The sequence below is a fragment of the Leptopilina heterotoma genome, unplaced genomic scaffold, assembly GCF_015476425.1.
Source record: "Leptopilina heterotoma isolate Lh14 unplaced genomic scaffold, ASM1547642v1 Lhet_362, whole genome shotgun sequence".
Taxonomy (NCBI): domain Eukaryota; kingdom Metazoa; phylum Arthropoda; class Insecta; order Hymenoptera; family Figitidae; genus Leptopilina; species Leptopilina heterotoma.
Window position 1 is genome coordinate 1,418,632 of NW_025111043.1, and position 1,042,864 is coordinate 2,461,495.

At 30.0% G+C, this 1,042,864-nt stretch overlaps 13 protein-coding genes across 14 annotated transcripts in view; 3 read left to right on the forward strand and 10 right to left on the reverse strand.

The window, feature by feature from the left end:
* The window catches only part of LOC122505678 (netrin-1-like), a 746,647-nt gene extending 599,316 nt beyond the window's left edge, over window positions 1-147,331 (reverse strand). For both annotated transcript variants that reach the window (XM_043617458.1, XM_043617459.1), the window contains exon 1: window positions 145,303-147,331. In XM_043617458.1, coding sequence (XP_043473393.1) covers window positions 145,303-146,611 — 1,309 coding nt within the window. In that variant the 5' untranslated portion in view covers window positions 146,612-147,331. The remainder of the gene's footprint in view (window positions 1-145,302) is intronic.
* On the forward strand, window positions 31,296-33,166 carry LOC122505679 (transcription initiation factor TFIID subunit 1-like). Its single transcript, XM_043617460.1, has 3 exons — window positions 31,296-31,626; window positions 31,837-32,265; window positions 33,045-33,166. The coding sequence occupies exons 1-2, from the start codon at window positions 31,326-31,328 to the stop codon at window positions 32,250-32,252; spliced, it is 717 nt and encodes a 238-aa protein (XP_043473395.1). The 5' UTR covers window positions 31,296-31,325; the 3' UTR covers window positions 32,253-32,265; window positions 33,045-33,166.
* LOC122505680 lies at window positions 32,775-39,192 on the forward strand. The gene is made up of 2 exons (XM_043617461.1): window positions 32,775-33,318; window positions 38,773-39,192. The coding sequence occupies exons 1-2, from the start codon at window positions 32,946-32,948 to the stop codon at window positions 38,790-38,792; spliced, it is 393 nt and encodes a 130-aa protein (XP_043473396.1). The 5' UTR covers window positions 32,775-32,945; the 3' UTR covers window positions 38,793-39,192.
* Window positions 147,332-196,705: 49,374 nt separating the features above from the next.
* LOC122505694 (U1 small nuclear ribonucleoprotein 70 kDa-like) lies at window positions 196,706-198,052 on the reverse strand. The gene has a single exon (XM_043617477.1). The coding sequence runs from the start codon at window positions 198,050-198,052 to the stop codon at window positions 196,706-196,708; it is 1,347 nt and encodes a 448-aa protein (XP_043473412.1).
* Window positions 198,053-219,834: 21,782 nt separating this feature from the next.
* On the reverse strand, window positions 219,835-221,052 carry LOC122505695 (piggyBac transposable element-derived protein 4-like). Its single transcript, XM_043617478.1, has one exon. The coding sequence runs from the start codon at window positions 221,050-221,052 to the stop codon at window positions 219,835-219,837; it is 1,218 nt and encodes a 405-aa protein (XP_043473413.1).
* A 9,669-nt stretch (window positions 221,053-230,721) lies between these two features.
* Window positions 230,722-232,430, reverse strand: LOC122505684. The gene is made up of 4 exons (XM_043617465.1): window positions 231,976-232,430; window positions 231,675-231,837; window positions 231,486-231,610; window positions 230,722-231,411 (listed from the first exon to the last, which is right to left on the reverse strand). Exons 1-4 carry the CDS (start codon window positions 231,976-231,978, stop codon window positions 231,175-231,177), a joined length of 528 nt encoding a protein of 175 aa, XP_043473400.1. The 5' UTR covers window positions 231,979-232,430; the 3' UTR covers window positions 230,722-231,174.
* Window positions 232,431-255,399: 22,969 nt separating this feature from the next.
* LOC122505696 (putative nuclease HARBI1) lies at window positions 255,400-256,089 on the forward strand. The gene has a single exon (XM_043617479.1). The coding sequence runs from the start codon at window positions 255,400-255,402 to the stop codon at window positions 256,087-256,089; it is 690 nt and encodes a 229-aa protein (XP_043473414.1).
* Window positions 256,090-319,175: 63,086 nt separating this feature from the next.
* Window positions 319,176-973,639, reverse strand: LOC122505686. The gene is made up of 12 exons (XM_043617467.1): window positions 973,337-973,639; window positions 931,818-934,110; window positions 921,595-921,728; window positions 920,533-920,668; window positions 342,518-342,667; window positions 334,112-334,250; window positions 333,516-333,724; window positions 332,632-332,954; window positions 326,726-328,216; window positions 324,848-325,007; window positions 323,083-323,251; window positions 319,176-322,544 (listed from the first exon to the last, which is right to left on the reverse strand). Exons 2-12 carry the CDS (start codon window positions 933,973-933,975, stop codon window positions 322,358-322,360), a joined length of 5,256 nt encoding a protein of 1,751 aa, XP_043473402.1. The 5' UTR covers window positions 933,976-934,110; window positions 973,337-973,639; the 3' UTR covers window positions 319,176-322,357.
* LOC122505689 lies at window positions 397,583-398,512 on the reverse strand. The gene is made up of 2 exons (XM_043617471.1): window positions 398,026-398,512; window positions 397,583-397,873 (listed from the first exon to the last, which is right to left on the reverse strand). Exons 1-2 carry the CDS (start codon window positions 398,320-398,322, stop codon window positions 397,799-397,801), a joined length of 372 nt encoding a protein of 123 aa, XP_043473406.1. The 5' UTR covers window positions 398,323-398,512; the 3' UTR covers window positions 397,583-397,798.
* LOC122505690 lies at window positions 450,069-626,969 on the reverse strand. Its single transcript, XM_043617472.1, has 3 exons — window positions 625,898-626,969; window positions 553,541-554,145; window positions 450,069-450,140 (listed from the first exon to the last, which is right to left on the reverse strand). The coding sequence occupies exons 2-3, from the start codon at window positions 553,794-553,796 to the stop codon at window positions 450,085-450,087; spliced, it is 312 nt and encodes a 103-aa protein (XP_043473407.1). The 5' UTR covers window positions 553,797-554,145; window positions 625,898-626,969; the 3' UTR covers window positions 450,069-450,084.
* On the reverse strand, window positions 713,585-714,808 carry LOC122505688. The gene is made up of 2 exons (XM_043617470.1): window positions 714,396-714,808; window positions 713,585-714,277 (listed from the first exon to the last, which is right to left on the reverse strand). The coding sequence occupies exons 1-2, from the start codon at window positions 714,787-714,789 to the stop codon at window positions 713,727-713,729; spliced, it is 945 nt and encodes a 314-aa protein (XP_043473405.1). The 5' UTR covers window positions 714,790-714,808; the 3' UTR covers window positions 713,585-713,726.
* LOC122505687 lies at window positions 953,161-957,272 on the reverse strand. The gene is made up of 9 exons (XM_043617468.1): window positions 956,873-957,272; window positions 956,242-956,524; window positions 955,597-955,914; window positions 955,210-955,299; window positions 954,817-954,957; window positions 954,595-954,672; window positions 954,030-954,262; window positions 953,411-953,579; window positions 953,161-953,325 (listed from the first exon to the last, which is right to left on the reverse strand). The coding sequence occupies exons 2-9, from the start codon at window positions 956,504-956,506 to the stop codon at window positions 953,195-953,197; spliced, it is 1,425 nt and encodes a 474-aa protein (XP_043473403.1). The 5' UTR covers window positions 956,507-956,524; window positions 956,873-957,272; the 3' UTR covers window positions 953,161-953,194.
* Window positions 959,204-962,447, reverse strand: LOC122505698. The gene is made up of 3 exons (XM_043617480.1): window positions 962,366-962,447; window positions 962,028-962,231; window positions 959,204-961,014 (listed from the first exon to the last, which is right to left on the reverse strand). The coding sequence occupies exons 1-3, from the start codon at window positions 962,445-962,447 to the stop codon at window positions 959,204-959,206; spliced, it is 2,097 nt and encodes a 698-aa protein (XP_043473415.1).
* Window positions 973,640-1,042,864: the final 69,225 nt, after the last annotated feature.

A 1,042,864-nucleotide genomic window follows, 5' to 3' on the forward strand; every position in this document is an offset into this window, starting at 1 on the left:
TTGATGTGTGATTATTCGAGATTTAATTTTGTTAAAAAAAAGTTAGAGTTATTTAAATTGACCTAAATTAAATTTTACAATTTTAATAATATACACTCGCTAAGTGATTATAAAAAAAAGAAAAGAAAAAATAAATTATTATATTATTAATAGATTTTTATTTCATTTATTCAAACAATATTTAAATATTAAAAATAAAAATAAAATCTTAAATAAATTTTATTAAGGATATAGGAATATTTTATTATATTAAATTATATTTTTAAAAATCTGTATAGATTGAATTATTACAATTTCCAAAAGGTGAGTTTTAAAGTAACTTACAAAGAATCTTAATCACTTTGTAAGTAACTTGTAACTGTGACGAGTTACTTTTTCTCAATAAGTAACTTAACTGAAACTTAATAATGTTACTTTTTTAATAATTAATAATTAATTTAAATAATGAGACTTAAATTGCAGACACATGAAGTGGTCCCTCTCAAAAAAATCACCCATATTTTAAAAACTAAAAATATCTACATACTTTAGAATCTCACTCATAAGAGGAACCTGAGTTTATCCATTCGCTGAACTCACCTGTAACAAAAAAAAGTTATTTCTATTAAAATTTTTGATGGTCAGCGCTATTTGCGATTATTTTTATTGTTGACATTTTTTGCTACTTTATATTATTTTTATTTAAACCTTTTTTGTAATTTTATCAACCTTTTTAGGGAAAGCAAATGAATGAGCTTTGTTTCGCGTTTTTTTACGTTGTAAAATGTGTCCTCGACAAAAGCATTGATTTGATGCGGTAACAGTATCGATGGAACTTTATGTGTTCGTTAGTTCTAGAAAAAAATACAAGATGGAAAAAAAACTCTATTGAAAAAGTGCTATCGTATCGGGGTTTAGTGATTGCGGACAATGGAGACAATTAATCCCTCTTCATTAAACCTCCTTAATTATTCGAGTAAGTCCAGTCTTTCATTATTTGATTTAAATGAATATGATTAACAATGAAACAATTAAAAATAAGAATTAAGTATTATTAGTCAATAAACTATAAATATATTAATTATTAAAACAATGAAAATTAATAATTTAAGTTTGCGTCTTTTGCATATTATATGAAAATTTAATAGTTGTAATTTTTTAATTCAATTGCTCGAGCACCACTATTTTTACCACTAGTGCACAGTGTTTCGGTTTAATTTGATTTATATGTATTAAGCTCATGAATTTTCATACTCTATATAATTACTCCTTAATTATTTAAAAGTTCGCAGACAAAATTTTATTATTCTTAAATTTCTATAAAATAAATATAAAATGTATTATGTAAAATGTATTATGTTCAACTATTATAAAGCTTAAATTACACAAGCCTGCAAAAAAATAAAAATTTCCATTGTCTGAGATCAAGAATAAGTCATTTCCCGCAGTTTTTGGTGCGCTGAATCCGAATCTGGAAACGGAAACCTCCCATCACGTCAGGATTTTGAGAAAAGTGGGGGTGAATTCCCAAAAATAATGTTTTTCGCTGTTTTTGAAAATTTCTACCGGGTAAGTCCGACGTTCTAGAGATCTGTGATAGGAGTCAAATTAAAGCTTTAACCCTCTACTTTACGAAGATACAGCGATATTGCTAACAACAAACTAAATTAGCCGTCAAAAATGATTTTTTTCTAATACACGCACGGAAAGTACATCATTTCTTACCTGTGTAGAGGGTGGAAAGTATGTCTTTTCCGACGAGAGGGAGGGAATGTTACTTTACTTTACTTTACTTTACTTTACTTTACTTTACTTTACTTTACTTTACTTTACTTTACTTTACTTTACTTTACTTTACTTTACTTTACTTTACTTTATTAAAAATTGTTAAATAATTAATCATTTTAAAAAATTATACTATTATTATAATAAACTTTCGGTTGAAAACACTATTGTTGTTAAAATTTTTTATGAAGTGGTTGTACTTTCCGTTTACGTGTGTTAGAAAAAATAGTATGTGCACCACGGGAGGAAAATGAAATTTTCTCCCTAGATGCACAATATACTATTTTCACAGTTGGCAAGCATAAAAATTGACTGCTGTCCATAAATAGAATTATGTTGAAAAATGATTGAATTCACTTAAAATTTGTTACTCAGGGGTTTTCGGGGTCGCTGATTACGAATACCCAGGTAGAAATTTCAACTCTGTTATGACCAGTCACTGTGAAGTTTTCCTAGATTCTGGCCAGTTATTGACCAGAAAATCTAGCAAGTGATTGATTAGAAATGCAACGCGCTGCTTTAGCAGTTACTGGTTAGATTAGCTGGCCAGTGACTGGCAAGTAACTGACCAGTAACTGGAAAGTTTTCTGCTCAAAATATAGAATAAAATATCATTTTTCCTGGCTCTTTTTATTTTGTTTACAATTACATATTTATTTATATTTTTGTGTTTATTCAAATATTTTAGACTAATGAACAATTACTCTACCTAGACCCTGGAGTCACAACACATGTCCGTTACCACGCAGCCACGGTGACTAGATTGTAACTTATCATAACTACAAGTTTAAGAACTGAAGTTCTATTCCGATTGTGACCAGAATTTCTGGCCAGTGACTTGTCAGAAGTAATGATCAGAAATCATGACCAGATAAACTGTTTAGTCACTTGTCAGAGACTTGACGGCTTATCTTGTCAAAATTTAGAAAAATGTAAAACTTTGCTAATGTGACAGTGAAACAATTATAACTTTTAAATAAAGTTAGTTTAGACATTTCTGTTTTTGACTGTATGGAACATAAAAATTATTTTTAATATCTAATTATAAATTATTGACTAAGAGTGTATTTTTATAGGACTGGTGCATTGTTTTTTTCCTTAGTAACTGGTCAGTTTCTGTGTCAGCAGTTTTTTTTATAGTGTCAAGATTTTCTGGTTAGAGATTCGGAAAAATCTAAAATAATTCTTTTAATAGGATTCGGCAAGTTTTTCTGATCAGTGGTAGACCAGTTTTTCTAGGTGGAATCTTAAATAATTCTTCAAATCTGTGACTGGCCAGTGTCTGGAAAGAAATTCTTATCACTGTTATGATCAGAATTTCTGGTCAGTGACTTGACAAAAGTACTGTTCACAAAGGGGAATTGTTTTTATCTAGTGAAACTATGCTTGCCAACTGTTAAAAAATCATTTTTGACGGCTAATTTAGTTTGTTGTTAGCAATATCGCTTTATCTTCTTAAAGTACAGGGTTCAGGCTTTAATTTGGCTTCTATATCACAAGTATCTAGCATGTCGGATTTACCCGGTAGAATTTTTCAAAAACAGCGAAAAACATTATTTTTGGAAATTTACCCCCACTTTTTAGACAGCAGAAACTTATATTTTTTTGCAGGCTTGTGTTATTATTATAGATCGTAATTAAATACCAAAGATTGGTTTAAAATGTCTATAATTAGTGTTAAAGAAAACAAAATATGTCATAACCTAATTCGAGAAATAAATTAATGTATTCAAATGAGTGTTTTATTCGTTTCTATTAAGAAAATGTCTTTACTAACTAATTAAATTTACTTTACTGAATAACTAAGCATTGAAATTAAATTTTCTTTATTGAAATACAAAAATTTGCAACTGTTACAACTCACTTGGTACTAGGTGAGTTGTAACACTGGAAACTTTTAGATTTTGCAATTTATTCATAAACCATTATAACTTTTTACTTTGTTTATTTTTGATTCACACACTATAAAGAACTATATATATTTAAAATTATAAAGCTCATAAAAATAGGACAATTTTTGGCTAAATTATACTGAATAATGTAAAAATCGTTTGAGTCATAGGGTAATGTCACCTTGAGTGGACCGCCTAAGCTTTTTTTCGAAAAAATTCTTTATGAAAGCAAATTAATCGGAGGTTTCTATTCCATGCTTTAGTTTAGATCCCTAGGTAAGTGTTTACACCATAATAGCTTTGTTTTATTTTTATTTGGAAAAAACAATTGACTTTAAAAAAATAGCTCATTTTTAAGGAATGAAAAAAGTGTAACCTTGAGTGGACCACTCCTAAAAAATTGTAAAAGTTATTGTATTTTCTTTAATTTATTTAATATTTCTGATATATTAAAACAAAATTTATGCTTATGCAGCTTCAGACCATGATTGTGTCGCAATGTTTACAAGTGAAACCACTTTTAATAATTTTGGCACATATCACATCAATATCACAAAAAAATTAATAAAGAACATAAAACATAGTTTCAAACCAATTTATTGTCAATTTATTTCCTTAAAAATGGTAAACTGACATTAAAAATATAAAAAACAGGCAGTCCTCTCATGGTTATAAATAGTGGTCCTCTCATAGTGAAATACAACTTTTTATGGCAGCCACCACAATTTTTTTTAGTCAAAATTATCACTTAATTAAACTAAGACAATTAATTTCAACGTCCAAAGTAGTAGGAAAAAAATAAGTTACCTTTTAAAACTTAAATTTTACACTACTTTTACACTTCTGAATCACTTTACTCATTGTAAGAGCGACTTCTTTTTTGGTTTGTATTCTTAAAAATGCGTTACATCAAACAATAACGTACATGTTTATCGCGGAACTTAATTTCTTACGGTTTCTAGGTGCGGTGCTGCTATTCGTTTTATTTATTTCACTAGCAGAGCTACGCGCGCTAAAGCGCGCGCGATATTTCTGTTTCTGTCTTTTGATACTCAAGACCTTATTTTATTGTGTGTATATAAAAATGTAAGACCTTATGATCCGTTTTTTTCTTTTTCTAAAATATTGGAAAAAGATTACAATTTTTCTTTGAAGAATTAAAAAACATAAAACACGAAAACCAAAAATTAAATTTAACACACTGAGCTATATTGTAAAATGTTTATAAAACGTTAAGGTAATTACATATTTTTTCAAGATAATAGAAAGGTTTTTTCGCAAATAGAATTAAGATTACCAATTTGTTGAAATTTGTACCACTGTTAGATAAAAGTTTTTAAAAAATGTAGTTAAATTTTTTAGACCTGTGGGGACTTGTGAAAAAAGTTATAAGCGTCTTTGTTTCTAACTTTTAACATTGAGTTTTGTGGGAATTGAGTACATTTTCAAACATATTTACTCACCACAAAGTACTTAAAATTAAGAAATTAATAAAACATTTTTTAATACGAGACAGATATATAATGGTTAAATATCTGTTTAAAAAGTGTCATTAGGTACCTGTGAGAGTTGCAATAAATTAATTTGTAAAAAAATTTTATGTTTTATACAGTATATTGGACAGCTGTTTGAACATCTGGAAACATTGCACACAATTTTCTACTCAAAACTAAATGTAAACAAGTCATACCAAGCATTTGCAACACGACTAAAGAAATGCTGTGTTGTCAGACGTTTCAAAGTACCAAGCAAGTCAAATTACAAAATAATGGTTTTTGTTTTGATTAGTTCAGTCAAGCGATAAAGAAACTTTATATATATATTAATTATACATCAGAAGAATTATTTTATTGAAGTATTCTTCCTTCTTTGTCAAAACATTGACACCGAGATTTATTAATAGTCATGATATAAGTCGAGGTATAAGCCGTCCATAAACCACGAGGACAATTTTTTATTAATTTTTGACCCTCCCCCCATCCAATATGGAACACAAATTTTTTCTTTATGCAATGGACCTTAATTTTGTCACTCGGTGGTTTTTAGGGACGCTGATTACGAATTTGATGTAAGTTTTCATAAATTTAAAATGGTGTTTTCAATATGCCAGAATTTTCTTTTAGATTTATGCAATTCACCTTAACTTTGTTACTCGAGAGTTCTAATACCAGTCAGTTAGCTGTAAATGTCATAGGAGCGCTCACTGACAATTATTTTAGCACTTGCGTCGATTCACGACCAGCGAGCGTGTATAGAAAATTTTTTTTAATTTCTCTTTCCCATATTATATTAGTCATTTGAAATTTTGAAAACAAACATCGCATTCGTAATCAGCGACCCTAAAAACCACCGAGTGACAAAATTAAGATTAATTGCATAAAGTAAACATTCTGTTCCATATTAGATCCGCCATTTTGATTTATGGGAAACTAAAATTGAATTCGTAATCAGCAACCACAAAAATTCCCGAGTGACTAAATTAAGGTTTATTGCATAAATTTTAAAAAATTTTGTTCTATATATATTAAATCCGCTATCTTGAATTTCTTAAAAATAACATTAAATTAGTAATCAGCGACCCCAAAAGCCTTCGAGTAGGAAAACTTAGGCAAATTTAATTACATTTTAGTATTTTGAAAAATAGTCACCACCCCTTTCAAAGTTCCCTTCATATTTTAGGCCATATTTGGTCCGCCATCTTTAAATTTTACATTCTAATTTACTTTTTTTAAAAGTATACAATTTTTGTGCCTCTATGGATGAGAATTGAATATTATTCACGCACGTTTAACTCCTTAGCAGAGTAGTCAAAATAAAGTTTTCGTGTCACAACTTTGCTAAATTTTTTTATTTCTTTTAATGCCAGATATCATTATATTTTATGTTTTTGAGGTTACTGAATCCAAATATTTGGATGGGTAAATAGGTAAAAAAAACCAAACTTGAAAAAATGAAATTTCTTTTCTGTTTTTAAAGATAAAACCGCTATATTTAATTTTTGTTTTAAACGAAATTCTTTTTTTTCACCCCGGAATCGAAAAGAGCACACTCAATACCTATAAGAAACATACTTGCGGTATAAAATATAATCTGTTTTATTTATAAAAGTATAGGTTGAATTTGCGCAAAGAATTTTCTTATTTTAGGCGTTAATGGGTTAATCATTAAAATAATATTATAATATTTGGGGAGAGTGGGACCAACCGTCCAGATGTCAATATCTCCGAAATGGCGAGATTGTCAAAACTGTTGTTTAGAATTTCAAAACAACCATGTGTAGTATACCTTATTTTTAAACTAACATTTATACTCAAAATGAGCGTATGGGGCAAACAGTAATAATTTCAATGAGTTAAAATTTGACTGGTTCCCTTCTTAAATTATTCTCTTCATGTAAATAGTAATTTTTCTATAATTATTAAAATACCAGATTTTCTGTCTTGGCAGTTAAGACTTGCAATGCAGATATCAAGTTTTCTTGCACTTTCTTTCTTCTTTTCTGGACGTTTCGAGGAACCATGGCTACTTTTTACGTAATTCGATGACGTTGTCGCAAAAGGTTCTATTGATGCACTAGTATCTTTATATAAAAAAAAAAGTTTGCAATCTTATAATCGAGTCAGTCAAAATATAAAATAAATGAACTAAAAAGAGTTGTAAAAATGAAAAGGTTTTTTTATTTTAAGTAAATTAAAATTTTTTTACTTATATTAAATTCTTATTTCCCTAAAAATTCATGTCGGGAAACATGTTTTTTATAATTTTCTCATTACCAGGAATTTGCGGTTTTCATTAATTTATCGATAATTAAACTGATAGGTTTCATTGGTTCTTTAAAAAAATGAAAAGGGCCTATTTTGTCGGTCATTTGCAAAAAAAATCCTTATTTTAAAAATGGAGGTGTAACTGTGTAATTGTCGAAATGAAAATTTGGATATTGCATCAATTTTTTCACAATAAAGACTGTCAAAAAATTTTAAATAAGATAAATATCTATTCTTTTTCTTTAAATGACACAATAAAATTGTATACCTAATCATTAATCTTGTAAAAATATTATATTAAGCAACAAGGGTATAAAGGCAGCCATTTGTTTACGGTGATTTTTGTGACACGAGACGAGGTCGAGGGCGCCCCGAGACCTCCACTCGTGTCACAAAAATCATCGTGAACAAATTGGCTGCCTTTATTCCCGTATTACATACGATATTTTTTATTTCTAATGCACAAAAGTGTCGATTTCAGATAGCAGACGACAGGTAGTAAAAGTCATTCACTTGTTCGACTTGTATGAAAATAGCGGCCTTTTTTACCTTGGGCAAAAAAAGCATGGGACCAACTGTTTTTTTTGCCCTTGGAAAAAAATCGCTATTTTCATATGGTCGAACAAATAAATGACTGTTCAAAACAGGCAAAAAGAAGGCTTTTTTAGTATATATTAATAAAATAACTGACATTTATTTAAAAAATTTCTTTTACATGTAAAAAATAATTTATTTAAGAATTTGTAAGAAAAAATTTTTCATTTTTATTTAAAAATGGCGGCGATGTACGCCATTTTCGAAAATGCCCATTCTCGGTGGTAAGATCGATTCCAAACTTTCTATAACAGATAAAACCAAAAACGAAGTAGCATTCTCTTTGTTAGATATTTCTTTAGGTGTGGAACCTCAAAAAAGTGGAATTTTCTTCCCCCCCCCTTTTTTTAGAGTACTTTTTCTCTAAAATATGCAAAAAAAGGTGTTTTTATTCAGAATTTCCCTTATAAAATAAAGAGACTTGGAAATTTTCCAGTTTTTGAGGTTCCACTTATAGGCATGATGACGCTGAATCAAAAGCCGTTTGATTTTTTAAAATCGCTTAAGAAGAACTCGAGATATCACTCTTTCCAGATCAAAAAAAGACATTTTGAGAAAAACGCATTTTAAGTTTTTGTTCATAAGTTTTGAAATTTAAAAAAAAAATCATCGGATTTGCTTGAAAATCGTTACTCGGGGGTTTTCGAGGTCGCTTATTACGAATATTGAATCAGATTTTTAAAATTCAAAATAGCGAATCCAATATGGCGGACATTCTTTTTTTAAAATCATTGGATTTGCTTGAAAATCGTTACGGGGGGTTTTGGGGTCGCTGATTACGAATATGACATAATTTTTTTAAAATTAAAAATGGCGGATACAATATGGTGGACGAAAGAAAAAATTAATCGAAAAAAAAATTAAAATAAAAAAATTTTCTTTTCCGCCATGTTGGATCCCCCATTTTCAATTTTGAAAATTTGATATCTAATTTTTGATCAGCAACACCAAATACATTTTTGTTTGTTTTTTTTAAAAAATGCAAATGAGAAAACATTTAAATCATACGATTGCTTATCCGCATACAAAAACATCTTTGAAATGGCGAAGAATAAGGATGTATAATTTTTGTTTTACTTCGAATTTTGCAATATTATTTTAGGAGAGTATTCTTGACACTATAAAAAATCCGCCATTTTGAATTTAATTTAAATTAAAATTTTCGAAATTATGTGTCAAATGCCTAATAAATAAACCATTAACTAACAAATTGAAACCAATTCAACGCATGTAACGCGGCAGTGCAACCGCCCGTGAAACTGCACGCTCCATGTCTTTTTTACAGCGCGTAACAGGCTTAAAAAACCATCGGTACACTTCAGAAAGCCTTACCCATTGTTCGAAGATAATTGAATCTTAAATAAATTATACGAATTAGTTTTTTAAAATATTTGCGATTGTTCACAACTGGAGGCGGGGTGGGAGTCAAAAATTGATGAAAAATTGTCCATTTGGTTTATGGAACAACGATAAAATTTATACCTCTCACTCATACCTCGTTCTCGATCTGCCTTTCTTTTACTCCTTAATCTATCTGTGAGTGAAAAAAGAAAAATAATTAGCCAATAAGGAAATAAGACGCCCATTTCGTATTTTGGCTTGAGAGTAAAATTCCCCACTTTTCCTTCCCCTATCAAATTCTGTTCCTCTCTTTCTACCTGAAACGGAAAATGGAGAAAACATGGTACCCCCTTCTAAACCCAAAAAGTGGGAATTACTTTCTTAACTATTCGCCTCTCTTTCGCTCCTACTCTAAACTAAAAGGACAGGCGATACTTACCTCTCTTTCTCTCTATCAACCTTTCTCTCTCACTGCGGACAGAATGTACACGCTCTGGACAGACTGAATGAAAGAATACGAAGATTATTATAGTTAATGTTTCCGCTGTCAGATAACTTAAAAGCTCAGGTGGTCCACTCAAAGTGGCGGTCCACTCAATGTGACATTACCCTATAACATTCGGACCGGTATAACTTTTTCGAGTTTTGGCGTTTTGATACCAAGTGTCACTGAAAAACACGTGTCTATAGTAAAAAAATTGAAATACGGTAAAAGTCAAATCAAATCATTTACAGAGATTGAATACCGTGGTTGCACCGGTTTCCGTCCACTTTTTTATAATTTCGATTATATTAAAGGGAATAAATTTGTTTACTACATTTGATCATTTTTACTAGAATCTATAATATCTAATGCTCTCTTTGCACAATTATAATTATGATTTGAACATTAAAATTCTACAAAAATAAAATAAAAAAGTCTTCCAGTGCTGTCGAGTGTCTTCTCGTGAGAGAAAATAATGACTATACACAAGCGAACAGCTGATAAGTATTTCGGCACATTTCGATCATTTAATTTAAAGTTGATTTAAAAGTATATTATTTATCGATAAATTAGGTATTAAATTATATATATCATTAATTACAGGCAATGAAAACATTAATGTTACAGTGTAACTCGACATTGTCCTAGTTTCCGTCCGCTTTCTCTATACAAATTTCTTACCTTTCTATAACACATAGGTAAATCAGTAAAAAATAAAAACAAATGATTAAACAGTGAATTAAGTTATCGAATTATTTGATAATAATTGTAATATAAATATATTGTAGTTTAGTTTGCGTAAATTAAGTATTATAGGTTAGAATTTACTAATATAATAACATAACCTCAATTTTTTTATCCTGTCAGGGAAATTTATACAAATTATTTAAAAAAATTTTATTGCTTAACCTATTTTTTACTGTTTTACAAATTTCTGAAAAACAGCGAAATATACCAGAACCAAAACTAGGTGGAGTTGTTACGCTGTGCAGTTGTTACAAATGGAATATCTTAGAAACAGTTATTTATAGAGATGGGGTTCCAAAGAAAAAAATGTTTAGTTTTTATGTACGAACTTACTACAATATGTTTAAAAATTATATGCAAGCTTTACAAGTAAAAAATAGGCACATTGGTTTTTAGAGGACAAAAGTAAATATTTCTCTGCCTGATATTTTTTAAATAATTAATAGACCTTTATACTTAACAAAGTAAATTTTTTTAATATCAATTCTATGAGGATTAAACTTTAAAAAACTGCCTTGGTTGTCCACATTTAGTGTATACTTTTTTAGTAAAGTCTTTTATTGTAAAAAATGTACTTGTTCTGCAGTTGTTACAAGTGATATAATAAGAACGGATATTTTTTTCCAAAATTCAGCAGATTTCTTTGAAATGTAAAATGTTATTTTAAAAAATGTAATCACACTCATTTTTTATGAAAAATCTCATGGTTTTTTTAAATTCGTCATCAAAATTAATGAAAAAAAAACTTTTTTAAGTTTATTTTATTTCTCAACAATATTAATTCTGCCATCTCTATGAAACTGTCACGTACTATTACGTTGAGCCAAAAATTATAAATAATTAATAAAAATGGTTATAAAAAATTATTTGTCTTCAATTTAGAAATTTTATAGATGATTTTTGGTATTGTAACAACCGACATTCACTTTGTGCAGTTGTTACAATTTACACTTTGTCACTCAAATGATTCTAGTTAATTAAATAATAGATATAAAGCTAAATCAATTATGGCATTTTAAAACTAGATAATATACTTTTGATTTAATCGTTTGACCAAACAAATTCGAGTTAAACTCTAATCACAGTAACTGTTTTTTTCAAAATTGTAACAACTGCACCTAGTCTCCCCTACCTATAGTATTTTCATGTTACATTTTTTATCTTTATTTTTTATTTATACTTTTGAATACTTTAAACAGATTTTTTGTTTATAAAATTATATATATTGTTAAAATATTTTAAAAGATGTTTTAATTCAAATTTTGAGCTTCTTTACTTATTAACAATACCTATGTATATCCCTGGACGGAAACTGGGGCAATCAGTGGACGAATACTAGGGCAAACGAATTTTAGTGGACGGAAATTGGTGCATGAAAAGTGTAATTTATATTATTATATAAGAACTAATTTTTCATACATTTAAAGTGACAAATTATTTTAAATAAAAAAGACAGTATAAATTATACTTTCTATAAAAAATATTGCACATTTTAGAAGAAAACCCATTGTTTTCAAGGTATTATGTATGAGTTTAAGCCTTAGATGGACGGAAACCGGTACAACCACGGTAATCCAAATTCCAAATCAAATATCCAAATATCAAGATAATAAATCGGAATACCCAGATGTTTGTCCTATATTTGAGTCCTATATTCTTATATATATTCATCTATATCATCACCTAATTTATATAAATATAAGATCTGAATATGCATTTTCTTCTATGTGCAAATAATATTCGTGAGTGTGTTATTAACCCCTGCAAAAATCTCCTATTTTAAAAAAAGTCAACCAAGAATTATCATCTGCGGTGGAAAAAATAAACGAGTTTACATTTCAGAAACAACGTTGATATACATTTTGTAGAGAAGAAAATCGATCGCGTACCTGACAGTTTAGCTGTACGAGAGAGTGAATCTCTCTCCTTCAATCGCAGAAGCGTGATTAAGCACTCAATCCAGTCGAAACAATAGCGATGTCCCACCTGACCAATTTATCGAACACCCACGAGTGCTCTGCTGGACGTGTATGCAGTCTCTCTCTCTCTCTCTCTGTACATAATTCACAGGTCGAAGGTTCAAGACATTCTTCTCCGTGTGGTTCCCCATCGATGCAATACAAGTGACACAGAATAATTTCGTGAAATTAACCTCTTGATGTATGAGCAAAACATAAAGTTGCGCTGAAGGTGGTCCAACAGGACAACAAATATTTTCAATCCTATAAACGATTGCGCCTTTTTTCAAAAAATAAAAACCCCTTGTGCTATTAAGCTTCTATTATGCAAAGAACCATGATGAACTCATATTTTAAAACGAACCGAGCGATGCAAACTGAAAAAGAACAAGTAGTCACTTAATTGACGTCATGTAAACATGTCAGGTGATTCAAAGGGCCCCTTCTTATATTTTGTTCTTAGTGAAGCCTTTTATCAAAAACAATTTTTCTTTTTGCTACAGGAAGATAATGTCTGAACCTAGCATAAGTGTTCAAAAAGATAACTACGAAATATTAATCCATATAAAATTTAACACAATCGGTTAGTATAATTAAAGAGAAATTCCATTAATTATTAAAACAATCATTAAGCCATTTATAAATGGGTTTTAGTCTAATGAATCAAAATTTCTTTTCGGCTGATATAATGAAATAGCTCTAAAACCGATAATTCAAAGGAACCCCTTTTAGGATGATCACCCTTCTGGAATGAACAATTAATTCCGTATCATGTACTTGAAATTATTTGAAACTTCTGCCGCCTTTAAGATCATAAGGTATTTGAGCAATTTCCACACGCAACATTACTTAGAGGACTATTGTTTTGGTAGGCAATGCGCGCGAGAGACATGTCGCTTGAAGTAGATAAGGTTCGTGACACATTTGTATCTAAAAGGGCGGTAATGAAAATCGATAACTTGTTCGTGCGGAAATGCGATCGCATCGCGCGAAACTTTACCAATCGTAAGCAATCCTCTCTTATGTCTATGTATATATATACTTACAGTCGACGGAATAGTACCCGTCTGAAAAATTTTATACCACTTGGCTTTTCTCCCCTTTATATTGCTGAAATTGTAAAAACCTTCGTAAGAAAAAAAACGTGTTTATCAAACAGCGTATAACAAAAATTTCAGCTTCTATTAAATTTCGCAGAACTATAATGTTAAAGAAGAATTTAGAAATTTAATTTTAAAAGATTAATTTTTAAAACTTTAACTCACGTGTCCTTCGGACAAAAGAAATTGTAAAGGTAGTGGATTCCCCCTCTACTTAGTTATTGATTCAACTAAGAGGTTGAGAACCCTACTCTTGAGTAAAATGAGAAGATAGGAAAATTATTAGGATGTTTAAATTAAAATGCAATATTAAGATGAAATCAATTAATTGTATATTTTGCCCAAAAGTCCCTAATACAAATAATCTAATTTTTATGTGTGTAAAAGAGAGTATTTTGTATATGTGTGAATGAAATTGTAGTGTGTGTTATGTGGTGTAAGATTTTTATACTCACTACTCAGTAATTCGATCTCCTTGAAATAATAATCCAAATGACACTTTCTAAATTTGTATATTTTAAGTTGCTTTTCCGAAAAACTAAAGAAATACCCAATCAAGTTTCTCTAGATTGATATTTCGTTTTGAACTTTAATATCCCTTTTATTGCACAAATTCAAGACTTAAACCCCGTAAATAAAGGCTGTCTTTAAAAAAATATATTTAAATTGATATTCTTTTAATAAAATTACTTTTATTTCATTCTTGCTGATACTAGGCTTTTTAATATTCTCTTTTAATTCCTTCATGTAAGATATTGTATATAGGTGTGTGTGTATGTTGTGTACCTGTGTGTGTTTAGACTTATGAGTAAGTGGGGACTGCGATAAAAGGGACGAATGATTAGACGAGCAGTTCCTAATTAGACACGAAATATAATACTCGTAATTGATTGATATAATTATTGTTCCAAGTATTTCTGTTTAAAATATAATTACGTTGCTTTGTGAATCATATTGTTTTATTTGTTGGCCCTAAAAGTACCTTACAGAATTCAGAAGTGGGATCTGATCATAATAATGACAAAAAATTTATAATTTTGACTGACCGCGTGGCTAATGGCGTCCCTTTTCGAAGCGTCGCGTCGGTGATCGCGAATATGAGTTCCTTGTGCTAAAGTGCTGTGGTGAAAATCAAGGGGAATACGTTTCTATTGTGCTACTTGAAAAGGTGTAAATTTTTTTTTGCAAGTGAGGCAAATTTAAAGAAATTGGAGTTTAGTGCAGTGTCTTGAGGAGTTATAGCAAGTTGCTGACAAGATGGCTGATACGTCTAGCACGGAAATGTTGAAGAAATCACCACATGATTTTTTGGTCACTGAGTTGAAGGAGAAACTTAAGGCTGCAAATCTTAGCACAGCTGGAAACAAAAGTGAACTCATATTGCGACTTCAGGAGAATTTTCCGGATGGATCATGGCTACTGGAAGAAGGCCGGTTGGAATCAAATTACGAGGAGAATAATGAGTTTGAGGAGGAAGATGAACTCGAATTGGCAGCGAAAGAAAATGAGACCCTGTTGATGGATCTAGCAGAAGCTAAAAGGCAGATTGATGAACTTCGTTTGATATCTGAAAAAAAGAAGCAAGATGAGGATTATCAGCAAAAATTAAGAGAAGTTGCAGAACAAAAGGCAGCCATATCTCGACAATTGGAGCAAGCGAGAAATGAGTTGGAAGCTTTGCGACTTTCTGTTGCTGGAAATATACAAGGAGAAGGAGAAAACCATCGGAGAGGAGGTGGGAGTCACAGAGGATCATTGCGGGAAAGCCTGGACACAATCGGGGGAAATAATGGGAGAGGGCTCCAATCACCAAGAGTCTTTTCAGGAAATTTTGTACCTCAAGCGAATTTGGCTGGAGCTTCAAAAATAAGTATTTCTGCTATTGGAGACCTTCTGAGCACATTCGATGGATCAGCTGAGAATATGGATGGGTGGGAGAAACAAGTAAAATTATTACGATCCGCATATCACCTGGAAGACGATGTCACCCGAGTGCTGATATGTTCTCATCTGAAGGGGAAGGCTCTAGATTGGTTCCACTCAAAACCGGAGCACATCGAAATGAGCGCAGATGCATTGCTTGCGGAGGTTCGGAAGATGTTTTTTCGACTACCCAGTAAGGCTTCTTTGAGAAAAAAATTTGAAGAGAGAGTCTGGAAGGTTGGAGAAACATTTAGTGAATTCATACATGAAAAAATTATCCTTGCTAATAGAGTGCCTATTCCTGAAGAAGAAAGAATCGATTATGTCATAGAGGGGATTCCGGATGTACAATTGCGCGATCAAGCAAGAATCCATCGTTTTCAGTCAATTCAGGATTTGTTGTCGGCTTTTGAAAGAGTGTCTCTGTCTAATAGAGACAAGCAGAGTAGCGCTGATTCAGAACTGCCAAAAACGAGTCGAGCCGAGCAAACACCGCAATCAACCGAACGAGATATCAAGTGTTATAACTGTGGAAAGTGGGGACACTTGGCATCTATTTGTACGAAGGAGAAGCGGCCGAAGGGATCGTGTTATGAGTGTGGGCAAATGAATCATGTAATCAGAGACTGCCCCCAACGAAAGCAGAGAGTGGAGAAGGAGGTAGCCATGGTGGAAAAAGAAGACGACTATCATCGCGTGGTAGAATTCGAAATAGAAGAGGACAGAGAGATTTTTTGTGTAAGGTATCGTACTCTCTTAGACAGCGGCAGCGCGGTAAGCTTGATTAAAAGAAAACTTATAAAGCCTGAATGGATTAAACAGTTAGATTATGATAGTTATGAATATGTAGGAGTAAATCGATCAAAATTAAATATTTTTGGGGTTCTAGAAGCAAATGTTAAAATGAGTGGTAAAATTAGGAAACTTAATCTTTTAGTAGTCGAGGATAGTACAATGTCATCGCCTGTTTTATTTGGACGTGATGCTTTGAGTGCATTTAATTTTAGAATAGTAGAAAATAAAAGTTTTTATGACGAAGCGATAAACGAAATTTTAAATATCGAAGTAGATGGATTAAGCGAGGAGGATAAAATGAAAATTAATTTAGACATTAATCCCAGTTGTCACAAAAAATTAAGAAAATTTTTTCAATCTGATTATTTACAAATGAAAAGACCAGAAAATTCGAAACAAAATTTTAAACTTAAAACTAATTTAAAAGAGCATCAACCTTTTCATTACAGTCCTCGTCGGTTATCCTATAAAAAAAAAAAAATTATTGATGTAAAAGAGCATATTGATTATAATGTTAATCATTTAGATGTAGATTTCAAAAAATTATGTTCTAATAATTGTGAAAAATCGAGAAAGTCGCTGAATATAATAAAAAAAAAAAGACATGAGTGTGTTTACGAACCGTCAAATATGAAACCTTGATATGTAGTAAATTAAAAAAAAAAAAAAAAAAAAAAAAAAAAATTTTTTTGATCCTATTTTCTTATTGAATCTCGTCCGGGGACGGACGTTAGGTCAGGACGGCCGAAACTGTAAGATATTGTATATAGGTGTGTGTGTATGTTGTGTACCTGTGTGTGTTTAGACTTATGAGTAAGTGGGGACTGCGATAAAAGGGACGAATGATTAGACGAGCAGTTCCTAATTAGACACGAAATATAATACTCGTAATTGATTGATATAATTATTGTTCCAAGTATTTCTGTTTAAAATATAATTACGTTGCTTTGTGAATCATATTGTTTTATTTGTTGGCCCTCAAAGTACCTTACATTCACTTTATATTTTTTTCACAAATTCTTATATTTCTTTTTACTCACTTTGTTATTTTTTTCAATATTTTCTTTTATTTCTTTTATTATTTTTCACTTATCACTTTTATTAATTATTTATATTCAATATAACTTTTAAATTCAACCTTTCTTTACTTTTTTAAATTATTTTATATTATTCTCAATTATAATTCACTTTACTGAATAAACTTTTATCAAACCCTTACAACTTTCTGAGAAAATCCCTTGCTCAGGGATTCCAAATTTAACTTTGATCTTCACGATCAACACGGCCAATTGCCGGACTTAGAATTGCCTGGCCAAAACTGCCGGCTACAACTACAGGTGACTACGACCTGTACTAAACTGCCCAAATTTCCCAGTGTCAATCAATTTTATTGAAAGACGATTTAGTGGGGAAATCGTATGTTAAGTTCATTGCACTTGACTGTTGCCAAGCCAATTCTGCAAGCTTGCAGATTTAGGCAGTGGCGTGATCCAAGTTCAGTGACTTGGATGTACCACTCCTTATATTGGGCAATTTATTCTTTTATATTTTCTAGATATTTCTCCAAAGGTCAACAAACTGTTTGTCCAAGAAAGGAATTCATTAAGAAATACCCTGTTATATTCTTAGGTTTTTCACCTCGAAATTGTGAAATTCAAAGGAATGTTAAATTTCATTAAATCTATTAATTAAATAGAACTAGATTTTTATCCGATTAACATATCTTAGATTAAAAATTCAAAAAGAAGAATGTCCCTTTTGTGAAATTACAAAGGGTTGTTTTTGTGTAAATATTTAAGGTGTGTTAACAAAATCTTGTGTTGTTTGAATTAGTGATGTACGTAATTTTAGTTTGAGTATAATTAAAAAATATATTAACAATATAAAAAGTTACGGAGTTCGGCCGTAACTTATAAAATTATCACAATAATGTTATGTCGATTATTTAGAAATTAGGATTTGTCAATTGAAATATTCAATAGGGGCATCAGGGACCGTTTCGAAAGTTTAGTTTCGTTTTAGTTTCTAAGTTGACACGAAACTAAATAAACAAAGCGACTTTAGTTTCGAGTCGACACGAAACTAAACAAACAAAGTGATTTTAGTTTCATGTCGACTCGAAACTATATTAACGTCTAAATATTAGTTTTTTAACTGAATTAACTGATTGAATGAAGTTTCGTGTCAACTCGAAACAAAAAATTAAAAAACATAATTATTTAGTGTCAAAGTGTCAAACACACAAAAATTGTTCCCCTTGACTTACGTTACTCGAGCAACTTAAGTAATTAATTTAATTTACGTAATTAGAGTTAATTACGTAACCAGAGTAACTTACGTAATTAATAGAACTTACGTATGTTACATAAACAAAGTAAATAACGTAAGTAAAGTAACTTACATAAAAATAGAACTTACGTAAGTTACGTAACTACAATGTCTTATGTAATTAATGGAACTTACGTATGTTACGTAACTTATGTAATTAACCAAACTTAAATAATTAATAAAACTCACGTAACATACCTAACTAGATTAACTTACGTAATTTGTAGTAGTTACGTAACTTACGTAAGTTGATCAAGTTACGTAAGCTTTTCTAGTTACTAACTTACGTACGTTTAATTAATTACGTGAGTTCCATTTACTCTGTTTACGTAACATACGTGCGCGTAGTTACTTTAGTTACTCTAATTACGTAAGTTCCATTAATTACGAAAGACATTCTAGTTATGTAACTTACGTAAGTTCTATTTTTACGTTAGTTACTTTAGTTACGTTATTTACTTTGTTTACGTAACATACGTAAGTTCCACTAATTACGTAAGTTACTCTAGTTACGTAATTTACTCTGGTTACGTAACTTACATTAATTACTTAAGTTGCTCGAGTTACGTAAGTCAAGGGAAACAATTTTTCTGCGATTGATACTAAATAATGATGTTTTTCAATATTTTGTTTCGAATCGACACGAAACTTCATTCAATCAGTTAATATAGTTTCAAGTTGACACTAAACTAATATTTAGATGTTAATTTAGTTTCAAGTTGACACGAAACTAAATAGTTTTAAACACTTTTGTTTTTGGATTATTCAAGGACTAAAACGAAAGTAATTTTCTATTTAGTTTCGTTTCAGCATCGGTCCCTGAGAGGCATAAATATACTCAAGTTAGATTTTCCTATATATTTGGAAAAAGAAGGCATTCTAGTCAGTGCCCTTTTATCACATATCTAGACATGACTAGTATGGTTGCCCTTTTTCAAATAAGGCGAAGTCGGGCAATTTTCACACGGGTATCAAATTTAATCTTCGGCAAATGAGAATGGATTTGTTTTAAATTTTGTATGTATACTCATTTAGATCTGGAGATGCTAACAAAATAAAAAAAGTTAAAAATAATTTATTGTTTAACTATTAGTTAATAAAAATTGATATACACCACTAATAACTTTTTCTTTGATTCGACGACAGAAAGTCTCCAGGAAACCTCAAAATCCAAAGAACTTCCAGTGAGACATTTGCTTATCTCTGTTTGAGGAAGTATCCTGGAAATTTTCAATTCGATTCACAAAATACTTTTTTGTCCTACCTTGACGGAAAGTATGTCATTTCGGGTACTTAGAGCGGGCGCAAAGTTACTCATTACCACCCAGGGGTAGGAGAAGCGGGCGCAAAATATATTGCGCCCGCACGTTAATTATTCGATTTTCTTCATTAAAATGTGATATTTTCGAGTTTCTTTTTATGTTGACTATAAAAATGCAAACATTTTCAACTTGTTTTATTTTGTCTAGAAAAATGTGCAATTTTTTTTTTATTTTCTCTAAAAAAAAATTATGACACATTTGGTGTTGTTCACATTTCGGTTATAAAAATTGGCAATTACTATATTTCCAGAATACATTGTTTTCTTATTTCTATATTAAAACTTGTATCATTATAGACTTCAAAGAGTTAACATTTATATAGAGTTTAATTTTTAACTAATATGAGCGTTTAATCGTTCGTGCCCTCAATGACATACTTTCCATGCAGTTAGGACAAAAAATTATGTTAGCATCATTGGCGCAAAGGAGATTACGACTCTGGCGAAATCACCTATTTTGCGCCCTTGATACGAAAATAACTATTAAAAATATTAAAGTTTTTGGCTTTGTACAATAAAAATAATAATTTATGTTTATGATAGTCTAAATTTTGAATCTTCTGTTGAGATTATCGAATGAGCGACTGATTCCTTCATCTTAAACAGTTTCTCTCGCCGTCGTTATCATTTCTGACACTCGTCAACCCTCATAAAACCCAAACTACAATTATTGCAAATACAATTAACTGATACAGTTGTAACTATTTGAATTTATAGATATTGTCATAATTATTCATGACCAACAATGTGCGCTGTTGCAATACTAAAAGCAGTTTGAATAAATATCTTTTTGAAATTAATTATGCAGTTACAAACAAGTGTATCTATTTTAAATCAATAGTATCCACGCACACAATCTAAAGTTTGTTTAAGCAACAGCGATGCTTCCACCTGAAAAGGTTTATACGACTTCCAAAAGACCATTTGCTCTAAGTAATACTCTTCCACTCTTTCTCTCTTCTGCTCTCCAAGGGCACGTCTATATCTCGCGCTGTAACGATGAAAAACCTCGGGGAAAAGTTTGGTGTGTTTGGTGTTGCTCGCTTCTCGAATGACCAAGAAGTTCCTCCAACAAGTCTATTAAACGGTCAAGTTTAAGTTAACCCTTTAAAAACTCTGCCGAAAGCATTAAGGATGATATGCTTGTTTCTTTTCTTTCAACTTGTTTCGCGCAAGCTTTTCCTCCTAATGACAGCAACTATTCTAGTCTCGTTCTCTCCAATTTCATGTCTTTTTATTTTTACTTTTAAGAAACTAGTTTTGTTGTCCTTCGTTAAGTAATTCAAACACAAGAATTTTCTTCACCTAATGCATTTTATCAGATTGCTACAACAACTATACTGATATACCAACTTCCAACTAATTACTCAAATAAGAGTGAAACTTTTCTCTTGAAATTGTATTTCTTGAAATTTTAGTACGTCTTTATAGGTTTCTTTTCTCTAAGAGAGAGAGAAAAGTAGTAAACGCTTGTAATGTTGTACTAAACTAACAAGAACGTGATAAACATATAAGGTTACAAATAAAGAAAGTAATGATGTCAAGTATGTACTTTTACACTAATGGATTTCAAAAAAAAGAAAAAAAAAACAAGAGAGGTAAAACATGACTAGAGAAATACAGATTCGATTAATCAATATTATTATCGTAAATGAAAAACCATACACGGTTTTGCAATAACATTTTTATAATCCGATTTTTATAATCATTTCTGTAGTGTAGTTTCTTCAACTCAAATATTTAATTCCAAAATAGAAAAAAATCTTTTCTCTTATGGAATATTGCAGAAAGGTTACTTGGAAATGTTGCCTCAATATCACTGTAATTTTGCCTCAAGACTATCGCAAGGTTGTACAATAAGAAAATAATTTAATATTATAACAGAATTATAGTAAAAATGCTTAGAAATAATTAAATTCTAATCAATTTTGGATTGAAATTTTTTAATAATTATATGTAATTAAAAATTCTCAACTCAATTTTTCAAAAATAATTTAATTTAAAATTTATATTAAATGCACTTTTTTCTGTATAATTGAATTTCAAAAAAATGTTCTCAAAAATATAAAAAGTAATTGATTTTAAATACCTAGTATATTACGATACTAAGCCAGGGCATCTAAATTTCTGGCCGTGTGTGCTATTTTACAGTTTACGTGTATCGAGAATCTTGTAACCAATGAGAGCGCGCGTTGGCTCAGTCGAGCCGGCCACAAAAGTCGCTATTCCCGGAATCAAATTAAACCGGGAAGACCGTACTTTCGGCTATAGGGGATACAGAAAAAGAATTTGAGTTAAAAATTTAAGAAATTTAAAAAATAATTTAATATTAAAAGAGATTTAATAGAATAGTAGAAATAATTAAATTACATAAGCTTTCAAATTTAAATTTTTGAAGATTTGAGTTTACTAAATATATATTATTATATTATTATATAATAATACTTATTATATAATTACATAATTAATATAATTTATTAATAAATTTATAACAAATAAGTTGTTATATTATATTGAATTTAATATTTAGAAGCTTTATAATTTTTTTTTATGCAAGAATTGTTTTAGGGGCGTTCCATGCACAGGGCAAACTTTGAATCCTAAACTTCCTTTATAATTTGCCATTTTGTTATCTTAGGGGACATAAATAAATTGTGAAAATAGTTCTGCAAAATTTCGATTATTTTGCAAGATATTGTTATTTAAACTTTTAAGTCACTTTTTTTCAATAATTTCTATTTAGAAATCTATGATAGTTACAAAAAAATGTTAGCTGTGAAAAATGTAGGAAATCTATTGAATTTTAATAGTAGGGGAGAGTCTCCAGTTGTGAGACAGCTCCAGTTGTGAGACAGTCAATTTTTTTTAACATGCAATATTAAAAAGACGATTGGTTTATATAAAAACATTTCTTTTTATATGATCCAACTTTTTCGTATACGCCGAAGCGGATATATAAACTGTTTTTGTTAAATACCAACACTGTGTGTGATAATCGACTAAAAAGCGTTTTTTCAATAAATGCAAAGTACTTTTTTTCCAAGTTAATTAATTGGAAAAGGTAAGTGTCATGCATTTTCTTTTAGTGTTTTCCTTATATTTTGTGATGCAATATTGCATTGTTCCAATCTACGGTTGAAAATAATTTAATTTTCCTTTTTCAAAATAGCGCCAATTTCTGGGTGTGAGACACAGCATATCACCAGTTGTGAGACGGTGTCAACACCCATCTGGGCAGCATAAAAAATACGACTTTGCAGGCATACTATTTAAATGTTGTTTTGATTTTTTTTCTAGTATTTTTGGGCATTTCAAGTGGAAAAAAGTCAATTGATTCAGAAGAAATCAATTTTAATGCTCTTGTTGAAGCTATTAAACTGTGCTTATTTGATAGTCATATTTTGGCGAATAAATATTATTATTTAGTATATAATAATATATATTATTAATATATTTAATTATTTCTACTAAACATAACGTTTTATGTCAAACTGATTCAATTTTAGCAATTTTTAATGAGTGTCTCACAACTGGAGACATTTTTTTTTTTTGAAAAAAGCGATGTGCTCGGAAAATGTATCGTAAAATTTTTTGAGTTCATCGAAACACTACACTTTCTTTTAATAAAAGTTGCGTATTTCTGTTACCTTTCGAACGGTGTATTTTATTTACAATTTCGTTTACCCGTTTGTAAACGGGTTTAGTTAATTAGTTTGCACTAATTGTAATTTACGGGTCAAAAATGAAACCCGTCTCACAACTGGAGACTCTCCCCTATTTGATTGGAAAATAAATAATTAATTTTTTAAATTAATTTATTTAAACAATAAATTTAAAATAATTTTTTTTACCCAAGTCCGTAAAATTTTTTCTTTAAAAGATATTAAAATAAAAGCTTAAAATGTCCTTAAAAATCCCTGAAAATTTCAGAGGTGTTTTTTGATATTCGTGAGAAATTAATTTTTTAATTTTGCGTTGCACGGCTGGGCCCTCGCGGCGTACGTGGCAGCGTCTGCCAGTTGTTTAGCATAGCTCTGAAAGAAACTTGAAACATGCAAGAAGACAAGTTTACGTGTATATCTTTGTATTTTCATTCTTGTTTTTTTATAAATTACAATTTATTATAAACATTGTTACTTAATTCCGCGCCACCCAGGTGGTAGAGTGTTTTTGGCGCGTTTTAAAAAAATAATGAAAAAAAGTGGTATCCCTTACAAGCCAAGTCTACATATGTGACGCTCCACGAGAAAAGGGACCTTATTTACTCTTGTCATAAGGTCCCTTTTCTCGTGGAGCGTCACATATGTTGTTGTTCCATTTACAGTTTCTTGAAATTTAATAAAAATTGCAAAAATAAATTAAATTGAATAAAATGTAACCAAATATAAATTACCTGTGATTAACTTTTAGTCTTTCTTAGCACTTTTTTCCTTTTTAGGGTTCCGTACACCATCACTCGTGATTTCTACCCTAACTTCTAAATATCTCAAGCCCTATTGGGCTAAAATTCGGTACACATTTTCATTTTCAATTGTAGATTTGGCGAAAATTTTAGCGAACTTGATTGGGGGTCATATTTACGAACTAGAAAGGAATGAAATTTAATTTTTTCCAAAAAAATACCAAAGATGACCCTGTCCTCATACGTAACTTCTACATATCGAGATCTAGTGAGCTGAAATTTTGTACACATACTCATTTTTAAGTATAGATTAGGGGAAAAATATAGCGAACCTGATTGGATGTCATATTTGCGAAGTAGAAAGGAATGAAATCAATTTTTTTCTAAAAAAATTTTTTAAATGAATATTTCCTACCCTTAACTTCTACATTTTGGGACATGGTGAGTTAAAATTTAGTACACATTTGTATTTTTACCTGTGGAGTACAGAAGAAATATAGCGGATCTGATTGGAGGTCATCCTGTCGAACGAGAAATGAAAGAAATTTATTTTAAAAAGAAAATTCCTAAAAATCACCCTGTCCCCCTTAACTTCTACATGTCGGGACCATGGACGTAAGAAATATAGGGACATGGCATATAGATGCGGGGGGATACTTTGCAGTCCGTAAGGGGAGGCGTTGGCGAATTGCTAATTGGTTAAGAAAATGTACGTGTTATATGGCAATTGGCGCCTGCGCATTAAGTCTACCAATAGGGAATCAACCAACGTAACGTTTTCCCTTCCGATCTGCCAACGTACCCCCCTCGCCCACATTTTGACTTTGAGGCCTGTGCCTATATTTCTTATATCCATGGTCGGGACCTATTGGGCTGAATTTCGGTACACACATATATTGTTTTACATTTAGATTACAGAATATTCATGTAACTTACGTTATAGAATAAGACTATATTTTTCTTGTAATCTTATTGTGAGAATATGTATATGAACTTCATCTCATTAGGTTTATATATGGGGTATTTTCAGTAAAAGTTTCACTCAAAAATTTTTTTGTATTAAAACAATTTTTTTCGAATTCTATATGAAAAATAAGTAAATACGTGTTTGTTGGAATATTGTATATTCGCGCCTAATATCTCGCTTGACTCTAACAGTAGTTGATTCTACGTTACTGCCGTGTGCGCACGCACTCCTTCTTCTTCTCGATATCGCTTCGACCGTGAACGTCTCGATCGTCTACGAGCTCTTAATAAACGACCGATTTCATTCGTATTTGTGTATTATTATTGACTACATCCTGCTCTAAATAATCTGCATGCCAACAGTGTTTTTTTATTTTTTTATTTGATCAAAATTATAAAAGTTATGATTTTTTAAAATTTAATATCTTCGGAAGCAAAAGATTTTTGAAACACTTTTAACTCCGTTATACCAAAAGATAAAAAATAATGTAATATACGAAAATGACTTGTATTTTCTTGAATATTTCAAATATGTAATAAAAAATAACTTTAATAAAGCGAAAACATTAAATAAATTGAAATTTCGTCTAACATGTGACTTTTCTCAAAAGCGAAGTAATTGATTTTCGATTTTTTTCTTTCATTACAACCACTGATAAATAAAGAAATTTTTCCCACTTATGCCAAAGTGGTGTTCTTTAGGGTTCAAATTATATTTAAAATTATATCAGTCGTTGCACAGATTTTACAGAAGGAAATTGAGAAATTAACCACAAAACATTCGTTTTCTTTTGTTTTGAAGGTTAAATTTTTAAAAAGTGTAAAAATCGAATAAAACTCTGTGCAACTACTGACATAATTTTAATTATAATTTGATCCCTAAAGAACACCACTTTGGCATAAGTGGGAAAAATTTCTATATTTATCAGTGGTTGAAATGGAAGAAAAAAATTCAATTACTTCACTTTTGAGAAAAGTCACATTTTGGACGAAATTTCAATTTATTTAATGTTTTCGCTTTATTAAAATTATTTTTTATTACATACATATTTGAAATATTCAAGAAAAAACAAGTCATTTTCATATATTACATTATTTTTTATCTTTTGGTATAACGGAGTTAAAAGTGTTTCAAAAATCCTTTGCTTCCGAAGATGTTAAATTTAAAAAAATCATAACTTTGATAATTTTGATCAAATAAAAAAATAAAAAAAACACGTATTTATTTATTTTTCATATAGAATTCGAAAAAAATTGTTTTAATACAAAAAATTTTTTGAGTGAAACTTTTACTGAAAATGAAAATATAAAAAAAAATAAAAAATAAAAAAAATATATATAAAATGAAAAAAAAATATATATATTATATGAAAATATAATGGATATTGTTATTTAATCGATTTCTTTCTTTCCCAATTTGTATTTATTTCTTTTAATAAATCATATTTTTCCCATATATTTTTTTATAAAAAAGGAGTTTAATTTTGGTGTACGGAACCCTCGATTTTAGTGCCAGTGTAATTCGCACTTGTCCGATTTTTTTCTTTATCAGTATATGAAATAACAAGCAATTAAAATTAGCACTCATGAGTAGAAAGTATTGTAGTTGGAGTGTGGTTTTAAAGAGAAACCATAAAAAATCTCCTTTTATGTCCTATTTATTTAAGTCGGTACAGACTTCGAAACGTTGAAAATAAAAATGGAAAGAGGAAAATAATTATTTTTTTCATTTTTTCTAAATCTTTTTTCTTTTTTATGAAATAAAAAAGAATCATTTAAGTCCACAAAAAAGGTTAATAAAAAAATTTATATTATTAAAGTAATGAAGAAAATCTGAGATTCAAAGTTATAATTTGAAGAAGAAGTAAATTAATTTCGTTGAGTTGAATATTCAGAACTTTAGGAACATCAGGAAAATGCAAAACAAATTTTTGTGTTCCAATTCATAATAAAATAAACAACTTTATCAATCTTCTTCGTATTTTTAATCGACTAAAACGACTATATTTGCGTCTTAAATTCGATCTGAGGCCTGATATATGTCATAAAAATAGGAATTGTTCTTGTATTTCTTATTTAATGTGGTAAATGTTGCTCTATTGCTTCTTGTCCATTGGCAGAGACACAGTGTCTGCATAGACATCGAAGGAATCCACCGGTTTGAATTGCTGTTTCTGCAGTCAAGAGAAAAGGAATAAAATTCACACTCTAGCATTTCGCTTTGCTCATACTATACGCACGTGTGCCAAATGCAAACACAAATCTATCATTGCCAAAAGTATTTGCGTGAAGAGAGTTTGATACATCTTGTATGTTGAACTTTAGTTTTCTCCATAACCACCCTTTCTTTTTCTTTTGTGTAAACAATCTCAAGCACTTATAAATATAAGAGGTGTATTTGTCTCTCGAGTGTAGTGTTGAAATTGATAACAAAAAAAATCCAAGGGTTTTCTTGTCCCCACAATATATCGTCTTAGTCTCTTTATATTTTCCGCAGCTGTGCACCAAGAGTGATAAAATGTTGCTAATATTAGTCTATTTCTGCTTCAGACTTTTATATCCCTATATTCTCTTTCTGAACCATAAAATACAAGTTTATATCGTATGAGGTATTTTATTTTCTTCCATTTTGTAATGTGTTGCTCATAACTTCTTCTTACGTAATTGCGTACAAGTTTTGTATATTACAGTTCTATAATCCGTATTTAGAAATCGCTGATTGGTTATCTTTCTTCTAATTCATCTTATTAATTTAGTGTTTTTTCAGTTATGAGTACATGTGTAAATGGTAATTACCATTACCATATTATTCCTGGTATTCAGAATGCAGAGTTACACTAGAAATTGTGTCTATATTATACTTTTCAAATAGTATTTAAAAATTCTGTACATATACCCGAGTCGAACTTTTAGACCTGCTTACATCCTTAAAACTGAGGGATTTTAAGGATGTAAAAGGATGAAATCAGAATTTATTTGCATTGCAAGTTAACTCTGATTACCTCCTGCAAACCCCTGGTTAGCGACAAATTTAGATGGTAAAAGGGGGAAAGCAGGTGTTCCTAGAACCTTATTAAATACTGCTTGACCCTTACCTACAGAATTCTACCCTCTCCAGAAACCCTGAAAAAACTGCTCATAGCATATTTTAGATTATTATTAACTAATTTTTATAATAAGTTTAATTATTAATAAATGACATTATTATTTAATGATTTTTACTTTTTTACATTTAATCATGACCAATAGCAAATTCATAATTAATGTTAGTATATATGTGGGGATTAATACATATCCCTTTATATATAAATATAAAAAAAATTAAATTAAATATTTGTTAATTAAATTATTTAACGTTGTATATAATCATTAAATTGTCTACTAATACCTATACAATACAGAAGAATCGGAATAAACGCAAACCTACGAAATAAATATAATCTAATGCACGCGAGACTTGAACCTATACGACCTACGAACTACGGACTACGAAACTAACGCCCTAACCACTATGCTACGGAACCTAACTGAACACAGACGCTTTATTTTCAGTGACTTGTTGAGTTATTGATTTTGGTGATTCAATAAAGCATTTATTGACACTAATACACTACATCAAATAAATAAATTGTTGAATAATAATATTAACAATATTAATAATATAATAATAACCCATTATTCATAAATTAATATTTTTATAATTAAAAAAAAATGTCAAAACATTTAAGTTAAAAATAATATTTATAAATAAATAATAAAAATGATAGTTGTTGTTTGCTTTTTTGTTTCTAAACTTTTTTATAATTTTTCTTTTCAAATAATTTTAATTTTAAATTTAATGTGTATTGACAATCTTCGAATAGTTGCAAAGAATTTTATAAAAAAGTTTGATAATAATAGAATTCCTTCAAAGAATTTCTTTGTTTAAAAAGAAAACTAAATTCTCGCAAAGAATTTCATTAATATTTTTAAAATCCTATTTAAATTCTTTTGAAGAATTTCTTTGAATTTTTTTTAAATTAATGGAGTTTCTTTAATAATTTTAATTGAAAATTTCGAAAGCAATTGAATTTTATGAAGAAGAATTTTATTAAAATTGTATTGAAAATAATTGACCATATGCGATGAATTTTACTATTTATAAAAATAATTAAAATGTTTCAAAGAATTTATTAAAATTTTAAGAAATAATTAAATTGTTATGAAGAATCTTATAGAAATATTTAAAAATCATGACATTTTTTCGTGAAATTCAATTAAAGTTGTTTCGTGTTAAATTTGAATGTTCGCGGTATGCTTTACTCGATTGACTCTAGCGGTTATGAGTCCGAGTTACACCAGTATGCGCTCGCACTCCCTCAACTCCTTTACTTCCGTTTTATACTTTTCGACCGTCAAGACGTGGATCGTATCGATTAAATAAACGACTGTTTTTCGTACATATCAAAAGTGTTTGATTGACTTAAACCTATCCCAAATAAAGCGCATGCCGACAGGTAATGGGCCCAGCACGCTTCCACTGCGCTGGGATAAGTCAAAGAACAGTATTACATAGTTTAAAAAATCATCGCGACCGGCGTGCTCGCGGCGTGGTTTGCCTATCGCGCGGAGGCCATTTTTGAGTGTGTGCCCAGATCATTAACGAGTGGTATACGACGATCAAAGAAGAAAAAGAAGTGCTTTTTGGTACCAAACGACCGTTCACAATGTCGACTGCAACGAAAAGAATTATAAATAAATGTCTACGACTTCTCGAGATGGATAAGAGTGCCGTAGATGTCGAAGTACAAATGGACATCAACAGCTCTTCCCTCACAGTCACTTTCCCTGAAGGTGAAAAAATCAGCTTAAGTAAGTAATTTAACTTACTTCACGACAGCCAAATTCTTTTAACGATTGTTTGAATAATTTTCTAAATGACTGTTTTAATTTCTGATCTTTAAATAAAACTTTTTTTGTCTGAAGTTAACGACTGTTACTAATAAAATATTAACGATTTATTTTTCAAAGATAAAGGAATGGCTATTTATACATATTAAACGATTTTGTGAATAATATCGATAATCTAAAATTAATTTAACAAAACGATGTGTGAACCTGTTGAGACAGGAAAATTTCACGGTTAATGAATTTCCTACCTTATCATGATAACTTATTATAGATACAAAAACTGCATGGTAATCAATAGCCTTCCTACTTTATCTGACGACAAGGTAATTAAATTGTCCGCTAGGTGACAATTGTACAGTTAATCCTCATAAAAGAAATTAAAATTTACGAAGTTCGAACTAGATAAATAAATAAAATCACAACTGTATAATAATTAACAAATATGAAATTTCTAGAAATTGTATTTTAACTTAAATTGAACGAACGTTTCATTTAATGATTATAATCAGAATTTTTTACGCATTTCTTTCAAAATTAATGAAAGATCTTTTTGATTCAAAATTTGAATCAGAGTATATACTCAAATCAATTTTTAATAATTGACGTCGTTAAAATAAAAATGCCTTTAAACGAAGGACCGTTTGTTAAACGAATGTTTGTATTTTTCTTTTAATGAGAAATTTACTCATTTGAATGAGATATCACGATTAAGGAAGACATATAATTTTTATAATGACAAATATCTTTTTTAAATGTCAGTTTAAGTCTTTTTGGACGACTGACTTCATTATTAACGAATAGTAAATATATTTATAAATTATTTCTCCCTATTGTATTTTAGACACACGAATCCGTTTTTCTGGGTTGTTTTTCATTCTGATAGAATTGTGTTCGTTCATGAAGACTGAAAACAACTAGATTTGTTTTGTATTGTGTTTAATAGTAATAAATACAATGGAACAAATCAATTCTGATGCATCCTAACATGTGTTCTGTTTTGATGTTTCAAGAGCAGATGACTAATTTTCCCTTCGATTACTATATGTGTATATACGTATGTATATATACATATGTATGTATGCTAAATATTTTGAAACTTATTTTAAATTCACTTTTAAAGGTAAACAATCCCTTAAAAACGACTGGAACGATTTGTTATTCGAACTGAAGAAAGCAGAAAAATTGTCAAATCCAGTAAGCGGCGGCGTCGAGAGCATTTCGGGAGAAACTCCAAGTGATTCCTTGGCCGCGGAATCAACTCGCGAAAAACCCGATGGACCAGAGGAACAAATTTTGTCAGAGACTGACGTAATGTCAGATATTAATAATTATATCAATGGAGTGACCAAAACTTCAGGTGATCAATATGAAACGATTGGTTTATGACCATTTACAATTGTTTATTTATTTTTAACGAATTGATTAACGAAAAATAACGACAGTATGACTTTTATGACAGTATATATAAATAACGATTTGTTTGACGATATGTAACGACAGTACGACCGTGTTGTCGACAACATAATAAAATGACAGTTTTAACTAATTCTAAATCTTTATCTGATAGGTGTGTCATCAAACGCTCAACGAAACGGTCCTGAATCCAACAAAGAAGCAGTCTCAGCCAGTTCTGAAGCAAAGAAACAGAACATTTCTCTTGGTCCAGTAAACTCTGACAAACCCTCTAACGACATTTCTTCTCACGAAGTTAAACACGACGCGAATAACGACAAGCATACAGACGAGACAAAAAACGACAGTACTAATGAACGACCGCTTATAAATAACGACAGTAACTTTGATAAAATTAACAAAATTTCTGGTAACAAGGAAAATAACGACAGTTTTGAAAATAATAACGACAGTTCGATACTTTCTCACGAAGAAGGTGCAGTAACTAACACCTCTGGCACAAAACGACAGTTAAATAATGACAGTACTTTAGACACAAACAAGCATGAAAATGTGGCTCGATCGATGTGAATCAAGCAACCAGGTAAAAAGACCAAGAATTTCTAGCGATATAACCATGTCCCCTAATTATAAACTAACGACTGTTCCCATTGAAACAAATTTGCATGTTTTAAATAAACAACCGTTAAATAATTCACAGCCGGTTAAAAATAACTTAACGACAGTAAACAATGAAAGTTTTAACGATTCTAACTTACTCGCGAATCAAGTTAAAGAAGCCATTAAAATCGAATTGATCGGTAAAGAAGGCGTTAAACATGATTACAAATTAACTTCGCAGACTAAATTCGAACATTTTTACGAATTTTTAGCATCCGAATTATGAACGAAAGATTTACTCTATGTTATTGATACGACAGTTTCTCCTCCAGAAAGTTTAAACGACAAGCTAAAAGAAAAACATAAATTTCGAGCTCGAGACATTTTAATTAATCGGATTGATAAAATTTATCACACACGCGTTTTACATATTAAAGACCCTGTAGAGATTGTTAAAAAATTACGAGAATTCAAACGATGCGAAGTCAATTTAACGAGTGTTACAATTCGAAAACAACTTTACTCAATTCAATACGACGCGAAACGAGAATCGGCAGCAAAATTTTTAGACCGCTTTGAGGAAAATATTTTAGATTATGAAAATGCCCCGGTTCGACTTTATTATCCGACGAAGAAAAACGAGATGCCCTATTTAATGCAATCATGAACCAACTGCCTGAAATTCAGTCTGTTGAGTTCATGACAAAAAATCAAACCGGTAAGGGACTAAATTTTGATGCTTTAAAATTATTTATTATTCAGGCCGAAGCAAATCGCGCACAGGCAACGACGAAGAATCACCCGAGTTCGAAACCCTCAGCCCAAGCGTCAGTTCAGTTTACCAACTCGAACCAACGCAAATGGATTAATGAGAGGTGCTACGAATGCGACGAGTATATTCACCTCAAAAACGAATGTCCTTTAAAAGGACAAGGTCTACGTAAATGTTACGAATGCCAAAAATTCACGACGCACAAGGCTTTCGAGTGCGAGAAACGACTGGCCAAAACCAAAACCAGAGGCAGAGGTATGACTGGTAAGTTTTCAAATAATTTTAACGACCGTCTTAATTTTCCTCCTCCTCCCAATTTCAAACGACAGTTTAAATCTCAATCAAATCCAGGTCAAAAGTTTTTCAAAGCTATTAAGCACGTTAATAGCAACAACAAAAATCCTTATAAAAGGAATAACGACTATCAACCCCAAAGACGACTATTTGACAAAAAGAACAATCCACAACTTGGACAAAGACAGTCACGAACAGGTACGAATGAAACACCGAAAATTAGTTTCATAGGAGTTCAGCAAAATAAATCAGGTATATCTAATAAAAATATTTCTAATAATGAATCTTTGTCAATGTCAAAAGCCTTTTCCATCTCACAAACAAAAGAAATATCGCCAGTATATCTTTACAGTCTCTCGATGCCAAACAAATTTGAAAATAAAAATCACAATTATGTCTCTTTTATTATTGATACTGGTGCGACAGAGCATATAACGAATTCGAAAAATATTTTTGACAGGCTAAATAAAAGCAAATTTAATGTTATTAAATGCGCTAATAAAGACAGTCAAGCCGATTTGATTGCTCAAGGTACCGGAAATGTCAATTTAATTTCAAACAACAATAAATCTTTTCAATTATCAAACGCGATTTATGCAGAATCCGTCTCTGAAAATCTGCTCTCACTTAGACGATTGGCCGAGGCAGGATTTTCCACCCATTTAGACGACAAGGGCGTTAATATTTTTAACTCAGAATCGAAAGATTTACTCGCGACTGGTATTTATGAGAAACCATATTGGTTTCTTGAATTTCAAATTGATAGGAAGAATTCAAACGAGAAGTCAAATCCTTCTGAAGCAACTATTTTTGACACGACTGTAGTAAATGAAATTCCAAAAGAAAATAATGAAACGATTGTTAAAAATATCAAAACTAACGACAGTACGAATGACTCAATTAAAACGACAGAAAACGACTTGACAATTTCAAACGTAATTCCAAACAAAACTTCTAAAGAAGAATCTCAAAAAATAACTCAAGAAAATTGTGAAATTGATGATTATAAATTTATTTCCGACTTTGACAGTTCAATGATAAAACGAAAAATAACTAACGTTGACGAATTACCCGAAGTAGATGTTTTAGACGAATTCACTCCATTTAACAATAACCGTTATAACGAATTTATTAAAAAGAACAAAGCAATGCTCTGGCATGTACGAATGGGCCATGCATCGGTTGGCTATTTAAGAAAATTGCAAACTTTGTGGAAAGAAAATAAAGACCTTCAGTCTGTAGTTTTTGACGACAGTATTCTCGATTGTGAGATTTGCGCTAAGCTTAATAAACTACCCTTTCAAAACCAACGAAGTAGAGCTTCACGACCGTTACAAATAATTCACTCTGATGTGATGGGTAAAATTTCTCCACCTACACACCCTCATAATTATCAATACATTGTTGTTTTCGTTGACGACTATTCACGACTGGCATTAGCTTATCCAATGAAAACGAAAGACGAAACGGGTTTATGTTTAGAAAAATTTATTAAAAGTGCTCGAAACTTGCTTGGTTCTAACGAAAAAATTTGCTATTTGCGTTCAGATCAGGCAACCGAATTTATGGTAGGTTATACAAATGAACTGTTATTGCACGAAGGTACAGAACGACAGTGTGCAAACCTAGACACTCCTCAACACAACGGAGTCGCTGAAAGATTTAATCAAACGATTCAAAAGAAAATTCGATCGATCATGTTTGACTCAAAACTTCCACCAAACATGTGGGATTTAGCATTAGGAACGGCGGTTTATGTATATAATAGAACTCCACACAAGTCGATTGATTTTGAAACCCCATTAAGTAGTTTTGCGCCTAATTTTCATTTCGATTTAAATCAAATTAAACGATTTGGTTGCTTGGCTTATTGGTCAATAACGAGAAAACCCGATTCAAAGTTTTCGGCAAGAGCAGTACGAGGTGCACTTGTAGGTTACACGACTTCCGGTTACATCTTTCTTAATCCCGAGTCCGGAAAATTCTTTGAATCACGAAATGTTCGTTTTAACGAGAAAATTGTTTTCGGTGACAAATACAACAAAGACTCGATACAAAATTGGCCTCTTCCTGAAACGAATTTACAGTCGGGCCTCCGAACTGTACGCTTTCAAACTGTACGCTGTCGCCAAAGTGTACGCTGGCTTTAGTTTTTAAGTGCTCCACAGTGTACGGTGGCGCTACTAAATTCAGTGCCGTATATTTGAAAATGTTGCCTTTTAAGGAAGAATCTGACGTACAGTCAAATCAAAAGTTATTCCAATGTCATAATTTCGTAATTTAAAAAAACAAATTAAATTTTAAATTCGTCTTGTTGGAAAGGCGAAGAATTTAATTTTGAATATTTAAAACAATTAAAAGTTTCATTTGAATAAAAATTACAATTATCTGTCAATAAGAAACATTTGTTAAATTTTAGGTTATGTTACTTAAATCATTCATTATTGACAAAAAATTATCATTTTTATTCAAATATATATGTAAAATGTTCAAAATTTAGAAAATTAAATTCTTTACGCTTTTACCAAAAGGAATTTAAAATTTAATTTGACTTTTTTTTAAAATACGAAATTATGACATTAGACTAACTTTTGTTCCGATTGTTTATCAAATTCTTCCTTAAAATTAAAAATTTTACTGATTTAATCAAATTATTTTCTTTTCCATAATTTGGATAAATCAGTGGACTTCTTTTAATTTCATGAGGCAATACATTTTGGTTAAAAAAATGTTAATTTTTCTAACATTTATAATTTTAAGAATAATATATATTTTTATGATTTTAATTAATTTTAAATCTAAAATTATGTATATTATAGTCCCAGACGATAAATGAGGAGCAACAAGTTTTCAAAACTTGATAAATTCCTATTTTCTTATTATTTCGAGAAATCGAAATAAATGACTTTCCTGACATAACCACTCAGTTAATTTCAAAATAAAAAATTTGTAATATTTAATATTTGTAACAATGTTTTTATATTTAATACGTTCTGTTTTTAATCAAACTTTCACATAATAAAGTAACTTTAAGGTTTTGGTAATTTGTTCTAATAACAAACATAAAAATTAAAACTCAACTTGGTTATGTCAAAAAGTTTTTAAATTGAAAATTCGCTGTTAATAATTTTTTTTTTAAATTTAACAGGGACATGACGATTTGTGAGATATTTAAATTATTAAATTTATGTTTATCTCGATTTAAAAAAAATTATATTTATCAACTTTTGAAAACTTGCTCCTTAAATATATAAGTGTACAGTCCTGAAAATTAAATAGTGGGGATGAGTTCGTCAGCGTACAGTTTGAAATCAAGTGGAGGGGTTATTTCTGGGGTACCGTACAGTTCTGCGGCCCGACTGTATCTCTAAACGACTGGTTTATTAAATTCGAAGACAGTGACGAAAAATATGAGACAAAAAATCAAAGTGCATTGTCAGAAACGGAGGGAGCTCATATCAAAAAACGCGGTAGACCTCGAAAAAGACTATTAGAAACGGAGGGAGAAGTTTCTAACGAAATTTTGGTAAAAGCGAAAAAGATTAAACTCACTAGAGAACCTTACGAGACGCGCAGTCGGAAAATAGCAGATATTAGTTTTGCGGAAATTTCGAAAGTACCGAATGTTTCAAATAGCTATACTTTTCCGAGTATAGAAGACGAGTTCATAAGAACAGAAAATAAAACAGATGACGAAATCCTTTTCTGTTTTCATGCCGAAATCAATAATGATCCGTTAAACTTTAAACAAGCAATAGAATCTAAAGACAAAGACGAGTGGTTAAAAGCAATCGACGACGAATTAGAATCATTAAACAAAAACCAAGTTTGGACAATTGTAGAACGACCGGAAATTGGTAAAAATGGTAGAAAGCCTAACATTATCGATTCGAGATGGGTTTTTAAACGCAAATACGACAGTCCCGGTAAAATCAAGTTTAAAGCTAGATTAGTAATCCGAGGTTTTAAAGACACAAACTCTTACGACTTGAAAGAAACTTATGCGCCAGTTTCTAGACTTGCCTTAGTACGAACAGTTCTCACGATAATTAATCATTACGACTTGGAAGCGTGCCAATTACATGTTAAATCTGCCTTCTTGAACGGTATTCTAGAAGACGAAATTTATATGGAAGTTCCAGACGGTGTGAAAATTCCTCAAAAATTACGACAGGCCAAAGTATGCAAACTTCACAAAGCGATTTACGGTTTACGAGTTAGTCCGAAACAATGGAATAAAAAATTCTCAGAAGTTGCTCATTCTTTAGGACTGATTAATGACGATTACGAACCTTGCTTATACATTTGGCGATCAAGCGATTCAATAGTTATACTATTGATCTATGTTGACGATATTTTATTAGCCAGTAACGACAGTAAAAAGATGATAGAAATTAAAGACAAACTGATGACTTCTTTTGAAATGACATACTTAGGTGAACCTAAACACTATTTAGGTATGGACATTCGAAGACAGAGAAATCTGAAAATCATGATAGTTACTCAAGAAAAATACATAGAGAAAATTTTAACGAAATTTGGTTTTGATAATGAATTTACAAAAAATACACCAATGACGACACGACAAGTAACTAATTGCGAACGTAGAGAAAGAGAAGAAAATGACAGTCACGAAATTTGCGAAAAACCTCTTGACATTCCGTACCGTGAAACGATTGGTAGCCTTTTATATTTATCTGGTGCTACACGCCCAGACATAGCCTATGCGGTTAACATTTTGAGCAGATATCAAATTGATCTGACCGAAAACGAGTGGAATATGGTTAAAAGAGTCTTTCAGTATTTGAAGGGAACAAAAGATTTAGGTCTTAAATTTCTAGGCAGACGAGACGATTTATAGCTTATTCCGACGCTAGCTTTGCGGATTGCAAATCCTCAATTTCGACTTGCGGTTTTCTTATACGACTGTTTGGAGACACGATCGCTTGGCGCGCGAATAAACAATCCTATGTTGCTCTGTCAACTTGCGAAGCTGAATATGTTGCGATGAGTCAGGCTTGCCAGGAAATCATTGCGATAAATAAATCCCTGATGAGAATTTTCGAAACAAGTTTGCTTCCGGCAATTCTCAAATGCGATAATAAAGCTGCTACGATTTGTGCTAAAACGAACGGTGGAAATAAGTTGAGACATATGACAGATGTTCACCAAGATTATGTTAAAAAATGTGTGAAATACGACCGTGTTACAATTGAATGGGTTTCCACCGAGAAACAATTAGCAGACATTATGACGAAACCTCTTAGTTTTGATGTTCATACTCAATTAAGAGATAAAATTCTAAATAACGACAGTTTTTGATTGAACAAATTATTTCTTCACACGACAGTGTTCTAGAAGATTGATAATTAAAGATAATGTAATATACGACTGATTTTTAATAATAAAAATGTTCTTAATTAGTTGAAGGTTTCGACAATTAATGAATAGAGGAACAGACATTGATTGACAGCTGGGAATAATCGAGACTGACAACTGTGCCAATTATTGATCCGAGCCAAAAAAACGATCTGATAAAGATACGCCAGTATTTTGAGAAAAGCTGTGATCCTACTGAATTTAAGGATTTTTTGTTTTTGTACTTTTATAGCATTTGACTAAATATTTTTGTACTGTTTGATTAATTAGTTTTAAGAATTTCTCTATTAAATAATTATAAGAGTCAATCTCGGGGGGAGTGTTAAATTTGAATGTTCGCGGTATGCTTTACTCGATTGACTCTAGCGGTTATGAGTCCGAGTTACACCAGTATGCGCACGCACTCCCTCATCTCCTTTACTTCCGTTTTATACTTTTCGACCGTCAAGACGTGGATCGTATCGATTAAATAAACGACTGTTTTTCATACATATCAAAAGTGTTTGATTGACTTAAACCTATCCCAAATAAAGCGCATGCCGACATTTCGAAAATAATTGAATTTCTTAAAAGAATTTTATTATTCTTGTTGAAATTGAATTTTTCGGAAATTTTTGAAAATAATTAAATTCTTTTGTTTAATTTTATTTAAATTGGATTAAAAATTATTTAATTTCTGCAAAGAATTTTATTATTTATCAAAATAGTTGAATTGTTTCGAAGAATTTATTAAAGTTTTAGGAAATAATTGCAATTTATGAAAATATTTAAAAATATTTGAATTCATTCAAGGAATTCAATTAAAATAATTGAATTCCTGCAAAGAATTTTACTATTTATAAAATAAATTGAAATTTTCAAAATAAAAAATTTTGTAATTTGCAGAACAATAATAAGTTGAATATCTTGTTCCGCGCGTAACATTTGCTATTGTAAGAATGTAATTGAATCAATACAGGGATTAAGGTTCAATTAGGACTTAAAAAGGAGTTGTTAGAGTTAAATAGAACTTACGCAGGAGGAAAAGAACACCAACCCAAGTAACCTGTATGTTTGCAGCAAGCTTGCAGCAAACTTACACCACAAGATTTGCAATCTTACACGTAAGCTTACTGCAAGTTTGCTGCAAGTACTAAAATGTCCTACTTGCTGCAAGATTGCACAGCAAGCTTAGGACAAGCCAACACTGCAAGTTTCTTAAAAATTCCCAAATATTTAATTATATAATATCCAGCAAATTATTTAATATTTAGTTTTTATTTAATTTTAATATATTTAATATTTATTTAAAATAATATAATGGCAACAACGTTATAATAAAAATGTCATTAATTTCTCCAATCCACAGAATTGTAGTTGTGTACTATTATCCGTGATCAGTGGATAAATAGTAAAAAATTGTAAATGTCGTGGCAGACATTAATTATTGATATTATGATCTAAGATACTATTGTGAAGCACCTGTTTAGGGGACTGATACTTATACTCTCCGCGAGACAAGTCGTGCGCGAGAGAGGTATTTCTCGCCATCTATCAGGGAATTGGAAAAGTAATAGAAGTTTCTCTTATAATTCTCTAACTCCGTGATAGATGGCGAGAAATACCTCTCTCGCGCACGACTTGTCTCGCGGAGAGTATAAGTATCAGTCCCCTAAACAGGTGCTTCACAATAGTATATATCTTAGATCATAATATCAATAATTAATGTCTGCCACGACATTTACAATTTTTTACTATTATCCACTGATCACGGATAATAGTATACAACTACAATTCTGTGGATTGGAGAAATCAATAACATTTTTATTATAACGTTGTTAACATTATATTATTTTAAATAAATATTAAATATATTAAAATTAAATAAAAATTAAATATTAAATAATTTGCTTAATATTATATAATTAAATATTTGGGAATTTTTAAGAAACTTGCAGTGTTGGCTTGTCCTAAGCTTGCTGTGCAATCCTGCAGCAAGTAGGACCTTTTTGTACTTGCAGCAAGCTTACGTGTAAGATTGCAAATCTTGTGGTGTAAGTTTGCTACAAGCTTGCTGCAAACTTACAGGTTACTTGGGAAGGGTTTCTTAGGTGCAGGTTAGGGTTAAATTATACTTACAAGGAGGTAAGCAGGTCTAAAAGTTCGACTCGGGTACTTTTACAAAATTATTTTCCTTATTCATTCATGTAATTTTCACTCCTTTAATCAGTAATATTTTATCCGTTGTGTTATTTTCACTCCCATTTTTCATGATTTCAATTAAGATTCAGGTTTACACTAACTCAAGTGCCAATTATTTTTAATCCCTTCTCTTCTTATTGCAATCGGCTTGTTATTTTAATCAGCATTATTCTTTACTATTATTTACTTTATTTTTTTTTTAGTCTGCACTTTGTTACACGAGTATCACGAGTAAAATTGTTCGATATTCTAAAATCCAAATGGAAATTTAGGGAATCACTAATATATTTTTAGATGGAGTGAAATTAAATTCAGTTATGAAAAGTTAATGGAACCGATGACGTCACGACCATTTTTAAACATGAAAATTCTTGTTATCTGTCCAAGAATTTGATACTATATTGAAAGTTGAGAATTGTCGAGTTCATCGTTGCGGTTGAACCCAATACGTGTGGACAGAGATGAATTGTTTCAACTGGCACAAGATGTCTAACTATGTATATACAATCATAGGTCTTAATGTAGGTGATATCGTGCACGCACCTACATTAGCGAAGGGAATCGTATAAATAAATTCACCGACCCGGCTGCCACGCTGTCTGCCGTAAAGATCACGACGTCTCGGCATTTGAGAGTATGAACACGAAGAGACTCGACTTCCAAGTTTCATTCTCTGCCGCATGCACGCAAATACACATTCTTTTGTAATCTCGGACTTGTTTCGTACTTGTTTCCTCGCCACACACTAGTATATGGCATGGTGTGTGGAGTGTGTGCAACACTGCATGGTCATTCTATTTTATATCCCGGCCACAGGTGCTTCCGTGATCAGTTGCTATATTCGAACCTTCCTCCTTGTGCGCGCACAAACTCGTTCGCTTGGTCAGGAAAAATTCCAAGACAAGATTTTCTCAGATAACCGACCCTCTTTAACGCGCGGCTCGCATTCGATTATCGATCATTATACGCTTCGCAGTTGCAAAATAAGAACTTTCTTCTCACTAACAGACTGTTACAAACGAGTCTCTTGTTCATTCAACGATATTCTATTTGGCACTTGGTGATTATTTTTTATAGGGTTCGCGAACTGAGTATTGAAGCTGTTATTTAGAATAGTTTTTACTCCTCTTTTTCACTTGTTAGTCGATTGAAAACTAGGCTAGCAGAAAGGTTTCAATAAGAGTCTTTAACTGTCGTTTTGGAGAAATTTTGATGAAAAACTGAAAATTTGCATTTTCTGAAAAATTGGTCAAGTACGATTTATACTAATCTTCTAACTGTTTAACCCGAGTTTGGGGTAACGTTTCTATTCTTATTTTAATAACCGAATTAACTTCCCCATAGATATTCGAAATAAAGCTGGGTATATTTCTTTTTTAGTGATCTATCATTGAGATGTTCGTAATTAATTTTTACGAAATTACGCTATATTAAAAATTATTAATAATATACATGTATATTACGGATGATATGCTTGTTTCTTTTCTTTTAACTTAATTATGTTTCGCGCAAGCTTTTCAATAAGTATGTCGAACGTATTTTTAAAGACGTATTAATTCATCATTTTGCACTCTAAAATCTAAAAAGCAAAAAATTGTAAGTTATGTTTGTAATTTTTGGAATGAAACTACACAAAGAAGATCAACTTTCAATATAAATCGCACTGATGATTGAGTCTTCTTTACATCTAAAATAATTAATAAAAACTTATTTTAGTTTCACATAAAAATACAAACATTACGCACGAATGAGATCAAAAATCTAAATATCATTTTTTTATTCTAAAGTAAATCAATAACTATCAATATTGTTTATAATTGCGTCAATTTTTTCATATTAGGGGCTGTCAAAAATTTTTAAATAAGTTTAATATCTATTCTTTTTCTTCAAATGACACAATAAAATTGTACCTAATCATTAATCTTGTAAAAAAATGGTTTTTTAATAGAAAAACTGTCCTATTTAGAAAAGGGCCCATATTGTCGATTTTTCGTATTTTCAAAATTAAGAGGAGGGGATTTAAATTTTTAAAACCTCTTGGTTTTTTATCTCCAAGGTCCCCTGAACTGGAAACAATTCTTATCTGAATAACTTCCAAAAAGAACCAGAAATACAACAATTAGTTGGTATCGCAATCTTTAATTCCGTTTTTCTCGAAATGAGGTTTTTGGCGTTCTAAACTTTGAAATTCCGTAACTCAGCGAATTTTTAACCAAAAAAGTTCTAAGATCACTCAAAATTTTCCAAATTTTGCCAGGAATACGCTTATATAGATAACTACATAAAATACTGATAAATTATTATTCGCTTCTAAAAATTTCATGATCCCACTCTGATTTTAACATGGCTCATAGGAAAAGAGATGAACTTTCGATTGGGATAGGTTAGAAAAAATTTTAAAATACCGATTTTTAGGGTTTCGTGGCCAAGGGCCAAAACCCTTATAGCGAGACTTCGGTGTCCGTCCGTAGTTTTTACGTCTTAAGTCTTATGTAATAAGTCTTAAGTCTTATAGCGAGACTTCGGTATAAGAAGGTCTTAAGTCCTAAGACTTAACTTCGGTATAGGGTAGGTATAGTATAGGGTAGGGGGCTTCGCACATGATCACGTGATATGAATTAACTCTAAATTTTCAATGAAAGCTTAATTTAAGATTTGGCCGATTTTTCATATAGAATTACACGCATAGAAAGGGTTTGCTGTGGCAGCGAACATTTTGCTGACACAGCAAACCTTGTTCGTTGAAATAGGGACAGTGAAAAAGTTCGCTGTGAGATCAAACAAGTTCGCTATGACAGCAAACTCGCATAAATTTTTACTAATGTTTGCTGTCACAGCTAACATGTTCGCTGCCACTGCAAACTTCTTAGCTGTGGTAGCTAATTTTCAGAGATGTTACAGCAAACATATGTTTACTGCTGCAGCTAATTTCTTTTTTTCCGTGTAGAAGTCACGTGACAATGGGAGGGGGTTGGGGGTCATAGAATGTATCACGGTTGATCACTTGGGGGGTGGGGGTAAGAAATTGCCCGAAAACCAGTCATGTGATTTATGGACGTCCCCATTAAGTCTTAAGTCTTCAGTCTTAAGACAGCATAACAACCGTTGCCATGGTAATCGTTGCTATGTTAATGGTTGACATAACAACCGTTGCCGTTGCAACCGATGATATAGTAATGGTTGCCATTACAACTGTTGCCATGGCAACCGTTACTATGATAATAAAAAATTTTTCAATCTTAAGTACAACAAAATTTTTAAATAAATTATTATTTATTTATTTTTTTGTCATTTTAGGCCACGAAACCCTATGATGTAGGCGCATTGCGCCTGCTTCTCTGACTGATTTTTAGATATATTGAAATTAAGAATATGACCTTGAATCTCAAGGTCAAATTGAAAGAAAACAACTTTTTTTTATCACCAGCTTATAGCTCGTGAAAAACTCTTTTAAATTCACTATTCATACTTTTAATTTGATTAATTTTATTTATCGATATATTTAATCGAAAAAAAAATATTTTCAAAACAGCCAACATTTTGAAACTCCATAACTCAAAAAATATTTTATCAAATTCAAAAAAAAATTTATATTCACACTTCTACTAATAATAGTAACATTTTAGCAAAGTTTCGAGAAAATTTTTTTTTGACCTGGGCAGTTGAGGAATTTTGCCTCATATATTAGGAAGGTTCTTTTTTTGAAAAAGTTGGAATTTCTTACGTCGCCGGCCGGAATTTAAATTAAAATGTGAAAAAATGAGCTATGCACAAGAACAGTTCACTTAATATTATTATATTATTTATTATACTATATGTGACTGTTTAGTTAAAAACTAGTCCGGTTCCAAATTTTAGTGAAATACACTAAATACAATAATACTGTTGGAATCATTATATTACCAAGTATCATGTTTATTTCAGCAAAATATTTAAAACTTTAGCGAAAGTCTTGAAATGTAACAAAATTGTATCAAAATTAAAGAAAGCGTAAAAACGCTTCATGTAACTTTATGATTCTACAACTTTATAATGATTTAATTCCTCTAGTTAGAAATTTTCACAATGCTGGGAATGTTGTGAATTTTATCAGCTTCGCATTTTCACTTTCCAAATAACCAAGAACGAATAATCGAACGGTTTGAAAAAAGAGAGAAAAAAGTTCAGAGCACATCTCGTCGAGAAAATAGATTTGTAAATCGGATCTCAAGACCAGAAGGAATGTAGACATTCGCAGCATCAGCATATATATATATATATATATATATATATATATATATATATATATATATATATATATATATATATATATACTATAAGAAGGTGTTGGGAATAGTTTTCGATTCAACAGGATGAGGACGAAACTTTGACCGCGTCACGTATCATCACATGAAACAGCCTCACGTACCGACTTTGGAGCAGCTAACACATCTGAGTCGATACTCCAAGGGATAAAACATGACAGTAATGTCGTTGGCCGAACAGTCTCCATCAGTTACTTTTGAGTCTTTCATCAAACTATGGGAATCCTCCTGTTTTTCTTTCCTTTCTTTTTTTCCTTCATTCGAAAAAACGTGGGATGAACTTTCCGCATCGAATATTGAAAAAGTGATTATATAGAACGAAACAAGATCGTGATGAACATTCGGGAGAGAATAATACGTCAATTCAATATTTAATTTTCATAAATTGATAATAAAATTCAATTGTGAATATTAAAGTTAATATAAAAATGAGTAAAATATTCTTTAAATAAAAAAAGTATTTTTTCGTTTTTTGATCTCTCGTATCGGTTGAGGTGAAAATAACAGCGGAAGCTGGGAGATAATCTTTTTTGCGATCAGTGTATATAAGTAGGAGTGGAGTAGAACTAAATCCTAAGATCCATTCCAGGCGGTACAATAAGTTAGAAGGCGGTAGTCCCTTCGAGAATATAAGTTAAAGGCCTTCGAAGAGAGCAGCCATCGACTTCTTTCACTTCTCGTTTATCATCTTAACGCGACGCGATCTTAAACTATTAGCTTTTGAAAGCCAGATTAGCCACAAAAACCTCAATACCAATTTTAAACTTTCGCACTCTTATTTATATATCATATTTAAAAAATATTTTTCTCTCTTATCTTTCAGAAGATAAAGAAGGCGAAAAAAATTAATTTCCCCGTTAACTTAATTTGCATTTAATAAAGAATTTCCAATTAAAATGTTTCTTTTCTCTAAAGTAAAAATTGGTAGAGTATAATTAGGCTACTTTTGTTTTCCAGGATGAAAATTAAAAGTTCCTGGTTTACGAAGAAATAAAGTTGGTAAAGAGGTAACTTTTTGATATGTATACTCTTAGTTTGAATCAGTCAAAATTTGATTGATTCAATCAGTCACGCACATTTTCACTGACAAATCATTGATTTTCATTGGCACAATAACACAGTGCAACATTTTTGTGGTCATCGAATGTGCACTAAGTTTTTATTTCAGTTTTTGAGGTGGAAACACTGGGTATTAAAAGTTTACTAAAAAAATTAGTTTACAATGGTCAAATTTTAAACAGCAATAATTCCTCTTTAATATCAGACAAAGAAAAAAAAATTGGTAGAAAATTATTCGTGTTATTTATTTATTTCTCTACATTTATATACCCACGGTCCTGCTAAACTGCAGTTTTTGATTTTTTTCTTACTTTTTTCGAATCATATGTTTTGAAACAAATTTTTTTTCTTGGTCAGTAAATGAATAGGAATTATTGCTCTTTACACGGAACAAAATTAATCTCTAAATTAGAGATTAAATCTGAGATTTAGGCATAAACTATCACTGGAATCGGACTTAAGATGTAAGCAGATCACTAAAACTGAAATTTGGTATTATATCTAATCCGAATATTAGTATTGTGAAGAACACGTATTTCTTATGCCTAAAAATGATATTAGGAATCTCAAATTTTATGACATATGGAACATATGTTCTAAACTATCAACTTACTTGAATAAATTCAAATCTAATATATTATTTGAATAAACAATATTAAAAATTTTAGTCGTATATTTATATAATTCTTATTTTTGTAATAACTCGATGTAATAAGAATTTATAATTTATCACAATTTAGAGTGAGAATTATTCACAAAATATTTATATTGTTTTCCCTGTATGAACTATACATTGACAAGTATAAAAAAGTATGTAGTTGGATATTTTTAAAACACAATACGAATTTTATATTTTTATTTCATTTTTTTGTTTTAACGGCGTTGGAAGGTCTGTAAAATTTGTAGGTTACAATTATCGCCCGACAAAATACGACACTGACTGATTTAAATGACGTGAAATAGGTAAATAAACATTTTTCAACCACTTTTTCTCTAAACACAGACACTTTTTACAAAATAGGCCAACATACAACGAGTAGGAATCTTCTTAATTACCTAAATTCAAAAGATGGTTTAAATTCATGCAGAAACGCGGTTGTAAAATGTAAAATTGGAAAGTGATGTAATGCTAAGAATATAACAGCTGGACCATTGTGCTCTCTGTATGCTTCTGCCCTCTTCTGGCGACTGGCAGTAATCCGCTTCTTGTTGTGTGTCATTACATTACTTTCCAATCATTTCCAATTTTACATTTTACAACCGCTTGACAACCGCGTTTCTGCATGAATTTAAACAATCTTTTGAATTCAGGTTATTAAGAAGATTCTTACCCATTGTATGTTGGCCTATTTTGTAAAAGTGTCTGTGTTTAGAGAAAAAGTGGTTGAAAAATGTTTATTTACCTATTTCACGTCATTTAAATCAGTCAGTGCCGTATTTTGTCGGGCGACAATTGTAACCTTAAAATTTCACAGACCTTCCTTCACAGACCTTTGCTTTTATTTGGATATTTGAAAATAAAATTAATACTTAATTAATTAAAATGGTTTAAATCTTTTTTGTCACTGATTAACTTAAAACACAATGTACCTAATTCATATAAAAAAAGTTGTGAAATTAACAAATCTCTAAATCAGATATGTGAATTTATGGCGTTTTCTGGTATAAAGTTTGACAGAATCAAACACAACTTATCACAGTAATTGTGACTATAATGTTTAATTTAGATACACTTATATTTCATTGGACTTCAAATTAATATTATTTCAAGTTTAGAGATTAATTTTTTCCGTGTAAATTGTGCCCATTACGAATTCTTTTTATAAATTTATAATAGTCAGTGTTCCCACTTCCGTAATCAGAAAACCGAAAATTCAAAAAAAGTAAAAAAAAATTCATAACTCGAATAATTTTTGACCAAATTTTTTTTCTTAGTCAGAAATTAAAGACGGATTATTGCTCTTCAAATTGTGATCATACGAAATTTTTTTATAAATTTTTAATAGCCTGCGTACCAACCAGCCTGATCAAAAAATCGAAAATTCAAAAAAAGTAAAAAAATTCATAACTCGAACAATTTTTATCCAAATTTTTTTTCTTTATCAGAAATTAATGAGGGATTGTTGCATTTTTAATTATAACTATTGCGAATTTTTTGTAATAATCTTTAAATAGCCAGCGTTCCAACCCGCTAGTATCCAAAAAACCGAAAAATTTGAAAAAGTACCAAAAAAAATTCATAACTCGAATAATTTTCGACCAAATTTTTTTTTCAATTTCAGAATTTAAGGAGAAATTGTATGCTCTTCAAATAGTGATCATTGCAAAATTTTTTGATAAACTTTTAATATCCAGCATTCTCACCCGCCCTTTTCAGAAAACCGAAAAATGTAAAAAAGTCACAAAAAAATTCGTAACTGAAACAATTTTCGACCAAATTTTTTTTTCTTTGTCTGATATTAAAGAGGGATTATTGCTGTTCAAAATTTGACCATTGTGAATTTTTTTATTAAACTTTTAATAGCCAGTGTTCCCATCCGATTTATCAAAAAACCAAAAAATGTGAAAAAGTTAAAAAAAATTCATCATTAATTACTTCAATCACAATAATTATTTTAAACAATAAAAATTTATATATATTTAATATATTTTATTTTATAAATATTGTTACAATAATAATTTTTGTTACCTATGCTTTATTATTATTAAGAATAAATTTTAAGTGCAGTGGAAACCATTGATCGATTAATTAATCCAATTTACAAATTAGTAAAACTTCATAATTTTATTAATAAAATATATGGGCAATTCAACGTGAGATTTAAGTCGACCTCTTGAAATCAGCCAAAAATATTTTTTTTCTATTCTGAATCGAAAAAAACAGATACGTATTTTTTTATTTATGTTTAATTGTCCAAATTTTCGAGTTATGAATTATCGAAAATTTAGACTTTTAATTGTAGACCTATATTCAGTAGCATATAAGTCCGAAAATATTGAGTTTAGAAAAAAGTTGTCAAAGAATGAAAGTTTTAGTTTTCTTTCGACTTTTAAAAAATGTAAACAAAAAATTTTTTTTAATTTTTTATTGAAAAAATTTTTTTTTTTTATAAACAAATTAATTTTTTTTAACTTTGGGCCGGATGTTTTTTTATTTATTTATTTTTTTTGTACCTTATAATATAGATATATATATTTTCCAAAAAGTCCCGAAATGGGCCTGATGTGTGTTAAATGAGTTTTAAAAAAATATTTTCAAAAATCAATTGCAAGCATCACAGTGGGATTTTTTTACAATTAACTTTCTAAAATTGTCTACAGCGTATAATTTTTGATATATTTGAGTGTTCGTTGTTTTAAATAAAAAGGTCTACTCTGTAAACAGTTTTAAAGAGTTAAATGTAAAAAAACCCCACTGTGATGCTTGCAAGTGATTTTTGAAAATATTTTAAAATTCATTTAACACATCAGGCCCATTTCGGGACTTTTTGGAAAATCTTCTCTATATTATAAGGTACAAAAAAATAAAAAAAAATCCGGCCTAAAGTTAAAAAAATTAATTTGTTTATAAAAAAAAATTTTTTTTAATAAAAAATTTAAAAAAAAATTTTTTTGTTTACATTTCTTAAAATTCGAAAGAAAACTAAAACCTTCATTTTGTGACAACTTTTTCCTAAACTCAATATTTTCGGACTTATAAGCTACTGAATATAGATCTACAATTAAAAGTCCAAATTTTCGAAAATTCATAACTCGAAAATTTGGACAATTAAACATAAATAAAAAAATACGTATCTGTTTTTTTTTTGATACAGAATAGAAAAAAAATATTTTTGGCCGATTTTAACAGGTCGACTTAAATCTCACGTGGAATTGCCCATATATTCTTAAGTTTGGTAAAAAAAACGGATTTTGAAAATGAAAATTATTATACTTTCATGAAAATAAATTATTGTTAAGTATAATAAAAAAAATTGATTTAAACAATAAAGTTTACTATTTTATCAATATAAAAATCATTATTTTCTTTAGTCACAATAAATAATTTTAAGCAGTGAAAATAATTTATATTTTGATGAAAATGAATTATTTAAATAATGATAATAACTTATTAAAGTAATCAAATCTACAATTTCTATCATTCATAACAACTGATGCTTTTTTATTAGCCTTGACTGATGCTATCAGTCAAAATAAACCATACAAACAATAGATTTTATTAATTTTATCAATAAAAATCATTATTAGCGACAGTAAAAAATTACTGATTTAAATGACAAAAATTATTAAAATTTCAATAAAAGTTAATGATTTAAATAATACAAACAATTGAATGAAATAATAGATTCAACAATTTCTATCATTCAAAACAACCCAAATGCGAAATTAAAAACGGCCCAATAATGGTCAAGTATTGGCAAAGTTGGTGCCGAATTTTGGCAGACAGTACTGGACCGATTCTTGCACGGAAAAAATAAGTTTTGTGAATATTACAGAATTAGTTCAATAGTCTTGGATATATCGTTTTACGGAATTGAGTTTCCTACTCTTTACCAAATTTTCTGCATTTAATGCGTAATAGTTCAAAAATATTTACAAAATATTTTGTATCTTTTAAAAAATACGTTTGTAGAAAAAATTTCAGCAATTCTTACAGAACTAATAAGAAAAAAGTTTAGAATTCTTCTGTAGAAATTACAAAAAAGTATTAGTAACTTCACAGAATCCAAATTACAAATAAAGTCTTATAGTTATTCAAACTGTTACTTTGTACGATATGCTAACAGAGTTTTGTAAAATGATCGATTGCGCTGTACGTTGTGCGCATATGATTTTTACCCAGGTTCACGCGGCTTGCACAGCACTTCTATGAAATGGGTGGTATTACCATATTACAGTGGGTAATAGGTAAAAATTACAAAGGGTCACCAAAACAAATTCAATGTTCTAATTGTATAAAAAAACAATTTTATATTTCAACTTAAACTTGTCGATTAAATGTCACATTATAAACTATTTCATGGTGATGAATTTGTAAACAAAATTATTCAACAAATTTTTTTTCCTTTATTTAAAAATTTACAATTGAGGCCTTGGATCGAATAACTCGCCCGACGCTCGGAGGAACGCGCAACTGCCAGTCAGTGAGCAGTGAGCGCCTCTGGGCCACTCACTGCTACCCGACTGGTATTAGCGCGTGTCTTCGAGCGTCGGGCGAGTTATTCGATTCAAGGCCTCAATTATAATCTATAAATCATAATAAATAATTATGACAAATAAATTTAATCTTTTTAATCCTAATTTATATACAATTACAATTAAGAAGCAAATATTTTTTACATTATTGTTTTCAATTTTTCAAAATTCAACATTACTTAAATTTTGTTCCTTTATTGAAGAAAATAGAGTAAATATGTCACTGAAAGTGAAACATTTAGCAAATTCTTTTTTATTTGAAAAAACCTTGGTATTTTATCAAAATTTGTGTCATATAAACAAATATTCAACTAATTTATTTAAAAGAATTGTAATGGCGTAATTATTTGAGAAAAATTTTCCTTAAATTAAATTAAATTTTTATATCAATATGATTAAAAATGATGTATTAACCAAAACTTTTGCCTCATTAAAGAAACATTTTTGAGGAAAAAATTTAATTTAAAGTTTTTGAGGTTTTTTTCTATCTTTAAAAAATGGATATTTTTTAGAAATAATTATGATTAAGAAACAAATATATAGGAATTGTTTATGAAAAAAATACTGTAAATAATTGTCATTGAAAATTAAACATTAACTGCAACTTTATTCTTAAAAAAACAATAAAAATTTCCTAACAGTTTTTTTTATAAATTATTTATACTATTTAAATTATGGTCTTTTATTTAAAAAAATTAAATTTCAAATAATTCAAATTCCACTCAAAACTTTTTTTCACGTAATAAATACAATTAAAATTCTAGATAATATTAAAATTGATAAGTGCTTTTATTTCAGGGTCACAATTAAATTTTGATGACATTAGTAGCAATCCAATTATTGCTAGTATTAATAAAATGAGTGATGGATATAATTATATTTTCAAATCGTTGATGTAAAATAGGCCGAAAACGTGTACATAAATTTCCATTTATTTAATACTATTTTCAAAAAATTATTATTTATAAATTTATAAATTATTTGACCGATCCTGTTTCTCGCAAGCGGCAAACGAAAATGCTAGTTAGTATATAAAGGCGCGTATCCACTAGACGAGCGCAACACGAGCGCAACACGAATGACCGATATTTTTCTATTGTGTGTTCGATTCGGCCCATGCTCCAAGTCGATCCACCAAATTTTCCCTGCAAAGTCACACTAGGGTTTCAACGTTCGTATAGCCTTGCAAGAAAATGTGTCCTACATGTGTAGTTATTTTGAAGCATTCGTCAATATTTTTATGTACATGTAGAAAAAAGGGTAGAAAAAAATTTGGGTCCGTTCGGTTCGCGCTCGAAGCCGATCCATCGGCTGTCGGTTTATGACAATACCTCAAAGCAACAATAAAAATGTGTCCCCATTTTTCTATTTGCGAGTCCACTAGTAAACCTAAATTTCCCATAAACAAAAAAATTTATTTATTATTCAAAAAATAATTATCAGAAAAATTTTTGCTAATATTTTTCTTTGCAACTATTAAAAAATAACTCATTAAAAAAAGGAAACCAAAATACTAATTATTACAAAAAATTACTTATTTTAAATAAAGAAATCTTTGTAAATTTGTCGAATTTAACTAATTATATTAATAAACATTTAGTCGCTTTTAACTGATTCAAATTAAGGTAACGTATTATTATTAAAAATTAATTTTTACTTTAAAAAGTAATTAAGAGTATTAATTATATATATATGATTATAATTAAATTAATCACCTGAAATTTTATTTATCTTTTACTATATAATAGTTAAAAAATAATACTTTCTGAACTCTACTGATTTCTTACTAAAAATATACATATTTTCTAGATTAGGAAATAATTTTAAAAAATGTAAACTTTTTTTTTACAATTTTTTTTAGAAATTAATTAAAAAGTTCAAATTTTTCAATTTAGATTTTTAAATTTCAGAACAAAATCTTTATTAATTATCGGCGTCATTATTTTTGCATAGCCAATAAAAATTGTGAACATAAAATTTTTTAATTTATGACAGTAATAAAGAAGTGTCGAAAAACTTTCAAAAAAAAAATCATGAGTTGAGCCCCTTTTTAAGTTTTCCCTTTTTTTGCTTGTACATTTACACATAAAAGAATTTTAAATTCTAACTTTTCTAAATCTTTATTCTTTAAATGTTCGCTCAACGTTTTGGTACGTCCCAACTGGGTAACGTTCGGTTCGTGTTGCGCTCGTGTTGCGCTCGTCTAGTGGATACGCGCCTTAAGGGTTTCTCGTTGCAAGGGGACGCATTTTATGAGTTTCTTGCAGGACCCGTTTTTTTCTTATAAATTTATTTAGCTAGAATGTTTGAGAAATTATAAATTAAATAAAAAAAAACTTCTTTTTACAAAGTTGAATAAAAATCTATTAAAATTTGTTCAAGTTATTCAAGTTTTTACATTACTAATTTTGTAATGGTTGATTGTTTATTTTATATGATAACATGATACATTATCAGTCAACTGGTTGATTTACTATACATCTACGAAGAATTTTTTTTCAGTTTTTCCATCCCTTAAAACAGTAGTATACTTGAAATAACTAGTTTCTTAAACCTCGCTTAACTACAGTGGTGTTTACATTTACCCCGAATTTTAGGAAAATTTCAAAATCTCGGGGTAAATGTAAACAGTCAGTTTTAGGCGATTCAGGTGCATCAATATTTTTTTGTACCTCATAAAATTTTTCTAGGGAACTCTAGTAACAAGTTCATGCAAAAGAAATTCGTCCGTTTTACCTTTCAACCAAAAAAACTAATGTTTTTGGTGAAAAATAGATATTCCGTTTACATTTACCCCAATTGACCCTAAATAGTTATTATTTTCATGAAATATTCCTCTTCTTAATGAAATTGTATTAAAGATGGAGACTAACAATGGATATTGTAAATGAATTTTTTCCTGTTTTCTGAGAAAAAATTTTCATCTATTCATTCACTTTGTAACCACAAACTAATTAAAAAATTTAATTTATCACTTAATAAGAAAAACTCTGTTCATAATGTTAACTCAAAAAAACAAAATTGGTTAATCAATTTAACTAATACTGTCATTCCTCAAGAAGTTTGTGATTTCATTTCTTTGGGCCAAACTTACAGTTGTACTAAACAGAATACTAAACATGTTTCAAAACAGGAATCTATAAATATTATAAAAAATTTACAATGTAGGGGAGGATGGGGCAAGGATAGTTAGGTAAGACCTTTTCGGATCTAGCGGCCAAACTTGATTATGTATCTGCAAATGAAAAGTATTTTTGGAAAGCCTGGTTATTTGGCTATAATTTTGCTGTACATTATTTTACTGTAGACTCAAATCCCTACGAGATATTAATTGGAAAAGTAAACAAAAATTTTTAACTATCCTTGCCCCAGTACCGGGGCAAGGATAGTTAAAAGAATTCGAATGCCAAAAATGTTATAGAAAATCAGTAAATTTTTGTTTTTTTTATTTTACTGGTTTTAGACTATTCAATATTGATATCCCAAGTATTAAAAATATGTATGGAACATTTTCTGAATTGCAATTATTATATTAAAATTCATCTGAACTAGAATCAGAAGTTTAAACAATTTTTTTCAGACGACCACCAATTTCTTGGTCATAAGCTTCGTTTTCCGTATATAATTACGCACCATTATGTATATCAACCTAAAAAGAACAATTAAACACTTTTTTAAAATTTTTAATGGTATTAACACGCTTTTACCGTGCCGTATTATCTCTAACTATCCTTGCCCCATGAGTCCATATTTCAGTTTTTTCTAAATTTTAAGGAACGACGTGAATTAATTTGAAAATAAATACGATATTCGTGTTCAGCAGGAAATTCCACTCCGGAAAACATTTTACGTAAAAAATATTCTGAAATTCTAATGTAGAAAACAATATGATAAACATTACGTTGACATTTTAGCAAAACAGACTTTTTTCAAAAATAATCTCCCAACTTCGCAAATGGCGACAGATTGACTTGCAATTTTTACAATCATCTTTTGGTGTTAAAACGCGAATATACTATGAATTACGCGATTTTTGAGCAAGCCGTCTAAGCATAACAGCAACTAACTATCCTTGCCCCTTAACTATCCTTGCCCCATCCTCCCCTACTATTTCGAGTTTAGATATTACTATCGGTGTAAAATGTAAAGTCAGTTGGCTTTGACCGCTTATATCTTGAGTAATAAAAATCGCATAATATTGAAACAACTTGGAATCAGTAGCTACAACATTTCTACGTTACTGTAGAAAATGAAGGAAATACAAAAAAATTATTTCGAGAGTTATTAATTTTTGAAGGGAAAAAGAACATGTTTTTTGGCATCATTTTCACAGGGTCTACTTTGGTAACATGTAACTTGTTTAATAAGAGTCCTATGATGTTCCTGATTTTTTTTCTATGTTCCTTAAACCTTTCAGACTAATGTTATTTAAACAAATAACCGTTATTATAATAACTTTTTGAGATATTTAAACGAAATAGTAGTCATGTTATCTTTGTTGGGAATTAAGGTACGAAGATGAGACAAAGTACACGTTACGGAGAATACGACACTTATTACGATTCATCAACAAAAGTTTGGAAAAAAATTATATCAAGAAGTTATTTGCAAAACTATATTCAGTTTTTTACTTTATTGCACCATTAGCGGTAAGGTGCACACCATCATAAACCATTTCCCATAAGCGTCAACATTTTAAATGCGATAAACTGTATTATTGTAGACATGAGCAGGTAAGTGAGAACTTCAGGTCACTTCTACCCAAACCTACATACAATTTTGAATTTCTTAAGACAGGAAAAATATTTTGGGTGTTTACACCTCTGTACATCCTTAGAAACCAGATCTTTAAAGTTATAAATCAGTTTCAACCACAGAAAAAAATGACCAAAAAAAAGGTAGTAGTGCTAAACTTGGAGTCTCGGACAAAAAGACTTACAGTAGTATGCACCTGACTGCTAATGGTGCAATAAAGCAAAAAACTGAAAATACTTTTGCAAATAATTACTTAAAATAATTTTTTTTTCCAAACTTTTGTTGATGAATTGTAATAAGTGTCGTATTCTCCGTAACGTGTACTTTGTCTCATCTTCGTACCTTAATTTCCAACAAAGATAACACAACTACGGTTTCGTTTAATAATCTCAAAAAGTTATTATAATAACGGTTATTTGTTTAAATAACATTATTCAGAAAGATTTAAGGAACATAGAAAAAAATCAGGAATATCATAGGACTCTCATTAAACGAGTTACATGTTACCAAAGTAGGCCTTATTGAAAATAGTGTCAAAAAACATGTTCTTTTTCCCTTCAAAAATTAATAACTTTAAGAAAAAAATTTTTATTTGTTTTTAATTTTTTACATTAATGTAGAAATAAATTACTTACTGATTCCATACAGTTTCAATATTGTGCGATTTTTTTTATTCAAGTTACAAGCCTTCAAAGTCAACTGACTATACTTTTTGAACCGATAGTACATAGTTATGTACGTGTTAGGAAATAAAACTTAAGTGTATGCGATCTTCGAACTTCGACAATCCCCGTGCGTTTTCTCCCCTCTTCGACTAAAGAAAAAAGATGCAACTACTACTACCTGCCACTACCCAGAGAAAGAGAAGTGTAATGTTCATTGGGCAACCAATCAGAAATTTTTTTTCTTTGTGTGCGTGATTTCATTTTACAAAACTCGGTTTCTAATTTTTGTAATTTCTAAAATGATGGTATTTGAGTCTTTAATAAACTCCTGCACATATCCAAGAATCCAGAAATAGTTTAGTAAAAAGGAGTAAACTTTTATTTTCCGTGTGGGAGGTTAACCGCGGCTGGTCGTCAGCCGAGGTTGGCAGCCAGATCTCGGCAGACATTAATGGCCCAATACTGGCTTCCATTACTCCCATAGTATTGGTAAAAATCAAAAAAATAATTATATTTTTTAATTAATTAACTAATTAATTTATAATATTTATACGGCTTATTTTCTCAAATTAAACGCAAACTTTCAAACATTTGAAAAATTCTTACCGCTCGTGGGGATCGACACCTGAACCTGTCTTACCAAAGCCTACACTGTTAGAAATTTCTGTAATTTTACAGCAACTTTACAGTACAAACGTACTGTGAATTTACAATTTTTGCTGTAATAACACATAAATGTAGTAAATTCACAAAAATGTTGTAATTTTTACAGTAAAACCTTACAAATACAGCAAAATTTCATTGTATTTGAATAATTCACAGCAAAAAAAATTGAACTTTTTATTTACAGTAAATTGTTTGCGAAATCACAGTATAAAACTCAAAGAATTTTACAGATATTCATTTTGTGATTTTAGCTGAGGTTTTTTACATTATAACATTGACTGAATTTTAACCTTGAGAATATGATTTTAAGTCCTAAAAGTATAGCTGAATCATTTTTTAAGCTTAAAAATAGTTTCAATAAAAACTATTTTTTAATTATATTGCATTTTAGTAGTGAATAATTTTAGACTGAAAAGAAGAATAGAGTATGATACACATGTTTCTTATATTTGATACTGTAACAGATTTAGTTTATTTTTATTTTTTATGTCATATGCAAAATTTTAATTTAACTTTACTTTAATTCGGAGATGTAAGATTTAAATAAATATAACATTAATTTTTATAATTTGACAAAAAGATAATATTTTATTCCTTATTAATTTGCGATTATCACATTAAATTAATTCATTTTTAACTGTCGATCGAAGAAAAGTCATTCAACATTCATATAATAAATAATTTGATTATTATAATGACTATTTCGCGTCGGGACAATATACATAATACTTTGCAAGAGACTTTCCTAGCCTCCCTTGGTCGAGCGCGTCTAGGCGCAGCTCCCAAGGTTGATGGCTCCATACTAAGGGTTTAAATCGTGGCGTCGCATTTCCGTAATAATGATAATAAAATGCTAATAAAACTTTTTTTTTAGTTAATTTACTTTTACTACAACATATCAGAAAACAATATAAACAGTTTTGATTTTTTATGTAAATATTCAAATGGTAGAATTTCCGAATTAATAGTAGGGAATATTTCTGAAATATATGGTATACTGTAAATTTAGAGCACTTTAGTAAAGTAAAATTACATTATTATTTTGATGGATAATTGTTTCTTGTACTTTTGCTGTAAAATCACAACAGAATTTTCTAACAGTGTAACACTCTCACCACTCTGCTACTCTAACGTGAAGTCGAGGAAGCAAAAGGGTTCTTATAAGCTACACTATTACAAATTTTATCCATTAATGTGTCGTTATTGGGCCGAGCTACGTCGCATTACTGTCAATTACAATTTGCCATGAAAGATACAAAATTTTTGCCATTAAAGTGCCAATAATGAGCCATTACTGGGCCAATGGTCGGCACATCACTGGCAATTGTATTTTGCCATTAAAGATTGACCAGCTTTGCTGATAACGCGCCATTATTGGGCCGAGAGTCGGCCCAGTCTTGGAAAATTAGAATATCTGACAATCGGCGCCATCATTGGCCCAGCAATAGGACATTTTGAACACCAGAAATGGCCCAGTAACTATTGCCAATTCTCGGCAGACATTACTGGACCAATGATGGGCTGTTTTTGCAGTCTTGGCATTTCGCACTTGGGATTAACAGTTTTCGTATAGTGCGTGAGGCGGATTGCACGGAGGAATAGAAAGCGAAGGTGTGGATTTGTGAGGAAAAGAATAAAGAAAGATGAAGATTTGAATAGGTATACATATAATACTGTCGGGAAGAAAATAGAAGCAACAAGACACGAGCCGAACGGCATATATAAAAGGCGATGCGAACAAGAGGCCATGTAAGGGAATCGGAGCAACGTAGTGCGACTACGGCAAAAGTAGCAACTCGCAACGAACCTCCAGGCGCAAACTGGTTTCAAATGTTGTGGCTCATCGGTGCTCTCCCATTTTCAAGAGTTTCGTACTCAAAAACAAATCCAGGAATATTTAATTATTCAATAACAAATAATGCAAACTTCTACTTTATTTACTGAAACCAATTTCTATGCCGGAAACAACTAGTACTAGCAGTACTAGTAGTATATATATATATATATATATATATATATATATATATATATATATATATATATATATATATATATATATATATATATATATATATATATGTCGTAGGCAGATAGCATAATCCAGTAGTATGTAAACTGCCTAGGTAGTTTGTAAACCGCGGGCAGTTAGTAAAATGCCTAAATTTGAATGTATAAAAACAGGTAATAAGCAAAATACCTAGGCAGTTTACATACTCCCAAAGACGTTTCAGGTAATTAGAAAAATGTATTGAAAGTCACAAAATTTTTTCTGTGGCATAACTTTTATACAACTATAGGGGAGGATGGGGCAAGGATAGTTAGGTAAGACCTTTTCGGATCTAGCGGCCAAACTTGATTATGTATCTGCAAATGAAAAGTATTTTTGGAAAGCCTGGTTATTTGGCTATAATTTTGCTGTACATTATTTTACTGTAGACTCAAATCCCTACGAGATATGAATGAAAAAGTAAACAAAAATTTTTAACTATCCTTGCCCCAGTACCGGGGCAAGGATAGTTAAAAGAATTCGAATGCCAAAAATGTTATAGGAAATCAGTAAATTTTTGTTTTTTTTATTTTACTGGTTTTAGACTATTCAATATTGATATCCCAAGTATTAAAAATATGTATGGAACATTTTCTGAATTGCAATTATTATATTAAAATTCATCTGAACTAGAATCAGAAGTTTAAACAATTTTTTTCAGACGACCACCAATTTCTTGGTCATAACCCAGGTGCGAATTTAGGTTGGCCGCCAGAGTTTGAAGGTTGGCCCAAGGTTGGCCTAACTTTGGCAAGCAAAGTTTTGGTTGCCAGAGTTTGCCCAACTTTGGCAAGTACTTGTGCCCACAGTTGGCCCGACTTTGCAAGCCAACCATTAAATGCAGAGTTTAACCAACCGTCGGGCCAACATTGGCGACAAAGGTTGGCACAACTTATCCAAACGTAGTTTAAAAGACTTTCAGTTTCGGTTGGCCGAACTCTGGGCCACGGTTGGCCTAACGGTTGGTAAAACTATGTGAAACACAGTTTAATTGACTTACATTATTTTGGTTGGCCGAACTCTGGGCCACGGTTGGCCCAACGGTTGGCAAAACTCTAGAAACGCAGTTTAAATGACTTAAACTTTCTTGGTTGGCCGAACTCTGGGCCACGGTTGGCCCAACGGTTGGCAAAACTATGTGAAACGCAGTTTAGTTGACTTGATTTTTTTGGTTGGCCGAACTCTGGGCCACGGTTGGGCCAACGGTTGGCGAAACTATGTGAAACGCAGTTAAATTGACTTAAACTTTCTTGGTTGGCCGAACTCTGGGCCACGGTTGGCCCAACGGTTGGCAAAACTCTGTGAAACGCAGTTTAATTGACTTGATTTTTCTTGGTTGGCCGAACTCTGGGCAACGGTTGGCCCAACGGTTGGCAAAACTCTAGAAACGTAGTTTAAATGACTTAAACTTTCTTGTTTGGCCGAACTCTGGGCCACGGTTGGCCCAACGGTTGGCAAAACTATGTGAAACACAGGTTAATTGACTTAAACTTTCTTGGTTGGCCGAACTTTGGGCCACGGTTGGCCCGACGGTGGGCAAAACTTTGTGAAACACAGTTTAATTGACTTAAACTTTCTTGGTTGTCCGAACTCTGGGCCACGGTTGGTCCAAAGGTTGGCAAAACTCTAGAAACGCAGTTTCATTGACTTAAACTTTCTTGGTCGGCCGAACTTTGGGCCACGGTTGGCCCGACGGTGGGCAAAACTTTGTGAAACGCAGTTTAATTGACTTGATTTTTCTTGGTTGGCCGAACTCTGGGCCACGGTTGGCCCAACGGTTGGCAAAACTTTGTCAAATGCGGTTTAAATGACTTAAACTTTCTTGGTTGGCCGAACTCTGGGCCACGGTTGGCCCGACTGTTGCAGCTTAAATATACATTTTGCGTTATGCACTCCCATGTGAGCGTAGCGTAGTGGTCAGTGTATAAGTCTTCGGTGCGTTAGGTTAGGGGTTCGATCCCAGCGAGCGATAGATATTTTCGAAAATGTATGTATGAGATTGTGTTTAATAATAATAGGTAAAGGTTATATCTGATGTTCCCGCTAATAATAACGTGTTAATTGTTTAAATAATGTAGTTTTTTAATAATTTTTTACCTTTGGCTGTTGAAGTTGGCCAAACTTTGAAAATTGTGGTTGGCCCAACTTACGCATCTAAAGTTGTGCCAACTTTGGCGTCAGTCTTTGGACCAACCATTGAAATGTATAGTTGGCACAACATATGCATTGTAAGTTGGGCCAACTTCCTTATGAGTTGTCGGGCCAACCATCGTCGCCATTAGACGGTCGCCGTTATCATCTTTATGGTTGGCCCAACCTCTGGCACGAGAAGTTGGACCGACTTTGTAAAAGTTGGCCCAACTATGGGCCGACCAAAAAATCGCTCCTGGGTATATCCAATTCGTTGGACTTTGGACCGCGATCCAATAAGTTTTGTCAACACATCCAACTATTGGATAATGTATTCGAGCAAAAAGGTACCCCACCTATCGCAAAGATAATATAATGCAGCTAAAAAGTTAGATGTATTAACCTAAAAACAGTTGCCCCATCTAATTAATTATATCGCGCTCCAGAATCCAACGAGTTGGTTACGATAGCTGATAGCAAATTTATATTAATATATAGTACCTCAAAATAAAAGAAATATTACAAATATTCAGAAAAAATTTAATTACTTACTATTATCCACATTTTCTTGATTACAAACCCAGAAATATTATTTAATTGTACAATAATTTGTTACTTTTTTATGTCTATGTTTTGTTCATTTGTCCTGTAAAAACTAAAAATAAATAATAAATAATTTTTATCCGAACATCTTCGTTAATTAGCAACTATGTTCCTAAAGAGATTTTCATTTTGTATGTTTTATAAAAATTACAACTAAACAAAATCTATATAGAGCATTATTATAAGAGCCTCATTGTGTCCAGTCTGTACAAAGAAGATCGATGTTGTGGTGTATATAGATTTTACTAAAGTAAATGTTTAATTCAAGGTATATAGCATCAGTACAAAGACAAATCCCTATGAATTAGAAATTAAAAGAATTTTCTACAATTCTCGCAAAAAATCCTACAAGTCTTAAATTCTAAAGGAGTTTTTCTCGCAAGGGAATCCGATGAAATAAGAAAGCTGCGATAATTTAGGCTACAATCTCGAACACCATGCGGGCATAAGTCAAATCTCATCTTTTACTCTGATTTATAAGAAAGCTTTCAGAAAAAAGCACACTATGATAGAAAGAAGAAAGAAAGATGATAGAAAAGAACAGGTTTCTTTCCAAACGAAAACGTTCCTCTCCAAAAAAAGGGAGTCCCAATTTTACTTTGGAAAATTATTTAAATTTCTATCTATAATAGTTATTAATTGTGCTATTATTTTGTCTGTTTCTTAGGTTACATAAATATATATATATATATATGTCGTAGGCAGATAGCATAATCCGGTAGTATGCAAACTGCCTACTTAGGCAGTTTGTAAACCGCGGGCAGTTAGTAAAATGCCTAAATTTGAATGTATAAAAACAGGTAATAAGCAAAGTACCTAGGCAGTTTACATACTGCCAAAGACGTTTCAGGCAATTAGGAAAATGTATTGAAAGTAGCAATGGGGTGAAAATTTCTCAACAGGCCACCTGAAATGGACTTTTCAAATTTCGAATATTTTTTTCATAATCTTTTGTAGTATGCCTAACTAAAAACATTTCTGATGTGCGTTTTCAAAAAAATTAATTCTTTAATTATTTATTAAAAATTGAAGTTTTTATTGCCTGTCTAGAGGTTACAAATATTATTCGTTTTTAATAAACTTTTTTTAAAATGAAAGTTTATTAAATTGAGGCCTTGGATCGAATAACTCGCCCGACGCTCGGAGGAACGCGCAACTGCCAGTCAGTGAGCAGTGAGCGCCTCTGGGCCACTCACTGCTACCCGACTGGTATTAGCGCGTGTCTTCGAGCGTCGGGCGAGTTATTCGATCCAAGGCCTCAATTGTTCAGCGATCTGTGGAGGTAGAATTTTGAAAACTGTTTACAAATATTTTTATTTAATCATATATTTCAACAAAAGAGAAAAAAAAATTTTATGGGAGTATATTTTTTATTAAAATGTATTTCTATTAATCTATGCTACTTTAATTGAAACAAAAGTTCCAGATAAACAATATTTATAAGTGTAGAATAAATAAAAATTTTATTTGTTTAAAAGTATTCATTCAAATTTTTTTAAGCTTTGATTCAAAAATATAATTTGTTTAAATAATTATGTTTAATTCAAACATATTCTAAGTTTTGATTTCAACAAAAATTATGCTTAAAAATTTTATGTTTGATTTAAACTTAAAAGTTGATTATAAATAATTCTTAAATTAACCCAAAAATTTGTTTCAATTAAACTCAAATATGTTTCAGATTTTAAAAAAAAATTTACAAGATAGTAGGGGAGGATGGGGCAAGGATAGTTAAGGGGCAAGGATAGTTAGTTGCTGTTATGCTTAGACGGCTTGCTCAAAAATCGCGTAATTCATAGTATATTCGCGTTTTAACACCAAAAGATGATTGTAAAAATTGCAAGTCAATCTGTCGCCATTTGCGAAGTTGGGAGATTATTTTTGAAAAAAGTCTGTTTTGCTAAAATGTCAACGTAATGTTTATCATATTGTTTTCTACATTAGAATTTCAGAATATTTTTTACGTAAAATGTTTTCCGGAGTGGAATTTCCTGCTGAACACGAATATCGTATTTATTTTCAAATTAATTCACGTCGTTCCTTAAAATTTAGAAAAAACTGAAATATGGACTCATGGGGCAAGGATAGTTAGAGATAATACGGCACGGTAAAAGCGTGTTAATACCATTGAAAATTTTAAAAAAGTGTTTAATTGTTCTTTTTAGGTTGATATACATAATGGTGCGTAATTATATATACGGAAAACGAAGCTTCCCAGGTGCGATTTTTTGGTCGGCCCATAGTTGGGCCAACTTTTACAAAGTCGGTCCAACTTCTCGTGCCAGAGGTTGGGCCAACCATACAGATGATAACGGCGACCGTCTAATGGCGACGATGGTTGGCCCGACAACTCATAAGGAAGTTGGCCCACCTTACAATGCATATGTTGTGCCAACTATACATTTCAATGGTTGGTCCAAAGACTGACGCCAAAGTTGGCACAACTTTAGATGCGTAAGTTGGCCAACCACAATTTTCAAAGTTTGGCCAACTTCAACAGCCAAAGGTAAAAAATTATTAAAAAACTACATTATTTAAACAATTAACACGTTATTATTAGCGGGAACATCAGATATAACCTTTACCTATTATTATTAAACACAATCTCATACATACATTTTCGAAAATATCTATCGCTCGCTGGGATCGAACCCCTAACCTAACGCACCGAAGACTTATACACTGACCACTACGCTACGCTCACATGGGAGTGCATAACGCAAAATGTATATTTAAGCTGCAACAGTCGGGCCAACCGTGGCCCAGAGTTCGGCAAACCAAGAAAGTTTAAGTCAATGAAACTGCGTTTCTAGAGTTTTGCCAACCGTTGGGCCAACCGTGGCCCAGAGTTCGGCCAACCAAGAAAGTTTAAGTCAATTAAACTGTGTTTCACAAAGTTTTGCCAACCGTTGGGCCAACCGTTGCCCAGAGTTCGGCCAACCAAGAAAAATCAAGTCATTTAAACTGCGTTTCTAGAGATTTGCCAACCGTTGGGCCAACCGTGGCCCAGAGTTCGGCCAACCAAGAAAGTTTAAGTCAATTAAACTGTGTTTCACAAAGTTTTGCCAACCGTTGGGCCAACCGTTGCCCAGAGTTCGGCCAACCAAGAAAAATCAAGTCAATTAAACTGCGTTTCACAGAATTTTGCCAACCGTTGGGCCAACCGCGGCCCAGAGTTCGGCCAACCAAAAAAATGTTAGTCAATTAAACTGCGTTTCACAAAGTTTTGCCAACCGTTGGGCCAACCGTGGCCCAGAGTTCGGCCAACCAAAAAAAATCAAGTCAATTAAACTGCGTTTCACAAAGTTTTGCCCACCGTCGGGCCAACCGTGGCCCAGAGTTCGGCCAACCAAGAAAGTTTAAGTCAATTAAACTGCGTTTCACATAGTTTTGCCAACCGTTGGGCCAACCGTGGCCCAGAGTTCGGCCAACCAAGAAAGTTTAAGTCATTTAAACCGCATTTGAAAAAGTTTTGCCAACCGTTGGGCCAACCGTGGCCCAGAGTTCGGCCAACCAAGAAAAATCAAGTCAATTAAACTGTGTTTCACATAGTTTTGCCAACCGTTGGGCCAACCGTGGCCCAGAGTTCGGCCAACCGAAACTGAAAGTCTTTTAAACAACGTTTGGATAAGTTGTGCCAACCTTTGTCGCCAAAGTTGGCCCGACGGTTGGTTAAACTTTGCATTTTATGGTTGGCTTGCAAAGTCGGGCCAACTGTGGGCACAAGTACTTGCCAAAGTTGGGCAAACTCTGGCAACCAAAACTTTGCTTGCCAAAGTTAGGCCAACCTTGGGCCAACCTTCAAACTCTGGCGGCCAACCTAAATTCGCACCTGGGGTTGCTTAAAACTCTCTCACAACTAACATGAAACTTGAAAAGTATATAAGGAGGCAGCATTCTCACGAATATTTGTGGAATTTTATTCTGCCCGTCCTCTCCTATTTTTGCACTGATGGATGTGAGATAATAATTTTTAGACTCTGAACGAAAGGGTTATTCACATTTCGATGTGATAGAAAATAATAACCATTTCTATAAAATAATTAATTAAAAAGATAAATATTTTTAATAATATATGTATAAGGGATCATCCATAAACCACGTAGCTCCGATTTTTGAACTTTTCGACCCCTCCCCTCCCCCACGTAGCTTAACGTAGCATATTACCGAACCCCCTCCCCCCCCCCTACTTAATGGAACGTAGCTTTTTTCTTTTTTTGAATATTAAAATCTCTTTTCTAAAATAATCAATAAAATCGTATTGAAACATAGTAAACAATATTAAATGTTTTTAAATCACAGTTTATTTTTTTCTTTTGACAAGTAAGAGTTTGATACAAGACTAATTCTTAATTTTAATCAATATATATATATATTTAATATTTAATTATATATTATATATTATATATTTAATATATATTTATTTATATATTTATATATATATTATTAAATATGTATATTTTTTCATCACTATATATATATATATATATATATATATATATATATATATATATATATATATAGTATATTTATTCCACATGAAAAGGGCCTATATTGTCGGTTCTAGTTTTCGAGATAATCGCAATTTAGTAATTTTGGAGCAAAATCTTAATTTTAAAAAATTTTTTATTATCAATCTACATGTTTTAACAAGTCGAATTATGCGGTTTTCATTAATTTATCGATAATTTAACTGTTTGATTTCATTGGTTCTTTAGAAAAATGAAAAGGGCCCATTTTGGCGGTCATTTGCAAAAGTAATCCGTATTTTAAAAAATGGTGGTGTGGAAAAAATTTAAAATCTCTTGATTTTTCATCTTTAAGGTGTCCTGGACTGTAAACAATTCTTATCTGAATAACTTTCCAGAAGAACCAGTGATATTGATGTTAGAGTCTTTTTTTCGTAATTGTCGAAATGAAAATTTGGATATTACGTTAATTTTTTCATAATAGAAACTGTCAAAAATTTTTAAATAAGTTATCTAATATCTATTCTTTTTCTTCAAATGACCCAATAAAATTGTACCTAATCATTAATCTTGTAAAAAAATGGTTCTTTAATAGAAAAACTGTCCTTTTTAGAAAAAAAAAAGTTTTTCGTATTTTCAAAATTAAGAGGGGGGGATGGTTTTAAAAATTTAAAACCTGTTGGTTTTTTATCTTCAAGGTAACCGCTTTTCTCGAAATGAGGTTTTTGGCGTTCTAAACTTTTAAATTCCGTAACTCAGCGAATTTTTAACCAAAAAAGTTCTAAGACCACTCAAAATTTTCCAAATTTTGCCAGGAATACGCCCATATAGATAACTCCAATAGTGCCAAAATGGGCCCTTTTCATGTGGACGTCCACATATATCTCTGGAATTGACTTTCGAGCTGCCCGCGTAATTTCAAAAAAATGTATGTCAAATAAAAATACAAAGCTACGTTGCTCAGACTCAAAACCCTCCCTCCCCCCATGTGGTCTAACGTAGCACATTACCGAACCCCCTCCCCCCCCCAAAGCAGGCTACGTGGTTTATGGATGGTCCCTAAATAATAATAATAAATAAAATAATTATTAAATAAATAAATTTATTATTTAATAAAATTTAATAAATTTTTTTTTTTATTATGGGCTTTTTAATGGCAGCCAATAATGTGCCAATAATGGTTGCCAATTATTATATCGGCGTGGACATCCAACGATTTTACCATTAGTGGTCCATTATTGGGTGCCAATAATAAACCTAGAGAAAAGAAATGGATCCCAATATTGGGCCATTAATGCACCAATGGTAGACTAATGGCTATTTCCCATTGGGTAGTAAAATAGACGGTTTTCAATATTTGATTAGAACCTTTAATATTATGTTATATTTATAAAAATTGTATTACAGGCTTCGAATACTATAGGAATTTTTGTCCGAATTTCTTCATTATTATATCAGCTGTCTAAGATACTTCTCGGACATTTATAGACAGACTGAAAAATTTAAGAATTTTTATTAACTTTCGTCGACGTAAACAAATTTTAAATTAAAGTTAAAATAAATATAATATTATAAGTTAAAAAAATTTTTGCAAAATTATTCAAAATCTCAAATACTAGATGATTTAAAATTGTAAAAACTATCACCTGTCCACCAGTTACTTTTCGTACAGAATTGTTCTCCTTGAATTATTTATAGAAATAAACAAAATTTGTATTATAAGAATCACATAATACAAAGTTTCATTGTCTTATTTGTTTGCAAACATCCGCGCAAGAAAAACAAACTTAAAATATTTCTTTATCCCTTTTACAATAGAAGATTAACAAAACGGTTTTTTCTTTTTGTGTTTTGGATTCACCGAGGAAATTGAAAACCGTAAAGTTTTTTTTAAGCCTATATACTCTTTATCAGCTCTCGTACATCACCATAGCGACCGCTTAATTGGAGAAGGAATTCCCCCGTAATAAAATCGTCAAGTATTCCCATTCCCCCGTTAAAGAGCGGAACAAAATACGGAAGTTCCATGACGAAACAAATCCTTGGGCTTGCCTATATTGGGTATACGTTTAAAGGAATCCACATGTACGTATATATATATTTTTGCAAAAGGTGAGGAGAGAAAGGGAGAGAGATGCTGTTTCATGCATCGGTATGCCGAAGAGAAAAGGTCTCTTTTTCTCGCTTGTGTGGTAGGGTGAGAAATCCGCTCTGCTCTTGATAAACCGTCTTTAGAATTTCCTTTTCATAGCACAGATTCACACAAAAAGGAGGGAAGAATATTTTAGGGGAAGTCCTGGTAATTTGTTTGAGCCAAGTCTAAATCTTGTTTATTTGAGAAAACAATCTGCTGTATGGTGAATTTTGCCTTTCCCAAAATGCGAAAATTATTTTAAGATCAAGGGGATTGAGAAATAAACTGTACATAGCACATTTTCGAAACAAGATTTAAAAAACCGTAAATTTCATTTATTTCTCCTTTGAAATTCACCGGTGAATATTATTTTTCATTTAAAAATTTTCTTTAAAAAAAATTATTAAATATTTGTTTCTCAGAGCGTATAATCTATATTTTGTAATATAACTCTACAGGGGAAAGATTATATGAGCATATATATATATATATATTGAGGTTGGAATAGTTGCAAGTTGCGAAAAAGGTGCAAGCAGTAAAGAGGAATACGAAATTACATTTTAATGTCGGGGACGTTTCGTCGCGGTGTCGCGTCGCGGAGCGTCCAACGATGCGCCAAATACTCGACGCAATTTACATTTTAAATGAAATGTACTTCTTGCGAGTTACGCAAGCGAATGAAAACCAACTTCAATTTGTCGCAGATGTGTGTTATCTTTTTAGTTTTCATATACAGACGTTTAAATTAAAAGAAGGATCTATTTCTTTCCTCTTGAAAAGAATATATATACAAAATAAATTTCAGCCCGATTTGAAGAATTTTTGGTCGATTTATTTATAACGCAAAATAAACGCAAACCTATGAATTAATTATAAAATTGTAGCGGAGGGGATCAAGCCTATGACCTATACGCTCTTATAAACTAACGCATTAACCGTTACGATACGAACAATTACATAAAGCTTACTTTTATATTCTCAGTATTATTGTGAATTAAAATTAATTAATTGTAGGAGCGTTTCACAACACAATTTAGGTAATTAAATATATAATTTAATTGAGTTTCAAGTAACATTTTGACATAACCTTATGAGAATGTGAAACCATTTTTAATACAGAATCAATTGAGGGGCTGGATGCTATAATGTGTTACGCGTGAACACACGGCCAGTCAGTTGGGTCATGGAGAGAAAATTTTGAAGTTGTTCAAAATAAATTTAAAATTATTGTTTCTTGTTCAGAATGTCAAGGCGAAACTTTTTTTTCTAATAAAATTTTTTTATATAATTTTTTGTTTTTAAGTAAATTGAGAAAAGCGTGATTTTTTAACCTAAAAAATTTTAATGAATTTTTGACTTCAACTCGTGATTACTTCGTTAAATATTAATATTTTTCCACGAAATTTACACACAATATTCTTCAAACTAGTTCAAAAGTGAAACAATATTTAATAATTTTTCAAAAAATTCTATGTCTAAGTAAATAATTATTTAAATAATTTTGCCGGAAAAATGATTATCCTATTTTCAATTGGAAAAGTTGAGTGACGAATTTTCGTTTTCGGAAAACTTCCAGTGACTAAAATGTTCATCAATATGTTAGGAAGATTTTTGGAAAATTTTTCGTCATTTGATAATAAATTAAAGAAAATAGAGCAATTTTAACAGTGTCGCGCTCTGCTGTAAAATTACGGCGTGGCCGCGCACGTGTGGAATGGCCGCCATTACAAGACCAATGTATACAGTGAGTCAATGTTTACGTTTACAGCAGAGCACGACGCTGTTAAAATTGCTCTATTTTCTTTAATTTACTATCAAATGACGAAAAATTTTCAAAAAAACTTCCTAACATATTGATGAATATTTTTGTCACTGGAAGTTTTCCGAAAACGAAAATTCGTCACTCAACTTTTTCAATTGAAAATAGCTGCATCATTTTTCCGGCACATTTATTTAAATAATTATTTACTTAGACATAGAATTTTTTGAAAAATTACTAAATATTGTTTCACTTTTGAACTAGTTTGAAGAATATTGTGTGTGAATTTCGTGGAAAAATATTAATATTTAACGAAGTAATCACGAGTTGAAGTCAAAAATTCATTAAAATTTCTTAGGTTAGAAAATCACGCTTTTCTCAATTTACTTAAAAACAAACAATTATATAAAAAAATTTTATTAGAAAAAAAGTTTCGCCTTGAAATTCTAAACAAGAAACAATAATTTTAAATTCATTTTGAACAACTTCAAAATTTTCTCTCCATAACCCAACTGACTGGCCGTGTGTTCACGCGTAACACATTATAGCATCCAGCCCCTCAATTACTTTTTTATGAAAAAAAATGTTTTTTTTTTTTTAAAAATGCTTTAAGATGAGGACATGTAAAATGAATCTATTTGGAGAATCACCCAAATATTTACTAGTAAAAATGATGTCTTTGTGTAGTAATTGCATTGGAGTAGGGTAAGTCCGGGGGAGATGGCCATAGTTTTTTTAAAGTACAGTAATAATTATAAAAAAGCGATTTATGTCTAAACTTTTATTGAGCATTTATCATAGGATTCAGTGCAGTTTTCATGTAGCTAACAATTTCAAATACTGCACTGAATCCAATCTTCAATCAATGTCGTTTGATTGTAACTTTCGACTCAAACTACAAATATATCTCCATCTCTGGTGTCAATTAGATTAATTATTTTGTTCTCAGACATTTTTAATTTGTTTTTCTTTAAAATAAAAAAAAAATTTTAAATAAAAGTCAGTAATGGCCATCTCACCCAATAATACATGATAAAAGTAAACATCAAAATATTAAATAAATAAAATAATTTTTCCATTCATTTTTTTGTTTATATTGAAGCGTGGGTTATTAACTACTCAATAAAACTTCAAATTAAAAAATCCGTTAAAAAATATGTAACAATATAGCAATAAGAAATCTAAAATTCTCAAATTATTTTGGACGCATGTAAAAAAAATGTAGAAGGATTACGCTTACATTTTCATTATTTTTCAACAATTTTTTGTTTACATTTATTAGTATTCACAAAAGTTTGAAGAATAACCCATAATAAGTGATAGTTATTAACAAATTCTGTAAAATATTTGAACTGCCCATCTCTCCTATATGGCCAACTCCCTCAGACTTATCCTATTTGGTCACATTTTTCACACGGATAAAACAATTTAAATGCAATTTCTAATTAATCTAAACTTTTTATCATCCTATCGTACACAGTTTCTTGTTACTGAAGAGAAAAAAAATTTGACTCAAACGAATGTAAAGAAGAAGAAAAAAGAAAAAGCTTTATAGAATCACGACTTAAAATCATGATCATTGACGATTTAAAGCTTGATATATACGATGTTGAGATTAAGAGAAGCAGAAACGATGCTCGGGGTCAAACATTACCAGGATCACCATTTGCTTCTCTTATTTTCCCTCTGAATTTCATCTCCATGAATCTTCAACTCTCTTCACACCTAAGCTGTATAGTCATATACATATATATATATACTATTACTCCATCAAAACACTCCTCGCGTAGTTATTTTGTTTTACAACCTTTTCTGTTTAATATCAGATCAGTGGAGATTGTGTTGAATATAGTGAAACTTTCCCATCAGTCTTTTTTGCATCACCGTGTCATGTACGTTATTGGCGGTTCATGCATGATTTCCTATACAAAATGTTACGGACACATGGCTTTGATAAAGTTTCAAATTTATGGGAAAGACGGACATTAACCGCTTAACCCTCTCATTCATCTTGTATTACGAGCTATTGAAATCTACAGTAGAAAAAACTACAACGCACTGACAATATCGTGTTTCACGTGAGGTTTTAATATTCTCGTTTTCAGAATTTTTTTTGTGTTTATAGTTGACAACATTCCTCAGCAAAGTAAAAAAAAGTGTTTCTATTGACTTTAAATACCATTTTTCTAATCATCGCAAAACATTCTTATATAAGACGCACACTTTCTAGCTCTTTGTAATTTTTATTGAATAATATAAATTTATAATTTCAAAATTTTAAATATATGATAAGATTGTCCTTATGGGCGTTTCCGGCAAATGCCCGGATTATGCTCCAGATTTCTTTAAACTGCACTCAAGTATAATTTTAAATATCTAAATACTCTTATTTAATATCGTAATTGATTCATTATCGAAACATAAATCTTACATTCGAAATAGTTTTGATTTTGTTAAAGAGATTAATAATTTCACAATTGCTAAAAATAAAAATTTTCGAAATTGGTTACAAAATTAATAGCTTACTGAATGAAATTACAACATATTACATATAAGGGTGATTCTCCAAGAAATCTCATATTGCATGTAATCAAGATTTTCCAAATAATTATAATCATTTGGGAAAATACCAACTCATATTTCACTATTTTATGACTTTTTCTAAATGTTCCCAGGTGCGATTTTTTGGTCGGCCCATAGTTGGGCCAACTTTTACAAAGTCGGTCCAACTTCTCGTGCCAGAGGTTGGGCCAACCATACAGATGATAACGGTTCGCCATCTAATGGCGACGATGGTTGGCCCGACATCTCATAAGGAAGTTGGCCCAACTTACAATGCATATGTTGTGCCAACTATACATTTCAATGGTTGGTCCAAAGACTGACGCCAAAGTTTGCACAACTTTAGATGCGTAAGTTGGGCCAACCACAATTTTCAAAGTATGGCCAACTTCAACAGCCAAAGGTGAAAAATTATTAAAAAACTAAATTATTTAAACAATTTACAGGTTATTATTAGCGGGAACATTAGATATAACCTTTACCTATTATTATTAAACACAATCTCATACATACATTTTCGAAAATATCTAACGCTCGCTGGGATCGAACCCCTAACCTAACGCACCGAAGACTTATACACTGACCACTACGCTACGCTCACATGGGAGTGCATAACGCAAAATGTATATTAAAGCTGCAACAGTCGGGCCAACCGTGGCCCAGAGTTCGGCCAACCAAGAAAGTTTAAGTCATTCAAACTGCATTTGACAAAGTTTTGCCAACTGTTGGGCCAACCGTGGCCCAGAGTTCGGCCGACCAAGAAAGTTTAAGTCATTTAAACTGCATTTGACAAAGTTTTGCCAACCGTTGGGCCAACCGTGGCCCAGAGTTCGGCCGACAAAAATGATGTAAGTCAATTTAACTGCGTTTCACAAAGTTTTTGCCATCCGTCGGGCTAACCGTGGCCCAGAGTTTGGCCGACCAAGAAAGTTTAAGACAATGAAACTGCGTTTCTAGAGTTTTGCCAACCGTCGGGCCAACCGTGGCCCAGAGTTCGGCCAACCAAGAAAGTTTCAGTCATTTAAACTGCATTTGACATAGTTTTGCCAACCGTGGCCCAGAGTTCGGCCGACCAAGAAAGTTTAGGTCATTTAAACTGCATTTGACAAAGTTTTGCCAACCGTTGGGCCAACCGTGGCCCAGAGTTCGGCCGACCAAAATAATGTTTGTCAATTAAACTGCGTTTCACAAAGTTTTGCCAACCGTCGGGCTAACCGTGGCCCAGAGTTTGGCCGACCAAGAAAGTTTAAGACAATGAAACTGCGTTTCTAGAGTTTTGCCAACCGTCGGGCCAACCGTGGCCCAAAGTTCGGCCAACCAAGAAAGTTTCAGTCATTTAAACTGCATTTGACAAAGTTTTGCCAACCGTTGGGCCAACCGTGCCCCAGAGTTCGGCCGACCAAAATAATGTAAGTCAATTAAACTGCGTTTCACAAAGTTTTGCCAACCGTCGGGCCAACCGTGGCTCAGAGTTTGGCCGACCAAAATAGTTTAAGTCAATGAAACTGCGTTTCTAGAGTTTTGCCAACCGTTGGGCCAACCTTCAAACTCTGGCGGCCAACCTAAATTCGCACCTGGGTTCTACTAGAAAAAGTTATCAAATTTTATTGTTTATTGTATTTTTTTATTATTTTACCTCCTCAAAATTGATCTTTTAACCTGTCATCTAAGTGATTATCGGTTGTTTACAAACTGTCAGTGAAAAGTCAACCTAAAATATATGAAAAATAATTTTTACAATTGTTACTTATAAGAAATTTTTTTTAACGGTAAGTATTTCAAAATCTAAAAAATTTGTAGATAATATTAATAAATTATAATTATTAAATAATTTTTAGTTTAAAAAGGTTAACTTTGTAAATGGAAAAGAAAATTATTTTCTTTCATTCAAGTTCAGATGACGTGAAGTTGACCTTTATTATAAAAACACCGGCGCCAAATTTTAACATCTTAATTTTTTTTGTGAATTTTAATTTCAAATATATACTTTAAAACCTAAAAGTGAACATGATAATGATATAGAGATGGTAGATCTCTTAAAGCTGTAATTATAATTGACTGCAATTATCCACAAATAATAATTTTTTTCTTTTCTATATATAATAATGATGCTATCACTCGGTCGATAAAATATTAAGATGATGAAAAAAATCGATCACTTATTAATCCTGACTCGGAGTGATCGATTTTTTTCATCATCTTAATATTTTTTTCTTTTCTGTTTGTAACTCACAAAAAGGAGTATTTCGGGAGAATCACCCATAAATAGTGATAAAAATAAAACCCATTTTTAAAATTAATTTGAGTACCACTGAAGTAACCTGGAACATAATTCAAACATTTTCAGAAAATAGTCTATAAAGATTTTTTAAAATTACAATAATAAGACTTGTAGAAAGTTTTGAATAGTGTTAAATTTCAAGTGCGATATAATGTGCATCATTTTATGAAAACAACATTCATCGAATAGGAATTAATCACTTAATTATTAGACTGACTCAAGATATTAAGAATGTTGAAAGCGATGTTTCCTTTTCTTTTTTTAAACGCTAATTTAGTCTACAAATCATCTGTCTGGTTAGACCCGCTCATCACCTTGCCACCTCGCTAACTATGTCTCATTAACAGGTCATTTTGCCAACTTAAACGCACACTCTCACAGATGATACAATTAAGATGAAGGCCAATTTACTTTCCCTCAATTACACATGCAAATTAAACCATTATCTTATTCCCTGTCTTCACAGCATTAAACTTGTCGAAAACGGCACAAAAATAAAATTCTTTAAATTACTGTAGGGGAGACTGGGGTAAACCCGCTCACTAGCGATTTGACGCTATGAACTTAACTTAATATGAGATATTGATACTGTGAATAGTACTTATATTCAACTTATATTAATGAACATTCGTTTAGTTTCATGAATTCAACATAGAATGAGAGGTGACCAAATGTTATTAGAGATGTCAGAAAAAAAACGTTTTTTGGATTTTTAAGTTTTTCGATAATTATTTTTGAGTCTTAATTTATCTAGCAAATTGTTTTTGTTGCTATTGGATGTCCTTCTTCAAAGTATATATATATATATATGGGTGATTCTCCTGAAAGTGGGCAATTTCATGTCTTTGAATTATATCTTCTAAACAACTTAACATTTAAATATTAACAATGGACAAACATATTATTTAAACATCACTTATTATACCCTTTATAAAAAACGATAATTTTTTAACACAAATTTAGTGGAAAACAACATTTAACAGCTGGAAAACAGCAATTCAATAAGTCTTTACACGGAAAGAAAAAGTCCGTCAATCATTAATAGACTAGTATATTACTTTGAGACGGGACACAAAATCATTCAATGGATAACATACTTTGAGTCACAATCAGTGACGAGTTGCTTGCTAAAATTTAGAAAACTGTCATCAATATATAAAACTCGTTCACTAAAATTTAGAAAACTGTCTATTAAATTTTCTATGACTATCAAAAGCATTCAAAAAATTCAAGTTCTTTCAGAATTATCCCTAATTTTAGACACTATTTGGTACAGAATGAACACATTTTTTTCGTTGCACAGTTCCGATATTTTATTTACACTCTTAGACGCTTAAGACCAACTCATTTTCCAACACATTTTCGCACTTATAATAACTACACGTAGAAACGCACACTTATAACACTTTAAGTTTAGAAGCAAACTGTTCTTATATACCAAATAACAAAATTTTTCACAACTTGTGAGAAATGATTTTGCACTAATAACTACTTTTTAATTAGCGAGAAATATAAAAGAAAATATATTTTCATCGAGGTCAATTTCTAGACGCAATTCAACTGCAAATTGTTAGTTAAGTTAAATATTCACATTACACATAATAGTATATAGGGATATGTATAGCAGACAGCAAAAACACATGGACTATAGAGAAACCGGAAGAAATGCGCATCGGTACACTGCGCAACAATGCGCTAGTGAAGAGCGCCGATTTAGAATACGAGTCAACTAACGTTTCACAAACTTTCACTAATAATTCGTAAACATTCAAACAGCCATTGATAACAATTCAGCATTAAATCTAAAACAATTGGTCACATACTGGCATTCTAATCAATCCATGACTCGTTTTCAATCGTTAAGTAAAGTTAAGTAACCATCAACGGAAAAAGAGTCCCGTCTCAAAGTAATATACTAATCCATTAATGGTTGACGGACTTTTTCTTTCCGTGTACCTCTGAGTACCAAACTTTAAAGTACTATTACTTATAAAAAAAGAACTATCTTTAATTATTCAATAAATATTATGAAAGATTAACTCAAAAGCTTCAATTTTTATCGATGAAATTTTTTAATACATCAATATAGTTATTGATAATTATTAAAATATAAGTGTCTTTAAAAATCTCCATGCTGGCACGACAAAGGATAAACGTGTATAAATAAACTATAAGACGTGCACTTTTTATATAAAAATCAATTGGAAATTAAAGAAAAAACATGTCACTTTTCAAATCTCCAAGAGAAATTGGAAAATAAATTATATTTTTCATATTTTTAAGAAATAAACACTAGAAAAACACTGCGTATTTTTATTCATTCCTTTGTCGTGCGCTGTCATAACTTTAATATTTCAATATAAATATCAATAAAAAACGGATGAAAACTTACAGTTTGGTAGGACAAAAGTGTATACCTAGCCATTTTTTTATTTACTTTTGTTTAAAATATGTATTAATGGATTTCGTACAAATTTCCATTGTCGTGGAGTCCTTTGTCGTGTCAAAACATTTGCACGTGGTAGGTGCGAAACAAGTAAAAAGTGTGCCCGTGCCTAAAACTTTTTTTAAAATAGGTAATAAAGTTGAAATTTATCTAATCTTTTCATATATTTTTAAATATAATTTTAAAAATGATAAAAATAAATCATTTAATTCAATTAATAATACCTATATAGAAGAAATATGAATTTCAGTGCCCCTCGATGATACGCCTCTGATGAGGTTAGTTTTCCTGTTTAAGGCGCTCGCACAGCTCTACTGCCAGCATGAGAGTAAGAGAGAAAAAACATGAAATTTGAATTTTCTGACTTACTTACTCTCATGTGTTACCATGACAACTATGCATGCATTGGCATGCATGCAGAGCTGTGAGAGCGTCTTTACTTTTCACATCTCATTTCAATTACGCGAAAAGTGCTAATTACACGAAAACTAATGTTTATTAATAAATGTAATTTAAAATAAATATAGTTGATATGGATTGTCTAACATAAAAGAATAATTAAACAAACAGAAAAAAGCAAATGTCGAAAAAGAGCGACGTGAAAAATTCAAAATGATCCTGGTGAAATTTAAATAATTTTAATATTATTTTTAAACTTTAAATAGTTTTGTAGCGTACCTACTTCAAATATAGTTTATTTAAATACCAATGAACAGTAATTAATAAAAGAAAGTTCAATTTTTAAACATTAAAAAAAAATTTTATCAACTTAAAAGTGACCGGTTTTTGGAGAATCACCCATATATATATAGTTTTGTCTTATTTCAAAAAGATTTAATTAAATTTATTCTAAAATGTGAGGAATGCGCTCGATGTAAAGTCGCTCACGTGAAGTTGGGGTAAAGCCGCTCACTTAGTTTTAAATTTAAAATTTATAATAAAATAATTTTCATCCCACATGCACAAAAATGGCGCTTTTAGATAGCTGACGACAGGGTGTAAAGTTTGTTCGACATTATTAAATAGCGAGCGTTTTCTTCTATGTACAAAAATAACAGCTGATCCCATGCGTTATTTTTGCCCATGGGAGAAAACGGCCCGCCATTTTCATACAAGTTAAACAAGTGAATGACTTTTACTCCCTGTCGTCTGCTATCTGAAATCGCCACTTTTGTACATTAGGAATAAAAAATATCGTAAGTAACACGGGAATAAAGGCAGTCCCATTTATTTACGATGGCTGCCTTTATACCCTTGTTGCTTAATATACTATTACGTATTATATTTTACAAATAACAAAATTTATGACTTGTTAAAACCAAAATTGTAACTACATTTCACTTTCTCTTAATAAAATATAACATTATTTAAATTTATAGTTGTAATTCATGAAACCTATATTCATTATTTATTAAACCAATTTGTTGTTTATAGAATTGTTTATAGAACTCATACACTACCGGCGGAAATTGTGCGACCGCTAACACCTCGAGCTATTAAAAAATACACCCGCACAGAAAGAGTGATAACTACGTCGAAAATGAAGCTACACTGAAAGAATTTTGGTCAGGCTGCAGGCTTTACATGAGTGCCGGTAGAGCTCGCTGCCTCAAGCTCGCAGTTAACCTCAAAAAGGCGAGAATCTACTTCCGAAAGGTAAGCAGCAACTCCTCAGGGGCAGCTGCTCACCTTTCGGGAGTAGATGCTCGCTTTTTTGAGGTGTGCTGCGAGCCCTGAGCAAGGAGCACTAATTTCGGACATGAAAAGCCAGCAGCCTGCCTAAAATTCTTTCAGTGTAGATGCTTTTTTTAAATTGGATTGGAAAGCTTATTAAATTTCCAATGAAATGTCACTATTTTAAGTTGTATTGCATAAATAGGAAACGAGATATCATGTTATAAACAAAAAAGAATAATTCTATTTTTTTCGCAATTTCTTACCCTGACTTTGACTCCTGGCAAAATTTAGAAAAGTTAATGAAAAAAATTGTTACTTTCACAGACTATTCCTTGTAATCTAAGCTTTAAATAGAGACCAAAAACAGCAAAAAATATTAACGGGTTCCCGAGATATTACAAAAAGAGTCGGACCGTGCGAAGCAAAATTTTCAATCATCGATTTCTCTAATTCGCCGTTGAACCAATTGCGTGACTGCGAAAAAAGTGTCGAAAATTAATTTTACCAAGTACATTCTTACTGGGATCTATTTTTTAATTTAATTTATTATATAATGATATTTAAAAAGTGGATCCCAGTAAGTATGTACTTGGTAAAATTCATTTTTGACACTTTTTTCACACCCCAGTCTACCCTACACATTACTTTTTGAAAATATTTTCACAAATAAAACAATAGTCACTATAATTTAAAAGTATTCAATTATTCAGAAAGTATAAAGAAATTTATAATCGAAAAATAATCCAATCTCATATCTTCCCTTTAGGCATTGTAAAGAATTTTCCTCATTATTTTTGTTAAACCTTAAAGTATGAAGTTGTAACGAAACGGCTCTCTCTCATTACATTTACAATACATAAAATTTAGAAATAAGGAAGAAATCAAAATTAAATTGAATTATTCTATTAAACACAATAAAATTTTAAAGAACAATATTAAGATGTAAGAAATATAGGACACAATTCACCAAATAATAAAATCAAAAGTCGAAATAAACTATTCATAAAATTATTTAAGATTATTTTTTAATACTTTCAAAAATTATTTGATTTATAATTAATTAGTATCAATGATCGACTTCAATAATTAACATATATCTTATAGTTTAAATATAATACACACAAAACAAAAGGATGAGCTCATCACCGAAAATACACACACTTATTTTCATTCAATTTTACTCTCGAGAATTAGAAATTAAACGATGATTATAAATTGCAAAATACGATGGCGACAAGAAAACGATAAATATATATTCATATAAAAAAATTAAAATCAGAGATAGTTTCTCATTATAAAAGACATTTTAGACTTTTTACTTTAAATTGCAATGATATGATTTGAGACAACAAAATATCAATAAAGAAAATTAAACTTTTCGATATTCAATGAATAAAAAGATCACAAACAAATGTACTCACTAGTAGACGATGATTTTTTGACACTTTAAAGGCTGATACCTTTTACATACATCATATGCGGAGGGGATTATCTGAATAGCGAGTATATCCAACAATGATGATGATGCTCACATTCATAGAGTACGCATGGTGATGTATAGAAGGATGAGTCCTCTTATTTTCGCAAGGTTCCAAATCGTCTAGTGTACATAAGTTGCGTCTCATCAGGTAGCACAAATCATCAGCAATAATGTTTCTCTTTTTATAACATATTTAACGACCCGCTACACATATCAAAAGAAACAAAAAAAAAACATTTATAACAAACGCAATGGACACACGCGTAAAAAACAATATATCCATAAATTAATTATTAGAAATGCAAATTGAAATAATGTTACAATAAAGTGACGCTCACCTCTTACAACGGGTCGAGAATTTTCGTGAACACAAATATATGTTAATCGTCTGTCTTTACATGAGAAACTGCTCCCTACTCAGAGAGTCCAGCAATTATATTAATTACCCATCGCTTCCCCACTCTTCATCACATACTCATTCTCCAATTTTATTTTTCAATTCACACCATAAGATATATATACGTTACACGTTACAAAGTTTTCTGCGCACATGTAGTTAAATCTTTCTTGTCGAGATTAAATCAGCGCCTTTGAAGAATATGAAGCTATCGAGAATCACAAAAGTATCAGTTTCCAACGTTCGATTTCATCAACGACCCTTGTCTTCATAATCATCGAGAGTCAAACGATGAAGGTTTATATTGAAATTTATAAAGAGAAGAGACAAACGATAAAGTTACTAAAAGAGAGTATTTTACAAGAAAAAGGAAAATATCAGTAGGGGAGACTAGGTGCGGTTGTTACAGTGTGCAGTTGTTACAAATGGAATATCTCAGAAACAGTTAGTTATAGAGATGGGGTTTCAAAGAGAAAAATGTTTAGTTACCCGTGCAGAAAATGCCCCACTTTGCCCTATTTAAAACAGGGTTCTGATCATGGCCTCGACAGTTTTCCCTATTAAATTTTTTTTTTTTAATAAAGTTTTTAGAATTCCTTTTTGTTGTAGAAGCTATTAACAATGAAAGGCAATCATTATTTTAGTTATTTAATAATTTTTTTATTTTAGGGGTTTGACTAGAATTCTTAGCCAGAACCCCAGGTAGGGTGTTCATTAGATTTTAGATAGGGTACTGATCAAAGCCTCGACAGTTTTCCTTGTTTAAATAAAGTGTAAAAAAATTAAATCTCTAAAATTACTTTTAATAAAAAATAATGAACAATTGAAGAATACAATTAAAGAGAGTAATTATACTATCGTTTTAATAATTTTTTTATTTTGTGGGTTTGACCAGAATTTCTTGCCAAAACCCTAAGTGAGGTGTTCACTAGATATTAAATAGGGCTCTGATCAGGGCCTCGACAGTTTTCCTCGTTTGAATAAAGTGTAAATGAATTAAGTTTTTTAAATTAGTTCCCATAATAAAATTATAAACAATTGAAGAAATTAATTAAACGGAGTAATTATACTACATTTTTAAGAATTTTTTTATCTTATGGGTTTGACCAGAAATTCTGGCCAAAACCCTAAGTGGGGTGTTCACTAGATATGAAATAGGGCTCTGATCAGGGCCTCGACAGTTTTCCTCGTTTTAAAAGCATGTAAATAAATTTAATTTTTTAAAATTAACTTTTTTAAAATAGTTATTTAAGTTAAAAAAAGCGTGTTTTTTAAAACACTTTATAAAATAATTATAGTAATATATTTAAAAAACGAAAATACATATAAGGGTGATTCTCACGAAATACTCCTTTTTGTGAGTTACAAACAGAAAAGAAAAAAAATTATTATTTATGGATTAATACAGTCAATTATATTGAGCTTTCAAAAATCTACCACCTCTATAGCATGATCATGCTAACTTTTAGCTTCTAAAGTATATATTTTAAATTAAAATTTACAAAAAAATTAAGAGGTTAAAATTTGGCGCCGGCGTTTTTTATTATATATATTTTTCTATTTACAAAAAATTATTTAAAAATTATAATTTATTAATATTATCTATAAATTTTATAGATTTTGAAATACTTACAGTTATCAAAAATCTCTTTAAACAATTGTCAAAAATTATTTTTCATACATTTTAGGTTCACTTTTCACTGGCAGTTTGTAAACAACCGACAATCATATCAATTTTTAATTTTTATTCAAAAAAGTGAGAGAAATGACGGGTGAGAGGAATGACGATTTCAACATTTTTTAATTTTATTTAATTGACAAATAATTTTCCTCCAGCTTAGAATGCCCTATCATGTTTATAAAGGATAACTTTATGTGAAAAAAATTTGCGATCAATTTATATATATTAATATTGTTTTTATTAGGGGTGAGAGGAATGACGCTTTAGGTTGTGAATCTCTGCTTATGTCTTAATTTTGATTTTTTTAACGCAAAATAATGACATTTTTTAAAAAGTAACTTAAGAAATTAATATTAGAGATGTTAATTTAAATATTGATCACAATAATTAAGCAATATCTCTACCCACAGCAAAAATATTGGATAATATTCAACGAGTGAGAGGAATGACGCGGTACTACATGACAAATTTCATTTTCTATATTTAAAAAAACTACCCTACATATTTTATTTATATTTTTGAAAATTATTCTTAAATATCATAACTTTTAGAAAAAATTAATAAAGTACCAATTTTCATGTTTTAAATAATTGTTTTACCTATTGAAAAAATGAAAAGCACTTAGATGACAGGTTAGAAAATCGATTTTGAGGTGGTAAAATATTTTAAAAATGTATTAAACAATAAAATTTTACAACTTTTTCTTGCAGAACATATTGGAAAAGTGATAAAATAGGAAAATATGACTTGGTATTTTCCCAAATGATTATAATTATTTAGAAAATCTTGATTACATGCAAAATGAGGTTTTTTGGAGAATCACCCATAATTTTTTTTTCTTTAAGTACAATATTATAATAAAGTTTATTTATTAATAATAACAACTAAATTATAAATAACGAATAATAATAGTTATTAAATAATTAATTATTATACATTTATTTAAAAATAAAAATTATTAATTTAAAAAATAATAATTAATAAACAATTATTAATAAATTATACTTAATGAATTTTAATAATTATTAATTTATAGGATGAATTTATCTTTTGGTTTGTATATATATTACCTATATTAATTATAATAATTATTTTATATTATATTAGCTTAAAGTGAGAAAATGATTCTAGGCCAGTCGGTGAGTGCAAAAACTGCCCAAAAATGCAAACAGCAAAGTCTCAACGGTTTCTGGTAGTTTGGGGGCTCCTTATAAGAGCCCCACAGTTTGCTCTCGATTTCCGGGTGCGAAAAACAGTGTAAACAATCGCTAAAGTTTGTAAAACATGGTTTTTCGATGCTCGTTGCTTCCGGTTAAGTTTTAGGGGAAAAAGTTGTTATTGAAAGTTATAGAGCTAGGAAATACTTTTCAAATGATGGGTCATATGTTAAAAAAGGTTAATTAGTTTAGTTGCAAATGAATTTAAACCATTTAAAATAGTACTTCTTTAATTGTTTAATAACTTTGTTAATAATTATCGAATTTGTTCATAACTTACCAGGAATGTTCTCCTTGCGTAGCTGAATAAATCCCAAAAAAAATTAACTAGATCGGAGAAATAGTTTATGCATAATTCCATTTGTTAACTAAAAACATGTAATTTTTCAACGGAATTTCCCCACTTTTGGTACATCGAATTTCAATTTTTTTTTGAAAAGTACACTTAAGAAGTCAAACTTTCATCCTATTTAAATGGCCAATTGATTTTTTTTATCTAAGTGCATAATAAAAAGGGTTAAAAAAAGAGTGTGTTTTTTTGTCATAAACAAATGGAATTACTCAGCCAATTTTCACTTTATCAATTAGCTATAAACGGCATATAATTCCATTTGTTTCCACAAAACTTTTCAAAAAAAAAAATCCGACTTAACTTGAAGGGGGGGGGGGGGGGGGGGGGGGAGTTAACTTTTTTTAAAAAAAAAATTCCTGAGAAGTTAATTATTAATATTTTTTATTGAAACTCGCACGACTTTTAGTTCAAAACATGTATTTTATGAAAAAAAATTGAACTTAACGTTTTGTGCTTTTATTTTTCATTTATATCAAGTGAAAGTACTTGAATATTTTTTTCAACCCTTGGACGTCGGAGTGGGGGAACTCGGTACGCGGGAATTTCGCCCGCCACAAACAGAATTCAGCCGTCAAATTCACAAAAATGGTCATAACTTCGTTAATTATTGACCGATTTTAATCTTTTTTTTTAATTCTATGTATTTTTTATGCTGAATCCAAATATGAATTTATATATTTTTTAAATAAAATATTTTTTGTAGAAATAAAAAAAAATTTTTTTTAACAACAAATTTTTATTATTATTTATTATATTTAACAAAAATTTTTCTTCGTACATCTTATTTCATTTAATTTAAAATAATGTTATTTAAAAAAAACTGAAATTATTTACCAATAAGCGTGTAGCATCGAGTTTAAGCGTTGTAGTGGCAAAATAATTATTTTTTATGGGTTAAAGTAATTTTATTAACTTTTTTTTAAATAAGAACAAAGGTGTGTTATTAAATAACAAAGTTATTAAACAATTAAAGAAGTACTGTTTTTAATGGTTTAAATTCATTTGCAACTAAACTAATTAACCTTTTTTAACATATGACCCATCATTTGAAAGGTATTTCCAAGCTCTATAACTTTCAATAACAACTTTTCCCCTAAAACTTAACCGGAAGCAACGAGCATCGAAAACCATGTTTTACAAACTTTGGCGATTGTTTACACTGTTTTTCGCACCCGGAAATCGAGAGCAAACTGTGAGGCTCTTATAAGGAGCCCCAAACTACCAGAAACCGTTAAGACTTTGCTGTTTGCATTTTTGGGCAGTTTTTGCACTCACCGACTGGCCTATTCGGAGAGATTGTTAAATTTAACACCTTCAATATTTAATAACTATTTTTTAAACATAATTAATAAATTTGAATAAAATATTTATTAAATAAATATTAATTATTACTTATACATTTAAAAACAAAAATTATAACCTTTATTAATATTATAAAATTTAGGAGGCAGAAAGGAGCGACAACCTCCAAAAGAAAAATGAATTAATCATAAAACCAAAAATTATATTTTTAAAAATTTTTTAAGTTTTTCTATTCTTGAAATAATAGGTATTATTTTTATCATTTTCACTTTTAAATTAGTCAAAATGTCTATAATACCTCATTATGTTATGTATAAATATGTTGTATATATAATGAATATGTTCATTATGTTTCTAATATAATAATATTTTTAATTACAGTAATTTTATTGTAATTTCTTTTGAATAAAATTAACCTCACAAAATAGGGCAATTTTAAGAAAAACTGACGAGGCCCTGGCCAGTTTTTTCCTAAGTAGGGCATTGATCGGGAACAGCGTCAAACACTAGTCGGGCACTGGTCAGTTTCTCTACCCAGAGCCACACCAGAGATCGGGAAAACTGTCCAGTACCCTATCAGGCCCACATTTTAATTTCTGCACGGATTTTTATGTACGAACTTACTGAAATATGTTTAAAAATTATATGCAAGCTTTACAAGTAAAAAAATAAGCACATTGGTTTTTAGAGGCCAAAAGTAAATATTTCTCTGCCTGATATTTTTTAAATAATTAATAGATCTTTATACTTAACAAAGTAAATTTTTTTAATATCAATTCTATGAGGATTAAGCTTTAAACAACTGCCTTGGTTGTCCACATTTAGTGTATACTTTTTTAATAAAGTGTTTTATTGAAAAAATGTACCTGTTGTGCAGTTGTTACAAGTGATAATGAGATTCGTTTGAAATGTAAAATATTTGTCAAAAATGTAATCACACTCATTTTTTATAAAAAAATCTCATGGTTTTTATAAATTCGTCTTCAAAATTAATGAAAAAAAAAACTTTTTTAAGATTCTTTCATTTCGAAAGAATATTAATGCTGCCATCTCTATGGAACTGTCACGTACTATTACGTTGAGCCAAAAATTATAAATAATTAATAAAAATGGTAATAAAAAATTATTTGTCTTTAATTTAGAAATATTATAGATGATTTTTGAAATTGTAACAACCGACATTCACTTTGTGCAGTTGTTACAATTTACACGCTGTCACTTAAATGATTCTAGTTAATTAAATAATAGATATAGAGCTAAATCAATTATGGCCTTTTAAAACTAGATAATATACCTTTGATTTAATCGTTTCACCAAACAAATTGGAGTTAAACTTTAATCACAGTAACTGTTTTTATCAAAATTGTAACAACTGTACCTAGTCTCCCCTAAATTTAGAAAATTTAATATCAGAATTGCAACTACAAAAAAATGAGTAGTTAAAATATAAATTAGACGGAATACTATAGTAGAATTTTAAATTAATGAAGATATAATCTAACAGAATTCACCGACAGATTGGCTCGGTCGAATAAATGCCTGGCTCGGTGGGCGGACCAAGGGTACTTGGTTCGCGCCCATTAGCCTAGGATTTTTCCGGCACGTGAGATAATCTGAGCGGGAGGTTTGACGTCGAAGTATAATGATGTGCACCGTCGATTATTGTCCAATACACACCATTAGAATTCGACTGTCGATAAACCGCACTGAGAAAAATAGAGTTTGAAAAACTGGGAGTCAATATTGAAAAAACTGGACTCAGTCCACTAAAAGTACATTAATTCATTTCCATCAAGCATCTTAGGGTGTTGCGTATAGTGGATAGAGGGTCTTAGTTCCAAATGTCACTGTAAAGAGCATTGAAACACAGGCGAAGATTATAAGGCGCGCTGCAGTGTGCATAGTAGAGAAACTGGACTCAGTCCCCTACTTCGAAATTTTCACAATGAGGGAACGCAGGCGCGGAACCTGTCAAAATAAATGTCCGACGCGACGCGAAACGAGTGTTTCCTTTTATTCACTTCGTCAATTTTATATAAAAAAAACAATAACCAATCATTAAAAAAAAAGAAAAATATGTTAAATGCACTCTTTATATATTCATATTCATTAATTCACAAGTTTTATTCTTCCCACATCTTCATATTTACAATTAACAACTAAATGCATCGAAAAATCTTACAATCATACGGGATTGAACACCTACCTAACCATACAACTAAATATACGCATATAATTATAAATCGCACGCTTTTACATTAAGCCTCTCGGCTACGCAATCGATGGGGTAAATTTCCTATTTAAGAAACATCCCTTATCAATGAAATAAATTAGATCATGCGTGGATTTTACTTTGTAATTAATGTAAGTATGGATGTCAACAATATTCATAATATTGAATAAATAATATTGTCAACTAGTTTAAATTTGATACGGTTATTAGAATTTAATAATAAATAAATAGAAAACATTAATTTTTTCTTAATAACCTTGAAACCTTTTTTAAGTTTGACAGTCCTCATTGTAAATTTGATTATTCTTTTTTTTTCGTGTACAAAATAGTGAATTGACCTTGAATGAAATGTATAATTAATTATTCTCACAGCAATATTTAATAATTTAATGAACTTAACTGCACTGCATAATAGTTGAGAGTAGTAAGAGTAAGTGAAACGGTAAGATAAGTGAACGACCATTAGTGTGAGAGAGAGAGAATAACTTGTGGTTTTGGAGTAGGTATCTACTTTATGTGCACGGCGTTCATTTTTCGAAAGAACTGGACTGAGTACTATTTGTTCAATATTCGCTTCTATTATTGACTTGTGTTTTGTACACTGCCGCGTTCTTTTAACAATTACATGAGAAAGTAATTTCTCATTCCAATTTTTTATACTCTTATTCCCTCTTAGACTATATAAACAGTCTTGTTTAAGCTGATGAATGGGATAACTTGTGTTGAGTCCCAAACTGTTCAGCTATGAAACTTCTAATACTATAGTGTGTACCTGTCACATATTATTCTATAAAGGAGTACTACACTGACTGCATAAATCATTTTTCCATTTTTCTCCGTGCGGTTGTACTCGGAGAGGTTTTCTACAGTTTTCCTCTCCACTGGCGAGAAAACCCATTAGACGGGTGGTCCAGGCAAATGCGAGTACTCCTAATTTTCAAGTCGCTCTGTAGGCGCAAAAATTTAGTATTAAGAAATGTTTTGTAAGGAATGTTCTACGGTTGTAAAAACACTTGTATAGCCAAGATTGTAGGCTTAAGACGGGTGTATAAACAAATAAATAAAAATAAAATAAAAAAAAAAATCTAACAGAATTCATTGACATAATAACAGAATGTTTATTTGGATAAATGAAAATTCTGTCAAATGATATTTTCGTATTTTATAAGTGCTATCGAATGACAATTTGAGCAATTAAAAATTCAATTATATTCTATTTCTTTTCAATAAAACGATTGTTAATTCAAATTTTTCAATTGAAAATTCAGTTAAATAAAAAATTGGTGACCTTATATTCTGTTCAGTTAAGTTTTAGATTTATTTATTTAAGAAATTTTAACAATTAGAGGTCTTGTGATCTGAAAATAATTTAATAATAAAATATGTAACTTGGTTTGTTAAAAGCAGGATATAAATACTGTGAAGCCTCGACAGAAAATATTGTTTTTACAAAATAAATTTAATGAAATTTTAGTATTGATTAATATTTTTAATAATAGTTTATAAAGACTTTAAAAATATTAATAGGTATTAAATTACTTTATAATCTAAATCATATTTAGATTTTTAATCTTATTTGTAATGTTCGTAGATTGATATACTTGTTCAACTTGTATGAAAATGGTGTTTATTTTTACCCTAGGGCTAAAATAACGAATGGGAACATATGTTTATACGGTCGAACAAATGAATGACTTAACGCTCTGTCATCAGCTATCTAAAAGCGCCATTTTTGTGCATGTAAGATAAAATAATTTTTCTGCACAAGTCATTCTGCAATAATTAAATTATAATTCACCATATAGTTTGGAACATTGTTTTGTTCTAAATACTGTAAATTCAATTTTTTAAATTATTTGACTCTATTTTGTTGTTTATATAAGGTAAGTACGCTAAAATTTATTTAATTATCTTAGTTTAATAAGTTTTCAGAGATTTTCAAAGGTAGATTGTAAAAATATGAAAATAAGTAATCACCGAAAAAAAATAATTTCAATTTTAGACTATTCCTCTTCTTTTGCAGCATTTTTTCCTCTTATATAAGGGCACTAAAGTTTTCATTTCTAATTGAGAGGATTTTCCTCTTTTATATTTTCCATTAAATGTCACTTTTTAAACAGTTTGAAGCTGTGATCAGAAAAACAAAAAACAACTTAAAAATCTTCTTTCTAGTATAAATTTGTTTCAATTTAAGAGGAATAATTTCAATCAGTATAAAGTTAAAATAAAAAAAGTTTCTTGAATAAAATATGCAACTAATATTCCTATAAATGAAGAATATATAATTTTTTTCTGTCTGAAGAAAAAATAAGAAAAATCAAAATAAGAGGAAGGAACAACAAAAGGTGTGTATTAAAAGGGACTATATATCCTCTTTAAGCATCGGCATTCTTTATTAGTGTGCAATACTGGACGTTTGTCCAGTCGTTAAACTGCCCGCTTGTACACGCGTATACGCGTCACATGGTCGCACTTTTAGCCAGTTTCCCTTTCATCTTCGTCTGTCCTCATATCTCAGACCTCGAAGAGAATTCTTTTCCGTTCACTCTCCTCATGCACCAATGCCTAATTCTTCAAACCACCGATCCTTCTATTTATCCTGTCTACCTACCTCCACATAATAATATATTCCTTTTGACGAGATCACAATATAATGTTGCTTTCATGCTACATATATTTTTTCTTTTTGGAATCAGCTTTTCCATTAGGCATGACGAATTAATTTTTGATCTATTGACATGAATAACTTTTATTTATATGGATATTGTGGTATAAAATGTTTTTTGTGAAATTTCAAAATTTTATTCTTTTAAAAAATTTTTAGTTTTCTGTTTCATTATATCGGTCGAATTATGCATCTCATTTTCAGAGGATAATAAATTCATCTTTCTGATGGGTTATATAGCTGCGTTATTTTAAAAAAAATAAAATATTAAAAAACTTTTAAATGTAATTTCGTACAGTGGAAGATTTTTATTACACTACCATCGGAAATTATAGACCCAAAAACAATATCAATATTTAAGTCACGATTTTTTTGAAAATAAATAAATTTTTTGTTAACGTTTTTGGCAGAAAATTAACAAATATAACATTCAAAAGCCTACAAAATTCTAGGTTAAATGATATATAATTGATAATGTTAATAAATTACAAAGATTTTAGTATTTTTCATGGTTCAGACAAATTTATGATATTTTTTGGTTTTTTACGATTTTCTCGAAAAGTATTTAGTATTGGAAAAAAATGTATAAAAGAGAAAATATGTGTTTTACTAAGACCTACAACTTTTGTTTGAACAAGTTTTTGAAATTTTGCAAAAAATTTTTATTATTTCTTATGACTCCCGGAAGAGAAATTGACTTGGGTTTTTGACTTTTGTCAATTCAGTTAATAATGACAAGCTGTCCGAATTTACCCAAGAATTCGAAAACTTGGGGTAAATCCGGACAGAGCTTCTTTACATTTTAAAAAGTAGAGAGTATAAGAGAGAGTGAAAGAGCGGTGGAGAGAGTAAGAGGGAGAGAGTGAGTGACTTTAAATTCGTAATCAGCGATCTCAAAAACCCCCGAGTAACAATTTTCAAGCAAATCCGATCAAATTTTTTTAATGTCCGCCGTATTGGATCCGCCATTTTGAATTTTCAAAATCTGACTTCGGATTCTTATTCAGCGACCTCAAAAACATTTCTTTATCAAGTTTAATTAAAATCCATTAAAATTTCATAAAGCTATTTAAGTTTTACATTACTACTTTTCGAATGGTTGATTTCTTAACTTTTATAATACTATAACACTTAACTGATTGAACTTTTGTACATCTACTATGAATCTTTTTCATGTTGTTCCATCCCTTAATACAGTAGTATACTTAAGGTAACTTTTTTTAAAAACCTTTCTTAGAAACTAAGCTGTCCGGATTTACCCCAAATTTTAGAAAATTTTCTAAATCGTGGGGTAAATCCGGACAGTTAGTTTTATGCGATTAAAGCTTATCTAAATTGTTTTATGCTCTATAAAATTAATCTAGGGAACACGGGCAAGAAATTAATGCATAATATAAAACCGGAAGTATTGCCTTTTACAATAAAAAACTTACGTCATTTGTGAAGAATAGGTATATTTTGTCCGGATTTACCCCAACTGACCCTATATGTATTAATATAATTATTATTATAAATTATAACCCCTTAGTTTATGTAGACAAAATTTCAATACTGTGCTAAAAAAATAAAAAAAATGTTTCTTAAGCTAAAGGTTTTATAGAGATATGTTCTTAAGAGCTGTTTTCGTTTATTATAGTAATGAAATTGTTTTCGATTTTTTTCGGTCATTTTTACTTTTTAATCTAATATTGTACTTTTATTAGCCTTAATCTTTCTCTCATTTTCCTTTTTCCTTATTTAGAAAAAAATCTCATTTTAAGAGGAATTTTTTTTTAACTTTTAAAATTAGACTTTTAAAATTATAATAAAGAAACAATAAGATAAAAAATAATGTTCTTTTACTTTAAAGGAAAGTAAAACTAAAATAATAGTTGATAATATTCTACGACCATTGATAGTTTTCGCTTGTTATTGGTAAAATTTCCCGGCAACAAATTTTCTCGTATAGGTGAGGGCGCAACCGTCTATGCTAATTGTCATTGATTAAAATTACACACAAAGACAATCGTATCACCTTTCTTCCTGATCTCTTATAGAAAATAAGTACCTATATACTTAAAATGGACACAAAAAGTTTTAAAAAAAAGAATGAAAATACAAAACATTTTCTCAAACGTCTATTATTTTAAAAATTAATTTCTATATTATCTTTACAATTAAAGTAATCAAAGTTTAGATTCTCTATATAAATACATTTTCAAAACAAGGTGAAACAAAATTATTTATTCTTAATTTAAAAATACTTTTTCCCATAAATCAACATAAAAAATGAAAATAAATAAAAAACAAAATATCTACAAATTCATTTTCATCAAGTTCGAAACATTTCCTACAATAATTTTCAATTGGAAATTAAATTTGGCCCTTCCCTGGGGAATTTAAATGGAAGGGAAAAAGTACAAAAATGACAGAGATCTATTTTGGTTGGCCAAAACAAAAATTGTTTTTTTTCTTCAACTGCAATCAGTGGAGCGTTTCAGGTCCATTGGGAATTGACCGATTTTAATACTATTTGTGTATAGACTAAAAGTGTTGGACCGCTAATCAATCGGTCGCTAATTATATCGAAACGAGATCGTGTTTGTCAAAAAGAGTACCGCGTGCTGTATCAACAGATCGCATTGAAAAAACCCACTTTTCTTTATTTTTACCCGATCATTTGCAGCCTGGTTTGTATTTTATCGATCATCTCTGGCGAGATCAAATAGCGCATATACAGAGTCCCTTGCGTGAATTTAGACAGTGTGTGTGTATGTGTGTGTGTCTTTTTTTAGACAGTGCAATGACCGTTTGTATAAAAGCCTTCTCTGCTCGTATACACTTACTCAAGACAAAATACAAAATCAGATCATATATGAGTCAAGGTTGTTGAGTCACTCTATTATAGAAAACGGCAAGGGACAAATAAATATGTAGATCTGGAGGAGTCTGAAAATTTTCGGAATACATTATTTTGCTAAAAATAGTGGGAGACAAGAAATCTATTTTACCTCTCGATAAAGAATTTGAGATTTCGTGTTAGGCTGGGGCTGGACCAGGGCACGTGGCCAGAAACTTGTGCGTCTGGACTCGTTTTATTATGACGAGATGCATTAACTAAAGAGGCGCACATGTCGGTTTTAGTGAATTACTTTGAATTTTACGCATGAAGAAAATACGTTGCAAAATATTGATTGATAACTTGTCAATCAAATTCAGAATTAATCAAAATTGTTGAAAAGTATATTTCTACTAAACAATTACATTTAAAAATAACTGGTTCGTATTTAGTTACTCTAGAAATAACAATTTGTAATATAGGGTTGCCATAAGTCAGAGAAAATGAAATGGGCCACTGTCATGTCAGGGATTTTTATCAAAATTACTGGGAAAATATCTACATGAGTATTTTAAAAATTTTGGTTTTTGGTGTCCAAAAACATTTTTGTCAAACTTAAAAACAATTAATTCTCATTGAATTTTTTCTTTCACCTTAACCATAAACAGTATACAACTAGAGTACAGAAGTGAGAAATTTCCAACTGGGTACGTCATTTTTCGCAAATTTTGTGTTTTTGTAACTTCTTTGCCATTTTTTTATCCATCGACCTCGCTCCACTCGTGTCAGAAAAATCACCGTAAAGATATGGCTGCCTTTGTCTCCTTGTTGCTTAATATAATATTGCCCGTGTAGAAATTTAACCATGGCCCTAATAAGGGCCAGATCTTTTGATCATTGTGTAGGCCATAACATGGCATAAAACACTTTCCCAGATCGGGCCCAAGTCTGGCCAGACTTGGGCCGGATCTGGGAAGGTGTTTCATGCCATGTTATGGCCTAAATATGTCAATTTCTGTGATTCCCGGTCCTGTATCTATTGTAGATATTTTTCAATTATCCTAATCATGGGACTGAAAGGGTTAAACATGAACATCCCCAGGTAGAAATTTTAATTCTATAATGACCAGTCACTGGTTAGATTATCTGGCCAGTGACTGGCAAGTAACTGGCCATTAACTGGACAGTTTTCTGCTCGAAATGTAGAATAAAATATAATAAATAAATATAAATAAGAAAAATATAAATATAAATAAATAAAAATAAATTTAAAAAAGTAATAATAATAATAATAATAATAATAATTAAAATATAAATATAAATAAATAAAAATAAATTAATAAATATAAATATAATATAATAAAATATAATACAAAATATAATATATAATATATATGGCTCTTTTTATTTTGTTTATAATTACATATTTATTTATATTTTTGTGATTATTCAAATATTTAAGACTAATGAACAATTACTCTACCAATAACACTTAAATCCAAGAATGAAAAATTCGCACGCATGGGGGATCAAACCCTAGACCCTGTAGACACAACGCATGTGCGTTACCACGCAGCCACGGTGACTAAATGGTAACTTATAACTACAAGTTTAAGAACTGCAGCTCTATTCCGATTGTGACCAGAATTTCTGGCCAGTGACTTGTCAGAAGTAATGATCAGAAATCATGACCAGATAAACTGTTTAGTCACTTGTCAGAGACTTGACGGCTTATCTTGTCAAAATTTAAAAAAATGTAAACTTTGGTAATAATGTGACAGTGAAACGATCATAATTTTTATATAAAGTTACTTTAGACTTTTCTGTTTTTGACCGTATGGAACATAAAAATTACTTTTAATATTTAATTATAAATGATTGACTAAGAGTGTATTTTTATGGGATTGGTGCTTTGTTTTTTTCCTTAGTAACTGGTCAGTTTCTGTGTCCGCGGTTTCTTTTTTTGATAGTGTTAAGATTTTCTGGATAGAGATTTGGAAAAACCTGGAATAATTCTTTTAATAGGATTCGGCAAGTTTTTCTGATCAGTGGTGGACCAGTTTTTCTAGGTGAATCTAAAATAATTCTTTAAATCAGTGACTGGCCAGTGTCTGGAAAGAAATTCTTATCACTATTATGATCAGATTTTCTGGTCAGTGACTTGACAAAAGTACTGTTCACAAAGGAGAATTGTTTTTATCCAGTGAAACTGGCCAGTCGCTTATTCAGGACTGGCCAGATTGTCTTGGCAAGTAAAACTCGCTCTCGACTCTACAGCTACTGGAAGGAAACAAGTAATACTTGACGAATTTCTACCTGGGAATCTATTCAATACTACACTCATTCCTTTTTTTTCTCACTCTCCGTTCTTCACCATTTACCCTATCATTTAGCTAAAACTTCAACCACACTTTCTGTATCTTCTCTCACACAATACTTCACACCATCCCCCCAAATACATTATTTACCTATTCTCACCTCCCTCCCATTCACTCTTTCAGTTCACACTCTTTCCTTCAATAGCCATATCATCCTCCTTTCTCTCCACGTTCTATTCTCATCAGACTTCCTTTCAATCTCCCTTTTAGCTTCATCACATCCATTTTCTCTTCCTCGTTTCCCAAATCCACCAACCATAACTTTGGTGTACCTTTCTCACCCATTCCTATCGCTTGCACCGTTTTCACACTTACACTGATCCTCACCCGCGCAAACACTTTTTCCACCTCTCTTTTACCCTCCAACAAACCTATATTCATACCTCCAATTACAACATTTTTTTCTCCTTTTCCACTACATCCACTCGCCTTGTCAAATCTCCCATTTTCAACTTTATCCTCTCATATTCACTTCCCTCAACTTTTTGTTCCCCCTCATTCACTTCCTTTAAACATTTTTCTAAACCATTCATTCTTCTCCACATGCTTTCCTTTTCCTTTTTCCACTTAATATCCCACATTTCCTGCAATTTCTCCAATCCCTCTTCAATTTCATCAATCTCTTTGTCCCTTTCATCCGCAACACATACTTACCAAATTTCCCTTCACTTTCGCTGATCTCTCCTCCATTGCATGTTGCAACATTAATTCTAATTCTAATAAATCCATGCAATCCTCACACGTCATATTTTTTACATTCTTTTCTATTCCCCTTTTAAATATGCTCGCGCCTTACTCTTACCTCCCGCGTACACTACTTGAGTCAGAATCTGCCATTCTGGAAATCTACCTTATCACTCTATATTTGTTTCTGGTCCCTCTCTCTCACTTTAAGCAACCTAACCTCACAAAACACACTTCTCTTTTTACTTTTTTTACGATTCACACTTTCACCGCTCTATACAAACATACTCTCTGCACTACCACCATTTCCACTTCACAATCTACACTACCCACCCTTCTTTTAATCCTTAAAATTTGTTCCAAAAACTCTTAACTCTTTCTAAACGCGTGCGTACCGAACCGGAAACGGAAGCCCAATGAATTATTATAAGGGATAATAAGAACCAAAAGGTAATAAAAAATGTGAGATCGGAAACCACGAAACGAAGAATTATGACGAGCCTTGTGATTCCTATACTGCCGTCCTGATTTAAAAACATCATATCTACATTTTGGGTTGTTTCGAGATATTTGACAAAATACGTTTTTATTTATACTTTCTATAACCTTATTGTTTTTTCAAAAGGTAATGATGCTTCTTGAGTAATTCAGGTACGCTGAATTTTATTAGGTAAACAAAAATTTCAATTTTTCATTGCAAATATGCAAAACTGTAAATGTGCTAATTAATTAAGTGAAAAATCGCGGCAAATCCTTACTAAAAAGCATATCTATGCAGATATGCTTTTTAACTTGGAGAAACATAACTCAAGTCCATCAGGAAAGTAGCCTCTACATAGCTCGAGTTCCTGATCTCAAATAGCCTATCTACGTAGTTAGGCTATGTTCATCAGGAAATCACTGGTCAAACGACCTGAAATCCTCATAAACCTGCAGATAGGCTATTTAGGATCAGGATTTGACGGAAATCGATGTAGATAGTGTTTTTTAGTAAAATTAACTCGAAAATTAATTAAGATTAATAATTCTAATTAGCATAGAAAAATTCGTCTTTTTTACGAATCCAACAGTATAAAAAACTCATTTTTGATAAAAAGTGTAGATATGGTGTTTCTAAATCTGGACGGCAGTATACCCCCTATTCATCTTTTATTTCATGACATCTGTAGGTCGTAATATTTAAGACAAATTACCTAGATCTGGCAAGGGTTCTGGTGGCATGTGGACTAACTGAAAAATCCCATTAATGAGAAAAGGACTAAGATACATCTATCCTTTTCTTACTAATGAAACTTTCTCGTTAGTCCACATGCCACCAGGACCCTTGCTGTTCTTTTGACCATGAGAGAAAATTTTCGCCATTTTTTTCATGAATTTGAATAAAAGACTGACTTCACGTCCTGTCGCCAGCTATCCAAAAGCGCCATTTTTGTGCATGTTGGATAAAAAAAATTTGTTAAGAATAATTTTTCGAGAAATGAATTGTCTATTAATATTTAAAAAATAAATGTTAATATATCCTAATTTCTTAGAACTTATATTTTTCGATCTGTACGTATTTTTTCACAGTAAATAATTGAGGAGAAGAAAAAAAATCGACAAGCGCTAGACAATTTTCGCTACCTTCGCTCTCTCTCTGTCTCTATATAATAAAATACAAAAAGACGGCATCGTCAGTGGGTTTTTCATTAGAGTGAACTCGATTGATGTACTCAAAACTGTAGTAGACACAACGTTAAGTACATGGATCGTTACCAACATAGCAACTTGCTCGTGCATTGTGCAGCAAACATGAGTCGTAAACCAACGGCAGTAACCTCAGCAGCCGCAGTAGCGCAGCATTTCTGAGTGGCTCGACGATTCGAGTCTGTCATGCATATGGCAGAAAAAGAAGAGGAGGAAAAAAAATCTTACTCACACTCCTATACATGGTACATACATATATAAAGAATATATAAGTAGCAGGTTGAGTATATATATAGTATCGACATGCTTCTATCAATGCAGAAGTGTGTAGAGTGCATGTACACAAAAACACGTACACATATACGGATGGCGAAAGTCTCGTGCAACATTCGTATAATGACGAGTCGCAAAAGGTGCCCCCGAGAACATAACTCATTGCTGTAAACGAGCGCCACTTGGCCGCGTCAAATTAACGGGGGAGGCTGTAGGGCGGCTCGACCGGATCGAGACTCGATGTGAACTTAAACCCCCTTAAAACACTTTATATATGCTTTTCCTCTCACAATTTTCTCTTCTCTCTTACGTCGCTTTTCCCATATTCTTCTCTTTGTTTTCAGCTCTTTGTTTTGTCTCTTTTTTCATATTTTTTAAAATTTCATTTTCTTTTTTATCTTCTTTTTCCTATCGGCTGATTTCCTTTGACATGAATAATGTAATCTCATTTTAAAAGAAGATAGTATTGCTGCAACATTGATTATATCTACTAAACTCAATACCTTAGAGCAATATTGTTGCAAAATTATCTATGTCCGCCTTAAAGGAATGCAACCTGGCCGTCAAAATTTTTCAAGCTTAAAAAGTCCCACCAATAGGAAGCTTGCCGTGTAAGTTTGTCGCAATACTGCACGATAACCTTGCATAATTATGCTATGTAATGTTGCTATTTAACATTACACAAAATGTTTCTGAAATATTACTGCAACGTTAAATTAATATTACCATGAAATATTACATTGTAATATTTATAATATCGTATGTAATATTACTTACAGTAGCTACAATTTTGCCATGTATTATTTTTCTGTAACTCGATTCTGTTAATTGTTTGTTGTTCTGTTAATTTGTTAATTGGAACAGTTTTTCTCTTCCAATTTCTTACCATTCTAACCTAAAAACAAGCACACACAAAAAATACACTGTTTCGAAGTTTTCGCTGTCATCCGTGGGTGAATAGTTTCGCCCCAACCGCACATTTTTTGAAAAAACACTTGTAAAATTTTTTAACAATAGAATATTAAAAATCCATTATGATATTCGTGTTCAGCACTAAATTTGGCTTTAGAAAACACTTACCCGATAATTTTTCCGACCGTTTATCACTATTTACAATGGCAGACTAAATGAGTCAAAACAAGTAAGCGAGTATATCAAAATCACATTTGACTATTAAAAATATTTTTAATTTTAATATAGGGTGATGTGGGGTGATGTGAAACATGGGGGGATGTGCAACACCGCCGATTTCTGATCTACAGTTCGATATTGAACAGAGCCAAGTATTGCCATTTGTTTGTGTCCTCAGTAGCTTGTTTTTGATATAAAACTCACGAGACAGCTCGCAGCTAGGTTTGCTGTATGCTTGTTTTTGATATAAAACTCACGAGACAGCTCGCAGCTAGGTTTGCTGTACGTAAGTTGACTTAAATTTCTCGAGAAGGAAATATTTCTCCCGCTTTACATTTCTAGTCGTTTCGTGAAGGGTTTTAATTTATTTTATAGATAAGAATGTGCTTATTGTTTCTTTTTTAAGTGTTTTTAAATATGTTTTTATATTTTGTCTATCTATTACATTGTATTGCATACAAATCATTTTTCGCAAAATATCATATTTGGGGTGATGTGCAACACTTTTTTTTGGGGTGGACGTAACTACTTTTTACGTGCCATAACTGCGATTCACATGATGAATAAAAAATGATTAGTTATTTTCCTTTAATTATATTCCTTATTCAGTTATGAATAAATAAAAAATTAAAAAAAAAAAAATTTTTTTTCTTTGGTGAAATCTCCACTTTTTAGAGGTCCTTTTTATATCTTAGTGAATTTTTTTGGCCATGGACGTAAAAAGGAAATGGACGTAGCACTAAGCTGCGGGGTCTAGACCGTCGTAGGTAAGGGGGAAACAGTTCATTGCGCATGGATTGGTGGAGACTCGGTAATTGGTCAATCTTTTGTCACATGTATAGCAGACGATAACGTACATATTTGTTTGTTGTCATCGTTGGTGACTCTAAACTATCAACAGAAATTAATAGTTAATGTTTCTATTAATTATATAATAATGAATTAAATATGATTAACGGTGTTGGAAGATCTCTGATATTTCGAGGTTATGTGAGACCTTTGATTATCGCCCAACAGAATAAGGCAGTGACTGGTTTAAATGACGTGAAATAGGTAAACAAACATTTTCCAACTAATTTTTAAATATAATTACAGACACTTTTTACAAAATATGTCAACTACAATAGGTAAGCATCTTCTAAATTGCAATAATCGAGAATATTGTTCAGATTCATGCAGTAATGCGGTTATAAAATGAAAAATTGAAAGGTAATGTATTTAAAGCAAACGATATCATAATAGCTGTGCCATTGTGCTCGCTCTGCATGCTTCTGCCCTCTACTCTAATGCAGAAATATTCTATTAAAATGCCTCTAAGTCATTCAATTTTGAAATATTTAAAAATTTAAATATTTGACATGTTTTTCGTCCAACGAAAAAAAACGTTGCACATCACCCCACAACACCTTACACTCATTACTGAAATTTAGTACTCATGACTATTAAATGGAATTTCAGTGTGATTATTTGGTCGTGAGGTCCAAGACACGAATTTGATTACGGTTAGAATCCCGGTTGACACATATGTTTTCTAAACTTTTTTTTCTAATAAAGATGAATTTTCTAAAAAATTTTCTCTAATGAAGGTTATTTTCTAAAATTTATTTTTCTAACAATATTCAATTTCAACTAATAAAAGTAATTTCTATAAATTTCATTGAATTAATTCAAATTATTATAGAATTTGAATTATAGAAATAGTTCTTTGTTATTCGCATGCAACTAACCAGTTGTATGTCAAAATTATGATAAAGTCAAACATTTTTTTTAATTTCAAGTCTATAAATTCCCATTGAAAAATGCTTGTTGCAACATAAATATTTATTAAAAAATTGATTTAAAAATATTTATGCAAAAGTAATTATTTTATTTTTTTTAATATATACACGGGCATGCCCTTTATTACAAAATCAAAAGAAATGCTTAAACTAAAAAATAAAATTATAGAAATAATTATATGTAAAGTAATAAAAATATATAAAAACATTATACTTTTAGAAAAATTTTAGAAATCAAAACTTATTAGAAATTATAAAATAAACTTTGAGAATCAAAGAAAATTCTTTTTTTAGAAAAAAAAAGGATTAGAATCTTTTTCGAAAAAGTCACCACCTACCCTACAAATAATAAAACATCTATTAAGTTAACGTAAGGAAAAGTGTTTGATACTTTCCATTTAATATATTCACCAGGCTACTTGAAATTCATAACCAACATGTCAAATTTCGATAAGAAGAAGAAGAAGAAGAAGAAGAAGGATCGATCCTTATTCGCATAGATTTTTTTTTAACACGAGATTGAAGGAAGCAGGATGTTTTTTGATCTTCTTCCCCTCTGCACCCCCTGAGGGAATCTAGAGTAAACGTAGGGAGTTTTGAAGAAAGCAGAAAGGAGAAAGGAAATGAGAAAAAGGGAGAAAGAAAAGAAGGAAATGACAAAAGAGACAAAGAAAAGTAAACTTTGAAAAAGAAACACAGTAAATTTGAAAAACCAGAGAAAAATATATATATAATCTTGGTCTTCTTCTATCCTTAATTTTCAAAGAACTTTTTCGGATTTGTATATGTAAACTACTTTGAATTTCCCAAAAACTATAGTCGTTGTTAATTTCTCCGAATATTATGTTTTTCATCTTGATTAGAATAAAGAAAATGTTTTTTTTCATTTCAATCTTCACTTACCGATTTATAAGTAAAGACATTCAAATTTATTCACCATTGGCGGAAAATACTTTACTATAGGCGCAGTACAATTTGCACACGAATAAACTGTATACAGGAAAACTGCATATGGGAAAAGTGCACACGATTGGAATTCGTAAAATTTTGATTTTGAAACGACTTACAAAAAATTGAACAAGTGCGAGTTTTACTCGCATTGAAATCACGGGTTCCGCACACCAACGTTACAATTATTTGGTAAAAAAAACAATTTTTTATTTAATATTTTTTCAAAAATTTAGGGAAAAAACATTTTTTTAAATAGTACTTTATGCAACAAAGGCGTATTATGGTTACTCTATGCTACCTGTACCAGTGCATGCTAAGTTCTCCCATATAACCCAGCTAGTCAATAAAGTAACCATTGTTGCCCTAGGGAGATAAAGGGTACTTTATTGACCTATGAACGGTCAATAATGTACCCTTCATCTCCCTAGGGCTATAATGGTTACTTTATTGACTGCTGGGTTATAAGGGGGAACTTACAATTAGTACGCGCCTGTACAGGTAGATAAAGTGACCATAATACGCCTGAGTTGTATACATTTTTTTAGTATTTCCTTGACAACGCTATGACTCTAATCACATTCGCTATATTTTTCCTGTAATCTACGTGTGAAAATACATATTTTTTCACACTGGATCCGAATTATGTCAGAATGCTCACAATTTTGAGATCTTTTTGTTAAATGACTTGAGGCGCAGCCAACTGTCAGAACAAACACTAAAGTGAAGAAGAGGATTATAAGATATTTGTAAAAATCGAGTCTAAACGGATCCAATCTAAAGCAATCATGCAAAATATGAGGCAACATCCTTTCCAAGGCCTAGGTGATTTAATTGTCCCCTGGAGAGATATCTGTGATTTTCCCGATCCACCTCGGTAAATAGCCAAAGATGGGAAGACCATGATAAACGGCTGTGCATGTTAGCCCCACGGCAGGCGCGGCGTCGGCCCTTTCGTTGCCCTAGATGTCACATGGAAGGTACCCACATGAAGGCAAATTGGAGACCCTTGATGGAAGGGTAACTGGAGAAAATTCGTTCGATTAGTGTTTTGGGAGAGTGATACTTTTGTGAGTGTACGATGACTCCTAGGATCGCGTACAGCTTCGCGCTATTGGTTGTTATAAAGGGTTAGACCGGGGTTCCACACGCGAAGTCTCGGTTCACATCCGCAAAAGCAGAAGCAGTGTAATTGGTATTCGGATTAAATGTGGCATCGGTGTAAATAATACGGTAATAGGGAAAATTGAGGGCAATATGAGAGCGAAATTGTTGTTCGGGATTAAGGGCAACCTGAAAAAGCAAACCAGCCTGAATGTGACAGATAATAATTGGTGTAGACAAGGAATGCCAATTCCAATCGAAATTGGCAGAAATTTTAGTTTTTTAGTTCTGAAAAATGGTTCGGTGATGGCTATAATACGACGGAATGATTTGAGTAGAGTCAGATTTCCTGTTCTAAAGGAGAAGGAACCACTCGACTACCTCTCGTCGAATTGGAGAGGTCAACACATCTGATTGATAGGGAGATCTGATCCGTCTTCAACAGAAGAAAAATGTGGAGGTTGACTTCATCGCCCCAAAACCGTTCTTAAGGCTGTTGATTGAAACTCTAACCAGGATTTTTAAATTGGATATAGCTGCTTTTGCAAAGAGAGGCGCACCCCAGTCCACGATGGCTCTGATTAAGTTACGATATGCCAGTAAAGCGATACTAGGGGAGGTACCCCAGGTACCATACGGATGTGAGTCTCTTAGGTGAGGCGTCTATTCAGGAGTATGCTAAGATGTTTCAGGGATCTGCCGCAGACGATATCCATATTGGAAATATTAATGTGGAGGTGATCAAAGCATGTGTTCGATCTGGTGAAGTTGCAGGCAGTGGTCTTTGAAGGAGACACATCTAGCCCCAAAGTACTCAGCCAGTCGACGAGATTTTGTAGAATGAAGTTAACCCTGTCCGAGATGCCCTCATCCTTTTTAAATATAATATATAACAGAAGGACATCTGCGTATATGGTGAACTTCATGTTCGGCGGTAATATGTTCAAAATACCACGAAGGTTGAAAATGATCAGAGAAAGAAGACCTCCTTCACAGTAAAACGTTTTACTGAAAATACAATTGAACTGATTTTTATTTCAGCCTTAAATTAAAGCAGTGCCTAAAAATAATTTACATGACTGCAGAAAGTATAAGTATCCTATATCTTAAAGCAGTTTAAAGTACGGGATATGTAACATGTACATACAATTGAGTATCAAAAGAGGAAAAATCTCGAGAGCGCAGCAAAGCATGGTTTCGGAAAACTAATCAATAATGAATAAAGGTATGAAATAATTGTTAAGAATTAAAATTATGGTCTGCTGATGGCCTAGGACATTTGAGTCAGCTCATCGACAAATAGTCGATTATTTAAAATTGGTTGACGATGATTTAACAGTAAATAGATTTAAATTATGCTGAGGAGAATTACAATACAACACATAAACGAGAGGGTAGGAAAAGTTTTAAAATATATAGTTAGAGGCGACATCTTCCTCCATTTTTTCAACACTGTGTTTACTTGTAGGTGCGCTCTCACTGGAAACGTCATTATCAGGGTTAGAAGGTGAATTGGTAAGTTGAGATTCTGATAAAGAATTGTTGTTAGAGCGAGAAGGGGAGTGGTTTTACCACCATTGTGGGGTCATAATTTATTACCATGCGATTCACATCGTCCTCCCAAACAATCTCATAACCGGATCTAGGAATACCTTAATTCAACGAGACATTTTCTGTTTCTTGATAGCCGATATTGCGTTCAAGTGTAAGGTTCAGTTATTCAAGTCAACCTTATTTTTCACTTACTTTGGATTCACAATAGCTGGTAACTGCTCCACTCTATTTTTCGTACGGGTCACTGACCTGACGAGTAGGAGTTTCAGTTTGGGACTACGCTTTAACTGTTGCGGATGTTCTTATTTTTGAATAAGTATTAAGTGTTCTTTTCTCTCCATTATTTAATTGTTTGTATTTTTATGTTTAATTGTTATATTTCGTTTTGTTTGCTGCACTGTTGCGAGTTTCTGCCCTTCAGTGTTAGTTATTCTTTTATTTATTTAACATTTAATATGCCACATTGTTGTGAGATTCTGCCCCTCAATGTTGGTTATACTTTTATTTAATTAACATATAATGTGCCGCACTGTCGAGAGATTCTGCCTTTCAGTGTTGGTTATTCTATTATTTATTTTACATCTAATGTGCCACACTGTCGTGAGATTCTGCCCTTCAGTGTTGGTTATTCATTTATTTATTACAGTTTACTTATAACACTGTCGTGAGATTCTGCCCTTCAGTGTTACATATTAATCTGTTACTAATTTAGTTAAACGTGTTTAATCAGTCTTGAATATTTATTTAGCATTTATTTCTGTTTTGACACGCTGTCGTGGGATTCTGCCCTACAGTGTAGAACGGGAATAATCAATTTAAATCTGCTCCCTTCACAAGTCTGCGTTTCATAACTAAAAATTCGAATTTAAGTAAGGAATACTCGTGAGCAGGGGCGGCATGTTTGCCATAGTAGTTAGAAAAATGAGAGATGTAATTGCGCTTGGGACAATCTTTCTGTTCATGGAGAGTGCCCGAGAAAAAAAATTCGATCAGTCCTGATATTTTCCTCCGGTCCAGAGTCCTCCTGCAAATCAAAATGATTTTATTCAGTGTTTCGGGTTAGAGTTTAGAACTTATGGTTTGTGGAAAGAGGTCTAGGTCAACGTCGTGAGCCAAAGTCTTTCTGCTGAGATTGAATTTCGGAATAAACATTTTATATCCTTTAAAGCGAAATGTGGTGAAAATTTAAAACGTCATTAGCTAAGTTCCAAGATGTAGAGGATAAACGCATCTGATTAAGCCCGTTAGAGACAATTGTACGGGATGGATCGCTCACTAATATAATGTCTGCAGATAATCCGCAAAGGATATACGTTCGTATTTTTCTATTCCTGGTTATTGATTCTATTAAGATGGTGAACGAGAGGGAGGGTCAAGAAATTGAAAATCTTGGTTCATCATGGAAATTTTTGTTCAGCCAAAGTAGGTTGTACGATATTGGAGCTGAAGTTTGTGAAAGGTAGATGTTTTGAGCCAGATGGAACATGAGGGGATACATTTGGATCAGTTACAGTAGGTTCAGTCAAAGTGTCAAAATCATAGACGTGGTATTGGTATTTGTCAGAGCTGTTGATGGTGAAGATGTAGTAAGAGAAGAATCGATAAATTTAGCCTCCACCAGGGCAGCAAGTGTACTTTTGATCGTGTTAATAAATCCTGGTTTTTTATTCGTCAAATCCAACGTTTTTTTTGTGCCTCTTGACATTTTTAGCTCTTTCTCGTGGTGGCGAACCTCGGTGAGAGTGTCGGCTGTGGATTGCCGATTTTGCGAAGGAAAGGAGCCATGATGAAATTCTGGAAGTAAAAAGAAAAAGAGACAAAACCGTACCCGAAAGTGGACTTAGATGTCGATGCATCAAGTTGAGATTTTAAGTAATTTTACGTAACTTAAGAATTATAAATTAAAATGTGAGTGTGGAGTAAACAAAATACAAAATAAAATCTTCTGCCTTGGGTAAGATATTAAAATATAATAACCGACAAATTAGCTCAGTCGGATAGATGCCTCGCTTGGCGGTCGTTTAAGGACCAAGGGTAAGTACCCTTGGTTCGCGCCCATTTGGCTTGGTATTTTTCCGGCACGTGAGACAATCTGAGCGGGAGGTTTGTCGTCGAGGTATAATGATGTGCACCGTCGATTATTGTCCGGTACACACAATTAGAACTCGACTGTCGATTAACCGGTTGTACTCAGGAGAAGTTTTCTACAGTTTCCCTCTCCACTGGCGAGAAAACCCATTAGACGGGTGGTCCAGGCAAATGCGAGTGCTCCTAATTTTCAAGTCGCTCTGTAGGCGCAAAATTTAGTATAAGAAATAATTAAAGAAATATTGTAAGAGCGAAATTTGTAAAGATACACTTGTATAGCCAAGTATGTAAGTCTGAAGACAGGTGTATAAACAAATAAATAAATATTAAAATATTGATCGTGTAGGTAGTGTGATCGTGTAGGTTAAGTTTACGAAGATAAATTATAAAATGGCTGAATTATATTGAAATAAATAATTAAGCTACATTAAAAATATAAATTAAATTAAGCAGCTGGAAGTTTAAATTTGTAACAAAAATGTAAATCAAGTATTTTATTCTATATCTATAGAATAAAATACTTTATATATTTAACACTTATAAGTGTTAAATAAATTGAATTTATTGTTGATATTTATGAATTACATCCCAAGGAGAAGTAATGAGAATTATTGTTAGGGTGAGTATTTACCTTCGTTCAGGTATAAGTGATTTTATAAAAAATTTTAAGTTTGACAAACGTGCGATCCAAACTTTTGCTTAAATTTCTACTTCTTTTCTTCTTTAAGAATATGTTAAGATGAGGTTATATCCAATCCTATTCAGTTCAATTGCATGCATTCCAGTGTTATGTTTGAATAGTGAAATGTGGATGATATGACGTTCAGTAAAAATAAATTATCAGCACTATAATCAATTGGTTGTTGCAGATAATTTTGGTTGAGTTTCCTCAGCAGTAAGAAAATGTACGCTTTTTATTTGTCGACTTCTAAAATTGAATATGACACAGATTTAACTTTCAAGATTAATATATGATTTTGAGAACAAATTGATGAACGACTTCAAATTTGAACTTAACGGAAAAACACATAGGAATACAGAGTAGTATAATAGCAAGAAAATTTGTTCTCTTTTCACATAGTAAAACATAGTAAAACAATTTTCTTTTTTTTATTTTAATTCGTTTTTTGAGTCCTACTTTAATAAATGTTTAGCGTGAATCTTTCCTGAAAATTTAATTTAAATGTTCAGGAATGTTTCATGCTAAATATTTATTGAAGTAGGGCATTTAAATCTTTACCAAATTGTCACTAAACTTTAGAACTATAAATACTCGGAAGTTTGCAGGTAAATCTTTAATAAATTTTTATGAAAGTTTAGATGCTGTGTGGGAGCATTTGCAATTATAAGTAATGATATGTATTAGTCTATTGTGTCTGAATTTGGAACGATTAATAGTTAACAAGCCACGATTTTGTCACATGTATATCAACGAGGGGAGTGTTTATCGATCTGAAACGATTTCAAAGGGCGGTTTTACCCTTGCCGTTTTTTGATTTCGAAGAGCAGCTTGGATACCTCGAGCTAACGTTTCACCGCATCGAATTAAGAGAAAGGGGGGGGGGCAATATACAGAGAAAGGGATTGAAAATTCCATCGAAACACTAAAACCAGACTTCTTTTTTCTTCGTGAATGACTTTTCAAAAAAAAAAAAAATTTGTTTCTCATTATTTTTTATTGTTAAATGGCCAAGGTAATTTAGAGGTCATATATTTACTTCCGTCTGCTTTTCATCAACAGATGTTTTCTTTACTTCTGCTAATTTTCAAATAATGTCATTTCATTTCCACTAATAGTATATAAAGTTTTTTTTCAATTACAGATATACTGTAGAGTTGAAGTTTTCATGCTAGTAACACAATAATTCACAAAAATGGAAAAATTAGTAGGTTTTTTTAAAAAAATACTTCTTTGAAATAAATTATAATTAAAATGTTTTTTACCGAAAGTATGTTTGCAGATTTATTAAAAAATAAGAAATCCCAAGTGCAAAATGCCAAGATTGTAAAAACGGCCCATCATTGGTCCAGTAATGTCTTCCGAGATCTGGCTGCCGACGTCTAACCGCAATTAACACCACAGGAGTCGACCCAATATTGTCTGCCAAGATTTGGTGCCAACTTTGCCAATGATGGGTCATTATTGGGCCATGTTGGTTTTCGCACTTGGGATAATTTTATAAATTAAACGAATGTATTAATTATTTTTCATAGGGAATATATTCTTTGATACTTGGAAAAATGATAAAAATATTTTGGTATATGAAAATTATATTTTTCGAGTGGTACATATAAAGAAAACATTTCCATTATATACATATTTTCCCGCGGGCTACAGGGAATGAAATATATATATATATATATATATATATATATATATATATATATATATATAAAAGAAATTGAATTTTATCATTTTTCCGCGGGTTGAGTAATATTTAATTTGCATTCTGCAAAAAATAATCGTAAATTGTTTTTTATTTATTATTTTTTTTTAACTTTTAGAAATCTTTAACATTAACGGAATTGTGCCTCGAGAAATATCTCCGGTTTCATTACTTTCAATTCTATTATGATTGAAGTTCAACCACGCAGTGTTAATTAAAATTCATGAATGTTTTCAGCTTGGAAATAGCATTAATTGACGGGCGCGTATGCCAGGAAAGGAGAAAAAAGAAGGAAATTTTTCTGTTTGACGTTGAAATCAACGTGGCTAATATTGCCAATTCTCGTCGATAATTAATGACACATTGAAGGTAAATGAGCAATTTACAACATCCTCTGTTAGCCATATATATATTTAACATTAATATACAAAGTAGCAATATTTTTTATTTCATTTATAAATCTTTTCATTTGTGCGAATATATCTTATTATACGCGTCAAAAACATACATTTCTCTTATAATTTACCGAAAATTTTATATTAAATCATTTTAATTGATGCTGTTATCGTACTGTAATAACTGTAGTGCAATTCCATTTCGTGTAAAAATTTTTAACTTGACTCTGGTTAGGGTTAAATTTAATTCTGAATTCTATTGTTAATTAATTTTTATTGTTGAAGTAGAAATTACAATTAATTATAAAAATTGTGGAGTATGAAATATGTTTATTTCACAATTTTTCATCTAATTGTAAATTAAATGATAATTTAAGAAGGGAATTTTTAATTTCAAAAGTTTGGTTCAATTTTAATAAGGGCCTAAAAACTTCGAATTTTTATTAATTTTAATATTGAAGTGGTTTCCAATGTATTTTTGTAAGTTCAATTCTATGCCGGGCACAGAAATCGACTAGCACGTCAGGATTTTGAAAAGAGTGGGGGTCCCAAAAAATTGTGTTTTTGAGGCGTTTTTCAATATAGGTACTTCTTCTCTTTAAATGACATGGAAGTCTCTAGACTTCCATGAGATCTCAAAATAGAGCTTGCGAATTGTACATTTTAATGACCATATGTATGCGTAAGATCACAGTTGTTAAAAATTTCGGGAATTTTTCCAAACTTTTGCATGGGAATTTTCCTAAAACGTGTTTAGAAAAAATGTTTTCCCAAAAAAATGGTAATTTTCCTGAGTGTTTGAAAATTTTTAGATACGAATTGAAATTTTTCTAAATTTTGTTGGGAAGGGGATTTTGTTAATCGTTTCAGGGAATATTTACAAATTTTTAGGAATTTTTCCAATTTGTTGGGAATTTTTCTACTTTATTACATGCACTGTAATGTAAACAATGCAATTAATTAATTAATATAGTTAGTTATTTTTTACTGATTAAAATTTAAAAACTGCTAAATTAAATAGAAAAATATTTTTCCATAAAAAATTTTCTGTGTATAAAGCATTTTTTTAAATATTTCTCAAACATCTTATTACATGTCATAAATTTAGGGGAGCGTGGGGGAATTGGAGCCCCTTAAGGAAAATTATTAAAAAAACCAACTTATCTTTATAATAATACATTGTTTTCATGATTTTCTACTCATTTCGTTATTTATCTTTAATTATGTTTAATTAGAAACTTAAAAAGAGAAAGTAAATTGGAAAAAAAAAAATTTTCAAAAAAAAATACATTTTTTGCCATCACCCAATTTCTGGGGTATTGGGAGCTTTCACTTGAAATTTAAAAAACTTTTATTTTTTAGGAATATTTTTTGTTTTCTAATAGAAAAAAGTGTTAATACTTACAATAAAGCCAAAACTTTAGACTTAGAATAATTTTTTTCCTAAATTATAAATAAATAAAAAATTTTTGAAAAAAAATTAAATTTTTCATTTTTTCTACCAAAAATTATTTTTTAATTAAAAATTTGTTCATAAGGTGATATCTTTTACAATTTTCAAAGAAATAACGAAAGCCGTAACATAGTAACGTAAATTCTTTGGGCTGACACTAATTCTCCCATTACCCCACAGAATTCTTACAGGACAAAATTTGAATAAAAAAATAAAAACATTAACAAATTTTATTATTATCTCGATTTTTATACAAGTATACATATCCACACATATTCACCTATAATATAATGAAAAAACAGAACTAAATAATACGATTTTAACTACTTATGGTGATGTTTAGAAATATTTTGCATTTTACAACGAAAACTCAAAAAATACATTTTCCCTTGTCTTTACTAAAAATTTGTCAAGAATGTGATCATTTGTTTTGGAATGATATAAACAAAGGTTGTAGAAGATTTTCTAGACATTGCAGCGAATTTGAAGGCTTTTAAGTACGTGAAATTTAAAAGCTCCCATTACCCCACGCTCCCCTAACAGAAACATGAAGAGAAAAAAATTAAAGAATAAATCGGTTAGTGAAGAATTTTGAAGATATTGGATCTTTAGAAATTTAGAAGAAGTCATAAAACAGGGTATGGTTCACATGTTTCTTACAACTGATTCTTTGCAAGAGATTTTCATAGCCTGCCTTGGTCAAGCACGTCTAGGCGCAGCTCCCAATGGTTTGATGGCATTATTTTAGAAAATAATGATTAATTAATAAATGAATTTAATTAAAATATTAAGTAATTATTTATTGAGACTTTTTTCAAAATTAAACATTTAAAAAAATTTGTTGTGCACTTATACTTTATAATTATTATAAATAAATTTATACTTATTAATATAAATTTATTATTATTGAGATATTATTAATTAATTTTATTGAGAATTAATAATAAATTATTAATATTAATAAATACCTATTAATAAATATTAATATTCATGTTAATAATTTATTATTAATTCTCAATAATATTAATGTTAATTAATAATATCTCAATAATAATAAATTTATTATTATTGTGATATTAATTAAAATTATTAATATTATTATGTTCAATATTATTATATTGAGATACAATTATTTAATATATTATATAATAATAAAAATATAGCTGTAGCATTGACGCGTAGTTATTCGACAAGTTTTATTTCAGCTTGTGACACTTGAGAGTATTTAAGATTTGAGAGTCGCATGCGAGCGTAGCATAGTGGTTAGCTTGCGAGATTTCGGTGCGTAAATATTCGGTTAGGCGTAGGTTCGTACCTCCAAGCGTTAGGATTTTTCAAATGTGTATGTAATAAAAAATTGCGTTTAAGTGTATAAAAAAATAAAAAAAATGTGTAAAGTGAACTGTCAATGAATTGTCATCAGTATTTATCTTTTGCAATTAATTATTATTTTTTTTATTGATATTTGTTGAAATTATCATTTCGATCCGATCCGGTTGTCAGTTGGTAGAATGCCAGCGCTCGGCTGGCTATTAAATGAAAAATCCACGGTCGGTAGAGTGCCAGGTCCCAGCCGGTTGAATTATACACGGAACGGCTTCTTCCGGCCGGTCAGCGGGCGGTAGAATGACAGTTCCGAGCCGGTTGACAGCGCGTTACTGGGCTAGTCACTATTCGGTAGAATGCCCGTTCACATTCGGTTGGCAGGCGGTTCCCAGCCAGTACAGTTACATCGGCGTCAGTACGGGCTAGGATCCGCGCCGGTTGGAAATTTCCGCCTGGGACCGTCCACGAGTATCAGGACGATTACCCGCGACTCTATGAAAAAACATGCCATCACTTTCTCAATCATATCTCGCAAATAAAAGGAGATAAAAAAAACTTAAACACGGTTAGAAAGCTGATTAAATTTTGCGTAAAATAAGACGTCTTTAAGTCATTTCGTGAACTATTTTTTGAGTTTTAGAGTGAGAAAGAAATAAAAAAAATTAACAAATTTTCTCATTTTTGTCTTTCGAGTTTCTTTATATTACTCGTGAAACATCATTATTTATTATTCCCCAGCATAAATCCGTCCCTGCTTTCTCTCCCATTCGCAGCAACGCGAAGACAGAATCGAGTTGTCAGAGTTTAATTTCAATGCATCAATCGTCGAAACTCGGCTTCACATTTTTAATGATATATCGAAGACGGATTAACCTTTTTTAATTTTCGAAGGCTTATTTTAAATCTGAAATTCTAACGAAGATTTCTGTGTTTTTAGAAAAATGTTATTATCTAAATTTTTCTAGATTTTTGAAAAAGTTGAAGTCAAGAGACAAAAATGAGAAAATTTGATAATTTTTTTTATTTCTTTCTCACTCTAAAACTCAAAAAATAGTTCACGAAATGACTCAAAGACGTCTTATTTTACGCAAAATTTAATCAGCTTTCTAACCGTGTTTAAGTTTTTTTTATCTCCTTTTATTTGCGAGATATGATTGAGAAAGTGATGGCATGTTTTTTCATAGAGTCGCGGGTAATCGTCCTGATACTCGTGGACGGTAGGGTACTTTCATTAAAACATATCAGAAAACAATATAAACAGTTTTGATTTTTTATGTAAATATTCAAATAATATTCAAAATTTTCCAAATTCTCAGAAATTTTCCCAAACTTTTGGGATTTTTTCTAAATTCACAGGAAGTTTTCTATAATTTTTTAGAAAAATTCTCTTATTTATGTTAGGGAATTTTTCTAAATAATTAGTGGAATTTGCTTCCTAAATTTTTTTGGGAAAATTTCTAAAATTTTTCTTACAGTACAGTGAAGTAGAGGATTTTCAAAAAAGTGGGAGTAAAGACCCAAAAACAAATTTTTTTGTTACTTTATATAGCGATGTCGTTACCAATTTATTTTTGTTCATTGAACACGACTCTGGGTCCTGTAATTATGTTTAGCCCTTCAGAATTTTGAGAAAAGTGGGGCTAAACACCAAGAAACCTGTTATGGGGTCTGTACTGTCCACCTTTTTTAAAATGTTCTATTTTTTGGTCATTCTTTTTTTTTATCCATATGATGCTTTACAATTTGTAAATAATAAGTATCGTTAAAAATAAAAAATTAAAAATAAAAAACATTTTCAGTAACGTCTCGTGTAGAAATTTGTCTTATCATAAATGTTATTTTACTTTTTTACCGATAAGTTACTACCTTGACTATATTTTTTCTTAAAATGTTTAAAACTTTTTAAATTTTAGACCAAACAATTTAGAATGTTCAGAAAAATTATTGCTATTTTGTGGATTGTTAAGTATGAATTCGATTATTTTTATTAATATTAGGGGAGAGTCTCCAGTTGTGAGACACCTCCAGTTGTGAGACAGTCAATTTTTTTTAACATGTAATATTAAAAAGCCGATTGGTTTATATAAAAACATTTCTTTTTATATGAGCCAACTTTTTCGTGTACGCCGAAGCGGATATATAAACTGTTTTTGTTAAATACCAACACTGTGTGTGATAATCGACTAAAAAGCGTTTTTTCAATAAATGCAAAGTACTTTTTTTCCAAGTTAATTAATTGGAAAAGGTAAATGTAATGCATTTTCTGTTAGTGTTTTCCTTATATTTTGTGATGCAATATTGCATTGTTCCAATCTACGGTTGAAAATAATTTAATTTTCCTTTTTCAAAATAGCGCCAATTTCTGGGTGTGAGACACAGCATATCACCAGTTGTGAGACGGTGTCAACACTCATCTGGGCAGCATGAAAAATACGAATTTGCAGGCATACTATTTAAATGTTGTTTTGATTTTTTTTTCTAGTATTTTTGGGCATGTCAAGTGGAAAAAAGTCAATTGATTCAGAAGAAATCAATTTTAATGCTCTTGTTGAAGCTATTAAATTGTGTTTATTTGATAGTCATATTTTGGCGAATAAATATTATTATTTAGTATACAATAATATATATTATTAATATATTTAATTATTTATACTAAACATAACGTTTTAGGTCAAACTTATTAAATTTTAGCAATTTTTAATGAGTGTCTCACAACTGGAGACATTTTTTTTTTTGAAAAAAGCGATGTGCTCGGAAAATGTATCGTAAAATTTTTTGAGTTCATCGAAACACTATACTTTCTTTTAATAAAAGTTGCGTATTTCTGTTACCTTTCGAACGGTGTATTTTATTTACAATTTCGTTTACCCGTTTACAATTTACGGGTCAAAAATGAAACCCGTCTCACAACTGGAGACTCTCCCCTATTAAAGAAAATCTATATATTAAGCAAATTCAGACTTAACTGTATCGAAAGTAACTTTCGATAAGTTAAACTAAAAGACTTAATATTTATTCACCCCAAGAAAAACGTTAAATTCTTCGAATAAAAATTATTATTTTTTGAAAAAGTAGAGGATCCCCTTTTTAAGTGCACTATTAATTCAATACCTCCGATTAGACGGTATTTTATATTGAAAAGACATAAAAAGGAGAAGGTTGTATTTAGTTGTAGACAGTAATGAGACACCTCAGTTATATGAGTAGTACAAATATAAGTAAATTTATTATTTAATTCATAAAACTTAAAAATTAATAGAAAAATCGTACAATAAAGGAATATAAACTACCTTCAAATTATTTATGTGTATAAATCGTAGTGAATATTATTATAAAAAATGCCCATTTAATAGAATATAATTAATATATAAGATTTCTCAATATTCATATAGGAATATAATATCAATAAACCAACAAACAATTTTTATTTATATAATAATTATTATGTTTTAGCGTAAACTTGTAATGTGTGTGTGTAAAAATGCATAAAACTAGAATAATTAATATTTCACTCACCAACTTACAATATCTTTTATTTTAATCAAGACACAAAAAAGTCTCTGATTACTTTCTACAGGTGAATCATTTACACCTGTGTCAGAGTCTGTGTAAAATTGTAGTTTTCTTGTTTACTATATTTTCTGATTCTTTTTTCAATGTAAATAATATATATAAAAAAATAAAAATAGTTTCGAATTCGATCGTAACATGGATCTTTCTAACAACATAATTCGATTGCCTAAATTTATGTTTTAAAAAAGTTATAAACAAAGTTCAGAAGCTGGTACAACCCTGACAATTTTCTCTAACTTTTATTATATATATTATTGACTAATTTTATCTTCATCTAATATAAGAATAATAATTATAAAAATAATTTTTTAAAAGTCTTTCAAACAAAAGATGATTTTCCAAAAAAACTATTGGTTCATAAAACAATTAAAATTCTGCAACAATAAAAGAAATACTGTTTAATTTTGCTTTCAGTATGAAAAATAAAATGGAGTTTAAAATTGAGTGGATTTTTGTTATTTCTTCTTTTGCAGAGGAAAAAAAATTGCACTAGGAATGCCCTTTGTTTGTAGAAAGATTATTTTTGCGATAGGTGAACGCGCGGGAGGGTAAAAGGTAACAATCGCGATGCTTTGAAATGGACAGTTTACGAGAATAAACTACCCTCTATCTATCTCTCTCTCTCTTTCTCTCTTCTTCTCTCAATGGGTTTCCTATTAAAGCATTTGTTTCCACTCGAGGACCTAAATAGCAAAACTGCAGCGTGCTGTCGATTAACCCTTCGGCATCGTGCAATCTCTGTGTGTGCACAGGTGTACAACTGACCACTGCGCGGAGCGCTCTCTCGCTTCATTCGCCGCCGGCACCTTATATTATTCGCAATTGCAGACTGTCTAAAATTTTTTACTTCTTTTTATTTATTTCATTTTCTTTTTTTTCATTACAAAAAAAGAAAAAAAAATCTCTCAACTTTCTCTTTTCAATGTATGTATATCCCATTCTGTATGTGCGCTCTTTTCAAACCCACAAAATCCTTCTTCACCATCGTCGTTTTCCCCTTCTCGTCAGATCTCGTTATCTCATGCGCGAACGAAATAATTGTGTATATATATATATATATATATTCGTGAAATAAATGCATAGAAATTTTATATATAAAAAGAGAGAGAAAAGGGGATTCGAGATTAATTCTTAACTTGTCTGTGAACATTTTTCTGAATTTTTAGGTGTATATATAAACTGCAGAAGAAAAATATTTGATATATACCGCAAGCATGGGTAAAAATGCGCATGGCACACGCGGGGTTTTTTTATAAGCCACACAGAGAAATTCATTAAAAATGAAAAAAAATTTACTTTATATATGTATATGTTAAATTAAATACAGTTGAGTGCATTGCCTGAGGCACTCTTTCGTTTTTAAGGGTGTATAAAATAATTACAGATGCGGGGAGATTTCATTTGGATGTTTTTTTCTCTTCTTTTTCTTTAATTCAGAGAGAAAATGAGGAAAACGTCAAGACAACGCTCGCGAAAGAATAAATGAGAGGTAAAAACTTAAAAGTAGGTTGTACGGGAAAATTTGTTATAAAACTTTATTTTCTTTATAAAAGTTTTGCTCTCAGCTATTTTCTTTACAATTATTAATATACGAAATAAAGTTTTTCTCAATTTTGAACCAAAAAAACAGAGAGAAAGAAATGTTTCGCAAATTCTTTTTTAAATGTTTTCCAAGTTTTCTCAAAACTACTTTGTTTTAGAATGCCTTACAAGTTTTTTCTTTTCTTTTTTTACACTTTTAATATACATCTGTGGAAAATTAATTTAATTAAATGATCAAAGTGAAATGAAATACAAATTTAATAAATAAAAAGGAAAAATTAAAAATTATTTAAGAAAATTAAATTTTTTAATAATTGTCTCTTAATTAACAACTGTTAAGTAACAATTTCTGAAAAAATATAGATGAATTTAAGTTGAGAAAAAAATGTCTTTTCTGATTTTCGTTTCTACAAACGTAGCGTACTTCATCCTCATAAAAGTACAACCAGAATTTTTTACTCGTACCTACCAGATCAGAGTTTTTTATTTCTATACCTATTTATTCTTTATCAAATAAAAGATAAAATTTGTAGAAACAAAATGTTTTCGACGCAAATAAAATGAAGCAAATAACATTTATTTGAACCAAGCAATTTTTTTAAAAGAAATAACATTTATTTGAAACAAAAAATTTATCTGAAACAAATATTTATTTAACTCGGACAGTAATATTATCTCCCTATATTACAAAAAGATATCGCCGCCGCTGTTTCAAGATTTTTTGACCTACAGATCAAGAGTTGACCTGTAGCTTATCTTCCCTCAAAATTTAGGTCAATTTTAAGGGCAGTTTTGAACCATACGTAAATACTTGACGATAAACTCCATCTGATCTGCTCTACTCTAAAAATATAGGTAAATTTTAAGAGCAGTTTTGACCTATACGGGTAAAAAAGAGGCTCACAGGCGTCTGTCACATATTACGTCGAAATCTATATGTAATTTGACATTTTCTTTTACTTACAGGTCATAAACGGCCAAATAATAGCCCTTACATTACGTCAAAATTTATGTCAGATTTGGCCTATTTTTAAAGCTGCAGGTAAAAAGGGACCCAATAATGCCTTTAATGATACGTCAAAATCTATGTCAAATTTGACCAATTCTTATACACTCGAATCTCGCTATAACGAGAAGTTCGGGAGTCAAGTCTCCCTCTATTACGAGCGCAAGAGGAGAAATTAAAAATCCCCACTTTTAAGATTCTTTATTCATTTTTTTTGTGTTTACAATTTACGTAATGTCAAAATTACAAACGTAACCTAGTTTAATTTGAACTTCAACATACAGAAAATTTATATAAGCTAAAATTTTGAAGATGTTCGACTCATTGATATAATGTAAAAAAAAGAAGTGACTTTTTATGATTATGATATAAATAAAATTGATTTTAACCAAATTCAAATCAACAGAATGTGCATTTGTTTATAAATAGTGGGGGTAATAGGAAGGAAATGTTTCTCGCTATACCGAGAGACAGAGCCCCCGTTATAGAGAGCGCTCGTTATAGAGAAGGTCGTTATAGCGAGATTTGAGTGTACCTTAAGGTATAAAGAAGGACCTATAAGGGCACCATAAGACCATAATCATGCCCGTAAAGTAGAATTCTCTTTTAGTGCTCTCTTTTAACATCTTCTGTTATAATTTAATCTTAATTAAATTTAATTACTATGTATTCATATTAAGAGAACATGATTTGAAAATAAAAATTAAAATAAATATAAAAAAAATAGTTAGGGGGTTGGTGAGCGAAGTGCGCAGGGGGGTGAAGCTCCCCTAATGCCCGTGTGGAAAAATTTTAGGGCGCTGACCAAGCGCTTAATAGACTGTCTAACGTCTTTCTAGACCCAGGGCAGACGGTCTTGTCGAGCGGCTGTTCAGAATTGAAACGAAACTTCCACGCTATCGTCTAGAATAGACCAGCGTTTCTGGTCTGATCAGCAGTGCTAGTAAATTCTAATCTACGTCTATTCAAAATTTCTCATTATATGTTATGACAACTATTCTTAGAATAATAAAACTTAATTATATTTGAAATAATTTTAATGACTTTTTTTTATATAAAAAGTATTAAAAAATATTTTAACTTTCTGTATTTTTCACTTCAACTTTCTTTAAGCGTAAGGCTTTGTGTCCCTCCCAATCTTTGGCATTGGAGATAGTAGTCTTTTTGTAAAATAAAATTTACTGCAAATCAAAACAGCCGGATGAAACTATCAGTCGTACTCAGCACCAATCTTTAGGCGTCAACCACTAATTAATGAAATTAATAAATAAAAACTTACTAAATTTGCTATTTAGTGGATATTGATTCTCAAATAACAATACTCGATGGTTTTTTAAATCATTAAGTATTACAAAATTTGAAGGAGAGGCATATTGGTAGATGACGCCTAAACATTGATGCTGAGTACGACTGCTAGCTTCAGCCGACTAATCAAAACACATAGATACACATCAAAATCTATTTTTTTCAGTGCACATTTAAAATTAAATTATACAGAAAACAACAACAACATAGCACATTATTATTCACGTAAAACAGAAACCACAACAAATACTATAATTCACAAACAAAATGCATCACACACTGACTGATCTAACGACGCCAAACGACGCGACGCCATTAGGCGCCATGTTACTTAGCAGCTGGGCATTCATCGACGCATGCGCATATAACATCCTAGACCAAATCTAGACGGTCTTAATAACACCGTACTAGACGGACATATTTGACTTAGATTTTTTCTAATAAGCCAATCTGTTAAGTCACTGATTCGGGACTTGATGGACCGTCTAGAATTAGACGGACTTGATGATTGCTAATCGGGAAATCATTGGACTCTAGACTGCCACAATATTTTTCCACACGGGTGTATGTATAGTTGAACCTGGATAAGCGAAAACCCTCTATAAGCGAGAGTTATTACCTGGTCCCGTCATTTTTACATGTAAAAACCTGTATAAGCGATATTCTGTAAGCGAGAGTCGTTTTTCTCGTCCAGACCTCTATAAGTGAAAATTATATTTCCACCTGAACCTCTATAAGAGAGAAAATCTGCTCTCGGACCTCTATAAGCGAGAGAAAAATGCCGGTCCCTTGAACTCTCGCTTATCCAGGTTCGACTATACACTACCGTCCATGAGTATCAGGACGATTACCCGCGACTCTATGAAAAAACATGCCATCACTTTCTCAATCATATCTCGTAAATAAAAGGAGATACAAAAAAACCTAAACACGGTTAGAAAGCTGATTAAATTTTGCGTAAAATAAGACGTCTTTGAAGTCATTTCGTGAACTATTTTTTGAGTTTTAGAGTGAGAAAGAAATAAAAAAAATTATCAAATTTTCTTATTTTTGTCTCTTGACTTCAACTTTTTCAAAAATCTAGAAAAATTTAGATAACATTTTTCTAAAAACACAGAAATCTTCGTTAGAATTTCAGCTTTAAAATAAGCCTTCGAAAATTAAAAAAGGTTAATCCGTCTTCGATATATCATTAAAAATGTGAAGCCGTGTTTCGACCGATTGATGCATTGAAATTAAACTCTGACAACTCGATTCTGTCTTCGCGCGGTTGCAAATGAGAGAGAAAGCAGGGACGACTGCATGCGGGAGAGCGATGAACTTTCGAGTTTCTTTATATTACTCGTGAAACATCATTATTTATTATTCCCCAGTATAAATCCGTCCCTGTTTTCTCTCCCATTCGCAGCAACGCGAAGATAGAATCGAGTTGTCAGAGTTTAATTTCAATGCATCAATCGTCGAAACTCGGCTTCACATTTTTAATGATATATCGAAGACGGATTAACCTTTTTTAATTTTCGAAGGCTTATTTTAAATCTGAAATTCTAACGAAGATTTCTGTGTTTTTAGAAAAATGTTATTATCTAAATTTTTCTAGATTTTTGAAAAAGTTGGAGTCAAGAGACAAAAATGAGAAAATTTGTTAATTTTTTTATTTCTTTCTCACTCTACAACTCAAAAAATAGTTCACGAAATGACTCAAAGACGTCTTATTTTACGCAAAATTTAATCAGCTTTCTAACCGTGTTTAAGTTTGTTTTTTATTTCCTTTTATTTACGAGATATGATTGAGAAAGTGATAGCATGTTTTTTCATAGAGTAGCGGGTAATCGTCCTGATACTCGCTTTTGCATCTCAAATTTTTTTTAACATCTTTTTTCTTTTAGTACTCTTTGAAATGAGTTACCTCGATTTTTTTCAAATGTTTTCATAAAGCGGTTCAGGAGATGCAGATTTTTGAAAAATTACGTTATTTACGTAATTTTTTTTAAATGCTTATAACTCGGTCAAAAATTAATCAAATTGGACGTTTTTATAATGGAAAGTTTTGTTTTCACGCGTAGTTTTTAATAAAAATATTTTTTTAATTTTTAAATAATTTACGATAAGATTTTAAAATTTTTAAAATAAAATTTTATTTTTAACAATGTATGTATCTATTAATTTTTTCAAAATGTTTTGTAAGAAACTAGCACTAAATTAACAATTTTTAAGCCTTGTCCGATTGATGAGATCTATTTATTTTAAAATTTTTATGTACACAGTGAAAACGGTAGGCCTAACTTGCCATTTGACCAAATCACAATTTTACACAGAAAGAAGGTTAAGTTTGGAGAGACTCAGTCTGAAAACACATTTGCTGTGAAAAATTTGTGTGATTTTGTCAAATGGCAAGTTAGGCATTTGGCCACCACTGGGTATAAAAAAATTAAAAATTTCAAAATAAATAGATCTTATCGTTTGCCCACGATCGGACAAGGCTTAAAAATTGTTAATTTAGTGCTAGTTTCTTAAAAAAAATTTTGAAAAAAATTGATCGATACATACATTGTTAAAAATGAAATTTTATTTAAAAAATTTTAAAATCTTATCGTTAATTATTTAAAAATTAAAAAAAATATTTTTATTAAAAACTACGCGTGAAAACAAAACTTTTCATTATAAAAACGTCCAATTTGATCAATTTTTGACCGAGTTATAAGCATTTAAAAAAAATTTACGTAAAAAACGTCATTTTTTAAAAATCTGTATCTCCTGAACCGCTTTATGAAAAAATTTGAAAACAATCAAGGTAGCTCATTTCAAAGAGTACTAAAAGAAAAAAATGTTTAAAAAAAATTTGAGATGCAAAAGCAAAATGATTTCCAACTTGGCGTGGAGTGCCCAATATATATATTGTTAATCATAATTATTGTTATTTATTTATATACATATATAATTATATAATAAAGGAATTTGAAAATTTGAAAAATATTCTTTCTGCAAAATTTGTTGCATATATTCCTTTTAAAGAGAATTTTGTATTTTTGAAAAAAATTGTGATATAGATCCTGGATGTCAATAAAAAAGGTCTTTTACCTTCGTCCATCGATTTAATGAATGTAATTTGTCAAAAAACGTTACAGGTGTTCAATCAAATCAATGTCTCATTTTCACCCCAAGGTCCATATGAAGAATTTGATTAGAATTTCCCCTATTTGAGTTTCCATTGAGTGCGCGTCTCTCCTTTTGGTATAGACATGAGAGACAGAGAGCATATGATTTTTTTATTATCAAAAAGGGTCTTTCAAGATGAATCGATATCATATTTTCATCAAAGTACAATCAAATACGTACTTTCGATACCTGTTTTTTCGGAAATTAACTTTCGATATTTTGGTTATGATTTTATGTTATTTTTTGAAAATTTCACAAAATTTATCCAAACACATTCTTTTGAATGATGATATATTTTATAATAAGTTCTATTGATTATCTTCAAAAATACATATACAAATTACCAATACAATTTTTTATGAACCTTAATAACAAACAAATTGTAATTAAATCTTAAATTTATTTTAAATTTATTTTTTGAAAGATTGCTTTATATTTTCATAGAAATTAACGAATTTTATTTTATATGAAACTCTCTACTGTTATAGGTAACTGTTGCAGTACTGTTATGTAACTTTTCTGTTACTCTGTTGCGCAATTGTTATAGGTATACTATTACGTAACTATTAAACCCTTAATTTTTACAAATTTCGATATTACTTTATATAACTTTTATATTACTGTTACAGAGCGGAAATTATACTACGTAACATTGTTACATAAAATATGTGACACAATAACACTTAGGAATCTAAATCATGTTATTTATTATTTCATTATACGAAATAATAATAATATTAATAATATAATACTTAATAATACTAAAGACACAGAAAATGTTTGTTGGAATAAATTAAAACTTAATTATTTATTATTATTTATACTATTATTTTAATTAAAATTAAATTTAAAAAGAATATTTTTTTGTATTTTTTTCTCGATTATTTGAAAAAATTGTTTTACTACTATTTTTTCTATAACTGTATATAGCATTCGCAGACTTTTTGATTAGAACAGTATATATATATATATATATATATATATATATATATATATATATATATATATATATATATATATATATATATATATATATATATATATATATATATATATGTATATATAGTGGAAGACTTTAATACCTCACATAATTTGTGTTGAGAGTAGTGCATTATTTGTCTTCGTGATTACAAAAGTCATTAATGTCCTCTGGTGAATAAGGGTAGTGTCCCTCTTCCGGCAAATGAAACTAGCGAAAAATGTAGTCTTCTTCATTACAAAGTTTATTTAACGACTCTAAAGGGTTTTTTTCAAATTAATTTGATTTCTATGTGAAATATTATCAATATAAAATTACTGTAATCGGCAAACAATAATATAATTTATCAGTAATAAAGTGCATGAAAATATATTAAACATACGAGCAATTCCATGTGAAGTGATCGACGATTTTTGGACATTGTAAGCAATTTTCTTGAAAATTTGTTTCCTTGTAGCTATAAGATATGATAAAGTGAAAGCGATTTTGAAAATTTTGAAAAAATTTTGAAAATAATTGCAGTTGTGGTGTGAAAAAAATAATCTTTTTTTGAATATATCGAAATGTAAATTAATTTCATTTTCATCATCTTCCAAATTAATTATTTCTATTTATAAAGTTAATGGTATTATATTGTCCAGAGTGTCCATGATAAGTGACCTAGGAATTTTACTTAATGAAACTTTTTCGTACATTGACCACATTATAAATATAGTTAACAAAGCTACTAGAGCCCTGGGTTTTGTCATGAGGAATGCAAAACAGTTTCATAGTGAGAGGTAGGTAAACGTACAAGTACCACTTTCACAAAGAAATTTTTCTTCTATACCAGAATTAAGAACTAATTTAGTGCTAAATTAGTACCATATTTAAAAATGTAGAGCTGCTAAACTTTTTAAAAAAACGTATGGTACTGCCACCTTGACGTATAGCTACAAGTACCATACCCTAAAAAATAAGAATTTTTAAAAAACTTTTCCAGAGGAATTTAGAACTAATTTAGTGCTCTAACATAGCATTAAAAAGAATTTTCCAAAAACTACCATTAATCTCAAAAACTACCTAACGAAAAAAAAAAAATTTTTTCAAAATTTTTTTCATAGAAATTTAGAATTAATTTAGTGCTCTTACATAGAATTAAAAGGAGTATTTTACAAAAACTACCCTTAACCTCAAAAACTACCTAATAAAAATTAAGGAACAAATTTTAAAAAAAAAAATTTTTCGATAGAATTTTAAAGCTAATAAAGTTCTCAAACTTAGTACTGAAAGATATTTTCCAAAAACTAATTTTAACCTAAGCTAATTGAGTTCTTAAACAATGCACAAGAAAAATTATCACAAAACTACCTTTTACCTCAAAAACTACAAGAAAATAAAGACATAATTATTTCTTAAAAATTTTTTCAGAGCAATTTAGAGATAATTTTGTGCTCAAGAATAGAAATTAAAAGTAATTCACAAAAACTACCTTTACCTCAAAAACTATCTACAGAAATTAAAAAGGCACATATTTCCAAAATTCTTTTCATATGATTTTAGAACTAATTTAGTGCTCTAACATAGCATTAAAAAGAATTTTCCAAAAACTACCCTTAATCTCAAAAACTACCTAACGAAAAAAAAATATTTTTTCAAAATTTTTTTCATAGAAATTTAGAACTAATTTAGTGCTCTCACATAGAATTAAAAGGAGTATTTTACAAAAACTACCCTTAACCTCAAAAACTACCTAGCAAACATAAAAATGTATATTTTTTCAAAACTTTTTTCAAAGGAATTCAGAGCTAATTTAGTGCTCCAACAGAGCATTAAAAAGAATTTTCTAAAAAATACCCCTAACCTGAAAAAGTAGACAAAGGAAATAAAAAGGCATTTTTTAAATTCTTTCTTCACAACAATTTAGAACTAATTAAGTGCTAATTTAGTACCATATATAAAAAATTAGAGCTGTTAAACTTCTTAAGGAAACATATGGTACTACATATGCTTGACGAATATAGCTACAAGTACGATACCCTAAAAAATAACAATTTTTAAAAACTTTTCCACAGGAATTTAGAACTAATTTAGTGCTAATTTAGTACCATATATAAAAAATTAGAGCTGTTAAATTTTTTAAGAAAACGTATGGTACTATACAGGCTTGTCGAATAGCTACAAGTACCATACCCTAAAAAATATGAATTTTTAAAAAACGCTTTCACAGGAATTTAGAACTAATTTAGTGCTAATTTACTACCATATATAAAAAATTAGAGCTGTTAAATTTTTTAAGAAAACGTATGGTACTATACAGGCTTGACGAATAGCTACAAGTACCATACCCTCAAAAATATGAATTTTTAAAAAACTTTTTCACAGGATTTTAGAACTAATTTAGTGCTAATTTAGTAGCATATATAAAAAATTAGAACTGTTAAATTTTTTAAGAAAACGTATGGTACTACAGGCTTGACGAATATAGCTACAAGTACGATACCCTCAAAAATATGAATTTTTAAAAAACTTTTTCAACGGAATTGAGAATTAATTTAGAGCTCTAACATAGCATTAAGAAGAATTTTCCAAAAACTATCCTCAACCTCAAAAACTACCTAGGGTAAGTGCGTCAATTGCTGCGGATGCTTCAATTGCTGCGCGTTTGTAAAATGTGTAATTATTTATAATTTAACAAAATAATTATGTTTAAAAATGTTTGGAAAAATTATTTTGATCAATACGTGATACAATGATCTATAAAGATACACATTAAAAATATAATTAGTTTAATTATTTAACTTTCAATTCTGCTTACCGCAGAAATTGAAACATGTTTGTAAAATGCATGTACTTCAATTGCTGTGGACAAAATGACATCTAAATGCATGTTATTAAGGCCGCAGAAACTGACGCGCAGCAATTGACACAGCCCGCAGAATTAGAAGCTTTTGATATACTTTTTAATTATTTAATTATAATCAAACGCTCTAATTTTATAGGCTATTAATTTTTGTAAAAATTTCTTAAGATTACAAACAAATAATTTAAAAAAATTGTAATTTAATTCCTTTGCTATAAATATTTTTTTTCTACGCAAATGATATCTTAGCTGAAATGCCGCAGGAATTAGTGCACTTACCCTACAGAAAATAAAAAGGCGAAATTTGTAAAAAAAATTTCATAGGAATTTATAGCTAATTTAGTGCTCTAGAATGGTATTAAATAGATTTTTCCAAAAAGCTGCATTTAATCTCAAACCCATAAAAATTGTACTACATTTTAGTCTAAAAGTACTCATGTATTAGTGAGAGTCTACTAACTTTATTGTAAAATACCTACTAATTAAATGTAACTCTTTGCATACGTATAATTGGTTCTTTTCTATAAAATTACTAAGTTTCTAGTGTTAATTGAGTAGGTTTATACTAGAAATTAGCAAATTGTTCTATTGAATTAGTAAACGTTTCCATATTTTCTACTTAGTATAGAAATTTCTAATTCTTATTTAGATTGTGTAATATTATGTTCTGTATTAAGGTAGGTACTACTACACTTTAAAAGGCTCTTAAAAGACCAAATTAAAAAAAAAAATTTCTCAGGTCTTTGATTATAAATATTTAAAAAACTTTTTTGCCTATATTAGTACATATTTGGAGAACAAAAATAATGGTTTGTTTTTAATTTTTATTTAATATCATAATCTGCAGACAGCATTCAGATCGAAACTCCAAAAAGTTAGTTGTCCAATTGCGGACAGTTTATCTCAAGATTGACAAATCGGAAACAAAAAATCCAAATTGCTTCTTAAAAAGGAAGGTGTCTTGCATACACGGAAAAAAAGAAATTAGCTGCAGCAGTAAACATATGTTTGCTGTAAAATCTCTGAAAATTAGCTACCACAGCTAAGAAGTTTGCAGTGGCAGCGAACATGTTAGCTGTGACAGCAAACATTAGGGTCAAAATTCGTGAAGTGGGCAACTAATTTTCAGTTGGTCAATAAGTTTTCATAAAATGTATGTTTTTCTGTTTGAAATAATAAATAAAAAATACAAGTTGAACAGTTTTGCAAAATTCGTTTTTTTGTTGTAAATATTGTTAAACAAACTTTTTTGCATGAATTTAGAAAAGTTTTTTTTTTAAATAAAGTAATAGGTAAAATTTAATGATTTTTGGTATGGTTATATAAAAATAACACGATTTTTGATTAACATTTTTCATTTTAAAATTTAACGTAATTTGATAAAATTATAAACAATTTATTTAAACAAATGAAAATAAATGCAACTTCTCGATCTGTTATTTTATTTTTCAAAATTGAATATTGTTCCTTATTTAATGCCCAAGTATTACCAAAAAGAAAAAATTGGTATTTTACATTTGTTCAAAAGAAATAAATAATTATGTTAATAATAATAAGCATTAAAAAATCATAAAATCTTAAAAATATTTTTTTTAGCTTCATTAATTAACAAAATTAATTAAAAAAACCTATTAAAATAATGTTTGAGTGTTTCTGATGTATGAAAAAAGTATAACAATTTATTAAATTGTTTAAACAATTAATTGTTGTAATTTTTTTAAATCTGCACTTAGGGCTGGAAATTTCTAGTTTTTTCTCAATAATTGTGCAATTTGTCAAGAGTAAAACATCTGGTAATGATAAAAAATAAAGAATAAATTAATTAAACATTGTTTAAACAATTAATTGTTATTTTTCTCATAAAGTGTACTTAGAGCTAGAAATATCTAGTTTTTTCTAAATTCAATCAACTAAAAAAATTAAATTTAAAAAAATAATAAAATAAATGTTAATAAATTGTTTAAACAATGGTTAAATAATAAATTTTTAGTTTTTCTATTACACTTAAGTGTTTAAGTTATATAAAAAATGTCACAATTAAGAAAAAACTAGGAATTTATAGTTTTAAGTACAGTAAATTGAAAAATTAATAGAATAAATTGTTTAAACAATGTTTAAATATTGAATTTTTTGCTTTTCTTTGATACTTAAATGTGGTAGTTACAAGAAAATGCACAATACAGAAAAAACTAGAAATTTCTAATCCCAAGTACACTTTATGAGAAAAATAACAATTAATTGTTTAAACAATGTTTAATTAATTTATTCTTTATTTTTTATCATTACCAGATGTTTTACTCTTGACAAATTGCACAATTATTGAGAAAAAACTAGAAATTTCCAGCCCTAAGTGCAGATTTAAAAAAATTACAACAATTAATTGTTTAAACAATTTAATAAATTGTTATACTTTTTTCATACATCAGAAACACTCAAACATTATTTTAATAGGTTTTTTTAATTAATTTTGTTAATTAATGAAGCTAAAAAAAATATTATTAAGATTTTATGATTTTTTAATGCTTATTATTATTAACATAATTATTTATTTCTTTTGAACAAATGTAAAATACCAATTTTTTCTTTTTGGTAATACTTGGGCATTAAATAAGGAACAATATTCAATTTTGAAAAATAAAATAACAGATCGAGAAGTTGCATTTATTTTCATTTGTTTAAATAAATTGTTTATAATTTTATCAAATTACGTTAAATTTTAAAATGAAAAATGTTAATCAAAAATCGTGTTATTTTTATATAACCATACCAAAAATCATTAAATTTTACCTATTACTTTATTTAAAAAAAAAACTTTTCTAAATTCATGCAAAAAAGTTTGTTTAACAATATTTACAACAAAAAAACGAATTTTGCAAAACTGTTCAACTTGTATTTTTTATTTATTATTTCAAACAGAAAAACATAAATTTTATGAAAAATATTGACCAACTGAAAATTAGTTGCCCACTTCACGAATTTTGACCCATTAGTAAAAATTTATGCGAGTTTGCTGTCATAGCGAACTTGTTTGATCTCACAGCGAACATTTTCGCTGTCCCTATTTCAACGAACAAGGTTTGCTGTGGCAGCAAAATGTTCGCTGCCATAGCAAACCCTTTCTATGCGTGTAGAAATCTACCACCAATAATAATGAAAATGGACTAAAATAAAAAATAGCAGATGTTTCAATAATTTGTTTAAAAATACACTATGTTTTTCAGTATTTTTCTAGTATGCAAAAATTTTTTTTTTAAATTTTTTGACCAATTTCTGGTAAATTGTCACACAGGACATGCTAACAAACAAAACGAGTTATCATTTATTAAAATCGGTTCAGTAGATTCAGAGATAAACTGTCCGCAATTTGAGAAAACGTTATTTTGAGAAAAACGCGTTTAAACTTATATGTATCGTTAGAGGCCATCCATGAATTACCTAAAATTCTTTTGCAAATTGAAACCCCACCATTTTTTTTATTTCAGACACTGTTACATACATTAGCACCAATGTTTCTACTGGTCGTAACAAAAAGCTGGACTCCACCATCCCCTTAAAGACTTACTTAATTTGTCAATGACTTTTTACATTAATTGAATATTTTTTGAAAAATTTACTTTTATTTTTTACAATTGGTTATAAATACTTTAGGAGGTGTTTTCTGAAGTCATAAGGATTTAAAAAATACAATAAAAAAAAAATTTTTTTTAAATTCTAAAGTGTAGTAGTACCTTAAAAAATAATTTTTGCTTTTCTACATATTTAACTAACGTTTATAACTTTTACTACACTTCAGAATTTTTAAAAATATTTATATTGAAATAACCCAGGCGGAAAAGTCGGACGAACGTCGGAGTTTACAACCGGCTGGGATCCGCGCCCGTACAGACCGCAAGTACCGACGGTCTGTACCGATTCGGATCTGAAAAAGCAACCGGCGCGGTACAGATTATGCTCCGACTGTCGGAACCGTCTTCCCACTATTGTCAGTACTGGCTCGGTACTGGATTTCTTCCGCCGGCGGATCTTATTCTTCTGCGGCGTCAGAAGAATGACGGATATGTTGAGTCTGTACTGGCTCGGTACTGGGGAGGATCCGACTGCAGATGTCGTCATTTATTGTCACATTATAAATTAAATAATTATTACAAGTAATTGCATTATTTTAGAAAATAATTATTATTAAATAAATCTAATCAATATATTAAGTAATTATTTATTGAGACTTTTTTAAAAATTAAATAATTAAAAAAATTCGTTATTAATTAATATTATATATTATTAATTAACATTAATATTATTGAGAATTAATAATAAATTATTAATATTAATAATAATATTAATTAATAATATCTCAATAATAATTGAATAATTGTTTCTCAATATAATAATATTGAAGGTAATGATATTAATAATTTTAATTAATATCTTAATAATAATAAATTTATTGTTATTGATATATTATTAATTAATATTAATATTGATAATTTATTATTAATTCTCAACAATATTAATGTTAATTAATAATATCTTAATAATACTAAATTTATTATTATTGACATGTTAATTAAAATTATTAATATTATTACGTTCAATATTATTATATTGAAAAACAATTATTCAATATAATATGTATTATATAATAATAAAAATATAACAAGTTTCTTTTTTAACGAAATATTAAAATAGTCCTAAATATACATTCAATAAAGTATTGAAAATATAGCGGTATCATTGACGCGTAGTAATTCTGCAAGTTTTATTTGAGCTAGTGACACTTGAGAGTATTTAAGATTTGAGAGTCCCATGCGAGCGTAGCATAGTGGTTAGCGTGCGAGATTTCGGTGCGTAGATATTCGGTTAGGCGTAGGTTCCGTACCCCCAAGCGTTAGGATTTTTCAAATGTCTATGTAATAAAAAATTGCGTTTAAGTGTATAAAAAAATTAAAAAAATGTGTAAAGTGAATTGTCAATGAATTGTCATTAGTATTTATCTTTTGCAATTGATTATTATTTTTTGTATTGATATTTGTTGAAATTATCATTTGGATCCGATCCGGTTGTCAGTCGGTAGAATGCCAGCGCTCGGCTGGCTATTAAATGAAAAATCCACGGTCGGTAGAGTGCCAGGTCCCAGCCGGTTGAATTATACACGGAACGGCTTCTCCCGGCCGGTCAGCGGGCGGTAGAATGCCAGTTTCGAGCCGGTTGCCAGCGCGCTCCTGGCCTAGTCACTATTCGGTAGAATGCCCGTTCACATTCGGTTGGCAGGCGGTTCCGAGCCAGTACAGTTACACCGGCGTCAGTACGGGCTAGGATCCGCGCCGGTTGGAAATTTCCGCCTGGGAATATTTCGTTTATATGATTATTGAGAATTTTCGAAACAGTAATTTACTGGGGGAACTGTGAATTAAGTTTTCTTGAAGCTAAAATAAAAAAATGTGATTGTAAATTGTTGTTTCAAAGCTTTATGTCATTGTTTCACATCAAACAGTCACTAGAATGCGTAAAGTAATCATTTTACGCACTGAAAATCACTCTACACACTGTTTTCAGTGTTTAAAATTCAATTTTACAGGTTTGTGTTGCAAAAAATATGTTTCCTATGGTAAAAGTTTTTGAAAAATATACCTTTTTATTTGTGTTAGGTAGTTTTTGAGGTTAAGGATAGTTTTTTGCACAGAAAAAAATGCGAATGGTAAAAACAACCACATTTGTGTAGTTAGAAAAAAAGTAGTTAAAACTACCATATTCAGCAGCATTTTAACTTACACTTCCTCAGTTAGTGGAACCAAAATGAAGTAGTTGGTTTTATGTAGTTAAAATAACTACTTTACGTAGTTGACATAACTAACAGATGCTTGTAAATGGCTCAACTATAGTGTAGTAGTAAAAACTATTGTTAAAAATAGTTAATTTTACTATTGTGGTAGCAAAAATAACTATTTTGTATTAGTTGCAAACAAAATGAGACTTACTGTTTTTATACAGTATATAAATACAACCTCTGAAAGTTGTTACTTTTATGATTTATGTAGTTAAAATAACTATTTCTTACTAGTTGCAGAGAAAGAAAGAAATTTACTGTTTTCATATAGTAAAATCAATTGTTGAAAATAGTTATTTTTACTATTTATGCAGTTGAAAAGATCATTTTTTTCTACAAAGAAAAAACGTGAGTGGTAAAAACATCCACATATATGTGCAGTTAAAAAAATATAGTTAAAACTACCATATTCAGCAGCATTTTAACTAAACTTCCATAGTTAGTGGAACTAAAATTGAATAGTAGGTTTTATGTAGTTAAAATTACTACTACACGTTATGATTGTAAATAACTCAACAATAGTTATTTTGTATTTTTTGTATTTTTTTTTGTAGGTTTACCTACCTTATACGGTTAAACAAATGTTTATTTGATTCAACTAAATTTTTTTATTGAATGTTTTTAATGAAATAAATCAAACACTTTATTGCACTCAAGTAAATTTTTTGGTTTCATTAACCAAATATTTTGTTTTATACAAAAAAAATTTATTTAAATAAAATAAAATACTTTATTAAAATTATTTATTCGGTTTAAATATATATTATATTTTTAGGGTCCGATGCACCTGGGAAAAAAGCTATGATATGAGCCATGATATGTTTGAATCACAAATAAGCTATTCTATATTATATTTTTGTTTGCTTAAAAATCTTCTAGTGTATAAAATATTCTTTTCACTGGTACAAATTAAATAGTAATAGTTACAATGAACATAATGCATTCATATTCTATTCATTTAATTGACACTCATAATTTTGTATTTTCGATTTACCTAATGAATTTGACGCGAGCGCGGACTATAGACAAGCGAGACTGACATTTTTAGATTCATACATAGACTGTTTGAGACAAGCAAATATTTATATTGTTAAATTATTTCAGTTATACTAAAAAAAACTCAGTTTATTGCTGGCAAGGTGACAAATTGAGCCGCCGGATAGTAAAACCACGCATAAAATTTCCTCAGGCGTTTGAGTTGGCCTCTGATGGTTGAAAAATCGATGGTCATAAAAAAAATTTTTGAAATCACTTCCTTATTGGAAATTCGATTCCGCATATTTTTTCTTCTATAAAAAAAATTTATAACTCTTACCATTTTCGAGAAAAATGCAAAAAACTGGATTTTCTGAAAACACATTTTTAATTAAATTTTTGATTTTAACTCGCTCTAAAACATAAAGTTATGAATATTTTCTTTTTATATTTACAGGAAGTATAGTTTAAACTATCCTTAAGACAACAAACTTTGGCAATAAGGAAAATATTTTGTTTAAAAAAGTTATTAATTTTTTCCATACACAGTGTCAAAATTATTATTTACAATGTTTGAGGGCTTCGTTTATCTGAAAAATTTTTAGTAATCGAAAACTTCCAGTGAAGAAAATGTTCATTAAAGTATAATAAATATTTTTGCCAAGCAGTTTTACCCTACGATTAACCGTTTAATAAATATTATTAAAAAACTATTTTCTGACAAATGCGCACGGCTAAAACAAACAATTGAGACTTAGCATTGTCAACTCAACCCAGTGAGAAATTGCCAATAGACTTTAATCGGTCCAATATCGGTCCAATATTGGTTGCCGTGCTGGGCGCCGATTGACTCCCAATATTGGACCAATATGGGCTGATGCTTGGGATGTAACGGCATCGCCAATCATCGGTTGTCAATATTGGTCCAATATTGGCCGAATATTGGCAACCAAGAGAAAAAAATTTTTTTAAATAAATTTTTTTTAATTAAATAATAATAATAAAAAATTAATGTTTATAATTTTTGTTTAATATATTTATTTGTTTAATTATTTATTTTTAATAATTCATGTAAATAATAAATAATTTATTATTTATTTTTTTTTTTATTTTATTTGTTTATACACCCGTCTTAAGCCTACAATCTTGGCTATACAAGTGTTTGTTTACATCTCGTAAATTTCTCTTACAATATTTCTTTATAGACATTTCCTTAATACTAAATTTTGCGCCTACAGAGCGACTTGAAAATTAGGAGTACTCGCATTTGCCTGGACCACCCGTCTAATGGGTTTTCTCGCCAGTGGAGAGGGAAACTGTAGAAAACCTCTCCTGAGTACAACCGGTTTATCGACAGTCGAGTTCTAATGGTGTGTACCGGACAATAATCGACGGTGCACATCATTATACCTCGACGTCAAACCTCCCGCTCAGATTGTCTCACGTGCCGGAAAAATACCAAGCCAAGTGGGCGCGAACCAAGGATACTTATACCCTTGGTCCTTAAACGACCGCCAATGCGAGGCATCTATCCGACTGAGCTAATCTGTCGGTTAATTTATTATTTATAAATTATAATCATTTAAAAATGCAGCAACTATTAGGAAATAATCGAAATAGCATTCTGCAAAAAAAATTCTATCATTGAAAAATCAATGATAGGCGAGAGAAATCCGCGTCTTTAAATAGATTCGCAGATGATAGACAAGAGATATCCGCGTCATTAAACGGATTCGCAGATATACTCTGGTCTCGCGACGAATCTCTCGATACTTATATACACTGGAGTCGCCGTGTCAGTTGCGAGAACGGTTACAGCGTCCCTCTTTCGGTGGAGATAAGAATTGTCACGTAAACTGCGGGTATAATAAGGCGGTCGGTAAAGCGATTTAGCAGTTTACGTGACAATTCTTATCTCCGCCGAAAGAGGGACGCTGTAACCGTTCTCGCAACTGACACGGCGACTCCAGTGTATATAAGTATCGAGAGATTCGTCGCGAGACCAGAGTATATCTGCGAATCCGTTTAATGACGCGGATATCTCTTGTCTATCATCTGCGAATCTATTTAAAGACGCGGATTTCTCTCGCCTATCATTGATTTTTCAATGATAGAATTTTTTTGCAGAATGCTATTTCCTATAATAGCTGCTGCATTTTTAAATAATTATAATTTATAAATAATAAATTATTTATTATTTACATGAATTATTAAAAATAAATAATTAAACAAATAAATATATTAAACAAAAATTATAAACATTAATTTTTTATTATTATTATTTAATTAAAAAAAATTTATTTAAAAAAATTTTTTTCTCTTGGTTGCCAATATTCGGCCAATATTGGACCAATATTGACAACCGATGATTGGCGATGCCGTTACATCCCAAGCATCAGCCCATATTGGTCCAATATTGGGAGCCTTTATTGGACTGATGATCGGTCTCTTGGCTCCCAATATTGGACCGATATTGGACCGGTGAGAAATTTCTCACTGGGAACACATACGCTAGACTCCTGACTCGCGCGCTTTTTTCAGAAAATAGTTTTTTAATAATATTTACTAAACGATTAATCCTAGAGTAAAACTGCTTGGCAAAAATATTTATTATACCTTAATGAACATTTTCTTCACTGGAAGTTTTCGATTACTAAAAATTTTTCAGATAAACGAAGCCCTCAAACATTGTAAATAATAATTTTGACACTGTGTATGGAAAAAATTAATAACTTTTTTTAAACAAAATATTTTCCTTATTGCCAAAGTTTGTTGTCTTAAGGATAGTTTAAACTATACTCCCTGTAAATATAAAAAGAAAATATTCATAACTTTATGTTTTAGAGCGAGTTAAAGTCAAAAATTCAATTAAAAATGTGTTTTCAGAAAATCCAGTTTTTTGCATTTTTCTCGAAAATGGTAAGAGTTATCAATTTTTTTTATAGAAGAAAAAATATGCGGAATCGAATTTCCAATAAGGAAGTGATTTCAAAAATTTTTTTTATGACCATCGATTTTTCAACCATCAGAGGCCAACTCAAACGCCTGAGGAAATTGCTCAATTGAGAAATTCGAAGGGTGACTGCTTTTTTCGAAATTATTCAATTTTCAAGAAAAACTATTATTCTCTAAGTCTCAATTGGTTTTTCCCGTATTTTAATTTAGATGAACTCCATAAATACACTAGAAAACATATTTTTTAATTGACATGGTAAAAAAATAAAATATTTAAATATCTTTTTCCAAATTTTCCAATATTTGAGAAAATTACGATGTAATAAATCTCAGTCAATTTTTCTGTATTTTAATCAAACATAGCTCACGAATATACACTAAGAAACATATTTTTATATAAATAATATCAAAAATTGACAAATTTACAGTTTATTTTTTCATGAATTTTTTTATTTTTTGGAGAAAAATTACATTTTAATTTAGCAAATTCAATATTAATTGGGTTTTCTGTATTTTTACGAGTGAACTTTTCTAAAAATATAATAATCAAAAAAACGATTTTAACTATAATTTTGGTTTGGTGCAATTAACTACAATTAGCAATCGTTAAAATAATATATGCTTTGTATACAGAAAAAATAGTTTACTTGAATCAAATATTCAAATACTTATTAACTATAAAATAATTTTTATATAAATAAAGTAAATTATATTTGAATCAATAATTATAGCATTTGAAGTAAATAGCATTGTATTTTATTATTTAATAATTAAATAAAAATTATTTGATAGAAATAAATATTTATTTGATAATATAAGTAATCGTTTATATTAATCAAGTTACTTATAGTTCAGGAAAATAAGGGAATTCAGGAAAGAGTCAGGAGAAGTAAAATTGGTTAGAAAAATTAGGAAAAAGCAAAGAAACTTCATCAGAAGTAAATATTAAATACCAAGAATTTATACAAAAAAAATCTGAATTTTCGTGATCAACAACCTTTGTTTATTTACCTTATTTAAAATCACAACGAATTTTAATACAAAATCTTAAGTATTTTTCCATTTTATACAATAACTGGACTTTGCTGAACTTTTATTCTTATGTCAATAAAAATTAAATAATTTAATTCTCAAGAACTTTCAGGAAAATTTTTCAAATAATTAAAATTTAATTGAGAACTTTTCGTTTTTTTTGGAATAATTGAATTTTCTAAGATCTTTCCAAAAAATCAATTTTTTACGAAAATGATTGGATTTGATATCTGAGAATGCAGACCTAGTGGACTGCAGTTTTACTTTCGTTTATATTTATATATTTAGACAGCAAAAAAAATTTAATGAAAATGATTAGAGTTCAGAATGTGTACGGAACCCTCGGTATTTATACAAAATTATGCAGTTTTTTTTCCTTCTAGAAAAAATTAGAAAACTATTAAAAATTTAAGATTAGGAAATAGAAATTTTTTCCGTTTTTTATTCTCAATCAAAATTTTTCCACAAAGTTATAAGTTTCTTTTCGAAAAATAAGATACAAATTTGCAAAATTCCTATTTCTAATCACAATTTCTTAACAAAATTGTGTTTAATTTTGAAAAAAAAATTTGCATTTCTATTTCTGAATTGCAATTTTGAAAAAATTCCAAGTTTTATTTATAAATAAAAGAAAAGATTGTTTATAAATCTCACTTTTTTTTAGAAAATTTTAAGTTTCTTTTGGAAAAAGTTTTTATAATTTCTGTTTCTTTTAACATTTAAAATACATTTCCACTAGTTTTCTAAAAGTTTTTGTACAAATAGTGAATAAGAATATAGAGTAGATTGGGTAAAAAAACACATTTTTGCTTTTTACGCATTAAATCAAAATTTTAATTTTTTTCTTAAATTTCCAATTGGTATTGAAAGTTAAGTTATTAAGCTTGAAAATCCTTGATGGAAATATTTTTAACAAATGCACTGAACGAATTTTGGGCAAGCTACAAACTTTTTATGACTGAAATTAGAGCTCCTGTTTCAGTGCTCCCAGTTTGCCTAAAAAATGCGAGAGTATACTTCTCAGGAGCTGCTGCTCATGAAGCTGAAACTGGCACTCAGTTATGAGCAACCAATTAATTTTTAAAAATTTTTTGTTGGAAATAAAACAAAAGAAATCGAACGTCAGACGCTTGACTGGCTCTAACAGAAAGCAAACAATTCCTATGCTTCTGGGAGTAAAATAAAGAATAGAAAAAGCATATTTGACTGTTTCGCATAGACGCATAGACTGTTTCGAGAAAAATCAATTTTTAGTGAAAAAAGTAGTTAAATTTATTTTGTAATTTTTCCTTTTTTTCCTTGACTAAAAATAAATTCTAATTTCTTTTTTAAACAAAATTATGGTTTATTTAATATTTATTTGATTAATTTAAACTCTTCATTCTTTGTTTGTTTCAGAATCTGGATATTCTTTAGGCTGCAGTTGTACAGAATTTTAACTATTATGAATTTTATATCACACTTACACCTCTGGTGTCTGCCTGCTTGCAGGTTATCATCACTGCATAAAGAAGTATCTTAATTTAAGATGTTTTGGTAAACACTTTTTAGTGAATTGAAATATCTTAATTTAAGGTACTACTACTACACTTTAGAAGGCTCTTAAAAGACAAGATCGGAAACAAAAAATCCAAAATGCTTTTTAAAAAGAAAGGTGTCTTGCATAGAAATCCACCACCATTAATGAAAAATGGACTAAAATAAAAAAATAGCAGATGTTTCAATAATTTTTGTCAAAATACACTATGTTTTTCAGTATTTTTCTAGTCTGCAAAAATGTTTTTTTTAATTTTTTGACCATTTTCCGGTGAATTCTCACACAGGACATGCTAACAAACAAAACAAGTTATTATTTATTAAAATCGGTTCAGTAGATTCAGAGATACACTGTCTAGTCCGCAATTTGAGAAAACGTTATTTTGAGAAAAACGCGTTTTAACCTTATATATGTATCGTTAGAGGCCATCCATAAATTACCTAAAATTCTTTTGCAAATTGAAACCCCACCATTTTTTTGTCAGACACTGTTACATACATTAGCACTAATGTTGCTACTGGTCGTAACAAAAAGCTGGACCCCACTATCCCCTTAAAGACTTACTTAATTTGTCAATGACTTTTTACATTAATTGGATATTTTTTGAAAAATTTACTTTTATTTTTTACAATTGGTTATAAATACTTTAGGAGGTGTTTTCTGAAGTCATAAGGAGTTAAAAAATACAATAAAAAAAATATAATTTTTTTAAATTCTAAAGTGTAGTCAAAAGTATTATCTTCGTACACATTTTCAGGATATTTTTTGGGAAAAAAGTTGTATGGTTAATTATGGGCTAATATGTAAAACACTTAATGCATCTTAGTTTTTAGTAGCTTACATTTTTGTCGCATTTTACAATTCACATGACGTTATACTTATCGCTAAATATATTATTGCTCCAGAAACATCTTAATTTAAGATACTTTAAAAAACTTGCCAAAAGTAACTTATACTTTTCTATGATGGAAGAAATAACTGGATCGCTATTAAATCGTATAAAGCATCTTAAATATCAGTTAGATACTTCAGAAAACATCTTATTTTAAGATGTCAAAAAATACACCTATTTTTGCAGTGATAACCACTAAACAACAAATTTAGTAAGTTTTTATTTATTAATTTCATTAAATAGATTACTAAGTTTGATGGCGTCTTTGCTGAGTGCGACTGGTAGCTTCAACCGGCTGAAATATTCGTATAATGTTTTCATGAAATATTTTAAATTTACATATACTATTATACAATTACAATATTCTAATAGAATATCTCTACATTATTCCAAAGAAACATTCCAAAGTTTGGACATTTTAATATTTCTAAAATGTGGGTAAAATATTCTAGAGGATAAGTTTACCAATGTTTATATAGAAAATTTTAGAAATGTGAATAAATAATATTCCCTGCTATTGTCAGTATTAATAATTTTTTAATTTATTTTGAAATGAAAAGTATAGGGGAGACCGAGGTGAGTTGAAACGATTTTCACGTTATCCAGTATAACTCAGCCAAAAATTGTCCTATTTTTATGAACTTTGTATTTTTGGATAGGTAGTTTTGTGTAGTATGTGAATCAAAAATGAAAAATTTAAAAAGTTGTAAGGATTTACAAAAAAATTGCAAAATTCAAAACAGTTGTTTTGTTACAAAACTCACCTAGTAACAAGGTGAATTGTAACACATGTCGACGTTATACACGCATAGAAAGGGTTTGCTGTGGCAGCGAACATTTTGCTGCCACAGCAAACCTTGTTCGTTGAAATAGGGACAGCGAACAAGTTCGCTGTGAGATCAAACAAGTTCGCTATGACAGCAAACTCGCATAAATTTTTACTAATGTTCGCTGCCACTGCAAACTTCTTAGCTGTGGTAGCTAATTTTCAGAGATTTTACAGCAAACATCTGTTTACTGCTGCAGCTAATTTCTTTTTTTCCGTGTATTTATGGCAGTATCATATGTAAATATATTTTTTTTTAGTGTACATTTCAAGATTATGTTCTCCCCTCTCGACTGGTATCTTTGACCTTAATTTTGAAGTTATTGTAGACTTCTCTGTAAGTTTTGACCTAAAATTTAATGTTTTTCTTGTATGCTAACTTCTATAAATATTATTTATTTGGTACCTACTTTGATTTTTTTTAATTTAATTAATGTTCACATATGCTGCAAGTATTAATAATTTATATTCGATAAACACATTCAGAAATAAATAAACTGACAAGAATTATAAAATTTTTAACATATAGAAATATTTATGTATATATTGTGTTTGATGAATAAAAGAAAATATTTCGGTGTAATAAATTAATAATTTTGCAAGAGTTTGAGAAAGACGTTAAAGCTCAACTTCTGACGCGACGAACGACAGGTTAATTAAGGAGAATGTTGATTTATAGTACCGGATCATAATTCAAATCACTTAATACCAGACTCCCTGAAAAAAATGTTTGAGATGGACCCTCTTGTGTGTGTATATAGTATAACTTATTCAATCTAACAGCCACTCTTGCTTAAAACCTGTTAAAATTTGATATACACATCGATTTTGATCATCTTTGTCTATTTGGAGCATTTTTATTTCCATGTCAAGTAAACGAAAAAAACATGTTTTTGTTTTTAAGTTTTAGCAAAAGAAGAGAAAGAAAAGGAAAGTTTTCAATAATGGGGAAACTTAAAACAGAATCTCTGTGCGTCTTTTTTTCTCACATTTTTGTATATCTAGCAAGAGATGAGTGTTAAGTAATAAAAAAATTTGCACATATATTAGTTTTCAATAAGTTTTAAATTCTTATTTGAAAAAAATAAAAATTTTGAAAAAAGAAATTCATTCCAATGGAAAGCGAACCTAGAGTGTTATCGACTAAAGTTGATAATAAACCTTCGAGGAACTTTTTACGACTTCAATGTAACGTTGTTATGACTGACTTTTAGGATCGTAAAATGATCAATAAGGGTCTCGTTTGCGATCTATATGGAAGGTATTACAGCTCCTTAAAGGTCACCGGTAATATTTTTTTCATTTTTTTTGAAAAATTGTTTCATCAGAGAATGCCAATGTTTTAATACCTTAATTTATTTTTAGAATTAGGTTATCACATATTTCGTTTTCTTTAACACTAATTATAGATATTTTAAACCAATCTTTGGTATTTAATTACGATATTTAATTACAATTTGAGCTTTATAATAGCTAGAAATAATATTATATAATATATTTTATAGAAATTTAAGAATAATAAAATTTCGTCTGCGAATTTTTAAGAAGAGTAAGAAAATTAGTGAGATCAATATAAATCAAATTAAACCAAAAACTAAATTAAAAATGAGCAGTAAGCTCAATAACAACAAAAAACCTATAAGTTGAAATTATTTTTGACTTTTGTATATGAAAGAGCAACTCAAAAAATGTTTTTATTAATATTTTTTTTCCTTTAGAAAATATGAAAGTGATTTTAACGAAAATTTGTAAAATTCTAAATACTTTTAAAGCCATAATATAAAACAATATACTTTTGCAAAAATCAAAACAGTCTCTATTCGATCAAGCAAAACTTTGCGTAAACCTAAGTGAGTTGAAACAGCCTGTTACAACTCGCCTAGGTGCGAAAAACTGGGCATCGGTTCGAATAATTATTTTTTATTTTAAATTTCGAGACTGACACAAAAAAACAAAACCATTTCATGAAACTAGGATATGCAACTGTTATTAAGGTTAATATTAGAATAATAAAAATGTAATATGTGTCAAATAATAAAGTACCTACTCACCTCGGTCTCCTCTATATATATATATATATTAAATTTTGTAAAAGTATTTGGTTAATTGGGGAAAATGTGCAACAAAGCAAACTTTTGATATAAAAAATACTTTTGCAGAATTTTTGAAAAAAGTGTGCTCCATATTGGATCCCCCATATTAAATTTTTGAAAAACGAACACCGGATCTGTAATCGTTTTTAGACTGGGACATTTAATTATAAAAACTGGACAACATTTTTTCATAAAAAATAACACTTTTGTTAAAGTTTGCAATAAAAAAATTATTTTAGACAAATAGAAATTTTAAAATCGGTCTCGAGAAATCTCTTCCAAATTTTATAATCTTTCATTTAAAAAAAAATTTATTAAAATTGGTTAAGAAATTAGGGCTTTAGAGAATTATGAACATTAAATTCCAGTTTGGTCTCACTGTGCGCTATACTGACTGCAGAAAATTAAAAAAAACTTTGTGTGGAAATTAATTTTGTTGGATTATTTTATACTTGAATTAAACGCAATTCTTATTGAATCAAACTTATTTGTGTTGAATCAAAATTATTATGTTTAATTCAAAAATAATGTTTGGTTTACTGTATAACAAAGATAATTATGTTTGAATCAAACATATTGTTTTCTCAGTTATAGTTTTCATAGTGTTTACAATAATAAAATTAATAATAATATAACATAATAATTATTGGTATTAAACATAAATAATAATAAAAATAGTAAATAAATAAATGCGGTACTGGCTTTACAGTCAGTACCGCACCAGAATTGGCATAAGCCAATACTGATTATCATTACTGTCCCGGTATTACGTCGGTGTTGCGCTATTACTGGTTTACAGTACTGCGCCGACACTGGCCAGTACTGACTGTTGTCAATTTTTTATTGGGTAAGAGTGACTTCAAAAAATAAGTTGCAAAGTGAAATTTATTGATTAATAAGGAATAAAATAATGAAAGGAAATAATCAATACTGTAATTACTTTATGTAAATATGATTTTTTATTAAAGTTTAATAAACAAATAACATAATATTTGTATCTTAACCAACAAATAATAAATGTTTTTAGTTATTTATGTCTGAATAGACTTATAAAATTTGGGGTGCTTATGAATGCTTTAATTCTTTTACGCAGATATTTAATTTTATTCGAAAGCTTATAAAATTCTACGATAAATGATACATAACTGAAAATTTTAATAATTCATACAAAGATTTAAGCAATCGTCAAATTTGACAAAAAAATTAAATTTTTTTGGAATTTTTTTTAAACTTTTGCATATTTTTTAAAAATTGCAGAAAAAATTGAAACTTACACAGGTTCAGTACAGATAATAATTTCCAACGGTAACATATGAATCCATTATCACGAATCCGATGAACCTTTATAAAATTTCTCGACATTTTCAACTTTTAAAAACTGACGTTGCATTCGTAATCATCGACCCCAAAAACCTCCGAGTAACAAAATTCAAATATATTAGATAAACTTAAAAAAATGTCAGCCATATTGGATTCGCCATTTTGAATTTTAAGAAACTAACTTTGAATTCGTAAACAGCGTCACCGCAGATACCCTTGAGTTCCAAGTTTCAGGTAATTTTGAATTTAATTTGAATTTGATAGGAAAAAGGTTGTGTTTTTAAGAAAATTGACTGAAAGTTCAAATGTGTGTAACTACGTTAAAAATAGTATTCTTGAAAAATAAGAAAATACGTGTCACTTTATTTTTCATATAGAAATAATCTGCTAAGAAAAAGAAGGCGAAAAAAACGTATAGATTACTATAGTAACAGTGGGTTTTTGGACTGACCTTTGCACTCGTTGGCGTCCCTGGCAGTGGCTCGAGCCCAAGGCCTGTCGAAATAGAATGATTTACACTTTTCGCAATCTCTACCGGCAGTATTGTGACGACAATCGCAAGCAATTTGCCCATCCTTGCCGGTGATGCATTTCGCCGCGTGGCCATTGCACTTGCACCTGCCGCCGACCGCGAAGTCTGACACCGCATAATGATGAGCCAAAGTGGTACCGGCAGTAGTCGACAGTATGGTCGTAACTGGAGCCGAGGTCGTTCCCCCAATGCCCACGAAACTCATCTCCTGAGGATCGAGTGCATCATTAGATTGCATCTCTTGCGGCGCGAACACCTGATGGACCGACGGCAGTGCCGTCACCAATGGGTCATTATGTCTCAGATAAAAACTCTTCTTCATCTTCTCCTCACGCTCCCTCTCCTTCTTGTTAATCTCCTCGAGTCCCATATTATTGTCCTCGGGTCCCATGTTCGCGAACTGCTCCTGAACCTGTGGCATGTAGAGCCGGTTGAAGACCACTCGAATGTCAGTCGCCGTCACCCAGTCCTGGAGGACCGGCGAGTTGTCGAAGTCGGCGGCCGACGGCCGGCCCTCGAGGGTGCTGAAGGCGATCCTGCCCACCGGCCCCAGCCCGTCGCCGCCGCTGTAGCGGTGGCTGTCCGTGCACCTCGCCTCCTGCTCGTTCGACTTGGTGATCGTGGCCCGGTTCGGGCGCCCGTAGACGCGGCGGCACTGGGACGAGTAGAACTGGAATGGCTGCCACGTCTTCCCGTAGTCCATCGACTTGAAGATCGCTATCGAGTCGGGCTTCGCGGCCTTGGGGCAGAATTGCAGACTCACGTAAGTGAGTTCGTACTTCTTCCCGAGGGAGAGTGTCAGCGTGACGTTGTCGGGCGGTGCGGCGAAGCTCTGCGACGACACCATTGGCTCGCTCCGCCAGCATGTGACGTTCGTGGGATTATTCAAATCTGTCAGGTAGCTCGGCGGGAAGCGACGTCTCGGAGTGCTGTCGTCGCACACGTGGCACTGCCCGATGCCGGTGCTGCCTCCCGGTTGCTCGAAGACATCGCAGTACCTGGTGGGGCCGCCACTGCCGCAGGTCGACGACGCCTCCACCGTCGCTCCGTAGGCCGCGTTCACGAACACCGGAATGCACCTGAGCGGTCGGTCCTCGTCGTAGCACGGGTCGGACGGACTCTGCTGGCTGGAGAACATCTTCGCGTAGATCTCGCTGCCGCCGTGGACCCCATTCGGTTTTACGACACATACGACAGTTAAGCAGATAATCAAAATTATCCTCGACATCTTGATTCGCTTTTCTCGAAAGTTTCTTATTTTTTTTTTAGAAAACAACTTTAATTTTAACTCCTTCTGGACGAAATATATCTTCTTCGCAGAATACTTATACCAGACACATCATTTTCAATTATTTTGCACTTTTCTTTTAAACGAATTTTCCGAAACTAGTCGTCGTTCTTAATCGTATACACTTTTCCTCACGATAAAACTGTCTTGACGCGTTCACCAAAGTTCTTCCTCTTCGTCGCGAATTTAATGCACCAGCATCCTCGGAAGCTGCGCGCAAAATCCTTGAATCGCCCCCCTTCACCCTTGCTCAAAAAACTCTTTCGGCTCACATAATTCTGAATTCTCCCCAACCATTTGAAGATCCTTTCAATTTCTTAGTAATTTTTATAGAAGAAAAAAATTCACCAAAAAAACTTTTCTACAAAATTAATTATTAACAATATTATTTTTAAGTATCCATAATAATTTAATGTAAAGAATTTATATTAATATTATATTTGCTATTTATTATTAATATTTTAATAATTTTAATTGTATTTTTAATACAATTTTCAATTTAATTTTTTTTTTAATTTTGTCACATTAACAATTTATCACATTCGGATTTTTTTAAGTGTAAAATATTATTGTCATTTAATTGTTTTTTTATACGCGTTGACACGAGTCGCCGGTAAAAAGATGAATCGAACTTTGAAAAAAACACACTTATTCGTTGTGGCGGCTTCCCGCTAACTGAGTCTCGCTCTCGCGGTTGTAGATTCAAGCGAACGTTTTGAGTCCCTCCCTGTTAGTTTACCCTCCCCACCCCCTTCCTCTCAACGCCCCTACCACCCTCCATCGCCAATAGCTTCTCTCGTCTTTCCCCTGTTCCCACCTCAACCCCCCTCCCCTCATTTAACACACGTAGCCGATGGAGCAAAAGGGATGCTGCATTTAGTTCAAGGAACAGAGTTTGTTAAGAAACGTCACTTCTTGTTAAGAAAAATGTTTAAAAAATCATTAAAAAAAACCCGACGAAAGGGTTAAAAAATTTTGGCATAATCTTTTAATTATTTCCCAAGATTTCTCTTTAAATTAATCTCATTAATAATTAATTTTATTGTGGAAGCAAAACATAGGGAAAGGATTAAAATTCTTTCATACTATATAAATTTGAATCATAAATATATATAATCCGCTTAAAAGCAAAAAATCAGTCGACTTTTTTATCTTGAATATAAAAATTAGTGTCACCTTAGTAAATTTTTATTAACTGATTCAATTAGTTAAATTTGACTGATCTTACAATTATTTTTACTTCTAGTCAGACATGCTTTATACTATAATAATCATTAGCGACAATCATTTATTCTTCTCTGCTTAAATTCAAACAAGTATAAAGACTAATAAATTACCAAATTATTCTAATTATTTGCCTCGTTAATTGTAATTATTAGTTACTTAAATATTCTTATTGTTTTGTTAATTATATAGATAATTCATTAATAAAGTCCTTTTAGTTGTTTACCCAAGTACGAAATGCCGAGACTGCAAAAACAGCACATCATCGGTCTAGTATAATGTCTGCCGAGAATTGTCCATAGTTACTCGGTCATTTCTTGTGTTTAAAACGTCGCATTGCTGGGTCAATGATGGCGCCGATTGTCACACTGTTAACTTAAAAGTATCAAATTGCAACGAAATGATTCCAAAAATGCTAATCAAATTAAAAGTTAATCCAAATTTTTGGCATCAATTTGATCCACTTTAGTATCAATTTGATACTTTCAAGAAAACTGTGCAGATATTCTAATTTCCCAAGACAGGACCGACTCTCGGCCCAATTATGGAACGCTCACGGCAAAGTTAATGAATCTTTAATGGCAAAATATACAATTGCCAATGATGTGACGAACATCGGCCCAGTAATGGCTCATTATTGGCAAAAACTTCGTATCTTTAATGACAAATTGTAATTGCCAGTGATGGGATGTAGCGCGGTCCAATAACGGCACATTAAAGGTAATAATTTTGTATATATGATAGCAAATTATAATTGCCATTAACGGGACGTAGCTTGGCCCAGTAATGACACATTATAATGGATAAAATTTTGTATCTATACGGTAAATTATAATTTTCAATATAGGACGTAGCTCGTCCCAATAATAGCACAGTATCGGCCAGTAGTGTAGTTTATAAAAACCCCTTTGCTTACTCGACTTCACGTCAGACTAGCAGAGTGGTCAGAGTGTTAGGTTTTGGTGGTATCGCTCAAGGCATTTATTTAGATAAAAATGGCTTCATTCTAAATTCAGAAATGGTGCCTTTTCTGTACCACGTCTTAAGGCACTCATGGGACAGAAAAATCACATACAATGAAAAGGACGTGCTGGAAGATCCTAGCATTTTGAAATACTCTATAAATAATTTTGATAAGTGTGATAAAATAAGAATGATGGATTTTTTTTGGCATTGCCGAATTTGGTGGTGTAAGCCATACCCTTTTTTTGAGGTACTACTACACTTTAGAATTTAAAAAAATTTTATTTTTTTATTGTATTTTTTACCTCCTTATAACTTCAGAAAACATCTCCTAAAGTATTTATAACCAATTGTAAAAAATAAAAGTAAATTTTTCGAAAAATATTCAATTAATGTAAAAAGTCATTGACAAATTAAGTCAGTCTTTAAGGGGTTGGTGGGGTCCAGCTTTTTGTTACGACCAGTAGAAACATTAGTGCTATAATGTATGTAACAGTGTCTGACATAAAAAAGTGGAGGGGTTTTAATTTGCAAAAGAATTTTAGGTAATTTATGGATGGCCTCTAACGATACATATAAGGTTTAAACGCGTTTTTCTCAAAATAACGTTTTTTCAAATTGCAGACACTTTATCTCTGAATCTACTGAACCGATTTTAATAAATAATAAGTTGTTTTGTTTATAGCATGTCCTGTGTGTGAATTGACCAGAAAATAGTCAAAAAATTAAAGAAAACTTTTTTGCAGACTAGAAAAATACTGAAAAACGTAGTGTATTTTTAATCAAATTATTGAAACATCTGTTATTTTTTTATTTTAGTCGATTTTTCATTATTGGTGGTGGATTTCTATGCAAGACACCTTTCTTTTTAAAAAGCAGTTTGGATTTTTTGTTTCTGATTTGTCAATCTTGAGATAACCCAGGTAGAAATTTCAACTCTATAATGACCAGTCACTGGGAAGTTTTTCTAGATTCTGGGCAGTAATTGACCAGAAAATCTGGCAAGTGATTAATTGGAAATGTAACGCGCTACTTGAGCAGTTACTGGTTAGATTATCTGGCCAGTGACTGGCAAGTAACTGTCCAGTAACTGAACAGTTTTCTCCTCAAAATCTAGAAGAAAATATAATTTTTCCCGGCTCTTTTTATTTTGTTTATAATTACATATTTATTTATATTTTTGTGATTATTCAAATATTTAAGACTAATGAACAATTACTCTAAAAATAAGTTTAAGAACTGAAGTTCTATTCCGATTGTGACCAGAATTTCTGGCCAGTGACTTGTCAGAAGTAATGAATGATCAGAAATGATGACCAGATAAACTGTTTAGTCACTTGTCAGAGACTTGACGGCTTATCTTGTCAAAATTTAGAAAAATGTAAACTTTGGTAATAATGTGACAGTGAAACGATCATAATTTTTATATAAAGTTACTTTAGACTTTTCTGTTTTTGACCGTATGGAACATAAAAATTATTTTTAATATCTAATTATAAATGATTGAGTAAGAGTGTATTTTTATGGGACTAGTGCTTTGTTTTTTTCCTTAGTAACTGGCAGTTTCTGAGTCCGCAGTTTCTTTTTTTAATAGTGTCAAGATTTTTTGGCTAGAGATTTGGAAAATCTAGAATAATTCCTTTAATAGGATTCGGCAAGTTTTTCTGATCAGTGGTGGACCAGTTTTTCTGGATAGAATCTTAAATAATTATTCAAATCAGTGACTGGCCAGTGTCTGGAAAGAAATTCTTATCACTGTAATGATCAGAACTGTTTGCAAAGAGGAATTGTTTTTATCCAGTGAAACTGGCCAGTCAGTCATTCAGGACTGGCCAGATTGCCTTGGCAAGTAAAACTTGCTCTCGACTCTACAGCTACTGGAAGAAAACAAGTAATACTTGACAAATTTCTACCTGGGAAACTGTCCGCAATTGGACAATTAACTTTTTGGAGTATCGATCTGAATGCTGTCTGCAGATCATGATATACCTATTAAATAAAAATTAAAAACAAACTATTATTTTTATTCTCCAAACATTATACACTTTTACCATTTAAAATCAATGCAAAAAGTGCCCCTTAATTTAAGATCCGGAGCCTCATATGCCAGACGTTTTTTTTTGTTTGTACGTAAATTGTATTTATAAATTGTTCTATAAAAATAAATGAAAAAAAACAAAAAAAATTAGGCTTTGGTGCGTCAGGTTGAGGTATTGATCCCCAAGTAGAAATGTCCGGAGTTAGGACGGAGTTAAACACCAGCATGGTACTGACTCAGTACTGACCGTCGGTACTGACTTTCGGAACCCGATCAGTACTGGGAGTATACTGACTCCAAAACCGAATCAGTAATACGTCGGAGTTAAAAAAGTATTAAAATCAGTACTGGCAGAAAACTGGCATAACACCAAATCAGTACTGCGAAGGAGTTAAAAAACAAACAAAATTTGTTATAATGGCATTAAATCGGACACTATTAATAACAACAACATCGTTTGATTTATTAACTATTAAAATATTTTCCAAGATTTTTAAAAACATTATTCATCAACAATAACATCAGACACTTAATTAATATATTATTAATTATTAATTAATAGGTATATCATAATAATAATAAATTATTATTTATTAATTTTTTTTACTATTATGTATTATTAATACACGGAGAAAACTGGAGTATTGGACTAAACATCTGGAGGGACAAATCGTTTATATTTTAGAGTTAGGTATTGGATAACAATCTAAATGTTCAAATTCCCCATTGACAGATATTCGTGCCATTTCTCTAACAGAGGGACAAATTAACCATCTTGAGAAATCCCTTCCTTATCCGGCGCGAAATGAATAAATATGTCAACCTAACCCCTAAATTAAATACATAAAATGTCAGAAAAATAATTTCGCACGCATCAGATCGTACACATTTTCTGCGCAACTTTTAACTCTCAGATATAATGGGAGAGAATATACAAGTAGATTTCCATTATCAATTCAAAATTTATTTTAGAAAGACTATTTAACTCTCTTCATAAGCAAAGGAAACATACACTTTTTGAACCTCTGAATTTGACTCTCCAGTTTTCTCAGTGTAATAAAATTTAAAAAAAATTTTAAAAATGTATAAATATATATTTTTTATTATTATTTTAATAAATAATTAAATTATAAATAATAAATATTTAATTAATTTAAAAATAATAAATAAATAATAATTAATAAATAATTAAATTAATAATTTTTTGTCATATTTTTATGCTATACATATTAATTAATATATAACGTCTTGTTAAAATGTATATATAAATATATAAAACATATATTTATAATAACTTTTCTTTAAATTAACTATAATAATCTTCGTATTCTTTCATTCAGTCTGTCCAGAGCGTGTACATTCTGTCCGCAGTGAGAGAGAAAGAGAGGTAAGTATCGCCTGTCCTTTTAGTTTAGAGTAGGAGCGAGAGAGAGGCGAATATTATTATTATATCTATATATATATATATTAAGTTAGTCTTTCCTTATATACTCTGTTCACAGTGAGAGAGAAAGAGAGGGAGGGAGGTATTGTCTCTCCTTTTAGTTTAGAGTAGGAGAGAAAGAGAGACGAATAGTTAAGATAGTAATTCCCACTTTTTGGGTTTAGAAGGGGGTACCATGTTTTCTCCATTTTCCGTGTCAGGTAGAAAAAGAGGAACAGAATTTGATAGGGGAAGAAAAAGTGGGGAATTTTACTTTCAAGCCAAAATACGAAATGGGCGTCTTATTTCCTTACTGGCTAATTATTTTTCTTTTTTCACTCACAGATAGATTAAGGAGTAAAAGAAAGGCAGATCGAGAACGAAGTATGAGTGAGAGGTATAAATTTTATCGTTGTTCCATAAACCAAATGGACAATTTTTCATTAATTTTTGACTCCCACCCCGCCTCCAGTTGTGAACAATCGCAAATATTTTAAAAAACTAATTCGTATAATTATTTAAGATTCAATTATCTTCGAACAATGGGTAAGGCTTTCTGAAGTGTACCGATGGTTTTTTAAGCCTGTTACGCGCTGTAAAAAAGACATGGAGCGTGCAGTTTCACGGGCGGTTGCACTGCCGCATTACATGCGTTGAATTGGTTTCAATTTGTTAGTTAATGCTTTATTTATTAAGCATTTGACACATAATTTCGAAAATTTTAATTAAAATTAAATTCAAAATGGCGGATCCAATATGGCGAATAATATGGCGCTTAACAAAAATATAGCTTTATTTTGTAAATAAAATGCGGGCCCAGAAATTTTTTTTTGTTTTTATTTTCGGATTTTTTATAGTGTCAAGAATACTCTCCTAAAATAATATTGCAAAATTCAAAATAAAACAAAAATTATACATCCTTATTCTTCGCCATGTCAAAGATGTTTTTGTATGCGGATAAGCAATCGTATGATTTAAATGTTTTCTCATTTGCATTTTTTAAAAAAGACAAACAAAAATGTATTTGGTGTTGCTGATCAAAAATTAGATATCAAATTTTCAAAATTGAAAATGGGGGATTCAACATGGCGGAAAAGAAAATTTTTTTATTTTAATTTTTTTTTTCGTTTAATTTTTTTTCGTCCACCATATTGTATCCGCCATTTTTAATTTTTAAAAAATTATGTCATATTCGTAATCAGCGACCCCAAAACCCCCCGTAACGATTTTCAAGCAAATCCAATGATTTTAAAAAAAGAATGTCCGCCATATTGGATTCGCCATTTTAAATTTTAAAAATCTGATTCAATATTCGTAATTAGCGACCTCGAAAACCCCCGAGTAACGATTTTCAAGCAAATCCGATGATTTTTTAAAAAAAATTTCAAAACTTATGAACAAAGACTTAAAATGCGTTTTTCTCAAAATGTCTTTTTTTGATCTGGAAAGAGTGATATCTCGAGTTCTTCTAAAGCGATTTTAAAAAATCAAACGGCTTTTGATTCAGCGTCATCATGCCTATAAGTGGAACCTCAAAAACTGGAAAATTTCAAACTCTCTTTATTTTATAAGGGAAATTCTGAATAGAAACACCTTTTTTTTGCATATTTTAGAGAAAAAGTACTCTATAAAAAGGGGGGGGAAGAAAATTCCACTTTTTTGAGGTTCCACACCTAAAGAAATATCTAACGAAGAGAATGCCACTTCGTTTTTGGTTTTATCTGTTATAGAAAGTTTCGAATCGATCTTACCACCGAGAATGGGCATTTTCGAAAATGGCGTATATCGCCGCCATTTTGAAATAAAAATGAAAAATTTTTTTTTACAAATTCTTAAATAAATTATTTTTTACATGTAAAAGAAATTTTTTAAATAAATGTCATAGTTATTTTAATAATATATACTAAAAAAGCCTTCTTTTTGCCTGTTTTGAACAGTCATTTATTTGTTCGACCGTATGAAAATAGCGATTTTTTTCCAAGGGCAAAAAAACAGTTGGTCCCATGCTTTTTTTGCCCAAGGTAAAAAGGCCGCCATTTTCATACAAGTCGAACAAGTGAATGACTTTTACTCGCTGTCGTCTGCTATCTGAAATCGACACTTTTGTGCATTAGAAATAAAAAATATCGTATGTAATACGGGAATAAAGGCAGCCAATTTGTTTACGATGATTTTTGTGACACGAGTGGAGGTCTCGGGGCGCCCTCGACCTCGAATCGTGTCACAAAAATCATTGTAAACAAATGGCTGCCTTTATACCCTTGTTGCTTAATATAATATTTTTAAAAGATTAATGATTAGGTACAATAATTTTATTGTGTCATTTGAAGAAAAAGAATAGATATTAATCTTATTTAAAATTTTTTTACAGTCTTTATTGTGAAAAAATTGATGCATTATCCAAATTTCCATTTCGACAATTACACAATTACACCTTCAATTTTTAAAATAAGGATTTTTTTGCAAATGACCGACAAAATGGGCCCTTTTCATTTTTTTAAAGAACCAATGAAATCTATCAGTTTAATTATCGATAAATTAATGAAAACCGCAAATTCCTGGTAATGAGAAAATTATGAAAAACATGTTTCCCGACATGAATTTTTAGGGAAATAAGAATTTAATATAAGTGAAAAAAATTTTAATTTACTTAAAATAAAAAAACCTTTTCATTTTTACAACTCTTTTTAGTTCATTTATTTTATATTTTGACTGACTCGATTATAAGATTGCAAACTTTTTTTTATATAAAGATACTAGTGCACCAATAGAACCTTTTGCGACGTCATCGAATTACGAAAAAAGTAGCCATGGTTCCTCGAAACGTCCAGAAAAGAAGAAAGAAAGTGCAAGAAAACTTGATATCTGCATTGCAAGTCTTAACTACCAAGACAGAAAATCTGGTATTTCAATAATTATAGAAAAAATTACTATTTACATGAAGAGAATAATTTAAGAAGCGAACCAGTCAAATTTTAACTTATTGAAATTATTACTGTTTGCCCCATACGCTCATTTTGAGTATAAATGTTAGTTTAAAAATAAGGTATACTACACATGGTTGTTTTGAAATTCTAAACAACAGTTTTGACAATCTCGCCATTTCGGAGATATTGACATCTGGACGGTTGGTCCCACTCTCCCCAAATATTATAATATTATTTTAATGATTAACCCATTAAGGGGAGGTTCCCATTGCGGGAGTCAAAAAAATTGATTTCTTTTTTATTGTATTTTTTTAAAGCTATATATATGTAGAATATGTGTGTATAGCGATTTTTTGATCCGAAGAATATTTTCGTTTTTATGAAGTCTTGAACTCACCGCCGTCCCGAGCACTGAGTAACAAATGTCAGGCAAATCGAATCAATTTTTAAAAATTTTGCAAATCTGACCTCAGAATCGTAAAGAGCGACCCTAAATACCTATAGATATTTATCATATACGCAAATTGAACAAAGAATTGCAAAGAATACAATTATTGCACAAAAATGTTTCTCAAACCTTAAACGCGTTTTTCTCGAAACAAGATTTTAAAACTGGTGGGCATCGTAGCGTCTAAACTATTTAATCAATCAACTTCGGGTTTGCGGATAATTAAAGGTAACTAAATTCTACTGGGGTTATACCTATAATATGATAAAATTGTTAACAATAGAGATTTTTACAAGAGATCAAATATGTAAAAATAATGCGAAAACGCAGTTTTTTTAAAAATGTGTCCGCCATTTTGTCATTTTATTAACTTTTTAACTATTTTATAGGTATAACCTATTCTTTAGGATGTCACCTTTATAAAAAATTTTGAGTTTTTGTTTTAGACTAAAAATTGCGCAGTGTAGAATGCCCACCGTTTTCCCTATTTAAAAAAACATTATTTTCTAGATGCGCCATATTGGCCGCCATTTTGCATTTTTTTGAAAATGAAATATATATTTTAAAAGTTCAAGAATGTATCTTTATTTAGAAAAAAAAATTACATCGTTAAGTCATAGCCGTTCCTCGCAAAAAATTGTCAAAGTTTGTGTTTATTTTGGCCCCCGCAATGAGAACCTCCCCTTAACGCCTAAAATAAGAAAATTCTTTGCGCAAATTCAACCTATACTTTTATGAATAAAACAGATTATATTTTATACCGCAAGTATGTTTCTTATAGGTATTGAGTGTGCTCTTTTCGATTCCGGGGTGAAAAAAAAGAATTTCGTTTAAAACAAAAATTAAATATAGCGGTTTTATCTTTAAAAACAGAAAAGAAATTTCATTTTTTTAAGTTTGGTTATTTTTTTACCTATTTACCCATACAAATATTTGGATTCAGTAACCTCAAAAACATAAAATATAATGATATTTGGCATTAAAAGAAATAAAAAAATTTAGCAAAGTTGTGACACGAAAACTTTATTTTGACTACTCTGCTGAGGAGTTAAACGTGCGTGAATAATATTCAATTCTCATCCATAGAGGCACAAAAATTGTATACTTTTAAAAAAAGTAAATTAGAATGTGAAATTTAAAGATGGCGGACCAAATATGGCCTAAAATATGAAGGGAACTTTGAAAGGGGTGGTGACTATTTTTCAAAATACTAAAATGTAATTAAATTTGCCTAAGTTTTCCTACTCGAAGGCTTTTGGGGTCGCTGATTACTAATTTAATGTTATTTTTAAGAAATTCAAGATAGCGGATTTAATATATATAGAACAAAATTTTTTAAAATTTATGCAATAAACCTTAATTTAGTCACTCGGGAATTTTTGTGGTTGCTGATTACGAATTCAATTTTAGTTTCCCATAAATCAAAATGGCAGATCTAATATGGAACAGAATGTTTACTTTATGCAATTAATCTTAATTTTGTCACTCGGTGGTTTTTAGGGTCGCTGATTACGAATGCGATGTTTGTTTTCAAAATTTCAAATGACTAATATAATATGGGAAAGAGAAATTAAAAAAAATTTTCTATACACGCTCGCTGGTCGTGAATCGACGCAAGTGCTAAAATAATTGTCAGTGAGCGCTCCTATGGCATTTACAGCTAACTGACTGGTATTAGAACTCTCGAGTAACAAAATTAGGGTCAATTGCATAAATCTAAAAGAAAATTCTGCCATATTGAATACACCATTTTAAATTTATGAAAAATTACATCAAATTCGTAATCAGCGTCCCTAAAAACCACCGAGTGACAAAATTAAGGTCCACTGCATAAAGTAAAAATTTGTGTTCCATATTGGATGGGGGGAGGGTCAAAAATTAATAAAAAATTGTCCTCGTGGTTTATGGACGGCTTATACCTCGACTTATATCATGACTATTAATAAATCTCGGTGTCAATGTTTTGACAAAGAAGGAAGAATACTTCAAGAAAATAATTCTTCTGATGTATAATTAATATATATAAAGTTTTTCTATCACTTGACTGAACTAATCAAAACAAAAACCATTATTTTGTAATTTGACTTGCTTGGTACTTTGAAACGTCTGGCAACACAGCATTTCTTTAGTCGTGTTGCAAATGCTTGGTATGACTTGTTTACATTTAGTTTTGAGTAGAAAATTGTGTGCAATGTTTCCAGATGTTCAAACAGCTGTCCAATATACTGTATAAAACATGAAATTTTTTTACAAATTAATTTATTGCAAACTCTCACAGGTACCTAATGACACTTTTTAAACAGATATTTAACCATTATATATCTGTCTCGTATTAAAAAATGTTTTATTAATTTCTTAATTTTAAGTACTTTGTGGTGAGTAAATATGTTTGAAAATGTACTCAATTCCCACAAAACTCAATGTTAAAAGTTAAAAACAAAGACGCTTATAACTTTTTTCACAAGTCCCCACAGGTCTTAAAAATTTAACTACATTTTTTAAAAACTTTTATCTAACAGTGGTACAAATTTCAACAAATTGGTAATCTTAATTCTATTTGCGAAAAAACCTTTCTATTATCTTGAAAAAATCTGTAATTACCTTAACGTTTTATAAACATTTTACAATATAGCTCAGTGTGTTAAATTTAATTTTTGGTTTTCGTGTTTTATGTTTTTTAATTCTTCAAAAAAAAATTGTAATCTTTTTCCAATATTTTAGAAAAAGAAAAAAACGGATCATAAGGTCTTACATTTTTATATACACACACAATAAAATAAGGTCTTGAGTATCAAAAGACAGAAACAGAAATATCGCGCGCGCTTTAGCGCGCGTAGTTCTGCTAGTGAATATAATATAGAGTGAATTCATTATTATAGCACTGTATATATTCTTCCCATAATTCAAAAGGAAGTTTAAGTAAAATTACTTTTTACTCGGGGGTTTTCGGGGTCGCTGATTACGAATCTGAAGTCCAATTTGCAAAATTAAAAATGTCGGATCCAATATGGCGAACAAATGTTGTGAAAATTTGTCATTCTTGAAAAATTTTGTAAAAGATTGATGAATTTTCATAAAAAAAATTTCTCGTGGGTTTTCGATGTTGTTGAATACGAATATTTTGTCAGATTTTTAAAATTTAAAATTGCGGTCTTATTATGGCAGACGTCTTTTTGAAAATCATATGCAATTCATTTGAAAATTGTTATTTCAGGTGTCCAAAACCCCCGAGTTAGTACATTGCGTAACAAGTGTGAACTAGCGGCTTTTTTGGAACGAACGCTAAGTTTTCGTAACGAGTTTTATTATTATTATTATTAATAATAATTAATAAATAAATACAAATACTAAGAGTTTCTAACCTTCTTTTCGTGATCGCTCGTGTGAAAGTTTCGTTTTTATACATTAATGATATTATTTTTATTAATACGTCGAAGTGCATGACTCGTTACGCAGAAGTAGCGCGAGTTCCAAAATGCCGCCACACGTGTTGCCCACAATACTTTTCACAACAAAATCATAAAAAGGCGTTGACACTAAAAAACTTATTTAATTGAAAAGAATGTTGAGAAACGGGTACATAAGATTCGGAACACAGATCCACTGTCAAGCGTACGTTACTAGTTCATCGCGCGGGGGGTTCGGGGGGGGGGTCTCCCCCAGATGGGGTCCAGGGGCGGAGAACCGGTCAGGGGGTTGGAGGGGGACAAAGTCCCCCGACTACAAAAAACCAACTCAAAAGAATAATAATAATTTTCGACATTTCGAAGAATCGCATTTTATAATACCCCAAGCCACCGGACACGTTGGGGGCTAAGCCCCCCAAAACCTAGTCATGTACTTCGACGTATTAATAAAAATAATATCATTAATGAATAAAAATGGAATTTTCACACGAGCAATCGCGAAAAGGAGGTTAGAAACTCTTAGTATTTGACAGATGCTGTGTTGCAGCTTTAAGACACGGTAAAAGTAGGTAACTGAACAAAAACATAATCACGCCTCTACTGGAAAGAATTGCAACTACTCGAGCGTTACAAAAATACTCGAACAAGCACAAACAAAGTTCTTTTTTTGAAAAAAAAATTGCAAGCAAATTCAATAAATTTTTTAAAATTCGTTCGCCATATTAGATCCGCCATTTTGAATTTTTAAAATCTGACTTCAGATTCGTAATCAGCAACCCCGAAAACCTCCGAGTAAAAGTTTTAAGCAAATTCAATAAGTTTGTTCAAATTCGTCCGCCATATTGGATCCGCTATTTTGAATTTTGAAAATCTGACTTCAGATTCGTAACCAGCGACCCCGAAAACCCCTGACTAAAAAGTTTTAAGCAAATTTAATAAATATTTTAAAATTCGTTCGCCATATTGGATCCGCCATTTTTAATTTTTAAAATCTGACTTCAGATTCGTAATCAGCAACCCCGAAAACCCCCGAGTAAAAAGTTTTAAGCAAATTCAATAAGTTTGTTCAAATTCGTCCGCCAAATTGGAACTGCCATTTTGAATTTTTAAAATCTGACTTCAGGTTCGTAATCAGCGACCCCAAAAACATTAAAATATATTTTGACATAATATTTATGCATCGTTTTTTAAAAGTAATTAATAAATATATTTACTTATTTTCGAGTTTAGCCTCTTCTAATTGACGTAACAAAGACGCCATTTTCAATTTTTAATTATGCCACTTTGTAATTGAAAGGGGATGTCATGACGAGTATTTTCATGTGCATAACTTGTATTTTGATTACATACAATTTTGGGCACAACTTTGGGCCGTTTGACGTGAAACGTCCCATAAATATATACCTATTGTTTATTATTATTATAATTAAATAATTTAAAAATAATAAATAAATACCTAATAATTAGTATATAATTAAATTAATAATTTTTATCATATTTTTATGCTATACCTATTAATTAATATATAACGTCTTGTTAAAATGTATACAAATGTATAAAACATATATTTATAATAATTTTTCTTTAAATAAGTATAATATACAGTGAATTCATTATTATAGCACTGTATATATCCTTCCCATAATTCAAAAGGAAGTTTAGGTAAAATCATTTCCAAGATTGCGTGGCTGTGCGGTTAGTGTATTCGACTTGCGTCCTCGAGGTCTAGGGTTCGATCCCCCGTGCATGCGATATTTTTCCGTCTTAGTTCTAAGTGTTTAGTGTATAATTTTCAACAGTGTTATATAAAATATAAATTTAAATTATTATAAACAATAATAATAATAATAATTAAGTAATTAATTAAAATAAATAAAATTGTGTAAATTAATGGAAAAAAAAGAAAATTTTTTTTTAAAAACTTATTTCAATTAAAGCACAATTTTGCTAATTATTTACATTTTTATAAAGAAACGTTCTTTTTTTTTAAAGAACGCGTTACAGCATTTTCCAAATTTGTTAAATTTTACCTGCGAATCAGTAATTAGGCGGTGTTCTGCCAGTGATATTTTAATACTGACTTAGTACTGACTGCCGGTAAAAAATCAGTACTGGACAACGTTACCAGCCAGGGATTTCCCAGTACTGATTTAGTACTGGAGTCAGTACTGCTATACTGGCAGTCAGTACTGGGTCAGTACTATGCCAGTATTACATTTCTACTTGGGTCCCCGAGAGCGTTAAGAATTCTTCAAATGTTTGTAATTTTGCGGTTAATTAAAGGAAACAAGCTATATAAATATAATATATTAATTAGTTAAAAAATATAATTATTTTTATTACTTTAAAAATTTTTCCAATACTGGCGGAGTAATGGCAGACAAAATTGGGCCATTAACCCTCCTGCGCATAAAGCCGACTATATGTCGTCCAAACCATGTTGTTTCGGTATGCACAAGGACTATACTATAGTAATTTTTTTTCATATCCAATTTTAGTTGTCATATCGATTTTTCCAAATCATCTAAGGTATAAAAAACGTATTCCTGATAGTTTTAGTTTAAAACTTCTTCTTCTTCTTCTTCTTCTTCTTCTTCTTACAACTTTTCTATTTTAGTTAAGGCAGTAGTCTCCTTTATAGGCTTAAAAAAATCGACTTTTTTTTGCCTTAAATCTATTCCAAAACTATCTAAAAATATGTCTTTAAAATTTTAGAGGCCAATCTGACATCTTTTCGAAGATAGATCAGATTTTGTGACCAATCGTCGAGCACGTGTGTCTGCTCGGGCAGACCCCAACGCGCGCGCACCGCCCATTCATGCGTTATATTGTTTACCTAACCTTGTATCACCTTGTATACACCTGAAAAGGTGCACGGAGAGAAGGGCGTAGTAGATTCTACTGACATGGCAGTTAAATATACTAAACAGAATCGTTAGGTTTGGACTGACGGTACAGACAGTGCCATCTACTGCACTGTTTAGTAAGATAGTAAGATGCACTGAGCAAACAGTATATTCTACTAAACAGAGAGGTGTCGTAGTGTATTATACTAAACATACAGTTGGCGCCACTAACCGGTGCACTAAATGATTTACTAAACGCGTTCTGTCACATTTACTGCAACTCTTCTCTCCGTGTGTATACACACACTCAAAATTCTAACGAAGCGTTCAATTCGCTTGTTTGGCGCCTAAACCCAAAACACGTCAATTCCGGCTCTAAAATCGTCGAAATTACGGCAAATTTGGTTGCAGGCATTTTTAACAAGGCCTATGCATGTGTGCTGACCACTATGCAGCTGCTCGATATTGTTATCGGGCAGCAATGCAAAAATTTTGCCGATAATATCGATGCGGAGCGCATAACGAGGGAAAACCGGCGCTCGTCATTTTCGAGCAAGGAGGCTCGGACAGCTCGACGAGAAGAAAATCTTTGACAAAATGAGTTCTTCGAGGAAGAGGAAGGACTACTATATGGGCCAGGAATAGCTGATTAAAATTTAATTAGTGTAAGTATCCTAAAAATTGTATTTTTTGGACCTAAAACTTTAAATCGCTTTTTCTCGAATTTTCATATTCACACGTCATAGAAAACGATGCCGGTGATAGCAAAAAGCATTTTTGTCCGATTGAAAAAAATCAAAAAGTTCTCGCTTCAGTATTAAATTATCTTCTATTTGAACTAAAATAGTTGGACAAAAGTATTATTTAAAATATTTTTTTTACACCAATACCCATTAAGGACCAGACGGACGAAAAATTTCAATTGACTTTGAGGACCTCGTTTTTTAATAAAATGCATATATGAGGCATTATTCCTGAACTGCCCCAAAAATAAAAAAAAGTTCTTGGATTTCCTTTATACTTTAGAAATATGTTACCCTAGTAGGTACAAGTTACTACACCAATTTACAGGTCCAACCCCCCACCCCAATCAAAAGGGTGGGGAGTTGAAATTTCAGCCTAAACTCGAACATGCATTCTTTAAACATTTGTAGTTTCTACTTAAATTATTCAATTAAAAAAAGTAAGTAGTGTTTTAGAAAGGTTTTTTTGTGTACTTTTAAAATATTTTATTTATATAATAAAAAAAAAATTTTTTTGCAAAAATTTTTTAAAATAAATAGTTTTTTGCAATTTTGTGCAAGTTCGGTAGTTTTTATTTTCTTTTTAATAATCTCAAATGAAAGCTTGGGAATTCCCCTAAAAGAAGATATAAGTCTGAAAATGGGCCGAAACAATTTGCCAAAGATATAGTGTAATAAGTAAAATTTGTCCGTCCGCTCGCGCACTCCAGCGCGATGAACAGTGGGATTTTTTTTCAACTTACTATTGAAAATTGTCTAGAAACTACAAATTTTATCGGATGTTGATGTTCTTGATTTAAAATTACTAAGAGATCCATCAAAGTCGATTTTTGAATTTTTAATTGTTTATTTTTTTCTTGTTACTCAAAAATTTGACAAATTACAATATTTTTAGAAAAAATCATGTTAATTTTTTTATTTTTCCATTACACATGATCGAAATCAATTTAAATTAGTCTAGTATGACCACCGGACAATTAATAAAGCATAATACAATTTATTTAAATTGTTGCAAACAATGTTAATTAACAAATAGATTACTTCGGACCTTCTTCATAAAAAAAATTGGTTTTTTTGCAGACAAGTTTAAATTTATTTCTAATTTAGTAAAAAACTATTTTACAGTTAAAATTAATTAATTTAAATGCATATAAATAAATATATTTTTTCTGTGAAAAAAGAACAAAGTTAAATATTTGTTAACTTATTATGTTTATTAAAATTAAATGAATAATTTATAGTATTCCCATTTCATTAAGGAGTTCTTTTTTATGATAGTAAATATAAAAAAGGAAGAAATTTTGTTTGATGAAAAAAGCTAATTATTTGTTTAAAAATGAAAAATTTGTTTATAACAAATGTAATTGTTTAAGCAAATAAATTTTTTAAGTTTTTGAAAGAATGTACATATGATATAAATATTTAAAGTTTAAAAAATGACGAAAATGTTTACAAATACAAAAGGAAGTTGATTATTGTTTATATAATTGTTAATATTAATGATAATTTTTAACTGTAAAATAGTTTTTTACTAAATTAGACATAAATTTAAACTTGTCTGCAAAAAAACCAATTTTTTTTATGAAGAAGGTCCGAAGTAATCTATTTGTTAATTAACATTGTTTGCAACAATTTAAATAAATTGTATTATGCTTTATTAATTGTCCGGTGGTCATACTAGACTAATTTAAATTGATTTCGATCATGTGTAATGGAAAAATAAAAAAATTAACATGATTTTTTCTAAAAATATTGTAATTTGTCAAATTTTTGAGTAACAAGAAAAAAATAAACAATTAAAAATTCAAAAATCGACTTTGATGGATCTCTTAGTAATTTTAAATCAAGAACATCAACATCCGATAAAATTTGTAGTTTCTAGACAATTTTCAATAGTAAGTTGAAAAAAAATCCCACTGTTCATCGCGCTGGAGTGCGCGAGCGGACGGACAAATTTTACTTATTACACTATATCTTTGGCAAATTGTTTCGGCCCATTTTCAGACTTATATCTTCTTTTAGGGGAATTCCCAAGCTTTCATTTGAGATTATTAAAAAGAAAATAAAAACTACCGAACTTGCACAAAATTGCAAAAAACTATTTATTTTAAAAAATTCTTGCAAAAAAATTTTTTTTTTTATTATATAAATAAAATATTTTAAAAGTACACAAAAAAACCTTTCTGAAACACTACTTACTTTTTTTAATTGAATAATTTAAGTAGAAACTACAAAGGTTTAAATAATGCATGTTCGAGTTTAGGCTGAAATTTCAACCCCCCACCCTTTTGATTGGGGTGGGGGGTTGGACCTGTAAATTGGTGTAGTAACTTGTACCTACTAGGGTAACATATTTCCAAAGTATAAAGGAAATCCAAGAACTTTTTTTTATTTTTGGGGCAGTTCAGGAATAATGCCTCTTATGTAGATTCATATTAGGGAGCGTTCATAAACTACGTAGCATGCTAGGGGGGGGGGTTCGGCAAAAGTCTACGCTAGTCTACGTGGGGGGAGGGGGGAGATCGACTCTTACTACGTAGTTAATACATATAAGCTAAAATTAATTTTGCAAACTTACTACCCGTCGCCATTGTTAAATGTGGCTATATGCCAAGAATAAAATATTTTATTCAGAATATTTGACATTGTTTTTAATTTAATTTTTAATTGTTTTTAATGCGAATATAGTTAAATATGCAGTTTGAAAAAAAACTACGTGACACACGGGGGAGGGGGGGGGGTTCAGCAAAAGTCTACGTTAGTCTACGCAGGGGGAGGTAGGGGTCAAAAAATGACAAAAATAGGTCTACGTAGTTTATGAACGCTCCCTTACTGTATAAGAGAATTTTATTCTTTCTATTAAGACGAATGAACTTTATTTTGTAAATGTTAAATTGTATTAAAAATGATTTAAAAATGAAATATACTTATTGTTAATGCTTCCTCCACAAGGAAGCAAATTTTTTCGCTGATCGTAAAGAGGAAGCAAAATGTTCATGTAATGAACATCTGGATTTACAACTTGTTATTTTGTCGTTCGCCATATTGTATCAGCCATTTTAAATTTTTAAAAACTGATTTCAGTTTCGTAATCAGCAACCCTGAAAATCCCCGAGTGACCGTTTTCAAGAACATTTAAGAAGTTTTTAATCACCTTTTTTAAGTTGCGCATATATGACGGGTTCCACGTCAAGTGACCCAGGTCAAAATTTACATGGAATATTTGAAAAATTTGTAGTTTCTGTAAAACAAAACGAAAATACGTTTTCTATTTTGGGTTTTGCTGCTGTTTTTCAACACTTTCTAATAGTGTGAACATATGTAGAGAAAAAAAATTGTTTGACCTTGAAAAATTAAATTAAAAAATAAAATTTCATTTTTTTATCAAATGGGCAGTTTTTATTTTTTTTAAAAAAATTTTATCATAAAGGTGAGGTTTTTTTCTAAAAAAAATGTATAGGTCAAAACGTGAGACAAGAACTTTTAACTGGTCAAATTAAGCATTTACTTCTGCCGTGCACCGTCCCACAGTGGAATTTTTTTTACAATTTACTATTAAAAAATGTCTATAGCTTACAATTTTTAACCGATTTGAGTGTTCTTTGTCTGAAATTAAAGGGGAATAAATTCTTAAGACATCCTTCGTGGCCGATTTTGGAGATTTTAATTATTTATAATTTTTTTTAAATCAAAGTTAACAAATTAATACACTTTTTTAAAAAAGGACGTTTATTTTCTTATTCCGTTGATGCACATGATCTAAATCAATTTAAATTCATCCAATATGACCACCAGATAATTAATAAAGCATAAAATAATTTATTTCAATTGTTATAAACAATATATAGCCCAACAACGAGCAGGGGCGGTGTTAAACCAAAAATTTAAACTTTGACCCCCTCCAGTTTTTATATTTGTTTAAATAAATTAATAATATTTGGTATTTTTAATTGTATCTAATAGGACTACTGTTTCTGCAAAATTTTTACCCGATCCCAAACATTTAAAATTTTGACCTGGGTCACTTAACGTGGAACCCGTCATATGCGTCATGAACACTTTTGGCCAGTCTTAGTTTTGCGCATATATGCGTCAGCGACAGTCAACGGGTTAAGATCTTACAAAAGTAAGTTACTACGTAAAGTTTTTTATAGTATCTAAAGTTAAAATGTTTCTTGTAAAATAAGAGGTTTAGCGATAAGATACACTGAGAAAACTGGAGTATTGGACTAAACATCTGGAGGGACAAATCGTTGATATTTGAGAGTTAGCTATTGGATAACAATCTAAATGTTCAAATTCACCATTGACAGATATTCGTGCCATTTCTCTAACAGAGGGACAAATTAACCATCTTGAGAAATCCCTTCCTTATCCGGCGCGAAATGAATAAATATGGCAACCTAACCCCTAAATTAAATACATAAAATGTCAGAAAAATAATATCGCGCGCATCAGATCGTACACATTTTCTGCGCAACTTTTAACCCTCAGATATAATGGGAGAGAATATACAAGTAGATTTCCACTATCAATTCAAAATTTATTTTAGAAGGACTATTTAACTCTCTTCATAAGCAAAAGAAACATACACTTTTTGAACCTCTGAATTTGACTCTCCAGTTTTCTCAGTGTAGGGGAAACCGGGGCGTAATTGCTAAGGGCCGTAATGAATAAATGTTATTTATTTGAAAACATTAAATTGAAATAATTTCGCACCACAGACAAATGCTTGCACTTGGTGTACTATGAGTTCATAACAAGTATCATTATTATCCATTCACTATTGTAGGAAATATAATAAGCAATTCCACGTGAGATTTTAGTCGACCTCTTAAAATCGGCCAAAACTATTTTTTTTCTATTCTGTATCGAAAAAAACAGATACGTATTTTTTGAGGATTCATAATCAGCGACCCCGAAAACCCCAGAGTATCAATTTGTGGACAAATCTGTGTGTTTTTGTAGCCAAAAATCTGCTTGCGTCTATACACGTCATCGACAGTTTGAGCCCACCTGCACCATGACGTGTATACACGTCATCGACTGCCAAGGGGTTAAAATGATTGTGTAATTTCTTGATAAATTAATTATAATAATTACAAAATATTAATTTAAATAAAATAAGTTTTTTTATTATTGACAATATTTTTTAAGCATTAATATATTTAATTTATCAAGATATTACATAATCATTTTCACCCGTTTTTGCTCTCAAGTCACTTATTCTACTTTTGCTTCCATTATTATTATTATAAACCATTTTTACTATCAGCCCCTCTATTGTTCGTCATTTTTCGTTCGGTATTTTCAAAATTAAAAAATATAATATAATTATAAATAAAATAAAATATAAAATAATACCTAATAAAAATATAACAGAAATAAAGGATTGTGTTAGAAAATAATGTAAATGGTGACGCTTTAAACAGGAAAGTGGACCGACAAAGCAATTTTAAACGTACTATCTACCACATAGTGCACTTTTTATGTATTCTCCATAATTTTTGGATAAAAAATGTGCACAATCTACAGTTTTATTAATAAATAGTTAAAATTAATAATTTTTTTTGCACCAATGAAAAGAGCGTGTCCGAATTAGTCAAGAACATAAGTTTGTTTACAAAATTTTTAATTTTATTAAAAGATCCAGATGCAAACGCGTTTCCTTCAATATCTCCGATTGAGCTAAAATGTAGATAGTGTCTTTTTTAAAAAGGTCGGCAGTATTGATATCGGATAATTCCGTACTTATTTTAGAAGAATTATTCACCGGTTATAAATTCGGATTGTTGCGGACTAATTACAGACTGAATTCGTAGACATTCAGGTTTTCGTTCGTATTGATATCAGACTAGCGCGGATCATTTTCGGACCTTTTTCGTACAATTTTCGGACTAATCCGTAGGGGAGTGGTACGCTCGTTGAGACGGTCCGCACGTTGAGACACTAAGATATTATAACCTGTGTTACTGATAATATTAAAAAGTTTATTGGCATTTTGTTGTATCATTAATACCAAACTTTTTATTCAATAGAAGTGCGATAACTCCTGTTCTTTTCGGTAGAACTAGAGCGAACCAATTTTTTAGTTAAAAAAGTGTTTTTCAGGATTTCTGTTTAGTGTATTTAGTGTATTCTTTAGTGGCAGAAAAAAGTGCGGATAACATTTACATATCAATTTTGGTTCTACTTTAATGTTCCGACAAAAATTTAGACATACATTAACATCTACAAATAATTTTAAAGCTTTAAAAAAATAACGGCGAGGTCTGCACGTTGAGACACACTATGGTACGTAGGTTAAAACTCTCACGATGTGAAAATAGTACTGCCATTAAAATTGGTTTTGAATCCACAATTTTTAAGCGTTTTACATGTTCTTCACCTGTAAAAATTGCGAATTATCTTCTTTAAGTTAATTTTTAATGTTTTAATTTTTTTCTTTACACTAAGACCATCGAAACAAGTAAATAAACAACAAACAATTAAGAATCTGACGTAATTATTCATTTTGTTTCAATTTAAAATAAATTATTATGGGTGTCTCAACGTGCGTACCACTTTTTTTTGGGTCAAAAATAACATGTTTAAAAAATCATCTATAAATTTTTCATTTTTGTCCAAAAAAAATAACTTTCTTAGGCAATGTTGTAGCCCTGGACAATACTTTTAAGAAAGCATTTTGAATTTTTCGCTAAATTTTGTTTGTTAAAAATTATAACTGAAAAACAGTCCCCGTCTCAACGTACGTACCTCTCCCCTACTAATCTGTCCGTATTTAATCCGGAATTAGTTCGAAATTTTTACCAGGGAAGCATACTCTTACAGAAAGAAATTAATACTCGAAAAGCGCAGTAGCGCCACGCGAGAAACGAAACGGAAAATTTTTATAAAATTCTGCTTGGAAATTCGTATGGAAATTCCGCTGGAAATTTTTGACGGAATTTTTAGTTGACATTTTGTGCGGAATTCCTTATGAGTTTCTGAGCAGAATTTTATAAAAAATTTTCAAAATAAATCCGTTCGTAATTCTATCGAATTTCATACGAATCTCGTATGGAAATTCCGACTAAAATTTTTGAATAAACTTTTAGCTGACATTTCGTGCGGAATTCCATACGAATTTCCAAGCAGAATTTTATAAAAATTTTCCAAAATAAATCCGTTCGTAATTCGATTGAATTTTGTACGAAATTCGTAAGGAAATTTGACAGAAATTTGATTAAGAAATTGTCAAAAGAATTTCCGTGTTAATTTCCATACGAATTTCCGAACGAAACATTTTTTTGAAAATCCATTTTAAAAACTCTGGGTACTATTCGCACGAATATTCGTGCGAAAAAACGATTCAAAACGCCACACAAATTTCACTAGTATTTTCATACGAATTCGATAGGAATTCTGTACGAATCTTGTCGGATTTCTGAACGAAATTCGCACAAAAACCGTACGAATCTTTTTTACCTGGGAATCAGTGGCGGATCCAGGGGGGCCAAGGGTACTCCCCCGCAAGAGTCAAGTATTCCTATGAGATAGAAAGAAATAACATTATATTGATTTTTTTTAATAGATGGCCCTCCCAAAAAACCTTATGTGGATCCGCCACTGACATAAATAAATGCAAAAAGCCATGATTTTTATAGTTTTTACCATGAAAATGAGCTAATCGTCACTTTTAACTGTGTTTTTCCGACTCAGAGCATCAAATTGGTAAAAAATAAAGGTTCAGGACTTCCGAAATTTCGGCAAAATTTAAAGATTTGAATATTAAAAATCGCTCTTCTCTTACAGTTTTTAATATTTTTTAACGAAAATTTTTTTCTATGCATATTTTACCATTCTAAACAACTTCTCACATGGATTTGCAATAATATGCAATAGGTCAAAAGAAAAAATTCTAACCTCTTCAAAAATTAAAATTAAAAATTTTTGACCATCTTTATATGTTTCAGGTTAAAAATGATCTAAGAAAAAAATATTACCTCGCCAGGTAGAAATTTGTCAAGTATTATTTGTTTTCTTCCAGTAGCTGTAGAGTCGAGAGCGAGTTTTACTTGCCAAGACAATCTAGCCAGTCCTGAATAAGTGACTGGCCAGTTTCACTGGATAAAAACAATTCGCCTTTGTGAACAGTACTTTTGTCAAGTCACTGACCAGAAAATCTGATCATAATCGTGACAAGAATTTTTTTCCAGACACTGGCCAGTCACTGATTTAAAGAATTATTTTAGATTCACCTAGAAAAACTGGTCCACCACTGATCAGAAAAACTTGCAGAATCCTATTAAAAGAATTATTCTAAATTTTTCCGAATCTCTAGCCAGAAAATCTTGACACTATCAAAAAAAGAAACTGCTGACACATAAACTGACCAGTTACTAAGAAAAAAAACAAACAAACAATGATCGTTTCACTGTCACATTACCAAAGTTTACATTCTTCTAAATTTTGGCAAGATAAGCCGTCAAGTATCTGACAAGTGACTAAACAGTTTATCTGGTCATGATTTCTGATCATTACTTCTGACATAAGTCACTGACCAGAAATTCTGGTCACAATCGGAATAGAACTTCAGTTCTTAAGCTTGTAGTTATGATAAGTTACTATCTAGTCACCGTGGCTGCGTGGTAACGCACATGCGTTGTATCTCTAGGGTCTAGGGTTCGATCCCCCATGCGTGCGAATTTTTCATTCCTAGATTTAAGTGTTATTGGTAGAGTAATTGTTCATTAGTCTTAAATATTTGAATAAACACAAAAATATAAATAAATATGTAATTATAAACTAAATAAAAAGAGCCAGGAAAAATTATATTTTATTCTAGATTTTGAGCAGAAAACTGTCCAGTTACTGGTCAGTTACTTGCCAGTCACTGGCCAGATAATCTAACCAGTGACTGCTAAAGCAGCGCGTTACATTTCTAATCAATCACTTGCCAGATTTTCTGGCCAATAACTGGACAGAATCTAGGAAAACGTCACAGTGACTGGTCATTACAGAGTTGAAATTTCTACCTGGGTCGTTTAATAATTTTATTTTAAAGGGGGTCATGAAGCGTCAAGATTTACCAGAATTAGACAATTTATGGTCCTGCGCCAGCTCTGTCAGTAGGTACATTATTATTAATTCTTTTAACTACTTTTTGATGGTTAATACAAGTTCTTTAATTTGATTGGGAACTTATTGAACTAAGCAGTGTAACGTGAATATTTTTACACGTTACATCCGAGTAAAATTAATTGAATTTAAAAATTTAGAGAAATTATAGCTTTCTCCTTTTGGACACTTTTCTGCGAAAATCTCTGCTCTGCGACTCGACCTTGATAAAATGCGATTTATTTTATTTTTTGTTTACTGCTTTGCTTTATTTTTTTATATTTGTCACGAGCGATTCTCTTTTGGATTTGTACTCTGAGACCCGAAGGAGGAACGATATTGGATATTTGGAGGTTAACTGTCCAACCATTCTTGGCTGTTTGAGGCCACACATTTACAGTTTTGACAATTTGGCTGTTTGACGCCGACCTTTTGCCTGCTTGACGCCGCACTTAGAGCCGTTTCTGCTCTTTTAAATTTGGCTGTTCGAGGCTGCACTTTAGCTGTTCGAAGCTGCACTTTTGGCTGTTTGACGCCTGAATTTTAACCACTGGTTGTACCAGATATTATTTTATTGCTGGCTGCTTGGATGTTGCCCTTGCGTTTGGTTTTGGACCAAACCCATTCTGTTTTGTTATTTTGACACGCACACACGCATTCACGTGAAAGGATGTTTCCTCTGGTCGCTGCCACCAATTGTCGTTGGAAGTTCCGACAAATTTGTCAACTTAGGCCGAGTTGACTATTTTCTCTAAAGATCGAAAGCCTTGATCAAAATTGGTTTTTGTCCTTTGGAAGGTAACCTCTCCTACCAATTTATCGTTCCGCAGCAGAAGAAGAGCTCCTGATAATCGTATTTGTAAATCGCTCGCGTAAAACTAATTTTGCTTTGCTATGCTTGTTTTGCTATTTTGAAATTAACATCGTGTTAATTTAACTTTTGCTTACTATTTTGCTTGCTTTTGATAATTTTGCAAATTTATTGGTTTTAGTGTTGATTATTTTGTCTGTTAATTAATTAATTTGTTAATTAACTTAATTATTAGATCAATTTTTCTAATTAATTATTAATTTGATTTTACTTTGAATTTAATTTTGCTTATTCTGAATATTGTTTTGAAGTTAGATTATCGCTAGTATTGTTACGTTATTTCATTGAATATAAGATTTTTTATGTTATTATGAAATTTGGTTTGATGTGTGAGTATTTTATTCAACGAAAATTATTAATTTACTATTTTGTTAAGAATAGTTATTTTCAAATTTGAATGAATTTGCCGCCGCGGCGCTGCCTCGAAACAATGGCGCGCGCGACCGCCGTAGGTCAGGTTAGATAGGAAACACGACGCTACCGGCGAATTAATGAGAAAACGTTCACGTCTAGTCTCGAAATTGGTGAGTCGACAGTATTGTTTAAAAGAATGCATATTCTCAATTTTTCGTTTGTTTTCTTTGATTAAATTTAGACTATTTCGCGTAGAGAATATGAATTCTTGCTTCTTTTCGAAATGACGCCACTTTTCGACCTCGTGGTCTTTTCTTTGCGACAATTTTCGCTTTTGTCATTTGATTTCTAATTTCAAGCTTAAATTAAAAGGTTTCATTGCGAATCGTTGTTTCAATTTTGTGATTTTATTATGTATTTTAAGAGTTTGTTAAAATTTCGTAATGCCTCGCGGTTTCCCTCCTAACTTTTTTTGCTGTGTGTAAATTCAAAATGTCGCTTATTAATTAGTTAGAAATAATTAGAGAATTGATTGCGTGCAATGAGTGAGTTTAGGACCAAGTCATTTTGCGTTAAATTTTCGTTTATTTCGCGTATTAAATTTTGTTGAGTAGCAGAGATTTTATTTTTGTCTTATAATGAAATTTCACGATTTTGTTTGATTATTTGCGTATTTTTTGTAATTAATTGAGACGAATATTACATTCGAGAATTATGTCGGAAATTATTAGTTTGAAATTTATTTTGTTATTTGGTTTGAATTGAGCGAATATTTTGTTCTTTTTTTTTGTAAAACGAACATGATTACTTATTGAATATAATTTTTTTATTGTTAATTTTAATTATATTTCTTTATTTTTGTCTTTGAAAATACTCTCACCAAAGCCCTAGCCCAATGCTACTTCTTTTTTTGAGTTATCCCGAGCAACATTTTGCTGTGAAAATCCGGTAAATCATACTTAAGTACTATTTTGTAGATTTTGACTAAATATTATTTTTGATGCTTTGATTTGATATTCGCTTCTGATCGATGATTCGCGAATTTTGATTGATTTTCTGATTAAATTTTTGAAGTAAAATTTGTTGAAGAGGAGTTAACCTGGTGGTCTTGTTTCCTCCAAAACAATAATTTTGCTAATATTGTTGCTGTTGACGTTGGCTCATCGGTGAGCCTGGCGCCCAACAACTTTGTAATTTTGTAGTTTTGCCCCTTTTCGCTTAAAAGTATGATTCCGAAGGTGAGTGCGCTATATCTCTGAACGGCACTGAGATAGCAATTATTAAGAATTTTGCAAATTTTGAATTATTTTAATTTATTTTTGATTTTGTAAATTATTTAAGCCATTGTAAAATTCTTAATCTCACAGCAGAGTAGTCAAAAACTAGTCAAATCTACTATGAAATTTTTTCAGTATAGAAAGCTTGTAGCAATCTTACATTGCAAGCTATAGTAAAAACCTTGCGTAGTACACTTGCAGCAATCATTCCTTGGAATCTTGTAGAAATATTTCATGTTAAGTTTGCAAGTTGACAATACATTTTTACGGGAAGCTTTCTATACAGTGGACATCTCGCTGTCTTCGACAAGCTTGCAACAATCTTGTGCTGCAAGCTTTCGTTTTATCTGGGCGCTTATGGAAAAAATTTGTTCAGGGAAAGTTCCTGAACTGATCTGAACGGTGGATATGAGAAGTGTAATGCAGGAGTAGACCTCAACTTTTTCTGATATCCACCGTTCAGGTGCAGTTCGGGAACTTTCCCTGATCAAATTTTTTCCGTGCTGCGTTCGCGGTGAAGCTTTTTCTTTTTTTTACTTTCGTAGTTTCAAGTTCGATTTATGACAACAAATTCAAACTTATTTTAAATTTTAATTTCATTTCATTTACAAATGAAAATTCTGTTGATGAGTGAAGTAATTGTTGAACGTGAAATTATCCTCAGTATGCGGAAATGATTAATCTAGCAGCGTTTGAACAGAGTTTGCCAGCATAGAATTCATTTATAACGCATATATTTCACCCCAGTGCGGAGACATTAAAATATCGTATATACTATTAGTGTCATGTGCTTGTTTAATAATTACACACTGCTTTTCTTTTATCGTACGTTTTAAATACACTTGGAGATTAAAAATATTACAAAGTTTTTTAATAATATAACAATTTTAAATGTTGAATTATTACATTAAATCTTTATTTTTACTTACGTAGTACCTATAATTTTGCAATTTATCTTTTGCTTGGTTTTACTGCAATCTTGCGACAAGCTTGCAGCAAATTTTAACATCATATAAAGCCCTACACGGCTGCAGTTTGTAATTAATAACTTTTTTTCTAATTGAGGCTCATTTTTTTTCGAAACGGTTTTTCACTCGGAGACATTTAAGGAATAGAATAGGGGAGAGTCTCCAGTTGTGAGACGGGTTTCATTTTTGACCCGTAAATTGTAAACGGGTAAACGAAATTGATAATAAAATACACCGTTCGAAAGGTAACAGAAATACGCAACTTTTATTAAAAGAAAGTATAGTGTTTCGATGAACTTAAAAAATTTTACGATACATTTTCCGAGCACATCGCTTTTTTCAAAAAAAAAAAAATGTCTCCAGTTGTGAGACACTCATTAAAAATTGCTAAAATTTAATAAGTTTGACATAAAAAGTTATGTTTAGTATAAATAATTAAATATATTAATCCTTATTAATAAAATCAGATGTCTGTCTGTACATTGCTTAAAACTTCAAAATGTTAACATGATTAGTTATTATGGACATCAAAGATTCCAAAAATGTTCTTAAAAAATTTAATGTATGTATGTATGTATGTATGTATGTATGTATGTATGTATGTATGTATGTTTGTCTGTCACAAAAACTTTGTACCCCAATCACACAAAAACATGTGAATCGATTTAAGTCCAACTTGTTTGTTTATTAGGTATTGACCCAAGGAAGGTTTATAAATTTACAGATTTAAAAAATATTAATTAGAACGGGAGATATTCAATTTTTTCAAAAAATTCAAAAAATCGAAAATTTCAAAATTTTTTATTTTTCATGAATTGCTTTTGAAGTTTATATACTTGAGTATTATATGTTATTTAGTCACATTATAGCATAACTTTGCAAAAAATAAAGTCCTATAACTAATATGTAAGTATAAAAATGTTTTCAAAAAATCGAAAATTTCAAAATTTTACATTTTTTTATGGATTGCTTTTAAACTTTCTATATTTGAGTATTACATGTTATTTAGTCACATTTTAGCATAATTTTTCAAAAAATACTATTCTACAACTAAGATGTAAATATAAAAATATTTTCAAAAACTTGAAAAATGGAAAATTTCCAAATTTCACAATTTTTAATGGATAGCTTTTAAACTTTCTAAAAATGAATATTATATGTTATTTAGTCAGATTTTATCATAATTTTGCAAAAAATACTATCCTACAAGAAATATAAAAAAATTTTCAATATATCAAAAAATCGATACTAATTACTATATGAAGTATAATTCAGTAGTATTTTTGGAGTCTCTGATTAATATTTTGATGTCAAAATAGTGCAATTCAAAATTATTTATCAAATCAATCTAATATTTTCAAGAAGTTCAGAAATATTGAAAATGAAAATTTTTTATGATTAAAATGATTTCGCAGGATGTCAAGAATTGTAAGTCACCTGTGATACAATACAAGCATATTATGCCACTAGGCAAAAACTTACATGTTAAAACGTTTTTTCATTTTAACTCTAGATTTAACTTTAAGAGATGTTTTGAGCAATGTAAAGACAAAAGTTAACACGGTGTCTATTTTTGTTTAACAAAATTCCCTGCTTTGTCCAAACTTTTCACGGTTTATCTCTTTTTTGTCAAATTTAAATTTACTTGATTTTATCCATAAATAAATCTACAAATGGCTATAAAAATTTACTTATTTTATGAAAATACTGTTTCTTAAGTTCATATAAATATAGATTGTATTACTTGCTGTCGTACAGTTTTCTGTTTATACTAATACATTTAACTGGGTATCTACCAAACGGGAAAAACTGTAAAAAGCTGGGAATATGCCGAACCGGGAATTTTCCTATCAAATTAAGAAAAAGTTTCATTATATTAATTCGCTTTTAAAAAATTGCTTTTTACTTCAATTTTTATTGATGTATAATATTTATGAAAACAGACCCGAGTCAAAATTTAAGCCCTACTTTCAGCCTAAAATTTAGGTCTTATGTTAGGTTTTAGCAGTCGTAACGTAGGGTCTACTTGCGATACAATTAGTTCCAATTAGACTCTACTATAACTCCAAAAACTGTATGGAAAATTTAATTTTTTTAATACATTAATTAAAGTACTACAAATTGATAAATATTGTTCTCTGCATTTGAATTGGTTAAAATAACTAATTTGATAACAAAAAGTCAATCACTGATTCAAATAGTAATATTTTCCTACTAAAATAGCTATAATGGTAACTAATTATTATTTTTTTCCGGTCAAATTAAATTCCCTAGCTATTTCCTGATTTTCCAGATTGGTAGAAACTTAAATGTATTGGTAGAAACTAAAACCCGTCGAAGACGGGTACGACAGCTAGTAATATATATTATTATATACTAAATAATAATATTTATTCGCCAAACTATGACTATCAAATAAACACAATTTAATAGCTTCAACAAGAGCATTAAAATTGATTTCTTCTGAATCAATTGACTTTTTTCCACTTGACATGCCCAAAAATACTAGAAAAAAGAATCAAAACAGCATTTAAATAGTATGCCTGCAAAGTCGTATTTTTTATGCTGCCCAGATGGGTGTTGACACCGTCTCACAACTGGTGATATGCTGTGTCTCACACCCAGAAATTGGCGCTATTTTGAAAAAGGAAAATTAAATTATTTTAAACCGTAGATTGGAACAATGCAATATTGCATCACAAAATATAAGGAAAACACTAAAAGAAAATGCATTACATTTACCTTTTCGAATTAATTAACTTGGAAAAAAAGTACTTTGTATTTATTGAAAAAACGCTTTTTAGTCGATTATCACACACAGTGTTGGTATTTAACAAAAACAGTTTATATATCCGCTTCGGCGTACACGAAAAAGTTGGCTCATATAAAAAGAAATGTTTTTATATAAACCAATCGGCTTTTTAATATTGCATGTTAAAAAAAATTGACTGTCTCACAACTGGAGGTGTCTCACAACTGGAGACTCTCCCCTACAATTTTAATTATTTTGTTAGGACGTGAAGAACATATTTGTTTATTAACATTTTATAAACAAATTATATAAAAAATTATAAAAAATAAAAAAATTTAAAAACAAAAAAATATATTTAAATAGTGCAATTCAAGACGAAAAAAATCCATATTTTAATTTTAAAATCCGTCAACTAGAACTCGAGAAAAAAATTTGTGAATTTAGCAGTACTAAAAAATTCAATTGTTAATAACTTTTACAAAAAATTTTTTTTTGGCTTAATATTTTCAGGGATTCTTCTTAACCATATTAAGAGTCAAAAAAAAGCTATTTTGGTTCAAAAAGAAAATTTTTTAGTTTTAGGTGATCCGTTTGAGAAATTCTGACCCTTAGATTTGTCTCAAACTTATTTCTCGGGGGTTTTTAAGATCGCTGATTACGAATCTGCAGTCAGTTTTTAAACATTCAAAATGGCGGATCCAATATGGCGGACAAATTAAAAAAATTTGTTGGATTTTCACTTTACTTGGTATATAGGGGTTTTCGGGGTTGCTGATTACAAATTTGCAGTTAGATTTTAAAAATTCAATATGGCGGATCCAATATGGCGGTCATTTTTTCGAAAATTGATTTATTTTTCTTTAAACTGGGTACTCAGTGGTTTTTCGGATCGCTGATCACAAATTTTAAATCAGACTTTAAAAATTTCTAACAACTGGTCCAATATGACTTGATATGCAAGCATTTTGGGAGTCGGTGAATTTAAAAGTTTCGAAAAGTTTCTTGGTAAACATTTATGCAGCAAAAAATGCAGATTTTTGGTAACCTGAATGCCTAAATTAAAATATATTTATCGAGACAACATCTAGGAACATTTCTAGAGAATTAGGCATAATTTCTGGATGAAGTTTAATTCAACAATTGCAGAATACTTTTCTCTTAGACGCAGGCCTGCTAGGACATAATACAGTATTGTATTTCCGTTGTGCTTTGGCACAATATTAATTCTGCTGCTTCGATAGATGTAATAGGCGATGACAACTGCCCCGAAAGAGGATGTGTAGAATGATTTGCTTCCTGTCTATCGAAGTAACGAAGCAAGCGAAGACGCGCTGCCTTGCAGGGGGATGTTAGGGTGTGAGGATGATGATACCGTAGTGTGTCCGACGACGAGTTGACAATGTCCTCGTCAAAGTCGGAAAGCTCTCATACTTAGGCCTAGGGAGGTATGAGAGTTATCACCCCTAGGACGGTGGACTCGCCTGCGATCGGACCAGGATCCCCAGCGTGCGGGCATTTTCCTAAATATCATGGCTTTCAAAAATCAAAACAATAAAAAAACTTCAAACGCTTCAAAAGTTCTTTTTGGAGTGTCAACCTCACAACATACATGTGACAGCAATGCAGATGTATTTTGTTACGTATGCGGAGAATTTGATATCCCGAAAAATCGCAAATTAATTAATGAAAACATTAAACAAATTTACAAAGATTGTTTTGATTTTGAGATAGTCAATCAGAATGAAAAACAGGTTCCACATATAATCTGCAGTTCCTGCTACACAATGTTAACTCGTTGGAATGATACGAAAGAGGATAAACACCTGAAGTTTAACCCTTTAACGCCCAAATGGACAAAATTTTAGCATGAAGTTTGAGGACTTATTTCGGTACTTAAAAATCAATAGAAAAATTCACAAATCATCATTTCTTATGTTTTTATATGCGCTCTATTGAATGGCGTTAAAAAAAATCAAAAATTTATAAACAAAAAAGTTATTAATGAGCAATTCCATGTGAAGTGATCGACGATTTTTGGACATTGTTAGCAATTTTCTTGAAAATTTTTTTCCTTGTAGCTATAAGGATAAGATATGATAAAGTGAAAACGATTTTAAAAATTTTGAAAAAATTTTGAAAATATTCAAATTTGAAAATTTATGTACTAATTTTTTAAAATTAAGATAACTCCGGTTTTTTCAATATTTTTTCAAAATTTTTTTTTCAATTTCTCAGTATAACTAGTATTTTTTAGATAAATTTTTTAGAAAAAAAATGTTTAGAAATTATTAAAAAATTTTCAAAAAAAATTTTTTTTTTTAATTTTTTGAAAAACACCCCCCCTCCGATTTTATTTATTTTTTTTATAGTGATAGCCAAAAGTAATAAGAAAATTTTCATAAAAGTTTTATAAAGGGATCGTGATAACTTTTCGAGAAATCAACGAAAAAGTCTATGGCGCCCCGTTGAGACTGACGCGCTCATTTGGAAAAATAAAATTTGTTCCGAATTGTGCTCGTGGGCACAATAATACAGTCTAAAAACAATGTTTCAAAAAGTTAAAGAATTATTTGGGAATAATCATAGAGGAAATTGGGGAATTGTGGGTCACCTCCATTATTTAACAATTTTAAAAAATTTTTGATCATACAATTTTTTTATTTTCTTTTGTTCGTCAAAAGTAAATTTTTCATTAACATTTCATGACTTTATAGTATTTCACAATTGCCCAGATAACCAGCGTACTAGTACGATGCATGTACAATACGACTATGGCGTATTAGTCGTACTGGTACTGTACTCGCCATCTACCTTCACACGGTAACAGGTACTGTACTAGTATGTCGTACCAGTATGCTTATGCTCGTATAATACGAGTACGATAATAGTATGGTGTACTGAAGGTTTTTGTAATTTAGTTTATCGTACGGTTACTGTATTAGTACTATACTAGTACCGCGTGTAAAGCCTTTTACATCCCTCCCCCTCTTGTGCTTTAGTCTGTATTAAGTATTAACTATTTTAATTTAATATTTAATGATAAATTTTCTGAAAGAATCATTACTAAGATCAATTTAATTTTGAAGTAATTTATTTTTATTAAAAGAGTTATTTTTTTTGTACCTAAAGATATTATGTAAATCATGTAACTTGTAACCACATTTACTTTTATTAGAATAATCAGTGTTTTGAAGTATTTTAATTAAATAATTCTGTAGTGGTTTTGCTTTGCTAATTTTTAAACATTCTTTAAAATAACTGTGAATAATGACCATTTATAATCTAAAGTACTTTATTGTAAGGAAAATGATTTGGACGTTCTAACCTATAAATGATAACACATGTATATGTGATCTATAAGAAAAATTATTAAAAAATATTGCGATTTCTATATATTTTATTGTAACTCTTGAATTAAAATTTTTTTCTCAAGTGTAAAGCACAAAACAGTTTAAAAATCAGAAGTTGTTCATTGTTGTAGTAATTAGAATACGCTAATGATAAAAATAAGCATCATGACAAAGCAAAACCACTTGAGATTAATAGTACACACATATTACATACACGGAAAAAATAAATTCTGTAAGAATTCCTGAATTTGTTCCATAATTGAGGATTTGTGCAAAGTTCCAGAAATTTTTAGAAATTCAATGTAAGTATATCTGAATCGTTCCGAACTAATTACGAAACGGTTTTTGTGAGACTTTCAAAATCAGCAATGTAAATAAATTCCTGGAGAAATACAGGACTGGTCTATAATATTATCGAAATTTTGTCGTAGAAATTATATTTCTTCTAAAATAGTATTTACAAGCGTCTAATCAAGGAGAACTCCAGTTTAAATTTCATAATAATTCCCGAACTTCATCGAAAGAAAAGATGTGACGACCCCGTTTCTCACAAGCGCTGAATAAAAGTAAAGTCTAGTATATAAGAGACTTCCCAGGTCCCTACAACCAGCGTGCGATTCAATGCGTCGTGTATTTGCGTTTATTCGTGTATAAATTATGTGTGCGTTAGAATATATGTAAGTAGCTATAAGTGTATTAAGTATGTATGTATGTGTGTGTATCCTCCTCAACCAATCACAGTTCGCCTTGCTTGACGAATGTCGATCAAGTATATACGCGTATACACAACTTCTTTTTTTTATTTTCTTTGCTACGGAATTGTTCCGGAACTATTCTGTAGCCCTTATAAGAGCTTCTTCATATATGAAGCGACCCTCTGAATTTCTCCCGAACTCATCGGAAGTTCTACCGTCCAGACTATCTGAAATACTCAGCCGCTACATTTCGTAAAAACTATCACATAAATACCGAGTTCTTTCCATACAATTCCTGAATATCTATTTTGAAAGTTCGACATTTCTTCCAAATAACAGCTCTATAATAATTACCGACTTTTGCTCATATCCTCAATTTCGGAACGAATTCAGGAACTATTTCCGAATTATTTTTTTCCGTGTATAGATGAATAGAAACTAAACCACTGATTTCTAATTTAAATATAATGACACATGTTACAAATATTATAACTTTTGTATTGCATCCTAAAAGTCAGCTTTTCAACAAAAAATCATTGCACCATCGATTGCGTAGCCGAGAGGCTTAATGTAAAAGCGTGCGATTTATAATTATATGCGTATATTTAGTTGTATGGTTAGGTAGGTGTTCAATCCCGTATGATTGTAAGATTTTTCGATGCATTTAGTTGTTAATTGTAAATATGAAGATGTGGGAAGAATAAAACTTGTGAATTAATGAATATGAATATATAAAGAGTGCATTTAACATATTTTTCTTTTTTTTTAATGATTGGTTATTGTTTTTTTTATATAAAATTGACGAAGTGAATAAAAGGAAACACTCGTTTCGCGTCGCGTCGGACATTTATTTTGACAGGTTCCGCGCCTGCGTTCCCTCATTGTGAAAATTTCGAAGTAGGGGACTGAGTCCAGTTTCTCTACTATGCACACTGCAGCGCGCCTTATAATCTTCGCCTGTGTTTCAATGCTCTTTACAGTGACATTTGGAACTAAGACCCTCTATCCACTATACGCAACACCCTAAGATGCTTGATGGAAATGAATTAATGTACTTTTACTGGACTGAGTCCAGTTTTTTTAATATTGACTCCCAGTTTTTCAAACTCTATTGTTCTCAGTGGAGCATTCGTTCTTTTAAGAATTCTGTGAAATGATAATTCATCAAAATAAACGTTTGGACAAATAAAGATTCGCCGAAATGGAAATTCTGTCTTTTCAAAATTAGACTAAGTAGAAATAATGTAAAATAAGAGTTCTTGTAAATGAAAATTCGTATAAATAAGAATTAATTTTAATGGAAAGTACCATTAATGGAAATTGTGTTAAATGATAATTCTCATAAATAAAAATTCGAGTATTTATAAATCTGTTAAGGGAGCGTTCACAAATTACGTAACATTATAAAGGGGAGGGGGGGGTCTAGCTATTTGTTATGTACAGCAGAAAAAATGGCGCTAATGTATGTAACAGTGTATTACATGGGGGGGGGGGGGTCAAAATTTTTAAAAATTAGCGTTACGTAATTTGTGAACGCTCCCTAATGTAAATATTCGGATCAATTTAAAATCGATTAAACAAAAATTCGAAAAAAATGAAATTTTGCTAAAAAAAAATTCTAATAAATGAAATTCAATCATTTAAAACTTCTAACTAATGATTTCTAGAGATTATTCATGCGTCCCGCCGCACTCACTGTATACACATAACATTCACAAAAAAATTGTTTATAATAAATTTATGTAGAATTTAAAATTCTTTATCACATCGGAATATTGAAGTTGACACCCTAAGCGAAATAAATCACAAGTTTACTAACTTTTAAAACTTCCTATTTCAATAAAAAAACGTCATTATATTTCCACAAAATTTTTTGTGTTGTACGTTAAAAACAGTTTTTTTAGTTTTTCTTTATAAATAATAATCCTACGTGCCGGAAATTTTTGGACGTAGTCTGTTTCGGTAAAAGTAACTTATATGTTGAATAAGAAAAAATGTCACTTATTCATTTCACAGAAAATTGAAGTGGTTCACTGTTGACGCTGGTTCAATGTAGCCTACTCTCCCCTAATATCTATCGATTAGCATAAAAAACTCAAAATTTATTTTTTAGAGCTAAGCCGCGTTTTCTCGTGGACAGTCACATATAATGTCTTTTTTTATTTTTAAAATAAATTTTGTCTTTTTTTAAATTATCTTTTTTTCAATTTAATATATTGATAAGTATAATTAATCGAATTAAAACTGTGAATAATGATTTTTGAAAGGTTTTACAAGAGCTGCAAGCTGGAGATAAAAAAATTGTTTTTTTCAATTTGACCTTGAAATAAGTAATGATTAAAATAAAACATATACATTTCTATTTTTTGACCTTTAAATTCAAAAATTATAATTAACAAATAAAAAGAAGAAAAATAAATAAAAAATGAAAAAAGAAAGAAAAATAAAAAAGTAAAAAAAATATAAAATTTAAAAATAAAAAGAAAAGACTTTCCAGTTCACGTTTACCTCCACGTTGTGAAAGTTAGAAAACATTAAAAAGTATTTTAAGTATTTTAATGGCTTAAAAGCGTGATTATCGAATTTCAACTAAAGATTCGTCTGTCATATTGGAGCGGCCATGTTCAATTTTAAAAATTGGACATTATATGTGACTGTCCACGAGGAAACGCGGCTTAGCTCTAAAAAATCAATTTTGAGTTTTTTATGCTAATCGATAGATATTATATAATTTTTTCAAATGCAAAAATCAGAACTTGTAAATGTAAATTACTTTCGACAATATAACTTTTTAAAGACGTTATCACACTAAAAAAAAAGTTTTACTTTTAGCCTGTTTTCGAGGCTGAATTTAAGGTGTAAACGGAGTCAGCCCCATTAAACAAGGACAGACTTATGTGAAATACATGGGCTGAATTTAAGGTGTAAACGGAGTCAGACTTTTTTTCCTGTGATATTGGATGCATTCCTACGTTCTGCATCTGCTTCAATCATTCACGTTTAGGTGCTAAGCCGCGTTTTTTCGCGGACAGTCACATTTTCGTAATCAGGGACCCCAAAAACCCTCGAGTAACAAGTTTCAAGCGAATCTAATGATTCTTTAGAAAAATTGTCCGCCATATTCAATCCGCCATTTTGATTTTTTAAAATTTGACTTTAGATTCGTGATCAGCGACCCCAAAAACTCCCGAGTAACAATTTTCAAGCAAATTTAATGAGTTTTTAAAAAAATTGTCCGCCATATTGAATCCGCCATTTTGAATTTTGAAAATTGGATTTCAGATTCATAATCAGCGACCCCAAAAACCCCCAAATAACCAGTTTCAAGCGATTTTAATGAGTTTTTAAAAAAATTGTCCGCCATATTGAATCCGCCATTTTGAATTTTTAAAATTGGACTTCAGATTCGTGATCAGCGACTCCTAAAACCCCTGAGTAACACATTTCAGGCTGATCTAAACACTTTTAACAATTTCGTACTTTCGAATCAAATTTTGAAAAAAATTTCAACTTCAAACTCCATTTTTGAGCCGCCATTTTAATTTTTAATTTTCTCTATAGTCCTATCTTCTAGGTTATATATATATATGTCACGTTATTTGTAACATTTGAAATTATTTTCCCGATATTTCATAGTAGAAAAAATTAAAAATTAAACAAAAATTGAAATGTTTCATGTACCTGGAACAAAAATTTCCAGAGATATCTGATGCTGAATTAAAGGAAGGAATTTTTGTTGGGCCTCAAATTTGCAAACTAGTAAAAGATGAAAAATTTATCACAGTAATAAGTAAAAAGGAGAAAGCTGCATGGCTTAGTTTTAAGTGAGTTATTGAAAACTTTCTTGGCAACCATAAGAGCGAGAATTGGGAACTAATAGTGAATGGTATGACCAAAAACTTTCAAAAATTGGGATGCTTGATGAGTTTGAAGGTCCATTTCCTACATTTTCCCCACCAAATACTTCTCACGACCTACATGATATTTAAAATTTTACAGAGCTTACGAAAAAGGAATTTGAAATGACAATCAAAGGTCAGCTTGTAGTCGAGAATAATTCCCAAAAAAGTAACTTCACTAGAGGGGAGAATAATCGTGTTATTTATATTGAGAAAAAGGTTAGGGTCTTCTAAGTTAATTTTAAGTTTATTGAAAAGTAACAATTTGGTTTTGTCCGGGCAAATTTCTAAACCCCTATTAAAAAGAAATATCGAAAAAATATTTAAACAGTCTTGAAGTATTCTCAAGCATTGAAATGGATCTTTTGATCTCACAAGAATAGCAATGTCATCTGCAAATTCAACCAAGGTGCAACCTTGAGGAAGAAGGCCGAGAAGTTTACGTGTATAAATCGAGTTGAGTATTGGGCTCAAAATGCATCCCTGGGGAAGTCCCACAGTGCTGATTCTAGGTTCTGTCAATTTGCCGTTAATATTAAAATATATGTTTTTGCACGCTGTGACATTATATATAAATTTGGCTATTTTTTTAGAAATGCCAAGATCTTTAAGGTCTTCCATTAAAATTTGTGGGACTACGCTCGGGAAAGCTCCCTTAAGATCTAGAAATAAGCCCGCCGTAACTTCGCCTTCTGCAAATCCAGTGAAGATTTCAGTGGAAATAATAGACAAATTGTCTGCGCAAGACTTGCTTTTTCGAAATCCAAATTAGAAAGGTGAAACATGAAAATTATGTTCCAGGTACCAATTAAGTCTATTTTATAATAGCTTCTCCATTAATTTAAGGAAGCATGAAGCAAGAGCAATGGAACGAAATTTACCCGTATAGATTTCGGAATGAAAAAGATCAGAAAGTCCTTCCGGGAAGAAGGCACAGTGCCTAATGACAGAATGTTGTTATATATGACCAATAATATTAATTTTGATTCCGCAGGAAGTGCTTGTATTATTGTGTTGTTGATTTTATCTATACCGGGTGAAGATTTTAATTTAAAGGTTGAAATAGCAATATTTAATTCAGTAATATTGAAATGTGATTCGAGAAAGTCATTTGGACAAAAACCTTTTGGGAAGGAATCAAAGAAAGCTGTGGGAGGGCACATGTCATTGGCTAAATCGTGTAATTTGTCAATGGTTTCCGTGTCCGCTGAACAAGAACCTGTGGAAGGTTGGGTAAATCTATTTTTAAAAGACTTTATTATTTTCCATACTTTAGCAATGGGAGTCGTTCTATTTAGCGAATTGCAAAATTCATGGAATGACTGTCTTCTGGACTGATTAAGAGTTCTTCTGCATTTTGCTTCACATTTGTTATATTCTAAATAATTTTCGTAGCTTGAGACTCTTCTAAATTTAATGGATGCTTCCTGTCTGGCTTGAGTAGCGCTGTCGCACTCATCATTCCACCAGGGAGCTGGGATGAAAGGTTTACGCCTGTTTGTTTTTCTGTTATTATTGTTAATGTTTAAATTAGGTCGTGTAATTTGGGGTAAAGCAGAAATAACTGCTTCATCAATACATTCCACAAATACTTTATAGCTGGAAATGGGATCATTTGAAGGAGAAATCTCATCCCTTCTAGAAGTTAGAACATTCTTTAAATTCGTAGAAAAGGTGGCCCAATCAGTCTTTCTTAGATTATATTTGTGCGAATAAAAATTGGATATGGGAACTTGGATGTCCAAATTAGTTACAATGGGATAGAGGTCACTTCCCATAGGATCATCCCAAACGTCTTGTGAACAGCGCATGAAAAGTTGAGAGCTAACGAAGGTTAAATCTAAAAATGAAGGGGATTCATTTGGTCTATTAACGAATGTGGCTTTACCGTCATTTAGACAAACAAGATTCAAATCATCAAGAGTAGAGTAAAGAGTTTCTTCATTAGGACAGCAACGATTGCTGCCCCATAGATAATTATATGAATTAAAGTCTCCTCCAATGAATACTCGAGTTGGATTTACTGCTAGAACTAATTGAAAGAAATTATTCCATGTGATTTCAGAGATTCTTCTGCCATCAGAAGGAATCCTGTAAACACGTACAATCAACAATTTACCTACAGACGTATCTATGGAAATTGAAAGTGTTTCTAAACTATTTTCAATATTGAGAACAGTTGAAATTCTGGAAAAGGTAATTTCTTTTTTGATTGCGATTGAAAGACCACCCCGATTAAAATTCAGTCTATCATATCTAATAAAGTTGAAATTTGAATTAAAAAAAAAAGATTTATTAGGTTTCAGGAAAGTTTCGGAAAATAAAAGAATCGATATTATTTTATTTTCTTTTATTTTATTATCGATATTCTTATTATTTTATATCTTTTGAAATAGATAAAATGTCACTTTTCTTGTTGGTAATACCACAACAATTCCATTGTAGTATTTTCAAATTGTTTTTATGGTTCAATTTGGGGTTTCGAGAAAGATTTTAAAAAAAGTTATTATTTCAGTAGAGAGATTATTTACAATTGTGACAGACTCTTCAGGATCAGGTGAAGAGTCTGAAGACAAGACACTAAATAGTTTAGTAAGGTTAAGAATTAAATTATTTATTAATTCTGCTGTGTTAAGAGGCGGCAAGTTGATATTAGACGTGTCTGGTGCTCTTCCGAGCATTGGAGGTTGTTGCAGAGCAAAACCTTTAGGTAGGGAGTCTGGAAGTCTGGTTGCATACAAGTGTGAGAAAGATTGTTTATTTTTTGTGTTAGCACTTGTAAAAGGTCTTTGATTAATGTTAAGAGAGGTCTGTTTTTGTGGCGTAGGGTGACGCTGATTTTTATTTGATAAAGTAGAAACTATATTACTGTAGGATGTTTGTTTTGATGGAGCCAAAGGCGGGGAGGAGAGACATTCTCCGAATTCCGGGTAATTACTAAAGTTAAAATTAACCGCTGGGTGTGTTGGTAGGTTGTTGTCTGATTTTTTCGTTGATTTAGGGCGAAGCTCTGCTTTTGCTTCAGAAAAGGTAAGACAGTTAGTAACAGAAAACTGTCGGAAATTTTTTTTTTTGGGCAAATGGTTGGGCGAAGAAGTTTTTTTGAAGTTCAAACACACGGGGTTTTTATCAATCAGTGGACAGGTAATGCCTTCCTCATGAGCTGATTCACCGCATTGTTTACATTTTTTAACGGATTTGCAGAACTTACTGATGTGCCCGTATCTGAGGTAATTCCAACAGATTCTCACAGGCGGAGTGTACGGTTCCACATCTATAGATGTGTTAAAAATGGCGACTTTAGAAGGGAGCGATTTTGAGTTAAATGTTAACAGAACAGTACGTGGGGGTTCGTATATCGGTTACTTTGTTTGGACATCGATTGTTTTTCTCGATAATCGACGAACTTCGATAACAGCCGATTTGTCATGGTGGAAACCGAGAATTTCTAAATTGTCTTTCAATTCTTGTTCGGTGATATCGAGAGGGACACCTTTAATAACGCCCTAAGAAGTCATAAAGTAAGATAGGATGAATGCTTTTAAACCTTTACTTACCAAATAAGATTTATCACTTAGGATGATATTAGCCGCACAGGCAGATTTTGTGAAAACGGATAATCTACAGAAGCCGGAGTTTTTAATGTCTACAATACAATTTTTATACTTAGCGTTTAGAATTTTCTCGTAGGTCAATCTGTCCAAGTTTCTAACTGGTTTGTCGGGTGTGGAGCTCTCAATAATAACACAGCCACACAAAAAAAATAAACTTTCTTGATCTGGGGTCGAGACGTATGTATTCCGATGTATTTCAAAGCGCTGAATCCGAATCCGCCATCAGAATTTGGCCAATGGGTCCTGGTTTCGCCCTAACCTCAAAAAATACCCTAAAATCGTTAAATGGTCACTTTTGATTTATCAAAATAGAATCTAACCTCATGTTGATAATTTTCTAAGATCCCTTAATTAAAAAAAAATTGTTAGAAAACAATTCGTAAGACTTTACACGGTGGGCTTAGGCTAACTTTAACCTAAAAGTTTTGGCCCATCTCGGTTCTCTTTAGATAATTATTCTACTCTATTTTTTGAGTAATTTGAACCCAAAATGAAAAAAATCGGTAGAGGTATTTTTGAACAAACTCGATTTTTGTGAATCTTGCTTTTCATAAGGATGCTTTGCATTCCTGACAATTTTGAATTTTTTAAAAGGAGGTTATATCGACTTATTTTGATCTAAAATACATATAGAGTGGAAGGGGAGTAATGTAGTGCACTTTTCTTTCAAAGACTCCTGTGGTCGCAATTTTCAACCAATTTTGATCAATAAGGACTCGTTGGAAAGACAATGCTTCTATCTGCATTTATGGTGTACATTATTTTTTTGCAGATGTAGATGGAGCTTTCCTATATCCAAAAAACTGAAGGCACTTTTTTCGACATTCTAAAATTTGTGGGGCAATGTAGTGCACTACTGTAGGATGTTTACTTCACATACCTAGAAGAGGCAAAAAAAATAAAAAATAAATAAAAAAAAAATAAAAAGCAAAAAAAAAAAATTAAAAAAAATAAAAAGCAGAGAATATATTATAAACGATTTTATTTTATTAGATATAATATTAGGAACAAAAGAAACTTAAAAAACTATAAACGAGTAGTGATGCTTACGAGACGAGAAAACCGAGATGAGATCGAGACTTTGCATGGTATCATCTCGTCTCGTGGACAGAACTATAAACTAGAGATTTCTTTGGTCCTGTGTTAAATAAAACTGAAAGAAAACTGCAAAAATTTACAAAAAGAAAACATGGTTAAATAATACATATTTACGGTACTCTGTATAATTGCACTACATTGCCCCCAACTCCGTGCACTACAATGCCCCCAAGCACTTTCTTCACGTTGACTTCAATATCTCAATAAAAACAAAATTAAGCGTCAAAACAATACTAAATTTGTGTTCAGAAGTAAATTTTACATGGAAAAATCACTTTCCTGATACTTTTTTAACGAGCCTTACATTTTCTTCAAGTCACTAAAAAACAGAAATATGGTTTCGAAATCTAGTGTTTTAAAGTGACGCCACAACTTCTTTTAGAAGAAGAACAATCAAGCCAAAATGATAAACATTAATATACTTTGATACTTTAAACCTACCATACCAACGGCAGGTAATTCAATTCATTCGTTTAGTCGGTAAAGCCAGTGCACTACATCACTTCCAGCACTACATTACCCCCCTCTACTCTAGGTATGTGAAGTTCTGATCAAATGTCCAGATCTATGCATGTGTTTGTGTGTGTGTCACAAAATGTTGTGTACAAATTATCTGACACGTTTCTACGGATTGTTTTAAAATTTTATACGCTTTTGTCCTTAAATACCTAGAATCTAACAGAAGAATTTCTAAATATATCCACAAAATTTTTTTATAAATTTTTCAAAATTTGAAAAATTGTTCTTCTTCTGTCAGACTTTAGGTATTAAGGACTGCAATAAGCGTAAAAATTTTAGGACAATCCGTCAAATCGTGTCTGAGATAATTTGTACACAATATTTTGTGACACACACATGCATACATAAATCGGGACATTTGTTCAATACTTCACATACCTATATGTATTTTAGATAAAAATGAGCAGGGCCGTAGAGAGGGGGTGGGAATTGTGGGTTTCCCACCGGGCCCGGTCTCTCTAAGGGGGCCCGGAAATTAAAAACATAAAATTTGTTTGTTATAAGTTTTTTTAAATCATATAGATATATATTAGCTCGCAATTTTTTGGTACCGGGTCCGGTTTTTCTCTCTGCGCCCCTGAAAATGAGTCAATATAACCTTCTTTTGAAAAATTCAAAATTGTGAGGAATGCAAAGCATCCTCATAAAGAAGGAAAATTCACAAAAATCGAGTTTGTTCGAATATCCCCCTACCAATTTTTTTCATTTTGGGCTCAAATTACTCAGAAAATAGAGTAGAATAATTATCTGAAGAGAACCGAGATGGGCTAATACTTTTAGGTTAAAGTTAGTCTAAGCCCACCGTGTTTAAGATTATAAAAATTGATATACGATTCGTTATCAAAGGTCCCGAAAAACCGCGAGTAATAAATTTAAAATAATCGTTAAAATAATAAAGACCGCAATATTGGATCCGCCATTTTGAATTTTTAGAAACCGACATAGGATTTGTCTTCAGCGACCCCGAAAACCCCCGAGTAACGATTTTCAAGCCAATCCAAACAAATTTTAATTATATTGTTCGCCATATTGGATCCGCTATTTTGAATTTTGATAAACTAACACCGGATTCGTAATCAGCAATCATAAAAACACCTAAGTTGTAACTTTCATGAGCTTACATAATTTTTATTGCGCTGTGTATGGTATAATTTGTTTGTTTGGAATCTTAGATGTGTTTTTGAGGTTAGGTTCGATATATTTAATGTTTTATATGAATTTTCAATTGAAAAGCTTATAGAATAGTTTATTTTAATTAAGGAATCTGAGAAAATTATCAATATGCGGTTAGATTCAATTTGATTCAATTTTGATAAATCAAAAGTGACCATTTTAACGATTTTAGGGTTTTTTTTAGGTTAGGGTGAAACCAGGACCCATTGGCCAAATTCTGATGGCGGATTCGGATTCAGCGCATCGAAATACATATGTCTCGACCCCAGATCAAGACACTTTATTTTTTTTGTGTGGCTGTGTAATTTTACATTTTCCTTTCAAAGACTCATCATTAGGGTGTCCCAAAAAAATAAAAAAAAAATTTTTATTGGGTCTCATCCCCTAAAAATCTTTTAATTTGTGTAAAAATAAGAACACAATATTTGGAAATAAAAATTTTTAATATTAACCCGCAGTTCAGAGCCTTTGAACCATAAAAACAGCTCGAACATCTTCGATCGCACCCAGATAGCACAAAAACTTCTAAGAAGTTTCCAGGAAGCTTCCCGTGGTAACTTCAGAAGTTACCTTCGGTAGCTTCCTGGAAACTTCTCTAACATACACCAATGTCCGCACTTGGAAGCTTCCCATGGAATCTTCCAGGAGGTTTCTTGGAAACTTTCTTGGAATCTTCCCTTGGAAGCTTCCTGCAAATTACCGGTGGAAATTTCTTGGGAGTTGTCAAAGTAAGTTTCCTGGAAGTTCCCAGTAATAAGGGGTGAATTGGCACTTTTATGCTCTTAAATTCCAAACCAATTCCGTTTTTGTCCGCAATCTTAATGAATTCCTTTTCTATTGTTAAATTAATAATTTCTATCCAATTCAATTCTCTGTAACTACGTGACCAGAATTTGAAACCCCTTTAATTCCCTTTAAAAAATTCAATGTTAATTAAAAGGCATTAAATCCACAACAAATGATTCCCTTAAACGGCATTAAAGTAAATTCAGACTCTGGTCACGTGGTTACAGAGAATTGAATTGGATAGAAATGATCAATTTAACAATAGAAAAGGAATTCATTAAGATTGCGGACAAAAACGGAATTGGTTTGGAATTTAAGGGCATAAAAGTACCAATCCACTTTAATTCACCCCTTATTACTGGGTTACCAGGAAGTTTCCAAAAACTATTAATATTTTTGTTAATGAAATTTTATTATTAAAAAAGCGTTAAAAAATATGAAATATTCATATTTTGCATTATTATAGAATAAAAAAATGAGTTTAATAAAAAAAAGGATTTTCATAACTACAGCACATGAGGGTCAGCGGACTCGAACCACAAGTCATAGGCCTTCAAGTGTGCGCTGCTGGGATAGCGCTTTAATGCGCTCAACCAAATCGCCACATGACATTGAGAAGCTAATTTATGTATTATATATTTCATTCTATCTTACAGGAAACTAATTTCTATTTTATCGACTTATGATTATTAAAAATATTAATTTGCGTCAAGTTGGTTTGACTTTTCTTAAATAATGTGATTTTTTCGACTTTTCTTCCTGATATTGCAATAAAATACTAATTTTTGGGAATATAAAAAACTACTTGAATTTCAAAGATTAAAAATTAAAAAACCGCTGCCAAGTTGTACATTTTTATAATTTTGGTGTTCATTTTATGAACACTTGCTTCCTCATATAAATAATAATAATTGAAATATAAAAATTAATTTTAATAAAAGAGTTAAAAATCATTAATTCTTAGTCCAAAAAATATGTTTTTATATATTCTATAAGATGGTTATAATAGTTTTAAACGTTTCCTCTGTGCCCTTTGGCGGGGAATGTTCCACAGGCATGATTGGAAACCAAAAGAGAGGGTAATTAAAGAAAATAAAGTAAATTATAATTAAACAATGAAATCACTTTATTAAGAGATCTAAACTCTCAGAAGAAATCGTTAAATATCGCGATATGATGCTCTCAATATTCGAACTCGGATTAGAAGATTCTTTGAATAATTATGTGATCAATTTACAAACTCTATCGAGGAATCGTTCTTTGGTTCTTTGGTATTGGTATGTCCCTTAATGCCTGAATTCTCTCTTGGTCTGGTTGAATTCCCTCCTTATTCACGACAAACCCCAAAAAATTGACTTTCTCCTTGCACCAATTTGATTTCTTCAAACTTAGCGTTAGGGGCCGTACACATAATACGTCACGCGATTTTGGACCATTTTTGACCCCTCCCTCCCCCTATGTCACACTTCGTCACAAATCTTGAACCCCCCCTCCCCCCTACGTCACGTCACACACGTAAATTTCACTGTAAATTTTATACATTGGACAATATATATTATATCTTACACTCTAAATTATTGAATCGCAGTTAAAAATACCTGATTTAAAAGCAAAAAGTCAGTCACTAATTCAAATAGTAATATTTTTTTTCTGAAAATTAGTTGAAAATAACTGATGTTTCACTACAATTGTTTTTGATTGATTCAATTAGTCACGTTTAACTACCTACATAGCACAAATTGTGTAAAGATTTAAATATCCCACTTCAATAAATGTTTAGCGCGAAACTTTCCTGAAAATTTAATTTTAATCTTTACACAATTTTAAAATAAACTTTGCAAGTAAATTTTTGGAATTATGCAAGCAAATCTTTAATATACAATATTTAGAAAAATTTCGGTGTTTTGTGAATAATTTTTCAGTTATTTTTAACTGATTCAGAAGCAAAAAGTCAGTCACTACTGATTGTCAGTTAAAACCATGATTTTTAACTGATTCAAATTAAGAGAATATATTATTTATCATCATATTATAAATAATATGCCAATAGATGTTAAACAGGTACATAATAGATATTAAATAGTTTAAAGCATTTTTAACTTGTTTTATTTAGAAAAAGTGACATTGTCACATATAATTTCTTATAATCTTTGAATTTAAAAGATTGTGACGTAACACATGAGTTCACCCCCCTCCCCCATGTCACACTTAGTCACAATTCTCTGACCCCCTCCCTCCCCCTAGACGCGTGACGTATTATGTTTACGGCCCCTTAGCCCTGATTTTTTAACCCTCGTGAAAAATCTATCTAAATTGTCCAAATGTTCGTCAAATGTTTTAGAGGCCACCAAAATATCGTCCACGTAAATTGCCATAAAATCAAGAAATTCATTATCCATAATTGAATTAATTGCTCGGATGAAGCCATTGCTCGCGGTTTTAATGCCAAACGGAATTCTCGTAAACTGATACGCCCTCCCCTTGAAAACAAATGTTGTATATTTTCTCGACTCTGCCTCTAACAGTATTTGAAAATATCCCAGTGGCAAATCTGTCGAACTGAAAAATCGCTTTTCTTCAAATTTTTGTAATATGTCATCCATGTTCGGGGGGCCATCTACCTCCGAGAGAATCACTTCATTTATGAATCTGCCATCCAAGCAAAGGCGAATGTCGCCGTTAGTCTTTTCTACCACCCGCAAAGGACTACAGAATTCGGCTGTCGATTTTTCTAATATTTTCATGTCTAACAACTTTTCAATCGTCACGCGTACTTTTGGTATCTTAGCTAATGGGATTGGATAATTTCTATGAACAAATGAGTTTTTATTTTTTAATCTAATTATATGCTCGTAATTATTAATACGTCCCGGATTTTCTGAAAACACTTCGTTATGCTTCTGTAGTAATGCATACAGTTTATTTTTTTCTTGATTTGTGATATTCTTTAAATGACTTATCGAGTCCCAAATTTCTTTATCTTTATTTTTATTTTCTCGATCCCCCACCCCGATGCTCGAAACTCGTTTTGATGCATCGTTTTCATCGACATTATTCGTAAATTTAACTTCCGGTTTAAAAATTATTTCGTTATTTATTTTCATTGTCCTATCCGTGTATTTTATTTCGACCTCATTTTGTCCACACCAATTCGTCCCTAATATTATGTCATAGCACAAATCCGGAATTACCAGCAAGCATCTTTCAATGTTTTGATTTCCAATTCTTATTTTTGTCATTATCTGTTTTTTTTATGATTACTGATTTACCCCTAAAAGGTCCCGATAATTTGATATTTGAAACTGGAAGTGTTAATAAACCCTTACATTTTAATTTGTCATAAAACTTTTCCGATATTCCTTCAATTTGCGCTCTCGTATCTATTACTACATCTATTTCTTCCTCACCTATTTTCGCTTTTAACACTGGACACTTGAATTTTATTTGCTTTTCCTTAATTTCCCTTTTAAAAATTTCCTTCCCCTCAATGTCGAAGACTAGGTCCTCAGTAATATTACAAATCCAGCGACAGATATTTGGACCCACCTTACTGTCGCTCTCTAGTTTAAATCTAACATTTTATCCATATCACTGTTTGTATCGTCTTCTTCGTCATACCGCTCTTCTTCCTCTTCGGTTACTATCGCAACTTTCGTTCTAAAATTTCCCTCTCCTCGCCTTTCATTTCTACTATAATCTGTCCGTCTCTCGTAATTTGTCTGTTTATTAAATTCATCTCGTCTTTCATTTCTATCGTGCCTTCTTTTTCCCTCATAAGTTTGCCCTTGTCTGTCATCATAATATTTTCTCCGTCTTTCATCTACGTCTTGTCTCTTTCTGTCTCTATTCTCCGCTCGCCAATCTTCCTGTCTACTCTTGTCTTCGTCACCCCTACCTCTATCTTCATACTGTCTCGCATTATCTCTCTTATTTTGTTCACTTCTTTCTCGCCATCTCCAATTCTCTTCGTATCTATTCTTTCTTTCTCCTTCCTCTATCGATTCTCTCTTTTCCCCTCTATCCTCATATCTATTCTGCTCTTTATATTGATTTCCCCCTATGCCAAATCGTTGGGTATGATTTTGTTTAAATTCGCGTTCAGTATTATCTAGCCATGCCAACGCCTTGACTATTTGACTGGTATCATTTAATCTTATTGCCGCTAATGTTTCTTGCACTTTTCTTGGCAATTGACGAACTATTGCATAATTTCGTGAGTAATCGGTCAGGGGTGGATCTATGTAGTTTGCTTCTTTAACTTGATAATAAAAATATTGTACAAATGATTCGTCTTTTTTCGAAAATTTCCTGTTTCTCCACTCGTTTGTTTTTTCGGCCCGGTATTCTATCGAGTCAAATTCACTCTTGAAATTAGATTCAAATTCGCAAAAATTCTCCCATTTATCACTATTCGCGGAGTACCATGCTTTGGCTCTACCTTTTAATGCTCTTCTAATTATTACTGGAAAACATTCGTGAGGAATTTTCTTTAAATCAAAATATTCTTTTAACTCGATTAAAAATTCCACCGGATTATTTTGAAATTCATCCACAAACTCCGGCATTGGTATATCTACTTTTATATTATATCCCGTATTATTGTTTTGATTACTATTATTATGGTTTGTTTGCGAATTATTCTTTCGTATTATCTCCGCACTAGCTTCTATATTTGTCATTATATTTTTAATGCCCTTGAATATATCTGTTAATTCATTCATGAATTTTCCCGTTTGTTCTAACATTTCAAATTTTACCTCATCGTTATTTTCTTTTATCGAACTCTTATTTAATTTACTAATTTGATTTCGATCATCAAGTGCATCATTTTTATCACTATCATTTGTTTCGGGCGCCATATAAAACGTTTCCTCTCTGCCCTTTGGCGGGGAATGTTCCACAGGCATGATTGGAAACCAAAAGAGAGGGTAATTAAAGAAAATAAAGTAAATTATAATTAAACAATCAAATCACTTTATTAAGAGATCTAAACTCTCAGAAGAAATCGTTAATTATCGCGATATGATGCTCTCAATATTCGAACTCGGATTAGAAGATTCTTTGAATAATTATGTGATCAATTTACAAACTCTATCGAGAATAAATAATAATACACATCAACATTCACATTCAATGGAGGGGATTAGGCCATTAATCCTTAATCCTCATTCATTACCCGAGCATACATACACATACAAATTACAACATCGACTTATCATAAAATCCTTCGTGGAACTGCAACCTGCGTTGTCCTCCTTGATGATTAATCCAAGATCCAGATCTCTTTATTTTAGGTAGATCAAATAACTCGTAATCCAGAGTGTAGGCGTCCTCACACTCAGTCATCCAGTAATTCACAAGACACAGAGACTATTTTACTTTAAAAGACAGTATTGTCGACAGTATACTTCTCGCTGGTCAGACTGACCAAAAGCGACTAATCATACTTCTATATTTTATTATCTCCGATCCATTCCTATGACTCATCAGCTTTTATAGTCTTAATACAATAAATAGTGAAAAGCTGCATTTTGGACATTTCAGAAATAGCGGTCCTAAGTTGGCCACCACTTTTTTTCGCTTGTATATAAGGAAGAAATGCATATTCTTTTCAATTACGAAGAAATTTTACAAATTTGATACATTTAGGAGAATAAAAACGCATTATTGAACTATTTTTGTTCAGAAAATGAAGCATTATTTTATTTCATTTATTTGCAGTGGTGGATGACTGTGGAGACAGGCGTTTTTGTACTATGTCTTTTCTAATGTTTTTTAAACCATTTTTTTTGTTTTTTTGTCTTTGTTTAATTCCTACGTTACACTTTTACGGTCTTTCTCGTGATGAAAAACACAAAAAAGAAGCAAAACATAAATAAAAACAAACAAAAACAATAGGTGGCCAACTTAGGACCACTGTAGATTTTTACAAATTTCAAATTATTACGCTAATAAAAAAAATTTAATTAAAAAATCAACAGAACCTCTTATTACAACATTAAATAAAGGAACTAGCGCACACACTCATTTAGAAATTTTTAATTATTTATCTCTTGCAGCTGCTCTCGAAAAAACAAGAAAAATTAAATTTCTTTGGTCGTAAACAATATTATTGTCCTCACAATGCGTAGAAGAATCTTTGATTATAATTAGGTCCATAAATTATATCATGGTTTATCAATATATCATACCACAAAATTATAGATTCGTCCAGTATACCATCTCTGAGAAATGCAGGGTGGCCAACTTAGGCCCACTCTCGCCTACTTTTAAAGTTACTCTTATATTTTTCAACAAAATTTTCAAAAAAGTGTTATTTTCGAAAAATTTAGATTTTTAAAACTTTAATATCTCCGGCTAATATAGACGAAAAATGTTCAATGAAGGCTCAAAAGATGCGTCTGAAAAAACTCTACAAAACTAAAGAAAAACATTTATAGGTGTCCTAACATTTTTTTTAAGTTATGGCCAAAAAACGTTTTTTTACAAAAAGAAAAATGCAAAAAAAATATAGTTAAACTTTATGAATCGGGCTGAAAATACTCTCATTTTATGTCCTCCTAGACGCGTGACGTATTATGTGTACGGCCCCTTACTTTAAAGGTTATTTTCTACAGAATGAGAATAACTTGTAGATATTAACGTGTAATTTTTTCTTAGAAATTGCAGATCGGCAAAGTTATACACAAAAAATTCAATTTGAAATAATTTTTTTGTACAAAAAACTATCCTACAAAAAATATAAAACATGATATGATGTAGATTTTTCAAGAGAATTTAGTAAAAAAAATATGTTTGAATTTTAAAAACTATTTTTCTGTTAACCCGTTGCCTGTTAACGACCGTTGGGTCGTGAACTTCTTAGCGCAAAATAAATACAATTTCTTATGTAAATTATAAAATAAATTCTTTTATATCATTATTAACACACTATAGATTGCAATGATCCTAGATTAAGTAATAAATAAATGATTAGGGTCATTTGGGGTAAATGTAAACAAGGGGTAAATGTAAACAGTAGATGTTTCAGCTAAATTTACAAATTAAAAAATTAGTATGACTTTAATATTTTTACCTCAGCTCACCTACAAGATGTTCTGAGTATTGCCAATATTTTATTTTGACAATTAGCAATGCCATAGTGTAAGTTATTTTTTAATGCAAAAAAGATTGACAATCAAAATTTTACTGTTTCAGTATTTTGTCTCGCATTTGTATAAAAATAAATTAAAAAATCAAACAAAAATATGTAATTCTTCCTTATTAATGCCCTAACAAAAATTGACTTTGATTTTTAATTTTCGTCAATTTAGTTAATAAATAATTAAGAGTTTACATTTACAACGAGAATTCGAAAACTCGGGGTAAATGTAAACAGAACTTGAACTACATTTTAAAAGAAAATAATTGAATAAATTTGCTTCTATTTCACAATTTCATTAATTTGGCAATGTAAAATTACATAGAAAAAAAAATTAGGTCCTCTTTGAAAAAAAAATTTTATAAAAAAAATTTTTTTTTTGAAAATTTGCCAATTTTTAAAAATATTTTTAGGTTCATCCGCCATTTTGAAAATTTAAAATTTGACTTCAAATTCGTATTCAGCTACCTCAAAAAACCCCTAGTAGCCAGATTCAAGCAAATTTGATCAATTTTTAAAAATATTATTTTTAGGTTCATCCGCCATATTGGATCCACCATTTTGAAATTTAAAAATTCGATTTTAGATTCTTATTCAGCAACCTTAAAAACTTCTTTTTACCAAGTTGAATGAAAATCTATTAAAATTTGTTCAAGTTATTCAAGTTTTTACATTACTAGTTTTGTAATGGTTAATTGTTTATTTTATATGATACATTATCAGTCAACTGGTTGATTTACAATACATCTACGAAGAATTTTTATCAGTTTTTCTATCCCTTAAAACAGTAGTATACTTGAAATAACTTGTTTCTTAAACCTCGCTTTACTACAGTGGTGTTTACATTTACCCCGAATTTTAGGAAAATTTCAAAATCTCGGGGTAAATGTAAACAGTCAGTTTTAGGCGATTCAGGTGCATCAATAATTTTTTGAACCTCATAAAATTTTTCTAGGGAACTCTAGTAACAAGTTCATGCAAAAAAAATCCGTCCGTTTTACCTTTAAATAAAAAAAACTAATGTTTTTGGTGAAAAATAGATATTCCGTTTACATTTACCCCAATTGACCCTATTTATTATTTTTAAATAATATAACAATTTAAAAACAAATAAAATTTATTTTTAATTTAAGTCACATTTAGTGTATAAGGGTTTTTTAGGTCGGTGAATTCGAATTTGACCTTAATTTTAAAAAATTCAAAATGGCGGACATAATTTTTGAAATTCATTTGGATTTTTATCAATTTCAGTATCTAAGGGTTTTTCGGGTCGCTAAATTCGAGTTTGACCATCATTTTTAAAACTTCAAAATGGCGGATCCAAATTGGCGGACATAATTTTTGAAATTCATTTGGTTTTTTATTAATTTCAGTATCTAGGGGTTTTTTGGGTCGCTAAATTCAAATTTGACATTCATTTTTAAAAAGTCAAAATAGTGGACATAATTTTTAAAATTCATTTGGATTTTTATCAATTTCAGTATCTATAGGGGTATTTTGGGTCGCTGAATTTAAATTTGTCTTTCAAAATAAAAAATAATAAATTCAAAAGGGGGGATGTAATTCTTTTAATTTATCCCGATTTTTATCAAATTTTGTACTCTATTCTATATCATTTACATTAGCTAATGAAATAAATCATGACCCCAGAATGTGCCGCGTGGAGGCTGCAAAGCTTTTACATTACACTTTTTGTTCTTTGCTTTTTTGTTTATAACATCTGTTTAAAATTTAAAAATTTTGTCCGACATATTGGATCCACCAGTTTAAATTTTTTTTGACGTCATACACTACCGTCCAAAAGTATCAGGACGATTATATTTGACTCTATAAAAAAACATGCCATCACTTTTTCAATCATATCTCGGAAATAAAATGAGGTATAAAAAAAAACTTAAATACGGTTAGAAAGCTGATTAAATTTTGCGTAAAATAAGCCGTCTTTGAAGTCATTTCGTTAATTATTTTTTGAGTTGTAGAGTGAGAAAGAAATAAAAAAGATTATCAAATTTTCTCATTTTTGTCTCTTGACTTCAACTTTTTCAAAAATCTAGAAAAATTTAGATAAAATTTTTCTAAAAACACAGAAATCTTCGTTAGAATTTCAGCTTTAAAGTAAGTCTTCGAAAATTAAAAAAGGTTAATCAGTCTTTGATATATCATTAAAAATGTGAAGCCGTGTTTCGACCGATTGGTGCATTGAAATTCATCTGTGACGACTTGATTGTGGCTTCGCGCGGCAGCGAATGAGAGAGAAAACAGGAACAAATTCATGCGGGGGAACGATGAACTTTTGAGTTTCTTTATATTACTCGTGAAACATCATTATTTATTATTCTCTAGCAAAAATTCGTCCCTGTTTTCTCTCTTTCGCTGCCGCGCGAAGCCAGAATCGAGTCGTCATAGTTGAATTTCAATGCAGCAATCGGTCGAAACACTGCTTCACATTTTTAATGATATATCGAAAACGGATGAACCCTTTTTAATTTTCGAAGGCTTATTTTTAAGCTGAAATTCTAACGAAGATTTCTGGGTTTTTAGAAAAATTTTATCTAAATTTTTCTAGATTTTTGAAAAAGTTGAAGTCAAGAGACAAAAATGAGAAAATTTGATAATTTTTTTTATTTCTTTCTCACTCTACTACTCAAAAAATAATTAACGAAATGACTTCAAAGATGGCTTATTTTACGCAGAATTCAATCAGCTTTCTAACTGTATTTAAGTTTTTTTGTACCTCCTTTTATTTCCGAGATATGATTGAAAAAGTAATGGCATGTTTTTTCATAGAGTCGAATGTAATCATCCCGATACTTTGGGACGGTAGTGTATATTAATTCAGCGACCCCAAAAACCCTTGTATACTAAGTTTCATAAAAATTCATCTACCAGATTTTGCTGAAAATTTTGGGCCAATCATATGATTATTTTTTCAAACCGCGAAGGAGTTTATAAGATTGTTTCAAATTTTTTAAATTCTTTTGGTCTAAGTTTGCCAACCTGCATTTTCTAAGAAAAAAATTTCGTATATTCGCATAATTCAAGTTATTTAAATAAAATAAATACACAATCGTCCACGAGTATCAGGACCGTTACACACGACTCTATGGAAAAACATGCCATCACTTTTTCAATCATATCTTGTAAATAAAAAGAGATACAAAAAAATCTTAAATACGGTTCGAAAGCTGATTAAATTTTGCGTAAAATAAGCCGCCTTTTAAGTCATTTCGTTAATTATTTTTTGAGTTGTAGAGTGAGAAAGAAATGAAAAAAATTATCAACTTTTCTCATTTTTGTCCCTTGACTTCAACTTTTTCAAAAATCTAGAAAAATTGAGATAAAATTTTTCTAAAAACACAGAAATATTCATTAGAATTTTAGCTTTAAAATAAGCCTTCGAAAATTAAAAAAGATTAATCCGTCTTCGATATATCATTAAAAATGCGAAGCCGTGTTTCGACCGACTAATGCATTGAAATTAAACTCTGACAACTCGATTCTGTCTTCGTGCGGTTGCAAAAAATGAGAGAAAAAGCAGGGACGACTTCATACGGGAGAACGATGAACTTTTCAGATTCTTTATATTACTCGTGAAACATAATTATTTATTATTCCCCAGCATAAATCCGTCCCTGTTTTCTCTAACATTCGCAGCCACGCGAAGCTACACTGTTAAAAATTTTTGTTACAAATTTAATACAAAAATGTTTGAAGCAATTATCATATACAATTTTGGAAAACTACAACACACATTTTTAAATTTAATACAAATTTTCTTATTAAATTTTAAAACACATTTCTTTAAAATTTTCAAACTTTTCTTTGTAAAATTAATACAAAGTGTTTGAATGAAATTTCAAATAGTTTTGTTTGAAATTTAAAACAAAACTGTTTGAAATTTCAAACAAATCTGTTTGAAATACCAAAACGATTTAAATATTTAAATAAAAAATCTAAACTGTTTATATTGTGTTTTGATATGTTACAATAAATGTAAATTAATTTTAAAAAAAGTTTCATTAGCATTTTTACGGAAATGCGACACTACGATTTGAACCCTTAGTCGTATATAGTGTTGTCTGTGTATAGTGTGTCTTGTATGGAGCCATCAACCTTGGGAGCTGCGCCTAGACGCGCTCGACCAAGGGAGGCTATGAAAATCTCTTGCAAAGTATCAGTAGTGAGAAACATGTGGACCATTCCCTTTTTTTTACTTCTTCTAAATTTCTAAAGATTCAATATCTTTAAAATTCTTCACCAACCGATTCATAGTATTCTTTACTTTTTTTCTCTTCACGTTTCTGTTAAATTTATGATATATGTATTAAGATGTTTAAGAAATATTTAAACAATACTTTATACACAGAAGACTTTTTATGGAAAAATATTTTTCTATTTAATTCAGCAGTTTTTAAATTTTAATCTGTACAAAATAACTAACTATATTAATTATATTATATCATCCAAAATGTTTTTTCTCTTAACAAGTTTTGTCAAATTTAACTAATTAAACTGATTAAAAAAAATTTTAGTTATTTCAACATTTGAAAATGTATTTACTTATAAATATTGTTTTAAACTAATTTACAGAATTATTAAACACATATGTTTGAAGCTATTTTGTATAAAAACTCAAAAAAATTTAAATTAAGTACTTTTCAATGAAAAAGTTGTAAATTTACCTACAATATTTTAAAACATATGTGCATTGAATTATTTTACACATAAATTTTTCAAACACTTTTTTATGAAAAGGTAGTAAATTTACATATTATTAGTTTATTTACTCTCCCTACAATAGGTAGGGTTCGAGACTCCCAAATACATACATAATAATCTTAACCTATATTTACAAAAATCCTTACAACTAAACATTCTCTAAATACAACTTAACCTAAACTCAACTCTCTCCACGCTCTCAACCTTACGCTCTAAACCTATCGCCAGTGCCGGGCTTCCGTTTCCAGTTCCTTCTATGCCCATGCTGGCTTCGACCCAATTCGCCCACCCTTTTTCAAAAACCTTCTACTCCTTTCTCGCCTCTCTTACATCCTCCAGTCATCCACTTTTACCCATACATCTATCCATCCAAGCAAAATCTTCTCACCTCATTCTCAGCCTATCCCTGTCTATCACACTTTACACGCTTCCATCCCTCCACCCGTATCCTCCCTCACAACATACTTTACCCCATCCACCCAAATACAATCTTTACCCATTCTTACCTGTTTTCCATTCACTCTCTCCGTCCACGCTCTTTCTCTCAATAGCCATAACATTCTTCTCTCTCTCCAACATCTATCCTCATCTATTCTTATTACACTTCCTTTCAGTCTTCCTTTCACCCTCATCACCTCCATTTTCTCTTCCTCACTACCCAACTCCACCAACCATAACTTTGGTACCCCATATTCACCCCTTCCTAACGCTTGTACCATTTTCACTGAGACATTAACCCCCACCCACGCCAACACTTTTTCCACTGCTCTTTTACCCTCCAACACACCTACATTCATACCTCTGATCACTACATTCTTTTTCCTTTTTTCATTTTCTACTACATCCACTCGTCTTGACAAATCTCCCATTTTCCACTTTAATCTCTCATATTCACTTCTTTCAACTTTCTCAGTCCCCTCATTCACTTCCTTTATAAATTTTTCCAATCCATTCATTCTTCTCCACATGCTTTCCTTTTCCTTTTTCCACTTACTATCCCATTCATTCCACATTTCCTGCAATTTCTCCAACCTCTCTTCAATTTCCACTATCTCTTTGTCCCTTGATTCCCCATCCTCATACATATCCATCAAATTTCCCTTCACTCTTTTAGCTCCTTCATCCATCGCATCCTTCAACATCCATACTAATTCCAACAAATCCATGCAATCCTCACACGTCATCTTTTTTCCATTCTTTCCTATCCCCCTTTCAAATACTCGCGCCTTTTCCTCATTCTCGCTAACACCACTTGAGTCAAACTCAGCCATTCCAGAAATCTACCTTATCACTCCAATGCTCAAAATTTTTCCACTGTCTCTCTCTCCTCTCTCTCACTTCAAGCAACCTAACCTCACAAAACACACTTTTCTTTTTTACCTTTTTTATCACTCATACATTCACTACTCTATACAAACATACTTTTCCTTTACACTATCGCCAATTACACTACACACTCAACACTCTGCACTACCCACCCTTTTTAAAACCTTTAAATTTCTCAAAAAAATCTTAACTCTTTCCAAACGCGTGTACACCGAAACGGTACCGGAAACGGAAGCCTAGTAAATTTACATATTTTTCAAACTTATGTATTTGAAGTTAATTCATACAAAATTTTTTGAAAATTTCAAACACTTTTGTTTGAAAATATTGTAAATTTACAAATCTTTCAAACATATGTATTTGAAGTTAATCCATACAAAAATTTTTGAAAATTTCAAACACTTTTGTTTGAAAATATTGTAAATTTACAAATCTTTCAAACATATGTATTTGAAGTTAATCCATACAAAAATTTTTGAAAATTTCAAACACTTTTGTTTGAAAATATTGTAAATTTACAAATCTTTCAAACACGCGTTTTTGAAATTATTTCATATACAATATTTGTAAATTTTCAATCACTTTTTGTATGAAAGTATTGTAAATTTACAATCTTTTTTAACAGTGTAGAATCGAGTCGTCACAGTTAAATTCCAATGCAACAATCGTCGAAACTCGGCTTTACATTTTTAATGATATATCGAAGACGGATTAACCTTTTTTAATTTTCGAAGGCTTATTTTAAAGCTGACATTCTAACGGAGATTTCTGTGTTTTTAGAAAAATTTTATCTAAATTTTTCTAGATTTTTGAAAGAGTTGAAGTCAAGATACGAAAATGAGAAAAGTTGATAATTTTTACGCAAAATTTAATCAGCTTTCTAACCGTATTTATTTATTTATTTATTTATTAATAAACGGGACCAACGACCAAGCCCTTTTGTACATTTGTACTCTTGCAATCTAAAGTTGAATATACAACCTATAAATATTTGTTTTAACAATAAAGCTCATAAAGCTAGGTGGCTGGTAAGTAATAACTAAAATTAATCAAAAGCAAAAATTGCACATAGTACTACAACAACTTAATTATACAATAATGCCCGTAGAGATGCACAGTGGGCCAGAATCGTAAATTTTTGGCAAAAATTAATAACTTCAAAATTAAGAAATATTTAGAAATTTAAATTATCCTCTCTATTGTTTTCGGAATCGCTGATCATGAATTTAAAGTCAGATTTTCCAAATTCAAAACGTCGAATCCAATATGGCGGACATAAAAATTAAAAAATTCATCTTTTTTATGAAACTTAGTATACAAGGGTTTTTGCGGTCCCTGATCACGAATATGAAGTCAGATTTAAAAAATTTAAAATGTAGGATCCATTATGGCGGACATAAGAATTAAAAATTAATTTCTTTATGAAACTTGGTATACAAGGGTTTTTACGGCCCCTGGTCACAAATCTAAAGTCAGATTTTTAAAATGTAGGATCCAATATTGCGGAAATAATTCAAAAATCACCAGAATCATTTGAAACTTGTTACTTGGAGATTTTCGGGATAACTGATTATAATTTCGATGTTAGTTTTTAAAAATTTAATATGACGGATCTATTATGGTGGATATCATTTTCAAAAATTCATGGGACTTATTTGATATTCGTTATTCTGATGTTTCCGGGGAAAAGTCACATCCAATATGGCGGATAATTTTTCCAAATAAAGTCATAAAATTTAAAATTGATTTAAAATTCATACTCGGTAGTGTTTATGATCGCTGATTACAAAAACCTTTTTAAATTATATTGAATACAAAATTTTACCATATCGAATAACCTGTAATGAATGTTAATTAAGAGGGATTAGCTCGTCGGTCAGGGTTCGTTAAAATCTAATAAATTAACAAGCTCAATTACAGAAACATAGAAAACGTGTATTTATAAATATTTACAACAATAGGAAAACTAATTAAACGTGAAGAATCGTCGATTCGCGTAATAAAAACGTAACGAAAACTATTATACGGAAAACGTCGGTAGCGACGGGAACGTGAACATCGGTGTATGCGCGGATATTAATTCGCGACTTCGTGAAACGTGCGCGTAGACGACATTTTACTCACGGTAAAACCGTTTATAAAATCGTAGGTCATGGTAAAACCATTTCGTCGTCGTAGAGACCGCGTTGAGACCTTCGTCTCCTAGTGACTACGGTAAAACCGTTTCGAGGTAAAACCTCATCACCTGTGGTAAGACCACTTAGGGTAAAACTCTTTCGCTGCAGTAAGACCGCTTCGAGCTCCTTCTGCGGTAACGCCGCTTTGAGAAGTGACGATCTCGGACCGTGCATTCGGGGTCCTCAATTCGGGTCGCCCGGATGGAGAAGATCTCGGCGAGAGAGAGCTTCTCGCTCACCATTGGTCGGAGGCTGAGCGCACGCGCACTATCGGCACTCAGGAGCGAACAACAAATTTTCGTAGAGCATCGAATAGAAAACAAAAACATTTTCGGTATTTTCGATAAATAATTAAATTTTAACTTTGATTTTATTCGTTTCCGTCACAAACCATTTTGAATTTTTGGAAACTAACATTGGATTCATAATCAACGATCACACGGAGAGACAATATATATTAAATTTTGTAAAAGTATTTTGCAATTTGGGGAAAAAGTGCGACAAAGCGAAATTTGGATATAAAAAATACTAAAATTTAGAAAAACTTATGTGAAATTTAGTATAATTATATCAAATATCAAGAATATTAATTAAATTCTAATAAAACTTTATTATATTTCACATAAGTTTTTTTAAAGTTTATTATTGTTTATACTAAAATTTCGCTTTGTCGCACTTTTTTCCCAATTTGTAAAATACTTTTACAAAATTTAATATATTTTCTCTCCGTGCACGAAAACCCCCGAGTATCAAGTTTTAAGTAGTGAATCCGATACATTTTTGAAAATGTCCGCCATATTGGATCAACCATTTTGAATTTTAAAAATTTGAAATCAGACTCATATACAGCGAGTAACAATTTTGGGACAAATCTGTCTGTTAATCTAGCCACAAATCTACTTGAGTCTAGACACAATATCGCCAGTTTGAGTCCACCTGCACCATGACGTGTATACACGTCATAGACTGCCAAGGGGTTAAATAGAAAAACGCGCAAAAAAGCGCAACATTTTCTTGAACTGTATGATCTAAGGAAGAGATTGACATAAAATAAACTGTTATATGTAGTGGAACTTAAGTAACTTAAGTCAATCGAAAGTAAGCACAAGAATAAAAACTTCAACGAATCATGTAAAAACCTGTGAAAAAAAGTATCTTACAAATATTTTTGATATAGAAAACTATTTTTTTACGTTGCCGTATACCTATTAGTAAAAGAGGTCATTAGAAATTATATAAAAATACAGAATAGAAAAAAAAATTATTTTAGGAAAAATACGAATTTTTAATTTTAAACATATTTTCCAAAAGTATTGCATTACTAACAGTACATTTTTTAATGAAAATCTTTAAAAATTTCAAAAATACTACTTTAAGGTGTACTTTTTATGACAGAGTAAGTACTTTTTTGAAATATGAAACTTTGTTTTTTGCCACTTTTGGTCTCCTGTGTCCCACTGTGAGATGCAGTGAAACTGGCAATACTAATTTCAAAAAAATTTACATTATTAGGAGAGAGTCTCCAGTTGTGAGACACCTCCAGTTGTGAGACAGTCAATTTTTTTTAACATAGGGGAGAATGGGGAAAACCCGCGCACAGGGTAAACCCGCTCACTAGCGATTTGACGCTATGAACTCAACTTAAGATGGAAATATTGGTACTGTGAATAGTACTTAACATTCAACTTATATTAACGAACTTTCGTTTAGTTTCATGAATTCAACATAGAATCAGAGACGATCAAATGTTTTTAGAGGTGTCAGAAAAAAAACGTATTTTGGATTTTTAAGTTTTTCGATCATTATTTTTGAGTATTAATTTATCTAGCAAATTTTTTTTGTTGCCATTGGATGTCCTTCTTCGAAGTACATATATAGTTTTGTCTTATTTTAAAAAGATTTAATTAAATTTATTCTGAAATGTGAGGAATACACTCGGGGTAAAGTCGCTCACGTGAAGTCAGGGTAAAGCCGCACACTTAGTTTTAAATTTAAAATTTAGAATAAAATAATTTCACGTATTATATTTCAACAATAACACAATTTATGACTTATTAAAACCAAAATTGTAACTACATTTCACTTTTTCTTAATAAAATATAACACTATTTAAATCCATAGTTCTAATTCATGAAATCTATGTTCATTATTTATTAAACCAATTTGTTGTTTATAGAATTGTTTATATAACTCATAAATTATCAATAATAAATCATACCTAAGACGGGAATAAGAAGAACTTTAATATTTAAAAAATAAAACTGTTCCGTCTTGAAAAGATAAACTGAGCGGGTTTACCCTGGAAAATTGTGATTTCGAAATTTGGTATATGTTTATTAAAAAGTTTCTCTAAGTAAAACTAAAAAAGATAAATCAAAAACTCTTTTATATTTTTTTAGTAGAAATCATAAGCTTTCAAAAGATATAAATTAACTTAGATTTAGAGAATAATTTCCTAGATTTTAGCCGATCTGAAAAAAAGTGAGCGGGTTTACCCCAGTCTCCCCTACAATATTAAAAAGACGATTGGTTTATGGTGGATATCACGTCAAAAGTCCACCCAAAAAAAAAATGTTGTCCAATTATTCACAAATTTTTTTTATGATATGCCCTATAGGTTAGTAATTTGACGGATTAATTTTTTTGAATTTTATAAAAAATTGTCCGAGGGGGAGGGGGTAGAAGTTCTGATCTTTAGCGTGACTTTGCTGGCATACTATTTAAATGTTGTTTTTATTTTTTTTCTAGTATTTTTGGGCATGTCAAGTGGAAAAAAGTCAATTGATTCAGAAGAAATCAATTTTAAGGCTCTTGTTGAAGCTATTAAATTGTGTTTATTTGATAGTCATATTCTGGCGAATAAATATTATTATTTAGTATATGTGACCTGGTCTATGAAAAGGGACCTTACGTGTCAAAAAATCATTTTTTACTTTTTTGTTGATTGGGATAGGGTTTGAAACGCTCTTTAAGGGGGGAACCTACTTTATTGCGTAAAAAAATCGACTTTCTGGAAATAATTTTAATTGATTCTACAACTATTCAAGAATATACCCATCAAATTTTAAGTCGATTTCTGTATTATTGAAGAAGTTACAAAATGTTTAACTATTTTTTTTTCATGTGTCGTCTGGTGAAATGTTTACCAGAGTCCAGAATTTTTTCTGTTTTAGCATTCAATCTGCCTTCTTCTTTCATTCAGAGTACCACTGTCAGTATAATTTGTAATTTCTATGTGACAACCCTTCTTTGATTTGTTTGACATTCAAGTCACTTTTTTAAAAAAAACTTCAAACGCATTTTTCTCAAAACATCATTTTTTAATTTTGTGAACACGATTGAGAACGCCCTTTTGAACCAATCGGGCTTTATGATACATAATTTTAAAGATAATTAAATAATCTTCAATATGACATTTAGTGTTTCTTGAAAAAAAAAATTGTTTCATATTTTTTTGGAATTTTAAAGTCAATTTTTATGCACGAAAAATCACTTTTAACTTAAAAGTGGGTAAAAAAAATCAATTCTCGAAATTTTTTTAAAAAATCAAAATGTCATATACAAGGTATTATCCTAAAGTTTAAAAAAAACGTTGGTTTCTTTGTTTTAGAAAAAAATTCAGAGCGCTAGAATGTTCACAGATAAAATGAAGTGCCATGGACGCTGTGTATATTTCCATACTAAAAATGTTTTGTTTTTTCTCAAAAAATTTTTTTAGACTCTCAAGACATGTATTAAAGCACCATATAAATTACAAAACGTTTGGAGTTATTTTACCCGAGAAAAAAGATCCCAAAAATGATGCATTTTTCGATCGTCTAAAGGAGGTTCCCCCACGGAAAAAAATTAATCTCTAAACTTGAAATAATATTAATTTGAAGTCCAATGAAATATAAGTGTATCTAAATTAAACATTATAGTCACAATTACTGTGATAAGTTGTGTTTGATTCTGTCAAACTTTATACCAGAAAACGCCATAAATTCACATCTCTGATTTAGAGATTTGTTAATTTCACAACTTTTTTTATATGAATTAGGTACATTGTGTTTTAAGTTAATCAGAAGCATGCAGAGAGCACAATGGTCCAGCTGTTATATTCTTAGCATTACATCACTTTCCAATTTTACATTTTACAACCGCGTTTCTGCAATGAATTTAAACCATCTTTTGAATTTAGGTAATTAAGAAGATTCCTACTCGTTGTATGTTGGCCTATTTTGTAAAAATAAGTGTCTGTGTTTAGAGAAAAAGTGGTTGCAAAATGTTTATTTACCTATTTCACGTCATTTAAATTAGTCAGTGTCGTATTTTGTCGGGTGATAATTGTAACCTACAAATTTTACAGACCTTCCAACGCCGTTAAAACAAAAAAATGAAATAAAAATATAAAATTCGTATTGTGTTTTAAAAATATCCAACTACTTTTTTATACTTGTCAATGTATAGTTCATACAGGGAAAACAATATAAATATTTTGTGAATAATTCTCACTCTAAATTGTAATAAATTATAAATTCTTATTACATCGAGTTATTACAAAAATAAGAATTATATAAATATACGACTAAAATTTTTAATATTGTTTATTCAAATAATATATTAGATTTAAATTTATTCAAGTAAGTTGATAGTTTAGAACATATGTTCCATATGTAATAAAATTTGAGATTCCTAATATCATTTTTAGGCATAAGAAATACGTGTTCTTCACAATACTAATATTCGGATTAGATATAATACCAAATTTCAGTTTTAGTGATCTGCTTACATCTTACGTCCGATTCCAGTGATAGTTTATGCCTAAATCTCAGATTTAATCTCTAATTTAGAGATTAATTTTTTTCCGTGCCCCTTAAGATGGTGAAAACCAAAAAGTCATAAGTTGATTAGAAGTTTAAAAAAAAAATTTTTAAAGTCAAAAGAAACAAGTGTTAAAATACGATAAAATGATTCTGTGTTATTATACAAATTAAAATAACGAAGACGATAATTTTTTATTATTTAGAGAAGTTAACAGTTTCTTTGACAACTGTCAACAGTTAAAATTCAAATTTGATATGATATTCGTAATCAGCGACCTCAAAAACCGTGTTACTATCTTTTTTACAAAAAACGATCACTTTTTAGAGAAGTTGACAGCTGTCAACTGTCAAATTGTCAATTTAACATCATATTCGTAATCAGCGGCCTCGAAAACCCTTACAAACATGTGTCACTTATTTATACTTATTGCTGATAGTTAGAAAACTTAGATTATTTTTTCTATGTTTGGGGAGTTTGTTATTAATTTATATAAGACGGGTTCCACGTTAAGTGACCCAGGTCAAAAATTTACATGGAATATTTGAAAAATTTGTAGTTTCTTTAAAACAAAACGAAAATACGTTTTCTATTTTGGGTTTTGCTGCTGTTTTTCAACACTTTCTAATAGTGTGAACAAATGTAGAGAGAAAAAATTTTTTGACCTTGAAAAATTAAATTAAAAAATAAAATTTCATTTTTTTATCAAATAGGCAGTTTGTATTTTTTTAAAAAAAATTTTATCATAAAGGTGAGGTTTTTTCCTAAAAAAAATGTATAGGTCAAAACGTGGGACAAGAACTTTTAACTAGTCAAATTAAGCATTTACTTCTGCCGTGCACCGTCCCACAGTAAAATTTTTTTTACAATTTACTATTAAAAAATGTCTATAGCTTACAATTTTTAACCGATTTGAGTGTTCTTTGTCTTAAGTTAAAGGGGAATAAATTCTTAAGACATCCTTCGAGGCAGATTTTGGAGATTTTAATTATTTATAATTTTTTTTAAATCAATGTTAACAAATTAATACACTTTTTTAAAAAAAGGAGGTTTATTTTCTTATTTCGTTGATGCACATGATCTAAATCAATTTAAATTCATCCAATATGACCACCAGATAATTAATAAAGCATAAAATAATTTATTTCAATTGTTATAAACAATATATAGCCCAACAACGAGCAGGGGCGGTGGATTGCAGAAGTAAATGTTTATTTTGACCAGTTAAAAGTTCTTGTCCCACGTTTTGACCTATACATTTTTTTTAGGAAAAAACCTCACCTTTATGATAAAATTTTTTTTTTAAAAATAAAAACTGTCCATTTGATGAAAAAATGAAATTTTATTTTTTAATTTAATTTTTCAAGGGCAAACATTTTTTTTCTCTACATTTGTTTACACCATTAGAGAGTGTTGAAAAACAGCAGAAAAACCCAAAATAGAAAACGTATTTTCGTTTTGTTTTAAAGAAACTACAAATTTTTCAAATATTCCATGTTAGACCAATTTAAAAAAATTTAAAAATTTAAACTTTGACCCCCTCCAGTTTTAATATTTGTTTAAATAAATTTAAAATATTTGGTATTTTTAATTGTATCTAATAGGACTACTGTTTCTGCAAAATTTTAACCCGATCCCAAACATTTAAAATTTTGACCTGGGTCACTTAACGTGGAACCCGTCATAAACAATTATTAAAAAAAATTTCATTACTTGTATGTTTTTGCTTCCTCATAAAGGAAGCCTTATAGTGATGTCGATTTCCGAATTTTTTAGAATCAATTATTTTTACAAATTTTCAAGTGTAGTATACATAATTCGTCGAGAGGAACAAATGTCCGGATGTATGTGTGTATGTATGTGTGTGTGTGTGTATGTCACCGATTCTTGTGGACAAATTTTCTCTTACACGTCTTGACGGATTTTGATAAAATTTTGTAGGTGTATTACGGTCACGAATGCCAAAAATCAGACAAAAGGATTTTCAAAAATATCTAAAAAAAAAAATTTTTTCAACAAATTTTTTAATTTTTGAAAAAATTAATTTTTGGATTTTTTGAAATAACTTTTTTCTATATTAAAATTTTTATTAATTCTTGTCAAAATTGCATTCCTGACATAAAAACGAATCGATTCATGTATATAAAGTATATATTTTATCAAAATTTATAGAATTAATAAATATTTTAAATTTTCACAAAAAATTGAAATTTTGTATTTTTTGACATTTTATCTTAACACTTTAAAATAATCATTCTAAAATAAAAAATTAAACAATTGGTACTGTTGTATTTTATACTGTGATCCACGGTAAAGAAAATAAGCCTAACTTGATTAAAAAATATTCATATTTAAAAAAGTTACAAGGGTTTTTCTAAGTTAAACTTTAACTGCTGTTTTCTCGAAAACTTGTTTTCGCACGTAAGGTCCCTTTTCACTGTCCAGGTCACATATAATAATATATATTATTAATATATTTAATTATTTCTACTAAACATAACGTTTTATGTTAAACTTATTAGATTTTAGCAATTTTTAATGAGTGTCTCACAACTGGAGACATTTTTTTCTTTGACAAAAGCGATGTGCTCGGAAAATGTATCGTAAAATTTTTTGAGTTCATCGAAACACTACACTTTCTTTTAATAAAAGTTGCGTATTTCTGTTACCTTTCGAACGGTGTATTTTATTTACAATTTCGTTTACCCGTTTACAATTTACGGGTCAAAAATGAAACCCGTCTCACAACTGGAGACTCCCCTAGAAATTGAATTTGCCTCTCTACTGAGTCTACTTATTAACCCATTAACGCCCACCAGGACGCAAAATGTACCATGATTTCACGACTTTTATTTTGTATGAAATAATTAGATAAAAATTTTAGAAAATACCATTTTCGACGTAAAATTTATCGCTCTTTCGGAATATGAAGCTAAAATTTGTTTATAATTATCTCAAAAAAATTTATAATAATTTTATTGCAAAAAAAAAAACACTTTTTTACGAAAAAAAAATTTTCAATTATTATTTTGACATGGAAAACTAAAGAATATGGTCTCCAAAGCACAAAATATCGCGTCCTCGAACTCTCAGCTATAAAAATCCATAATTACTTTTTTTAAATTGAAGATGGCGGATATGAAAATGGCCATTTTTCTAAAATGCAAAAGGCCGAAAAAAAATTTCGGGTATGGTTTTTCAAAAGTTATTATATTTGCTTAAAAATGGTTACTTGGAGTTTTTTTGGGGTCGTTGATTACGAATCTGATGTTACTTTATTAAAATTCAAAATGGCGGATCCAATATGGCGGATATATTTTATAAAAAGTAATTGAATTTGCTTGAAAACAGTTGCTCGGGTGTTTTTGGGGTCGCTGATTACGAATCTGATATCACTTTTTCAAAATTCAAAATGGCGGATCCAATATGGTGGACAATTTTTTAAAAAGTGATTAAATTTGCTTCAAAATAGTTACTCGGGAGTTTTTGGGGTCGCTGATTACAAATCTTATGTTACTTTTTCAAAATTCAAAATGGCGGATCCAATATGGCGTACAATTTTTTAAAAAGTTATTAAATTTGCTCATTATACAATGATTAAAAAAGACTAACACCACATGTGGTTTGATTGAAAACAAGTGACGCACATATATATGCCACATTGAATGCACAATTTTTGTGTCTTTTTGTTGCGTTTTGCATGATAGTGGCAATATTTTTCGAGGCAAAATCCAAAAAAAAAATATAAATAAAATTAAAAAAAGTGGCTTTTTTTGCACGTCGACCTCCTTGTGGTAAGAGCAACGATAAACATAATATTATTCTGATGTTAGATTCGTAATCAGCATCCTCCGAATGACCATTTTCAAGCAAATACAATTACTTTTTAAAAAATTGTCCGTCATATTGGATCCGCCATTTTGAATTTTAAAGAAGTGATATCAGATTCGTAATCAGCGACCTCAAAAACCCCCGAGTAACTAATTTCAAGCAAATCCAATCACTTTTTAAAAAATATGTCCGCCATATTTGATCCGCCATTTTGAGTTTTAACCCTTTAATGGCCAGTGGGACACATACGTCCCACCTACTTCAAAAAATCATAACTTTCTTAAAACTTAACAGATTAATTCCACTGAGGTCTCATTTTAAAGGGGAGAGCGAGTGTAACAAATGCATATACATGCATTTTTTCAAAAAACTACCCTTTTTGAAATACACCCCTTCAAAAAAGGCAAAAAATCACAAGATTCAAAAAAACTGTATAAATTTAAGAAGAAAAATTTTTTTTCAGCTTCCACAATAACATATGTTTGAAAATATTTCAAATTTTGTAAAAAAAAATAAATAACAAAATTTAACCCCCTGGGAAAAAAAATTTAACGAAAACTACCCCCAAAAACCGAAAAATTTAAAAATTAATCAGATTCACCTGAAATTTATTACTCGGGGGTTTTCGGGGTCACTGATTGCGAATATGATGTCAGTTTTTAAAAATTCAAAATGGCGGATCCAATATGGCGACCGAAAAATTTTAAAATTCACTAGATGCGCGTGAAATTTGCCACTCAGGGGTTTTCGGGGTCGCTGATTGCGAATATGATGTCAGTTTTTAAAAATTCAAAATGGCGGATCCAATATGGCGACCGAAAAATTTTAAAATTCACTAGATTCGCGTGAAATTTGCCACTCAGGGGTTTTCGGGGTCGCTGATTGCGAACATGATGTCAGTTTTTAAAAATTCAAAATGGCGGATCCAATATGGCGACCGAAAAATTTTAAAATTCACTAGATGCGCGTGAAACTTGTCACACGAGGGTTTTCGGGGTCGCTGATTACGAATATGATATCAGTTTTTAAAATTTTGAAACTTTGGGTTAAAAATATCACTATAATTCTAGCTCTGGCTTTATTTCTTTTTTATTGCCTTGTTGATGGAATGAATAATATTTTTTAGAATGGTAATACCTTTAATAATAATAATAATAATAATAAAAAAACAAACCTCAAATTGAACTAAAGTTAAATGATAAAAGATGAAGTGTTATTTCTACCAACATTGTTTCTTACATACAAATTTAAATAGAAAGGTAGGAAACTTAAGTGTTAAAAGCTTAAAATTAAATGAATGGATAATAATAATCCCTTTTGTATATTTCAAACCACAAGTTCTAGGAATTAAGAAGTATTGTTTAATAAATTCCAAATACATAAAGTAGATAATAATAATAACTAAATTTCGATAATTCCATACAAAAAGATGTAGGAATTACTTACACATACTACAAGTAAAAAACGCATAAATAAAAAAGTAGATAATAATAATAATAATAATAATTTTTGATAATTTTAACGACGAAATGTGTAGGAATTAATTACGCACAATTAAAAAAACGTATTAATTAAAAGTAGACAATAATAAGTTTTAAAAATACCATATGACGAGATGTAGAGAATGTTGACGCACACAACAAGAAAAAAATGCATAAATAACAACTAGATAATAATTTTTTATAATTTCACACATTGAGATGTAGAAATTATTTACATACAGTACAAGAAAAAAAACGCATAATTGAAAAAGTAAATAAAAATTATAACAAGTAATTTTTGCCTATTCCATATGACGAGATATAGGAATTACTTACACATACTACAAGTAAAAACGCATAAATAAAAAGTAGATAATAATAATAATTTTTGTTAGTTCGATACGACGAGATGTAGAAATTGTTTACGCACACCACAAGAAAAAAACGCATAAATAAAAAGTAGATAATAAGAATAATTTTTGTTAGTTCCATACGATGAGATGTAGAAATTGTTTACGCACACTACAAGAAAAAAAACGCATAAATAAAAAGTAAATAATAAGAATAACTTTTGTTAGTTTCATACGACGAGATGTAGAAATTGTTTACGCACACCACAAGAAAAAAACGCATTAATAAAAAGTAGATAATAGTAATAATTTTTGTTAGTTCCATATGACGAGATATATAGAAATTGTTTACGCACACTACGTCGGTTTTACGCGTGAATTAACTGTCATGAAATTTTTTGAAGCAAGGTTCTACACAAAGAGGAACGTCGCAAACTTTGCACACATATTTAGTTCGAATTTCTTTTTCCTCAGTGCTGCAAAAGCGACATCGTCTACGAGATTCAATAGACTCCAATACATGTTTACCTAATTGATCTTTTCTACTTTCTTGTAAACGGTTTATTTTTTTCTCTACGAAATTGTTTGGGCGACCTGTACGTTTTCGATAAGTAGTATTTGATATTAGCTGTTTAGTTAAATTCACACGAAAATCGAGATGAGTTTTCTTAGAATCTTTATTTTTTACTTTGTACATTATAAACGAATTGACAATCGCTAAGTCAATTAAAAAATAAAAGATTCTATGCCACCACTTACGAGATCGTCTGCCGATGGAATATCTTTCTTTTAGTTGATCAAATCTATCAACAGCTCCCATGATTTTGTTGTAGGATGATACTGCAAGAGGACAAGACACATCTATTTTTTTCCAGTTTTAGTTTTCCTTTTTACAGCACTTACAACACTTGGATGATGCGCTGATGACAGAAGCGTCACTGGCTTTGCATCCATCCATTTTATAGCAGTAACAGCACCTTTTCTTTGAAATACGTACTCACCTCTTTGCATTTTCGATTTTTCCTTCATCATGTCAGGAAGTCCTATTCGATTCGCCCTTACGGTACCAACTGAGAAAATCCCTTTTTCATGAAGGCTAGATACAAGTTTCACAGACGTGGAAAAGTTGTCGAATGCTACCAAAGTGCCAGTGTTTTGAATGCCTTCCGTCAAATTCAGAACAACGCGTTCTAATGTATCGTTAGAATTTTTGTTTTCTGATTTACCAGTATAAATTTCGAAATTAGAAACAAAGCCTGTTACAGAATCGGCTAAGCACCAAACTTTGTACCCTCTTTTTATCGGTTTCATTGGATTGTACTGTTTTAGTGAAGAACGTCCCTTAAATGAAATCATAGATTCATCAATTGCAGCAAGATTGGAAGGTTTATAAACGTCTTTTATTGACCTATTCAATGCTTCGACTAAAGGCCTCACTTTATGTAATTTATCAAATCTTGAATCTCCTTTGGGAAAACAATTGTTATTGTTATTCAAGTGCAACATTGCAGTGATTTTTTGAAAACGATTTCGAGTCATGACGTTTGCAATTACATCTACTCTGAGAGCAGGATCCGAACTCCAGTACAAATCTACACTCGGTAATTTATGAATCGCCATAAAAACGTTCATTCCAATCCAAGCCTTCAATTCTTTTGCAGTCAAATCAATCCAATCATTATCGGATCCAGAGGACCTACGTGTTTTTGAAGATTTTCTTTCTTTTTGTGCAGCATATCTGTTAGTTTCTTTAACTATTTTAGTCAGTATATTCTCGCTGAAAATAGAAAGAAAATATTCAATTTCACAAGTATCGTTTGTCAAGTTAAACAAAAGTTCTGGATCCGTTTCAATGCCATTAAAAAGATTTAACCTTTCGGTGGATTTCGACCAATCTAGATCGTTACTAGCATTATCAGTGTCCTCAGTTTCAGATGATGAACTTTCTTCATCACATGAACTAGAGGTAACATCTGATTCTTCTTCTGATTCTATATCCCCTTCTATTTCAGAATCATCAGGATCATCTGGAAGTGAGGCTAATTTATTCGGGATCTTCTTTTGTCTACGCCTATTCATTTTGATTTATTTTTGGAAAATATAAATAAAATTCCAAAAATTTTGTGCAAAAGGCAAATTAATGAAAATAAGCTTGGAGAACGCTACATGCAGGAAATGAAACGACGCGCTGCTGGGGTCATAACAGCAGTTCCACATAGGAGTGTTTGTACTACTGTCGTACCCCCACTATCTCATCTACCCAATGCACTCCTCTCCACGACGACGCGCTGCTGGGGTCATAACAGCAGTTCCACATAGGAGTGTTTGTACTACTGTCGTACCCCCACTATCTCATCTACCCAATGCATTCCCCTCCACAACGTCGTGGAGAGGAGTGCATTGGGTAGATGAAATGATAATATGATAATAACCAGTAAAAATTATTTTTTTTATTGTTGAAAACTGAAATCACGATATAAGTTATGAATTAGGGGTGGGTTTTATTATTATTATATTTAATTATATATTTATATTCAATATCAGTACTTAGTTATCATAGAAATATTTTTTCATATTTTCGAAACGTATGGAAACAATGGAAATTATTTTTTTGATTGTTCAAAACTAAAAAAATTATGAATTAGGGGTGGGCTTTAAGGGTAGGGGTGAGTTTATTATTATTAAAGATATCTGTGTAATTTTTAAATATTTGTTTATAATTTAAAAGCAATTAGAATTTATAGATTTTTTTAATCATTTGTAAAAACTTTCACGACCGAGGGGTGGTAATTTGACTTAAAGGGTGGTTTTCTAGGGGTTGATTATCATTGTTTTCAATTTTTAAATATTCAGGGGGTTTTTATAAATAATTGTAAAGTAGATAGGAGCTGAAAAATGTTTAATTCTTCAATCAGATTAAATATCAATTTTTTGGGGTAGTAATTTACCATGGGGGTGGTTTTAAGGGGTGAAACATGTTAACAAAATTTTTTTTCTCATACTGAATACTCATACTGAATACCACAAAAAACTCGGCCATTAAAGGGTAAAAGTGATATCAGATTCGTAATCAGCGACCCCAAAAACCCCCGAGTAACCATTTTCAAGCAAATTCAATCACTTTTTAAAAAATATGTCCGCCATATTGGATCCGCCATTTTGAATTTTAATAAAGTAACATCAGATTCGTAATCAACGACCCCAAAAAACCCCAAGTAACCATTTTCAAGCAAATATAATAACTTTTGTAAAACCATACCCGAAATTTTTTTTCGGCCTTCTCCATTTTGGAAAAATGGCCATTTTCATATCCGCCATCTTGAATTTAAAAAAAGTAATTATGGATTTTTATAGCTGAGAGTTCGAGGACGCGATATTTTGTGCTTTGGAGACCATATTCTTTAGTTTTCCATGTCAAAATAATAATTGAAAAATTTTTTTTCGTAAAAAAGTGTGTTTTTTTGCAATAAAATTGTTATAAATTTTTTTGAGATAATTACACTACCGGTCAAAATTAAGAGACCACCCATTTTAAGGCGAATGAAAATAAAAAAAAAAAAAAAAAAAAATTTATAAAATTTTTTTTTTTTTTTTTTTTTTTTTTTATTAAATTTATAAAATTTATTGAAACTAAAATTTTTTTCCTTTTATGTTTTAAAAGATGATAACATTTTGAATAGAACAACATCTTTCAGAAATCGTTTGGCCAATAATTTATTTAGATATTTTTAAAAAATCGTCATTTTCAATGTTTTACAAAAATTTGAATAACTTCTAAAATAATGAACGCTTTTTAATGATCTTAGGCTTATTTTAAAGGTCATTTGCTACACTACAAGAATTACTTATATGCATTAACGTATAATTTTTTTCTTAGAAAATGCAGGCCATCAAACTTGGACCAAAAAAATTCAAAAAATTTGAAACAATCTTATTAACAGAAAAATAATTTTTAAAATTCAAACGTATTTTTTTTATTTAATTTTCTTAAAAACTCTACACCATATGATGTTTTATATATTTTCTAGAATAGTTTTTAGTACAGAAAAATTGTACCAAATTTTTTGAATTTTTTTGGTCTAAGTTTGAAGGTCTGCATTTTCTAAGAAAAAAATTATACGTTAATGCCTATAAATAATTCTTATAGTGTAGCAAATGACCTTTAAAATAGGCCTAGGATCATCAAAAAGCTTCCATTATTTTAGAAGTTATTCAAATTTTTGTGAAACATTGAAAATGAGGATTTTTTAAAAATATCTAAATATAATATTGGCCAAATGACTTCTAAAAGATCTTGTTCTTTTCAAAATTTTATCATCTTTCAAAAAATAAAAAGAAAATAATTTTAGTTTTAATACATTTTGTGTTTTAAAACGTTTTACAATCGCCTGAAAATGGGTGGTCTCTCAATTTTGACCGGTAGTGTATAAACAAATTTTAGCTTCATATTCCGAAAGAGCGATAAATTTTACGTCGAAAATGGTATTTTCTAAAATTTTTATCGAATTATTTCATACAAAATAAGAGTCGTAAATTCATGGTACATTTTGCGTCCTGGTGGGCGTTAATGGGTTAAAGAAATATAACCATAATTCGTTTTATGATACGGTAGTACAACAAAAACAGAATAGTATCTACTTGATCTCACAGGAAAATTTAAATTAATTAATGACAATTAATGTGGACATTGAATAAATCAACTTAAAATAACCTTATAAAAAACAACATGTCAGAGAAAAGTAACCTAGACGTGACCAAGGGAATGTTAAATGTAATACGTAAATTACTGTAGTCATGAGTGTGTCTGTCAAACGGTACATTGCACAGTGGGGCAAAATGACAAAATTTGGTTCAAATTGACTTTTAGACCACAATTTAAAACCAAATTAAAAAAAAAATTTCTCTAACGCAGAACTAAATTCTGAAGAGATCTGTGAGAGTCAATTTTTTATTTTTTGTTTTATAAATTTTTAATGTTTATGCAAAGTGTAAGAAATTTTTTTTTTTTTACATTTTTCGATTTCTTTTGCTCAAAAAAATTCTTGCATACTTAAAATTGTATACATTTAATGTCTGGCGGTGTGTAGGTAGTAAAAAAAAGTTTTTGCATTTAAAAATTGTTATAAACAATTACACTTTATAGGAAGTTATGTTTAAAAATAAATTTTTTTAAAAAGATATTTGCTTTAGATTATTGTAATTAAACTTTCTTTTTGTTAATCTGATATTTTCAAATAATTTGTCTTAATTGTTTAAACAATTTTTATAAACAATTGTACTGTAAGGACATTTTTGGGCAGAAATAAATCGAATTTTTTACGAATAATGTTTCATCTAAGCCGCCTAGAGATTTTCTTTGTAAAAAAGTCATTTTTTATTTAATGTTATCATTGTTATAAACAAATTATATAAACAATTACAGTTTTTGGGAAGTTATGTCTAAAAATTGTACTGTAAGGACATTTTTGGGGAGAATCGAATTTTTTACGAATAATGTTTCATCTAAGCCGAAAAGAGATTATCTTTGTAGAAAAGTAATTTTTCCATTAATGTTATCATTGTTATAAACAAATAATATAAACAATTACATTTTTCGGCAAGTTATGTCTGAAAAAAATTTTTTCCGACTTTCTCGTCAATAAAGAGTCGTACAACAGTTCTTCCTAGACCAAAAAATAATTTAGAAATGAATTTGAATTACTTCTGTCAGTTCTGAAAAAACATCAATAGATTATTTTTATTATTTTGACTTTTCAGAGTTTCATAGATTTTCACACATTTTGCGGACATTATTGAAAATCTATATTTTGAAATTAATCATTTTAACAAAAAACAAAGTTTAATTGCAATAATCCAAAGCAAATTTCATTTTAAAAAAAATTTTTTAGACATAACTTCCCGTAAAATGTAGTTGTTTATATAATTTGTTTATAACAATGATAACATTAATTGAAAAATGACTTTTTTACAAAGAAAATCTCTAGGCGGCTTAGATGAAACATTATTCGTAAAAAATTCGATTCATTTCTGCCCAAAAATGTCCTTACAGTACAATTGTTTATAAAAATTGTTTAAACAATTAAGAAAAATTATTTCAAAATATCAGATTAACAAAAAAAAGTTTAATTGCAATAATCTAAAGGCAATTTAATTTAAAAAATTTTTTTTTATACATAACTTCACAAAAAATGTAATTGTTTATATAATTTGTTTATAACAATGATAACATTAATTGAAAAATGACTTTATTACAAAGAAAATCTCTAGGCGGTTTAGATTCGTAAAAATTTCAAAATATCAGATGAACAAAAAGAAAGTTTAATAGCAATAATCTAAAAGAAATTTAATTTAAAAATTTTTTTTAGACATAACTTCCCAAAAACTGTAATTGTTTATATAATTTGTTTATAACAATGATAACATTAATTGAAAAATGACTTTTTTACAAAGAAAATCTCTAAGCGGCTTAGATGAAACATTATTCGTAAAAAATTCGATTCATTTCCGACCAAAAATGTCCTTACAGTACAATTGTTTATAAAAATTGTATAAACAATTAAGAAAAATTATTTCAAAATATCAGATTAACAAAAAGAAAGTTTAATTACAATAATCTAAAGCAAATATCTTTTTAAAAAACTTTATTTTTAAACATAACTTCCTATAAAGTGTAATTGTTTATAAAAATTGTTTATAACAATTTTTAAATGCAAAAACTTTTTTTTGACTACTTTATTTATTTATTTATTTATTCAAAAAATCGTTGTTCCTAAGGCTAATCAGCCTACCGAGGAACAAATATAGGTTACATTTTATCTTATCATTATAAATATAAACAGAATAATTATAATAATAAAGTATACAAAAGAAAGCAGATTGTTTTACAACGACGTAAATAAAATATAAATGAAAAAATCAAGAATATGAATATACTTATATAAATTGTGTTAATATCAAATACAAAAACAATACCTCACCAGTATGTTATATCGAACAGTTGACTGTTTCTCTTAAAAAGAAAGTTAAAATAAAGCCTTTTAAACAGTATTTAATCAGATACATCTCTTATAGAAGTTGGAATTTTATTCCAAAGCCTAGCACCTCTAACTATAAATGACCTCTGCAATTTGCAAGTACGATAAGGAGGAATAATTAGAACATTATTTCTTTCTCTAAGCCTACTTTTAGCTAACATGTCTGGACTTTTGAACTCAAAAAATTCAAAAAGATAAAGTGGAACCTTATTTTTAAATATTGAAAAAAGGATATTTCCAATAAAATATTGCCTCCTACAAGCCACGTTCAAAAGTCCAGATTTGATTCTATATTGCGTTATATGCTCAGTCTTCGGAAGGTCATAAACAAATCGAATACAGGCATTTAGCGCTCTTTCTAATTTAGTATTCAATTCATCCGCAATATCATCATATACAGCACAACAGTAATCGAATAAGGGAAGAATGAGTGATTTTACCAATAATAATCTAGTTGAAGTAGGACTAGTACTTTCACACCGCCAGACATTAAATATATACAATTTTAAGTATGCAAGAATTTTTTTGAGCAAAAGAAATCGAAAAATGTAAAAAAAAATTTTTATTTACACTTTACATAAACATTAAAAATTTATAAATCAAAAATTAAAAAATTGACTCTCACAGATCTCTTTAGAATTTAGTTCTGCGTTAGAGAAATTTTTTTTTATCCCACATGCACAAAAATGGCGCTTTTAGATAGCTGACGACATGCACCGAAAAAACTGTATTCTACTATTCAGAATATTTAACTTACTTCAAGAATATAAGAGACTTAAATAGGAGCCAAGAATATATTCTTAGATTAAGTATAGTGTATTCTTCTATTAAGAATATATTGAAGAATATTTTTCTCTTGTACAAAAATTATATTTAATCGCTTTAAGTATATTTTAAACTTAATCTTAGAACAATAGACACTTTTTTAAAAATCAATATATAGGTATGTATACTTAATTTGAAAGGTATAAAATTGTGCAATAAAATATATTTTGTATTATATTTTTTATTAAAGTTATTACAAAAGAACAATTATAGAGCTGTTAATTTCAGTCTATGTATAATACTGTTAAAGTTTACATTTTGGTCAGTCTTTATTATAATAATGTACTTAAAAGTATAAATAAAAGACTTTTATATCAACTTTCGAACAAATAAGACATAAATTAAATAATTTTAAACGAAGATAGATACAATAGAGAAAAATACAAGAGTATGCTAAAATTCGTGGATTTTAAAAGAAGAATAAAAAATTTGTTTTACCACAATTTTTACGCTAAACTCTTTTATATAAATAAATTTTAAATTAAGAACATAACAAAGAATTAAGATTTACCAAAAAAATGATTTGACGGTTTCAAAGCCGAATATTCAAAATCTTCACAGCCAATGTTTATAAGAAATGTAAATATTTCCGTCAGCCCCGAAACGTGGAAAACATGGGTAAAAAGATATTAACCCTTTGCGGCATGCATAACATTATGACATTAATTTAAAAATCACAAATGGTTATGAGGGTTTTCAGGGTCACTGATTACGAATCTGAAATCCGTTTTCCAAAATTCAAGATGGCGGATCCAATATGGCGGACGAATTTTTTTTAGAATTGATCGAAATCGCTTGAAAATAGTTACTCGGGGGTTTTCGGAATCGCTGATCAAGAATCTGAAGTCCGTTTTAAAAATTCAAAATGGCGGATCCAATATGGCGGACAAATTTTTTTAGAATTGATCGAAATCGCTTAAAACTCGTTACTCGGGGGTTTTTGGGGTCGCTGATTACGAATCTGAAGTCCGTTTCCCAAAATTCAAAATGGCGGATCCAATATGGCGGACGAATTTTTTTATAATTGATCGAAATCGCTTGAAAATAGTTACTCGGGGATTTTCAGGGTCGCTGATCAAGAATCTGAAGTCCGTTTTTAAAAATTCAAGATGGCGGATCCAATATGGCGGACGAATTTTTTTAGAATTGATCGAAATCGCTTGAAAATAGTTACTCGGGAGTTTTTGGGGTAGCTAATTACGAATCTGAAGTCCGTTTTCCAAAATTCAAGATGGAGGATCCAATATGGCGGACGAATTTCTTATAATTGATCGAAATCGCTTGGAAATCGTTACTCGGGGGTTTTTGGGGTCGCTGATTACGAATCTGAAATTACTTTCAATAAATAAACGTTAATTTATTGAATAATTGTACCGTCGGCATTTGCGATACCCGATGTACACCGCGAGGAGGTTGCACGATCGGACTTTGTACATCGTTTAGCTCTGAAAAGGGCAGATTGGTAAATACTGTTCAAAACTTTATAATAATCAAATTGAGCTGTTTATTTCCTATTATAATTAACTAATTAATTAAAATCAGCGGATTTTAATTGCTATTATAAAGTTTTGATGTGACTTGCTTTAAACAATTGAATTTTATTTTCAGCAGTGGTAAGCAGCGAAGCAATTTCTTGTGGGAAGCAGGCAGAGTGGTACATTGCAAGTTTTACACATCTATGATGTTCGCTTTTGGTCGGCTTTAGTACTGCAATGAGCGCAGCGTCTAGGTGAAGCGATAATTTCAGGCATATGAGGTGATTGACTTTTTCTTTTTTCCTCTGACACTTTTGGTTTGCAAGAAGAGATTGTACTCAATTTACGTTTCTTCCCAGTTGAACTTGATAGTTTGTGTCCTACCAATTCATCTACTAAACGTAACCTGAATTCTTTCGAAGTCAAAGTTGGGTTCAATCTCTTCTCTTTGTACAAAATATACGCATTGACACCAAGAAAAAAAAATTAGCCCTAATTCAGAATTATTTGACTGAACGCATACCTACGTTGATAATAACAAACAAAACATTATTCAGAGTTTGACAAAACAAATGAGAAGCGCAAAAAAGACAAGTTATAAATCAGCAATATTTGACTGAACGCATATTTACGTTGATTAGAACAAACAATAAACAAAACACTGTTGAGAGTTCAAAGACACTAAAATACTAACTGGACTAAAGCAAATAAATTTTGCTGAAAGCGAATTGCTTCGCTGCTAACCACTGCTAAAAATAAAATTCAATTATTGTTCAAAGCAAGACACATCAAAACTTTATAATAGCAATTAAAATCCGCTGATTTTAATTAATTAGTTAATTTTATTAGGAAATTAACAGCTCATTTTGATTATTATTATAAAGTTTTGAACAGTATTTACCAAACTGCCATTTTCAGGGCTAAACGATGTACAAAACCCGATCGTGCAACCTTCCCGCGGTGTACATCGGGTAACGCAAATTCCGACGGTACAATTATTCAATAAATTAACGTTTATTTATTGAAAGTAATTTCAGATTCGTAATCAGCGACCCCAAAAACCCCCGAGTAACGATTTCCAAGCGATTTCGATCAATTATAAGAAATTCGTCCGCCATATTGGATCCTCCATCTTGAAATTTGGAAAACGGACTTCAGATTCGTAATTACTGACCCTAAAAACCCCCGAGTAACTATTTTCAAGCGATTTCGATCAATTCTAAAAAAATTCGATTGCCATATTGGATCCGCCATCTTGAATTTTTAAAAACGGACTTCAGATTCTTGATCACCGACCCTGAAAATCCCCAAGTATTCAGTTTCAAGCCAATCTTATCAATTTTTTATTTCGTTGTCCGACATATTGGATCCGCCATTTTAAATTTTGGGAAACGGACTTCAGATTCGTAATCAGCGACCCCAAAAACCCTCGAGTAAAGTCTTTCAATCAATGTCGATTGAATTTAAAAAAAAAAATTTTTTGTTCTTTAATTTATTTATTTATAGTTGTTTATAATTTCACGTAACCTCATTTACTATCAATTTTTCGATATTCAACAATATTTTGATTATTAATAAACAAAGATTTTTTGATTTTACTTGAAAAAGACTGTATATAAACAAATATATTCAGAATATAAAAGGTGGTAATCTGGGTTACCACTATGCCGCAAAGGGTTAAATCGTCATACATTGTATAAGAATAATGAGCAGTTGGTAGAATTTCAAAACATTGTAAGTGATTATTAAATCCTACAGTATCAAACTTAGTTAAGATAAATCGAATTGTTTGATTTTCAGCAGTTGGTTTAAAAATCCAACATATTGCACCAAATTGAGGTAAAATATTTTCAATAATGAATGGTAAAATACAGCCTGATTTGTAAGATGTACCGCGAATGTTTGCTTCTCTAACTACTATAAAATTTTCCTGATGAGGAAGTAAGACATGCCGAAAATTCAAATAGTTATCGCAATCTATTAATCTAAATTCCTCAGAAGTTGTTGAAAATTCTGGCCTAAAACCAATTTTGGAGAAGAAGCGAGTTGAAAGGTTTAAGCAATATTTTTTTACGATAGTTAAAGGAAGATTTTTTCGACTAGTTGTATTTTTTTAAGACTGTTTTATAACCGGTCGATGTTTTCCCTCTAACCTCATTGTCCAAACGTGAATCAACGGACCAATTGTTTTTCTAACCAAAGGATGATGCACCATGTGGTGGTGTTTTGGTTTTAATGTGGTTCCAGACACTCTTAAATAGAATTCGTGATGTTCAGCAATTAATGCACACAGATAATCCGTAGAACTATCATCAACAACTGGGTCTAAAATAATACTTAAAATTTTATTTAAAAGAAGGTACAATTTCCATGTATCATCATCTTCAGGAATTAAATCACCTATCATTAATCCTAAATGTTGACAAAAAAATAACATTCCTGATGCATTCATTTTGAGCTTAAGTTTTTTAATGTGATTTAACGTAATGATAGATGGTTTATTTCCTGAATCAGGGCCATAATTGAAATATTGAACCCTCTCATTCAGAGTATTAATAGAAAAGTATTTATCAACACAAACAAATTGATATAAAACTGCGCACAAATCATAGTGACAGACACCCTCTAAATAATCGTGCATAATATCTATGTACTTATTTGAAATAATGTGAAAGGATTTAAGAACATTCCACATACAATTTGAATTTATTCCAGTGCTAGTGAAGTCATTAGTCAATACATCCCGTTCATAATTTTCGATAGTACGTAAACTTTCTACAACTTCCAATTTTTGAGTTTGAGTAATTACTCTATGATTCTTACAAAAGCGACAAAAAAAATTTGCGTTTAATGATTCGGCTAGTCCATTAATACATTGAAATCCTAAATTGTCCCCAGTTATTAAACACAATGCAAAATAAATTTGTATCCAAGGCTTTTACAGGAGTTCGCATAAGATAACGGGTGCTTTCAATTTGTACATAACTTGCCGAAATGTTCGAAATTGTTGGACCAACGAATACGAGTGTTGGTTGAAGTGGCAAATTAAGCTGCTTCAAGTAAGACGCATGATTTTGAACTGCTCTGTTAATGTCTCCAGGGATCTAAAATATTTATGTCTTTTAAATAATCAAAATAAATTTTACATAGAAAAAATAACAATAAGAACAATACGTACAGTAACGTGTAAAATAAAAATTTTTCTCGCTTCAGCAATGCTTATTACATCCGTAGAATTTTTTCCTCGAGCACGCCGAATTAATAATTGAGGCAAAAGATTTAATATTATTGCATCTTGAAGTCCTACAATTATAAAAACATTTATAATTTTTACTTTATTAATTATATAAAAAAAAACAATAAAAACCTTCAGGCGTTTTAGCATAATCATCAAGCTGTTTCAGTGTGTAACTGTCCGATTGCGATGTTTCCTTTTTAATTAAATCGATTATAAAAGCCTTGGACGTCTCCCATTTTGTAACAAGCCCATCTTCCCTGCCAGGATATAATTCCTTAAAGTCTTGGTTTAGCTAAACAATAGCAAAAATTTTCTATTTATAAGTAAACAATTACTAATCAAACATAAAAATTGATCTTATATTTTTACTAGAAGAAATAGTCTAGCAATTTTTGCCAACTGATAACCATTTGAAAGTGTCAGAACCGACCATTCATTGAAATAGTCCGTTATAGACAGTTCATCTGCTGCGTCGACTGAGGTTCTCGAATCTTTTAAGGTTTTGACTCTAAGTGCGTGTGTTCTCGACCAATTTTCAAGGATGCAAGGCCAAGATTCATGGTTTTCGTGTTTCAAACGAGCAATTGCATTTTGGATAACAGGATCGGCCTTATTAATACTTCCTGATGAAAAATTAAATCAATTTAAAAATCAACATGAACTTAATTTAATTTGTTAAAATTTTCAATTTTCTTACCTTCTAGTAATGCCGAGGTAGTAATATTTTTCTGTTTATATTTATGCAGATTTGAAAACTGGTTTTTTTTAAAGTAGAATCTTGTTTATTTAATAAATATTTAATATTTTTAAATTTATGTGCTAGTTTTCCATAACAAGTTCTGTGATTTTCATCTGGTACATTGTAATAAACTTCCTAAAAATGTTTTTAAGAATTGTTAAATTAAATTTAATCTTTTATTCATCACAAGAATTCAATTATTTTCAAAAGTAATAAAATTCTTCGAAGAATTTCAATTATTTTCAAAAATTTATCGCAATTCAAAATTCGTACCAAATATTGATTAAATTCCTTAAAAGAAATTAATTATTGTCTAAAGTTGGTAATAAAATTCTTCGCAAAAAATTAATTTTCAGAAACATTCAATTATTGAATAAATTATTTATTTTTGATTTTAAAAATGAATTTCAATAAAAATTTAATATTAAAAATAATTATTGCGTAAATTTTTAGAAATAATTGAATTGAAATAATGAAAATAAATTTGAAGAAATTAAAATAAATCATAGTTTCTATAGAAAAATAATAATGATTAAATATTTGTTTAAAAAAAGTTTTTGTTGTTTTCGAATAATTTTACAATTAATGAAATTCGTAAATAAATGTATTAAAACATTTTTCTCAATATTTAATCATTTTTAGAGTAAATCAGAAAATTCTTTAAAGTCAGGGAAAAAGTTAAAATTTTGTCTGGAAATCTGGGGGAAAAAATTAAATATTTGTTGCAACCCTATACTTATGTTCCTACTGTACCTGCTTCTCTTGAGGAAAAATGATACAAATCTTTTTAGCCGCCTCTAAACATTCAGACACTCTAGGGCTGAAAATAGAAATGTCAAATATAACTAAATATAACTAAATATATACTAAGTTTTAAAAAATATTGTTAATCTTACTTTGCATTGTGTTTCAAAAGAGCATTGGCAATAGCGCTACTGATCGCGTTTCTGTGAGTTTCGAGCAAACATCCATGAATGTTTTGATGATTCAATGCCAAATTGTAATTAGAGAGATAATCTTTACAATCCTATAAGTACAATTGAATTATATTATTATTTATACAAAAAAGATATTTTTTATATGAATTATATTTTTATACTTACTAAATTTTGTATGAATTCTAATGCAGCGAAAGAATGTAAATGTTTAGTGCTGCCAATAGAATTGTTATTTCTTTTTCTTTTTCGACAACTAGAGTCTGATTTAGGTTCATCTGATGTCGAATCAGAGCCAGAAGGAATTGCGGAAGAATTATTATTAGTTTCAGTAGAAACTATTGTAGATTCTGAATTTTGTGTTAACGTATGTTGACTTATTATTTCAAATTCAGAATCAAATAGTTGTAAAGGTGGAGAATCTGATATAACAAATTGATTCTGATAAATAAGATTTCCTAAAGGCGTTATGAAAACTGGTTCACTTTTATCTTCTCCTGGACTTTTATTGTCACTTAAGAACAAATTAGGCCTACTCTCACTTGCCTACAAAAAAATGCAGTAATTAATTGTATGTATTTGTTTGATTTTGAATTATTTTCAAATGCTTTTTTAATTTTTAATTTTTTTATTTCAATTAATCATAAATAAAAGTTTCTTTTCAACTTAAGTAAATTATTTTCAAGCTTAATCAACTTAAAAGAAGAATTTAGAAATCAATCACAACAGAATAATTATACTAAATATCGTAATTTCACATTTCAAAGAAAATAATAAATTTAACCTTTAATACATTTTTGTAGAAGCATAAAGAACTTAATTTTTAACACTTTAAATAATTTAAAGTTATTTTCGAATACATAATTTTTCGTTAACAAGAAATTAAAATTCTGTACCTTTTCACCAAAACGAATTTAACGAATTTAAATCTAACAATTATATCTTACTGACTAACGGTTTTAATTTTTATTTAAATAAAACTTATTAATTTGTTTAAAACGTTGCAAATTAAATTTTTTACCTTTTCACTAAAACGAATTTAAAATTAAATTTGTCTTTCCCTTCGAAAATACAAAATTATGACATTCGATTAACTTTCGTTTTGACGATTCTAAAAAAATTGTATTAGGTTCGATATAAAATATTTTTGTTAAAAAGAATGTAATTATATTACTACAAATCATTACCTCTGATTTCAATGTTTTTAAACACTCGGATAAATCTATCCTAAGGCTAATGTCACTTGGTCCATGAATTCGGTCAAGAGTGCAATTATTTGATGTACGTATCAAATAAACACAAATATACGCACGATTCCCACCGACAATTAAAATCACTGCACACGACCTATCGGTTAATGAGTATACTGTGGCGTCTGTTGGCGCTTAGATTAATTTGAGAAACGCTTGTATTCTTCTTTTAAGAAGAATATTTAAAAAAATTTTCTTAAAATTAGAATATTTTTAAGAGAATTAATTTAAGAAAATTACACTCTTAATTTAAGAATATATTAAGATAAATTTTAAGAATTTTTTTTTAAGAATATAATTTTCTCAAAATTAGAATACCGTTTTTTCGGTGTGGGAATAAAGGCAGCCAATTTGCATAACGAAACCAAGAGACCTCAGAGCTCTTGAAACCACCTCAGAGATATGTTCATTAAAAGAGAGATCACTTCTCAGAAGTATTCCCAAATCACGGATACTAGTTACCCTGTCTAAATCATCTCGACCAATGGAGTAGAGATAATTCAAGGTAATGCCCTTAGAAACTGAAATTACAGAACTTTTGTTCATGTTTATTGGCAAATGATTATCCCCACACCACACATCGAGACGATCCAAATTCATCTGATTGCTAAGAGAATTTAAGTTTTTTTTGTATCTCCTTTTATTTCCGAGATATGATTAAAAAAGTGATGGCATGTTTTTTCATAGAATCGTGTGTAATCGTCCTGATACTCGTGGACGGTAGTGTATGTTTTTATTTTATTAACATAAATAAAATTAGCACTGTTTTATGTGAAACGCAATTTATACTTATAATTTTCGTTGGAACATACAGTGGGACACACACACGTCGGAACACACACTCGACTGTTATTTAAATTTTTTATACAGGTTATACCAATCTACATAAGTCAAAGTACCTTTTTGGCAATTTTTACTATGAATAATAAAATATTATTGGATCTACTGTGCTTTGAATTCTAATTTGATAGGTTCGTTTTAGGATCAAAATAATAAAAATAGTTCAAAACTAGTAAAGATTTTATAAAATTTTACACTTGATTCCTGAACAGGATAAACATTATAGTGAGTTCAAAAGAAGAAACATTAATAAAAATGTTCAATACTGTGAGATGAGAAGTGATTTCTCCTTGTCTATCCTCAGCCAAAATTAAGGATACAATTGACAAGCACCTTCGGAACGATTTTCCGTATAAGATTACTATTTAATATTTCTCGCGATAAAATACAACAAAATCCGGGGCGCCAGGTCTACACATAGACCAACGCGAAATCAACAAAACGACAAAATCTTATATACACGAAACGACAAAGTCTCAAAATTAATCAAATTAATAATATTCGGAGAATCGTGTACCGGAAATCGACACCAAATTATACTCGGCTACTCAAAATGTCGGAGAGGTGTGGTGTTCTTAGGAAATTATTCTCGTAAAGAAAAACTTCGAATTTAACATAATGAAAAATAAGATTTATTATAATCCAAAATAAAATCTTTTACAAAAATTTCTCGTAGATTTAAAACAAATTCAAAATGAAACCATTTTTACGACTCTACGTAAATAATTCACAACAAATAACGCAACAATTAACGCAACAATTAACAAATTTTATCCCTAACGCAATTTCTCGCCAACGTCTTCCGCAATCCTTACACAATTACACAATTAACCTCGAAATTCGACGAATAGTCAAAATCTTACCAAGAGCAAATCAGATATGTGAATTTAACTAGAAATTAATTGGATTTTTTTTTCTACGCGACTCGAAATCAATAATGGAGATCGTCACTTTAATTTACCACGTGGCAACTCGATCGAATTGATTTTAGTAATCGTTACGCAACAAAATGTGATCTCAATAAAATTAACTAAATTTCGATCGAATTACCAAGAGTATTCTATAAGATTTTAAATCGCGAAATATACAATTTTAGAGAAGAGAAAAGAGAGAGACCTTACCCTCGTCCGAAGAAACAGTCTCACGCTAGTCCAAACTTCCAAGATGACTCAGTTAGACTCAAAAGACTCAGTTACGATACAGAAAAAAATTTAGATTTGACTTTAATTAAACAACAAAACACTAAATAATTAAACAAAACTTTTGGTTCTCGAAGACGGCTTCACAAAGATCCAACGAAGATTGTCCATGGCGATGGGTCGGAAGACGAGGCGAAAAAGAGATGGATTCCCTGGATCCTCCTGGTTTTATTGCTTCAGGTGGTCGAAATCCCCACCATAATTGGGTGATTCTCACGTGACGTGACGTAGACTCGGTTGGTAGTTAGAGGCCTTGCTGCGCAAAATCCAAACTTTGGCATTATATTCTTCTTGAAATATTAAAAGGCAGAAAATCTCTTAACGTATTTAAAACTATAAGTTTAGTTAAATCAATTTCCCAAATATTTCAGAATGAGAGAATTAGCTTGTTTGATCAACTCTTAAAGTTGTGAAGAAATTGGCGGCAACCTGGCGTCAGCTCCGCTGGCATGTTTCCGGTGTCGTTTTCTTACTCCACCAATGAAAATTCGGCATCGAGGCTCACCTGGCAATACGAGGGTCTCGCGACGATCCGAAAAGAAATCCAAACTCAGACTCATCACTAAAATTTAGAATCTTGTCCTTGTAGGGATATTATAATTGACCGAACTCCAAAATGTTGTCTCGGTCACGCAAAATCGGCAAAATCCAACAAACGGAAAGAAATTCCGGAAACTCCATTGCGACACCTCCGCTGGTAGTTAGGTTGGCCACACTGTAGGTCTCGCACCAGATTTGAAATTGAGAATCCACCACGCAACTCGGATAGTGTAGATTAACCAAGAAGTCCAGATCATCTCTCTAAGCCACTCGGTGTCCCTCGCAGCTCCGTAGATGGTCCAAGTGATGAGTAGTACATGAAATTAATACCCGACAATAGTTAGAAACGGGAAACAGAACGCAAAATTAACACAAGAATTCACGCCATGGAGCTGCATCGAAACCAGAAGTTTTTGTAAATTTAAATTTAACTCGCGAAGAACGACACATTTTGTGGCGTTGTAAAATACAACGTCACAACTATGCCTCCTTGGAAGAGAAAAAGTTGAAAGATACAACTTTTTCAAAAGAAAGTTAGGTTATAAACAAAATAATGACAATTTATTCTCTCGGGATTCGAGGTTCAGTCACCTCTCTCCTCCTCTCTCACTATTTAGTCAAACACAAAATCTCTAATTCGCTATAGATCTTCTCCATGAGTGATTTCTTGTATTATAATTAAAGTTGGTAATTCAATAATAGATAAACAAAAAATGTATACTCTTCTAAAATCGGGACACAACAAAATGAACTCGACAAAAATGTTACACAAAAAAAAATCCAAAAATAATTTCGATAAATAATTTGAGCAAGAACTATTAAATGTTAAGTGATAAAATGGGCAAACCCGATACCGAGATAGTTCTCAGGAAGTTCAAAATCTTAATCATTATGAAATAAAATCAAATTTTATACCAACCTTATAAAGTCCATTCTCAAACAAATAACGCAAAATGTGATTGCAAAATTGTGATCGCAACTGGAACGGCAATTCTGATTATTACTCTTAGGCAAAATCGTCTATAAGTTTCAGATTATATCTACAATACGGCAAGGGTTTTAATAAAGCTCAAAATTTTTTGTAAACGACTTAATTCTATATTTCTAAATTTCAATTACATGAAATTCTTTCTTTTGGTTACGAGTCTTCAATCAGTAATCTCTATAACAATTCTTATTTCTTTCCTTCTCTCATTCCTTCCGAAACAAAAAAAACTCATCGTATCATTGGCACAAACAATATAATATACTCGGTGATACTCTGTTAAAAGAAGGAGAAGGCTAAATGACTTTAGTGCGTCATACGCAAAACTTCTTAGGTCGCTGAGACACATAATATAAATAATATATTATATCGGAAATAGCGTCGATAAAGATTATCTCAGTTACACAAAAAAAACAACGAATAGAAAATAATGAAAACGAAATCATAATAGTAAAAAAAATTAACTTATTGATGGTCGTTGCGATTCGGGCGGTACAGTTGTTCCGGTCGCGTGAAGTGATAGCCCTCGACTAAATACTTGCCTACGCAAGACGGAGAAGGACAATTTTGGACGCGAAATCCTATTTCGCCGCAGTGGAAACAGAAGATTCTGGTGAATGGTTTGTCACAAGCGGGGTAGTAGTGACTTGGATTATCACAGTTCCAGCATCCTGGTCTCCTCTTTTTGGTATCCCCTTTTGTGGCATTTCTAGACGAAACGGAAGCTCCTTGTGGCGAATATGATCTATCCCTCCTATGAGAGGATCTTGGCGGGGTTAGTGAAAATTCACGCCTGCGTGAAGATCTTGATTATGGCGAAATTTCCCTTTTTTGTGAGTATCTCGAATGGGGTGGAGATGCGTCTCGTCTTCGTGAGGTCCTTGGAGAAGGTGAATAATGATCTCGTCTCCGTGAGGTTCTTGGAGAAGGTGGAGAGAGATCTCGTCTCCTTGAGTTTCTCTTAGGTGATAATGAAGCATCATCATTGAAAAAACTAAAGTATAAAAGGCTAAAGTATTTAATATACTTCAACTTTATTCAATTCACTTTTGCTCGTTTTCATTTATTGTATACAAATATTGCAAAAAAAATCGTGTTCACTTATAGTTTCTTGTTTGTAGATAATTTCTCCGCTTGGCCAATTCAAACTATAGCGCTCCTGTTCTCAATTGTTTTGTTGTTATTTTATGAATTTCAACTATTTTATTTCTGTTTCTTTTCACTAATTGTCATTACTAACCTTTGCCACAGTAGGCCAGGAGACCCTATTTCGCGGCTAAAAATTATAATTTAAAATGTCGATTAGGGGTTGAAATTTTTTAAAAATGAGGATTCGTGGGTTATGGACGACCCATTACACAGGTCAACAAAAAAAGACTTACTTTTTTTATGAGATATCGGAATGGTTTCCGATGTATTTTTGGACGCTGAACACGATCCCGACTTCAAAAATTGCCCATCACATCAGGATTTTGAGAAAAGTGGGGGTAAAGACCCCAAAAACGCTTTCTTGAGGATTTTCAACATTTTTTTTCTCTTTAACCTGACGTGCTAGAGACTTCCACAAGGTCTTAAATTAAAGCTTGTAATGTGCACTACAAGATTCATATCCATAAAATAAAAAAAATTAAAAGTTTTTTAAAAAAATAGGGTTGAAGACACCAAAAAGGTGTGTTTTTGGATTGCTTTAATAGACTTCATGCAATTGCTTGGATTCGCTTTAAAATTGTTACTCGGGGTTTTTGGAGTAGTTAATTACGAATCCGAAATTAGTTTTCAAAAATTTAAAATGGCGGAATCAAGATGGCAGATGTAAAACTTAAGAATTGCTTGGATTCGCTTGAAAGTTTGTTACTCCAGGATTTTTGGGATCGCTGATTACGAATTCGCCATTTTGAATTTTTGAAAACTAATATCAGATTCGTAATCAGCGACCCCTAAAACCCTAAGTAACAATTTTAAAGCGAATCCAAGCAATTGCATGAAGTCTATTAAAGCAATCCAAAAACACACCTTTTTGGTGTCTTCAACCCTATTTTTTGAAAAAACTTAATTTTTTTTATTTTATGGATATGGGTCTTGTAGTGCACCTTACAATATTTTATTTAAGACCTTGTGGAAGTCTCTAGCATTTCAGGTTAAAGAGAAAGAATGTTGAAAATCTTCAAAAAAGCGTTTTTGGGGTCTTTACCCCCACTTTTCTCAAAATCCTGACGTGATGGGCAATTTTTGAAGACGGGATCGTGTTCAGCGTCCAAAAATACATAGGAAACCATTCCGATATCTCATAAAAAAAGTAAGTCTTTTTTTGTTGACCTGTGTTATGATAGAACGTCCAAGCGCCCGTCATGCCGAAAGGCCTTTTCGATAAGGCTCCCTAATAGAAATTTGTCATGGAGCCACTCGATTGTTCAAGTTACTGGACAGTTTTTGTCACGGACACTGATTCTAGGCGGACTGGTAAATAACTGTAAAGTTACTGACCAACGCTCTTCGGCAAAGATTCAAGTTGAACTTGATATTGGCTAGACATAACTTCTGTCTAGTTTTTTTAATGTTACTTTAAAGTACTCCTAGAAATTATAGTTCTAAGTTTGTCGTGTCGCTGACACTGCAATAATGTCTAATAACTAGATAGCTCGACTGATTATTTGCTAGAGATAAATTTGTTCTTATTCTTTCCAATATTTTAAAACTTTTCATTTTAATTTGTTATTAATTAAAAATTTAATTAATTTATTATTATAAATTAATAATATTAATTAATAAAATTAATTAATAATAAAAAATATTAATAATTATTAATAAAATTAATTAATAATATTAATTAATAAAATTAATTAATAAATATTTGGGACGTTCCATGTCCACCGGATCAGTTCTCTGTACATAATTCTATGGGATCAATTGTAACGTGTAAGGTATTAAAATGTTCGTCTTGAAGTACTCTAACAGTTACAATCTGGCCTTTTTAAAAATCCAAAATGGCGGCCAAGTTCTGACAGATTATATGTCTGAAAAGTAGAAAATATCTAAATAAAACTTCATTTAAGAAGAAAGAAAACGTTCGAATTGGTATTTCATTGATCACCAACACTGCTAGAGGTCTAAAAAATCAAAATATGTTGACACTTTTCAAAATTTTCAGAAATACAAAATGGCGGATCCAATATGGCAGACTATTTTTTAAAAAATGACCCAATTTACTCGAAACTTGTTACTCGGGGGTTTTTGGGGTCGCTGATTACAAATCTGAACTCAATTTTCAAAAATACAAAATGGCGGATCCAATATGGCGGACTATTTTTTTAAAAAATGACCAAATTTATTCGAAACTTGTTACTCAGGGGTTTTTGGGGTCGCTGATTACAAATCTGAACCCAATTTTCAAAAATACAAAATGGCGGATCTAACATGGCGGACTATTTTTTTTTAAAAATGACCACATTTACTCGAAACTTGTTACTCGGGGGTTTTTGGGGTCGCTGATTACAAATCTGAACCCAATTTTCAAAAATACGAAATGGCGGATCCAATATGGCGGACTATTTTTTAAAAATATGACCAAATTTAATCGAAACTTGTTACTCGGGAGTTTTTGGGGTCGCTGATTACAAATCTGAACCCAATTTTAAAAAATACTAAATAATGATGGATAATAAATAATGATGGATGTAATATGAAGAAGTATTTTTTTAAAAACGATCTAATTTACTCGAAACTTGTAAATCGGGGTTTTTTCAGGTCGCCGATTACAAATCTGAACTCAATTTTCAAAAGTACAAAATAACGGAACATTTTTGCAAGCACGATTCAATGAATGTCTGATTCCTTTATGAATTGATAATCACACTGTAAAGGTTAAGAAAAATTTACAATGAATACTGTTAATATTTTCACACTTATATAGGGCAGTATAGTCGGACCACCTTTTTTTGAGTAACGGAAAATTGATCCTTTATTGTTTACAGCTTGTAACTTAATAAAATAATAAAATAACTTTGTTTTTTTAACCATGAGTCCCACAAAATTTCTGCTTGCTTACCTTGATGATTCCATTTTTTTATCTTTTATTAATGGTTTTTCACATGATGGACAAAACTTTCATTGAGCTTTTTTGTACCGACGTCACAGAAAACACTACTTTTGATTCTCCGAAATTGTAATGGAACGAAAAGTTAGGTTTCACTAAGATAAGCTTCGGCAAGCATGCGCGTAGGTAACGCTTGTGAACTTGTCCAAAAAAATCGCGAATGGCCTAACTAGACTAAACCTAAGAATGGATGGTCAGAAACAGGTTATGTAGAAAATATTGTAATTACATTTAAATCTACTTAATGAACTGTTTAAGCATATAAAAATTCTAAAATTAAAATTAATTGAAGAAAATTAGCAGAACTAAAACCAAAATAATGTGTATGTTTAATCAACAAAAACCTCAAATACACTGAAAGAATTTTGGGCAGAGTGCAAGTTTTAAATGGGAGCCGCCAGAGCTCTCTGTCTTAGGGATCGCATCATACCTCCAAAAGCGAAGATCTACTTCCGAAGGGTAAGCAGTAACTCCTTAGGTGCTGCTGCTCACCTTTCGGGAAAAGATTCTTCCTGTTTTGAGGTGAGATGAGAAATCTGAGACAGAGAAATCTGGCGGCTCCTATGTAAAGCTTACAGTCTGACCAAAATTCATTCAGTGTAGATGAAAAAACATTTCGTTCTAAATTTTGCCAAAACATACAGACTTAAATAAAATTTCAACATCACTGCTTCAAGTTTATTGCGTTCAAAATATTAAAACATGTTTGTATTCTATGCATAAGATAATATTACGTAATGCTAAGTTTAAAAGAAACATGTTTATACAGTAACAATTTTCAAAGCACAGAGAAAAAAGAAGGAATTTCTAAAGATTGTACTTTGAGAAACTAAGTTAATATCTGTACTTAGCTAACTGAGAAACCCCCGAGTAACAAGTTTCGAGTAAATGTGGTCATTTCTAAAAAAAAATAGTCCGCCATATTAGATCCGCCATTTTGTATTTTTGAAAATTGGGTTCAGATTTGTAATCAGCGACCCCAAAAACCCCTAAGAAACAAGTTTCGAGTAAATTTGGTCATTTTTTAAAAAAATAGTCCGCCATGTTAGATCCGCCATTTTGTATTTTTGAAAATTGGGTTCAGATTTGTAATCAGCGACCCCAAAAACCCCTGAGTAACAAGTTTCGAATAAATTTGGTCATATTTTAAAAAAATAGTCCGCCATATTGGATCCGCCATTTTGTATTTTTGAAAATTGAGTTCAGATTTGTAATCAGCGACCCCAAAAACCCCCGAGTAACAAGTTTCGAGTAAATTGGGTCATTTTTTAAAAAATAGTCTGCCATATTGGATCCGCCATTTTGTATTTCTGAAAATTTTGAAAAGTGTCAACATATTTTGATTTTTTAGACCTCTAGCAGTGTTGGTGATCAATGAAATACCAATTCGAACGTTTTCTTTCTTCTTAAATGAAGTTTTATTTAGATATTTTCTACTTTTCAGACATATAATCTGTCAGAACTTGGCCGCCATTTTGGATTTTTAAAAAGGCCAGATTGTAACTGTTAGAGTACTTCAAGACGAACATTTTAATACCTTACACGTTACAATTGATCCCATAGAATTATGTACAGAGAACTGATCCGGTTGACATGGAACGTCTCATTTACAATCCTTTATAATAAATTAATAAAAATAATTAAAAATTTAATTACCTACAGTAATCAATTTATTTATTAATTGCTAACGTTGCAAATTAAATTACTAAAAAGTTATAATAATTAAAAAATCATCTAAAATGTTTTATTACATAGAAAATATTAAAAGTATATACCAATGCTTATAATCTCTAGTTACGGCACTGAACTGAAACATATGTGCAGTGGTTATTAATTCTCATTTCTCAGTATCCATTGCATTGAACGGCCGAGTACGTTAAGCGGTGCGACTTTAGTCCAGCGGAACCCGGGTTCGCTCCCCGTTACCCCCCAAGATTTTTTCGGTGAAATTGCGTTATCGTTTTAAGGTTTATATAGATTATAATTGGTTATACTAATAAAAAATATTTGTTTCAGTGTTATTGTTAATAATAGTGCATTAAAAAAATGAAAGTTGTTTGAAAACAGTAAATATTTAGGATATTCGAATTTAAAATTTTTTTTTAATTGAATTAAAAATCAAAAAGTAATGTAAAAAATTACATGTAATAATTTACTATTTACATTATTTTTATATAATAATTCAACTAATTAATTAAAAATTATAAAATATTATATAATTTTTTATTTCTATTCCATTTATTATGTTTATATTATATAATGAATACAGAAATTTTCCAAAAATAGTTTTTATTGAATTTCTTTGGTGCTAAATAGAAGTTTTATATTAATTGCATGAAATAAATGTGTTAACTACAGTAAATCTTAATATTAAACAAATTTTCAGTATTTTAAAAGAATTAATTTGTCTAGTTTTTCTACAGAACCATTGACCAGAATTAATAAAGTTGGTCTAGATAATAACTTGATGAAAAAAGCGTGACACTCTATTCCAGTTATTAGCCAGTTGGCTTGTAAAGTAACTAAACAATTTCAAGCGCGACTGGACAGTTCCTTTATAATAACTAGGACAAATTTCTACTAGGGGCTTTTAACCCGTTGACTGTCGCTGACGCATATAAATATGCGCAAAACTAAACTGGCCAAAAGTGGTTCATGACGCATATATGCGCAACTTAAAAAAAGTGATTAAAAACTTCTTAAATGTTCCTGAAACCGGTTACTCGGAGGTTTTCGAGGTCGCTGATTACGAATATGACATTCGTTTTCCAAAACTCAAAATGGCGGATCCAATATGGCGGACAACAAAATAAAAAATTGATTAGATTGACTTGAAACGTAGTACTCGGGGGTTTTTGAGGTCGCTGATTACGAATCTGACATCAGCTTTTCTAAATTCAAAATGGCGGATCCAAGATGACGGAAATTTTTCAAAATTCATCGAATTTGCTTAAAACTTGTTACTCGGGGGTTTTAAGGGTCGCTGATTACGAATCTAACATTAGTTTTCTAAAATTCAAAATGGCGGATCCAATATGGCGCACGACAAAATAAAAAATTAATTATAATGGCTTGAAACTGAATACTCGGGGGTTTTTAGGGTCGCTGATTACGAATCTGTTATTATTTTTTCAAGGTATTTATCGAAATTTGATTTCACCAAAAATTATCATACTGATGTCAGATTAACCAGTTTCAAACAAATTCAATGAATTTAAAAAAAATTTCCGCCATATTGAACCATATATTTTGAATTTTGAAAAACTGATTTTAGATTCGTAATCAGCGACCCTGAAAATCCCCAAGTATTCAGTTTCAAGCCAATCTTATCAATTTTTTATTTCGTTGTCCGCCATATTGGATGCGCTATTTTGAATTTTGGAAAACTAATGTTAGATTCGTAATCAGCGACCCTTAAAATCTCCGAGTAACAAGTTTCAAGCAAATTCAACGAATTTTGAAAAAATTCCGCCATCTTGGATCCGCCATTTTGAATTTCGGAAAACTGATGTCAGATTCGTAATCAGCGACCCCAGAAACCTTAGGGTACCAAGTTTCATAACAATCCATCAAAAATTTTTTCAACACACTTTTGGCCCAAACAGTGGAAATCTCGTTGACAGCCAAGGGGTTAAAAAAAGGGAATTCAGTTTTTCTTTTCCGGCACTCCTTGGGATTAAAGTAGACAAAAAGACGAAAAAATCCATATATTTGACTTTCCAAAATAATAATATTAAACCATTTTTCAAAGTCCTCAAACTTCCTATGTTTCTAAAAAGTCAAAAAACATTATTTCGTAAATTTAATGTAAAATCTACAAAAATCAATATTTTTTATCCAGACAAGTCTCTTTCTCTTCAGAAACGATCAAAAAATGAAACCCCATTGTTTTATTAAAAAAAATTTCATTTTTAATATTTTTTTAGATTCATGAAAAAAACCTATAAGAAGTAACTTATCCAGCTCTGGGGTTTGAATTTACGTACTCGATATTTACATACATGCGCTGAAAGCTGATGCTTTTACCTTTCCAACGATATATTTTTTGTTGTTTATCTAAATCCATATTAATTTTACAAAGCGATTTCGGAGGGACTCACATGAGTTTTTTTATCCTGCGGAAGGACGATGGACACTATGGATTACGAATCCGACGTCACCCGAGTCAAAATTTAGACCCTCTTTTAGTTCTCCAAAAACCTCTTTTTAACCTCTTTTAAGCCTCTTGAACACTTCTAAATCCTCTTTTGAACCTACAAACTGCTGAAATGGATTTTTTCTCACTATTAGAGGTTCAAAAAAGGTTGAAAAGAGAAGTAAGAAGGTTTAAAAGAGGTCTAAAAAAGATTTTTAAAAATATTTCGAAAACTAAGATTGGAATTTTTTTAACAGAATTATATTTTAATTGCCTTATAGAAGATGCAAATAATAGTTTTTGAATGATTTCAATAAATCTATTAGCATAGATAGAAATTTAAAAAATTTAAATTTTACAAAAATTTAAAATTCTCTTTTCAACCTCTAAACATCGGAATATGGAATTTTCCGCATCGTTTTCAGGTTCAAAAGAGGTTTAAAAAAAGTGGGTCTAAATTTTGACTCGGTCAGTTTCTCAAAATTCAAAATATCCGATTTAAAAATGCATTAAGAATTTTAATCTTACTGGTTATTCCGGGATAAATATATCTTAGTTTGTTTATTACAAGTGCCAGACCAATTTTTATTCTTCCCCAAAGTAACGAGAAAAGGAAAATTATATTGGTCAAAAAAATATATGATCCGGACTAGTCGAGACAATTAAAAAACTGCAAATAAATGATTTAATTATACTTCGACGCACTTTTACACATAACTTCCTAATTTCTGTAACTTATCCCGCTAAAGTCGGTACCACGCTTGATGTCCGACACGACGCGAGTACCCCCTTTGCCTCATCTACCAAATGCTTTCCCCTCCTCACATAGGAGAAGTCAGTATTGAAGAGGGAGCACGTTTCATGTGTCGGGCATCTAGTGTGGAACCGACTTTACGCTCTTCATTTGCACACACTTTTCTCGTCCATATTAGTTGATTATACGAATTACGATTATATCACCGACTCATTCTCTATCTCCCTACACCTTACAATATTCGTTAAAAGTGATAAAGATATACTTAAAAAAATATAGTCAAGGTCGGCCCATGTTTGAAATTCAAAGGGCATTACCGTTAAAAAATAAAATATTATTACTTTATGCCTAACATTATTTAATATCCTACTTAGTATAACATGAGTAAAAGCGTGGTTCTGAAAGAATTTGAGGAGACGAGACAATTTAAAAAAAAAGAGCAGTTTGCAGAATCTTGAACCGTTTTACTGTCACGCAACACTATCCTTGGATGATTTAAAAAGATGTTGAAAAAAATATAATTTACGTCCTCGTTTGTCTCTCTTTGTTGAACTAAAAGTTAGACTGAAATAACATGACGTTTGAACAACATTTTTGCTCGGAGCAAAAATCGTCGAGTTTGAAAAGTAATGGGAATTCCGTGAATCTCATTCTCACCCCATGCGGAGAGTTTTGCTTACCTTTGTTTTTTTCTGACTTGCAGAAATGGTCAATTGGTTACAGCTCGCGCGTTACCTTCTTCCTTTCTATGGGCACTGGACCAATAGCTATATAATCAGTACAAGACTGACGACAATCACGCAATATCCAAGAGAGAGCGCCATGTCTTCAATTACGCACAAAAATATAAAAATTGGAGATTTTTAAGAAATTACAGATGTTTCAAATATTCTTGAATCTGAAATGAGTTCTGAGTTATTTTAAATCTATTTAATAAATCTGCATTTACTTCAGGTTATCTATACTTTTGTTGTAGTTTGCATTTTCGCTACAAGATGCGATACTCTCACAATTAAGATGATTTCTAAATTGCATAAGAATGAATCGTTCAGCGTGGAAAATATGATGATGTGAAGGATAAAAATTAATGTTAGTTTGTGTAAATTGTATAATTGTATGTGGAGCGAAATTATTTTGATTTATTAGCTATCGGACAAGTGCGAGTTGAACCCGTACTAAAACTGAGGGAGGGTTCCGTACACGGAATAAACACTATAAACAATTATCTCCAATTATTTTCGCTTTTTTTCAGTGCATATTATTTTTAATGTTAAGTGAAGTATAGAAAAAAATATTGTTTTTGTTCATCATTTTTAATTTATAGGTACACTGAAAAACTCGATCTCAAATTGAAATTACAAAATTACCTATCCAAAAATACAAAACTCATAAAAATAGGACAATTTTTGGCTGAGTTATACTGGATAATGTAAAAATCGTTTCAACTCACCTCGGTCTCCCCTACTAATATTATATTTTTATAAATTAATTTATTAATTTTATTTTAAAAATTAATGAAAATTTATCTCTTTTCAGAAGAGAGAATATTAAAAATTCGTATATAATGTAGGGTAGATTAGAGAATTGTGGGCCACGTCCATTATTTAATAATATTTAAAAGTTTTAATCCAATTTTTTTTTATTTTCTTTGGTTCGTCTAAAGTAAATTTTTCATAAGCATTTCATGACTTTACAATGCTTTACAATTACCTATAGGCCATAAACAACAACCACCGTAAAAATTACATTTAAATATTTATTTTGGGCGTATTTATTGTTTTTACAAGGATTTTCAAAAATTAGTATGGAAAATATTTTTTTAATTATTATGTGGCATTGGTACTTTGACTCAAAAAAGAAATTGTGCATCAAATTAAAATGAATATGTAGATAATACAAAGCTTTTTGTAAAATAAAGCATTTGAAGTATTTGTTGCTTTTTTTGGCGATTTAATTGCACAATGCAGGTATATATTATTAAAATCACTCATAGCTATAGTAATTTACCAAAAACAACGATAGAGCTGTTCACTTAAAATGTATAACTAATATGAAGCCTACTTTACTTGTCCAAGTTGCGATTCCGATAATTTTATTTTCTTACTTTTTCTTTTCTAATTTTCAACGAATAATTAAACATTTATAACATTTTTAACCATTTAATGAATATATTTTATCGTTATTTTTTATTTTGAACTTAATTTAGGCAGTGGCCCACAATTCCCCAACATTTTTAAAAATCATAAAAGTGCACTCTTTGGTAAAACTGAAATTTCATTTAGGAAAGTGATTAATATTAAGAATATATTCTTATTTTCAGGATAGTATGTATTAGATTTAAGTATAAAATATGCTAAAATATTTGCTATTCTTAATTTCAGAATAAATTTTTTTTCAGTGTAGAACTGGTTTATCGTCAATAATTGACAGTGCACCTCGTCTTCATCAAACCTCTCGCTTCAGTCTATACTTATATTATGTGTAGTAGAGCTAACACGGTCACCGATTAATAAAGGTGCTTACGCTTAACCTTGATGATTGCAAGCCAGAGAGCAATCATCACTCGAGCAATATCATCGATCGTTCATTTAATTATAACAATTATACAGGCCTGCTTCGTTTTTTTATTTTTGATATCGTTGTGCGGTTTTCAATGTATTTTTGACTGTTAAACATGATCCTAGGGCAAGATCATAACGTGCCAGATATTTGTCTAGCACGTCATAATCTTCTCGGAATTCCGATAAGATTTCAGCATTCCGACGAAATTCTAATCAAATTTCACTCTAATATATGCATCGCGATTGTAGAAAAATCCCGTCCATATTATAATTAAGTCAAATTAAAATTTATATATTATTGAAATATACAAAAATTAATCTATATATTATGAACATCTGATTCACTTTTCTCTCCTTAGCAACTGTATAGAATCATACTATGGCACCTCCGAATTGTTTATAGTAAAATGCAGATAAGGACCCATGAGGCAAAAGGTATTATTATCAAACATTTGAGTGACTCAATGATTGGTTTCGCTACTGAAAAAGGTAGTGCCCGAGAAATTTTCCAAAAACTCGATGAAATATATGAACGAAAAAGTTTAGCAACGCAATCGGCTATCGAGAAAAAACTTTCAAGTTTAAAACTTAAAAAAGATACTCCACTGGCAATGCATTTCATTAATTTCGATGAAATGATTGTCGAATTGTCAGCAGCGGGAGCAACTTTAAACGAAACAAGCAAAGTAGCGAGACTTCTTTTAACACTTCCTAATTCATATGATGCTGTGTTAACCGCAATTCAAACCCTTTCGGACGAAAATTTGTCCCTCGCGTTTGTCAAAACTCGGCTTTTAGACTATGAAATAAAATTGCAAAGTGACAGTGGGGAAACGAGTGGAAAAGTTCTACATGTGGAAACACAAAATCAAGATAAGAAGCAAAATTTTGAATCGAAAGGAAAATGGAAATCTCCTTGCCCGAATTCTAAAAAGAAACCCTTTCATCACCAAAAACGTGAAATTAAAAACTTAAAAAATCAACCCTCTTATAACGGAAACTCACACAACGGACATTACGACAAAAATAAAATAAAAAAGTGTGATCATTGCGGTCGAAGAAATCACGAAAAACAAAACTGTTATTTTTACAAAAGAAATATGCAAAATCCCGAAGAACGCCTAAAGACGATTCAAACAATTCAACTCGAGGATAGCAATCGGAGTTTCGCATTTGTCAGCGACGGCGACAATTTTTTGGCAACGAGAAACCTCCCAAATCAATTGACTTTCTTGTTGGATTCAGGGGCAACCGATCACATCGTTAACGAACTAGATGCATTTACTTCTGTGACCGACTTGGAAACGCCTCTAAAAATCTCAGTCGCCAAGAAGGACGAAGCGATCATCGCAACAAAGAGGGGATGCATCGGCGTGATGTCAACGCAGGGAGTGAAAGGGACTTTGGAAAACGTACTCTACGCGCCTGAAGTTCCATATAACCTGCTGTCCGTACGCAAAATTCAGGAAGCTGGTATAAGCGTCATTTTCAGCGAAAATGGACAGGTGACAATCGAGAAAGATGGTAAGACCATTCTGAGTGGTAAGTCAGTAAACAATTTATTATGTGTCGATTTTATTGTAAATGGAAATTCATGCAATCAAGTCAATCTTGATATAAATAATGAACTAAACACATAAACTATGGCATGCACGTTTAGGCCATATTGGAAAATCCAAATTTCTAGAAATTAAACAAAGTAATTTATTAACTGACAGTCAAAAATTGACGAAAATAAATCCCACCGATGAGATATGCGAGGCTTGTGTATACGGAAAACAGGCCCACATTCCTTTCTCCAAAGAGAGAAACAGAGATCACGTTACGCGACCCTTATACACTGTCCACACAGATGTTTGCGGTCCTATTACACCCTCAACTATCAACGATAAAAATTACTTTGTGACTTTTCTTGACGAATTTACTCATTATACAGTGGTTTATTTATTAACTTATAAATCTGATGTTTTCAAAGTTTTTCAAGATTATGTCGCAAAGTGTGAAACACATTTTAATTTAAAAATTGCCCACTTATATTGCGATAACGGGAGAGAATATCTATCTAACGATTTTAAAGCGTACTGTGTACAAAAGGGCATTCAATATCACTTGACTGTACCATACACGCCTCAACAAAATTCCTTCGCGGAGCGCCTAAATAGGTCATTAACCGAAAAGGTCCGTGCTATGATTCATGGCGCTGATCTAGGCAAAAAACTATGGGGCGAAGCAATACTCACTGCAACTTATTTGCTTAATTTAACGCCTACTAAAGCCATTGTACAAGACAAAACCCTTTATGAACTTTGGCATAATAAAAAGCCAAAGTTAAAATATTTAAGGGTTTTTGGTTGTACAGTATATGTTCATGACAAAACCACGAAAACTAAATTTGACAAAAAGTCATTTAAAGGTATACTCGTCGGTTATGAACAAAATGGTTATAAAGTTCTGAATGTTGAGACAAATAAAATTATTACAGCTCGTGATGTAATTTTTGATGAAATTAATTTCAAAACTTCAAGGCCCATTGCACACAAGGGAGTGATTGAATCCGAAAATCTCAACGCAAAGAAATCGAAAACTGATTATACACAAAGAACACAAGAGAGTAATATTAACAAAACTGTTCCTGAAACAGATAAAGTCAATACGTCGTCTCAAGTGGACATAAACTCTCAATTAAATTCAGATCTAAACAAACCGCGCCGCAGTGCTCGACTTCAAAACATGCCTTCTATTTCTTATAACGAAGAGGATAATGTTACTGAATGTCTTTACAGGTGCGCCCAGTCGATGGTTTGTGATACCCCGAAATCGTATAATGAAATAAAAAATCGATGCGACAAATCCAAATGGGAGATAGCTGTAAAAGAAAAGCTTAACTCTCTCTCTCTCTCAAAATCAAACTTGGAAAATCGTGCCACGTCCATCTAATAAAAATATAGTTGATTGTAGATGGACATTTATAATAAAAAATGGGTGTTTCCGACATTCGCTCTTGGAGTGCACTCAGAGCGCGAAGGGGTTCTCAACCATTTTGAAAAGTTACTTTATTAACACTTGCTTTTCATTGGCCGAGCACACTATGCATGTTATCTAAACTTTAGATTATAGTAAAATTCTACAAATGGGTTACGTTCAATTTTGGTTTTTTTGTAAAATTAATAGAAAAGAGTGCGTTGAAAACTTTTCTGTACTCTAATTTCGTGCTCGGTGAATTTATTCGGAGTGAGAGTTTGGAGTGTTATATAATAGCGCGAAGACAAAATTTAAAAATGGCAGAAGATTTAAATAATTTAAATATAAATCCTATTTTATTAGATGCTGCAGTCATGATGACTGCAGCTGATCTTTTGTTTCCAAATGAGGATTTAGAAGCTTATGAAGCATTTATTGCTCAATCTGAAAGGGAGAATCATCACAAAATTACTAATTATTTTAAGGCAATAATTCCTATGTACTCTTTGTCAGGTAAGTAATAATTATATAAATTTATCGAAAAAAGATAAATGAGTTAGTAGGAAGAAACGCTTATTATCATTACTGATAATAAAGTATTTACTAGTAGTAAATATGAAAATAAATTTTGCAATCATTGATCTCGCAGATTTCAACGAATTAGTAAAATTTTCTTTTCTTTGAATAGAAACAAATTTTGTGATGACACAAAACAATTGATTGAGCTACTAGTAACTAGGAAATGTCATTTTGATTGTTTCTAGCAAAGAGTAAAGTTTCCGACGCTATAAGAATGAAAATTTAGAAATTTTCTTTTCGCTGATATTAACAAACTTGTAAAATTTAATCTTTATTGGAATAGGACATTTTTTTGATGCTAGAACTACTAGTAAGTAAGATTGTCACTTCAACAATTTTTAGGAGGATGGAAAGGTATTCAAGGATTTGAGAATGATTTTTGGTATTTTTTCCGGATTTTAACAAACTTGTAAATTTATATTTCTGTGGAATAGGATATTTTTTATAGTAAGTATGGGAGAACATTATCTTCCAGTAAGTAGAAATTGCTATTTTAGCAGCATTTAAGATAATCATATGTATGGTTTGCACAAGCAGTCTTTAATATAATACGAGAACGATCGCGCGCTGCCGCGCGCGCGATTTTTCTCTTGCATTTTTATTCTTTAAATTACAGTCTTTTGTTTGTTAAGGTATCAATTTGAGTGACAGTTTCTGATAATAGGAATTTTTAAATATTATTCAATTTAATAAAATAATAGCCTATGTTGTGCGTAAAACAATTTTTTATACCTTTACACTTTTAGTTCTGTCTTTATCTGTTTCTAAATGTATCATTTCTAAAGTTTATGGTTTTGATAAAAAAAACAACACTTTTCTTTGCTTAAAGAAAAGCGTATATTTCAAGAATGGCACATTTTATAAAAAGTTTTGTATGATGAAGTTATAGAAAACCTTTTTATAATCAAAGTAATCTATTTGTTAATTAAATTTTGTAACATTTAAAATCTTCCATAGTAAATTTATATTTTAAAAAATAGTGATGAAAGAAAAACGTTACTAAATAAACAATTTTTAACTATTTTTCACTTAGCTAGCAAAAAAACATCTCTACTGTCAAAGAAAGCCATAAACAGAGGATATTAAATTAAAAATTTACTTTTGTTTCTTAAAATCGTTCCTACTTTTGCTATAAAAAAGAAATATAAGTGTGGTTTCTGTAAATATTATACAAAAAATGTAAGTACTCCGTCATTTCGAAGAAAATAATTTATTTCAATATATGCTTTTCTATAAGATTCATGGGATGCAAAATTTCGTTAATAATCTTGAGAAATATTATCTTTAAACTTTTTTCAAAGTTCATTTGGATGAACTGGTTGGCAGTACATTAAAATACGTACAAATAAGTGTCTTAATTATCTGAAGTTTGAACTATTATTTGAAATTAGGAAATTAAAACGTCTTTGACCAATTGATAAGAAAGAAACGTGTAAAGAAATCTTACGTGTGAATCTTATTACAAAAAAATGACGTAATTTACCAATAACAAGCGTCGAAGAAAGTCTTACGCGTAAAGACAGCCATACTGAGACACACTCCTTTTTTAAGAAAAAAAATATATAACGACTCAGACATTTTTATAGAAAAAATATTTACTTTTATTTCAATAATTCAGTGTAAACATAATTCTTGATTAGTAAATTAGGTCTTTGATTTCCTAAATATATAATTAATGATTCCCAAGATTATCACCTGTTAAAATACGACAACGTAGCAGATTGTTTGATAGTTCTAATACCTGCATTCGCGTTCCATTACATAAACCTTCATTAATACTAAGATTTCGAAGTAGCATGACAATACAATTGGCTCTTAATCGTAATTCATAAGGCGGGAAATTTGATGGATTTAAAGTATTCAAATACTCTGGTAAAATAGCATCATTTATACTTACATTATCACAATTTTCGGTACTATCAATACTTGTATAAATTCGCTCACTTTTATTATCAAACAGTAATATAATATTGTTGACCTTATGTTTCTTTGAATTATGTAGTATTTAGATACCAAAATAAAAATTCTTTTAACTATCTATCTAATTATCTATCTATCTACAATAAAAATTTATTCCTAACTATGCTTTTTTATGTGTCTATTCTGAGTTTGAAGATAGTTTATTACGTTTTTAATTAATTGTGCATTTTTCTTTATTTCAGATCAATTGCCGATCGTTTCGGTGTATCTAAAGATACAGCCTGGAGATGCATGTTAAAAGTTGCTAAAATTTTGAATAATAAAGTTCAGGATTATATAAAGTGGCCTCGTGAATAGGATATCATGCAATCGGAAGCTTCATTTAGAGAAATTGCTGGATTTCCTAATGCCATTGCAGCTGTTGATGGTTGTCACATACCGATAAGTGCACCTGCTAATGATGCTGTCTATTATGTCAATAGGAAGAACTTCCACTCTCTTTTATTACAAGCAATTTGTGATTCAAAAAGGAGATTTATTGATGTTTTTGCCGGTGTATGTGGTAGTGTTCATGACGCTCGTGTGTGGGAGATGAGCGATATAAAAATGGCTATTGAAGAAGATCAAGATCGATTTTGTCCACAGCAGACTCACATTGTTGGAGATTCTGCTTATGGTTTAAGTGAAACCCTAATGACACCTTTTCGCGATAATGGGCACTTGACACGTACAGAAAAAAACTATAATATTGCTCACTCTCGCACGCGAGTTGTCATAGAACGTTCATTTGCTTTGTTAAAAGGTCGTTTTCGAAGATTGAAGTACTTGTACTTACAAAATGTAATATATGGTCCTCTTATAATAGTAGCATGTTGTGTTCTTCACAACATCTGTTTAGATTTTGATGATGAAATGAATGCTGAAATTTTGGAAGAAGTAGATGATCTTGTAGATGATGATGCAGTTAAACTTAATGGGGAAAATAAACAAAATGTTGCTGTTTCTGTTGTAGACAAAAGAAATAACATTGCCGAATTGTTGATGCGATTATAAGAGTTATGAAAAAATTTTAGTTTCTTTACAAAAATGTATTCAATCTTTTTAAAAATATATTTCTAACGCAAGAAATCATTGTACATTTTTAGTCTTAAGTTTAAGATTGAATTACGAAAACAAGTTAACATTTTATAAAGAAATTGACCGATTTAGCGAATTTTTTTGGTTTGGGATTGAATATTTTCTTTGTCCTACCTCGTTAAAGGTGTTGTTAGGTATTATTTGCTCTAACGGACGACTCTCACAGACAATCCGCTGAACCGGAGCTGGAGTGTAATAGAAATTTTGTGAAATTCAACTGAAAATAATTAAATTTGTTAAAGAATTTAATTAAAAACTTTTTAACAAATGAAATTTTCAAAGTATATTAGTTTAATGATTTTTTTTGAAAATTCAAACAAGAATGATTTTTGAAATTTTTCAATTCTATTCTTTCAAGATAATTGAAGTTTTATAAACAAATAATTCAATTCTTTTGTAGAAATTTATTTAAATTTTTCGAAAATAAACAAGGTAAATTATTGACAGTAATTATAATGTTATTTTAAAAATATAAAGTTTCTATTCAAATCTTAAATTAATTTTTTGTTTCTAAAAATTATATTATTATATTATTATCATTATTCAGAAATTAATGAAATTAAATTAATTAATGAAATTTAATAATGATAATTCATTATTAAACTTCTCTTAAATTTTTATAATTTTAAATTTCTCAATGTTCAAATAAATGGCATTTATTTATTTCTTGAGCAAATTAAATTTCTATTATTTATTAAGTAAATTATAAATTATTAATGCTTACTATTTGTCAAAAATTTTAATAACATTCTTTACACGAATTAAATTATTTTCATAAACCACAGCATTCTTTGGAAGGATTCAATTACGTTTATAAATAGTAAAATTCTTTTCAGAAATTGAATTATTATTAATTTAATATTAATAAAATTGAACAATCGATTTTTTAATTATAATTATAAATACCTAGATAAGATTATTTTTAAAAATTGAAAAGATTCTTTGTTTAATTCCATTATTTTCCAAATTTTTAATTAAAATTATTAAAAAAACAATATTCCCAAAAAATTTAAAGAAACTCGTACAAAGAATTTTAATTATTCATAAAAACTCTAATAAAAATTTGTGTGGCCTTTTGTAGATTTATTTATGTTAGAAATCAAATAAATTTAATGTTGAGAAAAAACCGGGAATTTTGTTAAACGAAAATAATAGATACACTTAATACTTTTCAACAATGAACATCTTAATTTTATAATACTGACTGATAATACAACTTTCAGAATAGAGAACTAGTTAACAATCGTAAACATCTTAACTCAAAATAGTATGTTTTTTAAACATATACATATAGATGAATTATAATGCACTTATCATATTTCTAAACAGTCCACATCTCAATTTCACAATAGTGTAAACATTTTACGGAACAAAGATGAAGGACCTTGATCCAGATGAGATGATTTTTTTTATTTTTTAATTATAATTTGAACATAATTTTTAAGTTAAAAAAGAACTTCGAATTTATGCAAATAACCTTGAAAGTATAAATAGAAAATTGAGTAATAGAACAAGAATATTAATAATAATAATATTTAGACTTCATTTCTTAAATGAAAATAATTTTTAAAATTAATATTATTTTTAAATAAAATAATATCTTTTAACCCCTTATAATTAAATTACAAAGGTCTTGAAGTCAAAATATATATAAATGATTAGAAAAATTTGAAATTTTAAAAACGTTATGAAAAATTTTGATATAAAATTTGTAGCAACTACAGTTAACAATTTCTTTTCTCTATTTTTTTAGACATATTTTTCACAGCATTGACATATTCTTCGAAAGATGTCACAAATCTTTCTTTGAAAAGCGTGTCACGTTTGTGATTCTCTTTTAAAATGTTGCACATTTCTTTACCGGCTGTTAGACTTTTCATTTTCTTGGCTTGTTTTGGTGTCGAAATCTCAATATCAGAATCTGAATCATCAGAAATTTTATTTTTTTCTGTGGATTTGTTAATAACTTCATTTTCTCTTTTTCTATACCCTTTCAAGTTAGAAGATAAAGAAACAGGCGAAATCATGGGTTTTGTATTTAAAAAAGTGTCCATAATTTCGTAGTGCTCCCAAAACCGGCGTCCTTCACCAGTGCGTTCCTGAGACCGTTTGTGATTTTTATAGGTTTTAACTAGACCCTTATATTTGGCACTATATTGCTCCCACGAAATATTACATTAGGAAACTTTATTAATTTGCATTGCAGTGCGGATCCACATTTCTTTTTTTAACAATTTCTTGTTTTTTTGTTTTCTGATGTATCAAGATATAAAAAAAAATAAAAAAAAAAATAAAATAAAATAAAAAAAGTGTCGACAGTATGAAGTATGAGTGTGTATTGTAAAGAGTGGGGACGAGTTCACAGTCCTTTAAAACTAAAGCATAAGCAGGTGTGGTCAGATTAATTAGTCGCTACTCAAAGTGATAGCACGTTTGTCTTCCAATAAGGCTCAGTGAAGAATTGGAAGGATTGATTATCTCCAAGTTTTTGTACTTTTACTTGTTAAATAAATAAAGTAGAGTTGGCTCTCAGTTGAGTAACCAACTCACCAAAAATAATAATATTAGTTGTTTCTTACGGCGACAACATAATTGGTGGCAGCGCTAGGATATTCAAAAAATTTTGGAAGTTCATCCAGATTTTGAGAATCCAGAACCCAGAGTTAGTTCCAGATAAACAAAGTGATTATCTAAAGTGAACGAGAAAGTAAAGAAAAAGCAGAGATCTACAGAGTGATATCCAGAGTTATCCAGATCTACAGAGAGGTATCCAGAGAGTTATCCAGATCTATAGAGAGGTATCCAGAGAGTTATCCAGATCTACAGAGTGATATCCAGAGAGTTATCCAGATCTACAGAGAGGAATCCAGAGAGTTATCCAGATCTACAGAGAGGTATCCAGAGTTATCCAGATCTACAGAGGTATCCAGAGAGTTATCCAAATCTACGAAGCAGAGTTCGAGATTATCCAGAACTACGATCCAGACCAACAGTAAGGTATATAAAAAAATTACGAATCTTTAGAACAAGAGTATAAGTCCACTTTACGTACGTTGAACGGCGACCTTCATAGGGTGTGGCTAAGTTTGTTTTAAAGCGTTGGTATACTCCGTGATTTTATGAGTATTGCCATCGACAATAAACTAAAAAAAACGAATTTCATATTCTTGTGTACTCCTTGTAGCAGGATTGCAAGAAATGAAATTTTAAATTAGAAAACGCGAACGGATATAAAATAAAAATTGTACGAAACGATATAGGAAATTTATAAAATTAAACTGGATTTAAATTCATATAGAGAAAGTAGGGTAAACGAAACAATAGACACAGACAGTTCATCCCTTTCAATATCACTGACTGACAGACTAAAATTAGACAATATTCTAAACATCATGCCAGAAACATCAAGTGCTTCAAATGACCATTTGCAAAATATTCTTGCAAAAATGGAGAGATTCGAAACGAGATTAGTAGCGATGGAACAACCAGTTAGAAGAGAGGAAGGTTTACCCTTAAATGAAAACGAATTAAATAGCGATCACGAAGAATTAGAAGTTACAGAATATGATTTTGGGAAAAGTATAAAATTAGTACCAGAATTTAACGGAAGCGGTTTAGAAAATTTCATTCATCTAATAAGATTATCTAAAAGAAAAACGAAAAGAAATGAAAGATTAACATTACTGCATGCAATAATTGCACAAAAATTAGTAGGAAGAGCAGCAAATGCAATTAGAGCAGATGCAGTTAAAACCTTTGCTGATTTTTTTGAGAGATTAAGAATTTTATTTGGAGAAAAAGATAGTTTAGAATCACTTCAAAGGGCTCGCGATTCATGTATAATGGGCAAAAATGAAGGTTTAGAGTCATTCACCTCAAGATTTATGCAGTGTCAGGATAAAATCAGGCAGTCTATAGATAGTATGAATATAACACCTCAAGAAACTTTCGTAAGACAGGAAATAGAAACAAATGCAAGTGTCAGCACATTCTTAAGAAATATACGTGAAGAATTTGAAATTAGAATCCGTCCTCAGAAACCGAAAACGCTGAATGAATGTTTTAATATTGCCTCAGAAATTAACGTGAATTTGAAAGATAAAAGAAGAATTGACAATTTTACCAGAAACCCAAGAAATGAAAACCCAGTACCAACACCAAGATTTAGCAAACCGAGAAATTTAGAAAAATGCAACCATTGTAAAAATTTAGGACATACAGAGGATGTTTGTAGAGGAAAATTAAAAGGTTTACCACCACGTCAAGAAAAAACTCAAAATTTTCAGTCACGACCAATCAACACCAAACCACCAGACCGAGTGCAGCTAAGCGAAGAATTTTCTTTATCGGAGAACCCGCTAAGCACGACTTTCCACCGATACCAAGAGAACGAAGAAGACACGACACACCTATTGTGGCTTTAAAATTTGATAAGTTAGCATCAGGAAAATTTGTAGTTGATACAGGATCGAATATATCAATTATAAAAGAAAGTATGATAGAAGGGAAAAACTTTAAAAAATACGCGCCTCATAATGTTTTAACAATCGAAAACAATCCTATAATGTTCGAATATTCTATTTGTTTAAAACTTTACGGTAAAGAATCAGTTTTTCAAGTTACAAAAGATGAAAATGCATTTAGAGAAAACGGTTTAATTAGAATGAATTTACTTTACGATCAAAAATTTAAAATGGATTTACAAAAAGGTATTTTAAAATTAGGACCTAAAATACTTTATCCGCAATCTAGTGCAAACAAGAGAGATAAAATCTGTTTTACTAATTTTAAAGGAAGATATTCAGCAATTACAAAATATGATTATGAAATTATTTATAAGAAAGGAATTGCTAACACAAACGCTGACGCCTTATCGCTAATTCCAAGGGTTCAGATGACAACAGATGGTACAAATGACACGTTAGAACAGCAGAACTGGCCTACTACAGGTGTAAACAAAAAAAATAAGAACATGGAAATAGATACGCAAACAGAAGACGACAATTCAATAATTGATGACGAAAATAAAAACGAAAATATGGAAATAGATTCACAAACAGAAGAAAGTGATCATAAAATAATTAAAGATGAATTCAAAGTAATAAAGAATATAAAATTGACTACAGATACTAAAGAAGTACAATGGATAAGAGATATACCTCAAAATGAAAATGATGACGCGAATAAAATGCGATTAAAAAGAAACAAAATAGAAGAAACCGGACAGTTAATCATAAGACGAGAATTTGGACCGACAAGGATAAAAGAAATTTGGATCACGAAAGAAAAAACAGAAGAAGATGACAAAATAAAAATTAGTCCTCAGGTGACAAATCAGCAATTAACAGAATTTTTAGAAAAAGAAACTAGAGAAGAAAGATTAAAAATTATTTACGAAGATATAGATGAAAACAAAATATCAAGAATTCTTTGTAAAATATGGAAAGGCGGTGATAAGGAAATATATTTGATAAAGAAACACATTGAAAGAAATAGAAGAAAAATTATAGCAGAAGCACATAAAGGAATATTAGGAGGACACTATTCTAAGGATATTACAGTACAGAAGATAAGAAATATGACAAACTGGCCCAACATTACAAAAGATGTTGAAGACTTTATCAAAACATGTGATTTATGTCAACGATTAAAATAAATGGAAGCAATCAGAAATAGCACAATTAAACGAAATACCTTAAATAGATAATGATAACGCAAATGAAATACGATTAAAGAGATGTAAAGTAGTACAAAGAAAAGGATAGTTAATTTTACGACGAAAATTTGAACGTACAAGGATAAAAGAAATATTGATTACAAATATAGAAACATAGAAGAAAACAAAGTATAAATAATATTATGACGAATCGGATAATTATGACGAAATGAACCAATAGGATAATAATATGACGACTCGGATATTTAAGTAGGACTGAATGATAAACTATGAATCAATAAAAAAAATATATAACGAAATGAATCAAAAAGGTATCAAGAATATTATGACGAATAGGACATTCCAGTAGGACTATATGATGAAATATAAATGAATCAAGAAAACAAATATAACAAAATAGATCAACACGATATGAAGAATATTACGACGAATAGGATATTAATAAACAAAAGAAATAAATATGACGAAATGGACCAGCATTACAGTAAATGTTGAAGACTTTAACGGAAGATGCGAATTATATGTCTACACGATTTAAAGAAGATAAAGAAGAGCAAAGATATTATGAAGAAACGAACGTACCAAAAGGATCAGATGGTATAATATTAATGTAAGAAGAGAAACAAAGTATGACGATATGGACAATGACAATGCGATTAAGTATTTGAGTACTTACTTACTTACTAAAGACAATTTGAGAAGAAACGAACGATGACAAAGCAAACCATACATTTTACAAACGAAAACTGAATACGTACCTATTGACAAGACAGACTTAGAAAAATGTAGCACTATAGAAGAATATAAAGTTGTAAGAGAAACGAATCGAGCTATTTAATATATCAAACAGAAAATTGTGACGCGGATTTAATAAAAATGTTTAACGAAAATTGTCTAAAATCTCCATTATTACTCAGCGATGAAACATTTGTGAAAAACAGCCATAGGTTATATACGTATATTTGTAAAAGAAATAGTTCTAGCTATAGAATGCGAAAAGAATAATTATAATGATAAGAAATTGTGAAATATAAATAGATACTTTAAGGAAACAATCAGAATAGAATTAGATTTCAAAAAAGACGATTTAAAATTTACTAATGATAAATTACCAAAATTACTAAGGTTTTTCAATGTAGCCAAAATGAAAGAAGCAGAAATTAGTAAGAAGTGAAATGATGCTAGAAGACTTAGAAAAACATGAAAGATTTGAGAGTTCGAGAGAATAGTTTTTGACGAATTTAGAGTATATAAAATATGCAAGTATTGTACTTATAATCTTTAAAAAAAGAAATTATACAGTGTACTTTAAATTTCATAAGATATTGTATTCAGAATTGTAACAGAAATTGTAACTTTAATAATACAGGTCCAACTTAGAATGAAACTATTGAGAAAAATCTGTAAGGATTAAATTTTGAATTACATTCGAAACCTCCTAGAAGGAAACCTGCATCGAATTTTTAAATAAATGTATTAATTTAAAAATCATCGATAATTAAAAGGGGGGAGGTGTCGACAGTATGAAGTATGAGTGTGTATTGTAAAGAGTGGGGACGAGTTCACAGTCCTTTAAAACTAAAGCATAAGCAGGTGTGGTCAGATTAATTAGTCGCTACTCAAAGTGATAGCACGTTCGTCTTCCAATAAGGCTCAGTGAAGAATTGGAAGGATTGATTATCTCCAAGTTTTTGTACTTTTACTTGTTAAATAAATAAAGTAGAGTTGGCTCTCAGTTGAGTAACCAACTCACCAAAAATAATAATATTAGTTGTTTCTTACGGCGACAACAAAAGTAATTAAAAAAAAATTAAAAAAAAAAAAAAATTAAAAGTTAAGATTAAAAGTTTCACCATGTCGGCTGTCCAATGAAAATCCTTTCCTATAACACAAAATCATAAATATTTTCATAAAATTTACATAATATAATAATGTTAATATGCATTTAGTACTAACAATTTTATTTATCTCTCATTAGATTTCTAGACCAAAAAATTTTAAAAACAATTCTCACCTTTTTTAGCAGATTCTAACATGCTTTCTTTGTTTGCATCATCAGCAAAAGATTCATCCTGATCTGATATATCTAAAACAAATACAATATTAAATTGAAAAGATGAAACTTATTATAACAGATTATTTAAATAGGTGAATTTGATATTAAACTATGAGTTACAGCCCAACTACCTTACAGTTTCATTTATCTCTCATTAGATTTTTAGACTATTATGTTTAAAAATGATTCTCACCTTTTTCATGAGATGGTTCTAACAAGCTTCTCTTGTTCGCATTACACCGTCCGACACGATTTTTCACACACAAAAAAATCAAACATTTTTGGAAACTAGGACCAAAAAAAAATACCTGTGTCTGGCCGTTTTGCTGGATCAAGTCGTTTGTGGCTTCTAGGGGTGAAAACAACCCTTAAATGAAAAGTGACAAGTAATAATTTAAAAATAGATTTAATTTGCCTAAAACTCGTTACTCGGGGGTTTTTGGGGTCGCAGATCACGAATCCGATGTCGGTTTTTTAAAATTAAAAATGGCGGATCCAATATGGCGGCTGTCAAAATAAAAAATTGATCGGATTCGCTTGAAACTTGTTACTCGGAGGTTTTTGGGGTCGCTGATCACGGATCCGATGTCAGTTTTCCAAAATTCAAAATGGCGGATCCAATATGGCGGACATCTTTTTTAAAAAATGATTTAATTTGCCTGAAACTCGTTGCTTGGGGGTTTTTGGGGTCGCTGATTACGAATATGATATTAGATTTTTGAAATTCAAAGTGGCGGATCCAATATGACTGACAACTTTTTGAAAAATAGTTTCAATTTCCCTGAAACTCGTTACTCAGGGGGTTTTGGGGTCGTTGATTACGTATCTTAAGTCAGATTTTAAAAATCCAAAATGGCGGATCTTATAAAGATGAAGATTACAAAAAATTTCAATATTTTTACAAATGTGTCTTTGCATATTGGACATTTTTTTAATGACAAAGCAAACTTTGTGGTAAGTAAATTTATTCGATAATAGGAAGCGTAAGTTAGATGAATTATTAAATATAAAGTGATTGTTTAACAATGCTTCTAAAGTGAAAATATCAACTATTGACATTTGTTTAAAAATCGTTTAAAATCAATTAAGAATATTTAATTGCAAAAAAAAAAAAAGAATCACACAATTAAATTTTCCAGTTTCATTCTAGATCTGTAATCTACATTCTGATCCTACATTTTTAATTTTGAAAATCTGACTTAAGATTCTTAATCAGCGATCCCAAAAACCCCCTGAATAACAAGTTTCAGGGAAATTAAATCTATTTTTAAAAATGTTGACAGCCATATTGGATCCGACATTCTGAATTTTGAAAAACTGACATCGGATTCGTGATTAGCGACCCCAAAAACCCCCGAGTAACAAGTTTCAAGCGAATCCGATCAATTTTTTATTTTGACAGCCGCCATATTGGATCCGCCATTTAAAATTTAAAAAAACCGACATCTGATTCGTGATCAGCGACCCCAAAAACCCCCGAGTAACAAGTTTCAAGCGAATCCGATCAATTTTTTATTTTGACAGCCGCCATATTGGATCCGCCATTTTTAATTTTAAAAAACCGACATCGGATTCGTGATCTGCGACCTCAAAAACCCCTGAGTAACGAGTTTTAGGCAAATTGAATCTATTTTTATAATATAACTTGTCACTTTTCATTTAAGGGTTGTTTTCACCCCTAAAAGCCACAAACGACTTGATCCAGCAAAACGGCCAAACACGGGTATTTTTTTTTTTGGTCCTAGTTTCCGAAAATGTTTGATTTTTTTGTGTGTGAAAAAAAAAGTTAAATTTTGTCGGACGGTGTTATCATCGAAAGATTCATCCTGATCTGATATATCTAAAAGAAATACAATATAAAACTGAAAGGATCAAAATTATATCAGATTATTTAAATAGGTGAAATTGATATTAACCTATGAAGAGGGATTTACAGGCGTGACTGCTGATTGTAACTGCTGTGGTCCTAGAAAGAATTTTAAACATTTAAACAATGTATTCAATTTAAAATTAATTCATTGCAGTGTACTTTTAGTCTTGAAAAACTTACTAGTTAGTGGTTTTATTGGTCGGTTTTCAGATAAATCATTCGGTTTACTACTTTCAGCGACATTTTTAATTTTATTTGCAGTTGAAATTAGCCAGGTTTCTTGAAGAAACATACGCTGGATTTTACCTATTAAAAACAGAAATTATTAATTATTTTTAACGTATTGAAAATTACAAACCACTTTTGAAATCCCAAATTTGATAATACAGAGTAGTTACAAGTTTTAGTGTAAAATAATTTCTTAAAATTTTAACCATAACCGCTTCTAAATTCAACTTTTTTAAACAATTTTCATATAAACTTCATCTCTAAATCAATATTTTAATTAAAAATTTTCTCCAAAATGTTAGATATAATTTGAAAATATTTTTTGTATATTTTTAAATTTTCAAAAATATGTAACTGAAAATACTGAATTTAAAAAAATTATAAGCTAATTTTTATTTTTAAAAATTTTATATTAAAATTATTGATAATTTAATTCTTTTTAAAATTTGCAATTAAAATTCTTCATAAGTTAATTTTTAAAACTTTTATCAAAATACTTGAAATATTTGAAGGAAAACTCGAAAAAGTTGCAATTTTTACTGTTACACTACTCATATAAAATGCATATTCGTGAAAAATAAAAAAATGTTTAGTACCGTATTTATAAGTTTTGTAAAAAATAATATATATTTTAAAGTTCTTCATTAAAATTTGTATTCAGGTAAGTACTATTGTTATTTGTAAAAATTGTAGTAAATAAATTACGAGATGAAAAATTGTATGTTCTAAAAAATATTGTCACGTGTTTTGCAGTGTTCTCTACAAAATCTCATTGATTTATGTATAACTCATGCCATTAACTTATTTAGATTTCTTTGAGATATGCACCTTACTTTTGAAAATGTAACTTTGTTAACATAAAGACGAATAATATATATATATATTTATACATACCATTTTCCAATGAAACTTCGCATAACACACTTCCATTTCGTTTTATGACATTATTATCACTGTCTACAACAATTCCTTTCACATGCATTTTAATGTTTTATATTTTGTGTAATAATTTATTATTTTATTTAGTAGCCGGCCGGCAAAAATACCTAACGGTTCTTGCGTATCTTCTTGTTGCGTATGTTGTTTTCAGATCAAGCCATCAAGCTAACAAGTGATTAGATTAGGTTAGGTTACTGCTGGTTCGTTACGAAAAAAAGTTGAGAACCCCTTTGCGCTCTGAGTGCATTCCAAGAGCGAATGTCGGAAACACCCAATGATGCATCCGGAAATCCTTCTAAATATAAAGCGAGATTAGTAGCAAAGGGTTTCAGTCAACAGTATTTGTTATATTATAACGAAACGTTTGCACCGGTTGCGCGAATAACTACTTTTCGTACATTAGTAGCTTTCGCGAATCAATTCAATTTATTAATCCATCAAATGTACGTTAAAACTGCTTTTCTTAACGGTATCTTAGAGGAAGAAATTTACATGAGAATACCCGACGGAATTAAAGCGGAAAAAGATCACATGTGTAAATTAAATAAAGCAATTTACGGTCTCAAACAATCCGCGAGATGTTGGTTTCAACGTTTTGATAAAGTACTAGTAAGTCATGGGTTTAAAAATTCCTCTGTAGATAGTTGTTTATATTTTCTTGATAAGGGGGAAATAACTAAAAACATTTACGTAGTTCTCTATGTTGACTATCTTTTGATAATTACTTATGACAAAAATACCATGACTAATTTCAAACTGTAACGGGTTTTAGACTGGTTAACAGATAAACTGTTAACAATAATAATACAATTATCCGTGGATAACGGAGTACTCTTTTATTATTATTAAAATATACAAAGTATACAACTACTACTTGTATCGTGACACAAGTCAATAGTAGGACGCTAAGATTAGTACTGCCTTCATGGGCCTTGTCCTAGACAACGCAAGGTTGACATCCCAAATCTGAAGAGAGAGGAGAAAACTAGTTTTCGTTGCACTAAGCGAGGGTGGAAAAGAGAAACTATTTTCTTTACATCTTAGATATTTCGTCACACCCCCGTATTTAGATAGAACTTAGTCTCTAAGTTCGCGCATCCTTACACTTTGTTGAATAATGCGTACATCGTCTTTCCTACTTGTTGGTATTGGTGCTGAAGGTATTACATCTTATTGGATCACTGGTGGTGTCACATTGTTAATATTATTTTTTATACAAAATAAGTTTATACAAAAGTTTTTAGGTATTATATTGCTTAACAATTTCAATAATCCAGTTTTGCTGAGTATGTACAAAATAACGAAAATTAATGAACCATAACCTAAGTATGTCAAAAGATCGGTACCTTTTTCTAACCAAGTTTTATTTCTACGAGCGTATTTTATATTTTGTATTGATGTTTCCATTATATCTAAGCTGCGTTTTAAAGAATTTAATTTTTCACGGTGTAGTGACTCCTACATTACAGGTAGTTGTCCACTTAACAGAGCTAAATCGTTTTCAGTAATAGAGAAAGATATGTTTTTCCTAAATAATATGTCTGTTCTATGTTCTATAGATTTTCTAAATTTTAAAATTGACTTAGGTGTATGTAACTCACAATCCGAATTACTGAAAATTATGCTTGGTTCCTTAATATTGATTATTTTAACTCCAGTTTTACAGCTAGCGGTTAATTCCACTTCGTTTTCTGGTATTATAATATATTTGTTTGGATCGTGTAATGGTATAAAAGCTACTTCTAAAATCCTGAATACAGAAAATTCGCAAATGTGGTCGGAAATGACCTTGTTGTGATTTTTGATGATACTGGTTTCACAATTATCTATTTCACTAACTAAATATGTAGGTTGTGTTCTTTTACAAATGTATTGATTCTCTAATTTTTTACATTTTTCCAGAAGTTTTTCGTCGCTAGATATATATAAACTTTTCTCCGAATTAATAAGAACTATTTCATGAGAAGGAATGGGTGCTAAGAAGTTTTTGCCATGCCGAATAGGGATTGGAATAAGGTGCAGAGTTTGGAATTCACCTTTCTCTATTTCGGGTATTCTCAAAACATAATCGAGACGTTTGTTTACAATCACTATGTTGGTTTCGGTGATGTCTATAATATGTTGGTAGTTCTGGGGAATCAATCTTATAGGGTACTTGCTATTTGTTTCTTCTTCGATTTGTTGTAATTCCTTTATTAATAAACGAAGACCAAGGATTTGCGGGTGAATTATGCCGTGTTTTCCGTCGTTTACGGCATTTATTATCAAACTAGCAGAGCTACGCGCGCGCGATATTTCTGTTTTTTGTTTTATGATACTCAAGACCTTATTTTATTGTGTGTATATAAAAATGTGACTAAGACTTTAAGATTTGTTTTTTTCTTCTTCTGAAATATTGGAAAAAGATTACAAAATTTTTTCAAAAATATTAAAAAAAACAAAACACGAAAACCAAAAATTAAATTTTACACACTGAGCAGTTTTACGACATAAATATAATAATATTTTTTTATTTTCATAATTATTTCCTTAAATTGTCAGTTTTCTGGAAAACTGTATTATTTCAAGAATTCGTTATCAGCGAAAAAAATTTGAATGTCAGTTACAAAACATTCCTTTTTTAAACTCGTATAAACTATGCTATATTGGAAAATGTTTATAAAACGTAAAGGCAATTACAGATCTTCTTCAAGATGATAAGGAGGTTTTTTCGCAAATAGAATTAACATTACCAATTTGTTGAAATTTGTACCACTGTTAGATAAAAGTTTTTAAAAAATGTAGTTTAATTTTTAAGACCTGTGGGTACTTGTGAAAAAAGTTATAAGCGTCTTTATTTTTAACATTTAACATTGAGTTTTGTGGGAATTGAGTACATTTCAAAAATATTTACTCACCACAATCACAAAGTACTTAACATTAAAAAATTAATGAAACATTTTTCAATACGAGACAGATATATTGATTAAATATCTGTTTAAAAAGTGTCATTAGGTACCTGTGAGAGTTGCAATAAATTAATTAATAAATTAATTTTTATCAACATTCATCAAAAAATTAATTAATTTAAAGAGAGGAACAGGATTTGATAGCGGAAGCAAAAGTGGGGAATTTCACTTTCAAAATCTAAATGTATACAAAAATAATATTTTAGAATTTTAAAAAAAAAATACCCAAGCAGCACGTAAGCTTATCTTGACATCACTGAAATATTACATTAGAGATTCGTCATATTACACTTTAATATTACAGTGATCTTACTGGGATATCAAAATGTCCGCCTGGAGGTAATACTACGTTGTTATATTAAGAGAATGTTACCTGGTAATATTACACTGTAATATTAACGTAATGTTAAGGTAATATTCAGATAAAATTCGAATAATTTTATAATTTTGAAAAAAACATTTCACAAAGCTGGACTCGAACCCTAAACCATGTGCATAGTAATCATGAGTCTTACCACTGAGCCAAACTTACTTGTAGTGTATTAAGATTCTCGACGGTATATAATCTTTGTAAGTTTTTTAAAGTTCTTCATATTTCATCAAAAATCTTAATACACTATAAGTACGTTTGGCTCAGTGGTAAGACTCTTGATTACTGTGCACAAGGTTCAGGGTTCAAGTCCAGCTTTGTGAAATGTTTTTTTCAAAATTATAAAATTATTCTAATTTTATCTGAATATTACCTTAACATTACGTTAATATTCCTATGTAATATTACCATGTCATATTCTCTTAATATAACAACGTAATATTACCTCCAGGCGGACATTTTAATATCTCAGTAAGATCACTGTAATATTACAGTGTAATATGACGAATCTCCAATGTAATATTACAGTGATGTCAAGATAAGCTTACGTGCTGCTTGGGTATTGATAAAAATGATCAAATTTTTGGAGAATTTTAATTATAAACGGGACCATAATTTCTCAAAAAATTCAAAAATCCAAAAAATAAATATTCATAAATTTTTATTTACATTGTTCGAAGATAATTGAATCTTAAATAATTATACGAATTAGTTTTTAAAAATATTTGCGATTGTTCACAACCGGAGGCGGGGTGGGGGTCAAAAACTGGTGAAAAATTGTCCATTTGGTTTATGGAACAACGATAAAATTTATACCTCTCACTTATACCTCGTTCTTGATCTCCCTCTCATTCACTCCTTAATCTATCTGTGAGTGAGAAAAGAAAAATAATTAGCCAATAAGGAAATAAGACGCCCATTTCGTATTTTGGCTTGAAAGTGAAATTCTCCACTTTTCCTTCCCCTATCAAATTCTGTTCTTCTCTTTCTACCTGACACGGAAAATGGTGAAAACATGATACCCCCTTCTAAACCCAAATAGTGGGCATTACTTTCTTAACTATTCGCCTCTCTTTCGCTCCTACTCTACACTAAAAGGACAGGCGATACTTCCCTATACTTCCCTCTCTTTCTGTCTATCAACCTTTCTCTCTCACTGTGGACAGAATGTACACGCTCTGGACAGACTGAATGAAAGAATACGAAGTTTATTATAGTTAATTTAAATCGTCGTTCAGTTCTTCTATTGCAATACTACATAAAACTATCATGTTTGCTACTATTAGATTTTTCTGGTTGCTGTTTGTGGCATTGATTATAGTGTTTAGTTGTTTGACTCTGCTTTCCGATTGATCACTCAAGTTTTGTAAGTCGTGCGATGCTGTGTTTAACAGGGTTTTTAAGAGCTTGGATTATTGTTGCTAATAAGATGATTTTGAACAGCATCTGCATTTTTTTTCTTTATCTGAAACCTAAGAGTAAAAAGTTTTTAGTCTGTCTGCGTGAATTTTATCGATCTGTCGTTATTAAAAATGATCTCATAGTTGTTATTTGGAAGTGGTTTCAAGATGGTGGCGGGTCCTTTCCAGTCGGGACTTAATTTATTTTTTTTTGTGTTAGAAATCATGACTAAATCTCCAATATCAAAAAACCTTTGAGGTAAAACTATTTTTGCGTCTTGTGCTCTTTTATATTTTTCTTTATTTTTTTGAATTTGTTCCCTTGCCTTCCTATTATATCGTTCGTGTCTTTCTTGCCATAATCTTACTAATTCCGAATATCTCAAGCTGGGTGTAGTGGCGAGAGTAGAGGGGATGTTTGCATTTCGTCCAAACGTTAATTCGAAAGGGGTTTAACCTGTTCCCTCATGTTGCATTGTGTTGAACGTCATGGTTATGAATTTTAGTGTTTTATCCCACTCTGTATGAAGGTCGGACATAGCTGTTCTAATTAAATCTTTTACAGTTCCATGTGTTCTTTCTAGAGCACCATTACTCTGGGGGTGAAAAGTGGTGGTTTTGATGTGTCGTATTCTAAACAGATTTTCGAAATTTTGCACTAACTCGGATATAAAATTCTGTCCTTGATCGGTTAAGATCTGCTTAGGTGATCCAAATGTATAAATATAGTGGTCAAAAAGGTTTTCTATGATTGTTTCAGATGAAGTATTTTTAAGAGGTATTAAAATGAGGTATTTTGTCAACACATCTTGGACCGACAATATATATTCGTTGGCTTCGGATGTGACAGGTAATGGACCAAAAATATCCATTGCAATTTTGTCATTGGGTTCTGTAGGGGTATCTGGTATGATGGCTTCACTTCTTCTTTTAATTCTATTAAGCTTCTGCGTCTGACAAATTGTGCATTTTTTTATATAGTTGATAATATCATCCTCCATGTTTTTCCATATTCCTAATTCTCGAGCTCTTTGTATAGATTAATTCTCTCCGAAATGTTGGGCCATTACAGAGCCATGACTTTCTTCTATAATTTGATTTCTTTCCTCTATTGTTAGTTCTGTAGTATTATTATAGCAGGTGTGAATTTTCAATTGAGGGTACTTAAAGCTGATAAATGCAATCAGAATTTTTATTTTTATGCGCTCGGTAGATGTAATCGTCGGGTCATTAAAGTGCATTCTAAGAATTGTTAGTTTTTTCAATATTGTCCATCTTGCTGTATTGTCGAATATTCGGAGCCATTCTTATTCATTGTACGGTGGTAATTGTTTAATGTTAGGATCTGTAGTGTCTCGTTTCCTAAATTCTCTCCATAATTTTCTGATAGCGTTAGGCTTTTCTTGTTCTCTAGTCTCTGTGCGGTTAACGAACCATTTATAATATTCTTGATATAGTTGTGCATCTATCGTGTTTACATGTGTAATATTGGGTTCTTGAGAAGGTTCAGGATTAGATCCGCTAAGGTAGGGTTCTTGAAGTACTTCCAATATTTCCGTAGAAGTGGCTGGATTGCCATCTACTTTATCTGTTTCTTCTGAAGGAATAGGAGTGTTAGGGTCTCGTTCCAAATAATTGCTAGTAACTTCAATTTCGGGTAATTCTGACTCTAAATCAAATTCTAAATTAAACTCAGTATTATTTGGTTGAGTATCATTTGTTTTTTCGGATGTGATATGTACACGAGAGAGTGCGTCAGCTGCCGTATTTTCAGATCCTTTTTTATATTCTACCACGTAGTCATACTCTTCCATTTTTAATCTCCATCTCATTAATTTCGATGCAGGATCTTTTACGTTGAAGAGCCATTTTAAAGCTTGATGATCAGTTACTATCTTAAATTTTCGTCCTAGCAGATATTGCCGCAATCTCTTAGTGGCCCACACTATGGCGAGTAACTCTTTCTCTGTGGTGGTATAATTTTGTTCCGGTGCATTGAGAGTTCTAGAGATGTAATAACATGGGTGTCCATCTTGAGATAAGATTCCTCCTAAACCTACATTAGAAGCATCTGTAGTCAGAACAAATTCCTTTTTGAAATCTGGATATCTTAATACGGGTGCACTGCATAGTTCTGCTTTCAATCTGTCAAATGATTTTTGACATTCTAAATTCCAATAAAATTTTGTGTCAGCTTTAGTGAGCTCTGTGAGTGGTTTTGCGATGGTCGAGTAATTGTTTATTAATTTTCTGTAATATCCTGATAGTCCCAGAAATGATCTTACATGAGTTTGAGACCTGTCTGACGTAGTCTGTCGAGAAGTGTTATAACATTTTTATTATGTTCTTCTATTGTAGACCCGAATACTACTGTATCGTCTAAATATACAATACATATTTTATTTATTAGGCCCGTCAATGCGTTGTTAATCATTCTTTGAAATGTAGCCAGTGAGTTTTTTAATCCAAAGGGCATTCTTTCAAATTCAAAGTGTCCGTCTGGGGTAGAGAATGCTGTGAATTTCTTGGACTCTTCATCCATGAAAACTTGGTGGAAACCGGAGCTAAGGTCAAAGGCTGAGAAAAATTTTGCTTTGCCGAGGCTATCAAGTATATCTTCCATTACAGGCATTGGATAAGAGTCTTGGTCTGTGATTTCATTGATTTTCCGAAAATCAATTACAATCCTCCATTTTTTTATGCCAGATGCATCTCCTTTTTTTCAGCACTACCCATATCGGTGAATTGAAGGGCGACTTTAAATGACGTATAATTTTTTGTTTCAGCATTTCACCTGTTTGCGTTTTAATTTCTTTTTTATGACATTCTGGTGGTCTATAAGATCTGTGATTAGTAATTTTGTCTTCTTTTAGGACATTTTTATGGTTGGTAAGATTTGTGCCTGGTAAAGGATCTCCTGGGAGCCTAAAAATATCGTGATAAGATTCGATGATCTTAATTAAATATTCCTTGAAATTCTTCTCGATGTGTTCTAGACGTGTATTTTCTCTAAGAAGTTTTATTCGTTCAGCAAAATTTTCAGATGATATGTAGTAGATATTTTCTTCAAGAATATCTGATTTGATATATTTATAATTTATTTCGTCTAAATTAGTTCGTTTAAACTCTTGCGATTCATTGCAAATGGGAACGGTAATCATCTGATCTTGAACTGTGTAAATTGAGTCAGGAACGTGGGGGTTATCAAAAATAGCCACGTTATTGCCTGATTTTTCTACCGGAATTTTAACTAGTGTTATTTGATTTGGAGATAAAAATATTCCATCCTCATGTAACTCGTGTTTTTGTTGATCGAGAGTTAAAGATTTGTTAGTGAGGATGTAATTATATGCTTGCAAAAATCGTATCCCCAGTATTCCGTCCTCGGGCATCGGAAAATCATCTGGTACCGAATAAAATGTGTGCGGTATCCCTAAATACTCTAGAGTTACTTTAATTTTTGACAAGCGATTATCATTTCCCATTCTAAATTCTTTCTTGCAAACTTCTTTTTCTACATTTTCTGGTATGTGAGACTGTTTAATTAAATTTAATGAAGATCCTGAGTCCACGAGGAGTCGTAAATCTCTTCTAAATTCGAGGGGTCGTAAAATGATTGACTGTAATCTTCCTGACACTCTGTTGACTCTATCATACTCGCGGATTCGTTTTCCTCGATTTTCTCTAAGGTCACTTCTTCTCCTAGGTCTGCTTCTATCGCATAATTAACTCTCTGCGGTGGTCTTTTTGACATTTGTCTCTTCTGAAAATTTGAGCTATTTCTTTTTGAATAACACTGATTTTCAGTGTGACCGGTTTTCTTACAAAAATTAAATATTAAACCAGTTCGTTGTGCTAAAGGTAGGCTGTGGTTTGGGGGGTCTCTCGCTGAGACTCCTATGCCATATTGTGCGTTTGATGGCGAGGATCTTTTCGTCACGACTACTGGTACTTGTCGGATTTGTATCTTAGACATTTGACTTGCTAACCTAAATCTGTTTTTCTCCCTGTGCCAAGTTTCTACTTCCAAGGCCTCCTGCTGAGCTCTACATATTGTAGCAGGTTTTAGAGATTGTACCTGCAAACCTATTTCATCTTGCAAATTCATTATGTATCGTTTGATCGCGGATTTTTCCTCTATTTGAAGTATAGTTTTTCAAGCTATCGTTCCTGAGTGTTCTGATTGTATTGCGTATTTTAATTCGTTAAAAAGATGACGATATTTTTGATTGTACAATTGTACCGAGTCATTATTTTGTCGACAGTTTCCAAGTCTAATTCTACAAGATTCTACTGACATTTCACAACTTAAATTTGACTTGAGAGCTGTAAATAATTCTTTAAAATCTTTTTAATTTTAATATAGGGATATGTCTAATTGTGCGTTTTGCATGTCCGACTATTTTTTCCGTTTTTATAAAATGTAATAATATTTCTGGTTGAGAACATTTGCTTAAAGCAAATTTAACGTTAGAGATAAAATCCTGTATTCCTACATCGTCTTGTCCATTGAGGGTTTCGACCATTCGAACAAAAGTTCCAACAAGCCGCCTCCCTGTGGCGAGGACACTTTTCCACTTATCTCTGCTGCACATGTTGTTTCTACTTTAAAAGAATTCGGTTCTTCCTGTTGGTCTTCTTCGTCACTTGTATAGGATTCGAAATTTGAGGAATTTTTATGTTTCCCGTTATTATTGTTCGATAAGTTAACTTCTTCGTCCGAGGATAGAAGGGCGTTATTTTGTCTAGCTAATATCCGAATCTCATCTACTCTTTTGGAATTTTCTTCGTTGAGGAGTTCTTGATTTTTTTCTATTATAGTTAATTTTTGTAGTATTGTCTCTAGAATTTTGTTTTGTTGCGAAGGATTTTCTTCTGACATCTTGAAGGTGCCTTTTTGGGAAATTGGATTTGAATATGAGCAGGAAGGATTATTTTGTTCTGAATCCGACTCGACGCCTATCAAATGTTTTAAATAAGATTTTAAAGCCAGGGTTACGAATGTTTGTGTTTTTATTGTGTGTTTATAGATAACTCTGTGATTAATTTAAACGTATGTCGGGTGTATGTGTCTCGGTCGCGTTTTTTTTTAAATCTTTTTATCTATCTATTTATTTTCTTTTATTTAAACTCCTCACTTGTGCAATCTTGCTACAAAGAGTACACACAAGGTTAATTCGGAGTACTTCGATTAATTTATTGACGATGGCAGTAGCTCTGGAGCACCAGGAAGTATACCAACGATTCACAAAATACTCGCCTTAGTTTCGCGCTGCTGTTGAGATGAAAACTGCTTGACTGCGACGATGAGTGGATAGACGAGTGTTGTTCTGCTTGGTCGTGCTGCTTGGCTACTTCCTTCGTAATAATTTTTCACTCCCTCGTTGCCAACTTGGTTGGGTGGCTTCTCTTCTTTTCTGGGCCTTGTACCCACAGAGTTACTATCAAGTCTACTTAATTCAACTTGAGTGCGTATTCTCTAGTAATTAGCAGGATCGCCAATTTTGTGACGGGTTTTAGACTGGTTAACAGATAAACTGTTAACAATAATAATACAATTATCCGTGGATAACGGAGTACTCTTTTATTATTATTAAAATATACAAAGTATACAACTACTACTTGTATCGTGACACAAGTCAATAGTAGGACGCTAAGATTAGTACTGCCTTCATGGGCCTTGTCCTAGACAGCGCAAGGTTGACATCCCAAATCTGAAGAGAGGGGAGAAAACTAGTTTTCGTTGCACTAAGCGAGGGTGGAAAAGAGAAACTATTTTCTTTACATCTTAGACATTTCGTCACAAAACAATACTTAAATAAATATTTTTCAATGGTAGATTTACATGAAGTAAATTTCTTTCTCGGAATAAGAATTGAAAGAAAAGAAAACGTAATTACTTTGAACCAAAGCGGATATTTACAGACAGTTTTAAAGAAATTTAATATGAGTGATTGTAATTCAATTAGTACACCTCTACAAACAAAATTAAATTATTCCGAATTAAATTCAACGGAATATTACGAAGCACCATGTAGAAATGTCATTGGCTGTTTAATGTACGCAATATTATGCACACGTCCCAATTTGTGCATCGCGATAAATCTTTTGAGTAGATATCAAGATAAAAATAACAAAGAACTATGGTCATGTTTAAAAAGAATTTTACGATATGTCAAAGGGTCATTAAATTTCCGGTTAGTTTACAAAAAATGCGAGTATAGAGAAATTTTAATTGGCTACGTAGATGCGGATTGGGCGAATGATGAACTCGATAGCAAAAGCACAACTGGTTATGTCTTTAAATTATTCAATCAAAATACAATTTGCTGGAATACTAAGAGACAAAACTCAGTAGCAACATCATCGACGGAAGCTGAGTACATGGCTCTTTACGAAGGAATTAAAGAAGCATGTTGGTTGAAATCACTCTTAACTAGCATAAAATTGGAAATATTGAATCCAATTGCCATTTTTGAAGACAATAACAGTTGTATCGCTATCGCTAATAACCCAACTGACCATAAAAGATCCAAACATATCGATGTAAAATATCATTTTTCTAGAGAAAAGGTTGAACAAAAGCAAGTAATATTAAAATATATTCCAACAGGAAATCAACTGGCGGACACCTTCACAAAACCACTTCCGGCCGTGCAATTCACAACTATTCGTGGAGAGATTGGATTGAAGGAGTTCTAATATACTGGAGCTGGAGAGGGGAGAAACTAGAAAAATGCGAAGAAAACAAATAATCTAAAATCAGTTCAATAATTTAATGTTATTTATGGTCTGATTGGGGTTTCACTGGGTTTCCTCAGTCCTTGCAACAAATGTTGGACCAATAATTATCGTTAATAATATTTTCCCAGAGTAATAAAATAGTGTGTCCATATAATCATTTGGATTATTTTTTGAGCGGGAGTATTGAAATATACAAAAATTAATCTATATATTATGAACATCTGATTCACTTTTCTCTCCTTAGCAACTGTATAGAATCATACTATGGCACCTCCGAATTGTTTATAGTAAAATGCAGATAAGGACCCATGAGGCCACACTTCGCTTTAGCGGCATTTAATCACTCGCCTGCTCTCGTTTAATAAAGACATACATTAAAACGTATTTCGTCTTTTATTGTGTTACTCAACCATTTATTTCTTTTATCCTTTTTAATCACTTAAGTTTAATATTAAATTTCCAATATATATATATAGAAGTATCTGGAGATTGATGTGGGGCGATGATTAAAAATTAAGTATACTATAATATTTATTTCCCTTGCAGGAGTCAAATTTTTTTCTCAATGGTGCTAAAGCACGAGACAGAGGTCATTTATCGAATTTCAGTCTCTCCCCGGGTGCCCTCTCAGTTCAATATTCTGACAAGATCGTTTCCTTTTTTTCATTTTATTTTGTTCCTTTACTTGTGTGTATATATAGAATAGCATCGGATCTTATATATATCTTATATATATATATATATATATATATATATATATATATATATATATCTCATTTTTATATTTAACTGCGCGAACCAAGGGGGCAGCAAAACGGTCCACCAGGTAGAAGTGTGGCGCTCCGCAAGGCAGTCACGTATTCTCTATTTGCTTCTGCCTTCTCGGCGCCTCGTTTTCTGACGCACATTATGGTTCTTTTATATTTACGCAGTCTTGCGATGTCAAGCATTTTGTTCCAAAACGCCATTTCGGAGATGATTCTTATACCAAAACGGTTTCACGATGAATAAAAAAAAATTAACACAGTCGAGCGAACATTTTCAATGCTCTTCAGAATTAGAGATGCAATTAGCATTTAAAGTAACAGATTACTTTGACAATTTTAACTTTTCGATTTCTAAAGAAAGAACTGACAATATTTTATTCGAAACTATAATATAAATGAAGTAATAATGAATAATTGATTTGATAAATTGGTTTTCATATAAATAAAAAATAATTGTATTTAATTTCAATTATCGTGATGGTGATATGTGCACTGAAAGAAGTCTATTTTTGCTACTATCATAATTATGGCTAATTCTAACATTACATTGGTGGATATGGCACAGGCATACAGCATTGCTGTTTCAGCTTTACGTAGTGTATAGTTTAGCCATATGTATGTGAGAAACATTAACATGTATATGAAGCGAGCATCAATACTGTGTTTAAAAAACAGTAATACTGTATGTTCGGGCAAAAGTCCTAACTATATAATTATATACTCGTATGTCAGAATTATGTAACAATATAATTATCTAGTGTATATTTTATAATTGAGACTTGTAATTTTTATATTTATAGTATGTAGTTGTAAAGCTAAAGTGTTTTACAAGAAAATAATATTTGTGGTCGCAAAACAAGCGTTTATCAACACCTATGTATGTATACGCTTCTCTACCATTACTAATTGGTTCGCGTCAAACTTCTAAAGAGCGGAGACCAAGTCACGCGACTTCTTAAAGCTTTCGACACTAAACTCCCTGGTTTTTATATGGCTCTCCCCAATGACCTTCCATCAATTTAGGCGATTCTCTGATAAATTATGTAGTTCATAAAAATTGCCGCATCAATTCTTTTTATTTTTATCTCAATCATTATACGTAATTAATTTACGACTAGTATAACATTTATTTTATAAATTATTCATTGTTGAAATATACATGTATATAAATGGCGACTGATATTGAACTTGCTATAAATTGTAACAATATATAAAATTGCCATTATTTTATACTTTTTAAATATATGTAAACGTTTAAAAATGGTTAAGAAATTATTTTCGACTTTACTTGATAAAATTGATTAAAAAGATGCATATTTAAAATTAATTTTTTAAAAGTTTAAATGATATATTTCTTCCTAGCTGTCGTACTCACTTTCCCCTATTGAAAATCCCCACATGGAAATCAACTTGGGTTACTATACAAAAACCCATATATAAATCCCTTAATATCTCGTACAGAAATTGGACTCAGGGAGTATAGAAGGGCAGTTTGCCTTACTTTTGATAAAGATCTGATGGGGCAAACTAGTAGATACCTGTCTAATTCGGTAATGCTTGAAATATCAAGCTCTGACCAGAACGATCTGACGAGGCAATGACTTATAGAATCCGCCAGTTGTTCCAGAAAGCTGATGTCGCTGGGCATACGTAATTTTATTTTTTACTTAAGGGCAAGTCCAAGTTGTGAAATGTAAACATAACAAACACTAAAATCGCAAATTTTTGGCAAGCCCTCATTTCCATAAAAATTAACATTTTTACAATTTCTGAAATCGTAAATTCGAGTGTAATACACGGAGAAAAATGGAAAAATGATTTATGCAGTCAGTGTAGTACTCCTTTATAGAATAATATGTGACAGGTACACACTATAGTATTAGAAGTTTCATAGCTGAACAGTTTGGGACTCAACACAAGTTATCCCATTCATCAGCTTAAACAAGACTGTTTATATAGTCTAAGAGGGAATAAGAGTATAAAAAATTGGAATGAAAAATTACTTTCTCATGTAATTGTTAAAAGAACGCGGCAGTGTACAAAACACAAGTCAATAATAGAAGCGAATATTGAACAAATAGTACTCAGTCCAGTTCTTTCGAAAAATGAACGCCGTGCACATAAAGTAGATACCTACTCGAAAACCACAAGTTATTCTCTCTCTCTCACACTAATGGTCGTTCACTTATCTTACCGTTTCACTTACTCTTACTACTCTCAACTATTATGCAGTGCAGTTAAGTTCATTAAATTATTAAATATTGCTGTGAGAATAATTAATTATACATTTCATTCAAGGTCAATTCACTATTTTGTACACGAAAAAAAAGAATAATCAAATTTACCATGAGGACTGTCAAACTTGAAAGAGGTTAAGAAAAAATTAATGTTTTTTATTTATTTATTATTAAATTCTAATAACCGTATCAAATTTAAACTAGTTGACAATATTATTTATTCAATATTATGAATATCGTTGACATCCATACTTACATTAATTACAAAGTAAAATCCACGCATGATCTAATTTATTTCATTGCTAAGGGATGTTTCTTAAATAGGAAATTTACCCCATCGATTGCGTAGCCGAGAGGCTTAATGTAAAAGCGTGCGATTTATAATTATATGCGTATATTTAGTTGTATGGTTAGGTAGGTGTTTAATCCCGTATGATTGTAAGATTTTCCAATGCATTCAGTTGTTAATTGTAACTATGAAGATGTGGGAAGAATAAAACTTGTGAATTAATGAATATGAATATATAAAGAGTGCATTTAACATATTTTTCTTTTTTTTTAATGATTGGTTATTGTTTTTTTTATATAAAATTGACGAAGTGAATAAAAGGAAACACTCGTTTCGCGTCGCGTCGGACATTTATTTTGACAGGTTCCGCGCCTGCGTTCCCTCATTGTGAAAATTTCGAAGTAGGGGACTGAGTCCAGTTTCTCTACTATGCACACTGCAGCGCGCCTTATAATCTTCGCCTGTGTTTCAATGCTCTTTACAGTGACATTTGGAACTAAGGCCCTCTATACACTATACGCAACACCCTAAGATGCTTGATGGAAATGAATTAATGTACTTTTACTGGACTGAGTCCAGTTTTTTCAATATTGACTCCCAGTTTTTCAAACTCTATTTTTCTCAGTGTAGTTGTCCTAGCAGGAATGGATATTCAAGGATATCCTCAGTTCATCCCTGGGACATCCTAAGGATATAATACATTTCAGATATGCTAAATATCTGCATGCTGTTAGGGTGGCAACGAAACCATATTTGATTATAAGTATTAAAAAACAATTATTAGACCACACAAAAACTGCATTATGCAGACATGCACATAATTTTAAACATAGTTTTGATTTTAATTCTAATAATATTAAAATCTTAGACAGTGCTAATTATTTTAAAAAAAGAAATATTCTTGAAATGTATCACATTGTAAAAAATGGAAATGCCATTAATTTTAGAACTGACACCGAAGGACTATCCATAATTTACCATGATGTTATAGGTACCTTAAATTGTTTCAATTAGCACTCTAGTATATTATACCTATATTTTAAAATGAATATTCGCGCTTTTTGTAATCTTCGTATCTAGCGCATTATAAAAATGTTAAATCTCCGTATTTCGTAAACACTAAGCTTGTCTCACAGTGTATAGCCGCATCAAAAATTTGTTCTTACGCTCCTACCTCTATGGAGAATATTCTATGCCATAAGATGACAGCATGTTCACATTTTTTACACCACACATTTTTATTTTTATTTAATTGTATATTTTTTTATATAATGTGTTGTTTGTGTTTATTATTTTTTAATGTTGAGTGTTTATTCTATGTTTTTTTACATTCAGTGACATGCATATACACATAACAAAAATCTTAACGAAAAACATCAATTCTAACCTCAAAGAAAATTTTTTTGTCATCTTTTATTTTTGTTTTCATGTTTTATGTTTTTTATTGTATATAATGGTTTGATCAAAAATCCCATTATTATTATTATTTATTTGGAAATTCTCATGCTGGTATGTTTTTTCTACTTTATTATTTTTTGTTTTTTCTCGACGAAATCTTCTCATCTGTTATATGTATTTTTTACAGTCTTGAAGAGTCGTAATATCACGACGAAATGCATAGACGAATTCGAATTTTTTCTAAATATATGAAAATTCTTTTGTGAACAAAAACACCGTTCTTATTTAATAGACCAAAGGCCACAAAAATATTATCTGAATTTTAACAATAAGGTCTACAACATTCACTATATATTATTAAAATAATAAATTAAAATGACCACTAAACTCTTTAAGTATATCAGACGCACTACCCTGAGAAAGATCCAGAGAGCGATTAGACAATCACAAAGGGGAAAGGGTAAAATCTTCCCTTCCCATTTTTGACCGTCCGCGTCCTACCGCTGACTGAGACTATTTCAAAGTCCGTGCCGTTGATATAAATTAAAGTACCAGTACTTGGACATTGCAAAAAATGAAACCAATAGATGAACAGTAACAAAAAGAATTAAAACTGCTTCCAATTTAAATGGAAAAAATAATATATCTGAATGAAACTAATATATCTAAATAATATATATATATATATATATATATATATATATATAATATATATATATATATAATATATATATATATAATACTAATATATCTGAATGTTAGCTTTTGGATATAATTCAAGTTTTCAGTTTCAAAGTCAAAAATTTATACAAAAAAAAAATTGTATACAATAGCATGTCAGAAACTTCTCGAAATAGAGTGTCCAAATTTATCTTCTGCTTTTCAACATTGAGCACCAGCTAGTAGTTGGACAAAAACTGTACAGGCATTAATCTATTTAAATAATTAATTAATTAATATAAAATGACTAACTAATAAATTTAATAGTTTACAATATTAACTAATATACAAATACAAACATTATATGCAAATAAATATTATGCGTATCTCCTTACATGTCCAAAAATTAGTCCTTATCACGTCAAAGTATTACGGTAAAGAAGTAATTATTTATTATCTAGATATAATTTAACTAATAAAAATTTTTGATTAATTTCTTATTAATTTGAATCCTTTAATCATAATTCAAACGAAATATAAAAATGTTGCCAAGTAAACTATATTATCCTTATAAAAATCGTTGTTAAATTTTCTACTATTTTAAAAGTGTCCAAGTATTGGTGCTATTACCTTAGTCAAACAGTTTAACTTTTCGTAAAGTGAGACGAATGATGAGTGCTAATTTCGCTTCGTAATGAAACTACTTGTTTTCTCATGTTTTTAGCTATGTAAGGTATATAGTTACCTCATTCAACACTTCAGTTCACCATTTTCATAAAGAAAATGTGCATTTATAATTATTTATTTACAAAAATACTTTAAGTCAAATATGGTTTCGTTGCAAACTCTGACACTCTAATTTACAATTTTCGTAAAGAAAGTGTAAAAATTATATTAATTTTTATGGGAATGAGGGTTGCCAAAAATTTGCGATTTTAGTGTTTAATCCGAACTCTATACGATTTGTGAACAACTAGTGAATCCGGAGTTGGTCCGATGAAGTCCAAAATTAATCAGTTAATTTTAATTAGTGAATCCCGAATTTATCCAAAACAGTGTGGTTTATTGTCAGGTTTTTGTCATTCGGAATTAGTCCGGATAAATCTGAAATCAATACGGTTTGTATACAAATAGTGAATCCGGAATTAGTCCGAAACAGTCAAAAATTATTCCGGACAATTTAGTGAATGTTAATAAAAAAAATAATCATACAAGTTACACATATTAATTATTATTACTTTATGATACACTCAGCATATTTTTCGATATACCTATCGCAATTTTATTTACATTATTTTAAAATTTCTAACGCTTGGGGATTCGAACCTACACCTATCTAACATTATAACGCACTGAAATCAAATGCACTAACCACTATACCACGCTCGCATGCGGGAGTTCAAATTCATAATAGAATTTATAAAGTGACACGAAAAGAAATGACAAAAAACTAACACATCAGTTTTAATTATAATATTGAAACAAGAACAAATAATACTAGTAAATTTGTAAAAACAAATTGACTGCAGAAGTAAATGTTTTATTTACTATAAGTAAATACTTTGAATAAAAAGTCGGACCGATTTCGGACTAATCCGGAATTTGTCCGCAATAGTACGGTTTATTGTGGAGTTTTTTCACCCTAAATTAAGTTTGAAATCAATACAGTTTTTTATAAATATTGAATGCGTAATTAGTCCGGTTTAGTCCGAAGTTAGTCAGGTCATATGCAACTAGTAAATGCAGAAGTAATCCGGTTGGTATAAGTGAATCGGCCAGTGAATCGGCAGCTAGTCTGAAACAGTCTACTTATGGTCAGTTTTTTGTTACTCAGAATTAGTCCGGATAAATCCAAACTCAATACGGTTTGTGTGCAACCACCCAAGTAGAAATATCCGGAGTTAGGACGGAGTTAAACACCGGCATAGTGCTGACTCAGTACTGACTGTCGGTACTGACTCTCGGAACCCGATCAGTACTGGAGGTATACTGACTCCAAAACCGAATTAGTAATACGTCGGAGTTAAAAAAGTATTAAAATCAGTATTGGCACAAAACTGGCATAACACCAAATCAGTACTGCGAAGGAGTTAAAAAAACAAACAAAATTTGTTATAATCGCATTAAATCTGCCACTATTAATAACAACATCGTTTGATTTATTAACTATTAAAATATTTTCCAAGATTTTTAAAAACATTATTCATCAACAATAACAACAAACACTTAATTAATATGTTCCCGTGTAGAAAAATTGTTGGGTTCTAGTGTGGTGCCAGAAAGAAAAAAAAAACTAACTAACTAACTAACTGGGCGCTGAAAAGACTGTCTGACCATGGGCTAATCAGACCAGTGCCGATCGAACCACACGTTAGTCCAGACTGGACGAGGTAATCAGGGCTAATGAGCAGTGCTAATATTTAAAATTTTAGGTTCGATTTCAATATTTCAGTTTTTTAATTTTAAATAATTTACCCAAATTTACTCGGTTCTCACGTTTATTTAATGTAATGTGAAAATATGAATTATTAATAATAATAAATACTAGCGTCATATTCCTCGCTCGCTAACGCTCGCTCGGAAGACATTTTCTTATTTATTTCCACTTACATAAATAGTTTTTGAGGTAAAAATTTTGTTAAAAAAATTTTTAACGTCAAAAACTCTCTTGATTAAGGAAATTTTGTTTAAAAAAATCTTTAACTTCAAAAACGATCCTTATAACTCATACAATATGAATGCAGGCTAATTGTTTATAACATTTTTACATTAATAGGTCTTTTTTAAAAAATTATGTAATACAGTAGAACTTCGATTTTCCGTCTCTCGGTCTATCGTCACCGCGGGTATCCATCACTGTCGAAGATCATTTTTTTTTTTTTATTTAAAAAATTGACTTTGCAAGTTCATTCCAATATATTTCTCTGAAGAGAAATATCTAAGCAGCCATAACCTCTAATTTCCTGCAGTTTAGATATCTTCTTCAGTCTGTTTTCGGCTTTTTTAAATAAAAAAATAAGATGTTACGTTTTTTTTTAATACAAATTTTAACCCCTTGGCAGTCGATGACGTGTATACACGTCATGGTGCAGGTGGGCTCAAACTGTCGATGACGTGTATAGACTCAAGCAGATTTTTGGCTACAAAAACACACAGATTTGTCCACAAATTGATACTCGGGGGTTTTTGGGGTCGCTGATTACGAATCCGTTTTCAGATTTTAAAAATTCAAAATGGCGAACGACATTTTCAAAAATTTATCGGATTCACTTGAAACTTGTTACTCAGGAGTTTTCGTGGTCGCTAATTACAAATATGATATCAGATTTTGAAAATTCAAAATGGCGGATCCAATATGGCGGACATTTTAAAAAATTCATCGGATTCACTTGAAACTTGTTACTCGGGGGTTTTCAGGGTCGCTGATTATAAATCCGATTTCAGATTTTAAAAATTCAAAATGGCGGATCCAATATAGCGGACGATATTTTCAAAAACTCGTCCGATTCATTTAAAACTCGTTACAAAATAAATGAAAAAGTGTAAGATCCGACCGCATACCTCCACATGGTAAACTCTGGGGTCGTAAGTAAAGTAGTATATTTAACAACTAACTGCGGGGGAAAATTTTGTATTTATTATCGTTTCAAAAGTTTTTCGTAATCAGCGAAAACCCTCTAGTAACGAGTTTCAAATGAAAACGATGAATTTTAGAAAACTTCATTCGACATATTGGATCCGCTAATATGAATTTTCAAAATCTGAAATCGGATTGGTAATCAGCGACCCTAAAAACCCCCGAGTAAAAAGTTTCAAGTGAATCTGATGAATTTTAAAAAATGGTGTCCGCTATATTAGATCCACCATTTTGAATTTTTAAAATCTGATATTGGATTCGTAATCAGCGACCCCGAAAACCCCTGAGTATCAAGTTTCAAGTGAATTTAGTCGATTTTTCATTTTCATGTCCGCCATATTAGATCCGCCATTTTGAATTTTCAAAATCTGATATCGGATTCGTAATCAGCGACTTCAAATACAATAGTATGCTCTTTTGCGCAAATTTTAGTTTTCTAAAAAGTTGTCGACATTTTGAACCCACTTATGAAATTTTAGTCTTGACTGCGAAGGGGTTAAACTAATTGCGTAATTGTTTTGTAAAATTGTTTGTTTACATGTTGAAGTTCAAAATATAGACAAGTATAGGTTATAAAAATCTCAAATCACTTGTAACTACGACTATCCGTCATTTTTGTTTTCCGTCAAGGTGTTGGTCTCGTGCCTGACGGAAAATCGAAGTTCCACTGTATATGTTTTCGTAGTGGTTTTTAGCGTAGAATCAGTAGATAAGTTTCTTATAAAAATCGATTTTACTTCATTTGTTTATAAAAAAAAATTGTTAAAAAAATATTTTTTTAACATTCAACGACAAAAATTATCATTAGATCCCATGCCAGGATTTCAATAGTTACTTTTATTATATCTGCATTCCTTTGCCTATAGGCATCAATGGGTTAATGTAAAAAATCTTTTCCTTAAAGCATTTTTCAGTTAGTAGAAAATAAATTTGACACAATAACGTTTGACTTTTGTTCCACTGAAGACCATAAAAATAAAAAATTAGAAATATAAGCCTGGATAAAGTGTGGAGGAAAAGATTTTTTACAATAAAAAAGGAAAATAATTTTTATAAAAAAGTTAAAAATATATAGTTAAACTGTTTATAATAATAATATAACTATTGAAAATTTAATTTTTCTTAACTTTTTTTTAATATTATAAAAAATTGACATTTATTTATTTATTTTCAGTTTCTGATTTTTCAAATCTAAATATCTTGCAAAAAAAAATTTTTTTTCAAAACTGTTTGGCACAGTTATTTAGTACCCCAAATACTATAAAATTACAAACTTTAAGAAAAATTGTTGATCCACCATTTACTTTTCGTATGGAACTGCCCTTATATAAAAATTTTAATTTGTAGTATCAAATAAATAGTTATTTGTAGCAAATTCGAATTATTTAATTTTAATGAATGGAATAATTGGATCTAATAAATATTGCTTTAAATCAATTAGGAAAATTACTTGGTTCAGTAATGCATGGATTTTAATTCAAATAAATATTTATTTGCATCAATAAAATAATTTTTTTAAAATAACTAAATATTTATGGGACATTCCGCACGTCAACACGGACAGAGCTCTAAACAAAAATTTCTTTGTTAGATTTAAACGTTCTAAGGCTTAAAAGATTTCTACTTTCATGTACTTTAAGATGGCGATGGGCATTTTTTGCAAATTTTCATTTCCGATGCCAATAGAGCTGTCAAAAGTCAAATGGTCCAAAAATCTCAAAATACTTTTATGAATTAAAAGCAAAAAACGAGGTAAATTATTCTGTAACTCATTCTTTAACAGTTTTTTAAGGTCCCCGAATATAAATCTAAAGTTTTTTTTAAAAAAATCTAAAATGTCGGATCCAATATGGCGGACAAAATTCAAATTTTATCAGATTCGATTAAAACTTGTTACTCGGTGGTTTTTAGGGTCGCTGATTACGAATCTACACTACGGTCAAAATTAAGAGACCATCCATTTTCAGGTGATTGAAAAACATTTTAAAACATAAAATGTATGGAAACTAAAATATTTTGCTTTTTATTTTTTAAAAGATGATAAAATTTTGAAAAGAACAAGATCTTTTAGAAGTCATTTGGCCAATATTTTATTTAGATATTTTTAAAAAATCGTCATTTTCAATGTCTTATAAAAATTTGAATAACTTTTAAAATAATAAACGCTTTTTTAATGATCTTAAGCTTATTTTAAAGGTCATTTGCTACACTATAAGAATTACTTATAGGCATTAACGTGTAATTTTTTTCTTAGAAAATGCAGGCCGTCAAACTTGGACCAAAAAAATTTAAAAAATTTGGAAAAATAATTTTTCTGTACTAAAAACTATTTTAGAAAATATATTAAACATTATATGGTGTAGATTTTTCAAGAAAATTTAATAAAAAAAATACGTTTGAATTTTAAAAATCATTTTTCTGTAAATAAGAATGTTTCAAATTTTTTATATTTTTTTGGTTCAAGTTTTTATTTTAGAAGTTATTCAAATTTTTGTAAAACATTGAAAATGGCGATTTTTTAAAAATATCTAAATGAATTATTGGCTAAACGACTTCTGAAATATCTTCTTCTGTTCAAAATTTTATCATCTTTAAAAAAATGAGCAGAAAAAAATTTTAGTTTCAATAAATTTTATGTTTTAAAACGATTTTCATTCGACTGAAAATGGGTAGTCTCTCAATTTTGACCGGTAGTGTAAAGTCACTTTTTAAAAATTCAAAATGGCGGATCCTATATGGCGAAAAATTTTTCAAATTTATCCTATTCCCTTAAAACGTGTTACTCGGGGGCTTTTGGGGTCGCAGATTATGAATATAAAGTTACTTTGTAGAAATTGAAAATGATGAATCCAATATGGTGGAAAATTTTTTAATTTTGATCAGATTTAATTAAAAAGTGTTACTCGGGGGTTTTTAGCGTATCTGATTACGAATTTGAAGTCACTTTTAAGAAATTCTAGCTTCATACTGTTCTATAATGTAAACAATTTGTTATTATTACAAACTTTAAGCGAAATGTATAAAAATTGGACATTTTTTCAGTCATATGGGATCCACTATTTTTAATTTTTAAATTGTGATTTCAGATTCGTAATCAGATACCTTAAAAAACCCCCGAGTAACACGTTTTAATTATATCTGATCAAATTTAAAAATTTTTCCAACTTATTGGATCCGCCATTTTTTTTTCTAAAAAGTGATTTCATATTTGTAATCTGTGGCCCATAAGCTTCCGAGTAACACGTTTTAAGGGAATCGGATCAAATTTGAAAATTTTTTCCGCCATTTTGAATTTTGAATTTTTAAAAAGTGACTTCAAATTCGTAATAAGCGACCCTAAAAACCCCCGAGTAACAAGTTTTAATTGAATCTGTTCAAATTTGAATTTTGTCCGACATATTGAATCCGCCATTTTGAATTTAAAAAAAACTTTAAATTTATATTCAGGGACCCTAAAAACTGTTAAAGAATGAGTTACAAAATAATTTACCCCGTTGTTTGCTTTTAATTCATAAAAGTATTTTGAGATTTTTGGACCTTTTGACTTTTGACAGCTCTATTGGCATCGGAAATGAAAATTTGCAAAAAACGCCCATCGGCATCTTGAAGTACATGAATGTAGAAATCTTTTAAGCCCTAGAACGTTTAATTCCATCAAAGCAATTTTTGTTTAGAGCTCTGTCCGTGTTGACGTGGAATTTCCCTTATTTATAGGTATCAAATATGCAATTATTTTTCATAATTAATTTTTTTAATTTAGACCAATATCTCTTTAATTGCGTCAAATAATTATTTATGTAGTCCTTATACGAAATTTATAATAAATAAATTAATGTTCTTCTATTTGCATACGTAAAAGTATTAGCACACTAAAAAAAATTATCTCATTCAAATAATTTTTTTTATCTATATATATTTATTTGATTCAAATAACTTAAATTATGCGAATATACGAAACTTTTTTCTTAGAAAATGCAGGTTGGCAAACTTAGACCAAAAAAATTTTTTAAATTTGAAACAATCTTATAAACCCCTTCGCTGTTTGGAAAAATAATCATATGATTGGCCCAAAATGTTCAGCAAAAATCTGGTAGATAAATTTTTATGAAACTTAGTATACAAGGGTTTTTGGGGTCGCTGAATATAAATATGACGTCAAAAAAAAATTTAAAATGGTGGATCCAATATATCGGACAAAATTTTTAAATTTTAAACAGATATTATAAACAAAAAAAACAAAGAATAGAAAGTGTAATGTAAAACCTTTGCAGCCTCCACGCGGCACATTCTGGGGTCATGATTCATTTCATCAGCTAGTGCAAAGGATATAGAATAGAGTACAAAATTTGATAAAAATCGGGATGAATTAAAAAAATTACGTCCCTCATTTTCAATTCATAATTTTTATTTTGAAAGACAAATTTAAATTCAGCGACCCAAAATATCCTTAGATACTGAAATTGATAAAAATACAAATGAATTTTAAAAATTATGTCTACTATTTTGAATTTTTAAAAATGAAGGTCAAATTTGAATTTAGCGACCCGAAAAACCCCTAGTTACTGAAATTAATAAAAATCCAAATGAATTTCAAAAAGTATGTCCACCAATTTGGATCCTGCATTTTGAAGTTTTAAAAATGATGGTCAAACTCGAATTCAGCGACCTGAAAAACCCTTACACTGAGAAAAATAGAGTTTGAAAAACTGGGAGTCAATATTGAAAAAACTGGACTCAGTCCAGTAAAAGTACATTAATTCATTTCCATCAAGCATCTTAGGGTGTTGCGTATAGTGTATAGAGGGCCTTAGTTCCAAATGTCACTGTAAAGAGCATTGAAACACAGGCGAAGATTATAAGGCGCGCTGCAGTGTGCATAGTAGAGAAACTGGACTCAGTCCCCTACTTCGAAATTTTCACAATGAGGGAACGCAGGCGCGGAACCTGTCAAAATAAATGTCCGACGCGACGCGAAACGAGTGTTTCCTTTTATTCACTTCGTCAATTTTATATAAAAAAAACAATAACCAATCATTAAAAAAAAAGAAAAATATGTTAAATGCACTCTTTATATATATTCATTAATTCACAAGTTTTATTCTTCCCACATCTTCATAGTTACAATTAACAACTGAATGCATTGGAAAATCTTACAATCATACGGGATTAAACACCTACCTAACCATACAACTAAATATACGCATATAATTATAAATCGCACGCTTTTACATTAAGCCTCTCGGCTACGCAATCGATGGGGTAAATTTCCTATTTAAGAAACATCCCTTAGCAATGAAATAAATTAGATCATGCGTGGATTTTACTTTGTAATTAATGTAAGTATGGATGTCAACGATATTCATAATATTGAATAAATAATATTGTCAACTAGTTTAAATTTGATACGGTTATTAGAATTTAATAATAAATAAATAAAAAACATTAATTTTTTCTTAACCTCTTTCAAGTTTGACAGTCCTCATGGTAAATTTGATTATTCTTTTTTTTCGTGTACAAAATAGTGAATTGACCTTGAATGAAATGTATAATTAATTATTCTCACAGCAATATTTAATAATTTAATGAACTTAACTGCACTGCATAATAGTTGAGAGTAGTAAGAGTAAGTGAAACGGTAAGATAAGTGAACGACCATTAGTGTGAGAGAGAGAGAATAACTTGTGGTTTTCGAGTAGGTATCTACTTTATGTGCACGGCGTTCATTTTTCGAAAGAACTGGACTGAGTACTATTTGTTCAATATTCGCTTCTATTATTGACTTGTGTTTTGTACACTGCCGCGTTCTTTTAACAATTACATGAGAAAGTAATTTCTCATTCCAATTTTTTATACTCTTATTCCCTCTTAGACTATATAAACAGTCTTGTTTAAGCTGATGAATGGGATAACTTGTGTTGAGTCCCAAACTGTTCAGCTATGAAACTTCTAATACTATAATGTGTACCTGTCACATATTATTCTATAAAGGAGTACTACACTGACTGCATAAATCATTTTTCCATTTTTCTCCGTGTATATTCTTATATTATGTTCAACACACAATAATGACATAAAAAATGCTATTGTGGACTTGGAACCTTAAAAAGCTGTTTATATTTTGTTGTTTCTTAATTTTAAATATATAAATAAATGAAAAGAATACAACGTAAAGTTTTTGCTTTTTGATTAAATAGCGCCTCAGACGGTCTTCGGCCGTCTTCGTTGCTTCTGTTCCATGTTTATTTTTGTTCAATTTTTAAAATTTCTAATGTTAATTTTTTCAATTTATGTTTTTTTAAATAGAATTCCATTTTATTAAAAATATTTTTTTAAGTATAAAATTTTCTATTAATTTAATTATATTTTTAATTTGAAATTATATGTTATTTATTATATGTGGTCGTCCACATGAAAAGGGCCCATATTGTCGGTTCTAGTTTTCGAGATAATCGCAATTTAGTAATTTTGGAGCAAAATCTTAATTTTTTTTTTATTTTTTATTATCAATCTACATGTTTTGACAAGTCAAATCATGCGGTTTTCATTAATTTACCAAGAATTTAACTGTTTGATTTCATTGGTTCTTTAGAAAAATGAGGTTTTGGCGTTCTAAACTTTGAAATTCCGTAATTCAACGAATTTTTAATAAAAAAAGTTCTAAGACCACTTAAAATTTTCCAAATTTTGCCAGGAATACGCCCATATAGATAACTCCAATAGTGCCAAAATGGGCCCTTTTCATATGGACGTCCACATATTATTTATTTAGTAGTAAAATAATAATTTCAATGTTATTACATTTGGTATCATGTTTGGTAACTTGACAACAATAATAATTTTTACTTCATTTGTTTAAATGTTAATAATTTTTTTTAACTTATACATATTTTTTTTTTTGCTATTTTATAATTATATAATTATAATATTTCTTTCAATTTTCAAAGCAAATTAATGTAAATGACCATAATATACTTTATGTTTTAAGGCATATGCTCACAATAGGTTTCTTTTGTTTTTGTGCTATAATGGTTATGGAGGACTAAAGTTCCAAAACAGAAGTTCCAATGAAAAAAAGTTCAAAAGATTTTAATTTCCAAAGACTGAAAATTCCAAAAGTTCTTTTTTTCAAAACTTTTTTTTCCAAAGACCACAATATTAGTCATAATATTGTCTTTTAACTTTCTCTCCCTATTCATATTTGTCTCTTTCATACATTTTTTGAATCATTAATGTTTTTTAAAATTTTTGTACTTTTTACATATATGAGGAGTAAGCTTTTAAAATCTGATAAACCCCTTTTATCATGCCACCCTTCAAATAGTAAATCTTTTTATAAAAAAGCTTTAAAGTAACACTTTATAAATAAAACAGAAATTAATTTTTTAATTTCAAACATGAGAAAAATTATTTCTTCTAATACTGAATGCTTAGGTAAAATTCTCCGACCAAGCTGTTTCCTTACATAGCACACGATTTGATAAAAATGTTATTTAGATATTTCATTTCCCGACTATTTCCCGGTTTTTCCCAGTTAACCGGGAAGTAGTTGACACCCTGAATAAATTATTCATTATTGAATATTTTTTTCTATTTAAAACGTTCTGTTTGTAATTAAAGTCTATTGTAATAAGGGAATTTAAAGGTTTTCATCAAGGTTAGGCTGAAATATTTTTTAAATTGAAAAATCTTTGGTAATAATTTTTTTTATAAATTGAACATTGATAATAAATCGATTTCTAACGAATGCTTTGAATGTGTTTATCTCAATTTCTCCTCATTACATTGAAAATTAAATTGGAACTTTCGTGTTTTGGCACTATTTTTTTTGGAACTTTTGTCTTTTGATTCATTTTTATTTTGGAACTTTCGGATTGGAACATTTGTTTTGGAACTTTTTGTGTAGAACTTTTGATCTACAATCATTATAATAAGATAATTAGATTAGATTAGTTTTAGATTTCTTTGTATTCTTATATTATAAATAATACTTTAAATTTTCATTTTTAAAATATAATTAACTATTTTAATTTTTATTTTTAAACTTCTTTTTATTTTTAAATTAACTATTTTTAGCGAAATCACTCAGCACTAAAAATATTTTTGAACGAAAGCTATAGTTTATACAAAATATATACAAAATTACAAACAAAAAATAATCAAAAAACTACCGTGTGTCTCCTTATGTATTTTTTTAGTAATGATATAAAAAATACATCTTTCCACAAATAATTGTTTTATTTATTATTGTTTAGTTATTATAAACGCGTATATAATAAATATGTTTTTTTTGTTTTAATATAATTTTAAGCTACCAAAACAACAGAAATTCTTTTTGTTTGTGTGGTGTTCTTATGACATGTCTTTTTTAAGAAAGGATAATTCTCATACTTAATTACTATTCATCATAATTAATTAAAAATTATTATCATATTCAACAATTAGGTTAGGTTTCTTTTAGTGTCCATGACAGCTCCAAACGACCGGGGTGGTCGGCCCCGACCTAGCTTTAATATATAATATATACGCACAATTTGACAGCTAACCTATTTTGTGTTTCTAAAAATGTATTATATATTTTTTTTTAAATAAATTAAAACTTCTAATAGTTAACAATCATGATGTCATGTCAATTATGATTATATATTAAATATTGTTATCACTTATATATGTGTTTTGTGTTTGTGAATAAAAATGTATGTGTTGTGTTGTGACAGGCTTGCTTGTGTGTGTCCGTGTGGTTCCACCTTTCGAGTTCTTCGATATTTCGATTTCAACTCGAACTCTCTTTTTTAAGAAAGGATTATTTATTCATAGTATCGTATATACATATACGCATGCGCAGAACTGTTCTATGAATATCAGGCATGCGCAGTAGTGTTCTGTCAATGTCAGACATGCGCAGTAGTGTTCTGTCAATGTCAGGCATGCGCAGTAGTGTTCTGTCAATATTACGCATGTGCAGTAGTGTTCTATCACTATAACGCATGCGCAGTAGTGTTCTATCAGTATGACGCATGCACAGTAGTGTTCTATCACTATAACGCATGCGCAGTAGTGTTCTTTCAGTATCAAGCATGCGCAGTAGTGTTCTATTAGTATTAAGCATGCGCAGTAGTGTTCTATCACTATAAAGCATGCGCAGTAGTGTTCTGTCAATGTCAGGCATGCGCAGTAGTGTTCTATCACTATAACGCATACGCAGTAGTGTTCTATCATTATTACGCATGAGCAGTAGTGTTCTATTACTATAACGCATGCGCAGTAGTGTTCTATCACTATAAAGCATGCGAGGAACATTCAGAACTTTAAAATTGAATTTTTTAATCCATACAGAATCTAAAAATTATTTTTCTACAATACAAAATGTCCAAAGCCCAAAATATGAAATTTCCAAAATAAGAAGTGTTGAATTGTAATATAAGTGAAAAGAATTAGATTATTGAGTATTGAGATTTAACAATTCTATTTCTGTGTAAGATATTTTAAAAAAAATCATTATTGTCAATGTTTTACAAAAATTTAAATAACTTCTAAAAACATGAACACTTTTAATGATCTCAAGCTTACTTTAAAGGTTATTTTCTACAGAATAGGAATTACTTGTAGAAATTGCAGGTCGGCAAAGTTATACACAAAAATTTCAATTTGAAATAATTTTTTTGTACAAAAAACTATCCTTCAAAAAATATAAAACATGATATGATGTAGATTTTTCAAGAAAATTTAGTAAAAAAATATGTTTGAATTTTAAAAATTATTTTTCTGTTAACCCGTTGCCTGTTAACGACCGTTAGACAGTAAACTTCTTAGCGCAAAATAAATGCAATTTCTTATGTAAATTATAAAATAAATTGTTTTATATCATTATTAACTATTGATTGCAATGATCCTAAATTAAGTAATAAATAAACGATTATTTATTATTTTTAAATAATATAACAATTTAAAAACAAGTAAAATTTATGAAAATTTATTTTTAATTTAAGTCACATTTAGTGTATAAGGGTTTTTGGAGTCGGTGAATTCGATTTTGACCTTAATTTTAAAAAATTCAAAATGGCGGACATCATTTTTTAAATTCATTTGAATTTTAATCAATTTCAGTACCTATAATATTGCTACAAGTTTGAAATTTCCCACATTCGCAACATTTCATGGTAAGGTGATCGTAACGTTTTACGGTAACCTTTCGGCATTATTATCTTGCAATATTGCAGTAATGTTACTTGGAAATGTTGCATCAATATTACTATGTTATGTTGCCACAATGTTGCTGCAAGATTGTCGCTATGTTGCAGAATAAGCTTAGAAAAATTTTTTTAACAATTTTTTAAATTTTTCATCAAATTTAAGCAATAACATAATTAATGTAATTAAAAAAATGAATTTTTAAATATTTTTCAAACTTAATTGACAAGTATTCTCACTGAAATATTGCATGATAATGTTGACGATAGATTACCGCGCAATTTTGCAGTAGGTAAACTTGTCCTGAAATATTGCAAAGGTGCACGGAGAAAAATGGATTATATATATATATATATGATATAATCTAGCTTATACTTTTTATATGATATTTTTACATTGTATATGTATAGGACAGTTGACCGGTATTATAAAATTGAAAATCTAAGTATTACCACTTTCAAATTATTATTGATCATATTAGTTTGAATTATAAAACTTGCATCAATATAATTGGTCTTTAGGTTATTTTAAATAAATAAAATTTTGACAAATCAGTACTAACCCATAAATGAGGCATTATTCCTGAACTGCCCCAAAAATAAAAAAATGTTCTTGGATTTCCTTTATACTTTGGAAATATGTTACCCTAGTAGGTATAAGTTACTACACCAATTTACAGGTCCAACCCCTCACCCTTATCAAAAGGGTGGGGAGTTGAAATTTCAGCTTAAACTCGAACATGCGTTTTTTAAACATTTGTAGTTTCTACTAACATTATTCGATTGAAAAAACTAAGTAGTGTTTTAGAAAGGCTTTTTTGTGTACTTTTAAAATATTTTATTTATTTAATAAAAAAAAAATTTTTTGCAAAAATTTTTAAAAATAAATATTTTTTTGCAATTTTGTGCAAGTTCGACAGTTTTTATTTTCTTTTTAATAATCTCAAATGAAAGCTTGGGATTTCCCCTAAAAGAAAATATAAGTCTGAAAATAAGCCGAAAAAATTTGCCAAAGATATAGTGTAATAAGTAAAATTTGTCCGTCCGCTCGCGCAATCCAGCGCGATGAACAGTGCACGGAGAAAAATGGAAAAATGATTTATGCAGTCAGTGTAGTACTCCTTTATAGAATAATATGTGACAGGTACACACTATAGTATTAGAAGTTTCATAGCTGAACAGTTTGGGACTCAACACAAGTTATCCCATTCATCAGCTTAAACAAGACTGTTTATATAGTCTAAGAGGGAATAAGAGTATAAAAAATTGGAATGAGAAATTACTTTCTCATGTAATTGTTAAAAGAACGCGGCAGTGTACAAAACACAAGTCAATAATAGAAGCGAATATTGAACAAATAGTACTCAGTCCAGTTCTTTCGAAAAATGAACGCCGTGCACATAAAGTAGATACCTACTCGAAAACCACAAGTTATTCTCTCTCTCTCACACTAATGGTCGTTCACTTATCTTACCGTTTCACTTACTCTTACTACTCTCAACTATTATGCAGTGCAGTTAAGTTCATTAAATTATTAAATATTGCTGTGAGAATAATTAATTATACATTTCATTCAAGGTCAATTCACTATTTTGTACACGAAAAAAAAAGAATAATCAAATTTACCATGAGGACTGTCAAACTTAAAAATTGGATAAGTGCGAGTTGTACTCGCACTGCAATGGCGGGTTCCGTTCACAAATATTAAAACAATACTTGCAACATTTATCGGTAATTTGTAGAATTAAAATAAACCATTAAAAAAATATATTAAAATCATTTAATAAAAAGAATAACTAAAAAAAATTAAAGTATTGTATATATCTAATATTGTAAACAATAATAAGCAGAGGAACAAAATTTTCAAAATTATAGTTCCTCTGCTTATTATTGTTTATAATATTAGATATACAATACTTTAATTTTTTTTAGTTATTTTTTTTATCAAATGATTTTAATATATTTTTATAATTGTTTATTTTAATTCTACCAATTACCCATCAATGTTGCAAGTATTGTTTTAATATTTGTGTACGGAACCCGCCATTGCAGTGCGAGTACAACTCGCACTTATCCAATTTTTTTTATTTTTAGTTAAGAAATTAAAGTCAGAAAACAATCTCTCATTTATTCTCTTAAAATTTCACTCTTCCTTAAAATATTTAATGCCACGTGTTTAAACTAAAAAAAATTAAAAATTTTTTTTTTTTTTAAAAAGTTTCTTAAATAAATTTTTTGTCGTCAGACTGTAATAATACACCAGGATACCAATTTCCAGCTCATTAGGTCAAATAATGTAAAAGTTAGGGAAAACAAATTTTTTTTTTTAATTTTTTAGTTTTTCCTTGACAACGCTATGGCCATCATTACATATCAAGTTCTCTATATTTTTCCTGTAATATTTGAGTAAAAATACACCAGCATGCAAAATTTCAGCCCTCCATGTCGAATAGTTTAGAAGTTAAGGGGGGGGGGAATGGTCACTTTTTATGCATTTTTGGCCAAAAATCTTGTTATTTCCTTGACAACGCTATGCCCATCACGTCCAATCACATTCGCTATATTTTTCCTGTAATCTACGAGTGAAAATACATATCTGGACCAAATTTGAGCTCTTTAGGTCAAATAGTTTAGCCGCTAGGGGGGGGGACACGATTTGGCTACGGACAACAGAGTCTCACCAATAGGGTTCCGCCGATACACCGTAGGTGTACGGAACCCTAAAAAGGTTTCAAGGTTATTAAGAAAAAATTAATGTTTTTTATTTATTTATTATTAAATTCTAATAACCGTATCAAATTTAAACTAGTTGACAATATTATTTATTCAATATTATGAATATTGTTGACATCCATACTTACATTAATTACAAAGTAAAATCCACGCATGATCTAATTTATTTCATTGGTAAGGGATGTTTCTTAAATAGGAAATTTACCCCATCGATTGCGTAGCCGAGAGGCTTAATGTAAAAGCGTGCGATTTATAATTATATGCGTATATTTAGTTGTATGGTTAGGTAGGTGTTCAATCCCGTATGATTGTAAGATTTTCCGATGCATTTAGTTGTTAATTGTAAGTATGAAGATGTGGGAAGAATAAAACTTGTGCATTAATGAATACACAGGCACACAAAAAAAAAAGTTTCGTGGCCGAGACACTACAGTAGTATATTCCCATGTATTTTTGGCCGCTGAATCCGAATCTGAAGTCCGAATGCTCAAATTGGTTCTTTTTTTTGAGTTATACTCAAAAAACGACTCAAAACACGAATTTGAACCAAAAAAATTAAAAAATTTTTTTGTGACATGACAATAGCATATTTCCATGTATTTTTTCCCGCTGAATCCGGATTCGAAGTCAGAATTGACAGATGTGCTCAAAATTATGAGCTAAACTCAAAAAACCGAATTAAAATGACGAAAATGAAAAATTTTTTCTGTGACACTGCTAAAGTATATTCCTATGTATTTTTTCACGCTGAATCCGAATTCGAAGTCAAAATAGACAGATTTGCTCAAAATTTTGAGATAAACTCGAAAAACCACTCAAAAAAAGACTCAAAAAACCGAATTAAGATGAAAAAATTTTTTATGACACTACACTACTATATTCCCATGTACTTTTTCCCGCTGAATCCGAATTCGCAGTCAGAATTGACAGATTTGCTCAAAATTTTGAGATAAGCTCAAAGAACTGATAAAAAAAGCGATTTAAAATAAAGAAATGGAAATTTTTTGCTATGACACTACATTACAGTATTTCCATATCGGATCTCGCATTTAAAGTCAGAATTGACAGATTTCTGACTGATTTGCTTAAAATTTTGAGATATACTCAAAAAACTGATAAAAATGTAATTTAATATGAATAAAAGAAATTTTTTGCTATGACACTACACTAGTGTATTCGCATGTATTTTTTCACTGTGATTCCAAAGTCAGAATTTTCAAAGTGGCTCAAAATTTTGGATTTCATTAAAAGTGCTCAAAAACATGCATGCTTGTACACTTGTACACTACCGAATACCAAAAAAATGAACTCTTTTGCATTAAATTAAATTTTGAGCATTTTTGGATTTAACTTAAAATTTTGAGCCAATTTAATAATTTTAACTTTGAATTTAGAAGCAGATGTAAAAACATGAGAATATACTAATGTAGTGTACTAGCAAGAAAAGTAGAGTTTCTTGACTTTAATTTTTGTAACTTAACAAATTTTCTTGTGTGTCTCAAAATTTTGAGCCATTAGAATAATTCTGACTTCAAATGCGAGATCCGAGTGTAAAAATATATGGAAATACTGTAATGTAGTGTCATAGCAAAAAATTTCCATTTCTTTATTTTAAATCGCTTTTTTTATCAGTTCTTTGAGCTTATCTCAAAATTTTGAGCAAATCTGTCAATTCTGACTGCGAATTCGGATTCAGCGGAAAAAAGTACATGGGAATATAGTATAGTGTAGTGTCATAAAAATTTTTTTCATCTTAATTCGGTTTTTTGAGTCTTTTTTGAGTGGTTTTTTGAGTTTATCTCAAAATTTTGAGCAAATCTGTCTATTTTGACTTCGAATTCGGATTCAGCGTGAAAAAATACATAGGAATATACTTTTGCAGTGTCACAGAAAAAATTGTTCATTTTCGTCATTTTAATTCGGTTTTTTGAGTCGTTTTTTGAGTTTAGCTCATAATTTTGAGCACATCTGTCAATTCTGACTTCGAATCCGGATTCAGCGGGAAAAAATACATGGAAATATGCTATTGTCATGTCACAAAAAAAATTTTTAATTTTTTTGGTTCAAATTCGTGTTTTGAGTCGTTTTTTGAGTATAACTCAAAAAAAAAAACCAATTTGAGCATTCGGACTTCAGATTCGGATTCAGCGGCCAAAAATACATGGGAATATACTACTGTAGTGTCTCGGCCACGAAACTTTTTTTTTTTGTGTGCCTGTGATATGAATATATAAAGAGTGCATTTAACAAATTTTTCTTTTTTTTTAATGATTGGTTATTGTTTTTTTTATATAAAATTGACGAAGTGAATAAAAGGAAACACTCGTTTCGCGTCGCGTCGGACATTTATTTTGACAGGTTCCGCGCCTGCGTTCCCTCATTGTGAAAATTTCGAAGTAGGGGACTGAGTCCAGTTTCTCTACTATGCACACTGCAGCGCGCCTTATAATCTTCGCCTGTGTTTCAATGCTCTTTACAGTGACATTTGGAACTAAGGCCCTCTATACACTATACGCAACACCCTAAGATGCTTGATGGAAATGAATTAATGTACTTTTACTGGACTGAGTCCAGTTTTTTCAATATTGACTCCCAGTTTTTCAAACTCTATTTTTCTCAGTGTGGGATTTTTTTTCAACTTACTATTGAAAATTGTCTAGAAACTACAAATTTTATCGGATGTTGATGTTCTTGATTAAAAATTACTAAGAGATCCATCGAAGTCGATTTTTGAATTTTTAATTGTTTATTTTTTTCTTGTTACTCAAAAATTTGACAAATTACAATATTTTTAGAAAAAATCATGTTTATTTTTTTATTTTTCCATTGCACATGATCGAAATCAATTTAAATTAGTCTAGTATGACCACCGGACAATTAATAAAGCCTAATACAATTTATTTAAATTGTTGCAAACAATGTTAATTAACAAATAGATTACTTCGGACCTTCTTCATAAAAAAATTGGTTTTTTTGCAGACAAGTTTGAATTTATAATTATTATAAGATGGTAAGGTGTCAATTTAGCGGATATATATTTATTTCGCTTATCATCGATAAGACAGAAATCAATATTTCAAAATTAATACTTCATTAATATTTGAAAATATATTTTATTTTGTGCATGGTTTCTGAAAAAAATGAATCGTCTCTCACCGCTGGGGTATGATCCCAGAACCTTCCTATTGCCGGTAGGATGCTCTACCAATTGAGCTACAGAGAGATTCGATATCATTAATTTCAGAAACCAAGCACACGACTTTTCAACGCATAGTACAAATTTTATTGTAATATCATAAGATGGTAAATGGGTTTAATGAAGTATTAATTTTGAAATATTGATTTCTGTCTTATCGATGATAAGCGAAATAAATATATATCCGCTAAATTGACACCTTACCATCTTATAATAATTATTATCACGGAAAAAACCCATTTACCATCTTAAGTTTGAATTTATGTCTAATTTAGTAAAAAATTATTTTAAAGTTATAAATTATCATTAATATTAACAATTATATAAACAATAATCAACTCCTTTTTGTATTTGTAAACATTTTCGTCATTTTTTAAACTTTAAATATTTATTAGAAATAGAAAATTTCCTTCCGAATTATTTATTTGTAAAATGGAAAATTTGATCCAATGGAAGGTAGATAAATAACAACAACTATGTCTTGTCGTTGCGATTAAAATACCGATACTAACAAAATAAGGTGTGAAAATTATAATTCGGAAAACAATGCAGAAAGTCAATGAACTGCGATATAAACATTGTGACGTAGAAAACAAAAGACTGATCACGAGTTCAATTTTCTAATTATAGGAAAATAAATACGATTCAAAAATTGTATGTCATTTTTCTTGTTAAGGAGGATTGTGACACCATACATAACCTCAAAAGTAAAATATTCTCGAAATTGTTTGTACAACAAATAAAAATATAATTTAAATTAATTTGATCACACTTTGAATGATTTAGTTATAAAATGTTAATAAAACATTTATATTGAGTTAAAATATTTTTACAAATAATAATTTTTTAACATTCTATATTTTTGCTTTCAGCTTTAGAGAAAAACTACAATTTTTATCCAAATTTAACGAACAATAGCTCAGTTTACTCGTTGAAACATTATCTATAATCGTAATCTTTTTAAAATTGTTGAAAATATTGTGTTTAAAAAATATAAACAATTTAAATATTATTTTTTAAACAATTTTTTAATAACATATTTTCAACAACATTAAAAAGATTACGATTATAGATAATGTTTCAACGAGTAAAATGAGCTATTGTTCGTTAAATTTGGATAAAAATTGTAGTTTTTCTCTGAAGTTGAAAGAAGAAATATAGAATGTTAAAAAATTATTATTTGTAAAAATATTTTAACTCAATATAAATGTTTTATTAACATTTTATAACTAAATCATTCAAAGTGTGATCAAATTAATTTAAATTATATTTTTATTTGTTTTACAAACAATTTCGAGAATATTTTACTTTTGAGGTTATGTATGGTGTCACCATCCTCCTTAATGGTAAAATTATTATTTTTTATATGTAGCATTTCAGAAAAACAGCGTTTTTTATAATCAGGTTCACGGTCAAGAATAGAAACATTAGACCAATCAAACTCATGACCAGATCCAGATTGATGAGCATAAAAATAATAAATCTGTTACATCTGTAGTGAATGCTCATCAATCTGGATCTGGTCATGAGTTTGATTGGTCTAATGTTTCTATTCTTGACCGTGAACGTGATTATAAAAAACGCTGTTTTTCTGAAATGCTACATATAAAAAGTAATAATTTTACCATTAACAAGAAAAATGACATACAATTTTTGAATCGTATTTATTTTCCTGTAATTAGAAAATTGAACTCGTGATCAGTCTTTTGTTTTCTACGTCACAATGTTTATATCGCAGTTCATTGACTTTCTGCATTGTTTTCCGAATTATAATTTTCACACCTTATTTTGTTAGTATCGGTATTTTAATCGCAACGACAAGACATAGTTTTATAATTATTGACTTGTTACTATGTAACTTAAATTTATAATTTTAGGTAATTTATTTATTTATATTAAAAAATTATATAATATTTTTTTTTCATTTTTTCTAATTTGTGATAATTCTATAAAAAATTTAATTGGTGTAAAATTGTTCTTAGTTAACCTGAAGAGGATGACAAACCATGTCATCGAAACGTCGTTAAATAAATGAAATAACACTATTTGTTGTTATTTATCTACCTTCCATTGGATCAAATTTTCCATTTTAAATATTTATATCATATGTACATTCTTTCAAAAACTTAAAAAATTTATTAGCTTAAGCAATTACATTTGTTATAAAGAAATTTGTCATTTTTAAACAAATAAGTAGCTTTCTTCATCAAACAAAATTTTTTCCTTTTTATATTTACTATCAAAAAAAAGAACTCCTTAATGAAATAGGAATACATTAAATTATTCATTTAATTTTAATAAACATTATAAGTTAACAAATACTTAACTTTGTTTTTTTTCACAGACAAAATATATTTATTTATATGCATTTAAATGTAAACTGTTTTAACTGAATAATGGTTTACTTCATTAAAAATATAAATATTTCTTTACTTATAATGTTTATTAAAATTATATGAATTATTTAATGTATTCCTATTTCATTAAGGAGTTCTTTTTTATGATGGTAAATATAAAAAGGAAAAAATTTTGTTTGATGAAGAAAGCTACTTATTTGTTTAAAAATGACAAATTTCTTTATAACAAATGTAAGCTAATGTTAACTAATGTTTAAGCTAATAAATTTTTTAAATTTTTGAAAGAATGTACATATGATATAAATATTTAAAGTTTAAAAAATGACGAAAATGTTTACAAATACAAAAGGAAGTTGATTATTGTTTATATAATTGTTAATTTTAATGATAATTTTTGACTTTAAAATAACTTTTTACTAAATTAGACATAAATTCAAACTTGTCTGCAAAAAAATAAATTTTTTTTTATAAAGAAGGTCCGAAGTAATTTATTTGTTAATTAACATTGTTTGCAACAATTTAAATAAATTGTATTATGCTTTATTAATTGTCCGGTGGTCATACTAGACTAATTTAAATTGATTTTGATCATGTGCAATGGAAAAATAAAAAAATAAACATGATTTTTTCTAAAAATATTGTAATTTGTCAAATTTTTTAGTAACAAAAAAAAATAAACAATTAAAAATTCAAAAATAGACTTTGATGGATCTCTTAGTAATTTTAAATCAAGAACATCAACATCTGATAAAATTTGTAGTTTCTAGACAATTTTTAATAGTAAGTTTGATACCGGTCAGATTATATTGAGTATGATCCTATTTTCTATATTCCTAATGGTATATAATTCATTTTTCTCCGTGTGAGACTCTTTAAGCTTGTAGCAATATTGCTAACATTGCGTGACAACATTGCGGTACGGCAATGTTGCCGCAAGATTTCGTGATATCTGGGAGTACAAAAACTTGTGTGTGGAGCGAAATTATTTTGACTTAGAATTTTCAAATAAATTACAATTATTCATTATGCTCCGGTCTCCCCTGCAGTATATTGCTGTCCATTTTAATGTAATTTTGTTTTCAAAAAATTAGCAGTGTTTAATAAATTTCTCTTTAACCCCTTAACAGTCCATGGCACCTATATGTGCCAAGGACGAAGAAGATACTAAAATTACATCGAATTCAGTATCACTTGGTATCCCTGATCGCTTATTACTCGTTAGTCAGAGTCATCTCAGCAGCGGGATATGCAGGATATCCCAGGGATGTCCTGGGGATATCGATTTGTTTGCGGCAATTTTGACATCCCTGGGATATCCTAGGGTTGTCCATGGAAATACAGATGATATACCAGAGATATCCAAATTGCCACAAACAAATCGATATCCCCAGGACGTATCTGGGATATCCTGAATATCCCGGTGCTGTAAGGAAGAGTTTTAGAATTGCTTAATTGAAATTTGATGTCAATTCAAAAATTCAAAAAGGTGGATTCAATATGGCGACCTATAATATGGCGGAATATTTAAAAATTTGATGCGTTTCGTTCAAAATGTATTACTCGGAGTTTTTGAGGTTGCTGAATCATAATTTAATGTCAGATTTTGAAGATTCAAAATGGCTGATCAAATAAGGAAACCAAAATTTTAAGAAATTAACGTATTCCTCTAAAAATAATTACTTTTTAAAAATTATCCAGAGTCCCTTAAAATTTTTTCGACTCGCAATTTCTTCAATTTTAATATGACATTCTGACTTTATCACTCGGTAGTCTTAACCCTCCGTTACAAACCTTACAAATAATTACACCATTACACACGTGTAGAGGAAATCCCTCACCACATTGTAATGTAAGCGACATTACAATACATAAACGAAGGAATCAACAAAAATTTAGTTTCAACGCAAACTTACAAATAAGTAGTAAATTATTTCTAATCATAAAATTAATAAAATTAATTTTTATATGAGAGACACCTTTGAGGTTAATTTTGAACCGGTTTTTCATGAATTTTTTAAGACACATGAATAAAGTAAACACAATTTGGTTTCGAGGGCTTTATTTGTTAACTTTTTAAGTTTAAAAAAATATATTTATATTTTAACAAAGTTTTAATTTGTTGTCTACAGAGGGCGCCAAAGATGGTCTCGTTTTTCTGCAGAGCAAATCGGTGGACAATAAGATACCGGCTAGACCATTAATCTAAATAAAAAATTCAAAGTTTCCCTGAATCTGTGATAGATTTAGCATTAGAGAACGTAGGATATTTTAAAAATATTAATTTTTGTGTATTTGGCAGCTGTTTGAAGAAAAAAGTCGATTTTTAGGGCAACAATTTTTCAAAAAAATCTATTGCCAAAAATAAACAAACAAACCAAAAAAAATCCGCTACGTACTCTAAAGCTTTAGTAAATGACGAACTAAAAATCCTTTGGCCGAAGTCAATCCGATCAAAACTGTTCAAGCTAGACTGTCCACCGATCTGTAACGTCATTTCGATAAAAACACATTTTTTTCAATTACCTCGGTGGAAAGTACGTACTTCCCTCTGCGATTTCGCAGCAGAAAGTCAAACATTTGTGCTTTGGTTGAATTTCATACCCAACCTCTTTACAGCGGGAGTAAAAGAATTCTCTGTCGGTAAAAACACCACTGTTGGTAAATAAGAAAATTTCGAGTTCAATGACAATTTAACGAGTAATTGTTATCGCAATATAAAATGAGAAAAAAAATCATCAAGAAAACTTTTTATACTTTATAAATTTATTATCCACAAGCTCTGAATATTGAAATGAACGAAATCTTTTGCTGATATAATTATTTTCAAAACTTATTTTAATAAACATTAAAAACAAAAATAAAATAATTGAAAAATTTTTAATTTCTTTTTTAATACGTGCTAGAATGTTATAATAAAATTTCAATAATTTGAAGAAATAATGAAATTGTGTTCATTAGAACGTTTAGAATTTTAGAAACATAATAGAGGCATTATTCCTGAACTGCCCCAAAAATAAAAAAAAGTTCTTGGATTTCCTTTATACTTTGGAAATATGTTACCCTAGTAGGTACAAGTTACTACACCAATTTACAGGTCCAACCCCCCACCCCAATCAAAAGGGTGGGGGGTTGAAATTTCAGCTTCAACTCGAACATGCATTCTTTAAACATTTGTAGTTTCTACTTAAATTATTCAATTAAAAAAAGTAAGTAGTGTTTTAGAAAGGTTTTTTTGTGTACTTTTGAAATATTTTATTTATATAATAAAAAAAAAATTTTTTTTGCAAAAATTTTTTAAAATAAATAGTTTTTTGCAATTTTGTGCAAGTTCGGTAGTTTTTATTTTCTTTTTAATAATCTCAAATGAAAGCTTGGGAATTCCCCTAAAAGAAGATATAAGTCTGAAAATGGGCCGAAACAATTTGCCAAAGATATATAGTGTAATAAGTAAAATTTGTCCGTCCGCTCGCGCACTCCAGCGCGATGAACAGTGGGATTTTTTTTCAACTTACTATTGAAAATTGTCTAGAAACTACAAATTTTATCGGATGTTGATGTTCTTGATTTAAAATTACTAAGAGATCCATCAAAGTCGATTTTTGAATTTTTAATTGTTTATTTTTTTCTTGTTACTCAAAAATTTGACAAATTACAATATTTTTAGAAAAAATCATGTTAGTTTTTTTATTTTTCCATTACACATGATCGAAATCAATTTAAATTAGTCTAGTATGACCACCGGACAATTAATAAAGCATAATACAGTTTATTTAAATTGTTGCAAACAATGTTAATTAACAAATAGATTACTTCGGACCTTCTTCATAAAAAAAATTGGTTTTTTTGCAGACAAGTTAAAATTTATGTCTAATTTAGTAAAAAACTATTTTACAGTTAAAAATTATCATTAATATTAACAATTATATAAACAATAATAAACTTCCTTTTGTATTTGTAAACATTTTCGTCATTTTTTAAACTTTAAATATTTATATCATATGTACATTCTTTCAAAAACATAAAAAATTTATTTGCTTAAACAATTACATTTGTTATAAACAAACTTTTCATTTTTAAACAAATAAGTAGCTTTTTTCATCAAACAAAATTTTTTCCTTTTTTTTATATTTACCATCATAAAAAAGAACTCCTTAATGAAATGGGAATACTATAAATTATTCATTTAATTCTAACGAACATTATAAGTTAAGAAATATTTATATTTTTAATGAAGTAAACCATTATTCAGTTAAAACAGTTTACATTTAAATGCATATAAATAAATATATTTTTTCTGTGAAAAAAGAACAATGTTAAATATTTGTTAACTTATAATGTTTATTAAAATTAAATGAATAATTTATAGTATTCCCATTTCATTAAGGAGTTCTTTTTTATGATAGTAAATATAAAAAAGGAAAAAAATTTGTTTGATGAAAAAAGCTAATTATTTGTTAAAAAATGAAAAATTTGTTTATAACAAATGTAATTGTTTAAGCAAATAAATTTTTTATGTTTTTGAAAGAATGTACATATGATATAAATATTTAAAGTTTAAAAAATGACGAAAATGTTTACAAATACAAAAGGAAGTTTATTATTGTTTATATAATTGTTAATATTAATGATAATTTTTAACTGTAAAATAGTTTTTTACTAAATTAGACATAAATTTTAACTTGTCTGCAAAAAAAACCAATTTTTTTTATGAAGAAGGTCCGAAGTAATCTATTTGTTAATTAACATTGTTTGCAACAATTTAAATAAACTGTATTATGCTTTATTAATTGTCCGGTGGTCATACTAGACTAATTTAAATTGATTTCGATCATGTGTAATGGAAAAATAAAAAAACTAACATGATTTTTTCTAAAAATATTGTAATTTGTCAAATTTTTGAGTAACAAGAAAAAAATAAACAATTAAAAATTCAAAAATCGACTTTGATGGATCTCTTAGTAATTTTAAATCAAGAACATCAACATCCGATAAAATTTGTAGTTTCTAGACAATTTTCAATAGTAAGTTGAAAAAAAATCCCACTGTTCATCGCGCTGGAGTGCGCGAGCGGACGGACAAATTTTACTTATTACACTATATCTTTGGCAAATTGTTTCGGCCCATTTTCAGACTTATATCTTCTTTTAGGGGAATTCCCAAGCTTTCATTTGAGATTATTAAAAAGAAAATAAAAACTACCGAACTTGCACAAAATTGCAAAAAACTATTTATTTTAAAAAATTTTTGCAAAAAAAATTTTTTTTTATTATATAAATAAAATATTTTAAAAGTACACAAAAAAACCTTTCTAAAACACTACTTACTTTTTTTAATTGAATAATTTAAGTAGAAACTACAAATGTTTAAAGAATGCATGTTCGAGTTGAAGCTGAAATTTCAACCCCCCACCCTTTTGATTGGGGTGGGGGGTTGGACCTGTAAATTGGTGTAGTAACTTGTACCTACTAGGGTAACATATTTCCAAAGTATAAAGGAAATCCAAGAACTTTTTTTTATTTTTGGGGCAGTTCAGGAATAATGCCTCAATAGTATATTAAGCTACTTAGTTACTTACGATATTTTTTATTCCTAATGCACAAAAGCGGCGATTTCAGATAGCAGACGACAGGGAGTAAAAGTCATTCACTTCCCAGTAAAAAAAATTCGATACACGGATCGCGGAGTTCGTATACGAGCTCGGTAGCTCGTATGAGAAATATGAGAAATCATATTACTAATTAATTATTATTTTTATTAATTTTTTATTTATTTATTTATTTTTTATTTTTTTTATTTATTTATTTTTTTTTATTTATTTTTTTTATTTTTATTATTTTTTATTATTAATTATTACTGAAAAAAGGTTAGAATTTTATAATTCCTTCTTTCTCTTACTTACCGACATTAGATATTTCTCGGATGCGGTAAGCACGATTTTGGATTAAATTTAATTATTTTATATAAGAACATTTATATAATAAATAAATAATAATATATTATTAATTAGTAATGAAGAAAAACTTATTTATTCTACCGCTAATACAAAATCGTGCTTACTGCATCCGAGAAATATCTAATGTCGGTAAGTAAGAGTAGCAAGGAATTATCAAATTCTAACCTTTTTTCAGTGTGAATAAATTTTTTGAACAAAATTATCCTTTTTTTCTTAAAACTTCATTTCCCTTATGAATTTAGCTTTGTTTTAAAAGAGAAAATTCATTTCTATTATCTATATTTACTTTAAAATAGTGTTACATTAATAGAAATGCTTTAAAAGTCACCTCGTATACAAGCATCTATACACTTCTCATTACGGAAAAGGCTCGTATGAGAGATTTCTCATATTTCTCATACGAGCTACCGAGCTCGTATACGAACTCCGCGGTCCGTGTATCGAATTTTTTTTACTGGGTTGTTCGACTTGTATGAAAATGGCGGCCGTTTTCTCCCATGGGCAAGAAAAATGCATGTGAACAGCTAATTTTCTTGCCCTTGGGAGAACACGGCCGCCATTTTCATACGGTCGAAGAAATGAATGACTTTCCTCCCTGTCGTCTGCTATCAGAAAGCGCCATTTTTGTGTATGTGGGATAAAAAATTAATTTTGTACCAACAGAAAAATTCTTTTAAAAATATAATATTAATTCATCTTTCACATTTTTTTTCGTGCCTGCCCACGACCAGAAGCACTCCCTTCGCTCGTGCATCAAATGTCGGGGCAGGCGAATGTTGTTTGCAAGAGAGAGACAGAGAAAAAACCAGAGCTTCGCGAGTGTCCGCCAGAGGCGTTGAAGCGAGGAGCAAAAGTAAATAAAGATGGCCGGCTGTCAAATGAAACACGATTGCAATTTTCTTAAAAAATAAATTAGCGAGCGTACTTCCGACCGTATATAAAGAAAAATAGTATACATTACACGGGCAGAAATTCGAAAGCCCTAAACTACGCGATGATGCCCTCGGCTTCGCCTCGGGCATCATTTCGCGCAGTGCAGGAATTTCGAACTTTCTGCCCTTATAATGTAATATACTATTAAACTTTAGTAATGTAAAAACATGAAAAATGAAACCACTATTAATCTACGATGTCTGCACCATATACACTACCGGCGGAAATTGTGCGACCGCTAACACCTCGAGCTATTAAAAAACACCCGCACAGAAACAGTGATAACTCCGTCAAAAATGAAGCTAGATGCTTTTTTTAAATTGCATTGGAAAGCTTATTAAATTTTCAATGAAATGGCACTATTTTCATTTGTGTTGCATAAATGGGAAGCGAGATATCGTGTTATAAATACAAAAAAATAATTCAATTCTTTGGGGAATTTCTTACCCTGACTTTGACTCCTAGCAAAATTTAGAAAAGTGGATGAAAAAAATTGTTACTTTCACAGACTATTCCTTGTAATCAAAGCTTTAAAGAGAAACCAAGAACAGCAAAAAATATTAACGGGTTTCCGAGATATTACAAAAAGAGTCGGACCGTGCGAAGCAAAATTTTCAATCATCGTTTTCTCTAATTCGCCGTTGAGTCAGTTGCGTGGCTGTGAAAAAAGTGTCGAAAATTAATTTTACCAATTATATACATAATAAATTAAATTAAAAAGTGGATCCCAGTAAGTATGTGATTGAAAATTTTGCTTCGCACGGTCCGACTATTTTTGTAATATCTTAGGAACCCGTTAATATTTTTTGCTGTTCTTGGTTTCTCTTTAAAGATTTGATTACAAGGAATATTCTGTGAAAGTAACAATTTTTTCCATCCACTTTTCTAAATTTTGCCAGGAGTCAAAGTCAGGGTAAGAAATTCCCCAAAGAATTGAATTATTTTTTGTATTTATAACATGATATCTCGCTTCCCATTTATGCAACACAAATGAAAATAGTGCCATTTCATTGAAAATTTAATAAGCTTTCCAATGCAATTTAAAAAAAGCATCAAGCTTCATTTTTGACGGAGTTATCACTGTTTCTGTGCGGGTGTTTTTTAATAGCTCGAGGTGTTAGCGGTCGCACAATTTCCGCCGTCAACATGAAATTTGCGCCTGACATTTAAGATATTTTTTATGATAGATTTATCGACAGATATGAGGAAAACAATTATATTTTATCAAAAAGTTTGCTTTTGTAGATAGAAGAACGTTTTTACCATATTTTTGAAAATTTATGATTTTCTGAATTAAATGGTCAATCAAAAATCTGTAAAGTACGTAATAAAACATACTTTACAGATTTTTAAATGACCATTTCATGAGTATTGCATGAGTATGGATGTGCAAAATAAATATATTTTTTAAATTTTATTAAAAAATGGTGGCTGTGCAGCACTTCATTGAAAAGCGTCTTGTTTCAGGATTCCATGGCCACACAACTAACGTTTTTAATTTTTGATCTGGAAAAAACGAAAATGTTGTTATTTTCTATACATCAACAGCTATCGACACAAGTAGGATTTTTTATATTACTTACTTTTATTTTTATCAACAATTTTGTGAATTTTTTTTTTGAAAATTGTCACTTTTTTGCTCAATTACGCACCATTTCGCAAAAAATCAAAATATCGAAAAAATCCTACGTGTGCCGATAGCTGTTGATTATAGAAAATGACAACATTTTGGTTTTTTTCCAAATCAAAAATTGAGGACGTTAGTTGTCCGGCCATGGAACCCTCGATGCAACCCTAATAAACAGACGCCTTCCAATAAAATGGTGCACAGCAGCCATTTTGTAATGAAATTTTTTTGAAAAAATATATTTTATTGCATATCAATACTCATGGAATAAAACGTACTTTACAGATTTTTAATTGACTACTTCATTGAGTCAAAAAAAATTCCTAAAATATGCCTAATTTTCGTGATGTCCCCCCTTAACATGTCTCCAACTACTACAAAAGCAAACTTTAAAAAGAATATGTATATTTTTCTTTTATTTTAGTGAATAATAAATAGAAAAATCATTATATAAACCCAGGCGTAAAATTTTTTGGTTTTTTTGTTGAGCTGTGTTATCAATCAATCCAAGTCAGGCAAAAAAATAAAATAAAAATTGTATTTAACGTTTCGACAGGGTGTGTGTGACGGATGGTTAATTATATAAGGGTCAAAATTCGTTAAGTGGTCAACTAATTTTCAGTTGGTCAATATTTTTCATGAAATTTATGTTTTTCTGTTTGAAATAATAAACAAAAAATACAAGTTGAACAGTTTTGCAAAATTCGTTTTTTTGTTGTACATAGGTATTGTTCAACAAACTTTTTTGCATGAATTTAGAAAAAATTTTTTTTTATAAAATAATAGGTAAAATTTAATGATTTTTGGTATGATTATACAAAAATAACACGATTTTTGATTAACATTTTTCATTTTAAAATTTAACGTAATTTGATAAAATTATGAACAATTTATTTAAACAAATGAAAATAAATGCAACTTCTCGATCTGTTATTTTATTTTTCAAAATTGAATATTGTTCCTTATTTAATGCCCAAGTATTACCAAAAAGAAAAAATTGGTATTTTACATTTGTTCAAAAGATATAATTATAATTATGTTAATAACAATAAGCATTAAAAAATCATAAAATCTTAAAAATGTTTTTTTAGCTCTATTAATTAAGAAAATTAATCAAAAAACTTATTAAAAGAATGTTTAAGTGTTTTTGATGTATGAAAAAAGTATGACAATTTATTAAATTATTTAAACAATTAATTGTTGTTATTTTTTTTAATCTATACTTAAGGCTAGAAATTTCTAGTTTTTTCTCAATAATTGTGCAATTTGTCAAGAGTAAAACATCTGGTAATGATAAAAAATAAATTAATTAAACATTGTTTAAACAATTAATTGTTATTTTTCTCATAAAGTGTACTTAGGGCTAGAAATATCTATTTTTTTCTAAATTCAATCAACTGAAAAATTAAATAAAAAAAATAATAAAATAAATGTTAATAAATTGTTTAAACAATGGTTAAATAATAAATTTTTAGTTTTTCTATTATACTTAAGTGTTTAAGTTATATAAAAAATGTCACAGTTAAGAAAAAAATAGGAATTTATAGTTTTAAGTACAGTAAATTGAAAAATTAATAGAATAAATTGTTTAAACAATGTTTACCTAAATATTTAATTTTTTGTTTTTCTTTAATACTTAAATGTGGTAGTTACAAGAAAATGCACAATACAGAAAAAACTGGAAATTTCTAATCCCAAGTACAATTTATGAAAAATGTAACAACAATTAATTGTTTAGAAAATGTTTAATTAATTATTTTTTTTATCATTACCAGTCATTAGTTTTACTCATGACAAATTGCACAATTATTGTGAAAAAACTAGAAATTTCAAGCCCTATAAGTGCAGATTTAAAAAAATAACAACAATTAATTGTTCAAACAATTTAATAAATTGTTATACTTTTTTCATACATCATAAACGCACTCAAACATTATTTTAATAGGTTTTTTAATTATTTTTGTTAATTAATGAAGCTAAAAAAATATTTTTTAGATTTTATGATTTTTTAATGCTTGTTGTTATTAACATAATTATAATTATATCTTTTGAACAAATGTAAAATACCAATTTTTTCTTTTTGGTAATACTTGGGCATTAAATAAGGAACAATATTCAATTTTGAAAAATAAAATAACAGATCGAGAAGTTGCATTTATTTTCATTTGTTTAAATAAATTGTTTATAATTTTATCAAATTACGTTAAATTTTAAAATGAAAAATGTTAATCAAAAATCGTGTTATTTTTATATAATCATACCAAAAATCATTTAATTTTACCTATTACTTTATTAAAAAAAAACTTTTCTAAATTCATGCAAAAAAGTTTGTTTAACAATATGTACAACAAAAAAAAGAATTTTGCAAAACTGTTCAACTTGTATTTTTTATTTATTATTTCAAACAGAAAAACATAAATTTCATGAAAAATATTGACCAACTGAAAATTAGTTGCCCACTTCACGAATTTTGACCCATAAATAAAACGTTTTATTTACAATTCTTAAATTTTAGTTTTCCCAGCATCATCACGGAGAAAATGTTTAATTGGCGTATACGCTCTTGGATTCTATAGCAAAGATAAATGTCGCGGGTAGCGTTTTATTGTATAATCCTTACTGATATCTTATATTAAAATCTTACATTTAACTGAGTATTGAATAAAATATTTATTTTTACTTAAATCTCTATTATTTAATTAAAATGATAATGTAAATAAAGTATTTATAATTTATTCATTTATCTAGATTTAGATCACACTAGTATTATATTGTCTTGAAATTTTCTTCATTCTTGAAAGTCCGTGTTTGATGAGAATTGAAGGTGATCTTGTGTGTGTTTAATTTAATGTATATGTTTCAAAAGATATGATAAAGATTGTTGATGATAACAGGAGTTGGAGATCGTGTATATTTCAATGCGGGCATCTATTAATTGAATTAATTTAAGCTGAATATAAGCAAGGGGAGCACGATCAGGCGTGATAACTTTTCTCACTTACGGATTATAACACCTTGGCGAAGATTAAACTTCGAAACTTTCTTAACAAGCGACTGCCACGAATTTCAATCTCACGGACAAGATTTCTACTTCCCCTTCATATTTACCTTTTCGTTACTTCCTGTATTTTTTCGATTCTTAACATTAACAAAATTCAATTTTCTCAAACAAAAAAATTAATTTTTTACTTTTTATAAAAGTACATATTTATGTTTTTATATAATTAAATATAATTTTATTTGGAAGATAGCGGGAATTTAGATATGTAAAAACCCAAAAAGGTGTACATGAAGGACGATAATAAAAAAATATTTATAAATGTTATTTATATTTTTTATAAATATTTTGCCATTTATATATTATACTATAATAGAATACTTACTCAATAATAATTGAGTTTTATTATTGTTACTAGATATTTTTTACTATTGCCATTAGTTTTATTATATTTTACATAGTGAATTATTAATTTTAATTCAATATTTTTTTCAAATTAAATTTAAAAGTTTAATTCTTGAATAAAAAAAAATTGTATACACGGAGAAAAATGGATATTTAAGGCAAATATCTAGTTGTTAAAGTTTAATATTTTTATTCTTTAACATAGGGACAGCTATCTAGATATTAAAAGTAAATATCTGGATGTTAGGCGTTAATATCTATAGTATCTGATTTGAATATCTAGATATTAAAGTTTAATATTTTTGATGTTAAGAGTTAATACATTTTTCCAATATCTACTTTTGAATATCCAGTTTTCTCCGTGTAAATAATTTTAAAAAAGATAAATTAAATATTCAATAATCTATTTATAAATAGGTACGTTATATGCTATGAAAATATTATAAACATTATATTTTTTTAAATTATTAAAAATTTTTTAATAATTTAAAAAAATTAAAGTGAAAATTTTTTTATCTATCCGAATTTTTTTAATATTAAAATGAATAGTTTTCCCAGCATCATCACGGAGAAAATGTTTAATTGGCGTATACGCTCTTGGATTCTATAGCAAAGATAAATGTCGCGGGTAGCGTTTTATTGTATAATCCTTACTGATATCTTATATTAAAATCTTACATTTAACTGAGTATTGAATAAAATATTTATTTTTACTTAAATCTCTATTATTTAATTAAAATGATAATGTAAATAAAGTATCTCTGCTTATGAGTTGTAATAAAGATAAATTATTCATTTGTACTTCCATTTTTTTAAAATCTGGTCTTTATTGATAATTAAGTTTTTATAAAGCTTTTATAGAAAATTGTAAAATAAAAAATAATTTCCATTTAAAAACTGTACTAAAAAAAAATAATAATAATAATAAAAAAATTTATAAATTATTTTTAATTTAAAAAAGTGGTTATTTTAAGTCGTTTATTAATAAATTAATTAAAAATGAAGAGACAGCAAAGAATTTTAAATAATTGAGAACATTTTTTTTTCTTTTTTTGAATTTTGTATATATTTATATATTTTCGTTCTAGTTATCTAAATATATATATATTTATATATATATTTATATATATATTTTGTATATGTATATAATTTATATACCATCCTCTTAAATTTCGTGTAGAAATAATTCTGTTTCTTATTCTCCTTTTCATTTTTATTGTATTTGTATGCTCGCGGTTATTCTTTTTTTCCTTTTTTTATTGCTGTCCGGCTTGCTAGCCTATGTTTTCTTCTTTTTTTTAGAATCACTAGAACGCGACATTTAAAAATACTCAAGCAGACAGCGGACAAAAATTCTATACAGGCAATTAGCGTCTTGTCCGTTCCGTCGTTAAGTCGCTTGTAAGTGCACATTGCATCGCTTTTAACATCACAGGTGAAACTATTGAAAAAAACAACAATTCAAGAGGATTATCGTCTACAAAAAGGCATTTCACGTCGGTCAAACTTCACTAAAAAGAAAACTTTTTATTCCCCTGTGTTTCGCTTAATTTTTCACTTCACGAAATTTTATTTCACAAACGAAGGTGGAATTCAATATAATAAAACGTTTTTTTAAAAAATTAAACAACAATTTTCACGTACAGTAGAAATTTTATTTCTATATTTGATCTGTTAAATTTGGTCTCGGCAATTTTTTATCGAAACAAATTTAATTCAATTTCTTTATTTATTTAATTTTTATTTTCTTAAAATTGTATTTTTCTTCTTTTTTTGAAATACTTTTGTAAAGTACAAAAGAGTTATTGTTTTTTTACCGTCGAATTACATTAGTTTTTTATTTACCATTAAATTTAGAATTAATTGTTTTTTTCTTGTTGTAAAAGAGAAATAGACAAATTCAAATAATTTTTTATAGATTAAATTAATATCAAATGTATATTTTAATTTAATTTTATTAATTTGTATTTTTATTAAATTTTCAATTAAAACATCGTATTGAAATACTTTTTTGTGTAATAGAAAATGAGTGAAACACATTGGAGGAATTTACAAAGACCAACGTCGACTATAAATTGCGAAAAATTCGAATAATATATTATATATATATATATATATATATATATATATATATATATATATATATATAATTTTTTCTTTCAATCACACGTGTAGGTCCTCTTAAAGTATATGAAAAAATGGCAGCAACTATTTAATGTTTTGCTTTTCGAGTATCAATGACAATTGAGTATTACACGCGTGATTGTCAGACTAACAGGCAGCAAACCATCAAGCACCGCATTAACAAAATTTTCTTATTATTTTTTTTTGTAAGATTTACAAACTGTTTTTTCCGGGTGTACGTAATTTTTCATACAGTTACTTTGTTATTACACTTTTTTATTTTTTGCCATTTTGTTTGATTAAAGCAAACACTAGGCCCGTAAATGCCCCACAATACCACGAGCGCTTCTGTTTTTTTCTCTTTTATATATCTAAAAACTTATCGATATTTTTTTTAATGGATACAGTGTTGGTTGAAATTCGTCGGCTATGTGTGAATTAAAACAGAGGATATGCATTTTTGTGCAATGTTCCCATGTTAACCTTTTTTTTGTGGAAATTTTTCTTTTTTATCGGAAATACATACATGCCGTCGATAAACGCTCGAACGGAAAACGAGAAACTACAATAGAAGACTGACAAAAATCTATTTTACACGCATTTTCGAAAAATTTCGCAGCATCCCCCTTTTATAATTTTATTTTTACCTTCATTCGCACTGAGAGAGGCAAAGAATTTTAAAAATATTTCACTTTAAAAACAGCATTCAATTTCTATTATAGAAAATCTAAAAAAATTATATAAATTTTTCATTGAACTGAAAAAGTATTATAAAAAAAGGAAATAAATCTTTCGTTCTATTGAAAAATTATTATAAAAATAAAATCTTCAGTGCGAATGTAGTATGGAGTACAATTTGCTAAAAATACATGACTTTTATTCCCGAAGAATTATGTTTTTCTTTCTCAAAAGGAGTTTTAAAATTTGCACGCAAAAATTTACATTTATTTTTTTTGTAAGCAATATGAAAGGAATACAAAATTACCTCTAAACCATTACTCAAAACATAGAGAAAACTATTTCTGGTGATTCGTTAAATATGATTGCATATATTTAATTAAAATATCATGCAAATAATGACAATCATATTAATTAATAAATTAATTTTTTTAAATATATTAAAATTGGAATACAATGATTTTGAAAAAAATTTTTTGGTATATTTGTTGGAGAGGTTTCTTTTTTGAGGTCTTTCGATCGTATTCCTTTTTTTCAAAAAAAATTTTGTCCTCATTTTTTAATCATTCACTCGATTATTAACTACTTCTCTCTCACATGCATTCTTTTTCTTTCTTTTTTTCCTACTCCATTGCGTTTCTTTTTAATACTCAATTTCCACTCTTTCGGAACATAAACTTACAACCTAAGTCCAATATATTAGATATTAAATAGCAATAATATTAATAATAATCAGCGATAGCAATATATTAATATTAAATAATATAATTTTTTTAACAAAACACCCGCCACACAACAATTATTTATAATAATAATAATAATAATAATAATAATAATAATAATAATAATAATAATAATAATAATAATAATAATAATAATAATAATAATAATAATAATATAAAAAAGTTCATAATTAACTTGATAAATGGAATATTATCGAAAGTTATATAGTACAAAGTCATTTCATCTTTCTGATGGATTATGAGAGTATTTTGTAATATAAGCTTTGGAAAACAATTAACTCTTTCTAAAATTAATTTTTTTAAAAATTTTTTTTCTTTTGAGATTCACGAAAACAAATTAAAAGCTACACGAAAAACGAAAAAAAATGCAAAGAAATAGCGAGAACATTGTCGCGATGACGGGTTGACAATCAAAATATAACTTTCTACTTATTTTTCAGTCCCCTTTAAACATTTAGACAATTGCGAGAAATTATTAATTTTCTTTTCTCTAGTGTCATCCACTTGAACGTGATAGTAAAAAAATGCACATTACATGAAGAATGTATTTTTTTAAAGATAGATGAAAGTGTCTACTTTTTTATTCCCTCGTCATCATTCAAAAACTTTCCATCTTCTCTGTTTTTTTGTGTTTTGAATAAATTTTCTTTTTCACATCTGTCGATTATAAATGTTCGAAGTTTCCCTTCTAACAATGTTTATAATTTATTTCTTAAAAAATATTCATTTCAACTGCTGCTTTGTAAAAAATATTCTCTTTTATACTCTTTTTCTATGCTTCGCTCTCTCTTTTTCTCTTTAAAAACTAGTGAATAAAATATTTTTAAAAAAATTTCCGGTTTCTGAAGAAATTAAAAATTATTGTATTTATTTTTTTCTTTTTGTTTGGAAAAAATAATTCCCTTATGGAAAATTATTGAGAATGACTCTTTCTCTCATTAAAAGTTTGAAGGGAAACTTGAAAATTGTGAATATATGAAGTTGATGCGTCTCATTGGTTTCTAGTTGCAGATGTTTGTAAAAAGTCGAGTCATCCAGGATTTTTGACAAGTTTCCTGCCCCTGTAGTCGTAGACACGTCTGCAAAAAAGAACCATATCGGATGACGCCAATAATGGTGGTTGTCGATTTTTTCTCGGATAAGCTTGATCTCCTGGAGGAACTATAAGACACGGTGCTTCCAATCCCTCGTCCATGCGCCTTATATTTTTTCGATATCTGAAAATATTGATGAAAAGTTAATAATTTACAATGTTTTGACAAATTGATACACGCTCTGTACTTTTTTTATTCTCATGATTATTTTTCATTTAATTTATTCATCTCATTCAATGATTTCACTTATGAGAGCTTCTTATGTATATTTGCATTTAACATACATTTTTTTCTATACAGAATAATATTAATAATTAATAAATTAATAAATATTTACAAATTAATTAAAAATCTTCCACAAAATAAAAAAGTACATAATATTTTTTTATACAGAATTAGAAAATTATTATAAATTACAAACTTAATTAAATTTAAAATTATTAGTTATTAAATATATTAATTTATTTATTACCTAATATTTATTATTATAAGAATTATTATTATATCAATAATAATTATAATATTTATTAATTTAATTAATAATTAATTACGATACGATACGATTTTGATTTAAACTTTCTTTGGTTTTGATTTTTAATTTTGAAAAGATTTAAATAACAAAAAAGTAATTGAAGATAAAATTAAAGTTGTCAACACTCACCGACAATACTCATTAAACGTTAAAATGTAACATTTATCTTCTATGCATGCAACGCTATTTGCGTCTCGATGACGAGATGCAAAAACTTCATCTTCGGTATCGTATTCCGTGCGCCCTTGTTCAGTGTGTTCGGGTCTATAGTACCATAGTAATGAGAACATCATTTCACCTGAAAATAAACAATTATTTTATTTTTCTTTAAAGTTTAACTTTAAACTGATCTAAGAAGATTTTAATTGAAAAATCAGAATGAACAATATTAAAAAAGGAAATTAAAATAAAAAATTTTTCCTTATGGACATTTTTTCCAAATGGAAAAAATTTAGTATTTAAATATCAAAATATAAATTAAAAAAAATAACTAAACAATTTATGGAAATAAAAAAAGAATTCTAAAGTGAATATAAGTAAATGGTGACAGAAAGAAATCCTCATTGGTGGTACATTCACAGGACAATGACCTTTTTTTTCAATTTGATAATGTGAAAATAATTTGTAATGAAACCAATTTCAGACGTAGAAAATTTAAAAAAAGTTTTCATATTATTAAAAATAACAATTCTATTAATAAAAAGTCAGAAATTGTTTCTGTGAGTAATATTTATCACTCATTAATCCATAATACAAATTATAAGTTCTTGATAGTTTGATGATTCATTATTTTATATACATAGTTTTTATTTTTCTTGGATTTTAGCGCCTTCAGGTAATGTCAGTAACATAGATATCACGTATATCATAGATAGATTTAGGTGTTTGACAATGTGATGTCTAAAATAAAATTATGTGATTGTTATTGCTGGAGGTTTTTTTAATAAATGCGACATGTTTTTGAAATCCAGTCGCATCGTAAAATTATATTTGATTTTTTAAAATTTAATAAAATGTAAAAATTTTCAGTTTTTATAATAAAAACTGTTCGATGATTATGTTTAGTGACAGATATCCGCTTGGTAAGTTTTTGAGGTTATATGTAATTTGTTTTCTTTCTTCTTTTTTCTTTTTTTTATAATATTTTTGATATATGCTATATAAAAAATATTTTTGTGAATGAAATTAATTTTTTGCAGTACTTAAGGTCCTGTTATTCAGTGGTCACGTGCTCCATATATACTTTACTATGAGAACACGTGACCACTGAATAACATCCCAGTAATAAGGGGTGAATTAAAGTGGATTGGCACTTTTATGCTCTTAAATTCCAAACCAATTTCGTTTTTGTCCGCAATCTTAATGAATTCCTTTCCTATTGTTAAATTGATAATTTCTATCCAATTCAATCCTCTGTAACCACGTGACCAGAATTTGAAACACCTTTAATGCCCTTTAAAGAATTCAATGTTAATTAAAAGGCATTAACTCCACAACAAATGATTCCCTTAAACGGCATTAAAGTAAATTCAGACTCTGGTCACAGAGAATTGAATTGGATAGAAACTATCAACTTAACAATAGAAAAGGAATTCATTAAGATTGCGAACAAAAACGGAATTGGTTTGGAATTTAAGGGCATAAAAGTACCAATCCACTTTAATTCACCCCTTATTACTGGGATGACCTTAACTCCTGAAGAGGCCCATCGTTGAAGGGCGAAAGCTTGAGTTTATTCAGCTGGGAGTATAATAAATTATGGATTTATAATAAACAAAATTTACAACATAACTACTTTTTAAATATCCAAACAAAATTTCCATCCACAATTAAATATAAGTAATTTTCTTAAAATTATCTTTATCTTTGTATTCTTGTAGAAAATGTTTAATACCATCGTCTGGATTTTCCCAGAGCGCTGCAATTTTTGCAACGAATGGTAGATCAGCTTTCCGTTGTCCAGATCTGAGTAGAACGCAATCTCTGGGACGCAAAATGTCTCCACTGGTATGTTTCATACTTGCATAACATCTTCTTATAGCTGATTCTTCGTTCTGAAATGAAAATTTTTGGTTTAAAGTAGTTCATCTAAGAAAATCTATAACTCTAGAAAAATAATTAATTAACATTTAAATTAATTAAATTATTATTACTAATAGTATTTTCTAGAAAAACAAAAATATCAATTTTGAAAAAAAAATTCACAATATGTTTATTTTCTTTAAAAATTGATCCTCCATCAACCACCGTTCAAATTTTTAAATAAGCACGCCATTTCGAAAATATGCTTATTTGTTTAAAAGAAAATTTTTACTTTTTTTATACAAATAAAGATATTTTCAAACAAATTTTTATTTTATACAATTTGTAACAACAATTCTTCTTTAAATCAATTATTCTAAATAATTTTAGAAACAGTTTTTTGAGAATTCTATTATTTAAAGAAAAACGAAAATTTTAGCTAAAATAATTCTGAAATCCACATGTTTACAATTCAATTTTACGAAATTTAGATTTTTCAAAAAAATTTTCAATCAAATATGCATTCAAAAATTTCACTGCTTTAAAAAAATTTTTTCAAAATCTATCTCCTTTAGAATCTTTAATTAAAATTATTGAATATTCAAATTTTATAAACCTGTTTTCAATTCAAAGCCTTTTAAAATTTAATTATTTTCGGAATGTTTAAGTAAAATTTTTCATTAAATATAATTTATAAGAAATAATGTTATGATAGTTCTTAAAGAATTAAATTATTTTAAATAAATTCAATTTCATGTTCTGTAAAGTTCAACAATACTCAAAAATTCAAGAAGAATTCCTATAACCAATTTTACTTTCTCTGAATTCCCTGATTTCTCTGACCTATGTCAATCCTGCTAATATAAATGAGACTGATTGGATCATTAAATAATTAGTAGGCGCTTTGACTAATTCTTAGTAAAAAACTACGAATTCTTTTGTAAAGAATTACAATTAGTAACGTTTACTAAATTATTTAGTAGCCTTAACAAATAAATTTGTAGTATTTTACTATCAATTAGTACTTTTTGAGTCAAAATTAGTCAAAACGTACACTAATTCATTTAATGGACGAATCAATCCAATTTCATTAGTCTAAAGTGACTAATTAAGATTTAGAGAGTATAAATATTTTCAAAATGACTGACTTAAATAGAAATTAGAAATATGAATTAAATAATCCGAAGTTTTATGAACTATTATTTAATAAGTGACGAATTATTATTCCAATAAAATTTGAAATTTGATATAAAATAAATGAATTTCGTTCATTTCAAAATTCAGAATTTTAATGACATTTAAAAATTCGTTTTTTTTCAAGGAAACAAAATAGTTAAACAGTTTTTAAAAAATTTCTTTGAAAGCTTTCTATTCAAAAATCGTCCTGAAAAGTTTTAACACCATAAGCGAATGGAACAGTGACGTTAGTGACATTTAATTTCCAAGAAATTCACGTGGGTAAAGTTCATAACGTTTATGATCAAATGATTAAAAGAATAAAATTTTTTTAAGCAGAAAACAATATTTTTTGTTTACAAATTTTTATTTTGTGAATTATTGATGAATACTTATTGTTACAAAAAGTTTTTAGCCAAAAATTTAAAAAGAAAAATCCTTTTCTATAAAATCGTTGATAAGAAACGTTGTGAACTTGACCAAAGTAAAAAATTCCGAAAAATAGTTTTTGACACTAAGAGTCAAGGCCAAATTTAGGGATCTCTTTATTCTTGTGAACAAAAAAAATAATTACCGTCAGATATACTTTGGCCTCATAAGCTTTGCCCTCCCAGCTCCATCCGTTGCTCCACTTGGGCTTGAAGAATGGTTTCCTAGCAATGGTTAAATGCTCATTAACGACAATATTGTCCTCTGACTTGCCACCAGTCTTTTTACCGGAAGTCTTCTTTGTACTTTTGCGTTTCTTCTTGATAAGAAGTGCTTTCTTCGTGTCCTCGATAATTTCACTAGATCTCAATTTTGGCAAATATTCTCGACTTTTTGCCTCTTGCAACTTGAAATTTGATTTTAAATCCGAAATTTTTGATTGAACTTCCAATAATTTAGCCTTTACCTTATTTTTACATTTGGCATCCTGTATTTTGGGTTTGGATTTCGTTTCGCCTTTAGATTTCAATTGATTATTGTTGTTATTATTTCTCGTCATAACTATCATTGTTGAGGTGGTCTCTAATTTTGGTGGTAAAATTTTATCGATCACTGAATTTAATTCGAGTTTTCGCGTTACTTTCTTAATTGTTGACATTAAATTTGCATTCTTTCGATTTCTCTCGGCAACACGATCGGATATTTTATTCTTCTTATCCTTTTTCTCGGTCATTTGAACGCTCTGTTGAATGACATTATTAATTGTTTCCATGATCGATGTGTGACTCGCTAGTGTTTTCGTGGCGTCATTAGTGCCACTTGTTGATTTGGATGTTTTTAATTTTTTCACTGGTATCTCGGATGTATTTGAGTTTTCGGCTTTACGTTTGGAGCATGGAATTTCTTTCTTCGGGGGTTTTCGTTTGATTGGACAGTTTTCAGATGTGCCGGTGTTGTTTGCGACGAGACCGTTCAATTGTGGTGGGGTATTTTGCGATTGTTCATTGATTGTTGAATCGCGGGTGGAACCAACTGACAGTGTTCGCTTATTGACTTTTCTCTTTTTCCGCGAATCCGAGAGACTGTCGAGCGAGAGTTTTCTTTTGGTTAATTTTTGTGTTTTTGGCTCTTCCTCGACGATCAACGTCTTTGTGGAAGGTTTATCATTGTCATCGATAACGGTTTCCGGCACCGTTGGCTCATAATCGGGTTTCTTCCAATTTTCACCGTCAATAATGACCACGTCATTGAGTTCTTCTTTGACTTCGGTGTCGTTCTCGAGTTTCTCGTCAATAAGAAGAATTCCTAAATCTTTGTCCATGTCGAGCATTGATATTTGTCCGTCTTTGTCGCACTGTTCGCATTTTAATATTTCACATTTGTAATCAGATTCGCATTTCACGTTACAATTTGCTGCGCAACTTAAATTTACACCAATTTCCACACTGCATGATTCGCACTTGACGTTGTTGTTTTCGAGTTTGAAATTGTGAATTTTGGTGCTTGGACAGGTTGTTGGTGTTGACAATTTTTCCGATGGCGATAAACTTTCCATTTTAACTTCACATGTTGATGTGCACGCGTGTTTCTGGCATGTGCATTTCCGAATTTTATTCTCGACACACTTCTTCTCATCCTGTAAAAAAGTATATTTACTTAAAAAATAAATAGAGACTTCATCCCAAAAAAAATTTATAAAATCTTCATTTCTTTCATTTTATGAAATATTGCTAACCAAATATCAAAAAATTAATATTGAATAATTATATAATTACATATACTGTAATTATAATTATGTAAGATATATTGTTAGCGAAATATTGCATCACAGTTATGGATATCAACTGTCTTGTTTTAAAGTCTCATAAAAATGAAATATAGAACTACCTTTTACGATCAATTATAATTAAATACAAAGCTCCCCCAAAAAAATGGATCATTTTTATTTTTATAAAAATTAGAAAATTAATTTTGTATTTTTAAGATCTGTACACTTTTAAACGTAGTTACGATCAATTTTAATCAGATAAACAATTAAATGTAAGTTCATAACAAAAAATGTTCGTTTTATCATTTTATTCAACTTTCTGCTAAGAGCTTTTTTGGCCTAAAAATAATGAATCGCACTCTTTGTAAGGTTCCAAAGTTCATTTAAGAAGTAACGGACAGTTATAGTCAGACATAAAAATGTTACGACATAGATATTTTATTCTATTATATGTATAATAAATTACACGACTGAATTAAGAATTACTGAAATAATATTAATTGAATAAAAAAACAAAAAATGAAAATAACAAAAAGTACCAATCAATATTTATTTATTTTATTTATTTACAAAAATAAAAAATTTATTTTTTCTAATAATGCTTTATTTTGAAGAATTTTAAAAAATTTTCTATTTCAATGAAAACAGATTTAATCTTTATTATCAATTATCAATTTATAATCAACGTCGGTTTTTGGAGACCCAGCTTTCACTTTATAAAAATCGTAACTACTTTTTTTATTAGAAAAAAACTAGTTGTAGACAGTTTTAGTCAGAAATGTTAATTTTTTAAATCTAGATTTCAAATACTATTAAAAATAAATAAATAAAAAAATGAAGTGTAATTTTGAAGAAGTTTGAAAAATTAATAAATGTAGACATTTTTAATCAGACTGAGGAGTCTTAGAAAGGGTTAATAATATTTATTCAAAATTTGAATCTAATAATAAATATTGTAATGTTAGTAATAGAAATTGAAAATGATGTTTGCGGTCAGACAAGATACCTTCCAAAAATAAAATTTTGAATATTAGTTTGTACTGCAGACAGTGACTATATGAATATTATAGACATTGAAACAATAAGTAGTCGATGACCAGCTTTAGTCAGACATGCAAGCCAAACTCAGCTTAAAAATAAATAAAACATTGCAAAAAATGGTGTCTCACTCGTATCTTATAATGAGCTACTAAAGTGTTTTAACTATTGGTATCTTTATAAATAAAAAATGAACTTATTAAAAATGACACCCAAAAAAAAAAGAATCTTAATTAATTTAATAATTTTAATGCATTTTTTCCTCTCATGCACAGGGCTCGAACCAGTGAAAGTATTTAAAAATACGAACTTTACGGATCAATTACTGACAAAAATGTAACTATTCTTAGTCAAATATGAGAACATTTTACTTAAAACTATAAATTAAATTTTTTCATAACTATAAAACATGAAGACATCGATAACTCCGAGTCTTCGACTCGGAGTGATTGATTTCTTTATGTTTTATAATAATTAAAGATAGCAAATTGATAAAATCACTATTTTATATTACAAGAATATTGTACTTCTTCAAAATTATTTTCATCATTTGAATTCAATTATTATTTTCAAGAACTTTTAACTAAAATCTAAAATTCTTCTTTAAATTTTTCGAAAAAGTTCTCTGAATTTTCAAATCTATTTGTTTCAATTATTTAAATACAAAAATAAATAATTTATTGAATAATTCAATGTTTCTTAAAATTCAATTCTCATAAAGAATTTTAACAACAAACTTTTAAATCATTCAATTCTTTCTACGATTTTTAATAAAATTTTTAAGAATAATTAGGTACATTTTCCGAGAAATTCGATTAAAATTGTTGATTTAAAAATAATTGAAATTCTGCGATGAGTTTTATAATTTATGAAAATAATTGAATTCTTAAGAAGAATTTTATTATTTTTGAACATAAGTAAACTTCTGCGAAAGATTTTATTACTCTTGAAAACCATTGAATTTATTCAATAATTTGTAACTTCTCCAAAATTAAATTTTTTTAGTGTTAATTAAAATTTTTCTATAAATTTATAATTTTTAATAATTTTTGAAAAAGTTTTTTTTTTATTTTTAAATTTAATTGTTTTCAACTGAAATTCACTTTTAAATCAATTTTTATTAGAAAATTCTACTAGAATTCAATTATTTAAAATTTAAATACAAAAATAAATAATAATTTATTGATTTGAAATAGTTTTTTCTTCCATTATAATATTTACAAATATAATTATAATCAATAATTTATTTAATAATTCAATGTTTCTTAAAACTGAATTCTCAAAAAGAAGTTTATCAACAGATTTTGAAATAATTGAATTTTTTTGACGAATTTTAATAAAATTTTTAAGAATAATTACATTTTTTGAGGAATTCGATTAAAATTTTATTAAAAATAATTGAAATTTTGCAATGAGTTTTATTATTTGTGAAAATAATTGAGTTCCTAAAAAGATTTTTAGTATTTACGAAAATAATATTGAATCTCTGTAAAAATTTTATTATTTATGAAAATAATTGAATTATTGCGAAGAAATTTATAAAAAATTTGTAAAGAATTGAATTCCTGTGAAATTTTTATTATACTATGAAAATAATTAAATGTTTGCGTATAATTTTATTAAAATTTTTTAAATAATTGAATTTATTTTGGAAAATTTTATTAAAATAGTAGATATTGAAAATCATTGAATTGAGAAAAATTTTTGAAAGTAATTGAAATTTTGCCAAGAGTTTTATTAAAATTTTTGAACATAATTAAATTTCTGCGAAGAATTTTATTACTTTTAAAAATAATTGAATTTCTGCAATCATTTGTAATTTCTATGAAATTCTGCAAATTATATCGTACAATTTACGAACTTCTCGTCCTTTTTCAATCAAATTATGGACTTTACGGAATTTTTTCTGAAAAAACTGACTTTTACGGACTTGAAAAAAAAATTAACGGACCTTTACGCGATTTACGGACCTAGTTCGAGCCCTGCATGCATCATATCAAAAGTAAACATCTTCTTATAAAAGGACTTTCCTCTTCCATATATTAGGGCATATTATAACACACAACTTTTTTCTTTTATTATTAAGGGCATCCAGAAAACCCCCCCCTAAAAAAAAGTGTTTTACCGCATGTCAGATTGAGTCCACAAGAGGCAAATTTATCTTGAGCAATGCATAGCCTCTGCAGAGAACACAATACGAAAACAATGTAAAGCAACTCATCGTCGATGTAGAGAGTATTTATGCATTGCTTAAGGAATCCTAATTGTCTGTTGTGGACTCAATCTCATATCACTTCTAAATATGTTTTTATATCTTGATCGGATTTGTCAGGATAATTAGAGGAAAGCATACTGATGAAGAATATTCTCCATATTTGCAAGTAATTTTTGAAATAAGTATTGAAAAACAAAATTATAAAAGTTACATTTTTGGCTAAACTGACAGACAATATGGAGTCGAGCACACAGGCAATTCGATCTATGTGTCAGTAGTCCATAAGAAGGCGCCAATTCGAGCTATAGTAGCCGCTGATGAACTAATGAATTAGTTCACTTTCAATATTTAATAAAATAATTTCCTCGCAATATTATTGCAAAAATGGAGAAGAGCTCCACTCAGTAGGCTATCCTCTATTATTCCTTCAAATATGAACTCGAAATAATTTCTCCTCTGAAGATGAGAAGAAATTTCCGAAACTCCCTTTCCGAATTTAAACAGTTTTTTCAATAATTATTCATAAAAACTATGCAAAATTCCGAGAAGAGCGCGTGTCAAGATACGTTCCTCTATTATTTCCAAAAAATCCCAACCCGAAATATTCTTTTCTTTTTAAATGAGAAGAAATTTACGAAACCACTATTTTCTCCCGAATGCTCTCAAAATTTTCATTAAAATTCTGAATGTTCAAATGAACGAAATTCGTCTATTTCATTTCCAAATTTTATTGGAATAATATTGCGTCCCACATTTTAAAATTTTAGGGCGTTTAATTTACGTTTTCAATTTCTATTATAGTCAGTAACTTTTGAGAATATTTATAGAGAAAAAATATTTTGTTCACTTGAATGTTCAGAACTTTTGGAAAATACATTAAAGATTAAAAATATTCTGCATTAAAGTTGAATACTTTTGTTTTTTGAGAATAAATTGAGAGGATGCTAAAAGAGGATTTTGCCTCCTAATTATATGCGAGATTACTTTTCTCTGAGTGACGGAGAATTATAATATTATAAATAATAATTACCTTGGTTCTGCACTCGGAGGTTTGGGTATGATTATGATTTCCGACGTGATTATGGGAGGTCGATAAAGAGGGTTGGTTCTGATTGAGGTTGCGAAGAGGGTTGAGTTGGACGCGATCCGTGTCCCAGGCATTGGCACCATGAGGAGGCGCGAGCCCGGCTAGCCCCCTCGCAGGCGAGGGCGGCCCTACCAAAGCACTGGGTGGCAATGACAGACCGGGCCCCGATGCCACTGGCGCTCCCTTACCATTACCAATAAGGGGCCCAGTATCCACGTTTTTTGGACAGGATTGCATCGGGCATGGACAGCTCTGGAATGCTGCATCTAAAAAAATCCAATCATTATATTCTATTTATTTTTATATTCTGTCCTTTTACAACTTTTTATGTTTTATTCTATTATTTTACTATTAAACTTTATTTATTTATTTATAAACATGTTACTGCACTATTCTAAAGAAATATTCAAACAATTCTTATTATTATTATTACAAAAATTGAACTGAAATTTTTTTTCTTCAATTTGAGAAAATTTTATTTTAATATTTTAAAAATTAAATTATTTCAGATGTATTTTGGATTCTTCAACCCTTTGAAAACTGCTCTAAATTTCATGATAGATGTTGAAAATGCGTACAAAAGAAGATAAAGGTTTTTTAGATTATATAAAATTCAAGGAGAATGTAAGGTCTTCAAATTTGTTTTTGCGGTCACCAAAAACTAGAATTTTTATAGTAATTCTTGAAATTTGATATTTCCCTGACTTCTCTGACCTATGGCAACCCTATTTAGTGGAAATCATAATTACACTAAATTTTTAGTAATTTTATTTCACTTTACTTCTAATATAAAATTTGTTTATTAAAGTGTTCTTTGAGAAACTTACGGTCTACGAATGGTCGTCCCTGAACGTGTAAATATGCTGGATTTGGCGGAGGTGGCGGTGGGTAACCTGCATAATAAGGAGGTAGAGGGTATTCTCCTGGCGGCGGAGGCGGTTGATACTCGACGACACCCGGACCTGGTCCGGTACCGTTTCCGGCTCCTCCTGGTCCACCACCACCTCCACCACTCTCTTGGAAACCATAGTATTGTCTGAAAATAAGTCGAGCATTATTCATTCATTCATCATTCGGCAAATTTTTTCATCACATAAATAATTTAAATGTTTAAATTAGCAAAATTAGCAATTTTTTATACATAGGTATAATTGACATCTATTAAAATTAAAAACAAATTTTTAAATAATTCTTCACAATTTATTAATTTAGAAAAAGTTTTAAAAAATATTCAAATTTTGGAATAAATATAAATAATTTTATTTAAATTGTTATCATAAAAATTAAAGTGGAAGGGACATCGACGGTGCATTAATACGAAAATGTTAATTTATTTCTTTTTCAATTATTATTAAATTTTTCCAAAGGGGAAATAAAAATAATTTCTTTTTTTCCAGTATTTTAGAATGTTTGATGCTCTTACCTTCTATACGTCGGTGGATATTTGTAGTAAGGTGGAGGATGTGGATGTGGATGCGTATATGTAGGTGGATAACAAAGTTCTTGATACTGTGGAGGGGTTCCGTAATATTGTGGACAATACGCCCTGTAAAAGCCTGCACCTGCAAGTCAAAAATAGAAAAAATATTTAAGAACTTTTTAAGTAAGTAATTTACGTCGTTGGAATTTTCTATACAAGGAGAAAATTTATTCCTGAAATTTTACTGAATTTAGTTCGGTAAAACTGTGATGAACTGTCGAAACAGTAATTTTTCAAGAACTAGACTGTAAAAAAAATTCCATTGAAAAATAATGTAAAAAGCATAAACCTTACAGTTCGGTAAAACGTAAGCTAAGTGCTCACTACATCCATATTTATTGAATAGTTCGGTAAAACGTAAGATAAGTGTTCACTATACTTATTTTTACTGGAAGTTCAGTAAAACGTAACGTAAAGTGTTCGGTAAAATGGAACCACCCAATGGGAAATGCCAGTGTAGTGCCGATGTTCACCACTGGCTTAGTACTCAGACGATTGTTCGGCGTATTCTAGCCGAGCCTCGACAATTAGTGCTGGCGCAGTACAGAATTTTTGTTTCGCCAAAGCTTAGACAAGCCACGGCGGCAAGTGCTGGCTGAGTATAGAAAAATTGTTCACAACGCTCTTTGCCAACATTGCTTTTTTGACATAAACTTGAAAAAAATTATAAAAAAAGTTTATAAATGTTTATAAATATAAATTTATTGAAAAAAATTAATATTTTACTTTTCAGTTGTTCATTTTTTATTCTTATTAAATTTAATAATAACAATTTAACACAATTGTCTAACTTTGTAAATAATACATTATTTAAACAAATTAAAATTATAAACAAAATTTAAACTTTAATCTCAATAATAATTTGGTTCCTATTAAAATACTATTATACTTCTTACTATGAATAAAGTAATTTAATTTAATTATTAAAAATTTAGTTTAATTTATTATTTCTAACGTATCCCTATTTTTTTCTCATCTTTGACTCAATAATTGTATGTCTGAATGATACTGAGATATTAATACTTTTCTGTACACACGTGTCGTTAGCATAGTGGTTAGAGCGTTAGTCTGTAAGTCCGTAGGTCGTAGGTTCGAATCCCCTCGTCAGCAATTTTGTTTATTTTCATAGGTTTGCGATATTTCTAGATTCCAATCGTTAGGTACTAAAATATGAAAATCTAATGCACACTTACTGTAATTGTTTATTATTTAATTTTTAAATGTTATAAACAATTTTTTTCTACTTCATTTACTATATCCATTGTTAGTCTCCATCTTTAATACAATTTCTTTAAGAAGAGAAATATTTTATGAATAATAACTATTTATTAATATTATTTACCATTTTGTTGTTAAATTATTTATAATTATGAATTTACGACTAATTAATAACAATACGGCATTTATTGCGGCAATATTCCCAGCCAGCACTGGTCCAGTGCTGCGCCAGCGCTGTCTGGCAGCACTGACAGACAGTACTTCGGCAGCGCCAGACGGCGTTATCATCCCAGTGCCATGCCAGTGCTGGCTCTCAGCCTTGCCGCCAGTGCTGCCAGTGCTGGCGCAGTACTACGCCAGTTGTAAATTTCCCATTGGGCAGTTGCAATTTACTTGAATAGTTCGGTAAAACTTGAAGAACAAAAATAAAAAATAATGTTACTTCCCAATGGGAAATTTACAACTGGCGTAGTACTGCGCCAGCACTGGCAGCACTGGCGGCAAGGCTGAGAGCCAGCACTGGCATGGCACTGGGATGATAACGCCGTCTGGCGCTGCCGAAGTACTGTCTGTCAGTGCTGCCAGACAGCGCTGGCGCAGCACTGGACCAGTGCTGGCTGGGAATATTGCCGCAATAAATGCCGTATTGTTATTAATTAGTCGTAAATTCATAATTATAAATAATTTAACAACAAAATGGTAAATAATATTAATAAATAGTTATTATTCATAAAATATTTCTCTTCTTAAAGAAATTGTATTAAAGATGGAGACTAACAATGGATATAGTAAATGAAGTAGAAAAAAATTGTTTATAACATTTAAAAATTAAATAATAAACAATTACAGTAAGTGTGCATTAGATTTTCATATTTTAGTACCTAACGATTGGAATCTAGAAATATCGCAAACCTATGAAAATAAACAAAATTGCTGACGAGGGGATTCGAACCTACGACCTACGGACTTACAGACTAACGCTCTAACCACTATGCTAACGACACGTGTGTACAGAAAAGTATTAATATCTCAGTATCATTCAGACATACAATTATTGAGTCAAAGATGAGAAAAAAATAGGGATACGTTAGAAATAATAAATTAAACTAAATTTTTAATAATTAAATTAAATTACTTTATTCATAGTAAGAAGTATAATAGTATTTTAATAGGAACCAAATTATTATTGAGATTAAAGTTTAAATTTTGTTTATAATTTTAATTTGTTTAAATAATGTATTATTTACAAAGTTAGACAATTGTGTTAAATTGTTATTATTAAATTTAATAAGAATAAAAAATGAACAACTGAAAAGTAAAATATTAATTTTTTTCAATAAATTTATATTTATAAACATTTATAAACTTTTTTTATAATTTTTTTCAAGTTTATGTCAAAAAAGCAATGTTGGCAAAGAGCGTTGTGAACAATTTTTCTATACTCAGCCAGCACTTGCCGCCGTGGCTTGTCTAAGCTTTGGCGAAACAAAAATTCTGTACTGCGCCAGCACTAATTGTCGAGGCTCGGCTAGAATACGCCGAACAATCGTCTGAGTACTAAGCCAGTGGTGAACATCGGCACTACACTGGCATTTCCCATTGGGTTCAGTAGATCTATATTAATAGGTGAGAGTGGGGCAAGACGGGGTACTTAAGGTTTAAAGCGCAAAAAAAGGAAAATTATGAAATATATATTTTATTATTATATTTAATAACCATCTTTGGGAATCAGTATTTCGTAATAAAGGCGTACAAAGGCCATCTGTTTCTTAAAAAAGCATAAAATTAAAAATATGGAAAAATTGCAAATCTCACCATCTTGCCCTACCGGCGGGCAAGATGGGGTACCCTAAGGGGTAAGATGGAGTGCTAAAAAAGCAACCTATTTCTGTTGACAAATTTTACAAGTAAAGGTTGCATCTTCGTCATCGACACCAGCACAACTGCAGTGAGCCCATTGGCCGCAGACAGAACAAGCAGCCCAGCCTTCATTTGAGTCTAAATAATAACCATTACAATAGAGACAAGGTGTATTTTCCACTTTACCATCGCTAATTGGTGATTTAACCTGACAAGCTTTTTTCTTTTTGGGCACTCTTATTTTATTCAGTCTTGATTTAAGTAGTTTTCTTAACTTCTCTTATTTCGCTTTTCTTTTGCTTAAGGTATTAGTCGCGCAGTTGACTCTGGTCAAAAATTTACCGGGCCGCTTACTAGACTGGGGCAGTGAGAGTGAGAGAGATAGTTTAACTCCCCACTCTATTCGTTCGTATGAAAATTCATATAATTTAGTTATTTTTTTAACTTTCTGGCAATATATTTATAGTTTGGCGCGGTCAAAAAATGTCATGTTTTTTTTATTTATTTGTTTCATCTAATTGAATACTTTGGTAGTTCTATTTCAAAATCTGACGATTAGTTATCATATAAATAATAATTATTAAACAAAATCAATACATGCATTGGGTGCTCCCTCCATGCAAAATGTATGAACTTTGAATTCATTTTTTGAAGCTTTGAAACGGTCAAAATTAATGAAATTGGTCTCATTCTGTAGATAAATACTTCAAGAATAAGTATGCAAAATTTGAAAAAAATCTGACGAAAACCATTTTACGTGACTAATACCTTAATTTGTGTACCCCGTCTTGCCCGCACCTAAGAAATTGAATAAAACGATTAATTACTACAATTTACGATTTTAACAAAGAAAAAAAAACATATGCTTCCCTTCTTCTGTAACCCTTGCCAGTTATAAAAAATTTTATATAGTTCATTAACTGTTATTATTAAATAATAAACACGTCCTAAAAAAAGTGAAAAAATCACAAGAAAATCGTCGAAAACAGTTTTTTTTTAGTAAAACAGATAAAATATTTTTTCTCATGGCTTTTAGGTTTTGTAAACAAGAAACTATCGTCTCAGTGCAGTATTATGTAAAATATAATCGGTTAATTCGTTTGTTAAATAGGGCCGGTACCCCCGTCTTGCCCCACTCTCCCCTACTGCCGTAAATCTCACTTTATCTACTTCAATCACTACCCAATGGGAAGTAAACGATTGGTTCAATAATGGGCCATGCTTGGCGAACTCCGTTCCATTATTGGAACATTAATGGCAACCATCATTGGACCACCAATGGTTTAAACTTGGGATGATCACGCTACTGCCAATGATCGGTAGCCAAGCATCGGGCCAATATTAGTTGCCAAGGAATTGCCAAGGAAACAAAATCGATTTTCAAAAGCTTGATTTTTTATTGGCAGCCAACAAAAAACAAAGGTTTTGAAAATTGATTTTTCTTAATTATTAATTAAAATTTATTTTTAAAAAATATATTTTTCAAAAAATTATTTTAAAAAAAAATATATTTTTTAAAAATAGGTATATATTTTTTTAAATTAATAGAACATATTAATTTAATTTGTCACCTCTGGTAAAACAAAGATGAAAGACTGATAAATTCCCTCACTTTATATTTTACAGTGGAGGGATGACTGTGAATGTCTTTGCGAGAGAGGAGCAGGTACTTATATAGAGCCAGTGAGAAAGGTCACAAGCGAGAAGAAATCACTAGCATGCACTCTGGCGGCGCTTGTCGGAAGTGGCGCAACGTTGGTTGCCAAGCGCTGTGTCGATAACGTCAGGATATGCATGCGCGCCAGAAAACAGTTCCGACAAGCGCCGCCAGAGTGCATGCTAGTGATTTCTTCTCGCTTGTGACCTTTCTCACTGGCTCTATATAAGTACCTGCTCCTCTCTCGCAAAGACATTCACAGTCATCCCTCCACTGTAAAATATAAAGTGAGGGAATTTATCAGTCTTTCATCTTTGTTTTACCAGAGGTGACAAATTAAATTAATATGTTCTATTAATTTAAAAAAATATATATTTTTTTAAAATAAATTTTTGAAAAATATATTTTTTAAAAATAAATTTTAATTAATAATTAAAAAAAATCAATTTTCAAAACCTTTGTTTTTTGTTGGCTGCCAATAAAAAATCAAGCTTTTGAAAATCGATTTTGTCTCCTTGGCAATTCCTTGGCAACTAATATAGGCCCGATGCTTGGCTACCGATCATTGGCAGTAGCGTGATCATCCCAAGTTTAAACCATTGGTGGTCCAATGATGGTTGCCAATTGTTTTGCCAAGAAAAAACCATTGGGTACCAAGCATGGCCCATTATTGAACCAATCGTTAACATTGGCAACTTCCCGTTGGGTACCTAAACCCCCTACAATTGTTTACGAACAAATAATTGATACACCTGCCTACAGTACATTCTAAACGCATACACTAATACATTCATCGCACGCTTTACATTATTGCTTCAGAGAGTTTCAACTGTCCTTATATATTAATCTCAATTTTATTTCACCGCTTGTGAGAAAAAATTCAAATTAATAAACTATCGTTGTACAAAATTAAAAATTATCTAAATTAATGAATCATTTGTATATTCAAGGTCAATTTATGAAATATTTTTAAATTATGTTTTTATTATTATAAAGAAAAATGTTTAAATTTGTATTTAATGGAATAAAAGAATAATTTATCAAAACCTTATTATTCTCAAATTTTTGTGTTGAAATTTAAAAATATATAATAAAAGTGCAAGTTCGAAATTATTAAATTAATTAATAGAAAATTAATCTTTCTGAAATATTAAATAATAATTGTGAGGTACTTAAAAGCAAAAAGAAAATAAGCAACTAAGCAAATAAGTAAGAAAATAAGGAAGTAAATAAGCAAGAAAGAAATAAGCAAGTATAAGCAAGAAGGAAATAAGAAATTAAGCAAGTAAGCAAATGTGGAAGAAGGTAAGAAAATAAGAAGGTAAGCAAGAATGAAATAAGCAAGTAAGTATGCAAATAAGGAAGTAAGCTAGTAAGCAAGCAAGTTATTTCCTTCCTTGCTTACTTCCTTATCTATTTATTTTCTTACTTTTTTGCTTATCTACTTGCATACTTACTTAAGTTTAATTGTTTACTTACTTATTTCCTTCTTGCTTACTTACTTATGTTTACTTGCTTGCATAATTGTTTGCTTACTTACTTACTATTATTTAGATTTAATTAAAAAGAATAAATATGTTAAAAAAAAAAGTACGCTGTTGCAGTTTTATAGTTTCTTCTTGTATGATTTAAAAGAATTTATTACATATTTGACAATTAATAAGTGTTTAAAATAATTAATTAATTGAATTTTAGTTTAATTAATAATGAAATGATTATTAATTAAGTATAAAAAAGTTGAAAAAATTAACTATTAGTGTGGAAGTCTTTCATTTGACTGTGGGACACTTGAAATAAAGTATTTCAATCCAGAAAACTAACACCTTAGGCAAGTCAAGGAAGTTTTACCAAACTATTTCTGAAAACCAACACTTTAGGCAAGTCAAGAAAGTTTTACCGAATTATTCCTAAAACGTTAGTGTCCATCAAGGAGGTATTTATTTAATTTATAATTTATATTAAACGTTAAGTTTAAATTTTTTTGAACTTTTACAGTACTATCTTGTAAGAAATAAAGATATCACATAAAATTTAGATATTGTTACTAAAAAAATAATTTGAAAATTATTAAAAATTACGATTATGCCACTATATCCCAACTATATTGAAAAATATACTTTTTTTATTTTATAAGACATTTTTTTAAATTCTAACAATTTTTCTTTTTCTAATTCTTTTTAAATATTAAATTTCTTAACATTTTTTTATTTAATTTAAAGATAAGCAAAATTTCCACTTGATGCAGAATTTATTAACAATAGAATTAATACTGAATTGAATTCATATATATATATACCTATATATAACGAAAAAAAACAGATACGTATTTTTTTATTTTTGTTTAATTGTCCAAATTATCGAGTTATGAATTTTCGAAATTTTGGACTTTTAATTGCAAACCTATATTTAGCTTCTGAATATAGGTCTACAATTAAAAGTTCAAAATTTCGAAAATTCATAACTCGAAAATTTGGACAATTAAACAAAAATAAAAAAATACGTATCTGTTTTTTTTTCGATACAGAATAGAAAAAAAATATTTTTGGCGAATTTTAAGAGGTCGACTAAAATCTCACGTGGAATTGCCCATATATTTTTTATTTTTAAACTATTTACCGAATTTTGAATTTTTTGTTTATTTGAAATTTTCTGTCTCTAAAAATTAAACAACAAAATTATGTTTGATTAATTTTCAAATTCGTGTGAAAAAGTAAAACAAGAAAAAGAAAAATATCAAAAACGTATTATTTTTTGAATTAAAATACATGTTCTCTTGCAATGCCCGAAGGGCAATTTCAAAACCACGAAGCTAAAACTACTATATTGATAAGCTGCTTTCAAAAGCTTGTTCCAAAACTCTATTTCGTTTGAAATTTCACACGAGTCAACCATAAACACTCACGAAAAGTCCTATCGGAATAATTTAATCCCTACACAACATTTTATCATTTTTAACTTTCTGTTTGCTTTCTCCTTTTGCTTTTCTTTAACAAAAAAAACAAAAAGAAAATAAGTATAAATAATATAAATTCAGTAAAAAAAATTACATATTTGTAGAAAAACAATCACTGGAAAAATTATGATTTTGTAAATTTGGCAAGGATACTTTTATTTTGTCACTTTTGATAAAAAAGGAAAGAAAAAAGGAAAAAGTTGAATTAAAATGAAAAAAAATACAATGGCAAAAAAAGAAAACAAATGAGAAAAAAAGAAAAAAAGAAGAAATAGAAGATAGAAAGAAGAGTAAAGAAAAGAACAAAAGAATAGAGAATGAAAAAAAATAAAGAAAAATAAAAGACGAAAAATGAAAAAGGACAAAAAACGAAAGCAGAAGAGGAGAAAGAAGAAAGCAGAAAAAACAAAGAAAAAAGAATAAATAATAATGAAAGGCACAAAGAAAAAGGAGATAGAAAAGAAGAAGAAGAAATAAAGAGGAAAGAAAATGAAAAAGTAAAAAAATCACTCTCGATAATGCAACTGAGAAGCTTTGACAACCATTTACGAATAGTATTCTATCTTGACAAGTTTTCAGACACAATGAAAATAGCAAGTCTCAAGTGGAGTGAGTGGAAATGAAGTTAAAAGTAGGAGAAAACGCAGTGAATTATTCTTACCGCTGGTCCCACTTGAAGCGGAAGTCACGACGAGGTCGTCGGAACTTTCCGAGTTTTGCGGAGGCGTTGGTGTTGGTTCCGGTGGTGGTCCTTTTACTGGAGGTAACGTCGGAGGATGCTGTATCAGTGGTCCAGCCGGCTGATAATACCCTAAAATAAGTACAAAAAACGTTTCGTTAACTTTCTTTCTTCTCGTTATAACAGTAAAAATAGCTTCTTTATAAGAACAAATAATAAATTAATTTTGTAATTGGATTGAAAAATTAGAAATAAAGTAAGACATTTTTATAGAAAGGAGCTTTTATGAATGAATTTAGTTTCACTTCAAGATGAAAGTTATGGGAAAATTTAAGTTAATTTCATTTAAGGTCAAAAATAATTTTACAAAACTAAATTTAGTTTTTGCTTAATTTTATTACATATATTATTAATTTTAAAAAACTAAACAATTCATTCAATTTAATTTAATTTTCAATCAAACTTAATTAATTTACTTTATTCATCTAATAATAGATACTATTAAAAATACAAATAAATTAATAAATAACTATAAATAATTTACTAAATTTTCAAGTTCAATAATAAAAGGAGAAAAGTTAAATTAAATTCAAGACATATTAACGACAAAATTTTACGCAAATACATTTGCAAATAACAAAAAAATACACCCGATGAAATTTATGTCTATTGAAAATAATATGCAAATAAGCAAAAAAAAAATAAATAAATGAAGATATTAAGAATCTTAAGTGAAAAAAATACACTCAAATGAGAACCGCTTTAAGTAGACATTTTCGACGCAATTGTAAAAATGGTAAAATCATCAACTGGTCGAAGATTATACTATACCAAAACTCGTTTTCATCACAAACATAGTTAATGCCTCGTGAATTAAGTGAAAGAAAAAGGCATACTAATAGCAAAAGAGAAAAAAAGAATAATAAAAAATTGGGTCTCAAATGTCTCCCATCTTCTTATTATTATATTAAGTTTCTAAAAATACATATATAGTAATACATTTTATTCGCTATGCGTATAGAAACGTTTTTATAAGACCCTATTAAAGAGAATGATTTCCGTTATACGATGCAAATTTTCTCTCTTATACCACAACTAAGATGATAAAATCATTAACAAGAGGATGGGTATAATTAATATTCAAAAGTGTCGCGGGAAACTTCCCTTTACACTTGTATATATGTATATAGAAAAGTGTAAAACGCGACAAGGAAAAGCAACATTGGGCAAATTGGTTTACAAATGGGACATTTTCAGAAGAAAAGGACCACTTGAAAAGCTCTATTTACGAGAGTAGTTTCCCTCCAAGTTGCTAAAGAGTCTTTTAAAGTAAAATCATGAAGACTACGATCCAAAAGATAACGTTACATTATTTTTTTATCTTCCCTTTCTCAATCAAACTTCAAAAGAAGCTACATTTTTACATGAATTTTTCTTTTCGAATCAAAATCGCTGTTCCCAAAAAAATATGTGAACAAGTTTGGTCGAAATCTTCAACTACTATTACCTAGTTAAGTGGAAAGTTGTTAAATTAATTACTTTCTCAGTTTTACTAACCATTTTTGTGTAGTTGATTATATTCTACTTTTGATGTAGTTAAAGAATAATAGTTCAGATGACTAAAAAAAGTAGTTAAATTTCAAGAACAACTACAAAATCTGATTACATCAACTACATTCTTAGTTCTTTTTACTACTTTTCGATAGTCAATATAATTTTTTAAATTCAGTTGAGGACCTATTGAAGCACGCAGAGTAGTTAAAAAGTATAGTTAAACCTACTAGAAATTTTTTTCAGTGTACATTTAAGAAATTTCTTGTAGATTCGACTACTTTTTATGGTTTTTTAACTCTTTCGCGCCTCCGGTACATATATGCACCACTTACAAAATTTAATAAAACTCTTATAATTTTAAACCTTTTAACAATTAATATATTTTTTTTAATCACCAACGTAACTACTATAGGTATATAAAAAATTAAAAATTACATAGTACTATTATAATTATTATAAACAATAGGTAGAATATTGTTAAAAAAAAATTGCAAAATTTGCTCAAATTTGCTTAACACTTCTTACTCAGGGGTTTTCGGGGTCATTGATTACAAATCTAAAGTCAGATTTTCAAAATTATCAAAATTCAAGTTGATGGACATTTTTTACAAAATTGCACATATTCGCTTGAAACTTGTTACTCGGGGTTTTTCAGGGTTACCATTTTGAATTTCGAAAATCTGACTTTACATTCGTAATCAACGACCCTGAAACCCCCCGAGAAACAAATTTTATGCATAGAGCAATTTTGAAAAAATGTCCGCCATATTGGATTCGACATTTTGAATTTGTGTTTCCTGGGGGCACGAAAGGCGGTTAACATCAATTTTTTTATTAGATTAGCTAACGTAGAATTGTTCTCAGGATCATTTTGAGTAACTCAAAGTATTTCACTTACTCAATTTCACAGTGAGCTTGAGCCAACTTTAAATAAAAAGTCTTGCGAAGTCTAGATTTACTTGAATCTCGATATTTGGAAATTTCTGGCTTCACTAATTATGAAATCGATGTAGATTTTCAAAAATTCAAAATGACAGATCCAATATAATATAACAACTTAATATTCGCTTGAAACTTGATACTCAAGAGTTTTTGGAAATTGTATTCTATTCTTCATAAGTACACTGAGAAAAATAGAGTTTGAAAAACTGGGAGTCAATATTGAAAAAACTGGACTCAGTCCAGTAAGAGTACATTAATTCATTTCCATCAAGCATCTTAGGGTGTTGCGTATAGTGTATAGAGGGCCTTAGTTCCAAATGTCACTGTAAAGAGCATTGAAACACAGGCGAAGATTATAAGGCGCGCTGCAGTGTGCATAGTAGAGAAACTGGACTCAGTCCCCTACTTCGAAATTTTCACAATGAGGGAACGCAGGCGCGGAACCTGTCAAAATAAATGTCCGACGCGACGCGAAACGAGTGTTTCCTTTTATTCACTTCGTCAATTTTATATAAAAAAACAATAACCAATCATTAAAAAAAAAAGAAAAATATGTTAAATGCACTCTTTATATATTCATATGCATTAATTCACAAGTTTTATTCTTCCCACATCTTCATACTTACAATTAACAACTAAATGCATCGGAAAATCTTACAATCATACGGGATTGAACACCTACCTAACCATACAACTAAATATACGCATATAATTATAAATCGCACGCTTTTACATTAAGCCTCTCGGCTACGCAATCGATGGGGTAAATTTCCTATTTAAGAAACATCCCTTACCAATGAAATAAATTAGATCATGCGTGGATTTTACTTTGTAATTAATGTAAGTATGGATGTCAACAATATTCATAATATTGAATAAATAATATTGTCAACTAGTTTAAATTTGATACGGTTATTAGAATTTAATAATAAATAAATAAAAAACATTAATTCTTTCTTAATAACCTTGAAACCTTTTTTAAGTTTGACAGTCCTCATGGTAAATTTGATTATTCTTTTTTTTCGTGTACAAAATAGTGAATTGACCTTGAATGAAATGTATAATTAATTATTCTCACAGCAATATTTAATAATTTAATGAACTTAACTGCACTGCATAATAGTTGAGAGTAGTAAGAGTAAGTGAAACGGTAAGATAAGTGAACGACCATTAGTGTGAGAGAGAGAGAATAACTTGTGGTTTTCGAGTAGGTATCTACTTTATGTGCACGGCGTTCATTTTTCGAAAGAACTGGACTGAGTACTATTTGTTCAATATTCGCTTCTATTATTGACTTGTGTTTTGTACACTGCCGCGTTCTTTTAATAATTACATGAGAAAGTAATTTCTCATTCCAATTTTTTATACTCTTATTCCCTCTTAGACTATATAAACAGTCTTGTTTAAGCTGATGAATGGGATAACTTGTGTTGAGTCCCAAACTGTTCAGCTATGAAACTTCTAATACTATAGTGTGTACCTGTCACATATTATTCTATAAAGGAGTACTACACTGACTGCATAAATCATTTTTCCATTTTTCTCCGTGTACTCACAATGCAACGGAAATTTCCTAAAAGTTAAAATTAACTTGACTGCAACCTCCGGAATCTTTAGTTTTGAAGCTCGTGGAACTTAAAGAACAGTTCTTTTAATGTCCAATATTTTTCATTGTTTCGCGTGAAAGTTTATTAAACATTGCATGAGACATTTGTAACATTTATAAAGAATTAATTTAAATTTCATGAGTTTCGCAAATAAATATTCTAGAGGTTGCAGTTCACTTTGAAAAAATCTATTTATAAATGTTTATTATTAACAACACTCATGTTTTACTGTGTGAAACCCTTTATGTGATCTGGTCAATTTCTATATTTTTTATTTAAAATAATTTTTTATCCTTCCGTATATTGTTAATAAATAATATTTGTTCGATTCAAGGAAGATAAATTAAATGAAACAATAAATTTTAATTTTTTTGACAACGTTTCGATGGACTGGTTCGCCATCATCATCAGGTCACTTGGTCACCAAGGAATTTCTTCAAATTCATTACCAAGTGACCTGATGATGATGGCGAACCAGTCCATCGAAACGTTGTCAAAAAAATGAAAATTTATTGTTTCATTTAATTTATCTTCCTTGAATCGAACAAATATTATTTATTCTATATTTTTTATCGCCATATACTGGATCTGGAATTTTGAATTTTTAAAAACCGATAGCAAATTTATAATTAAAGAAACCAAAAAAATGAATGTATCGATATTCAAGAGAATCTAAACATTTTTTGAATTTTTTAGTCGCCATATTAGATCTGCCATTTTCAATTTCTTAAATTTGACATAAAATTCAAATTAGGTGATTAAAAAAGCTTTAGAATATCCATAGTATAACGGAAATTGAATTTGATTTTAGAATGTTTTTTCAAGTTGTTTGTATACAAAGTATACGGTTCTACAGATCATTTTAATTTTTGTTGCAAATACTCGGGAGAACCTCCAGTGTTGGAGTCTACAAAAAATTCAAATTTCTCGAGACTTTTTATTTTTAAAGTTGATTCAAGCTCATTAAATGAGTGAAATTCTTTTCCGTGAATATAATTTGTACAGAATTTGACTGAATGTAATAATATAATTTGCTCATAAATTGGATATATTTTTATTTAGCCAGGTGACCAATGACCGCAAGTGTACAATGGTTTAAGGTTGTCAAATTAGGCCTATCACGCACAAGTAGCACACGTGTACACATCTGTTATACGGCTACGTGGAATGCGGAGAAGGCCATAGATGAAAATTCAAACAAAAGCTAATCGAATCAATCGATGACTACTAAGTGGGAAGTAGCAGCGCTACTCTTAATAAGGAATTTAAAGTCTCATTTGTAATTTATAAAACACTTCATTTTATTAATCTCTAAAACGGAATTAGTAGAAAGTCCAGCAAACGATTTGGTAAGACGTATTTAAAGCATCTTTAAAAATGCTTTAACAACATGTATTTATTAGGACAAGGTGAAAACAATTTTTTTTGGGTTTCCCCGGATCCCAGGAAAACTTCATTAATGTATGAAACTATTGGTAAAATTTTCTATTTTTATTAAAATTCTCAAAGAATATAACAATGTTATAAGGTTAAAACTAGCACCCACTTAATTTTGGAAATTTAATTTTAAAGTTAATTTGTTTTTTGTTTAAAACCAACATAAAATTTTGAAAAAATAAGTGGTTGCTGATAACTCGGTGCAAGTTTCAGTTTTATAAAAATGGGTATTTAACTTTAAAATTTAATTTCCAAAATGAAGTGGGTGCCAGTTTCAGCTTCATAACAATGTTTAAGAGAATCAAAAGTTCCTAATACCAAAAGAAGAGAGTCCTTATTCAGCATTGGTAAATGTCTGAAAACAACGAACTCCAAAAGTGCCGATGGATGCTGCCAAAAATATTTCTCGATCTAAGGGATTTAAAGTACCAGTGGTCGCGCAACGAGACGAAGTGAAAAGGTGGGGAGAGAAAAAGAAGAATTACGATTTGGCGGAGAAGCGATATCAAGTGCAGAGAGTCGCTATACTGCCGATCCACGCGAAAACGGTGCGTTCACCTGGAGGTGAGTACGATTCGCAGCAATTCAAAGTGACGTGCGCCAACTGGCTGGGTAATACTCAGAAAAGAGAGGTGCCCGATCAGGTCACAGACCGAAAACGGGAACTAACCGATTGGCTGATTATGTACTCTTTTACTTCCCATCTTCGTCTACATAATTTCGTTTCATTTATTTTAGATAATGCGTTAATTATAAATCGAGTAATTGACCCGCATCTCTTATTTTTATCAAAAATTCATTTTTTTCTCTTACTTGGGTTGTAGTTAAGAATAAAGTTTCTTGAAAATTTACTATAATTAAAAATAATTAATTTTAAAAAGTCATTGGCTAGCAAACTTTTGCAGGCAGGAAGTTGGCCTCGATCGGTGCAAGATACTACTCTGGCTAAAAAACGACTTCTTGTGACTTCGGTAATTCATAGGGGAGAGTCTCCAGTTGTGAGACACCTCCAGTTGTGAGACAGTCAATTTTTTTTACATGCAATATTAAACAGCCGATTGGTTTATATAAAAACATTTCTTTTTATATGAGCCAACTATTTCGTGTACGCCGAAGCGGATATATAAACTGTTTTTGTTAAATACCAACACCGTGTGTGATAATCGACTAAAAAGCGTTTTTTCAATAAATGCAAAGTACTTTTTTTCCAAGTTAATTAATTGGAAAAGGTAAATGTAATGCATTTTCTTTTAGTGTTTTCCTTATATTTTGTGATGCAATATTGCATTGTTCCAATCTACGGTTGAAAATAATTTAATTTTCCTTTTTCAAAATAGCGCTAATTTCTGGGTGTGAGACACAGCATATCACCAGTTGTGAGACGGTGTCAACACCCATCTGGGCAGCCTAAAAAATACGACTTTGCAGGCATACTATTTAAATGTTGTTTTGATTTTTTTTCTAGTATTTTTGGGCATGTCAAGTGGAAAAAAGTCAATTGATTCAGAAGAAATCAATTTTAATGATCTTGTTGAAGCTATTAACCCTTAAACCGCACACTGCCGAATCCATCCTTAAACCGCACACTGGGTGTGCGACACCCGGGGACTTTTAAGTGTGTTCTTCAAGCTGGAATAGGATATTATCTTTTGGAAAAATTATCTTATATAGCTCAATACATCTATTTTGAAGGAAAATAGGTTTCATAATGATTTATTTAATTTTAATAATTAAAAAAGAGTTTTTTTAAACTACTGAAATTACCTTAAACCAAAAACTGGGTGTCAGACAAGCAGAAATTTTTCGCCGACAACTTCATAAAGTTATCAAATACACAAAGACACTTGGCAGACTAATGTCACTCACGAAACATAAATTTAAGTACAAAATGTACCGTCCAATATCAACACATGATCAATTTTTACGAATTTAACCGAAATATTAGAGTAAAGAGCTAAAATATGGGTGTCGCACACCCAGGGTGCGGTTTAAGGGTTAAATTGTGTTTATTTGATAGTCATATTTTGACGAATAAATATTATTATTTAGTATACAATAATATATATTATTAATATATTTAATTATTTCTACTAAACATAACGTTTTATGTCAAACTTATTAAATTTTAGCAATTTTTAATGAGTGTCTCACAACTGGAGACATTTTTTTTTTTTTAAAGCGATGTGCTCGGAAAATGTATCGTAAAATTTTTTGAGTTCATCGAAACACTATACTTTCTTTTAATAAAAGTTGCGTATTTCTGTTACCTTTCGAACGGTGTATTTTATTTACAATTTCGTTTACCCGTTTACAATTTACGGGTCAAAAATAAAACCCGTCTCACAACTGGAGACTCTCCCCTATATAAAATCGGTAAGTAGATCCCTAACTTATCAGTTGTTGGTAAGGTAGATTTCTCTTGGTAAATTCACCTCGGTCAGTAGAATAGGGATCTGTTTTATCGACTGACCGGGCACTTGGACTACCCTTGGTGGGGGGACTTTGAAATTAATTTACCATTAAATATTTATTTGTTAATTTAAATTTTCGTGCCAAGTGTTAGTTCCCTCTGTCGGTAGAAAATTAAACTAACCTTGGTTGGGGAATTTAAAATTAATTTATAATTAAATATTTTATTAGAGAATTTAATTTCGCGCCTAGTGTCGGTAATGCATCATTTGGTGATGCAGAGTTCTATATTATCAATGGTTGGTAAGGTAGATTCCTGACATGAATTTTATCTCGATCGGTAAGGTAGGGAACTGTTTACCGACCAAGTCGTAAGTAGTTATGTGAAGTCCCGACCACAGCTATGCGTGCGCATCTTTTGTATGTGTGTATCGGTGAGTTTGGGTATATAAGATGGAGCTGATCAGAGGAGCGACATTCGTAGCAGAATCTTGAGCCAAGAGGAACTACAACCAACAGCATACAACAACCAGAGTTTTCGAGGAAGTTTCAGCGTTGCAGAGGGCACCTTTATTGAGGAAGGTTTGCAGAGCTTACAACAAAATTAAGTGTTTGGTACTGTAAAAATGTCAAGGAGACAATTTTGAAGCAAGTGGAGGAGTTTGCAGAAAAGGAATCACAGTGGACATTGCATTCGATTACGAAATTGGAAATTAACGTAAACAAATATAATGCAGTACGTGTTGGATCCTATATTGATTTACCACATCAAATAAAAATGAAAAAGCATGCATCAATGTTAAAAATACGGACAAAAAGTGTTTCATGTGGGCAGTATTATATCAGCTTTATATCCAAGAAATAGAGATGCTGAGCGGGTTTCGAGTTATTACGAGTTTTAAAATGAATTTAACTTTACTGGAATCGACTTCCCCGTCACCTTAAAGGACATTGTAAAATTCGAGAAGCAAAATGACATCTCTATCAATATATACGGACTTCGCTTAGTGAACAAAAATTTCAATACTGTTCCATTACACCTAACAGCAAACAAGAAACTGAGTCATGTACATTTATTAAGAGTTAAAAGTCACTACAAGAACGAGGTTGATTATGATGATGATGATGTTCCTGATGTTACCATTCCTGCTGCATCTGATGATGTCATATCACCAAACTATCACTATGTATGGATAAGAATTTATCGAGGCTTGTAAATTATCAGCTATCTATGGATGGACATAAAAAACATATTTGTGACCGATGGAGACGCATGAAAACTCTCCAATTTTTATTTTCCGAATCTTTATTTTATCGAAATTCTTTTTATCTAATAAGAATTAATTATAATTTCTTTTATTCCAAAGAATAATTGTCAAAAACATTATTTTTTTGAATGAATAATTAACATAATGTTTAATACTGCGAAAGAAAATTTTTTATAATTTTCAAATAACTGAATTATCTTTTCTAAAAATTATTATTTTTTATATTTCTTATTTACACTAATATTTTTATTTTCAAAATGTCAATTTTAATAAATATTATTTTATAGATTTGCTAATAATTATAATAATTATATTCCCGAATTATTATTCAATATAATTTAAATATTACCGAATTACCAATTCTTAAAAAATGTATTGTTCCTAATAATATTTTTTTAATATGTGTAAAAGTTCCCAATTCTGAAGTTTCTAAATTTTATTTTATCGAAATATCATTTGTTATAAAACTTTTTTCTTATAAATGTTTTTCAAAATAATTTTAACTTTTTCGAATTAACATTACTCATAATTTTCTTTACTCCTAATCATTCTTCTTTATAATTACTACATTTTCTAACTTGTATTTCTTCTAACTATAACTTTACCGAATTGTCACTTCTCATAATTATTATTATATCGAAATAGTATTTTTCAAAATTTTTGTAATATCTAATAACTTTTTATACAAATTTTTTTATTGTATAATAACCAGTTTTTATAATTTTATTTTATTCGAATAATTATTTCGTATAATTTTTTTCTTACCGAAATTATATTTTAAATAATTTTTTTTAATCGATTTTTTATTTTTCCTAATATTCATTTTTCCAAATAATTCTTTTTCATAATTTTTATATTTCCTAATTCGTATTTTACATAACATCTATTTTTTCTAACATTTAAATTCTCTAATTTATTATTTTCCTAACCTATAAATGTCATAATAAGAATTGCACCGAATAGTTATTACACCTACAGAATATCCGGTTTCGACGTTTCCCATCTCTCAAGAATATGGCGCCAAATTTGAAAAAGTTTATTATTTTATTATATAACAATTATAAATTATTACAAAGTTTTTTTAAAACAATTTCCCTAATGATATTTAGCGTAGCTAATTGGTTTAAACAATATTTGTAATAATTAATAATTTTTAAATAATAAAATAATAAACTTTTTTCAAATTTGGCGTCATATTCTTCAGAGATGGGAAACGTCGAAACCGTGTATTCTGTAGTCCTGTGAAGTTAGCACTACAACCATAAAATATCGAAAAAAATTTTTATGGTATCGTTTGGAAATCGTTTGGTGATGTTTGGAAACTCCTTTTTATTGTTTGGAATTAAAAATAAAAAAATTTATAACAATATTAAAAATGTAGTGCTATTTTCACATTTGCACTACATTTCAAACTTTTTTAAAAAATTCTTTTTGGGATCGTTTGGAAATCGTTTGGTGATGATTGGAAACCAATTTTTAACGTTTGGAAATAATAATTTGGGAAAATAAAACATTTTCTAAAAAAGTTGTTCAGGCGGTGCATTGGTTTCTGCGCATTCAATAATGGCGCGGAATTTTAAAAGTGCTATTTTCACACTTGCATTACAAATCAAACTTTTTTAAAAATTCTTCTTGGAATAGTTTGGAAATCGTTTGGTGTTGATTGAAAACTACTTTAGGATCCTGTCCCAAGCAAAATTTTACGTTGCGCTTTTGTAACTAGGCCATGAGTAAGACAGATAGATGAATGAGGCAAATGTTCACTACATTTGCATTCATGGCCTAAATACAAAAGACATCTTTTTTCCTTCTACGGTTTTAACGTAAAATGAGTGTCAAATTAACTTCCTAGTTGGAACTAGAAGGTACTAAACCCAGACCCGACCCCCCTCCAACGTGTCTTTACAAAAACTGTGCCTTCTATAAGAATGTTCTAAGTCTATGGCGTATAATAATTGAGATACGCTATAGACTTAAAACATTCTTATAGAAGGCACACCAGCTTACAAAAAGTTGTCCAAACCGGAAGGAAGGCATATATGATATTGGGTGTACAATGCGAGTGAGGGAGAAAAAGCTTGAATTTGAATATCCTTACTCCTTTCCCTCATTGTATCTTATAGAACATTCACACGACTTTTGGGAAAACCATTTTTGTATTCATCTCTTCTATGACAGGGGCAGAAGTTTGGGGTGTACTTCCGAATAAGGGGGACCTCCGATTTCAATAAAAATTGGTATACCAACGTATTTTGATACGCTGATTACAGAAAGGGAGTCAAATTTACTTCCTAGTTGGTACTAGAAGGTACACAACCCAGACCCGAGCCCCCTACAACGGTTTCCCAAAAAAACTTTTTTTGGGCCCAAGGGGGGAACAACTGGGAGGCGGGCGAAGCCCGCCTTATGTCCTATGCCCTTGCTCTGTGCATACAGAAAGGGAGTCAAAGTTACTTCCTAGTTGGTACCAGAAGGTACACAACCCAGACCCGAGCCCCCTACAACGGTCCCCCCCCAAAAAAACCTTTTTTAGGGCCCAAGAGGGGAATAACTGGGAGGCGGGCGAAGCCCGCCTCAGGTCGTGTACCCTTGCTTTGTGCATACAGAAAGGGAGTCAAATTTACTTCCTAGTTGGTACTAGAAGGTACACAACCCAGACCCGAGCCCCCTACAACGGTCCCCCTAAAAAAACCTTTTTTAGGGCCCAAGGGGGGAACAACTGGGAGGCGGGCGAAGCCCGCCTCAGGTCGTGTACCCTTACTTTGTGCATACAGAAAGGGAGTCAAATTTACTTCCTACTTGGTACCATAAGGTACACAACCCAGACCCGAGCCCCCTACAACGGTCCCCCCCCAAAAAAACCTTTTTTAGGGCCCAAAGGGGGAACAACTGGGAGGCGGGCGAAGCCTGCCTTAGGTCGTGTACCCTTGCTTTGTGCATACAGAAAGGGAGTCAAATTTACTTCCTAGTTGGTACCAGAAGGTACACAACCCATACTTTCTTTAAAAATTGTTTGCCTTCAAAACTATTAATCTCCTAAAATTAGATTTGTAGGATTCTACTATTAAGTGATTTTGTAAAATCTTTACTTACTTATAAATCATCTTCTATGTATATACATAGTAAATTTACTACTTTTCAAATTCCGCTCCATGATTGATTGCGTGCACTGAAAAAACGATTTATATGAGTCAAACATATTTTCTTTAAATCAAATTTAAAATATCTTTGCTAAACAGTCAAACAAATTTAAGTTTAATTCAAACATATTTTTTGGTTCATTTATAGAAATAATATATTTAATTCAAACTTACAATTATTTTTTTACTTAAAACAAGTAAATGTTTTCTCAGTGGTAGAAACCAATGTACAGCCTGAACAATTTTTTATTAAAGGAATATTTTATTTTTAAAAGTTATTTTTTCCAAACGATAAAAAGTGATTCCAAATCAACACCAAACGATTTCCAAACTATTCCAAGAAGAATTTTTAAAAAAGTTTGATTTGTAATGCAAGTGTGAAAATAGCACTTTTAAAATTCCGCGCCATTATTGAATGCGCAGAAACCAATGCACCGCCTGAACAACTTTTTTAGAAAATGTTTTATTTTCCCAAATTATTATTTCCAAACGTTAAAAATTGGTTTCCAATCATCACCAAACGATTTCCAAACGATCCCAAAAAGAATTTTTTAAAAAAGTTTGAAATGTAGTGCAAATGTGAAAATACAGTCGGGTCCCCATACTGTTACATTTCCAGAAATTTCCCACTCCTCCTGACTCAGCTCTGTTATGTGCTCAAAGTATGCCTACTGCGCACCTTTCAGGAACGTAAATATATACACCTCAAGTTTGGCCTAGAAGTATATGCCCCCTTTTCTTTGGGCTTAAGAATACGGCCCTGAAAATTGGTGACGTAACATGACGTCACCTAACACTTCTGAATTTGGAGGTTATGCAAAAACATAACACTACTGAGGACATAACAGTTTGGAATCTTACAGTATGGGGACCTGACTGTAGCACTACATTTTTAATATTGTTATAAATTTTTTTATTTTTATTTCTAAACAATAAAAAGGAGTTTCCAAACATCACCAAACGATTTCCAAACGATACCATAAAAAATTTTTTCGATATTTTGTGGTTGTAGTGCTAACTTCACGGACACGTATTCTGTAGGTGAAATAACTATTCGGTGCAATTCTTATTATGACATTTATAGGTTAGGAAAATAATAAATTAGAGAATTTAAATGTTAGAAAAAATAGATGTTATGTAAAATACGAATTAGGAAATATAAAAATTATGAAAAAGAATTATTTGGAAAAATGAATATTAGGAAAAATAAAAAATCGATTAAAAAAAATTATTTAAAATATAATTTCGGTAAGAAAAAAATTATACGAAATAATTATTCGAATAAAATAAAATTATAAAAACTGGTTATTATACAATAAAAAAATTTGTATAAAAAGTTATTAGATATTACAAAAATTTTGAAAAATACTATTTCGATATAATAATAATTATGAGAAGTGACAATTCGGTAAAGTTATAGTTAGAAGAAATACAAGTTAGAAAATGTAGTAATTATAAAGAAGAATGATTAGGAGTAAAGAAAATTATGAGTAATGTTAATTCGAAAAAGTTAAAATTATTTTGAAAAACATTTATAAGAAAAAAGTTTTATAACAAATGATATTTCGATAAAATAAAATTCAGAAACTTTAGAATTTGGAACATTTACACATATTAAAAAAATATTATTAGGAACAATACATTTTTTAAGAATTGGTAATTCGGTAATATTTAAATTATATTGAATAATAATTCGGGAATATAGTTATTATAATTATTAAGAAATCTATAAAATAATATTTATCAAAATTGATATTTCGAAAATAAAAATATTAGTGTAAATAAGAAATATAAAAAATAATAATTTTTAGAAATGATAATTCAGTTATTTGAAAATTATAAAAAATTTTCTTTCGCAGTATTAAACATTATGTTAATTAGTCATTCAAAAAAATAATGTTTTTGACAATTATTCTTTCGATTAAAAGAAATTATAATTAATTCTTATTAGATAAAAAGAATTTCGATAAAATAAAGATTCGGAAAATAAAAATTGGAGACTTTTCATGCGCCTCGACCGATGTCTTCATTACTTTGTTACGGAGGAGAGGTTAACCCGACATGAGCAGGAGTGCAAAACGTTAAACGAGTGTAAAATCAACCTTCCCAAAACCTGGGCAGAATTTTATTCAGTTTAAAAATTTTAGAAACAAGGAGAAAGTTCCATTTGTAGTGTACGCCGATTGTGAGTGTTTGCTTTATCCTGTTGAAGATCAAGAGTCAACTTCTAATACTGAAGTCATTCAACAACATGAGGTGTTCAGTATTGGTTACTACGTTAAGTGCAGCTATGATGACTTGTTATCCGGATACCATTCCTGTCCAGAGGGAGCAGATGCTGCCAAGCGGTTTGCCCAGGAGTTGAAGCAGTTGGCTGAAAAAGTGGACGCTATCATCAAAAATCCTATTCCGATGAATCCATTGACTCGTGACGAGATTAAAGCTTTCGTGGATGCTACAATCTGTCACATTTGTGAAGGACAATTTTCACCGCAACAGAAGAAGGTGCGAGATCACTGCCATCTATCAGGTAAATACCGAGGCCCAGCGCATGAAAAATGTAATCTAGATTACTAAGACTCACGTGTAATACCTATTGTATTCCACAACCTGAGTGGGTATGATGCACATTTCATAATTTAAGACATTTGCCTAGAATTTGAAGGTAAAATTGATCTTTTACCGCTGAACAAAGAAAAGTATATTTCTTTTACTAAGCATGTAAAAGAAACGGAAATAAAATTTCGATTCATATACTCCTTCAAGGTCATGGCATCGTCTTTAGAAAAGCTTGCATCATACCTCTCCGAGTATAAAATCGTTAATCAAGTATTTTCTAACCTCACAAGTGTCGAAATCGGTTTACTTACGCGTAAAGGGGTTTTACCGTACGAATATTTAGATTCTCGAGAAAAACTAAAAGAAACAAACTTGCCCACGAAAGAACAGTTTTATAGTACGCTTAATGGCAGTACGGTTTCCGATGAAGATTATTTACACGCAGAAAACGTTTGGCCCACTTTCAATTGCTCTAATCTCGGTGACTATGTAGATTTATACATGAAAACGGACGTACTATTGTTAGCAGCCATCTTTGAAAATTTTAGAGAACAATGCTTACAAGCATATAGACTCGACCCTGCTCATTATTATACTACCCCGGGATTAACATGGGACGCAATGCTAAAATACACGAATGTGAGGTTAGAATTGCTTACTGACATTGACAAACTAATGTTTTTCGAACGCGGTGTGAGAGGTGGAATAAGTCAATGTAGTAATCGATATGCGAGCGCAAATAATCTGTATATGGAAAATTTTAATGAAAATAAGGATACAAAGTATATAATGTACTACGATGCAAATAATTTGTATGGTTAGGGTATGGTACAACCGCTCCCTTATGGTGGATTTGAGTGGGTTCAAGTAACAGACAATTTCGATTTCAATATTCCCGACGATTCACCTTTTGGCTACATTTTAGAAGTAGATTTAAATTATCCGAAAGAGTTACACGACACTCATAGTGATTTACCTTTCTGCTCAGAACACTCAAATCCACCATCAGAGTCGAAACAAGCCAAGTTGTTGACAACATTAGAACCAAAACGGAAATACATAATCCATTACAGAGTACTAAAACAGATTCTAAATAATTGTCTCGAGTTAGTAAGAATTCACAGAGTCATGAAATTTAAACAATCAAAGTGGCTTAAGCCGTATATCGATTTTAATACTGCTAGGAGAACGAATGCTAAAAACGAATTCGAAAAGAACCTGTTTAAACGTATGAATAACGCGGTTTACGGAAAAACGATGGAGAATGTACGCAAACACGTCGACGTTAAACTTGTAACCAAATGGGGTGGTCGCTATGGAGCTGAGGCTCTCATATCAAAGCCAAATTTTCATAGTCGATCAATTTTCTCTGAAAATTTGGTTGCAATCGAACTTAGAAAAACCGAAATTATGATGAACAAACCGATATATAATGGTTTTGCTGTATTAGATGTATCAAAGTCCCTTATTTACGATTTTCATTACGCATACATGTTAAAAAAATATGGCGATTGATGTAAATTAATGTACACGGATACAGATAGTCTTATTTACGAAGTAAAGTGTGACGACATTTATGCGGATATGAAGGAGGATATTAAAATGTTTGATACGTCGGATTATCCCAAGGATAATGTTTATAAGATGTGTGTGTGTATGTGAATTTTAAGTATTTTGTTGATATGTATAGAATTAAAGTTGTTTTGTTAAATAAATAGACATTTTTAATATATTTGATTCCTTTTTTTTATTTATAACCTTATAATATTTACATTTAAATTAAAAATCTTTTTAAGTTTAACAATGAATCAATAATGAATCAACAATGAATCAATAATGAATCAACAATGAATCAATAATGAATTAACAATGAATCAACAATAAATCAATAATGAATCAACAATGAATCAACAATGAATCAATAACGAATCAACAATGAATTTTTTGTGCTAGAGAGTCTTGTAGAGTTTTTAACAACACGTTACTGTTGTCAGTATTCAATGTATTTTTATTTAATTGCTCTCTAAGACTTTTCGATTCACTTTCAACGGCTATTAAACGAGTATGTATTTCTTCCATTACTTCAACGTTATGCAATGATAAATCTTGATTTATTTCTTTTTCAAGGTTCTTTATTTTTTCTGACAGAGAGTTTTCAAGAATTTTTAACAACAAGTTATTGTTATCAATCATTTCTGATCGTAATGCAGATGTAACTTGATAAAGTAATCGCACTTCGTTGTCTACAATACGTTTAGCAAGTTGCAAATTGACTGAGTCGTCTTCCTCTTCAGCTTTTGCAATGTTACAAATTCTTTTAGCTTCAACGTCGTAGTTTCCTTGTGAATTGATCTTAAATCCAATTCCAGGTAGTCCAGGTGGTCCTCGTTTTGATATCCCAACTCCTGCTCTATTGAGAGGATGTCCGAATACATCAATGCTCATTTTAAAACTGACATTAGATTAAAAAAATATCTTCTAATATATAATTTCAGCTTCACGTAATTCTTTAATAATAGACATAATTTCATTATTATGACTTGGATTACCCGCCGCACGAGATGCTGTGAGCAGTCTTAAATGATCGACTAATTCATTAGGATCATCCCAGTAAATATAATCAGTCTTGAAATTGTTTCTTCATAACATTGAGCGAGGCAGTGATGAACCAATAACTTCTTGACTCTCTTCAGGCGTTTCATTCGAAGAAAATAAGTTAGAAATAATATTTGAATACTTATAACTTTTATTTTTGCGAATTACCTCAGAAGAAGTATAGTTTTCTTATGTGCATTTGTCATTGTAAGTATTTCCTTAAAATTGTCTTCATCTTGTTTTTTCACATGGATCATATTTGGTTTGCTTTTAAACAAGAGTTCCAACAGACCAGGAGTTTGTATTAAGCTTTTACCACCAATTTTGATAAATTGATTTTCAAAAGTGATTTCTGAATCTCCAATTTTAAATGATCCATCGCTAGCTTTACGAACTCCATAGACTGTATTTAAACATTGTTTTCTATTGTGATTCAATAAATAAATATATTTACTTATTAATTTATCATAATCATAGTTTTCTTCCTCTTCATCGCTATGTTCATCAGGAGTTAAATATTCATCATCATACTCATCTTCTTTTTCAATTTTCATCTTTTTTACATTTTCACGTTTAATATCAGACATATTAATAATTTTTTCTAAAGGTTGAACTATGGGCTTGAATGTTTCATTTAGAGCGTTTTCAACATTTTCTTTTCCCATTTTAAACATACGATGCTTACGTCGAATTGCTTCACTAGCTTTAGCAATTTGACGTAAATATTCTTTTTGCTTATGGTACATCTTGATATATCAAAGTCTTAACTTGAACTAAAACAATTTTAACCATAGGCTTTATTTATAGTGAAACAAAACAATCAAATCCTTTTCTATACCTCCCCTCATTAAAATTACTATCCTTGTCGATAACAACAAATCCATACCTGTCAGAATTCCAACAAGTTAACCATAACTCTCGAAATTGATAAAATGTCATTTCCGTATTTACATGATCATCGTATACATGTTTTAAATTCTTTTCGTCTTGTCGAAAAAGCACCAACAAATTAACATTATCTCGCACTAAATGTTTAGGAATTCTTGCATAAGTCTGACATAGATAAAAACTGTCAACGCTTACATGTCTACCCATACAAAAGAAAGCCCTTATATTATCTTGCTTTTCACAAGCAACATCGTCAAATATAAAAATAGAGTTTGGTTTTGCATTTTGAGGAGATATTACTTCTTCATGTTCACTGAATGGTAAATATTTAACTCCATCAACTTCACTAACAACTTGCTCCAAGAATTTATACTTTGGTTGATGCAGCGATTTTGAGTAAAGATAAATATTATTAAATCTAAGACCATTTGGATCTAATATTAAAGATAAAAGAGCATTTGTCTTCCCACAATTTGATGGACCACAAAATATCGCACGAATACTGCCAGATAATAAACTACCATGACGTTTCACTTTCTGCTCATGTTGTTGAACAATCGAGTCCAGATTCACGACTGGCAGTTTAAAAAGCTGTTGATTGAAACGCATCATGATTTAAACTGACACGAAAGGTATAAATACAGTTCTTTTATATGCTTTGATTCATTCTAATCTTATCTTTCACCGAGTAAGGTATGATTATACATCGAAAAAGATCTCGAGATAAAGGTCTATTGAATAGTCTTATAAACAAGTTACCATTCGAGTTACATTTGCCAGGTTATCAATATTGTGGACCAGGCACAAGGTTAGCAAAACGTTTAGCTCGAGGTGATCCAGGTGTCAATCCTTTAGACGCAGCTTGTAAGGAACACGATATTGCATACTCGAAAGATCGAGCACACGTTGAAACAAGAAACGCTGCTGATAGGGTACTAGCTGATAAAGCTTGGCAACGTGTATTTGCTCCAGACGCAGGTTACAGTGAGAGAGCTGCAGCTTACGCAATAACCAACACAATGAAAGCAAAATCAAAATTAGGTATGGGACTCAGAAGAAAGAAGAAGAAGAAGAGGAAGAAGGCAAATTCCAAGAAGAGACTAGCCTTAAGAAGAATTGTTGATGCTGCTAAAAATCTATAATTCCTGGAAAGGATGTTAAATCTACAATCAAGACTGCTATTGAAAATGCTAGAAAAGCTGTTAGAAGCGTGGGAGGTAGAAATAAAATTTTAACACCTCGTATTCTACCAGTACCATCAAAAGTTGGTGGTCTGTTACCATTAATTCCAATTTTTGCTGGGCTAAGTGCGCTTGGAGCACTTACTGGGGGAGCCGCTGGTGTAGCAAAGGCAGTTAATGATGCAAGTACAGAAAAAGAGCATTTAAAAGAAGCTCAACGTCACAATAGAACGATAGAAGCAGTTGCACTTGGTAAAGGTCTTCTTTAAAACCCTACCGACAAGGGTTAGGACTTCATTTGAAACCATATATTAAAGGTAATGGTATTAAAAGAAAGTGTTGTAGAAAAAAAAGATTGTGAGACTACCACAACGAGCATTAACTGATGTTGATTTGTTAAAGTACGCTAAAGAATTAAAAATTCCTTATTTTTGAAGAGTTTACATGCGAAATGCATTGCCAAAACGAGGACCTAATAAAAATGAATCAGCTATTATTAACCTTGATGATAGATATGGGCCAGGAACTCACTGGGTTGCATATAAAAAGGATAAAAACAATGCAGTGTACTTGAAAGCTTTGGAAATCTTCAACCACCATTAGAACTTGTCAACTATTTTGATAAAAATACTGTAATAAAGTATAACTATGAAAATTATCAGGATTATGACACCTTTCATTGTGGTGATTTATGTCTAAAATTTTTGTGTAAACAGCTTAAAAAGACAGAAAGATATAGTCTATATAAATAATTGTAAACTGATAACTTTAATCAGTATTAAAAAAGACATCATCATGGATGAGTCACTTACTTTAACTATATCTGGTAATTCATCTGTCTTAGAGGCTGAATATTTTCCTCCAATAGAATTGTTACATAATAAAAACTATATTCTTGGACTTGTAGAGCTTTTAACATTCAATTCAATTCCTAATGTTGATGAAGGGAAGAATAAATTTTATATTGGAAATCAAGTAATCACTATCCACGAGTTTTTTCCAATAGTTCCAGCTGGATATAAAATCGTGGAAGTACCTTCACACGTCATTTATCTTCCAGTTGCCGTGAAGACAATACATAATATTCAGCTGCGGATTGTTGATCAAGACGGAGATTTAGTAAATTTCCGAGGGGAGACAATAACAATTCGTCTGCACGTTAAATCAACATAATGGGCATTGTGTTCCACAGAAAATCTGGTGGAAGTTATATAAACCAGTCAACATGTCAGAAAACATTCAGTCTACAGTCAGTTCGCAAGAGCTTAACACCTCAGAACAAACTCTTTCTGAAACAACTCGGTCTGCGAGTTCGTCAAGAAAAAAAGAAAAATCATTAATTCGTGTTCTGTTTATTTGTTGCTGTTGCAATAAAAATGGACGAGACTTTGAATATTTTAAGTCAAGTTAAATATGATGATTCATTAGCACATTATGAGATTCATTCTCATCAACCTTATGTTTCATCAGCATTTAATAATAGTGATGAAATTCGAATTGCTGTTCAACATCAAGATTTATATATTCTTCCTAGCAAAAGTACATTACATGTGCATGGAGGACTAACAAAAACTAATGATACTGTTGTGACGAATACAAAACTTATTAGTAATGCTATTTCCTATCTGTAAAAACGTTGGTCTTACAACCACCATAAAGAGTTACATTTCTCAAACACCTAGTAAGATTATTTACGCTGAGAATGCGAATTATATTAATTTTGATGATGCCAGTAGAGTGACAAATGATGCAGGTTATTTTGATGTGAATATACCACTGAATATGATTCTTGGATTTGCAGAAGACTACAGAAAAATAGTTGTAAATGCAAAACATGAACTAATTTTAACAAGATCCCGTACAGACCTTAATGCTGTGGTTAATATTAATGGAGTTAAACGTGAAGAATTTAAAATTGTAATTAATAAAGTTGAATGGATGATACCATACTTATTTGTTGGTGATCGTCAAAAAATTGATTTATTAAAATTTATTTAAAAAGATCCGCTTATAAGTATGAGTATACTTATAAGTATACAGTATGACTGTAAAGACTTCTACACAAGTTGAAAAACTTTGTTATGTTATTCTTGGTTTCCAAACTAATCGAAAAGATAATCCAACAAGATATTCCAACTTTTTTGATAACTGTAATCTCATAAATGTTAAACTATTTTTAAATTCACAATACTATCCTTATGGTAATTTAAATTTAAATTGTAATCAGAACAAATTTTCTATTCTCTATGACATGTATTGTAATTTTCAATCATCATACTATGGAAAAGATTCTGAACCCTTACTTTCCAGAAATAACTTTAAAGATTATGCACTATTGGCTGTTATAGATTGCTCAAAGCAAAATGAATTTCTTAAACAAGCTTCTGTAGATGTGCGACTAGAATTTGAATCTAGTAATAATTTTCCCGCCAATACAGCGGCATATTGCTTGATTATTCACGATCGTATTATACAGTATAAGCCAATCAGCGGTCTTGTTAAAAAAGTAACTTAAGAAGTGGGGGTAATCTCAGGGTATAAAAAGGCAGAATTTAGACAAAAATCCTCAGTTTCTGCAACCATAGACTTCATCGTGGACATCCAAGGCTTCAAAAGACCATACAACGATTTTATCTTCAAGGAGCTGGCCATTCTACCTCTCGAGGAAGATGCACAACCAATGGTATACCTGTTCGAGCCACCCTGCAGCTGGAGTTCTCTACCTGGGCGATATAAGAGTGAAAATGTATGGTTAATGCATAACTACCATGGCCTTAAATGAAGTGCTGGTGACGTACTTTACGAAGAAATACGATCAATTCTCCAGGAGGTACTAGCAGGCACACGTAAAATCTATGTGAAGGGGTTGGAAAAACAAAGGTGGCTTGAAAAATATGTAGTAAATATACAAAACCTTGAAGAATTTAATTGTCCTTCAATTAAAAAGCTTAAGTTTGAGACGTCATCGCATATATGTACTTATCATACTCTGTATAAAAAATGGTGCGCAGCAAATAATGTTATAATGTTAAGAAATTGGATTTTAAAATCTGAGAATGAATTCTTTATAAGAAATCGAGATGAAGTTGATTCAAGAAATGGATATTTTACTGTAAATTCTACTGAAACACAGAAAGATTTTTATGAAAATGCCAATCTTATTTAAAAAATAAACATATTTTATAAATTTAATTATTGTGTTTAATTATTTTCATATCCTACCCTATTTTTATAAATAAACAATAGTTTATAAAAGAATTATTAAAATTAACTAGTTTTTAAATATTAAAAAAAATAATTTAACCCCTTAACTGTTTGAGGAAAATACAACATGATTGTCCCAAACTGCCCAGCGGAATCGGATACTTCTTCAAATAGTATAATATATTTAAATTATAACTAATTATTCAATTATTTTTTAAAATATCATTAATGACCCTTATAATTTCTTATAATATTGATATAAAGAAAAATATCTATCAATTTATAAACAAATTATATTTATTTTGAGTGATAGTGAACACGACCCACGGGTGGGTCGGAAACAGTTATGGCCATGCTTTTTCACGACCCACCCGTGGGTCGGAAACAGGCAACGGGTTAAATATTAATTTTTTTTCATAACTAGTAATTAACTATAAATTTTATTTTAAAAAATTAATTTTAAATAATCTTCAATTTCAAATGAAGTTTTTGAAAGTACTTGACATGTTTCAGAGAGGTAGCTAACGCACGCGCAACGTGAACCGTACTCTTGCGTTGAGTTGAGTCTCTGCAGGAACTCCCTTTCTCTCTCTGGCGCTCGACCGCCTGTGGGGAATTCCCACTTTATAAAAATCTTAAAAATCAGAATTTTTCAATAATTTTTGGTATTTATTAAAAAAAAATTGAATATATTGAATTGGGCAATTTTTTTCCATCTGCGCAACTGTTTTTGCGCATTTAAGGTAGGGATAATTTTACATTTGCGCAAGTGTTTTTGCGCATTTAGAGTGGGGTGGGGATGATTTTTTGGTATAAAAGAGGGCCAATTCTAAAACAAAAATCATTCAATCTACTCCGAGTTTGGTGGAAAGCACCTCCGAGGACATCACCAGGAACTTGAAATCACCATGGATCTACAGAAAATTAACGCTGTTGGACGAATGGAGAAATTTCTGCCGACGAAACCGCTGTCTAAGCTGACTCCAGGAAGCCAATTTGCTGTCACAATGCTGCGCAAGGTCCAAACAAAGTATGGAGAGAGAATTGTTGCCGAGTTAAACAAAAGTTTCAACGTGTTCCTACCTGCCCGATTGATCAAAGTCTTCGATGTTGACAACGCCACCTGGTTGTCAATGCAGGAAGCATCAAGCAATAACAATACCCTCCAAATGGTTTACCTCGGAGGTGTTTATAATAATATTGAATTTAATATTTAACAATGACATTCAGTTTTTATGACTGATTATAAATATTTATAATATCAATTTGAATTTATCACTCGGTGTTATTTAATAATAATGATGACTTTATCGATCACTCCGAGTCATTTAATCGATAAAGTCATTTGATCGATAAAGTCATCATTATTATTAATAAATATTTATAGTTTAATAAAATATATATATATATATATATATATATATATTGTATTTTACGGTGTTTTTTATACTTAACCTCTACTAAAGCTTTAAAAATAAACACTTTTTTAAATTTTATTACAAAATATTTTTATTGACACATGTTACAAATTTCTATTTTAACATGTTTTTTTAAACTAATAACACAGGTCAACAAAAAAAGACTTACTTTTTTTTTATGAGATAGCGGAATGGTTTCCTATGTATTTTTGAACGCTGAACACGATCCCGACTTTCAAATTTGCCCATCACGTCAGGATTTTGAGAAAAGTGGGGGTAAAGACCCCAAAAACGCTTTTTTGAGGAATTTCAACATTTATTTTCTCTTTAACCTGACGTGCTAGAGACTTCCACAAGGTCTTAAATTAAAGCTTATAATGTGCACTAAAAGACCAATATCCATAAAATAAAAAAAAATAAAAATTTTTTTCAAAAAATGGGATTGAAGACACCAAAAATTTGTGTTTTTGGATTGCTTTAATAGACTTTTTGCAATTGCTTAGATTCGCATGAAAATGGTTACTTGGGGTTTTTGGGGTCACTGATTTCGAATCCGATATTAGTTTGCAAAAATTAAAAATGGCGGATTCGTAATCAGCGACCCCAAAAACCCTGAAATAACAATTTTCAAGCGAATCCAAGCAATTCTTAATTTTTACATCTGCCATCTTGGTTTCGCCGTTTTAAATTTTTGCAAACAAATATTGGATTCGTAATCAGCGACCCCAAAAACCCCAAGTACCCATTTTCAAGCGAATCCAAGCGATTGCAAGAAGTCTATTAAAGCAATCCAAAAACACAAATTTTTGGTGTCTTCAACCCCATTTTTTGAAAAAAATTTTAATTTTTTTTTATTTTATGGATATTGGTCTTGTAGTGCACATTACAAGCTTTAATTTAAGACCTTGTGGAAGTCTCTAGCACGTCAGGTTAAAGAGAAAAGAAATGTTGAAAATCCTCAAAAAAGCGTTTTTGGGGTCTTTACCCCCACTTTTCTCAAAATCCTGACGTGATGGGCAAATTTGGAAGTCGGGTCGTGTTCAGCGTCCAAAAATACATAGGAAACCATTCCGCTATCTCATAAAAAAAAAGTAAGTCTTTTTTTGTTGACCTGTGTAATACTTATAAAACCAATATTATTAAAACATCAACTACAAATTAAAATAAAAAAAAATGAAAACATATGCTTCGTTTAAAAAAAGGATACATAAAAAGAAAAAAGAGAGAAATTCACTTTAAAAAAAGTAAAATGACAATATTATATTTTATAATAAACAATTAAAAAAAGATTTCTTTTACGTCGACATTCTGTATTTTTATGATAAACATAATATTCGAAACTTGTTCTTTTTAACATAAAAAGAAATGAAAAAAAGAAAATAAAAAATTAAATTCTGAAAAATGAAAAATTAAACCATTAAAAATGATTTTTTTTATTGTCATTGATTATAATTCTTCATTGTCAGATGACGATGATTTTGTATTTTGAATAGTAGGCCAGTTGTTGGGTCGAAAAAGTACACAAAAGTGCTAGCAGCAAAGTCTCAATGGTTTCTTGTAGTTTGGGGGCCCCATATAAGAGCCCCATAGTTTGCTCTCGATTCTCAGTTGCGGAAAAGGTTATAAATAATTGTCAAAGTTTGAAAAACGTGGTTTTTTGATTCCCGTTGCTTCCGGTTACGTTTTAGAGAAAAAAATTGTTATTGAAAGTTGTAGAGCTTGAAAATAGCTTTTAAATGACTGGTCGTACGTTAAAAAAGGTTAATTAGTTTATTTGCAAATGAATTTAAACCATTAAAAATAGCACTTTTTTAATTGTTTAACAACTTTGTTAATAATTATCGAATTTGTTTCTAACTTGCCAGAAATATTCTCCATGCAAAGCTAAATAAATCACAAAAAAATTCAACTCGATCGGATGAATAGTTTATGCATAATGTTACGAACCGATAAAAATATTTTAAATAATTTGAATAATTGTTTATTATAAAAATTATTTTTGGGCTTTTGAGTTAGCCCTATTTTTATAGTTCGGCAGAGGAGACCAAACTGCCAGAGCGTAAGCTCTGTTTATCTTATTGGGATCGTTATTCCTTGTTACTAAAAAAAATTCAGAAATTAATTAGAGGAGGGGGGTAAGAAAGATGTAGAAAATTAATAGAGAAAGAATTAAGAGTAATAATTATAATTTATTTTGAATTATGAAAGAATTCATCCGTCCTTCAAACAATAAAAGGGAGGATGGGGTAAAACCAAATCAGAACGATACAATGACTTACCAGTTCTGGAACTTAGAATCTACCGCCTTGAAGTCTTCTTCAGGCGGGCGGAAATTCACAATTTTTATTCACACAAGCACAAAGTAGTTTTTAAAATTTACTATATTTCTAATTTCTTTCCACACCTTCTAACACAGGGCAGACGCGGTAACTTTTCGAAACCGGCCGGTTTTTCAACAAGAAAAATAAAGTATTACTTTAAATAAATTTACTTCGCTGTCTCGAATTTTGAAAACGGCCTCCGTGGACTTCGGAGTAAGTTGGTGTTTTATTTTACGTCCGACCAAATTGTTCGTGTAAGCACACAACCAATTTGAGTCCTCGGTACCGGACGGGAACGTTATAGGATTAAGAAATTTCTTTTACACCGATGCCAGAGTTTAGCCTCTGGGGGTTGCGGAAACCAAACTGAACAATTTGAATTGGCATTAATGCTTCTTTTATAGTTTAATTGAATTCTAATTAGGTGGGAAAATATTGCAATAAAAGATGGTGGGGACAGGGCGTTGGACCTGTTGCCATGCCAACATTGCTGAACTTGCATTTTATGGAATCGGTTCATTGCACTATTTTGAAATAAATTCCTTTTTCCTTTATTCTTACAAAAGAATTTTTTTAATATTCTTCTAATTATTGATACAATTTTTAATTTGTTTACTTATTTTTCAAATTAATCTCTTAAAATAGGATTAATGTAAGTTGGAAATAATGGACATTTCAAGAATAGTAATTCCATTCTATTTTGTAAACCTTTAAAGGTTGTTACAAATCTAACATTAAATCAGTTGTCCCAATAATTATTTTAATATTGCGTAGAAACCTTCCGCAAGTATGCAGTTTATGGCAGGCAAGGTTCATAGGCTAGGTTGGTACAGGGAAGCAAGAAAGGATAAATTATAATTTATAAATAATTAAATAAAACCTAAACGTTCCCGTTTATGTAGATATTGTATGATAAATATAGTTTTAATTTAACCAGGCCAGCATCTACCCTGTATTCAATAATTTGAAAAATTATAAGATGTATTAAAATAATAAAATTCACTATTAGTGGAAGAGAGAAAGAGCTACAGGACAAAGAGAGTACGCAATACTCTGTAAGAACAATATGTACGTGAGAGAACGCTTCAATGCTATACATAATATTCCTTCTCTCTCGCACAATGTCAAGGGGAGCGCGGGGAGCCTTCACTCAACGCGTTAAGTGAAGCCTCTTGTCCATTCTTCATATATATATTGTATTTTATTATTTTAACCCTTTGCCGTTGATATGTTATGAAATGTCGTCTACAGTCCTTTTTGGGGGAACAGCCAATGAGAAGAGGCGTTTATGCTTGTGTTGATAAGTTAGTTATGTGTGAGTATGTAAGTGTCTAAACTTGCAGGATCGTACCTTCTTAAAATTGGAACCCATTTATATTTTACAATAAATTATATTTAATTATACCAATTGATCACTAAAAATACGATTTTTTGTGTAAAGTGCAAATGTATATTTGCAATTTATTACAATTTAAAAATGGTAAATTTGATTATTAAAGACTTTTATCAAACATAAATATCCTATGTAAACATAACCTCAAAATCAAACTAACATCCGGCCCTGATATTGTCCACGTGATTCAACTGTCAAACTAATTGTTTCTGAGGTGGGGAAAACTTATGTACGGCAAAGAGTTAATTCTAATAGTTAATAATTTTTCCTTTACATTTTATTTTAAATATATATATATATATATATATATATATATATATATATATAAATTATAAAAAGATTTCGCCGCCAGATTCAGTGCCCTTAAGTTGTGCACAAATGGTCAAAGGTCATCGCTCTAAAGTTGGCCTCAGGTCACAGACGTAGGTCAAGAGGTAAACATAACCTCAAAATCAGGTCAAGGTTCATCGCTCTGAAGTTGGCCTCAGGTCATAGACGTAGGTCAAGGGGTAAACATAACCTCAAAATCAAGTCAAGGGTCATATCTCTGAAGTTGGCCTCAGGTCATAGACGTAGGTCAAGGAGTAAACATAACCTCAAAATTAGGTCAAGGGTCATCGCTCTGAAGTTGGCCTTTAGGTCATAGACGTAGGTCAAGAGGTAAACATAACCTCAAAATCAGGTCAAGGGACATCGCACTGAAGTTGGCCTCAAATAGCTATAGTATATTCAACATAATTTCAGATCACATACGTAGGTCAAGAGGTGAACATAACCTCAAAATCAGGTCAAAAGTTATTGCGGTCACATACGTAGGTCACGAGGTAAACATAACCTCAAAATCAGGTCAAAAGTTATTGCGGCCACAGACATAGGTGGAGAGGCGAACATAACCTTAAACTTAGGTCAAAAGAGGGCCTATGAAATCGACAAATTTCCTTATATCTTCTGGAGTTAAATCAAAATTTAGATCAAAATTGACCTATTTATTAACTTACACATAAAGAAGCCCTCATTAAGGCCTACCAAGGGATCCAAATTTAGATAAAATTCAACCTTTTTTTAACTTAAAGGGGGACATTAAGGAGTCGTTATCGTACGTCACAATTAATGTCAACAAACACTAATTTTACTGAATTTGGCTAAAAACCAATATTGATAATAAATATTATTACCCAATGGGAAGTAAACGATTGGTTCAATAATGGGCCATGCTTGGCGAACTCCGTTCCATTATTGGAACATTAATGGCAACCATCATTGGACCACCAATGGTTTAAACTTGGGATGATCACGCTACTGCCAATGATCGGTAGCCAAGCATCGGGCCAATATTAGTTGCCAAGGAATTGCCAAGGAAACAAAATCGATTTTCAAAAGCTTGATTTTTTATTGGCAGCCAACAAAAAACAAAGGTTTTGAAAATTGATTTTTTTTAATTATTAATTAAAATTTATTTTTAAAAAATATATTTTTCAAAAAATTATTTAAAAAAAAAATATATTTTTTAAAAATATATATTTTTTTAAATTAATAGAACATATTAATTTAATTTGTCACCTCTGGTAAAACAAAGATGAAAGACTGATAAATTCCCTCACTTTATATCTTACAGTGGAGGGATAACTGTGAATGTCTTTGCGAGAGAGGAGCAGGTACTTATAGAGTCAGTGAAACAGGTCACAAGCGAGAAGAAATCACTAGCATGCACTCTGGCGGCGCTTGTCGGAACTGTTTTCTGGCGCGCATGCATATCCTGACATTATCGACGCAGCGCTTGGCAACCAACGTTGCGCCACTTCCGACAAGCGCCGCCAGAGTGCATGCTAGTGATTTGTTCTCGCTTGTGACCTTTCTCACTGGCTCTATATAAGTACCTGCTCCTCTCTCGCAAAGACATTCACAGTCATCCCTCCACTGTAAAATATAAAGTGAGGGAATTTATCAGTCTTTCATCTTTGTTTTACCAGAGGTGACAAATTAAATTAATATGTTCTATTAATTTAAAAAAATATATATTTTTAAAAAATATATTTTTTTTAAATAAATTTTTGAAAAATATATTTTTTAAAAATAAATTTTAATTAATAATTAAAAAAAATCAATTTTCAAAACCTTGGTTTTTTGTTGGCTGCCAATAAAAAATCAAGCTTTTGAAAATCGATTTTGTCTCCTTGGCAATTCCTTGGCAAATAATATTGGCCCGATGCTTGGCTACCGATCATTGGCAGTAGCGTGATCATCCCAAGTTTAAACCATTGGTGGTCCAATGATGGTTGCCAATTGTTTTGCCAAGAAAAAACCATTGGGTACCAAGCATGGCCCATTATTGAACCAATCGTTAACATTGGCAACTTCCCGTTGGGTAATTAATTCTTAATTTAAAAATTAATTTTAAAATAAAAATAGGGGGTTGGCGCGCGAAGCGCGCAGGGGGGCGGAGCCCCCTAGTATATATATATATATATATATATATATATATATATATATATATATATATATATATATATATATATATATATATATACGTACACACACACACGCATTTGCTTATGGGGTTGTTGTTTCTAAAGTCATAAAAAAATAAAAATGATAGCCCTTCCCTTCCCTTTCTGATTTACCTGAAAGTCAAGAAAATAAAATATTTTAATTGCTGAAATAGTACTTTCAGACGGAAGAAAAGGCTTACGGTCTTTGAACCGAGTTCATTTTCTGCGCGATTTCAAAATGCTAGGCATGCATTTCATTAATTAATTTTAATTAATGATAAATAAAATATAAAATTTTTGTAAAATTTTTGTTACGATAATGGCGTAACACATAATTCCATTTGTTAACTGAACACATGTAATTTTTCAACGGAATTTCCAAATTTTTGAACCTGCGAATTTCGTTCTTTTTTCTTGTAATGTACACTTAAGGAATCAAACTTTCATTCCACTTAAATGGAAATTTGATTTTTTTTATTTAAGTGTATAATAATGGTCTTTAAAAAAGGGTTTGTTTTTTTGCCATAAACAAATGGAATAACTCAGTCAATTTTCACTTTATCAATTAAGTGTTAACGGCATTTAATTTCATTTGTTTTGACAAAAGTTTTTCCAAAAAAAAGTCAGACCTAGCTTCAAGGGGGGAGAGTTAGTTTTTATTTTTCAAAAAATTCTTAAGTACCCAGGCGGAAAAGTCGGATAGTAATTGTTACTAGTTTTCAAATTAGTTTTATTTTTATATAGGATGATTTTTTTATAAATTCATTTTTAGAAATCTTACCACAAATATCTTTTAAAATCTGACAAGTTTTGCTATTTTTATTTTTTATAATAGAAATTAATAATAATAAATTTAATCCATCATGCTTTAAACATTTTTGTATTAATAATTTTTAAAGAGTCAAAAGTACATTCGTACTGGCATTCTATTGCAAAATGCGTCCGGCTTGGTGTAGGTTTCAACCCGCCAAGCACCCGGCGTTGTACTGGCATTCGTCCGTCTAGCAACCAGCGCGGGCCAAAATATATTCTTTATTAAAAATTAAAATAAAAGAAATGTTTAATTAACTATGCAAGGTGAATGTTAATTAATACTTATTATTTCCTTCAAAATTAATTACATTAATCTTTTTCTCTTTTTTAGAACAGTTATAAAGTATAAATGAAATGCAGTAAGTTACAAATGTTTATTTTGGTTAATTTTGTATTGATTTCGAATAGTTATAAAGTGAAGTAGGGGAGAGTGGGGCAAAGGCGCTAGGTTTACATTTATCGATGTATATTTTTTAAATTAAGCAATTAATTTATGCAGTCTTTGTTTTTCATTATTCTAAAACTAATCAACAAGAAGTTTTAATAGTTGTTATTTAGTATATTATAATTATGAATACATTATTTAATGAAATTTAATAACAATTCAAAAAATGCCTTTGCCCCACATGCTGGGGCAGCGACGTTTTCGCTTATATTTCTAAAAGAAAGCATTTATAAGCCTTAAAAAAATTAACAAGTGATATTTATTAGTTTAATATTTACGAAACATAAGGTTAACAACATATTATTAAAAGAATTAAACTATTTAAATAGAAAATAAAAACTTTTAGTGATTTCAACCTTATATTGTGATTAGTGTAGAAATTTTGTGGTTTGTAGGATCAAATTTTAAATGAAAAAAACTAAATTTTTAAATTTTTTTAGACGTTTCGATCCTCGTTTGGATCCTCTTCAGTAGTTTTATTGATATTCTGCAAATTACATATATTTTAGTTTGATAATAAAATGGTAATGAATTATTTGTATATACATGAATTAGGAATAAATGAAATTTATTAAGAAGACATTAAAACTCATACCTGGTTACATAACACAATTTTTACACATTATTGTTGTTTCACTTTTTTTTATAATTTTTTTAAACATTTAAAAATTATTTATTTATTTCTCATTTTTTAAATTAAAACAAAACACTTATAGACAATAGGGCAGTTCCCTACGAAAAGCAAATGGTGGATCACCGATTTTTCTTAAAGTTTGTAATTTTGTAGTACTTGGGGTACTAAATAACTGTGCCAAACAGTTTTGCAAAAAAAAATTTTTTTTGCAAGATTTTTAGATTTGAAAAATCGGAAAATGAAAAAAATGACTTTTTTTGAGAATTTTTATTTCGAAAACTATTGATTCTACAAGAAAAAGTTATTTATTCAAAATTGTAGAGAAAATGTCAATCTTTTATAATATTTAAAAAAAAGTTAAGAAAAATTAATTTTTCAATACTTTGTTTAAACAATAATTTTTTATTGTTAAAAAAAAGAGCAAAGGACATCATGGAATATTCTAGAAAAATAATTTTCTTAAAATTTGAACCTTCCTTAATAAGTGGTTAAATTTTTAAAGAAGTGATTTTTGGTGTTTTTGAGAAAAAAATTTTTGAAGTTTGCGCTACGAGTTTTTGTGCGTTGCGCTAACTAAGCAGCGCCTATATCAGTGTATTTTAAAAGATAATATGACCTTTACTGCTCGCCTCTAATACATTTAATAATTATATACGTATATATATTATTATTATAAACAGTTTAACAATATATTTTTAACTTTTTTATAAACATTATTTTCCTTTTTTAACCCATTAATACCCATAAGCACAGGAACGCAGGTATAAAAAGTAACTATTGGGATCCTGGCATAGGGTCTAATAATAATTTTTAACGTTAAAATTAAAAAAAAATTTTTTTTAACAATTTGTTATAAACAAATGAAGAAAAATTAATTTTCATAAAAAACTGATAGCGCCATTCGATTCGACGCAAAAAACTACTACGAGAACGTATATTACATAATTTAAGAAAAAAGACATATTGTTGTAAAAATGTTATAAACAATTAGCCTGCATTTATACTGTACGAGATAGAATATATAGATCCTTCTATCTCATACAGTATAAATGCAGGCTAATTGTTTATAACATTTTTGCAACAATATTTCCTTTTTTGAAAATTATGTAATATACGTTCTTGTAGTAGTTTTTTGCGTCGAATCGAATGGCGCTATCAGTTTTTTATGAAAAATAATTTTTCTTCATTTGTTTATAACAAATTGTTTAAAATAATTTTTTTTTAATTTTTAACGTTAAAAATTATTATTAGATCCTATGCCAGGATCCCAATAGTTACTTTTTATACCTGCGTTCCTGTGCTTATGGGTATTAATGGGTTAAAAAAGGAAAATAATGTTTATAAAAAAGTTAAAAATATATTGTTAAACTGTTTATAATAATAATATATATACGTATATAATTATTAAATGTATTAGAGGCGAGCAGTAAAGGTCATATTATCTTTTAAAATACACTGATATAGGCGCTGCTTAGTTAGCGCAACGCACAAAAACTCGTAGCGCAAACTTCAAAAATTTTTTTCTCAAAAACACCAAAAATCACTTCTTTAAAAATTTAACCACTTATTAAGGAAGGTTCAAATTTTGAGAAAATTATTTTTCTAGAATATTCCATGATGTCCTTTGCTCTTTTTTTTAACAATAAAAAATTATTGTTTAAACAAAGTATTGAAAAATTAATTTTTCTTAACTTTTTTTTAAATATTATAAAAGATTGACATTTTCTCTACAATTTTGAATAAATGACTTTTTCTTGTAGAATCAATAGTTTTCGAAATAAAAATTCTCAAAAAAAGTCATTTTTTTCAGTTTCCGATTTTTCAAATCTAAATATCTTGCAAAAAAAATTTTTTTTTGCAAAACTGTTTGGCACAGTTATTTAGTACCTCAAGTACTACAAAATTACAAACTTTAAGAAAAATCGGTGATCCACCATTTGCTTTTCGTATGGAGCTGCCCAATACCAATGTATTGAGAAGTAAGATAAACTTGAGATGTGATATGTTTGGCTGTTTTTTAAATACTGAAGACTTTTGACTTTTCGGTTTTAAGTTAACATGTGTTTTAACTTTTATGGTTTGTAAAGATTCTGTATAGCGACTAAGTGGTTGGAAGAAATTGTGTGAGACGTAGTAATATGAGAAATATATATTTTTTAATTTTCTTTTCTTTTATTTTCTTTTAAATTTATTTATTTTTAGTTCCCTATAATTTTTCGTTTGCACTTTTTTTTCCTTTTTTTCCCCTTTTTTGGTATAAATTATTTTTTAAATCTTTTGAGAAGTGGTAAATAAATTTCTGATAGATGTTCAATATCTTTTCTTTCGTTAACCGAGTTTAAAGTGACAATGCGAGTCATTTCTAAAACCAATCTTTTTCTATATTTTTCAGTTTTATTTAAAATTGTTGTATTATCGAAGTCGAAAGTGTGGTTATATTTGTCAATATGTCTAGTTAGTGCTGTTTGTTTGTCTTGTGGTTTTAGGTAGTCTCTTTTGTGTTCATAGAGACGGTTTTTTAGAAATCTTTTCGTTTGTCCAACATAATTGCCTGGACAATTGTTACAGGGAATGGAATAAACTATATTTGAATTTTGTTCCTTTGTTAGTTTGTCTTTATTGCTTGTGAATATTTGTTAAAGATTGTTAGTTGATTTAAACGAAGTGTTAATATTTTCTTTTTTCAAGATTTTTGCTAATTTTTCTGACATATTTTTTATATAAGGTAAAGATATAAATGTTTTGGAATCAATGGGTTGTTGATTCTGAATTTGTGTTGAATTTTTTTCCCTGTCGTTTAAGGTTGTTAATCTTTTTTTGATATTTGTTTCTATAAATTGAATGGGGAATCCATTATTTATAAGAAGTTTTTTGATTTTAACCAAATTGTCATTATGAAACTGATTGTCTGAAAGTTTAATAGCTCTATCTACTAAATTATTTAAAACATTTATTTTTAAAGTTTTCGCTTGATTCGATTCAAAATGTAAATACCTTCCTGAAAAAATGTCTTTTTGGAACCAATTCGTTATAATTTTTTTATTGTCTTTTATTAACGTAACATCTAAGAAATTAATTTGACAATTCTTTTCTAATTCATATGTAAATTGAATATTTTTGAATTTACTATTAAAAAGATTATAGAAATTTTCTACTTGATCATTTGGTATTGCAGTTAATATGTCATCGACATATCTAAAAAAGAAAGGAAGACAGTGAGGGAATTCTTTGAGGCAAGTTTGTTCTATTAAATCTAATACTGTTGTTGCAAGTATTGGTGACAGCGGGGAGCCCATGGGTAGACCATGTTTTTGCTTAAAATGTTGGTTGTCATATTGAAAGTAAGAATTTTTTAGGCATTTTCTTAATAATTCTTCAAAGCGTGTTTTTGGAATTTTTGTGAATGGTTTTATTTCATCCCATGTCGTTTTTATACAATTGATGGCTAAACCAGTTTGTATATTTGTGAACATTGATTTTACGTCAAGAGAAAGAAGTAAATAATTATCAAGGATTGTAACATTTTTTAATTTTGTAATGAGTTCAAAACTATTTTTTACTTGAGATTCAGGAGGTTTTCATGATTTTGTTAGAATATCACTTAAAAATTTAGCAGTCGGATAGGTCGGACTACCAATAAATGAAACAAAAGGTCTTAATGGAATGTTGTTTTTGTGAAGCTTTGGTAGGCCATATATTTTTGGTGCAATACCATTTGTAACTTTGAGTGTTTTTGCGGCTTCATTTGTTATATAAAGTTTTTCATGTAGATATTTGATATCATTATTAATTTCTTTTTGAATTTGTTGAGTTGGATCAGATTTTGTTTGAGTGTAAATGTGTTTATCAAATATAAGATCTTTCATCTTTTTGTCATAGGATGTTTTTGTCATAGCAACTGTAGTGTTAGTTTTGTCTGATTTTGTGAAAAAAACATTTTGGTTATTTTTTAGAAAAAGTTTGGCTTGTTTATAATGTTCATTGAAAGAGAGATAATGTGATCGTGTAGATGATTGTTTGGATTTTTCTTTTTTTAATTGATTATCTATCATTTGTACAAATTTTGAACGAACATCTGCCCGATTCTCTTCATTAATTTTATGTATGTTTGATTCAAAGTCGGAAATTAAATCATGTATAGGAAAAGAATTATGAGTTGTTGGTATAGAAAAATTCTTTCCTAAGCTTGCAATTTTTTTCACATTGTCTGGGATAGATATGTCAGTGAGATTTACAAACCAATTGTCTTGAGTTTTAATGTCTTTTACAATATTGTGTTGTTTTGATAATAAAATATTTAGTTTCTTTAAGCATTGTTGTTTATGTTGTTCAAAAAAATTATTAATCTTTTTGTTTTCAAATGAAAAGAACGTTGTAAATATATTGTTTGGTAAAGTATTTGTTATAAAATCTTGACAAATTTTAATTTGTTTTTGGATATTTCTTTCAGTGTTATGAATATCTTTAATATCTTCATTTAAAGTAGAAATTTTAAATTTACCAACAATTTTTTCAAATTGTTGTGAATTTTTTGCGTTCATAAATTGAATTGATTGAAATGATTTTAAATGTAAATGTTTTGGAAAAACATTATGTTGCCGACATTTCAATAAGAAAATTTTTTGATTGATACATTTTGTTAAATGAACTTGCAGATTTGAATATAATTTTAAGTTTTTTACAGCTAAGTTGCCATAATTTCGCTTGATTTCTTCATAAAATCCACCGCGATGTATAAGTTGTTGTGCCATAATTATAATGAATATAAGACTCTTTTGTGATCCAATTATTAAATTCGAATATTCAATTGTTTTCAACCAAATTATGTTCAATATTGCCTTTGCCCCACATAACAAACTTTTTTTTTACTTTAAATTTAAAATATTTAGATACAAAATTAAACTAAAACACCACGCCAGTTGTGTAGAGAAATATTTAATTTATTTACATGTTACGTTTTTAAAAATTAAATACTTAAACTTATAGTTCAATACATGTATTTTATGAAAAAAATTGAACATAACATTTTGTGCTTTTATTTTACGTTTATATCAAGTGAAAAAACATGAATAGTTTTTTCAACCCTTGGGCGGCGGAGTGGGGGAACTCGGTACGCGTGATTTTCGCCCGCCAGATAACAGAATTCAGCAGTCAAATTCACAAAAATGATCATAACTTTATTAATAATTGACAGATTTTAATCTTTTTTCAAATTTCATGTGTTTTTCAACGCTGAATTCAAAAATAATTTTATATTTTTCTTACATACAATTTTTTTGGTAGTAATGAAAAAAAAAATTTTTTCAACAATAGAATTTTATTATTATTTATTATGTTTGACAAAAGATTCTTTTTCTACATATTGTTACATTGAATTAACAATAATATGTGGATAAAAAAAGAAAGAAATTATTTATCCATAAGCGTATAACAGTGCGTGCAATCGGAATATAATTTTTTTTTGTTAAAAAATGTTATTAATTTTTTTTTATAATTTGTATGAACAAAGATGAGTAAAAAATGAAAGAGTATTACAAATAAATTTTTTTTAATTTTCATTTCAGAGTTATTTACACAATAAAAAACAAACAATTTACAATAAACTTTATTTTAATCATTTATATGGGGCATTCTCTGTAAAACGGACCCCCCCCCCTCTGCCCAGAAAGGGTTTAAAAATAAAAGACAATTCTTTTTGAAAAATTACAGCTTGGAATATGTAGTTACTTTTGCCGTATGGCTTTTTTTAATTAAAAATTTTTATTAAATAATATAGCACTATAAATAAATAAATGCTAACAAAATAAATAAATAAACTGTTTCAGAATTTTCAAATTTGACCAGAATTGCTCAAAACTTGTTACTCGGGGGTTTTTGGGGTCGCTGATTACGAATCTGAAGTCGTTTTTTAGAAATTCAAAATGGCGAATCCAATATGGGGGACTAAATTTTTAATTTGATCAGATTCGTTTAAAACTTGTTACTTGGGGGTTTCTGGGGTCGCTGATTACGAATCTGAAGTTACTTTTTAAAAATTCAACATGGCGGATCCAATATGGCGGACAAAATTTTTAAAATTTGATCAGATTCGCTCAAAACTTGTTACTCGGGGCTTTTTGGGGTCGCTGATCACGAATCTGAAGTTACTTTTTAAGAAATTCAAAATGGCGGATCTAATATGGCGGACTAAATTTTTAATTTGACCAGATTCGTTTAAAACTTGTTACTCGGGGGTTTTTGGGGTCGCTGATTACGAATATGAAATTAATTTTTAAAAATTTAAAATGGCGGATCCAAAATGGCGGACAGAATTTTTAAAATTTGATCAGATTCGCTCAAAACTTGTTACTCGGGAGTTTTTGGGGTCGCTGATTACGAATCTGAAGTTACTTTTTAAAAATACAAAATGGCGGATCCAATATTTCGGACAAAATTTTTAAAATTTGATCAGATTCGCTCAAAACTTGTTACTCGGGGGTTTTTGGGGTCTCTGATTACCAATCTGAAGATGCTTTTGAAAAATTCAAAATGGCGGATCCAATATGGTGGAATTTTTTTTCAAATTTGATCAGATATTGTTTTTCTAAAATTAAGATTGCTATTTTCTTGGTGTAAATATTTACAAATATTTTAATTTGTCAATCCAGTGAAAACGTTATTGAAAAACGTTATTTTTCTTTTAAATCGGAGCCAACAGATGTTGGTTATTATTCTACTAGAAGACTATTTCTACAAAATACATACTTTCCACTATAATTTAATAAAGTAATAAGTTTTCCAAAATAAATTTTTTATACACGAGTGTATTTAATTAATAAAAATTATGTCTTGTAAACCTTACAGTTAAACTCTTCACTGAGAAAACCATATACTTAAATGAAATACATAAATTATTTTAGATAATTTTGTTTAATTAAAATTAGTTTAAAAGATTAATCTTAATGCATAGAAAATATCTACTGATTTGATTCAAAAGCATTATTTGTTTGAATAATTATAATTAATTAGACCATATATTCTGTTTTGGTTTAAATAAAAAATTAGTTTAAAATTTTGTTTAATTAAAGATTAAAAGTGGATTATAATAAATAATTTAAAATTAAGCATAACTTATGTTTGAATTAAAAATTAAATATATCATTTCTTTAAATGAAAAAAATATATTTCAATCAAACATAAATACAATGTTGAACTGCACAGGAAAGATTTTTTAAACTTGATATAACCAAAATGGGGTTGAATCAAGTAAATCGTTTCCACAGTATACACAAGCTTATTTAATATATACAGTAAAACCCGGTTAATACGATCTTGTTTAATACGATTTCCCGCTTTAAACGCTCATTTATGGTGGTTCCTGCAGTTAAAGACAGACATTTTATTTTCCGCCTAATACGTTTTCCCGCATAAGACGCATTCTGAGCGCGGTCCCTGCAGAATCGTATTAACCAAAATCGTATTAACCGGGTTCTACTGTATTTACATTATAAAACAGTATGAAGATAAAATTTTTCAAAAGCATCTTCAGATTGGTAATCAATGACCCCAAAAACCCCCGAGTCACAAGTTTTGAGCGAATCTGATCAAATTTCAAAAATTTTGTCCGCCATATTGGATCCGCCATGTTGAATTTTTAAAAAGTAACTTCAGATTCGTAATCACCGACCCCAGAAACCCCCGAGTAACAAGTTTTAAACGAATCTGATCAATTTAAAAATTTAGTCCGCCATATTGGATTCGCCATTTTGAATTTCTAAAAAACGACTTCAGATTCGTAATCAGCGACCCCAAAAACCCCCGAGTAACAAGTTTTGAGCAATTCTGGTCAAATTTGAAAATTCTGAAACAGTTTATTTATTTTTTTTGTTAGCATTTATTTATTTATAGTGCTATATTATTTAATAAAAATTTTTAATTAAAAAAAGCCATACGGCAAAAGTAACTACATATTCCAAGCTGTAATTTTTCAAAAAGAATGGTCTTTTATTTTTAAACCCTTTCTGGGCAGAGGGGGGGGGGGTCCGTTTTACAGAGAATGCCCTATATGTATTATATAATAATAATCATTCACTTCAAAATTATATATTTACGTATGTTTTTATATTTAACACACCTCTGTTTATATACATAAAAAAATTATTAACATTTTTTAAGCTAAAAAAGTAATATTTTTCCTAAAGCATCGATTGTTTACTATGCTACACACTTATGTATAAATAATTTTTTTTTTATCCACATATTATTTTTAATTCAATGTAACAATATGTAGAAAAAGAATCTTTTGTCAAACGTAATAAATAATAATAAAATTCTGTTGTTAAAAAAATTTTTTTTTATTACTACCAAAAAATTGTATCTAAGAAAAATATAAAATTATTTTTGAATTTAGCGTTGAAAAACACATGAAATTAAAAAAAAGAAAGATTAAAATCGGTCAATTATTAACAAAGTTATGATCATTTTTGTGAATTTGACTGCTGAATTCTGTTATCTGGCGGGCAAAAATCACGCGTACCGAGTTCCCCCACTCCGCCGTCCAATGGTTGAAAAACCTATTCATGTACTTTCACTTGATATAAACGATATATAAAAGCACAAAATGTTATGTTCAATTTTTTTTTCATAAAATACATGTATTGAACTATAAGTGGTGCAAATTTCAATTTAAAATATTAATTATTAACTACTTAAGAATTTTTTGAAAAATAAATACTAACTCTCCCCCCCTTGAAGCTAGGTCTGACTTTTTTTGAAAAACTTTTGTCAAAACAAATGAAATTAAATGCCATTAACACTTAATTGATAAAGTAAAAATTGACTGAGTTATTCCATTTGTTTATGGCAAAAAAACAAACCCTTTTTTAAAGACCATTATTATACACTTAAATAAAAAAAATCAAATTTCCATTTAAGTGGAATGAAAGTTTGATTCCTTAAGTGTACTTTACAAGAAAAAAGAACGAAATTCGCAGGTTCAAAAATTTGGAAATTCCGTTGAAAAATTACATGTTTTTAGTTAACAAATGGAATTATGCATAAACTATTTATCCGATCGAGTTGAATTTTTTTGTGATTTATTCAGCTTTGCAAGGAGAATATTTCTGTTAAGTTAGAAACAAATTCGATAATTATTAACAAAGTTGTTAAACAATTAAAAAAGTGCTATTTTTAATGGTTTAAATTCATTTGCAAATAAACAAATTAACCTTTTTTAACGTACGACCAGTCATTTAAAAGCGATTTTCAAGCTCTACAACTTTTAATAACAACTTTTTTCTCTAAAACGTAACCGGAAGCAACGGGAATCAAAAAACCACGTTTTTCAAACTTTGACAATTATTTATAACCGTTTCCGCAACTGAGAATCGAGAGCAAACTATGGGGCTCTTATATGGGGCCCCCAAACTACAAGAAACCATTGAGACATTGCTGCTAGCACTTTTGTGTACTTTTTCGACCCAACGACTGGCCTATAGTGTTAGGCGAATTGTTTTGTAGTTTTCGAAATGTGTGTTTCGTATTTTTTGTTTGGTCTGCTCCATGTGGTAAAAGAGTTGGTTTTGGTATCGGTGAGTTTTTTATTTTACGGAAAAGTTTTTGTTGGTTCGTTAGTTTTGGTTTAACTTTATCTTGATTTTTTAACTTTGATTTATTTTTTTGTGTACTTTTTTCTTTTAATGTGGGAGTATCTATTAATTTTGTACATTTAATTCTGTTGGTTACAGAAACTTTCCGGTTGTAATTTCCTAGTAAAGGATTTTGTGTTTTATCTTTCATTTTTAATCCTGCTTCAAAGAAAGTCCTTTTCTTTGAGGTTTGATTCTACAACAGAAAATCATATATATGTTAAACTTTAAAAATGTAATAATAATAATAATAGCCTCTCGTTTTTAAATTTCTCGTCTCTCATTTTCAATCCTTTCCTTTTCTTGTTTTTGAATTTCTGGTCTCTCATTTTCAATCCTTTTTCACGTTTTTGAATTTCTCGTCTCTCATTTTCCCGTTTTTTTTCGTCTCATTTTCAATCCTTTCCTGTTCTCGTTTCTCATTTTCCCGTTTTTTCTTCTCATTTTCAATACTTCCCTTGTCTAGTATTTCCTTTTCTCGTTTCTCATTTTTCCGTTTTAATCTTCTTATTTTCAATCCTTTCCTTTTCTCGTTTCTCATTTTCCCGTTTTTTTTCTTCTCATTTTCTCGTCTCTCACTCTCACGTTTTTTCTTTTCATCTTCACGTCTATGAATATCTCGTCTATCAATATCTCGTCTCTCATTTTTACATTTTTTCTTTGTATTTTCATATTTTTCAATTTCTCCTCTCTCACTTTCACGTTTTCTGTTTTTATTTTCTCGTCTCTTAATTTCTCGTCTCTCAATTTCTCGTCTCTCAATTTCTCGTCTCTCAATTTCTTGTCTCTCAATTTCTTGTCTCTCAATTTCTTGTCTCTCAATTTCTCTTTTCTCAATTTCTCTTCTCTCATTTTCTTGATTTTCATTAACTCGTATTTCGTTTTCTTCATTCTCATTATTTCGTCTTTCATTTTCAGTCTTTTCCATTTTCCTCTGACCATCTATGTTGCTTTCCTAAAAAGGTATTAAATTAAAGATTTTATTTTAATAATTTCTATACCAACATTAATAATAATAATAATAATAATAATAATAATAATAATAATAATAATAATAATAATAATAATAATAATAATAATAATAATAATAATAATAATAATTCCGTGCCCGGTTGGAACTTTTGTTCTAATTGGAACTTTTGTTCTACCTGGGGCGCATTAGAACTTGTTCTTTTGCGCGGGGTTGCTGGTCCTCTATCGGACGCGTGCCAGGTGGCGGATAGGGTAGCTTCCTAGAAATAGGTGGTATCGAGGAAATCAAATACTCGACGCGGACCAAAACCAGCAAACAAGAAACATCCATCTTGAGCGATTGTAAAAACGAGGAAGAGTACCTGCGGGGTAATGCTACGGCTAAATCCCTCACTGGTTCCGATCGTCAAGCGCATAGCGTGGGGACGGTGGCCAGTGGCCCAAGGATGCAGGAGGGCAACAACGCGTTGGGAATGCCACAGATCATCGTGGACAGGGCGGAGTGACGAGGGAGTACGAGCAGCGTGACGAGTCAAGCCAGCTGCATTTCTGTATTCAGTAATGCTTCTGAGATTGACATTGCTAGCTGCAATGAACATCGAGATAAATGCGTGAAGCTGCGGGCGGAAGAGGCAGCAAGCATTCTAGAAATGGAAGAAGAGGTCAGCAAGATGCTGAAGTCCTGCGAAGTCAAGAAGAATGTCAATAGGACAATTAAGGATGGACTTAGAAGCATAACATCGCTCATACGGGATGTGAAGGAGAAGCACGCAGCAGCGTCCAGAAAAGATGAGAAGTTCTAGCAGGGGTTAGCCTGGTCAGAGGATGCACGAAAGGACCGAAGAATGAGACGTGACCGTTTTAATGCAGTAATGCTTAAAAACGTTGTCCTGGAGTCTCAGAAGCGGAAGAGAAGTGATCCTGAGAGTACGAAGGACCCAAAAAAGAAGAGGGAGGAGGGACCTTCTAGAAGGTCCAAAGGTAACGAGACCAAACCGGCACCAAAGCCAAATCCAGTTAAGAAGGGAAGAGCCACAGTGGTCGTCAAAGTGGCTGAAGGAGCTACCTTCGCCGAAGTGCTGGCGAAAGTTTGAAAAGAGGCTGACCTGGAGGCCAGTCAGACAAGGGTTGTGGGAGCTTTACCCACTAAAAAGGGAGACCTGCTCATTAAAATTGGGGGGTCTTCAAACGAGAAGTTGTTCACCGAAGAGGTGACAAAGGTGATTGGCGATCTGGGTAAGGTGCAGATGGCGGACCGGCGAACTCCCTTACAGAAAAAGATGACGTACTGTGTGCCCTGGAGAAAATTTCTACGGTACCAGCAGGAAGTAGGAAGGTGACGGTTCTAGGACCAAACAAGCGAGGAGTAAAGCTCGCTGTCGTGGTCACCAATCAGGAAGACGCTGATAAGCTGGAGAAAATTGGGCACATAAAGATTGGGTTCGTCTCCTGCAAGATAAGAAGCAGAACTATGGTCACAAGGTGTCATAAGTGCCTTGACTATGGCCATCCAGGTAGAGATTGACAAGGTGTAGATAGGTCAGCTGCGTGCTTCAAGTGCGGAGAAGCTGGCCATAAGGCAGCAGATTGTAAGAAGAGCCCATGCTGCTTCTTATGCCAGGCAAAGTTCGGCGAGAAGAAGAATATCCAGCATGTCGCCGGATCAGGAGGTTGCAAGGTCTTCAGAACTGCCCTCGAGGAAGCAAAGAAGACTTTGTCAAGGACAAGGAGGAAATAATGCCAGAACAAGAGCGGCAAGAGACGGAAGACGATGTTGACCGGAGGAGTCCAGTGCTCAGCTGTGTGTGAATGTGGGGGGGAGGAAATCATTTAGTTTTCCTACCACCCACGTTCCCACAAAGCTAGAGCGGATTATGGCCCAGTTAAGGAGTAGGACAAGGGGACCACCATTTGCGAAGTTGAAGGCCTGACGGTAGTTCCGCAGGTGGATCAAGTGTCCCAAATTAAGACGGGAGTGGTTTTTAGTGAGTAGACCAGAACAAGAGCGGTCACCCCCACATAACCTGGAATTCATTACCCAGGTATCTGAATTCACAGATTTTCCACTTCCGACTACAAAAAAAAAAAATAATAATAATAGGTGTATTCCACGTCAGTTCAACACAAAAAATTTTATTAGGTTTTGGGACTCGGTTGAAATTGGGTAGATTATATCCTCTGGTGGTAATAAATAAAATCCCCAAGCGATTTTAAAAAATTTCAAAAATTGGCGGACATATTGGATTTTTAATTTTTTTGTACTTTTTTTAGAAAAATATATATCTCTGCTTGTTCTTAACGGATTTTAGTTTATGACCTCTTAAATTGTTCGTATTGAAATATACTTTTATTTAAAAAATTAAAATTAAGAAAATTATTTAAATTTTTTGTTTAAAAAATTAATTTCATTTTTTGAAAAGCCATAGAAAAAATATGCTACCTTCAATTTTGATCATTTTTTTACCATTTGTAGCCATAAATGTGTTGAACTTGTCCTAAAATTTTCATCGTGGGACAGCCAGTAGTTTTTGAGAAAAAAAATAAAACGTAAATCCTCGCATAGCGCTGTAGCGCTCAGTTTTAATGCCGCACGATTGTAAATGGAATTTTAATGAAAGTACGAGTTTTTATTAAACCTAGAACTAAAATATGATTTGTTTATAGACTAACGAAAAACTGGGGTGGTTTGGTACCCCAGATTTGAAACAATTGTAAAAGGTTACCTTTTTTGTAATTTTTTTAATTTGTCAACAATGTGGCTAATTTAAAAAAATTAAACGGATTTTAAAAGGTAAATAGAGACAATTTTATTTTGATTAAGGCAACTTGAAAATTTAAATATTATTTACAATATATACAAATGTTAAATGATTTTAAAATAGAATCAAAATCATTTATTACAAAGGAGGTTTCTATTTTTTACGGGGGAGTTTCCGAGGTCTTACAGTTTTTCTTTATTTACCTTTTAAAATCCGTTTAATTTTTTCAAATTAGCCACATTGTTGACAAATTAAAAAAATTACAAAAAAGGAAAACTTTTACAATTTTTTCAAATCTGGGGTACCAAACCACCCCAGTTTTTCGTTAGTCTATAAAAAATCATATTTTAGTTCTAGGGTTAATAAAAACTCGTACTTTCATTAAAATTCCATTTACAATCGTGCGGCATTAAAACTGAGCGCTACAGCGCTATGCGAGGATTTACGTTTTATTTTTTTTCTCAAAAACTACTGGCTGTCCCACGATGAAAATTTCAGGAAAAGTTCAACACATTTATGGCTACAAATGGTAAAAAAATGATCAAAATTGAAGGTAGCATATTTTTTCTATGGCTTTTAAAAAAATGAAATTAATTTTTTAAACAAAAAATTTAAATAATTTTTTTAATTTTAATTTTTTAAATAAAAGTATATTTCAATACGAACAATTTAAGAGGTCATAAACTAAAATCCGTTAAGAACAAGCAGAGATATATATTTTTCAAAAAAAAGTACAAAAAAATTAAAAATCCAATATGTCCGCCAATTTTTGAAATTTTTTAAAATCGCTTAAGGATTTTATTTATTACCACCAGAGGATATAATCTACCCAATTTCAACCGAATCCCAAAACCTAATAAAATTTTTTGTGTTGAACTGACGTGGAATACACCAATAATAATAATAATGTGTTTAATCAATCTAAGTACCTTTATCTGATGTAAATTATTGAAATAAAACAATCTTTTTACTCATTCAACTTAAAAACAATCCTTAATATGAAACGAGTAGATATGCAAATTAGGTAAAGAGAGACAGTCTAATGTTGCTTATCCTCGAAAGAGAAAGAAAGCAATAGCGTTAGATTTTCTGCGTTATAAACAGAGATCGATTTATGTTATTTCTATTTGGAAAGAGGAAGAAAGCAATAGCGTTAGATTTTCTGCGTTATAAACATGGACCGATTTATGTTATTTATTTAAAAAGAAGGAGACAGAAAGATATTTGAAAGATATATATATATATATATATATATATATATATATATATATATATAATTTAAAGAGAAACGAAAGGTCTGCTCGAGTACCTGGCCTATTGTTTGAAGGGTTTCTTTCAACCAGTAGGCAGTCTATTGAGTGACCAGTGAGCAGAGAGAGAGAGAGAGAGAGAGAGTTGCATTGGTAGTCTTTTTTATACTTGAGTATATATACACTGTAAAAAATTTAGGGAGTTAACGGACTCGGGAGTTTAGAGTGAAATTTTTCGAGTTAAAAATCAACTCCAAAATAGAGTTAATTTCTAACTCTCTTCATTCAACACCCGCGCGAGTTATTTTTTCATTGGGGAGTTAGCATTTGGGTGTGAAGTTTTAACTCTCTTTATTTAACTCCCCTGGCATTAACTCCCCAATGGGTGCGACTTTTATAGAATCCCCTGGGGAGTTAAAATTTAACTCTCTTTTTTTACAGTGTAGTTATAGTTTATTAACAGATTTTTGCAGTATATAATACAGAAAAATAAAAGTGCAATGTGAAGAACACTTTTTTTCTCTTTTGAAAATAAAAAAGACGAAAAAAATTTTTGTGATTAAAAATAAGAATAAGGAGGTAAGTTTTTAAAAATTGTGTAAAATACTACTTTTTAATGATATAAAATAATTTTTCTTTTTTGTAATTAAGAAATGCAAGTAATAAATTAACAAATTTCCCGTCTAAGTCACTAACATTATCTACTTTTTCATCAATTAAACTTGTAAAGAAATTTAAATAACTTTCTAGAATCATTTTAAAAATGCTTGAACTCGTCCTTGAGTTTGCCTTGTTTTATTAAAAAATTAATATAATTTCAGAAATACTCTAGGGGTCGTTCATAAACTACGTCACACTCCTAGGGGTGGGGGGTGACAAGCTGTGTGTGACGAAGTGTGGAAAAATTTTTTTTTGTATGTAAAAAATGTGACGAAGGGGGGAGGAGGTCAAAATCAGTCCGAAAAAGCGTGACGTAGTTTGTGAACGACCCCTTACATGGTTTAATATTTTTTTAATAAATCTTAAACAAGTACCCAGCTTTTTATTATAAAAAAGTTTATGTTGTCTTAAACAAAAAAAGAATATTTTTTATTTCAGTTCAAAATTAGAGTCTTGAAGGTAATAAACAGGTGCCATAATAATAAGGTGCCAGTTTCAGAATCATGTTTTTGACTTATTTTGAAAGTAATTTTGATTAGTGATTTTTAACTTCAAATTCTTAAAAATTTGTAAAAATTTAAAGCTTAGAGTGACCATCTGTACTGTTAATTTCAAAGTATTTTTATAATAGTATTTAATGTTATAATACTTACATAAAACAAAAAATTACTTAAGGGGGGAACCACATTAGACGTATGAAAAAATAGATTTTTTATTTTTTGCAGAAATTGTTAGTTACGGTATTCAAAAATAGGCTAATAAAGTTTTTAGAGCAAAATTCGAAGTCCTCGTTGTACTAGCGATGAACGGAGCGCGCTCCAGGTTACCGTAGATTAGTAGAATAAGTAGCACTTTTGAGACTTACGCGTCTACGCGATACGCGCGCGTTTTGTATATGTCGAACCAGCATCAGGAGAGCAAAAAGTCACGAAAAGAGGAATTATTAGCAAGTGAAAGGATTTATGAGGCATTTTACGTGAAATGTCCTAAGTTGAAATTTCAACTTCTTGAAAAAAATTGAAACTCGAGGAATTTGTTGTTCTATCAAGTAGAAATGTGACCCAAAAAATATTTTTGATTTTTTCGAAAAATTGGAGGGGGTAGAGGGGGGTTAATTAGATCAATTTTGCCAACATCGGCTACTTTAGAATATGTTTCTGATAGGTTTTTTCGTCCTTTTTCCAATGGTGTAATTTATTTTTTAATATTTTAAAAATTGACCCTAATTTTTGATAATTAATAATTAATTTTCAATTTCCCAAAAATCGGTCCGTTTTTTTTAAATAAATTATTGCAAACGAAAGCTGAGGTTTTTTCCTATCGGCATGTAAATTTTCAGAATGCCCTTTTTTGTTTTTGAGTTATTAAATTTCAAAGAATAAATTGCGTCCCGGGCGCCTCGTCTCACGCCGGTTACCACGCGGCTCAGTGCAACCGCGACGCAGCGCGCCGCAATTTATTCTTTGACATTTAATAACTCAACAACAAAAAAAGGGCATACTGAAAATTTACATGCCGATAGGAAAAAACCTCAGCTTTCGTTTACAATAATTTATTTAAAAAAACGGACCGATTTTTGAGGAATTGAAAATTAATTATTAATTATCAAAAATTAGAGTAAATTTTTAAAATATTAAAAAATAAAATACACCATTGGAAAGAGGACGATTAAAGTGTAATCACTTTAAAAAAAAATTTTTGTATAAATATCAATTTTTGATACTATTTTTTTAAATGCGTTTTTCTCAAAACAGGAGTTTTAAAATTGCCGTGCAGTGTAGCTCAAAAAGTTATTGACCCATTTTAAAATGAAAAATTGGAAATTGTTCGTTATTAAATTTATTATTAAGTGAAATTTTTAAGTAAATTTTTAAGTGAATGTAATTTTTAATTTTTTTTAATTTATTTAACTTTTATTTTTTATTTTTTTAAGTGAATTTTTAGTACCTTTTTTAAAATAAAAAAGTTGCAAAAAAGTAGGCAAAAAATCGAATTTTTTTTAAAGTAGTGTCAATTTTTAATATTTTCACTTAAAAGTTAGTTCACTTAATAATAAAATATTTATAAAATATGAATAAACTTGATTTTTTGCTTTCGGACAAAATTTGTGGGCTCAGGACTGCACGGCAGTCATGAACTCCGGCGGAGCAGCTCTATATGCAATACCTCCTAATTTGGAAGATTTTTTAAATAAACGCTTATAAAAAATATGAGTTACAGTTAAATATATGAACAACATAGTGGAAATGTTTTATTTCATTCAAAAAAATTCTTACTTAAAAAAAAAATTCGCGAAAAACGGCAAAAAAACAGCGTTCTAATGTGGTTTCCCCCCTTAACTGACTCATATTCAAATTTTTTTTATTTTATAAAAATTTTGTATTTTCTTATAAATTTAAATCTAAAAACAAATTAATATAAATAATATAATTTTTTAATTTTTAAACTTTATTATAAAAATGTTTTTTGTGTAAAAAAAATTATGTAGGATAGTGTTGTATTATTATGATTACTATGAGTAAAAATGAAAAATTTTAAAAAATTTTGTATTGTAAATGTTTTGAAAAAGACAATTTTTATTTTAGCTTGATACTTTTTTAACCATAAATGGCCAAGCATTGAATTTAGGATAATACATAAAATTCTGTCATGTTTGGCTTTTTTATTTACATATTTACTTGTAGATTTTAATGTTAAATACTATTAGCATAAATTAATACTATTAACATTAATTGTATTAAAATAAACTAAATGCTTATTTCAGCTTTATCCAAAGGACATTAAAACATGTAAAGTATTTCCAAAATTATATTAATTTTACTAAACAAGACAAAGTCAAGAAATTTTTTAATGATTTTGGAAAGTTAATTAAATTTTACTTTTAAGATTTATTTTTGAATACTTATATTGAGTTTTAGTGTCTTAGACGGGAAAAATGTTAATTAATACATTTTGCAAAATGAAAAAATTTTTTATAGCACTAAAATGCAGCATTTACATAATTTTTGCAGATAGTGTACAATTAATTAAAATTGATTTAATAAATGTTAGTAAATCATTAATTGGAGAATAATTTAATCCCAACAAAAACATCTTTGATGTTTTAATATAATGGATTTTGACCCAATAAGGAAAAAAAAATTTTCCCAATAAGGGAAACTTTTTCAAAAAAAAAATTTTATTATTAAAGTAATTTGGTGTTAAAGTTTTAGATCATTTTATTTTCATATTATTATTACTTTGAAACAAAGAAAGAAACCGCTGCCAAGTTGTATATTTTTTATAATTTTGGTGCGCTCATTTCATGAACACTTTGCTTCCTCATAGAGATAATAATAATAGGAAAATATATAAATAACTTTTTATAAATATGGTGAAAGTGATTGAATTTTGGGTCAATCAATGTATTTTTAAATACTTTACAATATAGTTATAATAGTTTAATAGTTAAACAAAAATTTTCAAACAAAAAAGTTGAGAAAATGTCATTTTCCACAATTTTTGGTTTTTAAAATACCAATAATTTCGAAATTTATTATCGAATTAGGTTCAAAAATAGGTCAATCGAATCGTTTTATAATGCTCTACAAGTTGGTAACGATAATTTTAAGATTACTTCTACATTTTTTAACAAAATTTTCAAAAAAATATTTTTTTATAAAATTTATGATTTTTAAAAGTTTAATATCTCCGGTTAATATGGACGAAAAATGTTCAATTAGGACTCAAAAGATGCGTTTAAAAAAACTCTACAAAATTATGGAAAAACATTTATAGGTATCCTAACATTTTTTTAAAGTTATGGGCAAAAAATGTGTTTTTGGAAAATTAAAAATCCAAAAAAAAATTTAGTTAAACTTTATTAATCTATCACAAAGTACGCTCACTTTATGTGCGCAACTCCTGAGGTCAAATAACATAAAGATATATCAAAAAATCGAGCTCGAAAAATTTTGGTATTACAATACTTTCTCTATGAGGAAGTAATAATTAAGTAATTTTTTTTTAATTAAAGCTTAAAGTCTATGGTGTATTCCACGTCAGTTCAACACAAAAAATTTTATTAGGTTTTGGGATTCGGTTGAAATTGGGTAGATTATATCCTCTGGTGGTAATAAATAAAATCCTTAAGCGATTTTAAAAAATTTCAAAAATTGGCGGACATATTGGATTTTTAATTTTTTTGTACTTTTTTTTGAAAAATATATATCTCTGCTTGTTCTTAACGGATTTTAGTTTATGACCTCTTAAATTGTTCGTATTGAAATATACTTTTATTTAAAAAATTAAAATTAAAAAAATTATTTAAATTTTTTGTTTAAAAAATTAATTTCATTTTTTGAAAAGCCATAGAAAAAATATGCTACCTTCAATTTTGATCATTTTTTTACCATTTGTAGCCATAAATGTGTTGAACTTGTCCTGAAATTTTCATCGTGGGACAGCCAGTAGTTTTTGAGAAAAAAAATAAAACGTAAATCCTCGCATAGCGCTGTAGCGCTCAGTTTTAATGCCGCACGATTGTAAATGGAATTTTAATGAAAGTACGAGTTTTTATTAACCCTAGAACTAAAATATGATTTTTTATAGACTAACGAAAAACTGGGGTGGTTTGGTACCCCAGATTTGAAAAAATTGTAAAAGTTTTCCTTTTTTGTAATTTTTTTAATTTGTCAACAATGTGGCTAATTTGAAAAAATTAAACGGATTTTAAAAGGTAAATAAAGAAAAACTGTAAGACCTCGGAAACTCCCCCGTAAAAAATAGAAACCTCCTTTGTAATAAATGATTTTGATTCTATTTTAAAATCATTTAACATTTGTATATATTGTAAATAATATTTAAATTTTCAAGTTGCCTTAATCAAAATAAAATTGTCTCTATTTACCTTTTAAAATCCGTTTAATTTTTTTAAATTAGCCACATTGTTGACAAATTAAAAAAATTACAAAAAAGGTAACCTTTTACAATTGTTTCAAATCTGGGGTACCAAACCACCCCAGTTTTTCGTTAGTCTATAAACAAATCATATTTTAGTTCTAGGTTTAATAAAAACTCGTACTTTCATTAAAATTCCATTTACAATCGTGCGGCATTAAAACTGAGCGCTACAGCGCTATGCGAGGATTTACGTTTTATTTTTTTTCTCAAAAACTACTGGCTGTCCCACGATGAAAATTTTAGGACAAGTTCAACACATTTATGGCTACAAATGGTAAAAAAATGATCAAAATTGAAGGTAGCATATTTTTTCTATGGCTTTTCAAAAAATGAAATTAATTTTTTAAACAAAAAATTTAAATAATTTTCTTAATTTTAATTTTTTAAATAAAAGTATATTTCAATACGAACAATTTAAGAGGTCATAAACTAAAATCCGTTAAGAACAAGCAGAGATATATATTTTTCAAAAAAAAGTACAAAAAAATTAAAAATCCAATATGTCCGCCAATTTTTGAAATTTTTTAAAATCGCTTGGGGATTTTATTTATTACCACCAGAGGATATAATCTATCCAATTTCAACCGAGTCCCAAAACCTAATAAAATTTTTTGTGTTGAACTGACGTGGAATACACCCTATACTTTAATGATAAAATAAAGGGATTGTTAAAAAATGAAATTTTAAAATTGTTATTAACAATTCTTTAAAACAATTGCAAATTCAAGAATGTTCTCAATATTTTGGGAAAATTAAATTACCCTGTATTGATGTGCAAAACTCCAAGTATTAATTTAAAAAAAATTTCGCCTGTATTTTGGCAGAAAAATCTACACAATTTCTATAATATAGAAGGTTACTGATTTTTCTTTTTTAAATTAATCCTTGGAGTTTGTACATAATTTTTCAAGTAATTTGATCAATATTTTATTTAGACATTTTTAAAAAATGATAATTTTCAATGTTTTACAAAAATTTTAATGACTTCTAAAATACTGAATGCTTTTTAATGATTTTAGGCTTATTTAAAAGGTGATTTTTTCCAGAATGAGAATTTTTTATAGGCATTAACGTGTAATTTTTTTATAGAAAATTCAATTCGTCAAACTTAGATTAAAAAAATTAAAAAATTTTTAAACAATCTTATTAACAGAAAAATAATTTTTAAAATATAAACATAGGTTTTTATTAAATTAAGATTTAATTTAAGGTTACATTAAGGTTTTATTTTGTGTGTTAAAGGACCAGGAGTGGGCGCGCAACGCGCGCCCTTTTGGTTCTAGTTTAACTAAAACAGTGAAAGCTGTTGTTAAGATTTTCATTGTTCCACGTAAACCTTTTTTTCCTTGTATGAGTAAAATAAGATGAAAATTCATATTATATATTTTTTTACCTCTTGTAACTGTTGACAGATTTCGTTAAGATTGATTTTCTTATTTATTTCTTTGAGACGCATCTCTTTCTGACGAATAGCTTCTCTTAAATACTTTTGCTGTCGAATATACAAAATAAACACAATTTGAGTTACACACACTTGAATTCTATTATTTATTCTTGTAATGTTAGACTTAATAAACATGTGTTTCAATTACTTTGTCACTCACTTATGATCTATGTCTAGCATATTTGTTTTATTTCAAACATATTTTTAAAGTTTATTTATTTTACCTCGTTATCGTTCTTTTGAATTTCTTCTTCACTTAATCTGTCCACTGGCCATTTTCGAAAATCTATTACTTTTAAATCTAGACTTTTCCTTCTAGGATCAGTGACAAATACGTTTTTTATTACTTCTGATTTGTAAACAATACTACATAACCCTTTTTTACACATATTTTCTTTGATCATTGATTCTTTTTTTATTAAAAGAAAATAAATTAAACTGCTGAAAGCATGGAGATTATTAAAACACTTCTCCCGTCAGATGCTTTGAAAACATAACCGTATTTTCTAAAGTATAACAATCCTTAAGATGCATCCACAACTTCTATATCGATTAATCGATCTCGATAGTATTTCGATAATACCATACTGGTGTAACGTAAAAACGTAAAAAGTATGTAACAAACCTTTCACGTTAAAATGACTTGTTCATAAACAATTTATTAATAATGTCAAATAATGAAACAACGCATCGTTTTATCTTTAACGTTTGACATATGAGTAAAAAACACAGTAATGAAAAGCATCTCGTCCTATGTAACTTGAATTTTAATTGGGTTCATAATTGGACAGTTTTTGTAAGGGTACAATCACACAGCCCTACCGTGAAGATAAAGAAAAATCAACACAAGAGAGTGAGAGAGTAGACGATGTATAGAGAATTAAATACACAGCGCCACAGTGGCAATGAGATGAAAGAACAGCTGGACTAGTTTTGTTTATTAATATTTTAAAACTAATTTGATATCAAAACACAGTGATAATCATGATTATTTATTTAGGATCAGAAGGATCCAAATTTTTTTTTAATTATTATCATTCTAACGCATGTTTTACTATTTATTGAAATTAATTAATAAGTAAATCAGCATTATGAAAATTAGTAAAATTAGTTTTTTATTACAATAAAATTTAGATTAAACAAATCTATAATAATATTCTACAGATTTAATTTTGTTTAAATGGATGTTGACGGCTACGATGATAACGACTATGATGATGATGATGGCTGCGATGGTGATGTCTACGTCTGTGCTTTCGACAATAGCGTCTCCGCTCGCATCGGTAACATGTCTCTTCTCCTTCTTCTTCTACGTCAGAGACTATTTGCCTCTGGAGTTGATGGTCGTATATCAGAAAGATCATCAGCTTCCACCACACATTGACCAAGCTGAAAGTTAAAGTTTATAATTTGAAACTTTAATATATATATTAAAACAAATATATTTTTAAAAAAATATATGCTTCTCAATAAAATTTGAACAAAATAAAATTTAAATATTTGAACGTTTTGGAAAAAAGTAAGTAATCTAAATAATTTACATTTTTAAAATTATTAAAATCTTCCATAGTCAAGCCCATTGTACGTAGTAGCTCCACAACTTCAACCTGTGTAAAGTCAATATCAATAGCATCAAGATCCCCGTTTTCCATGTTAACGAGGTCCACGTTCTCCTCGTCAGCGAGACGCACTTCTTCCCCGTCAACGAGATTTTCTGTCTGCGTTGATGCATCGCAGACATATACAACATTAGGTTGGACATCAATGAACCCTGGACTCGGAATATCAATCCCCTCATCCTCAGAGACTAAAATGATGGTGTCGACTTGGCTGCTCATAATGGTAGCTGTTGTGGTCTTCTGTTGTGGATACCATGTAGTGCTGTGCTCAGCTTGTGCTCTCCTTTATATAGGTCGATTCCCTCAACCATGGAGGACCATGGTGATTCCCCAATTTCTCACTTCAGAATTACGGTGGCGTTTAAAACTAAATGCGGTAACACATTAAGCGCGTTCCACACTAGATGCACGACACGACGTGCGTGCCCCCTCTTCAATACTAACTTCTCCTACGTGAGGAGGGGAAAGCATTTGGTAGATGGAGCAGAGAGGGCACGCGCGTCGTGTCGTGCATCTAGTGTGGAACGCGCTTTACCGACACTAGGCGCGAAAATTTAAATTCTCTAATAAAATATTTAATTATAAATTAATTTTAAAGTCCCCAACCAAGGGTAGTTCATTTTTCTTCCGACAAAGGGAACTAACACATGGAGCGAAAATTAAAATTCTCTAATAAAATATTTAATGGCAAATTAATTCAAAAGTCCCCAACCAAGGTTAGTTAAAGTTTCTGCCGACAGAGGGAACTAACACTTAACGCGAAAATTCAAATTCACCAAATAAATATTTAATGGTAAATTAATTCAGTCCCCAACCAAGAGTAGCCGAAGTGTCCGATTGGTCGGTAAAACAGATCACTACCTTACCGGCCGAGGTAAATTTACCAAGAGAAATATACCTTACCAACAACTGATAAGTTAGAGGTCTACTTACCGACTAACGGTAATTACCGATCGCAGGTATGCGACAGTGGCGCCATCTAGCGGCAGCCGTTGGAACTATGCGCCAGTAATGGAATAGCTATACTATTGTTTTGAATCGGATCAATTTTCAAAAAAAACTTCCTCCATATTGGATCCGCTATAATGAATTATCCACTTATGTAAACAGCATTAGAATTAAACCAAATTAAATTAATTTTATGCATTTATTTAAAGATTATTTTTAATTCCTTTTACTATTTAGTTATTTTTGTAATTACTATTCTAATAATTATTCTGTTTATTAAATAATATTTCTTTCGAAATTATTAATCGTAATATAATGATGATTCTATCAGTCAGTCGTCAAATAATTAAAATTTTAAGAAGATGTAAATTGGTTTTGACCAGAATAAAATTAGTTAGTTTTTTGGTGTAATAAATGTGTTTTTTTCTCTTGCTGGTCTAAAATTATATATTTGTTTTTAAAAAAATGACATGAGAACAACTTATGCTGTTTTTGAAATCATATTTAAACTAACTGTAAAAATGTGCAATTTTATGACGTGCAATCTTATGACGTGCAACTTAAATTTTAATTTAGTTGCTAATATTGACTATTTAGTCAAAAAAATATGACTGTTAAAACAGATTTCACTGATTGTAAAAAAATTCATACTGAGGAGGTCTTTCTTTGAAGGACGAAAGCTTTATTATTGACATAGACGTTGTTCTCATGTCATTTTTTTAAAAACAAATATATAATTTTAGACCAACAAGAGAAAAAAACACATTTATTACACCAAAAAACTAATTAAAATTTTTAATTGAAAGTAAAAATCACTCCGACTCAAGGTTACTCGGAGTGAAGTCAACCTTGTCTCAGAGTGATAAAAAAGGTATTTTTTATTTTGTTATTAGATGCAAATTGTGGAAGTTGTGATTTTTTTATAATTTAACTTCTTCAGAAGCAAAAGATTTTGAAACAATTTCTTCTCTAATACTTTTAGAAGATAAGAAAAAATGTATGGTATGAAATGCATTCAATTTTTCTAAAGTTTTTAGATATTTAATAAAAAATAATGTATCTGCAATGAAAGTAGGGGAGACTAGGTGCAGTTGTTACAATGTTGATAAAAACAGTTACTGTGATTAGAATTTAACTCCAATTTGTTTAGTGAAACGATTAAATCAAAGGTATATTTTCTAGTTTTAAAAGGCCATAATTGATTTAGCTCTATATCTATTATTTAATTAACTGGAATCATTTGAGTGACAGCGTGTAAATTGTAACAACTGCACAAAGTGAATGTCGGTTGTCACAATACCAAAAATCATCTATAAAATTTCTAAATTGAAGACAAATAATTTTTTATAACCATTTTTATTAATTATTTATTTATAATTTTTTGCTCAACTTAATAGTACGTGACACTTTCATAGAGATGGCAGCATTAATATTGTTTCGAAATGAAAGAAACTTAAAAAAGTTTTTTTTCATTAATTTTGAAGACGAATTTAGAAAAACCATGCAATTTTTCAAAAAAAATAAGTGTGATTACATTTTTGACAAATATTTTACATTTCAAACGAATCTGCTGAATTTTGGAAAAAATATCGATTCTCATTATTACTTGTAACAACTGCACAACAGGTACATTTTTTACAATAAAACACTTTATTAAAAAAGTATACAGTAAAGGTGGACAACCAAGGCAGTTTTTTAAAGCTTAATCCTCATAGAAGGGTCAGAATTTCTCAAACGGATCACCTAAAACTAAAAAATGTTCTTTTTTAACCAAAATAGTTTTTTTTGACTCTTAATATGGTTAAGAAGAATCCCTGAAAATATTAAGCCAAAAAAAAATTTTTTTGTAAAAGTTATTAACAATTGAATTTTTTAGTACTGCTAAATTAACAAATTTTTTTCTCGAGTTCTAGTTGACGGATTTTAAAATTAAAATATGGATTTTTTTCGTCTTGAATTGCACTATTTGAATATATTTTTTGTTTTTAAATTTTTTTATTTTTTATAATTTTTTATATAATTTGTTTATAAAATGTAAATAAACAAATATGTTCTTCACGTCCTAACAAAATAATTAAAATTGTATTCTATTCCTTGAATGTCTCCGAGTGTAAAACCGTTTTGAAAAAGAATGAGCCTCAATTAGAAAAAAAGTTATTAATTAAAAACTGCAGCCGTGTAGGGCTTTATATGATGTTAAACTCGACCCGCGCGCATTGGCATTTTTTTCAAAATTGTCTGTAACCTACAAATTTTATCGGATTTTCATGGGCTTGGTCTTAAATTAAAGGGGATAAAATTTCTAAGAGATCCCACTAAAACAATTTTTGAATTTTAAATTGTTTATATTTTTTTTGTTACTCAAAGTTAACAATTTACAATATTTTTAGAAAAAATCATGTTTACTTTTTAATTTTTTCATTGCAGATGATTGGAATCAATTTTAATTAGTCCAGCATGACCACCAGACAAATAATAATGTATAATACAATTTATTTAAATTGTTGCAAACAATTAATTAATTAATAAATAGATAACTGTGGTTCTTTTTTATAAACAAAATTTTTTTTCAGACATATTTATATTTATTTAAGTAATCTATGTCGATTTTGATAAAAAATTATTTTATATTTAATAATTACTATTGTTATTAACAATCATATAGACAACAATCTAGTTATCAATAATCAAGTAGAGCTTTACATGACTTTAAACTCGTTAAAATAAGAAAAATAATTTTTCTTTTTGCAGAAATAAGCCATTTATTTGTTTAAAAAGTAACTAGTTTGTTTCCAACAAATGTAATTGTTTATGCTAAAAAATTTTTGAAGTTTTTGAAAGAATGTACATATTATATAGACATTTTATGTTTAAAAAATGCCTAAAATGTTTACAAATGTCAAAGAAACTAGATTATTGTTCATATAAATGTTAATAACAATAGTAATTATTAAATTCAAAATAAATTTTTACCAAAATCGACATAGATTACTTAAATAAATATAAATTTGTCTGAAAAAAAAATTTTGTTTATAAAAAAGAACCAAAGTTATGTATTTGTTAATTAACATTGTTTGCAACAATTTAAATAAATTGCATTATACATTATTATTTGTCTGGTGGTCATGCTGGACTAATTAAAATTGATTCCAATCATCTGCAATAAAAAAATAAAAAAGTAAACATGATTTTATCTAAAAATATTGTAAATTGTTAACTTTGAGTACCAAAAAAATTATAAACAATTTAAAATTCAAAAATTGGTTTAGTGGGATCTCTTAGAAATTTTATCCCCTTTAATTTAAGATCAAGCCCATGAAAATCCGATAAAATTTGTAGGTTACAGACAATTTTGAAAAAATGCCAATGCGCGCGGGTCGAGTTTAACATCATATAAAGCCCTCAACGGCTGCAGTTTTTAATTAATAACTTTTTTTCTAATTGAGACTCATTTTTTTTCGAAACGGTTTTTCACTCGGAGACATTTAAGGAATAGAATACAATTTTAATTATTTTGTTAGGACGTGAAGAACATATTTGTTTATTTACATTTTATAAACAAATTATATAAAAAATTATAAAAAATAAAAAAATTTAAAAACAAAAAATATATTCAAATAGTGCAATTCAAGACGAAAAAAATCCATATTTTAATTTTAAAATCCGTCAACTAGAACTCGAGAAAAAATTTGTTAATTTAGCAGTACTAAAAAATTCAATTGTTAATAACTTTAACAAAAAAATTTTTTTTGGCTTAATATTTTCAGGGATTCTTCTTAACCATATTAAGAGTCAAAAAAAACTATTTTGGTTCAAAAAGAAAAATTTTTAGTTTTAGGTGATCCGTTTGAGAAATTCTGACCCAGAATTGATATTAAAAAAATTTATTTTGTTAAGTATAAAGGTCTATTAATTATTTAAAAAATATCAGACAGAGAAATATTTACTTTTGGGTCTAAAAACCAATGTGCCTATTTTTTATTTGTAAAGCTTGCATATAATTTTTAAACATATTGCAGTAACTTCGTACATAAAAACTAAACATTTTTCTCTTTGGAACACCATCCCTATAACTAACTGTTTCTGAGATATTCCATTTGTAACAACTGCACACTGTAACAACCGCACCTAGTCTCCCCTATATCTGAAAAATTTGAATTAATTCGAAAAAGTGACCTATCTCAAAATCGAAGTGACCTTGTTGAGACAAGATCAAAATTAGTAAATATTACCGAAAGTTGACAATCATTTGTATTCAAGGTGTAAATTGATAAAATTTCAATACGCGAAAAATTTTGAAATTTTTAGAAAAATATTTAATTTAAAATTTTCTATTTACTTTCGTGAATAATATTTGTATGTCTGATGTACTGACAAGAATCGAGCTTGGGAAAACTCAAAAGAAAAGATACCCAAAGAATTCTAAACCTCGGGGAATTTTCATGAAAGTTCTTCAGATTCCTATATATATATATATATACATACAGAATAGAGGGTGTACAAATAAAATTCTTGGTGAATTTTTCAAGTGTAATATAAAAGGCTCTTGAATCTAAATGATAAAGATATTTGCTTTCCTAATAATATTATTCCTTTAATACAATCAAAGACTTATATAATTCCTGATAAAGAGAGGAAAATATTTTTAGCCCTTTTGAAAATGAAAAGAATTGCTCGCGCGTCAATTTATACCTGATATATATTCTTTCTTTCCATTACGTATTACTTTTATTATTTTCTAACTGACATATTGATTGTATAGCCATAAACAATGTTATTTTAAAAAATATATCGCTTTTTATCAATTATATTAACAACTAGCTGTCGTACCCGTCTTCGACGGGTTTTAGTTTCTACAAATACATTCAATAGTGTGTCGACCAGTCTCGAAAAATGGGAAATAGCGGGGAATTTAATTTGACCGGAAAAAATAATATTTAGCTACCATTAACTATTTCATTAGAAAAATATTACTATTTTAAATCAGTGATTGACTTTTTACCATCAAATAATTTATTTTTAATTAATTAAAATGCAGAAAACAATGTTTTGTCAATTATTTGTAGAAATTTAATTATTGTATTATAAGTTAATCCAAAATTTTCACCAGTTTTTAGAGTAAAGTAAAATTCGAACTAATTGTATCATAATTGCTAAAATCTAAAATAAGACCTATATTGCAGGCTGAATTCACAGTTTTTCCCGATTAAATTAAATTCCTGCATATTTCCCGTTTTTTCCAGTTGGTAGAACCCCTGTTAAAAGTACTAGTAAAAACAAAAACCCGTCGAAGAGTATTTTCATAAAATAAGTGAATTTTTATAGCCATTTGTAGTTTTATTTATTGTTAATTCTTATCAAGAAAATTTATATTTGATGAGAAAAGATACACCTGGAAAAATTTGGACAAAGCTGGGAAAAACCGGATAGTTTGTTAAACAAAAATAATAATAGACACCCTGTTTAACTTTTGCCTTTATAATGCTCAAAACATCCCTAAAAGTTAAATCTAGAATTAAAATAACCAAACTTTTTACTATCTAAGTTTTTTCCCAGTAGCATAATGTACTATAGTATCGTATCACATATTCTTGAATTCCTGCAGTATCAATTTTATCATAAGAATCTCCATTTTTAATATTTTCGAAATTTTTGCAATTGAGTACTCCTAATAAAGTCGGCTGTAGACGCAAATTAGGTTAATATATAGAAAATTTCTAAAGTAGAATGGTTATGCTTAATCCAAAAAAGTATTTCTCGGGGACTCTTGTCGAAGTGCGTAAGGCCAATAGGGCAGGAGAATAAACAATAAAAATATTTAATTACAGAAAGTTTAAAAAATATACATTCAAAAATATAAAATTTGGAAATTTTCCATTTTTTTAATTTTTTGAAAAAATTGAATACCTCCCGTTCTAATTAATATATTTAAAATCTGCAAATTTATTGCTTATATATATCTTACAAAAGTCATAACTGATTAATTTACAGCAATCTGTCAAAATTTAAAAAAAAATTTGAATTTTTTGGAAAATTCATAATTTTTTTTCATATTAATATTATTTTTTATTCAATTTATTTTTATATATCTTTAAAATTATTTATATTATTAATAAATTAAAAAATTTATGCCAATCTGCAAAAATTGAAAAAAAAATTTTTTTTGAATTTTTTGAAAAATTCATAACTTTTGTTCAGCTCAATATTTTTTCATCAAATATAGCTAATATTTTAAGTTAGACCAATACCTGAAAGATTGCCAAATTTTACTTCAATCGGTCAAGACGTTTTCAAGTTATACGCGAACAAAATTTTGCGGACATACATACATACATACATACACACATACATACATACATACATACAGGCAGGAAATTTTCTATTACCATTTTTGGATTCTCCGTTGTTCAAATAAATAAATTATGCTAGAAAAAATTAATTTCGTGCAATGTACAGAAAAAAGTCTGATTTTATTAATATAGATAGATAGATTATAATTGTTATACTTGAAATATTTAATGATAGTTTCAACACTCTACTATTATATATCTGAAACCAACATCTCTCAGTAAGTTCGTCACGACCAGTGAGCAATTCGCGTTCGAATAGAAAAATTTTCTACTTCCTTAGGCTGGAGTCCCATGGTAGCGTTTTGTAACTAGGCAATGAGTGCAAATAGAGCAAACCTATATCTGTATTTCTCTTACACTCATGGCCTAGTTACAAAACGCAACGCAAAACGCTGTCATGGGACTCCAGCCTTATCGTTTAAAAGTATGTATCTCTTTATCTCTCTTCTTTTTCCCCTACTGGATATTTACGGTTCCGTCCGATTCCAAGTTACCATGATAATTACTAGTCCTGTAAACCCGTCTATAACTTATGAAATGATGACATAGAAGATTGTTAAGGAGAAAGTCTTATAAAATCGCTGACAATGTTGAAAAAAGAATGCAATTAAACCCTTTGCCAAATACAATAAAACAATTTTTATTATTAATTTTGGTTCCCTGAAAAAAGTTCTAGTTAGGGTATATTTAACACGAAATTCTAGTTAAAAACAGGTTTTCTGGTAATTCCAACCAGAAATTTTTTTCAGTGATTGTCATTCATTCACCATTTTCATTTTTTTTAAATTTGACAATAAAAATTCTGATTCAATGATATTACAATTATCGAGAGTAAACAGTTTTCATCAAAAGTAGCAGCATTTATAAATTTTTTTCGCCATATTGAATTAGCTATTTTATATTTTTCTCAAAATCTTCTAATATAACAAGGATTTTTTAGACGCACTCTTTCTGCTCACCTGGTTCTTTGCGGCAGGGCCGAAGAAGCGGCATATAATATGGGTTCTTACATCTCAATTTTTTAAAATTAAGTACAAGAGTAAATTAAAAGAAATTCAAGTTAAGAGTTAAGAAATGAATACAAAATTATTTTTGTTAATTTACTATTTCTTAATATTTACTTATATATTATTCAATTTTTTAAAAATAAATAAGTATAATGTAAATGTCTCTTCAATTGCCATTTTAATAAAAACAGCAATGTGAAAGCTGAAGAGCAAAAGGGCAGTCATCGATTGCGTCCCGTGAGGGGAAGTAGCCTTCCCCCCACCATGCGGCCAGTAAGCGTCCGGTGGTTGGGGGGGCGATTTACTTTTCGCCGCCAACTCGCTCCCGTATACCTGCTCGGCGTCGAAATCTCGCTCCCGGGCCCTTCCCCCACTCTACCTACTTTCTGGGCACCGTCAGTCAGACATACATGGTATGAACTACTTCTCCCCCCACAAAGATGCAGTCAAATTTCATTGACGCCCTTCCCCTGTCATTTTATTCTCAGATTTCGAAGGAGAATTCTCGTAAAAATCGCAATTATCTTTATAAATAACAAAATTTTTCTCCAAAGTTCAATTATTTTAATAAATGTCAAAAAAATTCTTGTCCTAATTTCAATTATATTCAATAATAACATTTTTTTAAGGAATTCAAATAAAAATGTAGCACTTCTGCTGCTCACCGCGGAGGTCTACAAAAAACTTAGCACCGTTTACTGATAAAAAAATTTTGAAAAACACTTTTTTAAGCCTCAAAACAGGTATAACCCTTTAAGTAAAATTATTCAAAAGTGTAATTCTTATTAAAAAGAATGATTGATTGTCTAAAATTGTATTAAAAATAATATAATAGAAATCCTGTGTAGAATTTTCTTATTTGAAAATAATCGAATTTATGTAAAGAACTGAATACTAGGGGAGGGGATTAAAACTGTTACTATTTAACAAATTTATATTTTTATAGAAAAAGTCATTAACAGTTTTCCTTAATGAGGGTTTGAGGGTCCGAGCGCCCCCGCTGCGAGGGTTGCTCGGGACTCAGTTTCGACTTGATGTGCCGCATGGTGGGGGAAGGCTACTTCCCCTCACGGGACGCAATCGACAATCGCCCGAGCAAAAATATGTAGTCCTTATTAACAGCATGTGACTGTTACAGAAATCAATGTTAATTTTTTCGACCACTTTTCTCTTAAAATATTAAATAAATTAGGCTAGTTTTTTGTGAATAACTCTAAAATATAATAGAGAAAAGCAGTGATGTGCAAAAGTTTTAATAATTCTAAAATAAATTATAAAAAAATACTTTGAAATCAGAAAAGACGAGAAATTGATTAAAAGTGATTTTGAGAACTGATAATTTTAAAGTTATTTTTTAATAAATAATTTAAAAATTATTAAAACTTTTTCACATCACTGCCCTTCTTTATGATATTTTAGAGTTATTCACAAAAAACTAGCCTAATTTATTTAATATTTTAAGAGAAAAGTGGTCGAAAAAATTAACATTGAATTCTGTAACAATCACATGCTGTTAATAGAAATAATGTTCATATGAAGAAATTGTTAATAAAATTAGTGAAACTGAATTTATAAAATTGTACGTAAAACAAGACATAAAAATAAACTTTTTTTTACAAAAGTTTGTATTTGAACAAGAAGGTTTTGAATATGCTAACTTATTTATATATTTAATAATTAACATTGATAATTATGAAATTTTCAATGAATATTAAATCTAAAGTTAAAAAACATTCAGAAGGGCTCCAAGTAAGAACCCATACTATATGTCGCTTCTTCGGCCCTGCCGCAAAGAACCATGTAATCAGCGAGAGTGTAATAAGTGTGTATCACCGCCTAAATTTTAGAAAAACATGCTTGGACATTTTTTTAGATATTTTAAAAACTGTTGAATGGATTTTAAGTTTAAAAGGCTTAAATAAAAGCTGAGACTTCAATGATTGTGTTGCAGGAGTTTTAATTTTTTTCTCTTAATTTTTCTAGACTGTGCAGCCACACAAACATATTACACGAAAATAGAAAATGTAATCAATTATTTTTCAAAATCTCTTAGGTGATAAAATTTCACAAAAATATAATAGTATATTATGCAACAAGGGAGATAAGTCCGAGTTTATGTACCGAGTAGCACAATATTGAAAAACGAGTCGTAGCCAAAAATGCATAAAAAGTAACGATTCCCCCCCTTAACTTCTAAACTATTCAACATACTTGCAACATTTATTGGTAATTGGTAGAATTAAAATAAACAATTAAAAAAATATATTAAAATCATTTGATAAAAAAAATAACTAAAAAAAATTAAAGTATTTTATATCTAATATTGTAAACAATAATAAGTAGAGGAACTAATTTTGAAAATTTTGTTACTCTATTTATTATTGTTTACAATATTAGATATACAATACTTTAATTTTTTTCAGTTATTTTTTTTATCAAATGATTTTAATATATTTTTTTAATTGTTTATTTTAATTCTACCAATTACCGATAAATGTTGCAAGTAGGTATTGTTTTAATATTTGCGTACGGAACCCGCCATTGCAGTGTGAGTTCAACTCGCACTTGTCCAATTTTCAATAATAAAATATGGTAATTTAATTTCGGCAGCAACATTTAGTTGCTGTTAGATCATATTAATATCATGCAAAAATTGTTTTGGATTGTTGTAACAAATTTTATAAACTTGGTTTTTCATTATCTAATTTTGAATATCCAGATTTCTTTGTTTTGTAGTAAACATTTTTAAAAAATGCCTAAATTTTAAATTCATCAACAAATTTTGTTCGACGTGTTGGATTTTTAAATTATGACTTAAAGAATCTCATCTTAGGTCACTTTATTCGTGTCGCGTTACATATGATTGCAGGTATTTAAAGAAGAAATGCTTATGATGTATCTAAACAATTCTAATGTTTGTAAAAATATATTTGAAAGTTTGATAAAAATTCAAAATTTGATACCAAAATTCGTGCAGGTAGGAAAAAACAATTTGTTTGTGATGAAGATGTTACTTTTGGTTATTAAACCCTTGATTACGATTCCAAAGTTATTTCTCCAAAAGCCAAAGTGTCAGATTCAATATGGCGCACATAGGTACTTCAAAAATACAGTATTACCACACAACCGAAAATAAGTGCAGCTTCACTGAGAGAAGTCCGGGAACTAATACGTCCCGTGCGAGGCTTGAGTGATAATTTTGAATGTTCTTATGTGAACCCTCGATCGGGACGTCTCAAGCCCCGATAAAAAACGTGGAACGTCCCGAAGCGGGATTACTTACAACTTTTAGTTTCGGTCACGAGTTGTTCTCTCACATGCGGGAACAATGTTTGACAGACTCGGGGCGTCTGAGCCCTAGATTCGAAACATCTCAAACGCAACAAGAACAGTAGCTTATAGCGACGTCTAGCGGTAACTATTACGCCCTGGACTTCTCTCAGTGTTCACACAAACGTAATAAATACTTTTTCATGTTTCTGTGCAGTCATTTCAAGTGAAAGTATAATTGTTTTAAAAGAAAGAGAAGTTTACAATTTCCTCAGACGCATAATATTGCATACAGGTGAATATGGATATAGAAGAAGACATCTATCATCGACTTTCAGTCGAAAGATGCACTCGTATATAGTATACAGCAAACGTGTTGCCTCGTTTGAATAAACTATCAAAACTTTCTCGTGCGACGTTGGAAACCGATTTTCGATAGTTTCTTGTAGAGGAATTTTATTTCTCTTTCCAGATGTTAGATTCGGCTTTCTACAACTAGACTGATAAATAACATTTTTTGCCAACTTACATCCACTGTTGTTTTTAAGTCTTATAATACTCGTTTCTCTTGTTTGCTGACAGATCCTGCATTATAAAGTTCAAATGGTTTTTAAATTTTTTTCAAAAGAGTTATTATTTAGGGTTTAATTGGTCTTTTGTAAAATTCTTTATAGTGTATTAAAAAAGTGAGTTAATTTCACCGTCTGACACGATTTTTCACACACAAAAAAATCAAACATTTTCGGAAACTAGGACCAAAAAAAATACCCTTGTCTGGCCGTTTTGCTTAATCAAGTCGTTTGTGGCTTCTAGGGGTGAAAACGACCCTTAAATGAAAAGTGACAAGTTATATTTTAAAAATAGATTCAATTTGCCTAAGACTCGTTACTCGGGGTTTTTTGGGGTCGCTGATCACGAATGCGATGTCAGTTTTTCAAAATTCAAAATGGCGGATCCAATATGGCGTCTGTCAAAATAAAAAATTGATCGGATTCGCTTGAAACTTGTTACTTGGGGGTTTTTAGGGTTGCTGATTACAAATCTGATGTCAGTTTTTCAAAATTCAAAATGGCGGATCCAATATGGCGGAAAACTTTTTTAAAAAATGATTTAATTTGCCTGAAACTCGTTGCTTGGAGGTTTTTGAGGTCGCTGATTACAAATCTCATGTCAGTTTTTCAAAATTCAAAATGGCGATCCAATATGACTGACAACTTTTTTAAAAATAGATTCAATTTCCCTTGAAACTCGTTACTCAGGAGTTTTTTGGGGTCGTTGATTACGTATCTTAAGAGTCAAATTTTAAAAATTCAAAATGTCAAAAAACAAAAAAGAATCACACAATTAATTCAAAACTCTTTCAGTTTCATTCTAGACCTGTAATCTGCATTTTGATCCTACATTTTGAATTTTGAAAATCTTACTTAAGATTCGTAATCAGTAGCGATCCCAAAAACCCCCCGAGTAACAAGTTTCAGGGAAATTGAATCTATTTTTAAAAATGTTGACAGCCATATTGGATCCATCATTTTGAATTTTAAAAATCTGACATCGGATTCGTGATCAGTGACTCCAAAAACCCCCGAGTAACAAGTTTCAAGAGAATCCGATCAATTTTTTATTTTGACAGACGCCATATTGGATCCGCCATATTGACGTTTGAAAAACTGACATCGTATTCGTGATCAGCGACCCCAAAAACCCCCGAGTAACGAGTTTTAGGCAAATTGAATCTATTTTTAAAATATAACTTGTCACTTTTCATTTAAGAGTTGTTTTCACCCCTAGAAGCCACAAACAACTTGATCCAGCAAAACCGCCAGACACGGGTATTTTTTTGGTCCTAGTTTCCGAAAATGTTTGATTTTTTTGTGTGTGAAAAGAAAAGTTAAATTTTGTAGGACGGTGTTTTATACAAAATCAAATCATCATTACAGATTTTAACTGAGAAAATTCCCATCCACTTTTCTATTATTTTTCGTTGTTTGAAAAAGTTGAAAAAATTTCTAAGAACATTTTTCGCCTACGAAATAGTTAATTAAAAATGCAGAGAATGAAAATGCTTTATATAGGCAATGTTTCACAATAAGGCTCAAAGATACATTGACACCGAGGAAAATTGCCGTTACTAGGCCAACCTCTGTGTTCTGTTTCACCGCGTTCAGCTTGTTAACATCCCCTGCGCGCTTCCTGCGAGTAAAGCTTTGTACCGTAAAGTCACTTGCCAATATAATTTCCCCCAGTTTCGTGAACACTTCGAAACAAAGTACTTATTAATAGAGAATAACCTTAATTTTCAAAAATTTCTTTCGACAAAAGGACATTATTTTTTAAAATTCCACTGATGTAGAATCTCGATGTAATACCACTGATGATGTGTTGAAAGTTCTTAAATTTCGTAACTGTCATTCCTAATATGTCACTGTAAAACGGAAATCTTATTTTTAAAAAGAAGGGAGTCTTATTATGAGTTACAACATTTTTAAGACAGTCTTTATTGATTTTCATAATAGATTTTTAATTTGCTGAATTTAAGACAATTATCTAATAAAATTATTAACTTTGTGCTGTTCTTTGAAAAATCAGATATACATATATAGAAACAATTTATTTTCATTCAAATTTATGACTTCAGATAATTAATTGACTCTTGTCAATTAATTTCAAGCTCATCTCAAAATAAGATTTAATATTTATTGTGGTACAAGGGCCCCGTGTAGAAATAGTTGAAGTTTGGTAGGTTTCTAGGGCAAAATATGGGAAACTGATTTGGCCCTTGCATTTTCAGTGACACTCGAAACTTGTTAAAATTTTGAAAGGGAAAATATAGCGAGAGCCTTACGAGGACTCTACGATGTTCTATAGAAAACTTTTATTTGACAATCATTATTTTAGGTTAATTTGGATATATTATTTAATATAAATAACAACATTAATAAATCGGATACTCTATTTAGTATTATAAACTTTAAAAAAAGCAACATATAAATTAAAAATTTAAAAGTTATTGCAAATATGATTAGTAATCATTTTGAAAGCATTAAAAAATACTTTTATCAATGATTACATAAATTGGTTAAAGTTTGTTATTATTGTATTCTAATACATAGATGTATAACAAATATAATAATATTATAAACTAAAAATAAATAATACATCTTGCAATTATGTAAAAACTGGACAAGGTATATCTGGAAAGGTAACGTTTCCAAAAATTTTCAGTGTTAAATAAAAGAATTATTTTTTTCAATCAACCAATCAATCTTAATATTTTCATAGATTTGTTACTGCAAAATAAAAATAAAAAACAAATTAAATTTCGAAACTTTAACTATAAATTGTTTTTCAATATGTGACGTAATATTATTACAATTAAAATTAGAATTTGAAAAAGAAGTCAATATATTTTGTTCATTTGAACGTTCAAATCTCAAAGGACATGAACGATAAATCAAATATATAACCTTAAATTTTTATTTGTCACATGTAACAAGAAAAATTAGTTTTTTAAAAAAGTTCTCACAGGGTCCTCGCAAAGCACTCGCTATAATTTCCCACAAAATATGTTTGTCAATATACACGCGTCACAGAAAATCCGGGGGCCTTACTAGTTCCTTGCATTTTTCTTTATCAGAGATCTAACGAGATCCATACGAGAATCCTACTGAAATTTCTACACGGGGCAGAAATATTTTTTTCAGTGTAATACAAAAATTACTAAATGTTAATTAAAATTTACTTTTTCGGAAATACTCTTTAAATCTGAATAAGTTACTTACAGCGTAAAAAAGTCTTGGCTACTTCAAAGTTATCTCAAGGCTATCTTAAGGCTGACTTTAACTGGTTTTAGAATAATCGTTTGAATTATTCATATATTAATCAAACTCACCCTCAAAAATTGTTTAAGCGTTTTTCACAACTAAAAATGATTTTGGGCCGATACATAATTCCTCTGACTTTACTAACATGACTTAAGATTGCCCTAAAATGCAGACGAATCTCTATGATCACGAAGATAATAGCTTAAAAGTTTGCGGTCTATGCGGAAGAAAAATAGTTTGCGGTTTTAAAAATTTGATCCTTTTCAAGATTAATAAAGAGGGTGAAATTCTAATTCAGCATCACGTTGACAATTCGTTAAAGTTGGAGAATTTGAAATATCCTTTGGCTTGTGTCATACCTGTCGCAATACCATTAAAGAATGCAAGAAAAAAATAACCAGGAGGCCCCGAATTAAACTGACAAACTATGAAAATATACCGCTGCAGAAATGAAACATGGAATGAAAAAGTACCTTGAGTCAGTGACTCGAGTAAAATAAGTAGAAATTCACTGAAAATCAGTTGAAAATAACTGAAATATCCGTCAGTTTTCAATGATTGGTCAATTAAAAAGATACTGAAAATTTCTGTCACGCATATTGAAAACTTCAGTTATTTTTTAATTGGCCAATCAGCGAAAAATGACTGAAATTTCAATCATTTTCAACTGATTTTCAGTGAAATTCCACTAATTCAAATTGCGAGAATAGTCACTGAAAATCAATCAAATTTCACTGATTCAGTTATAGAGAGTTCACTACTCAGAAATTGGATATTTTTCAAAAAAATTTGGGATTACATTCAAATAAAATGAGAAATTAGGAGAATTTAATTCGTTACAACGCTGGAAAAACGTAATTCTCAAGAATTATAGAAATCACGGGATTAAAAAGGCAAAATTTTAAAATACATATATAAAGTAGGTAGTCACGTCTTTGATGTTGAAGGGGTCAATGCGAAAAAAATGGGCCAATCATGAATGCCGATTGCGAATAATTACTAGAAGCTGTCGTATATCATACATTGTTAAAAACCTGTTAATAACCCTGGCAAGAAATCACACCTTTTTTCAGTAGCGTACACCAACCTGCACCAATCAGAGTACGACTTTGAAATTGTGACGTCATTCTCGATTTAACGAACAAGAACCGAACCGACCGCTAAATCGAGTTTCTGGTGTGTTCACACTTTTTGAGATTGAAAGTATATAACACAGGACCACAAAGGGAAATTGAGGTGGACATGCTCTAAGCATAGGTGACCTTTATGTTTTTGGAGTCGCTGATTACGATGCCAGTGTCAGTATGACCCCATCACGTCAGCATCAAGGTCAACTCAAGGTCAAACATCTCATTTTGCAATATTTGATTTTTCCGTCCCGGATTCGGAAAGAGCCGAAAATTTTACGTCCGAATACGTTTAGACCATTTTTATGAACCAACCTTTAAAGGTCAATTGAAGGTCATCTTGGTCTGGTGTTAAAAAAATTAAGTATTTCGAATTAAGGTTTTTGACCTTGATTTGACCTTTACGCTGACGTAATGGAGTCATATGGATACCTGGATCGTAATCAGCAACCCCAAAAACATAAAAAGCAATTTGTTTTAAAATCCATTCCTAGCTTACTTTCCAGACAAGAGAATAAAATCAAAATTTGACCTTCTAGATGACCTACAATTTACCTTGAAAGGTTGGTTCATAAAAATGGTCAAAACGTATTCGGATGAAAAATTCTCCGCTCTTTCCGAATCCAGGCTAAAAAAATTAAATATTGCAAAATGAGGTGTTCGACCTTGAATTGATCTTGATGATGACGTGATGGGGTTATACGGACACCGGCATCGTAATCAGCGACCCAAACAACATAAAGATCACCTATGCTTAGAACATGTCCAGCTAATTTCCCTTTGAGGTCCTGTGTAATTTTCAATCTTCCGGTGTAAAGTTGGAGTTCGTTTTTTAAGAGTGTATATAAGGAGCTGTATCGAAGAACTCGCTCGACGCGCGAGAAAAAGGAATAATACCAGTCAGGTAGCAGTGAACGACCCAGATGCCCTCACTGCTCACTCCAGTGTTTTTTTTAAATTTCAATGTCAGTGTTTACTAGAGATGAACGTATGAAGTTGATTCGAATGATGTTCCTACACCGGCCATAAGATCAAAATATTTCGAAGGAAGTAGAACTGGTAAAAGCGTTGTTGCCTAGTGTATAAAAGATCATTATCATTTGCATAGTACCTAACATTAAAGGAAGCTATACGGTAACCTTTTTAACTTATGTAAATTGATAAATTTGAGCAATGTGCATGTCATCTGAAGATGTTATTAACTATAAACGGTCAACAAACAAACCTATTTTTGAAGAAAATGATGATCTCAAAGTGCTTGAGATTAGCATAGCTCTCCTGGAAAGGATAGGTTCCACTACAAAGACGTGAAACTGCACCCACAAGGCCTAAAAAACTAAAAGTAGTGCCAAAATACTTATCAGGGTGAAATATTCGAGGGCAACGCTTGCAGAAAATTATTAAAGCATGCTGACCAATTCTATGACAAAGGAATTTTTCAATTTCTTCTGGCGTTTGAAAGATCAGGAAAAAACCTTCCGAAAGCATATAGGACAACATTTTCTCACATTGTTACGTAATAGCAATGATTTTTTGAAAAATCTACTGATGAAACTGGACCAAAATTTTCAACCCCCTCCACCTCGTACATTTTTTAATAAATTTTTATAATATTTTGTGGTTTAAGTAATCACTAATAGTGCTAAAGTTTGTGGAAATATTAGTCGGATTAGAAAACTTACTTTTGAGATTGATACACTTGAGAAAATTTGCCTCATATATGGGCAATTCTCTGGAACCTTTAACTTTTGACTTGAAAAAAAAAATTTACTAGCACATTAATAAAAATTTGTATATAAATTAAAATTAGCATTTAGAATTTATTTTTGCAGTTAAAAATGTAATATTTCGAAGGTCTCATATATTTTTATTCTTTTTTAATAAGACGATTTTTTACAGGTTAAAATCTATTGTTTTCGATTGTTTTGGATTTAAATATTTTGGTTGTCTTTATTTTTTTATAATATTTATTATTTATTTTTTAATATTCTCTATTAGAGTTATATTAAATTTAAATTAAATTGGTCAAATTTAAATATTTTAATAAAAATTAGTGAATTTAATTATTATTTATTTATTTAATTAAATTTATCTTAATTGTAATATTTTTTCTAGATAACCTTAATAATTTCCTTCTCTGATGCAAGTTTTTCAAATTGTATTCTGCTTCTTTTTCCCTTTTTTTCCTTCTTTTTTCCCTCATTTGTTCTGCTTTTTATTCTAAATTTCTTTCATTGACCTCATTATTTTTAACTTTACGAATTACATATTTCTATTTTGAACTTTAAAAACAAAACGGTCAATAGTGAAGTTATCAATTTATCACACTGACAACCTTGAAATCCTAAGTTATTGCGACAAAAAATTAGTTTTTTACGGTCCTGACAATTTCGGTCCTGACATTTTCACGTGTACCTCCTTGTATCTCGATAATTATTGAAAATTTTAAGGCGTGCTTTTACACACAAGTAAAAAATATAATTGTGCGAATGTGCGTACAGGTTTGATAAATTTTTATAGTTTTGTTTAATTGTGCCGAATCATTTACGGTCCTGACATAACCAGGTTCTTTGTCGAATTCAAGAACAATATTCTTCAACAATTTCAATATAAATTATTGCACATAAAAATTTCAACTGGCCACAGTTTTAGTAAGTTTTAAGCTTTCATTCTATGTATTGTTGAATTCATTTTATTAAGGCACTCTTGAATAACATCTCTAAAATATAATTTATTTTAATAAATTTAATGAATTAAAAATAATATTCAATGCGTTTAATTCTGCGCGTTTGAGTCAGTTGCTGCGCATTAGTTGCTGCGCGAATTTAATTCCTGTGGGTCAGTTTCTGCGCATAATTTCGTGTTTATGTCGCTTGCTGGGTGTAAAATCATGATACCTCGGATTAGCGTTGAAAAACATGATACCTCGGTTTTGATTTGAAAAACATGACATATCGTCGTTTGGTTTGAAGAACATGACACGTCGAAAACAAAAAATTTTTATTCAAATTTTGGTTGGTACCACTGACCGCGAAATTTAAAATGTGTCAAATATTTGAAACTTATATGAAATAAATAATTTCGCTTCATAATATGTCAGGTCGAAGGAGAATAAGGTAAAATAATTTTTTATAACAACAGTTACAATTCATAAAAATATCAATTCGAGAAATGCAAGTTAGCGAAACAACAATTACCAAAAATAACAACTCATAACAAAACAATTTCGCAAAAATTAACAATTAGCAGAAGCATCTATCAATTCTTTAGACTGTTAATGCGAAGAAAGCAAGTTTGCAAAAATAACAGTGAAAAAATTAATATTTTGTAAGAATGGAAATTTGCAAAAATGACAATTTACAAAATAACAATTGGCGAAAATAACAATTCTGTGACTTCCAATTCGCTATAAATCAAACTCTTTAAATTTAGACTTGAAATTCCACATAGAACTGAATGTATCCCCGATTCAAATTAAACTTAGCTTGATGATTTTTAATTTGACATGTCAAGTAGAATGTAGTATTCGAGAATCCAAATTGAACCAAGTAGATACTTAAACTTAATTTTTGTATTTGGAATTGCAAGCTGATACTTTTAGTATGTGCGAACTTGGAAATGCAAGTAGAAATTATAAGATTAGAAATCCATGTTAAAACAAGTCGAAACAAAAATTGAAGAGGACAATCCAGAATAAATCCATTTCAATTTTATATTGGATATTCATTTCAGTTACATAAATCGGATTTCGAAGTTAAAACCAGTAGACACCAGTAGATCCATGTTCAATTTCTACTAGTCTCAACTGGTTCTTTAATATAGGGAATTAAAATAAATTTCATGTCGTGAAATATTTAAAATTATACACGGAAAAAAAAAGTTCACGAATCTCTCGTGAACTAGTATATCACTTTTGGATGGGACACAAAATTCTTGAAAATCAACAAACACAGTTCGTCAAAATTTCATCAACTCCTTCACTAGAAACATAGTACGGTTTCCGAACTTTTCGTCAAAGTTAACGAAAAATTCGTGAACTTTTAAAAAATGCTAAAAACAAGAAAAAATAATTTTTAGACACTACTTTTTTATAGTATTTCACTTAGGGCCGTCCATAAACCACGTAGCCCCATTTTTTGGGAATTTTGACCCCCCCCCCCTCCCCCATGTAGTACGCTATTACATGTATTAGCGCCATTTTTTCCTCTTGTCGTAGTCAATTGATTGACCCCCCCTCCCCCTCAAGAGGCTACGTGGTTTATGGATGGCCCCTTAATTTGATAACTTGACGCCTATTACGCACCCAACTACACAGAATACACAATTTTATCGCCATTAAAATTCGTAATTCGCTTCATGGGATTCGAACCTAGTACCTATACCCTATAACATAATATTTCTAACAACTAACCGCCACGGCTAAATCTAGATACACTGTCCTTCGACAAACGAAACGATTAGCTTTGTCTGCTGTAAAACTCAGGACCGTGCAAAGTAGAAAAAGGCCCTAATCTTAACTTTTAATTCATTTTATGAATTATTTGTTTCACAAAGGAAATTAGCAAACAAAAATATTCACTAAGTAATAAAAAACACTGATTCTAAATAATAACTTTCATCAAAGAATTTGCCCGAATGTAAACACCGATGACACCGACTGAATGATGAATGCTTGATCAGCCATATTTGATGCGCATTACGAACTGCGCATACTACTGAAACTCGCGAGTTCACGATTTTTTCGTCAACTTGTACCTCTACTTTTGACGAACTACTCTTCATTAACAGTTCATCAAAAATTCATTAACTTTGTTTCAGTTTTTCGTTGACGTTCGCCATTTCTAATCAAAAGTGAATGAAAATTTTGAAATTTTGTGTCCCATCCAAAAGTGATATACTAGTTCACGAGAGATTCGTGAACTTTTTTTTCCGTGTATGAGTAAAGTGCAAGATTTTACTTTGATTTTAATCTCTTATCATATATTTTTTAAAAATGTAATATAACAAATCATTTTAAATTTCGCGGTCAGTGGTACCAAACAAAATTTCAATAAAAAATTTTTGGTTCGACGTGTCATGTTCTTCAAACCAAACGACGATATGTCATGTTTTTCAAATCAAATCCGTGGTATCATGTTTTTCAACGCTAATCCGAGGTATCATGATTTTACACCCAGCAAGCGATGTGTATAATACCGCAAACTACTATGAAATCAAAATGGGACAATGATTTTAATCAATGTTTAATTGAATAGAATATAAATTTATTAAAAATAAATATATATCATATATTAACAAAAGTAACAAATAATTTCTGAATTATCACATTTTTAAAACATTTAGTTAACACTTAATAACAGAATTCTTCCTTAATTAATTTATGTATTTATTAAATTTTATTTAGTTTTTCCTCCATAATCTTCATTTTTTCTTTCATTTTCATAATTTTTTCTTGCTCTTTTTCAAAATAGATAGTCTATTGTAACCAGTCTTAGTTGATTTTCTGAGGGCGCAGAAATTAAATCAAGCCCAAATTCTGTGTTAATTACTACTCTTAAAAATAAAATATAATAACAGACAAAAATAAAGTAAAGTTTAATTTTTCTTTTAAAACAAGGTTTTCTTTATCTCAAATCATCATAATAATAACCACTTTAAGTCTAAAAACAATAATAAAGCCTTTTTTATGTAGGTATTTTTGCACCGCCAGCAAAGTTAGCAATGAAAATAAATAAAACCTTGAACACGTCAACTTTTAATTAAAATAAAATACATAAATATTATGTTTTGGTATATACTTCCTATATCTATTTTAAAACTTACATCGTTAAGTAATTTTTTAAAAAAATTTCAAAATTATTTGTGCCCTGAACAAATGTATTCACTTAAATTATTAAAATGCCGCAGAAACTGAAGCACCCGCAGCAATTGACGCACTTACCCTAATTGCATAATAAATATAAGACACCTAAAGGTTAAAGGTTCCAGAGAATTGCCCATATATGTTTATATTGTGGGTGTAGTATGTGTATTCAGTACAGCTGCGGGAGGAGTGAGAGGGTTCCCAATCGATAGACCCATAAGAGGTCATTTATCGAAACATGTGATTGATATTCAACGCACAATGTAACTGTTTACAGCATAAACTGCTTTAACAATGCGACACTTGATTTTGTTCAACGTTCAAGTGCTGTAATAATTTGCATTCCATTCCATACAGATACGAATGACTTATCCTGATTTGCGTATATACAAGAGAGGGTGTGAAATTGTAGGACTCGGACAAATCTCACCGATTAAGGTTACTCGGTTGCTGCCTGACGCCAATGGCGTAAAGCAGGTCGCTTACATATATTATATGTATATATATGTGCAAACACACAGTCAATTTATATACGTATATTGTTGGCTTTCCATGGAGTGGTGCTTGCTCTGTGCTTCATAGTTTATATACTGTATCGCGGCAAAATGCATAGCTAAAGGCAGCCCAGTCCTTTAGGTCGTGACTAACGTTCGCGGCTGTTCGAGATACTCTCAATGTGTACACGTGCCTACGTGGGTTGCTACTTTTATATAGTTATGTAGTGCATAAAACCCCTCCATTCTCAACTTCCTTTGCGCGCCTCTTCCCACGTTTCCCTCAACTCTCGCACACACATACATTCGTTTGTCTTCTCTTATTATCCTTCCTGTTTATTAGGGAACCAATACACAAGCCTTCTTTCTCTTCTTCCCTGTTCTTTGATCACAATACCCACAAAAGAATTTCTCGTCAATTTTACTATATTTTTATTTTCTAAAATTTAAAGTTTATCAAATTTAGTTGTAAAATTCTGTTCCACCGTCATGTTACAAAGAATGTTCACTGCTCTCCCTAACTGAGTTTATTTCATTTTACTTGCAATACTTTTACATTATTTCGTTATTTATTCAATTATTTATTAGTTTAGTTTATTAACCTTCCATTGACACACTGGGTTATTTTGATTCGAAACATTAAAAATCTAGAACTTTTACATTCGAAAAGTTTTACAAATCTGTTATCTTTTCATTTGAGAAAAAATTAAAAAATACTGAAAATTCTATACATTTAAAACTTCATTATTACATTAAATTGTTTATTTAAAAACCAGTTTCAATAAAGAGCAAACAATTCGCAAACAAACTAAAAGAAAGATAAAGAAAAGTAAATTTTTCAATAGTTTACAATCAAAAACACACCACTAGAAAACAGAAACATCTTATCCATTTTCTAAACAGCAAAATTGTTTCCAAGAGAAAATATTATTAATGTGTCTGTGAATTTAATTTCTTTTATTTCCTTGAAATAGAGGGCATTTATTTTTTATTACGTCAGTGGGGAATGACTTTCATCCCTCCTCTACTTTACACCTCTCTTCCATTTCACTTTGTGGAACTATTTTGCGAATTGTGGAGAGTAATTTCAGCGACACTCTGTGGACATACAGCACTTTCAGAGTCACATTGACCAGTATTTGTATAGGGTGGTTTGCAGGAACAATATATACACACTCTTTCTCTCTCCCCCAAAACACACTATGTGCAACATTTTGTGACTATCTAGTGCTCGTTTCTCTCTGCATCCAATGTTCCTCTATACCCCCGACCTGCCACAGCCCGGAAATAGTTACCCTCCGAAATATCTAGTTTGAGGTTATTCTTCTGCTTTCAAAGCTTTTAATGCTGACACTTATCTGCCCGTTAAATCCCCTCGGACTAATTTTAGGGGCGATTGTCGATTGCGTCCCGTGAGGGGAAGTAGCCTTCCCCCACCATGCGGCACATCAAGTCGAAACTGAGTCGGGCGGTCTACTTTTCGACGCCAACTCGCTCCCGTATACCTGCTCGGCGTCGAAATCTCGCTCCCGGGCCCTTCCCCCACTCTACCTACTTTCCGGGCACCGTCAGTCAGACATACATAGTATGAACTACTTCTCTCCCCACAAAGATGCAGTCAAATTTTCTACTCTCCCCTCCCCTAGTATTCAGTTCTTTACATAAATTCGATTATTTTCAAATAAGAAAATTCTACACAGGATTTCTATTATATTATTTTTAATACAATTTTAGACAATCAATCATTTTTTTTAATAAGAATTACACTTTTGAATAATTTTACTTAAAGGGTTATACCTGTTTTGAGGCTTAAAAAAGTGTTTTTCAAAATTTTTTTATCAGTAAACGGTGCTAAGTTTTTTGTAGACCTCCGCGGTGAGCAGCAGAAGTGCTACATTTTTATTTGAATTCCTTAAAAAAATGTTATTATTGAATATAATTGAAATTAGGACAAGAATTTGTGGGAGGAGAAGTAGTTCATACCATGTATGTCTGACTGACGGTGCCCAGAAAGTAGGTAGAGTAGGGGAAGGGCCCGGGAGCGAGATTTCGACGCCGAGCAGGTATACGGGAGCGAGTTGGCGGCGAAAAGTAAATCGCCCCCCCAACCACCGGACGCTTACTGGCCGCATGGTGGGGGGAAGGCTACTTCCCCTCACGGGACGCAATCGATGACTGCCCAATTTTAGAAATCAGAGAATGGCATTACGTTATTCGAGGGAAATTGTTTTCCATTTTATCAAATGTTTTTCTATGTAAGTTTCAATTTTATTGGTAACAGTAAAAATTATACAATTACTTTGACCGTGCTCTTTCAAGGACAAAGTTTAAAAATAAGGCCAGATTGATTTCTAGATAGAATATTTTGACTTCTTTCCTAATCCCTTTAAAAAAAATTTAAAGAGCGTTCTTGGAAGGTGTAATTATTGGGTGCTTTTATTTTAGACCCTTTAAAAGTATTTACCTATAATAATTTAAAAATAGAAAATTGGACAATTGCATTTCCGTACAAAGAATATTTTTTATCACTAAAAAGTAGTATTTTACACAATTTTTAAAAACTTACTTATATCCTCTTTATTCTTATTTTTTAATTAAAAAACTTTTTTCACTTCTGATATTTTATATATATTTTTATTGTTTTGTCACTTTTCACTTTTTATTATAAAATATATTCAGAATATTATTAAGAATTAAGAATGATGAAGAATATTTAGGAAAAAACACGTATTCTTTACTTCTATATTTTGTAATATTCAACATGTATCATGTATTCATGTATAATACTCGCATTCGACCACGTGGAATAAATTAGAACCTCAAAACTGCGCGCGCACAAAAATTTGAAATTATTTCAGCCAATAGTGACCGTCATCATCGTGTTTCAACCACTCGTGACCGTCATCATGTCATTTTTACAACCCATCACGACCGTCACTCTCAAACTCCAGCCAAAAAATAGCTGTTTTTCTATTAACTCTCACAGGCTCGAGTTCGATTTTTGAAATGCGCACACAAGGTGGGTCTGAGGGACCCGGATGTTTCAATGCAATAAAAAATAAAATTTAATAGCAAAGTGCTTCATATTTTCCATATTTAGTACAATTTTAATGATATAATTGGATACAAAATTTTAAATATTAAAAAGTAATCAAGTTATAACTAAAATTTGTTTAATAAATTTAATGAGTCATTTTGAATAAATCGAACTACATACTTATTAAGGAAGATTTTTCTAATTTGCATTTTTGTTCTATTAAATTTACTGATGTATTAAGCATATGTTATCACTTATTATGTCAGTTATTGATATAAATACCATAAATAAATCCAATATTGTATAAAAAAATGGAAATTTAAAAATAAGTTTTCATAGCCCGGGTCCCTCGGACCCGGCTTGAGCCCTTACGTATGTTCGACTTACAAGGTAATTTTACCAAAGTATTTAATAAATAAAAAATTGTTTATACTGGTGAAAAATGTATGTTTTTACGTCCCCAAGCCTAACGTGAAGTTGAATTTCCAATAATATTTTCCTAACCGGAAGTAGATCAAAAAAAATTTCCTCCAGGTCCGAGGGACCCGGCTCGAGCCTGTGAGGGTTAAGGAAACATTGAATTGAAATTTTATTCATTTTTCACTGATTGGGCAATTAAAAATTAACTGAAATTTTTAATATGCGTGACAGAAATTTCTAATAATTTTTTGATTGGACAATAAGTAAAAAACACTGATATTTCTGTAAATTTCAACCGATTTTTAGTAAAACTCCACTGATTCAATTCGCCAGAATAAAGTCAGTGATTCTTACTAAAATTTCACTAATCTTAAGTAGAATTTCACTGATTCAGATTTAGAGTGTAAATGAAACATTTTTAAAATATATAACAAAGATATTAATGTTATATCACATTTGAAATGAAGGGCAAAACAGTCCATTTAAGATATTTTTCCAAGTTTGTTATCAACAAGAAAATCCTAAATGCAATAAAAATATTTTAAAAAATTCACGTTATTTATCCGAATACACAATATACATCAAACTTCAGAGCACACATTTTATGCATATTAGTAGAGCAAACTTTAAAAATTTGAAAAGTATCCAATTTTAAAAATTAACAATAAAAATATATGTCTGAGATTTGATCAAGCCTTTTTATAAAATTTTTTTTTTCACGTGTAGTTTTTTATTTAGGTCCATTTGAAAAATATAAGAATGTAAGTATAACTACTTATTTTAAAAAGGATGTAAACTTATAATAAGTACTTATACTTATATTTTTATATTCTTTAAATGAACCTAAATAAAAAACTACACATAAAAAAAAATTTTTTGAATGGAGAGGAATCAAAGTTATCTATTTGTTAATTAATATTGTTTATAACATTTTTATTATGTTATTTCTTAAACAAGAATAACACATATTCTTTAAATGAACATAAATAAAAAAAAACGTAAAAAATATTTTTAATGGAGAGGGACCAAAATTAACTATTTGTTAATTAACAATGTTTATAACAATTTAAATAAGTTTTATTTTAACAAGAAGGACATATATTGTTTACATGAACCTAAATAAAAAAGTAAACGCGAAAAAAAACTTTTTTAGTGAAGAGGAATCAAGGTTATTTATTTGTTAATTAATATTGTTTACAACATTTTAAATAAATTATTTTACGTTTTATTAATTGCCTGGTGGTCATTTTGGATTAATTTGAACTGATTTAGATCATGTGCAGTAGCGGAATAAGAAAATAAACATCCTTTTTAAAAAAATTGTATTGATTTGTTAACTTTAATTGAATTAAAAAATTATAAACAATTAAAATTTTAAAAATCCGACTCGAGGGATGTCTAAAGAATTTATTCCCCTTAAATTTAAATTAAAGAACTTTTTTAATTTTCCAAAAAAACGTTTTTTGACCATAACTTTAAAAAAATGTTAGGACACCTATAAATGTTTTTCAATAATTTTGTAGAGTTTTTTTGAACGCATCTTTTAAGTCCTAATTGAACATTTTTCGTCCATATTAACCGGAGATATTAAACTTTTAAAAATCATAAATTTTAGAAAAAAATATTTTTTTGAAAATTTTGTTAAAAAATGTAGAAGAAATCTTTAAATAGTCGTTACCAACTTGTAGAGCATTATAAAACGATTCGATTGACCTATTTTTGAACCTAATTCGATAATAAATTTCGAAATTATTGGTATTTTGAAAACCAAAAATTGTGGAAAATGACATTTTCTCAACTTTTTTGTTTGAAAATTTTTGTTTAACTATTAAACTATTATAACTATATTGTAGAGTATTTAAAAATATATTGATTGACCCAAGATTCAATCACTTTTACCATCTTTATAAAAAGTGATTCATATATTTTCCTATTACTATTGTCTCTATGAGGAAGCAAAGTGTTCATGAAACAAGCGCACTAAAGTTAGAAAAAAATATAAAACTTGGCAGCGGTTTCTTTATTTGTTTCAAAGTAATAATAACATGAAAATAAAATGATCTAAAACTTTAACACCAAATAACTTTAATAATAAAATTTTTTTTTGAAAAAGTTTCCCTTATTGGGTCGAAACCCATTTAATTAAAACATCAAAGATGTTTTTGTTGGGATTAAATTATTCTATAATGAATGATTTATTACCATTTATTAAATCAATTTTAATTAATTGTACACTATCTGCAAAAATTATGTAAATGCTACATTTTAGTGCTATAAATAATTTTTTTGTCCTACCTGTACGAAAAGTATGTTATTTCGGGCACTTAAGGCGGGCGCAAAGTAACACATTACGCCCGGAAGTGGGGGAAGCGGGCGGAAAAGTATTTTGCGCCCGTTTGTTAATTATTCGATTTTCTTTATTAAAATGCGACATTTTCGACTTTCTTTTTATGTTAACTATAGAACTGCAAACATTTTCAACTTGTTTTATTTTGTCTATAAAAATTTGCAATATTTTTTATTTTCTCTAAAAAAATAATGAGACATTTGGTTTTATTCCCATTTCGTTTATCAAAATTGTCAATTTTAAAAGTTCTTGTTTCAGTTTTGTTCAATTATTAATTACTACATTCTAAATAAATAGAATGTTTCATTCCATATAATGTTTATATAGAGCTTAATTTTTAACTAATATGAGCGTTTAATCGTGCGTGCCTCAATGCCATACTTTCAATGCAGTTAGGACAAAAAATTATGTTCGCATCATGGGCGCAAAGGTGATTACGACTTTGGCGAAATCACCTATTTTGCGCCCTTGTTACAAAAATAACTATTTCATTTTGCAAAATGTATTAACCCATTAACGCCCACCGGGACGCAAAATGTACCAAGATTTCACGACTCTTATTTTGTATGAAATAATTAGTTAAAAATTTTAAGAAGTACCATTTCCGACGTAATATTTATCGCTCTTTCTGAATATGAAGCTAAAATTTGTTTATAATTATCTCAAAAAAATTTATAACATTTTTATTGCAAAAAAACACTTTTTTATGAAAAAAAATTTTTCAATTATTATTTTGACATGGAAAACTAAAGAATATGGTCTCCAAAGCACAAAATATCGCGACCTTGAACTCTCAGCTATAAAAATCCATAATTACTTTTTATTAATTTCAAGATGGCGGATATGAAAATGGCCATTTTTTCAAAATGCAAAAGGCCGAAAAAAATTTTCAGGTAATGTTTTTCAAAAGTTATTAGATTTGATTGAAAATGGTTACTCGGGAGTTTTTGGGGTCGCTGATTACGAATCTGATGTTACTTTTTCAAAACTCAAAATGGCGGATCCAATATGGCGGAAAAATTATTAAAAAGTGATTAAATTTGCTTGAAAATGGTTACTCGGAAGTTTCTGGGTTCGCTGATTACGAATCTGATATAACTTTTTTAAAATTCAAAATGGCAGATCCAATATGCCGGTAATTTTTTTAAAAACTGATAGGATTGGCTTTAAATTTACCATTCGGGGGTTTTTGGGGATGATGATTACAAATCTGTTGTCACTTCTTTAAAATTCAAAATAGCGGATCCAATATGGCGGACAGATTTTTAAAAAGTAATTAGATTCGCTTGAAAATAGTTACTCGGAGGTTTTTGGGGATGCTGATTACGAATCTGATGTCACTTTTTCAAAACTAAAAATAGTGAATCTAATATGGCAGACAATTTTTTAAAAAGAAATTGTATTTGCTACAAAATGGTCATTCGGCGGTTTTTGAGTATGGATTAATAGTGGATCTAATATGTCAGACAATTTTTTAAAAAGTAATTGTATTTGCTACAAAATGGTCATTCGGCGGTTTTTGAGTATGTTAATAATTACGAATCTGATTTTAGAACAATATTATGTTTATCCTCCACGTCCGTTAGCCGTCAACAAAATTTCAATGACGTTGCCCAGCTCTTATCACAAGGAGGTCGACGTGCAAAAAAACTACTTTTATTTTATTTAAAAAATTTTTTTTGTTTTTTTTTTATTTAAAAATTTTTTTCTGGATATTTTAATATTTTTTAAATTAAATAATATAAAATTTTAATTCTGCTTTCTAAATCTGAATCAACGATAATTATGACACTTATATAATTATGACATTTTTTATACAATGATAAAAAAGAGACTAACACAACATGTGGTTTGATTGAAAACAAGTGACGCACATATATATGCCACATTGAATGCACAATTTTTGTGTCCCTTTGTTGCACTTTTCATAATAGTGGCTATATTTTTCAAGGCAAAATAAAAAAAAAAAATTATAAATAAAATTTTTAAAAAACTGGCTTTTTTGCACTTCGACCTCCTGGTGGTAAGAGCAACGATAAACATATTATTGTTCTGATGTTAGATTCGTAATCAGCATCCTCAAAAACCCCGGAATGACCATTTTCAAGCAAATACAATCACTTTTTTAAAAAATATGTACGCCATATTTGATTCGCCATTTTGAATTTTGAAAAAGTGACATCAGATTCGTAATCAGCGATCCCAAAAACCTCCGAGTAACTATTTTCAAGCAAATCCAATCACTTTTTAAAAAATATATCCGCCATATTGGATCCGACATTTTGAATTTTGAAAAAGTAACATCAGATTCGTAATCAGCGACCCGAAAAACCGAGGACGCGATATTTTGTGCTTTGGAGGCCATATTCTTTAGTTTTTCATGTCAAAATAATAATTGAAAAAAAATTTTTTCATAAAAAAGTTTGTTTTTTTGCAATAAAAATATTTTAAATTTTTTTTAAGATAATTATAAACAAATTTTAGCTTCATATTCAGAAAGAGCGATAAATTTTACGTCGGAAATGGTATTTCCTAAAATTTTTAACTAATTATTTCATACAAAATAAGAGTCGTGAAATCATGGTACTTTTTGTGTCCTGGTGGGCGTTAATGGGTTAATTAACATTTTTCCCGTCTAAGACACTAAAACTCAATATAAGTATTCAAAAATTAAACTTAAAAGTAAAATTTTATTAACTTTCCAAAATCATTAAAAAATTTCTTGACTTTGTCTTGTTTAATAAAATTAATATAATTTTGGAAATACTTCACATGTTTTAATGTTCTTTGGATAAAGATGAAATAAGCATTCAGTTTATTTTAATACAATTAATGTTAATAGTATTACTTAATGCTAATAGTATTTTACATTAAAATCTACAAGTTAATATGTAAATAAAAAAGCAAAACATGACAGAATTTTATGTATTATCCTAACTTAAATGCTTGGCCATTTCTGGATAAAAAAGTATCAAGCTAAAACAAAAATTGTCTTTTTCAAAACATTTACAATATAAAATTTTTTTAAATTTTTCATTTTTACTCCTGGTAATCATAGTAATACAACACTATCCTACCTAATTTTTTTACACAAAAAACATTTTTATAATAAAGTTTAAAAATTAAAAAATTATATTATTTATATTAATTTATTTTTAAATTTAAATTTATAAGAAAATTTAAAATTTTTATAAATTAAAAAAAATTTGAATATTATTCAGTTAAAAAAAAACCATGTAAAGTATTTCTGAAATTATATTAATTTTTTAATAAAACAAGGCAAACTCAAGTACGAGATCAAGAATTTTTAAAATGATTCTAGAAAGTTATTTAAATTTCTTTACAAGTTTAATTGTTGAAAAAGTAGATAATTTTATTGACTTAGACGGGAAAGTTGTTAATTTATTACTTGCATTTCTTAATTACAAAAAAGAAAAAACATTTTATTTCATTAAAATGTAGTAGTTTACACAATTTTTAAAAAATTACTTTCTTATCCTTATTTTTAATCACAAACATTTTTTTCGTCTTATTTTTTTTTTTAATTTTAAAAAGAGAAAAAAAGTGTTCTTCACTTTCCACTTTTATTTTTCTGTATTATATACTGCAAAAATCTGTTAATAAACTGTAACTACACTGTAAAAAAAGAGAGTTAAATTCTAACTTCTCAGGGGATTCTATAAAAATCGCACCCATTGGGGAGTTAATGCCAGGGGAGTTAAATAAAGAGAGTTAAAACTTCACACCCAAATGCTAAATTCTCAATGAAAAAATAACTCGCGCGGGTGTTAAATGAAGGGAGTTAGAAATTAACTCTCTTTTGGAGTTGATTTTTAACTCGAAAAATTTCACTCCAAACTCCCGAGTCCGTTAACTCCCTAAATTTTTTACAGTGTACATATACTCAAGTATAAAAGAGACTACCAATGCAACTCTCTCTCTCTCTCTGCTCACTGGTCACTCAATAGACTGCCTACTGGTTGAAAGAAACCCTTCAAACAATAGGCCAGGTACTCGAGCAGACCTTTCGTTTCTCTTTAAATTTTATATACTAGTACAACTTATGCGCGCTACGCGCGCCCATTAATTGTTTTTTAACTATAAAAGATTATGCTTCTTTTAAACAAAAACGCTTTAAATGAGCACTTCAATTTTTTTTAATATGTCAATCATTTAGAAATGAATCCCACAAATTCCACAATACATTTAAGTAATTTTCATATGCTTTAATATCTTAAAAATGTTCACATAAAATATTTCGAATATCCAGTAGAGCGAAGAATTTTAATATCCTACAGATATCGGAGAATCTAAGCTAAAAAATAAGTGACTATTCGCTGATTCATTAGTGTATATACGCTGATTGAATCAGCTGCATACTTATAGCTACCCAATCAGCGACTTATCACTGATTCAAATTTAGAGAGTACAAATATCTTAGGGATACCCTAATTGTATAGAAATAGGAAACATTCAGGGTATTCTTAAATATCACCTAAGTAACACATGACATTACAGTAATGTGACCGTAATGTTCCATGTAATGTTATTAATATACCAATGTAATACAAAAATGAAATTTCAACAACATTAACATGTCCACCCCAATATGATATTTTAAGTTATTGTAGTTACATTACATGGTAATATTACTGTAATATTGCAGTAATGTGAAAGTATTATCGCAAAGAAAGATAAAAACAATTCTTCTTATATGAACGGTGATCTTTTTTCGTATTATTACGGTGACATTACTGTAACACTACTGTAATAATATCTAGTATATATTTTATATATAAGAATTATTTTTCTATTGTAAAAGTAACTTAAAATTTTTTATACATTTTACTTGCATTTTCTAAAGAAACGTATGTAGATAAAGTCTCGTCAAAATATCAATTCTATAAAAAATTCGATACAAATAAGCCTATGAAACAAATGTTACTTTTTTGGGACATATAAAAAAGTTAGATAAATCACAAGTGATTCATTCGGACGAAACGAACCGTTAGACGAACGAAATTTTTGTTTTGCACTTGACTTGACAACTAAACTGTCATTTTGAATTGTTTGACAAAACGAACTTCTATGTCAGAAACACTCAGATCCAAAAATGTTTTTGATGTCGTAATTTGAATAAACATTAATAAATTCTTCTATAATTTATAATTATAAACTACATTTTAATTCAGTAGTACATTTTAGTTTATTAATGTATTAATTAAAATAAAAATTTTATTAGGTATTAATTAATCCATTTTTTAATTAATTTTTTATAATTATTATTAAATGAATCGAAGATAATATTACTTCAAATAAAGAATCCCTTTATAATTTACTACAATAAAAATTAACAAATGTATTACTTATTATTAATTATAAATACTCATATTGAATAATGTAACAATTAATTAGATATCAGAAACTTTATAATAACAAAAAATTGATTAAATTACATATATTTTGGAAATAATTTAAAAAATGGTTTTAAAAATTTTATAAATCAAACCTATTTTATTTTTTAGTTTATAATATTTAATTTCTGAAAATATTCTATTGAACTCAAATAATTAAAATAAAGTATTAAATGTAATTAAAGTAATCTGTTTTTAAAATAAATAAATTTAAATATCGCTGCCCTGCAAGGGTTCTGCGAATAGAATGTGGTATAGTGTTCCCGAACTGACTTTTTGTGCTGAACACGAATCACACTGTAAAAAGAAAGGTACTAATTCAGTACCAATTTTTGGTACTAAATCGAGATTTGGTTCTATTTTAATACCGAAAATCAGCTCTAATTTAGAAGCTTTTATTTACAGTGCAGGGCTTGAAAACTTCCCATCGCGTCAGGTTTTAGAGAAAATTGTGATTGAAACCCCTAAAAACTGCGTTTTTGGCCATTTTTAAAAAATTATACAGCTAAATCCTGACGTGCTACAAACTTCGCTAATATCAGAAATTAAAAATTAAACCATGCCCTTTCACATGAGCCCTATGACGATTTGATCGCATGCACCCTTGAAGCAGGGGGTGTGTTTATATCTAGGGGTGCAAGAAGAAAATGTTAATAGAACAAAAATATTTAAAACTCCGTCTATTTCAATGAAACGTTTAAGCGGGGTTGTTGGAGCTGCTGAGTACGAATAAAAAGTTAGATTTAAAAAATTCAAGTGTATAGGTTTAATTCAATACGAAAGTCAATAAAAATTTTAAAAAAATTATGAATTTTGTTGTTCGAGAAAAATCGGAGAAGCTTTATATGGAGTAAAGAAATGACGTTCGAAGTAAATGTTATAAAGAATACTAAAACTGTGTATTTGTTAAGATCATTTAGCTACAGGATTTATAATACTCTGCTTGACAGAGTACACTACGGGGAGGCGATCTAAATTACACTCCATTTGTTGTAATTTTTTATGTATTTTTGTTCTTTTATATTTTTTTGTATTTCTAAAAGTACTTTTTTGTTTTATTAAAAAAAATGATGTCTTCAGAAAATTTGAAAAAACAACGAAACGAAAGTGAGCTAATGCAGAAATCATTGAGTTTCAAAGAAGCTTGGTTTTTTAAATTTTCGTTTTTTAAGCTTGTGACTGAAAGTCGCGTTTTAAGGACCAACAATAATCAGCTAGCATATTCGTATTCCATCTTCCCTGATACCATTTTTTCATTTCTTTTATATCCTCATGGAACCTTTCCCCTTGTTCTTCACTTAAACTTCCAAGATTTACATTGGGAAAGAAATCTAAATATAATTTATTTATAAGCTTTCTCTCGCTGACATCTTACATTTAAACTAAATTGTCTAAATCCAAAGAACCAAAACATTATATATTCAATTAACTTCCTTTTTATTCAAAAGAAAGAAAGAAAGATGAAGTTTTTCTTAATACAATTTGATTAAAAATATCCATTTCCAGTTTTCTCTTATTTGTTTATTTCCAATTTTTTCATTTTTCTTTATTTTTAATTTATTTGTATTCAATATCTATTTCCAATTTTTATTTTAGTGTTATTTAACATCTAATTCTAATTATTACAATTTTAAATTACAGAATGTTAATGAATTTTCATTATAAATATCTGTAGACAATTTTGTATCATAGAAAAAATATATAAGAACTGTACAAAAAGAAAATTTTATATTGTTTAAATAACTAATTTCAATGTCTTTTGTACTAAAAATATTTGTTTGCTCTATCTATATAAATTGTAAAAAATATATTAATTTATTATGTGGAAATAACTTACAGTTCACTGATTGTTTGATAAAAAAACTCAATATTCATTAACTTATCTTTAAACGACGAAAAATAGAAAATGAATGGAAAATTTCTGTTCTGTATCCACTACTGAAATTGAAAGAATGTTACTTTTCAAAACTGTACTCTTTATAAACTTATCATTCATTTTACATAAAAAAAATTGTTTAATATTCTTTAAACATTGAAGAATAAGGTTTTACAATTGCCAGTGATGTGACGTAGATCGGCCCATTAATGAAACATGAGTGTCACTTTAAAGGCAAAAATTTTGTATCTTTGATGGGAAATTACAATTGCCAGTATTGGGCCAAGCGCCGCCTCAATACTGGCAATTGTAATTTGCCATCAAAGATACAAAATTTTTGCCATTAAAGTGCCACTCATGTTCCATTAATGGGCCGATCTACGTCACATCACTGGCAATTGTCTTTTGTTATTAAAGATTGATCAACTTTGCCGTGAATGTACCATTATTGGGCTGAGAGCCGGCCCAGTTTTAGAAAATTTGAAAATCTGACCATCGACGCCATCATTGGCCCAGCAATGGAACGTTTTGAACACCAGTAATGGCCCAGTAATTACTGCCAATTCTCGGCAGACATTACTGGGCCAATGATGGGCCCTTTTTGCAGTCTTGGCATTTCGCTAATTATTTTAAAATATGATAATGTAAGGAATTATTATAAATAAATTAATTCTTAATATAAGTTATTAAATAATATAAATTTTAAAAAAGAAATAAAGGTATAAATGGAACGAATAATATATAGAAATACAAATGTAACAAATGGAAATTGAAATGTCAATTGTTTAAGAATAAAACTTTTACAAATACAATAAATTTGTAACAGTTGAATGTTTATTTTCTAAACGTCAGTTATTATTCTAGTTTGCATTCTGTAGTGACATCTGTCAGATATTTTGGATTTATACAGTAAAAAAATAATTTTGTAATTGCTTCCTACTGGAAAATTGAATTAGAGCTTATTAGAAGTTAATAATATAATATTTGAATCCTATAATTTTTAATATTTACGATTAATTATCAACAAAACTTTGTGCTACTCATTGCGCTACTCGAAAATGGTTGCAGCTACATTCGGACAGCATGTTTATAACGCAGAAAAGTTAACGCATACTTATCTCTCTTTCATTTATTGAAAACATTATAAAACTATCTTTCTTCAGGTAACGGTATTGCTTTCTTCCTCTTTTGAAGGAAAATAACATCAGAATGTCTCTCTTTACCTAATTTGCATATCTACTGATTTCATATAAGGATATATGTCGTAGGCAACTAGAAGAATCCGGCATTAAGCTTAATTCCCAGGCAATAAGCTTACTGCCGGCAATTAGACGAATACACGACGAAATCGTTCAGATTTGTCTATTTGCCTAGGCAGTAAGCTTAATGCCCGGCAGTAAGCTTATTGCCCGATGAAGATTCGGCAATTAGACGAATCACATTAGAATCCATTTGCAGTGCACAAACGTCCTATAAAAAATTAATTAAAAACAATAATAATAATAATAAATCATTCTGGACAGAATTAAATATTTCTTGGGTAAAAAAAATATTTCTTGAGTCTAATAAACATTTCTTGGATCAATTAAATAATTCTGGACAGAATTAAATATTTCTTGAGTAAAAAAAATATCTCCTGAGTCAAATAAATAATTTTTTTACTTTTGCATAAAGAAAAATATTTCTCGACTAAAATAAATTTTGTTTAAGTCTATCAAACAATTTTTGACTAAAATATTCCTTTAGTGAAATAAATATTTATTGAGTCAAATAGAGATTGTTTGACTTAAATAAATATTTCTTGACTCAAATAAATGCTTCTTGACTCTTATAAATATTTGTTATCATTGAGAAATATTTCTTGAGTCTAATAAATATTTTTTGACTCAAAAAGAAATAATTCTTAGATGAAAAAAAATATTTCTTAGGAAAATATAAATTATTTATTTGACTCAGGAAATATTTTTTTTACTCAAAAAATATTTAATTCTGTCCAGAATGATTTATTTCAGTTAAGAAATGTTTATTTGACTCAAGCAATATTTATTTTAGTCGAGAATTATTTATATGAGTCAAGGAATATTATTATTATTATTATTATTATTATTATTATTATTATTATTATTATTATTATTATTATTATTATTATTATTATTATTATCATTATTATTGTTTTTAATTAATTTTTTATAGGACGTTTGTGCACTGCAAATGGATTCTAATGTGATTCGTCTAATTGCCGAATCTTCATCGGGCAATAAGCTTACTGCCTAGGCAAATAGACAAATCTGAACGATTTTGTCGTGTATTCGTCTAATTGCCGGCAGTAAGCTTATTGTCTAGGAATTAAGCTTAATGCCGGATTCTTCTAGTTGCCTACGACATATATATATATATATATATATATATATATATATATATATATATATATATATATATATATATATATATATATATATATATATATATATATATATATATATATATATATCTTTCAAATATCTTTCTGTCTTCTTCTTTCTAAATAAATAACATAAATCGGTCCCTCTTTATAACGCAGAAAATCTAACGCTATTGCTTTCTTCCTCTTTCCAAATAGAAATAACATAAATCGGTCTCTGTTTATAACGCAGAAAATCTAACGCTATTGCTTTCTTTCTCTTTCGAGGATAAGTAACATTAGACTGTCTCTCTTTACCTAATTTGCATATCTACTCGTTTCATATTAAGGATTATTATTCATGTTACTGTAAGAGCAGTTCTTTTACAATATTAAAATTCTTTTCATGAAAAATAGGGTTAGAAAGTTTTATGGCTCTATCTGTCAAATTATAAACAATTGCAATTTTTTGTGATCTTGGATGTTGAGACAAAAAGTTTAGGAATCTACCAGAAAATGTAGGTTTTATAAACCAGTCAGTGGTTAAGGTATTATTTTGTCTAATGACAAGGACGTAAAGGAAACTAATTGAGTTATTCTCCTCAACTTCTTAAGTGAATTGTAAACGTTCGTCAAATGAATTAAAAATGTTTAACACCTCGTTGATTTTATTCGCCGGAATATATGTAATTGTATCATTAACATAACGGAAATAAAACAATGGTTTAAAAGTCAATTTATCTAAAAAAAATTTTTCTAAGTCATTCATTACTAAATCGGCACATAAACCTGAAACTGGTGAGCCCATAGGGGTTCCATAAATTTGCTTATAGTATTTTTCATTAAATTGAAAAAAGGTATTATTTAAAAGAAAGGACACTACGTTTAACAATTCGTCTAAGGGAATATTAATTTGTGTACATATATCGGCGTATCTCGATTCAATGCTCCTTAGCACAAGTTCGCAACTAACATTAGTAAAGAGAGACTTTACATCTAGACTTATTAAAATATAATTATCGGGGATTTTTAAAATTATCAATTTTTTTAATAAATTCAAACTATTTTTTATATGAGAAACGGGTTTTTTTATAGTACAATTTATTAAATTATATAAACTCTGTCAAGAGTATTACGATTTTGTCACAAAAATCAACAGTTTTCCACGCGGTGTAAACAGGTTCAATGTTACAGGTATTTTTGGTATGTATATCTTTAACTTTTAAACCTGATTACGAACATAACATTTTTAGCATAAAATCAGTGTTAAAACATTACTTGCGACCTTGAAAACGGTCTAAGTGGTGATTTTTATACGATTACGTCAACTTCATTTTGTAATTTTCTACTAGTTCCAAAAAGGGTTAAAATTTATATTGTTAATGTGGTTTGTACTCTTGAAAAGCTTTATGGGGACTTTTAAAAAAATGCTTATCTATAATATCTTTTCATGCTTTAAAAGATAAGACTAGTTTGATTAAGATCGACAAATAAAACTTGGGTATGGTTACTTGTTAGTATAAAAAAACTCGTATATATTAACATATATGCTTTTTATAAAAAAAATGTAAAAATAGGAGGAAAAACAATTTAAAAAAAAAAATTATACTCGCACTTGATCACTTTTTTAACTAAAATTTTCTAACAATAATACTTTTATAATCAAATTCATTTGAGTTGGCTGTATTTATGTTATAAACAAAAAATTAAATAAAACTTAAAAGGAGGATCACTTTTATGAAATTTTCCAGTTTTTGAAAAAAAATGTATAGTTAAAATCATTTGTTTCCTGTAAATTCTGTGTATATTCTTCTAAGGGTAGATTTTTTTATATAAAACAATTAGAGGGTGATGGAGCAATACTATAACGTTGTTTTCGAGTTGTTAAAACAAAAATACAGAAGTGTCTGCTTGCATTTTAAAAATTTATTTATTTTTATTTTTTTTCTAAAGTCTGAGTTTATTCCTTTAAGAGTAATTTTTTAGATTTAAAAAAAAATCAAAGGTGATGAAGCAATTTTGATTCTGTTTTATTCCAAAAGCAGGAATAAAACACAGGTCTGTCTTAGGCCACAAGTTTTACTAGATTTTTACATTTTCTTTTCCTTGCTGTCTCTTTTTAAATCTGGTATTATGCAGTACATTTTTTCTTGTATAGTAGTGAATAAGATGAATGGCAGAATAGGAAAAATTTTCTTTTTTAAAGATCGCATCCCCAAGATGCTGACGCAGAAAAAATGTCAAAGGGAAAAAGCCCTCTTCGCTCCTGGAGGAGAGTTTTGAAAGAAGGAGACAAACAGCATTGAAAAAGTCGGAGGGACTAAAAATATAAATTCTATTCCGAGATTTGAGCCACAGGCGGAAGGTCAAGGCGTGCTTGAAACAGCTCGGTCGCCCGTGGAAAATATATGTATAGGTGCTCTATTCTTCCTTCGAAAGATAGCTGTAACTACAGCCAACAAAACTGCCAGTGGCAATAAATCGTTTCCTCATGGAGACATTGTGGTCAGGAATAATTGATTTTCATTGATCAATAAGATATTTGAAAAAAAGATAAAAAGAAGATGAATGCTTCAAAATTTTTCGATAATTTGTATCCTGTACCTACGCGGAAAAGTCTTAATTTTAAAAAAAGCTTCAATTTTCTCCTCTGAGAAATATTTTCGTAATTCCAAATGGCAGTTTGAAACTTATTTATCAAGAGCTTTTTAACTTTCTAATTATGAACTCAGCTTCCGATTTTCAAGATTCAATTGAGTGGATTAAATAAGGCTGAATTTACGAAAAACAGTTAGATTTTTTTAAAACTTAGTTTATAGGATTTTTCGGAGTATCTGATTACAAATATCGCATTAAATTATCGATATCTAACATTAGATTTTAAAAATACAAAATGAAAAATCATGTATGTCGGAAGAATTGTTTAAAAAATTTATCGTTTTACTTTGAAACTCGTTACCCGTTACTCGTTATTCGTTTTGAGGTCACATATTAAGTATTTAAAACAAAAATTGTAATAAACGACCACAAAAGAAATTTTAAAAAAAATTTAATTGATTTTTACATTTATAATGTGAAACATGTTTAAATGTGAAAATAGCTAGTTAAATTTTCAACAATTCATGATACCTCAATTGTTGAGAGAAATAATATACATATACGTATTGTTAGAATATAATGCAAATGAAGAAAATAAAATTTACGACATTAAAACAATTTCATGTAGTACAAAAGAAATGCGCATTTTCGTTATAATTAAAGTACAAAATTAATCCTTTTTATACAATTATTAGCAAGTTAGAAAATTGGTTCAAATCTGAGACGTTTATTGCGGACAGAACGGAAATATGAATACAGACAATGAAAATATTACTCTCTCTCTCCCTCTCCGTCTATGTGTTGAAACGTGCTGGACGATCGCGTAAATTAAATACTTCGTGATATACACATTCAGAGAGGAATCCAGAAAATATATTATATACCTTCCTTAGAGTTCGCATTTAACTAGTAACAAAACTCCTCTGTACATATTATTCTCTCCATTAATTAACTCTTACTCGAATTCACAGTCATATATAGGATTTAAAGCCACACGTAATAATTTATGGTTTATTTTAAATTATTTATAATCAACTTTTGGGTTTGAATCAAACATATTTTTTGTTTGAACTAAAACAGAAAATATGTTTGAACATATATTGGGGTTAAACTTACAAACTTATTTCAATTAAACAAACTCATCTAAAATTATTTTTATATTTCATTCTTTTATGTCATTAAACAATTTGATAAAAACGGTTTTTTAACAGGGAGTCTACTCTGTCGGATATTTAAAGTAAATATATCTAGATGTTAAAGTTTAATATTTTTATTCTTTAACATAGGGACAGCTATCTAGATATTGAAAGTAAATATCTGGATGTTAAGCGTTAATATCTAGCATGTGATTTGAATATCTAGATATTAAAGTTTAATATTTTTTATGTTAAGAGTTAATATATTTTTTCAATATCTACTTTTAAATATCTAGTTTTCTCCATGTAGTAGTTTACCGGTAAAGCAAACAAATTAAAACTGTCATTTATAATAAAGTGCTTTTTGACCTGCAGTAAACGGTGCGCAATGCCGAGTGCGAGCTACCTGCACGCAGAGTATAACCCTCCTACGGTTTATTTAAATTGCAGAAATCGGTACCAAAATGGTTCAATTTACCCTGCACAGAAAATTTTATATCTTAACATGCTTTAAGGGGACATTCCAGTTCAAAATGTCAAAAAAATCGATTTTCTATTTTCGGATTTCTTATAGTGTCAAGAATACTCTCCTAAAATTTTATTGCAAAATTCGAAGTAAAACAAAAGTTATACATACTAACTTATTTTTCGCCATGTCAAAGATGTTTTTATATGCGGATATAACCAGAACCCAATCGAATGATTTAAATGTTTTCTTATTTGCATTTTGTAAAAAAAACAAAGAAAAATGTATTTGGTGTTGCTGGTCACAAATTAGATATCAAATTTTTAAAATTCAAAATGGCGGATCCAATATGGCGGAAGAGAAAATTAAAAATCAAGTGGATTTGCTTGAAAATCGTTGCTCGAGTTTTTAGGGTCGCTGATTACGTAAATGATATCAGATTTTTGGAATTCAAAATGGCGGATCCAATGTGGCGGACAATTTTTTAAAAAAATCATCGGATTTGCTTGAAAATCGTTACTTGGGAGTTTTCGGGGTTATTAATTACGAATCTAACATCAGTTTTTAAAAATTCAAAATGGCGGATCCAATATGGCGGGCAATTTTTCAAAATTAATCAATTTTTAATTTCAAAAATTTAATATCGTATTTGTATTTGCGACCCCAAAAACCCCCCAGTAACGATTTTCAAGCAAATCCGATGATTCAAAAAAATAATTGTCCGACATATTAGATTCACCATTTTGAATTTCAAAAATCTAATATCATATTCGTAATCAGCGACACCAAAAACCTCCCAGTAACGATTCTTAAGGAAATCCGATTATTTATAAAAAAAATTGTCCGCCATATTGGATCCGCCATTTTGAATTTTAAAAATCTGATACGATATTCGTAATTAGCGACCCCAAAAACCCCCGAGTAACGATTTTCAAGCAAATACGATGATTTTTAAAAAAAATTGTCCAAACTTATCAATCAAAACTTTAAGTGCGTTTATCTCAAAATGTCTTTTTTTGATCTGGTAAGAGTGATATCTCGAGTTCTTATAAAGCGATTTTGAAAAATCAAACGGCATTTGATTTATTGTCATCATGTCTATAAGTGGAACCTCAAAAACTGGAAAATTTCCAACTCCCTTTTTATTTATAAGAGAAATTCTGAATAAAAATATGTGTTTTTTTCATGTTTTGGGAAAAAAGTACTCTAGAAAAAGGAGGGAAAGAAAATTTCACTTTTTTGAGGTTCCACACCTAAAGAAATATCTAACGAAGAGAATGTCACTTCGTTTTTGGTTTTATCTGTTTTAGAAAGTTTGGAATCGATCTTACCATAAGTTGAAAAAAACCTTTTTTTGTATATTCTTAAATAAATAATTTGTTACATGTAAGAGAAATTTTATAAATAAATGTCATATGGTCTAAATCGCGAAAAACGAAACTTTTGTAACGTAACAGTCTTTTTAAAACGTTCATAAATTTTAATTAATAAATACAAAAATTTTTATATTCCTATGCAATATTGTTGAAAAAAAATATATTTTAAGATGCATACATAAAAATTTATTAATTCCTTGTTATTTAGAAGTTATGGACAAAACAAAAAGACTGTTACGTTACATGCTTCGCGTTTTTGACCATATAGTTATTTTAATAATATATAATAAAAAAGCCTTGTTTTTTCCTGTTTTGAACTGGAATGTCCCCTTAATAGTTTTTGGAGCCGCTGATTACGAATCCAGTGTTCATTTTTTAAAATTCAAAATGGCGGATCCAATATGACGGACCTTCCTCAAAAATTTTTTATTTTTAATCAAAAAATTTTTTTTTAAATATCCGCCATATTGGATCTGGCATTTTGAATTTTGAAAATCTGATGCTAGATTCGAAATCAGCGACCCCGAAAACCTCCCGAGTAATGATTTTCATAAGATAAAAAATTTTGTTATCATTGCTAACATATATTTTTGTAATGCTTATAGCATTAGCTTCAATTTCCACTTTGGATCATGTAATTCCGATGTATTGTTGACGAGTTATAAAATATTTAGTTACCCCGAGTATACTCGGGGTTAAGCGTTTTGGTACAGTCAATTTACCCGAGTTAACTCGGGACAAACCGTAAGGAGGTTAATTGTTTATTTCAACTTATCAAACTTAGCAGATCCACTCTAAAATTTGTTGCAAAATCTTCTTAGCATTTTCAGGTATTTTTTAAAAAGTAAAAAATTTTTTTATCATATCCAATAAGTTAAGTAGAGAGGAAGAAAAAACTATTCTTTTCTTGGCAAAAATTGAAAAGAAACAATATTGTTCGAGTTATCTATACATTAAAAATATAAATAGAAAAGAAAAAATATATATTTGGCCAATTTTAAAAGGTCAACTAAAATTTCACTTGGAATTGCTTAATATTGTACTGGAACATTGGAAATATTCCTTTGAAATATTCCATCTATATTTTAGAAATATTAAAATGGCCGACATTTGGAATATTCTTTTGAAATAATATAGGAAAATTCCATTAAAATATAGAATATTCCCTATGGCCCAATGGAATATTCCAGGAATGTGAATGGAATATTACGTGATATTGGGGTAGTAAGAGCTTAGACAAAGTTTTTCAACTCAGAATAGAAAAAAAAAATAACAAAAAAATGAATTAAATTTACTATGTTAGGTGTTTCAATTAACGACTATTCCTTGGATTTCCCGTTTTTGTTTCTTTGTTGTCCGGGGATTTTTTGTTTGCGGGAAACATTGAAAATATTCCAAAGGAATATTCCTTACGCATTTTAGGGATATTAAAATGTTCAATATTTGGAATGTTCTTTTAAAATAATGTAGAAATATTCCATTGGAATATTGTAATTAAAATATAGTAGGAATATTACATCGAAATATTACTTTTTAAATTCACAATGATTTTGATTTATCAATAGGTAATACTAAAAATAATAAAATTTATTTTTACAAAATTGTGTTTTTGAGGAATGAAAATTAAAATTCATATTCACCTAAAACTAAATTCAATAATAATATTGAAAATTCAAACAAAAAATGTTATTTAAAATTAAGTAATGATGACAAGAATCCTTTAAAAGAGCCCCGTGCAGAAAAGTGTCTGGTGAAACTATATACGAGATAGAAACTGTACCGCAAACATCTCGTAAAGCTAGTCACGTAAAACTATACCGAAATGGTCTAGATTCTGTATAGTTTCACTACATTAACTGCTTTACATTGGAATACGTTCTAGAATCTGTATAGTTTCACTACATTAACTACTTTACATTGGGATACGGTCTAGAATTTGTATAGTTTCACTACATTAACTACTTCATATTGTAGATCTAGATCAATTCTGCCTAGTGAAACTTCACAATCATAATCTGCAAGTAATTTCTTTATGTTTATAATATTATTATTATTATTTACATATTGTAATTAATAATGTTATTAAGTATATAGATTTAAATATACCATTTACAAACAATTTATTATAAATAAAGGCAAAAATTGCAGTCTCGAAACTGAAAAGGTATTTTAAGCAACACATCTTCCAAGTCAGCGTGGCTGTGCGGTATGTGTATTCGTATTGCGTCCCAAAGGTCTAGGGTTCGAACCCCCGTGCGTGCGATATTTTTCCGTCTTAATTTAAGTGATTTATGTTAATAATGTAAAGTGTAGTATAGGTTGAAATTCTTAATTAGAATTTAAAATAATAACAAATAAATAACTGGACTTGTTAAAAATAAAATATGGTATAAAAGAAGAAAGCGAATAATCGAAATTTTTTTTAAATTCAATGAAATTATTGCACCTTTTAAAATCTTTAATATTATTAAAAATTAATAATAGTTTATATATTATAATTATAAACTTTGTTAATATTGTTATATAATTATATTGTACATATGTTATTAATTATTATTATTATTAATTTTTTCAAATATATTTACCGTAAATCAATATAGAAGTATTAAACAAGTTTCTAAAAATGAAATTTATACTAGAGCCCGTGTTATAGCTTTATAATATTTCACTATATTGTTCTGATATAGTAAAACTATCTAGAAACTTGATGTCCGTAGCGTTACATTTCAAGATAGTTACTACAACATTTCACGGTATCGCAACTAGATAGCAACTAGTGAAACTATATCATTACGGTACAGATATGTGACAAATTTCCACACGGGAGCGAATAATGTTTGAAAATAAAAAAATTCATTGCATATCTGAATTATTATGTTTTGTCAATTTGTGATTTAACATTTTGAAATAAAATCATTTATGTATTAGTAAATATTGAAAATTATAAAAGAACATTTTAATTTTACTTTATACATTACAACAGGAATTATTAAAACAAAATCGACAATTTCACATTAATTATCAGATATAAACTAGAATTTAAAATACAATCAATGCTTTTGTCTACACATTACGTAGAATTGGAATTCTTTTTAAATTTCTTTTTCTTATAACCTACACGGAAAAAAAAGTTCACGAATCTCTCGTGAACTAGTATATCACTTTTGAATGGGACACAAAATTCTTGAAAATCAACAAACACAGTTCGTCAAAATTTCATCAACTCCTTCACTAGAAACATAGTACTGTTTCCGAACTTTTCGTCAAAGTTAACGAAAAATTCGTGAACTTTTAAAAAATGCTAAAAACAAGAAAAAATAATTTCCAGACACTACTTTTTTATAGTATTTCACTTTATTTGATAACTTGACGCCTATTACGCATTTAACTACACAGAATACACAATTTTATCGCCATTAAAATTCGTAATTCGCTTCACGGGATTCGAACCTAGTACCTATACCCTATAACATAATATTTCTAACAACTAACCGCCACGGCTAAATCTAGATACACTGTCCTTCGACAAACGAAACGATTAGCTTTGTCTGCTGTAAAACTCAGGACCGTGCAAAGTAGAAAAAGTCCCTTATCGTAACTTTTAATTCATTTTATGAATTATTTGTTTCACAAAGGAAATTAGCAAACAAAAATATTCACTAAGTAATAAAACCCGTGCAGAAAAGTGTCTGGTTAAATTATATACGAGATAGAAACTGTACCGCAAACATCCCGTAAAGCTGGTCACGTAAAACTATACCGAAATGGTCTAGATTCTGTATAGTTTCACTACATTAACTGCTTTACATTGGAATACGTTCTAGAATCTGTATAGTTTCACTACAACTGCTTTACATTGGGATACGGTCTAGAATTTGTATAGTTTCACTACATTAACTACTTCATATTGTAGATCTAGATCAATTCTGCCTAGTGAAACTTCACAATCATAATCTGCAAGTAATTTCTTTATGTTTATAATATTATTAGGGGAGAGTGGGGCAAAGGCGCTAGGTTTACATTTCTCGATCTATATTTTTTAAATTAAGCAATTAATTTATGCGGTCTTTGTTTTTCATTATTCTAAAACTAATCAACAAGAAATTTTAATAGTTGTTATTTAGTATATTATAATTATAATTATAAATACATTATTTAATGAAATTTAAAAACATTGCAAAAAATGCCTTTGCCCCACACGCTGAGGCAGCGACGTTTTCCCTTATATTTCTAAAAGAAAGAATTTATAAGCCTTAAAAAAATTAACAAGTGATATTTATTAGTATAATATTTACGAAACATAAGGTTAACAACATATTATTAAAAGAATTAAACTATTTAAATAAAAAATAAAAACTTTTAGTGATTTTAACCTTATATTGTGAATAAATACGATAAATATATAGAAAAATTCGAATATTCAATTGTTTTTAAACAAATTATATTCAATATTGCCTTTGCCCCACATAACAAACTTTTTTTTTACTTTAAATTAAAAATATTTAGATACAAAATTAAACTAAAACACCACGCCAGTTGTGTAGAGAAATATTTAATTTATTTACATGTTACGTTTTTAAAAATTAAATACTTAAACTTATGCTTTAAAAAATAAAAGTTTGTTCAGTAAAATTATCAATTTATTTTTGCAAAACAATTTTTTTGTTATATTTCTTAAAATATTTGATATTTTTAGGTTTTTATTTTTTTAATCAATTGGTTTGATTGCATTGCAACTAAATTTTTAATACCAATTGAAATAGACAGAAAATTAAGGAGATATTTTAAAAAACGTCTTTACCCCGCATAGCGCCTTTGCCCCACTCTCCCCTATTATTATTTACATATCGTAATTAATAATGTTATTAAGTATATAGATTTAAATATACCATTTACAAACAATTTATTATAAATAAAGGCAAAAATTGCAGTCTCGAAACTGAAAAGGTATTTTAAGCAACACATCTTCCAAGTCAGCGTGGCTGTGTGGTATGTGTATTCGTATTGCGTCCTAAAGGTCTAGGGTTCGAACCCCCGTGCGTGCGATATTTTTCCGTCTTAATTTAATTGATTTATGTTAATAATGTGAAGTGTAGTATAGGTTGAAATTCTTAATTAGAATTTAAAATAATAACAAATAAATAACTGGACTTGTTAAAAATAAAATATGGTATAAAAGAAGAAAGCGAATAATCGAAATTTTTTTTTAAATTCAATGAAATTATTGCACCTTTTAAAATCTTTAATATTGTTAAAAATTAATAATAGTTTATATATTATAATTATAAACTTTGTTAATATTGTTATATAATTATATTGTACATATGTTATTAATTATTATTATTATTAATTTTTACAAATATATTTACCGTAAATCAATATAGAAGTATTAAACAAGTTTCTAAAAATGAAATTTATACTAGAGCCCGTGTTATAGCTTTATAATATTTCACTATATTGTTCTGATATAGTAAAACTATCTAGAAACTTGATGTCCGTAGCGTTACATTTCAAGATAGTTACTACAACATTTCACGGTATCGCAACTAGATAGCAACTAGTGAAACTATATCATTACGGTACAGATACGTGACAAATTTCCACACGGGAAAACACTGATTCTAAATAATAACTTTCATCAAAGAATTTTCCCGAATGTAAACACCGATGACACCGACTGAATGATGAATGCTTGATCAGCCATATTTGATGCGCATTACGAACTGCGCATACTACTGACACTCGCGAGTTCACGATTTTTTCGTGAACTTGTACCTCTACTTTTGACGAACTACTCTTCATTAACAGTTCATCAAAAATTCATTAACTTTGTTTCAGTTTTTCGTTGACGTTCGCCATTTCTAATCAAAAGTGAATGAAAATTTTGAAATTTTGTGTCCCATCCAAAAGTGATATACTAGTTCACGATAGATTCGTGAACTTTTTGTTTCCGTGTAAATGTTCCGAAACTACTAATAAGAAAAAAATGTCTGTATGTATGTTTGTATGTGTGACTGACCAGAAAATTTTAACCTCGATTTTTGAGTTTCTGAGGTCAGGAAACATAAAGAAAATGAATAATAATTCAAGTTTTGAAATTTTCAGTAAAACAATACTTCCATGAGGAAGCAATATACAATTTATATTACAACAATATTATTTGAATAACCGTTACTAAGTTTTATTATTAATGTTTTTATTATTATTATTATTTATTATTAATGTTATTAATTAATCTTTTGTGATAATTTTATTTCGAAACGTTCATTTTACATCATTTTTAAAATTTGATGTAAAAATTTTATTTTTTGACAATTTAAATTATCTATGGGTCAAATTTGTAGCTTTTTAGGTTCTCTTTCCGATGGTATGTTCATATAAATTATTTTTTTTTAATGAGTTATGAGCAAAAAAGCTTAGGTGGGGCAACCTGCAAGCCTTTCACCAATATCCCTCTAAAGAGACAAGAAAAATCTGAAATTTTAATTGCTTAAATTAAGAAATCTGAAAGAAGATGTTAAAATCAAAGTATAAAAGAAATACCAGTTTAAAAATATTTATCTTAATTTAAGAATACCTATACTTTTTTCAACCCATCGGGAATAAAATGTGAATTTTGAATTTTTATTTTACGCATGAATTGAAAAGTTACATAAAATACAGATTGCTAAATTTTTCTCTGTTATAATGTTGCAGCAAAAGGTTTCAAAGGTATCCATACACATATATTTACAAATGCACACCCGAGTCTTGGAAATAAGAGACCTCGTGCAAAGTGTTACCTCTCTTGCTACTTTCTCTATAGTGAAATGCCAACGGGTTGGCTGCTACTTCTCAACAGATTATCGTGTTTGCACGTTAAAAATGATGAATGCACTATTTTAAGATTTTCCTCTAAATACTTGTAATTTTTCATCAAATTCTCAATATTTATTGAACGGAACATTTACTTATTATATAGTCTAGACATTTTTTTTCTTGAGTTTTGTGCCACTTTAAAGCGTAAATTAAAATTCATAAGAGTAAATTTATTTAATGAGATGAATGTCACAATGTCAAACGCTAAATACCTAATCAAAAACGTTACAAACCAAAAAGAAAATTAATCTCAAATTAAGAGGACATCTTTTCTATTATCCTCTCGAACCAAAATTATTGCACTTTTATTAGTCAACGATGCATATTTTGTCACATTTTATTTGTCTGATTATAAAATGTGACAAAATATACGTTGTTGACTAATTGTGGATTGACACTACTTTTACATCTTATTAGGTATGTATATAATTGCACTTATATGTTTTTCTTTCTTAACAAAGCCTGCATACATAATGATTATCAAACTAGACTATAAATTGACACTTTTTTGAAAATGTGTAATTATTTATTTCCTCTCAACTTTAGAAGTATAATTTTGAAACTTCAATTTTTTAATATAAGTAAGTGTTTGCTTTGTTTAATACATTTTTCAATCACATAAAGAATTCCTCGTTTGATTCAATTTATTGATCTGATTGAATCAGACAAATTTTTGGTTAACGAAAGAGAAATAAATTTATTTAAAGACTTACATCCAGAATCATTTTTTTTTCAAAGACAATCTGTTGTTTGACTGCAGCTGTATATAATTGGCAATAATTGATCAAAACAATTAATCAAAATGAGACAAAGAAAACAATCTTTGATTTAAAAAATCTTGATTAAGTCAAGTACGCTTTTCTTACTTCCGAAAAATCTTGTGTTTTGAAATAAAATTTTTATTAGGCCAAATGTAACAATTTAAACGATTTAACGAAAAAAATTTTTTAATTTAATTAATTATTAATTTTTTAAACTAATTACGTTTTCTTCTATTGAAAAAGACTTCCACCTCTTTGATTTATTCAAATTTACACCAATTAATGAAATATGTTTTTTTGATTGAACAAATACAAATAAAAGAAAGAAAATTTTTTGAAATCTTTTTTCTTGGTATAATTTAACTAAAATTTGGTTCTTTAAAAAAGTTTCTTCTTTTAGTGTACCAGTAAAATATAAAAAATTGTTATACCTTATCGTACCATGAAAGAAGAGAGGAATAGATACAAATCCATTGTCAAAACCTTACCTGAAACATAAAAAAAGAAAAATATTAAAAATAACAACATTTTTATTAAAAATACGAAATTTTTTGAAAGTAAATAAATAAACTTTTGTGGTCTATTAAAATTTTTATTTGTTCAATAGTATCGAAAAATTAAAAGTAGGCTACAACTCAATAATTTATTTAATACTTTTTTGTAGCATGTATAAATGTTACGTAATAACATTTTTCATCTCATCAAAATTATAGATACATTAGTATATGTATATATCCAATATGCTAAAATCCAATACTTCATTTTGCTAACTCATTGTTACATAATTTATGGATCGTCTCTTTACAAATTCTACAGTGCAAATGAAACTGAATTAATCTCATGAATAAATCCACTTTAAAAAGAAAAACATATACTCTCGAGAGATGTTCTTATAATAATTTCTCTATTAATCTGGAATGTTGCTCAAGATGTATTAACCAAATAATAATTATTATTTATTTATTCATTTCGAAATACATCGCACATTTATTATTATTCATTTTTTCAAATACGTATTCTTTAAACAAATTTATTTCAAACAAACGCTTCGACTTTTTTCTTACAGGAAAATTAACGACATGGAATATTATGATTTAAAATACCCTCACCCCTTATAATACAAAATATTTCAATTACTTTCCTGGAATATTTCATCGGAATGTTTTTATCAAAATATTGTGTAAATATTTCATTGAAATTTTGTGGACAGGTCCATGAAGTCAGCATCGAAGTTGAGCGTTGAAAACAATTTTTTCTCGTGAAATCGAAAAAATGAAGCAATTGTTTCAAAGATTTGTAGACAGTTTAAACAGTTAAATGAAGAGTTTCAGAATATTCTAGGTGAATGAAAGCACTCTTTGAAACAGTGAAAAATTAATGCTATTTCAGCAATATTTAACAGATTTCCATTGAAATTTCACTGATTCAAATCACGAGAATAAAGTCACTGATTTAGATTTAGAGAGCAGTAAAACACTAATATTAATATTTCTATAATATTCCAATGGAATATTTCAAAGATATTTTAAAGATTAATCAAAAAAATAATGAAGATTCCAAATGTCAGGCATTTAAGTAATTCTGGAAAATAAAATAAAATACGAAGTTAAGTAAAATTAAAAATTAATATCTCTAATGTTCCAATGGAATATTCCAGAAATCTGACCAGATAATTTTGAAACTGGTTTTCAAAGTTTAGGGGATATCGGGGTGTTATAGATAGCTTTTCACTCTTTGTTGTTTTACTTTGCATTTTTACATTATTTAAATGTTTATTCCGCAGAAAGGTGACTATAGTTTAAAAAAAATACGTTCCGATATACCTTCTACTTTTTTCTCTAATATTTTTCTGGAGCACTGCAGAGTTATTTTTATCAATATAGTAAGTGAGAATCAAAACACTCCAATTGTCTCTATTCGGGCTCTCTGATTTCAAATCTGGCATCAGAATTTTGAAAAGCAAAGTGGTGGATCTAAAATGGAGTATTTAAAAAAAATTCCATAGATTCGATTCAGGATCGCTGATTACGAATTTTATATGTGTCAGTGTAGCTGCGAGTTAAGATGCTGTGGGGGGCAGTATAACCCTGAGTAGCAAGTTTTAAACGAATGTATAATTACATTGAAAATATTTTTCTGGAATATTTCATCCACATTTTAGGAATACCTTTGAAATGTTCTTTCGAAATAATGTAAAAGTATTCTAATTTTGCAATGGAATATTCCAAAGTTCGAACATTTAAATATTCCTAAAATGCAGAACTGGGAATGAAGTATGTCCTGGAGGAATATTTGGGTATCTAATTCCGTACAGTAAGAATTTATTCATTTAGTAATTCACTAATTGTTTATTTCCCTTCTTTATTTTCATAATTGTTTTTTCTCTGATTTCATTTTGAATGCAGTGTTATTGCGATAATAATCGGTATCAAATATCCTAACGATTGTCAATATTATTTGAAGATGTGGTCGGAGTTTACACCTACACACACAATAATATAACAATAATATACAAAAGACAATAATATACAAAAGATATAAAACAAGATATAAGACAAGATATAAAACAATAATATACAAAAAGAAGGATAAGAATAAGAAGAAGAAGAAGATTATGACACCTATGAAAAATGCAGAAATTAGTTACTTCGTGACATACGCGGAAGGAGCACGAAGGACGAGTACGAAGGAAATCGGGTCAATGGGCAACTGCGCACGAACAGTCTAGTATCCCGATCAATATCCAATTCTTTTACCTATGAAATATGAAAAGCCTCGCGAAATGAGACAATTACAGACAAGCGAGATTCGCAGGGGATTTACTAACATTCTAAATCGATGTAATAAGATATATGTAAACGAAGAAAAAGGGATCGGCGTCAGAGATCTTCGACTTTTTTCTTCTGCTTTCTTCAGCCTCAATGCCATTACATATATACGTGTAAAGTCCAAGGCGTAATCGTAAATCTCTTTTCAATTCTTTTGTGTTAATTAAATAGTTACAAGCGAGCTAAAAACAAACGACTTAAATTGTAAACTACCATATTGGTTAACTGTTGTAAATATACCATCGATTTATTGTAATTAACTATACTCTTAACGTCAGTTACAAGTTATTGTAATGTATTTGCGATTGTAACTGAATTACAGTTCATTCTTTTTGCAATAAATTAGTTATTAATTATATTAATTAATTAATGCTTAATTAGAACTAATAAATCGTTACTTCTTAATAACAATTGTAGTAATTATTACTCTTTTTAGGGTTCCGTACACCTACGGTGTATCGGCGGAACCCTATTGGTGAGACTCTGTTGTCCGTAGCCAAATCGTGTCGCCCCCCCCTAGCGGCTAAACTATTTGACCTAAAGAGCTCAAATTTGGTACAGATATGTATTTTCACACGTAGATTACAGGAAAAATATAGAGAATGTGTTTGGAGATGATGGTCATAGCGTTGTCAAGGAAATAACAAGATTTTTGGCCAAAAATGCATAAAAAGTGACCATTCCCCCCCCTTAACTTCTAAACTATTCGACATGGAGAGCTGAAATTTTGCATGCTGGTGTATTTTTACTCGAATATTACAGGAAAAATATAGAGAACTTGATATGTAATGATGGCCATAGCGTTGTCAAGGAAAAACTAAAAAATTAAAAAAAAAAAATTTTTTTTCCCTAACTTTTACATTATTTGACCTAATGAGCTGAAAATTGGTATCCTAGTGTATTATTACAGTCTGACGACAAAAAATTTATTTAAGAAACTTTTTGAAAAAAAATCAAAAAAAAATTTTTTTTAATTTTTTTTTTCAAAAAAAAAAAATTTTTTTAATTTTTTTTAGTTTAAACACGTGGCATTAAATATTTTAAGGAAGAGAGTGAAATTTTAAGAGAATAAATGAGAGGTTGTTTTCTGACTTTAATTTCTTAACTAAAAATAAAAAAAAATTGGACAAGTGCGAGTTGTACTCGCACTGCAATGGCGGGTTCCGCACACAAATATTAAAACAATACTTGTAACATTGATCGGTAATTGGTAGAATTAAAATAAACAATTATAAAAATATATTAAAATCATTTGATAAAAAAAAATAACTAAAAAAAATTAAAGTATTGTATATATCTAATATTGTAAACAATAATAAGCAGAGGAACAAAATTTTCAAAATTTATTATAGTTCCTCTGCTTATTATTGTTTACAATATTAGATATATACAATACTTTAATTTTTTTAGTTATTTTTTTTTATCAAATGATTTTAATATATTTTTATAATTGTTTATTTTAATTCTACCAATTACCGATCAATGTTGCAAGTATTGTTTTAATATTTGTGTGCGGAACCCGCCATTGCAGTGCGAGTACAACTCGCACTTGTCCAATTTTTAACATTTTTTTTATTTCTTATACACACATTGTCAGAGAAATGGATGGCAAGATTTTGATGGTAAAAAGATGATGTTATCCGGTACCATCAAAGATGGTACAAAAATATTGTTGTGCTACCTACTACAATCAAAGATGTTACTCCGTACAACCTGATTTGTATCTGATACAATCAAGATAGCTGTCTGTATAATGTAGCACTAAATATAATTATGTTACATATTTTTCCCTCAGAGTGCGGATATATATTTTTGTCAAACGTTTACTATTTGTGGGCCTGGATCATAAAACCACACATAAAATTTCTACAGCGGTATTCGTTAGTCCCTGGCACCACAAAAAATAACTTTTATAAAGTTTTTCAGATTACTATCTTATTGAAAATTTCCATCCACATCTTTTTTCTTCTCATATTGACAAAATAATGTAAATAATAATAGTAAGAAATTTTTTAAAATTAATTTATAAAAATAATTTGTTTGAATTGATACAGGTCACTAAATGGTAGGGCAAAAACAAAACATTATTTTTCGTTCCCGTATTTTCTTGGCCGAGCCAATGCTTACTATCTTAAAGGAAAATTGTAATATCTTTTTTTTAGTTTTCTTTTTAGACATTCTTTCGCGGTAAGTTGTTTAAAACCAAGCGTTTTTCGAAGCAATACTAGTAATTAACAATTTTAAATGTATTTTAGCGTATAATGATAAAGGGTTATTAGGTTATATTGTAATATGTATATTTTATGCTATGTATTATATATATATATATATATATATATATATATAGTTTAATATATAACATTTTTATAATCTAATAATACCGTACATTATAACTTAGTTATAATTTTAGTTTTAATTAAAAATTTAAGTAAATTTAGTAAATTAGGAAAGGCTGAGTAATTTTATTTTTTAATTTTATTTTAAGAGAATTCTTTGAGATATAGGAATAACTCGCGAGAAGACGCGCGACTCTGTCTCTGGCCCAAGCGAAACGAGTGAACCGTACGCGCATCGCGTTGAGTCAGAGATAGGAAGCGCAGACGCGAGTTGCCCTCTCTCTTAGAGAAGTTCTCCCACCGTACGTTTTGGGAAGTTGCAGATCGAGGGAGCTCGATGCACTGGACCAAAACGTCAGTTCTGTCCTGAGCTCACCTAGAGGTTGGTCTGCCTCCTCCGCTCAGCCTAACCACTACGTTATACTTATACTAAAATTCACAAAATTGTACTTAGAAAATTTTCGCACAAAATTGGACTTAGAAAATTTTCGAAGAAATTTGGACTTACAAAATTTTCACCCAAAGTTGAACTTAGAAAATTTTCGAAGAAATTTGTACTTAGAAAATTTTCACCCAAAGTTGAACTTAGAAAATTTTCGAAGAAATTTGGACTTAGAAAATTTTCGAAGAAATTCGGACTTAGAATATGTTCGTCCAATTTTGGACTTATAATATTTTCACCCAATTTTGAACTTAGAATATTTTCGTCCAATTTTGAACTTAAAATATTTTCGTCCTTAGGAACTTAGAATATTTTCCCGAGCTCCGATACTTAAATTTCTTCATTGACTTGTACTTTTAAAATAAACTGTCTTTGAAACTTTACATGCTTTTGACTCGATTCAATTCATTTATTTGCATGCACCCCCCCCCCCCCCCCGCCGTCTTTAAACATAGCATAGTATTGAGTTAGATATCCTCTCAATACCAGTGCACTATATTTCATTGAGCTGGTTATCCTCTGAATATTAGAGTAACACCGAACTGGTTATCCTCTCGACATCCACACATCACCACCGAGTTGGTTATCCTCTCGGACACACAACATCATACGTTGAGTTGGTTATCCTCTCGACATCCACACATAACAACCGAGTTGGCTATCCTCTCGGACGCACAACATCATACGTCGAACTGGTTATCCTCTCGACATCCACACATCACTACCGAGTTGGCTATCCTCTCGGACGCACAACATCATACGTTGAGTTGGTTATCCTCTCGACATCCACACATAACAACCGAGTTGGCTATCCTCTCGGACGCACAACATCATACGTTGAGTTGGTTATCCTCTCGACATCCACACATAACAACCGAGTTGGTTATCCTCTCGGACACACAACATCATACGTTGAGTTGGTTATCCTCTCGACATCCACACATAACAACCGAGTTGGCTATCCTCTCGAACACACAACATCATACGTTGAGTTGGTTATCCTCTCGACATCCACACATAACAACCGAGTTGCATATCCTCTCGGACACACAACATCATACGTTGAGTTGGTTATCCTCTCGACATCCACACATACCAACCGAGTTGGTTATCCTCTCGGACTCACTACATCGTACGTTGAGTTGGTTATCCTCTCAATACACCAACACTTTTCATCGAGCTGGTTATCCTCTCGACATCACTCCGTTATCAAGTAGATCAATTAAGCGCTTATTAGTAACTCTCTTTTCAACTCATCGAACCTTTGTTTACCGACAATCTCAATTGTCCATTTCTAAGCCAGTTAATCTCCCCCCTACAATTTGACTGGTATCAGAATTAACCATTATTATTAATTTTAATAAAGTATAATAGTTCTTCTATACATCTGATAAATTAAACAATAAAAAATAAAAAATAAATTATTTTAATAAACCTAAATGCATTCTAAAAGACTGAAAAATTCTAAAACTATAGTCGAGTAAAAATATTTGAGATTTTTAATTTAAAAAATGAGAGATTTAAATTAAACTCAATTTTTAGAAAATTTTGGTTTTTTGATTTTTTTAAAAACTTATAAATATAAAAAAATTATGAGAAGAAAAAAAGTGTACAAAGAAATTTTCTATAATATAGTAACCTAAAACATTTAATCTAAGCATTGCATTGGTGCAAATCAATTCTCCATAATCGGAGAATTGGCTTGAAATTTGTTACTCGGGGGTTTTTGGGATCACTGATTTGAATACGAAGTCAGATTTAAAAAATTCAAAATGGCGGATCCAATATGACGGACAAATTTTTTTTAAATTGTTCGGATTCGCTCGTGTCTACTGAAAATATGATTTAAAATTCCAGGATATTTTCAGTACATTCCAGGACAGATTCCTTATTTTTTCAGGACATTAAAATTGATAATATTATTTTATATTATACGATTAGTATAATGTAAATTAATATACTTGAACAAAAATATTCATTTTATCAAATCAAGAGTTACAAATCAATATTGTAGATACATATTTCTTTAATAAAATGACAAATTGAAATTATTTTTTGATAGATCAAAAAATCATTTTTTTAAGTTGGAGTAAAAATTTTTAATTATTAAATATTTTAAAGCAAAATATGGAAAATTCAAGGACACAAGTTGAAAATCCAGGACATTTAAGGACATTTTTTCAAATTCCAGGACCAGTAGACACTCTGGCTCAAGACTTGGTACTTAGAGGTTTTTGGGGTCGCTGATTATGAATCTGAAGTCAGTTTTTGAAAATGCAAAATATAATTTGTAGTCAGCGACCCCAATAATCCCCGAGTAACAAATTTCAAGCAAATTCGATTATGGAGAATTGATTTGCATTAATGCTTAGATTCCCAGTTATTTTGACCGGGATGTCAAATAAACCTGAAGGGGTACTCGGTGAGTACAGGTTCCCCGCAATTACTTTGCAGTTTTGGTTCCAAAGGTAAAGATTAAACATTTCTTTCAAGCCATATTAGAGCTTTTTAAGCCTTCACATTTCCTGTTTACAGGACTTCAAAAAGTGAAAAAAACACCGTTCTTTGCTAATTCAATCCACCTTTTTAGGGGTTTTGAAATAAACACAACGTCATTGTTTATTTGTTACATAGTGTAATGCGCTTCGATTTTTAGACATGGTCTTATATATTAGTTCCTCTTTTCTAGATCTTTCAAACAATATAACTCAATTGCCTAAACTTATTTTTTAAAAATGTTATAGTCAAAGTTATTTTTTACTGACATTTATTTATTGTAGGGATTATAAACAATTAATGATATCTTATTGGAGTAATTACTTATTATGACAATTATTTAGGTATAATCATAAATAATCATCCATGAAAAAAAGTTGTCAGGAATGAGGCAAAGAAATTCCTGAGAATCTCCCGAAAGTGAAATAAAATTGACAACCGAAAAATATTTCGAGCCACTACCAGGGAATACCCGAGAATTTTTTGGTCTCATTCCTGGGAACTTATAATAATATTCAAAATTATTCAATTTTAATCAGAAATAATTCGTTATAATTACAGTTATTTAGTTATATAATCATAATAAATAAGTTATAATCACAATTTATCACTTATAATTCCAATTAATTACGAATCACAACTAATTATTAATAATTAAAATAATTTTAATTATCTCTGATTAATTACATTAATATTAATTAATTTAAAATAAATAAATAAAGGAATTCGCATAAAGAATTCTCTCAATGTGGATATTACTTTCGTATGCGTTACTAATGACACGTTAAATGAAGAACATAATTTCCAGAGCTACCGGTCTAGCGAGACTACAACGGCAATTGCTACTTTTATCGTAATAAAAATAAACGCTCATCGCGTATGACTCTTTATAGCAAACGATATAGTGGCGTAATTAATTCTGAGAATGAAAATAATTTTCTCGCAATAATAATCGTCAGTTGACAAAAATATCACGTTTTAATTCTAATTTGCTTTACTTTATGGAATAACGGAAATCAAAGAGAGAGCGAGAGCGAGAGAGAGAGAGAGAAAGTAATTATGCACGTATTTTAATTAAAATTATTATAATTTAATTTGAAATATTTACTCTTTATTTTTAAATGAGAGTTACTTTTTAAATATAAAATATTTTTCTAGCTAATTACTTTTATATTTTCTCTTTTATTTATATACTGGTCAGTAAAAGTGAGCAATTAGCAAAGACAACCCAATGGGAAGTAAACGATTGGTTCAATAATGGGCCATGCTTGGTGAACTCCGTTCCATTATTGGAACATTAATGGCAACCATCATTGGACCACCAATGGTTCAAACTTGGGATGATCACGCTACTGTTAATGATCGGTAGCCAAGCATCGGGCCAATATTAGTTGCCAAGGAATTGCCAAGGAAACAAAATCGATTTTCAAAAGCTTGATTTTTTATTGGCAGCCAACAAAAAACCAAGGTTTTGAAAATTGATTTTTTTTAATTATTAATTAAAATTTATTTTTAAAAAATATATTTTTCAAAAATTTATTTTAAAAAAATATATTTTTCAATAATATATATTTTTTTAAATTAATAGAACATATTAATTAAATTTTTCACCTCTGGTAAAACAAAGGTGAAAGACTGATAAAAATTCCCTCACTGTATCTCACAGTGGAGGGATAACTGTGAATGTCTTTGCGAGAGAGGAGCAGGTACTTATAGAACCAGTGTAACAGGTCACAAGCGAGAAGAAATCACTAGCATGCACTCTGGCGGCGCTTGTCAGAAGTGGCGCAACGTTGGTTGCCAAGCGCTGTGTCGATAATGTCAGGATATGGATGCCCAGAAAACAGTTCCGACAATCGCCGCCAGAGTGCATGCTAGTGATTTCTTCTCGCTTGTGACCTGTTACACTGGCTCTATAAGTACCTGCTCCACTCTCGCAAAGACATTCACAGTTATCCCTCCACTGTGAGATACGGTGAGGGAATTTTTATCAGTCTTTCACCTTTGTTTTACCAGAGGTGAAAAATTTAATTAATATGTTCTATTAATTTAAAAAAATATATTTTTCAATAATATATTTTTTTAAAATAAATTTTTGAAAAATATATTTTTTAAAAATAAATTTTAATTAATAATTAAAAAAAATAAATTTTCAAAACCTTGGTTTTTTGTTGGCTGCCAATAAAAAATCAAGCTTTTGAAAATCGATTTTGTTTCCTTGGCAATTCCTTGGCAACTAATATTGGCCCGATGCTTGTCTACCGATCATTAACAGTAGCGTGATCATCCCAAGTTTGAACCATTGGTGGTCCAATGATGGTTGCCAATTGTTTTGCTAAGAAAAAATCATTGGGCACCAAGCATGGCCCATTATTGAACCAATCGTTACCATTAGCAACTTCCCGTTGGGAAGCAGTTCACCAACATTTTGGGGATTCTCCCTCTCTTTGACTCTCCGCCAATTGTATAACATGATTTCGTCGCGTAGTTCGACCTTTAAAAATTTTTTTTGAAATAAGAAAGGGATATTTCTTTCAAAATATTTTGGAAATATTCTATTGTTTGAATATTACCATGTATTCTTTCGAAATTTCAATTGAATATTTCTACATTATTCCGGGAACCACAAGTATTAAACGTCCAAATAAACGAAATAAATTTTATTAAAAATATTTCCATAAATTACTAATTGCAATAAAAGTTGAAACATAAATTTTACATTTAGAAACTTGATAATTAATTTTTCTTTATTGTTGAATAAAATTATTGTAATTAAAATTTACTTTGAAGAAGAAAGAAATTAATTAGGATCAAATAATTTAGGATCAAATCAAATTTTTTTTCGCATTTGAATAGAATATATTCCTATAATATTTCAGCTGAATATAGCATTATTTTAAAAAAACTTTCCCAATTTCAAATATTTTAATATTTCAGGAATATGGATGGAATATTTCAAAGGAATAACCATAATTTCCCATTGAAATATTCTCTACTCTTGGGATTATTATACTTTAAGTCATCGAAAGAAATTAAATAAACAGATGAAAAAAATTAATAAATAATGACACAGAAAAAAATACTTTTAAAATTAAACAATATCATTGGCATCAATTTTGGAGTATTTTTATACAGTGAATTCTTAATTCTCATTTTATCAATATTAGTCCAATTTTTTGTAAGATCATAAAATATTTTTCTGGGACAAATACATACAATTAAAAAAATGACCACAAACGGTCGTTAGAAATAGAAAAGCAAGAGAATTGAAGAAGATCGGGCTTAAATTTCCTGCTAAACAGCATGCTCTGGATCAGTGTAACGTCCAGTTATCTCAACTCAGCGCTTTGGTAACTAGGTTTACTGCCCAAGTTTATTGCCCTTCTACGACGCCAAGTGAATACAGGGTTGGACGTGTGCAAAGGTATCTATTTTAGATTAAACTATCTCTAAGAAATGATTGCTCACTTTCAATTTAACGAATATCCCTCTATATATGAGCGTGTAAAGCGAAATTTATCTAGAACGCTCGGTATTCTCTTAAACACTAATTTCATTTCATTAAAAAAATAACTCTTATTATTCTTAAATTCCTTAGGTTCTTCTTTGTTTTAAATGTCACTGGAATATTTCATTAGAACATAGAAAATATTCCATACACTATTTTGGAGAATTAATATTCCTACATTAATATATAATTTATTTGTAAGATTTTAACTAAATGATCAGTAGAAATATTACTATTTGAATCAGTAACTAACTCTAGGACTAACTTTTTGCTCCCAAATTATAGTTATTTTTAACTGTTTCCAATTTAGAGAGTAGGGATATTCAATTTGAATATTATGAAAATGTTATTCATTTTTAAATTTACAACTTTTTCAGTTCACAATGAATTGATAATTTATTTAAATGACGCGAAAATCGATTAATATTCCTATCAACAATATCAACAACACTAATATAATACATTAAGCCACATTCAATTATTTAAAATTTATTTTACGTCAGTTTAAGCAAAAAAGAATCAGAATTTAAAAAAAATTATAATTTGAAAATAGGAATAATGCAAATAATTTTCTATTTTTGATAAATTTAGAAATCGAGAGAAAAAAATCTGCATAATTTGGATTTGTCGAACATTTTTTAACAAAATTTAAATTTTTTATTGAAAAGAAATAAAACAATTTGCATCATTCACATTTGTCAATTACATTTTTTGTTAGCTTAAATTTTTTTAAACTTATAAAGCCCTGATCACAACCTTATTTGGCATTTTTTGAAAACACCACTTCAGGGCCTGATCAGAAAAAGTGTTTCATTTCCAATTCAGGGCCCTATTTAACCTGATCAGGGCCGGATGACTACCACGTTTCAATTTCTATACAGGGAAATGTGCAGAAGAAGTAAAAACTTATGATTTTTAACCTTAAAAACGGTCAAAAAAGCAAAAAAATGAAAAAATACCACAAAATTCTGTCTGTCCGCCCTCTCAAGTAAACTATAAGCGTTTGGATAATTTTTTTGGTCGTAGAATATGCAAAAAAAAATTTTATTTGTCCTCCGAACCAGAATGGTCATTTATTACATATTTTGGGTCGCTGAATCGGAATCTGAGGTCAGAATTCAAAAGTTGGTTCGTTTTTTTCTAACCTCAAAAAACATACTTTTTATAGGTACTTTTTAAACTGTAATGGAACAATCAGTGTAATTTTTAAATTACAACTGTAGATTTTTTTTCAGGGTTGCTGATATACCCCCACAGCATTTAAACTTGCAGCAACATTGACAATATTGCTGCAAGTTTCACAAATTGAAGCAATGTTGTCAATGTTGCTGCAAGTTTAAATGCTGTGCACACTAAAAAAAAAGTTTTACTTTCAGCCTATTTTTGAGGCTGAATTTAAGATGTAAACGGAGTCAGCCCCGTTAAACAAGGACAGACTTATGTGAAATACATGGGCTGAATTTAAGGTGTAAACGGAGTCAGACTTTTTTTTTACTGTGTGGGGATTTTCAAAAATTTAAAACGGCAAACCCAATATGAAGAACAAAATCTAATTGGATTCTCTTAAAATTTAGTACTCAGGGATTTTTGGAGTCGTTAATCTAACATTAAGTCGAATTTCTAAAATACATCGAACAAATTATTCGTTGCTTTACATAGTTCTCAATCTTTTTAAGCAAATCCAATTAGATTGTGAACTTTGTCCGCTATATTGGATCCGACATTTTGAATTTTTAAAAACTTACACTAGATTTGTAATCAGAAACCCTGAAAACCCCCGAGTACCAAGTTTCAAGTAAATCAATTCAAATTTTTAAAATATCTGCAATTTTGGATCTGCCATATTGGATCAAAAATTTTGATTTTGAGGAATTTTGTCAAATGATATTTAATTTCACTCATTGAAGCAAAATCTGCAGTTGTAATTTGAAAAATAGCTCTCCTTGTTTCATTACATCCACGAAGTAATAATAAAGCTGCGGTTACACCTCTGCAGGCAGCCTGCCTGCACAGACAGCAGCAACAGGAGTGAGAGAGAAAGTGCATCAAATTTGAATTCACTGACTCTCTTACTCTTGTATGTTACCATGACAACCTGCAGGCAGGCAGGCAGGCTGCCTGCATACATCTCACGGTTGAACTGACATCTCCAACTTTAAACATTAATTATTCAATAAGTAAACATTAATTTGCCCTAAATATGTAATAAATAAATGCTTTAATGATTACTTTTGTCAAATTTAATAAGTTTTTATTTAATTCATACATTTTTATATACGAAATTAAATGTGAAACACGCATTAGAAGTGTCAGGTTAGCACTTGACTTTACACATTATTTACTATGAAATTAAACAATTATTTAACTTCATTCTTGCTCAAATCAGCTGAAAAACCGATTTACTTCTATTAGCAATAGTTTATTTCATCATATATTTCATTGATTTGCACCAAAAATCGTCTTCTAATCAGTTCTAAGCAATTCTTGAGCAAACTTGCTTGAAAACTGATTTTATACATTTGCCAGGGCCACACTTGTTCTTTTAGTATTATTATTATGTACTAGTCAATTTTCGCGCCATTTAAATTCATTCGTAAATTTATTTTTAATTCAAAAAAATTGTGAATATTTCTATTTCCTTTCAAAGGAATATTCCAAAAGTCGGACATTTTAATATTCTTTAAATGTGGATTGAATATTTCCAATATTCCAAACGAAAAAAATTTTGTTTATTGTATATTAAATGCAAAAAAAATGTAAAAATCCTTCAACTTTGTAGTATCTTTTTAAAAGGAGAGGATATCCTTTTGAAAATAAAATCCCATTGCAAATACAAGAAAGAGGTATAAAAATACATTTTAGATGATGCGTTAAAATTTGACCATAATTCCCAATAGAAATATCTGCTTTTAAATCATTTAGCCACATATGAATTTTATCTTTTATATTCCAATTGTAATAAAATAGATTTCGATTAGACGAGAGAGAAAAATAGGTACAAACGGTATTTTTCATTTGATTTGAAAATGGGTCAGAGTTCGACAGACTTTCATTATTTACTGACGATTCGACGTTTTATTCTGTTCTCCTTTATTTTTTTGTTGCTATATAGAAGGTACATACATAGAAGAGAAAAATTTCGTCAAAAGTATTATCGATAAGAAAGTTTTTTTCTCTCTCACTCTTTCTCTCGTTTCTTTTCTTGTAAACTGTGGGTGCAAGATTAAACAAATATTGAGAGAAAAAAGAAGAGATTTCTTTTTCCTGAATAAACTCTTTATTTTCTTATAAGCGGATAATTTATTGGATTTCAACATCCAATATATATATATAATAAATAATAATAATAATAATAATAATAATAATAATAATAATAATAATAATAATAAATAATTATAATAATAATAATTTATTGGATTTCAACATCCAATATATATATATATATATATATATATATATATTGGATGTTGAAATCCAATAAATTATCCGCTTATAAGAAAATAAAGAGTTTATTCAGGAAAAAGAAATCTCTTCTTTTTTCTCTCAATATTTGTTTAATCTTAGGTAATTTCTCTTATAATTTTGGGTAATGTCGTTTTACCCAAAACTTTTGGTAATTCTACCAAAATTGTGAAATATTACCTAAATAAATTGGAAAATTTTCCTAAAACTTGGGTAAACTCTTGGTAAAATTTCCAAATTTTGTGGGTAAAGTCATTTTACCCAAAGATGTTGGGAATTCTACAAAAATTGTGAAATATTACCTAATTAAATTGGAGAATTTTCCTAAAGCTTGGGTAAACTCTTGTGAAAATTTTCAAGGTTTTGTCACATCTGGTTCATCTTAAGATGGCCAGCTAAGGGTTTCGCCTGGTAAAAGATCCTATTTTATGATCTTTCAAATACCGGTTTTTTTTATTATAGTTTTATTTAGAGGAAAAGTTTGTGAAATTTTTCGAATTTCTTAGAAATGTTTGTCAAACGGTCCGTTTAGCGTCAGTTGCTCTGCAGCATTTACTAGAGAAGCTATATCCGCGCGTGAAGGTTTTCTTGTTTTTACAGTGTTTTTAATAAAAAATGTGGTTTTTAATTGAAAGCAAATGTATGTGTGATGTTATATTTTATAAATAGTGAATAATAGTGAATTTTTTAATTAATTCATCTGCTTGTTTGTATTATCTGTTATTTCGACGATTGTTAATTTCTTGTTATAAGTAGATTAATAATAAGTGTTGATAATGATTAATCTAATATAATATTCATACTATTTTATTATTGTTTTTCATAAGTGTTTATTATTGTATGTGAAAAAATATTTTGTAAAATAGTTTTGTATTAAAACATATTTTATATGAAATAAAAAGAATCACTATAATCTGCAATTATTGTTTAAAATTATATTAGCTAATTTTTTTAAATTGCGGATGAAAAATTAACTATTCCATTTCATCACTTACGTATTTTCTCAAAATGTTTAGATAAAAAATTATCACAAGTCTTGAATTTCTCTAAAAATTTCATGGGTATTTCTGTACATAACTTTGGACAAAAGTACAAAAACTTGTGTAATTTTACCTAAAAATTTTTGGGTATTTTTTCCAAAACTTTTATAAAAGATACCAAAATGTTTGTATTTTTACCCAAAACCTTTTAGGTATTTCTTCCAAAATGTTTGGGTAAAATCACTAAAACTCTTGTGCATTTTTACCTAAAACTTAATAGGAATTTTTTCAAGAAATTTTGGGTAAAACTTCCAAAAATCTTGTGTATTTTTACCCACAAATTCTTGGTGTAAATTACATCCAAAACATTTTTGGTAAAATTACCCCAAAAATTTTTTACAGTGTATATATATATATATATATATATATATATATATATATGAGGTATTTTACGTGAAATGTCCTAAGTTGAAATTTCAACTTCTTGAAAAAAATCGAAACTCTGGGAATTTGTTGTTCTATCAAGTAGAAATGTGCCCCAAAAAATATTTTTGATTTTTTCGAAAATTTGGAGGGGGTAGAGGGGGGTCAATTTGACCAATTTTGCTAACACCGGCTACTTTGTGAATATTTTCTGAACATACTTGTAATGGAAAACATTTTTTAGAATACGTTTCTGAAAGGTTTTTTCGTCCTTTTTTCAAAGGTGTATTTTATTTTTTAATATTTTAAAAATTTACCCTAATTTTTGATAATTAATATTTAATTTTCAATTTACCAAAAATCGGTCCGTTTTTTTTAAAAATAAATTATTGCAAACGAAAGCTGAGGTTTTTTCCTATCGGCATGTAAATTTTCAGAATGCCCTTTTTTTGTTTTTGAGTTATTAAATTTAAAAGAATAAATTGCGGCGCGCTGCGTCGAGGTTGCACTGAACCGCGTGGCAACCGGCGTGAGACCCCCCTCTACTCCCTCCAAATTTTCGAAAAAATCAAAAATATTTTTTGGGGCACATTTCTACTTGATAGAACAACAAATTCCCTGAGTTTCAATTTTTTTCAAGAAGTTGAAATTTTAATATATATATATATATATATATATATATATATATATATATATATATATGGGTGATTCTCTCGAAATACTCCTTTTTGTGAGTTACAAACAGAAAAGAAAAAAAATTATTATTTATGGATTAATGCAGTCAATTATATTGAGCTTTCAAAAATCTACCACCTATATAGCATAATCATGCTAACTTTTAGCTTTTAAAGTATATATTTTAAATTAAAATTTACAAAAAAATTAAGAGGTTAAAATTTGGCGCCGGCGTTTTTTATTATATATATTTTTCTATTTACAAAAAATTATTTAAAAATTATAATTTATTAATATTATCTATAAATTTTATAGATTTTAAAATACTTACAGTTATCAAAAATCTCTTTAAACAATTGTCAAAAATTATTTTTCATACATTTTAGGTTCACTTTTCACTGGCAGTTTGTAAACAACCGACAATCATATCAATTTTTAATTTTTATTCAAAAAAGTGAGAGGAATGACGGGTGAGAGGAATGACGATTTCAACATTTTTTAATTTTATTTAATTGACAAATAATTTTCCTCCAGCTTAGAATGCCCTATCATGTTTATAAAGGATAACTTTATGTGAAAAAAATTTGCGATCAATTTATATATATTAATATTGTTTTTATTAGGGGTGAGAGGAATGACGCTTTAGGTTGTGAATCTCTGCTTATGTCTCAATTTAAATTTTTTTAACGCAAAATAATGACATTTTTTAAAAAGTAACTTAAGAAATTAATATTAGAGATGTTAATTTAAATATTGATCACAATAATTAAGCAATATCTCTACCCACAGCAAAAATATTGGATAATATTCAACGAGTGAGAGGAATGACGCGGTACTACATGACAAATTTCATTTTCTATATTTAAAAAAACTACACGACATATTTTATTTATATTTTTGAAAATTATTCTTAAATATCATAACTTTTAGAAAAAATTAATAAAGTACCAATTTTCATGTTTTAAATAATTGTTTTACCTATTGAAAAAATGAAAAGCACTTAGATGACAGGTTAGAAAATCGATTTTGAGGTGGTAAAATATTTTAAAAATGTATTAAACAATAAAATTTTACAACTTTTTCTTGCAGAACATTTAGAAAAAGTGATAAAATAGGGAAATATGACTTGGTATTTTCCCAAATGATTATAATTATTTAGAAAATCTTGATTACATGCAAAATGAGGTTTTTTGGAGAATCACCCATATATATATATATATATATATATATATATATATATATATGTCGTAGGCAGATAGCATAATCCGGCAGTAGGCAAACTGCCTACGCAGTTGGCCAACCGCTGGCAGTTAGCAGAATGACTGGTTTAAAATGAATTCAATTAGTCATTTAGTCAACTGCCTAGGCAGTTTGCAAACTGACCAAGACGTTTCAGGCAATTAGAAAAAAAGAAGATATATTCAAAAATCGAAATATTGTAATAAATGATATTAAAGGAAATATTGTAATTTATTAACATTTGTTATTGACATGTACAAAGTAAACAAATATAAGAAGTTATTGAAAAGAATATTGTTGTTTTCTTACATTATATAAATAAAATATTAGGGCCTTAATTTCGAAAACGATTTAACTACAAAATTCATCAAATATTATTTTAGTTTCGAAAAGTCGTTTGCAAATTTCAGCTACGTCTTATTCATCCAGTTAATAAAATTCAATTTTTTTAATTAAGTGGAATATTAGTGTTTAAATTTAAAATGGAAGGAAATGCAGTTAATCAATCTGAGTTTGAGGAGAAATTAAAATTAATTCATAAAAAACAATGTGGTAGCAGAGCAATGTGGGATAGAAAACGAGTAGAGAGTGTAAAAAAAAATTTACAGCAAAATGTACTGATAAAAAGATGTCGGATTTTCACAATTACTCACATTTTGCTGTAAAATTTTTTGTGTACTGATAAAAAGATGTCGGATTTTCACAATTACTCACATTTTGCTGTAAAATTTTTTTTACACTCTCTACTCGTTTTCTATCCCACATTGCTCTGCTACCACATTGTTTTTTATGAATTAATTTTAATTTCTCCTCAAACTCAGATTGATTAACTGCATTTCCTTCCATTTTAAATTTAAACACTAATATTCCACTTAATTAAAAAAATTGAATTTTATTAACTGGATGAATAAGACGCAGCTGAAATTTGCAAACGACTTTTCGAAACTAAAATAATATTTGATGAATTTTGTAGTTAAATCGTTTTCGAAATTAAGGCCCTAATATTTTATTTATATAATGTAAGAAAACAACAATATTCTTTTCAATAACTTCTTATATTTGTTTACTTTGTACATGTCAATAACAAATGTTAATAAATTACAATATTTCCTTTAATATTATTTATTACAATATTTCGATTTTTGAATATATCTTCTTTTTTTCTAATTGCCTGAAACGTCTTGGTCAGTTTGCAAACTGCCTAGGCAGTTGACTAAATGACTAATTGAATTCATTTTAAACCAGTCATTCTGCTAACTGCCAGCGGTTGGCCAACTGCCTAGGCAGTTTGCCTACTGCCGGATTATGCTATCTGCCTACGACATATATATATTATATATATATTTAGCTTACTTTTTTGTACCTATGAGAAGTTACGAGCGCATTTTTGCATAATTCAATTTATTTATAAACTTATCCACTAAGGATAGCTTCAATTTTAGATAGGTAACTTCAATTATTGATAGTTTAATATATAAAAACTTCAATTCTGGATAGATTTAATGGGAATGCTCTACTTTTCGATAGCTAGTTTTCTGACATTATTTACTGATAAATTCCATCAGTTCTTAATTTCTGAATTGTTTTAATTTCAGCTAACTTTAATTATAAATAAGCTTTCCTTAATTCAGATAGCTTCAATAGGTGAGAAGATTTTGACTTAAGATTTACTTCCATTTTTAATAATTTTAAATATTCCGTTAGCATTAATAATGGATTACTTTAATTTCCGGTATTTCCAATTTACGACATTTTTCTTTATTATGTAGCTTTATTCAATAGCTTTTTTAAAAGGATTATTTTAATTTTCGATAGATTTAGTTATTGATATAGCTTCCCAGGCAGAAAAGTCAGTGGTGTGCCGATGCCTACGACCGGCTCGACACCGGCCCGGTGGTAAAGTCAGACAATAACCGGTACCGGCACTGTGGTACCGGGCCTGTTCCTAAAAGACAACCGGCCCGGCACCGGCCCGGTAGTAACGTCGAACAATAACCGGTACCGGCACTGTGGTACCGGGCCGGTTAATAAAAGACAACCGGCCCGGCACCGGCCCGGTACTACTTTTTAATACCGTTTTTACACCGGAAACGTAGTTATGCCGGCATCAAAATTAGTACCGGCCCGGCACCAGCCCGGTTCCGGCATTCGATACAGTTTTCACGCCGGAAACGTAGCTTTGCCGGCATCAAAATTAGTACCCGCCCGGCACCGGCCCGGTACCACTACTTGATACCGTTTTTACACCGGCGACGGAGTTTTCCCGGCATCAAAATTAGTACCGGCCCAGCACCAGGCCGGTACCACTACTTGATACCGTTTTTTACATCGGCGACGGAGTTTTTCCGGCATCAAAATTAGTACCGGCCCGGCACCGGCCCGGTTCCGGCATTCGATACAGTTTTTACGCCGGAAACGTAGCTTTGCCGGCATCAAAATTAGTACCGGCCCAGCACCGGGCCGGTACCACTACTTGATACCGTTTTTTACACCGGCGACGGAGTTTTTCCGGCATCAAAATTAGTACCGGCCCGGCACCGGCCCGGTACCACTAGTTGATACCGTTTTTACACCGGCGACGGAGTTTTCCCGGCATCAAAATTAGTACCGGCCCAGCACCAGGCCGGTACCACTACTTGATACCGTTTTTTACACCGGCGACGGAGTTTTTCCGGCATCAAAATTAGTACCGGCCCGGCACCGGCCCGGTTCCGGCATTCGATACAGTTTTTACGCCGGAAACGTAGCTTTGCCGGCATCAAAATTAGTACCGGCCCAGCACCGGGCCGGTACCACTACTTGATACCGTTTTTACACCGGCGACGGAATTTTCCCGGCATTAAAACTTCTCGAAAACCTAACAAATGTTCCAGATGAGTTCCAACGTAAAATATTCGATTTAAACGATTTTGCAAATTGGAAAGCGACACAGTTTATTCTATAATATCATTTTATTATTATTATTATTAAGCCTATTGTGGAGTCAACCTTACGATTAAGTTCTTGTTTTTTTCGAATCATGTCAAATTTTTCATTTGTAAAATATACACAATAAAAGCAATTAAAATTGAGTCTATGTTGAACAGTTATTAAAATCTGTATTTGTTAATTTATAGCCTACAGGGTGTCTAGCGGCCCGATAAATCGGGAAAAAAACAAGAAAAAAATCGGAAATTTTTTTTCAAATCCGAGAATTTTCCATTTATTAAGGTATTTTTGTTATTTTAATCCTCAAGGATTTTTTTGCATTTTATTAATTTTGCTCGAAAAACTCTCAAGGATTTTTTTCTTTTTATTAATTTTTTTTAACAAATTTATTTATTCCTTTGTAATCCTTGTGAAAAATGGTTTAAATATAAAAAAATTCTTGAGGAAAATTAAAAAATGTAAAAAATCTTAGTGGATTTCTTGAGGAAATTTTATAAAACGAAAAAAAATTCTCGAGGATTCCTCGATAAAATTTGATAACAAGAAAAAAATCCTCAAGGATTCCTCGAGAAAAATTAATAAAATGTAAAAAAAAACCTGGAGGAATACTTGAGAAATTTTGATAAAATAAAAAAATTATCAAGAATTTCTCGAGGAAATTTAATAAAATAAAACGAATTCCTCGATAAAAATAATAAAATTAAAAAAAATTCTTACAGATTCCTCGAGAAAAATTAATTTAATAAAATGCAAAAAAAAAATGAAACAAAATAATCCTCGAGGATTTACTCATATCTGGGTGATTCTACAAACGAAGGACGAAAATCAAGAAAATTTGGACACAACATTTTTTTCTCATTTAAGGTCTGAAAAGTATTTTAACTTCAAGTTAATGGTACTAATAAAGACATCCATAAGTGGCCAGACAAAATATTAAATTTTACAAAAGTTATGGTTATTTATAAACAATTTATCCAGAGAATTAAAATCGTGTCAAGAAAATTCATATTAACATAAAAATTAATAAATGGATTTTTATAAAATTGGTTACTCGGGGGTTTACGGGGTTGCTGATTAAGAATCCAATGTCAGTTTTTCAAAATTCAAAATGGCGGATCCAATATGGCGGACGACTTTTGAAAAAACTGATCGTATTCGTCTAAAAATCGTTACCCGGGGGTTTTTGAGGTCGCTGATTAAGAATCTAATTAAATGAATTTTAAAAAAAATGTTCGATTTTTATTAAATTTGATTTTGTAAAATATATTTAAACGTTAAATAAGTTATTAACCTAGAGGGAAAGTTAGAACTAACAATTTACAAGTTACCACCATTTTCGCAACTTTTGAATCAGATAGTTCAAGATTATTTAAAATACGGAATACTTGATGCATACGGAAATTTTCGAGGACTGAAAAGAAAGCGAGTACCCGAAAAAATCGAATACTAAATACTTTGAGTACACCTCTAGTTTTTAACGTTGAGTTTAATTTTGAATTTACTTTTTAATAATTTATTAATTTATTTTTATTTAATTTATTTAAGTAATTAATAATTAATGATAATAATAATAAATTATAATTAATTAATTAATTATGATTATTAAAAATTATTTAAAATTTATTTATTTATTTTTATACATGTATGAACTATAAATATAGTAGTAGAACTAAAAACATAATTAAATTGTTTAAACAAATTGTAAAAACAATGGTTAATTTGAAAAAAGTTGACCTCGGATTGGTAATAAGCGAAACAGAAAATCACCGAGTAACGATTTTCAGACGAATATGTTAAGTTTCTCCAAAATCGTCGGCCATATTGGATCCGCCATTTTGAATTGAAAAATTTTAAAAACTGACATTAGGTTCTTAATCAGCAACCCCGAAAACCCCCAAAAAACGATTTTTACGAGGATCAATAAAAGTCATCGGTTTAATTAATTTTGGTTGTAATTTAATTAATAATTGTTTATAACAAATTACGGATGGTCTATTTGTTTCTATAAGCACAATTTCACAAATCATAGAATTGTAAAAGTAAGTTCAAGTGTCTAATAATAAAGAACTACTTTGATTTTAGTGGGCTAAACTTTATTCATATAAAAAAATACTTATTCCATTTGTTTGTTTATGTCAATATAATTATTTATGCGAAATGAAAATTGAAAATTCAGTTATAGCAATTCGACGCCTCCCGTTCATATAATGCTTATTGAAAAACAAATGCAAGATCATTCTTATTCAGTTTTTAGTGCAAGACAATTCTTATTCGATTTTCCGTGCAATAAAATGCTTATTCAAAATTGTGTGCAAAACAATTGCCACTGACAGAACAATAAATGTAACCCTAAATCATCTTTTTAATATTAAATTGCAATTAAATATCTGAGAATTTCAGTGCGTATCTATTGTTATTAGAAAATTTAATACTTGATTATCTCTTACGTATTAAGAAATATTGTTTAAGCAATTGTAATTAAAAATTATATTCAATTGAAAATTTTATAAAACTCATAGTGTAAGCTAATTTCAGATTGTACTTTTTAGCATAGAATTTTGAATAAGCATTTTATTGCACGGAAAATCGAATAAGAATTGTGTTTAGTTAAAGTTCAATTTCAAATATATAATTCAAAAAGAGAAAAATTTCATATTTCTTGTTTTCTTGGTTTGAAAGAAAAGGTTCAAGAAATTAATTACACCAAAAATTCTTAAATAAAAAATTCATATTTATTTATAATATAGGGAAATTAACATCAATTATTAAGCAATTACAATTTTAATTCATAATGAGCCGAAGGAACATTATTCGTTTCTGTCCGACGACCGACTGACCAAGCCTTACACTTTTTTGGACCTTAGTCCTGACCGAAAAGGCCAATATTTGGCAACGTTGGTTTTCTCATAGTTTAGAAAAATACAAATTTTACAAAAAATGTGGCAACATGGTTTAAGGTTTTTACTTAAAAATAAGATCTGTTTTAAAAGTACGATCCTTTAGGCAAGGGCTAGGTACAGAGAGTTATAAAACCCAGGTATCAAAGGTACCCTTGTGGGACCAAATCATCAGATGTGATAGTTTTAGGTGTGTGAAGTTGGCTCCTCCAGTTAAATATTTTTAAGTTTTCTATATTGCTATCGATTGTCCACGATTAGTCCAGGTTTGTCCAACAAAAAACTTTTTTTGTCCAACATTTAATTTTTTTTAAAATTAAAAAAAAAAATTTTTTTTTAAACATGAGAAAAAATGACAAAAAACGTTTAAATTAGTGAACAAACCGATTTGAGGGTTGAACAAACGAATTCAGTTGTTGGACAAACGAAAACAATTAATAAACAATCAATAGAACCATTTATTTTAAAAAAAAATTATGGTTTTTCTCTTACTTCACAACTTTTAACATTTCAATCGAGTTTTTCTCGTTTAAATTGGTGGACAAACCGATTTGAGGGTTAAACAAACGAATTCAGTTGTTGGACAAACGAAAACAATTAATAAACAATCAATAGAACCATTTATTTTTAAAAAATTATGGTTTTTCTCTTACTTCACAACTTTTAACATTTCAACCAGGTTTTTTCGTTTAAATTGGTGGACAAACCGATTTGAGGGTTGGACAAACGAATTCAGTTGTTGGACAAACGAAAACAATTAATAAACAATCAATACAACCATTTATTTTTAAAAAATTATGGTTTTTCTCTTACTTCACAACTTTTAAAATTTCAATCGAGTATTTCTCGTTTAAATTGGTGGACAAACCAATTTGAGGGTTATACAAACGAATTCAGTTGTTGGACAAACGAAAACAATTAATTAACAATCAATAGAACCATTTATTTTTAAAAAAATTATGGTTTTTCTCTTACTTCACAACTTTTAACATTTTAACCAGGTTTTTTCGTTTAAAATGGTGGACAAACCGATTTGAGGGTTGGACAAACGAATTCAGTTGTTGGACAAACGAAAACAATTAATAAACAATCAATAGAACCATTTATTTTTAAAAAAATTATGGTTTTTCTCTTACTTCACAGCTTTTAACATTTCAATCGAGTTTTTCTCGTTTAAATTGGTGGACAAACAGATTTGAGCGTTGGACAAACGAAAACAATTAATAAACAATCAATAGAACCATTTATTTTTAAAAAAATTATGGTTTTTCTCTTACTTCACAACTTTTAACATTTCAACCAGGTTTTTTCGTTTAAATTGGTGGACAAACCGATTTGAGGGTTGGACAAACGAATTCAGTTGTTGGACAAACGAAAACAATTAATAAACAATCAATAGAACCATTTATTTTTAAAAAAATTATGGTTTTTCTCTTACTTCACAACTTTTAACATTTTAACCAGGTTTTTTCGTTTAAAATGGTGGACAAACCGATTTGAGGGTTGGACAAACGAATTCAGTTGTTGGACAAACGAAAACAATTAATAAACAATCAATACAACCATTTATTTTTAAAAAATTATGGTTTTTCTCTTACTTCACAACTTTTAAAATTTCAATCGAGTTTTTCTCGTTTAAATTGGTGGACAAACCAATTTGAGGGTTGGACAAACGAATTCAGTTGTTGGACAAACGAAAACAATTAATAAACAATTAATAGAACCATTTATTTTTAAAAAAATTATGGTTTTTCTCTTACTTCACAACTTTTAACATTTCAACCAGGTTTTTCGTTTAAATTGGTGGACAAACCGATTTGAGGGTTTGACAAACGAATTGAGTTGTTGGACAAACGAAAACAATTAATAAACAATCAATAGAACCATTTATTTTTAAAAAAATTATGGTTTTTCTCTTACTTCACAACTTTTAACATTTCAACCAGGTTTTTTCGTTTAAATTGGTGAACAAACCGATTTGAGGGTTGGACAAACGAATTCAGTTGTTGGACAAACGAAAACAATTAATAAACAATCAATACAACCATTTATTTTAAAAAAATTATGGTTTTTCTCTTACTTCACAACTTTTAAAATTTCAATCGAGTTTTTCTCGTTTAAATTGGTGGACAAACCGATTTGAGGGTTGAACAAACGAATTCAGTTGTTGGACAAACGAAAACAATTAATAAACAATCAATAGAACCATTTATTTTTAAAAAATTATGGTTTTTCTCTTACTTCACAACTTTTAACATTTAAACCAGGTTTTTTCGTTTAAATTGGTGGACAAACCAATTTGAGGGTTGGACAAACGAATTCAGTTGTTGGACAAACGAAAACAATTAATTAACAATCAATAGAACCATTTATTTTTAAAAAAATTATGGTTTTTCTCTTACTTCACAACTTTTAACATTTTAACCAGGTTTTTCGTTTAAATTGGTGGACAAACCGATTTGAGGGTTTGACAAACGAATTGAGTTGTTGGACAAACGAAAACAATTAATAAACAATCAATAGAACCATTTATTTTTAAAAAAAATTATGGTTTTTCTCTTACTTCACAGCTTTTAACATTTCAATCGAGTTTTTCTCGTTTAAATTGGTGGACAAACAGATTTGAGCGTTGGACAAACGAAAACAATTAATAAACAATCAATAGAACCATTTATTTTTAAAAAAATTATGGTTTTTCTCTTACTTCACAACTTTTAACATTTCAACCAGGTTTTTTCGTTTAAATTGGTGGACAAACCGATTTGAGGGTTGGACAAACGAATTCAGTTGTTGGACAAACGAAAACAATTAATAAACAATCAATAGAACCATTTATTTTTAAAAAAATTATGGTTTTTCTCTTACTTCACAACTTTTAACATTTTAACCAGGTTTTTTCGTTTAAATTGGTGGACGAACCGATTTGAGGGTTGGACAAACGAATTCAGTTGTTGGACAAACGAAAACAATTAATAAACAATCAATACAACCATTTATTTTTAAAAAATTATGGTTTTTCTCTTACTTCACAACTTTTAAAATTTCAATCGAGTTTTTCTCGTTTAAATTGGTGGACAAACCAATTTGAGGGTTGGACAAACGAATTCAGTTGTTGGGCAAACGAAAACAATTAATAAACAATCAATAGAACCATTTATTTTTAAAAAAATTATGGTTTTTCTCTTACTTCACAACTTTTAACATTTCAACCAGGTTTTTTCGTTTAAATTGGTGAACAAACCGATTTGAGGGTTGGACAAACGAATTCAGTTGTTGGACAAACGAAAACAATTAATAAACAATCAATACAACCATTTATTTTCAAAAAATTATGGTTTTTCTCTTACTTCACAACTTTTAAAATTTCAATCGAGTTTTTCTCGTTTAAATTGGTGGACAAACCAATTTGAGGGTTGGACAAACGAATTCAGTTGTTGGACAAACGAAAACAATTAATAAACAATCAATAGAACCATTTATTTTTAAAAAAATTATGGTTTTTCTCTTACTTCACAACTTTTAACATTTTAACCAGGTTTTTTCGTTTAAATTGGTGGACAAACCGATTTGAGGGTTGGACAAACGAATTCAGTTGTTGGACAAACGAAAACAATTAATAATTAAGGAAGATATTCCATTATTCAAAAATCAGTTATTAATAATAAACTACTCAATTGGTGTTTTAAAAAAAAATTTATTTTACTTTATAGTAGTCCTCAAGATAATTTAAGGCAACAACATATTTTCCTGTGTATATTTTTGTTTGCTTTTTTAAGTTGTAAGTGTAATATTACATATTTAGGTATTTATAAAATAGATATATAAGTAGATAATATATTCTCTTTGAAAAGATAATAATTAAAGTTGAAATACAATTTTGTCGGTAGTTAAATATCGTAATTAAAAAGATTATAACAAGTTAATCTTTATTAACTTGTTTTTTGGCATTTGGAAATGTAAAAACATAAAATATAATAAACGATTTTCTATAACAACAATGATATAGATTTTCTTATGAACTAAAATTTATATACATATCAGGACTTCGAAAGTTTAAGAAAACTGTACAGGAATTGTAATTATGTAATTATAACAAGTTAATCTTTATTAACTTTTTTTGGCATTTCGCAATATAAAAACATAAAATATAATAAACGATTTTCTATAACAACAATGATATAGATTTTTTTATGAACTAAGATTTATATACATATCAGGATTTTGAAAGTTTAGGAAAACTGTACAGTAACTGTAATGAACATCAAATAAAAATATAAATTGCCCTTATTTTTCTTATTTTCTAACATTTCTGTCAACTTTTCTTTGAATTTCTATTAGCGCTGCACAGGAAATAAGATTAGTAACTAATGAAAGTATTAATGTTTCATTGTTTTTTTCTATTTTTATCTTGAAATGTAAAGTTGGTTTAAATTTATAGAGACAGATTGTTATCGACAATTGAAAAACGGAATTAATATTCAGATTTTTATGTAAAATATTATATTGCTTGATACTGCAAAATCTTTAGTTTTTTTAATTGCCGCAGCCTTTTTACACAAATCGTCATGCTGATACCATGAGTTATTCGGGTGTCTACAAAGTGCTGAAAAGTGTCCGGGAGAATGTCGAACTAAACCTCCTAACGTGGACTTTACATTTTTTACAGTGAGATCAGTTGGTATTTCATGTAATGGAATTCCTTTTGGATATTTAATTCTATTACACTCTAAAAAAATTTCTGGTTCAATAATCAAATACGGACCTACTGTAGTTTTTGTCGTAATTTGAGAGTTACACTTGCGACATGATCCGCTATGATCACCTACTATATTTGACACAAAGTTTTTTAAATGAGATTCAAAATCTGCATCAATACCTGCGTGTGATTGTGCCATACTTAAAAGATGTATTTTTCTGTTAACAATTTTGCAAGTAGAACAATTCTTATGCACAATTAAGGAAGGTGTGTCGAATACTAATTTTTCCAGAAGAACCGTAGCACTTCCATAGCAATCTAAGTAATCATTCTTATTTTCAAAGTACATGCATAGAATTTCAGCCCTATCATTATAAAGCGATGTCGAAACTCCTTCTTGCGCATATTTGGCAATTAGTGAAAAAAATATGTTATCCATCCTTATGTCGATTTCATTTTTGAAAGTTGAATAGTTCGAATAACAACTGGCTAGCACTTCTACTACCGAATCGAAACTGCAAGTATTTTTGATGTAGATTTTAGTACCATTGATAAGAACAGGACTCCTTTTGCTACCATTTGAAATTATTTCTCCGTGACGTCTGCGTAATGGTTTATTATATATAAGTTCAATATTTGGACATGCTCGTAAGTATTTACCTCTCATGCGATTTGTTCCATTTTCTTTTAATGGTGACTCTTTTTCGTTAACTTCAGAAAATTTTTTCTTGTCAATACAGTTTTCATTGTCGTCAATACAGTTTTCTTTATCGTCTGAATCTGAGGCCGCGAATTTTTCTTCTTCATAAATATTTCTATGTTTTTTGTTTTCGTTGACTATTGAATTACCTAATGAAGTACTTTCATTTTTTAAAACTGTACTACTGTCTAATGGCGTTGACGTAAATAACACATTTTCACATTGAATATCTTGAGATTTTCCATCAGTTTCAAAGTCACTAACTTCAGAACTCGATTCAATCTTCTTTTTTGCCTCCCAATTTTTCCCAAACCAATTTTCCTCATATTCTAAATGGCTGTGTGTACTATCATATTTAATTTTCTTTTTTACAGATTCTGATTGTAAACTGTTTTCATTCGCTCTTTTATTTTTCTTTTTGTTTTCAAAGGTCACAACTTTTGATTCTTTAGCTTTTTCCATTTTTAAATTTGTATTAGAGCGAGCAGCATTTATCTGATTTTGAATGCATTTCGCGTTTTCAGATTTTGCAATGCTTTCTATAGACTTGATGTGTTTGGAAACGAATTTATCTGCTCGCACTGGACGATAATCAGGCCCTAAATCACCGTGTTTTAAGTTTTTAAAATACGATTCGCATCGTGCAGAAGAAGCGACATCTAAGGCAAATGGAAAATAGCTTAACATTAAATTAGTCCACAGTGGAAAGTGCCTAGCGAGTTTCATAAAGTGGTCGATTATTGTAGGGCAGTAAAGTGTATTTAATGTGTTTGATTCTTTAACTGCGCGAATTTCGATTTCAGAATCTTCCCGAATTTTTTCTAAAAAAAGAATAACCTCCTGATTGTCATCACATTCATCCTCTAAATATTCGCGCTCGTCGTTTTCTTCAACCTCTTTATCCTTAAAGGTAAATGTTTTAATTCTGTTCATTAGAAAATTATATTTCTGTCCGCACACAACATCATTACCACTGTATTCACTGCCAGCTACAATCAATGTGCTTTTTAAAAGCTCTGACAAATCTTGAATATTATCACATGTGGACATTATACCCACGCAGCGAACAAAAAAGTCTTTAACTTGTGGATGAGTTCCTTTAAATGTATCTTTTTTGCACATTATTTTTATAAGATGAGCGATATCGACTCGAATTAAGCAGTCAAGATCAACAGGCATTGATTTTGTTGTCACATATTTAAAACAGTTTAATATGTATTTTTTCAGAGACATTTCGTTATATGCTAAAGATGTGGCATTTAAAAGTGCCATAGAGTAGTCACAATTTACTTCGGGAGGTTTATAAGCTCCATGTCTTAAAATTTCCTTCATCCAATAAGAAATGAAATTCGCGTCATGTTTTTCAGATAACATCTGAAAAACAGGTTGGATTCCAATTTCAGGTCCTCTTACAAGCATTTGATATAAAAATATCGCTCTTCTTTCTCCATTTTCTGCTAGAATTGCTTTGACTAAACTCCCGGTTGCATCTGTTTCCATTTTCTTAAAAACTTTTATTAGCTTGTTATAGATATACATTTGCATTGGCGACCAATAAAAACAATAAAATTTGTCTTTTGAGACTTCTTTTATATATCCACCAAATTTACCAGTATATTTCATTTTACATAATGAATCGACGACATTTAATTTATTTTTTATGTCAAGATCTAAATTAGTTGCCTGCTCCTTTACTTTTCTTAATGTTGCGCTACGAGGTAAATTTGGAGGTTCGCAATCACCAAAAGCAATTTTTTCTAGTGCTTCATTCCGCCACAACCTGGGTTTTTTATAAATTAACTCCTTACCTATTTTTTCGCGGAGACTACCTTTTACTGGACGTTTCAAACTGTGAGGGATTTGGCGAGTATCATAAGTTCGCACTGAAAGTATAATACCATCACCAGAAGCTGGTTCTTGTAGACAATGACCATCAAATGATGCTCCACAGTCATGACAAATGCCACGAATATGTAAATATACAGCAGCTTCGGGTGAGTCGAAAATTTTAGCAAATTTAAAAATAAATGCACATGGGATTTTAGTGCTCTCAAAGCATTTTTCCGCTATGACATCTGTCCAACCACTTTTCAGCACTTTGTACTCCCTTTCATTCCTCCCTTTATCTTTATAGACTTTTGTTTCCGGGTAAATTGATTTCCATTCTGTCTCAGTCAATTCAATATTAAAAGATAATAATAGACACTTTAAATCTTTATTTTCAGCACAATAATCGAAAGGATCGTACTCCAAAGTTGAGTCGTTAGATATACTAGTGTCATTTATACTTACATGATTAACCGGTATATTAAAGTGACTTTTTAAATCATGCATCTTGAAAATTTTACGTTTACCTAATAAAAAAATTTATTTATTTTGTAAGGACTTATTCAATTTTTTTGGACACAATTATTTACATATCAAAACCGGCAAATACTTTATATCCCGAAATTGTGCTACTTTTCCATTTTTAAAGATTAAATAAATCACAAAAATATTAAAATTTCAGACCTTGGATCGACTTTAAGGCGCAAAAAAAGTCGCTTTAGTTGATTTAAAATAGAAAAAAGTCGTTTATTTAATTAAGTGTCGTCTCAAAAATTTTATTTTTTATTCTTCTGGTCTTTCACTGATTTCTAAATTTAATTATGTAAAACTTGAATAATTTCGTTAAACAAATATTTAAATACTTCTTGTTTGCTTTTATACGGGAATAAAATTTACAAAATTTCTATTTAAAACCTACTGAAATTTAATAACTTCTAGAAATTACAACTTTAATTCTCTTAAAATTCAATTATTTTCTACAATTTTTAATCAAACTTCTTCTCGAAATCAATTATTTTTAATAATTTCCCGAAAGTTCTTAGAGAATTCTTTACTATTTTATATACTATTCTCTACTATTCAATTATTTTTATTTTATTCTTATATTAAATTCAATTATTTTTATAAATAATTAAATTCTTGCAAATAATTTTGCCATTTATAAAAATAATTGAATTTATTCGAAATATATTAAAAACCTTTTTAAAATTAAATTCTTTCGAGAAATTCAATTTCAATTATTTTTCCAATTTGAAATTAAAATTGTTCAAAAGTTAATTTTCAAAAATTTTTATAAAACACTAAAAAATCAATTATTTTCAATTAGATTTTACAAAATTGCAATACTTATTGAAACCCTTTTCAATTGTAAATTTCGTAAATTTAATTAAAGAAATTATTTAAAAATAATTTTTGAAGATTTGTCTATAGTTATTTTTCACACTATATATAAAAATAGAAATTTCCTGATATTGTCTGAACTTTATACAAGCGTGTAGCTGGTTTCCAATCTTTGAAAAACGGAAGAATGCACAATTTCATCGACAGTAGAATTTAATAACATTATTGTCAGAATAATAAATAAAGAATATAAAAGTTTCTTACCATGCGTAGTATACAATTATTAATATATAAAAGATGTTCCTTAATACATTAGGTAAATATAATAAAATTTGTCGGTTTGATGTAGGCAACAAAGTGTAAAGAAGGTTAGGTACTAAACAGTAAGGGTACAGCCACACGAACTTATGTATGCATGATGCATGCATGCAGAAACATTTGACTGTTCACACCTCAATTTTTCTGGCGGGATATTTAAAATTGATTAAAATTTAAAAATAACGTATTACTAATTATTACAATAAAAAATGAAAAAAAAATTAAACGTTTATTATAAGGAATTAATTGTAAATAAATTTCTCTTAATTTGTGGCATATTTTAATATTGTGAATTTTTATTATTATTTAAAATATGCCACAAATTAAGAGAAATTTATTTACAATTAATTCCTTATAATAAACGTTAAATTTTTTTCATATTTTATTGTAACAATTAGTAATACGTTATTTTTAAATTTTAATCAATTTTAAATATCTCGCCAGAAAAATGATTTTTCGAAAGCGAAAAATTGAGGTGTGAATCAAATGTTTCTGCATGCATGCATCATGCATACATAAGTTCGTGTGGCTGTACCCTAAATTGAAATGAATCAACAACAAAAATAAAAAAAATCCCTAGATTTTTACTAAATGAGATATTATGGTGCGCTCACAGCTTGGCTGCCTGCGCAAGTGCGCAGACTACAATCAAAGTAAGGGTGCGATCCCATGTGGGCAGAATACGTCAACCGAAAGCAGAAAATCATAAAGGTACTCGCACACCTCGGCTGTCTGTCTGCCTGCGCAGGCAGACAGACAGCCGAGGTGTGCGAGTACCTTAAGAGTGCAAAGAACAATATCATTCATTCGACGCCATGTTTCAGATGCCGGAGAAACAGCGTAGAGCGGCTTTGTTTGTGTTAGTTGCTGTGTGAGTGTGCTTTTGATATTATATAGGGTGTTTTCGGCGTGGTCAGGAATCATAATCCGGATCACTCAGTGGTGCTCAAACGATATGAAATAATTTCCGGCTACGCCTAATTATAATTGGCGCGTAATTTCAAAATTGCGACAAAATGTGAACGTGCTTTAGGTTCTAGAAGAATTGTACTAAACTTCTCTTAAATAAAGTAAAAGTCCCTAAAAATTTTTCACTAGAAGTCTGAAATAATAATCCACTTCTTTAGCGGATCATAGATTTGGATCACTCATGTGTTATGTTTGTTTCTGCTCTATTTCAAATAAAAGGTATGTAATTAAAATATTAAATTTTTTAATTAAAAGGTGTTTTATTTAATATTAATTAATTAAAGGAACGAATTTTTGCTTTGAGAACAAATAAACCATTCAAATTTTTGTAGCCTTTGCTTTTGTTTACGTTTTCATAACCTCACATTTTTATTGTGTGAAACAATATTTTTCACAAGTATGAGTAACTAAACTTCTAATTAATTTTTAAAGACGTGAAATTATTTTAGAAATTTTCCTCTTATTATTGTGTATTTTTTCTCTTTTAAGAAATCTACGTCAAAAAATTTATTTATAAAATAGAAGTAATCGTAAAATTAAGATAAAATGTAGAAATTTAATTAAAGTTTTTTTTACAAGTATTTTTTTCGCGTTTATTTGTTTATATTAGAAAGCGATTTTTCATTTGGTTACATACATAATTTCCTTTTAATTATTTTATTATTGTTAAGGTGGTATTTTTAAAGGATGACAATTTTTTATAAAAAACTATACCAAGATTTTTTCAAAAAATATAGTTATGAATTGTAATGAACTAAGGCTTGTGGTTGCCTCAGCCATGGAAATCATTTTTGATGATGAAGAAGAGGAGGTGGATGATGACATTGGAATGGAAATTGCAAGTAGGGAAAGAAAGGAGCATGCAAAAAATGAAGATTTTTTTGAAATTATCATGCCGAGATACTCATTGTCAGGTAATAAAAAATATTACATGAAAATTAATAAACTAAATTAATCAAATATTATAAATAATTACATATTAAATAAATCATTTGTAATAAAAATAATTTTTTTAAGTTCCAATATTTATTGTTTATGTAATTATCTATTTATTTTAAAATATTAATTTCATTTAAAAAGTTATAAATATATTTTTAACAGATTTTCAGGCTCATTTTAGAATGATGAGAACAACTTTCCAGCAACTGAGTTTAATGTTAGGAGCAGATTGGAACACCCAACGTTCAAATATTCCAGTAATGAAGAAGCTAGCTGTAGCACTGTGGATTTTTGCTAACCAAGAAGTCTATAGGTAGTATATATGTAAATATATATCTTTTTTCATATAAAGTATTAGTGATTTTTGTCTTTTGATAAACAAATAGAGAAAAAATTTAATCACATAATTCATAAAATTTTGATTTGATTTTGCTAATGTTTAATTCATTTTTATGCATTTTCGTGGCAAAATTATCAAAAAAATTAATTTCTTATAGTTTCAAAATCGGTGAATTGGAGATAATTGAGGCTCCGGATCTTAAAAGGGCACTTTCAGCATTAAATTTAAATGGTAAAAGTGCCCTTTTAAGATGCGGAGCCTCAATTATTAAAAAATTATTACATAAACTAGTTAGCAATTATTGCCTAAAGAACAATATTTTGCATAATTTAAAAATTCTAAAAACAATTAACTTTTATTTACAATAATGACAAATAAAATTTAAAAGTACGCTTAATATTAATTTTTTTAAATAACTAATTAAATTTACAAACAGATTGATTTAATACATTATATTTTTAAACATTCGCGGAATATATGAATATGATATAATCAAAAAATAACGAACTAAATCAAAACTAATCTTATTCCTAATAAGTAAAAAATATGTACCATAAATAGTTGTAAAAATTTGCCTTCTATGTTTTTTTTCAAAGCCACTAAAAAAATATAACCGTTATGTATTTGTCCAACGCTCAAATTTGTTTGTCCACCAATTTAAACGAGAAAAACTCGATTGAAATTTTAAAAGTTGTGAAGTAAGAGAAAAACCATAATTTTTTTAAAAATAAATGGTTCTATTGATTGCTTATTAATTGTTTTCGTTTGTCCAACAACTGAATTCGTTTGTCCAACCCTCAAATCGGTTTGTCCACCAATTTAAACGAAAAAACCTGGTTGAAATGTAAAAAGTTGTGAAGTAAGAGAAAAACCATAATTTTTTTAAAAATAAATGGTTCTATTGATTGTTTATTAATTGTTTTCGTTTGTCCAACAACTGAATTCGTTTGTCCAACCCTCAAATCGGTTTGTTCACTAATTTAAACGTTTTTTGTCATTTTTTTCATGTTTAAAAAAAAAAATTTTTTTTTAATTTTAAAAAAAATTAAAAGTTGGACAAAAAAAGTTTTTTGTTGGACAAACCTGGACTAATCGTGGACAATCGATAGCAATATAGAAAACTTAAAAATATTTAACTGGAGGAGCTAACTTCACACACCTGATAGTTTTCAGAAGTGCAAACCTTTTATTTTTACTGCATCTACGTGATTTTTACTCATTTGCCTTGCTTAAAGAATTGCCCTTTTTGTATTGAAAGAAAGTATTTTCAATGTGGACAGAAAATATGAGAAATACAAAATTAGAATTTTAGTTTGAGATTTAGTACTGTAAAAATATAATTTAATTGTAAATTATTAGTTCATGTCTGAACAAATTGTCTTGCACTAAAAACTGAATAAGAATGATCTTGCATTTGTTTTTCAATAAGCATTATATAAACGGGAGGCGTCGAATTTCTTGCAAATTTAATTAGGATTATTTTGAGACCAGAAAATCGAACAATAGTTGAAAATTGTTAATTTTATGCTATTTTTAGTGATATAGTATACATCCTATCTCAAAAGTGCCAGACGAATGAGAACCAGACGAATGAGAATTTGGCATTTTTTGTTTAAAAAAATAGAAAAATAACATTAAATGAAAAAATCCTTCAGTACTATCTTATAGAGAATAATAATCTACAAAACATAAGTCTATAGAATAACCAAAAAATAAAATATTTTTTTAAAAAATGTATGCCAGACGAATGAGAATTTGTCTGGTCACAACACAATCTCCGTCACAAATTGAGAAATCTTGGTTAATAGATTAGAAGATTCAATAAAACCTGATTGGTATCACATTTAGTTTAGTTTGATTAACAACTAAAACGAACAGTCACTTCATTAGAATGTTGATTTTTAATAATTTTTACATTTTTTGCACTGCCAGACGAATGATAAAAAATTCAGGGGACAAACTTCGCGAAGATATTTTATAAATAAGATATAGAGAAACGTCATAATTATTTTCATATTAGTAATCTACAACTATTCAAAATTACTAATTCAGTATGAAATTTCCGCAAAACATTTGAAAAGTGATATTTATTCTCAATATGAACTGTCATTCTCCCAAAGGGACATGCCAGACGAATGAGAATTTAGCACTATAATGTGTATTTTTTGCAAAAAAATATTTTTTTTCATCGGTTTTTTTTGTGCCATAATAGAAACCATTAAGATTTACAATTTCCATTAAAAGTAAAATTATTCTTTCCAAAATTAATATACAAAACATGCTTCAGACATCAAAATTCCCTCTTTTGTAGAATCACCCATCTACGATTCCGCGTGGAAATACGCGCGGATTTTTTTGATAGGGATTTATTAAAAAAAGAAATTTTTCAAAATAATGCTGAATTTAAAAAAAAGTTTATAATATTTTTGTGTCTTAAAAAGTCTAAATTTGTAATTTTTTGAAATTTTTTTTACACCATTCGGAAGAATAAGAAAATCAAATCTCTCGAAATCAAATGTTTTTTAAAATCTATTTTTATATAGTTGGAAAAATTACATTTCATTAAACTCTATTAATTCCGCTTTAAATTGTCCGGGAAAATCACTCAAAAATCAGGGAATTTGTAACTGCCGAATTACTAGAAACCCTATAATAACTTTGTTCGTTTAAAATAATTTTGGTCAGGTTTTATCTGATTTATTGTTATAAAATTTTGATAATCTAACAAGGTATTATATTAATTTCATTATACTAAGTTTCTGCAAGTTTTTTCTATAAAGCCGGTACCGGGCCGGTACCATGCCAGCGGTTTTTCTTTAGCCTTAGTCCCAACGTATAATGACATTAACAAATGTTATTATATTTATTAACTTTGACATTACATTATTCAAACTGTCTTTTAGAAAAGGTTTTTTCTATTAATTAAGAACATTTTGTAATTGGTCCTGGTGTCACACTTCATAAATAAACTTTCCATTTACTTTTCATAAGCAGGTTTAGGTTAGCGGATGCGGCGTCGACTTTGCAGCCCGAGGGTCCTGAGTTCAATTCCACATGTCTTCAGATTTTTCGTTAATAATTAATAATAATTCATATGTTTCAGCATTCTATTTAGTGTTTACAATTAAATTAATTAATAAATAATATTGTTTAACGTTTAATATATGTAAAAATGTGTTGTTAATAAAATATACTAATCCGACACCGTGCCAGCATAACGCCGACAGAAAAGTAACAAAATAATTTCTTTTTTTACTACCGGCCTGGTACCGGGCCGGTGGTTTACCGGCACCGGGGCGGATATTTCCCGGGTTATCATTGTTGACTGGACCGGCTCCAGGCCGGCGGTAATGCCGGTACCGGGCCGGTGTCTACATTTTCACTGGCCCGGTATCTTGCCGGTGTTGTGCCGGCAATAAACCGGTACGAAAACACTGAAAACAAGAACCGGCCCGGTACCGGGCCGATGGTTTACCGGCACCGGGGCGGATATTTCCCGGGTTATCATTGTCGACTGGACCGGCTCCGGGCCGGCGGTAATGCCGGTCTCCCGCCGGCACTGGCAAGTCCGCCCTTGGTACCGGCCCGGTACCAAGCCGGTCGTTGATTTCTGCCTGGGTTAAATCAAAGGATTACTTTAATAATTTATAATTATATGGTTAGGTTAAACATAATAAATTAAAATATAATAAATTTGTTATTATTAAATTAAATAACCCAGGTAGAAATTTCAACTCTATAATGACCAGTCACTGGGAAGTTTTTCTAGATTCTGGGCAGTAATTGACCAGAAAATCTGGCAAGTGATTGATTGGAAATGTAACGCCCTACTTGATCAGTTACTGGTTAGATTATCTGGCCAGTGACTGGCAAGTAACTGTCCAGTAACTGAACAGTTTTCTGCTCAAAATCTAGAAGAAAATATAATTTTTCCCGGCTCTTTTTATTTTGTTTATAATTACATATTTATTTATATTTTTGTGATTATTCAAATATTTAAGACTAATCAACAATTACTCTACCAATAACACTTAAATCTAAGAATGAAAAATTCGCACGCATGGGGGATCGAACCCTTGACCCTGGAGACACAACGCATGTGCGTTACCACGCAGCCACGGTGACTAGATAGTAACTTATCATAACTAGAAGTTTAAGAACTGAAGTTCTATTCCGATTGTGACCAGAATTTCTGGCCAGTGACTTGTCAGAAGTAATGAATGATCAGAAATGATGACCAGATAAACTGTTTAGTCACTTGTCAGAGACTTGACGGCTTATCTTGTCAAAATTTAGAAAAATGTAAACTTTGGTAATAATGTGACAGTGAAACGATCATAATTTTTATATAAAGTTACTTTAGACTTTTCTGTTTTTGACATGAAACTGAAGTTACCAACGTTTGTTCGACGAAAAATATAATACGTAATAATTTCCATTTCCCCGCCTCAGATCCAATTTTTTCCACTTTTATTATAAATACTAATGTTAGAAGCAATTAGAAATTATTTTCAAGTGGAACCAGGTCGGGGAGGGCAACGATTTTGACATTTTTTTGTTACCGATTTTTCGAAAATTCAGAAATTTCGAAACAATGTCTATTTCCCCGCCTTAGATCCAATTTTTTTTCCACATTTATTAAAAATACTAATGTCAGGAATCATAAGAAATTATTTTCAACTGGAACCAGGTCGGGGAGGGCAATGATTTTGACTTTTTGTCACGGATTTTTCGAAAATTCAGAAATTTTGAAACAATTTCCATTTCCCCGCCTCAGATCCAATTTTTTTTCCACTTTTATTATAAATACTAATGTTAGAAGCCATTAGAAATTATTTTCAAGTGGAACCAGGTCGGGGAGGGCAACGATTTTGATATTTTTTTGTTACCGATTTTTCAAAAATTCAGAAATTTCGAAACAATGTCTATTTCCCCGCCTCAGATCCAATTTTTTTTCCACATTTATTATAGATACTAGTATTAGAAGCCATTAGAAATTATTTTCAAGTGGAACCAGGTCGGGGAAGGCAACGATTTTGATTTTTTGGCACGGATTTTTCGGATTTTTTAAAAAATCCGCGACAAAAAATCAAAATCGTTGCCTTCCCCGACCTGGTTCCACTTGAAAATAATTTCTAATGGCTTCTAATATTAGTATCTATAATAAATGTGGAAAAAAAATTGGATCTGAGGCGGGGAAAATGTTACGTTTTATAATTTTCGACGAACAAACGTTGGTAACTTCAGTTTCATTTTTTGACCGTATGGAACATAAAAATTATTTTTAATATCTAATTATAAATGATTGACTAAGAGTGTATTTTTATGGGACTAGTGCTTTGTTTTTTTCCTTAGTAACTGGCAGTTTCTGAGTCCGTAGTTTCTTTTTTTAATAGTGTCAAGATTTTTTGGCTAGAGATTTGGAAAATCTAGAATAATTCCTTTAATAGGATTCGGCAAGTTTTTCTGATCAGTGGTGGACCAGTTTTTCTGGATAGAATCTTAAATAATTATTCAAATCAGTGACTGGCCAGTGTCTGGAAAGAAATTCTTATCACTGTAATGATCAGAATTTCTGGTCAGTGACTTGACAAAAGTACTGTTTGCAAAGAGGAATTGTTTTTATCCAGTGAAACTGGCCAGTCACTCATTCAGGACTGGCCAGATTGCCTTGGCAAGTAAAACTTGCTCTCGACTCTACAGCTACTGGAAGAAAACAAGTAATACTTGACAAATTTCTACCTGGGAACTTCACTTATTGCATTTAACATTTTACGCGTTATAATTTTTAAATAATTTTTTATTCGTAATAAAGAAGTATACACTGTAAAAAATTTAGGGAGTTAACGGACTCGGGAGTTGGGAGTTAAATTTTTCGAGTTAAAAATCAACTCCAAAAGAGAGTAAAGGCGCACTCACAGCTAGTAGGCATCAATACAAATTTGAATTTACTGTCTCTTTCACTCTAATTGACTTTCTCTCTTACTCCAATTACTGCCTGCGCAGGCAGGCAGAGCTGTGAGTGCTCCATTAATTTCTAACTCCCTTTATTCAACACCCGCGCGAGTTATTTTTTCCATGGGGAGTTAGCATTTGGGTGTTAAATTTTAACTCTCTTTATTATTTAACTCCCCTGGCATTAACTCTCCAATGGGTGCGACTTTTATAGAATCCCTGGGGAGTTAAAATTTAACTCCTTTTTTTACAGTGTAATATAGGATTTTAATAAGAACCAAAGTATTATTGAGATTAAAATTTCAACTTTGCTTACAGTTTTAATTTGTTTAAATAATTTGTTATACGCAAAATCAGAAAGTTATGTTCATTATTATTAATAAATTAAATAAAAATAAGAAATAAATTATTGAGAATAAGGCTGGACTGGGAAACACCAAACTCAAAACACGACTAAGTTATTACTATAATTAGCTTAGTTATAGAAATTAAAAACTAAGATCATCACATGCATTTTATTTATTCATGGAACATATTATTTAAATATTAATGTAATTAACTAAATGTAATTTTCTGACAACTATTTCAATCCTTATTTCAATATTTTTTGTTGTTTCTGAAGAGAACAGCCATGCTGTCGAAACATTAGAAAAACATCTTTTGTTTTATTATTTCCATTTTGACTCGGAATGATCATTAACCATAAAGTTTTATTTGTAATTAATTAAAGTTTTATTTTTTTTTAGTTTTTTATTGATTTATAACAGAAAATCCAATTAAATTTCAGTTTGGGAATACTTTGGAAAATCCCAGTTGGGTTGACCCACACTTCGACCAAGTTGGAGTACCGTAAACTGGGGCTATTAGGAACAAAATTCTGTTTTTGGGTGGAGTTGATGCTATCGGCGCCGTTTATCGATATATTGTGTTACTTGCTTTTGAAAAATTGTTGCTGCGGTAACTGGCAATACTTTTCAATGCAATAATTGTGACTATTAATTATTTTGTGAACAATAGTAGCTTGTAAGGGACTAAATGTGTTTTAGTGAAGTTTCAATCGTGGAAAATATTTTATTGCTGAGGTAAGTTGCTTTATTTTTAACTTCTCAAAGTGATTGTTTTTTATTAATGGCATTTCTTATGGGAAACTTTATTGAGTTCACTAAGTAATAAATATGTTCATTTTGTATTTACAGTAAGATTTTAGAAACAAAAACCAAAATTCACAAACGGCAGGTATATAAGGAACGCAATTATTTCTTCCGAATTGTTAAAGTGTCTTGTCAAAACGTAAGTTTTTCGTAATTTCTTTTATTTTTTATCACCTAAATTGGTTTTTAGTGTTCAAAGATTGTTCGAAATTGTAAAAGAGTGTTAGTACCGACAAGTCGCAAAAAACGACCAGTGATTCCATCATCGACCTCAACTGATGATGCCAGCAACGTTTAAAACACACATTCGCTCTTTTAGTTTTGTTTTTACATTTGTTTTATATTCTGTGTTTACTTTCAAGCAATAAAAAATAACTTCTTTAACTTTAAATACGTTTTCCAAAGGTTTTTACCGCCTTGTTCCTAATAGCCCCATTTTGTAATTTCGAAAAAATGCGTCTTTTTTGTCTTTTTTGCTTAAAATTCCAACTTTGATCAAGATAATTATTTAACCCTTCAATGTGCTCGCCAAGGTCAAGAAAAGAATCAAAAATTAAGGCAATATTTCAATACATAAAAAAGTTGCTAGACTTTAAAGTTGAAATCTGTTCCTAATAGCCCCAGTTTACGGTAATTAAAAATTTCACTAACTGACAATAATTTCAGATAATTAATAACTTTAATCAGATTTAGCTTCAGCAGTTGGTATAGCTTTATTTAAAGATTTCTTTAATTTCCAACAACTTCAGTTAATAATAGCTTTGATGAAACTTCAGTTGCTTCAATTTATAATCTTTAATTTTTGATATCATTTTAGTAATTAATATGAATAATCACAGACAGCTTCAGTAATCTTCATCTTAAAAAGTGATCTTTTTTTCTCTTGAAGAAAACGTTTCTAATTGGAATTTATTTTGATTGGTTTTTTAAGAGGAAAACTTTGAACGTATAGAAGAATAAAAATTGAATAAAGAAAAAAATGCTTTGTAGAAAAGAAAATTGAACGAAAAAGGCACTGGAGCAACTCGGACTTGAACAATTGACATGCCAGTCTACTAAATCAGTATTAAGTGTCATCACTCGTGAGTCTAATTGACGAAGAGGGTTACTGTGAGGGTAATTATGTGCCGTAGCCGTTGAAGATCGCGCTGACGTGAAATTACGTGGAATTTGTTAAGTCGTCCTAGTCGTTGCTGTTTTTTCCTCGTTTAAAATAAAAGTGAGTGGGGAAAACAGAATGAAAAAGGATGAAACAGATTCTGTGACAGTATCCCGCGGGAGTATACGTATAAAGAATACTCGAAGGAGAATTCTGTCCTGTCTATATAGGACCAAAAGTCATCAAGAATCGGCGCCTTCGAAGGAGAAGTTTTTTTTTAATTCTTTCTTGGAACTACACTCGCGTTCTGTTTACGTTTCCGTCCTTACTAATCTGTCTCTCTCGTATCATGCATTGCTATATCCTTAGAAACTGGGTATGTACTGCTATAGACATCGGTATAGGCACAGTGCATTCCAAACATGTACTAAGTGCCGAAGAAATTGTGAGAAAAAAACAACATTGGATGTCATCTATACTGCCTGTGCAATATTTTCCATTTTTATTACCTTTGTCTTTGTCACTTTCTTTAAATAATAAACTCAGAAAAAACAGAAAATATTTTACTAATGAAATAGTTAATAATAAGTATTAATATTTAAATATTAATAGTGCCCCTAGTAAATTGGCACAACGAAAAGAAGAAAATATATGAGGGGCTGGATCTTAAAACAACACATAAAATTTATACAGTGGTTTTTGTTGGCTCCTGACACCCCAAAAATAATTTTTTTAAATAAAGTTTTTCACTATCTTATAGGAAATTTCCTTGCGCATCTTTTTTCTTCTCATAATTTTTTTTATATTTATAACAGTTTTTGAGAAAAAAGCCAAGCGAATACCGCTGTAGAAATTTTATGTGTTGTTTTAAGATCCAGCCCCTCATATTAGCTTAATATAATATTCATTTCTTTTCGTTGTGACATTTTACTAGTGATTTTATTTTTTATTTTGTAGCTAACGTCGAATAGCCCAAGTTTAGTAATCTATTTGTTAAATTTTTGAAAAAACATTCCACACAGAGAAAAATATAGAGTAACTTTTACTATTTACAAAGTAAAACAAAAACTGTCTGAAACTTCTGCTCATTTCTGTCAGCTTTTATTAATTTCAAATTGAATTCTGCTGAGCTTTAGTTTTACAAAAATGTACTTCGATCGTATCAACTTTTACTAAAAAATATTAAAAATGTGTAGAAGTTTCTGTTAACGTAAGTTTTACTTTGAAAATAGTAAAAGTTACTTTATTCGTTTTCTCCGTGCAATGGAACATTTTCAACATTAAAAAACATTCCAAACAACGGACATTATATTATTCCTAAAAATAGAATATTCTTTCGAAATATCCCAGGAATGTGAATGGAATATTTCGTGCTATTGGGACAGATATATACTCTCTAAATCTGAATATGTGAAATTTCACTTATTGTACGTTATAAGTCGTCCTCTCGATCAATAAGTGCATATACACTTATAAATAAGTGAATTTTTCACTTATTCTGAGTGAAATTTCACTTATTATAAGTGTATATGCACTTATTGATCGAGAAGACGACTTATAACGTACAAATATGTGAATTTTCACATATTCAGATTTAGAGAGTACTAGTGAAATTTTACTAAAAATTATTAAATTTAATATTATAACTATTATAGCAAAATTATTACTAAATCATATGGTTGACAAGCTTCTGTTATTTCATTAGTTATACTAATTCAGATTTAGAGAGCAGTTCCAAATGCATTTCAAATCAGAAATTTAAAGCTCAGGATAGAAATATTAATTCGAGCAAATAGATAATCGAAATGTTTTGAAGTAGTTACTGCATATTAAAGTATATAATCATTAATCATTTAATTGAGTTGGAATAAAGCATTTTATTATATTTATCTGATCAATTAAATACATATTAATTAAAGTAAATAAATAAGTTTATTAAAAACTGATACTTATACATATATATTCTAGCTTCCAATTTTTAAGAAAACAGAAAAAATTCTGAAAATACATATTAATGATCTAAAGTTGAAATCAAAAACCAAGAAATAAAATTTTGAGTTAAAGGAAACAAAGAGAAAAAAGGAGAAAAAGGGAAACTTTTCCGAATTTGAAAGAATATAAAAAAATGTCTCACAATGAGATAATTTTTTAAAAAAATTTTCAGTTATGTTAAATACTGCAATAATAATAATAATAACGAATATTACTGCACATTAGGTTTAAGAGTGATTTGGCTCGCTATATTTGTTGATGGATTGAACTGCCTGTAAGCGTGAAAGTCTCGTGGCTGTAGGTCGCTTTCTTTTTCCTTGCGAATCACAGCCTTCAGAAGAGAGTATATACTATATATACAAAGAACGTGTGGAGACTGAGTGGATTTTAAAATGATATTGAACAAGAAGCAATTACGCAAAATATTTATAGTGTACGAGAGCATTTTGTTAAAAAGACGTTATATATACATTGCAGGCGCGCATGCATACGCTATTCATCTTAAGTCTTATCAATTTTTTAGTTCTTCTTATCCACTTCCTATTTACTGCCACTTGTTTCACCGTGTCCTTAGACCTTCGACCTAGTCAAGGTAGTCTCGTGTGGCAGTATATTCGTCCTTGTATTAGAATAATTCTGATCTTCAATTTCCTTTACCAAATAATTTTTACATAATAATTATTTGCTTTAATGATATTAAATGATTTCCGGTCAAATTACCGAATCCAAAAATCCGAAAACCAAATTTCCCGAATGTCTAAATTCCAGAATACCTTTTTCCCGAATAGCCAATTTCCCTAAAAATTATTAAAATGTGCAAAAAAAAATGAATCAAATCGATATAAGTATGAATTAATAGCAATTGCTCAATTATTTTCAAACTGATGTTAGCCTCATAATCGTTATTTCATACTATTTTTTATAAAAAATAGTATGAAATAACGATTAATAAAATAATAAAAAATTAATAAAATTAACGAAAAAAAACGCATATATATATATGCATATACACTGTAAAAAAAGGGAGTTAAATTTTAACTCCCCAGGGGATTCTATAAAAGTCGCACCCATTAGGGAGTTAATGCCAGGGGAGTTAAATAAAGAGAGTTAAAATTTTACACCCAAATGCTAACTCCTTATGGAAAAAATAACTCGCGCGGGTGTTGATGAAGGGAGTTAGAAAATTAACTCTCTTTTGGAGTTGATTTTTAACTCGAAAAATTTCACTCCCAACTCCCGAGTCCGTTAACTCCCTAAATTTTTTACAGTGTATATGCAGTTTTTTGTATGAACAGTGTATTTACATGCTTGAAAAATAAATAATAATTTTGATTTTTTAATAGATTAAACATTTTTTTCGGATTTAAAGACCTTCGGTCTTCGAAAATTTAGACGCGGGAAATTGGCTTTCGGATTTTCGGATTCGTGAATTTGACCGGATATTCAATTTGTATCAACTGTCCCAATACTGGGGTAAATTGATTCAATACCAAAAATCAACCAAGCAAAATTTTACGTTAGTCAATTTTATTAACGTATCGATTAAAAGTGTCCTGAACATTTTTTTTTAATTTCCTTGATGAATGAAAGAATAAAACTTTGTGACATTTTCGTATTTAAAAATCCAAAAGAATGTTTTTTGACGCTGAACGTCAACGCTAACTTTACACTGAAAAAAATTTCCATTCCGAAAACAAGATATGACAAAAATTGTTAAATTAGCAATAGATGCAAACTTAACCTTAATGCAGTAAACATTTCTTATAGACAAATTGTTAATAAATATAACAAAGATTACGATTTGAAATAAAAATGGCCACTAGTCGGTTAGGTTATGTAAGTACACGGAGAAAAAGGAATAGTTGACACATCCAGATACATGGATATCACAGCCATATTATATTGAAAAATTCGGGATATCCATAGTTAAGGTTGCTGCATCCATATTCTATGGCTGGTTGTATATTGTTGGAGCAGCAAAAGATCTATGGTTGAGTGATCCATAGTAATGGAAATAGGAAACAAAAAATTGGAATCACTCAATTAATTAAATTCAATGTCACTTGAGATATTTTATACACATTTTTGTTAATTAATACACACCACTTATTGAATAACCGCATATTAACGAAATAAATTATTAACCGATGGGGGGAGACACGAACCCTAGACCTAACGCATACTAAACACTAACGCTATCCACTACACTATACACACAACTACAATATTTGAGCATATAATATTCCTTATATGAGGCATTATTCCTGAACTGCCCCAAAAATAAAAAAAAGTTCTTGGATTTCCTTTATACTTTAGAAATATGTTACCCTAGTAGGTAAAAGTTACTACACCAATTTACAGGTCCAACCCCCCACCCCAATCAAAAGGGTGGGGGGTTGAAATTTCAGCTTCAACTCGAACATGCATTCTTTAAACATTTGTAGTTTCTACTTAAATTATTCAATTAAAAAAAGTAAGTAGTGTTTTAGAAAGGTTTTTTTGTGTACTTTTAAAATATTTTATTTATATAATAAAAAAAAATTTTTTTTGCAAAAATTTTTTAAAATAAATAGTTTTTTGCAATTTTGTGCAAGTTCGGTAGTTTTTATTTTCTTTTTAATAATCTCAAATGAAAGCTTGGGAATTCCCCTAAAAGAAGATATAAGTCTGAAAATGGGCCGAAACAATTTTGTTTGATGAAAAAAGCTAATTATTTGTTTAAAAATGAAAAATTTGTTTATAACAAATGTAATTGTTTAAGCAAATAAATTTTTTAAGTTTTTGAAAGAATGTACATATGATATAAATATTTAAAGTTTGAAAAATGACGAAAATGTTTACAAATACAAAAGGAAGTTGATTATTGTTTATATAATTGTTAATATTAATGATAATTTTTAACTGTAAAATAGTTTTTTTACTAAATTAGACATAAATTTAAACTTGTCTGCAAAAAAACCAATTTTTTTTATGAAGAAGGTCCGAAGTAATCTATTTGTTAATTAACATTGTTTGCAACAATTTAAATAAATTGTATTATGCTTTATTAATTGTCCGGTGGTCATACTAGACTAATTTAAATTGATTTCGATCATGTGTAATGGAAAAATAAAAAAACTAACATGATTTTTTCTAAAAATATTGTAATTTGTCAAATTTTTGAGTAACAAGAAAAAAATAAACAATTAAAAATTCAAAAATCGACTTTGATGGATCTCTTAGTAATTTTAAATCAAGAACTTCAACATCAGATAAAATTTGTAGTTTCTAGACAATTTTCAATAGTAAGTTGAAAAAAATCCCACTGTTCATCGCGCTGGAGTGCGCGAGCGGACGGACAAATTTTACTTATTACACTATATCTTTGGCAAATTGTTTCGGCCCATTTTCAGACTTATATCTTCTTTTAGGGGAATTCCCAAGCTTTCATTTGAGATTATTAAAAAGAAAATAAAAACTACCGAACTTGCACAAAATTGCAAAAAACTATTTATTTTAAAAAATTTTTGCAAAAAAATTTTTTTTTTTATTATATAAATAAAATATTTTAAAAGTACACAAAAAAACCTTTCTAAAACACTACTTACTTTTTTTAATAATTGAATAATTTAAGTAGAAACTACAAATGTTTAAAGAATGCATGTTCGAGTTGAAGCTGAAATTTCAACCCCCCACCCTTTTGATTGGGGTGGGGGGTTGGACCTGTAAATTGGTGTAGTAACTTTTACCTACTAGGGTAACATATTTCTAAAGTATAAAGGAAATCCAAGAACTTTTTTTTATTTTTGGGGCAGTTCAGGAATAATGCCTCATATACTCTATACATATTTCATGAAAATGAATTTACATAAAAACTAATAGACAATAACGATAATAAATAATAAACAATTATAACACTATTTATACACAATAAACTCACAACGTTATTATATAGACGTGACAGGAAACCGACGCGACGGACAAATTGAGACGACCATTTTTAAATGGATGCCATGATAATGAATTGCGCGAAACATGTATCGAAATTTTGAACTAACTATGGATCTCCCAACCAAAGTTTACATGGATGAGGCAGCCATATGTGAAAATCCATAGCATGAATTGTAAGCCCAACCATGCCTATGGATGTCACATCCATATTTGATTCAACAATATAATATGGCTCCCTCATCCATTGAATATGGAATGTGCTTCCATTCTGAAAGTTGTCTCTTCCATTGAATTGGATAACACAACAATATTCTGCTCAACAATATTTTTATGGATATCTCTTCCAGACCTTTTCTTTCCGTGTAAGTAACTGTTTAAGTAAATGATTTTAAGTAACTGATTCAAATATAGAGAGGTCATTCAACAAAAATTTGGTTGTTGCAAATTTTTTTGTTATTTAAACTTAAAGTGAAACTTTAAAAAATAATTAAATCCCAATATTGGTCCTCATTTTGAAATTTAGTCTCTAACAGAGTCCGGTCAACAATTTATATATGATAATATTATCAACACATTTTGCAATTATCAATTTAATTTAATTCAAGTTAATAGCAATAGATTTATAATCGATAATACCTAATGGCGTATAATTAATTAAACTAATTATGAATAAAGAAATTATAAGTAATTTATAAGAAACATTAAATAAATTATAAGAATGAAAACTTACAAGATGATAGATTTCATAGACCTTAAGTTATATTTTGCTGAATTATTGTTTATTAACAAAAAATGTTTCTTACTAGTCAAGATTGATTAAAATCTGTTTTTGGCATAAAAAGAAAGTAAGAGTTAAATTTATTCGCATTGAGAGGAATAAAGATCAGAATTGCTGTTGATAATATAAATAAAAAAAGTCAGTCAATGCGTTGTTCGTGCGAATGTTTTAACGCGACGCTAAGGTCAGCGAAAGATTATGAATCAAGGTCGCGGGACAACGAAACCATGAAACGTAGGTAGGTGTATATGTGAGTACCTATACAGCTAAAGCCTCTTGCTGTTATTCACGTCCATTAAGTTTAATACTCTTGCACCATTCAATTACTTGTTCTTTTTTAATTGTTTCAATCATATCTCTTTTCTATATGTTCTAAATGTTCATCATTCACTTATAAATTTCTATCATTGAAATTTTTTTTAATCTACAAAGCAGTTGAAACATTATTAGCACATTTGTCATTCATGACTTATATGATACATAAATTCTTAAGACGATCAAATAAATGACAATTTCATTAGGATGTCTTTTTTCAAAAAATCGATTTTTTTTGCAGTTTCTTAAAGTATATATATATATATGTTACCGTCAAAACTAGAATTGACTAAAAAGGTTCAGGCAATACTAGTTTTAACTAAATCTTGCTCTTTATTTCTACTTTTAACTAGTCAGAACTAGTTTTGACGAAAATGATTAAAATAATTAAAAAAGATGATTGCAATGAAACACAGAAGTGCGGAAATAAATTTTAATAAACGTATTAAACTATCTTCAACATTTCAAAAGCGATATATAATATAAAAATAATTTGTCAGATACACGCATGTATGTTAAAATGTTAAAAATGTAAAAAAATATTTTGAAACATAGAAGCCGAAATAATAATAAATAATTCCAAATTGTGAATAACTCGAAATAAATCATTTATTGCGGCAAGGCAAACTATCATGGCATCTCGAATTGCAGAGCAGTCCTCTTTTTTGCACAGACACCTATTGGACAAACAAGATTTTTTACAGGATCAACGGGTGAAACCTTGCAGTGTTATTGCTGCATGTCTTGCTGCTGTTCTCAAAGAGATGCCTTTGTCGGGTACATTTTAGGAGAAAAAAATGTCTCCTTACAAACATCGAATTCTGACCTAGAAAAAAAATTATTTCATTTTACAGTGATTAGATAAATTATTATATTTTATTAAATAAATTAATGAATTATTCAATACTACTTCAAAGAAATATATATTAATTAATTTTCAAAATAAACCAAATAAAATAAAAAATAACAAAAATAAGGAAAGTAGTTATGAAACTTTATAAATAAAAGAAATGATAGTTTGCCTTGCCGCAATAAATGATTTATTTCGAGTTATTCACAATTTGGAATTATTTATTATTATTTCGGCTTCTATGTTTCAAAATATTTTTTTACATTTTTAACATTTTAACATACATGCGTGTATCTGACAAATTATTTTTATATTATATATCGCTTTTGAAATGTTGAAGATAGTTTAATACGTTTATTAAAATTTATTTCCGCACTTCTGTGTTTCATTGCAATCATCTTTTTTAATTATTTTAATCATTTTCGTCAAAACTAGTTCTGACTAGTTAAAAGTAGAAATAAAGAGCAAGATTCAGTTAAAACTAGTATTGCCTAAACCGCTTTAGTCAAAACTAGTTTTGACTAGGCAAAACTAGTACTGACTGATTTCGGGTTTTGTCGGTAACATATATGGGCAGTTTTTACAAACGAAAGACGAAAATGAAAAAAATTTTGGAACAATATTTTTTTTACGTTCAGGTTTTAAAAAGTAGGTTAAATTCAAGTTAAAAGTATTATCAAAGTTATCTAAAAGTGGCCAGTCAAAAAAATAAAAATTGTAAATTTTACATCTTAAGCACATGTGTATTCTGTCAGAAAGTGCCAGGAAACTGAGAACCAGGAAACTGAGAATTTGGTCATTTTTCATCTAAAAAATTTAAAAATAATGCTTAATAAAAAAATAAAGCATACTGGTCAACAGGGAATAAGGTTCTACGACACCTCGAGCAACAAAAGTATAAAAACATAAAATATTTTTTTTAAAAATTCGTGCCAGGAAACTGAGAATTTGTCTGACCAAATGGCCATTTCGGTCACAAAGTACACAATTTTAGTTAATTGAAATGCAAGTTAAGTAAAATGCAAGTGATATCATATTTAGTTAACCTTTACTAAGCACTGTGAAAAATGGTGAATTAATCGGAATGAAAATTCTTAATATTTTTAACGTTTTTTATGATGCCAGGAAACTGAGAATTAATTCGATGGACAAAATTCAAGATAATATTTTTTAAATAAAATATCAAGTAATGTAACAATTATTTTAATCTTTGTAAAGTACAACTATTTGAAATTATTATCCAAGTGTAAATTTGTATTTAATCGCTTAAAAATAATATTTATATAATTTATTAACTTTCATTTTCACATTGGGACATGCCATGAAACTGAGAATTTAGCACTTGAATACTTATTTTTTGCAAAAAATATTTTTTGAAACCGGGTAACGTTTTGTGGCATAATAGTAATCATTAAGCACTTCAGTTCCCATTGAAAATAATTTTATTTTTTCTAAAATTAATGTATAAAACAACTTTGGACATCATATATTCCCTCGTTTGTAGAACTACCCATATATGTTACGGTAAATGTACATAATTGGTAAATGTGTATATTTACCAAAGTAGGCGTTTGTAGATTCGTAAATGTGAGAATAGTTAAAATACTGTTTAGTTCTGTCCACTTTTACCGATAAATGTACACATTTACAAAGTCTGTTTGGTAAAAGTTAGAAATAAATAAAGAGTCAAAAGTAAGGAAGGTAGTCTGAATGTTTAAAAAAATGAAAATATAAAGCTAACTGAATTATAACTGAGGTTGACAATACAGTAGAGACCCCAATATCCGGACCCCTATTATCCAGATTTTCGATTATCCGGACAAATTTAAAATATTTTTTTTTGTTTTTAATTTTAAAGTTTATAAGCATTTAATACCATCAATTTAAAATTTTTACACGAAAAGTTACATTTTTATGTATTTTAATGATTTTCAGAAAATGTTTATTCAAATATTTTGAAATTTGTAACTAAACATTTATTAATGTTGACTTTAAGAGTTTTATTTAGTTTCAATCTTATTTAAAAACATAAGCAAATAAATACCTAAAATTATAAATCGAAAATTCGTTTATTTTGCAATTTTTTTCATTTCTGTGTATAAGTTTCATTCATATCAATTAAAATCGATAAAAAAAATATTCACATTTACCAACCTGTAATAATATTTTTCTAAATAAACAAATTTTTTAAATACAGTAAAAGATGTGTAATAATATACCATTCATAAACTTCTTTTAATATTTCTTTCAATTATATGTAGGGTAGGGTGGGGCATTACTATTCTTGTTTGGATTGTTGAGTCTACAAAATTTATTTAAAAAAAAAAAAAAAAAAAAATCAGTAGGACCGTTTGAAAACTTGACTTCTTAGCTACAATTTAGCCATGTATTATTTTGCTGTAACTTGATTCTATTCCGAACTACAGCGATTTTACGAAAAAAATTTTTTTATGTTGAAAAAAACGAGGGGCGTAACTATTCTTGCAGCTATTAATGATATAATACTAAAAAAATATAAAAATTAATTTGTTAATTGGAGGATTTTTTCTGGTTTTTCTCTTCCAATTTCTTACCATTCTAACCTAGAAACAAACACATAAAAAAATACACTGTTTCGTAGTTTTCGCTGTCATCAGTGGGCGAATAGTTACGCCCCATCCGCCCATTTTTTGAAAAAACACTTGTAAAATTTTTGAACAATAGAATATCAAAAATCCATTATGATATTCGTGTACAGCACTAAATTTGACTTTACACTGAAAAAAAAGTGCTGTTGAATCAAATATCTCCATGCTATTGAATTCCCCGTCATTGATTCAATGACACATTTATTAATCGAAAAGTATATTGCTTAAAATGAAAAAATGAAACTGTTTAAATTAAAAGTACGGTACTGTAGAATTAATGATATTGTGCAAATTGTTTCTATACTTCATCTATATATAGCAACAGAATAATTTATTGTTTTCTTTGACATTATTCATTTGAAGCATCTAATAGGTAAATTTGAAGAAAATGCGTGTAAATTTAAATCAAATGAAAAATTGTTTGCTCTAAAGAAGCGCGCTCTGAAAACGAAAGCATATGCTTTCGTTTCAATGAGTGGTGCTATTGCGGACTGCCTATAGCATATGCTATAAAATTAAGAACACTATGTTTTGAGACATTGACAGGTACTAAATTTATTGAAATACTTACCCACATATATTTATATGTTTATTAAACCTGTCGTTTTTGAGATTCCAATATAAAAAAGTATTATTTAAATTCTTTTAATTAATTAATGACTAGTTAAATATAAATTCCCTATATAAATTCCCTTATATACGCGAAAAATCTCGAGCACGGTATTTAACCACAAAGTAAGTGCCCAACGTTGAGAAGCGGATGTATTACATTGCAGCGCGGCGGTTCTCGTCTATCACGGAAGTTAAGCGTCGTTGGTCGCGGTTACTAAATGGATGGGTGACCGCTTGGGAATAGCCGTATTTTTCTGACTAAAAAAGATAAGTGTGTTTGAATATGTATGTGTGTGTGTGTTTAGCCGTTGGAAAAAATGAAAATAATAATAAAGATGTATATGTTAGAGTGAAAAATTTAAAAAAAGATGTGTATAAAAAATGTTGTATTAAAGGTGTGAGAATTAATTATAGTATATAAAAAACATGTGAACAAAAATTCCCTTTTTTCAATTTATCGTTGGTATATATTTAACCACATAAAAGAATTGAATTAACAGTATGGTGTTATTCAATCGATAAAAACAACTAAAAAAATTAAGAGTACAAATTTTTGAATCATAAAAATGATGCTTTTAAATTTAAAAGTTATAGTCATTGACTCAAAAGCATATACTGTTAAATTAAAAAATTTTGTTTATTGATTCAAAAGGATTCACCTTCGAATTAACATAGTATGCTGTCAATTTGAGAAATATGCTTTTGTTTCAAAGAAAGTGATACTATCGAATCATTAGAATCGCCCTGTTTAAAAATCCGACAGTCTGGAATACTTTCTAAGAGTTTAATTGCTGAAATTGATACCTGTTTAAAAAATTTTAAAGTCCCAAATCAGATAGCAAGATTGACACGTTCTTTCTCGGAAAAAGATTACTGGAAAGCTAGGGAATGGGAGAGCTGGACGTTGTATTATAGTTTACCAATTCTACACAAAATTTTACCTACAAGATTATTTATGCATTGGTGTTTATACGTTGAGGCAATGTATTTACTATTGAATGACAATATCCACTTTTCGGATATAGAAATGGCTGACAAACTTTTAAGTCAATTTGTTTGTGAAACTGAAATTATTTACTCTAAAGTGTCAATGACTTTTAATGTCCACCTACTACTGCACTTATCGCAGAGTGTTTATTACTGGGGACCACTTTGGGCTCACAACACCTATGCTTTTGAATCGGAAAATGGAAAGTTATTAAAAGTAATACACGCAGCTAACGGAGTGCACCACCAAGTTTGTCGTCATATCAGTTTGCGATACGTGTTGCTTATTTTAAAAGATCGTTTATATCCTGATTGTTCATATGAAATTAAAAATTATTTTGATAATATTGGCACAACCGTGGTTCAAAAGACAATAAGAACAATTGCAATTAGATATTTCGGTTCTGGAAGCAGTATTGATAAACACTTAGTTGAAAAATTATGTATTTCTAGTAGTGCACGTTCATATTGTAAAATTGTAAAAGATGGGTGTTTGTATATGTCAGGTATTCAGAACAATAAAAGATCCGATAATTCTTTTGCAATATTAAAAGACGGTTCTTATGTGCAATTGCTTCAATTTATAGTAGATATCGAGAATAACATTGAAGTTTCTGTAGTTAGAAAAATTGACACGGTGAATTTTCTTCAAAATACTTCCTGTAGTATTAAAAAAATTGTGAAAATTCATTACGAAGAATGTTTAATCTCCACTCTTAACATTTTTAAAGTTAGCGTAAATATGACAGTGAATGACATGGGATATTTGACTTCCTTGCCTAATTTGCACCATTATTAACATGTAAATTACAATAAACTAATTTGTATTTCATACACATGTAATAAAAGTTAAATACTATATATTATATAGTATATACTATACTATATAAATACTATACTTCTTTCATTATTTCGCATAGAACATTTTTAAATTTCTAAAAAATATTTAATTTCATTTAAAAAAAAATTAATTATCATAAATGACATTGGAAATGATATCATAAATGACATTTATAGTCCCAAAATATGACATCATTTCCAACATTATTTACGATATCATTTTTGACATAATTTATGATATCATTTATGACTTCATTTCCAATGTAATTTCCAATATCATATCCAATGTCGGATTTTTAAACAGGGCGGTGCTTTCAAAACAACAGCATATACGTTAGGCAGCCCGTTATGACACTATTCAATGAATCAAACCCATATGTCATTGATTCAACAGCATTTTTTTCTCCGTGTAGAAATAATTTTTCCGATCATTTTTCTGACCGTTTATCACTATTTACAATGGCAGACTAAATGAGTGAAAACAAGTAAGCGAGTATATCAAAATAACATTTGAGTATCTAACTCCTATGACAGATGGCGCCAGAAGCTCAAATGTAGCGTACAATGTTCATTTCACATGACAAGTATACAGTGTAAAAAAAACTTTAATCGGATGAATAGTTTTCTCTCCAGGACTAAAGAATAGTTACGCCCCGCGAATAGTAATGCCCCACACACCCTACCCTAATAAAAAGCAATTATATTGGCAAAGAGCGTTGTAAACAATTTTTCTATACTCAGACAGTACTAATTGTCGAGGCTTTATCTTGAATTGTCTGGTAAGCATCGACAATACACTGGCATTTTTGTAATAGAATGAATATTTTGTTTTTGTAATTTAAAAATGGGTGAGATGTACATTTCTCGGTTCGATTTCACTTTTTATAAGAAACTCGTTGCAGAGCTTGATATTGTGTGACCTCGTAAAAAAAATTTTGCATTTGAAACAAACTTTTTTGATATTTTGCGAGTAAAGGTTTATTAGAAATTCTGGTCATATTACCGACTACAATCGGGCATTTAAATCTCCATTGCTCTACTTTATTTACTTGATACTTTTTCAACATATACACACAATAACATATATGCTTTCCTTCCGGTTTGGACAACTTTTTGAAATGTGGTGTGCCTTCTATAAGAATGTTTTAAGTCTAGGAACTTAAACCACAGACTAAAGCCATAGACTTAAAAAATTCTTATAGAAGGCACACCACTTTTAAAAAAGTTGTCCAAACCGGAAGGACAGCATATATGTTATTGAGTGTACATCAAATTGGTGAACTGAATATATCAATGTTCATCAATCATATGCAAAATAGATATAAATTTTTTATTAAAATAAAATTTCTGTTTCTATAAACGTGTAATCGTCCTGATACCCGTGCAGAAATTAAAATGTGGGCCTGATAGGGTACTAGACAGTTTTCCCGATCTCTGGTGTGGCTCTGGGTAGAGAAACTGACCAGTGCCCGACTAGTGTGTGACGCTGTTCCCGACCAATGCCCTACTTAGGGAAAAACTGGTCAGGGCCTCGTCAGTTTTTCTTAAAATTGCCCTATTTTGTAAGGTTAATTTTATTCAAAAGAAATTACAATAAAATTACTATAATTAAAAATATTATTATATTAAAGACATAATGAACATATTCATTATATATATACAACATATTTATACATAACATAATGAGGTATTATAGTCATTTTGACTAATTTAAAAGTGAAAATGATAAAAATAATACCTATAATTTCAAGAATAGAAAAACTTGAAAATTTTTAAAAAATATAATTTTCTGTATCATTTTGCCGAAAGTACTGTCTTCCCGGTCTGATTTGGCTCCGGGAATAGCGACTTTTGTGGCCGGCTCGACAGACCCAACGAGCGCTCTGATTGGTTACAAGAATTTCAACACACGTACATGTTAGCATAGCAACCACACAAACACGTTACTTACAGAGCTCACGTTTTGAAAATAACTGACAGTCATCAAAATAATGCATGAAATTTCTTATTTTCTTTTATTTATTATTATTATATTTTGTATATTATTAAATATTTATTTGTAAAAGAAAATTTATTGTTTACTATTTTTTAAATTTTACTTCCAATTATTTTTTACTTATAATTTTTTTTCATGCCCGCCCTGACCAGCTAGTCGGGCGGGCAACTTATTCAGCTATTTTATTATTCAAACAATAATTATTTAACGTACTTTCGGCTGGGGATACAGAAAAATTGTATACGACACACGGCCAGAAATTTGGATAACCTAGCGAGCGTGATATATAAAGTCTCGGCTTCGCCTCGGCCTTATATATCACGCCGGCCAGGAAATCCAACTTTCTGGCCTAGTATCGTAATATACTATTTTGGTTTTATGATTAATTCATTTTTCTTTTTGGGGTTGTCGCTCCTTTCTGACTCTTTAATTTTATAATATTAATAAAGGTTATAATTTTTGTTTTCAAATGTATAAGTAATAATTAATATTTATTTAATAAATATTTTATTCAAATATATTAATTATGTTTGAAAAATAGTTATTAAATATTGAAGGTGTTAAATTTAACAATCTCTCCGAATCATTTTCTCACTTTAAGCTACAATAATATAAAATAATTATTATTATTAATATAATATATGAGGCATTATTCCTGAACTGCCCCAAAAATAAAAAAAAGTTCTTGGATTTCCTTTATACTTTGGAAATATGTTACCCTAGTAGGAACAAGTTACTACACCAATTTACAGGTCCAACCCCCCACCCCAATCAAAAGGGTGGGGGGTTGAAATTTCAGCCTAAACTCGAACATGCATTATTTAAACCTTTGTAGTTTCTACTTAAATTATTCAATTAAAAAAAGTAAGTAGTGTTTCAGAAAGGTTTTTTTGTGTACTTTTAAAATATTTTATTTATATAATAAAAAAAAAAAATTTTTTGCAAGAATTTTTTAAAATAAATAGTTTTTTGCAATTTTGTGCAAGTTCGGTAGTTTTTATTTTCTTTTTAATAATCTCAAATGAAAGCTTGGGAATTCCCCTAAAAGAAGATATAAGTCTGAAAATGGGCCGAAACAATTTGCCAAAGATATAGTGTAATAAGTAAAATTTGTCCGTCCGCTCGCGCACTCCAGCGCGATGAACAGTGGGATTTTTTTTCAACTTACTATTGAAAATTGTCTAGAAACTACAAATTTTATCGGATGTTGATGTTCTTGATTTAAAATTACTAAGAGATCCATCAAAGTCGATTTTTGAATTTTTAATTGTTTATTTTTTTCTTGTTACTCAAAAATTTGACAAATTACAATATTTTTAGAAAAAATCATGTTAATTTTTTTATTTTTCCATTACACATGATCGAAATCAATTTAAATTAGTCTAGTATGACCACCGGACAATTAATAAAGCATAATACAATTTATTTAAATTGTTGCAAACAATGTTAATTAACAAATAGATTACTTCGGACCTTCTTCATAAAAAAATTGGTTTTTTTGCAGACAAGTTTAAATTTATGTCTAATTTAGTAAAAAACTATTTTACAGTTAAAAATTATCATTAATATTAACAATTATATAAACAATAATCAACTTCCTTTTGTATTTGTAAACATTTTCGTCATTTTTTAAACTTTAAATATTTATATCATATGTACATTCTTTCAAAAACTTAAAAAATTTATTTGCTTAAACAATTACATTTGTTATAAACAAATTTTTCATTTTTAAACAAATAATTAGCTTTTTTCATCAAACAAAATTTCTTCCTTTTTTATATTCACTATCATAAAAAAGAACTCCTTAATGAAATGGGAATACTATAAATTATTCATTTAATTTTAATAAACATAATAAGTTAACAAATATTTAACTTTGTTCTTTTTTCACAGAAAAAATATATTTATTTATATGCATTTAAATTAATTAATTTTAACTGTAAAATAGTTTTTTACTAAATTAGAAATAAATTTAAACTTGTCTGCAAAAAAACCAATTTTTTTTATGAAGAAGGTCCGAAGTAATCTATTTGTTAATTAACATTGTTTGCAACAATTTAAATAAATTGTATTATGCTTTATTAATTGTCCGGTGGTCATACTAGACTAATTTAAATTGATTTCGATCATGTGTAATGGAAAAATAAAAAAATTAACATGATTTTTTCTAAAAATATTGTAATTTGTCAAATTTTTGAGTAACAAGAAAAAAATAAACAATTAAAAATTCAAAAATCGACTTTGATGGATCTCTTAGTAATTTTAAATCAAGAACATCAACATCCGATAAAATTTGTAGTTTCTAGACAATTTTCAATAGTAAGTTGAAAAAAAATCCCACTGTTCATCGCGCTGGAGTGCGCGAGCGGACGGACAAATTTTACTTATTACACTATATCTTTGGCAAATTGTTTCGGCCCATTTTCAGACTTATATCTTCTTTTAGGGGAATTCCCAAGCTTTCATTTGAGATTATTAAAAAGAAAATAAGAACTACCGAACTTGCACAAAATTGCAAAAAACTATTTATTTTAAAAAATTTTTGCAAAAAAATTTTTTTTTTATTATATAAATAAAATATTTTAAAAGTACACAAAAAAACCTTTCTAAAACACTACTTACTTTTTTTAATTGAATAATTTAAGTAGAAACTACAAATGTTTAAAGAATGCATGTTCGAGTTTAGGCTGAAATTTCAACCCCCCACCCTTTTGATTGGGGTGGGGGGTTGGACCTGTAAATTGGTGTAGTAACTTGTACCTACTAGGGTAACATATTTCTAAAGTATAAAGGAAATCCAAGAACTTTTTTTTATTTTTGGGGCAGTTCAGGAATAATGCCTCATATATACAAACCAAATGATAAATTCATCCTATAAATTAATAATTATTAAAATTAATTAAGTATAATTTATTAATAATTGTTTATTAATTATTATTTTTTAAGTTCATAATTTTTATTTTTAAATAAATGTATAATAATTAATTATTTAATAACTATTATTATTCGTTATTTATAATTTAGTTGTTATTATTAATAAATAAACTTTATTATAATATTGTACTTAAAGAAAAAAAAATTATATGTATTTTCGTTTTTTAAATATACACGGAAAAAAAAAGTTCACGAATCTCTCGTGAACTAGTATATCACTTTTGGATGGGACACAAAATTCTTGAAAATCAACAAACACAGTTCGTCAAAATTTCATCAACTCCTTCACTAGAAACATAGTACGGTTTCCGAACTTTTCGTCAAAGTTAACGAAAAATTCGTGAACTTTTAAAAAATGCTAAAAACAAGAAAAAATAATTTCCAGACACTACTTTTTTATAGTATTTCACTTTATTTGATAACTTGACGCCTATTACGCATTTAACTACACAGAATACACAATTTTATCGCCATTAAAATTCGTAATTCGCTTCACGGGATTCGAACCTAGTACCTATACCCTATAACATAATATTTCTAACAACTAACCGCCACGGCTAAATCTAGATACACTGTCCTTCGACAAACGAAACGATTAGCTTTGTCTGCTGTAAAACTCAGGACCGTGCAAAGTAGAAAAAGTCCCTTATCGTAACTTTTAATTCATTTTATGAATTATTTGTTTCACAAAGGAAATTAGCAAACAAAAATATTCACTAAGTAATAAAAAACACTGATTCTAAATAATAACTTTCATCAAAGAATTTTCCCGAATGTAAACACCGATGACACCGACTGAATGATGAATGCTTGATCAGCCATATTTGATGCGCATTACGAACTGCGCATACTACTGACACTCGCGAGTTCACGATTTTTTCGCGAACTTGTACCTCTACTTTTGACGAACTACTCTTCATTAACAGTTCATCAAAAATTTATTAACTTTGTTTCAGTTTTTCGTTGACGTTCGCCATTTCTAATCAAAAGTGAATGAAAATTTTGAAATTTTGTGTCCCATCCAAAAGTGATATACTAGTTCACGAGAGATTCGTGAACTTTTTTTTTCCGTGTATTACCATAATTATTTTGTAAAGTGTTTTAAAAGAACACGCTTTTTTAACTTAAATAACTGTTTTAAAAAAGTTAATTTTAAAAAATTAAATTTATTTAAATGTTTTTAAAACGAGGAAAACTGTCAAAGCCCTGATCAGAGCCCTATTTCATATCTAGTGAACACCCCACTTAGGGTTTTAGCTAGAATTTCTGGTCAAACCCATAAGATAAAAAAATTCTTAAAAATGTAGTATAATTACTCCGTTTAATTAATTTCTTCAATTGTTTATAATTTTATTATGGGAACTAATTTAAAAAACTTAATTCATTTACACTTTATTCAAACGAGGAAAACTGTCGAGGCCCTGATCAGAGCCCTATTTAATATCTAGTGAACACCTCACTTGGGGTTTTGGCCAGAAATTCTGGTCAAACCCACAAAATAAAAAAATTATTAAAACGATAGTATAATTACTCCCTTTAATTGTATTCTTCAATTGTTCATTATTTTTTATTAAAAGTCTAACAAGTGAATGACTTTTACGCCCTGTCGTCTGCTATCTGAAATCGACACTTTTGTGCATTAGGAATAAAAAATATCGTAAGTAACATGGGAATAAAGGCATCCCGTTCCCGTCTCGGTGCGCCCTCGACCTCCACTAGTGTCACAAAAATCACCGTAAACAAATGGCTGCCTTTATACCCTTGTTGCTTAATATACTATTTTTCTAAGTTTCTCATTATTTAACCTAGTTAGCAAAAAATGGTATACACTGTAAAAAATTTAGGGAGTTAACGGACTCGGAAGTTGGGAGTTAAATTTTTCGAGTTAAAAATCAACTCCAAAAGAGAGTTAATTTCTAACTCCCTTCATTCAACACCCGCGCGAGTTATTTTTTCCATGGGGAGTTAGCATTTGGGTGTTAAATTTTAACTTTCTTTATTTAGCTCTCTTGGCATTAACTCCCCAATGGGTGCGACTTTTATAGACTCCCTTGGGGAGTTAAAATTTAACTCCCTTTTTTTTACAGTGTACTGGTGTATTTTTACTGGCTGATTACAGAAATCGTATTTAAAGAAGTTTAATAAAAGTTTTTTTAAAAATTATTTTCTAAATTTTGCATTATGTGTGTATTTTTAGGCCACAAACGGTCGAAAGAAGTTTTTAAAAATTTGATTAAGTCATATATTTAAAGTTTTCGGGGTCACTAAATCTGAATTTAATGTCAGATTTTAAAAATTTATAATGGCGGATCGGAAATGTCAACCAAAATTTTTTAAATTAACATATTTGTCTGATCAGAAAAAGTGTTTCATTTCAAATTCAGGGCCCTAATTAACCTGGTCAGGACTACCACGTATCAATTTTTACACAGATTCAAATTCAGTGATCCCAAAAATTTATATTGCCTATGTCGATTGATAACTTAATTTTAACGCAACCTAATCTAATTCGCCTAACATGCAGATAAAGTAACGCACACTGTAATGTAATATATTTTCAAAACGGTGTATTTGTTTATAAATCTGAGCGGTCAAGTTATAGAGAACCATTTTCTGAAGAAAATAAGCCATCATTGACTTAAATCGAATCAGTTTTGAAAAAGTTTAACCTTATAATATTAAGAAAACTTTGATCATATGCAAAATGACTAAATAAACAATTTTCGTAAGTTTCAAATTTTTTTCTCGAAATTTGATATTTTTTCTTGCAGAAGATACGAATAACAATAATATTAAAAAATTCTTCAATGTCAATTCAATATTTTTTCTGAAGGTCTGCATACCTGTAAACAACCTCCTTAAATCTAATTCAAATATTTAAAAAATTTCAATTTAATTTCAAATTTTAGCCTAACGTAAAGCTGACGCCGTTGGCCTCAACATTTTTTTAAAAATATTTATGACATTACAATTTTTTGGCTCCACTAATTAAGGCTCATTTAGGGCTTCGTAAAAATCAGAATAAAGTTTCTGAAATTCAATGTTTATTAAAAAAATTATTATTTACAATTTCCTCACAACAAAAAGGGCTCAAAGTTTGTAAAAAAAATTATTTGCTGATTTTAACTGTGTCAGAATTTCAGGCTCTATTAGGGTTCATCACTGATGCTAATTAAAATGTTCTGCCTTTCGTCTTTTAAAAAACCGTTCCTGGTGCCAGCCTAACGTAAAGCTGACACCGTATGCCCCAACATTTCCAAAAATTATTACCAAATCCTGGTGCTATCTTAACGTAAAGCTGACTCCCTTGCCTCAACATTTCCAAAAGTAATTACCAAATCATAAATTTTACGCTTCACTAATTAAGGCTTATTTAGTACTTCCTAAAAAATAGGGATTAGTTTTCGAAAAATCAATCTTTATTAAAAAAATTAATCCTTTACAATTTCCTCACTACGAAAAAGGGCTTAAAGTTTGCTGAAAGAATATATTTTCTGATTTTAACTATGTCAGAATTTCGGGCTCTATTAGGGCTCATCACCGCTGCTAATTAAAATGTTCTGCCTTTCGTCTTTAAAAAAAAACCCGTTCCTGGTGCCAGCCTAACGTAAAGCTGACACCGTTGCCCTCAACATTTCCAAAAATTATTACCAAATTACAAATTTTTGGCTCCACTAATTAAGGCTCGAGCCTTAATTAGTGGAGCCAAATTAATTAATTAAAAAAAAAATTAAATAAAATTAAATTAAATTTGGGTTCAGGCTTTACGAAAGCTTCGTTGAGGCTTGGTCAACATTGATCAAGCCTCGGTGGGACGGCGCAAGCAAGGTTGCTTCTAGCCATAATGTAACACTTATTTAAGACTGACGCTCCAGTCCTTGTTGAAGATTGGCGTTCAATGTTCAATCAATGCTGCGGAACCCTAATGCAGGACTGAAACAAGGCTGCTTCCACTGTTCCCAAATTTACGCGTCTCTCGCGCTCATTCAATATAATATGGATATATAAATTGTAAATAATAATAATAATAATAATAATAATAATAATAATAATAATAATAATAATAATAATAATAATAATAATAATAATAATAATAATAATAATAATAATAATAATAATAATAATAATAATAATAATAATAATAATAATAATAATAATAGTAATAATTATAATTATAATAGTAATGAATATTATTGTTATTATTTTTATTCATATTATATGCGTTTGTTAATTTAATGGCATTAAGTTACTATTATAATAATTATATTATTATCATATAAATAATAATATATTACTAACAATAAATGTCATTTGAAATAGTAATATTAAAAAAATAATTTTAGTAAAAGAAAACAATTTTTCTGTTAATCGGTACATTTTTTTCTCGATTTTTCAGCAGACTTTATAATATTATTTACAAACATATTCACATTTTTTATTCACAACACAACACACAATTTTATTATTAGATATAAGGGTGATTCTACAAAAGAGGGAATTTTGATGTCTGAAGCATGTTTTGTATATTAATTTTGGAAAGAATAATTTTACTTTTAATGGAAATTGTAAATCTTAATGGTTTCTATTATGGCACAGAAAAAAAAACCGATGAAAAAAAATATTTTTTTGCAAAAAATACACATTATAGTGCTAAATTCTCATTCGTCTGGCATGTCCCTTTGGGAGAATGACAGTTCATATTGAGAATAAATATCACTTTTCAAATGTTTTGCGGAAATTTCATACTGAATTAGTAATTTTGAATAGTTGTAGATTACTAATATGAAAATAATTATGACGTTTCTCTATATCTTATTTATAAAATATCTTCGCGAAGTTTGTCCTCTGAATTTTTTATCATTCGTCTGGCAGTGCAAAAAATGTAAAAATTATTAAAAATCAACATTCTAATGAAGTGACTGTTCGTTGTAGTTGTTAATCAAACTAAACTAAATGTGATACCAATCGGGTTTTATTGAATCTTCTAATCTATTAACCAAGATTTCTCAATTTGTGACGGAGATTGTGTTGTGACCAGACAAATTCTCATTCGTCTGGCATACATTTTTTAAAAAAATATTTTATTTTTTGGTTATTCTATAGACTTATGTTTTGTAGATTATTATTCTCTATAAGATAGTACTGAAGGATTTTTTCATTTAATGTTATTTTTCTATTTTTTTAAACAAAAAATGCCAAATTCTCATTTGACTTGTTCTCATTCGTCTGGCACTTTTGAGATAGGATGTATACTATATCACTAAAAATAGCGTAAAACTAACAATTTTCAACTATTGTTCGATTTTCTGGTCTTAAAATAATCCTAATTAAATTTGCAAGAAATTGCTATAACTGAATTTTTAATTTTCATTTCGCATAAATAATTATATTGACATAAACAAACAAATGGAATAAGTATTTTTTTATATGAATAAAGTTTAGCCCACTAAAATCAAAGTAGTTCTTTATTATTAGACACTGTTATGCTTATTACCAATCCGAGGTCAACTTTTTTCAAATTAACCATTGTTTTTACAATTTGTTTAAACAATTTAATTATGTTTTTTAGTTCTACTACTATATTTATAGTTCATACATGTATAAAAATAAATAAAAAAAATTTAAATAATTTTTAATAATCATAATTAATTAATTAATTATAATTTATTATTATTATCATTAATTACTTAAATAAATTAAATAAAAATAAATTAATAAATTATTAAAAAGTAAATTCAAAATTAAACTCAACGTTAAAAACTAGAGGTGTACTCAAAGTATTTAGTATTCGATTTTTTCGGGTACTCGCTTTCTTTTCAGTCCTCGAAAATTTCCGTATGCATCAAGTATTCCGTATTTTAAATAATCTTGAACTATCTGATTCAAAAGTTGCGAAAATGGTGGTAACTTGTAAATTGTTAGTTCTAACTTTCCCTCTAGGTTAATAACTTATTTAACGTTTAAATATATTTTACAAAATCAAATTTAATAAAAATCGAACATTTTTTTTAAAATTCATTTAATTAGATTCTTAATCAGCGACCTCAAAAACCCCCGGGTAACGATTTTTAGACAAATACGATCAGTTTTTTCAAAAGTCGTCCGCCATATTGGATCCGCCATTTTGAATTTTGAAAAACTGACATTGGATTCTTAATCAGCAACCCCGTAAACCCCCGAGTAACCAATTTTATAAAAATCCATTCATTAATTTTTATGTTAATGTGAATTTTCTTGACACGATTTTAATTCTCTGGATAAATTGTTTATAAATAACCATAACTTTTGTAAAATTTAATATTTTGTCTGGCCACTTATGGATGTCTTTATTAGTACCATTAACTTGAAGTTAAAATACTTTTCAGACCTTAAATGAGAAAAAAATGTTGTGTCAAAATTTTCTTGATTTTCGTCCTTCGTTTGTAGAATCACCCATAACGCTTAAAACAAAGAATGAAAAATATTCGCTCGCATGTGGGATCGAACTCACGCACCCCGCCCCTAACGCATACCGGAAGTCCTAAACGCACGCATTTAAACCGCTCGGCCACAGAAGGCTGGAAGGCACCTCGCCTAATCTACTATTTCAATGCCAGCGCCGTATATTCTGTATACTATACGGCGCGTCACTCAATATTTGTTCAGCATGGGGCACCAATGTTCGTCCCATGCTCGATTCAAGACTCCGTCAATCTTGATACAATATTCACTTTCTTTATTACCGTGTGCACTGAACAATATTAAATATAAATATTTATAAATTATTTAATATTCAAATATTTTTTATGATAATTTTATAAGTTAAATTATATAATTATATTTTTTTCTTGTACAGTGTCAAATTATTATTTTCAAAGATTAAGAGTTTCGTTTATCTGAAAAATTATTAGTGAAAAAAATGTTCATTAGGTAGTGATAAATATTTATGCTTAGTAATTTTACACTAGGATTAACTGTTTAGTAAATATTATCAAAAAACTATTTTTTGGCAAACACGCGCAGCTAAACACAAATAACCTTGAAACTCCAGCATTACCAACTCAACACATACGTTAAACTCTTAAGTTGGCAATGCTAAAGTCTCAAGGTTATTTGTGTTTAATCGCACGCGTTTGACAAAAAATAGTTTTTTGATAATACATATTTACTAAACAGTTAAGGCTATGTCCAAGTTGTGAAATGTAAACAAACTAAAAGGTTACTACACCAGCACTAAAAACGCAATTTTGCGACAGCCAATTCTCCCACAAAAAATAACATTTTTACACTTTCTTTACGAAAATGGAAAATTAGAGTATCAAAGTTTCCAAAAAAATCATTTTTGAATATAAGCAATAAAAAGCAATTAGTAAAATAACTAATTATAATGAGCTGTAAAATGGCATTTTTGACGCGTCGCGAAAAATAAACTGTTTGAGTATATCAACCGCACTGACGATGAAGAAGTTCCATGTCAGCGATTGGACCTTCAACATGTGGAAAGGGAAATTTTTCCCTTTCCTCCTTGAAATTACAAGAGAAAGGGTAAAAACTTCTTCATCGTCCGTGCGGTTGATATAGTCAAACAGTTTAATTTTTCGCGACGTGAACTCTGTTGCTCGCTGCGCGTGCACAGACCGTACCAAGGTCGCAATGACATTGCCATGCAAAAAGGCACATTTTTTTTTTGACTGAATCTCAGTGGTTTTCTCATTTTTTCAGTTATTCAAAGTTTAGTAACCAAATTCGTTACTTTAGTTCACCATTTCAATAAAGAAAATATGAATTTATATTTATTTACGGAAATGGGAACGGCGAAAAAATGCTTCACTATTCGGTCTATAATGAAGCATTTTTTCGCTGTTCCCATTTGCGTAAATAAATATAAATTCACATTTTCTTTATGGAAATGGCGAACTAAAGTATCGAATTTGGTAACTACACCTTGCATAGCTGAAAAAATGAGAAAACCACTGAGTATCATTCAAAACCAAAACTAAGAATGCATTGACAGCACCATGCGAAAATGCACATTTTGTTTTCTACTGAAACTTAGTTATTTTCTCATTTTTTTCAGCTATGCAAGGTGTAGTTACCAAATTCGATACTTTAGTTCGCCATTTCCATAAAGAAAATGTGAATTTATATTGATTTACGCAAATGCGAACAGCGAAAAAATGCTTCACTATTCGGTCTATAATGGGGCATTTTTTCGCTGTTCGCATTTGCGTAAATCAATATAAATTCACATTTTCTTTATAGAAATGGTGAACTAACGTATCGAATTTGGTTACTAAACTTTGAATAACTGAAAAAATGAGAAAACCACTGAGTTTCAGTCAAAAACAAAATGTGCCTTTTTGCATAGTGATGTCATTGCGACCTTGGTACGGTCTGCGCACGCGCAGCGAGCAGCAGAATTCACGTCGCGAAAAATTAAAGTGTTTGACTATATCAACCGCACGGACGATGAAGAAGATTTTACCTTTTCTCTTGTAATTTCAAGGAGGAAAGGGAAAAATTTACCTTTCCACATGTTGAAGGTCCAATCGCTGACATGGAACTTCTTCATCATCCGTGCGGTTGATATACTCAAACAGTTTATTTTTCGCGATGCGTCAAAAATGCCATTTTACAGGTCATTATAATTAGTTATTTTACTAATTGCTTTTTATTGCTTATATTCAAAAATGATTTTTTTGGAAACTTTGATACTCTAATTTTCCATTTTCGTAAAGAAAGTGTAAAAATGTTATTTTTTGTGGGAGAATTGGCTGTCGCAAAATTGCGTTTTTAGTGCTGGTGTACCAGCACTAAAAAACCTTCTGGTTTGTTTACATTTCACAACTTGGACATAGCCTTAATCCTAGTGTGAAACTACTAGGCATAAATATTTATTACACCCTAATGAACATTTTTTTTACTGAAAATTTTTCAGACAAACGAAACTCTTGGATTTTGAAAACAATAATTTGACACTGAGCAAGAAAAAAATAATAATATATAATTTAACTTTATTTATATGAATCTTATATAATTAATAATAATAATAAATAATATAATAATAATAATTATTATTATTCTTATAATAATAATAATAATAATAATAATAATAATAATAATAATAATAATAATAATAATAATAATAATAATAATAATATATAATTATTATTATTAATAATTAATATAAATATTATACATATACTAAATAAATATTAATATTTATTTACCACTTAATATCTTAATAATAATAATTTTTAAATAGTATATAAAATTATCATAAAAAATATTTTAATATTAAATAATTTATAAATATTTATATTAGATATTTTTAAATGCACACGTCAATAAATAAACTGTCAAGATTGATTCAGAATTGAATTAAGATTAGATATTCAAGCTTCACTCACGAAGATTGACCGAGCCTTGAATCGAGCATGGGACGAACATTGGTGTCCAATGCTGAATCAATATTGAGTGACAGTGATATAAAGACTGCTTCAACACTGGGTTACCCACGCTGGGCGTTCAAGACTGAATCAAGCTTCAATCCATCATCAGCATTGGTCTTTCGCGCCTGGGTCATTTAGGGCTTCCTAAAAAATCAGGATAAAGTTTTTGAAATTTAATCTGTATTAAAAAAAATATTCTTTACAGTTAAAGTTTCTGAAATTCACTCTGTTTAAAAAAAAATATTCTTTACAATTATTAATTGAGGCTCATTTAGGGCTTCGCAAAAAATTTATAAATTTTGTAAAAACTAACAGTTAACAAAAGCGATACATTTTTAATTTTTTTTATTACAGAAAAGTTCAACAAATTGTCAGTTAAGTTTTATTGTAATTTTTTCTTTTATTAATTAAATTATGGTCCTTAGCTGTAGTGATAAATAGATTTACTTTCAATTTTTAAATGTTTTTTATTGAATTATATATTATAAAACAATGCGTATATTAGACTTCTAATTATTATTAAGTAGTTAATGAATAGCCTTTTTTCCTTTTTCTTTTGAAAAATTCGTATTTTTTAATTTAAATAATTTCTTTTTACTTATTGTAATAAATCTTTTAAGGGTAACAAACTTTTGTTGGTGCTTATTCAATTGAAAATTGTAAAATTTTCAATTGTTAGACTTTATGTAAATAAGAAACTCACAATGTATTTGTTTTTCTTTTTTTGTTTTTAGAACATGAATTTCTCCTCCTCTTAAATCATTTATTTCGTACCAAGTTTTATTTCTGAGTGTAATGCACGTATAGTGACCAGCACCTATTCTTCCAAGATTGCAGCCTTTTTGTAGTTTCGCATTTATATAGCGGATAACACCTAAAAGACTGTATTTATCTACGTTTCCTATCATATCAGGAAATGTAATAGGGACATTATCGAGGTCAATTGTTTCTGTGATAATGGCTAATTGTATAAAAATTAGAGGACCTGTGAAAAAGATGTACATAATATGTAAATATTCCTTACAATGTTTGCTAAAGAATTTGTAATAATAATAATTGCGTGCAAGAACTTAACATCGTATTTTTTAAAAGAATTTTGTTTTTTCAATGTAACAAAATTTTTTATTTTCATATTGAAAGGAAGTTTCTCGTTCTAAGCCGCAATATTTTATCAAATTGAACTCCACAACGTTGATAAACAAAAAAATTGTTCACTATGTAAATCGTAAATATAGCTCTACTTATAGACTTATTTTTCTTAAAAGCTAAGTTGAAATTAAGAACAAATTTATTTTGTATGGTATTTTAATTTCAGACATCTTTTAACCCATTAACGCCCAAATGTCCAAAATTTTTGACTGAAGTTCCAGGTAAGAATTTTGATCCTAAATGATTAGACTTTTAAAAACCCTTCGGTACTAGGGGGTATTGAAGTCCGCTCTTTCAGAATCCGGGGTCAAAAAAGCATTTCGACCATCAGGGAAACCAATATGGCGCCCAAAATGAAGAAAATACCGAAAAAATCGTATGTTTTTTTTAAACACGCTTTTCACATCAATAAGATTTTTTTATGCGGGTCTCATGTATGCTATAGGTGGATAAAATAGTTGTACTTTCGAACTGTGTACTTGACAACTTGAAAATTCAAGATGGCGGATCCAAAATGGCAGAAAAATCAGAGCAAAATACTTGATAAATAGCAAATGCATCATCAATATTCAAAACTTAATTTAAATCATCTGAAAATTACTTCTCGGGGGTTTTCGGGGTCGCTGATTACGAATATGAAGTTTAATTTTAAAAATTCAAAATGGCGGATCCAATATGGAGGATAAAATTTTTTGAAAATCGATACAATTGCATAAAATTACTCATTCGGGGATTTTTGGGGTCGCTAATTACGAATATGAAGTTCAATTTTTAAAATTCAAAATGGCAAATTAAAAATAAAGGAACACAATTTACAAGATTCAAAACATTACAATGACTCGAATATAACGCCTACTCTCTTAATTTGATTCAATTAAAAATCATGGTTCTAATTAGTAACTGACTTTTTGCTTCTGAATCAATTAAAAATAACTGATTTTCAGTGAAAAAATAACTAATTTTCAGTAAAAAAAAACTGAAATATTAGTTAAACTTGCCTTTGAATCAGTTAAAAAAATTTACTGAAACGTCAGTTATTTTTAAATGATTCAAATTTAGAGAGTACTGTTTAATACAATTTAATTAAAACATTTGAAAAATATATTCAAAAATATTTTTAATGTATATTTTAATAATTTATATGTTTTAATTTGTAGATCTGTAAATTGTAGATCTGTTCATTTTACAAGAATAACTGTACCTTTTTCATTATAATATTTTTTTTTTTATTGTTTATACTCCTGGGGTGCTATTCTGTAACTTCACTTCACATTCACTTCACATTCACTTCACTTTCACTTCACTTTCACTTCACTTTCACTTCACTTTCACTTCACATTCACTTCACTTTCACTTCACTTTCACTTCACATTCACTTTCACTTTCACTTTCACTTCACATTCACTTCACTTTCACTTCACTTTCACTTCACTTTCACTTTTACTTTCACTTCACTTCACTTCACTTTCACTTCACATTGTAAGTAAAGTGAAAGTGAAGTGAAAGTGAAGTGAAAGTGAAAGTGAAAGTGAAGTGAATGTGAAGTGAATGTGAAGTGCATGTGAAGTGAAATTGAAGTGAAAGTGAAGTGAAAGTGAATGTGAATGTGAAGTGAATGTGAAGTGAAAGTGAAGTGAAAGTGAAGTGAAAGTGAAAGTGAAGTGAATGTGAAGTGAATGTGAAGTGAATGTGAAGTGAATGTGAAGTGAATGTGAAGTGAATGTGAAGTGAATGTGAAGTGAATGTGAAGTGAATGTGAAGTGAATGTGAAGTGAAGTTACAGAATAGCACCCCTGCCCTATTGGCCTTACGCACTTCGACAAGAGTCCCCGAGAAATACTTTTTTGGATTAAGCATAACCATTCTACATAAATTTTCTATATATTAATCTAATTTGCGTCTACAGCCGACTTTTATTAGGAGTACTCGCATTGCGCCTGGACCACCCGTCAATGGGTTTTCTCGCCAGAGAAGAGGGAAACTGTAGAAAACCTCTCCTGAGTACAACCGGTTTATCGACAGTCGAGTTCTAATGGTGTGTACCGGACAATAATCGACGGTGCACATCATTATACCTCGACGTCAAACCTCCCGCTCAGATTGTCTCACGTGCCGGAAAAATACCAAGCCAAGTGGGCGCGAACCAAGGGTACTATACCCTTGGTCCTTAAACGACCGCCAACGCCAGGCATCTATCCGACTGAGCTAATCTGTCGGTTTTTCATTATAATATATAAAAGGTGAATTGTTTTACGAAAACAGGTGAGAATATTGTACTAACCCTTTAACGCCCAAATGGACAAAATTTTAGCATGAAGTTTGACGACTTATTTCGGTACTTAAAAATCAATAGAAAAATTCACGAATCATCATTTCTTATGTTTTTATATGCGTTCTATCGAATGGCGTTTAAAAAAAGTTAAAAATTTATAAACAAAAAAGTTATTAATGTTTTTTAGAAAAAAAGTCCGATTTTTTCCAATTTTTGTTTAATTTTCAATTTTTTCTACTATGAAATATCGGGAAAATAATTTCAAATGTTACAAATAACGTGACATAGATATATAACCTAGAAGATAGAACTATAGAGAAAATTAAAAATTAAAATGGCGGCTCAAAAATGGAGTTTAAAGTTCAAGTTTTTTTCAAAATTTGATTCGAAAGTACGAAATTGTTAAAAGTGTTTAGATCAGCCTGAAATGTGTTACTCGGGAGTTTAGGGGTCGCTAATCACGAATCTGAAGTCCAATTTTAAAAATTCAAAATGTCGGATTGAATATGGCGGATATTACATTTTAATATTACATTAGGGATCCATTGTGAGAATTTTCAAAGGATTAAAAATTATTTAATTAAAAATTAAATAATAAATTGTATTAGCATTTCAAATCATCAGGAAGAAAAAAAATTCGATAATTTGAAACACTTCTTCTGAGCTATAAACTCTCAGTTATATAGTGTTAAAAAATCATGTTAACAGGGGGAGAAGTCGCTCTCGCCACCTGGCGGTGAAAGTATATGAACTGTGGTATTCTGTATCATTAATAAAAAAAAACCACGTGAGATCCTATGTAAGATCTCATGTGGAAAATTATATGGGAAATAATATACGATCTCACCTGGGATTTCATATAATTTTCATTTCTATGTAAAATCCTACGTAAGATCCCATGTAATTTCCTATGTTATTTCCCGCATATGAAACCATATGAGATCTTACGTAGGATTTTACATAGAAATGAAAATTATATGAAATCCCAGGTGAGATCGTATATTATTTCCCATATAATTTTCCACATGAGATCTTACATAGGATCTCACGTGGTTTTTTTTTATTAATGATACAGAATACCACAGTTCATATACTTTCACCGCCAGGTGGCGAGAGCGACTTCTCCCCCTGTTAACATGATTTTTTAACACTATATAACTGAGAGTTTATAGCTCAGAAGAAGTGTTTCAAATTATCGAATTTTTTTTCTTCCTGATGATTTGAAATGCTAATACAATTTATTATTTAATTTTTAATTAAATAATTTTTAATCCTTTGAAAATTCTCACAATGGATCCCTAATGTAATCACATATTAAATCTTTTGTGAAATCTTATGTGAAATCTTATATATGAAACATGAAATCCCATATGAAATCCTTTATAGTAGTGTAATCCTTTATGTATTCTCACATAGAAATTCATGTGGATTTTTATGTAGATATACACAAACTCAAATTCCCACATGAATTCCTGTTTCAAATCGTGTCCCAAATATACATGTGCATGGGACATGGGATCCCATGTGGATTCTTATGTGGGATCTGGGATTTTATACAGGTTTTTGTATAAGAACCCACGTAAGATCCCATGTGGGTATTTTTAATAGGGTAAGTAAGATTCTATGTAGGAAGTTTGGTATGATTCTATATAGGTAAATTTTTAATAATTAAGTAAGATTTTATGTAGGAATTTTTCTACGATTCTATATAGACAAATTTTTAATAATTATTAAGTAAGATTTTAACTAAGAATTTTTGTAAGATTTTATATTGGTAAGTATGGTGGAAATTGACAAAGGAAATTGACATAGGAAATTGACACCAAAATTATGTCAGAAAAGATGTAGGTAATCATATTGGAATTAACGTAGATTTTTATCCAGTAACACGAATGCGCATTCCTATATCAATTCTCATAAAAAATCCTGTGCCAAATCCATATGTGCTTTTTTATGGAATTCTACGTAGATTCTTACAATCATTCTAGGATTTTTTATAAATTTATAGTTAGTATTCTATGTAAGATCTTATGTAGGATCCTACATAGGGATTTTCAGTAGGGATAATGATCAAACGCGTGCTTTGTACTTTAAGTGATTTTGAATAAAAAAAGTAGTGAAAAAAAGAAAAAAAGTTTTATTGGATATGTGTGTTAACAGTGCCAGAGTGAAGATTTTTTGAAAATTGAGTCTGGTAAATGTATGGAACGTATTGTTTAGACATTGGACAACAGTTTTTTGTATTTCAAATTTTTCTCAATTCGCGCTGTATGAAAGTAACACCATCATATTTTCATCAATAGCTTGTAAGGTATGATGGCGCAATTTCTGTAACGTACAGTGGCGGATCATTTTTTGCACGAGTTTCTATTTTCTTTGCATTTTTTGTGTACTAATGCCTCATGTGCTCCAACACAACAATTCTCGAATATGTGACACTTGCGGTCTTCTCTTATTCCAGTTGCGTTAAAACAGCCACCAGCACGCATTGGCGGTCGTTTAAGGACCAAGGGTATAAGTATCCTTGGTTCGCGCCCACTTGGCTTGGTATTTTTCCGGCACGTGAGATAATCTGAACGGGAGGTTTGACGTTGAGGTATAAGGATGTGCACCGTCGATTATTGTCCGGTACACACCATTAGAACTCGACTGTCGATAAACCGGTTGTACTCAGGAGAGGTTTTCTACAGTTTCCCTCTTCTCTGGCGAGAAAACCCATTGACGGGTGGTCCAGGCGGAATGCGAGTACTCCTAATAAAAGTCGGCTGTAGACGCAAATTAGGTTAATATATAGAAAAATTTCTAAGTAGAATGGTTATGCTTAATCCAAAAAAGTATTTCTCGGGGACTCTTGTCGAAGTGCGTAAGGCCAATAGGGTAGGAGTATAAACAATTAAAAAAAAAACAGCCACCAGCTACTTCACATGTCCAAATTGTAACCATAACTGAAGTGAAACTTTTTTTTCTATAATGTAAAATCATCAGTTTTTTCTCTTTTTGTTATTTTTTATCATTTCTAGTAGTTTTAATAAATAATTTTAACATCTACATAATATTTTAGTTAAATACACCAAATGCGCCACCATATCTTACAACTTTTAAAAATAAAAAAAATCAGTTTTTTGCGCCAAGAGCTGTAAAATTTCACTGAATTTAAATTTTAACAGCCGCCTCTGACAGAAATATGCTTAATAGATGTCAGCAACTGCCTGCTTTTGGAATTTTGAAAAATATTGTTTTTTGAAAGAGAGAGATGCAAAAAAGAAAGTGTCCGCCACCATACCTTACACTCCCCTACTTTCGAGTCAAATTTTGAAAAAAATTTGAACTTCAAACTCCATTTTTGAGCCGCCATTTTAATTTTTAATTTTCTCTATATTCCTATCTTCTAGGTTATATATTTATGTAACGTTATTTGTAACATTTGAAATTATTTTCCCGATATTTCATAGTAGAAAAAATTGAAAATTAAACAAAAATTGGAAAAAAATCGGACTTTTTTATAAAAAACATTAATAACTTTTTTGTTTATAAATTTTTGACTTTTTTTAACGTCATTCGATAGAACGCATATAAAAACATAAGAAATGATGATTCGTAAATTTTTCTATTGATTTTTAAGTACCGAAATAAGTCCTCAAACTTCATGCTAAAATTTTGTCCATTTGGGCGTTAAAGGGTTAATGATTTTTTTACATACCATTAGAGATTTTATTACTATTCGCTGATTCCAGTTCATCTTGCACGGGAATCTCATTTGGAGAATAAGAAATTTCTTCAGAGTCCTGGATTTTTGAAATAGAAATTTTTTTCTTATTTTTTAATTCCAGTTCATCTTGCACGGGAATCTCATTTGGAGAATAAGAAATTTCTTTAGAGTCCTGGATTTTTGAGAGAGATTTTTCACTTTCATTCACACTGATATTGTTCTCAATCTCCATTGCCTTTGCTTCAACTAGCAATGATCTACCATTCACATAAGTTAGATACTTATCAATGAATTCGTCAGCTCTCAGTAAGGAACTGGAGGATGAAAACAAATCTTTCTTTATATCCTTTATTTGGCTTTCAACAGGAGCAGAAGAACCAGGAATCTTACCAAAGCCAAATTTATCCTGGACAATGCAAGACCGAAGAGAAAACCACGCGAAGTCTCTTTGGATCTTTTTGACGATCTCTGGCAAATAGTGCGCATTGTCATGGTCTCCAACCTCTTCTTTGACCACGATAATTGCTTCCTGATTTACAGAGTCGAACCAACTCGACAAAAAGTTACGATTATCTTCTATGTTATTAAAAATTGTCTCAGCTTGTGGACGGTCAAGGTAACTGTCTTCAGAGATTTCTTCAGAACCAGTATCCTCTAATTCCCTTGGATCGATCATTTTTTTCAAAAAATTTCTTTGCACTTCCCACTGCGTGTTAACCTTACTTTGGATTAAGCAGCCATCTGTTTCGGCCTGCGAAATTATTAAAATTGCCTTCAAAACCTGTTTAGCTGTTTCAAAATTTCGCGACAATATTAGCTGACCAATTGCAGCTTTATAAAATATTCGTACTCTTCTTAAAATGGTTAACTTTTTAAGGAAATCAGAGTACAATTTTATAATGTGTGCAACATCGACCCTTATGTAGCATTTTGGGAGTATTCCATTGGAACAGGCTTCAACATACTCTGATAAGGTTTGATACTGAGTAAATGTTTTCACTGCAATGGTTACTGTCGTGTGAGATAAACTGATCATTTGTCCAACAGGATACTGTCCAGCCTCTTCATTCACAACAATAAGATATAAAAAATATGTCCTGTTGTGAGTTTTTCAAAAACAGCAAACGGTGCAATCATTTTGCCACTCGCATCGACGGAAATTTCAGGTTCCTCGTTTTCGGCATATCTGAAATACGAATGAATTTGATGAGTACTCCAAAAATGAACTCGGAATGGACTCTGAACTATCGTATGGATGGCACTACTCCAACACGTATATTTCATCATTTCAATCTCTGTTCGAGGATTTTTATCAAGATATGTCGAGTTTTTGAGTTCAGTTTTTGCAACTGTTAGAGTTGATGCCTTTGGCAAAAATCCCGGCTCGCAGTCTCCGACTTTCATCTTTTTAGTGGCCTGTTCGGTTCTATATAATTCGGCTCCTTTCGTCATCAACTCCTGTGCAACTTCGTGTCTCACAACACCTCTCAAGTATCGTTTTTTACATTTTCCAGTCTCATTCTTTGTATTGATCACAGGTCTCTTCAGAGGTAGGCAGGTTATTCTAAAATGTAACGCTACAAACTTGGTGGGGAGTTGTTCCAAATGACTTCCAGATTCCAAATTTTCAAACCGATAAATCGTACCTGATCCTCTTTTCGAATTATCTTTTATACAGATAGTAGGAAACTTGAAAAATTTATTATCTTAATGTGGAAGCTTTGATTCAGAAGACTGCTGATTTTTCGTTATTAAAAATTTTTTAGACAAAGATTTTATAGATAATTATGGTTCCGAATTGTCTCTTGTTCAAGAAACTTTTTGATTTTTTAAATTTGGACACGTCTGTCACATGTTAAAGTGCTATATGGGCAATTCTCTGGAACCTTTAACTTTTGACTTGAAAAAAAAAATTTACTAGCACATTAATAAAAATTTGTATATAAATTAAAATTAGCATTTAGAATTTATTGTTGCAGTTAAAAATGTAATATTTCAAAGGTCTCATATATTTTTATTCTTTTTTAATAAGACGATTTTTTACAGGTTAAAATCTATTGTTTTCGATTGTTTTGGATTTAAATATTTTGGTTGTCTTTACTTTTTTATAATATTTATTATTTATTTTTTAATATTCTCTATTAGAGTTATATTAAATTTAAATTAAATTGGTCAAATTTAAATAATTTAATAAAAATTAGTGAATTTAATTATTATTTATTTATTCAATTAAATTTATCTTAATTGTAATATTTTTTCTAGATAACCTTAATAATTTCCTTCTCTGATGCAAGTTTTTCAAATTGTATTCTGCTTCTTTTTCCCTTTTTTTCCTTCTTTTTTCCCTCATTTGTTCTGCTTTTTATTCTAAATTTCTTTCATTGACCTCATTATTTTTAACTTTACGAATTACATATTTCTATTTTGAACTTTAAAAACAAAACGGTCAATAGTGAAGTTATCAATTTATCACACTGACAACCTTGAAATCCTAATTTATTGCGACAAAAAATTAGTTTTTTACGGTCCTGACAATTTCGGTCCTGACATTTTCACGTGTACCTCCTTGTATCTCGATAATTATTGAAAATTTTAAGGCGTGCTTTTACACACAAGTAAAAAATATAATTGTGCGAATGTGCGTACAGGTTTGATAAATTTTTATAGTTTTGTTTAATTGTGCCGAATCATTTACGGTCCTGACATAACCAGGTTCTTTGTCGAATTCAAGAACAATATTCTTCAATAATTTCAATATAAATTATTGCACATAAAAATTTCAACTGGCCACAGTTTTAGTAAGTATTAAGCTTTCATTCTATGTATTGTTGAATTCATTTTATTAAGGCACTCTTAAAATATCTGCAAGTACGTTTGCAGTTACGGTCCTGACACGAAAATAAGGGAAATTTTTCGAAATTAAATATCTTTACTTTCCAAATGCGTATAATCTTCTAATTACTTTAAATAATCCTTAGATATTCATTTACATTTATGTATTCGTCGTTTTATTCTATGTTGATGTGATAACTTATAAAATTAGTTTATGTTTCTGAAAGTACCTAAAGGGACTCTCGTGATTTGCTTACTTTTCCACATTAAAAAATATATATTAATTACTAAACATAATTTAATAATTTTTAAACTAACATATTCTAATATTATTAAACATTCTTCACGGAAAAAAATTAATCTCTAAACTTGAAATAATATTAATTTGAAGTCCAATGAAATATAAGTGTATCTAAATTAAACATTATAGTCACAATTACTGTGATAAGTTGTGTTTGATTCTGTCAAACTTTATACCAGAAAACGCCATAAATTCACATCTCTGATTTAGAGATTTGTTAATTTCACAACTTTTTTTATATGAATTAGGTACATTGTGTTTTAAGTTAATCAGTGACAAAAAAGATTTAAACCATTTTAATTAATTAAGTATTAATTTTATTTTCAAATATCCAAATAAAAGCGAAGGTCTGTGAAGGAAGGTCTGTATAATTTGTAGGTTACAATTATCGCCCGATAAAATACGACAATGACTGATTTAAATGACGTGAAATAGGTAAATAAACATTTTTCAACCACTTTTTCTCTAAACACAGACACTTTTTACAAAATAGGCCAACATACAACGAGTAGGAATCTTCTTAATTACCTAAATTCAAAAGATTGTTTAAATTCATGCAGAAACGCGGTTGTCAAGCGGTTGTAAAATGTGAAATTGGAAATGATTGGAAAGTAATGTAATGACAGACAACAAGAAGCGGATTACTGCCAGTCGCCAGAAGAGGGCAGAAGCATGCAGAGAGCACAATGGTCCAGCTGTTATATTCTTAGCATTACATCACTTTCCAATTTTACATTTTACAACCGCGTTTCTGCATGAATTTAAACCATCTTTTGAATTTAGGTAATTAAGAAGATTCCTACTCGTTGTATGTTGGCCTATTTTGTAAAAAGTGTCTGTGTTTAGAGAAAAAGTGGTTGAAAAATGTTTATTTACCTATTTCACGTCATTTAAATCAGTCATTGTCGTATTTTATCGGGCGATAATTGTAACCTACAAATTTTACAGACCTTCCAACGCCGTTAAAACAAAAAAATGAAATAAAAATATAAAATTCGTATTGTGTTTTAAAAATATCCAACTACTTTTTTATACTTGTCAATGTATAGTTCATACAGGGAAAACAATATAAATATTTTGTGAATAATTCTCACTCTAAATTGTAATAAATTATAAATTCTTATTACATCGAGTTATTACAAAAATAAGAATTATATAAATATACGACTAAAATTTTTAATATTGTTTATTTAAATAATATATTAGATTTAAATTTATTCAAGTAAGTTGATAGTTTAGAACATATGTTCCATATGTCATAAAATTTGAGATTCCTAATATCATTTTTAGGCATAAGAAATACGTGTTCTTCACAATACTATTATTCGGATTAGATATAATACTAATTTTCAGTTTTAGTGATCTGCTTACATCTTACGTCCGATTCCAGTGATAGTTTATGCCTAAATCTCAGATTTAGTCTCTAATTTAGAGATTAATTTTTTTCCGTGTTTACATGGAACAATAATTCTTTTTATAAAACATTTGATATATCTTGAGTAATTTCATAATAAATATAAGACACCTAAAGGTTAAAGGTTCCAGAGAATTGCCCATATATGAATAACAAAAACCTCACATCACGTCAGGATTTTGAGAAAATTGGGGGTAAAATACCCAAAAATCACTTTTTAGTTTTTGAAAACTTTTACTGGGTAAATCCGACGTGCTAGAGACTTGTCATATTAGTTAAATTAAAGCTTGAACCCTCTACTTTACGAAGATATAGCGATATTGCCAACAATAAACTAAATTGACTGTCGAAATTGATTTTTCAACAGTTGTCCTGCATACAAATTGACCTAAATACCACTATTTTAAAAATGATTGGATTCGCTAAGAATTTGTTACTCGGGGGTTTTCGGGATCGCTGATTACGAATATGACGTCAGATTTTTAAAACTCAAAATGTTGGATCCAATATGGCGATCGACTTTTAAAAATCGATTCAATTTGCCTGAAACTCGTTACTCGAGGGGTTTCAGCGACCCCGAAACCCCTGAGTAACAAATTCTATACCAATCCAATAATTTTTTAAAACAGTTGTATTTACGGAAATTGTGAGTCTATTTTTATGCTTGCCAACTGTTAAAAAATTACTTTTGATAGCTAATTTAGTTAGTTGTCAATATCGCAATATCTTCGTAAAGTAGAGGGCTCAAGCTTCAATTTGACTCTTATATCAAGTCTGTAGCACGTCGGATTTACCAGACAGAAATTTTTAAAAACTGCTAAAAAGTGATTTTTGGGACTTATAGGGGAGATTATAATCGCGATTATATTTTACATAATACTGCACCGAGACGATAGTTTCTTGTTTACAAAACCTAAAAGCCATGAGAAAAAATATTTTATCTGTTTTACTAAAAAAAAACTGTTTTCGACGATTTTCTTGTGATTTTTTCACTTTTTTTAGGAGGTGTTTATTATTTAATAATAACAGTTAATAAACTATATAAAATTTTTTATAACTGGCAAGGGTTACAGAAGAAGGAAAGCATATGTTTTTTTCTTTGTTAAATTGTAAATTGTAGTAATTAATCGTTTTATTCAATTTCGTAGGTGCGGGCAAGATGGGGTAGGAGAGAGTGGGGTACGACGGGGTACACAAATGAAGCAAAAGAAAAGAAAAATAAGGGAAGTTGAGAAAACTACTTAAATCAAGACTGAATAAAATAAGAGTGACCAAAAAGAAAAAAGCATGTCAGGTTAAATCATTAATTAGCGATGGTAAAGTGAAAAAATACACCTTATCTCTATTGCAATGGTTATTATTTAGACTCAAATGAAGGCTAAGCTGCTTGTTCTGTTTGCGGCCAATGGGCTTTGTGCAGTTGTGCTGGTGTCGATGACGAAGATGCAACCTTTACTTGTAAAATTTGTCAACAGAAATAGGTTGCTTTTTTTAGCACTCCATCTTACCCCTTAGGGTATATAAGATAGATTTGCAATTTTTTCCATATTATTAATTTTATGCTTTTTCAAGAAACAGATGGCCTCTGTACGCCTTTATTACGAAAGACTGATTCCCAAAGATGGTTATTATATAAAATAATAGAATATATATTCGATAATTTTCGTTTTTTTGCGCTTTAAACCTTAAGTAATCAGCAGTCTTCTGAATCAAAGCTTCCACATGAAGATAATAAATTTTTCAAGTTTCCGACTATCTGTAAAAGAGATAATTCGAAAAGAGGATCAGGTACGATTTATCGGTTTAAAAATTTGGAATCTGGAAGTCATTTGGAACAACTCCCCACCAAGTTTGTAGCGTTACATTTTAGAATAACCTGCCCACCTCTGAGGAGACCTGTGTGATAATACATTCAATCCATACTTCATTTACATACGTTAAATTGGCGATTTTGCAATCCAATGTAGTACCACATTTGCAGTAACCTAAAAATATTTATTTAATTAAAAAAAGGTAATCAATATATTTGTAAATAAAAAAAAGTTGCAATTTGAATTTCATTATGTGTGTGTATATATTTCTCTATTTACATTAATTATAATTTCTTTTCAATGAAAGATAATAATAAACGAATTTGATGTAAATAATTATGTTGGCTTCTCAACTACAGACAATTTAACCCGGCGAGTATGAGGTTGGGCATGTCATGCCCAGTGCTGCCAACTCGACCTTACTGGAATGTACTAGACAGTGATGCGGATTATACTAAAATTATACTAACACCGCGAAATTTGAAAATATATATTGCGAAATAGTATTTTTTGCTTTAAAAGAGTTTACTTAAATAAAATATAGCACTTTAAAACAATATTTTACATTCATTAAATATTTAAAATAAATTTAACAATTTTGTTTAAGGGGACACCTAAGTCACCTAAAAACAATGCAAAAAGAGTCAACTTTCGGTACACTTTTCTCGAAAACTATTATTGCAATTGCGTTCGCCCTTTTTTATTCGATTACAAATATAATCAAGTATATGAATAAGAAGTAATACGACGTTATCTTCAATAGAAACTTTTTTATGAATATTTATACCCAAAGCAAAATAAAAATCCCATTTTCTCTGATTCATTGACTCATATCTCCGTTTGTACAACTCAAAATGATGTTAAACTTCTTATTCGTATTCTTGGAACCTTACTGAATAAAGTAAAAAAAAGAAATTACAAATTGGTTTAGTAGATTCGGAGAAAAGTGTACCGAAAGTTAAAAAATTGTAAAAAAACAATTTTGACAAAAGACACGAAAAAAGAAAAAATACTAAAAACTCATGGTATTCAGAATCATGTAATCAGATTTTTTTCTACTCTTCAGAAAAGGTTTTAAAAACACAGGAAAAAAAAAGTTTGACTCCGTTTACACCTTAAATTCAGCCCATGTATTTCACATAAGTCTGTCCTTGTTTAACGGGGCTGACTCCGTTTACACCTTAAATTCAGCCTCAAAAATAGGCTGAAAGTAAAACTTTTTTTTTAGTGTGAAGTCTTGTTCTATTCCTAATTGAGTCTACTTTTAGAAAATCAAATTTAAAAATATCGATTTTTTTGTCATTTTTCCACTTAGGTGTCCCCTTAAAGGCGCACTCACAGCTAGTAGGCAGCAATACAAATTTGAATTTACTGTCTCTTTCACTCTAATTGACTTTCTCTCTTACTCCAATTACTGCCTGCGCAGGCAGGCAGAGCTGTGAGTGCTCCATAACACATTAAGGTGACTAAAGAACCGGGAATTATGAAAATTTAAAAATGAAAAAATCTGTACATTTTTACAGAAAACATGTGTTGATGATAAAATTCAGAACTTTCTCAAATATACTAAAGATTATACTAGATACTAGATCAAAATTTTAGATACTAAACGTCATGTGAATTATACTAAATCTAGTATAAAATATACTAAGTTGGCAGCACTGGTCATGCCCCACACTTACTTAAATCTTATTAAATCCAAAAATTTTCACTATATCGTTTTGGCACTTCGAGTAGCTGAAGTTATAGGTTCATAAGAGAAGATGGTGATGTGGTGATAGTGTTGTGCAAATTATGTCTTAAATTACTTGGACGTAAACTTCATTTTGGCATAACATTTTGCCTATATGTGCACAACATGGGAGACTTTTTTGCCTTTAAATGAAAGAAAATTGAATCGTAATATACTCTAAAAAGCAGTATTATACTTCTTATTCTATACTGTTTAAAGTCCTAACTTTATAAAACTGAAAATTTCATTTTATAAAAGTTTAAATATTTTATTGTTTTATTTAATCATATGATAAATATTAAGACAAAGACTTGTTTTTGTCATCATAAATAAATAAATAATTAAGAAATAGTATATTACGATACTAGGCCAGAAAGTTGGATTTCCTGGCCGGCGTGATATATAAGGCCGAGGCGAAGCCGAGGCTTTATATATCACGCTCGCTAGGTTATCCAAATTTCTGGCCGTGTGTCGTATACAATTTTTCTGTATCCCCAGCCGAAAGTACGTTAAATAATTATTGTTTGAATAATAAAATAGCTGAATAAGTTGCCCGCCCGACTTTTGCAAAGTCGAGGCGAAGCCGAGACTTAGCTGGTCGGGGCGGGCATGAAAAAAAATTATAAGTAAAAAATAATTGGAAGTAAAATTTAAAAAATAGTAAACAAGAAATTTTCTTTTACAAATAAATATTTAATAATATACAAAATATAATAATAATAAATAAAAGAAAATAAGAAATTTCATGCATTATTTTGATGACTGTCAGTTGTTTTCAAAACGTGAGCTCTGTAAGTAACGTGTTTGTGTGGTTGCTATGCTAACATGTACGTGTGTTGAAATTCTTGTAACCAATCAGAGCGCTCGTTGGGTCTGTCGAGCCGGCCACAAAAGTCGCTATTCCCGGAGCCAAATCAGACCGGGAAGACAGTACTTTCGGCAAAGGGATACAGAAAATACATTTTAGTACATGCCTTTTTATAATATAATACCAGAAATTAACTTAATATAGCCATATGTAACATTTATAAGCAAATTTACAGTCTGGGTATGTCATGCCCACCACATAGTCGATGTAACAGTTTCGCGCCACATACCCAGGTGCGAATTTAGGTTGGCCGCCAGAGTTTGAAGGTTGGCCCAAGGTTAGCCTAACTTTGGCAAGCAAAGTTTTGGTTGCCAGAGTTTGCCCAACTTTGGCAAGTACTTGTGCCCACAGTTGGCCCGACTTTGCAAGCCAACCATTAAATGCAGAGTTTAACCAACCGTCGGGCCAACTTTGGCGACAAAGGTTGGCACAACTTATCCAAACGTAGTTTAAAAGACTTTCAGTTTCGGTTGGCCGAACTCTGGGCCACGGTTGGCCCAACGGTTGGCAAAACTATGTGAAACACAGTTTAATTGACTTACATTATTTTGGTTGGCCGAACTCTGGGCCACGGTTGGCCCGACGGTTGGCAAAACTATGTGAAACGCAGTTTAATTGACTTAAACTTTCTTAGTTGGCCGAACTCTGGGCCACGGTTGGCCCAACGGTTGGCAAAACTCTGTGAAACGCAGTTTAATTGACTTGATTTTTCTTGGTTGGCCGAACTCTGGGCAACGGTTGGCCCAACGGTTGGCAAAACTCTAAAAAAGCAGTTTAAATGACTTAAACTTTCTTGGTTGGCCGAACTCTGGGCCACGGTTGGCAAAACTATGTGAAACGCAGTTTAATTGACTTGATTTTTCTTGGTTGGCCGAACTCTGGGCAACGGTTGGCCCAACGGTTGGCAAAACTCTAGAAACGCAGTTTAAATGACTTAAACTTTCTTGGTTGGCCGAACTCTGGGCCACGGTTGGCCCAACGGTTGGCAAAACTATGTGAAACGCAGTTTAATTGACTTGATTTTTCTTAGTTGGCCAAACTCTGGGCAACGGTTGGCCCAACGGTTGGCAAAACTCTAGAAACGCAGTTTCATTGACTTAAACTTTCTTGGTCGGCCGAACTTTGGGCCACGGTTGGCCCGACGGTGGGCAAAACTTTGTGAAACGCAGTTTAATTGACTTAAACTTTCTTGGTTGGCCGAACTCTGGGCCACGGTTGGCCCAACGGTTGGCAAAACTTTGTCAAATGCGGTTTAAATGACTTAAACTTTCTTGGTTGTCCGAACTCTGGGATGCAAATCCGCAAAGCATGTCAAGATTTTCTACGGCTATGTCAAGACAAGATCTAAATAAAAGAGCGCCAACAAATTCAAAAAAATATTGGTGGTTAACTCCAAACAAAATAATTGAGGATCTCGATAAGATATAAAAAAAAAAAAAATTATAATTTATGTATCACTAAATAATAATTTATGTATCACTAAATAACGAAGTTGGCTTTTTTCGATGTATGTTGTTTTATTTTTTTTAATGCTTCATCTTTTTTTACCAACAATTGTCTTATAAAAAAAATTAATTCGTCTCTAACTACAATAGATATATCAAACAAATGTAATTGTGCAATGAGAAGTATGAATGAAAAAGAGAAAGTGTATTCTTTCGTTGAGTGCCACCTTGTTGGCCACACGAAAAAAAAAAAATTTATATCTGTGATAATTTGCATCGTTTTCTTTACATGTTTGTCTCGATGCCATTGTACTTATATATTGTATATTTGTTAAATAAACTTGTTATGAAAAAAAAAAAAAAAAAAGTGGTCAGTGTATAAGTCTTCGGTGCGTTAGGTTAGGGGTTCGATCCCAGCGAGCGATAGATATTTTCGAAAATGTATGTATGAGATTGTGTTTAATAATAATAGGTAAAGGTTATATCTGATGTTCCCGCTAATAATAACCTGTTAATTGTTTAAATAATTTAGTTTTTTAATAATTTTTTACCTTTGGCTGTTGAAGTTGGCCAAACTTTGAAAATTGCGGTTGGCCCAACTTACGCATCTAAAGTTGTGCCAACTTTGGCCTCAGTCTTTGGACCAACCATTGAAATGTATAGTTGGCACAACATATGCATTGTAAGTTGGGCCAACTTCCTTATGAGTTGTCGGGCCAACCATCGTCGCCATTAGACGGTCGCCGTTATCATCTGTATGGTTGGCCCAACCTCTGGCACGAGAAGTTGGACCGAGTTTGTAAAAGTTGGCCCAACTATGGGCCGACCAAAAAATCGCACCTGGGTACTCGCCGGGTTAAGTAGGCAAATTTAAACATAATCCGCATGTTTCACTTTAATTTCAATATACAAATTTTTTAATTTTTATGTTAAAACTCTAAATCAGATCACAAATATTTGTTTTTATTAAACTTTAATTAAGTATATTACCAAAAATTAATTTTACAAATTTTTGAAATTTAATTATTAATTTTAGTATTCATTTAGAAACTTCAGGTTTAATAATTAAATTATTCCCAGGTGAAAATGAGATTCGTAGATACAAAATTCGTTCAGAATTCGGGTTAAATTCTTATAGTAATTCATGTGACGTTTTTAAACATAATTAGTTCGTATTTTGATTGTAATTACGTGGCTAAAGTTCACATCTTTTATGATCCAACGATTTTTAAAGAAAAAAAATTTTTTACTCAGAAAACAATAGTCTCTGTTTACAAATTTTTTGAATTGTTGATAATAATTATTGTGCATATATTTATGCATGAATTGTGTATATTATTATGCATTTATTCAGATTTAGACAGTACGGAATTCCTTTCGAAAAACTTCCGGAATTCGTACATAAAATTGGACACTAATTTCATAAAATTTACCGTAGATATTCCGTCAAAATTCCGTACAAATTTCCGTGTGAACTATTTTTTTAATCAATTCTGTATCCGAATTCTGTACGACTTTGGTGTGAATATCAGACGAATTATTTTTACCTGGGTTATTTAAATTGTTTATTTATTTATTTTTGTAAATAACGATTAAAATTAATTTAATTACATTATTAATTTAAAGCATTGTTTACCTTTAATAGAGCCTGCAGAAGCATCTTCATTTATATAGTGCTTATGAAAATTAAATCCACATGAAACTTTGGACACATCCCATATTTTATTGGAAATCCAATCTTCCCATCTTCCTGGTTCTAACCGATAACAATATTTTACCCCCTTTTTCGTATGAAACTCTTTAGAAATTAAAAGTTTCATATATTCTGTTTTATCGGCGAAAACAGCATATTCCAATAAGTTCTTATTTTCCGACGTTTCATTTTCATTTTGTAGGTTAGAAAGATTAGACGAATTCTCCAGTTGTGAATCAATGCTTCTTACATTTCCTCCAAAGATTTTAGTTTTAAAGTGCGGATTGCAGAGTTTTGAATAAAATGTTGATGCACTTAACTTTCTTGCTACATCTTGAGAAAGTTTTTGCCAAACAATGTCCGTTTTTTAATTCAATTTATTTTGACTAAGAAAAATATCGTCTTTTCGTTCCAAAATGACCAGTTTTAATTCTTCATCAGAAATGTAAGGTTTCCTCCCAGGCTTAGAAACCATTATTGCACATTTGAAAAATTAAATAACACAAACGTAAGTAGAAAACAAAAAGTTAACAATCGCTAATTTACATCACAGAAGGCAGAAGTTTTAATAATGCCATCATGTTCTAGATAAAATAAAACTTCAATTGCTTGCGAAAGATGGCAGCACCTATTTCCTATACAATTTAAAGCGCTGAGTTTCACGAGTTTACCTTTTCCGATCCGACGATTAGTACTACCAACTTAAATAATAGCGCTAAATTTAAAAACTTTTTAAATTATTAATTATTATTAAAATAAATAATAATCAATGTTATTCATTTAGAAATTACCAGATATTCGTATTAGTAAAAAATTATTTTATTTAGTTTTGTTGTAATATTTAAAAAAATTATTTTAATTCAAAATTACATATCAAAAACTACATTCTGACACACTGAAAAAATAATTGTTTTAGTTGACCGATTACTTGACTGTTAATACAAGTTTTAAGTAAAAAAAAGGTTATAAATCTGTAACGATAGCATTTAAAATCTAACGTGAGAAATTATATTTCGTACAGACAGTATATCTATATATACTACAGCACGTTCAGCCTGCTAGTCGCGAAGAGAGTAGCCATCGCGCCGGTTGTGGGCACCTCCGGTTGTGGGCACCCCTACGTAAACTTCGACGGCAAGCAGACTTTACTGATCTAAGTATTGCAAGTCGTGTTCGTTGACAATACGGACTTTTCGTATTGATAACGAAACAAATATATGCATTTGTGTAATAGCTGTGAGCATAATAAAGAAAATTTGCATTAAATAAATAAAAAAGTAATTTTGTATTGTATTCGAAGAGCAACATATGGGTGTAGATTCGTTCAGAAAAGAAGGGTTTAATTTTTTTTTTGCAGTGTTGTCATTATATTTTGTGATTTACCTTCGTGTTTAACCAAAATCCTGCATCACAAAATGTGTTGGTCTTTTTAAAAAATGACTGTCATTCCCGGTTGTGGGCACCTTTATGTTAAGGAGGCTCTACCATCTGACAATGATGAGGACTACTGTCTCATCTATCTAAACTTTCTGCCAAGGAAAGTGACAGCCGCAAACTCAATTAAATGCGATGAATATAGTCGTTCAGTGCATTAGAAGTGCGTTATGGTATGCGTACTAGCTACTTCACATGCAAGCATTATGCTTTTGTTAGCGATGAGCATAGTGTGAAAACGTGTCATCATTTTTGTTCTTTATCCCGGCAAATTCTCTTAAAATAAAGAAACTTTCATTTCTTCTTTATTTGTGTTGGTTTCCTTTAATATTTTTCCATTTTTAGCGGATTTTTCAAGGGTGCCCACAACCGGGTACAAAATTTTTTTTTTCAAAAAATTCCCATTTCACTAAATTTCTAATAAAACTTTTTTATTTAAAGGAATCAATTTAATTCCTTCACTGACAGTCACCTTAGACCTCTAGCTTTAAATTCGTACACATATATTTGTATAATATGCACATGGACAAATGTTATGAGGCAAAAACAAAAGGGTGCCCACAACCGGAACACTTCCCTTACTTTTAGTTGTGTAAATTTGCCGAATGTATACTTGGTAAGTATTAATTGCTTAGAAAAAATAATTATATATAGGTTAAGTTTTAGTTTTATTGTTTGAAAATATTACAAAAAATATTGTTTTTAATTTATGTGCTGTGTCTACTCATCTCAACGAGCTTATTGATAGAATTATGCAAATTGATTATTTAAATTTTTATTTAATTCAATTTAATTACACTGGTTTACAGTGAAATTGTCAATCCAACAAAACAATTTTTTTTCAAATAGTAGGTGTTTTTTGAGTAAGAAAATAATAGTTTTAATTTTTTTCCCTCGTGCAGTTTTTCTGTAGCTTCAAATTTTGCATTTTCGAGGTGCGACGCCACTTAAACTTACCTGTAGGAAAATTAGCTTGTCAAAATATAATAAATGAGGTATCATTGGAAAGGTTATTAAATTACCTTTCGATCCATAGGTCACAGAATAAAATTCAACAAAAATTGAGAGAGTTACAGTCGATTAAAGATGAAATTTCATGACAATTTTGATGATTTTTAGACATTTGAGTAACTTCTACTATTTTTTTCTACATCAAACAGAAAAGAATGTTTAGGTTTTAATTTGTTTATTGATAGACTATATCATTACACAAATTTTGAGCCCTTGTGGACCTCGATTGGATTAAAAATGACAATTCTACACTAAATTTAGTGAACGAAACTACATTCTTCATTTTTAGTATCCCTTAAACATTTGCAGCAAAAATTGAAGTAATAAACTTTAGTTAAGCTCTAAAGTTACTAAAATCACTAATAAAGGATTTCTGAAATCGTAGATTTCGAATCCAATGTTAGTTTTCTAAATTTCAAAATGGCGGATCCAATATGGCGTCAAGTTTTTAAAAATCGATTAAATTCGTCTTAAATTCGTTACTCGGGGGTTTTCGGGGTCGCTGATTACGAATCTGATGTCGGATTTCGAAAATTGAAAAGGATGGATTCATAATGGTGAACGAGTTTTTTAAAATCCATCGAATTCGCACCTATTGGATCCGCCATTTTTAATTCTTGAAATCTTACATCAGATTCGTAATCAGCGACCCCGAAAACCCCCGAGTAACGAATTTAAGACGAATTTAATCGATTTTTTAAAAACTTGACGCCATATTGGATCCGCCATTTTGAAATTTAGAAAACTAACATTGGATTCGAAATCTACGATTTCAGAAATCCTTTATTAGTGATTTTAGTAACTTTAGAGCTTAACTAAATTTTATTACTTCAATTTTTGCTGCAAATGTTTAAGGGATACTAAAAATGAAGAATGTAGTTTCGTTCACTAAATTTAGTGTAGAATTGTCATTTTTAATCCAATCGAGGTCCACAAGGGCTCAAAATTTGTGTAATGATATAGTCTATCAATAAACAAATTAAAACCTAAACATTCTTTCCTGTTTGATGTAGAAAAAAATAGTAGAAGTTACTCAAATGTCTAAAAATCATCAGAATTGTCATGAAATTTCATCTTTAATCGACTGTAACTCTCTCAATTTTTGTTGAATTTTATTCTGTGACCTATGGATCGAAAGGTAATTTAATAACCTTTCCAATGATACCTCATTTATTATATTTTGACAAGCTAATTTTCCTACAGGTAAGTTTAAGTGGCGTTGCACCTCGAAAATGCAAAATTTGAAGCTACAGAAAAACTGCACGAGGGAAAAAAATTAAAACTATGATTTTCTTAATCAAAAAACACCTACTATTCGAAAAAAAATTGTTTTGTTCGATTGGCAAAAAAAAGTTTTTAATTTGTAAACCTGTGTTATGTAGATTTCATATTATTTTAGTTAAAAACGTTTTAATCATCAATTTATTTTCTACATTGTAGAAAAATTTTCTGTACATTTACACTTTCTTACAAAAATATTATATAAACGTGTAAAATAACTTATTTAAAAATGGTGAATTTAAAATCCTTTCTGTATAATTTATAATTTTACTGTGTCAATTTTCCAATTTTCTGTAAATTCACTACAATAAAAAACTAAACATACAGAAATGGAATTAAATTAACTAAAAGTAACAAATTGTTAAAATTACTTTTTCTAATTGCTTTTTAAAATAATAATAAAATTCCTTTTTTTCTTTGCATTACCTTGTATAATTTTGTTATACAAAAAGTTATTTTCTTGACACTTATGCTATAAATATTTTTGAAATTTATTTATAGATGACAGGATGCCCATCTCCTTTTGCGTTGTTCCTTTCTGCGATTCGTAGAAAAATGTAAAAAGGCACGTTTTTCCGAAAAATGACCTAATTGGTAGACAGTGGGTTCAAGCGGTCAACAATCCAGAACTTTTTAATCTAACGTATGAAGAGATAAGAAGAAAAAATTATCGTGTCTGCACAAAGTATTTTGCCGAAAATTCCCACCATTTTACTGGACACAAGTCATTAAGTAGGGATGCAATTCCTACTTTATTTTTACCAAAAGAAAATATCAGCAAGTCTACAGACATTTCTATCGATGCAAATGTAGAAGATGGAGAAAATAAAACTGTGTCGAAGAACAGCATGCCTCTTGCGTTATCTCCTTCATTAAAATATGAAAAATCTCCAGGATCGAAAAATATTAGAAGAAGCTCGTTGAAAACACCAGAGGTTTCTCCCGAGGAAGTTTCTAAGCGGCCAGTGTCTGCTGAAAATAAAGAAATTGTTGTGAAACAATTATACAGCACAATTGTTGCCAAAAGTCCTCCAAAATCTGTAGAACCAAAAGTTGCTTTAGAAGCAGGATGTTCTAATGATTTACATTCTGTTGCTTATAGCTTCAACCCTTACGAGTTTACTGGAGGAGATATTCCAGATAAAAATGCAGACCCGGAAATTCAGAAGAGAATACATTCTCCTGCGAAATTTACTGGAGGAGATATTCCTGATAAAAATGCAGACCCAGAAATTCAGAAGAAAATACATCGTCCCGCAAAAGAAATGGATTTTGGCGTGAAAAAAAGGCTAGAAAGAAAACAAAGATTTTCGGAAACAAGCTCAATGAGAAAAATAGATGTGGCTCCTAAAGGAAAAAGAGTTATGACTGTGGCGTTGCAATTGCGGAAAGAATTGTCGAGGTGCAAACAAAAATTGAAGAGGTTTGTAGGTTTTTAAAAATTATGTACAATATAGTAATTTAACAATAAAATAAATAAAATAATATCCAAAATAAATAAAATGAAATCAATAAAATAATAATAAATAATAATAATCCGTTAAATATGTCAAAAATAACTTTAAATCTTTTGTAGGAGGACTAGAAATCAGCAGAAATCAGCTCGGAAAAATTTAGAGAAGCAGTGCTTCCTTTTGTGTAAAAATTTCCAACACCTTTCCTCTACACAACAGGCAATTGTTAAAATGCAATTGCAAAATGCATTAAAAGCTTCACATGGCAGGGGATTGACCGACGAGGAAAAAATATGGCTTTGGCTGTATATAAACGCTCGCCAGCATCATACAGATTTCTGACAGACATTTTGATTCTACCTTCTGTTAGTACCGTGAAGCGGAATTTGGCACGAATTGATCTTGATAGGGCATTAATAGTAATATTTCAGCACTGTTGAAGGATTGTGCGGACACTTTAACAAATGAAAAGGAAAAGGTAGTCATCTTAATGTGGGACGAGACTTACCTAAAAACAGAGCTACGCTACGATTACAAAAAGGACAAGATCATCGGATTTGAGGACTTTGGAAATCGAAGAACAAGCAAATTCGCAAACCACATCCTAGTTTGTATGATAAGAGGGTTGTGGAAAAATACCAAGTTACCCATCTCTTATTATTTTGCTAATGCGCAAACGACATATGGAGACTTGGTCAACATTGTTCGCCAAATATTGAAATGCTGCAAAATGCTGGATTTCATGTTGTGGCCACAGTTTCCGATGCAGGATCTTTAAACAATAAGGTGCTTCGACATTGGAGAGAGTCATATGTTGTAGATTGTGGTGCGAAAGGAATTGAACCAGGTAAATTGGCAATTTTAAAAGTAATAGAATCATTTAATAAATTATGTCTCTTTTTATTTAAATAATTGAATTCTCGTAGAATTTTCTGAAAAAAATTATTTGAAAATGAATTTATAGATAATATATAATAATTGAATATTTAAAGCATTAAAGCGTGAATTTTTAGAAATAATTGAATTATGAAACAGTTTTAAATAAAAAATTTTGAATATATGAATTTTTTATAAAGTTGTGTAGAATTAATTAATTTTTTTAAAAAAGTTTCATTTCTTTTTTTTAAATATTTGAAGTATTTATTTTCTAATACAATATTTAATTGAAGAATTAAGAATAGATTTAAAAATGCTCAAAGAAATTTTCGAAAAATTGTTAAATATAATTAATTTATATAAGTAATTTAGTTAAAAATTGTAGAAAGTAATAATTAATTTGAAATGATGAAAATAATTTTGAAAAAGTTACTGTAATAATATTTTTATAATATAAAAAAATGATTTTATTACTTAATTATTTTTAATTATTGTAAAACATGAAGAAATCGATCACTGACTCGGAGCAATCGATATCTTCATGTTATAAAAATATTCTTATAAGTGTTATTGAATTTCAAAACATTTTAATTTGAAATTTTTTAACAATAATGTCAGTTTTTAATCATGCACCATGTAAATTTTGAAAATATGTAATTTCTAGATTCGAGGGATGGAATCATTAAGATGAACGGCAGCAAGATTTGTCTTTTGCACGATACAGTCCATATGAGCAAATCTTTTAGAAACCTTTTAATGTCCTATAAGTTGGAACTGGAGTACAAAAAAGCATTAAGAAATCCAAAAATTCCCAGAAAATTCGTGTTCTGGAAGTATTATGAGAAAGCCCACGATATGGATTTGAACAGTCGATTATTTATGCGCCACTTTCCAAAAATCACTGAAAGTCATGTTAGAATAAACAAAGTGAAGAAAATGAAAGTAATTTATTGCTGTCAACTTTTTAGTCGTTCAATGGCAGAATGGATTAAAATCTGTGTTGGTTTGAAAGGTGAATATTTTTGATTTAGGAAATTATCATTATTAATTAGGAATAAGAAAGTTATATATTCATTATAATATGAAAAGACTAATTCATATATTTTTAATAATTTCAAAGCTGGAACCTTTGAAATTGACGAGGAAGCTGTGCATACAGCAGAATTTACCTACTTTCAAGATCAGTTGTTCGACTCTTGCAATTCGAGAAAACGAAAAGAAGATGCTATTGCGATGAACAAGCCACTATTACAAGTTGTCTCGGATAGAAGTCCTCATTTTCAATTTTGGATTGACGCCATAAAAAAAATCAACAACATGAGATTCCTAAATACAAAAAATGAACCTCCATCAAGAGCGAACGATACACCTCGCAGATTCGAAAGGACTCTTTATTTGATGGCAGATCTTTGGAAAATTGTAAAAGAGAAAGGCTTTCCTTATCTGAAAACAGGATATTTTAACCAGGATCCGCTGGAAAATTTTTTTGGCCGCTTAAAAGCGTACGGTGTACGAAACGTCAGTCCATCCTGTTATCAGGCTGAATCTCAACTAAAAGCACTACTTGTCACCAGCATAACCTGCAAAAATTCCATCGGAGCAAATTGCGTAGATGATCAGGGAGTCTGCTTAACAGCCTTGGGAAGTTTTGCTTCGAAGGAAAATACAAACACAGAGCGTTCTGGTGAAAGATCCCATGAATTCGACGAGGCACCTCATCCCGAAAAAAGAGTGAAAGAAAAATGGTCACATGTCACAGCATCGAGGAGAATCATATCGGCAGGACGATTTGCGTCAGTTGTTCTTTCTGACATTGAAGGAATTAAGGATTGCAAATCTTGTTTCCAGGCTTTCTTCTCTGACAAAGAGAATTACAATGTAGAAATTTTGAAAAAAATTAACTGCAAAACGCAAATGGTTCCAAACGCTGATTACTTTGAAAGAGGCTTCACGAGAGGAGTTAACCTTGTAGAGGTGAAGTTGCCCTCGTTTGCGTGGGAAGCAAATTTAAGGCAGTCATTGAAAGACGAATTAAATAAAGTTTTGGATTTTGAATGGATCAAATGTAACGATCATCGGCGAAGTATAAAAGAAAGATTCACAGAAAATATTATAATCCATTGTATTAATAATTGGTGCATCCATATTAATAAAATTTTATGCGGTCATACAATTATCAAAGATGGCAATATTATTGAATTGGAGGCTAGCAGGCAATATCAGTCTGGATTGAAAACAAAAGGAGGAATGGAAAAACAGTAAGTATTAAATTTTCTAAATAATGGATATACAATTAAATTAAAAATAAGAAAAAAATTTATAAATAAATCATTATTTTAACTTTGAAATTTTTTAAATTAAATATAATGTTTTTTCTTTCCGGGAGGAATCCTTCTCACAATTAAACATCAACTGGACCAAAGTGTTTGGCATTTCAAATTAATTATTTATTTATTTTAGGGAAATAAATAAATTTTTATAGTTAAATAAATGAAACCTACTTTACATTTATTTCCTGATATCATTTATTTTCTTCTAATCACATTTTTGAAACATTTTCTTACTGTTGCTTTAAACTTGAAAATAACATTTTTTAATTTAAAAAATTATACAAATTTTTTAATTAAATTTTGTTATTTTCAAGTTTAAAGTGACAAAATAACTTTTATTTCTATCAATTACTGGCCCTACACAATTTAAAATTCAAATTTCCCGCGCTTTTGCACTAGGGTTAAATCGGGAGGTGCGGGGTGAGGAAAAGGTTAGTTGTTACTAGTCGGTTAACTAGTGGCGCTGTTAAAAGTGTACCACGAATTTGTATAGGAGTGATCCGGCCATGAACTGACTCTGGGCTTGCTCCGAGGTAGACCGACAGCAGCTCACTCTTACACTCTTTCACCCTTAACCCTTTTACCTTTTGCACAGGGCAGGTGAAATGTGGGGGCTACCGCTACCACTAGCTCTGTGTAAGAATTCCAGAAGGAGATGTGCACTGGGGCTCGGGGGCAACCGTTGACCAGGGTAACACCCTTCGCCTCGCTTCCTTTCTCTCTCACCGTGAGAGCTGTGGTTGCTCTAGGGGGGCTTCCGTGTGAAACCAATGCACTCACTACATTCTCTACACTATTACACTCTCGACTCACATTACTCTTACTACTCTCTAGAGCAGTGGACCTTCTATAGGGGCAACCGTGTTGGTCCTAGCACTAGAATTCACATACACTAGCACTCACACAATTACACATTTACAACACAAAACTATGGTTGATCCATCCCCGCCGAGTTGAGGGGCAACTCTCTTGACGGAGATGACGCACTAGGTAGATTCTTCAACCCAAGGTGCATCTTGGGGGAAGATGAAGCTTGAATAGAGATTTAATTATTTCGGTATATTTTCCTATTGGATAAGAGGGTCAGCGAGTGTACTGGCTCTTCATTGACACGATTTCTCCCTAGTGAAGTATTGCGAAATCGTCCCTACTAGAGTGTACAAACTACGTAATCGTTCAATATGAAAATCGAGAAGTAAATTCATGACTAGCTTCGGAAATAATTAAATCTAGTAAAGCGTAACTCGTTAGTAAAATTAAGTAACGTAATGTAATGTAAAACTCGGTAAATATGTAATAAGTGAAACGTTCAATAGTGAAACGGTAAACTAAAATAAGTCACTATTCTCGGATGATAAACTAGCGAACGATATTTTATTACTAGTATTTCTACGATTTATTTTGCTTATGATATTTTGTTATTCTTTTATTTGTTATTAAAATATACTTTCTTACGAAGGTTTAATTAATGCCTTATTAATGACTACACCTTACTCTAAATCATGGTATATAACGGTCCTTAACTTAAATAATGTTTTGATAAAGATTTAAAGACTAATTTGCTAAACTAAACTAAGTACCCGGACTCCATCCGGCGAGCTATTCTTTTGGCAATTAAAATTCAGATCATTACAAATAAAATTTTGTTTAAAAAATATTAAATTTATTTTCGAAAAAATATTTACAAAATTTCTATTTGTTAAAAACGATTGTAAAAATATATTTACATTTTTATTATATAAATCATGAAGAAATAAAAGATAACCGAGTAACAAGATAATTGTTTTATATATCTAATAGGAATATTTTTACTTTAACTTTTTCAAAATTATTTTCCTCATTTTTATTAAATTATTATTTTCTATAGAATTTTTAAATAAAATTCTTCGTTAAATCAGTTCCCACACAGCACATGATATTTCCTAAATATTTCCTGAATATTTCACTGAAAGATTGAAATAGTACAGTGCAAGGTCCTTGAAATATTGCTGCAAATAGGAAAATGTCCGCCTATGTGAAATATTGACGCGAAAGTTTATAAAATATTTCTTTGAGAATTTTCAAATCCATTTGTATATAATTAAAAAAATTAAATTAAATTAATTAATTAATTAAATTTTAATTATTCAGAAATTCTTCAATTGAATACGTATTAAAAAATAAACACTTCAAATAATTTCAGAAAAGAATTCAATTAAACTTTTTCAAAATAAGTAATTCTACAAAATTGTTGGTTAAAAGTATGAAAAATTAAAATTTCCAAAGAATTTAATTTGAAACCTTTTCAAAATTCAATTATTTCTTAAAATTCATAGGTACTATAATGCTTTTAAATTCAAATATTATTCGAATATTTGAATAATTTGAATAATAAATATTCAAGTCTAAAATTTTAACTGTATTCATGTTTAACTCAATTTTTATTAGAAAATTCTACGAGAATTTAATTACTTAAATGCAAAAATAAATAATTTATTGAATAATTAAATACCTATTTCTTAAAATTGAATTCTTATAAAGAATTTTGTAAATAATAGAATTCATACGAAATTGAGGAAAATTAAAAAAAAATTAAAGTTTGACATAAATTTGATTAAAAGTTTTTAAAAAACTGAAGTTTACCAAAAATTTTACTAAAAATTTATAATTTTTTGAAAATTCAATTAAAATTTTTTAAACCCTAAATAATCTTTAAAATTTTTAATAACATTCTTTAAATTTTTTTGCTTATAATAATTTTTACTTTTATTTTCGAAATATAATGTAATATAAAAATGAAATTTTATTTTTTGTACATATGTTTATATACCATAAAAAAAGAAACCACACACGCGCTTTAGCGCGGGTTATTTTAGCTAGTACGATAATAATTTAATTGCATAATTAATTTCAGTATTTAAAGTAAATATTATTATTAGAGGTGTGCAAAAAGCTCGAAACCCGAAGCTCGAGCGGGTATTTTCGAGCTTTTCATTTTTCGAGCCGAGCCGAGCTTATTCAGTTCGAGCTCGAGCCGAGCTCGGGCCGAGCCGAGCTTTATAAAAAGCTCGAATAATTTCGGGTACTCGAAATTTTCGAGTACTCGATTTGATTCGAGCCCTTGAGAAAATCCAAAATTTTCTTCATTAATTTTTAATTAAATTCTTTTTTTTCAAAAAAAAATTTTTTTTAATTTAAAAGCTCGAATTAAATCGAGTACTCGAAAATTTCGGTTACCCGAATTCATTCGAGTACCCGAAATATTCGAGTACTCCAGTGAATTCGGGTACCCGAATGTTTCGGGTACTCGAAAATTCCGGGTACCCGATACATCGAGCCCGGCTCGGGCTCGGCTCAACTCGAAAAAATTGCGGCCCGGCTCGGCTCGGCTTTTCGAGCTTTTTGCACACCTCTAATTATTATTTAAAAGATTCCAATAAAGATTGATTTTCCGGAAAAAAATCCCGATTTTTTAGGAAGTACTAAATAAGCCTTAATTAATCAAACGAAAAAAAGTGATTTTGTAATTATTTTTGGAAATCCTAGGACCGTATTTTTAAGAAAAGACGAAAGGAGGAACATTTTAATTAGCAGCGGTGATAATCCCTATTAAAGCCCGAAATTCTGACACAGTTATAATCAGAAAATAAATTTTTGAAACAAACTTTGAGCACTTTTGTGTAGTGAGGAAATTGTAAAGAAAGCATTAACCCTTAAGCCCTAGATAAGCCCTAAATAGTGTAACGAAAAATCGAATTAATTTTGTAATTATTTTTGGAAATACCAGGAACCGTTTTTTTAAAAAAAGACGAAGAGCGGAACAATTTTAATTAGCAGATCCCGAAATTCAGACACATTGAGAATCACTAAAGGCAATATTAGAAGCAGGACTGTGGAACAAGTAAATAATTTTGTCGTTAAGATTTTTTAAAAGAGTAATTAGTTAAATTAAATTTTTATTAAATTAATGATTAAAATTGAAGAATGTTTAGAAATTAAGACATATTTCTCTAATAACTTTTCTTGTAAAATCGTATTGCGGCGTTATTTTTTAAAAATTCTGTAATTTTTTTTATTTGTTTATAACACTTTGTTTAAACAAATTATTTTTGGAACAATTTTTAATGTCAAAAGTAATTATTTGGACCTCAGTTCTGTTTTGTTTATAACAATTTGTTTAAACAAATTATTTTTGGAACAATTTTTAATGTCAAAAGTAATTATTTGGACCTCAGTCCTGTTTCCAGTACTAACTTTGCTGATATTTCCATTAATTTAAGCATGGGCGTTAATGACTCAATTTTTTGCAGTGTGAAAATTGGAAAAACTATTTTTTTTTAATTAAAGATTGTTTGTTGGAAATTTTTTTTATCCATTTGAAAGCCCTAAATGAGCCCTAAATTATGGCAAAAAGAAATTTTTGATTTGTCTTTATTTATCATGTATAAAAAGCGAATGGTGCCAGCTTAACGTTAAGCTAGCACCAATGACCTTTTTTTTTAAAAATGAGGAGCGGTAAATTTTTACTTTTTAGCGGTAATTAGCTCTAATTGAGCCCTAAATTATGGCATAAGGTAGTTCAAGTTGGGTGGGGGAAATCCAATATGGCTGACATCAGCTGATTTACCGGAGGACAAACAATGCATTGAATTCAATGGGACAAATTAGTTTTTTAACCATAACTTTTTAAATATTCATTTTTGAACCATAGTGTAATGGAAAATTATTCTTTATTTATCGAAATCTATTTTTTAAAACAATAAAACCAAAAAATTAAATTTTATTGTTTTAAAAAATAGATTTCGATAAATAAAGAATAATTTTCCATTACACTATGGTTCAAAAATGAATATTTAAAAAGTTATGGTTAAAAAACTGATTTGTCCCATTGAATTCAATGCATTGTTTGTCCTCCGGTAAATCAGCTGATGGCAGCCATATTGGATTTCCCCCACCCAACTTGAACTACCTTATTGTTGAAATTTAAAAATAGCAAAGTTGTGGTGTCAGCTTAATAGACCTTGTGTTTTATTTGTGTTAACAGTGAAACCTATTTTCCTTTATCCTGAGAAATATTATTTTATCTAATATTTCTCTAATATTTCTAACAAAAAATTTTTGTTATTTAATGCTCATAAACTTTAAAATTTTTTTAAAATGTATTTGAAATTTGCCCGCATAATCAAAAATCCGGATAATGGGGTCTCCACTGTTTTTTAATAATTAGAAATAAAAATTTCGCCTGTGTAAATTAATTTTACGTTGGTTCCAGTCATGATTATCATATAAATTATAATAATTTATTATAATAAAAATTTCAATTTACTAATTTTCTTTTACTAAGGGAATATTCATAACTTGATAAAAATTGTAAAACAGTAACAAACACAAATTTCTTTAAAATTGTTTTCTTACACTTTTTTAGAACTATTTTGTTATATTATAAAAAAGTTTACCTCTAAGTAAGTAGGCGGCGAGCATCATATCCTTGAGTTGCGGCAGATAAAGACCATTTAGTAAACCGTGATTCACGTAGTTTGTGTCGGAATCATAATTCAAGCCCAAATTGAGGATGTTTGACTGTTGCAAATTTGCCAAATGACACGGATGACTTAATCCATGATTTGCCACTTGATTCTCACCAAACAACTCACAAATCTTACACTTCTTCGTCATTTCCTTCGCCTCAATTTTCTTCTCTTTTATTAACATGAATTTTTTCTTTTTAATTACTAATAATAATAATAATTTAACAACAGATGCTATCTCTCTTCTATTATAAACTCTGTGTCAGTTATCTTTTGTTATATAAACGATTTGTAACAGGTTGAAAAATAGATTTAATCTATTTTTGTTTCTGACTTAAGTAACACTTGTATTCACAGTTCAAAAGGCAAGTTCGTATAAGCGGGATTAGTGTAGGTATCACATTTATCCGCGCTCAAAGGATGATCACTTCTTTCACTTTCAATAATATATATGTATCTAATATATCCTCTTGCAATAGTATATCCTCTTCCAAAAGTACTTGACAATATTTTGCTTCTTCGAACAAGATTATCTAAAAATCATGTAAAGTTCTTACTCTATACGTGTACAAAATTTATTCATAATTTTACAAAACTTTTGGTCTTTAGTAGCACAAAGTGCAAAGTTATTCAACACATTTTTTGAAAGGATCTCAAATTGAGACTATTAACAGCATCAAAACTTTGCGTTCCACCAATTTGTTACACTTTTATGTACTCTCAATTTGAGATCCTTAGCAAACTGTGATTAAAGTAACTTCAAATATTGTTTAGTAGATTAGATTGTGCTAAAATTTTGTAGCATTTTACAAAACTTCTCTACAAATTACGTGAATCTGAATTTTCTAGATTGATTTATCCAAAAGAGTTTCCTGAACAATGAATAGAAAATTTATTTGTCTCAAATAATAAATTACTTGTTTATTATCAAATAAATTATAATTGGGACTAATAGTTTCAGTATTAAATAAATATTTATTTTATAATAGACAGGTAATCGTTTATTTGAATCAAACAAATTATTACTTCAGTAAAATTAGTGTCGACGCTCAGCCGAAAGAAAATTGATTTTGATTCTTAGCGTCGACGCTAACTTCAGATTTATTCAAAAAAGTTTTGTAAAATTTGAAAAATATTTTTTCCATGTACTATATTTTGGTATACGTACATAAATGATAAAAGATTTAAATAAGAAAAAAAAATTTGCAGATAATTTGGTAAATTCTTGTGAAGTTTGGTTCAGATCAACTACCTACCCCATATAAAATATTTCAATTAAATATTTCTACTACATTACAATTACAATATTCCAAATGGAATATTTCCTCATTATTTCTATAAGGTTCATTAATTTTAATATTCCTAAAATGTGGATGAATTCCGTGCAATTGGGGTAATTTATTAATTTCTCATTTTAATCAACATGAAAAATTACAAATTTAAAATAATTACATCGCTTCTTCTCTCTAAATCTGAATTAGTTTAAAATATCTAATTGTTAGTAAAATCTTGGCTGACTTTTTGTTTTAGCAATTAGTAAAAAATACCTCATCCTTAGTAAATGAATAACTACACGGAGAGACCGAGATTACTAATTTTTGTATAAAATCACACTAGAATTTAATATTTTCACATTGCAACCACCGGAAATAAGGAGACTTTTTGTATTTTTTACTATTTTCTACACTAAGTCACTAATCTGACAAATGTTCACCAAATTAGCAAAGTTTCTTACTATTTCGTCCAATAGTTCCAAACAACTGTAGTAAACTCAGAAGTATTGTGTACGTAAAATTACTATAGTCGTTTGTAAATGCAGAAAGAAAGAGTGAAAGAAAAATAGGGATTTTTATCGACGGTTTTCCGTCAATTCTTGACTAATGGAGATAAACTGGAAGGATTTTTACACCGAAAAAACGGTATTCTAATTTTGAGAAAATTATATTCTTAAAAAAAAATTCTTAAAATTTATCTTAATATATTCTTCACGGTGGTCTTCAAGCACTTTTAGGTTTACCTAAAATGAGTCAAAATTGTGCTAACGCAGTTTTATCGGGAATCGGCCCAAGATTCCAAATTTTCATTTCCGAAAATCGTAGCTGATTCTTTTTTCGAAAAAAACCAAAAAAACATATATATATGGGCAATTCCACGTGAGATTTTAGTCGACGTCTTGAAATCGACCAAAAATATTTTTTTTCTATTCTGTATCGAAAAAAACAGATACGTATTTTTTTATTTTTGTTTAATTGTCCAAATTTTCGAGCTATGAATTTTCGAAATTTTGGACTTGTAATTGTAGACCTATATTTAGTAGCTTATAAGTCCGAAATTATTCAGTTTAGGAAAAAGTTGTCAAAGAATGAAACTTTTAGTTTTCTTTCGACTTTTAAGAAATGTAAACAAAAAAATTTTTTGTTAATTTTTTTAAATTTTTTATTAAAAAAAATTTTTTTTTATAAACAAATTAATTTTTTTTAACTTTAGCCCGGATTTTTTTTATTTTTTTTAAATTTATTTATTCCTTATAATATATAGAAGATTTTTCAAAAAGTCCCGAGGTGGGACTGATGTGTTGAATGAGTTTTAAAACATTTTCAAAAATCACTTGCAAGCACCACAGTGGGATTTTTTTTACAATTAACTTCTAAAATTGTCTACAGTGTATAATTTTAATCTATTTGAGAGTTCTTTTTTTAAATTAAAGGATCTACGCTGTATAGACAATTTTAGAAGTTAATTGTAAGAAAATCCCACTGTGATGATTGCAAGTAATTTTTGAAAATGTTTTAAAACTCATTCAACACATCAGTCCCACCTCTCGGGATTTTTTGGAAAATCTTCCTCTATATTATAAGGAATAAATAAATTTAAAAAAAATAAAAAAAATCCGGGCTAAAGTTAAAAAAAATTAATTTGTTTATAAAAAAAAATTAATTTGTTTACAAAAAAAAAAAAATTTTTAATAAAAAATTTAAAAAAAATTTTTTGTTTACATTTCTTAAAAGTCGAAAGAAAACTAAAACTTTCATTCTGTGACAAATTTTTCCTAAACTCAATATTTTCGGACTTATAAGCTACTAAATATAGGTCTACAATTACAAGTCCAAAATTTCGAAAATTCATAACTCGAGAATTTGGACAATTAAACAAAAATAAAAAAATACGTATCTGTTTTTCTTCGATACAGAATAGAAAAAAAATATTTTTGGCCGATTTTAAGAGGTCGACTAAAAGCTCACGTGGAATTGCCCATATATATATATGTTTTTTTGGTTTTTTTCGAAAAAAGAATCAGCTACAATTTTCGGAAATGAAAATTTGGAATCTTGGGCCGATTCCAGATAAAACTGCGTTAGCACAATTTTGACTCATTTTAGGTAAACCTAAAAGTGCTTGAAGACAACCGTGTCTTAAATTAAGAGTATAATTTTCTTAAATTAATTCTCTTAAAAATATTGTAATTTTAAGAAAATTTTCTTAAATATTCTTCTTAAAAGAAGAATACAAGCGTTTCTCAATTTAATCTAAGCGCCAACAGACGCCACAGTATACTCATTAACCGATAGGTCGTGTGCAGTGATTTTAATTGTCGGTGGGAATCGTGCGTATATTTGTGTTTATTTGATACGTACATCAAATAATTGCACTCTTGACCGAATTCATAGACCAAGTGACTGTCTGGCTTCAAAATAACTCATTAGATGAGTTAATAGAAGTCTTCAAAGGTAAGAAACACAATTATCAAGATTTTAGAGGTTAGATTAAAGTTTAAAGCATGTGTAATTGATCACCACGCGTGTACATAACCTCAAAATAAAACTGTACTTTAATTTTTTTATTTATATTTATTATTTGTTGGATTTATTGTATCATTGTTTGTAAATTATTTATCACTTTATTTTTATTAATATTAGCCCATAAAATTAACAATATGAGGAGATTGAAGGGTCTAACAGACGATTTGATAAGGGAGTTAATTCCTGACATTGGCCTTAGGATAGATTTATTCGAGTGTTTAAAAACATTGAAATCAGAGGTAATGATTTGTAGTAATATAATTACATTCATTTAACAAAAATATTTTATATCGAACCTAATACAATTTTTTAGAATCGTCAAAACGAAAGTTAATCGAATGTCATAATTTTGTATTTTCGAAGGGAAAGACAAATTTAATTTTAAATTCGTTTTAGTGAAAAGGTAAAAAATTTAATTTGCAACGTTTTAAACAAATTAATAAGTTTTATTTAAATAAAAATTAAAACCGTTAGTCAGTAAGATATAATTGTTAGATTTAAATTCGTTAAATTCGTTTTGGTGAAAAGGTAAAGAATTTTAATTTCTTGTTAACGAAAAATTATGTATTCGAAAATAACTTTAAATTATTTAAAGTGTTAAAAATTAAATTCTTTATGATTCTACAAGAACGTATTTAAGGTTAAATTTATTATTTTCTTTGAAATGTGAAATTACGATATTTAGTATAATTATTCTGTTGTGATTGATAAATAAATTAAATTGATTAATTAATTAATTTCTTCTTTTAAGTTGATTAAGCTTGAAAATAATTTACTTAAGTTGAAAAGAAACTTTTATTTATGATTAATTGAAATAAAAAAATAGAAAATTAAAAAAGCATTTGAAAATAACTTAAAATCAAACAAATACATACAATTAATTACTGCATTTTTTTTGTAGGCAAGTGAGAGTAGGCCTAATTCGTTCTTAAATGACAATAAAAGTCCAGGAGAAGATAAAAGTGAACCAGTTTTCATCACGCCTTTAGGAAATCTTATTAATCAGAATCAATTTGTTATATCAGATTCTCCACCTTTACAACTACTTGATTCTGAATTTGAAATAATAAGTCAACATACGTTAACACCAAATTCAGAATCTACAATAGTTTCTAATGAAACTAATAATAATTCTTCCGCAATTCCTTCTGGCTCTGATTCGACATCAGATGAACCTAAATCAGACTCTAGTTGCCGAAAAAGAAAAAGAAATAACAATTCTATTGGCAGCACTAAACATTTACATTCTTTCGCTGCATTAGAATTCATACAAAATCTAGTAAGTATGAAAATATAATTCATATAAAAAATATCTTTTTTGTATGAATAATAATATAATTTAATTGTACTTATAGGATTTCAAAGATTATCTCTCTAATTACAATTTGGTATGCGTAAATGCATTGAATCATCAAAACATTCATGGATGTTTGCTCGAAACTCACAGAAACGCGATCAGTAGCGCTATTGCCAATGCTCTTTTGAAACACAATGCAAAGTAAGATTAACAATATTTTTTAAAACTTAGTATATATTTAGTTATATTTAGTTATATTTGACTTTTCTATTTTCAGCCCTGGAGTGTCTGAATGTTTAGAGGCGGCTAAAAAGATTTGTATCATTTTTCCTCAAGAGAAGCAGTTACAGTAGGAACATAAGTATAGGGTTGCCACAAATATTTAATTATTTCCCCCAGATTTCCAGACAAATTTTAACTTTTTCCCTGACTTTAAAGAATTTTCTGATTTACTCTAAAAATGATTAAATATTGAGAAAAATGTTTTAATACATTTATTTACGAATTTCATTAATTGTAAAATTATTCGAAAACAACAAAAACTTTTTTTAAACAAATATTTAATCATTATTATTTTTCTATAGAAACTATGATTTATTTTAATTTCTTCAAATTTATTTTCATTATTTCAATTCAATTATTTCTAAAAATTTACGCAATAATTATTTTTAATATTAAATTTTTATCGAAATTCATTTTTAAAATCAAAAATAAATAATTTATTCAATAATTGAATGTTTCTGAAAATTAATTTTTTACGAAGAATTTTATTACCAACTTTAAACAATAATTAATTTCTTTTAAGGAATTTAATCAAAATTTGGTACGAATTTTGAATTGCGATAAATTTTTGAAAATAATTGAAATTCTTCGAAGAATTTTATTACTTTTGAAAATAATTGAATTCTTGTGATGAATAAAAGATTAAATTTAATTTAACAATTCTTAAAAACATTTTTAGGAAGTTTATTACAATGTACCAGATGAAAATCACAGAACTTGTTATGGAAAACTAGCACATAAATTTAAAAATATTAAATATTTATTAAATAAACAAGATTCTACTTTAAAAAAAACCAGTTTTCAAATCTGCATAAATATAAACAGAAAAATATTACTACCTCGGCATTACTAGAAGGTAAGAAAATTTAAAATTTTAACAAATTAAATTAAGTTCATGTTGATTTTTAAATTGATTTAATTTTTCATCAGGAAGTATTAATAAGGCCGATCCTGTTATCCAAAATGCAATTGCTCGTTTGAAACACGAAAACCATGAATCTTAGCCTTGCATTCTTGAAAATTGGTCGAGAACACACGCACTTAGAGTCAAAACCTTAAAAGATTCGAGAACCTCAGTCGACGCAGCAGATGAACTGTCTATAACGGACTATTTCAATGAATGGTCGGTTCTGACACTTCCAAATGGTTATCAGTTGGTAAGAATTGCTAAAGACTATTTCTTCTAGTAAAAATATAAGATCAATTTTTATGTTTGATTTTTAATTATTTACTTATAAAATTTTTTCTATTGTTTAGCTAAACCAAGACTTTAAGGAATTATATCCTGGCAGGGGAGATGGGCTTGTTACAAAATGGGAGACGTCCAAGGCTTTTATAATCGATTTAATTAAAAAGGAAACATCGCAATCGGACAGTTACACACTGAAACAGCTTGATGATTATGCTAAAACGCCTGAAGGTTTTTATTGTTTTTTTTTATATAATTAATAAATTAAAAATTATAAATGTTTTTCTAATTGTAGGACTTCAAGATGCAATAATATTAAATCTTTTGCCTCAATTATTAATTCGGCGTGCTCGAGGAAAAAATTCTACGGATGTAATAAGCATTGCTGAAGCGAGAAAAATTTTTCATTTTATACGTTACTGTACGTATTGTTCTTATTGTTATTTTTTCTATGTAAAATTTATTTTGATTATTTAAAAGACATAAATATTTTAGATCCCTGGAGACATTAACAGAGGAGTTCAAAATCATGCGTCTTACTTAAAGCAGCTTAATTTGCCACTTCAACCAACACTCGTATTCGTTGGTCCAACAATTTCGAACTTTTTGGCAAGTTATGTACAAATTGAAAGCACCCGTTATCTTATGCGAACTCCTGTAAAAGCCTTGGATACTTGCTTTAAAGCGTTCTTCAGTTTGGATGCAGTATATCCGCCGAATTGCAAACCGATTTGGCAGTTTCTCCAGAAATACTTTTACGACATTCATCTAAAAGAGGACGAGCATATTCCAAAGGTTACAAGTGTTATCAGCTCTTTAACAGGAATTGAGACTTAAGCCAAAAGTAACCAGTAATTATTACAATGTTTTTCTGCAGTGAGTGCGCTAACTCTTTTGCAACTATTCAAAGTCTTTGCAGCCATTTGTTTATCACTCATTCGTTTAATGTTTATAGCATTTTTAAATGTGCGCAAGATGGGTGTAACAGGCAATATAATTCAGCCAGATCTTTTAGAAAACATTTAAGATGCCATCATTTAATTGGTGGTCAGTATGTGTTAAACAATGAAATAATTATTTAACCTGAGCAAGTAGAGGGAATTAATTTTGAAAATCGCGGTTTAGACGAAGACGAAAATTATGTTGCCGTGATAGATAACGTCGTAGCTTTAAATGATCCTCCTGTGTCCGTAATTGATTTTAAATCATTACTTTTTAACTCATCTCTTGCGTTATCGTGTCAACTTTATGAAAATGTCACACTTAATCGTTCTCAAGTTCAGAGTATCATTGTCTATTTTAGGGAATATATGTCTAGTGGAGTTTTGAATATTCTAAAGACTAATGTTTTTTCTATGCTGCAAAATACAAATCAAAGTGACAATGATCTTAATAATTTAAATGAAATTTTCCGGTCTTTAGAAAATTTATTTCAAGGTTTAGAAACGGAGAGGCTTCGAATTAAATGTTTAGAACAGACTTCATGTTACATCCATCCAGTAACGTATATCATTGGTGTTATTGAAAAAATAAAAAATGTTAACGGCAACGCTATTTTAACACCAGTTGAACTAAATGGTCAATACATCCCTATAAAACAAGTACTTAAGACATTTTTGCCATTACCAGGGGTATTAGTAGCAATAATGAAAAATATTGAGTTTTTGAAAAATGCACGAAAATTTACTAACGTAATACAAAGTCCTTTATGGAGAAATATTGAGAGTAAATTTGCAGGTAAAATTGTTTTCCCATTATTTTTATATTACGACGATGTTGAACCAAACAACGAAACTGGTTCTCATTCTGGTGGTCACAAACTTGGGGCTGTTTATTATGAGATACCATGTCTTCCTCAACACGTACTTTCTTCTCTGGAAAACATTTTTGCAGCAGCATTTTTTTTAAGTGATGCCAGACATAGCGACAATGGCAAAGCTTTTTCTCCAATTTTAAATGACCTAAAAAACCTCGAAACAGATGGAATTCGTATTGTTACTGAAGAAGGCGAGATACAAATTTATTTTGCATTGTGTTTAATAACTTAGGACAATTTAGGATTTCAATGTATTAATGGACTAGCCGAATCATTTAACGCAAATTTTTTTTGTCGCTTTTGTAAGAATCATAGAGTAATTACTCAAACTCAAAAATTGGAAGTTGTAGAAAGTTTACGTACTATCGAAAATTATGAACGGGATGTATTGACTAATGACTTCACTAGCACTGGAATAAATTCAAATTGTATGCGGAATGTTCTTAAATCCTTTCACATTATTTCAAATAAGTACATAGATATTATGCACGATTATTTAGAGGGAGTCTGTCACTATGATTTGAGCGCAGTTTTATATCAATTTGTTTGTGTTGATAAATACTTTTCTATTAATACTCTGAATGAGAGGGTTCAATATTTCAATTATGGCCCTGATTCAGGAAATAAACCATCTATCATTACGTTAAATCACATTAAAAAACTTAAGCTCAAAATGAATGCATCAGGAATGTTATTTTTTTGTCAACATTTAGGATTGCTGAACATCACGAATTCTATTTAAGAGTGTCTGGAACCACATTAAAACCAAAACACCACCACATGGTGCATCATCCTTTGGTTAGAAAAACAATTGGTCCGTTGATTCACGTTTGGACAATAAGGTTAAAGGGAAAACATCGACCGGTTATAAAACAGCCTTCAAAAAATACAACTAGTCGAAAAAATCTCCCTTTAACTATCGTAAAAAAATATTGCTTAAACCTTTCAACTCGCTTCTTCTCCAAAATTGGTTTTAGGCCAGAATTTTTAACAATTTCTGAGGAATTTAGATTAATAGATTACGATAACTATTTGAATTTTCGGCATGTCTTACTTCCTTATCAGGAAAATTTTATAGTAGTTAGAGAAGCTAACATTCGTGGTACATCTTACAAATCAGGCTGTATTTTACCATTGATTATTGAAAATAATTTACCTCAATTTGGTGCAATATGTTGGATTTTTAAACCAACTGCTGAAAATCAAACAATTCGATTTATCTTAACTAAGTTTGATACTGTAGGATTTAATAATCACTTACAATGTTTTGAAATTCTACCAACTGCTCATTATTCTTATACAATGTATGACGATTTAATATCTTTTTACCCATGTTTTCCACGTTTCGGGGCTGACGGAAATATTTACATTTCTTATAAACATTGGCTGTGAAGATTTTGAATATTCGACTTTGAAACCGTCAAATCATTTTTTTGGTAAATCTTAATTCTTTGTTATGTTCTTAATTTAAAATTTATTTATATAATAGAGTTTAGCGTGAAAATGGTGGTAAAACAAAATTTTAATTCTTCTTTTAAAATCCACGAATTTTAGCATACTCTTGTATTTTTCTCTATTGTATCTATCTTCGTTTAAAATTATTTAATTTATGTCTTATTTGTTCGAAAGTTGATATAAAAGTCTTTTATTTATACTTTTAAGTACATTATTATAATAAAGACTGACCAAAATGTAAACTTTAACAGTATTATACATAGACTGAAATTGACAGCTCTATAATTGTTCTTTTGTAATAACTTTAATAAAAAATATAATACAATAGTATATTGTGCAACAAGTACAGAAAGAAGCTGTTTTCCGACGAGTGCAAAGTTTGCTGTCCCGAGCGAAGCGAGGGCAGCAATTTGCACGAAGTTGGAAAATCTTCTTTCGTACGTGTTGCACACAGTACTTTGTGCAACACCTTTTGGTTTTGATAAAAAAAGCTGTTTAGAAACGCTAGTTGACGCCAACATACGTACTGTTTAGCAGGGTTTGGAACGTATGTTACCGCACGAAATATTCGTGGTTTTTTACGCGTATATTTCTGTAAAAAACAGGTATTCTACAAATAGAAAACAAATACCTATGTATATCACCAAAAAAACCCAAAAGTTTAAGAACTTTGCCGCACTAGTGCAGCAAAGTACTGTTTTGCGCCTACTTTACAGGCATGCAAAGTATTACTTTCCTTACAGGTGTTGCACAAAATATATTTTATTGTACAATTTTCTACCTTTCAAATTAAGTATACATACCTATATATTGATTTTTAAAAAAGTGTCTCTTGTTCTAAGATTAAGTTTAAAATATACTTAAAGTGATTAAATATAATTTTTGTACAAGAGAAAAATATTCTTCTATATATTCTTAATAGAAGAATACACTATACTTAATCTAAGAATATATTCTTGGCTCCTATTTAAGTCTCTTATATTCTTAAAGTAAGTTAAATATTCTGAATAGTAGAATATCGTTTTTTCGGTGTACATACACCGACACACACACACACACTTATATATTTGTTGGATAAACATTTGAAGACACACACATGTTTATTTCACTTATATATATATAGACGCGGTTAATTAATACACTAATACACAACTGCACGCACGACAACGAGTTTCACTGAAAGCATACATTTTTGTTTCCTTATAAATATTGAATGATGAAAATTTATAGCACTTACGAGAACGCAGTTTACTTTTAACAACTTATTATAAGACATAGTTCTTGGAACAGGAATAAATGCAAAATTTAATAATTTATAATGGTCAATTTCTGAGATAACGAACGACCTACGTTTCACTTTATATTTAATTATTGTAGATAATATCCAAATTTATTTTACATACGCGAAACATAGTCACTGTCAATGATCGGATGGCATCGGCTCATTTACGGAGATTGACGAAGTTAGCAACCAATAGCAATGCAGGCGCCATATGACTGCACTCGCTAGCCACACTTGCTCACCAAAAATTACTACAGTGGATAGTAGGTTTTAGTGAAAAATGTTTTCATTTGTCAGATTTTGTCTAATTAAATTAGAGAGAATTATAATCAATTTTCGCTACATTTACAATGTAGTAGAAATTTGTCCTAGTTATTATAAAGGAACTGTCCAGTCGCGCTTGAAATTGTCTAGTTACTTTACAAGCCAACTGGCTAATAACTGGAATGGAGTGTCACGCTTTTTTCATCAAGTTATTATCTAGCCCAACTTTATAAATTTTGGTCAACGGTTCTGTAGAAAAACTAGACAAATTAATTCTTTTAAAATACTGAAAATTTGTTTAATATTAAGATTTACTGTAGTTAACACATTTATTTCATGCAATTAATATAAAATTTCTATTTAGCACCAAAGAAATTCAATAAAAACTATTTTTGGAAAATTTCTGTATCCATTACAATATAAACATAATAAATGAAATAGAATAAAAAATTATATAATATTTTATAATTTTTAATTAATTAGTTGAATTATTATATAAAAATAATGTAAATAGTAAATTATTACATGTAATTTTCTACATTACTTATTGATTTTTAATTCAATTAAGAAAAAATTCTAAATTCGAATATCCTAAATATTTACTGTTTTCAAACAACTTTCATTTTTTTAATGCACTATTATTAACAATAACACTGAAACAAATATTTTTTATTAGTATAACCAATTATAATCTATATATAAACCTTAAAACGATAACGCAATTTCACCGAAAAAATCTTGGGGGGTAACGGGGAGCGAACCCGGGTCCCGCTGGACTAAAGTCGCACCGCTTAACGTACTCGGCCGTTCAACCGGCTATGTAATAAAACATTTTAGATGATTTTTTAATTATTATAACTTTTTAGTAATTTAATTTGCAACGTTAACAATTAATAAATACATAGATTACTGTAGGTAATTAAATTTTTAATTATTTTTATTAATTTATTATAAATTATTATAAATATTTATTAATTAATTTTATTATTTAATATGATTAATTGATTATTAATTAATAATAATAAATTCATTAAATTTTTAATTAATAGAAAATTATAATTAAACTAAAATGGAATTTAAAAAAATTAATTTTTAACTAATTTTATTATTTTTATATTTATTATAAAGGATTGTAAATATTTATTAATTAATAATATTATTAATTAATTTTATTAATAATTATTAGGGGAGAGTGGTCCTAAGTTGGCCGTGGGCCTAAGTTGGCCACCCTGCATTTCTCAGAGATGGTATACTGGACGAATCTATAATTTTGTGGTATGATATATTGATAAACCATGATATAATTTATGGACCTAATTATAATCTAAGATTCTTCTACGCATTGTGGGGACAATAATATTGTTTACAACCAAAGAAATTTAATTTTTCTTGTTTTTTCGAGAGCAGCTACAAGAGATAAATAATTAAAAATTTCTAAATGAGTGTGTGCGCTAGTTCCTTTATTTAATGTTGTTATAAGAGGTTCTGTTGATTTTTTAATTCAATTTTTTTTTAATATAATAATTTGAAATTTGTAAAAATCTACAGTGGTCCTAAGTTGGCCACCTATTGTTTTTATTTGTTTTTATTTATGTTTTGCTTCTTTTTTGTGTTTTTTATCACAAGAAAGACCGTAAAAGTGTAACGTAGGAATTAAACAAAGACAAAAAACAAAAAAAATGGTTTAAAAAACATTAGAAAAGACATAGTACAAAAACGTCTGTCTCCACAGCCATCCACCACTGCAAATAAATGAAATAAAATAATGCTTCATTTTCTGAACAAAAAAAGTTTAATAATGCGTTTTTATTCTCCTAAATGTATCAAATTTGTAAAATTTCTTCGTAATTAAAAAGAATATGCATTTCTTCCTTATATACAAGCGAAAAAAGTGGTGTCCAACTTAGGACCAGGGGGTGGCCAACTTAGGACCGCTATTTCTGAAATGTCCAAAATGCAGCTTTTCACTATTTATTGTATTAAGACTACAAAAGCCATTCTAAAACGTTCTAAATACCACAAATTATAGCAAAACGATCTCTGTACACTAATATATACTTGCCGAAGTGATTAAATTTCATTTTGTTAATATTTTCGACCAATTTGCTTAGGCGGCCAACTTAGGACCACTCTCCCCTAATATTTTTTATTATTAATTAATTTTATTTATTAATATTATTAATTTATAATAATAAATTAATTAAATTTTTAATTAATAACAAATTAAAATGAAAAGTTTTAAAACATTGGAAAGAATAAGAACAAATTTATCTCTAGCAAATAATCAGTCGAGCTGTTATTAGACATTATTGCAAGGTCATCGACACGACAAACTTAGAACTATAATTTATAGGAGTACTTTAAAGTAACATTAAAAAAACTAGACAGAAGTTATGTCTAGCCAATATCAGGTTCAACTTGAATCTTTGCCGAAGAGCGTTGGTCAGTAACTTTACAGTTATTTACCAGTCCGCCTAGAATCAGTGTCCGTGACAAAAACTGTCCAGTAACTTGAACAATCGAGTGGCTCAATGACAAATTTCTACTAGGGAAGCGAATTTACCCTATTTGGTCCTAAATTGAAATTAATGTTTTCGTGACATTTACAGCACTATACTTTACTGCAACTCTCGGTATTTAAACACTGAACGAATGGTAGTACTTAAGAAAAAAGTAAATTCGAAATATCTTCTAACCAACGGCAACCGACTGAGATGATTATTACTTTAGCAATATTCTTTTCTGCCTGTGTGTGTATCTTAGAGGAAATACCGAGTGTCTATAAGGTCACATTATGTTTTTAGCACGATGAACTCTCTGCTCTGCAGCAGTGTGCGCAATATCGATTTATTTCCTCGTCTCTTTTAGTTATATATTTCTCTAATATTACTCTAATAATATATTCTCTAATATCTAATATTTAATATTAAATATATATCTCCCCCTTACAAAAAAATGACAAACAAACATTTTTAAACAATTCGCAATCAAACATCATTTTACATACAAGCGAACCCAATAAAGTGCACAGAATAAACATATTATACCATTATGTGGATATCGCTATTACATATCAAATTAACGTTTCTTTTTTTTAATTTATACAAATTGTGAACGCGACATATATGTATATCAAATGACAAATGCAAAATAGTTCAAAAAATATTGAAAATAAAAAAAATAAAAAATATTCAAAATCCTCCCGTAGCGTTACAAAATTTTAAATTCTTATGTAAGGTATTAAAACAAAAGTATAATAAATACCATTAATAAAAATTAATAATTTATGAAAATATTTCTCTAGTGCTTTGATATATTTAATGTAATACTTCTGCAAAATTCCAATAGCATATTCCTCCAATATTTCGAAAACTATATTCCAAAAGTAGAAAATTTTAATATTTACTGAATATGTATGTATAGGGTAAGTCCGGGAGATATGGCCATAGTTTTTTTAAAGTACTGTAAAAATTATAAAAAAGCGATTTATGTCTAAACATTTATTGATAATTAAACATTGAAGACTTAACTTTAAAGTAACGAAAAATAAAATATTTTCATAAAAACAATCTCAAAATTAACATTTTGTAAAAGTGCATTTGGCTATCTTTCTCGGAATGTCCATGTGAGATGGCCACATGTGTGCGGGAGAGATGGCCAATGCTTATAATGTTTTACTTTTAGCTTAAACTTAATTTTTAATCGTTCAAATTACTTTTCTCTTATTCTGGTCACATTTTGAACATTTATCATGGGATTCAGTGCAGTTTTTATGTAACGAAAAATTTCAAATACAATCTTCAATCAATGTCGTTTGATTGTAATTTTCAACTCAACCTACAAATATATCTCCATCTCTATTAGAGAGAAAATTAAAAAAAAAATGTCCGAGAACAAAATAATTGATCTAATTGACATTAAATGTCAATTAGATCAATTATTTTGTTCTTGGACATTTTTAATTTGTTTTTCTTTAATATTTCTCAAGTATCTAACATTAACATAACAAATTTTAAATAAAAGTCATTAATGGCCATCTCACCCAATAATACATGACAAAAGTAAACATCAAAATATTAAATAAATAAAATAATTTTTCCATTCTTTTTTTGTGTATATCGAAGCGTGGGTACACGCACTATTAATATTTATTAGGTATTATTATATAATAATAATAATAATAATAATAATAATAATAATAATAATAATAATAATAATAATAATAATAATAATAATAATAATAATAATAATAATAATAATAATAATAATAATCCTATATGCCTGCTAGATACGATGGGTAAACTTCTAGAGGATATGGTTCTGCAGAGAATGCAAAGCCACTTGACCGAAGAGAATCGTCTATCCGATCACCAATTTGGTTTCCGTAAAGGCAAGTCTACGGTTGATGCCATCGAGGCAGTTGTGGACATAGCCAAAGCAGGAAAAAACAAATTGGGACCTGGGAAAAAGAAGAGCTTCTGCACGTTGGTAGCAATTGACATACGCAACGCGTTTAATTCCGCAAGATGGAAAGATCTCATCGAGTCGATGGAAAAGAAAAACATGCCGCCCTACTTGTTGCGGATAATGGATAATTATCTTAGCGACAGGTGGGTTATATATGAGGGAGACACCTGCACTCTCAGGGAAGAGATGCAGCGTGGGGCTCCTCAAGGCTCGAGGGTGGGTCCATTTGTATGGAATGTATCTTACGATGATTTTCTGCAAATGGATCTAGCCGAAGGTGCGGTGATCATCGGCTTTGCGGACGACGCGTTGTTCGTGTGCACTGCCGAAAGTGAGGAGGCTCTTGGGACATTGGTGAACGAATGTCTGCGACTAGCAAAAAGCTGGCTGGATACCAGAGGTCTTGAAATGGCCCTGGAAAAGACCGAGGCACTGCTGGTCACAGACAGACGTGGTTATGAGCTCCCACGAATCGTGATAGACGGATTTGAGGTCAAGTGGAGTAAACAAATTAAATACCTTGGTGTGGAGTTGGATGGAAGGTTAAACTTCCACCACCACATGGCTACGGCGTCAAATAAGGCGATCGAGTGTGCGGCTAATCTTTCACGGTTAATGCCAAATGTTGGCGGACCCCGTGAACAAAAAAAAAAGACTGGTGGCGAGTGTCGCCCATGCTAAAATGCTCTACGCAGCACCAGCATGGGCCCCATCCCTGAGTAGCAAAATATGTGTTACCATCTGTGAAAAGATACTGTCGGCGCAGAGATCGATAACAACGCGTATCATCTCTGCATATAAGACGGTATCTACGAGTGCTGTGCAGGTCCTTGCAAGTGTCCCGCCAGCAGATCTTTTGGCGAGGGAAAGGGAAGAAATGTTTCTCTTTTCTAAAGAAAGAAGTTCCTTGGATGAGGAATTAAGACCAAGCAAGGGCCTGATCCGCAAAGAAGCGAGGCACAGGCTCATAGAAAGATGGCAAGAAAGATGGGATGGTGAGGAGAAAGGTCGATGGACTTATCGCCTTATCCCGGCACTTGCCACCTGGATAAATAGGAAACACGGTCAGGTTTCCTATTACTTGACTCAGGCGTTCACAGGTCACGGGTGTTTTAACTCGTACCTGTGTCGCTTTAAATTACGCGAGAACGAGGTGTGTGCATATTGCCAGTTCCCTGAGGACAACGCGGAGCACACCCTCTTCTCATGCAAGAAATGGGACTTGGAGAGGCAGGCCATGTTCGAAGGTGTAAACAGTCAAGTTACACCGGAGAACATGGTATCGCTGATGACCCAGTCAGAGGAGAATTTGCGGCAAGTCGAGAACTTCATAATCTCGGTTATGTCGAGGAAGGATCTCGACGGCCGCCAAAAAAGCGTAATTTAAACAGCTTTTAATTTTGTTCGTTTGTTTTTTATTAATTTATTTTGTGATTTATTTGTCCTTATACATTTTTTAATTGTTTGTGTTTTTTATTCATCTTTGTACAGTTTTATGTTTTCAATTTTTTATACGCGTTTATTTTTTCTTTTTTTTATATATCCGTTTGCAATTTTATCTTTTGACTGTTTACACTTGATTAAACATTTTTTTTTATTATTGTTGTGCTGTTAATTCCGCTTTTATATTGAAATAGTTTTAAATTTTTAACTATTAACGCAGGATAACCGCAGAGAAAAGCAGAAAGTCGCATTAGCGACAGAGTTGGAGCGCCACCCTCGAAGACTAAAGTCTTACGACAGTTCCGAGGGAGGGTAAAGGGCTCCAAAAGAAGGGTTACGGGTTTTAGTGGGTCGGGCTGGTAGTAGGTCGCCAGTTTGTTAAATTTATTATAACATTTATTTATTTTTCTTTTTTTATATTTATTTTTGTTTTTTTTATCATACCAACCCCACATAACCTTGGAGTGCGGAATCCAAGGTATCTGTAGGCAGATTTCCCAAAAGTCCCTAAGCAAAAAAAAAAATAATAATAATAATAATAATAAAAATAATAATAATAATAATAATAATAATAATAATAATAATAATGATAATAATGAGGGTAAACTCTGTGAAGAGATACCAGAATGCACTCCCTTTGCGGAAACTTCCTGCTATCTTGGAGAGATACATCGACCTCCACGTCCGAACATACATGTTCACGTGCCCTTGGATATCATAGACGTCGCATCAATGCTCTGGAAATGCTATAACGTCTATGTTAACGGAGGCGGTTCAGGGCCCATCCTGGCCAGATGGTAGTACCCTTTTAAGGCCCGATTGTCTCTCGACACGGGACACAGAAATAAAGACTAATGAAATGAAAACGACAAAAATATACTCCAAGTGGGTACCTCGCAAGAGGGTAATCCCACCACCGATTCTGAAAAGTAAAAAAAAAAAGTATATAAGTATATAAGGAGGCAGCATTCTCACGAATATTTGTGGAATTTTATTCTGCCCGTCCTCTCCTATTTTTGCACTGATGGATGTGAGGTAAATAATTTGTAGACTCTGAACGAAAGGGTTATTCACATTTCAATGTGATAGAAAATAATAACCATTTCTATAAAATAATTAATTAAAAAAATTAATATTTTTAATAATAAATAATAATAATAATAATAATAATAATAATAATAATAATGAGGGTAAACTCTGTGAAGAGATACCAGGATGCACTCCCTTTGCGGAAACTTCCTGCTATCTTGGAGAGATACATCGACCTCCAGGTCCGAACATACATGTTCACGTGCCCTTGGATATCATAGACGTCGCATCAATGCTCTGGCAATGCTATAACGTCTATGTTAACGGAGGCGGTTCAGGGCCCATCCTGGCCAGATGGTAGTACCCTTTTAAGGCCCGATTGTCCCTCGACACGGGACACAGAAATAAAGACTAATGAAATGGACAAAAACGACAAAAATATACTCCAAGTGGGTACCTCGCAAGAGGGTAATCCCACCACCGATTCTGAAAAGTAAAAAAAAAAGTATATAAGTATATAAGGAGGCAGCATTCTCACGAGTATTTGTGGAATTTTATTCTGCCCGTCCTCTCCTATTTTTGCACTGATGGATGTGAGGTAAATAATTTTTAGACTCTGAACGAAAGGGTTATTCACATTTCAATGTGATAGAAAATAATAACCATTTCTATAAAATAATTAATTAAAAAAATTAATATTTTTAATAATAAATAATAATTATAATAATAATAATAATAATAATAATAATAATAATAATAATAATAAATGAAATAATTATGAAATAGATAAATTTATTATTTAATAAAATTTAATAAAAAAAATTTGCAGCCAATAATGGTTGCCAATTATTGGCATCTGGGTGGACATCCCAAGATTTTACCATTAGTGGTCCATTATCGGCTGCCAATAATAAACCTAGAGAAAACCAATGGCTCCCAATATTGGGCCATTAATGAACCAATGGTAGACTAATGGCTATTTCCCATTGGGTATACTAAATTTCACACAAGTTTTTCTAAATTTTAGTATTTTTTATATCAAAATTTCGCTTTGTCGCACTTTTTCCCCAAATTGTAAAATACTTTTACAAAATTTAATTATTCTTTCTCCGTGTAATACCAAAATTTTTCGAGTTCGATTTTTTGACATACCGACATATCTTTATGTTATTTGACCTCAGGAGTTCAAAAATTTTTCTTCCATATTAACCGGAGATATTAAACTTTTAAAAATCAAAAATTTTGGAAACTTGTAGAGCATTAAAAACGCTTCGATTGACCTATTTTTGAACCTAATTCGATAATAAATTTCGAAAATATTGGTATTTTAAAAACCAAAAATTTTGGAAAATGACATTTTCTCAACTTTTTTGTTTGAAAATTTTTGTTTAACTATTAAACTATTATAACTATCTTGTAGGGTATTTAAAAATACATTGATTGACCCAAGATTCAATCACTTTTACCATATTTATAAAAAGTTATTCATATATTTCTATTATTATTATCTCTATGAGGAAGCAAAGTGAAATGAAATGAACACCAAAATTATAAAAAAATATACAACTTGGCAGCGGTTTTTTTATATTAATATTCTTAGTCCTTACTATATATTTTTATTGGATATTTCTACAACATTCCAGAGGAATATAATATGGATGTAATATTACAAATACTCCAACAATATATGCTAGAAATGTGAATGAAAGAGTTTTTGTAAATTTTCTAATTTTTTGAACTAATATGTCAGTAATTTTTGAATCAAACACAAAAAATTTAGACTTTTTGACAAATTAACGATTTTTGAAAGATAAATAAAAAATATATTAAAAACTTATATAAATGCCATTAGTTAAATGCTCGACATTATTAACAAGATTTACTTAACAAATTTTCCTTTTATATTGTGTATGATGATAATTTATGTTTTGATATAGTGCGCACAAAAATATTTCAACTACAGAAGAATAGTGTTGCTGAAATTAATAAATGTGTATGTGTACGTTTCGTTATCGTAAACTGTAAATAGCTGATTAAATATACAAACGCGGAAGTTAATAAAACACATTGACGCAATAATCGCCCTTCTTAATTCTAATTCAGTTTTATATGAATAACAAGACTCACACCAATAAGGAAAAAAATTCAAAACATGTTTACTTATTATTGTCAAACTTGAAATTTTAATTAAAAACAAAAGAAAAATAGTTGCTTAACTTTTAACAAATTTACAAACTTTTATGTTTGAAGTAGTAACAATAGATAAATAATCTAATTATCATTTTACCTTTAGTTTCATTAAACTTATTTATACTTTTAATAAATTTACTGTTTTTATTGTTTCCTTAAAGTTAGTTTCCTTAAATTTATTTATTTATTTGAAAAATAATTTTTTTTTATTTTAATTTTTTATTGTAAGTAACAAGGAAATAAAAGCAGCCTATGTTCCCTTGTTACTTAATATACTACACTGAGAAAACTGTAGTATTGAACTAAACATCTGGAGGGACAAATCGTTCATATTTTAGAGTTAGCTATTGGATAACAATCTAAATGTTCAAATTCACCATTGACAGATATTCGTGCCATTTCTCTAACAGAGGGACAAATTAACCATCTTGAGAAATCCCTGCCCTTTCCGGCGCGAAATGAATAAATATGGCAACCTAACCCCTAAATTAAATACATAAAATGTCAGAAAAATAATTTCGCGCGCATCAGATCGTACACATTTTCTGCGCCATTTTTAACCCTCAGATATAATGGGAGAGAATATACAAGTAGATTTCCATTATCAATTCAAAATTTATTTTAGAAGGACTATTTAACTCTCTTCATAAGCAAAGGAAACATACACTTTTTGAACCTCTGAATTTGACTCTCCAGTTTTCTCAGTGTATTAATAACCTATCAAAAAACAATATTTTCTGATAAAATTCGAATTAAAAGAAGGAATAAAATTATTATCATTAATTTAAACGTTATTCATAAATTTAGGGACATTCTTTAATTTTCGTTTATTAAATTTGTTTACAAAAATTTCCTTGTATTAAATTTTTTATATTTATTAAAATGTATAAATGTTAAAATTTTTAACTAAAAAGTAACTAAATTGATGGTAATGATTGCAATTACACAAAAAACTTTCGACTGTTACAATAATTTGCTAAATTATGTTGCTAGAATAAAATTGACTCTCATTCAGCAAAACTCTCAAGAAACAATGTTAAAAATTCATAAATTAGTGAAAGCTTTATAATTTTTCACTCTGGCAAAAGTTAAAAAAAAAATTTCTATTCCCGATAACTTCAGTATAATATATTTTTACTTTTTATACAAGAATTCGAATTTGAAAAAATATCAATATTTTTATGCAATAGAGTTGAATGATTTATGATTTTGTTTTTCATTGATCGTTTCATTTTCAATATAATGCCAAGATTGATAAGTATGCCTTGAGTAATTTATTTTCCATTGCTGTTCGCAATAACCAAAACAATATTCAAGTATAACGATACTTCAAAGCTGGAATATAAATTAATTATGCAATATTTATACTCTTCGTTTACTGTTAATGCATTATCATTATTTTAATATGTCACTGAAATTAACATTTCATTTATTCATACTTAATTGGTAAAATACAGTTTATATTTTACATAATTAAACTATTATTACAGTAATACTTAATTGAGTGATTAATTTAATTACGACAGGAGTATTTAATTATCGAATTAATTGACTGAACTTATTTGAAAACATAATTATTGTATTTCGGAAATTATATATACGTTTTATCGTCAAATACGAATAATGTGAGAATTACCTTTAACACTTAATCAGTTTTTTTAAAGAAAAATTAATAAATAAATTTTCACTGGTCGTTCAAAGTAGAGTAAAATTACTCCGAGATCGTGTCCACGTAACATGAATCCATATAGAACGAGGTTATTATTTTAAATTACACCCACTTTTCCGGACGTTTAGCGTCAGTATATTTATTAAATTTGTGTTTCATATAAATTACTATACAAACATTGATCAATATTTACTGAATATGACTAATTAATGTGCCGTTATAATAGAAACACCACCAGTTGATGAATCAACTGATGATGCGATTTGGGGGTGACCAAATCGATATAAACGCCTCCATCTGTTTGCAGATTATATATATCTCCCTTCGTTTTCTCGTTATTGAAATTACTTGCGTATGGCTCTTGCAAACTTTGCACTATCATTTTGATTTCATTTGGTTATATTCAAATGTCGAATAATTTTAGGGTTCATTGTGGACACGTTTAATGTCTTAATTATACACTATCTGACCTTTTTTTATTTTAATTGCTGAAGAAAATATAGGACACTTGTTTCAGATTTGCAACTGATTTCTCGAAAACAATTATTATTATTATTATTATTATTATTTTCTATTGTACTAAAATTTGTTTACTTTCTCCAAATTTTAGAAAGTATAATTTTAATCTGAATTAGGCTCCATTTAAAAATTTTATTTAAATAAACTTATAGATATTTACTTGTGAAACAATTGGAAGAAAAATATTTTTTCTCAATGAAATCTTTTTATATTGACGAGTTAGAACGTGATTTTTATGTTTTAACGAATCTGGTAGGATATTCTTTAAACATATTTTCAGTATAGTGTATAGTGTTGTTTTAAACCTTTATAAATATTGAAGTGTTTTTCTGTTTAAATAAATTTAGCCTGATGAGGTTGGCAATCCTTAGCCAACGAATCGTCGCAATTTTGACGATACATTGAATTTTTAAATTCTTCACCTTCCCATGATAATTTATTTTACTACTAACAATTAAACTATGGAAGGATTTAACGCTTATCACTCAATTCATGTAATATTGACTGTAGTAAATGGTTTATTCAACCTGATTCAATCACATGTCAGAAGAATTTAAAAAAAATAGTTGTATCTTCAGAGCTTTTGCAGTCATACAAACATGATTTTATAATAAATATTATAAATTAATTTTTTTTAAAAAGAACTCGGTGGATTATCTGGATTTCTGTTGCAAAACATTCAGTACTTGCAGTATTATAAATAACAATTTTCATTTTGCCTTATACTTTTGACCTAAAATTAATTTTTTATGACAATTTCCACATATATCAAAATTAAAAATGAAAAATTTCATCATGTGAAAGGAAGACATTTCAACACACTAGTTTAGTGTCAACTGAAATAAATTAAAATTTGCTATTTCGAGAAAGTTAAAAGAATCAAGATAAAGAAAAAGTCAATGAACTGAATGTAAACACAGTTTTATCATAGAGGGAGCAAGTTGTGTTATTGTTGTGTTATTATAGACAAGAGTCTAAACGTCTGAGAAGAGGAAAAAAGGTTCTGTTTAGAGTGAAAATATCTTCCTTTCTATTAATAGTGGAATGATTTGTTTTTATATGGATCATTTCAGATATTCGTCGTTTTATAAAATTTGGTTCATTGTCCAAAATTTTGGCATTTTCCCAATCGAAGTCATGATTAACGTTTTTTAAAGAGTAATCCTGATGTTTTTTTCACTCCAGCCGATAAAGGCAACGTGACTGTACTCATAAAAAAGTCTAAATACAATAAAAAAATCTGCCCGCCCTTCGGGCGGACACATTCTCATCCGCGCTTCGCGCGGGAGGCTCGCTTCGCTCGCAGTCATCCACAACCGTTGTGCATTATTTGCGTTCTTTTCCTTTTTTCTATTATATGTTTCAAGGAATTATTTTTTCTTAAAGTTACTACGACTTTAAGGATTACATTCTCATCACATATTTTTGCTTGCTGATAATTGCGAGATTAAGTGAACTTAAATGCAAATTTTTGTTCTTGCTGATCGAAAATGAGAAATTATTTTAACTACTAAATATTTTCGCAGAAATATAGGTTGTTGAAGAACTCTCTAAATTTGAATCAGCGAAAATTTCGCTGTTTCAATCAGTGAACGCATTTTTCACTGAGAAACAGTGAATTTCACTTGTAAATAGTGAAATTTTTGCGTCTGCGCAAAGATGTAAAATGGCGAGTTGTGACACAACGTGCTAGACTGTGGAATTTTTTGTACAAAGTTGATCAAAGTTGATACAAGTGAGGAAAAAAAACATTGTATAGTGATTCAAACTCTAAATAGTTTAATTTTGAAAAATAGAAAGTATACTTCATAAAATAAGGTAATTTAATTTGACATTTTTCAATAGTTGTATTTGCCATTCATATATTATGCTTGAACTGAAAAATTTAACCTCAAAAAATTTTTTTTTCCAATTTATTATTGTAGTGACAAGTATTTGCTTGTTAAATGTAGATTTAGTGATTGCAGACCAATATACGTATGTTTGTTTAAAGAAAAGTTGGATTTTACTGAAGTACAATGGAGGAAAATGTTGATTACGAAGAAAAGCTTCGAACTCTTGGCGTCACAGAAGAAACATTGTTGATTTTGAAAGGTATGTTTTTGTCAGACAGAAATATTATGTCTGTTTATTGAAATATATTTTATTTTATATTTTTTCAATCAAATTTATAATATAAGAAAATTTGAACTATGTATATGTATGGATATCGATTTAAAATCCAATTGCAATGTCTAAAAGGTTTAAATGAGCACAACTTTTCGAATTTCATATTTTAAAAAATTAATCTCCACATAAAAAATAAATAGTTTAATTAAACTATTATTAAAAAATTTGTTTTATTCATTAGTATTTTAAACACTATAGATATTGATTGATATGGTTGATTTTGATATTGACATTGAAACATAACCTCAAGATTGTAAAATAATTGTTTGCCTGCATTCTGTAAGAACAGTTAAGTATAAAATATTATTAGATCTTAATATATTTCATTATTCATTTATTATTCTAATTTATATTTTTGGTAACAATCTGAGCTGAATTCGACAAAACTTTCTAAAGTCATTTCATAAAAAAATCCTTCTAATATTAATTCTTTGGAAATTGTTGACCCAGATAATTAAAAATATTTTTTAAATTAAAAATTCTCTAAATTTTAACTTATCAAAATTTTGCGAAAAATGTAATTTGAAAAAATTAGATGCACAAAATTAAAACGTTTTTTTATATCCTGTTTTATCATATAAAAATTTAATTAACGAATTGAGCAGTTATTTTTATTGTATAGATTATAATAAGAAAAAAAAAATTAAAATTATATGCTTAAAAAAAAGTCGAAAAAAACACATTTATTGGAAGAACTCGAAAGTCAAAGTAATTACACAATCTGAAATCCAAAATATAATAAAAAATAAAATAAAAAAATTTTTCTCCCTTAGAAATTCAAAAATTTAAGGACATCAATTACAAAATAAGACAAGATATGTAAATGTCCGGAAAAAAATCATCTTATAAATTTTATTTTTCAGAAAATTGAGTTGGCTTGAGTTGTTGTCTTTTTGTTGATATCTGTTACGAATAGGATTTAATTTAATAAAAGTAAAATAGATAAATTATTTTATTATCAATTTAAATCTGTCGTGATAACGAAAAATGCTCTTCAGCAAATTAAATAAATTTGAATAGGTAGGGGACTTTTCCACTCTCACAATTATTGATATCAATTGTGTAGTTACAATTAATAAGAATAGAAATTATTGGTTAAATTAATATTTATTTAATTATCAGATTTACATATATTTTATAAACCTTTAATTTTCCAATATATAAATGTTCTGGGATTAAAATATAAATTATAATAAAAAAAAGAATGTGAATATTCTTTTTAGTAAAATCTCATGAAATCAACTTATGAAAATTTACGTATTTCTTTGAAAATTGATTTGTGTATATGAGTGTAATGTGAAATTATTTACTCACTTTTAATCGTTATGTTTGCTTCTTTTATTTGTATTTATATCGCAGCAATCTTCCTTTTCTCTTACTTGTATTTAGCCTCAAACTTGATATTCTTTAAAGTGGACTTAATCTCAATTCAATATTTCTGTTTTACAATAAATGGGGACTACGCCCTTTAATTCACAAAAGGATAAAAATTCTTTAGTCTTTATGACTCACAATATATATATCACGTTCAGGTACTTTGCCTGAATTAAACTGCCCAACTTAGTTTCGCCAAGTTTACGCGGGCAACTGCCCAGATTTCTCCTTGTCAATTCTTTTTATTGATTGACAATTAGGTGGGGAAATCCTCAATGCAGTTTATTCTGACAGCTTGCAGAATTTGGTACTTGCGAAATTTAGATTCTGATTTATTTGTGCTAATTACCCGATTAAAAGTGGGTTGTTAAGAATTTTGCTTAATGTTGGAATTTATTGGTGTTGCTAATAAATATGTATTTTTGTGTAAGAACGATAATTGTGTTTTTAGGTTACAAGTCAAAATTATTAAATGGATTCTATATAATTCAATTAAAATTCGTTGTTTCTATGTAAATATAAATGTTACGAAGTCATACGTAACAACTGCCCCCCTTTTATTAGGCTGACGTCCCTTGTCAGCTGCTAAGAAAATCTGCGTGTGGTTGTGTCGTGGTCCTGATGTATCTTTCTTTGTTGTAGAGGTATTTAACTCTTTCGAGTTTTACAAATAATATATCCTTGATATAATTTTTACATAGATTTCTGTAAGATAAGTATTTTATTACAAAAAAATCTTTCTCTGATATCAGTGATTTTTAATAATTGATGAATTCTGTTAGTGCTTTTTGTAGTTTGCTAATTTTATTAAATGCAAAAAATAAACATGTGGATGCTTATTTAATTAATTGTTTTTTAATATTAAAATCAGAGAAAAATTTTTATGCATAGGACATGAGAACAAAATTGTTGTTACTGCCCCCCTTTTATTAGACTGACGTGCCTTGGCAGCCTTTTTTTACAATATAAATATTTTCGTTGATTTATGTTAATATTTGAAATGATTCTTTTAAATAAAGGCAAACTTTTTGTTTAAAAAAAACTCGTTTCCTCTTTTTTTGTTTTAGGAAGATTTTTAAGTATCTTAGATTGCTTTTATTTGAGTTAGTTTACAGCGGTAGAAAATTTTGGCGTTGATTTGTACATTGTTTGTTTGTATTTAATACATTTTTTTAGATTTAAAAATTTTTAACTTTTTAGACATGTAGCGTAGAAAAAAGTGTTTCCTTTTTTAAATTTAATTTCATTGTATTTCATCAAATGAAACATTTGTTTTATTTCTAGATAAATAACCTTTTTTTTATTTTATTGGCAATGTTTATGGTTTTTATAATTTTAGTTAACGTTTTATTTCAACTGTTTAAATTTTTTTTTAAATTGTATATAAGTACGCAATTTCTATTAATTTTAAACGAAGAATACATTTGAAAATTATTCTTTGAACAAACTTAATAACCTAACTTTACAATATTTAAATTTAATTTTAATATAACTTTTTCAACTCAAAAAAAAAATATTTTGCTTACAATGTTTGTTGTTATTTCACAAGATTTGCTTATTCGTTAGGAAAAATTATAATTCGTAGTGATTTTATAAGGTTGTTTTACAAAAAGAAAATTATTTTTTTTTCTAACATTAGGATATTTTTTGTATTTTCATAATAAAATGAAATCTAAATTCCGTTACCATTTCCTTCTAAATTTTGTAAGTAATAATTCTGATATTAAAAATGTAATCAAAATAATCGCAAATTTTTGTGTACATTGAATTATTATATCATAATTTTTCCTAGCTATGTAGCTAGAAAAATTTGGATTTATTATAATTTTGAGAAAAAATATATATGGCCTTAGTTTAACATTATTTTGTTCATAAAGTTTAGTACGATGTATCGAAAAAGATGCAAACCAAATTGAAGGATATAAAATTGTTCTTTAATTCCACAAAATGCAATAATTTAAAGAAATAATGTTGAATTATTGGCTAACACTGTTTCTTTATTACATTTTTTCGCAATATCATTTAGAAATTGCTAAACAATAAGAATTTATAGAAATAAACTAAAAAAAAATTTTAACTTATTTCTCTTCGTTCCATGTGTTGTCGTTTATTAATAGTTTTTCAAAAAGAATATATTTTAAATTATGACAAGATATATTTTTATATGAATTTTTAAGTTTTTATGGAACTTTGAATGTGCTTGGATTTGTGGAAATACTATAAAAAATAGTTAAGTAACTTTAAGAAAAGTAAAATTGTTATTACAAAAATTTTCTCGTTTTCATTAGATGCAAGTACAAAACGACATTATTTTTTTTTTAGTTTTCAACGAGAAAAATAAATAGATTTTTTTTAAAGAAAAATAATTTTATTTAATATTAAAGTTTATAAATTAATACTGTTAAGCTTGTTAATTTATGTTATTGATAATATACAATAGTTTCATTTATGCTCAAAATTTAAAGCATTCCTTTTAATATTATTTAGTCCATAATAGTTTTAAGCTGTTATGAGAAAAATAGAATTATTTAAAAACTACGATTTAGCATAATTTAATCAGAGCATCAATGAAACATAATATTTTAAAAATATTTTAACCAATAATATACTTATTTTTTATAGAATAGCATAGTATTGGTATTTTGAAATTCATCTCGAATAAACTTTTGGTTAATTTTGTTAATATTAATAAAAAAACCATATATACAAATGTTTAAAACAATATTATAACTTTTTGTTGATTTTTATACATAATTGTAGAAAAATAAACATTTTAATCAGGTAATTATTTATTTTTAAATTAAATTTTTCTGAGTACCAATTTTTAGTAAAGGTGTTTTTTTAAGTTTCCTGTATTCAGAGAAAAACATTATTTTAAAACTTGTTATATAAAAAAATTTGTTTCTTTAATATTCTAGTACTTTGGACAAACTTTATTTGTTAGCAAGTGATTATGCAATATTATTCCAAATTAGTATAGCAATTTGTACTGTGTTAGTATTTGACTCATTACTTATTCTTTTTTTTTGGATTACCTTTTTCTTTCAAGAAAAGTATTGACAAATTTTTAGTCTTTTGTTTCATTTGTTATACTATTAATTTTATATCCTATTTTATCCTTTGTTATATATTGAATTAGTTGTCATTTAATGTTCTCAATTTTAACCTTACTTTGTCTACTTTAGACGAGAATAAAATAGAGTATAGAATAATGTTTTAACAGAATAAGAAAAGAATTATAATCCTTAAGAATTCATGATTATATTACAATTAGTTTATGAGATTTTTTTTTTTAAATAGTAAATTTAATATTTTACCCAAACAGACTGTGAAAGATATTTCTTGCTTAGGCTTACATTATGACTCCCTCTGCTTGAGTTTACCTATGTCTAACCTATTCCTAACCTCTCTGATTTAACTCTTGCTTCTAGTTCCCTCCATGTTTTGTCTCGTAATTTATTTTCCTCAAAATAAAACGCATTTAATTTTTGCTTTAAATGCCCTTTCGCATTTAATCTTTCTTTTTGGATTTTATGAACCCATTTTCTTTTATTAACTACTTTTAATTTCGGTTGTACTAAATTGAATGACATTGACCCTGGTATACGCAAATTTTGCTGAGTGGCACTGTTTATTAGCGTCATCTTTCCATTACTTTCCGTGTCCAGTTTATCAGTTTTCAGTTCAATTGTAAATTCATCTGGTACATTCTCTGTCTCATTGTCTTCATATATTATTAGTAGCTGTTTTTCCTCAGAATAATCTTGAATTATTGATACAAAGTTGTTGGATTTTTTGTTTAAAGTTTGGACCTCTTCTAATATCTCTTGATTTACACTCGTGACAGAAGAAATTGTCATATTCCTTGCAGGATTTTCGTCTTTATGTGACATTTCTATTGGATGCTTGGCATTTTTACTTATTGTTGCATCCCTAAATTCTTCTAATTTTCTTCCTTTTTCATTTTTGCTGCTTAATTGCTCTTGAGTTCTTTCTTCTTTCAGAATTTTTGTATTATTGAAGTTACTAATAGTAATATGTTCTTCTTTTTCTCTTGATTTTTCGCTTTCTGTTTCAAATTGTTGTTCATTTACAGAGGGTGAGACATTATAATCAGATTGTTTTTCATCCTCTAAAGAGTGTTGGTTTGTGAACGAATCTTTAAAACGAATTGGTGGTGTTACGAAATCATAATCATGTATTCTTTTAAATTCAGGTCTATTGTCTACAAATTCCTTTACTTCGAAATAATCATTTTTAAAAAATGGTTCCTCATAGTTCATATACGATTCTTTGTAATTAGTATATCCATAATCCTTCTGCCGCTCTATTCTGAAATCATCTTGTATATCGTTGTATCTTCTGTATTCATTTTTGAAATTGAATTCTTGTTCTTGTTCAGCAAATCTATATTGTAAATTTCTTGAATCGATGTTATACTCTTCAAAATTCCTATCGCTGTTATAGAAATTTCCTTTTTCGTACCCCTGTGATGTCATGTTCATACTTTGATAATTTTTTTTGAAATTCATGTTTCTATTTTGGTTGTTGATACCGTTATTACTATAGGTTCTGCTATTAAATCTTTGATCCTGTCGTTGATTCCTTTTTTGCCGATGGTGGTTCCATTGTTGTTTGTAACTATTGAGTGTAACTTGTTCATACTCATTAAATTGTTTGTTTTTATTTTGGCGATAATATTGATTTTCATAATCAGCCTCCTCTTTAATATCATCAAAATATTGATCATAACAATTATCTTTCTTTCTATGTTCCTCTTGTCCCTGGTTATGGTTGTCATGATGTTGCTTTTCATACTCTTCATTTTTGTAAACATTTTTACGATCGCCTATTTTAAAATTGCATCCTTCCGATTTCCATCTTTCTATGTCACCACTAAGTAACAATTTTGAGTACAATGACATTGTTCATTCTATATAATTTAAACATAATAGATGAATAGTAAATAATTCATTTTTTTAACGCATCTCTACTTCGTTTTTAATTATTTTAGTTTCAAAATATGCAATATCTATTATTAAGACAAATCTTTTTCATTCCTTTTTTTCCTCTTTTGCTTTTACAAATTTGTTTTGTATTTAAAATAAATGTTTCTTGTTTAGGCATAGGTATAACGAATGTCAAACTCTACTAACAACGGAACGGGGAGACTGTGGTCCGTTGTGAGATGTATGACTTAATTCAATATTAATTAAAATTTATATTTGAATAATATTGAATTGATTCATTTAAGAACAAAATTACCGAATATTCAATGCTCTAAAAACTTTTATTTTCGCTTGAAGAAATAAATTCTAAGCGTACTTAAAAGTTTGAGCGTATGAATGGTACAATAAATTTTTAATAAATTAAAAATATATTGAATCGCACTTCAGTAAATTTTGTGGAGGTAGATAAACCAAATTTGGTATAATGAACATCAAACTCTTCTAACAACGGAACGGGGAGACTGTGGTCCGTTGTGAGATGTATGACTTAATTCAATATTAATTAAAATTTTATAATTAAATAATATTGAACAGATTCATTAAAATACAAAATTACAGAATATTCAATGCTCTAAATACATTTATTTTCGCTTGAAGAAATAAATTCTAAGCGTACTTAAAAGTTTGAGCGTATGAATGTTACAATAAACTTTTAATAAATTAAAAATATATTGAATTACACTTCCGTAATTTTGGGGAGGAAATTCAAATGAAATAAAATAAATATTTAAGATTAAACCTTTTTCTGTTTTTATTTTAAACAGAAAATAAAAGGAAAATATTTTTAAAAAAATTTTTTTTTAAAAATAATATGTCATGAGGAACAAAAAGGATTTTGAAAGAAAATTTTACTTTAAATATTGTTTCTCAGTGTGATAGTCTATTCTAACAAGAAATTACTATTGTTTTTTTTTAAACTTGCTCTTCTTATTCTCTTATTTTGTTGACTCAGAAAATACTTAAATTCGTTTTCAGACATATAATTATTACAAAACAGTAACTCTTGAAAAAAAATAAACAGATTGATATTTCTCTTTAAATGAAAGAAAAGAAATACTACCTACAATATTCAGACTTGCGAAATTTCATTGAGACCTACTACTCGCGTACGCACGGCCTTGTGCGGTAACCTGATCCCGTTTCGTATTTCTGTAACTTACTTCAATTTTGCATTACTAATCTAAATCTTTTAACTCAATTAATATTATTTTAACGAACAAAATTTTATAATTATAAAATTCTCTTCACTAAAATTTCTTTTCTTCTTTCTTATATAAAAATGCAATTACAAATTTAAACGAACAATATACTTTTTATTTTTCTCAAACAGCAACTAGTTTATTTATTTTTCGCATAAATCTCAGTCTTGCTTAATTGCAAATATTCATTTATTTCTGTACTTCAATCTAAACGTCTATTCTTGCAGTTTCAAACTATCTAGATTCTCTAAAATTTTTTCGAGAGAATTATTTTTATTGTCGTTACTATATTTCGATTTGTTTTCCACGAATAGTACGCGTTTAACTAAATTTACTTGTTCTAAAATGTATTTACTTCGGACTGCTCTTGCGAATTTTATTCCTTCTTGCCTATTGTTTTTTTTACTATCTGAACTATTCATTGAGAAAAGAAAACTATAAACTACAACATGAATGTTATAACAATTATACGTTGATTTAAAATGATTATTTAACCGTAGGAAAAATGTTTAAAAATTTTATTTAAACCGTGAATATTTTCGATAATTTTAGTCCCTTCACTTGCCCAAGTGGCTACACACTTCCGGCAAGGTTAATTCAGGGAATTGGGCACGTTTATTATAGAAACCAGAGCTTGCCGATGCAAGGATGGTTACTCTTTCCCTACAGTTCGATTTTAACGAACTAAAAAAAAATCTACTACCCGCACAATATCTAATTTATATTCACTGTAAATAAAAAACAATTAAAATTTCATGTACAAACATATATATATAGTCAATGATAGTATCAGTGTGTAAATATGTGTAATGTGTAAAAAAAAATTTTTTTTTTTTTTTTAAATATAAATTCCCAAAATTCTACCCTTATAATTTAGAGGGAAAAATCCCACCGCTGCCACCAGTTGTTACGAATAGGATTTAATTTAATAAAAGTAAAATAGATAAATTATTTTATTATCAATTTAAATCTGTCGTGATAACGAAAAATGCTCTTCAGCAAATTAAATAAATTTGAATAGGTAGGGGACTTTTCCACTCTCACAATTATTGATATCAATTGTGTAGTTACAATTAATAAGAATAGAAATTATTGGTTAAATTAATATTTATTTAATTATCAGATTTTATAAACCTTTAATTTTCCAATATATAAATGTTCTGGGATTAAAATATAAATTATAATAAAAAAAAGAATGTGAATATTCTTTTTAGTAAAATCTCATGAAATCAACTTATGAAAATTTACGTATTTCTTTGAAAATTGATTTGTGTATATGAGTGTAATGTGAAATTATTTACTCACTTTTAATCGTTATGTTTGCTTCTTTTATTTGTATTTATATCGCAGCAATCTTCCTTTTCTCTTACTTGTATTTAGCCTCAAACTTGATATTCTTTAAAGTGGACTTAATCTCAATTCAATATTTCTGTTTTACAATAAATGGGGACTACGCCCTTTAATTCACAAAAGGATAAAAATTCTTTAGTCTTTATGACTCACAATATATATATCACGTTCAGGTACTTTGCCTGAATTAAACTGCCCAACTTAGTTTCGCCAAGTTTACGCGGGCAACTGCCCAGATTTCTCCTTGTCAATTCTTTTTATTGATTGACAATTAGGTGGGGAAATCCTCAATGCAGTTTATTCTGACAGCTTGCAGAATTTGGTACTTGCGAAATTTAGATTCTGACCACTTCGTTGTTGTGCAATAATTTACAAATAATTGAAAGAAACCCTGCCTTGCGATATTAACACAAAAAGAAAAATGTACTTTGCTTAATTTATTTGTGCTAATTACCCGATTAAAAGTAGGTTGTTAAGAATTTTGCTTAATGTTGGAATTTATTGGTGTTGCTAATAAATATGTATTTTTGTGTAAGAACGATAATTGTGTTTTTAGGTTACAAGTCAAAATTATTAAATGGATTCTATATAATTCAATTAAAATTCGTTGTTTCTATGTAAATATAAATGTTACGAAGTCATACGTAACAATATCTTTCAATAATTATTAAAATGGACCAATTAAATTGTTTTTTATGCCAAGAAGTGGTTCCCGACTTAGATAGTTTGAGTCGTCATTTAGTCAACCAACATGGATTAACATTAAATGAGGGAATAGGCAACAGAGGATTTTTGTGTGGCCAAAATGGTTGTCAACGTAAATTTATACACTTTTATTCGCTTCGAAGACACATAAGAGATTTCCACGGTGTAGAAGGACAAGATCCTCAACCTCAAGATGCTCAACAACTTCCTATTAATATTTTACAAATGAACTATATTGATAACAATCAGGACATTCCCATGGATGATTATAATGATGAAGTCGACATTGAAATAGATGAAAATGAGCAACCAAATGAAATAATGAATGAATTGGACCTAAAAATTTTTATTACTCGTATGATAGGTCAACTTCATTGTAATCCATCAATGACAGGAGCTACCATGACATCCATTTTAAACAAATTTGAGCGATTTTCATTTTTTTTGAGAGATTTTTTTAAAGATAAAGTTTCTAGATATTTTAGAGATCGAGAATTGTTAAACGAGCATGATCTAGTAGAACTGATGGAAGTTTTTAACTTTGAAAATCCCTTTTCTGAAATCAGAACTTTAGAAGAACAGATTGAAACCCTACGAATTAATTGTGGGTATATCGATGCGGAGGAGATACCTTTAGGTTATAGAATCGATAGCCGTCTTGATTCTGCTTCTTGTTCTTATATTCCGAAAATGGTTTTAGAGACATTCCAATATGTCCCAATCATTAAAGTCTTAAGTATGGTGATGTCAAATGATGCAGTCCGAGAAAGTATTCTTCATGAAGAAAAGTCACCTGAGGGAATAAAAGCGTCTTTCCTTGATGGAGAACATTTTAAAGTTCATCCACTGTTCTCACGATTTCCACATGCCATTAGATTAAAAATATACTACGATGAGCTTGAAATCGTGAATCCACTTGGTTCCAAAACAGGCGTTCACAAACTAGGAGTTTTTTATTATACGATTGATAATTTGCCTACTTATATGAACTCAGAACTAAATGACAGTCACGTTCTCCTAATCGCTTGTGAAGAGGATATCAAAAAATATGGTTTCGAAGCAATACTTGCTCCTTTTGTCCACGATTTAGGAACATTGGAAAGTGACGAAGGGGTCACTATACAGATAAGAGGAGAAGATTTTGTCTTAAGAGCATCTATCTGCGGATTATGTGGAGACGGACTCGCTATGATTCAGGTGTACAATCTTTTAGGTCCATCCAGTATTCATTTTTGCCGACTGTGTATGTGTTCCAGAAACGATTTGCATGCTGGGTCAACTGAAGTAAAAGAAGAAAGAACTGAAGCTCTCTACGAGAGACACGTTGCTTTCTTAAAAATGAACAACTTTTCAGCCAACTCAATGAAAGAAACAGGAATGAAGGGAGAATGTTATTTAAATAGATCGAGATATTTTCACACTAGTCGCAACAAAATTTTCGATATTTTTCACGAAATTTTGCAGGGTATTGGTCCGATGATACTAAAATTGGTGCTTCACATATTGATCTTTGAACAGGAAAAATTTGATGTTGTACTTTTTAATGCAAGAATATCTGCCTTTAATTACGGCTATGTTGAAATAAAAAATAAACCGTCAGCAAATTTTACTGCAGCCATGCTTCAAAAAAGAGAAAATACATTGAGTCAAAAGGGCATGCAGATGTGGCTGTTGTTGCGCGTGTTTCCTTTTCTCATTGCCGATAAAGTTGAACCCAATAATGAATACACAGAGCTTATTCTTAAATTACTGAGAATCATGGACATTATATTCGCACCAAAAATTCACGAATCAATAATACCATATCAAAGAGCACTTGTCAAAGATTTCATTAAAGATTTTCATAGGTTGTTCCCCGATGTAAATCTGATAAATAAAATGCATCAAATGGATCATTTTGCAGATTGCACTATATGGTCGGGACCAATTTCCCTTTATAACTGTGTTAGATTCGAAGGAAAGCATGCAGAAATCAAACTGCGAGCTCAAAATGTTCATAATTTTAAAAATCCTCCAACGACACTAATAAGAATTTCGCAGTGCACTCAAAGTGCAAAATGGGGCGCTAATGACGTACAAATTAATAGATTTCAATTATTGTCTTTTGCTCTAACTTTTGTCGAAAATGTTCTTAGTAGAGAGGACTTACATGGTCTTGGATATATCGATACAGATAAAATTTTTCGTGCTTCTTCTGTTCGCGTTAATGGCACCGAATACCGAACAAACTTATATGTGTGTCTCGAAGTTTCATATACTCAAGAGGACAACTTACCTATTTTTGGCCGCATTAAAGAAATTATTATTTTACAAGAAAGTGAAGTTTACTTCCAAATTTCTGAATGTTCCACGGGTTATTTTGATGAAAAGTTAAACGCTTATTGCATTGAGAATGATAATAATGACGAATATCCTCAACGCTTTATTCATGTGTCTCGCCTTGCACATTTTAAACCATTTTGTTGCTGGACAAAACCTGGCTCCAATGAATTGTTCACTAGTCTGCGATGTATTATTTTTTAATGGCATTTTGAAATGTAAGGATTGATACTTAACGTATATTTTTAAATTCCACAATTTAAAATTTAGACTTTTTAAAAAAATTTTTATATAAGCTTATTTTTTCTTATAATTTTATCATAAAATAATTTTACTAAATAGCCTAACTTAACTCATTTTTTCAGATGAGGGCATAAACTGTCATTCATTTTTTGAATTGAACGAGGATGATTTGAAATCAATGAAAATTAAGCTGGGACACGTCAAAATTATTTTGAAAATAATAAGAGAAAATAATTTAAAATTAGAGGTGAGTCTCTACCACTAAGACAATTCTCAAGTAGCAATTGTGGTCCATATAAATTTTGAACATACTTTGCATTTATTAATACGGTTCATTTTCTATTCGCAGGATAAAATAATTGGAGAGTTTGTTGTAGCAGATAATAGTGGAGCATTATCGAAGGTTAATCAGAGTACTGCACAAAAAACAAAAGATTTTCCACTCGAAAACATGAGAAATGCTGATAAGGCAATTCCAGGCTTAAGTTCTAGCAATCAGGAGATGACAATTATATCGGATAATACATTTTCGGTATGGACGAGATCTAGAAAAAATCATGTTCAGGGCTCGAACAAAGTCCGTAAATCCCGTAAAAGTCCATAAATTTGCTCAAAGTCAATAAAAGTCAGATTTTTTAAAAAAGTTTCGTAAAATCAGTAATTTGATTGAAAAAGCACAAAAATTTTGAAAATTGTACGATATAATTAGGAAAATTTTTTAGAAGATACAAATGATTTCAGAAATTCAATTATTCTTAAAAAATTTAATAAAATTCTTGGATTAGTTGTGTGGAATTGATTTTTTAAACAAAGTTTAACATTTAATTTTTTAAAATTATTTCAGATTTTTATTTTCTAATATATGATTAAAGAATTTCTGAATAATCACTGAAATTTCGTCAAATTTAATTTTAAAATAGTAAATTTGAAAATTCTCAGAGAATTTTTTGAAAAATTATAAAAAATAATGGATTTAATATTTAAAAATAAATAAATTATAATTATAAATTAAAAATAAATAATTGATTTAATTTTTTAGTCAAAAATTCTAGAAAATAATAATTGAGTTGAATTGATGGTTCGAGCCCTGCATGTTTTAAGATGTGCTTTTCTTTAAACACTAAAATTTGTATGTAAAATTTTTTTTACTAATTATTACACTGAAAAAAGAGTAAGGGAAGTGTTCCGGTTGTGGGCACCCTTTTGTTTTTGCCTCATAACATTTGTCCATGTGCATATTATTCAAATATATGTGTACGAATTTAAAGCTAGAGGTCTAAGGTGACTGTCAGTGAAGGAATTAAATTGATTCCTTTAAATAAAAAAGTTTTATTAGAAATTTAGTGAAATGGGAATTTTTTGACAAAAAAAATTTTGTACCCGGTTGTGGGCACCCTTGAAAAGTCCGCTAAAAATGGAAAAATATTAAAGGAAACCAACACAAATAAAGAAGAAATGAAAGTTTCTTTATTTTAAGAGAATTTGCCGGGATAAAGAACAAAAATGATGACACGTTTTCACACTATGCTCATCGCTAACAAAAGCATAATGCTTGCATGTGAAGTAGCTAGTACGCATACCATAACGCACTTCTAATGCACTGAACGACTATATTCATCGCATTTAATGGAGTTTGCGGCTGTCACTTTCCTTGGCAGAAAGTTTAGATAGATGAGACAGTAGTCCTCATCATTGTCAGATGGTAGAGCCTCCTTAACATAAAGGTGCCCACAACCGGGAATGACAGTCATTTTTTAAAAAGACCAACACATTTTGTGATGCAGGATTTTGGTTAAACACGAAGGTAAATCACAAAATATAATGACAACACTGCAAAAAAAAAATTAAACCCTTTTTTTCTGAACGAATCTACACCCATATGTTGCTCTTCGAAAACAATACAAAATTACTTTTTTATTTATTTAATGCAAATTTTCTTTATTATGCTTACAGCTATTACACAAATGCATATATTTGTTTCGTTATCAATACGAAAAGTCCGTATTGTCAACGAACACGACTTGCAATACTTAGTTCAGTAAAGTCTGCTTGCCGTCGAAGTTTACGTAGGGGTGCCCACAACCGGAGGGTGCCCACAACCGGCGCACTTCCCCTATTCTAACTTTAAGAATATTCTACTTGACGTAAGAATATTCGCCACTTAAATGGGCGCTAAGAATATTTTCTTATTGTAAGTGGGGAATATGCTTTAAGTAAGAATATATTCTAAAAATCTCTTACGAGAATATATTCTTAACCTATTAAGCCGTACTTCTCATATTAAGAATATTATATTCTTGAATTTATAAGCACATAATATTTTTGGGTTTCTGGAAATAATATTTTTCATTTATAATCTAAATAATAAATTTCCAATTAAATAGACATAATTTTGGAATTATAATATATGACAAAAATATGAAATTTGATAAAACTATTTGATATAATCAAAATATTTTTTGAGTTAATAAAATATTTATTTTTTAAAATAAATTTTTCTGAAATAAAATTTTGGATAGAATTGTCTAATAACAATATTTTTTATTATAATAAAATTTGGCCGGTCAAAATTATATTAATAATAATAAGAAAAATAGTCTGCAGATATTCTGTTGTAATTCTGGTTATTTAAATGACTATAAACAACAATTATTTATTGAAAGCTAGTAGATTCATGATTATCCTGATCAGAAAAATTAGCAATTTGAAAAGTTGATAAATCAGTGTCTTAAAACACACTCTCACAACAAAAAGATATCCATAGGATGTCCTGATTTATGCACTCAACCCGTGGATATCCTAGGCACATCTTCAGGATATCTAAGGATATGCATAATATATCCTCTGGACATACCAAAAATATTCTAAGAACATCTCTAGGATATCCCTATGACATCCTTGCATCAATCCTAAGCTATCCTTAGAATATCATCACGATATACATAAAGTAACTCTAGAAATTAAGATACTTATTCAATAAATTGAATAAGTTATTAAAAATGTCACTAAATAGATTTAATATATTCAAAATATAAGTGAAAAATGTTAATATTTTTTCACATTGAGTCAGAACGTTCTAGAAATATTCTTAGGACATTCTAGAGATATTTTTATAATATCCTGAGGATATCCTGGAGATATCATCATGATAACCTGAGGATATCATACGGATGTCCTAGGGATATCTTTAAAATATCCAACAAATCGTTGGTTTGGATATCCCATGGATAACCTTTGTATATACTAGGATATCATATGGACTTTGGGATATCATGCTTTTATTTAGGACATCCTAAGGATATCCTTATTTGTTGTGAGGGTCTGTTTTAAGACATCGATTTAACATCAACATCTTAAATTGTTCATTTTTCTGTGCAGGATAATCATAAATCTATTAGTTTTCAACAAATAATTGTTGTTTATAGTACTTTAAACGACCAGAATTATAACAGAATACCTGCAGACAGGAGTCTGATTAAAGTCTGTGAAATGTCTGCAGACTTTCTGCAGATTTTTTTACTTGGGGAACAACTTATTCATGTTAAACAATTGATTTTGTAATTACAAAAAGGTTCTTAATTCATAAGAAAAACATTCAAATTGTAACCACGAAGACAGTTGATACTTTTCTGTCTTTTGTACGTAAAATAATTAAATAAAATGATAAAATCACAGTTTTTGGTTACATTAACAAAAACAAACAAATACAAAATTGACGATTCTAACTTAAATTCTATGTTTAAGACAAAGGTAACAATAGATTATTTAGATTATTATTACTATTTTTTACACATAGATTAATTTAATTATTATTAAAAGTATTATTTACGTAAATTTGACAGGCTTCTCACTCATCTACTAAAATATACTATTTACTACTTTTTATACGATTTGCTACAACTTGGATACTTTTTTAGATTTGTGACACTAAAAGCTACTTATTCTTTTTTTTAAATTTGCACTACATTAACTTCGCTGATTGTTAAAAAAAGAATTTTATCCTCAAAAATTTTAATAAAATTCTTTGAAAGGATTGAATTATTTTCAAAAAATTTAAACTAATTTTTCGCAAATAATCAATTATTTTTACAAATAATTAAATTTTCTGAAATTCAATTACTTTAAAAATCTACTATTTCAATATAATTTCACAAATGAATTTAATATTATTTACAGGGCTCGAACTAGGTCTGTAAATTTGCTTGAAGTCCGTAAAAGTCATTTTTTTTTAAAAAGGTCTGTATAATTTGATTGAAAAAAGACGAAAAATCTGCAAATTGTACAATATAATATGAAGAATTTTAGAGAAATTACAAATGATTGCAGAAATTCAATTATTTTCAAAAGTAATAAAATTGTTCGTATAAATTCAATTATGTTCAAAAATTAAAAAAAATTCTCGTCAAAATTACAATTGTCTTTATAAATAACAAAACTCTTTTCCGAATTCCATTCTTTTCAAAAATTGTACCTAATATTTGTCGCAAAAATTGAAATTTTCCACAAGATCTGAAATTCATCGGAGGAATTCAATTACTTTTAATAGAATTTTAACAAAATTGAATAGACTTGAACTCTTTTTTTAAAATTAATTGATTTTCAAAAGATTTTAATAATTCTTTGAAACAATAATTCAATTTTTTCAATAGTTTTAATAAAATTCTTCGCAAGAATGTATCTCTTGTATCTTTACTTTGAGGTTAAAATATACATTACCTGTCAAATTTACGTAAATAATACTTTAAATAATAATTAAATAAATCCATTTTTAAAAATAGTAATAATAATAATCTAAATAATTTATTATTATTAATTACAGCCAATTTGTTATCTGACGGGACAAATACTTAAAGCCCGCTGACGGGACAAATAGACACTCTTTGCAAAAATTCTAAATCTAACCTCTCTTTTGAGAAAGCATAACTAATAAGTTAGTAGATTTTGTTAATAACTAAATACATTCACATTCAAATATGTCAATCAGTTCCTGTAATCCATTATTATTAAGCCACTCTGTCACTGGATTCATTTTTAATAAAAAACACACCATAAAACCAATGAAATGAATGAGAAAACGAAGACGCATTATGACGACCACAGCACGCTCTATCGTAAGTATATTTTCTTAACTTGCTAAGAAGATATTCTCAAAACAAGAATATTTCTTTCTTCTATAAGAATATAATCTAGAATATTTCTTTAAGAATATAATATACTTAAAAATAGAATACTCTTTTTTCAGTGTACAGTCACATGACACCGTAATTTCAACTCTCTTGAATCATGCTCAAGGCGAAGCTGTAGTGTTAGCTGCAAGAGGTACATTTTCTGAAGAAAAGAGAAGACAGATGATCCGAATACTCGTGTCAGAGCTTATAAAAGTTCATAATAGCCAGTAAGATCAAGTTTTATTTTAATTTTTAAAAAATTAACTGTTTTCTTTCATAAACTTATTTTATATTACTTGAGAAAGTATTTAACATTTAAATAACTTTTATATTTAAATATATATTTATTATTTATTATAAATTTTTTATTTACTTTTAAATTTATTTTAATGTTTTTTTAATAATATTTTTATTTTTTTCAGTTATCCTCCTGAAAATGCAAAAGTCGCACTAGCAAAGGCAATAGTGTCAGAGTTTCCTCTATTAAAAGATTTAAAAGCTAAAAAGGGATACGTAAGTTTGTGTATTTTATATAAATTTAAAAAAGAATTTTAAAATCAAATATTTCAAAAATTCTTAAATATTTTTTATTACCAAAATTTGATAAACCATTGCAAAATATGGTATTAATTATTGAAGACAATTTTTCAATTTAAAAAAAATAATAATTAACAATAACATATCATATTTTTTATAAATGAAAAATTAATTTTTATTAAAATTGTCTTTAGGAACATTATTATTGTCCAGAAACAAAACGAGGATTTATAGAATTCCGATTATTAACTCTCCGTAAGACTCTCAGTCCCTCGAAGAAAAAGTACAGAACCAAATCTCGCAAAACAAGCATGGACAAGAACTCATCTTCTGTTTTCCTTGATTTATTGTCAAAAGAAGATTTGGAATCGAAGGTTTGTATAATTATTGAAAACATCTTTCTTATTTGTTAAACAAAAGATTTATAATACGGTTGTTTTGCTGTTTCTTGAATTAGATCGCTTGGATGAAGTTTAAGCATCCTTCCAGACAAAACAGACCGGATATCGAAAAATATTTAATGGAAACTATGCCAAATAGACGTGAATGGATTGTCAACTCAGCGCCTACAATATCACAAATTTTTAAGGAGTATCCGCGTTTATTGGATTTCAATGGCGAGATGGTAAATTGAAAATTTGTATCTAATTAGATAAACTAAAAATTTTTTTTAAATATATTATTATAACAAAATTCATTTTTAGATTGATAGAGAATTTGAAAATCTTTTTCAAGATAAAGGAGATAACTTTATCTTAAAATTTCCCTCCTACTATTGCTCACGAATTTTGGAATACTCGAAAATAAATCGTTACGATGTGTATAAACGATCCCAAGATATTACTGATGGTAAGTTCAAAATAACATTGAAATTTTTTCTATTGTTAAAAAGGATTGCCACAAAAAATCGAGTTTGTTTTTCCCTAATTTTTAAACAAAATTTGAACTTTTCCCCTAACTCAAGTGAAAAAAGTTCAAGAGCTTTACAAAAAAATATAACTGCAATTTTTAAACGTAAGAAATTTGAATTATTGTTTTTAATTAAATTAAATTAAATATTTAACCAGTAGAGTAGAGTGGGGCGAAACCACCAATTTTGCACTTTAAGGACTATAACTAAAAAACTAAAGCCAATAAGGAGCCAATTCAAAAGGGTTGGAAAGATTGATTCCTTGGCTACATTTTACTCCATATACTCAACTCTTTATCTCTCTTAGTTTTCGAGATACGGCCGTTTTACGCGACCTCTGCAATTGCACTTTTTCCAATGAAAAACTTAAAAATTAATTAATAACAATCGAAATACAACAAAAAACCACACATAACTGGGTACATAACTCACTTCATAGTTCATATACTGAATTACATAAAATGAGTTATATACCCATCTCTAAATCACTTTTTCTAATAAAATAAACAAAATCTGAGGTATTTATTATTTAATATATATATACACATAATTTGACATAAATTTCACTATCAATAATATTCCTCCACTGGCACCTAGTGAATAATGATTCGATTTCCCCGAAGGCGTTGGACAAAATAATTTTTAAAGTGGTGTTGGTGGTTTCGCCCCACCAACACTTTTTTCGAAAAAATATAATAACTTCCAAAACACTTAAACAAATTTCAAAAAAACTACACCACTGCGTTCAGAACACTCAAATGAATAAAGAAATTCTATTCTTCTATTAATTTTTACATTATATTAACAATAATTCAATAATCAAGTAAAATTTTTTTTTTTGAAAATTGTTAAAATTTTACATATGTCACTGTCATTTGGCAGATATTTTGGTAAACGGCTTGAAACTTCAGACACCAGCGGAGAATGTCTGAACTGTTATTCACATCGAACGATAAGTCGATAAGACGTAAAACACGAAAATAAAAGCGAATTGGTGGTTTCGCCCCACTCTACTCTATTTTTAATTAAATTGTTAAAAATAATAAAAAGGTCCGAATAATAAAATTATTTTATTATTATTTTTTTAAATATAATTATTAATAATTATTATCCTAATAATAAAATTATTAGGAGAAAAACAACATTAATAGAAAAGGTGAATAAAAATTGTTACAAATTTCAAAATTGTGATTTTAATTTAATTTAAAACATTTTATTATTCTTATAATTAAATTAAAATTTTACAGAATGCCTGAGATCCCTGATTGTTCTATCTAACTTGTTGCCGATGAATAATGCATCTTTATCAAAAAATACGAACAGCAGAGAAAAGAATAAAAAGGGAAAGAAAAGGGTAAAATTATATTTCAAAAAATAATATTTCTCATCAATATATCTAAATTATATTTATTAAAAAATAATTATTTCCAGCCAAGAACTGAGGATGAAGGGAATATGCCTCAAGATCCAAGTTCCGCTTTTATCAAATTTCTACCGGTAAGTTCACTTTTCAAAATCTAAAATTTATTTATTGTTGGAAATGATAAAGTATTCAAGTATTATACAGTAGAAATTTTTTATCAAAATATAATTTTTTAAATTTATTTTAGGAAGGTACAAACTTGCCCCATGAAGCAGAAAAGACCACTTCAGGGTCTTCTACAAATGTGCAACCATTCATCATGTGTTCGGAAGGGCAAAATGGCATAAAAACTTATTTCGTTCAAGGGGATGGCTGGTTCCTGAAACCTTTAAACGACAATCCCGTTAATGCTTTTGATTTGTTATTTAAGACTTATTTTGTTTTAAATCTTTGCTACCCTTTCGGATTTCAAAATTTTTTCAATTTTGTAGAAAGTTACGTTTACGACTTGAATGCCGAAACTCGTGGAGTTGTCACGTCACTTCACATAAATTTGTGCAACTTGCAAATGACTGAAGATGAGGATGCTACGATGTCTTAAATATCTCTGTTTTATTAATACTAATCTTGTATAATTATTTTTATTAGTAAACTAATACTACTTTTGTAAAATTCATTAAAAAAATAATAATTTTGGATTTAAACTTTCCTTTTATTTTCACACGTTTAAAAATTTAATAATAATTCAAAATCAAGTTTCTATTAACTAATGTACTAATTCAATTTAAAACGAATTTGAATTAATACATTTGTAAATTAATATAAATGTAATACAAATTATAACATTAAATTTTTACTGATCGAATCAGTGATTTTCGCTTATTAGACCAGTGAATTTATATTTTCACTGATTAAAAAAGCGAATATTCGCTGATTCGCAGTTGTATACTTATAGCTGTTTCAATTAGCGACCATTCGCTGTGAATCAGTGAATATTCGCTGTTTCAAATTTAGAGAGAAGCTACAATATTTTAAAAATACAAGTCGGGTAACAGTGACAAGCCTTAAGCCGCTCACTGCTACTTGACTAGTATTATTCCTTTCAACCACGCGTTCGTCCCCTTATTGCAGCCAGCCCTTCATTTGTCAATAACAATTATTTGTATAAACTGCTGCTCAAATTGATTAAATCATAAAATATCTTTATGTTTTTATGAACATCTTAATTATTTGCAAAATTTAAAAATAACCCTAGATTTTAGGCGCTTTATATAAGAAAAATAATAAAATAATAATAACTACATAGTATACTTCTTATGAGATTCAATGCAATTCGAGGGGTAAAACATATAAAAAATTCAAATTGTTTATAAAATTATTATTAAAAATATGAAATTTTTAAATTTACAATCATGAAAATATTTTCATTTGAAAGAGTGAACTACTATGTGTAGTCAGTGTAAATTTCATTAATTTACTGTAAACGCATTTTAAGTTATTAATTATTTTTTAAAATGATGTAGTATTCTGTTCTAATGCAAACAAAAAATTTCAAATTTAAAAAAACAGTTAAAAGTTTTACTTTATATATTCTAAACAACAGATATTTATAAAAGTTTTAAGATTTAAAAATTTGAAAAAAAAAATTTTTCAAAATTTTGAAATTACTGTAGTTTTTGTATTTTTCAATGAAAATGGCTGGTTAACGAACTTGGCCTTTATTTTTGCACTAACTTCAAGTGTGTTAAATTTGAAAATGATCGGATAAGTTTCTCAAGAGTTATCGTGGGAACAAAATTTTTGGTCTACAGACAGACAGACAGACAGACACCATCGCCGGACCATGTTTTTCGGGTTCAGGGGACCCCAAAACGTAAAGATTTCATAAAATTAGCAAAAGTCAATTTTCGACCAAAACTAATTCTTTCTCATGTGATGAGAATGTAATAAAAATTATTTTTTTTCAAAATAACTCGAAAAGAATAGGGTTTGGCGAAATGGTGTCTACAGCAAAGTTGTAGCTGAGAATGAGACGAGAAAAAAAGTCTCTAGTAGCAAGGTTCCATATGGAATAGATTCGGAGATAATTGGGTCGGAATATCGATTTTTTGCTAAAAAATAATAAAATATATATATATATATATATATATATATATACAGTGGTTTTTCGAGAAATTGAGAGTTTTATGTGGGTCATTTCGCAGAAGAGTTAAGGTTCATGTCTCAGATTTTTTTTATATTTTGCTTATTAATAGTATTTTGGGTCCTAAACAACTATACCAAATTTTAATTAAATATTTTTATTATTTTTCAAGATATTTGGATTGCAAATTTCTTGACATGTTTTTTTCATTTTATTATAACTCACTTATTTTTAAAAATTTATTAAATTTGTTAAGAACCTTTTTTACGTAAAAACCATTGAAGTTTATTAAAAAAAATTGAAAATTATAAAATATCAATTTTTTTAATTATTTATTTATAAAATTATATTTATTTTTAATGTTTAAGCGTGAGCCCTATCAAATTTTGTTTAAAAAAAAATCTTATTTCAAAGTTTAAGATCTCATTAAAAAAACGTGAAATTTTTAGAATGGCATCTGTCTTTGTTTTTTAGTAATAAATTGTCAAAGTTTTAATTGCACTATCGCGCGCCGGCTCACAGTTGGATTTTTTTACAATTTACTGTTCAAAAATGACTACAGCCTACAATTTTTAACCGATTTGAGTGTTTTTTCTTTTAAATTTAAGGGGACATCCTGGGAGGCCGATTTTTTAAATATTAATTGTTTATAATTTTTTATTTTAAAAAAATTAATACAATTTTTTTAAAAAGGACGTTTATTTTCTTATTCCGTTACTGCACATGATTTAAATAAGTTCAAAATAATCCAATATATCCACCAGACAATTAATAAAACAAAATAATTTATTTAAATTGTTATGAACAATATTAATTAACAAAATGTAGATTTTGTAGTAGATTTATGTAGATTCCTGTTCACTAAAAAATGTTTTTTTTAACATTTACTTTTATATTTAGGATCATTTAATGAATATATGTCCTCCTCGTTCAAAACATAATTTATTTAAATTGTTATAAACAATATAATTAAACAAATAGATAACTTTGATTCCTCTTCACTAAAAAAGGTTTTTTTCCACATTTTCTTTTTGATTTAATTTTATTTCAAGAATACATGTCCTACTTGTTTAAAAAATAACTTATTTAAACAAGGATAGGACATATATTCCTTAAATGAACCTAAATATAAAAGTAAATGTGAAAAAAAACATTTTTTATTGAAGAGGAATCAAAGTTAGCTATTTGTTAATTAATATTGTTCATAACAATTTGAATAAATTATTTTGTTTTAATAATTGTCTGGTGGATATATTGGATTATTTTGAACTTATTTAAATCATGTGCAGTAACGGAATAAGAAAATAAACGTCCTTTTTAAAAAAATTGTATTAATTTTTTTAAAATAAAAAATTATAAACAATTAATATTTAAAAAATCGGCCTCCCAGGATGTCCCCTTAAATTTAAAACAAAAAACACTCAAATCGGTTAAAAATTGTAGGCTGTAGTCATTTTTGAACAGTAAATTGTAAAAAAATCCAACTGTGAGCCGGCGCGCGATAGTGCAATTAAAACTTTGACAATTTATTACTAAAAAACAAAGACAGATGCCATTCTAAAAATTTCACGGTTTTTTAATGAGAACTTAAACTTTGAAATAAGATTGTTTTTAAAACAAAATCTGATAGGGCTCATGCTTAAACATTAAAAATAAATATAATTTTATAAATAAATAATTAAAAAAATTGATATTTTTTAATTTTCAATTTTTTTTTACTAAACTTCAATGGTTTTTACGTAAAAAAGGTTCTTAAGGCTATGTCCAAGTTGTGAAATGTAAACAAACCAAAAGGTTACTACACCAGCACTAAAAACGCAATTTTGCGACAGCCAATTCTCCCACAAAAAAAAACATTTATACACTTTCTTTACGAAAATGGAAAATTAGAGTATCAAAGTTTCCAAAAAAATCATTTTTGACTATGAGCAATAAAAAGCAATTAGTAAAATAACTAATTAAAATGACCTGTAAAATGGCATTTTTGACGCGTCGCGAAAAATAAACTGTTTGAGTATATCAACCGCACGGATGATGAAGAAGTTCCATGTCAGCGATTGGACCTTCAACATGTGGAAGGGTAAATTTTTCCCTTTCCTCCTTGAAATTACAAGAGAAAGGGTAAAAACTTCTTCATCGTCCGTGCGGTTGATATAGTCAAACAGTTTAATTTTCCGCGACGTGAACTCTGCTGCTCTCTGCGCAAGCGCAGACCGTACCAAGGTCGCAATGACATCACCATGCAAAAAGGCACATTTTGTTTTTGACTGAAACTCAGTGGTTTTCTCATTTTTTCAGTTATTCAAAGTTTAGTAACCAAATTCGATACTTTAGTTCACCATTTCCATTAAGAAAATGTGAATTTATATTGATTTACGCAAATGGGAACCGCGTAAAAATGCTTCACTATTCGGTCTATAATGAAGCATTTTTTCGCTGTTCCCATTTGCGTAAATAAATATAAATTCACATTTTCTTTATGGAAATGGCGAACTAAAGTATCGAATTTGGTAACTACACCTTGCATAGCTGAAAAAATGAGAAAACCACTGAGTATCATTCAAAACCAAAACTAAGAATGCATTGACAGCACCATGCGAAAATGCACATTTTGTTTTCTACTGAAACTTAGTTATTTTCTCATTTTTTTCAGCTATGCAAGGTGTAGTTACCAAATTCGATACTTTAGTTCGCCATTTCCATAAAGAAAATGTGAATTTATATTGATTTACGCAAATGCGAACAGCGAAAAAATGCCCCATTATAGACCGAATAGTGAAGCATTTTTTCGCGTTTCCCATTTGCGTAAATCAATATAAATTCACATTTTCTTAATGGAAATGGTGAACTAAAGTATCGAATTTGGTTACTAAACTTTGAATAACTGAAAAAATGAGAAAACCACTGAGTTTCAGTCAAAAACAAAATGTGCCTTTTTGCATGGTGATGTCATTGCGACCTTGGTACGGTCTGCGCTTGCGCAGAGAGCAGCAGAGTTCACGTCGCGGAAAATTAAACTGTTTGACTATATCAACCGCAAGGACGATGAAGAAGTTTTTACCCTTTCTCTTGTAATTTCAAGGAGGAAAGGGAAAAATTTCCCTTTCCACATGTTGAAGGTCCAATCGCTGACATGAGACTTCTTCATCGTCAGTGCGGTTGATATACTCAAACAGTTTATTTTTCGCGACGCGTCAAAAATGCCATTTTACAGCTCATTATAATTAGTTATTTTACTAATTGCTTTTTATTGCTTATATTCAAAAATGATTTTTTTGGAAACTTTGATACTCTAATTTTCCATTTTCGTAAAGAAAGTGTAAAAATGTTATTTTTTGTGGGAGAATTGGCTGTCGCAAAATTGCGTTTTTAGTGCTGGTGTAGTAACCTTTTAGTTTGTTTACATTTCACAACTTGGACATAGCCTTAAGGTCATGTTATTCAGTGTGAAGTTTTTCCATAGTAAAGTATATGGGGCACGTGACCACTGAATAACATGACCTTAACAAATTTAATAAATTTTTAAAAATGAGTGAGTTATAATAAAATGAAAAAAACATGTCAAGAAATTTGCAATGCAAATATCTTGAAAAATAATAAAAATATTTAATTAAAATTTGGTATAGTTGTTTAGGACCCAAAATACTATTAATAAGCAAAATATAAAAAAAATCTGAGACATGAACCTTAACTCTCCTGCGAAATGACCCATGTTTATAAATATTTTTTTTGGGTGCATTTGGGTGAGATATTGTAAAAATCGTCGAACTTACTTTTAATTCTTTGAAAAAATTTTGATTATTAGCGTTATTTTGGGATTTTTTAGTTTTTTTGACCATTTAAGAGCCTATAACTCCGAAATTTGACTTTTTATAAAAAAATGTTGTAGAGAAAAGTTGTTTGTATTTTCCTAAGCTATAGTAATATGCAAATAAAAATTTGAAAATTTGAAAAAAAAAATTTTCAAAATTTTGAAATTACTGTAGTTTTTGTATTTTTCAATGAAAATGGCTGGTTAACGAACTTGGCCTTCATTTTTGCACCAACTTCAAGTGTGTTAAATTTGAAAATGATCGGATAAGTTTCTCAAGAGTTATCGTGGGAACAAAATTTTTGGTCTACAGACAGACAGACAGACGAACAGACAGATACCATCGCCGGACCATGTTTTTCGGGTTCAGGGGACCCCAAAACGTAAAGATTTCATAAAATTAGCAAAAGTCAATTTTCGACCAAAACTAATACTTTCTCATGTGATGAGAATGTAAAAATGTTGGATATGTTTTCTGACGTGTCAACATACGAACTCATAAAAAAGAATCCGCTTAAAAAACTAATCAAAGAAACATCAAGCATTTTAAAATATCTGAATGAAAATGAATTTGTCGACAAAAACTACCATCCCAATCAATTGACCCTGACTGACACTGTATTAGCGAAGGCATATGGACTTCCAAAAATACACAAAGAAAATGTTCCACTTCGTCCAATTATATCTATAATAAACAGTCCAACACATTTTCTTGCAAAAATATTGTATAATTCATTAAAAAATTGTATTACTCCACCTCGTTCACATATTAATAATAGTTCAGAACTTAAAAATAAACTGAGCAATCTTGTTATGGACGATAACTATACTTTTATTTCTCTCGACGTAAGTTCTATGTTTACAAACGTTTCTTGTGAACTGGTCATTCAGAGTTTAGATCGACGTATTCATTCTATAAGACAGAAATGTAAGATTCCTTTCTCAGATATTATCGACTGTACTAAATTTGTATTTCACAACACCTATTTTTCTCTTGGTGAAAAATTCTATCTACAAATTTATAGTACACCGATGGGTTCACCAATTTCAGCCTTCGTTTCAGACATTGTCATGGATGATCTGGAAACTGATTGTTTAACAAAATTAAAGGAGGAGCACAATTGTGTCCCCCTTTTTTATTTTAGATATGTTGATGACATAATATTAGCTGTAAAAAAAGAACATGTCAACTTAGTCATCAATACTTTTAATGCCTACAATCAAAAATTACAATTTACAATTGAGAAAGAAAAGGATAACTCAATTAATTTTCTTGATTTAAAACTTACTAGAAAAAACAACAAAATTGTCACAAATTGGTATCAAAAGCCGACTTCATCGGATAGACTCATTAATTATTTTTCAGATCATCCAATTCAACAAAAAAAGAGCGATTTCATTGTCCAACAAAGAGTTTCATTTTGATAACCTAAAGAAGATAAGATCCATCTTAAAAAATAATAACTATCCTTTGGATTTTATTGATAAACATATAAAAATTCGTATAAACCATATAAAATTTTCTCAGGTTAATAATAATAATAATAACAATAATCGAAATAAAATTAGTATTTACAGTCAAATCCCGAAGGTTTGTTTACCGTTCAATGAAAAATGTTTCTTTAAGTTGTCAAATATTCTCAAAGAGGATTCCACTTATTAATAAAAACTCCAATTCTATAATTAGACTTGGTAAAGATGCATCTAAAAAATGGGACAGAACAAATGTTGTATACAAGTTTGACTGTAAAGATTGTCCTGCAACATATATGTATAGGTGAAACAAAACGGTCATTGTTAACTCGCATAAATGAACATAAAAAAGTAAATGATATTCTGTAGTTTACCGCCATCGAATTAATTGTAATCATGACTTCGATTGGGAAAATGCCAAAATTTTGGACAATGAACCAAATTTTATAAAACGACGAATATCTGAAATGATCCATATAAAAACAAATCATTCCACTATTAATAGAAAGGAAGATATTTTCACTCTAAACAGAACCTTTTTTCCTCTTCTCAGACGTTTAGACTCTTGTCTATAATGACACAACAATAACACAACTTGCTCCCTCTATGATAAAACTGTGTTTACATTCAGTTCATTGACTTTTTCTTTATCTTGATTCTTTTGACTTTCTCGAAATAGCAAATTTTAATTTATTTCAGTTGACACTGAACTAGTGTGTTGAAATGTCTTCCTTTCACATGATGAAAAAATTTTTTATTTTTAATTTGATATATATGTGGAAATTGTCATAAAAAAATATTTTTTCTCAATGAAATCTTTTTTATATTGACGAGTTAGAATGTGATTTTTAAATGTTTTAACGAATCTGGTAGGATATTCTTTAAACATATTTTCAGTATAGTGTATAGTGTTGTTTTAAACCTTATAAATATTGAAGTGTTTTTCTGTTTAAATAAATTTAGCCTGATGAGGTTGGCAAACCTTAGCCAACGAAACGTCGCAATTTTGACGATACATTGAATTTTTCAATTCTTCACCTTCCCATGATCATTTATTTTACTACTAACAATATTACATGAAGTTCGGGTAGTGTCATTATGTCAAAAATAGTATTTATTCTCTTTACTATTAGTTTTGTGTTATCTTGATCAGTAATAAATGTCGATGGGACAATACAGAAAATGTAATATTTGGCTACATCCTTATTTCCCTCTTCACTGACCTGAATTTTAATTTATGTTTCCAATTATTGTTCTTAATTTAGAAGGTCCAACGAGTTTTCTCTTTAGAGCATTACGTCAAGTGCATTAGATAAGAAATAGCAGAAGGCATAATACCAGATGGTTTTATTCATGTCATCAATACCCATATTAGGTAACAACTATTTAATGTTATCACGGCTGTCTTGTACTTTTTAGCCTAATTAAGTACTACTATTAGATCATACTATTAGAACATTGGGTAAATTTTGAAAAGATTTTGCAGAAACTTCTTTCTGATACTTTTGTCTAAATGTCATTTTCTACAAAGTGAACTGCATTGCTGATTTTTAATCCTCCAGTATAAACGCATCTGAACATAGATAACGTTTTGCTTACGTATTCCACTAAACCGTATTTTTTGCACAATTCATTGCAATTCTTTTTAGCGTAAAGTTCGATTTTTAACAGTGCAGTGTATTCTTCGTTGTGCTTCTTTAATGATTTCCTGAAACTGATACTGTTCCAAAAAGTTTCTCTGCACTGATGTTCTTTCTGACTCTTTTCTTAATGATTTCCTGAAAGTGAAGCTGTTCCTAATAATTTGTTTGTACCTACTGATATTTTCTGTAACAGATTCTTTTGACTAATGTTCTTTTTTAAATTCTCCTTATTAATGATTTTTTTAATCTCTTTCTAACGTTCTTCTTAGTACATCAACAATTTGACAAACGATTGGTCACAATTTGCTAATGCACTGAACTACTAATACAACAAAAATATACTAGTATGGGTAGATAATACCTATGAATATATATACAATGCCAATATAACTAATATTGTTTTAAATCAAATGCATTTCATGTTGTGTAAGAGTTAGTGATAGTTAATTCCTTAATTCAAAATAAAAAATGACAATAAAAATATCTTAATCACAATAAAATAGATATGTGACGCGACACGAGAAAAGGGACCTATCGTTAAAAAAATCTATTTTGAGATTATGGTGCTATTCGACAGATTATTCTTTGCTCTTTCACGTGAAAAAATCAAAAGTTGAAAAACTTAAATAGTGTTAATAATATAAAGCCCGAAAGTTAAGCATGTACGCGTAAACCCTGGTAAAAATTTCGGACTAATTTTGGAATAAATACGGACAGATTAGTACGGATTAGTCCGAAAATTGTACGAAAAAGGTCAGAAAATGATCCGCGTTAGTCTGAAATTAATCCGATCGAAAACCTGAATTTGAAAACACTCCGATGTAATCCTGAATGTCTACGAAATCAGTCCGTAATTAGTCTGCAACAATCCGAATTTATGACCGGTGAAGAATTCTTCTAAAATAAGTAAGGAATTATCATAAATCAATATGTAAAGAATACGGAATAAGTCCGCAACAATCCGAATTTAATCTAGTTTAAAAAACTTAATCCGTAAAATGTCCGAAGCAATCCGAACTCTGTAAGCAAGAAATCCGATATTAGTCCGCAACAATTTGAAATTAAGTGTTGCAAAATCCTATTCCGAAACAAGTACGAAACAATTCGAAAACTGTATGCAACGAATTCGGAAATTGTCTGCAACGATTAAGATTTAATCCAATTTAAAGACATAATCCGAAACAATCCGAAATCTATATGCTAAGTATCCGAAAATTGTCTGAAATAATCCGGATTTAATCCAATTAAAAGGCATAATCCGAAAAAAATACTAAACAATCCGAAATATGTATGCAAAGAATCCGGTAATAGTCAGCGGCAATCCGAATAATATCCGATCAAAACACCCTAGTCCGAAAAGAAGTCTTATAATAATATGGAATTTGTATATATATATATGACGGGTTCCACGTCAAGTGACCCAGGTCAAAAATTTACATGGAATATTTGAAAAATTTGTAGTTTCTTTAAAACAAAACAAAAATACGTTTTCTATTTTGGGTTTTGCTGCTGTTTTTCAACACTTTCTAATAGTGTGAACATATGTAGAGAAAAAAAATTGTTTGACCTTGAAAAATTAAATTAAAAAATAAAATTTAATTTTTTTATTAAATGGGCAGTTTTTATTTTTTTAAAAAAAATTTTATCATAAAGGTGACGTTTTTTCCTACAAAAATGTATAGGTCAAAACGTGGGACAAGAACTTTTAACTGGTCAAATTAAGCATTTACTTCTGCAGTGCACCGGACCACAGTGGAATTTTTTTTACAATTTACTATTAAAAAATGTCTATAGCTTACAATTTTTAACCGATTTGAGTGTTCTTTGTCTTAAATTAAAGAGGAATAAATTCTTAAGACATCCTTCGAGGCCGATTTTGGGGATTTTAATTATTTATAATTTTTTTAAAATCAAAGTTAACAAATTAATACACTTTTTTAAAAAAGGACGTTTATTTTTTTATTCCGTTGTTGCACATGATCTAATTCAATTTAAATTTATCCAATATGACCACCAGATAATTATTAAAGCATAAAATAATTTTTTTTAATTGTTATAAACAATATACAGCCCAACAACGCGCAGGGGCGGTGGATTGCAGAAGTAAATGTTTATTTTTACCAGTTAAAAGTTCTTGTCCCACGTTTTGACCTATACATTTTTTTTAGGAAAAAACATCACCTTTATGATAAAAATTTTTTTAAAAAAATAATAACTGTCCATTTGATGAAAAAATGAAATTTTATTTGTTAATTTAATTTTTCAAGGTCAAACAATTTTTTTTCTCTACATTTGTTCACACTATTAGAAAGTGTTGAAAAACAGCAGAAAACCCCAAAATAGAAAACGTATTTTCGTTTTGTTTTAAAGAAACTACAAATTTTTCAAATATTCCATGTTAGACCAAAAATTTAAACTTTGACCCCCTCCAGTTTTTATATTTGTTTAAATAAATTAATAATATTTGGTGTTTTTAATTGTATCTAATAGGACTACTGTTTGTGCAAACTTTTAACCCGATCCCAAACATTTAAAATTTGGACCTGGGTCACTTGACGTGGAATCCGTCATATATATAATATGTAGGTACAATCCACAGACAGTCCAAAACAATCCATATTCAATCCAATTCAAAGACTTAATCCGGAATGATTTTGGTCAGATAAATTCAAACTATAATTATAATTTCGTATGACAAATACCTGACCATAACCAGATTAATTCCGGACTTAATCGGACTAATTACGGATTCAAAAGTTATAAAAAACGGTATTGATTTTAAACTTATAATTCAGGGTGCACGGAGAGAACTTTGAACCATAAAAGACAGTGTCTAATTCAGAAGGTTAAAAGAGGGGGAAGATCACGGTAAATCTGAGTGATCTCACCGAGTTTTTCCATTCACAAATCGCAAGTGGCGGTGACAGTCACCGTCAGAGAGCGCTACATCTTGTCGAAAACTAGGTTAAGTTTCCAATCATCGTCTAAAACTCTGATCACACCGTGATTTTAGGTTACAACACAAACAAACAAGGTTCAAACTTCTCTCCGTGTGAAAAACTCCACAATAAATCGTACTGTTGCGGACAAATTCCGGATTAGTCCGAAATCGGTCCGACTTTTTATTCAGGGTATTTACTTATGGTAAATAAAATATTTACTTTTGCAGTCAATTTGATTTTACACTAGTATTATTAGTTATCTTTTTTAATATTATAATTAACACTTATGCGTTAGTTTTTTGTCATTTCTTTTCGTGGCACTTGATAAATTCTATTATGAATTTGAACTCCCATGCGAGCGTGGTATAGTTGTTAGTGTATTCGATTTCGGTGCGATATAATGTTAGATAGGTGCAGGTTCGAATCCCCAAGCGTTAGAAATTTTAAGTTAATGTAAATAAAATTGCGATAGGTCAATCGAAAAATATGTTGAATGTACCATAAAGTAATAATAATTAATATGTGTAACTTGTATAATTATTTTTTTATTAACATTCACTAAATTATCCGGACTAAATTTTGACTGTTTCGGACTAATTCCGGATTCACTAGTTAAAATTAACTGAATAATGTCGGATTTCATCGGACCAACTCCGGATTTACTAGTTGTTCACAAACCGTATAGAGTTCGGATTTATTCGGATTAATTTCGGGTGACAAAAACCTGACCATAAACCGCACTGTTTCGGACAAATTTCGGATTAGTCCGAAATCTGTCCGGTTTTTTAACCAGGGAATACACGGGTTTTCTGCGCATGGCGTCGCTTTAAACGCTCTCCCTGTAAAATTCTCTTTTGCGGCGATAGGTCCCTTTTCTCGTGTCGCGTCACATATTTATTCATAGATTACTTAATGTTCTTTTATTACCATTAATATTGTACCACTTGTTCCCTTTCTTGACCTTAATGTTCGATATCACAATATTCTTTGTCATTGTTGTAGCACTTATCTTTAGATGTCATCTTGTTTTTGCCATTTATGTTAGACATTTTTTCTGAAAACTACATTACCTCTTGTTTCTACTTTCTTCTCTATAGTGTTGAACATCTGTGCTTGAAATAACATTTTTAATTGTTAGTCTTTTGACATCGATGTTGAACATTAGATCTTGTTTTTCAGATCATAATCAATGATGTCATTCTGTACAATTCTTTATTGCTTTACTCTCTAAATCTGAATCAGCGAAATTTCACTGATTCTCAGCGATAAGTATGCCACTATTTTAAAACAGCGTATATGCGCTAATTAATCAGTGAAGTTTCACTGATTATTTAGTGAAATTTCACTAATTTACAGCGCATATACGCTAATTGAAATAGTGGCATACTTATCGCTGATTCAGATTTAGAGAGTAGCTCTTATTTAGATAAGATATTTAACCTTTTTGTTACTTAAATTGATTCTCATATTTAATTATTTCTACTTTAAAAATGTCTGGTAATGTTTAGTACAAAAAGTATCAGTTTTTGCTCCAAAAAAACCAGAAGCAAAATATTTTTTTTCGATTCAGTCACGATCCACTGAAATCACGTGTGCTTAGAGATTCAAGTACTTCGAAACTTGAACAAAATCGAATGCTACTAATCCGAGGCATTCCGTTCCGCAACATGACAGCGCCATCCTTCTCTACCCTCATTACTGCAACGGCGTGCGGAAGCTCTTTATCGCGAGGTATATATATGAAGCTGATAAGCGCGACTGGAAGATTCGCAACGGTTGGCCAAGTATCAATGTATTATACGTATACATAAAGTCCCGAAGAACCAGAATGAAACCGTGATGACCTCATCGGTGTGATTCGCGAGGCACGAATACTCGATGATCGCGATCTAAATGCGACGCCTTATAAAGAACAAATCCATTTGAATTATTTGAATCATCATCAATTGCGGAATTTTTCAAAATGGCGATGGTCTTTGCGTCTAAAGGTATGAACATATATCCACGCGAAGGTCTAACATTGATCCATGATTTTTTAATGAAGTGTAACATTGTTAACTCACACTGGAGAAAAATCTTATGAATTAATTGAGCTTCAATGGATATAGCTATTCCCTTGCGACATCGTGAATCAATTATGAACGTTTAATAATTTAAAATGTTTTACGAACTTCGATAATTCTCATTTTTACCTCATTTTTTTACATAATTTAAGCAATTACGGTACTTTTTGTTGGATTTATTAGTTTGTGAACTAAGCTTAATTTTAACTTTTGTCAAGTTCATAACGTTTATTATCGACGATTTAAAAGAAATAAATATTTCTCTAAGCAAATTTTTATAAAATTTTATATATAAAGATTTTACAATTAAAAAATTTATTTTACAAAGTTTCTTGATCGAATTCCATAAAAAACTTACAAACAAAAAAAAACTACAAAACTTGAAAATTAAATAAACATATATTTTTGATAAAATAAAGAGTTCTACACTGCAAAAAAAAAGCATCTTTAAATACATTGTAGTCACTTTTAAAACGTTTAAAATATCTAATTTTTCCAACTTCCATCTTAGAAACTAATGCATTTTAAGATGCTTTTGATAACTTTTTGGAAGCAACTTAAAAGTGACTACCAAAGTATCTCAAAATAAGATGCCTTCTTTTTACAGTGTATATAGGAGTTTTGATCACCGTTTTGAAAGAGTTCCATCGAGTTCCTTAAAAATCTCTTAAAAAGTTTTCTTCTTAACTTAGAAAAAACTACAAAATTTCGAATTTTCAAAGTCTTGTAGTTTTTTATTTTAAGGTTTAGAAAAAACGATAAAAGAGTTTCTAAAAGAACTCGATGTTGAGCTAACGGAACTATATATAATCAAGAACTCTTAATCTATTAAAAACAATTTTTTTTTTAAATTTCAAAATCTTGAAGTTGTTTTACTTTTAAATTAAGAGAAAAATATTTCCAGAGTATTTTAAGGACATTTTCATTAAAATTTATGTACTGAATACATAATTCGATTACTTGACTATTATCAATTAAATATTTAATTGAATCAAATAATATTTATTGGAGTCAATTTAATGGTATTTACATAAAATACTGAAATTATTGGTTCAAATACTGTTTAATTGACTCCGATAAATATTATTTGATTCAATTAAATATTTAATTGATAATAGTCAAGTAGTAATCAATTATTTGAATCAAATACATTTTTTTCAGTGTATGTCCTTGTGAAAAAAAATTCTTAATTGATTATAAACCTTGTGAACATTAGCAACGTTTTTAAATTACAAAATTAATTTAAAAGTATTTACTATAAAGAAGAATGTAAAAGAAACATTAAAAAATATCTATTTCTAAATTAAGTATCCCCTAGAAATAGGCAAAGAAAATTTTTATCAATTTGTTATTTTCAAGGTCATTAAAAATTGGCTACAAAACGTATAATTGAATTTTCAACCACATGTGATTGAATTCATGACCACAGAAAATTGACCTTTCAATCGCGAGTACCTATACTTATTTTCATTATTGGAAAAGTGTTGCTGAAATTTGACAATAAATCCCAAACGTAAAATACAATTCATCAACATTATTATTATCAACAACACTTTCCTATTTAAAAGAATTTATAGTAAACAATTTTCCTTTCTTGTAATTCTATACTAAAACTTTACAAAAAAATAAAAATTATTGTTTTTTAATTCATTAGTTTTCTTTAATTTCTACACTAAATTTGTAATAAACGAGTTGAATAATTTTCTTTATAGTTTATAATAAAAAAATATGATTAATTAATAGAAATAAATTTATTAATAACAAAACAATATAATAGTATTAATAAACATTAAAATTTATTCATTTTCTAACAAAGAAAAAGAAAAATATTAATCGTCCATAAAAAACTCTATTTACGTATTCAGGAATTTATTTGACAGGAATCAATTTATAAATACTTTTGACATTTATTATCACTTGTTTCTTTTTTTTCAAACAAAATTCATACTATTCTGTACAGCAATAAAGTAATTTAAAAGAAATTAGTGGAATAATAGGGGAAAATGACGAAATTAAAAATTTATTAAGTGTGACAAGTATATTTGATAGATAAAATATAAAGCGATTATGATTTAAAATGGAATTTATATATTTATAAAAAAGGAAAAATTGATTATTACATATATCGCGTTTTCTTACGTGACGTTAAATAGTTATACACTATATGTGCGATGTAAACGTATAGAGAGAACGTGATATATGTAACGTCCTCACAACACTGTTGAGCTTGCGTCAATCGTTTAACGACGTTTAGTTTTCAGAAAAATTTAACACGAGGGACACAAAATGATAACCTTTTTTATTCATGTAAAATTACAGCATATTTACAAAATCTCAATAAATAATTTCTATTGCAGTGTAAAATTATGTTAATAATCTTGAAATAAAAATGGCTCTAAATGTTTAAGACAAAATACGCATAACTTTGTTATTTATAATGAACTTTAAATTATTTAATAATTTTGGTAAATATTGCCTGCAATTACTATTTTTTTTGGAAAACTAACATTAATCGAAAAAATAATAAAACTGTTCCTTGATATCTATCAATAATTGTAATTACTATTTATTTATTTAAAGAAAATTTAAGGGTATGCTTTTTTTTGACCTATAATATAGTTAGTACTTTTCAACTAAATCTTGACCTTAATTATTAAGTATTTTAATCCATGGAAATGTCTTTCAGCTAATTTTTTTGGTACTTTGCAGATTTGTAGTTTAAGGCCTTCTGAACAAATATGTTAATGGCAAAACTTAAATAATTGGCGACCCTGAAAACCCTTGAGTAACGAAATACAGGCGAATCCAATCGAATTCTAGAAAAGTCTGCCATATTGGATTCGCCATTTTGAATTCTTTTAATCTCATTATGGAGTCATAATTGAGGCTCCGGATCTTAAGGGGTTCCCGAGATGAAATTTTCAACTTACATTGGCCCATAAAAACCTAGTTTAAAACTGATTCAAACCTTTTAACGATTGTTTGACCCTTATGGCATTACTTTAACCTTTAATCAACCTTCGATTGTACATTTCCAACCCTAAAAGGAACCTTATGAACCTCAAAAGAACTTCTTAATTTTATGATTCTGAAATAGTCAACCTTACTAACCTTCCTTTAACCCTAACATACACTACTTTCTTCCTCACCGACTTCGTTTGAACCTAAAAAATTGATTTTCGAATCTCCTTTGTCCCAAAAATATCCTTTTTAGTTTCCGGAAACAGACCATAAAAGTGTAGGCAATCATAAAAATGGGACAAAAAATTACTAGCAATCCTAAAGTAAGTGTTTAAAGATGTTTAGCTTAGTGGAGCTTAGTGGATCTTAGTGGATATGAAGAGGTATATATGAATAAATATACACAAAATATAGTTTTGGGATTTCCAAATTTCCCACCCAAAAATTTACTATAGTAAAAACACAACTATCACATGGCCTAAAACTCATATTGCAGTTAGTTTTTCGTCAACTACGACAAAGTTTGCACTCATTTTTTGAAAGTGTAGAATAAAATTTGATTTAAACAAAATTTATGTAATAAAAATAAAAAAAAACAATTTTGTGCTTGTGTTGTGGGTGACAAGTAAGATAAAAACTATCAAGGAGTAGGTGGACCCTAATGAACCGAAATCAAAAGGTTAATTAGCAAGAATTGTAATGTTTGGAGGTAAGTGATATTTATTTTGTGTAATAATATTAAATAACTTCAAATATCACAGGTATTAGGCGTAAAAACACAATATCCATTGTTAACCCTTCATTAAAAAAATTATTTGAATCAAATGTTACATTACTGAGGCAATATTGAAACGATATTATACCAAGCATTTTCGCATAGTATTAAATATTTTGTATTTAGAACAAATATTATAAATTATTTCAACGTTGTCTCCAGATCATCACAATAAAAATTACCGCTGTATTGAATGACAATATTACCTGAATATTTTCGAGCATCGACACTACAATTTCGCCATGCTTTATTGCTTCAAGTCGAATATAACATTTGCAAAAATATTGGCAATATTTCTATGCAATATTAATCTATTTTATTTATTGTTTAGAATGGACAAGAAGATTGTTAACTGGATGATGTAAAGCTGACAAGGGCCGATTATATCAACATCATGAATAAAAAAGATTCCAACAAAATATATATAAAATACAAAAAGAAAAAAGAGCAATAATATAAAAAAATTCGAATTAAGTGAGAAACTTAATAATAATGTTTGTTGTAACGTTTAAAGTTTACTTTAATTTAAAATGTAAAAACTATAATTGTAAAAGTAACAAATAAAAAATTCATAAATCTGAAAAACGTCATTTTCTTTCATTTAATCCTGCTTGGCAATAAAATAGGCCATAAATATGGAAACACTCCAGACGCTACCTTAAGGAATCTTAACCCTACATGTACGTGCTTCATTAGCAGGTATAAATCGCACTGTCGAACCTTCTATCAAACTTTTGAGGCTGCAAAATAAACCTTACAACACTATAATCAACCAGAAAATAGGAAAAACTGGACGAAAGTGACAAAATTTAGCCTGATTGTAGCTTCGTTAGGAGCAAATATCTATTATAAGTCGGTTTCAAATGAATATTATAAGATTTTTAGGGGGTAAAGAATTGTAGATTCATAGCATGTTGAAAGTAGGCTAAAAATTTTGTCTCGGGTTACATGGGTCAACACGTCCAGACAATGTATGATTGTTTAATTATTTTTTTTTCATAAAATAAATAAATATTTTATTTGAGTGTTTTTATATTTTAAAGTACACTATTAGAAGAGTAACTTGTAAAAATTTCGTTAAAAAATATTTAAAATCAGGGCCGTACCTACAGGTTCTTTGAGAACCCTTCCAAAAAAGCGGTGGTCACGATATCTTCTGACCGGTTCATTGAAAATCAAAAAACCAAATATTTTCTGTTAGTGGATGAGTATAGCTCGTGATTGAACGAAGGAATATTTTTTTTGTTGATTAGAACCGATTTTACATGGTCTTAATGGTTCTAAAAATTTTAACTTTTGATAAAAGACACTGTCAAACATCCAAATTTCAATTTCTTTGAAAACCCTTCGTTCAATCACGAGATATATTCACCCACTAACAGAAAATTTTTTGTATTTTGATTTTAGATGAAGCAGTCAAAAGATATCTTGACCACCGCAAAAGCAATTTTTTTTTAAAGGGGCCCGAAGAACTGTTGCTACGGGCCTGATTTTTAATATTTTTTATCAAAAATTTAATATCTTTCTCATTTAATAGTGTACTTTCAGATACCAAAGTGTTCAAATAAAAAAATTTATTTATCAGTCTGCCAGACATTAGCGTAACTTAAAATCTTAGCTGAAATTTGATTAAAACTACGTCCGTACGTTTACGTCCGCATGAAAAGAGACTATCTTGTCATTCACCTACATGAGTATATTCCTTTCCTGTGGACATACACATATTAAGCTGAACAAAAATTAATATTTTTTCAAAAAATGAAATTTTTTTATCAGATTAGTGTGACAATAACCGCAACTAACTTTTTGAGATAAATGACAGAGGGAAAATTTTTTCAGAATTACATTCTGAGTTTTTCTTGAAGCTTTCAATTAACTTAAAGAAAGTTTTTTTCAATATACTTTGTGCAAGGTTCTCTTCAGGACATACTTACCTCTTCAAAGAAAAAAATGTGTTAAATTTGTTGCGTGCTGTTTTCAGATTGTGTTATTGTAACACCCATTAATGTTAAAGTAACACCAAAAGTTTTGTTTTTCAGTGTTCCCTTACGAAAAAATATGACTTGTAATGTACGACATGAATTAGTGTATAGTAATTTGCGTGACGTTATTTCGCAACGCCGTAAACAAAACATTATCATCTACAAACCTCAAGGCACAAAAAACTTTAACAGAATTATATGTATTTAACTGATGTTTGCTGTCAAATCTTTATTAATTATCTATCACAACTAAGAAGTTTGCGATGACAGCGGACCACTTAGATCTGACAACCAAGAACGAAAAAAGATAAGTAAAAAAAGTAAGTATTTTGAGTGACTTCGCTGTCAAATAGCGAACCTTTTTGATATGACAGCAAACTTGTTAGCTATGTTCCTATTTCAACTAACCAATCCTTCTATGCGTGTAAGGTTATTTTAAAATTCGAGATACTGTGCAAATTTTTTCTTAAGAGTCGGATTAAGGGGTTAAAAAACGAAATAAAAACTATAATATCATACTGTCCCATAGAAAAAAAATATTTTACTTTTACTTCTACACGGAAAGAAAGGAATAGTTGACACATCCAGATACATGGATATCACAGCCATATTATTTCGAAAAATACGGGATATCCATAGTTAAGGTTGCTGCATCCATATTCTATGGCTGGCTGTATATTGTTGGAGCAGCAAAAGATCTATGGTTGGGTGATCCATAGTAATGGAAATAGGAAATAAAAAAATTTGAATCACTCAATTAATTAAATTTCATGTCACTTGAGATATTTTATACACATTTTTGTTAATTAATACACACCACTTATTGAATAACCGCATATAAACGAAATAAATTATTAACCGATGGGGGAGACACGAACCCTAGACCTAACGCATACTAAACACTAACGCTATCCACTACACTATACACGCAACTACAATACTTGAGCATATAATATTCCTTATATACTATACACATATTTCATGAAAATGAATTTACATAAACAGTAATAGACAATAACAATAATAAATAATAAACAATTATAACACTATTTATACACAATAAACTCACAACGCGATTATATAGACTCGACAGGAGACCGAAGCAAAGGACAAATTGAGACGTCCATATTTAAATGGATGCCATGATAATGAATTGCGCGCAACATGTATCGAAATTTTGAACTATGGATCTCCCAACCAAAGTTTATATGGATGAGGCAGCCATATATGAAAATCCATAGCATGAATTGTAAGCCCAACCATGCCTATGGATGTCACATCCATATTTGATTTAACAATATAATATGGCTCCCTCATCCATTGAATATTGAAAGTGCTTCCATCCTGAAAGTTGTCTCTTCCATAGAATTGGATAACACAAGAATATTCTGCTCAACAATATTTTTATGGATATCTCTTCCAGACCTTTTTTTCGTGTAATTAGAACTTTTGACTGATAATTTAATAAAGGTGAAACAAGTTAATAATCTCTCCGAATCAATTTTGATAATTTGGTTAGGTTACCTGAAAAGTTGAAAACAATTTTACATTCTCGATCTGGTGTTTTTTTCGTGGCGTCGCGAAAAAACGCCACGTAAATTACAACACTTATTCATGCACGGAAAGAAAAGGTCTGGAAGAGATATCCATAAAAATATTGTTGAGCAGAATATTGTTGTGTTATCCAATTCAATGGAAGAGACAACTTTCAGAATGGAAGCACATTCCATATTCAATGGATGACGGAGCCATATTATATTGTTGAATCAAATATGGATGTGACATCCATAGGCATGGTTGGGCTTACAATTCATGCTATGGATTTTCACATATGGCTGCCTCATCCATATAAACTTTGGTTGGGAGATCCATAGTTAGTTCAAAATTTCGATACATGTTGCGCGCAATTCATTATCATGGCATCCATTTAAAAATGGTCGTCTCAATTTTTCCGTCGCGTCGGTTTCCTGTCACGTCTATATAATCGCGTTGTGAGTTTATTGCGTATAAATAGTGTTATAATTGTTTATTATTTATTATCGTTATTGTCTATTAGTTTTTATGTAAATTCATTTTCATGAAATATGTGTATAGTATATAAGGAATATTATATGCTCAAATATTGTAGTTGCGTGTATAGTGTAGTAGATAGCGTTAGTGTTTAGTATGCGTTAGGTCTAGGGTTCGTGTCTCCCCCATCGGTTAATAATTTATTTCGTTAATATGCGGTTATTCAATAAGTGGTGTGTATTAATTAACAAAAATGTGTATAAAATATCTCAAGTGACATAGAATTTAATTAATTGAGTGATTCTAATTTTTTTGTTTCCCATTTCCATTACTATGGATCACCCAACCATAGATCTTTTGCTGCTCCAACAATATACAGCCAGCCATAGAATATGGATGCAGCAACCTTAACTATGGATATCCCGTATTTTTCAATATAATATGGCTGTGATATCCATGTATCTGGATGTGTCAACTATTCCTTTTTCTCCGTGTGTTGTAAATTACATGTCATACTTTTTCGTAAGGGTTAACTTATGATTTTTTACCTAACTTGCAACATTTATTGTTCATACTTTGACCTAAATATCAATGTTGTACTCGCCTTTTGGCCAAACTTCCAGAGTGAGTTAATATGTTCACCTCCTGACTTGAATTTAGACCTACAATTTGAGACTGTCCTGTTTACTGACCTTTTGTCAAGTCACTGACCAGAAAATCTCATCATAATCGTGACAAGAATTTCTTTCCAGACACTGGCCAGTCACTGATTTGAAGAATTATTTAAGATTCACCTAGAAAAACTGGTCCACCACTGATCAGAAAAACTTGCCGAATCCTATTAAAAGAATTATTCTAGATTTTTCCAAATCTCTATCCAGAAAATCTTGACACTATCAAAAAAAGAAACTGTGGACACAGAAACTGACCAGTTACTAAGGAAAAAAACAAAGCACCAATCCCATAAAAATACTCTTAGTCAATCATTTAGAATTAGATATTAAAAATAATTTTTATGTTCCATACGGTCAAAAACAGAAAAGTCTAAAGTAACTTTATATAAAAGTTATGATCGTTTCACTGTCACATTACCAAAGTTTACATTTTTCTAAATTTTGACAAGATAAGCCGTCAAGTCTCTGACAAGTGACTAAACAGTTTATCTGGTCATCATTTCTGATCATTCATTACTTCTGACAAGTCACTGGCCAGAAATTCTGGTCACAATCGGAATAGAACTTCAGTTCTTAAACTTCTAGTTATGATAAGTTACTATCTAGTCACCGTGGCTGCGTGGTAACGCACATGCGTTGTGTCTCCAGGGTCAAGGGTTCGATCCCCCATGCGTGCGAATTTTTAATTCTTAGATTTAAGTGTTATTGGTAGAGTAATTGTTCATTAGTCTTAAATATTTGAATAATCACAAAAATATAAATAAATATGTAATTATAAACAAAATAAAAAGAGCCGGGAAAAATTATATTTTCTTCTAGATTTTGAGCAGAAAACTGTTCAGTTACTGGACAGTTACTTGCCAGTCACTGGCCAGATAATCTAACCAGTAACTGCTCAAGTAGCGCGTTACATTTCCAATCAATCACTTGCCAGATTTTCTGGTCAATTACTACCCAGAATCTAGAAAAACTTCCCAGTGACTGGTCATTATAGAGTTGAAATTTCTACCTGGGCAGTGTATCTGGTCATGATTTCTGATCATTACTTTTGACAAGTCACTGGCCAGAAATTCTGGTCACAATCGGAATAAAACTTCAGTTCTTAAACTTGTAGTTATAAGTTACCATCACCGCACTGCAAAAAGAGGTGTCTTGATTGAAGACATTTTTGGTGTCTTAGATACCAAAAGTGTCTTGGTTTGAGACGTTTTTCGTGTCTAAGACACCAAAAACGTCTCCACCCAAGACACCTCTTTTTGCAGTGCGTGGCTGCGTGGTAACGCACATGCGTTGTGTCTCCAGGGTCTAGGGTTCGATCCCCCATCCGTGCGAATTTTTCATACTTGGATTTAAGTGTTATTGGTAGAGTAATTGTTCATTAGTCTTAAATATTTGAATAATCACAAAAATATAGATAAATATGTAATTATAAACAAAATAAAAAAAAACAGGAAAAATTATATTTTATTCTAAATTTTGAACAGAAAACTGTCCAGTTACTGGCCAGTTACTTGCCAGTCACTGGACAGATAATCTAACCAGTGACTGCTAAAGCAGCGCGTTACATTTCTAATCAATCACTTGCCAGATTTTCTGGTCAATCACTGGCCAGAATCTAGAAAAACTTCCCAGTAACTGGTCATTATAGAGTTGAAATTTCTACCTGGGTAACTCTTTAAAATTGATCTAAATTTTAGGATTTTATTAAACTTCTGACGTTGAATCTAAATGAAAAGATACTGTTGCCTCGTTATCTGTGACTTTGATCTAAATTTTCAGTTTTCATCTATCTAGTTACCGAACTGAATTTTTATTATAAAAATTCAAAGAACCTGCTTATTGTAAAATTTCGGTTTTAGAAAGAATTTTTGTTACGGAAATATGAATTAAATCAATTCTAATTTTGAAAGTTTTAGTTAAATCAAAATTCGACTTTATGATGAATTTATAAACATTAATGCACAGTTCCAATATGATATAAGCGTTACATAATTCCAGTTAAAAACATATATCCGACAAATGTTTCTTATGTCAAGTTCATCAACGCAATAAATAAATTAATTACGTTTCTCTCGTATCTTGTTAACGTTTTTTTATTAGATTTCCAATGAAGAAAATTAATTATTTCAGTGATACATGAAATAAATCGAAACAATTTATAATATGTAAGTATTGTTTTATAAGTTTCAGAATATTGCTCTGTAATGTTGAGAAAATATTTCTTAGCAATTTTGGAGTAACATTGCGCATTAATCTTAAAATAATATTGTGCAATGTTAAATGATGATGCAACTTTTTTGTTTTACTGAACATAAATTAATTAAATTTCAAAAGAATTGCCAATTTTATTGAAATTTTGAAAATTTCTATCCGCTTGTTTCCAACTCCCCAGAGAGAAGAACGAAATGTGATGTTCATATATATAAATATAATGTTATTAAATACATTATATACCTATATATGTATGTATGTTGGGAATTAAAACTCGTTTAATTTTTGCGTGTACTTTTGAAATAGTGGCTCGAAAGCGCTGATTTAAAAGAAACGAGTATAACTGAAAAACCGGGCCCGGGATATATCGACTTGAAATTCAGACACACAGGGTGCATACAGACTGGTTTGTGAAGCGAGAGAGTCAGTACGTTGTCAGAATCACAGGTAAACCCAGTGCCTCTTTAAAAGTTGTATTACTTAGTATATACACATATATATATGTATAGACAAAAAAAGCATTTTTCAATAAGGTCCAAAAATGGCTTTGTCTTGTTTACTTGTAATATTCGCGCATGTACGTGAAGTGCATTTTCGACGAAAGCACATTCACTTATTGTTTCTTTCAGAATATTCTCTCCTGCGGTGTCAATAAAAAACAAAATACAAATCCAATCGGAAAGGCTGGAATTTTAGTATAATTTTACTAATGCGTGAATTAATGATTGACTCAGATTTTCCAGTTCTAGTCTGTTTTTTAAATTTCCTTTTTGCTTTTAATTTTTATTTTATTTAAAATAAGAATATTTTTAATTTTAATAATAATTATTCAATAACTTTAAAAAAAAGAATAATTTAATTAGACTAAAAGTAAAAATTACGAATATGATATGATATATGATAAACGAATGATAATAAATAATAATAAATTATTATTTAATTCATTAACTTTAACTAAAAATTTCAATTTTACATCTATTGTAAAAAAATCTATTTGTAAACTTATTAAAATTTTAGTAAATTAATTTTACAAATTACTCAAAAGTTAAGCAAAAAAATACAATTTTTGCATACATAATACAAAGTTTTTTAAACTTAATAAATATTTTTTGTGTTAAAATGAAAGAAAAATATAATGCATTCAGGAAAAACGTTTAATTTTGAATAAATGAAAAATGAAAATTCAACGAAAGTTTATAACTATTGTTTGCAGTATCATCGATTCTATGCTCTTACACATAGATACCTTATATCTATATTATTCTTGTCATTAATAAATGTTAGTGTTGTAAAGTATTATCACCTATAATGAATATTGGCAGATATCAAAAAAGATGTTTGATGTTTAACAATTAAAAATCGCGAAATACTTTAATGTTCGAAACATTTAATGTTAAACTGCAATCATCTCAGTCAATTTGCATTCGTAAATGTTAATTATGCAATTTTTTGCATCAAATAAAGTTTCTCTAACAATAGAAGGGAAAAGCTAATCAAAGTGAATTGACTTTTAAGAAATTTGTTACAAGCTTACTAAATAAAATAATAATAATAATAATAATAATAATAATAATAATAATAATAATAATAATAAAAATAAAATTAAAAATAATAAAAAAATAAAAGTTTTAATAATATTAATATTATTATAAATTATTACAATTTATAATTATTAATTACATTTAAATTCTTAACAATAAGTATTGACAATATTAAAATATTCATAACAAAACTTTACCGAGCTTTTAATAAAAATTGTGTTTGTACTATTTTTGAAAAAATGCTGTTGCTTTTTATCAGTTTTAAAAACGATTGAATTTTTTAATTATAAATTTTTGTTATGATGTGTAAAAAGCGAAATATGCGTAAAAAAAGCATTTGAATTAATACCCTTTAACACTAACCATGCCAACAATGGTCTATTACAATTTTCAAAACAAAAACAAAAAAAAATGAAAATGTTAACTTCTTCAAATTTAAAAACAAAAACAGTCACAATTCTCATTGCGTAACTATTACAGCGTATGCATAAAACAACGTGTGAATCATTTGACAACAAACCCAATGCATTGATCAATCTGTTGTTATCGATTAAATTTAACAGCGTAAATATTTTTCCAAGAGGGCTTTTTATAATCCAATATAATCATTGGATTATACTACATTAAATAATAATTAATAACAATTACAATACAGCAATTAAATATTACACTCACTTTACCTCTTCAATTTTTTTTAAACAACCATCAATCAATTTTCACTCATATTGTCAAATTGTCATTTTCAGTACATTAAAATATTGTATCCAATTATTATCATTAACAATAATCACTTGCAACATTAATTATAACTGAAAACACATTATTTTTCGCAAAAGAAACAAAAAGATAGTACTTTGGCACCTTATTATAAATTTATTGCGCGGCAAATATTTCTATTGGAGAAAACCAAAACACCTTATTTTAAAATGCAATTTTGAAATGACCAACAATTCACAGAATTTACCACACAATATCTTCTTTTTATTGTAGAGAAATAAATAATAATACCTTATTTTGTGTTATTGTGGGCGAGAAAAATAGTAACAATTGAATTTCCGCGGCTCTATATACATGTATACTTGAAATGTCGAGGATAGTTATTTTCTATTGCGTCGCACTTTGTCGAGTGTGTGTGTGTATGTATATGGAGAGGGGAGGGTTGAAAAATGACATTCACCCGCGTGTTTGGGGTGGAAACACGATAAACTGAGCATTAGAGAATGCGCGCCGACACGGACCAAGTTCCAAGTCAGACTGGCGCGTTCCTCAAAGCCGGGTAGCGCGAGTGGTGTCGTCCCCGAGACACGTACGAATCTGCCGCTTCCCACTACCGTCGATCCAGAGTACCAGGAACGGATTTACTTTATTTGCACCTGGTGACTCGCTCGATTCAATCTTCCTTTGAGAAAAACGGGAATTTTTAATCTTTTGTTAGACTCAAATAACCCCCTTCCCGTTCCTCACTTGACCCTCTTTCTGTTTAATTAAAACGATAAAAAAATCAACATCTTTGAATATATTTATATTTACAAGGTGCGAAAATAGTCAGTTTTCGCTTTAAATCGGTTAAACCGGTTCGTTCATTAAGTAATGAATTAGTGAAACTTCTTGCGATTACTAATTTGAATTTAGAAATCGATATACTTAAGTTAGTAATTTTCGACTATCCAACTAGTCAGATTTTGTTAGTCGGTTACTATAGTATTAAAAAGATCCTTATTTCACTGTGAAAACCATTTATTTGAATCAAAAATATGTTGCTTAAATCAAACTTAGAATATCTTTTCTTTAATTTTGAATTAGTCACTTATGAATAATTCCACAGTACCGATTCCCTAGTAGAAATTTGTCCTAGTTATTATAAAGGAACTGTCCAGTCGCGCTTGAAATTGTCTAGTTACTTTACAAGCCAACTGGCTAATAACTGGAACGGAGTGTCACGCTTTTTTCATCAAGTTATTATCTAGCCCAACTTTATAAATTCTGTTCAACGGTTCTGTAGAAAAACTAGACAAATTAATTCTTTTAAAATACTGAAAATTTGTTTAATATTAAGATTTACTGTAGTTAACACATTTATTTCATGCAATTAATCTAAAATTTCTATTTAGCATTATAATTTTTAATTAATTAGTTCAATTAGTATGTAAAAATAATGTAAATATTAAATTATTACATGTAATTTTCTACATTACTTTTTGATTTTTAATTCAATTAAAAAAAATTCTAAATTCGAATATCCTAAATATTTACTGTTTTCAAACAACTTTCATTTTTTTAATGCACTATTATTAACAATAACACTGAAACAAATATTTTTTATTAGTATAAACAATTATAATCTATATAAACCTTAAAACGATAACGAAATTTCACCGAAAAAATCTTGGGGGGTAACGGGGAGCGAACCCGGGTCCCGCTGGACTCGGCCGTTCAACGCAATGGATACTGAGAATTAATAACCACTGCACATATGTTTCAGTTCAGTGCCGTAACTAGAGATTTTAAGCATTGGTATATACTTTTAATGTTTTCTATGTAATAAAACATTTTAGATGATTTTTTTTAATTATTATAACTTTTTAGTAATTTAATTTGCAACGTTAACAATTAATAAATAAATTGATTACTGTAATTAAATTTTTAATTATTTTTATTAATTTATTATAAATTATTATAAATATTTATTAATTAATTTTATTATTTAATATGATTAATTGATTATTAATTAATAATAATAAATTCATTAAATTTTTAATTAATAGAAAATTATAATTAAACTAAAATGGAATTTAAAAAAATTAATTTTTAACTAATTTTATTATTTTTATATTTATTATAAATGATTGTAAATATTTATTAATTAATTTTATTAATTAATATTATTTAATTATTTTATTAATTATTAATATTATTAATTTATTTTATTAATTAATATTGTTAATTAATTTTAATAATAATTATTAATATTTTTTATTATTAATTAATTTTATTAATTAATATTATTAATTTATAATAACAAATTAATTAAATTTTTAATTAATAATAAATTAAAATTAAAAGTTTTAAAATATTGGAAAGAATAAGAACAAATTTATCTCTAGCAAATAATCAGTCAAGCTGTCTAGTTATTAGACATTATTGCAGTGTCATCGACACGACAAACTTAGAACTATAATTTATAGGAGTACTTTAAAGTAACATTAAAAAAACTAGACAGAAGTTATGTCTAGCCAATATCAAATTCAACTTAAATCTTTGACGAAGAGGGTTGGTCAGTAACTTTACAGTTATTTACCAGTCCGACTAGAATCAGCGTCAGTGACAAAAACTGTCCAGTAACTTGAACAATCGAGTTACAAAATGACAAATTTCTACTAGGGCTCAGGATGTCCTAAAGACATCCCATGAATTAGTGTACTAATTCATTTGTAAAGGCTAAATATTAGCAACGAATATTAAACGATTTAGTTGGTTTAATAACTGAATTAGTAGTTTTCTACTACAAATTAGTAGCGTTATGTTAGAAATTAGTCAAAACGTTTAAGGTACTACTACACTTTAGAACTTAAAAAAAATTTTTTTTTTTATTGTATTTTTTAACTGCTTATGACTTCAGAAAACACCTCCTCAAGTATTTATAACCAATTGTGAAAAATAAAAGTAAATTTTTCAAAAAATATTCAATTAATGTAAAAAGTCATTGACAAATTAAGTAAGTCTTTAAGGGGATGGTGGGGTCCAGCTTTTTGTTACGACCAGTAGAAACATTGGTGCTAATGTATGTAACAGTGTCTGACATAAAAAAATGGTGGGGTTTCAATTTGCAAAAGAATTTTAGGTAATTTATGGATAGCCTCTAACGATACATATAAAGTTTAAACGCGTTTTTCTCAAAATAACGTTTTCTCAAATTGCGGACAGTTTCTCTCTGAATCTACTGAACCGATTTTAATAAATAATAACTCGTTTTGTTTGTTAGCATGTCCTGTGTGAGAATTCACCAGAAAATGGTCAAAAAATAAAAAAAAATATGAACTAATATACGCAAAAAAGTTTTTTAAATATTTATAATAAAAGACCTAAGAAAATTTTTTTTTAAATTTGGTCTTTGAAGAGCCTTCTAAAGTGTAGTAGTACCTTAATAATAAACGAACCGGTCTTATTTAATTAGTCAAAAGTGACTAATTCCATGGAGGAATAAAATACTAAATCTACTTCGATTTGAGAAACACTGGGTGCTCTTAGGATTTTGGGGTTGCTGCCCAGGTGCGAGTTTCGGTCGGCTGTCACAGTATAGAAACGTCGGGCCAACTGTGTCAGCCTAAGTTTCGGCACCCAAAGTTGGGCTCTGAGAATCTTACTTTATGATGGTTGGCACAACTGTGGACCAAAGATGGACCAACGGTCATGTAAATTCCTCTCGTGTGCAATTTTTTTTATTTTCATAAGTTTGCGTTATTTCTAGATCACAGGTCTCCTCAGAGGTGGGCAGGTTATTCTAAAATGTAACGCTACAAACTTGATGGGGAGTTGTTCCAAATGACTTCCAGATTCCAAATTTTCAAACCGATAAATCGTACCTGATCCTCTTTTCGAATTATCTTTTATACAGATAGTCGGAAACTTCAAAAATTTATTATTTTAATGTGGAAGCTTTGATTCAGAAGACTGCTGATTTTTCGTTACTAAAAATTTTTTAGACAAAGATTTTATAGATAATTATGGTTTTAAATTGTCTCTTCTTCAAGAAACTTTTTGACTTTTTGAATTTGGACACGTCTGTCACATGTTAAAGTGCTATATATTATATGAATATATATATAATTTCAGAAGCCTGCAAATAAATAAAAATTTCCGTTGTTTGAGATCAAGAAGTCATTTACCGTAGCTTTTGGTGCGCTAAATCCGAATTAACATTTAACTAAATCCTCCCATCACGTCAGGATTTTGAGAAAATTGGGGGTAAAATACCCAAAAATCATTTTTTAGTAGTTTTTGAAAATTTCTACTGGGTAAATCCGACGTGCTAGAGACTTGTCATATGAGTTAAATTAAAGCTTGAACCCTCTACTTTACGAAAATATAGCGATATTGACAACAACAAACTAAATTAACTGTCAAAATTAATTTTTCAACAGTTGTCTTGAATACAAATTGACCTAAATACAACTATTTTAAAAAATTATTGGATTCGCTAAGAATTTGTTACTCGGGGATTTTCGGGACCGCTGATTACGAATATGACGTCAGATTTTTAAAACTCAAAATGTTGGATCCAATATGGTGATCGACTTTTAAAAATCTGTCCACAGATTTTTTAATTTTGACATCATATTCGCAATCAGCGACCCCGAAACCCCTGAGTAACAAATTTTAAACCAATCCAATCATTTTTTAAAACAGTTGTATTTACAAAATCTAAAAAGTGTTTTTGGGACTTATAGGGGAGAGTGGGGCAAGACGGGGTACCGGCCCTATTTAACAAACGAATTAACCAATCACCATTATATTTTACATAATACTGCACCAAGATGATAGTTTCTTGTTTACAAAACCTAAAAGCCATGAGAACAAATCTTTTATCTGTTTTACTAAAAAAACTGTTTTCGACGATTTTCTTGTGAATTTTTCACTTTTTTTAGGAGGTGTTTATTTATTTAATAATAACAGTTAATGAACTATATAAAAAAATTTATAACTGGCAAGGGTTACAGAAGAAGGGAAGCATATGTTTTTTTCTATGTTGAATAGTAAATTGTAGTAATTAATCATTTTATTCAATTTCGTAGGTGCGGGAAAGATAGGGTAGAGAAGAGTGGGGCAAGATGGGGTACACAAATGAAGCAAAAGAAAAGAGAAATAAGGGAAGTTAAGAAAACTACTTAAATCAAGACTGAATAAAATAAGAGTGACCAAAAAGAAAAAAGCTTGTCAGGTTAAATTAATAATTAGCAATGGTAAAGCGGAAAATACACCTTGTCTCTATAAATTGTAATGGTTATTATTTGGACTCAAATGAAGGCTGGGCTGCTTATTCTGTTTGCGGTCAATGGGCTTTGTGCAGTTGTGCTGGTGTCGATGACGAAGGTGAAGATGCAACCTTTACTTGTAAAATTTGTCGACAGAAATAGGTTGCTTTTTTAGTACCGCGCCGGTGGGCAAGATGGGGAGATTCGAAATTTTTTCCATATTATTAATTTTATGATTTTTTTAAGAAACAGATGGCCTTTGTACGCCTTTATTACTAAAGACTGATTCCCAAAGATGGTTATTAAATAAAATAATAAAATATATATTCGATAATTTTCGTTTTTTTGCGCTTTAATCCTTAAGTGCTCAGTCTTGCCCCACTCTCCCCAACCCCCACTTTTTTCAAAATCATGAACATATGTAATTATTTATAAAATCTTTGTCTAAAAAATTTTTAATAACGAAAAATCAGCAGTCTTCTGAATCACAGCTTCCACATTAAGATAATACATTTTCAAGTTTCCGACTATCTGTAAAAGAGATAATTCGAAAAGAGGATCAGGTACGATTTATCGGTTTGAAAATTTGGAATCTGGAAGTCATTTGGAACAACTCTCCACCAAGTTTGTAGCGTTACATTTTAGAATAACCTGCCCACCTCTGAGGAGACCTGTGAGATATTTCCACTCATTAAGTACTAAAATTAGAAAATGTAATTAACTAATATTTAATTTTTAAATGTTATAAACATTTTCTTTCCTATTTCATTTACTATATCCATTGTTAGTCTCCATCTTTAATCCAATTTAATTAAGAAGAGGCATATTTTATGAATAATAATACATTGTGCAACTAGTGGCGAAAATGAGTGATTTTGCAAGAGTCTATTCTGAGGCCGGATTCGGATGCAGCACATCGAAAACCTACGGAAAAGTATTGTCTGATTCTTAGAAAGTAAATTGAATCAAATTTTGTTGGCATGTGTAATAATTTAGTCATTACTTTAAATAAATAAGATTGTCTAAATTAATGAAAGAAAATAAGAAAAAAAAATTTGTTTAACTTGTTTCAATAAAAGCAATTCTGATAATTACTTACATTTTTATTGTTATTCATAAATGTTTATTTACTACAGAAATATTAACAATAATTATTAGTATTAAATAAATTGCTCCCCATTCTTTAATAATAAAATAACGAGCTTTAATATAAGCTTATTAATGTGAATTTTGTTTTAGAGAACGCGTTACATCATTTTCTAAATTTGTTAAATTTTATCTGCGAATCAGTAGGAGAGACTGGGGTAAACCCGCTCACTAGCGATTTGACGCTATGAAATCAACTTAAAATGAAGATATTGGTACTGTGAATAGTACTTAACATTCAACTTATATTATCGAACTTCCGTTTAGTTTCATAAATTCAACATAGAATCAGAGTCGATCAAATGTTTTTAGAAGTGTCAGAAAAAAAACGTTTTTTGGATTTTTAAGTTTTTCGATCATTATTTTTGAGTCTTAATTTATTTGGCATATTTTTGTTTCTATTGGATGTCCTTCTTCGAAGTACATATATAGTTTTGTCTTATTTCAAAAAGATTTAATTAAATTTATTCTGAAATGTGAGGAATACACTCGGGGTAAAGTCGCTCACGTGAAGTCGGGGTAAAGCTGCTTACTAAGTTTAAAATTTAAAATTTACACTGTAAAAAATTTGGGGACCCAGGCGCGAAAGACCAGTGCTGACGATGGGTTGAAACTTGACTGAGTCTTGAACGCCCAGCGTGGGTAACCCAGAGTTGGACCAGTCTTTATATCATTGTCACTCAATATTGGTTCAGCATGGGACACCAATGTTCGTCCCATGCTCGATTCAAGACTCGGTCAATCTTCGTGAGTGGAGCTTCAATATCCAGTCTTTATTCAATCTTGAATCAATCTTGAATCAATCTTGATAGTTTATTTATTACCGTGTGCACTTAACAATATTAGATATAAATTAGATATAAATATTTATAAATTATTTAATATTAAAATATTATTATCTGATATTTTTTAGTAATTTTTTATACTATTTAAAAATTATTATTCTTATTATTAATTATTATTAAATAATATAGTAAGTATTATTATTATTATTATTAAGATATCAATTGGTAAATAAATATTAATATTTATTTAGTGTATAATATTTATATTAATTATATAAGACTCATATCAATAAAGTTAAATTATTATATATTATTTTTTTTCTTGCACAGTGTCAAATTATTATTTCAAAGTTCAAGAGTTTCGTTTATCTGAAAAATTTTCAGTGAAAAAAATGTTCATTAGGTAGTAATAAATATTTATGCCTAGTAGTTTTACACTAGGTTTAACTGTTTACTGAATATTATCAAAAATATATTTTTCGTCAAACGCGCGCGACTAAACACAAATAACCTTGAGACTTTACAGCGCGACGTTGCGATTGTCGTGCTCCCACCATCCCATCTACTCAATGCTTTCCCCTCATGACGTCACAGGCGGGGAAAGCATTGAGTAGATGGGATGGTGGTATTTGTGTTTAGTCGCGCGCGTTTGACGAAAAATATATTTTTGATAATATTCAGTAAACAGTTAATCCTAGTGTAAAATTACTAAGCATAAATATTTATCACTACCTAATGAACATTTTTTTCACTGAAAATTTTTCAGATAAACGAAACTCTTGAATTTGAAAATAATAATTTGACACTGTGCGAGAAAAAAAATAATATATAATTTAACTTATAAAATTATCAGAAAAAATATTTTAATATTAAATAATTTATAAATATTTATAGATAATATTGTACAGTGCACACGGTAATAAAGAAAGTGAATATTGTATCAAGATTGACCGAGTCTTGAATCGAGCATGGGACGAACATTGGTATCCCATGTTGAGTGACGGCACTGGCATTGATATAGTAGATTAGGCGAGAAGCCTTCCAGCCTTCTGTGGCCGAGCGGTTTAAATGCGTGCGTTGAGAACTTCCGGTATGCGTTAGGGGCGGGGTGCGTGAGTTTCGATCCCACATGCGAGCGAATATTTTTCATTCTTTGTTATAAGCGTTTATATAAAATAATAAAATTGTGTGTTGTGTTGTGAATAAAAAATGTGAACATTGTTTATAAATAATGTTAAAAGTCTGTTAAAAATCAAGAAAAAAATGTAACGATTAACAGAAAAATTGTCTTTTTTTACTCAAATTATTTTTTTAAAATTACTATTCAAATGATATTTATTGTTAGTAATATATTCTTATTTATATGAAAATAATATAATTATTACAAATAATAACTTATTGTCATTAAATATATATGTATATATACGCACATGAATTAAAATAATAACAATAATATTTATTATATTATTATTAATAATTCATATATTCACATTATATTGAATAAACGTGATAAACGAGTAAATTTGGGAACAGTGGAAGCAGTCTTGTTTCAGTCCTGCGTTAGGCGTCCGCAGCATTGATTGAGCATTGATGTCCAATGCTGAATCAAGGCTCGCGCTGCAGTCTGGAATCGGTGTTACATTAAAGCTTCGATCAGTCCTGCTCTCGCTGATTCACTCATGCTCAATCAATGTTGACCAATGCTCGGCCAATCTTTATAAAGCCTGAACTCGGCGTCACTTCGCGCCTGGGGATTTTTCCCTGAGGTTCCTTGTGGAATATTCCACAAATTCACGGGGAAAAGTATTTTCACTACGATTTTGGGGAATTTTCCACAAATTAGTTAAATTTTGTACAAACTTGGGGAAAAGTGATAAAATATTAGAGAATTTTCCACAAAGCGAAGGGGAAAAAATTTTTCACTACAATTTTGTGCAATTTTCCACATAATAGTGAAAATTTCAACAATATTATAGGGAAATTTGTATATAATTTTAGGGAATTTTCCACATATTAGTAAGAAAATGTCATTTTATGAAAGCTTTGTGGAATTTTCCCAAATTTAATGAAAATTTCCACAAAGTTGAAAAAACTTTTTTAAATTTTATAAAATGGGTTAATTTTTACTAAACTGCATGTACAAAATTTTTAACATTTTTACTAAATGTATGATTTAGGGGCTAAAAAATTAATATTTATATTACAGTGAAATGTTTTTTTATAATACTTCATTAAATTAATGTTTTAAACAAATGAGCTTTGTCTAATTTATAATTTAAATAACAATTTTTACTAGAAAAAGCATTTAGAAGAAATGAAATTAATTAATCTTTACAATTATTATAATTTTAATAATTTAATAATTATATAATAAAAAATACTTTCACTATGAACTACACGGAGAAAAATGGAAAAATGATTTATGCAGTCAGTGTAGTACTCCTTTATAGAATAATATGTGACAGGTACACACTATAGTATTAGAAGTTTCATAGCTGAACAGTTTGGGACTCAACACAAGTTATCCCATTCATCAGCTTAAACAAGACTGTTTATATAGTCTAAGAGGGAATAAGAGTATAAAAAATTGGAATGAGAAATTACTTTCTCATGTAATTGTTAAAAGAACGCGGCAGTGTACAAAACACAAGTCAATAATAGAAGCGAATATTGAACAAATAGTACTCAGTCCAGTTCTTTCGAAAAATGAACGCCGTGCACATAAAGTAGATACCTACTCGAAAACCACAAGTTATTCTCTCTCTCTCACACTAATGGTCGTTCACTTATCTTACCGTTTCACTTACTCTTACTACTCTCAACTATTATGCAGTGCAGTTAAGTTCATTAAATTATTAAATATTGCTGTGAGAATAATTAATTATACATTTCATTCAAGGTCAATTCACTATTTTGTACACGAAAAAAAAGAATAATCAAATTTACCATGAGGACTGTCAAACTTAAAAAAGGTTTCAAGGTTATTAAGAAAGAATTAATGTTTTTTATTTATTTATTATTAAATTCTAATAACCGTATCAAATTTAAACTAGTTGACAATATTATTTATTCAATATTATGAATATTGTTGACATCCATACTTACATTAATTACAAAGTAAAATCCACGCATGATCTAATTTATTTCATTGGTAAGGGATGTTTCTTAAATAGGAAATTTCCCCCATCGATTGCGTAGCCGAGAGGCTTAATGTAAAAGCGTGCGATTTATAATTATATGCGTATATTTAGTTGTATGGTTAGGTAGGTGTTCCAGAGATGCCATTAGGCGGAGGAATTTCATCCCCACTCTTGCGCCATTTTACATTGACTTAAATGTAAAATGGTGCAAGAGTGGGGATGAAATTCCTCCGCCCAATGGCATCTCTGAGGTGTTCAATCCCGTATGATTGTAAGATTTTCCGATGCATTTAGTTGTTAATTGTAAGTATGAAGATGTGGGAAGAATAAAACTTGTAAATTAATGAATATGAATATATAAAGAGTGCATTTAACATATTTTTCTTTTTTTTTAATGATTGGTTATTGTTTTTTTTATATAAAATTGACGAAGTGAATAAAAGGAAACACTCGTTTCGCGTCGCGTCGGACATTTATTTTGACAGGTTCCGCGCCTGCGTTCCCTCATTGTGAAAATTTCGAAGTAGGGGACTGAGTCCAGTTTCTCTACTATGCACACTGCAGCGCGCCTTATAATCTTCGCCTGTGTTTCAATGCTCTTTACAGTGACATTTGGAACTAAGGCCCTCTATACACTGTACGCAACACCCTAAGATGCTTGATGGAAATGAATTAATGTACTTTTACTGGACTGAGTCCAGTTTTTTCAATATTGACTCCCAGTTTTTCAAACACTATTTTTCTCAGTGTAAAAGGTAAATAGCACATAGCAACCCTTCCTCGTCACATTGCAGACCATTTCCATAAATTTTGGAAACAATTTATTCAATATTCTTCGAGAAAATAGGCCGACAAATTTCCCATTGAAAGTCACGTGATCCGCGTATCACGACCCGAGCATCACGTGACTTTCAATGAAAAATTTGTCGGCCTATTTTTTCGAATGAATTGAATGAATTGTTTCCAAAATTCATGAAAATGGTCTAAAATGTGACGAGGATAGTCTGCTGTGTGCAAAAAAGTTAATATTTTGTTGCAATAATAAATATAAAGGACTGCAAATTTTTAATTTTTTTGCAATTTGGTCAAATTAGGTTCAAAAATTAAAAAATGTTACTGAAAAAGTCTAAACTGTAGAGTCTTATTTATTTGTTTACAACAATATCGATAAGGTTTTTTTATTAACAATGCTACTAAACATTAGTTCTTGATAATTGTTTTAGTGATTGAAATCATTTATAAAGATATTTTAACAATTTTAGGAATATAGTAATCAATAACAGTTGTAAAAAATGTTCTTTTATTTTATTATTAAAATATTTTTTAAAAAGTCCTTTTAGCCTCCCAAGTAGAAAAAAGGGGATTGTTAACCGTCCAAGATTGTAAACTTCTACGCCAGTGAGGGATCCACCTTGCTTTAATGGGGTAATAAACCAAAAAACGGAAAACATTTATACAATTAATTATTTAAACAAAATTTTTTTTAAATTATTGTTTTTGTTTTATTATCAGAATATTTTTCTGCATAATTTTCAGTTTACTCCAGGTTAATGGCTTTATTTGTACATAATTTAACTTTTTATCTTTGTTTTAAATAATCTCGGAAAATTAATGAAAAAATAATAATTTATTTATGCGATATGTTTAAGAAGGGTTCAAACATTATGGAAAAAATTCAGCATCTCTATAGGTTATATCTTATAGGAACTACACGCTTTCAAAGTGGACCCTTCTTAGAATAGTGTAAAAAACCGTGTATTTTTCACCTTCAAAAATCCATAACTAATGCAAAAAATTGTTCTGTATTCCGACATTACGTATAGGAACGCAGGAATAGTGCAGCTCTTCATTACTGGTAGTCTTAATGTAATGCGATTTTTTCTACCTGAAATATAAGCTTTCAAAGTGAGGAGCCTATACTTTTTGACCCGATATAGTAGACATCGTTATCATTTCAGCATGACAGTGCTGGCGCAGTACTCTGTCAGTTGTACTTTTACTATTGGGTTGCAGCTGTTTTCAATATATATTTACTTACGAAATAAACTCGACAGGAAACAAACAATTATGTTGTTTAACTCACCTGAAACAAAAATAAAAAAGAATACATTACATTAGAATTAATATTTAAAAAATTCGATAACAAACAATAATATATATATATATATATATATATATATATATAAGTTTTATAATTTATCAATAATTATTATTATAAAACAATTTATAACTAATAATTCATAAATTTGTGAATTATAATTTCAGGAGTCGCAGTGATTTTTCATGTAGAATTTTATTTTTAAGAAGAGAATTCTATAAATCACGGTAAACTTACAAGTAAAGGTTATTGTGAGCTTACAAGTAAAGTTTACTGTAAGGTTACAAGTAAAGGTTATTGTGAGCTTATAAATAAAGTTTATAGTAAGCTCACAAGTAAAGGTTACAGTAAGCTTAAATGGTAAGGTTGTAGTAAGGTTACTATAAAGTTGTAAGGTTGTGGCAAGAAGACTAGAGACAGGAGGTAAAACTTCGGTAGTGGGGGTATGGCAATGCTGAGTCGCTCAGCTGATGTATGGTCAGGCGTTTACTTTCAAAAAAAGTTTTCGCCGCAATAGACCACACGGACTTCTGCGCAGCTACACACGTAAACACAGGAAAATATATTCTATACAAATACAATATGAAATATAAGTGTTTATATTTTCAAACATCTTTTAGTTATTAAAAAAACGTTTTAAAAACAAAAAAATGTGTAAACTAGCATGAAGTGTATTAAAAGTTAACAGAAAGTAATAGTCATAGTGTTGTGTAGGTTTATCTTTCTTCTTGTTACAACTTTTCACACAGCACGTTTTCGGAATTTTTAACTATTTGAATAACACTTAATTTAATAATCACTCACATTAATTCTATATATCCGTTATGACACACATTGTCAATTGTGTCTCGATTGCACTGATTGCACTTTAAAGTTAACCTCAAATTAAAATCATATCATACACATATGTAAAACATATGGTATACAAGAATTTGAATGTGTGAGTGATGTGCAGAAGCACCGCGCCAGCGACTTTTCGAAACGAAAAACGCCTGGTTAATAAAAGGCATTTGACTCATCCCCACTACCGAAGTTTCACCTCCTGTCTCTAGCCTTCTTGGGTTGTGGTAAGGTTGTAGTAAGTTTAGTAAATAAGGTAAATCTTTACAAAATAATATATAATATAATTAAGAAGTAAATAAAAAATTTAAAAAAAATTCTGATCCTGCTCTATTTTGGAAATCTAACATGCCGTTGAAAATCTTGAAAATAAATTTGGGAGGACTGGGATTCGAACCCGGGATCGACGTGCATAAACCTAACATCCTAACTAACTGAGCTAAGTTGGGTACTGACAAAGAAAAATTAATTTCGCTTTTAAAGAGTTAGTCATCTTCTTGGTTCACCTTAAAAGCAAAATTGATTTTTCTGTATCCCTTTGCCGAAAGTACTGTCTTCCCGGTCTGATTTGGCTCCGGGAATAGCGACTTTTGTGGCCGGCTCGACAGACCCAACGAGCGCTCTGATTGGTTACAAGAATTTCAACACACGTACATGTTAGCATAGCAACCACACAAACACGTTACTTACAGAGCTCACGTTTTGAAAACAACTGACAGTCATCAAAATAATGCATGAAATTTCTTATTTTCTTTTGTTTATTATTATTATATTTTGTATATTATTAAATATTTATTTGTAAAAGAAAATTTCTTGTTTACTATTTTTTAAATTTTACTTCCAATTATTTTTTACTTATAATTTTTTTTCATGCCCGCCCCGACCAGCTAAGTCTCGGCTTCGCCTCGACTTTGCAAAAGTCGGGCGGGCAACTTATTCAGCTATTTTATTTTTCAAACAATAATTATTTAACGTACTTTCGGCTGGGGATACAGAAAAATTGTATACGACACACGGCCAGAAATTTGGATACCCTAGCGAGCGTGATATATAAAGCCTCGGCTTCGCCTCGGCCTTATATATCACGCCGGCCAGGAAATCCAACTTTCTGGCCTAGTATCGTAATATACTATTTTCTTTGTCAGTTCCCCACTTAGCTCAGTTAGTTAGGATGTTAGGTTTATGCGCGTCGATCCCGGGTTCAAATCCCAGTCCTCCTAAATTTGTTTTCAAAATTTTCAACGTCTTGTTAGATTATTTTGTAAAGATTTACCTTATTTACTAAACTTACTACAACCTTACAACTTTATAGAATCCTTACCACAACCTTACCATTTATTCTTACTGTAACCCTTACTTGTAAGCTCACAATAACCTTTACTTGTAACCATACAGTAAACTTTACTTGTAAGCTTACAATAACCTTTACTTGTAAGCTTACCGTGATAGCGGAAATTTAAAGTTTACCTTAAGTTTACCACAAGTATACATCCTATCTTTACAAACTATATACGTGTAATCCACACCACAAACTTACAGCAAGATATTGTGCTATGTGGGTAACATTGCTGAAATGAGTAATCCCAACAAAAACATCTTTGATGCAAAAAGTTCCGCCAAGAAAAAGATTTTGTGACTGTCCAAACAATTAGTGAAATAAAAGTTTACCAAGTAAAATTTATAATTAAAATTTTAATAATGATTGATTTTAAATATTTTCTCTACTACACAACTCGAAGTACATATTGCAGTTGAAAAAAACAACCCGGGTTTAGCTGTTGTTATTGTACATTGCGGCTTAATTACATTTCCGAATTAAGTCAATGTTCTTCTTTGCATTTTGAATTGTAACAAATAAAATTTAAGTTTATAATTAACATTAACAAAAAACGAAATCTAATTACTCGTCATAATAAAAAATTTCTATTTCAGCAATTTAAAAATCTTGGCGTCAATAATGCTTCTAACTTGTAATTAATGAAAGTATTGACGCCAAGATTTTTAAATTACTAAAATAGAAATTTTTTATTATGACGAGTAATTAGATTTCGTTTTTTGTTAATGTTAATTATAAACTTAAATTTTATTTGTTACAATTCAAAATGCAATGAAGAACATTGACTTAATTCGGAAATGTAATTAAGCCGCAATGTACAATAACAACAGCTAAGCCCGGGTTGTTTTTTTCAACTTCGAGTTGTGTAGTAGAGAAAATATTTAAAATCAATCATTATTAAAATTTTAATTATAAATTTTACTTGGTAAACTTTTATTTCACTAATTGTTTGGACAGTCACAAAATCTTTTACTTGGCGGAACTTTTTGCATCAAAGATGTTTTTGTTGGGATTTTAAAACTTTTTGCGTCATCTCAACTTTTTAATAAATGAAATAATTAATTGTAAAAACATTGTGGTCTTTGAACACATAATTTAAAATAAAATACAATTAAGTTTTAAAAAAGAATTTATTTAAGATATGATTCTTTACAGAAATTTTTACATAATTTTTAGAATTTTTATTCTATACACTCTAAAAATAACATAAAAACAAAAAAGTTTTTAAAATAAATTTCAATCTTTCAATCCATAATAATATTTCAAAATATTTCACATATCCGTTTAGAAGTTTAGTCTCTGCGTTTGTCTAAATGTCAAAAAATTCAATTTTTTTGAGAAAAATCAAAATTTTTCAAAAAATACGAAGTGAATTAAAATTTTCTGCAATATATATCGAGATTTCAACCCAATCAATAACATTTTAAAATATTTTACATATCCGTTTAGATGTTTCCTCTCTGCGTTTGTCTAAATGTAAAAAAATTCAATTTTTTTGAAAAAATCAAAATTTTTCAAAAAATACGAAGTGAATTAAAATTTCCTGAAATGTATATCGAGATTTTAACCTAATTAATAATATTCTAGAATATTTTAGAAATACTTTTAGGAGTTTACGCTCCACGTTTGTCTAAATCTCAAAAAATCGCTATTTTTCCGGTTTTCCTAGCCTAAATTCTATAAAACTATATAAAATATTGAATAAACTTAACAGAATTCTTTCTTTTTTTATTCTTTATCCAACGAAAAAAGAATGAGCCAAATCGGTTAAGATTTACTCGAGTTATTCAATTTTATCGAAAAACAGCCGATATTTCGAGAATATATATTCGCAGTTTTTGCTTTTTACTTGGCGTCGATTCTCTACCGCGAATCTTGATTTTAACGAATAATAGTTAACTTTATTAATTATTCAACATTAGCATACTTTTCTCAAGTTTTTAATTATCCAAGAATACTAGCCAATATTTAAAATAAATAAATTATTAATAAAAATGACTGGTTATTGGCTGAAAATGTTCTTGTATTGGTAATATTTCTACTTCTGGCTCTTGCGTTCTTCTCCCCAGTGAGAAATTTCTAACCAATATCGGTCCAATATTGGGAGCCAAGAGACCAATCATCGGTCCAATAAAGGCTCCCAATATTGGACCAATATGGGCTGATGCTTGGGATGTAACGGGTTCGCCAAGCATCGGTTGTTAATAATGGTCCAATATTGGCCGAATATTGGCAACCAACAGAAAAAATTTTTTTAAATAAATTTTTTAATAAATAATAATAATAAAAAATTGATGTTAATAATTTTTGTTTAATATATTTATTTGTTTAATTATTTATTTTTAATAATTCATGTAAATAATAAATAATTTATTATTTATAAATTATAATTATTTAAAAATGCAGCAGCTATTAGGAAATAGCATTCTGCAAAAAATTCAATCATTGAAAAATCAATGATAGGCGAGAACGAGAGATATCCGCGTCATTAAATAGATTCGCAGATATACTCTGGTCTCGCGACGAATCTCTCGATACTTATATACACTGGAGTCGCCGTGTCAGTTGCGAGAACGGTTACAGCGTCCCTCTTTCGGCAGAGATAAGAATTGTCACGTAAACTGCGGGTATAATAAGGCCGTCGGTAATGCGATTTAGCAGTTTACGTGACAATTCTTATCTCTGCCGCAAGAGGGACGCTGTAACCGTTCTCGCAACTGACACGGCGACTCCAGTGTATATAAGTATCGAGAGATTCGTCGCGAGACCAGAGTATATCTGCGAATCTGTTTAATGACGCGGATATCTCTTGCCTATCATCTGCGAATCTATTTAATGACGCAGATATCTCTCGCCTATCAATGATTTTTCAATGATAGAATTTTTTTTGCAGAATGCTATTTCCTAATAGCTGCTGCATTTTTAAATCATTATAATTTATAAATAATAAATTATTTATTATTTACATGAATTATTAAAAATAAATAATTAAACAAATAAATATATTAAACAAAAATTATAAACATTAATTTTTTATTATTATTATTTATTTAAAAAAATTTTTTCTCTTGGTTGCCAATATTCGGCCAATATTGGACCAATATTAACAACCGATGCTTGGTGAACCCGTTACATCCCAAGCATCAGCCCATATTGGTCCAATATTGGGAGTTAATCGGCGCCCAGCACGGCAACCAATATTGGACCGATATTGGACCGATTAAAGTCTATTGGCAATTTCTCACTGGGTCCACATTTTTCACAAAATTTTCAGTATTTTCTATACAGACGCAACAAAAAACTAGATTTCTTTTTCGCTCATATTTGTCATCTCTTGTTAATTTTTCTCATTTTCACATTCTTTATTTTTCGTGAGCGCATTCATTCGTATTGTGTTTTGAAGACAGAAATATAGTAAAATAAAAAACATGACGTAATTCCTATTAGTTTTTCACTTACTCATACATACACATATACATGTATATATATATATACATAAATGCATGAACATGAAATCCGATTACAATGAATAAAGTTCTGTTTATATGAAAAATAGGCAAAAAGTGTTAAAAAATTTAATTTGGTGTATTATCTTATCTTCTGAGTCTAAATTAAGTATATTATACTTTTAGTCGCAACTTATGTACGTTTTCAATTTTTTTCATTCGAAACAATGACAAACATCTAGCATTTCGTATAACAATCTTATCAAATATAAACTCACGTTTTCTGTAACAATTTATTATTGTCGCTATTTATATTTAACGTCATTGTTTTCTTAGTGTTTCTTATTTTTTCACTCTCTTTAATAGTTAGTGTGTAGTTATAAAAGTCATAAATGTCTGAAGAAGATTGTTACGATAGTTAAAAAGGTACAACTCTCTCCACCGTAAAATAATAAAAAAAAACATATTATAGTTTCCCAAAATATTCAACCTTTCAAGTTTATTACTTTATTGTAAAGTACAAATTCCGCAAAATGTTATTTTAGGAAGAGACTAAAATATCTAATTCTCTTTTTCCTTAAAAATGTTTTCAATTTTCTATTTGTAAGCATATGAAAAATAATACCATTTCATACTGCAATAAAATCATAAAATCTGTAATTCTTTCTTAGGATTAAGTTTCTAAAAAGGCTCATAAAGATATATCACGTCCAAATGATCTTTCCTTCCTACCTAAGAAAAACACTTGAATTGTAAAAACAACTTATAAACCCTTAAAATGACCACTCCTCTCATCATCTTAAGGTATCCGCCCCTCAGCGATTCATCCCTTCTCTAATATATTTCCTCCTCCACCAAATTCTACACTGACACTTGCAAAATTGTAAAACAGAACACTTTTATCCCTTAAAATAGAAACATCTAATACATAAAATCTACGGAAATTTATAAGTTTTGTAATCTTGTATTTAAAATATATGTATTAATCTATGATGTTTTCTTTCTTTTTAATGTGTTTTCAACCCAACATTCCAAATGACATAATTTTAGTCATTTTATAACTTATTAAATTCAAATTCAAGTCAAACTAGACTTGATACCTAACATTTTGGTCCTTCGAGCCGGATTTACGCTATTGTAGTAAATTCGTAAAATTAAATATATCCAGTAACGGAAGTTCTAGTGTTATCTCATCGTTATATTTATAACCATCGTATGTGACTTTGTGAACTTTAAAACTTTACATTTGAGTGCTATATAGACTAATAAACTGTGAGTTACAAGTGAAATGTGTTTGAGACTCGTTTAAATGGTTCTGTAAAGTGCATTACCTCCATCACCGGAATCAAAATTTGGATTTGTGGAACGTGATTGTAAGTCAAGGATACATATCATCATCTTAAGTCAAGCTATTTAGACGTTATCAGCGGTGAGTGAGTCAGTTTGCCAATCTATCCTTTTACATTCTAATATTTTCCTTTATTACTCAATTTCAATTGTTAATCAAAATGACTGATCCTGGTAGTAATTCGGAAATTCCAAACAACGGTAACGCGACTGTACATTTAACCGATGTAGATCTTACAACCGCCAAAAAGGAGCGTGGAAATCTTAAACGTAAATTAACAAATCTTGAAAAATTTCTTGATAGTTACAATCCTACAAAATATCACTCTCTTGTAAGACAAAGTAAAGATTTTGAAGGAAACTTATGTGACTTTGAAAAATGGCAAACAATAATAGAAAAGGGCGGTTCGGGAACTTTAAATGAAGATGGAATCGACGAAGATGCGAGAAACGACTTTGAAAACAGATATTTTGCTCTTTATGATAAAATGTTTAGTATATTAACGCCAATCAACACAGAGGTTTCGCCATCGTCTGCTACTCCTTCAAATGTTGAAAACGGAATTCATAGTCAAATCACAAATCCCTTGATTAATCCACTTAACACTAGTTCGTCCAATAATGAAATATCAGACGATTTTAAAATGCCTTCACTAGGGTTGCCTTCGTTTAACGGCAACTATGAATCGTGGTTAGGTTTCTATGACGTATTTTATTCCATGGTTCACAACAATTCCAAATTAGCTCCAATTTTAAAATTGAGATATTTAAAAAATTGTTTAACCGGAGAAGCCGCCGAAGTTATCGCGTCGGTTCAATTATCGGGAGAAAATTATTTAGTTGCTTGGGAAAGCTTAAAGGAAACTTACGATAATCGAAAATTAATAAAACAAAATCACATACAAGATCTTTTGAACGTTCCATACATGTCCAAGGAATTCTCATTGCGCGAACTTCTGAATCATGTCCAAAAGCATATAAGAGCGTTAAAGGTTCTTGAGGAACCTGTTGATCAATGGGGTAGTCTTTTGATTGTGTTAATTAGAAGCAGGATGGATTCAAACACTGCAGAAAGGTGGGATGAATTCTCTTGTGAAAATGTTTGTCCGGGATTAGACGAGCTCATATCTTTTCTGCAAAAACGAGCTCAATTAGATGCAACAAGATCAGCTCAAATTCGCAATAAACATAATATATCGCATGAAAGAAAACCGCAATCTAACTCGCGACCTAACAATAATAATCGTTCAAATCAAAAATTATTTTTGTCTAAGACTTCACCGACTTCATGTCAAAATTGCAAAGGTCAACACGATCTCATTTCTTGTGATTCTTTTTTGAATCTTTCTCCGTCAGACCGTTTTAAAATTGTTAAAAGAGAAAACTTATGCGTTAATTGTTTGCAATCATCTCATCGTACTAACAAATGTACAGGAGAGCCTTGCGCGAAATGTCAAAAGAAACATAACATTCTTTTACATTTTGAAAATAAAGGTCTTATCGAGAATGATTCGAATATATGTAAGTCGACAAATTTAAATTACCTGCCTAGTAACAATAATTCTTCGGAAATGTTATTGTCCACTGTTGTAGTTGAATTAGTCAGTCAGGAAAATAAAATTAAACAATGTCGATTCCTTTTAGATAGCGGGTCCCAATCGCATTATATCACAGAATCAGTTGCTACACATTTAAACTTACCTCGCAGTCCGGTAAATATTAATGTTTTAAGTATAGGTACCAATTATACGACTGTGCGTCATTCAACGAATGCTGTAATAAAATCAAGATTCTGTAAATTTGAAAAATCTCTTGAATTTTTAATTATCGAAAATTTGAATTCTTCTGTTTCTACTCTCAGCATAGATAGAAACTCGTTGCAAATCCCAAAAAACATTGTTTTAGCTGATCCTGAATTTGAACAATCAGGTAATTTAGATGGCATCATTGGAGTGGGATTATTTTACAATCTTCTTTGTGTTGGTCAGATTCGATTAAAGAATCATCCAGCAATTTTACAGAAAACCTTATTAGGCTGGATAATTGCTGGAGAAATATACGGAAAATCAGTCTCTTCAACACAAACGAGACAATGTAATTTTACTCGCAACTCTTCTATAGAATCACAATTAACAAAATTCTGGGAAGTGGAAGAACTACCGAACTCCAAAATTCGTTCTCCCGAAGAAATCGCCTGCGAAGAACATTTTGCAAAAAATACAATAAGAGATTCTGACGGTTCTTATATTGTTAGGCTTCCTTTTAATGACAAAAGGGAACAAATAGGAAACTCCTTTAACACAACTCTCCGCCGTTTTTTCTCTTTAGAAAATCGATTTCGTAAAGATCCTGATCTCGAAAAATCGTGTAAGGAACAAATTGAAGAATATGAACTTCTTAACCACATGACGCTAGTTCCCGACGATCAATTAAATCACTCTTCTGGATTTTATTTGCCCTATCACGCGGTTATTAAAGAAGAGAGTCTGACGACAAGATCTAGACTTGTTTTCGATGCATCGACAGAGCCTCCAACTGGTGTTTCACTGAATGAAGCCTTAATGGTAGGACCAACATTTCAACCCAACATTCCAAATGACATAATTTTAGTCATTTTATAACTTATTAAATTCAAATTCAAGTCAAACTAGACTTGATACCTAACAAAGATGATTTGATTTTTATTTATGTAATTTCATTTATTCTTCTTATTTCACTGTTGAAATTTATTCCTCTTGATGCTAAATAGAGAAAATTCTTAAGGGGATGTTACCGTTACTCAACCCAAAACTACGGTGGTGTATTTATTTCATCTTCCCTCGCACAATGATCAAAAAAGTACCTTTTTGTTTCAAAGCACTTTCTATCTTTATGTAAAATGAACATTCTCTTTTTGAATTTTAATCCTTATTTATACAGTAAAAAATATTATTATCATAAATATTTGTTAACTGCAAAAAGGCTTTTTAACTTTTATAATAAAATAAGCGAGAAAAAAAATGTTGAATTTTGACATATTTTGCACACTTCTCATGAGGGATCCCCCTTAATAATAATAGATAGAAATGTATGTAATAATAATTGTTAATTGTTTGAATAATTTAATTTTTTAATAATTTTTCTTGTTAGTATTAGGGGAGGATGGGGCAAGAATAGTTGGTGGCTGTATTGCTTAAACGGATTGTTCAAATTAGCGCGTCACTCATGATATTTTCGCGTCTTAACACTAGAAGATGATAGTAAAAATTGGAAGTCAATCTGCCATCATTTGCGAAGTTAGGGAGTTTATATTTAAAAAACACCTATTTTTGAAAAATGGCAACAGAATCTTTTTCACGTTTTATCATATTGGTTTCTTTATTATTAGTGCTCCCTAATATTTATTTACGTAAGTGTTTTCCGGAGTAGAATTTCCTGCTGAACACAAACATCGTATTTAATTTAAATTAAATTCACGTCGTTTCACAAAAAATTAGGAAAAATTGAAATATGGGCTCCTTTTCCCCTCACAGGGCAAGGATAGTTAGAGCTAATATGGCACGGTACAATCCTGCTAGTGGGACTGTAAATTATAAAAAAATGTTTAATTGTTCTTTTTAGGCTGATATACATAATAGTGCGTAATTATATACGGAAAACAAAGCTTATCACTGCAAAAAGAGGTGTCTTATTTTGAGACGTTTTTAGTGTCTATTCACCAAAAACGTCTTAAATTAAGACGTTTTTGGTGTCTAAGACACTAAAAACGTCTCAAAATAAGACACCTCTTTTTGCAGTGTATAGACCAAGAAATTGGTAGTTGTCCACAGTGGGCCAGGATCGTCGATTTTTGGCCAAAAACCATTTTAAAAAAAACAAGATATTTACGAATAACAAGTATGCTACCTACAGTTTTTGGGGTCGCTGATAACGAATCTGAAGTCAGATTTCAAAAATTCAAAATGGCGGATCCAATATGCCGGACATAATTTTTTTTATATGAATCAATTTTAATGAAGCACAAGTATCTAAAGATTTTTTGGGTTGCTGATTACGAATCTGAAGTCAGATTTCAAAAATTCAAAATGGCGGATCCAATATGTCGGACATAAAAATTTTAAAATCAATAAATTTGAATTAAACATACAGTAGAACCCGGTTAATACGATGCCGTTTAATACGATTTCCCGCTTAAAACGCTCATTTATGGTGGTCCCTGCAATTAAAGACATACATTTTATTTCCCGCCTAATACGTTTTCCCGCATAAGACGCATTCTTAGCGCGGTCCCTACAGAATCGTATTAACAGGGTTCTACTGTATATAGTTTATCGCGTGGGTATAACAGGTGCGCATGTAGTCCTATTCGAGAATCTGCTTTTATTTCCGTGGATCAGACACCCCATTTCATATCTAAATCTGATTTCAGAAACACAGTGCTCATTTTTACATTTTCAAAATCTGACAACAGATTCGTAATCAGCAAACCGAAAAATCTCTACATACCTATGTTTCATTGAAATTGATTAATTAAAAATTTTTTATGACTGACATTTTGATTTTTTGAAATCTGACATCAGATTCGTAATCAGCGACCTAAAAAACCCATAGATACCTATGTTTAATTCAAATTTATTGATTTTAAAATTTTTATGCCCGCCATATTGGATCCGCCATTTTGAATTTTTGAAATCCGACATCAGATTCGTAATCAGCGACACAAAAAACTGTTAAATACCACTTTTCATCATAATTGATTAATTTTGAAAATTGTCTTTATATATTTATTGCATATAGGGTAAATGCACTAGTAGTCGGACACTTAAGGATACAATCTTAAATTATGCTTTTTTTCTTGAAATAGCAAATATCTACTGTGTTTATAAGCACATTATTAATTAAAGGAGTTCTTCAGGATTAAAAATCATATAAATTTGTTACAAATAGTTGAGTATTTAATAAAATATAAACATTTTAATAAAAAATTACGAATGCTTTAGTAGTCGGACACTTTTTCCCCTTGTTTCTATAGTCGGACATCTGTCAGATATTTTGAATTTATAAAGTAAAAAAGATAATTTTTTAATTGCTATCTGCTGGAAAATCGAATTAAAGTATATTAGAAGTTATTAATATAATATTTAAACCCTATAAGTTTTAATATTTATGATTAATTATCAACAAAACTTTGTGCCACTCATCGCGCTACTCGAAAATGGTTGTATCTATAGTCGGACACCATGATTTTTAAAACATTAAATAAAATATTTCTTGTTTAATTATTTTCGAAAATAACACTATTCTAATAAAATATAAACTTTACACATTCGTCTAGTATACTTTTTAAAGTAATTATCACAATGCATTATTATTTATTTGCCAAAAAACACGGAAGTGTCCGACTACTAGTACTGTCCGACTATACCCGCACTTACCCTATTTATATGTTTATTGCAATATTGTTGTTATATTGAAAAAATATGAAAAGGCGCAAAATGGCACATATTGGCGTCAAAGTAGACATGCTAAGTAATAGTTCTATAACTGGTTTTTCCAAATATTATGCGGCTCGGAGGAGCTCGACTAACTGAAAGTCGGCACTCTATTGAAAAATCCACTATTTGTTAACTTCAATGGAGCTACACTACCGTCAGGAATTATCGGTACGGCTGCACACGCACGGCCCAAAAACATACCAATCTTTAAATCACGATTTTTTTGTAAATACAAATGTCAGAAAATTAACAAATATACCATTCGAAAGATTATTACATTCTACGATTAATGGTACATAACTGAAACTTTTAATAATTTATACAAAGATTGCAGCAATTAACAAATTTGACAAAAAAATTTTAAAAATACAATTTTTTTGGAAATTTCTTTTAACCCCTGCACATTTTTTAAAAATTGTAGAAAAAATTTGAAACTTACATAAGTGTGATCATTCAAGTCTCATCTTCAATTTAAGACCAAAAGAGTTTAAAAATCTTATTCGGTTCGTGAGATATTATAAACATGAGGCTGAAGTTCGAAACGTTTTTGAAAACGAAAAATTAAAAATAAAAAAAGTAAATATTTTCCAACGTGAGATTGTTTTAAATAATGAGTGAAACCTAAAAACAAATTTTAGTCCCCCCACCCCCTTCGGTTCCCCTCGTTTATGGGGTATAATGGTCTCAAAAATTAAAAAAAATTTCTTATAAATTGTAAAAGGCTCGGGGGAAAAATTTTATTGCACAAATGTGTGCAATAAAATTCGCTTCTTCTTCCCTTCGTTTATGGAGTAAAATGGTCCCAAAAATTAAAAAAACATTAATAAAAAATTTCTTAAAAATTGGAAAAGGCTCAGGGGAGAAATTTTATTGCACAAATAAGTTGCATTCGATACCAGTAAGCTGTCAAAAATTTTGCGTGCCATTAAAGCCTTCGCTTCCCTTCGTTTATTATTTTCTAATAAAAATAGATTTAAATCATAAATTGAGTAAAAATTACAGATAATAATTGAATATTAAAATTAATAGTGTGTAATTTTATAGAAATTATTGAATTTTAGAAAGCTTTGAAATTAAAATCTTTGAAAATAAATATATATATATATATATATATATATATATATATATATATATATATATATATATATTTATTTATTTAAATAACTATCGAATAATCAAAATTTAGTACAATTAAATTGTAAATAAATGGATTTAAAAAATTAATAAAATCAATTGATTTAAAGAAGAATTGTAGTTAAAAATTATAGAAAATAATAATTGAATTGAAATGATGAAAATAATTTTAAAGAAGTTACACTAACAATATTCTTATCATATACAATAATAATTTTTTCACTGGATTATCTGTAATCATTTATACTAAAAAAAATAATTTATTTTATTCAAATAACCGATTAGTTGATTATTTTCATTTAAATGTTTACTTGAATCAAATAATATTTATTGGAATCAATAAAATGAGGCTGAAGTCCGCAACGTTTAAAAAAACGAAAAATTAAAAGTTCAAAAAGTCAAAATTTTTTAACGCAGTCTTCTTCAGAATGATGCCAAACATGGCCCTACAAAGTTTCGCCCCCCTAACCCTTTCGGAACCCTTCGTTTATGGGGCACGGTGCCCCAAAAAAAAAATATTTTTCTAAAAATAGAGAAATGCGAAAGGTCGAAATTTTTTTGTGCGCAGTACTTGCAGTCGATGCTTCAAATACGTAAAAAAAAGTTTCAACGCCCTAGCCCTTTTGGAAACCTTCGTTTAAGGGACAAATTGTCCCAAAAAATTCAAAAATATTTTTTTAAAAATTGAGATTTTCGAAAGGTCGCAATTTTTTTGTGCGAAGTACTTGCAGTCGATGCCCCGAATACGTAATAAAAGTTTCAACGCCCTAGCCCTTTCGGAAACCTTCGTTTAAGGGACAAATTGCCCCAAAAAATTCAAAAATATTTTTTTAAAAATTGAGATTTTCGAAAGGTTGCAATTTTTTTGTGCGAAGTAGAAGTAGTCGATGCCCCGAATACGTAAAAATAGTTTCATCGCCCTAGCCCTTTCGCAACCCTTCGTTTATTAGTCAAAATATCTGAAAAAATCCAAAAATATTTTTTTTTAAATTGAGATTTTCGAAAGGTCTCAATTTTTTTGTGCGAAGTAGTTGTAGTCGAAGCCCCGAATACGTAAAAAAAGTTTCATCGCCCGAACCCTTTCGCAACCCTTCGTTTATAGGGGATATTTCCCCAAAAAAATTCAAAAATATTTTCTTAAAAATTGAGAATTTCGAAAGGTCTCAATTTTTTTGTGCGAAGTAGTTGTAGTCGATGCCCCGAATACTTTAAAAAAGTTTCATCGCCCTAGCCCTTTCGCAACCCTTCGTTTATTGGTCAAAATGTCCGAAAAAATTTAAAATATTTTTTTTAAAAATAGAGAAATTTGTTTTATACAATGCTTTAATCATGTTAAGAAGGTTTTAATTTTCAATCCTTTAAGAATTTTTCGTTATTGGGGGACACTGCTCCTAAAATTAAAATTATGTTTTTGAAAAAATACGTATAAGCTTTATGAACATTTTTTTCACAAATGATTTCTCTTAAATTATTTGAAACAAATTTTAAGTTTGTCGAGAATTCAATTATTTTTATTATGAATTGATTTATGTTTTACTCAGAAATGAATTATTTATTAATATATTTAATTCGTTAATGATTTTCCAATATATTGTGTATTTAAATAATTATTAAAAATAATGGATTTACGTATAGTTAAATTGTAGTTAAAACATTTTAAAAATTGAATTTTAAAGAATTTACAAATGATTGCAGACATTTAATTCTTTTCACAAGTAATAAAATTGTTCCTACAAATCAAAAATTTAATTATGTTCAAAGTTTAAAAAAAAATTCTCTTCAGAATCACAATTATCTTTATAAATTACAAAATTACAAAATTTCTCCAAAAGAAATAATAAATTATGATTATAAATTTAATTATATTATATATAGTTATTCTTAAAATTTTTTATTAAATTCGTCAAAAGAATTCAATTATTTAAAAATTTATTATTATAATTCTTTATAAGAATTAAATTTAAAAAAACATACAATTATTTAATAAATTATTTACACTGAGAAAACGATTTATTTGATCCAAACAAATTTCGTTTAAATCAAACTTAAAATATCTTTGCTATACAGGCAAACTTATTTAAGTTTAATTGAAACTTTTTTTTTGTTTCATTTAAAGAAATAATATATTTAATCCAAACATAAGTTATGGTGTTTTTAAATTTTTTATAGTCATCTTTTACGTTTGAATCAAACATAAAATTTTTAAACTTATTTTTTGTTTTAACAAAAACAGAAAATATGTTTGAATTAAATATAATTATTCAAACAAATAATATTTTTGAATTTGAAGATTTAAGTTTTCATAACTTTTTAATGACAATTTTATGAAGAATTAATTTTTTTGAAGAAATTTAATATAAATATTTTCTTTATATACCCAGGCGCGAAAGACCAGTGCTGACGATGGGTTGAAACTTGACTGAGTCTTGAACGCCCAGCGTGGGTAACCCAGAGTTGAAGCAGTCTTTATATCATTGTCACTCAATATTGGTTCAGCATGGGACACCAATGTTCGTCCCATGCTCGATTTAACACTCGGTCAATCTTCGTGAGTGGAGCTTCAACATCCAGTCTTTATTCAAGCTTGAATCAATCTTGATAGTTTATTTATTACCGTGTGCACTTAACAATATTAGATATAAATACTTATAAATTATTTAATATTAAAATATTATTTCTGATAATTTTTAGTAATTTTTTATACTATTTAAAAATTATTATTATTAATTATTATTAAATAATATAATAAGTATTATTATTATTGTTATTAAGATATCAATTGGTAAATAAATATTAATATTTATTTAGTGTATAATATTTATATTAATTACATAAGATTCATATCAATAAAGTTAAATTATTATATATTATTTTTTTTCTTGCACAGAGTCAAATTATTATTTCAAAGTTCAAGAGTTTCGTTTATCTGAAAAATTTTCAGTGAAAAAAATGCTCATTAGGTAGTAATAAATATTTATGCCTATAGTAGTTTTACACTAGGTTTAACTGTTTACTGAATATTATCAAAAATATATTTTTCGTCAAACGCGCGCGACTAAACACAAATAACCTTGAGACGTTGCGATTGTCGTGCTCCCACCATCCCATCTACTCAATGCTTTCCCCTCATGACGTCACAGGCGGGGAGTGTATTGAGTAGATGGGATGGTGGGAGCACGACAATCGCAACGTCGCGCTGTAAAGTCTCAAGGTTATTTGTGTTTAGTCGCGCGCGTTTGACGAAAAATATATTTATGATAATATTCAGTAAACAGTTAATCCTAGTGTAAAACTACTAGGCATAAATATTTATTACTACCTAATGAAGATTTTTTTCACTGAAAATTTTACAGATAAACGAAACTCTTGAACTTTGAAAATAATAATTTGACACTGTGCGAGAAAAAAAATAATATATAATTTAACTTATAAAATTATCAGAAAAAATATTTTAATATTAAATAATTTATAAATATTTATATTTAATATTGTACAGTGCACACGGCAATAAAGGAACTGAATATTGTAACAAGATTGACCGAGTCTTGAATCGAGCATGGGACGAACATTGGTGTCCCATACTGAGTGACGGCACTGGCATTGATATAGTAGATTAGGCGAGAAGCCTTCCAGCCTTCTGTGGCCGAGCGGTTTAAATGCGTGCGTTGAGAACTTCCGGTATGCGTTAGGGGCGGGGTGCGTGAGTTTCGATCCCACATGCGAGCGAATATTTTTCATTCTTTGTTATAAGCGTTTATATACAAAAATAAAATTGTGTGTTGTGTCGTGAATAAAAAATGTGAACATGTTTATAAATAATGTTAAAAGTATGTTAAAAATCAAGAAAAAAATGTAACGATTAACAGAAAAATTGTCTTTTTTTACTAAAATTATTTTTTTAAAATTACTATTCAAATGATATTTATTGTTAGTAATATATTCTTATTTATATGAAAATAATATAATTATTACAAATAATAACTTATTGTTATTAAATATATATGTATATATACGCACATGAATTAAAATAATAACAATAATATTTATTATATTATTATTAATAATTCATATATTCACATTATATTGAATAAACGTGATAAACGAGTAAATTTGGGAACAGTGGAAGCAGTCTTGTTTCAGTCCTGCGTTAGGCGTCCGCAGCATTGATTGAGCATTGATGTCCAATGCTGAATCAAGGCTCGCGCTGCAGTCTGGAATCAGTGTTACATTAAAGCTTCGATCATTCCTGCTCTCGCTGATTCACTCATGCTCAATCAATGTTGACCAATGCTCGGCCAATCTTTATAAAGCCTGAACTCGGCGTCACTTCGCGCCTGGGTAATTTAAGGGGCACACCTAGTGTGAGCGTCTAAAAAACGGTGATTTTTAGGAATTTTTTTTTAAGAATGTATTGCGTCAAATGTTTTCAATTTTTTTTACCTTTATTTGTCTATAAATCAGTTATTAATTTTTTATTTTTGTAAAGAAAAATACATATTTTTTTTAAAAGTTATGTCCCATCTCGCAAGTGTAAAAAAAAAAGTTGTCCCACTGCTGCAGTGATTGCGGCCTTCTGAGTGACTGAAATAAAAAAAACCAAAAAGATTATTAAACTAGAAGACATTTGCCGTACTATGACTCTCGGATGGAAAAAAATATTGAATTTCAAAAAAATGGCGGAGTTTTGAAAAAAAATTATAAATTTTGACTAAAAAATTCGATAGTTTTTGGCATCCCAAAATTTTATTTTTCATCCAAAAAAAAAACTGGAGCCTCATAGTACGGCAAATATCTTCTAGTTTAATAATCTTTTTGGTTTTTTTGATTTCAGTCACTCAGAAGGCCGCAATAACTGCAGCAGTGGAGAAACTGGTTTTTTTTTATATAGCGAATAACTCTTTAAAAAAAATATATTTTTCTTTGCAAAAATTACAAAATGTTCACTATTTATACAAATATATATGTACAAATCTTAAAAAAAAATTAGATGCAATAATTTCCTTGAAAAAAATTCCTAAAAATCGACGTTTTTTTCAGTCACTCACACTAGGTATGCCCCTTAAAGTTACATGGTAAGTACATGGAAAATTTTCCAAATATTTCATGAGAATAAAATCTTAGGAAGTTTTCGATAATTTTTTAGAAAAATTCCATTATCTATGTTATAGTAAATTTTTCTAAATAATTAATACTGGAATTTGCTTCCTAAATTTTTTTGGAAAAGTTTCAAAAATAATTTCTTATTGTGTATAGTCAATTGAAAAATTTTCAAATAATCGAAATTTCGTGAAATTGAATTTTAAACAAACGTATTTGAAAATTCTCACGGAAATTTTTCAAACATTTTTAAAAATAGTTGATTTAGAGAAGAATTTTAGTTGAAAATTGTATAAAATAATAATTGAATTAAAAAGATGAAAATAATTTTTAAGAAATAACAGTAGCAATATTCTTAATATAAAATAATTATAATACTTTTATAAATTGTTTTATTTCAAAAAGGTTTGAATTTGACACTTTTAAAAATCTTAATTCCCGTGGAAAAATAATAATTAAATATTCAAAACAAAGAAGTTATTGAAGTTTTCGAATAATTTTACGATTAAAGAAATTTATAAATGAATGTAACAGATCATTTTTTGATTAAAATTTTTCCTTTATTTTCTGAAAATTTTAAAAATTTAATTTTCGTTTTCAAATAAAATTTGAAATTCACAGATATATAATTATTAAGGAACATTTTTTCTCTTTACTTTTAAAAAAATTTGAATTTTATTAAAGCAATTGCATTTAAAAAATAGAAATGATGCAAATTATTTTCTTTTAAAAATTGAGAATTTTCTACAAAAATATAAAAATACAATAATTATAATTTTTTAACAATTTACAATTTTCTAATATATTTTATAAACATTAAACAAAAAAATCTATCATTTTTATTTTTTAATTATTTCAAATCGTTTTAATTGTATATTTCGAAATTTAAACTAGAAAAATTTTTCTTGAATAATTTTTAAAGATTTGTCTATATCTATTTTTCACACTAGAAAAATTGAAATAATTTACAATTTCTACTAAAAATGTATAATATAATAAATTATAATAATATAATATATATATTATTATTTATATAATATTATATTATTATTATTATTATTATTATTTATTATTATTATTATTTATTATTATTTATTATTATTTATATAATATATATATATTATATATTATTATTATAATATTGCAATATTTGGAAGAAAATATTTTGAAAATATGACAAAGAAGTTGCATTTTTTAAAAATAGTCTATAAAAGTCGAAAGAGTCATAATATCCGACGCCTCCTTTTGCTATGAATCTGACGGAAGACAAGTGATTTTGTTGTGAAAAGCGGAGAGAATTTTTGGCGATGATGGGCGGGGAGAAGAACAGGCGACGCGACGTTTAGTGTACTATGTAGTGGGTCCTACATCGGATCAGTTCGGCTGATAAATTAATTATCAATAATAATTAATTAATAATTAATAATTATTAATAATTATTATTAATTATCACTCGGCTGTAAAGCATCGCTAGTCGCTGCGTTGACTCAGCACACCGAACGAAAAAGGGCTGGAATGAATGAAATGCTTTTTTGACCTATATTGCAGCCCTGCGTTCGACGTTGGATAATTGTTTCTGTAATTCTTTTATTGTTTTTCAGAATAATTAAACTGATTTGTTTATGAAAACGAAAACATTAAAAGTAGTTTGTTTACTTTAAAAAATTATAATAATAATTAATATTTTTATAACACTTTTTAAAAATTTTTACAAATAATTTTGGAAAGATAATAGATTTTTCAGTTTAATTAATTAATTATTAGAAAAATAGCAATTAAAATTTTTTATTAACTTTGATTTCTTAAAATGTTAATAATTCTAAATATTAGATCTTTCTTAATTTTGAAACATTCGTGTATTGGTTAACAAACCGAGGTAAGTATATATCTATATATATTTTTCCTTTATTTTGATTTAAAAGCCCACTGTACGGTAATATTCTGCTAACCCACGTGTTTCAAAACATGAAAACTATCTCACACATACGTATTCGATAATTGTCATTCTTATATCATATGAATGATATAATAGAAAGAATGTTATTGTTCAATTTAAAAGGACATTGTTTCCCTAATTTAAAGATCCTCTAACAATGAAATACGCGACAAACTATATCAACTGATAAGATCTTGTTTTGTCAACATATAGTAAAAGGGTTATATGAATAAAATTATGTAATCTGTATTTCTCTTTAATTTAATATTATATTTTATTTTTGAGAAAATTTGTCGCTTTGTAACCAAATTAGAGGAATCTGCTCCAATAATTATTCGGTAATTCAGCTTTTTATTCTTTCTAATTTATCCACTACTAAATAAGATAATTTTTATCTTCTGTTCGTAGGATAAATATAAAATAATAAATTAATAAATTAAAGTTAAATTATAATAATTAACACAATTATTTAACTATAAAGAAATCTTTTCTTATGATATAGTTTTTATTCATAAATAATTTTGTAAGTTCGGTTGCTATGTTCTATATAAACTGACACAATATTAACAAAACAAAACAAAATAAATAATAAAGTTCATTCACCTTTGTAAGAACCTTTCTCTCACTTAACAACTTCAAAAATTTCAACAAATGAATATTCCCACTTTGACAAATCTATAAACAAAAATTAAATAAAATTTAATAATAAAATTTTATAAATTCTACCTACAAAAGGTTAAGTTTTCCCTAAACCCTAAATTAACTATTCTATTAATAAATAAATATTCTTTAAAATTATAAACTTTATTAAATTCTGATTTATTTTAGATATGATAAAATTATAATATCGAAAAATGATCAGAACTAATTCAATTCACATAATAAAATCCATTTATTTCACTGAGAAATTGACTAAATAATTAATTTAAATAAATTAATTATTTCCTATTATAAATAATATTTTTGGTGGTCTGGGATCAATATTTATTGAATCTTTCAAACTGCCACATCGATATAGCCTATTACTATATGAACACAGCTCATAAGAATATTCAATAAACTTACGATTTGCTTTTGTTACCCCTTTAGGAATCAAAACTGAGGTTGAAAGTTAAAAAGAATTCAACGAGCTCCTCAAATTTCAATTCCAGGGCTTGACTTTGTAGATTATTTTGTAATTAACAAGATATTAGTTGTAAAACAACAAATTCTTGTATAATTTTTACGATTTGTAATGTATTTGTGTTAAATGTTAATAATTATAATTTTCAATAACAGGTTGAAAGTTGAAAAACAACGAGCTCCTGAATATTACAAATATATAATATTGTGTGTTAAATGTAAGATAAGTGTCAATGCTTACCCTTTCAAGTGTTTGAATAGATATGAGAGAGCGAAACCTTTGATTTCACTGTTTATATACCCTGTAAAGGACGCTACCGAACCTTCTAGAACCTTCTAGAATTTTCTACCCGTCCTTATTTCTTTCCGGTTAATAGGAAAAATCCGCATGACTTCCGTTTCGCGAAGCTATCGGTCTCTCTATTGACGGAAATTCATAGCGTGTCATATTCGTCACTCCAATAATATTTAAATTTCTCGAGTAGAGACAAAACTATATTTTCTCTCTTTCTAGTCTCCAACGTGTCTAACGTATTCCGAAAACAATACCATTGTATAGCTGTCAATCACTTTTCTCTATGAATTTATTTTATTTCTTTAAACTTTAATAATTCTTTAAATAATAAACTTATAATAATTTTAAATGTTACTAACAATATCTATTAATTTTTATCTTTCTATTGATATAAATTTTACCATAACTTTATTTATTCTAACATAATATAATTAAATAATTTAATTAATAAAATTAATATTATTTATAAAAAATAAAATATACACTTTAAATAGAAAATTAACATTGTGTTAATTTTTTATAATTTATCTTTTTAACATTTATTCAAATTTCTAATTAATTTTATAAATTTGAAATATCAAATTTTCTTTTCTCTTTCTTAACCTTGGCCTTGAGTCAGCTGAGCCTATTTCATATTTAGGTGTTTATCTCAGTACATTTGTACTCAATTGACCTTATTTTGAATTTCCTATACTTTTAAATTTAACAGAATTATACTTTTTTTCATCTACAAAATTTTGATTATATTAATTTATTTATAATTATTAAATTTTTAATTTTGACTATTGAAATACCGTTTCAATTTGAATCTGTTGAAAATCATGTTTTTATCTGACAATCAGTGACTGCTTTTTTGCTTCTGAATCAGTTATTTTTAATGTTCATTTCGAAATTACAATAATAATAATTAATAAATAAATTACAATTTATTTAGTGACATCAATCATAACATATTATTGTCCAAAGGTCAAAACCTATTTTATTCGGGAATAAATAAAAATAAAATTTGTCTTAAAAGGATATAATATCAAAATGAGTCAGTAATTAAGATACTTACAATTATAGTCAAAAAATAACTGATGCTTCAATAAATTTTTTTACTGATTTAATTAGTCAAGTTTAATTAATTTTTTAGTTATTTCTTACTAAAAATCAATTTTTTAAATTAATCATAAGCAAAAAAGCACTCACTGATTGTCAGATAAAAACATGATTTTCAACAGATTCAAATTAAGAAAGATATAATATTTAGAATTATTAACATTTTAAGAAATCAAAGTTAAGGGGAGGTTCTCATTGAGGAAGCCAAAATAAACACAAACTTTAACAATTTTTTGCGAGGAACGGCTATGACTTAGCGATGTAATTTTTTTTCTAAATAAAGATGAAAAATGAAAATGAAAATGAAATATATGTTTTAAAAAAACATATATTTCATTTTCAGAAAAATGCAAAATGGCGGCCAATATGGCGCAACTAGAAAATAATTTTTTTTTTAATAGGGAAAACGGTGGGCATTCCACACTGCGCAATTTTCAGTCTAAAACAAAAACTCAAAATTTTTTATAAAGGTGACATCCTAAAGAATAGGTTATACCTATAAAATAGTTAAAAAGTTAATAAAATGACAAAATGGCGGACACATTTTTAAAAAAACTGCGTTTTTGCATTATTTTTCCATATTTGACCTCTTGTAAAAATCTCTATTGTTAACAATTTTATCATATTATAGGTATAACCCCAGTAGAATTTAGTTACCTTTAATTAGCCGCAATCCCGAAGTTGATTGATTAAATAGTTTAGACGCTATGATGCCCACCAGTTTGAAAAATCTTGTTTCGAGAAAATCGCATATAAAGTATGATGAACATTTTTGTGCAATAATTGTATTATTTGCAATTCTTTGTTTAATTTGCGTATATGATAAATATCTATAGGTATTTAGAGTCGCTCTTTACGATTCTGAGGTCAGATTTACAAAATTTTTAAAAATCGATTCGATTTGCCTGACATTTGTTACTTAGTGCTCGGGACGGCGGTGAGTTCAAGACCCCATAAAAACGAAAATATTCTTCGGATTAAAAAATCGCTATACACACATATTCTACATATATATAGCTTTCAAAAAATACAATAAAAACGAAATAAATTTTTTTGATTCCCGCAATGGGAACCTCCCCTTAATAAAAAATTTTAATTGCTATTTTTCCAATAATTAATTAATTAAACTGAAAAATCTATTATCTTTCCAAAATTATTTGTAAAAATTTTTAAAAAGTGTTATAAAAATATTAATTATTATTATAATTTTTTAAAGTAAACAAACTACTTTTAATGTTTTCGTTTTCATAAACAAATCAGTTTAATTATTCTGAAAAACAATAAAAGAATTACAGAAACAATTATCCAACGTCGAACGCAGGGCTGCAATATAGGTCAAAAAAGCATTTCATTCATTTTCGTTCTGTGTGCTGAGTCAACGCAGCGACTACATAGTACACTCAACGTCGCGTCGCCTGTTCTTCTCCCCGCCCATCATCGCCAAAAATTCTCTCCGCTTTTCACAACAAAATCACTCGTCTTCCGTCAGATTCATAGCAAAAGGAGGCGTCGGATATTATGACTCTTTCGACTTTTATAGACTATTTTTAAAAAATGCAACTTCTTTGTCATATTTTTTTCAATGCAATTTGCAAAAATTTTTCATTTCTTTATCCATTTTTTTAAATTGTTTTTAAAAATACAATTATTTTAAAAAAGTTTTAAATACATTTTTACAAGAAAAAATTTTTCAGAATTACTAAATGCAATTACTCAAAACTTCAATACTTTTTGTTAAGCAAAGTTTTAAAAACTTATTATTATTTATTTTTCCACAGGAAACAAAATTCCAAATAATTTCAATGAAATTTAATTATGTCTAAAAATTGCAATTGTAATTTTTCCGAAATTCAATTATTATTTAAGAATTTTCGAATTAAATTATTGAGAAACTATAAGATCTTTTGAAGAAAAATAATGTAATTAATAATTTTTTTAAATTAAATTTTTTATTTTTTTATACTTTTGTTTTTGTTAAATTTTCAAAGAATTTAATTTTAAATTTTTTGAAAATTAATAATTTCCAAAAAATTTCTCATATATCGCTTTAAATAATTAAATACAATTATTTTCTAAAATTTTAACTAAAACATTTTATAAATCGATTGCTATCAGAATTAAACCATGAGAATTGAAATATTTAAAAGAATAATTTTTGTAAATTCATAAGATAATACATTTTCAAAAATACAATTATATTTATTGATAATTTTTAAAGACGCAAAAATAAAACTCTTTAAAGTATAAAATTTTACAAAATTTTCAATTTTTTAATTTATTTTTGGGAATTCAAATAATGCGTCACGCGAACAGGGGGAGAGCGGTCAAGACATTTGTGACGACCTATAGAAAAAATTGAGCTAATGTATGGGACAGTGTGTGACAGGGGGGACGGGGGTCTAAAATGGTAAAAAATCGCGTGACGTATTATATGTACGGCCCCATATTTCTTCAAAAAATTTTAATGACTTTTTTTCAAAAACTTGTAAAATAAATATTAAAATACTTTTTGTTCCTAATTTGCATAAATTTTTAAAATACTTACAATGTAAAACCATCGGAAAAATTATACATGAAAATTTGAAATTATCTGTCAAATTTTTAACAGAAAAGGGATCTTTCGACGAGAAAAGGAAAATTTTACAGGGGAAGCTTTTTATACGAAGCCATGCGCACAAAACTCATGTATTTACGCGCAATTGTTTAAATTTCAGGCATTATATTATTGAAACTATCTAAGTATTTCAACTTTTGATTTGTTCACATGAAAGAGTAAAGGAATAGCGATATATGTGTCACGTGACATATATTTAATATATGTATAAAAGGAAATACAGCGAGTAAAGAAAGGGATAGGGCGATAAAATTTTATTGAAGTTTAAGGCAACGACTATAACTATAACTAAAATGACAATTTTTAGAAAAATATTATTCAATTTTTTGAGACATTTTGATTAATAAACGAAAGGTTGCAAAAAGGCTAGAGCGTTAAAACTTTTTTTACGTATTCGGAGCATCGACTGCAAGTACTTCGCACAAAAAAATTGCGACCTTTCGAAAATCTCAATTTAAAAAAAAATATTTTTGAGACATTTTGACTAATAAACGAAGGGTTGCGAAAGGGCTAGGGCGATGAAACTTTTTTTACGTATTCGGGGCATCGAGTGCAAGTACTTCGCACAAAAAAATTGCGACATTTCGAAAATCTCAATTTAAAAAAAAAATATTTTTGAATTTTTTGAGACATTTTGACTAATAAACGAAGGGTTGCGAAAGCGCTAGGGCGATGAAACTTTTTTAAAGTATTCGGGGCATTGAGTGCAAGTACTTCGCACAAAAAAATTGCGACCTTTCGAAAATCTCAATTTTTAAAAAAATATTTTTGAATTTTTTGAGACATTTTGACTAATAAACAAAGGGTTGCGAAAGAGCTAGGGCGATGAAACTTTTTTTACATCGACTGCAAGTACTTCGCACAAAAAATTGCGACCTTTTACATTTCTCTATTTTTAGAAAAATATTATTTTTAGGGGCACCGTGCCCCATAAACGAAGGGTTTCGAAAAGGTCATGGGGGCGAAACTTTGTAAGACCATGTTTGGCGTCATTCTGAAGAAAACTGCGTTGAAAAATGTTGACTTTTTGAACTTTTAATTATATTAACTATCTAAGTATTTAACTATCTAAGTATTTCAACTTTTATATGCTAACGAGTATTATTAATTGTTTTTAATTTTAGTTTGTATGTTGATTTCTCATTTCCGTTTTGAGTCAACATGTGCTTGCTGTATGGAAAAGGCTCAGAGAGTGCGTAGAACGCCGGTGTAGAGAGAAGACATATATGATTTGAGAATTGTATTGTGAGGGTATAGAGAGTAACGAACGGCGTGTATTTCGATAGTAAAATTTTGAGAAATTCATTATTATGAACAATTCGCGTCTGTCGCTGACTTTGTATATTGAGTAAAGAGAGACTTTGTGTAGTGTTAAGAAGACTATTTTGTGTGGCGATTAGCCTTTAAATTTGGGATATTTTTTTGGATTATTATTTGATTGAGAGAAAGGACAGTGAGTGACGCCTTTTCGAAATCTCACAAGTTTGTGAACAAAATTAAGTGTGAGTTTACCGAGGAGAACCAGCGTACCATTTCAATAAATTGAGTTTTGATTAACCAGCGTTCAATTTATTAACCTATTCCTTTCAACATCGGTGAGTCCATTTATAGAAGTATTAGTTAAAATTTGTGTTTAACGCCATGTGCTTTCAGTGGCGTTCTTAATAGAATCTCACCCGAATTATTAGAGTCTCATTATTTTTTTTTAGTTGTCTAATTTTTATTTGAGTAATAAATTATTTTGTTATTTTCGTAATTTGATAAATAAGTAAAATAACTGGCGCTCAACTGAGCATTTATTTAGAGTAAAATTTATTTGTGAGAGACATGAGAAATTAATTGTTGACTAGAACCAAAAGGGCGCGCGTTGCGCGCCCACTCCTGGTCCTTTAACACACAAAATAAAACCTTAATGTAACCTGAAATTAAATCTTAATTTAATAAAAACCTATGTTTATATTTTAAAAATTATTTTTCTGTTAATAAGATTGTTTAAAAATTTTTTAATTTTTTTAATCTAAGTTTGACGAATTGAATTTTCTATAAAAAATTACACGTTAATGCCTATAAAAAATTCTCATTCTGGAGAAAATCACCTTTAAAATAAGCCTAAAATCATTAAAAAGCATTCAGTATTTTAGAAGTCATTAAAATTTTTGTAAAACATTGAAAATTATCATTTTTTAAAAATGTCTAAATAAAATATTGATCAAATGACTTGAAAAATTATGTACAAACTCCAAGGATTAATTTAAAAAAGAAAAATCAGTAACCTTCTATATTATAGAAATTGTGTAGATTTTTCTGCCAAAATACAGGCGAAATTTTTTTTAAATTAATACTTGGAGTTTTGCACATCAATACAGGGTAATTTAATTTTCCCAAAATATTGAGAACATTCTTGAATTTGCAATTGTTTTAAAGAATTGTTAATAACAATTTTAAAATTTCATTTTTTAACAATCCCTTTATTTTATCATTAAAGTATAGACTTTAAGCTTTAATTACAAAAAAATTACTTAATTATTACTTCCTCATAGAGAAAGTATTGTAATACCAAAATTTTTCGAGTTCGATTTTTTGATATATCTTTATGTTATTTGACCTCAGGAGTTGCGCACATAAAGTGAGCGTACTTTGTGATAGATTAATAAAGTTTAACTAAATTTTTTTTTGGATTTTTAATTTTCCAAAAACACATTTTTTGCCCATAACTTTAAAAAAATGTAAGGATACCTATAAATGTTTTTCCATAATTTTGTAGAGTTTTTTTAAACGCATCTTTTGAGTCCTAATTAAACATTTTTCGTCCATATTAACCGGAGATATTGAACTTTGAAAAATCATAAATTTTATAAAAAAATATTTTTTTGAAAATTTTGTTAAAAAATGTAGAAGTAATCTTAAAATTATCGTTACCAACTTGTAGAGCATTATAAAACGATTCGATTGACCTATTTTTGAACCTAATTCGATAATAAATTTCGAAATTATTGGTATTTTAAAAACCAAAAATTGTGGAAAATGACATTTTCTCAACTTTTTTGTTTGAAAATTTTTGTTTAACTATTAAACTATTATAACTATATTGTTAAGTATTTAAAAATACATTGATTGACCCAAAATTCAATCACTTTTACCATATTTATAAAAAGTTATTTATATATTTTCCTATTATTATTATCTCTATGAGGAAGCAAAGTGTTCATGAAATGAGCGCACCAAAATTATAAAAAATATACAACTTGGCAGCGGTTTCTTTATTTGTTTCAAAGTAATAATAATATGAAAATAAAATGATCTAAAACTTTAACACCAAATTACTTTTTTAATAATAAAATTTTTTTTTTGAAAAAGTTTCCCTTATTGGGAAAAATTTTTTTTTCCTTATTGGGTCAAAATCCATTATATTAAAACATCAAAGATGTTTTTGTTGGGATTAAATTATTCTCCAATTAATGATTTACTAACATTTATTAAATCAATTTTAATTAATTGTACACTATCTGCAAAAATTATGTAAATGCTGCATTTTAGTGCTATAAAAAATTTTTTCATTTTGCAAAATGTATTAATTAACATTTTTCCCGTCTAAGACACTAAAACTCAATATAAGTATTCAAAAATAAATCTTAAAGGTAAAATATAATTAACTTTCCAAAATCATTAAAAAATTTCTTGACTTTGTCTTGTTTAATAAAATTAATATAATTTTGGAAATACTTTACATGTTTTAATGTCCTTTGGATAAAGCTGAAATAAGCATTCAGTTTATTTTAATACAATTAATGTTAATAGTATTAATTTATGCTAATAGTATTTAACATTAAAATCTACAAGTAAATATGTAAATAAAAAAGCCAAACATGACAGAATTTTATGTATTATCCTAACTTCAATGCTTGGCCATTTATGGTTAAAAAAGTATCAAGCTAAAATAAAAATTGTCTTTTTCAAAACATTTACAATACACTGAGAAAACTGGTTTATTGGACTAAACATCTGGAGGGACAAATCGTTGATATTTGAGAGTTAGGTATTGGATAACAATCTAAATGTTCAAATACACCATTGACAGATATTCGTGCCATTTCTCTTGGAGGGAAAATGAGTTTATAACAGAGGGACAAATTAACCATCTTGAGAAATCCCTTCCTTATCCGGCGCGAAATGAATAAATATGGCAACCTAACCCCTAAATTAAATACATAAAATGTCAGAAAAATAATTTCGCGCGCATCAGATCGTACACATTTTCTGCGCAACTTTTAACCCTCAGATATAATGGGAGAGAATATACAAGTAGATTTCCATTATCAATTCAAAATTTATTTTAGAAGGACTATTTAACTCTCTTCATAAGCAAAGGAAACATACACTTTTTGAACCTCTGAATTTGACTCTCCAGTTTTCTCAGTGTACAAAATTTTTTAAAATTTTTCATTTTTACTCATAGTAATCATAATAATACAACACTATCCTACATAATTCTTTTTACACAAAAAACATTTTTATAATAAAGTTTAAAAATTAAAAAATTATATTATTTATATTAATTTGTTTTTAGATTTAAATTTATAAGAAAATACAAAATTTTTATAAAATAAAAAAAATTTGAATATGAGTCAGTTAAGGGGGGAAACCACATTAGAACGCTGTTTTTTTGCCGTTTTTCGCGAATTTTTTTTTTAAGTAAGAATTTTTTTGAATGAAATAAAACATTTCCACTATGTTGTACATATATTTAACTGTAACTCATATTTTTTATAAGCGTTTATTTAAAAAATCTTCCAAATTAGGAGCTATTGCATATAGAGCTGCTCCGCCGGAGTTCATGACTGCCGTGCAGTCCTGAGCCCACAAATTTTGTCCGAAAGCAAAAAATCAAGTTTATTCATATTTTATAAATATTTTATTATTAAGTGAACTAACTTTTAAGTGAAAATATTAAAAATTGACACTACTTTAAAAAAAATTCGATTTTTTGCCTACTTTTTTGCAACTTTTTTATTTTAAAAAAGGTACTAAAAATTCACTTAAAAAAATAAAAATTAAATAAATTAAAAAAAAATTAAAAATTACATTCACTTAAAAAATCACTTAAAAATTTCACTTAATAATAAATTTAATAACGAACAATTTCCAATTTTTCATTTTAAAATGGGTCAATAACTTTTTGAGCTACACTGCACGGCAATTTTAAAACTCCTGTTTTGAGAAAAACGCATTTGAAAAAATAGTATCAAAAATTGATATTTATACAAAAAATTTTTTTTAAAGTGATTACACTTTAATCGTCCTCTTTCCAATGGTGTATTTTATTTTTTAATATTTTAAAAATTTACTCTAATTTTTGATAATTAATAATTAATTTTCAATTCCTCAAAAATCGGTCCGTTTTTTTAAATAAATTATTGTAAACGAAAGCTGAGGTTTTTTCCTATCGGCATGTAAATTTTCAGTATGCCCTTTTTTTTGTTGTTGAGTTATTAAATGTCAAAGAATAAATTGCGGCGCGCTGCGTCGCGGTTGCACTGAGCCGCGTGGTAACCGGCGTGAGACGAGGCGCCCGGGACGCAATTTATTCTTTGAAATTTAATAACTCAAAAACAAAAAAGGGCATTCTGAAAATTTACATGCCGATAGGAAAAAACCTCAGCTTTCGTTTGCAATAATTTATTTAAAAAAAACGGACCGATTTTTGGGAAATTGAAAATTAATTATTAATTATCAAAAATTAGGGTAAATTTTTAAAATATTAAAAAATAAATTACACCATTGGAAAAAGGACGAAAAAACCTATCAGAAACATATTCTAAAGTAGCCGGTGTTGGCAAAATTGATCTAATTAACCCCCCTCTACCCCCTCCAATTTTTCGAAAAAATCAAAAATATTTTTTGGGTCACATTTCTACTTGATAGAACAACAAATTCCTCGAGTTTCAATTTTTTTCAAGAAGTTGAAATTTCAACTTAGGACATTTCACGTAAAATGCCTCATAAATCCTTTCACTTGCTAATAATTCCTCTTTTCGTGACTTTTTGCTCTCCTGATGCTGGTTCGACATATACAAAACGCGCGCGTATCGCGTAGACGCGTAAGGCTTGCGTATGCGTATAGTAGTAGACTATACGCATACGCAAGCCTTATGCGCCTACGCGATACGCGCGCGTTTTGTATATGTCGAACCAGCATTAGTCTCAAAAGTGCTACGCTTATTCTACTAATCTACGGTAACCTGGAGCGCGCTCCGTTCATCGCTAGTACAACGAGGACTTCGAATTTTGCTCTAAAAACTTTGTTAGCCTATTTTTGAATACCGTAACTAACAATTTCTGCAAAAAATAAAAAATCTATTTTTTCATACGTCTAATGTGGTTCCCCCCTTAAGTAATTTTTTGTTTTATGTAAGTATTATAACATTAAATACTATTATAAAAATACTTTGAAATTAACAGTACAGATGGTCACTCTAAGCTTTAAATTTTTACAAATTTTTAAGAATTTGAAGTTAAAAATCACTAATCAAAATTACTTTCAAAATAAGTCAAAAACATGATTCTGAAACTGGCACCTTATTATTATGGCACCTGTTTATTACCTTCAAGACTCTAATTTTGAACTGAAATAAAAAATATTCTTTTTTTGTTTAAGACAACATAAACTTTTTTATAATAAAAAACTGGGTACTTGTTTAAGATTTATTAAAAAAATATTAAACCATGTAAGGGGTCGTTCACAAACTACGTCACGCTTTTTCGGACTGATTTTGACCCCCTCCCCCCTTCGTCACATTTTTTACATACAAAAAGAAATTTTTCCACACTTCGTCACACACAGCTTGTCACCCCCCCACCCCTAGGAGTGTGACGTAGTTTATGAACGACCCCTAGAGTATTTCTGAAATTATATTAATTTTTTAATAAAACAAGGCAAACTTAAGGACGAGATCAAGCATTTTTAAAATGATTCTAGAAAGTTATTTAAATTTCTTTACAAGTTTAATTGATGAAAAAGTAGATAATGTTAGTGACTTAGACGGGAAATTTGTTAATTTATTACTTGCATTTCTTAATTACAAAAAAGAAAAATTATTTTATATCATTAAAAAGTAGTATTTTACACAATTTTTAAAAACTTACCTCCTTATTCTTATTTTTAATCACAAAAATTTTTTTCGTCTTTTTTTATTTTCAAAAGAGAAAAAAAGTGTTCTTCACATTGCACTTTTATTTTTCTGTATTATATACTGCAAAAATCTGTTAATAAACTATAACTACACTGTAAAAAAAGAGAGTTAAATTTTAACTCCCCAGGGGATTCTATAAAAGTCGCACCCATTGGGGAGTTAATGCCAGGGGAGTTAAATAAAGAGAGTTAAAACTTCACACCCAAATGCTAACTCCCCAATGAAAAAATAACTCGCGCGGGTGTTGAATGAAGAGAGTTAGAAATTAACTCTATTTTGGAGTTGATTTTTAACTCGAAAAATTTCACTCTAAACTCCCGAGTCCGTTAACTCCCTAAATTTTTTACAGTGTATATATACTCAAGTATAAAAAAGACTACCAATGCAACTCTCTCTCTCTCTCTCTCTCTTTCTCTGCTCACTGGTCACTCAATAGACTGCTTACTGGTTGAAAGAAACCCTTCAAACAATAGGCCAGGTACTCGAGCAGACCTTTCGTTTCTCTTTAAATTATATATATATATATATATATATATATATATATACATATATCTTTCAAATATCTTTCTGTCTCCTTCTTTCTAAATAAATAACATAAATCGGTCCCTGTTTATAACGCAGAAAATCTAACGCTATTGCTTTCTTCCTCTTTCCAAATAGAAATAACATAAATCGATCTCTGTTTATAACGCAGAAAATCTAACGCTATTGCTTTCTTTCTCTTTCGAGGATAAGCAACATTAGACTGTCTCTCTTTACCTAATTTGCATATCTACTCGTTTCATATTAAGGATTAGACTGAAAGCGTATTTTATTAATTAAAATTTAAATAGCAAATAGAGTCTAAGGAAATTATCATTGGTTTATTTTAAAGTAAAATTCTAGTTTTATTAAATTAAATTTAATTGTTAGTTTCCCTTGGTCACAATTTTTGACGCCCAACGTGGGGCAACTTTGAGACTTGAAGCACATTTTTATTCTAGCGTCTATTTTTCTTTGTTGTATTTTGTGTATGTCCAGCGAATATTTTTTGTGTGTAATAATTATTATTTCCAGCGAATATTTTGTGTGTAAAATTTATTTTTCCAGCGCATTTCATATTTTTGTGATAATTATTAAACGAATAATTGTCACATAACCTGAAATTTTGGAATTTAGTTTTGAGTCGTGCACGTGGTGAGAAATAATTCGGATGTCGGCCATTTTGTCCCTTGAAAATTGCTTTAGGTAGCCATTTTTATTTTCAAGGAAGAAGAAGCCCATTGCGCAGGTCAGAAGAGTATATCACCAGTTTGAATTCCTGCGCTCGAAATTTTCTCGAATTTAAAATTTCTAAGTGTTTATTTGAGAATCTTTAATTTTTCGTGAGTGTAAAAATTTTTTGTTAACTCGTTTAAAATTCTTTCAAATTTTTTTTTAGAGTTTACGAATTAATATTTTGATAAAAAATTTTTTTTTAAATTTAATTTTCCTTTTATTATTGATTAAAAAATTTTTTTTTGAAAATGGATAATTACACACAACGAGTTCTCGAGTTATTCAGTTTCGACCAAGCTGAAGCAGCTTGGACGGCAATTCGGTCATTGTCACCAGGACAAGTTATTCGTGGTCTTGATAGACATATGGCGAGTATCGAAGGTACTATTCAAGTACTACGCGAGCGTTTGTTTCGTGCGGAAATGCGGATAGAATTAGCAGACGACATTGATGTTCCGTGGGACGAAAATTTTGACGGAGGAAACTCGCAATTAATTTTTGATTGTGAAGCATTGCCAGAGATAACGGCAGAATTTATGGCTAATGTTACCCAACGGAAGAAAACTGAAGGGGGGGGTTAATGCGACCAGCGCTCATGAATCATCCGTGATTAGTACAGACAATAGTTGCAATACAGTGATCGCATCAAATACTACTCCGGTTACAGAAGCCAGTCTGATCTTTTCTTTAGTTTCTTCTACCCCGATAATGACATCCGCGAGTATCGTCACAACGTCGGTCGTTTCTACGTCGCCTTGCACAAATGCCAGCATAATGGTCCACACAACATCATCTTCGAATTTTCGGCGAATTTCGTCCGAACTTGCCCGTAATATGGCTAAATTACAACAATTTAGTTTATTATTAAATGACCCTGAATACAGATTGTCTTTTAGAGTGGAAAGGAGCCCAGCATAAATTATTGGAGGAAGAATATTTAAATTTTAGTTCCCCAATCAGGCAATTAGAAAAATCCCAACCCGAACCGATAATTAAACATAGTACAAAAAAGGAGGAAATTTCTAAAGAAATTATTTCGAAAAATCAAATTGTCGAGCGTGAGTCCAAGCAAAAAGCAGGGAAAGAAAGAGAGCATGCCCATACTAGTGAAAGAGGTTCACAAGTACCAAAGGTGGGGGAAAATTCCCCTTACGCTTTTACGTCATCGTACGATGAGGAGGAAGTACCAGCGTCCAACCGTACCTCACAACGCCGCAGGACCACGACAACAGAGAGTCGACACAGAGTAATTAAAAGCCTGAGAGATTGGGAAATCAAATTTTCTGGAAATGGCAAACAAAATCCAGAAGAGTTCCTAAATCGAGTAGAGGACTGTCAGCTGTCAACGGCAATAACAGACGAAGAGTTGTTGCATGCAATACCCAGCGTTTTGAGAAGTAATGCGAGTAGTTGGTATCGCACCATTCACGACGATGTTTTGACTTGGAAATTATGGAGGAATTAAGAAGTCGCACTCAGGCAAAAGGAGAAAAGATCACAGCATATTTGACTAACCTCAAAATTATTATGGGTCATCTCCAGAAGCCACTTGCTCGTGATCTTCAGTATCGGATCGCATACAATGGTCGCACTCCAGAGTATCGTCACATGTTGGTAAATTCAAAAACAAATTCACTTTCACAAATGGAACGAGTCTTGAGAGAATTCGAGAAGGCTAAGGCGACAGATCTTCGTTATTCACCACCATTGCCAAAGGAGAAAATGAAATTTCTCACAGCAGCGGCAATTGTTCCTGGAAAAAAAGGTTGAAGCGCTGAAAGAAGAACAATTGGGAAGTGAATCTTCGTCCAGCGTCCAGTTAACGAAGAGTGTGAAAAAGAGAGAAAAGAAGAAAAAGCAGAGTAAAGAAAAAAGTGAAAAAGTAGATGCGATTAAAACACAAGCACCAACGACGCAAAGTGTTTCGAATCCTCCACACCCTTCAGCACCATCGTTTGCTCCTGTTATGATGGGAACGAATCAGACTTTACCTCAACAACAGCAAAACCAGCCAGCGTTGAGAAATGGTCCGAACAATGGAGCAAATCCAAAGGGTTTTGTGGGAGCTTGTTTCCATTGTCAAGGTGTTGGACACAAGGCATCTGAGTGTCAATATCGTGTGTGTCATTTTCGCAAAGGACAAGGACACTATGCAAATCAGTGTCCTTTGAAGCAAAAATGTCAAGTTTGTGGTACAACGGGAGTCGTGTTCGCGAATTGTCCTAATTGTATTCAATTAAGACAATATCAGATTGCTTTGGAAAACGAGCGTGCGGGGGGACAGAACTGTCCTGCTCCCTCCACCACTACACCGGGGCAACCAGCATGGACACCACGCCCAATGTAAAGTTGGAGAAATTTGTGAGTGCGGATGTACCAACGTGTAGAAGTCAGAGTGAAGGGGATTCACTCTCAGTGCAAGTAGGAGAGAAAGATGTCATGACAACCAGCGTACAGAGTGGAGGGGATCCACTCTCAGTTTCGAGCGATGGTGTTTCGAAGCGAGAAACATGTATGAGTAAGGTGAGCTCACTCCCAGAGAAAGAGAAAGGAGTAGTGGTACCGAATGGAGGGGATCCATTCAACCAATTTTTGTCAAGAGAAAGTAAAGGTCCAATCAGGAAAATAAAATTTAGTGACATTTTTTCGGAAAGTGACAATAATAGTGTTAATAATTTAGAGAATAAATTGAGTTTAGAGAAAAAAAGCGGATTGTGTCTAGAGTCGTTGGGACAAAAATGTCTCTTACCTGATTTTGTGGTGAATGATTTACTGAACCCTGATCAATCGACGAGTGAAAATAAATTCGTCAACGATCAGACCGGTAATTCAATCCAAGGGGGGGAGGCAGCTGTTGTGAAAACAGCTGAGCCCACCGTGGATGATGAAGCTGTTGACGGAGCGAGGACTGAAAATAGATATTTCTTAAAATTAGTCATCGCTGATCAACCCTATCTAGCGTTATTTGATCCTGGGGCAATGATCTCGGTGGTAGGCCCTAAACTAGCGGAGAAATTTAAATCGAAGCTTCAATCAACTGACACAATGATACAGAGTGCTATCGGTGGTTCTACAAACACTCTTGGAAAATTGAAATTGTGGTTAACCGTCGATGGTGTCTCTCAGTCATTCGAGTTAAGGGCGATCGATTCATTGACTCAGGAAGTAATTTTAGGAGTTGATTTTTGTCGAGCGTTCGACATAGATGTGCAACTTGGAAAGGGTCTATGGAGAGTGAATAGTAAAGAGTGGCATGAGTTTGCCAAAAATATAAACCAGCGTAGTGACAGTGACATTTTTGCAGAGTGTGCAGGAATTTCTGAAATAACAAGTGATCAGCGTAAACAAATTCAACAGTTAGTCAAGAATTTAATAATACCACCGTCGAAAGAGCATGGTATGACAACGCTCACAGAACATCACATTGTTGTTTCTAATTCATCACCAGTCAAACAACAACCGAGAAGAATGGCTCCTGCAATATTGGATTGGTTAATAAAGGAAATTAAAAGACTGTTGAATATGGGGATAATCGAGCGTTCAGCCAGCGAGTGGAGTAGTGCTCCAGTTGTTGCTCTGAAAAGTGATAGGTCTTATAGATTGTGCTTCGATTATAGGGATTTGAATAAAGTGATGATTCATGATGCTTATCCAATTCCTAGCATCGATTCTATACTCGATAAGCTTAGAAAGGCGCGTTTTATTTCGAAAATCGACCTTAAACTAGCGTATCACCAAGTCCCTTTGTCCCCTGAAAGTAAAAATTTCACTGCATTTTCAATTCCTGGATTTGGACTTTTTCATTTCAAGCGTTTACCTTTCGGTTTAACCAACGGTCCGAGTACTTTCCAGCGTTTGATTGACTCGCTCTTTGGTCCAGAATTCGATCCTCACGTATTCGGATATTTGGACGACATTATCATCATCTGCGAAACCTTTGAAGATCATCTACATTGGTTAGAAGTAGTGTTAAAAAAATTGTCAGATGCAAAATTAGAGATCAATCCCGATAAATGTGAGTTCGGTTGTTCTCGAGTTGCATATTTAGGTTGCGTTCTTGACAACGAAGGACTAAGAACTGACCCTAACAAGATTTTACCAGTGTTAAATTATCCAGCGCCAAGAAATGTTAAAGAAGTGAGAAGATTTCTTGGGATGGTAGGGTGGTATTCGAGATTCATTGAGAAGGATAGTGAAATGAAGTTACCACTTTTGAAACTTATTAAAAAGAGCCAGCGTTGGGAATGGGGTGATGAACAAGAAAATGCGTTTAATCTCCTGAAATCAAAATTGACGTCAGCACCAGTGTTAGCACGCCCTGATTTCAGCAAACCATTTACACAAGAGACCGAGGATGGAGAGCATCCTATCGCTTATGTTAGCCGAGTACTCACAACGCACGAGAAAAATTACAGCGTCACTGAAAAGGAGTGTCTAGCGTTATTGTGGTCAGTGAAGAAGAAATTTCGTCCTTATTTGGAGGGTTCCAAATTTTGTGTAATTATGGACCACAGTGCTTTGAAATGGTTGCGTAGTTTGAAGGAGCCCACTGGTCGTCTTGCGCGTTGGTCACTAGAACTTCAACAGTGGAATTTTGACGTGATTCATCGAAAGGGCACGCTGCATCAAGTTCCAGATGCTCTTTCGCGAATAGTCGAGCAAGACGAAGAGGAAGAAATTGCTGCTTTCGAGAGGATAAATGATCCGTGGTATCTGAAACGTCGTGAAATGGTCAGGAGTCACCCCCAGCGTTTTCCGGGTTGGAAAATAGAGAACGAGATGTTATACCGATCAAGAATCGATCTGCTCTTGACACCAGTCACCGGAAATGAGGAAATTTGGAAATTAAATAATAAATTTGTGAAATTTGATTTTTATTTTTTGTTGTTGTTTTGTTTTGTCTCCAGCGTTTGGGATTTTTGTTTGTTTGGGTGGGTTTGTTCCAGAGAAGGAATCAGAACCAGACACTTCACCAAAGGACTCAGGAGTTTTACGGGATGAATTGAGGGAAGCGGAGAATAAAGGGAATCTTACGATGTCGTTAGCAGTACCAAATATTCCAATAAACAATTCCGTCGATTTCATTTTTGGACTGTTGCTGTGGTTTCTTTCAACAACTCGGTACTATCGGCAGCGTCATTGTCGTTGGCCGCAGGATGTCAATTTTCTGGCACCAGAGACGTTGTTAACCGTTTTGTGGAGGAACCAGGGCATTGGTCCAAGCACCACGTGGATTGCCGGACGAGGCAAAAATGTTGGCGATGCGTGAATTTTTCGAGGAGAGACGTCGCACACATCATTGACTGTGGAGTGATTAGTGAGAGTGTTATGGTTTAATTTTTTTTGTTTTAGTTCCTGCGTTTTTCTTTCTTTTTTTGTGATAAATTAAGTTTTTGATATCAGAAACATTTAAGCCTAAGTTATTATTTTTCTTTTGTGATTCTGGGCGGTACTACGGGCTAGTACCGGCCAAAGGGGGGGAATTGTGACAAAGTGGTTTGTCACTGGTGATTATAAATTGTGATTTTATTGTAGCGCCCTATATAGTTCCGCCTTTGCGATAAAAATGGACGTTTCCGTTCGATATTTGAATTATTTATTATTATTATTTGGAAATATTGTTTAATTTTGAATTCTTTCTTACGAAAATTTATTTTGTTTAGAATGATTAATATCTAGTTTAAAGTTATTTTATATGCTAACGAGTATTATTAATTGTTTTTAATTTTAGTTTGTATGTTGATTTCTCATTTCCGTTTTGAGTCAACATGTACTTGCTGTATGGAAAAGGCTCAGAGAGTGCGTAGAACGCCGGTGTAGAGAGTAGACATATATGATTTGAGAATTGTATTGTGAGAGTATAGAGAGTAACGAACGGCGTGTATTTCGATAGTAAAATTTTGAGAAATTCATTATTACGAACAATTCGCGTCTGTCGTTGACTTTGTATATTGAGTAAAGAGAGAGTTTTTGTAGTGTTAAGAAGACTATTTTGTGTGGCGATTAGCCTTTGAATTTGGGATATTTTTTTGGATTATTATTTGATTGAGAGAAAGGACAGTGAGTGACGCCTTTTCGAAATCTCACAAGTTTGTCAACGAAATTAAGTGTGAGTTTAACGAGGAGAACCAGCGTACCATTTCAATAAATTGTGTTTGGATTAACCAGCGTTCAATTTATTAACCTATTCCTTTCAACATCGGTGAGTCCATTTATAGAAGTATTAGTTAAAATTTGTGTTTCACGCCATGTGCTTTCAGTGGCGTTCTCAATAGAATCTCACCCGAATTATTAGAGTCTCATTATTATTTTTTTTTAGTTGTCTAATTTTTATTTGAGTAATAAATTATTTTGTTATTTTCGTAATTTGATAAATAAGTAAAATAACTGGCGCTCAACTGAGCATTTATTTAGAGTAAAATTTATTTGTGAGAGACATGAGAAATTAATTGTTGATTAGACTGAAAGCGTATTTGACTAATTAAAATTTAAATAGCAAATAGAGTCTAAGGAAATTATCATTGATTTATTTTAAAGTAAAATTCTAGTTTTATTAAATTAAATTCAATTGTCAGTTTCCCTTGGTCACACTACAAAAAAAATTATTTGATTCAATTAAATATGTAATTGATAATTGTCAAAGAATCTGTTATTTAAATCAAGTAAATTCTTTTTTTCATTATAAACCAATAAGAAATTGATAACTCAGATTTGAAGACTCAGAATAATCGTATTCAAAAATTAATAATAATTAAATATTTATTTCAAAATAAAGGGATTTAATTTTTTTCGAATAAATAAATTCGTAAACAATTGGTAATAGAAAATTTTTTTGAGAATGTAATTATTTTTAGAGTGAATTAGAATATTTTTAACAGGCAGGGAAAAAGTGAAAAGTTTAAAAATCAAGGAAAAACCTTGATTGAGTAATAGATGAATGTAGTGATGCAAAATACAGTATAATATGAAAGATTCATGTATTTATAAAAACTTACTAGAGTTATTCAATTAGGTAAAAAATAAATGTAGTTTTAAAATTCTAAAAAAATTCCGTCTTTTAGCCTGGAAAAGTCAGGGAATTTCCAATAAGCAAAAGAGTATCAACCCTGTAGAAATAATTTATTTAGAGCAGAATTTTAATAACAAATGAAAAAAAATTAAACAATGATGGGCGTACTACACGTTAAAAATATCACAATCTGCAAGTGGTTCTTAAAATTTGACAAAATTTGGGTAATTATAGTTTAATATAAAGAGCTAAATAATTGTAAAAGGAATTTTCAAAATACCTAAAATTGTAGGACTTTAACCACTTCGAATTTTTAATTGAATTTATTTCATTCTTTTATAACTCTGTCAATTTTTGCCAAATATTGACGAATCAAATATTAAATATTTATGAAAACTACGTATTTTTAAAAAATTATATGGAAAAAAACATTTAGGATTTAAATATAAAAGAAATAAAAAATAATTACCTAAAAAACATTAATTCCATTTGAGAAAACGAAATTTCAATTTTTTCCGTCAGCACAAAATTGACTAGATCAGGAATGCCTCTAAATGCAACTAATTTGTGCAATAAAATTTTTCCCCCAAGCCTTTTTCTGTTTTTGTGAATTTTTTTTTAATTTTTGGGACCATTGTACCCAATAAACAAAGGAAAGCGAAGGGTTTAAGGGCACGCAAATTTTTTTACAGCTTATTAATATTAAATGCAACTTATTCGTGCAATAAAATTTCTCCCCTGAGACTTTTCCAATTTTTAAGAAATTTTTTATTATTTTTTTTTTAATTTTGGGACTATTTTACTCTATAAACGAAAGGAAACGAAGGGTTTAAGGGCACGCAAATTTTTTACATCTTCCTGGCATCGAATGCAACTAAGTTGTGCAATAAAATTTCTCCCTCGAGCTTTCTCTAATTTTTAAGAAATTTTTTAAGAAATTTTTTTTAATTTTTCGGACCATTTTACCCAATAAACGAAAGGAAGCGAATGGTTTAAGGGCACGCAAATTTTTTTACATCTTCCTGGCATCGAATGCAACTGAGTTGTGTAATAAAATTTCTCCCCTGAGCATTTACCAATTGTAAAGAAATGTTTTAAGAAATTTTTTTTAATTTTTGGGACAATTTACTTCATAAACGAAGGAAAGCGAAGGGTTTAAGGACACACAATTTTTTTTACATCTTCCTGGCATCGAATGCAACTGAGTTGTGCAATAAAATTTCTCCCCCGAGCTTTTCCAATTTCTAAGAAATTTTTTAAGGAATTTTTTCTAATTTTTGTGACCATTTTACCCAATAAGCGAAGAGAAGCAAAGGGTTTAAGGGCACGCAAATTTTTTTACATCTTCCTGGCATCGAATGCAACTGAGTTGTGTAATAAAATTTCTCCCCCCAGCATTTTTAATTTTTAAGAAATTTTTAAAGAAATTTTTTTTAATTTTTCGGACCATTTTACCCAATAAACGAAAGGAAGCGAAGGGTTTAAGGGCACGCAAATTTTTTTACATTATTCTTGCATCGAATGCAACTGAGTTGTGCAATAAAATTTCTCCCCCCAGCATTTTTAATTTTTAAGAAATTTTTAAAGAAATTTTTTTTAATTTTTCGGACCATTTTACCCAATAAACGAAAGGAAGCGAAGGGTTTAAGCGCACGCAAATTTTTTTACATCTTCCTGGCATCGAATGCAACTGAGTTGTGTAATAAAATTTCTCCCCTGAGCATTTTCCAATTTTTAAGAAATTTTTTAAATAACTTTTTTTAATTTTTGGGACAATTTTACCTAATAAACGAAGGGAAGCGAAGGGTCTAAGGGCACGCAAATTTTTTAACATCTTCCTGGCATCGAATGCAACTGAGTTGTGCAATAAAATTTGTCCTCCGAGCTTTTTCCAATTTTTAAGAAATTTTTTAAATAACTTTTTTTAATTTTTGGGACCATTTTACCTAATAAACGAAGGGAAGCGAAGGGTCTAAGGGCACGCAAATTTTTTTACATCTTCCTGGCATCGAATGCAACTGAGTTGTGCAATAAAATTTTTCCCCCGAGCTTTTTCTAATTTTTAAGAAATTTTTTTAATTTTTGGGTCAATTTACTTCATAAACGAAGGAAAGTGAAGAATTTAAGGGCACGCAAATTTTTTTACATTCTCTTGGCATCGAATGCAACTAAGTTGTGCAATAAAATTTGTCCTCCGAGCTTTTTCCAATTTTTAAGAAATTTTTTAAATAACTTTTTTTAATTTTTGGGACCATTTTACCTAATAAACGAAGGGAAGCGAAAGGTCTAAGGGCACGCAAATTTTTTTACATCTTCCTGGCATCGAATGCAACTGAGTTGTGTAATAAAATTTCTCCACGAGCTTTTTCCAATTTTTAAGAAATTTTTTAAGAAATTTTTTTTAATTTTTGGGACAATTTACTTTATAAACGAAGGGAAGCGAATGGTTTAAGGGCACGCAAATTTTTTTACAGCTTATTAATATTAAATGCAACTTATTCGTGCAATAAAATTTCTCCCCTGAGCCTTTTCCAATTTTTAAGAAATTTTTTATTATTTTTTTTTTAATTTTGGGACTATTTTACTCTATAAACGAAAAGAAACGAAGGGTTTAAAAGCACGCAAATTTTTTTACATTTTCCAGGCATCAAATGCAACTGAGTTGTGCAATAAAATTTGCCGTCCGAGCTTTTTCCAATTTTTAAGAAATTTTTTAAGAAATTTTTTTTAATTTTTGGGACCATTTTACCGAATAAACGAGGGGAAGCGAAGGGTCTAAGGGCACGCAAATTTTTTTACATCTTTCTGGCATCCATTGCAACTGCATTGTGCAATAAAAATTTTCCCCCGAGCTTTTTTCAATTTTTAAGAAATTTTTTAAGAAATTTTTTTTAATTTTTGGGACAATTTACTTCATAAACGAAGGAAAGTGAAGAATTTAAGGAAACGAAAATTCTTTTACATTATCCTGGCATCGAATGCAACTGAGTTGTGCAATAAAATTTCTCCCCGAGCTTTTTCCAATTTAAAAAAAAAATTTTTAATTTTTATTTAATTTTTGGGACCATTTTACCCAATAAACGAAGGAAAGCGAAGGGTTTAAGGGCACGCAAATGTTTTTACATACTCTTGGCATCGAATGCAATTGAGTTGTGCAATAAAATTTCTCCCCTGAGCTTTTTCCAATTTTTAAGAAATTTTTTAAGAAATTTTTTTTTAATTTTTGAGACCATTATACCCCATAAACGAGGGGAAGCGAAGGGTCTAAGGGCACGCAAATTTTTTTACATCTTTCTGACATCCATTGCAACTAAGTTGTGCAATAAAATTTCTTCCAGAGCTTTTTCCAATTTTTAAGAAATTTTTTAAGAATTTTTTTTTAATTTTTGGGACAATTTACTTTATAAACGAAGGGAAGCGAATGGTTTAAGGGCACGCAAATTTTTTTACACTATCCTGGCATCGAATGCAACTGAGTTGTGCAATAAAATTTCTTCCCCGAGCTTTTTCCAATTTAAAAAAAAAATTAAAAAATTTTTTTTTAATTTTTGGGACCATTTTACCCAATAAACGAAGGGAAGCGAAGGGTTTAAGGTCAGGCAAATTTTTTTACATTTTCCTGGCATCAAATGCAACTGAGTTGTGCAATAAAATTTCTTCCCTGAGCTTTTTTCCAATTTTTAAGAAATTTTTTAAGAAATTTTTTTCAATCTTTGGGACCATTTTACCGAATAAACGAAGGGAAGCAAAGGGTTTAAGGGCACGCAATTTTTTTTACATCTTCCTGGCATCTTATGCAACTAAGTTGTGCAATAAAATTTCTCCCCCGAGCTTTTTCCAATTTTTAAGAAATTTTTTAAGAAATTTTTTTAAATTTTTGGACAATTTACTTCATAAACGAAGGAAAGTGAAGAATTTAAGGGCACGCAAATTTTTTTACATTTTCTTGGCATCGAATGCAATTAAGTTGTGCAATAAAATTTGTCCCCCGAGCTTTTTCCAATTTTTAAGAAATTTTTTAAAAAACTTTTTTTAATTTTTGGGACCATTTTACCTAATAAACGAAGGGAAGCGAAGGGTCTAAGGGCACGCAAATTTTTTCACATCTTTCTGGCATCGAATGCAACTGAGTTGTGCAATAAAATTTCACCCTTGAGCTTTGTCCAATTTTTAAGAAATTTTTTAAGAAATTTTTTTTAATTTTTGGGACAATTTACGCAATAAACGAAGGGAAGCGAAGGGTTTAAGGGCACGCAAATTTTTTTACAGCTTACTGGTATCGAATGCAACTGATTTGTGCAAGAAAATTTCTCCCCTGAGCTTTTTCTAATTTTTAAGAAATTTTTTTAAATTTTTGGGACCATATTACCCCTTAAACGAGGGGAACCGAAGGCGGTGGGGACTTGCAAATTTTTTTACAACTTACTGGTATCGAATGCAACACATTTGTGCAATGAAATTTTTCCTCCGAGCCTTTTACAATTTTTAAGAAATTTTTTTTAATTTCTGAGACGATTATACCCCATAAACGAGGGGAACCGAAGGGGGTGGGGGACTAAAATTTGTTTTTAGGTTTCACTCATTATTTAAAACAATCTCACGTTGGAAAATATTAACTTTTTTTATTTTTAATTTTTCGTTTTCAAAAACGTTTCGAACTTCAGCCTCATTTATAAACGTCCGAGCATGTTTTTTGACAAATGCATTGAATTAGTTGATTTTGAACGGTTTTTGGCTGGAAATGCTCGTCCGTTTATAATGATATCTCGCTAACCGATTAAGATTTTTGATTTTCATTGGTCTTGAATTAAAGATGAGACTTAAATGATCACACCTATTTGTTTTTCTCCCCTGAGCCTTTTCCAATTTTTAAGAAATTTTTTATTATTTTTTTTTTAATTTTGGGACTATTTTACTCTATAAACGAAAAGAAACGAAGGGTTTAAAAGCACGCAAATTTTTTTACATTTTCCAGGCATCAAATGCAACTGAGTTGTGCAATAAAATTTGCCGTCCGAGCTTTTTCCAATTTTTAAGAAATTTTTTAAGAAATTTTTTTTAATTTTTGGGACCATTTTACCGAATAAACGAGGGGAAGCGAAGGGTCTAAGGGCACGCAAATTTTTTTACATCTTTCTGGCATCCATTGCAACTGCATTGTGCAATAAAAATTTTCCCCCGAGCTTTTTTCAATTTTTAAGAAATTTTTTAAGAAATTTTTTTTAATTTTTGGGACAATTTACTTCATAAACGAAGGAAAGTGAAGAATTTAAGGAAACGAAAATTCTTTTACATTATCCTGGCATCGAATGCAACTGAGTTGTGCAATAAAATTTCTCCCCGAGCTTTTTCCAATTTAAAAAAAAAATTTTTAATTTTTATTTAATTTTTGGGACCATTTTACCCAATAAACGAAGGAAAGCGAAGGGTTTAAGGGCACGCAAATGTTTTTACATACTCTTGGCATCGAATGCAATTGAGTTGTGCAATAAAATTTCTCCCCTGAGCTTTTTCCAATTTTTAAGAAATTTTTTAAGAAATTTTTTTTTAATTTTTGAGACCATTATACCCCATAAACGAGGGGAAGCGAAGGGTCTAAGGGCACGCAAATTTTTTTACATCTTTCTGACATCCATTGCAACTAAGTTGTGCAATAAAATTTCTTCCAGAGCTTTTTCCAATTTTTAAGAAATTTTTTAAGAATTTTTTTTTAATTTTTGGGACAATTTACTTTATAAACGAAGGGAAGCGAATGGTTTAAGGGCACGCAAATTTTTTTACACTATCCTGGCATCGAATGCAACTGAGTTGTGCAATAAAATTTCTTCCCCGAGCTTTTTCCAATTTAAAAAAAAAATTAAAAAATTTTTTTTTAATTTTTGGGACCATTTTACCCAATAAACGAAGGGAAGCGAAGGGTTTAAGGTCAGGCAAATTTTTTTACATTTTCCTGGCATCAAATGCAACTGAGTTGTGCAATAAAATTTCTTCCCTGAGCTTTTTCCAATTTTTAAGAAATTTTTTAAGAAATTTTTTTCAATCTTTGGGACCATTTTACCGAATAAACGAAGGGAAGCAAAGGGTTTAAGGGCACGCAATTTTTTTTACATCTTCCTGGCATCTTATGCAACTAAGTTGTGCAATAAAATTTCTCCCCCGAGCTTTTTCCAATTTTTAAGAAATTTTTTAAGAAATTTTTTTAAATTTTTGGACAATTTACTTCATAAACGAAGGAAAGTGAAGAATTTAAGGGCACGCAAATTTTTTTACATTTTCTTGGCATCGAATGCAATTAAGTTGTGCAATAAAATTTGTCCCCCGAGCTTTTTCCAATTTTTAAGAAATTTTTTAAAAAACTTTTTTTAATTTTTGGGACCATTTTACCTAATAAACGAAGGGAAGCGAAGGGTCTAAGGGCACGCAAATTTTTTCACATCTTTCTGGCATCGAATGCAACTGAGTTGTGCAATAAAATTTCACCCTTGAGCTTTGTCCAATTTTTAAGAAATTTTTTAAGAAATTTTTTTTAATTTTTGGGACAATTTACGCAATAAACGAAGGGAAGCGAAGGGTTTAAGGGCACGCAAATTTTTTTACAGCTTACTGGTATCGAATGCAACTGATTTGTGCAAGAAAATTTCTCCCCTGAGCTTTTTCTAATTTTTAAGAAATTTTTTTAAATTTTTGGGACCATATTACCCCTTAAACGAGGGGAACCGAAGGCGGTGGGGACTTGCAAATTTTTTTACAACTTACTGGTATCGAATGCAACACATTTGTGCAATGAAATTTTTCCTCCGAGCCTTTTACAATTTTTAAGAAATTTTTTTTAATTTCTGAGACGATTATACCCCATAAACGAGGGGAACCGAAGGGGGTGGGGGACTAAAATTTGTTTTTAGGTTTCACTCATTATTTAAAACAATCTCACGTTGGAAAATATTAACTTTTTTTATTTTTAATTTTTCGTTTTCAAAAACGTTTCGAACTTCAGCCTCATTTATAAACGTCCGAGCATGTTTTTTGACAAATGCATTGAATTAGTTGATTTTGAACGGTTTTTGGCTGGAAATGCTCGTCCGTTTATAATGATATCTCGCTAACCGATTAAGATTTTTGATTTTCATTGGTCTTGAATTAAAGATGAGACTTAAATGATCACACCTATATAAGTTTCAAATTTTTTCTGCTATTTTTAAAAAATGTGCAGGGGTTGAAAAAATTTCCAAAAAAATTGTATTTTTAAAATTTTTTTGTCAAATTTGTCAATTGCTGCAATCTTTGTATAAATTTTTAAAATTTTCAGTTATGTACCATTAATTGTAGAATTTAATAATCTTTTGAATGGTATATTTGTTAATTTTCTGACATTTGTATTTACAAAAAAATTGTGATTTAAAGATTGGTATGTTTTTGGGCCGTGCGCGTGCAGCCGTACCGATAATTCCCGACGGTAGTGTACATTTTAGTAAATTTTATTTTTTTAAAGTAACTATAGGTTTTTTTACTTCAATATATCTGTTGATGAGAAAAAATAAGTACTTATACAAAAATAATTAATTCATTTTTTAGATAAAATAATAAAATAAATAAAAATAATGAAATGTTAAACTTTAAATAGTTCTAGAACACACCATTTTTTATTATTTAACAAATCATTTTCAATAAATTTCTTATTTACTATTAAATACTGTGGATAAATTCTTTTGTGCATATTTGAAAGTTGAAAAATTGTATTTTTGGCCAAAATTTGACGATCCTGGCCAACTGTGTTGTCTGAAGAAAATTGGTTAAAACTGAGATTCAAGTTCAGACGAATTTTACTGCAATACATAATTAAAATTCAGAAAATGTTTAAAACACATTGTTAATACTTCAGATATCAATATTGAATAGTCTAAATCGAATAAAATAAAGAGAACGAAAATCTACTGATTTTTTATAACATTCGGATTCTTTAACTATTCTTGCCCCGGTGCTGGGGCAAGGATAGTTAAAAATTTTTGTTTACTTTTTCATTCGAATCTCGTAGGGATTTGAGTCTACAGTAAAATAATGTATAGCAAAATTATAGCCAAATAACCGGGCTTTCCAAAAATACTTTTCGTTTGCAGATACATATTCAAGTTTGGCCGCTAGATCCGAAAAAGTCTTACCTAACTATCCTTGCCCCATCCTCTCCTACTATTTATTTAAAAAATTATTTAAAATTGGGCCGACTTTGGGATAAGTTGTCGGGACGATCATTGTCGCCAATGGTCAGTGCAGTATTATTATTTTGCTAGCTGCATTTTCTTATTTTTATAGAATCAGAAAAAAACTGTTCTCCTGACTCTTTCACAATTTTTTATTAAAAAAATAATGTAATTAATAAATCAAAGATAAAAACCTTGTTTGAAAGATTGATGAAGAATTGAATAATTATAAACATTATGCTCATTTGTCTCAAAAATTGAGATTTTTGATATTCCTCTTCTTAGAAGATCGACTGCCAAAAGGAAGAACATAACCAATTCCGAAATATGAAATTTAATATCTAATTAAATTGGGTATAAATTTAATGCAAATGGAATACTTAATATGAATGTTTGATTTTACCAAGAAGTTGTATAAAATTCATTAGAATTCATGAATTAACAAATATGAACCGCGCTACAGTATAAAAAGACGACATGGTCACCTTGAAAAAGCCCTTGAATGTAAAATCAAGTAAACTTGTTGGATTATAAGAGTATTTGAAATTGAAGTGTAGAGGAATTAAAAGAGAGAGGGAAGGGGACTAATTATATGGGCAATTCTCTGGAACCTTTAACCTTTAGGTGTCTTATATTTATTATGCAATTACTCAAGATATATCAAATGTTTTATAAAAAGAATTATTGTTCCATGTAAAGAATGTTTAATAATATTAAAATATGTTAGTTTAAAAATTATTAAATTATGTTTAGTAATTAATATATATTTTTTAATGTGGAAAAGTAAGCAAATCACGAGAGTCCCTTTAGGTACTTTCAGAAACATAAACTAATTTTATAAGTTATCACATCAACATAGAATAAAACGACGAATACATAAATGTAAATGAATATCTAAGGATTATTTAAAGTAATTAGAAGATTATACGCATTTGGAAAGTAAAGATATTTAATTTCGAAAAATTTCCCTTATTTTCGTGTCAGGACCGTAACTGCAAACGTACTTGCAGATATTTCAAGAGTGCCTTAATAAAATGAATTCAACAATACATAGAATGAAAGCTTAATACTTACTAAAACTGTGGCCAGTTGAAATTTTTATGTGCAATAATTTATATTGAAATTATTGAAGAATATTGTTCTTGAATTCGACAAAGAACCTGGTTATGTCAGGACCGTAAATGATTCGGCACAATTAAACAAAACTATAAAAATTTATCAAACCTGTACGCACATTCGCACAATTATATTTTTTACTTGTGTGTAAAAGCACGCCTTAAAATTTTCAATAATTATCGAGATACAAGGAGGTACACGTGAAAATGTCAGGACCGAAATTGTCAGGACCGTAAAAAACTAATTTTTTGTCGCAATAAATTAGGATTTCAAGGTTGTCAGTGTGATAAATTGATAACTTCACTATTGACCGTTTTGTTTTTAAAGTTCAAAATAGAAATATGTAATTCGTAAAGTTAAAAATAATGAGGTCAATGAAAGAAATTTAGAACGCATTCTATGGCGATCGTGGTTAAATTAAGTTTTTTTAGTAGGTTATTAAAGTTTGCAAGTGTTAGTGGTGGATGGTGTTAAACAGTTAGGGAGAAAGAAACAAAAGATGGAGGGATTTCCGGTATAGATGAAGGAGAAGTGCAGGAGAGGGAAACACCAGATGATAGTGGACAAGAAACGAGTAGAGACATCTCTAATGAGAAGGAAAAACTAGAATTGACAGCAGCAACAAATAAAGATGGCGATGACAGTAATATAAACAAACTGAAATTTAGTAAGTCGTGTACGCCTTTCATAAGGCGTCGAGGAAGACCTAGAAAATCAGAAAAGAAAATAATGGCAAATGAAAAGAGCAGAACACATTTAGAGAAATATGTTATCCGAAGAAATCAAAAAGGAAAAAACATTATATCAAATAGTGCAGCAGAGAAGGATTGTAAAACCGGGAACACCAAACAATCTATCAGGGGAAATATAAATGGAGGGTCAAATACTCCAGAAATGCTGAATGATGGGGAAACTACGAGTAATTTAGACAAGGATCTTTTGACAATAGAGGAGAAGTTACATGGAATTTTTAATATTTGGTGGGAAGAGAAAGTGAAACCCGAACTGAACCGGGTTCATGAAAAAATAGGAAATTTGGAGGAAATTCTTCTAGAAAAACGAGAAAGTGAAGTTAGAGAAGGCGCTGCGTTCACAGCATTATCAAGAGCTAGAGAGCGAGAAGTAGAGTGGCTTGCGGAAATTGCTAATCTGAAAGAAGAAGTGCAAAATTTGAACCAACAATTAAAAAAATTGAAACCAGTTAGCTCTGAGAGTAACACAAATAAGGTTAAATCGCCAGTTGTCATAAATAATTTAGGATCGCAACATGAAACTGACGAAACCACGCAAGATTCAAGTACAGGAGAGTTTAATAGTGTCGACATCCAGATACCGGATAAAATGCCAAAGTCAGAGTGGTTATGGGAAGAAAAAGAAAGATTAGAGAGAAAAAACAATATTATGGTGCGAGGGTTTAGAACAACGGGAAAGGGAATTATAAGTGAAGTGCGCAGTGTTATATATGACTTGACAGGAGTAGATTTAAAAGTTAACAAATGGAAGCCGATTGCCGGAGGATTACTTCTCACTCTGAACTCTCACGAAAATAAACGATGGATTATGACTAAAAAGCATTTGCTCCAAGGTACAAGTATTGTAGTCGATAATGATTTGACATTGAGGGAAAAACAAATTCAAGAATTGATTCAAAAAATTTCATCTGAGGCCAAACAGGAAGGGAAATTTACTAGAGTTGGTTACATGAAGTGGCAAATTGAAAACCAATGGTTTCATTGGAGTGAAGTGGAAGGAGGACCTACAGAAATGAACAATAATTCCTTTCGAAACTAATAAGGACTTTAAGGGCATAGTGTGGAATATTGCAGGTTACAGAAAAATAAAATCAGTGTGGGAATTTTTAAAAAGCTATGATATAATTGTCTTACAAGAAACCTGGTTAGAAAAAAAATATGAGCATGGTTTTATTGAGTCATTGGATAAAGGGTTCATATGGGTGACAAAACCAGCCATAAGAGTTAAAAATAAGGGAAGGGCAAAGGGGGGTCAACTTGTAGGTATTAAGAAAAGAATAGGAGAGAATGTCAAATGTAAGGAATGGGAATATGGACTAATTATTGAAGCGGATTGTTTGGAAAAAGAAAATAAAAAGTTTGAGATCATCACGATTTATAATAATGTAGGGTTATCTAATGTAAAAAGCCACCTATCTGTGTTACTAGAAAATAGGTTAAGTAAAGGGAAGGGTTTGGTAATTTTGGGGGATTGGAATGCTAGAACTGCGTGTGAAAGTGGAACTGCAGATTGTGACTCCGACGACTTGACTCGTAATTATACTACAGAAAGATTGTCTGAAGATGTAGTGTTAAATGCGGAAGGTAAGAAATTGATTAATTTATGTTCAGAATACGGCCTAAGAATCTTAAATGGAAGTATAAATGGAGACAGGGAGGGTAAAATTACCTATGTAGGAGATCTGGGAAGCTCTGTACTAGATTATGTGATTGTAAAGGAAGATGAAGGGGAAAATCCGATAAAGTCTATGAAAATAGTAACTAGAATAGAGTCCGACCATTTGCCGATATCATTTGAAATAAGCTTAAAAGTAACTGGGAAAATTAATTCAAAGAAAACTGATAAAAAGGGAAAAATTTTAGAAGAGAAATTAATTTGGGACGAAAGTAAAGCTAACATTTTTACGGATAAATTGCAAGAATTATGGGAACAAAAAGCTAATTGTACAAACTCAGAGGGAAGATGGGATACACTAGTTTTTAATATTAAAGAAGCGGCAAGGCAAGTGGGAATGTTAAAAAAGAGGTGGATAGGAAATGCAAAAGAAATAAATAAATTTGATATCAGCGAAGAGGGTAAAAATCAAAAAAAGGTCGTATGGAAGTGTCTAAAAAGATTTCTCAAATCAAAAAGCGAAAATGACAAAGAAAGATTAAAACTCGAAAGAAATAAATTGAAAAATATTTATGTTAGTGAGAAAAGAAAGAATAGAGAATTAAAATGGAAAGAGGTAGAGGAGAGTGAAACAATGGGGGATTTTTGGAAAGCAATTAACGGATTTAGGAAGAAAAAGACAAGAAGGGTTAACACAATTGGGAAGGTAGAGTGGAAAAACTATTTTCAAAAACTATTGGAAACAACAACTGATGATGATGAAGTGGAAGCAACGATGATTTTAGACCCAGTAAATGAGGCCACGGAACAGGAGGATATTGAAAATCTTGAACTAAATAGAGAAATAGAGATGGAAGAACTAATAAAATGTCTAAGAAAAATGAAAAAAGGAAAGGCCCCAGGAGAAGACGGCCTAACTGTAGAATTCTTCCAGAACTTACCCACTAAGTGTTTTATAGAACTTCATGAGGTTCTAAATGAACTGTGGATCAAGGGAAACATTGTTTCGGGATGGAGGACAGCCAGAATTTTTCCAATTTTTAAGGGAGGTGACGAAAGTAGTCCTTTAAACTATAGAGGAATTTCACTACTCGATGTAGGATATAAAATTCTTGCGCGAATAATGGACAACAGGTTATCGACGTGGTTAGAAAAAAATTCGATTTTAAAAGAAACACAAGCAGGATTTAGAAGGGGACGTTCCACGAGGGATCATATATTCGTGTTAAATTCAATAATAAATAATAAAATAAAAGTAGAAGGAGGTAAGCTTTATGCAACCTTTATTGATTTAAAAAAAGCTTTCGATACCGTTGATAGGGATTTGTTGTTCAAAAAATTATCGCAAATAGGGGTTACCGGAAGAATGCTTACTATGATAAAAGCGATTTATAATAAAACATTTAATGAGGTTATAACAAATATGGGTGTTTCTGACAGTTTTAAGACGGACAGGGGTGTTAGACAGGGTTGCCCGTTAAGTCCTACTCTTTTTAATATTTTTCTAGATGATGTAGATAATGTTTTGGTTGAAAAAAATATTGGAGGGACAGTAGTTGGTAAAGAAAAAATGTTCATTCTTAAATTTGCTGACGATATTGTTATAATTTCGGATTTTCCAGAAGGGCTTGCAAGCATGCTAAATAACTTTGAAAAATATGTACGAAAAAACAAATTAGAAGTTAACGTGGAAAAATCAAAAGTAATGATATTTAGAAAAGGAGGGAAAAGGAAAAAAGGGGAGAAGTGGGAAATTTATGGGCAGGAACTTGAAGTGGTCAATAAGTACAAATATTTGGGCTTTTGGTTTTCAACAAAACCGACGTTCAATACACACATTAATATGGTCGCTGGGAATGACCAGAAAGCAATTAATGCAGCTTGGGCGTAATGAAGAATTCACATATTAGTGGTCTCAAAAGAAGAATATATCTCTTAGATACACTTGCTAAATCTGGTATGCTATATGGTGTCGAGTTGTGGGGGTGGCAAGGGTCGGAAAAAATGGAACGTGTTCAGGGTAGATATATCAAAATGCTAATGGGCTTAGATAGAAATACACCCAGCTACATTTGGCATATGGAATCAGGGAAAAGAAGTATTGAAATTGAGGCTAGAAAAAGAGCAAGCGAGTATATGTTAAAAATACTAATGATGGAGGAAAATAGACTACCAAAAATTTGCTTATTAGAAGAGGTAAGGGGGATCGAAAATAAAAATCCCTCTTTATGGGGGGCCAATTTTATGAAAGCATTAAATGAAGTGGGAGATGGAGTATCTGCAAAATTAATATGGCAAAGAGGGGATTTAAACTTAGTCCAAGAAAGATTCAAGGCAAATCTACAAACCAAGTTAGATCAAGAAATACAGTTAGATTGGTCAAAAATAAACAAATCAAGATATTGTAAAATGTATAAAGATTTAAAAACTGGTTTTGATAATGAAAAATATTGGGATAAAAAAAATATTAAAGGTAAAGATAAGGAACAATGGGCTAGAATTAGATGCGGGAATGTCGAAAAAGTTGGTAATAAGGGGTTTAAAGAGGTGCTCTGTAGAGTTTGTAAAAAAGAGGAGGAACATTTAGTTCATATTCTGACTTGCACGGAAATTAGAAAATGTATCAGTGCTGATGTAGTTACGGAGCTAAAAAATTGGATTAATAATGATGAAGTGAATTTAGAATGTAAATTATACAACGCATTAAGTAAAGAACCGAACTTGGTACTTTGTCGCTTCTTCAGAGAGTTCGAAAATAAATGTAAAAAAATGTAATTAAAGTGTATTAATGTATAGATAATAGTTATTAATTTTATTTTTATGTAATTTCTTCGTTGTAATGAAGAGGGACCTTTTATATGTAAAAACTATATGTATAGTATACATTGAATAAATCTAATCTAATCTATAACTCTAATAGAGAATATTAAAAAATAAACCGACAGATTGGCTCAGTCGGATAGATGCCTGGCGTTGGTGGTCGTTTAAGGACCAAGGGTATAAGTACCCTTGGTTCGCGCCCACTTGGCTTGGTATTTTTCCGGCACGTGAGACAATCTGAGCGGGAGGTTTGACGTCGAGGTATAATGATGTGCACCGTCGATTATTGTCCGGTGCACACCATTAGAACTCGACTGTCGATAAACCGGTTGTACTCAGAGAGGTTTCTACAGTTTCCCTCTTCTCTGGCGAGAAAACCCATTGACGGGTGGTCCAGGCGTAATGCGAGTACTCCTAATAAAGTCGGCTGTAGACGCAAAATTAGGTTAATATATATAGAAAATTTCTAAAGTAGAATGGTTATGCTTAATCCAAAAAAGTATTTCTCGGGGACTCTTGTCGAAGTGCGTAAGGCCAATAGGGCAGGAGTATAAACAATAAAAAAAAAAAAAAAAAAAAAAAATATTAAAAAATAAATAATAAATATTATAAAAAAGTAAAGACAACCAAAATATTTAAATCCAAAACAGTCGAAAACAATAGATTTTAACCTGTAAAAAATCGTCTTATTAAAAAAGAATAAAAATATATGAGACCTTCGAAATATTACATTTTTAACTGCAAAAATAAATTCTAAATGCTAATTTTAATTTATATACAAATTTTTATTAATGTGCTAGTAAATTTTTTTTTTCATGTCAAAAGTTAAAGGTTCCAGAGAATTGCCCATATGAAACTCTCGGCAGCGATCTCGTTAAGCCGTTCCTGTGAGAAAAAGAAAGGAAGGGTGCAAGGGAAGACAGTTGCTGCGGGTGACCGCTACAAGGTACATGCACGCGCCAGCGAATCAACAACTGCGCGTTCATGACACCGGCCACGACTTTTCACTCTGAGCAAAATTACACGTAAGCCCATCGTGCGGACAGTTCAAGGCAAGATTCGCGAGACAAACACCAAATCATTTTGGAAAACGTTCAACACTCAAGAGTCTCGTTTATATAAGAAAATTAGGACTCTCAGTCCTTGGACAAATGTTCAGGGCTAAATGCAACTGCCTTTTACAAAAAAAGAAATTACCCCTTGTGCCATTTTTTATACTTTTTTTTTCTTTTTCTTAATGAACATTAACCGACAAGGCAGAGTTAAAGGCTACTGGAAGTTATATTTCAACTCCCAAATAATGTTTTTCACTTGTTTCAAATTTAAAAGAGTGGAAATTTTATAGAATAATATGAAAATTGACAATCTAACCGGGTGCTAGTCAGGCTACTTCAGAAATTAACTTTCACTTTTAAACATTCTTTGAATTAGTTTGCTAATTAATTGATAAAAAAATATAAAATATATTTATTAAACATAGTGGGGAATCATGTTTCAAATAGTTTTCGAAAAGAATAGCTTAACCGGGCGCTAGTTAGGTAACTGAATAACTAATAATAATTAATAAATTAAACGACAACAATTTTTTCTGATCATTAATATTGGAGTTGATAAAATTAAGTTAGTGGATGTTAACGAAAAAGTTACTCTAACCAGGTGCTGAATAGACAAGTTTAAAACTAACTTTTGATTAATAATAATCTTAATAATAATTAATAATAATTCGTATTTTACATAACATACATTTTTTCTAAGATTTAAATTCTCTAATTTATTATTTTCCAAACCTATAAGTGTCATAATAAAATTGCACCGAATAGTTATTTCACCTACAGAATATTCGGTTTCGACGTTTCCCATCTCTGAAGAATATGGCGCCAAATTTGAAAAAAGTTTATTATTTTATTATTTAAAAATTATTAATTATTACAAATATTGTTTAAACCAATAAGATACGCTAAATATCATTAGGGAAATTGTTTTAAACAATATTTGTAATAATTAATAATTGTTATATAATAAAATAATAAACTTTTTCAAAGGGCCTAGCGGAGTGAACTCGCGAGTTTCAGTAGTATGCGCAGTTCGTAATGCGCATCAAATATGGCTGATCAAGCATTCATCATTCAGCCGGTGTCATCGGTGTCTACATTCGGGCAAATTCTTTGATGAAAGTTATTATTTAGAATCAGTGTTTTTTATTACTTAGTGAATATTTTTGTTTGCTAATTTCCATTGTGAAACAAATAATTCATAAAATGAATTAAAAGTTACGATAAGGGACTTTTTCTACTTTGCACGGTCCTGAGTTTTACAGCAGACAAAGCTAATCGTTTCGTTTGTCGAAGGACAGTGTATCTAGATTTAGCCGTGGCGGTTAGTTGTTAGAACGAGTGTTATAGTGTATGGGTACTAGGTTCGAATCCCGTGAAGCGAATTACGAATTTTAATGGCGATAAAATTGTGTATTCTGTGCAGTTGGGTGCGTAATAGGCATCAAGTTATCAAATTAAGTGAAATACTATAAAAAGTAGTATCTGGAAAATATTTTTTCTTGTTTTTAGCATTTTTTAAAAGTTTACGAATTTTTCGTTAACTTTGACGAAAAGTTGGGAAACCGTACTATGTTTCTAGTGAAGGAGTTGATGAAATTTTGACGAACTGTGTTTGTTGATTTTCAAGAATTTTGTGTCCCATCCAAAAGTGATATACTAGTTCACGAGAGATTCGTGAACTTTTTTTTTCCGTGTAGGATATTAATTTTTTTAACTATGTGGTACCCAATTAAAAAAATCAACAAAAATATTTCTTAAAAGTACACATTTAGGAGAATTGTTTGTAAAAATTCCAAAGTAGTATCTCCAAAATAAGACCAAAAAATGTTTTTTAAAAATTCAAAAATTTTTTTTTAGGTTTTTTTTGGCAAAATTAAAAAAATTTTTTTTTAACTTCCTCTTATTAATCTACAAAACACGTATAAATTTCATTAAAATTGATCCAGTGGTTTTCGAGAAAAAACAAATTTTTGATTTTCCTTTCCCCCTCCATAACTCTTACAAAAATACATTTTTTGAAAAAATATTTGGTGAAAAATTTTATCTTAATGCTGCCAACAAGTAACAAGAATTTCAAATTTTTTGAGCGGGTGCAAATTTTGCATGCTTACTCCGCTAGGCCCTTTATGATTGAATTAGGTTCAAGAGTAGCTCAATCGAAGCGTTTTTTAATGCTCTACAAGTTGGTAACGATACTTTTAATGTTACTTCTACATTTTTCAACAAAATTTTTAAAAAAGTCTTATTTCACAAAATTTTAGATTTTTAAAAGTTTAATATCTCCGGTTATGGACGAAAAATGTTTAATTAGGGTTCAAAAGATGCGTCTAAAAAAATTCTACAAAATTATGGAAAATATTTATAGGTATCCTAACATTTTTTTAAAGTTATGTGCAAAAAACGTTTTTTCTCAAAATTAAAAATCCAAAAAAAATATAGTTAAATTTTATTAATCTATTTCAAAGTACTCTCATTTTATGTCCACACGTGAGACCTACAATTTAAAAAAAATTCATCCCTTAAGCTCTTCATGATCTCGAGATATTTATAAAAATGTGATTTTTACACACACACACACACACATAATGACATTTTTTAAAAATGTCATTTTTGAACTCCTGAGGTCAACTAACATAAAGATATGTCAAAAAATTGAACTCGAAAAATTTTAGTATTACAATACTTTCTCTATGAAGAAGCAATGCAAATAAAATTTTAAATTTCCTATAGCAGAAAGCTGTGATAAACTTAATTTTCAATAACTGAAAATGTAACAAACATTTCTTCTTAACGATAAAATTTTATTTTTTAATAGCTTAAAACGTTAAAAATTAAATTCTTTACCTTTTTTATCAAAGTTGACTTAAAATTTAAGTTCTTTTTATATTTTAACAATTTGAGTCCCATAATATTAAGCTATGAAGTGTTATGGTAGGTAAAATATATAAAAAAAACAGACAATGTGTGTCAAGACAATAATTAATTTTAAAAGTCTGATAGATTTCCTTGAAACGAATTAGTTAGGGGTTCTTGAGGTCGTTCATTATGAACCCGGTGTTAATTTTTAAAAATTTTAAATTGCGGATCCAATATTGCGGACTTTTAAAAAAAATTATTAGATTCGCTTGAATCGTGTTAGTCGAGGGTTTTTGAATCGAGAAAAACTAACATCGGAGTCGTAATTGCAGCTATCCTAAAGAAATCAAATTTTTGGAGTTTCTAATTACTAATTTTTAATTTTATTGTCGGAAGTATTGAATTCGACATTTTGAATGTTGAAAATTTGTTGGAAAAAACCTTTACCTGCAGCAGCTAAAAATTTCACTAGAGTAGAGAGGGTAAAAAACCCACTTGTTTACTTTTTATGCTATAAAATCGGAATTTAAATTTTTTTCTACACTAAGAAATCCGAAAATGACAACAATAACAAAATGTCGTATGCATTTATATGTCTGTCCCAAAAATTTCGACCGCGCGTCACTTAAAAATGGCTTGACGCGAAGTAATTTACACCAAGAATTTTTGGGTAAAAATACACAAAGTTTTTTAGTAGTTTTACCCAAAACTTTTTGAAAAAATTCCTATTAAGTTTTAGGTAAAAATGCACAAGATTTTTAGTGATTTTACCCAAACATTTTGGAAGAAATACCTAAAAGTTCTTGGGTAAAAATACAAACTTTTTGGTAACTTTTACGAAGGTTTTGGAAAAAATACCCAACAATTTTAGGTAAAATTACACAAGTTTTTGTACTTTTGCCCAAATTTATGTGTAGAAATACCCATGAAATTTTAGGAAAAATATACAAGATTTGCAATAATTTTATCTAAATATTTTAGAAAAATACTTAAGTGATGAAGTGTAATTGTTAATTTTTTATCCGCAATTTAAAAAAATTCGATAATAAAATTTTAAACAATAATATTGTAGATCATAGAGATTCTTTTTATTTCATGAAATATGTTTTAGTACAAAACTATTTTACAAAATATTTTTTTCACATACAATAATAAACAGTTATGTAAAACAATAATAAAATAGTATGAATATTATATTAGATTAATCATAATCAACACTTATCATTAAACTACTTATAACGAGAAATTGACAATAGTCGAAATAACTGATAATACATACAAGCAGATTAATTAATTAAAAAATTCACTGTTGTTCACTATTTATAAAATATCACATCACACATATATTTACTTGATTACCGGTAGTTTTCCCGACTGCAGTCCCGACAGCTATTGTCCCGACAACTATATTTCCGAAAAATGTTTTTCCCGAAAGCAATTTCCCGACAAATATAAATCCCGACAAATAATTTTAAAACAATATCATGTGTAGATAAAGTTTAAATTTGCGAAGTTTCCTTGAAAGAGAGCAAGGCATAAACGAAAAATTGAATTAAAAACCACATTTTTTATTAAAAACACTGTAAAAACGAGAAAACCTTCACGCGCGGATTTAACTTCTCTGGCAAATGCTGCAGAGCAACTGACGCTAAACGGACCTTTTTACAAAAATTTCTAAGAAATTATGGAAAACTTCCAAATATTTCCTTTATATTTCTTTTATTCGAAAAATTTCACAAACTTTCCATCTAAATGAAACTATAATAAAAAACCCGGTATTTGAAAAGTCATAAAATTGGATCTTTTGCCAGGCGGAACCCTTAGCTGACCATCTTAAGACGAACCAGATGTGACAAATATTTCAAAGGAAGAAATATTTTACACAACTATTATGGACATTAAAACATAAGTAATGAAAAATTTTCCAATTATGGTAAATATTACACAATTTTTGTAAAAATATTAAAAGTTTTAGCTAATAACAAATTATTCAAAAAAAATTTTTAATTTCCAAAGAAATTACCCAAACATCTTTGGGTAAAATGCTTTTACCCTCAAAATTTGGAAATTTTACCAAGAGTTTACCCAAGTTTTAAGAAAATTTTCCAATTTATTTAGGTAATATTTCACAATTTTTGTAGAATCACCAAAAGTTTTAGGTAAAACGGCTTTACCCAAAATAATAAGAGAAATTACCTAAGAGAAAATTTACCAATATTTTTTACAGGCGCATTTCACTTTAATCGCGATTAAAGTGAAATTTGTCAGTCTTGTAGGTATAAGTCTAACTTAAAATCCTAGCCATACTAGATTAAAAAAAATACATTAACGAAAGTTATGAAAAATTTGAAAATTTACCATTTTTTGGTATATTGTAATCAATTTTACTCAAACTTGAAACCAAATTTGACTGATTGTTAGACCTTCACCCAAGGAAGTAAGGTTTATAAATTTACAGATTTGAAAAGTATTAATTAGATCGGGAGATATATAAATTTTTCGGAAAATTCCAAAATACTATCCTATAACTAAGATGTAAATATAAAAATGTTTTCATTATGAAAAAATTATAATTGTTAAGAATTACTATCAAGCTTAATTAAATAGTATTTTTTGTGTCTCTGATTAAGATTTTGACGTCAAAATAATGCAATTCAGAATTATTCGTTTATCCAATTAATCCAATATTCTTTAATTACAAGAACTTCAGAAGTATTGAAAATGAAGATTTTTTATGATTAAAATGATATTGCAGGATGTCAAGAATTGTAAGTCACCTGTGATACGATACTATCATTATGTTCTTTGCTATTTTACTTCTAGATTTAACTCTTAAAGATGTTTTGAGCAATGTAAAGAAAAAAGTGAAACATGGTGTCTATTTTTGTTTAACATAATTCCTGGCTTTGTCCAAATTTTTCCAGGTTTATCTTTTCTTTTCAAAACTTGATTTTAACCATATATAAATAAATCTATAGATGGCAACAAAAATTGACTTATTTTATGAAAGACTCTTTTTTATGTTCATATATTATATTATATTACTAGCTGTCGTACCAGTCTTCGAAGGGTTTTAGTTTCTACAAATACATTTAACAGAGTGTCTACCAACCGCGCGGCGCGGGAAAACCGAGAAGTAGCCGGGAGTTTAATTGACCGGGAAAAACCGGGAATTTTCTTACCAAATTAAAAAAAGTTTTGTTATATTAATTTGCTTTTAAAAAATTGCTTTTTAGGGGAGACTGAGGCGAAAGGTTAAACTGTCAAAACAGTTAAAATTCATTATCTTTCGAACGGAAATAGTTAGAGCATTGCAATTTTGATTATAGAAGGGTGTTATCACTCTAAATATATGTCCGGAGTTATGTGACATTTTGTTTATTTTTGTGGTGTCCATATTTAAAGTTTGTTTTCAGCCTACTTTTGAAAATTTTTTCGTAAAAGAAAATATCAACTTTTCAGTATATTTTTTGAATTTATTTTCATCGCAATTTTTTAGGTCCTTATTTGGGTCCCCTGAAGAGATACCTAAAGGTATTTGCTAAATATCTTTAGTCAGATTTTTTAGATTTGCTGTTAAAGTCAAAAATTCACCCTAGGGCGAAATGTTAAATGCATTTTTACATGTTAAAAATTTTTTTAACATTTTTTTTTTTGGGTTTATTTGTTAAAAAATTATTTATTTGACATTAGGCAAGTACTCTGTCAAGAAACAAGACCGTTCACGTGAAATAAACCAAAAAAAATATTTTTTTTTTAATTTAAATTTATTAACTTTATAACTGTTCTAAAGCTTTTGTTAAATAAACACAGATCTTTTATTAAGGGGAGGGTATAGTATTTTAGCTTTTTTTTTATTTTAATCTACTATATTTCACGAGTATTGTGTGAAAATTTGAAACAGATCCGAGCAAAACTGACGGATGATCCAGCTTCGACTTAGGCCCGTGCCACACTATACGATTTGTGTCGGACGACAAAAAGTCGGACGACAAGAATTTTGCAGTTAACTGAAAAAGTGTACGGGTGCTGGCACACGGGACGATTTTAAAACGACACGACAAAAGTGTCGTGTTGCAGTCGTCCAAATCGACTGGGACAAACGACTGTCGTGTCGTGTCGTCGATCCAGTCGCTTATTGAACTAAATAGATGCTTGCACACTGAACGGCAATTTGTCGTCCGTCGTTGATAGTTTTCGAGCAATAATCATCAAAAAGTAATTCTCTTAATAGTTACATATAATTTTTATTTATAATATAAATTTTTTTATATAATTTTTTATTATTAATTTATTAATGAAATTAAGTCAAATCATTAAAACTATAAAATTTTAAATTTTATTTATTATTATATTAAATATTAATGAATGTTACTAATATATTAATAATTAATAAATAGTAATTTGAATATTAATAAATAATAATGTATTAATACATCTAATCTAATTAAAAAGAAGATAATTTTCAGGCATAGGGCCTTCTTCAGTCAAAAATCCATTAAATTGTAGTGAAAACTCATTACTAGAGACCAAGCAGAGTAACGTAAACAAGAGATAGAGAAAGAATGACTGACGTCACAATAGTACAAAGCGTCGTTTAAATGCAATTAGAGAGATACATAAGATCAAATTGATTCTCCTGTTCCCTCATCTGATTAATTGGATGCACCCAATGAGCTCGCTTAAGCTTTTGACGATTAATGCGACGACGACGCAGCAGCCAAATGGCGATAGTTTTTTTTAGAATTCATTGTTTTTAAGCAGAACTCAAATGAAAATACGCTAATTTTGTGCCACGTACACGGAAAAAAAGAAATTAGCTGCAGCAGTAAACAGATGTTTGCTGTGAAATCTCTGAAAATTAGCTACCACAGCTAAGAAGTTTGCAGTGGCAGCGAACATGTTATCTGTGAAAGCAAACATTAGTAAAAATTTATGCGAGTTTTCTGTCATAGCGAACTTGTTTGATCTCACAGCGAACTTTTTCGCTGTCCCTATTTCAACGAACAAGGTTTGCTGTGGCAGCAAAATGTTCACTGCCACAGCAAACCCTTTCTATGCGTGTACTGTGCGTCTAGCAGGTTAACATAAGCAACTGAAAGTATTCTTGAGTTCACAGGTATACAATCAAATTACTGGGTCGACCGACAAAAATCGTCCAGTGTGCAAACCTCCCTTGGACGACCGAAAGTCGTCCGACAGTCTCATCATGTAGCTTTCAAATTTTGACTAAATTATCTTTAAATGATGTACTATAAATGTAAAATTTGTCCAGTACACTGACTTTCTCCAGAGCGCCAAAAAAAACTCACGAAAACATGCCATTTTTTCACAGAATTAACTATACCCTTTCCTTAAACCGTTTTCCCCACACTTGCTGTTTTTAAAGTCGGTGTTCACTGTCACTCAAAATCTACTGCACCGATTCTTTTGAAATTTGGTACACTTTTTATACACATAAATGGAGAGGTAACGCTGTCGAGTTTTTATTTTTTTGTTAATTATTACTCATTTTACAATAACAAATGTGTTGCCATTTTATAGCAAAAATCGATTTTTTGACTTCAAAGTGGTGCCAAAAATGAAAAAAAAATAAAAACTCGACAGCGTTACCTCGGGATACTCATCAGTTAACAAAAAAATCTTGGGTTTTTGAATTCAGATGATCCAGCTTCGACTTATAGTGAACACCGCAAAATGGTTTTTTTAAGGCGTCTTCGTCAGTTCCTTCTCATCATATAGCTTTCAAATTTTTACTAAATTATCTGTAAATGATGTACTATAAATGTGAAATTTGTCCAATACACTGGCTCTAACCAGAGCGCCAAAAAAAATCACGAAAACATGCCATTTTTTCACAGAATTAACTATACCCTCCCGTTAACTAAATTACTTGTTTACGTATAGTTTAACTTATCTACTACTTAACACCTATCAGAAAATAGTTTTAGTAGGCTAGAAATAGTATTAAACATTTAGCCCCAGCCATTTAACAATTCGCCCCAGCATGGGGCAAAAAGTTAAAAAAACAAAATTTTTCAAAAAAGGACAAAACATGTATTTTACGCAAAAATATCAAACACTTTTTTATTAACCCTTTCGTGCCCCCGGGGAATCCGGCGGTTGGATTTGCTTCCAAATTGGTACTCGGGGGTTTTCGGGGTCGCTGATTACGAATCCGATGTCAGTTTTAAAAAATTCAAAATGGCGGATCCAATATGTCGGACAAGATTTTTAAAAAATGCTTGACTTTGCTTCAATATTGCTACTCGGGGGTCTTTGGGGTCGCTGATTACAAATCCGATGTCAGTTTTTCAAAATGGCGGATCCAATATGGCAGACCAGATTTTAAAAAATTGCTTGAATTTGCGTCAATATTGTTACTTGGGGGTTTTCGGGGTCGCTGATTGCGAATCAGAAGTCAGATTTAAAAAATTTTCAAAATTCAAAATGGCGGATCCAATATGGCGGACAAGATTTCAAAAAATTGTTTAAATTTGTTTCAATATTGTTACTCGGGGGTTTTCGGGGTCGCTGATTACGAATCCTATGTCAGTTTTTCAAAATTCAAAATGGCGGATCCAATACGGCGGACGAGATTTTCAAAAATTAGTTTGAATATTTTTTAAATTTTAAATTGAAAATGGCGGATCCAATATGGCGGACAAGATTTCAAAAATTACTTCTATTTGCTTCAAAACTGCTACTCAGGGGTTTTTGGAGACGCTGATTACGAATCTGATGTCAGTTTAAGTTTTATTGATAAAATAGTAGAAAAAAATCATCCATGCTCAATTTTGTAGAAAATATGTTTTTGAATCCACAAAAAATTGCCAAATGAAAAAATTAATTTATATAATTTTTGAAGCATTTTTAATAAACCTCTTTATTTGTACTATTGTTATTCTATTCTGGTGTATCGAAATTCATTTGTTTAATTTTGTAACTAATTTCAGATCATATTTTTATTCTAAATTTTTTGTATATTTTATTTTTTATATAAAAATTAGGATCTGAAATTAATAATAAAATAAAAAGTTTATTTTTTGTAATAAAAATAAAAACCGATGGTATAGCTCGGTTGGCGGAACTCGTGGCTTGCGATCACAAAGGTTAAGCACCATTTGAGCGCGGTTAGTGCTTAAATGGGTGACCCTCTGTGAATATCGCTACAGTCTCGGTTTTTCGCTGATCGAGATATATCAAACGGGAGGTTTGACGCCCGAGGCTATGTTTGTGCATTTGTGATGGCTATCCAAATGTACATTCATGACTCGACGTCAATAAACCGGTTGTACTCGGGAAGTGGGTTTTCTGCAGTTTTCCTCTCCCCTGGCCAAATGTCCAGGCGAATGCGAGTACTCCTTACCTAAGTCGGCTGCAGCCGCAAAAGTAGGGACCCCACAAGAGTTTGTGAGTTAGAAAGAGTTTAGTAGTGATGTTGAGGAGATTGTAAAGACCCGAAAGGGCATACAATGAAATCATACTAATAATAATAATAATAAAATAGTAATAAAAATAAACGAATGAATTTTCATATAAAAATTGAATAATAATGGTATTTTTTAGTATTTTTCGCCTACAAACAAAGATTTTTATTGGAAAAAATATGCTTTAAACATTAGGAGAATGAATTTTTTCAATTGGCAATTTTTTTGCCTTTTGAAAAACATATAGGGGAGGATGGGGCAAGGATACTTAGTGGCTGAATTGATTAAACGGCTTGTTCAAATTAGCGCGTCATTCATGATGTTTTCGCGACTTAACACCAAAAGATGATAGTAAAAATTGGAAATCAATCTGCCACCATTTGCGAAGTTAGGAGTTTATTTTAAAAAAACACCTGTTTTGGAAAAATGTCAACGGAATCTTTGTCACGTTTTATCATATTGTTTTCTTTATTAGTACTTTCGAATATTTATAAACGTAAGTGTTTTCCGGAGTGGAATTTCCTGCTGAACACGAATATCATATTTATTTTCAATTAAATTCACGTCGTTTCACAACAAAATTAGGAAAAATTAAAATATGGGCTTCTTTTCCCCCCACGGGGCAAGGATAGTTGGAGCTAATATAGCACGGTACAATCCTGCTAATGCGACTGTTAATTATATAAAAAAATGTTTAATTGTTCTTTTTAGGCTGATATACAGAATAGTGCGTAATTATATACCAATTTCTTGGTCAACAGACCAAGAAATTGGTAGTTGTCTGAAGAAAATTGGTTTAAACTGAGATTCAAGTTCAGACGAATTTTAATGCAAGAATTAAAATTCAGAAAATGTCCAAAACATATTGTTAATACTTCAGATATCAATATTAAATAGTCTAAATCAAATAGAATAAAGAGAAGGAAAATCTACTGATATTGAAACAAATAGAAGCAATTTTTGAAATCTTGTCCGACATATTGGTTCCGATATTTTCAATTTCAAAATTCTTTTTTTGATCTGACCTCTGATTCGTAATTAGCGACCCTTAAAACCCCCAAGTAACGTTTTTAAAGCAAATTCAAACAAATTTTTGAAAATATCGTCCGCCATATTGGATCCACCATTTTGAATTTTAAAAAACTGACATGGGATTCGTAATCAGCGACCCCAAAAACCCCCGATTTACAATATTGAAGCAAATTCAAGCAATTTTTTGAAATCTTGTCCGCCATATTGGATCTGCCATTTTGAGTTTTGAAAATTTTGTAAATCTGACTTCTGATTCGCAATCAGCGACCCCGAAAACCCCCAAGTAACAATATTGACGCAAATTTAAGCAATTTTTTAAAATCTTGTCCGCCATATTGGATCCGCCATTTTGAATTTTGAAAAACTGACATCGGATTCGTAATCTGTGACCCCAAAAATCCCCGAGTAACAATTTGGAAGCAATTTTGATGAAATTTAAAAAAATGTTGAAATTTGTTTAAAAATTTGTCGGACATATTAGATCCACAATTTTGAATTTTTTAAATCTGACTTAAGATTTGTAATCAACGACCCCAAAAACATAAAAAACGATGTGTTTGTTAAAAATTATTCACTAAATGTTAATGAAATGTATAGTTTGTAACATAACCGACAGACTAGCTCAGTCGGATAGATGCCTCGCTTGGCGGTCGTTTAAGGACCAAGGGTATAGTACCCTTGGTTCGCGCCCATTTGGCTTGGTATTTTTCCGGCAAGTGAGACAATCTGAGCGGGAGGTTTGACGTCGAGGTATAATGATGTGCACCGTCGATTATTGTCCGGTACACACCATTAGAACTCGACTGTCGATAAACCGGTTGTACTCAGGAGAGGTTTTCTACAGTTTCCCTCTCCACTGGCGAGAAAACCCATTAGACGGGTGGTCCAGGCAAATGCGAGTACTCCTAATTTTCAAGTCGCTCTGTAGGCGCAAAACTTAGTATTAGGAAAATGTATATAAGAAATATTATGTAAGAGAAAATGTAAACACACTTGTATAGCTAGATAAGCTTAAGACGAGTGTATAAACCAAATAAAAATAAAAAATAAATAGTTTGTAACATAACTGTTTTTTTTTAAAACAGTCAATCTTTATTCTATTGTTTAAAATAAATATTACAACTTTTTGTAATTTACTATTTTTTTAATTGTAGCCACATTCATTCGGAATAGAAAGCAATTTAGCGCAAATTAATTGGTTAATTTTTATAAGAGTTACATAAAATTTTCTAAGTGGGACATATATGTCCCGGAGGCATGTTAAAAGTTGTAGAGGAAAAGTTGCCCTACAATATTGATATATAAATATTTGCATCTAAGCGGATTATATTGTCTAAAAAAATCATTTTTGCAAAATTTAACCTTTCGCCCCAGTCTCCCCTACTTGAATTTTTATTGATGTAATATTTATGTAAACAGACCCGAGTCAAAATTTGAGCCCTATTTTCAGCCTACAATATAGGTTTTATTTAGGTTTTAGCAGTCACAACTGCTATTTCAAAGAGACTTATAACCGATTTCAGATTTGTAATTAACAAGCCCAAAAACATAAAAAGTACACAGGTTTTAAATTATGTGTTATTTAATTTAATATATTCCAATTTAATTTTAGTAAAGTATCCTACCAGAGCAAGCGTTGGAGAAAAAATTTGTTCTTTACTTGTACAAGATAAAAATGAGAGGAAAAGAGAAGTTCCTTGTATTTAATCTATAGTATCCGAATCTATTAAGTCATAAGTTAGAATGAGTTGTGTTGAATGTTGAGGCTGATTTAAAAGACACCTCTTCTCTCATATCCACATCCTTGCCATACAGACTCCAATGACATAAAAAGTCCAAAGAATGTCAGTGAGTAGTTTTACAGTGAAGGAGAGTGGGCAGAAGCGGCGAGGAACTCATGAGGTACTTGGCAAGACCACTCCTCGGAATACTAGTGGACGCGGTGATAAAAATCTCATTTTTTTGCGCTGCTTTTCTTGGCGTCACGTTCGCGGATAATAATCGTCGTAAGTGCGCGGGAACGACAAGTGAACGATGATATGCACTGGAAGAGAGATTCGCGCACGCTAAAACATACCAATTTCACTAAGATGCTTTGTATGCTACTGTACCAAAAATATCATTAATTAGATTACACAAAGAAGGACAAAGCGGATTTTCTGGGAAAAAATCTTTTTTTTACTTAAAACAAAGAAAAAGATTCAATAAAACTTTTTCTTTCGCAAATAATAAATACTATTTTGGAGCAGAATAGGAATATATATATCTTTTCTAGGAAATTAGTGAATTTTCGCTAATTCAGATTTAAAGAGTATTTCTTTTGGAACAAAAAAATTATTAATTTATATTAATAATACACTGAGAAAAATATATTTTTGGTACTGCCATGAATATGGCCAATTCTCACATATTATATTGGTGGATATGGAACAGCCATACAGTATTGCTGTTTCACCTATACACATACTCGTATGTCAGAATTGACAATATCATTTTTTTCAGTGTAACAAATGTTTCTATACAACATATCATATTTCATTGAGCAAAAATAGATAAAGCATTTTAAAGCAAGAAATACAATTGTTCGGAATAAGGCTTTGTTTTTTAAACAAAAAAGCATGTTTTATTGAACAGCGAATGCTTCTTTGGAACAAGAATCAATTTTTTTGAGTGAAAGCAGATTTTATGGAACAAAAAGAATGTTTCTTTCCAAGGAAGAATTACTTTTTTGAAAAAAAATGTATATAGGGGAAGTGCGCCGGTTGTGGGCACTCTCCGGTTGTGGGCACCCCTACGTAAACTTCGACGGCAAGCAGACTTTACTGAACTAAGTATTGCAAGTCGTAATCGTTGACAATACGGACTTTTCGTATTGATAACGAAACAAATATATGCATTTGTGTAATAGCTGTGAGCATAATAAAGAAAATTTGCATTAAATAAATAAAAAAGTAATTTTGTATTGTTTTCGAAGAGCAACATATGGGTGTAGATTCGTTCAGAAAAAAAGGGTTTAATTTTTTTTTTGCAGTGTTGTCATTATATTTTGTGATTTACCTTCGTGTTTAACCAAAATCCTGCATCACAAAATGTGTTGGTCTTTTTAAAAAATGACTTTCATTCCCGGTTGTGGGCACCTTTATGTTAAGGAAGCTCTACCATCTGACAATGATGAGGACTACTGTCTCATCTATCTAAACTTTCTGCCAAGGAAAGTGACAGCCGCAAACTCCATTAAATGCGATGAATATAGTCGTTCAGTGCATTCGAAGTGCGTTATGTTATGCATACTAGCTACTTCACATGCAAGCATTATGCTTTTGTTAGCGATGAGCATAGTGTGAAAACGTGTCATCATTTTTGTTCTTTATCCCGGCAAAGTCTCTTAAAATAAAGAAACTTTCATTTCTTCTTTATTTGTGTTGATTTCCTTTAATATTTTTCCATTTTTAGCGGATTTTTCAAGGGTGCCCACAACCGGGTACAAAATTTTTTTTGTCAAAAAATTCCCATTTCACTAAATTTCTAATAAAACTTTTTTATTTAAAGGAATCAATTTAATTCCTTCACTGACAGTCACCTTAGACCTCTAGCTTTAAATTCGTACACATATATTTGTATAATATGCACATGGAAAAATGTTATGAGGCAAAAACAAAAAGGTGCCCACAACCGGAACACTTCCCTTATATATATATATAAATATATGAAACAATACACGTTTTAAATTGAAAAAAAATGGTTAGAAATAAAAACAGTTCTTGATAGGAACATAAAATATTTCTTTGTCAAAAAGCCCACTTTATTTATTGAAAAAGATAAAAAGAAAAATGAATTTATTATTATTAGTATAAACAATAATAATGGTAATAATAATAATATATTGTCGCACTGTAAGTTGTTGCTTGAGATTGTATTTTATAAAAATATATAAAGGAGTTAGTTTTACAAAAGACAAGATCAACGGAGAGAAACGGTGCTTTGGTCGTTCACAGATGACGAATGAGGAGCACGAAGTGAAGGAGCGGTTTGCCATCATTTGTAGGTTATGGGAAAGGAGAGTGCTTAACAATCTGGGTCGTTTTGTATATTATACTATATATATGGGCAATTCCACGCAAGATTTACCTATGACCTTGAGAATTCGGTTAAACATATTTTTTTCTCAATCTATATGGAAAAAAAAGAAATACGTGTTTTTTTATTTTTGTTTAATCGCCCAAATTGTCGAGTTATGGATTTTCGAAATTTTGTATTTGTAACTGTAGACATATTTTCAGTAGCTTATAAGTCTGAAAATATTGAGTTTAGAAAAAACTTGTCAAGGAATGAAAGTTTTAGTTTTCTTTCAACTTTTAAGAAATGTAAAAAAAAATTTTTTTTTAAATTTTTTTTTTATAAACAAATTAATTTTTTTTTAACTTTGGACCCTTTTTTTTTTTAAATTTATTTATACCTTATAATATACAGAAGATTTTCCAAAAAGTTTTGGAGTGGGCCGACGCGTTTAATGAGTTGTACAAATTTTTCAAAAATCACGTGCAAGGTGCTCGCGTTTTACGAAACGCCTCACAATGGAATTTTTTTACAATTTACTTCTCAAAAAATGTCTACAGACTAAAATTTTCAATCGATTCGAGTGTTTTTTGTTTTAAATAAAAGGAGAACAATTTCTGAAAATATCTCTCCATGCAAACCTAAGAATCTTCAATTGTTTATAATTTTTTTTAAAAACAAAAAGTTAACAAATTAATTGTATAGTTTCCTTTAAAAATGAAAGATTATTTTCTTATTTTGCTACTACACATGTCCTAAATCAGATTCAATTAATATAATATACGACCACCAAATAAATAGTAAAACATAAAATAATTTATCTAAACTGTTATAAACAATATTAGTTAACAAATAGTTAACTTTGGTTCCTCTCCATTAAAAAAACTTTGTTCTTTCATATTCATATTTTACTTTAGGTTCATTTAATGAATACATCTCCCTTTCGTTAAAAAACAATTTTTAATTGTTATAAACAATAATAGTTAACAAATAATGAACTTTGGTTCCTCTGCACCAAAAAGAATTTTTTTCATAGTTTTCATTGAAGTTTATTACAAAGAATGTTTGTGTCAAAATAAAACAATAAACATTTTAATGTAAAATATATATTAATTGCATTTATTTTATTTTAATTAATTTTTTTATTTTAATTTTCAAAAACACAAGGAAAGAAAAATAACATTGAATACAAATTTATATAAATTAAATTGTTTATAGTTATTGAACAAACTATTTCATACGTTCACTATTTTTTAACATATATTCTTTGTAATAAACTTCAATGAAAACTATGAAAAAAATTCTTTTTGGTGCAGAGGAACCAAAATTCATTATTTGTTAACTATTATTATTTATAACAATTAAAAATTGTTTTTTAACGAAAGGGAGATGTATTCATTAAATGAACCTAAAGTAAAATATGAATATGAAAGAACAAAGTTTTTTTAATGGAGAGGAACCAAAGTTAACTATTTGTTAACTAATATTGTTTATAACATTTTATATAAATTATTTTATGTTTTACTATTTATTTGGTGGTCGTATATTATATTAATTGAATCTGATTTAGGACATGTGTAGTAGCAAAATAAGAAAATAATCTTTTATTTTTAAAGGAAACTACACAATTAATTTGTTAACTTTTTGTTTTTAAAAAAAATTATAAATAATTGAAGATTCTTAGGTTTGCATGGAGAGATATCTTCAGAAATTGTTTTCCTTTTATTTAAAACAAAAAACACTCGAATCGATTAAAAATTTTAGTCTGTAGACATTTTTTGAGAAGTAAATTGTAAAAAAATTCCATTGTGAGGCGTTTGTAGAACGCGAGCACCTTGCACGTGATTTTTGAAAATTTTGTACAACTCATTAAACGCGTGGGCCCACTCCAAAACTTTTTGGAAAATTTTCTGTATATTATAAGGTATAAATAAATTTAAAAAAAAGGGTCCAAAGTTAAAAAAAATTAATTTGTTTATAAAAAAAAAATTTTTTTTTAATAAAAAATTTAAAAAAAAATTTTTTTTTACATTTCTGAAAAGTTGAAAGAAAACTAAAACTTTCATTCCTTGACAAGTTTTTTCTAAACTCAATATTTTCAGACTTATAAGCTACTGAAAATATGTCTACAGTTACAAATCCAAAATTTCGAAAATCCATAACTCGACAATTTGGGCGATTAAACAAAAATAAAAAAACACGTATTTCTTTTTTTTCCATATAGATTGAGAAAAAAATATGTTTAACCGAATTCTCAAGGTCATAGGTAAATCTTGCGTGGAATTGCCCATATATATATATATATACACTACCATCCAAGAGAATCAGGACGATTACACGCGACTCTATGAAAAAACATGCCATCACTTTTTCAATCATATCTCGGAAATAAATTAAGATACAAAAACAACTTAATGATAGATCGTCCAACGTTCTTCCGGCAAGACGAAAAAGACTCAGGTGAATCCCTCCGAAATCACTAAAGAAAACTAACATGGATCCAGATAAATAAAAAATGATATATATCATTGGAAAGGTAACGAAACAAGCTTTCAGCGCATATAAATATCGAGCTTGTAAGTTCAAAACTAAGGGCTGGGTAGTTTGAAGAAGTTACATGTTCCAAAAATTCACATAATTTTTAGTCACAGAATGACGAAGCCCGGTCCTGCCGGCAGGACGCTTTTCGCTTTATTTAAGAGACTGCCTAGCCCAGGTTTATAAATTTAAAGACTCGATATTACATCATTAGAAAGCTTGTTTTATTACCTTTCCAACGATATATTTAGTTTTATATTTATCTGCTTCCATATTAATTTTATAGAGCAATTTCTAAGGGACTCGCGCCTGAGTATTACTCAGATATACTGAACAATATTAAAAATGAATTTTTTTTAATTGAACAATTAGGTTTCATTCTTTGAACGTTTCTGAAGAGAAAGAGACATGTCCGGTCAAAAAATATTGATTTTTGGGGATTTTACATTAAATTTACGAAAAATAGTATATTACATTATAAGGGCAGAAAGTTCGATATTCTCGCACCGCGGGAAATGATGCCCTCGGCTTCGCCTCGGGCATCATTTCCCGCGGTGCGAGAATTTCGAACTTTATGCCCATGTAATGTATACCATTTTTCTTTATATACGGTCGAAAGTACGCTTATTAATTCACTTATTAAAAATATTGCAATTTGACATCCTCAAATCGAACAGCCATGTTTTATTTTTGCTCCTCGCTTCAGCGCCTCTACCGGACATTCTCGAAGCTCTGATTTTTTCTCTTTCTCTCTCTTTCAGTCAAGGTTTTTTTTTTATGCCTGCCCCGACATTTGCAGCACGAGCGAAGCGAGTGCTTGCTGGTCGGGGGCAGGCATCGAAAAAAAACAAACAGAAGTACTTGCAACAACAAACAGAAGTAAAGAAATATTTAATTTTATACAAAATTTTTCTTTATTTTAATATTATAAATGAATAACAATTCTTTCTTACAAGTTTATATCTACTCGTAGTACCGCTTTTAATAGAGCAATTAATTTCGACGATATTTAACTGAATAATTTTTCAAGTGTTCATGAAGAATAAAAATTGTTTGTGATATTCCCGTGAAATACACAGTTTTCATATTTTACACATGAATTTTTGCCGAAAGTTGAATTTATATCCTTATTAATTTCTACTCGTTGACCAGATGAAGATTGCAAAGTCTGTCCAACTGCACTAGCTTTACCTGCTGAAATTTTAAGTATTTTTTTCGGTGGTTCATTTGGTGGTCCCTGAAATGATACTCTAACTGGTGGTTTAGAGGTAAAATGTTGAGCTGGTTTTGGTTGGTTATGGTTTGGCACGAGGATTTTATTGTTATTTGCAGTTGTAAATTGAGGTGTCAATGAGCAAGGTTCCTTTGATTCATTTAATTGATCTATTAAATTTAGTTCCTGCTCAGTAACCTCAAAATTCTCAAAAAAATCATCCAAATCTGCTTCTGCAGATTTATCATTTTTATTCTGAATGATTATTTTATTTGAACTGTTTTTGCTCGTCGATGGTTTAACCTGAGCAGCTTCATGAATTATGCGTTCAAAAATTTGTTGCCTATTTGTCATCGAATTTTCTACATAACCTGTAAATAAGTAAATTTTTAATAAATAAGTTATTTAATAAAAAAAGTACTGTATAAATATCTAGTGAAGAATCAAATTCGAGTTTATATATATTAATTAAACAAATAAATAAATTACCTTCTGCGATATTGCTTGATGTCCATCCTCCTAGTTGCCTAAGCAACGTAACACTGGCACCTGAATTAGCTAAAAGAGTAGCTGATGTTCTCCGAAAACAGTGTCCAGTATAAAGTTTTGAATTTGGCAATTTCAAATATTCAGCTATAAGCTGAGGAATTTCTCCAAATTTGTTTCGGCCAATAACTTGACGAATACATTTTCCTTTATTATATTGGACAAAAAATCGATCCGTAAATTCGTCATTTGGTCTCAACGAAGAGTAGCTATTAACTTTGTCGTAAAACATTTCGCCAACTATAAATTGGCGAGGTTTATCATTTTTGGTATCGGTAATTGACACAAGGTACTTGTTGCCTAGATTCTCGATGTCCTGCACCTTAAGGTTTTTCATTTCGTCGCACCTGAGCGCTCCGCAAATTCCAAATATTAGAATAACCTTGAAAAAATTTTAAATGTAAGAATTCAAATTCATAGTATAAATAATTAAAGTAAACATAAATAATAATAATTTATAAATAAAGTAAACTATAAAATGAAGTAAACAAATAATAATAATAATAATAATAATAATAATAATAATAAAAATAATAATAATAATAATAATAATAATAATAATAATAATAATAATAATAATAATAATAATTTATAAATAAAGTAAACATAAAATAAACATAAATAAAGGTAATAACCTTTACACCTAAATAAATGTGGTCTGATGCACTTTTCATGAATTCCATTACTTCTGTCCATTTGAATACTGCCGATTTTTTAGGTTTATACCCTTTACGATTCTGTTTAATTAAACTTTTTAAATTTTGAAATTTGCTGATGTCTACGTTGTCTTTCGTATTTAGTGTTTTTTTTAACATGGAAAATATGCTCCAAAGGGTCGTCGGTTTTAATTTGGCAATTAATTCTTTGAAATAAACAATTAAGTTTGTTTCGTGAGAATCTGATAGAGAACTTTTGTGTTCTCTCTGCCACGTTTTGTAGGTCTCATAAACAAGTAAATACCTATCCCCGGACTTTTTTGGCAAAGTTGCAGTCTGTACTATTAGTTGTGCTTCTGCATCAAAATCGCGCAAAACTTCTTCCTCATCTGAAGATTCATCAGATGTGAATTGTTGATCCATTTTTTTATTATTTACTTTCAATTAATGAAGAAAATGTGAGGTTAAGTGTCAAAAAACAATCTCGCGCTGCGTACAAACAACGAATTACCGACAGTATAGCCTACAAAATTTTTTTGCTCCCGCTGTGATAGATGGCGTGCTAGTAAAACCATCAATGCACAAATTTTAAGCTTTCTGCTGCGATCTTGATGCGGGAAATACGTACTTTCGACCGAGGTATGAAGAAAATGTTTTTTTCACTGTTTAAAAACATAGCAAGTTTGAAGGCTTTGAAAAATGGTTTAAACTATTATTTTAAAAAGTCAAAAATATGGATTTTTTCGTCTTTTCGTCTACTTTAATCCCAAGGAGTGCCAGAAAAGAAAAGTTGAATTCCCTTTTTTTAAAAGCCTTTTTTTCGGAACATCCTTCCGGCAGGACGGGCGTTTGGACGATTTATCATTAAATACGGTTAGAAAGCTGATTAAATTTTGCGTAAAATAAGCCGTCTTTGAAGTCATTTCGTTAATTATGTTTTGAGTTGTAGAGTGAGAAAGAAATAAGAAAAATTATCAAATTTTCTTATTTTTGTCTCTTGACTTCAACTTTTTCAAAAATCTAAAAAAATTTTCAGCTTTAAAATAAGCCTTCGAAAATTAAAAAAGATTAATCCGTCTTCGATATATCATTAAAAATGTGAAGTCATGTTTCGACCGATTAATGCATTAAAATTCAACTCTGACAACTCGATTCTGGCTTCGCGCGGCTGCGAATGAGAGAGAAAGCAGGGACGAATTCATGCAGGGGAACGATGAACTTTTGAGTTTCTTTATATTACTCGTGAAACATCATTATTTATTATTCTCTAGCAAAAATCCTTCCCTGTTTTCTCTCCCATTCGCAGCCATCCGAAGCTAGAATCAAGTTTTCACAGTTAAATTCCAATGCACCAATCGTCGAAACTCGGCTTCACACTTTTAACCCCTTGGCTGTCAACGAGATTTCCACTGTTTGGGCCAAAAGTGTGTTAAAAAAATTTTTAATGGATTTTTATGAAACTCGGTACCCTAAGGTTTCTGGGGTCGCTGATTACGAATCTGACATCAGTTTTTCGAAATTTAAAATGGCGGATCCAAGATGGCAGAATTTTGTCAAAATTCGTCGAATTTGCTTGAAACTTGTTACTCGGAGGTTTTAAGGGTCGCTGATTACGAATCTAACATTATTTTTCCAAAATTCAAAATGGCGCATCCAATATGGCGGACAACGAAATAAAAAATTGATAAGATTGGCTTGAAACTGAATACTTGGGGATTTTCAGGGTCGCTGATTACGAATCTAAAATCAGTTTTTCAAAATTCAAAATATATGGTTCAATATGGCGGAAATTTTTTTTAAATTCATTGAATTTGTTTGAAACTGGTTAATCTGACATCAGTATGATAATTTTTGGTGAAATCAAATTTCGATAAATACCTTAAAAAATAATGACAAATTCGTAATCAGCGACCCTAAAAACTCCCGAGTATTCAGTTTCAAGCCATTATAATTAATTTTTTATTTTGTCGTGCGCCATATTGGATCCGCCATTTTGAATTTTAGAAAACTAATGTTAGATTCGTAATCAGCGACCCTTAAAACCCCCGAGTAACAAGTTTCAAGCAAATTCGACGAATTTTGAAAAATTTCCGCCATCTTGGATCCGCCATTTTGAATTTAGAAAAACTGATGTCAGATTCGTAATCAGCGACCCCAAAAACCCCCGAGTACTACGTTTCAAGTCAATCTGATCAATTTTTTATTTTATTGTTCGCCATATTGGATCCGCCATTTTGAATTTTGGAAAACGAATGTCATATTCGTAATCAGCGACCTCGAAAACCCCCGAGTAACCGGTTTCAGGAACATGTAAGAAGTTTTTAATCACTTTTTTTAAGTAGCGCATACATGCGTCATGAACCACTTTTGGCCAGTTTAGTTTTGCGCATATATGCGTCAGCGACAGTCAACGGGTTAATAATATATCGAAGACGGATTAACCTTTTTTAATTTTCGAAAGCTTATTTTAAAGCTGAAATTCGGAAGAAGATTTCTGTGTTTTTAGAAAAATTTTATCTAAATTTTCCTAGATTTTTGAAAAAGTTGAAGTCAAGAGACAAAAATGAGAAAATTTGATAATTTTTCTTATTTCTTTCTCACTATACAACCAAAACATAATTAACAAAATGACTTCAAAGACGGCTTATTTTATGCAAAATTTAATCAGCTTTCTAACTGTTAAATTCGTAAATTTCGTTGACTACAAGGAAGGGTGCATTAAATAAATGACAAGAAAACACATAGATATACAGAAACGCCTTTTGGTTTTATTTTAAATGTCCACTTATTACAACGTCGAAAAGAAAACTGAGGTTTTTCAACCAGAAATATGTATATTGACGAAAGGAGGGGATTTTTATTGTGCCTGAGTCCCTTCTCCACCGGTAAGTGAACAGCTCGACCGAGTCCCAGGCCATCCTTTTGTTTTCACCCTTCTTATCTTTATGGCCTACTCGTCTACCGAGTACCTGCTCCCCACTCTGTGCTCAATTTTGCTTTTCATAACAGTTTCGAACACAGAGCCTTCCAATTTTAAGTTTTAATCAACGCTTAAAAAATAGAAGGTACCTTTTCCTTGTTTTCACAATCTCTAGAAAACTCCAACCTGAGTTCCAAGCACACAATCCCCTACCCCGTCCCACACATTTCTAGTTTACAATTATTACAATTATTTTCAACGAAACAATACATTTTCTTTGGCCATTTACTCGAGTATTTAAAGAAGGAAAAGAAATACAAATAATTTATACTAACCGTATTTAAGTTTTTTTCGTATCTCCTTTTATTTCCGAGATATGATTGAAAAAGTGATGGCATGTTTTTTCATAGAGTCGTTTGTAATCATCCTGATACTCGTGGACGGTAGTGTACTCCTCAAAGTGGTACCAAACTCAAGTTTACTTTGAATATAACAATGCTTTCGAAAAGATGTAAAAGACACATGTTCTTATATATTGAATGTGCCGACAATATTTTAAACATCCTTCATTTTAAACAATTCATTCCATAAATATTGCGCTGAGATAAAAAATCAATTTTTCCATTTTTTATTAACCCTTGGGCGGGCAAGCGGGGTCCACTGGACCCCGCGAGTATGTATTTTTCCAATTTCTCCGAATCCGTATGAAAGAATGAGTTTATCCTAGAAATTCTGTTAAATATACTAAAAATACATCCAAATACTTTTACAGTTTTCATATTCCAATTGTACATGATGCTACATGGATGTTTAAACTTTTAACCGGCACGAACGGGCAAGCGGGGTCCAGTGGACCCCGCATTGTCATAAGCATAACAAAATTGCAATAACGTACACGGTAAAAAATATACTATGTGGACTACAGTACCACTTAGTGGAATAGACCAAATTTACAAATTGTGATATTAACAAATAACAAAATAGTGTTTTTATTTTAAGAAATTTGAGCCTACACCAAAAAATTCTGCCTTGCACTACGAACGGTGTGTGTTGTTTTTCCCAGGGTATTTTGAAAATATAGATGTTTGTTAAAATTAAAATCTTAATCATCTTTTTTATATTTTAATGCATTTAAATTCATAATATAATAAAAAGAAAACAAAATATACAAATATCTATGTTTTAAGGAGTTATACCTGTTTGGAGGCTTAAAAAAAGGTGTTTTTCAAAAATTTTTATAAGTACAGTTTAAAATTATTGTTGGCAACATCGGCTTTTTAAATAAAAAAAAATTTTTTTATAAACTACATAAGATTATCTAGTGAAAATTTTAATCATGTGTACATGATTATAATTTTAGAATTTTTTTTAGAAGAATTGTGATACTTGCAAAAAAATCGCATTTTTTCACCCAAAAAAATCTACTTTAATTCTTCATAAAAAAATCCTGTTTATCAATTTTAAAAATTGTGTGTAAAAGTAGTGTTTAAGTAGCTAAAGTTAAATTTTCAGGCCAATCGGACGAAAATTTTTCGAGTTCTACTGCTCTCCGATTTGCAAAACATGGTTAAATACGCGTTTGAAGTTTAAATGTTCTATTTTGACACTCCGGAATTGATCCAGAAAAATTAAATTTAAGAAATAATTCAAATTGTTTTCATGCAAGGACGTTTTTGATTATCAATCTAGGAGTATCATAGTATATTTTAAGCCAATAAAAAAAACATTGTTTTAAAAAAAATGCATTTGAAATTAAAATTTTCTATTTTTACAATTTAGAATTTCTCCAGAAAACATAATTTTAAAGACATTTCAAAGTTGTTTTCATGCAAAGACTTAATAGATTATTAATCTAAGAATGTTACAGTATATTTTAAGCCAATAAAGAAAAAATCGACAAACAAAAAATGCCAAATAGGTATAACCCCGTAAGCATTTTTAAAGCGGGGTCCAATGGACCTCGCTTGCCCGCTTACGTACTTTTTTTAGCTTGCCCGCCCAAGGGTTAATATCGAAAATAAACATTTTAACTTCTTTCAAATATGCGTATTAGTGAAAAGTGAGACAATAATTGACATTTGTAGGAATATTTAGTATTTTTTTAGTAAAATATTATCATTTGCTTTAGAACTAGTAATGTTATAACATATTTGTTTGTTTAAACAGGGTGTCTACTAGCCTAAAAAACTTTCTCTGACTTCTAAGTGTTTTAGACCATTTAATTTTTTTCACAGTTTTAAATTAAAGGTAGTAATTTTAAAACTTAAGAAACAAATTTTTATTTAATGAATGAATATAAAGTGAACATTTTTTAAAATAAATAATCTTATCATAATAAGAAAAACAAAGACATTCTTCTCTTCAGTGAGTCAAATTAGTAATAGTTTTAACATTAAAAAATTCAAATGTCACATCAAATATTTGTCAAAAAATAAAATAAAAACGAAAATAGTATCCACACAGTGGAGCCATATAGAATAAAAAACAATAAATAATCCAAAAAGTAAATAACACATATATAAGGCATTCCATTTCAAACCGTTCCACCGACAAAAAAACAATCACAAGGAGAGCGATTTTCTACTAAATATAATTATTTAAAAATTTAATTATTTGTAACATATTATACACTGAATCGAAAGAGAATTCCATAAACTTTTTAATGCTATTTTTATTTTTTTAAATTTCTCTCAATTTCGTAGAGAAATACCTGTTTGAAAGTTTAAACTCTTAATATCTCAAAACACCCCCCCCGTCGATTTTTATCAAAATTATATGAAAATAAAGCTTAACTTTTCTAGTTTCCATTCCCGTATAATATATTATGGACATTTAATGGGATTAATAGAAAAAAAATTGTTTAAAAAATGTGTTTTTGAAAAATTTGACATATGGTACGAAGTTGATGGTTAGTTAGGATTCAACTTCGTACCATAAGTAAAATTTTTCAAAAACATATTTTTTAAACAATTTTTTTTCTATTAATCCCATTAAATGTCCATAATATATTATACACGGAGAAAAATGGTGCTGAGTTTCAAGTAAAAGTTCCTATGGAATAGTAATAATTCTACTTTTATATTAAAAATTACTATTCATAGTAAAATGTACTTCGCATGAAGTAAAAATTACTATTTCTGGTAGTAAAAATTACTAATAGTAATTATTACAGTAGTCACGTTTAAAAATTGCTTTAAGAATTTTAATTTTTACATCGTCATTGTAAATTTTATTAAATTTTGTATTACTTTTTACATTCGATATGTTGAGAATATTACTTGTAGAAATTCTAATAATTAATACTGCGGAAAATAAAGATTGCTTCTGCAAGAAGCAACTTTTACTATTGCAGAACAAACTTTTTACTCGTAAAAGTAGTAATCCGTACCACTACTGTTACACACCTATGTGTGTGATCACGTCACTACTGTCATGCGCAGCGACCGTAACCAACATTTCTAGGTTACAAGAAGCACGTGTAGCACGGTTCAGTTTTTTGGACAATTTTGTTTATATCAGTGGTGCGATCATTAATTGCTATATGCATTTTAATTATTTATCAATTTCCAAAGTATGCAATTCATGTATAATCACTTTAAAATTAGTTAATTAATTTTTAATGAATTACTAATTAATTAATAAAAATATATAAATAAATAAAATCATTAACATTATAATCTAATAATTTAATAATTAAAATAAGTACCTAATTTTAAATTAATAATACTGTTTATTATTATTATTATTATAAATGTTTATATTTTAATTCAGTAACTTATCTAAATAAATATAATTTATGATTCACTTTATCGAAAAGAGATATATACGGGTAACATGAAATTTTCTCCATAGCGATTGCGTAGCCGAGAGGCTTAGTATAAATGCGTGCGATTTTAGGTTGCGTTAGATATAAGTTAGGTAGGGTTCGAAACTGTATAGATGTTAAGATTTTCCGATATGTTAAGTTGTTAATTGTAAATAAGAATGTGAAAAAAAAGTAAAACTTATGAATAATGAATAATAATACACATGCAGAGTGTTAATTACTTGAAAAAATATTTTTTGAACGCACTGATTATTTTATTTTAATTTATTAAAATAAAACGAGACAATATAGCTCTCTACACCAGCATTTTTTTTCGTCACGGCGTGGACAGACGCGCAGGCGCGCCGGCATTCGTTTCGCCCGTCGGTGTGAGGCGCGTCATTGTGTGGGTACGGATTACTACTTTTACGAGTAAAAATCTTTACCGAAATAGTAATAATTGCTCTGATTCGTAATAAAAGTTGCTTCGCTCAGAGTATTAATTGCTCGGGACATTTTAAATATTACTCGGCTTTTAATAAAATTTAGATTCCTTGAAGTAAATTATACTTTTTCAAAAAAGTAAAAATCGTTTGAATACGAAGCAAAAGTTACTATTTTTCGAGCAGTTTCAAAATTACTACTTAAAAGTAGTAATTTTTCATCGAAAATAGTATAATTATTACTATTTATTTTTCTCCGTGTACGGGAATGGAAACTAGAAAAGTTAAGCTTTATTTTCATATAATTTTGATAAAAATCGACGGGGGGGGGGGGTGTTTTGAGATATTAAGAGTTTAAACTTTCAAACAGGAATTTCTCTACGAAATTGAGAGAAATTTTAAGAAATAAAAATAGCATTAGAAAGTTCATGAAATTCTCTTTCGATTCAGTGTATAATATGTTACAAATAGAGGCATTTCACGTCAGAAATATCATGATTTGCAAAGGGTATGCCGATTTTCGCAAAACTTCGTGGGATTATAGTTCTATATAAGAGACTTCTTTCCCCCAAATTTTTTTTTAAAAAAATCAAAATGGTTGAAGACACGCCATTTTGAATTTTAATATTAATTTTATAAAATTTTGAATATCTCGGAATATTGTTTATGGATTTTTACGAAATTTACACATCTTTCAGGTAAAAGTATGTACTTTAAAATGCAAATAAAGTTAATAAAAAAAAATTCATTTTTAAATAAAAAAATTGAAAAAAGTTTTTTAAAACAATTTTTTGTTTATTTACTCCTCTCTGAGAAAAATGTTATTAACATATTTGAATTCCTTATGAATTCACCTTTAATTTCATAAAAAAAATTGATTGAGACTCAACTAGTTCCGGAGATATTAAGGGACCATCCATAAACCACGTAGCCTGCTTTGGGGGGGAGGGGGTTCGGTAATGTGCTACGTTAGACCACATGGGGGGAGGGAGGGTTTTGAGTCTGAGCAACGTAGCTTTGTATTTTTATTTGACATACATTTTTTTGAAATTACGCGGGCAGCTCGAAAGTCAATTCCAGAGATATATGTGGACGTCCACATGAAAAGGGCCCATTTTGGCACTATTGGAGTTATCTATATGGGCGTATTCCTGGCAAAATTTGGAAAATTTTGAGTGGTCTTAGAACTTTTTTGGTTAAAAATTCGCTGAGTTACGGAATTTAAAAGTTTAGAACGCCAAAAACCTCATTTCGAGAAAAGCGGTTACCTTGAAGATAAAAAACCAACAGGTTTTAAATTTTTAAAACCATCCCCCCCTCTTAATTTTGAAAATACGAAAAACTTTTTTTTTCTAAAAAGGACAGTTTTTCTATTAAAGAACCATTTTTTTACAAGATTAATGATTAGGTACAATTTTATTGTGTCATTTGAAGAAAAAGAATAGATATTAGATAACTTATTTAAAAATTTTTGACAGTTTCTATTATGAAAAAATTAACGTAATATCCAAATTTTCATTTCGACAATTACGAAAAAAAGACTCTAACATCAATATCACTGGTTCTTCTGGAAAGTTATTCAGATAAGAATTGTTTACAGTCCAGGACACCTTAAAGATGAAAAATCAAGAGATTTTAAATTTTTTCCACACCACCATTTTTTAAAATACGGATTACTTTTGCAAATGACCGCCAAAATGGGCCCTTTTCATTTTTCTAAAGAACCAATGAAATCAAACAGTTAAATTATCGATAAATTAATGAAAACCGCATAATTCGACTTGTTAAAACATGTAGATTGATAATAAAAAATTTTTAAAAATTAAGATTTTGCTCCAAAATTACTAAATTGCGATTATCTCGAAAACTAGAACCGACAATATAGGCCCTTTTCATGTGGAATAAATATACTATAAATATATATATATATATATATATATATATGGGGCATTCTTTATGAACGGGAGACCCCTATCCCCCAAAATTGATTTTGAGCTAGAGACTTGAAATAAAGCTTAAAATTTAGCTCAATTAGTCTACTTTTCATTGCAAAGTGGCCAAAAAAAAAAATTCAAAATGGCCGATTTAATATGGCCGAAAATGTATTAAAAATACATAAAATTTATTTTAATTTTTAATGCAAATCAATTTTAGATTGATAGAAAAAGTTGTACGAGGTTCTAAAAGTTAGCTAGTCACTTTTCTCACAAAAAGCAATATTAAAAATTTTTAAATCCAAGATGGCGACTCCAATATGGCGGAATAATTCTCAAAACTGCTCAAATTCATTAACAATTTCTTACTCAGGGGTTTTCGAGGGTGCTCAACACGAATCTGTTATCTAAAAATATAATATATTATAACTGTTAGTGATTAACTCCTAAAACTCACCCTTAATTGATACTTTCATCCCTTAAAAACCGTTACATATTTTTTTAAAATTAAAATTTTTATTTAGTTTGATTAGTAGGCGAATACGATTTTTCGGACCACAAGTAATGATATTACGTAATAACCCGATATAATCATCCCCTAAAAATCACCCTTAATTCATACTTTCATCCCTGAAAAACCGTTACATATTTTTTCAAAATTAAAATTTTTATTTAGTTTCATTAGTAAGTGAATACGATTTTTCGGACCACAAGTAATGATATTACGTAATAACCCGATATAATCATCCCCTAAAAATCACCCTTAATTCATACTTTGATACCTTAGAACCTTGACATACTTTTTTGAATGTCATAATTTTTTTGCGCTTTATTATCAGCTGCTTTTTTTTTGTTTAACTACTAATGATATTACGAGATAATCAAACATGAGTAACTCATGTTAACAAATACAATTATAATTATTATGCTTGTTTATAACAATGTTAATTTATTATTGATTTACATCAGTTTTTCAGCTGTGATAATTTTTATAGAAATTTCTTATAAGTTTGATTAAATGTTATTTTAAATGTAATTTAAATTTACCGCCAAATTTTGTTTCCTAAAACTGACGCTAGGTGGATGTCTTTCTCACAAGAAAAACGACATTTAGAGTATATATAAAGAGCGTGCTAAATGTGAAGTTATCTTTTACATATGAATGGTTGCGTTTCACTGTTCATATCTAAATAATAGTGCAGGTTTGTAGTTTTTTTATTTTTCTATGTATATCGCTTTTATTTTTTCAGGAATTTTTTTTTTATTTTTTTTCTTCATATCTTTTTCATGCTAAATTTGCTGAATTTGAATATTGATAAATAAAAATGTCAAATAAGGATAACTTTCATAGAGACCGATGTTGCAATCCTTTTGAAGCCTTTGGTGTTTCTAACCACAAAGGTAAAGATTTGCGAAAAATATCGGTAGGTATGAAACGAAAATTTCCTGAGCTTCCTGATTCAGTAAAAGTATGTTGGGAATGTAGACGAAAAAATCATGATTCTGAAATCCATTTAAAAAATTCTGAAGCGTCAGTTCATCAATCAAATGAAATGGACGTAAGCGCAAATTTGGATGATAACAATATAAAACCAGTGATTGTTTTCTCAGAAAGAGAAACTGAATTAGAAGAAATGATGTCTGATTTGAAAGAGAAATTTTTAAGTTTGCCAAGTAGTGATCCTTTAAAGTTACGCATTCTTACAATACTTCCAAAATCATGGAGTGCTAACAAAATTTCGGAAGAATTTGGATGCAGTTGGCAGTTAGCTAAAAAGGCTATAAATCTTAGAATTTCTAAAGGCATTTTGGGTGAGACTACAGCAAAAGCTGGTAAAGCATTACCTTCATCAACTGTTCAAAATATTGTAGATTTTTACAATAGTGATGAAAATAGTAGGGTAATGGCTGGGAAAAAAGATGTAGTCTCTGTGAAAGATAAAAACGGAAGTTCTGTAAAACAAAAACGTCTTCTTCTTTTAGATTTGAAGGGACTTTTTTGTTTATACAAAAAAAGCAATGAAAATTTTTCTGTAAGTTTCAGCAAATTTGCCCAGCTTCGTCCGAAAGAATGTGTTCTTGCTGGAGGCAGTGGAACTCATTCTGTTTGTGTATGCACTGTACATCAAAATTTCAAGTTACTGTTGGATGCAATTGATGTAAAGAAACTTACTGAACATTTAAAAAATCCAGTTGAAAATTATAAAGATTGTTTAAAGCAAATTACTTGCAAAAATCCAACTGAAAATTGCTTTCTTACTACTTGTTCTGAATGTCCAAGTATTGACGACTTTTCACAATTCTTACAACAACTACTTACCGAGAAGAATATCCAACATGTACAATTTAGTGCATGGACTTCCACAGACAGATCGACACTACAAACACGCATCGTGACCATTGCAGAATATATAGAAGAATTTAGGAATAAACTGTTACTTCTAAAACCTCACTCATTTATATCAAAGCAGCAGTCGCAATATTTTAGCGAGAAGAAAAACAATTTAAATGATGGTGAAGTTCTAGTGGTTTTAGATTTTGCTGAAAACTACAAATACGTTGCTCAAGATGCTTCTCAAGCGTTTCATTTTAATAACTCGCAATGTACAGTATTTCCTGTTGTGTACTACTACAAAATTGATGGCGAAATTAAGCACAAAAGTCTCGTATTTTTATCAGAAAGTACCCGACATGATACTGCGGCTGTTTATACAATGCAGAAAATGTTAATCCCTTATTTAAAAGAAAACCACAATGTAAAGAAAGTAATTTATTCTAGCGATGGTGCCAAGCAACATTTTAAAAACAAATTTCAAATGATTAACTTGGTCCATCATAAACAAGACTTCGGAGTACCAGCTGAATGGCATGTTCATGCAACTGCGCATGGAAAAGGAGCTTCAGATGGTATTGGAGCTACATTCAAAAGAGAAGCTGCACGAAACAGTCTTCTGTGTAAACCATCCGAAGCAATTTTATCACATGAAAAACTTGTTCATTGGGGTAAAAATTATTTCACAACTATTAAAGTATTTTATTACAGTCGCAAAATGCATGAGACCGCAGACAGATTTCTTAAAAAAAGGTTTAACGAGGCTCCACCAGTTCCAGAAATATTAAAAAACCATTGTTTTATTGTCAGTGAAAACAAAAAACTATTAATAAAAAGATATTCTAATGCTCTGACAGGTAACACACTAAACTATTTAGCGAAATAAATTGGCATTTGAAAAACATGTGGACTGTGATCCTTCCTTACCTTTGCTGGTCAGGCTGAAACTAGTCTTGCCTTAATTGTCCGGACTGTGATCCTTCCTTACCTTTGCTGGTCGGGCTGAAACTAGTCTTGCCTTAATTGTCCGGACTGTGATCCTTTCTTACCTTTACTGGTCGGGCTGAAACTAGTCTTGCCTTAATTGTCCGGACTGTGATCCTTCCTTACCTTTGCTGGTCGGGCTGAAACTAGTCTTGCCTTAATTGTCCGGACTGTGATCCTTTCTTACCTTTACTGGTCGGGCTGAAACTAGTCTTGCCTTAATTGTCCGGACTGTGATCCTTCCTTACCTTTGCTGGTCGGGCTGAAACTAGTCTTGCCTTAATTGTCCGGACTGTGATCCTCCCTTACTTTTGCTGGTCGGGCTGAAACTAGTCTTGCATTAATTGTCTGGACAGTGATCCTTCCTTACCTTTGCTGGTCAGGCTGAAACTAGTCTTGCATTAATTGTCTGGACAGTGATCCTTCCTTACCTTTGCTGGTCGGGCTGAAAATAGTCTTGCCTTAATTGTCCGGACTGTGATCCTTCCTTACCTTTACTGGTCGGGCTGAAACTAGTCTTGCCTTAATTGTCTGGACTGTGATCCTCCCTTACCTTTGCTGGTCGGGCTGAAACTAGTCTTGCATTAATTGTCTGGACAGTGATCCTTCCTTACCTTTGCTGGTCGGGCTGAAACTAGTCTTGCCTTAATTGTCCGGACTGTGATCCTTCCTTACCTTTACTGGTCGGGCTGAAACTAGTCTTGCCTTAATTGTCTGGACTGTGATCCTCCCTTACCTTTGCTGGTCGGGCTGAAACTAGTCTTGCATTAATTGTCTGGACAGTGATCCTTCCTTACCTTTGCTGGTCGGGCTGAAACTAGTCTTGCCTTAATTGTCCGGACTGTGATCCTTCCTTACCTTTACTGGTCGGGCTGAAACTAGTCTTGCCTTAATTGTCCGGACTGTGATCCTTCCTTACCTTTACTGGTCGGGCTGAAACTAGTCTTGCCTTAATTGTCTGGACTGTGATCCTCCCTTACCTTTGCTGGTCGGGCTGAAACTAGTCTTGCATTAATTGTCCGGACTGTGATCCTTCCTTACCTTTGCTGGTCGGGCTGAAACTAGTCTTGCCTTAATTGTCCGGACTGTGATCCTTCCTTACCTTTGCTGGTCGGGCTGAAACTAGTCTTGCCTAAAATGTCTGGACTGTGTTATACTGTGATAAAATCTTACCTTTGTTGGTCGGTCTAAAAGTAGTTTTACCTTAAATATTTGTAATTTGATTTTATAAAATCTGTACGCTTTATTGTAGTTGTTTTTGTAATGTAACTTTTAATTTATATTTAGCTATTAGAAAACTCTTATTTTATCAGTTTTAAGAGATTAAATCGGACATTTTGAATTTTTTTTGGCCACTTTGCAATGAAAAGTAGACTAATTGAGCTAAATTTTGAGCTTTATTACAAGTCTCCAGCTCAAAACCAATTTTAGGGGGATAGGGGTCTCCTGTTCACAAAGAATGCACCCAAATCAATAATAAATTAACATTGTTATAAACAAGCATAATAATTATAATTGTATTTGTTAACATGAGTTACTCATGTTTGATTATCTCGTAATATCATTAGTAGTTAAACAAAAAAAAGCAGCTGATAATAAAGCGCAAAAAAATTATGACATTCAAAAAAGTATGTCAAGGTTCTAAGGTATCAAAGTATGAATTAAGGGTGATTTTTAGGGGATGATTATATCGGGTTATTACGTAATATCATTACTTGTGGTCCGAAAAATCGTATTCACTTACTAATGAAACTAAATAAAAATTTTAATTTTGAAAAAATATGTAACGGTTTTTCAGGGATGAAAGTATGAATTAAGGGTGATTTTTAGGGGATGATTATATCGGGTTATTACGTAATATCATTACTTGTGGTCCGAAAAATCGTATTCGCCTACTAATCAAACTAAATAAAAATTTTAATTTTAAAAAAATATGTAACGGTTTTTAAGGGATGAAAGTATCAATTAAGGGTGAGTTTTAGGAGTTAATCACTAACAGTTATAATATATTATATTTTTAGATAACAGATTCGTGTTGAGCACCCTCGAAAACCCCTGAGTAAGAAATTGTTAATGAATTTGAGCAGTTTTGAGAATTATTCCGCCATATTGGAGTCGCCATCTTGGATTTAAAAATTTTTAATATTGCTTTTTGTGAGAAAAGTGACTAGCTAACTTTTAGAACCTCGTACAACTTTTTCTATCAATCTAAAATTGATTTGCATTAAAAATTAAAATAAATTTTATGTATTTTTAATACATTTTCGGCCATATTAAATCGGCCATTTTGAATTTTTTTTTTGGCCACTTTGCAATGAAAAGTAGACTAATTGAGCTAAATTTTAAGCTTTATTTCAAGTCTCTAGCTCAAAATCAATTTTGGGGGATAGGGGTCTCCCGTTCATAAAGAATGCCCCATATATATATATATATATATATATATATATATATATATATATAGTGATGAAAAAATATACATATTTAATAATATATATATAAATATATAAATAAATATATATTAAATATATAATATATAATATATAATTAAATATTAAATATATATATATATTGATTAAAATTAAGAATTAGTCTTGTATCAAACTCTTACTTGTCAAAAGAAAAAAATAAACTGTGATTTAAAAACATTTAATATTGTTTACTATGTTTCAATACGATTTTATTGATTATTTTTAGAAAAGAGATTTTAATATTCAAAAAAAGAAAAAAGCTACGTTCCATTAAGTAGGGGGGGGAGGGGGTTCGGTAATATGCTACGTTAAGCTACGTGGGGGAGGGGAGGGGTCGAAAAGTTCAAAAATCGGAGCTACGTGGTTTATGGATGATCCCTAAAGTTTTTGTAAAAAATAGTTCATAGTTGCAGCAGCAATGCACGACTACGGTAACGTACTACGCGACTTGTGCAGTATGGTGCTATGGCGCGACGACGCTTTTTTTACAAAAACTTTAATATCTCCGGAACTAGTTGAGTCTCTATCAATTTTTTTTTATGAAATTAAAGGTGAATTCATAAGGAATCCAAATATGTTAATAACATTTTTCTCAGAGAGGAGTAAATAAACAAAAAATTGTTTAAAAAAACTTTTTTCAATTTTTTTATTTAAAAATTAATTTTTTTTATTAACTTTATTTGCATTTTAAAGTACATACTTTTACCTGAAAGATGTGTAAATTTCGTAAAAATCCATGGACAATATTCCGAGATATTCAAAATTTTATAAAATTAATATTAAAATTCAAAATGGCGTATCTTCAACAATTTTGAATTTTTATTAAATTTGGGGGAAAGAAGTCTCTTATATAGAACTATAATCCCACGAAGTTTTGCGAAAATCGGCATACCCTTTGCAAATCGTGATATTTCTGACGTGAAATGCCTCAATAATTTAATTTTTAAATAATTATATTTATTAGAAAATCGCTCTCCTTGCGATTGTTTTTTGTCGGTGGAACGATTTGAAATGGAATGCCTCATATAATAAATTATCAAATTTTCTGGAAAATTTACTTTATAATATTCTATAAATTAGATTTTTTTATTATTTTTTATCATTTTCTTTTCGCTGTGATATTTTACTAGTGACTCTATTTATATTTTGTAGCAAAAATCAAATACTTCGCAAGTTTAGTACCAAGTAATTGGTCCTTGGAATTTCTGTTAGAATTTCCTACCGGAAATTCCGACCGAGACTCTGATATAATTCCGATGGAATTCAGTAGAAAATCGGAAATCATCGGAAGTCCTACGGGATTCCGATAAAATTCCAATTAGAATTCTGTCGGAATTTCCAAGGAGCAGTTTCTTACAAATCTTTCCACATGGATTCCTTTTATATTTATATCATACTTTCTAAATCTGAATCAGTGAAATTGGACTGACAATGAGAATCAGAGACTCCTAAAACTAAATTAGTGAAATTTGATTTATTTTCACGATTTCAATAAGTGATATTTCACTGAAAATTAGTTAAAAATTATTGAAATATACGTCATATTTTACTGATTGGCCAATTAAAAAATAATTAATAAATACACTCTAAAAAAAAAGTTTTACTTTCAGCCTATTTTTGAAGCTGAATTTAAGATGTAAACGGAGTCAGCCCCGTTAAACAAGGACAGACTTATGTGAAATACATGGGCTGAATTTAAGGTGTAAACGGAGTCAGACTTTTTTTTTTCCTGTGTATTAATTTTCAATCACTGATTAAAATCGCAATAATAGAGTCACTGATACTTCCTAAAATTTCACTGATTTAGATAGAGTATTTTCACGATTTTACAACAACTTTTATCTGACAATATTAGTAACCCAAGTTTAATTAAATGATCAGTAGAATTATCATTATTCGCATCAGTGATATATATACTTTTTGCTTTTACTCCCTACATAAGATTATTCAATTTTTAGTTATGAAATGAGACCCATTCGTTCATCGTTAAATAAATGAGTTACATAGTATTTTAATTAACACACAAAAGAAAAAACATTTGAATAAAAATGTTGCTTGAAATTGAAAAAATTTTTTTTTTAACCTAATTACCATTCTTCGGAATTTTAAATAAATATACACTACCGGTCAAAATTGAGAGACCACCCATTTTCAGGCGAATGAAAATCGTTATAATAATAAAATTTATTGAAAATAACATTTTTTTCTGTTCATTTTTTGAAAGATGATAAAATTTTGAAAAGAACAAGATATTTTAGAAGTCGTTCAGACAATAATTTATTTAGATATTTTTAAAAAATCGTCATTTCCAATGTTTTACAAAAGATGTGAATAACTTCTAAAATAATGAATGCTTTTTAATGATCTTAGCTTATTTTAAAGGTCATTTGCTACGGTATTATAAGAATTACTTATAGGCATTAACGTGTAATTTTTTTTCTTAGAAAATGCAGGCCATCAAACTTGGACCAAAGAAATTCAAAAAATTTGGAATAATCTTATTAACAGAAAAATAATTTCTAAAATTCAAATGTATTTTATTAATTGAATTTTCTTGAAAAATCTATACCATATTATGTTTCATATATTTTCTAGAATAGTTTTTAATACAGAAAAATTGTTCCAAATTTTTTGAATTTCTTTGGTACAAGTTTGATGGCCTGCTTTTTCTAAGAAGAAAATTACACATTAATGCCTATAAGTAATTCTTATAGTGTAATTATAATAATTAATATTCTTAAATTCAAAATACTTTTTTTGCTTTAAATTGTTACGTTATTTCTTAACTAAATCCCTCCCCCCATGAAGAAAAAAGAAATTGACGCACGCACTAAGTTTTTAATTTGAAAAAGTTTTAATTAAAAGTTCCACACAGTATTTTCGTGTTAAAGATTTTCCACTATTTCTCGTGTGAAACAATTTCCTAATGAAAATTAGAATGCAAAATAAAAAAGAGAGAAAGATTTTAATTTTCTGAAAAAAACAGAACGAACTCGACAAGTGTTGACAAAACAGTCGCTGAACAATTGAGAATGTAGTGTCGTCCAGTTTTCAGAATGGCGTCAAAAAAGTTAAAAAAAACAAAAACAAAAAAAACCAAAAAGGAAAATGAATGGAAAGGGAAAAATACGGTAAAATACGGTAAAAATGATGTGGCATTTCGTGACATTACACATCCGTTTGATTTGAAATCCCAGCTGATCATTTAAGTGAGATATGGGTGATTCTACAAAAGAGGGAATTTTGATGTCTGAAGCATGTTTTGTATATTAATTTTGGAAAGAATAATTTTACTTTTAATGGAAATTGTAAATCTTAATGGTTTCTATTATATCACAGAAAAAAAACCGATGAAAAAAAATATTTTTTTGCTAAAAATACACATTATAGTGCTAAATTCTCATTCGTCTGGCATGTCCCTTTGGGAGAATGACAGTTCATATTGAGAATAAATATCACTTTTCAAATTTTTTGCGGAAATTTCATACTGAATTAGTAATTTTGAATAGTTGTAGATTACTAATATGAAAATAATTATGACGTTTCTCTATATCTTATTTATAAAATATCTTCGCGAAGTTTGTCCTCTGAATTTTTTATCATTCGTCTGGCAGTGCAAAAAATGTAAAAATTATTAAAAATCAACATTCTAATGAAGTGACTGTTCGCTGTAGTTGTTAATCAAACTAAACTAAATGTGATACCAATCGGGTTTTATTGAATCTTCTAATCTATTAACCAAGATTTCTCAATTTGTGACGGAGATTGTGTTGTGACCAGACAAATTCTCATTCGTCTGGCATACATTTTTTAAAAAAATATTTTATTTTTTGGTTATTCTATAGACTTATGTTTTGTAGATTATTATTCTCTATAAGATAGTACTGAAGGATTTTTTCATTTAATGTTATTTTTCTATTTTTTTAAACAAAAAATGCCAAATTCTCATTCGTCTGGTTCTCATTCGTCTGGCACTTTTGAGATAGGATGTATACTATATCACTAAAAATAGCGTAAAATTAACAATTTTCAACTATTGTTCGATTTTCTGATCTCAAAATAATCCTAATTAAATTTGCAAGAAATTGCTATAACTGAATTTTCAATTTTCATTTCGCATAAATAATTATATTGACATAAACAAACAAATGGAATAAGTATTTTTTTATATGAATAAAGTTTAGCTCACTAAAATCAAAGTAGTTCTTTATTATTAGACACTTGAACTTACTTTTACAATTCTATGATTTGTGAAATTGTGCTTATAGAAACAAATAGACCATCCGTAATTTGTTATAAACAATTATTAATTAAATTACAACCAAAATTAATTAAACCGATGACTTTTATTGATCCTCGTAAAAATCGTTACTTGGGGGTTTTCGGGGTTGCTGATTAAGAACCTAATGTCAGTTTTTAAAATTTTTCAATTCAAAATGGCGGATCCAATATGGCCGACGATTTTGGAGAAACTTAATATATTCGTCTGAAAATCGTTACTCGGTGATTTTCTGTTTCGCTTATTACCAATCCGAGGTCAACTTTTTTCAAATTAACCATTGTTTTTACAATTTGTTTAAACAATTTAATTATGTTTTTTAGTTCTACTACTATATTTATAGTTCATACATGTATAAAAATAAATAAATAAATTTTAAATAATTTTTAATAATCATAATTAATTAATTAATTACAATTTATTATTATTATTAATTATTAATTACTTAAATAAATTAAATAAAAATAAATTAATAAATTATTAAAAAGTAAATTCAAAATTAAACTCAACGTTAAAAACTAGAGGTGTACTCAAAGTATTTAGTATTCGATTTTTTCGGGTACTCGATTTCTTTTCAGTCCTCGGAAATTTCCGTATGCATTAAGTATTCCGTATTTTAAATAATCTTGAACTATCTGATTCAAAAGTTGCGAAAATGGTGGTAACTTGTAAATTGTTAGTTCTAACTTTTCCTCTAGGTTAATAACTTATTTAACGTTTAAATATATTTTACAAAATCAAATTTAATAAAAATCGAACAATTTTTTTAAAATTCATTTAATTAGATTCTTAATCAGCGACCTCAAAACCCCCGAGTAACGATTTTTAGACGAATACGATCAGTTTTTTCAAAAGTCGTCCGCCATATTGGATCCGCCATTTTGAATTTTGAAAAACTGACATTGGATTCTTAATCAGCAACCCCGTAATCCCCCGAGTAACCAATTTTATAAAAATCCATTTATTAATTTTTATGTTAATGTGAATTTTCTTGACACGATTTTAATTCTCTGGATAAATTGTTTATAAATAACCATAACTTTTGTTAAAAATATTTTGTCTGGCCACTTATGGATGTCTTTATTAGTACCATTAACTTGAAGTTAAAATACTTTTCAGACCTTAAATGAGAAAAAAATGTTGTGTCCAAATTTTCTTGTTTTTCGTCATTCGTTTGTAGAATCACCCATATCCGGAAATCAATCTGAAATGTGTAAATTTACACCTCAATTTTAAAAAAAATGCAATTTAACAATAAGGATTGGTACGAATATTAACGTATATCCACCTATATTACAAAAAGATATCTCCGCAACCAAAGAATCATTTTCAAGATTGCTGATTACGAATCCGCTATTACTTTTTAAACATTAAAAATAGCGGATTTAATATGGCGGACGAATTTTTTAAAAATTTGAATTTTTGAAAAGTGACATCAGATTTGATATCAGTGAAGCTAAAAATCCCTGAGTAACAAATTTTTAGTAAATCTGTTTAATTTATAAAAATTGTACCATTACCAGGCTCTGACTATATTGAACTTTGCAAAAAATTTAACTTCTTAACAGTTGCCGAACGTCGTTTTTTATCTCAATCAACATTACTATTTAAATTAATTAATAATAATATAGATTGTTCAAAATTACTAGCACTAATTAATTTCAGAGTTTCTCGTGAGTCTTCCAGATATTATCAACCTTCCGCAGTATCTATGCCTAATTCGGCAATTGGTTTTTCTGCCCCTATCTATAATATATGGGCAATTCCACGCAAGATTTACCTATGACCTTGAGAATTCGGTTAAACATATTTTTTTCTCAATCTATATGGAAAAAAAAGAAATATGTGTTTTTTATTTTTGTTTAATCGCCCAAATTTTCGAGTTATGAATTTTCGAAATTTTGGATTTGTAACTGTAGACATATTTTCAGTAGCTTATAAGTCTGAAAATATTGAGTTTAGAAAAAACTTGTCAAGGAATGAAAGTTTTAGTTTTCTTTCAACTTTTCAGAAATGTAAAAAAAAAATTTTTTTAAAATTTTTTTTTATAAACAAATTAATTTTTTTTAACTTTGGACCCTTTTTTTAAATTTATTTATACCTTATAATATACAGAAAATTTTCCAAAAAGTTTTGGAGTGGGCCGACGCGTTTAATGAGTTGTACAAAATTTTCAAAAATTACGTGCAAGGTGCTCGCGTTTTACGAAACGCCTCACAATGGAATTTTTTTACAATTTACTTCTCAAAAAATGTCTACAGACTAAAATTTTTAATCGATTCGAGTGTTTTTTGTTTTAAATAAAAGGAGAACAATTTCTGAAAATATCTCTCTATGCAAACCTAAGAATCTTCAATTGTTTATAATTTTTTTTAAAAACAAAAAGTTAACAAATTAATTGCGTAGTTTCCTTTAAAAATGAATGATTATTTTCTTATTTTGCTACTACACATGTCCTAAATCAGATTCAATTAATATAATATACGACCACCAAATAAATAGTAAAACATAAAATAATTTATCTAAACTGTTATAAACAATATTAGTTAACAAATAGTTAACTTTGGTTCCTCTCCATAAAAAAACTTTGTTCTTTCATATTCATATTTTACTTTAGGTTCATTTAATGAATACAATAATTTAATGAATACAATTAATATATATTTTACATTAAAACGTTTATTGTTTTATTTTGACACAAACATTTTTTGTAATAAACTTCAATGAAAACTATGAAAAAAATTCTTTTTGGTGCAGAGGAACCAAAGTTCATTATTTGTTCACTATTATTGTTTATAACAATTAAAAATTGTTTTTTAACGAAAGGGAGATGTATTCATTAAATGAACCTAAAGTAAAATATGAATATGAAAGAACAAAGTTTTTTTATGGAGAGGAACCAAAGTTAACTATTTGTTAACTAATATTGTTTATAACAGTTTAGATAAATTATTTTATGTTTTACTATTTAATTGGTGGTCGTATATTATATTAATTGAATCTGATTTAGGACATGTGTAGTAGCAAAATAAGAAAATAATCTTTCATTTTTAAAGGAAACTACACAATTAATTTGTTAACTTTTTGTTTTTAAAAAAAATTATAAACAATTGAAGATTCTTAGGTTTGCATGGAGAGATATCTTCAGAAATTGTTCTCCTTTTATTTAAAACAAAAAACACTCGAATCGATTAAAAATTTTAGTCTGTAGACATTTTTTGAGAAGTAAATTGTAAAAAAATTCCATTGTGAGGCGTTTGTAGAACGCGAGCACCTTGCACGTGATTTTTGAAAATTTTGTACAACTCATTAAACGCGTCGGCCCACTCCAAAACTTTTTGGAAAATCTTCTGTATATTATAAGGTATAAATAAATTTAAAAAAAAAAAAAAAAGGGTCCAAAGTTAAAAAAAATTAATTTGTTTATAAAAAAAAAAATTTTTTTTAATAAAAAATTTAAAAAAAAAATTTTTTTTTTACATTTCTTAAAAGTTGAAAGAAAACTAAAACTTTCATTCCTTGACAAGTTTTTTCTAAACTCAATATTTTCAGACTTATAAGCTACTGAAAATATGTCTACAGTTACAAATCCAAAATTTCGAAAATTCATAACTCGACAATTTGGGCGAATAAACAAAAATAAAAAAACACGTATTTCTTTTTTTTCTATACAGATTGAGAAAAAAATATGTTTAACCGAATTCTCAAGGTCATAGGTAAATCTTGCGTGGAATTGCCCATATGCAACGCCATAAATGTAATGTGTGTTCATCACAACATAGATCTAGATTTCTCTTACTTATCCTTACTCTCATATAAAGATAAACTCACAGAGTATATTGTATCTACGAGATAATTTCAATTTAACATAACATAATAATGTTTTCTTTTTTCGTTCTGATTTTAATTTTCTCGATCCGAGGAATTATGTGAAGAAGCTGTGTGCAAAATTGCAGAACAATTGGTCAAGTAGATTTTGAGATATAGTGAACACGGACTTTAAAAATGCCTAGTTTCAGAAAAATGCTTCAATCATTAAAGATCAAATGCACAATACTTGAAGTTTGGCATTATTTTTACACGTTGAAACGCAATTTAAAAATTTAGTAATTGGTATTTCTTATCGCACAAGAATCACTCTTTTAAATGGTGTATTCGAAAATATTGCACATTTAAAAACAAACAAATTACAAATGATTTTTTAATGAAGAACATGAAACCTGATGCCTCGCCCTACAGAACTAAAGTACTCATAACTTCGTCAATTTTGCTTCGATTGACTTGAGATTTTAACACAACATTCTGGAGATATTATGTAATCATTAAAAAAATTTTAAGACCTTACCCCTTCCTTAACAGAAAGGATATTATGTTCTTATTGTAACAGATTCTATAGATAAAAAATATGACGTCCCCAATGGAGGAATTTAATGAGAAATTTATTAGGCTATGAGGCCAACTTTTGACCTATAGGTAAAAATAGACAAAATTAGTATAAATGTCTGTTTACCGTAACGGCAGAGCAGGTCAAAACTGCCCTTAAAATTGACCTAAATTTTGAGAGCAGATAGACATATACATACAGTCACGCAATTAGAATAATCGACAAAACATTATAAACTCTATTGTAGATAGGGTTTCTTGGGTCGCTAAATTCGAATCCAGGGTCAGATTTGCGAAATTGTTAAAATTCAAAATGGTGGATTTAATAACGCGACGAATTTTTGAAAATTAAACGGATTTACTAAAAACTTGTTACTCAGGGATTTTTAGCTTCACTGATATCAAATCTGATGTCACTTTTCAAAAATTCAAATTTTTAAAAAATTCGTCTGTTATATTAAATCAGCTATTTTTAATGTTTGAAAAGTAAAAGCGGATTCGTAATCAGCAATCCCAAAAAACCCCGAGTAACAAGTTCCAAGCAAATCTGGTGGGTTTTTATTTTCTTTTCAACCATCTCAAAAGGTGGTCGATATATTGACAAATGTGACTGAAAGGGCCTGACTGAAAGCCTTAACCTGTACTTGTAGGTTGAAAAATCTTGAAAATGATGCGTTGGTTGCGGAGATATCTTTTTGTAATATAGGTGGATATACGTTAATATTCGTACCAATCCTTCCTGTTAAATTTCATTTTTAAAAAAATTGAGGTGTAAATTTACACATTTCAGATTGATTTACCGATATTTCACTTAAATGATCAGCTGGGGTTTTAAATCAAACGGATGTGTAATGTCCAAACCTTCCTTAAAACATCACCGTTTGTCGATTTTGTCGTCAGTTTTGGTCGGAACTTTCCGCCTTCCAGACCACCGTGTATATACGCCATTAGAGTTGTCGAGCGCAGTGAATAGATATGGCATAGCAGCAATGTCCCGCCGCCATGCCACTAAAGCAAACCCATTAAGGTTGTGTTCATCAAGTTAATTCGCTAAGTCGTTAACTAAACGTATTAGCTCTGCTGGATTCTGAAGTTCCGTGTTTAATTGCGATCTAACAAATTTATAAATTGATAGAGCGATCCTGCGGAGCGCCAGCGTGAAAATTAAGCCGCCCTTCTCTACTCATTTAAAAAACCATCCATCAACATTGATTCAAGGGGTATAATATACTGGTGAGCAGAATTTAAACGCCTCTTTTGTTATTCTTTTTCTCTTATTTTTTACACAACCCTCACTATTTCTTCCCATCGAACCGTCAAGTAGAGTATTTCTATTTTTATCTCGAGCATTTGAATTTCTATTTTTTAAAACTCATCCATTGTTTCTGATTTTACAAACATAATATATATATATATATATATATATATATATATATATATATATATATATATATATATATATATATATATATATATATATATATATATATATATATATATATATATATATATATATATATATATATATATATATATATATATATATATATATATATGACGTTCCACGTCAAACGAAACAGAGCTGTAGCCAAAAATTGGCGCAATGAAAAAAATCGGTTAAGGGGAGGTTCCCATTGCGGGAGTCAAAAAAATTGATTTCTTTTTTATTGTATTTTTTTAAAGCTATATATATGTAGAATATGTGTGTATAGCGATTTTTTGATCCGAAGAATATTTTCGTTTTTATGAAGTCTTGAACTCACCGCCGTCCCGAGCACTGAGTAACAAATGTCAGGCAAATCGAATCAATTTTTAAAAATTTTGCAAATCTGACCTCAGAATCGTAAAGAGCGACCCTAAATACCTATAGATATTTATCATATACGCAAATTGAACAAAGAATTGCAAAGAATACAATTATTGCACAAAAATGTTTCTCAAACCTTAAACGCGTTTTTCTCGAAACAAGATTTTAAAACTGGTGGGCATCGTAGCGTCTAAACTATTTAATCAATCAACTTCGGGTTTGCGGATAATTAAAGGTAACTAAATTCTACTGGGGTTATACCTATAATATGATAAAATTGTTAACAATAGAGATTTTTACAAGAGATCAAATATGTAAAAATAATGCGAAAACGCAGTTTTTTTAAAAATGTGTCCGCCATTTTGTCATTTTATTAACTTTTTAACTATTTTATAGGTATAACCTATTCTTTAGGATGTCACCTTTATAAAAAATTTTGAGTTTTTGTTTTAGACTAAAAATTGCGCAGTGTAGAATGCCCACCGTTTTCCCTATTTAAAAAAACATTATTTTCTAGATGCGCCATATTGGCCGCCATTTTGCATTTTTTTGAAAATGAAATATATATTTTAAAAGTTCAAGAATGTATCTTTATTTAGAAAAAAAAATTACATCGTTAAGTCATAGCCGTTCCTCGCAAAAAATTGTCAAAGTTTGTGTTTATTTTGGCCCCCGCAATGAGAACCTCCCCTTAAGGGCTTAAAAAATTCGTAAACTCGTCTACTTTCGAAAGCATGTGGGCGATCATAAAAATCCAATATGGCGGCTTAATTATAAGCGAGCAAAGTCAACAAAATCATGAACCCACAAATAATATCATAAATAAAAATGACAAAATCCATGAAAAAAAATTGACCGAAATTTTTTTTAACGTTTTTGGGGTCGCTTAATACAAATCTTCAAGCAGATTTTGATTAGAGTCTGAAAATTCAAAATGGCGGAACCAAAATGGTGACCAATTTTTAAAACTCTTTAAAATAGCTCAAAACTTGTTACTCGGGGGTTTCCGGGGTCGCTGATTACGAATATGACATCAGATTTTGAAAATTCAAAAGGGCGGATCCAACATGGCCGACATTTTTTTTTAATTCATCGTATTCGCTCAAAACTTGTTACTCGGGGGTTTTCAGGGTCGCTGATTACGAATATGACATCAGATTTCGAAAATTCAAAATGGCGGATCCAATATGGCCGACATTTTTTTTGAAAGATTCATCGTATTCGATCAAAACTTGCTACTCGAGAATTTTCGGGGTCGCTGATTACGAATATGACATCATATTTCGAAAATTCAAAATAGCGGAACCAATATAATCGGTATTCTAATTTAATATTTTTTAGAAGAAAAAAAATGCTGTTTGTAGAGAGTTAAAGTTCTGTCCTTTCTAGTAGCTGAAGCAAATTCTAGTAGCGTTTAAGTATCGTAATATTTTAATCGTTTTATTTGGTTCAATTATAAATCCGTGCTAAAGAAAATCGAAAAAATACTATCATATATAACAAACAAAAATATTTGACAGAACTAGAGCAAAAATACATCAGTATATAACTAATTGTAATATGAGATAGTTTTTTGTTCTGGTTATGTCAAAAATTGTTTTCGTTATTGAAGATAGTGTTTTTTTCCTCTGATCCCGGCAGAGTGCATTGCTTGATAGAAAACCCGATCGTGCAACCTCCCCGCGGTGTACATCGGGTAACGCCAATGCCGACGGTACAATTATTTAAGAAATTGACGTTAATTACATAAAAGAAACTTCATTTTTGCATTCAGCGACCCCAAAAACTCTCGAGTAGCAAGTTTTGATCGAATGCGATGAATTTTTCAAAAAAAATGTCGGCCATATTGGATCCGCCATTTTGAACTTTCGAAATATGATGTCATATTCGTAATCAGCGACCCCGAAAATTCTCGAGTAGCAAGTTTTGATCGAATACGATGAATTTTTCAAAAAAATGTCGGTCATATTGGATCCGTCATTTTGAACTTTCGAAATATGATGTCATATTCGTAATCAGCGACCCCGAAAAACCCCGAGTAACAAGTTTTGAACGAATACGATGAATTAAAAAAAAATGTCGGCCATGTTGGATCCGACATTTTGAATTTTCGAAATCTGAGGTCATATTCGTAATCAGCGACCCCGAAAACCCCCGAGTAACAAGTTTTGAGCTATTTTAAAGAGTTTTAAAAATTGGTCACCATTTTGGTTCCGCCATTTTGAATTTTCAGACTCTAATCAAAATCTGCTTGAAGATTTGTATTAAGCGACCCCAAAAACGTTAAAAAAAATTTCGGTCAATTTTTTTTCATGGATTTTGTCATTTTTATTTATGATATTATTTGTGGGTTCATGATTTTGTTGACTTTGCTCGCTTATAATTAAGCCGCCATATTGGATTTTTATGATCGCCCACATGCTTTCGAAAGTAGACGAGTGTAAGAATTTTTTAAGCCCTTAACCGATTTTTTTCATTGCGCCAATTTTTGGCTACAGCTCTGTTTCGTTTGACGTGGAACGTCCCATATATATATATATATATATGAATTTTTTGAACAATAGATGTTTCCAGTCATTTTGAAGATTGCCCCAATCGCTCCAATTATTTCACAATTTCTGTTTTACTGCACTCTCTAAATCTTAATTAGCAATTACAAATTAGTTATGTTTGAGTAGGGGAGCGTGGGGTAATGGAAGCTTTTAAATTTCACGTACTTAGAAACCTTAAAATTCGCTTCAATGTCTAGAAAATTATCTACAACATTCCTTTATATCATTCCAAAACGAACGATTATATTCTTGACAGATTTTTAGTAAAGACAAAGGAAAATGTATTCTTTGAGTTTTCGTTGTAAAATGCAAAACATTTCTAAACATCACCATAAGTAGTTAAAATCGTATTATTTAGTTATGGTTTTTCATTATATTATAGGTGAATATGTGTAGATATGTATACATTAGGGTGTTCGTTATTTCCCAAGTTAGCTATTTTCATTTAGGTATCGTCAAAATCGTTTCTTTTTGACCTAAAAACAATTCTAGAAACTAGAAAAAATTTTTACGATGCCGTTTAACCCTGCCTAAATAACAATACTTTTCCCATTTAATTAACATGGGATTTTTCCAATTGGACCATAACAATAATTTCAATTCATAAACTATCCAAGAATCACACAGTAGACTGAATCCATTTCAAATCAGGCATGTCGACTAACTTTATGTTATAGAAAAAAAAATTGTTTTGCTTGTCATTTTTTATCTTTTGAGTATAATTTAATTTTCTTTCTTGGGTCTTGTAGATGGTCTTGCCCTCTTTACAATCCAGTTTGAAATTTGAAATAATGTTTAAAATTTTTAAAAAAGGGGATGATTTTCTGAAAATTAATAAGATCAATTTTCTCAAAAACACCACCTTTTTTGTTATCAAGTTTTTACTACAAATTCTTAAAATAAGTATGAACATTTTCTATGAATTTCAAGCGGGCTAAACCATTCTGTCAATCAAGAGAATTTTTTTTAAATATTTATTTCTGCAAATTTTCAAATTGTTAACTTGCATTTTTAAAAACAAATGAATCGTTATAACATTGTTGACGTAAACGTTAACAATTTGAAAAGTTGTACAAATAAATTTAAAAAAAAAAATTCTCCTGATTGCCACAATGGTTTATCATTTTAAATATTTTTTCAAATTTCAAACTAGATTGTGAAGAGGACAAGGCCATTTACAAGACCCAGGAAAGAAAATTAAATTATACTCAAAAGAAAAAAAATGACAAGCAAAACAATTTTTTTTCTATAACATGAAGTTAGTCGACCTACCTGATTTGAAATGGATTTAGTCTACTGTGTGATTCTTGGATAGTTTATGAATTGAAATTATTGTTATGGTCCAATTGGATGCATAAAACAAGAAACTTTCAATAAAATATTGAATAAAAATTCATTAATAAGTAGATTTAACAAAATAATCAGAAAAATCAATAAAAATGAAATTGACCTTTTTAAAACTTGTGTAATAAATTTTTCGCGATAATATGAAAATTTCTCTATCTAAAGGAATCATAATAGAAGCAAAATCAAGCATTGTTGGTTAGTCAAAGAGTATTATAAACGAAATAAAAATTATTTTCTAAAAAGTGCAAAAATCCCATGTTAATTAAATGGGAAAAGTATTGTTATTTAGGCAGGGTTAAACGGCATCGTAAAATTTTTTTCTAGTTTCTAGAATTGTTTTTAAGTAAAAAAGAAACGATTTTGACGATACCCAAATGAAAACAGCTAACTTGGGAAATAACGGACACCCTAGTATACACGGAAAGAAAAGGTTTGGAAGAGATATCCATAAAAATATTGTTGAGCAGAATATTGTTGTGTTATCCAATTCAATGGAAGAGACAACTTTCAGAATGGAAGCACATTCCATATTCAATGGATGAGGGAGCCATATTATATTGTTGAATCAAATATGGATGTGACATCCATAGGCATGGTTGGGCTTACAATTCATGCTATGGATTTTCACAAATGGCTGCCTCATCCATATAAACTTTGGTTGGGAGATCCATAGTTAGTTCAAAATTTCGATACATGTTGCGCGCAATTCATTATCATGGCATCCAATTAAAAATGGTCGTCTCAATATGTCCGTCGCGTCGGTTTCCTGTCACGTCTATATAATCGCGTTGTGAGTTTATTGTGTATAAATAGTGTTATAATTGTTTATTATTTATTATTGTTATTGTCTATTGCTGTTTATGTAAATTCATTTTCATGAAATATGTGTAGAGTATATAAGGAATATTATTTGACTATTAGTTTTTATGTAAATTCATTTTCATGAAATATGTGTAGAGTATATAAGGAATATTATATGCTCAAATATTGTAGTTGCGTGTATAGTGTAGTGGATAGCGTTAGTGTTTAGTATGCGTTAGGTCTAGGGTTCGTGTCTCCCCCCATCGGTTAATAATTTATTTCGTTAATATGCGGTTATTCAATAAGTGGTATGTATTAATTAACAAAAATGTGTATAGAATATCTCAAGTGACATGGAATTTAATTAATTGAGTGATTCCAATTTTTTGTTTCCTATTTCCATTACTATGGATCACCCAACCATAGATCTTTTGCTGCTCCAACAATATACAGCCAGCCATAGAATATGGATGCAGCAACCTTAACTATGGATATCCCGTATTTTTCAATATAATATGGCTGTCATATCCATGTATCTGGATGTGTCAACTATTCCTTTTTCTCCGTGTACATGCATAAAAATCGAGATAATAATAAATTTTGTTTATGTCTTTATTTTTACATTCTCATCAAAAATGAGAAAGTCTTGGATTTGTGCGATTTTGAGAAATTTCTAATTTTGATAAAACTTCACGTTTCATGACCCCCTGATTCCAAAAAAATGGTTTTTAGCGAAGTGTCTGTCTGTCGATCTGTCTGTCTGTCTGTCTGTCTGTTGGTCTGTAGAAAATTTTGTCTCGACGATAACTTGCATAAATTTTAATGAATCGACTTGCAATTTGGGGTGCTTTTTTAGTCCATTAAAATGAAGCCTGAGTTCGTTGGACAGCTCATTTCGTCAAAAAACGACAAAAATACAAAACTTTCAAATTTTCAAAATTTCGTATTTTTTCGAATTTTCAAAAAAATATTTTTTTCCAATTTTTTCCTTAAAATTTGTACAAAAACAAACAACTTTTTTTTTTTTAAGTTTTTGGGCCAGGTATATTTTTTAAGTTTTCGGACCAGGTTTAGCCAAACGGTTTATCTGGAACTAAAAAATTTTATTTTCAAATAAAATTATTTTTTTTTTGACTCTCAACATTATTTAGAAATATTGCTTTACATATTGCTCAGAAAAAAATAATTCAAAAATTTGTTAGTCAGGGAAAATCAAAAATTAGTTAGGGAAATATCAGGGAAAAGTCAGGGAATTTTCAAAATAAAATTTTGCGGCCACAATGAACATGGTCCGGCGATTACGTCTGTCTGTCTGTCCGTAGACAAAAACTTTGTTTTTGTTACCTACGATACCGACGACATTGTAGAAAAAAATGTAAGAGTAATATAGGAACGTTCGTTTTTTTAAAGAAAGCTAAGATACCAGAGTAACTTTTCTAGGAGATAAACACTGAATTAAAACAAAAATGTCTGAGTAAATCAATAAAGAGTGAAAAGTTAGCCATTACGCTCCGGTCTACACTACACGGAGAAAAATGGAAAAATGATTTATGCAGTCAGTGTAGTACTCCTTTATAGAATAATATGTGACAGGTACACACTATAGTATTAGAAGTTTCATAGCTGAACAGTTTGGGACTCAACACAAGTTATCCCATTCATCAGCTTAAACAAGACTGTTTATATAGTCTAAGAGGGAATAAGAGTATAAAAAATTGGAATGAGAAATTACTTTCTCATGTAATTGTTAAAAGAACGCGGCAGTGTACAAAACACAAGTCAATAATAGAAGCGAATATTGAACAAATAGTACTCAGTCCAGTTCTTTCGAAAAATGAACGCCGTGCACATAAAGTAGATACCTACTCGAAAACCACAAGTTATTCTCTCTCTCTCACACTAATGGTCGTTCACTTATCTTACCGTTTCACTTACTCTTACTACTCTCAACTATTATGCAGTGCAGTTAAGTTCATTAAATTATTAAATATTGCTGTGAGAATAATTAATTATACATTTCATTCAAGGTCAATTCACTATTTTGTACACGAAAAAAAAGAATAATCAAATTTACCATGAGGACTGTCAAACTTAAAAATTGGATAAGTGCGAGTTGTACTCGCACTGCAATTGCGGGTTCCGTACACAAATATTAAAACAATACTTGCAACATTTATCGGTAATTTGTAGAATTAAAATAAACCATTAAAAAAATATATTAAAATCATTTAATAAAAAGAATAACTAAAAAAAATTAAAGTATTGTATATATCTAATATTGTAAACAATAATAAGCAGAGGAACAAAATTTTCAAAATTATAGTTCCTCTGCTTATTATTGTTTATAATATTAGATGTACAATACTTTAATTTTTTTTAGTTATTTTTTTTATCAAATGATTTTAATATATTTTTATAATTGTTTATTTTAATTCTACCAATTACCGATCAATGTTGCAAGTATTGTTCTAATATTTGTGTACGGAACCCGCCATTGCAGTGCGAGTACAACTCGCACTTATCCAATTTTTTTTTATTTTTAGTTAAGAAATTAAAGTCAGAAAACAATCTCTCATTTATTCTCTTAAAATTTCACTCTTCCTTAAAATATTTAATGCCACGTGTTTAAACTAAAAAAAATTAAAAAATTTTTTTTTTTTTAAAAAGTTTCTTAAATAAATTTTTTGTCGTCAGACTGTAATAATACACCAGGATACCAATTTCCAGCTCATTAGGTCAAATAATGTAAAAGTTAGGGAAAACAAATTTTTTTTTTAATTTTTTAGTTTTTCCTTGACAACGCTATGGCCATCATTACATATCAAGTTCTCTATATTTTTCCTGTAATGTTTGAGTAAAAATACACCAGCATGCAAAATTTCAGCCCTCCATCTCGAATAGTTTAGAAGTTAAGGGGGGGGGGATGGTCACTTTTTATGCATTTTTGGCCAAAAATCTTGTTATTTCCTTGACAACGCTATGCCCATTACGTCCAATCACATTCGCTATATTTTTCCTGTAATCTACGAGTGAAAATACATATCTGGACCAAATTTGAGCTCTTTAGGTCAAATAGTTTAGCCGCTAGGGGGGGGGGACACGATTTGGCTACGGACAACAGAGTCTCACCAATAGGGTTCCGCCGATACACCGTAGGTGTACGGAACCCTAAAAAGGTTTCAAGGTTATTAAGAAAAAATTAATGTTTTTTATTTATTTATTATTAAATTCTAATAACCGTATCAAATTTAAACTAGTTGACAATATTATTTATTCAATATTATGAATATTGTTGACATCCATACTTACATTAATTACAAAGTAAAATCCACGCATGATCTAATTTATTTCATTGGTAAGGGATGTTTCTTAAATAGGAAATTTACCCCATCGATTGCGTAGCCGAGAGGCTTAATGTAAAAGCGTGCGATTTATAATTATATGCGTATATTTAGTTGTATGGTTAGGTAGGTGTTCAATCCCGTATGATTGTAAGATTTTCCGATGCATTTAGTTGTTAATTGTAAGTATGAAGATGTGGGAAGAATAAAACTTGTGAATTAATGAATATGAATATATAAAGAGTGCATTTAACACATTTTTCTTTTTTTTAATGATTGGTTATTGTTTTTTTATATAAAATTGACGAAGTGAATACAAGGAAACACTCGTTTCGCGTCGCGTCGGCCATTTATTTTGACAGGTTTCGCTCCTGCGTTCCCTCATTGTGAAAATTTCGAAGTAGGGGACTGAGTCCAGTTTCTCTACTATGCACACTGCAGCGCGCCTTATAATCTTCGCCTGTGTTTCAATGCTCTTTACAGTGACATTTGGAACTAAGGCCCTCTATACACTATACGCAACACCCTAAGATGCTTGATGGAAATGAATTAATGTACTTTTACTGGACTGAGTCCAGTTTTTTCAATATTGACTCCCAGTTTTTCAAACTCTATTTTTCTCAGTGTACACAAAAAACTTGATACTAATACTTTAAAAATATTTTAGCTGCTTCTGCAAATCATGTTTTTACTAAGAGAGTTAGTATAATTAAAAATAACTTAACAATTTTAATCATCAAGACCAAAAATATACATTTAAATTCACTTAATATCGCAATCATCAGCAAACAAAAACATGTGATGAGAATGTAATCCTTAAAATCGTAGTAACTTTAAGAAAAAAAACTGTTTTATGAAACATATAATAGGAAACAAGAACACAAATAATGCACAACAATCGCAGACCACCGCGAGCGAAGCGAGCCATTTGCGCGCGAAGCGCGCAACAATACACGGAGCGCGACGTGCGAAATAATCGCCGGAGCGCGACGATCAATATTCGCGCGCCCCGAGGCGCGCTGAAACTTGCGAGCCCCCGCGCGAAGCGCGGACGAGAATGTGTCCGCGCTTGCGCGAACAGATTTTTTTATTCAAATTTTGTCCTGTAAGAATTCTGTGGGGTAATGGGAGAATTAGTTTCAGCCCAAAGAATTTTCGTTACCATGTTACGGCTTTCGTTATTTTTTTGAAGATTGTAAAAGATATAACTTTATGAAAAAACTTTTAATTAAAAAATAAATTTTGGTGGAAAAAATGTAAAATTTAATTTTTTTTCCAAATTTTTTTATTCAATTATAATTTAGGAAACAATTTATTTTAAGTCTAAAGTTTTGGCTTTATTGTAAGTATTAACACTTTTTTCTATTAGAAAACAAAAAATATTCCTAAAAAATAGAAATTTTTTAAATTTTAAGTGAAAGCTCCCAATGCCCCACAAATTAGGTGATGTCAGAAAATAAATTTTTTTTTTAAAATTTACTTTCTTTTTTTAAGTTTCTAATTAAACATAATTAAAGATAAATAACGAAATGAATAGAAATTGACGAAAACAATGTATTATTATAAAGATAAGTTGTTTTTTTTAATAATTCCCCTACGCTCCCCTACATGGTTAGTAGAAATACTAATTTTTTTTATCATTTTCTATAAAATTAGTTATTTGTAACGAATTAATAGAGCAACTAAAAAATTTTTAAATTAACATTATTTTTATTACAAATTTTCACTTGGGGGTTTTTGTGGTCACTAAATTTAAATTTAGTGTTAGATTTAAAGTATTCAACATGGCAACCAAAAATGTTAAAAATGTCTAGTTAAAAATTGCTTGTGGCCCTAAAACGGTCCAAAAAAATATAGTGTACCCAATATGGCGGATTGTCAGTGAAAAAATAATTGATTTTCAATAAAAAATAACTTTGTTAGGACGGTAATATTGCTATAAAATTCCATGCATTTTATACTATATATCCACGTAAAAAATTAGTTCAGTACATTTTACGAAACTGATTTTGGAATAGCGGATATGGAGAGGAGTTTAGTATAAGTTAAAACAGAATCAATAATAATATATAAAGAATGCGTTTCAAAAAACTCGAAAACACTTCTGTGGAATTCACAAATGTTATTAATCTAAGTTCTGCAGTGGTCGGTTGGATGTTTTGATTCAAGAGTTTTGTAAAATGTGTAGCCTGAAGCGCATGCGCAAACGGAGAAAAATATTCACGGAAAAAAAACGAATGAAGCAGAAAAAAGAATTTCTTAAAGCACCAATGGAGCTCTTAAGACCATTTTTTCTCTTCTTCTATAGGAGGTATATGATTAGTTCAAAACATGCGATTACACTCTACAACGCAATGGTTCGCTTTGATTAGCTTATTTTATTCTAACACTAACTTAACGGAAATACGCATACATAAAAACGAACTCTGACGCAACGCATATATACAATATAACTCGCACTGTAGATGAAAGAATTGAGTTTCTTTATATACTAACTGAGCAGATTAAACTGCGCTTGTGAGAAATATCAATATACTTAATATTAATTTAAAAAAAAATAATTAAAAGTTATACAAAATATTTTATAGTTTTTAAAAATACAATTTTTTAATTATAAAAAAAAAATTCAATTTATTTTAATTTTTAAAAATAAATTTATTTTTAATTTTAAATTATAAATAATTGACAAAAAAATTTCAAAATTTAATTCAAACTTGATAAACTAAAATTTACTGGAATGTAAATTAAAAGAAATTAATAATTAAAAGTTTGGATTACAGAACATAAAAAATGTTACGAATTTCAAACAATGTAAGGTGAAATACCCTCCCTAGGGGTTTCAAGACCTTGCCGTTAGTGGGAGGTTGCTTGAGGGGCTCTTACCCAGTGGGAGGCTACTTCTCGATATCTCTTGTGGGGACTGAGGGGGCGAACCCTTCAAAATGGGTCGGCCGCTCTAGAAACCGAATCTTCTGTGTTTCGCTGGGCAGTGTCCCAGGGCGCAGGGATTTAGAGGGATATCGAGAGAGACGGGATGGACAGAGGCTTAACCGCGGGTCCATTTCGAAGATTTCTTGCTGGCGGAGTCTGACTAAGAAGAAACCCTTCCATGGTTTCGTTGGCTGAGCCATGGCGATTGAGGCGTGAGTCTCTGCCACCCAATTCGTGATAACCTCGTGTCCATGGATGAATGATATCAGGGTTACCAAATCCTTCGGGTTCTTCCAGGGGGCGGTGCGGGCGGGGATGACCATTGCTGGGCATAGCCTAGCTCTTGTAAAGCTCGGGAGCGGTTATGTTACAGGAGAGGCCCGTCCTTCTGGGCGCCACGTTCCCATGGCGGGGCTCCGAATGGAGATATTTTAAACGAGACTCTGGGATACCAGGCGACCTCTCAGATGTAATTAGCCTTTTCCTTAAATAGAGGTTCTTTAAGGATTGACCTTCTTTTCCTCTTTTCTCGTGGGACCATAATGGATAGTACAGAAATTAATAAAAATAAAACCACACACGCAAGCGTCAAAGAGCCCTTTTTGGGGATCACGATGCTGGCGATCAGGGTGTGGAGGCGACAGAGGGGACCGTGAGTCAGTCTTAAATATGTCTACTTCCGGGATCCACTGTATGCAGATTAACTTGCATCATTGTAAAGGCGCTTCGGTGATTCTAGGCAGGAACTTTACAAGGATGCAGGCAGCAAGGTAACAAGGTTTACAAGGGTAAGATTAGAGGTCTAAATGGCTGTGGAGTGCTAGTTAGTTCACCACAGAAACCAGTTCCAAGGGCTTGCCTGATCTATAAAGGTCTAGACGCTTTCCCTGTATTGGAATTAACTACTAGGGACTTAGCTGTTGTTAAGGCTAAGTACTTGGAAAAGAACGGAAATAAAAGGGAGGTTGTAGTAGCTTCCGCTTATTTTCCGGGATCTGGGGATGACCCTTCACCATCTACAGAGGTGGAGAAGTTAGTAGATTACTGTCAACGGCAAAGTCTCCCTTTGATAATAGGTTGTGATGCCAATGCGCACCATGTCGTATGGGGCAGCACTGACATTAACGGCAGAGGCAGAAGACTTTTAGATTTTCTGATAAGATACGGATTTAGAAATTTTAAATCAGGGTAATGGGCCAATTTTTGTTACTGTTAACAGAAAAGAAGTGTTAGATATTACGATCTGTTCCAAGTCTGTGTGGAGTGGTGTGAGGGACTAAAGGGTGTCTGATGAAGATTCCCTCTCGGATCACAGACTTATTACATTCAGAATGGAATCGAAAGATCGGGAACATAAATGGGGACGTAATCCTAGGAGTACTGATTGGGCTTCATATATTGAGGACCTCAAGGTCTCCATGGAGTGCTTCCCCACCTCTTATGGAACATATGAAGGGTTGGAACTCGTAACGCAATATCTGCGAGATTCGATTATCTGCTCTTTTGAAAGAAGCTGTGTAGCCAAAAAAGTGGACTCCAACAGGGGTAGTAAATGGTGGAACTCCTGTTTGGAGGGACATAGGCAAACAGTAAGAAAGCTTTTCAATAAAGCCAAGAAACGTAAGAATCAGCAAGCATTGGATGAATATCATGCCACTCGTAATTCTTACAAGAAAGAGGTAGAGAAGGCACTGGGTATCAGCTGCAGGAGCTTTTGCGAGGGAATCGAAAGAGTACCAGAAGCATCAAAATTCCATAAGGTACTAGCTAGAGACCCAACGGCCAAACTAATTACCATTAAGTTACCTATTGGGCATTATGCCCAGGATGAAAGGGAGTGTCTAAAGTATTTGATGGAAGAAAACTTCCCGGACTTTAGAGAGAAGTTGGAGAATAACTATGGCGTGGGACCCAGAAGGGCCCGAGGAAATCGGGAACACTGGAAACTCCGGAAGGGATTGATTGGGCAATAGGTACTTTCAAACCATTTAAGGACTCAGGGGGGGGGGCGGTATATATCCAGTTCTTTTGCAAAAGGGATTGGAATGTATTAGGCTACCCCTGTGTAAAATTATGAGAGCGTGTATAGCTCTTGGTTACACACCGGAGTCTTGGAAAAAGACGAGGGTTGTGTTTATTCCGAAGGCCGGTCGGTCACGGTATACTGCTGCAAAGGACTTCAGACCAATCAGTCCAGGGACAACATGCTTATAGAGCAGGTTTCTCAGAAGAAACATCCCTCCATTCTGCAGTAGGTAGAATAGGGGGACAAATTAGTAGTGGTGGCTATGCAGTCGGTACTTTTCTTGATATTGAAGGTGCTTTCCCTAACACCTCTAGCAAAGTTATCTGTAGGGCAGCCAGGAAGCGAGGTGTGCCCGAGCCGCTAATTAAGTGGATCGACAGCGTGCTTCGCGAAAGGGCCCTTGAAGCGGGGGTATGGTGAGGCTAGGGTAACAGGCCTTGTCTCAAAAGGGTGCCCACAAGGAGAAGATCTCTCTCCTTTATTGTGGTGCTTAGTGGCAGAAGAGTTATTTATTTAAATGTACAGACGGGCATAAAAAGCCCTTTACAAATAAAACTAAATAATGCAGACTAAAATTTTGTCTACAATTAAATACAAAAATGAGTCTAATTAATACATTAACAGTTTTTTTATATCAATATTTAACATTTATCTTAAGACTTGTACAAGTTAGATAATTAAGTTAGTTAGTTAATTAGAAACCTCAAGAGCCAGAATAATTAAGTGCACTTAAGATTGTCAAGGATTGGTGCAATCTAACTGGACTTTCTGTAAACCCAGAGAAAACGAATATAGTAGTTTTCACAAGAAAATATAAGGTACCGAGTTTGAAGAAACCGATATTTTATGGAAAAGAAATTTCATTTTCTGAATCGGCTAAGTACCTAGGAGTAATCCTGGATAAAAAGCTTATTTGGAAGGAACATTTCGAATATCAGTATAGAAGGTTGTGTACTACTTTTTGGGCGTGTAGAAGGGCGATAGGGTCATCATGGGGACTAAGGCCTAATATGGTCAACTGGCTCTATCAGATGATTTTAATACCAAGGTTTCTTCACGCGGTGGTTGTTTAGAGGTCTATAAACGAGCGAGCTGTAGTCTGGTACAATGGGTTTTCTAATCTAGGTGCTTACTTTCCCCTCTTTAGGAAAATCTAGCTCGATCTCGGTTGTTAGATTAGATTAGAAGGTGAAATAGGTAAAAGAAAACAATATGAACCAAATGTTACCGGCAGGGAAAGCAGTTCTCTTTTTCCTTTCCACATATTGATCACCCGTATACTAAGCAGACAAGTTAATACCGACGCGACGAGATAAACTTTAAGATATCTATCTATAACGCGACTTTTTGTTCACCCTGTATAATTTATTAACAATTAATAATTGAATTATTAAATTTGAAGAAGTTAACAATTTTCCCAAATCAATCTACACAAATAAATTAAATATCTTAAATAAATCTCGATAAGCTCACGGGCTTCATATGTATCGACAGCACAGCTGCCCTAATACAGAAACCTGCATAATTTGAAAAATATTTTCAACATTAATTAATAATTTCAAAATTATTAAAGAACTCAGAAAAAACGGTATCTCCGAGTTCTTTGAAATATACTATCCCTTTCTACATTATTTTAATGATAACGTAGGAAGGTTCTTAAAGATGGTAAGCCTAATTTTACAATTAATAGGCAATTATAATTGAAAGAATATATATTTCAAGGATATTTCAAGGAACTCGGAGAGTCTCGGGGTGCATGTAGCTCAGTGGTCAGAGCAGTCTACCGGCAATAGAAAGGTCGTGGGCTCGTATCCCACCATGCTACCGTTTTTTTCTGAGTTCTTTGATAATCTTAAAATTATTAATTAATTTCGAAAATATTTTTCAAATTAAGCAGGTTTCTGTATTAGGGCAGCTGTGCTGTCGATACATCGAGATTTATTTAAGATATTTAATTTATTTGTGTAGATTGATTCGGGAAATTTGTTAACTTCTTCAAATTTAATATTTAATCACCGAATGATAAATTCACTTCCTTCAATAATAATTGAATTGTTATTAAAAAGCTGTTGGTTAAAAAAGAAATCATTTTTGAATTTAATTGGAAGTAAAATTTTTAATTTACGTAGAGAACATTGGAAGCAGTCTTATTATGTAAACCTCTCTGATGTAAACATTTAAGTTTTTTCAAAGCAGATTTGAAATGGTCGCTCTAAAATTACATATGTGTCTTGACGCGATGAAAGGGACCTTACGTCCAAAAAAATTAATTTTGGGATATTAGTACCATTCTATCTAGATTCTTTCAATCAGTAAAATGGCATTAATAACTCAAAATTAATTTTTTTGGGCTTAAGATCCCTTTCATCGTGTCAGGACACATATATTTATTATTTTGTTTATAATAAAATATTTTTAAATTTAGACAATTATTTCAATATTAATATATATGAGTTAAAAACTGAAATGGTAAAGCACTTTTTAATTTTGTTATGCGAATGTAAATTGTCGCTCTAAAATTACAAATATTTGGTTTTTAGGGTTTCGTGGCCAAGGGCCAAAACCCTTATAGCGAGACTTCGGTGTCCGTCCGTAGTTTTTACGTCTTAAGTCTTAAGTCTTATACCGAGACTTCGGTATAAGAAGGTCTTAAGTCCTAAGACTTAAGACTTAACTTCGGTATAAGAAGGTCTTATGTCCTAAGACTTAAGACTTAACTTCGGTATAAGAAGGTCTTAAGTCCTAAGACTTAAGTCTTAAGTTTTAGGACTTAAGACTTAACTTCGGCATAAGAAGGTCTTAAGTCCTAAGTCTTACGTCTTAACAACCGTTGCCATGGCAACTTCGGTATAAGAAGGTCTTAAAGTCCTAAGTCTTAAGTCTTAACAACCGTTGCCATGGCAACCGTTGCTATGTTAATGTTTGTTATAACAACCGTTGCTATGGCAACCGTTGCTATGGTAATGATTGTCATAACAGCCGTTGCCATGGCAACCGTTGCTATGTTAATGTTTGCCATAACAACCGTTGCTATGGCAACCGTTGCTATTAATTTTTACATAGTTCTAGAATTTTTGTATATTGCTAAAAATAAATTATTAAATTCTTAATTTGTTAAAGTTTTACTTTTTGATAATATATTTTCAATCACTCCTATTCCATATCTTCATTAAAAACATATGCGACATGAAAATACTCGAAAGTACTAAAAGAACCAATTACTTCATTAAAATTTTTTTAATTACAATAAAATATTGTTAAATTAAAATATAAAACTATCAGTTAAAAACTGAAATATCACAAGCCTTTATTGGCATTTTTGAACCAAAGGAGTGCGCAGACATATGGATATGTGCATACATTAGAGGAAACCCTACTGAAAAAGAACGACTGTAAATACGAGCGTAAATATGACTGTGAATACGACCCTAAATACGGGCCTCTGTAGGGTAGTGTAATTGAAACAGCAAATACAGCCGTATTTATGCCCGTATTTACGGTCATATATGAATACCATTTTTTAAATATATATATATATATATATATATATATATATATATATATATATATATATATATATATATATATATATATATATACGGAGAGAAATCTGTTGCTCTTAGCGCATGAGCAGGCCGTACTAAAAGCGCATACACACTACCATGCGTAAGTTGCAAGAAATCCATGCTGATTTTTCATGGATTTGAGCCGGCCTTTGCAAAATTAGGTACCGTAATCTGGGGCTACAAGGAACAGATTTCAGCTTTAAAGTCTTGCAACTTTTTTGTTTATTGAAATATTGCCTTAATTTTTTTTTCTTTTCTTGATCTTGGCGAGCACTTTGAAGGGTTAAAGTATTGTTTTGATCAAAGCTGGAATTTTAAGCAAAAAATACGAAAAAGACGCATTTTTTCGAAATTACAAAATGGGGCTATAAGGAACAAGGCGGTAAAACTATTGGAAAACGTATTTAAAGTTAAAGAAATTATTTTTTATTGATCGAAAGTAAACACAGAATATAAAACAAATGTAAAAACAAAACTAAACGTTGCTGGTATCATCAGTTTAGGTCGATGATGATAACTGGTCGTTTTTTGTGACTTGTCTGTACCAACACTCTTTTACAATTTCGAACCATCTTTGAACACTAAAAACCAAATTAGGTGATAAAAAACAAACGAAATTACGAGAAACTTACGTTTTAACAACACACTTTAACAATTCGGAAGAAATAATTGTGTTCCTTATATACCCGCCGTTTTTGAATTTTGATTTTTTTCTCGTAAATCTTACTGTAAATACAAAATAAACGTATTTATTACTTAGTGAACTCAATAAAACTTCCCATAATAAATCCCTTTAATAAAAAAAAATTACTTTGAGAAGTTAAAATAGGAACAACTTACCTCGGCAATCAAATGTTTCCCAAGTTTGAAATTTCACTAAAACACAATTACTCACTTACAAGCTACTACTGTTCACAAAATTATTAATAGTCGCAATTATTGCATTGAGTAGTATTGGCAGTTGCCCCAGCAACAATTTTTCAAAAGCAAGTAACACAATTTATTCATACACGGCCCCGATAACTTCAACTCCACCCGAACACAGAGTTTTGTTCCTTATAGCCCCGGTGTTCCTTGTAGCCCCGGTTTACGGTACAGACGTCTATGCGAAAAGCGAACCAACATGTCTCTAGCATTATTCGTAACACATTTCTCTCCTTGTATATACCCCCACAGCACCGAAACTTTCCTAACAATTTATTAAATATTTATTTGCAATATTCGGCATATTTAACTAAAAAGTTTAGTGAAAATTGTACTTTACACAACTTTCAATAAACATTGCAATTACATATGGGTAGCTCCATGCCTAAAAAATGTCCCCTACTTCTTCGATTTTGTTGAAACTTCGAAATTTTGAAGTGGAATACATGCCAGTAAAAAACCCCAAATCGATTTCGAAAAATTTTGGATTTACGAGGTTTTTAAAAATTTTTTTGAAATTTTGAAAATGGTATATCTCAAAGGAAAATGAATAAAATTTAATGAAATTTTCAGGGAATGCTTATTGTTTACAGACAATTTAAGAAAATATTTTATAAAAAAAAAAATTTTTTTTAAACAAATTATTTAAAAAATAATTTTTAAATAAACAATTTTTTAAAAAGTGCCATTTTTTTGCTTTTAATAACAATGATTCGATTCCCACTTATTTGACGAGTATTTTCCAAAAAAAAAATCGATGGAGGGTCTGAAACTTTAGGAGATATTGAATTTTTTGTCCTTGCGCGCAACCGTAAAAAGCGAATTTTCAGGCTATACTCTGCATACAAACTAATGTTCAAAATCACCTATAATTCGTAAATTTTAACCGAATTCAATTTTTCTTTTTGGAAAATGTCAGGCTATAAATTTGTAAGAATACTGTGCATTTTTTAAATTTATATTTGTTTAAACAAATTATTATTATTATTGTTAATTACTAACTTTTCATATATTGTACCTAGAGATGTGTATTTTTTCCAATTTTGCAATTTACCGGACCTTACATAAATACAGATGCAGATTTAAAACATAATTATTAATATTTAAGCATGATTTAAACAAATTATTATTGTTTATTTCTAATTATTTACGAAATAGTATACTAGAAAGATGCAGTTTTTTCTAATCATGCAAATTTACCAAACTTTTTCAAATCCCGATTTACATTCAAAATAAAATTATAATTTAAACAAAAATAAGAATAATAATAATAATTTGTTTAAAAATTGTTTAAATAATAATTGTACTTTTAATTTTAATCTGGGCATGTCCATGCCAAAAAATTAAAGTTGTTCCCTAGTTCTTTGATTTCTATGAAATCAGTAGTTTATTATTATAGCTCTGGAATAAAAGCTTAACAAACATAGTTTTTTAAAACAATTATTGTTATAAACATTTTTCGCAACAAAAATTTAATAAATTTTATGAAATATTTTTGACAAAGTAAATAATGATATTACATACCTACTAACGATAGGATAAGTGTTTTAGTTGTGCTGCGGTTTATTGTTATAAAAATTTTTTATTGACAAAAAATTAATAAACTTTCTTAAATTTATATGACAAATTATATAATCCAAACAAAATAACATCGTAATACAAATTAAATAATTTTATCATTATTTACTTCAGTTAAAACTCATCTGTTTAAAATAATTGTTTATAAGAATTGACCTGGTTAAAAAATTGTTTAAATAATTGTTAATAACAATTAAAGTTAATATTAATTGTGTTATTTTACTTTCCAAAAGTTAATTTTACTTAATTTTGTAAAATCAATAAAGTGTTTTTGATCTCAATGTCTCCGAAAGTATTTAAATTTCAAAAGCTTACAATGTAGGTAATTTGTTATTTATTTAATATTTATAATCGTGATTAACAAATAATTATAAAATCGTTTTCCCACTTTTCGTTTGCGCGTGTTCTGTGACAATTTCTTGAAGTTTCATAGAAATCGAAGAACTAGGGGACAACTTTAATTTTTTTGACATGGACATTCTCAGATTAAAATTAAAAGTACAATTATTATTTAAACAATTTTTAAACAAATTATTATTATTATTCTTATTTTTGTTTAAATTATAATTTTATTTTGAATGTAAATCGGGATTTGAAAAAGTTTGGTAAATTTGCATGATTAGAAAAAACTGCATCTTTCTAGTATACTATTTCGTAAATAATTAGAAATAAACAATAATAATTTGTTTAAATCATGCTTAAATATTAATAATTATGTTTTAAATCTGCATCTGTATTTATGTAAGGTCCGGTAAATTGCAAAATTGGAAAAAATACACATCTCTAGGCACAATATATGAAAAGTTAGTAATTAACAATAATAATAATAATTTGTTTAAACAAATATAAATTTAAAAAATGCACAGTATTCTTACAAATTTATAGCCTGACATTTTCCAAAAAGAAAAATTGAATTCGGTTAAAATTTACGAATTATAGGTGATTTTGAACATTAGTTTGTATGCAGAGTATAGCCTGAAAATGCGCTTTTTACGGTTGCGCGCCAGGACAAAAAATTCAATATCTTCTAAAGTTTCAGACCCTCCATCGATTTTTTTTTTTGGAAAATACTCGTGAAATAAGTGGGAATCGAATCATTGTTATAAAAATTATATTATTATATATAAAATTATTTTTTAAATAATTTGTTTAAAAAAAAAAATTTTTTTATAAAATATTTTCTTGAATTGTCTGTAAACAATAAGCAATCCCTGAAAATTTCATTAAATTTTATTCATTTTCCTTTGAGATATACCATTTTCAAAATTTCAAAAAAAATTTTTAAAACCTCGTAAATCCAAAATTTTTCAAAATTTTTCGAAATCGATTTGGGGTTTTTTACTGGCATGTATTCCACTTCAAAATTTCGAAGTTTCAACAAAATCGAAGAAGTAGGGGACAACTTTGATTTTTTAGGCATGGAGCTACCCATATTCCGAACATTGCAAGTAAATATTTAATAAATTTTTAGGAAAGTTTCGGTGTTGTGGGGGTATATACATATATATAATGAAACATCATTAATTATTATAATTATTATTAATTTAACATATTAAATATAATATTGCAACTAAAATAAATATTATTTAAGGTAAGTATTGAAATATGATTTATTCTTAAATTTTTTGAAATTTTTTAAGTCTCAAAATGTAAAAAATTCAAAATGAAAAAAACAATTAAAAGATATAGTTGAAAATAAGTATAGTACAATTATTAAATATATATATATATAATAAATACATAACAAAGAAATATTTAATATCACTTTATTTTAGTCACAAATACTTTAACACATATACACATAGTACAATTATTTTTTAAAAATTGTCATTTTTATTATGGGAGAAAAAACACTTGAACGCACAATTTAATTGTTTATAATTTCACATTAATAGGATATAATAGTCTTAAAATAAAAATACAAAATAAAATCGACAAATGACGCGAATCACATGTAAGCACTTTTGTAAAAACGGTTGGGTCTACAGAGATGGGTAGTTACACGTAACTTGAAATATTAATAATAAATGTAATAATAATAATAATACTAACAGAAATAATAATAGTATATTTATGAACTAGATGTAATTAAGAAGTTTAATCACTATTTTAAAAGCAAACAAATTCTGTTAGTATTATTATTATTACATTTATTATTAATATTTCAAGTTACGTGTAACTACCCATCTCTGTAGACCCAACCTTTTTTACAAAAGTGCTTACATGTGATTCGCGTCATTTGTTAATTTTATTTTGTATTTTTATTTTAAGACTATTATATCCTATTAATGTGAAATTATAAACAATTAAATTGTGCGTACAAGTGTTTTTTTCTCCCATAATAAAAATGACAATTTTTAAAAAATAATTGTACTATGTGTATATGTGTTAAAGTGTTTGTGATTAAAATAAATTAATATTTATATATTTGCTTGTTGCTATGTATTGTTGCTATGTATTTGCTTGTTGTTATGTATTTATTATATATATATATTTAATAATTGTACTATCCTCATTCACAACTATATCTTTCAATTGTTTTTTTCATTTTAAATTTTTTACATTTTGAGACTTAAAAAATTTCAAAAGATTTAAGAATAAATCGTATTTCAATACTTACCTTAAATAATATTTATTTTAGTTGCATTTATTATATTTAATATGTTAAATTAATAATAATTAATGTTTCATTAAATATATACACCCAAAGTAATTGCAATGTTTATTGAAAGTTGTGTAAAGAACAATTTTCACTAAACTTTTCAGTTAAATATGCCGAATATTGCAAATAAATATTTAATAAATTGTTAGGAAAGTTTCGGTGCTGTGGGGGTATATACAAGGAGAGAAATGTGTTACGAAAAATTGCACAGCGTTTACGACTTTTCATGGAACTGTATAGTACCCCACTGTTTGTATATTTCTCTCTTACACTGAGAGAAGTCCGGGAACTAATACGTCCCGTGCGAGGCTTGAGTGATAATTTTGAATGTTCTTATGTGAACCCTCGATCGGGACGTCTCAAGCCCCGATAAAAAACGTGGAACGTCCCGAAGCGGGATTACTTACAACTTTTAGTTTCGGTCACGAGTTGTTCTCTCACATGCGGGAACAATGTTTGACAGACTCGGGGCGTCTGAGCCCTAGATTCGAAACATCTCAAACGCAACAAGAACAGTAGCTTATAGCGACGTCTAGCGGTAACTATTACGCCCTGGACTTCTCTCAGTGTAGGGGAAACTCGAAATTTAGAAGCCGTGCAAGAGTCGCTAAAGTGGGGATAGAGCTCGAGCGAGAAAGAGGAGAAGTGGCACTATTGATAGCGGCACTATTGGTAGAGTTGACTGTACATACATTTCTCTAGCATATGCAAGTGATTAAAGTTTAAAGAAAAAATTATAAAAATTTTGAAGATACTTTTACAACAGAAAAATAATTTTTAAAAATCAAATATATGCTTAATCAAAAAGTTTACTAAAAGTTCAAAAAAATTTTTCTGAAATAAATGATTTTTCTAATTACTTTTTAGCATCTTAATAGTAATTATAATTTTTTCAATTCTTTTGAGGCAACTTTAATCACTTGCATATTCTAGAGAAATGTACACTACCGTCCAAAAGTATCAGGACGATTACATTCGACTCTATGAAAAAACATGCCATCACTTTTCCAATCATATTTCGGAAATAAAAGGAGGTACAAAAAAAACTTAAATACGGTTAGAAAACTAATTAAATTTTGCATAAAATAAGCCGTCTTTGAAGTCATTTCGTTAATTATTTTTTAAGTTGTAGAGTGAGAAAGAAATAAAAAAAATTATCAAATTTTCTCATTTTTGTCTCTTGACTTCAACTTTTTAAAAAATCTAGAAACATTTAGATAAAATTTTTCTAAAAATATTGAAATCTTCGTTAGAATTTCAGCTTTAAAATAAGCCTTCGAAAATTTAAGAAGGTTAATCCGTCTTTGATATATCATTAAAAATGTGAAGCCGTGTTTCGACCGATTAGTGCATTGAAATTCAACTGGGAGTTCGGCGACTTGGCGAGAGACGTGACAAGTCGGTCTCAAAATTCTGTGTTTTTCTGTGTGCGAGATTAAGTCTCGCTATTCCGAAATGTTATTTCTGTGGATGTGTCAATTTTTTTATTTTTATTTTAATTAGTCAGTAAAAAAGGAGAGAATATATATATACAGTAAGAAAAGCTATCCGTCAGTCATAGGAAAGTATGGGAATCGCATAAGTCTGTCTCACTCCCACTCATGGGATATGACTGACGTGGTAGGTTTTCGTACTGTATATATATATATATATATATATATATATTAGTTTTGTTTATTAACTATTAATGAAGTAAATTCAACAAATAGCTGTTCTCAAAGTGACAACATAAATTTCAATAAAATCCATACTCAAGTTCCTTTATTCCTTACTTAAATCATCCAACAACTATTTACTACCAAGTCATTCCAAATTATATAGAGTATATTAACTCTATCCTTTCCTTTTACATCAATGCTTTCGCCTGAAGATTTTTTTTGGTAACTATTTTTTTTTACTTTATTTTACTCTATTTTGTTTATTTATTTGTCTCTGAAATAGAATTGAAAAACTATAAAGAGTTCTAACTCAAAAAAAAGAAAAAGGATAAATAAATAAATAAAAATTTTTATCTTTTATTGACAGCATTTTTTTTTATTAATGGGCTTTTCTTAATATTTTTTTTTTTACCAAAAACCTAAAACATAAAATTGAAATTTATGTAAAATGATAAGAAAGGGAAGGAAGTGTAAGGGGAAGGAGGAAATATTTGAACGAAGATAATAATGAAATAAACAAAATAAAGGGACAGAAAGTGAAATTTACGTATTGTGTTATATTAGAGACACTTTTATTTACGAATTAAATAAACACTGTAATCGAGCTTTCCTCTATTTAATATTGTATGCTGAGTTTTAAAATATATCGTCATGTCTGAATAATTCTTGTTCTTATGGGACTGGAATTTGAATTGCCATTATTGCAGGGGAAAAATAGTTTGTGAATATTTTATTTAAATTTGTTTATTTTCTTTGTTTCTTTTTTATTTTATTTTTACTTGTTTTTTATTTCTTTTTGTATTAAATTGAATTAACTATCTGTTTAATTTAATTTAATAAACTACCTTATTAAAATTATTTATTTACTTCAACTTAAAACCTAACTACTTAAAACGAGAAATGTCTGGGTCAGACCCAAATAAATAATTATGGTGGATCACCAAAGGTTAATTCGGGTAAACTCTCTGAAACTCAAACTTACAGCTCTCGAGGCAGAGGTTATTATAATAGGAATCGAAATTCAGACAATTCTAGAAGCATGATCACTAAAAGATTCGATTATACAATGAACAAAGGGCCTTCCACTTCTGCGGACTCTCAAAAAACAAATAAAAACTCACCCTCAGTTAATAAAAAAACAATTAAAAATACTCCTCTAGAATCAAAAAACCCCAATTCAAAAAATACTCCTTTAAAAAGAACTTATTCTACAGTTGCAGTTGATTCTCCCCATGTGTCACCTACATCAGGCGAGACTCAATTTATTAAAAAAAAAGTTTAGCAGTAGAACAAGATCTGAACCACAATTTGTCCGATTCTTTTAATGATCTTTTGATTAATCCTGAATTACAAAAAGTTGCAACACCTGATCCTATCATTCCTCAAGATCAAATTCCACCAAATCAATCTTCAACTGATACAGATGATTCACAATCACAATCTGGAGTAAATAGAAATAAAGAAAACATTGAGAATTATGTAAAAAACCCTTTTTTCTTCTGGTCTTCTATTGAAGACTTTTCTGAATTTCTAAGATACTCAGATTCATCTTCTCCTCCATTTACCGTTCTCCTTGAATCTACTATCCCAGGTAAAGATTTAGGAAAAATGGATCCATTTGCGGTTGCCGATCTTGTCAGTTCTGTTGTATCTGGTCAAAAGAGAATTTTTAGAAGTGGTTTAAATCAAGTAAAGGTACACTGCGATAAGTGGGAAGACGCTAATAAAATGGTGGATAGCTCGGAACTTAGAACTTCAGGATACAAAGCCTACATTCCGGAAAATTCAGTTTGTAGAAAGGGTTTTTGTAAAAATATCCCTACCTCTCACCCTGTGTCACAAATTGTAGCGAGTTTGGATGAGGAATCGAAAAGTCATTTAGCTGTGGTTAAGAGATGTTTCGAGAGAGACGGTACATTGTCTGATAGAGTGGAGTTTGTCTTTTGCTCAATGAATATTCCTAGATATTTATTTTTGAATGGGTATGCCCTAACTATAACACCTGTCATTCCAAGGCCTGCAAGATGCTATAGATGTCAACGTTTTTCACATGTGGCTGATCAATGTAGATCAACCCATCCTGTTTGCTCTCATTGTTCTAGCAATCATAGATTCGACATCTGTCCTAATCTAGACCAAGATCCTTTATGTCCTAATTGTAATGGCCCTCATGAAGCTGTCGACATCAATTGTCCTATCTTTGATTTTGAATTTGAAGTGAATAGATGCAAATATATAAACAATTGCAATAGAACGAATGCTTTAAGAATCTTGCAGAATAGTCCTTCACCAGAAATTAAAATAAGAGCCCAACGTTCCCTTGCGTTTGCTCTTGGTGTAAACTCATCTAATAACTCCTTCAAACAAGAGATGATTGCTGTAAGTACAGAACAAACTGCAAGTTCAAATAGCACAAATGAGGCTATGATCGAAACTTAATTTTGAGGGGTTAGAAGGAGATGAAAAAAGGAAGAAGAAAATTTGTTTTTTTTTATTTTTGTTTATTTATTTATTTTTTTATTTATTTTTTTATTTTTGAGTTTATAGTTCTGATTAATTTAGATTAAAGAATTCCAGTCCCCATCTCTATATTCTTTGAAAATTTACTCAGCTCTGACTGAACGGAACTAAAAGGGAAACAAAACAAAAAATAAATCCTTTTCTCTTTATTAGTATTAATTTAATTATTCTACTTTTTGTTATCTGTAATATTAGTGATAATTTCCCGTTGGAAATAAAATCTAGATTTAATTGTTATCCTGTCTTTTCTCTTTTTTTCCTCCTCTTTTGTTTTTGTTCGTTAATGAATTAATATATTGTTTTAATACTTTTTGTTCTCCCTAGTTAGTAGAGGTAATGGAATAATTAATTTCTGTATAGATAAACTTTGATTCAATGGATTCTAAATCTTGCCCGCTTCGTATTGGCACATGGAATGCCCGTAGTGTTGTGAACAAGAGAACAGAAATTTAAGCTCTTATAAAATTAACTGATGTTGACATATTATCAATTTCCGAAACATGGCTTAATGATTCCCATCCGGTTTGGCAAACATACGGTTTCAATACTTTCCGTAAGGATAGAAGTAATAATGCACAAGGAGGAGGCACTATACTTCTAATTAGGGACAACATTATTGTAGATCCAGTTTCTTTACAGCACGATGTCTCCCAGTATTTTGATGTCACGGTTGTCCTTGTTAGTGTACAAAATACAAAATGGTTAATTGCTTCTTTCTATGTTCCGCCATCAATTAATATTCCCTTTCAAGTGTGGCTTAGATTCTTTGAAAGCCTTCCACACCAGTATCCAGTTGTTTTATGTGGTGATTTCAACGCTCAATCAATGACGTGGGGCGCAACTTTTAATTCTCCAAGAGAATCAAATTTGTCTAAAATCTTTGAGCACTATAGTCTTCTTTCTCTAAATGATCATCTTCCAACTAGATATGACCAACAGGGTCGTACTAACAATAACCTTGACCTCATAGTGGTGTCTGAAAGTTTAATTTCACAAGCATCAATTGAGGTAACCGAAGATACTTATGGCTCAGATCATCTGTTGGTTCTTGCAACATTCGACACTAGTCCAAAATACATCACATCTAACTCAATTAGAATAAATTTCAAAAATGTTAATTGGCTAGAAGCAGAAGAAGATCTTCGATCTTTAGTTAAGACTCTAGAAAAATTGATTGATGATAGTGTGGAACCTAAATTAGTTTATGATAAATTTATTCTTGATCTTACGAAAATACTTGAATTAAGAGGCGCTTTTCGCCCAGTAAACCACCCAGGTAAGAGGAAAGTGGAACCTTTATGGTGGGATGAGGAATGTGAGGAGGCTCTCTCGCGTAGAAGGGTTGCTAGAAAGATCTGGATCGAAAACCAAACCGATGAACTTAGAAATGAATTTGAAGAGATTGATAACGATGTTAAATGGTTTCTTAGGAAAAAAAAGAAGGACTCTTTTTTCGAATTCTGTAATAATATTAACCCATCAATGGGATTAAGTTCTACGTGGAAAACAATCAGATCTTTTCTTAATAAAAATACAGCAACTAAAACTAATATTTGTAATGATCCGGATTCCGAGATATTCCATTCCTTACGTGAAAAATTAATAAATTCTAAAATACCAGTCGTTGAAACTCCTTTTGAAACTGGAAATGAAAATGAACCGTTTTATCAATTCAATTCTCCGTTCTCGGAAATCGAATTTAACACTGCGCTCTTGGGTTCTAAATGTGGTACAGCTCGTGCATAAAAGATTGGAGTTTCTGGCGGAGTCTGAGGACTGGATTCCCCCTTCACAATATGGATTTCGAAAGGGTCGCTCTGTATTAGACTGTGTGGCAGCAGTCACTACCGATATCACACAGGGCTTTTTAAGAAAACAGGGTACTTTGGCCTTGGCTATAGATATAGAGGGTGCCTTTAATAATGTTTTGCCTAATGTAATGATTAGTGAATTAAAAGACCTGAATGTTCCGCATAAAATCCTTAATTCTGTAAACTTTCTAATCTCTAAAAGAAACCTTTTCTTCCATCCACTGTTCGACAAACCGGAAGTTTGTGGAGTAGGAGTTCCCCAAGGTGGGGTCCTCTCTCCTTTATTATTTAATATATATCTGAGATCTCTGTTCCGGCTCTTACCAGTTGAGGTAAAATCAGCAATGTATGCGGATGATCTTATGATATATACTAGATATACTTCTATTACTGATGCACTGAAAAATTTGAAGGAATCGGTTGAGATATTATCTGAATGGTTGAAATCTTTGAATCTTTCTATTTCTATAGGTAAGTGTCAATTAACATTGTTTACTCGTGATAAAATTGTGGCCAATGATGTCAGATTGGAAATTGACAATCATACAATTCGTGCGAAAAACTCTATTCTCTATTTGGGTATTATTTTGGATAGAAAGCTGACTTGGTTATTGCATAGAAAACATATAGCAGCTAAGGCAAGTTTAGCCATAAATGCTCTAAAATGAATGGCTAAAGTTACAGGTGGTGCTCACCCTTCAACTCTCTTAATGGCATATAAAGGCCTCATAAGTGCTCACCTTGAATGGGGTTCTCAATTTTTTATTAAAGCAAATAAGTCGGATTTAAAAATTCTAGATCGAGTGCAAAACGAAGCACTAAGAGTAGTTCTGGGATGTATGTGCTCGACTCCTAAATGTATCCTTTTAGCTGAGTGTGATGAACCTACATTAGATATGCGTAGGAGGATGCTTGCTGATAGATTCTTGTTGGGTTGCTACGTTAGGAAGAACAACCCTGTTATCCCGAGATTACAACTATTGTATGAGATGTCCAAACAGAAAAAATATAAAAAGGTTCATTTCTGTAAGATCCCACTATTTGAACCGTATTGTAGAATAAAGCACATTGTCGGTAATTCTAATAGAACTAAGAGAGTATCGTATTTTGATTATACTTGGGAGGAACTTACAACGGAAATTGATGTAGATTTACATACAGGTTTTTTATTTAAGGAACATCCTATACCAGATTCGGCCTTAAAAAACTTTTTAAAAGAGAACTTTGCAAATCATACACAATATTATACTGATAGTGCTCACGATATGTCTAACCAATCTTCTAGTGCTGCTTTTTATGCACCAGAATTCAATTTAAGATCTAAAGTAAAATTAAATGGCATAACTATCCCTCTATCTGGTGAACTTACAGCTATAGTAAATGCTCTTAAAAACATAAAATTTTCCCAGGTCAAAAAAACTATTATAATCTCTGACTGTCGTGTGGCTTTACAACAAATTCAATATACAATCTTCCAAAAAAAATCAATACATCCTTTAATATTAAAAATAAAGCAAATGATCCTTTTTTAAAAAGTAGTGATTGTCAAGTGTCATTCCTCTAGGTACCGAGTCATATTGGAATAAAACAAAATGAAGAGGCGGATAAAATTGCTAAGTTATCCCTCTCATTAAATTGGGGAAGATCAGTAGGTGTGCCTGTCTGTGATTATAAAGATTTATTTCTTAGGGATTTTGGTTCTTGGTACAAATTTTTGTGGCCTCATGAAAAGAAAATTAATTCCGCTACTAAATATTTTAATAAAATAAATTACAAAAGTCCTCGTTCATGGTTTAACGGTATTGAAGCCTCTAGAAGATCCATAAACTTAATTACAAGACTGAGATCATCCCATATTTGTACGAGTGATCACTTTAGAAGAATGAACTGGATGATTGACTCAGAATGCAAATGTGGAAATTCCCTGAAAACATTAAACCATCTCTTTTTTGATTGTGTTCTCTTATCACCTGCAAGGCCTTCATTTTACAGTTTCCTATCAACAAGGTTTAAAAACTTTAATCCTGAAACTTTTGATTTAACTGAATGTGCCTTCAATCTAGACACTGAGTTGGTGGTTGAAATTGGAAAGTTTTTTTACAGTGGTAATATAATTATTTGAATCAAAATATTGAAAACCTCCTCTTTCTTTTATATTTAGATTTTGAATAATCTGATTTTCCTTTGCTTTCTTTTGTCCATTTCTAGTCCAGGAGCAGACAGGAAGTGGGGGAATATGAATGGAATATTAAGGGAGGGGATGAAGTAAGGGAAACTAAGAAAAGAAAAGGGGAATATAAGGGAGAATAAATAAGCAAGGAGGAAAATAAACGAATAAATGTTTATAGTAAAATGTATATAGTAAATGTATATAGTAGATATAGTTGTTATTATTGTTTTGTTTGAATTTTTAGTTTTACGTTTAATTCTATACTATCGGGCGGGGGTTGGATGGTGTCAACTACGGCACTGACTATCCCTCCTGTTATACTAAATTCCCTACCCGATATCCTTAAAACTACACTCTACTCGATGATAAAGAAGATACAAGAAGATACCTTTTTTAATTTTCAAAGGCTTATTTTAAAGCTGAAATTCTAACGAAGATTTCTGTGTTTTTAGAAAAATTTTATATAAATTTTTCTAGATTTCGGAAAAAGTTGAAGTCAATAGACAAAAATGAGAAAATTTGATAATTTTTTTATTTCTTTCTCACTCAACAACTTAAAAAATAATTAACAAAATGACTTCAAAGACGGCTTATTTTACGCAGAATTTAATCAATTTTCTAACTATATTTAAGTTTTTTTGTATCTCCTTTAATTTCCGAGATATGATTGAAAAATGATGGCATGTTATTTTATAGAGTTGCGTGTAATCGTCCTGATACTCGTGGACGGTAGTGTACCTTCGAAGAGAATTTAAAATATTTTTATGCAAAAATTAACTGTGAAAATAGTGAAATTGCTAATAAAAATCTTCATTCCTTTATTGATACTTATATTTTACTTAATATTATGAAGGAGTTTACACCGAGAAGCATATATTTATACTCGTGCGCGCATAAACGGATATTCTTTCAGGAGAATAGATTCGAACCTGCGCATAATGTTTGTCTGCAGCTGTGTAGTGAAAGACTTTGCCTTGACCACGTGTTTGCACAGGCGCGAGTATATTCCCGTGGAGGAATATCCGCTTATACTTGCGCGAGTATAAATTTATACCACTCGGTGTAAACTCCACGGAGAAAAATGGGAAAATGTTTTTTATGCAATCAGTGTAGTACTCCTTTATAGAATAATATGTGACAGGTATTAGAAGTTTCATAGCTGAATACTTTGGGACTCAACACAAGTTATCCCATTCATCAGCTTAAACAAGACTGTTTATATAGTCTAAGAGGGAATAAGAGTATAAAAAATTGGAATGAGAAATTACTTTCTCATGTAATTATTGTTAAAATAACGTGGCAGTGTACAAAACACAAGTCAATAATAGAAGCGAATATTGAACATTTAGTACTCAGTCCAGTTCTTTCGAAAAATGAACGCAGTGCACATAAAGTACAGTCATGTCTCGTCATTCCAAGATTCGTGAAAATTTTCCACTCTTCAACTCTCGTAAATGCAAGATACTTAAACTACGCCTACTTTCTAGATTTCCAGGGATGAGCATAGGTATATTCTCTTTGGGCGCCCTCTCTTATTTATAACCTTCATTGCTCCCTAACTGTCGGCACTGAAAGTTGATGACGTAAGATGACGTCATCTTGCAATTACGAGAGGGTACCGCCCTAAAGAAGCTTGCAGTTTCGAGAATCCTGCAACTCCGAATCTTGCAATGACGAGACACGACTGTAGATACCTACTCGAAAACCACAAGTCTCTCTCTCTCTCTCTCTCTCTCTCTCTCTCTCTCTCTCTCTCTCTCTCTCACACACACACACACACTAATGGTCGTTTACTTATCTTACCATTTCACTTAGGTACTCTTACTCTCTAAATCTAAATTAGCGAAATTCCACTAATTTCCCAGTGATAAGTATATCACTGATTCAATTAGCGTATATTTAGTGAAATTTCACTGATTAATAATTGAATCAGTGATATACTTATCGCTGGGAAATTAGTGGAATTTCTCTAATTCAGATATAGAGAGTACTACTCTCAACTATTATGCAGTGCAGTTAAGTTAATTAAATGATTAAATATTGCTTTGAGAATAATTAATTATACATTTCATTCAAGGTCAATTCACTATTTTGTACACGGAAAAAAAATAATCAAATTTACCATGAGGAGTGTCAAACTTGAAAAAGGTTTCAAAGTTATTAAGGAGGTTGTTTACAGGTATGCAGACCTTCAGAAAAAATATTGAATTGACATTAAAGAATTTTTTAATATTATTGTTATTCGTATCTTCTGGAAGAAAAAATATCAAATTTCGAGAAAAAAATTTGAAACTTACAAAAATTGTTTATTTAGTCATTTTGCATATGATCAAAGTTTTCTTCATATTAAAAGGTTTTTTTCAAGTCTTTTTCAAAACTGATTCGATTTAAGTCAATGATGGCTTATTTACTATTATTTACTTTATCTTTTATTGTTTAGTTGCTGTGTTAACTTTCAAAAATTTTGCAAACGGTCCGGTTTGCCCCACCCCCTGGGGTAAACCGGACCGTTTGGTTTTTTATTTATAATATTGCATTTACATAATCTACAATAATAAAAAACATAAAGAATCATGTAAACAATGGTTGTAGTAATGAAAATAATAATACGGGATTAAATTTTAATTAAATAAATATTTTTTTTAATAAAAAAATAAAAATGTTTGTCATTATCAGAGAAACAATATTAAAGGGTCCAATTCTCATTGGAAGACAATTATTTTGCATTGTAAGTAAATATTTTAATGAAAGAAACATTTTATTTAAAAATAATTTTTATGAAACTTTAATTCAATGGAAATATCCTATGGCCGGTTTGCCCCACCGAAAACGGTCCGGTTTGCCCCACAGGCCCATTTTGAGAATAAATGTTTGTCAAAAAGAAACGCTTTGCAAATTCATCAAAGTTTTTGGTGGTAAATATTCCTGATGTGTGTACCTTCAAAACCTAAGACCTAATATTTGGAAACATTACACGATTTTCTCAGAATTTCCTTAAGAAAAAATTCGTAAAAGTGTAGAAAAAAACTAAAAAAAAAACTTTTGCTCCCTTCGTCGCACTAACGCAAGCTAAAACTGTCAGATTGAAAAAATAAGGTATACTAAACATGGTTGTTTTAAATTTGTAAAAGCAGTTTTTCCAATTTCGCCATTTTTGAAATATTCAGAGAGGTCCGGTTTACCCACCGCCGAGAGGCTTAATGTAAATGCGTGCGATTTATTATTATGCGTATATTTAGTTGTATGGTTAGGTAGGTGTTCAATCCCGTATGATTGTCAGATTTTCCGATGAGTTTAGTTGTTAATTGTAAGTATGAAAATGTGGAAAGAATAAAACTTGTGAATTAATAAATATGAATATATAAAGAGTGCATTTAACATATTTTTCTTTTTTTTAATGATTGGTTATTGTTTTTTTATATAAAATTGACGAAGTGAATAAAAGGAAACACTCGCGTCGCGTCGGCCATTTATTTTGACAGGTTACGCGCCTGCGTTCCTTTATTGTGAAAGTTTCGAAGTAGAGGACTGAGTCCATTTGCTCTACTATGCACACTGCAGCGCGCCTTATAATTTTCGCCTGTGTTTCAATGCTCTTTAAAATGAAATTTGGAAATAAGGCCCTCTATACAGTATACGCATCACCCTAAGATGCTTGATGGAAATGAATTAATGTACTTTTACTGGACTGAGTCCTATTTTTTCAATATTGACTCCCAGTTTTTCAAACTCCATTTTTCTCAGTGTCCTATATATAATATATTTTGTTATTTATTTACTTACAAAATATACTCGGCAGATAACGTATGTTGTTTAACTCACCTGAAACAAAAAAAGAAGAAAATACTTTATACTTATTCTATATGGAGACCCTCAATTTCAGATATTATTTAATTGGACAATTAGTGACAAATGACTGATATTTTAATCATTTTCAACTGACTTTCAGTAAACTTTCACTGTTTGAAATCGTGAGAATAGAGTCACTGAAAATCAGTTAAATTTCACTGATTCAATTTTAGATGATATTAATTTATGTTAGGGTAAGACTCTTCATTAATTCTGTCTTAAAGAAAATAAACATTTTTTTCTTAGTAAGAAAATAATTATTAAAGAAGTTAATTTTGCTAACTAAATGATTATTATAAATACTAAAATATTTAGTAAAGTGGCTGAATTGTTTGGCTAATATGAAATTAGTTTATTTTAAGAGAATATTGTAAAGATTCTTGTTCACGGAATTACCACTTCTACGTGATATATGAATAAAGTCGATTAGCTTGTTGACAAGGACCGGACACGTTCTGCTCTATTATAGATCATTAAATTGTAGATGGAAAGCAAACGGTTACGAGATTGAATTAATGTTAGCGTAAAGGGCTGCATTTAATGATCCGATAACATATCCTTCTAACGAGTTATTGTTACATAATTGTAGTTTCCCAAAAGGAACAAATGCAATATTTCTCTCTTACATTTGAGATGTTCTATTCGGTGCGTAATATTCACATTTTTTATAACAAACGTTATATTAAAATTTAAGCCGAAATTTTATTTTATTTGCATATTTTTTCTATTTGCAAGTAGGATTATGATGTGCTATAGAAACCCCTTCCATTAAAGAATAACTACATTCTTTTAGAAAGTAAGAGCTTTTGTTTAAAAGGACAATCCGTTTAAATTGAGTGAATTGCACGCTCGAGCGACTCAATGTCGCAGGAGGTGAGAAAATCAATAGTCTGGTATATGAATCTATATGAAAAAAAGTTTTTTTCCACAGAAAAAGTTATGTCTCATTTCTTTCATGAAAGCAAGTGATTGTCTGGAAACATTTAAAGGGACATTTGAGAAATATCTTTTTATGTCAGAGAGAGAATCACAAAAAATGTTAAAATTAAAGACCACACATGATCTTATTTTACGATGTAAGGAAATTTAGAATTCTTCTAAATCGAAATTAGAACAAAGGACTACATTTTGCATCGGATACTTATAACTGATTTCCAAGGAGTTTAACTATTGCGCAAGCGCAAGAGCTAGATAGGGGAGCGTTCACAAATGATGTCACGTTTTTGGGGGTAGGGGTGGGTCTCTACTAAACGTGACACAATGTATATTTTGACATATGAAATTGCATGAAATCGCGTGACAGGGGGAGGGGGGTCTAAAATCCCAAAAAATTGCGTGACATCCTTTGTGAACGCTCCCTAGGGTAAAATGTCAAAAATAGAAAAATAACTAAAAAAATAAATGAAAACTATTTATATACAATGGTTTTTTCGGAAATTACTACTTTTTTTGTTAATATGTATGTTTTTTGGACTCAGGGCACCCCAAACCGAGAAGATTTCATAAAATTAGCAAAAGTCAATTATCGACTAAAACTAATACCATCTCATTATGATGAGAATGTAACAACTTGTATCAAACAGTGAAAGAAAAGGTAGGAAATCATTGCTGGAGATTAAAATGTCTATATACAAAATTTGGAAGTGGTGTGTAAATTATAAATGGACAGTAGTCGTGTCGTTAAGTACAAAATCCATAAATCTAGTATAGACGTGAGGCACGAGTCGGGTTTCCCCTTATTCAAGAGTCATGGGTCAGTTTCTCAAAAATATACAATAAATGCAGGTGCTCAATGAGAGAGACAGAGAGAGTGAGTGAGTTGAAAAGCTATGTATGCTGCTGACTTATACACATATAGAGTGGAGAATATAGTTGCAGGTAAAACCAGACATGAGGCACGAGGCCGCTAGAGAAGTTGTGTGTGACGCCAGAAATGACGTCATAAAGGGGAGTCCTTTTTCAACCGCCTCCATCCCTCGTTTCCTTTCTCGGCCATCACAACACCCTTCCGCACTACCCATGAAAAAAGAAACCGGATGGTTACAATTCACATAAGACTTCCCATGACGTTGCTAAGCACGCCACAATTTTCTGCGCAGTTTATGTATATAAATATACTTGAACGCAATGACGCAGTTCTCTTCCATTTTTAATTGGACGAAAGCTCCAAGAATGATAATAACAAAACTGTACAATGACATTTGTTGAGCTGTCTTTATACAGAAATAACTGTAAAATTTAGCATAGGAGTACCTTACTTGAAATATCTTTCTTCTAATTGTAAGCACAGCAAGTACTTTTTTTAAATTTGGAATCCTATAAGATTTTCTAGGCTACTCAATTTTAATCAATTGTACCATAATATTCGTAATCAGCAACCCGAAAACTCTTGAGTAACCGCAGTTTCAAGCCAATCCAAATAATATTGAATTACTATTGGTCCGCCATATTGGATCTTCGACATTGAATTTTGAAAAACTTATGTCAGATTCGTAATCAGCGACTCCAAAAACCTTCAAGTAATCAGTTTCAGGAATATTTAAGAGGTTTTTAACAACTTTTTTTTAAATTGCGCATTATATGCGTCAGAGACAATCAACGGAGTTCAAAAAATTGTTTGATTTTTTTCAGTTTAAAAATAAATGTTTTTTGGCGTTCGGCGTTGTCGCCAACTACAGAGACCTCCGAATTTAATTTATCAAACGGAGAAAACTGGAATAATCATAGCGACTCTTAGTTCATTTGTGATAACCAAATAGTTTTGTTAATTTTCGACAGACTTATTTAATAGTCGAATTTACTATTCAGAGTTAGTCATATCACACGTTTGGTCAGAATTATTAAATCGACAAAGGCGCCACTGACGTTTACCATGTAAATTTTTTACTAAGCGCTTTGTGCAGTAAATACGATAACTAATAAACCAAAATTTAAATGTGTGAAGTTTGAAGTCAATAATGCTCAACAATCGATATTAAAAAATAGTTCACAATATTCTGAAATTGTCTGGAGGGGTCATTCACATATTACGTGATAAATATTTTAGCCCTAGTAGAAATTTGTCATGGAGCCACTCGATTGTTCAAGTTACTGGACAGTTTTTGTCACGGACGCTGATTCTAGGCGGACTGGTAAATAACTGTAAAGTTACTGACCAACGCTCTTCGTCAAAGATTCAAGTTGAATTAACTTCTGTCTAGTTTTTTTAATGTTACTTTAAAGTACTCCTAGAAATTATAGTTCTAAGTTTGTCGTGTCGATGACACTGCAATAATGTCTAATAACTAGACAGCTCGACTGATTATTTGCTAGAGATAAATTTGTTCGTATTCTCTCCAATATTTTAAAACTTTTCATTTTAATTTGTTATTAATTAAAAATTTAATTAATTTATTATTATAAATTAATAATATTAATTAATAAAATTAATTAATAAATATTTACCATCATTTATAATAAATATAAAAATAATAAAATTAGATAAAAATTAATTTTTTAAATTTAATTTTAGTTTAATTATAATTTTCTATTAATTAAAAATTTAATGAATTTATTATTATTAATTAATAATCAATTAATCATATAAAATAATAAAATTAATTAATAAATATTTATAATAATTTATAATAAATTAATAAAAAAAATTAAAAATTTAATTACAGTAATCAATTTATTTATTAATTGTTAACGTTGCAAATTAAATTACTAAAAAGTTATAATAATTAAAAAATCATCTAAAATGTTTTATTACATAGAAAATATTAAAAGTATATACCAATGCTTAAAATCTCTAGTTACGGCACTGAACTGAAACATATGTGCAGTGGTTTTGAATTCTCAGTATCCATTGCGTTGAACGGCCGAGTGCGTTAAGAGGTGCGACTTTAGTCCAGCGGGACCCGGGTTCGCTCCCCGTTACCCCCCAAGATTTTTTCGGTGAAATTGTGTTATCGTTTTAAGGTTTATATAGATTATAATTGTTTATACTAATAAAAAATATTTGTTTCAGTGTTATTGTTAATAATAGTGCATTAAAATAATAAAAGTTGTTTGAAAACAGTAAATAATTAGGATATTTGAATTTAGAATTTTTTTTAATTGAATTAAAAATCAAAAAGTAATGTAGAAAATTACATGTAATAATTTACTATTTAAATTATTTTTATATAATAATTCAACTAATTAATTAAAAATTATAAAATATTCTATAATTTTTTATTCTATTCCATTTATTATGTAGGTATATATTATAATGGATACAGAAATTTTCCAAAAATAGTTTTTATTCACGGAGAAAAATAAATAGTAATAATTATACTATTTTCGATGAAAAATTACTACTTTTAAGTAGTAATTTTGAAACTGCTCGAAAAATAGTAACTTTTGCTTCGTATTCAAACGATTTTTACTTTTTTGAAAAAGTATAATTTACTTCAAGGAATCTCAATTTTATTAAAAGCCGAGTAATATTTAAAATGTCCCGAGCAATTAATACTCTGAGCGAAGCAACTTTTATTACGAATCAGAGCAATTATTACTATTTCGGTAAAGATTTTTACTCGTAAAAGTAGTAATCCGTACCCACACAATGACGCGCCTCACACCGACGGGCGAAACGAATGCCGGCGCGCCTGCGCGTCTGTCCACGCCGTGACGAAAAAAAATGCTGGTGTAGAGAGCTATATTGTCTCGTTTTATTTTAATATAAATTAAAATAAAATTATCAGTGCGTTCAAAAAATATTTTTTCAAGTAATTAACACCCTGCATGTGTATTATTATTCATAAGTTTTATTTTTTTTCACATTCTTACTTACAATTAACAACTTAACATATCGGAAAATCTTAACATCTATACAGTTTCGAACCCTACCTAACTTATATCTAACGCAACCTAAAATCGCACGCATTTATACTAAGCCTCTCGGCTACGCAATCGCTATGAAGAAAATTTCATGTTACCCGCATATATATCTCTTTTCGATAAAGTGAATCATAAATTATATTTATTTAGATAAGTTACTGAATTAAAATATAAACATTTATAATAATAATAATAATAAACAGTATTATTAATTTAAAATTACTTATTTTAATTATTAAATTATTAGATTATAATGTTAATGATTTTATTTATTTATATATTTTTATTAATTAATTAGTAATTTATAAAAAATTAATTAACTAATTATTAAGTGATTATACATGAATTGCATACTTTGGAAATTGATAAATAATTAAAATGCATATAGCAATTAATGATCGCACCACTGATATAAACAAAATTGTCCAAAGAACTGAACCGTGCTACACGTGCTTCTTGTAACCTAGAAATGTTGGATCACTTTGACGTCAGGTTACGGTCGCTGCGCATGACAGTAGTGACGTGATCACACACATAGGTGTGTAACAGTAGTGGTACGGATTACTACTTTTACAAGTAAAAAGTTTGTTCTGCAATAGTAAAAGTTGCTTCTTGCAGAAGCAATCTTTATTTTCTGCAGTATTAATTATTAGAATTTCTACAAGTAATATTTACAACATATCGAATGTAAAAAGTAATACAAAATTTAATAAAATTTACAATGACGATGTAAAAATTAAAATTCTTAAAGCAATTTTTAAACGCGACTACTGTAATAATTACTATTAGTAATTTTTACTACCAGAAATAGTAATTTTTACTTCATGCGAAGTACATTTTACTATGAATAGTAATTTTTAATATAAAAGTAGAATTATTACTATTCCATAGGAACTTTAACTAGAAACTCAGCACCATTTTTCTCCGTGTATTTAAAAACATTATATTATGCATATTTAAAGGTTACCTGCAGAAGAATCGATATTTTTGCTTCAAGGCATTTATACTATCGATGTTTCATTATCGATATATCGATATTTTGCAATATCCATGTTTTTTTTTGTTAAATTCTAATAAATATTACTTGTTTTTTCATAGTAATAAAGAATCCTACTTTTTGTTTGTATTTATAATCTCATACAACAAGAATTTAATGAATTTTGAAAAAATACTCAATGTTTTGTATAGTTATTTGATGCCACCCCATTTTGCCCCAAGGGTGGGGCAAAATGGGATTTTAGCACTTTCTTAGAAAATACGATATAAGTTCTTTAAAAAATTTTTTTCTCCGCTATTATCATAAATTCCTCAAAGCTAAGTGTACAAAGAAGAATTCTGAAGTTTAGCTGAATCGATTTATTCGTTTGGTTCTCTGTAAACAGCCAATTTCAAAAAGGTACCCCATTTTGCCCCACTCTCCCCTAAATAAATATTTCAAATTATTAACATTTTTTGCATTTTACTTTTTAACCATACACAATCCGAATTATTGCAGATAGAAGTTCCATACTAATCGAAATTGTATAACTTTATCATTTTGTAACAAACTGTTTAGTTTCCAACCGGATTTTATTGTAACCACGAGTAGTATAAGTATAATAAAATATACCCAAACAGAATTCCAGAAATCTTTCTTTACGTAACAGAAAAATATTAAAAATAAATACTAACTTTATAAGTCCAAAATGTCTGATCGATGTCTGACTATAGAAAAAGTGTCTGATACTGAAGCATTTTTGATTTTTCATTAAAATGCTTATATTTTATTAAACACCCATGTATTTATAACAAAATATGATTTTTAATCCGGAGTAAACTTCTTTAATAATTGATAATGTACTTAAAAAATCAGTAGCTATTTGTTATTTCAATAAAAAAGTATAATATAAGGTCGTAATCTTAAGTTTCCGACTACCAGCGAATAAAATTTCATTAAATAAAACTTGGTTTACATATAGAAATTTAGTAAAACACCTGGTTTGAAAAATACACTCAAAAAAATTTCTAGTAGATTTGACTACTTTTCAACTACTCTTAATAATTCAATAAGCCCTCCATTGAATTTAAAAGTTGTATTGACTACCAAAATTAGTTAAAATCTAACTAATTTCTTAGTTGGTGCAATCAGATTTTGAATAGTTGTTTTTGTAATTTAACTACTTTTTTTAGTCAACTGAACTATTATTTTTTAACTACATCAAAAATAGTAAAGTCAACTACACAAACATTGTTAGCATAACTAAAAAGATAATTAATTTAATTATAGTTACCTACTTTCCATTCAACTACGTAATGGTAGCTGAATTTTTAGACTAAATTTTTTCCACTGTATAATTTCGGCTAAACGAATAATTTATCAAATATAAAATTCAAAATAATACAAAATTCTAAATTATACTTTTAATGGGTTATTCATGCATTTCTAAGTATTTCTTTAACAAAAATATTCTAGATTTCTCAGGAACTCCAGGTGCTGCGGTCCAGTTTCCAAATAAATACGATTTTACCAAGTTCACAGATTGGATTAATTGCTGATTGTTTCGAATTGATTACAGATTCAAAATTAAAATTAAAAATTCAAACCAGAAGGCGAAAATAAAATATATGGACTTCTGCAGGAGAACAGGACTCTGAATAAGTTGCATTAAAACGAGCGAACTGGAGTTTGGTACAATGGGTATTAACCTAGTGCCCGGTTCCACCAACCTCGATTAAGACATTAACGGACCGTCAAATTTCTACTTGAGTTTCACCAACTTTTGACGGAATGTTAACTCGATTTAACCGATGTTAACTTTAACCGGACACAATAGGTCGGTTAACGTGTGTTAACAGCAGGTTAACATATCCTAACCTAAAAAGTGTTTTGAAAAGTGAGAGATAGTGAAATTCTTGTTGCAAGAAAAATAAATTTTATGAACTATAAGTCAGTAAAATTAAGGGAAAAGTCAAATAATTTTATTTCAAAGAAATTTTAATTCAATTGTTCAAAGATACTTTAATTTTTTAAATAAATTTTATTAAAACATAAACACATTAATTGAAATTTTCTTTAAATTAATACAAATTTTAAATAATGTAATTTAAAATTCGGATAAAATTGTAAATTTTAATTCAATTGTTGAAAGATTTAAAATTTTTAAATAATTTTATTAAAGAATAATAAAAAATGATTTAAGATTTTATGAAATTTTCATAAAAATAATACAATTTGTTGGGGCGGTATCAATTTCCCACAATTCAAATGTATATAGGAAAACTGAATAAGTTAAAATGCATACGAGAAAACTATATACAAGTAAATTTAAAAAATAAAATCATTAAATTATGTACTTTCGATTCACAGTCAGCGAAATGAGCAACTCAAAAAAAGAACAAAATTATTCAAGGCAACCATTTAAATTTTTATATCTCAATTTTTTCATTGGATTTTTAATTTCTTTGGACTTTTTGATCAGGACGAAAAATCCAAAAAATAAGTCCAAAGTGTAATTATTTTTTTTACTTTTTTGGATTTCATTTACTTTGGAATTTTTTTATTGGACTTTACGTTTTGGACTTCATGTCCGGATACCCTTGTATACAGTTGAAAATAATTCTAATTCTTTATTAAAATTTGTAATTTCTAATAGTGTGCAGTTTTCTCGTGGTTAGTTTAACGAAATACAGTTTAAATTTGTACAGTTTTTTTAATTTAATTATTGAATTGAAATTTTAATTGAATTTTTAAAATAATTTTATTAAAAAATTATTAAATTAATTGAAATTTTGTAAAACTGTCTTAAAAATATTACATAAAAATAATACAATTTGTTAAAAAATTTCATTAGAAATTTAAAAAAAATCAAAGTCTCAAATAATTTTTATTTAATAATTTATAAATAATTGAATTGATTTATACAAAAAGTTACAATTACAATTTTTATTAATTAGTAAATTTTAAAATGATTTAAATTAGGTAATTTTTTTTAATAAAAGTCTCGAAAAATTTTATTTAAAATTCTAAAAATTTAAGTTTTTAAAATATTTAAATTTTGTTATTATTAATTAAATTGAAGATGATTGAAAATTTATAAACAAGTAATTGGAAGTTTGTAAAATAATTTTAATTTCCTAAATTATATTAAAATTTATTGAAATTTTAAAGAATTTTATTGTAATTTCAGGGTGGCCGCAAGATTGAGTTTATCAATTTCCCTGACATTTTACTGACATAACAACGAATTTCCCTGACAAAAATTTTTTTGTTTAGAGCAAAAAATGTATTGCATGACCGTCTTAATTTCTTTAATTGTCCTGACAAAAAAATTTTTCCTGACATTTCCCTGACTTTACTGCCAAAAAATTTTTTTTCCTGACATTTACCTTCTTCTTTAATTGCCCTGACAAAAAAATTTTTCCTGACATTTCCCTGACTTTACTGATAAAAAATTTTTTTCCTGACATTTCCCTGACTTTACTGAAAAAATATTTTTTTCCCTGACATTTCCCTGACTTTACTGACATGTGGCCACCCTGAATTTTTAAAAATAATAGACAGAAGTTTGGTACAGTAACAAATTTTATTTTTAGCTGTTTCAATTTTTTAAAGAGGGATCTGGGAAAAAGTCAAAATTCTATCTAGAAAACGTACACTTTTCGTTAGAATTGACCAATCATAATAGAGAAAGTAATGTTATTTCGAACATAGTATACGTTTAGTTAACCATGGCTTATTTTTAACATGTTGGTGGAACGCATAGGCGGTTAAAGTCAAATATAAACAGCGCCTTTAACTTTAGCGGACCGTCAGTTAATCGAACCTTTAACTACGAGTTGGTGGAACCGGGCATAAGTGTCGTATGGGAAATCCAGTTCGAAATAAAATATTAGCTTCTGTAAATTAGCTTATAAATGCTTCTTTTTATATTATATAGTTAATATTATTATAAATGATTTTACAAATGAGAAAAAAATATGTTTACGATCAAGAGAAGAATTTTGTCAGTTGAAGATATTACGTTTCGAGAAGCATTAAATGCTTCTCATGAAGTATAAACTGTAAAGGAACAGGATAAAGAATTAAGAAGCTCTCGTCGGGGAATGAAAAGAATCAATGATGGGAATAAAAAAGATCGTTCGGAAGAAGTGCGACAGGGACATAACTACTCGAAAAAGTAGGTTGAGCAGGAGAGGGAGGATGCTGGCTCCTAAACGGCGGGTCTGCATTGGACCAGAGCCCAATTACGCTTTAGAAAGCGGCTACTGCATGTATCTCCTGAGAGAAAGAGAGAAGGAAAGAGGGTCTAAGGGGTGTATGGCATAAAGAAGCTTAGACTGCAAAAGAACCAATATCGATTAGATTTCGATACTTTTTAATATTTTGTTTTGTCATTTTAAAAAAGTTTTCTTTACTTTTATTTTCTAGAAGTACTATTATTAGTACGTAGGGGATACCGGGGTGTTAAAGTTAGTTTTTTGCTCTTCGAAGTTTTACTTCGCTATTTTTACATTATTTAAATATTTATTCTACAGAAAAGTCACTGTATTATTTTAGTTTACTTTAAAAAAATACGTTCCGATATCCCTTCTACTTTTTTTTCTAGAATTGCTTTTATGAACCAATTTAAAATTTTTTAAACGAGACTTCAGATTCGCAATCAGCGTTCCTGAAAACCCATGCGATACCAAATAAATTCGGAATATTTAATAGAAAGCCGTCCGCAATATTGACTCTGCCATTTTAAATTTTGTTAATTGGACTTTAGATTTTCAATAAATTATAATAACAATTTGCGAATAGTAGAAATATTATTAATTGCGAATCAGAGACAGTCTTTTTAGTAAGTAGTTAGTTGCTTTAGATAATTATAATTTATTATTATAGAATTTATTTTTTTATTATAATTTTATTATAATTTTTTTTTTAATTTTGATTTTTTTTATACAAAAAATATATAATAAATATAGGTATATATAATAAATAATATATATAATAAATATATATATATATATATATATATATATATAATAAATAATAATAATAAATAATATATATATATATGATAAATATATATATATATAATAAATATATTTATATTATTTATTATTATATTTATTATCGTTCTATAATAAATTATAATAAAATTTATTATATTTAAATACTGACTTTTAAAAGAGACAAAAGATCTTTAGAAGACAATGAATTAGTCTGTCAGAAACATAACCCCAATGGGAAATTATTATATTATAGCGTATTAATTATACGCTGACAGACAGCACTGCACGGAAAGAAAAAGTCTAAAGAATATTTTAATGTTTGTATTAAAAGTTGGACAAGAGTCACTTTTTAAAAATGTTTCAATACTGTATCTCTAATTAATATTCATCACAATTACAATAAAGTTTAAAGAAAATAAAGACAAATATGAATAAAATTTGGATCAATGTGAAATAAATTACAATACTGTTTTAAAATACAAAGCCTTTCTGTGAAATATTTAATCCTTACATTCATTGAAAGATTTTTAATACAGTATAGTAAATATGTTGAATCAATATAAAGTAAATTACTATACCGTATATAAATGTAAAACCTTACAATGAAATGTATAATAACTTGTCATACAGAAAATTTATTTTAAAAAAATTTATATAGTTTACCTTTTAGTTTTTAGATTTTTTTAAAGCACCACGTATCTTGATATTGCACCCAGAATTCATACACTATAAACTCTAAACATTTATTTATACATACTGATAGCCACCTAACAGAAAATCTACTAACGACTGGAATCGAACGCACAACCCTAATATTAATAGAACTCAACCCTAACCAACTAGCTACGCAACGCACGCTGCAGGTGGTCCTTCGATAATAGAGGTCATTCTCACTGTGCAAATGTATGCGCAGCAGACTACTGCGCAACTAACGCGTGCACGATTCTTAAAAATATTATATACAGTATAGTAATTTTTTTAAACTTGTTTGGAATACACATCTGAACTCATCTTTCTTATAAGTATTACAATATTTTTACTTCTGTATATTGATTGTTTCATAAAACATAATAATTTTACGACAATTAAAAACATTTTTCCTATAATATGAGAATATTTATAATCTATAATTTTTTAAATACATTTCAAACGTTTTATCATTCGCAACATAAAGTTTCTTAGACATCTTGAAATGATTTTCAGGAAATCAAATAAATATTATAAATTGTCCATCTTGTCCAACTTTTCTATAATATATTAAAATATTCTTTAGACTTTTTCTTTCCGTGTGGCATAACTCTGGGATGATAACGCTGTCTAACGCTGGCGAAGTACTGCCTGCCAGTGCTGCCAGACAGCGCTGGCGCAGCACTGGACCAGTGCTGGCTGAGAATATTGCCGCAATAAATGCCGTATTATTATTAATTAGTCGTAAATTCATAATTATAAATAATTTAACAACAAAATGGTAAATAATATTAATAAATAGTTATTATTTATAAAATATTTCTCTTCTTAAAGAAATTGTATTAAAGATGGAGACTAACAATGGATATAGTAAATGAAGTAGAAAAAAATTGTTTATAACATTTAAAAATTAAATAATAAACAATTACAGTAAATGTGCATTAGATTTTCATATTTTAGTACCTAACAATTGGAATCTAGAAATATCGCAAACCTATGAAAATAAACAAAATTGCTGACGAGGGGAATCGAACCTACGACCTACGGACTAACAGACTAACGCTCTAACCACTATGCTAACGACACATGTGTACAGTAAAGTATTAATATCTCAGTATCATTCAGACATATAATTATTGAGTCAAAGATGAGAAAAAAATAGGGATACGTTAGAAATAATAAATAGAAATAAAATAAATTAAACTAAATTTTTAATAATTAAATTAAATTACTTATTGCATTAAACATTTTACGTAATTCTTAAATTACGTGGTGATTTTTTAATAATTTTTTATTCATAGTAAGAAGTATAATAGTATTTTAATAGGAACCAAATTATTATTGAGATTAAAGTTTAAATTTTGTTTTTAATTTTAATTTGTTTAAATAATTTATTATTTACAAAATTAGACAATTATGTTAAATTATTATTTTTAAATTTAATAAAAATAAAAAATGAACAACTGAAAAGTAAAATATTAATTTTTTCAATAAATTTATATTTATAAACATTCATAAACTTTTTTTATAATTTTTTTCAAGTTTATGTCAAAAAAGCAATGTTGGCAAAGAGCGTTGTGAACAATTTTTCTATACTCAGCCAGCACTTGCCGCCGTGGCTTGTCCAAGCTTTGGTGAAACAAAAATTCTGTACTGCGCCAGCACTAATTGTCGAGGCTCGGCTAGACTACGCCGAACAATCGTCTAAGTACTAAGCCAGTGGTGAACATCGGCACTACACTAGCATTTCCCATTGGGACCATGTTTTTTACAGACTATAACCTTGATTAAAACTTAAAAGTTCCTTTTTAATTTTGTAAAATTAACATCAGTTTTTATTGAATATTTTTGATGTAGTGGAGACTTAAATATAAATAGTTCGTATTAATTATGAATACTCACTCTGTATTTTAACTCCAAAATTACAAACGTAAAGCAAACATTTTTGTTTTTCAGGTTGCGTCGCATATTTTTGAAGGACCCTGAGTATTTTTTAATTTTTTCATTTCACTGAGAAGAAAATACAACGGAAAGTCCGTAAAGAAATTTCATTTTTATTTTCTTATTGCTCATCTCATAAAACGTATACATCATCAATTCACTTCATACAAACGATAATCTAATACATTTCAATGATGCTCGAGTTATTTTATCGTTTTTGATATAAAATAGTCATGTCAGAAAATCCCATACATGATAGTATCGAGAAACCACAAAACTTATAGTTATGCGGTCAATTTATATCCGAGTGTCGCGTGTTTTACAAAAGAAATATATTGGTCAAAAAGTTTTCCTTATAGACACGTGCACGCCACGATTGCTATATTAGACGCGCACAAAACCGCATCATCTCCATAAGTATTTATGACTCTGGAAATGTCTGATATAACTTTTTCCGTTTGTCATTGCCGCTGTCTGCATATAGTTTACCTGTCAAATGTAAGTTTTTTACAAATTTTTTTCCAGGTTGGAAAGGATGAATTTGAAAAGTTAAAATAGTACATTTTGATTGTATTTACATCGTATTAAGTACACTGAAACCCTACTTATTTAAAGTCTCGTTTATTTGAACCCGTTTTTGCTTCAGTTATTTTCAGTTAGAATCAGCCCTAACCCCCACTTATTTTAGCTCATGCGCAGTACGCGACCAATGGAAAGATATTTACACTGTAAAAAAAGGGAGTTAAATTTTAACTCCCCAGGGGATTCTATAAAAGTCGCACCTGTTGGGTAGTTAATGTCAGGGGAGTTGGATAAAGAGAGTTAAAACTTTACACCCAAATGCTAACTCCCAAAGGAATAAATAACTCGCGCGGGTGTTGATGAAGGGAGTTAGTAAACTAACTCTCTTTTGGAGTAGATTTTTAACTCGAAAAATTTCACTCCCGAGTCCGTTAACTCGCTAAATTTTTTACAGTGTACATTCCCATTAGTTGAGTTCAAACAAAACCAACTAATCATGTCAATTTATCGAAATACGTCACCAATATAAGTTATGCCTATCAAAGTACAAATAAACGCGACACTTCGTGTCGAATTGCGTGGGCCATGCTCAAATAAGTGAGGATTCAGTGTAGTTTGTAAAGTGCACAACTAAGGAGAAGTAGAGAGCAAGCGTAGGTGCAGGAGTGGGGGTAATGGGAGTGAGAAGGAACTTCCAGAGTATCTCTCTCACTCCCATTGTCTCCAGTCCGTTTTTCTTCAAACCCTCTGCCTTAGTAATTATTTGTAATTAGTCATGACTAATTTTTAATTAATTCTTATAATAATTAGTCAAATTAAATTCTCACTTAGTTAACTAGGATAACCATAACAATTTCATTTTATTTTCCCTTCATTTTGAGACTATTCAAAAGAATAATCTATTTAAAAAAAATTTAATTTATACAACTGACGTGGAATCCATAAAATATTAAATATATTAAAAATATAAAATTCGTCAGTTTAAAACTTTTTTATTTCACGATGAAGAGATGAAAATTGAACATAATTCGAGTGTTGAGATTTTATTTTCCATAAAGATGAAATGTTTGTGACTAAAAAATAATCAACCTGATGGTGCAGACTCAACTATATAAAGTGCCCTATAACTGATCCTAAATAACGTTTATTTACGATAAAAATGGAGGAGATACGTGATCCCTTCTCTGTTGATGTGAAAATAGTCGTAAAGATGAGTGACTGCGGGTTATATGGGGTGACAAGAATTGTCATGGTGGTATATGCTTGTAACGCACTTTATTATCGTGTCATATGCAATGGACATAAGGTGTTCTCGTTACCAGTGCACACGGGAAACGGATTGTCTCCGTCCCTTTTTTTCATCCTTCTTCCTTCCTTCTGTGTGGTTATAGATATTAAAACCCGGAGCAAGCAGGCCGGCTGGCTCCAAAGACGTTTTCATGAAGCATCTGCTGCTGCTACACAGCTGCCAAATAACAGAACCGATCTACCTTCTCTTTCTTCTTCTACATTCCCTCTCCCTTTCTTGATGTTTCCATCTTTTTTCTCTTCTTCTTCTCTCTAAATCAATCCTTCCTTCTTCCTCTTTCTTTTTGTAGCTTTCTGAATTTTTCTCTCTTAGTAGCTTTTTAAAATTCAGTTTCTCTTTTGTTTTTTTGAAATTTCCTCTCTTGTTTCCACTAACAGGGCTGTCGTCGTCTTCTTCCTCTGGCACTACATCTTCTTCTTTATCTGTATGAATCTCTGACTGCTTTTATCTCTCTCTCTCTTTCTCGATAACTATCTTTCTCAGCAGTACGTTTTCGTTAAGCCTCGAGCACCACTTCTTGTTCTTCATTTCCTTGGTTCTCTTTTTTTTAACCGTGAGTACTGATCCTTTTCTCTGTCTGTCCAACCTTCGTCTTGTTGGTTCACCTTTGTTGGGGAATCGACAAGGTGCGAGGGGCCATTTAAGTATATAAGCCACCCAATGTTCTAGCGTTTTACGACTATATGGTCGGCTCGTGCCATCGTCGTCAACAAAATACACTTCACGCTTTTGTGCCTTTCTCTATGGCATAGCTTTGGTCTGCCTGCCTGACTGCGTGCTGAATGTTCATTCCAACATAAACATGAGCGTGTTTCACTCAACCTGCAATCTGTCTTAATAGTCCAGGGCTACATTTAGGAATGCAAAAATTCTGAGATGAACAATTTTTCGGGAGCGATTTCAGGTTAGTTTAATTTAAATTTACAACATTTAGATCACTATGAATCTGAATTAGTGAAAATTAGGCCAATCAACATCACTGAGACTATTTACTAATTATTAGTAAAATTTTATTACAGTCAGGTCCCCATACTGTTAGATTCCAAACTGTTATGTCCTCAGTAGTGTTGTTTTTGCATAACCTCCAAATTCAGAAGTGTTAGGTGACGTCACGTTACGTCACTAATTTTCAGGGCCGTATTCTTAAGCGCAAAGAAAAGGGGGCATATTCTTCTAGGCTAAACTTGAGGTGTATATATTTACGTTCCTGAAAGGTGCGCAGTAGGCATACTTTGAGCACATAACAGAGCTGAGTCTGGAGGAGTGGGAAATTTCTAGAAATGTAACAGTATGGGGACTTGACTGTACTTGATTTAGTAAAACTAATTTTTTTATTAAAATTTTAGTAAGAAAATGACTAAAATGTAGTAAAAATTAAGTCACTAATTCACAATTGACAGAATATTCAATAATTAATCTGGATAATCGTTTGTCATGTACAGGTAGAAATTTCAACTCTACAATGACCAGTCACTGGGAAGTTTTTCTAGATTCTGGCCAGATTCTGCCAGAAAATCTGGCAAGTGATTGATTAGAAATGTAACGCGCTGCTTTAGCAGTCACTGGTTAGATTACATGGAAAAAAAAGTTCACGAATTTCTCGTGAACTAGTATATCACTTTTGAATGGGACACAAAATTCTTGAAAATCAACAAACACAGTTCGTCAAAATTCCATCAACTCCTTCACTAGAAACATAGTACGGTTTCCGAACTTTTCGTCAAAGTTAACGAAAAATTCGTGAACTTTTAAAAAATGCTAAAAACAAGAAAAAATAATTTCCAGACACTACTTTTTTATAGTATTTCACTTTATTTGATAACTTGACGCCTATTACGCATCCAACTACACAGAATACACAATTTTATCGCCATTAAAATTCGTAATTCGCTTCACGGGATTCGAACCTAGTACCTATACCCTATAACATAATATTTCTAACAACTAACCGCCACGGCTAAATCTAGATACACTGTCCTTCGACAAACGAAACGATTAGCTTTGTCTGCTGTAAAACTCAGGACCGTGCAAAGTAGAAAAAGTCCCTTATCGTAACTTTTAATTCATTTTATGAATTATTTGTTTCACAAAGGAAATTAGCAAACAAAAATATTCACTAAGTAATAAAAAACACTGATTCTAAATAATAACTTTCATCAAAGAATTTTCCCGAATGTAAACACCGATGACACCGACTGAATGATGAATGCTTGATCAGCCATATTTGATGCGCATTACGAACTGCGCATACTACTGACACTCGCGAGTTCACGATTTTTTCGTGAACTTGTACCTCTACTTTTGACGAACTACTCTTCATTAACAGTTCATCAAAAATTCATTAACTTTGTTTCAGTTTTTCGTTGACGTTCGCCATTTCTAATCAAAAGTGAATGAAAATTTTGAAATTTTGTGTCCCATCCAAAAGTGATATACTAGTTCACGAGAGATTCGTGAACTTTTTCTTTCCGTGTATATGTCCAGTGACTGGAAAGTAACTGTCCAGTAACTGGACAGTTTTCTGCTCAAAATGTAGAATAAACTTTAATTTTTCCTGGCTCTTTTTATTTTGTTTATAATTACATATTTATTTATATTTTTGTGTTTATTCAAATATTTAAGACTAATGAACAAAATTAATCTACCAATAACATAAAAATCTAAGAATGAAAAATTCGCACGCATAAGGATCGAACCCTAGACTCTGGAGACACAAGGCATGTGCGTTACCACGCAGCCACGGTGATTAGATACTAACTTATCATAACTACAAGTTTAAGAACTGAAGTTCTATTCCAATTGCGACCAGAATTTCTGGCCAGTGACTTGTCAGAAGTAATGATTAGAAATCATGACCAAATAAACTTTGGAGTCAAAAGTTCCAAAACAGAAGTTCCAATTCCGAAGGATCCAAATTATTATTTTCCCAAATGATATTTTTTCCAAAGTATTATTTTTCCAAAGGCCATTTTTACCAAAGTATTATTTTTCCAATAGTCGTTTTTTCCAAACATTGTTTTTTTTTATTTTTTAAATTTCAAATCAAAAATTTCATTCAACATGTGCTCATTCCAAAATTATGTTGTGAAATTAAAATTTTTTTTTAAATTTAAAAATAGTAAACAGTGAAATTATATTAAATTGTAAATTAGTAAAATTAGAAATTTTATTTAAACTATAAAATAGTGAACAGTGAAATTATAATAATTAAATTGTAAATTAGTAAAATTAAAAATTTTATTTTAATTAAAAATTTTATTTAAACTATAAAATAGTGAACAGTGAAATTATATTAAATTGTAAATTTTAATTATGGTAGAATTAATACAAGTCGGAAAAAAATTATTTACATATCGAAGGATTTCTGTATTACAAGCATTCAGATAGAAAAAATAATGTGAAATATTGGAGATGCCTTATTTTTTCAAACAACTCCAATACTTATTTAACAATTCAACACTTTCTATTTTGGAAATTTTTTTTGGAAATTTCACACTTTGGTAAATTTATATTTTGGACATTTTGGACTTTGGAACTTTTGTACTTTGGAAAAATAAATTTTGGATCTTTTCATTTTGGAACTTTTTTCTTGGAATTTTTCGATTGGAACTTCTGTTTTGGAACTTTTGTACCCCAATCGCCGTCAAGTCTCTGACAAGTGACTAAACTGTTTAGTCACTTGTCAGAGACTTGACGGCTTATCTTGTCAAAATTTAGACAAATGTAAACTTTGGTAATATGACAGTGAAACGATCATAACTTTTAAATAAAGTTAGTTTAGACTTTTCTGTTTTTGACAGTATGAAACATAAAAATTATTTTTAATATTTAATTATAAATGATTGACTAAGAGTGTATTTTTATGGGACTGGTTTTTTTTATCCTTAGTAACTGGTCAGTTTCTGTGTCCGCAGTTTCTTTTTTTGATAGTGTCAAGATTTTTTGGCTAGAGATTTGGAAAAATCTAGAATAATTTTTTTCCAGTAGCTGTAGAGTCGAGAGCGAGTTTTACTTGCCAAGACAATCTGTCCAGTTCTGAATGAGTGACTGGCCAGTTTCACTGAATAAAAACAATTCCCCTTTGTGAACAGTACTTTTATCAAGTCACTGACCAGAAAATCTGATCATAATAGTGATAAGAATTTCTTTCCAGACACTGGCCAGTCACTGATTTGAAAAATTATTTAAGATTCCACCTAGAAAAACTTGTCCTACACTGATCAGAAAAACTTGACGAATCCTATTAAAAGGGTTCTAGATTTTTCCATTTTTTTCTATTCTCTAGATTTTTCCAAATCTCTAGCCAGAAAATCTTGACACTGCACTGAAAAACTGTTGATAGAACAGTTCCACTATCGACTGTTGTGCAGCGCTACTTGACGTTTAAACTCACAGCTCAATCAAAATTGGGCAAGTTGCTTTCTTAAACTGGACTACCAATGGTGTTAAGTGAGTGGCTGCTTGACAAATAGTTCGGCAGCTCTACCAAAAAGGAGAGTTACTCTCCCAAAACTAAAGTGAGCTGTGCGTTTCTTTTTAACGCAATACTTCAGCGCATTATGCGAACAGTTCTGCCAACAGTTTTTCAGTGTATCAAAAAAAGAAACTGCGGACACAGAAACTGACCAATTACTAAGTAAAAAAACAAAGCACCAGTCCCATAAAAATAAACTCTTAGTCAATCATTTATAATTAGATATTAAAAATAATTTTTATGTTCCATACGGTCAAAAACAGAAAAGTCTAAAGTAACTTTATTTAAAAGTTATGATCGTTACACTGTCACATTACCAAAGTTTACATTTTTCTAAATTTTGACAAGATAAGCCGTCAAGTCTCTGACAAGTGCCCGGTAAAAAAAAATCGATACACAGACCGCGGAGTTCGTATACGAGCTCGGTAGCTTGTATGAGAAATCTCTCATACGATAGCCTTTTCCGTAATGAGAAGTGTATAGATGCTTGTATACGAGGTGACTTTTAAAGCATTTTTCTTAATATAACACTATTTTAAAGTAAATGTAGATAATAGAAATGAATTTTCAAAGTAAAACAAAGCTAAATTCATAAGGGAAATGAAGTTTTAAGAAAAAAAGAATAATTTTGTTCAAAAAATGTATTCACACTGAAAAAAGGTTAGAATTTGATAATTCCTTGTTACTCTTACTTACACGGAAAGAAAAAGTCTAAAGAATATTTTAATGTTTGTATTAAAAAGTTGGACAAGAGTCACTTTTTAAAAATGTTTCAATACTGTATCTCTAATTAATATTCATCACAATTACAATAAAGTTTAAAGAAAATAAAGACAAATATGAATAAAATTTGGATCAATGTGAAATAAATTACAATACTGTTTTAAAATACAAAGCCTTTCTGTGAAATATTTAATCCTTACATTCATTGAAAGATTTTTAATACAGTATAGTAAATATGTTGAATCAATATAAAGTAAATTACTATACCGTATATAAATGTAAAACCTTACAATGAAATGTATAATAACTTGTCATACAGAAAATTTATTTTAAAAAAATTTATATAGTTTACCTTTTAGTTTTTAGATTTTTTTAAAGCACCACGTATCTTGATATTGCACCCAGAATTCATACACTATAAACTCTAAACATTTATTTATACATACTGATAGCCACCTAACAGAAAATCTACTAACGACTGGAATCGAACGCACAACCCTAATATTAATAGAACTCAACCCTAACCAACTAGCTACGCAACGCACGCTGCAGGTGGTCCTTCGATAATAGAGGTCATTCTCACTGTGCAAATGTATGCGCAGCAGACTACTGCGCAACTAACGCGTGCACGATTCTTAAAAATATTATATACAGTATAGTAATTTTTTTAAACTTGTCTGGAATACACATCTGAACTCATCTTTCTTATAAGTATTACAATATTTTTACTTCTGTATATTGATTGTTTCATAAAACATAATAATTTTACGACAATTAAAAACATTTTTCCTATAATATGAGAATATTTATAATCTATAATTTTTTAAATACATTTCAAACGTTTTATCATTCGCAACATAAAGTTTCTTAGACATCTTGAAATGATTTTCAGGAAATCAAATAAATATTATAAATTGTCCATCTTGTCCAACTTTTCTATAATATATTAAAATATTCTTTAGACTTTTTCTTTCCGTGTATAGCGAATTCGGTTATCTGCTCCGAGAGCGATCTTGCTCGGTGTAGGAGTATAGTTTACTCTGCTCTCAAAAAGCTGTGATCTACTCTGAGGCAATCTATGACGTCATGAACACTGGCAAAGTTCGACTGTTTTTGGAGCAGGAGCACAACATGAACTGCTATGGTGTAAAGCATACACTGCTCGTTTGTCGCGAAGTTTAAATTTAATTAAACTTATATAATATAATATTATATTTATTATATTATATATATTATTATACATTATATTATGCAATATATTTTCTTCTTAAATGTAAAATTATTTTACTTAAAATTAAATATTTTATGATGTATACATAAATAATATTTTTAAAAGCAAAAAATTTGATATTTTTATTAGAATTTTAAAATCTTATTCGGTTAATGTTTTGATATAGCAGAATTGTTAATCACAAAATTATCGAATAATATTTCTGATATAAATTTTGTTTACATTATTTGACATTTTGAACTACTAACAACAACAATAATAAAATAAGTGAAAAGGTTATTTCTTTGAGACCAAATAATTACTTTATAATGAGTATTTTTATTTAAATTTAAAAAATATTGAAAATTATTTACTGTTTTTATTAAATATTAAAATATTGAATGTTAGTCTTTCTCTAAATACAAAATTCATTATAAAAAACATAATTCGTCTTCACTACTATCGCTAGAGGTGTCAATTAAATCTGTTAGAAGTGAAATTTTTAAATTTGCCGCTTCTCTTGACATTTTTTTAAACTGCACTAACAAAATTGTGGGAGCAAATTTTGTTGCACCTTTCGATCCTTGAGAGTGCACACTTCTTAATTCGAACACAAATAACGATCTGCGCCGGAGCAGTGCTGCCAAAACGAATACTCGAAACGATCTGCGCCGGAGCAGTGCTGCTAAAGCGAATACTCCAAACGATCTGCACTAGAGCACATTTGTCAAACCGAACATGCTACTCCTGCTCTGGAGCACTCCGAGAGTGCTCCGGTGCAGATAACCGAATTCGCTATTACCGACATTAGATATTTCTCGGATGCGGTAAGCACGATTTTGTATTAAATTTAATTATTTTATATAAGAACATTTATATAATAAATAAATAATAATATATTATTAATTAGTAATGAAGAATAACTTCTTTATTCTACCGCTAATACAAAATCGTGCTTACTGCATCCGAGAAATATCTAATGTCGGTAAGTAAGAGTAACAAGGAATTATCAAATTCTAACCTTTTTTCATGTGAATAAATTTTTTGAACAAAATTATCCTTTTTTTCTTAAAACTTCATTTCCCTTATAAATTTAGCTTTGTTTTACTTTAAAAATTCATTTCTATTATCTACATTTACTTTAAAATAGTGTTATATTAAGAAAAATGCTTTAAAAGTCACCTCGTATACAAGCATCTATACACTTCTCATTACGGAAAAGGCTCGTATGAGAGATTTCTCATATTTCTCATACGAGCTGCCAAGCTCGTATACGAACTCCGCGGTCCGTGTATCGAATTTTTTTTACTGGGTGACTAAACAGTTTATTTGGTCATGGTCATGGACAAGTCTCCAGGGTCTAAGGTTCGATCCCCCATGCGTGCGAATTTTTCATTTTTAGATTTTTGTGTTATTGGTAGAGTAATTGTTCATTAGTCTTAAATATTTGAATAAACACAAAAATATAAATAAATATGTAATTATAAACAAAATAAAAAGAGTAGAGCTGTGCAAAATAATTCGAACCGAACTGTTTTTTTTCGTCTAGTTCGAATGTCGAAAATTCGACATTCGAGTTAGCTTAGTTCGAATGTCGAAAATCCGACATTCGAACTAGCCCAGTTCGGATGTCGAATATTCGACATTCGAACTAGCCCAGTTCGGATGTCGAATATTCGACATTCGACATTTCGGTGCCCCAAAACCGAACAAAACTCGGTTCGGTTCGGTTCGAATTTTGCACAGCTCTAAAAAAGAGCCAGGAAAAATTATATTTTATTCTAGATTTTGAGCAGGAAACTGTCCAGTTACTTGCCAGTCTCTGGACAGATAGTCTAACCAGTGACTGATAAAACAGCGCGTTACATTTCTAATCAATCACTTGCCAGATTTTCTGGTCAATCACTGGCCAGAATCTAGAAAAACTTCCCAGTGACTGGTCATTATAGAGTTGAAATTTCTACCTGGGTATTTCAAAAAATAGATTAACAGTGGGGAAAAGGACAATTCTTCCCCTTAATGAATTTTTTTGCTTTAAAATAAAAAATATTTTGTTCATGTATAACAAAATTTTGTCAATGCTTCAAAAAACCGAAAAAATTATAATATTTCCCATGATTCAAACGATTTTATTACGAGTTAAAAAAAGCGTAATTTTCGAAAATGGAAAATTTTCCAACGATTCAAAATGTGCTAGAATGTACTTCCGGAAATATTCCTAGTTTACATTTTAAAATAGAAGTGGAAAATATAATGTAGCAAGTGTGCCAAATGTCGACCGCGTAGATGACAAGGAAAATGGCCAGAGTTTTATCGGAGAATGAAAGTTTTATCTAATGGGGTAATAAGCACAATGTACAAGAGGGAGAATTGCTTTGAAAAGAATAACTGACGATAATACCAAAACTTAATTTTCTTAACTTGTTTATCATTTTTTGTCTTCTATCGTTATTCTATATTAAATTTATTAAATAAATTTTATTTTCTTTTAAACTACTGTTTTCATAAATTAGAAAAATGAAGGAAAATTTAATTTATTTTCAAATATATATACACACCAAAAAATTATATAAATTAACTTTTATTACTAGAGAGAATAATCTGAACTGTTCTGAAATTTATTTACTCGCAAATTGTAAAAATAGTAAAATAGTAAATAGTAAAATTTACAATGGCAATAGTTTGTTATTATACAAATAAATAATATAATTTCATATTTATATTTGCCCGATTTTCTAAAATTTTGTTAGTTTCACAAAAACAGTACATTTTTTATGGTCAGATCTTGCTTATTCTAATGCGAATTGTTTACTTTTATTTGAAATTTTGATTATATTTATGTAGGTATACTACACGGAGAGAAATCTGCTGCTAATATTAATCGAAAGAGCACATTACTTAAATTGCTTAACGTTTCTCTTATATTTTTAGCATGGATTCATATACTTATTGTAAAAGTACTTTCAATGCAATAAGCATAAGAGACAGTAGCTAATTTTGCACGAAATCTTTATTATAAATACAAAGAGAACGTGCTATAAAAGTATTAGATTCTTCTTATAAGAATCGCTCGAACTCCGACTGATTTTCAGGCGGACTTTATACAACACAATCTTACCTGTGTATACGCACATATAACTCACACACATATATATTTCTCTGGACAGTTTTGTCGTCTGGTAAAACATTATATATTATATGTAGTATTTAATACTTGTTGCTGTTATAAAAAGATAATATTTATTTAATAGTAAGTATATTATTTAAAAACTATTGCATTTTTATTCGTGTTTGAATATATAAGCAACATGTGAAAATTGTTAGGTTATGTTATTGCAAACGTCACCGCTTTGTACGCGTTCGGTTCCTCGAAATCATCCAGAGAAATATATGTGTGTGTGAGTTTTATGTGCGTACACGCAAGTAAGATTGTGTTGTATAAAGTCCGCCTGAAAATCAGTCGGAGTTCGAGCGATTCTTATAAGAAGAATCTAATACTTTTATAGCACGTTCTCTTTATATTTATAATAAAGATTTCGTGCAAAATTAGCAGCTGCTTTTTGTTTTTATTGTATCGAACTCTCCATTACATTAAATAGATGATTTCGTATATAAATTATTATAACCTCAAGCTAAAATTCTATTCAGCAGTGACTAATAAAATTTGTAAAGATTCTGCAAGCAATAATAGCAACAGATTTCTCTCCGTGTACAATTCAGGTTTCAGACATGCCCAAAAATATTTAGTGTGCTTTTGACATGCTCAGTATTGTTTGGTAATCCCCAGACCAGAGAGTGAGACTAAGGAGACTGAATCGTCCATCAGAAATGAAACCTCGCGTAAGATACAGATCTTACGTGATCATGCGCATATATCCCTCTCTTTTTATATTGATAAATACATATGAGCAAGTGAGAAAACAAAAACAAATTAAAAGGTTATCGACTAGCATATAACCACATGTTTCTCTAAAGTAAATCTTTTATTTCAACAGAATTTGATATGTAACTTTAAAAGTTAGGTAAAATGTGTGTCCTTCCCGGCGTTAAACGGTTAAATTGTTTTTTGGAAATATTGACATTTAAAAAAAATCTTTTTAAAAAATCTAAAAAGGCGTAACTTCCACAATTTTGAAAATTTTGAAAAATCATTTGGTACATTTATTTTTATTATCAAATATAAAAATTTCACAAAATTGTGTTCAGAACTCTACGTGTACTAATAAAAGAAAAAACGAAAAAAGAACACCATATAATTGTTGTGTTCATCAATGCTCAGTTGTGGTGATAAACATTTGCATCGAGTCTAAAAAAATACTGACAGATAAAAGCCATGGCTTTAAAAGTATTTAGAATTTTACAAGTTTTCGTGTAAATCACTTTCATATTTTCCAAAGGAAAAAAAATATTAACAAAAACATTTTTCGAGTTGCTCTTTCCTATACAAAAGTCAAAAATAATTTCTATTTATAGGTTTTTGTTATTATTGAGCTTGTTGCTCATTTTTAATTTAGTTTTCGGTTTTAAGTTGATTTATATTGATCTCATAAATTTTCTTACTCTAATTACTCCTTAATTATTTAAAAATTCGCAGACAAGATTTTATTATTCTTAAATTTCTATAAAATATATTATATAATATTATTTTTAGCTATTATAAAGCTCAAATTGTTATTATAGATCGTAATTAAATACCAAAGATTGGTTTAAAATATCTAATTAGTGTTAAAGAAAACGAAATATGTGATAACCTAATTCCAAAAATAAATTAAGGTATTAAAACGATTGTTTTATTCGTTTCTATTACACTGAGAAAACTGGAGAGTCAAATTCAGAGGTTCAAAAAGTGTATGTTTCCTTTGCTTATGAAGAGAGTTAAATAGTACTTCTAAAATAAATTTTGAATTGATAATGGAAATCTACTTGTATATTCTCTCCCATTATATCTGAGGGTTAAAAGTTGCGCAGAAAATGTGTACGATCTGATGCGCGCGATATTATTTTTCTGACATTTTATGTATTTAATTTAGGGGTTAGGTTGCCATATTTATTCATTTCGCGCCGGATAAGGAAGGGATTTCTCAAGATGGTTAATTTGTCCCTCTGTTAGAGAAATGGCACGAATATCTGTCAATGGTGAATTTGAACATTTAGATTGTTATCCAATAGTTAACTCTCAAATATGAACGATTTGTCCCTCCAGATGTTTAGTCCAATACTCCAGTTTTCTCAGTGTAGTAAGATGTCTTTACTAACTAATTAAATTTACTTTACTAACTAAACTAAGCATTAAAAATTAATTTTTTTCATTAAAATCATAAAATTTGCAACTGTTACAACTAACGTCGACATGTGTTACAACTCACCTTGGTACTAGGTGAGTTGTAACACCGGGAACTGTTTTACATTTTGAAATTTTTTCGTAAACCCTTACAACTTTTTACATTTTTGATTCACATTCTACACAAAACTACCTATCCAAAAATACAAAGTTCATAAAAATAGAACAATTTTTGACTGAGTTATACTGGATAATGTAAAAATCGTTTCAACTCACCTCGGTCTCCCCTAATAGGAAAAAAATTTCACAAAATATTGTAATAAAAAAAATGTGAGAAAACTAAAATATTTCGGAATAATAATGAAAAACATAAAAAATTGACAGAATATACGTGGAGTTCTATACACAAGGCTGCAGTGAGTCCCGGTTTCGTTAGTTCAAACTTTGCCACTATGTGCGCTAGTTTAGTTGTTTTATTTGCCAATTAGGTTAGATTTTATTCAATTTATTGATATTTAATATTTTCTAATAGATGAAAAAGTTACAGTGTTAGGACAACATATAAGGTTCCCAATTATGAAACGCTTTTTAAGCTAACTAAATTTCTATGATAAATTTGTTGGAATTAGAGTGTTATTATGAATAATTTGATTGTGGATTGAAAGGTTGGTATTTTGGTGAACAGTATTTAGGCCCTAAAATGTTTATTTTTTATCAAATAAAAATAATATTAATTACATTGTGAAACCCTGCACTAGTACCGATTATGAAACGATGGTTTCCTGTATGTACGGGTGTTTAAAAATTAATGTCCCGATTATAAAACACTTATTTTATTCAATAAGTAATTAAAATTGTATTCACTTATACCAATAATTTGAATATTAATTATAAAGATGTAGTGAGTCTATCTAGTATATATGTGTGTGATATGCGTGGTTATAAAAAATTAAGAAAATGTGAATAAGCTGATCGGTGTGACCAAGAATGACGACAAGGTGGAAATTGTAGTTAGAGGGGACAAATCGGTTTCTGTAAGCATTTTCGTCAGTTACTTCTGAGATATCATTGACAAAATATAATTTTAAAATATTTATATCTATGGAGAATATTGTGACAAGAGTTAATTATGTGCCAATATCATAAAAGATTGTGAAGCCAAGAAATGAGAGGTGAGATTGGTTAATTAAACATTATTAAATAATTAAAAATTTGATTAAAAATAAAATTATGATCATTGATTATAGTTTTAAATATACGTTGCTATTATTTGTATTGCAGCGTGGTTTCTGTATTATATAATAAAAAAGAGGATTCAATCTCCAATCCCCTCGATTAAGATCTTTTCTTAAGTGATAAGAACCCAAAGGATTGGTGTGCACTGAAAAAACCTAGTCTCAAAATGAGTAGCGTACGCTACTCATTTTGAGTTGCAACAAAAATGAGACTCTTAGGTGGCGCCACGTTCTATGGCGATTATGACATAGTCTCATTTTGAGATGCAACAAAAATGAGACTGGGTTTTTTGTGTGTGACAAATGTTTCTCCAGATCGGTGCACGATAAAAGGACGGACATTTCATTAAACAAAAAGTTCAAGCAAACCTCAAGGTTCGTCAAATTTTATGAATTGGCATGAATATTGATTTATATAACAATATTCATTTAAGTTCTAATTATATATTATAGATATAGATATAAAAAAAACTAAAAATCAAAAATTATATTGTATGTATGTGCGTATGTGTATGAATGCATTTGTTCAAGAAGTTTTAATTTTTTTATAATCGTCAGAAATTTTAAAAGATCGAAATTATAATTTAAATGTAAAAGTGTACTTATTTCAAAACTAAGACAAAATAATTATAATAAATTATTATGCAGTTGTAAAAAATTGTAATTTGTGAATTTTATTATAGTACCGTGGTTGTACCGGTTTCCGTCCATCTAAGGCTTAAACTCACACATAATACCTTGAAAACAAAGGTTTTACTTCTAAAATGTGCAATATTTTTTATAGAAAGTATAATTTATAGTGTCTTTTTTTATTTAAAATAATTTGTCACTTTCAATGTATGAACAATTAATTTTTATATAATAATATAAATTATACTTTTTATGGATCAATTTCCGTCCACTAAAATTCGTTTGCCCTAGTATTCGTGCACTCCCTACTAAAAATAAAATCAGGAATGGTCAGACAAATGGTCAGGCCGCCTGACCACTTTAATCCAGTTTTCTTACGATTCTGGATGGATCTCGTCAGAAATCTATCACAACTGATCAGGAGGAAGTTTAAAGTGGTCACAAGTTTGCTACTATCCCCTCCTCTTTATTGACCACGCCCATAATTGGTGACTATTTGAGACCATTTGTATCTCATTTTTGACCATATTTTTAAGCCACTTCTGTTTTATTTATTTAAACAATATGCAAAAAGTTGCAACAAATTAATTTTAAAAAATATATTTTATTAATTAATATCAGTTTGTTTACATACGGAACAACTTGAAACTAATTCCCGGAATTAAATTAAAGTTTGGACCCTACGGGAATCGAACCCCGACGCATGACCTAACATAGTGGCTAAACTAACTGCCCTAACGACTGCGACTACCGAACCGACTTACATATTTCTGGATTCAACTGTCTATATAAAGAGCAACTGTAAAATAGTAAAATTCAATTACCAATATTATCAATAAATCAGAATAAACTGTTAAATAATTTTTATTAATTAATTATATTTCAATTTAGTCATAATAGGTTATGTGAATTAATAAAAATTAACATTATTAATTGAATCAATAATAAATTAAGTCTTAACTTTACAATTTGGAATGTTTCATAAACTATAATACGAATACAGATTAATAATAATTATTATTATATCTGCATTTAAAATGAATTTAGTATTTAATATTAATTTAATTTAACATTATAATTTATAATAATAATGAATTATTAATGCAATATTGAAATTTTTATAAATTTTAAATTTAAATTATTAATAATCATTATAGTAAGAAATTATTCTATTAATGATTAATAATAATTTAAATATAACTGTATTTCAATTATAATGCAAATACTTCTCATAATAAGTACTGACTGGTATAGTAAATTACTAATATTATGAAACAAAATTTATTATTAATTAACTATATTAAATAATTACAAGTAAATATACATATATTAAATTAATGTTAAATAAATATATTAAATAATGTTAAAAGAATGGTCCGAATGTTTTGATTTATTTACCTACTTTTGCTGTATAATTAATTCAATAATTATACCAATTTGAAAAATGAGAACTTTTGTTAAGTTAAAAGAACAATTTTTATAATAGAATAATGTATTCTGAAATGTAAAAAATAAATTTGAAAGATTTTATATGCATATATAAATTTTCATGAGACTTTACCAAAATTAGAAAGATGTACCAAAATTTTTATAGGTTATGTGTTCACACATTTCAGAAATAGTCAAGAATTTCAGAAATGGTCAGGAATTTCAGAAATGGTCACAGCTTCGAAAATGGTGGGAGTAAAGTGGGAGGAGCTTGGAAAGTATTTGGTTAGGAATGGTGAGAAACGTTCGAAAACGTCAGAAGTGGTGAGACTGTTCAGGAATGTTCAGAAATTATGACCATTCATGACGATTCCTGATTTTATTTTTAGTAGGGCTGATTGCCCCAGTTTCCGTCCAGGGATATATTGGATATTGTTAGTAAGTAAAAACCTCAAAATTTCAATTAAAACATCTTTTAAAATATTTTAACAATATATAGGTATAATTTTACAAACAAAAAATCTGTTCAAAGTATTCAAAAGTATAAATAAAAAATAAAGATAAAAAATAAAACATGAAAGTACTATATAGGTACATAGAAAATTATAGTTCTATTTTTGTTTGTTTTGTTCTAGTATTTCTGGTATTTTGGTACTGTTTTTCAGAAATTTTTAAAACAATAAAAAAATAGGTTGAGCAATAACATTTTTTTAAAAATTCTGTATAAATTTTCCTGACAGGATAAAAGAATTGAGGTTATGTTGTTATATTAGTAAATTCTAACCTATAATACTTAATTTACACAAACTAAACTACAATACATATGTATATTACAATTACTATCAAACAATTCGATAACTTAATTCACTGTTTAATCATTTGTTTTTACTTTTTACTGATTTACCTTTGTGTTAGAAAGGTTAGAAATTTGTATACAGAAGGTGGACGGAAACTAAGACAATGTCGAGTTACGCTGCCCCGGTTCTGGGACAGCTAAATAAGTTATGAAATTAATGTTTTCATTGCCTATAATTAATGGTATATATATATATATATAATTTAAGGAGGAATGGTATAGAAATTCAAAACATTCAGAATCTTTTGATATTTTGGGAAATGATTTGCTTTTATATAATAAAATTACCCACCAAATTTCAGAATTTTTCACTAAATAATTTACAAGTTAAAAATTATTTAATTTAACATTGCCTCTTATGGAGAGAGCACGAATTTGCATGTTTATCACTAAAAATTTAATACTTAAAACATTCAGAATTTTTTGTAAAAATTTCATCTTGAAGGTCAAGATTTAAGCTTTATTAATCACGAAGGTTCTTTTTTATTCACTAACTAGTTTAAAAGTAATTAATTAGTTTCTGGAAGAAAACTAATTTTATGATAGACAAACAGAGAAAACGTGGCAACACTGCATATAAAATGGCGCCATAGGTACCAAAAATGACAAATTTTCATTATTTTTAACCACATAAATGCAAATCATAACACTTGACACTGTTACCAACGATCAAAAAACAAACTACTTGCATTGCGAGGTTGTCACGATTAAACGCTCATTACAAATTGTTATTTGACAATGTTTATAATTAATAACATTAATATTACAGCATAATAAGACACATATATACGTAATAATAGCATTTTTTCAAAGTTTGCAATGGAATACTCGATAAATCCGAAAATAATTTTTCGAGAATTTCAGTAACTTTTATTTTCTTAGGTTTTAAATTCGTACAGACAGTAACAAAAATTATTTTCTGCTTTTATAAAAAATGTAATTTAATAAATTCATTACATTTTCCTTATTTAATATATACTTTTTAATATTCATTGATGCCTACTTTTATGATTTCAATAAGAAAAACTGCTATATGTAGCTTAAATAAAAAAATTACAAATTCCCCTAAATGTCACAAACTTTTGGCCCGATTAGGTATACCATTCCTCCTTAATACCTAATTTATCGATAAATATACTTTTAAATCAATTTTAACAAATGATCGAAATGTGCCGAAATACTTCTCAGCTGTTCACTTGTGTATAGTCACTATTTTCTCTCATGAGAAGGCATTCGACAGCACTGTAGGACTTTTTTATTTTATTTATCTAGAATTTTACGTTCAAATTATAATTATAATTGTGCAAAGAGAGCGTTAGATGTTATAGATTCTATTAAAAATGATCAAATGTAATAAACAAATTTATTCCCTTTTATATAATCAAATTATAAAAAAGTGGACGGAAACCGGTGCAACAACGGTATTGGAGGAATGATCTAAATTTCTAAATTATATTAATTAAATTTATTATAGTAATTTTTTAAGAATTCGTCATAAAATAAAATAATTATTGAATATTTTTCATGATATATTACTAGAATCATTTTAAAGAATTAAATACAAAAAACAAATTCTAGTTAAATAGGTAATTATAAAATCAATTTTTTTTGTAGAAAAGTAATGCGAAAATACTGAAAATATTTGAGGTTGTGATTTTGGACCAAAGGCCACAAAAAAGTCAAAATTATTATTTACTTTCATTTAATTACAATAAACTATAAAAAGAACAATATGCGGATTAGGCCTGTAGGGGATACCCTATTTTGTAAATATTTTTTTTAAAACGCGCCAAAAACACTTTACTATCTGGGTGGTGCGGAATTGATTAACAACGTTTATAAAAAATTGTAATTAATAATAAAAACAAGGATGAAAATACAAAGATATCCATTTAAGCTTGTTATCTTGCATGTTTCAAGTCTTTTTTACAGCGATACTTAGCAACTGGCCGATACTGACACATACACCGCGTGGATCCGGCTGTTCAACACAAAATTCAAAAATTAATTTTTCAAGAATATCAAAAAACACCTCTCTAAAATTTTCGGGTATTTTTAAGGACATTTTAAACTTTTATTTTAATATTTTTTTAGGAAAAAATTTTATGGACCTCGGGTAGAAAAAATATTTAATAGGTATTTATTGTTTAAATAAATTAAAAATTATAAAAATTATTTTTCAATAAAATATTATTAAAACTCAATAGTTTCCTTAAAATTTTTATATTGGACATTTTTTTGTAACTATAAAAGATTTAGAAATAAAAATTGCTGAAAAAAATGACGTAATTTAAATAACAATATCTTGCAAAATGATAGAAATTTTGCAAAACTATATTTTCACAACTTATGTATGTCCCCTAAGACAATATGTTTTGCAAATTTTTTCTAAATACAATTTAAAAACAAAAATACTTTCCTTGCATCAACAGTGCTGCCAACTTAGTATATTTTATACTAGATTTAGTATAATTCACATGACGTTTAGTATCTAAAATTTTGATCTAGTATCTAGTATAATCTTTAGTATATTTGAGAAAGTTCTGAATTTTATCATCAACACATGTTTTCTGTAAAAATGTACAGATTTTTTCATTTTTAAATTTTCATAATTCCCGGTTCTTTAGTCACCTTAATGTGTTATGGAGCACTCACAGCTCTGCCTGCCTGCGCAGGCAGTAATTGGAGTAAGAGAGAAAGTCAATTAGAGTGAAAGAGACAGTAAATTCAAATTTGTATTGCTGCCTACTAGCTGTGAGTGCGCCTTTAAGGGGACACCTAAGTGGAAAAATGACAAAAAAATCGATATTTTTAAATTTGATTTTCTAAAAGTAGACTCAATTAGGAATAGAACAAGACTTCACACTAAAAAAAAAGTTTTACTTTCAGCCTATTTTTGAGGCTGAATTTAAGGTGTAAACGGAGTCAGCCCCGTTAAACAAGGACAGACTTATGTGAAATACATGGGCTGAATTTAAGGTGTAAACGGAGTCAAACTTTTTTTTTCCTGTGTTTTTAAAACCTTTTCTGAAGAGTAGAAAAAAATCTGATTACATGATTCTGAATACCATGAGTTTTTAGTATTTTTTCTTTTTTCGTGTCTTTTGTCAAAATTGTTTTTTTACAATTTTTTAACTTTCAGTACACTTTTCTCCGAATCTACTAAACCAATTTGTAATTTCTTTTTTTTACTTTATTCAGTAAGGTTCCAAGAATACGAATAAGAAGTTTAACATCATTTTGAGTTGTACAAACGGAGATATGAGTCAATGAATCAGAGAAAATGGGATTTTTATTTTGCTTTGGGTATAAATATTCATAAAAAAGTTTCTATTGAAGATAACGTCGTATTACTTCTTATTCATATACTTGATTATATTTGTAATCGAATAAAAAAGGGCGAACGCAATTGCAATAATAGTTTTCGAGAAAAGTGTACCGAAAGTTGACTCTTTTTGCATTGTTTTTAGGTGACTTAGGTGTCCCCTTAAACAAAATTGTTAAATTTATTTTAAATATTTAATGAATGTAAAATATTGTTTTAAAGTGCTATATTTTATTTAAGTAAACTCTTTTAAAGCAAAAAATACTATTTCGCAATATATATTTTCAAATTTCGCGGTGTTAGTATAATTTTAGTATAATCCGCATCACTGTCTAGTACATTCCAGTAAGGTCGAGTTGGCAGCACTGCCTAAGATGCTTGATGGAAATGAATTAATGTACTTTTACTGGACTGAGTCCAGTTTTTTCAATATTGACTCCCAGTTTTTCAAACTACATTTTTCTCCGTGTAAAAAAATACTTGCAACATTTATCGGTAATTAGTAGAATTAAAAAAAAAAACAATTAAAAAAATGTATTAAAATCATTTGATAAAAAAATAACTAAAAAAAAATTAAAGTATTGTATATCTAATTTTGTAAACAATAAAAAGTAGAGTAACAAAATTTTCAAATTTTGTTTCTCTACTTATTATTGTTTACAATATTAGATATACGATATTTTAATTTTTTTGAGTTATTTTTTTTATCAATTGATTTTAATACATTTTTTTAATTCTACCCATTGCCGATAAATGTTGCAATTATTGTTTTAATATTTGTGTACGGAACCCGCCATTGCAGTGCGAGTTCAACTCGCACTTGTCCAATTTTTTTTAATTTAATTTTTAAATTTTTGTAAAAAATTTTTTTTTAATTTTTTTAGATTTTTAAATATATTTTTTGTGATCAGACTGTAAAAATATACTAATAAACCTATTTTTAGTTAATTAGATCAAATAATGTGGAAATTAGAAAAAAAAATTTAGTTTTTCCTTGACAACGCTATGGCTATTATTACATAGCAAGTTCTCTATATTTTTCCTGTAATATTCGCGTTAAAATAAACCAGTATGCCAAATTTTAGCCCTCCATGTTGAATAGTTTAGAAGTTAAGGGGGGGGGAGTGGTCACTTTTCATGAGTGGAAAAATGCTTAAAACGTAAAAAATAAGAATGAAAAAAATTTTTCGTATTTTTTTCCTGAAAGCTAATTTTGCATGCTTTTCGTAATTTTTTAATTTCTCAAAAACTAATTAACTTTTATTAGCGCTCTTGGTCTTGTTTTAATCTATATTTAATGTAGAATCTAAATTATTAACTGGTATTGTGAAATAAATTTTTCCAAAAAAATTTGAAACCGTAAAAGTAGGATTAAAAAAATTCAAAAAATTATCATGAATATTAAAGTGTCAAAAAGATCAATGTAAAATATGTTCATTTAATAGGTATCTTAAAATTCAAAAAAGCTTTTTAACTACTTAATTATTTAATTTAAAAAAATTTTTTTTTGTTGAAAAAGTATCAATCTGTTTTTCAAAATTTTTTTATCCGACTTTCACAGTTTCAAATTTTTTTGGAAAAATTTATATCACAATATCATTAATTAATTTAGAATAATAATTTTGAATAGAGATTGAAACAAGACCAAGAACTCTAAAAAAAGTTAATTAGTTTTTGAGAAATTAAAAAATTACAAAAAGCATGCAAAATCCAGTATTTTTTCTGTATCTGACAGAATAGTCAACGAAAATTCTTCGATCAGGTGTCAGTCTTTTCATAATTTCATTACCTTTCAGGAAAAAAATACAAAAAATTTTTGTCATTCTTATTCTCTACGTTTTAAACATTTTTCCACTCATGAAAAAAGGGGCGTCCTGACACTCACGGACGGTAGTGTACCTACTCAAAAAGTTAAAAGACCTCTAAGTTTCTTTTCTTATATTTTAGAAAAACGAAGTTTCCGACTAATCGAACTAAGAATGAGTTAGAGGGATACAAGACAAGAAATGCATCTTAGGTATTTTGAGACGATTAAGCAAGTTACGTATCTGTCTCATTATTAGACGGCGCGACTTCTTATCCCATATAGGAGGCATTATTCCTGAACTGCCCCAAAAATAAAAAAAAGTTCTTGGATTTCCTTTATACTTTGGAAATATGTTACCCTAGTAGGTACAAGTTACTACACCAATTTACAGGTCCAACCCCCCACCCCAATCAAAAGGGTGGGGGGTTGAAATTTCAGCTTCAACTCGAACATGCATTCTTTAAACATTTGTAGTTTCTACTTAAATTATTCAATTAAAAAAAGTAAGTAGTGTTTTAGAAAGGTTTTTTTGTGTACTTTTAAAATATTTTATTTATATAATAAAAAAAAAATTTTTTTTGCAAAAATTTTTTAAAATAAATAGTTTTTTGCAATTTTGTGCAAGTTTGGTAGTTTTTATTTTCTTTTTAATAATCTCAAATGAAAGCTTGGGAATTCCCCTAAAAGAAGATATAAGTCTGAAAATGGGCCGAAACAATTTCCCAAAGATATAGTGTAATAAGTAAAATTTGTCCGTCCGCTCGCGCACTCCAGCGCGATGAACAGTGGGATTTTTTTTCAACTTACTATTGAAAATTGTCTAGAAACTACAAATTTTATCGGATGTTGATGTTCTTGATTTAAAATTACTAACAGATCCATCAAAGTCGATTTTTGAATTTTTAATTGTTTATTTTTTTCTTGTTACTCAAAAATTTGACAAATTACAATATTTTTAGAAAAAATCTTGTTAGTTTTTTTATTTTTCCATTACACATGATCGAAATCAATTTAAATTAGTCTAGTATGACCACTGGACAATTAATAAAGCATAATACAGTTTATTTAAACTGTTGCAAACAATGTTAATTAACAAATAGATTACTTCGGACCTTCTTCATAAAAAAAATTGGTTTTTTTGCAGACAAGTTAAAATTTATGTCTAATTTAGTAAAAAACTATTTTACAGTTAAAAATTATCATTAATATTAACAATTATATAAACAATAATAAACTTCCTTTTGTATTTGTAAACATTTTCGTCATTTTTTAAACTTTAAATATTTATATCATATGTACATTCTTTCAAAAACATAAAAAATTTATTTGCTTAAACAATTACATTTGTTATAAACAAATTTTTCATTTTTTAACAAATAATTAGCTTTTTTCATCAAACAAATTTTTTTCCTTTTTTATATTTACTATCATAAAAAAGAACTCCTTAATGAAATGGGAATACTATAAATTATTCATTTAATTTTAATAAACATTATAAGTTAACAAATATTTAACATTGTTCTTTTTTCACAGAAAAAATATATTTATTTATATGCATTTAAATGTAAACTGTTTTAACTGAATAATGGTTTACTTCATTAAAAATATAAATATTTCTTAACTTATAATGTTCGTTAGAATTAAATGAATAATTTATAGTATTCCCATTTCATTAAGGAGTTCTTTTTTATGATGGTAAATATAAAAAAAAGGAAAAAATTTTGTTTGATGAAAAGAGCTACTTATTTGTTTAAAAATGAAAAGTTTGTTTATAACAAATGTAATTGTTTAAGCAAATAAATTTTTTATGTTTTTGAAAGAATGTACATATGATATAAATATTTAAAGTTTAAAAAATGACGAAAATGTTTACAAATACAAAAGGAAGTTTATTATTGTTTATATAATTGTTAATATTAATGATAATTTTTAACTGTAAAATAGTTTTTTACTAAATTAGACATAAATTTTAACTTGTCTGCAAAAAAACCAATTTTTTTTATGAAGAAGGTCCGAAGTAATCTATTTGTTAATTAACATTGTTTGCAACAATTTAAATAAACTGTATTATGCTTTATTAATTGTCCAGTGGTCATACTAGACTAATTTAAATTGATTTCGATCATGTGTAATGGAAAAATAAAAAAACTAACAAGATTTTTTCTAAAAATATTGTAATTTGTCAAATTTTTGAGTAACAAGAAAAAAATAAACAATTAAAAATTCAAAAATCGACTTTGATGGATCTCTTAGTAATTTTAAATCAAGAACATCAACATCCGATAAAATTTGTAGTTTCTAGACAATTTTCAATAGTAAGTTGAAAAAAAATCCCACTGTTCATCGCGCTGGAGTGCGCGAGCGGACGGACAAATTTTACTTATTACACTATATCTTTGGGAAATTGTTTCGGCCCATTTTCAGACTTATATCTTCTTTTAGGGGAATTCCCAAGCTTTCATTTGAGATTATTAAAAAGAAAATAAAAACTACCGAACTTGCACAAAATTGCAAAAAACTATTTATTTTAAAAAATTTTTGCAAAAAAAATTTTTTTTTTATTATATAAATAAAATATTTTAAAAGTACACAAAAAAACCTTTCTAAAACACTACTTACTTTTTTTAATTGAATAATTTAAGTAGAAACTACAAATGTTTAAAGAATGCATGTTCGAGTTGAAGCTGAAATTTCAACCCCCCACCCTTTTGATTGGGGTGGGGGGTTGGACCTGTAAATTGGTGTAGTAACTTGTACCTACTAGGGTAACATATTTCCAAAGTATAAAGGAAATCCAAGAACTTTTTTTTATTTTTGGGGCAGTTCAGGAATAATGCCTCATAGATGATTTACTAGAATATTTGCGAGATATTATTTTATTTCTCAAAACATTACTTTAGTATAATTTTAGCTCTAAAAAATAATTGTAAGACAGAATGCTTATAGGTAAATAATGTCTTATTAAGTAATGAATCATTAATAAAATTTTAAGTAAAAATACTTTTTAAACAACATAAGTCTTAATTGAAAGAATTTTTTAGAATAAGAATAATAATTAAACAAAAATATCTTTAAAACTAAAATAGATTTGAACGATATTTTATAGAAAAAGATTACAATTTGTAAAAAAATTTGTTAAGCAAATATTTAAAGTCTCAAATTCTTTGTTTAATAGAATATTTATGTGCCAATCTTTCAATTTTCAAAAAATCTTATTTATTGGAATATATGTTTAAATAAACTATTATTAATACAATGTATTATTTAGAAAAAATGATATATGAAAAAATGTATAATTTAATTAACTCTTGTATGACAAAAATTTTTCTTAGGCAAATGGTAATTTTATAGAATGTTAATTAAAAAGAATATTAATTTACAAGAAATGAAAGTGAAACGAATTCTAATTTAATAGAATACTTAAATGTCTGAATTATAATTTGGCAGCATGTCAATTCGATCGATTTTATATTTGTAAGAAATTCAATTTGACATAACATCAATTTATAAGAAACACTTTTTCGTAGAATTTTAATTTATCAGAATTGTAATTTTGTAGAATATTAATATTGACAAATCTAATTTTAGTAGAAATCTGCTTTATCAGAATGATCAAATGTTCGAATCTTCAAAATTTCTAATTTCATTTTTACCTACAATCAATGTGACATAAATATTTGGCGCAAATTTAAAAATTTAATTTCTGATTGGTCAATTTTTAAATTTGCGCCAAATATTTATGTCACATTGATTGTAGGTAAAAATGAAATTAGAAATTTTGAAGATTCGAACATTTGATCATTCTGATAAAGCAGATTTCTACTAAAATTAGATTTGTCAATATTAATATTCTACAAAATTACAATTCTGATAAATTAAAATTCTACGAAAAAGTGTTTCTTATAAATTGATGTTATGTCAAATTGAATTTCTTACAAATATAAAATCGATCGAATTGACATGCTGCCAAATTATAATTCAGACATTTAAGTATTCTATTAAATTAGAATTCGTTTCACTTTCATTTCTTGTAAATTAATATTCTTTTTAATTAACATTCTATAAAATTACCATTTGCCTAAGAAAAATTTTTGTCATACAAGAGTTAATTAAATTATACATTTTTTCATATATCATTTTTTCTAAATAATACATTGTATTAATAATAGTTTATTTAAACATATATTCCAATAAATAAGATTTTTTGAAAATTGAAAGATTGGCACATAAATATTCTATTAAACAAAGAATTTGAGACTTTAAATATTTGCTTAACAAAATTTTTTACAAATTGTAATCTTTTTCTATAAAATATCGTTCAAATCTATTTTAGTTTTAAAGATATTTTTGTTTAATTATTATTCTTATTCTAAAAAATTCTTTCAATTAAGACTTATGTTGTTTAAAAAGTATTTTTGATGTCGACCCAAGATTAATTTAATCCCTTATGCCGATTTTAATTTTTCCATAAGGGATATGTTATACATAGATAGTTTTTTCACTATCATCTAATATAGAATATAAAAATAAATTTAGAAAAAGTTTTAAAAAAAATTTCCATCTTCATCGCTCCGATAATAATTTAAAGAACCTTTAAAACTTAAGATCATCAAAGCTTCAAAGCTTGAAGGGTCTAACTTTCAATTTGATTGTACTACCATTCAAAGTTGTAAAAGTTTGAACAGGTTTCCAAATCATAAATGTCCAATTGAGAAGTTTTTAGCATTCCGGAGTACTATAAAATGTACACATTAAAAACGAATAAAAAAATTTCTTTTTTTCCAGGAGCTTACAGTTTTATGTAAATCTTTTTTAGAAACTTTTAACATTTATAAATTAAATAAATACAATATTATAAATTGTAACTTATAACATAATTATTCTTATGTTATTATTTTAATATTATTTTTTAATAATATAACTATATTATTATTATTTTAATAGTAAATATAATTATAATCGTAAATTTAATTATTATTATTAATAATAATTAAAAAACAAATTACAATTGTATTTATTAACAATTATTATTAACAATTATTATTATTATTATTATTATTATTTTTTTTTTGCTTAGGGACTTTTGGGAAATCTGCCTACAGATACCTTGGATTCCGCACTCCAAGGTTATGTGGGGTTGGTATGATAAAAAAAACAAAAGGAAATATAAAAAAAAGAAAAATAAATAAATGTTATAATAAATTTAACAAACTGGCGACCTACTACCAGCCCGACCCACTAAAACCCGTAACCCTTCTTTTGGAACCCTTTACCCTCCCTCGGAACTGTCGTAAGACTTTAGCCTTCGAGGGTGGCGCTCCAACTCTGTCGCTAATGCGACTTTCTGCTTCTCTCTGCGGTCATCCTGTGTTAATAGTTAAAAATTCAAAACTATTTCAATATAAAAGCGGAATTAACAGCATGTTACGTATAAAATCGTAACCATTTTATTTATTTTTTTTTAAGTGGGTTATATTATATAAAGCCAAGAAGATAATCTATGAATTTGTAATTAGAATTAAGAAACACTAGAGAACTTTAAGGTAAAAAAAAGTCGATTCACCAAGAAATAAACACAATAAATTTTTCTTTTTAAAATTCTAATTGAATAACCATTTTTTTTAAATTCATTTTTTTTAACAATACACAATATTGTAATACTTGGTAGAATTATTTGGAAAATATTGAACAACATTTATGTTTCAAAATTAATTCTAGTGATTTTAAAAAGGTCATTTATTTTAATAAAAGACTGTGGATGTATGTGTTCAATTATTGGTAAACATCATACACCAACATAAATTAAAGGAAAAAGAGAGCATTGAACTCATATCACGCCACCTCGTAAATTTGCAAGCTTGCAAAAAGCTTACCTGGCAACTATAAAGTTCAATGAGCTGTGTGCAACAGCTCCCCCACTATTGAAATTTTACATGATTTCAAGGTGTGACCATTAATTTCAATTGAATTAAAGAGAGAGTATTAATCGGCGTCTCCTGCGAGACAGTCGATTCAATTTTGATCGAGATTATTTTGTACTCCAAGGGTGGAGTTTTTCCGTAATTAATCGAAGCATAAAGAGTGTTTAATTATTTTCGAGTAATGTCACATAAGTTTTACAAATTGAATAAGTGAAAGTGAAATATTAAATAGTTTTTCGAAATATTTATTAGAGTTTTGTGGTACAGTTTGACTTGGTTTAATACAAATTTAAGTTCGGTGACCCCGAAATTTAAATTTTGAAATTAATACAATTAAAGTTGAAAGAAGGAACTACAATTTTGATCAAGGATTATCACATGTTTTAAAAAGAAAATAAATTACTGAGGAATAATAAAACAAAAAAAAGAGAAATAAATAGGAAACGAAATTCAGAAGTAAGGAAATTGTAATTTGTTCTTACAGGTGTGGGTCATTTGACACCTGAATCAGCGTTTTACTTGTGCTATCTAAAATATAGATAAATAAGACTTGGTGAGTCGAATTTTTATTATCTAAAATATATACACACACACACATAAATTAAAGGGAAAAGAAGATTTGTCAGAAGGAGTATTAGCTGAATATTATATATACAGTAATTGTTATTTCTGTTTTTGAGAAGTAAATGTTTTTTAAGGGACATAAATATTTTTTTTGAGGATAATATTTGTATTATAAACTTAACTCAATATAACAAGGGATTTTAAATAGAAATATGGTAATACTGATAAATATTGTTGAACTTCGAGAAAAATAATTGATTTTGAATAAATCTAATATCATTATAATCGTATACTAAAAGTGTTATTTTTCCGAGTATAATTTTCCTTTTGTTTCCTATTTTTTTACCATAAATACCGTCTAATCGGAGCCGCTGAATAAGAGCGTACTCAAGAAAAGAATCCACTACCTTTATTTTAAATTAATGAATTATTTTATTAAATTTTCACGAAGAGTACTTAAGTTATTCCCGAATGAATCAGTTAAGGTTCTGTCTTGTTGAGTAAGTCAATGTAGATTTTAAAATAGTGTAATTAAATTTTGTTTAATTAATAATTTTGTTAATTAATTAATATTTATCGATTCATTTCTGTAACACAGCACAACAATAATAAAAAAAAATGTTTAATTAAGTGTAAAGAGTCAAAAGATAAAATTGCAAACGGATATATAAAAAAAAAGAAAAAAAAATAAACGCGTATATAATATTAAAAACATAAAACGGAATAAATTAAAATTGTATAAGCACAAATAAATCACAAAATAAATTAATAAAAAACAAACAAAACAAATTAAAAGCTGTTTAAATTACGCTTTTTTGGCGGCCGTCGAGATCTTTCCTCGACATAACCGAGATTATGAAGTTCTCGACTTGCCGCCAATTCTCTTCTGACTGGGTCATCAGCGATACCATGTTCTCCGGTGTAACTTGACTGTTTACACCTTCGAACATGGCCCGCCTCTCCAAGTCCCATTTCTTGCATGAGAAGAGGGTGTGCTCCGCGTTGTCCTCAGGGAACTGGCAATATGCACACACCTCGTCCTCGCGTAATTTAAAGCGACACAGGTACGAGTTAAAACACCCGTGACCTGTGAGCGCCTGAGTCAAATAATAGGAAACCTGACCGTGTTTCCTATTTATTTAGGTGGCGAGTGCCGGGATAAGGCGATAAGTCCATCGACCTTTTTCCTCACCATCCCATCTTTCTTGCCATCTTTCTATGAGCCTGTGCCTCGCTTCTTTGCGGATCAGGCCCTTGCTTGGTCTTAATTCCTCATTCAAGGAACTGCTTTCTTTAGAAAAGAGAAACATTTCTTCCCTTTCCCTCGCCAAAAGATCTGCTGGCGGGACACTTGCAAGGACCTGCACAGAACTCGTAGATACCGTCTTATATGCAGAGATGATACGCGTTGTTATCGATCTCTGCGCCGACAGTATCTTCTCACAGATGGTCACACATCTTTTACTCCTCAGGGATGGGGCCCACGCTGGTGCTGCAAAGAGCATTTTAGCATGGGCGACACTCGCCACCAGTCTCCGTTTTTGTTCACGGGGTCCGCCAACATTTGGCATTAGCCGTGAAAGATTAGCCGCACACTCGATCGCCTTATTTGACGCCGTAGCTATGTGGTGGTGGAAGTTTAACCTTCCATCTAACTCCACACCAAGATATTTAATTTGCTTACTCCACTTGACCTCGAATCCGTCTATCACGATTCGTGGGAGCTCATAACCACGTCTGTCTGTGACCAGCAGTGCCTCGGTCTTTTCCAGGACCATTTCAAGACCTCTGGTATCCAGCCAGCTTTTAGCTAGTCGCAGACATTCGTTCACCAATGTCCCAAGAGCCTCCTCACTTTCGGCAGTGCACACGAACAACGCGTCGTCCGCAAAGCCGATGATCACCGCACCTTCGGGCAGATCCATTCGCAGAAAATCATCGTAAGATACATTCCATACAAATGGACCCACCCTTGAGCCTTGAGGAGCCCCACGCTGCATCTCTTCCTTGAGAGTGCAGGTGTCTCCCTCATATATAACCCACCTGTCGCTAAGATAATTATCCATTATCCGCAACAAGTAGGGCGGCATGTTTTTCTTTTCCATCGACTCGATGAGATCTTTCCATCTTGCGGAATTAAACGCGTTGCGTATGTCAATTGCTACCAACGCGCAGAAGCTCTTCTTTTTCCCAGGTCCTAATTTGTTTTTTCCTGCTTTGGCTATGTCCACAACTGCCTGGATGGCATCAACTGTGGACTTGCCTTTACGGAAACCAAATTGGTGATCGGATAGACGATTCTCTTCGGTCAAGTGGCTTTGCATTCTCTGCAGAACCATATCCTCTAGAAGTTTACCCATCGTATCTAGCAGGCATATAGGCCTGTACGATGAAACCTTATCTAGAGGTTTTTCACCTTTCCTTAGGAGGACTAACCTCTGTCGCTTCCAGTCGCGGAAGAACTCTCCTCTCTCAAGGCAAAGATTGAAGCATCGAAGCAGAATTATTATTATATTTATTATTATTATTATTATTATTATTATTATTATTATTATTATTATTATTATTATTATTATTATTATTATTATTATTATTATTATTGAAATAGTAAATGGATGTTAATCAATATTATGAAAAACTAAACAATTCTCGCAGAACGTGCGGCTAAAGAAGAAAACAAGAAAGTGACAGGTGGTCATAAATGAAGGTTGTTTTTCTGTAACTCTACACGGAGAGAAAAAGCTAGCTTTAATAGTATGACACTACCTATACTAATTTCGCATGACTATAGTCATTCTTCAAACGCATGAAATCATACCCAAAAACCATGGGTCCACGCTTCACCATGGTTTTTCGGTATGTTTTCATGCGTTTGAAGCGTGACAATAGTCCATGCGAAATTAGTATAGGTAGTGTCATACTATTAAAGCTAGATTTTTCTCTCCGTGTACGACGTAGAAATTCAACTGATGTGGAAAAAATGTATTTCTTCTTTCAAAGGAATTTAATCAACTCATAATATTTATAAATTATTAATCATTATTATTTAATTTTCAACATTTCATTATTAATATATAAAATTTCAAATAATTTTTTAAATTTAATAATTTAGAAGAGATTTTTGGCCAAATAATCCAAATGATGTAAATTTTCAAATTATTGTTTATTGAATCTCGAAGTTTCGATGACAGCCGTCATCCTTTTCAAGAGATTAACATGAAATCTATAAATAATCAAATTTGTTTTTTTATAAAAACAGAAGAAACATTTTAGTTAGTTATTTGAAAAATTCTCTTTTAAAAAACATTTTAAAAAAACGCTATTTGGAAAGGCATGTTTTACAGCATGCTTTTAAAGTGGAATTTTACATAAATAAATTATCCATTATTATGAAGTGACACCACTCTTGCCCTTGTATTTTTAACAATAAATTAAAAAGCATAAGTCGAAATTTATGAAAAGAGAAGACATTGTCACAACATATGGCGGTCTTCATTTGGAGGTTAATATATTACCAAAGTTATTACTATAGTATAAGACATGTTTGGTTACGAGTTATAGAGTGTAACGTGGATTATAAAATAATCACCATAATTTTGATATAAATGGGACACCATAATAAACAATTAAAATCACGTATATGGGATTCTGGACCAAGGTAGCCAGACAGTAAGAACCCACATTACAAGAATTTAATATAGATTGTATACCATGTACACTGAGAAAAATAGAGTTTGAAAAACTGAGAGTCAATATTGAAAAAACTGGACTCAGTCCAGTAAAAGTACATTTATTCATTTCCATCAAGCATCTTAGGGTGTTGCGTACAGTGTATAGAACGCCTTAGTTCCAAATGTCACTGTAAAGAGCATTGAAACACAGGCGAAGATTATAAGGCGCGCTGCAGTGTGCATAGTAGAGAAACTGGACTCAGTCCCCTACTTCGAAATTTTCTCAATGAGGGAACGCAGACGCGGAACCTGTCAAAATAAATGGCCGACGAGACGCGAAACGAGTGTTTTCTTTTATTCACTTCGTCAATTTTATATAAAAAAAAACAATAACTAATCATTAAAAAAAAGAAAAATATGTTAAATGCACTCTTTATATATTCATATTCCTTAATTCACAAGTTTTATTCTTCCCACATCTTCATACTTACAATTAACAACTAAATGCATCGGAAAATCTTACAATCATACGGGATTGAACACCTACCTAACCACACAACTAAATATACGCATAATTATAAATCGCACGCTTTTACATTAAGCCTCTCGGCTACGCAATCGATGGGGGAAATTTCCTATTTAAGAAACATCCCTTACCAATGAAATAAATTAGATTATGCGTGGATTTTACTTTGCAATTAATGTAAGTATGGATGTCAACAATATTCATAATATTGAATAAATAATATTGTCAACTAGTTTAAATTTGATACGGTTATTAGAATTTAATAATAAATAAATGAAAAACATTAATTTTTTCTTAATAACCTTTTTTTTTGCTTAGGGACTTTTGGGAAATCTGCCTACAGATACCCTGGATTCCGCACTCCAAGGTTATGTGGGGTTGGTACAATGAGAATAAAAGAAAGAAATATAAAATAAAGATAAATAAATATTATAATAATTTTAATAAACTGGCGACCTACTACCAGCCCGACCCACTAAAACCCGTAACCCTTCATTTGGAGCCCTTTACCCTCCCTCGGAACTGTCGTAAGACTTTAGCCTTCGAGGGCTTTCTTAATAACCTTGAAACCTTTTTTAAGTTTGACAGTCCTCATGGTAAATTTGATTATTTTTTTTTTCGTGTACAAAATAGTGAATTGACCTTGAATGAAATGTATAATTAATTATTCTCACAGCAATATTTAATAATTTAATGAACTTAACTGCACTGCATAATAGTTGAGAGTAGTAAGAGTAAGTGAAACGGTAAGATAAGTGAACGACCATTAGTGTGAGAGAGAGAGAATAACTTGTGGTTTTCGAGTAGGTATCTACTTTATGTGCACGGCGTTCATTTTTCGAAAGAACTGGACTCAGTACTATTTGTTCAATATTCGCTTCTATTATTGACTTGTGTTTTGTACACTGCCGCGTTCTTTTAACAATTACATGAGAAAGTAATTTCTCATTCCAATTTTTTATACTCTTATTCCCTTTTTGACTATATAAACAGTCTTGTTTAAGCTGATGAATGGGATAACTTGTGTTGAGTCCCAAACTGTTCAGCTATGAAACTTCTAATACTATAGTGTGTACCTGTCACATATTACTCTATAAAGGAGTACTACACTGACTGCATAAATCATTTTTCCATTTTTCTCCGTATATTGTCATCTATGAGTACTTACAGAGCTGTAATGATATAATATTTAAAAATTTTAGATTTTGCTGAATCTGAATTTATATGGTGCAGAAATTGCAATGTGTCACTGTTAGAGGCCGTACATTTTGTTCCTTTTAATATTAGGGGCCAAATAGGGCAAATTGCTATGGACCTCACTAGTTGTGTTACACAAAACGTTATGGGGGCCGTCAGTAGAAAATTAATGTGGCCCAAACAAGTACCCCTATTAAAGCCCTACTAATTTCAATGACCGCCTACATACAAAAAAACTTGCGGTTTTTACTACTTTTTAACTATTTCTTGTAGTTCCCGGAGGCATAAATAATTATCATAGTTCCAGGAGGCGCTAATAAAAAAACTTAGTTGAAACAACTATAAAAACAATTAAATTAATTATTTAAAGTAGTAAAATGAAATTATTTATTTATGTTTTATAATTGTTTAATTTCATTTTTTAATCTTTTCCTTACTTAGGGGAGCGTGGTGGAATTGGAGCCCCTTAAGGAAAATTATTAAAAAAACCAACTTATCTTTATAATAATACATTGTTTTCGTCATTTCCTACTCATTTCGTTATTTATCTTTAATTATGTTTAATTAGAAACTTAAAAAGAGAAAATAAATTGGAAAAAAAAAAATTTCAAAAAAAAATACATTTTTTGCGATCACCCAATTTGTGGGGTAATGGGAGCTTTCACTTGAAATTAAAAAAATTTCTATATTTTAGGAATATTTTTTGTTTTCTAATAGAAAAAAGTGTTAATATTTACAATGAAGCCAAAACTTTAGACTTAGAATAAATTGTTTCCTAAATTATAATTGAATAAAAAATGTTTTAAAAAAAATTAAATTTTTCATTTTTTCCACCAAAAATTGTTTTTTAATTAAAAGTTTTTTCATAAGGTGATATCTTTTACAGTCAACTCTACGAATAGTGCCGCTATCAATAGTGCCACTTCTCTTCTTTCTCGCTCGAGCTCTATCCCCACTTTAGCGACTCAGCACGGCTTCTGAATTTCGAGTTTCCCCTAAGAGAGAAATATACAAACAGTGGGGGTACTACAGTTCCAAGAAAAGTCGTAAACGCTGTGCAATTTTGCGGCACTATTCATAGAGTTGACTGTACAATTTTGAAAGAAATAACGAAAGACGCAACATAGTAACGAAAATTCTTTGGTCTGACACTAATTCTCCCATTACCCCAGAGAATTCTTACAGGCCAAAATTTGAATAAAAAAATAAAAACATAAACAAATTTTATTATTATTTCGATTTTTATACAAGTATACATATCTACACATATTCACCTATCTCCCTATATTACAAAAATATATCGCTGTCGCCGCTGTTTCAAGATTCCATCCCCCCTCCTCAAAGGTCAAAGGTCAAAGTTGAAAGGTCAAAGGGCAAACATAACCTCAAAACCCCCTTCCCACTCAAGGTCAAAGGGCAAACATAACCTCAAAACCCCCTTCCCACTCAAGGTCAAAGGGCAAACATAACCTCAAAACCCCCTTCCCACTCACAGGTTACAGGGCAAACATAACCTCAAAACCCCCTTCCCACTCACAGGTCACATGGCAAACATAACCTCAAAACCCCCTTCCTACTCACAGGTCACATGGCAAACATAACCTCAAAACCTCCTCCCTAATCATAGGTCACAGGGAAAACAGATCCTGATAACCCCTTTCCAAATAAAAGGTCACAGGGCAAACATAACCTCAAAATCCCCTTCCCACTCACAGGTCACTTGGCAAGTGGGAACGTCAACCCCCTTCCCCATCTTCCCTAATTCTATTTCGCTGGAAACATATTTCTTGAAAACAAATTACTTTGAAATTATATAAATTCTCTCTCATCTGCCTCCACACCTTGGTTACAGGGCAAACCTCCACCGTTAGGTCACAGGGCAAATTTTTCAATCAAATTTTGATAGTATACGCGAAAAATAAAGGGATGGACCAAACAGACGATGACGTACAATTAAACTTTCCAATAGAATATTTAAATTCTTTAAAATTTCCAGGATTACCAGTTCATAAATTAAATTTAAAAGTTGGAGCAGTAGTAATGCTTATAAGAAATTTAAGTATTAATGATGGTCTTTGTAATGGAACAAGACTAAAAATTTTAAAATTGTTTAAATTTAATATAAAAGTTTCGATAATTACAGGAATAAAAGCAGGATGTATTGCTTTTATTCCTAGAATTACTTTAGACTCAGGTGAATTTTCTTCACTACCTTTTATTTTATACCGGAGACAATTTCCCATAGTTTTAGCATTCGCTATAACTATAAATAAATCACAAGGGCAAAGTTTTGAAGAAGTTGGAATTTATTTTCGGAAACCTCTATTTTCACATGGTCAATTGTATGTAGCACTTTCGAGATGTAAAAATAAAAACAAATTGTTTATAGAAATTGATTCTGAAGATTTTAAAGAAATAAAAAATATTGTATGGAAAGAAGTTTTTGAATAAAACATTTGAAAAATTTCAAAAAACGATTGGTTGATTTAATATAAAAAATTATAAATGTGTCAATAATGAAAGTAAATGCCATTCACTGAAAATGAATTAAAATTTCAATTTATTAATGAGTTTTGTAACTTTAATTTTTTTTAAAAAGTTTTTGTTATGTCGTTGTGTATATGAAGAAGTATTAAAAAAGAATTTCAGATTGGGAAAAATTTAGGTACCTTCCTGCTGATTCTGCTAAAATCTACAATGACAATCAGTAATTTTTACCTGTAGCCAAGGCTACGTACACTTTTTTAAATTTGAAATTACTTTTTTTAGTACTTTTTAACATATACAATGATATGTAAACACTTTTGATTAATTATATTTTAAAACTTATGAGAAAAACTTTTTTAATATCTTCCGATTTTAGATTTGAAAAAATTAAAAAATAAAATCAATGACTCTCACTATTAAATAATGAAAATGCGTCTAACTGAATAATTACAACTTGAAATTTTTCATTAATTTTACTATATTTACAATATAATTTTTATACTTTATTTAATATTTTTTAGTTTAGGTGAGATGCTAAATTGGTTTGTAATAAACTTAATTAAAAATTAAAGTTTATTATACCTCCTCACGGTGCATCTTGGAAACAAATTCTTTAAAAGGAAGAGGAACCAAAGTTCATTATTTGTTAACTATTATTGTTTATAACAATTAAAAATTGTTTTTTAACGAAAGGGAGATGTATTCATTAAATGAACCTAAAGTACAATATGAATATGAAAGAACAAAGTTTTTTTATGGAGAGGAACCAAAGTTAACTATTTGTTAACTAATATTGTTTATAACAGTTTAGATAAATTATTTTATGTTTTACTATTTATTTGGTGGTCGTATATTATATTAATTGAATCTGATTTAGGACATGTGTAGTAGCAAAATAAGAAAATAATCTTTCATTTTTAAAGGAAACTACACAATTAATTTGTTAACTTTTTGTTTTTAAAAAAAATTATAGACAATTGAAGATTCTTAGGTTTGCATGGAGAGATATCTTCAGAAATTGTTCTCCTTTTATTTAAAACAAAAAACACTCGAATCGATTAAAAATTTTAGTCTGTAGACATTTTTTGAGAAGTAAATTGTAAAAAAATTCCATTGTGAGGCGTTTCGTAGAAAGCGAGCACCTTGCACGTGATTTTTGAAAATTTTGTACAACTCATTAAACGCGTCGGCCCACTCCAAAACTTTTTGGAAAATCTTCTGTATATTATAAGGTATAAATAAATTTAAAAAAAAAAAAAGGTCCAAAGTTAAAAAAAATTAATTTGTTTATAAAAAAAAAATTTTTTTTTAATAAAAAATTTAAAAAAAATTTTTTTTTTACATTTCTTAAAAGTTGAAAGAAAACTAAAACTTTCATTCCTTGACAAGTTTTTTCTAAACTCAATATTTTCAGACTTATAAGCTACTGAAAATATGTCTACAGTTACAAATCCAAAATTTCGAAAATTCATAACTCGAAAATTTGGGCGATTTAACAAAAATAAAAAAACACGTATTTCTTTTTTTTCCATATAGATTGAGAAAAAAATATGTTTAACCGAATTCTCAAGGTCATAGGTAAATCTTGCGTGGAATTGCCCATATGTAAGTATATAATAAAAAAAATAATTATATAATAATAATAAATTAATTAATTAATTAAAAAAATTAATATTAGGGACCCATTTGCTCTGACTGGGACCATTATATACACTACCGTCGGGATTTATCTGTACGGCTGCACGCGCACAGCCCAAAAACATACCAATCTTCAAATCACGATATTTTTGTAAATACACTGAAAAAACCTAGTCTCAAAATGAGTAGCGTACGCTACTCATTTTGAGTTGCAACAAAAATGAGACTCTTAGGTGGCGCCACGTTCTATGGCGATTAACATAGTCTCATTTTGAAATGCAACAAAAATGAGACTGGGTTTTTTGTGTGTACAAATGTCAGAAAATTAACAAATATACCATTCGAAAGATTATTAAATTCTACGATTAATGATACATACACTACCGTCTAAAAGTATCAGGACGATTACATTTGACTCTATAAAAAAACATGCCATCACTTTTTCAATCATATCTCGGAAATAAAAGGAGGTATAAAAAAAACTTAAATACGGTTAGAAAGCTGATTAAATTCTACGTAAAATAAGTCGTCTTTGAAGTCATTTCGTTAATTATTTTTTGAGTTGTAGAGTGAGAAAGAAATAAAAAAAATTATCAAATTTTCTCATTTTTGTCTCTTGACTTCAACTTTTTCAAAAATTTAGATAAAATTTTTCTAAAAACACAGAAATCTTCGTTAGAATTTCAGCTTTAAAGTAAGTCTTCGAAAATTAAAAAAGGTTAATCAGTCTTTGATATATCATTAAAAATGTGAAGCCGTGTTTCGACCGATTGATGCATTGAAATTCAACTGTGACGACCCGATTGTGGCTTCGCGCGGCAGCGAATGAGAGAGAAAACAGGAACAAATTCATGCGGGGGAACGATGAACTTTTGAGTTTCTTTATATTACTCGTGAAACATCATTATTTATTATTCTTCAGCAAAAATTCGTCCCTGTTTTCTCTCTTTCGCTGCCGCGCGAAGCCAGAATCGAGTCGTCATAGTTGAATTTCAATGCAGCAATCGGTCGAAACACTGCTTCACATTTTTAATGATATATCGAAAACGGATGAACCTTTTTTAATTTCCGAAGGCTTATTTTTAAGCTGAAATTCTAACGAAGATTTCTGTGTTTTTATAAAAATTTTATCTAAATTTTTCTAGATTTTTGAAAAAGTTGAAGTCAAGAGACAAAAATGAGAAAATTTGATAATTTTTTTATTTCTTTCTCACTCTACAACTCAAAAAATAATTAACGAAATGACTTCAAAGACGGCTTATTTTACGCAGAATTTAATAAGCTATCTAACCGTATTTAAGTTTTTTTTGTACCTCCTTTTATTTCCGAGATATGATTGAAAAAGTAATGGCATGTTTTTTCATAGAGTCGAATGTAATCGTCCAGATACTTTTAGACGGTAGTGTAACTAAAAATTTTAATAATTTATACAAAGATTGCAGCAATCGATAAATTTGACAAAAAAATTTAAAAAATAAAATTTTTGTGAAAATTTTTTCAACTCCTGCATATTTTTTAAAAATTGTAGAAAAAATTTGAAACTTACATAGGTGTGATCATTTAAGTCTCATCATTAATTTAAGACCAAAAAAGTTCAAAAATTTTATTGGGTTCGTGAAATATCGTTATAAACGTACGAGCATGTTTTTTGACAAATGCATTGAATTAGTTGATTTTGAACAGTTTTTGACTGAAAATGCTCGGCCGTTTATAATGATATCTCGCTAACCGATTAAGATTTTTGAACTTTTTTGGTCTTAAATTAAAGATGACACTTGAATGATCACACCTATGTAAGTTTTAAATTTTTTCTACAATTTTTAAAAAATATGCAGGGGTTGAAAAAATTTCCACAAAAATTTTATTTTTTAATTTTTTTTGTCATATTTGTCGATTGTTGTAATCTTTGTATAAATTATTAAAATTTTAAGTTATGTATCATTAATCGTAGAATTTAATAATCTTTCGAATGGTATATTTGTTTATTTTCTGACATTTGTATTTACAAAAAAATCGTGATTTAAAGATTGGTATGTTTTTGGACTGTGCGCGAGCAGCCGTATACCGATAATTCCTGACGGTAGTGTAGGTGACTTACTTCGCGGCCACATTATAAACAAAAGTCTAAAATTCTGTCGCACGATTTAGGCCGCACTAGGACCTAATAGGGAACTCGATATAATTGTATTGTTGAGGAAAACTGTTACGGGCCACATAAGCGCCCTATTAGTATCAGGGGATTTTTCATTTAATAGCCAGATGTGCGCTGGCAATGCTGGCATTCTACCGACTGACAACCGGATCGGATCCAAATGATAATTTTAACAAATATCAATAAAAAAAATAATAATTAATTGCAAAAGATAAATACTGATGACAATTCATTGACAGTTCACTTTACACATTTTTTTTATTTTTTTATACACTTAAACGTAATTTTTTATTACATACACATTTGAAAAATCCTAACGCTTGGAGGTACGAACCTACGCCTAACCGAATATTTACGTACCGAAATCTCGCACGCTAACCACAATGCTACGCTCGCATGGGACTCTCAAATCTTAAATACTCTCAAGTGTCACAAGCTGAAATAAAACTTGTCGAATAACTACGCTTCAATGCTACAGCTATATTTTTATTATTATATAATATAAATATATTAAATAATTGTATCTCAATATAATAATATTGAACATAATAATATTAATAATTTTAATTAATATCACAATAATAATAAATTTATTATTATTGAGATATTATTAATTAACATTAATATTATTGAGAATTAATAATAAATTATTAACATGAATATTAATATTTATTAATATTTATTAATATTAATAATTTATTATTAATTCTCAATAATAGGGGAAGTGCGCCGGTTGTGGGCACCCTCCGGTTGTGGGCACCCCTACGTAAACTTCGACGGCAAGCAGACTTTACTGAACTAAGTATTGCAAGTCGTGTTCGTTGACAATACGGACTTTTCGTATTGATAACGAAACAAATATATGCATTTGTGTAATAGCTGTGAGCATAATAAAGAAAATTTGCATTAAATAAATAAAAAAGTAATTTTGTATTGTTTTCGAAGAGCAACATATGGGTGTAGATTCGTTCAGAAAAAAAGGGTTTAATTTTTTTTTTTGCAGTGTTGTCATTATATTTTGTGATTTACCTTCGTGTTTAACCAAAATCCTGCATCACAAAATGTGTTGGTCTTTTTAAAAAATGACTGTCATTCCCGGTTGTGGGCACCTTTATGTTAAGGAGGCTCTACCATCTGACAATGATGAGGACTACTGTCTCATCTATCTAAACTTTCTGCCAAGGAAAGTGACAGCCGCAAACTCCATTAAATGCGATGAATATAGTCGTTCAGTGCATTAGAAGTGCGTTATGGTATGCGTACTAGCTACTTCACATGCAAGCATTATGCTTTTGTTAGCGATGAGCATAGTGTGAAAACGTGTCATCATTTTTGTTCTTTATCCCGGCAAATTCTCTTAAAATAAAGAAACTTTCATTTCTTCTTTATTTGTGTTGGTTTCCTTTAATATTTTTCCATTTTTAGCGGATTTTTCAAGGGTGCCCACAACCGGGTACAAAATTTTTTTTGTCAAAAAATTCCCATTTCACTAAATTTCTAATAAAACTTTTTCATTTAAAGGAATCAATTTAATTCCTTCACTGACAGTCACCTTAGACCTCTAGCTTTAAATTCGTACACATATATTTGAATAATATGCACATGGACAAATGTTATGAGGCAAAAACAAAAGGGTGCCCACAACCGGAACACTTCCCTTATTAATTAATAATATCTCAATAATAATAAATTTATATTAATAGTATAAATTTATTTATAATAATTATAAACTATAAGTGCACAACAAATTTTTTTAATTGTTTAATTTTGAAAAAACTCTTAATAAATAATTACTTAATATTTTGATTAAATTCATTTATTAATTAATCATTATTTTCTAAAATAATGCAATTAATTATTGTAATAATTATTTAGTTATGACACATTTATTGAAAATAAATTTATAATGTGATTTATAATGTGACAATAAATGACGACATCTGCAGTCGGATCCGGCCCAGCACCGAGCCAGTACAGACTAAACATATCCGTCATTCTTCCGACGCCGCAGAAGAATAAGATCCGCCGGCGGAAGAAATCCAGTACCGAGCCGGTACTGACAATAGTGGGAAGACGGTTCCGACAGTCGGAGCATAATCTGTACCGCGCCGGTTGCTTTTTCAGATCCGAATCGGTACAGACCGTCGGTACTTGCGGTCTGTACGGGCGCGGATCCCAGCCGGTTGTAAATTCCGACATTTGTCCGACTTTTCCGCCTGGGAATGTCAATTTCTGCACGAGATACTATAGAGGTCATGAAATAAAAGTGTTAATTCATAATTGTAAAAAACGAGACGGTACCTACATTTTTTTTCTATAGTTTGGTTCAAAATGTATTCGTGTATTATATGGGTGATTCTCCACGTAAGAAGTTAATTTATATGTTTAAAAACAAAAACCAATCGTTACTTTTGTATCTAATATTATAATTTTTCATAAAAAAACTGTTTTAAGGGGGATCACTCATGAGAAAAAAAAATTTTTCGAATTGTTTTTGTTGCTCTTTTAAAATCCTTAATATTTCTATAATACAGACGTTTAAAATTTTATGACGAAATTTAACTCCTAACAGAAATTATAATACATCACACTACCACTGGTATGGCTTCACGCGCATGGCTCAAAACATACCAATCTAAAACCTTCAATGCCCAAATGTACAAAATTTTGGCATGCATTTTGAGGACTTATTGCGGTATATACTTAAAAATTAATAGAAAAATTCATCAACTATCATTTCTTATGTTTATATATGCGTTTTATCGAATGACGTTACAAAGAAAATAAAAAATTTATAACCAAAAAAGTTATTAATGTTTTTTATAAAAAAATCCGATTTTTTCAAATTTTTGTTTAATTTTCAGTTTCTTCTACTCTCTCTAAATCTAAATATGTGAAATTTCACTTATTTTACGTTATAAGTCGTCCTCTCGATCAATAAGTGCATATACACTTATAAATAAGTGAATTTTTCACTTATTCTGAGTGAAATTTCACTTATTATAAGTGCATATGCACTTATTGATCGAGAAGACGACTTATAACGTACAAATATGTGAATTTTCACATATTCAGATTTAGAGAGCTACGAAATATCACGAATATAAAGTCCAATTTTCAAAATTCAAAATGGCGGATCCAATATGGCGAACAAATTTTTAAAAACTTGTTACTCGAGGGTTTTTGGGGTCGCTGAATATAAATCTGAAATCTAATTTTCAAAATTCAAGATGGCGTATCCAATATGGCTGAGAAATTTTCAAAAACTCACAAAATTCGCTTGAAACTTATTACTCGGGGGTTTTTAAGTTGCTGATTATGAATCTGAATTTTGAAAATTGGTTTTTAGATTCACAATCAGCAACCCCAAAAACCCCCGGGTAACAAGTTTCAAACGAATCTAATCAGTTTTTAAAAATGTGTCCGCCATTTTAAATTTTGAAAATTAGACTTCAGATTTGTGATCAGCGACCCCTAATACCCCCGAGTAACAAGTTTCAAGCTAATCTAATTACTTTTAACAATTTCGTACTTTCGAGTGAAATTTCGCAAAAAAATTTGAACTTTAAACTTGTAGCTTATATATTTTTGTCACGTTATTTGTAACATTTGGAATTATTTTTTTATTATTTCGTAGCAGAAAAATTGAAAATTAACCCCTTGGCTGTCAACGAGATTTCCACTGTTTGGGCCAAAAGTGTGTTGAAAAAATTTTTAATGGATTTTTATGAAACTTAGTACCTTAAGGTTTCTGGGGTCGCTGATTACGAATCTGACATCAGTTTTTCGAAATTCAAAATAGCGGATCCAATATGGCGGACAACAAAATAAAAAATTAATTATAATGGCTTGAAACTGAATACTCGGGGGTTTTTAGGGTCGCTGATTACGAATCTGACATTAGTTTTTCAAAATTCAAAAGAGCGGATCCAATATGTCGGAAACTTTTTTTAATTGGTCAAATTCGCTTAAAAATGGATACTTGGGGATTTTCAGGGTCGCTGATTACGAATCTGAAATCAGTTTTTCAAAATTCAAAATATCTGATTGAATATGGCAAAAATTTTTTTAAAATTTATTGAATTTGTTTGAAACTGGTTAATCTGACATGAGTATAATAATTTTTGGTAAAATCAAATTTCGTTAAATACCCTGACATTAGCTGGTGAATTTAATTTTTATAGTTTATTTAATTTTTTAAATTCACGCCCCAGAATGTATCACGAGGAGGCTGCCATAGGATTTTACATTCCATTCTTATTTTTTAAAAATTTATATATATATTTTTTTTAATTTTATTTTTTTATATACTAGATTATATATATACTAGATTATATATATACTAGACGCGTCGTTGGATGCAGCTACACGGAAAAAAAAAGTACGTGAATCCTTCCTTGAAAGTGCTTGACTTTTGGATAGGACACAAAATACTAGACTGTATCATAATATACTTTTTATTAGAGAATATAAAAAAGTCCTAGAATTATTCTAGTACTAGTATGGGTAACAGTGTTTTTTAAATTTTAACCAAAAGTTATTTGTTCAGTTTTATAAAGTACGTGAAAGATTAGTTGACTGCGCTTGAAAATTCTGTAGAGCATGGGCAGTGTGCGTTGCGCGTTTCTATCCAAGATAAATGACAGCTGATCGTCTGTTTCCATTTGTGTTAATTTCAGTAGTGAATATACTATTATTTTATGAAAAATAAATAGTGTTAATATATATTTGTCTTTAAGAATTGAACCCCTTGATGTAAGAACCAGACGCAGCCCATTTAATTTCAATGGTCTATGTCTGGTTCTTGCATCAAGGGGTTCAATTGACTTTCAAAAAAATATTTTTTATTTCATGTTTCTCACAAAACAGAATGTTATGTAAGTCTCAGTTTTCAGTGAAATATTATGTCTCACAAGTCGTGAAAAATTTCACCATGTGGTATATAAGAACAATTCAATACGTACTTTTAAGTGTTAAGTGTGTGTTTATATTTAAGTTATACGCGAATATATGTGTGTTATAGGTTAGTTCATAAGTGTTGATAAACGTCGAAAAGTGATACAATAATTGAGGCCTTGGATCCAATAACTCGCCCGACGCTCGAAGGCACGCGCTAATACCAGTCGGGTAGCAGTGAGTGGCCCAGAGGCGCTCACTGCTCACTGACTGGCAGTTGCGCGTTCCTCCGAGCGTCGGGCGAGTTATTGGATCCAAGGCCTCAATTGTTCTTTGTTTGTGTGATTAATTATCCAAATATGTGAATGAATGAGTGAATTTCAGAAAAACTGTGTGAACAAGTGAAAATTATTTTTTTTATTTTACAGAAATATACAATTTTTTTGAAAGTCAATGAAATTCTCAAGCAAGATGCTAGAAATTATCATTGACTGCTTTTGAAACTTTCATGCAAAAGTACTAGACTGTTTCTAGTATTTTGTGTCGTATCCAAAAGTCAAGAACCGAGTCAATGAAAATTTCACGTACTTTTTTTTCCGTGTACGTAATACTAAAACTCCCAAGTAACTTTCAAGCCAATCCAATCAATTTTTTATTTTGGCGTCCGCCATATTGTATCCGACATTTTGAATTCTGAAAAACTAATGTCAGATTCGTAACCAGCGACCCCAAAAACCCCTGAGTATTACGTTTCAAGTCAATCCAATCAATTTTTTTATTTTGTCGTCCGCCATATTAGATCCGCCATTTTGAATGTTGGCAAACGAATATCATGTTCGTAATCAGCGACCTCGAAAACCCACGAGTAACCGGTTTCAGGAACATTTAAGAAGTTTTTAATCACCTTTTTTAAGTTGCGCATATATATATATATATATATATATATATGTGTATATATATATATATATATATATATATATATATATATATCCTTATTAATAAAATCAGACTTTTGTCTGTACATTGCATAGAATTCAAAATTTCTATTATATTCCTTATTTTTACACTCTAAGGAATGCGAAAATACTATTAAGAAAATTATGTGTGTATGTGTATATGTGTGTATGTGTGTATGTGTGTATGTGTGTATGTATGTCCGCAAATTTTCGACCGCGTATCACGGAAAAACGGTTCAATCGTTTGAAGTGAAACTTGGCAGTCTTTTAGGCATTAGCCTAACTTAAAATCCTAGCGATAGTAGATTAAAAAATATTAATATGGACGAAAGTTATGCCATTTTTTCAAAAATTCGAAAATTCGAAATTTTTAGTTTTTTCATATACTTTAGTGAATTGTACTTAAACTTGGTACAGGGTTAATTTTAGTGTTTCTTATTAAGATTTAATCGTCAGAATAATAAAATTTTGAATAACAAATAAAAAGTGTTAGATTTAAATATTGAAAAATTAAAAAATTAAAAGTTTAAAAATTGAAATTTTTTTGTAATTAATTTTTATACGGTTGTATTTCTTAGGTCAACAATAAAAATTTGTTGTTGAAATCATAAGTTTACTTTCTTAAAAAAATTCTATTAGGTCAGAATATTAACAATATCCATATAATTAATATGAGACTTTTGTCAGTATATTGCACAGAATTCAAAATTGCTATTATATTATATTAATTAATGATCAAAAAATGAAAAACTCAAATTTCATTCTGATGACTAAATTGTAATAAAAAATACTAAAATTAACCTTGTATCAAATTTAAGTAAAATTGATGACAATAATTATTTCAAAAGATTAATTTTGAATTTTAAAAATTTTGATAATATATAGCACTAGCTGTTGTACCCGTCTTCGACGGGTTTTAGTTTCTACCAATACATTTAACAATGTTTCTACCAATCTGGAAAATCAAAAATACCCGGGAATTTAATTTCACCGGAAAATTAATAATTAGTAACCATTAGCTATTTCGGTAGTATAATTATACTATTTGAATAGTCTCCACCCTTTAGCAAAAAATCAAAAATTATCAAAAATTCGAGAAACCGAATTTCTTAAAATTTAACATTTTTTTCTTCTCTTTTATATCATTAAGCTTCATTATTTTTGTACTCTTCAAAAATACTTTACTTATATTTAATAGTCTCCACCCTTTGGTAAAAAATCTAAAATTATGGAAAAATAGCAAAAATGCAAAAAAATGAATTTCTTAAAATTCAACATTTTTCCTTCTTTTTATGGCATTTAGCTTTATTATTTTTGTGCTCTTAAAAAATACTTTACTTATTCAATAGTCTCCACCCTTCGGTAAAAAATCTAAAATTATGGAAAATTAGCAAAAATTCAAAAAACCGAATTTCTTAAAATTTAACATTTTTTCTTCTTTTTTATGGCATTTAGCTTAATTATTTTGGTTTAATGTAGCAAATTTCTTACTTAACATACTGATCTTTAAATAAAAAACTTTAATAACTTTTCCTGAAAAGCTTGCTTAAAGATTAAAAATCACTATTTTCTTAGAAAAAAGTTAATCTAAAAAAACGAAAAAAAATTTCAAAATACGTCTTTTTTAAAAATTTTATTGTAGAAATGTTTTATTTATCTGAAAAAGTTAGCTAATGATAGTTTTGCATTTATTTTACAAAAGATAAAAAATTTGCATTTTTTTGATTTTTCGAATTTTTTGGAAAAATGTCATAACTTTCGTTCAAGTTAATATTTTTTAATCGGATAAGGCTATGATTGTAAGTTACGTTAATACCTAATAGTAATATAATATCTTATTTAAAAGTTTTTATTTCGATCTAATAAAAATTTATTTCGTTTAAATAATTTTATTTAGTTAAATCAAATAAATCTTAATTGGATTAATTAAATAAATACTTGACTCTAATAAATGAATTTATTTAACACAAATAATTTCTAAATTTTATATTTTTTTATGGATTGCTTCTAAACTTTCTATAGTTGAGTATTACATGTTATTTATTAACATTTTAGCATAATTTTGCAAAAAATAATACTTTGTAACTAAAATGGAAATATAAAAATATTTTTAAAAAATCGAAAATTTCTAAATTTTACATTTTTCAATGGATAGCTTTTAAACTTTATATAATTGAATATTACATATTATTTAGTCACATTTTAGCATAATTTTTCAAAAATACTTTCTTATAACGAAGATGTAAGTATAAAAATGTTTTGAATATCAAAAAATTGAAAAAATTATCTTGATACCAATTGCTATGAAGCTTAATTCAATAGTATTTGTGGGCTCTCTGATTTAACTTTTAGAGATATCTTGATCAATGTAAAGACAAAAGTTAAACACGGTGTTTATTTTGGTTTAAAACAATTTCCGGCTTTGTCCAAATTTTTCCTGGTTTACTGGACGGGTTTTTTTTAATAATACATTTAACAGGGTGTCTACCAACCAGAAAAGACGTAAAATATCAGGGAATTTAATGTAACCGAGAAAAACTGGATCTACTTGCTATACAATTAGTTCGAATTAGACTGTACTATAACTCAAAAAACTGGAGGAAATTTTAGATTGATTTTAATACATTATATTGATTGAAGTACTACAAATTGAGAAATATTGTTTTCTGCATTTGAATTAGTTAAAAATAACTAATTTGATAATAAAAAGTCGGTCACTGTTTCAAATGGTATTATTTTCCTAATGAAATAGACAATAGTAACTAATTATTATTTTTTCCCTGTCAAATCAAATTCCCGGCTATTTTCCGGTTTTCTAGGTTGGTAGATACACTGTTAAGTGCATTATCAGAAACTACAACCCGTCGAAGACGGGTACGACAGCTAGTATATATATATATATATATATCCTTATTAATAAAATCAGACTTTTGTCTGTACATTGCATAGAATTCAAAATTTCTATTATATTCCTTCTTTTTACACTCTAAGGAATGCGAAAATACTATTAAGAAAATTATGTGTGTATGTGTATATGTGTGTATGTGTGTATGTGTGTATGTGTGTATGTATGTCCGCAAATTTTCGACCGCGTATCACGGAAAAACGGTTCAATCGTTTGAAGTGAAACTTGGCAGTCTTTTAGGCATTAGCCTAACTTAAAATCCTAGAGATAGTAGATTAAAAAATATTAATATGGACGAAAGTTATGCCACTTTTTCAAAAATTCGAAAATTCGAAATTTTTAGTTTTTTCATATACTTTAGTGAATTGTACTTAAACTTGGTACAGGGTTAATTTTAGTGTTTCTTATGAAGATTTAATCGTCAGAATAATAAAATTTTGAATAACAAATAAAAAGTGTTAGATTTAAATATTGAAAAATTAAAAAGTTTAAAAATTGAAATTTTTTTGTAATTAATTTTTATACGGTTGTATTTCTTAGGTCAACAATAAAAATTTGTTGTTGAAATCATAAGTTTACTTTCTTAAAAGAATTCTATTAGGTCAGAATATTAACAATATCCATATAATTAATATAAGACTTTTGTCAGTATGTTGCACAGAATTCAAAATTGCTATTATATTTTATTAATTAATGATCAAAAAATGAAAAACTCAAATTTCATTCTGATGACTAAATTGTAATAAAAAATACTAAAATTAACCCTGTATAAAATTTAAGTAAAATTAATGACAATAATTATTTCAAAAGATAAATTTTGAATTTTAAAAATTTTGAAAATATATAGCACTAGCTGTCATGTCGTACCCGTCTTCGACGGGTTTTAGTTTCTACCAATACATTTAACAATGTTTCTACCAATCTGCGGAAAATCAAAAATACCCGGGATAAATTAATTAATAATTAATAATTAATAATTAATAATTAGTTAATTAATAATAATTAATAATTAGTTAATAATTAATTAATTAATAATTAGTTACCATTAGCTATTTCGGTAGTATAATTATACTATTTGAATAGTCTCCACCCTTTAGCAAAAAATCAAAAATTATCAAAAATTCGAGAAACCGAATTTCTTAAAATTTAACATTTTTTTCTTCTCTTTTATATCATTAAGCTTCATTATTTTTGTACTCTTCAAAAATACTTTACTTATATTTAATAGTCTCCACCCTTTGGTAAAAAATCTAAAATTATGGAAAATTAGCAAAAATTCATAAAACCGAATTTATTAAAATTCAACATTTTTTCTTCTTTTATGGCTTTTGGCTTCATTATTTTTGGGCTCTTCAAAAATACTTTACCTAATTTGTTATCTCCACCCTTTGGTAAAAAATTTAAAATTATGAAAAAATAGCAAAAATGCAAAAAAATGAATTTCTTAAAATTAAACATTTTTCCTTCTTTTTATGGCATTTAGCTTTATTATTTTTGTGCTCTTAAAAAATACTTTACTTATTCAATAGTCTCCACCCTTCGGTAAAAAATCTAAAATTATGGAAAATTATCAAAAATTCAAAAAACCGAATTTCTTAAAATTAAACATTTTTCCTTCTTTTTTATAGCATTTAGCTTTATTATTTTTGTGCTCTTAAAAAATACTTTACCTAATTTGTTATCTCCACCCTTCGGTAAAAAATCTAAAATTATGGAAAATTAGCAAAAATTCAAAAAACCGAATTTCTTAAAATTCAACATTTTTCCTTCTTTTTTATGGCATTTAGCTAATTATTTTTGTTTAATGTAGCAAATTTTTTACTTTACATACTGATCTTTAAATAAAAAACTTTAATAACTTTTCCTGAAAAGCTTGCTTAAAGATTAAAAATCACTATTTTCTTAGAAAAAAGTTGATCTAAAAAAACGAAAAAAAATTTCAAAATGCATCTTTTTTAAAAATTTTATCGTAGAAATGGGTTGTATTTATCTGAAAAAGTTAGCTAAGGATAGTTTTTTCATTCATTTTACAAAAGATAAAAAATTTGCATTTTTTTGTTTTTTTGAATTTTTTGGAAAAATGTCATAACTTTTGTTCAAGTTAATATTTTTTAATCGGATGAGGCTATGATTGTAAGTTACTTTAATACCTAATAGACTGCCAAATTTCACTTTAATTGGTTGAACCGTTTTCAATTGATGCGCGAACAAAGTTTTGCATACAGACAGAGACAGACAGACAGAAATTTTTTTTACATTTTTAGAATTCTAATGTCTCAAAACGAAAAAATATATAAAAATTTTCAAGTTTGGAGCAATGTACAGATAGTAATCTGATTTTATTAATATAGATAATGTTCGTTCACATTAATAACTTTTAGTTTACTATAGCTACACTAAAAAAAGTTATATGATTCAAGTAATTATAATTATTTGAAAAATAATATCTTATTTAAAAAGTTTTTATTTCGATCTAATAAGAATTTATTTCGTTTAAATAATTTTATTTAGTTGAATCAAATAAATCTTAATTGGATTAATTAAATAAATACTTGACTCTAATAAATAAATTTATTTAACACAAATCATTTCTAAATTTATATTTTTTCATGGATTGCTTCTAAACTTTCTATAGTTGAGTATTACATGTTATTTAACAGGGTGTTTACCAACCAGAAAAGACGTAAAATATCAGGGAATTCAATGTAACCGAGAAAAACTGGATCTACTTGCTATACAATTAGTTCGAATTAGACTGTACTATAACTCAAAAAACTGGAGGAAATTTTAGATTTATTTTAATACATTATATTGATTGAAGTACTACAAATTGAGAAATATTGTTTTCTGCATTTGAATTAGTTAAAAATAACTAATTTGATAATAAAAAGTCGGTCACTGTTTCAAATGGTATTATTTTCCTAATGAAATAGACAATAGTAACTAATTATTATTTTTTCCCTGTCAAATCAAATTCCCGGCTATTTTCCGGTTTTCTAGGTTGGTATAGATACACTGTTAAGTGCATTATCAGAAACTACAACCCGTCGAAGACGGGTACGACAGCTAGTATATATATATATATGTGTGACCGTCCACGAGAAAACAAGGCTTAGCTCCCAAACGTGAATTTCACAGGGCGAGCGATTGAACTACTACAATTGAAGTTAACTACGCTTGACATACCCATCTTTAAAACGATATAATGTCGAAAGTAATTGATATTTTTAACTTTTGACTTTTGCATTTGAAAAAGCAACATAAAATCTGTCGATTACCATAAAAAAATCAAAATTGATTTTTTGGACCTAAGCCTTGTTTTCTCGTGGACAGTCACATATATATATATATATATATATATATATATATATATATATATATATATGAGGCATTCCATTTCAAAACGACCCCCTTCGTAAACAATTGCCAATGTAAGACAATTTTTAAATGAATATTTCTTCCATTCTGTAGAACCAAATTACTTTTTATATTAGTGATTTCGAAAGTAGAATTTCTGAACTTTCTGATAATAAAAAAATATATTTTTTTAATAATTTAATTTAAATAGAAAATTGAGTTAAAAAGTTAAACTTTGAAAAATCTCAAAACACGTTACCTCCGATTTTAATAAAATTCATATCAAACGAAAGCTTGAATATTCTTCTTTTTATTTGTCAAACGATAATAATGGACATTTCAGTAGATTTTGAGAAAATAATTAAATTTCACAAACATTTCGAAGGTTATATTGAGAAAACCATTTATTAAGTATAGGGCGGCATTTGTTTTTCCCAATTTATGCATAATAACCTTCTAAATGTCTAACATTTAATTATTTTCTCAAAATCCACTGAAATGTCCATTATTATCGTTTGATAAATAAAAAGAACAATATTCAAGCTTTCGTTTGATATGAATTTTATTAAAATCGGAGGTAACGTGTTTTGAGATTTTTCAAAGTTTAACTTTTAAACTCAATTTTCTATTTAAATTAAATTATTAAAAAAATATATTTTTTTATTATCAGAAAGTTCAGAAATTCTACTTTCGAAATCACTAATATAAAAAGTAATTTGGTTCTAAAGAATGGAAGAAATATTCATTTAAAAATTGTCTTACTTTGGCAATTGTTTACGAAGGGGGTCGTTTTGAAATGGAATTCCTCATATATATATATATATATATATATATATAATGAAAATATATATATATATGAGGAATTCCATTTCAAAACGACCCCCTTCGTAAACAATTGCCAATGTAAGACAATTTTTAAATGAATATTTCTTCCATTCTTTAGAACCAAATTACTTTTTATATTAGTGATTTCGAAAGTAGAATTTCTGAACTTTCTGATAATAAAAAAATATATTTTTTTAATAATTTAATTTAAATAGAAAATTGAGTTTAAAAGTTAAACTTTGAAAAATCTCAAAACACGTTACCTCCGATTTTAATAAAATTCATATCAAACGAAAGCTTGAATATTGTTCTTTTTATTTATCAAACGATAATAATGGACATTTCAGTGGATTTTGAGAAAATAATTAAATGTTAGACATTTAGAAGGTTATTATGCATAAATTGGGAAAAACAAATGCCGCCCTATACTTAATAAATGGTTTTCTCAATATAACCTTCGAAATGTTTGTGAAATTTAATTATTTTCTCAAAATCTACTGAAATGTCCATTATTATCGTTTGACAAATAAAAAGAAGAATATTCAAGCTTTCGTTTGATATGAATTTTATTAAAATCGGAGGTAACGTGTTTTGAGATTTTTCAAAGTTTAACTTTTTAACTCAATTTTCTATTTAAATTAAATTATTAAAAAAATATATTTTTTTATTATCAGAAAGTTCAGAAATTCTACTTTCGAAATCACTAATATAAAAAGTAATTTGGTTCTACAGAATGGAAGAAATATTCATTTAAAAATTGTCTTACATTGGCAATTGTTTACGAAGGGGGTCGTTTTGAAATGGAATGCCTCATATACATATATATATATATATATATATATATATATATATATATATATATATATATATATATATATATGTGACTGTCCACGAGAAAACAAGGCTTAGGTCCAAAAAATCAATTTTGATTTTTTTATGGTAATCGACAGATTTTATGTTGCTTTTTCAAATGCAAAAGTCAAAAGTTAAAAATATCAATTACTTTCGACATTATATCGTTTTAAAGATGGGTATGTCAAGCGTAGTTAACTTCAATTGTAGTAGTTCAATCGCTCGCCCTGTGAAATTCACGTTTGGGAGCTAAGCCTTGTTTTCTCGTGGACGGTCACACATATATATACAGTACCGTCCGAAATTGTGAGTCCACCCATTTTCAAAGGAATGACAAAAATTTTTTAACATAAAATTCATGAAAAGTAAAATTTTTTTTGGTTTATATTTTGAAAGACGATAAAATTTTGAAAAGAATAAGACCTTGCAGAAGTCATTTGGCCAAAATTTGTAGAAGATATTCTTAAAAATCGTCATTTTCAATGTTTTACAAAAATTTGAATAACTTCTAAAATAATGAACGCTTTTTAATAATCTTAGGCTTATTTTAAAGACCATTTTCTACATAATAAGAATTACTTATAGGCATTAACCTGTAATTTTTAACTTGGAATAAGCATGACGTCAAAGTTGGACAAAAAAATTCAAAAAATTTGAAATAATATTATTAAAAGAAAAATAATTTTTGAAATTCAAACATATATTTTTATTAAATTTTCTTGAAAAATCTACACCATATCATGTTTTATATTTGTTCTAGAATAGTTTTTAGTACAAAAAATTGATTTTAAATTTTTCCAATTTTTTTGTCTAATTTTGACGTCATGCTTATTCCAAGTTAAAAATGACAGGTTAATGCCTATAAGTAATTCTTATTCCGTAGAAAAAGACCTTTAAAATAAGCCTAAGATTATTAAAAAGCGTTCATTATTTTAGAAGTTATTTAAATTTTTGTAAAACATTGAAAATGACGATTTTTAGGAATATCTTCTACAAATTTTGGCCAAATGACTTCTGTAAGGTCTTATTCTTTTCAAAATTTTATCGTCTTTCAAAATATAAACCAAAAAAAAATTTTAGTTTTCATGAATTTTATGTTAAAAAATTTTTGTCATTCCTTTAAAAATGGGTGGACTGACAATTGCGGACGGTACTGTATATATATATATATATATATATATATATATATATATATATATATGCGCAACTTAAAAAAGGTGATTAAAAACTTCTTAAATGTTCCTGAAACCGGTTACTCGTGGGTTTTCGAGGTCGCTGATTACGAACATGATATTCGTTTGCCAACATTCAAAATGGCGGATCTAATATGGCGGACGACAAAATAAAAAAATTGATTGGATTGACTTGAAACGTAATACTCAGGGGTTTTTGGGGTCGCTGGTTACGAATCTGACATTAGTTTTTCAGAATTCAAAATGTCGGATACAATATGGCGGACGCCAAAATAAAAAATTGATTGGATTGGCTTGAAAGTTACTTGGGAGTTTTAGTATTACGTACACGGAAAAAAAAGTACGTGAAATTTTCATTGACTCGGTTCTTGACTTTTGGATACGACACAAAATACTAGAAACAGTCTAGTACTTTTGCATGAAAGTTTCAAAAGCAGTCAATGATAATTTCTAGCATCTTGCTTGAGAATTTCATTGACTTTCAAAAAAATTGTATATTTCTGTAAAATAAAAAAAATAATTTTCACTTGTTCACACAGTTTTTCTGAAATTCACTCATTCATTCACATATTTGGATAATTAATCACACAAACAAAGAACAATTGAGGCCTTGGATCCAATAACTCGCCCGACGCTCGGAGGAACGCGCAACTGCCAGTCAGTGAGCAGTGAGCGCCTCTGGGCCACTCACTGCTACCCGACTGGTATTAGCGCGTGCCTTCGAGCGTCGGGCGAGTTATTGGATCCAAGGCCTCAATTATTGTATCACTTTTCGACGTTTATCAACACTTATGAACTAACCTATAACACACATATATTCGCGTATAACTTAAATATAAACACACACTTAACACTTAAAAGTACGTATTGAATTGTTCTTATATACCACATGGTGAAATTTTTCACGACTTGTGAGACATAATATTTCACTGAAAACTGAGACTTACATAACATTCTGTTTTGTGAGAAACATGAAATAAAAAATATTTTTTTGAAAGTCAATTGAACCCCTTGATGCAAGAACCAGACATAGACCATTGAAATTAAATGGGCTGCGTCTGGTTCTTACATCAAGGGGTTCAATTCTTAAAGACAAATATATATTAACACTATTTATTTTTCATAAAATAATAGTATATTCACTACTGAAATTAACACAAATGGAAACAGACGATCAGCTGTCATTTATCTTGGATAGAAACGCGCAACGCACACTGCCCATGCTCTACAGAATTTTCAAGCGCAGTCAACTAATCTTTCACGTACTTTATAAAACTGAACAAATAACTTTTGGTTAAAATTTAAAAAACACTGTTACCCATACTAGTACTAGAATAATTCTAGGACTTTTTTATATTCTCTAATAAAAAGTATATTATGATACAGTCTAGTATTTTGTGTCCTATCCAAAAGTCAAGCACTTTCAAGGAAGGATTCACGTACTTTTTTTTCCGTGTAGCTGCATCCAACGACGCGTCTAGTATATATATAATCTAGTATATATATAATCTAGTATATAAAAAAATAAAATTAAAAAAAATATATATATAAATTTTTAAAAAATAAGAATGGAATGTAAAATCCTATGGCAGCCTCCTCGTGATACATTCTGGGGCGTGAATTTAAAAAATTAAATAAACTATAAAAATTAAATTCACCAGCTAATGTCAGGGTATTTAACGAAATTTGATTTTACCAAAAATTATTATACTCATGTCAGATTAACCAGTTTCAAACAAATTCAATAAATTTTAAAAAAATTTTTGCCATATTCAATCAGATATTTTGAATTTTGAAAAACTGATTTCAGATTCGTAATCAGCGACCCTGAAAATCCCCAAGTATCCATTTTTAAGCGAATTTGACCAATTAAAAAAAGTTTCCGACATATTGGATCCGCTCTTTTGAATTTTGAAAAACAATTGTTTACGAAGGGGGTCGTTTTGAAATGGAATTCCTCATATATATATATATATATATATATATATATATATATATATATATATATATATATATATATGCGTCATGAACACTTTTGGCCAGTCTTAGTTTTGCGCATATATGTGACTTTTCACAAGAAAACGCGGCTTAGCTCCCAAACGTGAATTTCACAGAGCGAGCGCTTGAAGTACTACGATTGAAGTTAACTACGCTTGACATACTTATCTTTAAAACGATATATTGTCGAAAGTAATTGATATTTTTGACTTTTGTATTTGAAAAAGCAACATAAAATCTGTCGATTACCTTAAAAAACTCAAATTGATTTTTTGGACCTAAGCCGTGTATTATCGTAGACAGTCAACGATTGAAGTTAACTACGCTTGACATACACTGTAAAAACAAGTGTCTCAATGTAAGACGTTTTGTCCCCACTTTTGAAACATTTGAGGTGTTTTACCTCAAAATTATTGAGGTAAAACACCTTAAATGTTTCAAAAGTGGGGACAAAAACGTCTTACATTGAGACACTGTTTTTACAGTGTACCCATCATTAAAACGATATATTGTCGAAAGTAATTGATATTTTTAACTTTTGACTTTTGCATTTGGAAAAGCAACATAAAATCTGTCGATTACCATAAAAAACTCAAAATTGATTTTTTGGACCTGAGCCGTGTTTTGTCGTGGACAGTCACATATGCGTCAGCGACAGTCAACGGGTTAAACAAAAATTTAAAAAAAATTTGACTTTTTTTTATAAAAAACATTAATAACTTTTTTGGTTATAAATTTTTAATTTTCTTTGTAACGCCATTCGATAGAACGCATATGTAAACATAAGAAATGATAATTGATGAATTTTCCTATTCATTTTTAAGTACCGCAATAAGTCCTTAAAATGCATGCCAAAATTTTGTACATTTGGGCGTTAAAGAGTTAAATCATGATATTCCTGTAAAAACTAATGTCAGAAACTTAACAAATCTACCATTTGAAAGCTTATAATATTCTATGTTAAATGATATACAATTCGAAATTTTACACGGAAAAACTTTTTTCAAGAGTTATTCCGAAACTTATTCAAGAACTCAGGATATGGAAAAGAAACAATAAATATTATTGAATGCTATTTGAAATATTATTTTAAGCTGTTCGGGGAGAACTGTAGTTAATTTTTGGACAGCTTGTTGAATTTTCTTGAACCGCGAAAAAATGCTTCATTATAGACCGAATAGTGAAGCATTTTTTCGCGGTTCCCATTTGCGTAAATAAATATAATTCACATTTTCTTTATGGAAATGGTGAACTAAAGTACACGGAGAAAACTGGAGTATTCAACTAACTATCTGGAGGGACAAACAGACTATATTTGAGGTTAAGTTTTTCGTAACCATCTCGGAGGGATAAATAGACACTCCGATGATTAATTTGACTGACTCGGAGGGAAAAGTTAACTATCCAGAGAATCAAGCTTAACACTCAAAACCTAACCCTCTAAGTTTGACTATCCAGTTTTCTCAGTGTATCGAATTTGGTTACTAAACCTTGCATAACTGAAAGCATGAGAAAACAACTAAGTTTCAGTCAAAAACAAAATGTGCATTTTTGCATGGTGATGTCATTGCGACCTTGGTGCAGTCTGCGCTTGCGCAAAGAGCAACAGAGTTCACGTCGCGAAAAATTAAAGTGTTAGACCCCGTGTGGAAATTGCCCGACTTCGCCTTATTTGAAAGAGGGCACTGATGAGGATTTAGTGAGGCCAACCACACTAGTAATGTCTAGATAGGTGATAATAGGGCACTGACTAGAATGCCTTCTTTTTCCAAATAGGAAAATCTAACTAGATCTATTTATGCCCCTATTAAATATTTCAATCAGGCTCTGACTAGAATGCCCTTTTTATCTAAACAGGGAAATCTATCTGGTATCTATTTATGCTCCTATTAGGTATTTAAATTAATTTTCAATTTCATTAAAAAATCCTAATTTCTAAATAATAAGCAATGAAATTAATCAGAAAAATAGTTCTAAACGCATATTAAAATACTATTTAAACTATAAAAACTATTTGAGCAAAAATATTTGTTATTTTTAAATTTAAAAATATTGCACTTTTTCTCACAAGCGGTAAAGAAATGTTCTGTTTAGTAAATAAGAACGATGAGAAAGTAGATTCATAGCGTGCGAGTTAGTGTTAGGTATGCGTTAGTGTTAGTGTTAAGTTAGTCATAGGTTGATTGGTCGAAACAGTGTTGTTTACATGTGTGTTTGTTCAGTAACTTGTTCAGTATTACTGGCGCAATATTACGCCTGTTGTAAATTTTTGCTTTAGTATTTAGAAAAACTAATGAGGCGCTAAAGAGGCCCTTTAGTTAAATCCCCACATTCTGCTTTTCTATTCACGCAGTGACAAGGCAATCTAGTTAGAACCTCTCTATCTTTCCACATCATCACCTGATATTTCAAGCGTGACGAAATTAGACGGGTCCTGACTAATTTTCCTAGTTTGCGCCTTACTAAACGAAAGGACGTCTATTCAGGGCCTTACTAAGTCCTATTTTCAATTTCTACACGGGAATATATCAACCGCACGGACGATGAAGATGTTTTTACCCTTTCTCTTGTAACTTCAAGGAGGAAAGGGAAAAATTTACCCTTCCACATGTTGAAGGTCCAATCGTTGACATGGAACTTCTTCATCATCCGTGCGGTTGATATACTCAAGCAGTTTATTTTTCGCGTCGCATCAAAAATGCTATTTTACAGGTCATTTTAAATAGTTATTTTACTAATTGCTTTTTATTGCTGATAGTCAAAAATTATTTCATTGGAAACTTTGACACTCTAATTTTCCATTTTCGTAAAGAAAGTGTAAAAATGTTATTTTTTGTGGGAGAATTGACTGTCGCGAAATTGCGATTTTAGTGCTGGTTTAATAACCTTTTGGTTTGTTTACATTTCACAACTTGGACATAGCCTTAAGGAAAGAAATTTACCTGCGCACAGTGGGGCCAAATGTACTTTTTGTGTCAAAATCAGTCTAGAGATTACAATTTTCATTCAAATTAAACAATTTTTAAAAAAAAATCTTGGTTACTCAATTCTCTATCGATTTCTCTTAGTCGATTTTTTAATTTTTGTTTATTTATATTTATTTGTTTATAACAAAGTATGAAAAAATCAATGTGTTGCTATAAAATAAAGTTTTTATCATTTAAACATTTCCTAAGTACATTAGAAATCATGTTTTAGTATTCCTGAAGTAAAATTTTTTATATAATTACACTTTTATTAAATAAACAATACGCTAATTAATTAACTTTTGGAAAAAAGAACATGATTGAAAAAATTCAATTTATAGTATATTTCTTTGAGTTTTTTACCCGAAATTTAATGGGTAATTAACATATAAACATTCAGTATTAATTTAATAAATTTTTAAAATGTTTAAACAATTTTTTATTGTTAATTGTAAATTTTTTTCAACATTAACCAAGAAATTTTTTTGACATTTTTCAACATTTTACGCAGGAAATAATTAAATACAAAAATAAAAGGTATTGTGTAAGTATTTAACAATTGTTTCAACAAATTAATTATGTTTTTTGTTAAATTTTATTTTAAAAAACTTTAAATTTCGATTTTTTTTATTCCTGAAATTTTTTCTATTTAAATGAACTAAACTCAAAAATGTTGCTTGCAAATGATAATTTTTATAATTTTTTAAACTAATTATTAATATTTTTAACTTTTAACTGTTAGAATATGTAACTATGAAAATAACTTCCTTATATCTAATTTCAAAATTGTTTAAACAAATTATTTTTGTTATTTTAAAAAATTTGAGTGGCTTAAAAAAATAAATTTTCATGTTTTTCAGTTTTTATATTTTTTCCTCAGTTAAAGCTCGAAATAAAAAAAGAATTTTAAATTTCATGGTACATACACTACCGTCCAAAAGTATCAGGACGATTACTTTCGACTCTATGAAAAAACATGCCATCACTTTTTCAATCATATCTCGGAAATAAAAGGAGGTACAAAAAAAACTTAAATATGGTAAGAAAGCTGATTAAATTTTGCGTAAAATAAGCCGTCTTTGAAGTCATTTCGTTAATTATTTTTTAAGTTGTAGAGTGAGAAAGAAATAAAAAAAACTTATCTAATTTTCTCATTTTTGTCTCTTGACTTCAACTTTTTCAAAAATCTACACACAAAAAAAATATGGTAAATTTGACTACTTTTTTACTATTTCCTGTAGTTCCTATAGGCGCTCGTAACATTATTTAGTAAAATGAACTATGACAGAATAGTTAGTCTAACTGTAAAATGTAGTAATAAATACCATTTTTACATTAAATTTAACTACTAAAACAGTTATCTTAACTATTTGTTGTTAGTCATACTAACTGCTTCATTTAGTTGCAGTAACTAAATTTTCATAGTTCCTATAGGCGCCCGTAATAAATTGTAGTTGTAACAACTGTAAAAAATAGTTAAATTAACTATTTAAAGTAGTAAAAATGAAATTATTTATTTGTTTTTTATTATTATTGAGGTTCATTTTTTTATATTTTCTCTTACCTATTTTTGTTCATATATAATTTATATATTAAATTCTTATACACCTAACAGAGAAAAATCCCCAAACGCCGGGGATTGAACGCACGACCCTAACATTCGCAAACCGATAACCTAACCACCTAACCACGCTCGCACGCTACCATGACTGGCATTGTACTTGAGGACATTCTTCTTAGATTTAACTATATTTTTTTAACTGCACATATGTGGATGTTTTTACCACTCACATTTTTTCTCTGTAGAAAAAAATGATCTTTTCAACTGCATAAATAGTAAAAATAACTATTTTCAACAATTGATTTTACTATATATGAAAACAGTAAATTTCTTTCTTTCTCTGCAACTAGTAAGAAATAGTTGTTTTAACTACATAAATCATAAAAGTAACAACTTTCAGAGGTTGTATTTACTATATAAAAACAGTAAGTCTCATTTTGTTTGCAACTAATACAAAATAGTTATTTTTGCTACCACAATAGTAAAATTAACTATTTTTAACAGTAGTTTTTACTACTACACTATAGTTGAGCCATTTACAAGCATCTGTTAGTTATTTCAACTAAGTAAAGTAGTTATTTTAACTACATAAAACCAACTACTTCATTTTGGTTCCACTAACTTAGGAAGTGTAGTTAAAATGCTGCTGAATATGGTAGTTTTAACTACTTTTTTCTAACTACACAAATGTGGTTGTTTTTACCATTCGCATTTTTTTCTGTGTAGAAAAATTTAGATAAAATTTTTCTAAAAACACAGAAATCTTCGTTAGAATTTCAGCTTTAAAATAAGCCTTCGAAAATTAAAAAAGGTTAATCCGTCTTCGATATATCATTAAAAATGTGAAGCAGTGTTTCGACCGATTGCTGCATTGAAATTCAACTATGACGACTCGATTCTGGCTTCGCGCGGCAGCGAAAGAGAGAAAACAGGGACGAATTTTTGCTGGAGAATAATAAATAATGATGTTTCACGAGTAATATAAAGAAACTCAAAAGTTCATCGTTCCCCCGCATGAAATCGTCCCTACTTTCTCTCTCATTCACAGCCGCGCGAAGCCAGAATCGAGTTGTCAGAGTTTAATTTCAATGCATTAATCGGTCGAAACATGGCTTCACATTTTTAAAGATATATCGAAGATGGATTAATCTTTTTTAATTTTCGAAGGCTTATTTTAAAGCTGAAATTCTAACGAAAATTTCTGTGTTTTTAAAAAAATGTTATCTAAATTTTTCTAGATTTTTGAAAAAGTTGAAGTCGATAGACAAAAATGAGAAAATTTGATAATTTTTTTTATTTCTTTCTCACTCTACAACTCAAAAAATAGTTAACAAAATGACTTCAAAGACGGCTTATTTAACGCAAAATTTAATCAGCTTTCTAACCGTATTTAAGTTTTTTTTTACCTCCTTTTATTTCCGAGATATGATTGAAAAAGTGATGGCATGTTTTTTTATAGAGTCGAATGTAATCGTCCTGATACTTTTGGACGGTGGTGTACATTAAATAGAAGAAATTTTAAATTCTTTTTTTATTTCGGGCATTAACTGAGAAAAAATATAAAAACTGAAAAACATGAAAATTTATCTTTTTTTAAGCCACTCAAATTTTTTAAAATAACAAAAATAATTTGTTTAAACAATTTTGAAATTAGATATAAGGAAGCTATTTTCATAGTTACATATTCTAACAATTTCTTAATATAATTGTTTTAGAAATCAAGATAAAATGTAAATTAGTATCTTGATTCTATTAAAAGTTAAAAACATTAATAATTAGTTTAAAAAATTATAAAAATTTTCATTTGCAAGCCACACTTTTGAGTTTAGTTCATTTAAATAGAAAAAATTTCAGGAATAAAAAAAATCGAAATTTAAAGTTTTTTAAAATAAAATTTAACAAAAAACATAATTAATTTGTTGAAACAATTGTTAAATACTTACACAATATACCTTTTATTTTTGTATTTAATTATTTCCTGCGTAAAATGTTGAAAAATGTAAAAAAAATTTCTTGGTTAATGTTGAAAAAAATTTACAATTAACAATAAAAAATTGTTTAAACATTTTAAAAATTTATTAAATTAATACTGAATGTTTATATGTTAATTACCCATTAAATTTCGGGTAAAAAACTCAAAGAAATATACTATAAATTGAATTTTTTCAATCATGTTCTTTTTTCCAAAAGTTAATTAATTAGCGTATTGTTTATTTAATAAAAGTGTAATTATATAAAAAATTTTACTTCAGGAATACTAAAACATGATTTCTAATGTACTTAGGAAATGTTTAAATGTTAAAAACTTTATTTTATAGCAACATATTGATTTTTTCATACTTTGTTATAAACAAATAAATATAAATAAACAAAAATTAAAAAATCGACTAAGAGAAATCGATAGAGAATTGAGTAACGAAGATTTTTTTTTAAAAATTGTTTAATTTGAATGAAAATTGTAATCTCTAGACTGATTTTGACACAAAAAGTACATTTGGCCCCACTGTGCGCCGCCCTCTTCAGAACTGTAATTAACTATATTAATCTTCATACTCATTCTGTCTGTCACAGTATGAGAGAGAAAACATGATAAAGAGAAAGAGAGGGAGGTATTGTCTCTCCTTTTAGTTTAGCGTAGGAAAGAAAGAGAGACGAATAGGTAAGATAGTTACGCCTATTTCCTTGGTTTACACACGGAGAGAAAAATCTAGCTTTAATAGTATGACACTATACCTATTCTAATTTCGCATGGACTATAGTCACGCTTCAAACGCATGAAAACATACCGAAAAACCATGGTGAAGCGTGGACCCATGGTTTTTGGGTATGAATTCATGCGTTTGAAGCGTGACTATAGTCATGCGAAATTAGTATAGGTAGTGTCATACTATTAAAGCTAGATTTTTCTCTCCGTGCAGAAGAGCATAATGTTTTCCCCATTTTCCGTGTTAAGTAGAATAGGCCAGTCGTTGGGTCGAAAAAGTACACAAAAGTGCTAGCAGCAAAGTCTCAATGGTTTCTTGTAGTTTGGGGGCCCCATATAAGAGCCCCATAGTTTGCTCTCGATTCTGAGTTGCGGAAAAGGTTATAAATAATTGTCAAAGTTTGAAAAACGTGGTTTTTTGATTCCCGTTGCTTCCGGTTACGTTTTAGAGAAAAAAGTTGTTATTGAAAGTTGTAGAGCTTGAAAATAGCTTTTAAATGACCCAGTGAGAAATTGCCAATAGACTTTAATCGGTCCAATATTGGTTGCCGTGGTGGGCGCCGATTGACTCCCAATATTGGACAAATATGGGCTGATGCTTGGGATGTAACGGGTTCGCCAAGCATCGGTTGTTAATATTGGTCCAATATTGGCCGAATATTGGCAACCAAGAGAAAAAATTTTTTTAAATAAATAATAATAATAAAAAATTAATGTTTATAATTTTTGTTTAATATATTTATTTGTTTAATTATTTATTTTTAATAATTCATGTAAATAATAAATAATTTATTATTTATAAATTATAATTATTTAAAAATGCAGCAGCTATTAGGAAATAGCATTCTGCAAAAAAATTCTATCATTGAAAAATCATTGATAGGCGAGAGATATCTGCGTCATTAAATAGATTCGCAGATGATAGGCAAGAGATATCCGCGTCATTAAACAGATTCGCAGATATACTCTGGTCTCGCGACGAATCTCTCGATACATATATACACTGGAGTCGCCGTGTCAGTTGCGAGAACGGTTACAGCGTCCCTCTTGCGGCAGAGATAAGAATTGTCACGTAAACTGCTAAATCGCTTTACCGACGGCCTTATTATACCCGCAGTTTACGTGACAATTCTTATCTCTGCCGAAAGAGGGACGCTGTAATCGTTCTCGCAACTGACACGGCGACTCCAGTGTATATAAGTATCGAGAGATTCGTCGCGAGACCAGAGTATATCTGCGAATCTATTTAATGACGCGGATATCTATCGCCTATCATTGATTTTTCAATGATAGAATTTTTTTCCCGAATGCTATTTCGATTATTTCCTAATAGTTGCTGCATTTTTAAATAATTATAATTTATAAATAATAAATTATTTATTATTTACATGAATTATTAAAAATAAATAATTAAACAAATAAATATATTAAACAAAAATTATAAACATTAATTTTTTTTATTATTATTTAATTAAAAAAATTTTTTTCTCTTGGTTGACAATATTTGGCCAATATTGGACCAATATTAACAACCGATGCTTGGCGAACCCGTTACATCCCAAGCATCAGCCCATATTGGTCCAATATTGAGAGCCTTTATTGGACTGATAATTGGTCTCTTGGCTCCCAATATTGGACCGATATTGGACCGGTAAGAAATTTCTCACTGGGGACTGGTCGTACGTTAAAAAAGGTTAATTAGTTTATTTGCAAATGAATTTAAACCATTAAAAATAGCACTTTTTTAATTGTTTAACAACTTTGTTAATAATTATCGAATTTGTTTCTAACTTACCAGAAACTTGTATAGCCAAGATTATAGGCTTAAGACGGGTGTATAAACAAATAAATAAAAAAAAAAGCATGTAATTTTTCAACGGAATTTCCAAATTTTTGAACCTGCGAATTTCGTTCTTTTTTCTTGTAAAGTACACTTAAGGAGGCAAACTGTCATTCCACTTAAATGGAAATTTAATTTTTTTTTATTTAAGTGTATAATAATGGACTTTAAAAAAGGTTATGTTTTTTTGCCATAAACAAATGGAATAACTCAGTCAATTTTCACTTTATCAATTAAGTGTTAACGGCATTTAATTTCATTTGTTTTGACAAAAGTTCTTCAAAAAAAAGTCAGACCTAGCTTCAAGGGGGGAGAGTTAGTTTTTATTTTTCAAAAAATTCTTAAGTACCCAGGCGGAAAAGTCGGATAGTAATTGTTACTAGTTTTCAAATTAGTTTTATTTTTATATAGGATAATTTTTTTATAAATTCACTTTTAAAAATCTTACCACAAATATCTTTTAAAATCTGACAAGTTTTTCTATTTTTATTTTTTATAATAGAAATTAATAATAGTAAATTTAATCCATCATGCTTTAAACATTTTTTGTATTAATAATTTTTAAAGAGTCGAAAGTACATTCGTACTGGCATTCTATTGCAAAATGCGTCCGGCTTGGTGCAGGTTTCAACCCGCCAAGCACCCGGCGTTGTACTGGCATTCGTCCGTCTAGCAACCAGCGCGGGCCAAAATATATTCTTTATTAAAAATTAAAATAAAAGAAATGTTTAATTAACTATGCAAGGTGAATGTTAATTAATACTTATTATTTCCTTCAAAATTAATTACATTAATCTTTTTCTCTTTTTTAGAACAGTTATAAAGTATAAATGAAATGCAGTAAGTTACAAATGTTTATTTTGGTTAATTTTGTATTGATTTCGAATAGTTATAAAGTGAAGTAGGGGAGAGTGGGGCAAAGGCGCTAGGTTTACATTTATCGATGTATATTTTTTAAATTAAGCAATTAATTTATGCAGTCTTTGTTTTTCATTATTCTAAAACTAATCAACAAGAAGTTTTAATAGTTGTTATTTAGTATATTATAATTATAAATACATTATTTAATGAAATTTAAAAACAATTCAAAAAATGCCTTTGCCCTACACGCTGGGGCAGCGACGTTTTCGCTTATATTTCTAAAAGAAAGCATTTATAAGCCTTAAAAAAATTAACAAGTGATATTTATTAGTATAATATTTACGAAACATAAGGTTAACAACATATTATTAAAAGAATTAAACTATTTAAATAGAAAATAAAAACTTTTAGTGATTTTAACCTTATATTGTGAATTAATACATAGAAAATTCGAATATTCAATTGTTTTCAACCAAATTATGTTCAATATTGCCTTTGCCCCACATAACAAACTTTTATTTTACTTTAAATTTAAAATATTTAGATACAAAATTAAACTAAAACACCACGCCAGTTGTGTAGAGAAATATTTAATTTATTTACATGTTACGTTTTTAAAAATTAAATACTTAAACCTATGTTTTAAAAAATAAAAGTTTGTTCAGTAAAATTATCATTTTATTTTTGCAAAACAATTTTTTTGTTATATTTCTTAAAATATTTGATATTTTTAGGTTTTTCTTTTTTTAATCAATTGGTCTGATTGCATTGCAACTTAATTTTTAATACCAATTAAAATAGACAGAAAATAAAGGAGATATTTTAAAAAACGTCTTTGCCCCGCATAGCGCCTTTGCCCCACTCTCCCCTATTCAACTAATTATTCTTAAATAATAAAATAAAGATAAATATTAAAATCATTGAAGATTAGAAAATATAATAAAACTATATTTATTTGCATAATATAAATAAAATGCAAATATATTGAAAAATATTTGAGTAAAAATTATTATTCACTTTATATAAGTTGTTGTTTCCCGGCGGTATTGTATATTGGCGTTGTTATGCACGGAAAAAAAGGTCGAGGATTATTCGGGAACTTCGTTCTTAACTCTTGGATACGGCGGGTAGTACACAGATAACTAAAGGTTGCCTCGTTTAAATATGTAATTTACTATTTCTCTACAAATTATAACTATTTCACCACTTCTCGGCAAACTGTTCTTGAAAAAGTCGGGAACTGTTCAAGAAAATCGAAAAGTTAGGCGAATGCAAGAAAAAATGGATTCTGCTTCCCCCCTCCCACTTCCCCTCCTTGACACGTGCGCACACACACACACTCACATTTATCCTTGAAGGTCACATACAATTTTTATTTTTTATTAAGTTTCTGAAATAGAAAAAACCATACTAGAGAAAAATCGACGGCGGCTGGAACAGAACTCGCGTACCCGAGAATAGAAGTCCGGCGTCTTATCCAGCTGAGCTAAAAAGGCGAGTTAAATACCTCAGCATAAAATAAATGTATAAGGCACGCAAGTCTTACTGACGGTGAGACTTGTTGAGACTGGTGCGCACAGTTTCTGCGCACCAAGATTCCTTGACGAGTTCCCGAAAATTTCAGAAACAGTTGCGGCCAGTTCCATGAACTTTACATGAGAAAGTAATGAAAAAGAGACTAATGGACTATTTATAGCTTTTTCTAATACAGTTCCCGAATTTCTTATTCAAACATTCATTGATTACCATTGAATGTTCGTCGCTAGTTCAGAGCTGTTACCACGTATCCAAGAGTTAGGAAATAATTCCTGAAATATCTAGGAACTTTTTTTTTCCGTGTGCTCACATCCGCAAGCGAGCGAATAGCGTAGTGGTTAGCGTATTAGACTTCGGTGCGTAGATTAGGATAGGCTTGGGCTTCGTATCCCACTGCGAGCGTTTAGAATTTTAATGTGTAAAAAAAATGTAAAATGTGTAAAAAATGCTTCAAATGATATATAAATAAATGTTAATTAACATGCACCATGCATAATTAATTAAATATTTTTTTTTTATTTTTCAATAGAGAATATAATTTGGCCCGCGTCGCTTGCTAGGCGGACGAATGCCAGTAGAACGCCGGTCCCGCTGGACCGAGTCATCTTTCGGAACAAAATTTGGCCCGTCCTGGTTGCCAGACGGACGAATTCCTCTACAACGCCGGTTGTTCGGCGGCATCAAATCTGTACCGAGCCAGGCGCGCAGCCACTACAACACATTGTCAGGTTCCAGTAGAATGTCTGCACCGCTCCGGTCGTCAGGCGGACCCATGCCAGTACAGTCTTACCGACGTCTGTACAGGCGCGGTACCCTGCCAGTGGGAAATTTCCGCCTGGGTGGTTAATAATTAATATTTTAAATTGAAATTTGCACAACTTATAGTTCAATACATGTATTTTATGAAAAAAATTGAACATAACATTTTGTGCTTTTATTTTACGTTTATATCAAGTGAAAGTACATGAATAGTTTTTTCAACCCTTGGGCGGCGGAGTGGGGGAACTCGGTACGCGTGATTTTCGCCCGCCAGATAAGGGATCATCCATAAACCACGTAGCTCCGATTTTTGAACTTTTCGACCCCTCCCCTCCCCCACGTAGCTTAACGTAGCATATTACCGAACCCCCTCCCCCCCCTACTTAATGGAACGTAGCTTTTTTCTTTTTTTGAATATTAAAATCTCTTTTCTAAAAATAATCAATGAAATCGTATTGAAACATAGTAAACAATATTAAATGTTTTTAAATCACAGTTTATTTTTTTCTTTTGACAAGTAAGAGTTTGATACAAGACTAATTCTTAATTTTAATATATATATATATATATATATATATATATATATATATATATATATATATATATATATTTAATATTTAATATTTAATTATATATTATATATTATATATTTAATATATATTTATTTATATATTTATATTATTAAATATGTATATTTTTTCATCACTATATATATATATATATGTTACCGGCAAAGTATGAAATCCAGGCATTTTATAAAATGCCTAGGCAGTATATAAAAAGCCTGTCCATTTCAGGCAATGTATATAATTAAATTATTTTTTCATATATTGCCTAGGCATTTTATAAAATTCCTAGGTATTTTATAAAATGCCCATCGAGCATAAGGTAAAGTATATAATAGTCTCAGCAGCTTGAAACGTCTACCTTTTTCTATAAACACTTTCCACGATTTTTCTATTACAAATAGAAAATAATAAGTATATAACAATAAGTATTTTAGCTATGTTTACATAGCTGCATGTTAGCAGTGAGTAATTTTATACAATGAAGTTCAATATTTCTAACTCTTAAGAATAATACTTAATTAACAGAAAATACAAATTTTGTCAGTCAATTCTCACATTTTGAGGTAATCAGTCGCAGAAACATAAATTTGAACTTAAAATGAGTGCAGAAATAGGAAATGTTTCAGTGACAAGGGATAGATTTTTTCCGAATTTTCTAAAATTAAAAATGCAATGGCAAAAAACAGTATATTTTTATCAGACGAACGGTATAAGCAGTTGATAAGTGATGTTAATAATGTTAAAGCTACCGAGAAAAAGGAACAGGCCAAGGTTTTGTAAAATGTTCTTGTAAAAAACTGTCAAAGCAACAAATATTTATGCATAAAAAATAAGGTCCAGTGTCAGTCGAAATGTCATTCAAGTATGCCGTGTTGTAACAAATAAATTACAAAAGAAAGTTAATATTTTTATAACAGAAAAATGTATATTATTTGAAATAAAACTAAATTTTATACTTTGCCTAAAGTCTAGTGGGCATTTTATATAATGCCTAGGCAATGTATAGAAAATCTTTTTTTTATACACATTGCCTGAGACAGACAGGCATTTTATATACTGCCTAGGTATTTTATAAAATGCCTGATTACATACTTTGCCGGTAACATATATATATTTATAGTATATTTATTCCACATGAAAAGGGCCTATATTGTCGGTTCTAGTTTTCGAGATAATCGCAATTTAGTAATTTTAGAGCAAAATCTTAATTTTTAAAAATTTTTTATTATCAATCTACATGTTTTAACAAGTCGAATTATGCGGTTTTCATTAATTTATCGATAATTTAACTGTTTGATTTCATTGGTTCTTTAGAAAAATGAAAAGGGCCCATTTTGGCGGTCATTTGCAAAAGTAATCCGTATTTTAAAAAATGGTGGTGTGGAAAAAATTTAAAATCTCTTGATTTTTCATCTTTAAGGTGTCCTGGACTGTAAACAATTCTTATCTGAATAACTTTCCAGAAGAACCAGTGATATTGATGTTAGAGTCTTTTTTTCGTAATTGTCGAAATGAAAATTTGGATATTACGTTAATTTTTTCATAATAGAAACTGTCAAAAATTTTTAAATAAGTTATCTAATATCTATTCTTTTTCTTCAAATGACACAATAAAATTGTACCTAATCATTAATCTTGTAAAAAAATGGTTCTTTAATAGAAAAACTGTCCTTTTTAAAAAAAAAAAGTTTTTCGTATTTTCAAAATTAAGAGGGGGGGATGGTTTTAAAAATTTAAAACCTGTTGGTTTTTTATCTTCAAGGTAACCGCTTTTCTCGAAATGAGGTTTTTGGCGTTCTAAACTTTTAAATTCCGTAACTCAGCGAATTTTTAACCAAAAAAGTTCTAAGACCACTCAAAATTTTCCAAATTTTGCCAGGAATACGCCCATATAGATAACTCCAATAGTGCCAAAATGGGCCCTTTTCATGTGGACGTCCACATATATCTCTGGAATTGACTTTCGAGCTGCCCGCGTAATTTCAAAAAAATGTATGTCAAATAAAAATACAAAGCTACGTTGCTCAGACTCAAAACCCTCCCTCCCACCATGTGGTCTAACGTAGCACATTACCGAACCCCCTCCCCCCCAAAGCAGGCTACGTGGTTTATGGATGGTCCCTAACAGAATTCAGCAGTCAAATTCACAAAAATGATCATAACTTTGTTAATAATTGACCGATTTTAATCTTTCTTTTTTTAATTTCATGTGTTTTTCAACGCTAAATTCAAAAATAATTTTATATTTTTCTTAGATACAATTTTTTTGGTAGTAATGAAAAAAAAAATTTTTAACAATAGAATTTTATTATTATTTATTATGTTTGACAAAAGATTCTTTTTCTACATATTGTTACATTGAATTAAAAATAATATGTGGATAAAAAAAGAAAAAAATTATTTATCCATAAGCGTGTAACAGTGCGTGCAATCGGAATATAATTTTTTTTTTTGTTAAAAAATGTTATTAATTTTTTTTTTAAATTTGTATGAACAAAGATGAGTAAAAAATGAAAGAGTATTATAAATAAATTTTTTTTAATTTTCATTTTAGAGTTATTTACACAATAAAACACAAACAATTTACAATAAACTTTATTTTAATCATTCATATATATTATATAATAATAATCATTCACTTCAAAATTATATATTTACGTATGTTTTTATATTTAACACACCTTTGTTTATATAAATAAAAAAATTATTAACATTTTTTAAGCCAAAAAAGTAATATTTTTCCTAAAGCATCGATTGTTTACTATGCTACACACTTATGTATTGTTACGTCCGTAACCTATTACTCTATAAATTATATTACTAATGTATGTGTGTTCTTATAATATATTGTATTTACCTTATATATTTTTAACTCTTATAATCTATATTTTAATTATTGCATTATATTCAGTATATTACTCTATTAAAATATTGTAATTATCATTTATACACATTTCTATTTTAGTATTATATTTAATACATTTTTCTATTTTAATATTGTATTCTATTGTCATATATTATTTGCATATTTTACTATGTATTTTGAAACTATAACAATCCAAGAAAGGAAAGTAATATTATTACTCATGTAAAAAGAATAACGATGAAGCGACAATTCGACAACCTTCTAAAACATAGGCCGGACGAAAGAAAGGAAAAGCAGCAAACCCCGAGAAGTTTAGGTGAACAACAAACGCCGAGAAACTTAATGAAAGGCGATGCGTACAATCTCCTGGAGGAAATATCGACAACGCATAGAGAAATTCTTTCGCTATTAACTAGCACAAGGAGAAACAAATTTTAGCACGTGTACAATTTTTCGGCATCATTACAGTTATGAAAATTCAATATAAAAAGGGCAAGCAGTTTCATTAAAGCAGAGAGTAATGATTTGAAAGCCAACCTCATAACATCTTCAGTAGAGAGAGTAATTTTTTGGGAATCAACCTGAACACATCGATCTAGTATTGCTCTAGTGTAAAGAGTATATCATCAACAATTGAATTACATCTTCAAGTTTTATTTTTGAAACGAAGTTCGAATCAGTGATTTAAAGTACAACTTAATAATTTCCAAAAATATATTAAATTGGAAATAAACCCAAGTATCAACGAAAGTATAATATTGAAACGCAGTTCCAAGTTTCAACAAATCTTTTATCGAAGTATTACAAATTTCGAAGCATCGAAATTTGTTCAAGAGGCGACAACTGTCTGGAAGAAAGCAGATATTTTCAAAATACAATAATAATAATAATTTCTTTCATTTTTTATCCACATACTATTTTTAATTCAATGTAACAATATGTAGAAAAAGAATCTTTCGTCAAACGTAATAAATAATAATAAAATTCTGTTGTTAAAAAATTTTTTTTTTTATTACTACCAAAAAAATTGTATCTAAGAAAAATATAAAATTATTTTTGAATTCAGCGTTGAAAAACACATGAAATTAAAATAAAGAAAGATTAAAATCGGTCAATTACACAGTGCAACAGCATTTTTATTTTTGGAATCGAATAGGGTGATTTTTATAGGTTTTTGATGCTGAATGCGAATCCGTAATCAGAATTGTTCCATCACCCTAGATTTTTGAGAAATTTGACCTTGAAAATTAAAAAAAGGCCGTTTTTGGGGTACTTTTTGGTTTTTTATCAGGATATAAAAATTTTTCCTAGGGTTTTCACTATGTGCGTACGAAAGCCCATATCTTCCTTAACAATTTCCAATTTGGACCTTTTAAAAATATCTATTTTTCGATGAGTTATCTTTGTTTGAAGTTCGCGTCGCATCATAAAATCAGCAAAAATGCCGTTTTTGAGGTATTTTTTTGTTTTTTATCAGGGTACCAAAATTTTTTCTAGTGTTTTCATGATATACGTACGAAAGCTCATATCCTTCTCAACAATCTCCAATTTTGACATTTTTAAAATATCTATTTTTCGATGAGCTATCCTTGTTTGAAGTTCGCATCGTAACGTCAAATGGGATAACAGTGAGAAAAATATTAACATAATATTAATATTATTAATATTAACCCATTAAATCTCAAGCAGAAACCAATGATTCATTAAAGAAACTATTATATTTTTAGGAAAATCAAAAATAAATTGACCATTTTTTTTGTTTATCATTTCAAATTCTTTAACAATAATTTAACAAAAACAAAGATAACTCATCGAAAAATAGATATTTTTAAAATGTTTAAATTGGAGATTGTTGAGGAGGATGTGAGCTTTCGTACGCATATCATGAAAACACTAGAAAAAAATTTTGTACCCTGATAAAAAACCAAAAAGTATCCTAAAAACGTCCTTTTTTCAATTTTCAAGGTCAAATTTCTCGAAAACCTTGGGTGATGGAACAATTCTGATTACGGATTCACATTCAGCATCAAAAAACCTATAAAAATCACCCTATGCGATCCCAGAAATAATAAAAAAGTGAAATTCTGTTGCACTGTGTTATCAACAAAGTTATGATCATTTATGTGAATTCGACTGCTGAATTCTGTTATCTGGCGGGCGAAAATCACGCGTACCGAGTTCCCCTACTCCGCTGTCCAAGGGTTGAAAAAACTACTCATGTACTTTCACTTGATATAAACGTAAAATAAAAGCACAAAATGTTATGTTCAATTTTTTTCATAAAATACATGTATTGAACTATAAGTGGTGCAAATTTTAATTTAAAATATTAATTATTAACTACTTAGGAATTTTTTGAAAAATAAAAACTAACTCTCCCCCCCCTTGAAGCTAGGTCTGACTTTTTTTTTAAAAACTTTTGTCAAAACAAATGAAATTAAATGCCGTTAACATTTAATTGATAAAGTGAAAATTGACTGAGTTATTTCATTTGTTTATGGCAAAAAAACATACCCTTTTTTAAAGACCATTATTATACACTTAAATAAAAAAAATCAAATTTCTATTTAGGTGGAATGAAAGTTTGATTCCTTAAGTGTACTTTACAAGAAAAAAGAACGAAATTCGCAGGTTCAAAAATTTGGAAATTCTGTTGAAAAATTACGTGTTTTTAGTTAACAAATGGAATTATGCATAAACTATTTATCCGATCGAGTTGAATTTTTTTGTGATTTATTCAGTTTGCAAGGAGAATATATCTAGTAAATTAGAAACAAATTCGATAATTATTAAAAAAATTGTTAAACAATTAAAAAAGTGCTATTTTTAATGGTTAAAATTCATTTGCAAATAAACTAATTAACCTTTTTTAACTTACGACCAGTCATTTAAAAGCTATTTTCAAGCTCTACAACTTTCAATCACAACTTTTTTCTCTAAAACGTAACCGGAAGCAACGGGAATCAAAAAACCACGTTTTACAAGCTTTGACAATTATTTATAACCTTTTCCGCAACTGAGAATCGAGAGCAAACTATGGGGCTCTTATATGGGGCCCCCAAACTACAAGAAACCATTGAGACTTTGCTGCTAGCACTTTTGTGTACTTTTTCGACTCAACGACTGGCCTAGAAAGAGAGGAACAGAAATTGATAGGGGAAGGAAAAGTAGGCACTGAAAATATTGAATTTTAAAAAATTAGAAGCTAATTTTCATTATTTTTTATTTTTAAATTTAATTTAAACAATTTTCAAAAATTGTAAGAAAATACTTAAAATAAATTAATTATTTTTTAAATATATTTTACAAAATTTCAACAATTCGAAAACAATTTGTGAATGATTTGTTTACAGTTTTAAACTCATAGATTAACTCATTAAAGCCTGAAAAAAGAAAATTCTTATCAAATTTTATTTTATTAAGTGTGCTTTTTCCGATTCCAGTGTGAAAAAAAGAATTTCGTTCAACCCAAAAATTAAATAAAGCGGTTATAATTTCAAAAACACAAAAAAATTTCATTTTTTTAAGTTTGATAATTTTTTTACGCTTTAACCCCTTCCCAGAAAATTCCGCCATTTTTAATTTATGAAAACTTAGATCAAATTCGTAATCAGCGACCCTAGAAACCACCAAGTGACAAAATTAAGGTCAATTGCATAAAGTAATAGTATATTAAGCAACCTCCACTCGTGTCACAAAAATCATCGTAAACAAATTGGCTGCCTTTATTCCCATGTTACTTACGATATTTTTTATTCCTAATGCACAAAAGTGGCGGTTTCAGATAGCACACCGAAAAAAATGCCTAGGACCCGTATACCAGGAATTGACTAGGTTTCCTAGTTACGAAAGGAGCCAACTATAGAATCCTGGTCAAAGTAATAAGATTCAAGCATAGTTAAAGTGACCAGGAAAATTAGTCGATGTAATCAGGAAAAAATAGTCAAATTGGCTAGGAGAATAATATTAGATTTACACTGTGTATCATAATTATTTGAAATTGCTAATCAAATTCTTATTATCAAATAAAAGAGAAAAAATAATTAAAAGAAAAAAGAAAAAAATTAATTTTTGTATTTCAACATATTTATATTTGACTTTTTATTTATATTCCTTGGAATTAATTTAAACTTATGAAATAAATATTTGACGCAGGGGGGACGCGAATACCTGAACCTAACGAATACGCACTTTGAAACCCGGAACGATAACCACTACACTAAACACGACTTGGTATTTTAATTTTTTAATAGACACTACTCTCTAAATCTGAATCAGCTAAATTTCACTGATTCTCAGCGATAAGTATGCCACTATTTTCGAACAGCGTATATGCGCTAATTAATCAGTGAAATTTCACTGATTATTTAGTGAAATTTCACTAATTCACAGCGCATATACGCTAATTGAAATAGTGGCATACTTATCGCTGATTCAGATTTAGAGAGTAGATTTTCGAGTCAAAATACAATACTTAATCAGATGATGTTTTATACATTTCGAGTACACAATTTTATACACTTGTCAAAAACTATTTATTTTTAATTATTTATGACATTCAAATGAAAATAAATTTAAATACACAAATTATTGCAAAGGTAAATTTTCAAACACACTGCGCGATTAAAATAGTAAAAATGTTGTCACCACGTGCGTAAAAATTTCGACGATTTATATTGAAACCTAACCAAAGAAGTCTGAAAGAATTGACTAATATAATTAAATAGTTTACTTTCTAAAACATGGACTATCTATATTTCCAGAGGTTTCGAGAAACCAGCAATTTTGATGTATGTAAGAACTCTATTTTATGTACAAAGAATAGACGCGAGTAATGATAAAAAATCGTTTTACGAAATCACGATAAATGACGCGAAAGATATAGAGGTAAACACTGTCAGAACAGAAGCAGACGCGTGCATTATGGAAATAGGCAAAATTACTAAAATCCTAGTCAATTTGACTAGGATTTGCAGGGTTGTTTTTGCCAGGCTTGAATTTGTTGAATCAACCTAGCGATACTAACCATAATGATTAGGAATCCTTATTACTTTTACTAGGTTAAGATTAACTATAGGGTCATAGTTAATAATACCATCGAGATTTTTTTCGGTGCAGACGACAGGGAATAAAAGTCAGTCACTTGTACGACTTATATGAAAATGGCGGCCGTTTTCTCCCTTGGGTAAAAATAACGCATGGGATCAGCGGTTATGTTTGCACATGGGAGAAAAAAAAATATAAAAAAATATAAAAATATAAATATAATATAATATATATAAATATAAATATAAAAAAAACAAGAAGGACTTAGCAATTTTGACTAAAAATTCGTAATCAGGGACCCCAAAGACCTCCGAGTAACAAGTTTCAAGCGAATTCAACAACTTTTGAAAAATTTATCCATCCTGTGTTAAATTTTGAAGAAAAATTTATTTTCAGGCGCTATTTTGAATTAAAAAAAGCAAAAAATCTTAAAACGCGAAGCATATTTTTAAATAAGAACTATCGGGAACACGTTTTGTATACCTTAGGTGACCTGAAAAAATCAATATCGCAACTAAAATTGGATTTGAAAAAAAATTAAATAAATTTCAAATAAATTCAAAATTTTCTAAATTTCAATAATTTAGTATTGTTGAAAAAAGAAGGAGTAAATGTCACTTTTTAGAAATTTAAAAAATGCCATTCGAAAAAGCGACCCCAAAAACATATGGATATGTGATTGCAGAATTTTTAATAATTTTTTTCTTCTAATATTAAGAGCTTGAAATAGAAATTAAAAATCATCACATTTGGTCGTTAAAGGGTTAATTAAGGCACTTTTCCTATGTGACGGTTTGAAAAAATTGATTTTTTTTTGCATGTTTCGAAAGTCGTGTAAAAGTTTTAGACAGATATTTGAAAAACTAACAAAGTTACAGCGCGTAAAATTAAACAGTGCACGGGCGCGAGCTACAGCTACCAAAACTTTAAACGCGTTTTTCTCAAAACCACTTTTTTCTAACTGGTGGCAAGGATTACTCAAAATCTATTTAACCGATCGGTTTGCAATTTGGAGGCATTATTCTACACATGAGTGGCTATCGTGTGAACCTCGGTCATGATTATACATAAACATTTTCCTATTTTTTTTAAACAATTACTTACGAAAAAACAAGCGATTTTTGAAATTTTTTTTTAACAGTCCGACATTTTGTTATTTATTAAGATAAATTGTTTATTAAGGTTCAGACGATAACAGTAAGCCTACTAAGTAAAACTACATTTGATTTTTTTATTTCAGACAATACTGAAGAAAGTTATCGTTGCGACTGTTCACCCGTGCATTTTCAAAGGAGTCACCTTTGACTCATAAAAAGATTTATTAAATGATTTGAAAAATCACTGAAAAAAATTTTTTGTATATTTTTAGACACCAATTATAACATGTTAAATAAGTTATAGAATTATATTTTATTTTCTGTGAAAAAAAAATTCCTGAAAAAAGCCTGAAATTTCGACCGTCACATAGGAAAAGTGCCTTAACACAATTACTCTTGTCATTTTAGTATTATATACTTAGTAGAATTCAGTAAAAAAGATTTTACATGAAAAAAATTATTTTGTATTTTTTTCTTATGTTTATGCTCGTCTGTAGTTTTGGCTGTTATTATCTGTTTTATTAATAAACATTAAATTATTTAAGTAAAAGTCAAATGTTAATACAGTTTTACTTTAGTAAAAGCAAAAATTAACATCCTTAAATTAATTCATGAAGATAATAATCAATTCTCTAATTCATTTATTCATTTTTTACTCATTTCAAGTTTGAAATTTATAAAGGGCATCACAAAATATTCTCTCCCTGCCCTTAAATATTTTAGCACAAATAAAGTAATTATTTATAATAAAGTTTAAATAAATATGATAACCCTGGCAATTACGAACTCTCTCTACTTATTTAGGATAGTGACACAATACGCGGGAAACCACATTTTTGGAGGGGTTTTTCTACTTGGCTTTAATAAAAAATGTAAAAAACATGTTACCATGTGGAAAAAACTCCTCCAAAAATGTGGTTTCCCGCGTATTGTGTCACTATCCTAAATAAGTAGAGATAACGAGTTCGTATTTATCAGGATAATCATATGAGAGCGAACTGATTAAGAATTCAAGGCTAGTGACGGCTGCTCAATTAATAAACTACAAATTACTCCACTTTAGATCTTTAATAAAATCATTTCCTCGCAAAATTATTGTAAAAATAGAAAAGAGCACCGAACTTTCTCCTATCATTACTCCCAATATGAACCTGAAATATTGTATCCTCTGAAGATGAAAAGTAATTTCTGAAACCCCTTTTTCCAAATGTTTAAACAATTTCTTCAATAATTATCAATAAAAATTGTGAAAAATTCTTAGAAGAGATCCTATCAGGGTACCTTCCTCTATTATTTAAAAAAAATCCCGACTCAAAATATTCTCACCTGTCCTTAACAGCATGTGATTGTTACAGAATTCAATGTTAATTTTTTCGACCACTTTTCTCTTAAAATATTAAATAAATTAAGCTAGTTTTTTGTGAATAACTCTAAAATATCATAAAGAAGGGCAGTGATGTGAAAAAGATTTAATATTTTTAAAATTATTTATTAAAAAATAACTTTAAAATTATCAGTTCGCAAAATCACTTTTAATCAATTTCTCGTCTTTTCCGATTTCAAAGTATTTTTTTATAATTTATTTTAGAATTATTAAAACTTTTGCACATCACTGCTCTTCTTTATTATATTTTAGAGTTATTCACAAAAAACTAGCTTAATTTATTTAATATTTTAAGAGAAAAGTGGTCGAAAAAATTAACATTGATTTCTGTAACAGTCACATGCTGTTAATGAACATCTGACAGAAAATTACACATGACGGAAATAAATATTAAAATATTAAATTAAAAAACTAAAATAATGTCTCCTTTAATGTTATGGTATTATATGAAAGCGTGGGTTATGTACTACTCAATAAAACATGAAATTATCTTAAAGAATAACAATGTAACAATATGAAATCTAAATTTCTCAAATTTTTTAGAACCATGCAAAAGAATAAAGAAGGATTAAACTCAAATTTTAATTATTTTTGAACAATAAATTTATTGTTTACACTTATTTTTTTGTTACAAAAAGTTGAAGAATAACCCATAATAAGTGATATTTTTTACAAATTCTGTAAAATATTTTAATTGGCCATGAAATTAAAAATCATTACGAATACTGAGCTTCCTCATGAGAAAGTACAAAATAATAAATATTAAAAGAATTAAAAGAATAATAGTAGGTATACGAAAAGCATTAGCATATTATTATATTGATAGTAATATTGATAATAATATGTTTGGAATAATTAATATGTAAAAAATTATCAACTCCTAATTGTACAGATTTACAGAAATATACGATTGCGTAAAGCGTTCATCTGTTAAGAGACCTTCCAATAATTAGTTAACGACAGATTCAAGAGCCTAACTTGGATTATAAACGGGCATTTATCTAATAATACAAAAGTCATCACTACGATGTATGGCTCATTTTCTTTCTATTATGCAAATTATCTATATTTCGCTTATCTCACCCTCGCTCTAATAAACACCCTTCATTTTAGATGTCCAATGCCATCCGTGAGGCTTCGTCACACAAAATCAATATATGCTTGGGAGTTCCGTATTTTCGCTAAATCTTCATTTAACAGCATGTGACTGTTAGGTCACGTGATTCTCGTGATATCAATTTGACAGATACCTTTTCCTTCTGGAAAATACTGATTGAATTAAGTATAAGTATTTCGTTAGAAAGTCTAGAATGCGGTTAGATATATCAGTGATGTTCAAAAATTGTGATATTTTAAAAATTAATTATTAGAACATTAAAAACATTCTCCACATTTAAATGTCACATATTTGACCTTGTCTAGGAAAAGGGACCTGATCTAGGATCAGGTTAATACATGTGTTTTTTAAAAGACGAAGTTATAGCTCTTCTTGTTTAATCGTTTTGAACCAACTTCAGTATTAAAAAAACACATGTATTAACCTGATAGAAATAGTGAAAAGTTTAAAATTACTTATTTCGAAAAATAGCTTCGGGACCAAAGAATAGTAAGGTAATGTCACCTTGAGTGGACCGCCTAAGCTTTTTTTCTAAAAAATTCTTTATGACAGCAAATTAATCGGAGGTTTCTATTCCAAGCTTTAGTATAGATCCCTTGATAAGTGTTTATACCATAATAGCTTTGATTTTTTTTTATTTGGGAAAAACAATTGACTTTAAAAAAATAGCTCATTTTTAAGGAATAAAAAAAGTGTAACCTTGAGTGGACCACTCTTAAAAAATTGTAAAAGTTATTCAAAATTCTTTAATGTATTTAATATTTCTGATATATTGAAACAAAATTTATGCTTATGCAGCTTCAGACCATGTTTGTATTGCAATGTTTACAAGTGAAACCATTTTCAATAATTTTGGCACATGTCACATCAAAATCACAAAAAAATTAATAAACAACATAAAACAGTTTTAAACCAATTTATTGTCAATTTATTTCCATAAAAATGGTAAACTGACATTAAAAATATAAAAAACAGGCAGTCCAGTCATGGTTATAAACAGTGGTCCACTCATGGTGACATGCAACTTTTTATGGCAGACGCCAAAATTTTTTTTTGAGTCAAAAATATCACTTAATTAAACTAAGACAATCAATTTCAATGTCCAAAGTAGTAGGAAAAAAAATAAGTTACCTTTTAAAACTTAAATTTTACACTACTTTTACACTTCCGAATCACTTTACTCATTGTAAGAGCGACTTCTTTTTTGGTTTGTGTTCTTAAAAATGCGTTACATCAAACAATAACGTATATGATTATCGCGGAACATAAATTCTTACGGTTTCTAGGTGCGGTGCTGCTATTCGTTTTATTTATTTCACGTTTCCGCTGTCAGATAACTTAAAAACTCAGGTGGTCCACTCAATGTGACATTACCCTATATTAAGCAACAAGAGGATAAAGGCAGCCATTTCTTTACGGTGATTTTTGTGACACTCGTTCCAGTCTCGGGGCGCCCTCGACTTCCACTCGTGTCACAAAAATCACCGTAAATAAATTGGACTGCCTTTATTCCCGTGTTACTTACAAAATTTTTTATTCCTAATGCACAAAAGTGGCGATTTCAGAGAGCAGACGACAGAGAGTAAAAGTCATTTACTTGTTCGAATTGTATGAAAATAACGTCCGTTTTCTCCCATGGCCAAGATAAATGCATGTGAACAGCAGATTTTCTTGCCCATGGGAGAACACGGCCGCCATTTTCATACGGTCGAAGAAATGAATGACTTTCCTCCTTGTCGTCTGCTATCAGAAAGCGCCATTTTTGCACATGTGGGATAAAAAATATTTTTCCAGTGAGTGTATCTAGTAATCAATTAATTATTGCCCAATTTTAAAATCGTGAAAATAAGCAAAGTGCCAGTTTTAATTGCTTATTATTTAACATTTGTGAAGAAAAAAGGAAGAAAGTGATAAGAAAAACTAAAAGTTAATCTACTTATACTTTATCTACTTTCTATCAATTTATAATAATAAAATAATTCATTCTTAAGGCGTACTTGCGTTTGCGAAGGCAAAAAATAGGCCCCACTTTAATGTTTTTTTTTCACAGTCATTTTATTTAAAATATTAAAAACGATTTTTGCACCTTAAAGTACATTATAAAAACTACAAAAAGAAAAAATTGTTTGGTTTTTTAACCGTTATTTACGATTCGTAGAGAGCCCCAAAAATTGGCGATCTAAAATTTGTAAGAGTTTGCGGTGCCCCTCTAGAGCCGCTCCTGACAGTCTAAAATAAAAAAAACAGAATTTATTCTTTAGTATACATTAATACCTAATGGACTAATGTGATGAAATTAAAAAAAAGTAAAAAAAACGAAAATGCGGTACTTTTAAAGTCAAAAATTCAAAAGAGCAAAATCATCATTTCTTAAAAATTGACTTTAAAAGGACGCCATTTTCGTTTTTTTTTACTTTTTTTTTATTTCATCACATTAGTCCACTAGGTATTAATGTAGGGGAGAGGGCCCCAAGATGGACATTTCCTATAAAATTTTTGTTTAAAGTGACAGCATCTTCTCAATTTTTTATTTTGGTTGTTTGTATAGACGAAGATTTTTATGCATATTTGAAAAATAAAACCAGTTTTTTTTTCTACTGCGCATATCACCTGAATTTTTTGTCAAAAAAAGTTTTATTTCCGATTTTTCTCAAGTCGATAAAGTTATTTAAATTTTTGATTTTAGATAGGTATTTATCGTTATAATATTATTTATTTATCATATAATAATATTCTAAAATGATTTTATTAATATTTTGTTTGTATACAATTTTTTTCTGGGTTTCAAAAAATGGTGTCATTTACCCTAAGATGGACACTTTCGAGACCCTAAGATGGACACCACTTTTCAATGTATTTATTTTCATGCTTTCGATTACACATTTTTTTAATAATTTTGTAAGCCTCGTAATTGAGATTTTTTATTTTTACTGCCATGGAATGTAGAGCTATCGATAGAGAATTCGATATATCGATATATCTTAACTTGTCAAATTAAAGTTAAATATGTTATTTTTTTTATTCTCAAGTTATAAAATTAAGATTTTTAATAATGTTATTCCTAGTAAATAGAATAAAATGATTAAACATTAGTTTAAAAATTAATACAGGATGTTTATCTTTAATTTACCACACTTTAAAGTGATTTTTAAGAAGGTGTCCATCTTGGGGCCACTTTTTTTTTGGTCAAAAATTTTAACAATTAGAAAAAATGCTATAAAAAATGTTTAAGTTCAAAATAAAATTTTATCTTAGTGGCCATAAGTTACCTAATAAATTGTACTTTCATTTAGTATAAAACATTTTAACATATCTTATTCGGTTTGGATTTTAGAGCCATCAATCGAAGAGGTGTCCATCTTGGGGCTCTCTCCCCTATACTAAAGAATAAATTTTGTTTTTTTGATTTTAGAATGTCAGGAGCGGCTCTAGAGGGGGCACGCAAACTCTTACAAATTTAAGATCGCCATTTTTGGGGCCCTCTACGAATCGTAAATAACGGTTAAAAAACGAAATAATTCTTTCTTTTTGTAGTTTTTATATAATGTACTTTAAGGTGCAAAAATCGTTTTTAATATTTCAAATAAAATGACTGTGAAAAAAAACATTAAAGTGGGGCCTATTTTTTGCCTTCGCAAACGCAAGTACGCCTTAATAAATTCTAATAATTTTTTTTTTACTTTTTTATATTAAATTATGTGTTTTCTTTAATATTTTCTAATAGATGAAAATGTGACAGTTTTTACGATTTCATATACTTTAGATGCCACAGTTTGGTTTTCATGCTTTAGAATATTCAGAAATTAACATTTTTGAACACTTATTGCGTTAATTTGTAGAGAAAGGGGTTACCTAAATTTTGGCAAACACACATTCAAAATTTTTTAATTTTAACATATTGTTTAACATCGTTATGCAAAAAAAGAGACATTTGCGATATCACGATTTTGTAGACAGAAGTGGGCCACCCAAGTTTTCCATCTGGAATAAGTAAAAGGATCAAGCACTATGATTGTTTATGTTAAATACCTAATTAATTTTTTCGATAAATAGTATTGTAAAACCAAGCACAAGCAGTGAGTTTCGAAATTTTATTAATTTTTATTTGTTTTATAGCATCAAGTAATTTGTCGTAGTCAATGGGTTCATAGCCCGTCGGTTTACCCTTTCTTGGTGGCATGATTGTTAAAACATTAAAATTAATGCGTAGAACCACTTCATTAGTTTATAAAAAATAACTAAATTTCGAAACGAAACATCAATGCTGTGGCCCACTTCTGTTCACAAGCATAATTTGACGAGAAATAACGTGATCATAACACCTCGCGACAATATGAAACAGTCTCTTTGATTTTTTGAAGGTTAGGTCTGATATTATTATAAAGGCTATTTACCCGATTGAATAACTTATGTAAACAACGATAACTTTTACAATGAGAAAAAAGGAAAAAATAGATAATTTCTGGCAGTAATTGCTGGAGAACACAATTGTAAGTCGCACACTTAAATAACCAACTGAAAATCGACCTTCTGTTGATAACAAAAAAAAATTTCGGTTGACATATATGTCACTTATGAAACCAAAAACGGGGGGTGGCCCAGTTCTGTCAATCCTACTCTACTTTTTAACTACTCTGCTTAGTTCAATAAGTCCCCAAAGATATTAAGAAACTTGTATTAACCATCAAAATGTAGTTAAAAGAATTAAGAATGTAGTTGATTTTGTACCGTAAACTGTGGGGCTATTAGGAACAAAACTCTGTTTTCGAGTGGAGTTGATGCTATCGGCGCCATGTATCGATAAATTGTTTTACTTGCTTTTGAAAAATTGTTGCTGCGGTAACTGACAATACTATTTAATGCAGTAATTGTGACTATTAATTATTTTGTGAACAGTAGTAGCTTGTAAGTGACTTAATGTGTTTTAGTGAAGGTTCAAATGTGGAAAACATTTGATTGTCGAGGGTAAATCCGCTCACTAGCAATTTGACGCTATGGACTCAACTTAAGATAGAGATATTGGTACTGTGAATAGTACTTAACATTTAACTTATGTTAACGAACTTTCGTTTAGTTTCATTAATTCGACATATAATCAGAGGCGGTCGAGTGTTTTTAGAGGTGTCAGAAAAAAACGTTTTTTTGGATTTTTAAATTTTTCAATCATTAATTATTTTTTAGTCTAAATTTATTTGGCAAAGTTTTTTTTTGATGCTATTGGATGTCCTTTTTCGAAGTACATACATATATCCCGTGTAGAAATTTGTCGTGGCCTTCCTAGTGTTAGCCTACAGCTAGACAGTTTTTGTCGTGGAATTTTATTCTCAAATAGCTGTCCCGGTCCCGTAAAGTTAATGTACAGTTTTTATACAGTTTTCTCTTCATTTCTCTCGATATGAAGACTGCCTAGTATTTATCGTGATGCTGTCTAGGTTACCGACATAAGGAATTAGTTTTGGTTTTGGTTATTGGCCTTTTAGTCCCCGAAGGTCAAGTAGCCATGTATTCACATAAGGAATTAGAACTATAGTCCGTCTAGTAGGTGTCACTAAATTCGTTATAGTAACTAGCTAGCATACCAAATCTTCTACCTTTATTGCGTATGTAATACAGATTCTTTCTGTTTTGAAACGAACTTTTAAGAAATATAAATCCTTGTAAAAATTAAAGTTGCATTTAATGTAAAGGTTTTAGAACTATATTTGGATAATTTATTCTTTAATTTAGAGACAGATTATAGGTTATAAAAATGTTATAAAAATTATATTTTTTCTCATTGAGATCAAGACTTTGAAATAATAGTAAATAAATTTTAATTGTTTATATGGATAACCTGTTTTTAGATTCGAAAAAGAATCTAAGCTTTTATTAATTTTATTATTTTTGACATTTTCTTACAAACATGACTATTTTTGAACAATATTATAAGTTGGTAGCAGTGGTAGTAGCAGACGACAGTGTTACTGTGCATGCGACAGTTGGCAGCAATGGATCAGCTGATCGCGATAGCTGTGCGTGTCAGCGTGTGTGGTGCAGAAATTGTTTTAGAAAAGTTTGTTAATCAGTGTCATTTGTAAAGAAATTTACTGATGAATCTTCTTATTGAACTCTAGGAATAGTATATTAACAAATTCCAAAGATTGGAGGGGTACCGTCAAATAGGGTAACTCCAGACAGGAGGCTAACTTCGGACATGCGTATATTTGTGTAAATATTTTGTATTTCCATTCTACCTAAAAAATTTTATAAGGATTTCGCATTTCTATTGCTTTACCGAACATTCAAGGAACATTATATGACAGTTGAGAAATAAAAATAATCAAAAAAATTTAAGAAAAAAATTAATTTAGTTAGAAGAGATTTTAGGAAGTTATTGAACTTTGTGAAAAAACTTATTTGTATAAGCGAAGATATGTAAGGTAAAAGCTATTTCTTTTTTAAAATTTAATCTACTATGTCTTGAAATTTTTCTTATTACTTTTGGCTATCACTATAAAAAAAATAAATAAAATCGGAGGGGGGGTGTTTTTCAAAAAATTAAAAAAAAATTTTTTTTTGAAAAATTTTTAATAATTTCTAAACATTTTTTTTTCTAAAAAATTTATCTAAAAAATACTAGTTATACTGAGAAATTGAAAAAAAAAATTTTGAAAAAATATTGAAAACAACCGGAGTTATCTTAATTATAAAAAATTAGTACATAAATTTTCAAATTTGAATATTTTCAAATTTTTTTCGAAATTATCAAAATTGCCTTCACTTTATCATATCTTATAGCTACAAGGAAAAAAATTTTCAAGAAAATTGCTAACAATGTCCAAAAATCGTCGATCACTTCACATGGAATTGCTCTTTATTAATATGTATTTTTATAGCTTTAAATTGTAAGCGACCGCAAAAAGAAAACTAGAAGCGAGAGAATAACTCTCGAAAAATTAATTCTCTGCGCCTTTGAAAACAGAATTTTGACCAATTTGTTCATTTTGTGTTTAAACGAATCCTTTACTACCGTAGCCCACATGTATACTTTTGTTATAAATGCGTGTGTATGTAATATATGTTTTCAGACGTGGGCGGTTTTTCATTCTCGAAAATCCCCGTAGAAAACTCAATTCCCAACTTCCACCTTTGACATTAAAATGTTATAAGGGGATTATTCTTTTTTTTTGTCAACATGACTATTATATATATTTAAATTTCATCGGATTGAGGTCAAAATAAAGTTCACAGAGTTTACCTTTAGCTTCACTTTTTGTGATAAATTAAAATTTTATAAATAACAATTTTTGTTACTTTAAATATTATTTAGCTTTCAATTACAGCAATTTATGTTTCCAAATCTGTAATTTAGTTAATATAATTTTGATTTATCTCTGTTTTTAAATATTCTGATTGACAGCAAAAATTAAAATTAATTAATAATTTAACAATAACTAAATATTTTATTATTATTTTATTACTGAAAAGTTTGTGACAAAATAATAAAAAATTATAACACTGAGAAAACATTATATTCGATTTAAGTAAAAAAATAATTTTAAGTGATTTTGTTTAATTGAAATTAGTTTGTAAGCTTAACCTCAATGTATTGTAACGTTGATTTTAAATAATCACGTTATAAAAACCGAATTGAGTTTTCGCCGAAACTTATTTAGTTAATTCTTGATTAATTATTAAAAATTAAATGCGGTAGCCAGAATCGAACTCAACATTTTACTTTATTATTATCTTGTTGAATTGTATAGAATCAATATAATACAAAAATGCTGAGTTGTATAAAAATCATATTGTTTATCTCAAGAGAATTCCACACGTTTTGGTTGATTAGAAAACACAATGTTATTTATTGTTATTTAATTATCAACCGACCGAAAATGTGTCAACAATTAATATTAATCGGCACAAATCTACTGTCAACTGGCAACCACCTGTCATAGATGTTGGGCCTGTTATCATGCTGCTGGGGCGAACCCAAGGTGCGCATGACATATATACGGGACCGAAGCAGGATGTCAATTAACCTAATTTCGACAGTTCGTGCCTGGCTGCCGATTGGTAATTACGGTGACACCGCGGTTGATCAGTTTCATTATTAAAAATCAAAGATGGATTTCCGTGCTCGTCTGGACCGGATCAAAGGTTAGTGTCCAGTGCACATCTTCCTCGTTATCTTGGGAATATCACCGGTGTACGGTGTGACCGAGAAATAGTATCGAGAAGGAAGACCTCATGGCAAGCCGATAGGACGCCGCCATTTTCGGTCGACCGTCGCAATCACCGGCGTGTGGAAGTTCTCAGTTCTCTTCACAAAGTTCAAAGTTAAAATAAAAAGAAGAGTGATTTAAAAGAAAATAATATGCTTGTGTGTTCTTATAATTTTCTTTATTCATTTGTTTTATTTGTGTGTTAAATTCAACTTGTCTCTCTCCTCTGTGTGCGGTACTCGCGCCCTATTATTTCAATATAAAACGTAACTTCGTAAATAAAATATTGAGCTCGGTAAGAGCTAGTCCGGGAAAGTTCTTTATTTTGTTACAGCATCGTGATCCGGGTAGTTTACCTACCTGGCGCCGGGGAAGTTCCCTAAAACGGGTCATCGATGGTGTATTATAAGTTCGAAGTGTGGAATTTATAATTCGGCAATTTGGAATCCGTAAATTGCCATTTTTGTAACGATTCGCGGGTAAGATCCGCAAGTAAACGTAAGGATCGTTACAACAGTGGCACCCAACTTAAGGGCCGTGACAGACGAGAGAGATTATATAAGGATTTTCAGTGTGTTAGTGAAGTGAGAGAACGAAATGAGAACCTTCACTGCTGGTGAGTAATTGAATTTTCTTTTCTTTTCAAATTTATTTTTCTTTTTCGATCTGACAGGTACTATTTATTTTTTCTTCTGGGGAAAAATTTGAAAATTTATTTTTATAATAATTTTGTAGAAAAATGATGCTTTGAAAATTGTTTTTGTTGTATATTTTTTTCAGCATGAAAGAAGATTTTTTTTGTACCTGCAGTGTCCCCTACCACCTTCGAGAAAAGTAGAAAAAGTTTCTTTTTAGAAAAAAAATTTTGGTAAATAGTAAATAGAAAAATTACCAAAAATATTTTTTTTTGAATTTAATTAAGAAGTTTATTGAATTTCTCGAAGACCGAGGTGAAGGAATAAATTTTGAAAATAGAATAATTGTGTAGAAAAGAATTTTCTCGGTTGTTTATTTGGAGAAATAAACAGTCACGAACTCAAGTAAAAGTCCCTTTATTTTCATTTCAAATATATAATTTGTAGTAGGCTGAAATATTATATTATTTGATTAGAAAATTTATTGTAATAAAAATTAATGGTAATTTACCTAACCAGGTAAATAATAATTTTTAAAATAATTTTCCCTTTTTCGACATTGGATATAAAAGAGAAAATTACCAGACATTTTGGAAATTTAAGTAAACGTAATCAAATTTCCAGAATAGTTAGAAAAAATTAAAAATTAAGCAATTACAGGTAATTTCGATCTCCGATAAAATTTTTTAAGTAAATAGAGAATTTTTTTTATTCGGAAAAATTACCCCGTAATATTGGGAATTTATGAAATTTTGGAAATATTCCCAATAAAGTTAAAAATTTAGTGAATTGAAAGAGAAAATATTTCTCAACCGACAGTAGCTAAATTTAGAGTTAGGAAAGTTACTCCAAGAAGGAAGAAATTTACTGGTAACTTAGGAAATTTTGCAATATTTCGTGTAAAAGTTGAAAAATTAATTTATTGATAGAGGAAATATTTCTCGACGGACCCTAATTAAATTTTTCAAGTAGGTAATTTACCGGAAACTTTGGGAAATTTATCGGTAATTTAGGAAATTTAGGAAATTAACCGATAATTAATTCCCAAAAATAGCAAAATTTACAGTATAACAGAAAACAATCGGAAACTAAACAGTAAATAGCAGTAGTTTCCGAGAATTTTAGGAAATTTATCGGTAATTTGGGAAATTTAGGAAATTAACCGATAAATTATTCCTAAAAGAGAAAATTTTTCAGAAATAGTGTAAAATAATCGGAAACCGAATAGTGAATAGCGGTAATTTCCAGAATTTTTTTGGAAACTTATCGGTAATTTATGAAATTTAAGAAATTAACAGATAATTAATTCCTAAAAAGAATTTTTTTTAAAAAAAAATAATAGAAAATAATCGGAAACCGAATAGTGAATAGCGGTAATTTTCAGAAATTTTAGGAAATTTATCGGTAATTTATGAAATTTATTAAATAAACCGATAATTAACTCTGAAAAATAGTGAAATTTGTAGTAAAGTTGGAAATCAATCGGAAACAGAATAGGGAAAAGCGGTAATTTCCGGAAATTTTGTGAAATTTTCGGAAATATTGGAAATTTTTGAAATTTTTTTTGCGGAAGCAGAGAGAAATTTTTTATTTTCTTGCTAGCGAAAATATTTGAAAGAAAAATTGAATTTTGATAATTTTCAATAAATTTAAAAATTTATTCTATTAATTTTAGGAAAATTTCGAAAGGTTTTGGAAATTTTCGAATTTTTTTACGAATTCTAAGGGAAAATAAAAAGAGAAATTAAATTTTGATAATTTTCAATAAATTTAAGTAATTTTTTTTTCTCTCCTTTTATGAAAATTTTTTTTTCTTTTCTCTTTTTTTTTTCGTGGAATAACAGTTGACTTTGAAAATTTTTCAATAAAGATTGAAATTTAATTTATTTTGATTACCAGTCTTTCTTTTGTATAAGTAAAAATTAATTTTCGAAAAATGTCAGACAAACAGAAAGACCCTAATGGCAGTACGAGTAGGGAATCTGACGAAATAATAACTGCTGAACAGACAGACAGTTTTGAAACGATAGTACAGGTACATCAGTCCGAAAACCATGAGTCCAATGAAACTAGGGACCAATCGAATCAAGGCTCAAGTCTCGCAGAACAGCTAGGAGGGGGCGTACGCGCTTTTGAAGAAATGAAACGCCAATTAGAATTAAACGGTTGTAGTAGTTCCGGTAGTTTTGCGACAGTTCAATCGAGAATAGAAAGACTAATTGCAAGAATGCAAGGCAACACAGCAGTACCGTGGTACGACACCGACGAGGCGCTTCCGAAATTCGGTAACGAAGTACAAACGTCCACCCCCAACACACCAGGCTCGGCCAGAAATTTTGACTTACCCGAAAGTCCGGTTATTAACCCAGGAGAAACAAATTTCTTAAATAAAAATCCTAATGACATTAATAGAATCTACAGACCAGAAAATTTTCAAACCAGCTTTCCCCCACCCAACCCAGCGTACATACACGTCAACACAAATCCGAGAAACAAGGTGACAATAGATCCCCGATTTGAATTTTCCGACAGATCTGAAACTCAAGAATTGCGTGAGTCAATTTTGCTTATGCAAAAACAAATTGAAGCACTGACGACACTGGTACAGAAACAGACAGAGAAACCAACGACAGTGACAAGTACATGTCCAACATGTCATACGACAACAACTGTCACAGGACAATCTGTGACGGGGTACCAATCGTCAACCAACAGACCAACTGACACGTACGGTATACCGAACCCGAATACTGGAAACTTTTATTCCAATATTCATACAAACGTATCAGTTCCACACACAGTTCAGACAACAATCCCATACAATAGAGACTTTCAATTTCAGGGATTAAGTTGGAGTAAAAATGAGGGACGAGGTAACCCTCTAAATCCAGTAGACAATAGTTTCAGATACGCGCGTGGACAATCAGATTTCAGGCATCAACAAGGAGCTTGGGGTTACCAACCGACTGTAGACCGGTATCCCCAGGAACCGTTTGGACACCCGACAGTTGAGTCCAATCAGTTATTTCCTCAAAGTCATAATTACCCCGTAAATAGTATGTTTCCACACGCGAATCCAACAGTACCTACTGTGTCAAGACCGACGACAAGTACGTACGATTATAATAGACAGTCGACACAATACGGAGAAAGAAACGACACAGAATACCGTAACGCGTTTCAAGATCCATATTTCGAGAACAGACAAACGGGATTTATCCCAAACCCAACTCGACAATGGGAACCAGCCCCTAGATTTTCCCAAATGTCGAGCACTCAATTCAGACCACCGAGAGATGTCGCGAGAATCGTTCGGAGTTGGAACATTAGTTTCGACGGACAGAAAAACGCTAGTGTAGATAATTTCTTATGGCGAGTTGAGGAAGGTAGGGCCGCGTCTTTTCTATCAGACGAAGAACTACTTGTAGCTATACCATTTCTTTTGACAGACATAGCAGCCCACTGGTATCGTCAAAACCGACCATTTTTATTTTCCTGGGAAAATTGTAAAAGCCAGTTTAGAAACCGCTTCGGTGACGCTAGGTTCCAAGATAGACTCGAAGAACAGATTATTTCGCGAAGACAAGGTCCTGGTGAACCAGCGATCGATTTTCTGACCTGCATGTATGGTTTATACCAACTATCTACGCGACCAATAGACATGACAGCTCAAATGGATCGGGTTTACACGAATTTAAGAGCAGATTATCGGAGAGCAATAAGACGACACGAATTTTTCGATTATAACGGTTTAACCGAGTTAACAAACGAATACGAGAGAGCAATAATGACGAATCCCGACGACGTACTCCCACCCGCACCGGAAAAATCGCTAATTCCGGAATACGCGTTTAAAGGAGCGGAGAAAAGTACTATCGACTCGAACAAAGTTGCGGCTATCGATTCAAAACCGGATCAAATCGGAAAATCGTGCGGAACGGACGAACCGAAAACAGTCGGTGAAAATACGAACGAAGTTTGGTCAAAGATAATGGACGCGTTAGTAGCAGCGTTGGTAGGTAGTAAAATGCAATTCCTATCGAACAATCAGAATAACGCGAATAAACAAAATGGCGGAGGTTCCAAGTGGAACAAGAAAAAGAACTCTTCGCCACAGAAAAATTTGGATATTAAGAAAGACACAGCCAAGCCCACATCGAGTTTACAAACCGATAAAGAAAACAATTCTAATCAAAAAGAAGTAGTTTGCTGGAATTGTAAGAAAGTAGGACATTTTCAAACAGGTTGCGCTCAACAAAAACGAAACGACTATTGTAGGCGTTGTAGTAAAGAGGGAGTGACAACAAAAACGTGCGAAGGTTGTCCGGGAAACTTGAAAAAGGAGGAGAAGTAAAGGTCAACTCTTTCTCCTTAGAAAAAGAACAGACCTCAACAACAGTAATAGAAAAAACCGCGGAAGAATCCGAACCCGTACTCATAGAAAACCGGAAATCCGTGGAGACCGTTAACAAGAAGTCGAAAAACCGGAAGGCCACCAGTAAATTCGAGGCCAACCAAACTGTCTTGCTAAACGATCGCGTTGAGGGAATAAATGGTGCATGTCCTTGGGAGAAAAACCAGGCGATTATGTCACTTTTGAAATCGGACATCGAACCGAAGTTAGTACCAGAACAAAAACCGCTGCGATTAGAAATTAGGGAACCGCCAGCGGAAGACAAAGGTTTTAGTTTAAGGGTATTCACGAATATACGGATAGGTAATACCCATAACGTACAAGCCTTGATAGATAATGGTGCATCGCGCACAGTATTGGGAGATATCGGTTTAGCAATTGCCGACAAGTACAAAGCGGAATTGCAACCGGCAACCGAAAAAGCAGTCGTGACAGCCGACGGTACGGTTCGTCCAGTAAAAGCAGTCTGCTATCTCCCAATAGAGGTCGATCGGGTATCTCGCATGATGAAGGTGCTGATCGTCCCAGGAATGGGTGAACAGGTATTCCTGGGAGTGGACTTTATTCACACCTTTGGCGTGGTACTCGATGGTAGTCAAAGAAAATGGTACATGGCCGACTACCCAGACACGGTACACCATTATACAGAAGAGGGTATAGAAGCAATTAAAGTCACAGAAGAAAACACCCCACCAGAAGTAGATCAAGTAAGCGGGTTAAAAGTAATCTCTGCCGAAGAGAGAAACGACTTAGAACAATTTATTTCTTCTATACTTAGATTAGTACCAGATAACTTACCTGCGACAGACCGCGCAGAACACGTAATTGACGTACAGAATCACCCAGCTATCAAACAACGGTATTATAGGGTATCGCCGAAAGTACTGAAAGCGATGCACGACGACGCGTTAAGAATGTTAGCCGAAGGAATAATAGAACCGTCAAAAAGTGGTTGGTCGAGTCCGGTAGTTATGGTCCGAAAAGCGAACGGAACTTACCGATTATGTATAGATTTCCGGAAGCTTAATAAAATAGCCAAAACCGACGCGTATCCGTTACCGAAAATGGACATGATACTGGAAAAGCTCAGAAAAGCAAAGTATATTACGACCTTAGATTTGAAATGGGGTTATCATCAGATCCCCCTTTCGGAAAAAAGTAAAGAATATACTGCTTTTACAGTTCCAGGTCTTGGACTTTTCCAGTTCACTCGTATGCCATTTGGGTTGTCAGGTGCCCCAGCGACATTTCAGAGAATGATCGATTCTCTGATCGGACCAGAAATGGAACCATACGTATACGCGTATCTAGATGACATAGTAATAGTGACAGAGACTCTAGAAGAACATAAAGAATGGCTCAAACTAGTAATAGATCGTTTACAAGCGGCAGGTCTTACAATTAATCCTGAGAAAAGTAAGTTTGGAGTAACATCCACAAGGTATTTAGGATTCATTGTAAACCACGAGGGTTTACAAGTAGACCCAGAAAAAGTAGAACCCATCCGCACGTATCCCGAGCCAAAAACGGTTAAACAACTAAGACGATTTTTAGGAATGGCGTCATGGTATAGACATTTCATTCCCCAATTAGCCACCTTAGCAGAGACCTTAAACAAATTGTTGAGGACAAATGTTCCCTGGGAATGGGATGAGAGCCAACAAATCGCGTTCGACAGTATTAAGGAACAACTCGTGACAGCTCCAACTCTGACATACCCCGACTTTACGTTACCGTTTGAACTACACACCGACGCGAGCGATTTCGGTATTGGTGTAGTTCTTACCCAAGTACAAGAAGGGCAAAATCGAGCAATAGCTTACGCGAACAGAACGTTAACAGCAGCCGAACGAAAATACTCGGTCACCGAAAAAGAATGCCTCGCGGTAATTTGGGCGGTAAAGAAGTTCCGCCATTACCTCGAAGGGTTTCATTTCACGGTCATTACCGATCACAGTTCACTACGCTGGCTCCACAACTTGCATAATCCGACTGGACGGTTGGCCCGGTGGGCGTTAGATCTCCTAGAATACGATTTCGACGTAGTGTATCGCAAAGGTTCAGAACACTTGGTTCCTGATGCACTATCGAGAATGTATGAAGAGGAGATGGCGCTACCGATAGCCGCTATGGAACCGGTGGAAGATGCATGGTATTGCCAGCGTGTGAAGGAAGTAAATGAAACTCCGAGAAAATTCCACGGATGGAAGGTAACCGACGGTAAACTTTATCGTTATCGCCCAAACCCGTTAATTGATTCGGTAATCGACGACCTCGACGCGTGGAAATTAGTAATTCCTAAAGAACAGAGAAAAGAAGTATTTAACGAAACTCATTGCGAACCCCAAGCAGGTCACCTTGGGATAGAAAAAACGTACAGACGAGTATCTGTACAGTATTACTGGCCAGGTATGTACCGCGATATCAAAGAATGGGTAGGAACATGCGACACTTGTCAGAAGATCAAACCCGATCAAAGACCCGCGGCAGGACTCATGGGAAAAAGGGTAATACAAACACCATGGTCAGTAGTTGCAACAGATGTTATGGGCCCATGGCCAAAAAGTTCGCTAGGATTTCAATATTTAGTAATTTTCGAAGACTTATACACTCGTTGGATAGAATTAGCCCCGATGCGCAAAGCAAACGCGGAAACGATAATTAAAGCTTTCGAGGACTTAATTCTCAACCGATGGGGAGCCCCCCAAGTATTAGTTTCGGATAACGGTACAGAATATGTAAATCAAGCGTTCGAAGGGTTAACCGAAGCTTACGGAATCAAACACGCGTTTACTCCAGTATACCACCCGCAATCCGATCCGGTAGAACGGGTAAACCGAGTAATTAAAACAATGATTTCAGCGTACGTTTCCAAAAATCACACCAAATGGGACGTATACCTAAAAGACCTTAGATTTGCGTACAATACAGCAGTGCACGGTAGTACTGGTGTAAGCCCGGCATTTCTAAATACGGGAAGGGAACCTAGGCCGTACAATAATTTACGGTACAGAACGGAAGAACCGACAGAATTCGAAGCGACAAACGAAGACGAATGGTTAGAGCGAATAGAGAAACTAAAAGAGTTACAAGACCTCGTCTCGCTACAAATGGACAGCGCTTTTGACAGACAGAAAATTCACTATGACAAAAGACGTCGAAACATAGTATTCCAAATAGGAGACAAAGTCATGTGCAAGAAACTAGTAACTTCATCCGCTAGCAAGAAAATCACACGAGCGTTCGGTGGTAAAAATCAGGGACCGTTTACAGTAATACGAATTTTAGGACCTTCCGTATACGAAATCGCGACAAATGAAGGTAGATCACTAGGTAGGTTCCCCATAAAACTCTTGGTCCCCAACAGAGAACCTAGGGATGGGGGAGAAAGAGATAGTCCATAAAAGGAATCTCTTGTAAATAGAACATGTAAATAAGTAACGTAGAATAGGCATGTTAGTTAAGATTTTGATAATTATTATAAGAAAAAGAGCAACAACGTCAACCTTCTCGAGAGAGATACCAATCTTTTGGTTTGTTGTTGTTTATATTTCAAATAATTACGTTTAGTATTTTTTTTCTCTTCTTAAAAGTTTTCAATTGAATAATTAAAAATTGGAATTTTGTTGTTGTGGACCATTCTTGACCTATCGACTCACCTTTGTCATCGAGAAACACACTAAATATTTGTTAAAAAGAAAGAATCCGAGGACAACGACACCTAACGGTTCAAATTAAAAACAAAAGGAAGGTAGAAAGGACATTGTACGTAATAAGGTAATAAATTTGGTAAAATATAAATTTCCAAAGCATCATGTACCATGTCAGATCGATAAAGGTTTAAGGGTTGTTAAGGGTTTAATAATCAAAGAAAAAAAAAATATGGATAACGAGTGATATGTATTCTGGTCATAAACCCGAGGTTCAGGGGTATGTTTCGGCTAGGCCAAGGGGAGTTGTAACGTTGATTTTAAATAATCACGTTATAAAAACCGAATTGAGTTTTCGCCGAAACTTATTCAGTTAATTCTTGATTAATTATTATAAATTAAATGCGGTAGCCAGAATCGAACTCAACATTTTACTTTATTATTATCTTGTTGAATTGTATAGAATCAATATAATACAAAAATGTTGAGTTGTATAAAAATCATATTGTTTATCTCAAGAGAATTCCACACGTTTTGGTTGATTAGAAAACACAATGTTATTTATTGTTATTTAATTATCAACCGACCGAAAATGTGTCAACAATTAATATTAATCGGCACAAATCTACTGTCAACTGGCAACCACCTGTCATAGATGTTGGGCCTGTTATCATGCTGCTGGGGCGAACCCAAGGTGCGCATGACATATATACGGGACCGAAGCAGGATGTCAATTAACCTAATTTCGACAGTTCGTGCCTGGCTGCCGATTGGTAATTACGGTGACACCGCGGTTGATCAGTTTCATTATTAAAAATCAAAGATGGATTTCCGTGCTCGTCTGGACCGGATCAAAGGTTAGTGTCCAGTGCACATCTTCCTCGTTATCTTGGGAATATCACCGGTGTACGGTGTGACCGAGAAATAGTATCGAGAAGGAAGACCTCATGGCAAGCCGATAGGACGCCGCCATTTTCGGTCGACCGTCGCAATCACCGGCGTGTGGAAGTTCTCAGTTCTCTTCACAAAGTTCAAAGTTAAAATAAAAAGAAGAGTGATTTAAAAGAAAATAATATGCTTGTGTGTTCTTATAATTTTCTTTATTCATTTGTTTTATTTGTGTGTTAAATTCAACTTGTCTCTCTCCTCTGTGTGCGGTACTCGCGCCCTATTATTTCAATATAAAACGTAACTTCGTAAATAAAATATTGAGCTCGGTAAGAGCTAGTCCGGGAAAGTTCTTTATTTTGTTACAGCATCGTGATCCGGGTAGTTTACCTACCTGGCGCCGGGGAAGTTCCCTAAAACGGGTCATCGATGGTGTATTATAAGTTCGAAGTGTGGAATTTATAATTCGGCAATTTGGAATCCGTAAATTGCCATTTTTGTAACGATTCGCGGGTAAGATCCGCAAGTAAACGTAAGGATCGTTACAGTATATAGAAAATATTTACTGCTTTGATTCAAAAATAATATTTGTTTGAATAATTATGTTTAATTCAAACATATTTTCTGTTTTGGTTTAAACAAAAAATATGTTTAAAAATTTTATGTTTGATTTAAACTTAAAAGTTGATTATAAATAATTTAAAATTAACCATAAATTATGTTTAAATTCAATGTATTATTTCTATAAATGAATCAAAAAATATGTTTGACTGTATAGCAAAGATATTTTAAGTTTGATTTAAACAAAATTTGTTTGAATCAAATAAATCGTTTTCTCATTGAACTAATAAATAAAAAGTAAAAGAAATATTTAACTAATTTTAATTTAACTTTATAGTAAAAAAATTAATGTGTGACCAAATACTAATTATCATTTTGTTTACATGAAATATTTTTGGTATTTTTTGATTCTCTTTCACCCTCTTTTATGAGATGTATAAAGATAAGAGCAGATGTTGTTTCTGAATGTATATGATCATTATTAATGCTTGAAATTTCAATTTACAATCAGTTTTGAAGGACTGACAAATTGATTGATTTTTTACTATATACTTAAAATCGATTGGCATGCTTATCGAATGTAAAGTGGTATCAATACTTTAGGAAGCCGAAGTGACTTTCAATTTGAATACAGGGTGAAGTTAATGCTCGAGTTCTCTACATTATGATGTTCCAGACTTTTTTTTGCGCCTGAATACAGAGTTGGTTTAATGATTTATATATACAGCTGGAGTGATTTTATTTCAAAATATAAAGGCATGGATTAGTACTTTGTACTTATGGTGGGCGTTGTCACTTTTTAAAGATTTTTTTTATTTTTTGTGACGTCCTTCTTTTACAGTCGAATTTAAGTATATATTACTTTTCTTTTTTTATTTTAGAATTTACATTTTGTGTTTAATAAATACCAATTATTTCGTCGCATTTACAAAAATAAAATATTTAACGACTTACATAATGTTAAATTGATCAATATAGAGTTTGAAGAATAAAAAGATTAACTGCTAACGGTACAAAAGAGGGAAAAAATGCTAAACACTATGTAGTTCACAAATATTACAGGCGCATCTTTCGATACATACATAATAAAAAAAGATTTAAAAAATGAAGGATTAAAGTGCTAAAGGTAATGTACGGTTTGGAGAATAATTTTTCAAGAGCACCAAGCTGGTGCAACAGGTGCTAGAGAGCAACTGTAGACCATGCAATTTACTGAGGCCGTACGGTATTCATTGCAATTTGATAAGTATTTTACATTTTATATATATATATATATTATTCAACATGCACGGAGAGAAAAAGTAAGCCTTTTTAGTATGAAAATGGTTCACACTTTCCTAGCGCGAACTTTTACTACGCTTAAAGCAAGAATTCAACTGTTTTTAGTATGAGAATATTTCATAGTTAAAGAAAGTGTCAATCATACTCGAAAAGCGCAGTAGTGCCACGCGAGAAACGTAAGTAATACAAGCCTACTACGATTGCAAGAGATTCATGCTTTTTCGGTAAGATACTCATAGAACTGACGCATGAAACTCCTCCAATCGTAGTAGGCTTGTGTACCTACGTTTATTGCTAGCATTTTCCTACTGAAATCGGGCGGGAAAGTTTCATGCATTAAACGTGCGCCTTTTCATACCATAAACGCTTACTTTTTCTCTCCGTGTATAAATATAAATTATTTTTGACTTTTGTATATGAAAGAGCAACTCGAAAAATGTTTTTATTAATATTTTTTTTCCTTTGGAAAATATGAAAGTGATTTACAAGAAAATTTGTAAAATTCTAAATACTTTTAAAGCCTCCCGTGTGGAAAAATATTGTGGCAGTCTAGAGTCCAATGATTTCCCGATTAGCAATCATCAAGTCCGTCTAATTCTAGACGGTCCATCAAGTCCCGAATCAGTGACTTAACAGATGGGCTTATTAGAAAAAATCTAAGTCAAATATGTCCGTCTAGTACGGTGTTATTAAGACCGTCTAGATTTGGTCTAGGATGTTATATGCGCATGCGTCGATGTATGCCCAGCTGTTAAGTAACATGGCGCCTAATGGCGTCGCGTCGTTTGGCGTCGTTAGATCAGTCAGCGTATGGTACATTTTCTTTGTGAATTTTAGAATTCGTTGTGGTTTCTGTTTTATGTGAATAATAATGTGCTATGTTGTTGCTGTTTTCTGTATAATTTAATTTTAAATGTGCATTGAAAAAAATAGATTTTGATGTGTTTCTATGTGTTTTGACTAGTCGGCTGAAGCTAGCAGTCGTACTCAGCATCAATGTTTAGGCGTCATCTACAAATATGCCTCTCCTTCAAATTTAGTAATACTTAATGATTTAAAAAACCATCGAATATTGTTATTTGAGAATAAATTGTACACTAAATAGCAAATTTAGTAAGTTTTTATTTATTAATTTCATTAATTAGTGGTTGACGCCTAAAGATTGGTGCTGAGTACGACTGCTAGTTTCATCCGGCTGTTTTGATTTGCAGTAAATTTTATTTTACAAAAAGACTACTATATCTCCAATGCCAAAGATTGAAGGGGACACAAAGCCTTTCGCTTAAAGAAAGTTGAAGTGAAAAATACAGAAAATTAAAATATTTTTTTATACTTTTTATGTAAAAAAAAGTCATCAAAATTATTTCAAATATAATTAAGTTTTATCATTCTAAGAATAGTTGTCATAACATATAATGAGAAATTTTGAATAGACGTAGATTAGAATTTACTAGCACTGCTGATCAGACCAGAAACGCTGGTCTATTCTAGACTATAGCGTGGAAGTTTCGTTTCAATTCTGAACAGCCGCTCGACAAGACCGTCTGCCCTGGGTCTAGAAAGACGTTAGACAGTCTATTAAGCGCTTGGTCAGCGCCCTAAAATTTTTCCACACGGGCTATATAAAACAATATACTTGAGGAAAAATCCAAACAGTCTCTATTCGATCAAGCACAAATTTGCGTAAACCTAGGTGCGTTGAAACAGCCTGTTACAACTCGCCTCAGTGCGAAAAACTGTGCATCGGTTCGAATAATTATTTTTTATCTTAAATTTTGAGACTGACACAAAAAAAATGACATTTTAAGTTTAATCACCCATATAAAGAACTGACATTGCAAATGCATTAAATCTTTCTTGTCACTACTTTAGCAGCTATTGCCTTTATTGGTCGGACTATTTAAACTTTCTTTTATTGGTCGGCTTATTACCTCTTGCCTTTATTGGTCGAATTTTTTTATCATGCCTTTATTGGTCGGGCTATTTTAACTTGCTTTTATTAGTAAGATTCTTTCATCTTGCCTTTATTTGTCGGATTTTTTTATCTTGTCTTTATTGGTCGGACTATTTTAACTTCCCTTTATTGGTCAAATTATTACCTCTTACCTTTATTGGTCAGATTTTTTTATCTTGCCTTTATTAGTCGTTCTATTTTAACTTGATTTTATTAGTTGGATTACTTCATCTTGCCTTTATTGGTCAGATTATTACCTGTTGCCTTTATTGGTCGGGCTATTTTAACTTGCTTTTATTAGTAAGATTCTTTTATCTTCTCTTTATTTGTCGGATTTGTTTATCTTGTCTTTATTGGTCGGACTATTTTAACTTGCTTTTATTAGTTGGATTATTTTAACTTGTCTTTATTGGTCGGTTTATTTTAACGTGATTTTATTAGTCGGATTATTTCATCTTCCCTTTATTAGTCGGATTATTACTTCTTTCCTTTATTGGTCGGATTTTTTCATCTTGCCTTTATTTGTCGGACTATTTTAACGTGATTTTATTAGTCGGATTATTTCATCTTCCCTTTATTGGTTGGATTATTATTTCTTTCCTTTATTGGTCGGATTTTTTTATCTTGTCTTTATTATTCGGACTATTTTAACTTCCCCTTATTGGTCAGATTATTACCTCTTACCTTTATTGGTCGGATTTTTTTATCTTTCCTTTATTGGTCGGACTATTTTAACTTGATTTTATTAGTTTGATTATTTTAACTTGCCTTTATTAGTCGGTTTATTTTAACGTGATTTTATTAGTCGGATTATTTCATCTTCCCTTTATTGGTCGGATTATTACTTCTTTCCTTTATTGGTCGGATTTTTTCATCTTGCCTTTATTTGTCGGATTATTTTAACTTGCTTTTATTAGTTGGATTACTTCATCTTGCCTTTATTGGTCAGATTATTACCTCTTGCTTTTATTGGTCGGATTTTTTTATCTTGCCTTTATTGGTCGGTTTATTTTAACGTGATTTTATTAGTCGGATTATTTCATCTTCCCTTTATTGATCGGATTTTCTTATCTTGCCTTTATTGGTCAGACTATTTTAACTTGTTTTTATTAGTTGGATTATTTTAACTTGCCTTTATTGGTCGGTTTATTTTAACGTGATTTTATTCGTCGGATTATTTCAACTTGCCTTTATTGGTCGGATTATTACCTCTTACCTTTATTGGTCGGATTTTTTCATCTTGCCTTTATTGGCCGGGCTATTTTAACTTGCTTTTATTAGTTGGACTACTTTAACTTGATTTTATTAGTTGGATTACTTTATCTTGCCTTTATTGGTCAGATTATTACCTGTTGCCTTTATTGGTCGGATTTTTTTATCTTGCCTTTTTTGGTCAGATTATTACCTCTTACCTTTATTGGTCGGATTTTTTTATCTTGCCTTTATTGGTCGGACTATTTTAACTTGCTTTTATTAGTTGGATTACTTCATCTTGCCTTTATTGGTCAGTTTATTTTAACGTGATTTTATTAGTCGGATTATTTCATCTTGCCTTTATTGGTCAGATTATAACCTCTTGCCTTTATTGGTTGGAGTTTTTTATTTTGCCTTTATTGGTCGGACTATTTTAACTTGTTTTTATTAGTTGGATTATTACATCTTGCCTTTATTGGTCGGATTATTTTAACTTGCCTTTATTAGTTGGATTATTGCATCTGTATCGAGTTTCAAGTAAATCCGATGATTTTTTAAAAACACTCGCCTGACATATTAGATCCGCCATATTGGATCTGCTTTATTGGATTCACTATATTTAATTTTTTTAGTTTAACCTGTCATTCGTGTTTAGAAGCTAAAAATCTTAAAGGAACTATTTCGACTTCTTTTTTAACCTTATTATTCGAGTATAAATGTTAAATCGCTATTTTTCCATTATTTGACATGGTCAACTTTGACCCTCTATATTTCTTAAACGGGGCATATGTTCACCTTGAAATTTTGCAGGGATTATTTGGTCATCATATATGACCATTTGGTATAAAAAAAGTTTCAAAATTCGAGGTACGAAAAACGGGCATTTTTTGCCGAGGCTCTTTTGTTTTATAGAAATCCGAGAACAAATCCAAAAAGTTTTGTCTTTATGCGTTAAGTGCATACACAGTTATTACACTGCATATACAGTGCGGTTTACAAACCTTTCCATGAATTTCCAAAGAGCCTATTTACACGATCAATAAAACCAGATGCTATTAGTTCATAAATGTCGTAATATTGCTGCTTCATTCAAAACTGGAAATTTATCATCTTTTTGTTATTTAGGGTTGTCACAAAAGTTTGATTTTTTTTCTTCACTTTTTCTTAATTTCCAGGAAGAATTTTGACTTTTGCCCTGACCCCAAAAAAATATTACTGATTAATCTAAAAATGATTAAATAAACAAGAAATTGTTTCTAATACATTTATTTGTATAAGTATCAGAAATTAAAATTTTCAAAAACATTTTTCCTTTCTGATAGTTGGTTGCTTAGCTTGTTGTTCTCGTCAAATTTGTCAACTGCGATTGATTTAATCTAAAATAATTTTCTTGTTATAAAAATTAAGACTGAGATAAATAATAATCTTAAAAATAAATGTAAACTTAAAGAACTTGTACAGAACGTACTTGTACTGTTCCATCTCGCTCGGTTTGCAGAATGTATATACGGAAATATAGGCCGCAAATATGGATCAACTTGCGGATGTATCGCACGCGAGAACATATCCACAATGAAGGAAAATTCAGGATTCTATTTCACGTTTGAAATGACATAAATACGCGCTTCTTTTAACATTAAAAAATTATAAACAAAAAAGTGTTATTTTCCTCTTTTTCTCCTATTTATAACGAACGCAACCGAATGATAAATAAGTTTTCTTTATTCTTTTTCAAAAGTATGTATAAACATTTTTATTTTAGGAATGTTTTCTATTATTTCGCTAAAAACATCAAAAAAGCCATGTCAATTATTGTTTATCTTTCTTTAAAAATTACATTATCACTGCATATCTCATTTAAAATAAAGCAACATCACACAGTGTATATATATATATATGAAGTCTACTTGGTCCCGTTAGGATCACACCATGAATATTTTAACAAAAGGATTATAATCACGGCTCATGGCGCATTTACTAATGGAAGGAAGCAAATTTGAATTAACAGTTTGTTTGTTTTACAATTGCTTCGAATTGTTTACAAGCTGGTTTCTATTTCCTAAAACTACGATTTATTTTCTCTTTTTAGGGTTCCGTACCCTATTGAAAATCCCCAAATGGGAAACCACATGGGAAACCACATGGGATCCTATGTCAAAAACCATGTAAAACCCTACTTCCATGAAGGAAACCACGTGGTTTACCATGTGGTTTCCCATGTCAAACCATATGGGAAATTGAGACAGGATTTTAGTTAGGAATAGACATGGGGAATTTGAACAGTTCATCTATGCATAAAACCATATCAAATCCCACATGTTTTTCCCATGTCAAATCCTAAACCGAATCCCATGTGAAAAACAGTATCATTTATTTATAATTATTTTCCCAAGTCAATCCCCAAGTGAAAAACAGTATCATTTATTTATAATGATTTTCCCATGTCAAATCCTAAACCAAATCCCATGTGAAAAACATTATCCGCCTTATTGAATATCCCTACATGGGAATCCACTTGGAATTTTACAAGGGATTTCACATAGGATTTTATATGGGAATTGACATAGGATTTCATGCAAGATTTCACCTAGGATTTAATATGAGATATGACATAGTATTTTATTAAAGATCCAATGAAGAAATTTTCAAAGGATTAAAAATTATTTAATAAAAAATTAAATAATAAATCGTATGAGTGTTACAAGTCATCAAAAAAGTAAAAAAACGATCATTTGAAACACGTCCTCTCTGCTACAGGTTCTCAGCTTTTATATACTTCCAGAATCTTCTCAACAGCGAGAGAAGTCACTTTCGCCACCTAGCGGCGAAAGTATAGGAGCGACAGTAATCTTTAACATTACTAAGGAAACCATGTGGAATACCACATAGGATTCCATGTGGTTTCCTACGTGGGGATTTACATGGGATTTTACTTAGGAATTTAAGTAGAAATAAATTCCCAAATGAATCCCTAAGTAAAATCCCATGTAAATCCCCACGTAGGAAACCACATGGAATCCTACGTGGTATTCCACATGATTTCCTTAGTAATGTTAAAGATTACTGTCGCTCCTATACTTTCGCCGCTAGGTGGCGAAAGTGACTTCTCTCGCTGTTGAGAAGATTCTGGAAGTATATAAAAGCTGAGAACCTGTAGCAGAGAGGACGTGTTTCAAATGATCGTTTTTTTACTTTTTTGATGACTTGTAACACTCATACGATTTATTATTTAATTTTTTATTAAATAATTTTTAATCCTTTGAAAATTTCTTCATTGGATCTTTAATAAAATACTATGTCATATCTCATATTAAATCCTAGGTGAAATCTTGCATGAAATCCTATGTCAATTCCCATATAAAATCCTATGTGAAATCCCTTGTAAAATTCCAAGTGGATTCCCATGTAGGGATATTCAATAAGGCGGATAATGTTTTTCACATGGGATTTGGTTTAGGATTTGACATGGGAAAATCGCTACAGAAACCGAATCTTCTGTGTTTCGCTGGGCAGTATCTCAGGGCACGGGGATTTAGAGGGATATCGAGAGAGACGGGATGGACAGAGGCTTAACCGCGGGTCCATTCCGAAGACTTCCTACTGGTGGAAGTCTGACCAAGAAGAAACCCTTCCATGGTTACGTTGGCTGTGCCATGGTGATTGAGGCGCGAGTCTCTGCCACCCAATCCGTGATGAACTCGTGTCCATGGATGAATGATACTAGGGTTAACAAATCCGTCGGGTTCTTCCGTGGGGAGGGGGTTGGACGGGGGACGACCTTCGCTGGGCACAATTAACCGTAAACCGTAAAGCTCGGGAACGGTTGTGTTACAGGAAGGGCCCGTCTTCTGGACGACCCGTCCCCGGGGTGGGGCTTGAATGGAGGTATCTTGAACGAGACTCTGAGATACCAGGCGAACTTTCAGATGTAATTTAGCCTTTTCCTTAAATAGAGGCTCTTTAAGGAATGACCTTTCTTTCCTCTTTTCTCGTGGGACCATAATGGATACTACAGAAACTAATAAAAATAAAACCACACACGTGAGCGTCGAAGAGCCCTTTTGGGGGATCACGATGCTGGCGATCAAGGTGTGGACGCGACAGAGGGGACCGTGAGTCAGTCTTAAATATGGCTGTTTCCGGGATCCACTGTATGCAGATTAACTTGCATCATTGTAAGGGCGCTTCGGCGATTTTAGCCAAGAACTTTGCAAGGATGCAGGCAGCTATAGCCTTTGTTCAAGAACCTTGGGTTTACAAGGGTAAGATTAGAGGTCTAAGTGGCGGTGGGGTGCTAGTCAGTTCACCACAGGAACCAGTTCCAAGGGCTTGTCTGATCTATAAAGGTCTAGATGCTTTCCCTCTATTGGAATTAACTACCAGGGACTTAGTTGTTGTTAAGGCTAAGTACCTAGAAAAGAACGGAAATAAAAGGGAGGTTGTAGTAGCTTCCGCATATTTTCCGGGATCGGGGGATGACCCCGCACCACCTGCAGAGGTGGAGAAGTTGGTAGATTACTGTCAACGGCAAGGTCTCCCATTAATAATAGGTTGTGATGCCAATGCGCACCATGTCGTATGGGGCAGCACTGACATTAACGATAGAGGCAGAAGACTTTTAGATTTTCTGTTAGATACAGATTTAGATATTTTAAATCAGGGTAATGAGCCGACTTTCGTTACTGTTAACAGAAAAGAGGTGTTGGATATTACGATCTGTTCCAAGTCTTTTTGTGATGGCGTGAGGGACTGGAGGGTGTCTGATGAAGATTCCCTCTCGGACCACAGGCTTATTACGTTTAGATTGGAATCGAAGGATCGGGAACAGGAGTGGGGACGTAATCCTAGGAGTACCGACTGGGCTTCATATAGTGAAGACCTCAAGGCCTCCATGGCATGCTTCCCCACTTCCTATGGAACGATGGAGGAGTTAGAGCTTGCAGCGGAATATCTGCGAGATTCTATTATCTGTTCCTTTGAAAGGAACTGTGTAGTTAAGAAAATGGGCTTCAATGGGGGCGGAAAATGGTGGACCCCCCGTTTGGAGGAACATAGGAAAACTGTAAGAAAGCTTTTTAATAAAGCCAAGAAACGTAGGCATCAGCGAGCATGGGATGAATATAATACCGCTCGCGATTCTTATAAGAAAGAAGTAGATAGGGCAAGATGTGTCAGCTGGAGAAGTTTTTGCGAGGGAATCGAGAGGGTACCAGAAGCTTCAAGACTTCATAAAGTACTAGCTCGAGACCCAATGGCAAAATTAACTACTATTAAGCTGCCTAATGGGCAGTATGCCCAGGATAAAAGGGAGTGTCTAAAGCACCTGATGGAAGTAAACTTCCCGGACTTTAGAGAAGGTTTGGAGAACAGCCAGGGCATAGGACCAGGTAGGAACCGAGGATATCGGGAACACTGGAAACTAGCAGCCAGGGTTGTAACTCCGGAAGGGATTGATTGGGCAATAAGCACTTTCAAACCATTTAAGGCTTCAGGGGGGGACGGTATATATCCGGTTCTTTTGCAAAAGGGATTGGATTGTATTAGAGTACCCCTGTGTAAAATTATGAGAGCATGTATAGCTCTTGGTTATACACCGGAGTCTTGGAAAAAGACGAGGGTTGTGTTTATTCCGAAGGCCGGTCGGTCAGGCTATACTGCGGCGAAGGACTTCAGGCCAATCAGCCTAACTTCCTTTATATTAAAGACGTTAGAGAAACTGGTGGATAAGTTTATTAGACAGGAATGTCTTAGAGATTTTCCCCTACATCAGGGACAGCATGCATATAGAGCAGGCTTCTCAGTAGAAACAGCCCTCCATTCGGCAGTAGGTAGAATAGAGGGACAAATTAGCAGTGGTGGTTATGCGGTTGGTACCTTTCTTGATATCGAAGGTGCCTTCCCTAACACCTCTAGCAAAACTATCTGCAGGGCAGCCAGAATGCGAGGTGTGCCCGAGCCGCTAGTTAAGTGGATCGACAGCATGCTTCGCGAAAGGGCCCTGGAGGCAGAGTATGGTGAGGCCAAGGTAACCGGCCTTGTCTCAAAAGGGTGCCCACAGGGAGGAGTTCTCTCTCCTTTATTGTGGTGCTTAGTGGCAGATGAGTTAATTAGAAACCTCAATAGCCAGGGATATTATACGCAAAGTTATGCGGATGATTTCCTTATAATTATAAGAGGGCACTCAATTGAGACCCTCTTAGAACTTACGGAACGTGCGCTTAAGATTGTCAAGGATTGGTGCAATCTGACTGGACTTTCTGTAAACCCAGAGAAAACGAATATAGTAGTTTTCACAAGAAAATATAAGGTACCGAGTTTGAAGAAACCGATATTTTATGGAAAAGAGATTTCCTTTTCTGAATCGGCTAAGTATCTGGGAGTAATCCTGGATAAAAAGCTGGTTTGGAGGGAACATTTCGAATATCAGTATAGCAGGTTTTGTACCGCGTTTTGGGCGTGTAGAAGGGCGATAGGGTCATCATGGGGACTAAGGCCTAATATGGTCAACTGGCTCTATCAGATGATCTTAAAACCAAGGTTTCTTCACGCGGTGGTTGCCTGGTGGTCCAGGACTCAACTGATAACGGTTAAAGAGAAACTGGGCCAACTGCAAGCAATGATTTTCAGGGGTATTACGGGGGCAATGAGGACCACGCCAACAGCTGCGTTGGGATTCATGCTTGCCGAGGCACCTCTGCATATTGCCGCGGTGAAAAAGGCGGCTCTTACTATGAGCAGGTTAACTGCGCAGGGAAGGTGGAAGGTTGGTGGTATACACACCAAGCTTCCACGCTCAATTCTATCAATACCAGAATTAAGTATGGTGCAAGATAGAATGATCAAGAGGGTGAAATTTAAACCCCGCTTTAAGATCATTACACCTTCCAGAATGGACTGGAAGAAAGGTTTTCCACTTGGGGACGAAGTCTGGTATACAGACGGCTCCAAGATGGACTGCGGTGCAGGCTTCGGAATTTATCGGAAAACTGGCTGCATTAAAGTGGCTGAGTCATTAGGACAACATGCCACGGTCTGGCAGGCAGAGGTCTGTGCGATTTTAACTTGCGCCCAAATATCCATTCGAAATGGAACAAAGGGCAAGAGGATTAGTATTTGTGTGGACAGTCAAGCGGCCTTAGGGGCTCTGAAAAATCCCACAATAGAATCAAAACTCGTCTGGGAATGCCGCAGCGTACTAGATGAGTTGGGTTCAACAAATAGACTTTCATTGATTTGGGTACCGGGTCACTCGGGAATCAAGGGTAATGAAAGAGTAGACGTCTTGGCGAAAACCGGTTCCGAGACGAAATTTATAGGTCCTGAACCAGCAGTGGCAATAATGCCATGCTTGGTTAAGGGAGCCATAGAAAGATGGGGTGAAAAGGAACATGAGAAGTATTGGGCGAACGTTGGGGTGGGAAGGCAAGCGAAAACTCTGTTGGGGTTAGCACTCAACAAGAGGCGAGCGAGCGATCTCCTAAAACTCGATAAGATCAGAGTTAGAACCGTAGTTCGTCTACTTACGGGTCATGGACTATTGAACTACCATCAGCATAAAATAGGCAGACAAGTTTCACCTATGTGCAGACTGTGTGGGGAAAGTAACGAAACTTCAACTCACATATTATCTGAATGCCCAGCGTTAGCTAGGATCAGGCTATCTAGCTGGGGTCAAGCAATTATTGACCCTAAGCAGGTGAGCAACCTATCGATAGAAGAGATACTGGACTTCTGGAGAAGAACAGGACTCTAAGGGGTTGCTATAAACGAGCGAGCTGGAGTCTGGTACAATGGGTTCTATAACCTAGGTGCTTACTTTCCCCTCTTGAGGAAAATCCAGCTCGATCTCGGTATTAGATTAGATTAGATTAGATTAAATCTCATATTAAATCCTAGGTGAAATCTTGCATGAAATCCTATGTCAATTCCCATATAAAATCCTATGTGAAATCCCTTGTAAAATTCCAAGTGGATTCCCATGTAGGGATATTCAATAAGGCGGATAATGTTTTTCACATGGGATTTGGTTTAGGATTTGACATGGGAAAATCATTATAAATAAATGATACTGTTTTTCACTTGGGGATTGACTTGGGAAAATAATTATAAATAAATGATACTGTTTTTCACATGGGATTCGGTTTAGGATTTGACATGGGAAAAACATGTGGGATTTGATATGGTTTTATGCATAGATGAACTGTTCAAATTCCCCATGTCTATTCCTAACTAAAATCCTGTCTCAATTTCCCATATGGTTTGACATGGGAAACCACATGGTAAACCACGTGGTTTCCTTCATGGAAGTAGGGTTTTACATGGTTTTTGACATAGGATCCCATGTGGTTTCCCATGTGGTTTCCCATATGGGGATTTTCAATAGGGTACCCGGTAGGAACCTTATTAAAACGGTTACGGAAAATGACCATGTACCCCCCCCTAGCGCTCACAGTTTTCTATCTAGAGAGCTAAAAATTGGTACACGTATGTATTTTCACGCGTAGATTGCACGAAAAATATAGCGAACGTGATTAGAGTTAATTTTCATAAAGGTTTCCGCGAAAAACATCAAATTTTAGCCGTTTTTCGAAAAAAAGGCATGTACCCCTCACCTAGCGCCCACAGTTTTTTATCTAAAGAGCTGAAAATTGGCATACTTATTCGTTTTTACGCATAGATTACAGGAAAAATATAGCGGAAGTGATTAGAATTTATTTTCATTGTGTTTTCATCGAAAAACTAAAATTTTTTTTTTCAATTTTTGATAATAATTATAGGTACCCATGCTAGTTCTTTCAATTCTTAGTCTAGTGGACTGGGGTTATACATTTTTATTTATTTTTTCGTGTAGATTTCAACAAACATACAGAAAAAATTATTGGAGTTCATCTTTTTTTTGCGAAAAACTAAAAAATTTTTTTGTTTTAGAGAAAAAAGTGTGTACCCCTCCTCTTAGTTTTCACAATTCTTGGTCTATTAGACTATAGTTTTGCTTATTTTATTTAATCACCCATATAATTTTTGTGTTCAACGCCTCTAAAAACATTACAGTTAATTGTTTGAGAAGGATCTTTTTTATTTTGAAAAATATTCCTTTAAATTGTGTCCAAAATCTTGAATTTTTTGAAATCTGACATGAAATTCGTAATTAGCGACCCAAAAAAGCTCCAAGTAACAAGTTTTAAGTGAATCCGATGACTTTTTACAAAACTCGTCCTCCATATTGGATCCGCCATTTTAAATTTTTTAAATCTGACATTAAATTCATAATTAGCAACCCCAAAAACCTCCGTGCCCAGGTGCGAAAAGTTGGTCGGGCCATGGTCGCGCCGACCAAGTGGATAGTCGTGCCGACCTTGGCAGCCAAAGGTCGGCCGAACTAGTGAATTGTAACACCCGCCGTCCAGTGGCTAACATGGTCGGGCCGACCATGGGTGCCAAAGTCGGGCCGACCAGGGGTGCCAAAGTTTTCCCGACCATGAGAAAGAAGGTCGGCTTCATTTTGGCAACCATGGTCGTGCCGACCTTGGCAGCCAAAGGTCGGCCGAACTAGCGAATTGTAACACCCGCCGTCCAGTGGCTAACATGGTCGGGCCGACCATGGGTGCCAAAGTCGGGCCGACCAGGGGTGCCAAAGTTTTCCCGACCATGAGAAAGAAGGTCGGCTTCATTTTGGCAACCATGGTCGTGCCGACCTTGGCAGCCAATAGTCGGCCGACCGTTTGCAAAAAATTATTAACTTTACAATTAACAGATATTAAGTGATATCTTAATATTCATTATTTATTTATTTATTTATCGCATTCATCTTAACACTAGACGCAATCTTATACATAAATACAAATTAAAATTTCTAACGCTCGCAGGGATCGAACTCGCAACCTAACGCACCGAAGTCTAACACGCTAACCATTACGCTACGCTTACATGAAAGCCTAAGAACAAAAATGAATTTATAAGCTGCAATTTAAAAAAAGAAATTTGTAATTCATAACGATTAATAAATCAGATAACGTTTATTAGTTTTTGTTTAATCCATTTTAGCTAAAATAATTAACACAAAAACTTTTAATTTCTACCATGGCAGTATAGAAATGTTTTTTAAGATGGTCGGGCCAACCGTGGCCAGAGTCGGCCCGACCAACAGAAATTAGGTTTTTTAAACTCTGGCTGCCATAGTTTTACCGACCATCGGCCCGACTCAGGCCAGAGTCGGCCCGACCAACAGAAATTAGGTTTTTTACACTCTGGCTGCCATAGTTTTACCGACCATCGGCCCGACTCAGGCCAGAGTCGGCCCGACCAACAGAAATTAGGTTTTTTAAACTCTGGCTGCCATAGTTTTACCGACCATCGGCCCGACTCAGGCCAGAGTCGGCCCGACCAACAGAAATTAGGTTTTTTACACTCTGGCTGCCATAGTTTTACCGACCATCGGCCCGACTCAGGCCAGAGTCGGCCCGACCAACAGAAATTAGGTTTTTTAAACTCTGGCTGCCATAGTTTTACCGACCATCGGCCCGACTCAGGCCAGAGTCGGCCCGACCAACAGAAATTAGGTTTTTTTCACTCTGGCTGCCATAGTTTTACCGACCATCGGCCCGACTGAGGCCAGAGTCGGCCCGACCAACAGAAATTAGGTTTTTTAAACTCTGGCTGCCATAGTTTTACCGACCATCGGCCCGACTCAGGCCAGAGTCGGCCCGACCAACAGAAATTAGGTTTTTTACACTCTGGCTGCCATAGTTTTACCGACCATCGGCCCGACTGAGGCCAGAGTCGGCCCGACCAACAGAAATTAGGTTTTTTACACTCTGGCTGCCATAGTTTTACCGACCATCGGCCCGACTGAGGCCAGAGTCGGCCCGACCAACAGAAATTAGGTTTTTTACACTCTGGCTGCCATAGTTTTGCCGACCATCGGCCCGACTCAGGACAGAGTCGGCCCGACCAACTAAAATTAGGTTCTCTAAACTCTGGCACCCATAGTCGGGCCAACTTTGGGTGGAAACAGTAACCAAAGTCGGCCCGACTTTGGCTGCCGACCTATTGGCAGCCATAGATGGGCCGACCTGGGCCCGACCTGCCAACTCTGGCGGCCGACCAAAATTCGCACCTGGGTGTATCGAGTTTCAAGTAAATCTGATGATTTTTTTAAAAACACTCGTCTGACATATTAGATCCGCTATATTGGATTCACCATATTTAATTTTTTTAGTTTAACATGTCATTCGTATTTAGAAGCCAAAAATCTTAAAGGAACTATTTCGACTTCTTTTTTAATCTTATTATTCGAGTATAAATGTTAAAACGCTATTTTTCCATTATTTGACATGGTCAACTTTGACCCTCTATATTTCCTAAACGGGGCATATGCTCACCTTGAAATTTTTCAGGGATTATTTGGTCATCATATATGACCATTTGGTATAAAAAAAGTTTCAAAATTCGAGGTACGAAAAACGGGCATTTTTTGCATGGGGCTTGCCGAGGCTCTTTCGTCAAGAATGCGTGTTTTTTACCCTAGCGCCCACAGTTTTTTATCTGAAGAGATGAAAATTGGTTATTTATTTATTTTCACCTGTAGATTACAGAAAAAATACAGCGAAAAATATTGGAGTTGATCTTTATATTTTTTCAGCAAAAAAGTAGAAGTTTTAAACGTGGGTACGGAACCCTCGGTTTTTTATACTAGTTCTACTCGCACTTGTCCGGTTTTTTTATTATTGTACCTGCTTTAATCTTATCAATTATATTTTTCTTATTTGTTTTCTCAAATTTTGATTATCATATTGCGTATTTACAACGGTTCTTTAAGTATACCGAATACTTTATGGGTATTTAATACGATTAAGTAAAAATAATTTAATTTAATTGAAATTGAAAATAGAACAAAAAATCTCAAAAAAATTAATCAATTTTCTGAACAATTTTTTCTTCAAATATTGTTTTACTAAATGGGATAACTGGATAACTAAAGTCATTAAAGGTTTGATGACATTTTAAGAGATTTTTTTTGCTATAAGAAATGGATTTTTTTATAAAAAGGTAGGGGAGAATAGGTGCGGTTGTTACGCTGTGCAGTTGTTACAAATGGAATATCTCAGAAACAGTAAGTTATAGAGATGGGGTTCTAAAGAGAAAAATGTTAAGTTTTTATGTACGAACTTACTGCAATATGTTTAAAAATTATATGCAAGCTTTACAAGTAAAAAAATAGGCACATTGGTTTTTAGAGGCCCAAAGTAAATATTTCTCTGCCTGATATTTTTTAAATAATTAATAGACCTTTATACTTAACAAAGTAAATTTTTTTAATATCAATTCTATGAGGATTAAGCTTTAAAAAACTACCTTCGTTGTCCACATTTAGTGTATATACTTTTTTAATAAAGTGTTTTATTGTAAAAAATGTACCTGTTGTGCAGTTGTTACAAGTGATAATGAGAACGGATATTTTTTCAAAAATTCAGCAGATTCGTTTGAAATGTAAAATATTTGTCAAAAATGTAATCACACTCATTTTTTATGAAAAATTTCATGGTTTTTCTAAATTCGTCTTCAAAATTAATGAAAAAAAAACTTTTTTAAGTTTCTTTCATTTCGAAACAATATTATTGCTGCCATCTCTATGGAACTGTCACGTACTATTACGTTGAGCCTAAAATTATAAATAATTAATAAAAATGGTTATAAAAAATTATTTGTCTTCAGTTTAGAAATGTTATTGATGATTTTTGGAATTGTAACAAACGACATTCACTTTGTGCAGTTGTTACAATTTACACGCTGTCACTCAAATGATTCTAGTTAATTAAATAATAGATATAGAGCTAAATCAATTATGGCCTTTTAAAACTAGATAACATGCATGGAAAAAAAAGTACGTGAATCCTTCCTTGAAAGTGCTTGACTTTTGGATAGGACACAAAATACTAGACTGTATCATATACTTTTTATTAGAAAATATATAAAAAAGTCCTAGAATTATTCTAGTACTAGTATGGGCAACAGAGTTTTTTAAATTTTAACCAAAAGTCATTTGTTCAGTTTTATAAAGTACGTGAAAGATTAGTTGACTGCGCTTGAAAATTCTATAGAGCATGCGCAGTGTGCGTTGCTCGTTTCTATCCAAGGTAAATGACAGCTGATCGTCTGTTTCCATTTGTGTTAATTTCAGATGTGAATATACTATTATTTTATGAAAAACAAATAGTGTTAATATATATTTGTCTTCAAGAATTGACTTTCAAAAAAATATTTTTTATTTTGTGTTTCTCACAAAACAGAATGTTATGTAAGTCTCAGTTTTCAGTGAAATAGCATGCCTCACAAGTCGTGAAAAATTTCACCATGTGGTATATAAGAACAATTCGATACGTACTTTTAAGTGTAAAGTGTGTGTTTATATTTAAGTTATATGCGAATATATGTGTGTGTTATAGGTTAGTTCATAAGTGTTGATAAACGTCGAAAAGTGATAAATAATTGTTGTTTGTTTGTGTGATTAATTATCTAAATATGTGAATGAATGAGTGAATTTCAGAAAAACTGTGTGAACAAGTGGAAATTATTTTTTTTATTTTACAGAAATATATACAATTTTTTGAAAGTCAATGAAATTCTCAAGCAAGGTACTAGAAATTTTCATTTCTCATTTTTAATAAACAAATAAATAATAGAATTGTATATCTTATAAGTAGGTAATTCTTTATTTTTTATGCAGTTTACTAATAAAACCTTTCAACACATTTCGTTCTAAAGTTAAAACAATGAAATAACACCTTTAAATTATTTAAACAATTTTAATTAACAAATGCCTTATATTGTTAATTTTTACAAGAAAGTCATCATTTTTTACACAAGATCATTTTAATATAACCAACTTACATTTAAAAGTAGTAGAATAAAGATATAACAATTCAATAATCGATTATTTAAACAATATTATTAACAAATGCTAAAAAATATTAATTTCAATATTTAACCCATTAAGTCTTATGAAGAAATCAATCATTGCATTAAAAAATTAAAAATTGGATTAACAGGGAAACTTAATAAAGAGGTTTTTTGTTTTTAATTTCCAATTTTTTAACAATAATTGTTAAAACAAATTAATAAAAACATTTTATTTTTAAAAACTGTTGTCACCAATCGATTCTGTGCAAAAAATTAAGAAATTTTAGTACCTATGGATTATCACAGGCCTGCAAATTTTGGCTTAGTTCTGTTACAGAAAAAGTGGCAGGTAATTCTTATAGCTGTTTTGACGTAGAATACGAATTCGATTTCCAAAATGGCTCATCACGTCAGGATTTCTTGTAATATTGCCTTAAATAGCCAAAAAATGGCTATTTTGGCCACTTTTCGGAATTTTTTTTGGTTAACCAAAATTTTTTTGTTCAATTTGCAAAATTGCATCGTATAGTACTAGATCTAAGCTTTAAAACCCATTTTTCAAAATTGTTTTACGATTTTTTAAAAAAAAGTTATGTAGATTTGAAATTAAATGCCATTTTGAACTTCTTTATACCTACATTTTCCTAAATAAAAAAATTTCAAATCTACATAACTTTTTTTTAAAAAATCGTAAAGCAATTTTGAAAAATGAGTTTTAAAGCTTAGATATAGTACTATACGATGCAATTTTGCAAATTGAACAAAAAAATTGTGGTTAACCAAAAAAAATTCCGAAAAGTGTCCAAAATAGCCATTCTTTGGCTATTTAAGGCAATATTACAAGAAATCCTGACGTGATGGGCCATTTTGGAAATCTGATTCGTATTCTACGTCAAAAAAGCTATAAGAATCACCTACCACTTTTTCTGTAACAGAACTAAGCCAAAATTTGCAGGCCTGTGATTATTTTATTGTCCAAGTCGTATTTTGTTCACAAAATTGTTTTAAACAAATTATGCTGCATAAATGGTGTTTCACTCCAAGGATAAAGAAATGGATTTAAAGTAAAATTAACAATTAGATTCATAGACAAATTGTAAAAATTATTATATACCTGTTTTTTGTTTTTAATTTCCAATTGCTTTTGCTTGGGATGAAACACCATATTTATTCAACATAATTTGTTTAAAACAATTTTGTGAACAAAATACGACTTGGACAAAAAAATAATCCATAGGTACTAAAATTTCTTAATTTTCTACACAGAATCGATTCGCGTCAACAGTTTTCAAAAATTGTTAAATGATTATTAATTTGTTTAAGCAATTGCAAATTAAAAGCAAAAAACAGGTATTTCTTCTATTCAATATGCCTATGAATCCAATTGTTTGTTAATTTTAATCCTATACGATAAATAATTCTATTATTTATTTTTTTATATTAAAAATGCTTAATTACTTAAACAAATTAATTGATTGAGTGAAGCCTGTGTATAAATTCGCTCTCGGGCGAATGTCGACTTTAAGTATAAAATATTACGTAAGAATAGCTTTGACCCCCCCATCCCCCCGACGTAAGACCATGTAGAGATTTTCCAACCCCCCCTCACCCCTAAAAACCCTTACGTAATTAATGAATGGCCCCTAAAGGTCTATTAATTATTTAAAAAATATCAGGCAGAGAAATATTTACTTTTGGCCTCTAAAAACCAATGTTCCTATTTTTTTACTTGTAACTCTCTAAATTTGAATCAGCGAAAAGTCGCTGATTCACCAGCCCAGAGTATGCAGCTGATGAAACAGCGTATATACGCTGGAAAATCAGTGCATATACGCTGTTTCATCAGTGTATATACGCTATTTCATCAGCTGCATACTCTGGGCTGGTAAATCAGCGACTTTTCGCTGATTCAAATTTAGAGAGAAAGCTTGCATATAATTTTTAAACATATTGCAGTATAAGTTCGTACATGGGTGATTCTACGCGTAGCGCACGATTTGGTTTATGAAATTTAAAAAAATTTTTTTTTATCGTTATGATTATTATCAATATATTTTTTTGAAGATAAAGGCTTTAAAAAGAAAAATCCATAGCTGGCCGGAAAAATTATTTATAATTTTTGTTGTAAACAAGTGTAGTAATTAACTAATTCACTGTTTGGACACATTCTGTCAAAAAAAATTTTGCGGTGATTTAAACAATATTATAGCGTAAATCTCATTTAAAAATTATTATTTTGGTAATTTATGGAAATTTTTTGGAAATTTATGGAAATTTTTGCGATAATTCATAAAAATATGTAAAATTTAAATTATTATTAAAAATTTGGATTTTAATAATTTATGGAAATTTATAAGGTAATTTATGGCAATTTGTAAGGTAATTTAAAGAAATTTTGTCGGTAATTTTTAAAAATATGCAAAGTAGAAATCACAATTGAAAATTTTTATTTCGGTAATTAATAGAAATTTTTGCGGTAATTTATAAAAATTTTCGTGGTAATTTATGGAAATTTATTTAAGTAATTTATGGTAAACTTTCCTGAGCTATAGGTTTTTTTATTCCTTATATATGTGGCACCATAACAGTACATTTGCACTAGGTTCTTCGTAATACGAAGGTCGGTGGAAATTCTGAGGTCGGAGGAAACTCAGGCTGGTAGGAACTTTTTCAACCGACTTTGGATATTTTAATTTTTTGAAAAAAGTATCATTAATTTTCAGTCGGTTTAAAGTGGATCTCATTCGAATTGACCAAAACAATATAACTACGCTTTATTTAACCTTTTTTTATAAATGTTTAATTTGTGGTAAAATATTTAAGGGTCGGTGGAAGTCGGTGGAGATTATTTTGTGATTCCCTTATCAAATTTTAACTTAAAATGAGTGAAAAATGAATAAATCAATTAGAACATTGATTCTTTTTTCTGAATTAACTTAAGGAAGTTATTTTTTGTGTTTACAAAAGTAATTTTAAGTTAACATTTGATTTTCATTTAAATAATTGACTGTTTGTTAATAAAATAATGAATAGCATTCCAAATTTGCTGTCAAGCATAAACTGAAAAAAACATATATAAAATGAATTTAAAAAAAAAAATTTTTTTTATTTAAATGTACTAAAGTAGACGATACTAAAATGTCAATAGTAATTGTATTTATTATTGCATATTACTAAAATTATTAACTTTTTTTCTACACTTCCTGTGGGGACAGGTAAAATTTTGACGTTTTCAGCCTTAAAACCGCTTATTTATGAAAAATTATAATATTAGATACAAAAGTAATTATTGGTTTTTGTTTCTAAACATATAGATAACCTTTTCACGTTGGAATTGTAAAAATATATGAAAATTATTTATTATTTTTCCATTACAACATGAAAAAACCAAGTTCTGCGCTACGCGAAGAATCACCCACATAAAAAACTAAACATTTTTTTCTTTGGAACCCCATCTCTATAACTAACTGTTTCTGAGATATTCCATTTGTAACAACTGCACAGCGCAACAACCGCACCTAGTCTCACCTACCTCTCCCCTAATAAAATTTTATTTTATTATTACTATTTTATTAGTAATAAAAATTTTTCTTTTGTCAATTCTTATTTAAAAAAATGTCTAAATGCAATATACACAAAAGAAAATTTTTGTAATAATTTATGAAAAATCAATTTTGTAGGATGAATTGTCAAGGTTGCTTCAAAAATTTTATTTTGTTTTTTTCTGATTTTCAAACAGAGTTTTAAATTTTTCTTTTATCTCTATAAAAATATTCAGGGAAAGTTCAATTATAAAAATGATTTTGAGAACCGATAATTTAGGAGTTCAGTCAAATAACTCGATCTTCGCTCGACTGAAAGCTGAGATGGCAGTCAATAGTATCAAATATAGGAAAAAATTAAAACTCAAAATTTCCAAATTTCCAAAAACGCTGTCTTGAAGAAAATCAAAAGGCACAACTTTTTTCTTATTGTCTTTTTTTTAAAGAACGAATATTTTTCACAATAAAAATTAAAAACTGAAAAATTTTTATAATTTAATAAAATTTTAAAACATAAATCGCATTATTTAGTTCGAATATAAATTAATTTGGTTGAAATTTGGTATGTATACTCATTTGGGTCTCCTGAACCTGACAAAGTCTTTAAAATTTTGAAAATCATTCATTGTTTATAATTTTTTTTATTATAAATGCTGACGTGTCATCGATGAAGCTTTCTTGCCTTTAACGAGAAAAAGTATGCAGGGAAGTTTTGGGTTCAGCAAAGTTTCAGTGAGAAAGTTGTTCCTCACTTATTTAAGGAAGTTTTTTGGAAAATTTCAAATAAATTCGTTATAAAACAAAAATGTTATATAATTTTTAACGAAGCGCGCGCTCCATCAACATAACCTCTATAGAGACGTAAAGATGTCTATTTTCAGACACCTATCTCTCAAATATTATGCAGTTAATTTATTTAATCGCTTTTTTTAATAATAATATACTTTTGTTAACCTTAAATTATTTATTTTAAATCAGAGAAAAAAGTAATAAATAGGTATTTTGAAAAAATGTTTTTTTTCTATGTACCATGTTTTCGTGTAAATTTATTAACTATAAAGAAAAACATAAATATGTAACATATTTGAAAGAAATGTAAAAAAATATAAATTTTTAATTTTATAAAATTGTTATAAAAAAGGAAAATGAATTCAGAATGTTATTTACAAAAAATAAAAATAACATTCTGAATAAAATATTCAAAATAAATTCTGAATTAAATTCTGAATGTAAATAACATTCTGAATAAAAATATATTTAAAAATATATATTTAAAATATTTTATATATATAAGGGAGAGTGGGGCAAGACGGGGTACTTAAGGTTTAAAGCGCAAAAAAACGAAAATTATCGAATATATACTTTATTATTATTTTTAATTATCATCTTTGGAAATCAGTCTTTCGTAAAAAAGGCGTACAAAGGCCATCTGTTTAGAACTTAAAAAAGCTTATAATTAATAATATTGATAAAATTGCAAATCTCACCATCTTGCCCCACCGGCGGGTAAGATGGGGTACCCGTAGGGGTAAGATGGGGTACTCAAGAAAGCAACCTATTTCTGTTGACAAATTTCACAAGTAAAGGTTGCATCTTCATCTTCATGCATAACTGCAGTGAGCCCATTGGCCGCAGACAAAAAAAAGCAGCCCAGCCTTTATTCGAGTCTAAATAATAACCATTGTAATAGAGACAAGGTGTATTTTCCACTTTACCATCGCTAATTGATGATTTAACCTGACAAACTTTTTTCTTTTTGGCCACTTTTATTTTATTTAGTCTTGATTTAAGTAGTTTTCTTAACTTCTCTTATTTCTCTTTTTTTTTGCTTAATTTGTAAACCCCGTCTTGCCCCACTCTCCCCTACCCCATCTTGCCCGCACCTACGAAATTGAATAAAACGATTAATTACTACAATTTAAATAAAGTTATTTATATAGTATAGATATTCTTAATACTCTCTAAATATGAATCAGCGGAAAATCGCTGATTAGGTAGCTATAAGTATGCAGCTGATTCAATCAGCGTATACAAGCTAAAAAATCAGTGACTATTCGCTGATTCATTAGTGTATATACGCTGATTGAATCAGCTGCATACTTATAGCTACCCAATCAGCGAATTTTCGCTGATTCAAATTTAGAGAGTATAATATTTGTTCTTTTTTATATTCTGTTTCTTTTTTAATGTCCCCTACTGTCCCGAAGTACCGTAACCAATCTTCTCTCATTTTTTGTATAAAAACAAAAAAAGTTTATTGTCCACGCAATAGAATTAATATTTATTTATATAAACGCATCTTAACATTTACACGAAAAAAGTTAATTTATTTAAAAAAATAAAGTTGAACGAAAACCAAACAATAATGATCATATTCTGCCAAAAAGCTGTCTGTCATTAAAAAAATATTTATGCCTAATGTTATAACCACTGTCCCTTTCGATTTTTTAGAACATTAAATAATATAGAAAACTTGATTACAAATACAAAATCGAAAATTCACATTTTAACTTTCCTGTAGACTATATTTTACCTTTTAAATGAAATGAGCCATATACTAATTATTATTAAATATAATACTGCGCAATGCGCTGATAAATATTGGCAAATTATTATCAAAAAAATTAATGTCGTTAGAAATTGTATTAGCCTCTCTACTTATTCTATTAATTAATGAGTGGTTCGCATAATTCGTTCTATAATATGAAACATAAAAAAGTGAAAAGTATCGAGATGGTCGGAAAGGAACAGACAAATTTATCAATGACAACAATGCAGGGCAGCCAATAAATCCGTTTAACAGTTTAAACCATAGTAACAAATCCGCATATAAGAATCTGGATGAAATTGTAGGTATATTTAACTGTTCTCTTAGAGTAGTATAATCATGATCAAGTATATTAAAAGGGATATTGAGTTGCCTCGCAGCAAATCGAAGAAAACGGTTTTGAATTCTTTCAATTCTAATTAAATTATAAGTATAGTAAGGTACCCAAATGAATGATGCGTATTCGACTAAGCTTCTAACTAACGCAAAATAAAGCGACTTAATTGTAAGCATGTTATGAAAAAGTGAAGCATTTCTCGTCACAAAGCCCAGGGACTTTAATATTGTTAAAAGCATTAAAAAATTATAGGTAATTCATTTTATCTTAAAAACTCAATGTGATCCTTTTTACATCTAAAATATTCAATAAGAATTACTTTTGGTTTTATATAATATAAAAAACACGCTGCCAAGTTGCATATTTTTGTATTTTTTGTCTGATCGAATTAGGTTCAAAAATAGGTTAATCGAAGGGTTTTTTTTAATGCTCTACAAGTTGGATATGAGAATTTTAAAGTTACTTTTACATTTTTTAACAAAATTTTCAAAAAAGTCTTATTTTTCAAAATTTTAGATTTTTAAAAATTAAATATCTCCGGCTAACATGGATAAAAAATGTTCAATAAGAAGACAAAAGATGCGTCTGAAAAACCAATACATAATGAAAGAAGAAGATTTATAGGTGTCCTAACATTATTTTTAAATTTATGGTAAAAAAACTACCGATTCGATTCTAACGCCAAAATTTACCGCTTATAAGCACAAAAGCACGTTTTTCAGATTATAAATCAAAGATCCTTAATCAATAATATCTTTATAATAAAAAAAATACCGAGAAAAACAATAAAAAATTGATCCTTTGTTTAATTCCTATTTGATGATGAAATGAGAGAAAAATGTTTCTTATTATTATAAATATTCTTTGCTAAATTGGAGAATTTCGCCACGCTTCATATGTATAGAGATTTGTGTACATATATATTAGTTAAACCATGCGATGGTGTCATAATTATACAAAGATGCATATATACACGTTTAAACTTTTATATAAATGTACAACTCGAATTCTTATGTAAACGTTTATGTGTATTGGTAGTTGTTCTCGTGCCGCCACTGCCTCTAATCTACGCAGTATGCTATATTCACTATATAACTATATAAAATCACAAGAAATGACGCGGCAATAGCACACCTGACATCAGTCTCTCTCTTGCAAGAATTTTACTGTCGTGCATTTAACATCTCGCAAAATACTTGCAATATTTTACCAACAAAATAGCGTAAAACATTGATTTTCAATTTATTTTTCGAGATACAGAATATGTCAATATTTTTCCTTAAATAATATAATAATAAGAAAATGTCTATTATATGCTATAAATTATTAATAAAATTTATATTTATTTAAGTATCTAGTCGCAGAATATCTAACAAACTTTTTAAATTTTCTACAATATTTGTGAGACATTTTATAACCTATCTTAAAATGAGACACATATCTGTTTCAAATATGTGGACACAAGACATCTCATGTGTTTCAAATATGGGGACAAAACATCTCAAAATGAGACACTTATTTTTGCAGTGTAAGAATCTGAAGTCAGATTTTTTATATTCGAAATGATTTGGTATTACACTGAAAACCCACTTATTTAAAGTCTCGTTTACTTATAAAGTCGCGTTTATTTGAACCCGTTTTCGCTTCAGTTACTTTCAGTTAGGATCAGCCCTAACCCCACTTATTTTAGCTCATGCGCAGTACGCGACTAATGGAAAGATAGTTACATTCCCATTGGTTGAATTCAAACAAAACCAACCAATTATGTCAATTTATCGAATTACGTCACCAACATAAGTTATGCCTACCAAAGTACAAATATAGACGCGACACTCCATGTCGAATTGCGTGAGCCATGTTCGAATAAGCGAGGTTTCAGTGTATATTTGTTTTATAAGTTGGACATTTATAATATTTTTGAATTGCAACCGCCATATTGAATTATGAAAATCCGATATCAGATACTAAATTTCATAAAAATGAATAATTTTTAACACGCATTTGTTCTAGTTTTCAAAAATGTTTTCTTGTGTGAAAAATCCATAGAGATATTATAAATAGAGTGGGGAAGGTATAGGGACGACCGTAAGTGACGATGAGACGCTGGAAGAGAAAGAAAGAAAATCGAAACCGTAGCTCTGTCCTTCAGGGGCATGTGTAAATGCGCAAGCGCGAGAAACTGAGCAGCGTTAATAGAAGAGGACACACATACGGTTTCGGTTGTCTTTCTTTTTCTATTAACCGGACACTTAGACCCATGCCTTCCCCACTCTATTTATAATATCTCTATGGAAAAATCGCTCTGAACAGTGATCTTAGTATTGGTGGATTCCACGTCAGTTCAACACACTTATTTTCATGACTTGTTGGGATTTGGCTGTACTTTTGTAAATTTATTACTTTTATAGTGATAAACAACTCCACCAAATATTTTTTCAAAATTTTGAAAATTACCAAAAATATGGGATTTTTAAAATTTTTGTATTTTTTTTAAAGTGCTATAACTTTGGTTCTAATTAACACCATAAATGAGCGTCTTAAGCGGGAAATCTTATTAAACGGGATCATATTAACCGGGTTCTACTGTATATTGAAATTAAAAATTTGACCTTGAATTTCATCACCAGCTTATAGCCCGTGAAAACCCCTTTAAAAATCACTATTCATACTTTAAATTTGATTAATTTTACTTATCAATATATTAAATCGAAAAAAGATATTTTCAAAAAAATCAAAATTTTGAAACTCCATAACTCAAAAAATATTTTATCAAATTCAAAAAAATTAATATTTACACTTCTACTAATAATAGTAACATTTTAGCAAAGTTTAGAGAAAATTCATTTTTTTACCTGGGCAGTTGAGGAATTTTGCCGTAATTTGCCGTAATTTGTGGTTACGTTTTATTTTTTTATTCCGAATCCCTTTGGGATCCCAAGATGAAACTTACAAGACATGTAAAGCACATTTGCCCTAACATTTGGTAAAATTTTTAAAAACATCATCTTCGATTTTTTTAAAAATTTTACCAAATGTTAGGGCAAATGTGCTTTACATGTCTTGTAAGTTTTATCTTGGGATCCCAAAGGGATTCGGAATAAAAAAATAAAACGTAACCACAAATTACGGCAAATTACGGCAAAATTCCTCAACTGCCCAGGTAAAAAAATGAATTTTCTCTAAACTTTGCTAAAATGTTACTATTATTAGTAGAAGTGTAAATATTAATTTTTTTGAATTTGATAAAATATTTTTTGAGTTATGGAGTTTCAAAATTTTGATTTTTTTGAAAATATCTTTTTTTCGATTTAATATATTGATAAGTAAAATTAATCAAATTTAAAGTATGAATAGTGATTTTTAAAGGGGTTTTCACGGGCTATAAGCTGGTGATGAAAAAAAGTTGTTTTCTGTCAATTTGACCTTGAAATTCAAGGTCAAATTCTTAATTTCAATATACAGTAGAACCCGGTTAATATGATCCCGTTTAATAAGATTTCCCGCTTAAGACGCTCATTTATGGTGGTCCCTGCAATTAAAGACATACATTTTATATCCCACCTAATACGTTTTCCCGCATAAGACGCATTCTTAGTGCGGTCCCTACAGAATCGTATTAACCAAGTTCTACTGTATCTCAAAATCGGTGTTTTTTATTTTTTTGTAACCTATCCCAATCGAAAGTTTACCTTTTTTCATATGAGCCATGTAAAAATCAGAGTGGGACCATGGAACGTTTTGAAGAAATTAATTATAAATCATCATTTTCTATGTAAAATAATTATAAATCATCATTTTCTATGTAAAATAATGATAAATTATTATTTTCCTAAAAAATTCTCATGGTCCCACTCTGATTTTTACATGACTCATAGAAAAAAGATCACCAGCTTATAGCCCGTGAAAACCCCTTTAAAAATCACTATTCATACTTTAAATTTGATTAATTTTACTTATCAATATATTAAATCGAAAAAAAGATATTTTCAAAAAAATCAAAATTTTGAAACTCCATAACTCAAAAAATATTTTATCAAATTCAAAAAAATTAATATTTACACTTCTACTAATAATAGTAACATTTTAGCAAAGTTTAGAGAAAATAAATAATTAAATAATTAAATAATATAATAATAATTAAATAATTAAATTAAATAATAATTCATTTTTTTACCTGGGCAGTTGAGGAATTTTGCCGTAATTTGCCGTAATTTGTGGTTACGTTTTATTTTTTTATTCCGAATCCCTTTGGGATCCCAAGATGAAACTTACAAGACATGTAAAGCACATTTGCCCTAACATTTGGTAAAATTTTTAAAAAAATCGAAGATGATGTTTTTTCAAAAACGGATTTTTAATTTTTCAATATTTCAAAAAAAAAAATTTTTTTGAATTTTTTTTTATATTAATTTTAACTTAAAATATACTTAAAACCAAATAAATCCTTTTTTTAAAATCCAAAATCGGTTAATTAGAACCAAAGTTATAGCACTTTAAAAAAAAAATACAAAAATTTTGAAAATGCCATATTTTTGGTAATTTTCAAAATTTTGAAAAAATATTTGGTGGAGTTGTTTATCACTATAAGAGTAATAAATTTACAAAAGTACAGCCAAATCCCAACAAGTCGTAAAAATAAGTGTGTTGAACTGACGTGGAATCCACCTATTCTTACATTTAAGTATTAAGGCAGATTCTGAAATCTCCTTCAGAAAAGAAATGAGACGATACTCGTTATAATTGACCAAAATATTTTCACAAGTCAAAGAAGGACATCTTCAGATGTTTAAGTCTTTAAAGGTTTAATAATTTTCAAGAACATCTTTCAATATTTATTAAGTTGTGACTGTTTAAAAAAATAGGGTAACTCAGAGAGAGAGAGAGAGAGAGAGAGAGAGAGAGAGAGAGAGAGAGAGAGAGAGAGAGAGAGAGAGAGAGAGAGAGAGAGAGAGAGAGAGAGAGAGAGAGAGAGAGAGAGAGAGAGAGAGAGAGAGAGAGAGAGAGAGAGAGAGAGAGAGAATTAGAACACTTGCTATATCAGGGTGTCTACTATTTTTCAGTTTTTGAATTTCCGGTTATTTCCCGGTTTTTCCCGGTTTGAGATATTAACGTTTTTTTCACTACATAAGTATATGCTGAAGCATATAACACCTTAAATATTAATGTATAAGTGATAATTTAATATTAATCATAATAAAAAAGTATAAAACAAAAATTTAAAGAACCTAAAAATTTGTTTTTATTTGTAAAATAACACCGTTCCATTGTCAATAAATAATTACATTTGAAAAGTATACAGAATTTTACGTAAAATTTATTTTTAAATTATTTAATACCGTACAGAATTTAACAATTGAACGTCATTCTAAGTAAATCTTTTAAACATTTTACTAACACTTTATAAATAAAACAGAAATTAATTTTTTAATTTCAAACACAAGAAAAATTATTTCCTCTAATACTCAATGTTGAGGTAAAATTCTCCGAACAAAAGATTTATTCTTCCCGTAAATTTTTTAATGACCTGATATATCGACCAATGATAGTTGTTTCCTCACATAGTACACGATTTCATAAAAATTTTATTTAGAAATTTCGTTTCCCGGCTATTTCCCGGTTTTCCCGGTTAGTAGACACCCTGTATATATCTCGAAAAGTTGACTCACATGGACAATTTTATCTCTCCCGGAATTGTCATTTTTTAAAAATTTTTTTTAAATTAAGAAAAATGGAAAAAACTAAAAAGACTTATATGCTTAGGTAAAAAGGTTCATATTAAAGAGATTTATAATAATTTGATGTTTTTATCATTTCTATAAAGATTTGAATGTTCAAATGAGCGAAATACATTTTTTTGTTATTAATAAACCGAATTGAAAAATATTACAGTTAAATTATTTATTCAGTAAACATTATTTTTTTAATTATAAAAAATAATATTTTTTAATTATAAGTTCCAGGGTGTCTACTATTTTCGTTTAACAAAATTCCCGGTTATTTCCCGGTTTTTCCCGGCTATATCCTAATTTTTTCCCGGTTTTTTTTCTTATCAAATTTAAATTTAAATTTGATTTCAAACATAAATAAATCATTAAATTTTTTGAAAATAATGTTTTTTTCAGTAATTTTAATTAAAAACTTGGAAAATACTTGAATTAAACAAAGAATTTTTTCAAGCTTTTAAAAATAATCTTGTCTCTTTATAATTATAATTGAAAATTGGATTTTTCAATTTTATTAAAATTACATTGATAATAATTGAACTTCTGCAAAGAATTTTACTATTTATAAAAATAATTGAATCCTTCCAAAGAATGCTATTATTTATGAAAATAATTTAATTCTTGTGAAGAATTTTATTAAAATTTTTGAAAATAATAAGCAGCAATAATTAATTCTTTACTTAATATGTAATAAACATTTAATTTGCTCAAGAAATAAATAAATATCATTTATTTGAACATTCAGAAATTTGAAATGATAAAAATTTAAGAGAAGATTAATAATTATAATTATTAAATAATAATAGAATAGTATAATTTTTAGAAGCAAAAAATTGATTTAAAACTGTAAGAGGGACTTTAAATTTCAAAAATAAAATTATAATTATGGTCACTAACTTCCCTTGATTATTTTCGAAAAATTTAAATAAAATTCTTTAAAAGAATTCAATTATTTTTCAAAAAAAGTAAAAAAATTTCAATGATTTGTTTAGAAAAATTCAATTATCTTGAAACAATAGAATTGAAAAATTACAACAATTTTATTTTTTAGACTTAAAAAAAATTTTGCGAAAGTTTAATTTTATTAAACAATTTTAAGTATGTATATTTTTTTAAAATAACTAATAAAAATTTTAATTATTAATCTTCGGAGTAAGAAACATGAATACATTAGAATTTTACTCTTTATAATATTCAATTATTAATCAATTATTAAATTAAAATACTTTGAAAATTCTATTTGTTAAAAAGTTTCTAATGAATTTCTTTAACAAATTTAATTACATATTTTCAGTCGAATTTCACAATATTTCTATTAACTCCATAATTTTTTTTAAATTTATTTACATAATATATTTGAATTGGTAACTGATTTTTTATCATCAAATTAATTATTTTTAACTAACTTAAATTTAGAGAACAGTATAAATATCTATAAAAATTGAAATAAAAATTGATTTTTTAAAAACAAATTAAAATAATAAAACTTTTTTAATTTTTGTGAAAAAATTCCCGGTTCGGTATAAAATTCCCGGCTAATTCCCGGTTTTTCCCGGTCAAATAAAATTCCCGGTTATTTCCCGGTTTTCCCGGAATTCCCGGTTAGTAGACACCCTGTAAGTTCCCATTAAAAAAATAGTAAAAACGTTTGAAATTGTAAGGACATGTTTTTATCAATTTTCGTAAAAATGGCAGTGGATTAAAAAAAGGTGTTCCAACTCTCCGGACTTACCCTATAATTGTTTGAAAAAATATATAAAGAGACTAAAGTTAGAAAATTTGGACTCACCATGTTGATGAGGAGCAGAAAAGGCAGAGTGCCTTCTGGGAGACATGTTGGAACGATTTCCTTGGCTCCCCGGAGGCTGCATAGATGAAAGCGCTCCTAGAGGTGTGTACGACTTGCAAGGCTGTTCAGGCTTCTGCTATAAAGTGACAAAATAATTGACACTTGAAATACAAGATCGAGATAAATTTTCAATGATATTTGCAAGCTTTCGACTCAAATAGTACATACAGTGAAACCTCCGAACTTCATACTTAGAACTGTCACAAAAATTTTATTTTATTTTCCAAAGACTTATTTTTTCTGATCAAAAAGTGTCATAAAATGTTCGTAATAGTTGCAAATAGTGGCAAATTATTTATTTACAAAAAATGAGTATTCTCACAATAACATTTTTTTTAATTAAAAAAGTTTTTGAGAGATAAAATGATGGTTTAATTTCTCCACTAGAGAAAGCCAACATAGGTACGAAGTGGCGAGGAATCTGATTTTATTAACTAAACTTTTATTAACTATTAACTAAACATCTAGTGGTGACCTTGGCGTTCCCAAGTGGAGAACTCTCCATATTGAAACTCAACATGTTCATAATTCTATAATTATTTATAATCAGACATTTAATATAGAGAGTTTAACAGTTGGATTTAAATTTTCAATTTGCGATACTTTTATGGACTCCAATTTTTTCAGTCTTGGAATTGATTTCTTTACTAAATAAATTGATATTTAAAATCTCAATTTTAGAAATAGGTAATACAATTAGTGGCTTTTCTAATGAAATAAAAGTTACATTAGTTCCTTATTTATAAAAATTATTAAAATAAATAATTATAAATATTATGAATTGATTAGTAGTTAAGAATATAAAATTATATTAAATTAAATATGTAAAAATTAATTTATTATTTTTCATTTAAAAAAGATTTGTAAGAAAAATGCTCGATTAAGAAAATATTAGGAAACAAGGTTACCACTGTCATGTAAATAAGAGTGATCAATTTTCGAAAGAATTATATCTATATGTAAGCATTTTAATGAATTTCCTGTAAGTATTTTATTATTTACTTGGTCATGAAGTTCCGTCGCCACTGCTGTAGCTGCTGTTTGTGTGTGACTCGTCGAGCTTATTCGATATTGCATCCCAGCGATACTGCAAAAGCCTTCGTGATGAGTGGATCGAGTTTGATTCACGTAAACACCTACGGAAAACATGTTAGCTTTTATATTGCATGTGCACCGCAAAATTTTCCCTCTATAATTTCATCAAACACTTGTTTGTCTAATGAATTTATTAATCTCGTCAAATTTTAAATATCGCTCTTATAAATATATGCATATGTATAAATTTAATTTCACTGTCGATTAGATCTTAAAATTTTATTAAATATTGAAGAGACGAGCTAAATATTTTGTTTACTTTTAGCTACAGAAATGACAATATTTCTGTTTTCATTCACCGAAAAAAATGCCTAGGACCCGTGTACCAGGAATTGACTAGGTTTCCTAGTTACGAGAGGAGCCAACTATAGAATCCTAGTCAAAGTAATAAAATTCAAGCATAGTTAAAGTGACCAGGAAAATTAGCAATCAGGAAAAAATAGTCGAATTGACTAGGATAATAATATTAGATCATAATTATCATAATTATTTGAAATTCTTAATCAAATTCTTATTATCCAATAAAAGAGAAAAAGTAAATATAATTAAAAAAAAATTAATTATTTTATTAAACATATTTATATTTTACTTTGCATTTATATACCTTGGAATTAATTTAAACTTATGAAATAAATATTTGACGCAGGGGGGACGCGAACACCTGAACCTAACGAATACGCACTTTGAAACCCGGAACGATAACCACTACACTAAACACGACTTGGTATTTTAATTTTTTAATAGACACTAGATTTTCGAGTCAAAATACAATACTTAATCAGATGATGTTTTATACATTTCGAGTACACAATTTTATACACTTGTCAAAAACTATTTATTTTTAATTATTTATGACATTCAAATGAAAATAAATTTAAATACACAAATTATTGCAAAGGTAAATTTTCAAACACACTGCGCGATTAAAATAGTAAAAATGTTGTCACCACGTGCGTAAAAATTTCGACGATTTATATTGAAACCTAACTAAAGAAGTCTGAAAGAATTGACTAATATAATTAAATAGTTTACTTTCTAAAACATGGACTATCTATATTTCCAGAGGTTTCGAGAAACCAGCAATTTTGATGTATGTAAGAACTCTATTTTATGTACAAAGAATAGACGCGAGTAATGATAAAAAATCGTTTTACGAAATCACGATAAATGACGCGAAAGATATAGAGGTAAACACTGTCAGAACAGAAGCAGACGCGTGCGCAATATGGAAATAGGCAAAATTACTAAAATCCTAGTCAATTTGACTAGGATTTGCAGGGTTGTTTTTGCCAGGCTTGAATTTGTTGAATCAACCTAGCGATCCTAACCATAATGATTAGGAATCCTTATTACTTTTACTAGGTTAAGATTAAGGTATTAGTCGCGTAAAATGGTTTTTGTCAGATTTTTTTCAAATTTGGCATACTTATTCCTGAAGTATTTATCTACAGAATGAGACCAATTTCATTAATTTTGACCGTTTCAAAGCTTCAAAAAATGAATTCAAAGTTCATACACTTTGCATGGAGGGAGCACCCAATGCATGTATTAATTTTCTTTAATAATTATTTATATGATAACTAATCGTCAGATTTTGAAATAAAACTACGAAAGTATTCAATTAGATGAAAAAAATGAATAGAAAAAACATGACATTTTTTAACCGCACCAAACTATAAATATATTGACAGAAAGTTAAAAAATAACTAAATTATACCAATTTTCATACGAACGAATAGAGTAGGGAGTTAAACTGTCTCTCTCACTCTCACTGCCCTCTCTAGTAAGCGGCCCGGTAAACTTTTGGCCAGAGCCAGCAGCGCGACTACTACCTTAACTATAGGGTCATAGTTAATAATACCATCGAGATTTTTTTCGGTGTTTAAATTGATTCTGTTTTTTCTGTCCTTTTATCGAGTTCATATAACGTTTATACGTTCATAAGTTTTTTCGTTCATATAACGTTAACTATAACTAAAGTAAAGATATTTTGCATGCCAAAAGCAACATAATATTATGTTTATAAATTATTCTTTTTTAATTGTTGTTTATAAAATTTTTATTATTTTGATATAACAACCTAACGTTTGGTTGTGGCAGTCATAGAATAGTTGTGTCAACCAAATGTATGGATATATGTAGTAACCATATAATTTTGAAGAAACGTATTTATTCATATCTATGGTTGTCCCAACCATTCCTTTTTTCTCAGTGTATCTAAAACATTTTTTTACGAAAATGTATAAACATTTAAATAGAAAAATATGTTCTCTCCTAAATTGTTGATTAATACGTTGTGAAACTAACTGTAAAGAATGAATATATTTTTACTACCAATTAATTCAGTTAATTGGTCAAATGTCCGCTCAAATGTCCAATTTTTTATCTTGATTTCAACGAAATATTTAAAACATTTAAAGATTAGCTAATTTTCCGTCAATGGGTTTTCAATGTTTTTCATGTATGCTATTAGTGGATAAAATATTTGGTCTATCAAATCATGAACAATAGAACTTCCAATTTCAGGATGGCTACCTCAAAATATCGAAAAATTATTTAATTTGAATAAATCGAATGTTGTAGTAATAATCGAAAAGCCACTAAATCTTATTCAAAATATAAATGGAAAATCTTAAGTCTGATTTTAAAAATTCAAAATAAATGTTGAATTTCTTCTCTTAGAAGTAAATGTACACAAGTGTAAATCACCGATTTGGATGAAACTTGGCATACTTGTAGAACTTGAAAAAATAATTAATACGTAAGAAGTTTCAGGCAAATTGAATCTATTTTTAAAAAAGTTGTCCGCCGCATTGGATCGGACATTTTTAATTTTGAAAATCTGACATCATATTCGCAGCGACTCGAGTAACAAATTCTAATCGAATTCAATCATTTTTTTTAAAAATAGTTGTATTTACGAACAGTGTAAGTCAATATTTATGATTGATCTCTGTTAAAAAAAACCAATTTTGACGGCCACTTTAGTTTGCTGTTGGCAATATAGCTATATCTTCGTATAAAGCATAAAGTTCAATCTTTAATTTGACTCCTATGACAAGTCGGATTTACCCGGTAGAAATTTTCAAAAACTGACAATAATCTCTAATTTTGGGGATTTTTAACTCCACTTTTCTCAAAATCCTGAAGTGATGGGAGGTTTTCGTTGCCAGATTCGGATTCAGCGCACCAAATACTGAGGTAAATGACTTCTCGATCTCAAACAACGGAATTCTTTTTGCAGGCTTGTGTTAGCTTTGATGGTGCGGTGTCTTTATTTAAAAATTTATTATTTTATTTTAAAAAATTGAAATTTGTATAACAGGTGCAATCCCAGAACATGCAATAAAAATTTAAAATGTCACAGATTAAAATGCTTCCCGAGATACTCTGACAGTATAACACAATGAAAATAGTGGACAAACCTTTATAAGCATTATGGATTTCAAAAAAGTATCTTTAGTATCTTCAGCTGCAGGCTAGAGAGGTGTGTGAAGTTGGCTCCTCCAGTTTAATATTTTTAAGTTTTCTATATTGCTTTCGATTGTCAACGATTAGTCCAGGTTTGTCCAACAAAAAAATTTTTTTGTCCAACTTTCAATTTTTTTTTAAATTAAAAAAAAAATTATTTTTTTTTAAATTAAAAAAAAAATTATTTTTTTTTAAAATGAAAAAAATGACAAAAAACGTTTACATTAGTAAACAAACCGATTTAAGGATTCGACAAATGAATTCAGTTGTTGGACAAAGAAAAACAATTAATAAACAATCAATAGAACCATTTACTTGAAAAAAAATTATGGTTTTCTCTTACTTCACAACTTTTAACATTTCAATCGAGATTTTCTCATTTAAATTTGTGGACAAACCGATTTAAGGGTTGGACAAACGAATTCAGTTGTTGGACAAACGAAAACAATTAATTATCAATCAGAAGAATCATTTACTTAAAAAAATTTATGGTTTTCTCTTGCTTCACAACTTTTAACAATTCAATCGAGTTTTTCTCATTTAAATTGGTGGACAAACCGATTTGAGGGTTGGACAAACGAAAACAATTAATAAACAATCAGTAGAATCATTTACTTGAAAAAAAATTATGGTTTTTCTCTTACTTCACAACTTTTAACATTTCAATCGAGATTTTCTCATTTAAATTTGTGGACAAACCGATTTGAGGGTTGGACAAACGAATTCAGTTGTTGGACAAACGAAAACAATTAATTATCAATCAGAAGAATCATTTACTTGAAAAAATTTATGGTTTTTTCTTACTTCACAACTTTTAACATTTCAATCGAGATTTTCTCATTTAAATTGGTGGACAAACCGATTTGAGGGTTGGACAAACGAATTTAGTTGTTGGACAAACGAAAACAATTAATAATCAATCAGTAGAATCATTTACTTAAAAAAAAATTATGGTTCTCTCTTACTTCACAACTTTTAACATTTCAATCGAGTTTTTCTCATTTAAATTCGTGGACAAACCAATTTGAGGGTTGGAAAAACGAATTTAGTTGTTGGACAAACGAAAACAATTAATAAACAATCAAAAGAATCATTTTTTTGAAAAAAATATGGTTTTTTCTTTTACTTCACAACTTTTAACATTTCAATCGAGTTTTTCTCGTTTAAATTGGTGGACAAACCGATTTGAGGGTTGGACAAACGAAAACAATTAATAAATAATGAAGAGATTCCATTATTCAAAAATCAGTTATTAATAATAAACTACTCAATTGGTGTTTTAAAAAAAAATTTATTTTACTTTATAATACTCCTCAAGATAATTTAAAGCAACAACATATTTTCCTGTGTATATTTTTGTTTGCTTCTTTAAGTTGTAAGTGTAATAATACATATTTAGGTATTTATAAAATAGATATATAAGTAGATAACACAGGCCTACAAATTTCAGACCCACAAACGGGATAAGTCATTTCCGATGTAATTTGTCATCCTGAATCCAAAACTGGCAGCGAAATTGCTCTATCACGTCAGAATTCTGAGATATTCTAACCTAAAAGAGTAAAAAAGGCCATTTTTGGCAACATTCGACTCTCCATAAAATCTACAAAAAATTTTTTGTATCATTGGAACGAATTTTAAAAAAAAGTACAATTATTCACCTTTAAAAATATTCTACACCCGATCCAATCCGATTTTTTTTTTTACTAAGATACAACAATTTAAAGTTTAGGTTACACGACCTAAAACTGAAAAAAGGAAGAAAAGAATAATTGGAAAGTACTTTAACTTAAGCATCTGATTCTTAATATTTTGTGATCGTTGATTAGAAAACCGATGTCGGATTTTCAAAATTCAAAATGGCGGATCCAATTTGGCTGCTGTCAAAATAAAAAATTGATCGGATTCGCTTGAAACTTTTTACTTGGGGGTTTTTGAGGTCGCTAATTACGAATCCGATGTCAGATTTTCGAAATTCAAAATGGCGGATGTAATATGGCGACATATTTTTAAAAAATTTAACGGATTCGCTTAAAACTCTTCACTCGGGTGTTTTTGAGGTCCCTTATTAAGAATCTGGTGTCACATTTTCGAAATTTGAAATTATTGTGGATCTAATATGGTATTATATGTTAGTAAAATCGAAAAACTTAAAATTCGAAGTCTTTTGAGTACTTGAAAAAAAGATTTCCACACCTATAGATATCTAAATTGAGAAAAGATGTATTTACAGGTCCAGATATAAGCAAAGGAGTGATTCTATATTATATTCTAAAAACGAAACCAACTATACGAAGATCCTTTGTAGAAAAATGTGTAAAGGTTCATAAAGAAAAATAAAACTTTTAATTTTCTTTACTAAAAGAGTGTATAAATTATGCCCTAAATGTTCGAATTTTACGTTTTTCGATTTTACTAACATATAATACCATATTAGATCCACAATAATTTTAAATTTCAAAAATGTGACACTAGATCCTTAATAAGCGACCTCGAAAACACCCGAGTAAGGAGTTTCAAGCGAATCCGTTAAATTTTTTAAAAATATGTCGCCATATTACATCCGCCATTTTGAAATTCGAAAATCTGACATCGGATTCGTAATTAGCGACCTCAAAAACCCCCGAGTAAAAAGTTTCAAGCGAATTCGATCAATTTTTTATTTTGACAGCCGCCATATTGGATCCGCCATTTTGAATTTTGAAAATCCGACATCGGTTTTCTAATCAACGATCCCAAAATATTAAGAATCAGATGCTTAAGTTAAAGTACTTTCCAATTATTCTTTTCTTCCTTTTTTCAGTTTTTAGGTCGTGTAACCTAAACTTTAAATTGTTGTATCTTAGTAAAAAAAAGTCGGATCGGGTGTAGAATATTTTTAAAGGTGAATAATTGTACTTTTTTTTAAAATTCGTTCCAATGATACAAAAAAATTTTTATAGATTTTATGGAGAGTCGAATGTTGCCAAAAATGGCCTTTTTTACTCTTTTAGGTTAGAATATCTCAGAATCCTGACGTGATAGAGCAATTTCGCTGCCAGTTTTGGATTCAGGGTGACAAATTACATCGGAAATGACTTATCCCGCTTGTGGGTCTGACAAAATTCTAAATTTTGTAGGCATGTGTAATATATTCTCTTTGAAAAGATAATAATTAAAGTTGAAATACAATTTTGTCGGTAGTTAAATATCGTAATTAAAAAGATTAGAACAAGTTAATCTTTATTAACTTGTTTTTTTGGCATTTCGCAATGTAAATACATAAAATATAATAAACGATTTTCTATAACAACAATGATATAGATTTTTTTATGAACTAAGATTAAATGAGAAAAACTCGATTGAAATGTTAAAAGTTGTGAAGTAAGAGAAAACCATAAATTTTTTCAAGTAATTGATTCTTCTGATTGATAATTAATTGTTTTCGTTTGTCCAACAACTGAATTCGTTTGTCCAACAACTGAATTGGTTTGTCCAACCCTCAAATCGGTTTGTCCACCAATTTAAATAAGAAAAACTCGATTGAAATGTTAAAAGTTGTGAAGTAAGAGAAAACCATAATTTTTGTTTCAAGTAGATGATTCTTTTGATTGTTTATTAATTGTTTTCGTTTGTCCAACAACTGAATTCGTTTGTCCAACCCTCAAATCGGTTTGTCCATCAATTTAAATGAGAAAAACTCGATTGGAATGTTAAAAGTTGTGAAGTAAGAGAAAAACCATAATTTTTTTTCAAGTAAATGATTCTACTGATTGTTTATTAATTGTTTTCGTTTGTCCAACAACTGAATTCGTTTGTCCAACCCTCAAATCGGTTTGTCCATCAATTTAAATGAGAAAAACTCGATTGGAATGTTAAAAGTTGTGAAGTAAGAGAAAAACCATAATTTTTTTTCAAGTAAATGATTCTACTGATTGTTTATTAATTGTTTTCGTTTGTCTAACATCTGAATTCGTTTGTCCAACCCTCAAATCGGTTTGTCCATCAATTTAAACGAGAAAAACTCGATTGAAATGTTAAAAGTTGTGAAGTAAAAGAGAAACCATATTTTTTTCAAAAAAAAAATGATTCTTTTGATTGTTTATTAATTGTTTTCGTTTGTCCAACAACTGAATTCGTTTGTCCAACCCTCAAATCGGTTTGTCCACCAATTTAAATGAGAAAAACTCGATTAAAATGTTAAAAGTTTTAAAGTAAGACAAAACCATAATTTTTTTCAAGTAAATGATTCTTCTGATTGATAATTAATTGTTTTCGTTTGTCCAACAACTGAATTCGTTTGTCCAACCCTGAAATCGGTTGGTCCACCAATTTAAATGAGAAAAACTCGATTGAAATGTTAAAAGTTGTGAAGTAAGAGAAAACCATAAATTTTTTCAAGTAAATGATTCTTCTGATTGATAATTAATTGTTTTCGTTTGTCCAACAACTGAATTCGTTTGTCCAACCCTGAAATCGGTTGGTCCACCAATTTAAATGAGAAAAACTCGATTGAAATGTTAAAAGTTGTGAAGTAAGAGAAAACCATAAATTTTTTCAAGTAAATGATTCTTCTGATTGATAATTAATTGTTTTCGTTTGTCCAACAACTGAATTCGTTTGTCCAACCCTCAAATCGGTTTGTCCATCAATTTAAATGAGAAAAACTCGATTGAAATGTTAAAAGTTGTGAAGTAAGAGATAACCATAAATATTTCAAGTAAATGATTCTTCTGATTGATAACACAGGTTTACAAAAAAAATTCGTTGAAAGGTTCCTTCGACCAAGATTACGAATTTAAAGTCAGATTTTCGAAATAAAATTGAAGGATTTAATATTGCGGTCGAATTTATAAAAATTTCTTGAATTTTTACAAAACTTAGTATCTGTGAGTTTTGGACTCTGACAGATCACGGAACAACTCCGTTGCCTGCCGTCACAACGTTGAGTGGCCGTGGATACAGGCCCACAAAAGATTTCATGGTCAGTGACCTTAAAAACACCTATATACCAAGTTCTGTAAGGATTCAAGAAATATTTTTGTAAATCCAACCGCCATATTAGATCCTTTATTTTTATTTCAAAAATCTGACTTTAAATTCGTAATTAGCGACCCCAAAAACCCCTCGATACCAAGTTTCGTAAAAATTCAAGAATTTTTTCAAAATCCGATCGCCATATTGGATCCGCCATTTTGTATTTTAAAAGTCTGCCTTGTAATTTGTATTCAGTAACTTCAATAAACCCTCGATATAAAGATTGAGGTAAGTCCGTCAATATTTATAGAATTTTATCTGTCACGTAAAATCTGATATATATTTTGAGGTTAGGAAAAATCCTGACGTGATGGAGCAAAACGGACTTCAGATTCGTTTTCAGCGACCCCAAAAACATATAATACACCAGGTTTGGTCGAAGGAACCTTTCAACGAATTTTTTTTTGTGGACCTGTGTAATTAATTGTTTTCGTTTGTCCAACAACTGAATTCGTTTGTCCAACCCTTAAATCGGTTTGTCCACCAATTTAAATGAGAAAATCTCGATTGAAATGTTAAAAGTTGTGAAGTAAGAGAAAACCATATTTTTTTTTCAAGTAAATGGTTCTATTGATTGTTTATTAATTGTTTTTGTTTGTCCAACAACTGAATTCATTTGTCGAACCCTTAAATCGGTTTGTTTACTAATGTAAACGTTTTTTGTCATTTTTTTCATTTAAAAAAAAAATTTTTTTTTAATTAAAAAAAAAATTAAAAGTTGGACAAAAAAATTTTTTTGTTGGACAAACCTGGACTAATCATGGACAATCGAAAGTAATATAGAAAACTTAAAAATATTAAACTGGAGGAGCCAACTTCACACACCTAGGCTAGAGTTAGTCCATTACTGCCTTCTAAAAGATACAGCGAGAAATAAAAGGCAAAAAAAAAAAATTCCGTACCCGTATGCAAAAAAAATTTTAAATTAGAAGAATTTAACCTTTATTTTTAATTCTTAAATTCAGACTTCAAATTCGTTATCAGCGACCCCGAAAACCTCCAAGTTACCATTTTGAATAGAATTTACTGACTTTTCGATTTATTCATATTTTGGTTTTTTTCCTATTCTATCCGTCAGATTAAATTTCCTGGTTGCCGAAACTTCATTTTGACCTCAAAAACAATAAAACTCAAAAAAACATAACCCTTGGACGGAAATTATCTGATCTTTAAATATTTTTCGATATTTTTAATATTTCGTAGAAATGAAGATACAAATTTTGGACATTTGGGCGTTAATTGGTTAAGGAAGAATCTCATTTTTTCCTTAAAATAGGTGAAAAGGTCGATGATTTATTAAAAAATACAAAAAAAGTATGTAAAATAAAGTATTACTGTTTAAATCTGAATTAGAGACTCTATTCTGATGATTTCAACCAATGAAATTTCACTGAAAATCAGTATTTAGCCAATTAAAAAATTAATGGAAATTTCAGTCACGCAAATTAAAAATTTCAGTTTTTTTTAATTAGTCATTCAGTGAAAAATATTTAATATTTTTATCAATTTTAACTAATTTCCATTGAATTTTCACTGATTGAAATCGTAAAAACACTAATGTGTTTATAAATTTTATGATGAGAGATTTAGGATAAAAGTAAAATTTGTTGACCATTTATGTAATAAAAGTGATAATAACATACCTGTAATGGTGACATCGGTGTCTTGATTAACAATGACGACTTTTTTGGATGGTTTGATAACATCATCAGCTTCTAAGCCCTGTCGTTTCTTATCCAAATCGACATCGCAATGTCTTCTTCGCTTGATGATTTCCACCTCAGACTCACTTGACGAATCGCTATCGGAGCCAAGACGAATTTTCTCGTCGGAATAGGAAGCAGCCAACATTGCCGAGGCATTAAGACTCGCCATTCTCTTGCAAACCACCATATCCTTCAAGTCCATCACCTCCTCATTCTTCTTTCTCCTTTTCGTAATGGTCTTCTTAACCTTTTCACTTTTCACACTCTTACAATCCTCCTCTGACGATGAGGAAGAGGACATACCCTCCGACATGTCCCAATGCTTACCCCGTAAACCAGGAACATTTCTCAATTTTCTCTTTGGAGCACTGTCGTCATTCTTGTTCTTTTTATTATCCTTTTCCTTTTTCACAATTTGCTCCTTTTCTTTTTCCTTCTCCTTCTCCTTTCCTTTTTCCTTCTCTTTCTCTTTGTCTTTCTCGTCCTTGGCCTTTTTCTGCTTTTCTTTTTCGGGTTTCGGCTTACAGAATCCGCCTAGGTAAACACCACCTGCTTCATTTTCATATAAACAGTGAACTTTGGCGAGGGCATTTAGTGAAGCGACTCTGTGCCTTTTTGGCCCACTCCAAAAGCCAAAAAGTCGCATTCTTCTTGCACGTTCGTCGGACGGTGTTCTGGTTCTGTCCTTTCGCTTGCCGCTCCTTGCTTTACCGTTCTGCCAACTTTCATCACCACTACTACTCTCATAGGCACTCGAACTTTCCGTGCTTTCACCATTAAGAGTCTCAACTTTTAAATTCACTAAATTATCAGCTTGATCTTTGAAATTTGTCAACTTGGAAGAATCGGCTTTCGTTTCCTCGCCCGCTGAATCTTCCTTGTTTGAGTCATCATTCTTTGATGATTTAGTGGCTTTTTTGTTATTCTTCTTCGGCGGGCATTTCCCTTTCGTGGACTTTGTAATTTTCTTTGATTCTTCTTTAATTTTCTCCTCTTTAGTTTCCCTACAATCCTTCTCATCCAACACTTCCTTTTTGATGTCACTTTCGAGGACAAATTCTTTGAGATCCAAAATCTTTTCAGAATCCTTACATGGCTCGTTCTGTTTCTTTTTTTTCTCTAGATTTTTCGCCTTTTCTTCCTTCTCCTTTTTAAGGATCAATTTCTTAGGTGGTAATTTGACCTTAGCCTGTTTTTCTAGTGAAGCTTTTTTCTCTGGGCTAATTTTACTTTTCGGTACAACTATTTTCTTTTTTTTCTTTAATTCCTCATTTGTTTCCGTTACCGATTCGTTGCTTTCTAAACACTTGACTAGCTTTATCTTCTTTTCGAGAAACTTCTTCGCCACTGAGGGATTTGACTTTTTTGCTAATACTGTCTTCTTGGGATTATTCTTCTTTGCTTGCTTCACTTTTGGATCCTTCTTACGAGCAGATGATGATGCTGATAATTTTGTCATTAAATTACCGTCTGTCTTTTTACGCTCAATTTTCTTGGTTCCTTTGGAATTATCAATTTTTGGTACTTTTGGCTCTTTCTTTTTATCATTTTTCTTTTTTAATGTTAATGGAAAAGATGGTATTTTATTGTCAATTGTGATATTTTTCTCGTCATTATCAATTTTCTTTTCCTGGATTTGTTCGTCTATTTTTAATTTTGTCCTTTCTTCGATTGTTTTATCGAATTTATTAAGTTTCGTCTTAAATTCAAAAAATGTTTTTTCAACGTTAATTTTTCCCTCTGACTTTTGACATTTTTTCTTATCACTATTCTCCAATATCTCGTCGTCATTTTTATCATCTGTCTTCTTCTCGATTATCTTATCTGTCTTTTTTTCTGATGGATCCTTAACTTGTTTTTTCTTCTCATCAGACTTGTCGAGTTTATCTTTTCGTTTTTCCTCATTTTTCTTTCTTTCGTCTGATGGCGATTTTTTCTCTACTTCAAATTTCTTTTTGTCTGTTTCGAATTTTTTGGATTTCTTCTCTTTTTTTGCGTCCATCGCTGATTTTTCAATGAGTGTACGACGCTTTTTGACAACCACTGATGGTTTGGTTGCCTTCTTAGCAATAAAAGCCTTTTTTTGCGGCTTCATTCCGCAATTTCTTTCTTCACATCTTCGAAACGAGTGCAAAAAGCCCTGAGATAACCGGTCTTCGGAATTTCAATTCAGGACTATCTGACTGCCATTGTTTATAATAACATAACCGTCAGTCACCGAGGATGTAACCTAAACAATAAGTACGAGTAAACAGGTTAATTTAAATAAAGAAAAAATTTAAATTGTTTAAACAAAAATCTCTTTTTTTCGTCTTATTCATTCAAACTACAGTAATTTCAAGTGCTTTGGCGCAAATTTATTTTTTATACAAAAATAATGCCGTTACTTCAGTGATAAGGAAAATCGTATTAAAATACATTATCTGTAAAATAGATTATAAATGCTATTGTTTTATTTATTTTTCAATAATTGTATACTTATGCATATTTAATTACGTGTTAAATTATTTATGAGAAAAAATTGTCAAAAAGCGAATGTGGAAAATTTGAAAAGAATGTAAATTTAAAAGCTGACTTTTATCTGCGAAATAACAACACATATTTGAAATTTTAATGTCTTCAATAAATTCGTTATTCTGATTATTGAATTCAAACACCATCCGTGGAATATATGATAGAACTTTTGATGGTAATTAAAATTGTATTTCATGTTTTAATTAAGCAAATTAGATTTCATTGCTCCCCGCTACTGACACTATTTACTGCTATGAACTTGTATTTAAATGCAACAAAAGTTATAATAAGTTTTGTTCAAAAACTAACAAGAATATTAATTTAATTTTACAATTTACTTTTTTGTAATTATAAAAATATCTTAAAATATAATTAAATTTTACTTAAACATATTTCATCAATTTTCACTTGCTTGTATAATAAAAATATATTCTTGAAAATACTAATTGAAACTAATTATAGAATATTTAAATATGAAGTTTATTCTTCAAATGCAGTAAACGTAATATTCTCAATAAGATTAATGAAGTTAAAAAGAATTGGGAAATTTTTAGCATAATATAGAAAAGATGGATTAAGGTAAATGTACATAATTACGGCATGTTAAGGCCCTTGCTGAGAATTTTATTTCTGTTATTTTAGCAAATAACTTAAAGTGCAAGAAAACAATTGCATCATAAAAGTTAATTAATCATTCTCAGTTTTTCATTTATTGTATCTGTTTGAAAACTAAATTTATATTAATTTTTAATAATTTTTTAAAACACTCAATTGAACGTTCTTATATATAAAATGTCAATCTTTTTGACAATAATTATTATTAATAAAATTAATAACATAATATACTTCGCGGTTATTAAATAATACATGAAAATTTAGTTCTTTAAAAACATTTTGAGCATTGTAGATAAGGATGTCGTCTCTATCAATCTGCTATAGCAAATAAGGTTATAGCACGGAATTATGAACGCATATATAAAATGTTTTGAACCTAATTCCGTTCGTAAAATTCGAGTTATAAAACAGATTTTAACTAACAAATGGTTAGTAAAACACTACCACGCAATTACCTCATTTGTTTGTTTATAATTTCATTTTTTATTGTAAAAATGTAAGCATATTAAATATTCTTATTAGATTCATTAAAATAAGTTTAATATAAAACAATGTAATTGCCTATTTACGTGTGTCACGCGGAATAATGTACTTCGTGTGAGAAGAGCGAACGTTATTCCGTGTATTTAAAAAAGTGATTTTTATGTAAAGAAAACTTTTAAAAATAACTCAGCAATAGGAAATATAATTTAAATAGGTCTTAATTTATCAAAAAATGAAAACATAAATTAAAAAATATCCACACTTCACTTTTCTTATCCTTACGAAGATCACCCCCAGTCGTAGCTGTCACTCGAAGCATACCGCATTGCACGACGCTCAGTCGTCGATTGACTATTTTATTTTGAGTACATAAACTAAACAGATGCAATTAAAACACAGAATATTGATTTAATAAATAACAAAGTTTGTGCTAAAATTTTTCACTTGTTGAAATACTTTGTCAATTTCTTATTCTACTTAATTTAAGGAAACAGCACGTGATAGCACGGAATTATGTACATTTACCTTAATCAAATTTTTTAATTCTATTAAATTCACTTTCGGGTTTAAAAATAAGAAATTTCGCATAAAATTAATTTTAATTTGTTCCATTTTTAATTTTGAAAAAATCTCGGATAAAATACATTATTTCTTAATGATAAAACTCCAAGGCGGCTGCCTTCAGGAACACTGCAAAAATAGGTGTTTTTTATATCTTAAAATAAGATGTAAGATGGAAAAATGGCATCTTACATCTTAAAATAAGATGTATTAAAGTATCTTATTGATTTCTAAGATGTTTTATATACGTTTTAGCAGTGATCCAAATTTTTCTTTCATCTTATAAAAGTAAGTTACTTCGGCAAGTTTTTTAAAGTATCTTAAATTAAGATGTTTCTGGCGCAACCCTAGTAAAAATTTGTCATAGTATCTTTAAGGGCACTGGACAGTTCCACTGGAAAATTTCAAGGCACTTTACAGTTAAACTGGCTAACAACTATAAAGTGATGTCACGCTAATTTCTTCAAGTTATTGTCCAGTCAAATTTTGCAGTTTCTTATCATCAGTCCTGTAGAAAAACTATACAAAATAATTCACTTGGAAATGTCAAAACTTTCTTTATATTGACGTTTCGTATTAAACACGTACAAATTTGAAAATATAACGTTAAATTTTTTTGTCAACAAATTAAATAAATTAAAATTTTACGAAACTATATTTTTACTGTTGGTGTATCTGTTGATCCGTATAATAAATGATTTATAATAAATTATCTGTAAAATTAGTTTTAAATAACTACATAATTAAAAAAAAATTATAAACATTACTGATTCTTGTACACATGTCATTTTTTTACATTAAACAACATTCACTTTTTCCTTGAATTAAGCACAACTCTGAAATAAATATTATTATTTTATCACACTACAAACTTATAAGTAAACCCTAATATGAAGAACTAATTCAATTCAAACGAAAAATATCTAGCGGTAACGGGGAGCGAACTCGGGTCACACTGGGACGAAATACCTAAACGCACGCTTACGCATCACGGCCGTTCTAGTCGATGGACGATTCCGGAAAAATAAGAACCATACTCTACCGGTAGGTAAAGCAGTTCCCTTTTTCATCTTTTCTAGCTCAACTGGCGAATTACTATGGATAGCTACTGCATAACACTCTAAAGTTGAACTTATTGATTATTACTGTATAGAAGTTCTGTCTGTCCAGTTATTTTCATGGTACTGTCTAGGCGTTCCGTGAAATTATGTTTCAAAGTTTGTCGTGGCGTTAGCGCTACCGTCAGTCCAGCAACTGAACAGTGTTATGTAGACATTTTCCATAAGTACATCAGTGTATACACTGAAAGAAATAATTCGCGGGTATAACTAGAATTATGTCTATTTTTTCCGTAAGGAATTAGTAATAAATTGTTATACTGGCTACTGTCATTAATATAGACAGTTCTGTTATACAGATCGGAGAGCTATACATATGTCAACGTCAATACATCAATGTAAAACATAACCTCACTTTATTGGACCAATTCTAACTTTTTGTATGTAACAGGTTTGTTAAATTAATATTTATACATATAATAAGAGTATATAATCTTGAGAAGAAATTGTCTTCTGAATTTAAAAAATTAGTTATTTTAATTAACTCAATTAATTAAAGCGAATTTTAAAAAAGTTTTTTTTTCTAAAGGAATTTTCATTAAAAATAAATTTTGATTTAAAAGAAATTTTTATTATTAAATTAAAATTTTAATATTAAATAATTTTAAAATTTTGTTATTCAGGTGTCAACAGTAAAATAAAAGAACAAAATTAAAAATATAAAAACTGTAAGACCAAAAGATTTATTTTATAGAAAATATTTCGAAAATGTCAATACACAACTGTTTAGTTACTGAAACTGGCGGTAGCGCTAACGCCACGACAAACTTTGGAACATAATTTCTCGGAACGCCTCGATAGTGCCATGAAAATAACTGTACAGGACTTCTATGCAGTAATAATCAAGTTCAACTTTATATTTTCTTTAACAGTCTTATGCAGTAGCTGTCTAGTAATTCGCTAGTTAAGCTAGATTAAACTTCCATGACTAAAACTGTACTTGAATAAATATAGTCATGCCACGACAATTTTCTACTAGGGAATAAGATGTTAAGCAATAAGTTACTTGTGAATCGTAAGATGCGACAAAAATGTAAGTTACTAAAAATTAAGGCACATAAAGTGTTTTACATATGGTGGATATCACGTCAAAAGTCCACCCAAAAAAAAATGTTGTCCAATTATTCCCAAATTTTTTTTATGATATGCCCTATAGGTTAGTAATTTGACGGATAAATTTTTTTGAATTTTATAAAAAATTGTCCGAGGGGGAGGGGCTAGAAGTTCTGAACTTTAGCGTAACACGCTCCACTTTGATTATTTCTTATAATTAGAGGAAAATTTAAAAAAAAAATTAGGATATGGGTTTTTTAGATTTTTTCATGGGCTTTCGAATGGCACAGTCTATTTTCAAAAATTTTTTTATTTTGACACAAATTTTGAAAAAATAAAAATAAATTTTCACTTTACGCATCTTTGGGTCCCATTTTTTTTATTTTTTGATGTTGAAAAATTTTCTCCAATTTTTAAATACTTCAAAATACTGATTTCGTTACATTTTCAAAACTGGTATTTTATTTTTTCTTTTTGTTGGCTTTTTTACTTTAGCTGTTCTCGACTTTGTCTCTGTACTTTTTGTTTTAGTGCCCTTATTTTTCTAATCTTTTGACTCGACAGGATATTCCTACAAATGACGAAAAATTGTTCCTTAATATAACTTCGTTGGCTTTAAATTATGTGGAGTTTCCAGCATCAAAAGATTCAAAAAGTATAGGCACTAAAACAAAAAATGCAGAGACAAAGTTGAGAACAGCTAAATTAAAAAAAAGCCAACAAAAAAATAAAATACATGCATTAAATTAAAAATAAAATTGCAAAAAAATTTTGTTAAAAATTTTAAAAAATTAAATATTTTTTTTCATTTAAAAAAATAAAAAAAAAACTATAATGCAGGCATTATATTGTTCTTATGTCAGTTTCAACCCTGTAAAATGCAGAAAATAGTTCAATGGAACGTTTTATAAATTAAATTGCGGCGCGACGACGTGATGGGCTATATTCAAAAATTCATTTCTCGAAAACAAAAAAAAACGATTTTTTGAAAAACAAGTATTTCATCAGAAAAAAGCTCAGCTTTCATTTAAAAATAAAAGAAAAAATGGACCCAAAGATGCGAAAAATGACAATTTATTTTTATTTTTTCAAAATTTGTGTCAAAATAAAAAAATTTTTGAAAATAGACTGTGCCATTCGAAAGCCCATGAAAAAATCTAAAAAACCCATATCCTAATTTTTTTTAAAAATTTTTCCTATAATTATAAGAAATAATCGAAGTGGAGTGTGTCACGCAAAAGTTCAGAACTTCTACCCCCTCCCCCTCGGACAATTTTTTATAAAATTCAAAAATATTTATCCGACAAGTTACTAACCTATAGGGCATATCATAACAAAATTTGGGAATAATTGGACAACATTTTTTTTTGGGTGGACTTTTGACGTGATATCCACCATATGAGCCCATATAGTTAACCTCAAAACTTTTTTCGCGAAAAATATGCTGAAAATGTGCTTCCAGAAGACCAATTTGACCTTCTGGTAGGCCCCTTGGACGTTCTATGGTTGAGACGCTTTTTATGTAATTCAAACGTTAGGAACATAATAAAATCGAAATTTTATTCAATAAAGCATTTAACCCCAAGTGCGAAATTAAAAACGGAACAATAATGGACAGTATAGGCCAAGTTGGTGCCGAGTATTGTCCGACAGTACTAGACCGACTCTTGGGAGGTAAACCGCGGTTGGACGAAGGCAATCGGATCTCGTCAGACATTAATGGCTCAATATTGGCTGCTATTACTCCCCCAGTATTGACAAAATTAAAAAAATAATAAAAATACAGTACCGGCCAAAATTGTGAGTCCATCCATTTTCAAGGGAATGAAAAAATATTTTAACACGAAATGAATGATTTTTAATCATCTTAAGCTTATTTTGAAGGTCATTTTCTACAGAATAAGAATTACTTATAAGCATTTGAGTAGAATGGGGTGAGGCAGCCAAGATGGCACATTTTGGTTTTCGAGGCAATTATTTGCATAGGTTTTTTCAATTTTAATGTCACGTTAGAAAGCTTGTCCTTTTGGCTAAAAAATCGCCATAGAACATTTTGACGTAGGTTGCACTTAAAAATTTCTACAACTCTTTTCCCAAAGGACCACGTTTTTGGCATATTTGCAAAAACGTGGGGTAAGGCGGCCAACTATTTTAATAGATAAAAAACATAATTTAAAGTTAAAATTAGTGAAGCATAACAAGGTAGTTGTTCCTAATTTACTTTTATTTTGTTAGTAAACTTCAAAAATTTACACTTGAATAATATTATAATAATAATATTAATTAAATTCAAATTAACATTTTAAGGAAATATAAATTTGTTATTCTTAAAAAACTGGTTTATAAAATTCAATGTTAAGTTTAAAATGTATTGGAGTATGAAAAAAAGAAAAAACGTTTAAAAGAACCAATAGAATCGACACAAAAAGACGAAAAATTTAGCGTTGGCTGCCTAACCCCACAACCCGTGCAGAAATTTTGACCGGGGCCAGGTTGAAACACTAAAACCGACCGGCGCCATGGCACTTTGCCCGATCTGTCCGCCCTGTCGGGACCCGGTCGGGGCCATGGGATTTCCCCCGATCTTTTCGCTACCCAGGTAGAAATTCAATACTGACTGCATTTTATTATATTAAAGCTCGTTATTTGATTATGAAAGCATGGGGAGTATTTACTTCAATATTAATAATTATTATTAATATTTTTGTAGTAAATAAACTTTTATGAGTGTCATTAAAAATGTAAATAATTATTAGAATTGCTTTTATTGAACTAAGTTTTTAAAAAAATATTTTTCTTATTTTCTTTCATTAATTTAGACAGACTATCTTATTTAAATTAATGCCTAATTTATTATTATTATTATTGTTAATAATTATTTAAACCTATACTTTATGTAACATTAGGGAGCGTTCACAAATTACGTAACATTATAAAGGGGAGGGGGGGGGTCTAGCTATTTGTTATGTACAGCAGAAAAAATGGCGCTAATGTATGTAACAGTGTGTTACATGGGGGGAGGGGGGGTCAAAATTTTTAAAAATTAGCGTTACGTAATTTGTGAACGCTCCCTTATTAAGAATTATACACAAAACACTTAAAACTAAGACGGAAAAATATCGCACGCACGGGGGATCGAACCCTAGACCTCGAGGACGCAAGTCCAATACACATACCGCATAGCCACGCAAGCTTGGAAGCGACCTCGCTTAAACTTTCTTTTGAATCATGGGACCGTTATATACAGTGCTATCATAATAAATTGACTGTATCATATTTATTTATAGAAAAATTATTAAAAATGTATGTTATATATATATATAAATTAATATGTTTATCATAATAATATGGTAAAAATTATTAATTTAATTATTGATTCTCTATTATTTATAATTTAACTATTTTTTAAAATAATAAAAAATTTTTTATTATTAATAATTCACAATAATACTAAAAATTATTAATTAATAATAATTTATTTTTTTGCCTTAAACATGGAATTTCAATTTAAGTGTGAAAAATAATTCAGAGTTTTTAAGAGCTATAAATGTCAAAAATAATGTTAATATTGTAACCACAAATAAATTTAACATTTTATGCAATATTTTTGGTTATTACCATGATAACATCGACAAATGGTTCACCCTCGACAATTGGTGCGTTTGTCCTATTGTTTTAAATTAAAGGAGAATAAATTCTTAAGACATCCCTCGAGGCCAATTTTTGAGTTTTTAATTGTTTATAATTTTTATTTTCAAATTTCAATCAAAGTTAACAAATTAACACAATTTTCTAAAAACGGACGTTTATTTTCTTATTCCGTTACTGCACATGCTCTAAATCAGTTCAAATTAATCCAATATTACCAGCAGACAATTAAAAACCCATAAAGTAATATATTTCAATTGTCATAAACAACATTAATTAACAAATAGTTAACTTTGATTCCTCTCCAATAAACATTTTTTTTTCACATTTTCTTTTTAATTTTAGTTCATTTGAAAAATATTTTTCCTTTATGATTAAAAAATAACTTATTTAAACTGTTATAAACAATATTAATTAACAAATAGTTAACTTATGATCCTGTCCAAAAAAAAATTTTTGTTACAAATTTTTTTACTTAGGTTCTTTTAAAGAATATATGTCTTTTTGCTGATAATATAACTTATTTAAATATTTAATATTATATATCCGTGGTCTTTTAACATTATCTAAATAAAATAGTAAACGTGAAAAAAAAATTTTTGGTGGACAGGAACATAAGTTACATAACTATTTGTTATTTAATATATTGTTTATAACAATTTAAATAAGTTATTTTTTAATCAAAAAGGACAAATATTTTTTAAATAGACTTAAATTAAAAAGAAAATGTGAAAAAAAAATTTTTAGTGGAATAGGAATCAATGTTAACTATTTGTTAATTAATATTGTTTATAACAATTTAAATAAGTTATTTTATAATCAAAAAGGACAAATATTCTTTAAATGAACTTAAGTTAAAAAGAAAAGGTGAAAAAAACATTTTTTAGTGGAAAGAAATCAAAGTTAACTATTTGTTAATTAATATTGTTTATAACAATTGATATAAATTACTTTCTGTTTTATTAATTGTGTGGTGGTCATATTGTATTAATTTGAACTGATTCAGATCATATGCAGCAACGGAATAAGAAAATAAACTTCTTTTTTGAAAAATTGTATTAATTTGTTAACTTTGATTGAAAATAAAAATTATAAACAATTAAGAACTAAAGAATTGACCTTAAGGGATGTCTTAAGAATTTATTCGCCTTTAATTTCAAATAAAGAATACTAAAACCGGTTAAGAATTGTAGGCTGTAGATAGTTTTAAACAGTAAATTGTAAAAAAAATCCCATTGTGCGCTGTTTGTAGATCCTTGGGCAAACCCGGCCTGGTCCTGGTCGGGGCCACGAAGTCGGGGCCAGATCATAAAAACCCGACCGGGGCCAGGGCGGTAATCGGGAACAAAAGTGTCGATTTCTGCACGGGAAGTACTTTTTTAAGAAAACATTCAAAAAACCCGTAGTATTAAAAATATCGCAATTTCATTTACACCATCGTCTTCAGCACTAAATTCTGCATTGAAAATCACTTTACAAGAATTTCATTCGTGTAACTCAATTAACTAAAATTACAAAAATAACTCTTAGAAAAGTTACATCCAAAATGTCTGTCTTCATAAATGATACTGTCACTGCTAAACTGCTGCAGCAATAATGCCCATCTGTTAGCAACTAAAGTAAACTACTATAAACACTCTACATTATCAACAGCGCACGATTTGAAAAAATGATGCAGAAATAAGAAGCAATTGGCTGCCTCGCCCCGTTGTCTGCCGCACCCCGTTCTACTCTAACCTGTAATTTTTTTTCTTTGAATAAGCAGGACGTCAAAGTTGGACAAAAAAATTTAAAATTTTTGAAATAATCTTAAAAAAAATAATTTTTAAAATTCAAACATATTTTTTTATTAAATTTTTTTGAAAAATCTACACCATATCATGTTTTATATATGTCGTAGGCAAATAGAAGAATCCGTCATTTAGCTAAACGCCTAGGCAGTTAGCTAATCGGCGCCGAATAGACGAACGAGCTTCAATATTACTATTATTCGTCTATTCGCCTGAAGGGATCATGCAATTAGCTAACTGGCTAGGCATTTAGCTATTCGACAAACGCAGTTTAGGCCAATAGAAGAAAATTATATATTTAATAAAATTTTCATTTTTATAAGATGTTTTTGTTCTTTGGATTGTAATAATTTAGTTAGATGTTGGTTTGTTTATTATTTTTTAATCCATATTAAAATCATTTTCAAGCACGAAGCTTTTCGTCCATCAACGATGGACCTCATCAGGTGAAATTCGAAAATTCAAAATCTGTAAAAAGTTCCTTAACTTTTACAAACAATTTACACTTAAAATTAACATTCATAAATTACATGTCAAAAAGATGTTCTGATTTAAATTACATTATATAATACTAATAATTTTATAAGATTTTTTTTTAAAATTAAAATCACAAAAATACAAAAAAACATTAATTTAAATAAAACGTTAGAAAAACATAACCTCACTTACTAATAGGATCTCTTCTCTCACATGTCATTCATTTATAAAAAATTATAAGAACACTGCAAAGACACATTGTTGTGTATCTTTACAATAGTTCAACTTTTTTAGAAAAAATATAAATAAAATAAAAATAACATTGTTGTAAAAACAGACACTTCGTGGGAAATAAAAAACAACATGTATAATTTAAAATGAAAATTGGTTATTTAATTATTGGAAAAATTGTAATTTCCTTTATCAATACGGATGTAGAAATCTACCTAATCATGCTTTCACGAAAATTTAAATCGCGTAAAACACAAAGTATTATGTGTTCGTAATGAGTGAGTGATAGATCTTATTTAATGATGTTAAGTCGCTCTTTTTGTTGACTGTATCGTTTCTCAATATATGAGACATCTCTCTAAATTTTCTTCTATTACTATTCTGCTCATTACATATATGAGCAGGTTTATTACATATATAAGCATATATGAGCATATATGAGAGGTTTTCTTTCCGATGACCTTGGCTACTTTGAGTGTCTAAGAAGAACGTATGGCAACAATGTTGTGGATATCATGAAGAGCTGGATTAAGAGTAACTTAAGACTAATTAGATTAAGGAACCAAAACCGTTATTTACTTCGTTGTAGGTCAGATGGGTTTCTTCCCTCACATTTAATAAATATTAATAAGTCGGCTGTAGACTCAAATTAGGTTAATATATAGAAAATTTCATAAGTAGAATGGTTATGCTTAATCCAAAAAGTATTTCTCGGGGACTCTTGTCGAAGTGCTTAAGGCCAATAGGGCAGGAGTATAAACAATAATAAAAAAAAAATAAGTCTATTAAATTTCATAATTTTTCTATCTTAAGAAAATTTGATAAAATTAATTTTGAGTATAAGATTAACATTTTTAATTTTGAAATAAAAGATTTGAATCAAACAATATTAAAATTAAAATCATGTTTGACAAAGTCTATGATATTAATTCGTAATATTATTGCTGATAAAGATGTTTGCAACAATTTTTTCAAAATTCAAAACAATATATTTGATAAGTACGAAAAAGAAATTATTAAAAAATCAATAATTAAATTTAATTGGTTAAAAGAAAAATATTACAGTACAAATGTTGATAAAGTTGTTAACCACAATTGGATTAAAAACTTTTCAAAGAAAACATTGCCACAAGATGTGATGTATTTTTTAAGTTTAGGTGAAAAATTTTATATTAACCCCACTAACAAAAGCAAAATCATAGAAAATACTCTTACTATGGTGGAAGAGAAAATTAACTTAATACCAAATGATGATAAAAATGATTTCAGAAGTAAGATGTCTGCTGGACTATAAAATTTTTTACATACTAATTTTAATATAATTGATTCTTCCATTATAAACAAATATGGCAAGAAAACTCAAGACTTTCTTAAAATGAATAAAGACATTGTTGTGTGTAAGACAGATAAAGGGAACGTAACTGTTGTTCTGGATAGAGTTGAATATATTGAGAAGTGTTTGATCTTATTAAATGACAATAACGTCTATATTAAATTAAATTCGGACCCTACTCAGTCAATTCAAAGAGATTTAAATAAAAAAGTAACCTATATGTTACATAATAATTTCATCAACTGTCCAACTTCAAAACATTTACATTCCTATAATTCGGTAGCTCCAAAATTTTATGGACTTAGCGTGCGAGATTTCGGTGCGTAAATATTCGGTTAGGCGTAGGTTCGTACCTCCAAGCGTTAGGATTTTTCAAATGTGTATGTAATAAAAAATTGCGTTTAAGTGTATAAAAAAATAAAAAAAATGTGTAAAGTGATCTGTCAATGAATTGTCATCAGTATTTATCTTTTGCAATTAATTATTATTTTTTGTATTGATATTTGTTGAAATTATCATTTGTATCCGATCCGGTTGTCAGTCGGTAGAATGCCAGCGCTCGGCTGGCTATTGAATGAAAAATCCACGGTCGGTAGAGTGCCAGATCCCAGCCGGTTGAATCATACACGGAACGGCTTCTCCCGGCCGGTCAGCGGGCGGTAGAATACCAGTTCCGAGCCGGTTGCCAGCGCGCTCCTGGCCTAGTCACTATTCGGTAGAATGCCCGTTCACATTCGGTTGGCAGGCGGTTCCGAGCCAGTACAGTTACACCGGCGTCAGTACGGGCTAGGATCCGCGCCGGTTGGAAATTTCCGCCTGGGATAATACTTTGTGTTTTACGCGATTTAAATTTTCGTGAAAGCATGATTAGGTAGATTTCTACATCCGTATTGATAAAGGAAATTACAATTTTTACAATAATTAAATAACCAATTTTCATTTTAAATTATACATGTTGTTTTTTATTTCCCACGAAGTGTCTGTTTTTACAACAATGTTATTTTTATTTTATTTATATTTTTTCTAAAAAAGTTGAACTATTGTAAAGATACACAACAATGTGTCTTTGCAGTGTTCTTATAATTTTTTATAAATGAATGACATGTGAGAGAAGAGATCCTATTAGTAAGTGAGGTTATGTTTTTCTAACGTTTTATTTAAATTAATGTTTTTTTGTATTTTTGTGATTTTAATTTAAAAAAAAAATCTTATAATATTATTAGTATTATATAATGTAATTTAAATCAGAACATCTTTTTGACATGTAATTTATGAATGTTAATTTTAAGTGTAAATTGTTTGTAAAAGTTAAGGAACTTTTTACAGATTTTGAATTTTCGAATTTCACCTGATGAGGTCCATCGTTGATGGACGAAAAGCTTCGTGCTTGAAAATGATTTTAATATGGATTAAAAAATAATAAACAAACCAACATCTAACTAAATTATTACAATCCAAAGAACAAAAACATCTTATAAAAATGAAAATTTTATTAAATATATAATTTTCTTCTATTGGCCTAAACTGCGTTTGTCGAATAGCTAAATGCCTAGCCAGTTAGCTAATTGCATGATCCCTTCAGGCGAATAGTCGAATAATAGTAATATTGAAGCTCGTTCGTCTATTCGGCGCCGATTAGCTAACTGCCTAGGCGTTTAGCTAAATGACGGATTCTTCTATTTGCCTACGACATATATAAAACATGATATGGTGTAGATTTTTCAAAAAAATTTAATAAAAAAATATGTTTGAATTTTAAAGCACTGTGAACTGTTTACATTTGAATGACATAAATAATAATTTAAATAATTACTTATTATTTAATTATGGGAGCAAAATAAGACTATTTGACAGTACGTATGAAAGCTTACTTTCTTTTCAAATAATATTCAGCATTATTTTTTAAAGAGATCATGTTTTTTTGACTGTATTTAAGTTTATTGTTTTAGGTTATATTTATGTAATTAATTTTCACAGACACGGAAATACATAAATAATTTTTGTTTTTAGATAATATTAATTATTAAAAAGAAAAACAAAGAATCATGTAATATTCGATGGAAAAACTTACATTTGAAGAGTGTAAGATCAAATTTAATAAATCACAATTACCTTCTGATAAGTGGTATCATATGACAAGAAACAAAGAATTTATTTCGTTTATAAAATTGGAAGAAGATTGTGTTACCAAAAATAGAGTTGTCATTCTTAAAGATTTGAGTATAAAAATTTTCATTAATGATAAACTTTTTCCTCTATCTCAATTTATAATAATGAAAAATATTCAAGAAGTTGAAAGTCTATTAAACATTGTTGATAAAATGAAATAGAGAAACAACAAATTATTTTTATAATTATTTTAAGGTTTTAATATTTCGACAATGCTAACTTTAAATTCATATTTAAAAAAAAATATTTATTTGCAATGCACTGCCAGAATCACAGCATTTTATAAAACAAGTAGGCGGCATGTTCTTAATATCATAAATGGTACACAACACAAATAAAACAACACAATAATAAAAAATTTTATAACACAATAAATAAAGTCAATCTTTGACATTTCTAACGGGCGCTCTTTAATTTGAAATTGGTAACAGGCGAACCACATATACCACTTAGTTGTAAATTTTCCCGAGGAGGTCGCGCTGAACAGTCGGACACCGGAAAACTTGAGATAGGCTTCGCCTTGTTTTGGGGCCATGTTTTTCAGCCCGTCAAGTCTCCTTATACTACTTCGTGAAAAAAATGTTGTAGAGAAAAGTTGTTTGTACTTTCCTAACCTAAAATAATATAAAGTTAAAAATTTGAAAATTTGAAAAAATTGAGTTTTCAAAATTTTGAAACTACTGTAGTTTTTGTATTTTTTAACGAAAATGGCTGGTTAACGAACTTAGCCTTCATTTTTACACTAACTTTAAGAGAGTTAAATTTAAAAACGATCCGATAAGTTTTTCAAAAGTTATCATGCACGGAGAGAAAAATCAAGCGTTTGTAGTAAGACATGGTCTATACTTAAAAAGCACGGCGCTGTTTATACTCGATTTGTAGAAATCTATGCTAAAAGAGTATAGGTCTCTACTAAAAGAGTATAGGTCCCTACTCTTTTAGCATAGATTTCTACAAATCGAGTATAAACAGCGCCGTGCTTTTTAAGTATAGACCATGTCTTACTACAAACGCTTGATTTTTCTCTCCGTGTGGGAACAACATTTTGTGTCTACAGACAGACAGACAGACAGACACCATCGCTAAACCATGTTTTTTGGGTTCAGGGGACCCCAAAACGTGAAGATTTCATAAAATTAGCAAAAGTCAAAATTTGCATAAAACTAATACCTTCTCATATGATTAGAATGTAAAAACCTATAAGTAGAAATTATTTTTGACTTTTTTATATGAAAGAGCAACTCGAAAAATGTTTTTATATTAATATTTTTTTTCCTTTGGAAAATATGAAAGTGATTTACACGAAAATTTGTAGAATTCTAAATACTTTTAAAGCCATAATATAAAACAATATACTTTAGCAAAAATCCAAACAGTCTCTATTCCATCAAACACAAATTTGCGTAAACCTATGTAGGTGAGTTGAAACAGCCTGTTACAACTCGCCTATTAACACACGTGTTGTACTAAATTTTTTATCATATATTAGGTAGAATTTCCAGTCAAATATTTTATTTATTTGAAAATACACAATTTTACTTGCTCGTCAAGAACTATTCATTTTTATTTATTTATGACATTGCAGGGCTGCCAGCGTACTTAGAGGTTAAAACTAGTGAAAAAAGTGAGTTTTTGATTGAAAAAAGTGAGTAAATAGTGAATTTACAAGTAAAATAGTGAGTAAAAAGTGAGGTTATTTTTGGCATATTTTTGAAAATTTAAATTAATAATTAACCTGTAATATCAATTTTCTTCTCAATTCAATAAATAATACAGATATTTAATACTTTTACCATCCATTTTTCTTTTTTTTAGACTTTCTTAACAAAAATCGCAAAATTAAGTGTCAAAGTCTGCAATGAAACCATATTTGACTATGAGTATTCCTACACAGCACAAAACTTTCCTAAAAATTAATTAAAGATTTACATACTTGCAAACTTTGAAAAATTTACTTGCAAAGTTTAGTGAAAATTGTGCAAAGATTTAAGGGGACTTTCTGGTTTAGGATTTAAAAAAAATCTATTTTTCTTTTTTTGCTTAAAAATGTTCCTTACCCAGGCGCGAAGTGACGCCGAGTTCAGGCTTTATAAAGATTGGCCGAGCATTGGTCAACATTGATTGAGCATGAGTGAATCAGCAAGAGCAGGAATGATTGAAGCTTTAATGTAACACCGATTCCAGACTGCAGCGCGAGCCTTGATTCAGCATTGGACACCAATGCTCAATCAATGCTGCGGAAGCCTAATGCAGGACTGAAACAAGACTGCTTCCACTGTTCCCAAATTTACTCGTTTCTCACGTTTATTCAATATAATGTGAATATATGAATTATTAATAATAATAATAAATATTATTGTTATTATTTTAATTCATGTATGTGTATATATATATATTTAATGACAATAAGTTATTATTTGTAATAATTATATTATTTTCATATAAATAAGAATATATTACTAACAATAAATGTCATTTGAAATAGTAATATTAAAAAAAAAATTTAGTAAAAAAAGACAATTTTTCTGTTAATCGATACATTTTTTTGTCGATTTTTTAGCAGACTTTTTAACATTATTTACAAACATGTTCACATTTTTTATTCACAACACAACACACAATTTTATTATTTTATATGACGCTTAAAACAAAGAATGAAAAATATTCGCTCGCATGTGGGATCGAACTCACGCCCCTAACGCATACCGGAAGTATCTAACGCACGCATTTAAACTGCTCGGCCACAGAAGGCTGGAAGGCTTCTCGCCTAATCTACTATATCAATGCCAGTGCCGTCACTCAATATTGGTTCAGCATGGGACACCAATGTTCGTCCCATGCTCGATTCAAGACTCGGTCAATCTTGATACAATATTCAGTTTCTTTATTACCGTGTGCACTGTACAATATAATTATCTATAAATATTTATAAATTATTTAATATTAAAATATTTTGTATGATAATTTTATAAGTTAAATTATATATATTTTTTTTTCTTGTACAGTGTCAAATTATTATTTTCAAAGTTCAAGAGTTTCGTTTATCTGAAAAATTTTTAGTGAAAAAAATGTTCATTAGGTAGTAATAAATATTTATGCTTAGTAGTTTTTTTACACTAGGATTAACTGTTTAGTAAATATTATCAAAAAACTATTTTTTGTCAAACGCGCGCGACTAAACACAAATAACCTTGAAACTCCAGCATTACCAACTCAACACATACGTTAAACTCATGAGTTGGCAATGCTAAAGTCTCAAGGTTATTTGTATTTAGTCGCACGCGTTTGACAAAAAATAGTTTTTTGATAATATTTACTAAACAGTTGATCCTAGTGTACAACTACTAGGCATAAATATTTATTACACCCTAATGAACATTTTTTTCACTGAAAATTTTTCAGAAAAACGAAACTCTTGAACTTTGAAAACAATAATTTCACACTGTGCAAGAAAAAAATAATAATATATAATTTAACTTTATTTATATGAATCTTATATAATTAATAGTAATAAATAATATAATAATAATATAATAATAATAATAATAATAATTATTATTATTATTATTAATAATTAATATAAATATTATACACTAAATAAATATTAATATTTATTTACAAATTGATATCTTAATAATAATAATTTTTAAATAGTATACAAAATTATCATAAAAAATATTTTAATATTAAATAATTTGATAATGTTGATAAAAACTATTTTTTTAAGTATGACAATGAAGTAAATTTGGACTTTTCTCCTATTTCTAAACAGGAAGTACTCACTAGGTTTTCTAAATTAAATTTACATAAGGGTGCTGGCACTGATAATATTCCACCAAGCTTATTAAAACTGTGTGGCCAATCATTGGTGGAACCTATTGTTTGCATTTTTAATGCTAGTATGAAGCTTAGTTATTTCCCGGATTGTTGGAAGGATGGAATAATTGTACCCGTATATAAGAGTGGTGACGCTTCCAATGTTGCGAACTATCGGCCAGTAACTTTACTTAATGCTATTCCTAAAGTTTTTGAAAGTATCATTCATGATAGAATGTACTCAGCCTTTAAGCATTTTTTCATGGAGGAACAACATGGTTTTCGCAGGGCTCGTTTAGTCTGTACGAATCTGTGTCTTTACTCAGAGTACCTAACTAGGAGCCTAGAAAGGGGGTATCAGGTGGACTCTGTCTATTTTGATTTTGCTAAGGCTTTTGACAAAGTTGATCACCATATACTATTGGCTAAATTAAAGGCCTACGGTATTGGTGATCAAGCACTTTCTTGGTTCGCGTCATACTTACGTAATCGTAATCAATTTGTTAAAATAAATGGCAGACTATCTGAAGGTTTTTATGCTCCATCTGGTGTTCCTCAGGGTTCTCATTTGGGTCCCCTTCTTTTTATAATTTTAATTAATGACATTAAAGACTGCATTAAGCATTGTAATTTTTTATGTTTTGCTGATGACTTAAAATTGTTTAATAAGATCGAATCAATCAGCTCAGCCTTGGATCTCCAGGAGGACGTAGAGGGAATTTTTCGTTGGTCTATTATTAACAATCTGCCCTTGAATGAAAAAAAATGTTCTGTAATTACATTTACTAAAAGACGTAAAGTAATAAGATTTTATTATAACTTAAATTTTAAAATCTTATTATCTGTCTCCAGTGTTCGCGACTTAGGTGTTACTTATGACTCTCAATTAAATTTTCTAGAACATTTAAATATAACGGTAAATAAAGCTTTAAGAGTACTGGGGCGGATTGTTAGATCATCTAGAGATTTCTATGATCCCTTGGTGTTAAAAACGCTTTATTTTACTTTGGTAAGATCAGTTCTTGATTTTGCCTCTATAATATGGGCCCCTTACTAGGAATGTCACAAAAAACGGCTAGAGCGGGTCCAAAATCGTTTTCTTAGATTTATGGCGTATCAGCTTAATGTTCCCCGTGCAGAAATTTTGACCGGGGCCAGGTCGGGGCCAGATCGGGACAAACCGGGCCCCGATCTGGCAACCCGACCTGGCCCCGGCCTGGATGAAACAGTAAAACCGACCGGGGCCATGACATTTTGCCCGATCTGGCCGCCAGGTCGGGGCCCGGCCGGGTCCATGGGATTTCCCCCGATCTTTTTGCTAATTTCATTAAAAATAATTTATAATATTATTAATCTATAATTAATGAAGAAAATTGTAAATTTACATAATTTATATTTTATAAAGAACGTAGTTTTAATTATACACATTTTAAAGTATTTTTAATACTGATTTTAATACTGCGATTGTATGAATAAGATTTTTAATTTAACAAAAAGAAAGATAATTTATAAAATGTCTGAGTGTTTTTCTTTTCTTTGCTTCCGATGCCCATCCCAATCTTTGGCATTTCCAAAAATCACGCCTAAATGAGCTAAAATTGCCTCTTCTGATATTTCAAATTTTTCTGTAGCAACATCTGAAAATAAATTTGTTCACAATTATTGAAGAATTTAAATAAATATATTGTTAATATAATTAAAATTTTAAAATCAACTTTTCACCTATTAAACTCGAACAAAATGCCATAGTTTTAAAAACTATTTTTCCCGGACTTGTCTTTGAGCTGGTTAGTTGTAAAACAACTTCTCTGCCACAGAACTTTTTAATCAAAAGATTCAAAGTTTTTCTGACGCCAATGTCCTTATTTAATGTTAACTTTACAGATGCTTTCTGTAATAAAAGAAAATAGTAAATAAGTCGGGCTCCCAAGAAAGATACCTAAGAAGGAAAAAATCATATGCTATATTTAAAATTTTCGAAATGAAAATGCAGAAAGAGAATCAATTTCTATTGCAAATTATTGATGTTCATGTCTTAATTATATCCGAAAAATGCAATAAAATTTAGTTTCAAGTTTACATAATTAAAAATGTACTTTTAATCAAGATAAATTTAACACAAACATAACCTGAAATTTATTTCCTTCTTACAATTAGGTACTTTTCTTGGGGGCGCGTCACAAATAATGAAAGAGCTCTATTAAGAAGAATGATGCATAACACAATTGAAAAGTTTTGTTAAGAATTGACAAAAAACGTAAATTTTCAATATAATAAATCATTACAATATTAATAAGTATCGTAATTAGTATGTTATAATAATAAATTATAATATACTTACAAAATGTTTATTGCAAACTTCGTTATTCAACAGCAGTTGGTTGAGTTTTTCTAATTCTTCCAGGGTTTGTAACGGTAGATTTAACTCGTATTGTTGTTCAAAGCATTTTTGGTCATTATGGTTGAGATTTGCAAGCTGCTCTATCATTCCGATTACAATGTTAGTGTTATCACGAACATTTTGTACATCAAGTCGTAATGATTTTATTTCTTTCACAAGGAATTTGAAATAATCTGTAAAAATTTAGAGCAGATATATTTTATATTTTAAAATATATTTTTTCACGCCGAAAAAATTAAAACATAAAAAATTATTTTTATTAATTACATAGTAAAACCTAAACTGTCTTAAATTTCTGTGCACATTCGGCAATTTGTGTTCTAGAAATAGTAAAATTTACCATTCACGAGGTAATTTTTACTGTTTAAAAAGTAATTCTTTATTATTGTCAAAATAAAAGTTGTCACAGATGAACAGGAATTCCTGATAGTTTAGATTTTACTTTATAAGTAGTAAAAGTTATTTTATGTTTAAATTTAAAATGGTTTAATTTTATAAATCTTGCCTTTTTCTTTTGCTGGAAGTTTATTTTCACCGGAATTGGAGACGGATTTCCTGTTCTTGTCAGCTCTGTACGAATGCTCTGTAAATATTAATATATTACATGAATACATAAACGTAAATTAATAATTAATATTATTATTATTATTATTATTATTTTATTATTATTATTAATATTAATATTAATTAATATATATAAATGAAAAGATATTTAACTATTTATTACCAGCAAAGTTCCTCACTGTATTTTTCTTTCGGTCAGACTGACTTAATGAAATTTGATTTACTGCGAACCCTTCTCTATCAAATTCGACATCATCGGAATCATTATCTAGTGATTCGTCAAGTTCCATACGAGATCCAAATACTGAAAAATATAAATATTTATAAATTTAATATTTACAAGTATGTGTGGTAGAGTTTTTTGCTTAGAGTTTATTTATATAGAATACATATCACTTGTTTAAACGTAATCCGTTGAGTCTCTCGGTTAGAGCTTTTCATGTAGAATTATTTATTATAATAATTACTTTTTGTTTTTATTTAAATATTTATATAATCGATGTTAACCTGTTTTATGATGTTCAAATTCTAGAATTATAATAAAGGATGTACTTACCATTAAATTTAGAATTATTTTTTGGTTTTATTCTTTCTCCATTCTCGGTTATAGAATCATCACTGCTAAAAGAATCCTTTCTTGATTTTTCTAAAATATGAATTAAAAATAAGAAAGTATAAAATGAGGGGCTTACAATGTTTATCAAATTGAATAATAAATTAATTTTTATTCCTTAGACAAAAACTGGACAAATTTATCATTCAAATTGCTCATAAATTTTTATTTTGTATAATAAATGTGACGTGATATCAAAGAAGGGACTTAAGAAGCAAAAAAAGTATAGTTTATTTTCGTCAATTTTGAAGTAAAAACGTATAGAATGGGTTAAACTGTAGCTATAATATATTTCATTACTAACTATTTATTATAATTCTTTTTATTTACCTGCCAAAGTCGAAGAGTTTCTCCCCTTTTTAGAATTCGGCAATATAGCCGGTTGCTTGCCGGAACTAGAAGGATTTTCCGGTTTTCTATAAATCGACGTGGAAATCGATGAATTAGCCGATTCAGTGTCCCCTGGCGTAGGCATCACAATGTCAGAAACATTTAAAATATCATCTAAACTTGACAATGACTGCAATTTATTTTTAATTTGATCCTCAGTCATTTTCTTTTTCTTTTTCGGTTCTGTCTCCGATTCAGTATACGCAAATTTATCAATTTTTAATTGATTTAATCTCATCACTGCCATTTCAAATGTATCTGTCAAATATAATTAAGGTTAATTTATTTGTTATTTCTGCTGCAAATAATTTTAAAACAAAAATATATTTATAAATCAGTTAAAAAGTCCTGTTTTTAATATAAAAAAATCTCTTTCGAAAGTTATATTTTACTTCAGTTAAAGAAATAAGTCTTCATTTCAGAACAAAAAATTATACTTTTTTTTAATCAACACTGTGAATCAGAGACAATTCATAGAAAATTTGGAGAGCTTTGATAAATGGTTGTTAATTTTACACATATTAAAAAATATAGTCAAAAAGTGTCAGATAATACAATGATTTAAGTACAAATTTTTACACTCACCTGCGTGACCGTGAATTTGAATAGGATATTCTGGCCAACTGTCATCAGGTACATCTCCTTGTTTATGTATTAAATCATATAGAATTGTACTGGTTTCATCATTATAAGGAGGTGGCATATACTTTGTTACGAACTTTTTCTTTTTCTCGTCGAATCGCATCCATTTTAACAACGTAATATCTATACTTTTAGTCACAGAACGTTTACCTGGTGAAATGAATTGCACCAATTGAAATGGCTTTATTTGCAATACCATATGCGCCATTGCACGACTCAATCTGTCCTAAAGAATTTCATTTATTTTTTTGATTAGTTTTTAAGTTCAACAATAAAAAATAACGATATTAATGAATATATGTATTTATTTTTATACTTGTTTCATTAATTAATAAAATCAATTTGTTTAGAAAATTTACTAATTAGGTATGAACTATTGAATCATTTGAAGTTATGATTTCATTTAAATATTAACAAATTATTTACATTGCGAAAAAATCTAAAATAACGATAACATTAAATAACACGATTTAAACAGGTATCTTTTAAAAACGTTTATTGATAATTTATAGATAATTTTTTTACTAATTTCATAATGCACACCAGTATTATTTAAATAATTAAATATTCTTACCTTTTGTTGATCTCCAGTAATAAAAGATACTGTATAATAAATTTGTTGACTTTTTTCCACAAAACTATCTCAGTTACTTAACTGAAAATATTTTAGTAAAGTCCAGAAAATCTCGTCTTGAAGCCTTGAAGGTTCTCGAATTCTAAAATGCCAACATTAAAAAATATCTGGATGAAACCTAACCTCACTTAACCTCACCTAACCTCACTTGGCCACTTAAATGCACTATAGTATATTAAAAGTATTATAGCAAATACCTTCGATATATTTGATAATAACAAAACTACGACAATAAACACATAAAGTTTGTTAAACTTTTTTTATTGCATAAAACACAATCCGCAACCTCAGCAATCAGAACGTGGCCAGCAGCTTCGACTTTTAAGACTGATTCGACTGAATGCTTCTTAAAACCATACTATACACTGTTGCCACTTTTGAAACAGTAAAGAGCGCGAAATTTGAATTTATTTTATTTATATACAAAGAGCTAAAGCAATATTATATATAAATTTAATACGCAATTATAATTATTTACTAATTATAATTATTATAATAATATTATTAAAATTATTTTTCGTTAAAATTTAATTTTCTATTATTGTATTATTTCATTTTTTATTGTTTTATTATTGAATTAATTTAAGAACAATAAAATTCTTTTTTTCGTTATAATAATGACTATAAAAATTCTAAGAATATTAATTATAATAAACGTATTTTTAAAATTTAAATACGTAAGTTCCTTTGAAGGAATTCAATTATTTTCAAAACAATTTTAATTGAATTCTTCGGATGAATTCAAATATTTTTAAATATTTCTATAAATTTCAATTATTTCCTAAAATTTTAATAAATTCTTCGAAACAATTCAACCATTTTTATAAATAGTAAAATTATTCGCAAGAATTCAATTATTTTCAATTCACTTTTAATAAAATTTTTCATCATAAAATTCAATTGATTTCAAAATTTTTAATTAAAATTATTAAAGAAACTCCATTAGTTTAAAAAAAATTCAAAGAAATTCTTCAAAAGAATTTCATTAGGATTTTAAAAATTTTATTAAAATTCTTTGCGAGAATTTAGTTATTTTCCTAAATAATAAAATTCTTTGAAGGAAATTTTTTAATAAAATTCTTTACAAAAATTCGATGATTTTCAATACATTACTTTTAAAATTAAAAATATTTGAAAAGAAAAATTATAAAGAAGTTCAGAAACAAAAAGCAAACAACATCAAACTGCGAACCTCGCTGCGAAGAGATTACAGAAACTTGTACTAATTATTAATGCTATAATTATTTCTATTTTATAATTAATTTAAAGTTGTAATGACAAATAGAAATCATCAGAATTTTTTTCACTTTACTTCTAAAGAAAATTAAAAAATTGTTAAATAAAAACAACTGTGATTAAGAAATAGAAAATTTATTTATTTTGCATTATTTTTGTTTATGAATCACAATTTTTTTTACCAAAATTATTATTTTGTTTCAGAAAAAGAAAAAGAATATTTGCACAATTTCTATTTTTATTTTTGAAACAGGATTTTCCACAGGAATTAAGATATTAAAGAATTTCAAATTCAAACCTTTTTTAAATTAAAAAACTCATAAAAGTATTTTTTTTCATAAAACATGAAGATATCGATTGCTCCGAGTCGAAGACTCGGAGTGATCGATTTCTTCTTGTTTTCTAATAATTAAACATGACCGAGAGATAAAATCATTATTTTATATTTTAAGAATATTGTTACTTCATCAAAATTATTTTCGTCATTAAATTATTCAATTCAATTATTTTTTATGAAAATAATTGGATTTCTGTGAAATTTTTATTATTTATGAAAATAATTAAATGTTTGCATACAATTTAATTAAATTTTTTTTAAATAATTGAAGTCTTTTTGGGAAATTTTATAAAAATAGTAGATATTGAAAATCAAGGAAATTAGAAAAATGCATTTTATTTTTGAAAATAATTAAAATTAGAACAAGAACTTTTTTTTTTTTTTTTTGTTTTCCACAAAAATTTAAATTAGAAAATTCTATTATTTTTAAAATTGCTAATTTTATTTTTAAAAAAAGGTAGTAAGAAGTTGCTAATTGTTGCTAGTACCTAAATAAAGTCATTAAAGAAACAAAAAATATAATAATTGTAATTAAATTATTTTTTATCTTTCACTTATTTATGAAAGTATGATGAATATTTTTCAAATTTTAACATTGTTAATAAATACATTTTACATTACCATTAAACGATATTTTAAAATAAATTAATAAGTCACTTTTGAGATTAATGTGAACTACATTGTGAAACAACACTTAGTTAGTGGTGTAAAAGTGGCATACAATAATGTCTCTTTGGAGCTTTTTCTTCAAAATTTAATGACAATCTAACCATTTTAATTTCGATGTAGTTTAGATTAAATGTGACTGAACTGCGGGAAGGTCTGGAGCTCAACACCCACATATCCAAAATTTCAGAATTAATAGGATATGCAAATAAAGGACGTTTAGCTCTCCACAAATTACCGTCGACTTTTATCCCTTGTTGTGTTCGATAAATTTTTTTAATTCGCAGAAACTTATTGTTTTTTAACATTACAAAATTATCTGGTGACTTCGGGGTCAGAGTATATTCTTTGTATGTCAGTTTTAGAATATCGTTACCAATGGATTTTAATATTTGAATTTTTAATGGCATTTGTGGTTTTAGAGGATCAATTTTTTTTAATTCGTGTAACCTTCGACAAATCTGTGCTAAAGGACGATTCGGAGTGCGAATGAGTTTTGTTAATTTTCCGAGAAAGTTCTCAAAAGGAAAGGCAGATATTCGACTAAAGCAACACCCCATCTGTAGTACATCGTCAGCGGCATGCATCGCGTGGTGCATATTAAGTACTTGAATTCTTAAATACAAATGTCTTAAACTCAAAAAGAATTTTTGTAAATAAGATTTTCCAAGATGTTGATAAGTCCGGAACAGTTTGTCACAAGATAGAATTCTAGTTGCTGCATGTAAAAGGATGAAATTTTTTAAACGATCTGTACTCAACGCATCTGACATTACAATAGGGCCACAGTATAACAAAAAAAATCGAAATTCTGTAGCCTTCCATTTATTCAAAGCCTTTAAAGGCCGAATTTTTCTTTGAAATTCGCACGGTATATTTTTTCGTATCAAAAGTAATCTTCTCGATACTTCATTTTTCCAATATTGGCCAAGTTTAGCTCTCGTTGCTAAAATAAACCAGTTCTGCAGTAAACGCTTCATTACACCTTCGCAGAATAAATGCATGAAGTCGAGAACGAACAGAGAGATCATATTTAGGCGTGGTCTTATTAGCAAAAGAGGAGAAGTTGTTTTGTGATGACCAGGCTGCTTCTTTTTTCTAAACGACTCATCTGTCCTTTCCTCGTCCAGGAAAGGAAATTGAGTCACTCCATTTTCTTTTAGGCCTTGGGTTTCGCATCTCTCGCAAGAAAAAAATCCTACGTGGCCTTTTACACCCTTCAGGTAAGCCCTCGCTGGTGTATCGCATATGAAGCAGTGAATTCTCAAGTTAAAACGACGATTTAGGATTTGTAGTCCCCTGGGCAATATATAATTTATTTCGTTGATGAAATCATTAACAAAATCGTCGATACTTGCTGGTTTTGAGTTTCCGCAAAAAATCGCTATTGGAAATGGTGTGTAGATGTCTGGTTCGTAATAAACTTTACCAGAAATTACCCAAAAACCCTTCTGTCCAGAGTTGCTTAGTGAAATGCCGTCCACATTGACTTGCAGGAAAACTGTTGATTTAATGTGAATATTCGGATCTAAACATTCTTCTAAACCGCGCCGTATACCAAAATATACATATTCACCCATAGTTCCATCGGAGTCCGACATTTCCTGAATTTGATAATTTGCTGTACTAGTGCCTAAAAAGGTTTTTGCTGTTTTTGGTAATTCGGGTATAAGTCTGTTCCGTAAAATTTTAAGCAATTCATCAACGCTTTTTTGCTCGATACCATTAAGAACGGCCCATGACTTTAGAGCCGGAATTTCATCGGGGTTATTTTCGTTCAAATTTCCAATTCCTTCAATAAAGTCTCCTTCTGAGTTGGAGGATCCGTCAGGAATTTCATTATCTGAAAATAAGATTGCATTTAATTGACAGCAATAATGATTTTAATTTATATTTTTAAGATAAATAATTCATTGCGAATTTTTAGACTTAGTTTATAATAATCTATTCAATAAATAACTAAATTTCATTTTTAATAACAAATGAAGATTTATACATATATATTTTCTATCAATTTTGGCATTTGTTTTTGTTTATAATTTATTTTTTGTTTATAATTAAAATCTTAAAACCTGTGAATTTATTTTTTTTTAATTTTTTGTTCTGAAGAAACCTAAAATTAAACTTTAATTGAACTATTAAAATTTTCTGAAATGATATATTTTTTTATTAAAATTTTAAAAACTTTCTTTCCAAAAATTCCAAATTCAAAAAAGTATCAAACTAAATTTCTTTTTGATTTTCGACAACAAAGTAACATCTTTTAACATTTTTACAAAGGCAAATAAAGTATTTAGAGCGATTCGGAAACAATATAACTTCAGAAGATTTAAAAACAGAATGTTTTCAATTTTCGAAAAGTGTTTTATAAATAATATGTAAATAATTGAACATGAAATTTATTATTTCAAAAATAAAATGATTATTATTGTCAAATATTTATATAAAATTAATTTATTTCTTAAAATTTTAATAAATTCTTCAGAACAATTTAATTATTTTTATAAATAGTAAAATTCTTCGTAAGAATAAAATTATTTTCAATACAATTTTAATAAAATTCGTCTTCATAAAATCCACTTGCTTCCAAAATTTTCAATTAAAATTATTAAAGAATCTCCATTATTTAAAAAAATTCAAAGAAGTTCTTTAAAAGAATAATTCTATTATTATTATCAAATTTGTTGATAAAATTCTTCGCATCATTTTGATGATTTTCAGTAAATTAATTTTAAAAATTAAAAACAATGATAAAAATTTTAAGAAACAAAAAACCAAACAACAACTAATTTCAAACTGCTAACAGGTTATCGGAACACAACGATTTTTAATATAGATTATAATATTAATATTTACCCAGATTTTGAAATTCATTTCTAACATCAGTGTCAAGTGAAATATGGTTTTCAAATTCGACCAAATTTTCGTTCGAAAAAGAGTTTTCATTTCGAGCTGAATTTTCATTTGAAGCAGTGTCGTCGTTTCTGTCATTATCCTGTTCTTGTTGAAAGTTTTCATTGACATTTATTATATCATCTTCATCATCTGCATCACCTGGAGCTTAGATAACGAATTTAATATTTAAATATAAAAATATAATATACATATTCAATACACAATAAAAATTAAATACAAAATTTCCATCTATTTTTAGGTTAGTTTTTGCTTTATTTTCCATATAATTTTCTACTTACAATCAGGTTCGTTGGACACAAAAGGGGGTCTCGCATATAATCGATGTTTTCGAACACGATATGTACTGCACACTTTCGGCATTTATACGTAATTATAAACAATAATTGATCACTGAAATGACACCTCTTAGTTCAATTAAACGAATTGGTGAAATAATTTCTCTAGAACAACACCACGCGGCACTGTTGTAGATCCTTGGGCAAACCCGGTCTGGCCCTGGTCGGGGCCACTAAGTCGGGGCCAGATCATGAAATCCCGACCGGGGCCAGGGCGGTAATCGGGAACAAAAGTGGCGATTTCTGCACGGGTCATTATGACAGATTTTCGCATGACTATCGAGAACTGCGTTCCATGTTTAAAATTCCTTCAATAGAGTTTCGATTTTTATTTTCTGACTTAAACTTTCTTTATCATATTCTTAACGGACATATTCCATCGTACTAATTATGGTGAGAATTGTCCATTGTCACGTATTTGCAGAGAAGCAAATTTCTATAAAGATGTAAATTTTTTTGGCTCCTCACACTCTGCTCTTAAAGGACAGTTGAAGTTGTCACTGATTAATGCGTTTTAAATAGCATACGAAAATGCTTGATGTTTTTATGTACTGCTTATATATGTTTCTTATACTATTATAATTTTTCTTTCTTGTAAATGTAATCAAGGGTATAACCCGTTAAAGTTGTAAATAAATAAATTAAATTATAAATATTGTTAAGTGCACATGGTAATAAATAAACAACCAAGATTGATTCAAGCTTGAATAAAGATGGGATGTTTAATAGGGTGGTCCAAAAATACGTTAAGAAAAAAAAAGTCGGAATTTTTTTGCTCTCACCCCCCAGGATTGAAGTTTGTAGGAAAAAAAATACCCCTGTTTTTTTCTTCATAATAAAATAATATTAACCCGTGCCTCAAAGCCTTTCAAATTTCTTATGTATTTTAAATGAGAAAAAACCACTTTTCGTAAATTTAATATAAAATCTAGAGAAATTTTTTTTTCACTCGGTTAAGGATGCTTTTCTTCTAGAGTGTTTAAGGAATAAAATCCTTTTACATATTTAACATATTTTTTATTTTTTTTAGTTTTGAAAAATTCTCAAAAAACGGTAATATATTATTTTTTATTACTTATTATCATTTTTTCTCATCTATTGTAATTCAATTGGCTTTTATGAATCTATCAAATATTAAATTCATAAAACCATTGTATTACAATCAATGAGAAAAAAATAAAATAACGAATAAAAAATAATAAATTACCGTTTTTTGCTTTTTGAGAATTTTTCAAAAATAAAAAAAATATAGAAAATAAAAAATTTGTTAAATATGTAAAAGAATTTTATTCTTTTAGAGTATTCTCTAAAAGAAAAACATCCTTAACCGAGTAAAAAAAAAAAATTTCTCTATATTTTATATTAAATTTACGAAAAATGTTTTTTTTTCATTTAAAATACATAATAAAATTGAGGGGCTTTGAGGCACGGGTTAATATTATTTTATTATGAAGAAAAAAACAGAGGTATTTTTTTTCCTATAAACTTCAATTCTGGGGGGTGAGAGCAAAAAAATTCTGACTTTTAGTTTTTTGGACCACCCTAATGTTTAAGCTTCACTCACGAAGATTGACCGAGTCTTGAATCGAGCATGGGACGAACATTGGTGTCCCATGCACGGAGAAAAAGGAATAGTTGACACATCCAGATACATGGATATCACAGCCAATATTATATTGAAAAATACGGGATATCCATAGTTAAGGTTGCTGCATCCATATTCTATGGCTGGTTGTATATTGCTGGAGCAGCAAAAGATCTATGGTTGGGTGATCCATAGTAATGGAAATAGGAAACAAAAAATTGGAATCACTCAATTAATTAAATTCAATGTCACTTGAGATATTCTATACACATTTTTGTTAATTAATACATACCACTTATTGAATAACCGCATATTAACGAAATAAATTATTAACCGATGGGGGGAGACACGAACCCTAGACCTAACGCATACTAAACACTAACGCTATCCACTACACTATACACACAACTACAATATTTGAGCATATAATATTCCTTATATACTCTACACATATTTCATGAAAATGAATTTACATAAAAACTAATAGACAATAACGATAATAAATAATAAACAATTATAACATTATTTATACACAATAAACTCACAACGTTATTATATAGACGTGACAGGAAACCGACGCGACGGACAAATTGAGACGACCATTTTTAAATGGAAGCCATGATAATGAATTGCGCGAAACATGTATCGAAATTTTGAACTAACTATGGATCTCCCAACCAAAGTTTACATGGATGAGGCAGCCATATGTGAAAATCCATAGCATGAATTGTAAGCCCAACCATGCCTATGGATGTCACATCCATATTTGATTCAACAATATAATATGGCTCCCTCATCCATTGAATATGGAATGTGCTTCCATTCTGAAAGTTGTCTCTTCCATTGAATTGGATAACACAACAATATTCTGCTCAACAATATTTTTATGGATATCTCTTCCAGACCTTTTCTTTCCGTGTGCTGAACCAATATTGAATAAAAAACTCAACTCAACTCAACTCTGGGTTACCCACGCTGGACGTTCAAGACTCAATCAAGCTTCAACCCATCGTCAGCATTAGTATTTCGCGCCTGGATAGTATCATAAAATTACTTTTCCAAAACCCCGTTTTTTATTCGGGGATAAATTGACCCTAAAACGTAGCGGTTTTACGATTTTTTAAGTAAAATGTTTATAAAATATTAAAAAATACATTTAAAAACTCGATTTTTAGGTTTGTTACCTAGAACAAATACTTATAACAAAAAAACCTACACTACCGGCGGAAATTGTGCGACCGCTAACACCTCGAGCTATTAAAAAACACAACCGCACAGAAAGAGTGATAACTACGTCGAAAATGAAGCTAGATGCTTTTTTTAAATTGGATTGGAAAGCGTATTAAATTTCCAATGAAATGCCACTATTTTAAGTTGTATTGCATAAATAGGAAGCGAGATATCATGTTGTAAACAAAAAAGAATAATTCCATTTTTTTCGCAATTTCTTACCCTGACTTTGACTCCTGGCAAAATTTAGAAAAGTTGATGAAAAAAATTGTTACTTTTACAGACTATTCCTTGTAATCTAAGCTTTAAATAGAGACCAAAAACAGCAAAAAATATTAACGGGTTCCCGAGATATTACAAAAAGAGTCGGACCGTGCGAAGCATTTTCAATCATCAATTTCTCTAATTCGCCGTTGAGTCAATTGCGTGGCTGTGAAAAAAGTGTTGAAAATTAATTTTACCAAGTTTATTTTTTAATTTAATTTATAATATATTAAATTAAATTAAAAAATGGATCCCAGTAGGAATGTACTTACAAAAATGTACATCTACCTTCATTTTCGACGTAGTTATCACTCTTTCTATGCGGGTGTATAAGTGAGTAAAAATTCCTAAAGTGTAACATCAAATTTTAAGATTTACTGTATTTACATTGGTAATACATGAAAATGAATCATAATTATGAGATAATTAAATGCCTAGATGGATTTTTCAAAAAAATTAAATTTCACTTAGTTATAAACAATTGAAGTTTTTTGCAGTGTTTTATTAAAAAATTAATATCTGGGAACAGGATGAACGAATCGTTATAAAATTTAGTATGTATACTCAGAAAATGATGTAGTTTCAAATGAAATAATTTAAAAATTAAATTGTTTAATTTTTGTAATTGTTATTGCAAATTTAATTGTTTATTTATAAAATAAACAATGTTCTTAACGTCGTAGGAAGTTTGTTCATCGTAAAGGATATTTTATAACGATTCCATACCGTTTTGAAAATTTAGTGTCCCGCAATTAGGAGCAAAGTTATTAATTTTTTTCTACCAAGCGGCACGTTTGTGTACCGCGCGACACACTGTGGTTTGAATCTGCAATTTGCTGTTCAAAATAGTGTACAACAAAATTTGTTTCTTTTCTACTGGCTTTTGATTTACATACTATTAACTGTTCATAAATATTGTTTAAAAAATATTATTTATTAATGTTATAAACAAATTAAGTTATCAAATGAACTGTTTATTTGCTTATAGTCGAAATGGCATCGTTTTTCTTCTAATCGTTTTAATATTATGTTACTAATAATATTTTTTATACACATTTTTCATAGGTTATTATTTGTTTATGCTATAACCAAATTAACAAATGAATCGTTCATTTGCTTATCGTCAAAACGGTATTCTTTTTTTCTAAACGTTTTTAAATTATGTTACCAATAACATTTTTATAGAAATTTTTTATAGCCATTTTTCCTATAATCAAGTGAAGAGTTCATTTTGAGTTAACTTTATTTGTTTATATCATAAACAAATAATAAACTATGAAAAATGTCCATAAATCTTATTGGTAACATAATTTTAAAACGCTTAGAAAATAGCCTAAAAACAAATGAACAATTCATTTGTTAACTTTATTTGTTTATAGCGTAAACAAATAAAAACCTATGAAAAATATCTATAAAAAATATTATTAGTAACATAATTTTTAAACGATTAGAAGAAAATCGATGCCAATTCGACTATAAACAAATGAACAATTTATTAGTTAACTTAATTTGTTTATAACATTAATAAATAATATTTTTTGAACAATATTTATGAACAGCTGTTAATAGTGACGTAAATCTAAAGCCAGTAAAAAAGAAACAAATTTTGTTCTACTACAAACAAGTGAGCTATTCATTTGTTAATTTAGCTTAAAAAATTAAAAGTTGTTGAAAAAAGTGTACAACCCAGAGATTTTGTCGAAAACTCGCAATTTTTTTTTTAAAACACACAAAAATAAATTTTTAAGAAACTTAAGGAAGCACTTTTTAGAATTTCGATTTTTTATTATTATTATTTTAATGCAAATAACAAAAAAATGATAACTGTAATTGCTTTTCTTCTCATATATTAGAAAAAAACATTTGTTTCTTCTCCATATTGCATAAACCTTATGAGTATTTACATATGAAAGACAAAAAACGATATTTCGACAATAAAATTTTTTTTATAATTTTAAACAATTTTTAATTTTTTAAGCTAAATTAACAAATGAATAGTTCGCTTGTTTGTAGTAGAACAAAATTTGATTCTTTTTTACTGGCTTTAGATTTACGTCACTATTAACAGCTGTTCATAAATATTGTTCAAAAAATATTATTTATTAATGTTATAAACAAATTAAGTTAACTAATGAACTGTTCATTTTTTTATAGTCGAATTGGCATCGATTTTCTTCTAATCGTTTAAAAATTATGTTACTCTCTAAATCTGAATATGTTAAAATTCACATATTTGTACGTTATAAGTTGTCTTCTCGATCAATAAGTGCATATACACTTATAATAAGTGAAATTACACTCAGAATAAGTTAAAAATTCACTTATTTATAAGTGTATATGCACTTATTGATCGAGAAGACGACTTATAACATACAATAAGTGAAATTTCACATATTCAGATTTAGAGAGTACTAATAATATTTTTTATAGACATTTTTCATAGGTTTTTATTTGTTTACGCTATAAACAAATAAAGTTAACAAATGAATTGTTTATTTGTTTTTAGGCTATTTTCTAAGCGTTTTAAAATTATGTTACCAATAAGATTTACGGACATTTTTCATAGTTTATTATTTGTTTATGATATAAACAAATAAAGTTAACTCAAAATGAACTCTTCACTTGATTATAGGAAAAATGGCTATGAAAAATGTCTATGAAAATGTTATTGGTAACATAATTTTAAAACGTTTAGAAAAAAAAGAATACCATTTCGACTATAAGCAAATAAACGATTCATTTGTTAATTTGGTTATAGCATAAACAAATAATAACCTATGAAAAATGTGTATAAAAAATATTATTAGTAACATAATATTAAAACTATTAGAAGAAAAACGATGCTATTTCGACTATAAGCAAATAAACAGTTCATTTGATAACTTAATTTGCTTATAACATTAATAAATAATATTTTTTAAACAATATTTATAAACAGTTAATAGTATGTAAATCAAAAGCCAGTAGAAAAGAAACAAATTTTGTTGTACACTTTTTTGAACAGCAAATTGCAGATTCAAACCACAGTGTGTCGCGCAGTAAACAAACGTGCCGCTTGGTAGAAAAAAATTAATAACTTTGCTCCTAATTGCGGGACACTAAATTTTTATAACGGTATGGAATCGTTATAAAATATCCTTTACGATGTAATTTGAACAAACTTCCTACGACGTTAAGAACATTGTTTATTTTATAAATAACCAATTAAATTTGCAATAACAATTACAAAAATTAAACAATTTAATTTTTTAATTATTTCATTGAAACTACATCATTTTCTGAGTATACATACACGGAAAAAAATTTCCTGTGAAAATTACAAGATTTCCTGTGCCATCTATGATTGTAGTGATTGTAGTATCCACAAACGGCTGAGTTTGGGAAATACACAAACCAGACTGAGTCTTGTCACAAACTTCAGCTTATGATTCAACAGCTTAAACAGTCACGCAGCAGACGACAAGCAGACGTTCACTTGAATTTTCTTGCGCATGCGTGAATTTCTTGGTGTTATTACAGATTGGTTTGTGGTACACCCAAACCAGCTTGTTGGAAACACAAAACTCGCCTGCATAAAGCACAACTTAACCTATATTTGTATATTTTACAAAAAAGTTTGTGTTTCCTATAAGAAATTTTTTTCCGTGTACTAAATTGTATGACGATTCGTTTATTCTGTTCCGAGATATTAATTTTTTAATAAATCACTGCAAAAAACTTCAATTGTTTATAACTGAGTGAAATCTAATTTTTTTTGAAAAATCCATCTAGGCATTTAATTATCTCATAATTATGATTCATTTTCATGTACTACCAAGTAAATACAGTAAATCTCAGCTGTTACACTTCAGGAATTTTTACTCACGTCTGTTTTCGATTTACACTACCAAGTTTTTGTAACTTTTTTTAAAGTCTTCCTTAAATTTTGCCACAGATACCATAATTTGTGGCAACCATTTTTTTTGTTATTTATTTTTTTAGCGCACTTTGAACTATTTTTTCGTCGTGTTTATTTAATTTTATTAAGTAAACACGCGAAAATTTGAAGGTTAGTTTAAGTAAAAAACAAATGAATTTCACATAATATTCAATGGATTTTTGTCCCTGGCTTTTTCACCCCCAAGACCAGTTTTTCTAAAAGCTATAATAAATTTTAAATTTAGTTCAATTTCTAAAAATTAACATTGTATACGTTTTGAGTATAGTTTTCTCCTTATGTACAAACATTTACTTTTATTACCCGTTCACTCAAACAGGTTGTAATATGTTCGAAAAGTTCATCGAAAAATTATACGCAGAGAAACTCAAAAATTAAAATTACAATAAAAACTATATGAAGAGGTACAACATCCAAACTAGAATCAAAAGTTGCGTATTATCTAATAGTATTTATATTCTAAATGGCTTATAAATCAATTTAACAGTTTTTAAATAAAAGCCAAATGGCTTTTTTGCACCTTGGCTATTTCACCCCGTTCTACTCTACTATTTTTTTGGAATTCACTAATTGCTAGTCATCTTGTTCATAGAAAATGAAGTAGTTAAACTGTTTAAAAAAACTTACAGTTCTTCTAACTTTTAGTAAAATTTCATTCCAATCAATTATTTATGACAAGAGAAACAAGTCTTGACGGTTACTACAGGGTGTCTACTATTTTCGTTTAACAAAATTCCCGGTTATTTCCCGGTTTTTCCCGGCTATATCCTAATTTTTTCCCGGTTTTTTTTCTTATCAAATTTAAATTTAAATTTGATTTCAAACATAAATAAATCATTAAATTTTTTGAAAATAATGTTTTTTTCAGTAATTTTAATTAAAAACTTGGAAAATACTTGAATTAAACAAAGAATTTTTTCAAGTTTTTAAAAATAATCTTGTCTCTTTATAATTATAATTGAAAATTGGATTTTTCAATTTTATTAAAATTACATTGATAATAATTGAACTTCTGCAAAGAATTTTACTATTTATAAAAATAATTGAATCCTTCCAAAGAATGCTATTATTTATGAAAATAATTTAATTCTTGTGAAGAATTTTATTAAAATTTTTGAAAATAATAAGCAGCAATAATTAATTCTTTACTTAATATGTAATAAACATTTAATTTGCTCAAGAAATAAATAAATATCATTTATTTGAACATTCAGAAATTTGAAATGATAAAAATTTAAGAGAAGATTAATAATTATAATTATTAAATAATAATAGAATAGTATAATTTTTAGAAGCAAAAAATTGATTTAAAACTGTAAGAGGGACTTTAAATTTCAAAAATAAAATTATAATTATGGTCACTAACTTCCCTTGATTATTTTCGAAAAATTTAAATAAAATTCTTTAAAAGAATTCAATTATTTTTCAAAAAAAGTAAAAAAATTTCAATGATTTGTTTAGAAAAATTCAATTATCTTGAAACAATAGAATTGAAAAATTACAACAATTTTATTTTTTAGACTTAAAAAAAATTTTGCGAAAGTTTAATTTTATTAAACAATTTTAAGTATGTATATTTTTTTAAAATAACTAATAAAAATTTTAATTATTAATCTTCGGAGTAAGAAACATGAATACATTAGAATTTTACTCTTTATAATATTCAATTATTAATCAATTATTAAATTAAAATACTTTGAAAATTCTATTTGTTAAAAAGTTTCTAATGAATTTCTTTAACAAATTTAATTACATATTTTCAGCCGAATTTCACAATATTTCTATTAACTCCATAATTTTTTTTAAATTTATTTACATAATATATTTGAATTGGTAACTGATTTTTTATCATCAAATTAATTATTTTTAACTAACTTAAATTTAGAGAACAGTATAAATATCTATAAAAATTGAAATAAAAATTGATTTTTTAAAAACAAATTAAAATAATAAAACTTTTTTAATTTTTGTGAAAAAATTCCCGGTTCGGTATAAAATTCCCGGCTAATTCCCGGTTTTTCCCGGTCAAATAAAATTCCCGGTTATTTCCCGGTTTTCCCGGAATTCCCGGTTAGTAGACACCCTGATTACTAATATTGATTTATTTAAAAAAATTTGTCCAATTATACCTACAAAATTTATGAAAATTAGATTTAATTATTATTTCTTATAAAAAGAGAGAATAAGATCGTGGCTGTAGCAATTAGCAGCTATTCGTGTTAAATTTTACTCTTTATTGTACAGTATATTAAATTATTTATTCCACATTTTTGAAATTTAAAGCTGTTCTCTATTTCGCGTAAATCAAAATAAAAATTCAAATAGGTATAAATATCATTTTCCCCATGTGAATTATAAAAGAAGCAAAGTACCTTTCATTTTATTTTTATCTTCCGTTTCATTCATCTCCTTTTCTGTCATGTCATGTTTAAAGAACTGTCCCGGGATACATGTTATACGTTGCAGGAAAGAATGTTCTCCAAATTAAAAATTTGTTTGAATTCAAAAGGAGTTTACTTATCGAAAAATTAACTTTTTAAAGTTGACAATTTTTTCATTTAAATATTAATTTTCAAGAAAAACAAACTGAACACATTTTAAAACATTTTATTCCCTTTTTATCTTTAATCCGTTTGTTATAGTAATAATATTAATTATTATTATTAGTTATTAATTTTTAGTATTTATTTATTAATTAATAATAAATAATGAACAAAAATAAAAATTTATAAAACTTTATGTCTCTAAAGTTTTAAACTTCCAAGTTAAGTAATTTATTCACTTTTTCTTCAAATTCAAATTTTATTACCAAGAATTTTGCGTCACGTAACAAAAAAATAAATAATTATTCAATCTTATTTTGCTTTTCATTGCAGTCAGAAATATTTAGAAGTATTTATATCGTCAAAAATTGTCGTTTATTTGAATGTTTAAAACTCATGAAATTTTTCCTAAATTTGCATATATAATAAATAACTAATACCTAAAGAAAACTATTAATACTACAAATGTTAATTATAAATAAATTTAGACAAGTGAAAAATCGTACATTTTTAAAATTCGAAATAAAAAGAATTTAGAGAATATTCATGCTTTTCAAAAAGCCAAATGACATTTTGTTTATAATCAAGTCGTAATCGTGAATCTGAAAACTAAATTATAGATTTTATTACCTCGTAAATATATCAGTCACTTGATTTTCCATTATCATGAAGCATCCAGCGTTTAATTAATGGAGTCCCTACAGTACAAAATTTGCTTTGCTGAACATGAACACGCGTGAAACATTCATAATTCTCAACAATACAATTCTGCACATGTTGTATCCGTATTTCAAAACATAATTTCCATGCGCTATGCATAAGCCGTAAAACTTGCTCTCTGTTCTCTCCAAGTGCAAAAAGAAACGAAAAAAACAAAGTGCGCGATTTGAAAAGAATCTTTTCGCCAATATGATGCACTTTCCAAACATCAATTATCATTTGTAAAAAATTTCAATCGCATCAAAAGATAAAAAACGGAAGTTGCAACAATCATGATTGTACATGTATGGTGTACGGAAAATATTGTAAGATAATAAAGGATTTAAAATGCACCGTTAAGTGAATATTATCCTTATAGACTTCCACAAGTGGCAGACGTAAAACTAGTGGAGTCACAGCAAAAGATCGATAAATCCCTTTCGAGGCTTTAGATATATTAGGAAAAAAACGTGTCGCGATATTATTTTTTTCAAAAATATATTTTCATCATGTTTCTTTCACGTCTCATGTAAAGCAAATGACAAAGTTGACAACACAAAATTATTATCAGCTTATGGAATTTAAAAATAATTGCCAACAATGAGAATGCATAAAATTGACATTCTCAGTAGTAAGTAAATGAAAATAATGTTTACCTCTGCGGCTAAGCAACCCTTTTTGTTACCACTTTATCTCACTTGATGTACTCTAGGTAAAGGACAGATATTCCGTTCTTTGAGCACTTTGTGTTAGGATTTTTTACTGCGAAACACGCGCACAACAAAGCGATTCACTGTTCACGAACAATTAGTAACACGATCGAATTAAATTCAACCCGAAATACGCGTATTTTCACACTGAAACTAGTAACACTCCATGTCCCTGCCCTTTTTCCATAGCCCCGACGGCCATTTTCCTCTTTACGTTATTCCCCACCAACCCCTTCTCCGCGGTGTCGACGTACACTTCCCGAATGCGCCGAGAGCGTAAATACATCCTGTGGTTTATTTGTCGGTACTGCAGAGCCAACGTAGGAACATTCGAACTTGTGGCGTTATCTGTTGGCAAATCTCGCTACTGTTAAAGGTATATATATTTTTTAAATTATTTTTCATTTTGCTAAATATTTTCTATTTGATTATGTAATCTTATTAGAGAAATAGAGGTGTTTTAAATTCGATTTCTTTTTATTTTTAACATTTTTTTAATTTTATTCAATTTTATTTTATTTTATTGAAAAATGTGTTATAGAACTTTTGATAATATTGATTTTTTTAAAACTAATATACATGCGACAATAACTATTAAAATTTTCTTCTCCTTAAAATTCAACGAGAAATATTTAGAAAATGTTTATGGGTTATTCAATACCACGTGAACAATTTTTTGTCAATTTGTTATCCCCCCCCCCCATATTGTGAACAAACGTGGAAATTTGACAAATTAAATTGATATTTAATAAAAATTAAAGATGTTTACGATATTTCAAAATATCTTAGTTTTATACTACAGGCCTCGTATCAACTTTCAAACACAAAAATTTTCCGCGAAGAAACCTTCTTGTTTAAAATTATCTGAGGATGCCTGTCGTCGACGGGCGAAAGCTAATAAATAATTACAAAATTATATGAATGGATTTTTTCAAAAAACAAAATATTATGATCTCACTAAAATTACAAATCCAAAGAAAATAACATCGTAATACAAAAAAAGTATCTTTAATCGAATTATTTTGTATTTCCCTGATCTTTCAATGATTTCTTAATTAAATTATTTAGAACTTGAATAATTATGTTAAATAATTTAAATAATTCTTTTTTGTTTTTCCATTAAAAGAATTTAAATTTAAAACCTTCTAAAAAATTTAATAATTTTAAAAGATTACAAACATAACCCTCTTAAAATTCAATTAATTTCTACAATTTTTAATTAAACTTAATCTCTAAATCTCTTTTTTTAAAATAATTTTCCGAAAGTTCTTCGAGAATTGAATTATCCAAATACAAAAATTGAATTTTTTATAATAATTGCAACTAAAACTGTCCTTTTTTAAAGTTAATAAGGTATAATATTTTGAAAACATTATAGTAAAGAAATTCTTGAAATTAATTTTTTTTAATATTTTAAAATAATTTTTGAAAGATAATAGTTTTACATTTTTATATTATCTACAATTAAAAAATTTCAAAACAATTAAAATTTTGTAAAATATTTTACAAAAGATTGGATTTTTGAAAAATTTATAAATATAAAAGAAAATAATACATTTTTTGAGAAATTTTAAACATGATTGTTTTCTTCAAAATGTTAAAAATGATTCTCAAAAATTTAAAAAATAATTATTTTCAATTATATTTTACAAAATTTTAATTATTCTACAATTTTTTAATTAATACATCCCAGGTGCGAATTTAGGTTGGCCGCCAGAGTTTGAAGGTTGGCCCAAGGTTGGCCGAACTTTGGCAAGTACTAGTGCCCACAGTTGGCCCGACTTTGCAAGCCAACCATTAAATGCAGAGTTTAACCAACCGTCGGGCCAACTTTGGCGACAAAGGTTGGCACAACTCATCAAAACGTCGTTCAAAAGACTTTCAGTTTCGGTTGGCCGAACTCTGGGCCACGGTTGGCAAAACTCAAGAAAAGCAGTATAATTGACTTATAGTTTTTTGGTCGGCCGAACTCTGGGCCACGGTTGGCCCAACGGTTGGCAAAACTTTGTCAAATGCAGTTTAAATTACTTAAACTTTATTGGTCGGCCGAACTCTGGGCCACGGTTGGCCCGACGGTTGGCAAAACTATGTGAAACGCAGTTTAATTGACTTACATTATTTTGGTCGGCCGAACTCTGGGCCACGGTTGGCCCAACGGTTGGCAAAACTTTGTCAAATGCAGTTTCATTGACTTAAACTTTCTTGGTCGGCCAAACTCTAGGCCACGGTTGGCCTGACGGTTGGCAAAACTTTGTGAAACGCAGTTTAATTGACTTACATTATTTTGGTCGGCCGAACTCTGGGCCACGGTTGGCCCAACGGTTGGCAAAATTTTGTCAAATGCAGTTTAAATGACTTAAACTTTCTTGGTTGGCCGAACTCTGGGCCACGGTTGGCCCGACTGTTGCAGCTTTAATATACATTTTGCGTTATGCACTCCCATGTGAGCGTAGCGTAGTAGTCAGTGTATAAGTCGCTTGCTGGGTGTAAAATCATGATACCTCGGATTAGCGTTGAAAAACATGATACCACGGATTTGATTTGAAAAACATGACATATCGTCGTTTGGTTTGAAGAACATGACACGTCGAAACAAAAATTTTTTATTGAAATTTTGTTTGGTACCACTGACCGCGAAATTTAAAATGATTTGTTATATTACATTTTTAAAAAATATATGATAAGAGATTAAAATCAAAGTAAAATCTTGCACTTTACTCATACACGGAAAAAAAAGTTCACGAATCTCTCGTGAACTAGTATATCACTTTTGGATGGGACACAAAATTTCAAAATTTTCATTCACTTTTGATTAGAAATGGCAAACGTCAACGAAAAACTGAAACAAAGTTAATGAATTTTTGATGAACTGTTAATGAAGAGTAGTTCGTCAAAAGTAGAGGTACAAGTTGACGAAAAAATCGTGAACTCGCGAGTTTCAGTAGTATGCGCAGTTCGTAATGCGCATCAAATATGGCTGATCAAGCATTCATCATTCAGTCGGTGTCATCGGTGTTTACATTCGGGCAAATTCTTTGATGAAAGTTATTATTTAGAATCAGTGTTTTTTATTACTTAGTGAATATTTTTGTTTGCTAATTTCCTTTGTGAAACAAATAATTCATAAAATGAATTAAAAGTTAAGATAAGGGCCTTTTTCTACTTTGCACGGTCCTGAGTTTTACAGCAGACAAAGCTAATCGTTTCGTTTGTCGAAGGACAGTGTATCTAGATTTAGCCGTGGCGGTTAGTTGTTAGAAATATTATGTTATAGGGTATAGGTACTAGGTTCGAATCCCATGAAGCGAATTACGAATTTTAATGGCGATAAAATTGTGTATTCTGTGTAGTTGGGTGCGTAATAGGCGTCAAGTTATCAAATTAAGGGGCCATCCATAAACCACGTAGCCTCTTGAGGGGGAGGGGGGGTCAATCAATTGACTACGACAAGAGGAAAAAATGGCGCTAATACATGTAATAGCGTACTACATGGGGGAGGGGGGGGGGTCAAAATTCCCAAAAAATGGGGCTACGTGGTTTATGGACGGCCCTAAGTGAAATACTATAAAAAAGTAGTGTCTAAAAATTATTTTTTCTTGTTTTTAGCATTTTTTAAAAGTTCACGAATTTTTCGTTAACTTTGACGAAAAGTTCGGAAACCGTACTATGTTTCTAGTGAAGGAGTTGATGAAATTTTGACGAACTGTGTTTGTTGATTTTCAAGAATTTTGTGTCCCATCCAAAAGTGATATACTAGTTCACGAGAGATTCGTGAACTTTTTTTTTCCGTGTATAATTTTAAATATTTCACGACATGAAATTTATTTTAATTCCCTATATTAAAGAACCAGTTGAGACTAGTAGAAATTGAACATGGATCTACTGGTGTCTACTGGTTTTAACTTCGAAATCCGATTTATGTAACTGAAATGAATATCCAATATAAAATTGAAATGGATTTATTCTGGATTGTCCTCTTCAATTTTTGTTTCGACTTGTTTTAACATGGATTTCTAATCTTATAATTTCTACTTGCATTTCCAAGTTCGCACATACTAAAAGTATCAGCTTGCAATTCCAAATACAAAAATTAAGTTTAAGTATCTACTTGGTTCAATTTGGATTCTCGAATACTACATTCTACTTGACATGTCAAATTAAAAATCATCAAGCTAAGTTTAATTTGAATCGGGGATACATTCAGTTCTATGTGGAATTTCAAGTCTAAATTTAAAGAGTTTGATTTATAGCGAATTGGAAGTCACAGAATTGTTATTTTCGCCAATTGTTATTTTGTAAATTGTCATTTTTGCAAATTTCCATTCTTACAAAATATTAATTTTTTCACTGTTATTTTTGCAAACTTGCTTTCTTCGCATTAACAGTCTAAAGAATTGATAGATGCTTCTGCTAATTGTTAATTTTTGCGAAATTGTTTTGTTATGAGTTGTTATTTTTGGTAATTGTTGTTTCGCTAACTTGCATTTCTCGAATTGATATTTTTATGAATTGTAACTGTTGTTATAAAAAATTATTTTACCTTATTCTCCTTCGACCTGACATATTATGAAGCGAAATTATTTATTTCATATAAGTTTCAAATATTTGACACATTTTAAATTTCGCGGTCAGTGGTACCAACCAAAATTTGAATAAAAATTTTTTGTTTTCGACGTGTCATGTTCTTCAAACCAAACGACGATATGTCATGTTTTTCAAATCAAAACCGAGGTATCATGTTTTTCAACGCTAATCCGAGGTATCATGATTTTACACCCAGCAAGCGAAGTCTTCGGTGCGTTAGGTTAGGGGTTCGATCCCAGCGAGCGTTAGATATTTTCGAAAATGTATGTATGAGATTGTGTTTAATAATAATAGGTAAAGGTTATATCTGATGTTCCCGCTAATAATAACCTGTTAATTGTTTAAATAATTTAGTTTTTTAATAATTTTTTACCTTTGGCTGTTGAAGTTGGCCAAACTTTGAAAATTGTGGTTGGCCCAACTTACGCATCTAAAGTTGTGCAAACTTTGGCGTCAGTCTTTGGACCAACCATTGAAATGTATAGTTGGCACAACATATGCATTGTAAGTTGGGCCAACTTCCTTATGAGTTGTCGGGCCAACCATCGTCGCCATTAGACGGCGACCGTTATCATCTGTATTGTTGGCCCAACCTCTGGCACGAGAAGTTGGACCGACTTTGTAAAAGTTGGCCCAACTATGGGCCGACCAAAAAATCGCACCTGGGATATATTTTAAAAATTTAATTATAGTAAAAAAATGATTTAAAAATATAATTTTAAAGATTTGTCTGTAGTTATTTTTAAACACTATAAAAATTAAAATAAGTAGCATTTTATACTAAAATCAGTCTGTACCGAAATTATTTAATTCTTTAGTTAGTAGCACCTTTTTTTTATGCAATTCAGATATGGGGCCTCAGATACCTTAATGAAATAGAAAAAACACAAACGACTTTTTATTAAAAATTATTGTTGCTTCCGCAAAACACTAATTAACCTAATTACGCGATTAGGTTAGAGACCGGAACCCATCGATTGGCGAGCAAAGTTTTCAAACAGACACTCAACCTAATTAAAAAAATTTTGAGTATGGGAAATGAAAGATATACCCCAAATTTTGTTTATTACAATTAATTAATCAATCGAAAGCTCCAAAATGTAGTATTAAGTATAATTGGTGTGTACAAGTTGAAAAAATGTTCGAAGATATGGGAGAAACTATTGCTTGGAATCTTGAATTTATTCAGAAAAACAAAGAACGATTATCAAAAACATATGAAAATATTTTGCATATTGAAGATGTAAATTATCTATCAAACTCCGGTTCTCTTTAGATACTTCCTCATCTCACTTTGAGAGAGGGAGCTCAAACCTACTTAAAATTGAAATTGCCACTCTTTTTTATTAAGGTGTTTGCTCAAATTAAATTAACTAATAAATATAATTTAAGAATAATCTACAAAAAAGGAATATTGAATTTAAGTAATATTAATTGAAAGGGAAAGAACTATATCACAAATTAATAGAGTGTCAAATGTTTAAAAATATCCGAAAACAATGCCTATGTAATAGTGAGGATGAGTCAGTGATAAAGGATTTTTGTATCGACCTTTTAAACGATCCGGATACACATGAGTGAAAGCAATGAACTATTATGTAAAGAATGTTATTAAAAATTTAGGATTACCATAATAGTAAAATGTAACTGATAAGGATGACTTAAGTCAACTCTTTTGTATGGGCCAGTGGTCCGAAACAAATAAAGTTATATATGTTAGAGTTAAAGTCCAAAATGCAGGTAATGTGCACATTAACTAGTTAATCTGCGGATTACCTGATCAAATCCGTTAAAGTTCGAAAGAAAATTTTTTTTTCGAACATTAACTAGTTAATGTCCAGATTAACTAGTTAATGCGAACATTACCGAGTTTACTTTCGTTGAAGTGCGAAAAAACTTTATTTAACTTTATTTATAAGTGACTTTGAGGATCATTTTATTGCCGAAGGATGCAGGGGCCTTGCCATTACTAGTTCAACTGAGGTGATTGCAATGGGTTATGCAGACGATTTTGTTATACTGTCAGATTCGCCTTTTGAAGTTAGCAGGAAGTTAAAAGCTCTTCGCTCGTACTGTGATCAGAATGACTTAACGGTTAATATTGATAAAACAACAATTGTTATCTTTGCTAAAAATTGTAACCGTTCTGTCAGAAATTTTAAGTCTTTTAAGTACGGAGAAGAGCGAATTGAAGTAGTTGACAATTATGTTTATCTTGGCGTCCCTTTTAGCGGATCTTGTTTTTCTGCTTTAGCTGCGAATAGATTTACTAGTGCCGCTAATGTCGCTGCCGGTACGGTTAGGAGAGTGGTATACTCGTCCGGTGCTGATTCTTGGAACTCGTATATGAGGCATTATTCCTGAACTGCCCCAAAAATAAAAAAAAGTTCTTGGATTTCCTTTATACTTTGGAAATATGTTACCCTAGTAGGTACAAGTTACTACACCAATTTACAGGTCCAACCCCCCACCCTAATCAAAAGGGTGGGGGGTTGAAATTTCAGCTTCAACTCGAACATGCATTCTTTAAACATTTGTAGTTTCTACTTAAATTATTCAATTAAAAAAAGTAAGTAGTGTTTTAGAAAGGTTTTTTTGTGTACTTTTAAAATATTTTATTTATATAATAAAAAAAAAATTTTTTTTGCAAAAATTTTTTAAAATAAATAGTTTTTTGCAATTTTGTGCAAGTTCGGTAGTTTTTATTTTCTTTTTAATAATCTCAAATGAAAGCTTGGGAATTCCCCTAAAAGAAGATATAAGTCTGAAAATGGGCCGAAACAATTTCCCAAAGATATAGTGTAATAAGTAAAATTTGTCCGTCCGCTCGCGCACTCCAGCGCGATGAACAGTGGGATTTTTTTTCAACTTACTATTGAAAATTGTCTAGAAACTACAAATTTTATCGGATGTTGATGTTCTTGATTTAAAATTACTAAGAGATCCATCAAAGTCGATTTTTGAATTTTTAATTGTTTATTTTTTTCTTGTTACTCAAAAATTTGACAAATTACAATATTTTTAGAAAAAATCTTGTTAGTTTTTTTATTTTTCCATTACACATGATCGAAATCAATTTAAATTAGTCTAGTATGACCACCGGACAATTAATAAAGCATAATACAGTTTATTTAAATTGTTGCAAACAATGTTAATTAACAAATAGATTACTTCGGACCTTCTTCATAAAAAAATTGGTTTTTTTGCAGACAAGTTAAAATTTATGTCTAATTTAGTAAAAAAACTATTTTACAGTTAAAAATTATCATTAATATTAACAATTATATAAACAATAATAAACTTCCTTTTGTATTTGTAAACATTTTCGTCATTTTTTAAACTTTAAATATTTATATCATATGTACATTCTTTCAAAAACATAAAAAATTTATTTGCTTAAACAATTACATTTGTTATAAACAAATTTTTCATTTTTTAACAAATAATTAGCTTTTTTCATCAAACAAATTTTTTTCCTTTTTTATATTTACTATCATAAAAAAGAACTCCTTAATGAAATGGGAATACTATAAATTATTCATTTAATTTTAATAAACATTATAAGTTAACAAATATTTAACATTGTTCTTTTTTCACAGAAAAAATATATTTATTTATATGCATTTAAATGTAAACTGTTTTAACTGAATAATGGTTTACTTCATTAAAAATATAAATATTTCTTAACTTATAATGTTCGTTAGAATTAAATGAATAATTTATAGTATTCCCATTTCATTAAGGAGTTCTTTTTTATGATGGTAAATATAAAAAAAAGGAAAAAATTTTGTTTGATGAAAAGAGCTACTTATTTGTTTAAAAATGAAAAGTTTGTTTATAACAAATGTAATTGTTTAAGCAAATAAATTTTTTATGTTTTTGAAAGAATGTACATATGATATAAATATTTAAAGTTTAAAAAATGACGAAAATGTTTACAAATACAAAAGGAAGTTTATTATTGTTTATATAATTGTTAATATTAATGATAATTTTTAACTGTAAAATAGTTTTTTACTAAATTAGACATAAATTTTAACTTGTCTGCAAAAAAACCAATTTTTTTTATGAAGAAGGTCCGAAGTAATCTATTTGTTAATTAACATTGTTTGCAACAATTTAAATAAACTGTATTATGCTTTATTAATTGTCCAGTGGTCATACTAGACTAATTTAAATTGATTTCGATCATGTGTAATGGAAAAATAAAAAAACTAACAAGATTTTTTCTAAAAATATTGTAATTTGTCAAATTTTTGAGTAACAAGAAAAAAATAAACAATTAAAAATTCAAAAATCGACTTTGATAGATCTCTTAGTAATTTTAAATCAAGAACATCAACATCCGATAAAATTTGTAGTTTCTAGACAATTTTCAATAGTAAGTTGAAAAAAAATCCCACTGTTCATCGCGCTGGAGTGCGCGAGCGGACGGACAAATTTTACTTATTACACTATATCTTTGGGAAATTGTTTCGGCCCATTTTCAGACTTATATCTTCTTTTAGGGGAATTCCCAAGCTTTCATTTGAGATTATTAAAAAGAAAATAAAAACTACCGAACTTGCACAAAATTGCAAAAAACTATTTATTTTAAAAAATTTTTGCAAAAAAAATTTTTTTTTTATTATATAAATAAAATATTTTAAAAGTACACAAAAAAACCTTTCTAAAACACTACTTACTTTTTTTAATTGAATAATTTAAGTAGAAACTACAAATGTTTAAAGAATGCATGTTCGAGTTGAAGCTGAAATTTCAACCCCCCACCCTTTTGATTAGGGTGGGGGGTTGGACCTGTAAATTGGTGTAGTAACTTGTACCTACTAGGGTAACATATTTCCAAAGTATAAAGGAAATCCAAGAACTTTTTTTTATTTTTGGGGCAGTTCAGGAATAATGCCTCATATTAAACTATTTCAGAGTTTAGCGATTAGCATTTTGATGTACGGTTCCTTGTTATGGGCCCTGAACTTTTTAGACTTTGTTGAACGAACACAACTTTCTTTTTTCAAGAAATTTCTCCTGCTACCTTCTAATACACCGGGCTACGCCTTAAGGATTGAAACTGGATCTTTGCATCTGTCGTTCATGGTTTTAAAAAATATTTTATCGTGGTTGACAAAGGTCTCCAAAATTCACGCTTCCCTAAACTTTGCCTCGAAAGACTTAAGTCTTTGTCCCATAAGGATCCAACTAATAATTTTAACTGGGTTATCCAAATTCGCATATTTTTTAATGATAATTCGCTGGAATCTTATCTGGACGAGTTTACCCTCGAAATTGACGTTTATGATTGTAAGAACATTCTTAATTTATATAAAGCGTATTTAAGAAGGATAGACTATGAACGCTTAACATCGTCTAAAAGTTTGTTAATTTATCCAGCTCTTTCATTAAAACCGGGAACGCAATTTTATCTATTGTCTCGGCTAAATTTGTTCAATAAGCAGATCTTCGCGCAACTTCGGTTGTCTAACAAGTATGTAACTAGAATAATCAGAGGATCAGAAAAGCATGTATTCGACCCGGAAAGGCTTTGCAATTATTGTCATGAGGATTTTGAAAGCCCGCACCATATTGTAGAAGATTGTCCAGCATGGTATTGGGTGCGTGAGTCTTGTTTCCCTAGTAATGCATATACCGATTCGAACGAACGATGGTCGGAAATTATGTGATCCTCTAATTTATCAATAATTAAAAAGTTTTTAGTTCTATTTCTGTCAATTTTGAGCGGTAAAGAATTGCGGGTTTGATGATTGAATGGGTTGATAGTTTGGTTGTATTATTTTTAATCTATGTTCGAACTCTCCTTGTATGAACGTATTGTTCACCAGACAAGTGTATATAAGAGGCATTATTCCTGAACTGCCCCAAAAATAAAAAAAAGTTCTTGGATTTCCTTTATACTTTGGAAATATGTTACCCTAGTAGGTACAAGTTACTACACCAATTTACAGGTCCAACCCCCCACCCCAATCAAAAGGGTGGTGGGTTGAAATTTCAGCTTCAACTCGAACATGCATTCTTTAAACATTTGTAGTTTCTACTTAAATTATTCAATTAAAAAAAGTAAGTAGTGTTTTAGAAAGGTTTTTTTGTGTACTTTTAAAATATTTTATTTATATAATAAAAAAAAAATTTTTTTTGCAAAAATTTTTTAAAATAAATAGTTTTTTGCAATTTTGTGCAAGTTCGGTAGTTTTTATTTTCTTTTTAATAATCTCAAATGAAAGCTTGGGAATTCCCCTAAAAGAAGATATAAGTCTGAAAATGGGCCGAAACAATTTCCCAAAGATATAGTGTAATAAGTAAAATTTGTCCGTCCGCTCGCGCACTCCAGCGCGATGAACAGTGGGATTTTTTTTCAACTTACTATTGAAAATTGTCTAGAAACTACAAATTTTATCGGATGTTGATGTTCTTGATTTAAAATTACTAAGAGATCCATCAAAGTCGATTTTTGAATTTTTAATTGTTTATTTTTTTCTTGTTACTCAAAAATTTGACAAATTGCAATATTTTTAGAAAAAATCTTGTTAGTTTTTTTATTTTTCCATTACACATGATCGAAATCAATTTAAATTAGTCTAGTATGACCACCGGACAATTAATAAAGCATAATACAATTTATTTAAATTGTTGCAAACAATGTTAATTAACAAATAGATTACTTCGGACCTTCTTCATAAAAAAAATTGGTTTTTTTGCAGACAAGTTTAAATTTATGTCTAATTTAGTAAAAAACTATTTTACAGTTAAAAATTATCATTAATATTAACAATTATATAAACAATAATCAACTTCCTTTTGTATTTGTAAACATTTTCGTCATTTTTTAAACTTTAAATATTTATATCATATGTACATTCTTTCAAAAACTTAAAAAATTTATTTGCTTAAACAATTACATTTGTTATAAACAAATTTTTCATTTTTAAACAAATAATTAGCTTTTTTCATCAAACAAAATTTCTTCCTTTTTTTTATATTTACCATCATAAAAAAGAACTCCTTAATGAAATGGGAATACTATAAATTATTCATTTAATTCTAACGAACATTATAAGTTAAGAAATATTTATATTTTTAATGAAGTAAACCATTATTCAGTTAAAACAGTTTACATTTAAATGCATATAAATAAATATATTTTTTCTGTGAAAAAAGAACAATGTTAAATATTTGTTAACTTATAATGTTTATTAAAATTAAATGAATAATTTATAGTATTCCCATTTCATTAAGGAGTTCTTTTTTATGATAGTAAATATAAAAAAGGAAAAAAATTTGTTTGATGAAAAAAGCTAATTATTTGTTAAAAAATGAAAAATTTGTTTATAACAAATGTAATTGTTTAAGCAAATAAATTTTTTATGTTTTTGAAAGAATGTACATATGATATAAATATTTAAAGTTTAAAAAATGACGAAAATGTTTACAAATACAAAAGGAAGTTTATTATTGTTTATATAATTGTTAATATTAATGATAATTTTTAACTGTAAAATAGTTTTTTACTAAATTAGACATAAATTTTAACTTGTCTGCAAAAAAACCAATTTTTTTTATGAAGAAGGTCCGAAGTAATCTATTTGTTAATTAACATTGTTTGCAACAATTTAAATAAACTGTATTATGCTTTATTAATTGTCCGGTGGTCATACTAGACTAATTTAAATTGATTTCGATCATGTGTAATGGAAAAATAAAAAAACTAACAAGATTTTTTCTAAAAATATTGTAATTTGTCAAATTTTTGAGTAACAAGAAAAAAATAAACAATTAAAAATTCAAAAATCGACTTTGATGGATCTCTTAGTAATTTTAAATCAAGAACATCAACATCCGATAAAATTTGTAGTTTCTAGACAATTTTCAATAGTAAGTTGAAAAAAAATCCCACTGTTCATCGCGCTGGAGTGCGCGAGCGGACGGACAAATTTTACTTATTACACTATATCTTTGGGAAATTGTTTCGGCCCATTTTCAGACTTATATCTTCTTTTAGGGGAATTCCCAAGCTTTCATTTGAGATTATTAAAAAGAAAATAAAAACTACCGAACTTGCACAAAATTGCAAAAAACTATTTATTTTAAAAAATTTTTGCAAAAAAAATTTTTTTTTTATTATATAAATAAAATATTTTAAAAGTACACAAAAAAACCTTTTTAAAACACTACTTACTTTTTTTAATTGAATAATTTAAGTAGAAACTACAAATGTTTAAAGAATGCATGTTCGAGTTGAAGCTGAAATTTCAACCCACCACCCTTTTGATTGGGGTGGGGGGTTGGACCTGTAAATTGGTGTAGTAACTTGTACCTACTAGGGTAACATATTTCCAAAGTATAAAGGAAATCCAAGAACTTTTTTTTATTTTTGGGGCAGTTCAGGAATAATGCCTCATAAATAAAATAAATAAAATAAATATAATAATTAATATCATTATTCAAATTTTTATTCAATTTTATTACATTTTTTTAAAATAAACTTATTACTTATATTATTGCAAGATTAAGACTGGTGGCATTTGGAGTTACAAAAATTAAAAAAAAATTATATAATAATTATTAATATAATTATTATTAATTATACTATTTTAACATAATAAATTATTTATTTAATTAATTTAAAAAAAATATAGGTAGGTATATATAATAATTATTAATTATAAAATTTTAACATAATAAATTATTTATTTAATTAATTAATAATTATTAGGGTCTTTGGGGTAAATGTAAACAGTAGACGTTTCAGCTAAATTTAAAAATAAGTACGACGTCAATATTTTTACATCAGCTCACCTACAAGATGTTCTGAGTATTGCCAATATTTTATTTTGACAATTGGCAATTCCATAGTGTAAGTTATTTTTTAATGCAAAAAAGATTGAAAATCAAAGTTTTACTGTTTCAGTATTTTGTCTCGCATTTGCATAAAAATAAATTTAAAAATCAACCAAAAATATGTAATTATTCCTTATTAATGCACTAACAAAAATTGACTTTGATTTTTGATTTTCGTCAATTTAGTTAATAAATAATTAAGTGTTTACATTTACCCCGAGAATTCAAAAACTCGGGGTAAATGTAAACAGAACTTCAACTACATTTTAAAAGAAAATAATTGAATAAATTTGCTTCTATTTCACAATTTCATTAATTTGTCAATGTAAAATTACATAGAAAAGGAAATTAGGTCCTCTTTAAAAAAAAATTTGAAAAAAAAAATTTTTTTTTTTAAATTTGATCAATTTTTAAAAATATTTTTAGGTTCATCCGCCATTTTAAAAATTTGAAATTTGACTTCAAATTCGTATTCAGCGACCTCAAAAACCCCCGAGTAGCCAGATTCAAGCAAATTTGATCAATTTTTAACAATATTTTATGTTTGACCGCCATATTGGATCCACCGTTTTAAAATTTAAAAATTCGATTTTAGATTCTTATTCATAAAAATAAAAAAAAACTTCTTTTTACCAAGTTGAATGAAAATTTATTAAAATTTGTTCAAGTTATTCAAGTTTTTACATTACTAATTTTGTAATGGTTGAATGTTTATTTTATATGATACATTATCAGTTAACTGGTTGATTTACTATACATCTACGAAGAATCTTTTTTAGTTTTTCCTTCCCTTAAAACAGTAGTATACTTGAAATAACTTGTTTCTTAAACCTCGCTTAACTACAGTGGTGTTTACATTTACCCCGAATTTTAGGAAAATTTCAAAATCTCGGGGTACATGTAAACATTCAGTTTTAGGCGATTCAGGTGCATCAACATTTTTTTGTACCTCGTAAAATTTTTCTAGGGAAGTAAAGTAACAAGTTCATGCAAAAGAAATCCGTCCGTTTTACCTTTTAACAAAAAAAAAACTAATGTTTTTGGTCAAAACCAGATATTCCGTTTACATTTACCCCAATCGACCCTAATTATTTTTTAAATTAATTATTTAAAAAATATCAGGCAGAGAAATATTTACTTTTGGCCTCTAAAAACCAATGTGCCTATTTTTTTACTTGTAATGTTTGCATATTATTTTTAAACATATTGCAGTAAGTTCGTACATAAAAACTAAACATTTTTCTCTTTGAAACCCCATCTCTATAACTGATTGTTTCTAAGATATTCCATTTGTAACAACTGCACACTGTAACAACCGAACCTAGTCTCCCCTACTTACTTTGACTCTTTCTAAATTGATAGACAGAGTCTCGAATTTCACGAAATCGAGATCTTTTCGCACTTTAACGGTTTGATTCTCGTTAATGTTAGCATTACCTAGTTGATGTCCGAATTTCTCACTTTAACTGTGAATCTTAGGGAATCCTAAGTTAATCTCTACATTAACGGATTTCGGACTTTAACTATAACATATATACTAAAATCAGACAAAGAAGAAGGCGAACTGCGCCTACATCATAGGTTTTCGTGGACTAAAATGACAAAATAAATAAATAATAATTTATTTAGAAATTTTTTTTATTACCATAGTAACGGTTGACATGGCAACGGTTCTTATGGGAACCATTACTATAACAACGGTTGCCACGGCAACGGTTGTTATGGCAACCATTAACATAACAACGGTTGTTATGTTGTCTTAAGACTTAAGACTTAAAACATAAGACTTAATACATAAGACTTAAAACTTAAGAACTTTTTATACCAAAGTCTCGCTATAAGACTTAATATATATAAGACTTAAAACTTAAGACGTAAGAACTACGGACGGACACCGAAGTCTCGCTATGAGGGTTTTAGCCCTTGGCCACGGAACCCTAAAAATGTGGTATTTTATATTTTTAAGAAAAGTGAAAAGTCGAAATTTATAAAAATGAGTCGAACAAATAATTTTTTTGATAACAAATATTTTTCAAATTAAATAAAACAGTGGTGCAAAATTTGAAAATAGGATAAACAAAATATAAGGAATTTTTTACAGGGTCCACTTTGACACAGCATCGAAACTTTTCTAAAAGTTGAAATTAACTTGACTGCAATCTTCGGAATCTTTTGTTGCGAAACTCATTAAAGTTAAAGTAATTCTTTAAAATTTCGACTGTTTTTCAATGTTTGACGCGAAAGTTAACTGAGCCTTGCATGAAAAGTTTATAATTTTTTAAGCTGCGGTTACACCTCTGCAGGCTGCCTGCCTGCGCAGGCAGGAGCAACGAGAGTAAGGGAGAAGTTTGAAGTCACTGACTCTCTTACTCTTGTACGTTACCATGACAACCTGCAGGCAGGCAGGCAGGCTGCCTGCAGAGGTGTAACCGCAGCCTTAATCTCTCATGCAATGTTCAGTCAACTTTTATGCCAAACATTGAATTCATAAGATGAAAAAGAAGACCAAACTTAAATATTAAATAACCAAAATGGGAATTTTTCATTTTACACCAGACGAATTGTAAGTGATTAAAATCAGAGAAAATCCTTAGAGACTCAACATTAAAGATAAGATTTTTCAAATTTTTACATTATAAAATTGAAAAGTCAGCACATTATAATTAGACTTCAACGCCGGTTTAGCGGACTGTCTGGAGGAGTCATTCGTTAAATCGAACAATATGTTTAACGAGGTAGGACAAAGAAAATCGTAAATCACAACCCTAGAAGTCCGCTACACCGGTGTCTGCTAATCCGGCGTTGGAGTGTATATGAAAGTATATTGAAAGTAGTTAATATTAAGTAGTAATAAATTTCTAACTAATTTACACACTTTTTAGAAATAAAATGTGCTAATTGGTGAATTATTTGGTCATTTCATAGGTAGCCAGATAGCTCGTAATTTTATAGCAAGCAATGAAATGAAATTTATGTCAAGAAGCTTACATTTCTAATAAATACCGTGCATTTCGAGCTTGCTGCAAGGTTATGTGCTAGGGTACAGTTGCACCAGTAAAAGAATTGACATTAGTCAAATTGTTTATTTATCATGATATTTCCCCAATTATAACTTTTAGCACTATAAAAGGTATTTTTTAGTTCTTTATTTCTTCAAAATATAGTTTATGATAAAACAATAGATTTTAGTAATTAGGGTAGGGTGGGGCATTACTATTCGCGGGGCGAAACTATTCCATAGTCCTGGAGAGAAAACTGTTCATCCGATTAAAGTCCCTTTTACACTGTATACTTGTAATGTGAAATGAGCATTGTACGCCACATTTGAGCTTCTGGCGCCATCTATCATAGGAGTTAGGTACTCAAATGGGATAAAGTTCCGAATAGCCCAACCTACAGAATTGATTTAAACTACGTATACCTACGTATTTTTATGCCCTGATTACGAAAATAATAAAGAAATTTGGCGACTAGGTCATCTTCATGTTGAAAACCACAAAAAAACCATTAAAAAGCCCGTTTTAAAGTGCTTCAGAAGGGAAAACACTATAGAGCCCGGCTCTGATCTTAAGCCCGTAAAACGGGCTTTTTTTAAGGGAAACGTTGGAGGGGGGTCGGGTACCTTTTAGTACTAACTAGAAAGTAAATTTGACTCCCTTTCTACGTTAAAAAGCCGAAGTACACATGATCAGAGACGGGCTTCGCCCGGCTCCATAGTGCTGTCCCTTCTGGGGCCCTTTAAAACGGGCCTTTTTAAAAGACACGTTGGAGGGGGGTCGGTTCTGGGTTGGGTACGTTTTAGTACTAACTAGAAAGTCAATTTGACTCCCTTTCTACGTTAAAAAGCCGAAGTACACGAGCAGAGCCGGGCTCTATAGTGTTTTCCCTTCTGAAGCACTTTAAAACGGGCTTTTTAATGGGTTTTTTGTGGTTTTCAACATGAAGATGACCTAGTCGCCAAGTTTCTTCATCATTTTCGTAATCAGGGCATAAAAATACGTAGGTATACGTAGTTTAAATCAATTCTGAGAGTTGGGCTAATCGAACTGCACCCGTCAAATGTGATTTTGATATACTCGCTTACTTGTTTTTACTCATTTAGTCTGCCATTGTAAATAGTGATAAACGGTCGGAAAAATTATCGGAAAAATTATATCTAACGTCAAATTTAGTGCTGAACACGAATATCATAATGGATTTTTGATATTCTATTGTTTAAAAATTTTAACAGTGTTTTTTAAAAAAATGTGCGGTGAGGGCGAAACTATTCGCCCACTGATGACAGCGAAAACTACGAAACAGTATTTTTTTGTGTGCTTGTATTTAGGTTAGAATGGTAAGAAATTGGAAGAGAAAAACCATAAAAACTCCTCCAATTGAAGGACCGGCTTCACCTATAATATAATGAAAAAACAGAACTAAATAATACGATTTTAACTACTTATTATGGTGATGTTTAGAAATATTTTGCATTTTACAACGAAAACTCAAAAAATACATTTTCCCTTGTCTTTACTAATTTGTCAAGAATGTGATCCTTTGTTTTGGAATGATATAAACAAAGGTTGTAGAAGATTTTCTAGACATTACAGCGAATTTGAAGGCTTTTAAGTACGTGAAATTTAAAAGCTCCCATTACCCCACGCTCCCCTACTACACCGAAAAAACGTAAATCTGAATTTAAGAATACCATCTTGGCTCCTATTTAAGAATATTGTATACTTAAGTTAAGTATATACTATTCTTAAAATAAGAATATATACTTAATATCAGAAATATATTTTAAGTATATATTCCTCTTAAAATTATTTTTTATCCCACATGCACAAAAATGGCGCTTTCTGATAGCAGACGACAGGGAGGAAAGTCATTCATTTCTTCGACCGTATGAAAATAAAGTCCGTGTTCTCCCAAGGGCAAGAAAATTAGCTGTTCACATGCATTTTTCTTGCCCATGGGAGAAAACGGCCGCCATTTTCATACAAGTCGAACAAGTGAATGACTTTTACTCCCTGTCGTCTGCTATCTGAAATCGACGCTTTTGTGCATTAGGAATAAAAAATATCGTAAGTAACACGAGAATAAAGGCAGACAATCTCTTTACGATGATTTTTGTGACACGAGTGGAGGTCGAGGGCGCCCTCGACCTCCACTCGTGTCACAAAAATCACCGTAAACAAATGGCTGCCTTTATCCTCTTGTTGCTTAATATACTATTTCTAATATTAAGAATATAATTATTCTTATTTTAAGAATAGTATATGGGGCATTCCAGGCCAAATCAAAAATTATTTTGCTTTTGCATCTCAAATTTTTTTTAAACATTTTTTTTCTTTTAGTACTCTTTGATATGAGCTACTTTGATTTTTTTCAAATTTTTTCATAAAGCGGTTAAGGAGATACAGATTTTTGAAAAATGACGTTTTTTACGTAAATTTTTTTTATATGCTTATAACTCGGTCAAAAATTGATCAAATTGGACGTTTTTATAATAAAAAGTTTTGTTTTCACGCGTAGTTTTCAATAAAAATATTTTAAAAAATTTTTTAAATAATTTACAATAAGATTTAAAAATTTTTAAAATAAAATTTCATTTTTAACAATGTATGTATTAATCAATTCTTTTCAAAATTTTTTGTAAGAAACTAGCACTAAATTAACAATTTTAAAGCCTTGTCCGATCGTGGGCAAACGATGGGATCTCCCACATAGCACAATAGTATGTGGTAAGGTTACGTTGTGTACTAATGGTATAGCTTATAAGGTTACGCGATATAGCTGTGGTAGCCCTGGTGAAAATTTCGGACTAATTCCGGATTAAATACGGACAGATTAGTACGGATTGGGTCCGAAAATTGTACGAAAAAGGTCCGAAAATGATCCGCGCTAGTCTGATATCAATTCGAACGAAAACTTGAATCCGAAAATACTCCGGAGTAATCCTGAATGTCTACGAATTCAGCCCGTAATTAGTCCGCAACAATCCGAATTTATGACCGGTGAAGAATTCTTCTAAAATAAGTACGGAATTATCCGAAATCAATATGTAAAGAATACGAAATCTGTCCGCAACAAACGGAGTTTAATCTAGTTAAAATAACTTAATCCGCAAAATGTCCAGGGCAATCCGAACTCTGTAAGCAAGAAATCCGGTATTAGTCCGCAACAATTTGAAACTAAGTGTGGTAGAATCCTATTCCGAAAGAAGTACGAAACAATCCGAAATCTGTATGCTAAGAATCCGAAAATTGTCTGCAACAATCCGGATTTAATCCAACTAAAAGGTATAATCCGAAACAAATACGAAATAATCCGAAATCAATATGTAAAGAATACGAAATCAGTCCGCAATAATCCGAATTTAATCCAGTTAAAAGATTTAATCCGAAACAAGTATGGAACATTCCGAAATCTGTATGCAAAGAATTCGGTAATAGTCAGCGTCAATCCGAATAATATCCGATCAAAACACCCCAGTCCGAAAATAAGTCTTATTATTATAAGAATTTGTAAATATGTACAATCCACGGACAGTTCAAAACAATCCATATTCAATCCAATTCAAAGACTTAATCCGGAATGATTTTGTTATAATATTGAATTGGTATATTAAAAACAATTTGTACTAAGTGCAGATAAATTCAAACTATAATTAAAATTTCGTATGACAAAAACCTGACCAAAACCAGATTAATTCCGGATTTAATAATTTCACATGTGCAAGTTGCGTATTATCAGACTAACTTCGGACTAGATCGGACTAATTCCGGATTCACTGGTTATACACAAACCGCATTGAGTTTGAATTTATCCGGACAAATTCCGAGCGACGAAAACCTGTCCATAAGCAGACTGTTTCGGATTAGCCGCGGATTCACTGGTTAAACCAACCGGATCATTCTGCGTTTACTAGTTGCATATGATCTGACTAACTGCAGACTAAAGCGGACTAATTACGGATTCAATAGTTATAAAAAACGGTATTGATTTCAAACTTAATCCATGGTGAAAAAACTCCACAATAAACCGCATTGTTGCGGACAAATTCCGGATTAGTCTAAAATCGGTCCCACTTTTTATTCAGGGTATTTACTTACGGTAAATAAAATATTTAATTTTGCAGTCAGTTTGTTTTTACAAATTTACCAGTAGGTATTATTAGTTATCTTGTTCGAATATTAAAATTAACAGTAGAGTAGAGTGGCTCAGCAGTGGTTCACGAATCTGATTGGTTAGGGGGCGTGGCTTATTTATAGTTCATGAATCTGATTGGTTAAGGGGGCGTGGCTTATTTATAGTTCACGAATCTGATTGGTCGAGAGGGTGTGGCTAAGGGGCGGGGATGGGCGTATGTGTAGGAATAGTTCAGAGCTGTGATTGGTTGGATTTTGGTTCATGTTTGTAATTGGTTATGGGTGGGTCTTGGAAAACTGGAAGTATTGGGCCCAAGATGGAGTAGGAAAATGGTGGAAAATGTACTACGTGAAAACGGACAAGTGAGCGGTGAAAATAAAGGCGACGTTTTGCTACGGTAATAAAGTGTCACAGTTTATGAGTATAGTTTTTGGAAGTACAAGGTAAGATGTGCAGGTGTACAGCGGGTAGACCACCCGCAAGGCATAGTTATAGAAAAGGTAAGTTGCGTGAAAAGGTATTTGAGCGGGTTGAGAAAATGAAATACACAGTATTTTAAATGATAGGTAAGTTTTATTATAATATTAAAATACTTAGTACAAATGAAGTAGTTAAAATTATGTAACTTGTTAAATTAATTATATCTAATAAAGTAGTATTTTTCATGATTATTTAATAATAGATTGTGTATGTATTTTTTTAAATATGTGTAACAGAATTTTTACAATTGATCGCTAATAGACTTGACAACACCGTGTGCAATGAAATCATTTTGAACATAAATGAGTTTAAGAAATACAATATCAAAATGTAGTGTAATAGATGTGTTTTCCAATTTTGTTTGAACTTGTCTTTTAAACAAATCAAATTTAGCGAGTAAAAGTTGTTTTATAAAATCTAAATAGTGAAAAATAATTTTTTCAGTTAAAATATAATTCGAAACACTTTGAATTAGTGCTTGTGTACAAACTTCAACATTTTTTAATAAACGCTCTAGTCTACGAAAACGTTCATCGACACACACAATAATATTTTTGAGTCCTTGGAAAGAACTTTTTTGCATTACAATGGAAGGAGTGTAGATTTTTTTCTTTTTTGATTCACCACATACATTTTCATCTTCTTCATCCACAATAGCGTCGAAAATAATAGCTTTTGATCCGTATGCACTGGAAAATAGAAGAGTGGTTTAAAAGTCGAATAACAGGTAAAGGTGTACAATTTTCTTGTAGTTCAATTCCCACAATCACTTTTTTGAAAATGAACTATTTAATGGATAAATAGTTGGTAATAATAAATGTAAATTTTTTCTGTGTGTTGTAATGTCACGTGTCATAAACAAACGTTTTGCAACAGACCGTGTGATTTTTTTCTTGGGTGATGATATGAGAGGTATATTTTCTTTATTTGACTGAGAATCAGTAAAATCTTGTGTATAAATTTGAGACATGGTTAATACTTTGATATCTGTATAGTGACTGAATGAAAATATTTTTTTCCCTCTTATATAGAACGAAAAATTGATTGGTAGGGATAAAAGTTTGAAAACGGTAAAAACACGTTTTTAAAATTTCTAATTTAAATATATTTTCAAGATCGGCATCTGTTTTAAAAATAATGTGTAACAAACCGATTTTTAGAATACTTTTAATACTATTAAAAAGCAAATAACTGTTTTCAAATTCTCAGAAAAAAGTTGTTTTTTTTGTGTAACAGTAATAAAATAAACATAAAAATATAAAATATTGTTTCCAAAATTTAATTAAAAATAATTGATTTTTGAAATATATGTAAGGGAAGTGTTCCGGTTGTGGGCACCTTTTTGTTTTTGCCTCATAACATTTTTTCATGTGCATATTATACAAATATATGTGTACGAATTTAAAGCTAGAGGTCTAAGGTGACTGTTAGTGAAGGAATTAAATTTATTCCTTTAAATAAAAAAGTTTTATTAGAAATTTAGTGAAATGGGAATTTTTTGACAAAAAAATTTTTGTACCCGGTTGTGGGCACCCTTGAAAAATCCGCTAAAAATGGAAAAATATTAAAAGAAACCAACACAAATAAAGAAGAAATGAAAGTTTCTTTATTTTAAGAGAATTTGCCGGGATAAAGAACAAAAATGATGACACGTTTTCACACTATGCTCATCGCTAACAGAAGCATAATGCTTGCATGTGCAGTAGCTAGTACGCATAACATAACGCACTTCGAATGCACTGAATGACTATATTCATTGCATTTAATGGAGTTTGCGGCTGTCACTTTCCTTGGCAGAAAGTTTAGATAGATGAGACAGTAGTCCTCATCATTCTCAGATGGTAGAGCTTCCTTAACATAAAGGTGCCCACAACCGGGAATGACAGTCATTTTTTAAAAAGACCAACACATTTTGTGATGCAGGATTTTGGTTAAACACGAAGGTAAATCACAAAATATAATGACAACACTGCAAAGAAAAAATTTAACCCTTTTTTCTGAACGAATCTACACCCATATGTTGCTCTTTGAAAACAATACAAAATTACTTTTTTATTTATTTAATGCAAATTTTCTTTATCATGCTGACAGCTATTACACAAATGCATATATTTGTTTCGTTATCAATACGAAAAGTCCGTATTGTCAACGAACACGACTTGCAATACTTAGTTCAGTAAAGTCTGCTTGCCGTCGAAGTTTACGTAGGGGTGCCCACAACCGGAGGGTGCCCACAACCGGAGCACTTCCCCTAATATTTAATCTTTTAGAAATGGGAATATTATAAATTAAGGTTAATGTTTCAAAGAAAATCTTTTGAAGAATACCTGTAAATACTTAAAAAAGACTGTTTAAAATTTTTAACATGAGAAAATCAATAAATTTTCTAAAGAAAAATATAAGACGGAATGTAAAAAAGACAATAAAAAGATCGAAACTTTCCGATTGTCAAGATAGTTATGATTAAAAATGTATTCTTTTACAAATGGGTAAATTATAAATTAAGGTTAATGTTTCAAAGAAAATCTTTGAAAAAAAGCGGCAAGTAGTTAAAAAAGACCGCCCAATAGTTAAACTTAACAATTAAAAACAGTCGGCAGAGTCGGCAGAGAACTAGATAACAATAATATGAGATGGATGCAACATTGTTCTTTTTTCATGGTGGTTAAAATTACAAAAAGTAAAAAAGAAACTATAGAGATCAGAACGTTTCATTGTCAAGACGACTGCATTGGAAAATCATAAAAAGTGAAATTTACGATAGGGTGATATTTAGCTAAGGAGGAAAAAGGCTTAAAGTGAGGTACCTGTCTGCAACCCGAAAGAGTAATACAGACGGCGCCACGTAAATAAAGAGCGGAAAATTTCACCAGGACCATGGAGACACTCAAGGGTTCGTGTCGCATAGTAACTGCTCTATTATTTTCCAAAAATGATATTTGTGTGTTTTAAAAGGTATATGTATTAGTAGCCAATAGGATTCGAGTAAAACTTAACATAGAAACAAAAATAATGTTTAAAAAGTCCTTTTCAGAGTAAAAGATTCAGTTTTTACGAAGTCTTCACCATGGTAACACTGGGTGACTTGACCACTGTTTTAGAAATTTTAAATTTCGACAAGGAAAAGAGTTTAAAAATTTTTCATTTAATTTTGGATAATTGTGATGATGCGGAATTGTTACAAGTAGCTCTCGAATTAAGTGATATTAATTTAATTCGTTGTATCCAAAGTAGATTAGAAAATTCAACGGAAAATTTCAAAGTTTTAATTGAAAGACATATAGGTGTGTGAAACTTTATAAATTTTTTCTAATTAAATTTAGTTTTTATAAAATAATTTGAATTACAAATTTTTAATTTTTAGATTGTTCAGTATTTATATGAAAATAAAATTGAATTTCTTGAAGTGATTTATAAAACATGATTTTTTAGATTTTATAATTTTTCTAATTAAATTTAGTTGTTTACAAAATAATTTAAATTATAAATTTTTAAAGTGTTAATTTTCAACATTTTTAGTGTTTTTATGAAAAATATTGAATTTCTTAAAGTGGTTTATAAAATGTATTTTTTTTTAGATTTTATAACTGTAAATAATGCAGTTGGTGACGAGGATGCAATCGAACCGATGGAACTGAATGACAATGAGGATGTGCAATCAAATGCCTCTACAATACCATACAATGGAGAGGAATGGTTTGATAATGAAAATAGAGAAGAATCAGATGCCAATATTGATGACGAAGAAGAACGTAATAGACGTTTATTACTTGAGGATTCAAGTGATGAAAATTCAAGTGATGACGCTTCGAGTGTTCAAGATTCCATTATTACGACAGATTCAGGATTTGAAACGTCGTATTCAATTTCAACATCGTAAAGCGAGCACACAGAGGTGAATGAAGATGATGATGATAGTGAAGATGATGAAGAAGAAGAAGAAATAAACGAGGAAGAAGTAATCGAGGAAGTAGTAAATGAAGAAGTAATGCAGGAAAATAAACAACCAGATGAGGTTATAGAGCCTCAATACTACAACCAAGCTGGAGGCAGTAGATATATCCCCAGAGAACAAGGTCAGAATAGATTTTTTACAATACAATGGGAAAGAAGTGAATTTATTTCAAAATTTAATTACGAGGGTTTGCATGTTTGTTGTAAAATTAAAAATCCACCTCATGATAAGTCGGTTGTTGAGGATATTAGATATCTTGAAAAAGCAATCCGTGCTATATACAATTATATAATACGAAACGTAAATCCGGAAAATATGACTTTAATCAGTTTTGATTCAAGTCATATTAAGCACGGTCAAGTATTACAATTTCGTAAAGCAAAATTGTATAGCGCTGATTCTTTGTGGAATCTTATATATAAAATTGCCCAAAGCAATGAACAATTTAGGGTTGATAATTCATTTACTGTAATAGTAAAAAGCGTGAAAGATAATCGCGGTGGTGGGGGGAAAGCAATGGTTTACAATGATATTAACGTTCGTAAAAAATCATTGTTAACTATTAACAATAAAGATAATCTTTGTTTACCACGTGCTCTCGTAGCTGCGCAAGTTTACGCAGAACGTGGCTTGTTAAGAAAAGGTGAATTACATAAACGTTGGGAACTTGTCAGACACCCGGCTAGATCACACCAGCTTGTACTAGCAAAAGAACTTGTACAAAAGGCAGGTATAGTAATACCTGAGAAAGGTTGTGGTATGGCGGAAATAATTTCTTTTCAAAAATATTTGGCTCGTGAAAAAATAGCTATTTTCGTTCACGACTTTAATAATTTTGGACAAGCAACAAAACCTTTATACTACAATGGTACTAATGAAATTACAGATATTGGTGAAACTGTTAAATTTAATTTGCATATAATGTTTTACCCTTTGCAAAAGCATTATAACGTGATTTTAAATTTAACAGGGTTAGCAAGTACTTAATTTTTTTGCGTGCTATGTAATAAAAAATTTAAAAACCCAAATGGACACAATTGTTTAAACAGATGTACTTCTTGTTTAAAATCTCCTGCTTGCATAACAAAAGTTGAAGATGACAAAATTGTAGAAGTACAATGTGAGTCATGTAAACGATTTTTTAATGGTATGAAATGTATGAAATCATACCACTAAAGGTTCCCTATATTAAAGAACCAGTAGAACCGGGTAGAATCAGGAGCCTACTTGCTTTAAGTTGGTTATTGTCACGTAAGTTCCAATTTCAAACCAGTAGATAAGTATTTTCAGCTGGTTTGAATTTGGAATGTCAAGTTCAAAATGAACTGGTCTCAGTTTGAACATTACAGTCAACAGGAAATTCCAAATAGGTTACATTGTACAACATGAACTTGTTTCAACTTGGATATCGATTCACAATTGGAAATCCAAGGTGGTAACAATTGAGCAGATATTTTTGAAAAAAAATATTTGTGGAAAAAATAATAAAAGATTCTTATGACCATTAATAACTTTATATTCTTAGCACGCTCCAGACATACAAACATTTTAATTAAACTGGAAGTATTAAATTAAAACTTGTACCCTATGGGAATCGAACCCCGTACCTATGACCTATCTATCTAAACGCTTAACGACCGCGGCTATCGAATCGACGTGAGAAATATTTTTCGACCTGTCTATATAAACTGCAACTTTGGAAAACGTAATAAGTTTATGTAAAATATTATAATTTTTGTGGTAGGGGGACACTTTTCCCAATCCGCGTTTCCCAACGACTTTTTTTCCCAATGGACATTTTTCCCAATGAACATATTTCCCAATGGTCATTTTTCCCAATCCGCGTTTCCCAACGACTTTTTTTCCCCATGGACAATTGCAATCGTTTCTACGATATGGCCAACTAACTTCATAGTATTGTATAATAAATAAATCATTTGTTATTGATAACCATTAGTATAATTTTCGATCAAAATTTCAAGTGAAAGAATGGCTCAACAGACTGTAGAAGTAATCCGTACAAATAAAAGTGTAAATTTGCATATTTCTGGATTTTTATATTACAAACATTCTACAAATTATAAACAACGTCGAATATATTGGAATTGCAAAAATAAGGATGAATGTCACGCTCGAGCAATCACATCTTGTGACTTGGATAATATAATACTTTTCAAGGGGCCTACAGAATCTCCTCATACAGATGCTCCAAATCGAGACGCTGTTGAGGCTCAGCGAATTGTGAGTAGGGTTAAAAGAGTGGCTGAGGAACATGCAGAATTACTTCCTGCACAAATTATGCGTAGAGAGTTAAGAGGTGTTTCATCAGGTAAATAAAATAATTTAATAAAACTAAATGTGTTCAATTAACTGTAATTCACTGTAACTATATTTATATAGAAATCCTGGCACAGATGCCTGAACGGCCAAATCTCCGAAAACAAATTTCTCGTACACGCTTACGACAAATGCCCCGAAATCCTATTCGTATCTCCGATTTAGAAGACATTCCTGATCAATATAGGCAAACTCTCGGGGGAAATAACTTTCTTCTGTATGACTCTTATCACGAAGATGAAGACGAGGATGAAGATTGCGGGAGAATTCTAATTTTTTCTTCTTCAGAGAATTTGACGCATCTGTTTAATTGTAATGTTTGGTTTGCGGATGGAACCTTCAAAACTGCTCCTTCCGTATTCTTCCAGTTATTTTCAATCCTCGGAGCTGTAACCCAAGTTGGTATAAATCGAAAACCGCAAACTGTTGGTTTGCCTTTTGTTCATGCTCTATTAGAAAATAAACGTCAACTTTCGTACTTCAAAGTTTTCAATATTGTTTTACGGGAAGGCAAAAAACTTACACTCAGAAATTTGAAAATGCCATCATATATTTTGACTGATTTCGAAGTTGCTATAATAAATGCTGCTAAGGAAGTTCTTGGTGATGATGGGAATAGAGTAAAATGCTGTTTTTTCCATTTGTGTCAAAATGTCTATCGGCACGTACAGAAAGAAGGGCTTCAAGAACTGTACAACAGTGAAGATCGACGGTTCAAAAAAAGTGTTCATGCCCTTTGTGCTTTAGCATTTGTTCCAAGCAATATGGTAGTACAACATTTTTTGGAAATTCGAGACGATATGCCAGAAGAGCTGAATCCTATCGTAACTTATTTCGAAGCAACTTATATTCGTCGGGTAAAATTAAAAGGAAAACGAAGAGCTTCATCAGGAGTTTGTTTGCGGTTCCAATACTGTTCACCAACTTATCCACCTCCATTATGGAATCAATACAATTCCGTTTTGGAAGAAACTGCTCGAACAAACAACTTATCGGAAGGGTGGCACAATCGCTTCCAATTAGTAGTTGGTAAACATCACCCAAGTCTGTATGTTTTTTTTGATGAACTGAGAAAAGAACAAGCAGACACAGAAATTATGCTTCGCCAACTACAAATTGGACAGCGAATAAGAAAAGGGTTGGATAAGCGAAAATTAAAATTCCCAAAATGACTGGGCCAGACCAGCTCAGCTGTGTTAAAAAATTTCATTCATTTTCTAAAATGTTAAAACTTTTATGAAAATCTGTAGTTCACAACAAAACAATAAAACACTCTTAACCGTTTTTTGAAATTTGAAATTTTTGTTATTTTTTTGCATTAACAAAATATTACAAAATTTTAAAATAATTAATAACTCAAAAGCCTTTTACCATAAATTAATAAAACTTACACTGATTACACAAAATTGTTCACTCTCTTACAAGAAAATATTAGCATGATTGTAAATTTAAAAATTTCATATTTTTAATAACAATTTTATAAATAATTTGAATTATTTATGTGTTCTACCCCTCCATAATTGCAATGAAACTCATAGGAGGTATAGTCATAGTAGTCTCTTTTTGAAGACCCTAATAAAAGATTTTCAATTTGGAATGTACATAACGTATTTTTTAATAAAAACGCGCGTCCATTCCACAATCGGAAAAATGTGGTTGTCGTGGAAAATTTAGTCTAGACGTTACAATTATTATATGTTTTTTATAAATTTTTTTTAAATAAAAGACTGAATTTACCACAACAATCAACTTTTTCCCACTGTGGAGTTGGCGCGCGACTTTAATAAAAAATTCGTTAGGTACATTCCAAATTGAAAATACCAACATTTTTTTTTAGGGTTACAAGAAGAGACTACTAAGTATACTTCCTATGAGTTTCATTGCAACAGGAGCGGTCGAACACATAAATAATTAAAATTGTTTTTAAAAATACGGAATTTTTAAATTTACAATCATGCAAATATTTTCTACTAAAAGAGTGCAAACAATTTTGTGTAAATAGTGTAAGTTTCATTAATTTATTGTAAACGGCTTTTATGAGTTATTAATTTTTTTAAAATTTTGTAATATTTTGTTAATGCAAAAAATAACAAAAATTTAAAATTTCAAAAAAACGGTTAAAAGTGCTTTATTGTTTTGTTGTGAACTACAGATTTTCATAAAATTACAAAATTACAAATAGCAACAGTGACAAATTCATAAAAATATCAATTCGAGAAATGCAAATTCGCAAAAATAAAATTATCAAAACAACAATTAGCAGAAATAATGATACACAACAAAGCAGTTTCGCAAAAAATAACAATTAGCAAAAGTATCTAACAATTTGTAAAACTGTCCATTGCGAAGAATGCAAGTTTGCAAAAATAACAAATTTGAAAAATAACAGTCAACTAAAATAAATATTTGTAAAATGTAAATTTGCAATAATAATTCTTTGCAAAAATAACAATTGGCGAAAATGACAATTTAAAGAATTCCAATTAGCGATTAATCAAACTCTTTAAATTTGAACTTGAAATTCCAAATAGAATGCATCCCCGATTCAAATTAAACCAAGATGACATTAATCCTCCACTGTGCTATATAAATTTGGAGTTGGAAGTTCCAAACTCAAGCTTGTTGATTTTTAATTTGACAGGACAAGTGAAATGTAGTATTCGAGAATCCAAATTGAACCAAGTAGATACTTGAACTTAATTTTGTATTTGGAAATGCAAGCTGATACTTGTAGTACGTGCGAACTTGGAAATACAAGTAGAAATGATAAGATTGGAAATCCATGTTAAAACAAGTCGAAACAAAAATTGAAGAGGATAATCCAAGATAGAACCATTTCAATTTTATCTTGGATATCCGTTTCAGTTACATAAATAGGATTTCCAAGTTAAAACCAGTAGAATTGCTACACGGAAAAGTTTTTCAATTTGGAAAGCAAGTTGACACCAGTAGATCCATGTTCAATTTCTACTGGTCTCAACTGGTTCTTTAATATAGGGTTCGTTTACATCGGAAAGTAGCGTTTGTGAGAAGCTACGTATTTGTGATGGTTGTGCACGTTTGATTAATCATGGCACTGAAAAAAATCATGAATGTGGTCGTTTCTTTTGCAAAACGTGTTTATGTAAAAGGGATTACAATCATGATTATTTTATGGGTACTCTGAAAGATCAGGAGAGAAAAAATGAGAAACCTACTAGTTTCGTTTTTTACGATCTTGAAACACAACAAGGTCAAGAAATGACAGGTGTGCCCAACGTTAATGTTCATGTGCCTAATCTATGTGTAGTACAAAGAGTTTGTACAAGGTGTATTAATGAGACTAATATTAATATAAATTGTGAATTATGTGGTAATCGACAAATTATTTACCGTGGTTCAAATGTTGTTTCAGATTTTGTGAATCTCGTCACAAAAAAACAAACAACTTTTGAAAGTGTCGTGTGTATAGCACATAATGCTAAAGCGTTTGATTCGCAATTTATATTAAAATATTTAGTTGAGAAGACTGGTACGCAAACAAAACCTTCTGTAATTATGACAGGTACAAATATTATACTAATACAGGTTGGGCACACAATATTCATAGACAGTTTAAATTACTTCCACTTACCATTGAGTGCGTTACCTGCTGCGTTCGGATTCTCGGATGTTGCAATGAAAGGGACATTTCCTCATTTATTCAACACCTTAGAGAATAGCGAGTGCAGGAATGGAGAAGGGTATATAGGCTGTATACCTGAGGCCAAGTATTACTCGCCAGACTCAATGTCTAAAAAAAAGCGAGAGGAATTTTACCTGTGGTATAGAGAAATAACAAATGACAAAAATTATGTTTTTAATTTTTGGAAGGAGTTAATTAATTATTGCGTCAATAACGTCACAATTTTACGGTTAGCCTGTTTATCTTTTAGAGAAATTTTTTTCGAACGTGGTGGATTTTGTCCATTTACAAAATGTGTCACAATTGCTTCTGCGTGTATGACACTGTTTAGAAAAAAATTTTTAAGAAAAGACACAATAGGTCTTCCTCCAAACAAAGGGTATCGTGTGTCAAATAATCAGTCGAAAAAAGCAATTGAATGGTTATTTTGGTTAGAACACACGCTACGTAAAAACATAGTACATGCTGGAAAATGCCGTGAATACAGACTAAAAGAAGGCATGCTAGTGGACGGTTACTACGAAGAGCCTAGGAACGGAGAAAGCCCATTTGTAAAATATGAACGGACACGTGTCCAATCATCAAAAATATAAGCAGCAGGTTATGTATTAACAGAAATGTGGGAATGCCAATTCGATGAAATGAAAAAGGATAATTTAGATTTAAATAATTTTTTGAAAAATAATAAATTTATTTACGAAGCACCTTTAAATCCTAGAGATGCCTTTTTTAGTGGTCGAACAGGTAATACTGTCTGTTTTTATGATATAAAAGATGGTCAAAAAATATCTTATATAGATATTTGCTCATTATATCCTTATATTTGTAAAACAGGTAAGTTTCCCATTGGTCATCCCGAACTTTACATAGGAGAAGAGTGTAAAAAGTTGATGGGTGATGACGTGTCAGATGTATCAAAACTTGAAGGTTTGATAAAATGTATTGTTTTACCACCTCAAAACGAATTTCATCCGATTCTCCCTGTACGCATGCATTCAAAACTCATGTTCCCATTGTGTCGAACATGTTGTGAAAATTTGCAACAAAGAGAATGTGAACATGAACCAGAATTTCGGGAAATAAAAGGTACATGCGTTTCGGATGAATTAAAAAAAGCTATTGAGAAAGGTTATAAACTTATTAAAGTTTTTGAGGTTTGGCAATACAAGACAACAAAATATGATTGTCAAACCGGTCAAGGTGGGCTTTTTTCAGAGTATATAAACATGTGGTTTAAGCTTAAACAAGAAGCTGGAGGTTGGCCTCGTGAATGTGTTGACGATGCGTGAAAAGAGCAATATTTGCATAAACATTTTAAGGTCGAAGGTGTACAATTAGATAAAAATAAAATTTGTAAAAAATCCAGGTCTTAGATCTGTTGCAAAATTGTGTTTAAATTCTTTTTGGGGAAAATTTGGTCAAAGAGACAATTTACCTCAAACGGAAATTGTACATGAGCAACAACGACTCATGGAATTATTGTTTGATTCGCAAAAAGTTGTTCATAATATTTTACCAGTAAATGATGAAATATTGTATGTAACTTTCTCGAATCAAGAAGGTAAATCGCCAATTACAGAGTATACAAACGTTGTATTAGCTGCGTATGTAACAGCTCAAGCACGTTTGAAGCTCTATTCATACCTCGAGCGGTAAGACAATCGTGTCTTGTATTACGACATTGATTCGTGTATATATGTAAATAGTATTAATAATAAAAACGAATATCAACCCGAAATTGGTAGTTTCTTGGGTCAAATGACGGATGAACTCGCTGTAGAATATGGAGAGGGTAGTTATATAGAAAGCTTTGTTTCCGGTGGACCTAAATTTTACGAGTATAAAGTGATTGATTGCAAAGGTAACATTCATTATACCTGTAAAATTAAAGGTTTTACATTAAATTATGAAAATAGTGAAAAAATAAATTTTCATAGTTTAAAAGAAATGATTGTCGATAAAACTGTAAATTCTCTGCAAACATCTTCACGAGTTATTCGACAAACGCCATATCATGAAGTGATAACATGCACAGAAAACAAAGTGTGCAAACCTGTAAACAACAGACGCAGATGCTTAGAAAAATATGACTCAGTAGCGTATGGGTTTAAAAACAGAACATTAAATTTATAAATAAATAAACAAACTCCTATTGTCGCAAAAAATCCTTTTGATCTTGACCTTTGGCATATTGTTAACATGTTAGTTGAATACTTTTTATTTTTTAAGTCATAGAGTAGAATTTTATAAAATTTAATAATTATTATTAATTTGTTTCAGCAACTTATTACTGGGTGTATGGTTACTACAATCCGATGATTCTTCTAAATAATGAACCACAAATGCATTGTGCAACAGCAACTCAGTCGTCGTCGTCGTCAACAATGTCAGTTCTATAAAACGTTTAAAATACTTGTAAATATTGTAATAAAAATAAAAAAAATTTAAAAATGTATATAATTACATATTAAATATCTTCATATTTATTTTCACCTTTCACCTGTTTTTATAAAGTAATTTGTAAAATATTCAAAATAATTATAAAAATAACAATTTTAATAACATAAAAATAAATTTTTTAATTTCTACATAAATAATATTAATAATAATTTAAAAATTTAAATTTTATAAAATTTAATCAATAAATAATCTTGTTAATATTATAAAATTCTAAATATGATATATATTAATAAAAAAAGTAAACACTAAAAACTCGACACATGAATTTGTAGGTTAGTTTTCTATATACATATACACAAGAAGTTTAAAAACTTAAGAAATGACAGAAAAACGTCTTAGATAAATTAGGTTAGATTTCTGTTTACAGTTAAAAATAAAGAAAGAAATTGTCTTTTTTATATAAATTTGGAAAATATTAAAATAAATTTAAACAAAATTTTGATATAAATTTATATATGAATACATATAATATAATAATAATATAATATCATATAATTCATATATATGAATACATGTTAAATGTTTGAATTAATTTTCCATTTCTCTTGATTTTTAACAAGGTATTAGTGAAATATTAAAAATAACACAGCCACACAAAAAAAAATAAAGTGTCTTGATCTGGGGTCGAGACATATGTATTCCGATGTATTTCGATGCGCTGAATCCGAATCCGCCATCAGAATTTGGCCAATGGGTCCTGGTTTCGTCCTAACCTCAAAAAATACCCTAACATCGTTAAAATGGTCACTTTTAATTTATCAAAATTAAATCTAACCGCATATTGTTAATTTTCTAAGATCCCTTAATTTAAATAAACTATTCTATAAGCTTTTTAATTCAAAATTCATATAAAACATTAAATCTATCGAACCTAACCTCAAAAACACATCTAAGATTCCAAACAAACAAATTATACCATACACAGCGCAATAAAAATTATGTAAACTCATGAAAGTTACAACTTAGGTGTTTTTATGATTGCTGATTACGAATCCGGTGTTAGTTTATCAAAATTCAAAATGGCGGATCCAATATGGCGAACAATATAATTAAAATTTGTTTGGATTGGCTTGAAAATCGTTACTCGGGGGTTTTTGAGGTCGCTGATGACAAATCCCATGTCGGTTTCTAAAAATTCAAAATGGCGGATTCAATATGGCGGTCTTTATTATTTTAACGATTTTTTTAATTTTATTACTCGCGGTTTTTCGGCACCTTTGATAACGAATCGTATATCAATTTTTATAATCTTAAAGTCTTACGAATTGTTAGAAAAAATTGTTAGAAAACAATTCGTAAGACTTTAAGGTAATAAAAATTGATAAAGGAATCGTTATCAAAGGTCCCAAAAATCCGCGAGTAATAAATTTAAAAAAATCGTTAAAATAATAAAGATCGCCATATTGGATCCGCCATTTTGAATTTTTAGAAACCGACATGGGATTCGTCATCAGCGACCCTGAAAACCACCGAGTAACGATTTTCAAGCCAATCCAAACAATTTTTTAATTATATTGTCCGCCATATTGGATCCGCCATTTTGAATTTTGATTAACTAACACCGGCTTTGTAATCAGCAGTCATAATAACACCTAAGTTGTAACTTTCATGACCTTACCTATTTTTTATTGCGCTGTGTATGGTATAATTTGTTTGTTTGGAATCTTAGATGTGTTTTTGAGGTTAGGTTCGATAGATTTAATGTTTTATATGAATTTTCAAATAAAAAGCTTATAGAATAGTTTATTTAAATCAAGGGATCTTAAAAAATTAACAATATGCGGTTAGATTTAATTTTGATAAATTAAAAGTGACCATTTTAACGATTTTAGGGTATTTTTTGAGGTTAGGACGAAACCAGGACCTATTGGCCAAATTCTGATGGCGGATTCGGTTTCAGCGCATCGAAATACATCGGAATACATATGTCTCGACCCCAGATCAAGACACTTTATTTTTTTTGTGTGGCTGTGTAATTTTACATATCCAGTTGCAGAAAATATACGGAATATTCAATATCTGTATTTATATAAAATTCTAAGATTATAGTAAATACACTATATTCACTCATTTGACATTGAATGTAAACACTAAAACTTGTCACGAGAATTTTTGGTTAGGTTTTTAATGTATATTCACAACGAGTTTAAAACTTCATGTGAACCAGAAGTATAAAACCAAAGAGCAGAGACTCATGAGAGTGAGAGAGACGATGATATCAACCTTTCTCTCTTACACTTACGATTTCTGTTTTCAGTTTACGTATTCTACTTACATAGGACTACGCACTAAGGTCCTACTCTCACATGCAGCACATTGGTTACGGCGGGCGGCGGCGGCGGCGGAGTCAGTAAGCAGCGGAAACACGGATTAAACAAGCTTGTAATAACCGCGTGCACATGCTAATTATATTTTAAATAAATTTCTTAGCTTTTAAACATAATGTATCAGCTCATGAGATTAAAGTCAAATTCACTAGTACAAGGTTGTTTAAATTATTAAGAAGCTGGTAATATGTTACTGGCTAGTAATATGTTACTAGCTGATAATATGTTACTAGCTAGAGAGAAGTAGTAACTTTTCTCAGTTTTATCATTTTATTTACAGAAATATATATATTAAAAAATGCAAACCTTGTGTTATTAACATGTAAGACTTACGTTTCTTACCGATACGTATTTACAAACATAAAGAGTGATTCAGAATATGGCGTTTGTATATATATCTATACTTGTCTATCATTATAGTATACTAGCTGTCGTACCCGTCTTCGACGGGTTGTAGTTTCTGATAATGCACTTAACAGTGTATCTATACCAACCTAGAAAACCGGAAAATAGCCGGGAATTTGATTTGACAGGGAAAAAATAATAATTAGTTACTATTGTCTATTTCATTAGGAAAATAATACCATTTGAAACAGTGACCGACTTTTTATTATCAAATTAGTTATTTTTAACTAATTCAAATGCAGAAAACAATATTTCTCAATTTGTAGTACTTCAATCAATATAATGTATTAAAATAAATCTAAAATTTCCTCCAGTTTTTTGAGTTATAGTACAGTCTAATTCGAACTAATTGTATAGCAAGTAGATCCAGTTTTTCTCGGTTACATTGAATTCCCTGATATTTTACGTCTTTTCTGGTTGGTAAACACCCTGTTAAATAACATGTAATACTCAACTATAGAAAGTTTAGAAGCAATCCATGAAAAAATATAAAATTTAGAAATGATTTGTGTTAAATAAATTTATTTATTAGAGTCCCGTGTAGAAATCACCATGCTATGCCTAAAATGATTATTGGCCCTAGCTTGGACCTAACTTGGCAACCCCTTTTTATATATCCTAGGCTGGTCCTAACTTGGTACTAGCTAGGAGATCCAGTTATGACTTAGAAAATTTTTTAGGAAAATAAAGTGTCAAAATTGATACATGAAAAACATGTAAAAATTGATAAATATTCTCAATTAATATTTATAAAATTAATTGATAATCATATTTGTTTAAACAATTTATTGTTTGACATAAATCAGAAAATTATACAAATACTATAAAATAAAGTTAATTTATTAATTTATTAATTCAGCAATTGTTTAAACAAATAATTGTTATTTACTAACTTTTTACACAATCAACTTAGAAAATAGCAGTTTTTTCTAATTTTGCAATAAGTAAATACTCAGATTAGTTAATTGCAAAATTTTAAAAGACTACAAGTGTCTAGACGCTTTATTGTCTTAAGAATTAATAAATAACAATTTTTTGTTTAAACAAATGCTGAATTGTTAAAATTATAAATTATCTTCATATTTCACTACTCAAGTGTAATAATCGCGAAGTTAGATAAAAACTGCAAATTTTTAAGTAATTTGTTACAAAAGTTAATAAAACAGCAAAATTTATTTATTTATTTAAACAGATACAGACTGCAATATAATTATCATTAGTAAAATATATTTCTAATTTCGTTCGCTGATTTTAAGTTTCGTTTAAGTTGGTGCTAAACACTAAGAGATATTGCAATTCGAATGTGGGCTGACCCACCCAGGTCCAACCCAGGTCCTACCTGGGCTTCCTAGTTTCATTAGCAAAAATTTCTAAGTCCAAGTCTAAAAAATTTTTTGCAACAAAAAATTAATGCTTAAAATGATTTAGAATAATGAAAAACGTGTTTTTAACATAAATTTTTTTGACATTTTTTTAAAAAGTGGATCACCCGCTTAATTAATTAGGAAAAATTTCCAAGTCCAAAAGACGAATATTTTTTTTAGACCAAGAAATTAATGTTAAAAATGATTGAGAACAATGAAAAACCTGTTTTTAACGAAAATGTATAGATATTTTTTTTCTTGATATAATATAAAAATATTAATTTTTGAATTTTTATATTTGGATATTATTTTATTATTATTGTTGTTGTTAAACTATTTTTTTTATTTATTATCGTGTATTAGTGTCAATAATTACTATATTGAATCATCAAAAGCAAGTCCACAAGTCACTGACAATAAAAATTTTGATCTCAACTAGTTTCATTAGCATAGTGGTTAGGGCGTTAGTCTCGTAGTCCGTAGGTCGTAGGTTCGATTCCCGCGTGCGTTAGATTTTATTTACTTCTTAGGTTTGCGTTTATTCCGATTTTTCTGCGTTGTATTCGTATAAGTATGCAATTTAATGATTATAATATACTGTAAAATAATTTAATTAACAAATTTCTAATTTTTTTATAATTTTTAATGTATATATTAGAGGAATATATATTAATCTCTACATATACTAACATTATTTATGAATTCGCTTTTGGTCATCATTTAATTGAAAAAAATAATAATTAATTAAAACTAATACTTATTATTAATAATTTAGGTTATTTCTTTAGCAAATATTATAAACTAATTAAAATTATAATAAAATATATAAATAAACTGGTCCTAACTGGGCTCCCAAGTTAGGACCAGGCTAGAATCGCATCACCAGCCATTGTTGGTCCAACCTACACTGCCAACCTAGGACCAAGCTATTAACAGGGCAAAATAGGTAGGACCTGGCTAGGACCAATTTTCATTTTCCACACGGGAGTCAAGTATTTATTTAATTAATCCAATTAAGATTTATTTGATTCAACTAAATAAAATTATTTAAACGAAATAAATTCTTATTAGATCGAAATAAAAACTTTTTAAATAAGATATTATTTTTCAAATAATTATAATTACTTGAATCATATAACTTTTTTTAGTGTAGCTATAGTAAACTAAAAGTTATTAATGTGAACGAACATTATCTATATTAATAAAATCAGATTACTATCTGTACATTGCTCCAAACTTGAAAATTTTTATATATTTTTTCGTTTTGAGACATTAGAATTCTAAAAATGTAAAAAAAATTTCTGTCTGTCTGTCTCTGTCTGTATGCAAAACTTTGTTCGCGCATCAATTGAAAACGGTTCAACCAATTAAAGTGAAATTTGGCAGTCTATTAGGTATTAAAGTAACTTACAATCATAGCCTCATCCGATTAAAAAATATTAACTTGAACAAAAGTTATGACATTTTTCCAAAAAATTCAAAAAAACAAAAAAATGCAAATTTTTTATCTTTTGTAAAATGAATGAAAAAACTATCCTTAGCTAACTTTTTCAGATAAATACAACCCATTTCTACGATAAAATTTTTAAAAAAGATGCATTTTGAAATTTTTTTTCGTTTTTTTAGATCAACTTTTTTCTAAGAAAATAGTGATTTTTAATCTTTAAGCAAGCTTTTCAGGAAAAGTTATTAAAGTTTTTTATTTAAAGATCAGTATGTAAAGTAAAAAATTTGCTACATTAAACAAAAATAATTAGCTAAATGCCATAAAAAAGAAGGAAAAATGTTGAATTTTAAGAAATTCGGTTTTTTGAATTTTTGCTAATTTTCCATAATTTTAGATTTTTTACCGAAGGGTGGAGATAACAAATTAGGTAAAGTATTTTTTAAGAGCACAAAAATAATAAAGCTAAATGCTATAAAAAAGAAGGAAAAATGTTTAATTTTAAGAAATTCGGTTTTTTGAATTTTTGATAATTTTCCATAATTTTAGATTTTTTACCGAAGGGTGGAGACTATTGAATAAGTAAAGTATTTTTTAAGAGCACAAAAATAATAAAGCTAAATGCCATAAAAAGAAGGAAAAATGTTTAATTTTAAGAAATTCATTTTTTTGCATTTTTGCTATTTTTTCATAATTTTAAATTTTTTACCAAAGGGTGGAGATAACAAATCGCTTGCTGGGTGTAAAATCATGATACCTCGGATTAGCGTTGAAAAACATGATACCACGGATTTGATTTGAAAAACATGACATATCGTCGTTTGGTTTGAAGAACATGACACGTCGAAACAAAAATTTTTTATTGAAATTTTGTTTGGTACCACTGACCGCGAAATTTAAAATGATTTGTTATATTACATTTTTAAAAAATATATGATAAGAGATTAAAATCAAAGTAAAATCTTGCACTTTACTCATACACGGAAAAAAAAGTTCACGAATCTCTCGTGAACTAGTATATCACTTTTGGATGGGACACAAAATTTCAAAATTTTCATTCACTTTTGATTAGAAATGGCGAACGTCAACGAAAAACTGAAACAAAGTTAATGAATTTTTGATGAACTGTTAATGAAGAGTAGTTCGTCAAAAGTAGAGGTACAAGTTGACGAAAAAATCGTGAACTCGCGAGTTTCAGTAGTATGCGCAGTTCGTAATGCGCATCAAATATGGCTGATCAAGCATTCATCATTCAGTCGGTGTCATCGGTGTTTACATTCGGGCAAATTCTTTGATGAAAGTTATTATTTAGAATCAGTGTTTTTTATTACTTAGTGAATATTTTTGTTTGCTAATTTCCTTTGTGAAACAAATAATTCATAAAATGAATTAAAAGTTAAGATAAGGGACTTTTTCTACTTTGCACGGTCCTGAGTTTTACAGCAGACAAAGCTAATCGTTTCGTTTGTCGAAGGACAGTGTATCTAGATTTAGCCGTGGCGGTTAGTTGTTAGAAACATTATGTTATAGGGTATAGGTACTAGGTTCGAATCCCATGAAGCGAATTACGAATTTTAATGGCGATAAAATTGTGTATTCTGTGTAGTTGGGTGCGTAATAGGCGTCAAGTTATCAAATTAAGGGGCCATCCATAAACCACGTAGCCTCTTGAGGGGGAGGGGGGGTCAATCAATTGACTACGACAAGAGGAAAAAATGGCGCTAATACATGTAATAGCGTACTACATGGGGGAGGGGGGGGGGTCAAAATTCCCAAAAAATGGGGCTACGTGGTTTATGGACGGCCCTAAGTGAAATACTATAAAAAAGTAGTGTCTAAAAATTATTTTTTCTTGTTTTTAGCATTTTTTAAAAGTTCACGAATTTTTCGTTAACTTTGACGAAAAGTTCGGAAACCGTACTATGTTTCTAGTGAAGGAGTTGATAAAATTTTGACGAACTGTGTTTGTTGATTTTCAAGAATTTTGTGTCCCATCCAAAAGTGATATACTAGTTCACGAGAGATTCGTGAACTTTTTTTTTCCGTGTATAATTTTAAATATTTCACGACATGAAATTTATTTTAATTCCCTATATTAAAGAACCAGTTGAGACTAGTAGAAATTGAACATGGATCTACTGGTGTCTACTGGTTTTAACTTCGAAATCCGATTTATGTAACTGAAATGAATATCCAATATAAAATTGAAATGGATTTATTCTGGATTGTCCTCTTCAATTTTTGTTTCGACTTGTTTTAACATGGATTTCTAATCTTATAATTTCTACTTGCATTTCCAAGTTCGCACATACTAAAAGTATCAGCTTGCAATTCCAAATACAAAAATTAAGTTTAAGTATCTACTTGGTTCAATTTGGATTCTCGAATACTACATTCTACTTGACATGTCAAATTAAAAATCATCAAGCTAAGTTTAATTTGAATCGGGGATACATTCAGTTCTATGTGGAATTTCAAGTCTAAATTTAAAGAGTTTGATTTATAGCGAATTGGAAGTCACAGAATTGTTATTTTCGCCAATTGTTATTTTGTAAATTGTCATTTTTGCAAATTTCCATTCTTACAAAATATTAATTTTTTCACTGTTATTTTTGCAAACTTGCTTTCTTCGCATTAACAGTCTAAAGAATTGATAGATGCTTCTGCTAATTGTTAATTTTTGCGAAATTGTTTTGTTATGAGTTGTTATTTTTGGTAATTGTTGTTTCGCTAACTTGCATTTCTCGAATTGATATTTTTATGAATTGTAACTGTTGTTATAAAAAATTATTTTACCTTATTCTCCTTCGACCTGACATATTATGAAGCGAAATTATTTATTTCATATAAGTTTCAAATATTTGACACATTTTAAATTTCGCGGTCAGTGGTACCAACCAAAATTTGAATAAAAATTTTTTGTTTTCGACGTGTCATGTTCTTCAAACCAAACGACGATATGTCATGTTTTTCAAATCAAAACCGAGGTATCATGTTTTTCAACGCTAATCCGAGGTATCATGATTTTACACCCAGCAAGCGAAATTAGGTAAAGTATTTTTGAAGAGCCCAAAAATAATGAAGCCAAAAGCCATAAAAGAAGAAAAAATGTTGAATTTTAATAAATTCGGTTTTATGAATTTTTGCTAATTTTCCATAATTTTAGATTTTTTACCAAAGGGTGGAGACTATTAAATATAAGTAAAGTATTTTTGAAGAGTACAAAAATAATGAAGCTTAATGATATAAAAGAGAAGAAAAAAATGTTAAATTTTAAGAAATTCGGTTTCTCGAATTTTTGATAATTTTTGATTTTTTGCTAAAGGGTGGAGACTATTCAAATAGTATAATTATACTACCGAAATAGCTAATGGTAACTAATTATTAATTAATTAATTATTAACTAATTATTAATTATTATTAATTAACTAATTATTAATTATTAATTATTAATTATTAATTAATTTATCCCGGGTATTTTTGATTTTCCGCAGATTGGTAGAAACATTGTTAAATGTATTGGTAGAAACTAAAACCCGTCGAAGACGGGTACGACATGACAGCTAGTGCTATATATTTTCAAAATTTTTAAAATTCAAAATTTATCTTTTGAAATAATTATTGTCATTAATTTTACTTAAATTTTATACAGGGTTAATTTTAGTATTTTTTATTACAATTTAGTCATCAGAATGAAATTTGAGTTTTTCATTTTTTGATCATTAATTAATAAAATATAATAGCAATTTTGAATTCTGTGCAACATACTGACAAAAGTCTTATATTAATTATATGGATATTGTTAATATTCTGACCTAATAGAATTCTTTTAAGAAAGTAAACTTATGATTTCAACAACAAATTTTTATTGTTGACCTAAGAAATACAACCGTATAAAAATTAATTACAAAAAAATTTCAATTTTTAAACTTTTTAATTTTTCAATATTTAAATCTAACACTTTTTATTTGTTATTCAAAATTTTATTATTCTGACGATTAAATCTTCATAAGAAACACTAAAATTAACCCTGTACCAAGTTTAAGTACAATTCACTAAAGTATATGAAAAAACTAAAAATTTCGAATTTTCGAATTTTTGAAAAAGTGGCATAACTTTCGTCCATATTAATATTTTTTAATCTACTATCTCTAGGATTTTAAGTTAGGCTAATGCCTAAAAGACTGCCAAGTTTCACTTCAAACGATTGAACCGTTTTTCCGTGATACGCGGTCGAAAATTTGCGGACATACATACACACATACACACATACACACATACACACATATACACATACACACATAATTTTCTTAATAGTATTTTCGCATTCCTTAGAGTGTAAAAAGAAGGAATATAATAGAAATTTTGAATTCTATGCAATGTACAGACAAAAGTCTGATTTTATTAATAAGGATTATTAAGGTCAGCGTATTGCGTTGCGTTTTGTAACTAGACCATGAGTGTGAGAGAGATGGAGATATATGTTTGCTATATTTGCACCTATGTATATTTCTGTTTTTGTCTATCTTTATTGTGTATTAAGGTCAGTCTATATATATATATATATATATATATATATCTGTACTCGTAACGGTCGGACCACATTCACACTTTTGTTCGTGTACCTGATTCACCTATCTACGTGAAACATTTCTTAACTCGTTACAAAAACATGGATCCTCGTTGGAAGCATCCGTTTACTTCTATGATTTGTGGCCCAACAGGCTGTGGAAAAACATTTTTCGTTCGAAAGTTTTTGAAAAATAGAAACATAATGTGTGATGTAATATTTGAACGAATTATTTTCTATTATTCTGAATGGCAAAATTGTTATGCAGAATATGGTAAAGAAATTGAATTCAAAGAAGGTCTACCACAATCTACTGATTATTCCGACGACACACGTTCGAAATTAATAATTATAGACGATCTTATGCGTGAATCCTCAAATAATACTGTTATACCCTACTAAAAATAAAATCAGGAATCGTCATGAATGTTCAGAATTTCTGAACATTCCTGAACAGTCTCACCACTTCTGACATTTTCGAACGTTTCTCACCATTCCTAACCAAATACTTTCCAAGCTCCTCCCACTTTACTCCCACCATTTTCGAAGCTGTGACCATTTCTGAAATTCCTGACCATTTCTGAAATTCTTGACTATTTCTGAAATGTGTGAACACATAACCTATAAAAATTTTGGTACATCTTTCTAATTTTGGTAAAGTCTCATGAAAATTTATATATACAAATCTTTCAAATTTATTTTTTACATTTCAGAATACATTATTCTATTATAAAAATTGTTCTTTTAACTTAACAAAAGTTCTCATTTTTCAAATTGGTATAATTATTGAATTAATTATACAGCAAAAGTAGGTAAATAAATCAAAACATTCGGACCATTCTTTTAAAATTATTTAATATATTTATGTAATGTATATTTATAATATATTAATTTAATATATGTATATTTACTTGTAATTATTTAATATAGTTAATTAATAATAAATTTTGTTTCATAATATTAGTAATTTACTATACCAGTCAGTACTTGTTATGAGAAGTATTTGCATTATAATTGAAATACAGTTATATTTAAATTATTATTAATCATTAATAGAATAATTTCTTACTATAATGATTATTAATAATTTAAATTTTAAATTTATAAAAATTTCAATATTGCATTAATAATTCATTATTATTATAAATTATAATGTTAAATTAAATTAATATTAAATACTAAATTCATTTTAAATGCAGATATAATAATAATTACACAGTGCAACATTTTTGAGGTCATCGAATGTGCACTAAGTTTTGACTTCAGTTTCTGAAAGTACTTATCGAAACTAGCAAAAACCTATTTCAGTTTTGCTAGATTAGCTCGGATTTGAATTTTATCGACATTTGAATTTTTTTTTGAATTTTCACATTTTTCAGTCTTCTGATACGGGCGGATGGGAACACTGGCTATTAAAAGTTTGTTAAAAAAATTCGCAATGGTCACAATTTAAAAAGCAATAATTTCTCTTTAATTACAGAGAAAGAAAAAAAATTTGGTCGAAAATTGTTCCAGTTACGAATTTTTTTTTGGCTTTTTTACATTTTTTGGTTTTAAGAAAAGGGCGGGTGAGAAAGCTGGCTATTAAACGATTATTTAAAAAAATTTCGCAGTGGTCACCATTTGAAGAGCAATAATTCCTCTTTAATTTCTGACATTGAAAAAAAAATTGGTCGAAAATTATTTGAGTTATGAATTTTCTTTTGTAATTTTTCAAATTTTTCGGTTTTTCTAATACGAGAGGGTGGGAACGCTATCTATTAAAAGTTTATTACACAAAATTCCCAATTGTCATAATTTGAAATGCAATAATCGCTCTTTAAATTCTGATAAAGAAAAAAAAATTTGGTCAAAAATTGTTCGAGTTATTAATTTTCTTTTGACTTTTTCACATTTTTCGGTTTTTTGATAAAGCGGGTGGAAACGCTGGCTATTAGAAGTTTATAAAAAAAATTCGCAATGGTCACTATTTGAAGAGCAGTAATTCCAACCTAATTTCTGACATTGAAAAAAAAATTTGGTCGAAAATTGTTCAAGTTATGAATATTTTTCGTACTTTTTCAAATTTTTTTGTTTTTGATCCGGGCGGGTGAGAACGCTGGTTATTAAATTTTTCTTTTTTAAAAACGCAATGGTCACATTTTGGAGAGCAATACTTCCTCTTTAATTTCTGCCCAAGAAAAAAAATTTGGTAAAAAATTGTTCAAGTTATGAATTTTTTTTTACTTTTTTTTAATTTTCGGTTTTCTGATAACGGAAGTGGGAATACTGAATATTAAAAATTTATAAAAAGAATTCGTAATGGACACAATTTAAAGAGCAATAATCCCTATTTAATTTCTGCCCAAGATAAAATATTTGATTCGAAATATTTGGTTTCGAAAAAAGTAAAAAAAAAATCAAAACCCTCGGTTGCACAGGACCGCGGGTATACAAATGTACAGAAATAAATAAATAACACGAATAATTTTCTACCAATTTTTTTTCTTTTATCAGAAATTAAAGAAGGATTATTGCATTTTAAAATTTGACCGTTGTGAATTTTTTTAATTCATTTCTAATAGCCAGCGTTCCCACCCGCCCGTATCAAAAAACTGAAAAATGTGAAAAAGTAAAAAAAAACCACAATTAGAACAATTTTTGACCAAATTTTCTTTCTTTGACAGAATTTGAAGAGGAATTATTGCTCTGCAAAATGTGACCATTGCGTTTTTAAAAAAGAAAAATTTAATAACCAGCGTTCTCACCCGCCCAGATCAAAAACAAAAAAAATTTGAAAAAGTACGAACAAAATTCATAACTCGAACAATTTTTGACCAAATTTTTTTTTTAATGGCAGAAACTAGGGAGGAATTACTGCTCTTCAAATGGTGACCATTGCAAATTTTTTTTATAAACTTTTAATAGCCAGCGTTTCCACCCGCTTTATCAAAAAACCGAAAAATGTGAAAAAGTCAAAAAAAATTCATAACTCGAACAATTTTTGACCAAATTTTTTTTTCAAAGTCAGAAATTAAAAAGGAATTATTGCTCTTCAAATGATTACCACTGCGAATTTTTTTTTATAATCTTTTAATAGCCAGTTTTCTCACCCGCCCGTTTCATAAAACCAAAAAATGTAAAAAAGCCAAAAAAAATTTGTAACTGGAACAATTTTCGACCAAATTTTTTTTTCTTTCTCTCTAATTAAAGAGGGATTATTGCTTTTCAAATTTTGACCATTGCGAATTTTTTTAATAAACTTTTTATAGCCAGTGTTCCCATCAGCCCGTATCAGAAAACTGAAAAATGTGAAAATTAAAAAAAAAAATTCAAATGTCGATAAAATTTAAAACTGAGCTAATCTAGCAAAACTGAAATAGGTTTTTGCTAGTTTCGATAAGTACTTTCAGAAACTGAAGTCAAAACTTAGTGCACATTTTATGTGTTGCACTGTGTTATTATTAATCTGTATTCGTATTATAGTTTATGAAACATTGCAAATTGTAAAGTTAAGACTTAATTTATTATTGATTCAATTAATAATGTTAATTTTTATTAATTCACATAACCTATTATGACTAAATTGAAATATAATTAATTAATAAAAATTATTTAACAGTTTATTCTGATTTATTGATAACTAGCTGTCGTACCCGTCTTCGACGGGTTTTAGTTTCTTCTAATATATTAAATAGCGTGTGTCTACCAGTCTCGAGAAATGGGAAATAGCGGAGAATTTAATTTGACCGGAAAAAATAATAATTAGCTACCATTAACTATTTCATTAGATAAATATTACTATTTTAAATCAGTGATTGACTTTTTATCATCAAATAATTTATTTTTAATTAATTAAAATGCAGAAAACAATGTTTGTCAATTATTTGTAGAAATTTAATTATTGTATTATAAGTTAATCCCAAATTTCCACCAGTTTTTGGAGTTACAATGAAGTCAAATTCGAACTAATTGTATCAGCTGGGAGTATAATAAATTATGGATTTACAATAAACAAAATTTACAACATAACTACTTTTTAAATATCCAAACAAAATTTCCATCCACAATTAATTGTATCATAATTGCTAAAATCTAAAATAAGACCTATATTGCAGGCTGAATTCACAGTTTTTCCCGATTAAATTAAATTCCTGCATATTTCCCATTTTTCTAGTTGGTAGAACCCCTGTTAAAAGTATTAGTAAAGACAAAAACATGTCGAAGAGTATTTTCATAAAATAAGTGAATTTTTGTAGCCACTTGTAGATTTATTTAATGTTAATTCTTCTCAAGAAAATTTATATTTGATGAGAAAAGATACACCTGTAAAAATTTGGACAAAGCTGGGAAAAACCGGATAGTTTGTTAAACAAAAATAATAATAGACACCTTGTTTAACTTTTGCCTTTACATAATGCTCAAAACATCCCTAAAAGTTAAATCAAGAATTAAAATAACAAAACTTTTTACTATTTAAGTTTTTTCCCAGTAGCATAATGCAAGTATCTTATCACAGAGGTATTCTTGAATTTCTGCAATATCAATTTTATCATAAAAAATCTCCATTTTTAATATTTTCGAAATTTTTGCAATTGAAAATTGTTGATTAATTGGATAAACAAATAATTCTAAATTCCATTATTTTGAAGTCAAAAGTTTATCAGAGACCCCAAAAATACTACTGAATTAAGCTTGATAGTAATTGCCTAGTAAAAAAAAACTAATTCAAATGAATTGAAACGAATTAACATTTTTGGTAGGCTCCAATTCGTATTTGTCAAAAAGCGGGATTCACTCAAGCTCTTTGTATATTCAATTGAATTTAATTCAATATGTACCAATTTGTCCAAACGAATTCGCATTCGAAAGAAATGGCCAAGGAATGCATTGAATTCGTGCTAACGAATTGAAAAAAATTAAAGGCTCAAAACTTGTCCAGTGAATTGGTACGGATAGAAGGTTCGGAAGTTCAATACAGTTTCACGAATTCAGGAAAATTGCATCATGGCTCCAATTCGTATTTGTCACAAAGCGGGATTCACGAAAGCTCTTTGTGAATTCTTTTTAATTCATTTCAATTAGTTTTCGTTTACTGGGTGGTCTGTCAATTATAATTTTTCAATTTTTTTATATTAAAAACATTTTTATACTTCCATCTTATAGTTACAGGACAGTATTTTTTTTAAAATTATGCTAAAATATGACAAAATAACATGTAATATTTAATTACTGAAAGTTTAAAAGATATACAATAAAAAATATAAAATTTGGAAATTTTCAATTTTTTTAATTTTTTGAAAAAATTGAATACCTCCCGTTCTAATCAATATGTTTAAAATCTGTAAATTTATTGTTTATATATATCTTATAAAAGTTATAACTGATTAATTTACAGCAATCTGTCAAAATTAAAAAAAAAAATTTCGAATTTTTTGGAAAATTTATAATTTTTTTTTAATTAATATTATTTTTTAATTCAATTTATTGTTATATATCTTTATAATCATTTGAATTATTAATAAATTAAAAAATGTATGCCAATCTGCAAAAATTAAAAAAAAAATTTTTTTGAATTTTTTGAAAAATTCATAACTTTGTTTAGCTCAATATTTTTTTATCAAATATAGCTAATATTTTAAGTTAGACCAATATCTAAAAGATTGCCAAATTTTACTTCAATCGGTCAAGACGTTTTCAAGTTATACGCGAACAAAATTTTGCGGACATACATACATACATACATACATACATACATACATACAGACAGGAAATTTTCTTTTACCATTTTTGGATTCTCCGTTGTTCAAATAAATAAATTATGCTATTAAAAATTAATTTCGTGCAAAGTACAGACAAAAGTCTGATTTTATTAATATAGATATTGGTAATTGAATTTTACTATTTTACAGTTGCTCTTTATATAGACAGTTGAATCCAGAAATATGTAAGTCGGTTCGGTAGTCGCAGTCGTTAGGGCAGTTAGTTTAGGCACTAGGTTAGGTCATGCGTCGGGGTTCGATCCCCGTAGGGTCCAAATTTTAATTTAATTCCGGGAATTAGTTTCCAGTTGTTCCGTATGTAAACAAACTGATATTAATTAATAAAATATATTTTTTAAAATTAATTTGTTGCAACTTTTTGCATATTGTTTAAATAAATAAAACAGAAGTGGCTTAAAAATATGGTCAAAAATGAGATACAAATGGTCTCAAATAGTCACCAATTATGGGCGGGGTCAACAAAGAGGAGGGGATAGTAGCAAACTTGTGACCACTTTAAACTTCCTCCTGATCAGTTGTGATAGATTTCTGACGAGATCCATCCAGAATCGTAAGAAAACTGGATTAAAGTGGTCAGGCGGCCTGACCATTTGTCTGACCATTCCTGATTTTATTTTTAGTAGGGTAGACCTGTTAACTAAAGGTAGTCACCACAAAAATTTAAGTGTTATTTTTATTTCACAAAACCTTTTTCATCAAGGCCATGGACAAAGAGATATTTCGTTAAATGCTAATTACATAGTTGTTTTTAAAAATCCAAGAGATAGAGCTCAAATTCAATATCTAGCTTGACAAGTATGTCCAGAAAATTCTCGATTCGTTCAAGAAGCTTACCATGATGCAACCTCTCAACCTCATGGATATCTACTTTTCGATCTGAAACAAACAACACCTGACAACTGCCGATTCAGGACTTCCATATTTCCTTCCGACCCCTACCACTACGTTTACATACCGTCGAAGGGTATAAAATCTTGTAGAAGTAGTACATTTGTTCCAGTTATGCAGTTGTAATGAAGCCTAAAACACGTAAAATAATAGGCCACAAAAATGTCTTAACGTTAAAAGCCCTATGTTTGTTGGATGCTAAACTAAACAACGATCCGCTGTTCTAAAAAAAGCAGATATTAAACTTATTAAGTGTATTTGTGAATGTGCCTTAAATATTTTACAAGGGAACGTGCCTTTAAAAGATTGTGAGAAACTAAAATTAAAAAAACACAAGAATGCTTTGAGAAAGTTAACAAAGAGAAAAGGTTCTTGGAAAACTAAAAAACAGTTTATTCTTCAAAAAGGTAACAGGTTTTCTACCGTTTCTCATTTCACCAATATTAGGAACATTGATGTCAGCCATTTTTTCCTCGATATTAGAAAAGTCAGAAAAATAATATGGAACACACAAAGAAAATGGTTCTTGTTTCTAATGATCGTTTAGAACAAATCGAAAAACAGCAACAACAGCATTTACAACAAAAAATTAAAAGTGAAAGTAATCATGTTGTACCATCTACTCAAACCCCTGGAAATTTGCTGAGTAGACTTGATTCAGAAATGAGTAAAATTCTCTACTCAACATATCCTAATAACGACGAACATGAAAAATGGAAAATGTATCAGCAAGTACTACAAAAGTTTTTATATTTTATCGATCAAAAAAGAGATCCTACTCCATCATTAAGAACAAGGGACCATTCATAAACCACGTAGCCTGCTTTGGGGGGGAGAGGGTTCGGTAATGTGCTACGTTAGACCACATGGAGGGAGGAAGGGTTTTGAGTCTGAGCAACGTAGCTTTGTATTTTTATTTGACATACATTTTTTTGAAATTACGCGGGCAGCTCGAAAGTCAATTCGAGAGATATATGTGGGCGTCCACATGAAAAGGGCCCATTTTGGCACTATTGCACGGAAAAAATTCCGGGACATTAGAAGCGCCGCACAGTGGGAACAAATGCTTTTTTTTGGGACAAAATCGTAGAACTTCCGTTAGGATCAAGATTTTTAAAAAATTCAAATTGGAGGTGACAGCTGGATTCTTCTAGAATAGAGGAAAAATACTGAGAATTTCGAAAAAAAATGTTTAACCTATAAAAAATGATTATAACTGCAACGGTTTTGGATAAAATTCACATTTTTACGTTCCCAGAAAGAGGATAATGCTTCTTTTTTGTTCATTCTGAGATATTTTATAATTTTTGATGTGCTTTTAACAAATTTGAGGTTACAATTCCAAATTTCAAAATGGCGGATTCAAAATGGCTTACTAATATGAAATATCTATAAATTGAGTGAGAATCTATAATTTAAAGGTTTCTTGGCTTACTGTAAATGAATTAGATTGTTTATTTATACATTTTAAAATGGACGATCCAATATGGCCGACTGCAGAAACAAATGGATTTTATTTTTAGATGAAATCATAGAAATTCTGACAGGATAAAGATTTTCATATAATTCAAATTGAGGGTAAAATATTATTTCTTGGAAAACAGAAGAAAAATATAGAGAGTGGTGATAAAATATATTCAACCTATAAAAATTGTCCACAAAAATGACAGTTTCCAATTAAACATAATTTTTTCCTTCCCAGAACCAGAAAAATGCATGTTTTTTATTAGTTCTAAGATATTTTATAAATTTTGATGCGTTCTTAACAAAGATAAAGTTCCAATTCCAAAAATCAAAATGTCGGAATCAAAATGGTTAAGTAAAATGTAAAATATCTATACATTAACTTCGAATCCATAATCTAAAGGTTTGTTTGCTTACTTCCAATGATTTTGATTATTCAATTGTATATTTCAAAATGGCGGATTCAATATGTCTAAGCCAAGTAGGCCAAATCAATCTAATTATAATGAAAACATTTACTGAACAGCTTAATAAATTTTAAAAAAAGATGTTGAAGTACAAATTGCAAATTTAGAAGTGAATAATTTAAGTGGACAAAAAGCACTCTTTACATCCAGTCGAAATTGATGTTCTGAATGTTTTTAGCTTACTTATAATGAAAGAAAAAATAGAAAAACTTGAAATGTGAAATAGTGGATTTAATCTGACTGTTTCGAATTGTCAAATTTGAAAGAATGATATATTGGAAATTGCGATTAGACTATTTTCAATCATATATAAAGAATCTAAAGTCGGAATTCTACTTTCCAAATAATGAACTAAATGTTAAAGGGGAGTTATTTAAAATACACTTTGTATCTTAATGGTTATTATGGCACTTATAAATTTTATAAGTAAATTTTGCAATACTATAACTAAATAACTATAACACTAAATAACGAAATTAAGGTGTTCTTTTTTTAATTAAAATTTGAACTTGCTTCGTAATAACAAAATTTTTTTCGTAACTTAAAAATATTGTAACGTACATTTGTTATAAACCCATGATGTTTTAAACATTATCATAATGCGGTCGAAGTGATGTTTTTAAACAGTTAAAAGCAAAATTAAAGTTTAGTTTAAAGAATTCAAATAGTGAATTAAAAATGGTGGGTGAAAATTTTAATAATTATTGTAATAATAATATGAACTTATAAGGTTGGTAAAATTAACAAATAAAAATAAGAATTGCTATTCTATTCTTTTTGATGCGAAGATAACAAAAACGAATTTTCATACTTTGTTCTCTATACAGACAGACTTTATTCCAGATCACTTTCATCACTGCTTGAAGAAGTTTCATTTTCAGAGATTTGCCTACAATGTTTTTTATTATTATTATTATTATTATTATTATTATTATTATTATTATTATTATTATTATTATTATTATTATTATTATTATTATTATTATTATTATTATTATTATTATTATTATTATTATTATTATTATTATTATTATTATTATTATTATTATTATTATTATTATTATTATTATTATTATTATTATTATTATTATTATTATTATTATTATTATTATTATTATTATTATTATTATTATTATTATTATTATTATTATTATTATTATTATTATTATTATTATTATTATTATTATTATTATTATTATTATTATTATTATTATTATTATTATTATTATTATTATTATTATTATTATTATTATTATTATTATTATTATTATTTTTTTTTTTTTTTTTTTTTTGCTTAGGGACTTTTGGGAAATCTGCCTACAGATACCTTGGATTCCGCACTCCAAGGTTATGTGGGGTTGGTATGATAAAACAAAAGGAAATATAAAAAAAGAAAAAATATATATATATATAGTAAATTTAATAAACTGGCGACCTACTACCAGCCCGACCCACTAAAACCCGTAACCCTTCTTCTGGAGCCCTTTACCCTCCCTCGGAACTGTCGTAAGACTTTAGCCTTCGAGGGCGGCGCTCCAACTCTGTCGCTGATGCGACTTTCTGCTTTTCTCTGCGGTTATCCTGCGTTAATAGTTAAAAATTTAAAACCATTTCAATATAAAGCGGAATTAACAGCACAACAATAATTAAAAATAACAAATGTGTAATTAAGTGTAAAAAGTCAAAAGATAAAATTATAAACGGATATATAAAAAAAGAAAAAATAAACGCGTATAAAAAATTGAAAACATTAAACTGTACAAAGATGAATAAAAAAAAACACAAACAATTAAAAAATGTATAAGGACAAATAAATCACAAAATAAATTAATAAAAAACAAACGAATAAATTAAAAGCTGTTTAAATTACGCTTTTTGGCGGCCGTCGAGATCCTTCCTCGACATAACCGAGATTATGAAGTTCTCGACTTGCCGCCAATTCTCCTCTGACTGGGTCATCAGCGATACCATGTTCTCCGGTGTAACTTGACTGTTTACACCTTCGAACATGGCCTGCCTCTCCAAGTCCCATTTCTTGCATGAGAAGAGGGTGTGCTCCGCGTTGTCCTCAGGGAACTGGCAATATGCACACACCTCGTACTCGCGTAATTTAAAGCGGCACAGGTACGAGTTAAAACACCCGTGACCTGTGAACGCCTGAGTCAAGTAATAGGAAACCTGACCGTGTTTCCTATTTATCCAGGTGGCGAGTGCCGGAATAAGGCGATAAGTCCATCGACCTTTCTCCTCACCATCCCATCTTTCTTGCCATCTTTCTATGAGCCTGTGCCTCGCTTCTTTGCGGATTAGGCCCTTGCTTGGTCTTAATTCCTCATTCAAGGAACTGCTTTCTTTAGAAAAGAGAAACATTTCTTCCCTTTCCCTCGCCAAAAGATCTGCTGGCGGGACACTTGCAAGGACCTGCACAGCACTCGTAGATACCGTCTTATATGCAGAGATGATACGCGTTGTTATCGATCTCTGCGCAGACAGTATCTTTTCACAGATGGTCACACATCTTTTACTCCTCAGGGATGGGGCCCACGCTGGTGCTGCATAGAGCATTTTAGCGTGGGCGACACTCGCCACCAGTCTTCTTTTTTGTTCACGGGGTCCGCCAACATTTGGCATTAGCCGTGAAAGATTAGCCGCACACTCGATCGCCTTATTTGACGCCGTAGCCATGTGGTGGTGGAAGTTTAACCTTCCATCTAACTCCACACCAAGATATTTAATTTGCTTACTCCACTTGACCTCGAATCCGTCTATCACGATTCGTGGGAGCTCATAACCACGTCTGTCTGTGACCAGCAGTGCCTCGGTCTTTTCCAGGGCCATTTCAAGACCTCTGGTATCCAGCCAGCTTTTAGCTAGTCGCAGACATTCGTTCACCAATGTCCCAAGAGCCTCCTCACTTTCGGCCGTGCACACGAATAACGCGTCGTCCGCAAAGCCGATGATCACCGCACCTTCGGGCAGATCCATTCGCAGAAAATCATCGTAAGATACATTCCATACAAATGGACCCACCCTCGAGCCTTGAGGAGCCCCACGCTGCATCTCTTCCTTGAGAGTGCAGGTGTCTCCCTCATATATAACCCACCTGTCGCTAAGATAATTATCCATTATCCGCAACAAGTAGGGCGGCATGTTTTTCTTTTCCATCGACTCGATGAGATCTTTCCATCTTGCGGAATTAAACGCGTTGCGTATGTCAATTGCTACCAACGCGCAGAAGCTCTTCTTTTTCCCAGGTCCCAATTTGTTTTTTCCTGCTTTGGCTATGTCCACAACTGCCTATTATTATTATTATTATTATTATTATTATTATTATTATTATTATTATTATTATTATTATTATTATTATTATTATTATTATTATTATTATTATTATTATTATTATTATTATTATTATTATTATTATTATTATTATTATTATTATTATTATTATTTTTTTTTTTTTTTTTTTTTTTTTTTTTTTTTTGTTTGTAGTCGGAAGTGGAAAATCTGCGAATTCAGATACCTGGTTACTGAATTCCAGGTTATGTGGGGGTGACCGCTCTTGTTCTGGTCTACCCACTAAAAACCACTCCCGTCTTAATTTGGGACACTTCATCCACCTGCGGAACTACCGTCAGGCCTTCAACTTCGCAAGTGGGGTCCCCTTACCGTGTTCCTTAACGTGCTTTTAATCCGCTTATACAATGTGGGAGCGTGGGTGGGAGGAAAACTAAGTGATTTCCTCCCCCCCACGCTCACACACAGCTGAGCACTGGATTCCTTCGGTCAACCTCGTCTTCCGTCTCTATCTTTTTCTTTCATTACTTTAATAATAAAGGATTCAATATGCCTCCACGAGTCCACGTTCTGAACCATGGTAGACACCATGTTATCGGCGTTGATTTCAAAGCCAACTGCCGTAAACATGGCCATTCTATCATGGCTCCAGTGCCCGCAATAAAAGAGAGTATGCTCCGCGTCATCTACTGCAGCGTCACAGTAGGCGCATTTTGCTACTCTCTTAATCTTAAACCTATGAAGGTACTGTCGGAAACATCCGTGACCTGACAACACTTGTGTCAGGTAGTAGCCAACTTCACCGTGCTTTCTTCCTAGCCAAGTGGCGAGGTTGGGGATCAGGCGATATGTCCACCTTCCTTTAAGATCCCCATCCCATCTCTCTTGCCATTGTTCACGGAGTCTACATCTCGCCTCTTTGCGGATAGCCGCTTTGGCGAGATTTCTACTCTGCTCTTGCGAGGTAACTAGATCTTTGTTACGCTGAAAGACTTCCTGTCTTTCCCTCGCCAGTAAGTCCACTGGCGGGAGACTCGCAAGAACTAAAGCAGCGCTCGTTGAAACTGTTCTGTAGGCTGAAACCACTCTCCGCGCACAACCACCCTGTGCGGAGAGTAGCTCGTCAGAGATGCCGCGGTTCTTTAGGGACTCAGCCCATGCAGGGGCAGCATAGAGCTGCTTTGCTTGAACCACGGTCGCCACTAATCGGCGTTTCTTTTCCCTGGGGCCACCGACATTGGGCATCATCCTAGAAAGGTTTCCCATGCAGTCGGCGGCATTCAGTGACGTGATCTTAGAATGTTGGTCGAACTTTAATTTTCGATCCAACGTCACTCCCAGGTACTTTAAACTGTTTCCCCAGGAGACTTCAGTCTGTCCTATTCGAATCTTCGGGACCTCAAAGGATCTTTTACCTGTGACAAGCAAAGCTTCTGTCTTCTCTGTAGCCATTTGTAGGCCGTTGAGATCTAACCAGAGCTTTGCTCGTCTCAAGCTTTCGTTGACCCTTATTTCTAAAATCCGAGAAGTCCGCGCGCCACACACTATAATGACGTCATCCGCAAAACCGACCATTATCGTATCTTCAGGTAACTCAATTCTAAGGAAGTCATCGTACATGACGTTCCATATGAATGGACCTACCTTTGATCCTTGGGGAGCTCCGCATGTCATTTCATGTTTGAGATGACATGCATCGCTCTTGTATTCAACCCATCTGTCGCTGAGATAGTTGTCTATCATTCGCAACAGATAGGTTGGTACCCCTTTACGACGCATCGCCTTGATGCAATTGTCCCACTTTGCGGAGTTAAATGCATTACGTATGTCGATGGAAATAAGCGCGCAGAATCCCTTCTTCTTGTCCTCTTTGACTTTCCTCGCATGGTTTACAACAGTGAGTATTGCGTCAACTGTTGACCGGCCTTTACGAAAGCCAAATTGATTCTCCGATAGGCTATTTTCGCCTATCAGGATTTCCTGAAGTCTCTGCAGAACCATTCCCTCTAGAAATTTGCCCATCGTATCCAATAAACAAATTGGTCTGAACGATGTGACCTTATCCAGAGGTTTATCGCCTTTCCTGAGAAGGACCAACCTCTGCGTTTTCCAGTGACCGAAGAACTCTCCATCTGTCAAGCACGTATTAAAGACGTCAAGAAGCAACTCAGGATCCACTGCGACAATCTCTTTTAAGATTTCGCTCGGTATCCCATCATTGCCCGGCGCTTTGCCGTTTCTTAACGTCTTTGCCACCTTTTTTAATTCCTCAATCGTGAAGAGCTCCTCGTCTCATACTACGCAGTGAGTGTAGTCCTCTCTGGGGCTAGGTTCTGCATAGGGAAACAGTGCCTTTATGATTTTCAGGACCCAAATCGGATCATCCAAACCAGGGGTTTTATGCCTTGTCACTAATTTCTTAGCGACAATCTTAAAGGCCAAACCCCACGGATCCTTCTCGGAATCTCCGATTAGGTCCCTCCAGCAACGGCGTTGGCTACTTTTCACGGCCTGCTTAAAAGTACGTCTGGCTTTATGCCATGTTTCCCGCAGCTGGAGGTTTCCCTTCGAGTGGGTAAAATGCCTCCTTGCTGCGTGACACTCTCTCTTAAGACAGGCCAGTTCTTCATTCCACCAGTACATAGATCCCCTTCCTGTTTTTCTTTTTTGCCGGCGAGGCATAGAGTGATTGCAAGCTTGAACAATCACCCGCCTCGCCTCTCGCACTATACCCTTTAAAGAAGCTGGTTTCCTCACCCAGTTTGATTTGCGAATAAGTCGCGACTCTTCTAGGGATTCCGCCAGCTTCTCCCTGTTTAGTCGCCTGAGGTTCCAAGAGGCCCCCTTGCTACCATTTTTTGGTGCAGTACGTCCTCGAAGTTTTTCCTCAGAGACTAAAAACTCTATGTACTGGTGGTCACTCAATGTTTCCTCATCCAGTACCCTCCATTCTCTTATTCTGCGGGCTAGGCGGGGAGATGCGATTGTTAAATCAAGGATAGATCCCGATTCTCCCCTCCTGAACGTGAACTCGTGGCCCCGGTTTAACACCACCAGCCCATTCGTCGCCAGCATGTCGGAAACCAAAATTCCTCTCCTGTCCTGACGAGTCTCTCCCCATTCCGGCGACTTACTATTGAAGTCTCCCGCAATGAGGACATCCCCGTCAAAAGCTCTCAGACTTTCTTCAAGATAACGAATCTCAGTAGCGAATTTTCCGAATGGGTCGTTGGGCGAGAAATAGCAGCTATATATACGAATACCTGCCACGTCCGCCCAAACAAACCCCTTGTCTGTACCCAAGAATGAACCGGTGGTGATACCCGGATTGCATATCTGTATTGCCGATCTACCTGATGAGTCTTGAAACCAATTCGAGAATCCTTGCTTCTTATACTGCTCACTAATAAGCAGTATATCCACACCTCTCTCTCTGGCAGACTGCATCAGGAGATTTTGGGCAATACTTCCTTTTCTGAGGTTGACCTGAAGAAATCTTACCTCTTCTGTTTCAACCTCTTCAGTTCCTCCCTATAGACAGGGCAGGACCCACTTCCTGGAGCATGATTTGTCTCCTTTATCCCTTTATCCTCACAAGTTGTACAGTGGAATTCCTTTGCACACTTCTTGTGAGAATGGTCTGAAGATCCACACTTCCAGCAAGCCTTGCTCCTATCGGGTCCTTTACAGACCCTTGCCAGATGTCCGTAGCCCAGGCATCTGTGGCACCTATCCACTTCCACCCTGCTGCGGATCCTGCAGTTTATCCAACCTACCGTAACCTTACCGGCCGTAAGCAGAGCATCAGCGTCTGCTTCTGGCAGTTGGATTACTGCCATCTTTACTGATGATGACTTACTATTGAAGTCTCCCGCAATGAGGACATCCCCGTCAAAAGCTCTCAGACTTTCTTCAAGATAACGAATCTCAGTAGCGAATTTTCCGAATGGGTCGTTGGGCGAGAAATAGCAGCTATATATACGAATACCTGCCACGTCCGCCCAAACAAACCCCTTGTCTGTACCCAAGAATGAACCGGTGGTGATACCCGGATTGCATATCTGTATTGCCGATCTACCTGATGAGTCTTGAAACCAATTCGAGAATCCTTGCTTCTTATACTGCTCACTAATAAGCAGTATATCCACACCTCTCTCTCTGGCAGACTGCATCAGGAGATTTTGGGCAATACTTCCTTTTCTGAGGTTGACCTGAAGAAATCTTACCTCTTCTGTTTCAACCTCTTCAGTTCCTCCCTATAGACAGGGCAGGACCCACTTCCTGGAGCATGATTTGTCTCCTTTATCCCTTTATCCTCACAAGTTGTACAGTGGAATTCCTTTGCACACTTCTTGTGAGAATGGTCTGAAGATCCACACTTCCAGCAAGCCTTGCTCCTATCGGGTCCTTTACAGACCCTTGCCAGATGTCCGTAGCCCAGGCATCTGTGGCACCTATCCACTTCCACCCTGCTGCGGATCCTGCAGTTTATCCACCTACCGTAACCTTACCGGCCGTAAGCAGAGCATCAGCGTCTGCTTCTGGCAGTTGGATTACTGCCATCTTTACTGATGATGACTTACTATTGAAGTCTCCCGCAATGAGGACATCCCCGTCAAAAGCTCTCAGACTTTCTTCAAGATAACGAATCTCAGTAGCGAATTTTCCGAATGGGTCGTTGGGCGAGAAATAGCAGCTATATATACGAATACCTGCCACGTCCGCCCAAACAAACCCCTTGTCTGTACCCAAGAATGAACCGGTGGTGATACCCGGATTGCATATCTGTATTGCCGATCTACCTGATGAGTCTTGAAACCAATTCGAGAATCCTTGCTTCTTATACTGCTCACTAATAAGCAGTATATCCACACCTCTCTCTCTGGCAGACTGCATCAGGAGATTTTGGGCAATACTTCCTTTTCTGAGGTTGACCTGAAGAAATCTTACCTCTTCTGTTTCAACCTCTTCAGTTCCTCCCTATAGACAGGGCAGGACCCACTTCCTGGAGCATGATTTGTCTCCTTTATCCCTTTATCCTCACAAGTTGTACAGTGGAATTCCTTTGCACACTTCTTGTGAGAATGGTCTGAAGATCCACACTTCCAGCAAGCCTTGCTCCTATCGGGTCCTTTACAGACCCTTGCCAGATGTCCGTAGCCCAGGCATCTGTGGCACCTATCCACTTCCACCCTGCTGCGGATCCTGCAGTTTATCCAACCTACCGTAACCTTACCGGCCGTAAGCAGAGCATCAGCGTCTGCTTCTGGCAGTTGGATTACTGCCATCTTTACTGATCCACGCAGGGTGATGAGTCTGCAAGACACCTCCAGATCGGTCCTGCCCAAAGCTTTTTTCAAGGCCTTAGTGACGTCATCAATCTCCGTTGTCTCATCTAAATCTCTTACCTCTAGTGATCTCTTTGTCACCAGAGGTGAGACAATTGCTTTGCCTTTGAGGGCCTCGGTCATCTTTCTGCTGAACGCCGAGAATTCCTGTCCCTTTTTAAGAACAAAAAGCAAATCTTCCCTTTTTGTTCTTCTAATAGACAGAACCTCTGTTTTCGTTTCAGCAGGGTTGACCGTGGCAAAGATCTCCCCAGTTCCCTGAGGCCCAACCACCGCTTAGCCGGTCCCGGAATACACGGACGGACCGGACTCGCCCGGAGCAATATGGATTCCGACCTCCATATTCACCACAGACTCTCCTGATCAGGGTCCCGAAGGGGCTGGCTCCTGATTCCTTACCTCGGCTGACACATCGGCAGAGCAAGCTCACATCAACCCCTAGGCCTCGAACACCGAAAACAAGTGAACGAAGTTTCGGGGTACTCTCAGTGGGCCGAGGAAGGAAACAATTATATGGGTGTGATACGTGTATTGTGAATATGTGTGAAAAAGATGTATAAATGATGTAATTGTGTGTAACCCATATATGTGTAGACAGGTGTATGTGTAGAGTGTACTGTTTGGTTGCCCTTTGGTGGAAAGCCCCGCCACCACTGCAAGGTCCACCGAACATATCCAAAATGACACTCGAGTCTGGCAGCGGACAGGCATCCCACCCCGGTGACCAACGCCGTCAAGAATGGCAGTAATGTCTGGACTAAGGATATGCATCCAGACCCAGCACACCCATGCCATCAAAGACGGCAGCCGCGCCCGGGAGAGGATAATCATCCGCTTCTCCCAGAACATCAAAGACATCACCGATGCTCGGTAGTGGACAACCAGCGGCGGAGATTATTATTATTATTATTATTATTATTATTATTATTATTATTATTTTTTTTTTTTTTTTTTTTTTTTTTTTTGTAGTCGGAAGTGGAAAATCTGCGAATTCAGATACCTGGTTACTGAATTCCAGGTTATGTGGGGGTGACCGCTCTTGTTCTGGTCTACCCACTAAAACCACTCCCGTCTTAATTTGGGACACTTCATCCACCTGCGGAACTACCGTCAGGCCTTCAACTTCGCAAGTGGGGTCCCCTTACCGTGTTCCTTAACGTGCTTTTAATCCGCTTATACAATGTGGGAGCGTGGGTGGGAGGAAAACTAAGTGATTTCCTCCCCCCCACGCTCACACACAGCTGAGCACTGGATTCCTTCGGTCAACCTCGTCTTCCGTCTCTATTATTATTATTATTATTATTATTATTATTATTATTATTATTATTATTATTATTATTATTATTATTATTATTATTATTATTGTTATTATTATTATTATTATTATTATTATTATTATTATTATTATTATTATTATTATTATTATTATTTTTTTTTTTGCTTAGGGAATTTTGGGAAATCTGTTTACAGATACCTTGGATTCCGCACTCCAAGGTTATGTGGGGTTGGTAAAATAAAAAAAAAGGGAATTTAAAAAAAAGGATAAATAAATAAATGTTATAATAAATTTAATAAACTGGCGACCTACTACCAGCCCGACCCACTAAAACCCGTAACCCTTCTTTTGGAGCCCTTTACCCTCCCTCGGAACTGTCGTAAGACTTTAGCCTTCGAGGGAGGCGCTCCAACTCTATCGCTGCTGCGACTTTGTTCTGTGTCTGCGGTTCTCCTGCGTCAATAGTTAAAAAATTTAAAACTATTTCAATATAAAAGCGGAATTAACAGCACAACAACAATAAAAAACAAAAATTTTAAGAAGTTTAAAAAGTCAAAAGATAAAATTATAAACGGATATATAAAAAAAAAATAAAAATAAACGCGTATAAAATATTGAAAACATAAAATTGTACAAAGATGAATAAAAAAAACAAAACAAATTAAAAAAAATGTATAGGGACAAATAAATCACAAAATAAATTAATAAAAAACAAACAAACAAATTAAAAGCTGTTTAAATTACGCTTTTTGGCGGCCGTCGAGATCCTTCCTCGACATAACCGAGATTATGAAGTTCTCGACTTGCCGCCAATTCTCTTCCGACTGGGTCATCAGCGATACCATATTCTCCGGTGTAACTTGACTGTTTACACCTTCGAACATGGCCCGCCTCTCCAAGTCCCATTTTTTGCATGAGAAGAGGGTGTGCTCCGCGTTGTCCTCAGGGAACTGGCAATATGCACACACCTCGTTCTCGCGTAATTTAAAGCGACACAGGTACGAGTTAAAACACCCGTGACCTGTGAGCGCCTGAGTCAAATAATAGGAAACCTGACCGTGTTTCCTATTTATCCAGGTGGCGAGTGCCGGGATAAGGCGATAGGTCCATCGACCTTTTCCCTCACCATCCCATCTTTCCTGCCATCTTTCTATGAGCCTGTGCCTCGCTTCTTTGCGGATCAGGCCCTTGCTTGGTCTTAATTCCTCATCCCAGGAACTGCTTTCTTTAGAAAAGAGAAACATTTCTTCCCTTTCCCTCGCCAAGAGATCTGCTGGCGGGACACTTGCAAGGACCTGCACAGCACTCGTAGATACCGTCTTATATGCAGAGATGATACGCGTTGTTATCGATCTCTGCGCCGACAGTATCTTTTCACAGATGGTAACACATCTTTTACTCCTCAGGGATGGGGCCCACGCTGGTGCTGCATAGAGCATTTTAGCGTGGGCGACACTCGCCACCAGTCTTCTTTTTTGTTCACGGGGTCCGCCAACATTTGGGCATTAACCGTGAAAGATTAGCCGCACACTCGATCGCCTTATTCGACGCCGTAGCCATGTGGTGGTGGAAGTTTAACCTTCCATCCAACTCCACACCAAGGTATTTAATTTGTTTACTCCACTTGACCTCGAATCCGTCTATCACGATTCGTGGGAGCTCATAACCACGTCTGTCTGTGACTAGCAGTGCCTCGGTCTTTTCCAGGGCCATTTCAAGACCTCTGGTATCCAGCCAGCTTTTTGCTAGTCGCAGACATTCGTTCACCAATGTCCCAAGAGCCTCCTCACTCTCGGCAGTGCACACGAACAACGCGTCGTCCGCAAAGCCGATGATCATCGCACCTTCGGGCAGATCCATTCGCAGAAAATCATCGTAAGATACATTCCATACAAATGGACCCACCCTCGAGCCTTGAGGAGCCCCACGCTGCATCTCTTCCCTGAGAGTGCAGGTGTCTCCCTCATATATAACCCACCTGTCGCTAAGATAATTATCCATTATCCGCAACAAGTAGGGCGGCATGTTTTTCTTTTCCATCGACTCGATGAGATCTTTCCATCTTGCGGAATTAAACGCGTTGCGTATGTCAATTGCTACCAACGCGCAGAAGCTCTTCTTTTTCCCAGGTCCCAATTTGTTTTTTCCTGCTTTGGCTATGTCCACAACTGCCTGGATGGCATCAACTGTGGACTTGCCTTTACGGAAACCAAATTGGTAATCGGATAGACGATTCTCTTCGGTCAAGTGGCCCTGCATTCTCTGGAGAACCATATCCTCTAGAAGTTTACCCATCGTATCTAGCAGGCATATAGGCCTGTACGATGAAACCTTATCTAGAGGTTTTTCACCTTTCCTTAGGAGGACTAACCTCTGTCGCTTCCAGTCGCGGAAGAACTCTCCTCTCTCAAGGCAAAGATTGAAGCATCGAAGCAGAATCTGGGGTGAAGTGTCGATTACCAACTTTAGGATCTCGTTACTTATCCCATCGATTCCAGGCGCCTTGCCTGTTTTTAATCTTTTGCCTGCTTTTTCAGTTCACTAAGTGTGAAGAGTTCTTCCTCTTCGACTTTGCAAAAACTCCAGTCCCTTCTAAGGTATGGTTCTGCAGGAGGAAACAAAGAACTTATTATCTTTCTGACCCAATCGGGATTGTCCAGGCCGGGGGTCTTTTGCCTCGTCACTAATTTCTTAGTTACGATTTTAAAAGCCAGACCCCATGGGTCCTTATCGACCTCCTCGATTAGGTCCTTCCAGCTACGGCGTCGCGACTTGCGGATCTCTTTCTTGAGGTCCTTTTTCGCCTCCTTGAAAGCCTCTTTCAGCAAGGGATCTCCCTTAGAACGGGTATATGTCCTTCTTGCTTTGAGGCATTCCTTTCTCAAGGAGGACAGTTTTTCTGACCACCAGTGCAAGGATTTTTTTCCTTGGAAAGGCGCCTTTGCGACGTGGCATCGACGCATTGCAAGCGGTGACGATTATATTTCGCACCGCTCGCACCTCTCCATTTAGACTTTTCGGCCTCCTCACCCAACCAGAATCCTCAATTAAGATAGATTCTTTTAGGGACCGGCTGAACTTCTCCTTGTCGAGTTTCTTAATGTTCCACGAGAAGGTTTTGCGACTAGGAGCTTCCTGTCTCTTTCCTCCTCGTGTGTCTCCCATTGAGACTGAGAACTCAATGTACTGGTGGTCACTTGCTGTATATTCCTCAGAGACCCGCCAGTCGCTTATGCGGCTAAATATATTAGACGATGCTATCGTTAGATCTATTATCGATCCGATCGCACCTCGTCTAAACGTCCATGTTTTTCCCCGGTTTACAACTAATAAATCGTTCTTGGAGATCATTTCTCCAATCAGAATTCCTCTCTTGTCGAGCCTCGTCTCACCCCACTCTGGCGACTTTGCATTAAAATCGCCAGTGATGATGATGACATCCAGCTTGGATTCTATGAGGCTCGATTCTAGGTCTTCTATATTGGCTTCGAAGGTGGTCAGCGGGTCGTTGGGTGAGAAGTAGCAGCTATACATACGTATGTTAGCCACCTCTATCCACACAAACCCGCTGCTTGTCTCCAAGAACTTGTCAACCCGCAATTCTGGGTTGCACAGCTTGATGGCGGCTCTCTTCGCCTTATCCTGATACCAAGGTGCGAGGTCGCTTCCTTGATACTGCTCACTGCAGAACAGGATATCCACCTCATTTTCCCTAGCTGTTTGCATCAGGAGCACCTGTGCATCCTTACTTGTATGCAGGTTGACTTGAAGGAGCTTTAAGGATTTGCCCTTTTAAGTTTCTCCAGTTCCTCCTTGTAAACCGGGCAGGAAATTCTTCCAGGGATATGGTTGACTTCCGTTTTTCCCAAATCTGTACACGTTATGCACTTTGGCTTGTCATTAGTACACTTTTTGGAGAAGTGTCCCGCTTCGCCGCATCTCCGACAGTTTTTTGTTCTGTCGGGGCCCTTGCAAATTCGGGTCACGTGTCCATAGGCTAGGCACTTTTGACATCTTGTCACTTCTAGTGCGTTCGGATGGATGCATTTATCCAGCCAATACGCACTTTGCCCAGCTTAAGCAGACTCTCGCTGTCCGTTTCATTCAAGCGTACTAGTGCCACTTTCGTACCACCAAAACGTGTCAGAAGTCGGCAAGTCACCTCTAATTCGGGCTTTTGGCAACTTCTGCTTTAAGACGGTTAAAACGTCCTCCTCTAAAGTTGTTTCGACAAGATCCCGAATTTCGAGGGTCTTTTTACTGACAAGAGCCGTAACCTCGGCCTTGTCCAGAAGAACGGAGGTAAGATTCTGAGCGAACTTTGAAGTTTCACCCCCCTTTTTCACAACAACAAGAACCTCTTTTTAAGAGTTCTCCTAATTTTCCACAATCTCTGTTCCAGTTTCCTCTGGCTTTACCGAAGTTGTTGCCAGTTTATGAGATCATGGTAGGTCTCTGGATTCCGGGCCACAATTTTTATTGCCTCCGTTGTTCTAATTTTGGGGGGGGGCGCTTCTGAAGTCGCTCCCTCTCCTCCGCTTTCTTCAAGGCCTTTTTCTTACGGCCTCCCGTTTCCTATTGGAGACAGTTTCAAAGTCTTTTTCGTTTCAGGCTTATTTGCCACAGTTGCCTCCGAATAGAGCACCCTGGCCGAAGCAGCCTTACTCACCTCCGTCTCCATAACAGTAGGTTTGCCTTGGTCTCCTTGCTCTTAACCCTCTTACCCTTGGGAGTGGTCACAGAAGAATCAGTCTCCAGACCTTCAAACTCTCTAGGGCGCTTCCTTGGGTCGATGGACTTGCTCTCAGCTGGATGTGGCGTGGCGACATCGATCTAGGAGTTTCAGGATTCGACCTTGGTTTGCTTGGGCTAATGAAGGGCTTAGGTATAAATCGCAGGTTTTCTGCAAAGCACCTCGTGCACCTTCTCCATTGCCACCATTTCCATCCTTAACATCCTTGCTAATGTTTTTTGGCTTTTTGCAGCACGCCACATACTATCCAGTAATTATGGGATCAGATCGACCTGTTCTAAAACATTTTCTTCGAATCTGCTAATCCCACATCCTCAGAATTGTTTATTTGGCTCCCTCCAAAATCCTTGGAGCCGTCTGCACCGACTACCGGGGCTTGAACCCGATCAGAATCGGTGACGGGATTACCCTCATTTGAGGTACCCGCTTGGAGTAATTATTTGAATCTTTATCCATTTCATTTCATTTGTTTTTTGGTTTTAGAATCAGGGAACCACCCTGTTGGTTGCCCTTTAGTGAAAAGCCCCGCCACCACGGCAAGGTCTACCGAACATATCCATGATGTCATCATGTCTGGCAGTGGATAAGCATCCCCTTCTCCCAGCACATCAAAGACATCGATGATGTTCGGTAGTGGACAACCATCGGCGGGGATGATTATTATTATTATTATTATATTATTATTATTATTATTATTATTGATATTATTATTATTATTATTATTATTATTATAGTTATTATTATTATTATTATTATTTTTTTTTTTTTTGCTTGAGGGACTTTTGGGAAATCTGCCTACAGATACCTTGGATTCCGCACTCAAGCCAAGGTTATGTGGGTTGGTATGAATAAAACAAAAGGAAATTATAAAAAAAAGAAAAATAAATCCATTAAAAAAATTAAATTTAATACACTGGCGACCTACTACCAGCCCGACCCACTAAACCCGTAACCCTTCTTCTGGAGCCCTTTACCCTCCCTCGGAACTGTCGTAAGACTTTAGCCTTCGAGGGTGGCGCTCCAACTCTGGTCGCTAAATGCGACTTTCTGCTTTTCCTCTGCGGTTATCCTGCGTTAATAGTTTAAAAATTTAATACTATTTCACTATAAAGCGGAACTAACAGCACAACAATAATTAAAAATAACAAATGTGTAATTAAGTGGTAAAAAAGTCAGAAGATAAAATTATAAACGGATATATAAAAAAAAGAAAAAATAAACGCGTATAAAAAATTCAAAAAACATAAAACTGTACAAAGATGAATAAAAAACACAAACAATTAAAAAATGTATAAGGACAAATAAATCACAAAAATAAATTAATAAAAAAACAAACGAACAAATTAAAAGCTGTTTAAATTACCTTTTGGCGGCCGTCGAGATCCTTCCTCGACATAACCGAGATTATGAAGTTCTCGACTTGCCGCCAATTCTCCTCTGACTGAATCATCAGCGATACCATGTTTCCTCCGGTGTAACCTTGACTGTTTACACCTTCGAACATGGCCCGCCTCTCCAAGTCCCATTTCTTGCATGAGAAGAGGGTGTGCTCCGCGTTGTCCTCAGGGAACTGGCAATATGCACACACCTCGTTCTCAGCGTAATTTAAAAGCGACACAGGTACGAGTTAAAAACAACCCGTGACCTGTGAACGCCTGAGTCAAGTAATAGGAACCTGACCGTGTTTCCTATTTATCCAGGTGGCCGAGTGCCGGGATAAGGCGATAAGTCCCTCGACCTTTTCCTCACCATCCCATCTTTCTTGCCATCTTTCTATGAGCCTGTGGCCTCGCTTCTTTGCGGATCAGGCCCTTGCTTGGTCTTAATTCCTCATTCAAGGAACTGCTTTCTTTAGAAAAGAGAAACATTTCTTCCCTTTCCCTCGCCAAAAGATCTGCTGGCGGGACACTTGCAGGTACCTGCAAGCACTCGTAGATACGGGTCTTATATTCAGAGATGATTACGCGTTGTTATCGATCTCGCGCAGACAGTATCTTTTCACAGATGGTCACACATCTTTTAACTCCTCAGGGATGGGGCCCACGCTGGTGCTGGGGCATAGAGCATTTTAGCGTGGGCGACACTCGCCACCATCGTTCTTTTTTGTTCACGGGGTCCGCCAACATTTGGCATTAGCCGTGAAAGATTAGCCGCACACTCGATCGCCTTATTTGACGCGCGGTATGCCAATGTGGTGGTGGAAGTTTAACCTTTCCATCTAACTCCACACCAAGTATATTTAATTTGCTACAACGTCTTACTCCCCTTGACCTCGAATCCGTCTATCACCTATTCGTGGGAGCTCATAACCACGTCTTCTGTGACCAGCAGTGCCTCGGTCTTTTCCAGGGCCATTGTTCAAGACCCTGTATCCAGCCAGCTTTAGCTAGTCGCAGACATTCGTTCACCAATGTCCCAAGAGCCTCTCACTTCGGCAGTGCACACGAATAATCGCGTCGTCCGCAAAGCCGATGATCCCCGCACCTTCCGGGCAGATCCATTCGCAGAAAATCATCGTACAATACATTCCATACAAATGGACACAGACCTACCTCGAGCCTTGAGGAGCCCCACGCTGCATCTCTTCTCTTAGTGCGAGGTGTCTCCCCGCTCATATATAGACACCACCTGTCGCTAATATAATT

What these genes read in the sequence shown, in the direction of transcription:
- LOC122505694 (XM_043617477.1), bottom strand. Translation starts at nt 198,052, where the DNA reads ATGCCTGTGGAACATTCCCCGCCAAAGGGCAGAGAGGAAACGTTTTAT.
- LOC122505695 (XM_043617478.1), bottom strand. Translation starts at nt 221,052, where the DNA reads ATGAATAGGCGTAGACAAAAGAAGATCCCGAATAAATTAGCCTCACTT.
- LOC122505698 (XM_043617480.1), bottom strand. Translation starts at nt 962,447, where the DNA reads ATGCCGAAAGTGTGCAGTACATATCGTGTTCGAAAACATCGATTATAT. An exon ending in TGTGTCCAACGAACCTGATT is followed by an intron (nt 962,232 to 962,365) that starts GTAAGTAGAAAA and finishes TCGTTATCTAAG; the next exon opens with CTCCAGGTGATGCAGATGAT. An exon ending in AAATGAATTTCAAAATCTGG is followed by an intron (nt 961,015 to 962,027) that starts GTAAATATTAAT and finishes TCTTATTTTCAG; the next exon opens with ATAATGAAATTCCTGACGGA.
- LOC122505686 (XM_043617467.1), bottom strand. Translation starts at nt 933,975, where the DNA reads ATGAAGCCGCAAAAAAAGGCTTTTATTGCTAAGAAGGCAACCAAACCA. An exon ending in TTCTGCTCCTCATCAACATG is followed by an intron (nt 342,668 to 920,532) that starts GTGAGTCCAAAT and finishes TACTTATTTTAG; the next exon opens with GGTATTATCAGCCGGCTGGA. An exon ending in TATCCACCGACGTATAGAAG is followed by an intron (nt 333,725 to 334,111) that starts GTAAGAGCATCA and finishes ACTTATTTTCAG; the next exon opens with ACAATACTATGGTTTCCAAG.
- LOC122505679 (XM_043617460.1), top strand. Translation starts at nt 31,326, where the DNA reads ATGTATATATACATATGTATGTATGCTAAATATTTTGAAACTTATTTT. An exon ending in TGGAGTGACCAAAACTTCAG is followed by an intron (nt 31,627 to 31,836) that starts GTGATCAATATG and finishes TTTATCTGATAG; the next exon opens with GTGTGTCATCAAACGCTCAA.
- LOC122505684 (XM_043617465.1), bottom strand. An exon ending in TTATGCTAAAACGCCTGAAG is followed by an intron (nt 231,611 to 231,674) that starts GTTTTTATTGTT and finishes TTATAATTGTAG; the next exon opens with GACTTCAAGATGCAATAATA. An exon ending in TTTTTATTTTACACGTTACT is followed by an intron (nt 231,412 to 231,485) that starts GTACGTATTGTT and finishes TAAATATTTTAG; the next exon opens with ATCCCTGGAGACATTAACAG.
- LOC122505687 (XM_043617468.1), bottom strand. Translation starts at nt 956,506, where the DNA reads ATGGCGCATATGGTATTGCAAATAAAGCCATTTCAATTGGTGCAATTC. An exon ending in AAACTCTTCGACTTTGGCAG is followed by an intron (nt 955,300 to 955,596) that starts GTAAATAAAAAG and finishes TTCATATTTTAG; the next exon opens with AAAAATCAAGAAAGGATTCT. An exon ending in AAATAATTCTAAATTTAATG is followed by an intron (nt 954,958 to 955,209) that starts GTAAGTACATCC and finishes TATATTTTTCAG; the next exon opens with TATTTGGATCTCGTATGGAA.
- LOC122505689 (XM_043617471.1), bottom strand. Translation starts at nt 398,322, where the DNA reads ATGAGCAGCCAAGTCGACACCATCATTTTAGTCTCTGAGGATGAGGGG. An exon ending in ATTTTAATAATTTTAAAAAT is followed by an intron (nt 397,874 to 398,025) that starts GTAAATTATTTA and finishes TTTAACTTTCAG; the next exon opens with CTTGGTCAATGTGTGGTGGA.
- LOC122505680 (XM_043617461.1), top strand. Translation starts at nt 32,946, where the DNA reads ATGAACCAACTGCCTGAAATTCAGTCTGTTGAGTTCATGACAAAAAAT. An exon ending in CAGAGGCAGAGGTATGACTG is followed by an intron (nt 33,319 to 38,772) that starts GTAAGTTTTCAA and finishes GTTCTTAATTAG; the next exon opens with TTGAAGGTTTCGACAATTAA.
- LOC122505688 (XM_043617470.1), bottom strand. Translation starts at nt 714,789, where the DNA reads ATGAAAAACCTTAAGGTGCAGGACATCGAGAATCTAGGCAACAAGTAC. An exon ending in ATCAAGCAATATCGCAGAAG is followed by an intron (nt 714,278 to 714,395) that starts GTAATTTATTTA and finishes ACTTATTTACAG; the next exon opens with GTTATGTAGAAAATTCGATG.
- LOC122505690 (XM_043617472.1), bottom strand. Translation starts at nt 553,796, where the DNA reads ATGTTAATAAAAGAGAAGAAAATTGAGGCGAAGGAAATGACGAAGAAG. An exon ending in CGCCGCCTACTTACTTAGAG is followed by an intron (nt 450,141 to 553,540) that starts GTAAACTTTTTT and finishes TTTATGTTTCAG; the next exon opens with GTAAGGTTTTGACAATGGAT.
- LOC122505696 (XM_043617479.1), top strand. Translation starts at nt 255,400, where the DNA reads ATGCAATCGGAAGCTTCATTTAGAGAAATTGCTGGATTTCCTAATGCC.